The sequence below is a fragment of the Bos indicus genome, chromosome X (assembly GCF_029378745.1).
Source record: "Bos indicus isolate NIAB-ARS_2022 breed Sahiwal x Tharparkar chromosome X, NIAB-ARS_B.indTharparkar_mat_pri_1.0, whole genome shotgun sequence".
NCBI lineage: Eukaryota > Metazoa > Chordata > Mammalia > Artiodactyla > Bovidae > Bos > Bos indicus.
Genome location: NC_091789.1, coordinates 64,868,374 through 65,731,883, shown reverse-complemented (window position 1 = coordinate 65,731,883; position 863,510 = coordinate 64,868,374). Strand labels below are relative to the sequence as shown.

The window sequence follows — 863,510 nt, the reverse complement described above, 5'->3', positions numbered from 1 at the left end:
CTTAAAATGAGTTGATAGCTTAGCTAGGAAATATAAATAACCATTTGACATTCATATTGCCTTGTGCTGAGACTGAAGGGTTGTTTTAACTAACAGTTTAAGTGGCCCAGATCTTGGTTTGTTCAACCATTAGGAAAAAGTACTTGAAGTGAGTCAGGCATTCTTTCCTATTTAAAAAGTACCCAAGAAAAATTGATCATATTATTTTGGTAATCACATTTCAAAACAGTGTTAGTAAACAGATTGTTTGTATACACACAGCTAATATAAGCTGATGTAGTTATCTGAATCACTTAAATAACCTTCCCATATATACTTGTCAGCTCCCTTCAACCCCAAACCCTGTGGCTTTGCCTCAAATCTGTGTAGATTCTTTCTTTGACATGCTTTATCTAGATAACTGTTCCAAATACACAATTTGTTGGTGTAGAACTAGTCATTGGGAATCGAGTACCCCAATTCAGTGTGAGCATTACTTTAGTACAGAGAAATGCTATTTCTACTCTATTTCCAAAGACCCTTCCCATCGCTTTTTCCAACAGATGTGGGTCGTGGCTTGCACTTTTTGGGGATGTTTGTAAAAGTGAGAACCTTATCTGTGTGTGCATGTACACACACACACATGCAATGAAACTTAATAGCATTTGATTGCTCTGGCTTGGCCCTTCATCCCTTTTGGTAATTACTAAATCATTTTGAAGGGAGGGGGACAGGAATAGGCTCAATGGAAAGAAACTGCCTGAGATGTGATGAGGAATTGCTAAAATGAACCGCCAAGGCAGCATCCACTGTAGTACAGCTGTTCAAACAGCGCTCAGGACTTGGTGTTTCCAGTTTGAAGGAAAACCAAAGCTTGTCAGTCAGAAGAGAGAACTTACCTATAAAAAAACAAATATATATATTTTTTGTGAATTAAAGTCTGCATAATTCAGATTTACTGTATACTTGCGATATTACTATTCATATGTTGATATGTGGCCTAGGATTTTCATCTATATACTGCATGGTGGTCCAGAGAAGGGGCTGATAGGTGGTTTTGAGAGCTTTAAGAAATTGAATGTTTATTAAGAAATAAAGGAGTTAATTGCTGGAATGATACAGGCAGCTGGCCAGGGTGCTCTAGCATTTTTAAACTCTAGAGTGGATTTGTATCTTATACTTGTTAGTTTATTGGATCTGAGTTGTGGTCTTTTTCTAAAGATATACCATGAGTGTTTGTGGTACTTGAGAGACATGTACATATTAAGAATTATTAATGTTTAAATATAAAATCAAGTGGAATGCCCTTATGCCAAAAGCTCATCTGATGTGAAAACTGTGAAAGTTCTGTAGCAACTTCTCCTTATTATCCAAATGAAAGGCAATTTCCATAGTAACAAAAAGAGCCTGCAAATTTTTGTCATTGTAATCAACCTTCATCAGTCCATCACTATAGCACACATTTGCCCTAACCTCATCCCTCACCCTCAAAAAAAAAAAAAAAAAAAAAAAAGCCTCCTGACAACTCCAAATGACTTGATAGAACCAAAACAAACTAAAAGAAGAAGAAAGGCCTGCAGTGTGAATGCCATTTTCAGCAATGTGCAGGGCATTTTTCTCTTTGACTTTGTCTATGAGCAAGTTCCAGAGCCACCTAACACCCCAGGAGCTGCACTTCAACACAGGCATACACACGAGACATCACCCTTGGAGGCAGTGTGACTTTTATTTTAGCCTGTGATAACCAACCATTTGCAAGTACACTTAAGCTAGGTTTGGCCACTTTGTCTTGTCCCACAATGTTCAATATATCCCACAATACTCATTGGGACTCATCACCTTCTAACCTAGTAACCCTCTTGACAAATCTCTGGTCTTATACAACCCTTAAAACTGACCCTTGGGTGACAAGACATAAAGGAGGCTTTGGGCTTTTATGGGGAGTGCTTGAGGTACTTGGTGTGGTAAAGAGATAATCAGAAAAGCTTTCAAAGTAAGGACTAGATAGATAAGCACTTTAAAATGTAGTGCTGAATCATCACACCGTCAAACTTTTTCAATAACCAAACTGAGGTGGCACTCCTTGATTTTTAAAATATGTAGTTTCTGGATTAAAATATTAACATCATCATTTTCTCCCTTAACACAACCCGAAGTGCAATAGTATATGCAAACTATCTCTGAAAAAACTGCAAATCTTTTTTCAAAGGTTGAGTTATATATATATTGAGATTGAATTTCAGATCACAGCACATTCTCACCTTGTGATCACTGTATTCCTAAATTCAACATATCAGACTCATAGTAAGGTTACATTTTAAATTGTACAATATCACTGTCTTTTATAAATATGTACATATGACCAATTACTGAAAGGAATGATTTTCCCACATTTTATCTAAGAAATGAAATTAATTTACCAAAACTCTACAGAAAAGAGAAATAAAAGGTAAAAGTGGGAGAGGGTAGTATGGAAGAAAGCTAGATTCTATACCTGATGTCATAGTTTGAAAGTGAAAGTTGCTCAGTCGTGTCTGACTCTTTGAGACCCCATGGACTATACAGCCTATGGAATTCTCCAGGCCAGAATACTGGAGTGGGTAGCCTTTCCCTTCTCCAGGGGATCTTCCTAACCCAGGGATTGAACCCAGGTCTCCCACATTGCAGGTGGGTTCTTTACCAGCTGAGTCACAAGGGAAGCCCAACAATAATGGAGTGGGTAGCCCATCCCTTCTCCAGCGGATCTTCCCAACCCAGGAATTGAACCGGGTCTCCTGCACTGCAGGTGAATTCTTTACCAACTGAGCTATCAGGGAAGCCCCTATCATAGTTTGGCCTCATAATTTAGGATAAACATATAAAGTGAGATTATAAAATGAGACTGGTATTTTCATAAACATGGTAATTAATATGCCCAAATTAATGTTGTTCTTCAAAATTCTTCAAAGTAGCCACCTTAAGGTGTACCCATATTCGAATACTGACATTACTCAAACCATCATGGACTCCTGCTTTGGGGAGGATGTTCAAAACACACAATACAATCTCTGAATACCCTCAATGGTAGAAAATCATAATCTTGTAAAATTAAATTCCAAGAAACAGTCAAAACTAATTTTAGATTCATACTTGATAAAAATTTGGACAATTGGGGTTAGTTCTTTTTCTGGTAAAAAATAATTTTCAACTGCTGTCACACAATATGCACTTTAATAGGCACAATTATAAAACAAGTTTCTTGTGGGGTTTGTGAAGTAACCTGAAACTGTTCTTTGGAATCTCGTTTTTTCCTTATCAGCTCTGAGGAATAATTTGTGTACAACTACCTGCATCCATTTAAAGTGTACAATTCAGTGAGTTTCACAGTTGTGTATATCCCTAGAATCATCACCACCAAAATGAAGATGCAAAAATTTCCATCAGGCCCAAAAGAAGCCTTGTTCCTCTTTCAAGTCTGCAATCTAGTTTCAAACATGCTTGGAACAGTGCCAGCCTTACTGGAATAAGTTTATAGCTTCCCAAGGAGGAAACATTAAAGAACACCATGTTTAGATATAGAACCATCATTGATTTGAGAACAACCTTAATGACTTAGCTCTTGAAATATTTGTATTTAAACAGTAAAACACATTCCAATTTCCAATGGCTTATGTTGTAAATAAACTCAGAATTGGCTTCCCAAACTTTGTTTGATCCATAAGAAATCATACTTTATAATACACAGGCTCTGACAGCTAGGCTGTTAGCAGGAAGAAAGAGCAGTAAAGAAAAGCCCTAGCTGCCCCAGAAAATTGAGGGGAGGGTTTTGGATTCAGAGGTGCTCTAGTAACAGAAATAGGGGGCAGTGCTAAAGGGAAGATGGCAACAGCTAGCTGAAATTTCAGGTCATTTGAAAATCACATGTTAACACTTGGTATTTCCTATATAAAATACAGTCATATTATTTGAAGTACAGGTTCATCCATTTTTGGTCTCATCTTGCAGGACTTCCTTTTACAATATGTATTAAGCAATCGGTTTAAATAACCAAAGCAATGTAGCCTGTGGTCCAATAAGCAGAGTGGTAACTGTGCTTTGTATACACTTGGGCAGGAGAAGCAGTCAGAATCCTTGAGTGTCTAGTAGGATTCACTGAAACCAATCACACTAAAATGAAGGTTGTGTGAACTCAAGAGGAAACCTTGAAACCCAAGGGGTTAATACATTAGTCTGTAGTTTTCTTAATGTTAAAGACAATCCAATAAATTATTAACCTAAAAACTCTTAACTGTTCAAATTACTCTTCTAGCATAGCAAAAGTAAACCCATACGTTCTCTAGTGAAAACATTTTAATTTGTCTGTTTCTTATAACATAAATGCATACCAGTGGTGGGATTCAAGAAAATATCACTATTTAAACTCCTCACAGGATTCAAGATTTCTCAAAAACAGGTTGAAACTGAGGATGAAGAATTTCTTCCTATTCAAAACAACGAATGTAGTTTGGAGCCAACATTTGAGGAAGATAAAGAATACTTTTAGTAAACACAGGCAGTGTTTAATTAACTTTCTTAGCCTAGTTGGAGGCCCCAATTACACATCACACCACACAGAAAATGTATGCATCAAACTTCAGGTTAAAATTGTATCTCCTGAGCTTAATCATGAAAAGGGAAAATTCTAAATGTTTGTGTAAATGGCATTTTGGCTTTACAGACTATTTTAAAAGCTAAAAACTTGAGAAAACTATTACTTTTATTTAAATATTTTCTGTAGGAAGCGCAAAGCTGTCATCCTTAAATGTGTTAAAACGTATCTTGTACAATAAAAAGATTTTGTGTGTTTTTAGCTTCAGTATAAACAAAAATAAAGCATTTACTTTTTCCTCTGAAATGTATGGCTGCTGAGATTTAAGGTGTTCTTTTCCTCCCTTTTGCAACATAATCATTTCTAGCCACCTATTGTTAATAAACATTTGTGAACAACGATGGATTTTACACTATAATTTAACCAGAATACACACTGAAGGGAGACCTCCACCATCCAATATATTTTTAAAAAGTAGATGATTAAGAATAAACATAACTCTAACTTTTATACTTCCCATTAAATAAAGCTGTGTTAAATATTTAGAAAACTGCCAGCATTCATAAACAACTTTGAGATGATGAATGAAGGGACCAGTACAGCTACAACTTACAATACTGACAAAACTGAGTATCCAAAGAATGATACATGTTGTAGAGAGCTATTTCAACCTGTGGATCAGTGAGAAGAATCATAAACTGGGGTTAGGCTGGTCATTAATAAGCTAGTATAATCTGAGTACATTTGGGTAATATTTTCTGAAACTATCAGTTGACATTTCTTTTCAAGTTTTTTTTTTTTTTTCTGTAGTCATGTACTCTTTAGCAATTAGCTTTCCCCTAATTAATTCAGATTCCTAAAAATTTGTCTTTTATTTTACATAATTAACTTTTAGGCCATCAGAGCATTGGTTAGGATATCAGACCAGCTTAACGTTCAGTCAAATAATTCATTCCAAGTGCTGGCCTAATTATTCTAAGTGTAACTGGGTATAGAACATTTATACATTGGTTAGATAAGACAATTAAAAAAGCAGTAATATATCTAGAAAAGATGTGCAACCACTATATGCAAACTCTAACAACTCAATAACAAAAACACAATTTGAACAATTTCAAAAAGAAATATATATGCCAAGTGAAGAAGCAGATGGAAAAGTGTTAAATTACAGGGAAATGCAAATTAAAACCACGAGATAACACTTACTACCAAACCCATCAGAATGGCTAAAATCACAAAGACCAATACCACCAAATGTTGATGAGGATGAAAAACAACTGGAATTCTCATATGTTGCTGATGAGACAAAACGGTACAACCATTTCAGGAAAATTTCCTGCATTTCTGTACTAGTCATATACATAACTTATGATCCAGTAATTCCAGGAAAAATTAAAACAAATGCTCACAAGATGACTTGTACAAAAATGTTCATAGCAACTTCATTCATATCTAAAACCTGGAAATGGCCCAGGTATCCACCAACAGGAGAATGAATAAATAAACAATGGCTTTTGTGTACAATGAAATGCTGCTCAGCAATAAAAAGAATTATATACACACACCATGGATGAATTCCAAATACCTATGCTAAACAAGTCTTACACAAAGGAGTGAATGCTCTGATTCATTTACTTACACTTTGAAAAACAAACTATGATAGGAGAAAAATCAGAAGAAACAGTGGTTGCCTAGGGGACTGGGACGGGGGAAGCAGTGATTGACTGGGAAGGAGCATGAGAGAATTTTCTGGAGTGATGAAAATATTATCTTGATAAAGGCCTGGATTTCACGGATGTGTTATTTGTAAAAAGTTCATTGTATCAAACACTTTAAGATTTGTGCATTTCATCACATGTAAACTTTTTTTTTTTCTGAAAAGAACCTTAAAAAAAATGAACCTTTAACACATACTAAACTGTAGTTAACAATATGTATGCTTAAATGTTTAGTGGGGAAATGTATTTAAGTCTGCAATTTTCTTTATAATCATCAAAAAATAGGATTTATAGATGGGTATGTAAAAAAGTAAGTGTAGTAAGATGTTAATTATATAATCTAGGTGGTGAATATATAGATGTACACTGCACAATTACTTCAACTTTTCTGTCTAAAATTTTCAATAATAAAATGCTGGAAAAAATAAGCAGCAATTCAAGAAAAGAACTAGGTTAATAAAAGCCAAAACTACACCATGCTTCAAAAAATTCAAAACAATTAGGAGGAAGAAAACTTCTTGAATAATTGAAGCTATTTGAGCAAAGTTAAAAGAGAGAAAGAAAACTAGAAGTTCAACTGCTGATGCAACCAAAACAGCTGAATAGAAGTTTGTTTTTTTTGTAGGGTTATACATGTAGTAGAACTTTTATTGTGGTAAGAACACATACCATGATATTTCCCTCATAGTATTTTTAAGTGTACAATACAGTTTTGTCATCTATAGGCAAATGTTGTAGAGTGGATCTCTGGAACTTCTCTTGTGTTACTGAAATTTACCAAGAAAAAAAATTGTTACTTGGATCTGGTTAATACACTAGCAAGGACATAAAACAGTTTAAGTCAAGAAATTTAATACTTTAGTATTATGGTAGAATTTTTTTCTGTGATTCTGCATATTATTTAATAACCTATATTAAATTTCTTAGAAAGAGCCATAATATCTGCAAGAAAATGTTTACTAGTTGATTAGGAAAAGGGGCCGAACACCCATATAAAATCTATTAATAGATGGCATGAGAAAAAGAAATGCAAAAAGGCAAAATGGTTGTCTGAGGAAGCCTTACAAATAGCAGAGAAAAGAGAAGCTAAAGGCAAAGGAGAAAAGGAAACATATACCCATTTGAATGCAGAGTTCCAAAGAATAGCAAGGAGAAATAAGAAAGCCTTCCTCAGTGATCAATGCAAAAAAATAGAGGAAAACAACAGAATGGGAAAGACTAGAGACCTCTTCAAGAAAATTAGAGATACCAAGGGAACATTTCATGCAAAGATGGGATCAATAAAGGACAGAAATGGTATGGACCTAACAGAAGCAGAAGATATTAAGAGGAGGAGGCAAGAATACACAGAACTATACAAAAAAGACCTTCACAACTCAAATAACCACGATGGTGTGATCACTCACCTAGAGCCAGACATCCTGGAATGGGAAGTCAAGTGGGCCTTAGGAAGCCTCACTACAAAGTTAGTGGAGGTGATGGAATTCCAGTTGAGCTATTTCAAATCCTAAAAGATGATGCTGTGAAAGTGCTGCACTCAATATGCCAGCAACTTTGGAAAACTCAGCAGTGGCCACAGGACTGGAAAAGGTGTTTACATTCCAAGCCCAAAGAAAGGCAATGCCAAAGAATGCTCAAACTACTGCACAATTGCACTCATCTCACACGCTAGCAAAGTAATGCTCAAAATTCTCCAAACCAGGCTTCAACACTATGTGAACAGTGAACTTCCAGATGTTCAAGCTGGATTTAGAAAAGGCAGAGGAACCAGAAATCAAATTGCCAACATCCGTTGGATCACTGAAAAAGCAAGAGAGTTCCAGAGAAACATCTACTTCTACTTTATTGACTACACCAAAGCCTTTGACTGTGTGGATCACAACAAACTGTGGAAAATTCTTAAAGAGATGGGAATACCAGACTACCTTATCTGCTCCCGAGAAATCTGTATGCAGGTCAAGAAGTAACAGAACTAGACACAGAACAATAGACTGGTTCCAAATTGGGAAAGGAGTATGTCAGAGCTGTATACTGTCACCCTGCTTAACTTATATGCAGAATACATCACGCAAAATGTCGGGTTGGATGAAGCACAAGCTGGAATCAAGACTGCCAGGAGAAATATCAATAATCTCATATATGCAGATGACACCACCCTTACAGCAGAAAGCAAAGAAGAACTAAAGAGCCTCTTGATGAAAGTGAAAGAGAAGAATGAAAAAGTTCACTTAAAACTCAACATTCAAAAAACTAAGATCATGGCATCTGATCCCATCACTTCATGGCCAATAGACCAGGAAACAATGATAGACTTTATTTTGGGGGGCTCCAAAATCACTGCAGATGGTGACTACAGCCATGAAATTAAAAGATGCTGGCTCCTTGGAAGAAAAACAGTGACAAACCTAGACAGTATATTAAAAAGCAGAGACATTATTTTACCAATAAAGGTCCATCTAGTCAAAGCTATGGTTTTTCCAGTAGTCATATATGGATGTGAGAGTTGGGACTATAAAGAAACTGAGCACTGAAGAATTGATGCTTTTGAACTGTGGTGCTAGAGAAGACTCTTGAGAGTCCCTTGGACTTCTAGATCAAACCAGTCAATCCTAAATGAAATTAACTCTGAATATTCATTGGAAGGGCTGATTCTGAAGCTGAAATTCCAATACTTTGGCCATCTGATGCAAAGAACTGACTCATTGGAAAAGATCCTGATGCTGTGAAAGATTGAGGGCAGGAGAAGGGGACAACAGAGGGTGAGATGGTTGGATGGGATCACTGACTTGATGGACATAAGTTGAGCAAGTTCCGGGAGTTGGTGATGGACAGGGAAGCTTGGCATGCTGCAGTTCATGGAGTTGCAGAGAGTCGGACATGACTGAGTGACTCAACTACTATGACAGCATCTCTAAAATCTTATGTTTCTTTTCAGGATTCAAGGCAAAATATTTAAAAATTTGAACTTTGACTAACTGTATAATCATTCTGTCTCTAGATGGTCAGTTTCCAAGGCAGTTTTTCTTCAACTAGTATGAAAGTTTTCAAACACAAAAGTAGAGAGAATAGAACAATGAACTCAAGTTTCAATATTTATAAATGTGCAGCTTACCTTTCATCTTTAAACACCATTCCCCAGATTATTTTGATGTGATACCCAAAATACTCTAAAGCAGTTCTACTGCTTTATGCTTTTATAGGTCTTATAGCTTTTTCAGATACTCTAAAGCAGTTTTAGTCACATGTAGGTAGTTACCTAATCTCAGGTCCATCCTTTCCCAAAGCTTTATCTCCCCATATTCAGACATCCTACACATCCCTGAAAATCCCTTTGATAACTGAGGCAGAAGAGAAGACAAGTGTTCTAAATCAAGTTGCTCAAACTGAAATTTAACATTCTAGGTAAGATGGGTGAAACAAGAGGTTGCCTTTTGCTGTATGAGTTCTCCTGAATTCTCATTATAAATGGAAATATAAATGGCTTCAAAGAGGTTTCCTGTAAAATGGACTAAGTCTGCCCCAGATTTAGAAAAATCTAGGTTAAGTTCACCCTCCTCCAATGGACCATTTCATTATTCATGGAGATTTATGTCTGAATTAAGTTCTGAATATATGCTGTTTGCATAAAAATCATAATGTATGCTTATACCTTTATTTCCAAAGCTAATTAAAAGGTTATGCCTTGTTTTAGGCTCTAAGGAAACAAAAGATGTTTTAAATTCAGAAATCTTGAATTTCAACAGCAAAACAGAATCAATCTTTTCATCTGCTCTTAATCAAGGCAGAAACCCACAATTAGTTTTAAGAATAAATATACACTGCATAAAAATTAATTCTAATGGTTTTTCCTCACTATGGAAATGAAACAGCTTTCTACTTCTGGTGTAAATCAAATTTATCTCAGGAAAAGGGTCAAAGTAAAGGGTCCAGAACAAACCACAGTGCCTTTATATCCTCCTTACCCTAATAATTCTAAATGGATGAAATCTGGGTATAACAGCCGATAAAAGAAAGGATGCCTTTTGTAACATTAATCATAACTAAAGAGCCGATATATAAAAAGTCTACCACAGTAGTAGACTTATGTTGTATATACTTATGAGTATACAACTTATGTTGTATATACTTATGTATACTATATATATTATATATACACTATATATAATACATTATATATATATACTCTATATAATATATACACTTATATACAGTATATGCTTATAATATATGTTGATCAAACATACATCTTTTATTGTTGTTCAGTTGCTCAGTCATGTCCAAATCTTTACAACCCCATGGACTGCAGCACTCCAGGCTTCCCTGTCCTTCATTGTCTCTCAGAGCATTCTCAAACTCATGTCCATTGAGTCAATGATGCCATCCAACCATCTCATCCTTTGTTGCCCCCTTCTCCTGCCTTCAATCTTTCCCAGTATCAGGGTCTCTTCCAATGAGTCAGTTCTTCACATCAGGTGGCCAAAGTATTGGAGTTTCAGCTTCAGCATCAGTCCTTCCAATGAATATTCAGGGTTGATTTCCTGTAGGATTGACTGGTTTGATCTAGCAGTCCAAGGGATTCTCAAGAGTCTTCTCCAGCACCACAGTTTGTAAACATCAATTCTTCAGTGTTCAGTCTTCTTTATGGTCCAACTCACACATGGTCCAACTCATACATGACTACTAGAAAAACCATAGCTTTGACTATACACCTTTGTTGGCAAAATGATTTCTCTGCTTTTTAATACGTTGTCTTGGTTTATCACTGCTTTTCTTCCAAGGAGCCAGTATCTTTTAATTTCATGGCTGCAGTCACTGGACCCAGTGATTTTGGAGCCCAAGAAAATAAAGTCTGTCACTGTTTCCATTGTTTCCCCATCTATTTGCCATAAAGTGATGGGACCGGATGACATGATCTGAGTGTTTTGAATGTTGAGTTTTAAGCCAGCTTTTCACTCTCCTCTTTCACCTTCATTTAGAGCCTCTTCACTTTCTGCTACCAGGGTTGTGTCATCCACATATTAGAGGTTATAGGTATTTCTCCTACCAATCTTGATTCCAGCTTGTGCTTTATCCAGCCTGGTATTTCGCACGTAATCTGCATAAAAGTTAAATAAGCAGGGTGACAATATACTGTCTTGATGTACTCCTTTCCCGATTCTGAATCAGTCTATATAGCCTTGATATACTCCTTTCCCAATTTTGAGCCAGTATGTTGTTCCATATTCAGTTCTAACTTTTGCTTCTTGACCTGCATATAGGCTTCTCAGGAAGCAGGTAAGGTGGTCTGGTATTCCTGTCTCTTGGAGAATTTTTTTTACAATTTGTTGTAATCCACACAGTTAAAAGTTTTAGCATACTCAACGAAGCAGATGTTTTTCTAGAATTCTCGTTTTTTTCTATGATCTAACGAATGTTGGCAATTTGATCTCTGGTTCCTCTGCCTTTTCTAAATCCAGTTTGTACATCAGGAAGTTCTCAGTTTACACACTACTGAAGCCTAGCTTGAAGGATTTTTGAGCATAAGTTTACTAGTCTGTGAAATGAACACAATTGTACGGTAGTCTGGACATTCTTTGGCATTGCCCTTCCTTAGGACTGGAATGAAAACTTACCTTTTCCAGTCCTGTAGTCACTGCTGAGTTTTCCAATTTTGCTGGCATACTGAGTGCAGCCCTTTAATGGCATCATCTTTTAGGATTTGAAATAGCTCAGCAGGAATTCCATCACCTCCACTAACTTTGCTTGTAATAATGCTTCCTAAGGCCCACTTGACTTCACATTCCAGGATGTCTGGCTCTAGTGAATGGTCACACCATCGTGGTTTTCCAGGTTAAGATCTTTTCTGTACAGTTCTTCTGTGTATTCTTGCTACCTCTTCTTAATCTCTTCTGCTTCTGTTAGGTCTATATTAGCTTCTGTCCTTTGTTGTGCCCATCTTTGTATGAAACGCTCCCTTAGTATCTCTGATTTTCTTGAGGAGATCTCTAATCTTTCCCATTCTATTGTTTTCCTCTATTTCTTTGCATTGTTTACTTAAGCAGGCTTTCTTTTCTTTCCTTGCTATTCTTTGAAACTCTGCATTCAGATGTGTATACCTTTCCCTTTAGTTTCTTTTCTCAGCTATTTATAAGACCTCTTCAGACAACCATTTTGCCTTTTTGCATTTCTTTCTCTCAGGGATGGTTTGTTCTTTGCCTCCTGTAAAATGTTATGAACCTCTATCCATAGTTCTTCAGGTACTCTATCAGATCTAATCCCTTGAATCTATTTGTCACTTCCACTGTATAATTGTAAGGGATTTGATTGAGGTCATAACCTGAATGGCCTAGTGGTTTCACCTACTTTCTTCAATTTAAGTCTGAATTTTGCAATAAGGAGCTGATGATATGAGCCACAGTCAGCTCTAGATCTTGTTTTTGATGACTGTATGGAGCTTCTCCATCTCCAGCTGCAAAGAATATCAATCCGATTTCAGTATTGACCATTTGGTGATACCCAGGTGTAGAGTTGTCTCTTGTGTTGTTGGAAGGGGTTGTTTACTATGACCAAGTTCTCTTGGCAAAACCGTTAGCCTTTGCCCTGGCCTCATTCTGTGCTCCAAGTCCTAGGTTTGGAGTTTTTATTATTATTATTATTACTATTATCAGAAAGACCTCTTCCTTTTTACCTGAAAGCTGCCTTCAAAACCCACTGCTGATTTCTGCAGCAGTACAGGTTACCTTCATTTCCCTGGTGGCTCAGATGGTAAAGAATCTGCCTGCAACGCATTACACTCAGGTTCAATCCCTGGGTCAGGAAGATTCCCTGGAAGGAAATGGCTACCCACTCCAGTATTCTTGCCTGGAGAATCCCATGGACAGGGAAGCCACATGAGCTACAGTCCATGGGGTCGCAAAGAGTGAGTGACTTTCACTTCACAGGTTACCTTCACTGTTCAAACTCCCAAAACAGTATAGGAGGGTCAGGGCACACTCTTTGATTATGTCTTAGGGAAGTCTGAATGTAAAGCATAAACAAGTGGACTATACTTGCATGACTTATAAACAGAGCATACATACCACTGATTTCAATTGTGATAAAAACACGTTGATCTTGGGTTTCTAAGTTAATCACAAGTATTTCATTAAATTGCATTAAATTAGTAGTGGAAATGAAGGCAAGGCAACAATCTACAAGTTTAAAATATAAACAAATTAATTGGAAGCCTAAGCCAAACATATTTATCTCAAAGCTACATAATTTCCAGACCCACATTCTCAAGATACACTACAACCTTCTAAAACACTGCTTAGAATCTAATTAGTGAATCATTGACAGTTATAGATATAGGAAAATCACTTGCTATGAGTTATATACATTTCAGAAATGCTGCATATTTGAAAAACACTGGAGAGGGGTTGTTCTAGATTTGAAGCTTGACTATAATAAACATTTACTTAAAATAATCTGTAGGCTGCACAAATTGTGAACCCAGGAGGTTAGTAGAGAAAAGCTGACCAGGCACTACTGTCCATCTTTCTTTATTAAAGTTGTCAGATGCCAACTTGTAGAGCAAGAATTTCTAAAGATGAAGGATGGAAAACCAAAACACTACCAGTTCCATGTCTATTATGAAGCAGAAGCTTTAACTAGTACACTGATTGATTTGACACTATTATCAATTATCTCAAGAATAGTATATTGAAGATAGGATATCCTCTTTGAAATGGATTCCATTCTAGTTTTTTCAACTGTTCAAGCCCTGAGTCTCAAATGGTTATTTTTCCCTGGGGTTTGCCTTAAGGTGGAAAAGAACAGAATGATTCACAAGCATAAATAACTTTTAAAGGAGGAAATATTAATAAGTTTTGTGGCAACAAAATAGACGTTTGTAGGTGAGACAGAGCAGAGCATTGTGATGAATTACGTCTCAGAAAACTAATGAATACAGAAAATTTTGTGGTCTTTGGGTAGGTTAAAGGGAGAAGGCAGAAAAGAAAGGCTGATAAAATAAGTCTCAGAGAAAGCTAAAGATAAGGTAGGCCTGGGCAGATATGAGGTAAATCTAAACAACTTAAAGATTCAACAGGGGTGGTCCTAAGACGGTGGAGGAAAAGGATAGGGAGACCACTTTCTCCCCCACAAATTCATCAAAAGATCATTTGAATGCTGGGCAAATTCCACAAAACAACTTCTGAATGCTAGCAGAGGACACCAGTCACCCAGAAAGGCAGTGCATTCTCTTCCAAAGAAGGTAGGACAAAATATAAAAGACAAAAATAGAGACAAAAGAGTTAGGGATGGAGACCTGTCCCAGGGAGGGAGTCATGAAGGAGGAGAAGTTTCCAAACACCAGGAAACCCTCTCACCGGCAGGTATGTGGGGAGTTTTGGAATCTCAGAGGGTAACATAACCAGAATGGAAAAAAAAAAAAAATACAGAATATGTGCCTAACTGCAACTCCCAGTGGAGAAGTAGCCCAAATGCTCATGTCCACCAGCAGCAAGTAGGGGCTGAACAGGGAGGCACAGGTTGCATGCTTATGGTAAAGACTGGGCCTCAATGCCCTGAGGACAATCTGAGGGAGCTAACATGAGAGAGCAACCCAAACTCTGGGTTAATCAGAGAGAGGAAAAAAAAAGGAGAGAGAAAACATTCCTGCAAAAAGCTCTAACCTAAGGCACACCCTGGTCTGCTCACAGAACAAAGGATTGAGTGAATACCAGAGGACAGCTAGCCAGCTGCAGACAGGCCCATTCCCCTGTGAGAGGCGGAGAGGCAGGCAGGCAACAGCCAGAGGCAGAAGGCAAAGGGCAATCTTGGCCCCAGAGACAGATCCTCCACCAAACTGTGAGCAGATTCCCAGTTGCTAACCAAGTCTTCCTTGGATCCTGGACGGTTGACATCCACCAGGAGGGTCAAGGCTTGAGATCAGCTCCCCAGAGGAGACACATGGCACACCTGAGACAGTGCTCTCATTGCACACCCAGGAAACCGAGCAGCTGGGACCTGGGAGGTGATAAGACACACCACACACCTGGGACAGCACACTTGCCAAGCACCTGGTGCCTGAGCTGCTTGGACCTGGGAAGTGCACAAAACGCAGGCCCAACCAAGTCTGTGCCTTTGTGCAGTACCTGAGAACCTGAACCTGAGTTTTAAACCTGGGAAGTGGGACAACGTCAAATGCCACAACATTTGAATCACAGCAGAAGAAGAGAAAAAGAAAGGCCATGAGAAAATACTTGAGAGATAATAGTTGAAAACTTCCCTAAAATGGGGAAGGAAATAGTCACCCAAGTCCAAGAACCCCAGAGAGTCCCAAACAGGATAAACCCAAGGCAAAACACTCCAAGACACATACTAATCAAATTAACAAAGTTCAAAAACAAAGAGCAAATATTAAAAGCAGCAAGGGAAAGGCAACAAATAACACACAAGGGGATTCCCATAAGGATAACAGCTGATCTTTCAAAATAAACTCTTCAGGTCAGAAGGGAATGGCAGGACATACTTAAAGTGATGAAAGAGAAAAATCTACAACCCAGACTACTATATCTAGCAAGATCTCATTCAAATATGAAGGAGAAATCAAAAGCTTTATAGACAAGCAAAAGCTGAGAGAATTCACCATCACCAAACCAGCTCTTCAACAAATGCTAAAGGATCTTCTCTAGACAGGAAACACAAAAAAAGGTGTATAAACTCAAACCCAATACAACAAAGTAAATGGAAACGGGATCATACTTATCAATAATTACCTTAAACGTAAATGGGTTGAATGCCCCAACCAAAAGACAAAGACTGGCCGAATGGATACAAAGACAAAACCCCTATATATGCTGTCTACAAGAGACCCACCTCAAAACAAGGGACACATACAGACTGAAAGTGAAGGGCTGGAAAAAGATATTTTACACAAATGGAGACCAAAAGAAAGCAGGAGTAGCAATACTCATATCAGATAAAACAGACTTTGAAATAAAGGTCATGAAAAGAGACAAAGGACACTACATAATGATCAAAGGATCAATCCAAGAAGAAGACATAGTTATAAATATATATTCACCCAACATAGGAGCACCGCAATATGTAAGACAAATGCTAACAAGTATGAAAAGGGAAATAAACAGTAACACAGTAATAGTGGAAGACTATAATACCCTATTCACACCTATGGATAGATCAACTAAACAGAAAATTTGCAAGGAAACACAAACTTTAAATGATACAATGGAGCAGTTAGACCTAATTGATATCTATAGGACATTTCACCCCAAAACAATGAATTTCACCTTTTTCTCAAGTGCACACGGAACCTTCTCCAGGACAGTTCACATCCTGGGCCATAAATCTAGCCTTGGTAAATTCAAAATAATTGAAATCATTCCAATCATCTTTGCTGATAATGTGGTAAGATTAGATGTCAACTACAGGAAAAAACCTGTTAAAAATACAAACATATGGAGGCTAAACAACACACTTCTGAAAGCCAACAAACCACAGAAAAAATCAAAAAAGAAATCAAAATATGCATAGAAATGAATGAAATTGAAAACACAACCCAAAACCTATGGGATTCAGTAAAAGCAGTGCTAAGGGGAAGGTTCATATCAATACAAGATTACCTCAAGAAACAAGAGAAAAATCAAATAAAAAACATAACTCTACACCTAGAGGAAAAAAAAAAGTAGAACCCCAGGGTTAGTAGAAGGAAAGAAATAAAAAAAATTAGGGCAGAAACAAATGAAAAAGAAAAAACACAGCAAAAATCAACAAAGCTAAAAGCTGGTTCTTTGAGAAGATAGATAAAATAGACAAATCATTAGACAGACTCATCAAGAAAAAAAGGGAGAAGAATCAAATCAACAAAATTAGAAATGAAAATGGAGAAATCACAACAGACAACACGCAAATACAAAGGATCATAACAGACTACTATCAGCAACTATATACCAATAAAATGCACAACTTGAAAGAAATGGACAAATTCTTAGAAAAGTATAACTTTCCAAAACTGAACCAGGAAGAAATAGAAAATCTTAACAGACCCATCACAAGCACAGAAATCAAAACTGTAATCAGAAATTGTCCAGCAAACAAAAGCCCTGGACCAGACAGCTTCACAACTGAATTCTACCAAAAATTTTGAGAACAGCTAACACCTATCTTACTCAAACTCTTCCAGAAAACTGCAGAGGAAGGTAAACTTTCAAACTCATTCTAGGAGGCTACCATCACCCTAATACCAAAACCTGACAAAGATGCCACAAAAAAAGAAAACTGCAAGCCAATATCACTGATGAACTTAGATGCAAAAATCCTTAACAAAATTCTAGCAATAAGAATCCAACAACACATTAAAATGATCATACATCATGACGAAGTGGGCTTTATCCCAGGGATGCAAGGATTCTTCAATATCTGCAAATCAATCAATGTAATATACCACATTAACAAGTTGAAAAATAAGAGCCATATGATTACCTCAATAGATGCAGAGAAAGCCTTTGACAAAATTCAACATCCATTTATGATAAAAACTCTCCAGAAAGCAGGAATAGAAGGAACATACCTCAACATAATAAAAGCTATATATGACAAACCCACAGCAAACATTATCCTCAATGGTGAAAAATTGAAAGCATTTCTCCTAAAGTCAGGAACAGGACAAGGGTGTCCACTTTCACCACTAATATTCAACATAGTTTTGGAAGTTTTGGCCACAGCAATCAGAGCAGAAAAAGAAATAAAAGGAATCCAAACTGGAAAAGAAGTAAAACTCTCACTGTTTGCAGATGACATGATCCTCTACATAGAAAACCCTAAAGACTCCACCAGAAAATTACTAGAGCTAATCAATGAATATAGTAAAGTTGCAGGATATAAAATCAACACACAGAAATCCCTTGCATTCCTATACACTAATAATGAGAAAATAGAGAAATTAAGGAAACAATTCCATTCACCATTGCAACGAAAAGAATAAAATACTTAGGAATATATCTACCTAAAGAAACAAAAGACCTATATATAGAAAACTATAAAATACCAGTGAAAGAAATCAAAGAGGACACTAATACATGGAGAAAAATACCGTGTTCATGGATCGGAAGAATCAATATAGTGTAAATGAGTATACTACCCAAAGCAATCTGTAGATTCAATGCAATCCCTAACAAGCTACCAACGGTATTTTTCACAGAGCTAGAACAAATAATTTCACAATTTGTATGGAAATACAAAAACCCTCAAATAGCCAAAGCAATCTTGAGAAAGAAGAATGGAACTGGAAGAATCAACCTGCCTGACTTCAGACTATACTACAAAGCTACAGTCATCAGGACAGTATGGTACTGGCACAAAGACAGAAATATAGATCAATGGAACAAAATAGAAAGCCCAGAGACAAATCCATTCACCTATGGACACCTTATCTTTGACAAAGGAGGCAAGACTATACAAAGGAGAAAAGGCAATCTCTTTAACAAGTGGTTCTGGGAAAACTGGTCAACCACTTGTAAAAGAATGAAATTAGATCACTTTATAACACCATACACAAAAATAAACTCAAAATGGATTAAAGATCTAAACGTAAGACCAGAAACTATAAAACTCCTAGAGGAAAACATAGGAAAAACACTGTCTGACATAAATCACAGCAGGATCCTCTATGGCCCACCTCCCAGAGTAATGGAAATAAAAGCAAAAATAAACAAGTGGGACCTAATTAAACTTAAAATCTTTTGCACAACAAAGGAAACTATAAGCAAGGTGAAAAGACAGCCTTCAGAATGAGAGAAAATAATAGCAAATGAAGCAAATGACGAAGGGTTAATCTCAAAAATATACAAGCAGCTCATGCAGCTCAATTCCAGAAAAATAAACGACCCAATCAAAAAATGGGCCAAAGAACTAAACAGACATTTCTCCAAAGAAGACATACAGATGGCTAACAAACACATGAAAAGATGCTCAACATCACTCATTATCAGAGAAATGCAAATCAAAACCACAATGAGGTACCATCTCACACTGGTCAGAATGGCTGCTATCAAAAAGTCTACAAACAATAAATGGTGGAGAGGGTGCAGAGAAAAGGGAACCCTCTTACACTGTTGGTGGGAATGCAAACTAGTACACCCACTATGGAGAACAGTGTGGAGATTCCTTTAACAACTGGAAATAGAACTGCCATATGACCCAGCAATCCCACTGCTGGGCATACACACTGAGGAAACCAGAACTGAAAAAGACACATGTACCCCAATGTTCATCGCAGCACTGTTCACAATAGCCAGGACATGGAAGCAACCTAGATGTCCATTGGCAGATAAATGGATAATAAATCTGTGGTACATATACACAGTGGAATATTACTCAGCTATTAAAAAGAATGCATTTGAATCAGTTCTAATGAGGTTGATGAAACTGGAGCCTATTTTACAGAGTGAAGTATGCCAGAAAGAAAAACACTGATACAGTATACTAACACATATATATGGAATTTAGAAAGATGGTAACCATGACCCTATATGCAAGACAGCAAAAGAGACACAGATGTAAAGAACAGACTTTTGGACTCTGTGGGAGAAGGCTAGGGTGGGATGATTTGAGAGAATAGCATTGAAACATGTATATTGCCATATGTGAAACAGATCGCAAGTCCAGGTTCAATGCATGAGACAGAGTGCTCAGGGCCAGTGTACTGGGATGACTCTGAGGGATGGGATGGGAGGGAGTTGAGAGGGGGGTTCAGGATGGGGAACACATGTACACCCATGGCTGATTCATGTCAATGTATGGCAAAAACCACTACAGTATTGTAAAGTAATTAGCCTCCAATTAAAATAAAGTAATTAATTTAAGAAAAAGATTCAACAACTAGTTGAAGAACATGGCAATGAGAAAGTAAATCTAGATTAAAATTCCATGAGGGAATTAGTATATTTTAAAAAGGAAAAACAGAAACACAACTTAAAGGAACATTCTCAAGAGAAAAGAACTAGATATAGTAGTATGCATTGCAATATCTTGAGATTAAATAACATTTCAATTGACCCTGCCAGTTCATGCTATAAATTCATGCTTTTTGCCAACCAAAATAGCAGGGGAAAACATATGGATACAATGAAATATCTGGTACTCTTTGCTGCCATGAAAATGCAAAAGAGAAAAACATCTCAGTCATTTTAGCAATTTTAAATGCTAATTTTTATTTACTGCTAATGTGCAAAGGACATCAATACTGTGCAGTAAAACAATTACATAAATCCAATATTAAACAATAGTATATGGGATAAATCTAAAGCAGAGCACCATGTGCCTTCAAAACTGGTTAATATCATAGAATGCAACTCAGGTCAGACGATTCTTAAGAAACCTGAAAAGCTCTCTCTTTTAATATTATTTAGTTACCCAGAAGCAAATGCTCTTGGTTTTGCTTCATTTTCTAGAAAAAAGTAGAAGGCTTTCCAAATTTGTATTGTTTAATATGATGTGTGACATGTGAACCCAGGAAACAGTTCGTATGATTTATTCCTTTTATCAGTTGGTACAATCAGCTAATATAAAGCTGACAAGCTGGCTGACAAGAAAATAGCTGAATACAAGGAAATGTGCTCAAATATGGGGCTAGTTGTACATTCATCTCAATTTCGTTATTTACAACCCAAAGAAATACTCCTTTATTTTAAAGTACTATTTTAAATCAAAAGATAAAATAATCTTAAAGACATATAATAGTAACCACTCTAACCACCCTAAATCACTTAAACACTAACATAAAACACTTTTTAAAGCCAAAATAGCAAGAAAGATGGCAGTGCAATAATACTTCATACTGCTGAATCTTACATATTCTGAGGTACATAATGAGAAGCTGAGGGAGGGGCAGCAATATAACCAAGTGGCCCAGGATTCATAGCACCATGAATTTGTGGAGAACCACCATATGCTGCACCAACTGGATGCCAGGGAGCAACATAGGGATAATCTGGCACAACAGGAAGGCAGGAATCAAAACCTGGCAAAGGTGGCTGCCCATACGGATCTGACATCACTGGATAATAGACTGCTCCGTGAGGGACAGATGCAGGGTCAGCATTTGGAAAAGTACCTGAAACAAAGAAAGTACACTTCATATACAAAGATTCACTAAACATCAACATAAATAGATGTTCTTGAGGTAAAAATGAAATTAACTAATTAAATTAATTAATTAATTAGCATTAACTCTAAGAAAAGATCCTAGAATTGTAGGAGAAACACTTTGGATATGAACATTACTGACTAAAACAGACTACTAAAATATAAAAATTTTCTAATTAAAATTAAACATATATGTATATAAAATATATCAAATGTACTCTACCTAGAGACAGCTACCTTTCTGGGATGAGTTAGGTATCAACAGACAAAATACACAAAGAAACATTCTCTAGAGTCATTTTTGTCAATTAAGTTCTTAAAAGAGTTGGTCAGAATTATCAAATATTTTTCCCGTATGACACATATCACCCAAATAGCCATTTTGTATTATTTCAGCAATTAAAAATTCAAGTGTTTTTACAGTTTTGTCTATACTTGAAGGTAAAATTCTGAAAAGCATTCCAAAAATTTAAGAGTCATCCTTTGAATGTCATTAATATGCTGCTGCTGCTACTGCTAAGTTGCTTCAGTTGTGTCCAACTCTGTGCAACCCCGTAGATGGCAGCCCACCATACTTCCCTGTCCCTGGGATTCCCCAGGCAAGAACACTGGAGTGGGATGCCATTTCCTTCTCCAATGCATGAAAGTGAAAAGTGAAAGTGATGCCGCTCAGTCGTGCCGACTCTTAGCGACCCCATGGACTGCAGCCTACCAGGCTCCTCTGTCCATGGATTTTCCAGGCAAGAGTACTGGAGTGCGGTGCCATTGCCTTCTCCGCATTAACATGCTAGCATCATTTTAATTTTATAGCACTTCCACTGCATCAGTTTTAGTGGAAATAAACAGATGCTGTTCTGCCATTATAGTGACTATATAAATGTTTTTTTTTAATGGATTCCTTTATTACTTGGGATAACTTAACTTTGTTTTGTGAAATTAAGACAGGCACTGTCTCATGTTTACTACAATAAAAATAGCTCTATAAAAGGTAAGTGGAACAAAAAGGCAATAAAAATTGATATTTTAATTTGTATTAGCATGGAGCACATCATACCACCACATGAGGGATGAGATTTTATAGTCCTAATATTCTAAACTATAATATACCTTCAGAAAAGGGAGGAGAGAAAGAAAATTCACATTCCTCACACACAACAGGATCAGTATACTTATACATATAAGGTCTCATTTAGTTCTTATAACAAGTCTGGAAAGTCATAAAATATATTATTTCCCATTTTATATAAAATCAGACTTAGGGAGCTTAGGTAACTTAGCAGAAATCACATCCATCAAGTAGCAGTTGCTGGAATGGAAAGCAGATTTGGTTCGGTTAGTATACATTGTTCTACCTCCTGCTGATTCTAAGATGGGCAGTCCAAAGATCCTAGTCTAAACCCTTCAAAATGCCTCCTGATCCATATTATACTATAAACTGACAAAAAAAGCAGCATCCTTATGGTCTGGCACAGAGGTCTCAAACTCTTTGGTCTCAGGATCCCCTTACATTCTTAAAAATTGAGGATCTCAAATAGCTTTTGCTTATGTGGGTTATATTTATCAATATTTATCCCATTAGGAATTAAACTAAGTTAAATATGTTATTTCACATAAAAATAAACCCACTATGTTAAACTCATTTTTTCATAAAAATCTGTATTATTCGCCCCCCCTCCAAAAAAAAATTGTGAAACCAGTGGCAGTGTTTTACACTTGTGCAATCTCTAATGTATGGCTTAATAGAAGACAGATGGATTCTCATATCTGCTTCTGTATTTTATCTATTATGATATATCCACTTCAGTATTCTTGCCTGGAGAATCCCATGGACAGAGGAGCCTGGTGGGCTATAGTCCATAGGGCCGCAAAAAGCTGGACATGACTGAAGCGACTTAACACACATACACATTATGATATATTTAGTTGAAATACATGAAGAAAATCTGGCCTCATACAGATATGTAGCTGGAAAAGAGAGAAGTCTTAATTAGCCTTTTCAGATAACTGTAGATATTCTTTGATGCTACACCAAGACTAGGTAAGTGGTGATTTCTGAGATGTCAATCACAATGTGGACTTTTCATACTTTGTTAACATTAAAATCCATCGTTTTTTCTTGCAGACATCTTTTACAAAATCATGCACAGGTAAGATAATACATGGTAATTGTGAAAATACTATTTCACTAAGTTATACAGATCTCCCACATGTTCATACATTTCATTATACAATGTAAAAAACTATCATAAATAGTCCCCCATCACCTATTAAAAGAAATAATTATGTACTAGAAGCTGTCAAGCTCATGGTTATTAGATAAAAATTATAATTCTGGATAACTTATATTTGAAAGTTGGAATTTCTATCTTTGACAAAAAAACATACTATCCATTTCCCTTATTGAAGTGACAGGCTTAGCTGTTCATTTGAGAAAATTTCTGCCAGATCCCCAGTCTGAACAACCACAGTTTGTCTATCTTTCTGTCAAGTAAAAATAGCGTTCCATGAAAGTCAGCTAGTTTAGCTCGAAACTCAAGCTCACAAATCCTTTTCTTTTAAAGTCAATTATCATACTTAGATATGCAGAGAGCTTTCTGAATACTTCCTATTTTGTCATATACAATATTAAATACAATTTTTCAAAGATTAAAAATTTATTAAAATAAGAACATCTTTGATCAAACACAAAATAAATAAAGCTGGTATTTTTATATCAAGCATGTGTGAAGATGCTGATTACTAGCACAGTTTGGTGCCCCTGCTTTGATTTGTGCTTAGGTGCCAGCTATTCTACCCACACTGATTTTTGCACTCTTAATACAAACCTAACACAGCAAAAGAGACAAAATCCATGTATTACAATGAATACTTTTAGCCTCATGGATCCCTTGAAAGAGCCCCAAGGGACCCCAAGAGGTTCATGTACCATGCTTTAAAAAATGCTGGTGTAGGATGAATGGATAACAAAGTCGTGGTACATATTACTCAGCCCTAAAAAGGAATAAATTTGAGTCAGTTGTGAGGTGGATGAACCTAGAGCCTCTTATGCACAGTGAAGAAAGTCAGAAAGAGAAAAACAAATATAGTATATTAACGCATATATACGGAGTCTAAAAAATAGTACTGATGAACCTCTTTACACAGAAGAAATGCAGATGTAGACGTAGAGAACAGACAGGTGGACACAGTGGGAGGAAGGAGAGGGTAGGACAAATTGAGAAAGTAGCATTGACATATACACACTATCATGTGTAAAATAGATAGCTAGTGGGAAGCTGCTGTATAACAGAGGGAGCTCAGCCTGGTGTTCGGTTGATGACCCAGAGGGGTGAAATGGAGGGGGGAAGGCTCAAGAGGGAGAAGACATGTACATAAAATTATGACTGATCCACAGTGATGTATGGCAGAGACCACCACGACACTGTAAAGCAATTATCCTCCAATTAAAAATATATGAGGGTGGTTTAGTCACTAAGTCGTGTCCGACTCTTGCAACCCCATGGACTATAGCCCACCAGGCTCCTCTGTCCATGGGCTTCTCCAGGCAAGACTATTGGAGTGGGTTGCCATTTACTTCTCAAAAAAAAAAAAAAATATATATATATATATGCAAAATTTAAAAAATAAAGCTACTGATTAAATGAACCGAATTTAGGAAAAGGTTTAAACTGATCTTCCTATTTCTACACTTCTATTGCAATACACAGTTACATAGTTACATAAAATAAATTAAAGAAATGTTGGTCTAGTATAACATCTGAAGGCTGTTATTGTTATAAACAATAAAATTCAATTGTCTTTCTTGTAGAAAATTTCTCACTACATGCTTACCATTTGCTGATACTTCTGCCTGTGTGCCATCTTGTCTCTCCACCTCACTGTATAACTGAGGAATGGTTTGATCTACTAGAGGTTGTGGCTCAGTATAGACTGGATAATTCTCTGCATGAAGCTGCTGCTGTTGCATCTGTGGCACATAGACCATGGAGTGCCAGAAGCTGTGGTGGTAGCACTTGGGCAAGAAAGTAAAAAAAAAAAAAAAAAAAAAACACTTTACTATTTCTTTTCTTAAAGTAGCACCATTGTTCACTGAGAAAAAAAAAAAAAAAAAGCTAGGCCATGATTTTCAGGTGAGATAACAATGACTTTTGAAATAAATGACATGATATTTAGAAAATCTATTCTCCATAGCAACTTTAACATCTTTCGCAGCCTCTGTATTTCATATTTGGACCAGGAATTCTTTAAGGAAAGCACTCTAAGGAAATTAGAGATATACACAATGGTTTGTATACAAAGATATTTGTTATAGCATTATTTTTAAAGGCAAAAAAGTTAACAGCCTAAATATTAAACAATAAGAAACTAGAGGGCATTATGATACAGCCATGATGTAATACAATACAGGCAATAAAACAATCATGGCATCAAATAAAAAAAAAAGTGTTCATATTGTTTAACTTAAAAAGTTTACAAAATACATAGCCTAGTCCATATTTTATGAAATAAGCCATAAGGAAATATATCAAAGTGTACATTGATTACACAAGTGATTTGTTTTCTTTACACATTAGTATTTTCCATATGCTCCATAATGAATGCTATTACTTTTAATATGAGAAAATATTAAAATATCTATTCTACATAAGAATCTGCTTGCCATGCAGGAGATGTGGGTTCAATCTCTGTGTCAGGAAGATCCCCTGGAGAAGGAAATGGCACCCCACTCCAGAATTCTTGCCTGGGAAATCCCATGGGCAGAGGAGCCTGGCAGGCTACAGTCCATGGGGTCCCAAAAGAATAGCACATGGCTTAGTGACTAAAGAACAACAACAAAATGTAGGAGACTATACTGTACAACACAGGGAACTGCATTTAGGAAATACAGTTTCAAGGACAAAAATCCACTCCATTACCCTTAAATTATAAATGTGTGCCAATCGGGGAAGATAGTTCCCTGGAAATGATATGTTCAAGGTTTTAGGAAAATCAATGTCTTAGAAAATACAAACTAATCTGAGTGTTATCCAGGAGAGTATCTAATTTAGTATATCATCAGCCAAATTTTAAGATGCATCATTCTTTTTCAGAAAATATGCCATTTTATCTTATCAGAAATGTATTTCAAGGGGAAATGATCCCTGAAAGAATAAAGTAAAAGAGCTCTTACCTGATATCAGAAATACCTTTCAGTGATATTAAGATATTTGTCAATATTCCCTTTCTACAACTCAGGGAAGTGGTAAAAATCAGTGGCAAGTATCTATGAACATGAGTGCTTTAAAAATAATACAGCTCTTTAAATGTCTTTGACTTAGTCTAATTACTTTTCACATAAAATACAGAAATAGCCACAAAAATGTTTTAAGTAAATAGGATAATCCATTTGAGACAGAAAAACATAGTGAACCATTAGCATATGATGTTAAACATGGAAGCCAATATATGCTAAAGTTGTATTGCATAGAGACCCCATTCACAACAATTTAACAACTATTTTATAAGAGAAGCTGAGGCACTAGGAGGTTAAAGTACAAAATTGGCCTGGGTCACCTTCAGAGATATAAAGACAGAAATAAACCTTTTAGGTCACTCAAAGTATTCTCGGGTTTTAAGGTTCAAGAGTCTGCTTAGCAAAACAGCTTACATTTTTAAGATAGCTTTTTTTAAATCAAAGCAATTTTAATAGGACTCTTACCTGTAATCCCAGATTGAAATAGTACTGCAAAACTTTTGTATCTAAAATTAAATATTTAAATTTTAGTGACTAGATGACATAAAAAATTAAAACTTACCACTTAAAGAGCTCTTCTCTTCGACTATTTAATGTATATACAACAAATGTAGTCTTCCCACATCAACACTACCCTCAATCCTACCTTATAGTAAATGACCATTTACCTACCACTAAGATCATGTTCTAACTGAAAGTTTAATCAAGAAATACATATTTTAATTCTACTCTTAATATTAGGCAGATGTTACAGGAATACTACTATGCAAACACTTAGAAAGAATGTAATAAAGGCATTTTCTCGCTTGTCTCAAGACTAGAATTTTATTTTAATACAAATCTACTACAAAAGCAATCATACTCGTCTTTGGAGCTAAGACACAGTACAAATTAATGATCTATGAATGCCAGGATCAGTAATGTCCACTAAGATAACCAGCACTGTTTAAAACAATCTACCTTGTTTTTATTTAACATGACAAATATACCACCACTAGAACTCCAAAAAGAGGAGGCAATGAGCAGGGTAACTCAAATTATACCCTAAGGTGATAAAATTTCTCCAGACATAGAACTGTATACCTGTGATGGATTCATTTTGATATTTGGCAAAACTAATACAATTATGTAAAGTTTAAAAATAAAATAAATTAAAAAAAAACTAGATGTATGAGAGAAGAGGGAATAGCCTTAGCATTTCAATTATAGCTCTAAATGCATTTTTACTGATTGACCTGGAATTCACATATATTCTTATCAATATAACAAGTTTTACTAACAAACTCTCAGAAAGCCCCTCCTTCTTAAGTTGGAGACTCCCAATACATACAAATGTATTTACTGCCTCTTTAAAAGAATGAGCTTGTATTCTGACTATTATGTAGGAGTACAGTATAAAAGCCTAATGCTCAAGCTGAAGAATATGAAAAGATAATAGCAGGAAGTAAACCCACAAATGTCATGGGATTCCACCTCTTGGTATTCACATATATTCACACAAAATCTGCATACAAAATACACACCAGTATTATTCACAATAGCAAAAATGTAGTAACAACCCAAATGTCCATCAACTAATAGATAATGAAGTGTATCTATATATAATGGACTGTTACTCAGCTGAAAAAAGAAAGAAATAATGATATATGTTACAACATGGATGAACCTTGAAAACACTATGCCAAGTGAAAGAAGTCAGCCTACAAAAGACCACATATTATATGACTCCAGAATAGGCAGAACTGTATGTCCAGAATAGGCAAATCTAGAGATGGAAAGCAGAACAGTAGTTGCCAGGACCAGAGAGAATGAAGACTAACTGCTAATTGGTATAGGGTTTCTTTTGGGGTTATGAAAATGTTCTGGAATTAGACAGTGGTGATGGCTGAACAAATCTGTGAATATACTAATCATTGGAAAAGACTCTGATGCTGGGAGGGATTGGGGGCAAGAGGAGAAGGGGATGACAGAGGATGAGATGGCTGGATGGCATCACTGACTCGATGGACGTGAGTCTCAGTGAACTCCGGGAGTTGGTGATGGACAGGGAGGCCTGGCGTGCTGCAATTCATGGGGTCGCAAAGAGACGGACACGACTGAGCGACTGATCTGATCTGATCTGATATATACTTTACATGGATGACTCGTATGGTGTATGAATTATATCTCAAGCTGTCAAAAAATGGCAGGCAAGGGCTATAAGAACTGAAAAACATCACTTTGAAGTGTAATTGGGGTGGGATCATGAAAATGATAGGATTTAAATAGGAAGTTAGATGGAAGAGTGGGGGTCGGGAGAACATTCCTAGGTACCTGCCCAAGGGAAATGAAAACACATGTTCACAAAGACTTTTACAAGCATATTCATAGCAGCTTTATCCATAACAGACCCAAATTAGAAATAGTCCAGGTGTCCCTCAACAGGAGAATGGACAAACTATGGAATACCTATACAATGAAATACTTACTCAGCAATACAAACAGACTACTGATATATGAAGCAACATGGAACAATCTCAAAAACACTGCATTGAGTTTAAGAAGCCATTCATAAAGAGTACATATTGTATGATTATATTCATCTGAAATTTTAAAACAGGTAAAATTACAGAAGAAAAATATCAGAATAGTGATTATCTCTAAGGGGAAGTAGAAAGAGGGGTGGGGAACGACTGGGAAGGGGAATGAGTGAACTTTGTGGGATAATGATGTTCTATACCTTGATGGGTATTTGGGTTATACAAGTGCACATACTCATTTGTCAAAACTCAGCAAGTGTACACATAAGTTTTGCTCATTTCATTATAAGTAGACATCACACCAAAAGAAAAATAGATCCAAACTCTAGTAAATGATACGTATGCTGAAGTTTTTATGGGGAAGAATGATGTCTACAACTTACTTTGAAATCCATCTTTGAAAAGATGGATTAATTGATGGACAGAGAGATGGATGGAGGAAAAAACAGAAACACATAGTAATGCAAGTATAGTTAAATGTTTACAAAGGAATATAGGTGGTATATATATGAACATTTATTTTAAAATTCAAATTTATGTTTAAACATTTTCATAATAAAATGTTGGAAAATGCAATAATCAGCATTATGTACTGAGAAGATCTTGGGCAAGGGTAGGTAGGTGAAAGGAGAGGAGTAAAGGGATCAGAGTTTAGATCCTGGGTGAATTAGGTGGAAATGATACATTACTAACAAAATAGAAAACCAAGGAGAAGAGTCAATGTTTTACACACATAAAGAGAATAAAGAAGGGAGATGAAGATGAATTTTATTACAGACAGAGTGAATCTGAAATAAAGAAAGCCAAATGAAACTGTCTAGCAAGTAAGTAGAGGCCAAGGCCAGACAGATTTAGAAATCATCTACACAAAGTTGATATCAACTTTTAAGGAAGAGAAAAAGAACAGAATGAAGTTGAAGATCTTGAAGACTACCTTAGGGGCTGAAAAAACAAAATAAGACAGAGAAGCAGTTAAAAGAATCAATGGAAAGTTACAACAAAAAAGAAAAGAAAGTATAAATAAGCTACAAACAACTTTCAATTACAATTCTCTTTTGAGATACACTGAGGGGTAACAACAAACTTCCATTGGAAAGCTATCCTTAGTTTAATTAAGGAAATTCAAGGCAGACCAGACCTCCCCAGCAACTCCTCTCCCAAAAACCTTTTCCAATTCCTCAAAATTCAGTTGGAATCCTAAATATCAATAATGCAACAATTTCATGTACTTGTGGTGGGCATTAAATAAATGGAGAAAATTTTGTTATCAACTCCTACTTTTCAAGAAAAATAGTTGAGAACAGATACCCAGCTGCAAATCTTCTTCAGGGCAGACATGTAGCTACCTTAGAAAAGCAGCATGAGTCAGCTCAATCATCCTCTTCTTGATGATGCAAAAGATATTCTCAGCTTTCAGTTGCTCCTTTCCTTAGTCATTTCCCCAGCATTGCTCTCAGTTTCCTTTTGGTCCCCTCACCCTACCCTCATTGGTCAACCAAAGAGAGATATGCTCTAAAATTAAAAAGAGAAAAACAGACCTAAATAACCCCCACGTAAGTGTCAAAACCTACTTACCTTGAGGCAGATCACTGCCACTTGGATCACAGGAATAAGGTGGAGGTGGCAGTGCTAAGTTTGAAGCCTCTCCTACCTCAAGAGAAGGAGGAGTTGGTGGTGGTAATGGAGGAGGTGGAGGTGGTAGAGGACCAGCAGCAGCAGGAATAGGAGCAGAGAGGTATGGATACGATGGTGAAGCAATCACTACAAAAGAAACAAACGAAGTAGTGATACCACAACTGTAATACCTTATAAGCAGTAGCTCATCTATTTCTTTTGTGTTCTCAATTCCAACAAGCAACTCTCTTAAGTCTTATAGTTTGACTTAAAAACAAAAACTCAGAAGGTAAACTGTCCATATTCTTTTAGACATGCCAACTGAAAATGAGTTCAACATAAGTTATTTTGAGTTAAGGAAATTACTTGACATTAAAAGGAAAAATGAAAACTGGAAGCTACAAGGTTTGACTACTAGGATTTTGAACAAGTACATAAATATTATTAAGGCAAAAATTTCACTTAGCTTAATACAAAGTTAAGGATGTTCTCAGCCATCTGCAAAATCACAAGATGTAGACACTAATAGGCAAGACTAAATTGCACAGATTACAAATTTAAGCAATCCTTGAAGATTTCTACTTGGTAGTATTAGAGGAATATAGAGAACTCTAAATCATAACAGTTCCATTTGTGATGACCTACAGAATATAAAACAGGCTATATGAAACCACCTTATTTTCTTTAATTTTCTGTAACTGTTACTATAGTTTAAAAACAAGATTCATTTAGGAGTTTCACAGTTTTTGACATAAGACATTTAAATACAATTTTGTTTAAATATCAATACATTCCCCTATGATAAAGGAAACAATGAAGCTCCAACTAGTAAAAATAAATATCTCCATATATACATACTGTGTTAGATAAATCTGTGAAATTTATTGAAAGATTATTGATACAACCTTTCAAGTTTAATTGAACATCTTAGCTGACTTAGAAATTCAAGTACTAAATTTTATCACTGTGTTGCTGCCACTGCTAAGTCACTTCAGTTATGTCTGACTCTGTGCGACCCCAAAGATGGCAGCCCACCAGGCTCCGCTGTCCCTGGGATTCTCCAGGCAAGAACACTGGAGTGGGTTGCCATTTCCTTCTCCAATGCATGAAAGTGAAGTTGCTCAGTCGTGTCCAGCTCTTCGCGACCCCATGGACTGCAGCCTACCAGGCTCCTCTGTCCATGGGATATTCCAGGCAAGAGTACTGGAGTGGGGTGCCATCGCCTTCTCCGTAACACTATGTTACCTGTATTATAATTTTAACCCTCCGAACTATAGAAAGTTTAGGCTCAGTAGTCAATAAAGGTTTAAATTCAGAGTTTTAGAACACTTAATTTAGTATAAGTGTTGTCCACATAAGCTGAAATTGTTACTCTGGTAATTTAGCAGAAGGAATTTAAGGCCAAGTATCAGAAGTAATCCCTGTAGGACCTTCTAGAACTAACACCAAAAATAGATGTCCTTTTCATCACAGGAGATTGCAATACAAAAGTAGGAAGTCAAGAGATACCTGCTGTTAACAGGCAAGTTTGGCCTTGGAGTACAAAATGAAGCAGGGCAAAGGCTAACACAGTTTTGTCAAGAGAACACACTGGTCATAGGAAACAACCTTTTCTAACAACACAAGAGATGACTCTACACATGGACATCACCAAATGGTCAATACCAAAATCAGACTGATTATATTCTTTGCAGTTGAAAATGGAGAAGCTCTACATAGTCAGCAAAAATAAGACTTGGAACTGACTGTGGCTCAGATCATGAACTGCTTGTTGAAAAATTCAGGATTAAACTGAAGAAAGGAAAACCACTAGGCCATTCAAATAAGACCTAAATCAAGTCCCTTATATGATTATACAGTGGAGGTGATGAATAGATTCAAGGGATTAGATCTGGTAGACAAGAGTGCCCAAAGAATTATGAATGGAGGCTACATTGCACAGGAGGCAGTGACAAAAACCATCCCAAAGAAAAAAGAAATGGAAGAAAGGAAAATGGCTGTCTGAGGAGGCTTTACAAATAGCTGAGGAAAGAAGAGAAGCAAAAAGCAAGGGAGAAAGGGAAAGATATATCCAACTGAATGCAGAGTTCCATAGTATAGCAAGAAGAGATAAGAAGGCCTTCTTAAATGAACAATGCAAAATAGTAGATGAAAACAACAAAATAGGAAAGACTGAGATCTCTTCAAGAAAACTGGAGATATCATAGGAATATTTCATGCAAGGATGGGCACGATAAAAGACATAAACAGCTTCCTGACAGAAACAGGACCTAACAGAAGCATAAGAGATTAAGAAGAGGTGGCAAGAATACACAGAAGAGCTATACAAAAAAAGGTCTTAAGGATTTGGATGACCACGATGGTGTAATCACTCACCTAGAGCCAGATATCCTGCAGTGTGAAGTCAAGTGGGCCTTAGGAAGCATTACTTCAAACAAAGTTAGTGGAGGTGATGGAATTCCACCTGAGCTATTTCAAATCCTAAAAGATGATGCTGTGAAAGTGCTACACTCAATATGCCAGCAAATTTGAAAAACTCAGCAGTGGCCATAGGACTGGAAAAGGTCAGTTTTCATTTCAATCCCAAAGAAAGGCAATGCCAAAGAATGTTCAAACCATAGAACAACTGTGTTCATTTCACATGCTAGCAAGGTTATGCTCAAAATCCTTCAAGTTAGGCTTCAGCAGTATGTGAAGCGAGATGTGTAAATTGGGCTTCAGAGAGGCAGGAGAACCAGAGATCAAATTGCCAACATTCACTGGATAATGGAGAAAGCAACAGAATTCCAGAAAAACATCTACTTCTGCTTCACTGACTACACTAAATCCTTGAAGGTGTGAATCACAACTGTGGAAAATACTTAGAGATGGGAATACCAGACCACCTTATCTGTCTCCTGAGAAACCTGTATGTGGGTCAAGAAGCAATAGTCAGAACCTTCCATGAACAGTGGACTGGTTCAAACTTGGGAAAGGAGAAAGACAAGGCTGTATACTGTCACCTTGTTTATATAACTTATATGTGGAGTACACCAAGTGCAACGCCGGCTTGGATGAATTACAATCAGGGATCAAGATTACTGGGAGAAATATCAAGAACCTCAGATATGCAGATGAGTCAGTGAGTGAAGTCAGTCAGTCATGTCTGACTCTGCGACCGCATGGACTGTAGCCCACCAGGCTCCTCCGTCCATGGGATTTTCCAGGCAAGAGTAGTGGAGTGGGTTGCCATTGCCTTCTCCAGGGGATCTTCCCAACCCAGGAATCGAACCTAGGTCTCCCACATTACAGGCAGACACTTTACCGTCTGAGCCACCGGGGAAGCTTAAAGGGCCTCTAGGGAAGGGTTAAAGAGGAGAGTGAAAAAGCTGGCTTAAAACTCAACGTTCAAAACACTAAGACCAAGGCATTCATTCCCATCATTTCATGGCAAATAGATGGGGAAACAATGGAAACGGTGAGAGATCTTTCTTTGACTCCAAAATCACCATGAACAGTGAGTACAGCCATGAAATTAAAAGACGCTTGTTCTTTGGGAGAAAAGCTATTAACAAATATAGACAGCATATTAAAAAAGCAGAGACGTCACTTTGCCAACAAAGGTTCATTTGGTCAAACCTGTGGTTTTTCCAGTACTCATGTACAGACATTAACAGTTGAATGATAAAGAAGGCTGAGCACCAAAGAATTGATGCTTTTGAATTGTGGTGTTGGAGAAGACTCCCAGAGTCCCTTGGACAGCAAGGAGATCAAACCAGTCAATCCTAAAGGAAATCAACCCTGAATATTCATTGGAAGGACTGAGGCTGAAGCTGAAGCTCCAGTTCTTTTACCACCTGATGCGAAGAGCCAACTCACTGGAAAAGTCCCTGATGCAGGGAAAGACAGAAGGCAAAAGGAAAGGAGGGTGGCAGAGGATAAGATGGTTACATAGCATCACTGACTCAATGGACATGAATTAGAGCAAACTCTGGGAGATAGTGAAGGACAGGGAAGCCTGGCATGCTGCAGTCCATAGGGTCACAAAGATTTTGACAGGACCTAGCGACTTAACAACAACAATATAATCTTTATATAGCTACAGGCCAACAGTAAAAGGAAATGTAAGTCTTAGGGTGATTAAAACTTGATAACTAACTCTTCTGAGGGCAATGAAACTGTTCTCTCTTGGTTTTGGTGGTGGTTGTACAATGTATTGTTAAAACTCATAGAACAGGGCACCAAAAATGAATTTTACTGTATCTAAATTAAACAGTACATTAAAAAAATTTGTTCAAATAACTTTTGATTTTGGAGTTTTGTCATGCATGTAGAAATCTCCACTTTTACAGTTTTAGAAGAGGAATTTAATTCTTAGAACATCTCCAAATGCTCCAAGGACTTTATGGATTTGTTTTCTATAAAATAATGGCTTCAACAAAGCCTCACTCATTTCTTCTAGATTAGCACTCAAATAACACCATATTTTTTTTTTCAAGAAAAACAACTGAAATGAGTTCAATTAGCTAAAAAAAAGTAGAAGTGATTATGATTACAAGGTAAAAACCAACTACTAGACATAAAAAGTAGCTAAATAAGTTATCATGGGCCTGAGAGAATCAAGGACAGAAGAAATTCGGTGGTTACTTTGTCTGAACTCACCTTTATTTTAAAATGCATATTATAATATACTCCATAAGAAAGAACTTTTAAAACTTTCAGTTGCTCTAGAGATGCATGAGCATCTCATCCACAGGTTTAATGGGGCTCCAAAGAGGCTTAACAGGTATAGTTCAAAGAAGGGACCCAGAAAAATGGAAGCAAACTTCTCTAAAATGTGAATGAAAACCAATGAAATGCATTCAGAAAGTTTATTTACTTGTCCATGCAGATGCAGGCTGCTTCAGGACATTTCAGAAGAGAACATGAAGATTTGGATTCTCTAGAGATCAATGAATGGGCAGGGCCAGGACCAAAGTGCAGTGAGGTGTAAAATTTAAAGGGCCACCAAATTAAAATAAAAAAAAAATCCATGATGAATAAAATATCAAAATTCTAAAAGACAGGATCCAAGCTTGCACTTGCATGACCCCAAGAGTGACTGCCTCACTCACCTCATCCTAAGTCTGGCCGAGAGTTCTTGTCTTTTAAAAAATTTTTGATACTTTGTGTATCATGGATTCTTTTTTTACGCTAATCTTTTTTCATATAGTGCATTAAAGTGTTATTTATCTTGATCCCTATGTGTTTTTTTTTAATACTCCCTTAAATTTTGCACCCAACGCAAGTGAGTCACTAGTTCTGGCCCTGGCAAAAGACTTGGAAACAGTTACCAAAAAAATCAGTTAACAGGATTTAATGCCTATGAAGACACTCATAATAAAAGCAATCATAGCATCTAGTTACCTGGCAGGTAAGAAGTGACTTAAAGGAACATGGGATGGGGCTGCCAGACAGACACATGTGAAGAACAAGGGAAACATGAATTTTATCTGGAGGACTGACAGGAATGATAAAGAACAACTAAAAAGCACTCATTACCTATTAGAGTTATAGCTGAGGTTCACAAGAGACACAACAAAAAGTAAAACGAAGGCAGCATACATTTTTAGAAATGTAAAGTGAAGAGGAACTAAAAAGCCTCTTGATGAAAGTGAAAGAGAAGAGTGAAAAAGTTGGCTTAAAGCTCAACATTCAGAAAACGAAGATCATGGCATCTGGGCCCATCACTATAGGAAATAGATGGGGAAACAGTGGAAAACAGTGTCAGACTTTATTTTTTTGGGCTCCAAAATCACTGCAGATGGGGATTGCAGCCATGAAATTAAAAGACACTTACTCCTTGGAAGGAAAGTTATGACCTAGATAGCATATTGAAAAGTGGAGACATTACTTTGCCAACAAAGGTCCGTCTAGTCAAGGCTATGGTTTTTCCTGTGGTCATGTATGGATGTGAGAGTTGGACTGTGAAGAAAGCTGAGCGTCCAAGAATTGATGCTTTTGAACTGTGGTGTTGGAAAAGACTCTTGAGAGTCCCTTGGACTGCAAGGAGATCCAACCAGTCCATTCTAAAAGAGATCAGTCCTGGGTGTTCTTTGGAATGAATGATGCTAAAGCTGAAACTCCAGTACTTTGGCTACCTCATACAAAGAGTTGACTCATTGGAAAAGACTGATGCTGGGAGGGATTGGGGGCAGGAGGAGAAGGGGACGACAGAGGATGAGATGGCTGGATGGCATAACTGACTCGATGGACATGAGTTTGAGTGAACTCCCTGAGTTGGTGATGGACAGGGAGGCCTTGTGTGCTGTGATTCATGGGGTTGCAAAGAGTCGGACATGACTGAGCAACTGAACTGACTGACTGACAGACAGACAAAAAACACAAATCTGGAATTTACAGAATAGTTTTCAATCATTCTACACAAATGGGGTATTACAATGTTTGATTCACATATTGCTTGTTTTTTAAGCTCAGACATCTACTAGAAGCAGATAGCCAACACTTTCCCTTACTATTATTAGCATGCATGCCTGCTAAGTTGCTTCATTTGTGTTTGACTCTGTGTGATGCCACGGACTGTAGCTTGCCAGGCTCCTCCGTCTATGGGATTCTCCAAGCAAGAACACTGGAGTGGGTTGCCATGCCCTTCTCCAGGGGATCTTCCTGACCCAGGGATCGAACCTGCAAGCTCTTAAGCCTCCTGCATTGGCAGGCAGGTTCTTTACCACTAGAGCCACCTGAGAAGCCCAACAATTATTAGCACAAAGTAATAAAGCCACTGTCTACATTAACACTTCCAATGGAAAATTTCTGAGATCATTAATGAACATATATATATACACACACACACACACACATATATAGAATGTTTTGTTCCAGGCACTAGCTAAGCACACAATTTTTACATTATAAATAAAACAGATACAGAAAACAAATCCAACAAATTCGTTTCAAGCGGACACTATCCAGATTAAGAAAGAAAAGTTTGCCAGCCATTTCAGAAACATTCCATACACTCCATCACAATCACCAGTCTTGAGTGCTGTATGCTAAGTTGCTTCAGTCATGTCCAATCCTCTGCAACCCTATGGACTGTAGCCTGCCAGGCTCCTCTGACCATGGGATTCTCCAGGCAGGAATACTGGAGGGGGTTGCCATGTTCTCCTTCAGGTTATCTTCCCCACCCAGGGATCAAACTCTTGTTTCTGCCATCTCCTGCATTGGCAGGCAGGTTCTTTACCACTAGCGCCAGCTGGGAAGCCACTACCACTCTCCTACCCAACTATAATCAATCATTATCCTGGCTTTCATAGTAATCACTTTGTATTTTTAAGCATTTTGTCACCCAAATATGCATCCCTAAGGAAGTTTTTAAAAATTGAGATCCTGAATATCTTTCAATCTTTTGGTCCTTTTTCCATCCCTGTCATTTCAACTTTTCTTTCAAGGAACCCTTGACTTATTGAATTTCCCAGTCTAGATTGTGCTGATTACATACTCACTGTGCATTTCAACATGTTCTTGTCTTTCCCGTAAATAGGCAACTAGATCCAGAAGACTAGATCAGACTCAAGATTGATTCCTTTAATAGTCTATAGGTAACATCTCACTATCTTTGCAGTCTTAACAAAAATTGCTGTTTAATGTGCATCCATTCAGTCAGTAAGGACTGCAAGATGAGCATATTCTGCCACTTCTTTTTTTTTTTTACTGATCAGAATACTAATATATAGAAATACTTCCCCTCATCTACTACTTGGTAATCCCAGTAGGAAAGTTCATATAAGAAAGGTAGGATAAATACTTGATTCTTTCACTATACTGTCCAGTTTTCAGGAAAGCAAAATTATTTCATATCTTCTTGAGAACCAATTTTTTCAGTTATATATACATATTTCAGATTATTTTCTATTATATGTTATTACAAGATATTGAATAGAGTTCCCTGTGCTATACAGTAAATCCTTGGTTTTTTTCATCTATTTTATGTATAGTTATTTGTATCTGTTAATCACAAGGGAATCAATTTCAAAAATATCATCAGGAACTTTTAAATATATTTGATATGTCCCAACCTATTACAATGATCATTATTCAAGCTCAAACTGTTGCATCTGTGGCCAGTGAGAACCTCTCTAAGATGGCTCGAGTTCTTTTGACATGATCCCAGTACTCTTTGGTAGCCTCCTTGCCATCTAGCATGACAAGATGATCCAGGCTCATCTTGAACATTTCCTGCCCAAACCTGGAACCAGAAATTTCTCCACATAGCTATTTGCTTTGAAGTGAGAAATGGTATTTCAGTGTCACAAACTGAATGCTAAAGATACTCGTGGTTTCTAGGCCTTTTCAGTAGACAGAGCTAGGAAATAAATTTAAAGCTAAAATACTTCAAGTTCATATTGATATTTCCAATTCAAATGTGATATAATACCATAAAAGTTTTTCCTTAGCCTTTTTAGTATATATCTGTATTAACTTTCTTCCATACTGAGACCTGGTGTGCAAGGACACAGGGGATAAAATTGGAATATCCCATATTCATGTATTGTAGCTGACATTATAGTCTCTGAATAATAAGTATAGATTGCTATACAAAACCTGATGTGTTTATTGAAAGCATTAAAAAAAGCTTGGCATATTGTCTCTCAATTCTGCTGTTTTTAAAAATAGCTATACTATATCTACATTGTTCAAACATAAGGCTTTTACATAGTGTATCATCAACCTCTCAGCCTTTATTTTGTGTAAATACATATTTAATATTCACAATCAAGTCTTATGTTGATGTCTCTGTTTTGGTGGTCTAAAAGTCAAAATTCATTCTTCAATACTTTGTCCATCCAATACAACTTTCCTTGACAGAAATATTCTGTATCTGCACTGTCCAATACAGTGCACTAGCCACATGTGGCTTCGAGCACTTGGTATGTGGTTAGTGTGACTGAGCAACAGAAGATTTATTTTACTTAATAGTAATTATTAAAGTGTCCTATGTGGCTAGTGATTACCTTGCTTGAAAGCGTATCTTTAGTAGATTTTTCAAGAAGTACTCATGAGAACAATATTATCTGAATTCTTATATATTACCCTTTAAGCCTGAAAATGTTTGGTTGGATATAAAATCTTTGGTTCACGTATCCTTTCATTAAATGTCACTCCATTTTCTTCTAGCTGAAGCACTGCTGTCAAAGTTGGATGATTATCATTTTATTTCCTTTATACTCCATAGGCTCTTTTATCATTTTATTTCCTTTATACTCCATAGATAAACAAAGCACTTTCTTTAAGTCCAGTTGTTTTACTAGAATATGCTGGTGTTGGTTGTTCTGCCTCAGTATTCTCAGTTATGCTGAGTGCTGTTTCAGTATGTGTTTCTGAAGTTTTTTTTAAGTCAGGAAAATTTTCTGAATTGTAAATTTTAGTACTCTTTTCCCTTACGTTGGTTTTCTTCTTCAGAACTTCTATCAGTGCTGGATATCCTTTGCCTAACTTCAATATGTCACTTTTGAGTCTTTCTCTTCATTGTTTTTTCATTTTAGATTTACCCCCTTTTACATCTTTCTCTTAAAGCATTATCTATTGTATATACTCGGTCATGTTTTTTGTAGTTTAGTCTTCACTACCAAAATGACTTTCTTCCATTTCTAATACTTTTCTGAGTTCTTTCACCTCCTCTGAATTTTCTAATCCTGATTTATTATGTTTTAATATTTTGTATTATTTTATTAATGTCTTTATCTCATTTTGAAAAAGTTCTGTTAGTGTACACATTTATGACATGCTTTTTACTGTCTACAGGGATATCATCATTTTCCCTTAAAACACCTCTGTATATGTTTACGTAGGGCTTTCCTTTCATTAATTTTTATGTGAAATTATTTTTCACAGACTCTGGAAGGAGATGGAATACAAGAAAGCTCTTCTAACTTCATATGGCTCTCAACTGCTTTTTATATAGCGCTTAAAATATGACTACTTTCTAGTATTCCTTGGCTCTGTTCTTCACAACTTCAGTCTGGACCTGCTCTTTTCCCTATCTTCATCAGTTCTGATTCTACTCCCAGGAGTTTCTCCCCAGTGAGGAATACTATCCCAAAAGGTAGTCCTGCCAAGGTCAGTTTTGAGAGTTCTTAGCGGCCAAACTGTTCCAAAGCCCTTCAGTCCCTTTACTGTGTACCCAAAGCACTCACCGAGTATTGGAGAGGTCAAATCCCTTCCCAGTCTTAGCTGCTCCTTCCAAATTGGCTGCCCCACTTTTCAGTGAATTCTTATTAGCTCTTTCAGGGTTCTTCTGTTCTCAGGTTCATCAGACAACATCCCCAGTGCTTCCGTCTTCTTGCTCCCATATAGACCCTGACAGCATGCAGGTCTCATGCTTGGTGGTTTGTCCCCTACCTGCTTAAATTTTAAGGCTCATGGGCAGACCTTGTCACCTAGTTTTGTTGTTAAGCATTGTCCAATGGGTTCTGATTTTGCTATTTCCATTTTTATTTGGTGACACAGACTGAAAAGCTATGCTGTGGTTGCCAGCACTTTCCCAGAATTTTGAGAATTTTAAACTATATTAACTCAATGAAATTTTGACAACTTCATAAACTGGTACTATGAGTACCTCCAAGTTTACAGGTAAGAAAGATTCAATAACTTCTCTAAAGTTACATAGCTGGTAAGTTGTAAAACCAAGATTCTAACCTAGATCTCTTAAGTTCTAGAGCCAAACTTTTCATTCTGTAAGAGTGTGAAACACCTCTAGCTTAATTTTAGCATAATAAAACAACTCAAAATTTGAAAAACTAGTACAAGTCCTCTAAATTTTCAATGGGGTAGCAAAATGATAGCTATGAAATCATATCAAAGTCAAATTTACAAGAAAAAAAATTCAAACCCTCTCAAATCTCATGGATTCAACTATAGAACATACATTATTAGTAGGTTAAACAAACTTAATACTGGAGATTCAAGTAATTTTATCCAATCACTAGAATTGCTGTATGTGCATGTCCATGAATAGAAAAAGAGGTTTCCAAAGTAAGCAACCACTAATAACCTACCTGGCCTGCCTTGTGTAGGTGGAGATACAAATAGAGGCTGTATAGCATTCTGTGAGGAAACTGAAGTGGTACTACTAGCTTGATTAGCGGCTGCACAGTTAGGTAAGACTGGAGCTGGAACATTATTGGCACAGGAAGCTGCAACTGCTGCAGAATTTACCATCACCTGTAAGTGTGGAAGAAATTTTAGAACTCTAAGTTTGGTTTCTCAAATAATATTAGTCTCTTATCTGATCCTAAATTTCAGGAAATAGTATTCTGATAACACCAAGAAGTCAATCTTCATGTAAACCTAATATAGGAAGGTTATTTCTTTTAGAAGATCCCAGATTACTTTGAGAGCTTTACATTTTTAATATTTTTCTGGAAAGGTAATACATTATTATTATTCAAAAACCAAGTATAAACGTGTATATACAATGAAAAATTTCCCTCCAACCCTTGTCTTCTATCTGCTTAGCTCCTCTCTTAACAAACAAGTAACCTCTGGGTTTCTTGAATATTATCCAGAAATTTACACTGCATTTTTAACATGCATATATATTTCCCCATACAAAAACACTTAAAAAAAGTGTTCTTTCCTTTTTTAAAAAAAACTTCATAAGACTGCAATTTGCTTTTCTGATTAGGCCACAGCACCCAATACAGGGCTGTGCACAGAGAGATGTTCAATAAATGATAATAGCTTCTTCTTCATGAATACCATCCTTACTTGCAGTCTCCATTTTCTTATTACCCATTGCAATGTGTTTGCTACCCTCTCTGGTTCTCAGAAATTATATTCAAAGTCACAGTGATTTCCATGACAACAAGTGATAGTAGACTCTTTTTAGTCCTTATGTTGCTTGACCGCTTGGCAGCAACTGACACAACTATTCATTGAAATATTTTCTTCCTGGACTTCCATAATACATTCTCCTGCTTTCCTCCCTCCTTGGCTATTCCTTCTCTACCCATTTTTTAAATGGTGATACACAGGCTCTGTTCTAGAAGTTCTTCTCAATCTCTTCCTTTTCCCAGGATGATCATACTAACTCCTATGGTTTCAGCTACCTTTTTGATGCCAGCTCCCCATTCTATAGGAAAGCTTTACATTTTAATTTTCAGGAAATGACACGGACTTGACAGGTAACTGACATTAACTTATTCATTATATAAGAGGTTCAGAGTAGATAGACTATGAATAGCTTAGTGTCAGCACGTAGAAAAGTGTCTGGAACAGTAGATGATCAATAAATTTGTTAATAAATTTACTAAATACTGTGCCAGGTACCAGGAAGTACAAGAATACTTAAAATATGAATATAAGCAGCTTCTTTGAAGTATGATGAAGGGAAAAGAGAACAAAAAGAAAAAATTCATTTTCCCCTGCTCAGGCCACTTCAACTAACTGCAAAGTAAAAAAAGATTACCTTCTGGGGGTAGTTGTACGAGGTAACTGTGTCCTGAGGAGGCATAGAACATGGTCTTCTAGCCTGAAGAGACTTTAATGAATACACAAATACAAATACGGGGAAATCAAGAAATTAAACAATACACCAATAAAAGATCTGCTTTGTTTTAATATCTCCTAAAATTAAGTGAAACTGATCTGTCCTAAAAGTATTCAGATTTGGAAGTGACTACTATGATAACACTCCAAAAGGCATCACTGTAGTGCCTGACTAAGGTGACTGTTCTATTAGGTTGGTGCAGATGTAACTGCGGTTTCAGGCTGTGAATTTTAAATCATTGTAAGTACGCTCAAACACATCTTTATTAATAAAAATAGGAACCATTACAATCAACACATTTTTGCCAATGAGACATAAGCTTGCTTATTCTTTTAGTGTAAAAACCTGTGCTTTGGGATTTGACAAACTCTGGAAAACACTTTCTGCATCCTACTGGTTGTGCAAGTGTTTTCCCTGCAAAATGTCAATATGCTTGAAGAAGTGGTAGTCAGTCAGCAAGAGGTCAGGTGAGTATGGGAGATGAGGTAAAGCTTCATAGCCCAATTCATTCATCTTTTTAAGTGCTGGTTGTGCAACATGTGGTTGGGCACTGTCATGGAGAATGCAGCCCTTTCTGTTGACTGATGCCAGCTGCAGGCATTGCAGTTTGCAGTGTATCTCATTGATTTTCTGAGCATACTTCTCAGATGTAATGGTTTTGCAGGGATTCATAAAATTATAGTGTGTCAGACTGGCAGCAGACCACCAAACAGTGACCATGACCTTTTCTTGGTGCAAGTTTGGCTTTGGGGAGTGCTTTGGAGTTTCTTATTGTTCCAACCACTGAGCTGGTCATCGCCAGTTGTATAAAATCCACTTTTCATTACATATCACAATCCAATCAAGAAATGGTTTGCTGTTGTTGGACAGAGTAAGAGAAGATGACACTTCCAATGATTTTTTTTTAATTTCAGATCAGCTCACAAAGCACCCACTTATCAAGCTTTTTCACCTTTCCAATTTGCTTCAAATGCCAAATGACCACAGAATGGTTGACATGGAGTTCTTCAGCAGCTTCTTGGATTGTTTTAAGAGGATCAGCTTCAATGATTGCTCTCAATTGGTTCTTGTCAACTTCCGATGGCCGGCCACTATACTCCTCATCTTGAAGGCTCCCAACTACTTTGCAAAACTTGTTGAACCACCACTGCACTGTATGCTCCTTAGCAGTTCCTGGGTCAAATTCATTGTTGTTGCAAGTTGTCTCTGCTGCTTTACAATCCATTTTGAACTCGAATAAGAAAATCACTCAAATTTACTTTTTGTCTAACATCATTTCCACAGTCTAAAATGAAAAATAAACTGTACATAACAAGTCATTAGCAAAAAAAAAAAAAAAACTGAGAAATGCACATTAAAATAATGTATAACACAACCAGATTTATTTAAGAATGTATTCCAGTACAAAGGCAAATTTCAACAACACAAAAACCGCAATTACTTTTGCACTAACCTAATATTTCCTACTGTAGAAATCTTGATCATATCCAAGTCTAGTCGCAATGCAGATACTAAAATGTAATGGAGGACTGTAATTTAAACACTTTCTCAGTGTCTTCTCTTGCCATAAAAACCTCAAAATCACTAGCACCAGGAACAGTGTTGCTAAAAGAAAGATGTCCATCTAAAGATACAGCTAGGAACAAGGGTGGATAACTGGTCAGATGCATCCTACAAGCAGGATGTAGTATAACCCAAACATCATTCTCCTTTGGTTCAAGACCTTGTCTTTGTGAAAGCAAAAATGATTTTAAAGCACTCAGGATTATGCATGACAGATTGTCATGACAGGAAAATAAACTAGCAGCAGAAACTGGTACTCATAGTAAGAACACAGAAGAAATCAGGGGAAGTAATTAGAGAAACCAAGAGGAACCACAAAGTGACAAAGACAAGCACAACTTAATGTCAACCTAAAGAGTGAACATTTCAAAAGTTTGGTTTCAAGTACAGCACAAAGTGAAAGTGTTAGTAACTCAGTTATGTCCAATTCTTTGCCACCCCATAGACTGTAGCCGGCCAGGCTCCCCTAATCCTCAGAATTCTCCAGGCAAGAATACTGAATGGGCTGCCATTCCTTTCTCCAGGGGATCTTCCCGACCCAGGGATCAAACTCTGGTCTCGGGAAGCCCCAAGTGCAAACCAAATACCTGCCAAAAAGTGAACTCAGCCCTGGCTCAGAAGGCCCAGTGTGAATTCCAAACAATTCTAGAGAAGGATTTAGGTGAGACTTAGGCGTGAAAGTAAGAAAAATAAATGCTGTGGTTAGAAGAAGAGTCTGTGCCTGGAAATCTTTAAGTCCTGCAGAGGTCCTCTCCTCTCAGAATGCTGTGGAAAATTACTTAGAAACTTGGTGACTGGGGCTTGGGAGCAGAACACATCATGAAGAGATTGAAATCTACTGGGGATGTATGATAAAGTAAGTTCAGAACAAAAAGGAAGATGTAACAAATGAAATTAAAGAGACAAAAAGAAAATGTCTACTGTCATTCCTGAAGGTGAGATTTTTCACTTGCCTTTTCAACTTGGGTGGCTATTTCAAGAAATGGTATAAAAAGCATGTGATACTGAGAATAGTAATGACAGAGGGAAGGGAAAAACTATTTCTCTAGCAGGGACAAAGGAAGGGAAGGAGAAATAATGGGAAGAGAATTATATATTACAGTTTTCTTTACCTTCCTAAGATGTACTGCCTAAACAGTAAAAACAAAAATTAAGTACATGAAGCTATCAAAGTTTAAATTAATCACAGAGAACAGAAGGTAGTCATTCAACTTCTTCACAGATATTCCAATTCTCCTCCTAGGTACATGGGTATGTTGCTCTTCCTGGCCTCATCTAGTTAGGTATGGCCTTGTGGTTTGGACAATGACATATGAGCAGAAATATTGATACCCAGTGTTTAATTTCCTTATCTTCAGCTCTGCAAGATGACTATGAAAGTACATGGTCCATCAGCTTGGGTTCTTGAGTGACTCTGATGAACAAAAGCCTGCTACCAACATGCACTGGACCTATAAAATTAGCAAGAACAACTGTGTTAAGCTGCTGAGATTTGGGGGGAGTGCTGCCACAGCATAACTTAGCTTGACCAAAACAGTAACTGGTAACTAAAATTAGGGTGCTGCTGTAACAGAAACTTGACTTAGAGAAGATTATGAACTTGTAGCTCTTAAGGGAGGAGGTTTAGGAAACAGAACATTAATTTTGTGTTTTGATTACTGCTGGCAGATTTTAGCAAGGTATTTTAAAATGTGTAAGGAAAAGTAGTTTTTAGGCAGTAATGAAAGGGAATAGAATCCTTGAATACTGGGACTTTTAGGGTTTGAAGAGGTAACTGCTTCAAATCAAAACTGTACAAGATAAAATTGATAAATATTTTGAACAACAAAGAGAAGTTAAAAGCTGGCCTTGAAGCAAGACTCAAATCTAAAATATGACTGCACTAAGGTATCTCAAACCAGGAGTACAATTAAGGATATAACATCCAGTTAGTCCTTGCACTTGGACAAAATGGCTCATGGGAAAAGTATTCAAAGGTTATGACTCTTCTATCAGTGATTGATAAGCTCAAGGTATTTGCACTCAAGTAGAGAAACAGGGATAAGAATGTGAAGGAATGTGTGTCTTCATCACTCAGCTGTGTCTGACTCTTTGTGACCCATGTACTGTAGTCCATCAGGTTCCTCTGTCCATGGGATTTTCCAGGCAAGAATACTGGAGTGGGTTGCCATTTCCTCCTCTAGGGGAATCTTCCCAACCCAGCGTAGAACCTGTGTCTCCTGCATTGTAGGTGTATTCTTTACCCACTGAGTCATGAAAGGAATAAGAATTCAAAGAATTATAGCAAATCTAATGTCAGTATGGCTACTGGCACATGAAACTAACAGGAAGGAATCAGAGAAGCTGTACAATAAATCAATCACACAGCCAAAGAAACCATGAGCAGAACTAAAACTATCCAATTGAGATTAAAAACCAGCCTTGGGCTCTCAATTTCCTATGAGTAAGAAGCAGTGTGGGGAAGCTGCTCAGCTGTCAACAAGGATTATTCTCCAATGCCTACTTCAAACATGGCCAAGGAAGGGCTGTGGCATAATCAAGAGCCCCAGTAAAGAATTAACCAGGGAGCTTTTCCAGGCAACAGTCCCAATGCCCAGGATGGGGGCCCTCAAAATGTCTGTCCAGCATGATGTCAGAAATGCTACAGGCCAGTAACTGTTTCTCCCATTCTCCCTGGATCCGATGGGAATTTCAATTGCAAGTTTTTAGTCCCTGCTATACCATTGTAAATTGGGTATGTAGGGGGTAAATAACTTTGTATCTTTGGTTTTAGGCCTCCAGATCAAGAGGAACCACATCTGGACCCAATACAAAGAGTACTACACATTTTTCAGAAACCTTGGGCTCTGAGTTTAATCACACTGAAGGAGATTTTAAGGTTGCCTCCTTTGAGGTGGAAGGAAGTAATTGGTCTGTGTGAGGGAGTTTCGTTAAATGTTGTAATCCTTAGTGCTATTAAAATATTTCCAAGTTTTTGACTTCCAGGCACAGAGAAGTTAAGAGTCTCAAGGGAAATATGCTCAGTCCAATTTAAAGAAATGGAAAAGTAATACGTGTCACCTCCACATGGAAGCTGTAAGAGCCAGTGCACCATTCACTACCTTTTGTTTCCTGTCTTACCAATCATGAATGGAGCTTCCATCAGCCTAAGCCCCTAAGCAGAGCCCTCCTGAGCCCTCCACTACGCAAGTAGCAGAAATAAACTTTTGCTAAATTAAGTACCTGAGATTAATGACCCATGACAAAATCCTCTAAAAAAATCACTGCCAATGTTCAAATTTCCTCTTGTATCAACACATATTAGGAACATCTAGGATAATTTCTAGAAAAATGTGATCTTAGATGAGCTAATTTCTGGGTCTCAATTTCTTCATCTACAAAATCAGAATGATACCCTAATACCTCATAGGACTATTCTGACTTAAACACATTTAAGTGCATAGCTCCTAGAACAGTGCTCTAGTACACAGGAGCTATATGTGTTTGAGATTATAATTAAATACCTACCAAGTTTGCAGTAGATTCAGCTGTGCTATAAACACCTGAAGTGTCATAGTCTGGTTCTAGAAGATATAACCAAAGTACAATAATGAGCATTATTTTATAGTTTGAAATTTTATAAATAATGAATATCAGATCTCACTGACCTGAAGGATAAATATAATCTTCATGATATCCCCCTAGGAAAAAAAGACAGAAAAAGTGCATTTATGTAGAGCTTTTTGCTCAGCAGTATCCGATGGCCAGCACTTGCTTTTTCTCAAGTTTTGTGGGTACATGTTCAAAACTAAAATGTACACATTCTTGAAATAAGTGATTTAAAGCTTTCATACTAGTCAACAGATATTAGTCAGACTGGCTATAAACAGCACAAATTTCTCCTTTGAAAGTTCCCTTGGTTCTTAAAAGTTCAGGCAGACGTGAAAAACCCAGCTCTGTCCAATTCTGGCAGTAGATTATGGTGATTAACTTCACTGGCTCTGGAGTTAGGACTGTCTAGATTTGAATCTTGAATAACTGTATCACTTTAGGCAGGTTATTTAATTTCTGTGTCTTCATTTCTTCATTGTAAAACAGGGATAATAGTACCTAGCTCATAGTGGGGTGAAAAGAACATAGTATGATGCTCGACATATAGGAAATGGTGATTATAAAGTAATGTGACTAAAATAACCAATAGGTTGCTTAGGTGAACGTTAAAGGAATATGTCATACCTCATCTGTTTTTCAGCCTGATACAGGTATATAATACCTTGAAAATCAGTTTGTTGTCAGAAGATTGCTTAGAGGACTGAAGTACTTTTCTGTAAGACTGCTATATCATTGAAATTCAGAGAAAATCAACCTTCAGTTGGACTGCTTTCCACCAAATAAAACCACAAAGGTCAAAAGTGGATTTGATTCTTAAACATGTCACTTATCAAATACATATGCAGGCAGCTCCTCCAGAAAACAGGATTTAAGGTGAGAAAAAATACTTGGTTACTCTAAATATGCCACTATAGGTGAACAGTACATCTGAAGGTACCCACCACGCTAAAAGAAATAGACAAAGGGTCATCCTGAGTAAAAGAGCCAGAAATACGCATACATAAGCACAGGCATACATATGCATGTACAAATTCTTCAAAGATCATTCTTGGGCTAGATATGTTGTCATTAAATTCTTTAAAATATCTATTTTCTTCATCATAAATAGCAGCAAGAAGAATATAACAAGAAAAGACGCTGACCAGTAAGTCAAATCATTCAGAACACCTCATACCTCCTTAATCCACCCAATTCCTCCAGAAGTGTTTCAGTAGGCGTATATCATTTTACAGAAAAAGTTAATAAAAAAAAAAGCACATTTCACAATGCAAGGCACTCCTAACAACTATTAACAGTGTGAGTCAGATAAAACCAAGTTCAAAACTGATCTCTGCCAGTCACAAAGGACCACATATTGCATGAATCCTTTTATATGAAATATCCAGAACAGGCAAATCCATTAAGACAGAAAGCAGACTGATGGCTACCTATGACTGGTGGCAGGGAAGGGGATGCTGGGGGGATAATGGGGACTGACCACTAATAGGTAAAAGTGTTAGTCGCTCGGTCGTGTCTGACTCTTTATGACTCCCTAGGCTGTGGCCTCTCAGGCTCCTCTGTCCATGGAATTCTCCAGGCAAGAATACTGGAGTGGGTTTCCAGTCCCTTCTCCAGGGGATCTTCCCAACCCAAGAACTGAACCCAGGTCTCCTGCATCACAGGCAGATCCTCTACTGTTTGAGCCACTAGTGAAGTGAAAGTCATTCAGTCATGTCCGACACTTTGGACCCCATGGACTATACAGTCCATGGAATTCTCCAGGCCAAAATACTGGAGTGGGTAGCCTTTCCTTTCTCCAAGGGATCTTTCCAACCCAGGGATCGAACCCAGGTCTCCTGCACTGTAGGTGGATTCTTTAACAGTTGAGCCACTAGGGAAGGCCACTAATGGGTACAGGGTTTCTTTTTCTAAAATTGACTGTGATGATGTATGCAACTTCATGTCAGAGAAGGCAATGGCAACCCACTCCAGTACTCTTGCCTGGAAAATCCCATGGATGGAGGAGCCTGGTGGGCTGCAGTCCATGGGGTCACTAGGAGTCGGACACGACTGAGCGACTTCACTTTCACTTTTCACTTTCATGCATTGGAGAAGGAAACGGCAACCCACTCCAGTGTTCTTGGGAGCCTGGTAGGCTGCCATCTCTGGGGTTGCACAGAGTCGGACACGACTGAAGCGACTTAGCAGTAGCAGCATGCAACTTCATGACTATACTAAAAGCCACCATTTACACTTTAAACACTGAATTGTACATGTTAGGTAAAGTGTACAAATGTGTAAGTTACATCTAAGTAAAGCTGTTATAAGTAATTAAATCTCTGCCATTTACCAAGTATCTGATTTTGGCTATGTCATTTTCCCTCTGAATCTCAGTTTCCTCATATATAAAACAAAGATACACATTCCTCAGAGGGACAAAGTATTATATTAAATTTTAAATATAATTGCTTAGTACAGTATATGGCCATTAGAACTCAATGAATAGTAATGTTTATAGATCAAATATATTTCTTCAGGAAAAGAAATTATTTCATAGCAGTCTTGTAAAATAACAATCACAGGAAAATCTAAAATAATTATACAAATGGTATGGACAACATGAACAGTTGCTTACTAACAAAGAATAGATATTTCCAATACTGAAATCTCACCAAATCAAAACTCACTGAAGACCTATCAGAGAACTGAACATTTTAACAATGTAGTGGCTTTACAGAAATAGAAGTCTGTCTTTCTGAAAAATATCAAGACATCTTCAAAATCTAGCAAGCTCTGATAACAAGAACTGATAACTTTCAAAATGAGCTGCCAGAACGGAGGGGGACCCTTTCCAAACCAAAACTTTAGCCCTGTTGTGCTCATACCACAAGAATCATCTTTTTAAAAAAATACTGAACTGTAACTGACTCACCACTGTCACTCTGGCCATCACCCTCCTCTGAATTCAAAGGCTGTTTGCCTGAGCTATGTCCTCGCCTTGCAACACAGTATCTCGAAGAAGCAGGAACCATTGTAGAGGGCCCTCCATGATTCTGTACCAAAGAGATACACACAAACACAATGTCCCTATATAGTCAGAGAAAAAGCTACAAATATTTTAAATGTACTTGAGAATCAAAAATATGTGAGGAAGTAATGATCAAGAAAACAGAAAAATTTAGCCCATACTTATATAGGCAAGTCCACCTCTACGCCTCTTCTGTAAGGACAGCTTAAAAAATTCCCCTAATTTTTAAAAGTTCTAAGATGAAAACTCATGTTTTCCAGGAAGGGCTTTATTTGGTAATTTGCAAAGTAGCTAAAATTTATCCACATTACCTTTACTTAAAAAAAATAAAAGAGAAAAAAATAAGTAGCTTTGTGAGTAAAACTTTGAACTACTTACAGGTAAAGCTGGATAAGCAGTTTCATCCCCTTCTTCAACTTCATAAAAAGTAATGGTTTCTTCCAAGCCCCTGGGCATTTCTGGAGCAAAGCTAAACTGGCACTCCTTATTCATACAATGCATCTGGCGGTGACTACGTCTAAAGGAACTTAAGTTTGCAGAATGAGAAGGGGATAAAAAGATAAAATATGATACTAACTTGTTTCTAAATTTCTAAATACTAGTTCAAACGCCTCTATGTTGACACTTTAAAAATATTAGTCCATATATTTATTGCATAGCAATAAAGTCAGACTCACTCATTTTCTCTAACCTTCCACATTTAAAGTTCACTTACCGAGATCTATAGAAGTTGTCATAGCTCTGGCAGCACCTTTTACCCGGACCAGGGTAAAAACCGACTTTAGGGCCTGCCATGTTGTGCCTGTTTATAAAGCGAGAAGAATCCCTAAGAATAACGGGGGAAAAAACAGAACTCTTATTTACTAGTGCTTGAGCAGTCAGTCTTTGTAGTTAAATAGAATTAACATATCTGTCTAAAAACAATCAAATAGAAAGAGCTTTGCTTTCCTCACTACTGGCATTAGGCCTATCCATTGTTTTTAATTGAAGTATAGCTGATTTACAATGTTGTATTAATTCCTGCTGTAAAGTGATTCAGTTATATATATATATATACATATATATATATATACATATACACACACACACACACATACATTCTTTTTTCCTATTCTTTTCCATTACAGATCGGCCTATTCATTATTGATAGATTCAGTGCCATATACATGGCACTCTCAGCCTGATGGCATTCTATCTTCTAGCAACTGCTTCATATTCTCCTAGACTGTGAGAATACGAGTCTTCCATAAGTTTGCCAAGAATTTAAGTATACATCATTTCCATTCTCTATGTCCCTTCAGGTAGAGATTATAAGAGAAATTTAAACTATTAAGATATTTCTAAGTTCTACCGTAATTCTGCCCAGGAATTATTTCCAATGTCTAAACAGAGACGTACATTATCTTCAAAGTTAGTTAAGACCTACCTGGGCATCCCATATCCCCGACCTTGTCTCTGAGATGAATGTTGAGGATGAAAATGTTCATTAGACATAACATTGCCAGCTGTCTGTGAGTAGTGCATTGGAGGGCCATGCCCATAATGCATACTGTGCTGAAGCCTGGGTGGGAGAAGGGGTTCTGCCCTGCTGTAAGCCATAGTCATATAAACCTCTTTCCCTCTAACTTTCTTGAACATCTTCTTCCGTTGCTTCATGTCCATCTCTGACATAGCTTTCAAGAAAACAAAGCAGTAAGCAATAAGCTTCATAACCAAAGCAAAAGGTCCAAGGTATCCCACAAATGTCTAGAACACTCAGATGTTTTTCTAGGAAATCCATATGAATACAGGGGAAGAAATTTCTGTATTTTCAAAGGATGTACTAGAAAAAAAAAAAAAAAAAAGGATGTACTAGGTGTTCCTTTTGGAAGGGCAAAACGAACAAGTAACTTCTGTATCGATGGACATCTCAGCACCATCTTTAGTACAGGCAACTTTTGTCTTCGAAACAGTTAGTCATTCCATTTCCTATGTTACTATTATCCAAGAAATTATGCCTATTAATATCTCTGGTTGCTTCCATGAGATGCTTTCCTAGTTCTTTGAGAAATCTTTTCAGGTTTTAGAGCTTAAAGTCCACCCCAGCTTAAGCTAAACAAAGTCACCTACACAGTAGTTCTCACCCAGGGACGGTTTTGCCCCTTTCCTCCTTGTGGCACATTTGGCAATGTCTGGAGACATTTTTGGTTGTCATAACTTGGAGAAGAATGCTGCTGGCATATAGTGAGTTGAGGCCAGGGATGCTGCCAAGCATCCTACAATGCATAGGACAGCTCCCTGCAACAAAGTATTATCCATCCCAAAACTTCAGTAGTGTCAAAGGAGGAACTCTAAACCAGGATAAGACTTGAGTTACAGCTTTAAAAATAAGTGCAATTTAGATAAGTACAAGAAGAGGAAAATAATAAAACTTTCAGTATACAAACCTATTTCTGGGATATAGCCCCCAGAAATTTTCTGGTAACTTCTTCCTTTCCTACTGGGCATAGCATTCCAGGCAGGAACAGGTGTCACTTGGGTAACTGGTTTTAAGTCAACTAGTGGAACAACATGCCTTAAAGGTAGAGATAACAACATGAAGCCACTGCAAAACAGTCAATTCTCATTTTATACACATCCCTCCTGCTTCATTTTCAAGTGTTTTCTACTTAAACCTGTAACCCCTAGCCTCCTTATTGAAGTTTTCTTTGTACATTAGAAAACTAAGAGCAGTTTGTATAAATTCATAGCTGTTTATAGCACATATCACATTAAGTAGGAAAGATTGTGGTAGACTAGTTTACAAATAATTGTTGCCTCTCCTTGGAGAAGGATTATATTTTCTCACCCCACTGACTTTAGGCTTAATTATGTAACGTATTTTGGCCAGTAAAATGTGAGCATATGCTTTAAAAGTCAGCACATGGTTTGTCATGTTTTCATTTTCCACCTGCCTGTGATCATGGCAGTATATGTCTGGATAGAGCCCTTGTCAACCTGGGCCCCTTTGTTGACCTACTATAAACATGCTAAATGAGAAAGAAATGAACTCTAAGTTTGCTGAGAGTCTGGTTGTTAGGGCAGCACAGCCTAGTTTAATGGTTCTCAAAGTGTACCAACAGCATTAGTATCACCTGGAAACTTTTTACAAGTTCAAAGTCTTGGACCCCATCACAAACTTACTAAATCAAACTTTGGGGACAGAGCTCATCAATCTGAATTTTAACAAACTCTCCATGTAATTCTGGGGTATGTTAAAGTTTGAGAACGAATGGACTAGCCTAATTTGATATTGGCAGAGGCTCAGTTAGCAAACTAGCTTTCAAATTAGTATAAATTTATATCAGAATTTTGTTGTTCTTAATATTTCTAATAAGTTGGCTATTACCTAGGATTTCAAAACTTATGCATAGACTTACTGAAATTTCATACTTCATCACATGCTTTTACAATTCAAAATAAGTCATCTTAGGCCAGATATAACTTTGTTCTCTTACTAGCATCCTGGTAATTCTCAATTTAAGACTATAAAAAGGCATCAAGAGCCAAAGATTTTAGTTAATTCAACAAATTATTATATTCTTACTTTTCTGCCAGCTCTTCAATGAAGACTGTTACTGAACTGTTTTCATTTCCAACTTCCTGAATATGAGCATTATAATATCTTCCACCTGATTCCAAGCGAACCTGAAAGAGGGGAAGAGACAGTAAGAACACATCTAGTCTTGAGTCTATCAGCAGATCTGGCTTTTGCTAAGCAAAAATACTTCTTCTCCTGAAATGGAGTTCAGTATCTACTTATTAAAGCAGCTGATAATAAACACTGCCAGTCCAGTTCAATGGAGGCAGCACAAGCTGAAAAAGCTTTACACTTCACATATAATCACAAGTTTGTAATTAAAACCTAACATAAACATTAATTAGTTTTGTTAATCACATATTAATGACTAAAACCACAATCTCAGAAAAGCAAATTACTGATTCTTTAAAGAAGAAACTAACCTGACATTTGTCTCCCAAATAGTACTGTCTCCCAGCATACTCCATATAATCAGATTTTTGAAGTTCTATTAAAAGAAAATGAAGATTCAAGCTCAACTGAACTGGTTCCTTTCCTATTTTACAACAGTTCATTTTCTAATTTGTTTTTACCACAGTGTTTTTGACAATGCTACCAACCCCTATAATCTAAAATCTGTAGGGAAAATGTCCTGAAGCAGGGTTCCCCAACCTCCGGGATCTAATGCCTGATGATCTGAGGTGGAGCTGATGTAATAATAAAAATAAAGTGCACAATACATGTAACATGCTTGAACCATCCCAAAACCATTCCCCTCCCGGTCCATGGAAAAACTGTCTTCCATGAAATCAGTCCCTAGTGACAAAAAGGTGGGGGACCACTGTCCTGAAAGGTCTCTCCATCACTCTTAACAGGTTATTACTGTGGTTAATTTAAGGAGATTTGCCAGAATAGTTCTGTGCTATAAGACACAAATAAGTGGAAACTTAGAGGTTGTAATCTTAGAATTAGTCATACACCAATAAGGTTCAATTTGAAAGTAACACTTCAATTTTTTTTAAGAAAATAAAAAAAAAAAGAAAAAGAAAGACTATGCAGCTGCTTCAAAGCAATACAGTTTTCCCCTGAACAACATGGGTTTGAACTGCAGGGATCCACTCATATGTAGATTTTTTTCAATAGTACTACAAATACTGAGGTTGGTTGAATCTGAGGATGTGGAACTGTGGATACAGAGGAATTGGGAATACTGAGGGCAGATTACAAATTATATCTGGATTTTCAACCGCTTGGAGGATCAGTGACCCTAACCTTCATGTTGTTCAAGGGTCAACTGTATTTTTAGCCATTTATTGTGTTCTACAAGGTATTAATCTCATTCTAGATTATTAACCATACCTAGGCTCACCACCAAGGTCCAAGGAGTTGAATACGAAACATTAAAGGCTACACTGATGGCAGAACTTTAAGACGTAATTTGATCAACTTAGTTATAAGGAGAGAGAAACAATTACCTATTTCAAGGGTTGGCAAATTTTCTCTGTAAAAAGCTAGATGATAAATATTTTAAAGAATGTAGGCCATACAGACTCTGTTGCAACTATTTAAATCTGTCATAAAACCTTATGGTCACTGAGAATTGAATATAATTTTCATGTGTCACAACATATTGTTCTTTTAATTTTTCCCTGCCACTTAAAAATAGAAAACCATTCTTAGTTCATGGACCATAAAAAAACAGGTAGCAGATTGGATTTGACTCACATGTCACAGTTTGCTAACACTTGACCTAGTCATCTATCATCCATCTTAACATATTAAACTTAAGTGGAACTTATATCCACTTACAATTCTGGTACTCTTAAAGTTATCTAAAGACAGAGTCTTTGCAAAGTTGAAGTCCCTGATGAACATCACACTCTAAAAGATCCCTCACCAATTCTATCCCTATTTGCTTCCTCCTTTGGACTTAAATCATGTATTGAGTAGGCTAAAAGTACCATATAAACATATAAACGTGTTTTTTATAACCATGGTTTGAAAACATCTCTTATTTAAAAAGAATTTGCAAAATTGTTCTCCTAGATCTGCCAGGATTCAAAAATATCCTGTTATTTCATTACCTTTTCTGCTGTCCAACCAAACATCAAATTCTACATTACGATAGATTTCTGGATCCAGGGCTTTGAGCACCTTATAGGGGAAGAGCATCTTTGATGGATTTTCTGGAGACTAAAACAAAAATAATCATGCTACAACTCACCATCCTTAAGTCTTCCTTCTATGAAGAAGGAAGAAATAAGGTTCTTTTCCTTTTTATAAAACTATGTACATATAGGCCTTTCCTTCTTTATTAAAAGAAATTAAATCCACGATAACTTTTACTGTGTATTTTAAAAAGCAGGAGTCTAAATAAGTAATATGCAGAAATCTAAAAGGTTATAGATGACAGAAGGGAAATGTTTTCTAAAGCATCCAATAACTCAGGACATATATTAACCAATGCAACACAGACAAGAATTAAAGATTCAGTCAGGGCTATTCAACAAGTCTCATCTTGATATACACACAGAGGTGCAAGTGTTTCTGTACCCTAAAGTCAACTGGACAAATCTGAAAACTACTTCGTTTTGATCAAAATCTGTTACAATTTCCAAAGAATTAGCTTTTTCTTCTGCTTTCCTAGAATGTCATGGTATTCCATACTGTTTCCAAATTACCAGTACTTGAGGGCATACACAAAGATTGTTTTAGTAATATTTGCCCTATTTAACTAGTCTCAAACTGAAGGTCTGCTTGATTTTAGACCTATACAGATGGTAAAATTCCCCTTGCTTCTCTAACTAGGATTACTGTCTATTTTTTTTTTTTTGAGTAAAACAGGAATAAACATTATTCTCTTTAATGACAAAAAGAAACCTTAGCAACAGAAGATTGACTGCAAACCAAATATCCACTAGGTTTCTAATATTACTTTAACTTGAAAACAACAGCTTCTGAAATTTCTGAAGTGTTCAGAGTAAGCTTTGGAAAAAAATTACAACTCCATAAGAATAAAAATTAAGAGAACATTAAGCACACATTTTACATTTTCAGATCAAGACTTCCACAAAGGAAAACATCAGCTCCTCCCCCACCCTATATAACTAAAATGGACCATCTGACCTTTACTAGTTTAACTTATAATATTGCAAACCAAGATTATGAAAATTATTTGCCCTAGAAGATCTCAAACCTTTGTTTCGTCTGTTCCTTGATTGTACCCCTCTGGTATATTTTCAACATTGCAGCAGGCACCCCACTCTTCAGTCCTAATTGAAAAGATTTAGAACAAAGAATGCAGTAGCTAAGCAGTCTTAAGTTTAATGACTATACCACCACCTAGTGGTAAAGTAGTTCAATTCTAAAAATGAGGCAAATATTTTTTTCAGCCCAACATCCCAACATTGTGCTTCTTTTTCTTAAAGTACGTGCTACTTACACCTTCTGTATTTCACCCCTCCTGTGGGGAAAAAATCTTAAGATGGTCCCTATGGTCCCCACCTACTGGTGTTCACATGCTTGTACGATTCCCCTCTAAGCCTGCATCTAACCAATAGACAGGATGTATATCATTATATACATGATGTATAGTATTCTTGCCTTGAGAACCCCATGAAGAGTATGAAAAGGCAAAAAGATAGGTCACTGAAACATGAACTCCTCAGATCAGTTGGTGCCCAATATGCTACTAGAGATGAGCGGAGAAATAACTGCAGAAAGAATGAAGAGACAGAACCAAAGCAAAAACAACACCCAGCTGTGGATGTGACTGGTGATAGAAGCAAAGTCCAATGCTGTAAAGAGCAATATTGCATAGGAACCTGGAATGTTAGGTCCATGAATCAAGGCAAATTGGAAGCAGTCAAACACAGGAGATGGCAAGATGTGAACGTCGACATTTTAGGAATCAGCGAACTACAATGGACTGGAATGGGTGAATTTAACTCAGATGACCATTATATCTACTACTGCGGGCAGGAATCCCTCAGAAGAAATGGAGTAGCCATCATGGTCAACAAAAGAATCCGAAGTGTTTTTGGATGTAATCTCAAAAACAACAGAATGATCTCTGTTCATTTAAAAGGCAAACCATTCAATATCATGGTTATCCAAGCCTACGCCCCAACCACTAACACTAAAGAAGCTGAAGTTGAACAGTTCTATGAAGACCTACAAGACCTTTTAGAACTAACACCCAAAAAAGATGTCCTTTTCATTATAGGGGACTGAAATGCAAAAGTAGGAAGTCAAGAAACCTGGAGTAACAGGCAAATTTGGCCTTAGAGTACAGAATGAAGCAGGGCAAAGGCTAATAGAATTTTGCCAAGGGAACACACTGGTCATAGCAAACACCCTCTTCCAACAACACAAGAGAAGACTCTACACATGGACATCACCAGATGGCCAACATCGAAATCAGATTGGTTATATTCTTTGCAGCCAAAGATGGAGAAGCTCTACACGGTCAGCAAAAACAAGACCAGGAGCTGACTGTGGCTTAGATCATGAACTCCTTATTGTCAAATTCAGACTTAAATTGAAGAAAGTAGGGAAACCCACTAGACCACTCAGGTATAACCTAAATCAAATCCCTTATGATTATACAGTGAAAGTGAGAAATAGATTTAAGGGAATAGATCTGATAGAGTGCCTAATGAATTATGGACAGAGGTGTGTGACACTGTATTGTAGACAGGGATAAAGACCATCCCCATGGAAAAGAAATGCAAAAAAAAAAAAAACCAAAATGGATGTCTGAGGAGGCCTTACAAATAGTTATGAAGAGAAGAGAAGTGAAAAGCAAAGGAGAAAAGGAAAGATATAAGCATATGAATGCAGAGTTCCAAAGAATAGCAAGGAGAGATAAGAAAGCCTTCCTCAGCAATCAGTGTGAAGAAACAGAGAATAACAATAGAATGGGAAAGACTAGAGATCTCTTCAAGAAAATTAGAGATACCAAGGGAACATTTCATGCAAAGATAGGCTCAATAAAGGACAGAAATGGTATGGACCTAACAGAAGCAGAAGATATTAAGAAGAGGTGGCAGGAATACACAGAAGAACTGTACAAAAAAGATCTTCATGACCAAGATAATCACGATGGTGTGATCACTCAACTAGAGCCAGACATCCTGGAATGTGAAGTCAAGTGAGCCTTAGGAAACAACACTACAAAGCTAGTGGAGGTGATGGAATTCCAGTTGAGCTATTTCAAATCCTAAAAGATGATGCTGTGCAAGTGCTGCATTCAATACACCAGCAAATTTGGAAAACTCAGCAGTGGCCACAGGACACGAAAAGGTCAGTTTTCATTTCAATCCCGAAGAAGGGCAATGCCAAAGAATGTTCAAACTACCACACAATTGCATTCATCTCACATGCTAGCAAAGTAATGATCAAAATTCTCCAAGCCAGGCTTCAATAGTACATAAAATGTGAACTTCCAGAGGCTCAACTTGGACTTAGAAAAGGCAGAGGAACCAGAGTTCAAATTGCCAACATCTGTTGGATCATAGAAAAAGCAAGAGAATTCCAGGAAAACATCTATTTCTACTTTATTGATTACACCAAAGCCTTTGATTGTGTAGACCACAACAAACTGTGGAAAATTCTTAAAGAGATGAGAATACCAGACCACCTGACCTGCCTCCTGAGAAATCTGTATGCAGGTCAGGAAGCAACAGTTAGAACTGGACATCGAACAACAGACTGGTTCCAAATAGGAAAAGGAGTACGTCAAGGCTGTATATTGTCACCCTGCTTATTTAACTTATATGCAGAGTACATCATGAGAAACACTGGGTTGGATGAAGCACAAGCTGGAATCAAGACTGCCAGGAGAAATATCAATAACATCAGATATGCAGATGACACCACCCTTATGGCAGAAAGTGAAGAAGAACTAAAGACCCTCTTGATGAAAGTGAAAGAGGAGAGTGAAAAGGCTGGCTTAAAACGCAACATTCAGAAAACTAATATGGCATCTGGTCCCATCACTTCTTGGCAAATAGATGGGGAAAAAGTGGCTGACTTTATTTTGGGGGGCTCCAAAATCACTACAGATGGTGACTGCAGCCTTGAAATCAAAAGATGCTTACTCCTTGGAAGGAAAGTTATGACCAACCTAGAGAGCATATTAAAAAGCAGAGACATTACTTTGCCAACAAAGGTCCATCTAGTCAAAGCTATGGTTTTTGCAATAGTCACGTATGGATGTGAGAGTTGGACTATAAAGAAAGCTGAGTGCCGAAGAATTGATGCATTTGAACTGTGATGTTGTGGAAGACTCTTGAGAGTCCCTTGGACTGCAAGGAGATCCAACCACTCCATCATAAAGGAAATCATTCCTGAATGATTGGAAGGACTGATGCTGAAGCTGATACTCCAATACTTTGGCCACCTGATGCAAAGAGCTGACTCCTTTGAAGACCCTGATGCTGGGAAAGATTGAAGGTGGGAGGAGAAGGGGACGACAGAGGATGAGATGGTTGGATGGTATCACCAACTCCATGGACATGAGTTTGGGTAAATTCCATTAGTTGGTGATGGACAGCGAGGCCTGGCATGCTGCAGTCCATGGGGTTGCAAAGAGTTGGACACGACTGAGTGACTGAATTGAACTGAACTGATATCATTACACTGAATAACAATGTAGTGCCTGTCTTGCTGATCTCTCTCCCTTTTGCTGACTATAAGGAATCAGCCATGTTCACCAACCCCATGCCACAATGAGCTGAGGGTTATCTCTGGTTGTCAACAAAAAGCTGATGTTCTTAGTCCTAGAGCTGCATGGAATTGAATACCACCAAGAACCACCTGGATTTTTCCCCAAAGCTCCAGATGATAACTCAATCTTGATCAAAACCCTCAGTACATTCTTGTGACATCCTAAGCAGAAGACCCAGCTAAGCTGTGCCCAGATTCCTAACCCACATAAGAGCTTAAAACAACATTCTTATCTCATAGTTTAAGTTTGTGGAAATAGTGTTATGTAGCAGAAAATAACTAATACACCTTGCCTTCCTACTACTTTAAGTTTCTGTAGGCCTCGGGTGTTTTTTTTAAATTGGAGGATAATCGCTTTACAATGTTGTGGCGGTCTCTGCCATACACCAATGTGAATCAGTCATAATTTTATATATATATATATGTGTGTGTGTGTGTGTGTGTGTGTGTGTATATATATATATATATATATACACACCCTCCCTCTTGAACCTCCTTCCCTCCCCCCATTCCACCCCTCTACATCATCACAGAGCACCAGATTGGGCTCCCTGTGTTATACAGCAGCTTCCCGCTAGTTATCTATTTTACGCATTGGTAGCTTATGTATGTCAATGCTACTTTCTCGATTTGTCTGCCCTCTCCTTCCCCGCTGTGTCCACCAGTCTGTTCCCTAAAACTAAGCCTCAAGTTCTTAGGATGAATAATCAGTAAAGCATGAAGCAACTTCTACCCTGATATAAATGGTTGCCACCCCCCACACCCCTAATACAGTCATCTCTTGGTATCCATGGGAGATTGGGTCCAGGACCGCAGGCAGGTACCAAATTCAAGATTCTCAAGTCCCTCAAGCCTTTTATATCCACAGGCTCCACATCTGGATTGGGAGTGCTGACTGTAAGTTTGTTTGTTTAAAAAAAACCTCTTTATCCAAAAAAAGAAAAAACCAAGCATTATACATTCAAGAAATAGAACTGCAAGATAACAAAAAGGTTACATCTGACAAGCATGAAACCTATCTGAATTCCAGACAGAAGAATCAGGAAGAAATATAAGATGACAGCTACTTTATGATCTCAAAGTTTTTGACTTAATCTGTTCAACACAGCTGCTTCCTAAGAGGTCACACAATGTACACTTCTAGTGAGTACCAAAGGCAGACACTCAAAAGTGCCTAAAACTCCCCTTTAGCCTGAGAGATTCTTTTCTGGTAGCTGGATGTATGTGTCAAGTAACCACTATGAACCTCAGTTACCATCTACAAATCGATGTACTGATTTAGAACTAGTTGTTCCCCACCCTCAAGTGTGGTCATGGCCTACCTGTATAGAATATTTGGGTATACTTGCTTAAAAAGTAGATTCCTGGCCCTATTCTGACCTTCAATTTTAAAAAGAGGCCCCAAAATGTGCCTTTCTAAACAACCGCCCTAAGTAATTTGCATATAAGTTTGAGAATCATGGGATTAGACAGTTCTAAAGTTTCTTCTAGCAACTAAAAAATTGATTCTGGGGGTCAGACTCAAGATGTGTCAGGAGGGAAAAATTCTCCCCCACCCCACCCCTCTTGAGTTCTTTTGGCTGGACTAAAAATTGACACAAGACAGATTAACAGGAGAACAGGAATAAAGAATGATTCTGACTTGGATCAAACACCCAAAGCCTGAGTGTTTCACAATGCAATGTATCTTTTGGTAAAATGTCTCTTCTCCCATTAAAAAAATGTATATCCCTGTACATAAGAGCATACATATATACATACATGTGTGTGTACATGAAGTTGGCCCCTTCATTTCAGCAGGTTCCACATTCTCAGATTCAAACAACTGCAGATGGAACTGGTTGAACCTGTGGATGCAGAGCCAATGGATATGGAGAGGGCCGACTGCACATACTACACTTTATTTAAGGGACTTGAGCATTGAGCGTTTTGGTGTTTGCAGGGGTCCTGGCACCAATCCCCTGCAAATGTTGAGAGATGACTGTATAGAAATAGTCTAAATCACAAGCCTGCCAGGTCCCTTCCAATTTCAAATGATGCACAGAAACAAGATGATCCTATAGCTGACATCCCTTTTCCCTTTGTTACCTATCTTGAATTGAACTCTTGTAGTCAATATGGACATCCTCATTGCCAGTCACAGCATTGTTCCTGTTCTTCTTGGAACCACTTCGAAACAACTCAACTGCAGTCTTCAACTCTTCTTCATCCACAACAAACACATCTTTATAGAGAATTTCATACAATACAGCTAAAGGAAAAACAAATAATCAAGACTCCAGTTGTCAAATAAGAGTTTTTCATAACAAAGTGAAAATAGCTATAATCCAGTATACAAATTCAACAGGCACCAACAAAGTTTTAGAAGAGCTATTTATGGTAGACCCCCCAATTTGAAGATTGGCAACAAACCATCTGAAAGCACACCCAAACATTTATAAAGCCTTCACATACCTTGACAAACAGCTGCACTTGACTGAAATTGCTTTGAGTACACTGAATCATAATGACCATTACTTGAATAGCAGAGTAGAATCTGAAAAAAAACACACAGCAAGTAAAGTTAATGTTAGACATCTTACAACCCTGAAATATTTGAAGCTGCTAATCAGAAATCAAAAATTAAATATATTTGCTTTTTAAAAAAAGTAACTTTCAGATTCCACATGTGATATCATACAGTATTTGTCTTTCTCTATTTGACTCACTTCACTTAGCATATATGTCAATTAAATCTCAATAGAGCTGGGAAAAAAGCAACTTTTAAAATCTAAATACAGATAAATGAAACCTGTATGCCATTAAAACATTTTCTGGACAGTGACCTTTATTTTTTTACTTTTATTTTTTAATAAGTGAAAAGAATCTGAAAAATATACATATATATATATATATAATATATATATAACTGAATCACCCCACTGCACACCTGAAACTAGCACAATACAGTAAACCAACCATGTCCATAAAAAAAATATTTTCCAAAGTGGTTATGCAATTTATACTCATACTAGCAGTATACTAGAGTTTAAGTTACTCCAGCTACTTGACACAATTTTCCATCCTTTTATTCTTTTTTAACTGTTTTGAAGTTGTTTTTGTAATTTTTTGTTCCTTCTGTTCTCTTCCCTTATGAGCCAATGACTTCCTCTAATCTTAACATTTGGATTGTTTTCTCTATTATGTGAGTATATCTATTATAGATTTCTGGTTTACAGTTAGCATTAAATTTATATACGGCAATCTCTCTACATATACGTGATGATTTTAAACTGCTGATCTCTTAATTCCAGATGCATCTTATCAACTGCATTTTTACCCTTCTCCCCTCACTACTGTTTTGACATCATATTTTACATCTATTTTGTGTATCCCTTAACTGATTATGGATATAGATATTTCACTACTTTGTCTTTTAACCTTACCATCTTTGTATGTGGTTGATTTCCAAAAAGATGTGGTTTATACACACACACACATCCCCCAGCACATTACTCAGACAAAAAAAAAGAATGAAACAATAGCATTTGCAGCAGCATGAATGGATCTAGAGATAATTGTGCTAAGGGAGGTAAGACAGTTACTTTTAAATGTCAAGAGCACCTCAATACATAAGGCAAATACTAATAGTCGTAGAAGGGGAAATACAGCAACACAATAGTGGGGAATTGTAACACGCCACTTACACCAATGGACAAACCATGCAGTCAGAAAATAAATAAGGAAACACAAGCTTTAAATGGCACAACAAACCAGTCGGACTTAACTGACATTTACAGGACATTCTACCCAAAAGTGGCAAAACACACTTTCTTCTCAAGTGCATACAGAACACTCTCCAGGAGAGATCACATCTTCATCCACAAATCAAGTGTTGGTAAATTTAAGAAAACTGAAATCATATCAAGCATCTCTTTTAACCACAATGCTGAGATTAGAAATCAGTAAGAAAAATAAACTGCAAAAAAAAAAAAAAAAACCACTACTAAGGTAACACTCTCAGCCTCAATAACATTCCTGATAATATACCACACAAGTCCTGATTTATAAATTTGCAAAAGATGGGAACTTTTACAAATTGAGTGAACATAACAGAAATCCTAACAGAAGTCAAAAGATATAGCTTAACTTCTAAAAATGGAGAAAACAGGACAAATACACCAAAATCCCAAACTTAAGACTATAGGGGAAGAATTTCAATTTATTCAAAATGTTATTCACTGTATTTTATAGCAGTGTACCAATATGCTATATAGGAGCAATACTACTAAACCTTCTCTTAAACGCAAATACTGCCTGGGGTGGGTGAAACTTTGCAACTTAAATTTTTTGTGTTTTACTTTAGCTTGATATGCCCTCTCAGAACTTTGAAATGCATTATATTGATAGAGTTGTGATTTCAAAAAAAAAAAAAAAAGACTAGGGAAGAATAATAGACCTGGGGTCAGAGAACTGGTTTACTGGGAGAAATTAGCCAGGGTAGTGTAGGAAAGTAGAAAAAAAGAGTGTTTACGATAATTTTCTACTAAGGAAACTTGGTGACACTATCCTCTTATAGATCACAGAGAATTCTCTTTGTTACCTCAGGTTGGTGATGCCAGAAGTGGCTTCAAAATGAAATAGACTTGATCACTTGGGATTACATCCCTTACACAAGATTAGAGGTTTTTGAACAAAAATTCAAAAAGGTCTTAGACAGATTTATATAAACAGATTCCATCATATGGATCCAGGGAGCATTTTTACTGAAATAATTTGGTTAGTAAGCCTGGCCTTTAAATTGTTTGAAAAAATTAGAGATTGAAGGAATCAGCTAACAAATTAACTCTTGCTTCTATGCCTTTGCATATAGTGTTTCCTCTGAATAGACTGCCCTTCATACTTGTTAGATTCAGTTTTTGGATATTTCACTTAAATATCACAACTACCATGAAACTTTCTGTACTCCCTCAAGCACAGTGAAGGGCTTTTTCTTCTATGCTCCTTGCAAATATTTCTATTATAAAATATATCACTGCACTGTATCATTTACATGTCTGTCTTCATAAGAAAAGGGCAAGGATTCTGCTTTATTAATTTTGGTATCCCCAAAGCCCAGTCAATTGCCTGGTACACTATAGGGGCTTAATGTTTACTGAACAAATTGGCAGTACTACTGGTAAAATAGTATTTTAAATACTATTGATGAAAAAAAAAAAAAAAAGGGAAGTACTTGACTTTGCAGGTGGTGCTAGTGGTAAAGAATCTGCCTGCCAGTGCAGGAGACATAAAAAACACGAGTTCAATCCCGGGTCAGGAAGATCCCCTGGAGAAGGAAATGGCAACCCACTCTAGTATTCTTGCCTAGAGAATCCCATGGAGAGAGGACCCTGGTGGGCTACAGTCCATGGGGTCACAAAGAGTCGGACACAACTGAAGCGACTTAGCACACATTGGTAAAATAATTAACATGTTCCACTTTATACTTACAATTGAAGTTATCTCTTGCATCCTATTCAGTCTTTTTTATTCTTAATGCCACTTGCCTAGTTCAGATCTTCTATCTAGACTAATGTAATATTCTAACAGTTCTACCACTGTCTAGTCTTTTCTTACTATCAAAATGCTGCCTGAATTTTGCTCTATGGTATGAAACAGACAAGACTCAAGTACTGTGTAATCTGTATTCACTAATAAAATCATGTGGATAGAAGGGTGTTCTTAAAAACTCTTTGGAAGAAAAGCTGTATGCTGAAAAACAACTTGTTTACCTGCTGAGAGTTCTCAACCAACACAACAACCTCCTACTATTTTTCCAGGCACTTTACTAGACAGTAGTTTAGCACAATGTCCCTATACTTAAGAAACTTTCAGACTAATAAGAAAAACAGACATGAAAACATATATAAGGTGATAAACACTATAATTACCTGGGTGATGCTAGGGGAACAAAAAGGGAGGAAATAACTCCAGGGGAGTTGGTAAGGTTTCAAAGAAACTGACATTTTAGATACATAGGAAATCATGAAAGCTGGACACTCTGGCCTCACAATATACTAAGGCTGAAGGACAATGAAGCTGGAGAGAAGGTTTGGGACCCTGGCAAAAAGTGAAGAGGAACTAAAGAGCCTCTTGATGAAGGTGAAAGAGGAAAGTGAAAAAGCTGGCTTAAAATTCAACATTCAAAAAACTAAGATCATGGCATCTGTTCCCATCACTTCATGGCAAATAGATGGGAAAACAGTGGAAACAGTGACAGACTTTTTTCTTGGGCTCCAAAATCACTGAAGATGGTGACTGCAGCCTTGAAATTAAAAGATGCTTGCTCCTTGGAAGAAAAGCTATGACAAACCTAAACAGCATATTAAAAAGCAGAGACTTACTTTACTGACAAATGTCTGTAGTCAAAACTATGGGTTTTCCAGTAGTCATGTACGGATGTGAGAATTGGACCATAAAGAAAGCTGAGCACTGAAGAATTGATGCTTTTGAACTGTGGTGTTGGAGAAGACTCTTGAGAGTCCCTTGGACTGCAAGGAGATCTATCCAGTCCATCCTAAAGGAGATCAGTCCTGAATATTCAGTGGAGGGACTGATGCTAAAGCTGAAGCTCCAATACCTGATGAAAAGAGCTGACTCACTGGAAAAGACTGATGCTGGAAAAGATTGATGGTAGGACAAGGGGAAGACAGAGGAGGAGACAGTTGGGATGGCATCACTGACTCAATGGATATGAGTTTGAGCAAGCTCCAGGAGATGGTGAAAGACAGGGAAGCCTGGCGTGCTGCAGTCCATGGGGTCACAAAGAGTCTGACACAACTGAGCGACTGAACAACAATAAGGGCACTGAATGTCTTGCTTCAGAGTTTGATCCTATCTTCTAATCAGTGAATAGTCAATTAGGGTTTTGGGTGGGTTTTTTCCTACTACAGAGGGGTGACAGGATCAGGTTGTTCAGAAAGATAGCTAACAATACTAAGGCTAACAGGAGATGAAAAGGCTTGCTTGTAAAAAAGCTTGGCTTTTAGATTGTGCTTATTTTTCATTAATTGGTTTAAAAAAGGATGATTTGTTGATAGCAAACTGGTAGTATCATTCAATTTTTTATTTTAGTAAACACTCACTTATCTTCTTACCTTGTCTTCATAGCCATTATCTGTGACAGAAGTTGGAGGCTTGCCAGGATAGCGATAAAGAATGAAATCCCGACTACATGTGTAGAAAACAAAGATGGATGAGAAGAGACAATTTAGTATACACAAGAAATAGTTATAGGAACAAATAGTTGTGCTTTTAAACTGCCTACTTTGTTCATATAAAATAACTCAAATGCTTAAGAGGTTAAATTTTAATTCAGCATAGCTAGCTAACTGTCCCCGGAGAAGGCAATGGCACCCCACTCCAGTACTCTTGCCTGGAAAATCCCATGGGCGGAGGAGCCTGGTAGGCTGCCGTCCATGGGGTCGCAATGAGTCGGACATGACTGAGCGACTTCACTTTCACTTTTCACTTTCATGCATCTGAGAAGGAAATGGCAACCTACTCCAGTGTTCTTGCCTGGAGAATCCCAGGGACGGGGGAGCCTGGTGGCCTGCCGTCTACGGGGTTGCACAGAGTCGGACACAACTGAAGCGACTTAGCAGCAGCTAACTGTCCCTAAAGTCCTATGCATTTTAAAAATGCATTTTAATTTGAGGAAAGGAGGAGTAAAGAAGATAAACTTCCCACTGTATGAATATCTGTAAGTTTTGGAGGCTATTTATTTAAAGTAGGGGTTGGCAAAATTTTCTTGGTAAATGAAAAATTTTCTTGGTAAATGACCAGATAACAAATATATGGCTTTTGCAGGCTATATGATTTACTTAACTTTGACTTTCTAGCCTGAAAGCAGCCATAGACAATGTATAAACAAATGTACATGATTATGTTCCAATAATGCTTTATTTATGGACACTGAAATTTGACTTTTACATAATTTTCATATGCCATGAAATGTTATTCTTCTTTTGATTTTTTTAAACCATTTAAAAAATTTTATAAAGCATTCTTAGCTAGAGCCATACAAAAACAAAAAGAAGGCCAATTTAAAAACTGGTTCCCTATTTAAAAGCATCATCTGATTAGCTACCTGCTCAATACCTCTTCTGTATTACTTCTTGCTGGATTTAATGAAGGATAAGCAGACTGCAAAACACTACCTTTGAACAAGTTCCCATACAAGACAGTTCTGACTCTATCAAGGTATGTTCCATCTCACATCCTAAGAATGAAGAAGTCATCCACAGATCCAACTCCTTAAATGAACAAGATTCCCTACAACCCACATTTTATAGCTATTTTCAAAAGCCTATGCTTTCAGAAATGCTACTTTGCAGTTTTAAAGACCTAAACAGAACTTTCAAAGCAATAGAGCTGCTGCTGCTGCTAAGTCGCTTCAGTCGGATCCGACTCTGTGCAACCCCATAGATGGCAGTCCACCAGGCTCCCTGTCCCTGGGATTCTCCAGGCAAGAACACTGGAGTGGGTTGCCATTTCCTTCTCCAATGCATGAAAGTGAAAAGTGAAAGTTAAGTCGCTCAGTCGTATCCAACTCCTAGCGACCCCATGGACTGCAGCCTACCAGGCCCCTCCATCCATGGGATTTTCCAGGCAAGAGTACTGGAGTGGGGTGCCGCTGTCTTCTCCAAAAAGCAATAGAGCAGTGTCCTTCAAATTTTTACACCATTACTGCTTCTCTAAAGAACAAAGAAATACTTTTCTTAATTTCCTTATAAAAATTTATTACAACAAATATATATCTAGTTTGTGTGTGTGTATATATATACACACACACACACACACGCTATAATCATATGTTTATGAACCGTAATCCTTTGAAGGATCATAAACCAATGTAATATCTAGTATCTTTTTGTCCTCAGGAAACAATTTCTACCCTGTTGGAAGTGATATTGCCCCATAGAGCATGCATGCACAAGAGGCACAAAGTTAAATATACAAAAATTCTAGAGTATTCTGATTTTCTAAAGGAATAATACTGGCAATTCTTAAAACCCTTTATTATCCCATTCAAATGGACACAAATTATGTCATTGACTTTGCTTACACTGCTTCATTTTACATATCAATATATCAAACCTCAAATATTCTCAATCATTGAGGGACTCTATTAGAAATCTTAATACACACACACACACTCTCTCTCTCTCTCTCTCTCTCTCTCAACAAACAGATTCAACTTACTTATAAATTAGAGAAAGAGCTCTTATTTCCAGCTGGCCAGCACTTTCCTAAACATAAAGAGTACATAAAGTTTTTAAAAACATTCTGTACCTAGGAGGTAGAAGTTTTTGCAAGTTCAACAATTTTTTTTTAGGTGCTTAACACTGTTTTAGATGAAAAAGTTGTACAACACACTATAACTTTCTTTGAGCTTGGGATACTGTGATAGTTATTTATTAACATAAACTTATTCTGAAAAAAAAAAAGTCGACTTAAAGATCTTAGTTTGCTATAAGGACAGTAATATGGGAGATTTAAAAGGCACAATAAAAATGCAATTAGTGTAAGAATAGAAGCTAACAAGGTATTTAGTAAATGTGTTAAGTCTAGAACTATGCAATTTAATCACATAAAATTATTTTTAATTAAATATGTTTATGAATCTTAGTCACACATAAAAGAAAGATAACTACAAATCAGAGAAATTATTTAATAAAAACAATGACCTCCTAGTAATATTCATTACCACCCCCCTCCCACATTAAAGTGAAAAGGTTTAGGTCAGTCCTGTTTCCGAGCAGTGTATAATTTCGCTAGTCTATGGATGATAAAATTGTTAGCACACAATTTTCAATATTCAACACAAAACAACAGGTCAATTGCCAGCCTCTAAAGTTTTGCAAGAAGTATCTGACTCAACACAGCTGGCTACTTAAGAAAATAGATTGGCTCTAGCTCAAGTGACACAGCTGAATGATATTTAGGCTACTATTCCAAATACTCTGAAAAGATTAAACCCCATATTTGATCTTACCTTGGGATCTCCCAACCGTTCCAGGTATTTCTCAAAAGATCCCTCCACATACTTCAAAAATAAAACAAACTTGACTTAACCAAATACATAGCATTACTGAAATCTGAGTATATTCTGCAACATAATCCTCCAGTGAGTTTTTGTTCAGCTGAACAATTAGGATATTAAATGACTACTTTGCATAGCACCTCAAGAAGATTTGCACATACACAAAAGTTGAATGGAGAAAAGCTGGACTATTATTAAAAGTATCTTAGAAAATGTCCTGGCTTATCCACATATCAGTGCATTTCATCAAATGGTATGCCTTTGAGTTTCTTTTGAAATGCCAACTTAAGCAACAATTTGCATAAATCAAGCAAGCATAATAAGTATCTAAAATTTGACAGCAGACATTCATTTACAAAGTTGAACTGAGGAACTTTAAAGGGAATTTTATTAGTTTCAAAAAGAGCAAAAGGGAACTTTTAGATGATGGAAATATTTTTATATCTTGACTGCAGTGGCAGCTGTATGACTGTATATTATTGCCAAAACTTAAAACGCTAAAACATAAAATGGTGAATTTTATCAGACATAAAATATACCTCAATAAAAATTAATCTCAGGGAATATGAGATAATATACATCTAGTTCCATTCATGTGTATCACTAGACTTAAAAAAATCACTTCAATTTTTCTCAACCACCTTTTTAAACAGTTTTGAGGAATAACTGACATACAATAAACCATACATATTTAAATGACACAATTAAGTTCCAACATACGTATGCACCCATGAAACCATCATGACAATCGTGATAGTATGTCCATCACCCCGATAAGCTGCCTTGTGTGCCTCTATAACTTCACTGATCCCAAAGCAACCAATGATCTATCTGCTGTTTTTCTATAGACTGGTTTGTAGTTTGTATTTTCTACAGTTTTATATAAAGAAAATCATACAACATGTACTTTTTGGAAGGTCTGGCTTCTTTCACTCTGCCTAATTAATCTGAGATTCATCCAAATGGTTTTAAAATTTTACCCACATCTTTGTTACTCAAAACGTGGTCCATGAACAACAGAAGCATCACTCAGGAATTTGTTAACTGCAGAAATCTTGGGCCCCAGATCAGATCTACTGAATCAGAATTTGTTTTTTAACAAGATCCCCAGGTGATTGGTATGCACAAAAATATTTGAGATGCAGTGCTTTACACCATGGTCTTGCATTTGAAGTAATTTCACAAATAACCCTTTCCCCAGGTGTGGTGAAGACTAATTAACTTCAAGGTAAAATGCTTCAAAATCAAGAAGGCTTCATATAGTTTTACAACTCACTGAAACCTATTGAGAAAATTAAGAGTAAACCTCGAACAGCAGGCCAATATCCATAGTATAGTCAGGAGAACAAATAGCACTGGAACAGCTAGAAGTGTATTAAAAAAAAAAAAAAGAACAGCAAAAGTAACAGCCACAGGAAAAAGCACACTTCAAATCAGACCTTGATAAAACCTCATTTTGTTAACATGTTAACAAGACTTCAACTTATACCCCAACTTACACTTCAACATATACAAAGCTGTGTTCTAGAAGTTGTTTTAAAGTCAATCAATTAGCGGAAGAGCTCCAATTACCAGTTTGTCACATGAAAAGACATGTTTGGGACTAATTTGTTTCCTTATAGTTAAGTTTACATGATTCATCAAGTTGACTGATGATCATTGAGCACAAAATTAAGAAAGAAGTTCTCATTTGTACAAATTTTAAAATGCATGTTTAAAAATATTAACATAGCCAAACCTTTTGTGAACTATGATTACTTGTTTAAGAAAACCGTGAAATGGATAACATGGTCAAAATGTAACTGTTGGGGTATGAGGGGGATAAATGGTAGGAAGGATAAAGATTAGCTTTCATAATTTTTAGAGTACAAACCAATCTAGTTCTGGGAGGAGATCCAGAAGTATGCTACCCAGGGGAAAAGAAGCTAACTGAAAAATTAAATATTTGCTACTGAGAGGAGACTGCAGGACACAATATTCATACATAGGTGCTCAAAATCCATTTCCTATCTGCTGCATATTCTACAAACAACTCTTCCTTGGTTATATATTCTACTTACAGATTCAAAAGTTTGTTGATTTTCTCTCATATATGAGACACAAGCCTTCCTGATTTCCAAGTGATGGACCTGGCTGCAAAACAACTAAGAAGAAGAGAAAGACCAGCTCACTGTCAGCAGTCATTTGAAATAGAAGCTTCTAACTTAAGACTATGAACTAGATACTCAAGCCTCCCCCTCCATTCAGAACATATGTAGGAAATTCAGAAATTAAGTCCTGATCTTACTAAAATCTGTTTTTGTCATCTTTAATGATACTGAGGAGGTGATTCTGTCATGCTCCCCCCTTCTACTACTTATGGGCACCATCTATAAATTTTTCCTTAGGTATAAAGTTTAGAAGAACACAGAGTTGCTTATAAAGGATCAAGATACATTTCAAAGATTTTTTAACCCCATTATGTTATCTCTTACATTCCAAAGTGTCATTTAGAAAAGACAACAAAGGCACAGCAATATATTTGAACTAATCGGCAAAGGCACACACCAAGCTAGTTAAGTACCAGAGAGAACGTAATGTTTTAAATACGAAAAAGAGAAGGGAATTTTGTTTTGGTGGGTTACAGTTCTTTCAGCTACAGTACTGTGCCAAGTCTCAAACTCCAAAAACTTAGCATGGGAAAGGTATATTTGTTTTCCTTTTACCTGCTCTGAAATAGCACGAAAGAGGCAAGAGGCATCCTTGGCAGTCAGCTTTCGAAACAGCCCTAAGCTGCCTAAATATTCATCCATTGATGCCTCATTCAGAGGCTTCTGGCCGCAGTACTTTTTCCATCCTTTATGCATTGTGTACAAGGGATAGAGGTGGGCAGGGGGAGAAGGGAACACACGTGTGGCAAGAAGGAAAAAGCAGAGCGCAGGGAGGAATAGGTAGCAGTGACAAGGGCTTGCTTATGCAGGTATCCGGAAAGCAGCCCAAAGTCTAGGCATGAGAAGGCAGTTGGAGTCAGCGCTGCAGAATCTTGGCACTTCTCAGGAGCAGAAGCAACGGGCTGGCTTGCCCAGGCTAAGTCAGGACCCTGTGAAAAGAAGAGGAAGAGCCGATGCTCCTACAAAGAAAGAACTTGATTTGAGAAGGAGACATGAGAGGGAGAAGGAACTTGCAGAGCTACCCAGTTGGGGAACGGTGGGATTAACCCAACCAGCCCAAGGTTGAGAGAAGTATTCACAAGCAGCTGAGCTTTCTGACCAAAAAGAACCTGAGCTTGCAGCTTAATTCAAGGCAACTGCTGCACGAGGTTGCAAAGGAACTGCAATAAGGCTCAGGTGTGTATGATGCACCTCAGCCCACATGACACTGCTTTAAGACCTCTGCCGAATTTTCAGTCTCTGCCCAAGTTTCCTGCTCCCTTCATAGTTTCATGGAGATGAGAGGGGGAAAAAAAAATCTGAACACAATTAACTAAGTAAGCTTTTGTACTATCTTAAAAAACAAAGAAATTGGGGGTGGGGTGGCGGACTTCCTTAATCTAAAGTGGTAGAGGTCACATCTCAAGTAAAGTGCCAAAGCAGTTATTTCAGGTATGAGATTTAAGTAATCTTATTTAATTCTCCTAGATAATAACCCTCTGCTAGGATCATAGAATGGACTTCCCTGGAGGCTCAGCTGGTAAAGAATCCACCTGCAATGCAGGAGACCTGGGTTGGGAAGATCCCCTGGAAAAGGGAAAGGCTACCAACTACAGTATTCTGTCCTGGAGAATTCCATGGACTGTATAGTCCATGGAGTCGTAAAGAGCCGGACACGACCGAGCGACTGTCACTTTCAGGATGACAGAAATTAAATCCATTAGTTATGCTAGGAAACACTGACACAGTTCTTGACTAATGTCTCCAAACTTTTGTATTAACATTAACAGAAAGAGAAATTGCAAAAAAGGGTGTTTCTCTGAAAATGCAAACAATTAAAATGTAAAATGAAGTGTAATGAAAAATATCTTACCCACAAACTTTCTAATGGACTACATTTAAAATGCTGTGGCACAGCACTAGAGGCGTGATTCAATGTTTAGGGCACTTTTCTGGAAAAAAACTGCTCTGAATTCTGAGAAAACCAAAGTAAATATGACTGTTCTTTGTAAGCCTCAAAAACGACTGGTCACTCACATTACCTGATTCCACTGTCAAGTATTAATTAAATGCCAAAATCTAATTTCATCCTTACTTTTTCTAAGTGTTTTTTTAAAAAATAATAGATCTAAAGCTGGTTTTGGAGAAGCTGTAAAATTAAGCTGCTTTCAAAACTGTTTTTCTGTTATCTGTGGCTCCAGTAGTAATGACCACTGCCCCTTATAGGAAAAGCATCAATAATCAATTTTACAGTTTAGGAGAGAAATAAAAGCATGGAAGAAAAAAATAAAACCTTTACCTTCTTTAGCATGCTAATTTGAAATTACCTTGACTAACTTCTTTTTTAAAGAAATCAAAACACTGGTGCAAAGTCCTGAAACATGGTTTTGGAAGAGGGATCACCATCTTTCTTTAAGACCCCAAATTCACTGAGAAAAACTGAGTTACAGTGAAAAAGTTATTTCATTTTTGGAATTTCTTACTTGTAGAGAAAATAGACATTCTTCATATTTACTATCCTTTAAACTAAAAATATTAACCCATACATTTCATTTTGAGAAAGGGGACAGAAAAAGGGAAAATAGGAGAGAGAATCAGAAAAGAGGAGAAAGAGCAAGAACAGAAGAAATATTAGAGGCAGGAAGACAAAGATAGAGGAAAGTAAATGTAAACACACAGAGAAAACACACAGAAAGAGACCCATACAAATATGATTTTTGACGAAGTTGCAAGAGCAGCTCAATACAGAAAAAATTAATGGTTTTATCAAACAGTGCTGGAAGAAACACTTGACAGCCATATGCAAAAGAAAAAAAAATGATCCTCAACCTATACCTCATATCTTCTATGATATGCTGCTAAGTCGCTTCAGTCACGTCCAACTCTGTGCGACCCCATGATGGCAGCCCATCAGGCTCCGCCGCCGTCCCTGGGATTCTCCAGGCAAGAACACTGGAGTGGGTTACCATTTCCTTCTCCAATGCATGAAAGTGAAAGTGAAGTCACTCAGTCATGTCCGACTCTTAGCAACCCCATGGACTGTAGCCCACCAGGCTCCTCTGTCCATAGGATTTTCCAGGCAAAAGTACTGGAGTGGGGTGCCATTGCCTTCTCCGATCTTCTATGATATAATTAACTCAAAATGTATCAAAGATAGAAATATAGAATAAAACTTGAAAACTTTTAGAAGGAGAAAATCGTCAAGACCTTGAGTTAGTAAGAGAACTTAGGTATAATATAATAAAAGAAAAACTGATTAATTGGACTTTACCAAAATTAAGAACTTTTGCTCTGCAAATGACACTGTTAGGAAAGTGAAAACACAAGCCACAGACTGGAAGAATATATCTGTATATCATCTGACAAAAAAGCTTTGTACCAAAAATATATAAAAGAACTCAAAAGTCAACAATAAGAAAACAACTAAACAATTTAAAAATGGGCAAAGATTTGACTACATATATCACCAAAGATACAGGAATGGCTAATTGTAGCACATAAGATAATGTTTAACATCATTAGTCATTAGGAAAATGCGAATTAAAACCACAATAAGACATCACTACACACCTACTAGGGTGGCTATGATAAATAATACAGACAATAACAAGTGGCAGCATGGTTGTGGAGAAACTGGATCCTAAGTAAAAGAAGCCAGATGCAAAAGGGGCATGATTCCAAAAGATATGATTCCATCCATATGAAATATACCAAAAATACAAGTCTAAAGAGAAAGAAAGCAGGTTAGTGGTTGCCTACAGTTAGGATGGGAATAAGTATTAAATGCAAACAGGCACAAAGGATCTTTTTGATGGATAAAAATGTTATAAAACTTTTGTGTTGATGTCTGCACAACTCTGCGTATTCACTAAAAATTACTGAATTGTGTATTTAAAACTCTGGTGATTTTAAAATAACTTTATAATATAGTTCACATACTATACCATTCACTCACAAAGTACATTTCAATGATTTTTTGGTATATTTACAGTTATACATCCATTACCACAATCAATTTTAGAACATTTTTATTACCCCCAAAATGAAACCCCACATCTCACAACCATCAGCCTCCAATCCTCCTATCCCCACCAACTCCAGGGAACCACTGATTTACTGTCTCTATGTATTTGCCTATACTGGACACCTCGAACAAATGGTATATAATATACTATCCTGTGGAACTGACTTCTTTCACTTAGTACGATGTTTTCAAGGAGCACCTATGTATCAGTATTTCAATCCTTTGTATAGTTAAGGTAGATTTTAGTTATCCATTCATCAGTTGACAGCTATGTGGGTAGTTTCCACTTTTTGACAATCAAATGACTGATGCTGTTATAAACATTCATGTGCAAGTTTTTGTCTGGACACTTCTATTCTCTTGGGTAATACCAAGGAATGGAATTGCTTCAGCTGCACTACCGTCATTCTCATCTGTAGCATATGAGAGTTCCCAAATCACATTATTGTCCATCTCTTGGATTATAGCCATCCCACGTAGGTATGAAATGGTATCTTCTTTGTGTTTTTTGCTTTTTTTTGCATTCCCCTGATGGCTAATAATGTTGATCATCTCTTCATGTACTTATTGGCCATGTGTTTACCTTTAATGAGATACTACTACATACATCAAAGAATGACCAAAATATTTTTTTAAATGACAATACCAAGTATTGACAAAGATGAAGAACAACTGGAACTCTCATATGTTGCTGGTAGGAATATAAAATAGTACATCCACTCTGGAAAAATAGTTTAGCAGATTCTTATAAAATAGAGTTGTCCTATGACCTAACAACCCCACTTCTGGGTAAATATCCAAGAGAAATGAAAACTTAAGTTCACACAAAAACCTGCACATGAATATTTATAGCAGCTTTATTAATAATCATGATTCCTCCCAAGCTGGAAACAATCCAAACATCCTTCAAATGGTGAATGGAAAAACTGTGGTATATCCATAAAACAGAATATTCCTCAACAATAAAGAATAATTATGGATACATACAAGAATATGGGTGAATTCCAAATGCACTGTGCTAAGCCAATGAAGAGAGCTTCAAAGGGTTACATACTGTATGACTGCATTTATACGATATACTGGAAAAGACAAAACTATAGAAAGGGAAAATAGATCAGTTGCTGCCAGTTGTTAGGATTGCAGCAAAGGGTTGACTGTAAAGGGATGACAGGAGGGGATTTAAAGATGGAGTGGAAGAGTTCTGTATCTTACATTATACATTTTTAAAAATGTATAGAACTATACATGAAAATGCTAATTCTGCTATATTTAAATGTAAAAATGAATAAAACAAAAGCAGTACAAGGAACAGAATTTATACTTGAGGAGCTCACAAAACAGACAAGGTTGTAGAGATAAAAACAAGGAAATTTGAGGATCAATTTAGGAAAGCCAATATCCAACCAACAGGAGTCCCAAAATGAGATGAAGAAAGTGCAGGGGAAGAAATGATGATGATGATGTAAGGAAAATTCGACCACTGCAGGATATGACTGTCTATATTTAGACTGAAAGAGTCCATGAAGTAGTCAGAACAATGAAAGCAAAAAAGATGATCTGCAATGCATGTAACAATATTTCTAAAGTCAGGGAATAAAGATTCTAAAGCTTTCTGAGAGGAAAAACAGATCTTATACAAAAGATCACACATATGAATAACAATAAATTCTCAACAGAAGAATTATAAGCTAGAAAACAATGAAGTTCAATATTTGAGGGGAAATTATTTCCAACCTTGAATTTTATACCAAGCTGTCAATCAGATGGGGAGACTAGAAGAAGGCATTTTCAAACTTGAAAGATTAAAAAAATGTGTCAACCTTTATCAGAAAGCTAGTGGAGGACATCTGAAACCAAAATTAATAACCCCACAAAAAACGGGTGGGGCGCATGGAACCCTGGAAACAGAAGATTCCAAAAGAGAAGCAAAAGAAATTTTAAGGTAAGGTTGCAGGGGAAATTCCAGGACAGACTTTTAAGCAGGACTAGATAGAGAACCACCAGTTGAGGTAAAATAAAACTACAGCACAGACATATTAAAAAATAAATAAGTTACAGATAACCTAGCATGTTTAAACATACTAGGAAAGATGACCTCCTGGGATGGAGAGCTTGAGAATAGTTCTATAGAAAACTGAGCAAATGAAAAAAAAATAAAAATGAAGTAGTTTTATAGAAATGTAATCAATCAACACAACATGGCTCATATGTGAATATTTACTAAAGAAATCATAATGTCAATGCTGAAAACAGATCTCACCATATTTGATAAACTAAATTTGTTTTTGTTTTTTAAATTTAAATATCACCTATAGACCTCCTGAGGCTTCCCAGGTGGTTCAGCGGTAAAGAATCCACCTGCCAATGCAGGAAATGCAGGTTCAATCCATGGGTCAGAAGATCCCTTGAAGAAGAAGATGGCAACCCACTACAGTATTCTTGTCTGGAAAATCCCATGGACAGATGAGCCTAGTGGTCCACCGGGTTGCAAGAGTTGGACAGGACTTAGCAACTAAACAGACATCCTAATATGGAAGAAAATGAGGAAGGAGATAAGGCCTCTCTTCCACAGTAGAAAGTCTATAAGTTTAGTTCAGTTGAGTCGCTCAGTCATGTCTGACTCTTTGCGACCCCGTGCATCACAGCATGCCATGCCTCCCCGTCCATCACCAACTCCCGGAGTTCACTCAGACTCACGTCCATCGAGTCAATGATGCCATCCAGCCATCTCATCCTCTGTCGTCCCCTTCTCCTCCTGCCCCCAATCCCTCCCAGCATCAGAGTCTTTTCCAATGAGTCAACTCTTCGCATGAGGTGGCCAAAGTACTGGAGTTTCAGCCTCAGCATCATTCCCTCCAAAGAAATCCCAGGGCTGATCTCCTTCAGAATGGACTGGTTGGATCTCCTTGCAGTCCAAGGGACTCGCAAGAGTCTTCTCCAACACCACAGTTCAAAAGCATCAATTCTTTGGCGCTCAGCTTTCTTCACAGTCCAACTCTCACATCCATACATGACCACTGGAAAAACCATAGCCTTGACTAGACGGACCTTTGTTGGCAAAGTAATGTCTCTGCTTTTCAATATGCTATCTAGGTTTGTCATAACTTTTCTTCCAAGGAGCAAGCGTCTTTTAATTTCACGGCTGCAGTCACCATCTACAGTGATTTTGGAGCCCCCCAAAAATAAAGTCTGACACTGTTTCTACTATTTCCCATCTATTTCCCATGAAGTGATGGGAACAGATGCCATGATTTTCGTTTTCTAAATGTTGAGTTTTAAGCCAATTTTTTCACTCTCCACTTTCACTTTCATCAAGAGGCTTTTTAGTTCCTCTTCACTTTCTGCCATAAGGTGGTGTCATCTGCATACCCGAGGTTATTGTTAATTCTCCCGGCAATCTTGATTCCAGCTTGTGCTTCTTCCAGCCCAGCATTTCTCATGATGTACTCTGCATATAAGTTAAATAAGCAGGGTGACAATATACAGCTTGATGTACTCCTTTTCCTATTTGGAACCAGTCTATTGTTCCATGTCCAGTTCTAATTGTTGCTTCCTGACCTGCATACAGGTTTCTCAAGAGGCAGGTCAGGTGGTCTGGTAGTTCCATCTCTTTCAGAATTTTCCACCATTTATTGTGATCCACACAGTCAAAGGCTTTGGCATAGTCAATAAAGCAGAAATAGATGTTTTTCTGGAACTCTCTTCCTTTTTCCATGATCCAGCGGATGTTGGAAATTTGATCTCTGGTTCCTCTGCCTTTTCTAAAACCAGCTTGAACATCTGGAAGTTCATGGTTCACGTATTGCTGAAGCCTGGCTTGGAGAATTTTGAGCATTACTTTACTAGCGTGTGAGATGAGTACAACTGTGCAGTAGTTTGAGCATTCTTTGGCATTGCCTTTTTTTGGGATTGGAATGAAAACTGACCTTTTCCAGTCCTGTGGCCACTGCTGAGTTTTCCAAATTTGCTGGCATAGTGAGTGCAGCACTTTCACAGCATCATCTTTCAGGATTTGAAATAGCTCAACTGGAATTCCATCACCTCCACTAGCTTTGTTTGTAGTGATGCTTTCTAAGGCCCACTTGACTTCACATTCCAGGATGTCTGGCTCTAGGTGAGTGATCACACCATCGTGGTTATCTTGGTCATGAAGATCTTTTTTTTACAGTTCTTCTGTGTATTCTTGCCACCTCTTCTTAATATCTTCTGCTTCTGTTAGGTCCATACCATTTCTGTCCTTTATTGAGTCCATCTTTGCATGAAATGTTCCCTTGGTATCTCTAATTTTCTTGAAGAGATCTCTAGTCTTCCCCATTCTGTTGTTTTCCTCTATTTCTTTGCATTGGTCGCTGAGGAAGGCTTTCTTATCTCTTCTTGTTATTCTTTGGAACTCTGCTTTCAGATGCTTACATCTTTCCTTTTCTGCTTTGGTTTTTGCTTCTCTTCTTTTCACAGCTATTTTTAAGGCCTCCTCAGACAGCCATTTTGCTTTTTTGCATTTCTTTTTCAAGGGGATGATGGTCTTGATCCCTGTCTCTTGTACAATGTCACAAACCTCCGTCCATAGTTGATCAGGCACTCTATCAGATCTAGTAGCTTAAATCTATAGATGATATTTAAAGATAAGAAACAAGTTAGAAAGTATCATTTACAAAACATATAAAATGTTTACCTACAGGAAGCAGGATCAGAGATGAGGAGGAATGGGACACAGAACTGCTGTCTCTTGTTATAAGCCTTGTAGAACCAGTTAATATTTTACATATTTACATGTATTATCTTAGGAAATAAGTTAATTCAATAAAGTGAGCAAGAAACAGAACATAATAAACTGGAAAAATGATAAGCATAATGTTACAGCTAAAAGGGACCTCTTGTTTTAAAGAAGAGAAGTTCTTCATTCTTTACAGATGAAGAAATAAGTTTCAAATAATTATAAGACTTGTTCATGTTTTCACATCCAATTGGCAATAGTACTAGGACTGGAACTATGTATTGTCTCCTGATTTTTGCAATTACTATAGAGGGATTGCATTCTAAAGAAGATATGAACTAAGACTCAGAAATGAGTAACTACAAGTTATGTTCCCCAAATTAGTAAAATAGGACTTTTAAAAAAAGACCTGTAGGACAATACTAAAATTCCTCCCGTTTATAATAGAAAGCAATCTCATAGTAATAAATACTGTCCTTTGAAACATCTATTACACTTGAAATCCCAATTGGCTAACTATTCTTCCACAGCAAACTACTCCAATACTGCAAACCTCTAGAACAGTGGATCTCGAGGGAAGGGCTTGGAAAAAGATTGCCGCATGCCCAGAAATTCTGATTCAGCCAGGGCTGGGGTGGGTCCCAAGAATCTGCATTTCTAATGGCTTCGCTGGTGGCTCAGTGATAATCTTCCTGCCAATGCAGGAAATGCAGTTCGGTCCCTGGGTCCAGAAGATACCCTGGAGTAGGAAATGGCAACCCACTCGAGTGTTCTTGCCTAGTTTCCCAGAGGAGCCTAGTGAGCTACAGTCCACGGAGTTGTGAAAAATTGGGCATAACTTAGCAACTAAACAAGCAGTTCTGAGGTGGTATTGATGCTACTAGCCCAGGACCAGAGAAGGCAATGGCACCCCACTCCAGTACTCTTGCCTGGAAAATCCCATAGACGGAGGAACCTGGTAGGCTGCAGTCCATGGGGTCGCTAGGAGTTGGACACGACTAAACGATTTCACTTTGACTTTTCACTTTCATGCATTGGAGGAAGAAATGGCAACCCACTCCAGTGTTCTTGCCTGGAGAATCCCATGGACAGAGGAGCTTGGTGGGCTGCCATCTATGGGGTTGCAGAGTCGGACACGACTGAAGCAAATTAGCAGCAGCAGCAGCAGCAGCCCAGGACCACACTTTGGAAACCAGTGCTCTAGAACAAGGTATTCCACCAGTTATTAATAAGTGTTGCTAAGAAGAGAATTTCAAGGCCCTATACTATAATCCTGTCTTTAAAGTTCATATGCCCATTAGCAAAATTAAAGGCTCCAGTTCAGTTCAGTTCACTCAGTCATGTCCAACTCTTTGCAACCCCATGAATTGCAGCACGCCAGGCCTCCCTGTCCATCACCATCTCCCGGAGTTCACGCAAACTCACGTCCATCAAGTCGGTGATGCCATCCAGCCATCTCATCCTCTGTCGTCCCCTTCTCCTCCTGTCCCCAATCCCCCCCAGCATCAGACTCTTTTCCAATGAGTCAACTCTTTGCATGAGGTCATCAAGGTACTGGAATTTCAGCTTTAGCATCATTCCTTCCAAATGACACCCAGGGCTGATCTCCTTTAGAATGGACTGGTTGGATCTCCTTGCAGTCCAAGGGACTCTCAAGAGTCTTCTCCAACACCACAGTTCAAAAGCATCAATTCTTTGGTGCTCAGCTTTCTTCACAGTCCAACTCTCACATCCATACATGACCACAGGAAAAACCATAGCCTTGACTAGACGGACCTTTGTTGGCAAAATAATGTCTCTGCTTTTCAATATGCTATCTAGGTTGGTCATAACTTTTCTTCCAAAGTGTAAGCGTCTTTTAATTTCATGGCTGCAATCACCATCTGCAGTGATTTTGGAGCCCCCAAAAATAAAGTCTGACACTCTTTCCGCTGTTTCCCCATCTATTTCCCATGAAGTGATGGGACCAGATGCCATGATCTTTGTTTTCTGAATGTTGAGCTTTAAGCAAACTTTTTCACGCTCCTCTTTCACTTTCATCAAGAGGCTTTTTAGTTCCTCTTCACTTTCTGCCATAAGGGTGGTGTCATCTGCATATCTGAAGTTATTGATATTTCTCCTAGCAATCTTGATTCCAGCTTGTGCTTCTTCCAGCCCAGTGTTTCTCATCATGTACTCTGCATATAAGTTAAATAAGCAGGGTGACAATATACAATCTTGACGTACCCCTTTTCCTATTTGGAACCAGTCTGTTGTTCCATGTCCAGTTCTAAAGGCTCCAAGGAATGCCAAAGTTACCTGCTTAACTTTGACCTGGTCTTTCCCTTAAGTGGAAAAAAGGCCAAGTCAAAGTTAATCCACCTGCAATACAGGAGACCTGGGTTCGATCCCTAGGTCGGGAAGATCCCCTGGAGAAGGGAAAGGTTACCCACTCCAGTACTCTGGCCTGGAGAATCCCATAAACTGTATTGTCCGTGGGGTCACAAAGAGTTGGACACAACTGAGCGACTTTCACTTTCAGTTTCAAAGTTAAACAGGCAACTTTAGCATTCAAGTTACTAATGGTTTTTAGTGCACTATAGCTAAATGCTTTCAAATTTTCAAAGTCTGAGCAATGTTACTCCAGGAATTTTTCTGTGATCTAAATCTAAGGATGTTGGAATAATTACATTAGATACTACATGTCAAATGCTTACATAACTGCTTAGTAAGTATTTGTTGCTGTTGTTGTTTGGTTGCGAAGTCATCTCCAACTCTTTTGCAACCCCATGGACCACCAGGTTCCTCCGTCCATGGGATTTCCCAGGCAAGAATACTGGAGTGGTTTGCCACGTCCCCCTCCAGGGAATCTTCCTGACCCAGAGATCAAATCTGTGTCTCCTGCATTGGCAGGCAGATTCTTTACCACTGAGCCACCAAGGAAGCCCCCTGTTAACTGCTATCCGCCAAATAAAAAGGTTCACTAAGAAATTATTCTTTGGTCCAAAAAAAAAAAAAAAAAAAAAAAGGTAAGAAACAGAACAATTTCACCTAAATTCTACTGGAAATCAAGCCGTAATTCAAATACAGCTTCTCAGAGGTGCTTTCCCAAACTTTAATGCATCTCCTCCCTTTGACATTGAAAATAGGAAGAAAAACAATTGCCTAAAAGACCTTTTAAGCACTGTACTATGGGTACAGATTAAAATAAATTGAAGAAAATAAAAATAATTAACAAGTCATTTGACCTGTCATAAAATTGATGTGCTTTTACAACTACTTTTCATACCATAATTCAACTTGAAAAAGGGATTCGTTGTTTTAACTCGAATAGTCTATTTCTTCTTTCACTGATGAAATAGGGAAATTCTCTGTACTATGAAGAATATAAATACTAATAGTTTTAATTCTAAGATAACACTCCTTCATGTTTCTATAAGTAAATTAAATATGTCTGGATTTTTTTTTAAAAGCATACACTGACATATATGGTATAGTTGTAAATGTATAAAAATGCTTTTGAGTAATTAATTTCTAAGAGACAATAGAGTATCATGAAAAGATTATGAAATTTGTTATGCCATTTCAATCTGTCTGCATTGATTTCCTTAAATGAAAGTGAAGTCGCTCAGTCGTGTCCAACTCTTTGCGACCCCATGGACTATAGTCCACCAGGCTCCACCATCCATGGGATTCTCCAGGCAAGAATACTGGAGTGGGTTTGCCACTTAACTGTAAAATAAAGTTGACAGGCTATATGATGTCTAAGTTCTTTCAGGTCTAAGGAAGTGTGATTCTCTGTGAGTCAAAAGTGGGTAACAGATATGCCCTCCCTTTAGATGAACAAATTTCTGATCAACATTGACCATAGCTTGTAGGGGGATTAACATATTATCCTGGCAAATTGTGGGGCTGAATGGCCCACATAAAAATAAATAATAAATCTTATCTTGTCAAATGAAATAAACAGACTTGGATTTTTAAACATAACAAAATTTGTAACTATGTGTGGTGATAGATGTTAACTAAACTTATTGTGGTAATCATTTTTGCTATGAAAGTGAAAGTCGCTCAGTCATGTCCGACTCTTTTTGACCCCATGGACTTACACAGTCCATGGAATTCTCCAGGCCAGAATACTGTAGTGGGTAACCATTCCCTTCTCCAGGGGATCTTCCCAACCCAGGGATCGAACTCAGGTCTCCTACACTGCAGGCAGAGTCTTTACCAGCTGAGCCACCAGGGAAGCCCTTATTTTTCACTACATATACATACCAAATCATTAAGTTATACAATTTAATGTTACATGTCAATTATAAGTCAACAAAACTGAAAAAATTAATAATAGATATATGTATATAACAACATCATTGCCTGCTGTAAAGGCAATTAGCATTTTTTTTAATTGATAAATCATTTACTTCAGTCATTTTTCAGTATGAAATAACATGGGGCCAATGGGGGAAACTGCTCTGCAATTCTATAGAAACCTGTTACGGTCTTTCACTACTGAAAAATTTAATGGTAAACTTTTTAAAAAACATTTTTAACAGCACTCTGAAACTAGAACCTGTCACTTCTTTTCATGATGAACATTTAAGACAGAAGTAGCAAGGCAAGATTAGTGAAGAAAAGAAATACAATGGTTCTAAAACAAAATCCGGCCATAAGACCCTATACCAACTCCTCAAAGTTTTAGGAAGGAGTCTATAAAGAAAAATAACTGACTTCCCAGAACAGTTATTCTTGTTCAGATATGCAAAACAGAAGAAACATTATCAGGAGCCACTTGCTTTCATTTCCTCTCTTCCCTAGTTCCACCCAAAGCATTCTAATACAGATTAGAAAAAAAAAAGAAAAATAGTATGTTTAAAAATATATTGACACAGAAATACTGAAGGTTGTTTTTTGTTGTTTTTTAAGCTACTTGCAGTGTCCAGTCAGTCTACAGATAGACAGGGAATTAAAGGAAGGGAGAATAAAGACCAGAACATTCTTTTGTTTTGATGCACTGAAGAGACTCATTCCCTTACTCCTCTAAGTAAACTTTAATTCTCTAACCACAACCCCAGCTTGAGACTGAATATGAATTTAAATATGAAATTCAAGGAAGATTTTGCTTTATTACTTAGGACTGAATTCTAGCAAAGTATCTCTAAGCCTAATCCTACTTCTTAAAACAAAAACTGTAACCAAGAGGAATGTATTATTTCAACATTTTTTTTTAATTTTCAAACATGCCACACATGTCTTAGAAGTCACCTATGAGGGAAGCTAGTTTTACTAATTTACAAATGGAAAAACTGAAATTCAGAAAACTACTTAGGATGAAACATAGGAATGTTTTTCACTCCTAAATTTGGGTAGTAGGTGTATTATCTACTCTCTTCATACAGTAGTAGAGAAACAATCAGTATATTCTGGAAAAAAGAGGAAATGAACAGAAAACAATGCAATATATGGCCTCTCTCAGACATTCCAACAGTGACTGAACTAAGGTTCAGCAAATACCTTAGAAGCACACGTGACAGTAAATGAGTAAATTATAACACTATGTTGCTTTACCAGATAGCCTAATGTAATATATCCTAAAATAGCTACTATAAATGTATATAATTTTCATTTAGCTCTTTTTATCAATTAGAAACTACTACAAAAGTTTTTGGGTTATAGATACTGAGTTAAAGTATTCAGGTTAGTTTCAAAATGCTGTGTGGCATGTTTCAAATGAGAAAAATTTATAATTTGTTTTATATTATAAAAACTGGAAGTCACTAAATTTAAATGTATTTAATCAGAGGGTTTAATTATAAAGGAGTCTGTTATCATTAAATATTAATGAACAATGACCAAGGAATCAAATTACTGAAGTTGGCCTCCATCTAGGGATTCTTAACCTAGCACAGCCTCAAGGTACCTGTAAATTCCTTGTAACTCATGGCAAAATGTTAGTACAGAGAGAAACAGAGTTTTAAGTATTTTGAAGCGTTTCATGATCTCCCAAAAGCTTAAGAACGACTGTCTTTGAAAGCAGGACTGTAGCCATCAAAATCCCATGACATGGGAATTCTCTGAAGGTCTAGTGGTTAAGACTCTGTGCTTCCACTGCCAGGGGCATGGGTTTGATCCCTGCTCAGGGAACTAAGATCTAGTAGGCTGCAGAACACAGACACCCCACCCCCAAAAATCAATCATGACAGAGTATCAATCTGCCAGGATATAGTAAAAATTCATAAAGACAGTAAGGATCTAGAAATGAAATACCAAAACAGATAGGACATGATGGTATTAAAAACTGCTCAAAATATTTTTTAAGAATCAATATCAACATCAAGAAACACGTATTTTACCTTGCCGTCTAAAGCTAGATTTTTTTGCTTATCTTTTATCTAGCCACCCAAAAAATCATAAGGATTGAAAGAACTATACCAGATTGTACTAGAATATTCATTTAAGGAATGAACCATTTAACAAGGAATTAAGTGTGATTTCGTGGTTATCCTCTGTACTCTCTTACTGGAAAACACTATAGCTACTGCTTTTTATAAATCTCGGATTTTTAACACCATGTTTGTCCAAAAATCCCCAACAGGTATCATTATTTGACAGATCCTTAAATACCACTAGAACATTACATAGGATCAGCACTGCTATGTTTTAGATGCTATTTCTACAAACGCTTGATCCTACAAACTTCACCATATCATCACATCTTTCTTCTGAATGAGAGGCATACTAGATATTTTGAAGTCAAGTCAAAGACAGTGTGAAGTGAAAGTGTGCAAGATGACAATGTTTCCTAGCCCCAATATCTAATCAAGATAATCAGAAAAGACTACTAAATTACAGAAGTGCATTTATCATTTATGGACAGCCTACTGTTTTTCTGGCAGAAGACTCATAAATATAGTTCCTCCTCAAGCATACTGTAAGAGTTACTCCAGAGCAGGAACCAAGTCTAGAGTCCTGCTGATACAAAAAGTAGATTCTTATCATGCATTTATGTTTAAAAATAAAAACAAAAAAAAAGTAAGAGAACAAATAAATAAGTGGGCTTGAGACATTTAGGAAGTAAAGCTGAGAGTATCTGGTGACCAATCATATATAAAGGATTGGAGATGTAAAAGTTAAAGCCTGGAGGACTGACTCAATGGTGACACCATTAATAGAAATAAGGATCTCAGAAGCATGAAAAGAAGTAAGATTTGTTTGGGGGCACATCAAGTTTAGGATACTTCAGAAATTTATGAGACTGACATGACCTATAGGCAACTGGAAATACCATACAGGAGCTCAAATCACAGTTGGGGGATATATATGGGAGACAATATGAGAAACCCTGGGAGTGAAAATACCAAGAAAAAGTATATAAAGAAGACCAAAAATAGAGCCCAAAATACAAACATTTTAAGAGAAAACAAGAGCGTGGCAAATAAGTTGCAACCAGGCAACCAACTGGGAGTTTAGCAATCAGTATGCTTTCAAATTAGCAATGTAAAAACTGAAATAGATTACATAGCGACAATCACAATTCCCAGACCATCTTTTGGATATTTAAGTAGCATAAAACTACTTTTTCACATTATGCTCTGAGGTCAGTCTCCTCACTTGCAAAATGGAACAGTAACTATTTCATAAGGTTATATTATAAATGAGTATGTTTGTATAAAATGTTTTAAACAGTACACCATACATACTAAGCAGGCAATGGGTGTTAACTGTTACTATTTTCACTCCCCACTCCCCCAAAAAAGTATGGTACTGTTTAGCAGAAGATTGATTACCACACAGCTATCAGGACCACCCAGTCCAAATCGTTTCCAAAACACAATTTCAAATAATCCGCCCATACGTCTCATTTCTCAGACCATATGAAGATTTTTGGTCATCTCTGATAACTTCCTATTTTTAACAAATCACAGAGATTAAGTGCTTACATTATTAAGATAAAGGACCAAGAAAAATTACATCACTGTTAGTCATTCCTGACATCCTTAGTCTTGGAAAACTTCCTCAAATTGTCAAAGTGGTACACATTTTTATATTGCCCTGTGTCTACATGATTTGCCTTTAAAAACATACAAAGCAGCGCTCTAATTCTAGGTTCTAGGTGTCTAGAATCACTACAGTACTTTGAGATGATTACTTTTCGCAGAACCATACAACAAGTTCATCAGTTCTGTCTTACCTAACACCAAATCCTTTTTTCCTTCCAAATTATAAACAGTCTATTATAAATCCTTTACTTTCCAAGCATCCATAACTTCACATCACCTTTCACCTACTCCAACATCAATCAACTTTCTACCATTACCTGCCCACCTCTGAACCTACCAACAATGTGAATTTCTCGAAATGCTAAACTTTCTCTTTCACTGCCTTAACTTCTCAGTATCTCTCAACATAAAACTGCTAAATAAACTGCACTGCACTTAGGCATTGATTTAAAAAAATCTGAAGCCCTGTCAGGTAATGAAACTAAACAAATTTTATTTTAGTGGATACATATTTCAAATAGAATTTTGGTTACCATTGATTTCTTCATAAGGTTCAATCAGACAAACACTTGGCAATTAATTTATCCTAGCCTCTTTCCTAATCTGTAAAATGAGTGGTTTGCACTAGGTATTTTTAAAATTCTCTACCAATTCCAAAAATCTAAAATTCTTTGTCTTAAAGTCTATTTGTTCAATCTAGTATCAATCCTATCCATGGCATTTTGCTAGATTCCAAAAACTCAGGAGTCACCGGTTTTTAAGTCCAAGGTAAGGATGCAACACACGAAAGGAAAACCCAACTTAGTGAATTGTGAAATTCCCACTAAAATAAACTTCTGGAAATGAAGAAAATCTCCCTTGGATGTGATTAAAGTAACTAAAGTAAATACTGCTACTGCTAAGTCACTTCAGTCATGTCTGACTCTGTACGACCCCATAGACAACAGCCCACCAGGCTCTCCTGTCCCTGGGATTCTCCAGGCAAGAACACTGGAGTGGGTTGCCATTTCCTTCTCCAATGCATGAAAGTGAAAAGTGAAAGTGAAGTCGCTCAGTCATATCCGACCCTCAGCGACCCCATGGACTGCATCCTCCCAGGCTCCTCAATCCATGGGATTTTCCAGGCAAGAGTACTGGAGTGGGGTGTCATTGCCTTCTTCAAAAGTAAATACTACGCAAACATAAAAAGAAAACAAAAAGCTTACAACATGTATTATGGTATGGTACAAAGAGCACTTCCTTGGTGGCTCAGATGGTAAAGCGTCTGTCTACTATGTGGGAGACCCGGGGTCAATCCCTGGGTCAGGAAGATCCGCTGGAGACGGAAATGGCAAGCCACTCCAGTACTATTGCCTGGAAAATCCCATGGACAGTGGAGTCTGGTAGGCTACAGTCCATGGGGTCGCAAAGAGTCGGACAAGACTGAGCAACTTCACTTACAAAGAGCACAGGAATGGGAGTCAAGAAGTTGCTTCTCGTGGCAGCTCTGTCAAAGGCTATTATTTTAGACAAGTTGTAACCTCTGGCCTTCTTCCTCACCTGAGAAACGATGGGAATGAACTAGACGGTCTTGAAGATTCCTGCCAAATCAAAATGATTCTAAGATATTCACTGGTTTTTAAACCCCACAACTGATACAAAATTTCCTACAAAGCTGTAGTCAAGATGTCACTCACTACACACAACTGACACCACTGGCTGAAGCCTCTGCTAAATGAAATAATGGAATCTGGGTTATGTACTCATGTGGGAAAGAAGCAGAGGGTTTAGGGCTTTTTAGTTGTCTAATGTTTAAGTAGAGCCTTTCATTTATTTCTGATTCCCTATGGCTAATCCTTCATGACATAAAATAATTAAAGACTGAGTGATCAACACAAATTTTAAGCCACAGTTTTTCTCAAACTAGAGAAAAACATTTAAAAGAAAAGCCCAGAAAAGTGAAACTCTATGGATTTGAATAGGGACTTTCCTATAGCATTTGGTTAACACTAATATATAATACAATTATGATTATGGTGCTGTAAATTCCCAGCCATGTAGATATAGATTACTCACTTTTTAGATTATTTCAGCAAAATTTTAATCCAAGTTGGCATCCTCCTGCTACCCAGAGTACTTCTCAGCCACCACCTTCTACCATTAGTAACAATTTATTTTATTATTAGCCTAAGTAAAACACAATCAGGAAAATAAATCTACAAAAGCATTATTTAATGCATCCCAAGTAAAATGTTTAGAATATTTAACATCTTGGGATAATACTATTGAAAATAAATCTTTATAGTGAATGCTCTTTTACAGATCAGTTATATCTAAACTTTCTACCAAAAAACTGTCAATATTTATGGATAATCTAGTTTATTTTATAGGTCTTGAGACTACTTACCCTGTTCAGAATTTCATAAAGTATCTATTTTGAGCTTTGTGACTTTTAAAACCATACATTTAGGCCATTATACACCTCAGATCATTTATTCATTTGTAAAACTAATTTTATAAGGACATAAATAATTCCTCTATGATGCTACAATAAATGTTTCAATACCACTGTAAGAGGGTGGTCCTTAAAAAAAAACAGCAATTCCTATCGGCACAAATGCTTTTTGATTTACTCTTCTCAAACCAGTAAAGCTTTGGCATTGGGTAAGATTATTTTTGTCACTTTTATCATTGTGAACTGTGTTTATTAATAAGGGTGGGATTATACCGTTACAAAATTCCTTGCGATTTTTATATTTCCTCTTTTTATTTCTCTAACCTTTTTCTTCCCAGACTTTTAATTCACATGAGGCAGTCCCTAGAAATTATTTCTTGACATTTGATTGTCACTTTCTATTTATACTTTATAGGAACAAAATGAATACATCCACTCCACTCTATTCTTCAGGATAACAGTTTCTTGAAGTATAGTAGATCAACTGACTCGAAAGTTAATCTTTTTAAGGTAATTACTGAGCTTATATAAATAATTTATTTCACAGAACACAACCCATCATTTTTGTTTTGTTTTAATTTGGTTGGAGTATGAAGCTAAAGATTCTGACTCAAATGTTTTTTTACAAGTCTGTTACTGTTTCATTGTTTACTCTAAGGAACATAACGTAACTACATATGAGGTTTTTGTCAAAGCTTTCATATTTAATTATTTTTTTCATGATTCCAAGCCCATTTGGGATTCAAGGATAAACTGTGTGAATGTTCACTATATATTTCTTTTACTAAAATACGAAGATTAGGAAAAAGTCTAATAAACTTGTGAAACTGCAATTAGAATTTGGACCCAAATGCTAACATTCACAAATAAAATTTTCTATACATTCTATAGATGTAGGAGACTTATTAATTTATATTATTCTATAAACATATACTCTATATTAAACTTGATTTAACCACATTCCACGGGTTGAATTTGAGGGGTGTTTTTAAAGTGTTGAGAGTTTAGTGTTTATTTTTGTAATCCAACAACTTTATCCAAAAATGCAGAAAATTTTTCTGGCTGGCCAGGAGGAAAACAGTTCAGTGTTGATAAGTCCATTGACTGTAACAGCCCAGGAAGCATGCTAAAACAAAAGAAGAAAAATATTAGGTAACATGGGAGAAAATTTCATAATTCAATTCTGCCCACTTGATGACTGAATCTAACTTCCAAGAATAATGTGATGCTTCTCAAACTATGTGAATTTTAATGTATTTTAATATTACAGGTATGTACACTAATAATAAAACAACACAAAGAGCTTATGTCAATAGCAATGCAACAGTCACTTAATCTTTTATGTCAACTGAAATAGTTCAGAAATGTTATTTCATGAAAAATGTGGTCATATGGCTTTGGAACACTTCTCAGGACTATGCAGATATAACTTGAAGTAAATTAATTTATGAAAACAGAATAAATGAAACCAAAAGTGACAGTTACAAGACAAGCACAATAAGCTGGGGAGACTTACTAGACCATGCATGAAGATTGTAAAATAACTTTTTTTGCTAGTAATTTACTATTATAAATCCATATATAATTAAGCAACATACAATCGCCATGCATGTTGGAAATAAGGTTTCAATCACAACATAAAACTATTACTTCAAGAAATTTAATATTATAGCAGCCACTTAAGTTAGAACAGACATACAATCATCCAGCCTAGATTTGTGGCAAACAAATGATACACCTAAAATGAAAATACAACCAATTGTTGATTCTTCTCATGGCACTCATGAATGTGACTTTCTTGAAATTAATACAAGTAAAAAAGAATTCTAGAACTGAAAAAAGATTAATAAACTGGAGACTTGTACAACTGCCCTTTCAGCCTGAGAGTTTGAGTGTTTATGAAATCAGTGTTTCCCCCTTTTTAATGTACTAACATAAAAATCAAAGCTAATTTAATATTTAAAATGAAAATACTCACCAAAGGTATCTGGAAAAATTAACTTGCATAAACTAAGGAAGATGATTATTTATTCTACTTCAAAAATGGTATTAACCTGTAACAATCTCGACTACCTAAGGACAGATATGCCAATTATCTGCAGTCCAAGTAATGTTTATTATCTGGCTTCTCCCCACACTCACAATATTGTAAGAATGGCTTATATATTACAAAGCCACCCTGACATTCCCTCTCCTCCATCATTACAGGGATTAGAACACCAACCATTGCTCCTGCAACATTCAATGAATCTGTCTCCTCTCAATGAAAATAAAAATCTTTGTTTTTGTATTCACTGACATATGCCAAGTGTCTAGAATAATGCCTGGCACATAATATGTGCTCAATAAATAATGAATGAACAAGTACTTGTTGAGTGCCTAAGAGACAAAAAACATAAAATTAAAAGAAAAGCTTATGTTCTAGCCAGTTTCTTCTAAAGTTTATTTTAAATTTCAACTTTTAATAACATAAAAAATATTTATTCTGTAATACTTCCATGAGGTTTTTTTCCTTTTAAAACATCAAATTAGGACTGTATTTAAAATCAAGTAATTGGGAATTACTGACCTGACACTTTGGCAAGCTTCTAGTGTTGGAAGAAGAATTAATAGAAAACAAACCAGGAATTTTCTTCATCCTTCTATTGTGATGTTGATCAGTTCTTGCTGAATTCTAATATACTTCTAGAAAATAATACTCCTTACCAAAAAGCAATTCCTCTGCTTAAAATACTCTTTTAAAATATTTCTTATTAGACATAGAATAAAACCAGAATTTTTATGTGAGCTCTCCCCACCCAGCTTCATCTTCATATTACAGCCACCCTTGCTTACTATACTTCTGCCACACTAACCCTCTATTCCTCAAACACACCAAACTCCAAGCTCATTCCCAACTTAGGGCCTTTGCAGTTTCCACTGTTGCTTTTGACTCTAGAGCTTCACATGACTGGCTCTTTCTAGACATTTAGGTTTCAGCTCAAATGCACACCCAGTCATGCCTTCCCTAACCATTCTAATTAGTCTTCACCCCAGCTATCACATCACCCTGCCCTATTTTCTCCAAAACACATTTCACCATGTGAAATTCTCTGGATTGCTTATTTATGAACTGTTTAATGTCTATCTCCCACCACTGGAACACAGGTACCAAGAGAGCAGGGACATTATGTCATGTTCAGCACTATATCCACAGCACCAAGGGCTTCCCTGATAGCTCAGTTGGTAAGGAATCTGACTACAATGCAGGAGACCCCAGTTTGATTCCTGGGTCAGGAAGATCCACTGGACAAGGGATAGGCTAGGCTACCCACTCCAGTATTTTTGGGCTTCCCTTGTGGCTCAGCTGTAAAGAATCTGCCTGCAATGCGGAAGACCTGGGTTCGATCCCTGGGTTGGGAAGATCCCCTGGAGAAGTGAAAGTCTACCCACTCCAGTATTCTGGCCTGGAGAATTCTGTGGACTGTACAGTCCCTGGGGTTGCAAACAATGGGACATGACTCAGTGACTTTCAGTTTCCACAACATCAAAACAATGCCTGCTTTGCATTAGGTATAGTTGAATGACTGAATAAACGAGTAAATTTAATTCAGGGATTCCAGTGGATTTACTGAAGTCAAAACCTTAATTGAAAATATGCAAATGCCTTCCTTGCATAATGAAAAATAATGAACTCAAAAGTTTATATCCTCAGAGACCTGAACACCCAGACGAACACAGACACATGTGCACACACATTCAGATATTCACATGCAATGAAATAAGCATAGACACTGAAAGAAATACAACACAGAGATCACAGTCAAAGTAGAAGACAAAGGAGCAGGTTTTACTGGTGAGAAACTCAAAATGTTTGCTAAGTGGGAGAAAGTAAGAAGTCAAAGACACAGGTTGGTTAGGTAGGCAGGTAAGAATAGCTAGGAAGGAATTAAGACAAGAGGTCAAATAATCAGTTTCTAGTATACCTGCAGGTACAGTAGAAGAGATGCCCGTCTTTGTGTAGCTGCTTTGCCAATTCCAGTTGATGATTGTTCATCAACCTTTCATTTATAACCACTATAAGTGGCTTTCTTTTCTCCAAAGTCTCCAAACAGCTTCCTGCACCTACAAAAATATACCAAATTTGTCAATATAGTTTTAAAAAAAGTTAAGGTGCTTCACCAGGCTTTACAGCTTGAACTCAAGGCAACGCTACAAGCCTTTTAATCATAGATTCAAAATGACAAAAAATAGTTATGTCTTGCTCTCTAGTAAGTGTTACAAACCTGTGGCAGATTCATGTTGATGTATGGCAAAACCAATACAATATTGTAAAGTAATTAACTTCCAATTAAAATAAATAAATTTATATTTTTTAAAAAAGAAAAATACATTATTTATCACTGCCAACAAATTTAAGACCTATGATTCAGTGCTTTGCAACTTGCCCTCCAGTAATATGCCCTGGGCATGGGCCCTGAATACAAATAAGATTCAGGTTCAACATACTGTACACGAAGCTGTTGTTGTTGTTCAGTCGCTTTGACACTCCTTATGAGTCTGCCTGTTAAAATAAAACAAATCTCCACAAACATGCACATATATGATATTTGGGTCAATTCAACTTTTAAATCTAAACTCATTTAGATAGCTCAAATGGGAGCGAGGAGACTGTTAAGTGAACAAATTCTTTTGGAGTAGATGATGCCAGCACCAGCCTGTTATCTGCCTACCACTTACTGACTGGACAAGTTACTTAACCTTTTAATAGAAGTATAAAAAATCTTCCAAAGCCAGCAGCATCTCAATGACCAATTGCTGAACATTCCTGCAGATCTAAGCCCAGATATTAATTTCAACTGACAACTCTTAACACATGTCATTGGATATATATTTTGCCCCTCTGTGTTTAGGGTTCCTAACTGTAAAGCTGGGCTTCAAGTGACTGATTTCCCATTTTCTTATCACCCAGAAATTATAAATCCTCTCCAATAATGTTCTTGGTCTCGACTGTTATATTGAAATCAGTATTATATTCAAAAGGGCTGCTGGTGAGTTAATCTAGTGATTTTATTTTACATCAGAAAGGTTCGAGATTCTGTTCTTATTTATGGTCGATCAAAAACCAAACCGGGCGATTCTAAGGCACTTTACCTGCGTGACTAATAACAAGATCTGCTTTCTGAAGGTCTTCCTTCAGTGAATCCTTATACCTGTAAACATCCAGAGTGAATGACTCAGTACTGAATGGTTCAGGTACCACCTTTCCTCTACCTATTTGTAGGACAAGTCGGTTGTACCCGAGGCTCTGGATTATCTGAAATGGAAAAAAAAAGAAAAAGCAGGCCTTTTAAACAGGCCACTGGAAAACAGCAATGACGGCAACAAATCCCCCAATCAAAGCACGGGATGCCAACTAGTCGAACTAGTTTTTCAAAAGGCTCCTTTTTCCCGTCCTGGGCCCCAACGTGGAGCCTCACTAACCCTAAGCGATCTAAACGCCCCATCTCACCACGTCGGGCAAGAAACGGCCCTGCAAGATAGAGGAAGCAAGGCAAACACTCTTAAAGAGACGCTGCAAACTAGGGAGGAAGAGTGAGGCACACCGTTGTCGGGGCCCAGAACTGGGGCTGCGGGAACACGAGCCCTGAGGAGAGGACGCGCGGGGACGCCGGACAGGAGGGCGCCTGAGGCGGAGCGAAGGCGCAGTGGCCTCGGACCGAGGGCAGCGGGGCAAGGCTGGGGCAGGCGGGGGCGGCGCGCCAGCAGGGCCGTTCGGCTGGGGCCGAGTCGGGCCCACGGTGAGCGGGTCTGAGGAGCGGCCTGCGAGGCGGGCCCGGGACCAGGAGGCGGGCCGGAGCCTGGCTCGGGGAGGCGGAGCCGCTGGAAGGAGGGGCGAAGCCGGAGGATGGAGAGGCGGAGGCGGAGAATCGGAGGGGAAAAGCCGGGGGGAAAGGAGGAGCTGGAGGATGGGGAGGAGCGGCCCAGGAAGGCGGCGGGGAACAGGCAGAGGAGGCGGAGGATTCTGAGGAGCGGGGGAGCGGAAGGAGGGCCCAGTCAGGCGCGGGGAGGAGCCGGCCGAGGGGCGGCGGCACCTGAGGTCGAGCTGCTGGGGGTTCTTCGCGAGCGCCGCGGTCAGGCAAGGTTACCAAGGTTAGCGGTCAGGCTGGCGGCAGCGACTGGCGAGCGCAGAGCGGCGAGCCCAGCCGCCGCCCGCCCGCCTCCCCCACTCACTTGCAGACTGTCGTGCGCCGATACACACGCAATGAGGTCGTCAAAGCTGGTGGTCCCTACAGTAACAAAAACGCACTTCATCGCGCGGGTTCCGCAACCCCGAATCGCAAGGGCCGGATGTGACGTATCGGAGGCCACGCAGGCGGCCGCGTTGTGTGCAGGAGCCGGAAGTAGGCCATGGCCACCAGGGGGCAGTGGGCGCCTGGTCTGTGTCTCCGGGGATGGGAGGAGAGCAAGGACCGCTCCTGGTCTAAGTGCTGGCCACTTTTGTAAGCCTTTTGCGTGTAGGAGTTCACGGGACCTTCATAGTAAGGAGGTGGGCAATTGACAATTCTTTTTTTTTTTCAAAAGTGGGATTTAAAATAATAATCATGAAGTCTCACACCCTTATGTTTGCAGCCTGGTTCGGTACCACAGATCTTTGAATGATACAGAAGTTTTGGGATTCTTTATTGACTACCTTGTTTTGTCAAGAGACATTTGAGAGATGGTTTTACTTCAAAGTCTGTTCAGGGCATCTGGAATAAAAAAAAAAAAAGCCCCTTAGGGATGGTATGGGGAGGGAGGAGGGAGGAAGGTTCGGGATGGGGAACACATGTATACCTGTGGCGGATTCATTTTGATATTTGGCAAAACTAATACAATTATGTAAAGTTAAAAAAAAAAAAAAGCCCCTTTTAAAAATCGCTCTTTAGCGTGGGCACTTCCATCTGTGGTTCTCAAGTAGCCGGAGCCCTACAGAGTCTCTAGGCAGCTACAGAGACAGTAATCTCAATTAGCAAGCACTGTGTGTAAAATAGAGGCGTTAAGGCCTGGAGCCTATGTCTCTGTCTTGGAACCCATCCATTTAACAATTTAAAACGTAAAATTACCATAAATTTAAATTCTAAGCAAATATAAAATTATATGTTAGCATGAGTGAATACAGCAAATGTGTTACACTTAGGCAGTCAGGTAGAGAGGTGATTTTTCAAGACGCTTCTTTGTCCTATGATCATGACTAGGATCATTGCCTGCTTTATTTCATTGTAATGTTTTCTGTATGTCCTACCTAAAATTTCAGTTTAGCTGATATGTATGCTTTACATTGCCTGGTTATATACAGAAGAGATGCTATGAGAAGAAATTCTTTTAAATACCAGAGGGGATTGGAGGTAAATTAGACCTTAAACATGGGCTAAAATTACCTATGAAATGGCAACCCACTCCAGTACTCTTGCCTGGAAAATCCCATGGATGGAGGAGCGTGGTAGTCTGGAGTCCATGGGGTCACAAAGAGTAGGACACGACTGAAAGACTTCACTTTCACATTCACTTTTAAGTGTATTTCTAACAAGACTTTATATCTTGAGACTTGAATAAACATCTTTTTGAGGGGTGATATTGAGCGACTGAACTGAACTGATGCTGCTACCCCTTTCTTGATACCAAATTTCGTGAATTAATAATACTAGTTTCACCTGGAGGAGGAAATGGCAACCCACTCCAGTATTCTTGCCTCGAGAATCCCATGGACAGAGGAGCCTGGTGGACTACAGTCCAGCACGACTGAAGTGACTTAGCATAGGTACATACAGTTTCGTCATAACAGTAAATAAAGATAATGGTTAAATAATAAAATATAAGCATAAGCATATTTTCTGCCCAATAAAGGAATAAAGTATGAATATTTATTGGAATATAAAGACAAAATATTCCAAAATATTCTGTAATTCAGAAAGATCTCGCCTTGTGCCTGTGATATTTTTCCTATATCTGGAAGATATAAATTAAAGGGGCACTGTTCTGATGAGCTCATGGAGAGAAATAAGCACATGTAGAAGTTGAATATTCTTAAATTTCTAGAAAATAAGAAAATCGAATATCTAATGAAACAGAGCCTAGCCAAAACTGAGCTTCCATACTGAGTTAATGACTAATTTATCTGAAACTTTTTCCCCTTGCTGTCTCTTCTGGTCCCAATCCCTTTCTTGTCCCCTCTGACCTCAATCCTGTGCTAACTGAGCACTAATCAACCAGAGTCAGTCCACTAAAATTGCTGTTGTTGCAGATATTATCATTCTGGTAAAAATCTCAGGTTATTTCTCCAGGGCAAAATGAGCTCACAGACCCCAGAGCAACGGTCCAGAGAGTTCTAAACCAGAGACATTTTGACTCCTGAAATCATGATTAAGAAATATCAGAAATGTAACTTTGTTCTTCGGAGAAGGCAATGGCACCCCACTCCAGTACTTTTGCCTGGAAAATCCCATGGACAGAGGAGCCTGGTAGGCTGTAGTCCATGGGGTCGCTAGAGTCGGACACGACTGAGCGACTTCCCTTTCACTTTTGACTTTCATGCATTGGAGAAGGAAATGGCAATCCACTCCAGTGTTCTTGCCTGGAGAATCCCAGGGACGGGGAAGCCTGCTGGGCTGCCATCTATGGGGTCGCACAGAGTCGGACATGACTGACGCGACTTAGCAGCAGCAGCAGTAGCAACTTTGTTCTTCCCCTTTAAAACATCCCCAAAACTCAAAGACCAAGAAGGAGTGGACCTGAGATTTGTATCCCACTTCCTTACTGTGCAGTACTTAGTGGCTCAGTCGAGTCTGACTATTTGCGACCCTATGGATTGTGGCAGGCCAGGCTCCTCTGCCCATGGGGATTCTCCAGGCAAGAACACTGGAATGGGTTGCCATGTCCTCCTCTGGGGGATCTCCCCTACCCAGGGATCAAACCCAGGTCTCCCGAATTGCAGGCAGATTCTTTACTGCTTGAACCCCCAGGGAAGCCCCACCCTCCTGAATGCCCTGCAAATAAATCCTTTCATTGCTGAAAACTCCTGCTGTCAAGAATTTGGCTTACTGTGGCACAAGTATATGAGCCTTTGCTTGGTTACATTAATACTTTAAATGGGCTAGACTTTAATTAAAAATCTTCTTACAGAAATTGATCCAGAAACGTTTTAAGAACCCAAGATTACATAATGAATGTAAAATTTTGGCAATTATGTCTTTTCGCTGTCTTGTAAGTGTTAACTATGCATTTTATTTGCTTGGGTGTGTTTTTTTTATGCTGGCTTACTGATCAAATAAATTAATATTACTTCTAAAATTAATATTACTTCTAAAATTAATATTACTTCTAAAATTAATAAATTAATATGACTTCTAAAAGATTTATGATTATGAATAATGTAAATTTCTTTTCAACTGCATTAAGTTAATATTCTGGCAAACTTTATTTCAATAGTAACTGCACGTCCTGGTATGCCAGTTTGAAGACAATTTCCAAGATCTTTAAGCACTTTTTAAAAAATTGTGTACTGACATTAAATTGAGTTAATAATTAGTGGATGATTGTGGCACAACTAGATACTTTTTTAAGTTAAATAGAATACTGAAATACTGGTTTAAACTAAACATAATTCTAACTTTATATATTTTTGCTTCTTATTTGAAATGCTATAGAGAAGCTATGTCTTGGAGTTGTGTAATGAATTTGTTATTTTTTGCCACCCCACTCCAGTACTCTTGCTTGGAAAATCCCATGGACGGAGGAGCCTGGTAGTCTGCAGTCCATGGGGTCGCTTAGAGTCGGACACGACTGAGCGACTTCCCTTTCACTTTTCACTTTCATGCATTGGAGAAGGAAATGGCAACCCACTCCAGTGTTCTTGCCTGGAGAATCCCAGGGACGGGGGAGCCTGGTGGGCTGCCATCTATGGGGTCGCACCGAGTTGGACACAACTAAAGCGACTTAGCAGCAGCAGCAGCAGCAATAGGATTTGTGTGGCTTGTAGAAGATGTTGTCATGTGTATTCTTAAATTCTGCTAGCCTATTAGCATGCTTATATGTCAGACAGTTTTCGATTATATCCACCCTGCACTTTTATCTTTAAATTAGAAATTAGTCAATTTAGTTAAAAATTATAGTTAATATGGGTGGTTAAGGCTTTTCAAGGAGTAGCAGTGCAGAGAATTATGACAGTATCTGTGCTTTTGTTTTTCAAGGAAAAAGAATAGTTTTTTTTTCCCTAAAGCAAATTTTTTATTTCCATAATTCTTTATATGCTTAAAAATTATTGAGAACCTCAAAGAGCTTGGATTTATGTAGATTATAATGTTAGTTATAACTATTGATATTTACCATATTAGAGACTAAAAAATGAGAACATTTTAAAATATTTATTGACTCATTGAAAAGTAGCAATGATGAGCATCTTGGATGTTGACATAAATGACCTATTTTTATGAACAATAACTATTTTTCAAAACAAACATTTTAATGAGAAGAGCATGTTTCGCATTTTTGCAAATCTGTTTACTATCTGGGCTTACAAAAGAAAGGAATCTGGGTCCTTGTATCTGCTTTGACATTTAATCCATTGCATTATCACACATCACACAGCCTCTGTAAAACTCCACTATATATTCATGAAAGGACCGGTATGCTGCTACCCCTTTCTTGATACCAAATTTCACCACTTTGAGAGGATGAGAGTCAAAAAAAACACACATCTTAATATTATTATGAAAATTGTTTTGACCTCACAGATCCTGTAAAGGAATATGAGATGTAAAAAAGACAGAACTTAGAAAATGAATTTTATTTAGGTTTGTTTATAATACCTGAATCTGAAAAGAATCTACAAAATGTTAAAATGTTTAGAGTACTGCATTAGTTTCGATGGTGTTGCTTCCTTTATTTAGTAAATAATGCTTCCACCTACCATAGGAATGATTGTTCTTTACCTTGCCAGTCCAATCACTTCATGGAAAACAGGGAAAAAATGGAAACAGTGGCAGATATTTTCTTGGGCTCCAAAATCACTGCGGACAGTGACTGCAGCCATGAAATTAAAAGATGATTGCTCCTTGGAAGAAAACCTATGAGAAACCTAGGCAGTGTATTAAAAAGAAGAGACATTACTTTGCCAACAAACGTTCCTTTAGTTAAAGCTATGGTTTTTTCAGTGGTCATGTACGGATGTGAGAGTTGGACCATAAAGAAAGCTGAGTGCTGAAGAATTGAGGCTTTTAAATCATGGTGCTGGAGAAGACTCTTGAGAGTCCTTTGGACTGCAAGGAAATCAAACTGGTGATTCCTAAAGGAAATCGGTCCTGAATATTCATTAGAAGGACTGATGCTGGAGCCGAAGTCTTCAGCTTCAATACTTTGGCCACCTGATGTGATTTTTAAGAACTGACCCATTGAAAAAGACGCTGATGCTGGGAAAGATTGAGGGCAGAGGAGAAGGGGACGACAGAGGATGAGATGGTTGGATGGCATCACCGACTCAATGGACATGAGTTTGAGCAAACTCCTGGACATAGTGAAGGACAGGGAAGCCCTGTGTGCTGCAGTCCACGGGGTGGCAAAAAGCTGGACATGACTTCGCCAATAAACAACAACAACAATCTGCCTAAATAGCAGAAATTCTGTTTTACAAGAATAATTTTCTTTCACTTAAGTTGCCTTTCTTGAATCCTTGATTATTTAAGTGAAAGAAAGTGAAGTCGCTCAGTCGTGTCCGACTCTGTGACCCCACGGACGGTAGCCTACCAGGCTCCGCCGTCCATGGGATTTTCCAGGCAAGAATAATGGAGTGGGCTGCCATTTCCTTCTCTCGCGGACCTTCCTAACCCAGGGATTGAACCCGGGTCTCCTGCATTGCAGACAGATGCTTTACCGTCTGACCACCAGGGAAGGCCCCTTGATTATTTAAGGGGGAAATAACTACAGAACATAACTCTCCACTTCTAATAGCGTTCAGTTCAGTTTAGTCTCTCATTTGTGTCCAAATCTTTGCGACCCCATGGACTGCAGCACTCCAGGCCTCCCTGTTCACCAAATCACCAAATCCCAGAGTTTACTCAAACTTATGTCCATTGAGTCGCTGATGCCATCCAGCCATCTGATACTCTGTTGCCCCTTCTCTTCCTGCTTTCAGTCTTTCCCAGCATCAGGGTCTTTTCAAAGGAATCAGTTCTTCGCATCAGGTGGCCAAAGTATTGGAGTTTCAGCTTCAGCATCACTCCTTCCAATGAATGTTCAGGACTGATTTCCTTTAGGATGGACTGGTTGGATCTCCTTGCAGTCCAAGGGACTCTCAAGCGTCTTCTCCAACACCACACTTCAAAAGCCTCAATTCTTCAGCACTCAGCTTTTTTTATAGTCCAACTCACATATCCATACGTGACTACTGCAAAAACCATAGCTTTGACTATTTGGATCTTTGTTGGCAAAGTAATGTCTCTGGTTTTTAATATGCTGTCTAGGTTGGTCATAACTTTTCTTCCAAGGAGCAAGCGTCTTTTAATTTCATGGCTGCACTCACCATCTGCAGTGATTTTGGAGCCCCAAAAAATAAAGTCTGTCACTGTTTCCACTGTTTCCCCATCTATTTGCCATGAAGTGATGGGACCAGATGCCATGATCTTAGTTTTCTGAATGTTGAGTTTTAAGCCAACTTTTTAGTCTCCTCTTTCAGTTTCATCAAGAGGATTTTTAGTTCTTCTTTGCCTTCTCCCATAAGGGTTGTATCATCTGCATGTCTGAGGTTATTGATATTTCTCCCAGCAATCTTGATTCCAGCTTGTGCTTCCTCCAGCCCAGGGTTTCTGATGATGTACTCTGCATATAAGTTAAATAAGCAGGGTGACAATATACAGCCTTGAAGTACTCCTTTCCCTATTTGGAACCTGTTGTTCCATGTCCAGGGCTAACTATTGATATCTGACCTGCATACGGATTTCTCAAGAGGCAGGTCAAGTGGTCAGGTATTCCCATCTCTTTAAGAATTTTCCTCAGATGACACTCAGATGACCATTATATCTGGGGCAAGAATCCCTTAGAAGAAATGGAGTAGCCATCATAGGTCAACAAAAGAGTCTGAAATGCAGTACTTGGATGCAATCTCAAAAATGACAGAATGATCTCTGTTCGTTTCCAAGGAAAACCACTCAATATCACAGTAATCCAAGTCTGTGCCCCGACCAATAATGCTGAAGAAGTTGAAGTTGAATGGTTCCATGAAGATGTACAAGACCTTCTAGAACTAATACCCCAAAAAGATGCCCTTTTCTATATAGGGGACTGGAGTGCAAAAGTAGCAAATCAAGAAACACCTGGAGTAACAGGCAAATTTGGCCTTGGAGTACAGAATGAAGCAGGGCAAAGGCTAACAGGGTTTTCTAAGAGAATGCACTGGTCATAGCAAACACCCTCTTCCAACAACACAAGAGAAGACTCTACACGTGGACATCACCAGATTGTCAACAGCAAAGTCAGATTGATTATATCCTTTGCAGCCGAAGATGGAGAAACTATACAGTCAGCAAAAACAAAACCGGGAGCTGACTGTGGCTCAGATCATTAACTCCTTACAGCCAAATTCAGACTTAAATTGAAGAAAGTAGGGAAAACCACTAGACCATTCAGGTATGACCTAAGTCAAATGTCTTATGATTACACAATGGAAGTAAGAAATAGATTTAAGGGACTAGATCTGATAGAGTGCCTGAAGAACTATGTACAGAGCGGTTCATGACATTGTACAGGAGGGAGGGATCAAGACCATCCCCAAGGAAAGAAATGCAAAAAGGCAAAATGGCTGTCTGAGGAGGCCCTACAAATAGCTGTGAATAGAAGAGAAGCGAAAGGCAAAGGAGAAAAGGAAAGATATACCCATTTGAATGCAGAGTTCTAAGTGGGCCTTAGAAAACAACACTGTGCACAAAGCTAGTGGAGGTAACGGAATTCCAGTTGAGCTATTTCAAAACCTAAAAGATGATGCTGTGAAAGTGCTGCACTCAATATGCCAGCAAATTTGGAAAACTCAGCAGTGGCCACAGAATTGGAAAAAGTCAGTTTTCATTCCATTCCCAAAGAAAGGCAATGATAAAGAATGCTCTACTAGTGTTACACTGAGTTTTTAAATGCATTATTTGTATCAATATTTTGATTAAATAGGTGAGAAACAATTGTTTCTCAATCACTTATAATCCTGTCTAATCAAGTGCACAAATCTTCTCTGTCAACCCTTAATTTTGTCTTCTCAAAATCAATTCCCACATTTAGGACAAATAAAAATTTCAGGACATATTACTCAGCAGGATGGCCGAGAGGAGCTACTCCACATTCAAGGTCAGGAGGGGTGGCTGTGAGGAGATACCCCTTGTCCAAAGTAAGAAGCAGCGGCTGTGCTTTGCTGGAGCAGCTGTGAAGAGATACCCCATGTCCAGGGTAAGAGAAACCCAAGTAAGATGGTAGGTGTTGTGAGAGGCATCAGAGGGCAGACACATGAACCATAATCACAGAAAATTAGTCAATCTAATCATGTGGACCACAGCCTTGTCTAACTCAATGAAACTAAGCCATGCTGTGTGGGGCCACCCAAGATGGGTAGGTCATGGTGGAGAGGTCTGACAGAATGTGGTCCACTGGAGAAGGGAATGGCAAACCACTTCAGTATTCTTGCGATGAGAACCCCATGAACAGTATGAAAAGGCAAAATGATAGACTACTTAAAGAGGTACTCCCCAGGTCAGTAGGTTCCCAATATGCTACTGGAGATCAGTGGACAATACAATACCCAGTTGTGGATGCAACTGGTGATAGAAGCAAGGTCCAATGCTGTAAAGAACAATATTGCATAGGAACCTGGAATGTTAGTTCCATGAATCAAGGCAAATTGGAAGTTTTCAAACAGGAGATGGCAAGAGTGAACGTCAACATTCTAGGAATCAGCGAACTAAAATGGACTGGAATGGGTGGATTTAACTCAGATGACCATTATATCTACTACTGTGGGCAAGAATCCTTTAGAAGAAATAGAGTAGCCATCATGGTCAACAAAACAGTCTGAAATGCAGTACTTGGATGCAATCTCAAAAACGACAAAATGATCTCTGTTCGTTTCCAAGGCAAACCATTCAATATCACAGTAATATAAGTCTATGCCCTGACCAGTAATGCTGAAGAAGCTGAAGTTGAATGGTTCTATGAAGACCTACGAGACCTTTTAGAACACCCAAAAAAGATGTCATTTTCATTTCAGGGGACTGGAATGCAAAAGTAGGAAGTCAAGAAACACCTGGGGTAACAAGAAAATTTGACCTTGGAATACGGAATGAAGCAGGGCAAATGCTAATAGAGTTTTGCCAAGAGAATGCACTGGTCATAGCAAACACCCTCTTCCAACAACACAAGAGAAGACTCTACACATGGACATCACCAGATGGTCAACACCGAAATCAGATTGATTATATTCTTTAGCCAAAGATGGAGAATCTCTATATAGTTAGCAAAAACAAGACTGGGAGCTGACTGTGGCTCAGATCATGAACTCTTATTGCCAAATTCAGACTTAAATTGAAGAAAGTAGGGAAAACCACTAGACCATTCAGGTATGACCTAAATCAAATCCCTTATGATAATACAGTGGAAGTGAGAAATAGATTTAAGGGACTAGATCTGATAGACAGAGTGCCTGATGAACTATGGATGGAGGTTCATGACATTGTACAGGAGACAGGGATCAAGACCATCCCCATGGAAAAGAAATGCAAAAAAGCAAAATGGCTGTCTGAGGAGGCCTTACAAATAGGTGTGAAAAGAAGAGAAGCAAAAAGCAAAGGAGACAAGGAAATAGATAAGCATCGGAATGCAGAGTTCCAAAGAAGAGCAAAAAGAGATAAGAAAGCCTTCCTCAGCAATCAATGCAAAGAAAGAGAGGAAAACAACAGAATGGGAAAGACTAGAGATCTCTTCAAGAAACTTAGAGATACCAAGGGAACATTTCCTGCAAAGATAGGCTCAATAAAGGACAGAAATAGTATGGACCTAACAGAAGCAGAAGATATTAAGAGGTGGCAAGAATACACAGAAGAACTATACAAAAAAGATCTTCATGACCAAGATAACCACGATGGTGTGATCACTCACCTAGAGCCAGACATCCTGGAATGTGAAGTCAAGTGGGCCTTAGAAAGCATCACTACAAACAAAGCTAGTGGAGGTGATGGAATTCCAGTTGAGCTATTTAAAGTCCTGAAAGATGACGCTGTGAAAGTGCTGCACTCACTATGCCAGCAAATTTGGAAAACTCAGCAGTGGCCACAGGACTGGAAAAGGTCAGTTTTCATTCGAATCCCAAAGAAAGGCAATGCGAAAGAATGCTCAAACTACCACACAATTGCACTCAACTCACAGGCTAGTAAAGTAATGCTCAAAATTCTCCAAGCCAGGCTTCAGCAATACATGAACCGTGAACTTCCTGATGTTCAAGCTGGTTTTAGAAAAGGCAGAGGAACCAGAGATCAAATTGCCAACATCTGCTGGATCATGGAAAAAGCAAGAGAATCCCAGAAAAACATCTATTTCTGCTTTATTGACTATGACAAAGCCTTTGACTGTGTGGATCACAATAAACTGTGGAAAATTCTGAAAGAGATGGGAATACCAGACCACCTGACCTCCTCCTGAGAAACCTGTATGTAGGTCAGGAAGCAGCAGTTAGAACTGGACATGGAACAACAGACTGGTTCCAAATAGGAAAAGGAGTATGTCAAGCTGTATATTGTCACCCTTCTTATTTAACTTATATGCAGAGTACATCATGAGAAATGCTGGGCTGGATGAAGCACAAGCTGGAATCAAGATTGCCAGGAGAAATATCAATAACCTCAGATGTGCAGATGACACCACCCTTATGGCAGAAAGTGAAGAGGAACTAAAAAGCCTCTTGATGAAAGTGAAAGAGGAGAGTGAAAAAGTTGGCTTAAAGCTCAACATTCAGAAAACGAAGATCATGGCATCTGTTCCCATCACTTCATGGGAATTAGATGGGGAAATAGTGGAAATAGTGTCAGACTTTATTTTTGGGGCTCCAAAATAACTGCAGATGGTGATTGCAGCCATGAAATTAGAACACGCTTGCTCCTTGGAAGGAAAGTTCTGACCAACCTGCTGCTGCTGCTGCTGCTAAGTTGCTTCAGTTGTGTCCGACTCTGTGCGACCCCATAGATATCAGCCCACCAGGCTTCCCCGTCCCTGGGATTCTCCAGGCAAGAACACTGGAGTGGGTTGCCATTTCCTTCTCCAATGCATGAAAGTGAAAAGTGAAAGTGAAGTCGCTCAGTCGTGTCCAACTCTTAGCAACCCCATGGACTGTAGCCCACCAGGCTCCTCCATCAATGGGGTTTTCCAGGCAAGAGTACTAGAGTGGGATGCCATTGCCTTCTCTGGACCAGCCTAGATAGCATATTCAAAAGCAGAGACATAACTTTGCCAGCTAAGCTCTGTCTAGTCCAGGCTATGGTTTTTCCAGTGGTCATGTGTGGATGTGAAAGTTGGACTGTGAAGAAAGCTAAGCACCAAAGAATTGATGCTTTTGAACTGTGGTGTTGGAGAAGACTCTTAAGAGTCCCTTGGACTGCAAGGAGATCCAACCAGTCCACTCTAAAGGAGATCAGTCCTGGGTGTTCTTTGGAAGGAATGATGCTAAAGCTGAAACTCCAGTACTTTTGCCACCTCATGCAAAGAGTTGACTCATTGGAAAAGACTCTGATGCTCTGAGGGATTGGAGGCAGGAGGAGAAGGGGACGACAGAGAATGAGATGGCTGGATGGCATCACTGACTCGATGGACATGAGTTTGGGTGAACTCCGGGAGTTGGTGATGGACAGGGAGGTCTGGCGTGCTGCGATTCATGGGGTTGCAAAGAGTCGGACACAACTGAGTGACTGTGCTGAACTGAACTGAATACAGTCCATGGAATTCTCTAGGCCAGAATACTGGACTCAGTAGCCTTTTCCTTCTCCAGGGGATCTTCCCCACCTAGGCATTGAATCCAGGCCTCCCACATTGCAGGCGGATTCCTTACCAGCTAAGCCACAAGGGAAACCCTTATTTATTATTATAACTGTACATAATGGCCTGCCTCAGAGAGCCCTGCTTGCTCCTCTGTCTTCCTGACCCTTGGGCTAGGGTGCCTTTGTTTGGCTCGTAGGGAGATAGCTTGACCCTGCCTACCTCTGAAGGATTGTGACATTCTTAAATTCTTTGTATGGAAAATGGTGCCTCTCATCTGCTGCTTACTGGCATGGCTCAGAAAATCACATTTTTGAGGACAGAATCACAGATAGTTGTGGCATCTTTGTTTATTGTCATGACAGGAGATATTCCATTTCATACACCTGTGAAATGACTGTAAGTAAGTGAAACTGACATTTTGGAAGATATTTGTAAGAATTAAATGGTCATTTTACTTTGTTTGCTAACCTCCCCCCATCTCTGATCCATAAAGAACCTGGCATCCAAGCCCCAACAAGATAGTTATTTACAGACATTAGTCTGCCACCTTCTAGGCCAGTCGGCTCTCTGCTTAAAGTTATATTCCCTGGGTGACACTAGTTGTAAAGAACCCACTTGTCAATGCAGGAGACCTAAGAGACACGGGTTCGATCCTTGGGTCAGGAAGATTCACTGAAGGAGGAAATGGCAACCCATGCCAGTATTCTTGCCTGGGAAATCTGATTGGCAGAGGTGGGCTACAGTCCATAGGGTCACAAAGACACAACTGAAGTGACTTAGCATGTCTTGCCTCAACACCTCGTCTCTCAGACTTGTTGGCCTATCGTGGTGAGCAGAGTGAGCTTAGACTAGATAACAATACTAGAAATAATTAGGTTTGTTTAATATGTTACTGTAGTAAAGGTGCATGGGAAAAGTTGTTAGATCAGAAGGACATTTAGCGTTTACTAAGTTTGTTTTGGTAGAATATTGGTATAAACATTTCAGAAATTGCATGCTCTATGGGAAGTCCCTGGCAATTTGTCAGTGCCCTCTGTGATGAATGTGCCCTCCAAAATACTGTTTTACTTTCAGAAATAACCCTCATCAAAATTCCTATGAAGTAGTTATATACTATGAAGTGGTTATATGCAGAATTTTCAGTCAGTTCAGTTCAGTCGCTCAGTCATGTCTGACTCTTTGTAACCCCATGGACTGCAGCACGCCAGGCCTCCCTGTCATTCATCAACTCCAGGAGTTTACTCAAACTCATGTCCATTGAGTTGGTGATGCCACCCAACCATCTCATACTCTGTCGTCCCCTTCTCCTCTGCCTTCAATCTTTCCCAGCATCAGGGTCTTTTCAAATGAGTCAGTTCTTCGCATCAGGTGGCCAAAGTATAGGAGTTTCAGCTTCAGTCCTTCCAATGAATATTCAGGGCTGATTTCCTTTAAGATTGACTGGTTTGATCTCCTTGCTGTCCAAGGGTCACTCAAAAGTCTTCTGCAACACCACAGTTCAAAAGCATCAGTTCTTCAGCACTCAGCTTTCTTTATAATCCAACTCTCACATCCATACATGACTACTGGAAAAACCATAGCTTTTACTAGGTGGACCTCTATTATGGTAGAACGGACAATAGCAATCAATTAACCACAGCCATTAAATCTCTTAATGATCTTGTTGTATTCTAAAGCTTACGTGAAGGTTCTACTATAGGCTAGAGTTTGTATCATCAACAAAGAAGAATAATCTCAGAGCCTCATGGAAAAGGACCATACCAGGTACTTTACATGATTGCTACTTCAAAGAGTAGATTTATGAGCTAACATCACTTAGATAAGTTACAAACCAGAACAGTGGACTGAGGCAAAATTTCCAGAATTCTTTTTAATCCAGTTAAGGCTCAGAACACTATAGAGTCAGATAACCAGGAAGGATGTGCTAAACAATGCCAAGCCTTCCATAAAATACCCAATAATCCTTTTTCTCCCCTTTCAAAATCTGTGGTAGTTTTTCATGAGATATAAAGCCTAGGTTTTCTGATATGCGTTTTAGAAGGAATATCATATATACTTGCTCAGGTAAAATAAAAATGGAGCTATTTCTGAGAATCTAAAGAAAATATGGAAAATAAAGTAGCATTAGTTATCCTTATGATAAGGGTGGTTTCATGTTGGTTTTATATAACTGAAAGTGAAAGTCACTCAGTCATGTATGACTCTTTGCGACTCCATGGACTATACAGTGCATGGAGTTCTCCAGGCCAGAATACTGGAGTGGGTACCCTTTCCCTTCTCCAGGGGATCTTCCCAACTCAGGGATCGAACCCCATTGCAGGTAGATTCTTTACGAGCTGAGCCACAAGGGAAGCCCCTTATTCAACCAAGGCGCTATTTTATTTTTTAATAGTTCAGAAGAAAACTGTGATGAATGTATGCCATATTTATTCATATTCTTTTTACATTTTTTTGTTTCTCCTCTTGCTATTTTCTCTGCCTCTCCATCAATTTGGTTAGCTATCCTTCAAGATTCAGAAGACGTGCAATTTCCTCCAGGAAGCCCTTCTCTGACCCTTGTAAGGTATGTCCATTATATGCAAATACTGCTCTTTGCCTACCCTTGTCATAATTCTTGATGTTTAAATTACCTGTACACTGTTTTCTTCTTCTGGACTGTAAAGTCTAAAAAGAGTGGAGACCAGGTCTAAGTCATCTCTGAATATCTAGAATTTAGTACTGTCCTTGGAACCTAGAAGATAATCAATATATGTTTATTGAACAAAAAGAATTATATTATTAGATACCATACTAGGTCCTATGGGGAATACAAAGATAAATAAAACATAGTACCTTTTCTATCTCAACAATAGATGAATTTATTCATAGGCTGATCAAACTCTTATGCACTTTTAGAATTAAGAAACCATGGAATCCATTCTTTTTATTTTATGGACAGGAAACAAAGATTCAAATAGATTGTGATTCTTTCCCCAATAGCAGGGCTAATAATGCTAGAAGTGGGTTGAATCTAAGTCTACAGATGCTTGCCAAGGCATACTACAGTGACTTATCCTTTAGAGATGAGCCTACAGTAATGATATCTGTTTTATAATATAAAGCAATAACAGCAACATGATTTTAAAGTCTGATAAACCAGCAATGTTTCTTCTTAATCTAAGTACCGCATATTATAGAATCCTTAAACTACCTATTGTGTTTAGATTTATTTCCTTAATTTTTCATCATTCATCCAAAATTTCTATATATCCTTTATTATTAAATTAAGTATCTTTTATCAAAGCTGAGACATGCTTTGTGGATCCAATGAGTTCTTGAAAAGTTGCCAAAACTTGACTCTCCCTTTCTTTCTCCTCCTTCCAAATATTATTGGTGGTAATTTTCTTACTGTTAGGGACACAAAAATAATTATTTCTTGTTTACACTGGTCAAATCAAAGTGCTATAATAGAATCGATTTATGGAGAACTGTAGAGAAAATGGTTTAAAGAATAGCAACATATGCCACTGCAAATATGGTACTTTGACATGAAAATAATTTTGATCTGAAGGTAATTGAGAAGAGGAAAATACAGGTAAAACTCTGCCCTATCTTATTTGCCTAAAAGTAGTTGTAAAAGATAATTACTCCTTGGAAGGAAAGTTATGACCAACCTAGACAGCATATTAAGAAGCAGAGACATTACTTTGCCAACAAAGGTCCATCTAGTCAGTTCACTTCAGTTGCTCAGTCGTGTCCGACTCTTTGAGAACCAGTCAAGGCTATGGTTTTTGCAGTAGTCATGTATGGATGTGAGAGTTGGACTATAAAGAAAGCTGAGTGCTGATGAATTGATGCTTTTGAACTGTGGTGTTGGGGAAGACTCTTGAGAGTCCCTTGGACTGCAAGGATATCCAACCAGTCCATCCTAAATGAAATCAGTCCTGAATAATCAATCATTGGAAGGACTGATTTTGAAGCTGAAACTCCAATACTTTGACCACCTGATGCAAAGAGCTGACTCATCTGAAAAGACCCTGATGCTGGGAAAGATTGAAGGCAGGAAGAGAAGGGGACAACAGAGGATGAGATGGTTGGATGGCATCACCGACTCAATGGACATGAGTTTGAGTAAACTCCGGGAGTTGGTGATGGACAGGGAGGCCTGGTGTGCTGCAGTCCATGGGGTCACAAAGAGTTGGATACAACTGAGCGACTGAACTGAACTGAACTGTGTTGTAAAGGTGTCCACCTTCCCTCTGTAATAGGATGGACAGAAGTTAACCATCAGAGACAAGTATAGACCCCTACAGCCTGAAGTCAACATCAGAGGAACCTATATAACAAGCTTTACTGATTAGCTTTTATGGTCCCTTTAGTTCAGTTCAGTTTAGTTGCTCAGTCGTGTCTGACTCTTTGCGACCCCATGAATCACAGCACGCCAGGCCTCCCTGTCCATCACCAACTCCCGGAGATCACTCAGACTCACGTCCCTTAGTTTCCCGATATATTTACCTTCTCCTAATTCTTTACCCCAAAAGCTCAAAGTCCTTTTCCTTCATCTTGTCACTTCTATAAGAATTTGTTGTTATTCAAAACTGCTATATAATGTCAAACTCTAACCATCCCTTTCAGTTACTCATTATTGAGTATATGGAGCATATGCCTGATAAACAGGTTAATAAACTTTTTTTTGTTGTTCTCTTTTTAATCTGTCTTTTGTCAGTCTAATTTACACGGCCCCAGCTGGAAAAAGGTAGAGGGACAAAAAAGATTTTTTTCCTCCTTGACAGTTTATTAATAGATATTTTTATTTCAACCATGTTTTTAAAATTCCAACTAGACTTCCTAGTTTCTTCAAGATCCTACTGAATAAAATGAAGTACTTCATTTACCCAAGAATATGCAAGAGAGCTATAAAATAAGGATTCAAAAAGATACCCAAAAAAGGATATGAAAGAAAATATGAAGAAGCAGAAACAATGATTTCAAATAAATCAGATGAAAGTCTTTGGCTTAAATTAAAAAAAAAAAAAAACACTATACAAGTATAAAATTGAGGTTTTAATGAACTGTAATGAGTTGGCTGCACCACTACTTGAGTTATCACAGGCAGGGACAAAACTAATTTTTATTGAGCACACTTAATGTGACAAGCAATGTGTTAGACAAATTACACATCTGATCTCTTTTTTATCAGAATTAAATTGTAAGACTTTTCCAAATCCTATCTGTACATGAAATTGCTGCTTATAAAAAATTACACTACAAACCATATCAAAGCTACAATATTACTTAAATAATTAAAATGAACCTTTGTGATTTTTACTTCACATTCCTTCCTAGGCTACAAAGACAAAGATCAGAAACCATGAAATGCTTTCTTTAGGTAAAATCCAATTGAGTATGAAACAAGTCACCTAAATGAAGCATTTAATTCTATTATCGTGACTATGAGACTAATTTATATATCTTATTACCAACTACTTTTGGAAGAAGGAAAAATCATTTATGTGATCCTGATTATATGAGTATATGCTTCCTGTATGGATCAGTGAGGTTAATTAAGCCCTGTTGTATAAAATTATCATAATCAGCTTAACTATAAATGATAAAATGTTTGATTAAAGGAGACTCTACTGAATAAAACATAATTCCAGACATTGCTTAAGTCCATTATCTGATAGAAGGCTAGTGCTTAGATGAATCAAAAGCTGTTAAGACTTAGATGTTTTTCAAGAATGCAAGTTTTCTAAAAGATCTGAGTTGTTTTTAGTTAATTTGTTTTTACTTAATTCTTTTTATCTAATTTTTGCTAACATAGCAAAAACTATGGAATATAACATACCATTTTTTATAAATATCAGAGTCATGGATAGATTGCTTAATAAAAACAAATTAATTCAAAACTATTCATTGAGCACTTAATATATACGATCAATATATATATATCTGCTACACACAGATAGACTAGACAGCTTAGAGTCTAGTGAAAACACACAAAGATGTATGCAAATATGTGGTGATAAAGCACAATAAAGGACTGAGTAATGCAGGAGAGAATAACAGGGGTTGGGGTGGCATGGGAATTTATTTTAGATTCAATGGTCAGAGAAAACTTCTCTGCAGAACTGACATTTAAGCTGAGGCTCAAAAGATAAGGAGCCAACCAGGAGAAGACTGAGGGAACTCTCACATTCATACATGACTATTGGAAAAACCATAGCTTTGACTATACGGACCTTTGTCGGCAAAGTGATGTCTCTGCTTTTTAATATGTTGTCAAAGGTTCATCTAGTCAAGGCTATGGTTTTTCCTGTGGTCATGTATGGATGTGAGAGTTGGACTGTGAAGGCTGAGCACCGAAGAATTGATGCTTTTGAACTGTGGTGTTAGAGAAGACTCTTGAGAGTCCCTTGGACTGCAAGGAGATGCAAACAGTCCATTCTGAAGGAGATCAGCCCTGGGATTTCTTTGCAAGGAATGATGCTAAAGCTGAAACTCCAATACTTTGGCCACCTCATGCGAAGAGTTGACTCATTGGAAAAGACTCTGATGCTGGGAGGGATTGGGGGCAGGAGGAGAAGGGGACGACAGAGGATGAGATGGCTGGATGGCATCACTGACTCAATGAACGTGAGTCTGAGTGAACTCTGGGAGTTGGTGATGGACAGGGAGGCCTGGCGTGCTGCGATTCATGGAGTCGCAAAGAGTCGGACACGACTGAGCGACTGATCTGATCTGATCTAGGTCTGTCATAACTTTCGTTCCAAGGAGCAAGCTTCTTTTAATTTCATGGCTACAGAGATGTCTACAGTGTCTTTAGAGTCCAAGAAAATAAAATCTGTCACTGCTTCCACTTTTTCCCCATCTGTTTGCTGAGGAGTGATGGGATGGGATGCCATGATCTTAGTTTTTTGAATGTTGAGTTTCAAGTCACTTTTTCACTCTCTTCTTTCACCCTCATCAAGAGGTTCTTTAGTTCCCCTTCACTTCTATAAGATTTTGAATTCCTAAGAGCTCTTTCTTGTTCATTTAAAGTTCCCTTTTTATTGCATACTGTAATATGCAATAAATTGAATTTAGTATCATCTCATTTCTCTGGAGATATTATTGATAATGGTTTTTTTTTGTTTGTTTCTTTTCTCTTTGACTTTTGTTACTGCTGCTGCTGCTGCTCTGATCTCTGTCTTGCATTTTAGAAACTTTATTCAAATATCTAGGAACTTAGCCTTAAATATTTAAGAGTGATCCACAAAGAAGTTCTGTCTTCATTGTTGGGACTTCACTGTGTAGTAACTGGGAAGAAATTCAGTCTTTTTAATGGGAGACCCCAAATATCAGTGTCTGTAGGGCTTTACACTTGTGTTAGCTTCTCCAGAATCCTCCTATCTCCCCAACTGATAGTATCTTAGAAACCAACCAGCAGAAAGGTGACAGAGGGCAGTCTTAAAATTTATTGAATTGACACTTAATCCCCATTTTCATTAAACTTCAAAATCCAGCCGTCAGCTATGCTTATTGTTTTCAATACTAGAACTTCTTTTCTGGAAAGATGTTTCAAGCACTATAGAAAATAAAACGACTCTTTTTTTTCAACCTAAACCATTGTTTTACTTTCAACTAAATCAACAAACAAGCTTCCTTAACAACAAGAAACACCTGACCCTCCACACAGTGAAAAAGAATATTGCATTAACTCTTGAATCTGTAGTTGAAATTGATAAGGAACTTTGGGGATCTAATTTTTTTCTTATACATACTTTTGATCAATCTTCTTTTTAGCTCTCCCTTCAACCTGTACCTCAAAGATACCCAGTAACTTTAAATTAAAAACTGAATCTGTCACCATCAGCCTTAGGTTTCAGCTTTTCCAATTTAAGTAAGCTTAACACTCATCTCATCTGTTGCTCTCCAGCTTCCAAAATTTTGTTGACTTCACTTGTCTGCTGTTGTCTCCTCTCCTGTTCTCTTCATCCTTCTCTATTTATACCTTAAAAAAATTCCTTTATTGTCACTTCAGTGGAGCTTCATGTAGCAGCAGAGATAAATGATGTTTCTCATCTTCCTAGTTTAACTGGAAGTCTTATAGCACACTCTGTATGGAGAAATAATGCCATCCAAGCTAATAACATTAAAGATGGGAGACTGAGAAGCCCACCTGCAAATAGAAAATGTTTCAGAGAAATAAGCAGTTCTATAATATGTAAGTCACATATATGACTATTTACTGTACTGGAAAAGTCTGTTGCTACAGAAAACTGAGTTATATTAACTTTCTTTTTTTTTTCCACCTCTACTCCTTTATTTTATTTTATTTATTTTATTTTTATTATTATTTTTTTTTTACTTTACAATATTAACTTTCAAATACTTAAAATTATAGGTTATTTAACTGGATATACAAACATAAGTTATGTGGGCTTTTCTAGTGTTATTTGGATATAGAACGCATTTTTATGAAAAACTACCTTTAGACATAAATTGCCCTCATTGAAGAATCTTAAGAAGCATGCCATTTAGTTCCTTGTTGGAGAAGACTCCTGATTTGAGAGACTGAACAGGCATTTTAGTGTAGATTTCATGAAGTAGGTGAATTCAAGACACTATTTTTTAAAATTCATTCAGACAAACTTTAAGTATTAAAAATAAAAACATGTCTGATCCTCCTGTATTTCAACCCTGACCACACACCTGCCTATATGTTCATTTGGGAAAAGAGGTCAAGGTAAGAGCAAAGAAATGGGGTTGTACACAGTAATAATACTAGTCGCTAATATTTATTAACCTTTAGTGAGTGTTTACTGTATGTCAGTAACTATGCTAAAAACTTTTTGTGAATTATTTCATAATAAATGGTTAGTGATTATTTGACATGTGAATGTTTTTATTTAAACAGTAAAAAATGGAAGGATAAGTCTGTAAGGAGGAGGAGAGGGGAAAGAATGCCACCAAATGGTCAACATTCTCATTTCCTTTCCCAATCCCATCCCTCCTTTTCTCAAGTACTGCTGTAGACTTATTTGTATTCCTAGCATAATTTTGTCCTCTATCCTTGCTTTTTGCTATTCTTTCAGTATGTTGATATTAAGTGATTCATCTTAGGTACTTGAATTTGAAGGTTAATGATTTGGAACTTCAAGCAGGAGTTTTGATTGCAGTAGTTCACTGTTTTGCAAAATATACCATCAAGTATTTCATAAGAGAGGATATGGAATAAAAATGAGAAAAAAGAAAGAGAAACCTGTCAAGGCATTTCTATAATTTTTAAACATTTTAAAGCAATATGGCTGATATTTCCAAGTGATTAAACCTTTACAAAAGTCCTAGATAATAGCAACCTGTGATGATTAATACACATTCAGTCTAACAAGCTACTAAGAATGCATGGGTCTGGAACATGTATAAAATTGGTTTAGGATTAAAGGAAGTAATCTGAAGAAATGAGAATTTAAATAATTCTTCCAAAGATTAGTAAAATATATTCCAGCCTTCCAAATGTTTAAGATTGGAAAATTTGTCTTTTTTTAAAAAAAAAAAAGACAAGGTAAATTTGTCTTATTTGATTGGTATCTATTGAATATATACTCTGCAAGGCATTGTGATTAGCATTATGGGAGAAAGGGCATGAAAATGCCTAAAATGTTGTTTATTTTATCAAGCTGCTCATAACCTAGTGTTGAAGGTAAGGCATATACAAAATAGCTGCTATACTCTATATGATATTATATGACAAATACTACATGAATGATGCAAAATATTTTTATTTTTTCTGTTTTGCCAACCTGCAATGTAATGAATTTGTAAGTAACATTCCATATATATGTTTCTTTGTATACTATTTATATATGCTAACCTTTGACAATCACTGCAAAACATCATTAAAACCAGTTCAGGTAGAACAAGTCTAGAAAAAGAACTGCCAGCTAAGGCACACTTGGAGAAAAATAACTGGTTTCAGGGAGATATATGCATGTGTTTCTTATAATGGAATGTGTAACTTATTGTTTACTAGAGTGCAGTCCATGCTAAGGGTCGGACACGACTGAGCGACTTCACTTTCACTTTTCACTTTCATGCATTGGAGAAGGAAATGGCAACCCACTCCAGTGTTCTTGCCTGGAGAATCCCAGGGACGGGGGAGCCTGGTGGGCTGCAGTCTGTGGGGTCACACAGAGTCAGACACGACTGAAGTGACTTAGCAGCAGAGTCCATTCAGCCAAGTGCATTAGGTATATATTTCATTTAATTTTCACAATAATCCTGTAAGATCAGTACTATTTTTATCCCCATTTTACAAATGAAGAAACTGAAAATCAATGTGTCTAAAGTTACACAGCTGGTAAATGGTAGAATTAGGAGTTGGACCCAGTCTGTTTAACCCCTAGTGTACACTCTTAATAATTTGGTTTTCTGTCTCTTTTGTGGAACATGCTAGTAGAGCTGTCTAGGAGATATTTAGGTATCTGAGTCTGAACTTCAAGAGGAAAGGTTGGGTTAGAGATACAGATTATATAGTCATCAGCATGTGTTGCTGCTAAGTCACTTCAGTTGTGTCCGACTCTGCAACCCCACAGACGGCAGCCCACCAGGCTCCCATGTCCCTGGGATTATCCAGGCAAGAACACTGGAGTGGGTTGCTATTTCCTTCTCCAATGCATGAAAGTGAAAAGTGAAAGTGAAATCGCTCAGTCGAGTCCGACTCTTCACAACCCCATGGACTGCAGCCTACCAGGCTCCTCTGTCCGTGGGATTTTCCAGGCAAAACTACTGGAGTGGGGTGCCATCACCTTCTCTGCAGCATGTGTTATAGATCATCACATATAAGGAGACCTCAATAAGAAGATACCAAAAAGGTTTTCTTGTCAACTGTATTGTAAAAATGTTTAGAAATATAAATGAATAAATTGAATATCTATTTAGGTCATTTACATTTTAAATTTAGTAAAATAAGTTCTATTTAAGTTCTAAATTAAATACGTTAATTTAGGTGTATTGCTTTTATCCCCTATTTCATGGAATACCTGATTTTTCACCTGTGTTTTCAACATTAGTATCTGCATCACCAGAGCCTATTCTTGTCATCTGTTTTCCAGAGCTCATCATCCTCACTTCTGCGTACAAAACTACATGCATCATTTTACTGTAAAAGTAATTTTTGGGGGGGCTTTGCATATTATTTTATTTTATTTTTTTTTAAACTTTACATAATTGTATTAGTTTTGCCAAATATCAAAATGAATCCGCCACAGGTATACATGTGTTCCCCATCCTGAGCCCTCCTCCCTCCTCCCTGCCCATACCATCCCTCTGGGTCATCCCAGTGCTCTAGCCCCAAGCATCCAGTATCGTGCATCGAACCTGGACTGGCATCTCATTTCATACATGATATTTTACATGTTTCAATGCCATTCTCCCAAATTTTCCCACCCTCTCCCTCTCCCACAGATTATCCAAAGTCACAAATACCCTTTCATATAACATCCCATTTGCAGTGGCGATGTCATATCTCCAAGAGTAGTCACTACATTTGTATTAAATTTGTATTGATATATTTATGTATATACATATTATGTATTTGCTTGCTGATTTATTTTTTTAAACTAACTTTGATGTGGGGCATTTCATGCAGACATAGTCATGTTAATAGAAACATTCAGGATGGAAAAGTAAATAAGACTTCAGTAAAACACACACACAACAACTATAGTAACAACTGACAAAAAAATACCCATTTCTCATATTTACTGAGATGTATTAAAAATCTACTTGTTAGGTGGCTCTCGTATGTAAAACAACCTAGTACTATCCCTCTAGTGTCATTTCCCCCACTTAATTTTCTTATAGCTGAGAAATGAGTCTCAGCAAACAGAGGATTTTAATCCAGATCCAACTCCAGAGCCCATGCTCTTTTTCACCTGTTCTCCTTTATGATCAATAAATAATAAGTAGTTGTGAAATAGCTGACTAATGGCCATGAGAGAGAATTTAGTTAGCTAACTAGCCTTTGTGTATAAATGGAATAAGTAATTGTGGTTTCATAACACATTGTTTTAAGTAACTGTCACACCTTCTGAGGGATAGATTTTATATTTCAATACATGGAAAATGACTTTTGGGTAGTTTCATTAGGGAAAAGAAGAAATGCTTTTGCTACATTCCATTTATTTCTTGATGTATTTTTGTTTTCATTTATCTCAGGATGCCTTCTGATTTCCCCTTTGATTTCTTCTTTGATTCATTGGTTATTCAAGAGTATGTTATTTAATTTCCACATATTTGTGAATTTTACAGTTTTCCTCTTTTTATTGATTTCTAGTTTTATGCCTTAGTGATTGCAAAAGATGCTTGATAGGATTTCAGTCTTCTTAAACTTGTTAAGGCTTGCTTTGTGGCCCAACATGTGATGTATCCTGGAGAATGTTCCATGTGTGCCTGAGAAGAATGTATATTTTGTGTTATTGGATAGAATGTTTTGCATTTGCCTGTTAGATCCATTTAGTCCATAGTATTATTCAGATCTGCTCTTTCATTATTAATTTTCTATTTATATGATCTATACAGTGTTGCAAGTGGAGTATTAAACTCCCCTACTATTATTGGATTGCCATTTCTGAACTGATCCCTTTATCAATATATAGTGACCTTCTTGTATCTTGTGACAGACTTTGATTGAAAGTCTATTTTATCTGATATGACTGTAGCCACTCTTGCTCTCTTTTGGTTACTCTTTGCATGGAGTATCTTTTTCCATCCCACATTTTTTACCTTTAAAATCCGAAGTTTTAATATACTATAATATAATATAAATATGAGGTATTTCTTCCTCATATTTAAGTTATAAAAAACAGGCACCCATTCAGAGCAAATCACATAATGGGCATTTAATAAATGTCAAAACAAATCAGATGTTTTCTAAAAGCAGCAGCTTTTCCCACCTAGAAAAGGATTATTTTGCTTTATAAATGTCGTTAGCTTTTAGTTAGAGAAAATCCACCAGATGGCAACCTCATCTGCATGTGAAGCATGATGTGCAATCCTCTGCAACCCATTACAGGTCCCTTGAGCCAAATGCTCCCTGATTAATGGCTGATTTCTACAGTGATCCCAGTAAATGGATACTAGGCTGTCACTTGGCAGTGACTGTAGGAAGGTGGGGGATGTGCAAAGTTGAGATATATTTAGTATCAAGTGTGAAACATTTTTACTACATTCTTTTTAAATTAATATTGAAAACAGAAATAATAGTATCTATTTCCATGTTGCCCTCTAAACATATTTCTAATTTGAAACTAAAGGAAACTGTTCATTTATCCAGTGTATAAAGCTGCAGAGAACATTATTTCCCCATGAACCACACGTTATTCTAGTTGGATTCCTTGTATTTAATGGCAATCTGGTAGCTTAAAATACAAACTGTGTTCTCTATTTCTAAAGCTGATAGTATGCAGAGAATACTGCTAGGGATATTTAACCTGTCCCTTATTGTTTTCTGTTTATAAACAACCTGCCCTGAGGTACTAATTATATGGAAGATATTGCATATACTTAGCAAATACTGTTGTGTTTTTCCATACAAATAAATCTGTGGTCAAGGTGAAAGTCATTGCTGAGTTGGTTATATGAGTTGCAAATTTCTGAAAATATGCTCCATAGGAAAAGTTCCAGAAAAAGAAAAAAAATTTGTTGAAAAAATTTTATTCCTAAATAACTAGTTGTAATTGCAACTGACATTTCATTAATAAATTTAATTCTAGTGGCATGCTTCACCTACATTAAAATGCAGCTGTGTGAGACATCTGTTTGAATTAAATATCTATAATGCTTAACAGATTGCCTTTTCTAATGACTATAATTGACTTTATTTCATATCTGTATATTTTCCAAGCTCCATATATGAAATATATGATTTTTCTCAGTATCCTGGGTATTTTAATAACATTATTTAGGCATATTTTGCATATAATATAATTCACGCATTTCAAATATATATTCAGTGATTTTTAGCAAATTTAAGTCTCTTACACATTTTTTTTTTCTTTTTTTTAAATTTTATTTTATTTAACTTTACAATATTGTATTGGTTTTGCCATATATCAAAATGAATCTGCCACAGGTATACATGTGTTCCCCATCCTGAACCCGCCTCCCTCCTCCCTCCCTGTACCATTCCTCTGGGTCGTCCCAGTGCCCCAGCCCCAAGCATACAGTATCGTGCATCGAACCTGGACTGGCAACTCGTTTCATATATGATATTATACGTATTTCAATGCCATTCTCCCAAATCTTCCCACCCTCTCCCTCTCCCACAGAGTCCAAAAGACTGTTCTATACATCAGTGTCTCTTTTGCTGTCTCGTATACAGGGTTATTGTTACCATCTTTCTAAATTCCATATATATGCGTTAGTATACTGTATTGGTGTTTGTCCTTCTGGCTTACTTCACTCTGTATAATAGGCTCCAGTTTCATCCACCTCATTAGAACTGATTCAAATGTATTCTTTTTAATGGCTGAGTAATACTCCATTGTGTATATGTACCACAGCTTTCTTATCCATTCATCTGCTGATGGACATCTAGGTTGCTTCCGTGTCCTGGCTATTATAAACAATGCTGCGATGAACATTGGGGTACACGTGTCTCTTTCCCTTCTGGTTTCCTCAGTGTGTATGCCCAGCAGTGGGATTGCTAGATCATAAGGCAGTTCTATTTCCAGTTTTTTAAGGAATCTCCACACTGTTCTCCATAGTGGCTGTACTAGTTTGCATTCCCACCAACAATCTTACACATTTTAAATATGGTGTAGATGTACCTAGATGGTATTCCTCATTATAGACAAATGGTCAGCATTTTGGCAGCTCATCTATCTTTGGATCCTAACATGCCTGCTTTTAGATATTATTTACATATGTAGAGGTCAGAAAATCTGACTCTTGTTTGTCTAAAATTTTGTTAGTGTCAGTATCTCAGTGCCCCACCTTCTAGATTGAGGAGGACACATTCACATTACATTACAGAGTTGAAATTTGTCTTCATTATCATATAATACTAACAAATCTAGCCTTCTGTACAACCCAGACCATTGGAGCTAGTGAATATTATTTTAATTTGACATCTCTAGAACTGACTCATTTAAAAAGAGCCTGATGATGAGAACGTTTGAAGGCTGGAGGAGAAGGGGACAACAGAGGATGAGATGGCTGGGTGGCATCACCAACGCGATGGACATGAGTTTTAATATGCTCCAAGAGTTGGTGATGGACAGAGGAGCCTGGCGTACTGCAGTCCATGGGATCACAAAGAGTCGGACATGACTGAGCGACTGAACTGAACTGAACTTGATAGGAAGGAAACTATTTCATGTTCACATGAACAGGTCTTTGTGATTTACAGAAACACAGATACATGGAAAGCTTATGGCTTCAATTGTACAACTTCTGTCACAGATCAAGAATAAACAGAAAAACTCATAGGTCTAGATATGAAAGAACTGTTCTCCTTTACAATAGGCAAAAAGTTCTTAATTGATTTGAGTTCATAAATAAGAAAACAAAAAGCCTAAACAAGCTAGATTCTGTTTCTCATTCAAGAGAGAATAGCTCTCCACCATCTATCCAACAGAAATCACCAAATGGTCAGACAATAAAAACAAATTCTCAATCATTACTACCACCAAAGGGAAATAACTTTTTTCAAATACAAACAAGAAAGAAAAAACAGAAAAATCACTAGAGAGGAGAAAATAAAATCTATAGAAACAGAATAAGCAAAGTTTAAGTTCTACTTGAACTTTATTCTACTGCTGCTTGGGATTCCTTCTGACAGCCAAGAAAAATGTATTTGGTCTTAAACAGACTACAGTCTCCCATAATGTAGTCTTTTGTACCTACCAGGTGAGTCAATTTGGGCATCTCCATAGAATCTCCCTGATCGCTCAGTTGGTAAAGATTCTGCCTGCAATGCAGGAGACCCTGGCTTGATTCCTGGATTGGGAAGATCCCCTGGAGAAGGGATAGGCTGCCCACTGCCTTATTCTTGGGCTTCCCTTGTGGCTCAGCTGGTAAAGAATCTGCCTGCAATGCGGGAGACCTGGGTTCAATCCCTGGGTTGGGAAGATCCCCTGGAGAAGGGAAAGGCTACCCACTCCAGTATTCTGGCCTGGAGAATTCCATGGACTGTATAGTCATGAGGTCTCAAAGAGTCAGACATGAGGGAGCGACTTTCACTTCACATGGAACCTCCAAAACTGTCAAAGCATAACTTTCAAGCAACTAAAATGATACTAATCAAGCATATGTAAAATGAGTACATGTCAAAGATTTTATTTAACTCATTAACTGATGAAGGAACCACTAAGGTGTTATGACTGGGTCAAAGACCATTTTAAAACAGAGTATTGATAGGAATGGGCTTCCCTGATAGCTCAGCTGGTAAAGAATCCGCCTGCAATGCAGGAGACCCCAGTTCAATTCCTGGGTCAGGAAGTTCCCCTGGAGAAGGGATAGGCTACCAACTCCAGTATTCATGGGCTTCCCTGGTGACTCAGACGGTAAAGAATCTGCCTGCAGTACAGTAGACACTGGTTCGATCCCTGGGTCAGGAAGATCCCCTGAGGAGAGCATGACAATCCACTCCAGTATTCTTGGCTGAAGAATCCCTATGGGCAGAGGGGCCTGGCGGGCTATAGTCCATGGGGTCACAGAGAGTCAGACTCAGCTGAGTCAACTGAGTCAAGCAGAACAGAGCACGTTGATAGGAATATAAGCTTACTGAATTAGATACAAACTGAGTAATATGCAATTTTGGAGTTACCTGTCTACAGACAGAAATTATTTGCATTTATACAAGACAAAAATCTATAAGTTAACATATAACGTCACTAAGTCTGGAACCTTAAATCAATAGTGAATAGTGAGCTGAACAAGTTATTATCCTAGGTCCCCCAGATCAGGGGCTGGCAAATTACAGCCTAAGTCTCCCAGATCAGGGATTGTTCTGTGGGCCAAGTCTGGCCACTCATTTGTTTACAAGTGGTGTATGGCTGCTTTCATGTTATGACAGAGTTGAGTATTTGTGTGGCCCAGAAAAGTGAAAATATTTACTGTCTGGACCTTTATAGAAAGCATTTTCTGATCATTACCCTAGCAGTTCTTGGATGACCCTCACTTTCTTATGACATTGAAAATATGTGGCCCCAATCTTTTTGCATTATTTTTAAGTTTCGGATACTTTTTCTAATACTGCTCTGATTCTGCCATGATGAAAATGCTCTCTTCCTCTTTTATGTTCACATATTTATTTATATCTTTCTTATAATATTATCTGTGGTATTATGATCCCTTTACTAGATTTAAGCTTACTGAGAACATCTCATTCATCTTTGTATCTGCACTTAGCACAGTACTTTGCAAAGAGTAGGTATTCAATAAATTTTCACTGAAATGTGAATATGAAAGTTCAGGTAAGGCTGGAGGTTGGGATTACTTATGGAGGACTGCAGGGATGGATAGCAGAGAGGTGAATGAAGTCCTATGCAGAATTATACAAGTGCAAAATATTATAAATTCTCCTGCTGAATTTATTATTTCTAAGGACCCAATCAGTTATCTATGATGTTCCACAGTTTCTTCATCTCTATGATACGAATAGTATTTGCCAGTTACTGACCTAATTGGAATATTCCAGACCCAAAATAAGTAACTTGCATTTTATTAGCACTTGTTCTTACTAGGAACTAACATATTTGGTCAATAAAATCTTATTCAGATTGACAGTGGCAAAATCACTGAAAACCATACTGTTATGGAATAAGCATTCTATGGTAAAAGGGTGTTTTTTGTTACTTTCATGTATACATAGTCTAAGAGATGGTTTGAATGATGAAATTTTGGATTTTCCCAGACATTTGGATGATTTATATAGACAAGCAGACTGAATGTTACCTTGATTGCCCTAAAAATTCCAGGTCACCATGCAAATTGAACTCAATAAATATCATCTAAATTAATTTGAAATGTGGTTTTATTCTATCATGGAAGGTTAGGATATGGCTGAGCAGCACATGCTATCATTCTTATCTTATAAATGAGAAGTTCAAGTGTAATTTTTTTGCCCTTAACAGGCCTTAATCCTGGCTCATATGACATGAAGCTAAATCTTTCTGCTAAGAAACCCTCAAAATTTGAAACATATTACTTCATTTGACATATTTAAAATGTAAGATTTTCTAGCAGATAGTAACTTTAAGTATACTCAAAATAGTCTACTGCCTCTCCAAGTTTACCTGGAGCCTATATTTTCACCTAAAGAATTTTAAAATGTTTTTGTTCAGGATTGTTCAGTTAATGTCAGATGACTAGCTCTTCTTAAAAAGTAATTAAATGGACCAATTATTTCAGATATATAAGTGAGAATGTGATTTAGTTGATTTCATAGTTGGAAATTTAACCTCAATAAAAAGTGGTTTCTAGTCTTCTCCATGGGCTTGCCTAAAACAAATGAATACCAATTAAAGTATTGTAATCTTTCCACTGGGGTTCAGACCATCATTTTTCTAATTATGGTGTAAGTCCTTCATTGGGAAAAAAAAAAACCTTCATCTGAAAAGAAGTAATTCCCAACAGAGATCTTATATATTATAGAATACCAGTTATTATGCATTTCTCAATACCTTTGACAAAGGAGGCATGTACCAGTCAATGTATTAAAATGGTGGCAGTTAAGGGAAAGATTAACATTGGGAGCATGTAAAAGCATTGAGTATATAAAATAACTTATATGACTTTATATATTCTTGATTTTGCTTCACTAAACGTGGAGTGTTTTAAAATATGTTTTTTGCTGTTGGGTAAAATTAAATGAATTTGCTCTATTACATGGAGAATAATTGTACTATTATTCTCCTCTAATTTGCTATCTGTATGAAATGGATTTATTGCTCAGGATATAATTTGGGTAGCAGTATAATCTAAGCCCTGGACTATTGGTTGGAGAAGGCAATGGCACTGCAGAACTCTTGCCTGGCGAATCCCATGGACAGAGGAGCCTGGTAGGCTGCAGTCCATGGGGTCGCTGGGAGTTGGACCCAACTGAGCACCTTCACTTGCACTTTTCACTTTCATGCATTGGAGAAGGAAATGGCAACCCACTCCAGTATTCTTGCCTGGAGGATCCCAGGGACGGGGGAGCCTGGTGGGCTGTAGTCTATGGGGTCACACAGAGTCTGGCACAACTGAAGTGACTTAGCAGCAGCACCAGACTATTGGTTAGGCTTAACTGTTATGATTTAACCAGACACTAATAAAGCCATTTAGTTCAGACTGATAGTGATAGCTTATTTATGTGGTGATTTGTAAAAAATTAGTTAGATGGTTAAAATGAATTGATCTTCATGTTATAATCCATTCATATCATTTATTTAGACATGGAGTGTGACCTAAATCAAATCCCTTATGATTATACAGTGGAAGTGAGAGATAGATTTAAAGGCCTAGATCTGATAGATAGAGTGCCTGATGAACTATGGAATGAGGTTTGTGACATTGTACAGGAGACAGGGATCAAGACCATCCCCATGGAAAAGAAATGCAAAAAAGCAAAATGGCTGTCTGGGGAGGCCTTACAAATAGCTGTGAAAAGAAGGGAAGTGAAAAGCAAAGGAGAAAAGGAAAGATATAAGCATCTGAATGCAGAGTTCCAAAGAATAGCAAGAAGAGATGAGAAAGCATTCCTCAGTAATTAATGCAAAGAAAGAGAGGAAAACAACAGAATGGGAAAGACTAGAGATCTCTTCAAGAAAATCAGAGATACCAAAGGAACATTTCATGCAAAGATAGGCTCGATAAAAGACCAAAATGGTATGGACCTAACAGAAGCAGAAGATATTAAGAAGAAATGGCAAGAATACACAGAAGAACTGTACAAAAAAGATCTTCACGACCCAGATAATCATGATGGTGTGATCACTGACCTAGAGCCAGAGATCCTGGAATGTGCAGTCAAGTGGGCCTTAGAAAGCATCACTACGAACAAAGCTAGTGGAGGTGATGGAATTCCAATTGAGCTATTTCAAATCCTGAAAGATGATGCCGTGAAAGTGCTGCACTCAATATGCCAGCAAATTTGGAAAACTCAGCAGTGGCCACAGGACTGGAAAAGGTCAGTTTTCATTCCAATCCCAAAGAACGGCAATGCCAAAGAATGCTCAAACTACCACACAATTGCACTCAACTCACAGGCTAGTAAAGTAATGCTCAAAATTCTCCAAGCCAGGCTTCAGCAATACGTGAACCGTGAATTTCCTGATGTTCAAGCTGGTTTTAGAAAAGGCAGAGGAACCAGAGATCAAATTGCCAACATCTGCTGGATCATGGAAAAAGCAAGAGAGCTCCAGAAAAACATCTATTTCTGCTTTATTGACTATGCCAAAGCCTTTGATTGTGTGGATCACAATAAACTGTGGAAAATTCTGAAAGAGATGGGAATACCAGACCACCTGATCTGCCTCTTGAGAAATTTGTATGCACATCAGGAAGCAACAGTTAGAACTGGACATGGAACAACAGACTGATTCCAAATAAGAAAAGGAGTACGTCAAGGCTGTATATTGTCACCCTGTTTATTTAACTTATGTGCAGAGTACATCATGAGAAACACTGTACTGGAAGAAACACAAGCTGGAATCAAGATTGCAGGGAGAAATATCAATAACCTCAGATATGCGGATGACACCACCCTTATGGCAGAAAGTGAAGAGGAACTAAAAAGCCTCTTGATGAAAGTGAAAGTGGAGAGTGAAAAAGTTGGCTTAAAGCTCAACATTCAGAAAACAAAGATCATGCCATCTGGTCCCATCACTTCATGGGAAATAGATGGGGAAACAGTGGAAACCGTGTCAGACTTTATTTTTTTCTGGGTTCCAAAATCACTGCAGATGGTGACGGTAGCCATGAAATTAAAAGACGCTTACTCCTTGGAAGGAAAGTTAATACCAGCCTAGATAGCATATTCAAAAGCAGAGACATTACTTTGCCAACAAAGGTTCATCTAGTCAAGACTATGGTTTTTCCTGTGGTCATGTATGGATGTGAGAGTTAGACTGTGAAAAAGGCTGAGCACCGAAGAATTGATGCTTTTGAACTGTGGTGTTGGAAAAGACTCTTGAGAGTCCCTTGGACTGCAAGGAGATCCAACCAGTCCTTTCTGAAGGAGATCAGCCCTGGGATTTGTTTGGAAGGAATGATGCTAAAGCTGAAACTCCAGTACTTTGGCCACCTCATGCGAAGAGTTGACTCATTGGAAAAGACTCTGATGCTGGGAGGGATTGGGGGCAAGAGGAGAAGGGGACGACAGAGGATGAGATGGCTGGATGGCATCATTGACTTGATGGACGTGAGTCTGAGTGAACTCTGGGAGTTGGTGATGGACAGGGAGGCCTGGCATGCTGCGATTCACGGGGTCGCAAAGAGTCGGACACGACTGAGTGACTGATCTGATCTGATGACTCCCTCATTAGAATGAAAGCATGTCACATTTATTTTGTGAACTTTAATTTTAATAAGTACAAATTCAATGTGTACTATAAATACAAAGTCACATTCTAAGTACAATAAGTATAAACAAAATTTATTGACTATTACATAAATGATGACTAAAAACTACAGAAATAGTAATTCAGAAATAGTAATTCCATATCTTTTTTTTAAGTGAATGTTTGGCATGTCACCATGCCAGACAGTTATTAATTCCCCTTATACATGCCACTGTTTCCAGTTTCCCCATCTATTTCCCATGAATTGATGGGACCAGATGCCACGATCTTTGTTTTCTGAATGCTGAGCTTTAAGCCAACTTTTTCACTCTCCTCTTTCACTTTCATCAAGAGGCTTTTTAGTTCCTCTTCACTATCTGCCATAAGGGTAGTGTCATCTGCATATCTGAGGTTATTGATATTTCTCCCTGCAATCTTGATTCCAGCTTGTGCTTCATCCAGCCCAGCATTTCTCATGATGTACTCTGCATATAAGTTAAATAATCAGGGTGACAATATACAGCCTTGACGTACTCCTTTTCCTATTTGGAACCAGTCTGTTGTTCCATGTCCAGTTCTAACTGTTGCTTCCTGACGTGCATACAGATTTCTCAAGAGACAGATCAGGTGGTCTGGTATTCCCATCTCTTTCAGAACTTTCCACAGTTTATTATGATCCACACAATCAAAGGCTTTGGCATAGTCAATAAAGCAGAAATAGATGTTTTTATGGAACATCTTGCTTTTTCCATGATCCAGCAGATGTTGGCAATTTGATCTCTGGTTCCTCTGCCTTTTCTAAAACCAGCTTGAACATCTGGAAGTTCATGGTTCATGTATTGCTGAAGCCTGGCTTGGAGAATTTTGACCATTACTTTACTAGCATGTGAGATGAGTGCAATTGTGTGGTAGTTTGAGCATTCTTTGGCATTGCCTTTTTTTGGGATTGGAATGAAAACTGACCTTTTCCAGTCCTGTGGCCACTGCTGAGTTTTCCAGATATGCTGGCATAGTGAGTGCAGCACTTTCACAGCATTATCTTTCAGGATTTGGAATAGCTCAACTGGAATTCTATCACCTCCACTAGCTTTGTTCGTAGTCATGCTTTCTAAGGCTCACTTGACTTCATATTCCAGGATGTCTGGCTCTAGGTGAGTAATCACACCATCATGATTATCTTGGTCATGAAGATCTTTTTTGTACAGTTTTTCTGTGTATTCATGCCACCTCTTCTTAATATCTTCTGCTTCTTTTAGGTCCATACCATTTCGTCCTTTCTCAAGCCCATCTTTGCATGAAATGTTCCCTTGGTATCTCTGATTTTCTTGAAGAGATCTCTAGTCTTTCCCGTTCTGTTGTTTTCCTCTCTTTCTTTGCATTAATCGCTGAGGAATGCTTTCTCATCTCTTCTTGCTATTCTTTGGAACTCTGCATTCAGATGCTTATATCTTTCCTTTTGTCCTTTGCTTTTTGCTTCTCTTCTTTTTACAGTTATTTTTAAGGCCTCCCCAGACAGCCATTTTGCTTTTTTGCATTTCTTTTCCATGGGGATGATCTTGATCCCTGTTTCCTGTACAATGTCACGAACCTCATTCCGTAGTTCATCCGGCACTCTTATCTAACAGATCTAGGCCCTTAAATCTATTTTTCACTTCCACTGTATAATCATAAGGGATTTGATTTAGGTCATACCTGAATGGTCTAGTGGTTTTCCCTTCTTTCTTCAATTTAAATCTGAATTTGGTAATAAGGAGTTCATGATCTGAGCGACAGTCAGCTCCTGGTCTTGTTTTTGTTGACTGTATAGAGCTTGTCCATTTTTGGCTGCAAAGAATATAATCAATCTGATTTCAATGTTGACCATCTGGTGATGCCCATGTGTAGAGTCTTTTCTTGTGTTGTTCGAAGAGGGTGTTTGTTGTAAATATTTTGAATGAAACTTAAAACTTCTAATCCAATTCTGAGAATATAAAGAAATACTATCTTGTAAAAACACATGCACACACACACACACAGGAAATTAATGTATGATACAGTATTATATGGTGGCTCAGATTTCCCTGGTGGCTCAGACAGTAAAGCACCTGCCTACAATGCAGGAGACCCGGGTTCAGTCCCTGGGTCAGGAAGATCTCCTGGAGAAGGAAATGGCAACCCACTCCAGTATTCTTGCCTGGAAAATCCCATGGATGGAAGAGCCTGGTAGGCTACAGTTCACGGGGTCGCAAAGAGTCAGACACGACTGAGTGACTGAGCAACTTCACTTTTACAGTATTATTAACTACAGACTTTGTTCAAATTTCACAAAATTTTATGCTAGTGTCCATTATTTGTTTTCATACCTTATTCAATATTCTACATTGCATTTAGTTGCATTGAGCAGCTTCAGCTGCATGCAAGAAATTCTGATAAATTCTCTTCACTTTTATTCTGTTACAAATATTTCCTAATTTTCCTTGTTATGACTTCTTAGATACACCCTCATTTAAAAGTGGACATTTAATTTCCTGATACATGGGATTTTTAAATCATCTTTGATAGTAATTTCTCATTTAAACACTTTCTTCTCAGCAATCACCCTCTGTGTTTTTTAGTCTTCTGACTTTATTGAGGCTCTCAATGAGTAAGTCAAAGATCTCTCTTTGTAAATGTCACATTGTGCTTGAAAATATGTGGGTTATTTTCAAATATCTTTTGATACTGATTTCTAACATAATTCCACAGTGATAAGAGAACAGACTCTATGATTTCAATACCTTTAGACCATGAAATTTTTGCACCTTGTTTCATATCCCTTGAAATATTCCAGTGTCCTCTTTATAGTCTATGGGAAGTTGAATAGAATTTGTATCCTGCTGTTGTGTGAAAATTGTATAAATCTCAATTATGTTGAACTGGTTCATTGTGCTTTTCAGGTCTACTATATCCTTCTACTTTTCTGTCTGTTTATTCTATTAATTTTTGAAAGTTTAATACTGAAACTCCAACTGAAAATCTTAATTTATCTATTTAAAAACAATTGTAATATGTAATTGTAATTGTAATATTATAATTGTAGTAATTGTGATATGTAACTTTGTTCTGTATTTCCAAAGTCTCCTGTAAAATAAAAAAGAAAGAAAAAGTTAGAAATTGTAAACCAAAATACAAAAACTAAATAAATAAATACAGGAACTGGTATCCAGAATATATAAAGAACTCTTACAACTCAACAATAAAAACAAAATTAATTTTTTAATTTTTAATTTTAAAATAAAAATTTAAATTTTCCCAGTTTAAAAATGAACAAAGTGTATGAACATATGTCCTCCCAAAGAAGACAAACATATAGCCAATAAATGCATGGAAAGTTCTTCAACATCACTAGTTAGTAGGAAAATGGAAATCAAAATTATATGTGATACCACTGCACACAACTAGGTGGCTATAATCAAATAAATGGCTAGTGTTAGTGAGAATATGGAGAAAATGGAATCCTCTGTGTTGCTGATAGAGATGTAAAGTGATACTATGGAAAAGTCTGGCAGTTGTTCAAAATGTTAAAGTTACCATATGGTCCACAATTAGTTATATACCCAAGAGAATTGAAAAAGATATGTCCTCACAAGAACTTCTACATGAGTGTTCATAGCAGCACCATTCATACTAGCTAAAAAGTGGAAACAACCCAAATTTTCATCAGCCAATGGATAAATAAAATATGGTACATCTATACAATGAACTATTTTTTGGCTTTAGAAACAATGAAGTATGATAACATAATATGCTGTAGTTGAACCTTGAAATCTGTGCTAAGTGAAAGAATCTATGGTAAAAGACCACTTATACAATTTCATGTATATGAAGTGTCCAGTATAAGAAAACTTATAGAAATGAATATTAGATAAATGATTGTCTGGAGATGGGGTGAAGAGGGGATGAGGATGACTGCTAATGGGTATGAGATTTCTTTTTGGAGTATTGAAAATGTTCTAAAATAAGATTCTGAGGATGATTGCACAAATCTTAATATACTAAAAATCATGAACTTTTACATTTTAAATGGTGAATTTTATGGTATATAAATTATATGAGATATTGAGATAAAGCTCTGTAAAAAAGAAGTGAGACAAAATAAATTAAAAGTCTAAATAAAAATTCTTGTTTTCCTTCCTGTGCCCCATAGATCATCTTGTACACCCACTTTGGTAACCTCTGGTATCAAGGGCTCTCTCAGTAGTCCTGAATATAACATTCTTCAGTTCAGTTCAGTTCAGTTGCCCAGTCATGTCTGACTCCTTGCAACCCCATGAACCACAGCACACCAGGCCTCCCTGTCCATCACCAACTCCCGGAGTTCACCCAAACTCATGTCCATTGAATCGGTGATGCCATCTAACCATCTCATCCTGTCATCCCCTTCTCCTCCTGCCTTCAATTTTTCCCAACGTCAGGGTCTTTTCAAATGAATCAGCTCTTCACATCAGGTGGGCAAAATATTGGAGTTTCAGCTTCAACATCAGTCCTTCCAATGAATATTCAAGACTGATTCCCTTTACGATGGACTGGTTGGATCTCTTTGCAGTCCAAGGGACTCTCAAGAGTCTTCTCCAACACCACAGTTCAAAAGCATCAATTCTTTGGCTCTCAGCTTTCTTTATAGTCCAACTCTCACATCCATACATGACTACTGGAGAAACCATACTTTCTGCCATAACATTGTATTGGCTGCCAAAACTTCAAGTGCATAAAATGTAATCCCTCCCTTTAATGATTGAGAGCCCAAGAGTAAATGGTTGAAGGAGGAAAAACAACAAATTTCCAATCACCAGAAAATACTGATTTGAACCTCATTTGGCCTTTATTTCATTTCTGTTGTGCTTGTTTTCCCAATTTTGGGAATTTTCTTAATCAATGATATCATCTTAACTGATTCTTTTTTGACCAAGTATATTGAATGTGTCATGGGATAATAAACCCATGATCAAACTTCTTATGGTTTTTCTAGTGGTTACTTTAAATATTCAGAGACTTTCAGTTCAGTTCAGTTCAGTTCAGTCGCTCAGTCACTCTTTGCAACTCCATGGACTGCAGCACACCAGGCTTCCCTGTCCATCACCATCTCCCGGAATTCACTCAAACTCATGTCCATCGAGTCAGTTATGCCATCCAGCGATCTCATCCTCTGTCATCCCCTTCTCCTCCTGCCCCCAATCCCTCCCAGCATCAGAGTCTTTTCCAATGAGTCAACTCTTCGCATGAGGTGGCCAAAGTACTGGAGTTTCAGCTTCAGCATCATTCCTTCCCAGGGCTGATCTCCTTTAGAATGGACTGGTTGGATCTCCTTGCAGTCCAAGGGACTCTCGAGAGTCTTCTCCAACACCACAGTTCAAAAGCATCAATTCTTTGGTGCTCAGCTTTCTTCACAGTCCAACTCTCACATCCATACATTACCACTGGGAAAACCATAGCCTTGACTAGATGGATCTTTGTTGGCAAAGTAATGTCTCTGCTTTTCAATATGCTACTTTAGAGGATTCTTTAAATGATTCTTACACATATTGTTTTTAGTGATTGTCCTCAACAAAATTAAAATTGCATAGCTCAATGTCAACATAGTATTGTATCATTCTTTCCCAAGTATCTCTCTCTATTATTAATTTTCCTCTGGGTTCACCTCAGCCACAGTGCTTTCACACTGAACTTTTCTCATTGCCACAAATAGTACATTGCAAATTGCTGAATGAGTCTATTTATACAACATTGCTACATTTTGTAAACATCTACTTAGAGTTCCTAGAAACCCTGGAAAAATGGAAAAGGGCATAAAAATATGAAAATTCTATATACTAGTAGTATACTGTTTCATTAAAAACATAACTTCATTTGAGGAAAATATCATGAAATTAATGAATTTCTTTGAACAGAGAACTTTTTAAATTTTACTTACACAGAGAAATAATTGTAAGTGTATGATGGTCAGCCATCAAAGTTTTATGTAGAGGGAAAGCAACTGCTGTCCAGGAGGATTATACTCCACCACTTGTATCCTGACCTAGGTTAGATGCCTAGCCCTTTATTAATTTCTTTCCTTTTTGTTTATCAGTCTTCTTGAGGTTGTAAGACCCAACATTATCTCCTTGACTAAGGTCATACTCCAACTTCAATTTGGGTACATAAACTGAGATACTGGCATACGTATGCATATTACTGGCATTTTGACCCTGGAAAAGTTCCTTAGAGTTGACTTTGTAGTTCAGTCTCATAACAACCCCACCTTATTGCAAGGCCCAAATTCAACAACATACAATTTCATTTATTCTCATGACTATTTTGGAGAGCTTCCCAGGTGGCACTAGTGGTAAAGAACATACCTGCCAATGCAGGAGGTGTAAGAGACACAGGTTCGATCCCTGGGTTGGGAAGATCCTATGGAGAAGGGCATGGCAACCTACTCCAGTATTCTGGCCTGGAGAATCCCCTGGACAGAAGAGCTTGGCAGGCTACAGTCCATAGGCTACAAAGAATTGGACACAACTGAAGCAATTTAGCACTCATGCACACACATGACTGTTTTCACATGCAGGTAATATATTTTAATAATTTATTATTTACAGTTATGCATTGGGGTTTTAACTGTAAATGCATATAAGCAATCTTTCCAGGAGGTAATATGTTGAGGAAAAGCTAACCAATTGAAATATATCTTTAATCCTTATATACTTTCAATCTCAGAAAGGTCTCAGATTAACTTTTAGGGCCTTCTCAAAGTTACTAATTTCTCTCACTCACACACTTTTTTTAAGGGTGACTAAATAATGTATTAAGGATCTACTAATTGCTAGTCATTCTTACATATTCTATTTAATGCTCACAAAATTATGCAGAAGACTTTGTTATCACTAGTATATAAATAAAGAAAATTGTTCAAAGAGGTTAAATTAATTATTGAAGGTAAGAGGAAAAAAAAAGGATTAAGCATAGTTCTTCAGAATTCAAATGTAGTTGTCTTTCTTTTTGTATACCAGGCAATGAGGTAAAATGGCTGCCCAATAGTCAACTTCCCTATGGGGTGGTGGGTAAAAGAAGTGAAATACATAAGGGAATTTTCTTACCCAGACACAGAAAATAATCAGCTAACCAGTTGAGCATGAGTTAGGTAACAGGGGAGCAGGAAACTAGAAGGAACAAGGCAGGAATTTCAGATTGATAAGTAAATGGGATGAAAGTCACAGTAGTGTTTGTGGTAGAGCAAAGATTCAACTCAAAACCTTCCTCTTCACCTCAAGGCTCATATGTACCTTTGTTCATATTTTTTATTTCTGAAATGTTATTTCCCTCCAACTTTTCCTGCAAAATTTTTGCCAGTCTATTAAGTGCCAGTGTCATGGTCCACTTCCTCTTCCCAGCAAATGGGATCTTTCTTTCAGCTGGGTTATGGTATTCAAAGGCATTAGTACTGAGGTACAGGAGACTGTTGCATCACTGTAATGAGATTGGAGTCGCCTTTGGACATCTTCTTTGGCCGGCTCTCTTGATCAGCTATTCTGAGATACCAGCATCTTGGTCCAGGATCTTTGCATTGACCCCACTCTCACCTGGCAGAACCAAGAGAAGGTTGGGCAAATGTCATGTGTGCAGTCAACCATCAGAAACCAATGCAATAGTTCACATCTCTTATTATGTCTATTGCTAAATGTAAATGTTTCTCTGTTTCTTAGAGAAAAAGAATGAAAAGCTGTGTTTATCTGCATAAGTCAGCCTCATGCACATGGAAGAGTTAGTCCTGTATTCTCCACTTTGATAGCTGATAGCTAACTGTGGCTAATGAATTATGAAGTGTGGCTAGTATGAACTGAGATATGCTGTAAATGTAAAAATAAAGACTGCCTTTAAAAGCTTACTATGAAAAAAGAATGTAAAATATTAACCATCTTCATATTACATTTTTAATGTAGCCAGTAGAAAATTTTAAATTACATATGTAGCTCACATTTGTGGCTTTGGTAATATTTCTATTGTGTACTCCTGGTTTAGACCCTTGTTACTGAAAGTGTGGTCTGAGGACCAGCAATGTTAGCATCATCTGGAAGCTAGTTAGGGCTTAGACCTACTGAAACAGAGTCCTTGTTTTCTTGTCTGATTGCTGTGACTAGAACCTCCAATATTATTTAAATAAAAGTTGTGAGAGGGAGCATCTGTGTCTTATTCTTGACCTTAGAGGAAATGCTTTCAGCTTTTCACCATTGAGAATGTTAGCTGTGGGCTTATCATGTATAACCTTTATTGAAGTATATTCCCTCCATACTCACTTTCTGGAGAATTTATATCATAGATGGATATTGAATTTTTGTCAAAACTGTTTCTGCATCTATTGAAATGATCATAGGGTTTTTATTCTTCAATTTGTTAATGTGATGTATAACATTGATTGACTTGTGGATATTGAAAAATCCTTGCATCTCAGAGGAATCCCACTTCATCATGGTATATGACCCTTTTAATGTATTGCTGTATTTGGTTTGCCAATATTCTGTTGAGGATTTTTGCATCTATATTCATCAATTGTATTGGCCTGTAATTTTCTTTTTCTTGTAATATATTTGTCTGGTTTTGGTATCAGGGTGATGCTGGCCTGGTAGAATGAGTTTGGGAGTATACCTTCCTCTGCAATTTTTTAGAATAGTTTGAGAAAGATAGCTGTTAACTCTTCTCTAAAGATTTGGTAGAATTCACCTGTTAAGCCATCTGGTCCTAGACTTTCATTTGTTAGGAGTTATTTATTACTGATTCAATTTTGTTACTGTTAATTGGTCTGTTTCATATTTTCTGTTATTTCTTCTTTCTATTTTCTCCCTGGTTCAGTCTTGGGAGATTGTCCATTTCTTCTGGGTTGTCTATTTCATTGACATAGTAGTCTCTTATGATCCTTTGTATTTCTGTGGTGGCAGTTTTAACTTCTTTTTCATTTCTGATTTTCTTGACTTGGGCCACCTCTCTTTTTTTCTCTAGTCTGGCTAAAGGTTTAGCCATTTTGTTCACCTTTTCAAAAAATGAGCCCTTAGTTTCATTGATCTTTTCTACTTTTTTCATCTCTAATTTATTTCTGCTCTGATCCTTATGATTTCTTCTAATAAATTTAGATTTTGTTATTTTCTTTCTAGTTTTGTTGTTTGAGATTTTTCCAGTTTCCTGTGATAAGCTTGTATCCCTATAAACTTCACTCTTAGAACTGCTTTTGTTGCAGCCTATAAATTTGGGATCATAGTGTTTTCATTTTAGCTTGTCTTCATGTATTTTTTAAATTCCTTTTTTATTTTTTTCAGTGGTCAATTTGTTGTTTAGCAGTATATTGTTTAGTCTCCACGTGTTTGTCTTTTTTGTGTTTTTTCCCCTAGTAGTTGATGTTTAGTGGTCAGTTTTCTTAAATTTACTGAGTGAGGCTTCTTTTTTGGCCTACCATGTTATTTGTTCTGGAGGATGTTACACGTGCACTGCTGCTTTTGGATGCATTGTTTTATATATATGTATATATGTCCATCTGATCTTATGTGTCATTTAAGGCCAGAGTTTCCTTATTGATTTTCTGTCTGGATCATCTATCCATAAGTATGGTGTTGAAGTCCCCTACTAATATTGTGTTACTGTCAATTTCTCCATTTGTTTCTGTTAATATTTGCTTTATACATGCTTCTATGTATAAAGCGTCTATGTATGTATATGTGCTTCTATGTTGGGTACAAACATTTATAATTTGTATATTTTCTTATGGAATCGATCCATTGATTATTATGTAATGTCCTTCTTTGTCTTTTGCAACAGTCTTGTTTTAAAGTCTGTTTTGTCTGATATAAGTATTGCTACCCCAGCTTTGTTTTGATTTCCATTTGCATGGAATATCTTTTTCTGTCCACTTATTTTCAATCTGTATCTTTAAATCTGAAGTATATTTTAGGCAGCATATATACATGTCTTGCTTTTGTATCCATTTAGCCATTCTAAGTCTTTTGATTGGAGCATTTTTCTGTTACATTTATAGTAATGTATTGATATGTATGTTCTTATTGCCATTTTATTAATCATCAGTTCTTTTCTACTCCTTTCTTCTTTTGTTCTCTTGTGATTTGATGATTGTCTTTAGTGATATGCTTTGATTCATTTCTCTTGTGTGTGTGTGTATCTATTATAAATTTTTGGCTTGTGGTCACCATAAGATTAAAGTATACCAATCTATATCATTGCTGATTTCTTAATTTCAAACACACTTTAATAATGCTTCATTTGCACTCTCCTCCCTTCACAATTATTATTTTTGATATCATATTTTATATAAAATTGTTTTGTGTATTTCTTAACTGCTTATTGTGGATATGACCAATGCATTCTCTTGGCAAAACTCTGTTAGCCTTTGCCCTGCTTCATTTTGTACTCCAAAGCCAAACTTGCCTGTTACTCTATGTATCTCTTGACTTCCTACTTTTGCATTCCACTATGATGAAAAGGATATCTTTTTTTGATGTTACTTCTAGGTCTTGTAGGTAGTCATAGAACCGTTCAGCTTCTTTGGCATTAGTGGTTGGGGCATAGCCTTGGATTACTGTGATATTGAATGGCATAAAGCAAGGAGGAGCTAAAGAACCTCTTGAAAGTGAAAAAGGAGAGTGAAAAAGCTGGCTTAAATCTCAACATTCAAAAAACTAAGGTCATGGCATCCAGTCCCATCACTTCATGGCAAATAGATCGGGAAACAATGGAAACAGTAACAGACTTTCTTGGCCTCCAAAATCACTGCAGATGATGACTGCAGCCATGAAATTAAAAGATGCTTGCTCCTTGGAAGAAAAACTATGACAAACCTAGACAGCATATTAGAAAGCAGAGACATTACTTTACCAACAAAGGTCTGTCTAGACAAAGCTATGGTTTTTCCAGTAGTCATGTATGGATGTGAGAGTTGTGGCGGATTCATGTTGATGTATGGCAAAACCAATACAATATTGTAAAGTAAAAAATAATAATAAAGAAATGACAAATGGTTAAAAAAAGTAAATAAAATAAAGCTGAGCACCAAAGAATTGATACTTTTGAACTGTGGTGTTGGAGAAGACTCTTGGGAGTCCCACGGACTGCAAGGAGATCAAGCCAGTCAACCCTAAAGGAAATCAGTCCTGAATAATTTATTGGAAGGACTGATGCTGAAGCTGAAACTCCAATACTTTGGCCACCTTGTGCAAAGAACTGACTCATTGGAAAAGACCCTGATGCTGGGAAAGATTGAAGGCAGGAGGAGAAGGGGATGACAGAGAATGAGATGGTTGGATAGCATCACTGACTCAATGTACATGAGTTTGAGCAAACTCTGGGAGTAGGTGAAGGACAGGGAAGCCTGGCATGCTGTAGTCCATGGGGTCGCAAAGAGCCAGACATAACTGAGTGACTGAACTGAACTGACCTGAACTATTGTAGATATAGGTAATTTTTCTACCTTTCTCTCTTAACCTTCCTGCTAGCTTTCTGTATGGATGCTTTATTGTCTTTAGTTTATATTTCCCTTACTGATGAGCTTTTTCCTTTCATAATTCTCATCTTTCTAGTTGTGGCCTTTTCTTTTATGTTTTGAGAAGTCTCTTTAACGTTTCTGTAAAGCTGGTTGATAGTGATGGTCTATTGTGACTTTTGCTTGTCTATAAAACTTTCTGATCTCTCCATCAAATCTGAACAAGAGTCTTTCTGGGTATTCTTTGTTACAGAGTTTCTCTTTCATCATTTAAACTAAATTGTGCTACTCTCTTATGGCCTACAGAGTTTCTACTGAAGTCAGCTGATAGATTTATCAGGTGTTCCCTTGTATATAACCTGTTGCTTTTTTCTTGCTGCTTTTAAAATTATCTCTTTATTTTAATTTTTGCCATTTTAATTAACTTGTATCTTGATGTGTTCCTGTTTGGGTTAATCCTGTTTGGGACTTGCTGTACTTACTATACTTGGATATGTTTCCCTTTCTGGGTTAGGGAAGTTTTTGGCTATTGTGTCCTCAAATTCTTAGCCCCTTTCTCTCCCTTTTCTTTTTGGAACTCCTATTATACAAATATTAATGTGCTTCATGTTGTCCCAGAAGTCTCTTAAACTGTCTTCATTTCTTTTCATTCTTTTTTTTTTTTTTTCTATTTAGTGTTAGTGATTTCTACTACTCTGTCTTCCAGCTCACTGATCTCTTTCTCTGCATCATTTAGTCTACTATTGATTCCTTCTAGTGTATTTTTCATTTCAGTTATTGTATTCTTCATCTCTGTTTGATTGTTTTTTGTATTTTCTAATTCTTTGTTAAAAACTTCCAATTTCTCACTCTGTATCTATTATTCTTCTCTCAAGTTCTTTGATCATCTTTGTTATCATTGCCATAATTATAATTATCATTACCACTGTCTCAAGCAGATTGCCTATTTCCATTTTTCTTAGTTCTTCTTCTGGGGTTTATCTTGTTCCTTTATTTAGAACATGTTCCCCTGTTGCTTCATTTGGCCTAACTTGCTGATTTTTTTTCTTTTTTCTATTTATCTGGTAGGTTGCTTATATTTCCCAACCTTGGAGAAGCAGCATTTTAGAGGGTACATCCTGTGCATCCCAGTAATACACTCCCCTCTCATCACCAGATCTCTATACTCTAGGGATGTCCTCTATGTGGGTTGCATGGATCCTTTTGTTGTGGCAGGTTGACTAATGTGGGTGGTCTGGTAGGCTTAGTTAGCCCCCAGTTCTACTGGTTGCCAGGCCCTGTCTTCTGTGAAGGCTGCCAGTTGGTGGAGTTGGATCATGAAGCAGCTGGCTGCAATACCTTGGGGGAGGATTCCCAGGTCCCAGGGCTAGTGCTGGCTCACTGATGGGCAGAGTCAGGGTCTAGGTGACCCTGGGGCTAGTGCCCTCAAACTTGTGGGTGAAACCAGATTCTGTGGCTAGTATCAACTTCCAGTGGACAGAGCCAGGTCCTGGGGTCTGGCCGCAGCAATCAGGGGTCTCAGAGCTGGTGTCAGACTGCTGGTGGGTGGACCAGTTCTTGATATGGCTGGCTGCAGGGTCCAGGGTTTCCCAACACTTGTGTTAGTTTGCTGGGGATAAAATCAGGGCTTGACTCATCCCAGAATAGGATCTAACCTGCCAGTGGGTAGACTGGGTCCATAGTCTATAGGGCTATGTTTATCTTATGGGTAGTATTTAATGAGGCTGGTCCCAAAGTTAGAGCAAGCTTGCTGGTGGGCAGGGCCTGGAATTCTGGGACTGGTTTCTGCCCACTGGTGGGTGGAGCTGGTTCCTAGAATCTCTGGCTGCTGAGTTCTGTAGTTCCTGTGCACTGCTGTGTGAGGCCAGGCCCTCTGGGGGACAAGCCTGTGTCCAGAGAAGCTGTGGACTCAAAGGATCTTAAGGCAGCCTATCACTGATGGGTGTAGCTGTATCCCTGCTCAGTTAGTTGCTTGGCCTGAGGCTTCCCAGTACTGGTGCCTACAGGCTATTGAATGGGGGTGGGGCTGGGTCCTGATACTCATAAGCTAGAGGGAGGATTCCAAAATGGAACTAGCCAGCAGCATTGTTCACATGGTAGAAAGAGCTCCCCAAATGGCTGCCACCCATGTCTCAGTCCCCAGGGTGAGTTGCAGTTGCCTCCTGCCTTTCCAGGAGACTCTCCAGATCAGCGGGTAGGTCTGACCCAGGAACAGGTGATTTTAAGTTAATTTGCAAGGCAGGAATTTACTATAGTTTTGACAGACTTTATGGTAAAATATCTCGGGGTTACTGAGCACAGCAAGAATCAAGATCTTGAAGTGAATCTTGACAACTATTTTAGCTGGCTTACCTTCTAAGAGGGGCTTCCCTGGTAGCTCAGATGGTAAAGAATCTGCCTACAAAGCAGGAGACCTGGGTTTGATCCCTGGGTCAGGAAGATCACCTGGAGAAGGGAATGGCTACCCACTCCAGTATTCTTGCCTAGAGAATTTCATAGACAGATGAATCTGGAGGGCTACAGTCCATGGGGTCGCAAAGAGTTGGACACGATTGAGTGACTATTGCACAATACCTTTTAAGAACAAGTATTTCCTATAGTGAGGAGCTAAATTTTTATGTCTGGTCCCAGTTGAAGGACAAGAAAGCATTCCTGGTGTCAGTATTACTTAACAGAGGGACAGGAAAACAGATCTGCACTCAGACTTAAGAAATTTTTACTAGTATCTGATACCACAATGTGCTTTGCCCAATTATTTGTATATACCCTTGCTCTACTTGCCCATTTTAGAGCAAAAATACCTGCTCTGGCTTTTAATACTTGAGCACATTCTATTCTGAATGGGCATCTTGTTCTGAGTATGGACATGCTCAGAACCCCATGTGTGTGCTTAGTTGCTCAGTGGTGTCCGATTCTTGTGACCCCATAGACTGTAGCCTGCCAGGCTTCTCTGTCCATGGGATTCTCAAGGCAAGAATACTGGAGTAGGTTGCCATTTCCTTCTCCGTGGGATCTTCCCAACCCAGGAATTGAATGCTGGTCTCCTGCATTGCCAGCAGACTCTACCGAGTGAGCTAGGAGGGAAGCCCAAAGGGGATGCTGTGGCTGCATTGGCCAGGAACTGGACTCGGGCCTCCCGTGTGGCAGGCAAGAATTCTACCACTAGTTGTCATAAAGATTATTTTAAACTTAAGGATTCAGCAGATACAGAAAGAAGCCATCTCAGAATTTCCCATATCTGACTAGAGGCAGAAACTCCTGAGAAATGAAGATTGCCATAAATTCCCTCTTAGGGGAGGCTTTGGCTCCCAGGAGAGAGACTAAGAGTAAACCTACCATAAATGTCTCTGGGGGAGTTTCATGGCAACTCTTCAGAACACAGTTCTTCAGAACACAGAAAGACCACTCACAGATCAGCTGCATAAGCAGAATTATCACAAACTTTCTTGTCTTTTGTTCGTCTAGAAATTCATTTGTCTTCTCTAAAGGAACCTATTCGCTCTTCCTGTGGAAGCCCTTCCTCCCCCCTTTTTTCCCCCTCTACTAAGTTAGGTATACAGAGAAGGCAATGGCACCCCACTCCAGTAATCTTGCCTGGAAAATCCCATGGACAGAGGAGCCTGGTGGGCTGCAGTCCATGGGGTCCTGAAGAGTCAGACACGACTGAGCGACTTCACTTTCACTTTTCACTTTCATGCATTAGAGAAGGAAATGGCAACCCACTCCAGTGTTCTTGCCTGGAGAATCCCAGGGACAGCAGAGCCTGGTGGGCTGCAGTCTATGGGGTTGCACAGAATTGGACATGACTGAAGCAACTTAGCAGCAGCAGCAGCAAGTTAGGTATATAAGCCCTAGATTCTAAGTATGCCTTTGATTACATCACTAAGCACTCCCTTGCATATGCACATTTTGCATGTAAATAAACTCTGCTTTTTTCCCCTCTTGCTCATCTGTCATTTGTCAGTTTAATGCGCATGTCCTCAGATACTGAGCCCAAGAAGTTAGAGAAAAGTTTTTCCTTCCCCACACCTGCAAACTGCAACATAGTGTTATATAGTTATAGGAATCCACCTTTCTCTTAAAATTCTAGGAAACATTTTTGAGTAAATATGTGTTTTGTGAATTCTTATTCTTACTAAGAAAGAAATTAAAATTAAACAAGTTTGAGCTTTTTTGTTTATCCTCTCTCATACCTGTAGTTTTATCTATAGGTAAACCTGTCTACAAATTTTCTTAGACAATTAAATTTCCAATTGGGTCTCAGTTCTGTAGTGCTTTAGGAAACAAATCTTAGTTTCACTTTTAGGTTGAATTCTCTAAAAGCAGTAATATCTAAACATTACCTGAGGAATTTGCATGAAGTACAAATTCCTGTTTCTTACTTCGCATCTCAATGTACTCTGATTTCATTAAGAAGGAATCCAAGGGTTTATAATAAGCACCCCAGGTATGAAATTTAAGCACGATCCATTTTAGAAGTTCTGCCCTAAAACCAAAACTAACTAGACCACATCTATTTAGACGAGACATTTGGAAAGTAAAGTCATCTTTGTTTAATCTCACTTGATGACCTTTTGAAATACTGGGAAAATTTATAACATAGTTGTTATCTTGGGAATAATTTTTTAAAAACCCAATGCTTACTATATTAACATCATTTTTAAATACTAAAGTGACTGTGACTATGACTAGTTCTGGTTTGGAATATATACCTATTTAATCTTATATTCAATACATAAAAGCATCTTGCTTACATACGTTCTGAAGTGGGAAACCAAATTCATCATTTTATATCAAGGTGTCAAATAAAGTGTAATGCCAATAAAAGAAAATGTACATGTTTTGTAATGTAAAAGTTGGTGTACATTTTACTAAATTTCTTCTTTCTGATGATAATTCCCTTCTATCTTCTCTGCTTGGTAATTCTTTGATCCTCTCCAAAAGTCACCTCCTGTTTCCCTCTACTGCCACTTTCACTATCCCTTTCTTCGTTTCATCATAATCAATTCTTTCTTTGCACTTTTCCATAGCACTCTATATTTGTCTGCATTGTATATTTTATATTGTAATTAATTCATTATATTCTATCTTGCTTGCTAGGCTATAAACTTCTCCAGGACAGAAATCATGGTGTAATTATTTTTGTGACCTCAGTCCCTAACTTCTTACTCCTGCAGGAGACATGGCCATGATTTAATATCTATATACATAAGCATCTCTATCTAAAGGACACCAAACAGCTTTGTGAATGTAATCCACGACTTTATCAGGCACCTTCCTTTAACAATGATGAAGATATATGCATCCTAATAATTTCTGTTGGTGACTGGATAAATGAATGTTTTCAGAGCATTGCTAGACTTCTTCGAAAATTGATGAGATCTAAGAGATAATTATGTTCCTGTTTTCAGATTGTAAGGTACTAATGAAGAAAGAAAACAAAACCAAAAGCCCCATATAACAACTACCTAGGATAAAGGAATTATTGAGTGACTTTTTTTGTTTTCTTAGTTATAATAACATGGTGTTCAACAATATGATGTTTCTGTCAGCTTAAATTTTCTCACGGCTGCTTTGTCTGATTCTGCTGGCTAATGCCATTGTTCATAAATTAAGCAGTGCTATTGTTTCTAGGGAACAGTTACCTTCTATTACTCCAATCAATTTTTGAAAAATAATCCAACATTAAATTTTATTTGTGAGTGTGTGTTCTACACATTTCAAGTTGAATAGAACTGTAATAGACACTATGTGAAACATTATGATTGTGACTAGTATATGTCAGGATATGTGAGTCTGTATTACTCAGATGCCACTCCAGTTTACTGCTACCTTATACAATGGGAGAGGTCAGCCAGGAAATGGGCCAAGGCTTTTAAAAAATCCAATGTTCAGCCAATTTTATTAGTTCCAAGTGTTTTGCTCTCTTCCTCTGTGAGGATACATCAACTTAGCATAATAGGTCCGATTTTCAAAAAGCTGCATTTGATTTATTTCTTTAGGAAATTCAGCTTTCAGCCTGAAAAAAAAAAAAAATAATGTGCCTGTATTTAAATACCCAGATTCCCCACATTTTCTTAGAGACTGATTACTGAAGCACATTTAAAATAATGAACTGTGAGGGAGAATTAACATTTCTTGCCATTATCCTGATGTTAAAAGTAAGGGTACAGAATCTTAGTTAGGGGACCAAATAACGCTAATTTCTTGAAAGCCTGCTTTAGAGGTTTTAATGCTGTCATTACTGCACAAACGTGACTTCACTTCAAGCATATATGCCATGATTCAAAAAATTTAAAAAGGAGTAGGCAGTTTTTAAGTGTATCAAGCAAGGAAGTAGCAAAATACTTGTCGCTAAACAGATAATCAACATTGCAAAATTTGGGTGATGACATGCACAAAAATACTATGCTATGGTTAAATAATAGCATTGCACAAACTAGCATTTTAAAAAATTCTTTGGAATTTAAAAGATAGTGTTAAAGGATATTTTTTAAAAGGTAAAAATCATGACTGTCATTTAAATATAAAATGAATATATGTCAAAGATTTTATTAACTAATGAAAGAGCCAGAAAGATGTTATTTGTTCAAGGCAAATTCAAGGACAGAAATAGCTTATGAACTGAATTTACGAATAGATTCAAAGCTGGCTTTTTCCACAGGGAAAGGGAAATCAACTGTCTCTCTTCTGGACAGAATTCATTTCCACATAGAAACATCATTTGCAGTGATGTCAGTTTTCTATAACTTAAATTATAAGATAATTTGAAGAGAGTGAAAAGTAGAGATAACCTTGATGGGTAAAATCAACAGGTGAGCTACTAATATGTTTTTGTCCATTTTGATCTTTCATAATTTTTCCTGATAATACAATCTGTATATGTAAGAAATGGTTAACTTCATTAAGTTGATTTAAGATAGCCTGTCTTCAAACATAGTCTTTTTTTTTTTTTTAAACATGTATTGTATTGAAGTATAGTTGATTTGCAATGCTGTGTTAATTTTCTGCTATATAGCAAAGTAATTCAGTCTGACTGAATCTGTGTCTGACTCTGTGACCCCATGGGCTGTAGCCTGCCAGACTCCTCTGTCCATGGAATTCTCCAGGCAAGAATACTGCAGTGGGTAGCCATTCCCTTCTTCAGGGGAGCTTCCCAACCTAGGGATCAAATCCAGGTCTCCCTCATTACAAGCAGATTCTTTACCGTCTGAGCCACCAGAGAAGCTTCTCTCTCTCTCTTTCTATATATATATATATATTCATATACCATGATCATCCTTACCCACTATTGATCCCTGGTTCCTAGAATGGTGCCTGGTACATAATGGACAGTAAAATAATATTTATTGCATATAGAAAAGTTAAGATGATCAGATAATCAAGTTTTTGTTATTATTTAAGGATATATTATCAAAAATAATTATTTGTTTGTTTGGCTGCATCAGGTCTTAGTTGGGGCACACCGGGTCTTTTACTGTGGTGCATAGTCTCTCTGGTTGTGGTGTGCAGGCTCAGTAGTTGGCAACAAGTGGGCTACAGAGTACACAGCCTTCAGTAGTTGCAGCATGGGAGATCTCTACTTGTGCCATGCAGGCTTAGTTGCTGCACAGTATGTGGGGTCTTAGTTCCCTGACCAGGGATCAAACCCATGGCTTCCACATTGCAAGGCAGATTCTTAACCACTGGACCACCAGGGAAGTCCCTAAGGATATTAAATAGTCTTAACTCCTGTGACTCTCTCTACATCAGATATGGTTAATATAATTCCTAAAGAATATATTATGTGGAGTAGAATGCTGCTCCTAAGTCACTTCAGTTGTGTCTGACTCTGTGCGACCCCACAAATGGCAGCCCACAAGGCTCCGCCGTCCCTGGGATTCTCCAGGCAAGAACACTGGAGTGGGTTGCCATTTCCTTCTCCAAAGTACAAAAGTGAAAAGTGAAAGGGAAGTCGCTCAGTCGAGTCTGACTCTTCGCGACCCCATGGACTGCAGCCTACCAGGCTCCTCCTTCCATGGGATTTTCCAGGCAGGAGTAGAATACCAAAGAGCAATTCACAAAAGCTTATGGCTGTGGTTTCCAGCTCATTGCTATTTCTTTCCTTTCCCTCTCTGATGAATACACTTTCATCTGTTATATCTTACCAAAAACAGGTTTATTGAGATATAATCTGTGGGCAAGAATCCTTTAGAAGAAATGGAGTAGCCATCATAGTCAACAGAAGAGTCCAAAATGCAGTACTTGGATGCACTCTCAAAAATGAGAGAATGATCTCTGTTTGTTTCCAAGGCAAACCATTCAATATCATGGTAATCCAAGCCTATGCCCTAACCAGTAATGCTGAAGAAGCTGAAGTTGAATGGTTCTATGAAGACCTACAAGACCTTCTAGAACTAACACCCAAAAAAAGATGTCCTTTTCATTACAGGGGACTGGAATGCAAAAGTAGGAAGTCAAGAAACACCTGGAATAACAGGCAAACTTGGCCTTGGAGTACAGAATGAAGCAGGGCAAAGGCTAATAGAGCTTTGCCAAGAGAACGCACTGGTTATAGCAAACACCCTCTTCCAACAACACAAGAGAAGACTCTACACATGGACATCACCAGATGGTCAATACCGAAATTAGATTGATTATATTCCTTGCAAGTAAAGAGGGAGAATCTCTATACAGACAGCAAAAACAAGGCCGTGAGCTGATTGTGGCTCAGACCATGAACTCCTTATTGCCAAATTTAGACTTATATTTAAGAAAGTAAGGAAAACCACTAGACTATTCAGGTATGACCTAAATCAAATCCCTTATGATAATACAGTCGAAGTGAGAAATAGATTTAAGGGATTAGATCTGATAGACAGAGTGCCTGATGAACTATGGACGGAGGTGTGCGACATTGTACAAGAGACAGGGATCAAAAACATCCCCAAGAAAAAGAAATTCAAAATAGCAAAATGGCTGTCTGAGGAGACCTTACAAATAGCTGTGAAAAGAAGGGAAGTGAAAGGCAAAGGAGGAAAGGAAAGATATACCCATTTGAATGCAGAGTTCCAAAGAATAGCAAGGAGAGCTAAAGAAAGACTTCCTCAATGATTTCTTCCTCAATGCAAAGAAATAGAGGAAAACAATAGAATGGAAAAGACTAGAGATATCTTCAAGAAAATCAGAGATACCAAGGGAAAATTTCATGCAAAGATGGGTTCAATAAAAGACATAAATGGTATGGACCTAACAAAAGAAAAATATATTAAGAAGAGGTGGCAAGAATACACAGAACTATACAAAAAAGATCTTCACAACCCAGATAATCACAATGATGTGATCACTCACCTAGAGCCAGACATCCAGGAATGCGAAGTCAAGTGGGCCTTAGGAAGCATCACTACGAGCAAAGCTAGTGGAGGTGATGGATTTCCAATTGAGCTATTTCAAACCCTAAAGATGCTGTGAAAGTGCTGCACTCAATATGCCAGCAAACTTGGAAAACTCAGCAGTGGCCACAGAACTGGAAAAGGTCAGTTTTCATTCCAATCCGAAGGAAAGGCAATGCCAAAAAATGCTCAAGATACTGCACAACTGCACTCATCTCACAGGTTAGCAACTGCTACTGCTGCTAAGTTGCTTCAATCGTGTCCGACTCTGTGCAACCCCATAGACGGCAGCCTACCAGGCTCCTCTGTCCCTGGGATTCTCCAGGCAAGAACACTGGAGTGGGTTGCCATTTCCTTCTCCAATGCATGAAAGTGAAAAGTGAAAGTGAAGCCACTCAGTCGTGTCTGAATCTTAGCAACCCCATGGACTGCAGCCTACCAGGCTCCTCTGTCCATGGGATTTTCCAGGCAAAAGTACTGGAGTGGGGTGCCATTGCCTTCTCCCACAGGCTAGCAAAGTAATGCTCAAAATTCTCCAAGCCAGGCTTCAACAATATGTGAACCGGGAACTTCCAGATGTTCAAGTTGGGTTTAGAAAAGGCAGAGGAACCAGAGATCAAATTGCCAACATCTGTTGGATCATTGAAAAAGCAAGAGAGTTCCAGAAAAACATCTATTTCTGCTTTATTGACTATGCCAAAGCCTTTGACTGTGTGGATCACAATAAACTGTGGGAAATTCTGAAAAAGATGGGAATACCAGACTACCTGACCCGCCTCTTGAGAAACCTGTATGCAGGTCAGGAAGCAACAGTTAGAACTGGACATGGAACAACAGACTGCCAAATAGAAAAAGGAGTACGTCAAGGCTGTATATTGTCACCCTGCTTATTGAACTTATATGCAGAGTACATCACGAGAAACGTTGGGCTGGTTGAGGCACAAGCTGGAATCAAGATTGCTGGAAGAAATATCAATAACCCCAGATATGCAGATGATACCACCCTTATGGCAGAAAGAGAAGAAGAACTGAAGAGCCTCTTGATGAAAGTGAAAGAAGAGAGTGATAAAGTTGGCTTAAAGCTCAACATTCAGGAAACTGAGGTCATGGCATCTAATCACTAAGGTCCAATCACTTCATAGCAAGTAGATGGGGAAACAGTGGAAACAGTTAAAGACTTTTATTTTGGGGGGCTCCAAAATCACTGCAGATGGTGACTGCCACCATGAAATAAAAGACGCTTGCTCTTTGGAAGAAACGTTATGACCAACCTAGACAGCATATTGAAAGGCAGAGACATTACTTTGCCAACAAAGGCCCATCTAGTCAAGGCTATGGTTTTTCCAGTAGTCATGTATGGCTGTGAGAGTTGGACTATAAAGAAAGCTGAGCACCGAAGAATTGATGCTTTTGAACTGTGGTGTTGGAGAAGACTCTTGAGAGTCTCTTGGACTGCAGGTAGATCCAACCAGTCCATCCTAAAGAAAATCAGTCCTGAATATTCATTGGAAGAACTAATGTTGAAGCTTAAACTCCAATACTTTGGCCACCAGATGCAAAGAGTTGACTCATTTGAAAAGACCCTGATGCTGGGAAAGATTGAGGGCAGGAGGAGAAGGGGACAACAGAGGATAAGATGGTTGGATGGCATCACCGACTCAATGGAAATGAGTTTGAGTAAACTCCGGGCATTGGAGATGGACAGGGAGGGCTGGTGTGCTGTGGTTCATGGGGTCTCAAAGAGTCGGACACAACCGAGTGACCGAACTGAACTGAATCCATATATCATACAATTCTCCATTGTAAATTTGCAATTCAGTGGTGTTTGTTATATTCACAGAGATGTACAACCATTACTATAATTTCTGCTCTATTAATCATCAAAAATAGGTTTTATTCACCACTGTTAATTGATTAGACTCCTGGTATACTTATGAACCCATCTGTCTCTACTGTAAGCTGATGATTTCTTTCCACTGAAAAATTTAGCTCTTTTTATAGCATTGGTATATCTAGTATAAGTTGAAAGTGTTTTCCTTAAAATGCATATTGTCCTTTCAATAGAATATTATCAGGCAGTAAAAAAGAATGTATTGATGCATTTTACAACATGGATGAATGTTGAAAACAGCATAGCATGCTAAGTAAAAGAAGGCTGTCTGGTGGCTCAGTGATAAAGATCTTCCTGCCAATGCAGGAGATGCAGGTTCGATCTCTTGGTTGGGACAATCCCTGAAGGAGGATATGGCAACCCACTCCAATATTCTTGCCTGAAAAATCCTATGGATAGAGGAGCCTGGTGGGCTACAGTCCAAAGAGTCACAAAAGAGTGGACACAGCTGAGGGACTGAGCACAGCACTGGCAAGGATGTGCAGGAACTGGAAATCTAATAACCCTGAGAGTAGAAATGTAAAATGTCAGCAGCCACTTTGGAAATGAGTTTGGCCATGTCTAAAAAGTCATATTCACAGATGTCATATGATCCAGCTCTCCTATGTCTAGGTATATGCCCAAGAAAAAAAAAATCCTGTGTCCATACAAAGATTTGTATATGAATATTTATAGCAACTTTACATGTAGTAACCAAAGAAGTAGAAACAACCCATCAACAGGTGAATGGATGAACAAAGTGGTATATGTCCATACCATGGAATATGACTCATTAATAAAAAGAAATGAACTATTGATACAACATAGATGAATATAACAGTAATTTTGCTGAGTAAAAAAAAGGTAGCACCAAAAAGAGCACATACTTATGATTCCATTTATATAAATTTTAATAAAATACAAACTAATATATATTGACAGAAAGCAGATCAGTAGCTGCTTAAAGAAGGGGAGAGTAGAGAGAGGAAGGAGAGAGGGATTACTATGGGGCAGGAGAAAATTTGGGGGTATGATGGATATGTTCACCATCCTGATTGAGGGGATGGTTTCACGTGTGTATACATGTGTGAGTGCCTGTGCATATGTATTCAATAGTTTAGTCATGTCCAACTCTTTGTGACCCCAGGGACTGTAGTCCTCCAAGCTCCTCTGTCAATGGAAATTTCCAGGCAAGAATAATGGAGTGGGTTGCCATTTCCTCCTCCAGATTGAATTCATTAGTCAGACCATAAATAATACATATGTCAACATTTAACACATTTTATGCTTTAAAGATGTGCAGTTTGTTTTATGTCATTTTTCTTCAATAAAGCTGTTTCCGAAACCTCATTGAAAAAAAAAAAGTTTCATTACCTTCACCATTCTTATTGGCATCTTCAATAATAAAAATCTTATTTTAAAATCATCTATTGATCACAAGATAAACTAATATTTTTCTTCTTCCTTGGAGAAGTTGAACATATAGAAGAATCAGTAAATTAGGAAACTTTAAACAAAGAACCTTGAGAGTCCCTTGAACAGCAAGGAGATCAAACCCGTCAATCCTAAAGGAAATCAATCCTGAATATTCCTTAGAAGGACTGATGCTGAAGCTGAAGCTCGACAAAGGACAAGATGGTTGGATGGCATCACCGACTTGATAGACATGAGTTTGAGCAAGCTCCAGGAGATGGTGAAGGACAGGGAAGCCTGGCATGCTGCAGTCCATGGGGTCGCAAAGAGTCGAACATGACTGAGCAACTGAACAAAAAAATAGAGAACCACAGGCCTTAAGGAATTTTAAGCTGGAATAGTCCATGTGCTGCTGATGAGTTAATGCAGTTAGATCAAGCAAAACATTCCTAAAGCTTAAAATTAGAGTTCTAATCAGAATACACATACATGATGTCAATGCAAATCCCTCACTCATTTATGAAGTTATTTTGACATATACCAATCTCTTTTTCCATTCAGTCATTTTAAGTAGGTCCTCATGGGGTAGGAGGGTTATAGCCTTTTCTCAGAGGTGAAGGGAAGCTATTCCATGACAATGTTTCCTACTACCAAAGAAATGAGTTGTGACAACAAATGCATAATTCAAGAAAATATGCTGTATTCAATAAATGAACAGCAGATTTATAGAACTTAACATGCATATTTATCTTTGATCTTTTTACTTTTTGATTCTAATATTCTTAAACTGCCTCTTGAGAAACCTATATGCAGGTCAGGAAGCAACAGTTAGAACTGGACATGGAACAACAGACTGGTTCCAAATAGAAAAAGGAGTACGTCAAGGCTGTATATTGTCACCCTGCTTATTTAACTTATATGCAGAGTACATCATGAGAAACGCTGGGCTGGATGAAGCACAAGCTGGAATCAAGATTGCCGGAAGAAATATCAATAACCTCAGATATGCAGATGACACCACCCTTATGGCAGAAAGTGAAGAGGAACTAAAAAGCGTCTTGATGAAAGTGAAAGAGGAGAGTGAAAAAGTTGGCTTAAAGCTCAACATTCAGAAAACAAAGATCATGGCATCTGGTCCCATCACTTCATGGGAAATAGATGGGGAAACAGTGGAAACAGTGTCAGACTTTATTTTGGGGGGCTCCAGAATCACTGCAGATGGTGATTGCAGCCATGAAATTAAAAGATGCTTGCTCCTTGGAAGAAAAGTTATGACCAACCTAGATAGCATATTGAAAAGCAGAGACATTACTTTGCCAACAAAGGTCTGTCTAGTCAAGGCTATGGGTTTTCCAGTGGTCATGTATGGATGTGAGAGTTGGACTGTGAAGAAAGCTAAGTGGTGAAGAATTGATGCTTTTGAAATGTGGTGTTGGAGTAGACTCCTGAGAGTCCCTTGGAATGCAAGGAGATCCAACCAGTCCATTCTAAAGGAGATCAGCCCTGGGTGTTCTTTGGAAGGAATGATGCTGAAGCTGAAACTCCAATACTTTGGCCACCTCATGCGAAGAGTTGACTCACTGGAAAAGACTCTGATGCTGGGAGGGATTGGGGGCAGGAGGAAAAGGGGACAACAGAGGGTGAGATGGCTGGACGGCATCACCAACTTGCTGGACGTGAGTTTGAGTGAACTCCAGGAGATGGTGATGGACAGGGAGGCCTGGCGTGCTGCAATTCATGGGGTCACAAAGAGTCGGACACGACTGCGTGACTGAACTGAACTGAACTGAATATAAAATTTAGCATTTTAGTCATGGTTCTACTTCTGTCTAATTATTTTAGGCTACAGAGTTCATGACTGATCATCCTATTCAATTATTGTATTATGCTAGTAGTGGTCATATTGCAGAAGCAACCAATCACATAGCCCTTGTATTCAATAGCTTACAAATGGAGGGCTTCTTAATTTCTTAGGTAGGGAATATTTATGAGCAGTTTGTCTCTGGGAGCCCTGAAATATGGTACTTTGCAAAGGTGGGGATAAGTTGTCTTACATTTAGATTTGTGTTTTCCCATATATTTAAAAGTTATCTGAATGAATTACACAATGTTTAATAGCCAGAAAATATGAGGTTGGGAGATGGTTGATGTGAATACATATTTTGGAATTTATCAGTATTTTTCATCTTTTTTATTCTTATTTTTCCTTTCAGTGTTATTGAGATATGATTGCCATAGAGCACTGTAGAAGTTTAAGGTATACAGCACAATGATTTGACTTACATACATCATGAAATGATTACCACAATAATTTTAGTGAACATTCATCATCTCATATAGATATAAAATTAAAGGAACAAAAAAAATTCCTTGTAATGAGAACTCCTAGAATTTACTCTCAATAAATTTCATATATAACATACAATGGGCTTTACAGGTGGCACTAGTGGTAAAGAACCCAATGCAGGAGACATAAAAGACACTGGTTTAATCCCTGGGTTGGGAAGATTATCTGGAGGAGGACATGGCAACCCACTCCAGTATTCTTACCTGGAGAATCCCATAAACAGAACAGCCTGGTGGGCTGTAGTCCTTAGGGTCACACAGGTCTGACAGGACTGAAGTGACTTAGGATGCATGTATAACATACAACAGTATTATTAATAATTATATTTTATCATGGTGTACATTACATCCCTAGTACTTCTTTATCTTTTATCTGAAAGTTTGTATTTTTTGACCTTTGGGATGAAGATCCAATTCCCCCTACCTTCACCCCCCTGCTTCTAGTAACTACAAATCTCATTTATTTTTCTGTGAATTGTTTTGTCTGACTTTGAAGTGTAATTGACCTACAACAAGATATTAGTTCCTGTCATACAATATAGTGATTCAGTATTTCTATACATTTCAAAATGATCACCACAGTAAGTCTAGTTACCATTATGATGTACTTTTTGTATCCAAATATATTCACTGAAATGTTTGTTCTTAAAGACCAGAAAACTTGGGCCAAAACAGAAGGAAAGAATTTCTTGCATATTTCCCCAGTGACACTTCATATGCTTTAAGCTTAAAATTTGTGGGGGAATCTTACTTTGTTCTTAAACATAAATAAGTTTATATGCTAATAAATCAAGCAAATTCATGTTTTTATCTGCATTCTGGCTAATTCAGGCAAGATCAAACCTTTCTCTTCCTTCAGATTTTGAGAAATATTTGGCTGTGCAGAGCTGTTCAGATTGTTGTGGACTGAGGAGGCTATATAGATTATCTTTTCTATAAATTTGATGTTGTTGTAGTTAAGGAGAAAGAGAAAGCAAGAACCTTGATAGGAAAGTATAGGTAAGGAAAGATTTGGGATAGAAAGAAAGCAGACAGTGGAGAGGAGATTGAACATTTATTGAGCAACAGCTGATGGAGTTAGGTCCTGAAAAATTCAAGAAGATACTAACTTTGAAAAGAAGAAGAAGCATCCCTTTCTCTGAAACAGGAGGGAAAGATCAGCTCTGACAGATACTGTAGATTGACTCATTCAACACCCTCCCAACTAAAATCTTTATTTCTCATCCTTGGAGCTAGGATTCTGCATGTAATAAGAACTGGAAGAAGGAAGTGATCAATGAGTGGCAATCGCCACATGCAGGAATATTGGATTTCGGGCAAATACACTGGCAAATGCATTTCATTTTTCTGGGATTAGCCATGGAGGCAGCTGTCTAGAAATTATGGAAGAAGCAGCATAGTTCTGGGGCTTGGATTAATAGCAGCTCCCTTACTAATCCAGTTACCTGGTGGCTCAATGGTAAAGAAGCCGCCTGCCAATGCAGGAGAGATGGATTTGATCCCTGGGTTGGGAAGATCCCCTGGAGAAGGAAATGGCAACCCACTCCAGTATTCGTGCCTGGAGAATCCCATGGACAGAGGAGCGTGGCAGGCCACAGTCTATGGGGTTGCAAGAGTTGGACACAACTGAGCAACTAAACAGCAACAACAATAGTTAGGTGTAGGGAGTTGTTTCTAGAAATCTAGTCTACAGTTTGCTCCTTCAGGTCTCACAGTGATTCTGAGGATCATCTAATAGCCCTTAATAAATTCAGCTGAGTTTAGTTATTAAATTAACTAGAGTGAAGTCATTTATCTATTTATAAGAATCCTTACCTATACAGTAATTGGTATCAGAATGGTGCTGCAGTATCTAAAATGTGTTATTGGCTGAATTGAGTCAGTGGGGAAATAAATGCACTCATTTCAATATGGAAAGCTTGTGACTGTAGTCAAGCTTTTGCTTGCTCTACCTTTCAGTATAAACCAAATATCAACCAAAGCTCTAGGATTAAGAAAAATGGTAGGAAGTCTTGGAAGTTGCCATGTACTGGCTTCTTCTTATGGTTTTTAGAAAAGCTCCATAAGAAAGTGATGAATTCAAGGTGCAAAAATGGAAAGAAAAGTAAATGTACTAAGAGAGGTGCTTTTAGTCTCTGGCCTGCAATTGAAGTTTACTGCTGCTGCTCCTGCTGTTAAGTCATTTTGGTCGTGTCCGACTCTGTGTGACCCCATAGATGGCAATCCACCAGGCTCCCCCATCCCTGGGATTCTCCAGGCAAGAATACTGGAGTGGGTTGCCATTTCCTTCTGCAATGCATGAAAGTGAAAAGTCAAAGTGAAGTCACTCAATTGTGTCCGACTCCTAGTGACCCCATGGACTGCAGCCTACCAGGCTCCTCTGTCCATGGGATTTTCCAGGCAAGAGTACTGGAGTGGGGTGCCATTACCGAGCTTCCTGTAATTTGGCGCCCTGCAAGGTTGAAAAAACTGAAGGCTTCTGTACGCCAAAGGAAGCCATCGACAGTGGTGAGCACAAAGCTGCGGCGTTAGTGGTAAATAAGACTGATACTCTGCTGGACAAAATCTCTGATCAAATTAATAGTGTTTTATTCTCAACAAAATTTATTATTTCATATGTCTGGAAGGTAGAGGCCATTAAATTAAAGGAGAAGAGGAAAATGGATAGAGTGCAAAGATAAGCAGCTAAAAGCCCCAGATTCTCAGGTTTAAAAAGTTTATCTAGACCAGTGCTCCTCCCAAGTGTGGTCCACTGACTGGCTCTCGGTTAATGAATTTTTGGCACTGGTCTGAGAGGAAATAAGAACCTTGAACAGAATGTAAATCAGCTTTGACACTAAGATCACTGTATAGTTCAGCTGGCTTTTAAAAAATATTTTTTAATTGGAGGATACAATATTGTGTTGGTTTCTGTCATATATCAACATGAATCAGCTATAAGTATACATATGTCCTCTCTCTCTTTGAACCTCCCTCCCACCTTCCACCCCTCTAGGTTATCAGAGAGCACCAGGTTTGAGCTCTGTGTGTCAAGCAGCAAATTCCCACCAGCTATCTATTTTATATAGGGTAATGTATATGTTTCAATGCTACTCTCTCCATTCATCCCACCCTCTCCTGCCCCTGCTGTGTCCACAAGTTTGTTCTCTATGTCTGTGTCTCTATTGCTGCCCTGAAAATAGGTTCATTAGTATCATCTTTCTGGATTCTATATACATGCATTAATATATGGTATTTGTTTTTCTCTTTCTGACTTACTTCACTCTGTATAATAGGCTCAGCTGACTTTTTAATGACAAGATTTCCTCAGTGAATGGGGCAGGGTGTTAATTTACATTCTGGTGTAAACATCTTACCTTGTCACAGTCTGGAACTTTGAGTATAACTAGTCTAGGAAAGATCCTTGGCTGAGGTGATTCACATATAAATTGGTTAGAAATAAATATGGTAGAAATCTACTAAGTTTTGAAGAATATATTGCCCCCCAAAATCCCAAACCTGACTGGAATAGTTTGTGGTTGTTAAACCCCACAACAATCCCCAGGGTCTTGAACCTGTACCAATAAGAAACAAGTTCCCAAAGCCATGTGGCTTCCAGAAAGGACATCCTTGACAAAGCCCAGCTCAGATGTAACCAGAAGGATAATGGACAAGGAAGAGCTATGAGAAGCAGGGTCAAGGAAAATGGAGGGCAATGGACAAGAGAACTCCTCCAGGACAATTTCAAAGATTTCAAGGGCTGGCAGGTGACTAACCAAAAAATTTATTCCACTGCTGAATTTATTCTACTTCTCTGTTCCTGTTCAGAATGACAATAATTGTTAGGATTTAGAGTTTTGCACTTCTTTTTCTGATTGGAATTTTTGCTTTGATATCCTCTGCCATATGCAAATATGATGGAGAGGACTTCACATAACCCAATTAGATGAGATTACTACCTCTCTTGGGAGGTGAATGAGTGTGTTGCATAATGGGAAGAAGGATGTATACAGATGTTTGGAAGTTAGAGTTAACTAGAGAACAGAATATAAGTTCCTTATCCAATATCCATTTTTTTAAACTAACGGAGCCCAAACTTTTGAGCAGTATTTCCCAGCCTCCCTGGCATATACGCATGACTATATTTCATACTTTGGGTCAAAGGTATAAGGAGAAACTGTTCATTACAACTTCTGAGGATGATTCTTAAAGTGGTGGGTGAGCTGACATTACAGCCATACCCTAAGGATGGTGGTGAGTCATGCCAGTCCTGGACTGCCCACTTCTAGACTTCTTCATGAGGAAAAAAATAATAAACCTCCAATTTGTTTGAGCCACTATTTTCCACTTTCTGTAGAGGAAAACAATAGAGTGGGAAAGACTAGATATCTCTTCAAGAAAGTTAGAGATACCAAGGAATATTTCATGCAAAGATGGGGTCAGTACAGGACAGAAGTGGTATGGACCTAACAGAAGTAGAGGGATTACGAAGAGGTGCAAGAATACACAGAACTATACAAAAAAGGTCTTCATGACCCAGATAACTACAATGGTGTAATCACTCACCAAGAGCCAGATATCCTGGAGTGTGAAGTCAAGTGGGCCTTAGGAAGCATTACTATGAACAAAGCTAGTGGAGGTGATGGAATTCCAGCTGAGCTATTTCAAATCGTAAAAGATGATGCCGCAAAAGTGTTGCACTCAATATGCCAACAAATTTGAAAAACTCAGCAGTGGCCACAAGACTGGAAAAGGTCAGTTTTCATTCCAATCCCAAAGAAAGGCAATGCCATAGAATGTTCAAATTACTGCACAATTGTACTCATCTCACAGGCTAGCAAAGTAATGCTCAAAATTCTCCAAGTAAGGCTCCAACAGTACGTGAACCAAGAACTTCCAAGTGTTTAAGCTGGATTTAGAAAAAGCAGAGGAACCAGAGATCAAATTGGTGAACATCCATTGGATCATAGAAAAAGCAAGAGAATTCCAGTAAAACATCTGCTTCTGCTTCATTGACTATGCTAAAGCCTTTGACTGTGGATCACAACAAGCTGTGGAAAATTCTTAAAGAGATGGGAATACCAGACCACCTTACCTGCCTCCTGAGATATCTGTATGCAGGTCAAGAAGCAGCAGTTAGAAACAGACATGGGACAACAGACTGGTTTCAAATTGGGAAAGGAGTACGTCAAGGCTGTATATTGTCACTGTGCTTATTTAACTTATATGCAGAGTACATCATGTGAAATGCCAGGCTGCATGAAGCACAAGCTGGAATCAAGATTGCCGGGAGAAATATCAATAGCCTCAGATATGCAGATGACACCACCTTTTGGCAGAAAGCAAAGAAAAACTAAACAGCCTCCTGATGAAAGTGAAAGAGGAGAGTGAAAAAGCTGGATTAAAACTCAGCATTCAAAAACTAAGACCATGGCATCCAGTCCCATCACTTCATGGCAAATAGATGGGGAAATAATGAAAACAGTAACAGACTATATTTTCTTGGGCTCCAAAATCACTGCAGGTGATGAGTGCAGCCGTGAAATTAAAAGATGCTTGCTCCTTGGAAGAGAAGCTATGACAAACCTAGACAACATATTAACAAGCAGAGACATTACTTTACTGACAAATGTCCATAGTCAAAACTATGCTTTTTCCAGTAGTCATATATGGATGTGAGAGTTGGACCAGAAAGAAAGCTGAGCATTGCAGAATTGATGCTTTTGGCTATGGTGTTGAAGAAGACTCTTGAGGGTCCCCTGGACAGCAAGGAGATCAAACCAGTCAATCCTAAAGGAAATCACTCCTAAATATCCATTGGAAGGACTGATGCTGAAGCTGAAACTCCAATACTTTGGCCACCTGATGTGAAGAACTGACTCATTGGAAAAGACCCTGATGCTGGGAAAGATTGAAGGCAGGGGAGAAAGGGACAACAGAGGGTGAGATGGTTGGATGGCATCACCAACTCAATGGACATGAGTTTGGGTAAACTCCAAGAGCTGGTGATGGCCAGGGAGGCCTGGTGTGCTGCAATCCATGGTGTTGCAAAGAGTCGGACACAACTAAGCGACTGAACTGAACTGAACCGAATGATCTATGTTCACTAATTACTTAGCGAAATAGAAATCCAAGTCTATGTGTTGAAAATTGTATTGTTTGCATCAGTTCAGTAAGATTTTCATTGAATGCCTAGTGTGTGCTTGGTACTAATGTTCATTGAGAGTAACTTTTGCTGCCCCACTTCCATGCAGCTAACATATACATACACAAATTCCCACATATGCATACACTTTTATGTTTTCCATTGTGTTTGAGTGAATGTCTGTGAAATGATTTCTCTCTTTATTCAAATAAAAGGTTCTTGTTGTTGTTTAGTCACTAAATCCTGTCCAACTCTTTTGTGACCTCATGGGATGACCCAGACAAGAATACTGGAGTGGGTCCATTTCCTTCTCCAGGGGATTTTCCTGACCTAGAGATTGAATGAATCTGTGTCTCCTGCATTGATTGGTGGATTCTTTACCACTGAGCCACCTGGGAAGCTGGGTGATATTATACCACCCCCCAAATGATTATTATCTGGTATGGACTCCTCTGAGACCAGAGCCATACAAAAGGGCAGTTCCCAAGAGTGCTTGGCTGTACTTAACCAGGAATGACTGTGGCAGTCAGTTAATGAGAACATATCCTGAGGTCTAGCCAAAAAGGTTAGATCCTGGGTAATTATTCTGAGCAACGTGAGACAGGAGAGAGGAGGAAAGCAGGGATCCAGGAGACAAAGTGGGCAGTTGCTGAAGGAACAGTAACACCAAGGTACCTAAGAAATTATAGGAACTAGAGTTAGTAAGAGGCTACAAGTATCAAGGTGAGCATCAGACAACATAACTAGCTGGAGTGGAGTTTGGTGTGTGGTTGATAGGGTGGTTCAGGAACACAACTTGGAGAAATAGGAATGTAGATTCAAGCCCCTTTTATGAATGTTTTGCTTCTCCTACCAACAGGGGTGAGTCTTAAAGAAACAGACTACAACCACATACAGTAGTATTTTATTGAAAATGAGTATCATGGCAGAATGCATTGCCTATACTTTGTTTTTAACTCCATGACCTTATAGAGTTAGAGCTAGGGTTAGGTTATGGTAGAACAGCACTTGAAATTCTCTGCACAGTTCATGTTCTGATGCAAGATGCTCTGGGAAGCTCTGAAGAAGCTTTGAACTACCCCTCACAAAATTCACGTGGCTTTCATTTCTATGTTTTGTAAGCTTCTCTCTTCCCTGGTGACTCAGACGGTAAAGAATCTGCCTGCAATGCAGGAGACCCGGGTTTGATTCCTGGATTGGCAAGATCCCCTGGAGAAGGAAATGGCAACCCACTCAAGTAGTCTTGCCTGGAGAATCCCATGGACAGAGAAGACTGGCTGGCTACAGTCCATAGAGTTGCAATGAGTTGGACGCAACTGAGCGACTAACACACAAGGCTTTAAAATGTTAAAATAGCTATTGCAACACCAAGTGATGGTGGCTATTCCATAGACAATACCATTTTAGGTGCCTTATAGGTAAAGTCTTTCAAAATGAAGAATAAGGTAATTTCAATTACAGTTTAAGATAGCTTACAAAGAAGTTAGTAGTGAGTACTTGCACTTCAGCCACATGCCACTTGGCTAGCTGCAGTTGGGAGCAAGAAGGGAAACAAAATGTAATTAGAAAAAGACTCCTATTTTCTCCCTTACTGGATACCCTTAAAACTATAACCTGTCAACCTCTAATACACATTTTTTACCTAGATACCTTTGTCTCTCTCTTAATAGGGAATTGGCTCATGTTAATAATAATACTAAAAATAATAGCAACAAATACTTATACACAGCAAACACCATTTTGCTTAATCCTCAAAACTATTAATATCCCTATTTTACAGATGAAGAAACTGAGTGACAGAGAGGTTAGGACTCTTAACCAGAGTCATATGGCTAATAACTGGTAGAGCTGGGATTATGAATTCAAGCAGACAGACAGGTTCCAACGTATATTCTCTTAACCACACTTCTAAGAGGAAATGCAGTCAGAAGAAATACATGATGGAGAAAAGCAAAACAAACACTTGATAAAATAATGGTCTAAAGTCTGAAATAGATTCAGACTGCATTAAAATAGAGTTCAGATGAAATTTAGCAAAAGAGAGCAAGATTACAGATTCTTTGGAGGAAAAAAGAAAGCCTAGACAAAGAGCAGACCAGGATCAGTGCACTGACTGAAGGAACTCAGTATGCATTGTCTCTTAAAGTGAACAAGACTGAACTTTGTGTCTGTTCTATTGATCTGTAACTGTCTAAATGTTCTACAGCTATAGTTTACTCATTGGCACTTCATTAATGTATATATGTGGATTCTAGAAAAATGGTACACACGAGCTTATTTGCAAAGCAGAAATAGAGACACAGATGTAGAAGACAAACTTATGGATAGCAAGGGGAAAATGAGGGTGGGATGAATTGGGAAATGCTCAACATCTCTAATCATCAAGGAAATGCAAATCAAAACCAAAATGAGCTATCTCCTCACACCTGTCAGAAAGGCTATCATCAAAGAAACAAATAACAAATGCCAAGAAAAAGGAACCCTTATACACTGTTGGTGGGGATGGAAATTGGTGATTGGTGTAGCCATAACTAAGTTGTATATTTTTTACCACAATAAAAGACATGTTGATTGTGACATACTGATTTGATTTTGTGATTATTAATCAGAAGCTACTGCTGAAAATGAGAAAACAGTATTACGGCTTTAAACTTAATTGTTAAGATACAGAGTTACTTACTCATCGTGTGCCCTCATTCTTAATCACTAACCCAGACATCCATCTGTTATATAAGCAAAGAATCAGGAAGCTACAGCCAAGCTCAGGGAAGCTTTTGAATATCTTCTGTACAGATTAAATAGCCTGATATAGCTTAATAATATTTAGATTAAATGCAATAAATAATTTTTAAGTGTGGGCTGAGGGAAGAAGGGTAAGGCACTTATATTGAAAGACCAAAATGGAGGTGTTTTTTGGTTTATTTAGACCTTGGAGTTGATACTGCATAATCAGTTCTGACAATGCCCTCCACCCAAAGGTTACTGCGAACATACTTGAAATTGGTTTTATTGCTTCTTGCAGGGAGAGAGAATGAATGTCACGGGGGACCCATGGGGCACGTCATTAAAAGAGTCTAGAAAGGACTTAGTATATAGGAAATAGGTTCATGTTAGGTGATTTGGGCTTTCCTGGTGGCTCAGAGAGTAAAGAATCTGCCTGCAATGCAGGAGTCCTGGGTTCGATCCCTGGGTTGGGAAGATCCCCTGGAGAAGGGAATGTCAACCCACTCCAGTATTCTGTCCTGGAGAATCCCATGGACAGAGGAGCCTGACAGTCCATAGTGTCTCAGAGTCAGACATGACTGAGCGACTAACATTTTAGGTGATTTGGGGAAGGATTCAAGGAAGAGGTCTTTCCACTGCATATTAATGCTGTCAGGAAGCAGAGGTAATTTCATGATTGGATATCTCAATAAATCTTACATAGAAGAAGGGAAGACTAGCCTGAGGGTAAATCTATAAATGGTAGAGAAGCAGTAGTCACTAATATTAGCTCAAAGTGGGAAATAATTATTTTCATATCTCAGACCAAGTTTACATTTAGTGTATATTCAAACATGGTTACATAGTGGTCTTTTTATTTTTTGATATTGATACATTGTATTTGCGGAGTGGCCTTATTTTGATGTTCATGATCTGTAAGAGTGTTTACATTCAATAGGAGAAAGCAAGATCTAGTTGTGAAAGTCAGGCTAGCTCCTGAATGTCAGAGCCTGATTTTCTCTTTCTCAGAAATTTTATCTACTCCTACCCCACTTTCTCTGTTTGCTTGTTGAGATCTTGCAGTACAATCAGACAGCTTCTAACATTATTGTTATGAGAGGGAGTGGAAGAGAAACTATCATTTATTGAGTACATATCTTAGGCACTGTTGTATATATAGTGGTATAAAATATCATTTAAAAATGATATATAACCCTGAGGCAGACAGAGTCTACATTTTATAAAGAAAGAAACTAGGGCTCAAAGAGAATATATAACTTGTTCAAGCTGGTAAATAGAGACTGATTTTGAATCCAAATCTGTCTCCAAAACCTTGTGTACTTTCTGCCTATTCTTTATGTCTGTACATTTATTTAGGAAAATATTATATTCAGAATTGAAACTTGGAGAAGTAATAATTCCCTGAATTCACAGTTTTATTGACTATTTTTAAGTTAGATTATATGTGTCAGATGGCAGAACCTATATAGGAAGCACATGATATTATAGTTCCGTTCCACCAGTCACTGCAAATACCCAGAGGGAATACAGCAGGGAAAAAATTGAAGTATTTGAGGCCATCTTATGGATTCTCTTCCCTAAAAGAAATTTAGGAACTGGCCATTTAGAAGAAGTGTTTCCTCGAAGTGAGCATCTAGGAATAAGGATCAGTTCCATTTTAGTTCCTACAGCTTCTGCCACTTGGTGAAGACATGCAAGCTCAGCCTTGCTCATCTCTAGGAGCCATCTGACTATCAGGCAGGGGGAAACATTAAGAAACCTGGACTCACAGCTCAGTCACTCAGCAAGTCAGCCTTCCTACCAGTCCCTTTCTGACCTAATAGTCTAATCTAATAAATGAGCTCTTACCTAGTTTCTTAGGAATACATTTCTATTTTATAATCCAGTTCCAGTAACTAAATCCTCCTCATAAAAAGTCCTCACATTAGTTCTCGTTTCTGTAACACTGGATTGTGAACAAAGACTGTCTCCCGCCATTTCAGTAAGCCAAGGATGTTGCAGCTATACAGCCATCAACTACTAGAGCCACCAACCAGTGCACCCTGAGGGGATTTCAGGATGAAGAAAGACAGGATACTGGCCCTAGATAGTGAAGGTGCATATCAAAGGAATAATTTCAGTAAGCCCAGACTCTTGCATCTTCCCAGACATAGAAAGGGCTTTCCTGGTAGCCCAGCTGGTAAAGAATCTGCTTGCAGTGCAGGAGACCCTGTTTCAATTCCTGGGTCAGGAAGATCCCCTGGAGAAGGGATAGGATACCCACTCCAGTACTCTTGGGCTTTCCTGGTGGCTCAGATGGTAAAGAATCTACCTGCAACACAGGAGACCCAGGTTTGATCCCTGGGTTGGGAAGATCCCCTGGAGGAGGGATATTGTCAAGGCTGTATATTGTCACTCTGCTTATTTAACTTATATGTAGAGTACATCATGCAAAATGCCAGGCTGCATGAAGCACAAGCTGGAATCAAGATTGCAGGGAGAAATATCAATAACTTCAGATATACAGATGACACCACCCTTATGGCAGAAAGCAAAGAGGAACTAAGGGGCCTCTTGATGGGGGTGAAAGAAGAGAGTGAAAAAACTGGCTTAAAACTCAACATTCAAAAAGCTAAGGTCATGGCATCTGGTCCCATCCCTTCATGGCAAATAGATGGGGAAACAATGGAAACAGTGACAGACTTTATTTTCCTGGGATCCAAAATCACTGCAGATGGTGACTGGAGCCATGAAATTAAAAGATTCTTGATCCTTGGAAGTAAAGCTATGACCAACCTAGACAGCATATTAAAAAGCAGAGACATTACTTTACTGACAAAGGTCCATCTAGTCAAAGCTATGGTTTTTGCAGTAGTCATGTATTGATGTGAGAGTTGGACTGTAAAGAAAGCTGAGCACTGAAGAATTGATGCTTTTGAAATGTGGTATTGGAGAAGACAATGAGAGTTCCTTAGACAGCAAGGAGATCAAGCCAGTCAATCCTAAAGGAAATCAGTCCTGGGTGTTCATTGGAAGGATTGATGCTGAAGCTGAAGCTCCAATATTTTGGCCACCTGATGTGAAGAACTGACTAATTTGAAAAGACCCTTATGCTGGGAGAGATTGAAGGCAGGAAGAGAAGGGAACAAAGAGGATGAGATGGTTTGATGGCATCACCAACTCAATGGACATGAGTTTGAGCAAGCTCTGGGAGTTGGTGATGGACAGGGAAGCCTGGTATGCTGCAGTCCACTGGGTCACAAAGAGTCGGACACAACTGAATGACTGAACTGAACTGATACATAGAAAAGCACTATAATCATTAACTGAGATGTCTGTTTCTGTGATTAACAGTAATCTTTTAATGTTCAACTACATGTTATTTTTCGTTGTATGTTTGTTTTTGTTTTTCCCCAGCACAAACTCCTATATATACTGGCTCCTCTCTTACCTCTTTGGAACAGTCCCTCAGAGGCTTATCCCAGGCTTAAGTCCTCAGTAAGTCTACCAAATAAAAACATAATTCTCTACTTTTAGGCTATGTATTTTCTTTCCCAGCCAAGAGGATTACTTTGTTAAAAGACAAATGCAAATGTCTTAACTTTGTTTGATACTTCTAAATCTCCCTTCAACAGGATTGTACTACTTTTGTAGGTGAAGAAAGAATAAAGTTTTGACAGGCATATTCCTCTTTTCATATTTAGTTAAATTACTTCCAAGATTTACATATAACATGACTGATCACCCTGTTTATGGACTTCTCTAAATATTCAAACCTGAGAGTTCAAATCTTAGAATCAGATAGGCTTAGTTTGAACCCCAACTCTTCTGTTAAACTCCCTTAGCCAAAACACTTAACCTCACTGAACCTCAGATTCCTCATCCAAAAACTGGAGATAATAATATTTTATCTCAGAAGGTTGTTGGGAGAGCAAGATGCTGTATTTAAGGCCAAGCAAAGTACCAGAAGCAAGTGTTCATGAAGTGGTAATTTATTTTTAAATTTCAGGAAAAATTCACATAAGATGACCTATTTTGAAGTGTACAACTCAGGCTCCCTTGGTGGCTCAGTGGTAAAGAATCTACCTGCCAACACAGAAGACATGAGTTCAATTCCTGATCCAGGAAGATCCCACATGCCACAGAGCAACTAGGCCTGTGCCACAACTACTGAGCCTGTGCTCTAGAGTCTATGAGCCACAACTATTGAGCCCACGTGCCACAACTGCTGAAGCCCACACACCCTAGAGCCCATGCTTCACAACGAGAGAAGCCACTGCAATGAGAATCCCACACACCACAACTAGAGCGTAGGCCCTGCTCATCAAAACTAGAGAAAAGCCTGTGCATCAACAAAGACCCAGCACAGCCAAAATTAAAAAAAAAAAATAATAAACTGTACAATTCAATAATATTTAGTACATTCAGTGTTGTGCAGCCATCACCTCTATCTAATCCCAACTCATTTTCATTGTGTCCAAGAGAGATCCAGTGTAGCAGCGCCTTTATATCTCAAAAAATGTTTTGCCCACTATTGTTGGTAAGGCAAAAGGCATCACAGTGAGGACATTAAGATCACAATCTATGCTGATTAAGTACAACACCCCATTCATTTTGATCTCTTGTGTGATGGTATCTGTAAAAATTCAGCAAACCTAGCCTACTTGCTTTAAGGGTTACTTTCAGGATTTTTCATCTTACAAGGTCAGCATGCAGGGGTTTTGTATGGCTCAGTTGCCCTTTCCATCTGCCATCATACCATGAAGCTTTATTTAAGCACATTACTCAGCTAGGTTCTGTGCCAACTTCTTGTAACACAATTTATCATTGACTCAGACTAAGTATTTGCTAATTCACTTAGAATTAATTGTGCACTTTAATCTTTTCATTGAATTGGTTCCCATATCTGTAGCTTTTATAACCACAAGTACTAGCTGCATACTGATTAAAAATTTCCCATCAGTTGTATATGAGATATGACTATAAATTTCCTTTTTAATTTTTCTTATATGACTCATAAACTGGCTTAGAAGCAATTTTGAAAAGGACTAAAAGGTTTGCAAGCAATAGAGGTGTCCATGGAATAAATGTTACTTTTCTGTTAGGCTACTCAGATGTATATACATTCTGATTTGTTAAAATGGTTTTGTTATATTACAGTCCCAATTAATAGTCTCCATTTCAACATTGCTTTAGAATACTCATTTTTTATGAGAAATTTCAGCACCTTTTCTGATTTCAGACTATAAGATATAAGCTTTTTTACGTAAGCTTTTTTTTAAATGGTTTTTGATGATGCAGTCATGTATTGCAGTGAGTAAAACATTCTTTACAGGTAGATGGAAGAGCAGTTAGTACCATTCATAACCTGTGTCAATTGTTTGTTTTGGCATAGTGCAATGGCACCCCACTCCAGTACTCTTGCCTGGAAAATCCCATGGATGGAGGAGCCTGGTAGGCCTCAGTCCGTGGGGTCGCTAAGAGTCGGACATGACTGAGCGGCTTTACTTTCACTTTTCACTTTCATGCATTGGAGAAGGAAATGGTAACCCACTCCAGTGTTCTTGCCTGGAGAATCCCAGGGACGGGGGAGCCTAGTGGGCTGCCATCTCTGGGGTCGCATAGAGTCGGACACGACTGACGTGACTTAGCAGCAGCAGCGCTAGAATAAGAGAACACAAGACTAGAAATATGTTAGGAAAGCCAGGTTCTGGTCCTCAGCCTGAAACTAAACAGCTCTGTAATTTGGGGCATGTCACAACTTCATACAGGGACCAGTTTTCTTATCTGTCACATTGTTATATTTCTTCTATGTACCTCATTAAGATGAGGGCTTCCCTTGCTGCTGCTGCTGCTAAGTCACTTCAGTCGTGTCCGACTCTGTGTGACCCCATAGATGGAAGCCCACCAGGCTCCCCTGTCCCTGGGATTCTCCAGGCAAGAACACTGGAGTGGGTTGCCATTTCCTTCTCCAATGCATGAAAGTGAAAAGTGAAAGGGAAGTCGCCAGTCGTGTCTGACTCTTAGTGCCCCATGGACTACAGCCTACCAGGCTCCTCCATCCATGGGATTTTCCAGGCAAGAGTACTGGAATAGGGTGCCATTGCCTTCTCCATCCCGGATACGCTACCCATACCCAATCCTTTTTTCAAAGTCTACCTTCTAGGCAACCCCAATTAAGTATATGTGCTGCCAAAGCGAGCACTCAGTAAACCCCAATTAAGATACTTCCTTGTTTTTGTCTACTTGATCTTTCGACCATTAAGAGAAGTAAGCTAAAATCTTCTATCATGATAGTGATTTTTTAACTTTTTCCTTATATTTCTATTACATTTTGCTTATATATTTCAAAGCTCTCTTGTTAGATGCCTAAAGGTTCATGACTATTTCCTCTTATTGAGGATAAAACTACCATGTTTCTCTTTGTCCCATTAATTATTCACCTTGAATTCTATGTAATATTGATACACGTGCTTTATTTTCTTAGCATTTTCCTAGTATCTTCTACTTATTTTTATTTTATTTTGGCAGGTCTCTTGTAAACAAATAAAAGTCTATAGATGGATTAAAATTTCCATCTGATAGTAAAAATGGAAAGTATATCAATACATTCTATTAGCAAGGCTATAAGGACACAGTGACTCTCATATAGTATTGGTGGGAATGCAAAGTAGTACAATCCTTTTGGATGGAGATTTGGAACTATTCATATCTAACAAAATTAAGACATATGCATTGTCTAACAAAGTAATCCTATTCCTAGGAATTTACCCTGAAAATAGACCTAAAATAATATTAAAATATATATGCAAAGGTTATTTGTTACAGTGTAATTTCAAAATACTGGAAACAAACTAAATGCTCATGCAGGAGACTACCTGAATAAAGTACAATACATTGCACAGGGGGACACTAGGCAGATGCAAAAAAAGAACAAGGAAGAACTCTATGAACTGACATGGAGTGATTTCCACGATATAATGTTAAGTAAAAAAAAAAAAGTGTGCAAGTAAAAATAAAGTATGCAAAATAGTATGTTATCTTTCCTGTGTAAAGAACTTGAAAAGACATATACACTCTTCTTTTAAAATATTCTTTAAAAAGAATTATATATGTATGTATGTATAACTGAATCACTTTGCTGTACAGCAGTAATTGACACAATTGTAAATCAACTATACTTCAGTTTTTTAAAAAGACTATCATTTTATGATGTGTTCAAGCAAAGGAAGGTATTTGGGTCAAACATATTAGAATCTCAGGGCATCGCAAAGCCAGAGAAGTGGGGTATGGGGTAGCAAGAAGTATGCCTGCAGAAGGCCCTGAGGCAAACTCCACAGAGGAGCAAAAGGAAATGGAAGATAAAGTGACCAGTCCAGGGAGAGTTGAAGAGGCAAAATTAAAAGCAAAGTATCCTCATCTGGGGAAAAAGCCTGGAGGTTCAAATTTTTTTGAGGAAACAACTGTGGAAAGGGCAAAAATATTTTTATTCTTGGAATTACAACATGGCTAAACCAAAAATGAAGAACAGCAACTTCCTACTTCAGCCCCTGGTAAGACAGAGGTCACTGATGACCACATTCCCATTCCACAGGGCCTTCCTCAATGGAAACCATCTCTTGTTGCCTATAAGCTGGCTGGCTGTTTAAAAGAGCTGAACTGCATGAATCTTCTAATTCCCATTATTTCTCCTTAATATGTTATTCCTCCGCTTTTTATTTCCTTTTACTCACTCAGTCATTTGAATGATGGCTTTGCAGGTAGGGGTAAATTGTGCTGCTTTTTAAGGGAATAATATAATACATGTGTAGAGTTTCTGATTAGTTTAGCAATGCACTGATGAAAAGAACATGTTAGAGAAATGTAAAGTAATCTACTTAAAAATAATTGTATGTATTACCCAACTCCTGGTGTAGGGCTGGTTCCAACAAGCAACAGGCAAGTTTTACAATTTTAATGTTTTGGCTTTCTTTCAGTTCAGTTCAGTCACTCAGTTGTGTCCGATTCTTTGCAACCCCATGAACCGCAGCACACCAGGCCTCCCTGTCCATCACCAACTCCCGGAGTCTACCCAAACCCATGTCCATCGAGGCGGTGATGCCATCCAACCATCTCATCCTCTGTCATCCCCTTCTCCTCCTGCCCTCAATCTTTTGCAGCATCAGGGTCTTTTCAAATGAGTCAGCTCTTCGCATCAGGTGGCAAAAGTACTGAAGTTTCAGCTCAACATCAGTCCTTCCAATGAACACCCAGGGCTGATCTCCTTTAGGATGGACTGGTTGGATCTCCTTGCAGTCCAAGGAACTCTCAAGAGTCTTCTCCAACACCACAGTTCAAAAGCATCAATTCTTCAGCGCTCAGCTTTCTTTATAGTCTGCCGGGGACCAGCCCCGGCTGATCCAGGGTATTCGAAGGAGAGACGGCGTAGGCGAAGATCAGGAAACAATTGCTTAATTAAATGTTAATTAAGGATATAAAGAGTAATAGAATGAGGATAGGTCAGTGAGGAAATTCAGTGGAGAAAAGAGGCTGAATAATTCAGCCAGAAGGTAAGAGAAAGAACGACATGGTGAGACCAAGTTTCGGTGACAAGGCCCGCACTTTATTTTCCAAAGTAGTTTTTATACCTTAAGTTATGCGTAGAGGATAATGGGGGAAGGGGTAGAGTCTTGCAGCAAGCCAGGCTTTCTTCCTGCAAACTTATCATATGCAAAAGCTTAGGTGATTTGCATCATCTTCTGGCCCGGAGGCCTGTTAACATTTTAAGACCTTTTCTTCAGAAAACTCATTTTTCTCTAAAGGTGATTGGTCAGGAGCCACCCTCCAAAAGCATTAGGTAAAGTTGCATTCCTACAGCGCAAAGATGTGGTGGGCTATAACAAGAAAAAGAATTAACTCAAGGGTCCCAGGTTACAAACATTAAAGCTACTACTTACACCAATTATATTAATCAATACACTGCCAGGGACACAGCAGGTAAGGGATATGGAGACTTAGCAGCAAACATTGGCCCAACAAGTGAAAATCCCTTCACCAATACAATTTCTAATCAATCTTTTAACTACTCAAAAGAATCTGTGTTTAGACAGTTTAGAACATCTCCTGCCTCTCACAGTTGGGAGGCTCTGAACAATCACATGTGGCCGGAAAAACCTATTCAGGCAGGCTAGAGGATTTCCAAAGGAGTTTGTAGGTTGAAACACTGTCACACCCAGGAATTATTAACTGGAGCTGTAAGCTAACTCTTTTTTCAGAGAGGTAGTGGGGGACAGCCCCCCGCAAAGTCAGAGGTATAGGTGAAAGCACAAAGCAGAAAGTAGGCAGACTCTGGTTTTGGGGGTATATGCTCGAGAATTTCCAGGGGGACTCCTGAAGCTCGATCCCGCCTTTGCGTATGCCGAGCCTCCTTCCTCATGACCTTTGTCATGGGCGGAGTTCCTCACGCTGGCTACCTGCAGTGATAGAATTCCAGTTGAGCTATTCCAGATCCTGAAAGATGATGCTGTGGAAAGTGCTGCACTCAATATGCAATATGCACTCAATATGCAATATGCCGGCTCCCGGCAATAGTCCAACTCTCACATCCATGCATGACCACTGGAAAAACCATAGCCTTGACTAGATGGACCTTTGTTGGCAAAGTAATGTCTCTGCTTTTTAATATGCTGTCTAGGCTGGTCATAACGTTCCTTCCAAGGAGTAAGTATCTTTTAATTTCATGGCTGCAATCACCATCTGGAGCAATCTTGGAGCCCAGAAAAATAAAGTCAGCCACTGTTCCCACTGTTTCCCCATCTATTTGTCATGAACTGATGGGGCTGGATGCCATGATCTTAGTTTTCTGAATGCTGAGCTTTAAGCCAACTTTTTCACTCTCCTCTTTCACTTTCATCAAGGGGCTCTTTAGTTCTTCTCTTTCTGCGATAAGGGTGGTATCAGCTGCATATCTGAGGTTATTGATATTTCTCCTGGCAGTCTTGATTCCAGCTTGTGCTTCCTCCAGCCCAGCATTTCTCATGATGTACTCTGCATATAAGTTAAATAAGCAGGGTGACAATATACAGCCCTGACGTACTCCTTTTCCTATTTGAAACCAGTCTGTTGTTCCATGTCCAGTTCTAACTGTTGCTTCCTGACCTGCATACAGGTTTCTCAAGAGGCAGGTCAGGTGGTCTGGTATTCCCATCTCTTTCAGAATTTCCCACAGTTTATTGTGACCCACACAGTCAAAGGCTTTGGCATAGTCAATAAAGCAGAAATAGATGATTTTCTGGAACTCTCTTGCTTTTTTGATGATCCAGCGGATGTTGGCAATTTGATCTCTAGTTCCTCTGCCTTTTCTAAAACCAGCTTGAACATCTGGAAGTTCACAGTTCACGTATTGCTGAAGCCTGGCTTCGAGAATTTTAAGAATTACTTTAATAGCATGTGAGATGAGTTGAATTGTGAGGTAGTTTGAGAATTCTTTAGCATTGCTTTTCTTTTGGATCAGAATGAAAACTGACCTTTTCCAGTCCTGTGGCCACTGCTGAGTTTTCCAAATTTGCTGGCATATTGAGTGCAGCACTTTCACAGTGTCATCTTTTAGGATTTGAAATAGCTCAACTGGAATTCCATCACCTCCACTAGCTTTGTTCGTAGTGATGCTTTGTAAGGCCCACTTGACTTCACATTCCAGGATGTCTGGCTCTAGGTGAGTGATCACACCATGGTGATTATCTGGGTCATGAAGATCTTTTTTGTATCGTTCTTCTGTGGCTTTCTTTAATTCATCCTAATTATAGCTTTGAATGTTAAGCTGATTTAAAATAACATGTATTTTATTAGTTTCTTCTGTATTTTCCTTTTAAATTTTGTAAACAGAAGTTTAAGACCACAAGCTAGAAGAAAGGTCATGTATTTCAAATGCAAATAGATTGGGCTCCAAAAGATTTGTATCCCGTGCTTGAACTTGAATGACCTTAAATCTGTTTCAGCTTTAACAATAGAATTTTACTTGGGCCATGTTTGCCCATTCTGGTGTAACTTATGTGACTCTAGTGCTTAACAGTTGCTGTTGAAGCTAGTATTTTTATTCAGTTTTATAGTGTTAGAATACCTTTTATTTTTGAAGATGTGAATGAAGTGTGCATGTGCACTGACTGTTGAATTCACTTTTGTGCCATTTTTGTATGTTTTGCACAACCTCTCAGAAAATATTAATTCTCCAAATTCTCTTAATCCCTTTGCAAAGAATTTTTATCTATGAATCAGGAGTCTTAAGAAACTTGGATCTTGAGTCCTATGGACCTTCTTCATTTTTGATGAATTTGTTTTTGTGGATGATGCTGATTTCATAACTAACTTGCTTACACCTAGATCTATGGTAATGTCACTGGAATTGATTAAAAATGAATGTTAAAAGTTTGGATATTTCACTTCATTTTGGAATGCATACCTCTGTGGGGGAAGTGGTTTTGATGATAAAACTTATTTTGAGTAAAAGGCTTTTTGGCTAAGCTCCTAGACTGACACCATATTTTTTGTTTGTTTGTGGTCTAGATCAGTACTGAAACCAAAATCATTAGTGTGTGTGTATATATATATATAACAACTGTGTATGTATATGGACACATATACATATATACAGTGTGTGTGTGCTCATTATACATATATGGGTATACATGTATATATGTAAAAAAAGATATGAAAAAATAAGCTAGGATATTAATGAGATTGGTTACTTACAAGTATAGTTGGGAGCAAAGTAGAAAGGAAAGGATATGGAAAAGAGTGGAAAGAATATGGAAGAGTATCATACTTTTCTAAATATACATTTTTGTATAGTTCTGAATTTTTTTAATTTAAATTCATTTATTTTAATTAGAGGCTAATTAACCATGTTAATATTCACATGCTTAAAAATAAATAAAATCAACAAGGATGGGGCAAAGCAAAAAAAAAAAAAAAATGTAATTCAAACCAAAGCAAATGAACCTAATTTCATTTCAAACAAATAATATAACATAGTGAATAACAAAAGTGTGTGTGGAGAGAGATATGAAGACTTAACATAAGTAACTAAAATACAGTATTTTGACTGTATACCGTATGAAAACTCCAGGAAAGAAATTTGGACTCCCAATGATGTATGACTTAGAGCCAGTAACCTCTGAACTTTATTTCTGGCCTTTGTCTGTAAACTCCTGCAGCCTTCTGGTAAAGCTTGCCCCCATCACCCCTAGTCCTCCCATTTCACAAGATCCTCTTGCTACCTGGACGAGAACCTCTTTTAAATCTTGTGCCAGTGGGACTTTTCTCTTTATAAAATGCCTGCACACTGCTATTCAGTCTCTCTCATTTCTGGACTTTCTCCCTGAGAGCCATTCTCCCTGCCCCTTGCCTTGAGATTTCCTCACCTGTTTGAATAATACAGTTTTGTTTTTCTTATATAAAAAGATGATCATCATGAGTTTCAACATTTGAACCAAACATATGAGCTCCCCCATGACATGTTAGGTTGCTATAACGTAAATTAAGAATAAAGATGAAGTTGGAAACAAATATTGTACTCTTGTTGATAGGTTTGATTTTCACGGTGGTATGGATTAGCAATTCTGCAATTAACATATGTATTCTGAGATTGAACATATAAGTAAATATATTGTCCTTAATGAGAGTTGGGTCTCTGACTGTTGGAGAGGGGAATTACAAATAAGGAAAGAGGGGAGGTGGTCCTAAGATAGCAGAGGAATAAGACGGGGAGACCACTTTCTCCCCAACAAATTCATTGAAGGAACATTTGACTGCTGCTGCTAAGTCACTTCAGTCGTGGCCAACTCTGTGTGACCCCATAGACGGCAGCCCACCAGGCTCCCGTGTCCCTGGGATTCTCCAGGCAAGAACACTGGAGTGGGTTGCCATTTCCTTCTCCAATGCGTGAAAGTGAAAAGTGAAAGGGAAGTCACTCAGTCATGTCCTAGGTCTTAGCGACTCAATGGACTGCAGCCAACCAGGCTCGTTCATCCATGGGATTTTACAGGCAAGAACACTGGAGTGGGGTGCCATTGCCTTCTCTGAAGAAAATTTGAATGCTGAGCAAATCCCACAAAACAACTTCTGAACACTGGTAGAGGACACCAAGCACCCAGAAAGGCAGCCCATTGTCTTTGAAAGGAGGTAGGACAAAACATAGAAGATAAAAAGAGAGACAAAAGAATTAGGAATGGAGATCAGTTCCAGAGAGGGAATCATAAAAGAGAAGTTTCCAAATACCAGGAAACCCTCTCACTGGCAGGTCTATGGGGAGTTTTGGAATCTCAGAGGGCAACATAACTGGGTGGAAAAATAAATAAATAAATAAACAAAACCCTCAGATTACATGCCTAACAGCAGTTCCCAGCGGAGAGGTAGCCCAAATGCTCACATCCGCCACCAGCAAGCGGGGGCTGAACAGGGAGGCACTGGCCGCATTGCTTAGGGTAAGGACCAGGACAGAAGCAAGGTCCAATGCTGTAAAGAGTAATATTGCATAGGAACCTGGAATGTCAGGTCCATGAATCAAGGCAAATTGGAAGTGGTCAAACAGGAGATGGCAAGAGTGAACGTTGACATTCTAGGAATCAGCGAACTCAAATGGACTGGAATGGGTGGATTTAACTCAGATGACCATTATATCTACTACTGCAGGCAGGAATCCCTTAGAAGAAATGGAGTAGCCATCATGGTCAACAAAAGAGTCTGAAATGCAGTACTTGGATGCACTCTCAAAAACAACAGACTGATTGATCTCTGTTCGTTTCCATGGCAAACCATTCAATATCACGGTAATCCAAGTCTATGCCCCAACCAGTAACACTGAAGAAGCTGAAGTTGAACGGTTCTATGAAGACCTACAAGACCTTTTAGAACTAACACTCAAAAAAGATGTCCTTTTCATTATAGGGGACAGGAATGCAAAAGTAGGAAGTCAAGAAATACCTGGAGTAACAGGCAAATTTGACCTTGGAATACAGAATAAAGCAGTGCAAAGACTAATAGAGTTTTGCCAAGAACATGCACTGGTCACAGCAAAGACCCTCCACCAACAACACAAGAGAAGACTCTACACATGGACATCACCAGATGGTCAACACTGAAATCAGATTGATTATATTCTTTGCAGCCAAAGATGGAGAAGCTCTATACAGTCAACAAGAACAGGAGCTGACTGTGGCTCAGATCATGAACCCCTTATTGCCAAATACACACTTAAATTGAAGAAAGTAGGGAAAACCACTAGACCAGTCAGGTATGACCTAAATCAAATCCCTTATGATTATACAGTGGAAGTGAGAAATAGATTTAATGGACTAGATCTGATAGAGTGCCTGATGAACTATGGACGGAGGTTCGTGACATTGTACAGGAGACAGGGATCAAGACCATCCCCATGGAAAAGAAATGCAAAAAAGCAAAATGGCTGTCTGAGGAGCCCTTACAAATAGCTGTGAAAAAAAGAGAAGTGAAAAGCAAAGGAGAAAAGGAAAGATATAAGCATCTGAATGCAGAGTTCCAAAGAATAGCAAGAAGAGATCAGGAAGCCTTCCTCAGTGATCAATGCAAATAAATAGAGGAAAACAACAGAATGGGAAAGACTAGAGATCTCTTCAAGAAAATTAGAGATACCAAGGGAACATTTCATGCAAAGATGGGCTCAATAAAGGACAGAAATAGTATGGACCTAAAAGAAGCAGAAGATATTAAGAAGAGGTGGCAGGAATACACAGAAGAACTATACAAAAAAGATCTTCATGACCAAGATAACCACGATGGTATCATCACTCACCTAGAGCCAGACATCCTGGAATGTGAAGTTAAGTGGGCCTTAGAAAGTATCACTATGAACAAAGCTAGTGGAGGTGACAGAATTCCAGTTGAGCTATTTAAAGTCCTGAAAGATGATGCTGTGAAAGTGCTGCACTCAATATGCCAGCAAATTTGGAAAACTCAGCAGTGGCCACAGGACTGGAAAAGGTCAGTTTTCATTCGAATCCCAAAGAAAGGCAATGCCAAAGAATGCTCAAACTACTGCACAATTGCACTCATCTCACATGCTAGTAAAGTAATGGTCAAAATTCTCCAAGCCAGGCTTCAGCAATACGTGAACTGTGAACTTCCAGATGTTCAAGCTGGTTTTAGAAAAGGCAAAGGAACCAGAGATCAAATTGCCAACATCCGCTGGATCATCAAAAAAGCAAGAGAGTTCCAGAAAACCATCTATTTCTGCTTTATTGACTATGCCAAAGCCTTTGACTGTGTGGATCACAATAAACTGTGGGAAATTCTGAAAGAGATGGGAATACCAGACCACCTGACCTGCCTCTTGAGAAACCTGTATGCAGGTCAGGAAGCAACAGTTAGAACTGGACATGGAACAACAGACTGATTTCAAATAGGAAAAGAAGTACATCAAGGCTGTATATTGTCACCCTGCTTATTTAACTTATATGCAGAGTACACCATGAGAAACGTTGGGCTGGAAGAAGCACAAGCTGGAATCAAGATTGCCGGAAGAAATATCAATAACCTCAGATATGCAGATGACACCACCCTTATGGCAGAAAGTGAAGAGGAACTAAAAAGCCTCTTGAAGAAAGTGAAAGAGGAGAGTGAAAAAGGACAGAGGATGAGATGGCTGGATGGCATCACTGACTCGATGGACGTGAGTCTGAGTTACCTCCGGGAGTTGGTGATAGACAAGGAGGTCTGGCGTGCTGTGATTCATGGGGTCTCAAAGAGTGGTACACGACTTAGCGACTGAACTGAACTGAACTTAAAGACCAGGACTGAATGCCCTGAGGGAAATCTGAGGGAGCTAACATGAGATAGCAACCCAAATTGTGGGATAACCAGAGAGAGAGAAACAAAAAAAGAGAGAGAGAGAGAGAACTTTCCCACCAAAAGCCCTAACCTAAGGCACTGCCAGGCCATTCACAGAACCAAGGACTGAGTGAATACCAGAGGAGAGCTAGCCAGCAGCAGATGAGCCTATCCCCTGCCAGGAGGCAGGGAGGCAGGAGCGCGGCAGCCAGAGCCAGAAAGGGGCAAACTCAGCCCCAGAAATGGCATCCTCCAACAAACTGCGAACAGGCTCCCAGTTGCCAGCCAAGCCTTCCTGGGATCCTGAATGGATGACATCCACTGCGAGGGTTGCAGCCAGAGATCAGCTCCCCAGAAGAGACACACAGCACACCTGAGATGGCACACCTGGGAAACTGAGCGGCTGGGATGAGGGAGGTGATAAGATGCACCACACCTAAGGAGAGTGCGCTGGCCAAGCACCTGGTCGCCTGAGCTCCTCAGACCTGGGAAGGGCACAAACTCAGGCCCAACTGAGTCTGCGCCTTTGTGGAGTACCCAAGAACCTAAACCTGAGCGGCTTAGACCTGGGAAGTGCACGCAACCCAGAGCCCACTTTAGACAGATCCCCTGCAGAGCAACCTCAAGCCTGAGAAGTATAGACTGGGAAAGCACACATGCTGTGAGCGGAGGCAAACCCAGTGTGGCCTAGACACTGCGAGCACTCCTCACACACGCCAGTGATATTTGTTTGCAGTGTTCCTCCCTCCCTACAGCACGACTGAACAAGTGAGCCTAAATAAGTGACCACCTTTGCCCCCTTGTGTCAGGGCGTAAATTAGACACTGAAGAGTCTTGCAAACAGAAGAAGCCAAAATAAACAGAGGGAACCACTTTGGAAGTGACAGGTGCAACAGATTAAAACCTTGTAGTTAGCACCAACTGCATTGGAAGAGGCCTATGGATCCTGAGAAGTATAAGCTGGAACAAGGAACTATCTGAAACCGAACTGACCCCACACTGCCCGCAACAGCTCCAGAGAAATTCCTAGATATATTTTTACTATTATCATTTTTTAAAATTTATTTTATTTTTAATTTTTTTAAATTTTAAATCCTCTATTACTCGTTTAATTTTCACTTTTATAACCTATTACCTTGCAAAAAAAGACACTATTTTTAAAGCAAACTTCATATATGTTTTATAATCTTTGTGATTTTGTTTTGTTTGCTTTTTTTAATATTGTATTTTTGAGAGTCTAACCTCTAGATTTTTAATCTTTGCTTTTTGATATTTGTTATCAATTTTGTATCCTTAAGAATCAAATCTTCAGTAACCATTTTTACTTAGTAGTGTGATTACTGGCTTGTTGCCCTCTCCCCCTCCAAAAGAAAGGCCATGAGAAAATAATTGAGGAGATAATAGTTGAAAACTTCCCTAAAACGGGGAAGGAAATAACCAAAGTCTAAGAAACCCAGAGAGTCCCAAACATGATAAACCCAATGCAAAACACCCCAAGATACGTATTAATCAAATTAATGAAGGTGGAAAGCCCAGAGACAAATCCACTCATCTATGGACACCTTATCTTTGACAAAGGAGGCAAGAATATACAAAGGAGAAAAGACAATCTCTTAAACAAGTGGTGCTGGGAAAACTGGTCAACCACTTGTAAAAGAATGAAACCAGAACACTTTCTAACACCATATACAAAAATAAACTCAAAATGGATTAAAGATCTAAATGTAAGACCAGAAACTATAAAACTCCTAGAGGAAAACATAGGCAAAACACTGTCTGACATAAATCACAGCAAGATCCTCTATGGCCCACCTCCCAGAGTAATGGAAATAAAAGCAAAAATAAACAAGTGGGACCTAATTAAACGTAAAAGCTTTTGCACAATAAAGGAAACTATAAGCAAGGTGAAAAGACAGCCTTCAGAATGGGAGAAAATAATAGTAAATGAAGCAACTGACAAAGAATTAACCTCAAAAATATACAAGCAACTCTTGCAGCTCAATTCAAGAAAAATAAATGACCCAATCAAGAAACGTGCCAAAGAACTAAACAGACATTTCTCCAAAGAAGACATACAGATAGCTAACAGACACATGAAAAGATGCTGAATATCACTCATTATCAGAGAAATGCAAATCAAAACCACAATGAGGTACCATCTCACACTGGTCAGAATGGCTGCGATCCAAAAGTCTACAAACAATGCTGGAGAGGGTGTGGAGAAAAGGGAACCCTCTTACACTGTTGGTGGAAATGCAAACTAGTATAGTCACTATGGAGAACAGTGAGGAGATTCCTTAAAAAGCTGGAAATAGAACTGCCATATGGACCCAGCAATCCCACTGCTGGGCATACACACCGAGGAAACCAGAATTGAAAGAGACACATGTACCCCAATGTTCATTGCAGCACTGTTTATAATAGCCAGGACGTGAAAGCAACCTAGATGTCCGTCAGCAGACAAATGGATAAGAAAGCAGTGGTACATATACACAATGGAGTATTACTCAGCCATTAAAAAGAATGCATTTGAATCAGTTCTCATGAGGTGGATGAAACTGGAGCCTGTTATACAGATTGAAGTAAGTCAGAACGAAAAATACCAATACAGTATACTAACACATATATATGGAATTTAGAAAGATGGTAATGATGACCCTATATGTGAGACAGCAAAAGAGACACAGATGTATAGAACAATCTTTTGGACTCTGTGTGAGAAGGCAAGGGTGGGATGATTTGAGAGAATAACATTGAAACATGTATATTATATGTGGAACAGATCACTAGTCTGGGTTCGATGCATGAGACAAGGTGCTCAGGGCTGGTTGTGCTGGGGTGACCCTGAGGGATGGGATGGAGAGGGAGGTGGGAGGGGGTGTTTAGGATAGGCAAAACATGTACACTCATGGCTGATTCATGTCAATGTATGGCAAAACCCACTACAATATAATAATTAGCCTCCAATTAAAATAAATAAATTATTTAAAAAAAGGAAAGAGGGAAGCCTATGACAAACCTTATGGTATTGGGTTTGAATTAGAGGTATCATCAGTGTGATTTCATGGTTTTTGAAAGATAGATTGATAGATACAGAAATATGGATGTATGTATGTGTATATGAATACATACATATATATCTCAGTTTTGTCCAGTTAGAGTTAATAGAAATACATGTAACTCTAGTACTAATGAGCACACCCAATGCCCAAATCTTGATTGCTAAACATGATTCTACAATAAATAACAAGGACTCCTTAAAGAAGATGCTGATTCCAATTCTAGGGAACGTAAAAATATAAAATGATTCTGGAACATCTTGTGGTATTTGAAAGTAAAAAAGTTCTCCAAAAAATCATGGGGAAAAAGTTGCAGACAGGATGCTTTTATGTGACCACAGTACAATTATCAATCAATGATATATTATTATCTGAATGCAGACCTTATTCGATATTCACCATTTGTTCCAGTAAGATGGTCCTTTGTAAAATTGTGCAAGAGCATCCTGTCTGCAACTTACTATGAAACATTTCAGGGAAAAATCAGAGACAGAAAAATCAAAGTGTTTTAAATGTTAACATTTGGTAAATCTATAAGAGAATTATTTAACTAGTTTTGAAACATTTTGTAATATTAAAATTATTTCATAATTAAAAGTTTAAAATTTTTTCATTCAGAGGGTCTTCTACTATTAGAGTAAAATAAACTATTAATATTTATTATAATTACTAGTACATTTTTTCCTTAGTATTGCTATCATGTTTTATGTTTTCTATTTGTCATTTTTCTTTGCTTCCTTTTACCTGTGTTGATGATTTGATCTGTACTTTTATTTTTCTTCTTGTACTTTCAAAGGTGAATATGCTCTTTCTGTGGATTTGGTTGGTTCTCAACACAGACATTTATAATCCTTTTATAAAAATCAAAATCTAAATTTCACTAGAATCTGTATATTCCTTTATTTTAGACAATAACTTTGCAACTTTACAATTACTTTCCTGTTGTATCTCAATTTTATATCTCCAAAAATTTTAGTTCTAAATAATCATAAAAATTATTTTGACCTTATGTATCCACAGTTATTTATCTTTAAGTGTAAACTTTACTGGGTTTATACTTAAAGCTAAATATAGACTGCTTCCAAATATGGAAAGGAGTACATCAAGGCTACATATTGTCACCCTGCTTATTTAACTTATATGCGGAGTACATCATGAGAAACGCTGCACTGGATGAAGCATAAGCTGGAATCAAGATTGCTGGAAGAAATATCAATAACCTCAGATATGCAGATGACACCACCCTTATGGCAGAAAGCAAAGAGGAACTAAAGAGCCTCTTGATGAAAGTGAAAGAGGAGAGTGAAAAAGTTGGCTTAAAGCTCAACATTCAGAAAACTAAGATCATGGCATCCGGTCCCATCACTTCATGGCAAATAGATGGGGAAACAGTGACAGACTTTATTTTGGGGGGCTCCAAAATCACTGCAGGTGGTGATTGCAGCCGTGAAATTAAAAGACTCTTACTCCTTGGAAGAAGAACTATGACCAACCTAGACAGCACATTAAAAAGCAGAGACATTACTTTGCCAAGAAAGGTCCATCTAGTCAAAGCTATGGTTTTTGCAGTAGTCATGTATGGATGTGACAGTTGGACTATAAAGAAAGCTGAGCACTGAAGAATTGATGCTTTTGAAGTGTGGTGTTGAAGACTCTTGAAAGTCCCTTGGACTGCAAGGAGATCCAACCAGACCATCCTAAAGGAAATCAGTCCTGGGTGTTCTTTGGAAGGAATAATGCTAAAGCTGAAAACTCCAATACTGCGGCCACCTGTTGCGAAGAGCTGACTTATTTGAAAAGACCCTGATGCTGGGAAAGTTTGAAGGCTGGAGGAGAAGGGGACGACAGAGGATGAGAGGGTTGGATGACATCATTGACTCAATGGACATGTGTTTGAGTAAACTCCAGGAGTTGGTGATGGACAGGGAGGCCTGGCATGCTACAGTCCATGGGTTCGCAAAGAGTCAGACACGACTGAGTAACTATGAAGAGGAAAAGTTAAAATTTTACATAACCTCCTTCTTCTTCTGCCTCTAACTCAGCTTGCCCCCTTGCTAAGTCTAAATCACGTAGGTCACGTAGGTCATGTAGTCTCAGAAAGTGGGAGCTTGCAATACTAGGAACTGGAGTTTATCTCACTAACCCTTGTCCTGCTCTTTGCAATCGCCCAGCCCCTGCAAACCTGCTTAATCATGCCTGTCCAGGCCAGACATCCCCCTTCCCATCTTGACTGCTGTTCCCTCGCATGAGAAACCCCTTAGTTTAAACCAGCCTATTAACAGCTAGTGTTGCCCACTATAGACTGTCTTTAAAAACTCTGTAATCCCTTTGTTCAGGGCTCAGAGCTTGGAGGGCTAACTCCTCTGGGCCCTCCGGCATAATAAACCTGAATTCTCCAACTCTCCGAGTGTGGTGCTTGGTTTCTTGAGTACTGGTTTCTGCAACAACTGAACTGAACTGAATGTACTGGGTTTTTTGTTTGTTTGTTTTGCTATTTTCTTCTTTATGTAAACTTTTGGGATATTTTTTTAATCCTTTTTTAAATTCTTCATGTTCAGAAATGTCACTCCAATGCATTTTATACATGTCTTCTTTGTTTACCTGGTTTAGCACTTCTCTCTCCATTTGAAGACTAGTATCTTTTATCACTTGGGAGGAATTATCTTCTATTATTGATTTATTTACTTGCTCTTCTCTATACTTTCTGTTCTTATAGGATTCCTGCTACATGGATGTTGAACTTCTGGATCTAATCTCCATGTCTATTGTTGCTTTATCAAAATTTCTATTTCTTTTTCATTTTGCATTTTTGTGAGAATCTTTTGGTTTAATGTATTAACACACATTTTTTTTTTCTTTTCTGCTGTTGCATAATGCTACTACAGATAACCATTGCATTCCTTATTTTTATTCCTTTTTATTTATGTAGTTTCCAGGACTTATCATTTGTTTTGTTTTATGCCAGCATTTTCCTTGTTTATGGGTTTGATAACTTTCTTTATTCTTTTGAGAATATTAGTTATAGTTATTTTAAAATATTTTTCATTTGCTATTATTTATTCTATTACTTCCATGTTAACTTTTCTGTTTATTAATTTTGTTTTCTTACATGATAACTGTTGTTCAAATATTAATCAGTGTTTTTTGCTTGTGTCCTTATCTTTGTTTTTGAGATCCCTTAGCAGCTCATCTATAGATGTTGTTTTGTAAAGCAAACCTTCCTTTGATAATTATGGGGAAGAATCATAATATGCTCTAGATGGAGTGTGCCAGTAGTTTATCTTTTAGGTGTGGCAGCTGACTACAGGTGCTCTGAGCAAAAGACAGCAGTAAAATTTTTACCCACACTAGAGCATTATGTAAGCATTGACCCCCCGAGGCACATTTATCCAAAATGCTCTGAATACAGCTCTTCATTAACTATGTTGAAATTCCCAAAGCCTCCTTCTTGCTTTTTGTATCACTGATGCTGGTCTTGAAGGTCTCAAAACCACTCTTGTTTACACAGTGGTCTTCACAGATATTTTGGACTGTGACTTATTCTAGTTTTGTTTTTTTAACTATAGTGGGTATGATTCACAATCTAAAAACTCCTACTTGCTGGAACTACCACATTTTTAATTTCATATATATCAACTACCTACTTCTCTCAACCCTATACTCCCTTGGTAATTATAATGTGTGTGTGAGAGAAAGAGACAGAGACAGAGAGAAGAGAAGAGTATTATGATTATGATTCTGAGTCTCAGATATGGTCATAATATCTCATCAGTATCAACACTTAAGAGCTGCCTCCATATCCTAGAAATGTCACTATATATAATCAGGATCAATATCAGGGTTTCCTAATTTGCCTATTTGTAAAACCTATAGCCAGAAGTTTATTTAACTTATATGCAGAATACATCATGCGAAATGCCAGGCTGGATAAGTCACAAACTGGGATCAAGATTGCTGGGAGAAATATCAACAACCTCAGATATGCAGATAATACAACTTTCATGACAGAAATGAAGAGGAACTAAAGAGCCTCTTGATGAGGGTGAAAAGCTGGCTTAAAACTCACACATATTTTGGACTGTGGTTTATTCTAGTTTTGTTTTTTTAACTCAAAAAACTAAGATCATGGCATCTAGTCCCATCACTTCATGGCAAACAGAAGGGGAAAAAGTTGAGGCAGTAACAGACTTTATTTTCTTAGGCTCCAAAATCACTGCAGTGATTGCAGTCATGAAATTAAATTGCAGCCATAGTGGCTGAAGCCATGAAATTAAAAGACACTTGCTCCTTGGATGGAAAGCTATACAAACCTAGACAGTGTATTAAAAGCAGAGACATTACTTTGCCAACAAAGGTCTGTATAGTCAAAGCTATGGTTTTTCAAGTCGTCATGTCCAGATGTGAGAGTTGGACCATAAATAAAGCTGAGCGCTGAAGAATTGATGCTTTTGAACTGTGGTGTTGGAGAAGACTTTTGAGAGTCCCTTGGACTGCAAGGAGATCCAACCAGTCCATCCTAAAGGAGATCAGTCCTGGGTGTTCACTGGAAGGACTGATGTTGAAGCTGAAACTCCAATACTTTGGCCACCTGATGCAAAGAGCTTACTCATTTGAAAAGACCCTGATGATGACCCTGGTTGAAGGCAGGAAGAGAAGGGGATGACAGAGGATGAGATGCTTGGATGACATCACTGTCTTGATGGACTTGAGTTTGAGCAAGCTCTGGCAGTTGGTGATGGACAGGGAAGCCTGGCGTGATGCAGTCCATTGGGTTGCAAAGAGTTGGACACAACTGAGCAACTGAACTGAACTGAACTTCATAGCAGTGGTTCAAGGGTGGGGTTACTGATAAGATTAGGGCCTGTGCAGGACCTGCCCTCCTTTAATCTCAGTTCAGTTTAATCTCCTTTAATCTGGTCTTGGGTAATTGCTTGATGAGCTCTTCTGGTTCCTTTAATCTGGCCTCAAATGTTCTCTGGAATGAGAATACTGGCATCTTCCATTTGTTAGGTTTTAGTTCTGTACAGAACTCAAACATTTTATGTGTTCCCTGTGAGGTGGAACCAAGACCCTGCCCCAAGGCTGCAATATTATTTCTTGGCTGATCCTCCCTTTTGTCTCCATCTTCTCCCTTCCCTGATTAGCAGCTGTTTGAACCATGAATTTACAGATGTTCAAGCTGGTTTTAGAAAGGGCAGAGGAACCAGAGATCAAATTGCCAACATCCGCTGGATCATCAAAAAAGCAAGAGAGTTCCAGAAAAACATCTATTTCTGCTTAATTGACTATGCCAAAGCCTTTGACTGTGTGGATCACAATAAACTGTGGAAAATTCTGAAAGACATGGGAATACCAGACCACCTGACCTACCTCTGAAGAAACCTATATGCCAGTCAGGAAGCAACAGTTAGAACTGGACATGGAACAACAGACTGGTTCCAAATAGGAAAAGGAGTACGCAAGGCTGTATTTTGTCACCCTGCTTATTGAACTTCTATGCAGAGTACATCATGAGAAACACTGGGCTGGAAGAAGCACAAGCTGGAATCAAGATTGCCAGGAGAAATGTGAATAACCTCAGATATGCAGATGACACCACCCTTACGGCAGAAAGTGAAGAGGAACTAAAAAGCCTCTTGATGAAAGTGAAAGAGGAGAGTGAAAAAGTTGGCTTAAAGCTCAACATTCAGAAAACGAAGATCATGGCATCTGGTCCCATTACTTCATGGGAAATAGATGGGGAAACAGTGGAAACAATGTCAGACTTTATTTTTTTGGGCTCCAGAATCACTGCAGACGGTTATTGCAGCCATGAAATTAAAAGACACTTACTCCTTGGAAGGAAAGTTATGACCAGCCTAGATAGCATATTCAAAAGCAGAGACATTACTTTGCCAACAAAGGTCCGTCTAGTCAAGGCTATGGGTTTTCCAGTGGTCATGTATGGATGTGAGTTTTGGACTGTGAAGAAAGCTGAGCGCCAAAGAATTGATGCTTTTCAACTGTGGTGTTGGAAAAGACTCTTGAGAGTCCCTTGGCCTGCAAGGAGATCCAACCAGTCCATTCTGAAGGAGATCAGCCCTGGGTGTTCATTGGAAGGACTGATGCTGAGGCTAAAACTCCAATACTTTGGCCACCTCATGAGAAGAGTTGACTTATTGGAAAAGACCCTCATGCTGGGAGGGATTGGGGAAGGAGGAGAAGGGGACGACAGATGAGATGGCTGGATGACATCACTGATTCGATGGACATGAGTTTGAGCGAACTCTGGGAGTTGGTGATGGACAGGGAGGCCTGGTGTGCTGTGATGTATGGGGTTGCAAAGAGTCAGACATGACTTAGTGACTGAACTGAAGATGCTCACCATCATATATATATATGTGTTTGTATATATATATGAATTTTATTTAGCCATGAAAATGAATAAACTACTGATACATTCTTACACATGGATAGATCTTGAAAACATTGTGCCAAATGAAGGAAGCCACACACAAAATATCATATATATAATTTTATTGATGTGAAATGTCCTGAGTAGGCAAAGTAGATTAGTAGTTGCTTAGGGCTGGGAGGAGTTTTTAAAGAGAATGGGGAGTGACTGCTAATGAGAATGGAGTTTCTTTCAGGGTAGTTAAAATTATTTTGAAATTACCTAGTGATAGTGGCTATAAATTCATTGAATATACCAAAAAACACTGAAATATACACTTTAAAAGGTGAACTTTATGGTATGTGAATTCTATCTCAAAATTGGTTAAAAATTATGCTGTTTATTAAAGCTTGTACTCCTGTATAATAATTCATTTTTCACATTTTTTTAAACTTTATTTTATTTTTAAACTTTACATACTTGTATTAGTTTTGCCAAATATCAAAATGAATCCATCACAGGTATACATGTGCTCCCCATCCTGAATCCTCCTCCCTCCTCCCTCCCCATACCATCCCTCTGGGTCGTCCCAGTGCACTAGCCCCAAGCATCCAGTATCGTGCATTGAACCTGGACTGGCATCTTGTTTCATACATGATATTTTACATGTTTCAATGCCATTCTCCCAAATCTTCCCACCCTCTCCCTCTCCCACAGAGTCCATAAGACTGTTCCATACATCAGCGTCACTTTTGCTGTCTCGTACACAGGGTTATTGTTATCATCTTTCTAAATTCCATATATATGTGTTAGTATACTGTATTGGTGTTTTTCCTTCTGGCTTACTTCACTCTGTATAATAGGCTCCAGTTTCATCCACCTCATTAGAACTGATTCAAATGTATTCTTTTTAATGGCTGAGTAATACTCCATTGTGTATATGTACCACTGCTTTCTTATCCATTCATCTGCTGATGGACATCTAGGTTGCTTCCATGTCCTGGCTATTATAAACAGTGCTGCGATGAACATTGGGGTACACGTGTCTCTTTCCCTTCTGGTTTCCTCAGTGTGTATGCCCAGCAGTGGGATTGCTGGGTCATAACGCAGTTCTATTTCCAGTTTTTTAAGGAATCTCCACACTGTTCTCCATAGTGGCTGTACTAGTTTGCATTTCCACCAACAGTGTAAGAGGGTTCCCTTTCCTCCACACCCTCTCCAACATTTATTATTTGTAGACTTTTGGATCGCAGCCATTCTGAGTGGTGTGAAATGGTACCTCATAGTGGTCTTGATTTGCATTTCTCTGATAATGAGTGATGTTGAGCATCTTTTCATGTGTTTGTTAGCCATCTGTATGTCTTCTTTGGAGAAATGTCTATTTAGTTCTTTGGCCCATTTTTTGATTGGGTCATTTATTTTTCTGGAGTTGAGCTGTAGGAGTTGCTTGTATATTTTTGAGATTAGTTGTTTGTCAGTTGCTTCATTTGCTATTATTTTCTCCCATTCTGAAGGCTGTCTTTTCACCTTGCTGATAGTTTCCTTTGATGTGCAGAAGCTTTTAAGGTTAATTAGGTCCCATTTGTTTATTTTTGCTTTTATTTCCGATATTCTGGGAGGTGGGTCATAGAGGATCCTGCTGTGATGTATGTTGGAGAGTGTTTTGCCTATGTTCTCCTCTAGGAGTTTTATAGTTTCTGGTCTTATGTTTAGATCTTTAATCCATTTTGAGTTTACTTTTGTGTATGGTGTTAGAAAGTGTTCTAGTTTCATTCTTTTACAAGTGGTTGACCAGTTTTCCCAGCACCACTTGTTAAAGAGATTGTCTTTAATCCATTGTATATTCTTGCCTCCTTTGTCAAAGATAAGGTGTCCATATGTGCATGGATTTATCTCTGGGCTTTCTATTTTGTTCCACTGATCTATATTTCTGTCTTTGTGCCAGTACCATACTGTCTTGATAACTGTGGCTTTGTAGTAGAGCCTGAAGTCAGGTAGGTTGATTCCTCCAGTTCCATTCTTCTTTCTCAAGATCGCTTTGGCTATTCGAGGCTTTTTGTATTTCCATACAAATTGTGAAATTATTTTTTCTAGCTCTGTGAAGAATACTGTTGGTAGCTTGATAGGGATTGCGTTGAATCTATAGATTGCTTTGGGTAGTATACTCATTTTCACTATATTGATTCTTCCAATCCATAAACATGGTATATTTCTCCATCTATTAGTGTCCTCTTTGATTTCTTTCACCAGTGTTTTATAGTTTTCTATATATAGGTCTTTAGTTTCTTTAGGTAGATATATTCCTAAGTATTTTATTATTTCCGTTGCAATGGTGAATGAAATTGTTTCCTTAATTTCTCTTTCTGTTTTCTCATTATTAGTGTATAGGAATGCAAGGGATTTCTGTGTGTTGATTTTATATCCTGCAACTTTACTATAGTCATTGATTAGTTCTAGTAATTTTCGAACTAGTCTTTAGGGTTTTCTATGTAGAGGATCATGTCATCTGCAAATAGTGAGAGTTTTACTTCTTCTTTTCCAGTTTGGATTCCTTTTATTTCTTTTTCTGCTCTGATTGCTGTGGCCAAAACTTCCAAAACTATGTTGAATAGTAATGGTGAAAGTGGGCACCCTTGTCTTGTTCCTGACTTTAGAGGAAATGCTTTCAATTTTTCACCATTGAGGATAATGTTTGCTGTGGGTTTGTCATATATAGCTTTTATTATGTTGAGGTATGTTCCTTCTATTCCTGCTTTCTGGAGAGTTCTTATCATAAATGGGTGTTGAATTTTGTCAAAGGCTTTCTCTGCATCTATTGAGATAATCATATGGTTTTTATTTTTCAATTTGTTAATGTGGTGTATTACATTGATTTATTTGTGGATATTGAAGAATCCTTGCATCCCTGGGATAAAGCCCACTTGGTCATGGTGTATGATCTTTTTAATGTGTTGCTGGATTCTGGTTGCTAGAATTTTGTTAAGGATTTTTGCATCTATGTTCATCAGTGATATTGGCCTGTAGTTTTCTTTTTTTGTGGCATCTTTGTCAGGTTTTGGTATTAGGGTGATGGTGGCCTCATAGAATGAGTTTGGAAGTCTACCTTCCTCTGCAATTTTCTGGAAGAGTTTGAGCAGGATAGGTGTTAGCTCTTCTCTAAATTTTTGGTAGAATTCAGCTGTGAAGCCGTCTGGACCTGGGCTTTTGTTTGCTGGAAGATTTTTGATTACAGTTTCAATTTCCGTGCTTGTGATGGGTCTGTTAAGATTTTCTCTTTCTTCCTGGTCGAGTTTTGGTAAGTTGTACTTTTCTAAGAATTTGTCCATTTCTTCGACGTTGTCCATTTTATTGGCATATAATTGTTGATAGTAGTCTCTTATGATCCTTTGTATTTCTGTGTTGTCTGTTGTGATCTCTCCATTTTCATTTCTAATTTTATTGATTTGATTTTTCTGCCTTTGTTTCTTGATGAGTGTGGCTAATGGTTTGTCAATTTTATTTATCCTTTCAAAGAACCAGCTTTTGGTTTTGTTGATTTTTGCTATGGTCTCTTTTGTTTCTTTTGCATTTATTTCTGCTCTAATTTTTAAGATTTCTTTCCTTCTCCTAACCCTGGGGTTCTTCATTTCTTCCTTTTCTAGTTGCTTTAGGTGTAGAGTTAGGTTATTTATTTGACTTTTTTCTTGTTTCTTGAGGTATGCCTGTATTACTATGAACTTTCCCCTTAGGACTGCTTTTCCAGTGTCCCACAGGTTTTGGGTTGTTGTGTTTTCATTCGTTTCTATGCAAATTTTGATTTCTTTTTTGATTTCTTCTGTGATTTGTTGGTTATTCAGCAGCGTGTTGTTGAGCCTCCATATGTTGGAATTTTTAATAGTTTTTCTCCTGTAGTTGAGATCTAATCTTACTGCATTGTGGTCAGAAAAGATGCTAGGAATGATTTCTATTTTTTTGAATTTACCAAGGCTAGCTTTATGGCCCAGGATGTGATCTATCCTGGAGAAGGTTCCATGTGCGCTTGAGAAAAAGGTGAAATTCATTGTTTTGGAATGAAATGTCCTATAGATATCAATTAGGTCTAACTGGTCTATTGTATCATTTAAAGTTTGTGTTTCCTTGTTAATTTTCTGTTTAGTTGATCTATCCATAGGTGTGAGTGGGGTATTAAAGTCTCCCACTATTATTGTGTTATTGTTAATTTCTCCTTTCATACTTGTTAGCATTTGTCTTACGTACTGTGGTGCTCCCGTGTTGGGTGCATATATCTTTATAATTGTTATATCTTCTTCTTGGATTGATCCTTTGATCATTATGTAGTGACCTTCTTTGTCTCTTTTCACAGCCTTTGTTTTAAAGTCTATTTTATCTGATATGAGTATTGCTACTCCTGCTTTCTTTTGGTCCCTATTTGCATGGAAAATCTTTTTCCAGCCCTTCACTTTCAGTCTGTATGTGTCCCCTGTTTTGAGGTGGGTCTCTTGTAGACAACATATGTAGGGGTCTTGGTTTTGTATCCATTCAGCCAGTCTTTGTCTTTTGGTTGGGGCATTCAACCCATTTACGTTTAAGGTAATTACTGATAAGTATGATTCCGTTGCCATTTACTTTATTGTTTTGGGTTCGAACTTATACACCGTTTTTGTGTTTCCTGTCTAGAGAATATCCTTTAGTATTTGTTGGAGAGCTGGTTTGGTGGTGCAGAATTCTCTCAGCTTTTGCTTGTCTGAAAAGCTTTTGATTTCTCCTTCATACTTGAAAGAGATCCTTGCTGGGTACAATAATCTGGGCTGTAGGTTATTTTCTTTCATCATTTTAAGTATGTCTTGCCATTCCCTCCTGGCTTGAAGAGTTTCTATTGAAAGATCAGCTGTTATCCTTATGGGAATTCCCTTGTGTGTTATTTGTTGTTTTTCCCTTGCTGCTTTTAATATTTGTTCTTTGTGTTTGATCTTTGTTAATTTGATTAATATGTGTCTTGGGGTGTTTCGCCTTGGGTTTATCCTGTTTGGGACTCTCTGGGTTTCTTGGACTTGGGTGATTATTTCCTTCCCCATTTTAGGGAAGTTTTCAACTATTATCTCCTCAAGTATTTTCTCATGGTCTTTCTTTTTGTCTTCTTGTTCTGGGACCCCTATGATTCGAATGATGTTGCGTTTAATATTGTCCTGGAGGTCTCTGAGATTGTCCTCATTTCTTTTAATTCGTTTTTCTTTTATCCTCTCTGATTCATTTATTTCTACCATTCTATCTTCTAATTCACTAATCCTATCTTCTGCCTCTGTTATTCTACTATTTGTTGCCTCCAGAGTGTTTTTAATTTCATTTACTGCATTATTCATTTTATATTGACTCTCTTTTATTTCTTCTAGGTCCTTGTTAAACCTTTCTTGCATCTTCTCAATTCTTGTCTCCAGGCTGTTTATCTGTGATTCCATTTTGATTTCAAGATTTTGGATCAATTTCACTATCATTATTCAGAATTCTTTATCAGGTAGATTCCCTATCTCTTCCTCTTTTGTTTGGTTTGGTGGGCTTTTATCCTGTTCCTTTATCTGCTGGGTATTCCTCTGTCTCTTCATCTTGTTTAAATTGCTGAGTTTGGGGTGTCCTTTCTATATTCTGGCAGTTTGTGGAGTTCTCTTTATTGTGGCTTTTCCTCGCTGTGTGTGGGTTTGTACAGGTGGCTTGTCAAGGTTTCCTGGTTAGGGAAGCTTGTGTTGGTGTTCTGGTGGGTGTCCAGTAATGAGTTATGAGATGTCTATGGTTTTGGGGTGACTTTGGGCAGCTTGTATCTTGAAGCTCAGGGCTGTGCTCCTTTGTTGCTGGAGAATTTGCTTGGTATGTCTTGCCCTGGAACTTGTTAGCCCTTGTGTGGTGCTTAGTTTCAGTGTCGGTTTGGAGGCGTTTGATGAGCTCCTGTCAATTAATGTTCCTTGGAGTCAGGAGTTCCCTGGAGTCAGGGTTTGGACTTAAGCCTCCTGCTTCCAGTTATCAGTCTTATTTTTACAGTAGTTTCAAAACTTCTCCTTCTATACAGCACCATTGATAAAACATCTACGTTAAAGATGAAAAGTTTCTCTACTGTGAGGGTCACTCAGAGAGGTTCACAGCGTTACATGGAGAAGAGAAGTGGGAGGAGGGAGTTAGAGGTGACCCAATTGAGATGAGGTGGAATCAATAGTGGAGAGAGTGGGGTAGCCAGTAGTCACTTCCTTATGTGCATTCCACAACTGGACCACTCAGAGATGTTCACGGAGTTATACAGAGAAGAGAAGAAGGAGGAAGGAGACAGAGGTGGCCAGAGGGATAAAAGGGGGGAATGAAAAGGAGGGAGACAGATCCAGCCAGTAATCAGTTCCCTAAGTGTTCTCCACCGTCTGGAACACACAGAATTTCACAGAGTTGGGTAGAGTAGAGAGGGGTTAGGGAGGAGACACAGGCGACCTGGTGGAGAAAAAGGAGAGTCCAAAGGGAGAGAGAGCAGTCAAGCCAGTAATCTCGCTCCATAGTGAAAAATGGGTCCTGAACATTGGGTTCTTAAAGGTACAAAATTGGTAACAAATACATAAAAGCAAAAATTAAAAATCTAGAGTAGAGTTTGGAATTTCAAAAATACGATGTTAAAGAAAAGAAGAAGGAAAAGAAAGAGAGAAAAAACGAACAAAGTAAAACAAACAAGGTCACGAAAATTATAAAGAAAATACAGGTACAAAATACAGGTACAAAATACAGGTACAAAAAGCGAAAATTAAAAATCTAGAGTAGAGTTTGGAATTTCAAAAATACAATGTTAAAGAAAAGGAAGAAGAAACATAAAGAGAGAAAACAAACAAACAAAAACAATGTCGCAAAAAGTATAAAGAAGATACAGGTACAAATTTGATATCAAATACCAAAAAGCATAAATTAAAAATCTAGAGTAGAGTTTGGAATTTCAGATATACAATGTTATATAAAAGAAGAAAAGAATGAAACAGAAAAAAAAAATCACAGAAATTATAAAAAAAAACTGTAGGTACAAAATTGATAACATATACCAAAAAGCTAAAATTAAAAAACTAGAGTAGAGTTTGGAATTTCAAAAATACAATGTTAAAGAAAAGAAGAAGGAAAAAAAAAAAAAAAACAAGGTCAAAAAATTATAAAATATATATATATGAAGTTTGCTGAAGAAGAAAAAAATAGGGTCTTGTTTTTTTCCTGCAAAGTAATAGGTTATAAAAGTGAAAATTAAAGGAACAATAGAGGACTTAAAAAAATTTTTTTTAATTAAAAAAAAAAGAAAGAAAGAATGATCGTAAAAATATATCTAGGACTTTCTCTGGTTTTGTTGTATGGTGGGTTCAGTTCATTTTTGGCTAGTTCCTTGGTCCGACTTATATTTCTCAAGATCTATAGGCCCCTTCCTATGTAGTCCGTAGTAACCGCAGGGTTTAATCTATTGCCTGTAGCTTCCAAGGCGTTTCCCTCTGTTATAACTTCTGTTTGCTGGTCTCTTCAGTGTCTGGCTTCCGCCCTGACACAAAGGGGACGGTGGGGGAAACTTTTTTTTTTTTTTTTAGGCTCACTTGTTCAGTCGTGCTGTGGGGAGGGAGGGAGGGATGCTGCAAACAAATAACACTGGCGTGCGCTCGCAGTGCCTCAGCCACACTGGGTCTGCCCCCACTCACGGCGCGTGTAGCCTCCCTGCCCACACTGCTCGGGCTCTAGGTTGTTCCGCCGAGAACAATCCGAGGCCGGCCCTGGGCTGCATGTACCTCCCAGGTCCAAGCCGCTCACGTTCAGGCACTCGGGTAGTCCTCAGAGGTGCAGACTCTGTTGGGCCTGCATTTTGTGCTCTTCCCAGGTCCGAGCAGCTCAGGTGATGAGGTGTTTGGCGAATGCCAATGCTGCCACTTATCGCCTCCCCGCCACTCAGTTATCTGGGTGTAAAACCGGCGCACCTTCTCAGGCAGATGTTGACCATCCAGACCCCCAAGAAGTTTTAGTTAGCAAAGAAGCCTGCTTACAGTTTTATAGATAATGTCTCTCTGGGGCTGCGATTGTCCCCTTCCGGCTCTGGCTGCCTGTTACCAGAGGGGGAAGGTCTGCAGCCGGCTATCTCTGTTCAGTCCTTTGTTCCGTGCGCGGGCCTGGCGGTGTCTTAGGTTGGGGCTGGCTATTCGCGTGGTAGATATCCCACAGTCTGGTTTGCTAGCCCAAATTATTTCACTCAGATAGCGCTCAGGGTATTCAGGCCAGATTCTTGCTCTGAGTGATGCAGCCCGCGCCGCGCCTCCCTGCCCAGCCCCCGCTTGCTAATGGCGTGTGCAGGCGTCTGCGCTGCTTCTCCGCTGGGGGAGTTACCGTAGGGCTCGCAATCTGCGAGTTTTAATTGTTTATTTTTTCTCCCTGTTATGTTGCCCTCTGTGCTTCCAAAGCTCGGCACAGATTCGGCAGTGAGAAGGTTTCCTGGTGTTTAGAAACCTCTCTTTTTAAGACTCCCTTCCCGGGACGGAACTCCGTCCCTCCCTCTTTTGTCTCTTTTTTTTTGTCTTTTATATTTTTTCCTACCTCCTTTCGAAGAGTTGGGTTCCTTTTCTGGGTGCCTGATGTCCTCTGCCGGCATTCAGAAGTTGTTTTGTGGAATTTACTCGACGTTTAAATGCTCTTTTGATGAATTTGTGGGGGAGAAAGTGTTCTCCCCGTCCTACTCCTCCGCCATCTTGGCTCCTCCTCCCATTTTTCACATTTTTAATGTTTTGTTTTTAAAGACCATGTGCACCAACACACTAACAAAATAGTAATATAAAATTAGTTTCTTTTTTTAAGTGAAATACTATAGTTGGTTCATAGTTTTTCAAAACTCTTCTGATATAAAAATGATTCTATTATTGTTTAAAATGATTCTGTTATTAGTTAATGTTGTGTAGTCAATTACACTAGAAAGCTAATCAAGTTCCCCATTTCTCTATTGCTTTTTTGTAGTACTTTTCTATTACACTGCACTCTGTTGATTGATATCCTTATCTCTCTCTCTCTCCAACTAGGCTGTGAGCTCCTGTAGGAGATGGATCCACTCTTACTGTTTTCATATCCTTAAGTCCTAGCTCAGCGCCTAAAGCATTATCACCTCAGTCGTGTCTGACTCTTTGCGACCCCAGGGCTTCCCTGTCCATCACCAACTCCCAGAACTTGCTCAAACTCATGTCCATTGAGTCAGTGATGCCATCCAACCATCTCATCCTCTGTCATCCTCTTCTCCTCCTGCCTTCCTTCAATCTTTCCCAGCATCAGGGTCTTTTCCAGTGAGTCACTTTTTTGCATCAGGTGGCCAAAGTATTGGAGTTTCAGCTTCAGAATCAGTCCTTCCAATGAATATTCTGGACCGATTTCCTTTAGGATGGACTAGCTTAATCTCCTTGCAGTCTAAGGGACTCTCTGGAGTCTTCTCCAACACCACAGTTCAAAGGCATCAATTCTTTTGAAGCATTATAGCCACTCATTAAGTACCTGTTGAATGACTGAATGAATAGATGATTAATTACCAGCTCTATCTCAAACAGCCAGTGAAAATTTACAAATTTATCAGTTCTTTTTTTTGTTTTTCAGGAATAGCAATCATTAATACTTCCTGATTCATACGAGTTCTTCCAGTCATCCAAAAGTCACAGCAACATAAAGGTAGGCAAATTCTACAGAAAACAGTTAACTGTAATATACACATGACTGCCTAAATGTCTATTTGGCAAAACTAATACAATATTGTAAAGTTTAAAAATAAAATAAAATTTAAAAAAATTAAAAAATTAAAAAACAAAAACAACAACAACAAAAAATTGCAACTAGGAAATATTAGTCCTCTTAGTATCTGAAAGTAAAAGTTCCCTTTCTTCTTTTTCAAAATACATACTTCATCTCATGCAAAGTGTTAAGCTGTTAAAATTTCTGAATGAACAAGCTGAGAGAGAGAAAGAGTCGTACTATGAGAATGATAAGAAACACTGCATCCTACCGGTATTCTAATTTTAAACTATGGTGTTTTAGTTTCAGGCTAGACTTCCTGGTTCTTTTTAATATAATTAATGGCAAGCTCTGGTACATGCTTTAAATGGGCTTACAATCTAGTCAACTGAGGAGAATTCCTTTATTTGGTATTTAATGAGTACCTACTGTGTGCTAGGGCTTTCCAAGTGGCTAGTGGTAAAGAATCTGCCTGCAATGCAGGAGATGCAGGTTCAGTCCCTCAGTCTGGAAGATACCCTGAAGAAGAAAATGGCAACTCACTCCAGTATTCTTGCCTGGGAAATTTCATGGACAGAGGAGCCTGGCGGGCTACAGTCCAAGGGGTCACAAAGAGTCGGACACCAGTGAGCAACTAAACAACAACAATAACTGCATCCTAGACTCTGTTCTAGTACCTAGGGAAATAATAGTGAGCAGAAATAGCCAAAAAGTCTCTGCCTCACAGAGAAGCTCTCATACCCAGCTATATCTCATGGTTTGCCCTCTTCACCTAACTCACACTAAAATTGTTTTCTACCTTTCTAGCCAGCCTGCTTCCTAGTAGGGCCCTGAATATTAATTCCTTTAGTGATTAAGAATTAGTAATAGAATTTCCCTTTTGAGAAAAGACCCCATTTTCCCTTGATGATACAAACATAAAATTGGATAAGTTGTCAACTAAATACTAAGGACTATTTGTTTTAGGGAACTTTTATTTCTCCATTATCCCCTCTCTCCTAAGAAATATGGTTTATCCGTATTCCACACAGATTGTGAACTCTGCTATTGTTCTGGTGGGATGGACTGACAGCTATAACCTTGGAATCATTTCATAAAAATTCGTGACATGGAGCTTCTGATTGTTCTTGTGGCCGCTCTCCTAATTGCAATGGAGTGGGAATAAATGAAGATAATGAAGGAATACCATACCATCTTCACTGTCCCTTCTAGTCCAACATCTAAAATTAGAGATAAAATAATGGAATATGTGGGAAATGTAGTGCAGGTACTGCAAGTTGGTTAGCATGTCAGGTAAAACACACACACACATGCACACAACCATCTTTTATGGTCAAAGTGAGACTATGACCCTGTTGTCACTAATTATAAGGAACTGAGGAGTTTTCTTATTTGCAATAGTTTATTCCTAAAATTTTCATACATACAGAAAAGGTGAAAGAATTTTACAGTGAACATCCATATTCTCAGCATCTATATTCTATAATTAACATATTATTTAACTTGCTTTATCATACATCCCTCTATCCACCCATCAATCTAGAGCTTAGGGTTTAAAGTATTTTGCCCAGGTTTACTCAAGGAATTAGATGCACAAATAGGTCTTCTGATTGTTAGATCCTTACCCTGTACTTTGCCTTGAATTTAATCTCTTTAATTTGTCAAATTGAATTTAGTTTTCAAATACTGATAGCTCTGTAAAGACTAATCTTTTCTACTAAGCTTTTGCCTAATTAAAGGGGATTAACTTGAGTAGAGGACTTCAATGATTTATTTATTTAAACATTCTTGTAATTGCTCAGTATGTGTTCAGAAACTCAGATAAAATGTGAATTTCATTCATCTTAATAATAAGATATGCTTATAATAATAATTCTATTAAATGTCATTTCTAATCCCCCAATTCTCTTGATTTAAACCAGGGAGATTCTATTGCTGCCCACATCTTTTTGTGGACTGTACATGTTAAATTAATTATAAGATTTAAAACATGATTATCTCTATTCATATTTGAATTGATCTTTGTCCTTTTCACCCTTTCAATTTTCTTTTGTAGAGTCAGTTCTTATTCACCTCAGTGACATCATTGAGTGTGAGAGGGGTAACAGAAATGATTAAACATGGAAGAATTTCTAAAAAATTATCAGCTTCACATCCTAAAATATACTTATTTTTAACACATGAAATTTAAAATTTATGTATAAAAATAGTCAAGAAAATTAGATGGACTTAGAGCCTCTCTTCTTCTCTTAAATAATTAGCGTGACTTTAAATAAAGTAAAACAAATGAGCAAATGGACTGAGTCAAGACTTTTCCCAGGAGAATTTAGACCTTTAATTGTGGGGTACTTTTTTTGTTATTGTTCCCTGTTGTAATGAAACCATAATATTTCTATAGCAGAGCTAAGTGTTCGGTTGCATCAGAAAAATAATAAAAAGTCATCTCACTCAAAAGGTCTCAGAACTTTCCAAAGTGCTCCTTGAGAGCAAGAACTGCATTTTGTTCTCTACTGTATACTCAGCACTTAGCACATGCTGGATATAGTGGGCACTTGCGTACTTGTGAGTGCTAAGTCGCTTCAGTTGTGTCCCACTCTGTGTGACCTTATGGACTGTAACCCGCCAGGCTGCCCTGTCCTTGGGATTCTCCAGGCAAGAATACAGGAGTGGGTAGCCATTTCCTCCTCCAGGGGATCTTCCCAACAGAGAGACAGAACCCTTTTCTCTTACCTCTCCTGCATTGGCAGGCAGTTTCTTTACCGCTAGCACCACAGAGTACTGACTATATCCGGAAGCCACAGATATAGTGGGTACTTAGTAAATAGTCTTTGAATATATTTCAATAAAATTCATGTTTTTGCATGTGGAGCAAATTCAGCCACAGTGACTACAGCTCTAGATTAGGAGTCTGGAAACTATGGTGCATGGGTTACATCTAGCCCAGCACTTGTTTCTATAAATAAAGTTTGATTGTAATTACCTATGGCTGCTTTCATACTACAATAGCAGAGTTGAATTGTTGTAAAACAGACTATATAGCCTGTGAAGCCTAAGATACTTATTGTCTGTCCCTTCACAGAAAGTGTTTTCCAAATCTGTTAAAGGGAGTACGTTTAGGCAAAACTAAAGGGAGACATTCAGTTCAGTTCAGATCAGTCACTCAGTTGTGTCCGACTCTTTGTGACCCCATGAACTGCAGCACACCAGGCCTCCCGGTCCATCACCAGCTCCTGGAGTTCACCCAAACTCATGTCCATCGAGTCGGTGATGCCATCCAGCCATCTCATTCTCTGTCATCCCCTTCTCCTCCTGCCCCCAATCCCTCCCAGCATCAGAGTCTTTTCCAATGAGTCAACTCTTTGCATGAGTGGCCAAAGTATTGGAGTTTCAGCTTTAGCATCAGTCCTTCCAAAGAACACCCAGGACTGATCTTCAGAATGGACTGGTTGGATCTCCTTGCAGTCCAAGGGACTCTCAAGAGTCTTCTCCAACACCACAGTTCAAAAGCATCAATTCTTTGGTGCTCAGCTTTCTTCACAGTCCAACTTTCACATCCATACATGACCACTGGAAAAACCATAGCCTTGTGCCGGAGCCAGCCGGCAAAGTCGATCAGGTCCCGAGAACGTGCACGGCGGGGCTAAAAAAGAAACTAAAGCAAGAGACTACAAAGATGGGGTCGAGAGGTTCAGACACGTCACCACGAAGGGACGCAGTCTGACACCAACTTTATTCAACATCTCATATTTATACAGAAAAGCGTGAGAGAGACAAAACAGTTGACATTTTTCTTGGTTAGCCTATACATCTTACAAACAGTCACAAGAAATCTTGAGAGCATGGGAATGGCTCCCTGTTATTATTTCTTACACCAGATAACATTTCTCTGTGCGTGAGAAGTTTGCACAGAACTCCAGGTGCCTGCAGTAAATAAGCGCCTAATCTCTGGGGTGGCGGGACAGAGAGCTATGTTTGCAAGCAAACCCTCAAGGACTGAGGCAGCTCCCAGAGCTGTGTCCTTCGGACAAAGGACCCCGTTCTCACGGGCAGCTCCCCGCATCTCCCCCTTTCTTTTTATATAGGCACACGCTTATGTTCCTTTAACTGCAGACCATTTTCATAGATGGAAGCCTTTATGATCCATAGATCATCAATCAGTTTTTTAATTAAACAAGGTGCAAGAAATAAAACAGTTTTATTAGTGTATATGGGAATGGACTGACCCTCCCAGCCCACAGGTTGGAGAAGGGGAGGGTCAGGAAAATAAGCCCAGTAAGCATTTGAATATTCTTCAGAGTGTGCAGTGTTAATCTGATTTAAGATAATTAATAAGGTTATCAGGAAGCTTAAAGGCGATATCGGATCGCCCTGCACCACAACACGATTCTGTGCCTCTCGCATCAATGCCTGAAGTTGTTGCCGAGATGGTAATTCATCATGCTCTTGAATTGTCAATCTCCTCATCTGATTTGCTAGAGACTGTCTCCGCCGTGCGTACCAACCTTTCCGGCAGCCAGCGCGGCGCTTCGGCATCCTGTGGGAAAACACAAACATGCCCTCGTCCCCAGATTAGTACTGGATCTGGTCCATACCATTTTCCCACAAGTGGGTCTTTCCAAAAGACTTTAGGTCTTATTGTTTGTGCATCAAAGTTCCAAAATCGCTGTGCTGCTGAACGGCCACTTATATCCAATTGTAAAAAATTTAGAACAAATAAAGCGTGGTTTAGAGAGTTGGAGGGGGTATTGGGATACAATTCCCCCTTCTTTAGTTTTTGCAATTGATGTTTGAGAGTTTGATGTGCCCGTTCAATAATTTCTTGACCTTGAGGATTATAAGGGATACCTGTTTTATGTGAGATAGACAATTGTGTACAAAATAATTGAAAATTTTTTCCAGTGTATCCTGGACCATTGTCTGTTTTTATGGTTTTAGGGGTTCCCATAACAGCAAAACATTTAATGCAATGAGCTATACAATGTTTGCTAGCTTCTCCGGATTGTAGAGAGGCATGTAAAAAGCCGGAGAAGGTGTCAATAGTAACATGAACAAATTTTTGTTTACCAAATTCAGGAATATGGGTAATATCCATTTGCCATATATCGTTTGGCAACAATCCTCGAGGATTAACTCCATAGTGGGGGACGCTAAAAAATTGAGGACATGTTTGACATTGCTTAACAATCTGTCTGGCAGCTTCTCGAGTAATGCCAAATTGAAGTCTTAAGCTATTGCTGTTTTGATGGTGTAAGCTGTGGGAAGTTTTTGCCATTTGTTCCAGTGAAGGAAATATCATACGTGTAGCTTCATCAGCCAAAGCATTGCCTCGTGCTAAAGGTCCAGGAAGTCCAGAGTGAGCACGAATATGACCAAAATAGCATTTATTAACTCTGGAGCAAATTAAATGTTGTATATCACGAAAAAGAGTTTGGATAGTAGAATTCAGGGTACCAATAAATGGAACAGTCTCAATAGTGTTTAAGGCTCTTATGATATATTGACTGTCAGAATATAAATTAAATGGAGCAGAAATTTGTAATAAAGCCTGAAAAACGGCAAATAGTTCTACTTCTTGAGCAGACTTATAATTAGTATGCCAGGTGGTAGTATTGTCCTGTATAATCAAACTAGCTATTCCATTAGAAGAGCCATCAGTAAATACAGTTAGGGCGTCGGCAAGGGGCTGAGAAACAACGATTTTTGGGAAGAGAAATTGGTGATAATGAGCAAATTGCAAAATTTTATCTGAGGGATAATGATTATCAAGCCGTCCACTAAAACCAGCTAAGGCAATAACCCTTGTAATGCCGTGGCCAAAGTTATGCCTTGAACGTATGAAGGGCCGATATCAGCACAAATCCGTATATAGTCAGATAAGCCTCCCTTTTTTCTGTAAGGTCTCAGGGCAGCTTGACAAGCTGAATTGGCATTCTCATAAGCAAGCTGTTTAGTCAACACCATCCCCGCCTGCTCATCCCCTATCATTTTACCAATTGTCTCAAGCAGGCGGGCAACAAAATCCTGATATGGCTCATCTGGCCCCTGGCGAATTTTAGATAAATCTTCAGTCTTTTTATCAGAATTTGGAAGCTTTTTCCATGCTTGTAGAGCCGCAGCACTAATCTGAGGGTAGGCTCCAGGTAAATAATTAAGTTGACTATTAGTGTCTCGATATTCTCCCTCTCCCACCATCATTTCATAAGTGGTGTTCAGTCCCTGTCGCCGGTTGATATCGGCTGTGATCCCACATTGCTCAGCAAACTCAGATTTCCATAGTAAATAATCTCCTCCAGATAAACAAGCTCGAGCAACCTGTTTCCAATCATTAGGTGGCAGATTTTGATTTCCTAAAGCCTCTATAATAGCCTGAGTAAACGGCGCAGTCGGGCCATATTGTGCACAAGCCATTTTTAACTCTTTCAGTTGCTTAAAGGGCAGCGGCTCATAATACCTCTGCTGTTGATCATTTTCAAACACTGGATAGATTCCTGAAAACCCGGGAATATGTTCTCCTTCTTCATTAGCTCGCTTAATTGCTTGTTGAAGAGGAGATAATAATATCTCACTTTTAATTTTTATGTTTTCACCGGGCAAAGAAGCAGGGATAGATATAAGCTCTCGCGGTTCTACGAAAGGCGGAGGTGGATCGAGTCCAGCAAGAACCGAGGGAGGATATGCTGGAGGCGCAGGCTGGCTGGAGTGGGAGTCTCCCTGTGCATCCTTTTTTACTGCTATAACAATCTTCTGAATTAAATTCTCCAGCTGTTCTTTAGAAAGCCCTGAATGCTTTAATTCCCCTTTTCCTGAGGGGGATTCCATGTTAACCATCATCTCCCAAGGCATATCCTCTCTATGGTTCTGAGCCGCTTGTTCATTTAACTCTTTCTGTTCATCAGAGCTTAACACATCATCATTCCCTCCAGCCTTATAAGCTGTTCCCTCAGGCACAGCATAAAGCGGCTCAGGTGATGGGGCAGAAGGCTCTGTAACTTCGGGTCCTGTGGAATCCCTGAGAGCCGTTTGAATTTTATGTCCCTCATGTTCAGGATCCAGGCAGTCTCTTATGAGAGTCCACAAAGAAAAAGCATCCACAGGAACACGATTGGGACCATGTAAGGAATAATATGTCTGCAATTGTTTTCCTACTTTTTTCCAAGTTTCCAGACTAACTGTTCCTTCCTCTGGAAACCAGGGACAAACCTCTTCAATAAAAAGTAAAAACTTTTCTAGCTGTAACTTATTTACATGAATTCCCCTACCTTTTAACATAGTTTTCAACATATGTACAAATAACTGGCGGCTATTGCCTTGTCCCATGATTTATTACTCTCGACAATCACCCTCCCTGCCCTTTACTTTTAATTACTTAGGAATTCCTCTTTACTTACCTCAATCTTGGCGGGCAGCGGCCGTCGTCGCACTCCCATTCTCGGGTCCCTGTTCGGGCGCCACCTGCCGGAGCCAGCCAGCAAAGTCGATCAGGTCCCGAGAACGTGCACGGCGGGGCTAAGAAAGAAACTAAAGCAAGAGACTACAAAGATGGGGTCGAGAGGTTCAGACACGTCACCACGAAGGGACGCAGTCTGACACCAACTTTATTCAACATCTCATATTTATACAGAAAAGCGTGAGAGAGACAAAACAGTTGACATTTTTCTTGGTTAGCCTATACATCTTACAAACAGTCACAAGAAATCTTGAGAGCATGGGAATGGCTCCCTGTTATTATTTCTTACACCAGATAACATTTCTCTGTGCGTGAGAAGTTTGCACAGAACTCCAGGTGCCTGCAGTAAATAAGCGCCTAATCTCTGGGGTGGCGGGACAGAGAGCTATGTTTGCAAGCAAACCCTCAAGGACTGAGGCAGCTCCCAGAGCTGTGTCCTTCGGACAAAGGACCCCGTTTTCACGGGCAGCTCCCCGCAGCCTTGACTAGACAGACCTTTGTTGGCAAAGGAATGTCTCTGCTTTTTAATATGCTATCTAGGTTGGTCATATCTTTCCTTCCAAGGAGTAAGCATCTTTTAATTTCATGGCTGCAATCACCATCTGCAGTGATTTTGGAGCCCCCAAAAATAAAGTCTGACACTGTTTCCCCATCTAATTCCCATGAAGTGATGGGACCAGATGCCATGATCTTCGTTTTCTGAATGTTGAGCTTTAAGCCAACTTTTCACTCTCCTCTTTCACTTTCATCAAGAGGCTTTTTAGTTCCTCTTCACTTTCTGCCATAAGGGTGGTGTCATCTGCATATCTGTGGTTATTGATATTTCTCCCAGCAATCTTGATTCCAGCTTGTGCTTCTTCCAGCCCAGCGTTTCTCATGATGTACTCTGCATATAAGTTCAATAAGCAGGGTGACAATATACAGCCTTGATGTACTCCTTTTCCTATTTGGAACCCGTCTGTTGTTCATGTCCAGTTCTAACTGTTGCTTTCTGACCTACATACAGGTTTCTCAAGAGGCAGGTCAGGTGGTCTGGTATTCCCATCTCTTTCAGAATTTTCCACAGTTTATTGTGAACCACACAGTCAGAGAGAAATGCAAATCAAAACTGCAGTGAGTTGCAACTACACATCTTCTAGGATGCCCATAATTTTTTTAATGGAAATAAGTTTTGGCCAGAATGTTGAGAAATTGAAACCTTAGTACTTTACTAGTAGGAATGTGAAATGGCACAAGTGCTATGGAAAATTGTTTGGTGGTGGAGCCTCTAACAGTTTCACATAGAATTACCATGTATTCCAGTAATTTCACTCCTAGATACATACTCAAAGGAATTGAAAGGAGGGACTCAAACAGATAATTATATTCCAGTGTTCACTGCTGCATTATTTACAATAACCAAAAGTTTTAAACAATCCAAATGTCCATCAACAGATGGATGAGTAAACAAAAGATGGTATATATATACAATAGAGCATTATTTGATCATAAAAAGAAACGAAGTTCTGATACATGCTACAACATGGATGAACCTTAGAAACATGCTAAGTGAAAGTCAAACACAAAAGAACAAATGTGTGCTACCACTTACATGAAATATCTAGGTCAGGGGCATTCATAGAAACAAGGTAGATTAAAGGTTATAGTGACTGGGGAAAGGAGGAATGGGGAGTTATTGCTTAATGGTTATGAATTTTCTTTTTGGGCTTATTAAAAAGTTTTGAAAATAGTGATAGTTGGATAACATGTGAACATATCAATAATTAATGACATTACATTGTACAATTAGAATGGCAAATTTTATTATATATATATTTTTTTAAAAGCTTAGTATAATATACCAATAAACATTGAATTTTACATTTTAAATAGGTTTGAATTATATGATACTGAATTATATTTAAATAAGGCTATTACAAAATACTAAAGCATAAGAGGAATAATGAGTGAGCTCCTAGAAACTCAGATAAGTCTCAGATTACTCAAATCACATGATTTAGTAAATCAACTCAATATTTACTGTAAGAAACTAGAGAAGAGAGATACATTAATTATATTAATATAAATTATCTGTTAATACACTGCAGTATATTAATACACTCAGGATAGGATGCCAGCAGGCTGAACCACACCAGGGTTATGCAGTCTTCACATGTCCTGTTTCTCTCATTCACATTAGCCTTCCCCACTGATAGTGTGGTTAGGAGAACCAGAGATGAAGTTTGAGCAAAGGGGCTTTGTGGATGAAATAAGCCTGAAGCCAATTATACATATATACTTTATAGGAGAGTTGTACAGGCAACCTGAAGCATTCTATAACCCAATGAGCAATTGGGATTTTAATTTTTCATTTTCTGGCCAGAGGATACATGGGTCCAGAATACATGACACTTGTGGGTGGCTGATTTAGGTCCTCATGAATACTGCATGCCTCGTATATTTAGTGTACCATGAATATTTAGTGAACCCCTCAGGGGCCTGATGTATAGTTCTTGTATCATGGATATTAGGTGCCCCCTGTACCTCAAGAATATTTAGTGCCTACCTGGTTTTTTTGTCCCTTCTGATTTATGTTCTGCACACATATGTCGAAAATGTCTCATGGGTTACTAATCTGTCTCTGCTTAACAAATGTATGAATTGTATCTCTCCCACTTATTTTCTTGTTTCCTATGGCAAACTTGAATATTCTCAGTCAGTATAGCAAATGTATATTACAATTAATTTGCAACATTGCCATTTTACAAATGAGGAAATTGCAAAGAGTGCTAAGCAATTGTAGGTCTTGCCAAAGTCACAGGTAGGGTCAGGATTCAAATTCTGGCAGCTTGACTCCAGTTGAGTTCAGTCGCTCAGTCGTGTCTGACTCTTTGAAACCCCATGAACCATATCACACAAGGCCTCCCTGTCCATTACCAACTCCCAGAGACCACCCAAACCCATGTCCATTGAGTCAGTGATGCCATCCAACCATCTCATCCTCAGTCGTCCCCTTTTCCTCCTGCCCTCAATCTTTCCCAGCATCTGGGTCTTTTTAGATGAGTCAACTCTTAGCATCAGGTGGCCAAAGTATTGGAGTTTTCAGCTTCAACATCAATCCTTCCAATGAACACCCAGGACTGATCTTTAGGATGGACTGGTTGGATCTCCTTGCAGTCCAAGGGATTCTCAAGAGTCTTCTCCAACACCACAGTTCAAAAGCATCAATTCTTTGGTGCTCAGCTTTCTTTATAGTCCAACTCTCACATCCATACATGACTACTGGGAATACCATAGCCTTGACTAGATGGACCTTTGTTGACAAAGTAATGTCTCTGCTTTTTAATATGCTGTCTAGGTTGGTCATAAATTTCCTTCCAAGGAGTAAGCGTCTTTTAATTTCATGGCTGCAATCACTATCTGCAGTGATTTTGGAGCCCCCCAAAATAAAGTCTGACACTGTTTCCACTGTTTACCCATCTATTTCCCATGAAGTGATAGGACTAGATGCCGTGATCTTAGTTGTCTGAATGTTGAGCTTTAAGCCAACTTTTTCACTCTCCTCTTTCACTTTCATCAAGAGGCTTTTTAGTTCTTCTCTTTCTGCCATAAGGGTGGTATCATCTGCATATCTGGGGTTGTTGATATTTCTCCCGGCAATCTTGATTCCAGCTTGTGCTTCTTCCAGCCCAACGTTTCTCATGATGTACCCTACATATAAGTTTAATAAGCTGGGTGACAATATACAGCCTTGACGTACTCCTTTCCCGATTTAGAACCAGTCTGTTGTTCCATGTCCAGTTCTAACTTGCTTCCTGACCTGCATACAGGTTTCTCAAGAGGCAAGTCAAGTGGTCTGGAATTCCCATCTCTTCCAGAATTTTCCACAGTTTATTGTGATCCACACAGTCAAAGGCTTTGGCATAGTCAATAAAGCAGAAATAGATGTTTTTCTGGAACTCTCTTGCTTTTTCGGTGATCCAGCACATGTTGGCAATTTGATCTCTGGTTCCTCTGCCTTTTCTAAAACCAGCTTGAACATCTGGAAGCTTATGTTTTACGTATTGCTGAAGCCTGGCTTGGAGAATTTTGAGCATTTCTTTACTAGTGTGTGAGATGAGTGCAACTGTACAGTAGTGTGAGCATTTATTAGCATTGCCTTTCTTTGGGATTGGAATGAAAACTGACCTTTTCCCGTCCTGTGGCCACTGATGAGTTTTCCAAATTTGCTGACATATTGAGTGCAGCACTTTCACAGCATCATCTTTGAGGATTTGAAATAGCTCAACTGGAGTTCCATCACCTCCATAGTGATGCTTGACTCCAGAGCTCATGCTATACTTTATTGCCTCTGAGAATCAGTGTGAGGAAAAGTACTATAAGAGTATAAGGTGGATATCTAAGAGTAGTTCTAAGTTCTATGGAAGCTCATTGGGGCTTTATAGAAAGACTTTATGAAAATATTTTCTGACATGACCTGGGAAGACTAAAAGGATAATTGCATGAGTTCTCAGTCGTGTTCAACTCTTTGTGACCCCATGGACTGTAGCTCACCAGACTTCTCTGTCCATGGAATTTCCAGGCAGGAATACTGGAGTGGGTTTCCATTTCCTCCTCCATGGGATCTTCCTGACCCAGGGATGGAACTCGCATCTACTGAATCTCCTGCACTGGCAGACAGATTCTTTACCACTGAGCCAACTGGGTAATTACAGCCAGAAATAAGAGCAGAAGTGTTAGGTTATTTATCATTTAAAACACTTTAGCATGGAAAATATGATACTGTGCTTCTGCATTACTTGAAGTTACAACCCAGGTTTGAGTAGTATTCTACTTGTCACCCAAGTTTATGTGACCAATACACAATGAGGCCAAACAAACTGAAATGTCAAGAGTTTGGAGCAGAAAAAGGTTTATTGCAAGGGCTGTGCAAGGAGAATGGGCACCTGTGCTCAAAAGACCTCCAGCTCCCTGATGGTTTTTGGGGAAGAGTTTTTTTAAGCCTGAAGTTACCATCTTCCACTTGGCTGAGGGCCCTTAGTTCCTGTAGAAGGACTCAGAGATATGTACCAGATTGTTATGCATTAATCTATTCCTTGACAAGGAACAAGGACCCTGATCCATTGCTGCACTATTGTTTATTGGCTCTCTTTCCTTTATTCGGCATTTCCTCACTCCTGTTAGTAACTGAATCTGCCCTTTGGAACTCAGTGAAGGTCTAGAATGCTGAAAGCATTTTTCCAACAAACAAAAATGGAGGCTATGGAAAGGCTCTTGTACCCTAGAGGGCTCCACAGGATCCTGCTTGGTTTCATACTTAGGAGTTCACATTCCAGAGAGCCAACCATTATTTTAATTAGGAGGCATCTATCCATAAAGTGGCTACTACAGGGGTTTTCTTTATTTATAGCTACATTATCTATAGCAATATCATGTACTTTAATCACATTGTGAACATTGGAAACTGGTTTTTATTGGTGGAATTTGTGGACTGTTAATTAGCATAATGAACTTTAGAAATGAGTTTTCACTGTTGACATTAAAGGTGTTCAGAATATGTGGTTGGCTAAAATATTTTGGATACACACCTCAGTCTTATATGAGTAGGGCAAAAAAAAAAAAGTCCAGAGAAGGCTGTTTCCTTTACCATTAGGAGTTATTGTTGTTAATCACTAAGTCATGTCCAACTCTTTGCGACCCCATGAACTGTAGCCCACCAGGCTCCTCTGTTCCTGGGATTTCCCAGGCAAGAACTGGAATGGGTTGCCATTTCCTTCTCTAGGGGATCTTCTTGACCTAGATGAAACCGATGTCTCCTGCATTGCAGGCAGATTCTTTACCACTGAGCCACCCGGAAGCCCACCATTAGCAATCCCAACACTCAGAACTAAATCAGGTCCAGTGTCCAGCCTTTGGTTTTGAGAATTTCTAGTTACCTAATACAGATTATCAGTTCAGTTCGATTTAGTCGCTCAGTCGTGTTCGACTCTTTGCGACCCCATGAATCGCAGCACGCCAGGCCTCCCTGTCCATCACCAACTCCCGGAGTTCACTCAAACTCATGACCATAGAGTCAGTGATGCCATCCAGCCATATCATCCTCTGTCATCCCCTTCTCCTCCTGCCCCCAATCCCTCCCAGCATCAGAGTCTTTTCTAATGATTCAACTCTTTGCATGAGGTGGCCAAAGTCCTGATGTTTCAGCTTTAGCATCATTCCTTCCAAAGAAATCCCAGGGCTGATCTCCTTCAGAATGGACTGGTTGGATCTCCTTGCAGTCCAAGGCACTCTCAAGAGTCTTCTCCAACACCACAGTTCAAAAGCATCAATTCTTCAGTGCTCAGCTTTCTTCACAGTTCAACTCTCACAACCATACATGACCACGGGAAAAACCATATCCTTGACTAGACGGACCTTTGGTGGCAAAGGAATGTCTCTGCTTTTCAATATACTATCTAGGTTGGTCATAACTTTTCTTCCAAGGAGTAAGCATCTTTTAATTTCATGGCTGCAATCACCATCTGCAGTGATTTTGGAGCCCCCAACAATAAAGTCTGACACTGTTTCCTCATCTATTTCCCATGAAGTGATGGGACCAGATGCCATGATCTTCGTTTTCTGAATGTTGAGCTGAATGTAAGCCAACTTTTTCACTCTCCACTTTCACTTTCATCAAGAGGCTTTTTAGTTCCTCTTCACTTTCTGCCATAAGGGTGGTGTCATCTGCATATCTGAGGTTATTGATATTTCTCCCGGCAATCTTGATTCCAGCTGTGCTTTTTCCAGCCCAACGTTTCTCATGATGTACTCTGCATATAAGTTAAATAAGCAGGGTGACAATATACAGCTATTCAGCCTTAATGTACTCCTTTTCTTATTTGGAACCAGTCTGTTGTTCCATGTTCAGTTCTAACTGTTGCTTCCTGACCTGCATACAGGTTTCTCAAAAGGCAGGTCAGGTGGTCTGGTATTCCCATCTCTTTCAGAATTTTCCACAGTTTGTTGTGATCCATAGTCAAAGGCTTCAGCATAGTCAATGAAGCAGAAGCAGATGTTTTACTGGAATTCTCTTGCTTTTCTATGATCCAGTGGATGCTGCCAATTTGATCTCTGACTCCTTTGCCTTTTCTAAATCCAGCTTGAACATCTGGACGTTCTTGGTATACATATTTTTAAAGCCTGGCATGGAGAATTTTGAGCATTACTTTGCTAGCCTGTGAGATGAGTTCCATTTTGCAGTAGTTTGAACATTCTTTGGCATTGCCTTTTTTGGGGATTGAAATGAAGACTGACCTTTTCTCATCTTGTGGACACTGATGAGTTTTCCAAATTTGCTGGGATATTGAGTGCAGCACTTTCACAGCATCGTCTTTTAGGATTTGAAATAGCTCAGCTGGAATTCCATCACCTCCACTAGCTTTGTTCGTAGTAATGCTTCCTAAGGCCCACTTGACTTCGCACTCCTGTATGTCTGGCTCTAGGTGAGTGATCACACCATCATGGTTATCTGGGTCATTAAGATCTTTTTTGTATAGTTTTTCTGTGTTTTCTTGCCACTTCTTCTTAATCTCTTCTGCTTCTGTTAGTTCCATGCCAGTTCTGTTCTTTATTGTGCCCAACTTTGCATGAAATGTTCCCATGGTATCTCTAATTTTCTTGAAGAACTCTCTAGTCTTTCCCATTCTATTGTTTTCCTCTATTTCTTTGCACTGATCACTGAGGAATGCTTTTTTTACCTCTCCTTGCTATTCTTTGGAACTCTGCATTCAGATGGATATATCATTCATTTTATCCTTTACTTTTTGCTTCTCTTCTTTTCTCAGCTATTTGTAAAGCCTCCTCAGACAACCATTTTGCCTTTTTGCATTTCTTCTCCTTGGGGATGATTTTGATGACTGCCTCCTGTACGATATTATGAACCTCTGTCCATAGTTCCTTAGGTAGTCTGTCTATCAGATCTAATCCCTTGAATCTATTTGTCACTTCCACTGTATAATCGCAATGGATTTGATTTAGGTCATACCTGAATGGTCTAGTGGCTTTCCCTACTTTCTTCAATTTAAGTGTGAATTTTACAATAAGGAGTTCATGATCTGAGCCACAGTCAGCTCTTAGTCTTTTTTTTTGCTGACTGCATAGAGGTTCTCCATCTTTGGCTGCAAAGAATATAATCAATCTGATTTCAGTATTGACCATCTGATGATGTCCATGTGTAGTGTCATTTCTTGTGTTATTGGAAGAGGGTGTTTGCTATGACCAGTGAACCCTCTTGGCTAAACTCTGTTAGCCTTTGCCCTGGTTCATTTTGTACTCCAAGGCCAAACGTGCCTGTTACTCCAGGTATCTCTTGACTTCTTACTTTTGCATTCCAGTCCCCTATAATTAAAAGGACATTTTTTTCTGGTGCTAGTTCTAGAAGGTCTTGTATGTCTTCATAGAACCATTCAACTTCAGCTTCTTCGGAATTACTGGTTGGGGCATAGACTTCAGTTACTGTTATAGTGATTGATTTGCCTTGGAAATGAACAGAGATCATTCTATCATTTTTGAGATTGCACCCAAGTACTGCATTTCAGACTCTTTTGTTGACTATGATGGCTATTCCATTTCTTCTAAGGAATTCTTGCCCACAGTAGTAGATAAAATGGTCATCTGAGCTAAATTCGCCCATTCCAATTCATTTTAGTTCACTGATTGCTAAAATGTCGATGTTCACTTTTGCCATCTCCTGTTTGACCACTTCCAATTTACCTTGTTTAATGGACCTAACATTCCAGGTTCCTATGCAATATTGTTCTTTATAGCATCAGACTTTACTTCAATCACCAGACACATCCACAACTGGGGGTTGTTTTCACTTTAGCTCAGCCTCTTCGTTCTTTCTGCGGTTATTTCTCCACTCTTCTCCAGTAGCATATTGGGCACCTACCAACCTGGGGAGTTCATCTTTCAGTATCCTGTCTTTTTGCCTTTTCATACTGTTCGTGGGGTCCTCAAGGAAAGAATACTGAAGTGGTTTGCCATTCCATTTCCAGTGGACCGTGTCTCCAGGGGCTTGGATATGATTGGGTAAAGATTATGATACAATAGTTTAAGATGTGTGGACCCAGCAGTCCACCAATGGATCTTCAGGACTCTCTCCATTGTTCTTTCAGGAAGTTCCTGGAATTTAAAATAAGTTTATTTGCAACTTTTATCTTTCTGGGAAAGAATTTCCTAGAATAGTAAAATTGTGCTGATAAAGGTAGTGGAAAAGTAAACTCATGTTAACATGGGCAGAAAGCTATTTTGTAGATGGCCTCATAGAAAAAGGACAATAAAATGAAAATAAGAAAGGAATTAAAAGATGTTTGTACATTAAATTAATAGTGAATTTTGAACAATTTAATTCCATTTATTATCATATCTTTGGTGTAATCTGACTTAAACCAATTTGGGCCTTCATATGTGTTAGGTTTGAATATCTATAAGTTGAAGACTATAGGTCTTCAAATGCACAACTTTGCTACTGCATGGCATTTTACAATGAATAGAGATCTTAAACTGAATTACCCTGTACATACATTTATTAGTGAGTGAAAGTCACTCAGTTGTGTCTGAATCTTTGTGACCCCATGGACTGTAGCCTGCCAGGCTCCTCTGTCCATGGGACTCTCCAGACAAGAATACTGGAGTGGGTTGCCATTTCCTTCTCCAGGGGATCTTTCTAACCCAGGGATTGAACCTGGGTCTTCTGCATTGCAGGCAGATTCTTTACCACCTGAGCCACCAGGGAAGCTCCAAGGGCAAAAAAGTCTTATACTCTGTTATGATAAGCTTGGGAAAAATCAGTGTTCCAACTTTTTCAGGACTTTAATAGGCACCTTGCATGAAAGTTTCACTCAAAAGCAAATGTTCTGATGGAAGGCTTAGCTGACCTATTTGGCTTATAGAACAGAATTCTTTCTTATTAGAGTATGCATGTGTGTGGTGGGTGGGTAGGTAGGGTACAGATAAGAAAGGAGTTCCAGAGTTCCAGATGTAAGCAATGAAAGACAAAATACACCAGACAATTAAAGAAATTATTTTATTCAGACTATTCCAATAGGGCAAGTGCTCGTTAATGATGAATATCTCAAAGAAAAGGAAGGGAGTTTGAGATTTTATAGAGGCAGGTAAACAAGGGAGTTATGTGAGGCATATGGGAGTCATAAGGAAGGATGAAGATGGGTCTTATCTGGGAAAATATGAGAACAGAGTGGTCATTTGAGATTAGTCTGAATATAAAGTAGTGGGAGAAATTCTTAATGATTTCTAATGACTGGTTTCAGAACACATTACCACCAGAATATGGTGCCCTGACATATTGAAAATTTTGAGCTGAAGGAATTTAAGAAATGGTAGGTACAGGAAGGACTCTCTGAGCTTTCCCTGAAGCAGATCATAAGATCCTCACACCCACCTTATGCCTAAAGGAAAGGAGTATCCTTATCTCTGGAGATAGAACTTCACTGAACAAGCCTTCCTAGTGCTAAGTCACTTCAGTCGTGTCCGACTCTGTGTGACCCCATAGACGGCAGCCCACCAGGCGTCCCCGTCCCTGGGATTCTCCAGGCAAGAACACTGGAGTGGGTTGCCATTTCCTTCTCCAGTGCATGAAAGTGAAAAGTGAAAAGTGAAAGTGAAGTCGCTCAGTCGTGTCCGACCCTCAGCGACCCCATGGACTGCAGCCTTCCAGGCTCCTCCATCCACGGGATTTTCCAGGCAAGAGTACTGGAGTGGGGTGCCATTGCCTTCTCCGAAGTCTTCCTAAGTCTTCTGTTTACTATCTTTCGCTCATAGGGGCACCCCAGGTGGCTTAGTGGTAAAGACTCCATCTGCCAATGCAGGAAATGCAGGAGACATGGCTTCAATCCATGGGTTAGAACGATCCCCTGGAGGAGGAAATGGCAACCCACTCCAGTATCCTTGCCTGAAAAAAATCCCATGGACAGAGGAGTCTGGTGGGCAACAGTCCACGGGGTTGCAAAGAATTGGACATGACTGAGGAGCTAAACAGACACATATCTTTAGCTAATACCCTTTTGTTCTACCACATTTTCTGGGACTTTCCATTCTTCCTCAAACCTAGCATAAAAATACTCAGGTTTAACTGTTTCTTTGGGGTCTTCATTTCCTTAGGAAGGTGAGGAGGGACACTTTATCATGAAAAAAAAAAAGGATAGCTTCAGGTATGCCTTGACTGGAGGCTGTTGGCATGGAGAAACTGTGGGCAGGCTAACTAGAAGCAGGGAATCCTATGTGATTGATGCATATTTGGCTTTGTTTGGTTGCTCCTAAGTTGGAAGCTGGGACAAAAATTAGGGGAGCTGTCAATTATTAATCAAGTCCTGGATGTTTTGGGCTGATGATAACATGGAGAATTGTTTGGTTTGCTGGATTGGTTACTAGAGATAGTAGTCTGACTTCCTACAAGTAAGACTTATAGAAAGTAAGTTTGTTTCTTGAGTGCTTTCTACCAATTGTGGGTCAGAGTTCTGTTTTTATATTTTGTCTGGCCATGATCTGTTTGCATATTCAGTCTCTCAAGCATGGCGTTTGAAAAACTCCAGAAAGGGTAGTGTGGTTGGTGTGGAGGGAAGGAGCATAAAGTGTTAGGAGATGAAGTTAGACAGACTGGTGGGGAATAGGTCTGGTAGAGCCTTGAAATCCATGGTGATGAATTTGATTTGACTCCATTGTGATAGGAACCCTTTAGAATATTCTCAACAAGGGAGTGAGGTGAGCTGATTTATAGTTTTAAAAGGTTGCTTTGGCTGTAAAAAGGATTAGACAGACAAGAGTAGAAGCAGAGAGGCCACCAAGGAGGCTATTGCCATAGTTTAAGTGAGAGAAGTGAAGGAGTTCAGAGCATGCCTCAAAAAATATACCACTCTAGCATATCACCTACTTTGAGTTAAAGGCACTTGAAAAACAACAGATGTTAGAAGGACACTCTGACTGACCTTTTTCCTTTCTTTTAAAAAGAGATGAAATTTCCATGTAAGCAATGATGTGTGCTGTGCTTAGTCACTCAGTCATGTCCGACTCATTGTGACCCCATGGACTATAGCCTGACAGGCTCGTCTGTCCATGAGGATTCTACAGGCAAGAATACTGGAATGGGTTGCCAGGCCCTCCTCCAGGGGATCTTCCCAACCCAAGGATCAACCAGGTCTCCCACATTGCAGATGAATTCTTTACCATCTGAGCCACCAGAGAAGTCCAAGAATACTGGAGTGGCAGCCTATCCCTTCTCCAGGGGATCTTCCCGACCCAGGAATCAAACAGGGGTCTCCTGCATTGCAGGTGGATTCTTTATCAGGTGAGCTACCAGGGAAGCACTGGTGTAGGGGAACAAATTTTGCCACCCCAAAATATGTCTCTTTGGTATGAGGATTAACTTAGCTGATTATCTTTAAGAAATATAAGACTCAGAAAGTTTTTCTTGTTACCACCTCCCTAACTGCCTAAAAGAATTTAAAGGACCTGGAATAGAGTTGTCACCAGAGATATCTACAAAGAGTATGGGCTAGGTGTGGTGGGTAGAATTTATTAGGGCCTAGTGAACAGCATTCACACTGTGTCCAAAATCTAGGTCTTTCCCATGTATACATGTTATAAATTTTGTTGATTTTATCATGTTAATCTGTTTCATGTTTTTCTTTGTTTTATTGGGGAGAGAGTGTGCCATAGTTCATGTGGTGTGGTATCTGTGTTCTGAGACCAGGGCCCCCTGCAGTGGAAGTAGAGAGTCCTAACCACTGGAACCCCAGGGAAGTCCCAATCTGTTCATGTTAATTTAATTCTTAGAGCAGGCAGAAAAACCCTAGAAGGAGAGAGGAAATTTTCTTCCTCCCTGACAGTGTCCTCCCTATGCCAGAAAGGAAGAGACATTCTATCTCCAAGGATTGGAAGTTGAGGCTAAGAGAAATCTTTATAAACAAACCTTGTTAAACTAATATTTATCTTCCTAGTCACTTCTCCACCCAGTTAAATACCATGGCCCAAGCCCCTTTGCCTTGTCACATTTTCACAATTTACTACCCTTTGTCTAATTCAGTATGTGCGTGCTAAGTCGCTTCAGTCATGTCCGACTCTTTGCAACACTATGGACTGTAACCTACAAGGCTCCTCTCTCCATGGGATTCTCTAGGCAAGAATACTGGAGTGGGTTGCCATCCCCTCCTCCAAGGGATCTTCCCAATCCAGGGATCAAACCCATGTCACTTACATCTCCTACATTGGCAGGCAGGTTCTTTATAGCTAGCGCCACCTGAAAAGTTCCTCTAGTTCAGTAAATAAGTGTTCGACTCTAATTGCTTCTTTGGGTCTTCATTTTTCTCATGAAGACTCCCAAGTACATGTAAAAAAAAAGTTAAAACTTGTATACTTTTCTTCTGTTAATCTATTTTATGTCAGTTTAATTCTTAGGCCCAGCTGGACACTCTAAAAGGACAGAGGACAATTTTTTCCTCCCCTACAGATGACAGTGGTCTGAACCAGGATAGTAGCTATGGAGGTGGTAAGAAGTAGTGGATTCTGGACATGTTTGGAAGACAGAGTGAACAGGATTCATTGATGAGTTGGATGTAGAAGTGGACAAGCAATCAAGAATGTAGTATCATCAAAGTCTCTCCTGAGCAAATGGTGATGCCATTAATAAGATGAAGAAAGCCTTTATGGATGCCCTATGCTCCTTCATTAAATCATGTCTACTTATCCAGATAACATATATATGTTACTTGAGGATAAGGATGGAACATTATCAAGTTTTCCTTCCACTATGCTTATTAGAGGATTGTATACCCAGCACAGACTTAAGTGAATATTTCTTATTTATTCTGCTAACTAAATTGGGGGAAAAAGGGGTTCTGATGGTAGGCCAGCAGGCAGTTTCTAATTTAGAGGTCTCTGTTCTGTTCCTTCCCCTACCCTCTTGATACATAAGTAAAAGAAATGCAGAACACTTGGAAAATCTACATTTTTCTTCAAGAGATAAATTGACTTGTTTATAGATGTAGTCATTCTAGGCAAATGCTCAGGCATTAGTCATTCTAGGCAAAAGCTAGATGCTTTAAGTCTGAAAGAATTCAGCTGTTTACATTGATTTGAATCTAAAGTTGAAAAAAATGCTTTATACATTTTGCTCCTGAAGAAAAGGAGACCAATGCCCACAAGAGAATTTACAGCTGAATTGCAGATTAGGTACAAATCTGTTAGTTGCATTCTCATTCTAAACTATTTGTTAAGTGCCCAGGTAAGGAAGAGCTTCTGCTGTGATTTAAATCTAAATTTTTTTTTTTGCTTCTTATAAACTTGCAAATGCAACATAAAGACCTTTTCTCTCCTTATTCTATCATGATACTCCTATTAGCTACAGTGTTATATAGAAATACAAGGGAACAGTAATGCTCTGTTAATAATGGAATTCACATGTGAAAAGCAAGTGATGCATATTCAGTTGCCTGTTTCAGAATCTCATCATTATTATATTAGTCATTATTGGGTAACTACTTTGTTTTTGATTGATTATATACATAAATCCAATATGAATGAGCATAACTATCATGAGAAACAGTTTACTTCCATTAAGTTTTAAAGAAATAGTCATAAGCATATTTAAAATGTGCTTTTAAAACATTTCATATGTTTTTTTAATTATCATATGTATTTGAATGGAGACAAGACTTTTTCTTTATTATGTACATATTCATGTTTTCTACCTCAAAATTGTTTCACAATACTGAGTTTGTGACATCACTACTATTTCTATGGGCTTCCCAGGTGGCGCTAGTGGTAAAGAACCTGCCTACCAGTGCAGGAGACATAAGAGACTCAGGTTTGATCCCTGGATTGGGAAGATCCCCTGGATAAGGAAATGGCAACCCATTCCGGTATTCCTGCCAACCCACTCTGATAGTAGTAGCACATATACAGTTTAATAAATGATCAAACAAAATGAAAAATTCTGATTAAAAATAAGTGGAGACATTCAAACCTAAATGGAGTGGGTTGCCATGCCCTTCTCCAGGGGATCTTCCCAACTAAAGGATTGAACCTGTGTCTCTTACATCTCTTGCATTAGCAGGTGGGTTCTTTATCACTTAGCCATGTGGGAAGCCCAAATTCCTACTAGCAAATGAAAAAGATTATAAAATGCTACAAGGAGTTTATACTAGAAGGAAGCATTAGTTTTATCCTAAAATTATCCCTATTTTACTAAAGGATATTCTTCAGGCAGATACCAGATGGAAGTATTGATTTAAACAAAAAGCAAGAAGAACACTGGAATTGGTAACCATACAAGACTTTTTATTTCAGTTTCTTTAAAAAATTGTTTAAACAACAACAACAAAAAAACAATGTATTGTGTGATTTAGACCATATACAAAACTAAAAAAATATGACAACAATAGCATGAAGGTTGTGAGGGGATAAATGAAAATATGTAATTGTAAGTTTCTTTTACTGTATGTGAAGTGGAGTAATATCACTTAAAGCTATACTGTAACAAGTGAAATGTGCATACAAAAAAAACCTTAAAGCAATCACTAAAATAAAACAAAATGTTATAGCTAACAAGTCAACAAATGAGATAAAATGGGATCATAAAAAATAATTAATTAATCCAAAAGAAGGCAGAAAGAGAGAAGAGTGAACAAAAAAGATGCAACAAGTAGAAACAAATAATTTTATGATATACTCAAACCTAAAGCAAATGGTTAAAACATGCAAATTAAAAGGCAATGATTGTCATATGGGATAAAAATTAAGACACAACTATATTCTGCCTATAGGAAGCACACTTTTTCCCCCAAACTTTAATTTTATTATTATTATTATTATTTTTGTATTTGGGGCTTTCCTGGTGGCTCAGCTGGTAAAGAATCCACCTGCAATTTGAGAGACTTGGGTTCGATCCCTGGGTTGGGAAGATCCCCTGGAGAATGGAAAGGCTACCCAGTCCAGTATTCTGGCCTGGAGAATTCCATGGACTGTATAGTCCATGGGGTCTCAAAGAGCTGGACACGACTGAGCGACTTTCACTTTATAGCTGATTAACAATGTTGTGATAGTTTTAGGTGAACATCAGAAGGACTCAGTCATACATATACATGTATCCATTCTCCCCCAAAACCCCCTCCCATTCAGACTGGCACATAACATTGAGCAGAGTTCCATGTGCCATACAATAGAGGAATACCCTTTAAAGGCACAAATAGGTTTAAAATAATAGAATAGAAAAAGATATAGCATGCTAACACTAATCAAAAGAAAGCTGGAGTGGTTAAATGACTATCAGACAAAGTTGATTTCAGAGAAAAATATTACCAGAGATAAAGTAATTTATTTAATAATGATAATGAGATCAATTAAACAAGAAGACATAACAATCCTAAATTGTTTATGCATCAAATAACAGGACTTCAAAGTTTATGAGGCAAAAGTTGATAGAACTGCAAGGAAAAACAGACAAACCCACAGCTATAATCTAGGAACCTCTATATCCCTCTCTAAAAAATGAATAAAATAAATGGGTAGAAAATTAGCATATATTTAGTAGACTCAAATACTACCACCAACTTGACCTCATTGACATTTACAGAACACATCACCAAACAATGGGGCTTCCCAGGTGGCGCTAGTGGTTCAGAACCTGCCTGCCAGTGCAGGAGATGTAAGAGACATGAGTTTGATCCCTAGGTTCGGAAGATCCTCTGGAGAAGGAAATGGTAACCCACTCCAATATTCTCACCTGGAGAATCCCATGGACAGAGGAACCTGGTGGGTTACAGTCCAAGGGGTTGCAGAGTTGGACATGTCTGAAGTGACTTAGCATACATGCATGCACCCAACAACATCAGAGTGTAGTTTTTTCTCAAGTAATTTCTCAAATATGCTTAAGGCGTATTTACCAAGATAGACCATAGTCTGGGACATAAAACAAGTCTCAATAAATTTAAGATTCAATTCAAGAAAAGTTTGTCTTTTGACCACAATGAAATTTTAGGAATCAATAACAAAATGAACTTTTGAATTTTCCACAATATTTGCAAATGAAACAACACGTTTAGATATGTATGTATCAAGCAAGAGATCAAAAGGAAAATTAGAAGTAATTTTAACTAAATGAAAATTTAAGCACAACACATTAAAAATGGTAGGATGCTACTAAAGCTGTACTTATGGGTAAATTTGTAACACAAGATGGCTATATAGAAAAGAAAAGTGATCTCAGAGTAATAACACATTATTCCACCTTAAGAAACTTAAAAAAGAAAGATGAAGAAATTAAACCTAAAGTAAGCAGAAGAAAGGAAATAATAAAGGTCAAAGCAGAAATCCATGACATTAAAAAACAGAATAATAACAGAAAAATCAATGAAATAAACCTAAAAATATGGTTCTGTGAAAGGATCAAAAAAATTAGTAAATCACTAGCCAGATTAATGAATATAAAAGAGATAAGATCAAAATTAAAAATATCTAAGAGAAGTGACATTATGACAGATTATACAGATATAAATGAATAATGAAGGAATAACTTGAGCAACTATTCCCACAAATTTGATGAATTAGGTGAAATGGACAAATGCTTGAAAGACACAAATTACTGAAGTTCGCTCAAGGAGAAACAGATAAACTGAAGAGTGAGACATATATGAAATTGAAAGTATAATTTAAAACCTTCCTACAAAGAAACTCCCAGGCAAATATGGCTTCACTGTTGAATTCTACCACACCTTTAAACTCTGGAGGAAGAAATGACAACCCACTCCAGTATTCTTGCCTGGAGAATCCCATGGACAGAGGAGCCTGGCAGGCTACAGTCCATGGGGTAGCAAAGAGTTGGACACGACTGAGCACTCATGCACACATGTACCACACCTTTAAAAAAATAAATGATAACAACTTTATATAAAATCTTTCCAAAAATTTAAGAGAATGCTTCCCAATTCATGCTACCAGGCCATCATTGCCCTAATAGCAAAATCACACAAAAATATTACAAGAGAAGAAAACTATAGGCTAACACTCATGAAAATACATGCAAAAATTCATAACAAAACTTTAGTAAATTGAACCTAGCAATATAGAGAAATAAAACACATCATGACTAAGTGGGTTTTTATCCCAGGAATGTAAGGTTAGATTAACGTTCAAAACCAGTCCCTGTTTCATATTAACAAACTAAAAAGGTGAAAAAATACAGTCATTTCAATAGACACAGAAAAAGGATTTGACAAAACCCAATAGTTTTTTATGATAAAAGCATTCAACAAACTAGGAATAGAAAGGAACTTTCTTAAACTGATAAAGGTTATCTACAAAATATCTACTGCTAACCTAGTATTTAATGGTAAAAGACTGAATGATTCACTCCTAAGATCAGGAACAAGGCAGAAATGTCTACCCTGCCACTTCTAGGCAACATTCTAATCGGTGCAATCAGACAAGATAAAGTAAAAACATAAAAGGCATCCCAATTGGAAAGGAAGAAATAAAACTATATTTTCAGGCAACATGATTGTCTATGTAGAAAATCCAATGTGCATGTGTGTAAGTCATTTCAGTCATGTCCAATTCTTTGCAACCCTATGGAGTGTAGCACACTGGGCTCCTCTGTCCATGGGATTCTCCAGAAATAGTAGTGCAAGTCTGCTAGTGATGACTTCTTTAAATGTTTATATGTTTGAAAATGACTTGATTTTTTGGAAATATATATTGCCATATATAGAATTATGTTTGGTTTGAAAGGGTTTTTTCCCCCCCTCTCAGTACTTTAAAGGGGCTTCCTTAGTGGCTCAGATGGTAAAGGATCCACCTACAATTCAGGAGACCTGGGTTCGATCCTGGGTTGGGAAGATCCCCTGGAGAAGGGAATGGTAACCACTGCAGTACTCTTGCCTGGAGAATTCCATGGACGGAGGAGCCTAGCAGGCTACAGGCCTTATGGCTGCAAAGATCCAGACACGACTGAACGACTAACACACATGCACACACGCACTTTAAAGGTCTCAGCTCTTTTCCATAGCATTGTTTCTGGCAATGGTGTCGTTATTTTCATTCTGCTATGTATAACAGATCTGTTTCCTTTTAAGATTTTCTCCTTATCATTGGTTTTGAGCAATTTCATTATGATGTGTCTCACTAAAATTTTCTTCATATTTATATTTGGGGTTCATTGAGCTTTTTGGACCTGTGAATTTATATTTTTCACTAATGTTGGAAAAATTCTTCCAACTTCTTCTTTTTTTATTTATTTATTTATTTTTTTTCACATGTTTCAATGCCATTCTCCCAAATCTTCCCACCCTCTCCCTCTCCCACAGAGTCCATAAGCCTGTTCTAATGTTTTTCCTGTCCCCAACACTCCCCAGTATTCCAATTGCTCATATATGAAGTCATTCATAGTTGTTATATAGTTCAGTAGTGCTCTTTCATTTTTTATCATTCTTTTTTCTCCATATGCTTCATTTTGTATAGTTTTCCTATTGCTACACATTCAAGTTCACTTATCTTCTGTAGTGACTAGTCTGCCTTAATTCCACTCAGTGAATTTTTCTTCTCAGAAACTGTAGTTTTTATCTCTAGAAGTTCAATTTGGGTCTTCTTCATATGTCTACTTAGCTTATTGACATGTGGAATACAGTTAAAATAACTATTTTAATGTCCTTATCTGCTAATTCTAATATCTCTGTCAGTTTTGGGTCAATTTTGATTGATGTTTTTCCTCTTCATTACAAGTTTGTATACCTCTCTTTCTTTATATACCTTTGATCAGATGCCAGACATTATACATTTTAACTTGTCAGGTGCTGGATATACTTGTATTCCTACAAATCTCTGTTTGCTTTGTTCTTAGGTGCAGTTAAGTTACCTGGAAATAGTTTAATCCTTGCAGGTCTTATTTTTATGGTTTACATAAGTTCAACAAAGAGCTCAGTCTATGGCTAATTTTTCCCATAACTGAGGCCAGACCTTCCTGGGTACCCTCCAACATCCTGTGAATTGTGAGTTTTCCCAGTCTGACTGGTGGGAATAGGCACTATTTCTGGCCCTCTGTGTCGGGTGTCATTTATTCTAATCTAGTCCTTTCTTGTTCTTTCTCTGGCCTCAGGTATATTTTTCACATAGGTGCACAATAGTTATTCTGCTGAATACTTGAGGGAGATCTCTGCAGTTCTCTAGTATTCTGTTTCTTTCTCATAAACTCTAGCTGCATTGATCTCCCCAGACTCTTATCTCCATAACATTGAGAGAATTCACTAGTCTTTACCTCAGTAAATCCTCCTTATGTCATGACCTGGAAAATAGCTAGAGCAATCATAGGGGTCATCTTATTTATTTCTCACATCAACAAATTAGTGTCCTTCGTTGCCTGATGGCCAGTGCCTTTAAAACCATTGTTTCATGTATTTAACTTTTAAAATTATCTATATGGATGATTTCATTCATCATTTTATAATGGACATTTGCAAACATACAAAAAATGAAAGCATTATTTAGTGTACAATTGTATGTATATCCACCCCCTAGATTTTACAATTAACAGTTTACAATAGTTGCTTTATCATACAACTATGTATTTATTCAGCCCTTTATTCACCCATCAAACCATCTTAATTTTTGATACATTTCAAAATAAATAGAAAATATCAATATAGTTCACCCTAAATACTTCAGCATGCATATGAATAATTACAGTTTAATATTTTTAATTTTGACAAATTAGTAACCTGTGTAATGCTAACTTCCATCAAGTTATAAAATATAGTTATCACCACAGGAAATTTCTTCCTGACATTCTAGTCAATCTACACCCTAATCAGTATAAAAATTATGGGTGAGATATATTACATTTTTTCATGTTATGTCTTTGAAATCTAGTGTGCAATTTACACTTATAGTACATCACAATTTGGACTAATCTTATATTAAGTGCTCAACAGCCATTTGTAGCTATTAACTACCATGTTGGACAGTGAGTTCTAGAATTTAATATAAATGTCATCACAAAATAATTTTTCTTTGTCTAAGACTTTTTCAGTCAGCATGATGTTTTAAGAATTTTAAGATTAGTTCATGCATCATTTTAATAAAAAATTAAATTAAAAATAAAACAAAAGGAAAATAAAACGCTCAACAAGAGTAATATAGAGGATGAGAGAAAGAAATTGCATGTAAGGGATTCTACCATTCAGTCCTTGTATTATGAGAGAGGAGACTAGACCTGCTGATGAACTTTATTCTTTACATTAAGGATTATAAGATTTGTTAATATTTTAAGGTTAATCACTAAAAGAATAGAAGTAGAATACCTAATTTCCAAATCAGTAGAGGGAATAAAAATAAATTAAAATTTTAAGCAACTGAGTGAAATATAGGAAAGGAAAAAACAGCAAACAAAAACCAAGTGAAATAACAAAATAAAATTATAATAAGTCCAAATATATTGGTAATTCCAATAAATATAAATGGACTGAACATACCACTTAAAACATACAGATTTTAAATTCAATAAAAATGTGAAACCCAACTAATATTGTACTTATAAGACAAATATCTAAAATATAAGAACATATTACTTTAAGTAAAAAAATGGAAAAAACATATATCTGGTAAATACTAACTAAAAGAAAGTTAGTATAGCTCTGTTAATATCAGACAAAACATTCATCCAGAAAAGTGGATAAAACTATTTCTGTGTATTTATGCAATGGAATGCAACAGTGAAAATTAATGTTAAATATCACAAACCTGTAAGTACATACCGTCATCATAACAAGTTTTCAGCAGATATGTACATTTATGATATATTTATATTCATATTAAATTTAAAAGCATGCGCTAAAAAACGATGTTACATAGCAGTATTGATACATATATTATAATGATAACTTGAGTTTATTTGCTTACTTAGTCTGGAGAGGTAGAAAACCACCTCCCCAAAGCTTTGGTATTATTTCACAGGGAGAGGGCAAAGTCAGAATTTATTGTGAATTGGAACTTTGGTTAAAAATGGGTCTTCTAATGTGGGCACTTGTTTACAACTGGATAAGGATCATTATATAACTGTCCAGTACTGGTGAAAACAGTAATGGGAGAGTTTTGAGGAGAAATATTCAGAGTCTTAGGACAAAAACTGTTGATACTTTCCATTGAAAAGTTGATGAATGTTTCAGGAAATTATTATAATGAAGAATTAAGCCATTTGCATGGGTAAAAATCTCCTGGAATAGTACGCTTGTTAATGTAGAGAGTGATGTATATGTGGGGGAGGGTAGGTAATTTCTGTCCTTAGTGTCCCAGTAGAGGTTGATGGTTTTGGTTTTCAGTAGTTAACCCTGGCTACTTGGGCTTCCCAGGTGGCTCAGTGGTAAAGAATCTGCCTGCTAAGGCAGAAGCCACAGGAGATGCAGGTTTGATCCCTGGATTAGAAAGATCCCCTGGAGAAGGAAATGGCAACCCACTCCAGTATTCTTGCCTGGAAAATCCCATGGACAGAGGAGCCTGGCAGCCTACAATCCATAAGGTCACAAAGAGTTGGAAATGACTGAGCATGCACAGGGCTTCCCCAGTAGCATATTGGACACCTTCTAACCTGGGGTGCTCATCTCCTGGCATCATATCTGTCTATCTGGCAGTTAACCCTATGGTGCTGGAGAATACTCTATAGAGTCCCGTGTACAGCAAGGAGATCAAACTAGTCAATCCTAAAGGAAATCAGTCCTGAATATTCATTGGAAGGACTGAGGCTGATTTACTGGATGCTGAAGCTAAAGCTCCAATACTTTGGTCACCTGATGCAAAGAACTGACTCATTGGAAAAGACCCTGATGCTGGGAAAGATTGAAGGCAGGAGGAGAAGGGACAACAGAGGATAAGATGGTTGGATAGCATCACTGACTCAAGGCACATGAGTTTGAGCAAGCTCTGGGAGTTGGTGATGGACAGGGAAGCCTGATGTGTTGCAGTTCATGGGGTTGCAAAGGGTCAGACACGACTGAGTGACTGAACTGAACTGAACCTAATCACATCTGCAAAGTACCTGAGATAACATATTCATAGATTTCAGGGATTCGAACGTGCATATCTTTAAGGACCATATTCTATCTACCGCAGGTTGTTTAGTGGATTACATAACTGGGAGTATACAGAGCAAGTGTCAGAGTTGATTGATTCAGCAGTTTAAAAGTGTCATCAAGTACAAGTCAATAATATGATTAAGACAAAGGACTTGAATAGACATTTATCCAAAAAAAGAAAGAAAATATGTAAAAGAGCCCACTCATTAGAAAAGACCCTGATGCTGGGAAAGGTTGAAGGCAGGCAGAGAAGGGGACAACAGAGGATGAGAGGGTTGGATGTCATCACCGACTCAATGGACCTGAATTTGAGCAAGCTCCGGGAGTTAGTGATGGACAGGGAAGCCTGGCATGTTGCAATCCATAAGGTCACAGTCAGACATGACTGAACAACTGAACTGAACTGAACTGAAGCACTGCATGCTTCCCACCATTTCATGAAATGGGAAGCACACATTTAGACTATGAATGTATTTAAAACTTTTTGTTTCTTACTAATCCTCCCAACAGCTTCTTTTAAAGCCACACAACCTCACTCGTGGTGAATACTTTCATCCCAGATGCAATTAAAAAAAAACTAGAATCTCATCTTCCAGATTTGAGAATATCTCTATGACTCAGTGCCACTCTCAAAACCACATTGTTTTATGAATACATCACAGATTAGACTCTGACCTATCCCTTGAGTTTTCTGTATGTAGCACTCTCATCTTGGATTGAGGAATGTTAAAGAGAAAACCACAGGACTAAAATGGCACAACTTGTGCTAATGCCCATGATACCAAATGTAAATTAAACAACTAACCTAATTGCAGTGCCTGATGAACTATGGAATGAGGTTCGTGACATTGTACAGGAGATAGGGATCAAGACCATCCCCATGGAAAAGAAATGCAAAAAAGCAAAATGGCTGTCTGGGGAGGCCTTACAAATAGCTGTGAAAAGAAGAGAAGCAAAAAACAAAGGAGAAAAGGAAAGATATAAGCATCTGAATGTAGAGTTCCAAAGAATAGCAAGAAGAGATAAGAAAGCCTTCCTCAGTGATCAATGCAAAGAAATAGAGGAAAACAAAAGAATGGGAAAGACTAGAGATCTCTTCAAGAAAATTAGAGATGCCAAGGGAACATTTCATGCAAAGATGGGCTCAATAAAGGACAGAAATGGTATGGACTCAGACTCACTCAGACTCACGTCCATCGAGTCAGTGATGCCATCCAGCCATCTCATCCTCTGTCGTCCCCTTCTCCTCCTGCCCCCAATCCCTCCCAGCATCAGTCTTTTCCAATGAGTCAACTCTTCGCATGAGGTGGCCAAAGTACTGGAGTTTCAGCTTTAGCATCATTCCTTCCAAAGAAATCCCAGGGCTGATCTCCTTCAGAATGGACTGGTTGGATCTCCTTGCAGTCCAAGGGACTCTCAAGAGTCTTCTCCAACACCACAGTTCAAAAGCATCAATTCTTCGGCGCTCAGCTTTCTTCACAGTCCAACTCTCACATCCATACATGACCACTGGAAAAATCATAGCCTTGACTAGATGGACCTTTGTTGGCAAAGTAATGTCTCTGCTTTTTAATATGCTATCTAGGTTGGTCATATCTTTCCTTCCAAGGAGTAAGCGTCTTTTAATTTCATGGCTGAAGTCACCATCTGTAGTGATTTTGGAGCCCAGAAAAATAAAGTCTGACACTGTTTCCACTGTTTCCCCATCTATTTCCCATGAACTGATGGGACTGGATGCCATGATCTTCGTTTTCTGAATGTTGAGCGTTAAGCCAACTTTTTCACTCTCCACTTCCAGTTTCATCAAGAGGCTTTTTAGTTCCTCTTCACTTTCCGCCATAAGGGTGGTGTCATCTGCATATTTTGAGTATGTGGCTAAAAAAGTCACCATGTCTACTTTAAACACTGCATTGACTAATAACAAGATATAATTCAGGGCATGACTTTCTCCGTGTCAGTTCCACAGAGTCTCAGATTTCTTATATTAGTGACAAAAATGAAAAACAGAGAACAAGTATGTGTTCTTTCTGATTCCATGTGTCTTTAGTTAATTGAGTTCTTTCTCTCTCTGCCTGTTTTTTCTCCATAGTCCTTAGTGATTATATGATATATTTGACTTCTTTGCTTATTAAATATCTCTACCTAACTTGGGAATAAAATATAAATTCAATGAGGACAAGGATTTTTTTTTTTAACCATTGTATCTCCAGTGCCTAAAACACTCTGACACAGATGCTTAACAAAATCTGATATATGAAAGTGAATGATACCATTATATTAATAGAGAGATAACAAACACAGATTATATTATAATGGAACGACATAAAAGGAGATGAATGATGGATAGAAATACCATTATATGTTTGTATCTGTATCTGTATTTATATGCCTTCATATGAAAGAGCAGTGCTGAGTTAATTTCCTTCCATTTCAAACAGTGACTACTATTTATATTGATAAAGCTAGTGTACTGTGAAGCATAATAATATTTTGCCTCATTCTCAATGTTGTTTAGCTTATATTGCTATCTTTCTCTTCTGTGCAAGTGTATTTTCTTTTTTAATTTTTTTATTTTGTATTGGAGTATAATTGGTTAACAATGTGTTAGCTTCAGGTGTACAGCAAAGTGATTCAGTTACACGTATGTCTATTCTTTTTCAAATCTTTTCCCATTTAGGTTATTACAGAGTATTCAGCAGAGGTCCCTGTGCTATACAGTAGGTCCTTGTTGGTCTTCATTTTAAATATAGCAGTGTGTACATGTCAATTCAAACATTTAATTTAATATATCTTTTATCATAAGTCATTTTAAATCAGTGTTGGAAGTAAACAGAAAGTACATTTTACCAATGATAACATATTAATTAGAAAAATATTCATTAGGCACAGTACCAGACACTCAAAAACAAGTGTGTTGTTTAAGATTTCTGTTCTCTTGAAAATCAAAACCATAGGAAAAATATTGATTAAAATAGTCTTCCCCCCAAGAGCATTAGCACATGCTCTTTATTGACAGAAAAACAAGAATGTTGATAACTAAACTATAACAAGACTGTAAGTTAAAATAGTTAAAACTGAACATTAGATTTTCAATAAATCTATGTTCAATTAAGGTGCTTGCTAATTTATCTTCTCTGTAGACTATATGCAAGAACATTTGGACTTTCATAATTATAAAATACACTGAGAGAAAGTTAATTTTTCAAAAAAAATAGCAAATAGTTTAGTTACTGTTCTTTTTAAAATATCTTTTCCTCAATAACTGTATCAACATATTTTATGTTGTTCTCTGTTTCTAACATTATATAAATAGACTCATTTGAATCTCAATAGAGAAAAGGCACAGACTATTAAAGACTTGAATAATGAGCATATAGGCTTTTAAAACCATATGAAGACACATAATAAAGTCAAGATTCTGATAAAATACATATATGCTTGTAATAAAACTTCAGGGTGAATGTACAACTGCAACTGCGACTCATACTAATACAGATTTGGTTAACATCTAGTAAGTATATAAGAAAATCAAAGCAAACCAGAAAAAAATGGGAGAAGTTCATGCTTAACTTAAACTTTTGTGTGGAGGCACTAAACATTTATGGACAAAGCAATACTCAGGGAAAGAAAATGTGGTCAGTGTTGTTCAATTAAAAATAATTTTTTTCCAATATACATGATTTCAAGTTATCAGTCTTTCAAGAAAAAATTATTAGAGGACTAATTAACCGATGTAATAACTGATGATATAAACAGCAGCAGAAGTTTTCCTGAGCAGAAGATTTAAACCTCAGATTAAAGATAAAATGCCTGAAGAATTTATGGTAATAAAACACAATGGAAATATGGAAATAAGATAACTTTTTAGAGTAGACCTCTGAAATTAAAACAATGAGATACCACTACACACTCACAGGAATAGTCAAATACAAATATCTGACAAAACCAATTACTGGTAAAGATGAGGAGCAATAGAAATTCTCATTTGTTGTTAGTGGGAATGCAAAATGGTACTCACTTTGGAAGCAATCTCTTAGCATAGCTAAACATTGTCATACCATATGACCTAGCAATTATGCTCCTAGATAGTTAACCAAATTATTTGATAGCTAATGGCCACCTCAAAGAATAGCAAGAAGAGATAAGAAAGCCTTCCTCAGCGATCAATGAAAAGAAATAGAGGAAAACAAAAGAATGGGAAAGACTAGAGATCTCTTCAAGAAAATTAGAGATACCAAGGGAACATTTCATGCAAAGATGGGCTCGATAAAGGACAGAAATGGTATGGACCTAACAGAAGCAGAAGATATTAAGAAGAGGTGGCAAGAATACACAGAAGAACTGTACAAAAAAGAGCTTCAGGACCCAGATAATCACGATGGTGTGATCACTCACCTAGAGCCAGATACCCTGGAATGTGAAGTCAAGTGGGCCTTAGAAAGCATCACTACGAACAAAGTTAGTGGAGGTGATGGAATTCCAGTTGAGCTATTTAAAATCCTGAAAGATGATGCTGTGAAAGTGCTGCACTCAATATGCCAGCAAATTTGGAAAACTCTGCTTTATTGACTATGCCAAAGCCTTTGACTGTGTGGGTCACAATAAACTGGAAAATTCTGAAAGAGATGGGAATACCAGACCACCTGACCTGCCTCTTGAGAAACCTGTATGCAGGTCAGGAAGCAACAGTTAGAACTGGACATGGAACAACAGACTGGTTCCAAATAGGAAAAGGAGTACATCAAGGCTGTATATTGTCACCCTGCTTATTCAACTTCTATGCAGAGTACCTCATGAGAAACACTGGACTGAAAAAAGCACAAGCTGGAATCAAGATTGCCGGGGGAAGTATCAATAACCTCAGATATGCAGATGACACCACCCTTATGGCGGAAAGTGAAGAGGAACTAAAAAGCCTCTTGATGAAGGTGAAAGAGGAGAGTGAAAAAGTTGGCTTAAAACTCAACATTCAGAAAATGAAGATCATAGCCTCTGGTCCCATCACTTCATGCGAAATAGATGGGGAAACAGTGGAAACAGTGTCAGACTTTATTTTTGGGGGCTCCAAAATCACTGCAGATTATGACTGCAGCCACAGAATTAAAAGACGCTTACTCCTTGGAAGAAAAGTTATGACCAACCTAGATAGCATATTGAAAAGCAGAGACATTACTTTGCCAACAAGGGTCCCTCTAGTCAAGGCTATGGTTTTTCCAGTAGTCATGTATGGATGTGAGAGTTGGACTGTGAAGAAAGCTGAGCGCCAAAGAATTGATGCTTTTGAATTGTGGTGTTGGAGAAGTCTCTTGAGAGTCCCTTGGACTGCAAGGAGGTCCAACCAGTCCATTCTAAAGGAGATCAGCCCTGGGATTTCTTTGGAAGGAATGATGTTAAAGTTGAAACTCCAGTACTTTGGCCACCTCATGCGAAGAGTTGACTCATTGTAAAGACTCTGATGCTGGGAGGGATTGGGGGCAGGAGGAGAAGGGGACGACAGAGGATGAGATGGCTGGATGGCATCACTGACTCAATGGACGTGAGTCTGAGTGAACTCTGGGAGTTGGTGATGGACAGGGAGGCCTGGCGTGCTGCAATTCATGGGGTCGCAAAGAGTAGGACACGACTGAGCAACTGAACTGAACTGAACTGAATTTCCTCTTATTTATGGTACTACTCCTAACCTTTTTACTTTATGTTTGTATTTGGTCTTCTCAGGTTGGAGTCTTCCCTCTCCCGAGAGGACTTTGTCTCTGACTCACTCTTCTCCTGCTACCAAGTATTTCCAGGCAATCTGCCTCAGTTTGAGGACCATTAAACCTAATCTTTCCTAACCTGATTGACAAGTGACTGACCCTCCCCAAACAGGGAGAAATACTTGGGTGTATTCTATAATACATTATAGTCATTCTTTATTCAGTCTATTCTACAACCCCTCCCTGGGCAATCTCATCCATTAACACCTCTTAAATTTATGTCTCCAACCCTGACCTCTCTTGTGAGCCCCAGACCTGTATGTTCAATTGCCTATTCAACATCTGCACTTGGATGTCTCAAAGGCAAATTAATCTAAACATATCCGAAACAAAATCCATCTCCCCCTTGATCTGATTTTCCTCCAGTGTTCTTTGTCTCCGTGAATAGAGCCACTAGACCTTTGTTCAAACCAGAATCCAGTAAATCATATTAGATTCTCCCTTCTTACTTATTCCACTGATCCGAGTCATCCAGTAATGCTAACTTTATCTCCTTTGTTTACCTGCAAGCTAAGTTGCTTCAGTGGTGTCTGACTCTGTGACTCTATGGACCATAGCCAGCCAGGCTCCTCTGTCCGTGGGATTCTCCAGGCAAAAATACTGGAGTGCGTTGCCATTTCCTCCTCCCAGGGATTTTCCTGACCCAGGGATGGAACTCGTGTTTCTTATGTCTCCTACATTGGCAAGCAGGTTCTTTACCACTAGCATTACCTGGGAAGCCCTTTATCGCCTATATTAATCTAAAGTTATTTGCTTTCCTTTATTTCCTTTCCCACTACCATGGGATGGTGGTAAGTCTAAAATATTATCATCTTTCTCCTGAACCACTCTCATATCCTTTTAACTGGTCTCCCTGTGTCCACTCTTGCACCTCTTTAATCCATCCTCCACACTGCTATCAGAGTTTTCATCTTCTCTGTGCTTAAAATAAAGTTAAAAATCCACAACATTGCTTACAAGGCCTTGCATGTTCTTGTCCTTATCAACCTTTCCAGCCTTCTGGAGACTTCTCCTCACTTACTGTGCTTCTTCAAGCATGCCAAGTTTATTTGACCTCAGAATCTTTGCACACGCTGTTCTCTCTATGGAATGTTTGCTATTACTCACCCATTGGATTTTAGCTTAGATATCATCTCAGTAAAGTTTCCTTGACACTCTAGGCCAGGCTAGGCAGCATGCCCTTCACTTTGTATGTATCCAAGCACACTATACTTCTCCGTTATAACACAGCAGTGTCGTAATTATCTGATCTAAGATGTCCATCCCAGTAGGCTGCAACTTGCACCAGGGCCTACCTAGTTTTCACTGCTAGCACATACAGTAGGTACTGAATAAATGTTGAATGGATGAATGAATTTAAGTATTTATCATCTTTGTCAGATTGTAAACTTTATGATTACAAACTTCAGATCCCCTAGCTTAGAATGTTGTATAATCTGTCTCTCTCATTCTCCACCGGGTGTGCGTATGATTTAATCAATAGATATTTGATGTGAAAAATGAATTGAAATTCCTGGAACTACTCAAATTATTTTTCAAAACCTCCTTGCCTATATTTATTATGTGCATTTTCCTTTCCCACTCTACATATGTTCCACATTTTGGTCTCTTTTTTTTCTATAAGTACAATTTATTCTTTATGGATAGAGGAACTTCCACAGTAATTCTCTCCCTTTTAATGCCACCACATTTATTAAAGAGCACAAATGAAATAGCTGCATACACTTAAAACACTATACAATTTTATAAGAACATTATTTTTCCTAAGAGGAGATGTTCTCATTTCTAGGAAGGGAAAGATCATAGCCATGTATATGAAGAGCCTGCAATTGACTGTGAACATTAAGTCAAATGATCAGAGGAATAAGATTTGCATTGTGGGTAGATAATGCATCTATATTTCTACTTCTTCCCTGTAAAGTAGAACTGCAAGGTTTGACTTTGTATAAACTTCTCTACTGCCTGTTAAATACATGTTGCTGCAGCTATAAAATGATTTATGAGATAGCAAAATTCTGTTTCTTTGTTCTGAATTTGGGCACAGGGAGTAGATAATCACTTATAGAGCTCTGTAATTTTCTGTAGAACTTGGAGTGTAATAGAATGAATAGCTTTGAAATATCTATTCAGTGCCTAGAAAGTAAGACACTTTTTTGAGGTGAGTATTAAACTAAATAGGAGTCCAAAGATTAGCAGTGTACTTTTTTTTTTTTTTGGCAGTGTACTCTTGACTTGGCCTCTGTGTAACCAAGAAGGTCTCACCAATCTCTCTGTGCGCATGTCCTCTTTTGTAAAACAGACTTAATAATACCTCCACTCATTACTTACAGGATTGCTCTGAGAAACAAAGTAGGAAATGGAAGATATATCAATAAAAATATCCCACAATGTGGGGAATGTTGCATGATATTGCTGCTTGAGATACCTTATTTCACTCTCCCCTCAAGTCACTTTCACTGGTACCTGGTAGTCATTGCCTATTTTTCACATCTCACTACTAAAGAAATAAACACACCAATAAGGTTGCAAGTAGGGAGAAGATAAAAATTGGAAGGTTGGCGAATAAGAAAAAATAATGACACTTCAAAATTGTAAATACCACAAATTTGTAATTGTTACAGTTTATATTGGGAGACTAATACTCTTTATATTGTTCAGACAATAGATGTTTGTTATCAGTAAGCCAAACAGAACTTATTTTGCAGGGAATAAAAATGACATGCAAATATTATATTTCACATATACAATATAAGCCTATTTCAAATATTAATGGTTTTAAACTAAAAAAATCCAATTTTTCTTCCATACAACTCATTTTGTTTAAAAAAGTGCTTCTTTTATACAAATGGAGGTGAATAAGATGTATTACTAAATATAACTACATCATTGCATTAAATGAACCTGTTTTACCTACTTAGTAAGCATGATGGGGTCTGCAGCGGTCAAACTCATTTATGAGTTCAAAGCTTCAGATTTGGCATAGATGGAAATGTTAGGCTGAATGAACCTGTCTTTACTTGATTTACCTTAATATTTCCTGCCTAGTACATAATACATAATACACAAACCTTTTACAATAAACCTTGTTTTATACAACACATGATTCTGAAATGTATGCAAAGTACACTTTTAGAAATTGAGTTATGTTAAACCTATTAGGAGAGTTTACTATTTCAGTAATTCAAGTAGTGAGTCCTTTTGTTTTGTTGAATTATATGAAATTGCTGATATTTCAGCATTGTTTATTTACATAAATGCCAATTTCATGTGATTCAATGTAATAGAAAGTGAATACTCATTCTTTTACCTTAAAACAAAGTACATCTATATATAAATAACCTATCTGTTTATATACATTTAGGCTAACATGCAATTTTTTGGAGAGTGGGGGTGAGGGAGGGAATTGCCTAGTCGGCACTTTGCATAGATGGATAAATTCAAATTATGCCCATTGATTGCTCTAGCTGCCTCTTTGAGCAGTAATATATGTTAATTAATACATTGGGGGATATAATAAAAATGAATATAAATGGAAAAGTTGTTTTCTTTACAGATGGTTTGCTATGATGAAAACATTCAGTTTGTTTTTCCAAAGACTAAATACCAGGTATGTCACCATAATGACACATCTGCATACATACATCTCCATTTATATTATCACTGGAAATTGTGAGGGGTTATGCTGCTATTTTAGTGCAATCCATGCCATGTACTTTGGTTAATGCTCAGTGAAGATCTGGATCCCATGGGGTGGTTGTGATGAAAGAGGGTGATTGTTTTCCAGGTGAGTAACCTAATCATAAATTAGGAATCTTCATCCAAGTCAGTGATTAAGGAGCAGTTTTAAACTCCTAAAATCTGGGTTGGGGAGATCAGATGGGCAGGGACTAGATGTGCAGTTTGTCTCTTCACCAGATTCAGCAACAAGGCATTGGGTATCTTGCTATTCACTGCTGTTGAAAATGTAATCAGTTCCTTCATTTATCCCGTCACTGACTTCTTAACTGTAAAGTACATTCAAATACTGTGAGCACAAAAGGCAGAGCCTGGAATGAAGAGAGATGTGTGTCCTTAAAAAGTTCTGGGGTATACTGGCATCCTTTGATGAAGTCCACGTATGGCTGCCAAAAGCTATCCTTTTAAAGGGTACATAGGGTCTGGGTGTGACTAAAGACAATTTAAACTCCCAAATGAAATAATATGAATCACTTTGCAATTTGGAAATGACAATGCCAAAAGGGGAAGAGCATGCCCTATCTGATTCTTAGCCTACCTGCTCATCTCTTCCAAATGGTACAGAATGCAGCTGCCATCTCTTATGGTGCGCTATTGTAACAGGTGTGCCAGAGGCAGGCTTGCTGCTAAGTTTAGCTCTGCATGTGGGGATTTCACACTTTGTAGCCCCTTGGAGAGGGGAGTATTGGCAAATGACTGTGTATAAAAGTAGAAAGCACTTGGGAATTTCACCATCATGCTAGATTTAGATCAAAGTAAAGGAGCCAATCTAAATTGGTAACAAACTCAAGAGCATGTCTGGTAGAGGTGCCATTAACCTAACATCCATTCCACTTCTCTCTCACTGTCACAATTCCCAAGGGAGCACCTGGTGGAAATTTGATGACCATATTTTAGGTGTAAGCGAGAACTGATTTTTTTAAAAGCAGGTAGAAATTAACATGAGTATTTTAGTTCTTTGGCAGCAAGAGTATGACCAGCCTTCTAATTTCTAATTTGTAATAAGTAAATTATTAAAAAATCAAATTGTCTCCCACTACTGGCACACTAGGGCTGTTTATGAGAATGCAATTTTTCAAAATATATTTATTTTATAGGTAATAAGTGAAACACTTCATCTTTTGGCAGGGATCAGGAAAGGAGGAACATTTTCTGGGAAAGACAAATGTGACATTTGAGGACACTGATCTCAATAAAGATTTGTTGGAGGGTATTATTTAGTCCTTTCCTCTTTTGTCTCTGTTTTTCTTACACTCAGATCTAAGAGGAGTCTAGTGATGACTGAATAGCTCTCAGATCATTTTTCAGAAAGAAAAACCTGGTACCCCAGGCTTGAGTGTTTTGTCCAAAGCCACAATCATTCAACAACAGAATACCAAGACTATTTCATTTCTGCTTTAAAGTACAGTTGAGTCTTCTTTGCCAAGGCCATCTTTAAACAAAGCTTAAATTTGAGTGCAACTCAATCATGGAGTGTGATGGGGAAGGAGAAAAGGGCAAAGAAGGTGCACGTATCATAAAATGTTCATTATCATAAGCATATTTTGACTTAATTTTCCCTTGGTTTGAGGGAAGCTCATTGTTCCAGATTTTTGTAATATATCTACCACTATCTGAGTTTTTAAAAGTCCAGTAATAGTAATAACACAGATATAAAATGCACATTTTCCCTCTCTAGATGAGTTTGTTCACTAGAAACTTACTTTTGCAAAATTGCTTTTAAAATTGAAACAGTGTCTTTAAAGACTCTGCTTTCATTTGGGACAAACCTGATGGCCATAGTTGATAAAATCACTGCTCTTTTGGGAAAGGGTTTGTGGTCCCTTCCATTAACCTCCAACATGAGTCAAGTTCATGTAACCAGAGGTGATTCTTTTGGGCCTAACTGCGAAGTTAAAACTTGTTCCTTTCTTGGGGTAACCTTTTTGAACAATCAGTCCTTTCAAAGGCAAATTTTCCTTTTTCTTGGAGTTTCCAGGGTTGTGTTTGTTTGTTTTTTAAACAACAGCTGCATATGAATTTCTGTGATCTGAGGGTTGCTCAAGGCCCAGCCTCTCTCTGGTTACCATGGAAACCTACCTTCCCAAGCAGCTACCATTTCCTATATTCTTGGCAAGGAAGGAGTCAAACCTCTTAGATATCCCATAAGCAGAGTCAAGATAAAGAATAACACAAGGAAAGGAGGAACAACTTGTTAAGTGGACAACTTGTTGATTCCTTACACAGGAAGCTACATGTAATGAAGTCAGCTTTCCTGGACATCAACATACAAGGGTTCACTGAGATCCAGTAAAGCTCACTTTCATCCTGGCTTTAAGGAGTAGGAATCCGACTCTGCATCTCTACGTCTGTGAATTGAGGAACACTTTCTGTGCTCTCAGAGGTGATGGGTGAGATGACATGTTTGAGTCGAAGGAGCATCGTGAAGAGCAGGATGAGGAGAATAGCCAAGAGGCTCAGGAATAAGCCCACATACATATACAGGTTGGAATACTTATCTGAAGTAGTGTCAACCTCTGTTGCCAGGGTGGGAAAATGGGCCCGTCCAGTGAGATTTCCATGGTACTTGAAATGTACCTCCGTCATCACTCAAGACTTGAGTTAGTACCTATTTCTAGTTGATTTCTATTGCCCTTGAGGCATTCCACAGTCACTTAGACTGTCTCTGAATATGCTGGAGGTGTTCTAACAATCTCATACACAATCAAAGCAATCACAACCAGAGCCAAGTCAATATTGCATAAGCAAGAAAATTATATTCTAATTTGGCAGTTGCCACACCATCTCTATTTTCCAGCACAGCATCCCTCTCCCAAATAGTTTTTTTTTTTATCAGAACTTCTTAACCACTTTCTTAAAATATAAATAAAATATTTTATTTTCCACAGTCCTACTCCTATAATGATTAAAATAAATATGGCAAAACTGCTTTATAATACTGGAATGAGAACAAGCATGTCTGAGTATTAAATCAGACTTTTTCTATCTTTTGGTGGAGGGAGAAAGCATTCTATTTTATCTACGGCTTATCTAATGTGTGCATTAATTATGTGAATTTAATTGGATTCTTCTGTGGGGAGATTTTCTAAAAGCTTTTGTATATTTCCAGCTCAGCATATCTGAGTTTTTGCCCTTCTTGTCTTTCTGAATCCCCCATAAGTATGGAGCTTGTAAGGTGTCTTCCCGATTGCCACAGCTTGAGGGTTGGAAGTCTAGAGAATGTAACTTTTCTACAGTTTTGTTGACATCCCTCACTGTAGGCTGGAGGGAAAGTGTTGTCAGACCTGGTAATTCTCAGATGGAGGAGGTCTCAGAGATGCTGACAGCAGTAGGTCTAGGCTCAGAAGATTTGACTCTTCAAATTCCTCAACAGATTTATTTTCCTGAAAATCAAAAACAAAAATAAAAGATTTGGGTATCTAAGAAAGAGAGATGGTGATTTCTTTTGAAATAAAAATTAACTGATATATTGCAAAATGGTTTTAGATGGGAAATTTAGTTTTAAAATGGTATCCTGAGTTTTTATCATTTTGAATGCTTTTTTTTCTAAGTGGTATACCTGTTACAAGGTTAAAGAAAAATTCCAGTCAGAGGACAGCAGCTAATAACTTGGCTAGAGTAGGACAGTGTTTTCTAAACTAACTGGTCATAAAATTCTGAAGTACTTATTAAAATATAGACCCTGAGTCCCAATCTGGACTTTCTGAATCATAATCTCCACAGTTGGGCCTGCTCACCACTCTAGAGAATCAGATTTTATTGGTCTTAGGTGGGGTCCAAGCACTGGTATTGTTAAAAAGTTCCCCAAATGGCTCTAAAGTACAGCCAGGACTGAAAACCACTGCTCTAGTTTAACCGAGAAAGCCTAGCACTGAAATGAAGATCTAAATCTAAGGATTTGTTTTTCAAACCCCAGGTCCCAGTGCCATGGGTCACTTTAACAAATTATGGAATTTTCAGGAATGCAGGCTTCCCCCAATTTTGTTTTTGTGTTCTCTGTCTCTCATTTAGGGCTGTGGGGTAAGAATACACCCCCGCCCCCAGTATTTGTAGATCAGAAGTAATTGAAAGGGTGTGTTTGTTCTGAGCAAGTAACTTCATCTTTCATTAATGGTAAAGATGGACTGTTGTCTTTATTGGCAAAAACATTCCAGTGTGTAAATAGGGTCAACTATTTGCTGTTGAAGGCTTCCAAAATAATTTAGCTTGTTTTTCCCAACATGAATTTTGAATATAGGTGACTAAAAAGAACAATACAAAACATAAACTACCATCACCCGTTAAGCTTCCATGTGCAATAGCGGCAGAGAGCTGACAAGGTAGCCCAGTTCTGTCGCTTGTTAACATGCCCAAGGAGCATTAATAGAAATAGCTCCAACAATCACATTACTCTTCCTATAATCTTGATTTTTCCCCCAGCCTAGGAGCCCTTCAGCTTAAAGTTTATATTTACTAGCTCATGGTACTGTACTTTCTGTAATCTGCATGATTCTTAGCCTGCCTACCTATGGCCTCTATCACCTGTGCAGAACCACCTGGTTCACAGAAACAAGAGCAAAGGGACAGGGTATCTTTCTACTGTCTTTGGAGCTATAGGCTAGGAAACATTTTTTGCAATACTTAAAGGTACATCTATTTTGATTTCTGATTCACTAACAAGTGGAAAAGGTAATTACATAGATATCCTTTTGTTCCCTAAAAACACCAGCCCCAAAGGCAGTGGTTCATCTGAGTAGCTTGTTACAAATGCAGATTTCAAGGTCTGTTCTTGGGAGCTCTTTCTCCCCAGACCACTGGATTCTCGACCTTTCTTATTCTCCTAAATTCAGTTTTTCTCAAGAATGTCATGCATGAACCTCCTACGTTACTTAAAATGTAGACTCCTAGGCCCTTCACCAGGCCTATTGAGTTCTAATATTTTGGGTCAAGGCCCAGGAATACGTATTCTAAGCACAAGATTTTCAGGTGATCCTTTGCATATCAAGCTTTGAGAGTTAACTATCAGTTTTTCTATCTAGATATCCCAGCTAAAGAACAAAGCTAAACTGTTCTGTTGGTTGTTTGGGAACCCTACTTTTAAAAACTATTTAAAAGAGTGTCACAGAAGGAATTGTGTCCCCAAAAGAGTCATGTTGAAGTTCTAACACCCAGTACCTGCAAATGTGACCTTATTTGTAAAAAAAAAAAAAAAGGGGGGGGGTCTTTGTAGATGTAGTCAAGTTCAAATGAGGTCATTAGGTTGGCCCTAAATCCAATATGACTGGTGTCCTCATAAGAAGAGAAAGCAGAGGTATACAGGGGGAACACAGAGGTAGAGACTGGAGTGATGCACCTACAAACCAGGGAGGGCCAAGGATTGCCAGTAAACACCAGAAGCCAGAAGAGTCAGGGAAGAATTTTACTCTACAGAGTGCAGAGAGAGCATGGCCCTGTTGATGCCTTGATTTCAGACTTCTAGCCTTCAGACCTAAGAGAATAAATTTCTGTTTTAAGCCACCTAGTTTGTAGTACTTTGTTTATAGCAGCCCTAGGAAACGAACAAATACACAGAGTGATCCCCCTGAGGCCCTAGGATTTTGGAACCTTTGGGGCAGTGTTTCTGAAGGAGGTTCCTTCATCAGAATCACCTGGAAGATTTGTCTTACAAATGCAGATTTCTAGGCCTTTCCCCTTGCTCTCTAGATCAGAGTCTCTCTGGATAGGACCCTGAAATCTATATTTGTGACAAGCTACCCATTCAGGGTTTCTAAGTACACTCTGCAAGGAATGGTTTCCAGTCCCTGCTGCCCATAGGGTCACTTACTAAACTTTTTGAAAATATGTCTATCTGGGGCCTTCCCTCAGAGGTTCTGATGCTGAAGGTTTGTGTGGGGGGAGGCCCAAACAGCTGTAGTACTTAAAGGTCCACATGTGGTTTTGATATGCAGCCAGGGCTGAGAAGCACCACTCTTCAAATAGAATGGAGTGCCTGAGAGTCAGGACTGTGACAGTCCCCAGCAGCCCACATGGAGGCATACTTTTTTCACCTGGCCTCCAGAACACAAGTAGTAGGAAAATCAACACTCACTGTTAGTGCCGTCCAAGTGGGAAAAGTCTCAATAGTAGTATACTGTCTTTTTCGTCTCCCATGGACCTCCAAGTACACATATTTGGATAAGTCAGACTCCCTGGTTAGGCACACTGTCGTCATGGGTGCCTCCAGGTTCTCTTTTATTTGTTTACTTAGTAACACCCATGAACAAATACCTGTGAACAAGAACCTACTGACTGTAAGATTGAGAATAATAATTTACATGATGCCTACCTATGCTCCTCCCTATCAAATTCAATATTCTGAATTTTGTTAATCATTACCTTGCTTTTATTTACACACACACCCCATGCCTAAACACTATGTTTTTTATTTATGTTTTTAACTTTATAAAAAAAAAAAGTGTCAAGCTATATGTCTTCTTTGTGTTGTGCTTTTTACTCTACATTGTATCACTATATGATTTATTTATAACTATTCTTATAGGATGAAAAAGGAATAAATATTTGGTAGTCCACATATTACCTTTTAACTTTATTCCATTCTCCTTAGCTTGGCATTCAAGGCTGTCCATGCCCTGGTCCTAGCTGACTTTAATTCCTTCCACTACCCTACTTTCCAATCAAGCTGTAATGCTCACTGACACCTATTTCCCTGCCTTCATGTTTTTGTTTGATCTGTTCCTTCTATCTTTGTATATATCTGCTTGGGGAAATGGTACCATTCTTCATAGTTCAGCTCATGAAACTGACCTTGATTTCTTATCAAATCCTAATTTCCACAGGCTCTCTATCCCTCCTAGAGAAGTTACATTCACCTAATATTGTAAGTATCTATTTTCTGTGTTTTTTCCCAAGTTGTAATTTATAAACTCCTTGACGATCTTTTTCAACCTTCCATTCACTTCCCATGTGGCTCAGTGGCAAAAGAATCCGCCTGCCAATGCAGGAGACACAGGTTCAATCCCTGGGTCAGAAAGGTCCCCCAGAGGAGAAAATAGCAACCCACTTCAGTATTCTTGCCTGGAAAATTCCATGGACAGAGGAGCCTGGCAGGCTGCAGTCCATGGGGTCATAAAGAGTCAGACTTGACTGAGCATACATGCATGCACGTGGTCCCTTATGTAACCATGCTTACAATAGCTGCTCAATAATTACTGAATAAATGCATGGATATGACTGAAGAAATGCACTTAACACTGAAAATCTGGAGAGAAGCACAGTGTTATCTCTGTTTCAATACATAATAAAGGTTGGGGAAGTGCCTGAAACTCCCTTTTTATTTCCCTCCCCAACTCTTCTATCTCTTACTGTGCAAAGAAGACTTAAATTTCTGAGTATAACCTAGAATTAAGGAATAATCATTTTGGGGGAGTTCCCTGGCAGTCTAGTGGTTAGGACTTGGCACTTTCACTGCTGTGGAGCTGGGTTCAATCCCTGGACAGGGAACTAAGATCCTGCAAGCTGTGTGCCACAACCAAAAAAAAAAAGGCATAATCACTTTGTTAGAAACTTTGCTCTTGAATTATTTCAGTTCCATGATTTTAAAGGAAAACTACATGGAGTGGGTTTATGGCCTGAAGTTTTAGACAGTTCAGTTGTGTCTATAGATGCTTTTCATTAACAATTAATAATACTGCCTGTAAGACAATCAACCCTGAATTTTCCTTAAATCTAACTATTTATGAAATATTTATTAGAATTCTATGAAGCTTGAAGAATCTGTAGATAACAATACTCTCATATACAGTTTGTCAACTTCGTTAAACATTTCATTTGAGGGTTTTGAAAACTAACCATATATTTCTTAAAACCTCTGTGTCTGCAGAACACCAAACATCCTGTTCAATTCAGAGAGGTCTATCAGTTCAATTCCTAAAATCTGAAGGATTTTGAAATGAGTAGATGAAAAGTTAGATATGGGTGAAGGGGATCCTCTTTCTTAATCTGTTCCTATATCTGTGACAACTTCTCATAAAAGCTTTCCAAACAGGATCACCATAGCTCTCTTAGCTAACTATTGATGAGTTGCACAGACAATGTGATTGCTCTATTAAAAGGTCTGGACCATTTGGAAAGAAAAACAACCATGCAATTTCAAAAGAAGCCAAAATTATATTAATTCTAAAAAATCTGGTTATTTTGGAAAGACCTTTGTAAGATTATAGTATCCTACATTTTTTTCTGGAAAGATAAAAAAATGAAAATCAGTCTCTAGTCTTTGTAAAAGTAATGGAAAGCTGATGAGGGATAAGGAGAGTGAGGAATAGGAAAATGGGAAAGGCATTAGGAAAAGAAGGGAGATGGAGGAAAGGGGAGAAGAAGGAAGGAAAAATGTGAGAAGGTGTGGGAAGTGCTGATAAGAGGTGGGAGAAAATGAGTGGTTAAGAGGCACAGATGAAGATAGGGTAGAAGGAAAACATTGGAAAAGAGAGGAAGGAAGGAAAGTGGGAGGGGAGATTGGGGGAAGGGAAAATGGAAAGAGATTAACTTAATAACTGGCCAATGTCCAACATTAGCCTGGACATCTGGTTTACTTCTAATGTAAATCAAAACACCTACAAGCAATGTGAATGTACCTCTGATTTTCTGATTGTATGTTTTGTCATTAACTTGGTACATAAAATTCTTGGCAAAAAAAAAAAAAATCATGATTTTGGTATGAACGTTGAAATGCCAAGTCTCCGATTATGTTCAACGTCAGCACACAAAAGCAAACCTCACAAAAGCAAAATAACATACATACCCAGACCATGAATTTTGCTCCTTAAAATGAGAAGGGAATGTGAAGCTTTGCCCATCCATCAACATGGGAGAGGAATTCCTAGGGTGAAACTTATTTCTAATAAGAGAAACAAAGTTCTGTATATATTCAGACTGACACATTCAGCAAACCTTTGAGTGCAAACCAAGTACCAGGCCCCCTGTGAAGTGCTGGGGATATAGAGATGTGTAACCTCATCCCTGTTTTGGTCCTCAAGGAGCTCCCCATAGTTCCTTTTGCTTTTCTTTAATGTGATAAAGTTCTGAAATAATTGGCAATTCTATATTTTTCCAAATGACACCTGCTTATAGAATTTCAGAGCTGAAATCTCACCACATTGCTAAGGAAAATGATCAGTGAAACAACTCAGAAGAGAGTTTTGGCTCTTGCAATAGCTTTCAGGAATTAAAGCATTCTGTTCGCATTTACCTGCCCGGTGTGGGGGAGAAAAACTAAGGGGGTGGGAACTGTTAGAAAATCTAGTTCCACAGGAGCCTGTGAAAAAACAGTTCCAGCCACAAGCGCTTCTTCAGTCGCTGAAGCCATTAAGTAATAAGCGTTTCAAGTGAGAGCTGCTGTTATCTTCCGAGGCAGACAGAGCCGGTTTGTCACACCTGCAGATAAATAACCGCGTTTTCACCATAAATAACATCATCATATTTCCAAGTCTCTCTTACCTTTCTCGTGGCTCATGGGATGAATGGGGCTGGTCTTTTAAGGATCCCTTTTGAAGCTTACACCGACGGGCAAGTTGTTCAGGAATATCTCTGGAATATCTGGAAAATAGAAAGAAAGCCTTGTTTTGCCAGAGAAACAGGACTATGTTCATGCAAAATACGCTTTCTCTTTCATCCTCCTGAAGAGTCAGATCTTCCCAGCGCAAAAGAGAAAAGCAACCTCTATCGGTGACTTAAAACGCCGGTTGCCACTTACAGCTTCAGAGCGCAGTTTCAGATGCCTGCTCCTTGTAAACCCCGAACAGCCAAGAGAATTGTCCCTTTGGATGTGTATATACCATCCGGAACACTTGAATGGAAGCAGCCTGAATAGTTAAGTCCCCAGTTCCTCTTTTGCAGGCAACAGTTTGGAGAGTGCGGGAAAGGTAGTGAATCAGCTCTGCTTTGCCTTAGCGGCTGGGAGCCTCAGAGGGAGGAGATAAGAGAGAAGCTCAGGAGCAAAGTTTGTCTAAGCCTTCCACTTTAACCCCTTCGAGGTTTCTTCATGAATCTGTAAGGTTAGCGAAGACTCCCTGTTTTTGTAAAAGCCTCTTCATAGAACATTTAAGGAAATAAGATCTCCTGCTCAAGACTTTTTTCATCTTAGGTTTTATAGTAATTAATATATGTGTAGAATTAAAACCAAACATGCCAGGATGTAGTGATATTTAAATAATTCCATCTTTATAAACAGTATGTGTGCATATATATTTCCCCAGGTTTGGGAAACGTTTTTTTTTTTTTGTTTGTTTGTTTGTTTGTTTGTTTTAGGAACCAACTGAATTCTTTTATTTTGAAGTTTTTGTGGAGATTTAACATCAGTCTTAGAATCTAGGTCTGAGTTTCTAATGGGGGGGGTCTAAGCTTTAAGTAGAATATCTTTAAATAAGGCATATTTATCCCAGGTATATGTGCCATTATAAGTGATTCATCCAACTAGTTTAAGTGCCATTACTGTGTTTTATATGGGACTTCCCAGGTGGCACTAGTGATAAAGAAACAGCCTGCCAATGCAGGAGACATAAGAGATATGGGTTCGATCCCTGGGTTGGGAAGCTCCCTTGGAGGGGGGCATGGCAACCCACTCCAGTAATCTTGCCTCAAGAATCCCATGGACTGTGAAGCCTAGCAGGCTACAGTCGATAGGGTTGCACAGAGTCAGACACGACTGAAGCCACTTAGCACGCATGCACATGTTTTATGTATTGTGGCAAGAGAAAGGAGATTAACATTTCTTGAGTGCTTACTCCATGTCAAGCATTTAATGTAGAGAATTTCATTTAATCCTTGCAACAAGTCTGTAGTTTGGATATTATTATTCTCATTTTACAAATAAGAAAACCAAGGCTTAGAGATGAAGTATATCACATAGTTTAATAAGCTTGGAGCCAGTATTTGAAAACAAGGAGCGCTATCCCAAAGTCTCTGCTCTTTTCTCTGCAGCAGTAGTTCTGAACCTTTGGTGGGTGTTCGACTGCTTTGAGAACTTAATGAAAGCTATGGATTGTCCACTTTCTTAGAAATAGGCATATAATTTCTGTGCTCCATGGCCTCCTGGTTAAGAACAGCTGAATGTCCTCATGTCACTTTTCTAATATTATAGCGATATTAGTGCCTTGTTCATCCAAAAACTCATGGTCATCAACAATTTTTATTATGGAATTAATAATAATAGTATATAATAATAATGTGGACTTCCTTGGTGGCTCAGACAGTAAAGAATCTGCCTGCAATGCATGCAGGAGACCCAGGTTTGATCCCCAGGTCTGGAAGATACCCTGGTGAAGGGAATAGCTACCCTCTCCAGTATTCTTCCCTGAAAAATTCCATGGACATAAGAGTCTGGCAGGTTACAGTCCATGGGGTTGCAAAGAGATGGACAAGACTGAGCAACTAACACTTTCAATTTCATAATAATAATAGCATAATAATGTATAATACCAATTTTTAAGAAATTACTGCAGTGCTTTTTCCTTTTCCCCAAATTCTCTTTAACAAATCTTGCATCTTTTATCTTTTCATTTCCCTCATTCTAGCACTTACAATGGGTTAAGACTCTCCTTGAAATCACCAGCATAGTCTAATACCTTGTGGAGTAGGAAAACTGGAATATAGAAAACTGGAGTAGTATGCTCAAGATTCATGAAACTACAGGGTAAACATGATGCATTTTTCGAGAGGATCAATTTTACTTGAAATTTCAGATAGGAAGAACATAGGCAATTTGAGTGATAATTTTCAAGATAGTTTATATAACAATGAAACCATATTGTGGAATAAAATCCAAATGTTGTATACACTTTTTTTACCAAGCATGAGACTTCAGAGAAATATTGCACTTGCAGTGGTGCTTCATTGGGCTAGCCAGACTTCTCCAGGGATATACGTTCATTCTATTCTGCCATTTGGAATAATTTGGTGAACAAGTTTGAAGATCATGTTGTAATGAAATGATGATGGATTTTGAAATCAGATAGACCTAGGTTTCAGCCTCACCTTTAATCTATATTTTCTGGGTTACCTTGAGATAGTCAATTAATTTCTTAGTTTTATTATTTTAAAGGAAGGGAAAAACTCTCTTCATGAGTATTAGAAGAGAAAACATCTCTAAAACTACATGGTAGATGCTCAGTAAAGAATGAAGTTACTTGAATATAACTGGAGATCATTAGAGATAGTCTAATGTTTCCTACCTAATTAGGAAAAAAAAAAAGGCTTAGGTAAAAATAAAATAAAATTAAAAAAAAAAAAGAAAAAAAAAAAGGCTTAGGTAACATGATATTAAAATTTAAATTTCCAGAAAGACATAGATGGCCTACAATAGATGGGAAATTCCAAAGCCAGATCATGATATATAGAATTTACAAAGGAAATGTTCCAGAACAGAGTCCAAGAAATTAAAAGAAGTCTCATTGTGGAGGAGAGTGGGGGGAAAACTTGTGAAAACACGTCTCTGAAGAGATCTGTTGGCAGGCTAAGACTCCACTCCACCTTCTACAGGAATGCTGGAATGGTGGAGGTATTACCTCCTTCACCTCAACAGTAGGGAGAGGGATTTCTCCAGACCACTCAGAGAGCTTGACATATGTTCTCTGCAGTAGAGGCCGAGAATTGGAGCTGCATATTCCGAGAAAGCGAACATGGTCATTGGCAGGAGGATAGGGTTGACTGTGTTGGGACTGGCCAGCATTCCAAGAATTTATCAGGCAAGGGATGTTTGAGGATTTCCTGGGAATCAATCAAAAGGGTGCCATGCTAGAGATAGGGAGAACAAATGTGGGGTCACACTGGACACAGTCTATTAGAACCACCTAGATGTAGAGAACCTAGCAAAAGAAAAAAAAAAAAGGCTGGAGATAACTGTTGGATTCCTAGGGGTGGAGGGAAGAGCTGTAAACTACCAACCTGGATATAAATTATAAACCCAGGTCTCCCAAATAGTATTGCTGAGTGATCCTCAGTCATGAGGACATTTGAAGAACCCAAAGAAGATCCAGAGACCTAGAGAGTAGGAAGCCATTTCTTCTACCAAAGAAGAAATGACCAATCCCTTTACCTCTTGTCCTTCTTCCTGCTTCCACCTTGGTGAGGGTCCAAATCAGAGCTGGCAAGTGGGAAGAGAAAGAAGAAAAGCTATCATCCCCCTCTTCAAAGGCAGATGGCCAACACCTATAGGCCTCAGTGTGGGGTGGGAGGGCAGACCTTATTTCTTAGTAAAACTTGAAGAGTTTGATTAATATCTTAGCCTGAATATGTCCTGATTACTGAATCAAGACTGTGTTTTGTGATTTCGAGTGATTTTAAGACTGTTTATTCTTGAAGGAATGAACAGAAAAGTCATAGGCCTTGTCCAAGTTTCCATCCAAGGTCAGAGAAATTTTATACCAAAGGAGTATATTTTATTGGACATTGGGAGACAAAATAAAGTTGTGTTTTGATTCTATCATTAATTATACTTTAAAAAATGCTGGTTATAAACGTTAATTCATTCCTTCATTCAGTGAATATCTGAATGCCTATGTGTGAGCCATTGTGCTAAGAACAGGACATACTATGAAATGAAAAATAGTCCTTACCCTCAAATTGTTTATGATCTATGGCAGGGGTCAGCAAATGCTGAACTTTTTCCGTAAAGGGCCAGATAGTAAATATTTTAGGTTTTGAGGGACACTTAAGATCTCTGTTGCATATTCTTCTTTTTAAAAAAATCAATTCTATAAAAATGCAGAACCATTCTTGGGAGCTAAAAAGAGGTCACAGGTCAGATTTAGCCCACAGGCCCTTGTTTGCTGGCTCCTAATGTGTGGAAGAAACAAATTTTTTAAAACCACCAATTATCATACATTTCTTATGTTTGAAGTTGTATTTAGGATCCTTGGGGAGGAGATACAGGAGAGCATTACCTAACTCTAGAGAACTGCGACTTCCTGGAAGTGGCAATATGGATTAGAGATCTGAAGGATGAGTAAGAATTGGTCAGGGTTACAGGAGGTGAGTGTTATTCAAGGCAGAGGGTGTTGCCTATCCAGAGGCATCAAAGCTTGACAGAGCTTAGTTCACTTTAGAAACTACAGAAGGGAAAACTGAATTTTACAGAGGTTAAATACTTTGTTCAATATCACACAACTAGTAAGTGATGGAGCTTAAAATCTTAACCCAGGTGTGCCTGAGTCTAAACCTATGCTCCTAACCACTGTATCATACTTCTGCCCTGGTACTAAAGCTGTTTCTATCTAAGATCCACTTCTTACTTTCTGCAAATCAGCAGCTCTTTCTGGCTCACTTCTGATTCCCCTGGGGGTAAAAATGTCAAAGTTCTAGAAGGGCTTGCAAGACCTTAAAAATAAAAAAGTGAATCGATAATGTTGGATTGTCATGATTAGAATTCTAATTCTCCCTTTTAAAAATAACCCTTTAACCCAGTAAAACCTAGCTCAAGCTACTCAAATTCAGAGCTTGCTTATTTCTTTTTTTACAAGAAGGATCCCCCCACCCCCAGCCTCAGCAGCCTCGGTAGCTAAGCTCTAGCACTATGATAATGTAATTTCTTACCTTCTTGTTATAGATTTATAATGAGATAATAGTACTCTCTGACTTGGATTACATATGGTGATTGGTCCAAGTACTGCTCCTATTTTCACCACTCATATTGATGACCTTGGCCAAATGAGTTTACTAAGTACAGATTAAATCTGTCAATGTTTTAAATTGATTATTTGGTGGATTTTTATTTTCCCCATGGTTTGGAAAGCTAGGTTAGCCATGTAGCAGCTACCCCTTGGAAACGCTCACCTTAAAGTCTGCCATGCATGTATATTTCACATCATACTCTTATGGTACACCTTAAACATATATATATATATATATATATATATATGTATATGTATATGTATATTTATTTATAAACTTATATGGCTGTTGTTTTTCAGTTGCTAAGTCATGTCCAACTCTTTGTGACCCCATGAACTACAGCACGCCAGGCTTCCCTGTACTCACTATCTCCCTGACTTTGCTCAAACTCATGTCCTTGGAGTCAGTGATGCCATCCAACCATCTCATCCTTTGTTGACTCCTCCTCTTGCTCTCAATCTTTCCCAGCATCAGGGTCTTTTCCAATGAATTGGCTCCTTGCATCATGGCCAAAGTGTTGGAGCTTCAGCTTCAGCACCAGTCCTTCCAATGAATATTCAGGGTTGATTTCCTTTAGGATTGACTGGTTTGATCTCCTTGCAGTCCAAGGGACTCTCAAGAGTCCTCTCCAAAACCACAGTTTGAAAGAAACAATTCTTCAGTGCTCAACCTTCTTTAGGGTCCAGCTCCCACAGCCATATATGACTACTGGAAAAACCAAAGCTTTGACTATACAGACCTTTGTCAGCAAAGTAATATCTCTGCTCTTTAACACACTGTCTAGGTTTGTCATTGCTTTGCTTCCAAGGAGCAAGTGTCTTTTAATTTCATGGCAGCAGTCACCATCTGCATTGATTTTGGAGCCCAAGAAAATAAAATCTGAGACTGTTTCCAGGTTTTCCCCATCTATTTGCCATGAAGTGATAGGAGCAGATGTCATGGTCTTTGTTTTTTGAATGATATATTGGTGCTTATACATACACACACACACACACACACACACACACACACACACATTGGGGCTTCCCTGGTGGCTCAGATGGTAAAGAATCTGCCTACAATGCAAGAGACCTGAGTTCTATCCCTAGAAAATCCCCTGGAGAAGAAAATTGCTACCCGCTCCTGTATTCTTGCCTGGAGAATTCCATGGACAGAAGAGCCTGGCAGGCTACAGTCCATGGAGTCACAACGAGTCGGACACAACTTAGAGACTAACACACACACACATGTATTTCACATTGTACACCTTACACTTCACATGTTATGTATCAGTCTGTTGTTGTTCAGTCGCTAAATCATGTCTAACTCTTTGCAACCTCATGGACTGTAGCACACCGGGCTTCCCCACTGGGCTTCCCTATTATCTCCTGGAGTTTGTTCAAGTGGTGCTGCTATCTATCTCATCCTCTATTGCTCCCCTTCTCCTGCCCTCAATCTTTCCCAGCATCAGAATTTTTTCCAGTGAGTAGGCTCTTTGCATTGTGGCCAAAGTACTGGAGCATCAGCATCAATCCTTCCAATGAACATTAAGGGCTGATTTACTTTAGGATTGAGTGTTTTGATCTTCTTGTAGTCCAAGAAAAGCCCAAGAAAAGCAAATCTGTGCCTGCTTCCACTTTTTCCCCATCTATTTGCCATGAAGAGATGGGACTGAATGTTACGGTCTTAATTTTTTGAATGTTGAGTTTTACGCCAGCTTTTTTTTTTTTTTTTTTAAATATTTGAAATACAACTTTATTCTGATTCTAAACGAAAAAGAATGGGAATGACAGTAACAAACAAGATTCCACCTCTCAATATTGTCATGTGACTATAGCAGTCTTATATTTGAAATGCAAGGAGGAAACAGCTGTGTTCCAAAACACCTAAATATCCAGGTCCAAAAAAATGAAGGTTTTTTTTTAAACTGCCACATTCAGTCCAAAGCCCATCCATCTCCTTCAGCATCCAAAGATTAAGCGTATGTTCTGTTTAGCTATGTAATAAAGTAGCAAACATGCTGCACCACTGACATCACAGAACAGTTGCGAATAAAACTGGACTTCTGATGCTGGGCCCCAGCTTCACTTTCTCACAGGTCATCATCTTCATCCGGGAGAGCAGTTGTCTGAGCAACCTGTAAATTGTGCTTGTACTGTGCTGCCAAGGCTGGGTCCATGACCACTTTGGCAGGGCAAGAGCAGGCATGGTGACAAACTCCAGGTAATGGTCTCCGATCAGTTTTCTAGCAAGCCAGAGGAAGGGCTTTTCAAAGCTGTAGTTACTTTTGGCAGAAATGTCATAGTACTGAAGATTCTTCTTTCGGTGGAAGACAATTGACTTTGCCTTAACCTTTCTGTCCATAATACATACTTTGTTGCCACACAGCACAATCAGAATGTTCTCACACACTCGTACCAGATCTCTATACCAATTAGGCACATTCTTGTAAGCAACCCTTGATGTTACAGCAAACATTATAATGGCACACCGAGCTTGTATGTAATAGCCATCTCTCAGTCCACCAAATTTCTCCTCACCAGTTGTATCCCATACATTGAACTTAATCGGTCCTCTGTTGGTATGGAACACAAGAGGATGGACCTCAACACCCAAGGTAGCTACATGCTTCTCTAATTCACCAGATGACGTTTCACAAATGTAGTTTTTCCAATAACACCTTCACCAACCAAAACATGTTTGAACTGAACTTGGAGTTCTCCTTGGCCAGTCATTGCAATGTTACTTCCAGAAATGTCTCTGCACTTGTCTGACTGCTAAGCCAGCTTTTTCACTCTCCTTTTTCATTTTCATCAAGAGGCTCTTTAGTTCCTCTTCACTTCCTGCCATGAGAGTGGTATCATCTGCATATCTGAGCTTGTCAATATTTCTCCCAGGAATCTTGATTTCTGCTTGTGATTCATCCAGTCCGGCTTTTCCCATGATGTACTCTGCATATAAGTTAAATAAGCAGGGTAGCAATATATAGCCTTGTACTCCTTTCCCAATTTTGAACCAGTGGTTCCATGTCCAGTTCTAACTTATTTCTTGACCCACATACAATTTTCTCAGGAGACAGGTAAGGGATCTCCCATCTCTTTAAGAATTTTCCACAGTTTGTTGTGATTCACATAAAGGCTTTAGCATTGTCAATGAAGCAGAAGTAGATGTTTTCCTGGAATTCCCTTACTTTCTCCAAGATCCAACAAATGTTGGCAATTTGAACTCTGGTTCCTCTGCCTCTTCGAAATCCAAATTGTACATCTAGAAGTTCTTGGTTCACATAACTGTTGAAGACTAGCTTGAAGGATTTTGAGCATTACTTTGCTATCATGTGAAATGAGCACGATTGTACAGTAGTTTGAGCATTCTTTGGTATTGCCTTTCTTTGGGATTGGAATGAAGACTGACTTTTTCCAGTCCTGTGGCCACTGCTGAGTTTTCCAAATTTGCTGACATATTGAGTGCAGCACTTTAACAGCATCATCTTTTAGGGTTTGAAATAGCTCAATTGGAATTCCATCATCTCCACTAGCTTTGTCCTTAGTAATGCTTCCTAAGACCCATTTGACCTCACTTTCCAGGATATATGGCTCTATGTGGTGACCACACCATTGTGGTTATCCAAGTCATTAAGACCTTTTTTGTATAGTTCTTCTGTATATTCTTGAAACTTCTTAATCTCTTCTGCTTCTGTTTGGTCCTTACCATTTCTGTCCTTTATTGTACCCATCCTTACATGAAATATTCCCTTGATATCTCCAGTTTTCTTGAAGAGATCTGTAGTCTTTCCCATTTTATTAATTTCCTCTATGTCTTTGCATTGTTCACTTAAGAAGGCCTTCTTACATCTCATTGCTATTCTTTGGAACTCTGCATTCAGTTGGGTATATCTTTGCTTTTCTCCCTTGCCTTTCATTTCTCTTCTTTCATCAATTATTTGTAAAGCCTCCTCAGAAGTCTTCATTATGACCCATTGGACATCGTGGGTGGCCCTGCATGGCATAGGTTCTTTGAGTTACTCAAGCCCCTTCACCATGCTAAGCCTGTGATACATGAAAGGTATATGTTATTTACATCTTAACAAAGCTGAAAAATAAAATAATGCTTAAAAAGGGACTATATTGAAGTTCACTGTTCTAATGTTTCAGTATCCTATAAAATGGGCTATTATTACTAAATCAACTGAATGTCATCACAGCAATATATATGATACTTCCAGAAGAAATAAAGTAAATAGCAAAGTGAGAGCTCAAACTTAAATCAAAACAGGTTTATAGGGAGTTCCCTGGTGGTCCAGTGGTCAAAACCTGGCACTTTCACTGCCAAGGGTCCAGGTTCAATCCCTGGATGGGGGCCTAAGATCCTGCAAGCTGTGCAGCATGGCCAAAAAGAAACAAAACAAAAAACAGATTTATGCAATTCAATAAATTAAAGACAGCAGATTGATTACATACATATATTACCTCTTCATCTCAAGATAGCAAAAGAATGCAAAAGATATAAATTCATGATGTTGAAGAGAATGGAAAAGGAGCCATTAGTGGATGAAACTTGGATAAAAGCTGGAAAGCAGATGGAGGTGTAGGAACTGACAAAGTAGTATAGAAGAAGCTACAGTTTACAATACTTGCAGAGGGGTGATACAGTGAAAGAGAAAGTCACCCTTCTCTGCATAAATGCTACATTTGAAAAAAAAGAATGAGTGAGATGTAAGGCATAAGGGTTGGAGAAGGGATAAATTATTATAGATTTTTTTAATAAGTCATTTTTATAGATTCCTCCATTACCCACCCCCCACCCAGTCTGGTAGACAGAATACCTTGTAGTCAGAAATGTCCTCCATGAGCTCCAAAAATTGACGTTATTCTTTAAAGAGATTGAGAGGTCCAAGAGAAAAGGCCTCCACATTTTTTTGCATTTAGAAAATCCAACAACAAAATGACTAGCTCCCTATTCATGTATATGAAGTTCCCAAACACTTTTTTTTACTGTCTCATTCTTCCATGTGAACAAAAGAATCAATGATCACCAAATATTTAAGGAAAACTTTCAACATGAAAGAATGATGTACAGATAGAAAAAAAAAAATCAAGGGCTCTTGAGAGACAAAAGAGAGAAGAGAGGCAAAACACTCTAATTAGTAAACTCAGAGAGATTCAAGGAAACATTTCATTTATATAACAGAAATAGGATATCTGAAAATAAATAATAAGAGGTCAAACAAAAAAATTAAATTAAAAAATATGATTATTGAGATGTAATTCAAGGGAAGTTGGAAGAGTTGAGGAAATATAAAAGAAAGCACAGAAAGACTAAAAGAAGGAAAATGAGATAGAAAATAACATGGTATACAGAAGGAAAATTAGGGAGATTCAACATTTGACTAATAGTAATTCAAGAGAGAACAAAGTAGAGAGAATTATCAAAGAAATTTTCAGAGTATATTCTTATGAAATATCAGAGTAAAAAGTATAAAGATATCGTCAAAGCTTCCAGAGAGAAAATAGTAACCTACAAAGAAATGAGAATGATATTGACCTTGGTGTTCTTTATTTGAATTAAAGTCTAGTTGATTTACAATGTCATGTTATTTTCATGTGTATAGCACAGTGATTCAGTTATGTATATATATTCTTTTTCAGATTCTTTTCCCATATGGTTGTTGTTTAGTCACTAAGTCGTGTCCAAATCTTGCCAGGCCCCTCTCTCCATGGGATTCTCCAGGCAAGAATACTGGTTGCCATTTCCTTCTCCAGGGGATCTTCCTAACACAGAAATCGAACCAGGGTCTCCTGCATTGCAGGCAGATTCTTTACTGACAGAGCTATGAGGGAAGTCTCTTTTCCCATATAGATTATTACAAAATACTGAGTTTAGTTCCCTGTGCTATACAGTAGGTCCTTATCGGTTATCTACTTTATATATAGTAGTGTGTATATGTTAACCTCCTAATATTATCTTGCCCCCACCCCTTTCCCCTTTGTTAACCATAAGTCTGTTTTCATCTATTTCTGTTTTGTATATACATTCATTTGTATCTTTCTTTTTTTTTTTAGATTTCACATATAAGCAACATTATATGATACTTGTTTTTCTCTGTCTCGCTTACTTCACTTAGTATGATAATCTCTAGGTCCATCCATGTTCCCGAAAATGGCATTAATTCATTCTTTTTATGGCTGAGTAATATTCCATTGTAAATGTATACTACATCTTCTTTATTCATTAAAAAAAAAAAATCAATGGACATTTAGATTGCTTCCATGACTTGGCTGTGGACAGTGCTAAAGTGAACATTGGGGTGCATGTATCTTTTAGAATTATAGGAGGTAACTACAAGAAGAAACAGCCAAACAAATAGAGGGGGCTGTCCTGGGTGGGGGTGGGTACATAAATATGAGATGTGGTGTGGTGGAACAGATATCTGTTGCTTTGCACTGTAAGCCCTCCTTTATTCTATTATGTTTTAACCTTGGGTGTGTATTACTTTGGTAAATACTTTTGAATTATTTAAGAAATTGAGCTATTGTTTTTTTTTTTTTTTTCCAGTTTCTTGTCCAATGAAGATGGTCATCATAGATAATGAGATTTAGAGCAGAAAAAATTTCATTATCAAGCATTTGTTGAACACTTATTATTTGCCTAGCACCCTTCCAAGTGCTAAGGTGTCTTAAACATTCCACAAGGAGCTTGAAACCTAGTTGGGCAGAGCAAACCAGTACTTGAATAATTAGAGGATGAAAATACATAGTAAATTTAGTGTACTAAATTATGCCCATTAAAAGAATCTGATGGCAGGAAGATGAAATTAGTTTGGATTGAAATTAGGAAGGGCTTTGGGTAGATCTGGGGTTTATTTCTAGCCATAAATGATGGAAAAGATAGGAATAGGTCTAGAAGATAAGTGTGTTAGGGAAGGGAAAGACACTATGAACAATGACCTAGCTTTTTATTTACTCATTTTTTCTACTTTGCTATGTATTATTAGGTAGAAATTTTTATCCTCTGTAATATCAGTAAAATGCTTTCTCTTTAAATCTCTCTAATATAACAACAGACTGGTTCCAAATTGGGAAAGGAATATGTCAAGGCTGTATATTGTCACCCTGCTTATTTAACTTATATGCAGAGTACATCATGAGAAATGCTGGGCTGGAAGAAGCACAAGTTGGAATCAAGATTGCTGGGAGAAATATCAGTAACCTCAGATATGCAGATGATGCCACCCTTATGGCAGAAAGTGAAGAAGAACTAAAGAGCCTCTTGATGAAAGTGAAAAAGGAGATTGAAAAGTTGACTTAAAACTCAACATTTAGAAAACGAAGATCAAGACATCTGGTCCCATCACTTCATGGCAAATAGATAGGGAAACAATGAGAACAGTGAGAGACTTTATTTTCTCGGGCTCCAAAGTCCCTGCAGATGGTGACTGCAGCCATGAAGTTAAAAGACGCTTGCTCCTTGGAAGAAATGTTACAACCAACCTAGACAGCATATTCAAAAGCAGAGACATTACTTTGCCAACAAAGGTCTACCTAGTCAAATCTATGGTTTTTCTAGTAGTCATGTATGGATGTGAGAGTTGGACTATAAAGAAAGCTGAGGGCCAAAGAAATTGATGCTTTTGAACTGTGGTGTTGTAGAAGACTCTTGAGAGTCCCTTGGACTGCAAGGAGATCCAACCAGTCCATCCTAAAGGAAATCAGTCCTGAATATTCATCGGAAGGACTGATGCTGAGGCTGAAACTCCAATACTTTGGCCACTTGATGTGAAGAACTGTCTCATTGGAAAAGACCCTGATGCTGGGAAAGATTGAAGGTGGGAGGAGAAGGGGATGACAGAGGATGAGATGGGTGGATGGCATCACCGACTCAGTGGACATGAATTTGAGTAAACTCCAGGAGTTGGTGATGGACAGGGAAGCCTGGAGTGCTGCAGTCCATGGGGTCGCAAAGAGTCAGACACAACTGAGCGAATGAACTGAATATGACAACTTTCTCTGAGTGGATTATTTTTTTCCTGCTGACAGTGCAGTAAATTTTCTGTCGCTTTGCAGAATGGGAACTGCCATTTACTAAATGAGCTTTTCTCTATTGGTGCCAAGTCTTAATAAAGACAGATGGGTTTCCCCCGTTGTGCTGCTGCTTCTCATCTCAAGCTGATGAATTTGAGATTGAGAGTCTGACCCTGTCATTGTCAAGTAATATAAAAGGCTTCATCCTTATTTATTGCCATACTTTAATTACTATGGGGAAAGTATCGATTAAGAAACAAAGGATTTAAAATCATTTCAACAAAACCAGGATGTCTGAGCAAATTGCAGCCATCTTTTTTTCTTTTCTCTTTTCTCTTTTTTGGTAGCAGAGAGTGAAGGTGGTGTGCTGATAAGTGTTGTCTAGGTTAAATTTAATTAATAGGAACTCACAGCATAATGTTCCATGAAGAATGTACATATTGAAAACCATGTTGTTATAGGGCTATCTATTGAAATATTTAGGTTCAATTCAATGGAAAATTTAGCCATGTTATTAGACTTTACTGGTCATCCTGGAAGTCCTTTAGAGACCTGGCTGGAATCAGTACATAAGACTTTAGAGTGGTTTCCTGGAACTAGCCCTGAAAATAAATTATATAATATAGCCTATGATTCCCTAAACCCTTTGAGAGAATATGTTTGTTGTCTTTCACGTGTTGTGATATAATGTGGAAACACTAGGAACACTCTCTGCCCTCAGTTCACCCAAAACTGTTCACCTCTTTTTTCTACTGTGACAAATCTAAAATGCCATTCAGTCATTCATTCATTCCTTGGTGGTAGGATTTTGCATTTCTGGAGACCATCAGCTAAATTGCATCTGATTCCTCAGGTCAAATTTTATGGTTCCAATCAACTTCTAACACTTTAATGTGAAAGAGTTTTCTGATTGTGTGTGTGTGTGTGTGTGTGTGTGTGTGTGTGTGCACGCGCGCATGTGTAATGATTTCTTTTTCAGGATAAAACTCCTTTTTTAACAAGATTTTACATGTTTATGACTAAAAAAGAAAATCTTAAGCAATACATAAATATATAAAGTGAAAGCCTCTCTCCACCCTTCCCCTAACCTTTACAGAAGTAACCACTGTTTTAACAGAACAGTTTCATTTCTATATCTCTAGACTTTTTCTTCTGCTGCTGCTGCTGCTCCTGCTGCTGCTGCTAAGTCACTTCAGTCGTGTCCGACTCTGCAACCCCACTGACGGCAGCCTACCAGACTCCCCCGTCCCTGGGATTCTCCAGGCAAGAATTTTTCTATGCTCATGCAAATATGTTTGTGTACATGTACACATATAAGGAATAAGGTTACAAATACATTATTCTGCAATTCGTTTTCATTCAACCACATACCATGGACAGCCTTCCATGTCATTATTTACCTATTCTTTTAATTGTCTTCCCTTTATTCCTTAGTATATTGTTGTTGGTGTTGTTCAGTCGCTAAGTTGTGTCTGGCTCTTTGTGACCCCATGGACTGAAGCACACCAGGCTTCTCTGTCCTTCACTACCTCCCAGAGTTTGCTCAAACTCAAGTCCATTGAGTTGGTGATCAGTAGTGATGGACTCCAACTATCTCATTCTCTGTCGCCACCTTCTTTTGCCCTCAATCTTCCCAGCATCAGGGTCTTTTCTAATGAGTTGGCTCTCTGCATCAGGTGTCCAAAGTAGAGTTTCAGCTTCAGCATCTGTCCTTCCAATGATACACAGCTTACATTTAACCAGTAACCCATTGATGAATATGGTTTGTTCAAAGTTCTGCTATTATAACGCTACAGTAATTGTCCTTATATATACAGATATCCACACAGAAAAGTGAAATTGCTGGATTGAAGATTTTCAAGCTAAAACATTTTATTGATACAGCTAATTGCCTTCTAAAAAGGGGTCACCTATTTACTGTCAAGAAGGAAAAAAAAAAATTCCTCTACATTTCAAGGTTCTTCTGGCTGGTCTAGGAATGAAATTGACATGAGACAGATCAACAGGAGAAAATTGAACAAAAGTTTAATAACATGTATAGATGGAAGAGACCCAGGAGAACTGAGTAACTTGCCAAAAAGGCTGAAACCCTCACCTTTATACCATTTTCAGCTAAAAACAAAAGAGGATGTTGGGGGTAGTGGTTTAAGACTTCAAGGGGGAGTAAGGCAATTGACATGGAAATTAAAAAGCAAATGTTTGGTAAACAAATGTTTGCTGGGCCTTACAGAAACAATGACCATTGTGTTCTCTTAGCAAAACTCTATTAGCCTTCGCCCTGCTTCATTCTGTACTCCAAGGCCAAATTTGCCTGTTACTCCAGGTATTTCTTGACTTCCTACTTTTGCATTCCAGTCCCCTATAATGAAAAGGACATCTTTTTTGGGTGTTAGTTCTAGAAGGTCTTGCAGGTCTTCATAGAACCATTCAACTTCAACTTCTTCAGCATTTCTGGTCAGGGAATAGATTTGGATTATAGTGATATTGAATGTCTTGCCTTGAAAACGAGCAGAGATCATTCTGTCGTTTTTGAGATTGCATCCAAGTACTGCATTTCAGACTCTTTTGTTGACTATGATGGCTACTCCATCACAGAAACAATGGTCACAAAGAGTCGACTGAACAACAACAACAACAAAAGCAGTGAGACCCAGATAGGAATTTTAACAGACTTTTCTAGGTTCCTCCTTGTCTAACCCATGTAGTTTTACTGTAGTTATCTATGGTATTAATAATATCTCACTTCTTGGAATTGGCTTTCTCTACATTCTTTACACAGTTAGGAGGAATGTCTAAGGTTCTTCCTGAGTCTTTTGGGCCCTGCTCGTTTTCAGCTTGAAATAATCTACAGCCTGAAGAGCATTTTAGGGTGGCAAGTTTTGTTCCTCTGCATTACACTCTCACCAACATTGCATTGACACAATCCTTTTCCACACAGTGGAAATCCTTTTCCAGTGATGGATGGTGATTTAGTCACTAGGTCGTGTCTGACTCTTGTGACCCCATGGACTATAACCTGCCAGGCTCCTCTGTTAATGGGATTCTCCAGGCAAGAATACTGGAGTGGGTTGCCATTTCCTCTCCAGGGGATCTTCCCTACCCAGGAATGGAACCCCAGTCTCCTGCATTGCAGACAGATTCTTTACTGACTGAGCTAGGAGGAAAGCCCCCCAGTGATGCATAGAAGCTAATAACTAATTTTGTTGTTGTTGTTTCTGATTATAAAAGGACTACATTTCATTTGTAGGTACAGTTGGAAAACAGAAGAGTATTAAGAAAAAGTTAAAATATTTTTTATTCATATTAATCAATAAAAATCATCATTACCCATTTGGTGTACCATAGTTAATTTTTATTCTTATTGCCTTCTGTATATAGATGACCTTTGGCATATAAAAGAAAGAAGTCCTGAGACACTGACAACTCCCCAAAGTATTGCATACCTCTATAACATATTTCACTCACAAAACACAATTTTTGCAGTGACTATATCTACTTACTAAAAAGTTTTCAAATCAGTTTTATTTATTTTTATATATGTCATATAGTGAATCTGTTCATATCAAAGATCTGCACTATCATGAAACTCAAACAGCTCTAAACTTTATTTATTAAACATTTTTATTTCCTAGCTAAGCATTATCTTACAAGTTTTTACTCCTTCTCTCTGCTTCCATCACTAGCAATTGCATTTGGATTTTTTTTTTAGGCCACTTAACTTAAAAATTGAGAATCATGCCTATTTGCTTTCATTCTATTATTCTTTTGTTTTTCTATTCATTTTTTTGAACATTCATCTTTTCTGGTATGACACTGTAATTCTAAGTTATTATGGTGGTAGTTTAGTCACTCAATCGTGTCCAAGTCTTGTGACACCCATGGATTGTAGCCCGCCAGGTTCCTCTGTCCATGGAATTTCTCAGGCAAGAATACTGGAGTGGATTGCCATTTCCTTCTCCAGGTGATCTTCCTGACCCAGGAACTGAATGCAGGTTTCCTGCATTGTAGGCAGATTCTTTACCAACTGATCCACAAGGGAATCCCAAGTTATTCTAGATTACTCTATTTTTTTCCATGAATTTAGGATACATTTTTCAAAATTCATAGGCCTGAGGAATAATAACTATTAATAATTGCTCTAATGATCTTTCCAAATGTGTGGATTACCCCTGTGTTATCCAATACAAAACTGGATTTTTAAATGCCAAGTTATTTTCACATTTAGGATTAGATCTAATAGGCAAATCTGATCATGTCACTTTTCTACTTTCATTGCCTTTTTTAAAAAAGAAACTATAGCAAAAATGGTATTATACTGGACATTTTATTGTATACTTGATTTTGGATTTAATGATTCTTTGCAGGAATATTTTCTGTTCAATACATGAGATTTGCCTCATTCTTTTCAATAACTAAGTAATACTCTACAAAATGACATCCCTTAATTTACTCAACTATTACTCTACTGATGAACATTTGTTCTTTTTTTTTATTGTTTGCTTACTGTAAAAAATATGCCTTGGGTAAACCGGCTGCAACAGAACGTGCAGAAGCACGACTGAGAGGAGCTACCCCTCGATCAAGGTCAGGGGCGGCGACTGAGAGTGCCAGAGTGTCAGCACAGGAGTGGCTGAGAGGAGCTACCCCACGTCCAAGGTCAGGGGTGGCGGCCGAGAGGAGCTACCCACAGCCAAGGTTATGGGAGGCAGCCGAGAGGAGCAACCCCACGTCCAAGGAGCGGCGGCTGCTCAGGCACAGGAGGGCCAAGAGGAGCTACTCCACATTCAAGGTCAGGAGGGGTGGCCATGAGGAGATAACCCTTGTCCAAGGTAAGGAGCAGCGGCTGCTCTTTCCTGGAGCAGCCATGAAGAGATAACCCACGTCCAAGTTAAGAGAAACCCAAGTAAGACGGTAGGTGTTGTGAGAGGGCATCAGAAGACAGCCACACTGAAACCACAATCACAGAAAACTAGCCAATCTGATCACATGGACCACAGCCTTGTCTAATTCGATGAAACTAAGCCATGCTGTGTGGGGCCACCCAAGACGGATGGGTCATAGTGGAGAGGTCTGAAAGAATGTGGTCCACTGGAGAAGGGAATGGCAAATCACTTCAGTATTCTTGCCTTGAGAACCCCACGCATAGCATGAAAAGGCAAAATGATAAGATACTGAAAGGGGAACTCTCTGGGTTGGTAGGTGCCCAATATGCTACTGGAGATCAGTGGAGAAATAACTCCAAAAAGAATGAAGGGATGGAGCCAAAGCAAAAACAATACCCAGTTGTGGATGTGACTGGTGATAGAACCAAGGTCCAATGCTGTAAAGAGCAATATTGCATAGAAACCTGGAATGTCAGGTCCATGAATCAAGGCAAATTGGAAGTAGTCAAACAGGAGATGGCAAGAGTGAACATTGACATTCTAGGAATCAGCGAACTAAAATGGACTGGAATGGGTGAATTTAACTCAGATGACCATTATATCTACTACTGCAGGCAGGAATCCCTTAGAAGAAATGGAGTAGCCATCATGGTCAACAAGAGTCTGAAATACAGTACTTGGATGCAATCTCAAAAACAACAGAATGATCTCTGTTCATTTCCAAGGCAAACCATTCAGTATCACAGTAATCCAAGTCTATGCCCCAACCAGTAACACTGAAGAAACTGAATTTGAACGGCTCTATGAAGACCTACAAGACCTTTTAGAACTAACACCCCAAAAAGATGTCCTTTTCATTATAGGGGACTGGAATGCAAAAGTAGGAAGTCAAGAAACATCTGGAGTAACAGGCAAATTTGGTCTTGGAGTATGGAATGAAGCAGGGCAAAGGCTAATAGAGTTTTGCCAGGAGAATGCACTGGTCATGGCAAACACCCTCTTCCAACAACACAAGAGAAGTCTCTACACATGGACATCACCAGATGGTTGACACTGAAATCAGACTGATTATATTCTTTGCAGCCAAAGATGGAGAAGCTCTGTAGAGTCAGCAAAAACAAGACTGGGAGCTGACTGTGGCTCAAATCATGAACTCCTTATTGCCAAATTCAGACTTAAATTGAAGAAAGTGGAGAAAACCACTAGACCGTTCAGGTATGACCTAAATCAAATCCCTTATGATTATACAGTGAAAGTGAGAAATAGATTTAAGGGACTAGATCTGATAGAGTGCCTGATGAACTATGGACAGAGGTTCCTGCCATTGTACAGGAGACAGGAATCAAGACCATCCCCATGGAAAAGAAATGCAAAAAAGCAAAATGGCTGTCTGAGGAGGTCTTACAAATAGCTGTGAAAAGAAGAGAAGTGAAAAGCAAAGGAGAAAAGGAAAGATATAAGCATCTGAATGCAGTGTTCCAAAGAATAGCAAGGAGATATAAGAAAGCCTTTCTCAGTTATCAATGCAAAGAAATAGAAGAAAACAACAGAATGGGAAAGACTAGAAATCTCTTCAAGAAAATTAGAGATACCAAGGGAACATTTCATGCAAAGATGGGCTCGATAAAGGACAGAAATGGTATGGACCTAACAGAAGCAGAAGATATTAAGAAGAGGTGGCAAGAATACATAGAAGAACTGAACAAAAAAGATCTTCACGACCAAGATAATGGCAATGGTGTGATCACTCACCTAGAGCCAGACATCCTGGAATGTGAAGTCAAGTGAGCCTTAGAAAGCATCACTATGAACAAAGCTAGTGGAGGTGATGGAATTCCAGTTGAGCTATTACAAATCCTGAAAGATGATGCTGTGAAAGTGCTGCATTCAATATGCCAGCAAATTTGGAAAACTCAGCAGTGGCCACAGGACTGGCTAAAAGGTCAGTTTTCATTCCAATCCCAAAGAAAGGCAATGCCAAAGAATGCTCAAACTACCACACAATTGCACTCATCTCACATGCTAGTAAAGTAATGCTCAAAATTCTCCAAGCCAGGCTTCAGCGATACATGAACCATGAACTTCCAGATGTTCAAGCTGGTTTTAGAAAAGGCAGAGGAACCAGAGATCAAATTGCCAACATCTGCTGGATCATCAAAAAAGCAAGAGAGTTCCAGAAAAACATCTATTTCTGCCTTATTGACAATGCCAAAGCCTTTGACTGTGTGTATCACAATAAACTGTGGAAAATTATGAAAGACATGGAAATACCAGACCACGTGACCTGCTTCATTAGAAACCTATATGCCGGTCAGGAAGCAACAGTTAGAACTGGACATGGAACAACAGACTGGTTCCAAATAGGAAAAGAAGTACGTCAAGGCTGTATATTGTCACCCTGTTTATTTAACTTATATGCAGAGTACATCATGAGAAACACTGGGCTGGAAGAAACACAAGCTGGAATCAAGATTACCGGGAGAAATATCAATAACCTCAGATATGCAGATGACACCACCCTTATGGCAGACAGTGAAGAGGAACTAAAGAGCCTCTTGATGAAAGTGAAAGAGGAGAGTAAAAAAGTTGGCTTAAAGCTCAACATTCAGAAAACGAAGATCATGGCATCCGGTCCCACCACTTCATGGGAAATAGATGGGGAAACAGTAGAAACAGTGTCAGATGTTTTTTGGAGGGGCTCCAAAATCACTGCAGATGGGTGACTGCAGCCATGAAATTAAGACACTTACTCCTTGGAAGAAAAGTTATGACCAACGTACATAGCATATTGAAAAGCAGAGATATGACTTTGCCAACAAAGGTCTGTCTAGTCAAGGTTATGGTTTTTCCAGTCGTCATGTATGGATGTGAAGGTTGGACTGTGAAGAAGGCTGAGCACCGAAGAATTGATGCTTTTGAACTGTGGTGTTGGAGAAGACTCTTGAGAGTCCCTTGGACTGCAAGGAGATCCAACCAGTCCATCCTAAAGGAGATCAGTCCTGGGTGTTCATCGGAAGGATTGATGCTGAAGCTGAAACTCCAGTACTTTGGCCACCTCATGCGAAGAGTTGACTCATTGGAAAAGACCCTAATGCTGGGAGGGATTGGGGGAAGGAGGAGAAGGGAATGCCAGAGGATGAGATGGCTGGATGGCATCACTGACTCGATGAATGTAAGTTTGAGTGAGCTCCGGGTGTTGTTGATGAACAGGGAGGCCTGGCGTGCTGTGATTCATGGGGTCGCAGAGTCCAACTTGACTGAGCGACTGAACTGAACTCAACTGAAATGACTTGTTTCAGTTCACCTGGAAGTTTTCTGGGTTTAGCACTGAAGTCCCATGTCCCAGGAAATTTGCCTCAGCAATGGGCAAACTAGGACAGTTGTTTACCTCACTCTTTTATCTTCCTACATCTAGTCTTACCTACTAGCACTTTTGTTTGTGCCACATACTTTCCCAGAACTGGGATTTTGAAGTCATATGGTTGCTTTTATAAATTACACTTTGTAGAAAGTCCTATTGGAATGGGACTTGGGTAATTTTTCAAGTGGGAATGTGGAGAGCAAGTCATAGAGTATGGTTCTGGTCCACTTTAGAAACCATAATAAAAATCTTTTAGCATTAGGCCATTTGAGTGAGGAAGAGAGAAGCACAGAAAGGACATGAAGATTGCTGAGTGGATAAAGGAAAATACAGAAAGACCCAAAACCAAATATCATACTTATGTTTTTGCCTAGAATGAGTACTGCTATGTAGAGCCATTAGCTTAAGGATATAGCAGCAAATTAAGAATCTGGAAACCTGTCTTTTTTAATAGCTTTTCTTTTTTTTTTTTTTTATTTTTCCCTCACTGGAATATGTGGGAGCTACTAAATCTCCTCCTAAGTCACAAGCAGTTGGCTGCCAAAGAAATGGAAGACAGTCCCTCTGTCTGGTCATTCCATTTTTTTAAATTATTATTATTATTTTAATTTAAATTTATTTATTTTAATTGGAGGCTAATTACTTTACAATATTGTATTGGTTAGCTTTTCATCTCAATATTTTTATTCCAAATTGGAAGACCTAAACATTAACCTTTTTCTCATATCCTAGAGGCATTAAATGGTTGAATTTCCATGTTTATAAAAGTACTTTTAGCTACTTAAGCTATTAAAAGTTTATAAAAATATGAAATATGTGTCCTGATAATCTACAAATGACTTCTTGCCTTGTTCACAGATTCTGGGTTATATTAGCATCTCTTAATTAATATTGAGCAAACAAGGTTTCAGTAGGCCTGTTTAATAGGTACATGTACAGCTTCTTCTGCCATCAGAAGTAGTGCACTTTGGAGATAAGAGTCTCAATATTATTTGCCTTATGCTTTTTGATCAGGCAGCAATTAAGGAAGCAAGAACATGTGCCTTCCAGGACCTGGCACTCATCTGTCACTTCCAAAATAGTTTCAAAGCAATTTGTTAGGTAGTGCTGGCTGAATGATTGGTTTTCCTGTGATAATTGCCAATGTATTTCCTGTAAGGCCTGAAGATGGAGAGGCAGAGTGTTAGGAAAGAACATTCTAGGGTTATTCTTTATAATCTTCTTAGATCAACCCTTTAGGAATTCTCAGTTTTAGAACACCAAAAAAGAACAGCAACTAATCCACCAAGCTGTTGTGGAATAACCAAAGCCTGAGAAACTGCCTTTGAGCTGCCTATTTAACAGAGGCAAAACTGTGAAAGGCCTTGCAAACTGTAAATCCCAAGCTGTAGAAGATGTCCTGGTTAAAGCAAAGATTCTGAAACCCTGGCTTTAGGATCTGTTTCTGCTTAGGGGCTATGTGACCTCAGACACAGGACACCTGTTTCTCATCTGTTAGATGGGGTTAGTAATACCTGTTTTACCTGGAGAGGCAGTATAAGGTAGCCTGTTAAGCATGCCAGACACAAATCTAAATAATAAAAGAAATGAATGAGTGTAACAAAACAGAAACAGACTGACAGGTATAGAGAACAAACAAGTGGTTACCAGTGGGGACAGCGATGGGAGGAGGGGCAAGATATAGAAGGTTAAGAGGTACAAGCTACTAGGTATAAAATAAGATACAAGGATATAATGTACAGCTCAGGGAATACAGCCAATATTTTATATCTTTAAATGGATTATAATCTATAAAAATATTGAATCACTATGTTGTACATTTGAAGCTAATATTGTAAAGCAGCTATACTTGAATGAAAAAAAAAAAGAATGCAAGCCACAGAACCAAAGTGCTTGGTTGGAATCTTGGCTTATTTGTCATTTTTATGCTACATGACCTTGGGCAAGTAATTTAACTCTCTGAATCACAGACTCTTATTCTGTCAAATGGAGTTAACAATGACACTCCCAAGGGTTGTTGGAGGATTATTATGAGATAATTCATGTTAAGTGCTTAGAACTACATCTCATAGATTTTACCATCGACATTTACCAAATGTCAGCTGCTGTCATATATGATGCTTAAAATCACAGATAATAGATCAACTCAAGATCTAGCCAGACTGCATCCAAATCCTGGCTCTGCAAGTAACCTTGTAAAATTACTCAGCTTCTTGTGCGCTCAGTGCTCATTCACTCAGTCATGTCTGACTCTTTGTGACCCCATGGACTGTATGTAGCCCACCAGGCTCCTCTGTCCATGGGATTTTTCCAAGCAAGAATCCTGGAGTGGGTTGCTATCCCTTCTCCAGGGGATCTTCACAACCCAGGGATCATTCCCACTTCTTCTGCATTGGCAGGTGGATTCTTTACCACAGAACCACCTGGGAAACCCACTTAATTTCTTAGACCCTCAGTATTTTCATCTGAAAAATGGGAAGAATAAGGTAACAGCCTCAGAGGGTTATTGCAAGTATTACATAAAACATTCCATGTAAATGGCTTAGAACAGTGCCTGGTACATAGTATTCAATAGTTAAGTATTAGTATTTTTCTCCAAGAGTCTTGATGTATATACCAAGCTTATTATATTAAGAGTGTACCTTTTTCTGGCTTTACCCATCCCTACCCTTTGGTGTTAGCCATCCGCTAAGGCCTAGTATCTTCATCAATTTTTCTTTTCTTTATCAAAACCGGCTTTTGGGATCTTTTGCAATACTGCATAAACATCGAGCTGTCCTTGAGGCTTTGCAATTTAGATGAACTATAAGTGAAACTAAAGGGAATTTCAGATTTCAGAATGAGGATGAGCAAATACTGTGGGACTTTTTGGGAGGAAGTCAACCTGATATGTCCTATTTAGAATTCCATAGTTACTATGAAAAAAATGTGAGCTGTTAGTACATGCAAAAATCCAAAAATATTGTGCACATACCAAATGCCCGATGAAGGGACTGTCTGTTACCCTGCAGCTTTTTTTTTTTTTTTTTTTGACAACTCATAGGTTAAAGCTACTATTAATGTTTCCTGTGTGTTCAGCCCTACATCATCTCAGTTATACATTACCCAATCCTATGTGGGTAGGCATTAACTCCATTTTACATTTTTAAAAAGTGGTATATATTTCACAAAATTTAATTGATTTATCTCGAGTTCAGGAATTAGGCTCAAATTTAGCAAATTTCTTTTTTTTTAATTAATTTTATTTTATTTTTAAACTTTACATAATTGTATTAGTTTTGCCAAATATCAAACTGAATCTGCCACAGGTATACATGTGTGCCCCATCCTGAACCCTCCTCCCAAATTTCAAATCCTCTGTTCTTTCTACTCTGCCTTCATGCTAGCTCACTTCAGTTGTGTCTGACTCTTTGTGATCCCATGGACCTTAGCCCACCAGGCTCCTCTGTCCATGGGGATTCTCCAGGCAAGAATACTCGAGTGAGTTGCCATGCCCTCCTCCAAGGGATCTTCCCGACCCAGGGATTGAACCCACGTCTCTTATGTCTCCAGCATTGGCAGGCAAGTTCTTTACTGCTAGTGCCACCTGCGAAGTCCTTTCTACCCTACCACATTGAAGTTCTCAGAACACAGTGTCATTGAGTATTAATCACTCTGGAGATTCAGAAGTCTGTCTGGGAGCCTGACTGAAGAAGCAGAGAGACTACTGAGCATTTTTCTTATTATTGCACCTCCTTAGCCAATCTCTTGCCCCATCCAGCCAAAAGGACTGCAGGGGCAAATACTCTGATATTCATTTTGAAATGATGTTCCTAGAGTCCCATCTGGGTCCAGAAAGTAGACTAAACTGTGATCCAAAGTGCTGATTTTAGAGGTTTGCTATTTGCACAGGTGTATCTGCAATAATGAAAGAACGAAACCCAATTGATAACTGAGTAGATCATTCCTCCCTTGTATTCTACGAGACCAGAATAATAGCCAGATCAGCATAGTGCTCCTCCCAACTGTGTACTGGAAATATGTAGCTACTTATCTAAATATGTCTGACTCTCTGAGACCCACCAACTGTAGCCCACCAGGCTCTTTGGTCCATGGGATTTCCCAGGCAAGAATACTGAAGTATATTGCCATTTCCTTCTCCAGGGGATTTTTCCAAACCAGGGATAGAACCCGCATCTCCTGCATTGGCACAAGTTTCTTTACAACTGAGCCACTGATGAATACAAATTGATTGTAAAACTGACTATAAAGATGGGGAAAGTCATGCTTCATACATTAAAAAGAATTCCTTTTATGGAGACAGTAAGAACAGATGTCAAGGAGTAGATAATAAATATACACATAGACTTTATTGGTTGTTAGTTCATGTTTTCCAAAGAGTAACTGGAGACTTAACGATAATACTTTCTGCAGGTTGGATTTTAGGGGTGTATCTTTTTTTAATATAAATTTATTTATTTTAATTGGAGGTTAATTACTTTATAATATTGTATTGGTTTTGCCATACATCAACATGAATCCACCACAGGTATACACATGTTCCCCATCCTGAACCCCACTCCCTCCTCCCTCCCCGTACCATCCCTCTGGGTCATCTCAGTGCACCAGCCCCAAGCATCTAGTATCATGCATTGAACTTGGACTGGCGATTTGTCTCATATATGATATTAGACATGTTTCAATGCCATTCTCCCAAATCATCCCACCCTCTCCCTCTCCCACAGAGTCCAAAAGACTGTTCTATACATCTGTGTCTCTTTTGCTGTCTCGCTTTATTTTTCTGGGCTCCAAAGTCACTGCAGATGGTGAGTGCAGCCATGAAATTAAAAGACGCTTACTCCTTGGAAGGAAAGTTATGACCAACCTATATAGCATATTCAAAAGCAGAGACATTACTTTGCCAACAAAGGTTCGTCTAGTCAAGGCTATGGTTTTCCTGTGGTCATGTATGGATGTGAGAGTTGGATTGTGAAGAAGGCTGAGCACCGAAGAATTGATGCTTTTGAACTGTGGTGTTGGAGGAGACTCTTGAGAGTCCCTTGGACTGCAAGGAGATCCAACCAGTCCATTCTGAAGGAGATCAGCCCTGGGATTTCTTTGGAAGGAATGATGCTAAAGCTGAAACTCCAGTACTTTGGCCACCTCATGCGGAGAGTTGACTCATTGGAAAAGACTCTGATGCTGGGAGGGATTGGGGGCAGGAGGAGACGGGGACGACAGAGGATGAGATGGCTGGATGGCATTACTGACTCGATGGAGGTGAGTCTGAGTGAACTCCGGGAGTTGGTGATGGACAGGGAGGCCTGGTGTGCTGCGATTCATGGGGTTGCAAAGAGTCGGACATGACTGAACGACTGATCTGATCTGATACAGGGCTATTGTTACCATCTTTCTAAATTCAATATATATGCATTACTATACTGTATTGGTGTTTTTCTTTCTGTCTTACTTCACTCTGTATAATAGGCTCCAGTTTCATCCACCTCATTAGAACTGATTCAAACGTACTCTTTTTAATGGCTACGTAATACTGCATTGTGTATATGTACCACACCTTTCTTATCCATTCATCTGCTGATGGATATCTAGGTTGCTTCCATGTCCTGGCTATTATAAACAGTGCTGCGATTAACATTGGGGTACACATGTCTCTTTCAATTCTGGTGTCCTCAGTGTGTATGCCCAGCAGTGAGATTGCTGGGTCATAAGGCAGTTCTGTTTCCAGTTTTTAGGGGTGTATCTTAAGGAGGGCTTGCTGTTCTTGAAATATAAACATTTATTGGAATAGAGTTTAAGAAGGTCTTTTGTTAAAGATAATTCTGGACTTTCCTGGTAGCACAGCTGGTAAAGAATCTGCCTACAACGCAGGAGACCTTGGTTCGATTCTTGGGTTAGGAAGATCCCCTAGAGGAGGGCATGGCAAACCACTCCAGTATTCTTGCCTGGAGAATCCCCATGAACAGAGGAGCCTGGAGTGCTACAGTCCATGGGGTCACAAAGAGTGAGACAAGACTGAGCAACTAAACACAGCAAATGTAATACTGGCTTATAGTGAATTATGTCTTGGGAGGACTTCGTGACTTCATTACAATGCATACTTTATCAGTGGTGAATAAAAAAAGAATGACCATTTACCTTTCCCCCCAATAATATCATGGGATAAGGACCACTTTGAACCAAAGTCCATAGGGAGGGAGGGATTCCATGTCATGAACAAAGGTGAACTAACATCTGCTTCTAGACCAATCTAGCCAAAGAGAACAAACGTGTCAGTATGTTTAATACAAAGCAGAATGAAGTGCATACTAGGCAGACTTATCAGTGCTAAGTAAAGTGACTTGAAAGTATGGGGGAAAGTTGAGCTAGTTCTGCCTGAGGACACTAGGGAAGCCTTCACAGAAGAGTTAGCCACTGACCAGGCCTTGAAAAAATGAGTTGAGATTTGATAAAGAAAATGCAAGGTAGAATATTCGAGCCTGAAGGAATCCCATGATCAAAGATACAAATGTATGAAAGGAAATGCCATTTTATTTTTTTTCCCTTTGACAATAGTGACTTATATAGCTGTGTAGTCCAAGCACATAGTGTGTGCAGCCACCTATGATGGCTGGTAAGTCTGAGTACAGAAGTGGGAGCTGAGTACTGAACTTCAGTGAAACTTACCACTGTATTCCTGGACTTTGTTTTGGAGGCTGATGGGAGAGGTGATGGAGTAGTTGACAGCCCTTCTGTTATGGACTGAATGTTTGTGTCCCCCTAAAATTCATATGTTGTAATCATAACACTCCAGTGTGATGGTTTTTTGGAAGTGGGGCCTCTGGGAGATAATTAGATCATGTGCATGGAGCCCTTATGGGATTAGTGAGTGACCTTATTAGAAGAAACACAAGAGAGTATCCTTCTAGTCTCTGATGTCCACTATGTGAGGATACAATGAAAAGTCATATTTTGTTATAGCATGCAGCTGACTAAGACACCTTCTGTTCCCAGGACTGGCCCTTACACATGGAAAATTTAAGGATTAGGGAGCAGGCAAGTATCCTATGGAGCACTGTATGGTTTTGCCATAGAATAAACCATTGATTAGGCTTCCCAGGTGGTGCTAGTGATAAAGAACCTGCCTGCCAATGCAGAAGACATGAGAGTCACAGGTTTGATACCTATGTCAGGAAGATTCCCTGGAGGAGAGTATGGTAACCCACTCCAGTATTCTTGCCTGGAGAATCCCATGGACAGAGGAGCCTGGCGGGCTAGAGTCCATAAGGTTGCACAGACTTGGACATGACTGAAGCAACTTAGGATGCAGGCAAACTCTTGATTAGGTAGGAAATCACTAGTAAGTTGAATATTTAATTAGCCCTAAAATTAAATTCCAGTCCATTTTAGTTTGCTAATTCCTAGAATGCCGACATTCATTCTTACCATCTCCTGTTTGACAACTTCCAATTTGCCTTGATTCATGGACCTAACATTCCAGGTTCCTATGCAATGTTGCTCTTTACAGCATAGGACCTTGCTTCTATCACCAGTCACATCCACAACTGGGTATTGTTTTTGCTTTGGGTCCGTCCCTTCATTCTTTCTGGAGTTATTTCTCCACTGATCTCCAGTAGCATATTGGGCACCTACTGACCTGGGGAGTTCCTCTTTCAGTATCCTATAATTTTGCCTTTTCATACTTATCATGGGGTTCTCAAGGCAAGAATACTCAAGTGGTTTGCCATTTCCTTCTCCAGTGGACCACATTCTTTCAGTGGTCAAACAAGAGATGGCAAGAGTGAACGTCAACAATCTAGGAACAGCGAACTAAAATGAACTGGAATGGGAGAATTTAACTCAGATGACCATTATATCTACTACTGTGGGGAGGAATCCCTTAGAAGAAATGGAGGAGCCATCATGGTCAACAAAAGAGTCCGAAATGTACTACTTGGATGCGATCTCAAAAACAACAGAATGATCTCTGTTCGTTTCCAAGGCAAACCATTCAATATCACAGTAATCCAAGTCTATGCCCCAAACAGTAACGCTGAAGTAGCTTAAGTTGAACGATTCTATGAAGACCTCCAAGACATTTTAGAACTAACACCCAAAAAAGATGTCCTTTTCATTACAGGGGACTGGAATGCAAAAGTAGCAAGTCAAGAAACACCTGGAGTAACAGGCAAATTTGGCCTTGGAGTATGAAATGAAGCAGGGCAAAGGCTAATAGAGTTTTGCCAAGAGAACGCACTGGTCATAGCAAAGACCCTCTTCCAACAACACAAGAGAGGACTCTCAACATAGGACATCACCAGATGGTCAACACCGAAATCAGGTTGACTATATTCTTTGCAGCCAAAGATGGAGAAACTCTATACAGTCAGCAAAAACAAGACCAGGAGGGGACTGTGGCTCACATCATGAGCTCCTTATTGCCAAATTCAGACTTAAATTGAAGAAAGTAGGGAAAACCACTAGACCATTCAGGTATGACCTAAATCAAATCCCTTATGATTATACAGTGGAAGTGAGAAATGGATTTAAGGGACTAGATCTGATAGATAGAGTGCCTGATGAACTATGGACAGAGGTTCATGACGTTGTACAGGAGACAGGGATTAAGACCATCCCCAGGGAAAAGAAATGCAAAAAAGCAAAATGGCTGTCTGGGGAGGCCTTACAAATAGCTGTGAAAAGAAGAGAAGTGAAAAGCAAAGGAGACAAGGTAAGATATAAGCATCTGAATGCAGAGTTCCAAAGAATAGCAAGAAGAGATAAGAAAGCCTTCCTCAGTGATCAATGCAAAGAAAGAGAGGAAAACAACAGAATGGGAAAAACTAGAGATCTCTTCAAGAAAATTAGAGATACCAAGGGAACATTTCATGCAAAGATGGCTCGATAAAGGACAGAAATGGTATGGACCTAACAGAAGCAGAATATATTAAGAAGAGGTGGCAAGAATGCACAGAAGAACTGTACAAAAAAGAGCTTCACAACCAAGATAATCACGATGGTGTGATCACTCACCTAGAGCCCAACATCCTGGAATGTGAAGTCAAGTGGGCCTTAGAAAGCATCACTAGGAACAAAGTTAGTGGAGGTGATGGAATTCCAATTGAGCTATTTGAAATCCTGAAAGATGATGCTGTGAAAGTGCTGCACTCAATATGCCAGCAAATTTGGAAAACTCAGCAGCGGTCACAGGACTGGAAAAAGTCAGTTTTAATTTGAATCCCAAAGAAAGGCAATGCCAAAGAATGCTCAAACTACCACACAATTGCACTCATCTCACACGCTAGTTAAGTAATGCTCAAAATTCTCCAAGGCAAGCTTCAGCAATACGTGTACCATGAACTGCCAGATGTTCAAGCTGGTTATAGAAGAGGCAGAGGAACCAGAGATCAAATTGCCAACATCCCCTGGATCATCAAAAAAGCAAGAGTTCAAGAAAAACATCTATTTCTGCTTTATTGACTATGCCAAAGCCTTTGACTGTGGATCACAATAAACTGTGGAAAATTCTGAAAGACATGGAAATACCAGAACCCCTGACCTGCCTCTTAAGAAACCTATATGCAGGTCGGGAAGCAACAGTTAGAGCTGGACATGGAACAACAGACTGGTTCCAAATAGGAAAAGGAGTACATCAAGGCTGTATATTGTCACCCTGCTTATTTAACTTATATGCAGAATACATCATGAGAAATGCCAGACTGGAAGAAGCACAAGCTGGAATCAAGATTGCCGGGAGAAATATCAATAACCTCAGATATGCAGATGACACCGCCCTTATGTTAGAAAGTGAAGAGGAACTAAAAAGCCTCTTGATGAAAGTGAAAGTGGAGAGTGAAAAAATTGTCTTAAAGCCCAACATTCAGAAAACTAAGATCATGGCATCTTGTCCCATCACTTCTTGGGAAATAGATGGGGAAACAGTGGAAACAGTGTCAGACTTTATTTTTGGGGGCTCCAAAATCACTGCAGATGGTGACTGCAGCCATGAAATTAAAAGACACTTACTCCTTGGAAGGAAAGTTATGACCAACGTAGATAGCATATTCAAAAGCAGAGACATTACTTTGCCAACAAAGGTCCGTCTAGTCAAGGCTATGGTTTTTCCAGTAGTCATGTATGGATGTGAGAGTTGGACTGTCAAGAAAGCTGAGCGCTGAAGAATTGATGCTTTTGAACTGTGGTGTTGGAGAAGACTCTTGAGAGTCCCTTGCAAGGAGATCCAACCAGTCCATTCTAAAGGAGATCAGCTCTGGGTGTTCTTTGGAAGGAATGATGCTAAAGCTGAAACTCCAGTACTTTGGCCACCTCATGCGAAGAGTTGACTCATTGCAAAAGACTCTGATGCTGGGGGAATTGGGGGCAGGAGGAAAAGGGGACAACAGAGAATGAGATGGCTGGATGGCATCACCAACTCGATGGACACGTGTTTGAGTGAACTCCGGGAGTTGGTGATTTACAGGGAGGCCTGGCATGCTGCAATTCATGGGGTCGCAAAGAGTTGGACACGACTGAGCGACTGAACTGAACTGGACTGAAAATTAAATTTGATCTCATTATTTAAAATTCGTTAACAGTCTTATGGACTCTGTGGGAGAGGGAGAGGGTGGGAAGATTTGGGAGAATGACATTGAAACATGTAAAATATCATGTAAGAAACGAGTTGCCAGTCCGGGTTCGATGCACGATACTGGATGCTTGCGGCTAGTGCACTGGGACGACCCAGAGGGATGGTATGGGGAGGGAGGAGGGAGGAGGGTTCAGGATGGGGAACACATGTATACCTGTGGCGGATTCATTTTGATATTTGGCAAAACTAATACAATTATGTAAAGTTTAAAAATAAAATTTAAAAAAAGTCAAATAAAATAAAATAAAATAAAATTCGTTACTTGACTTTTTCTGTAACTTCTTTAAAAAAAATGTGTTTGTCTTTTGTTTATACTACATCCTCCTTTACCTTTCAAGAGAAGGTAAAAGGATCAAATGGTGGTCCAGAGGAGATACAAGGATTCTGGAAAACCACAAAATGTACATGGTAGGTTGCTGCTGCTTCAAAGGGAATAAATGTAGCATCCAACACACACCTGTGTCAGGCCAGAAGCATGGCCCAGTAGTGTATCTCTGATCACCTTCCAAAGAGTTTAGGGAACATTATGATGTTCCCTGCACTTGGGTTATTTGAAAGATCCTTTAAACATGGATTTTTAGTATAAAAATCAATGTTAGATTTGTCAATAAAACTAAAGTGTTCTTTAGGAAGACTGACTGTATTCATTATTGCCAACCATTAATACATAAGTATCATAGAGTATTACTTGTAAAGTATTTGAATGAAGAGGCTACTTATTTATAGCAGTGTAGTAGTATTTTGGATTAAAATGTATGTTAAATTTATAGACAGATTTATAAATTGTTTTTTGAACAAGGAAATATAATTTGACTGATTCTATATGATCAGAAAAAGTGATGGATGAGATTTTAGACAGTTTCCCATGAAAATAATCACAGTGGTTTATGTTTTATGTTTGTTAGTTGCCCAGTCGTGTCTGCCTCTTTGCAACCCCATGGATTGCACCAAGCTGGTCTGTCCATGCAATTCTCCAGGCAAGAATACTGGAGTGGGTAACTATTCTCTTCTTCAGGGAATCTTCCTCATCCAGGAATCGAACCCACATCTCCTGCATTGCAGGCAGCCTCCTGCATTGCAGGCAGATTCTTTACTGACTGAGCCACCAGAGAAGCCAGTCAGGAGTTGGATTCTTAATTCAGTACATAAGGGAATAAATCACTGACACTATTAATTGCCTATTCAGATCCACTTTCCCCTTTCTCCTTAGTGACAGATTTTTTTCTGGATAGTAATATGCTTATCAGAAATTACATTTCTCAGCTTCCATTTCAACTAGGAACTGTTAATGAGACCTAAAGTGGACCTTATTAGGAGGGACTTTCAGGAAAGATATTTAAGATCAGGCAGACTGCTGGTGAGTCCCATATTGTCCTCTACCTCTCATATTTCCTGCCTGGAATAGCTGGAACTCTAGTAGTCATTTTGGACCTTGAAGTAACCTTAAAGATGCAAGTCAGCACTAAGCGTGGTAGAGCAGATAGACAGGAGCCTGAGCTCCTGATGACACTTAAGGCCATTATGCCATCCTTGTATGTCCTATCTCTAGACTATATTCATATGAGTGGTAATTTATTGTTTTAAAATGCTAAAGTTAAGTCTCTGTTATTAGTAACTGAATGCACTTCTTGATACAAATTTCTATAATCAAAATTACCTTCAAAAATACCCTGGGAAGGTACCATATTAGAGACCAACATATCTTCCAACAAGCCAGTCTTGCCTCCAGCACTGGAACATTACTGTTCCTATAGCTGAACACTGGATTTACACATAATGCTGTGAAATTATCACACTATAGAAGTCAAATGATATTTGAAAAGAAATGAGTCACATTTTCCATATCCCATTCCCTCTGGATGCAGGCTCATTGAAAGATGTGGGACAAGTTGCTAGAATTAGCAAATAAAACAAATAGAAGCCACATTAAATTTGAATATTAGATAAACAACCAATAGTGTAAGTATTTTCTATGTAATAATTATATTATAGATTTAGGTTTTTGTCTGAAATTCAAATTTCATTTGGTGCCCTGTATTTTATTGGACAACTCTAGATGGAAAACAGAATAACTAATACTATTTAAATGATCATTCTTCTTTCTCTATTTCTGCTAGTTCTTTGTTTTTCCTTCTTTTCTTTTCCTATCATACAGTTGAATTTATTTAAGTTTAAGATGTATCTTCAAACTACCACATAATTGCACTCATCTCACACACTAGCAAAGTAGTGCTCAAAATTCTCTAAGCTAGGCTTCAACAGTATGTGAACCGTGAACTTATAGATGTTCAAACTGGATTTACAAAAGGCAGAGGAACCAGAGATTAAATTGCAAACATCTGTTGGATTATTGAAAAAGCAAGAGAGTTCCAAAAAAACACAAAACATCTACTTTTGTTTTATTGACTATGCCAAAGCCTTTGACTATGTGGATCACAACAGCCTGTTGAAAATTCTTAAAGAGATGGGAATACCAGACCACCTTACCTGCCTCCTGAGAAATTCTGTATGCAGGTCAAGAAGCAACAGTTAGAACTGGACATGGAACAACACACTGGTTCCAAATCGGGAAAGGAGTACATCAAGGATGTATATTGTCACCCTGCTTATTTAACTTATATGCAGAATACATCATGAGAAATGCCAGGCTGGATGAAGCATGAAGCACAAGCTGAAATCAAGATTGCTGGGAGAAATATCAATAACCTCAGATATGCAGATGAAACCATCCTTATGGCAGAAAGCAAAGAGGAACTAAAGAGCTTCTTGATGAAAGTGAAAGAGAAGAGTAAAAAAGTTGGCTTAAAGCTCAACATTCAGAAAACTAAGATCATGGCATCCAGTCCCATCACTTCATGGCAAATAGATGGAGAAACAATGGAAACAATGAGACACTTTATTTTTTTAGGCTACAAAAACACTGCAAGTGGTGACTGCAGCCTTGAAGTTAAAAGATGCTTGCTCCTTGGAAGAAAAGCTATGACCAACCTAGACAGCTTATTAAAAAGCAGAGACATTACTTTGCCAACAAAGTTCCATCTAGTCAAAGCTATGGTTTTTCTAGTAGTCATGTATGGATGTGAGAGTTGGACTATAAAGAAAGCTGAGCACAGAAGAATTGATGCTTTTGAAGTGTGGTGTTGGAGAAGACTTTTGAGAGACCCTTGGACTGCAAGGAGATCCAACCCGGTCCATCCTAAAGGAAATCAGTCCTGAATATTCATTGGAAGGACTGATGCCGAAGCTGAAACTCCAATACTTTGGCCACCTGATGTGAAGAACTGTCTCACTGGAAAAGACCCTGATCCTGGGAAAGATTGGAGGCGGGAGGAGAAGGGGACAACAGAGGATGAGATGGTTGGATGGCATCACCGACTTGATGGACATGAGTTTACGCAAGCTCTGGGAGTTGGTGATGGACAGAGAAGTCTGGCACGCTGCAGTTCATGGGGTCACAAGAGTCAGACACAACTGAGCGACTGAACTGAAGATGTATCTAAGGTTTAGTCAGTTGGGTTCTTGGGCTAGTGAAGAGGAAAATTACAATTATAATGTAAATTTCAAAACAAGGCAAAATTAAGAAATGCATTTGTAAGAGAAGCATACATAGGTGTCAAAATTATAAACAATAGCAAGGAAATAAGTAACATAAGATCCAGGATTATGGTCACCACTGGGGGTGAGGAAGTGCTATAGAAGATATACTAAGGGCTTCTAAGGTATTGGTGATGTACTATATTTTAACCTGCATGGTAGATACATGAGTGGTTGCTTTTTTTAAATTATTAATCCTTAAACTGTAGGTATGTTTCATCTCTTTTGTGTGAATAATACGTCTCACAATAAAAATGAAAAATAACGCATTATAACCTTACGTTATCATATCCTAAAAGTATTCCCTCTTTTTAGCCTATCTGCCCAGTTCAATCTTTGACTTACATTTTTTTTCTAATTCAATGAAAATGAAAGTTTTTAATTGTATTTATTGCCATTTAATGTTGAAATCAAACTTTTGTTTTCTTGTTCAGGTGTGGCTGCCAATTTGCAGATGAGCCAGTTTCTATAAATAGATGTTCTTGTTTTATAAAGCATAGATACAAATCACCTAACTGTGCCTTATATTTTAGCACATAATAGCTGTGTGACAGGTACCAACTGGATAGAGGCCACTTGTTAAGTGACTGTGATCTATATCAATCTCTGCTGCTAAATCAGAGGTGGCCTATGCAAAATTGCGCTTGCACCATTCAACCTTGAAATTGGCTGTAAGGCACAGGCTTCTACGGAAGTAATATGTCAAACTTCAGAGATTACATCACATTTTTGGGAAACATGAACGGGGTCCAACAGACACTCCTAGTAGATTAAGTGTTGGACTTGATTTTTTTTTAGTAGAATCAGATACAATGCTCTCTGCTTTGTGCTGAAGCATTAGAAAGCACAATCTAGGAGCATAATAATCACACTTTCCTTATGGGCAGATCATTTGTCTGTTCTTAATTCAAGTTACCACTTCAATAAATATAAAGGGTTTAACTAAGTGATGCTAGTATGTTTTGATTCTGCAATTTCCTTCCATCAAAGCATCTTTACTTGCATTATTCCACCTGATTTCTCAGCAACTTTCTGAGGGAGTTAAGGCAAAATATTGCTATACTCAGTTTAAAGGTAAGGCAACGAAGGCATGTAACTCCAAGGTATGCAATTCAATTTAAGCAAATTGACCAGTGGGGTAAACTAGAGATCTCAGACTCAAACCAACACTATTATTGAAAGTGTTTTAGAACACCTGGTATATAACAGAAGTAGCATTACAAAACAGTGGGGCAAGCTTGCACTATTTAATAAACAGTGCTGCAACAAACAATAACCTATATGAAAAAAATGAAATCATAACTCTACTTCAGACTATCTATATACAACAGTCAATTTCAGTAGGTTTAGGGGCTGATGCAAAAAAGACAAAAGTTTAGAAAAAATATAGGAGAATATTTTTGTGACCTTGTGGCAGAGAAAGATTTTTTCAACAGGACAAAAGGTGTACACCATGAAAAGGAAAATATTGTTTGATTGCACTAAAATATAATTATAAAATAAAAACCAAGTGGATGGATTAAGAAATCAAAGCTTAAGTGTATTATTTGAATATTAAAGTTCATTTACTAAAAAGCTGAAGTTAAAGACTATAACAACAATTTTAAAGGAAAGAGAAGGGGAGGTAGAATTAATGGACTCGGATCTTGGCTGCATCCAGAGAAAAGACCAAGGAGCCAAATTCATCATCTTTCCTTATGGGTAGCCTCAATAGATACAGATTACAGTTAATAAACCAAGAACTAGAGTATTTAATTAACCTCAAAAGTCCCAAACACATAAAAATCAAAGGTCTGAAGGAATGTGTCTGGGAGCAAGGAGGAGGGGACATTTTACTTTTTATTTTGTACTACTATGAACTGCTTGAATTTTTATTTCATGTTTATATGTTTATCATATAATAAAAGAAATACTTTAATTCAATGAACAGGACAAACAAATGTGACTAGGTTGGAGGTTTTGACCTCACTTTCTAACCAGAACTTCTATGTTATACAAGATGATCAAGTTGGCAGGTCAGATATTAAGCACTGCATCTGTTAAGTCTCTGGACAGTTGATTGCATTTTTGAAATAAGGCAGAACCAGGTTGGAAAGTGTTTAAATCCTTCTCTCAAGTCTTCTCTGTTTACATGATTCATAGGAAACAGATGGCCCAGCTGTCTGTATTTAAGAGAAGTGGGTGGTTCCTGGTTTGCAATCAATGAAGCAATAATTACAACAATTTTAAGTAAACTGGACCCCATAAAATGTTGTTTTAATTTGTGAATGAGATGGAGGCACAAAGAGAAGGTAGGCTGATTGGAATCTAATCTGCAACATATTCAGGAAAGGGTCTTAAGAACTGAAACAGCTAAAACCCTCACTAACCCTCCCTCTTCAGTATGCTGGGGAAATGAACTTTGTCCTTAAGTGCTCTCGGACGTGGACACACAACCTAACCAGTATAACACTGTGCCTGTCATTTTGTTGAAATCCCCATATTTCTTTCTCATCAAGGCCCAGGGAATATTACTGCTGCTGAGGGTTGGCTGACCTTGAGAGCTGGGGAGAGAAAGATCTTTATTTCTACCTCCCAATACCCTTAGCATGTTGAAATGCTATTATTTGAACACTCTTAACCCACTCCCTCCTGAGAATGCCTCTTCCTGCCTTCCCTCAAATGCATGCTGAATAAATATGGAAAAGGAAGGAGTTACAAGGATTGACAGCAATGATGAAAATAAATCTCACTCAATTTGTGGGGCTTTGAAACATAGAAATACATCCACATTATTCTTAAGGTGCCTTTTATTTATTGGGTTATTTAAAATGTTTTATCAGCATTCTAATAGCAATTTTAAAGGGCAGATTCCCCGCTGGTAATGTGTGCTTAATGGCCCAGTTTGTTCAATGTGGAGCTGCATACTTCAGCTGTCTGTATGGTTGTTGCAGATTTGTTCACTTCAATTAACTATGTCTTGGTGAGATGGTCAGCGTTCAGCTGGATGGGGAATGGCAAGGGATGGAATTATGAAAGCTATCTACTTTTTCTGGGCCTCCTGCCCTAGACTGACCTTGGCATATTGCAGAAAGGCCATCAACTATAGATGTGGGGGCGGCCTGACTGCTGGATAACATGTAAACCTAGCCTGCCATTTCCTACTGCTTCTTCCATGTACCCTGTACACAAGCCACATTCGGATGTTTGGGAATATGTTTGTGATTGTGGTTGTCATAGAGCCTGGAAGACTCTACTAGTGTTTATGGATGGGAACTGGAGGACAACTTGTAACATACAGCGTAGAATTGTCCTACTAAAAGGAGTGTTCCATTAGCACACATTGGACCAATTCCCAAGAAGGTAACATTAAAAAATAACTTTATTTACATGTATATATTCATATGGCATTCGGTCCCATCACTTCATGGGAAATAGATGGGGAAATAGTGGAAACAGTGTCAAACTTTATTTTTTGGGGCTCCAAAATCACTGCAGATGGTGACTGCAGCCATGAAATTAAAAGACACTTACTCCTTGGAAGGAAAGTTATGACCAACCTAGATGGCATATTCAAAAGCAGAGACATTACTTTGCCAACAAAGGTCCGTCTAGTCGAGGCTATGGTTTTTCCAGTGGTCATGTATGGATATGAGAGTTGGACTGTGAAGAAAGCTGAGCGCCAAAGAATTGATGCTTTTGAACTGTGGTGTTGGAGAAGACTCTTGAGAGTCCCTTGGACTGCAAGGAGATCCAACCAGTCCATTCTAAAGGAGATCAGTCCTGGGTGTTCTTTGGAAGGAATGATGCTAAAGCTGAAACTCCAGTACTTTGGCCACCTCATGTGAAGAGTTGACTCATTGGAAAAGACTCTGATGCTAGGAGGGATTGGGGGCAGGAGGAGAAGGGGATGACAGAGGATGAGATGGCTGGATGGCATCACTGACTCGATGGACGTGAGTCTGAGTGAACTCCGAGAGTTGGTGATGGACAGGGAGGTCTGGCGTGCTGCGATTCATGGGGTCGCAAAGAGTCGGACACGATTGAGCAACTGAACTGAACTGAACAGAACTGATTCATACACTATGTATATAATTCATACGTTATATAATTCATTGGGTTTTAGTAAGGGCCTTGCTTTTTTTGTACCTCAATGTCTCTGCTCAACTTCTGCCTATGGTCTTTCTGCCTATAATCTCCTTTCCTTTCTTGTCCATTTGTAAGACTAAATTCTAAAACTTCCAGCTTAAATGACATCTCTTTGATACTTTTTCAGGTTACCCAAAAATGATTTAGCTTCTCTAAGGCAGGAGTTGATAAACTTTTTCTGTTAAAGGCCAGGTAGGAAATATTTTTGGCTTTGCAGACCATGGTCTCTATTGCAACACATCTGCCAGTATAGCACAAAATTATTTATAAACAATGTGAATGAAAGGGTGTTTCTATATGCCAGTATAACTTCATTCACAAAACTGGTGGTGAGCAGTTTGCAAACCTCTGCACAAAATCACCTTGTTCATACTTTGATTACATCACTCAACACACTGTAATGCATTTAGTAGTATATATATTTGCCTCCTCCATGAGACATGAATATCTTTTTATTATAGTAGCTACAATGATTAATATAGTGCCTGGAACATAGTAGGTGATCAATTCAAACTGGTTGATTGGATTAAAGACTGTTGCAGAAAGCACTGGGAGCAGAATTTTCTAGCTGTCTACCAAAATAACCAAATTTTTTGGCTGTGTCAAATGCCATTCACCTTGTATAAAAACTTATTCACTGTAGCAAATCCTGGCTTCTGGCACCAAAGTTTGAGTTCCTTGATCTGGCCAGTTCTGGAGAAATTTCATACTACTAGCCCATTGAAACAAATCACTATCAAGATACTTACTGCTGACACATAGAAATCATTCAATAAATATGTGGCATTGTATTTCAGTAATGGAGATTATCCTTGTTGAAATAATAAAATGTATAACAAGCTAAGTTTAATTATCTTCCTATCCAGTACTTTGGCCACGTCATGCGAGGAGTTGACTCATTGGAAAAGACTCTGATGCTGGGAGGGATTGGGGGCAAGAGGAGAAGGGGATGACAGAGGATGAGATGGCTGGATGGCATCACTGACTCGATGGACATGAGTCTCAGTGAACTCCGGGAGTTGGTGATGGACAGGGAGGCCTGGCGTGCTGCGATTCATGGGATTGCAAAGAGTTGGACATGACTGAGTGACTGATCTGATCTGATCTGATCCTCCCCTTCCCACTGCTTCTAAAAAGAAAGAAAAAGAGAGAAGGAGGGAGAGAGGGAGGAAAGAAGGAAGAAAGGAAGGAAGGAAAGATGGAAAAGAACGCAAGACTGATACAGATGAAGAGAACAAATGTATGGCCACCAAGGGGGGAAAGGTAGGGTGGGATGAATTAGGAGATTGGGATTGACACATATATGTTATTGATACAACATACCAAATAGATACCTAGTGAGAACCTACTATAAGGGTCAAGGAACCCTACTCAGTGCTCTGGGGTAACTTAAATGGGAAAGAAATTTGTAAAAAAGGGGAGATATATGTATATGTACAGCTGATTCACTTTGCTATATAGTAAAAATTAACACAATATTGTAAAGGAACAATAAAAATTAATTTAATAAAAAGAATGAAAGGCTTTGGGCTAGGAGATGGCTAATTTTTTAAGCAGGATAAGGCAGGGGTACTTGTTCACAAGAAATAGAGTCCTAGTTATATCAAGGGAAGAAGTGAATTTCTCAGAATCAAAGAAGGGTATATTTAATCACAGACGTTTTGGGGGTTTGGTGAACAAGCCCACAGACTTGAGTAGAAAATCATCAGTGTACCTCATCTCTTTTGTGACTTATGCTCACCTCTGAGACACCCTGCCCTGTCCTCTGCAGGCCAGCAGGAACTTACAAAAGGAGAAAATATATTGACATTCAGTTGATCCCTGAAGATGCAAAATTTGCAAGTCAGAGAGAAAGCTGATAGGTCTTGAGGCTTGATTATTACTTTAGGGAGAGATGACTGAGAGAAGAGGTAAGTGAGGTGGAAGAAGCTGGGAGAGAGAAAGAGCTGAAGACTGTGGGAAGGGAAGAGGAGAAATGGGAGAATTGAAGAATGAGGTAAATTCATATAGAAAACCCTCCAAAGTCCCAGGGATCATCCAGTTGAGACCACCTAGATTAAAAGATTCATCCCTTGTGTAGTGTGAAAATTGGCTTCTCAGGTTGCCCTAGTGGTAAAGAACCTGCCTGCCAATGCAGGAGACCTAAGAGACTTGGGTTCAATCCCTGGGTTGGGAAGATCCCCTGGAGGAGGTCATGGCAACCGACTACAGTATTCTTGTCTGGAGAATCCCATGGACAGAGGAGCCTGGCCAGCTACAGTCCATAGGGTTGCACAGACTTGGACACGACTGAAGCGACTTGGCATGCATGTTGTATGAAACACTGAAGTTTCAAGGCCAGGATCACCATGTCTTATTTCAGATCTCAATATACCAACTTCAGATGATTTTGGACCGAGAATTGGAGAACTTCCCCTGGAGTTCTGTGAATAATTTCTCCAAGGGAAGGCAAGGAATGTAGTACCTCCTTCTTCTTGGTTAGCTATAGTAGTAGGAGCTGCATCTTTTTGGACAATTGGACAGAGAGGAGTTGCTATGCCCAGACAGTAATTAGCTGGAGAACATTGCTAGCTGAAAAACACTTGCTCTGTGGGACAAGAGTTTTACTGGCATTTTGATAGGTTTCTAAAAATACAACAATCACAACATTGTTACTTTTGAGGAGCTCTCAGCATGATAGGGGAGATTGACCTGTGCACAGAATGTTCCATTGCAATTTGGTAGGTATGGGAATAGAGGTGTACTTCAAAGGGTGATCGAGTAGGTGACAATCAAGCAGGATCTTGAAGGATGGAGAATTAACTAACTCTCTAGAAAGAGAGGTAGGAGAGCATTCTAGATAGAACAAAAATGCACAAGGCCGCAGAGTACAGAGAGTTCATTTGGGCCCTTCCAATGCTCTGTGGCGGGAGCGTGTGGAATAGGAGGGAAAGGGAGGTCAGAGGAAGAAGAGAAGTGGAAAAGGAACCAGGAGATAAGGTCAAGGAATGATATAGAGCCTTGCTAAGTGTAGGGTAAGGGAGTTAGAGAAGGTGAGATTAGGAAAAAGAATGAGACCGGCACTTGTACAGGAACAGATCACCTTTAATGAGCCCAGAAGGGGCAGCAGTCAGATTAGTGAGCTGCTGCACTAACCCAAGAAGAGAGTAAGTATATATAGGCGTATATGTGGAAATCTACTGTCTTAAGGGGGCCTGTTCTTCTCCAAAGTTGTTCGGAGTAGTTATCTCTTAAATGGCTGGGGCAAGGAATTCTGGAGATCAGCCAGAGGCTGGACAGGCTAGGAGCTGGACAATCAACTTTAATGTCCATTTTTTTCCTTCAAGTGAGAAAGTTCTTTGTTTTGTATAGAATGGTGGGGAGTTTTAACTCCAGGCTATTTTGAGCCCTGTAACTTTCCTTCACTAAGTGATTTGGCTTTTCTCCTGTAGACCATGCATGAAGAAAAGCAGTCTGATTATTTGTTAAATGAGTATACTTTTTTTTTTTTTATCTTTAAGTAGGGCTTGCACTCTTCTACCAACTACTGAATGACCACTCAAAATTGTCTTGCATTTCACAGTTTCACACTTTTGCATGATCTGTCTTGCCACTAGTAGACATTAAATTTGTGACTTCCTACTTAGAATGGGGAACCCTTGAGGTCATGATGGCAAATGGGCACTTTTAAAAAATATTTCATAGTGGCTGTATCAGTTTACATTCCCACCAGCAATGGAAGAGTGTTCCCTTTTCTCTGCACCCTCTTCAGCATTTATCCTTTGTAGACTTCTTGATGATGGCCATTCTGACTGGTGTGAGGTGGTATGTCATTGTAATTTTGATTTGCATTTATCTAATAATGAGTGATGTTGAGCATCTTTTCATGTGCTTGTTAGCCATCTGTATGTCTTCTTTGGAGAAGTGTCTCTTTGTGTCCCTTTCCTACTTTTTGATTGGGTTGTTTGCTTTTCTAGTATTGAGTTGTATGAGCTGCTTGTATATTTTTGAAATTAATTCTTTATCAGTTGTTTCCTTTGCTATTATTTTCTCCCATTCTGAGGGTTGTCTTTTCACCTTGTTTATAGTTTCCTTTGCTGTGCAAAAGCTTTTAAGTTTAATTAGGTCCCACACATATATATGGAATCTGAAGAGATGGCACTGATGAATTTATTTTCAGGGCATCAATGGATAAACAGGCATAGAGAAAGACCTATGGACACAATGGGAGGAGAGGAGGGAGAAAGGGAGATGTATGTAAAGAGTAACATAGAAATTTACAATACCATTTGTAAAATAGATAGCCAATGGGAATTTGCTGTGTGACTCAGGGAACTCAAACAGGGACTCTGTGACAGGCTGAAGGTGGGATGGGGAGGGAGATGGGAGGGAAGTCTGGGAGGGAGGGGACATGGGTGTACCTATGGCTGATTCTTGTTGATGTATGACAGAAAACCACAAAATTCTGTAAAGCAATTATCCTTCAATTAAAAAATTAAAAATATTTCAAATCGCACTGAGAAGAGTAGAGAGGAAAATGGAGGTCAGAACATCAGTCAGAATGCTATTTCAGTGGTTCAAACAAGAATAGAGTCCATCAATTGATGAATGGGTAAACAAAATGTGGTGTATCCACACACTGGAATACTATTCAGCAGTAATAGAGAAGAATGAAGCATTAATTTATGCTACAACATGGATTAGCCTTGAAAAAAATTATGCTAAGTGAAAGAAGTCAGTCATAAAAGACAACATATTATACGATTCCATTTATATGAAATGTCCAGAATAGGCAAATTCATAAAGACAGATAGTAGATTAGTGGTAGCCAGGTCTTCAGCAAGGGGCAAATCAGGGATGACTTTCCCCGATATGGGGTTTCTTTTAGGAGTGATGAAAACATTCTAAAATTAAATTGTGAGGCTGGCTGTAGAACTCTATGAATATACGAAAAACCATTGTATTGTGTACTATTTAAATGGGTGAATTTCATCTTAGTAAAACTTTTAGTTGTTTGAAAAGAGAGATAATGCGGGCCAGAATTAAGGTACTAGTAGTAGGAGTAGAGAGGAAAAGATGGTGAATGTGTTCAAAAGAAGCTCATCGACCTGTGAATGAAGCAAGTTTAATTCAGGTGAAAGTACTTGGAAACAGAGTATGCTGCTGCCGCTGCTAAGTCGCTTCAGTCGTGTCCGACTCTATGCAACCCCATAGATGGCAGCCCACCAGGCTCCTCTGTCCCTGGGATTCTCCAGGCAAGAACACTGGAGTGGGTTGCCATTTCCTTCTCCAATGCATGAAAGTGAAAAGTGAAAGTGAAGTCGCTCAGTTGTGTCTGACTCTTCACGACCCCATGGACTGCAGCCTACCAGGCTCCTCCGTCCATGGGATTTTCCAGGCAAGAGTACTGGAGTGGGGTGCCCGGGAGTATACCCATAAGTAAAAAATAAGAGTTCTTGCTGTATAGTAAGTGCTCAAGATATATTAATGGTTAATATTGTTACTTTTTCCTATAAATGGGATTTTCTCCAGAACTTTCTGGATTTGTTGCTGGTTTCCATCTTTATCTGGAGAAGGCGATGGCACCCCACTCCAGTACTCTTGCCTGGAAAATCCCGTGGACGGAGGAGCCCAGTAGGCTGCAGTCCATGGGGTCACTCAGAGTCGGACAGGAATGAGCTACTTCACTTTCACTTTTCACCGTCATGCATTGGAGAAGGAAATGGCAACCCACTCCAGTATTCTTGCCTGGAGAATCCCAGGGACAGGGGAGCCTGGTGGGCTGCCGTCTATGGGGTCACACAGCGTCGGACACAACTGATTCGATTTAGCAGCAGCGGCAGCAGTCCATCTTTATCATATCAAGTGTATTAGAAAGAGCATTAATCTTTAAAAATTAAAGATTAATCTTTAGTAAAATTAATTAAGAATTAATCTTTAGTAAACTTGAATTTTAGATCTTGATTTTCTATATGCTGTGTGACCTTGGGCAAGTTGATCTCCTTTTCTGGACCTTAATTTCCTCATCAGTAGAATCAGGGAGTTCACTACAACTGTGTTTTTCAAATTGGCTGCTTCAAAGTCCAAAAAGATGGAGGAAGTAGTTCTTTTTTATTGGTCTACTGGACCACCAGGGAATTCCCTGATATTTGTTTTACTTATTGGAATTCTGAACAAAAGTTTGCTTAGAGAAAGAGCTCTGTGGAAGAACTAGCTACTCTAAATAAGGTAAATATATCTAGTTTACATGAGCTCTCTATCAGGGTACTGAAAAAATTTATACATAGCTGCTCATTATGTGTAATTTCACTTCAATGTCATGAAGTGAAAGAGCATGCCATTTGGAGTAATGGGCTTGGCTTTGAATCTTAGCTCCACACATCTCTAGCTATGTGAGCCTGACCTGTCATCAAACTTTTATAAGCTTCAGTTTCCTAATCTATAAAATGGGGATAATAATACATACATCAACAAAGTTGTTGTAAAGACAAAATTAGTCCAAAGGAGACTAAGGCAGTGGTCTGCAACCTTGGCTATACCTCAAAAATCATATGGAAATTTTTTTTTTTATGTGAATACGTGTGCCTCATTTCTAGAGACTCTTATTCAGTAGCTCTGGGGGTGAAGCTGGGCCTTCTAGATTAAAAAAATACATTCCTTTAGTAATTCTGATTCACAACATGATTGAAAACCACTTAGGCAGGTATTTGGGGCAATTAAAGAGCAAGGTAGATGTCAATGAAGAGATAAAAACAGCAATTATTAATAAACATAGACATCACTGCTTCTGTTGAAGATATTAAACAGCTAAATCCATCAGCATTAAAGACCTTTTCAATGTTTTCAGGCGGCCTGCTTTAGAAGTTTTGCAATCTTTCAGCTCATTAACTTTCCCTTTCTCTTGGGTCATGTTTGGCTGTTCCGTCATTCAGAGTGATGATGATACTTACCAGTAGGGATAGTTACCACAGCTGCAACCTGTATAGTGTGTCTTTGTTGGGGGAAGATGGAGGAGAGTGGTGCTGCTGCTGATGGGAGGGAAACCCTAAAGGAAAAAGCTTAGAATAAGGAGTGTGTTTCTGAAAGCTCCAGCAGAGCCACGCACCTGCAAATCAGTTACAGGCCAGCCAGGTGGAATTTCACCGCAGAACCTGTCACTTGTCTGCAGTGGGTTTGCTTGTGGATCAATGCATGTCCATCTCACAATTGTGTGTGTTGACCCAAGACTGAATTTCACCCACTGTCAAATTTAAAGAGCAAGAAAGACACAGGTTCCATCTCTGGGTGGGGGAGATCCCCTGGAGAAGGAAATGGCAACCCACTCCAGTATTCTTGCCTGGGAAATCCCACGATAGAGGAGCTTGGCAGGCTACAATCCATGGGGTCACAAAGAGTTGGATATGACAGAGCACGGGCGTGTGTGCACACATACACTCAGTTGACTGAGGCTGACCTATATCAAGGGACTCTTTTTCTCCATTAATTAGCTTGCTGCTGCTAAGTCGCTTCAGTCGTGTCCAACTCTGTGTGACCCCATAGACGGCAGCCCACCAGGCTCCCCTGTCCCTGGGATTCTCCATGCAAGAACACTGGAGTGGGTTGCCATTCCTTCTCCAATGCATGAAAGTGAAAAGTGAAAGTGAAGTCGCTCAGTCATGTCTGACTCTTAGCGACCCCATGGACTGCAGCCTACCAGGCTTCTCCATCCATGGGATTTTCCAGGCAAGAGTACTAGAGTGGGTTGCCATTGCCTTCTCTGATTAATTAGCTTAGAGCATCCCGAATTTCAAACTCCATCTTGGTGCTTATTTTATTCATCTTTTATCTACTGTCCTCTCAGCAAAGAATCACCACGACAAGGCAATCATTAGTCTGAGAGAAGGCTTCCTTCCCCAAGGGAGATACCAACTGGGCAATTTTACAGAGATGCAATAGACAACCTCCAAAATCTGATTCTTACTTTCTTTTAGAATCTAATGCTTCAAGGCATTATGCTTCTGAGTAGGTGGACATTTTGAAGTTGTGATGATATTCTCTGTGATGAAGACTTTACACTTAGAATACAGCCAAAGCACTAAGAGCAAAGGAGTATGTGATCCAAAGGGCACCAAGAAGCCCCTTCTTTCCCAAAATCTTCCCTCCGCAAAAATTCGTCACGTCATTTAGTTTTAGATTTCTCCTGGATCAGAAGTTAATTTCTGTGAACCTGTTCTTCTTTTAAAATGCAATCCTGAGATCCTTCAGGAGCTCTCAATCATCCCTGCCTTCGCCTGAATTAGTTGACTCGGGTGGCTTCCCACCCGTGTCGGATCTTCACTATAGAGACCAGGAATAGGCAGGGAGAATGGCAGCCTAATTTGTAAACATAGGTGATGGAAGAGCTCTTTGGTGGAGAGAAATCAAACAGTGGCCAACTAGAGGAGAGAACTGGGGAGAGGAGAACAAGGGGGTTGAGTGCACAATCCTAGATTTTAAAATAAATGAATACACTTCTTTTCAGGTTCAGGCTGAACTCTTCACCAGTACTTACCAGCCTTTGGCTCCATAAATAGTTTTTAATTATTGTCAGTGGGAAACAGAGGAAATTTTTTTTTTTTTAATCAGAATGTCTAAAAGTCATAAGAGCAGCAGAGCCTTCCTCTAAGTTGGGACTACAAGACTCCTGCTACTTTTCATTGCTTTTGGCTGACTCACACTTCTGCTTTCTCATGGCTGTGCCCACATCCAATGCCCAGGTTACTCTGCTTAGCAACACTTCGCTGGCACAAGGGATCTGTTGCTGTTTGGCTTTTTCTCCCCTGCTGTTTTGTTTCTTAGGTTTTCCTTGCTGGGGAATGAGGGATTTGAGGAGGGAAGATTTCCCATTTAGGACTTTATCCCTTAAACTCCATTTAAATGCTTGAGTGTCCTAAAGTCCACCTCCCCTTTGTTAAGAAATGGACTAAATAGCAGCGTGTGCAGGGGTGGGGACTATACATCAGTGTTTCCTAAATGGTTTCATAAAGGTCTTCCTAGAGGCTAGGGAATGAACTAGGATGGCCTGTCGAGAGTCCCTACAAGTCTCCTTGATGCTTTGGTTCCAAAAGAAATTGCTCTGTTTCTTTTTCAGGTTGTCATTATGAGATTGGACGCCCTGATTCCCAATCTGCCCCTACCTGCAGCAGTTTCAGTAATGATTTCTCCGTGCTCTAGCTCCTAGAAGACTGGCAGCAGGAAGAGTGCTGTACTAGCAATCAACCCAAAGCAAACTCCCTAGAACCAGATGCCATCAGGGATCAGACTATATCTGGGGAGATCAGAGACAGGCACAGCATAGATGTGCATATATAGCTCTGACTCTGTCCCCTAGCTGTTTCTAATAAACTAAACCTAGGAGCAGAGAAAAATAGACTCCTAAGGAGAAAAAAAAAAAAATGATGCAATGTCATTGCACTGGTTTCCCACAAAACATCATCCCAAACAATCTACATGTTTTCTTTTTAACTAAGAAGGGTTTTAATTTTCCCAATGTAAAATGCATTTTAAAAGCAAATATTTATTCATATATCGACACAGGGAAATTGTAGACTTCAGATTATTATGTGAGAATTTCCATTTCACTCTGGTTTATAGAGGATACTCACTCCAGCTCCAAATAAATGCTTGACTTACTCAAATCATGCAAACCAAGGGTCTGAAGGCAATGTCATATGCATTTGATTATAAATGCCACTGGCTGTGGGGCCCTAATGTACTTCTATGAGATGCTGTAATGATGGCTTACGTTTATTGAATGCTCTGTGTCAGGCATGTTTCCAAGCACTTTGCATGAATTAATCACTCAATCTTTATAAGAACCCTATGAACTAGGTACTTTATTGTCCTCATTTTACAAATGAGAAGAGTGAATGACTGAGGCACGTAACTTTTCTAAGATCAAATGGGGTTGTAGAGCTGGGAATTGAAAACAGGCAGTCTGGCTCTAGAGCCTGCATTTTTGTAATACTACTCCATGGAGACTACTATGACACCAACCACACAATAGGCACTTTAGAAAAAGAAAAGGTGGCTGTAAAAAAATACAGCTGGTTTTAAGATGAACATGAACTGGTATTTTTAGTATTCCTGAGTTATGACCTCAAGAAGCTATACTGATTCCTGTAATGCTATCAAAAATAATCTCTTTAAGAAGATTTTTCTTAGGCAATCTTCACTATAACCTGGTGAGATAGATAGAGTGGCTGTTATTATTCCCAGTTGAGACATAAGGCTGATGATGCTCAAGGAGGTTAAATCACTTGCTTCAGCATCCCACATTCAAAGATTATAAGACTTAATATGGTTAAGATGGCAATGCTCCCCAAATTGATCTACAGATTTAATATAAGCCCTATCAAAATCCTAGCTGCTTTTTTTGTAGAAGTTAAAAAGCAGATCATAGAATCCATAATGGAATTCAAGGAAACCAAAATAGTCTTGAAAAAGAATAAAGTCAGAGGATTCATACTTCTTTATTTCAAAATTAACTACTATAAAGTAATAGTAATCAAGACAGTGTGGTCTAGCAAAGAATATAGATATAGACACATAGATCAATGGAACAGAATTGAGAATCTAGAAATAAAACCTTATGTTTATGGCTAATTGGTTTTTGTCAAGGGTGCCAAAATAATTCAGTGGGGAAAGAATAGTCTTTTCAATGAAGGTTCTAGGACAACTGGATGTCCGTGTGGTCAGTTACTTCAGTCCTATCCAACTCTTTGCAACCCTGTGGACTGCAGCCCGCCAGGCTACTCAGTCCATGGGATTCTCCAGGCAAGAATACTGGAGTGGGTTGCCATTTCCTTTTCCAGGGGATCTTCTGGATCAGGGATTGAAACTGCATCCCCTGCAACTGGGTATTGACATGAAAAAGAATGAATTTGGACCTTTAACTGTCATCATATAAAAATTAAATCAAAATGGTTCACAGACCTAAATGTAAGGGCTAAAACTATAAAACTCTTAGAAGACAACAGAGATGGTAATCTTTGTAAACTTGGATTAGAAACTTTTGAGATACGATACCAAAAGCACAAAAAAATCAAAAACAGCTAAATTGGACTTCACTAAAATTAAAAAAAAAATTTTGTTCTTCAAAGGGCATCATGAAGAAAGACAACCCACAGGATGGGAGAAAATATTTGCAAATCATATATCTGATATGGAATTTTTATCCAGAATATATACAGAACAATTACAATTCAATAATAAAAAAATAAATAATTTAATTTTTAAATGGGCAAAGAATCTGAACAGACATTTGACCAAAGAAGTTGTACAAATAGCCCATGAAAAGGTGCTCAACAATATTAGTCATTAGGGAAATGCAAATGAAGGCCACAAGACACCATTTCACACTCACTAGAGTAGTTATCCTGGAGAAGGGAATGGCTATGCACTCCAGTATTATTGCCTGTAGAATTCCATGAACAGAGGAGCCTGGTGGGTCACAAAGAGGCAACATGGCTGAGTAACTAACACTACTACTACTACTACTGCTATCACTTCAGTCGTGTCCGACTCTGTGCGACCCCATAGACGGCAGCCCACCAGGCCCCGCCGTCCCTGGGATTCTCCAGGCAAGAACACTGGAGTGGGTTGCCATTTCCTCCTCCAATGCATGAAAGTGAAAAGTGAAAGTGAAGTCGCTCAGTCGTGTCCAACTCTTAGCGACCCCATGGACTGCAGCCTACCAGGCTCCTCTGTCCATGGGATTTTCCAGGCAAGAGTACTGGAGTGGGGTGCCATTGCCTTCTCCCAAAAGTTAACATATGACCCAGCAATTACACTCCTTTCTTTTCAAGAGACTTGAAAACATATGATCACAAAAATAATTGTACATTCATGGTCATAGCAGCATTATTCATACTAGTCAAAAAATGGAAAAAATCCATAAGTCCATCCACCGATGAATGGATAAACAATATAAGTATTTCCACTTCATTCAGTGGAATGAATAAAACAAATGAAATATGGATTGATGCCACAACATGGACAAACCTTGAAAACACTGTGCTAAGTGAAAGAAGCCAGTCACAAAGGAATGAGTATTATATGATCTTTTATATGATATGTCCAAAACAGGCAAATTCACAGAGATGGAAAGTAGATATGTGGTTGCCAGGGGCTGGCAGGTTTATGGGAAAAGGGGGAGTCAGTGTTAATTAATATGGAGTTTATTTTCAGGATAATGAAAATACACTGCAATTAGATAGTAGGGATGGTTGCATGACACTGAATATATTTTAAAATGTTGAATTTTACACATTAACAGGGTGATTTTTGTGGTTTGTAAATTATACCTTAATAAAGCTGTTATTAAGGAAGTGACTTGCCCAGAGTCACAGAGCTAAGACTTTCATTCAGCACAGTTCTCCTATAACCTGTACTTGGAATCTTCATTAGTTCCTCAAAATACACAACTTTTGTGATGGCCTTTCTCTGATCAAAATCCTCTGGAGGCTTCCTGATTAAATAGAAACTCCTCGTTATAACATTCAACTTTGTTTTACCTTGCAATTTTCATTTCCACTAATAATTTTTCCTTAAACATTAAGTGAATCCTTACTATGGATACCTCCACTTACTAGGACTGAGTAAAGAAAATTTGGGTACCTGTCCTCAAAGATTTAAAGAAGTAGTTGGGATGATAACCCTCCACTCAAATAACTATAATACAGGCTATAATTAGTGTTGTGGTAACTCAGAAAAGGGAGAAAACTTCTGGCTAGTATTTGAGTATATTTACATCTGAAGCGGACAGTAAAAGGGAAAGCTTTGTTGAAGAAGTAGCAGTTGAATTGGGCCTTTACAAGGAAAAGACTCACCATCCAGTATAGACAAAGGTAGTAGAATCCAGGGGAAGTTTGGAAAGCAGCAAGTCGTCTGGTTAGCTGGGAACAAAGTGAATACAAAGAGGAGTGGTATGAGAGAGGATGAGAAATAAAATGGAGCCAGATCATGGAAGACATTGATTGCCAATAAAAGGTATTTGGACTACATTAGGATGTGGTGTGAAAATGAAAAGACCGTGGGCTTTGGATACAAACTTGAGTTCAAACCTTGGCTGCATCACTGATCAGGTCAGTGACTTTCAGTAAATTATTTTTGCTAATTTTAAAAATGGGAATAAAGAGATCTACCTCATCTTGGTTGTACAAAAATAAATATAGTAAGATGTTATATGTTAGCATAACCATTGGTAGATTTAGGGGTAAGGATAGAGGAGGTGATTAAAGCTATGCTTGAGAAAAGCTCATCTATTACAAAAGGGAAAAGGGAAGAGCTAGGTAATCAAAGCAGTCAGGAGGCTGCTTCTGTCATTCAAGCAAGAGATCACGTATGGTGGTTCCAAAACTGCAGCTGTCAAAGGATCCCTTACACAGATGAGGTCTCAAATAAGAATGGTGATAACCATTCTGAAAGACCTTCTGAAAATGGAGTCAACAAGATGCTTAACTGATGAGGGAAAAGGGTGAGAAAGAGGACTCTGGGCTTTTAAACTTAACTGAAGAGGAATTTTATAGCTATTGGCAGAGTCTGGATGGTCAGGAAGCAGCATAGGTTTGGCACAGGAGTGGATGAGCTAAATTTTGGTCTTCTGTAAGGAAATAGTAATTTTATGGAGAGTAAGGGAAACTAGAGATTTGGAAGTCATGGAGGGGACTGCAGATGCTAAGGCAGTTTGGGGAGCTATCAAGTTGAGAATTTAGCAAAACCTAGGACTTTGAGCAAGCTCTGGGAGCTGGTGATGGACAGGGAAGCCTGGAGTGCTGCAGTCCATGGGGTCGCACAGAGTTGGGCATGACTGAGTGACTGAACTGAACTGAATAAGGCACTAGAATCCTGCCTGGGAAAGGTGCCAAAAAGAAGGTGAGTGTTTTTCAGAAACAAGTTGGCACATTTCAAAATTTGCCTCAAGCAGGACAGGACTATTTCCAAGAGAGGAGCGAGGGTTGTAGAATTCTGTTCGTCTTTCTTGCCCTCTTTATGTCTATATTACATGGCCCCCAGCAACTAACATAGAATAAGACTATAGCGTTCCAACTACTACTATATTATAATTCAGGTACACTGGAGGATTAATAAGTTTTTTAATGGGATGGATAAGAACCTCAGAATTAATGTGCAACATTAATTCTGTAGGAAAAATGTGTTTTGGGTTCCAAGTCATTAAACCTTTGGAATACATCTCATTTGTATGCTGGGGACTGCCTGTATTAAAGTCATGGTTATATTCTTGTTCCACCGCATTCAGCCATTCTAAAAAGCTAGATGGTACTTAAAGCACCCAGGAAAAAACTGTTCTCCACGTGGAGGCTCCAGTATCAGTTTAATCAGCTGGTTGACAGTCTATCTGCTCTTGATTAAGGGCCCTGATCATCCACAGCTCTTGAAGGGATCATGGCAATTCACTTAAAACAGGTGTTAGCTGCTTCAGTCATAGCCCCTAGGTTCCCACCTAGAAGGAGGCCTGTGGGTCAGTAATTGCCTCTTACCTCAGGCCACTAGCTACCACCTTCTCCTCGGAAAAGTCAGTTGGTAGAGGGCTGCTTTGGCTTAGCTGCCACTCTGTAGGCCTGGGAACATACTGGGCATTTAGCACCCATTCAGAACTCCTCTGTACCCTGATGGAGGAAATGTCTTCGTAATGTCCTCTTACTGGCAACCCCCAGTTTGCTCTAGTCCTGTCTTGTCAGTTAGCTACCTGGCAAGTGCCTCTGCCATGGAGTGCCAACTCCATGCCCTTCCCCCTGAACATTAGCATTTTGTGCCACTAATTGACAGGAGCTAATTGACAATTAAGTGGTGATGGGAATCACACTAACGCTGAATAAGGAAGCAACACTGGTACCCATGTGACTGAACCAGGGCTTTACTTTTGTAGCCATTCTTCTTCTGACACGGGTGACTCAGAGGAGAAATATAGGATGTAGAGGATTTCTCAGAAACATTAAAGTGATTCATTCCATCTAGAGATACTTGTGTCTAGTTTGCATTTTCTTCTGCTAGTTCCACATTCCAGAAGACATTTCCAGGGAGGCAAAATAGTGCCATATTGGGTTTATTGTAGGTATGAAAATTTCAAGGGCAACAGTAGAAATCACACTAAAATTAAAAAGTTGTGGTATTTAAGAAAACAGATATCAACTAATCAAGAGTCACTGGGACTTTCTGAGATTCCTATGCTTAACAGGCAGTAAGCGAGAAACATATGAACCAGACCACAGCCCAACTCCAAGCATAATCAGTTGCTCCTTCCTCCATCAACCCAGAGTAATTAGAAGCATTGAATTACAGTTATTATGTAACTACATATTTCTGTAACCAATCCCCTCTACTAGATTATGATTTTGATACTTCATTCAATAATTTTTCCTAAATTACCAGCATCAGTTACAGGTATGAACACAAAAAGGTACTCAGTTTTGTTCAACAGTACACCTACCATAAGTTAGTGCCTCTACTACACATTGAGGGATGAGTTAGATATAATCTCTGTCCTCAGGGTGGTTAAGGTTTAGTGGCAGAAGTAGGAACAAAACCAGATTTTAATGTAATATATTAGAAACACACATTAGGTGCCACAGGTTCACGTTGGAGGTGCACTTAAGGCCAACCTGGGGATTCAAGAAAGATTGCCTGAAGGAGATGACACATGAACTGAACCTTGAAGACATGCATAGGATTAGGGAGGGAAAAAAGATGAGAGAAGCCTTATAGGCAGAGGGAACAATGTATTACACACCATGAAGTGTGCAAGTAACTAGAAGCAGTCTAAATTACTAAAGTATACAGTACCAGGCATGCTGTCAAAAAGATGGGGCTTAGAAGGTCTGCTAAAGAATTGAAGCTTTATTCTATAGTTTGCAGGGGAGCTATTTAAGAATTGAAAGTCATGGTTTATTCATTTATCTCTCAGAGCCTACATTATGAATTTGATAGAAAATTATCCAGAGAGCTCATCTGAAAGTATGAATGATAGATTATAGGTATCAGGAAATCAAGTATATTTTCACACACACATAATACTGCTCTTTGACAAGATCAGGAACGTGATCAGCAATTTATGTATAAGGACATTGATAAGGCATTGTTTGGGCTTCCCTGGTGGTTCAGATGGTAAAGAACCCACTTGCAATGCAGGAGACCCAGGTTCGATCCCTGGGTCAGGAAAATCCTGGAGGAGGGAATGGCTACCCATAATTCAATGGACAGAGGAGCCTGGTGGGCTATAGTCCATGGGGTTGCAAAGATTTGAACACGACTAACACTTTCACTCGGAGAAGGCAATGGCACCCCACTCCAGTACTCTTGCCTAGAAAATCCCATGGATGGAGGAGCCTGGTAGGCTGCAGTCCATGGGGTCGCGAAGAGTCAGACACGACTGAGCGACTTCATTTTCACTTTTCACTTTCATGCATTGGAGAAGGAAATGGCAACCCACTCCAGTGTTCTTGCCTGGAGAATCCCAGGGACGGGAGAGCCTGGTGGGCTGCCGTCTATGGGGTCGCACAGAGTCGGACGCGACTGAAGCGACTTACCAGCAGCAGCAGCAACACTTTCACTTTCATATCATTATTTATAAATGGTGACAAATTAAAAACTTTTTAAATACCCAGTGGTAGGGGAATCATTAAGTGAGCCAAGGTGCATCAATAAGGTAGAGAATTATGTTGCCATTAAAAAATTCATATTTTGAAGACTATATGTGACAATGAAAATATCCATGGATTTTTTAACCTTAAGAAAGCAAGACATAAAGCAACAAATATAGTATGATCCAAATTTGAGGAAACACACACACACACACACACACACATAAAGGAAATCTTAACTCTTAGAGCTAGGTGGTCAGCTTATAGGAGATCTTTTTTCCTTATTTTTATTCTTCGATGTTGCTTTTAAGTTTTCTACTGTGCACACATATTCTATAAAAATAGCACTAAAGAGTATTTGAAACATCAGTGATATAAATAGCAGAAACTGGGAAAAGCATCCTTTAGACACCCTTTCTCATCCTTTCTGAATTTTCTTTTTTGTTGTTGTTGTTGATCATATTCTCTCAATCCATGAAAAACAAAGATGATTTAGAGAGGCTTTTATGATGATTGACAGAGTCAATTAAAGGGCTGGCACATAGAGTTTGTTAGGGATTTTTAAAAATAATTGCATTTATTTATTTTTGACTCTTCTGGGTCTTCACTGATGCTCGGGCTTTTCTGTAGTTGTGGTTCACAGGCTTCTCATTCAGTGGCTTCTCTTGTTGTGGAGCATGGGCTCTAGGGTGCATGGGCTTCAGTAGATGTGGTTCTTGGGCTCTAGAGCACAGGCACAGTAGTTGGAGTGCAAGGGATAAGTTGCTCCGAGGCATGTGGGATCTTCTGAGATCAGGGATCAAACCCATATCTCCTGCATTGGCAGGTGGATTCCTTACCACTGAGCTACCAGGGAAGCCCAGCGATGTTTAAATGAACAAGCACTGTTGGAGAGAAAACCCACAGCAATGGAATATGACTAGTTAGCAACTGGAAGAGATTCAATGGGAAAACTGAAGACTAACGAACAGAAGATTAAATTGCAGCGGGAGAGATTTAGGATTGAGATATTGCAAACATTAATGATAGTACAAATTGTTAAACTCCAAAGAGAGTCACCAAGAAATGATTAGATACTCAGCTATGTCTAGAGTTCTTTAAAGTCTGCTGCTGCTGCTGCTAAGTCGCTTCAGTCGTGTCCGACTCTGTGCAACCCCATAGATGGCAGCCCACCAGGCTCCCCCATCCCTGAGATTCTCCAGGCAAGAACACTGGATGGGTTGCCATTTCCTTCTCCAATGCATGAAAGTGAAAAGTGAAAGTGAAGTCGCTCAGTCGTGTCCGACTCTTAGCGACCCCATGGACTGCAGCCCACCAGGCTCCTCCGCCCATGGGATTTTCCAGGCAAGAGTACTGGAGTGGGGTGCCATTGCCTTCTCCTCTTTAAAGTCTAGAGTTCTTAAAGTCAGGGGGATAGACAATATGGCCTCATGCAATCTTTTTCAGCCACAAATTCTGTTGTTTCATGTTTGAACAGGATATAAAGAATGATGGCTGCATCTTTTTAAAGGGAGAATGGACAGTTAGAAGTGAATGGGAGCTGGGAGACTTTTCTATTTTCATCCCTGTGTTCTGCCATGTCCACTGGTAGGAGATTTGGGTATAATCCGGGCACAGTCAAGTAGTATCTATTATCAGCATCAGCATGTAATGATGATAAATGGAGATTGTATTGCCATAGTGTGGTGAATAATCCCCCAAAGTTTCTTTTCAGAATAGTCCTTTATTAGCTTTTAAAATACACCATCCCTAAGGACTTCTAAGTGACAGGATCCTGCAAACAGTGAGTCTTGGAGCTGAAGCCCTGGGAGGTTGGCTCAGGCCCAAGGACCCATTTAACTGATGCTATGTTCTGAAATCACCCTGATTATGAAGCGAGCTTCTGAGTGCCAAGTGTTATGCCAACCCAATGACTTGACTCTGAAAAGTTAACAGGAACCCAGGATGCCTGTTACAGCACTGTGAATTATTGCTGTTGTTCAGCTGGGGAATTGTTACTGGGAGTTACAGGTCTCCATGCCCCGGGCAAAAACACTGAGCCCAAAGGGAGTGCCAAACTTTGAGCAGGGGAAAAGGGGAAGTGCCCCAAAAGCACTTGAGGATAAGGACCCTCCTAGGTGTAACATCAGGATCAGTGAGAAGTCCCTCTTACTTCCGATGGATTTCTGGTAAAGACTATTGGATACATGAGACCCCTTTAATATGAGTAAGGGCATTCTTTATTTCTATAGTCAGAGCTAAGATTGCTATGTAAACACCCTTGGGAGAAGGAATTGGGTGGTGGCCTCACTCAGCCACACTGTGGTGAATGTGCAGGCAGGGGGCTCTAATGTGTAAGTGCCCGATATAGAGGTTATACTCTCTCATCAGTGATGGGGGCTCAATACAGAAGCAGGGAGAGGCACTGGAGGGTCTTGTGGAAGTATCCCACTTCCAACCTTGGCCCCCGGGCAGCATATCAGAATCTGAGTAGGTGTGTTTATGTGCTTGGAGGCTCCTGTATGAGCACACATGGACACAGGCTCACTGTACTTAGAGACTGTGAAGAACTATTAACAAATCTGTGCTGAGCACTCAAGTATGCCAGACCCTGTACACACATTCTCTCACCCAGTCCTTACGAAGTGGCTAGGTTTCCCATAGTCAGAGAACTATGGGAGAGTTCTATCCGAGAGAGGAAACTGTTCATTCAAGGTTTTTAAAAGTATGAAATAAAATCAGGTTGTAGCCCCGGTCTCCAGCTTAGATTTACTCCTCCAAGTGAGATAATAGAATTGCAATCCAGTTTGTGTATGTGTTAAAAGTTTTAATTTGTCAAACATAATCACTTAGAATAGTACACACTTGTGGTGACTTCTGTCAATTTTGTTTCCTTTGTTATATCAATAGCTTCAGTCAGATGAAACTGAACTGAGCCTCCCTGGACTTCTGAGAAGCCCTTTCTCTGCTGCACAAGAGTGATACCACCTGACCAATTAACAATCTCTCTAGAACATGTTTCCAATCTTGTCATCCACTTTTTTAAACTCCTTCAGTGGTTTCCAGTTTTCTTCCATTTAAGGGCCAAATCCTTAACTTTGTCTTTTAATAATCTAACCTCACTGGACCTGCCTGATCACATTTCCTGCTGCTGCTACTGCTGCTTGAAACACCATCTGAGAGCCCTATTGAACTTCTCATTGGTCGTTCACCAAATGTGTCATGTTCTTTAGTAACTCCCTGATCTGACAACTTGGTCCCTCTGCCTGGAATCTCTCTTCCTACTTTTCCATCTGGGTAACTGCCACTCCTCTACTAGAATAGCTGTTTAAGGTGCCAGGATAGGGTAGGCATAGGGCTGTGGGATTCAGTTTAAGGGCAGAAATATAAGGTTTAACTAACACATAGTAAAAACTGCCTTTGAAAATGTACTGCTGCTGCTGCTGCTGCTAAGTTGCTTCAGTTGTGTCTGACTCTGTGTGACCCCATAGCTGGCAGCCCACCAGGCTCCCCCGTCCCTGGGATTCTCCAGGCAAGAACACTGGAGTGGGTTGCCATTTCCTTCTCCAATGCATGAAAGTGCAAAGTGAAAGTGAAGTCACTCAGTCGTGTCCGACTCTTAGCAACCTCAAGGACTGCAGCCTATCAGGCTCCTCCATCCATGAGATTTTCCAGGCAAGAGTACTGGAGTGGGGTACCATTGCTTTCTCCATGAAAATGTACTAAACCATCCCAAAGTATATCATACAAGGTTTTGTTTATACAACCTTGTACATAAATATGTATGTGAAAATATGTGTCATTAAACACTGGAATCACACTCAGAGCAGTATAGTAAAATGTGAAAGCTGTCATAAGTGGAGAACTCAGATCCCATGAGGGAGTCATAAATGCACATCTGTCTTCTCATGATCACCCACATCTGGGACTCACTGAGTCTTCCTGGTAGCCTGAATGATCAAAATTGTTTGTTCCACCTCCCTCTCTCTCCAATCTAGATGGAGCCCCGTAATACTATTTCACTAGAACCACATATTCTGTGAATCTTTTTCTTACTCCCTCAGACACTATCAGTCTAATAGAATTCTGATCATATCTCTACCAATGCACCTATTAGGTCTTGTCGTAATTATTTAAGTATCTATTCTCCCAAATAGACTGTGAACACCTGCAGAGTATGACCCAGAGCATCTTTGTTACTATATCCATAGAACCTAGGACAGTTCTTAGGACCAGTGCTTCTCAAAGCATATTCCATGGGTCAGCATCAGAATTACCTAGAACACCTCCCTTTTTTTTAATCTTTTGGCCATGACTCACGGGGCATGTGGGACTTTAGTTCCCTGAGCAGGGATCAAACTTGCACTCCCTGCATTGGCAGGGCAGAGTCTTAACCACTGGCCCATCAGAGAAGTCCCTGGAGCACCTCTTATAATGCAAATTCATGAAAGAGAAATAACAATTTTAATTTAATTTTTATTTAAGGTTCTGATTCAGTACTTCTTGGGTTGGATCCAGTAATCTCTAATTTTGAGGCACTTCCCATGGATTCCCATGTGATAGACAGAGTGCCTGAAGAACTATGGACAGAGATTCATGACATTGTACGGGAGGCAGTGATCAAGACTATCATCTCCCAAAAAAGAAATGCAAAAAGGCAAAATGGATGTCTGAGTTCAGTTCAGTTCAGTCACTCAGTCATATCCGACTCTTTGCAACCCCATTAACCTCAACACGCCAGGCTTCCCTGTCCATCACCAGCTCTCGGAGTTTACCCAAAATCATGTCCACTGAGTCAGTGACGCCATCCAACCATCTCATCCTCTGTCATCCACTTCTCCTCCTGCCCTCAATCTTTCCCAGCATCAAGGTCTTTTCAAATGAGTCAGCTCTTCGCATCAGGTGGCCAAAGTATTGGAGTTTCAGCTTCAACATCAATCCTTCCAATGAACACCCAGGACTGATCTCCTTTAGGATGGACTGGTTGGATCTACTTGCAGTCCAAGGGACTCTCAAGAGTCTTCTCCAACACCACAGTTCAAAAGCATCAATTCTTCGGCGCTCAGCTTTCTTCACAGTCCAACTCTCACTTCCATACATGACCACTGGAAAAACCATAGCCTTGACAAGACGGACCTTTATTGACAAGGTAATGTCTCTGCTTTTTAATATGCTGTCTAGGTTGGTCATAACTTTCCTTCCAAGGAGTAAGCGTCTTTTAATTTCATGGCTGCAATCACCATCTGCAGTGATTTTGGAGCCCAGAAAAATAAAGTCAGCCACTGTTTGCATTGTTTCCCCATCTATTTGCCATGAAGTGAAGGGATCAGATGCCATGATCTTAGTTTTCTGAATGTTGAGTTTTAAGCCAACTTTTTCACTCTCCTCTTTCACTTTCATCAAAAGGCTTTTAAGTTCTTCTTCACTTTCTGCCATAAGGGTGGTGTCATCTGCATATCTGAGGTTATTGATATTTTTCCTGGCACTCTTGATTCCAGCTTGTGCTTCCTCCAGCCAAGTGTTTCTCATGATGTACTCTGCATATAAGTTAAATAAGCAGGATGATGAAACTAAGCCATGCTGTGTGGGGCCACCCAAGACAGACAGGTCATGGTGGAGAGGTCTGACAGAATGTGGTCCACTGGAGAAGGGAATGGCAAACCACTTCAGTTATTCTTGCCTTGAGAACCCAGTGAACAGTATGGCTGTCTGAGAAGACCTTACAAATAGCTGAGAAAAGAAGAGAAGTTAAAGAAAAAGCAGAAAAGGAAAGATACACCCATTTGAATACAGAGTTCCAAAGAATAGAAAGAAGAGCTAAAAAAAAAAAGCCTTCCTCAGCGATCAATGCAAAGAAATAAAGAAAACAATAGAATGGTAAAGACTAGAGGTCTCTTCAAGAAAATTAGAGATACCAAGGGAGAATTTCATGCAAAGATGGGCTCAAAAAAGGACAGAAATGGTATGGACCTAACAGAAGCAGAAGATATTAAGAAGAATACACAGAATATACAGAAGAACTATACATATACTTCATGACACAGATAACCACTATGGTGTGATCACTCACCTAGAGCCAGACATCCTGGAGTGCAAAGTCCAGTGGGCCTTAGGAAGCATCACTATGAACAAACCTAGTGGAGGTGATAGAATTCCAGTTGAACTATTTCAAATCCTAAAAGATGATGCTGTGAAAGTGCTGCACTCAATATGCCAGCAAATTTGGAAAGCTCAGCAGTGGCCACAGGACTGGAAAAGGTCAGTTTTCATTCCAATCCCAAGGAAAGGCAATGCCAAAGAATGTTCAAATTACCACACAATGGCCCTCATCTCACATGCTAGCAAAGTAATGCTCAAAATTCTCCAAGCCAGGCTTCAACAGTATGTGAACTGTGAACTTCCAGATGTTCAGGCTGGATTTAGAAAAGGCAGAGGAACCAGAAATCAATTTGTCAACATCTTCTGTATCACTGAAAATGCAAGAGAGTTCCAGAAAAACATCTACTTTTGTTTTATTACCTACGCCAAAGCCTTTGACTGTGTGGATCACAACAAGCTGTGGAAAATTCTGAAAGAAATTGGAATACCATACCACCTGACCTGTCTCCTGAGAAATCTGTATGCAGGTCAAGAAACAACAGTTAGAACTGGACATGGAACAACAGACTGGTTCCAAATCACGAAAGGAGTACGTCAAGGCTATATATTGTCACCCTGCTTATTTAACTTATATGCAGAGTACATCATGTGAAATGCTGGGCTGGATGAAGCACAAGCTGGAATCAAGATTGCCAGGAGAAATATCGATGACCTCAGATATGCAGATGACACCACCCTTATGGCAGAAAGTGAAGAAGAACTAAAGAGCCTCTTGATGAAAGTGAAAGAGGATAGTGAAAACATTGGCTTAAAACTCAACATTCAGAAAATGAAGATCATGGCATCCTGTTCCATCACTTCATAGTAAACAGATGGGGAAACAATGGAAACAGCGAGAGAGTTTATTTTGGGGGGCTCCAAAATCACTGCAGATGGTGACTGCAGCCATGAAATTAAAAGATGCTTGCCCCTTGGAAGAAAAGCTATGACCAACTTAGACAGCAAAATAAAAAGCAGATATATTACTTTACCAACAAAGGTCCATCTAGTGAAAGCTATGGTTTTTCCAGTAGTCATATATGGATCTGAGAGTTGGACTATAAAGAAAGCTGAGCACTGAAGAATTGACGCTTTTGAACTGTGGTGTTGGAGAAGACTCTTGAGAGTCCCTTGGACTGCAGGGAGATCCAACCAGTCCATCCTAAAGAAGATCAGTCCTGAATATTCATTGGAAGGACTAATGCTGAAGCTGAAACTCCAATACTTTGGCCACCTGTGCAAAGAACTGTCTTACTGGAAAAGACCCTAATGCTGGGCAAGATTGAAGGCGGGAGGAGAAGTGGACGACAGAGGATGAGATGGTTGGATGGCATCACCAGTTCAATGGACATGAGTTTGAGTGAGCTCCGGGAGTTGGGTATGGACAGAGAAGCCTGGCGTGCTACAGTCCATGGGGTTGCAAAGAGTCGGACAGGACTGAGAGACTGAACTGAACTCCCAGGTAATAATGATACAGATGTAAATGTGGCCTCTTTTCTGATGCCTTCCCCACCTGCTCTCCCCTGTCTCCCATAGACATGACCTCACCTATTACCATAGGGTGAGATATTGGAAAGCGTTAGAACTGAGATGCAGGGGATTGTTGCTGGCACTGGGAGGGTTTAATTGGGAAGGAGTTGGAAAGATGGCTTGAATTTTACCCAGAGGTTTTGCATCCAAGTCTGTGCACTGGAGTTGAGGTTGCTACAAGAGTTGTAAAGTGGCAACAGTGATCATTTTAGTTGACTCCTCAGGACTCATTCCATCCCTTTTCCATTGAATTGAAGCAAGGCAATTTGGGAAATTGACCTCAGTTCACGGGGTAAGTCTGATTGGTCTGAGGATAAACCTTTTGCCAGTTATGGTTCAGACACCCAGACTGCCTCAAATTCAGGTAAAGGTTTATTGCAGCCTTTTGGAAAACTTTATCCTTGCTTTTAAGAGATGGACTCTTCCCTTGGTTGTGACCAAGAAAGCACGTGGCTCTGATTGCTGTTGACAAACTTCTCATGACTGTGAGAAGAATCTAGCCTTAGATAGAAGCTGATATTTGGGTAATAGAGTACAGTGATGGAAAGAATCTGGGTCCTCGGTGACATTTATTTTAAGTTGTGGTAAAATACTCACAACATGAAATTTACCATCAGTGGCATTAAGCACAATCATCACCACCATCCATCTCAACAACTTCTACATCTTCCTCAACTTAAAATTGGTGTTCATTAAACACTGACCACCCAGTTATCCCTCCCTCCTCCCTCTGGCAACCACCATTTTACTTTCTGTCTTGGAGAATTTGACTACTCTAGAAACATCATATAAGAAGAATCATAAAGATTTGTCCTTTGAGACTGTCTTATTCACTTAGCATAATGTCCTCAAAGTTCATTCTTGTTGTAGCATGTGTAAAATTTCCTCCCTTTTTAATGCTGAATAATATTCCATTGTATGTAGGTACCACATTTTGTTTATCCATTCATCTCTCTATGGATGGTTGGGTTGTTTCCGCTTTCTTGCTATTGCAAATAATATAATTATGAACACAAGTATACAAACGTCTGTTCAAGTCCCTGCTATCAATTCTTTTAGGTATATACCCAGAAGTGGAATTCCTGCATCATTCTCTGTTTAATTTTTTGAGGCACTGCCATACTGTTTTCCATAGCAGTTGCACCATTTTACATTTCCACCAGCAATGCACAATAGTTCCAGTTTCTCCACGTCCTTGCCAATGCTGGTCATTTTATGTTTTGTTATTGCTGTTTTTTCTTTTTAATAATAGCCATCCTAATGGATATAGAGTAGTATCTCATTATGGTTTTGATTTATATTTCCCTAATGACTAGTGATGTTGAATACTTTTTCACGTGCTTATTGGCCATTTGTATATCTTCTTTGAATAAATGTCTATACAAGTCCTTTGCCTTAATCAATTATTGGCTTGTACTTGATGACACTTTTAAACTGCTGAATCAACCAACTCTGATGCCTGCTCTGACTTTGTACTCCCAGTTATGTAATTTAGTAAACTGTCTGTGGTAGACCGAATAATGGCCCTTAAAAGATATCCATGTTCTAAATCCCTGAAGTCTATGAATATGTTCTCTCAGGTACTTGGCAGATGTGATTAAGTTCAGTTCAGTTCAGTCACTCAGTCGTGTCTGACTCTTTGTGATCCCATGGACTGTAGCATGCCAGGCTTCCCTGTCCATCACCAACTCCCAGAGCCTACTCAAACTCATGTCCATTGAGTCGGTGATGCCATCCAACCATCTCATCCTCTGTTGTCCCCTTCTCCTCCTGCCTTCAATCTTTCCCAGCATCAGGATCTTTTCCAATGAGACAGTTCTTCATATCTGGTGGCCAAAGTATTGGAGTTTCAGCTTCAGCATCAGTCCTTCCAATGAATATTCAGGACTCATCTCCTTTAGGATGGGCTGGTTGGGTCTCCCTGCAGTCCAAGGGACTCTCAAGAGTCTTCTCCAACACCACAGTTCAAAAGCATCAAATCTTCGGCACTCAGCTTTCTTTATGTTCCAACTCTCATGTCTATACATGACTACTTGAAAAATCATAGCTTTGACTAAACACCTTTGTCAGCAAAATAATGTCTCTGCTTTTTAATATGCTGTCTAAGTTTGCCACTGCTTTTCTTCCAAGGAGCAAGCATCTTTTAATTTTGTGGCTGTGTGGTCACCATCTGCAGTGACTTTGGAACCCAAGAAAATAAAGTCAGTCACTGTTTCCATAGTTTCCCCATCTATTTGCCATGAAGCAAAATAAGGATCTTGAAACGGGAAGATTATCAGGGTTATTAGGTGAGCCCAATGTTATCACAGGGGTCTTATGAGAGAGAGGCAGCAAGGTCAGAGTCAGAGAAGATGTAACAATGGGAGCAAAGGTCAGAGAGATATGAGATCATGAGCCAAGGGATGGGGGCTGCCTCCATAAACTAAAAAAGGGGAATGGATTTTGCCCCAGATTCTCCAGAAGAATTCAGCTCCACCAACATCTTGATGTTAGTTTTGCAAATGCACTTCAGATTCCAGTCTCCAGAGCTGTAATATAATAAATTTGTCTGTGTTAAGCCTCCATAAGTGTATTAGTCACTCAGTCATATCTGACTCTCTGCGACCACATAGACTGGGGTCCACCAGGCTCCTCTGTCCATGGGATTCTCAAGGCAAGAATACTGGAGTGGGTTGCCATTCCCTTTTCCAGGGGATCTTACTGACCCAGGGATTGAACCCAGGCCTGCCTGCATTGTAGGCAGATTCTTTATCATCTGAGCTACCAGTGAAGCCCTTTAACTTCTATTGTTGTTCATTCACTGTTCAGTTGCTCAGTCATGTCTGACTCTTTGTGACCCCATGGATTGCAGCAAGCCAGGCTTCCCTATCACCATCTCCTGCAGTTTGCTCAAACTCATGTCCAGTGAGTCAGTGATGCCATCCAACCATCTCATCCTCTGTCTTCCCCCTCTCCTCCTGCCTTCAATCTTTCCCAGCATCAGGGTCTTTTCCAATAAATTGCTTCTTCACATCAGGTGGCCAAACTATTGGAGCTTCAGCTTCAGCATCAGTCCTTCCAATGAATATTCAGGGTTGATTTCCTCTAGGATTGACTGGTTTGATCTCCTTGCAGTCCAAGGGACTCTCAAGAGTCTTCTCCAGCACCACAGTTCAAAAGCATCAATTCTTTGGCACTCAGCCTTTTTTATTGTCCAGCTCTCACATCCATACATGACTACCGGAAAGAAACATAGCTTTGACTATACGGACCTTTGTAGGCAAAGTAATGTCTCTGCTTTTTAATATACTGTCTAGGTTTGTCACTTCTTTTCTTCCAAGGAGCAAGTGTCTTTTAATTTCATGGCTGCAGTTACTGTCCAGAATGATTTTGGAGCCCCAGTTATTTTAAGCCTCTAAGTTTGTGGTAATTAGTTACAGCAGCAATGGGAAACATACGCTACCTTATCATTTAAGTCAGAGCAGGCTTCAGGGTTGGTTCATTCAACAGTTTAAGAGTGTCACTAAATACATCTCAACAATAAAAAAAAATAATCACCTGATCAGAAAAGAGGCCAAGTCATTTTGTTATTTACAGCCAAGGGCATCTTCACTGATACACCAAGTAAACCAACAGTAAAATAGCCAAGTTTAGACTCTTAGTGAATTCTAAACTACCTAGAAACCGTGTTTAGGGAGTTTGATAATGGGCAGTCATTGCATGACAGGGAACTGACAAGGAAAAGAAATTCTCATGTACATTATGAAGTCACCCTCAAATGTTTTATTAATGAATTAATACGGTTATTTTTGCTTGATTTGATTACTTGTGTTTATAATTTCCTCCCTGGTTTGGCGCTTCTGTGGTACTGACTTGCAGGGCTGTGTATTCCTCACCAGACTGGCTTAGCCTGTGGGTTTGATGGTGAATATGCACAGGAGTTGATTGTTGCCCTAGAGGCTTGTCTTATAAACTCAGACTCTTCTGCAAACTCTATCTTGCCTCCCTCAGGGACCTTTTCCTTCCCTGTTATTTGTTGTTAAATCACCAGGCTGAGCTAAGTACCCAAACAACAGATCTTTCTCATCAGGTCCCAGAGGAAAGAGACATGGTCCACTCACCTTGGACTCCAAGTCCTCAAATCACTAATGAAGCAGACAGTGTGTAAGTTCCCTAGGCCCAGGTCCTGATTCCAACTTGGGTGGGCAGAAGTTATTGCCTTAAAGCAAATAAACTAAAAACAAAACAAAACAGATAGGTTCATTTCCTTTCCTTTCTTGATGTCTAGAGTTTGTGTTAAAACTGGGTTTCCTGCCTTCATGCTCAGTTGAGAATGTGGAGAATTACAGAGCAGTGCCGAAAAGATTGTTACATATCCTTCAGATTACTTTTAAGGGACTGCAGGTTACTTTTAGGGGAGAAGACCACTTTATACAAAATATATAAACAATCCTTGTACCTAGAATTGAAGCTGTTTCCCGTAATAAAATTTTCCATTGATCAAGTATCTGTCTCCCTATCATGAGCTCCAAACAACTGGAGATATAATCATTTTTATTTCTAGGCTAGCTAATGATCTAACTCGTGGGTTCTTCAGATACTTGGCCTCTCCCCAGTCTCCCCATGCTGCTGGGTTTTAGGACTTTCCATAGCAGGTCAGCAGCCCCACTAGAGCTAAAATATCATCTTGGACAACTGTCATTCCAATTTCAAGAATCCTAAGAAATTGGGTATTTCTGTGAAAGCATGTCTCCAGTGAACTGCTTGACTCCAAGCTTCAGGACTCAAGAAGTCAACCAGCTTGTGGAAGTGAATGTGCCCCATCGCATGTCCTTCACAAATTGACTTCAGCTGCAGAACTTAACTTGCAGCTTGTGCTTTAAACGAAGACAAACTTGGGTCCAAGTCTTCACTCTCTCCCAGTACTAGCTGGAGGTGATTTTGAGGTTTTTTAACCATTCCAAACCTCAATTTCATTATCTGTGAGATGGGGATAATAGTATTTATCTCGGAGGTTTGTTGTGAACGTTAAAAGAGGTCTGCTGCTGCTGCTGCTGCCAAGTCGCTTCAGTCGTGTCCGACTCTGTGCGACCCCATAGATGGCAGCCCACCAGGCTCCCCCGTCCCTGGGATTCTCCAGGCAAGAACACTGGAGTGGGTTGCCATTTCCTTCTCCAATGCAGGAAAGTGAAAAGTGAAAGTGAAGTCGCTCAGTCATATCCAACTTGTAGTGACCCCATGGACTGCAGCCCACCAGGCTCCTCCGTCCATGGGATTTTCCAGGCAAGAGTACTGGAGTGGGGTGCCATTGCCTTCTCCGTAAAAGAGATCACATGTGTGCAAATGCTCAGTAAATGTTAAGAGAGTTGGAAACTGTTTGTTGAATCTATATGGAGGCTTAGTTCCTGCCCTATGATTCCCTAGACTTAGCTGATAAAATCATAATTCCTGACTGGAACCTTACAATAAACTCTTGATAAACATCTCTGGAATTACAGTTTAAATTCTACAGCCAGAGCACACAAAGCTTGCTCTATAGTATTTCACATCTCATGTTTTAAAGTTCTGCTAGTTGTGACTTGTGACTTTGGAGAAGGCAATGGCACCCCACTCCAGCACTCTTGCCTGGAAAATCGCATGGATGGAGGAGCCTGGTGGGCTGCAGTCCATGGGGTCGCTAAGAGTCGGACACGACTGAGCGACTTCACTTTCACTTTTCCACTTTCATGCATTGGAGAAGGAAATGGCAACCCACTCCAATGTTCTTGCCTGGAGAATCCCAGGGGCAGGAGAGCCTGGTGGGCTGCCATCTATGGGGTCACACAGAGTCGGACACGACTGAAGTGACTTAGCAGCAGCAGCAGTTGTGACTTAAAATAGATTATTTCAAGGAGCAAGCAGTTTCTCTGCAACAAAGTAAATATTATGTCTAACAGGTATCAGGTTACAATTTAATGTAGGAAATCACTAATCCCAATTTCCCAATTTGTTCAGATATTCCATTCCATTCCAATTGTGTTACCTCTTACCCAGTGATCCCCAAGGGTTAACTCAACCTGGCTGAACTGAACAGGGCTGGCTGAACAGGTGGCTCTTTCTTCTCCCACCACTCCATGTATTGTGCCATATCAACTTCTTCTCATGGGAGTATTAAGGCTCAAGGGGAAGATGAATTGGTCCCTGTTTACAGACTATAGAAAGTAAAGTCAAGGTCTGTTCCATTCCACTTGCAAAGTTGTTCATTAATATCAGTTTCCTAATGTTAAAGAGGTATGTGGGGGCATCTAAATGATCAACCTCTAAGGGTGCCTAATGTACACCTGAGAAATGCCATTGAGTGGAAAAAGAAATGGCCTTATCTTTGCTCAATAAGAGGGTACAGTGGACCTTTAATCAATATCAGATCTCAGCACCTGTGCCTTTCTAGCATTACTTCTCAATTTGGTAGTTAGAAAGAAATACATATACATATATGCATGTAGTTCAGGTGAATCAAAAGACTAGCAAAGAGAGAAACCCATAAAACCCAACTACTGGGATATTGTTTTGGCTATTGGTAACAGAAACCCAAATTGACAATGGCTTAAACAAAAGTGTATTCCTCTCTCATATTATAATCTGGAGGTAGTTAGTCCAGGCTGCATGTCTGCTTAGCAGTTCTTCTGCATGGAGTTTTCAGATATCCAGACTCCTTCCATTCTGTGGCTCACCAATCTGAGAGTATTTCCCTGTCCACCTGGCTCAAAATGGCTTTCCATGATGTCCAGGAACCAACTAGCAAAGGATGAAGAAAGTAGGAGAAGGAGGAGGTGCCCTGTTCCTTTAAAAGTTTGAACAGGAGTTTCTTCCTGTCTCTTCTAGCTGCATCCCATTGGCAATAGCTTAATCAATGACCACAGTAAGCCTGGTGAAAGTACTCTTGAGCTTGGCGGCCATATGCCCAACTAATAATCCTTTAACTTTGGAAGAAAGGGAGACTGGACAAAATGGAACAATGAACAGTCCAAAAATTGTTCATACCATTGAATTTTTAGGAGAAAAGCATTAACCTGTTTGTATTCTGATCATAAACACACCTAGACAACCTTTTAACCACTGAAGTTGGTCTTCATGACACTCTTCCAGTTGTGAAACCCTTGAAATTCTTTCATGTTGTTTGTTAAGTAGCTACAGCTCTAGGACCCCCACTCATGTGCCCAGTTGGCCCATCCCCTTCTGCCCTGCACTATACTCCTCATGGTCTAGCAACTAAAGGGTTAAAGCATAGCTCAGCAAGGGGCTTCAGAGCTAAGCCATGGTTCATCCTAACTGGTGACTGCAGACTAACACACGTAGTAACATATTTTGACTCTCAACCCTGTGCTAAAGATGAAGGGATGCTCCAGCAGGAAGTTAACTCAGGATTTTTCAGTTGCTTGATCAGGCACAACAGAGACCTGGTACCAGCAAACCTCCCACAAACCTGGTTTTGGCTGACACTATGTCTTGGTTTCTCTGTCTCTAAAATGTGAGAGGCTCCCTTTGTCATTAGTCAGGAAGTTGGTAAGGAAAGGAAACAGTGACGTCAGTAATCAGATATAAAGATATAATCATTAGAAATGATATCCTGACCCAGTCAAAGCAATATTTTAGAAAGATCATTCCAAAAAGGGGACTGGAGGAGCCATTCAATGAGGCTTTAAAAGACAAGGTCAAAAAAATAAAAGACAAGGTCTGGGCTAGTGCTGGCAGAAAGAAGAGACAGTCTCTTGCATGAAAATATAATGAAAAGGAGTAAGGCTTGATGGAATTTCTAAGAAGCAATACTAGTATCTTAAAAGACAGAATTATAAATGAGCATATTCCCCTCATCCAGGGAGAGACAGGCCTGCTGATTGGCCCCCTCTTGGTTATTTCCCATAGGAACACCAAACACACAGTATGTGTGGAGACTCAAAATAATGTCATAAAGCTAATCACGCCCCAGTGTGCACTTTGCCCCATCAATATTCCATCTGCTTTCGCATTCCCAAGGAAACACAACAAGAAAACCAGGCTCAGGCAAGTTCCTTCGCCTCCCTGAGCCTTCATTTTCATGTGTAAATCCAGGATAATTCTACCCACCTTTTATGGTGGTTGTGAGGTTTAAATGAGAAAATGCACATATGTATTCTGTGGCCCTGGTAAATGGTAAATGCTCAGAAATTTTGTCTCCTCTTCCTCAATTTCCAGATATTTGGACATTTCCAGGTCACTGTTTTTTCCTAAGAACAAGAATTGAAGCCCAGCACAGACCTCCTACCTGACTTTTCATTCCCAGTCTTTCTAAAAGGCAGCATTAACATTAGCAAAGTGTCTGCCCTCTGAATCTCAATACTGGGTCATGCCACCCTATCTAGGCCATCTCTGCTCCTTTCCCAGCACTGCAGCGCTCTGTACACCACCACACCAGCATGCCCATTTGTGCTGCATAATCTGCAAGTTCATCTAAATCCTCAACATGGAACCACTCTAGAATCTGTCCCTCCTTCTCAGCCATCTTTCATTCTCCATAAACTTTCAGCCTTTATTGGTGTTTGCCTCACTGCTAGCCTCTCTCCATCACAGACCATCTCTTTTCTGAGTCACTAAGAAAGCAGATACTGCCTACAGGTTCATCCATATCTGCACTCCTCCTTTATCTGTTTCCATTCGGATATGGCAGGAGTCCTGACTCCTGCCCAAACTTAATCATCCCATCTCTACTTGGATCCCATTGTTTTCACACTCTGAACACCATGTCCTATCTGTTATTCCTTCTTTCTCTTATAGTTTCAGCCACTCCCTCTATACTAGCTCCTCATCAGCATTTTAAACATGTTGAAATATCTACTATCTTTTAAAAATTGAGATGTGTGTATGTGTATTAGTTGCTCAGTTGTGTCTGATTCTTTGCAACCCAATGAACTGTAGCCCTCCAGGCTCCTCTGTCCTTGGAATTCTCCAGGCAAGAATACAAAGATGGCCAATAATTCCTTCCATTATTATACAAGCACATTATTCTACCAATGAAAAAAATGAAATTGATTTCTCCTCCTCCTTAAATCTAGGCCCACCTTGTAACTTGACCTGATCCATACAATGGGTGAAATTAGAATGTGGCAATTCTGGGCCTATAAGAGACCAAGTACCTTCTGCCAGCTCCCGTGTATGAAACTCACACTATTTGAGAAAATGATAAGGTGCCACACGGGGAGAGAAAGGCCACGTAGAGGAGAACTAAGGTGCCCCGGCTGACAGTGAGCACCAAGGCCCGAGACGTGGATGTACCAGGGACAGCAGAGCTCCCAGATAACTGTAGCCATGGAGTCATGAGAAACCCACAGGATCATGAGAAATAATAATTCATCATTGCTTTAAGCTAGTAAATTTTGGGGTGTCTTTAAAACATGGCAATAGATAACAAAACAAATGCCATCAACATGTTGATGACTCGTAAATTTATATCTCCAACTCTGACCTCTCTCCCCTGAACTTTATTTTTTTATTTATTTTTTTTCCCCCTGAACTTTAGATTCGTGTTTCTAACTGTTCTCTGGGTGGATAAGAGCCCTCTTACAGATCTAACACAGACTTTTTTTTTTAGTAATAGTTTTAATGACATATAATTCATATACAATCCACCCATTTAAAGTGTACAATTTGATAGTTTTTACAATATTCATGGTAATGTAGCACAGACCTTTGATTCACACCTTACCACCCCAAACACCCTACCTTCTTTCTTATTGATCTCATGGAGTATTTTTAAGCCCCAAGCCTAGGAATCATCATGGGCTCCTCCCTTTACCTCTTACTCCTCATCAGATCCATCAGCATGTTATGACAGTTTTATCTTTAAAATATATCACTAATCTAACTGCCTCCTTTCACTTCCACCACTTCCATTCTAGTTAAGCCATCTCTTTGTGTCAGCTGTATTGTCATAGCCTCCTAACTGGTCTCCCTAACTTCCCTCCCAACTGGTTATCCACTCATATGACCCTCAGTCAGTTCTCTACAAAGCAGAATGTTGATTATGTTACTCTCCTGCCTGAAAACCTGTAATGATTCCCCTTCTCAGAATAAAATCCAAACTGCTTATCAAAGCCTACAAGGCCCCTGTTAATATCTCCTACCACTTCCCCCTTCTTCACTCTGCTCTAGACACATGGGTTTTCTTTTTGTTCCCTCAAACCATTGAACTCATTCCTGCCTCAGGGCCTTTTTACTAACTATTCATTCCCCTTGGAATGCTCTTTTTTTTAATTTATTTTTTTTATCAAAGGATAATGGCTTTACAGAATTTTGTTGTTTTCTGTCAAACCTCAACATGAATCAGCCATAAGTATACATATATCCCCTCGCTTTTGAAACTGCCTCCCATCTCCTACCACATCCCACCCCTCAAGATTGATACAGAGCCCCTGTTTGAGTTTACTGAGCCATACAGGAAATTCCCATTGGCTATCTATTTTACAAATGGTAATGTAAGTTTTGAATGATGCTAAAGCTGAAACTCCAGTACTTTGGCCACCTCATGTGAAGAGTTGACTCATTGGAAAAGACTCTGATGCTGGGAGGGATTGGGGGCAGGAGGAGAAGGGGACGACAGAGGATGAGATGGCTGGATGGCATCACTGACTCGATGGACTTGAGTCTGAGTGAACTCTGGGAGTTGGTGATGGACAGGGAGGCCTGGCGTGCTGCGATTCATGGGGTCGCAAAGAGTTGGACACGACTGAGCGACTGATCTGATCTGATCTGAATGTAAGTTTCCATGTTGCTCTTCATACATCTCACCCTCTCCTCCCCTCTCCCCATGTCCATAAGTCTATGGAATGCTCTTTGCTGAGATTTTCACAGAGTTTTCTTCATTAGGCCTCTGCTCAAATGTCACCACCTCAGTGGTGGTGGTTTAGTTGCCAAGTCATATCTCTTTGTGACCCCATGGACTGCAGCCCACCAGGCTCCTCTATCCATGGAATTCTCAAGGCAAGAATACTGGAGTGGGTTGCCATTTCCTTTTCCAGTGGATCTTCCCGACTCAGGGATCAAACCCAAGTCTCCTGCATTGCAGGTGGATTCTTTACCAACTGAGCCACCAGGAAGCCCCACCACCTCAGAAAGGCCTTCTATGACTGTGTCATTTAACATAGGAGCTCCCCTGTCCCTTTCAAGCAAAAGTCACTTTTTATGGCCTTACTCTGATTTTTATTTTCTTTCTGGCACTAATCATTGCTAAGTGATATTGATATTGGTATTATATTCTACATTTAGTTGTCTATGCATTTGTTTTCTTTTTTCCCCTATAGTGGCATCTGTATAAATGCTCTTCTCAGATTTTCTTCAAGAGAATCTCTTGTAGGAAGTATAACTGACAGTCCCAGCTTACACCCCTCTGGATACACCATTGCATTGACACCAAATGCATGCTTTTCCCAGGCTGCTCCTAACTAATGATTGGGTATGATAGGTACCCTATAGTTGTCCCAGAACTGAACAATGCAGGACTCCTCTACTGAATAACTTTGGCTTTGAGATTATCCATTGACCTGGCTAAAGCTTTCTTAGAATGGTGCTACAGTCTGAGAGTCTTTTTACCCAAGCCTCCTTTCCCTCTTTCTTTCTACAAAGGTCAGACCTGCATTAGGTCTGAAGACTCTCCCTAATTACTCCTGCTCCCTTCCTTTTATCCCTCAGAGGCATTTTCCCCAGTAAATATCTTATACCTCTAAACCCACCTTGGTATCTGCTCTTTGAAAGACCCAAACTCACCCACCTACCATGTGCCCACTGAAGAATCAGGGAGATACTAATAGGACCACTGGACAAAGAGAGGCCTGGAAGTTGGACTGGGCTATTGAAGGTAGGGACCTCAATGTCTAGAGGCAATAGTGTAATAAGGCAGCAGCAGTGGATGCTATTTCATGTCAAAAAGTCAAATGGAACTACATGCATGCAATATGTGTATGTGTGTATGTGTTAGTCGTGCAGTTGTCTCTGACTCTTTGCAACCCCATGGACTGTAGCCTACCAAGGCTTCTCTGTCCATGGAATTCTCCAGGCCACAGTATTGGAATGGGTTGCCATTCCCTTCTCCAGGGGATCTTCTCAACCCAGGGATGGAACCCAAGTCTCCTACATTGCAGGCAGATTCTTTACCATCTGAGCCACCAAGTAAGCCCCATGCAATACATATCAGGTGAGATACCAGATCAAACCAGCCATCCTACAGCAAACACCAGCAGAGACAAGCAGAAAGCGATGGCACTGAGAACTGGCTAGCCATCCTCCATTTTCTAAGAGGATATGTGCATTTTCTTCTGTACCACCAATATTTCACTGGGGTAGGAGGATTCCTGAAAAAGATTAAACTAGTTACAGTAAATAAATAAGCCATATTTTTTTATACCTGTGTGTAGTATATAAATCATTTACCTCACAGAAGAGAGGACATTAACCTCTTTAGTTTTAACAAAGCCATTTTAACCCTCTTTCTTTTCTTTTGGTCAATTATCAAGCCAGTGAATCAAAACATATGGGTTTAAAGATCTGGATTTAGTCTTGTCCTTGCTTTTTACTAGATTTATGGGCCAGGAAAACTTACTAGTTTCTCAAAACTTGTTTCCTCAACCATAAAATAGGGTAATCTATTTCCAATGCAGAGCACATTATTATGGTGAGGACAAATCACATATTTAAAAACTCATAGTTGATTTATTTTATTTTTTAACTTTATAATATTGTATTGGTTTTGTCATATATCAACATGAATCCTAAAAGAAAAAAAAAGAAAAGAAAAAAAAACTCATAGTTGAATTTATTTTGTTAATTTTATAAAACAGTATGCAAATATAAGGTTATTTACAAAGATCTATTACAGCCTGAAAATGCTGATCTATTCTTAAAACTGTTTTTTTTATATTCTGTGTACCTTTTATATAATGATGCCCTCTGCTGTTCTCTTACATATCTTTACTTCAGATCATGCAAGAGACATGGTGTAAATCATCATTCTATCCAAGATTGTTATAGTGGGAATGATACATGAAGATCCATTAGTTTCATTTTAAAGATGAGAGCAAAGCACGAACATAATGGCAAAGTGCCCGGGTGTGCAAAGTTGCTTTAGCCATGTCCAACTCTTTTGTGACCTCATGAACTGTATCCTACCAGGCTCCTCTGGTCCATGGGATTTCCCAGGAAAGAATACTGGAGTTGGTTACCATTTCCTCCTCCAGGGGTCTTCTTGACCCAGGGGTCGAACCCAAGTCTCTTGCGTCTTCTGTACAACAGGTGGATTCTTTACCCATTGAGCCACTTGGGAAGTCCAGCAAAGTGCCTACAATCAGTCAAACCAGAACCAGAATCCAAGCTTCTAGACTCCAAATTCAGTGCTTTTTAATCAGAATGGCAATATAGAAGTATAATAACACTAGAGTTCAAGTTGAATGTCCAAGTAGACTATCGTTTTGCCCCCAACACTTTTTCTTCCTCTTAAATTCATTATCAACATTAAAAAATTATAAGTGGCATCTACCCAGTCACCCAAGAGAGAAACCTCAAAGGCAGTTTTAATTCTGTCCTCTTCTTTACCTACCACATTAAATATACTATATAGTCTCATTAATTCTTCCTTCTAAATGTATTTCACCCTCTTCTCTATTTAGACCACCTTGATTGAAGTCTTCATATTTTTACCCTCTGTTATTTCAATAGCCTAAGTGTTTTAACAGACTACAGATTTGCTTACCTCTTATTCATTCATTCATTCAATACAATTCTTGCTTAAATCCTTAATAATATTCTAGGCAGTATGCTAGATATGGAGCATTAAAAGAGAAGCAGACATAGTCTGTGCTCTCAAGGAACTCCAAATCTAATAGAGATAAATATGCACACAAATGTGGAATTCTATTTCCTTCAAAATATTAACAAAACTACCCATTGAGGACACAAGGCTAAGTTTATTTTCTCCATGTAAGGGGGAGTACTAGCTCAGTAGAGACTCAGTAGCATCTATAAAGGGTGAAGGTGAAGTCAGGATATTCATGAGATTGTGCAGTCTTGTTTATAGTGGGTCTTTCAATGGGGAGGGGCCTGGATCACAATGCAATAGTTTAAGACTGGTGGACCTAGTAGGTGAGGATTTAGAGGAGAGGGGTTCAAAGAGTTTGGGGGTGTAAACTATTGGTTGATGATTTCTGTTGAGGAGTTGATGGTTCTCTTGGTAAGGTCCTGGTGGTGGTGGTGGTGGGGGGGGGGTTTAGTTGCTCAGTCATGTCCGACTATTTGCAACCCCATGGACTGTAGCCCACCAGGCTTCTCTGTCCATGGAATTCTCCAGACAAGAATACTGGAGTGGGTAGTAGCCTTTCCCTTCTCCAGGGGATCTTCCTGACCCAGGGAATCAAACCCAAGCCTCCTGCATTGCAGACAGATTCTTCACTGACTGAGTTACAAGGGAAGCCCAAGGTCCTGGTAATAAAGTTTATTAGCAACTTTCACCTTTCTAGGCAAGAATTTCCTGAAATAGTAAAGTTATGTTGGTGAAGACAGTAGAATAGTAAAGGCAAAGGATGTAGACAATAAATTGTTGTGGTGGTAGATTGTTTCACTTCTCATAAAGAAGTACAACAAAGCATTGTAGATACATATGTGGGATACTCCAGGAACATGGAGGAGGGAGTGCCCAATGAACCCTGGGGTTAGAGTGGCAAAGAATTAGAAAAGGTTTTACAGATTTTATCTCTTAAAAGGTGAAGAATATTCTATTTTTGGATATACCTCGTTTTATAAATCCATCTAGCAGTTGATAGACATTTGGGTTGTTTCCACTTTTTTGGCTATTATGAATAATGCCACTAGGAACATTCATGTACACATTGTTTTGGTGAACATGTATGTTCATTTATCTTGGGTATATACACAGGTGTAGAATTGTTGGGCTATATGATCACTCTATGTTTAAATTTTTGAGGAACTACCAAATTGTTTTTCAAAGAGGCTGCACCGTTTTTAATTTCTACTAGAAATGCATGTGTTCAGATTCCTCCTCATTCTCACCAACACTAGATATTTTCCATGTTTTTTTTTTTTTTTAATTCTAGCCATCCTAGTGGTATAAACTGGTATCTCATTATAGTTGTATTTCCCTAGTAACTAATGATGTTAATAGAAAACATCTTTTCATGTGCTTCTTGGCCATTTTTATATCTTCTTTGGAGAAATATCTTTTCAAATCTTTGGCTGTTGTGTTTTTAATTTTTTCATTGTATTTTCTTTTAATTGTTATGTTGTAAAAGGTGATTACTGTGGATATTTGCCTGATTTGCAAATATTTTTCCCATATTGTGGGTTGTCTTTTCACTTTCTTGATGGTATCTTTTGAAACACAGAAGTTTACACTTTTTTACTGAGGTAAAGTGACATACCATAAAATTAACCACTTTCAAGTGTATATAATTCAGTGACATTTAGTGCATTTAAAATGTTCTACAACCACCACCTTTATCTAGTTCCCAAACATTTTCATCATCACCCCCTAAAAACTCCCTGTACCTATTAAGCAGTTGTTCCCCATTCCTCATTCCCCCTAGCCTCTGGCAACAACCAATCTATGTTGTGTCTCTATGGATTTACTGTGCTGACTATTTCATATAAATGGAATCATGCAGTATGTGACCTTTTGTGTCTGGCTTCTTTCACTTACTTAATGTGTTCCAGGATCTTGCACATTGTAGCTTGTGTCCTTCATTTCTTAAAATGGCAGAATAAATTGGGGAGAGTGAGTCCTCCAACTTTTTTCTTCTTTTTCAAGATTATTTTGGCTATTTGGGTCCCCTTGCAATTCCATATTAATTTGAAGATTTGCTTTTCCATTTCAACAACAAAAAAAAAAGATCATTGAAATTTTGATATAGATTGCATTGAATTTGTAGATTATTTTGGGTAGTATTGCCATGTTAACAATATTGTCTCCTAATCCACACAAATGAGATATCTTTCAATTTTGTCAGATCTTCTTCAATATCTTCCAGTGATGTTTTGTAGTTTTCAGAGTACAAGTCTTTTACCTCCCTGGTTAAATTTGTTCCTAAGTCTTTTATTCTTTGGATATTATTATAAATAGAACTGTTTTTCCTAACTTCTTTTTTAGATTTTTCATTGCTGGTGTGTAGAAACTCAACTAATTTTGTTTTTTTTTTGTTTTGTTTTTGTACCCTGTAACTTCGGTGAATATATTTATTGGTGTGTGTGTGTGTGTGTGTGTGTGTGTGTATTCTCTTGAATGTTATAGATATACAAAACAATATATATCAATGTTATCTGCAATAGAGATACTTTTACTTTTGTGTTTCCAATTTAGATGATTTTTATTGCCTAACTGATCTGGACTAAAGCTTCTAGTATAATTAACATTTTAAATAGTAATAGTAAAAGCAGTTATCCTTGCTTTATTTCTGATCTTAGGGAAATATTTTCAGTCTTTCATCATTGAGTATAGTACTAACTGTAGGTTTTTCATAAATGGTCATTATCATGTTAAAGAAGTTCCCTTCTATTCTTATTTTGTTGAAAGTTTTTATCAAGAGAAGGTGGTTGGAGTCCATCAATTAATTTTTCTACCCTAACTAAAATCATGTGGTTTATTTCTTTCTTCTGTTAATACACTATATTACATTGATTAATTTTCTTATGTAAACCACCCTTGCATTCCTGGGATAAATTTCACTTATTGTGGTCCTTTTAATATGCTGATAGATTTGTTTGCAAGTATTTTGTTGAAATTGCTTGAATCTGTATTCATATGGCATATTTGCCTTTAGTTCCCTTGTGGTGCCTTTGCCCGGCTTTGATATCAGGGGAAAACTGTCCTAATAGAATGAATTCAGAAGTGTTCCTACTTCTATTTTGGGGGGAGAGTTTGAGAAGGATTGGTGTTCATTCTACTTTAACTATTTGGTAGAATTCACCAGTGAAGCCATCTGGTCCTGGACTTTTCTTTGTTGAGACTTTTTTTTTTAATTACCGATTCATCGTTAATGTTATAGGTCTATACAGATTTTCCATTTATTCTTGAGTTCATTTGGTAATTTGATTCTAAGAATTTGTTGTCATATGAAAGTTTTAAATTTTGATTAAGTCCAATTTTTATTTTCCTTTGTTGCTTATGCTTTTATCATATCTACAAAACCGCAGCTTGACTCAAGGTAATAAAGATTTATTCCTATGTTTTCTTCTAAGACTTTTATAGTTTTAGCTCCTATATTTAGTTCGATGGTCCATTTTGAATTAATTTTGTTTACGGCATGAGACGAGGATTGAAGTTTATTTATTTCTGCATAAATGGACAGAGGAGCCTCGTGGGCTATAGTCCATTGTGTCACAAAGAGTCTGACACGACTGAACGACTTTCACTTCACTTCACTATGGATATCCAGTAGTTCCTGTACCAGATATGAAAGCAAAAGGATTTTGACATCCATTAGCTTTGTGTTCATCAGTCCTCCAAACTTTGTGTAGACTTTAGTATCAGGATGGGGGTATTGCATGGAGTGTTATTTTGGTGTCAGGTTGAAGAAGCAGGGCATACAGCATTCTGAGAAAGGTCTTGCTTGTTGGACAATTCAGAACAAGGCAAGACATACTGACATCTCCCTCAGACCTCGGCCCTAAATGAGAGCAAAGAACGCTGGCAATTGTCTTCATGGCAGGCATTTAGAATGCTTATAAAGCTCTCCACTTGCCTGACACTTATCTAACATGCAACTTATGGGTTGGATTGAAGCTTTGGTTGCTCATGGCTCCAAGCACAAATCTTTTCTTCTTTCCCTTCTCATTCTCTCAGGACTCTCCTCTTTCTGTTTCCCAAAGTGGCTGCAAGTAACCTGAGAGATCAACTAAGATGGTATTGGTGGTGGTGGTAGCAGTAGTAGTAGCAGCAGCAGATAAGAAGAAGAGATTGGGGAAAAATAAAGAAGATGGACTTGGCAGGGGGTGAAGTATAGAGAAACTAGAAAGTACCTAGGAATGAGCAAGAAGGGCATCCAGAAATCCAGCAGTGAGGTTTTAGCATTTGCAGAGAGGAGGGGCAGATGAACTTTAGTAGTGCAACAGATGACTACAAGACAACATTCAAGTTGGAGAAAAGTTAGAGGGGGTGGCAGTGGGCAAAGAAGAGAAAACACTCAGATGCTTTAATAGAGAGGAAACAAACAATGAAATTCCCATTTCCTTCCAGAGGAAATTTAAGAAGTATGAACATAGTTGAGAAACATGGCTCACACTCTCTTGGTACTTAATCTCCATCTCTTAGGCCGGCTAGAAGACTAGAACTACTCTGATACCTTGGTTCAGTGTAAAGGCTGAAATATGTGTAATTTTCCCCTGCCAGAGAACATTTGCAGGTTATTAAGTACTGTGACAGGCTTGTGGAAAAAAGAACTGGAAAAAGTGGATGCATTTCAATTGCATTATTAAAATTGCACTCTGGGGGGCAGTGTGGCAGAGTTTAAAGATCCCAAGCTTTGTAGGAGACAGACATGAATGAGTCCAAATCTTGCTTCTGCTGCTTTACTCATTGTGTGACTTTGGACAACTGGCCTTACCTCTCCGAGCCTTGATTTTTCTCCCTCCAAAATGCAGCTTTTAGGTACCTCCTAGAGTTCTTGGGAGAACTAAGTGAGAGAACGTCAGCAAAGCACCTAGCACAGTGTCTGAGTCATGTACTACTAGGTGTTCAGTGTGAGCCGGTTCCTTCCTCAGTCTCTTTTCACTGCATTCTAGGCACAAACTGGAATGGTCTCCTGTTGCGAAAGGCTTTGACTCAGTAACCCTACTTCTGATATTTCATTCCAAGGAAGCTCCCTCAAAGAACAGAAAACATTTTGTGGTCAAATATGTTCATTGTGTTTGTTAACAGTAAAAAACAAAACAAACAAAAAACAAAGTAAAATGAATATCCCAAATCTCTAACACTAAGATAATGTATTTATTAAAAATAATATCCATGAATATTTTAACTACACAGTACAGTGTTTACATTATAGTATTAATAAAATTTACACATATGATTCTGTGTGACTATTAAATATGTTGAAAATATGCATAGAAAAATACCAGAATGAAATACACCAAAATATTAATGATGGTTGCCTTTAGATGGAGAGTTAGGTCTTTTAAAATATTTTCTATCATACACATAATTACTTTTTTATTTAAAAAATAAAATTTAATTTAATTACAGAATAATTTTTAAAAGGCTCTTGAGGAATACTATACAGCAATGAGAACTATCTACAGCTACATGCAACAGTATGGATGAATTTCATGAGCATAATGTTGAGCAAAAGAAGCCAGGTGCAAAAGAGTACACAGTGTATAATTCAGTTTATATAAAGTACAAAATCAAGCAAAACTAAACTATCCTATTAATCAGGAGAGTGAGCAGGTAGTAACTTATGCATCTGGTTCCTTCTGCTTTGTACATTTCCTTCTGTTCTTTACATTTGTGAAATTCATTATATCTGTGTGTATGTGTGTGGGGTGGGGGTGAAAGTGATTGAAAAGGGACACAAGAGAGCTTCTGGGATCTCGTAATCTTCTCTTTCATGATCTGGGTGCTAGGTGTGCTCAGTTAGTAAAAATTTATCACCCTTGTGAATATTATAATTTAATAGAAAATAAAATATAAAATAGATGAATGGATGGATAGATAAGTAGGCAAGTGGATAGATAGACTGAAAATGTACTAAGTGAAGGCAAATCATCATTGGTCCCCTATCTGAAGGCCAAAAAGAAACCCTTCTTTGGCCACAAGATGGCGGCATTAGTTGCTTGGAAATCAAATTCCAAGGTGCTCTTTGAGAACCAAATATTTGGTGTAATATCTTCAAAGAAGAGGACTTAGAGATTTTATAGTCCAACTTACTCTAATTTTCCAGATGAAAGTAACAAGGCCATAGAAAGATGATGTGTCCAAAATCACACTGCTGATTAGAAGACCTAGGCTGAAAGCCCAGGTTTCAAGGCTATCAGCTTGCATTGCCACACTGAAAATGCACAGTTTCAGCTCTGGTTCCTTTCTACCATGTTCTGGAATAAGATGTTTACCAAGAAGTGCCTCTCCTTTTATAACTCCAAAATGCATAAGTCTCAAATGAAATGGAAAATTCATGACTAGAACTGGCAGTATTGACAGGTTGCAGTGTGAAATTTCCTTATATGAATAATTTAAAACATCATATGGCTAAGACTGTGTGAGCTGGCTTAGGTTTCTACTTCCTTAGATGTGAAAGATAGACCAGATACCCTCTCTGTTTTTTTTCCTCTCCTTCTCTTTGGTTCTTTGTTCTCCTCCCCTCCTTCCTTCCTTCATTACTGTCTCATATCTCTGTTTGAAACACAGGAGCCCCCAGTGCCTCTCAGAACCAAACATTCAAAATCAAGTGTAATGTCTTTCTTGAACAGACCAGACCTCAGCCCTGTGTCAAGATTTATTTGTCACTGTTGCAAAGGACTTGCAAGGGAGAGCCCATGTAGAAGATGAAAGTGTCAAACTAAGATGGAAGATTTCTGTCCATCTAACCTGGGCCTTTGGAGACGCTCCTTGATGGATAAGGACATCAACAGGCAGAGGAGGAAGACCCTCAGCAGATTCTACAGTGTGCACAAAAATCTTTGATAATCTCTGATTGAAAGGTGGGCTTCATATATATGGGCCAGGTGGATTGAAAGAAGGAGGGTGGATTTGTACCCCAGGGAACCTTGGGCCATGCCTGGAGACATTTTTGGTTGTCACACTGTGAGGAAGGTACTACTGGATTCTAGTGAATGGAGGCCAGGGATGCTGCTAAACATCCTGCAATGCACAGGAGATCCCCCACAGCAAATAATTACCCAGCCCCAAATGTCAACAGTGCCGAGGTTGAGAAACCCTGCACTCTATAAAATTGGATCCCAGAGAAATAATGTCACAGAAGCCAGTTTTAAAAAAACCAGGACCCCCCCCCCTCCAAAGAAAAAACCCAAAACCACCAGAGAAACACAAATGAATCACTCAGTGTCTAACTCCAGGATGAGGACCCATAGGGAAGTGAGCACCTATAGAGAAACGGTGCAGTTCCATTTGGGTTAGTTCCTATTTTAAAATATAATATGGCTTTTTTTTATTTCTGCTGAGACCAGAAGCATTCAAGTCAGTTCTTAAAACACTGAGTGCTCTAGGCAGTCACAGAACTCCTTCACCAAGGGCACTCCCCAGGGTCTACGTTTCAAGGTAAGGGAGTCAACCTTAGCCTGACATTTCCTTCTCTGCTCTCTTTCTAAACTCATGACAAAGGAATTTGAATCTGAATCTCCTTTTAAAGAACTGATAAACATTTCCTGGCATCACTCACATTTTATATATGACTAAGATCATTCCTGACACCTCTTAAGAAAACATGATTGTCAGCCCACCGAGTCCAGACTCCAGCTGCTCCCAGTCCCACCCCTAGTCCTGCTTGTTGTCACCTACAAGCATAAAGGACACAAGCAGAAAAGCTCAACAGAGTGAAGCCTCAGGTTACCAGAACTCCTTTTTTTTATGTCTGAGAGAAGTGTTCTGTTTTATTTATATTTCTGGGTAACCAAGGTATAAACAGAAAAGGCATTGTTTCAATTCTTGTGGCTAAAAATCTTTATAATGTGTATGTCTCTCTTTAGGAAGTTAGGAAGTAAGAGAACCTGGAAGACAAGGTTGAAGCAGATATTTTCATGGCCTTAACCATTGTCTTGCTCATCAGCGACCACTATCCAGGCCTGAAGACAGTTATTGGAATATTAGAACTTTAGAAGTAGTCCAATCCCTCATTTTACAAATGAGGGAACTGAATTGCAGAGAGGGAAGTGAACTGTGTTAGATCATGGGGTGACAGAGCTGAAAAGACTTCGAACCAGCTTCAGTGTGAGCATATATTTTCTAAAATTGGGAAGGGAAATAATCTTACTTAAGTTGAAGGTCATTGCTAGCATAAATAGAAGGCATAAGTTTCTGTTCTTCATCCACTTCTTCTGTAAGTACCAGCCAGAACTCTACTGACAGAGTAAAGGATTGAAGCAATTTTCTGAATCATTTGGACTGAAGCCCCATTGCATAGCTATAGCCTTTAAATATATGTGGTGCGGCTGTAAAGCAATGTGACCAGTTTCCACAAACCACACAAGAAAACTGGGCACACTATTATATATTCATACTGCATGCTCTGGATTTTCCATGAATACAGGGAACAGGAAATCCAGAAATAACCCCCAAACTTGTTTTGGAGCCAATTTCTACCTCTACCTTCAACAGACCTTTTGCAAAATCCACTAAGGAGAAGCAAAATGAACTTAAACATACCATTACATTTCTTCTTATCTTTTTTCTTATGCATGTTTGTTTCACCTTCCCCTGGTGCTAATACCAAGGCACTTGGCAAAACCCTCAAAAGGAAGGGGGAATATAAGGAGATGGCAAATGAAAAATAATCATGTAGTAAAAGATTCAAATGATAAAACAGTGATTGTGATGCTGACACTTCAAGAGAAAGATGATTTGTTAACTTCTCCCTCTAATTATGCCCAATACCTTTGCTAACTTAAGGTGTGGTTCAAGGATGAGCAGCATTGACATTAACTGAGAGTTTATTACAAATGCAGTCTCAGACCCTTATGGCATTTCTCAAGATAAACAAGATCCCCACGTGATTTGTATGCACGTGAAAGTTTGTGAGGCACTGATGTCAAATATCGGAGAAGGCAATGGCACCCCACTCCAGTACTCTTGCCTGGCAGATCCAATGAACGGAGGAGCCTGGTAGGCTGCAGTCCATGGGGTCGCTAAGAGTCGGACACGACTAAGCGACTTTACTTTCACTTTTCACTTTCATGCATTGGAGAAGGAAATGGCAATCCGCTCCCGTGTTCTTGCCTGGAGAATCCCAGGGACCGTAGAGCCTGATGGGCTGCCGTCTATGGGGTCGCACAGAGTCGGACACGACTGAAGCAACTTAGCAGCAGCAGCAGCAGATGTCAAGTATGATGAGGATAACTCTGGATTAGGACTGGGAAAACCAGGTTTCTCTTTCTGCTTCTGTCACTTAGTGGCTTAAAAAATGTATCCAAATCACTTCTGCTTTCCGTGCTTCAGTTTTCTCCTGGGTACAATGAGGGAATTGAACTAGAAAAACTCTGAGGGTCTTTATGACTCCAAATTCTAGAATTCTAATGAACAGTGCACACCTGATCTTGGATGCTTCTTCTAAAACACCTAGACTTTCTTCAGATCAGCAAAGTTTACAATTGAAAATCCAAGTGGTAAGGTACTGACTACATTGGTCATTTCCAACTCCTCCTTTTGGTCTGTACCAGCTTCACTGGCCCTTCCAAGGATTCTGAAATGGAATGGTCATGATTATCACCATTCCTAGTTTTTCAAAATGAGTGCATGTGAAGCAACAGGAGAGGGCAGCTCTGCTGACAGTGGGAGGAACCAACATTTTTGACTGTCCCCCTGGAGCTGGAGCAAACAGAGGTAAATTCTCCCAGGATGAAGAGAGCCAGGGACAAATTCAGAAGCTGATCACAGTCCACCTGGCATTTCCTTCTCACAGAATTACCTAGGGAGTACTAACTTTACCCCCAGTATTTATTTTTTCTTCTTCTACTTGCCCATCTCTTGAACCAGGTTGAGTTGGCTCTATCACCACTTAGTGTTTGGCTATGGCCTTATTTTTTTTTAAATGAGCTAAAATGAGGTGGCAGGGAAGCATCACCACAAAGCCAGGGTCATGTTCTATAGGAAAAGAGAGATTTGGGTGAGGTATCTTGGGTCCCTCAAACCTCAACTAACCATCTGCTGACTCTAAGTTCTTGTTTCAGTATAAGTTGCTGCATAATAAACCATTTTGAGCTTTGTGGCTCAACAACAGCTTTATTATGCTCATGGATTCTGTGGTTCAGGAATTTGGGCAGAGCTTTTCTGGGATGTTTGCTCCTTGTGATGTCAGATGAGGGCACTCAAGATACTTAGGTGATGGATGGAATGGCTTTACCTCCATGTCCAGTGCCTTGGTGGGAATGGCTAGAAGACTGCATTAACAGAGATTATTGCATAAAGTGCCTACTATATATGTGGCTTCTCCAGCATGGCGATCTCAGGGTTATGTAACTTAAGGGGCAACTGACTTCCCTCAGAGATACTATCTTAAAAGAACCAGGTAAAAGCTGCCTGGTTTTTTAGGACTTAACATCAGAAGTAGTGTAATATCACTTCTGTCATATTGTATTGGTTGAAGCCATTACAAGCCACCTTGACTCCAAGAGGGGAAGATAGACTCCACATTTTGATGGGAGGAGCTCCAGTGGATTTTTGGTCATTTTTCAAAACCTCTACAGTACTCAGGAGATAAATAGCACTGAGGGAACACTGTTTAGTCAATCCTGGATTGAACTGTGTATGCAGCCAAGGACTCCCTTTTCCCACTCCTGCATGGAGCTCATACAGGAGATCAAGCTGAGCAGGATTCTGAGGAGGCTCTTTGGTCCCCCTTTCTATGGCCCTCACCATATCTCCCATCACTGGATCTTAGAACCTGGCCTAACAGGGGGAAGGGAGGGATCCCACAAGGAAAACTGTTCTGCCATTCCCTCTGTCTCTCATCAACCCTCTCTTTTCTATAAGACCTAAATGGGCTAAGCCACCCACTCTCTTTCTCTGTACCCTTGTCCTGCCCAAATTTCCAAGATCCTGGGAATGGTGTCTTATTGCTCCAGCCCTCTGGGATCAGAAAGAATAAAAAGAACAAGCTATGCAGAAAAAGAAGGGCTCCAAGAGAGCCAAAAGAAAGCAAGGGTTTGTTTGCCTTAAGCCAGTTCTATTTATAATTCCTATATTCCACCCCTAGCAGGGTGGTCTAATTGTGTGGCTCTGTGGACTCCAGAACTTCATTTTACTCTTGATCTGCACCAGAGCTCTTACTCTGGCTGGAAGGAGGGAGTTTCAGTCCCTAATTTCTCTCTCTCCCAAGAGTTACAGTGTGTGCCACTTAGTTACTGTCCGTCACTTACTCTGTGCCAGTCACTCTGCCACTTTACACTCATCTAGTTTAGGTCTCATAACAGCCCTGTGAGTTGTATAATATCCTTAAGTCAAAGGTGACAAACACAAGGCTCAGTTGAGCTGAAATAACTTGTTGCAGCTCATACTGTTAGTATAAAGTAGAACTTAGATTGGAACCAAGGCAAGCTGACCCCAAAGCCTGCAAGTAGCAATCTCTCAGTGTTTCTCTCAACTGAGCAAGGACAGTAGCAGTTATCATAAAGCTATAAGAACAATATATTTATAGTCAATAAGACTATTGCTCAAGGTCTATGTGCAATTAATATATAAATAGCCAGTATCAATAAATAACCAAGTGTTTAAGAAGGATTAAGTAGCAACAATAATGGTATATTTTTAACAAAAGTATACAACGTGCCAAGAGCTAATGAACCATTTCACCTACATTAATTTGTGAATTATGCACAACATCTTGGGTGGTAGATACTGTTATTATCATATTTTATAATTCAGTAAAAGGAGGCATAGAAAAGGTAAATAACTTGACAAAAGTCAAACTGTAATTGACATGGCAAAGATTTAAACACAGGCCACCTGACTCAAGAGTCTGCTCTTAACCATTATGCAGTATTGTCTCTCTTAAATGTATCTGCCCAAGAAAGTTGAAATATAAGTGTTATTAATATTTCTAGGAAGATAAACATATGTAGCCTACCCAAGAGGTACACAGTACTAAAAATCTAACAGCAATTTTGGTTAAGGTCTTGCATCACCCCTGAACAAAGATTTGTTTTTGACTAGCTCAATAGCAGTACTTTGTACATAGGAGATGCTCAATAACCATTTCCATGATGGACTTATTTTATTCAGTCATTCTACTCTAGGATCCTTAAGACTGCACAAACCAGCAAGCTAAATAAAAACAAATGTTTCTATTTATGCTCAAATTTGTTGAACATTATCAGTGCATGAGACTGTGTGCTAAGCATTTGGGGGAACTCAAGATATGAAATCTGACATCAAGAGCTTCCCCAAAGTTCCTGGTTTTGGGTAGAAGGTTATATATAAAATAGACATCATCTTACTATTTCTTGTGTCTTTGCATCACTACCCTTTTCCTCTAGAAAGATTATTTTTCTAAATCTGATTGCTTAATCCTGGAGCTCTTAGGCTGTCATCAGCCTTGTTTCAGACTCCTATCCCCACTACTTCTCTAGGTATAGTCCCTCACATAGAGATATCTCTCTGCTTTACCATATTTCATCCACTATGCCTGGAGAGTTGAAACTGCCAACCAGATTATTAAAGGAGTGAAGCCAAAACCCCAATATGGCTGCATCTTGGCTGTTCTCTCATGTGGTACCTTCAACAAGTGCCAACCCATCAGCTTACTACATTAAGTACAAATACTTCTCTCTTATTTTTCTAGTCTACTCTGTATCTGCCCCTTACCCGCCACCAACCACCAGTCAACCAACTCTTCCTGCTCCTACGTAAAGATCTTCTGTCAGGCAGAGAGACCCCTGTCCACAGGAATAATGCTGCACATTCTCACCTCCTTGTATTGATTCACCAAATCCTCTTTTCCTGCTGCTACCAGTAGTGCTTGTATCAGCCAATCCAACACTTGACGGAATTCTCATAACAGACACCCATTATATCATGTATCAGTTTTTTATTTCTCAACTATATAGTGCTACTTTGGTTTATACTAAGAATATATATTTGGTCTTATTTATACCTATTTTTGGAACAGAGTGCCTAAGTCAAGAAAATTATAAAGATGTCTTTTATTATATTAATAGGGTGACTTTCATTCCTACCAGGCAGTAATGAGCCCATGATATCAGGGAGACCACCTGGAGGGCCTGGACTTCCATGCCCACAAGCAGTAGCAAAGAGTCCCTAACATTCTCTACTGGAGTGCTGTCAGAGGAAGCCTGCTGCTGCTGCTGCTGCTAAGTCACTTCAGTCGTGTCCGACTCTATGCAACCCCACAGATGGCAGCCCGTTAGGCTGCCCCGTCCCTGGGATTCTCCAGGCAAGAAAGAACACTGGAGTGGGTTGCCATTTCCTTCTCCAATGCATGAAAATGAAAATTGAAAGTGAAGTCGCTCAGTTGTGTCTGACTCTTTACTACCCCATGGACTGCAGCCTACCAGGCTCCTCCATCCACGGGATTTTCCAGGCAAGAGTACTGGAGTGGGGTGCCATCGCCTTCTCCACAGAGGAAGCCTAGTGGAGAGTAATGAAACTATGCCTAGCATTGTCAACTGAAAATGCAAGGAGAACCAGAAGTCCCACCCCCACACAGCAAAAATGAGGAGCACTTCCCTAACTTGGCTGTCAACAGAGGCCAAGTGGGAAACTTGGATTTCTATATCCACTAATGAGGTGGCACTCTCTCCTTCCCCCAGTGTAATGGTGTCAAATAAAGCCAACTTAAACAGAAGTTTTAAATAAGATCCAGACTCAGAACATAATATGAAAATGTCCAGGTGTCAATTGAAAATCGCTCATCATGACAAGAACCAGGAATATATCAAACTGAGTGAAAAAGACAATCAATAGATGCCAACACAGAGAAGATAGATATGTTAGCATTATTTGAAAAAGATTTTAAAGCAAGGACTTCCCTAGTGGCTCAGATGGTAAAACGTCTGCCTACAATGCGGGAGACCCAGGTTCAATCCCTGGGTCGGGAAGATCTCCTGGAGATGCAGATGGCAAACCACTCCAATAGTCTTGCCTGGAAAGTCCCATGGATGGAGGAGCCTGGTAGGCTACAGTCCATGGGGTCACAAGAATGAGACACGACTGAGCGACTTCATTTTCACTTTTTTTTAAGAGCTAATTTTTAATATAAATTTATTTATTTTAATTGGAGGCTAATTACTTTACAATATTGTATTGGTTTTGCCATACATCAACATGAATCCACCGTGGGTGTACATGTGTTCCCCATCCTGAACCCCCATCCCACCTCCCTCCCCATACCATCTCTCTGGGTCATCCCAGTGCACCAGACCCGAGCATCCTGTATCATGCATCGAACCTGGACTGGCGATTCATTTTACATGTGATATTAGACATGTTTCAATGCCATTCTCCCAAATCATCCCACCCTCACCCTCTCCCACAGAGTCCAAAAGACTATTCTATACATCTGTGTCTCTTTTGTTGTCTCGCATACAGGGTTATTGTTACCATCTTTCTAAATTCCATATATAAGCGTTAGTATACTGTATTGGTGTTTTTCTTTCTGGCTTACTTCACTCTGTATAATAGGCTCCAGTTTCATCCACCTCATTAGAACTGATTCAAATGTATTCTTTTTAATGGCTGAGTAATACTCCATTGTGTATATGTACCACTGCTTTCTTATCCATTCGTCTGCTGATGGACATCTAGATTGCTTCCATGTCCTGGCTATTATAAACAGTGCTGCAATGAACACTGGGGTACATGTGTCTCTTTCTATTCTGGTTTCCTCAGTGTGTATGCCCAGCAGTGGGATGGCTGGGTCGTATGGCAGTTCTATTTCCAGTTTTTTAAGGAATCTCCACACTGTTCTCCATAGTGGTTGTACTAGTTTGCATTCCCACCAACAGTGTAAGAGGGTTACCTTTTCTCCACACCCTCTCCAGCATTTATTGCTTGTAGACTTTTGGATAGCAGCCATTCTGACTGGCATGAAATGGTACCTCATAGTGGTTTTGATTTGCATTTCTCTGATAATGAGTGATGTTGAGCATCTTTTCATGTGTTTGTTAGCCATCTATATGTCTTCTTTGGAGAAATGTCTGTTTAGTTCTTTGGCCCATTTTTTGATTGGGTCGTTTATTTCTCTGGAATTGAGCTGCAGGAGTTGCTTGTATATTTTTGAGATTAATTTTTTGTCAGTTGCTTCATTTGCTATTATTTTCTCCCATTCTGAAGACTGTCTTTTCACCTTGCTTATAGTTTCCTTTGTTGTGCAAAAGCTTTTTAATTTTAATTAGGTCCCATTTGTTTATTTTTGCTTTTATTTCCAATATTCTGGGAGGTGGGTCATAGAGGATCCTGCTGTGATGTATGTCAGAGAGTGTTTTGCCTATGTTCTCCTCTAGGAGTTTTATACTTTCTAGTCTTATGTTAGATCTTTAATCCATTTTGAGTTTATTTTTGTGTATGGTGTTCGAAAGTGTTCTAGTTTCATTCTTTTACAAGTGGTTGACCAGTTTTCCCAGCACCACTTGTTCAAGAGATTGTCTTTTCTCCATTGTATATTCTTGCCTCCTTTGTCAAAGATAAGGTGTCCATAGGTGCATGGATTTATCTCTGGGCTTTCTATTTGTTCCACTGATCTGTACTTCTGTTTTTGTGCCAGTACCATGCTGTCTTGATGACTGTGGCTTTGCAGTAGAGCCTGAAGTCAGGCAGGTTGATTCCTCCAGTTCCATTCTTCTTTCCCAAGATTGCTTTGGCTATTCGAGGTTTTTTGTATTTCCATACAAATCGTGAAATTATTTGTTCTAGCTCTGTGAAGAATACCATTGGTAGCTTGATAGGTATTGCATTGAATCTATAGATTGCTTTGGGTAGTATATTCATTTTCACTATATTGATTCTTCCGATCCATGATCAAGGTATATTTCTCCATCTATTAGTGTCCTCTTTGATTTCTTTCACCAGTGTTTTATAGTTTTCTACATATAGGTCTTTAGTTTCTTTAGGTAGATATATTCCTAAGTATTTTATTCTTTTCGTTGCAATGGTGAATGGAACTGTTTCCTTAATTTCTCTTTCTATTTTCTCATTATTAGTGTATAGGAATGCAAGGGATTTCTGTATGTTGATTATATATCCTGCAACTTTACTATATTTATTGATTAGCTCTAGTAATTTTCTGGTGGAGTCTTTAGGGTTTTCTATGTAGAGGATCATGTCATCTGCAAACAGTGAGTTTTACTTCTTCTTTTCCAATTTCGATTCCTTTTATTTCTTTTTCTGCTGTGATTGCTGTGGCCAAAACTATGTTGAATATTAGTGGTGAGAGTGGGCACCCTTGTCTTGTTCCTGACTTTAGGGGAAATGCTTTCAATTTTTCACCATTGAGGATAATGTTTGCTGTGGGTTTGTCATATATAGCTTTTATTATGTTGAGGTATGTTCCTTCTATTCCTGCTTTCTGGAGAGTTTTTATCATAAGTGGATGTTGAATTTTGTCAAAGGCTTTCTCTGCATCTATTGAGATATTCATATGGCTTTTATTTGTCAATTTGTTAATATGGTATATTAGATTGATTGATTTGTGGATATTGAAGAATCCTTGCATCCCTGGGATAAAGCCCACTTGGTCATGATGTATGATCTTTTTAGTGTGTTGTTGGATTCTGATTGCTAGAATTTTGTTAAGGATTTTTGCATCTATGTTCATCAGTGATATTGGCCTGTAGTTATCTTTTTTTGTGGCATCTTTGTCAGGTTTTGGTATTAGGGTGATGGTGGCCTCATAGAATGAGTTTGGAAGTTTACTTTCCTCTGCAATTTTCTGGAAGAGTTTGAGTAGGATAGGTATTAGCTCTTCTCTAAATTTTTGGTAGAATTCAGCTGTAAAGCCATCTGGACCTGGGCTTTTGTTTGCTGGAAGTTTTCTGATTACAGTTTCAATTTCCGTGCTTGTGATGGGTCTGTTAAGATTTTCTATTTCTCCATGGTTCAGTTTTGGAAAGCTGTACTTTTCTAAGAATTTGTCCATTTCTTCCACGTTGTCCATTTTATTGGCATATAATTGCTGATAGTAGTCTCTTATGATCCTTTGTATTTCTGTGTTGTCTGCTGTGATCTCTCCATTTTCATTTCTAATTTTATTGATTTGGCATTTCTCCCTTTGTTTCTTGATGAGTCTGGCTAATGGTTTGTCAATTTTATTTATCCTTTCAAAGAACCAGCTTTTAGCTTTGTTGATTTTTGCTATGGTCTCTTTTGTTTCTTTTGCATGTATTTCTGCCCTAAGTTTTAAGATTTCTTTCCTTCTACTAACCCTGGGGTTCTTCATTTCTTCCTTTCTAATTACTTTAGGTGCAGAGTTAGGTCATTTATTTGACTTTTTTCTTGTTTCTTGAGGTATGCCTGTATTGCTATGAACCTTCCCCTCAGCACTGCTTTTACAGTGTCCCACAGGTTTTGGGTTGTTGTGTTTTCATTTTCATTCATTTCTATGCATATTTTGATTTATTTTTTGATTTCTTCTGTGATTTGTTGGTTATTCAGCAGCATGTCAGCCTCCATATGTTGGAATTTTTAATAGTTTTTCTCCTGTAACTGAGGTCTAATCTTACTGCATTATGGTCAGAAAAGATGCTTGGAATGATTTCCATTTTTTTGAATTTACCAAGGCTAGATTTATGGCCCAGGATGTGATCTATCCTGGAGAAGGTTCCGTGTGTGCTTGAGAGAAAGATGAAATTCATTGTTTTGGGGTGAAATGTCCTATAGATATCAATTAGGTCTAACGGGTCTATTGTATCATTTAAAGTTTGTGTTTCCTTGTTAATTTTCTGTTTAGTTGATCTATCCATAGGTGTGAGTGGGGTATTAAAGTCTCCCACTATTATTGTGTTATTGTTAATTTCCCCTTTAATACTTGTTAGCATTTGTCTTACATATTGCAGTGCTCCTATGTTGGGTGCATATATATTTATAATTGTTATGTCTTCTTCTTGGATTGATCCTTTGATCATGATGTGGTGTCCTTCTTTGTCTCTTTTCACAGCCTTTGTTTTAAAGTCTATTTTATCTGATATGAGTATTGCTACTCCTGCTTTCTTTTTGTCTCTATTTTGCTGATTTGCTGATGGAATATCTATTTGCATGGAATATCTTTTTCCAGCCCTTCACTTTCAGTCTGTATGTGTCCCTTGTTTTGAGGTGGGTCTCTTGTAGACAACATATATAGGGGTCTTGTCCCAGCCTAAGGACAAAGACTGGCTGAGTGGATAAAAAAACAAGACCCCTATATATGTTGTCTACAAGAGACCATTTCTTTCACTTTTAAAGCAACCATTATAGAACCACTCCAAAACATAATTTTGAACACTGTTATATCAAATCATTTTTTAAAAGGAAAGCTTAAGCCAAGAAACAATAAATCTCAGTAAATAAATAGAAGATACAAAGAATAACCAAATTTTTTAAATTTTGGAATTGAAAAATAGAGTAACTGAAATAAAAGGTCCATTGGATAGCTCAACAGCAGAGTGCAGTGTATAGAAGAAAGATTCAGTGAACAGGGAAACAGTATAGTAAAAATTACCATCTAAGCAACAAAGAGAAAAAAAGACTGAAAAAAGAGCCACAGGGTCATTTGGTACTACAGCAAAAGATCTTACATTTGTGTCTTCAGACTTCCAGAAGCAAAGGAAAAGGAGATCAAGCCTTGAAAGGTACTTTAAAAAATAATGGCTGAAACCTTCCTAAATTCAGCAAGAAACATAAAACTACTGATTCAAGAAGTGAACCTCAGGCCAAACCCAGAGTAGTCTATGCCAAGATACATCATAATTAAAATAATGAAAACTAGAGAAAGAAATATCCTTGAAAGCAGTCAGAGAAAAAGAGTAGAAATCATACAAAATGTATTCTTTGACTACAAAGGAATCAAGCTAGAAATTAATAACATAACGATAATAGGAAAAGCAACAAATACTTGCAAAGTAAACAACAGTATTCTAAATAATCCATGGGACCAAAAGAAATAAATATATATATAAAGAAATGAGTGAAAATGAAAAGGCAATATATCAAAATTTGTGGAACCTAGCTAAAGCAGTGTTGAGAAGGAAAGTTATAGCACTAAGGAAGGAAGGAAGGAAGGAAAGAACAAAGAAAAGAAAGGAAGGAAGGAAGAAAACTACAGATCAATATCGTTCATGAATATAGATGGAAAAACCCTTGAATGGTTAAGAACGAAGCAATATTTAAAAAAGAATTATACATCATGAACTATGGAATGTATTCAAAGATAAACATATTAACAGCTACATAGGTAAAATGAAAGCCGATAGTATTGCACTTTTTTTGTCTGAAACTACGTTTTTCCTTCTGTATGATTTAAAAAAATCAGTAAATAAAGCAATAATTATAAATCAATATTATTGGGCATACAGTGAGTAAAGGCATAAGGTATAACACTAACAACATAGAGTATGAAACTGTAAAGGAGTTTTTAATATAAAATAGTTTTTATACTATTGAAACTAAGTTGTTATTAATTCAAACCTGATTGTTATAAAGTTAAGATGGGGACTTCCCTGGTGGGCCAGTGGTTAAGAATCCACTTGCCAATGCAGGGAACATGGGTTCGATCCCTGCTCTGAGAAGATTTCACATGCTGTGGGCAATTAAGCCCATGCGCCGTAACTACTGAGCCTGAATTCTGGATTCCTTGAGCCACAGTTGCTGAACCTATGTGCACCAACTACTGAAGCCCTCGTGCCTAGATACTGTGCACTACGACAAGAGAAGCCACTGCAATGAGAAGCCTGTGCACTGTAAGTAGAGAAAGTCCACTTGCAGCAATGAAGACCCAGCACAGCCAAAAATAAGTAAATAAAAATTTTTTTAAATTAAAAAAAAAAAAAAGAAAGAAAGAAACTGGAGCGTAGACTTGCCCAAGGTCACGTAGCTATTGAGTCAGGGAGGCAGAATTATAAAAAAAAATGTTAAGATAGTGATTCTAATTCCCCAAGGTAACCAGTAAAAGAAACAACTTTAAAATATACATAAAATCAAACAAGAAAGGAATCAAAACAGTATGCTAGAAAAATAAATGAATCACAAAAAGGCAGTAAAGGAGGCAATGAGGAGGCACAAAAATTATGGTAATATAGAAAACAAAGCAAAATTGCAGAAGCCTTTCCTTATCAGCAGATACTTCAAACGAAGATTGTAAACTCTAGAATGGATTTAAGAAACATGATCCAACTACATATTTCTACAAGAGACTCTCTCTTGAAACACACAACCTGGATGAATCTCCAGAGGATTATGCTATGGAAAAAAAGCCAAACCCAAAGGTTACATACTATATCCTTCATATAGAAAACATTCTTGAAATAACAAAATTGTAGAAATGGAGAACAGATTAATGATTGCCAGAGGTTGTGTGGGTGGATATATAAAGGAAGTGGATGAAGCTATAAATGAGAGCCATGAGGGATTTTTTTCAGTGATGAAACTGTTCTGTTTCGTGACTGTATCAATGCCAATATCCTGGTGCTGATATTACACTATAGTTTTGCAAGATGTTAACTTTGGGGAAACTAGGTAATTGTTACATGAGACCTCTCAGCATTTTTTCTCACTACTGCAGATGAATCTATAATTATCTCAAAATAAAAAAATTAAATTTAAAAACTCAGAATGCATAGAGAGAAATGGATGGATATATCTCCCTTCTGGATGGAGATGTACTATATGTGAGTGATTATATTATTGCAGAATGTATTTTTCCTTTGGGCTTTAAACAACTTTTGAATTTGTCTAATATAAATTATATTATTTGTGTATTAATTTGGGTTATTCATGCAGATGTGTGGGGATCATCAAAGTGGTTTCTCCCTCCTCCATCTTCTTCTCCCCCTTCCCACAAGACTCCCAGATTGTTTAACCAACCTCCCCACCAGACTCTTATACCACCCTACCCCACCACATCCCTGTATCTGCCTTTAGATTTTGCAATTACCTTATACAGTCTTTCCTGCACCTAGCTGGGATCAAAGTCTTACCTTAAGGCTAGGATCTATAAATGGATTTCAAGTTTCAATCTAGGGAAAAGGTCAAAGATAGAATTTGGAAGATTCAGAGAGGGAGCAGGAGGACCTTTGCTACATCCTTGATAAAATACACAGTCCATAAACTAGGGACTGAGAGAAAGGCTCCTGGGATATGGTTGTGCATGGTTGTTTTTATTTTTTTTTTTTCTGTTTTTATTTTTTGCACTTGCCCACACAGCTTTACAAATGAATCCAGAAAATAAGCACTTAGCTCCTTTTTTCTCTTCTAGAAATGCTGATTCTTTTGAGGAATGAGTGCTTACCTCCCTCCTAAACAATAAATCAAAGCCCTGAAAATCATTTGCAAAGACACCAAGTTTTGCCCTTGATTAATTTCTTATTTCACCTTGTTCTTACTTAAGGCTGAAAGCATGTGATGTGTTTCAGTTTTAAATGAGCCCTGCTGACTTGGGTTCTTGAAGTATCTTGTTGTTGCTTTTGGGAAGGGGAGGGGAAGATTCCTGTTAAATTTTTTCCAGCATTTTATTAGGAAACTTTCAAAGACTCAGAAAAGTTGAGAGAATTTTTCAGTGAACACTTGTATACCCACCATATAGATTCTAGAATTTCCATTTTATTATACTTGCTTTATAACATACTTTCCATCTAGCCACCTTATTAACACACACATCAATCTGTTGTATTTATCATTTTGAGATCTCCTTTGAGATCAAAGGAGGTTGAAGACTTCAGCACACTTCCCCCTAAACATTTCAGAATGCAAGTTATTAGCTAGAGTTCAGTAATTTCCTAAGGTTCTTTTGTTCTTTTAATGTGAAACTTACATACAAAAGTATGAATTTTTAGTGATATGTTGGCTGAGTTTTGACATATATATACAAATGTGTAATCCAAACTTCCGTCCAGATACAGAATAGCATCATCAGAAATCTCACTCATACTCTATCCCAGATATTCTCTGCCCTCAGTGCCCTTCAGAGGTAACCAGAATTCTTATAGTTTTGTGCCACTGTTTAGATCTGCTTCTCCTAGAATTTCATATAATAGAATCACAAAGTATGTACTCTTTATAGAAGGCTTCTTTTACTCTACATAATGCATTTAAGTCATACTTGTTGATATGTATCAGTAGTTCTTTCCTTTTTATTGCTAAGTAGTATTTCGTTGTTTGAATACATCACATTTTATCCATTCTTCTGTTAATGGGCACCTGCCTTGTTTCTAGTCTTATACTATTATGCATAAACCTGCTATAATTGTATTTTTGTGTCTGTTAATAAATGTTTCTTATTTGAGGAAATACCCTAGGGTATTTCAGTTGCATGAATGGGGGTGGGGAAAGTGATGGTCTCTCACAGAGTGGTCTGGAAAAGGGATATCCATGTCCCTCTCACACGGTGAGCTGGAAAAGGGACATCCATCCCTCGATGTGCTTCCTCTGAATTCATAAATTACTCTGTTTGAGCAGGTCTGACTGTATTAAAAATTACTTTGTGTGATTTAACCCTCACAAACTCAAATCGGTTTTTCTCATTGTACTGCAGGAAAAAGCCAATTCTGACTCGATGTTGGATCTTTTACTGTTAACCTTTGCTTCCATTGCTTTTGCTCACTAAAAGGATACTATTTATACATAACAGCCTGCCTAGGGGAACCCTGCCCCTCTGTCTGAGTATTAAACCAAAGTGCTTTTGTTCAGGGCCCTGTCCACCTGTGAATGGCAGGAAGGAAGAAATTAACACATCCCCTCCCTGAGGCTTGCCATTCTAGGAGATATTTGCAAGATTAATGGCCTTTTTACTTTATTTTCTCACCTCTGTTCTATAAAAGAACCTGCCATCCAGACCTCCATAAGATGGTTATCTTGAGACTGGTCTGCCATTTTCTCAATCAATGACTTTCCAAATGAATTCATGCTCTTGCCTCAACACTTCATCTCCTGGATTTATTGGCCTATAGTGTGCAGAGCAGAAGGAGCTTGGACTCAGTAGTAATTGTCCACAGGCTCCACCCTAACACTGGCTTCCATTGTGTTTAATGTAGACAACTGTGACAGGTTCCTATTGGGTATTCCATTTCTGTTCTAGTCATCTGTTATCAAAAAGTCACTGTGTAATAATACTCATTTAAAAAACTTTAAATTAGCATAAAGTTGACTTGGGATGTATAAATTTCTATAAACTATAACACATTGTAGAAAAAACTTTGTCCTTTATTGGAAAATTATATATACTCAATAGCACACTCTTCCAGGCTTTCTGACTCAGTCTGGTTCATTATCTTTGAGAAGTTTTGCAAAGAGCAAAATTGCTTTCTAAATTGTAGGTAATTGATGGATATTCAAACTCTGTCTTATCCAAAAGTTTTGATTGACTTCCCTCCTTTTCGTGGAAAAAACAGTTTTGCCTTTATTTGCAAATCAATTCCTTCATTCTTTAAACGTGTTCATTTTTAGATTTGAGAGCCACGATTTTACCTTTTTCTGAAAATTATGTTTCTCCCATTTTTAATTGACAGTTTACATACCATAAAATTCATCCTTTTAAAGTATACAATGCATTGTTTTTGGTAAATTTTTAGTACATTTACAAAACGCTGCCATCATCACTAGCATATCTTTGAGATTCATCCAATTTGTTGCAAGGATCAAGAGTTCATTCCTTTCTGCTGCTGCTGCTAAGTCGCTTCAGTTGTGTCCAACTCTGTGTGACCCCATAGACGGCAGCCCACCAGGCTCCCCAGTCCCTGGGATTTCCCAGGCAAGAGTACTGGAGTGGGTTGCCATTTCCTTCTCCAATGCATGAAAGTGAAAGTGAAGTTGCTCAGTCTTGTCCGACTCTTAGCGACCCCATGGACTGTAGCCTACCAAGCTTCTCCATCCATGGGTTTTTCCAGACAAGAGTACTGGAGTGGGTTGCCATTGCCTTCTCCATCATTCCTTTCTATCACTAAGCAATACTCTGCTATATAGATATACAGTTCATTTATCTTATCACTTAGTGAAGAACATTTGCATTGTTTCCAGGTTTGGGAGATTATGAATAGAGCTGCTATAAACATTCATGCATGGTGTTTTTTTTTTTTTTTTCATGTATTGCTATTAAATATTGTATTTCCATTTTATTCTTACCATCCCAAATTATTTGTTATTGTTACTGTTGGATTTTGTAACCAAGGCTATTTAGACTTATACATAGATTAATTTATTTGTTCACTGTGGCAGATTATACTCTTCAAAGAGAGAGACACCATATCTCTTACCCTACATACTCTCTTGCAGTGTGACCTTACCACTCCCCCATCAATAGGTAGAGTCTAATATTTCTCCCCTTGAGTCTGGGATTAGCCTCAGTGACCTGTAGTAATCAACAAAATGTGGAGGAAGTAACACTGTATGACTTCCAAGGCTAGGTCAGAGAAAGCCACACAATTTCCACCTGGATCTCTTGGAACACTCACTGTCTGGATTCTCCCATGGAGAGGCCATTTGTAGGTGCTATAGCTAATTATAGTTTCCACTAAGCAGTATTTGGGTCATCCCAGTTCACGTGCTAGTCATGTGGGTGAAGAAGCCCCTAGATGCTTCCAGTCCTCAGGCCTCTGAATCATCCCTAGCCATTCAAGACTTTCCACTTGAGGCCCCAGACATCATAAAGTAGAGACAAACCACTCTCGCTGCATACACAGATTTTTGTGTGAACAGAAGTTCTCATTTCTCTAGGGTAAATACCTAAGAGTGGGATGACTCAGTCATATGGTAAGTGAATGTTTAACTTTATAAGAAACTACCAAACTATTTTCTAGAGTGGCTGTACAGTTTCACATTCCCACTAGAAATATACAAGAGTTCCAGTTGCTTGCAATCTCATTGTGACTTTAATTTGCATTTTTCTAATGGAAAATGATGCAGGACATTTTTTCATGTGCTTATTTGAATTTGTTGTTGTTTAGTCACTAAGTCACGTCCAACTCTTTGCAACTCCATGGACTGCAGCATGCCAGGCTTCCCTTCCTTAAGTGTCTCCTGGAGTTTGCTCAAATTCATGTCCATTGAATCAGTGATGTTATCCAACCATCTCATCCTCTGTCGCCCCCTTCTCCTTTTGCCTTCAATCTTTCCCAGAATCAGGGTCTTTTCCAATGAGTCATTTCTTTGCATCAGGTATCCACAGTACTGGAGCTTCAGCTTCAGCATCAGTCCTTCCAATGAATATTCAGAGTTGATTTCCTTTAGAATTGACTGGTTTGATCTTGCAGTCCAAGGGACTCTCAAGAGTCTTCTCCAGCACATCAATTCTTTGGTGCTCAGCTCTTCTTTATTGTCCAGCTCTCACATCTGTACATGACTACCGGAAAAACCATAGCTTTGACTATACGGACCTTTGTCGACAAAGTGATGTCTCTGCTTTATAATATGCTATCTATTTGTTATAGCTTTCCTTCCAAGGAGCAAGGGTCTTAATTTCATGGCTGCAGTTACCGTCTGCAGTGATTTTGGAGCCCAAGAAAATAAAATCTGCTACCACTTTCCCTTTTACCCCATCTATTTGCCATGAATTGATGGGACTGGATGCCGTGATCTTAGTTTTTTTTAATGTTCAGTTTCAAGTCAGCTTTTTCACTCTCCTCTTTCTCCTTCATCCAGAGGCTCTTTAGTTCCTCTTCACTTTCTGCCATTAGAATGGAAGCATCTGCTTTTCTGCATATCCTTCAGTAAAATGTTCAAAATTTTTGCCATTTTTAATTGAGTGACTTTTAAAAAAATAAAATATAATAATAGCCCATATCGCCCCTTCCTCTCAACATGACACTTATCTCTGTTTATTTTCCATTCAGTTTTTCTTTTTGATGTGTATTCACTGAGTTTTGAAAAATGCATGTGCCTCTGGAAACTAAATCTCTATGAAGTGATACAACATAGTCATCACCTTAGAGAGTTCCCTCATTTCCCTTCCAATTATTCCCTGTTCCTAATTCCCTTCATAATAATCAGTGTTCTAATTTTTTTCCACCATGGATTTTGCCTGACATAAATGAAATCTTACTCTTTCATGTAAGATGTCTTTTTTTAAGCTTTGACTTAAAAAATAATTTTATTTATTTATTTATTTTTGGCTGTGCTGGGTCTTCATTACTACATGGGCTTTTCTCTAGTTGCAGCAAGCAGGGACTACTCTCTAGTTGTGATGTGCAGGCTTCTCACTGCAGTGGCTTCTCTTGTGGAGCATGGGCTCTAGGGTGAGTCACTTCAGTAGTTGCAGCTCTCAGGCTCTACAGCACAGGTTCAGTAGATGTGGTGAACAGCCTTAGTTGCTTCATGGCATGTGGGATCTTCCCAGATCAGGGATCAAATCCATGTCTCCTGCATTGGCAGGCAGATTCTTTACCACTGAGCCATCAGTGAAGCCCAAGATTTTAATTTAATGTATTTTTGAAATTCATCTATGTTGCATGTATCAGTGGTTCCTTCCTTTTTATTGCTGAGTAGTATTTCATTTTGCAAATAGATCACAGTTAGCTAATCCACTCTTTTCTTGAGGCACATCTGGTCTGTTTCAGTTTGGGCTAATAAAGCTTTCCTAAACAATCATATATGAGTTTTTTTTTGATATATGTTTTTATTTATCTTGAATAAATACCAAATAGTTGAATGGCTGGATCATAAGATATGTATATAGAAGTTTATAAGTAGCTGTCATATCTTTTTCCAAATGTGAAGAAATACTTCTTTTGTTCACGATGCCTTAGGCATCTCTGACTCATGGGTTTCCCAGGAATAGAAGTGCCCTTTGTTGTGGAAATTGTGGAGGTGGAATGATTCCCACCCCCTTCCTGGATCAGAATTGATTCAAGGATATAAGTGCCTCTTCTAGCAGCTCTGCTCTCACAGCTGTCAGCCTTGGTCAGGGGGAGGCAGGGAGGTTTAATTATAATGCTTCTGACAGTTTCTGAGCACAGAGCCCAGTGCCTGCTGCACCAACAGCTGAGCTCAGCCAGAAGCTGCCATGCTGAAAACTCACCTCTCAGTATCGAGCTGTTCATCAGTAGGCCTGCCTAATGGTCCAAGAATTTCACATCTCCACATGCTCATTGCTCATCACGTGCAGGTTACAGGCACATTCCAGCTACAGAGTCTTGCATCAGTTTCCTCATATTATCACTGAGTTAGTTTCAGCTCATGATACAGTCCAGCAGAGCCCAATCCTCCAGAGAATGAAATCTTTAAACACACTCCATGTTCTCAGACTTCATAACATTTGCACATGCATCTACTGACAGGCTCTGCTCATGTCCCTCTGGGATCCATTTTATGACTTCTGACTTCTTTTTTCTGTGGCTGATAAGAAGAGTAAGGTCACCAAGATACTTTGGGAAGGAAGGCACTCTTGTTTTTCCCCTTTCGAAATGCTCTTTACTTCCTCCCATAGCACTTCAGCAGTGCCCCTTTTATGACACTGAACACATTCTTCCCTGTATTGTCACTGTTTGAGGTCATTTGTTTACTTAATACCCACCTAGTTCCAGAAAATATTTTAAATGATTTGTAAGAATAAATTGAATACAAATAGATACTGTAAATTAAAAGTGGAATGAAAGACAAACGAGGGTGGGGACATAAAATGGATTCAGGAATGCTATTTTTGTACACTTTTTAGCTTTACTTATGAATATGAGTGCCCTAAGGCAAGAACTGTTTTATTCATCTTTGTATTTCTAACAAGGTTTGATCCATTTAAAAAAAATAGTTTTATCGAGATATTTGCATACCATAAAATCCACCCATTTATTTGTAAACGTCAGTGTTTTTAGTATATTCACAGTTGTGCAATCATCATCACAATTCATTTTAGAAAATTTTCATCACCCCAAAAAGAAACCCCAAACCCATTACCAGTAAATCCCATTTTCCCCTATTCCTACCCCTGGCAACCATTAATCTGTCTTGCCTGGAAAATCCCATGGATGGAGGAGCCTGGCAGGTTGCAGTCCATGGAGTCGCTAAGAGTCGGACAGGACTGAGCGACTTCATTTTCACTTTTCACTTTCATGCATTGGAGAAGGAAATGGCAACCCACTCCAGTGTTCTTGCCTGGAGAATCCCAGGGATGGTGGAGCCTGGTGGGCTGCCGTCTATGGGGTCGCACAGAGTCGGACACGACTGAAGTGATGCAGCAGCAGCAGCAAAGATGTGCCTATTCTGGGTATTTTATATAAACGGACAAATACAATATATATCCTTTTGTGTCTTTCTTCACTTATCATAATATTTTCATAGTTCATCCATGTTGTTTCATGTATCAGTATTTGTCTTCTTCTTATGGCTGCATAATATTCCATCACATAGATGTAACATATTTTGTTTATCCATTCATCTGTTGATAGGTATTTATGATATTTCTACCATTTTTGGCTATTATGAATAATGCTGCTGTGAACATTTGTGTGCAAGTTTTTCTGTGCACATATGTTTTCATTTCTATTGAGTATATACCTAGGAGTTGAATTGCTAGATCATATGGTAACTCTGTGTTTAGTCATTTGAGGAATTGCTGGATTGTTTTCCATGTTGGCTACACCATTTACATTCCCATCAGCAGGGCATAATGGTTCCAATTTTTCTACATTCTCTTTTTAAAATTTTTATTGAAGTATAGTTGATTTGAAATGTGCTAGTTTCAGGTGTATGGCAAAGTGGTTTAGTTACATACATATATATTCTTCTTAAGATTCTTTTCCATTATAGGTTATTAATCTCTCTACATTCTTGCCAACATTTTTCATTATCTGCCTTTATGATTCTTCTCTCCTAGTGGGTGTGAAGTAGTATCTCATATTTTTTTTAATAATACTTGTTTATTTATTCATTATTTAGTCTTAGTTGCAGCATGCAGGATCTTCAATTTTTGTTGTGGTTCGTGGGATTCTTTGGTTGTGGCATGTGGGATCTAGTTCCCTGACCTGGGATTGAACTGAGGCTCCCTGCCTTGGGAGTATGGAGTCTTAGCCACTCGACCACGAGGGAAGTCCCATATCTCATTTGTTTTTGATTTGCATTTCCCTAAAAACTAATGATGTTAAGCATCTTTTCATGTGATTATTGGCCTTTTGTGTATCTTACTTGGAGATATGTCTCTCATAGCCTTTTCTATTTTTACTGGATTATTTGTTTCTTAATTTTTGAGTTGCTAGAGTTCTTTGTATATCCTATGTACAAATTCCTTGTCAGCTATATGATTTGCCAAATATTTTCTCCTGTTTTGTGGGTTGTCTTTTCACCTTCTTGATGGTATCATTTGAAGCACAAGTATTTTTAATTTTGATGAGATCCAATGTATTTATTTATTTTTTTTTGTCATTTCTGCTTTTGATGTTGTGTGTAAGAAGGTTTGACTTAACCCAAGATCAGGGAGATTTGCCAGATCTTTCTTATACAGATATGCACATGTTTATTTACAACAAGAGCTACCATTTGTTGAACACTTGCTTTGAGCTTGATATTATGCCAAGCACTGTCAAGAGGGTATTTATGTCAATAACAGCAACAATAGCTAACTTTATTGAGTTCGTATATGAATGATCTTATTTAATCCTCACAACAAATCTATGAGGTAAATATGATTATATCTGTTTTACAGATAGAGAAACTGAAGATCAAAAACATCTGCACGTGATGCTTAGAATTGCTATAGCCATCTTCTGAGGCATTGACGTCAAACTGTGAGCAACATAAGGGAAATATGGAAAGAACAAGCTATTGATAGATAATGAGTTAAAACCAAACAGCATCAACCACAACATTAATAGCTGACATTTATTGACCACTTGACAAGAGTTATCTCATTTAACAGTCACAATAGTTCTTTGAGGAAAAAATATATGATGATGACCCCATTATGAGGTTCAGAAATGTTAAATACTTTAGCAAATCTTATTGGTAACTTCCACTTTTTCCTCACTAATAGAACTCCAGTTTTTTTTTTTTTTTTTTTAACCTTCCTTTGTGTAGCCATGATGGTGGTGGAGGGCACTGAACTCTTTCTTATCCAGAGGAAGTGAATTATAATTAATTGAAGCCAATCAGTGGTCTCATTCCCCTTGTCAGTAGAAAGTTTCTGCATGGAAATGGGATTAATTCTGGAGATGGGACCTGAAGGGATATCTGCTGAGGGGCTTCTAAGAAAATTTTTTCACTGAGAATAAAAAGCAAAGGATCTTCCACTTCATCTTTGTCTTTTTGTCATGTCACCCCTCATCATATAGCACAGAGCCTGGTACACTGAAGAAACTCAGTAAAAATTCTGTGGAATTAAACTCTTGAGTATTCTATTGTAGATCCATGTTTTTTTCTTATTTCACTTTGATCCGTACAAGGATATTTTAGTCCATAAATTATCCCAGAAGGTTTCTAGTTGTTTCCTGGGACTTAAATTAGGCCAGTGACCACAGGCACCATCACTCTTCTAAACTTCTGGAAAAACTACATAAGGATTCACATTCCCTTTGTTGATGTATTGAGAACACAGTTTTGCTCGGTTCAAGCAAAATTTATAGGTAACACCTTTCACTGACCTTACATTTGTCAAACATTTTCCCAGATGGAGATAGGTTATACCTTATATTTTAAAATTAATTTTAGTCACTTATATAATTAAATACATATTATTTATGTAATACATAAATGATTAACCTTTATTTCTTTAACATCATTACTTTATATGAATTATTTTTCTGTTTGCTTAAGTATATTCTGTAATAATTCTTTCCAAGAGTTTCTGGGGGTGGTAAGTATTCTGGGTTCTTATATGTCCAAAACACCTTTATTCCTTCATCCCACTTGTATAATAGTTTGTCTGGGTATTAAATCCTAGGTTCAACATTATTTTCACTCAGTAGTTTGAAGACATGGCTCCATTACTGTCCTGCAATCTGATGTGGCTAATAGAAAGTCTGATGTCAAACCTATCTTTGTTCATTGTGGATGGTCTTTATTTTCTCTTTGAAAGATTTCAGTATTTTCATGTTATCCTCTATGCTCTAAAATTTCTCTGTGGTGTGTCCAGGTTTAGAGTACTTTTTTAAAATTACTGTTTTCTTTTTTAAAACAGGTTATCATCCTTGGCACTTACAGGGTCCTTTCAATCTGAGGATTTGTGACTTCAATTTTAGGGAGTTGTTTGTTTATTTGCTTTGCCATTTAGTCTGCAAATATTGATTCCCATGCATTCTCTCCATTTTTACTTAGTGGAACTCCCTTTAGGCAAATGCAGAAATTTCTCGATTTGTTTATATTTCATGCCTCTCACTTTTTCTTTACTACTTTTCATCCTCCTATCCTTTAATATTATGCTCTGGGTAAATGCCTCAGTCCAATTTTCTAGATCTATGATTTAATTTCTATTTGCATCCATGACAAATCTTAGTTCGGTCCATTTATTAGCTTCACCTATGTTATTTATTTTTAAAAAGCTCTTATTTTTCATATTTACCTATTACTATCCATAATTATTTGTTCTTTCATAGATGTTATATCTTTTCTTTATCTTTCTGAGGTTATTATTTTATACTGATGTTCTGAGGACTCTACTTATCTAATGAAAGTTCTTTCATTTGTTGAGCACATTATCTCTATTTAATGGCATTTGCTTTGTTTAAATGTTAGGTGATTCTCTTATTATATGCTTCTCTCACTAAGACATGTCCAATTCTTTGTTACCCCATGGACTGTAGCTAGTCAGGCTCCTCTGTCCATGAGATTCTCTAGGCAAGAATACTGGAGTGTGCTGACATTTCTTTCTCCAGGGAATCTTCCCAACCCAGGGATCGAACTCAGATTTCTTGCATTCTGTAGTTGAGATTTTTCTTAGACTGTCTGTTCCTTCCATTTATATAACCTGTTTTAGAGAATAGAGGGAAAATATCTATCTGCTGTTTTCAATCAAAGTGGGTGTTGTGGAGAACATGCCATAATAAGGGTGCCTTGATGAATCTGTGTACCTCTCCATTTCTCATTAATACTGTCATTTATTTTGCCATTGCCTATCACCCATGATACTAGACTATCCGACTATCCTAACTCCCATACTCATTGCTTTCACTTGAAGACAAATCTCTCTGTTACTGCTTGCTGGTCCATCTAGTTGGAAAAGGGATGGAGAGGAGTTTTCTGGCTTTTCTTCCTGTTATACTGAGTACTTGCCTCTAAGACCATTCTTTTGCTATAGGTTTTACCTTTTGACATGGAGATCTCCTGGGGTACTTTTACTACCTATAAGAATACTCTCCACTGCTATCCTATGTATGTCCTGAACTGTGGTTTCCTTCTTTAACCAAAACATCTTCTAAGGTGTTGCTCAGTTTTGGGCCCACCAAGAGTGATTTCAAGCCTGACTATGTATTGAATCATTTTTCTGTTGTGTCAGGTAGAATAGAGCAAGTAAAGAAACTGTAAATAGCAGTGGTTCAAGGAAGATATGAGGTTATTTCTTTATCCCTGTTTTATAAATAGACTCCACTAACTTGCTCAATGTCACATAACTAATAAACTATGGAACTGGGCTCTGAACCCAGATGTGACTCCAAAGTCTACCTTGTTAGGTTCTTTTCCTCTATACCAGTGGTGCTCAACTTTGGCTGTGTATTAGAATCACCAAGGTAGCCTTAAAACGTACTAATGCTTCAAAACTACACCAGATCAATTAAATCATAGTGAAGAGTATTTTGTAAAACTTTCTATCATACTTCTTTTTTTGCCTAAATATGCTATATATTCCTCTGCCAAATATTTTCCTGATTACCTGATTGCTAGCACTCTGCTTAAGTTTTATTTGTCTGTGTAATTTTGAAAATTATTTTGAAGAAATATGGAAAATTACCTCAGTTCATATTTGTTTCAAATTTTTTAAAAATCATTAAGAAATACAGCAAGGCATGCAAAATTATACAGACTCTGAAAAATCAATCTATGTAATCAATCATGTTAACAGACTACAGAAGAAAAATCACACAAATTGGTGGATGTAGAAAAACCATCTGACAAATTCAACACCCATTCATGACTTAATAAAAAAAACCACCACAGAAAACTCTAGGGATACACAAACTTACTCAGTTTGATACAGTACATCTACCAAAAAACAAACAAACAAAATCTCTTAGCTAATATCACATTTAACAATAAAGACTAAATGTTTTCCAGCTAAGATCAGGAACAAGTCAAGAATGCCCATTCTCACCACTGCTATTCAATATAGAACTAGAAGCTTTGCCTAAAGCAAAATGTGGAAATAAAAGGCATTCCGATTGGAAAGGAATAAAGCCATCTCTGTTTGTAGATGGGGCTTTCTGGGTGGCTTAGTGGTAAATAACCCACCTGCCAATTCAGGAAACATGGGTTCGATCCTTGGGTCGGGAAGATCCCCTGGAGAAAGAAATGGCAATCTGCTCCAGTATTCTCGCCTGGGAAATCCCCTGGAGAGAGGAGCCTGGCGGGCTACAGTCCATGGGGTCGCAAAAGGGTCAAGCATGAGTCAGCGACTAAAACAACAGCAACAATTTGTTGATGACATGATGATCGATGTAGACAATCCCAGGATAAGTATAAAAAACTTTTGAAACTAGTAAGTGAATTCAGCATGGTTGCCAAATACAAGATCAATTGCATTTCTATGTAGTAACAATGAATATGTGGAAAGCAAAACTTTAAATACAATATTATTTACAATCTTTAAAAAAAAGAAATATTTATGTGTAAATCCATCAAAACACATATAGGATGTGTATGCTGAAAATTACTAAACACTGAGGAAATAAATCAAAGATCTGAATAAGTAGAGAGACTTACCACATACATGGATTATAAGATTCAATATAGTAAACATGTCAATTCTCTTCAAATTGGTATATAGGTTTACTGCAATCCCTGTCAAAAATTCTCAGCAAGAATTTTCATAGATATAAGCAAGATTATTTTAAAATTTGTATGGAAATGTAAATGACTTAGGTGGCCAAAACAATTTTGAAAAAGAATAAAATAGGAAATCAGTCTACCTGATTTCAAGACTTTTTTTTATAGCTACAATAATCAAGACTGTTTGATATTGGAGGATGGATAGATACATAAATCCATGGGTTAGAATAGAGAACACAGAAATAAACTTACAAAATTATACTCAGTTCACTTTCAACAAAGGTGGAAAAGCAATTCAGTGGAGGATCTTCTCAACGAATGGTGCTGGAACAATTGCATATCGATAGACAAAAAAATATGAACTATAGTCTAAACCTCATACCTGACACAAAAAATTAACTCAGTGTGCATCACAGATTTAAATATAAAATGCACATCTTTAAACTTTTAGAATATGACATAGGAGAAAACTTCAGGACCTAGGCTTCATGAAGAGACATAATACCAAAAGCACAAACCATAAAAACCATGAACACATTTTAAAAAATTTTTTTAAATTTTGCTTAACAGATAATGAAAAGACAAGCTGACTAAGAGAAAGCATTTGCAAACCCACATGTGTGATGAAGGACTCAGATCTAGATTACATAATAAACTCTCAAAACTCAACGTTAAAAAAAGCAAGCAATTCAATTAGAAAATGGGCAAAAGGCACATAAGGTTATATCACTGAAGAAGCTATACAGTTATAGCAAGTGAGCATATGAAAAGATGTTCAACACCATTATATATTAGGGGAATGCAAATTTAAAACACATGATATCATTACACATCTGTTAGAATAGCTAAAATAAAAATACCAAACGCTGGTGAGAATGCAGAAAAACTGCATCTCTCATATATTGCTGGTGGGTATATAAAATATTAAACCACTCTGGAAAACAGACTGGCAATTTCTTATTTTAATAAGAAATTAATTGGGCTTCCCTTGTGGCTCAGCTAGTGAAGAATCTGCCTGCAATGTGGGAGACCTGGGTTCGATCCCTCCATTGGGAAGATCCCCTGGAGAAAGGAAAGGCTACTCATGCCACTGTTTTGGCCAGGAGAATTCTATGGATTGTATAGTCCACGGTGTCACTAAGAGTCAGACACGACTGAGCAACTTTCACTTTCACAATTCACATTAATAAAATGAAGCATATAATTTTCAAATGACACAGCAGTTATACTTCTGGGCATTTAGTTTGCAGATAAATAAAATCTTATGGCTGCAAGAAACCTGTACATCACTGCTTACACTTAGCATTCATTTAGTCTATTTCACCATATGTAGCATTCCATGTATGAATAACCACTAATCAAATTAGTAAGCTGATAGGCATCTGGGTGTTTTTCACTTTTCTGCATTTCAATAATGCTTTTTTGAATAACTTTGTACCTCTCTCCTTGAACACATGTGTGAGAATTTCCCTAGGATGGATATCTAGAAATGGAAACTCTGGATTATAACTTGATATATATTTTCTAACTATACTCAGTTCAGTTCAGGCGCTCAGTCATGTCTGACTCTTTAGGACCCCATGAATTGCAGCACACCAGGCCTCCCTGTCCATCACAAACTCCTGGAGTTCACTCAAACTCATGTCCATCGAGTCAGTGATGCCATCCAGCCATCTCATCCTCTGTCGTCACCTTCTCCTCCTGCCCTTAATCCCTCCCAGCATCAGGGTCTTTTCCAATGAGTCAACTCTTCGCATGAGGTGGCCAAATACTGGAGTTTCAGCTTTAGCATCATTCCTTCAAAAGAACAGGCAAGACCCATCTCCTTTAGAATGGACTGGTTGGATCTCCTTGCAGTCCAAGGGACTCCCAAGAGTCTTCTCCAACACCACAGTTCAAAAGCATCAATTCTTCGGTGCTAAGCTTTCTTCACAGTCCAAATTTTACATCCATACATGACCACTGGAAAAACCATAGCCTTGACTAGACGGACCTTTGTTGGCAAAGTAACGTCTCTGCTTTTGAATATGCTATCCAGGTTGGTCATAACTTTCCTTCCAAGGAGTAAGCGTCTTTTAATTTCATGGCTGCAATCACCATCTGCAGTGATTTTGGAGCCCCCAGAAATAAAGTCTGACACTGTTTCCCCTGTTTCCCCATCTATTTCCCATGAAGTGATGGGACCAGATGCCATGATCTTAGTTTTCTGAATGTTGAGCTTTAAGCCAACTTTTTCACTCTCCTCTTTCACTTTCATCAAGAGGCATTTTAGTTCCTCTTCACTGTCTGCCATAAGGGTGGTATCATCTGCATATCTGAGGTTATTGATATTTCTCCCGGCAATCTTGATTCCAGCTTGTGCTTTTTTCATCCCAGTGTTTCTCATGAGGTACTCTGCATATAAGTTAAATAAGCAGGGTGACAATATACAGCTTTGACTTAGTCCTTTTCCTATTTGGAACCAGTCTGTTGTTCATGTCCAGTTCTAACTGTTGCTTCCTGACCTGCATATAGGTTTCTCAAGAGACAGGTCAGGTGGTCTGGTATTCCCATCTCTTTCAGAATGTTCCACAGTTTATTGTGATCCACACAGTCAAAGGCTTTGGCATAGTCAATAAAGCAGAAATAGATGTTTTTCTGGAACTCTCTTGCTTTTTCGATGATCCAGGGGATGTTGGCAATTTGATCTCTGGTATCCTCTGCCTTTTCTAAAACCAGCTTGAACATCTGAAAGTTCACGGATCACGTATTGCTGAAGCCTGGCTTGGAGAATTTTGAGCATTACTTTACTAGGGTGTGAGATGAGTGCAATTGTGCAGTAGTTTGAGCATTCTTTGGCATTGCCTTTCTTTGGGATTCAAATTAAAACTGACCTTTTCCAGTCCTTTGGCCACTGCTGAGTTTTCCAAATTTGCTGGCATATTGAGTGCAGCAATTTCACAGCATCATCTTTCAGGATTTGAAGTAGCTCAACTGGAATTCCATCACCTCCACTAGCTTTGTTTGTAGTGATGCCCATTTGACTTCACATTCCAGGATGTCTGGCTCTAGGTCAGTGATCACACCATGGTGATTATCTGAGTCATGAAGATCTTTTTTGTACAGTTCTTCTGTGTATTCTTGCCACCTCTTCTTAATATCTTCTGCTTCTGTTAGGTCCATACCATGTCTGTCCTTTATCGAGTACATCTTTGCATGAAAAGTTCCCTTGGTATCTCTAATTTTCTTGAAGAGATCTCTAGTCTTTCCCATTCTGTTGTTTTCCTCTATTTCTTTGCATTGATCGCTAAGGAAGGCTTTCTAATCTCTCCTTGCTACTCTTTGGAACTCTGCATTCAGATGCTTATATCTTTCTTATTCTCCTTTGCTTTTCGCTTCTCTTCTTTTCACAGCTATTTGTAAGGCCTCCCCAGACAGCCATTTTGCTCTTTTTGCATTTCTTTTCCATGGGGATGGTCTTGGTCCCTGTCTCCTGTACAATGTCATGAACCTCTGCCCATAGTTCACCAGGCACTCTGTCTATCAGATCTAGGCCCTTAAATCTATTTCTCACTTCTACTGTATAATCATAAGGGATTTGATTTAGGTCATACCTGAATGGTCTAGTGGTCTTCCCTACTTTCTTCAATTTCAGTCTGAATTTGGCAATAAGGATTTCATGATCTGAGCCACAGTCAGCTCCTGGTCTTGTTTTTGCTGACTGTATAGAGGTTCTCCATCTTTGGCTGCAAAGAATATAATCAATCTGATTTTGGTGTTGACCATCTGGTGATGTCCATGTGTAGAGTCTTCTCTTGTGTTGTTGGAAGACGGTGTTTGCTATGACCAGTGCGTTCTCTTGGCAAAACTCTATTAGCCTTTGCCCTGCTTCATTCCATATTCCAAGGCCAAATTTGCCTGTTACTCCAGGTGTTTCTTAAGTTCCTACTTTTGCATTCCAGTCCGCTATAATGAAAAGGACATCTTTTTTGGGTGTTAGTTCTAAAAGGTCTTGGAGGTTTTCATAGAACTGTTCAACTTCATCTCCTTTAGTGTTACTGGTTGAGGCATAGACTTGGATTACTGTGATATTGAATGGTTTGCCTTGGAAGCGAACAGAGATCATTCTGTCATTTTTGAGATTGCATCCAGGTACTGCATTTCAGACTCTTTTGTTGACCATGATGGCTCCTCCATTTCTTCTAAGGGATTCCTGCCCACAGTAGTAGATATAATGGTCATCTGAGTTAAATTCACCCATTCCAGTCCATTTTAGTTAGCTGATTCCTAGAATGCCAATGTTCACTCTTGCCATCTCCTGTTTGACCACTTCCAATTTGCCTTGATTCATGGACCTAACATTCCAGGTTCCCATGCAATATTTATTCTTTACAGCATCAGACCTTGCTTCTATCACCAGTCACATCCACAACTGGGTATTGTTTTTGCTTTGGCTCCATCCCTTCATTCTTTCTGGAGTTATTTCTCCACTGATCTCCAGTAGCATATTGGGCACCTACCAACCTGGGGAGTTCCTCTTTCAGTATCCTATCATTTTGCCTTTTCATACTGTTCATGGGGTTCTCAAGGCAAGAATACTGAAGTGGTTTGCCATTCCCTTCTCCAGTGGACCACATTCTGTCAGACCTCTCCACCACAACCCACCCGTCTTGGGTGGCCCCACACGGCATGGCTTAGCTTCATTGTGTTAGACAAGGCTGTGGTCCGGGTGATTAGATTGACTAGTTTTCTGTGATTATGGTTTCAGTGTGTCTGCCCTCTGATGCCCTCTCGCAACACCTACAGTCTTACTTGGGTATCTCTTACCTTGGTCGTGGGATATCTCTTCACGGCTGCTCCAGCAAAGCGAAACCACTGCTCCTTACCTTGGACGAGGGGTATCTCCTCACCGCCGCCCATCCTGACCTTCAACGTGGAGTAGCTCCTCTTGGCCCTCCTGCACCCACGCGCCACTGCTCCTTGGACGTGGGGTAGCTCCTCCTAGCCGCTGCCCCTGACCTCGGACGTGGGGTAGCTCCTCCCGGCTGCCACCTCTGACCTTGGACGCAGGGTAGCTCCTCTCGGCCACCACCTCTGACCTCGTACGTGAGGTAGCTCCTCTCGGCCACACTTCTGCGAGGTCCGTCGCAGCTACTACCAAAAACTTTTCTCAAAAATTGTACCAATTTATGTTTATTCCAACATAAATGAGGGTTCCAGGGTGCTTTTTGTCTTTGCCTATACTTGGTTGTTGGAAGGAAAATTATGACCAACGTAGATAGCATATTCAAAAGCAGAGACATTACTTTGCCAACAAAGGTCCGTCTAGTTAAGGCTATGGTTTTTCCAGTGGTCATGTATGGATGTGAGAGTTGGACTGTGAAGAAAGCTGAGTGCCGAAGAATTGATGCCTTTGAACTGTGGTGTTGGAGAAGACTCTTGGTAGTCCCTTGGACTGCAAGGAGATCCAACCAGTCCATTCTAAAGGAGATAAGCCCTGGGTGTTCTTTGGAAGGAACGATGCTGAAGCTGAAACTCCAGTACTTGGGCCACCTCATGCGAAGAGCTGACTCATTGGAAAAGACTCTGATGCTGGGAGGGATAGGGGGCAGGAGGAAAAGGGGACAAGAGAGGATGAGATGGCTGGATGGCATCACCAACTCGATGGACGTGAGTTTTAGTGAACTTCGGGAGATGGTGATGGACAGGGAGGCCTGGCGGGCTGCGATTCATGGGGTCGCAAAGAGTCAGACACGACTGAGACTGAACTGAACTGAACTGATACTTGGTTAGTGGCTTCCCTGGTTCTCAGTTGGTAAAGAGTCCGCCTGCAATGTGGGAGACCTGGGTTCAGTCGCTGGGTTGGGAAAATCCCCTGCAGAAGGAAATGGCAACCCACTCCAGTGTTCTTACCTGGAGAATTCCATGGACAGAGGAGCCTGGTGGGCTACAGTCCATGGGGTCACAAAGAGTCGGACACAACTAAGTGACTAAATTTTACCTTCACTTTTTCACTTTATAAATTTCCATCAATCTAATGGTTGTAAAAGATGTAATTTCTGTTTTAACTTGGATTCCCCTAGTTATGTGTAAGGTTGAGCATAATTTAATTGTTCATTGGCCATTAGGGTTTCCTGTTTTATGAACGACCTGTGCATATCTTTATTTTTTTTACTGAAGTTTTACCTTTTCTAATTGATATGATAAATCAGGACATTAATCCTATGTCAGTTACATAAAGATTCAAGTATCTTTTCCTCAGTCTGCTACGTATGTTTTAAGGTTTTAATGCCATCTTTTGCTTTCAGAAGCTTTAATTTTCATATAATCAAATTTATCAATATTTTCCTATAAGATTTCTGCTTTTTACATATTGGTTAACAAAATCTTTGTGTCACAAGGAACTAAAAAGAATCTCTAACATTTTATTCTAATAATTTTCAAGCCCTGTTCTTTATATTCACATCTTTAAAACATCTGGAGTTCATTTTTATGTATGGCATGAAGTGAGGATCTAATTTAATTTTTTTCCATACAAAAGTTAATTGTCCCAATATCATCTATTGAATACTCTTTGCTTTCTTTACTCTGTCCAGTTAAACAAATACCCAAACTTACTATGTGCTAATCATTGTTCTAGGTACTTTGCATAAGTATTAAAAATAAACAAAATATTACTATTAACATTATAAATTATATTTCATTAAAGCTGGGCAATAAGCTTGCCCTGTGGAGCTTATCTATTCTACTTTGGGTAGATATATAATAAACATAATAAATAGGTATATTATATAGTATGTTGGAATATGATAAGTGTTACAGAAAAAAAAGAGCAGGGTAAAGGAAGTTGGAGTGCTGGGTTGGGAGGAAGGTTGTCACTTTAAACAGGATGATCTGGGTTGGTCTTGTTGAGAAGTTGATATTTGGGAGTTGATATTTCACTTGAAAGAAGATATTTCACTTCAAAGTTGATATTTCACTTTAAAGAAGTGAAAGAGGTGTCATGTGAATATTTGGGGCATAATAAAAGATATTTAACTGATATTTGTGAATTTCACAAAAGTTCCTGTTGAACTTTCTACTGGAGCTTTTCACACACATTTATATATATATTATTTTGAGGAGTACTGACACCCTTACATCATTGCATCTTGCCATTCATGAGCATGGTCTGGCTCTATATTTATTCACAGCTTCTGTTATGTTCTTTAATAGTATTATGATTTTCTCAATAAAGATCTTACACATATTTGTTGGCTTTGTGACTATGTACTTCATAATTTTTGGTCCCTATAAAATGTTTGTATATATTTCCAACCTCACTTTCTGTTTGCCCATCCCACTCCACCCTAGATGGGTGTTTCTGATAGGTAATTGTGTTTCTGATAGGTAATGTAAACTAGTGACTCTGTGTGTGTGTGTGTGTGTGTGTGTGTGTGATGGATGATGGTCTTATTTCCTGATCCTGATCGTAAAGCTGAGTTTGATTAACCTAGACCACAGCCCTTCTCCTTCATGATTTTTGCAAGATACATATTCTTGTCCTGTCTTCTCAGTGAATCTTCAAGTTCTTCAGGGGCAGTGGACTGATGTTTTCTACGCTGCAGCTTTCAGGTGGTACTGGGTAGGCACATTGAACTTACTTAAAAGGTCTTACTGGGATATTTCCCACAGTGGGGTTGCTGCACTTTTTTTTCATTCTCTTCACTCCAGTGAACCATCAATCATGACTCTCGCTTGATCTTCAAAGTTGTCTTTCATACAGAAAGATGCACTTTCCCCCTGGACTCGTACCTGAGACATTCTTTTCTGCCGTGTTCCTTCTCCAAGGAAGTGAGACAAAAAGTTTTGATTGGTAGCTGAGAATTCTTTGAGAAGAATTATATTGGTGAAATAATCTAGTCCTGTTTTTGTAAAAGGTTTTCCCATAGAACATAAGTCTATTGAATGCTCTGGGACAAAAAAAAAGATCCTGAGTTTTTTTTAAAAAAAAAAAAAGTAGGGGGGGGGAGGGGAGCAGGAAGCCCTTAATACTAAACTGACTTCTTGGAGCCTGTGTATGTGCTAAGTCACTCAGTCGTATCCAACTCTTTGAGACCCTGTGGACTGTAGCCCACTGGGCTCCTCTTTCCATGGGATTCTCCAGGCTGGAAGTGGGTTGCCATGCCCTCCTCCAGGGAATCTTCCCAACCCAGGGATCGAACTTGCGTTTCCTGCACTGGCAGAGTCTTTGCTGCTGAGCCACTGGGGAAACTCCCTTCTTGGAGACTTGTACCATATTTTAAGTATATTAAAGGCCCTGAGATGTTTATGAAAACAAATTTCATTTAGCCCACTACTTTTGAAACATATATGACCAAGGAACTTTTTTTCTGTTCTTAAAGAACACCTATTTACATCCACATACCTCACACTGGGAAACATTGATCTCATTCACCCTTTGCTCTCTGGTATATATAAAGCAAACAGTCATCTATCCTAGACTGTCTTCTAAAGACATTTTGCATCCACACTAGTGTTTAAAAGCTTAGACCATGAGGACATTTTCTCTAAGATCTATTCCAAATCCTTTGTGTTTGTTTTAGTGTCCCATCCATTTTTATATCTTCACCAGAAATAAAATGATTTTGAATTCTGATGCAAAATCAATTGTGTATTTACAGAATGCTTACTATGTGAAATAAAACAATTTTTAAGACATTGGCCTTGCTGGACAAGGAAGTTACAGCCATTGGTTAGAATTTCCATATTTTCCTGCTTCTATTACTTGATATTTTTCTGCCCTTGACCTGAATAACCCTGTGTTCCCAAGAGGTGGCCACAATGTAAGGCAGAAACAAATGGAAGAAAACAGGGATGCTGTCCCCTGAAGTACTTATTTAGAAACCAGGAGAACAGCAGCAAAGTGTTAGGAGGACTTGACTGGGCAGGTGGCACACTTGATGCTGACCACCCAACTAAGATAGATTGCTTAGGCTTTGCTGAGCTAGCATCTTCCAGAGAAGAAAAATCATATTTTTTTTATCCCACTCTAAGGCAGTTTACAGTAAAACACGTGCATAGCAAGAGCTTAATTATAAGTCATCTAACATTATATCTAGAAAGGAGGGTTAATTACATTAAGAATCAGACAGAAGATCAATCCTGAGCACATGATTATTTCTGAGCCTCCTGGAAGCCTAGCAGAAATGGAACAATGATAATTCAAGGCCGCTGCATATTAATGCATGTAGACTCAGTTGAAGATGGTAACCTACCCCCACTGGAGTTTCTCACTTTTCTCTTCTTGTCTTATAGTTCAGCCTGATTTCTTGAATTCAATATGGATGTTTCCTGGCTTTGTATAACATATTTTATATAAAGAAGCCAATTAGTAACAAATAAGCAGTTTGAAGAGAGACCTATTAATACTTATCTTGTAGCCATCAAACTGGGCTCACTTCACACAGAAAGGTCTCTGGGTTAGATTGGAACTCTGAAACTCTGTAGATCCCATGAACAAAACTATTCCACCAAGCTAAAAGGTCTTTGAGATCCATCTTCAACTCCATCCTCCATGAAATTCTGGAATGATTTTCCCTTGTCTTGTCCCTTTTATACTGCTTCTTAGTCTACTCCACTAACCTCATTTCAAAACAACTAGCTGTTGGATGCATGAACTAAAATGCCATAAAGAATTCACATATTTGATTGTTTTTCTGTCAAGAAGGTTAAATGAAGAGACTACAATTTCTAAGAAGGTTGGTTCGACTGCCTGAGTCTGGCCCCCAGGCAGATTAGGCCAAGGTTTTGGCCAAGTAAAATTGCCAATTGCCTAAAAGAAAAGACTAGCACGTTGCTCATTAGGGCATTCTGAACTTGCCTGTGCAATCTTTTTGCTACCCTGCAATTTCCTGTTGGTTATAAATGAAACCTTTCTAGCTGTTAATGCAGCCTGTGAATTGAAAAAAAAAAAGCATGTAATTAATCAAAGGAGGTTGGGGGGATTCACTAAGCCTGAGTAAAGGGGAGAAGCTGGACAAGGCACTAGGACCTAGAAGGCATCTATCCACCCTGGCAGGAATTTCTTGCTTGGAGCTCAGACAACAAAGGCATAGAGAGATTGGTTTTCTTTCTCTCAGCATCTCCACCCAACCAGCAGAAAACCGGTGAGTGGGGCTTTGGAGTGATTTTCAGGGAGAATGTAAGAGATGTCAAACAGAAAAAGCACAAGGCAAAGTGCGCGCTCTCTCCCTCTCTCTCAGTGTGTCCTCTCTCTCTTTCTTTCTCTTCTCCCCTCTTTTTTGCCTTATTCTATTGGATTTTTTCCCTAAGCCTCTACCTGGGATTTTCCATTGGAAAAGTGAGTTTGATGTTCTTTTGTTTTCACTGTGATATTGATTTTAGAATAATACCACCCCAGATTTAAAGCAAAGCCCAGGGTTGCTAGCATGCCTGGGGAAATGCTTGCTACTTGTTTTGAGGAGGTGGGGTCTCTTACACTGCAGGTTGTCTGACAGAGACAATGCTGAGCTCAGCACAGGTCATGGTGACACTGGAAGAAAAGAAGGACCGAGCCTGGCAAACCTGCTAGGCACCAGTCCTCCTTTATCGCCTGTCTTCCTGGTCCCCTTCAAATATCTCAATGTGGCAGTGTGTAGCAGCTGAGCCCTGCGTGCTTTGTGAGTCCTTTTATCCCCATCTGTGCAATGCATGTTAATAGTTTGTTTCCTAGGCTGTCACTACCTTTGCTAGCATTTGGGGCTTCTTTTGTATTTGGTTTCATATTGTGATTTCCTTTCTTTCTTTCATTCTTTCAGCAGAAAGGGGGAAAGTAAATCTGACAGATGACCATCTTTTGCCTCAGCTAACACACCTAGGCAATAGACAAATTTGGGGTGTGCTGCCTGCTGTGAGGGTGAAATGCCCCTTCATTCAGTGTAGAAACCCAGAACAATGGAAGGTGTGCTTGCTTCTAAAGGTCCCATATGCTGTTCAGGGACTCATTTGGGAATCTTTACACAATTAAAATATTCCGTTAAGAGGTGGGGCTGCATCGTTGATGGGGGGTAGAGCACCTAGAGAAAGCGAGGGGCTGGGGGGTGGGAGGAAGGATTTTGTGGCCAAATGGTACCAGGGATAAAGCAGAACAAATAACTTGTTAAATAACTGATTTTTGTAATCCTTTTTTTTTTCCAGCTTATTTCTTGTGAATGTCGGATAGCTGCACCAGCTTGGTGGGGAAGGGGGTTGATGAATAGCACAAAGACTGGCTGTTCCCTAGAGGCTGTGGCTTTAAAGGAGAATCCTACTTTATTCTAGGGGGGAGGGGATGCACACATTAAAGTAGGAAAGGGGGCTTGGAATAAAATTAAAACACTACCCTTATAATTATTTCACTGAAATGCAAAGATCACTTCCTGAGCTAGAGATGCTAACCTTGGCTAGGTCCTTCTGTTCCCTTCAAGGGGAATTTTGTCAGGCTATGGATTCATTTACAACCGTTAGTCATGTGGGCATGTGTGAGGAAACAGATGCCAGTTTTAATGTATTTACCCTGAAGTTACAATTTGATAGGAGCCACTGTCAGTAAGTCCCAGGATTTTAAGCAATTTCAAAATCCCTCCCTCTCCTTTCTTTGGAACAGTGCCCAAAGTGCCTCCCTCTGCATCTCTCACCCCCACCCCCACAACCACCAGCACCCCTCCAGCCCCTCCCTTTTCTCTATTAAGATCAATATTCTTGCAGGTCAGGGGCAAGCAGCAGATGGGTCACGGGCTTTTTTCAACCAGTTCTTTTCACAAGCAGCAGATTGCAGATCTGGATCTGGCTAATATTTGAATTCCTTTCTTTTTTCCCCCTCCTCGCCCCTTTTCTTTGCTTCCTTTCATCCCCCTCCGCCTCCCCGCTTTTCTCCAACACTCAGGTCTCTGAGGTTCCACCAAAATATGGAACTTGATTTTGGACATTTTGACGAAAGAGATAAGACATCCAGGAACATGAGAGGCTCGCGGATGAACGGGCTACCTAGCCCCACTCACAGCGCCCATTGTAGCTTCTACCGAACCCGAACCTTGCAGGCACTAAGCAACGAGAAGAAAGCCAAGAAGGTACGTTTCTACCGCAATGGGGACCGCTACTTCAAGGGGATTGTGTACGCTGTGTCCTCTGACCGTTTTCGCAGCTTCGACGCCTTGCTGGCTGACCTGACACGATCTCTGTCTGACAACATCAACCTGCCTCAGGGAGTGCGCTACATTTACACCATTGATGGATCCCGCAAAATTGGAAGCATGGATGAACTGGAGGAAGGTAATTCAAGGAGTGGGTGGTGGCCCTTAGTGGGAGGGGTTATTGTTAGTTATGGTTACATTTCTTGGCTTTGATTAAAAGAAATTGGGAACTATGTTTGTTAAAACATGAGGGTGCTGCTGAGACTTCTGATTCTGTAGGCATAGTCAGAATCATTAGCCGTTACCCTCCGTGGGCTTCAGTCTCGGCTGGGGTTGACGTGTGGCTGACTATGAGGATGCATTGTGTTGATCTCCCAGGGTATACAAAGAAAAATCTGAATTGTATCATTTACTCTAGAATTTGTTCATCGTCAACTCTAAAGAGCACTATTGAGGCAGACCATAAAATCCTTAGGGGTATAAAATGAGGAAGGCGGCTTGGTTGGGTTAAGAGAAAGAAAACATTGTATACTTATATCCTTTGAACGGCTGAGAGACTCTTTGTGAATGGCAACTCATGGAAACGTGCACCCTAAAAGCTGGACTTCCCGAATGTATTCACAAAGGATTATACTTTTAGGTAAGTGGTCACTGCTCAGCTGTTGCTTCTAAAAAGCCCATTTCAGGGTGTGTCCCTCAGGCTGAGGTCATTAAGAGAAATACCAAAGAAAGCTGTAGGTATGTCTGGTATTTTAATAAACATTATTCCTATTAGAATAGGAACTGACTCACTATACCTAAATCTGTATTTAAACAGATTTCTAGATTTTGGTTCTGCAATTGAATTTTATTACAAGATTGCTGAAAATCCTGACAATCTGTGCCCCCAACTCAAAAATAGGGAAAACTCCAGCTCTTGCCCAAACTTGCTCAGCCATGAAGTCTTTTTCATGATCATATAGATAAATAGATCTGGGGACATGTTCTTAATATTTTACTTTATCAGATCAAGTATATTGAGGATGCCTCCCCACCCCACTTTTTCATAGGTGTAATATGTGCGATTGGTTTAACCTGACAGTACTTTAAAGGACAGCTTCAGGAGTCCTTCAAGAGTCCTTGTGATAATGAAAACGTTTCCCCCCACCCCCAAACTTCTTCCCATTCTCCAACCCTCCCTCCTCATTCTTTCCATTCCCCTGAGCAGATGAGTTTAGAACAGGCAGATCTCTAGGGAAACCAAATTCTGAAACAGCTGGCAAGGAAGGAGAAACAACACATTAAAGGACTTGATGCCCCACCTCTGATTCACTGCTTCTAGGTTTCTTGTATTCCTAAACAAAGGAGCATGAGGGCTTCCCTTGTACAAGAGCACGTTCTCGCAAGGAGCTGCTGTTTCTCAAGTCAGGTCAAGTGATTTGGGGCTAGTTACTTATAAGAGCCAGTGTCCATATGGCTGCCAGATCTGGGTCTCAGGCAGGGTTCAAGTCTGAGGTTTTTCTCCAAGTGGACCTTGAGAAACAATGCTGATGGGGCTTGATTATTTGATCAGGTGCTGGAGGGCCAGGAAGAGGTTAATCCCAGGCTTCTGAACATTGAAGGATTGGCCATCTTAGCAAATACCGTAAAAGAAAGGAGAGTCAGGGCAAACTTGAAGGACTAGAAGCTGGATCCAGGGAGCTGTCCAACAGAGTAATCGATAGGGCTTGTGTCTTTTGTCACTGTAAAATCCACATCTCAGTCAAACTGGGGGGGGGGGTGGTGAGTGTTTTCTCCATAATAATTTTCATAAACAAAGCACCTGAATCACCAGTATGTCCACATTTCTACTAGCTGCTATCTTTTAAAGACCACCATAGATGCTCAGGCAGAATTCTGAATCAAGTGCCATTGTATTTGGAGCAAGGATTACAGTGTTCTTCTGTCTGATGTGAGAGATCTCATGCACAGATTTCTCTCTTCCCCAAATACATTTTTTAACATGTCTTGCTCAAAGAGTGGCCCTTGGTATTGATTTTCCTTCCTGGGTTTGTGTGTGTGTGTGTGTGTGTGTGTGTGTGTGTGTGTATGCACGTGTGCATATGTATATGTGTATTGTGGTGTGTGTTGTGATAATCTTAGCTGAATATATGTAATAAATACAATTTTGAAGACTGCAGCTTTCTTTTCTCTTAATCCTTTTGAATTCTGCTAGATTGGACTCCTCTTATTTACCACTCTTGGGTGCAGTAGTAGTACTTCCTGGTGAATTTCTGGTGAGTGTGCAGAGTGTGAATTTATGCAGAGTGTGACTAAGGCTCATTTGCATTTATTCACATGTCACTTACAGTCACAGTCTGCTGTGGCCCTCAATGGCCTCTCAGTCCTGACTGAGTACTGCGATTCAGTCAAGGAAATTCTAGGGTATTCCTGGGATAGCACTGAGAAGTGTGACCAATTTTCCATCACCGTTGTGCCAAATGGGAAAAGGCACAGATATGAAGAGGATAAAGAAAAGGGGTCTTTGGGATTTCCCCGGCGGTCCTGTGGTTGGTACTTTGTGCTTCCATTGCAGGGACCAGGGGTTCAATCCCTGGTGGGGGAACTAAGATCCCACATGCTGCATGGTACAACCAAAAAAAAAGGGGCAGTTGTTTTGCTCCAATTTTTTTTTTTTTTTTTTGTCCTTTTGCAACTACTCATGTAGGAATGGAGGATAAAAGTCTTTTACTTTGTTCACCTTTGGAAGAGGTTGAATGAATGATTAAAACAAATAATTTACACATTGCTTTACAAGAGACTTCAAATTGAAAAGTTTAGAAAGATCCCTGGGGGAAGAGTCAGATTCATTGGGTTCTTGTCTTAGTGGCAAAAGGTTATAACAGGAAAATAAATTTTTTGAATCAGATTTGGTTCAAATCCAAGCTCTGCCACCTGCTAGCTTGTGTGAACTTGGGGAAACCATTTGGGCCCCCCGAGCCTCAGTTGTTCATCTGTAAAGTGGGCATAATTGCTTTGAGGGTTAAATGAGACAATGAATATAAATTGTTTCGTATTCTGCCTAGCACATTAGCAGTACTCAATAAAGGGCTGTAGTTTAGTCACTCAGTCATGTCCGACTCTTTGTGACCACATGGACTGTAGCCTGCCAGGCTTCTCTGTCCATGGGATTCTCCAGGCAAGAATACTGGGGTGGTTTGCCATTTCCTTCTCCAGTGGATCTTCCTGACCCAGGGATCGAAACCGGCTCTCCTGCCTTGGCAGAGGTGGGTTCTTTACCACTAGCGCCACCTGAAAATTCCAATAATGGTAGATGTTACTATTGAGTTGGCATAAAAGTTTTAGTTTTTCATAAGATGGTACTGAAAAACTCGAATGATCTTTTTGGCCAACCCAATATTTGAGTCATCCTAGTTTATAGCTGGTTAAGCTACATGACTATAGATTTCTTCTTATCATCACTGTGACTAATGTTCTCTCTTTTTAAAACAACTTAAAAAAACCCCAATTTATTAGGGTTTAGTTTGCACACTGTAAAATTCACCAACTGAATTAAATGATTTTTAGAAAATTTACCAAGTGGTGAAACCATCATCATAATCTAATTTTATCCCATTTTCATCATCTCCAAAAGAGACACTGTACCAATTAGCAGTCACTGCCCACTTGCCGTTTTCTCTTCAGCCCTAGATGACTACTTATCTGCCTATGTCTCTACAGATCTGCTGAGTCTGGATATTTTATAGAAATTGAAATCATATACTGTGTGGTTTTTGTGACTGGCTTCTTTCACTTAGAAAATGTTTTTAAGGTTTGTATGGACAGAGAAGCCTGGTGGGCTATAGTCCATGGGGTTGCAAACAGCTGGACAGAACTGAGCGACTAACTCTTAACTAACTTATACCGTGTATCAATACTTCACTCCTTTTTAAAAATTTTTTACTTTTTTGAATGCACTGGGTGACATGTAGGATCTAATTCCTTGACCAGGGATTGAACCCAAGCCCTCTGCCTTGAAAGCACAAAATCTTAACCATTAGACTGTTAGGGAAGTCTCCATTCCTTTTTTTAAAGGAATAATATTGTATCATATGTATAGAGCACACTTTGTATATCTATTGTAATATTCTTATATTTAAAATGAGACTAGTAACACCTGCCTTCTGTATCTATTAGAGTGATTGTGAGGATAAAATTAGATAATAGATATAGAAACACATTGACAAGGTAAAGCTGCAGCTCCAAGGGACTATTATTGTTCATGATATAATAATAGTAATGCTAGTGAGAGGTCGGAATAGCTAGTTGCTCCCAAACCTGCCTACTTTTCCGAATCTTTTAGGGCTTTAGAAAAATATCAGTTCCCTGGGCCACACCCAGGAATTGACTCAGAATCTCCAGCATGTGTTTTTACAGATTTCCCCAAGTGAACCTTACAAGCAGTTAAACTTGGGAAAGTACTAGAGTAAATGATCTTGATGGTCCCCTTTAGCTACCTACAATAGTGGGTATTCCTGGGAATACAGAAATCTTTTTGTTTTTTGACTTGTTTATCTTAAAGAAATAATGGAGCATAAAACATACTATGTTTCCAAATGGCAACATTATGAAATATTTAGTCTAAATAAAATGAAATGGAAACCAATTGGTTAATAATCACTATGGCCTTGTGGCACTCCTTTGTCTAATGCCTCTCTAGTCTAACTGTCTGCTGCTAGATACTGAAAGTAGTAAGGGGACCATTTTGGACCAAAGTCAGGTTATTGATGTCAGTTTTCCCACAGTTCCTTGGTTACATGAAAAAGGTCTTCGGGAAGCCGTACAGAATGTGGCCATATATGTATGAGCTGTATTACCAGTAGATCAATGAATGAAATCCAAGAGTGGCTTTTTTTTGTTTAGTCTTTCATTAGAGAATTGTTCTTCCCTCATGTACTGTCTACTTCCTTCCCCACTTCCTTGTATGTAAGTACCCAGATCAATCTTCATGGTATCATCTTGAGCATTATTATGCAGATCTTGGGACAAAATATTTAAATTGGTACAGTCTTGTTGAAAGATCTGTATGGTGACACTGGCTATGATCCGCTTTCTTTGCCATAGCTCATTTGTTCCAATGAGATGAAACCACTTTCTCACTAATTTATCTTCTAATTACTAAAGAAAGCACATTGCCAAAGAGGAGGATTTTAAGATACCTGGGAGAGTGATACATCACTAAGAGATCTGATAATATGATAAAGTGCCATTTAATATTTTCCTTCTGGAGGGAGGAAGCCCGGAAAAAGAGGAGAAAGCCCAGACAGATGTGCTTTTTGCACTGAGAAACTATAAACATATTTAATATTTTTGGAAATGGAGCCCTCCTGAAAGTGAAGAGAGGTAGACATTAGATCATCTTGGGGCCACAGCTTGTTCCCTTCCTGCCCTTTCAGCTTTGCTTCCATGACTTCATTTCCTTACCCCCTCGCCCTGAAGCAGATTGTCGATTCCAGCAAATTGTCACCTTGCTTGGCTCTGAAGCCAGCTTTCCTTTTTGACTTCCAGTGGGTGGGAAATGGCTCCTGGAAGCTGTGACAGGAGTAGAACCCAGCTGTGTAAAGGTGCAACACCCCCCACCCCCTACCCCCACCCCGGCTCCAAGTGCCTGGCAGCTGGACCTGCAAGAATCTTCGAGCTCTGGCAGCACACGTTGCAGATGCTCACAAAATCAGAACAAGGAAACCTTGATCAAGAGAAGCAGTTCATTTGTTATCTTTCTGGAAGAGGAGAGTCCTTAGTGGGGGGCACCTATTTCATTAACAGGCCATTACCATAACAACTCTGTCTCCCAAAGCCTGTTTGGGATGGAGAAGAGAAGAAAATTCCTTCTTATAGACCTTTAGGGCTGGAAGGAACTGAAATGTCACCTAGCACAATACCTTCCATTATAGACAGAAAAGCTGCGACTCAGATATTAAATGATTTGCCCGAGGTCAACCCAACTTGTTGGGTTGGGTGGGATTTGAATCTAGAAAATTTACCACGTGGTGAAACCATCATCATAATCTAATTTTACCCCATTTTCATCATCTCCAAAAGAGACACTGTACCAATTAGCAGTCACTGCCCACTTGCCGTTTTCTCTTCAGCCCTAGATGACTACTTATCTGCCTATGTCTCTACAGATCTGCTGAGTCTGGATATTTTATAGAAATTGAAATCATATACTATGTGGTTTTTGTGACTGGCTTCTTTCACTTAGAAAATATGAAACATCACATTTTCATCCTGCCTATCACAAACATCCTGCCCTCTGTTGGGGGATGCAGATAATGGGTGAGGGTATGCATTATGGGGTCAGCGGTCCTATGGAAAATCTGTACCTTCCCCTGAATTTTACTGTGAACCTAAAACTGCTCTAGAAAAAGATAATCTTTAAAAATATTCTGCCCTCAGTATGCACCAGCAGTGGCAGCAAGTGGCTTTGCTTGGTGTTAGCCATTAAGTTACCACATTTGGCATTGAAGCAATCGGAGGCCTCCTCTCAAGCCTCAGGAAATACTATCTCTGAAGCATGAGTCCCATGCAGTGCTCATATTCTATATGGATTATGGCATAGTTCCAAGATGGCTGCCCTTGCTGCTGCTTCTTTTCTTTCCTTCAGCTTCTACTCCTCCTCTTTTCATCTCCTTTCTCTAAACTCTTTCTTCCTCCTTTCCCTCTTTGCTCTTCTAGTTCTCTCTTTATTCCTTCAGATTAGGGCCTTAATAATAGTGATGGCTGGCATTTATCAAGTGCGTACTATGTACCAGGCTGTGGGCTCAGCTTGAGCCCCGGAACAACCTTCAGAAGAAGACATTGTTATCATCATCCCCACTTTGCAGACAAATAACTGAAGCGAAGGGGAGTTAGGTAATTTGCCCAAGGGTGCACAACAAGAAAATATTGGGAAACCCCATTCTGACTGACATCACATCAGCTGCTCTTTTTCCATTACTTCATATTGGGGCCAAAAGGAAATAGAGTGGAGAGACTAAAATGTACTGTTGGAAAGTGTTCAACATAGATTTGGCTGAAAGCTGGGCCCTCGGCAAAGTTCTTGGGTGCCATATGATACTATAGCTGTCTGCCATCATGTTCATTTTCATCTGGGGTGGTTAATCATACTCATAGTTCAGAGGCTTAAGAGGTTTAAGAGATGGAAGCAAAAAAAAGTCTAGAGTCCTAATAGGGCTACACAGCTGACTCTCCAGAGGAGACTGTAGATGAGTGAAATCATAAATATATAGCCTCATACATTTGCACACCACCAGTTGTCTGACAGAGTTTTAAAGTACATGACAAATTATGGAAAACATCTGACTCAAAGGCAGTGACCTCTTGGAAGGTGCCTGTGCATCTGGTAGAGTGGTAAGGCAAGAGATCATTTCTAGCATGTGGGGAATATTGGCTGTAAATATATGGAGGAATTGAAAGGGTCCCTTCATCCTTTAAGTCAAAAACTAAAGGCCACACCCTCTAATCACTTCGGTTGGATTGAAGTGGCCAGTGGGAGCCGAGAAATTAGGGTTTCTTTTGGCTGAGGTCTTTGACTTCCCCATCCTGGCTGTGCATGCAGGCACAGAGTGTAGGAGGGGGCCTGTGCTCACCTACAAACCCGGGTCTTGGTCTCTTTGTCAAGACAGAACACTAGCAGCTCCTGGGACTCAGAACAGGGTTGGAAGTTTACCTTCCCCTTCGATACTCACATCTAAATGTCCTCAAAGGTGCCCTAGAGAATCTGACTGAATCTTCTCTCAGCACTAACTGAGAAATTTATTAATTAACATGACTTAAAGTCTTTGGTGCTACAGCACAACAATCAATATTTGCACAAGGAGTGAATTATCAGCCTAGCTGAATGTCTGCTCAGTTCTCCTGCTGAGACCAAAGGAAGAAGAGCCATCAGATTATAATTGTGTTTAATGCTTTCTTTGCACTGGCTTGGGTTGATTTATTTATTTATTAAACATTTTTACTGATGAGTTAATCCTGATTAAATCACACTGGTTTTCTGCAGCTTGACCTCTGGATGAACTTTCGTATACCTTGAGACTAATGTGTTTTACCTGACAAATTCAACCTTTTCCAATAGTCTCTCCCCCTCCAAGCTGAGCCTACCTCTTTTCTTCTTTTCTCCAGCTTCTAGGTCCAGGTGTCTAATCCCTTCCTCTTGCCTCTGGCCTCTGCCTTTCTTCCGCTGAATTAGTCATTTCCCCTGTGCATGCATGCTCAGTCGCTTCAGTCGTGTCTGAGTCTTTGCAACCCCATGGACTATAGCCTGCCAGGTTCCTCTGTCCATGGGATTCTCCAGGCAAGAATACTGGAGTAGGTTGTCATATCCTTCTCCAGGAGATCTTCCTGACCCATTGATCGAACCCACATCTCCTGCATTGCAGGCAATTTTTTACCACTGAGCCACTGGGGAAACCCAGTCATTTCCTCTAGCCCATGGTAAATGTGAAAACTGCACTAGATCCCTCCGATCCATAAATCAGGCTGTATAATGTATTTTCACATCTCCACCTCATTACTTGTGGCAGCCAAGGGTGAGCACTGGTGAAGATGACCCTGAACACATAGAGCTAGTGTGTAGCTTTCGTTAAGATGGAAAGATGGGGAGTGGGTAGTGAAAACGGGAAAGCATTTCTCAAGCAAGAACTAGACTTGGAAACACAAGAAATAGTGTGAAATGTGTGTGTGTGTGTGTGTGTGTGTGTGTGTGTGTGTGTCGAGGTTGTTATTTAGATAGTTTTTCTACCTACCTGTGGGGATGATCAGTAGAAGACACAGTTATACACATACATGCACCACACATACACACACACACACACACACACACACATTTCACATTTTAGTATTCTGCTGCTTAACCATATACTCTGTCCAAAGTACAGTCTGCCTTCTTGGCCAGTTTGCACTGTATGCCCAATATGAAAGGTTACTGTGGTCACTTTAACTTGGAATAAAAATGTATTAATTTTGAAAGTTCTCCCCAGTTCATAGTATAACAAAGGCATGGGGCTGTGAGTCCAGAAATAGGATGGGAACATTAAGAAATAGAGACATGTTAATGGAAACTTACAATACCATATGTAAAATAGATAGCCAGTGGGAATTTGCTATATGACTCAGGGAACTCAAACAGGGGCTCTGTAACAACCTATAGGGGTAGGATGGGGAGAGAGATGGGAGGGAGGTTTTGGAGGGAGGGGACACATGTATACCTATGGCTGATTCATGTTGATGTTTGGCAGAAGCAAACAAAATTCTGTAAAGCAATTATCCTATCATATGTGAAACGAATTGCCAGTCCAGGTTCGATACATGAGACAGGGTGCTCGGGGATGGTGCACTGGGATGACCCTGAGGGATGGGATAGGGAGGGAGGTGGGAGGGGGGTTCAGGATGGGGGACACATGTACACCTGTGGCGGATTCATGTCAATGTATGGCAAATCCAATACAATAAAGTAATTAGCCTTCAATTAAAATATATAAATTTATATTAAAAAATAAATTAATTAAAACAATAAATAGAGACATGTTAAAAAACACTTCAGTAATGCCCCTAGACATTAACACATATGCTAGAAGTTAATAGACATTTCAATTCCAGTAAAACAATGTCAAGATTGAGAACCCCACTTGGTAGATTATACTTAGAAATATTCATTGTCCTTGGAACCCTTAGCTTTATAGGATTTTTTACTAAGTATGCCATTATAATGAAGACTATTTTGCTGATTACTTGCCCTTGAATTTGAATGAACCAAACTGTTAGCCTAATTAGGAATGGCACATGAAGTTTGTTATTATCATCATTTCTCCAAAAGTCCTACTCCAAGGTCAGTGTGTATTAGTCTTGTTAGAATAGTCCATATACCTGCTATTAATCACCATGCATTTCTTCCCTTAGGGGAAAGCTATGTTTGCTCCTCAGACAACTTCTTTAAGAAGGTGGAGTACACCAAGAATGTCAATCCTAACTGGTCTGTCAATGTGAAGACATCTGCCAATATGAAAGCCCCTCAGTCCCTGGCCAGCAGCAACAGTGCCCAGGCCAGAGAGAACAAGGACTTTGTGCGCCCCAAGCTGGTGACCATCATCCGCAGTGGGGTGAAGCCTCGGAAGGCTGTGCGTGTGCTTCTGAACAAGAAGACAGCCCACTCTTTTGAGCAAGTCCTCACTGATATCACTGAAGCTATCAAACTGGAGACCGGGGTTGTCAAGAAACTCTACACTCTGGATGGAAAGCAGGTAGGTACTTTTTTTTTCCCCCCAAATTACTCTTCATTTGTTCTGAATCCTTAGTTGACCATCTTAAACCTCAAACATCATTTTTGGTTGGGAGATCCTTCCTCCACCTCTCATTATCCCTACCTGATATGTTATGTCTCATTTGGAAGAAATGTCCATTCAGCAGACAATGCAATGGAATAGGAATCTGAAGCTTCAGAATGCAATCTGCTTCTGACTTACCAAGTAGAATGGTCACTTATTAGCTTCCTTGTCTGCTAAGAAAAGATGTGTTGAAACCTAGGTCCTACATACTCTTTTGAATATGAATTTAGCTTGCATGGGGCAACCTTGATTGTTCAATGTATGTGACTGGAAATGAGATTTGTGCACTCATTTCCTGTCTGATATTCTTAAATTGGTACTCAACATCCATTCTGATGAAAAGAAGTTGAACTGACCACCGTATTCTGTGAAAGGAGTCATATACGGGGGAAGAACTGAAGTCCTTGTTTGTTGTCTTTGCCTCACACAAGACTACATTTTTTTCTCTCTTTTCCATGTGACATAGCTGTCTTAATTTGGCTCCACTGATGGTTTCTGTGAGAAAGGGACTATTTCAGGATCCTAAAATTAGCCCAAGAAAGATGCTGACATCTGTTCCTCTCCAAATCAGGTTCTGCATGTCACTGGTTATGTTACTAAAGTACCACCTATATTAATATCTGGGAAAGAATGCAACCAGGCGTCTCCATCTGACAGATGCACCATTCTCTTGAGCATGGGGAGCTGTAAATATATGACAAAAAATGTTCCAAGGAAAGTGGAACAGTGGCTGGTTCCTTTGCCTCTAAAGAGAATCCTGGTCCATCATCAGACAAGACAAGTGTGGATTATTATCAGTCCATACTTTCCACCCCTTAAAATACCTTTGGTGTTTGAACTATATAGATTCTTAAAAAAAAATTGATTCACTATATCAGAATTATGAGTGTTCAAATGCAGAGCTATGTCTCCTTCCATCATTTCTATTATATACTGTGCACTACAAGATTTTGAGTTGCTGGGAAAATGCAACTTAATGTACATGGTGATTTGGATAAATGTGTGCCTTCTATCTGTTCCCCACCATTTTGTGATCTGAGAGAAACCTGGAGGTATTGGTTGTATGTGATTTGTATTGGTTGAATGTGGTTGTGCCAAAGCAATGGGTTTGTCTGTGATGTGAAAAGTTCTAACTCCTAAGTATCTGTCTAAAGCATATCTGTTTTTTGAGGACCAAGTATATATTGAACAGGAGCTGTCCAGGAATAGGAATACTCATCAGAAACCTAACCTCAGAGAAGTAGGGCCTAGGAATTTTATGATCAGTGGATCTTAGAGTTTAGGGTGACCTTAGAAGCCATGATATTTAATCTCCCTTCCATGGCAAGGATATAATCTACAACCATTTCAATTTCATAAAAGCCTATTTCACTGTTGAACAGCTGGAGTTTTTAGAAAGATTTTTCTAACATTAGGCATAATTCCGTTTCTCTGTACCTTCAGCCTCTTGAAGAAGTACAGGACAAATACAAACCAGGAACATCAGACTGGGATTTAGAAGGCATAGTTTCTAATCTGGATATTGCTACTTACTCTGTGACCTTGGGCTAATCACGTAACTATTCTGAGGCTCACGCTTCTCTGCACAAAAGGGCTAATCACATCTGCCCTTTCCATGCCCACAGGATTCTCATGAAAGATCAAATGAAATCATGGATATGAAAGCAGTCTGGAAATCAAAACACACGATGTAAATATGTGTACATACAATTCATCGTGAAGTGAGATAAAATATGTAAATTTTCAGACAATTTAAATACATATTAATAAATGTTAGCTCTCTTTCCTCAACTTTACCTTTCTATGATTCTTACCACAAATTTCCAGCATTTTATGGGATGTGCATTCTGTCAGCTATGCATTCCTTGCCATTCTGGGATTGTTCCTAATAATAATAATAATAATAATAATAATAATAATAAAGGACACCTCCACCTCCTAGGTAAGCAAGCTCCAGTCCAGTGATGGTGGATTTTCATCCTATAGCAAGCTTTCCAACTCCTTTCAAGAATGGGTTCCCATTTCTTTGGGGAACACTTTACAAAATATCAAGGTATGATATGGTGTGTGTATAGACACGTCAGGGAGGAGTGTGCAAGGGAGCAGAACAATGCCTTGGCAGACATCAGTGACTCTGCACTTACTGTTCGTTCTCTTTAAATTGTCTCCCTCTCCCTACTCTGACCCCTGGGGTCATCTTTTAAAGTCTGGTCACAATCTAATGTTATTTCTGTAAATGTCTGTCTCCATCATGCGAAGTTAAAGTAATTTTAATCTTTTTTTTTAAATGCTCACCTCCTGATACACAGTGGATGCTCTATAAATATTTGTTGATTGAATGGGTTGTTTGTGCTCAGTCTTTCAGTTGTGTCTGACTCTGCAAGTCCGTAGACTGTAGCCCACCAAGCCCCTCTGTCCATGGAATTTCCCAGGCAAGAATAGAGTGGTTGCCATTTCCTTTCCCAGGGGATCTTCCCAGGCCAGGGATCAAACCCACATCTCTTGGGTCTCCTGCATTGGCAGGTGGGTTCTTTACCACTAGCGCCAGACTACACTTAGGTCCATCAGAAGACATAGCGGGCTTCCAAAGGGGTTCATATTCCATCTGGGAAGCTCCTATTACTTACTTAGAAGTCACTGAGGGCAGACTATTAAAGAAGTTTTTTTCCCAAAGTATATTCTGAGGACTGAACCCATTTCCCCACTCCCAGAAGCTCTTCATGAAAAGGTTTTGTGGTCAAATAAGATTGTGAAATGCTGCACATTATGTACCTTTCTTAGAGACTCACATTGCCCACTGGCACGTTAAATGTTCTGAGAAATCCTGCAGAAAGGAAATCCATTTAGACTCAGATTTCCCAATCTGAAGCTTCCCTCATAGCTCAGTCAATAAGGAATCTGCCTGCAATGCAGAAGACGTGGGTTGGGAAGATCCCCTTAAGAAGGAAATGGCAACCCACTCTGGTGTTCTTGCCTGGAGAATTCCATGAATAGAGGAGCCCCGCAGTCTACAGTCCATACAGCTGCAAGAGTTGGACATGACTTAGTGATCAAAACACCACATTTCTCAATCTTATTTAACCACAAACATATTTCATGGAATACACAGATACACACACACATGCACACACACACACACACACACACACACACACGAGAGAGAGAGAGAGCACTATGAAATACTGTTTATAGAATATACTGAATGATTAGGAACTAACTGATCTTACCTCACTGGTAAGATTGCCATACATAGGGTGACCCATAAATCAAACATTGTTATATGGTTACAGCAAGGACATTAAATAAGAGATTTAGAGGTATGAGGACAAAACCTACTAATTACAAAATAGGTACTGAGCATACTGAAAGTGGGAGCCAAATTCAAAATTTTGGAGCCCAGCCCATTTCCCAATTCTAGTAATGACAGCCCTCATGTTAACACCTGTCAGTCACTTTGATTACTACTAGGTATTCTTACTACTTGGGAATATGATCTTCCTCTGTGCATGCTGAAGGCACACGTGTTACAATGACTTGGACTTGCTTGGCTGAGATTCCATGCCTGTCTTTGGCTAAAAGTGGCACCAGGCAGAAATGATGAAGACAGTCCAGGCTATTTGTTATGGAACGTTTTTATCATGAAGTCAGGACCATCACTTGGTTTCAGTCTTGCTCTTACTGGATCCCAAATGGACCAAATCAAGTAGTTTTCAGCCCCTTTGTTTAAATAATGACCAGATAAAACAGCCCAGTTGATTATACCTGATTTATTGTTGCTTCCGGAGAAGGCAATGGCACCCTACTCCAGTACTCTTGCCTGGAAAATCCCATGGACGGAGGAGCCTGGTAGGCTGCAGTCCATGGGGTTGCTAAGAGTCGGACACGACTAGGCGACTTCACTTTCACTTTTCACTTTCCTGCATTGGAGAAGGAAATGGCAACCCACTCCAGTGTTCGTTCTTGCCTGGAGAATCCCAGGAATGGGGGAGCCTGGTAGGCTACCGTCTATGGGGTCACACAGAGTTGGACACGACTGAAGTGACTTAGCATAGCATTGTTGCTTCTGTTCTCATGTGTACCATTTGACTGACTGGCTCTGATGATTGACAAGCAATCTGAATATGGCTCTCACCTCTTTTTCTGTTTTTATTTTGTTTGGACTTGCTTTTGGAGCCTTTGGTCTTTTTAGGGCTTATGTTTTGCTGATGTAGAAGACCAGTTTCCTTTGAGATATTTGTGGTCTGTGTAGACAGTGAAGCTGAAGTGAAAAAAGTCCAGGTGTTAGTCACTTAGTTGTGTCTGATTCTTTGCGACCCCATGGACTGTAGCCTGCTAGGCTTCTCTGTCCATGGAGTTCTCCAGGCAAAAATACCGGAGTGGATAACCATTTCCTTCTCCAGGGGATCTTCCTGACCCAGGGATCGAACCCAGGCCTTCTGCATTGCAGGCGGATTCTTTACTGTCTGAGCCACCAGGGAAGCTCAGATGGGGAAGCTAACCATCACTAATAGGATGAGGTCCCTATTCCTCACTTCAATAAGAAATTGCTAATGGAATAAGGAGTAGTTGGTAGGGCCCTGGCTACTCCCAGGGGCTATAATGGATTTCTAGGCAGTCAAGGCTTCCCTGGTGGCTCAGACAGTAAAGAATCCACCTGAAATGCAGGAGACCTGGGTTTGGTCCCCCTGTTGGGAAGATCCCATGGAGAAGGGAATATCTACCCACTCCAGTATTCTGGCCTAGAGAATTCCATGGACAGAGGAGCCTGGGAGGTTAGAGTTCATGGGGTCACAAAGAGTTGGACACAACTGAGCAGCTTTCACTTAACTTCACTTCACCTAAGGTAAAACATGATGAAGGGATGGATGGTGATACATATTAGTTTACTCTCAGGTGAGGTTGTTCTTTTGATTCCTGGAGTGGTTGCAGTGTGTTGACAAAATTCAGTTCAGTTCAGTTTAGTCGCTCAGTCATGTCCAGCTCTTTGCGACCCAATGAACTGCAGCATGCCAGGCCTCCCTGTCCATCACCAACCCCCAGAGTTCACCCAAACCCATGTCCATCGAGTTGGTGATGACATCCAACCATCTCATCCTCTATTGTCCCCTTCTCCTCCTGCCCTCAATCTTTCCCAGCATCAGGGTCTTTTCAAATGAGTCAGCTCTTCGCATCAGATGGCCAAAGTATTGGAGTTTCAGCTTCAACATAAGTCCTTCCAATGAACACCCAGGACTGATCTCCTTTAGGATGGACTGGTTGGATCTCCTTGCAGTCCAAGGGACTCTCGAGAGTTTTCTCCAACACCACAGTTCAAAAACATCAATTCTTCGGTGCACAGCTTTCTTTATAGTTCAACTCTCACATCCATACGTGACCACTGGAAAAACCATAGCCTTGACTAGACAGACCTTTGTTGGCAAAGTAATGTCTCTGCTTTTTGATATGCTGTCTATGTTGGTCATAACTTTCCTTCCAAGGAGTAATCGTCTTTTAATTTCATGGCTGCAATCACCATCTGCAGTGATTTTGGAGCCAAAAAAAATAAAGTCTGACACTGTTTCCCCATCTAATTCCCATGAAGTGATGGGACTAGATGCCATGATCTTCGTTTTCTGAATGTTGAGCTTTAAGCCAGCTTTTTCACTCTCCTCTTTCACTTTCATCAAGAGGCTCTTTAGTTCTTCACTTTCTGCCATAAGGGTGGTGCCTTCTGTATATCTGAGGTTATTGATATTTCTCCCAGCAATCTTGATTCCAGCTTGTGCTTCCTCCAGCCCAGTGTTTTTCATGATGTACTCTGAATATAAGTTAAATAAGCAGGGTGACAATATACAGCCTTGATGTACTCCTTTTCCTACTTGGAACCAGTCTGTTGTTCTATGTCCAGTTCTAACTGTTGCTTCCTGACCTGCATGTAGGTTTCTCAAGAGGCAGGACAAGTGGTCTGGTATTCCCATCTCTTTCAGAATTTTCCACAGTTTATCGTGATCTATACAGTCAAAGGCTTTGGCATAGTCAGTAAAGCAGAAATAGATGTTTTTTCTGGAATTCCCTTGCTTTTTCAATGATCCAACAGATGTTGGCAATTTGATCTCTGGTTCCCCTGCCTTTTCTAAAACCAGCTTGAACATCTGGAAGTTCACGGTTCATGTATTAAATTATCCAACTATTAATTTCTATAATCAAGCCACATGTTGACCCTTTATGGTTAAATGTCATTGACACACAAAAACTAGAACCTAAATTTCTGGTTCATTTGGTAGTAGTGGCTTAGTAGATACATGGTCTAGCCTTGAAGTCATTTCCATTAAGCACAGGGCATGGTGATTCTGTTAGAGATTCAGAGCTTTAATAATAGACTTTTAGCTGCAGCTGTTTCTCATGCCATCCATTTTCATGTTATAGTTACTGGGATCTCTAGTCGCAGTTTTGTCCACGTCCAGGTTCTATACAGTCACAGATTCCCTATGGCTTCAACATGCCTGCCTAAGGGATAAGTATGGCCTTTAGTATTTGTGTTAGCTTTGTTAGGCCAATTTTTATTTTTTTATTTTTTTATTTTTTTTATTTTTTTTTAACATGTCTAAATTTTATTTTATTTTTAAACTTTACATAATTGTATTAGTTTTGCCAAATATCAAAATGAATCCATCACAGGTATACATGTGCTCCCCATCCTGAACCCTCCTCCCTCCTCCCTCCCCGTACCATCCCTCTGGGTCGTCCCAGTGCACTAGCCCCAAGCATCCAATATCGTGCATTGAACCTGGACTGGCATCTCGTTTCATACATGATATTTTACATGTTTCAATGCCATTCTCCCAAATCTTCCCACCCTCTCCCTCTCCCACAGAGTCCATAAGACTGTTCCATACATCAGCGTCACTTTTGCTGTCTCGTACACAGGGTTATTGTTATTGTTATCATCTTTCTAAATTTTTAAAATTAGATGAATTTATTTTCTGTTTCTGTCTATATCTTTCTAGTACCAACTACTTGAACCAGGAATTTTAGGTTTCAGAATAACAGAAAATAGGTTTAAATGATTCCCAGATTACCCAGAGCGTTGGAAGCTAGAACAGGAATTTTAAGAAATGTTTTGAATAATAAGATGGCAGAATAGGAAAATGAGAGCACAAAGGGTATTTGAACTGCTGTTAAGTATTCCAGGAAAGACTTTCTCCTTCCATCTTGCTATGCTAAATAACTGGGTGCTGGAAGCACAAAGGTAATTGCAGGCAACACAGGAAGACTAGTTGGATTTAACCTTGGAAATGTTGAGCGCATTTCCCAAGGTGGATATATCTTTATTTTGCTTGTGTAGGCATTTCTTCTCCATGCTCCCCCTTCTCCCCCGCATCTCAGCCCCCTCCAGCCACATCTGGTCTTAGTTATACTCCTTGGCCTTCAGGTCTCCCATAGCCAACCTCTCTCTCCTCCTAGTGCTATGTCCTGTCAATCAACATTGGGCTCAATAGAAAAGGCCACATGGACATAAATTATGCCCCCAAAGGGAGGTCATTTATCATTGACCTTCACTGAACAAAACCAAGGCTGGAAGAGTAATGTTTGTATTACCTAAAGTTCCCTCTCCTCAACCTTCCACAAATTGGATTCCTGGAGACAGGTTTTGAGAGGATTGGCTTGAGCATGAAATAGAAAAGAGCAGAGAAGTAGAGCCAGGCTGGGCCTTTTGAAAAGAGATGGTTTGCAAACTACTTTGCCATATGTAGTATAGACTTCAAGCTGTCTCATACAAAGGTAGATTTTGTACTTTTAAAGCAGGCTTAAGGGGATTCCTTGGCAGTCCAGTGGTTAGGACTTGGCACTTTCAATGCCGGGGCCCAGGTCCAATCCCTGGCCAAGGGACTAAGATCCCACAAACCACTTGGTATAGCCCCCTTTCCTCTCAAAAAAGAGATCTTATGATGGAAGTGGCCCAACATCAAATATATTGATTTTCTGGAAAGAAAGGACCAAGTATAGTCTGGTGATTGGTTATTTCCTCAGCAATTTATCATCTTCAGTTCAGTTCAGTCACTCAGTTGTGTCCAACTCTTTGCGACCCCATGGACTGCAGCATGCCAGGACTCCCTGTCCATCACCAACTCCTGGAGATTACTCAAACTCATGTCCATTGAGCAGTGATGCCATCCAACCATCTCATCCTTTGTCATCCCCTTCTCCTCTTGCCTTCAATCTTTCCCAGCATCAGGGTCTTTTCAAATGAGTCAACTCTTCACCTCAGGTGGCCAAAGTATTGGAGTTTCTGCTTCAGCATCAGTCTTACCAATGAACATTCAGGACTGATTTCCTTTAGGATGGACTGGTTGGATCACCTTGCAATCCAAGGGACTCTCAAGAGTCTTCTCCAACACCACACTTCAAAAGCATTAATTCTTCAGTGCTCAGCTTTCTTTATAGTCCAACTCTCACATCCATACATGACCACTGGAAAAACCATAGCCTTGACTAGATGGACCTTTGTTGACAGAGTAATGTCTCTGCTTTTTAACATGCTGTCTAGGTTGGTCATAATTTCCTTCCAAGGAGTAAGCATCTTTTAATTTCTTGGCTGCAGTCACCATCTGCAGTGATTTTTGAGCCCAGAAAAATAAAATCCGCCACTGTTTCCACTGTTTCTCCATCTATTTGCCATGAAATGATGAGACAGGATGCCATGATCTTTCTTTTCTGAATATTGAGCTTTAAGCCAACTTTTTCACTCTCCTCTTTCACTTTCATCAAGAGGCTTTTTAGTTCTTCTTCACTTTCTGCCATAAGGGTGGGGTCATCTGCATATATGAGGTTATTGATATTTCTCCCGGCAATCTTGATTCTAGCTTGTGCTTCCTCCAGCCCAGCATTTCTCATGATGTACTCTGCACATAAGTTAAATAAGCAGGGTGACAATATACAGCCTTGACGTACTCCTTTTCCTGTTTGGAAACTCCTTTTCTGTTGTTCCATGTCCAGTTCTAACTGTTGCTTCTTGACCTGCATACAGATTTCTCAAGAGGCCAGTCAGGTAGTCTGGTATTCCCATCTCTTTCAGAATTTTCCACAGTTTATTGTGATCCACACAGTCAAAGGCTTTGGCATAGTCAATAAAGCAGAAATAGATGTTTTTCTGGAATTCTCTTGCTTTTTTGATGATCCAGCAGATGTTGGCAATTTGATCTCTAGTTCCTCTGCCTCTTCTAAAACTAGCTTGAACATCAGGAAGTTCATGGTTCACATATTGCTGAAGCCTGGCTTGGAGAATTTTGAGCATTACTTTACTAGCGTGTGAGATGAGTGCAATTGTGTGGTAGTCTGAGCATTCTTTAGCATTGCCTTTCTTTGGGATTGGAATGAAAACTGACCTTCTCTAGTCTTGTGGCCACTACTGAGTTTCTTCAAATTTGCTGGCATAGTGAGTGCAGAGCTTTCACAGCTCAACTGGAATTCCATCACCTCTACTAGCTTTGTTCATAGTGATGCTTCCCAAGGCCCACTTGATTTCACATTCCAGGATGATTGGCTCTAGGTGAGTGATCACACCATTGTGATTATCTGGGTTGTGAAGATGTTTTTTGTACAGTTCTTCTGTGTATTTTTGCCACCTCTTCTTAATATCTTCTGCTTCTGTTAGGTCCATACCATTTCTGTCCTTTATTGAGCCCATCTTTGCATGAAATGTTCCCTTGGTATCTCTAATTTTCTTGAAGAGATCTCTAGTCTTTCCCATTCTGTTGTTTTCTTCTATTTCTTTGCACTGATCATTGAGGAAAGCTTTCTTATCTCTCCTTGCTATTCTTTGGAACTCTGCATTCAAATGGGTATATTTTTCCTTTTTTCTTTGCTTTTGGATTCTCTTTTTTTCACAGCTATTTGTAAGGCCTCCTCAGACAGCCATTTTGCCTTTTTGCATTTCTTTTTCTTGGGGATGATGTTGCTCCCTGTCTCCTGTACAATGTCATGCATCTCCATCCATAGTTCATCAGGTACTCTATTAGATCTAATTTATCATCTTAGAGTTTTATTGTTGATGAAATGCTGTAGGCTCTGAGCAGTGATGTAGCTGGGCCTTGGTCATTTTAATCAAAACTTTGACACAGTATTCCAGTCTCTCATACTGAGTAGTCTATCAATATCCAACATTCAGCAGATGGAAAGAGCTGAAACTGAGATTCAAAGACCTGAATTCTAGTCTTCCTTCTATTTTCCACTAGTTATATGTTTTGGGAGCCAACCAAATCTCTTTTCTGGACCTCAGTTTTTGAGATAAGTACATGACCTACCAGAGTATTTCTAGCTCCATGGTAACAGAGTAGTCATCTTACAGTGTTGCTTCTGTTTAGGTATTTTTCACCAAGCTGCTACTCTTCTCAAAGTCCTCCACCTCTCTACGCTCCTAGTCTCTCCAACCTGATGTAGTAATCACCTTGGTGGATATGTTATTTTCTACGATGGTTCCTAAAGGGATTTACACAGTTCTTATATTCAGATCTTTCAGTGTCTGTGATGACATTACCAGAGAATATTTTCAAACGTAATTTTGATTTGACTTCCTTTTCTTAACAATGTGGATGACATGAGCAGCAGAGGGTGGAGGAATCACTAAACAAAACGAGATAAAAGCCAGCTTGCTAATTGTTGCAAGCATTTGACATTGCCATTAATAAGGTGTCTTCAACATAGTAGTGCTATTTTCAGTGCAGAAAAGGAATATTGCCAGTGGGAGAGGTTAGCATCAGAGCTATTTCTTAAGTAATCAGAAGAGTCATTAAGTGGGAGTTCATCAGGGAGTTGATTCCATGAACAACCTTTGAAGTAACTGGCCTCTTGTTTTTAGTTCTTTATTTTCATCTTTCCCATTATTGCCATTCCCTCAAAGTGGAAGACAATTCATTATCTCCAAATTCAGTTTTTAAAATAGCTTTATTGAGATATAAACCTTTGTGTGTGCTTAGTTGCTCAGCTTTGTCCGACTGTTTGCAACCCCATGGCCTATAGCCTGCCAGGCTCCTCTGCCTATGGCATTCTCGAGGCAAGAATGCTGGAGTGGGTTGCCATGCCCTCCTCTAGGGGATCTTCTCAACCCAGAGATCGAACCCAGGTCTCCTGCATATAAACCTCATACCATACAATTCACCCAATTCAAGTGCACAATCCAATAGCTTTTAGTATATTCAGACAGTTGTGCATCCGTCACCAGGATCAATTTTAGACAGTTTTTATCATCATGAGAAGAAACTCTACACCCTTTAGATGTCATGTTCCAATCCCCCGACCACCCTTTATTCAGGCAACCACTTATCTACTTTCTGTCTCTACAGATTTGCTCATTCTGGACTTTTAATATGAATGAAATCATGCCACATATGATCTGTTGTGGCTGACTTCTTTACTTAGCATGTTTTCAAGGTTCAACATGTTGTAGCATCGCACTATTTCATTCCTCTTTATGGCTGAATAATATTATATTATTATAAGAGGATATACTACATTTTATTTATTTATTATTGAATGGAAATTTGAGTTGTTTCAACCTTTTGTTATTATGAATAAAGCTGCTATGAACATTCATGCTCAGATTTTTATGTGGGCTTATGTCTTTATTTATCTTGGATAAACACCTAGAAATTGTATTGATGGGTTGCATAGTATGTATGTTTAAAATTTTAAGAAACTGCCAGACTATTTTCTAAAATGGCTGTACCATTTTACATCCCTACTAGCAATGTATGAGGATTCTTCACATCTTGCCAACACTTGCTATTGTCTATCTTTTTATGAGTCATTCTAGTGGATATAAAATGGTATCTCATTGTGTTTTTTTTATTTGCTTATCCCTAATAACTAATGGTATCAAATATGTTTTCTCATGCTTATTGAACATTTGTGTATCTTCTTTGTTAAAATGTCTATTTAGATCTTTGCCATTTAACAATTAAATTATTTCCTTATTATTGAGTTATAAGAATTTTTATATATTCTGGATATGTCTTATATCACATGTATAATTTCCAAATATTTTCTCCCAGTCTGTAGTATGTGTTTCCATCTTTTTAATGGCTGTCTTGATTTTTCAAGAGTGAATTGTTTTATTTTCCTGAAATCCAGTTTATTAATTTTTGTGTATCATGTGAGTTAAGGGTCAAAGTTTTTTTCCTTCCTCCTTTTCTTCATTCCTCCCTCCCTCACCCTCTTTCTTTCTGTCTGATCTTTCTTTTTTTGTAAATGTATATTCAACATTTCCAGCACCATTTGTTGAAAAGATAAGACAGACTTTTTTTTTTAAAATGTGAGTTTAATCCAAGAGTTAGAAATAGCAATGACCCATATATCTGGCAAGTACCTTGACTTCAAAAGTTAGCAGCCAAATTCTGTGAAGTTTTCTCTTCCAAGAACTTTGGATATGAACTAACAGCACAGAAGTTTCTCTTGTATAGATGTTCTGAAACAGTAACTCAATCCAAAGCTATAACAGTGAGGTTGGCTAAGCCTCATTAAGTAGGAAAAACATAAGAGGGCTCGAGAGAACTTAAAAGGACCTATTGTTCCTTGGCAGTGCCCCCATGCTCTAGACTCTTGGTGTCTCATCCCACACCCAGCCAAACTTGCTTATCCCATGTCATATCCTTTCAGGGTGGTGGTACACAGGATTGGGCCTGGGGACTAGGGAGATGCCAAGAATTGCTTGGATTACTTTTTTGGGGAAAAGCTTAATTAAGATATAATTCACATACCATATATTTCACCCATTCAAAATATACAATTCAATGATTTTTTGGTGTATTCATAGACATGTTGCAGGCATTACCATAGTCAATTTTCATCACCTCAAAAAGAAATTGTGTTAACTTTTAACTACCTCTCCCTACCTCCTATTTCTCCTACCCCTAAGCAATCATCAATCTACTTTCTGTGTCTATAGATTTGCCTTCTCTGGACGTTTTATGCAGATGAATCATGTAGTCTTTTGTGCCTGGTTCTGTTCACTTAACATAGTGTTTTAGGCTCATCTATTCGGACACGACTGAAGCAACTTAGCAGCAGCAGCAGCATGTTCTAGTATATATTTGGATTTAATTTCTTTGTATGGATGGATCATATTCCATTATATGATTATACCACATTTTATGTACCCATTCATTGGTTGATGGACGTTTGAGCTGTTTCCATCTTTTGACTATTATTACTAATGTTGCTATGAGCATATGTGTGTAAGTTTCTGAGTGGCCATATATTTTTATTTCTCTTGAAGATATATTTAGTAATAGAATTCTTGGGTGCTGGGGTTTTTCCTCTTGCCTAACCACCAAATTCATGTTCCTAAAGCATGTACCCAAAAGACTACTCCAAGCAACACAATTGACAGTCTTTTTTTTTTTTCTGTATAGAGATTTGGCCAAGAGTTCTTGCCTAAGGGAACACTAGAAGGAAATACGAGTGTCCTTTTAACAAATTTTCTTAAAGCTAGAGCAAATACAAAGAAGTGATTTCCCTCTTCTTTTTATCTTAGTCCCACCCTGACCTTTCTAACTCTCGAGCATCAAGGAATCTTTCTAAAAAGAGGGAACTTCTACTACAAAGAATTACAGGCTCTTCCCTAACCACCAAAGCTTCTTTTAAAAAAGTATACCAAAAGGGATCTCCAGAACCCCAGTCCATCTATTTTTCCTAGATTTAGAATACTTTTATTTTTGATATCACAGATTTTACCCTCTCCAGGTCTTGTGATATTAGCTCTTAAGGGGGAAAAAAGAAGTTTGGGTGTAGAGAGCCACCACAATCCTGTATACATTATTAGCTCAGTGGTCTTTATCTGAAGCAGTTTTGCCCCTAAGGGGGCATTTGGCATTATCTAGGGCTTCCTTTTGAACTATGGTGTTGGAGAAGACTCTTGAGAGTTCCTTGGATTGCAAGGAGATCCAACTAGTCCATCTTAAAGGAGATCAGCCCTGGGTATTCTTTGGAAGGAATGATGCTAAAGCTGAAACTCCAGTACTTTGGCCACCTCATGTGAAGAGTTGACCCATTGGAAAAGACTCTGATGCTGGGAGGGATTGGGGGCAGGAGGAGAAGGGGACAACAGAGGATGAGATGGCTGGATGGCATCACTGACTCGATGGACGTGAGTTTGAGTGAACTCCGGGAGTTGGTGATGGACAGGGAGGCCTGGAGTGCTGCAATTCATGGGGTCGCAAAGAGTCAGGGACGACTGAGCGACTGAACTGAACTGAACTGAGGGCTTCCTTTGTGGCTCAAATGGTAAAGAATCTGACTGAAATGCAGGAGACACAGGAGATGTGGTTTTGATACCTGGGTTGGGAAGATCCCCTGGAGGAGGAAATGACAACCTACTCCAGTATTCTTGCTTGGAGAATCCCATGGACAGAGGAGCCTGGTGGGCTACAGTCCATGGGGTCACAAAGAGTCAGATATAACTGAGCAACTAACACTTTCATTTTCACTTTCAGAGACATTGTTGGTTGTCACAAATGAGGGTGAGATGCTACTGAAATCTAGTTGGAAGAGGCCAGGGATGCTGCTTTACATCCTACCATGCACAGAACAATTCCCCACAGCAGAGAATTATCTGACCCAAAATGGCAGGAGGGCTATGACTGATAAACTGTGTTACAGGAAATAGTGCAAGGCAAACATGGCAGAAGATGAATCTGAGAAGAAGTCAAGGGAAAGATTCAGGAATAACCTTATAAAAACTACATTACAGAGCTTGGATATTATCCTGTAGAGAAAGAAACCACTAAAGGATTTTAAGCAAAGGAACAGTATGATCAGATTTGCAGTTTGGGTTAGTCACTCTCTTGTTCTGGATTTGAGGAAGACAAAACCAGTAGGGAGACCAAGTAGAAGATTGTGTGGTAGTATAGGAAAGAAAATAGAAGGATCTAAGCCCAGGCAGTGGTATTGGACATTGTTGTTATTTAGTTGCTAAGTTGTGTCTGACTTTTGTGACCCTATGGACTGTAGCCCACAGGCTCCTCTGTCAGTAGGATTTCCCAAGCAGGAATACTGAAGTGGATTGCCATTTCCTCCTCCAGGGGATCTTCCCAACCCAGGAATCAAACCCACATCTCCTACATCTCCTGCACTGGCAGGCACATTCTCTACAGAGACACCTAAATTACTACAAATGTAGCAGTTTAGAGCATCAGCCACTTATTATTTCACAGTTCTATAGATCAGAGCTAAAGCAGCCTTGACTGGGTTCCCTGTTTAGGATCATGCAAAACTAAAGTCACAGTGTCATATGGGCAAGACTCTTACTGGGAGGCTCTGAGTATGAATCTGGGCTTCCTTGATGGTTCAGCAGTAAATAATCTGCCTGCACTGCAGGAACCACAGGAGACACAAGTTCGATCCCTGAGTCAGGAAGACCCCCTGGAGAAGGAAGTGGCAACCCGCTTCAGTATTCTTGCCTGGAGAATCCCATGGACAGAGGAGCCTAGTGGGCTACAGTCCATGGGGTCACAAAGAGTCGGACATGACTGAAGCGATACAGCACGCACGAGGATGAACCTAGGTCCAAGCTCATCCAGATTTTTGGCAGAATTCAGTTCCTTGGAACTGTAGGTCTGAGGTCCTCACTTCCTTGCTGATTGTCAGCTGGGAGCCATTTTCAGCTTCTGGAGGCTACCAACATCCTTCTCACATGTCTCTCTCCATCTTCAAGCCAACACAGTTACATCAAATCCTTTCAGGCTTAGCATCTCTCTAATTTCCCCTTCTGCCAGCAGTCAGAGTAAACTCTTGCTTTTGAAAGGCTCACGTGATTAGGTTGTTGCTACCTGTGTAATCTCCCCCTTGATGAAGCCCAAGTCAACTGATTATTAACCCTAATTATATCTGAAAAGTCCCTTGGTGCCATATAACATAACATAATCATAAAAATAACATAACATGTTCCCATGTTCCTTCCATATTCAAGGGGAGGAGATTATACAAGGGCAAGGATCATTCTTATAATTTTGCCTGTCATAGGTGAGGAAGGATGAGGATTCATGTGACTCTGAGGTTTATGGGTAGATTGTAGAGCCATTCACTAGACTAGGGAAATCCAGGGCAAGAAACAGAGCTTAGGTGTATTGAATTTGGGATGCCTTGCTATATCTGAGTGGAATCTCCAGAATATAGTGGTATATATGGGTCTGGCATCTGGAGAGAGGTCTGGGCTGGAAATAAGTAGATTTGGGAATAATCTGCAAACAACGGTGGTTAAAATCAGGCAAGTAGAGAAGTTGTTCCAGGAAAAGACCATGGGGAGATATTTGCATTAAGGGGATGAGTAGGAGGAGGAGCCAAGGAATTGATAAAGAGGTCTGTGGATAACTAGATGATGTGTCCAGAGAGGCTAAGAGAATAGTTTTGAGATAGGAGTGTGCAAGTGTGTCAAATATGACAGAAAATGTCTATTTCAAATGACAATTTAGGTTATTAAACCAGTCAAATTCAGGTCATTCGAACAGTCATTATGGCTGGAAATAGGAGGCAAAATTTTCCAATCGATCAGAGGGCAGAGTCTGGCTCAGGAAGGTCCTCAGAGGCATGTAGGCAGATGGAGTCATGAGTGGGTCAGGCTATGGAATCTTATGCTTTTTGGCAGTGCCCATGCTCCAGATCTATCGTAACTTGCTTGTCCAATGTTTCATTTTCCCAGCGCTTTCCTCTCTGTCAGCTCCTGTGTTATATGTCATTACCAAAATGCCCTTCTGGTATAACTTATGTCATGTGTGTATTTTAATATGCAGAGCTAGCCGTTTATCTATTGCGCCCTGCCCTGCCTTATAACTTTAAGCTGTATCCCCAGATAAGTTAGACCTTTTTCAGAGCCTCCATCTCAGCTCACAGATTCAGTTGGTAAGGAAATCATTCCTTACTATAATGTTATCTCCTATCAGTTTAGAGAATATTTCCCAAATTGTGTTATATGTAATACTAGGACAAGGAGGCCTGGCGTGCTGTGATTCATGAGGTCTCAAAGAGTCGGACACCACTGAGTGACTGAACTGAACTGAGTCTGATCAGAAGTTCTTTGATCAAATAAATTTAGTAACAATGCACAGTATATTCCCCTATCGATAAAAGACTCCAATAACCCCTCTATAGAGAAACCTGCTTGATTTTGTTTAGACCAGTGTTCCCCAAACTTGTTTGAACACCAAACTTATTATTAAAAAATAAAAATAAAAAAAACTATGACCATACGGTAGAATGCACTTTGGGAATCACAGGCCTCTGCCTTGGGTATTTATTTGCATTTTAATTAGAGAAGCTTAAAAAGGAAAAAAAAAAAAAAACCAGAACTTGAAGGCCCAAAGGAGTAATTAAATGGAGAGAAAACAGGCACCATTACATTCTGACAGGGGTGATAAACTGGAGCATGGGAGCCTTTGTAGACAGAGTATCAACAATCACCACGAAGGCAACACCTTTTTAGCCATGTTCAGTGTAGGGCTTGAGCACACTTGTCTCTGATATAGACTTGAGGGGGAAAAGAAGAAATTGACCAAAAGGGAGATTTGTCTAGATGTTTCAAGAGTCGCCCAGAGTTGTAAGAGATTAGGAGAATCTTTTGGTCATAGGAATTCAAGTTCAGCTTCGCTAACAAGAGTGATAAAGAGTCAGCAACGTCAATTCCATTGCCAGGTTTAGAACCTTCACAGTAGATTTAGTCCTGTATAAAGCAGTACCCCTTCCACTAGCCCATGGTGCAGAGTAAGGAATCAGAGACAGGTTCACTAATGAGACTTAACTGCCATAAGTGGTGCTTGCCATTTATGTAGGCTGCATACTTCCTATTGCACCAAGTCTGGGCTTCTCCAACTGGCAACAATTTGGCAGACCCTAGGGGTCTGAACAGCTTGCCCCACACGATAATATCCCTTCAAAGAGGTTTGGGGCCAGAGACCAGTACCTCCTGAAGTCTCTTATGTCTGCATATGCGTGCCTGTGCCCTGTTTCTTTTAAGTATGGGCTGTCTCATCTGATGAAGTCGTATATAAATATTTATATGTCAGGACATTTCTGGTCTTACTCACCAGAGACATTACAGCCTTGATAAAAAGCTTCCCTCTGGCAGTCTTTGCCTCCACAGTTTATTTAATATGGCAGTTGATAGGTGAACTTCCTCTTGCTGTTTGCAAAGAGGATGGGGCCTTGCCTTGCTTGAAGTTTCAAGTGTTTGGCTTGTCGCCTGCTGCGAATTGATGTTTGTGCTTTCCCAGGGACTCCTCTGATTAAGAGAAGTGTGGGTTCTCCAGTGGGCCATCCTACCCTTTAGGTTTCAGATCTCCAGTACTAGTTGATAAACTTACAGATGCATGATGACTGGTGGGCCCTAGGCAACTTTTGTCTCACTGGACCCCTTTCTCCACTTAAAAAATAATTGCCACTACATTGGTATGAATATATTAATATTATATGTTTAAGTATTTTGTATAATCTAATTTTTTTTCTGATTTTAAAAGACATTAAATAATGCTCGTGCATGTGTGCTAAGTCACTTCAGTTGTGTCTAACTCTTTGTGAGCCTATGGACTATAGCCTGCCAGGCTTCTCTGTCCATGGGATTCTCCAAGCAAGAATACTGGAGTGGGTAGCCATTTTCTCCTCCAGGGGATCTTCCTGACCCCAGGATCAAACCCACAACTCCTGTGGCTCCTGCATTGCAGGCAGATTCCTTTATCACAGAGCCACCAGGAAAACAGGGGTTCATAAACATATGGTGTGTCCTGGGCACTGTGCCTAGTGTACCTAATGAATTGTTGTTGTTATTTATTTGCTAGGGCTTCCCTGGTGGCTCAGAGGTTAAAGCGTCTGCCTGCAATGCAGGAGACCTGGGTTTGATCCCTTGATCAGGAAGATCCCCTGGAGAAGGAAATGGCAATCCACTCCAGTATTCTTGCCTGGAGAATCCCATGGATGGAGGAGCCTGGCGGGCTACAGTCCACGGGGTCGCAAAAAGTCAAACACAACTGAGCGACTTCACTTTATTTGCTAAATCATATCCGACTCTTTTGTGAGCCCTGGACTATAGCCCACCAGGCTTCTCTGTCCATAGGATTTCCCAGGCGAGATTACTGAAGCGGTTTGCCATTTCCTTCTAAAGGGGATCTTCCCGACCCAGGGATCAAACCCACATCTCCTGCATTGGCAGGTGATTCTTGATCACTGAGCCACCAGGGAAGCCCACCTAATGGATAATCAGCCCTAGATACAATGGGCTGTTTTCTAGGCTGGCACTGTGAGCTCACATGAGCTAAGCAGTGACTAAAGAGCAGTAGCTTCTTAGACCTCCCAGTGAATAACTAAGTACCAAGCAGAACTCTTCTCCAAGTTCAGTTCTAACATATTTTACCCACTGTTACAAAGCATGATAAAATGTTGTCCTTAGTCAGCATTTTCTTTGGCCTGGTTGATAAGTGTTGGGAATAGGAATCTGCTTCTTCAGCATCTTTACAGAGAGACTTCAGGGATTGATGAATGGCATCGTTCATTTTCAGGCTGGAACTGCTTCTGTCATTTAGCCTGCAGCACTGCAGAAGGCAGCTGAGTGAAAGGGGGTGTGGAAGTTGATTAACAATGAGATAGATTACTGCAGCTCATCTGGAGAAAACAGGCTTGGGGCTGGCTTTAATCCATGTCTGTTTTTAGTGGTAATCGATATAGATACTTCTTTTTCAACCCCAACCGTAATCTTCCATAGCAACAGCCGGGAATGGGGTTCACAATGCTACCACTGCTGTCACATGGGCTGCTGAAGTGTTTATTAATGAGCCCCACCTGAAAGCTGATGGTGGCTGGAACTGGGTAGAACTGATATAGAAGATGAGAACTTGGAGGGGTCCCCCACCCATGGGGTATACTTTACATAGCCACCCTTGCTTTTGGATTTTCCTCCAACTGGGACTAGGCTTGGACTCACACTGTAGAGGAAATAAATAGTTGTTACTGAGCAGGCTAAAAACTCCTAGCCCCACTTGGCTTAATAGTCCTGGCTCTGGTTCAGTTCACTGAGTGGTATGGAGTTTGGCTACTCCACAGGGACCTTGCTGAGACCTTGAGTTCAGATTGAGCAATCTCTCTCCCTCCCTTCTTGTAAAGCAAAAATTCTGTTTAAATCAATATGTTTCCATCCCCCGAGCTGAATGTGGCTTTCGAGGATGACAGCATCAACTCCATACTGCCCTTGCCCTTGTCAAGCCCTGACCTGAAATAGAACAGAATTGTGTGGGGTAGCTGGGTTTGTATATGTTAACACATACAGCATAAATGCAAAGATACAGACCCTGGGAATCTTCACACAAAAGGCAGAACTGGTGGGGATACAAAACAAAAGTAATCAGAGTGAAATAGAATTAGAAAGAAGTGAAGTTGATCAACGCTTGCTGTCTCTAAGAAACTTTCCTTTGGAAAACAAAGGAGAATGTGATTTTCCATTACTTACAATAGGTCAAGGGTCTGCAAACTATAGGTTTAAAAATTAAAAAGAAGAAAAATATATGGTGGAGACTGGTTGGGATCATAAAGCCCAATATATTTATTGTATGGTCTGTGTTAGCCAGGAGTCTTCAGAGAAACAGAACCAATAAGATACAATCTAGTTAGGAAGACATGCTCCATACCGAGAATAAAGCTTTAAATCCTGTAGAATAAAATACAAACACTTGTTGAGAGCACGGCCTTGTCTTGTTCACAGATATATCCTCAGGACCTAGAACAATATCTTGACCATGGTACACGCTTAATATATTTGTTGAATGAATGAGAGAGTAGAGAATGATTTAGTGAGTAGGTAGGTAGGTTTGGTCACTCAGTCATGTCTGACTCTTGCAACCCTGTGGCCTGTAGCACGCCAGGCTCCTCTGTCCATGGGATTTCCTTGGTAAGAATAATGGAGTGGGTTGCCATTTCCTTCTCCAGGGGCTCTTCCCAACCCATGGTTCGAACCTGGGTTTCCTGCATTGCAGGCAGACTCTTTATCAACTGAGCCAGTACTAAAGGAATGCATGCGCACTTAGATGAGGGACAGGTGGAAGAAATTTGGGCAGGCCTTCTAATAGAGAAGAGGGTATAGTGAACTCAGCTGACTTCCCTGGTAGTTCAACTGGTAAAGAATCTACCTGCACTGCAGGAGACTCCGGTTAGATTCCTGGGTCGGAAAGCTCCACTGGAGAAAGCATAGGCTATCCACTCTGGTATTCTTGGGCTTCCCTGGTGGCTCAGCTGGTAAAGAATCTGCCTGCAATGCAGGAGACCTGGGTTTGGTCCCTGGGTTGGGAAGATCCCCTGGAGAAGGGAAAGGCTACCCACTCCAGTATTCTGGCCTGGAGAATTCCATGGACTATTCCATGAGGCTGCAAAGAGTCAGACACAACTTTCACTTTCATAGTGAACTCAACAGAGGAAGCCAAATGGCCCAAGGGTGATATTTCTGAAATGCTGGATTTTTATACATAAAGGTAGAAGGGTTAATTTAAGGACCATATATGTTTGAACATTAGGGAAACTGAAGCCATCCTGAAATAAAGGTCTAAGCTTTGAAGTAGAAATATGTAAGTTCTATCTCCCATCTTAGAACTGACTTAATTTTTAACTATTGGCAGTCATTTAACCTTTCTGTGCCTCAGTATCCTCATCCAAAAAAAATGCAAATAACATTCAGACTCAGAATGTCAGAGATGGGAGAAGGCCTAAACCTCATCTGGTTCAGGGGGTTTCAGTCCTGGCTGCCCCTTAGAAACACTTGGAGAACTTTTGGAAGTCCCAGTGCTCAGGCCTGGCCGCACATCAGTCATCCTTGGAAATGGGCCCAAGTAACAGTATCAGTATTTTTTAAATCTCCCCAGGCAAGGCAATGTTCAGCCAAGATTGCAAACCATTGTTCTAGTCCAACCCTCTCATTTTATAGATAAACTGAGGCCCAGGGCAGGTTAGGGAACCTGTTCAACCTACCTCATATGGTCATTAGAAGGATAATATTAGATCATAAAACTTTAGAGGTAAAAGGGACCTTGGATATCAAAATAACTGTGAAAGTGCTCCTAATAACGTAACACATTATTCATGTGTTTATTGTATCAACAGAATCAGAAAATGTTCATTGGCAAGCAGGCCAAACATCCCCTCTGTCATTAAATTACACTAGAAGGACATTCTCTTTTATTTTCCAGGTCTCCCTAAATTAGCAAATGAATAAATGTTCCACTCCAGTTATTAGATTGAATCATTGGTAAATAAAGATGGCACACATGCTTGTGTCTGTGCTCAGTCGTGTTTGACTCTTTGCGACCCCAAGGACTGTTGCCCACCAGGATTCTCTGTCCATGGGATTCTCCAGGCAAGAATACTGGAGTGGGTTGCCATGCCCTTCTCCAGGGGATCTTCCTAACCCCAGGGATTGATGCCGAGCCACCATAAAAGCCCAAAGATGGCATCAGTCAGTTCAGTTGCTCAATCATGTCTGACTCTTTGAGACCCCATGGACCTCCCTGTCCATTACCAACCCCCGGAGCTTGCTCAAACTCATGTCCATTGAGTCGGTGATGCCATCCAACCATCTCATCCTCTGTCGTCCCCTTCTCATCCTGCCTTTAATCTTTCCCAGCATCAGGGTCTTTTCCAAGGAGTCAGTTCTTCACATCAGGTGGCCAAAGTATTAGAGTTTCAGCTTCAGCATCAGTCCTTCCAATGATGGCAAACATTGCCCTAAAAAGTCAGTTTTTCAAGAAGCATAAGCATAGTGTAAATGTAGGAGTTCATAGATCCATAGCAGGGAGAGCTGTTTAGCCTACTTATAGCTTATTTCCAGCTTATATCATCTGTTTGGGGCACGGTCATCCCTAGAGGCAGAGGAAGAGATTTGGAATGAGGTTTTAGCATGATATCAGGCCCTTTTTTCTTAGAAGGGCCTTCACTTGCTCCTGGTTTGGGAGACTTTGGGTTGCACTGAGCTTGAAGATGCTTCACTTTCCAGAGGATGGAAAGTCAGGGTAATTTTCTTTCAAGATACATTTTCCCATTCCTACCCTTTCTTTATTCCATCATATCCACTCTTTGTAATTCATCCTTCTATACCAGAGTGTGAGGTTGGGTGTGAAGTGCATTTTCTACTCCCCCTGTTTAGCTCCTGTTGTTGTGTTATATTGAGTTATATTCTGTTGTTGAGTTATATTATTTGTCTGAGACACTATTGGTTGAATGATTTCCTAGGGAAAAAAACAATTCAAATGTAAGATACATTTTTTTGTAGTCCCACTGCCCACCTCTTTTGTGAAACTTCTTGACTATTTCAATTCACATATCCTATTTCAATATAAATCATACTGAGAATGTCAGGGAGTTAATCATTCATTGTTTTGTAATTTTTTAAAGGTGTGATAAGTCTGTCTCCACCACAGATCCCAGCTTACACTTGCTTTACCCCTCAGCGTACCTCAGTGTTTAGAATATTGTTTTTACAAAAATCAGTGCTTAGGCCATTTATCTGGGCAACTACCAGTTGCTAAAGGCGTTCCAGTACCTCAGTAAAATGTTTCTCTTCTGGGCTCTTTTACCACCCAGGGAAGCTTCTTGAAGGATAAGATGTGGGGGTGGGGATGGGAAAAGTGAGGGAGTTGTGATAAAAATATATTAGGATATCACTAGTCCAGAGCAATGTTTCCCCAAGTGGCTGTGCATCAGAGTCACCCAGACACCTCCTCTCCAGGGAGGGGCTTGAGAATCTGTTTTCTCAAATGATTCTGTTCCTTCAAATGATTCTGATGTGCAGCCAGCACTGACCTCATTGTTCTCTAGTGCTTGTCCAACTTGAATTTATATACAAGATTTTGCACTTCTGACAAGTTCCCAGGTGGTGCTGATGCTGCTGGTCAGAGGAACAAACAAGGGTGTCAGGTAGTGGTTCTCAGCATGTGGTTCCTGGACCAGCAACGTCAGAATCACCTGGGAACTTGTTTGAAAACATATTCTCAGTTCCCACTCTGGATCTACTGAATCCAAAACTCTGGGGTGAGGCCCAGCAATCTGAGTTCCAACAATCTTTGTGGGTGATTCTGATCTTCACCAAAGTCTGAGAACTGCTACTATAAATAATACTAGTAGTAAGGTACGGGGGGGGGGGGGGGGGCTTCCCAGGTGGCGCTAGTGGTAAAGAACTCACCTGCCAATGCAGGAGACATAAGAGATGAGGGTTTGATCCCCGGGTCGGGAAGATCCCCTGGAGGAGGGCACAGCAACCCACTTCAGTATTCCTGCCTGGAGAATCCCATGGACAGAGGAGCCTGGCAGGCTACAGTCCATAGGGTCACACAGATTAGGACACAACTGAAGTGACTTAACCTGCATGCATCCAAGGTACAAGGGAGTGACACAATGGGTTTGGAAAACTTGAGTTCACATGTCAGCTCTGTCCCCAACTCTTCCTGGAACTATAAAATGGGGACAGAAATAATAACATGAATTCAACACTGATTTTTCCAGGCATTCCATTGGATGTTGGGAATATATTAAGATGAGTAAGATAAATCCTCTGCCCTTGAAGAGTTCCATTGCCTTGCCTAATGAATAAGGTTTTGTGTGTCTTAAATGAGATAGTGTATGTGAAAGTGCTCTGCGAACTATCATGTATGTTGCAAATTTATGGTTCTGAGCAAATCCTGGCCCTTTTTCTTACATCTTGCATTCTGAAGTAGTTCACCTAAGTCTTTAAGCTTTGGTAGATATTCCACTGATAAAAGATGAAAGATGTTCTTCAGTTTATTGATGTGGTGTATCACACTGATTGACTTGATGATAATGAAAAATCCAAAGATGAAAGATGTGAGTTGAATAGCAATAAAAACATTTTATATGTGTCCGGTGCTTCATACTTTAGAGATTCTTTCACTTCTGTTATCTGTTTTAATCATCACAACAACTCTGTGAGATAGTTTACAAGGATTATCATATGGATTATCTCTGATAGACACAGGCTCCAATATTCAGTGAGGTGAAGTGACTCACCCAAGGTCACAGAACTGATTAATGGCAGAGCCATAACTAGAATCCAGATGTCTTGACTCCTAGGTCAGTACTCTTTCCCCATATCATGTTGACTGATCAAGCAAAAGTCATCTCAGATATTCACTGCATGCTAATTAGGGTACTATAAGCACAGATGTGAAACAAGCTGAAGCCTTCTTTAAAAATCTTAAACCTGTCCAGGTTTTATTCATCTGCTTGAATTAAAGCATACAGTGACTGTCAGAGAGACATAGCTAAACTCCTCTGTTTTGAATTTATATATATCAGAAACCTTATCAACTGCTGGCAGGCAGTTGGATTACATGCACATTTCAAGAATCAAAGGCTACATGAGGAAAACAGAATAATATTCTTTCATCATCAAAAACCCTTTGGAATGGATTATAAATAAGAACTTTATATCTTTTTTCATATAAGCTGAAACTGGAGGCCTCTTCTTCTTTGTTGAATTTTGTTTTTGTTGACACAGAGCCTAATTTTCAGAGTAAGTGGATATTGAGGACTTTCAGCTTTGGACAAGCAGCTACTGGGACTTACATCTCAAGACAGACATTTTTTATTGCAAGTAAATGCTAGACAATGGAATATTTTGCTTAAACAGACAAAACTGAAGGATAAGATAAGCTTGTTTTCTAAAGAGGATGGTTTTGAAATGTTCTGGACAGAGTTGTTTTCTTCATGTAACAGAACAGATGGCCTCCTGCTTGAGTCTTGAGAACAATTCTACAGTCTTCCAGGACAGCTTCCCTACCCACCACCACAAAAACCTTTCACCATATCACTATACACAGATAATTCTCCACCACCCAAATTATGTTTAAAGTTCTCCTATGAGGTATGTTCCTTTGGGGTTTCCTGTGCCATGGACTATGCTTATACTTTGCACCAAATTTTGGAATCTCCAAATATCTTTTGATTTAGAAAACAAATGCTACACAAATATTTCAAACCTGATAAATTTGTCTATAATAAATATACAGATAAAACATAAGGACACAAAATTGGCATAGTAAAATCTTATTGTTAATAAAGAGTTTGGAGGAGGGGAAAGAGGGGAAGAGGACTTATGTTCCAAGCAGAAACTTAACAGAATTATTTCAATAACATCTTTTATGCCATTTAAATTTTTTTATAAATTAAGAAACTAAGGAAGAGAGTGTGGTCTGTTGAAAGCATCTTTGACTGGGAGTCAGAAAACCTGGGTTTCAGAAGCAGTTCTATCTTTAGGCTGTGGTTCCAGCTGTAAGTCAGATACTTAACCTATCAGGACATCAGTTCCCACATCTATGAAATGGAAGAAATATACTTACTCTAAACTACAGGTGTTAAAAGATATTTTTCAAAAAGGGGTAAAGTCAGGACTCTTGCACAGATAAAGAAATGAACACATGTTAACTATTTTATTTATTTAATGTATAATCAGTGAATGAGCCAGATATTATAAACCAGTTCAAAAGAGAAAGATGGCATAATTTTAAGATGACATTCTTAAACTGATCTACAGATTCAATAAAATCCCTATCAAAATCCTGTGCTGTGTTTAGTCACTCAGTTGTGTCTAACTCTTTGTGACCCCATGGATTCCTCTGTCCGTGGGATTTCCCAGGCAAGAATACTGGAGTGGATTGCCACTTCCTTCTCCAGGGGATCTTCCCAACCCAGGGATCAAACCCAGGTCTCCTGCATTGCAGACGGATTCTTTACCATCTGAGTCGCCAGGGAAGCCCTAGCTGGCTTCTTTGCAGAAATTAATAATCTAATACTAGAATTTATTTGGAAATTCAATGGATTCAGAGTAGCCAACAATCTTGAAAAAGAACAACAAAATGAAAGGACTTACATTTCCTAATTTCAAAGCTTACCACAAGGTTACATTAATCAAAACAGTGTGGTACTGGCATAAAGACTGACATGTAGATCAATGGAATAGAATGGAGAGTCTAGAAATTAACCCTCACACTTAACAGTCAGTTGCTTTCAAAAAGAGCACCAAGACAATTCAATGAGGAAAGAATACTCTTTCCAACAAATGATGCTTGGAGAACTAGATGGGTATGCATCCATACAAAACATAAACATATAAAAAGTTAGACCCCACCTAATACCATATACAAAAAAATCACCAAAATGAATCAAAGGCCTAAATATAAGAGTAAAAAATATAAAACTTTTTGTAAAAAACATATATAAATCTTGAATTTAGATTAGGCAATGGTTTCTTAGATATGACACCATGAATATAAGCAACCAAAGAAAAGTTTGACTTTATCACAATTAAGAACCTGTGCTATAAATGATACCATCAAGAAAATGGAAAGATAATTCATAAAATGGGAAAAATATTTGGAAATAATATATTTGATTAGGGACTTGCACCTAGAATATATAGAGAGAACTCTTACAAATCAATGGTAAAAACAACAACAAAAAAGACAAATACTCTGATTAAAATGTGCTAAGGGTTTGACTAGGTATTTCTCCTGAGAAGATATACAAATGACCAATAAGCCTATGAAAAGATGCTCAACCTCGTTAACCATCAGGGAAATGAAAACTAAAACTATAATTAGATACCACTTCATACCCATTAAGATGGCAATAATCAAAATGACAGATAATAAAAAGTGTTGGCAAGAATATGGAGAAATTAGAATCCTCAAAAGCTGCTTGTGGGAATGTAAATGACACATCCACTTTGGAAATGATCTGGAAACATAGAGTTATCATATGACCCAGCAATTCTACTCTTAGGGGAATACCCCCAGAGAAATGAAAATATATGTTTACAGAAAAACTTGGGCACAAATGTTCATAGCAGCATTATTCATAATAGCCAAAAGGTGGAAACAACTCAGATGCCCATCAATGAATGAAAAGATAAACAAAATATGATATATCTATGAACTGGAATACTATTCAGTCATAAAAAGAAATGAAGTACTTATACATACCACAACATGAATGAACTGTGAAAATATTATGGTAAGTTCAGGAAGCTAGGCACAAAACTACATGATTCTATTTTTGTAAAATGTCCATAATAGGCAAATCCATAGAAACAGAATGTAGGTAAGTGGTTGCCTAGTGTTGGAAGTTTGGGGAGAAATGAGAAGTGCCTGCTAATAGGTATGGGGTTTCTTTTGGGGGGTAATGAGAATATTCTAAAATTGATGTGATGGTATTTGCACAACTCTGTGAATATATTAAAAACCAGTGAATTGTACCCTTTAAATGGGTGAGTTATATGGTATGTAAATTTTCTCTCTTTAAAGCTGTCAGTTTTAAAAATAAGTTTCTATTTTTACAATATTCAAATTCAGTAATATAGGTCATGTATGGATTACAATGTACTCTTATAAAGTAAAATATTATATATTACAATATGCAATGCTTCACTCTTTTAAATTTGAAACAGCAGCTCCTAGTGGTCACACAGAATGACAGAGTTGAAGTAAAAATATTAGAGGGCCTGGAGGTCACAGATGGGAGAAGTCAGAAAGCTTTTCTTTTGCTTGTGAAGAAGAAGTAAAATACATGTCAACATTATCATGTGACAGTGCCCATTGAGCACATGGCTTTTAGGAGCTGAGAGTGCTCCCTGGCTGACAGTCAGCAAGAAAATCAGGATGTCAGTCTTATAATTGCAAGTAACTGTTCTAATGACAACCTGAGTGAACTTGGAAGAGAACCCAGAACCCAGCTGAGAGCTTCAATACAGAAGATACCTTGATTGCAGCCTTGTGCAACTCTTTAGCAGAGGTCCCAATTAAGCTGTGCAGGGACTCCAGATCCCTGGGAAAATGTGAGATAATGAGTAGGTATTGTTTAAAGCTGCTAAATTTATTATACAGCAATAGAAAGCTACTACATGAACATCTTTGGGAGTGGGATGGAACAGCTGAGATGGAGTTAGCATGTGGGGTCTATGTTTGCATCTGAATTTCTGCATTTGCTGTTGCTAAAGAACTGTGAGCTGAATAACCGAAGAACAATGTAACCAGCGGGAAGTCTTCGAATGGGCAGTGCAGTCAACAGAGACAAAATGGATGCTTAGAGACAAACAACTGGGCATGTATTAGGGGCAAACTAGTGAAGCCTCCTAAAGAGGCCCTCCATGCCTAGAGACAGAAACTAAGCCACTACCTCACTGAACGTATGAAGTTGGAAGATGGTTATCTCTTAGGGGAGATTGTTGGGTGGTGTGAAGAATTATGTTTGAATACATAAAAGTTTTTGAAAAACCTTTATGTCAAAGACACCACTAACCAATATTTTGTTGTTCATAGTCTCGATCCATGTGGGGAACTTGTTAAAAATGCAGATTTCCTGAACCCCACCCAAATCTACTAAATCAGATTTGCTAGAGGACGGGACTCAGAACTCTGCATTTTAAGATGCTGACCAGGTGACTCATATAAATGCTAATATTTGAAATCCATTGAACTAGTAATCCTTCACCTTCTGCAGTTAGAAAAATTAAAGATGGAGGTCCCCTGTATTTGAAATTTAAAAAGAAAGAGAAAGAAGGAGGGAGGGGAAGAGAGGGAGAGAGAGAGACAGAAGGAGGAGAAGGAAGGAGGATGAGGAAGGAGAATGAAATGCCTAATTATTAAAAATGTGCATTGAAGATGTGCTCCCTTGCCAAAGAGTAAGAGCCATGTGTGCCACACAGAATATTTGACATCTCTGGGAAGCATCTTCATCCCCATTCCTCCTTCAACCCTACCAGGGTTAACTGCTAGAGCAGGTGGAGGTGACAAGAAGCTGAGCTCAAGCAGCCTGGTTGGCAGCTGAAGCACAGCAGGAAGGGACTTAGTTTCCTGCTTGTCTTCTCTTACTGGAATATAGTATTAGACCCTAAGACAAAGCTCAGATTGAACCAGTCCCCACCCTACCCTTTTTCTCCTTGCTTCTTTTCTGTAAGTCATGCTTTCAGTGTTTGGAGTCTGGCAGCTGCAAGGCATGGTTGCTAGGTAACAATTTCCCAGCACAAAGAACCCTCAGCTGGGAAGGTCAGGTCTGTCAGTGTGAAACAGCTGTACAGAATTTTTATTTGTCTTCCTCTTGTTTTGGTTAATCACAGGGCATGAAACCAGAATCAAACTTTTCATAGAAATGAAAAATACTGGAGGATACCAGTTCAGCTGCTGCTGCTTTTTTCTTTTTTTTTTTTTTTTGCTGTTCATCAAATCACAGCCTTTCTACTGTGTCTCAATAGAGCCCCAACAAGCTTGGCAGGCAGCAGGTGGAGGCAGGAGGTGGAGGGGTCAGGTGTTTCTTAGCCTCTTAGCGTCTGGGTGGGGGAGGACATAGTTGAACCATGAGCTGAGAAGGTAACTCCCTTTTTCAAACTGCCTGGCAGTTTCATATTTCAGGATTCAGATTGCCAGATTAAATACAGAACACTCAGTTACAATCTGAGTTAAAGATAAACATTGAAAAACTCAAATGTAACTGTCTTTTTATTTGCTAAATCTGGAATCCTATCTAGTTTGCAATCAATTTGGTGTGAATTTTGCATGGGGTTGATACCAAAAGAGTAATCAAAGTAGAGAGAGCCATTCTGATGCTGTTATGGAGGGTCAAGCCTCACATCTGGCTTGGCACTGTTTTGACAAGTATGCTAGAAACTGAAGCAAAGAAAAGGCTGAATCCATTTCTCTTGTGATCACCTTCCTTTATAGTTTTCCCTTAGATGCTACCATAGTGACTAAATATGATTGTCACACTCTGAAATAAAAACACATGATTGATAATCAGGAGGCCCAGGATGTAGGACTCAGTAGATGGACTGTAACCAGCTGTGTGACTTTGGACAAGTCACTGCTCCTTTAGGGCTTCTGTTGCCTTTCCTATACTCTGAAAAAGGTTGGACTAGAACAAGGTTTTCATAGTGTGCTCCTCCTCCATCAATAGCATCAACACCACTTGGGAATTTGTAGAAGTGCAGATTACCAGATTACATGATACCTTCTGAATCAGAAATTCTAGGGATGGGGCCCTCAATCTGGTTTAACAAGCCCTGTGGGTGATTCTGATGCAAGCTCACATTTGAGAACCAATGAGCTAGAGAATGTATAAGGGTCCTTTCAGCTCTCATTTTCATTAGTTTAGTTTACTGTTTGGCAAGACCCAGTGGTCAGCTGGTTATTTGAAATGGCATGTTCTCCTCATTCCCACCCTTTATAGGAGTTTATTCCAAATTGGTTTGTCTGGGCTGTATTTCATAGGACAGAAATCTATATAGCCTCTCTTATTTTCTTACATTCCCTTTCCTTTTTAGGCAGGGGCTTCTAAGGACCATTTTGCCAAAAGACCAGTGTCAAGGTGAAGGTTTCTGGAAGGGTCAGCAAGGCTACCAACTGCCGTTTGCATGCTCCATCTCATCACTAGATTAAAGGCTATGTCTTTGGGAGTGTTGATAATGCAGGAATAACTAGCTAAGAACACATTTCAATCCACTTGGTTCTTTGAGCCACAGCTGCCTTCAATTCTGATTTTTTCCTTAAAACTCTGTTTTCTAAAGCCCTCCCCTGTTTCATTCCTGGTTCTTCCTATAGAACAGTATCAAACCCACTCCACTATCTTTATAAATACCTGATTGCTAAGGGAGGCAAGCAGAATAAAGAGGAGAAACTCAGGGAGGTAAAATGTGTCCCATACCCTGTTTCTCACAGTTAACATCTAGTGGTGTTGTCCATGGTGCTGAATATTATTGTCAATTCTAACTTTGGAAATCTTTGTGGCAAGTGTAGGCAAAGTAGGGGGAATTGGATTGTTGTAGTAGTCTGTCCTTTGTTTCATTTCTCACTAGAGACAACCTAATGAATTTGATAATCACATCATGCCACTTAGTCAAGATGACCAAGGCAACTATATTGTTTTATAGGCCAGTGCCTTTCCTTGGTGTTTTTCCAGTGAGTAGCAGAGAAAGGTGTTCCTAGCTCGGGTAACTATATTTTATTCTGATAGGACTCTTTGTGAAGTGTGTGTTTACTTAAGAGCAACAGATCATTTTCCAGGTGCTGCACTGTAAATATAAATGAGTGGAGGAACCCTAAGATATGAAGTTAGCAATCAAGAGTAGGACTCACAAATCATTTAAACCATCAATCAACTTGAAGGGTAAGGAAATTCAAGAATGCTGCCTTCGTGCTGCGTAGGCTATTCACAGAAAGCTGCTTAAATCTCCTCTGGTCTATGCTTGAGTGGGTGGATAGTAGGAATCACATAATGACTGTAGAGGGGATTAGCCTAACCCTAACACTCTTTCCAGGCCTGCCCAATGGGCCTTGGTTTCTTTGCCTCCTTTGAGGTTCTCATTATGGCATAGGCTCTACTGTAATAACTTTAAGAGACAACTCCTTTGTGTCCATAGTGGTGATATATCCCACATAGGCATCTACTCTCAAATTTCAGTGTAATTTTATGGACTCTAAAATTAGGGATCAAAGTAGGAAAAGGGCAGATGCAAGGAGCCCATGGCTGTTACTCTAATGAGCCTGGGTTTGTTTAGGAGAGAATAAGGCAGGATGTATCCAATTCCAAATCTCTTTAAAGTGTCACAGTCAATTATAGATTGTCACCCTAAGAAAGTTACTAAGCCTCTTTGAACCTTAGTTTTATCATCTTTAAAATGGGTACAATAATACTCTAGGTAGTATTTATTGAGTAATTACAATATCCCAGACACTATTCCTACTTCGGAAGTCTCTTGTGATAATTAAACATAGCTGTCACAGAGTCCATAGTGCATAGTAGGCACTCAAAACTGGCCTCTATTAATATTATTATTGATTTTTAAAATTTGTTTTACTTCTGAGGGTCCTGGATTCAACTGGGCTATGCATGGTAGTTTGGACTCTCTTTTCAGCCAGGAGTTGATGCTGCCTAATGTAAGCTCTTAGCAAGTCTGAGATATTTGTCCTAGAAACCATAATTTTTCCAAAAAAACAAGAGTAAATACAACTAGTTTTTCCTATTTCTTGGCTCAGCACACACCACTGTTGTGTACTAATAACCCTGAGAGAGGACTAGAGCACTCCCTAAGATATGTGACTCCTTGGATTGAAGGTCAGAGTATCCACACAGGCAAAATCTCCTAAAGGACTGATCAGTTTTGTTCGTCAAAATTCACACAAATATTTTTTTCCTCTTCTGTGGAATCAGGAGGGCTTTCCACATGGTTCAGTGGTAAAGAATCCACCTACCAATGCAGGAGACACAAGAGACATGGGTTCGATCCCTAGGTCAGGGAGATCCCCTCGAGAAGGAAATGGCAACCCACTCCAGTGTTCTTGCCTGGGAAATCTCATGGACAGAGGAGACTAGCAGGCTGCAGTCTTTGGGGTCACGAAGAGTCAGACATGACTGAGTGACTGAGCATGCAGCACATGGAATTAGGAACCAGGGAAGGTATTTCTGGTGTCTTGAACTTGGTCCTTGTGTTCCTACAGCACTATACTTAAACGGAATGCTCAGCCGCTTTGGGACTAGAAGGATAATAGGATACTGGCTAGAAAGGCCAGCCTTGGTGTGTTTTGGCCACAAGTTCAATAACTTGTATCAAATACACAGTAATGATTCTCTGGGGACATTAACTCCATGGGTGTTGCAATAATGGAACACTGACCTTCCTAACAGAGAACCTCACTTCATTGCATTGTTATCAGCTTTCCTCTATTGGAAAGAACCTCTTAATTGCTGACTTCATCATAACCCCAGGCACTTGTTTAACTAAATTGCCAGCTATTTCCCTTCCATGGTGGAAGGGTCCCTCATACCGGTCACATGATTAAAAGAAGCCTGGCAATCTGAGATTCCAAAGGAGCACCAAGCCTGAAGTTTTAGCACCCCTTCTTATCTTGTTCCCCCTCCCTTTGCTGCCTGCCTGCTGAACAGAGCTTCCAAAGCTTTGAAATAGATTTAATAGCCATTCATAGGATTTCTGATGGTGATAAAAGAAGTACTGTTCTGTTTTCAGCTGTCACTGTGCTTCCTCTTAAGGCTCGGCTACAGAGTTTACTACTAGATATCCATCTGCTCCTTGCCCAGAGCATGCCACTCTCTTCCCTTTGCCAACCAACCAGTATCATCCAGCCTGTTAGAAAGGAGTGGCCCAATAAGGAAGACTGAGGAGTAAGATGGCTCTGTGTGATGCTGCCTTACTTTGGAAGAAAATGGGCTCTGGTTGCACATAAAAAGCCACCTTGAATAGGGTGTAGATAATTGTCCAATTTAATGGGATTCTCATTAGGAGGAAGAGTAGCATAGTGTAGCTTGAGTGAGCTCTGCCTATTCTCTGGTACCGTGGAGATGTTAATCATGCAGCTCCTGGCAAGTCTGTCAGAGCTGAAGTGGATGATGTCACTGATATTCCAGCAAGCTCTTTGTCTGAGCGACTGCAGCACTCAGACAGCTGCAGAACAGAGTGCCAGGGAGCTGAATGTGTTAATAGGAAAAAAGCGCTTCCCCTAGTTCTTTCTTCCAGAGGGATGTTTTCACAAGGACCTTTGTGTGTTGTTCAGTACAGTGGCTGGTCTTATTGCTGATGATTCTCAGAGTCACCAAGGAAAGGACATTATTAGGAACACAATAGATATAGATGATCATGCCAAGGTGTGGACCAGCAACGCTGGGCTGCTGAGCGTGCTTGGGTCAAAGGTTTCATTCCTTCATTTGGACTCTGTAACTGAACACAATATAAATAACTGGTAAATCTATATGATACGATATGCAATACAATATACAGCACTTTTGAGCTCTTACTATGTGTGTCAGGAATAGAGGCAGAAGTGTACTAGTTAACAGTGTGGGAGTCTGATTCTTGAAATCAAAGCACTTTGGGATTATATTCTGGCTCTTCCAAGTAGTAGCTGTGTGATTCTGGGCAGGGTACTTCCCCATTATAAGCCTCTTTTCCTATCTGTCATGGGGATCCTAACAGTAGGGAGGATTAGATGAGATAATCCATGCAATTAGCTCAGTGCCTAGCCAATTGTAAGCATGTTAACTTAATTAACATTACCTTTATTGCTAATTTATTTATGTTATCTCACTTAGGTCTTCCAATCAACCTGGTGTGATAGCTACTATTATGATCCCTATTTTATAGGTGAGGAAACAGGGGTTCATACAGGTTAACTTGCCTAAAATCTCACAAATAGCAATTGGTTGAGCCGGACTTGCCCTCAAGCTAGCTGACTCCAGGGCTATTAGCTAATAAGCTCTACTGATGCAATTACAAAGGGCTGGGGAGCTGGAATTTGTGTCTTTCCTTAAGGGGGTCTCCACCTCAGCTACAAATTGAAATCATCTGGAAAAAATCAGAACAGAACACTGATGGCCCCTCAGGTGTGGGGGTGAGTGTTCACTGGGAAGATTCATTTTTTTTTTTAATCTTGATAAGAGTTTGTACTATACAGGTACATGCATTTGTCAAAACTCATCAAATGGTACATTTACAATCTGTACATTTCACTGAATGAAACAAATATTGAACTCTAATTATATGCTTACAGAAGTACTTAAGGGTGAAGTGTCTACAGCCTATTTTGAAACATATGCATGAATAAGATGGGTTGATAGAGGGACAGGTATATGTTAAAACAATATAGCAAATGCTGATTATACGATCTAGGAGACACAGACTTTTATGTGTTTGAATATGTTCATAATAAAATGTTGGGAAAATAAATTAGAATCACTTGGGGAGCTGTTTAAAATGCTGATGAATAGGATCCCCTCAGAATTTCAGAAGTAAGTTAGTCTGGAGTAGGGAGCGCAGGTGTAGGTTTTTAAAAAAACTCTCAAGGTGAATCTCTAGGGCCTTTAAAACAAACACAATGTGCTCTGGACTCTCAAAGCCAACTCACAATAAGTGTCCCAGCGTTCAAAACTGAAAGTGTCCTGATAACATCAGTCAGTGATAGCCCATCCCTCCTTCTCTCTTGTATATCTCCACTCTGTACCCTCTACCCCTAACTTCAAACATTTCCTCTAAGTGAAAGCAGCACTGGGAAGAACTGTAGTGAAGAGCATCAGGTAAATTATAGGTAGAAGCCACCTTCCTCTCCCATGCACTCCCATCCACTAGATCGTTGCCCCAGGTTCTGCCCTGATCCAAAGAGCTGACTCATTGTAAAAGATCTTGATGCTGGGAAAGACTGAGAGCAGGAGGAGAAGGGGACGACAGAGGATGGTTGGATGGCATCATCGACTCGATGGACATGAGTTTGAGAAGCTCCGAGAGTTGGGGATGGACAAAGGAGCCTGGCAAGCTACAGTCCATGGGGTCACAAAGAGTCAGACATAACTGAGCAAATGAACAGCAACAACAAGGCCTCTACTTTGCAGCTGCTGGAGAGGCAGACACTCAACTTCTGGCTAAGTGGTAGACCAGACACTTAGAGCTGAACACAGGTTGTGGGATCATAGAAAAGTGAGCCCAAAGTTGCTTGGATTTTAGCTCTTGTCTTGCCGCCTCTTGTTTTTAAGGAGCTGGTGGGGGATTGTGTTATCAACAAGCATCATTTAGGTCTCTTCTAGAGGAGCAGAAACCCCAGGATTCCAGAGTTTCAGCCTATGGGCTTTCCTAAGTGCACTGAGCATGTATTTGCTGCCAACCCTACATAGAATTTTTTTCTCTATCTCTCTCTCTCTCTGTGTCTCACCTCCCCTTTCTTTCCCTTTCTATCACCTCCCCCTCTCTGCCTTCCCCCTGTTCAAGTTTCATGGATCTATAATGGCTTTTATGTGGGAAGGAACTCATGTTGTAAATGACCCATACGTTAAAGTCACATAAAAATATTTCCTTCTGCAATCAATGTGCCAGGGGTCGCAGGCTGTTGATTCAGCTGAGAAGCAGTGAACCAGGTCATTTTATCATTGATGTAACTGAGAGATGGGATTATTATCTCCCCTGAATATGAAAGGCAGTTCTGCCAGGAGAAGCAAAGACTCTTTAATTAGACTGACATATGGCCAAAGAAGCATTGTGTGAAATTTGTGTCAGACTATAGTGGAATCATTTGGGGAACCAGTGTAGTCACCAGTAGTTTGGAGGGAAATGAAATTAGCCGTATGCTAGATCAAGTCAAAACGGCTACTCTTGGAGTCTCCAAAATATAGGTAGGTGTAATGTTCTAATAGCTAAACCTACTACTTTGGCCTGGCCAGAAACAAAGTTGAGTAGAGAAACAAATTTGCTTTTAATGGCTTCTCTCTACTTCTAAGCACTATACATCCTGTTAACATTCCTGGCAACCCAAATTTGTCCAATGCCTTGGACCTGCCCTACTCCACAACTGTACTCAGGGCCAGGGTTTTCTAAAAGTTGGTAGACATTCCACCCATGATGCATGATATATTTATGGGTTTCCTAGATAAGCATTTCAAATTCTAATCGTTATATTTGGCTTTAGTTGTACTAGAAAAAATGGCACATCTGTCCTATTATTTCATCACTATTACTATTTAGGTTAATTTCTATGAGCAAAAAATAGTTTTTTAAAAAGTGTATGTGGAGATGGAAAAAATTCTGAAGGTTATACTTGAATGACTGAAAATTAATAAAGCATGCTATAGACCAGTGGTTTTCAATCTGAGGTGATCTATTCCCCCCTCCCCACCCAACAATGGGATATTTGGCAATGCCTGGAGATAGTTTTGTTTGTCACAACATGGTGGGAGGGGTGCTACTGGCATCCAGTAGGTATAGGGATACTAATAAACACTCTAATGCATAGGACAGTTCCCCCACCCCCTGCAAGAAAGAATTACCTGGTCTCAAATGTTAGTAGTACTAAGGCTGAAAAACTCTGCTGTAGACCCGTGCTTCTCAGAAGTGCCTATGAGTCAAATAGGAATATTGTGAAAGTGCAGCTTCTGATTCAGGAAGTCTGAGGTGAGGTCTGAGATTCTGCACTTCTGAAAAACCTTTAGGTGATGCTATTATTGCTGTTCCATGGACCACATATTGAGTATCAAGGACCTGTAACTTCCCTCTTTCTCCCTCCACCAAATGCCATTGAGCTAGAGTTCCATACCCTCAAGGCTCTGCTCAGGGAGGGTTTGGTTATTCTGAGAAATGACTAAGGAGTAATGGCTGAAAATAGATTAACGTGATTTCTTGCCATTTAGCAGGGCCATCAAAGTCTTAAACCAAAGATTAATTTGGTTGATACGTTCAGGAACTAAGCATAGCCAAAAAGAGAGATACATTTTGCTCTGGGGTACCTTTTGGAGAATAGACAGAATTTTCCATAAAAGGCAGGCACACCTAGGCTGGATTTGTAAAAATGGTTTGTTTTGTTCATTTTCATTTGCCTGGCACCCAGCACAGTATCAAGCTCAAAGTAGATGCCCAAAATATGTTTGTTGAACCAATTGACAAGTTATACATAGCTCTATAGATAGCTATTAGAACAACAAAGGAAAGTATCTACTGGGGCAGAACACTGCCATGAACCTCTTCAAGGTCAGAAAGGAATGCCCTTTGGTATCTTTTTATGTGAATGAGTATCATTAAACTGGATGCATCTTCCCAAAATATACTTCTTCCCCCTTGGATGGCAGCAGGATCATTTAAAATGTTTCTTGTTAGAAATCTTTGGAGCAGGGTGAGTGTGTATGTGGTGGGCATTTGGGGGGTACTTTACCTGTTCCATTTTCAGAAAGGAAGCTTCGTGGTAAAGGATTGAAGACTCCAGGACCTACAAGAAGAAACCGGGCCAAAGAGGGGGATCCTCCAGCTGTGCTGGCTTGAGCTATCAGGGCTCCTCTTCCCACTACCTTTGACTCTTGGAAATGTGTGCGATTTGACATGTGCCAGCCATAGGGCCACCACTGTGCCACATGCTTCCTTTCGTGGACCTGCCACACACCAGAAAGTACCCCTTTGGGAGTCATTCCCTTGGATAATACAAGTTTTCTAAAAGTTCTTGTTAAAATATATGGAACTAGTATACAGAAAGAATAGATTGGTTGCCTAGGGCTGGGGAAGTTGGAGGGATTTTGAGAGTGACTGCTAATAGGTACAAGGTTTCTTTTGTTTGGTTTTAAATATTTTTATCTATTTATTTATTTGGCTGCACTGGGTCTTATTTGTGGCATGCAGGATCTTCAGTCTTCTTTGTGGCATGCAAACTCTTAGTTGCAGCATGTAGGATCGAGTTCCCTGACTAGGGATTGAACCTGGGCTCCCTGCATTAGGAGTGTAGAGTCTTACCCACTGAACCACCAGGGAAATCCCTAAGGTTTCTTTTTGGAGTAATGGAAGTGTCCTAAAGTTGATTATGGTCATGGTTGCACGGCTTTGTGACTATGTTAAACCCACTGAATTGTGTACTTTAGATGGGTAGTTGTATAGCATGTGAATTATCTCTCAATAAAGCTGTTATAAAAATACATAAATATATGAATTAAATTAGGAGATACAGATTAAGAAATAACCAGGGGAACCTTAGTGGACTTCCCTGGTGGCTCAGATGGTAAAAGGGTCTGCCTACAATGTGAGAGACCCAGGTTTGATCCCTAGGTTGGGAAGATCCCCCTGGAGAAGGAAATGGCAACCCACTCCAGTACTCTTGCCTGGAAAATCCCATGGACGGATAGAGGAGCATGGAGTTGCAAAGAGTTGGACACAACCGAGCAACTTCACTTTCACTTTTCACTTTCAGGGGAACCTTGGAGAACCTCATGTAAGGGAGAAAGATGGTTTCCATCCACACATGGAAACAAGAGATACAGGGTAGTAATCAGGATTCTTCAATTTTAAATTCTCCATAAATTCATATCTACTCTCTTGAATCCAGTTGCCAGTAACCCCAACTGTTATCAACATGTTCCAACATTAGATTGATAGGAGCTAGGAAATATTCAAATGTAGTGAACAAAAAGAGTCAGGTCCCCTAAGATAAAATAATCATGGCATAATTAATAAAGCATAGGGTTTGGCACTACCCTGTGGTTCTGGAAGGCCTTTAAATTCAATCAGGCCACTTGGACCATTGTTGTTTTCCACAGAGAGCTGCAGGACCTGAGGCCTGAGAAAAATGGATTTTTTTTTTCAATGAAATGGAGACTATGGTTTTGGAAGAGGCAATGTTAAAACCACACTTATTTCATATAGCCTGGTGGCTAAATGTTCCAAAACCACAGAGGGAGAACCCCTGTCTCTCCACATGTGGCTTTCCATGAACCCACTGTAATTTTAATAGTTTGCCACGTCACAGATGAAACATAAATGGCAGGGTCACTTCAGTAAATGACTTCAATAAATGTGTTTGAGAAAACAGAAATGACAGGGCGTGGGACCTAGATCCCCTATTCCTACGGCTGAGCTCATGCGAGTTGAACATGCAAGTATCAATAGTATGATTTTGAATGTAATAATGAGCTCTCTCATCCTCCAACTTATGTCTTGGAAATGCCTTGGAAGGAAAAATAATGCATTTAGCTATTTAGCAAGATTATGTTTACATCTTGCTATAAATAAAGGGTCTTAGTAGGACAGGATGGCTTGTTCAACTCAGGAAAAGAATGGCTGTCCTAGGAAAAGAATGACAACTAGGAGTTTGGGGGCTAACAAAACAAATTGGTCTTTTTCTCAGTTTTGCTCTAAGCTTCCCCTGATTACTGTGACCAGTAATTCTTGGACTTGGAAATATAAATTGAGAAGGGGCTATTACTGGGACCCAGTATTGTGAACCTGCTGCCAGCAGCCACTGAGTAATCTACTACACAGCACATTGTTATTTGTGACTCCCTTAGGCCCCATTAGTGCAAGAGAAACCTAGGACAAAGGAAAGACTACAAGAAGACAAAGGAAATAGGCATTCAGTAGAGTTATTAAATATGTATTTCACAGCAAGGAATTATCTCTATTGGACTCCAACTGGAGGCAGTCCAGCATTTGGCCTGCAACTGACCCTGGGTACAATAAAACCCCAAATTTCAAGAAAGCATTGTGGAAACTCCCCTGATTGAACTCATCTCGCTCTGTAGAAGACAGTGGGTTATTTACAAGGCATATCCTGCCACGTTCTCTTTCCTGCTACGAGGATATTTTATCATCTTTCCAGATTTCACACCAGGGTCAGTCTCATTTGGCTCTGTTTTCTTTGTGTCTGCAGATCTCAAATTGTCAGGCAACATCTTGTCAGGAAAAGGCCAGATGGGCAGACAGGGAAGTGATCCAGCCCCTGAGGAAATAAAGTGCTCAACCTGTCTGCACTCCCTTGGGGCACCGGAGTGAGGGGCCAGACAGACAGGGACACAAGAGGAGGTTCCTCCAACTTCACTCAGAGCTGCAGAAACCTGGGCCACACGAGCACTTTTGGAGTGTAGGGAGCAGGAAATTCCAATTTCCATGTTGTGAGCTAACAGGATGAAATCTGATACCACCCTCCCTATGCTCTGGAAATGAACTCAGTCCTCTCTTTGAATTGGGGTCTTGGAGCCACAGAACCTCATAATGCAATTTTCACTCCCCAGGCCCTTGTAAGAGGCAAAGTGAAATACTGGTGATACGTGATCTAATTAAGGGCTCAAACTGAAGGGAGCTCTCACTAGTTTTACATTTTGATTCCTGAGAGATGTTTTTCTCTGGCAATCACGTGGCAAACAGATTTTAGACAAAAGCAATTCAGAGTCATTTTGGCACCCTCAACACCTAGCAATGTTTGATACGTGGTGCTTAGTAAATGTGTCTTTATAGAGTAAGCCTGACTTCTGGCATTAACCTCTCCTTATCGATTTGGAATATAAGCACAGATGCCATCCCTTCCATGGTCTCTGAATTGATTATGCCCTGGGGGCCTGGAAAATATCTAAGTAAAACAGACAGGAAGAGTTAAGCATTGTTAGCCAGGGAACCATGCTTCTGATTGTTCTGAGAGCTGATTCTGGGGTAAAATCTAGTTGGCTTCCTCTTCTCAGCCTTGGCCCTTAGCCCAGTGGTTTTGACCCACAGCTGTGTCTCTGGACTGATTACTTTCTACAGTCTTATTGGGTTTCCTGATTGCTATCCCTGTTCCCTGTCCCATGAGCTGAACATTAGTCCACAGATGTCAGGGGAAGAGACTTGGCTTTTACTGTCTAATTGCTTTAGTGGTGATAAGTCAGAGTACAGTTCTGGGTTAAGGAGTCCCAAATCAACTTACCTAGAAAAGGAGCAGTCAGAGAGCAAGGTCAAGTTCTTTTAAAGGCCAGGGTTGGAATCCACAGGCCAGGGAGCTGAGAACAGAATAGAGACAACTCACTGGATTTAAGTTTGGAAACGTAGGATAGGTTATGAAGATTCATTTCATGACATTATGCTAATGATGTATTCAATCAATGGTTCTCAACCTAGGGCCGATTTTGCTAGGGGCCATTTAATAATGTCTAGACATATTTTTGATTGTCACAACTGTGGGAGTGCTGCTATCATTTAGTGGATAGTGGTTAAGGATGCTGTTAGACATCCTACAATGTACAAGACAGCCCCGCACAGCAGAAAATTATCCAACTCAGATGTCTGTATTAGAGGCACAAGATACAGGTTATAGATCACAACTATATGAAATATTAAAAAGATACTGGATCACTTCTCAGTCTTTTGAATAAGATCAAGTGTAGTATCTGCTCTTATGAGTTTAATACCTGATATGTCCTCTATCTGAGGACAGTATATTAAATGGATTTTTGGAGCAGGGACTTGGAATAGGAGCTTGCGCCATCCACTCCAAGCATCGGCCTGGTATTTCAGTACTTCCAAGAATGGTGCATCCTCTCCAGGGACAAAACTGCCAGTCCGAATGAAAGTGCCGTTCTAAACTCACAGGCAACTGGATTTTTGAAGCCCTGGCACTCAAGTCTGAACTATCAGGGTCAGTCTCATCAGGCTCTATTCTCATTTCTCATGCCTCACACCCATCTCTTCTCTGTTGTCCAAGCTCTTCCCATATCTCCTGAAAAAAAAAAAAAAAGATACTGGAAGAATACACATCATAGTTATCATAGGGGAATGTTTAGGTGGCAGGATAAGGCATATTTTTTTCTTTTCTCTGGTCTGTAAATTCTCTAACATAACTATATTGCTTTTAAATTTTAAATTGATTTTCAATTACATAAATAATATCTGGACACATCGTGCTTGTAAAATATTACGGTATTACAGATAAAACTGTGAAGATGTCTTTGACCAATCTGGTTTCTTCCACCTCAGACCCATTCCCAGAGATAACCAATTTTGTGGCTACAACTTTTCAGAGCTTTATCTATACTTTTATACATATATTGTGTGTAACTATGGAAATACATCTACTGTGTCATTGGTTTTTACAGATTCATAGTATTCTATAGTTTATCTATTTCCCTACTAAATAACATTTAGTTTGCTTCCAGTCTGGGGTTATTATGACAAATGCTGCATTGTACATGTCTCCTTGAACATGCTTGCCAGGGTTTCCAAAAGGGTATAAAAATTGCTGGGTTATGGAAAAAACACACATTTAAAATTTTATCAGTTACAACCAATTGCCTTCCAGAGAGCTGACAAATTTAATTTCCTGAAAACCTCACTAACACTTGATATTTTTTGGGTTTAAACCTGAATGAAACTTTTGGCCAACCCAACAGTTTGTTTTTCATGTTTGCCAATCAGATAGTTGAGAAATAGTGTAATTCTTTTGTTTTAGTTTTAATTTGCATTTCTCTTGTTACTGCTGAGATGGAGCATCTTCCTCAAGTATTTGCTGAATCTATCATATATTCTCCTCAGTGATGTTCACATCCCTTGCTCACTTTTATAAGACCTTTCCAATAGTTTTTTTTTTAAAAAACAGAAGAGAGCAGGATCAGGTTGCACAAAAACACAGAAATCAGTCTACCAAGTGTCTTGTCTGTCCTTCCTCCCTAACACAGATCCTGAATCCCACCCAGACCAAAATGACCCCTTTTTGCCATTACTGAGAATTCAAGAGCATAGCTATATTAGGAAACAAATTAGCAAAGCCCATTCTCACCACAGTTCTGTGTTTCCCTGGACTGTGAGCCTTTGCTATGCCAGCATCTTGATACTGAATAGCCAGCAGGTACTGCCAGTCAGATTCGCTCCAGTCAAATACAAATCTGATATGTGACGAAGCATAAAGGAGCATGAAAGGCAGCGTGTGAACTGAATGTTATCTGCTGCCCGTGCAAATGGCAATTAGGACCATTAAATTTCAGTTAATCTTCATTAAGAACATCTGTTGTCTAGCCCACATGAGAAAACCAAAGATGGGGTTGGGTGATTGTGCCCACTCCCAATAAGTAGTTGTATCAACGAGTTTCCTGCCTACTCTCAGGCATAAACTGAAAGAGATGTGGCAAGGAAAAGTAGGAAAAGTATAACATCCGATGCATACTAAGGAATAAAACTAGATGTACAGCATCTTCAAGACTCAAGTATTATTTGAAACCAGAGTGCTTGTAAGCTATGGCCCTTGTGGCGAAGAAGATGAATGATTAGTCCTAGTGAATTTCAAGATCACCAAATGGGGGTTCCAGAGTCTCAGGCAAAACTGGCTCTTGAGTGGTCCTCTCTGCTCTTTTGGTTGCTCTATCCCATACACCCTCCTACTCTGTCCACTGGGGTCCTGATCTTTGCCAGGGGACTGTGAATACAAACCAATTCAAATCACCACTACCAACATGTTGCTTGACTAACATCCTCCTGTCTCACATGTACATGGCATCTTCTGCCTTATCAGCCTCCCAGTTGGCTTGTATCTGTGATGGAGCAGATGTTCTCACCAGTTCCAAAGAGGTATTAGGGGAAGGGGAAGGACTTCTGCACCTTTGTCTGAGTTTAGGCCGGTTAAGTTCTTCCTTACCATCAACTACTATGGTGATGGTCTTCTTTTCTAAGTCAGTGGCAGGGGATGGGGGAGTCAGATAAGAAGATAGATAGGTAGACAAGTAGTGTAAATTATGTTCCTTTGTATAAGCGTCATGTAGCTCACCTTGGTAGCCTTACCACAGTTGTAATTTTCCATTTGTTTGGGTAGCCATTTGATCAATATGTTTGCCCTACCAGCATGTAAGTAACGTGAGTGCCCAAACCATGTCTGTTTTTGTTCATCAGTGTACCCCTGGCACTTGGCATGGCATCTACCATATAGGTGCTAAATATAATTTTTTGACCTAAAAAGCCAAAAAGTTGTGATTCTGATGTTTTTAAAATGAAGAAAAGCCAGGTATTCAGGCAGGAGTATATGAAGAGGCAGGGGCTTCCCTGGTGGCCCAGACAGTAAAGAATCCGCCTGCAATGTGGGAGACCCAGGTTTGATCCCTGAGTCAGGAAGACCCCCCCGGAGAAGGAAATAGCTACCCAGTCCAGTATTCTTGCCTGGGAAATCCCATGGACAAAGGAGCCTGGTGGGCTACAATCCATGGGGTTGCAAAAAGTCAGACATGACTGAGGGACTAAGCATGCACACACACGTGGGAAGAGGCATTTTTCAAAGGTACGGCATCTTACCATCTCTCTACTCTCATCCCAGGGAGACATCTCACCCTGTGAGTCTGCCTTTGTATAAGGCTGTCCCTTGCCACAGTCTGGAGAAGGAAATGGCAACCCACTCCAGTACTCTTGCCTGGAAAATCCCATGGATGGAGGAACCTAGTAGGCTACAGTCCATGGGGTTGCAAAGAGTTGGACACGACTGAGCAACTTCACTTCACTCACTTCATACTTTATCACTGGAAAAGGAAACGGCAACCCACTCCAATATTCTTGCCTGGAGAATCCTGTGGACAGAGGAGCCTGGCGGGCCGTGGTCCATGGGGTCTCAGAGAATCAGACACGACTGATGTGACTAAGCACGCACGCACTTGCCACAGTCATCCCCTAACTTGTCAATAGTGCTTTCATCTAGGAATGTTGTGAGTGATCGAGAATGAAGCCTACCTTTGATAGTTTTCTATTTTCCTGTGATCTCAACACCACTGTTTTCTCCACAACAAATGCTCATTAGCAGGCACAAGCCTATCTTGCTCCTTGGGGCCTAAGGGTAAAATTGTGCCTTCAAGTTGTATAGCTGAGATGGCCAGTGGAGGTAGGGACTGAATACCCCAGGGAACTATATTTACATTAAAATTGAAACAAGGACATACCAGTACATTTATTGTATCACAATTGCTCCTAAAGTCTGCCAAAATATCACTCAGTGTCTCTCAAAGAGAATTGACATAGAAAGAGAAAAGGATGAAAGGTAATGCAGATGCTAGAAATGGAACAAAGATGGCATTTTGAACAAACTTTGACTCAAACTTTGATTCTAGAGAATTCTTATAAGGTAATGATGCTTTCTCCACCTCTTCTCAACCATTCCATTTTACCTCTTCAAACCCTGTTCTTTTCCCACAATCCTTTTCTTGACCTCTTATCTATTACTGTGAATTCTTGCAAGGCCTTTCTTATGTTTCTGTCCCATTGACAGAAAAAAGAGGATTCTACCTGAATCCCTAGCCTTTCCCATATGACCCAGGTTCCTGATACAGAAATAAAGAGCAAGCTGAAATCATGAATGTTTTTACCACAGCAGCTCCATGGTTGCTACTAACTGGAATACCTCTTTTTCATAAAACCCAGAGATTTCCAGGGAGACCATTGCTAATCCCTTAAACTCAAGACATAGATAAAGCAGTTGGCTTGGTTATCACTAATTTCATTTTCATGCTTATGTTTGCCGTCATTCACTGAGGGACAAAAACAAGTCAGCTATGATAAGGGTAAACCCTGGATTAGCATTGTGTATTGTAGCTGTAAATTTTGCTGTAAATGAAAGGTACAAATGATTTGAAATCAGTTATAGAGGAAACAAGAAGCTACAAATGAACCTTTGATGGAAAATAACTTGTTTATTTCCTTAGCTGGGTATTTGGGATTGGTTTATGTTTCACATTTTATAAGGAGATAGTTCCCAATGGACCTGAAGATTGGGTTTATAATAACAGTTTAAGAGCTTAGCTGAAATTAACAAAACCAAACTTCAAAAGGTGTAGAAACGAAAGCAAGAGTTTGAAGTCTAGCTATTTTAAAGATACTGACAATTTCCCCTCTTAGAAGCATGAAATGTTTTCGGGTCAAAGACTTTACTCATCACCTAGTTTCATTTACCATGCAAAATAAAACCTCTTCTTATTGTAAGTTATCTTTTAAACTTTGAACATCTCCCAAGCAAGAAACTCATTGCTTTTTATTGTCTAAAAAAACCACACATAATATGTTAGTCCATTATCATTTTTTCAGCATCAATTCTTCAGCACTCAGCTTTCTTCACAGTCCAACTCTCACATCCATACATGACCACTGGAAAAACCATAGCCTTGACTAGACGGACCTTTGTTGGCAAAGTTATACCTCTGCTTTTGAATATGCTATCCAGGTTGGTCATAACTTTCCTTCCAAGGAGTAAGCGTCTTTTAATTTCATGGCTGCAATCACCATCTGCAGTGATTTTGGAGCCCCAAAAAATAAAGCCTGACACTGTTTCCACTGTTTCCCCATCTATTTCCCATGAAGTGATGGGACCACATGCCATGATCTTTGTTTTCTGAATGTTGAGCTTTAAGCCAACTTTTTCACTCTCCTCTTTCACTTTCATCAAGAGGCTTTTTAGTTCCTCTTCACTTTCTGCCATAAGGGTGGTGTCATCTGCATATCTGAGGTTATTGATATTTCTCCTGGCAATCTTGATTCCAGCTTGTGCTTCTTCCAGTCCAGCATTTCTCATGGTGTACTTAAGATTAACTAAAATCCTAGGGCCACTGTTAATATCCATTTTGTTTCATCTTATACTGTTGAATTTGCAGATTTAAACGTGGGATTTTATTAAATGTCTTAAATATACTCTCTCCTAGAACTCAACGGAGTGTTAGAAATCCTTTGTTTTGGCCCATCAGTCCTGCCTTTAAACTTTTTTCTAAATCTTGATTCTGTCATCCAACATCAATCTCTTTTGGCAAGGCCCTTGAAATAAGATTATAACTTGTACTGATATTCAACCCCCAGTTCTTCAATTTACCAACAAATACATAACCAAGCCCTAACTTCAAAAACTGCAAACTCACATTTTATTTTTGTGGCATTTCTCCTCCCTTACCTGGAGAATTCCTATTCACCTATTGAGACCCGTTTCAATTGCTACCTCCTCTGTGAAGTGCTGGGGCTTCCCTGGTGGCTCAGCACTAAAGAATCTGCCTGCAATGCAGGAGACACAGGAGATGTGGGTTCGATCCCTGGGTGGGGAAGATTCCCTGGAGGAGGAAATAGCAATCTACTTACAGTATTCTTGCTGGGAAAATCCCATGGACAGAGGAGCCTCACGGGCTACAGTCCATGGGGTCAGAAAGAGTTGACATGACTGAAGGACTGAGCACTGTGAAATGTTACTCTGTCTGAATTCATCCTTTAAGCAATGTTGACAGGCCCCATTTCTATACATACATGTATTGTATTGAATAACATACTGCCTCTGCTATTTTATGAATTCCTTCAGGTCTTATATATTCTTTGCATCTCCAGGACCTGAGCCCGGGTCAGCAGGTGGACTGTGGTGACTGTCTACTGAGGAAGACTGTGAGGTTGGGTAGGAACTCAGTACAAGAGTGTTGTGAGGCATGAGCCATGAGCTCAGGAGGCAATGTTTTGCCAACCCTGGCCCAGGACATAGTCAGTACTCAAGTATGTTTTTAAATGTATTTTTGCATCCACACCCTGAGATATCTACTTTATCAAAAGAAAAGTAACTCGGCATAGCTTGTGTCGACCCTTGTTTGTGTCTACTATCATAATTTCTCTTGAGTATTCACAAACAATATTCTAATAACCCTTTTAAGATATTTTTTTCTGGGTACCAACATCAAGTTAATTATTGGTTTGTATTTTCTGAGATATACTTCTTGCCCTTTTAAAAAGTAGGACAACATTTTCTCGTCTTTAGTCTTCTGGCGCCTCTTCCATTTTCCAAGAACTTTCCAGGTGGTGGTGACTCATTTGGAGAAAATGGCCCTTTTCATTCGGACCTTTCAACAGCATTGTTTGTAATGGTCAGGGGCCATGACTAGGAGAGCTGTTTCTTGGAAAATGTCTATTTGAATTGGGCAAATCAGAGGCTGAAGTCAGGATGGCCAATAAATGTGTTATTGACAGAGGCCTGGCCTAGAAAGACAGCCAAGTCTAGGGAGGCAGTTTTCTCTGAACCTTGGCCCAGCAAGCATTTCAGATGGCTCTTCCTGTCTCTTTTCCCTTCCCCTTCTCTTGGCTCCATATTCTCCTCTTGCTCTAGTTTGTCTCCTCTGAGCTGAATTTGGATGGCTAAAGTGTAACCTCAGCACAAAAATGACCAGAAAAATGCACATCTGCCCTTGAGTTCCAGATGAGGACCTAGGTCAGTGACTGTTAGTGACAGAGAAAATAAACAAAATGGTTTCAAGAAATTGCAGATATTAGGTTAATAATAGATACACTTCAGCTGTATATATGTGAAAAAGAGAATATCAGCTATGTAGATACACACAAAAAGTACAGTAAAATGATGATTCATTAGAATACTAAAAGCAACAGATTTTTTCTGAACCTACCATGTGTCCAGTCCTGTGCTAGACACTGAGAGGAGACAAAGAAATGATCTTAAAGATGTTGCAGTAATTTTGTAAAATCTTCTTCCTTAATAAGTCTTCCCTCATAGCTCAGTTGGTAAAGAATCTGTCTGCAATGCAAGAAACCTGGGTTTGATTCCTGGGTCAGAAAGACCCCATGGAGAAGGAAATGGCAACCCACTCCAGTATTCTTGCCTGGAGAATCTCACGGACAGAGGAGCCTAGTGGGAGCCTGGTCCATGGCATTGCAAGAGTCGGATACGACTTAGCGACTAAACCACCACCTTAATAAGAGAGTGGCAAATAGCCAAAATCTGGTGTTCAGGCTTTTTTTTTTTAAGAAGCCTTTTCTTGAACAAAATAGGAACCAAAATATAAGCGAATTTTTAAAAAGGCTAACCTTCAATGACCGGAAAATGAAATTCATCTAAACTCTCTGTTCCAACTATGGATTAGTTAAATGACCCTTGATCTGTGTACACACAAAGAAAATGACATTGCTGAGACTGCAGCTTGTCTCCCCACCCAGCACTGTGGTTGCTTTGCAGAAGCTGCAGCACGTCTGATTTTTATTTGGACTGGGAAATCTTATCATGCAGGTTCAGCCTAGCTCAGGTTCTTGTCCCTGTCAGTGTGAATCTTACCACTTATTTGGTCAGAGGTACAGTGAGAAGTGGGCCTTCAGCCCTCTAAGGGGCTGTGCCCTGTTGCCATAAACCATTGAAAGCCTGATTCCTGATCCCAGCAGCTCATGCAAGGGACAAATGTAAACAGGAGCTGCTTTGCTCTCAGTGGAAAGGTTTGAGTTGAGCTCCTTCCAGGCAATCACACGGGCTGCCATTTTATACAGTCTATTTCTGTCTTCCTGTACACATCCCTCAATTTGCATTCCTGCTTAAACTTGCCACTAGTCCTGCCTCTCTGTGTGGGAGGTGGAATGGATTTGAAGAAGGGAAAGAAAAGCCTTTTTGTGAGGAGGGGGAGAATACAGGACTTTCACCGGCTGTTCCTCCTGGGTATCTTGAGAGAAGCATTTTGTCTCCTGGCTTCCTTGAGGGTTGTCATAGAAGCACTCATTTAGCATGGGTATAAGCCTTACTTCTTTATGCATTTGACTTTTGGCTGAGTTTGAACCAATTTGGCTCATTAAAAAAAATGGTGATTTGTGTAATGAGAAGGTGAATGGCAAGAAGAAGGTGGAAACAACTTTAAAGATAGTTTACATGAAGAGAGTGTTTCAAGGGACCATCAAAAGCCCTCAAATATCTTTCAGCAGATTTTAAGGAGTATGAATTGTCTACTATTAGAGCTTTATTCCTTAGGGTTCAGTTATGGTCCTCTCTAGGCATTACCTCTGAGGCTGGGCGGGATGCACTATTAAGCTATGAACACTCTAGCATGATTTAGCTTATCAGAAATTTGCAGGCAACTGATCCTTTCCCAGCAACCAGTTGGCGTTCCTTGCCAGTACATTTGACTTGGATGATATCCCCCATTCTTAAGGGAAACTAATTTAATTGTGTAAATTCGCAATCTTAACAGACTCAAAAAGCAATTGGTATGAGTCAAAGCTTGGAATGGCTAAGCAGTTTAGATGCTTGTATAAACAAGGTCCAAAAGTCAATTTTTCAGGCCATTAAATGTAGGTCAGATGCAAGAAGAGAACTAAATTGTGACAGAAGGGACTCAACCCAAAAATGTCTACCAGCCTAGCAGCTCCTTGAGGATGGGAGCTGTGTCTGTTGCTTTCTGTATCCCTGACAGTTACCACGGTGGCTGCCTTCTCACAAGCACTCAGTGAGTGCTATTCAGGAAGTAAACACGGTCAGAACAAAGAACAATTTTTTGACGGAAGGGTTGATTCTGGAATGTATTGCCAAATAATTTTGGGGAGTCCTTTATTGCAGAGATTTTATGAAAGAAGGTAGGTACTGCTATGCACAGAATGTGAAAGTAAAGTGCTCTTATAAGGGCAGAGAAAGACAGTGGATTTTCCTTCTAGTTCTTGAGTGCTATGAAATAGGGTGAAGATAGTTCGTGTAGCGTGTCTCTTTTTGTCTATCTGTCTCTGTTTTTTGTTTCTTTCTTTGCCAAAACCTAATTTACTTTACCAGCTTTTCTTTTTTTAAACTTTCTTTTTATTAAACTACAGTTGATTTACCATGTTGTGTTAAATTTTGCCAACTTTTCTTGGCCCTGCCTTACTTCCCCTTAGGTCACACAGCTTTTGCAAAATAATTATAATAATTTGCATTCATATAGCATTAGTGCTTTTCAAGGCATTTTCTTACACACTTTCTCTTTTTGTTCTGAATTTGAAAAAAACCCACTATGAAGCAGTCAAAGTAGTATTAGTTACATTTTTCAGATGAGGAATCTGTGGTATAAAGTATATAAGTGACTTGCTCATGATCACATTGCAACGTGTGACTGAACCAGAACTAGAAGTCAATCCCTTGGTGCAGTATCACCCCAAGTCTCAAAATTCAGGAATGGAGGTTTGTTAAGAAAACAGCAAATAGTGCTACTGTCTTCATGGTTATAATCCTCATACTTTTTATATTGTTTCAAATTCCTTCTTTATACTCCTTTCTAGTCCTATGAGGATGACATTTGAGAAATTGTCAAATCAGACATTATAGCAACTGTAGGGTATCAATTTATCCTTAGCTTTTTTTCCTTCAGATGTGAAGTACACACTTAAATACATTTCAAACAACATTGGGTAGGACATCTTTCTGTCTCTGCTTAAGCCAGCTGACACAGAAGTCTTCTGAAATATATTGTCCCAGAGTACATCTTCTCTTTCTCTTACAGCTTTCTTTGACAGTTATGGCAAGAGGACCTCTTGCTGATATTTCATTGAGTCTTTTCCTTCCTGGAGTTGGCAACTTTCTCACACAGATTCAAGAGGCAGCAGGTCTAGTGTAATTACCAGTCCAAACCCTATTTGGTGTCCCAGAATGGAATGAGTAAAGGCAGTGTTGTACTGGAACCATGGATGAAGCTGGACCTCAGAGCCTGTGAAGGATGCCAGGACTAGAAGAGCCAAGAACTTTGCAAAAACCAGAGGTCTAGGCAGGCTGTGAGTCATTAACCAAAAAAACAGTTAGGAACTAGGAAATAAGCTTCTTACTGGGGTTAAAGCAAGGCCAAGTGTCAAAAACTCTAAACAGCAATGAACAATGGTAACAACAACAATACCACTCTAGGAAATGAGATAAATTCGGCTTTCGCCCAGAAGCCTGCTAAAACTGAACTGATTTTAGGGAGTGGCCAGCCTGAGATACATAGGTGGGAGTAAGGAAGCCATCTTTACAGGTGGGGAGTGGAGAGTGTGGTGGTCACAGCAAAGGTGCTTCCTTGACTGTCAAGAAATATTCTAGAGTATGGTTTCTCAACTCTGGTACTAGTGACATGTTTGGTGCAGGGATAGTTCTTCTGTTGTGTGGCGTTGTTCTGTGCATTGTACGATATTTAGCAGCATCTCTGACCTCTACCCACTAGATGTCAGTAGCATCCATCCAACCTGTCACAACCAAAAATGTCTCCAGATAATGTCCAATGTTCCTTGGGGAGTTAGGAGGAGATAAAATGGCCCTTGGTTGAGAACCACTGCTCTCGAAGCTATGGATTATGAAAGCTTTTTGGTCTGAAGCCTTCTAGGGTCCACAGACTTCTAAATTATCTTCAGAGCAGGAAATCTAAGGTAGCAGGTATAAGGATATGTTGGGAAGTTAATCCCAACAGATGTTCTTTCACATCCAGTGCCAGGCTCATCTCTCCCATTAGGCACTATTGCAGTTCCTAAGAATATTGAGCCCTCAGAATTTTCTTGAAATCCTACTTAATTGCAAACTGAAGGGTAGATTTCCTCATGGTTTTCATTCCTGGTTTACATGCAAATTGGGACAAATGTGAAAATATGTTTTGCAAATGAATTCTGAAAAACATGTTAAGTTCCTGTATTCATTTTACCTTGAACTTAATTTCTTCATTTCCATTTCTTTTTACTTTCATTCAACCATATCATTTACAGTGGAAGTATATAACTGATGAGGTGGAACACCCAGAGGCTAGGAATAAAGGAGAGAGGCTAGAGAACTTTGACTGGGGTCATTTGGTAAGAACTAGGTCTAAGAACCTCTGTTCTGGGAAATACTTGCAAAGAATATTGTACCTGCTTCTCTGTCTTCCAACTCAGCCTCTTTTCTTACCACCTTTTTTAAAAAAAAATAAAAGTGTAAGGAAGAAGTCTATGCACTCTTTTTCCTCATTTTTGCTCATGTGGTGGATTTTCATGTCTGTCAGAAGTAAGAGTCCTCTGAAGGCCTGTCAGAACAGTTTTGTGGACAGGGTATAGTGGAAATGGCCTTGGACTGGGAGTCCAAACCTAGGTTCTAGTCTCTTTCCCTCTTTATAGATATTTGATCTTACAAATCACCTTACCTTGGCTGAACGTCAGTTTCCTCACATGTAAAATAGAACTACCCGTTTGCCTACATGGTAACTATATGGTTCCAAAGAGACAACGGGATGGAAAGCAGCATGAAACATGGAAGAGCTTTTACAAATGCAAAATGATATTAGTATTATCGCTTAATTATAGTTCACACGTCTTCAGTTATCCTTCCCCAAGTGTCACAGTGCCCACCGGATAGATGTCATAGTCAAGGCTATAATAACAGTTCTTTTCTCTTACCTGCAGCAGCAGACCTACTCTCTAGGCCTTCCTCTCCAGATCTACTCTCACTTTCTACCCTATTCCACCATGCTCTGTGCCCTTGGAGGCTGCCCCATATCAACAGGCTCCCTTGTCTCCAAAATTCCAGTTGTGTTTGGTCAATGGGAAACATTGGCAAGGAGGAGAGCAGTGAAGTTTATTCCCTGGTACCCTGCCAGCAAGGGTGCTGGCCATCACTTCATTGAAGGTCACAGCTCCTATCAGGAAGCTCTCTTTGTATAATTGTCATGTTCTCTCCTGGGTTCTGGTATCTATTACCTCTCCTCTATCTTTCAGCTCTAAGGGTGGTAATGGATCCCATTATTACTAGTCCTGAGATACTTCAGCATGTTCTATGGTTTCTTTATACCCTGCCCATACTTTGTAATTCGTTGCCTTTATTAAACTCTACTCTACTCTGAGTATGTCATGTGTTTGTTTGTTTGCTTGCTTTTATTAATATCCTGACTGATATACCCACCAAATCTCTTTATTTACTTCTCCCCTGACTTTTTATTGTAGTAAAATATATACTTATAAAGGATGGAATGTTATAGAAGAAAATACAATAGGTTTCTGGTTGTTAGTATTCTGTGCAGCCATGTGGAGAGTTAGCTCCTAAGTCACCACCTCTGAGCATCAATAATCAAGCTATCTGTTCCCTACCAATTGCACCATGCATTCTCTTTGTCTTATCCACAACCAACTGCAGAGGAACATTTAGAAGCCACAACTCTCATGCCTACACTCTCCCACAAAGTTTGTATCCTTGCTAAATTCCAGCATCCTGGGAGGCAACTGTCTGATGCTTACTCCAGACTATGGTTTGCTGTAAATCAGCTTGCACCCCTTTGCTTCCCTTGGACTAAGTTTGCAGAGAATGAGCTTATATCCTTTTGCTTCCCTTGGACTGGAGTCTCAGGAAGCCTGGGAAGGGGGGTACAGTTAAGCCTCTGGGATTCCATGACAGCTGCCAGCATTCTGGCCCTGATGTCTCTGCTTATTAACCGTGTCCAACCTGGAATGTTTTGTAGACTGTCAGAGCTAGAAGATACCTCAGAAATCAACTAGTCCAGAGGTTCTAAACTTAAGGTCTATAGATTGGCCACAGGGAAATCCTTAAACTCCCTATATTATGTGCAAAATTAGCTATTTCTGTACACACATGCATTTTTCTGGGAGGAAAATTCATAGTTTTCATCAAATTCTCAAAAAGGCTTATAACAGAAAAGAAACATAGACCACAAATGGCTCTAGAACAGCATCCTCACCTTATATAGGAGAAGAAACTGAGGCCCAGAGAGATAACAACTTATTGAAGATTTCAAGTTAAGTCTAAGCTTTAACCTTAGAACCAAGGTGGAGATTATATATGGCTCAGGAAACTCAAACAGGGACTCTGTATCAACTTAGAGGGGTGGGATGGGAAGGAAGATGGGAGGGAGGTTCAAAAGGGAGGAGATATATGTATACCTATGGCTGTTTCATGTTGCAGTTTGACAAAAAACAGCAAAACTCTGTAAAACAATTATCCTTCAATAAAAAATAAATTAATTAAAAAAACCTAAACCCTTCCTTCCTCTATTTAATTCCAAAGCCATATTCCCACTCTACTTTGTGCCTGGTAGACACCAGATAACTGTTAACATGCAATTGATAATTGCAGTGGGCCCTAAAAGTACACTTGCTTCTCTTAATTGACCCTACTGAACAGAATCTGGTGCTGTGTGGGGCTCAGGGCCAACCTTAGAGCTTAGTGGTGCCAAGGGATCAGGCAGGGTTTTTCCATCCCAGTTCCCTCTGATGAATGGAGTTCTGTCTCGTCCCTGTTTCTCGGAGCCAACTTGTCCCCAGGGCCCTGTGGAGGGGCAGGTGTCGGTCTTGGGCATGGACTCAGAAGCCCAACTCCAGAGCCTCTGCAGCTGTTCTCATCCCTGTGAGGCCCCAAGCGGGAGCTGACACAGAGACTCTCGGAAAATGGCAAAGAAAAGCTAAGGGAAAAACACCCTTTAGCACTGAGGGGTTGCCAGGCTTCCAGGGGATCTGGCACAGCCTTTCTCAGGTTATTAAATCACACTAGTGCCTGGTAAAACAGAGGATAAAGCCTTATTCCTTCCCATGTCGTCTTCAATGGCTCTCCTTCCCAGGTCACATGTCTTTTTCATACTATCCAGGATCCCCTACTGTATTTCCTTACCTCTCTCTCCCCATGTAGGAAATGAGTACCTTTGCCATCTAGCTTAGATACCCAGTGTAGCAGAATAAAAGCAATCTGGAGTTCTAGTATCAGCTCTGTAACTCACTAGCAATGTGATCTTGTACAAGTTGCTTAATCCTGATGGACTTTCATGCTTCATTAATAAAACATGAGGCTGATGAACCAAATGAAGTAATGGAGGTGATATCACTTGACAAATGCAATACAACCAAAAGATATGTGGGGTCATTATGATCTCTCACCACTCAAAAATTACTTTGAAAGTTGAAAAGAATAACCTTGAGTGCCAGTAGCCCAGCTGAGATCTAGCTGCCTAGATTTCAGTCTAACTGGGTTTTCCGGGGGGAAATTCTAGAATGAAGTGGGATGAAAAGTCACCATTGACTTTGAGTCCAAGACCAGTGGAAGGAGTCAGTTGACAGAAGTGTGATCTATTCCTGGAGTTTCACATGGTACTTTACTTCCTAGACACCTGTGAGAAGAGTTTCTAAGGACTAGTCACTCTTCACCAGGAAAAGAAGAGAGATTCAGTCAGATCTGGTGCTGGAGGATAAGAGGGAGTCAGCCTTAATATGTTTTGCCATAGTAGTTAAACTAGCTTGCAGAGAATTCCCAGAGGGTGGCGAAAGATAGTGGGAAGAGACTATCAATCCCTCCCTGCACAGCCAGTCCACACTGTTTCCTAAGGTGTGCCGTGCTTTGCTCAGTCATGTCCCACTCTTTGCGACCCCATGGACTGTAGCCCATGAGGCTCCTCTGCCCATGGGATATCCCAGGCAAGAATACTGGAGTGGGTTGCCATGCCCTCCTCCAAGGGAGCTTCCTGATCCAGGGATCGAACTCGAGCCTCCTATGTCTCCTGCATTGGCAGGTGGATTCTTTACCACTGAGCCACCAAGGAAGCCCTAAGGTACCACAAGGCAAATCATGTTCAGTGCTTTCAAGAACTTTTCAAGTGTCTTTCAGGGAACTCGCCTCAATACTCTGTAATGACTTATATGGGAGAAGAATCTAAAAAAAAAAAAAAAAAAGAGTGGATACATGTATATGTGTAACTGACTCACTTTGCTATCCAGCTGAAACTAACCAACATTGTAAATCAACTATACTTTAATAATTTTTTAAAAAATGAAAAAAAATACATGAATAAAACTTCTTGAAAAACAAAAAAGAAATGCATGTTTTGATGGTTGAAAGGGAGAGAAAAGGTAAAACCCATAGGGTAACTAAGGTGCTTAAAGAAATGATCTTTAGTCAGAGAGGGCATTGACATTGTGTTTCTTAATGCATATAATTAGAACACAAATAGATCTAGAATTTAGTAAACAAGTCAATCTTTTATTTCTTATGATTTTCTCTAATAAGTGGTGCTAATGGTCATTAGTAGTCTAGAATCACCTTATTATACTCTAATATCCTTAATTATGCCACTAAGTTTTAATTATCATGGTTCTTAGACTCTTTCTACTCTTGTTATTACAAGATATTACAATAATATTTTTAAAAATATTTGACATTTTAAACTTAGTGGAGATACAACAGTGAACAAGACAGATGAGGCTCTACTCACTTGGATCTTATATTGTGATGCTGCTGGTGGTGGGTCTCTTAGACTGGTAGATAAGGAAGACTTCACAATTGAATAGGTGAAATTTGACTTCTGCTTCTGCAATATGGCAGACTAAGTATTCCAAAAATCTTCCTGCTGCAACTAAATCCTGGATAAATTATAGAAAAATTTTTCTTTATATTTCTCTCTTTTTTGACAGCTTTATTAATATATAATCTACATAACATACAACTCATCATTTAAAGTAAATTCAATAGGTTTTGTATACTATATGATTAATGTTTTTAATTCTGGTAAAATGTATATTATAAAAATGTATCATGTAACCACTTCATATGTACAGTTTAGTGGCATTAGTTATATTCACAGTGTTGTTCAATCATCACTACTATCTAGTTCAAGAATTTTTTTCATCACCCAAATAGAAACTCTGTTACCTTTAAGCAATAACTCCCCAATCCCCTTTCTCCTAGCCTGTAGTAACCTCCAATCTATTTTGTGTCTCAATGATGTTGTCTTTTCTAGATACATCACCTAAGTAGAATTAAATATAATATTTGTCCTTTTGCATCTAGTTTACTTCATTTAGCATAATGTTTTCAAAGTCTAATCTACATGCATCGAAACTGCATTTTTTGTGGCTGAATTGTACAAATACATCAATACAGTACAACTCTATTGTATGTATATGCCACATTTTGTTTATACATTCATCTGTTGGATACTTGTTTCTACCTTTTGGAAATTGTGAATAATTCAATAATGGACATTACATACAAGTTTCTATCTGAGTTACTACTTTCATTTTTTTGGTATATATACCTAAAAGTAGAATTGCTGGGCCTTATGGTGAACATTGACATTTTAGGAATCAATGAACTAAAATGGACTAGAATGGGCGGATTTAATTCAGATGACCATTGTATCTACTACTGTGGGCAAGAATCTCGTAGAAGAACTGGAGTAGCCCTCACAGTCAACAAAAGAGTCTGAAATGCAGTACTTCGGTGCAATCTCGAAAACAATAGGATGACTCTGTTTGTTTCCAGTATCACAGTAATCAAAATCTATGCCCCAACCACTAATGCTGAAGAAGCTGAAGTTGAATGGGTCTATGATGATCTACAAGACTTTCTAGAACTAACACAAAGAAAGGTGCCCTTTTCATCATAGGGGATTGGAAAGCAAAAGTAGGAAGTCAAGAGATACCTGGAGTAACAGGCACGTTTGGCCTTGGAGTCAGAATGAAGTGGGGCAAAGGCTAACAGAGTTTTGCCAAGAGGGCACACTGATCATACAAACACCCTTTTCCAAGAGACGACTCTACACATGCACATCACTCGATGGTCAATACCAAAATCAGATTGATTATATTATTTTCAGTCAAAGATGGAGAAGCTTTATACAGTCAACAAAAACAAGACCAGCAGCTGGAGCTGACTGTGGCTCAGATCATGAACTCCTTAATGCAAAATTAAGACTTAAATTGAAGAAAGTAGGGAAAACCTCTAGACCATTCAAGTATGACCTAAATTAAATCCATTATGATTATAGAGTGAAACTGACAAATAGATTCAAGGGATTAGATCTGATAGACAGCATGCCTGAAGAACAATGTGCCAAGGTTTGTAACATTGTACAGGAGGCAGTCAAGACCATCCCCAAGAAAAAAAAATGCAAAAAGCAAAATGGTTGTCTGAGGAGGCCTTACAAATATCTGAGAAAAGATGAGAAGCTAAAGGCAAAGGAAAAAAGGAAAGCTATACCTATCTGAGGGCAGAGTTCCAAAGAATAGCAAAAAGAAATAAGAAAGACTTCCTAAGTGATCAATGCAAAGAAATAGAGGAAAACAATAGAATGGGAAAGACTAGAGATCTCTTCAAGAAAATTAGAGATACCAAGGGAACATTTCATGCATAAATGGGCATAATAAAGGACAGAAACAGTATGGATCTAACAAAAGCAGAAGAACTAAGAAGAAGTGGCAATAATACACAGAACTGTACAGAAAAGATCTTAATGATCCAGATAACCATGATGGTGTGATCACTCACCTAGAGCCAGACATCCTGGAGTGCAAAGTCAAGTGGGCCTTAGGAAGCATCACTATGAACAAAGAAAGCTAGTGGAAGTGATGGAATTCCACCTGAGCTATTTCAAATCCTAAAAGATGATGCTGTTAAAGTCCTGCACTCAATATGCCAGCAAATTTGGAAAACTCAGCAGTGGCCACAGGACTAGAAAAGGTCAGTTTTCATTCCAATCCCAAAGCAAGGCAATGTCAAAGAATGCTCAAACTGCCGCACAATTGCACTCATCTCACACGCTAGTAAAGTAATGCTCAAAATTCTCCAAGCCAGCCTTCAGCAATACGTAAACCGTGAACTTCCAGGTGTTCAAGCTGGATTTAGAAAATGCAGAGGAGTCAGAGATCAAATTGCCAACATCTGTTGGATCATAGAAAAGGCAAGAGAATTCCAGAAAAACATCTATTTCTGCTTTATTGACTATGCCAAAGCCTTTGACTGTGTGGATCACAACAAACTATGAAAAATTCTTCAAAAGATGGGAATACCAGACCACCTCACCTGCCTCCTGATAAATCTATATGCAGGTCAAGAAGCAGCAATTAGAACTGGATATGGAACAATGGAGCCGTTCCAAATTGGGAAAGGAGTACATCAAGGCTGTATATTGTCACCCTGCTTATTTAACTTATATGCAGAGTACATCATGTGAAATGCCAGGCTGGATGAAGCACAAGCTAGAATCAAGATTTCCAGGAGAAATGTCAATAATCTCAGATATGCAGATGAAACCATCTTTATGGCAGAAAGCAAAGTGCTTCTTGATGAAGGTGAAAGAGGAGAATGAAAAAGCTGGCTTAAAACTCAACATTCAAAAAACTAAGATCATGGCATTTGGTCCCATCACTTCATGGCAAATAGACAGGGAAACAATGCAAACAATGAGAGAACTTTATTTTCTTGGGCCCCAAACTCACTGCAGATGGTGACCACAGCCATGAAATTAAAAGATGCCTGCTCCTTGGAAGAAAAGCTATGGCAAACCTAGAAGCATATTAAAAAGCAGAGACATCACTTTGCTGACAAAGGTCCATATAGTCAAAGCTATGGTTTTTCCAGGAGTCATGTATGGATGTGAGAGTTGGACTACAAAGAAGGCTGAGCACCGAAAAATTGATGCTTTTCAACTGTAGTGTTGGAGGAGATTCTTGAGAGTCCCTTGGACAGCAAGGAGATCAAACCAATTAATCCTAATGGAAATCAATCCTAATGTAAATAAATCCTGAATATTCATTGCAAAGATTGATGCTGGAGCTGAAGCTCCAATACTTTGGCCACCTGATGTGCAGAGCCGACTCATAGGAAAAGACCCTGATGCTGGGAAAGATTGAAGGCAGGAGGAAAAGGGGATGACAGAGGACGAGATGGTTGAATGGCATCACTGACTCGATGCAAATGAGTTTGAGCCAACTCCAGGTGGTAGTGAAGGACAGGAAAGCCTGGTGTGCTGCAATTCCTGGGGTCACAGACACGACTAAGTGACTGAACTGAACTGTGATTCATAATTCATTTTGTGATTCATAATAAGAAATGAATCTCTGGTTTTTGTCCCTGTTTTTTTGTCAAGGAGCTCTAAAAATTCTTGGAGTTTTCCAAATGATGAGAGCTATAAAGATGTTTCTATTATGTCAATGAGGTGACTTTTAGAAAGCAACTGAGGATGGGGGCAGGTTGCTAGGAGAATCAGTCATGTGATTAAGGGGTTGGGATTTTTGGTCCCACACCCAGACCTCTTGGGAGGGGAGAAGGATTGGGGATTGAAAGGATATACAATTACCAATGATTTAATTAATCATGCCTATGTAATCAAGCCTCCATGAAAACCCAAAAGAGAGGGTTTGGAGAGCTTCTGGGTTGGTGAACACATGGACAGCAAGGGAGACTGACACCTTCAGAGAAAGCATGGACACCCCCTGCCCTTTCCCCATACCTTGCCCTAAGCATCTCTTCCATCTGGCTGTTCCTGAGTTATATTCTTTTATTATAAACCTGTGATCTAGTAAGTAAATATTTTCTTGAGCTCTGTGAGCCACTCTAGCAAATTAAACACAAGGAAGGGGTCAAACAGTCAGACTGTTTATAGTCAAACAGTCAGAAGTACCCATGACCACCTGGACTTGTGATTGGCATAGGAAATGGAGGAGTTGGGGGCAGACTTGTGGGACTGAGCCCTTAACCTGTAGGATCTGTTACTATGTCTGGGTAGTAGGTAGTGTGAGAATTGAGCTGAACTGTAGAACACCCAGCTGGTGTCCAAGAGTTGTTTGGTAGTGTGGGAAACCACCACCCCCGCCACCCACCACCACCCGCCCCCCCCCCCCCCCCCCCCCCCCCCCCCCCCCCGCCGCCAGCGCACGCACACACACACACACTTTGGGATTGATGACTGGTGTCAGTGAAGTGGGATTTGCTAAAAGAGCCCTGGCTCACAGAAACTTGAGATTTGGAAAGAAAAAGGATAAAAGGATAGGAGAACAATGTGGAATCAAAGGTCATCTGGTCACCCACAGTACAGAGCAGCCCGCCATGCTGTAATCATTTCCTAAATGTAAAAGTTACCAATGGAATTTAGAGATGGATCCAACTCTTGGAATTTAGTCACTGGATGCATAAGGAAATGTAAACTAGTAAGACAGAGGCAAAATATTCACTCTCTTGGTTATTGTGATCTATAGTATGTAAACTAAAAGTAAACAAGAATAGTGTGTCAGATTTTGATGCTAGACAAAAAGCAGATATCAGTGACTCAGAGCTGCAACTGCACCATCACCACCACCAAGGTTAAAAATTGTGCAAGGACAACAGAAAGTACCTTCTAAGACTTCTGGTTACCAAGACCAGTAGTCAGCGTGGAAAGAGGGAAAAACCAAGAAACTACTGATACTAGGAAGTGTAGTGTGAAGGAGTTGTCTCATTTTGTGAATCAGTATCATCAGCCTCCTGAGAAACCTTTACCAAAATGGATTATGAGAGTGACTAATTTAGAAACTGTGTCTTTGTCTTTGATTTTGGTGGAAGAGCATGCTTGCGTTGACACAGGACCTACAGGTCACTATGAAACAATCACCAATGTCTATATGTGATTCAGACAGAAAGCAGGTTCTTCCCAAGGGAACAGCCAGTCTGGTGGACTGGGTAAAGTGCACTGTAAGGTCCATTTACCCTGAAAAGAAGGGCTGTCCATCTCCCCCTGTGAATGTCAAGTAGAGTACTCCAGATTAAGCAGCTGATGCTTGTATGCAAGCCATGGAGGACTGGCTTTGTGATGACTGGAACATCCATTAGCTGATTATGCCCATTATCCAGGGCTCTTTCACATGGATACCCTTTATAATCTTACTGTTGCAAAACTTACAAAAACAGTTCCGGAAGCCTTATGGAATTTTCTGCCTCAGTTTCCCCTCAGGGTCTTAGAGATGCTAATAAAAACATTAGGTTTGGGCTCCTTGGTGGCTCAGTGGTAAAAAGTCCACCTGCCAATGCAGGAGACATGGGTTTGATCCCTGGTCTGGGAAGATCCCATATACTGCAGAGCAGCTGGGCTCATGTGCCACAACTATTGTGCTCTAGAGCCCAGGAGCACAACTCCTGAGCCCATGTGCTGCAACTACTGAAGCCCTTGTGCCCTGCAGCCTGTGCTCTGCAACAAGAGAGACCACCTAAATGAGAAGCTTTCACACTGCAGCTAGAGAGTAGCCCCTGCTCACCCCAACTAGAGAAAAGCCCACGCAGCCACAAAGACCCATCATTAGGTTAATTAACAGGGGATTAGAGAGGGGCAGAGGGGACTCTTCCCAACAAGGTGAAATTTTGAAATGGTTATTGAGAAATGAGATGAATAAAGTAAATATTCATAGGAGTGAAACAAAGAGGAAACAGGACTCATCCCAGCAATGTGGTCATTAAGAAATGAGGCTAGACATTGATGGGGTCAAAGTGTCCTCCTGCTGGTTCCCCAGCACTAGAAGACCCCAAACAAGTCTGCTCTGTTTACTCCAATGGGAAGAAATTTAACCCCTGACCTATAGCCAGTTGGTCAGAAGTATAGGTAAAAACAACCTGGGCTTGTGGCTTATCTCTGAAGAGTTAGGGGCAGTCTTGTAAGACTGAACCCTTAACCTATGGAATCTGATGCTATCTGCAGATAGTGTCATAATTGAGTTGAACTGTAGGACACCATGCTGGTATCCAGGTTTTACTTATTGGAGGTATGGAGAAACAACACGCACACATACACACACACACACCCTCAGAAGTTGAAATTGGTTTCAGGAACCCAGTTGTATGTGATTCTATGTTTAGTGTTTTGAGGAACCTGCAACACACTTTTAAAAATGTTTTTCTAAGCTTTCAGGAAAACAAACCCCAAAAAAAGCCAGGAGAGGGAAGCGGCACCAGATGTTGAAACTAGAACAGCAGGCACTATGTAAAAGTTTAAGCTTCCCTGAGGGCAAAACCCCCATAATTGGAGCCGGTGCTTTAGATATTATCAGAAATGCAGGACATGCAGGTGCAAACTAAAGAATGTACTTATCATCTGGGTCTACAAGGGGAGTCATTAGCCACTTCAGTCACTGACCTTCAACCCACCCTAAACAGAGTTCATGACAGAGATCAAGATGAGGCATTCAGTGCTCCAGGAAAACTGGCAGAACAAGCCTTCAGGTAGATTATTTTCATGAGCAACTTTTTATGAACATGGTTTCTTGCATCTTTCTCTTTTTAGAAAAGCACTAAAACCATTAACTAAGATATCTGTTCCTTATGACTAGCAGAAACTTTCTACCAAGATGTGTGCGTAGTTGCACATACCTCCTTCCCTGAAATCACCTATCTGCTAACCTCCTCCCTTACCTATTTAAAACAATTTCTCAGAGCTGTTTGAGAGGCTGTCTCCTGGGCTATAGTCCTCAGTAAGATACTGAATAAACTTGACTCACACTCTGATGTTATGCAGGGACTGTTTTTTTTTTTTTTTTTTTCCAGTTGACACAAGGTCCTTGAAAAGTGAGGGACCTGATGCTGCAATCTCTGCATTAAGCCAGGACCCTTAAAAGGGAATATCCCCAAAACCTACACATAAACTGTTTGTCTCTGTCATGACTGTATGTAGGAAACAAAATAAACAAGAGCACTACTCTTAGTGCTGCTGTGCCTGGTGCTACTGGAAGTACGCACTTGAGAATTTGCAGCCCAAAGCTTGCTCTGGCTCAGGTCTGAAACAAATTCATACTATTCATGTCACTAGGGAAACCATAGGTGAATAAAAAGTGCCCCCACATTGTTAGTGTCCCTGGCACCCAGCAGAAATAAATTGCCATCTTTTTCAGAGGAAAGCATCCCCAATCTAGACCCCTCAGGGGTCCCAAAGATTTAACTTAGTCAAGTAGGAGCTCCACATTTTAAAACTATCAAACACACAAGGAAACAAATCAACATGAGGGAGAGTTAGCAGAAACAACAGATTTTGGTTCTCTAGGACAGAAGATACTAGAATGATCAGGTAAGGACCTAAAGGAACTTAATATAGATTATTTAGATAAACAAAATATGTAATCAAAATGGGATAAGAAAAAGGGACTCACCTATGACCTGGAAATCTGGGTAAAAAAATAAAATAGAATTTCTAAAAGTCAAAATTATTGTTGTTGAAATTTGAAGCTGTTTGAGTGGGTTAAAACAACAAGTTAAATATATCTGAAGACAGAGCAAACCTCAGATTTGGAGATGTTTTCCAGAATGTTGCCCCAAGAGTTAAGAAGATGGAAAATATGGTGAGAATGAGATATGGAAGATAAGAGTAGGAAGGTCAAACAGGTACATAATTTTAAAATGATCCCAGAAGAAAGTCCTGAGTCTTAACAAGAAATAGTGATCAAATAAACTGGCAAACATGTATGTAGATAAATTTAAACAATATTAATTATTTAAAATAGTGACTAATTTTGGGGGTTAAATAAAAATAAAAGATCTGAAATTTAAGCGAGGATGGCATGTGGGCTGAAAAGTGAAAGTGTTAGTTGCTCAGTTGTGTCCAACTCTGTGACCCCATGGACTGCCACTCCCCAGAGGAGCCTCTAGGCTCCTTTGTCCATGGAATTCTCCAGGCAAGAATACTGGAGTGAGTAGCCATTCCATTCTCCAGGGGGTCTTCCCAATCCAGGAATCAAACCTGGGTCTCCTGCATTGCAGGAAGATTCTTTACCTTCTGAGCCACCAGGGAAGCCCCAAATTGAGGGTTGCTCATGCTTAAATACAGTATATGGTGCTTTATTTTTTCCTATATATTTTTGTTGTTTTTGTTTTGCTCTGGCTGGGCCCCTCAGCTTGTGGGATCTTAGTTTCCTGATGAGAGACAGAACCCAGGCTTCCAGCAGTGGAGGCTCTGAGTTCTAACCACTGGGTCACCAGGGTAGATTTGCTGGTGAAGAGGCAGCTAGGTCTGTGACTATCTGGGATGAGTACTTTCTACGTAGAGGGACCTGCAAGAGGGAGGCTCTGAAGCATGAAAGTTCTTGATGTGTTTGAGGAGGAGAAAGAAGGCCAGTGTGACCAGAGCTAGCTAGCACATGTGATGTAAGAGACTGGATAATACAGAGCCAAGATACAAAGTGAATTTTATTCTACCTCTGGTTGACAGGCTTTGGAGGATTTTTCACAGAAAAGTGATATGCCTTATTAAAATTTTAAAGTATTACTCTGCCCACAGTAAGAAGAGTTGCAAGTGTATGTCTACGGGGTGGTGGGGGTGTGCTGCCAAGAATGGATGTACAGAGGCTGGTTACAAGGCTACTGCATTGTGTCTTGGACTAGGAGAGTGACAATGGACAAGGTAAAATGTGACTTCTAGTCAAAAGTGACTCCCAGGTTTCTGGTTTGGGAAGCTAGGGGAATTGTGGTACCAGTGCATGAGATGAGGAAAGCGGAAAGGGAAGTAGGGTTTGGAGAGGGAGCAATGAGAGTTCCATTTGGGCTTATTAAATCTGAGATGCCTCTCAGATAAACAAGTGGAGCTATCAAGCAGGCAGTTGAATATAGGAGTCTAGAGATAAGGAACAGCATCTTAGATCACCACGCCAACCCTGTGCCAGCCTGTGACTGGAGCCCATCCAAGGCAGGCAGGCAGGAAATGTTCCAGAATGAGAGTTAGCAGTAACTTTTAGAAAAAGCCTCACCCGTAATGTTTACTGAATCTTTCATTAACTCATTTTGGAAAGCTTGCCAACCACACTATGGGCAGGGCACACTGTTGGCAAGACCAGGAAATCAGTGTGGTTTGACTTCCTCGCCACAAGGTTCCCTGTTCTTCACCACTGGGGCCACTCCTCTCCCCATAGACACTCTCTCTTCACCCTGAATTCCACCAGTCAACAACTGGATGTTTTGTCTGTGCAGAAGGCTGGCAGATGGGTCTGGGCAATTGTGCCATAGAGAGTTAGAATCTCTGTGTCTCTAGAGGACAAGATTCAGTTCTTTTTCCAGGGCTAAAAGGAAAGAGAAAAAGGCAGGTTCCTGCTTCCTTGCATTTATTTCTGCAGTTATCTGGAATACCTTTTATTCCTCTCTCATCAATCTCTATGCCAACCATCCTTCAAGAGTCAGACTTCATGTCGTCTTCTCTGGCAGCCTTCCCCAGTTCTGATTAGAATTCTTCTCTTTGTCTCCCATACTCCACTTGCTCTGAGTGCCTCTATAATAGTGCTAACAACAGTCTGCCTTGTAGTCCAATTATTTGTGAAGTTCTGACTTCCGTATTATGCTGTCAACTCGGAACACAGGGGCCTCTTGTTATACGTTTCTGTATCTCTCACGTAGTCCCTTTGCCACAGTAAGTACTTTATGAATGAATATTAGTGAAATTTAACTTTCAATGAAAATATTTTGCATGTTGAAAGTGAGTCTCGTAGACAAGCAAGACCTTAATTCCTGAGATAACATTTCTTTCTGAACAGTTAGATAGTGAAATGTAGAATCTACCAGCAGCAGACATGTATGAGAACTAATAATAATTGCCAGCATCTGTAATATATGGATGGAAAATCTAATCAAGCTTATATCGAATCACAGAGTGAAATTGCCATTTGTAGCTAATGGACTCAAACTGCCCACACACAGTGATCTGTTGTCTCCATTTCTCCATTTGTACTTTGACATTGAAGCCACTGGATGGTCCATATAGTCTATTGTTCATGCTAATGCACAACCAAGCTAGCCTCCCTTCCCCCAACTCATGCTGGTTTTTTTTTTTTTTAAAGGAAGAACAGGGAATAAATGGTTTAATGTTAATAGGAGTTGATTGATTTTATTGATTTTGTGCTGGCAGTTGATTAATTACACAGACAGGTGTCATGCTTTTGTGTTCCCTTCTCTGACTTAAATACCCAAGTGTGTTTCAAACAAAAGCTGATGTCAGCAAGACCCTTGATCTCTGAGGATGCTGTAAGTGGTATCATAATAATTATTATTGTTACCACTTTCATTGCCCCTTCACGACAGAAATTTTATCACAAAAAACTGGCTTGCAAAATCAGATATTTGCAACATAACCTAAAGTGTATTTGCATTATGTTAACCAAACAGAAATTTATTTTTGGGGGGCTATTCTGGGTCTTCACTGCTGCTCAGGCTTTTCTTTAGCTGCAGCGAGCAGGGACTACTCTCTAGTTTCAGTGCTCAGGCTTCTCATTGCGGTGGCTTCTGTTGTTGCGGAGCACAGGCTCTAGAGCATGCAGACTTCAGTAGTTGCAGCTCACAGACTCTAGAGCACAGGCTTAGTAATTGTGATGCATGGGTTTAGTTGCTCTGAGGCATGTGGGATCTTCCCAGACCAGGGATCAAACCCATGTCCCTTGCATTTCAGGCAATTTACCACTGAGCCACCAGGGAAGCCCCTGAATGAAATTTTAAAAAGCAGATATGAGTGTGAGTTTCATTTGGAAATTATTTCTTACACTGCATTCCCCTCCTTTTTTCCTTCTTTGTTCTTTTCCTCCTCCTGTCCTTCTCTACTGCATACTCAGTTACCAGTGATGGTAATGAAAAGAAGTTTTCTTATCCGTAAATTAAAAATGTGATCCATGAAGATGTTTTCTTTCTTCAATCCACTAAAACATTCTAATGTATCTCGGGCATTGATGAGGACAAAAGGTGGCCCTGCTGCCTGTATACCTTTGAAATCAGGGCTTAGGAGGGCATGTCCTCTCAAGCAATTGAATTGTTTTGTCCTGAATTGAATCAGGATACCTGAGTGCTAGTCTCAGCTCTGCTATGATCCATCTGGGTATCCTTCAGCCACTTTGACATTCTATGTTTTGGGTTCCTCATATTTAACATGGAGGGCTTTCTATTTTCCCAACTCTGTAACAAAGCAGGGAAGGGTTGTTGTGTCTCAGTATCCAAGGCATTTGGGAAAGCTGGGTATCCACATGCACCATGTGAATTTGTCTACATTCAGGAGCCAGTAAAATGTGGGGTGGGATCACATGGGAAACCTGATGCTGAACAGCTGGATTGCAAAATGAACGTGTTTGAAGCCAGCCACACCATTGTGAGTTTGTTGGAAGCATAGGGGCTTTGCCTTTCTTAGAAGCTCCCCAGAGAAGAGGTTATCCAAAGGCTCTTCCCAAAGCCTGGGTGGGGGCAGAGAGGCTTGGAGTTGGAGAAGGGTGGGTCGTTTTAACAGCAACCCCCAGAGCAATCTATGAAGGCTTTGTTGTTCTACAATCGGATAGCATGGCACATCACCACAATGGCTGCTTTTGAGCTTTTGGTTTTTCTTCTGGGGAAGTGATTTTCACAAGTACCTCCAAAATGAATGGTCTGGTACCTTTGGGGGAAGTGTTGCCGTTTGAAGTCTTTACTAAATTCTTTTTATGACCAGTAGTTGGTTGAGGTTTTCCATTTTCTTTTTTGCTAATTTCTTTATTTGTGTTTTCCTTTAAAAATGATTCATTTCATCTGTCTTCAAAGTAATTGGCATAGTGATACAAAGAATAACTTCTTAATTCACAGTCATTGCTCCTTTCTTATTCCTAAATTTATGTATTTCTGTTGCCTGTCAAAACCTTTGAATGCTAGGTCGCATTGTCTTTCACTATTGATTTCTTCTTTTTACTTTTCTGCCTTTCTGTACCATTTCAAAGCCTCCTTCTTATTTTCTGTACATTCAATTGAGGCAAAAACAGCCTTGACTAAATTCTTACTATGTGATTAAGTGCTCTACCAGGAACCATGGGAAGATACAGAGGGAGGGATTAAATTTGGTCTTTACAGTCAGGGGACCTGTGATTTAATGGGAAGGAATAGGTGAGTACTCATGAAAATACACGGAGAAGGCAATGGCACCCCACTCCAGTACTCTTGCCTGGAAAATCCCACAGATGGAGAAGGTTGGTAGGCTGCAGTCCATGGGGTCGCTAAGAGTCCGACACGACTGAGCGACTTCACTTTCACTTTTTACTTTCACGCATTGGAGAAGGAAATGGCAACTCACTCCAGTGTTCTTGCCTGGAGAATCCCAGGGATGGGGGAGCCTGGTGGGCTGCTGTCTATGGGGTTGCACAGAGTCGGACACAACTGAAGCGACTTAGCAGCAGCAGCATGAAAATACAGACAGGTTTTGAAACACAGTGCTAAATGCTAGAGACCACGAATGGAGGGGTACCCAAGGGAGAGGCTTCCCTCACTCATGACCACAACTAAATGAAGCCAGTCAGGGGCAACCCCAGATACAGAGTGTGGCAGAGATCTTCAAGGTCAAGAGGCAGCAGGGGCATAAATAATTCAGAGACACACAATGTGTCAAAGTTAGGGGCTCCAAATTTGTTGGTCCAAGATGTCAGTGGCACTCTGCAAAAGAGTTCGAAGCCATGTGTGTAGCCTCTATCATTGTCTCTACTCCCAGGGCAGTATGTGTGTGTGTTCTCTCAGTCATATCTGACTCTGTGACCCTATGGACTGTAACTTGCCAGGCTCCTCTGTCCATGGGATTTTCCAGGCAAGAATACTCGAGTGGGTTGCCATTTCCTCCTCCAGGGGATCTTCCTGACCCAGGGATCAAACCCACGTCTCTTGCACCTTCTGCCTTGGCAGGCAGATTCTTTACCACTGAGCCACCTCAGAAACCCACCAGGGAAATATGCAGGCTGCTTACTGAACTAACATGCCAGCTAGTGACTGGGTCACTTGAATGTGGTACTAAATAGCTCTTATGGCACCTGCCAATACTCCTCGCACTCCTGACACAGTATTGAAATGCTCTATTTCAGTGTATCTCATCCATCAGATTATAAGCTCCATGAAGTCTGTAGCCTAAGTCTTACTCATTTTTGTCTCCCCAATGCCTGAACCACATGTAAGTGCTTTTATTACTGAGTGGCTAAAAGCACAGGTTAGGATCACATCAATCTGTACTTACGTGACTTCATCACATTCCACCTGACTCATTTACTTATTGTCTCTGGACCTCAGTTTTCTCATCTGTAACATAGTGATGACAATAACATTGACCTCTTGGATTTGTTGTGAGAGTAAATGGGATCACAGATTTGGAAGTACTTAGCAGAGTGCCTGTTCAGAGTAAGCATTCAATTAGTGGTAGCTCTGTTTGTCATTACATGATTGTGGAATGAATGGGTGAGGATGAGTGGGCTGAAGAAGGATGGTGGCCTATTTGATGAGGTCAGGACCCAGGGTGGGAAGAGGCTTAATAGGAGCAAACTTGGCCGTGCTCCAAGTCTCCCTCCCTTTTCTTGGCATCCTTTGGGTGATTGGGAGGCTGAGACAATGGGGATAATCTTTAAGCATCTCTTGCTTTGTGTAAGGCTTGCAATCATCTTGGTTGGGGGAACAGGGATTGAATAGACCCTGGGTGGGGAATGATGTTATTAATATAAACACTTTTCAAGTGTAACATATTGCTCTCTGCACCCAGCAAGCTGTTGTTAGTTTGTGAGCACTGTGCCTTTGGAAAACCACTGAAGGCAGCTTGAATGGGTAGCTTAAAACAATTAGAAGCTTTGAACACTTTCAAGCTAAGGATTGGGATAAGAATGTTTTGAGTCTATGGTTTCTCCTGGGGTTTCCCTGGTGTGCTGGACTAATTATCAAATGTAATTAGGAAAGCTGAGAAGTGGGGAGACTGCAGGGAGCAGCATACTTTCCCAGGGGCCCTCATTTGTTTGTGCAGAAAGGAGTTTGGGGGACTGTCTCTCTACTGTGGAGAAGCAGCAATGCATAGGACACAAGAGGGTGGGAAGGATCCTGGGAACATGAATTTACCAGCAGAGCCTCATGCCTACAGGGGCCCATTGCTCTTGATTAAATGTTAAGTGGTCAGGACAGGTTTCCCCTCCCTTTTCTTCAGGAAAGGATGGTATTTTGGGCCACTACTAGGTTTTTGATACACTTTTAGGAAAAGGTCCAATTTTGGTTGGGTCCAGAGTGGTTAAAACCTTGTCTCCTTCCATCAAAACTCATGAAGCTGGAGAGAGGGACTTCCACATCTCAGTCAGCCATGGAGTCAGTCCACCTCAAGCTGCGGAAGATCTTTCTCATCTTCCTTGGCCTACACCCTTAACCCCAGAGTTGAGTTAGCAACACTCCACCTATGAAGCTCTGAGGAAAGGTGACATTTACAGGGCTACATACTTGCTGACTTTTATTCAAAGGGGAACATTCCATTTGACATGGTCTTGAAGTTACTCTTGATAAGATGGAAACAAAATACCACACATGCAACATGAAAAGAAAATGATAAACTGGAAATAGAACTGCCTTATGATCCAGCAATCCCACTGCTGGGCATACACACTGAGGAAACCAGAAGGGAAAGAGACACGTGTACCCCAATGTTCATCGCAGCACTGTTTATAATAGCCAGGACATGGAAGCAACCTAGATGTCCATCAGCAGACGAATGGATAAGAAAGCTGTGGTACATATACACAATGGAGTATTACTCAGCCATTAAAAAGAATACATTTGAATCAGTTCTAATGAGGTGGATGAAACTGGAGCCTATTATACAGAGTGAAGTAAGCCAGAAGGAAAAACACCAATACAGTATACTAACGCATATATATGGAATTTAGAAAGATGGTAACGATAACCCTGTATACGAGACAGCAAAAGAGACACTGATGTATAGAACAGGCTTATGGACTCTGTGGGAGAGGGAGAGGGTGGGAAGATTTGGGAGAATGGCATTGAAACATGTGAAATGTCATGTATGAAACAAGATGCCAGTCCAGGTTCAATGCACGATGCTGGATGCTTGGGGCTGGTGCACTGGGACGACCCAGAGGGATGGTATGGGGAGGGAGGAGGGAGGAGGGTTCAGGATGGGGAACACATGAGAAATAAAGGAATAAATTAAAAAAAAAAAAAAGAAAATGACACTCTGTGTATCTTTTACTCGCCAGGGGCTGTGGTGCAGACTATGAGCCTGGTGTTTTGAGAAAAAGGAGATCCCTGGGGACTTAAGATGATGTATGAAGTTCATTGTCACAAGACCATCAAATATCAAATCACTGTCTCTGCTTTCTCTGTAGGTAACCTGTCTCCATGATTTCTTTGGTGATGATGATGTATTTATTGCCTGCGGTCCTGAAAAATTTCGCTATGCTCAGGATGACTTTTCTCTGGATGAAAATGGTAAGGACAACCACTGAATTTTATTGTTTCATTGTTCTCGCTCCTTCTATACCTTAGGATTTTCATGGGTTCATATGGCCTGGAGAACATCCATGAGTGGTCCCTCTGTCCCATATATTTGGATATAGGAGCCACTAAGTGAAAGTTGATTGCCTATCTCAGATGCATTGACCCTCCGAACTCAATAAAACTCACTACCTGCCACCATAGTGACCATATTTCTTGAACCATATATTGTGTCACCTGGGCTGACAGGCTCAATCAGACCATGAGAAGGAACATTTGGAGTCAGAAGTTAGTTATTGTATGCGTATATATTTTTTCTAGTCAATATCCTCCAGCTATTTGGCCTATGTTGGTAGTATCATTTTAGAACTCTTTTCCACTGTGTCCCTAGTGTCAAACATTTTCCCTCTTCCTACCTCCTGGCTTACTGCCCCATTCCCCATGCTTTGTGACTCAAGATTCCAGAAGATTGTGAATCTCAGGAAGGAGGTGAACATCTGCCCATCTCCCTTGACTTGAGTCCAAGCTCCGTGAGTAAGTTATTGGTGAATTAGCTCACATGGTCACAGAGTTAGGGGATGATCCTGATGGAAAGACACATTCCAAACATATTTCCCAATAATGAGGAGAAAAGTATGGGGAAAATATCAAGTTGCACTAATACAGACTTTACAAACAACTAAAGTGACAAGGACCCTGAAAGAGGTGGCGTTTCTGCTGTGTTCCTTTTGAGAAGAGGCAGATGACTGTAAAATAGGTAAACAAATCCCAGACTGTCCAGTTTCTTGTATCTTGTATATCTCCAGCTCTGGACAGTGATCACTAAAGTTTGTCAATCAAAACAAGAAGTAAAACAAACAAAAATGAGCTTTCTGCTTAATTCAGTTTCCCCCAAAGCTTAATATACCAGAAAAGATCTCCTAATCTTTCAGAGAACCAGTATTTTTGGTGTATCTTTAAGTAGAAGGTGATGAGGTGGTGTCCAATGAAGAGATAACCCAGTGCCTAGCTGTTTGGTTCCACTTTGAGCATGATCACATGAGGTTGGAGAAAGATAGTGGAAAGAGCTCTAGACTGGGACTCAAGAAGCTTGACTGTGCATTCTTATTTGCTGTTTTCTTCCTTTGTGGCCGTAAGCAAGAGGTTTAAGCTCTGCATTCTCATCAGCAAAATGATTTCAATAATCCTCCTAACATATTAGCACCATCAGTGTCCCAAATTACCATGGTAGGGATGCTGAGTGACCTGCATAGAAAGGGTACTCCAAACATATTAGACTGAGCTTGGGGGAGTAGCAGAAACATTTGGCAGACTCTCCTACACACTCAAGGCCTTTCTCTCTGTAAGTCACGAGTGGCATAGTCTCTACTGGTCCATTTATTCATTAAACCAGGAGAGCGGATTATGATGAGATACACTGACAATCAAAAAGAACTCTATAAATGCAAGGTGGTGGTGGTGGTGGTATTGCTTACTTATAAAATGACATGGCGTCCTTAATATGCCTATTTCAATAAATGGCATGTGATGAATAATAAATAGTGGCTCCTACCCCCTCCTTTGAATTATTCATGAATATTTCATCTGTGTGGCTGCAACCTCTGAGCTGTCAATCTCTTCTCCAAGGAAATCAATTTTGTCAACTGGTGCTGTTCTGAGCCATGACTAAGTTGTCCAAAAATGATTGACTATTGACTATTTAATTACCTGCTCGGACTGCTTTTCAACTCCTTCCCTTGTTTCCATGATCCAAGAGTTGAAGCATCTGGCTTAGCCCAGGTGACTTTCGAAAGTTTCTTCCTTGCCTCTCTCTCCAGAGCCATCATTCCTTCAAACATTGAGGACCACCTTGTAGTCCTGAGACATGAGGTGCTTTGGCATGAGGTGCTTATTCCAGTTTCCAGAAGTTGGTAACATGCTGAGTCTTGGTTCTCCCCAGCTCTACTAAGCCATCTGTGTCCTTTTCCACCAGAATGCCGAGTCATGAAGGGAAACCCATCAGCCACAGCTGGCCCCAAGGCGTCCCCAACACCTCAGAAGAGTTCAGCCAAGAGCCCTGGCCCCACGCGCCGGAGCAAGTCTCCAGCTGACTCAGGTAACGACCAAGACGGTGAGTGCTCTTCTCTTAACTGTGCACGCTGACTTCATTTATGGAGGCCAGTACCCTCTGCATGCAGAGGAATGAGTTCCTCATGAACACCACTGTGTCTCCGTGAGACCAATTCTATCCATTCAGAGACTAACAAGTTCAATTTGTTTGGCATCATGGAGATACAGCTACAACCCCAATTCTACTCAAATGGGTACAGACCAGAAGTCTGGCCCACTTGCCATGCTTGCTGTAATGCTGTTTGTTATGGTTCTCTTCATTGCCATTATTCTCAATGTCATCCAGCAAATGCATCATCAGTGATATAATCAAGTCAAACATAAATTTGGGATAGAAAATCAGAATCAAAAACAAGAAGGTTAAAAAAAAAGAGCTACTTACCTCAAAGTGTCAACATGGTAGATGCCCTTGAGCTTTAAATGTAACTTTGAATTTTTTAGAAGTCAAAACAAAAAGGGAAACAAAATAAACTGCATCATTCTCACAGGAGTAAAGGACATATAGGTCAGGTTCCCAAAGGAAATAAAGAGATTTGATATATAGGATTTTATTTAGTGGATAGTTCATGATGTAAAAAATGTGATCTAGGGGTCTAGGGATCACTGCTGACGCATGAACTATTTATCAGTCTGTGAAGAGACTGGAGCTGGTGCCAAATGTAAATCATGCCACTGAGCAAACCATTTACTTCAGCCAGCTCTTTTTTTCATAGTATGATTTTACTGATAAAAGCAGCAGTGTGTTGGTTTACATTCTGGTGCAAGGCCTTGCACCCACATTTTAAGTGGCACTGATCTAAAAAGCAAAAGGGCCACAGAAGTCCAAGTTTAGAAGCTCAATAGACTCAGGCACTGAGTTTGAATTCTTCATGGATAAGAAATTCTATGATCCAGAAAACTTACACATTTATCCTCCCAAAGCTCAGGGTTCACCATGAGAATTCTTCTAGCCAGAGAGCCTTGGGGCAGAGAGCAAAAAGCACTCCTTATCACATCTTCAATTTGAGGCAGCTTGAGCAACCTGTTGGCTTTGAAATGTCCATGGCCTAGAAAAACAGCTGGTCCTGCTGGCCTCATCCTACCAGGCCTATCACTGGGCATTTCTTTATTCTCGGGAAGAAGGAACCCAACTGTGAAGAAGCAACTCAGGCTTTTCATACCTTCAAGTCTTTGCATACCCTGTTCTCCTGCACCTGGAATGCCATCCCTGAAACCCACCACTCTTCTTTGCTTGAAAACTATTAATCCTTCAATACCTCAAGTAGAAATAGTTGTTCCATTTTCCACAATATCATAGCATGTTGTTCATATCTCTGGGGTAATAGTCACAGCTGTGTTGTAAAGTATGTATTTGCTTGTATGTATTTACTTCCTCAACCAAATCCTGGGTCCCTCAAGGGCAAGGTGTCATGTTCATTTTTGTATCCTTAGTGCTGAGCATAGTACCTTTGTCCTAGTAGATGTTAATAGTGTTTGTAAATGAATAGAAGCACAAGAGCACCTATTTTACCCTGCCCGGTACTAGAATCCCAGTAGACATGTAGGTAATACTTGCTGAAGGAATTTTTTAAAATGCAGCTGTTTTGTGATATTTTGGTTAAACATAAGAATAGCACATGAAACTATGTAAGCAAATTCATATTGCTCAAACTACAAAGACCTAGATTTTAACACTTGGATTGAGAATGAAATTGTTTGTACAGGTTCTAAGCAGGGCCTTGTAAAAAAATGGACTTGAAACACTTGATCAAGATTCATGAAGTCTGGGGACTTCCCTGGTGGCCAAGTGGTTAAGACTCTGCCCTTCCACTGCAGGGGGCACTGGTTCAATCCCTGGTCAGGAAACTAAGATCCCACATGTCATGCAGTATAGCCAAATAAATACATAAATAAATAGATTCATAAAATCTGGCAATAATCGCTTAGCTAATCAATTTTTCAGAGTATCACTGGCTATTTCTGGGATTTTTAACCTGTATTACTTATCTCTTGCTATAAAACAAATCACCCTAAAGCATACTACTTAAAAACAACAAGCATTTATTATCTCACATTTTCTGTGAGTCAGGAATTCTGGGGTGGTTAAGCTGGTTGGTTCAGGATCTCTCATGTAGTTGTCATGTGGTTGAGGTCAAGGTGTCAGTAGGGGGTGCAGTCATTTCAAGACACAATTGGGATGGTAGAATTAACTTCCAAGATGGCCATTGGCAGGATCTTCTTCCATACAGTGATTCAAGAGAATGAAGAAGAAAGAAAATGTGGTGCCTTTTATGATCTGTTCTCCAAAGCCATATACTGTCACTTCTGTTTTAGCCTTTTTATTGGAAACAGTCACTAAGACCAGCCTACATTCAAGGAAGGGGTTGCAGCCTCCATTTCTTGAAGAGAAAGATATCTGAGAATTTGTGGGCCTGTTCTTAAGCCATCACATAATCCATTAGTTAGAAAGTCTGGGGTGGCAAAAGTTTGAAGTAAGTAGATTCTCTTTGCAGACTGTATCCAATTGGGTTACCCAGCACACATGGATATGACCACCTGTAATTAAACACAGTTTACACATACGTCAAATAATTGATCTCCAGCATGCTACCTACAGAATTTCCCTTCTAAAATATATGCACCTCACTGAGTATAATGTGTTGGAGACAGAGAATGATTGCATTTAGGACTCAATGAACATGTATTATATTGAGTTTTAATAGATCCCAACCTAGGCTTAAGCAGGCAAGACCTATTCTTAGGTCTTGAACTCTGAGTTCTTTCAGAAGTCCCTTGCTAAAGAGAAGGAATGAGGATGCACTCACACATACAAGATAAACAAAGTAACCAATTTGAGGTAGGAAAATGGGACCTTACTTGGCATCAGAATTATTAACAGCCCCTGTTTCTTACCAGTAAAAAAAAAAAAAAAATCTAAAGTGGTATCCTCAGTAGAAACAATTTAAATCTTCATTTCAGATAGTTCATGAACATAAGTGAAGTCAAACTCTAGTCTAGCCAGTCTTCATGTTCTGGCAATTTTCAGAACATTTGCACTCATCTTAGATGATGTGTTTAGGGCCTCCACATGATTTCAGCCCGAAAAGGTAAAAGGGAGTTTAGGGTCAAGACTAAGACATCCACTCAGTGAACATTCCACAGGGATAAAGCCAATCTCAGGCAGACCAGTACTTTAGGTAAAGTTTGGAGTTGACATATCCATTTTCCCTTTTCCACCTCCTCCTCAACTCAGGACCATTCCAAGCTGGGAGGTGTAGGGGGATAGGATATGGAAGAGGAAAGAGAGACATCCTTCTAGGAAAACCCAACTCTACCACTTCCCAGCTTTATGAATTTGTTCAAGTTTCTTACCTTCTCTAAGACTTGGTTCCCATTTTGGATAAGACAGAACTTGCAAGTCTAGACAATAATTGTTCTCCGTGGTTATCAGTTATTTCCAAAATTGTAAAACAGATTCCACAGAATTAGATAATAAGAAGGATGAGCTATAGACAATACACAGTTTTTCATAAAGCATCAAGGTTTTCCGAGCTGTCAGCGAGAAACATATACAGATTAATTTAGGGGCTCAGATGTAAAGAAGCTGCCTGCAATGCAGGAGACCCTGGTTCGATCCCTGGGTCAGGAAGGTCCCCTGGAGAAGAGAATGGCTACCCACTCCAGTATTCTTGCTTAGAGAGTTCCATGGACAGAGGAGCCTGGCAGGCTACAGTTCATGGGGTTGCAAAGAGGTGGTCACAAATGAGCGACTAACACTTACTTACTTCATTAAATTATAATGGCATTGGGTTGGGCTGAAATACTTTGTTCTTTGTTAAGACTTGGTAATACTGCCCTGTTTCTGTTCTCTGTCAGTCTGTCTTGGATCTGAGACTTGTGGATGGATCCACATTTCTTCATTTAGCCTGAGTAACTAAAGGTTGTGGAAGATAGGCCATTTCCAGGGAATTTTAACTACCTTCCTTTGATGGCAAATGAAAGCCAAAAATGTTCCTCTTTAGTCGGGATTCAAACCAAATGAAACATTGGCTCGTTTCAGGTTCAGTTAAAGGAATGTTTTGATGTTCTAGTTCATTAGAAAATATAGAAAGTAGGTTTGGTTTTGGTCTGAACGAGTTTTCTAGCTTTACAAACATGTGTGTGTGTGTGTGTGTGTGTGTGTGTGTATAGTCCAATTCATGATTCAGTTAATATCTGGGTTCAGTTTGAATTGAGGTTTAGTAAATTGATGCTATTTGGTCTATAATTTGCATCATAATTTGATTCTTTGTTCCTTAGTGTTTAAGTTGTCTCTTTCCTCTTCTGCCCGTGAATAAATCAAAATCTTTCTACTTTATTCCCCTTGAGTTCAGACCCCACTCCTGCCTGCCAATATTGATGGCAGTATTGCCCCAAATGGGATGTCTGTGGCTAAGCCTAAACTTGAGTTAAGGAAAAATCTGATTGTCTATGTAATATAGCTATAAGGAGCTCTCATTCTCGCTGGGCAGAGCTGATGGACTCTGAGAATATAAGTCCCATTAGCCAAGTTTGTCTTTAAAGTAGGGCAAGGGACTGTGTGGAAAGCAGGTGAAACCTGAGCCCAGAGGACTCCTGTGGAATGTGTGAAGGCAGTTTATGCAGTGCTCCATTTTGATTAACCCAGGACTTGCCATTTGATGGGCAAAGGTAAGGCTGGCTTCAGAACTAAAGGAAGATGTTTCTGCGCATCTCTCTCTACTTTTATTTCAGCCTTTAATGTGTTAATTTCTCTCTTTATGCAACTACCTCCCAATTGGATTGGATTGAATTGAATTAAAAGGACAAATTCAGCCAGATGCTGGGAAGGAATCTTTTCTTTTTCTTACTTTTTTTGAGGAGCCTCAAAGGAAGCTAATTACCCACCCTGGTAGGCTGAGAGGATTGTAATGTGGTAATTAGTTTGGTATTCTTCAACAGTAAGTCATTGTTGTAGCAACCCAATGTTCCCCACCCTTCGTCCCCCAACCTATGAGTACCTATTCCTGAAAGTCAAATCTTCCCTGTTCCCAAATTCCTGAGAATGAATGTCTTCTCTACCAAAATACACATCTTTTAAAACGGGAGGTCAAGGACCACAAAACATCCAGGTTGGAGGGAGGATGTCCATGGGACTACTGTATCCAGGAGTCCTTCTCTTCTGAACTAAACAGGCTGCTTTGGGTTGCCTAAGATGGAGGAAACTGAATGCTCTGACTGTCCTGAATGTGACTGGATGTACCAACTCAGTCCAATAAAAATAAAATGCAAGCCACAGATGCAAGCTTTGTATGTAATTTAAAATTTTCTAATAGCCACAGTTAAGATCAAAGAAACAGGTGAAATTAGTTTTGATAATTTATTTTATTTAATACATCCAAAATCTTATCATTTTGTCATGTAACCAATGTAACAAATTATTGAGATATTTTACATTCGTTGAAATGGGATTGTATTTTATACTTACAGTACACCTCAATTGACTAGCCACACTTCAAATGCTCACCTGCCACATGTGACTGTGTGTGTGGGCTCAGTTGCCCAGTCATGTCCGACTCTTTGCAACCCCATGGACTGTAACCTGCCCTGCCAGGCTCCTCTGTCCATGGAATTTTCCAGGCAAGGATACTGGAGTAGGTTGCTATTTTCTTCTCCAGGAGGTCTTCAACACACAATATCCTTTTTCTGCATCTGAGAGAAGTTCAAGATAGTGATCTTTTATGTGACGTAAATGCTCTGCACTTTGCGAAATATTTCCAAATCCATCATCTCAGTTGTCACTCATAATAGCACCATAAATTAAGTTGGGAAAAGAAAATTATCCAGTTGTTTTTTTTTTTAGATTGGAGAACTAAGATATAAAGAGGTTCAGTAAATCTTGCAGTCTTCCCAATATCTATTTACGACTCAAGAATGAGAGCTCAGCTCTCCTGGCTCCCATGCAAACAATCCTTGCATTGTCCTTGAGACAGGGTGTAGAAGCTCCAGAGTGGTGAATAAACCGTCTCTCTTGGATGGCCCTTGCTTCTCTGCTCCTTCTACCTTCCTCGGCTTTCAGAAAAGGGCTGTAGTGAGGCAGGGGTGGGGGTGGTATGTGTGACATTCTCTTTGTGCAGCATAGAACACAGCCGTAAATTAAGCACCTTTGTTTCCAGTTCCCATCATAGACCCTCCATCAGCTCCCCTCCTGTCCATCCAAGGGGAAGTGGTGCTCTTTGTCTGTGCCCTTGGTGAAGCCATAGGAAGAGAAAAAACTTCCCTTACCTCCTCCCCCATTCTGATTCTTTCTAACACCACGGCTTATGCCTAGTTGAAGTGGAAGAACTGTCCTATATCTAAGGCAACTTTTCCATTGCTTAGGAAATGGTTGGAGAAGCAGTATAATGGGGGCCCAGAGCACACCATAGGCCATGGGATGTGGTGGTGTTGACCCATATCCCTGCAGTAGGAGTCCTAGCAACGTGTTGCACACTGGGATTTGTGTTTAAATACAAGTGATTCTCCAAATTTTTGGTGGAGTACAAACATTTTTATTTACAAATACTCACACAGTTATGTGCCAAGCAACCATTCTAATCATTTTACATATATTAACTGATTTAATTCCTACAACAACCTTATGAGGTAGGTGCTATTGTCCCCATTTTGCATATGAAGAAACTATGAAGGGCATATGGAAGTGGACTGACCTACCCAGGACCACACAGCTAGGAAGTAGTAGAGCTGGGGTTTGAACCCAGGCAGTCTGGCCCCACACTCTACAATTTAACCATTGAACTGTGGTGCTGAGAATGAGACTTAATGATAATGATTTGTTTAGATGCCGAGTGCATGAGAGACACAGGCAGTAAGTGCTGTTGGAAGTATTGGAGTTTGTGGGAAAGTGAGTTTACTGTGGGCTAGGGTGTTACAGCTTCCTGAAAGAACTGGGGCTTGACAGGAGATTTCAGCTGATAAAGAAGTGGATATTTCTGGAAGCAGAGAAAACATGAACAAAAGAGCAGAGGTGGTAATGAGTATAGCATATTGAGGTACAGACAGGCTGCCATTAAATCTACATCTCCAGCCCCCACCTTCCTTCTGGATATCAGCGCCATGAATGCTCACCAGACAATTCTGCCTCCATGTGTCAAATGCAATGTGTCTACAAAACAAAAATATTTCCCTTCCCCAACTCCCTGACAATAGAATCAATTCTGTTCCCTAGGCCCTGCACCTTGGCATTATCTTTGACTCTTCACACTCTCCAGTCCTTCATGTCTACCATATCCTGTGCCTGTTGTTGTTGTTGAACCTTTAAAACGTCTTCACCTTTCTCACAAAAAAATCCCTTCCTTTCCCTCATCACCTGATGCCTGAATTGCTCAACATACTCTTACATAGTATCTCTGCTTCAAATCTCTATCCACTTAGGCATTTGCTGTGGTGCCACCACATTTTTCATCCTAAAACACGGCCATTTTATAACTTCCCTGCTCCAATACCTTCATTGGTTCCACATGGAGTTCACTGACCACCCCACCTGCATGGTACTGCTGAGAGAGTCGAGAACCAAGGGCTCTGCTTTGGGGAACACGGCCGTAACATGCACAAATAAAAAGTTATGGGCTTCACTCGGAAAAACTTCAGTCTTCTAATGTCTGACCTGCTAGCCAAAGAATTAGTCCTCGGCCTCCTTAAGTTGATGAATCACACACCGTGGAAGGGGATTTCCTAACTCAGTGCTTCAATTCCTTCCATTTCTAGTAGTGGCAGTAGTAATAGCAATGGAAGATGTCATTATTGAGCCCTCTTTATCTGCTAAGGCACTTGGCTAAGTGTTTTATATGTAGTCTGTCATGTAATGCTCAAAACAAGAAGAATTGGCATCTGCATTAATTTTATTCAAATGTTACAGATGAGGAAACAGGCTCACAGAGGGTAGGTTCCACCTGAGGTCACACATCTAAGAAATGGCTAAGCCAGGGTTTAAAACTCTGACTGATACCAAAGCATATGTTCTTTCCACAGATTAAGGGCAGTGTAGTTTTTTTCTAATTCCTGCCCCATAAAACTGGGAGTGAATGTCAACAACAGGCTTGCTCCACCAGAAACATGTTCTCAGCAAAACCACCTTCAACTGGAAATAAATATTGTCAGCTTTATCAAGTCTGAGGAAACAATCCTGGGACATCTATCAGTCTTCTTACAGTTGTCCTCTTCTTGAAGGAAACTGATCTGTGTTAAAATAGTGCAGAAATGGGTACACTTTTTTTTTTTTTTGCTATAAGGAAGACTCTTACTTTTCTCCTTTATTTAAAAGGTTCACCACTGCATGCTGTCCAAGACTCTGTAGGGAATTGATTTAAAATTCAAATTCCAACTTCTGATGTTACAGTGTCTTACAACCTGTGATTGAATTTGGCCTGAGAACCAGGCTTGTGATCAAATCAGTGAAAAACTGTTCTTGGGCCCTTAGTTTTTGCTTCCCTATTAGACGAGTCTGGGGAGAGGGACAAAAGCTTTCCCACTGAGCAGAAATAATTAGCCAAACCAATCCACACACCCCGCCCAAGGGCTCTTTGGAATGAATGTATGAAAACCACAGGCTCAGTCTCTTGGCCTTGTTCTGAAGTAAGTTGAAACCACCTTGGTTCTACTTGGATGGCCTTCCAGAAAACCTCCCTGTATAAGTAGGAAGAAACCAGGGTGTCTTTGGACTGGAATGAAGGAACATTAGAGCATCTCAATATGAGAAAAGAATGAGGAAGTGACTGAATTGTATATTGAGATCTCCCTCTTCAAGACATTAGGAAATTAGAAAAGACAAGACAGAGAACCAATCACTAAAAAGTCATAGTGGTATATGATATGCTAACTTTGGGGGAATTTTGAAATAAATCTGTAGGCAAATCCTGAAGTCCACCATCCATTGAGAAGAAGCAGTTTACACCCTTTAAGCAAGTCCTAAACTCTCTGAGGCTCTTCTTATGATTAAAAGGAGACCATTAATTCCTGGCTACCATCTCTTGGGGTTATCAGGAGAATCATGTGAATTCATATAGTGCAAAATGCTTTGAAAACAATTGTAGAAATACATCTGCAATTTTAAAGGTGGCTCTGAAATTATTGTCATGGCTTTTTTTGTAGACTGAGTTATTTGTTTTCAGTTAGCAGTATTTCAAAATAGATCTCAAACCCAAACCAGCAGACTTGATTTTGAGTTGAGCTCAAGTGTGGAGATTCAAATGGGAGGGAAAAGCCAGAGCTAAGTGAGAATGAATACTAAACCAATTTGCTGTCCAGTCAAAGGCTGGGTGAAAAGCACATGTCAAACTGACCCTTTTCTTCCTGTACCATGAGAACTTGAACCCAGAAAGTAAATGACTTGTTTAACTCATTGCCCAGACAAATCTTTAATCGCTGTACCTGGGGCTACTTACACCCACCTTTCACATGATTGCATCTTGATTTCCAGGAATCAGTCCAGCCTCCAGACAAGGGAATTCAGAGTCTAAGAGCTCAGCATCAATTTGCCAGGCTGGTGACCATACTCTGCCCTTGGCCACCCATGCCAGTAACTGAAATTTCTCCTTGTTATTTGGGAACTGACTCCCTCTACCTTGTTCTTGACTCCTGGGAGCTCCTATTCCCCTACACATTTAAGTCCCTATGAATCTAGTTAATTCAATCTAGCTACCTTACCCACCATCTTTTGTTGGGGCTTGTCTTGTTCCATTCTGAGGGAGCCAAGGATTTAAAGACAAGCACTGGGAAATGGGCAAGCATTAGCCTTCAGAAAAGCTAGAAAGCCAAGATTGTGCCAAGCCAAGCTTGGCAATTATGCTGCATAGCTGAGGGAAGTGGCAGACAGGGCGCAGATACCATCTTCTCAGAGGATTCTGTGGCATGAGGGTAGTTACATGCCTGGCTGGCCACTCTCTCTGCTATTGTTTCATGACATTGTCTATGAATGTTGGCGGGGTGAATGAAAGATAGCTCTTGCTAATCACTTTCCAATCTAAACTAGATAGAGTAGGATAAAAAGCCTAGAAGATGGGTGTAAGCTCTGGTGTCTGCTTCTACGCTTTCCTATTTCTTTCTTTTTTTTCTCGGGCACAACTCTTCTCCCTCCTTCCTACCCCATGTCGGAAAGTTGTCATAGGAAGGAGCCCCAGGAGCAAACTGTGAAAAGGGAAGAGCAATGTAGCAAAAACTGAAAACAAACCGAAACATACATAGGCTTTGGAGTCAGAAAGACCTGTGTTCAAATTCTGAACATAGGATTTGCTGTCTGTAACTGGAACAAACCTCTGTTTCCCCATCAGAAATTAGAGTATGACTAGATGAGGTTGTGTGTGTGTAAGAGAGAGAGAGACAGAGAGAAAGAGAGCGAGACTAGAAAGAGAGAAAAGAGTTCCTGGTTTATCACAGACACACAATAAGCATTATTATCCTGGTTTTTATTGATAAGATTGTTAAAGCAGCCTAGGAGATTGAAAAGTTCCTGATGTGCCTTGTTGTAGAGGAGTAAAAATGAACTGTACAATGAGAAGAAAGGGATGAAAGGATTTGGAATATGAGTAAATAAAAGATGCCAACAGTGAGGCTGTGGTTATGAGAAGGGAAATGAGAGAGACCAGTAAAAGATGGCAAAGACTCCCCCAGTACATTCTCAAATTGCAGCTGAGAAATGGAACTTTAGAGACAGAAGCTAAAGATGTCTGAGCAGAATAAAGGAAAAATGAGGGTTATCAAACTGGTGTTATTTCCAGTCACTCTCAAAATGATGTGCGACAGCCTTCCATGTGGATTTGCCAATCCCAAACTACGCACAGTTCATCAGACCCTATTTTCATCTTTTCCTGCTACTTCTTTTACTTGACATTTATATGAATTGGCTTCATAATTCAAGTCAAATGGCACTCTTCCAGATTTTTTTTCCCACAGAAGCCATAGAAGAGATGCATATAAGAATATGTTTTATGTCCTCTGTAAACGTAGGAGCTCCTTCAGCTTGTAGGGAATTGACCTTTGCCTGAGTTGTGTGCTGTGTGTTCTCAGTCATGTCTGACTCTTTGTGACCCCATGGACTGTAGCCTGCCAGGCTCCTCTGTCCACGGAATTTTCCAGGCAAGAATACTGGAGCAGGTTGCCATTTCCTACTCCCAGGGGGACTTTAGCCTGTACGTGTTTACATTTTCTCGTTGCTCTGTGTCCATCTTTGGGTTTGACTCCATCATGAAAGTCTGGGAAAGTGTCTGCCGTTTTTTTCCCCAACAATTAAATTGTTAATTGTAGTTAAATGGTTAAAAACTGATTTTCAAAATGCTTATTGAATGTTGATGACAAAATTAAATCCTTTATTTGCAGGTAGCTTAAGACTGATCTGGGGATTGATTGATTGGGAGAGTGGAAGTGGAACATATGTAAACATACACAGACATACAGAGAATAGAGAGAGAGGTATAGATGGAACTTTAGTGCTCTAAAATTTTGGGGTGAGAGAGTTACAGAGAATGTTGAGAAAATAACTAGAAATTGAAAAAAAAAAAAAAAACCTGTGTGTGCAGCTTTATGGCCAATAAGTGGGAACTGATTCCCATGCAGACATGCTATGGTTAATAATTTCCCACATTTTGGCAAGACCAGTGGGCTCATTGCTAGATAAGAGGGTAGGTAAAAAAGACAGTTTTCATACTGGAAGTATAGTAGTCAACCTCTTGTAGCATGGCTGATGAACGCTGGGAAACTTGCTTGCCCAAGGACACAGCAACCATGTAGAACAAAATGGCAGAACTTACCTGGGGATACCTACATCTTTGAGACTTCCTGGCTGAGGTCAGGGCTCTTTTGGAAGACTTGCATTACGTCAGTTCACGTTCATGACCAAGAGTGCTCTGCATCTTGAATTCTAGGGGGCCAGGTCCTGCTTGGAGACCCTGGGGGCACTGCAGGTGGTGTAGTAACTCCTTCCTTTTCCTGCAGAGTAATTGGCCCCTTTGCCACATTGTGTCTCCATAGACTCTTGCTTTTTCCAAAGTGTCTCTTTTATTCACCAGAAAGCCTAGTGCCCTGGCAAAGCCTACCTCCCCCAGTCTCTGTGCTGTTTGGTACAGGTCATGTTCCTCTTTGGGTGGCTTGCATTGTATGTGTACTAACACCCTAAGTTTGCCTGACCTCTAGGTCTCTTTTCTTCTCCCAGTCCATGCTTTACCTCTCCAGTGCTTTAATTTAAGCCATCACCACCTCTCACCTGGATGAATGCATTGTCTTTCAACCAATCTCTTTGCTTCTACCTTTACCCCACTCTAATCCAGTCCACCCACCACAACTGGAGTCATAGTTTTTAAATGTAACTTTGATGGTCTCAAACTTGTGATGTATTATCAAATGTACATTTGATAATGTATGATTTCTTTCACACATCAAACCCAAACTTAACTAAAGTCCTCGCAAGAGGCCCCCAGGGTCTGGTTTTTATCATCAACTCCAGTCTCATCTCTCAGAACTAACTCACTGCTGGCATGTATGCTTGAGCCATTTGGAGCTATTTATACTTCTGTAAATGTACTGTATTCTTTCACACTGCCATTCCTTTTGCCCCTTCCAGAGAAATTCTGATCTTGACTACCCTTTCTACCCTCTCTGCCTAACTAGCTCCAATTCCTCTTCTGTTAATGGCTTTATTGAGATATAATTCACATAACAATTCACTCAGTTAAAATGTACAATTCACTGGATGTTGATAGTTTAGAGTTGTACAACAACCATCAGTATTTAATGTCAGACCATCTTTACCCACCCCTCGCCAAGAAACCCTGTACCTGTTCGCAGACCCTCTCCATTCCAGCCTCCTTGCTTCCTGCTGGCCTGCCTGTGGCAACCATTGATCTATTGGACCTTCTGTCTCTATAGATTTGTCTATTCTAGAGTCATCTCTCCAGACTTTTTTCAGGTGTTGCCTCCTCTTGTTTGCCTCCTAGTTCCCTGATTTCCAAACATCTCTGCTGGGCTCCAATAACACCACTTGTCTGGGTCTGTCATAGCACTTATTCTACAGTATTCTTACCTGCCTCCCCATTTGAATTGACTTACTCATCTCTGAAACTTCAGTGTCTAATTCTTAGCTCAGTTTAGAGAAAGTACTCTGGAACTACTGGCCAACTGAATGAATGACTCCCAGGAAGCCCTGACAGGGAGAAAGGCCTCTCAGTGAGTGGGTTAAAGACAAGTGAATACACAGGTAAAACCAGACGGTGGATGCCTAAGTACCCATTTTTCAGCTCACTTGCACTTGGATAAATTCAGCTACCCGAATGATGTCTCTTTCATCTCTATAGTTGATGTGAAGGTTCCAGAACCTAGGGAAACATTACCAAAGTGGTGCAGAGGAAGTATATCTTCAGGAAATATTCATGATACATCAGTTTAAGCTTTACCTGTGGGATCAACAGCAACACTCTCAGGCCATCTTCCTGCTCAATTTTTTCAATTTCCTATTCTCTCTCTGTGTCTCTCTTCCTCTCTACCCGCTCTCTCCTGTCTTCCCTTCCTCCTCTTTCTCTTCTCCTCCCCTCTCCCCCTAGTGCCCTTGGGATATTTGCCTTTTTTAAAAAGCACATTTCAGAATATCAGAGGAACAATGTAGGTCCTTAGATTTTAAAATAAATTAACTTAAGCATGAGATGTCTGAACATGTATTCCCTTTGAAAGCTGTTTAATTGTTCCACTTCAATGCACCACATTGCTTTTTACATGATTCGATCTTTAAAAAATCTGGTCAGCAAGGGAATATAAGACAATTTGCAACAACAATGGAATATAGAGATGTTAAATATTAAATCATCTCATTTTCAGCATTTTACTGACTAGAGACAAATGGAGATGCACCCTGACTCTGGCTATTAATACCTTTTTCTGTCTGTAAGCCTTTCTCCTGAATTCAAACTTCCTCCTTCTTCTCTTTCCTAGCAACCTCTTGTCTCTCGTCTCCTTCACTCCTGATCTCTCTCTCTCTCATTCTCAATTCTCTCCTCTGCCCATTTTGCTGTATGCACCTCTCTTTATGTTTCACACTGTTTCTCCTCCATTTTCTTTTCCATTCTGCTTCCTAATTAGCACTCTCTCTCTCTCTCTCTCTCTCTCTCCTTTTTTCCTTCTGTTCTTTGCACCCAGAATGAAGTAGGGAAGAGATTGGGGGGAAAGATGAGCAGGAAAATAGAGAGAGGAAGAAATAGATAATAGGGCTGTCCTGCACCACATCATCTGCCACCAAAGGGGACATGCCCAAATCACTCACATGCCTTCCCCTTTAAGGTGAGGCATATAACCTCTTCATGCCTCGCTTTTATGTCATTTATAAAATTGAAACAGAGTAACATGTTCCCGGACTACCTCCCAGAGATGCTGCTAGGGTCAGACTTGGGAATGAATATGAAAAAGGTTTGAAAAGAACCAGACCCCTGTAATTGGAAGCACTTGGGAGGAGGTGAGGTGGGGAGAAGGGGGCGGGGGGAGGTTAGATTACCGCCTTGCACCGCAAGGGGATCTAATTAACTGAGGATTGTAGTTCTTGCCTTTCTGAGGAATGTGTTTCTTTTCACCTTTGTTCTACTCATCAAATCACTTGGTCGTCTGTGTAGCGCGTTTGAATGTTCTTAGTGTCTTCAGAGGGGAAGGATAACGTGTTCCTTTGTATGCTGTTGATTTTTCTCCCTTCCTTTTCTCTTGCCTTGGGCTAGCAAACGGAACCTCCAGCAGCCAGCTCTCTACCCCCAAGTCTAAGCAGTCTCCCATCTCTACGCCCACCAGTCCTGGCAGCCTCCGGAAGCACAAGGTATTATGTCTCTTATACCTTACTAAACCCCCTTTCACTTGGACTTTTTGGTCCATTAGCTTGAAGCCCCAGGAATCCCAGCAGGGGTCAAGCTTCCAATCACTTGTATTTATTCTTCTGGCCCCCGGTTTAATTCTAATTATATTTAACCAAAAGGAAGCGGTATGAAGGACCCAAATACCCCCATTCTGAGCTAATTGTGTCACCAAATGATGGCCCAGGGGATAAACTTAGATTTTGTCCCTCTGATTCAGAGGCACAGCAAACAGGGTGTTGAGGGCAACTTAAGATCCTAGGTCCTGTAAAGGTCATAAAGAAAGTTAGTCCTGAGTTACTCCCTTTAGATTTGTGGGACATTCAAATATGAACAGACCCTAATTTCACTGTGTATTCTTCATGACCAGGCCGATTCTGGTACACTGTGGGAAGAGAGGGCATAGATACATTGCACTGACCCTAGGCACCCTTTACACCTCTAAGTTAGCCCCAATAAATATACCATTAAAATAATAGATGTTGTAGAAATTCTCTACCTCCACTTTCCAAACTGATTTCCACCTAGAAATCTCTTCTGTATCGAAAATCTGCAGTGGCCATTGCCTTCCACCTCACCTCAGGCCACATGGATGTGGTTTCTGCTCTGATTGTTGTTGTTTAGTCCCTAAGTCATGTCCAACTCTTTTGCAACCCCATGGACCGTAGCCCACCAGGCTCCTCTGTCCATGGAATTCTCCAGGTAAGAATACTGGAGCAGGTTCCCATTCCCTTCTCCAGGGGATCCTCCCAACCCAGGGATCAAACCCTCATCTTCTGCACTGGCAGGTGATTCTTTACTGCAGAGCCACCAGGGAAGCCCTCTGCTCTGATTACCACACCATAGAGTGGCTTCCTCTAGGATTCTCTTGTGTTCCCCTGGCTCACAAGAATTGGCATGAGATGGAGAAAGGCAAAAGGCCAACAATGTGGCCAGCTCCATCACGGAACCATAGAGGGTCAGGGGTAGAAGAGATCTGAGACAGAGGTAAATTTGTTTCATTTGATTCTCTCAATGATCTTGTGGGATTGATATTTTACACATGAGGAAATTGAGACCCAGAATGGTGAAGTTACTTACTGGGGTGACATGGCTAGGCAGCAGAAGACATAAGGTCCTAACCAAGGTTATGATCCTTGGTCTGCTGGAGCTGGTTTACACTAGCTCATGAGAGCTTACTGTGTACACTGCTTTCCAATTCTAGAAACTAGAGCTCAGCCATGATGGGAATATTTACACCATGGAATTCAACAAATGCTATAAATCAGAGTCATTGTTTTCTCACACAGAAAGCTGGTCATTACACATTCAACAGCACACCACTACCTGCCACCCATTTAAATTTCCCTTTCTCTACATCAGGATTTTAATTTCCTGGTTAACTTGACCATTACCTGAGCCATAATTCCTAATGCTCATTCCATTCCTTTAATGACTCTTTTAACTTCTGCTAGTGACCCTGGCTGGAACCTTTGAATTGTTCTCTTGAGCTACTTGGTTTTAACAAAGGAGGATCTGCTGAACTGTCTGTATAGCCAGTGTTACCCCGAGATTGTGAGATGGATGAGAACTGCTTTAGCCATCAACTTTCAGTGATTCTTCTGAGCAACAAGGCTTGTTCGTGTGGACATACCAGGATGAGGAATAGCCTACTTTGGTTGTTCTATTGTCTGCACAGAACCTCATAGGGATGCTCCACTGTTTCCTACTGTGTTTTTCTTCCACGCATTTCTGCCCTTACTTTCCTTCTGGGAAGTGTGACCTATCCCAGTACCTTCCACCAGTACCTTCCTCAAAGGGCTGGGAGGGTGCAGTCTAGGCATTCATTTCACCCATACACTTGAGACCTTCCACTTTTCAGTTGATATGTTCAGTTCATTTAGTCTGAGGCCCCACCACCCATAAGCCCACTGGATGAGTGCATTGCTAAACCATTTCTTCTGGTTGGGTTTTCAGGCTTTAGGGGGGCATTGTTTGCTGTATTTAATTTTCCATTTCTTTTGGATTCAATTCTAAAAAGAAATTTCACCATTGAAGGACTAAAATAAGCTACAGGTGACAGCCTTGTCAGAGCCTCACTATTTTATTTGTATCGTTGAGTTTTCAGTGTATCACTTTATTTTTCAAATTGCCCCTTTTAAGATCATACATCATGACCAAGTGGGCTTTATCCCAGGGATGCAAGGATTCTTCAATATCCACAAATCAATCAGTGTAATACACCAAATTAACAAATTGAAAAATAAAAGCCATATAATTATCTCAATAGATGCAGAGAAAGCCTTTGACAAAATTCAACATTCATTTATGATAAAAACTGTCCAGAAAGCAGGAATAGAAGGAACATACCTCAACATAATAAAAACTATATATGACAAACCCACAGCAAACATTATCCTCAATGGTGAAAAACTGAAAGCATTTCCCCTAAAGTCAGGAACAGGACAAGGGTGCCCACTTTCACCACTAATATTCAACATAGTAGTTTTGGAAGTTTTGGCCACAGCAATCAGAGCAGAAAAAGAAATAAAAGGAATCCAAATTGGAAAAGAAGAAGTAAAACTCTCACTGTTTGCAGATGACATGATCCTCTACATAGAAAACCCTAAAGACTCCACCAGAAAATTACTAGAGCTAATCAATGAATATAGTAAAGTTGCAGGACATAAAATCAACATACAGAACTCCCTTGCATTCCTATACACTAAAATGAGAAAATAGAAAGAGAAATTAAGGAAATAATTCCATTCACCATTGCAACAAAAAGAATAAAATACTTAGGAATATATTTAATGAAAGAAACAAAAGACCTATATATAGAAAACTATAAAACACTGGTGAAAGAAATCAAAGAGGACACTAATAGATGGAGAAATATACTGTGTTCATGGATTAGAAGAATCAATATAGTGAAAATGAGTATACTACCCAAAGCAATCTATAGATTCAATGCAATCCCTATCAAGCTACCAATGGTATTTTTCACAGAGCTAGAACAAATAATTTCACAATTTGTATGGAAATACAAAAAACCTCGAATAGCCAAAGCAATCTTGAGAAAGAAGAATGGAACTGGAGGAATCAACCTGCCTGACTTCAGGCTCTACTACAAAGCCACAGTCATCAAGACAGTATGGTACTGAAACAAAGATAGAAATGCAGATCAGTGGAACAAGATAGAAAGCCCAGAGATAAATCCACACACCTATGGACACCTTATCTTTGACAAAGCAGGCAAGAATATACAATGGAGAAAAGACAATGTCTTGAACAAGTGGTGCTGGGAAAACTGGTCAACCACTTGTAAAAGAATGAAACTAGATCACTTTCTAACACCATACACAAAAATAAACTCAAAATGTATTAAAGATCTAAACATAAGACCATAAAGTATAAAACTCCTAGAGGAGAACATAGGCAAAACACTCTCTGACATAAATCACAGCAGGTTCCTCTATGACCCACCTCCCAGAATGTTGGAAATAAAAGCAAAAATAAACAAATGGGGCCTAATTAAAATTAAAAGCTTCTTCACAACAAAGGAAACTATAAGCAAGGCCTTCAGGATGGGAGAAAATAATAGCAAATGAAGCAACTGACAAAGAATTAATCTAAAATATATACAAGCAACTCCTGCAGCTCAATTCCAGAAAAATAAAGGACCCAATCAAAAAGTGGGCCAAAGACTAAACAGACATTTCTCCAAAGAAGACATACAGATGGCTAACAAACACATGAAAAGATGCTCAACATCACTCATTATCAGAGAAATGCAAATCAAAACCACAATGAGGTACCATTTCACGCCAGTCAGAATGGCTGCTATCCAAAAGTCTACAAGCAATAAATGCTGGAGAGGGTGTAGAGAAAAGGGAACTCTCTTACACTGTTGGTGGGAATGCAAACCAGTTCAGCCACTATGGAGAACAGTGTGGAGATTCCTTAAAAAACTGGAAATAGAACTGCCATATGACCCAGCCGTCCACTGCTGGGCATACACACTGAGGAAACCAGAATTGAAAGAGACACGTGTACCCCAATGTTCATCACAGCACTGTTTATAATAGCCAGGACATGGAAGCAACCTAGATGTCCATCAGCAGATGAATGGATAAGAAAGCAGTGCTACATATACACAATGGAGTATTACTCAGCCATTAAAAAGAATTATCTTTGAATCAGTTCTAATGAGGTGGATGAAACTGGAGCCTATTATACAGAGTGAAGTAAGCCAGAAAGAAAAACACCAATGCAGTATACTAACACATATATATGGAATTTAGAAAGATGGTAACAATAACCCTGTATGCGAGACAGCAAAAGAGACACAGATGTATAGAACAGTCTTAGGGACTCTGTGGGAGAGGGCGAGGGTGGGATGATTTGGGAGAATGGCATTGAAACATGTATAATATCATATGTGAAACGAATTGCCAGTTCAGGTTTGATGCATGATACGGGATGCTCGGGGCTGGTACACTGGGATGACCCAGAGGGATGGTATGGGGAGGGAGATGGGAGGGGGGTTCAGGATGGGGAACACGTGTACACCTGTGGTGGATTCATGTTGATGTATGGCAAAACCAATACAATATTGTAATTAGCCTCCAATTAATATAAATAAATTTATATTTAAAAATTGCCCTTTTATGGCGGTTAAGGAAACCAACATTAAGTAATAAATTATATAATTTTCTGAAGCAAACTTTAAAAAACATTTAGATTTTGGTATAGTTTTCACAAATTTTTTAACTTTTTACTTTGATATTTCAAATTAAACAGTTGCAAGAATAATACAGAGAACTTCTATGTACTCTTTATAAAGACTCACCAGTTTTTTATATTTTCCCCATTTACTTTATTTTTGTGGGTCTTCTCCCTCCTCATTATGCATACACTTTACTAAATTTTTAACCATTTTAAATTAAGTTCATACATCATGCTCTTTTACCTCTAAATACGTCAATCTGTATTTCCTAAGAATAAGGACGTTTTCTTTCATAACCATAGTACAATGGTAAAATCAGGAAGTTTGTGTTGATTCAATACTGTTGTATGCTCTCTCATCCATATTCAAATTTTATCAGTTGTCCCAAGAGCATTCTTTTTTTGGTCCAGGATCCAACCTAGGATCGCACATTGCTCTCAGTGGTCATGTCTCTTTAGTTTTCTTTGATTCAGAAAAGTTCTTGAATCTTTTCAAAAATCTTTTAGGGAAGTATATTATAGAAGTGAAGAGCATAGGCTAATTATTTGGTGAAATGTCTTTCAATTTAGGTTTGTCTGATGTTTCCTTGTGGTTAAATTCAGACTGTGCATTTGGGACAGAAATGTCATAGAAGTGATGTTGTGTCTCACTCAGTGCATCCTATCAGAAACAGTAGCCTCATGCTTACACCACCAGTGATGGAGGACAAACTGGTTTTTCTAAATAAGCTAAAAAGTGCGTTGTGACCTTGACTCAGTCCTCTTGGGGCTCAGGCTCAGCTTTTTGCTCCTCCTTTCACAGTTACCTGAGCCTTAGCACCATCGAGGTCCTTGGGCAGTGGGCCTAAGCAGATCTCATCTGAAATTCCATCCAAGTGGACCTGAAAGGTGTGAGTCATGGTGGAGACAGGAAGCAGGTGGATGAGGCCATGACTTTCCTTCTGCACAATTGGAAACAAACTTGAAGTCCCAGCATCCCTTTGGTTACTTTTGATGGCTGTGGCAGGGCCCTAAGCTGTAATCAGCCGCTTGGCTTCTCCTCTTAAGCAACTCATGGAGAATCCTTTTTAATGCAGCTGTGATGAGGTTAGCCAAAGTCCGCATACTCGAATGCTGCAATATGAACATGAAGCAAATCCTTGTATAGTTAATGAGAACAACATTTTGCATTTTCATCCTGCTTTATCTTTTTTGCATAGCCATTTTTTCATTTACCCTTGTGATAACCCTGCAAAAGGGATAAGGCAGATTAGTGTTTCCATTTTACAGATGAGAAAAAGAAGGTGCCCAGTCATAAAGACAACCCCAGTATGATTCAACCCTTCAGAGAAGTTACCATATAAAAGGGGGTTTCCCAGGTGGTGCTAGTGGTAAAGAACCCACCTGCCAGTGCAGGAGACATAAGAGATATGGGTTTGATCCCTGGGTCAGGAAGATCTCCCAGAGGAAGGCCTGGCAACCCTCTCCAGTATTCTTGCCTGGAGAATCCCATGGAAAGAGGAGCCTGTGGGCTACAGTCCATAGGGTCGCAAAGAGTTAGACATGACTGAAGTAACTTAGCACGCACACACCATATTAAAGATGTTCAAAATGCCTAGAAGCGCAAGGAAACTTTTTCATTTATTTAAAAAAAAATTTCCAGATTAGTGATCACCCTCATAGCTTTAAATTTGGAGGCATTTTGCTTGCCAAGTTGCCTGGAGATTGAAGGAAAATGTATTTGACATAGTATTTGAAAACATAACAAACATTATTTAAATATACATTATCCTCTGTGTTTCCAAACTCTTTTCTTCTGTCATCCTGGAAGTGCTTAGAGAGATAGTTTGATGAATAAAGCAGGGTCCTGAACCTTAAATCACAGACACCACTCTAAGTGGATTTTGGTAGTGTAATCAAGAGTGAACAAAAAACTGCAAGAGCACAAAGGAGAGGAGGAAAGACATCCAACTGTGGGAGACAGAAAAGCTTTACAAACTAGGCGACATTGGAACCTTAAAGCCTGGGTAGGCTTTTGATGGCTGGTGAAGAGAACAGGCATTCCAGCTTTCAGAAAAAAAAAATCAGCAAGAACAAAGCCACACCATCAGAAAAGGACAGGGCACATTTGGGAAAAAGCAAACCCAAACTGGAAGCCAGGTTTCTCAAAACTTCTCTCTGACTTCCTTTGGACTATAAGCTTCTTGGACCAGAGACCAAGTTTTTGTTTTCTCTAAAGCAATAGTATCGCCAGCACAGCTGTATTTGTTACAAACATTTTGTTCTGTAGGCCTCCAGGGGACTAAGCAAATGAATTTCAGGTGCAAATTATTTGTATTGTTAAGCAATATGTGTGTTTCTGTATTTCTACATATCAATCAACAAAAACAGAATGTTGAGATAATTTCTTTCCCTGAACAGTGTCCTACTCATGCAAGAAAATATATTTTGAATACTAAAGAAATTGATGGAGGATAGAAGTACGGAAGTTCATACCTAGGCCTAGTCCTCTGGATTTTCTCCATAGCCTACGTCTCACCACACCCATTACAAGTCACAGCAGCTGCAAGTGGAGTAGCCTCCCATTTCTACCCCAGGCCTGTCTCCTCTTCCTCTGAGATAACAGTCTGGAATAATCCTCTCAGATAATTATTTCCACAATCCTCTCAGATAATTATTTTCACTAGCCAACCAACTACACTAAAGTGTCTATTACATGAATGATTCAGAGCTACACTGAAGTCCAATGGTTCAGTGTTCAGTGTGGTGGGACTCAAAGTGACTTCCATAATGAAAAAAGACCCTCGTGTGCTGGCCTGAAGACTGCCCAGGGAGTTCACTAACTTGGCAGTGCCTGCCTCCCTTCCCCTGGCTTTGGTATAACTAGAGAAAAGCAAAATGTAATGGTCCACATTATATTTTATAGAATTTTAGAGCCAGAACAAAACATAAAGATCTTATAGTCTTCATCTTCCTCAATTTTCAGATATAAAAGCAAAGATCCTGAAAGAGGAAGCTAGGCTTAGGACTGTTCTCCTGGCTCTTAATCCTGTGCTCTTTCTACTACAGTGGACTTGCATTTATGTGTAAATTTATGGAATTCATCAGTGGTCACAATATAGTCATAGAGCAAAACTACTACAAAACTGTATTTTACATTTGTACACATCATTACACACTGAATATTACTGTATACGCTATATACCGATATATGCATATTGCTATATAGGGTTACCTGCTCAGGAGTCACATAAACAAGATTCAGAACCTATCTATGAAACAGAACCAGAAACATAGAGAACAGGCTGGTGGTTGCAAAGGAGGAGAGGGGTGGGAGAGTTAGATTGGGAGTTTGGGATTAGCAGATGCAAACTGGTGTATACAGAATGGATAAACAACAAAGTCCTACTGTACAGCATAGGGAACTATATTCAATAACCTGTGACAAACCATAATGGAAAACTATGAAAGCAAGCGTATATGTATAACTGAGTCACTTTTCTATACAGCAGTAATGAACACAACATTATAATTCAACTACACTAAAAAGTAAAATTGAAATATATAGTATTCAATTGTCAATGTGAAGGATTTTTCAAAGGTACTACTTTTTAGTACAACATGTTATTGAGATAAAATTCACCTTTTTAAATAAAATGTCCAGTTTAGTGGCTTTTAGAATAATCACAAAGTTATGCAAGAATGTATTCATCACTTTCAAAAGAAACCCTATGCCTGTTAGTAGTCACAGCCTCTTTCTCCTCTACCCACACCCCTGGTACCACTAATCTACTCTCTGTTTCTATGAGTTAGCATATTCTGAACATTTCATGTAAATTTTCCTCTGAACACTGCTTTAGCTGCTTCCCAAAACTTTTGGTATACTGTGATTTCATTTCCCTTTATCTCACTGTATTTTCCAATCTCCTTTGTGATTTCTGACTATTCAGCAGTGTGTTGTTTAATTTCCACATATTTGTGAACTTCCCAAATATCTTTCTGTTATTGCTTCCTGATTTAATTCCATTGTAGTTGTAGAACATACTGCGTATGATTTTAAACCCTTTCAGATTTATTGAGACTCATTTCATGGCCTAACATATAATCTGTTATGTAGAACGTTACATGGGACCTTGAGAATAAAGTGTATTCTGCTGTTGTTGGACAGAATAGGTTAGATGTATAATTTCTTGTAGTGTCTGTCTTTCAAGTCTTCTCTTTCCTTATTGATCTTCTGCCTAGTTATTCTATCCATTACTGAAGATGGGGTATTGAAGTTTTTGACCGTTACAGTTGAATTCTTTATTCCTTGCTTTAATTCAGTAATTTTTGCTTCATGTATGTTGGTATTCTGTTGTTAAAGCACAGATATGTTTTAATTATATTTTATCATTATGAATGTCCTTCTTTGTCTCCAGTAACAGATTTTGCCTTAAAATCTATTTTTTTCCGACATTAGTATAAGCCACTCGAGCTCTTTTGCTTACTAACTGCATGATAAATCTTTCTCATAATTTTACTTTCAACCTATTTATGTCTTTGAATATAAATTATGTCTCTTTCAAACAGCATAGAGCTGAATGTTTTAAAAACCATTCTGTCAGTCTATGCCTTTTCATTTGAGTGCTTAATTTACTTACGTTTAATGTAATTGTTGGTAAATTAGTGATTACGTCTGCCATTTGCTATTTTGTGTATGTCTTTTTTGTTCCTTCACTCCTGGATGTTTGTCCTTTTTGTGTTAAATAGATATCTTTCCAGTATACCGTTTTAATTTCCTTGCTGTATTTTTACTAATTTTATTTCAAGTTATTTTCCTAGTGGTTGCCCTGCGGATTACAATTAACATCTTGACACAATCTACTTTGGATTACTATCAACTTCATTTCAATTTGATATAAAAATTTTGCTATTGTATATCTCTGTTCATCCCCCACCCCTTTGTGTTCTTATTCACATACAAATTACATCTTCATGCATAATAAGTCCACCAACACATCTTGATAATTACTATTCTATGCAGTTGTCTTTGGAATTGGATAATAGAAGAAAAGAGTTAGAAAAATAAATTTATAATAACTTCTTTTGTCTTGACCTATGTATTTATCTTTACCATTGTTCTTTATTTCTTATGTGGGTTACGTGTGTTACTTATATGGGTTATGTGGGTTACTGTCCTTTCATTTCTCTCAGGAGGATTCTCTTTAGTATTTCTTATATGACATGTCTGCTAGCTCTGTCTTTGTTTATCTGGGAATACCTTGATTTCTTCTTCATTCTTGAAGGATAATTTTGCTAGATTTCCTTAAATACTTTGATTCAGTAAGTCTCCCGGCCTCTGCTGAAGGGCTGTGTGTGTGTGTGTGTGTGTGTGTGTGTGTGTGTTGGAGCCTGATTTCAATGCTGTCAGGCGGCTTGCCTTAGCCTTCACTTGCTGTTTGTTCAAGGCCTCAAGGCCAACCAGAAGTGAGAGATTAAGAATTTCTCAGGTCTTTTTTGAGAATACACCCTGAACATGTGCCTGGCCCTAGAGATTCCTGGAAATATTGTCAGAGATTTTCAAAGTCCCCTATGGACATGAATTCTCCAGCTTTTCCTTTTAAGGTTTTGAGCAGCTTCATTTGCCCCAACTGTTTCCCCCACATCAGGCAGCTGTGATTTTAAACAATTGCAATTGATTAATGCTGCCTGTAAAGGCTGTTCACAGTGAGTGTGCTCTGAGTCAGGTCAAATAAAGAAGAGCCCCATAAGTGGGAATCAACTGACAGGTCAAATAGTGACAGTTGTCTGGAAATATGGCATTGGGGGGAACTCCAGTTCCATTCTGCATCCTCTAGTGGTGTCTAGGTCGCTATTTTTCAGATACTGTAGTTCTGAGGCTGTTGGTTTGCAAATATATCCTGGAGCTAGGGAGAGAGAGAATGGAAATAGGACCAGTTAAAGCACCACAAACTTTGTTATTCTTACTGAGAGTCAGCCATTTTTCTTGAAGAAATACTTTTGGGGTTGTTGCAAGCCTTTGGTTAATTTCTGGAGTTCTGAAAATGTTGATTTTGACAATTTTTTCCAGTGTTACTGCATTTATGCAGGATCAGATTTTTAGAGAGTCTCTCCACTATTCTTAAAGTCTAAGGCTCAAAGATACTTTGACTATGTCCAATTTTCACTCTACTCAATTTCTGGAGAACTAAACCCCTTCAGAGATGCAACTCCATAGTATGCCACTTTGCCCCAACTCCATTCTACATGTTTTTATTGCTCTCCTATTGTCAGCAAGCCCTCTACAGAAAAAGTTTTCCAACCCCTGATTTACAGTGTAGGGATGGCAGGTTGGTGAGAAGTGAATCCATTTGCTATAGTTGCCTTTGTTGTGTGTGTGTGTATGTGTATGTGTTTTAATGATTCAGTCTTTCTTTGAGTGTCCTCAGAGTTGGTAGAGACCTTACAGATTGTACATTCTGCATTTTCTTGATGAAGAAACCAAGACTTAAAGACTTATTCAGTGTCAGAGTACTACTTAACTACACCCTCAGATTCCTGAGTATACTTTACTTCTGTTTCCATTCTAAGTGGCCTAACAGACTTCCTATCCTTTCTCAGCAAAAACCATTCTCAATGTTAGATAAATAAGTCCCTGTCCTCCCTATTCTTGTCCCCCTTCATCATCTTTACTTTTTCTTTTACCTCAAGGAGAAGTTTCATTCTCTAATTCTCTTAGACAGTTCTCTACTGAAGTTCTGTGTTTATACCAAAGACAGCCTCTTAATCACCCAGAGACTTGACCCTCAAATTTCCAGTTTCCTTTAGTATCTTGCTGATAATGTAAATGAAAAGAGTGGTTTTTAAACGGTACTTCATTTGGGGATGGATGAGATTCTGCCTCCCCCATGTCTGATTTGACCAAAACAACTACGCTTCCATTTGTCTCATGTATTTGGCTTCCAAGAAAAATTTCATTTGAATAGAAAATTTAAACAAGAAGTGAGAAAGAGAGAGACTGAGAGAGAGAGAGATTTGAAAAGCACTGACTTAGACCGTATGGGAAGTAAGTCTACAAGTAATCACAAGGATCTCCAAATAGAGCTCTGGGAACAGTGGAAAAAACCTTTGCTATATCATCCCATCTCCTCAAGACATAAACAAGACTTGGGGCAGTATTGGAGTCATGAATCCTAGTTATTGGTGGGAAATGGAAGTATTAAGAAATAAATTGGAATTAGGTGATGGGGTACATTTTTGGGGTTATCCATTTGTTCAGGGTCTGGCAGCTCTCTGGAAGTCTGAAATGAATCCACTTATATATCTACAACTGATTTTTGACAAAGGTGCGAAAGTCAATGAGTAGAAGAAAGATAACTTTTTCAATAAGTAGTGCTGGAGGAATTGGATATCCTTAGGCAAAAAAAAAAAAAAAAATCCCAACCTAAACCTCACATCTTACATAAAAATTAACTAAAAGATGGATTATAATTGTAAATGTAAAACATTTAGAAATGAAATACAGGAGGAAATCTTCTGATGTTTGGCTAGAGTTCTTAGATATTACAACAAAAAGTGCAACCTGTAAAAGAAAAAATGATAAATTAGACAAATTGGACCTCATAAAAATTAAAAATTTTTGCTCTCAAAGACTATGCAAAAGTTATGAAAAGATAAGCTACAGACTGCAAGCCATGTATTTAACCAAAGCCATATATAGAATATAAAAATAACTGTTAAAACTCAACAATAAGAAAAATCCAGTTAAAAATGAATAAAAGACATGAAGAAACACTTCTGAGGAATGTTTTCTTCAACTGAACTCAGGAGAAATTATCGATGTCAATTATGCACATGAAAAGATGTTTAACATCATTAGTTAGTTTAACATCAGGGAAATGCAAATTAAAACCACAATGGGATATCATTACAATCCCACAAGACTGGCTAAAATAAAAAGTGGTGAAAACACCAAATACTGGTGGCAATGTGAATAAACTAGATCACTAATATTTTTCTGGTGAGACTGTAAATGGTACTGTTACTCTGGAAAACAATATGGCAGTCTTTACCAAACTAAACATGTAATTAATATACAACTTATAAATTGTACTCTTGAGCATTTCTCCCAGAGAAGTGAAAACTATGTCGACACAAAAACCTGTACATGATGTTTATAGCTGTATTATTTATAATAGCCTACAACTGGAATCATCCCACATGTCCTTCAACCAATGAATGGTTAAATAAACGGTGGTACATCCATGGAATGTTGCTCAGCAATATAAAGGAGTGAACTACTCTTATAGGCAGCAGCTTGATGAATCTCCAGGGAATTATGCTGATGGGAAAAGCCAATCTCAAAAGGTTATATACTGTATGCTTCCATTTATATAACATCTGAAATGACAAAATTGTAGCGATGGAAAACAGAACACTGTTTCCCAAGGCTTAGGGATGGGGGAGGAGTGGATGTGGCTATAAAGGGGTAACATGCAGGAGCCCTTTGGTGAGGCTACAGTTCTGTATCTTGACTGTCATGATGGTCATACAAATATATACATATGATAAAGTCACATATGACTACACTATACACACATACGCACACACACATCCACATACATGAATGCATGGAAAACTGCAAGATTGTTACCATTGTGGGAAATTGAATGAAGGATACATTGTGCAAAGCTACCTCCTTGTACTTCAAATTCCTGTGAATCTAATTTCAAAATAACAATTAGAGAAAATGTTAGTTTAAAAAAAAGCAGTCGGGTAATCTTGCCCATTGCAGAGCCCAAAGTGTTAAGAAAAGGAGAATTAACTTTATCTCTTATCTTACAGGACCTGTACCTGCCTCTGTCCTTGGATGACTCAGACTCACTTGGTGATTCCATGTGAAGGAGGAGAGAGTCCAGAGTACAAATGCAAGCTTACCGTTACAATAGGGTACTTCTGCTCAAGTGTCCAACAGGGCTATTGGTGCTTTCAAATTTTTATTTTGTTGTTGTTGTTACTTTTAAAAACACACTGTAATATTTTGGGTTTATTTTCCTGTGATTTCTCCTCTGGGCCACTGATCCACAGTTACCAGTTACAAGAGATAGATTGATAACCATCCTTTTGGGGGTAACTTTCCAGGGATGCAAAATGTACTAGTCCATGATCTTTCTATTGGATCCTTAGGCACCCGCATTATTTTCCCCCATCTCGCTTTCCTCATCTGTGACAGTCTTCCCTCTGCAGAGAGTTGTTTACACACATAGCACTTAAGATGTGTGTGGGGGTGCGGAGGGGAAAAGCATTGGCAACTCCAAGAGTGACAAACATAAGCGTCCCTTGTCTCCCCATCTCAAGAAAGCTGGAGGATCCTGGGAGGACGGCAAGGCAGCTCCCCAGCCTGGCACTTCACTCCTGATTGAAACTCTAGTTTGTCGTTTAGCACTAATTCTGGCTGCCAAGGGGGAGAAACACCAGCAACTTGTCATTCTGACACCAAAGGCTTAGGACCTTGGTGTAGGATAGGTTAAAGAGACTAGGCAAAATTGGAAAACACTGTAGACATTTCAATAGTGTTTATAAAGCACAGTGAATTCCTTGTCAACATCTCCACTGGGGCAATTTAGAGTCGATAAGCAATTAATAACAGTTGGGGGTGAGGGACTTTCATATACCTGGGCCCTCTAAGAGGCTGTCTAACCTAGCGAGTTAGGACACAAACTCTACGGTATCCATCTATCTCTGTTCTATTGAATGCCTTGTAAACAGCCAACACTGAAAACACTGTGAGAATTTGTTTTCAGGTCTGACACCTTTCAGTCGCTTTTTATAGCAAGAAACCAATATCCTTTTTATAAAAACTTGTGTCTGTATTTCAGGAGCAAACTCTTCAGGCTCCTTTTTTATAAACTGGTGATTTTTCTTTTGTCTAAAAAACACATGCAGAAAATTTACCAAAAAAAAAAAATGCAGAAGAATAATGTAGTTTAGAAATCATGCTGTCACTGCCAAACAGAAACTTCCAGGAAAAAACAAACAAACAAACAAACAAAAAAAACCAAAATGAATAGCAGAGGCCAATTCAATAGAATCAGTCTTTTGATAACTTTTTAACAGTTATGCTTACATTAATAATTTCAATGTGGGCCAGACATTCTAATTATATTTTAAATGAAATGTTACGGCATATTTTAAGCAGCTCTTTTTTATCTATATTCCTGATATTTCATACTGAAGACACAGAATCCTTTCTCTTTGCTATAAGGACTGATCATTTGAAATAGTTCTCAGTCTTTGAGGTACAGGTTCATAACACTGCTTTTTGTCTATAATCATAGCCCATAATGGCAAAGACAACTAAATTTAAGTAAAAGCCATGCATGCCAATTCTGTGTTTGCTTTTAGCAGATATGAAGTAATTGTTCAGATAGTTGGAAAGGTGCAACATTCAAAGTCAAGCTGCTGTTTGGCTATTGAATGACTTGCATTTGTTCCTCTGTTTTAACTGGAATGAGCTTGGGGTGTGTGTGTGTGTGTGTGTGTGTGTGTGTGTGTGTGTGTTTGTGTGCACGCACACGCGCACACATGCATGCATGCGCACACACATAACTGATTCATATTTAGGAGATATTACAGGACACCCTGACATTAATCAGTGGCAACTTTATGGCATTGCTGATGTGCACTGTGTAGCAGGAAATGCACTGATGGAAGGGTTAGATCAGATGCCCCAAGACAAGCTTCAGATGTCCTTAGCTACAAGGAAAATCCAGATGATGGTGGTACTGACTCCTGGTAAAACTGGTCATTGAAAAACCCCAAAGTATAAGAATCTCTTTTTGCCCGCTCTCCTTTATTTGTAAGCTGTTAGAAATCATTAAGAAGCCCATTTTACTTACCCGCTACTTCTTTCTGGAAGCTAAAGTTTTGCTTAGTGCCTCCCAGAAAAATTTGTAGTTAACTAGGAAAAAATGGTACTTGGGTTGGAGGCTGTAGAGAATGGTAGGAGGTCAGTATCTAAATTGCAGACCAGATTCCCCAAAGATTCCACCCAGTCTTTCTCTAGATATCATTTAGTCCAATTCCTTCAATTTAAGATGAAAGGCAGGCTGAGGCAGCCAAATGACCATCTGGTAAAGAGCAGGACCAGAGGAGAAACTCAGATTTCCTTATGTCCACACCCTAGGCTACCTCTCTGAGCGTTACCTTGCTTGTGCCACATGTACCATTAGAAAATATTCAGTGGCCATATTTTCCTCAGAATGATCTTTCAACCTTCTATAATAATCAATGCATTTCTATTATTATCGTCTATAATAATAATAGAATTTCTATCTTTCAAAAAATAAATAATAAGGAAATGTTTCTGTACTGCCACTTTAGGGGACTTTGGTCTAGTTCAAACTTCAAGCCTTTAACAACTGCATTTTAAATTGGCCCATTTTCAAGGCAAAAGAGAAAAAATCTGGTTGTTACTGAGCTCCTTCAGTCCTGTCATTCATTCTCAATTTTACCCAATCCAGTTTTACCACAAATGTCCTGTTGTATTACCTTCTGCACAGTCAGCAAATAGCAAGTCAGTCAGTGAGGATTTGCCACCACTCCCCGCATTCTCCCTCCCTCTTAGACACACATGCACACACACACACAATCCATCTATTGCTTGTTCCTACCTCCTGATTTTTCTCCCTTACAGAAATAGAAATAGGGACAAAGAAGGGGAAAATGTATATATGGGGCTGGGCTGAACAACTTCATAAGTAGTGTTAACTAGGGGTAAATTGAGAGAAAAGGTCCTTTTCTCTTCACTGTTTTGGAAAGGATAGCCATTAGCATGACTGCTTTGTGTCCTTACAGACTTTAGTATTAGCCTAGACTGAATCATACAGTTTTCAAGCTGGAAGGAATCTTCAGATCATATCATTACTACAAATTCCTCATTTTCAGGCCAGGAACGGAGATGCAGTAGTAAAGTAATTTCCCCAAGGTCACACAGCTGGCTAGGGGCAGGGCTGGGATTAGAACCCACATCTCCTGGCTCTCATTCCAAGGCCTTTCCCACTGAACTGTATTGCCTTCCACTAGGCTCCTGAGAATTCTTTCCCAGGGTCATGTTGCATCTTGGAGCCATATGCTGCTGCCCTGATCTCAGTGGGAAATCCACCCACCAACCTAATACAGCTCTTTCTCCCTATATTCACATGGTTGCCATCCACATGGACTGCAGATGTCCCCAGAGAGAAGCAGGCATTGAGGACCAATAGGAATAGTGGGGTTGCTGCCCTCGTCCATCAAGCACTTGGGATCCCTGCCCACCTTGAGGAGTCCTCAGAACAGTCCCCAGAGCTCCTGCTCTGTTCAAATGGGATGGGGGAAGACTGGTTTCTCCTGTCAGTTCACTTCGTCTCATCTCATACGGGTTGGTCTTTGTAGGCTGAGGTAAATGTTTCTTGTTCCTAGAGCAGGAGAAGGAAAGAAGGAAAGAAGGGAGGGAGAGAGGGAGAAATAATAGCTTTGTTTATCCTGACTTTCTGAGATGACTTTTCAGTATTTTTTAAATGAGTGTGGCTACCATTCCCTGGCCTGGAGGAGGGCATGGCAACCCACTCCAGCATTCTTGCCTGAAGAATCCGCATGGACAGAGGAGCCTGTCAGGCTACAGTCCATGGGGTCACAAAGAGTCGAACACGACTGAAGCAACCAAGCACAGCACAGCACCATTCCCTGACAATGATTTGTTTTTTTATTTAATTGAAGACTAATTACTCTACAGTATTTTGCCTTCCATGGCAGAAACCAGGGCAACGGGGTCTGAACATGTAGCTTTCCCCACAGTGAGGTTCTTCCTGGGAACTAGGTATTCATCAGTTTAGTTCTGAAAGACCTCCTTCCAGGCTTACCCCACTCCTCTGGAAATTCTCTCTCCTTGTTGCTTCTCCTCCTCCCTCAGTGGTAACCAAGGAACCTTAAAGGAAATGTGTTGTTATCGGAAGAAGGCAAGAAGAGCAGGTTTGAATCTCCAGATTCTTCTTTGAGCCACCCAACCCAAGTCTTAGGCCAGCAATCGAATGTTTGCCTTGGTCAAAATTACATCAGCTTCTTAGTCCCTTTAGTACTCTGGATGGACGTGTCCCTAATCCCCCTCAGATTTATTTCTGAATAGCTTATCTTAAACACACACACACACACACACACACACACACACACATCTCCCTTGGACAAGGGTACACGCATGCCATGTCTCCAAGATGAGCTCCAGCACACTGATGAGAATGTTCCCCCAGCTCAATGCTCCTCAAAAACATCTGTGCCAAGGGACTTTCCCAGACAGATACAGTGGGATAGTGGTGTTTGAATGACCTCCCCCTACTGTCCAGTTTACCATGGAAATAAAAAAACATGCATATTTCTTTCTTTTAAAGCCACTGGAACCTGTCCTTGGCCACATGAAGTCATTTGGATTTCTAAGACCAGGCCTCACTCTTGTATTGTCATTGCATTAAGGGATTTGACCTAGAGGCCTAGGCTGGCTTCCTAAGTAAACCATCAGTGTTTTGAAGCTCATCTGGGACTAGCAAGGGGTTAGAGTCCTAATGTTTTAGTACTGGGAACCTAGAGAGAATAAAGACCTAGCAATTGACATGCCAGAAATGACCTGAGACCTCCTATGTAGCCATGGAGCCTTACAATTGTTGGGCTTCCTGGGTCTCTCTCCTGATGTGAAACTTTGAGGCTGTTACACTCTGCCTCTGCCCAAGAAGGAGACCCCATATGTAGCTTCATCCACAGTTCTATGATCCCATGCAGGGTTGACTCTTCGTTACAGGTGTGACCACCTGGAACAAGGATACTGTCTTGATTCTGCTCACCTACCTTTTGGCTAGAGATACATCTCCAGCAAGTTCTCTGGCTTTGGGTGGCCCAGACCCAGTTTGATGATGTTAACACTCAATGGATTGCCCTTAGTCAGCTCTAAGTGGCATGATAATGGACTGAGACAACACAAATCATTTCTTAAAAACGAATTCCCAATTCTATTCTTCCTCTGTCTAGCAGAACTCACTTACCTAGTAGATATAAGGCTGGAGGTTCTTGCTACAGAGCAGGCAAGACACATCTTCAGGAAAGAAAATGCATTTCTAAACCCACAGAGCACTGGCTCCAGCAGGCAACCTACTATGGGCTGAAACTTAACAGCTTCACCTAGCCCCTTCTTCTTTTTCTTTTCAGAGACAAGAAGGCTTCTCCATCAGTCAACCTTTCAGTATATCTGGCTAAAGAATTCTGCTCCTCCTATCTCTTCAGGAAAGGGTGATTTCTTCCTCTGTCTCTCCTACTCTGGTCTCCAAACTTGTCTCTGTCCCCACAGTTCTAGTGTGATCTTTGCATTCAATCTTTTGAGTTGAGTGTAAATAAGCTTCTTGCTTATTTTCAGGCCTCCTAGTGTGACACTGGTTATCATATGACAAGACTCTTGAATCACCTACCCCTTCTAACTGGCTAACATTTTATTCCTTAGTTTATAGGCTTCAACATCTTCTGGAATCAGAAGCTATCTTGTCTTACCTTGGATACTGGGGGCTGGGGGGTATAGAATTCTCATCGGGAATTAAGGCATCTTCCTGCTCCCAAGAAAAGGACAGTCTAGTTGGGCAAGGAAAGGTGGCACAGAGAGTCAGAGCAAACATCTTGTAAACTAAGATGAAGACTTTAAAGTATTGGAACTTCTCATTTCTAGGTTAATAATCTGAGGAAATCAATGTTTTTTTGCCACTCTCTACCTTACCTCCCCTGTGTATCTCAGTCTTTTCTTTCTCTCTCTACTTCACCATATTTGCTCTCAGTTTTATACTTTCCACATTATAGACATCTATCCTTTGTCCTCTGCAATTCTCTCTCTCTCTTTTAATTTTTCCTTCCTCCTTATCTGACTATTGAATATATACCTCTTCTTAGCCCTGTGATTTTGCCTTGGTGATGAGTAGTTATTTCCAGACTTAATGAGCCCTGATCCTACGAGAGTCCCGTTAGAAGTCTGTTGGTGGGGAGCAATCCGAGCCTGGCCCTTTCTCCAACATTTTCAGTTGTAATTCACTGAAGCAGATCCTCACACACAGTTTCATTATAGCTCACATATCTTTGAGTCTTTGCCTTCCAAGCATTGTACAGAATACTTTGTGTTTCATTTTAGTCCACAATTTTGTAGTGCAGTGAAGTATGCTCAGAAAAATAATCAGCTGAACAGAAAAATCCACCTATGGATTCATACCAGCTAAATACTATGAATTGATTTTGTTTAATCTGCTCATAATTTTAAAAGCTGCAATATAATATAGTGAGAGACCACAGGTAATTTCTCCTGTCATATGGTTTGGCTGGACAGGGGTGTTGGGTGGGGTGGGGGGCAGTTTGTTTTAACTTTTACTGTTATACAATAAGCTCTCCACAATAATCTTATAAACACTAAGGCTTGCCAAATGTTGAATTTTTTAAAGCTAAACTTATAGGCACTTGGGATTGGTTTAAATGTTAAGGGTGTTTAGCAATTCCACAATATAAACAGAAGCATTCACATAATTAAATTTTATTTTTCCTTCTGTTACTAAATCCACCTAAACATTTACTATTGATGCCAATTCTTCATGATCCCATGCAGGCAATCCATATAAAAGTAATTAATGACACTAAAGAAGCCATCCTGCAGGTGCTTATTTATTCAACAGGGTGCATAGCCCTTGGGAATGTCACTGCTTAGCAAGACCTTACGGAATGCCCTTTCCAATGCCATTTCTTTTTAAGTTCTCTTAAAGGGATTTGAGCAAGTAAGAGGTTACACCAAAATGTCTCCAATGTATGGTCCTTGCAATATATTGCAGCTTGAAGCCAATGATCCCTTATGACTTGTACACAACTAATGCATGTTTTGATTGAATTTTGCATTTCTCACGTGTGGTAAGTTCTTTACAATGTTTTCAGTCACCTTTTTGTGCCATTAAACTTGTACAGAAAATGCTTTTATGGCCATTTTCAAAGGGATAAAGTTCAAAATGGAACAGCCCACCCTTTCTACCCTATAGCTGTAGTTAGAACTCAGTTACTGTAGCAAAACAGCTGTAATTGGTGGTTGTAGTGTTAGAGGCGTTAGCTTGCTAGTGACTAGCTTTGGAGAGTAAATGCATGGTATTATTGTACATCACATTTCTTAAATAACTCATTTTAACCTCTGAAAAGAATATATTCTTCCTTGTGGTCCCTCTTCCCTCCCTTGCCTTCTCCCTCCCCCTGCTCCCAGATGTCTTATGGTTGTAAATAACTGATTTAAGGCCCAATAATTTTTGCCAAGTAAAGTCAGCAAAGAACAAACAAACCAGAAGGGGGGAGGAAAGAAAGACATTTCTCAATGGTCTCTCAGCAGTTATTGACCATTTCTCAAGGAATGGCATTGTGATCAAAGACTCAGCTCACCTTTGAATAAAAATCAGTGGCAAATTGGGAGCCTCTTTGGCAATTTGATGACATTGCAAATTGAATAATTCACAGAATCACCCATAATCGAAACACAGTGGGCAACACTTATCCTTGCAGCAGTGTTGAGATATTCAGAGGCTCTCAGAAGGTTATGCTTGACCAACGACCAATAATTATTTTTTAGAAAAAGAGAAAGACAATAGATATTTAGGGATTTTTAGCTGCCCCTTTAGAATAGTTACAGTGAGAAAAGACAAGGACATGGGTTTATGTGCACTGCTGTCAGTTTCCCAGGCAATTCCCAGCCTGCTCTTAGGCTGAGATGCAAAAGCAGTGTTCCAAGAAGGCATACTCCTCTATGGTTTGCTGTTCCCACTTGGACTGGTAGGTTTGGTGAGGCCCATGTAAACCAGCTGGAGCAGACCCTTTTCATCTCCTGTGCCTGTTAATATCCCTCTTCCTCCCTCCACAATTTGATGAGGGCTTTCTTTGGTCAGAGGACTTCAAAGCTTAGAGAAGTTCTCCATGTGTGAAACGTGTTGTGAACTGTGAATGCTGCAGATTCACAGCGTTCGGTACTGGGCAGCCACAGAGCTGCTCTTGCAATCATTTTGGCTCTCAAGCTCTGTTCTTCATCTCATGCTCATTTCTGTGTACATTTGCAAGATGTGTGTAATGTCATTTTCCAAAAATAAAATTCGATTTCAATATTTCTGGCTGACATTCTCTGTTTTTTTTTTTTTTTTTTTGAAGCATTGAACCGATGATCATATAACCACAAAATGTCCAAGCTGACAAAAAAACTTAGACATTATTTTGTCCAACCCCTTAATTTTACAGATAGGGAAGTTGAGGGTCAATGTGGGATGGAAAGACCATAATTAACAGCACTGCACATTTACAACATGTAAGGTCTCAGATCTCCCTTCCGGAGTTGAGCAGGAATCAAATGACCTCTTTATGTTTAATGATGCATAAGCCAAGTTTAGTCCATGCCATCAGAATAGGTGGTCACTTCTAGTACTGCGATTATTTCAGAGGCCCAAGAAAAGATTCCATATGGGTTCCTTCAAAACACTTTTTCCTGCTGCCTGCAATTCCTTGACAGTGTGGCTTTTCTCTCTCCAAGGGTTGATCTGCAGCTACTCTCAAGGAGAGGGAACACCTACGTATCTTATTCACTTTCAGGCATAAATGACTAATTGAGTATTTTTCTCAGTTAGGATTTTATTAACAGAACACAAGGTGTTGGGCTTGTGAAGAGATTGATGGAGAGGGAGGGAGGGAGGAAAGGGCACAGAAAGAGGAAGCAGAGATCCTGGAAAATAGTTTGACTAACCTCACCATGAGGGTCAACCCTGCAGCTTGCATCTGACCTGTGTTTGGCGAAGCAAACTGCCAGTATCCTAGGTATTCCCAAGGACTGAGATGATTAGGAATGCTTTGTCCAATCAGTATTTTTTCAACTAGCCCTGTGACCATCACTTTGGTGGAGACAATGAAAGTATATGGGGAGGACTTCTTAGTGATTCTAATCCAAAGGAAAGATCTAACAATCAGACTGGCCAGGCCAGTCTTCATCCCCTTCTCATTGCTGATTTCTCACAATGTCACTATCTTCCAAGGTAAGTCTCTTCAGTCATGTCCAACTCTATGATCCTATGGACCATAGCCCACCAGGCTCCTCTGTCCATGGGATTCTCCAGGCAAGAATACTAGAATGGGTTGCCATGCCCTCTTCCAGGGGATCTTCCTGATCCAGGGATTGAACCCGCATCTCTTACATCTCTTGGATTGACAGGCGGGTTCTTTACCACAAGTGCCACCTGGGAAGCCCTCTTTCAACAGTGGCCCTATGCAAAGACCATGGGGATATAGAGATAAAACTGGGTTTTTATCTTCTGCTGCTGCTGCTGCTGCTAAGTTGCTTCAGTCGTGTCCGACTCTATGCGACCCCATAGACGGCCTCCCACTAGGCTCCCCCGTCCCTGGGATTCTCCAGGCAAGAACACTGGAGCGGGTTGCCATTTCCTTCTCCAATGCATGAAAGTGAAAAGTGAAAGTGAAGTCGCTCAGTCATGTCTGACTCTTAGCAATCCCATGGGCTGCAGCCCACCAGGCCCCTCCATCCATGGGATTTTCCAGGCAAGAGTACTGGAGTGGGGTTCCATTGCCTTCTCCTTTTTATCTTCAAGTGCTCACAAAGCATCAGCATCACCCAGGCACTTGCCAGAAATGCAAATCCTCAGGTCCCACACCACCTCCACTGGACCAAAAACTGGGGAGGTGGGGCCCAGAAATTCCTGTTTTTATAAGCCCTCTGGAGGATTCCCTGATAGCTCAGTCAGAAGAGAATCTGCCTGCCAGTGCAGGAGACCAGGTTTCGATCCCTGGGTCAGGAAGATACCCTGGAGAAGGAAATGGCAACCCACTCCAGTATTCTTGCCTGGAGAATTCCATGGACAGAGGAGCCTGATGGGCTACAGTCCATGGGGTCGAAAAGAGTGGGACACAACTGAGTGACTAAACCACCCACCACAACTGGCAGTTTCTGGGAACCTCTCTAGTTTGAGAACCCCTACCTTTGTGAATTCCACTTCCTTTTCACAAGGACTCGGTGAGCACCTAAGTAGCATCTATGAGCTCATGGATCATTTAAGTTAGAGGGGTTTGCATCTTTGTCCAGTAGAACAAAGACTCAGGAGGCAGTTAACTTTGATAAGATCTCTTATATATTCAGTTTTCTGGAGAAAGCCCTTTCGAGCTTGAGAGAGAAAAAAAAAAAAAAAACAACCCTGCATACATAAAGACATACTGAGAGTGGATCTTTGCAGCTGTTGCTAGAATCCAGATGGAGACATGAGGGAACCTAAATCAAGGCCAGAGCAGTGGAGGCAGGGCTTCTCAGGTGGCGCTACTGGTAAAGAACCCACCCGCCAAAGCAGGAGATATAAGACACGTGGGTTGAATCCCTAGTTTGGGAAGATCCCCTGGAAAAGGAAATGGCAACCCACTCCAGTATTCTTGCCTGGAGAATTCCATGGACAGAGGAGCCTGGTGGGCCACAGTCTATATGGTTGCAAAGAGTTAGACACGACTGAAGCAACTTAGCATGCAGCACGCAGTGGAGGCAGAGAGGAAAGAGCAGTTGATACAGAATCGGCAGGATCTGTGGGCCGACAGGATATATGGGAGAATACGACCCAGGGAAAGCCCTGACTTGAGCAATTCAGTCCTGGCTTCCCTTGTCACCAGACTTGGTCCTCAGCTCTGGACAGCTCAGCAGCCTCCTTCTTATCCGCCTCACCCCTGACTCGAGCCCTGGATATGCTGTGTTCATTCACACTTCACTATTGCTGACAGAGTCTACCCTTCTTTCTCTGCCCAGAAAAATACCCTCTGAATGCCCTTCCACATTCTCTCCACCTGTCTAAATCTCAGATGTAGCCAAAACCTACCAGCAACGGAACTTAAGGCATATTTATAAGAAAAACAAATTCTAACTTGGAGAAAAACTGGCGACTTTCTATCCTGGACTTTCCAGGGCAGTCCTGATCTTATGTAATTTTTTTCTTTTTCCAAATAAAGGTGATTTGTTAAACATATAACTAAATGTGATTTCATTTTTAGACCTTTCTTAAAGTTTTTATATAAATACACTCAACAAATGGGAAAACATCCCTTGTCAGGACACACATCCTCACTGAGGATTCGGAAATTGTGATTCCCTTCCGGGAGAGGCTTTCCCTAGGTTTCCTTGTTAACTTGTCTGCCCTGTCTCCTGGATCCCATTGCCAGTATGGGAGAGACGCTGCCTCTCTGTCTCTGATCCTCCCTTTCAGTGCTCCAAAAGGGTCTTTCAGATAGTCTGATTGTATCAAGCCTGATTGCTTCAAGCAAACAGTGTTGAGTAAGCAGTTAATTTCTCTTTGAACACTGGAGGCTGCTGCTTTTCCCCACTCAAAAAGACTTGCCTTCAGTTGCGTAATCCCTTTTCCTTCACCCCATCCCCCACCTGCATAGCCCTAGATGCTTCTGAAAATTCTTTACCGAATTTAAAGAAGGGTAAGTCCTAGGGGTTTGCATTCTGTACCACTATTGACTCCTCAGCTTCCCAGGTGGCGCTAGTGGTAAAGAATCCACCTGCCAGTGCAGGAGACGCAGGAGACACAGGTTTGACCCCTGGGTTGGGACGATCCCCTGGAGAAGAGATGGCAACCTGCTCCAGTATTCTTGCCTGGAAAATTCCATGGACAGAGGAGCCTGGCAGGCTGCAGTCCATGGGGTTGCAAAGAGTCGGACACAACTGAGCATGCACACACACACACACACACACACACACACACACACACTCTGACTATCCTCAGTAATGAACCAGCTGCATACAGAACTGCAGAATGTCCAAGGTGGAAGAACCCTTATAAACCACTCTCCCAGTGTTCCTCATACTTCCCCAGGGATATGAGTCACACGGGGTACTTGTCACAAATACAAGTTCTGGGAGTCCATCCCAGTCCCACTTGATTAGGACTCCAGAACAGTGGCCAAGGAAACTGAATGTTTAACAAAAGCCTCAGTGATTCTTTCATCTGGGAAGTTCCCAGCACTTCCTCAAACTTTATTGTGGATAGAAACACCTGATGAACTTGTTAAAATGTAGACTCTGATTTTCAAGGTTTGGGGGCAGATTCTGCATTTCTAACAAGCTACCTATGGATGTTCCATGCTCCTGGTGCGTGGTGCGGGTGTGCATGCTCAGTTGCTCAGTTGTGTCTGACTCTGCAACCCCATGGACTGTAGCCTGCCAGGCTCCTCTGTCCATGAGGATTCTCCAGGCAAGAATACTGCAATGGGTTGCCATTTCCTCCTCCAGGGGATCTTCCTGACCCAGGCATTAAACCCACGTCTCCTGCATTGCAGGCAAATTCTTTGCCACTGCGCCACTAGGGAAGCCCCACTGGTGCACAGATCTTACTTTAAGTAGCAAAACATTACATTCAAACCCCACCATCATTCAGAAGAGAAGGAAAGTGAGGCCCAGGGAAGGAAGGGAAGTTGCCCACATTCAGATACTGGGGTAGAGGCAGAGATGGGCTAGCACTGGGGACTCATGGGTCTGTGCTCTTTCCATATGACCAGGCTGCCTATCACCAGCAGGCACTAAAAGCAGCCCAGCTGCAATGGTACTGCTTCTAATCAAAGGCTAATTGGAAAAATGATGCTTCCTGAAAGGGAAGCAGCCCTGGTTTGTCTCAGCAATGAGTGGGTACACTGGCTGCAAGAAGACAAAGGGTGGGGAAGGGGACAGAATTTATGTCTCCTTTTAATTGAAGAAATGAGCCAAGGTCCCCTTACAAGGAGCCAGAAGGGTTAAGGTCACATAATGTCCTCCTACCTCCTCCAGGGAAAAAAACAAAAGTAAAGTAAATGAAACCAACCGACTTAAGCAAACAAACAAAACCCCATCACCCAAAGCCTTAAGAAAGTGCTATAATGGAGGTGCTGCAAGGAGATGGGAGAGCCCAGAGGAGGGGCAGTCTGGCCTCTGGGGTGGGGTGATGAAGGCTGCTAGATATTGGAGCTAGAATAATAAACCATTAATGATGAAGAATGAGCTAAGAATTACCCTGCCAAGAATAAATCTTTAATTTAATGATCCCCTTCAGGCATCGGCTTCACTGAGATGAAACTTGAGCCGAGGTTTCAACAACAAGTTAGAGTTTGTTTGGTGAAGGAGGACTGGGGGAGGGGGAGAGGAGAGCTGGGGCATTTCAGCCAGAAAGACTAGTATGCACAAAATCAAAGGGTCTGGTCCATGCGCAATGTGTCTGGGGGTCTGAAAGTCCTCCAGTGAGGTGGAGGGCAGGGGAGTGAGTAGATGAAGACCACGTTGCAGAGGTAAATAGGGATTCATTCTTCTGACAACATACAACATGCTGCATGCTGAGTACTGTTCTGGGGTAAATAGACATGGCTCCTGACCTCACAGAGCTCCAAGTCTAGCTAGGGGAGACGGTAATATGAGAAAATGCAAAATGGCAGGGTCGTCTGTAGGGCACCTAATTCAGCCTGAGGAGTAGTTTGAAGAGCCTTCGCAGAGCAAGTGACTTCTTAACTGACTTACAGATGAAGAAAAGTTAGCCAGAGGTTCCAGGTTAAGGGGAAAGAATATATGAAAGCCCTGAAAAAAGATAGTTGGAGCAACCGAAAGATCTCCAACATGGCTGCACTGTGGAGTGTGGAGATTAGACAGAGGCCAGAGCACAGAGGACTGTAGGCAAAGTTAAGGAGTTTGAACTTCCCCTTTGAAGAGCACCCAGGGAGGTATTTACAAGTTTTAAGCAGGAAAGTTAGATGAACAGATACAAGTTGAAGGTAGATCATTCCTGCTGCCTTCCTGTAGAGACTGGACTGGAGGGACCCTGGAGCAGGAGATAAGGAGAGCATTTGCCCTGGGCATTGACATCCTTGATCCAGGAGAGAACTGATAACAGCTTGGACAAGGGTCATGGCAGTGCAGACCAACAGGAAGTAGACCCTACAGGGCTTGTTGAGGATGAAATCTCACCAAGGGAGGGAAGGTGAGGGAGAAAAGGTTTTAGTTCTGGCTGGAGGGAAATGAGTCACAAGATGAAAGAACTCCAGGCCAGGGAGATCTGAGGGCCACAGAAAGGTGTCACCAAGAGAGGGACACATGGGGGCCTTCTCCGGGGCAGTGCCAACCTCTCACAGAGCCTGGGCTATTTGGGGCACAGGGCTACCAGAGGCCAAGGGCAGATGAGGTACTTCTGTTCCTGCCTCTCAGCGCTGTGCAGCCTCTGTGTGGACCCCATCCTGGCTGGGTGAGCTTCTTTCTGGCTGAAGGCCCAAAAGGAGAAACTTCCAATAGCCCAGCTCTCCTGAGATGCACTGGGCACTGAGCTCAGCACCCCACAAGATTTACCCCAAGCAAGGCTCACCAAATCCCAGCAGAGTAGGGGTGGGGAGGTGCTATCCTCATGTTTACAAATAGGAAAGAGGGGCTCAGAGAGTTGAAATGACCTGTCAACAGTCAGGAAGTGATAGAATGATGTTCTTTTTTTTTTTTTCTTTTTCAGTTATCACCTATGTATTTTTTACTGTGGTAAAATACACAAAACATAACATTTAGTACCTTAGCCATTTTAATTTTTTAAAATTTTCTTTATTAACTTTAATTAGAGGATAATTAATTTACAATATTGTAATGGTTTTTTGCCATACCTCAGTATGAATTGGCCACAGGTATACATGTGTCCCTCCCACCCTGAACGCCCTCCCACCTCCCTCCCCACCCCATCCCCCCAGGTTGTCACAGAGCACCGGCTTTGGGTGCCTTCCTGGGTCATATATCAAATTTTGGAGAACTTCTGATACATACAGCAAACCGCCTCTACACTCAGTCCCACCACGAAGGTTGCCATAAAAGCAGAGAGTTTAAACTCGTCTCTGCCTGGCATGACAGAGAGGTTGCAAGTGTATTTGAGGCTGCTGTGTTACAACACCCAAGGCTGAAGCTACTGCAGGATGACAAGGCAGATCTCACAGGCATGGAGGAAGCAACAAGAAAGTTGTGGGGTGTTAAAGGCAGATGGTACTTAGAATGGGGCATGTTCTCTCTAGAAGCAGGCTAGAGCTAATGGGATAAAGACCAAGCAGTGTACAAAAGGCTTGGTAGGAACATCACCAGGAAGACTGGAATCCAAGAACAGAGTTCAAATGACTTGGCAAAATCACCCAATGAGGCCCCGAGGCATCATTCTTGCTGGTTCTTTCTTCATTTTATCATATTTTTCTTGTCTTTAAAAATGTGGGCTGGAGTATCAAAGGGCACAATCAGCAAAGTGAAAAGGCAACCTATGGAATGGAAGAAAATATCTGCAGATTATATATCTGATAGGAGGTTAATGTGCGGGATACATAACTCTTACAGTTCAGCAACAACAAAATAACCCAATTAAAATATGGGAAAAGGACTCGAATAGACAGGATACACAAGTGGTCAACAGATGCATGAAAAAATACTCAACATCACTACTAGAGAAATGCAGATCAGAACCACAGTGAGATACCCCTTCACACCCATTGTTGTTTAGTTGCTAAGTTGTGTCTGACTCTTTTGTGGCCCCATGAACTGTAGCTCCTGCTCTGTCTGAGGGATTTCTCAAGCAAGAATACTGGAATGTGTTGCCATTTCCTTCTCCTGGGGACCTTCCTGACCCAGGGATTGAACTCACATCTCTTGCTTGGCAGGTGGATTCTTAATCATTAAGCCACCTGGGAAGCCCCTCACAGACATTAGGATGGCTATCATTTTATATATATATAAAACAAAGAGAAAATGACAAGTTTGGTCAATGATTTGGAGAATTTGGAACCCTTATTCATTGCTACTGGGAGTGCAAAGTAGTGCAGCCACTCTGGAAAAGAGTATGGCAATTCTTCAAAAAATTAAAAATAGGGCTACCATATGATTCATTAATCCCACTTATGGGTATATATCCAAAAGAATTGAAAGCAGGAGCTCAGTGAGATAGTTGCATGCTTATGTTCTTAGCAACATTATTCACAAGAGTCAAAAAATGTGTAAGCAACCCAAGTGTCCACTGACAGACAAATGGATAAACATAACGTGGCATAAATATAGAATGGAGTATTATTCAGCCCTAAAAAGGAAGGAAATTCTGACACATGCTAAAATATGGATGAACTTGGAGAGCATTACACTAAGAAGCCAGTACGATCCATCTCTATGACATATCTAAAGTAGTCAAATTAATAGAAACAGAAGGTAGAACGGTGATTACCAGGGGTTGAGAGCAGGAGAAAGTGGAAGTTTTTGTTTAATTAGCATAGAATTGTAGTCATGCAAGATAAAAATTTTTGGATATTTGCTTCAGAACGATGTAAATATACTTAATACTACTGAACCATGTACAGCTGACCCTTGAACAACATGGGTTTGTTGTTCTGAACTGTGCAGGTCTACTTAATACACAAATATTTTTCTCAACAGATACATGTTACAGGATTATAATTCTCAATTGGTTGAATCTGTGAAAGCAGAACTGTGGATATGGAGGCTGAATTTTCAACTGCATGGAGTGTAGCACCCCAAACCCCTGTGTTGTTAGAGGGTCAACTGTACTTAAAAATGATTATGATGGTAAATATTATGTGTATTTTATCACAATTACAGTCTTAAAAAAATTTCAAATGTGGGTTAGAATACATATTTTAGAGAGCTCCTTCTCTCTGCAGAAACCTCAGCACTACTTTCGCCTGCGTTTCTGAGCCTCCTCCAGGAAACTTTTTCAGACAATGGGAAGAGTGGGAATGATTCTTTGACAAGGCCACTTCCAAATCTCCTCCCACACCATCCCGCCAGCCTGCAGAGTCCCTCCTCTTTCGCCTATACCCGATGGATGTTCTTGTTTCCAGTGTGTTCATGGAATGTGTATTCTCAGAGGTAGTGGATGAAAACTGTTGATGAGGAGAAAGGTGTGGACAGCTTATTCCAGCCCCGTTAAGTTACAAGGAGCTCTGCGCTTGCCCAGCAATAGCATAGCTTTGTAGATTTCAGGCAAGCCTATGCTTCCTCTGAAATGTTCTTTCACTGCAGGTACGAAAACACAGTAAACCGTGATCCAAAAAAACCCCGTCCCCCTGTGAATGGTGCTTTGTGAGCCGGTTAATGTATAACACTTTAGAAAACTGGGCAGGGAGCATGTTTGCTTTTCCAACAGGAACCACATCAGGGGTGTCAGCTGCCAATAATCCCAGGATTCTGTGGTCATAGGCTTTGAATATGCAGCCAAACTTTGGCATCCAGACGTAGAGGCCAGTGATTTCCAACCTTTTCACCACTAAGGATCCCTCTTATTACTCTTTCCCCTGTGGGCCCCACATTTGGAAAATTTTTTTATCTAGCAAAACTACATTTATTATGGAATAATTCATTTTCCCAATTTTTACTTGCTCAGTGCTTCAGATCTGCATGAGATAACCATACCAAGCTAATATAATTCCAGTCAAAAGTGAAGAAACATGATATTGTACTTAGCTTTCTGTGGCTTTGTCTTGGCCAAATGTACAATTTCTATTAGACTTTTTACAAATGTTTTTTAAAAAAATAGCTTAAGAGCACCAGTTACTCCCTTTAGAGACCTCCAGATTGAGAACTGCCAGTACAAGATAGTGGGTGCCCTGACAGGATGACGACCAGCTGAAGAAGCTCCAAAGTCCATGAACCAGAAGTAGACAATAATCTGTTCATCAGGACGCCTCCCTGCTTTATTTCACTCATATTTCTCTAGCTTAAGTGTTTCATTTTTTTCTCATGCAAAGGGAGTGATGAAAGAGATCATTCCTCAAACAAAAATAACAAATGCTTACCAAGCCCCTTCTTAGAAGCCTGGTAATATGACAAGACAAATCTCAGACATGAGTCTGCCTCCCCCAGATCCCTTGCTCCCAACTTCTAAGGATCTTCTGTTGGATGGTGCCTTGGACACTCATCTAAGCCACATGGAATACAAATGGACATGTCTATGTTTCTCTCCGCACTATGTGCTGTGCTGTGCTTAGTCACTCAGTTGTGTCCTACTCTTTGAGATCCCGTGGGACTGTAGCCACCAGGCTCCTCTGTTCACAGGGATTCTTCAGGCAAGAATCCTTGGGTGGGTTGCCATGTCCTCCTCCAGAGGATCTTCCCAACCCAGGGGTCGGACCTAGGCCTCCTGCATTGCAGGCAGATTCTTTACCATCTGAGCCATCAGGGAAGCCCAAGAATACTGGAGCGGGTAGCCTATCCCTTCTCCAAGGGATCTTCCCAACCCAGGAATCAAACTGGGGTCTCATGCATTTCAGGTGGATTCTTTACCAGCTGAGCTACCGAGGAAGCCTGTCTCTCTGTGCTACCATACTGGAATCTTCTTAAGGTCAACAACTTGGTTCTCTTTTTTCTTTGTAACTCTGCATTTCCATCAACCAGTGTGGTGCAGTGCTAAGCACCAGCAAGTGCTTAGTGGAATGATTGACAGCGCATTCTAGGGTGGGTTAATAGTTGAACTCTCGGAGCTAGATTCCAAGCTCCTTCAAGGCAGACACTATGTCATTCACGTCTGTGTTCCCAGCACCTGGCACAGTGTATGGGCCCAGAGTGGTCACTCAGTAAATGCCTGGATGGATGGATGCGTGAGTGGATTCCATAAGGCAGGAGATGGTACCTTGCAGCTGGATACCAGGTGATGATACATAGACTGGTTATTACAGGCACACAGGTCACGGGCCATAGGTATAACTGCTCCTCACCATTTAGTTTTGTAAGTCATCACCCAGGGCTGCCATGTCTCTAGCTCATCCTTGGGTAAACACTCCCTCTGTGACACTCAGTATAACCCCATCCTCTCCCTCCTACCTCATCACCCTCCCACCTTGCCATGATCGAATATATACACCAACATAACACTGGGACCATAAAAGAGCACAGTTCAGTGCCCTGGCACCCCATTTGGGAAAGGGCACTGACCCCTGCTATAAAAGAAGCTCAGAAAGGATGGAGAATGAATGTGGCCGAGACATGTCTCTCCCTGTGGTGTCACCAAGTGTAATTTAAGCAGAGGCATTCCTGCAGTTGTTACACCCAGGCAAGTGTGGGGAATGAAACAGTTGTCTGTGACTGATTTAAACTGTGGTTTTTGACAACTGTGGCCTGGATTGAAGTGTCCCATCTGTTAAATTTAGTGTCCAAGGAAGCTGTGAACATGAGCTCTCAGAGTCCCAGCTTTAGTTCTGTGCGGTCCTGGACAACTCAGGAAGAGCTTCTATCTTCAAACCAAATTGGGCATTTTCTCTGCATCTGAAGGTTGTTTTAATTAATACAGTTATTCCTGGCAGGATAGTGGAATGCAGGAACCAGGTAGGCAGAATGTGGAGGGGGCAGGGAGGGGAATGGGGGAAGCCTCTTTCCAAGTATTTAAGAGATAACCAGGACTATCCTTATGCAAAGGTCACCCAAAGGCCCCCTTCTCGAATTCCCACCTCTACCCCCATCCTCAACCCATCCCAACCCCCCTTTTCTCTAAGCCCAAGTCCCCTTGATAATCCCTGCTTCTAGCAAAGGCATTGTAAGCTCCCATTCAAATGAAAATATTATTAAGACATTATCAACAAGTAACATCTACGGCACACTTGCCTATCAGGTTTATGCTCCTAAGATGATAGAGCCTGGAGGAAACAAATAATATGGTTTGGATGGAGGAAAAAAAGGACACCAGTAGTAAGAGAAAAAGATGCAGAGTAGAGAAGGTGGTCCTGGGTGAGACTTGGCCAGTGATAGAAGGTGAGAGTTCTGCAAGGAGCATGCAGGATGTTACTGGGGTGTCCAAAGAGAAGGCTAGGCGAAACACACAGGTGTGGAGATCCCTGGCACGCGATCCCACCCTGGGTGGGCCCTTGCTCACTGTCTCCATTCAAGTTTCAATTATACCCATTCTCAGTGGCAGCTTCCCAGCTGCCCCGGTCAACTAATCCATGACTGCCTACAGCTATATTTGGCTAGGCAGCCTCCTGTGTCTACACATACCAGCTTGGGGAACTCACATAAACTCCTCACTCCTCCAGATGTAGGTTATTCCCTGTCTGATCTCCCATTCCATTATTTGCCAACATGAACTCTGAAATCCAGCCCAGTCAATCCACCTCACTGTTTTTTTTTCTTGAAGCGCATCCCCAACACACACCACGTTTCCCTCTGACTGACTCAGGACCTGAAACTCTGAAGCCCAGAAACTCTGCAGCTCACTCTACCCCATTCCCCAAATGCCTGTTGTTGTTTAGTCACTCAGTCACGTCCGACTCTCTGCGACCCCATGGACTGTAGCCCACCAGGCTCCTCTGTCCATGAGATTTCCCAGACAAGAATACTGGAGTGGGTTGCCATTCCCTTCTCCACAGGATCTACCCAACCCAGGGATTGAACCCATGTCTCCTGCATTGGCAGGTGAATTCTTTACCACTGAGCCACCAGGGAAGCCCTCCTCAAATGCCTACTTTCTCTCAAAGCACTATGATCCTTCAGGATTGTCTCATCTACTGCATGAGGAAGCTCTGGACAATTCTAAATTCTGTGAAATGAAAACAATAATTAAATATGCACAATCTACTGGAGGATATAGACAATAAAATAGACAATTGTAGTAAAAGTGTGATGAATGAAGTTTGTAGGTTCAAATCCTATTTCTGCTATTTATTACCTGCTTAATTATGGATAAATCACTCAAGTTCTTTGAACCTCAGTCTCTTCATCTATCAAATGGGGAAATGAACAGTACTTATCTCACTGGGCTAATGGAGACATTCAATGAAACTATGCATGTAAATACCTGGTACAGGGCTACTCCCTTCTGTTCCAGGACCTTAAATATGATCCAAGAGTCAGTAAGTGCTGGTGGAGGGCTTGTCCCTATTTCTTTAGGCTGAAGATTCTCTAGGGAAAAGCTTTGAGAAAAAGCAGAAATGCACAACTCAAGCAAAGTCCCCCTGGAGTGGCAGAGAAGAGTGAATGTCTGGACGAGTGTTGGGAAAGGAAGAAGCTGACTTCCTGATGCAGGAGAGACTGCAGGCGCTTTTAGGAAATGAGCAGCGGCAGAAATATGTTGGTTGAAGGGCAAACTGGGCAAAGGACCACTTGGTAGACAGCAATCCCGCTCCTCAGCTTCCGGAAAGGGGAGAGGGAAAAATACACCCCAACCCCTCCACTCACCATGAGGCACTAAATCCAGAAGCCTCGGGGTCTTCCCTACTGAGGGATAGGCACTACCTCTCACCTCAAGGGAAACAAGAAGCTCATTGTTGGGGTCCTGCATGACAAGATTACCAGTAGGTCCCAAACTTGGGCCCAACCCACCATGGCAGTATGACACAGAGGAAGTGGCCACGTCTTCCATCCAGAAGCTTGGATCTGAATCTCAGCTCTGCCATGGAAAGACCATTATTACTGGTGTGAAAACTAAACTTGATGATGAACAGGAAGCACACTGTACATTACATGTGTTCTGTCAAAGTCAGCTGAAGTGGAGGTGCTAAGGAAGGATTTGCTTCCTGTGCTTGGAACATCAGCTCATGTTGGGGGCGTTGTGCTTGTGTTCATTCTCTAAAACATTATTCCCAGTATTTTCCACTAGTCTAGAGTTTCCATTACTCTTTTTTTAAGATTTATTTACTTGTTTTTGGCTGTGGTGGGTCTTTGTTGCTTTACCTGGGCTTTTCTCTAGTTGCGGTGAGCAGGGGCTACTCTTGATGTGTTGCGCAGGCTTCTCATTGTGGCGGCTTTCTCTTGTTGTGGAGCACGGGCGCTACAGCACATGGGCTCAGCAGTTGTGGCACACGGGCCTTAGTTGCCAACAGCATGTGAGATCTTCCCAAACCAGGGATTGAGCCAGTGTCCCTTGCATTGCAAGGTGGATTCTTAAACACTGGGCTGCCAGGGCAGCCCTCTCATCACACTTATAACCCTGTCCTTTGCTACCTGCTTAAAGGAGCCAAGATTTAGCCAGACTTCAGAGTGGGAGCTGATCTCCTATGAACCATGAGGCAGGTCTCGGCCTGTACTCTCTGGGCTTTAGTTTTCTTGCCGTCTGGTGAGTGTGCTGTGCTCCATTATCTTTTCCCACCCCCATCCTTTAGCTATTCCTCCCTCCCCTTGATCTTATCAAAGCCAGGCTTATACTTCAAGGCCCAATTCAAATTCCTCATCTCATGAATCTTCCTCCCATGCTCTATCATTGTTGAGATCAATACATCCTACATGTATTCACTTTTAACAAGCTGGGTTGTATGAAATGTGACTGCTTCATTTCTGTTAGCCTTGCCTCCCCCAGGCAGCATGGAGGCAATTTGAAAGCTGTGTGTGTTTGTGTGTGTATGTGTGCTTGTGCTCAGTCACTCAGTCATGTTCGACTCTTTTCTGACTCCATGGACTGTAGCCCACCAAGCTCCTCTGTCCATGGGATTTCCCAGGCAAGAATACTGGAGCTGGTTGCCATTTCCTTCTACAGGAGATCTTCCTGACCCAGGGATCAAACCCACATCTTCTGCATTGACAGGTGGACTCTTTACCACTGAGCCTCCTGGAAAGCCCAATTTGAGAGTTAGGGCCAGTCAAATCTCTCTTTTTCATATTCTTGCATTCCTTCAATGGGCAAGCATTATGCTAGGCTCTGGGGCTACAGAAATGAACTTGACACAGTCCCTGTCCTCAAAGTGGGGTCAACACCTCAAAGAAAGATTTGAGAGGAGTGCTACACCATTTGAGGTCACTGGCTAGGGGAAAGTATTTGAGGTAGAAAAAAGGGCACATGGGAGGGCCTGGGGAAAGGGAAAGTCAGGTTGTGTTCTGAGGATAATTAGGGCACTGTATGTGTACCTGTGTGCTCACTTCAGTCCTGTCTGACTCTTTGCAACCCTATGGACTATAGCCCTCAGGGATCCTCTGTCCATAGGATTGTCCAGGCAAGAATACTGGAGTGGGTTGCCATGGCCTCCTCCAGGGACTCTGGTTGGTTCACTGTTGTCTCCCCTGCAGTTAGGTGAATGACTGGCAAATACTAGGTGCCCATATATGTCTGTTGAATGAGTGAATTTGATGAGTAGATTTGATGATAGTAAGCTAGGGCTTGAAGTAGTTGAGATTTCTCCTTGCCTGGCAAGAGCCAGAAAGAGGAGACTGACAGCCCTGAAGATCTTCTGTATTGAACTTCCCCAAATCTACTCTCTCCTTCAGACCATGACTTCCAATTTTCAGAAGTTTAATTATGGTGTGTCTTGGATTTTTTAGGCTTGTTCTGTTTGGGGTTCACTCAGCTTCTTTGAGTTGTAGGTTTATATCTTTTGATAAATTTGAAAAATTCTTAGTCACTATTTCTCCAAATATTTTTTTCAGCCCCATACTCTTTACCCTCTCCTTCTGAGATCCAATGATACAAATATTAACTCTTCTGCTATTGTCCTACAGATCCCCCAGGCCCTGTTCACTTTTCTCAGTCTATTTTCTCTCTGCTATTCAGATTGGGTAAGTTCTATTGATCTGTCTTTATGTTCACTGGGTCTAGGCTATTTCTACTCTGCGACTGAGCCCATCCTATGAGTACTTTTGCTGTGGTTGTGTTTTTTAGTTCTATAATTGCTCTTTCGTTCTTCTTTACATTTTTTATTTCTTTGCTAGGATTTCCTATGTTTTTCATTTGTTTCAAAAGAATTCGTAATTGCTTGTGCGGCTCCCCTGTGCCTCAGACAGTATAGCAGATGCAGGAGACATAGGAGACACGGGTTCTATCTCTGGGTTGTGAATTCCCCTGGAGAAGAGAATGGCTACACACTCCAGTATTCTTGTCTGGAGAATTTCATGGACAGAGCAGTCTGGTGGGCGATAGTCCATAGGGTTGCAAAGAGTCAGACATGACTGAGCTACTAATACTTTCATGGAGGCCAAGTAGCCCTGCTTCACATTGCCTGTTCAATCTCCTCCCTGCAGGTGGGCGTGGAGACTCAGCACAGCAGGATTATGGCAGGGGAGTTGAAGTGCTGACTGTTTCTGCCACTCAGGGCTTAGAAGATCAGCTCCCCATTCAGGTCCACTGAACTCCCAGGGGAGTGGTGTGCTGTTGTTCCACTGATGTTTGGTTAGAGTAGGGTGTGGGAAGTGCTTCCCAAAAGGTGTTCTGTTATTAGGTTACCTTTTTCCTAGGCCTTTGGCTAGGAGGAACATGCTTTCCTTAGAACTTTTTTGATTGGCGCCTGTTGGAAGTTTTGGGTTGGGGGCTTCTGAAGAGTCCTATCTGGAATATATGGGAGGAAAAAAGAAAACTCAGAGAACTCAAGGTTATGTTGGTTCTCAAGTCAAGAGGTCTTTAGGTTGCCTGTCTTCTTCACATCTTTCAGTCTTCCTATGCTTGTTTGTTGTGGTAGTTTTCCAGTGTTTGTTAGTTTTAGGAGGGAGGACCTGGAGGAAAGGAGAGGGGAACAGTATCCCTCTGTCTTGGCCAAGACCAGAAGTCTGGATCATGAATTGTAACCTGACATCTCATTTTAGGCATTAGATCAAGTCAGTCACCACCTGCTAGGAGAGGCTTTGGGATGTATGTATAATAAGCATTTCTTACATTTCTGTACATCATGAGTTTCAGCAGAGCTTTTATATCCAGGATTTTACTTGCTCTTCATGATAATTCAATGAGATACATACTATTGTTAGTATCTCCATTTGATAGTTGAGGAAACACCCAGAGATGAGTTAATTTGCCCAGTAATGGCAGAGCTGACATTTAAGCCCAGGCCTCCAGACCCCAGTTTAGGGCTCCCTTCACCCTACACATCAAAAATGGCCACCAGGCAGATCTACTTCTCACTCACAAGCCTCCCTTTGAAAGTGGACTCCCAGGGGGTTCCAGGTTGCCTCCCCCTGCTACTCCAAGACTTTACCTTCTTCCCTCTCTTGCACTAGATCAGTTGGCAGGAATTTTCCAAGTACCCAGTACTGCGACTTCACAGTAAATATGTTCCAAAAGGTCACAGACTTCAGTCATCCCAGTCAATCCAGACCAGCAGGGAGGGGTTGGGAACGGGGTACTGTTCTGTATCCTCTAGACATCGCAGCTGTGGGGATTTAGCAGAAATGTTAACTGGGGCCAGGACTTGCGCAGTCACATGGGGCCCTGTGCTTCGAGAGGCCCCGGGCCTGGCTTAGTGCTCTGCCATCATCATCATGAAATTCGTTATAAATTTTGAACAAACAGTCCTGCATTTTCAGTTTGCACTGGGCCTCACAAATGATGTAGCTGTTTTGGGCTGAGGCCCATCTTACAGTTCTCTGAGAGCAGAGTTCACTCTCCCAGAAAAAAGCAGAGGAACCTGCAAAGTTATGGCCTTGAAGGAAGGCCCCCAAGCATGAAATCTGTTCCTGTGCCTTTCACACCATATTCCCATCCTTTTGTAATCAGTCAGGCTCACCGACCTGTGTGAACTTTATCCCTGAGCTGAGTGCCCTTGCACCTCCAAGTCTTGGCTATGTTGCTCAAATCTACCAGACCACTGGCACTTCATTTTTCAAAAGTGGTTTCTGTCTTATTAGACAGAATACATTTGATATATATATGTAAACCTCCCCACTACATACAATCTCCCTTTAAAAAAAATCAAGGTAACATTGGTTTACAACATTATAGAAGTTTCATGTGTACAACACTGTATTTCTACTTCTGTATACACTACTGTGTGCTCACTAGAACTTTAGTTTCCATCTGTTATCATGCAGTTGACCCCCTTTTTTTCAGCCTTCCCCTCTGCATACCACTACTCTGTTTTCTGTATCTATATGTTTATTTTTGTTTGGTTTGGTTTGTTAATTTATTTTTTAAAATTCTACATATGAGTGAAATAGTACAGTTTTGTCTTTCTCTGACTTATTTCACTTAGCTTAATATAGACAGATGGCAAACCAGCATAGGAAAAGATGTTCAATGTCATTAATTATTAGGAAAATGCAAACCAAAACCACAATGAGGTATCACCTTACACCTGTCAAAATGACCATTATCAAAAAGGAAAGAAATTTTAAAATATTGGTAAGGAAGTAGCAGAAGGGAACACTCATACAGTCTTGATGGGAATGAATTGGTGCAGTTAGTATGGAAAATAGTATGGACATCCCTGAAGAATAGAACTACCATATATGATCCACCTATTCTGCTTCTGGGTATATGTCCAAAGAATATGAAAACACAAATATGAGAAGATATCTGCACCCCCTTGTTTACTGCAGTATTATTTACACTAGCCAAGATAGGGAAACAACCAAAGTATTCATCAAGAGGTGAGTGAATAAAGAAGATGTTGTATATACACATACATATAAATGAGATACTACTCAACCATAAAAAGATGAATTTTTATCATTTGCAACAAAATGGATGGACTTTAAGGGTCTTATGATAAATGTGAACTAAATCAGATGGAGAAACACAAATACTTTATGCTTTCACTCCTTTTTTAAAAAAATTGCAATATATGAGATAATTGTAGATTCTCCTTCAGTTGTAACAAATAATACAGAGAGATCCTGTTTACCCTTTCCCTGGCTTTTTCTGATGGCAACATTTTGCAAAGCTCTATGGTATGGCAACTAGGATATTGGTGTTGATATAATTCACAGATTTTATTCCAACTTCCTGTTTCACTTACACTCATCTATGTATGCATTTAGTTCTCTGGGGTTTTATCACAGGTGGTTTCATGTAATCATCACCAGAGGCAAAATTCTGAGCAGTGCCATCACCTCAAGGATCCTTCGTGATATTACCCTTTCATGGCTGCGCCCACATCCCTCTGACAACCTTCTTTCCCACCCGTGGAAAATACTAATCTATTCACCATTTCTAAAATTAGGACATCTGGGCTGGTTGCAGGTTTTGGCTATCATGAATATCACCTCTATTTTTGACCATGTTTTCTTCTTATGAATTCATGACCACTTTAAAGGAGTTGGTAAAGCAAGATTTGTTGAGAAAAGTCTTTGAATCGCCTCTCAGTTAATGATTCTTTTCAATTTAGAGGCAACCTGGGCCAGGAGAAAGCTGTAGGACTTCGGAGTTGGAAGAATTGTTTTTTATAAAAACAAGGCTCCATTATTTCCTTTCTGTGTGGCCTGAGGCTGGTTACTTAACACTCTACCACCATCACTCCCACCGCCATCACCCCAGCCTCCACTGCACCTCCCTTATCTCTGTTTACCAGGAAAAACAATACCTCTGTGCAAAGTTGTTTTTGTAAAGACTAAATGAGATAGCACATAAAAGCTCCCAGTACTTTGGGGCGCTCCAGAGTTCCTGCTCCCTTGACCAGCCAAGAAAGGGAAATGAATTAAATATAGTGGGAAGTCAAAATTGTACACTTTGAAAATGCTGTTTCAATACTCCTAAGCATTTACAACAACGGGAAAATGGGACAAGAATGACTGTACAACTGGGACTTATAATTAGCTTAATGAGGCTTCTAAAGAGCTCTAGGAGGGAGCTGGGAAGACTTAACTAAGTCAAACAAGACCTTGTCCCATCTCCCACTCCCTCTCCCAACTTCAGGGAGGCTTAATTAGTTTAGTGACTCTTTTCTTTCAAGATCTGGCTATAAGAAGCTACAGCCTTCTTTAGTCCAATTTTTCAAGACTCCTAAATTAGCAGAGCCCAGATGAACAACATTTTATGGGGACTGAAAAAGAGTCCTTACCCCATTTGGAAAACTTTCATAATTGTGTTTGTTTCTAACCCCCTCCCAGTCTTTCCTTCACTCTTGAACTCAAGACTACCTCCACATTTTATGTTTCAATTCTATAAGCTTTCCTAGCACTCAAAGAGCTATTTACAGATATATTTATAGCTTGGGCAAAGAGATAGTATCATTTCCCTCAGACTTTCCCTGCTTTTGTTGTTGTTGTTGTTATTGTTGTTGTGAAATCCCAGAAGACAGTTCTGCATGATTTTCTGAGGACTTTCTGTGAGTGTGTGATGGGCCTATCTCAGGGAGTCTTGCTAAGTCACTACTGACTTCATTCCCAGTATCCCTGGAGTCCACTGCCAACTATTTGCTGCACATCTACTGGGAGGCCTCACCCTGTGCTTCACACCGTGGGGAGTGCAAAAGCCAGAGCTGCTGTCCTCCAGGGGTTTGCAGTTTGAGGAAATCCAAGTACCCACATGAAACAGTTGGAGAGTGATTAAGAAGAACTCTGAGAGATGGGACACTGACCCAAAGTGAGATCATCCATCTGAGAGGTTGAAGATCAGTGAGGGAGAAAGAAGGCTTCGTGGAGAAAGTAAGGTTGGGGAATCGATGGATAAGCCAGACTTGGATAGATGGAAGAGTGAGAAAGACAGTTTTAGGAGAGGAACATCTTGAGTAAAAACATGCGAGTGGAGGAGGATTGAATCATGCTTCCTGACCTGACTTCTGGATCACCTCAATTCCTGACTCCTCATCTTGCCTTCTATGGCCTTGCCCACTCACCCGGTACCCAGTACTCAGTTTGTTGGGGCTGACACTCAGCTACAATGTATATTTGAGTTTTGGATGACAGCTGTATCCAAAGTATCATCCCCATCCAACCCTCCCAGCCCTGAGTTCCCTACCCTGGCACCCAACAGTGGAGGGATGTTCTTGAAAATGTTGTCCAGCCCTGAGATTTGGAATACAAAGGAGAGCTAGAATAGCACCAAAGAGTAGTGGGAAATCCAGTCATGGGAAATGGCTAAAATGACATCCCATGGTGGAGGAAGGGCCTTGGTCACCAAGCAGAGTGGTATAGATTTGATATAGTCAGAGATTAGGAACCACTGTGACCATTTATTTCTATTACTAGGGACAGAGTTTTCCTTTGACTAATATTAAGAAACTGGAGCCCTTTAGTTGACAAGGCAAATGAGTTGCTTCCCCTAATTAAAGGAAGTTCAGCCGACAGCCCAGTGAAGCCTATTTTTGTGTTAACCAGGCCAGCAGGGAAGACATCCAATTTACCCCTTCCCAAAGTCTTGGTTGAACTCCACCCCACACTGGCCCAAAGCTATTTGGTTTGGAAGCTGACAGTCCAACCTCTTCTGTGGCTTCTATTCACACTCTTACTAGCCTTGGGAGATTGTAAAGTCAAAAGAAGCAGAGGCTGCAGTTAGCTGGCCAAAACCAAATGTTGCTGCCCCACAGTGCCCCATGACACTCCACTCTGGGTGTAGCTGGATTTTCCCCATAGGGGAACTCGATTTTACAACCTCAGGGTGGAAAATGCCCGAGATGGGAGAAGAGATCAGGAGAGGAATGCAGCTGGAGGGTGCAAAAGGGTAGAATCCAAGACCTGGGTGTGGATTGACATGGAGTTAACTGGAACCTTTTGGAGAGAGTAGCCACCAACTTATTCTAGCAATCCTGGGCTACTGAATGAAAAGGATTCTTACAACAATTCCCACAAACTTTTGAAGGAGGTCAAAATTTGTGAAAGAATAGGTCAGATGTACCCCTTTATCTGAATATGAAGGAAAAAAAAAATAGCACAGACTAAAAGTTTCCACAAAATAAGTGAATGGCTTGTCTTTAACTTATGGAGAGCTGAGATCATGTTTCTTATTACTGTTCATCAAATCCCCAGGAACTAACATAGTAGATGCTCAGTCAGTGCTTGTTGGATGAATAAATGAATCACAGTAATAATAGTAATGACACTAATCAATATTTGTTGAGCCCCAATTGTACCCCAGGCAGTGCCCTAAGGAGTTTACATGTGTTAACTAGCTAATTGGATCCTCACAACAACCCTCTAATATAGGCTCATTATTATTCCCATTTTATAGCACAGGAAAGCAAGGCTCAAGAGGATGGTTCCTTGCCCAAGGATATACCACGACCAGTAAGCCACTGGCACCCCATTCCAGTACTCTTGCCTGGAAAATCCCATGGACAGAGGAGCCTGGTGGGCTGCAGTTCCTGGGGTCGCGAAGAGTTGGACACAACTGAGCGACTTCACTTTTACTTTTCACTTTCATGCACTGGAGAAGGAAATGGCAACCCACTCCAGTGTTCTTGCCTGGAGGAATCCCAGCGACGGGGGAACTTGGTGGGCTGTCATCTATGGGGTCTCACAGAGTCGGACATGACTGAAGTGACTTAGCAGTAGCAGTAAGCCACAAAGCTTGAATGGTTACTTCCTAAGGGAAGGCAGGAACACCCTGGCTATCTCTTGACCACTTGTGGTCTCTCTGTGTTCATAATGATCAACCAAATGTACTGTGAGGCAGACCCACAGTGACGATTCTTGATTATTTCCCCTGCCTGGGATGCTATCCTCAGTATCCTCTATCATCCTTCCATAAATGCACACATAACTCCTTTCTTCCTATTAGAATCCCACTCTTGCTTAAAGATTCAGTGCAAATTTCACTTCTTTTACCAAGATTGCGTTGACTGCTCTTGCTAGAAGAGCTCTCTCCCACTTGGGAATTCATATGGCACCCATGGGCCATACCACTCTTTTGATACTTGAAATCTACCTAGCATGCCAGTTAAGAGCCAGACTTTAGAGTCAGACTGGGCTGGGTTTAAATTCCAGCTCTGCCAATTTACTAGGTGTGTGACTGTGGGCAAGTTACTTAACCTCTCCATCAAGGAACATGATCTTTGAACTGGAAAGAGAATTAAAGCCTAAGATAGATGAGGAGATAATAAAGGAGTACTTAGTTGCCTTCAATGAGTTCAAGTTTCCAGGCCCGGACAAATTACATCCGAGGCTACTGAGAGAACATGCAGATGCGATCATGGAGCCAGTCTTAGTAACCTTTGAGAAATTATGGCAAAGGGAAGAGGTAAGAGACAGAAAGAGGCTGGCAGATGTCGTTTCAAGTTTTACTGAAGCGAGAGAGGGAGGTTGGTGTTACAGAGTACAAATATATTCCGGAAACTGCAGACCAGTGAGCATGGCATTGGTCTTTGGCAAAGGCATAGAATGCACTATTAAGCAGATCATTTCTGAGGCCTTAGAAAGGGAGCGGAAATCACTAGGGGTAAGCATGAGCTCAGTAAAAGCAAGTCATGCTTAACTAAGCCCATTTCCTTTTTTGAATGGGTATCTTAAAGGGTAGATGAAGGGGATATACTGGAGTGTAATGTATCTGGATTTCAGCGAGACATTTGAAAAAGTGTTATATCCTCGTGGAAAAGATTGAAAAATTGAAGCTGAATGGTAGCAGAATTTACATGGATTGCTTCAAGTTTGAGCAATCATATTAAAAGTGATTTTTAATAAGGGGTGGGCCCTAAGGTCATGCTGCAGAATTCTGTCCTGGACCCTATCTTATTCAATATTTTTATTAGTCAAGTTGATCAAAGATGCATATAAAAGAAACTTGGTAATACAGAGCAGGCATTTTCAATGGAGGCGATATCGCCCCCAAGAGGGCAAAATCGGTTCTTGAGGAGTGAAAAGAAACATATAAATATAGAGTACAGATCTGTAGAGAGTACATAAATACACAGCTTACCAGTGTTATTAAAATTTCATGGGACAAGATTAGGCGAAAAAATGTCTTAAAAGTCTCCCTAGGGGGTTGATAATTCTAAAAAGGTTGAAAAACATTCGTATAAAGAATACAATATTTTAGGTGAGAGACTCAAAATCTAGAAAAATCATAAGGGGATAAATTGAAATAAAAAATGAACAAGGTGATGGTTATCAAGGATGTATGGAAAGCCCAGAATCTAGGTAAAAATAAAAGTCAACTGTATAAGTATAGTATCTGGCAAATAATAGTAGTTCGTGTAAGAAACAAAAGAGGGTTTTAATTGTGTTACAAGCTCCATATTGAGCAGACAAGAGACCTGCAAACCGTGTCCCATGAGGCATGATTTAAGTGAACTGAAGATATTTGGCCTGGGGGACAAAAGATTCGAGCTGACATGACAGATATCTCTCATATGAAAGAGGAATTAAAAATAATTTATGTAAAGCTAATTTTTGCACGGCCTAAGGAATACCCTTTTTTGGTTTTTTTTTTTTTTTTTTTTTTTAGCAATTAGAGGATGTCCAAATGTGGAGCAAGTTGCCTTCGAGAGGGATGAGCTTTCTAGATTATCAGGGTGGTATTTCTGCACTGAGCGGGACGGTAGATATGGCCTTTAAAATTTCTTCAAATTCTCAGATTCAGAGACTCCCTACTCATTTGAAAGTTACAGAGGTGGAAAAGATGGCTGACCAAGATGATCCCGGACAAAACACTCTCCCCTTGGTTTCAAAGCTGTAACCCCACATTATGGAGGATACTTGCTTGAGAAATCTGTCACTCAGGAACCAAATCAGGTATATCCATACTTCTCATTCAATTTCAATCTTGGCATACAGGGTGAGATGGCACAGAGGGAGTGTGGGGAAGTGCCAAGGAGGAGGTCTCAGAGACCAGAGTTAGAGAACTGCTCACATCTGTTTCATGAAAATACTGGTATGGGGCCAGCGCATAGGGTGAGTACACTTCCTTTCCTTCTTAATCTCTCCCCTCTAGGACTCAATGAGCCAGCAGCACATTTGATGCAGGGACGGGGCAGAGGGTGGTAATTTCAGATCAAAGGTTAGAGAGCTGGGGAATGAGATATGGAGCCCTCACCCTTTCTGAAAATTGAAACAAAGAAAACTTGAGAATCTAGTCCCTGGAACTGTGGCCCAGGAAATGCCTCAGGGGATAGGGCCCTAGCTGGGGTGCACCACAGTATCTACAGGGCTCTGAGTATCTCCCCGAAGCCTCTTGGTCAGCAGCATAAACCCAGTTGTTGGTTCTGCTTTTCACAGAACATGGCCAGGCAGACTCTCCACAGCCCCTTTGCTAGAAATTAGGCTTCTTCCAGCTGCCATGGAATCAAACTCCACTCGCTTTCCTCTTGCTGTTACCCTCTCTCTGCCCTTGGCCAGAGGTAACTTATTACTTTACAAAACAACCTTTTCTTCCCTGTGCCACACCAAGTCCTATTTCACTCCCACCCACTCACTGAAGGGCTCATCACCAACATAGATCGGTGTACCAGGGCTGGGACTGCAGCTGAGCCCACCAGAATGTTGCCGGCACTTCGAGATTTTTCTCTCCATGTCCTCCCTTGAGTCATGCTCAGGTCTGCACTCTTAACCTTGGGACAGAAAAGCCAGAAATCTCTCAGACCCCTCCCTGAAAAGTCCTCTTTCTCCTTGGAACAGAAAGCACTTTCAAACATGGCTTTCCTGTTTTTTTGTTTTTCAGTTTTCTGGTGGGTGGATCTGGAGTGGGCATCCCGTTTGCACATCTGGTAGGGGCACTTTCCAGATTTTCCTCATGACTCAGGATCAGTTTCTGACTGTTAGGCGGGGCCAAGTCTCCTGAATTTAATGCAGGGCACCTCCCCCTGTGAGCAGAGCTTGGTACAGCCCAAATAGTTTTCAGGTTAAGAAAGCCAGAATCTTTGTTCAGCCGCACTTACTGGACAGACTTGGTAGAGGTTACCTGGTGAAGAGCAGCAGCGGCAGCAGCAGCGGCAGCAGCAGCAGCAGCAGCAGCAGCGAGTCTCCTGGGATAACTCAGGTGAGGAGAGCGGACATTCACAAACTCGTCCTGCAATCTTATTTGCTGGATAACTGAGTTTATAGGTAAACTCCACAGCTATCATTTTACAGTTTGTCTGGATTGAATATGTGTGCATAATAACAGTTTGAAAACTTCAAAACTAATGGAATTTTGGATTGCTTCTTTTGGTATGTCTAAGGGGGTAATTGTGGATGTCTGACCATGATATTTTTCTGGTGATATCTGCTCAGGGTTTGTTTGTTTTTTTGTTTGTTTGTTTTTTCCATTCCTGGGAGGCTAGTGTAGGAGGGAGACCACATTGTCAGGGCTTTATTCTAGCTTCTGCTGATCCCCAACCATGGACACATTGTTGAAACGCAGGCAAAATCTTGGAGCCACACTCTGTGCACAAGGTCTTTAAGCCTTGGCAATGGGGTGCCTGGACGGTGCACTGCAGCGCAGGAGGGAATGGCTGCAAGGTCTTTCCTGTCTGCAGAGCTGGGACCCTCCTGTCCTGGTGACAGGTTGATCTCGGCAATTTTAGGATAGCCTTGGTTTTGTTTTCCTCCGATTTTTGCATTGGTTTAAACTTTGATTTTCAGTTGGGGCTCTCTCCACAACCCTCAACTGCCCTGTTCTTGGGGCTCAGCTGGCCCACTTGACCAGAGCAGGCTGGGGTGAGAAGGGACTGGGGCATTGCAATTGAAAGTTAGTTCTGAGGATTTGGAGCTTGAAATATAGTGAAAAGCACGGAGGAAAATTCAGCAGGTTCTGCCATTCTGACAGTCACTTCTGGCTTCAAGATAAAGTATCCCTTGTCTGTATTAATGTTTTTATCGAAAATCGCCTAATATCTCATTTGCTAATCATTGTTGTGACATTAAGGACGTTTTATAATCTGAAGGAATGTAGAAAAAGAACCTATGGGGGACGGCTAACTGGCATTCCTCTTGCAGTTTGTGTGTCTGTGCGTGTGTGCGCACACACGCGCGTGTGCCTGTATGAATACTTTGGATTTGAATAGCATTCTTTCTTTATCCTTGAGTCCTTAGCAGGCGAGGGAGAAGTCTAAACACTTGTGTCGTCAGGAATAGGTTAAAAAGCAGGCTTTCTGTATCCTTGGGAGTTTTCAGTCCCCAAATTAAAAGCAGAAAAAGCCCCTTTGTGACCCCCAAACAGTGTTTCTTTGATTAGCCTTGATTTGAAATCATCTCACCTTCTGACAGCAATTCAAAAACAAAACTCCTAAGTGCATTCTCGTAAGAAGAGGACAATACACATTTTCACAAGCAATGTCCTGAGGTTTTGTGTTTGCATGCTCCCCCAGCCTCTGCTTTTTTTTTTTTTTTTTTAAACTGTGGTTAAAAAAAAGAAAAAGACGAGTCAGGAGGTCCAGGTTTTAGTCACTAACTGTGTAACCTTGGACAAGTCCCTTTACTTCCCTGTAAAAGCAAGGAATTGGACTAAGCAATCTACCTCTAAGAGTCCATCTAGTGTAACATTCTAGAAAAATTGAAAGTAGGTTTCTGAAAGGCTGTAAAATTAGAATTATAGGATGGGCTTATTCAAGCCAAGAGGGGGAGAAAAGGGTTAGGGGGGCAAATCAGCCAGAATGGAGAGGTGGAACAGAGGGGAGGTACTAAAAGGCAGAGGGGCCATTTTACATTGGTCTTTTGAATGTTTGTGAGTGTCTTATATGTGATTAAATATCCTCACTTCCCAATAAGGACAAAAAAGAGATTTGATTTGCTCAAAACAAGTGTTTCCTAATACTACTGCTCTACATTGGTTTTCTCCGTAATAGTTAAAAAGCACGTTCATATTCCTAATTTTGTTAGCTGTCCCCAATAACACCCTGAGGTGAATGGGGCAGCTATTTTAGTCCCATTGCTCTTATGGGGAAACTAAAGGACAGAAATGTTATTTACACTAAATGATGGTATTTGGGACTTGACACTGGATCTCCTGACTACCTGTGCTCTTTTTAGGATTTTTAATTTTTTTTTTTTTTTTTGATAGAGGTCTGCAACAATGTAATGAAAGGAAATTGTGTTTTCTGTTTTTCTTGGAATTTCTTTGAACAGAGTCTTCTCTCTGGGCAGAGTAGATGTGTCCTATATAGGGTTGGGTCATACGACTTTTGTGGGGGCTTCCCTTGTAGCCCAGTCGGTAAAAGAATCTGCCTGCGGCACAGGAGACCTGGGTTCAATCCCTGGGTTGGGAAGATCCCCTGGAGAAGGAAATGGCAACCCACTCCAGTATCCTTGCCTGGAAAAATCTCATGGACAGAGGAGCCTGGTGGGCTGCAGTCCATGGGCTCGCAAAGAGTCAGGCACAACTGAGCGACTAACACTTACTAACACTTCAGACCTCAGGATATCTGGCCAACTGTTTGAATCAGAACAGCCATATGTTCCCCACAGCAGACGTGTGCCCACAGGTGTGGCTATGCCTCTGCCTGTGTAGACCCGGAACACACTCTTCTGTATAACATGCGGATGCTGGATTTTTATTAATTCTCCTTCTCCAAGCCCTGTTTCTCTCATCCCACACAGCTGCAGGAGTGAGGATAAGGGGTCACCCACTGTGCTGAAAGTGGCTGTGACTTCATGTCAGGGCAGAGTCAAGTCTTGAGTGTTCAGTTTGCTCTGAAAACACCTAATTGCTTTGACCTCCAAATTTTCCCCAAGTAGAGCACATGGGGAAAACTGGGGGAAAAGGAGAAACCAGCCAGGAACAACACCCTGGGGGCCCCCTTCCCTCCCTCTCTCTTTTCCTTAAATGCCTTACCCTCCCTTCTCACTCATCCCAATCAAAACCAGTTTATAAACTGCAGACTGGATTTCTCCTATCAGATCATCACTCTTGAATAAACTGAGAAGAATACACTTCTTAGAGCAAAATCTGGTTTCTATTCTAAGGCTGACCCACAGGTAAAGAACAAGTGATTTTCCTCTTAAGAGTTTGTCCAGCTGCCCAAGCTTTCCAGTCCAGGGAGCAGCAAAAGCTCCCTCTCCTAAGTGCGACCTCGTGTTCTACGTGGCAGGCTCCCTCAATTTCCCTTGGCAATTCTGAACTCACCACACCCTGGGGTGTGGAGGAGCCCTGCTCAAACAGAACTGCTGAAGACCATTATCTCAATACAAAACTCCACACTCTTTTTCACCCAGCCTCCCATAATACTAGCCCTCTGAGACGCAAGGTCCCTCTTCTTTAATGCTAACGTTCCCTTCATTCCCTTCGTTAGCTGGAGGCTCTCTTTCGTTGATATTCAAAGCAGCCCCAGCTTTGATTCTGTTTACGGACTTTCCTATATGTGGTCTTTAACCTAGAGGCTCCCTGGCTTCACAGCTCGATGCAGCAAGTTAGCAAAGAAGGAACATTCCCTTCTCCACTCTCTTATGCCCTGACAGGGCAAGTTGTTGATGATGAACCCAATTCAAGTTTCTGAGTCTCTGAAAGTTTTCTGAGATGCAATGGGATGAACCCTGGGATGTGAAGGGTTCAGATTTTCCCATGCTTATCAAACCATGGAAATAAAGGGCCTTTTCAATATTCACCACGGCAATAAATTCTAGGCAGAGTGCCTCAAAGTTAGGTATCATGTTTGCTTTGGAGGGTTTTCCTCATCTGAGCTAAAAACAAACAAACAAACAAACAAAACGCCTTCTTTAAGAAAGCAGTGAGCAAAGGAAGCAGTGTGGTGTGATAAAAGTCAGTACACTAAATCTGGTGTTACAGAGAGCCACCATTTTCTAGCTGCTCCTTGTTTGAGCAGCCATTTCTGAAGATACAAAATGAAGGACCCAGATAACATCTACTAAACTGAGCTACCATGAAGGGAATATGAGCTGAAATGCACCCATCAAGCAATAATTTGCCACACAAACATGAATTTTCTCCATAAGGCATTCATCCATTCTACAAATATTTCCTGATGGTTGTGTGCCTAGCTCTGTGCCCGGCAGTGAGAGGGCTTACAGTGTATATCTTGCATTTATGGAGCCCTCTCTATGTATTCAAAAACCTGTACACTAACCATCTCATTAGGGACAGCCACGGAGTAAGGAGGATAGGATAAATAACCCCACTCCCCTGATGAGAAAATTGAGGCACAAAGAAACCAAGGTCACAACAAATGGAATATAATTCTCCTGCTGCTTAATCAGAAATTGGGGTCAATTCTAGTCTGCAAGTCCAACAGGACGTGGGACTACAATTGTACTCTAACCAGAACCAGTCAGGTTGAGGCTGGTAGCTTGATTTTCCTTATTTCCTGTGCTCCTCCAGAATACTTGTGCCCTCACTCAAAGGCCTGAATGATCTGCACCAGCTGTACATCCTGCCTCTGATAAAGTCAACTGGGATCATACCAGTTTTGAAAAATTAAACTTGATTTTCTTTTCAGTTGATGCCATTCCTGTCTGTAGACAGGCCCTCTTGATATAATGGGGATTCCATTTGCAGGTTCCTGCCTGCCTCCCCAGTTGACCGACTAAAAAGGGAGACTGGCAGGGGCAGAGGGCCTTCCCAAGAACAGGAAATACTCATTTATCCAAAATGTTCAGGGACCAGGAGGCTCTAGCAAACTAAATATCTTAATTGCCCCAGACGACCCCCCATTTGTGGTCCCCAGCCTCTGGCAATCCACCCAACCTTCCAGGAAAACCAAGACGCATAGTAGTGTTTGTTATAAATTTGAACACACATGAAAATTGGGATCCATTTGTAAAAGGCTCCAGAAGGGAACCTGGGCACACATTCAGATTGGCTCTGATGCTGCTTAACAGAAAAGTATTACTGATACCATCCAGGATTTCACATACAATGAAATATACATTAATATTTCAAGCCTATAAACAGACTTAAACCTGAAGACTGAAAACATTTTGGTATTTGCAGTGTCCTATAGCCTTCCATTTGAAAAATAATTGCCAATAAATAAGTACCGGTGGAAAGACTGATTATTTTCAGCTTCTTAGTCCTTGGCTTCAGAGAAAGGGTAAGTTTGTTTACATATACTGGAGGTTGCAAATAACATCAAATTAAAGATTTTTTATAGTTTTCAAATAGGGAGACTTCTTCACCAGTAAGACATTTCAAAGTAATGCTGAAGGAACACAAAATGAGATAAAGAGGTCTGATTAATATTACACTTGTATAAAATAGCAACTGCCTCATTATTAACTAAGTTTTGAACTGTGCTACTACACAGATACTCTTGAAAGAGCTAATTAGCTTCCCGCCAAATTTGGCCCATTTTTTAGCAGATACTCTGACCTTAGCCTGATTCTTTTGTTTCAACTCTCATGTAATCACAGAATGTAGACACAGTTACCCTTAAAATAAATTTTTGAAATATTTGGTGCCATATAAATTTTACATCCCTGCACATTTAAACATTGACTGTCATGAGAGGATCATTAAAATCACTACAAATATATCTTTGTGAATCATGAAAAGGCATGGAAAACCCTGCTATTTAAAATCAAATTTGCCTTTCAAATTACCCTCATAATAAAAACCAGTTGTTAGGGACATCTGAGTGTGAGGCACTCTGATAGACATTGCCTAAAGAGCCACTGTATTAATTCTCTATTTAGCCATGATTATTTTTTTCAGAAAAGAAAGCAACAGTGTATTGCCAAGGGATAAGAATCTATAGTTTACCGAATTAGTATAATTGAATTTTAGAGTCTGCCTTTTATTGCAGGCAAATGATTGCACACTAGACTTTTAAGAAGAAAGACACATGCAAACCTTCTATCTTTCCTTGTCTTTGGAGGCCATCTGCTGAGCTCTGTTTCCTGTGTTAGTCTCCCTGGCCAGTAATAATGCGGAACTCTTTAATGATAAGAGGAAAGGAATTGTGTAAAAGGGCTTGTTAGAAGTGAAAGGGGCTCTTTCTCCCCCTCAAGCACAAAGTGTGTGGCCCTTCGAGGCACCAAATTATTCTAAACATACTAAAGTTATTTTTTACCCTTTTCTTCAAATTTGGAATTGTTCTGTGATTGAACTTGTCTCTGCCAGTGGAAAATGGGAGATTTCCCTTTAAATTATAATGACTCATGTTTAACTCTCAATCTTAACATTTATTATCTATTTTTCCAGTAAGATTGTTAAAGTGCATATTAACCCATTTGACAGATGAGGAAACAGAGACCTGGAAATGATTTGGATGCCTTACCCCAAGCCCCAAACTAATTTGTTGCAGAGTCTGAGATCTTCTTTCCTTGAAAATGGTGACTTCTCCTCTAAAGCTAAACTCAAGTTGCCTAGATCCAGGAATAAATCACTGGGATGGCATCTGTTGGTCTAATCTCAGATAATCTTTCAAAAACTTGAGAACTTCTTCCCTCAATAACAACAATTTTCTCATTCTAGACTTAGTTTGACATTATGGGTCCTCCTCTGAAGTTCTTCAAAAACCAGAAGTACCAGGAACTGAAGCAGGAATGCATCAGGGATGGTAGACTTTTCTGTGATCCAACCTTCTTGCCTGAGAACGATTCACTTTTCTACAACCGACTGCTTCCTGGAAAGGTGATATGGAAACGTCCCCAGGTAACTTTGTGGTTTCAATTCCTGTCTCCCTCTTGATCTCTTTCATCATAATTCTACTTGATTCACTATTTCACTCATACAGCCCACTGCGTATAGACCAATTTAGCAGACAACTTTAATTTTTATAACATAGTATCCTTTTTATGTTTTTAGAGCACAGAAAAATTGAGAAGAAGGTGCAGAGATGTCTCATTTAAACACTACCTCTCAGAGTGGTACTTTTGTTACAACTGGTGAATTTACACTGACACAGCATTATCCCACGTAGTTCATTCTTTACCTTAGAGTTCACTCCTAGTATACATTCTAGGGGTTTGGACAAATGTATAGTGACATACATCCATAATTCTATATATTAGAATATTTTCACTGCCCTAGAAATCCCCAGCAGACAACTTTATAATGAGAAGTTTTATGGATATGGGCTTCTGACTCTAACATGAGGAATTTTGAATTTTAATCACATTGTATCAGATTTAATAATTTAGAAAGAACCAAAAGAGAGAGATACTGTTCTTGTTTTCTTTTGGAAGTTCATTTGAGTAAATATGGTAACTCAAAAAGCTCTACTCTCATCTCTTTACTGAGTTACCACTCATGGCAACTTCAAGATAATCTCAGACCAGTAAGGAGAAAACTCCTTATATAGGCTTGTTAGTCACTCAGTCGTTTTCGACTCTTTGTGGCCCCATGGACTGTAGCCCACCAGGGTCCTCTGTCTATGGGATCCTCAGGCAAGAATACTGGAGTGGATTGCCATTTCTTTCTCCAGAGGATCTTCCCAACCCAGGGATTGAACCCTGGTCTCCTTCATAGCAGGCAGATTCTTTACCTTTTCTTTACTCTTTATATAGTGAGCATAAATGAAATGAACTCAACAGGAACAAGATGGAGTTTGAACTGGGGGAGGGAGGCTTCTTTGCTGCTCTTTAGATATCGTCATCTGCATCCTCCACTATTAGCACCGTGGGATCCAAGTAAGACTGTACCTCTCTCATCACTTATTAATAGTTACTATGGTTCTCTGTGGAGCATCTGTAGATGGTATCTCTAAAGCAAGTGTCAGAATCCCTTCAAAAGTCCTATGTGAGCAGGAGGTCAATCTATAAAATGATAGGATGATCGCATTTAGAGAATAAATAATAACCTGGTTAAATCTAAAGAGTCTACCAAGATAGAAGGATATTCAATCTGGGCTCCTTCCCAAAGTGGGTGACCAGGTATACAGGTTACTTAGGGTTGTTATGAAATGCAAATTCGTAGACCTTCACAATATCCTGAAGACCTTTTGATCTTATTTCATGATTACACCTTTCTGTGCATTATTGTGGAACCATCTCAGTCAGCAACTCAAGATTTGCGTTCTTCAATGAACAAGCTATCACTTTTTAGTGTCAATTTCCACAACTTGAACTCCTAAAAGGGATTCTTGCATGAGCTACTTCACTTTATGTAGGTTGCCACCAGGGGGTGCCAAGACACATGGATCACTTTAAGTTGCTTGTCTTCTAGATCATTCAAAGGCATGTCTCTGTTTTTGCCCATAAAGTATGATAGCCATTGAGAATATGACTTGGAGAAGTTTTCTCCATCAGAAGAAAGATTACAACCCCTGCTGGGTTTCTATGCCTCCAGTTATTGACACCCTTGTAGATCACTGACCTACCAACAAATCTGGAAAACATGAGCAGAATTCATTACCCACACATTCAGTATAGAGAGAGGTAAGTTTTTTCCCCCAAAACACATGAAGAAAATAGAAATATGCTGTTTGAGAGCCACTCTGGATGGTGATAATCAGGGCCATCACTCTTTTTTGATAACTGTCTATGAAATAAGGGAGGTCAATAGGGTAGAAGTAGCTGAAAAGAAAGCAGGAAATTGAGGGACGTTTTCTAGGGGAGGGTGTCTTTTACAAATAGGACAGACTTGAACATATTTATAAGCTAAGGAGGAAATAGTAAAGTAGAAGAGGTTAAAGACTCAGAAGAAAGAAGGGATAATGAATAGGGGTGAGGTTCCGGAGGAGTGGCAGGGGATCTGATGGGCCATAAAATCACAAGCCAACATGAAGCCATTCCCCAGTTGTGAACCAAACCAGCAGTGCTTCCTGTACTGGCCCATCTTTAGACACATCCTCCCCACTCTTTCCTGGCTCAGACTTTTGTCCTTTGCCTTCATCTTTCAAATTCTGTGGATTGAGTCCTAAAAACTTAAATAACCAAGGCAATAGTCCATCTTGCCTCTGAGGTAAGCAATACTCCTTCGAAGGTGAGGGAGTGTCAGAAAGAGAAGGGAAATGGGGATCATAGCACTTGGCTGCTATTTGCCCAAATACTGTGTTTGGAGTTTTCGATACATTTTTTAAAATGTCATACTAATTTGCTATGGCTTAGCAAGGTAAGTGGTGCTTCCCTGGTAGCTCAGTGGTTAAAGACTCCACCTGCAATGCAGGAGACACACTGTCCTGGAGAGGACATGGAAAACCACTTTAGTATTCTTGCCTGGGAAATCCCATGGACAGAGGAGCCTGGTGTGCTACAGTCCCTGGGGTCACAAAAAGTCTGGAAATGACTTAGCAACTAAACAACAACAGCAAGGCAAGGTAGGTATTTAAAAATTCACTTTGATATAATTCTTTTTTCCCAGTGTAAAAAAGAAAGGTAGATACTATGTTCATTTTATTGATGAAGAAACTGTGTCTCAGGAAGAAGGTAAGAATTTTCCCAGGTTCAGACTGCTAACAAGCTGGGACTTGAATCCAGGTTTGACTCCAAAGCCTATATTAGTTTTTACTCAACCACACTGCCATGTAGGGAACATAGATTTGCTTGTGTGTCTTTTGATAAAATACATAGCTTCCCTCCAGTGAGTTCTCACATTCCTCCTCACCATGTTGATACTGCACATCCATTAATTGACCAATACCCTCTCTTTTGAGAGCATACTCTGAGCTTAGTCTTTATTCAGCCCAAAGGGAGAGTCAGTTGAGAAATATTTATGTAGCACTTACTCTATGCCAGCCTCTATGCAAGATACAGACAAGATCTGAGATGAGGGACTCCCATTATAGCTGAAGAGATAGATACTGAGCTAGCAAAGAGTTAAATAATAAATGAATGCTGGATAGAGGAAATGCTATTTTAGGCATACAGACAGTAAATCAACATAGGGTTTTGAAGAAGGGGAGATCATGGTGGATTGAAGTGGTTGGGGAGGGGGCCTCTTGCGGGGAGGGGGGGGGGAGTAGGGGAAGAAACAAAGCTCTGGACCACCATCTGAATCTTCAAAAAGCTGGAGAGTAGTTTCCAGTCAGAGTGGAGGCCAAGCCTGTGGTCAAGAACCACGTCAAAGTTCTCTGGCCTCCCATTAGGAAAGCTGAGAGACAGCCCTAGGCCTCTCTAAATTGGCTCAGAAAGACCCAACGGGTCGTTGGACTCACTGCCTCGTTGGCAAGCAGGGTTGTTTTTTGAAGACTCTAAAAGGGAAGAAGCACGATTAACCTGATATTTTCTGTCTCTTTCCCCTCCCGGCTTGAACAGCCTCCGTGTCTGTAAACATCACTGCTAATTGAACCAACCAACTGCAGTCAAGCCCCACCATCCTAGGGCAGGATTGAGCTCCTCTTTATCCCGCTTGCCACTTCTCTGCTGTGTCCTGAGGAGCCATTTTAGATGGACAGGGATTGTGAGAAGGTTTTTGCAATTGTTCGATGCCAGTCTATTGGCCCATATCTTCCAGAGGAAAATCCTCCTCCTTAAGGCCTCCATTGGTCTAATGACCCCAGCTACTGGCCTTGTTTCCTGGGTACACAGGTATATTCCCTGAGACCTGTATTCCTGGGCTTTCCTGTCCTCCTGGACCTTAGAAAATTCAAAGAGCTGAGTTCTACTGAGTTACCATGTGATCCTAAAATGGCAGGTAGGATTTTTAGGCTCAAATCTAACCACCAAATTCCCACAGAAAGTCTCTTCTCCAGCTCCCTCCAGCCACTCTCCCCTCCAACCCGCCTCTGGCTTTTTTTCCTGACTGACTCATACCCTACTACAATCGTGTCCTCGAGTTAGACTCAACTAATCTCCGACTAAAATGGAGCAAGACCTTGTAGGAATTTGCACAGCCAGTGGTGGGAGAAGGCACAGCACCTGCACAAGATCTGTTAGCTCTCCTAGTCAAGTTTTGAGTTCACCCTCCACTACCATTGACCTTGCCCAGGTCTTCCACCAGGGAGTACCCTCCCTGGGGGCCATTTTACTACCTTGTATGGGAAGAGGCTGATGAAGTTCTGTATTAAAGCGAAGGTGGGAGGAACGGAAGGAAAAGGAGGAGAGGAGATTTTAGAAGTTGAATACACAAGCCTCAGTGGTAGATTACATATGGTGGTGATGGTGGTTTAGTCACTAAGTCATGTGCGACCCTTTTGCAACCCCATGGACCATATCCCACCAGGCTCCTGTGCCCATGGGATTTCCCAGGCAAGAATATTAGAGTAGGTTGCCATTTCCTTCTCCAGGGGGATCTTCTCAACCTAAGGATTGAACCCATGTTTCCGGCTTTGCAGACAGATTCTTTACCGACTGAGCCACCAGGGAAGCCCAGATTACATATGAGGGACCAGTAAAGGAGGAAACATATCTCTCTGTGCTAATAGAAATTTCCAACACCCAGTTGAATGTAACACTTTTGTAGTGTAGTTTGGGCCTAGACTGCTCATGAATTCCTTTTTCTTCCCGGAGATCACATCCCTTTACTTGAATAGTCCTAAGTGTTTTTAGCTGTTGGCACAATCAAAGGGAGTTGAATAGGCCCGTACTCTTACCATCTTTCCTATTTATATTAGATTCTGAATTAAAAAACAAAACACTAACAGCTTTAGTAAAGTATAATTTATATATCATAAAATTTAGAAACTTTATCAAAGCTATGATTTTTTAAAAATTTACAGCTATGTAAACATCACCACGATCCAGTCTTAGACCAATTGCATCATCCCAATACAATCCACTGTGTACATTTGCAGTGAGTAAAACCCTCCTATTCCCAGTCATAGGCAATCACTAATACACTTTTGGTTTCTGTTGGTAAAACATTCTCTTCCCATTCCTAGATTTGCCAATTCCAGACATTTCCCTTAAAATGGAATCATAAAAGTAAGTCGCTTCTTTGATTAGCATAATATTTTGAAGGAACATCTATGTTGTAGCATGTACCTGTTTTGTTTTATTCCCATTGCAGATACACAAATTTTTCCCAATAAAGCAATTTAGTATTTACCCCTGGAGTCTCCTTGAAGTAGTCTGAAGGTTTAAAGAAGATAATTCTGTACTGACTTGCTTGTCCAGTTTGAAAGTGGAAGTTCAACTTAAGGTATTATTCTACAGCTCCATATTGAATTTTCCTTGGAGGCAATAGGAAAGAAGAGAATGTTTTACTGATGATAAGATCTTCATGCAGAAGCAAAACTCCCCAGGAAAGTGAATTCCTTGAGCAGAGGAGCTGGCCCCTGAGAGGAGGTCCACCTACATGTTGTGTCTGGAGATGGTACAATTTTCTAAGCATAAGATAACTGCTTGAACTAGCTGGTAAAGCCCTTGCATCCTGAATGGCAACCCTAGGCCTTTCAGGATGACTTAGAATCCTAGACTTACTCGTAATGTACCTACTACAGGGCTAGCCTCATTTCTAAGTGTCCACACTGACCCCAGCCCCACAGGACTGCTAGACAGCCTGTAGCACTTTTGAAAGTACCCCTGTTCTTCTGGCCACTGGTTTTCTAGGCAGCCTTTCACTTTACTGTGGTTCTTGAGGTTTACCCTGGACCTCAGTGTTTATTGTCAGCAAATTTCACCTGTGTAAAAAAAAAAATCACTAAACATGTGGATGTGGTAAGTGCCATATAGAGTGTGAGGGGCTCCAAAGCTTATAATGGTAAGCCCCCTTCTCCCCCGACCCGGAGGAGTCTGGGAGGGGAGACGAGGTGAGGACAATGAGAGCGTCTTTCAGTGCTCAGATAAGACAACATATTTCCTAGAGATGCTGCTTTGCTTGTAGAAGGCTTTGGCTCTGGGATGCAGAGAACATTCCTAAACTTACTCTTGGTGCTTGACTTCCTAGTTGTGTGTTTTCCTGCTAAGAAGTGATTTGCCTTGACAAACAGCCCAGTTCCAGGATCATGTTGAGTACGCCAACACAGCTGGGAACCATTAGGGGTTCAGCAATCTTCCCTACTTCTCAAGCCACCCAAATATGTGACTGTGTGAGCTGTGACCTCTCCTCCAACTCCACTCCCTACCATTTCAGCAGAGCTTGGGCTAACATGTCCCATCTGCACTCTGCATCTCAGCTTTGACTTACAGGAAAATTTCTCCAGCCTTTCTTCCTTACCCCGACAGGAATTATACCCAGTTGTCCAAATCGAGGGGAAAATGCAATAAGAAGCCATTTCATTGTTTTCAAATTTGTCACCATAAAGTCCACTTGTATGTAGATTTACATTGGCTCATTACCCTTTACCCTTTCTACCTCCTTAGCTGTTTCTAGTCTTTCACTTCCTTAAAGAGGTAAAAAAAAAAAAAGTGGCTTGATAAAAATGTTCTCCCATGTTTCACATCATGGTGCTGACATAAATAAGAGTTTGAATCATATTTAGTGGATGAGGTTGAGGAGATTAAAGCTCATTGGTAATATTATATTTAGCCTGGAACCAAAAGCTAAAACGTCTTAAGCCAGTCTTCCAGAATGAGGGAGAGCTTTTCGGTGAGCATTAAGCAGAGACATAAAACCCTGGGATGGATGACAGAGAACTGGTTGTATTTCCACCCCTGAAGAACTGCACAGTATTATCTTTTACATGGTGGCCATTAATAAACTTAAAGGAAAAAGGATGGACTAGTTGATGTTTAGAGGTTCTTTATCTGTATGTGAGGAACCTAAAGCTTTAATCCCAGGTCTACTAACTAGCTGAATGCCAGGAGGGGTGAGTTACTGCTCTTCTCTGAGCCTGTTTCCTCATTTGTAAAATAAACAGGTTGACTAAATAGTCTCTAAATTCCTTTCAGGCTTGACAGTCTATGGACTGTTAACTTATTTTTTTAAACCCATTGTTAAATAACCACCCATCATGTATGAAGAGTGGTGAAGTAAAACTGGGGCATGGGCCAGTTTATGAGAGGAAATGGAAAATAAGGTGAGAGGTTTTTTTTGCCCAAATATATATTCTCCCATGATTACACATAGCTTTACAAATGCATGCATGTGCTCTCTCTCTCACACACACACACGCATACACACACACTGTATATAAAATAATTACCTTCAGATTAGTCAACAAGAGAATAATTATACAGTGCCTCTATTTGAGTTCTGCTTCCATATCTCTTTGCTTATTTATATGATCCTTTAGGTCTTAAATAGAAGTTGACATGCCAAAAGTGTTTGCTGAGCCTAGATCCCTGCTATGAATGAAAGCCTTGTGGAAATTCAAGACTAATGTGACCACAACCACTAATAACTCTACACAAAACCAGCAAGTAATTTGCCTTAATAACCTAAAAGCACACTTTTCCACATATCAGTGTTCACATTACTGATTTTTCATGCTAGGAAATTATTATATGCATTATCTAAGTCCAGGAAATCATGGTATAACTTTTCATCTTGCTCTGCATAAAATGGTAATGCATAGCTCAGAAAGGAAAAATTGGGTTTCGTTTCATCTTAGAAAGGGCAAAGGAACAAACAGAAGGGAAAGAATATCAAAACTGAATTCACCCAACACACCTGCTCTATGCTCCATAAGTGGAAAAAAACAGGCAGTTCCTAACTCATGAAAAAATTTTGTCTTCTTCTAAGACAAAAAAGTAATGATGAGACACCTAAAAAAAAAGGCCAGAAAATACAAAGTTGACAACCCACCTAACTCTCTCCTTTTGGCAAAAGAATGACCAATTAATCTTCAGTTTGGTCTTGTCCTTGCCCAGAATGTCTGTTCCTTTCCAGAGTTATTTTGGCTTTTAAAGAATATATGGAATGTTTCATTCTGTAGACCAGACCCTTCATCAAAGAGAATTATGTCCATTAAAAAGAGTTTTGAGAACCAGAAAAATATAGATGTTTATTTAATAATTGTTTAAAGGATATATGTCTAGATTTTCTTTCCATTTGAGACTAGGATTTATTTCTGCTGGGTAAGCAGAATGTCAAGGTACTGGCCAAAGGCCTCCTCCACGAAGCTGTCTCCATCTACCCAAGACTTCATTGGTATTTCCTGCCTTTGAAGTCTCCAAGGGCTGATACTCTGAGTCACACAAATGTGTCTTCAATTATATGGTGTCATGTATGTGGCTATGCTTCTGTCCATGCCTGTCTCTCTACTCATTATACATCCGTACCACTCCTGTGTCCAATTGCTAACTCTAGTCATTCTTAAGGCTTCAACCTGAGCATTGCCACTGATATTCAAATTATTCCACCTCCCACCAGGGAAACGTGGGGATCTTTCCTTCAGGCATTGGTTATACTCTGAAAATGACTCTATTACTTTGTGTTGTAATTGTATTATTTGGGCCTCATTTTCCTCCTTGCAGTGGGAATGGCACAGCTAATGATATATTAGGGAAAGACACATACACCCCTAACAAATACTGCAGCCAGTCTGTTCAGCGTCCCTTGGAACATCCACTGGAGAAAAAGAGTGTCTGTTGAAGTGCTCCTCAGAACAGTCTATTACCACCTGCTATTAGTGCTGCTGCCATCTGTATTCATCCAAGGATGTAGGGAAATCTAGTTGCCATGGAGACCACTGTTGCCTTTGCTTTTTATTAGGAATGGATTTCATATATAAGGTCTCCTAACTAATTTTCCTAGAGAGGGAGAAGCATTAATGTCCACCTCCATCAGACCTTGTCTTTTAAATGCAATCACCCTTCCAAGTACAGGCACTTCAGGAAATCTCATCCTGACAAATAGGATCAAAATGTAATGTGCTAATCCCTTGCTCTCCTCTTTACAAGCTGGCCGCTGCTGCAAAAACCATGTCTGAGGGCACCAGCACATTTCATCCTGTCTCATTCTCACTCTCTCCTTCCACCCCCTCACATAACCCTTTTCCTGTGGCTTGATGATCTACTGCTTTGTGTTTGTTCTCATAACCCCACAACCTTCCCTTTCTCCCACCCATGGAAGTCCTGGTCATCTTTTGATCTTACCTCATCTCTGAGGTCTGTCCTGGGCAGCTGAGCTCACACTGTCTGATGGGAAACACATCTCGGATTCTTAGAACCAATTGTTGTATCCACAGGACATCTGCGATGACCCTCGTCTGATTGTGGGCAACATCAGCAACCACCAGCTGACCCAAGGGAGACTGGGGCACAAGCCAATGGTCTCTGCATTTTCCTGTTTGGCTGTTCAGGAGTGTCACTGGACAAAGGTATTCTTCCTTCTGCAGGACCTCACTTGGCTTCTACCTTCTTGTCTTCTTTAGTAACTTTAGGAAAAGGCAGCTCGTAACTTTCTTTGTTTAATTCCTGAAGTCAGAAGTATTCACGATTGGAGGTGATTTTCCTTCATTTTATTATGACGAGTTTCACAAATACAGAAAGTTGAATGATTTTTACAGTCAGCATCCATTGACTCACCTGCGTTCCACCATTAACATTTTGCTCTATTTGCTTTGTCACACATACTAGTTGATCTTTTGTCCACTTGCAGTACTTTGACTCAGTAGCTCTGCATACTTACACTCTCTGTACCTAACTGGGGTAAAAAAAAGCCCACTGGGAGCCAGGAATTCACTGACAGATATGAATAAAAGAAAAGGTGAGAAAGATGGAAATATATCCTTGAAAAGTTTCTAATAAATTATTAAGAGTACAAAATTTCCTATGACATTTAGGCAGAGTTCAAGGCAATGAAGTGTTGATTTGGGACAAAGGTAGAACATTTGCTTCAGAAAAACAATTTTAGAAGCTGAAAGTGTAATTGAATTTTAAAAGGAGACTCTCCAAAATGTAATTTTATTCAAGGTGTGAATAAAATCTATCATCTATAGAATCTGCAAAGGGGCCTTGTGTTTTGAATAATTTTTGCCTTTTAAATGCCTTGTTTATAGGGCTGAATATGCAGCCATGAATATGTTTGTGTAGACAGTTTCTCATAATCTACTTTGTAGATTATCTGTGGGAAATAATTTAAGCCACAACTTGCTGCCCCCTGTGATCCTGAGTGTATTCAGGGCAAGCGTGGTAATACTGTTCTCAGCAAAACTGAACTGGGGAAGCAAAAATTGTGGGGAAAAAAAGCCCTACCAGGGACTTCCTAACTTAAACCCAAGCCAAATGTATTTGGTGTGCTTTCTGTTGCCCCATGAATTTTCCAGAAGTCAACTGTAATCTCAATATCTGGATATGGTCTGGTGAATAAAAGTTGACTGATTGAATGTTCTTATGTTTCCAGACAATCCCCAACTATAAGGAACAGGAATGGGACCCTCGAAAAATAGATAAATATGCTGGGATATTTCACTTCCGGTTCTGGCATTTTGGAGAATGGACTGAGGTGGTGATTGATGACTTGCTGCCCACCATCAATGGAGATCTTGTGTTCTCCTTCTCCACCTCCATGAATGAGTTTTGGAATGCCCTGTTGGAAAAAGCTTATGCCAAGTAAGGAGGCGGGGGGTTGACTAGTCAGTGGTCAGGCTACACAAGGGAAGGAAGGTCATATTCATCCTTGGGAACTCAGACTCATGCTCTCCCAGCTTAGCCTTGGGTGGGATGTCAGGCAGATCCAAGGCATTGCTTTGGACCTGGGACTGGCCCTCCATAATTCTAGATGAGAAAGAAATAAGCTGTTCCAATTTCCATTAAACCCCTACTGCTCCCTCAGAAAGATGCCCCCTTTCTGAGGCTTATCTAAGGATCACATGACATTATGGCTTCAGATTTCCTTCTTGTCTAATATTTACTGGTAGAAAGAAGTTTCACACGTGGACTTAGATCAACATAGCCTAAGCCTAGAAATATGACTATGGTCTCAAAATCTCTCTCCCTCTGTGCATAGAGAAAAGCTAGCTGGTAAGAACTGACTGTGCAAGGAGTGTTCTAATTTTGAGGGAACAAGATGTCCTAGACCTGGAAAAATAATTTTTCAAAGATAAGTTTGCATATTTTCCCCTAGGCTCCTTGGCTGTTATGAAGCCCTTGATGGTCTGACCACCAGTGATATCATTGTGGATTTCACTGGCACATTGGCTGAAACTGTTGACATGCAGAAGGGAAGATACACTGATCTTGTTGAGGAGAAGTACAAGCTGTTTAAAGAACTGTACAAGACATTTACCAAAGGAGGTCTGATCTGTTGCTCCATTGAGGTTTGTACTCATCAGAACTACTCTTTACTCACTTTTGGTGGAGGAGACCATGACAGTGTGGAACATGACCCTAACCCTGGAGATCCAAGACAAGCCACTGTGAAACTCAGAAAGCTAACAATAGACACTGAGCCCTGGTGCAGAGGCTAAGGATATTTAACATATCATCCTTTTGTACCAGTCATTCCAACCTGGCAATGCAGCATTCAAGCAGATATAAATAGCCTCTGCTAAATTATTCCTCCTACCTGTGCTCCTGAATGTGGAGGTTATAGCTGTTTGCTCAAAGAATTAACCAGTCCCACGAAATTTTGATGCTCTTCATATCAATGTACTACCATGGGTCATTTGTATTGTTTGAGTTGTTATATTAAATTACTTGCTTCTTTTCCTTGGCTTGCTTTGTGTCAAGTTAGGCAGCAGGAACACATTTCCATGTACATAAGAGAACTAGTTTCAACCATACTGATGTAAACCAATCAAGGAAGAGGAGGAGCCAAGCCTTGGCTCTCCCAATTCTTGTGTCCTTATGTATGTTTTTTTGTTCTCAGTTTCCTGACCAGGAGGAACAAGAAGTTGAAACTGATTGGGGTCTGCTGAAGGGCCATACCTACACCATGACTGATATTCGCAAGATCCGCCTTGGAGAAAGACTTGTGGAAGTCTTCAGTACTGAGAAGCTGTATATGATTCGTCTGAGGAACCCCTTGGGAAGACAGGAATGGAGTGGCCCCTGGAGTGAGATGTGAGTGGCTTTCTACTTTGATGGCTGCATCCCCCAAACCCTATACTTTCTCCCAATCCCATCCCTCAGGCTACTAGTGGGCTGTCAATGCTTAGTGACATCTGTGGGTCCTTCTCGGGCATGGAGTCTGACTTAGCTGGCAGTGAAACAAAGCTGTCCCAATCCTTATGCATTCCGTTCCTTTGGCATCCTGCTTCCTGTAGGAAGTCAATAGCAAACATCCTGGCTTATCCCTTTGTTCATTTGTCTTTAGTTCTGAAGAGTGGCAACAACTGACTGCAGCAGATCGCAAGAACCTGGGGATTGTCATGTCTGATGATGGAGAGTTTTGGTGAGAAGTTTTCTTTACTAAGAGAATTGAGGCTTTCACATGGAACTGCAGGGGTAGGTATTAAGTACCATCTTCATTTCTTTCTCCTGCACTCCTTCCATTCAGGATGAGCCTAGAGGACTTTTGCCGCAACTTCCATGAACTCAATGTCTGCCGCAATGTGAACAACCCACTTTTTGGCCACAAGGAGCTGGAGTCGGTGGTGGGATGCTGGACTGTGAATGATGATCCCCTAATGAATCGTTCAGGAGGCTGCTATAACAACCGTGATACCTTCCTGCAGAACCCCCAGGTTTGAACCAAAATCTTTTTGTCTTAAAGTTATCAAGGCAATATGGCTTTCCTGGTGGCTCAGACAGTAAAGAATCTGCCTGCAATGCAGGAGACCTGGGTTCAATCTCTGGGTCAGGAAGACCCGCTGGAGAAGGGAATGGCAGCCCACTCCAGTATTCTTGCCTGGAGAATTCCATGGACAGGGGTTGCAAACAATCAGACACAACTGAGCAACTAACACTTTCATTTTTCAGTATCAAGGCAATAGGAAGCCAGGTCTCACCTTGGAATGTTTCTGAGACATCAATTCTCCTACTGGCCACTATTGTATAATATTCATCAACCAAGATGAAGAGGGATGGGCTCAGATGCTTGTAAAGCACAGTAGACTGTGTCTTTTTGCAGAGATGTGATTTGGCAACATTATCAAATCCAAGCCACCTCCTCTGGCTGCCTCTCTCTTGGCTCTATTGCTGGGTATGCTTTGACACTCCCTGCTTCCTTGTGATGGTCCTACATTGGAGAGAGAGGATCTGCTCTTTGATGCTTTCTCAGTTCTTTTTTATATCTTTACTGCCTAATTGCTCCCTGGGGTGGACACTTACTATATGTGTCCTCTTTCTCAGGCAGGTGATTCTCCTGAACCCCATCATTATGACTCCGTTTTCTCATCTAGAATCCCAGGTCATTATTCCCAGGATTTGAATCACTACCATATTGATGAACCCATTCCATTCGTCTCCCATTACAATGCTATGCCAGGTGACACATTAGAGGTCAACCCCGGGCACACCTCAAAGCAAAATTTACAAACATCCAAAGCCTGAACCTATAATAACCTTGATGCTTTGATCCACAAATGTGCTGATGAGCTAGCCCACAGGAGACAAGAATTCTGACTGTACTGCAGCCTTAGCCATGAGTGTTTTCTTTCCATGAACCTCATTGGCAGCCATTTTGAAAGATACTAAATTTGGTGGGCTGCTTTACTTAACTTATACTTTTCTCCTTTCCTTCTACCTTAATTGTCCCTAAAGAGAAGAAAGCTCCTATTACCACCTGCCTTCATTTACAAACCTGGAAATGCTTTAATTGTCAGGCACATATACCAAACTGATGAAATGGGCTTTTTTGGCTTCAGTGTTCAAGTGTCTTCACAGGATAGATCTATGGGGGCCTTGTGAACCTATGATTTTGCATCTGTTTCCTGTTTCCTTCTAGGAGGGAAAGAAAGACACACACACACACACAGAAACAGAGACAGAAACAGAAAAAGAGAGAGATAAAGAGAGACAGAGGCAGAGAGAAAAATAGGAGGCCTTTTAGACCCAGTTCCCAATGGCATGATTCCCCAAATTATGTTTGGAAAGTCTCCAACACAGCCCTGTAGCTTCCCTATAATAGTGATAGCAGAGCATCAATTCACCAAGGAACTGCATCCAACCCCTCCCACAAGTCACACATCTGGGATGGCAAAAAGAGGCTACCTAGGGGAATGCTGCTGTGTCCGGTTAAGTCAAGCAAGAATGCTTTCTGTCTTTATAGATTCTTGATTTTTCCTATGTACAACTTAAAAAATAAGGGGATAATTGGGGAAAAAAAAAGACCAAGAGCCCAACCAATAATTTATTAAAAGAAAGCATACCTTGTTTGGAATCAGACGCCTGGGCATGAAGTTGTGTCTCTCAACACCTGCTGAATGCCATAGGGAGAAACAAACATTAGAATCCACAGTTAGCAAGTCAATGAATTATCCAAGGTTTCATTGTCTGGTCAGTGGCAAAGCCCAGAACATAACCCAAGTCTCTGCTTCGAGAGGTAGAGTTTTCTGCCCTGACATTTGAGCTGACCCAGCTGAAACAAGTGAGTTAACTAAGCTCCTTGGTGGCCTCTTTTCTCTAGTACATCTTCACTGTGCCAGAGGATGAGCACAAGGTCATCATGTCTCTACAGCAAAAGGACCTGCGCACTTACCGCCGCATGGGAAGACCTGACAATTACATCATCGGCTTTGAGCTCTTCAAGGTAAGAATGGGCCTTTGGAGCAGAGACAGTAATGGCAAACAGCGTCAAAATTAGAATGCCTTGGGGTTAAGGGAATTAATAAAGGTGGAGGGATGAAGCTAGCAAGAGGACCTAGAATCTTCCAAAACCAAAACAAACAAACAAACAAAAAAAACAACTATGATATGAGTGCAATGGAGCATTTCCTTCTCTTGCACTTCCAGGTGGAACTGAACCGCAAATTCCGCCTCCACCACCTCTACATTCAGGAGCGTGCTGGGACCTCCACTTACATCGACACACGCACCGTGTTTCTGAGCAAGTACCTGAAGAAGGGCAACTACGTGCTGGTCCCAACCATGTTCCAGCACGGCCGTACCAGCGAGTTCCTCCTGAGAATCTTCTGTGAAGTGCCTGTCCAGCTCAGGTGCCGTTTCCTTGGCCAGCCTTGCCAACTCCTATTCTGGGCTTTGCCTCCAAGTCCTAACCCCATTGGCCCTCTCCCCCTAGATGGATACTCAGAGGGCCAAGTTGTTCAAGTCAGATTTAACTGAAATGATGGCAGGAGAACTATGTCTCAAAAAGGGGTGGTTTGTGAGGAATTCCCCGTTGATGTCTGGGCTTCAGTGCTCTCAGCTGCCATTTAAGGAGAACGAGCCTATAGCCTAAGTTTTTCCGCTTATATTTTATCTTCTGTTCTCTGGCTGACTCTCTGTTCTCTTAAACAGCTGGCCCTCCTCATTACATCTCTCTTATGTTCTGAGTGCTGGGTCACCAAAGCTACCTTTTCACCCCAGCCCTGCCTACTCTGATCTTTATCTTCTGGACCTTAAAGCAAGGGGAAAGGAAAACATACCCATAAAACATAAGCCATGTCTGGGGAGAAATGGGCTAGGCCCCTTGGCATTTCATGTTTTTCAACAACAAGGTCTGCTTTGGCTAGCCTTTCTCCTCATCAAAGGGCATTTGTCATGGATGACGTGTCTTCCTTTTGATGTTCCAGGGAGCTGACTATGGACATGCCCAAGATGTCCTGCTGGAATCTGGCTCGTGGCTACCCCAAGGTTGTCACCCAGATCACAGTGCATAGCGCTGAGGGCCTGGAGAAGAAGTATGACAATGAAAGTAAGAAATGCAGGGGTGTTTGGGAAAGCAAAATGCAGCTTCACTTACTGCATATATGAATAGAAAAGATGGTCACAGATGAGTCTCTCCAGTGGTATTTTCAGTGTAGAAAAGTCAGAATGGCTGTCAACCAAGTTAGGAAAATGGGCTATAGATAAACAAGGTCCTACTGTAGAGCACAGGGAACTATATTCAATATCCTGTGATAAACTATAATTAAAAGAATAGTTAAAAATAATGTATATATATTGTATACATAAAATATATAAATATACATAATATTTAAAGGATTATATATTGTATATATTATATATGTGTATATATATATTTAGAATATATATATATGCATGTGTGTATATATATATATATATATATATATATATATATATGCATATGTATATATATATAAAGGATTGACAGAAAAGTTTGGGCTTTTCCATGACATCTTACAGAAAACCCGAACAAACATTTTGGCTATATATATATACATATATATATAAAAAACTGAATCATTTTGCTATATAGTAGAAATTAACACTATGTTGTAAATCAACTATACTTCAATTAAACAGGAGAAAATGGGATATAAGAGTCTTTGGGGGAGGCCTATCTAGTATTCATTTTTATATCCTTCTATAAAATATAGAAAAGAAAAGGAAAGTAGACACCAAAGTCCTAGGTCATTCTACTAACCAGGTGTTATGTTAAAAGTCCCTGAGTAGACTTAGTGAGATCATTTTGACTATCCATGAAGAGGACTTTTCATCACTGCATTCAAAATAACGGTTACTTTGTTCCAGCTGTAAACCCATATTTGATCATCAAGTGTGGAAAGGAAGAAGTCCGTTCTCCTGTCCAAAAGAACACCGTTCATGCCATTTTTGACACCCAGGCCATTTTCTACAGAAGGACCACTGACATTCCTATTATAGTTCAGGTAAGGATGTGAACAGGGACCAGCAGAGTGGCTCCTATTCACTACTAGATACTAGATGATTCCAAGTGCATCACAGATGACTAGGATACAGAGCAAGGGTTATTTTGGGTTATTTGTTTTGTACTCAGATACCTCCCACTAGGCACAATCACTGACTTCTTTATTAATGTCCATCCTAAACATCTTCTCCACATATTTCATTGTGTCTAGAAACCCACATGCTGTCAGATTCACATGCTAACATAGGCACAGCAAATTCCCATGTAGGGAAGCATATGCCGGTTGACATGGCCCTCAACCTGCTAGGTCAGGATGGATCACTATGGTTTGGCTGTGTTCCCCTGACTTACTGCTTCTGACCATCTGCCAAGTTTGATCCTGAACTCTGCTTTTCATCTCTGCTCTTTGAGGTACTTTTCCCCTACTCAGAGCAGTATTTGGGAAAAGTCCTTGGTTTTTAAATAGCCCTTTCTAAGTCCAGCATTAGGTTCCACATGCCACAGGGGCAGAGTCCAGTGTCACAGAGGGTTACTCACCTTCACTCTGTTGACTTGTCTCTCCAGGTATGGAACAAGAGAAAGTTCTGTGATCAGTTCTTGGGCCAGGTTATCCTGGATGCTGACCCCAGTGACTGCCGTGAACTAAAGTCCCTGTACCTGCGTAAGAAGGGTGGCCCAACCGCCAAAGTGAAACAAGGCCACATCAGCTTCAAGATTATTTCGAGCGATGACCTCACTGAGCTCTAAATGTTCAGCTCCAGGGAAGCCTGACAGAGCTCTTCCATCCTTTCATTTTCTGTCAGATGCTAGATTTTATCTAGGATTCCCAATCTTTTGAGAGAGAAATTCACAGTAATTAACTTTCCTTTTCTTCTGATAAATTCCCTATACCTCTCGATCTGAGTAGCATAAGTAGCTACATAACCTATTTACCTCCAGCAGCTGGACAGGGGGAGGTGACAGTCCCATCTGGAGATTAGACAGATGTTGGCCAAGAAAAAAGATCTCTGGGGCTTCTGGGGGTGAGAGTCGAGCAGGACAACATCAGCCTGGATACTCTACCGATGTCATTGCCGTTTTCAGGTCCCCAATATGTCTCCCCTGTAGGGCATGTTGAGGAAGGGGGAGGGGTGATTGAGGCCAAGCAGGTCTAGCCTGACATCCCAGCTCCTGACTGAACACTAGAGCGGTCCCAGCAGCATTTTACACAGCACCCAGAGTCTGTTCATACGTCCCCAGCCCTTACCACCATCACTACCACCACCATCAGTCAACACCACCATCAATCTCCACCTCTGGAAAGAGTAGTCCTGCCCTAATCCAAGTCACCCCCCACAGTAGGTTTTACCTTCATGTTGAGGAAGCTTCCTAGGTGCTTAATCAAGAGCTAGAGTTCCCTGAGGCTCAGACAGTGGAAAGGGCCCGAGCTCAAGCTCCATGGAAACCAGCTGTGTGCCACAAGAGGGAAAAGTGGAAGAAGCTGCAGTGGGAGACAAAGCCTCGGTCCCCCACCCATCCACACACACCTACACTCACACACGCGCACATGGGCGCGCACGAACTACCGTTCAGGCAGTCAGTGGGCAAGAGGAAAGATGAATAAGGACCACACAGGATCAAAGGATGAAAGAGTCCATCCAGGCATAGTTCAGCTAGTTTGGGGCCCCTGACTGCAATGTGAAACCTCCTGCTGCTGCTAGGTTTACAAACAAGCCCATTGCCCTGTGCCTTCTAATATCATTGGTACTGAAGACCCCATCTGGGGGCTTGAGCCCCCTCAGGCTTCCCAGGTGGGAAGTGTCACTCCCTGGGGGTGTTTATTTGCCCTCTTGTATTTTTTCAGTCCTTCTACAGAATTTTCTCTGAAATGTTCTTCCCTCCACCTCATCTATCAACATTTTACCCCTCCTTCAAGGCCCAGCATAAAAGCCACATCCTCCATGAAGCCTCTCCCCATCCTCCAACCTCCACCTCCTAGAATATCTCAACGCTTCTGCAAATAATGAATACAATGACATAGTTGTAGCCCTTAGTCTAGTTCAGCACGCAATCATTTAAAAAATTATTTTGTAGATTATTTTTAGCTCACTCTTTCCTACCACGTTTTTCAGTCTATCTTCTCTACTGCCTCCACCACACTGCCTTACATAATCCAAAGCACAATAAAATTGACATTTAATTAATTGACCAGTCTTGAATTGATTTGGCGGCACCGGAGAGATGGCAAAAGTGGCCATCCGCAGAGAATCATTTGGGAGCTGTTCAAGGGGTGGGGGTGGAGTGAGGGAAGGGATACTTGGTGTAACCTGAGTCCAGGCATGAGTCTGATGAATGTAGAAGCCTTGGCTCTATTTATCCAGGTGGGGATCGGGCTGGTAGATTGGAGAAGGGGGTTCCTTTTCTAGTTGGGATATTTGTGTGGTGTCTGGGGTTACATGGTTTTGAAACCCCTCTGAGATTGGACTCAAAAGGCCAGAGTTACAGTGGCCAGGTCATTCAAGACTTCACTTACTTCCTACCACACTCAACTTGTCCTTTGCCCATTTTAGGGTAGGCTGGGAAGAAAATTCCTTATTCCTTGAGCTCTGCCTCCCGACAGGAGAGGATGCCCACTCAAAGGAGGCATCTCCAAGCTCCACAGGACTGTCCTCAAGCACAGTCCTCATTCCCTGTCCTTGCAACACTAACCCAGACACACTAGAGATGAATTCCTAAGTCCAGGATATTTCCAGGCAGTTGAACTTTGTCAGAAATGAAGTATCCAATACAGATAATGTAATAGCTCTCCATGGTCACCAGATGGCACTATGATATCACGATTAAACTCAAATGCAGTACCCTTTTTTAAGAATGAGAAATTTTTTCCCAAATAAAAAGGTAGAAAAAGAAAAGAATTAACAGTTTTTTGATTGCCTGCTATGTGTCAGACTCCATGCACTATGCTTTAAAAATGAGAACTCATCTGAATTCACTTAAACATATGAAGTGTTGTCATTGTCTGTTTTTCAAAAATGACATGAAGGAACACAGAGGCTAAATAACATGTAAATAAATAACTCAAGGTTGCTGGTCAGTAATTATATAATGATTATTAATCGGATAATAATGTCCATTTGATGCCTAACACTTGAGCTTTTCCGTGAAAATATGCTGTCTCCAGAAAGTGGTAACATCTTCCCTACATCTGTATTACCACCTGTGTATCCATAATACCATACTAAGAAGTGTGCAAATAGCACACCAAATGTTTCTCTCAGAATCCTTAACTCTCTAACTTACACACTCATGTATATACTTAAGTATGCACATATATAATGTCAGTCGACTTGGTCTTCCCAGAATAAATCCAGTGCATGAACATGTATCAATATGTATTGGATAACGACATAAATGACTTTCAAAATAATAACGTTGGGTGAAAGAAGGGAAAAAAAGGGTGCATCCTGCCTGGTTCCATTCACATAAAATCTCAAAAATTCAGACTACTCTATCAGTTCATTTCAGTTCAGTCACTCAGTCATGTCCGACTCTTTGTGACCCCATGAATCACAACACGCCAGGCCTCCCTGTCCATCACCAACTCCAGGAGTTTACTCAGACTCATGTCCATTGAGTCGGTGATGCCATCCAGCCATCTCATCCTCTGTCATCCCCTTCTCCTCCTGCCCCGAATCCCTCCCAGCATCAGGGTCTTTTCCAATGAGTCAGCTCTTCGCATGAGGTGGCCACAGTATTGGAGTTTCAGCTTCAGCATCAGTCCTTCCAATGAGCACCCAGGACTGATCTCCTTTAGAATGGACTGGTTGGATCTCCTTGCAGTCCAAGGGACTCTCAAGAGTCTTCTCAAACACCACAGTTCAAAGGCATCAATTCTTCGGTGCTCAGCTTTCTTCACAGCCCAACTCTCATATCCATACATGACCACTGGAAAAACCATAGCCTTGACTAGACAGACCTTTGTTGGCAAAGTAATGTCTCTGCTTTTTAATATGCTATCTAGGTTGGTCCTAACTTTCCTTCTACTCTATAGTAATGTAAAATTTCTCATTGGTTGCCTGGGGAGGTGGGAACAGGAAAGAGGAAAGGAATACATAGTAACCTGAGGATAATTTGGGGAGTAATGATTAGGTTCATTATTCTGAAACTTTGTGTATCAATTGTCAAGTTGGTTACATAACTCTATGTGCATGCTAAGTCACTTCAGTCTTGTCTGACTCTTCACGACACTATGGGCCGTAATCCACCAGGCACTTCTGCCCATAGGATTCTCCAGGCAAGAATGCTGGAGTGTCTTGCCATGGCTTCCTCCAGGGGATCTTCCCCACTTAAGGATGGAACCCGTCTGTTAGGTCTCCTGCATTGTCAGCCAGGTTCTTTACTACTAGCACCACCTGGGAAGCCTACTCAATTATCTGCATTTCTCAAAATGCAACTGAATTTTAGTATAAATAAATTTTTAAGAAATAAAGAATTATAACACTTTAACCATCTCCCTCTAATCTTTCAAAGTTTCATACATATTATATCTGAGTACATTAAAAATTCCTCCAGATAATGTTACAATTTTTTGCTTTCAACAGGCCTACATATTTTAAAGAACTTAAAGGGGAGAAAATAGTTTTTATATTTACCATTTTGTTTCACTTCTTTACTCCCAAAGTTCCAAGATTCTCTTTAGTATCATTTATATTCACCCTGAAGAACTCTCTGTAGCGTTTCTTTTAGAGCTGTTGATGAATTCTCTGTTTTTCCTTCATCTGAGGATATCTCTATTTTGCCTTTATTTCTGAAGAATATTTTTGTTGGATATAGAGTTCAGAGTTGGCAGTTGTTCCCTTTAAATGATTTAAAGACATTATTCTTTTCTGCCTTCCATGGATTCTGATGAGAAATCCACAGTATTTCAAATTTTTGTTAATATTATGTGTATTATGTGTCATTTTGCTCTATATGCTTTCAAAATTTTTCTTTTTCTTTAGTGTTCAGCAGTATTGTTATCTATCCAGGCAGGATTTTCTTTATGTTTACACATTTGGATTTCACTGAGTTTTTGAATGTGTAAATATGTCTTTGATCAAATTTTGGGACATTTCCAGCAATTATTTATTCAAAAATTGCTGCACCAATTCCTTTTTCCATTCCCTCTGGATCTTGTGACATGAATATGAAATCTTTTTATATTGTCCCGGAGATCTTGGAGGTTTTGCTCATAATTAAATTTTAATTTAAAAATCTACATAGTGTGAATGATTTGATAGAAATATGCATAGAGAACTGTTAGATACCAAAGAGGTATGCACAATCCCAGGGATCAGGAAAGGCTTTCTGGAAGGTGCTGTCTAAGCTGAAATCTGATGGATGAATACAATTGGCCAAATGAAAAGGGAGGGACCAACAGTTGCAGGTAGTAAGAATGATGTGTGCAAGTGCAGAGATTTGCAAGGGAGCATGCAATGTTTGGAGAAAAACAATTCATTATGGTTGAAACATATGGTGCCAGTGCAGAAATGATGAAAGGTGATGTTCAAGGAGTAAACAGAATGAATCATGAGAGGTTGTATATTTCAGGAGAGGAAGTTTTGGCTTAACCAATCCTGGGAACAATTGGGAAACAGAAAAAAAAATACAATGTCAGTGGAATTTTTTATTCTAATTCTGTGAAATATGCCATTGGTAATTTGGTAGGGATTGCATTGAATCTGTAGATTGTTTTGGGTAGTACAGTCATTTTTGCAATATTGATTCTTCCAATCCAGGAACATGCTATATCTCTCCATCTCGTTGTGTCATCTTTGATTTCTTTCATCAGTGTCCTATAGTTTTGTGCTTACATGTCTTTCACCTCCTTAGGTAGTTTAATTCCTAGGTATTTATTCTTTTTGTTGCAGTGGTAAGTGGGATTGTTTCCTTAATTTCTCTTTAGCTTCTTTTTTCTTCTTTTTGCTTTTCTGAATTTTCTCAAGTTTCTGTAATGAACATATATCATTTTTTATTATAACAATTTTAATAAAAAACATGACAAATATCATACAACTCACCAATTTAAAGTGTACAGTTGAATGGTTTTTGGTTTATTTACAGAGTTGAGCAACTATCATCACAATCAATTTTAGAACAATTTCATTGCTTCCAAAAAGAAACCCTATACTCCCCACTGCTTCCTAATCCCCTTCTCCTCCACTTTAGGAAACCACTAATCTACTTTCCCTTGTGGCTCAGCCGGTAAAGAATCCTCTTGCAATGCAGGAGACCTGGGTTCGATCACTGGGTTGGGAAGATCCCCTGGAGAAGGGAAAGGCTACCCACTCCAGTATTCTGGCCTGGAGAATTCCATGGACTGTATAGTCCATGGGGTCTCAAAGAGTCAGACATGAGGGAGCAACTTTCACTTTCACAATCTACTTTTTGTGTCTATGGATTTGCCTGTTCTGCACATTTCTTGTCAATAGAATTATACAAAGTGTGACTTTTTGTGTATGGCTTCTTTTATTTAGTACAATATTTTCAAGGCTCATCTACACTGTAGCATGGATTAATACTTCATTTCTTTTTATCTCCAGATGATCTTCCCAACCCAGGAATTGAACCTGGGTCTCCTGGATTGCAGGCAGATTCTTTCCCAACGGAGCTATAGGGCAAGCCCCAGTATTCCACTGTATGGACATACCACATTTCATTTACTGACTCACCACTTGATGGAAACTTGGGTTTCTTCCCCTTCTTGGCTATTGTGAATAATGTTGCTGTGAACATTTGTGTACACATTTTTGTGGGGCCATGTATTTTCAATTCTTTTGGGTATGTAGCTAGGAGTGGAATAGCTGGATCATATGATAACTGTATGCTTAACTGTTTGAGTAAATGACAGATTATTTACCGAAGTATCTGCACCATTTTGCATACCCCATAGCAGTGCATAAAGATTCCAGTTTTTCCACATCCTTGCCAATAATTGTTATCTGTCTTCTAAATTACTTCCATCCTAGTGGGTGTGAAGTTGCCATTTCATGGTTCTGATTTGCATTTCTCTGGCTTTGGGTGGACTCAGGGAGTTGGTGACAGATAGGGAGGCCTGGTGTGCTGCAGTTCATGGGGTCACAAAGAGTCGGACACGACTGAGTGACTGAACAGAAAGGAACAGAACAGATGGCTAATAATGTTGAGCATCTTTTTCATGTGCTTATTGGCCATTTGTACATCTTTTTTGAAAAGTATCTACTCAAATCCTTTGTCCATTTTTAATTTGTTTGTCTTTTTATTACTGAGTTGTGTGTGTGTGTGTACTAAGTCGCTTCAGTCGTGTCCAGTTCTTTGTGATCCTATGGACCATGGCCTGTCAGGCTCCTCTGTCCGTGGGATTCCCCAGGCAAGAATACTGGAGTGGGTTGCCATGCCCTCTTCCAGGGGATCTTCCTGACCCAGGGATCTAACCCATGTCTCTTATGTCTCCTGCAGTGGCAGGTGAGCTCTTTGCCACTTGTGCCACCACAGGTGGCCTTTATATATTCTGGATCTAATTCATTTTACAGATATGTAATTTTGCAAATATACCCTCCCATTCTGTGAGTTGTCTTTTCCATTTGATCATGTTCTTTGTTTTTCTGTTTTTTTTAATATAAATTTATTTATTTTAATTGGAGGCTAATTACTTTACAGTATTGTATTGGTTTTGCCATACATCAACATGAATCCGCCATGGGTGTACACGTGTTCCCCATCCTGAACCCCCCTCCACCTCCCTCCCCATACCATCCCTCTGGGTCATCCCAGTGCACCAGCCCCAAGCATCCTGTATCATGCATCGAACCTGAACTAGCGATTCGTTTCACATGTGATATTAGATGTGTTTCAATGCCATTCTTCCAAATCATCCCACCCTCACCTTCTCCTACAGAGTCCAAAAGACTGTTCTATACATCTGTGTCTCTTTTGCTGTCTTGCATACAGTTATCATTACCATCTTTCTAAATTCCATATATATGCATTAGTATACTGCATTGGTGTTTTTCTTTCTGGCTTACTTTACTCTGTATAATAGGCTCTAGTTTCAACCACCTCATTAGAACTGATTCAAAAGTATTCTTTTTAATGGCTGAGCAATACTCCATTGTGTATATGTACCACAGCTTTCTTATCCATTCGTCTGCTGATGGACATCTAGGTTGCTTCCATGTCCTGGCTATTATAAACAGTGCTGCGATGAACATTGGGGTACACGTGTCTCTTTCACTTCTGGTTTCCTTGGTGTCTATGCCCAGCAGTGGGATGGCTGGGTCATATGGCAGTTATATTTCCAGTTTTTTTAAGGAATGTCCACACTGTTCTCCATAGTGGCTGTACTACTTTGCATTCCCACCAACAGTGTAAGAGGGTTCCCTTTTAACCACACCCTCTCCAGCATTTATTGCTTGTAGACTTTTGGATAGCAGCCATTCTGACTGGCGTGAAATGGTACCTCATTGTGGTTTTGATTTGCATTTCACTGATAATAAGTGATGTTGAGCCTCTTTTCATGTATTTGTTAGCCATCTGTATGTCTTCTCTGGAGAAATGTCTGTTTAGTTCTTTGGCCCATTTTTTGATTGGGTCATTTATTTTTCTGGACTTGAGCTGCAGGAGTTGCTTGTATATTTTTGAGATTAATTCTTTGTCAGTTGCTTCATTTGCAATTATTTTCTCCCATTCTGAAGGTCATCTTTTCAATTTGCTTATAGTTTCCTTTGTTGTGCAAAAGCTTTTGATTTTAATTAGGTCCCATTTGTTTATTTTTGCTTTTATTTCCAATATTCTGGGAGGTGGATCATAGAGGATCCTGCTGTGATTTGTGTCAGAGAGTGTTTTGCCTATGTTCTCCTCTAGGAGTTGTATAGTTTCTGGTCTTACATTTAGATCTTTAATCCATTTTGAGTTTACTTTTGAGTATGGTGTTAGAAAGTGTTCCAGTTTCATTCTTTTACAAGTGGTTGACCAGTTTTCACAGCACCACTTGTTAAAGAGATTGTCTTTTCTCCATTGTATATTCTTGCCTCCTTTGTCAAAGATAAGGTGTCCATAGGTGTGTGGATTTATCTCTGGGCTTTCTATTTTGTTCCATTGATCTGTATTTCTGTCTTTGTGCCAGTATCATACTGTCTTGATGATTGTGGCTTTGTAGTAGAGCTTGAAGTCAGGCAGGTTGATTTCTCCAGTTCCATTCTTCTTTCTCAAGATTGCTTTGGCTATTCGAGGTTTTTTGTATTTCCATACAAATTGTGAAATTATTTGTTCTAGCTCTGTGAAAAATACCATTGGTATCTTGATAGGGATTGCATTGAATCTATAGATTGCATTGGGTAGTATACTCATTTTCACTATATTGATTCTTCTGATAAATGAACACTGTATATTTCGCCATCTATTAGTGTCCTCTTTGATTTCTTTCACCAGTGTTTTTATAGTTTTCTATATATAGGTCTTTAGTTTCTTTCGGTAGATATATTCCTAAGTATTTTATTCTTTTCGTTGCAATGGTGAATGGAATTGCTTCCTTAATTTCTCTTTCTATTTTCTTATTATTAGTGTATAGGAATGCAAGGGATTTCTGTGTGTTGATTTTATATCCTGCAACTTTACTATAGTCATTGATTAGCTCTAGTAATTTTCTGGTGGAGTCTTTAGGGTTTTCTAAGTAGAGGTTCATGTCATCTGCAAACAGTGAGAGTTTTACTTCTGTTTTCTAATTTGGATTCCTTTTATTTCTTTTTCTGCTCTGATTGCTGTGGCCAAAACTCCCAAAACTATGTTGAATAGTAGTAGTGAAAGTGGGCACCCTTGTCTTGTCCCTGACTTTAGGGGAAATGCTTTCAGTTTTTCACCATTGAGGATAATGTTTGCTGTGGGTTTGTCATATGTAGCTTTTATTATGTTGAGGTATGTTCTTTCTATTCCTACTTTCTGGAGAGTTTTTATCATAAATGGATGTTGAATTTTGTGAAAGGCTTTCTCTGAATCTATTGAGATAATCATATGGCTTTTATTTTTCAATTTGTTAATGTGGTATATTACATTGATTGATTTGTGGATATTGAAGAATCCTTGCATCCCTGGGATAAAGCCCACTTGGTCATGATGTATGATCTTTTTAATGTGTTGTTGGATTCTGATTGCTAGAATTTTGTTAAGGTTTTTTTCATCTATGTTCATCAGTGATATTGGCCTGTAGTTTTCTTTTTTTGTGGCATCTTTGTCAGGTTTTGGTATTAGGGTGATGGTGGCCTCATTGATGATGTTCTTTGAAGCATGATGTTTTTTAGTTCTGGTAATGTCCGATTTATTTTTTTTTTCTTTTGTTTATGGTTTTGATGTGATATCTAAGAAACCATTGTCTAATTGAATGTCACAAGATTTATGCTTATGTCCGCTTCTAAAAGTTTTGTACTTTCAGCTCTCACAGGTAGATTTTTGACCATTTGAGTTAATTTTTATTGTTGATGTACATCAAGGGTCCAAATTCATCCTTTCAAGTGTGGATGTCTAGTTGTCCCAGCATCATTTGTTGAAAAGACTATTTTTTCCACTACTGTATAGTTTTGTCTCTCTTACTGAAAACCAACTGACCATAAATGTATGGGTTTATTTCTTAGCTTTCAATTCTATTTCATTGATCTATATGTCTGTCTTTATGTCAATACTACACTGTCTTGACTACTGTAATTTTGTGGTAAGTTTTTTTTTTTTTAACTTTTTGACTGTGATGGGTCCGTCGCTGTGCAGGCTACTCTCTAGCTGAGGTGTGTGGGTTTCTCATTGCAGTGGCTTCTCTTGTTGCTGAGAATGGGCTCTAGGACACATGGGCTTCAGAAGTTGTGGCTCCTGGGCTCTGGAGCACAGGCTCAATAGTTGTGGTGCATGGGCTTAGTTACTCTGAAGCTTGTGGGTCCTTCCCCAACCAGGGTTGAACCCCACGTCTCCTGTGCTGGCAGGCAGATTCTTCACCACTGAGCCACCAGGGAAGCCCTGTAGTAAGTTTTAAAATCAAGAATTGGAGATTTTAAATTTTGTTATTACTTTTCAAAATTATTTTAGCTATTCTGGGTCTCTTGAATGTCCACATACATTTTAGGGTAAGTCTGTAATTTCTGCAAAAAATCAGCTGGAATTTTGACAGGGGTTGCTTTGAATGTGTAGATCAAATTGGGTAATATAGACATCAAACAATGTTAAATAGCATTTAATTTAAAACATCAAAATGAACATGGGACATGCATTACTTTTTAGATAAAAGTAAAACTAATATCATTTACTGATAAAATTGTACACTGACTCCATTTATGGCCCCCTTCTCAGCAAGTGCCCTGTGTCCCTCTTGTATTATTTCTATCTGGTCCTCTAGAAATAGAAACAAAGACCTTGCTATTACAACTGTGCTGTGCATGCTAAGTTGCTCATTCATGTCCAACTTTTTGCAACCCTGTAAACTGTAGCCCTCCAGGCTCCTCTGTCCACAGGGTTCTCCAGACACAAAAACTGGAGTGGGTTGTCATGCTGTCCTCCAGGGGGTCTTCCCAACCCAGGAATTGAACCCACGTCTCTTACATTTCCTGCATTGGCAGGCAGGTTCTTAACAACTAGTGCCACGTGCGAACTGGAGCATATCAAAAGCAGGCAGTTCTGATCCTGAGAATTTTTGGTTTTGCAGACTCACTGTTCATAGTGTCCCAGGCTGGACCAGGGTAAATGAAAACTACCATACATCAAGAGAAATACTGTTGGCCAAGTCTGGTGCCCTGCATTTTCCCACAACATGAACTCATTCCATCTTTACAATGAACTTACATTGGTATAACAATTCCAGTTTTACAGATGATGAAGTGAAAGCCTGGGGAGTTTAAGAAATTGGATTCAACTTACAGGGCTATTCAGTGGCAGAGGTGGGAATAAAGTTGTTCTAACTTCAGAACCTCTGATGGGCCAACTGCTCCCATGCCCTGAAGCCAGTGAGTGTATGAAAACATCTGTCCAAGCCCCTTTAACCCCGCTTCCCAGACCTAGCAGAGGGAGTGTCACTTCCTTTCTCTGCACTTTCTTAGGCTGTTGAGTTGCTGCCATATTCTCCCTACAGATGTTGAGGGTCGCTAGGGAAGTCTGTGGTCTGTGTTAGGTTTCTTATCCCAGCTAACCTGGACTCTTACACAGTACATCTCTCCAGAGAAGCTCTGCCCAGAGATGGGCATTGCCTTTTATCCCAGGGCTGGACTTAGAGTCAAACCAATAACTCTTATATTTTTGGATTTTAGAGTAGACCTTCTCACCTGGCAAAACCTTTGAGATACAGGTCTCAGCAACAATTATGTAAAGAATCCATTTTACTCTGTAATGGAAAATGTATGTGTGTCTAGCTCTAGACCACTATAAGGCCATTTCCAAGGATTCTGAATATATTGAACCTATCCAGGTTATTGGTCAAGGACCGTAACTTCTTTTTTTAATTAATTAGTTTATTTTAATTGGAGGATAATTACAATATTGTGGTGGTTTTTGCCATTCATCGACACGAATCAGCCACGGGTCCACATGTGTCCCCCCATCCTGAACACCAACTCCCTCACCACCCAATCCTTCTGGGTTGTCCTAGAGCACCAGTTTTGAGTGCCCTGCTTCATGCATCGAACTTGCACTGGTCATCTATTTTATATATGGTAGTAAACATGTTTCCATGCCATTCTCTCATCATCCCACCCTCGTTTCCCCCAACAAAGTCCAAAAGTGTGTTCTTTACATCTGTGTCTCTTTTGCTGCCTTGCATATAGGATCATTGTTACTGTCTTTCTAAATTCCATATATATATGCATTAACATACTGTACCTTAAAATTTTTTTTTAAATTTTTAATTGAGGTGTGGTTGATTTACAATGTTGTATTAATTTCTGCTGTACAGTAAAGTGATTCAATTATACTTATGTATACATTCTATTTTTAAAGTTTTTTTTTCCACTATGGTTTATTACAGGATATTGAATATAGTTCCCAGTGCTATACAGTAGGATGTTGTTGTTTATCCATTTTATATTTAACAGCTTTTATCTGATAACCTTAACCTCCCACTCTATCCCTCCGCAACCCCCTACACCTTGGCAACCACAAGTCTGTTCTCTGTGAAGGACCATACCTTCTTGAGCATCAAAGTGAGAAGAGAATTAGCTTACCTTCCAGGATGGAGGCTAGGCTGCAGCAATTGGAAGGGCAAATCCAAACGCCATGAAATAGAGAACACCGTGTGATTCTGAATGTTGGTTATTACAAAGATGCCCCCTCCTCTTTTTAGTCTGTGAGTTCTCAGCTTCAGAACTAATTATAGCATTGGCTTTATATGTTTTTCCTATGGATTATCATACAGGAACAGTTTGCAATCACAACCTATAGTCAGGGTTCCTCAGCATCTTTTTTTCTACTCCCTACAGGTCTAGGGTTCATTAATTTTGATTTATTGATGTGAATTTCTTATGTGGTTTCTGTACCTCTCCATGGATTTATAAGCAAGTGTCATGGTTTCTTTTTAGGAAGTGTTTGACAAGCTATTGAGCTTGATATGAGAATCCACATGAAGGGCATGCACTGGAGAGCAAGGGGCCTGTCCTGGTGATGCTAGAGAGTCTATGGAAAGGATTTAAGAAAGGTCATGACTTTGTCAGATTTTCTTTTAAGAACAGACACTAGCAGCAAACCAGTCTTTTAGTTTCCATTCTTGGCACTCTTCAGGCCTTCATTATTTATTTTGCTGCAATATTCCCCAAATAAATAGTGGAGGTAAAGAGTAAGGGACAGTTGAAAAGATATTTAATAGGAAGACTCATAAGAACTTGGTAACTGAGGAGACAGTATGGGTAAATAAAATGAAGAGAATCTCAAGGATTATACCCAGGTTTCTGACTGGGGTGGTGATGGGAGACAGAACAGAACACAGGGAGAGGCTCTGATATAGTGAATATTAGTTGATGCATTCAGTTCAGGACAATTTGAGTGTTGCGTGACTTTGGGACACATTAGTGGAGATTTCAAGTGGGTAGATGGGTTTACAATCAGGATCTGAAGTATAGAGGAGACATATGGGTTGGAGATATTACTTAGAGAGCTATGCTATGTGGGGGGTATGGGAGACTTGGGTGTGAATAAAATTGACCATGAGAGAATCCTGGAAGAACATCCACATGTGAAGGATGATTAGAAGCAGGACTCTGAAAAGGGAACTGGATAAATGGAAAACAGAGAAGAGAATGATCAGGAAAAACTGGTCACAGAATCAAGAAGAGACAGAGTTTCAAGAAGAAAGGAACAAGGATTTTCCTGATGGTCCAGTGGTTAAGACTCTGCTCTTCCATTGCAAGAGGCTCAGGTTTGATTCCTGGTTGGGGAATTAAGATCCCACATGCTGCATGGCCAAAAAAGACAGGAAGAAAATTTCTTGAACTGAATAACAATGAAAATACAACATATCAACTTAAACATTTTTTAAAAAAAGAAAGAAGAAAGGAATAGCCAACATTCACTGAGTTAACTAAGGTTTGTAGATAGCTGCTGTGTGCCTGGGGATGCCTCAAGGAATTAAAAAAAAAAGATCTTTGCCCTGGTGGAACTTACATTCAACTGGGAAGAGTCAGAAAACAGATAGATGAGATAAATGAAATAGTAGAGTATGAAAGTAACTGATAGATATTGTTAGGAAAAGGACAAGGGAAAACATATCAGGAATTCTGGTGGTGGAATTGCAGTTGAAATGGGGTAACCAGGTTGGCCTCACTGAAAAAGAAATATTTGAGCAAAGACCTGAAGGAAGTGAGACATGAGATGTGTGGCTATCTAAGGGAAGTATTTTCCAATCAGAAGGAACAGTCATCACAAAGTCTCTGAGGCAAATACACGACTGAAATGTTTGGGAACTAGCAAGGAACCAGTGTTCCTGGAACAGAATGAGTGAAGGGGAGAATAGAAAGGGATGAGAAGGTAGGGGGTGGTACTTACCCACAGTGGAGGGCCATGTAAGTCATTATAAGGACCCTGTCTTTAGTCGGAGAGGAATATGGACCCAAAGAAGAGTTTTGATTTATGTTGAATGTTGCATTGAGACTAGAGTTACACAGGCTAGGATAGAAGCAAGGACACCAGGTATGAGGCTATTGCAACCAAGCAAGAGATGAAGATGCCTTGGATCAGATTGGTTGCAGTAAATGTGGTCAGATGATATATACATATATTCACAAACACACATACACCAGCACACTCACACTTAAAATCATAAACAGATGGTACCCAACTTACTTTGACTTAAAATTTTTCAACTTCACAATGCTGCAAGAGCAGTTCGCATTCAGTAGAATTCATACTTTGAATTTTGACTTCTTCCTAGGCTAGTGACAAGCAGTACGATAGTCTCTTGTGCTGCTGGGCAGTGGCAGTGAGCTGCAGCCCCCAGTCAGTCATACTATCACAAACGTAATTGATACACTGACAACCATTCTGTACCCAGACAACCATTCTGTTTTTCACTTTTAGTGCAGCATTCAATCAATTACATGAGATCTGCAGCATTTTATTATCAAATAGACTTTGTGTTAAATGGTTTTGTTCAACTGTCAGTTTAGTTCAGTTCAGTGACTCAGTCGTGTCTGACTCTTTGTGACACCGTGGACTGCAGCAGGCTCGTGTAAATGTTCTGAGCACATTTAAGGTAGGTTAGCCTAAGTTATGATGTTCAGTAGGTGAGTTGTGTTAAGTGCATTTTCAATTTAAAATATTTCCAATTATAGTAAATAAATAACTTTTTAAAGAAAAGACAGAAAATCCTGAGTTCTATCACAAAAAATTGTTTCTTTAATTTTGTATCTATATGGGATGACATATTGTTCACTGAAACTTATTGTGATATTCATTTCATGATGTGTGTAAATTCAATCATTATGTATACCTTAAACTTATACAGTGCTGTATATCAATTATATCTCAATAAAACTGGAAGAAAAATTAAAAAAAATATTTTCAACTTACAGTGGGTTTATTGGGACACAACCCCATCAGAAGTTGAGGAAGATCTGTTGTTTCTTTTTAGTCAGTTTCATTAAAGTATAACTTAAATACAATAAGATTGCCTGACTTTAGTTGGATGATTCAGTTGTGGGTTGACTATGTCTTATATGGGTCCTGTAATGCCTCCTGCTAAAAATAAATTGAAATAGCTGGATTTTCCCCAAGAGTATTGTCTTATGGCTTTAAGAGTGTTACAGAATGGATTTGGCAATATAAGAAGGGAAAAGATTTGGTAACTCTTAAAGAACCAGTTATTTCAGCCAAAGATGGATAAGGACTTGAAACACAAACGTGAGGCAAAAGTTTGCTTTGCACAGTACAAGATTTCACCAATACAGATAGTGTAACGGGATGCTACACCCAGATACAAGCCACCCGTGTTAGCAAAGATTTTCTTGTTTTTGGATGTAGATTAGAAAAAACAGGGTGCATACTTACACTGCACAGTTCAACAACCTTCCAGTCTGGCTCTACATGGGACCAGAAGATCTCTAACGATGGCTGCTGTGTCATGCAAGAAACACTTCTCTGCATTTGGATCACCAGCCAAAATTCACTCAGGACTGGCTACTCTTGAAGGTGTTCCAATCGGCCAGGATATTTTACAAGGCTAATGTGCTGTTCTGTGCTTAGTTGCTTAGTTGTGTCTGACTCTTTGCAACCCCATGGACTGTGGCCTGCCAGACTCCTCTGTCTACCAGGATTCTCCAGGCAAGAATACTGGAGTGGGTAGCCATTCCCTTCTGGATCTTCCTGACCCAGGGATCAAACCCAGGTCTCCTGCATTGCAGGCAGATTCTTTACCATCTGAGCCACCAGGATGCCCAAGAGCTACCATTTATTGATATGTTTTGATATGTATTGAGCATTTTGTATTGAGTATTGAGTTATGCTATGTATTGAGCATTTCGATGTGTTAACTTTCTTATTCTTCACAATCCCATCATGTATATTTATCCTCTTTTGATAAATAATCAAAATAATTGAAACTAACACTTAGTTAAGAAAAGCGAAATGAAGTTCTAGCTCTGAAATCTAAACTCTTAATCCCATGTCAGCCTATGGGGAATCCATCATTTACGAGACTCAAATGAATCGACAGTATGTGGTTGAGTGCAGTTGAGGCAAGAGCAAAAAGAGGTGGTGGGAGCCAGGATTTGGGTTCTGGGTTGCTGCCGTATTATGAATGATGATTTTACATTTTTTGGAGGGAAATCCAGAGACTTCTATGTGGGAGGAAGTGGAAGGTATGGAAATTTAGGAGGATGCTGATATAATATTACTATATAACTAAAGTAGAAACTGCCAGAAACATATAGATTGCCACCTCCCAAGGCATTTTGCAGTAACATTGAATGCAATGTTGCAGAAGCACCAGAACAATGTTGGAGTAGGAGGACAGCAGCTGAAAGATGGAGTGCTTATTGATGTTGAGGAATCGGGGCCTCCCTGGTGAGCCCCAAATCATTGCTCTATCCATGGACAGGGAGAAAAATGGGGTGAACCTATTACAGTGGGTCACAGCATGTACCCCAGCCAATAGGCAATTAATGGAAAGCCAAGGGGGCCACCATCCACATGTTTGCCAGCAAAGTAAATGCCCCTTCAGGCAGTGTTCATTCCTTTACTTCTTACATACTTAGAGTCCAAGGAGCCAAACTTGTACTTGAACTGGCTTCTGGAGCTGCTACACCTCAGTATAGCCAGGTTCCACGGCAATGACAAAGAAAATGTGGTTGGAGATGATGTGTTACTGTGTGTGGGGTGGGGGGAGGGGGAGGGAGCCTCCTTCAATTGTGATGCCATGATGGTAAAAGAAAAGTTGGTGGAAAACCCAAAGAATTGAGAAAGTGAGGCAAACTAAAGCTGGTACATGGCATCTTCTGGATCCTTAAGCCTGTGGCCAAGTGCCGAGCCTCACCTTTCCCATCAGAGGAACAGTGCTTCCTGGAAGGTCACAGAGCACCATGCACAGGCCCAGCACAAGCAACACTGCATCCGTTATCGTACAGATGTTAGTGCAGATGACATCAGGGCTTTGACTAATAGCCTATAAAATCCTATGATCCAGACCCAACTTGAAGGATGGCTTAAGGTAGGTGTTAACAATCCTCAAAATGATACAAATAATGAGTTAGAAAAGATCATGGGATACAGAGCCCCTGTTTGAGTTTCCTGAGCCATACAGCAAATTCCTATTGGCTATTTATTTTACAAGTGGTAGTGTAAGTTTCCATGTTACTCTTTCTATACATCTCACCCTCTCCTTCCCTCTTCCCATGTCCTTAAGTCTGTTCTCTATGTTTGTTTCTCCATTGCTGCCCTTTAAATAAATTCTTCAGTACCATTTTTATAGATTCCATACATATGCTTAAGAGTATGATATTTATCTTTCTCTTATTGAGCACACGCTCCATGATAATACAGCCTTGCTGATAGCAGCCTGGGGAGGAACCACCTATCAGGACACCTCCTTCCTCTGATGACAGAGCAACCCGTTTCACCCTCCACTGGTTGTGTACTAGTCTCTTTATCTTGTGTGCCATGCATGCTAAGTCACTTCAGTAGTGTCTGGCTCTTAGTGACCCTGTGGCCTGTGGCCTACCAGGCTCCTCTGCCCATGGGGTTCTCCAGGCAAGAATACTCAATGAGCACAAGATATATAATCTGCTCAAAGGGAACAGAGTACCATTGGGTATCCACTTACACAAAGACATCAAATTATATACACAGGCTCCAGAAGGAATACTACCCCACTGTAAAAGTATTACCAGGGTAACAAACCTCCACTATGCTAAATCTCTGGTGTTTTTATCTCATCCTAAGGACTCAGAGAGTTTCTGATAAACCTGACTCCAACATGTTCACTTAGCAGCTTTCAATGAACTTTACTGTCATTTAGTCATACTTGGAGTTGGTTTTTAATATGAACGTTATCTTTCTCAGAAAAGTCCACAGTGCCTGACATATATCAAGAGCTCAATAAACCGTTTATGAATGAAAGAATGAATAAAAGAAAGAATATTCTCAGTGACATGGCTTTGGAATCTCCTGTGACTTGTGGCCCTTGATTCTAGATAGAAGATAAAAACCAAACATTATGCAGATGTACTTGTTCCGAATTTTCCAAGCAGAAAGATGAGCAAAAAAACAAATTACTACATATGCTTTCTTTTGGCAGTTTTCCTTCATTTGCCTTTTGCTCTGCATCGAGTATACAGATTAGTCTATTCGAGCTCTTCTATGTAAAAACCTGATGGAGATTCTGGGCCTGAGTTATCCAGTGGCAGGGTCTGCAGGACATTTCCTATACTGCTTACAAGGCTGGACGTTTTCCCTGCCTTGATTCGTTTGAGAGAATGCTACCCTCTAACTTGTGAATGGGGTAAATGGCCAATGCCAAGGGGGTGGGTTGAAGGGTGACAGAAGAGAGAAGCACCAGCTCAGTGATGTTTGTCATTTTTATTTGCAATACTTTAGGTCCAAGTTTCAAACTGCATTATTTTTACACTCAAGACACAGTCATGCACAATCCATATTTCAATTTTCTATTGCTTCAACCACAATTTAAAGTAACAATATCATAAACAAAAGTCCTTAAAAAGAGCAGATGCTGAGGTCAGAAGGATGGAACCATACCATCAGCAGGTTTACAAAAGAAATAATTTACTTAAAAAATCAAACAGAAAGACCATAAATACCTTTAATTCAGTTACAGAAGAATTTCACTACACATGGGTTTACAGATAACACATTTTAACAAAAGTAAAGCACAGCCAAATGAGATACAACTCTGATAATGAAAACACAGATCCTCCTTAACTTGTTTTGTCTGGATATTATGAGTATAATCCCAGTACATATCACTAACTACCCTGTGATCTGTCTCTTCCTTGCTGATGTACTGAGATTTAAAACTCAACCCACTAGTGGTTACAGAATTCTGTGAAAGGTCTTATTATCACTAATGAATATAGTATATGCGGGTCCATAAAGCACACCACACACAAGCACACACACTGAACTTGAATTTCACACTTAGGGCTGGTTGGCACTGCTGTAGGCAGGACATTGGGACTGTCCACTAACTACAAGTTGATCCTCTTTATAGTATCATACTCATCCAATTGGCCAATCCCTGTGGGAGCTGTCATCAGAAATGCTGTCTTTGGTTCCCAAGTGGATTTGTCAACACTCCTTAATGTTAATAGCATGTAATCACTTTTTCCTTTTTCTCTCTGCAACCTGCAAATGTTTAGGCCCACTCAGTAGTCCCAGCCATGGCATGGGTTCTGCCATCTTGTGCCATTTTGGAAATAAACTCTATAAAGCCCAACACTGCTTCATAGGAAAGGAGAGGCCGAAGTATAGTTCTATTCTAGCAAGTGTGACAGTGTATTTCTGTTCTAGTAGCGAATACTGGCCACAGCTTAATGAAAACCAGACTTTACATACAGAGTGTATGGAAAAGAAAAGCTGGAACACTCAACAGAAAAGGAACACTAAATCAAAAACAAAACAACAGTGAAGGAATTGGAAGGCTGCCACGAGTTTTATCAACATTCCCTAGTATTTATTCACTTCATTTACTTGAGGTTTGATTTTTTTTTTTGGCATCATCTTACATAGTTCTATTGTTTAACTGCAACATAAGAGACCCAGGCTTAAGCATATGATATTTGCCATCACTTTAGCAGGATGAATTATCAAGGCAATCTATAGTACCACAGAATGTTAGAGCTTTGGAAAGCCTTGGAGAGCTAGTCCAACACCTTTATTTTATAAATGTGGAAACAGACACAACATGGTTAAGTGACTTGCCCAAGGGCACACAGTAAGTTAGGAGCAGAGCCTACATTAGAATCCAAGTATTCTTATTTCTGGGCTTCCCTGGTGGCTCAGTTGGTAAAGAATCTGCCTGCAATGTGGGAGATCTGGGTTCAATCCCTGCATTGGGAAGATCCGCTGGAGAAGGAAATGGCAACCCACTCCAGTATTCTTGCCTGGGAAATCCCACGGACAGATGAGCCTGGTGGGCTACACCCATGGGGTCGCAAGAGTCGGACATGACTTGGTGACTACACCACCACCACCATTCTTACTTCTAGGTTAGCACTACTTCCATTACATCTGATTGATTCTAATTGCTGTTGATTTCCTCATAGGTCCTAAATCAGATGCACATGGTACCTGCCTCACTACTGGTATTATGGGATAGCATTCATCTGACGGCAGCTTCCAAAGGAGACTCTGATGGCACTAAACAGCTTCTATAAGTTTATCTTACAAGTGTGACTGTATCATGTGGCAGTAAATGCTCCTCATTATTATTGTCTACTTGAACACAAAAGTGTGCACGTGGAAGTTATAGTCTCAGTTCCCGCATTTGCAGATTCAGTTAGATACTGCTTGATATTACACAGACATCCTCAATGCATGAGGAATCGGGTTTATATTCACTTGGTCACTAAAGGAGCATGGGATCAGAAAAGGAATGGAAAAAAAGCCTACCAACAGAAAGATCATATCAGAAACCAATTTCTGATGAAAAAGTCTTTCTTAGGAAAAACAGTTCCATTATTTCTAGGGTCCCCTTTAATCCTTTCCCAATTCACATGCAAATATATGTTCAGAATTGTGTGTTAAGTTCACTCAAAATCTCAGGTCTGGTAGACTGTCAGTTTACAAATGCTGAATTTCAGTCCTCTTGCTCAGAGACTAGGAGTAGGCCATCACTGGCCATGCCTTTGTTTAAACAAATATTAACTGCAAGTAGCTCAGAAAAGGACCATGAGTAACAACTGGGGATGTCAGGGTTAAGACTCTGATAAGTAGATTATATGTTGAGAATGGCCCCAAGTGGGTTCTCTAGATAAAAGGTCTGCTCTTGGTGAAACTAACACCTGAGGCCACTACCGTATCATAAAAGTCCTCACCTGCAAAGTCTTTGGTGAGTTACCAGGAAATTCCTCTCTCTGGGTAGATAGTCTCCCTGATTTCTGTTTAAAATGACAGTAGTTACTGCATACAACCTATAATTAGGCAGATCAGAAAGCACCTAGAGGTCACCATCTCAGGCCAAAGCTCAAAGGAGTTGAGATTGAATGCCAAGAGGCCAGGGCTGTTCTAAATGTTTGTCTCAATATTTTCACAGTCAGCTTTTAAGTGCAAGTCATAACTTCTACTGAAATCAACAGGACTTGCCTACTGTTTATTAAAAGAAAATCCTACCTGAATGATAGTATATCCTGTTGGAAAAGGAAATGGTGGGAGCTGGGGATTTTAACCTTCTGTTCTTCCAAAATTCAACCTAAAATCTGCTAAAATGATCCAGAAAGGCAGTACCTGAAACAGATGTTGTCAGAGGGGCTATGCAAAGTGACCCCTCCAATCTAAAGTAAGTAAAACAGAAAACTTAAGGCCATACCAAAGCAGAGGGGGCAGCCAGCCAGTTTGAAAGCAGAAGGATGTGTTTGAAGTTCTAATAGCGACATCTCCCTGGCTTTAACTTATAGATACTAGTCCCCAAAGAAAGCATGTGCCATACCGAGTGTGTGCCAACCGCAGCATCCAGGCAAATATAAAGCCTATGGAATAATTGTAATTAGCAAATATCTGTGCCCTGCATGCTCTGGGCTCTGGCCAGAAGGCATCTGCTTCTGGCATCTTTTCTATGTTTCTATAGTCCCCTTTCTGATGTTTATTTATTATAAAGCAATAGTATAACAATATCAAAGAAAATCTTAACAAGAAAAAAATGTGCATAATCCCACCACCCCAACACAACTGATTTCAATTGTCTGTGTTCCCAGTCTTTGTTCATATGCACACTTATTTTTACATAGTTGTCATCCCTATTTATGTTATTTAAAGGTGATTTTATAGGTTCTCTCTGAGAACTGGCAGCCTCATTAGAAATAAACAACCCATTGAGCAAAGGAATAGAATTATTTACACAATCTTTGAGCTGAGAAATATCGTTTATAGACAAACATCTCAAACTATCAAAACAGTTTTACAGACGACAGGAAGCAATTTCGTATTTCTTTTTCTTTTAGCAATGGAATGTGCTTCACAAGGGAGGGAAAGATGTGGGGATCAGGTGGTTAAAATCAAACACTGGGGTGCAATTCACAAGCTTGAAAGAAATCTGAATAACGCAATTAAAGAATAAATACTTGAGTTAAATCTTCTTACATGACTTGGCCATCCAGTAGCCAAAATGGAACATGGACACACAAATATTTACAATGACACATAGACGAGATCAGCAAGAACGAAGTCATTACCCAACACGGTGACTGATTTGAGGGGATGTGTCATCCAAAAATCTTCATAGGATGATGACAACGTGCTGGATCCTTGCTACAACATTAACGTTCTTTTCTTTCTTAAATAAATAATCTCTACTGTGCTTCTCACCCTTCCCTGACTTTCCCACTGCCCTATCCCTATCTCAGGACATTTTGGAATCAACATTCGATGATGCGCCCTCCTTATCTCAGGGCACGCATAGACTCACCAATGTCAAGATGAGCTACAAAAAAATAATCCAGGAAAAGGGAATAAACTATTAACCATCTGGAGTACAACTTGGTCAGGTATACCAAGTGTAAATCCCTCAGCATCATTTTGGCAGGAGAAACAGCTTCTCTCTAATACTTATTAGAAATATACATAACTCTCCAACACAGGGAATGGTCTTTAGAAGCTGTTCTCATTTTAAAATTTACATAGATATAAATCTGTAAGAGTAAAGCCTACTGGGATATATTATCATAAAATCTTGGTACAACAGGATGTGGTGAAGTAGTACAAGACTCCTCGTTGTTAACATGCTGAATTGAAAGCATAAAAGAGCAGCCATTTCTCTGCCTCCAGTAATCTGAAGGATCACTGCTCCAGGTGTCCTTCCACCAAAAAAATGCCTTCATGACATATAAGGGATGCTCACGGACAATTAGGGTTTCCCAACCAGGTTTGGGGCTCTCTCCAGTGGCAGGGCATAGGTACCAATGTACTGAATTCTATTTGCATCCCACCTATTGTTTCATTGAATTCCCTGGTACGATGAATGAAAAATTTAAAAAATACTTAATTTTAAATGAAATCAAAATTAAGGCCTCACTCTCTCTCACACATAAAACAGTGTGGCATTAACATTTTCAGGCCCAGCCACGTCTTTGTGAAGAATAACATAATATGGTTCAAATTAATATTACTCTTTGATCTTTTCACATTTGCTGTTTTATGCCCTTGTGCACATTTTCTAGGGGCAGGGCTCAAGCCCCTCCCAAATTTCATAGTCAAAGGAAACAACAGGAAATCCACCAGTGGTGTTATCTCCTAAATATAAACATGTGCACTATATGGTTGGTTAGCAAAAACTCTAAAGAAAGTGCTTTCATTTTAAGGAATGAACAGATGATTACATGGACGGGTGTGCCTCAGCAGAGAAAGAGAGAGGCCCATGGCAGTGATCTCTTTCCCTCTCTTGCTAAATGCAGATAGGTTCTATTCAGATTCTTGACATACTACAAATCAAGGAGCCCTCTACTGCACAAACTGCTAGCTTTTCAAAGGCTTAGAGAAAAAAGTCTGCAGAATTTACAAAACTGATAACACTCGAAAGAGAAGCATATCCTTTCTATGCAGACACCCTCCAGATATTTTTCTACTCTCAGAAGATTCAGGAAGTGGTGACTGTTGAGTGTCTAATAAATTGATACATGGTGAAATAATAGTCAAATTTTCATATCTTGCCCAAGCCACAAAAGGAACTCAGTTGAACTGGTAGGTCTTGGGATACATGATTGCAAAGCCAAAGGCTTTTCACTGGAGAACTTCAAGATCTTTAGATACATGTTTTTGAAATTCAAAAGCCCAAAGGGCTAAGTATGAACACACCATATGCAGAAACAGAAATTTGTGGTACATAGGGGAAATGACAATAAGTACTTAGAGCCAAACGTTGACTGGGATGTAGTTTTCACTAACCTCCCATTTCTTGCAGAGTTGAATGCTTACATATTTCTGTTCTCCATATCTTAAAACCTTTTTTTAATGTTTGTTATAAATTGTGAAGATAAATAATATTTTATCATCAGCAAATCTTGGGTAATGGGTCTGTTTCCTCCTGATGTGCCTGTTTTAGAGTTGCATACGTTCCACAAGCACAAAACAGGATTAAACTAGGTATCTATATCTTTGTTTACTTACTGTCCAATGAATATTTCAGTATTTCATGCTTATATTATCTTCCTTTTGGCTCTTAGAGAAAGCCCCATCTTTGTTTAAGTGTGGCCTCTCCAATCAGGATTTCCTAGGTTTAAGACCTAGACTCACCTAACTGGAGTGCCATAGTTTTGGTGTGTCTTTTTGCAGGTACCATGAAGATAAGCAAGCAGGTTTATACAAATGACAAATCAACTACCACTTAAGCATCATCATGAAAATGTGATAAGATTTCACCATCTGAACTTTATTTAGATAGTTTTTAAAAGCCCTTCCTGAACACACATATTCCTCTCTGCTTTTGGAAAATGTCATAAAAGAAACCTTTTCCAATACAAATGCAGAAAAACAGGTACACAAACCAAGCCACCACTATAGAAGAAGAATAAAAAATTGCAACTCTATGAGGGCATGGACTTCCACATGTTCACACAGTACTTGCTCTGAGGTTTTTTTTTTTTGTTTGTTTTGTTTCATTTTGTTTTTTTTTTTGTTTGTTTGCTTGTTTGTTTTGTTTTTTACTTTCTTTTTTTTTAAAAAAAGTTTTGACATCTTTTTTCTGGACATCTAATGACAATGCAAGTGAAAAACATTACATTGGGTAAGGAGTTTTGAAGGAGGTTTGAATGCAAGAGGGACTACTCTCTAACTTAAAAACAAACACAACACTATGAAGAGGGATTGTGCATCTTTGAGAAATCTTTTTTCTTCAAAGTGAATGCACAAAATGAGGGGATTCACTACTGGCTCTTTCGCTTCACGGTGGAAGTGACCTTTTTATGGTCACTTCAACATTGCTGCCCTGTATGGGCCGCGATTCAGGCTTACAAATAAATTACATAATCTGAGGGAGTAGGAAAAAGGCTTATAAGAAGTTTCTATTCATCTCAAAGTTAAAGAAACCCCACCCCATTTGACTGTCTTTTCTTCCATCTTTCCTGCAGCGGAGTTTTATTTCAGTCTTACTCATGAGGGAGATGGTGTGGGGTAAGGCTGGCAGTCCTAGCGGCTGCTGTTCTTAATCGCTTCTTTTGCAGCAATAATCAGAGGAGTCAGGCTGGAGAGAGGCTTGGCTAATTTTAAAAATGGATGCTGCAAAAGGAAAAACAGAGGAATTACTGGAATTCTTTCCTCCAACAAGTATATTACTTTACACTTGCAAGGAGCCTTTTTTTTTTCATTAAAATTTGTATTTTGTGGATCCAATTAAACATCATTTAAAAATATATAGTGCCAGCTTTTGTCCTTCAGATGTTTTTGTTCTTCAGTGTCATGAAATCTTTGGGAAGCTGACTGGCAGAGCTAGAAATTCAGAGTAGGTGTCTTGCAAAATCTCACTGTGTTAGGGAGTCTAACTTTCTGATTTTCTTAAATTGATGACTCTATCTGGAGCAGCCTTCAATGCTTGAAAAACTGTGTTCTGTTGACCACTAGAGCCCTTAACCCTGAAACCAATAGCCTCCTAACTGCTAAACCCAATAGTGTGCCTCCGCCATTTCTTTTTTGGTTGCTCCACAGTACTTCATACAAGTGAATGTCCCTTCCTTCTTTGAAATGTTGTTCTCTTTGGGGGCCTGTAACATTCTACTGTCTCAGTTCTCTTTTATATGCATGCTCACTGACTGCTCCCTCCCTTCTTCTTCCTGGTTTCACATCCTCTTTCCACCTCCCATAACTTGACTTTCATCATCTTCTTTTTCTAATTTAATTCCTTGGAGAGTTCATTCCTTTTCATGGTTCCAACCAAGCTCTTAACAGCCTTATGGAGATGACTCCCAAATATCCATTTTGTGACCTGATCTCTTTCCTGAATTTTGGTCCTATTTCTCTAATTGCCTGTTGTTTATTTCCTTTTGAATGTCCTCCTGCCACCTTGAACTCCACATTGAAAAATGTACATTTAGTCAGGTTGACGTATGGCAGAAGTATTGTAAAGCATATCTTTCAATTAAAAATAAATGATTTTTAAAAATGATGTGTGGCAGAACCAATACAATATTGTAAAGTAAAAAAATAAAAATTTTTTAAAAATAAATAAAAATAAAATAAAATTAATTCAAGAAAAAAAATATAGTGTTTTATACTTTGAAGTTTCTCAAAGAGGGTACTCTTATGTGATGTAAGCTATAGGGGCTTTGGAGTCAGAATACCTAGGTTCAATCCAATCCTCTGCTTATCACAGTGGTTAAATGAGGTAAGCGACAGTTTCCTGTAAACTATATCAAGGCCAATCAATGTTAGCCAGTGTATTATTATCCTCTATCACTTCTGTTTTTGCTTAATGTTACCACTGGTTTGATATTCTGAAGTCACTTTTGTGTTCTTATGTTTTACATGCAACCAGTTACCAAATGCTGCCTCTTCAATGCCTTTTACAATGATCTCTTGCTTTGCCTAGGCCTAATCAACTTAATCCTGATTTATAACAATAACCTCCCCCCCATATTCCTTCCTCCATTTGTTTCTGTTGCTAATTCTTATTGCAGACCATCAGTTTCATCTTCCTGAACAAAGCTTTCATCATGTGTGTCCCTCAGATGGCTTCACTATTTCCCCATTTCCTACAGCCCCTATGCTTTAGCCTGGTGTTTAAGGCTCTCTACAGTCCTGCCACCTGCAGCTGTCCTGACTTGAACTCTACTTCAGCCACACTGTCTATTTTCTGTTCCTTTGAACCTTGCCTACATGCCTTTGATCAGGTGATAATCCTCCTATCTGAAATTCCTTCCCCTTTTCCCCTTAAACTATCTAAGACTGATCTGTCTTTCAAGGCCCAGCCAAACTCCTTCCCTTTCACAGACATCTTACGAATGCCATAGGCCAGAGATGCATATCTCTAATCAGTTATGACATTCACTGTTTGAATGGCCACTTGGTTCCACTGAGTCTCTGAACAATCTTGTTTTTTCATATTCCCAAGGAGACTGAACTTCTAAAGAGTAGGAATCATGCCTTTAAGAGATTTGTATCACCCAGTGCACTTAAGCCTTGCAAACAGAAGTTGCTCCATAAAAATTCATTTATTTGTGCCTTTTCTCAAGTCTTCCAGTGGTGTGAATGTCATGTAAGTCTGTTTTCCAACCTCTAAAATGGACTAGAGGCAGAGAATGGAGTTATATGGACTTAAGGTAATATGCAGATCATAGCTTACATGTATAAAATCAAAAGATTCAACAAACACACTCTTCAATCTTCTCAAAACATCATTTTGCATCAGTAATCTGACTGGTTCAGATAAAAGTATTGTTGAGTAAGGAATTAACTAGATAATTGATTTAATTATATATATATAACTGTATAGCTACCTTAAGTGAAACTGTATTTTCACTCATCCTTGAAGAAGACATGATAGGAATGTGTACAGGATGTGTATGTGGGGTGGTGAGAGGCGTACACGCATGGAAATGATGTACTCAAAAGTTCCAGTTTTTCATCTATAATTTGAGGCTGGAATAATGGGAGGACTAATAAAGGGCTATTTCAGATAGGACATTTTCAGGCCTCATGACAGCCTGTGAAATGCTCACAGGTAGCAGAAAAGAGAAGGTATAGCTTTCCCAGTTCCTCCAAATTGGTTTATCCCAGGTATAACTTAGGTTGGGGTAGGGTATTTTCGCCTGAGTGTGGCTCTCTGTCTCTGGAAGAAGTTCAGAAGCAATATGAACTTTTTGTTGTTTGGCCGAGAACAGACTGAGTCTATCGTTAATCACACTCTGCATGACCAAATATTATGCCTTTTATTTAACTGGATTATGTGTTCAAAGTCAGGAGGGACAAGTAGTCACTTTTCTTGGCTTGGCTATTACAGATCTTTATTTTCTTCCCTGAAGGACCATCCCCAGCAGTGATCCTGGGCATGCATTGCTTTATCAATATAAATGCTTTTTTCCCTTCTAAATTGGTTTGTGTGGAAGAAAGACAATCCAGGGCTCAAATTCAAGTTCTGCCATTCAATACTTGTGTGAGCTTTAATTTCTACATCCATAACAAGGATTAATAACACCTATCTTAGAGTGTTGTAAGAATTAATGAGATAATATGTGTAAAAATTTTGCTATCAAGTAGGTACTAATTATCATCATATATACGAATCCCTGAGAGCCATGAAAAGGACAAATGGTTACAGAGGCACTCACCACTGGATGGTACTCACCCAGGCAAGCAGGTGCCTGCCATTTGGCATCACAAGCAAAGGGGCTTTGACCAGTAAAGCATTAGAGTAGCAAATGCCATGGAAATAATTGCATAGTTATGTAGAGAATTACCTCCGGCCAAGAGCACCTGTGTACAACATCCAGGGGCACAAGTAAAGTTTAGAACAAAACAGCAACACCAGAGGTTCACATTGTTTTTTCCCCTTGCAAAATAAGACTCCAGGAAGAACAAAAGAGAGTTCTAGTTTAAACTGCCAACTTCTCAGAAGAAAGGCCACACGCCAATCCATTACATATTAGATGCATGCCTATATTTCTGTGCCTGTGATCTCAAATCAAATGGTTAGCGCCTAACTCGAACTAGGCATCTCTCAACAGAGTTCTCTGATTGTCACACATCGAGGTGGAAAAGCTCAATATAATGACTCTCTGTTTGTAACTGTCTTATTTAATTTTCACCTGCAAAAGCTCCTTGGCGGATCCTCGCCTATCCACATCCATCTCAAGACAGCGATTTAAAAAGTCACGGAATACAGCAGACAGTCTCTCAGGATTCTGCAGCTCTGGGGTTCCATTAGTGGCTATCAGATATAATGCCTGCAGAAAAATATCAGAAAAATCTATTCAGCACATACATATTAGGATCGTGAGTTGACACAGAAGACACATATCCAGTTTCTGATTTTTACCTTGGGTCTTAAAATCTCCATTTTAGAGAATGACATTGGCATACACTGCAAAGTTTCTGTAACATTGAGAAATGATTACTCTTGGCAGTAACTGAGGGACAGTGAGGTGCCCCACCCTCAAAAGTTTGGAAATAAGGTTATAAGGCTGTCCTCTGAAAGCTAAGCCAGTAAAGTGAAAGTGTTAGTCTCTCAGTCGTGTCTGATTCTTTTGCTACCTCATGGACTGTAGCCCATCAGGCTCTTCTGTCCATGGGATTCTCCAGGCAAGAATACTGGAGTGGGTTGCTATTTCCTTCTCCAGGGGATCATCCTGACCCAGGGATCAAACCTGGGTCTCCTGCATTGCAGGCAGATTCTTTACCATCTGAGCCACCAGGGAAGCCAGTAAAAATCCATATAAAATGAATGTGTCATTAACCACCTAGGTAATGAAACCAAGGGACTGCCTGGGAATCTGTGACCACAGAGTTAGGGAAACACACACACATCTGAACACACTGATATAAGTATAACCTCTGGAAGGCACAGTTGCAAAGGTGATTGTAATTTACTAACTGTTTATCTTGATTGGAGAATATGTGTGAGTAGACCAGGGATGAACAGGGGCTTCCCAGATGGCTTGGTGGGTAAAGAATCTGCTTGGAATGCAGGAGACACAGGAGACTCGAGTTCTATCTCTGGATCAGGAAGATCCCCTGGAGGCAGAAATGGCAACCCACTCCAGTATTCTTGCCTGGGAAATCCCATGGACAGAGGAGCCTGGTGGGCTACTGTCCATGAGGTCACAAACAGTCGGACATGATTGAAGCGAATAGGTATGAACAGGCTACATTATGGAATCAGAGAAGTAAAAGCAATCAGAAGATGGCAGTGCCTGGATGAGATGAGAAGTAACCCATGGGTCCCAAAGATGGAAGTATTGTGTTGGCCAAAAAGCTTGTTCGGATTTTTTCCATAACATCTTAACAAACTTTTTGACCAATCCAATACTTTTGTCCTGTGGCAGATGTACCCCTATAGATTTTAATTAGGTTTCCCATGAAAGTCTAGCTATAATAGAAAATATAAGAAAAGCTGACATTAGTAATCCTGTATCCTACTGTAAGTTGTATGTGTGTGTGTGTTGGAGAGAGAGTCATTCAGTCATGTCTGACTCTTTGTGACACCATGGACTGTAGCCAGCCATTCTCCTCTGTCCATGTTGCCATTTCCTTCTCCAGGGGAATCTTTCTGACCTAGGGATCCAACCCACATCTCCAGCATTGGAGGCAGATTCTTTACTGCCTGAGCTACTAGGGAAGCCTACTGTAACATATTAAGTTGCTAATATATCTCTGAGATCTTAGTTGAGGTCACTGAGAGAGATCAACTCATGGTGTGCTGACAGAATCAAGGGCCATAACTTTCAAGGCACAGAGCTGGATTCAAGACCATGGTTAATTCACAAAAGTAAACTCATCTTTCAAAGGCTTCTGAGCTCCTGACAGCCATAAAAAGCTGGCCATTCCTCATGCCTCCTCTAAGCAAATTATTCTAGAGTATTAAGTATGTATCAAGAATCATATTAGACACTGGAGATTCAAAGATGAATAATGTCCTACTTTCAAAGGTCATACAGTTTAGTGAAGAAGAGAGACTTATATATACCCACCATACAGTGAGATAAGAGCCAATCAGATGAACGTTGCAAGTGCCAAGTCAATACAAGGATGAAGCCATTGACACCATAGCTCAGAGAACACTTCACAGAGGAGCTTGACATTTGATCAGGGTCTTGAAGGATACACAGGAGTTTTCCTGCAGGTATTACCACCAAGGTTATGCCTGCCTATGCAACCAGACTCCTAACTATTATGAAGACACGCTCCCTCTTGAACTGGCTTGGACTTTGTAGCAAATTATCATCCCCTTTTCCCACCATGGCTCTGAATATTATTGCCAAAAACATTTCTATTAAAGTCTTTTCCCAGTCCTGTTTTCATCAGCTGGTGAGAACATCTCTCCTCCATTCCAGAGACCTCCACAGATGTACTTTAGAAAGGGTTAGGAAGGACCATTTCATCCAGTGGCTATCAACCTATAGCATGTATTGGAATCACCTAGAGGGGCTTGTTAAAAACAGATCAATCTGGAGAGGGGTCTGAGAATTAGCATTCTAACAAGTATCCTGTTGATGCTGAAACTGCTGGTTTTAGGACCACACTTTGAGAACTGGTTTATTCCACCCCATTAAGCAATGGGTTTAATGATTAATGCTCAGAGCACCTGTCCTCACAAGCCATCTTTGTTCTGTTACTAAAAGAAAATTGTTACTGCAAATGACATTTGCTGCCTCCTCCTAAAACTCTCTTATTTCAGCTGGTCACAATTTCTGCCAACCTCTGCATCCTTTGCTTGCTTTTTTTCTGTTCTGTAGCCAAACCCAATACTAAACAAACACATCTCTTTTCTCCCTTTCCACTCTCCCTAAGTCTGTGTACATGCCATACTGTTTCATTTTCTCACTTTTCGTCTCACCTTTCTTAGCTCAATACATTCTACTCCAAATAAAACTGCTTTTCACAAGTATATATATACATCTCTATTAAAGTCTTTCTCACCTCTCTTCAATTCATGTACGAAGAAAAAGATTGATAGGAAACACTCCAACATGTGAACAATGGTTCCTCCTGGGTGGCAGGATTATTAATGATGTAATCTTTGAAAACATTTTTTCAATTTTCCAAATTTTCTACAATGAATGTGACTGCTTTATTTTAAAAAATCCTCCAAAACATTATTTAAAAAATAAAATCTAAAAAGCTGTGCCATTCTGTTTACACAAAAATCCTCAGCTATTTTTCTTTGTCCTCCTAGGATTAAACCTGCTTTTCATGCAGTACCACCCCTTGAGGGAAACAAAAACCCAGACAATTTCTTTTTCAGCTATTGTTTTCATTTTAATTGCAACAGTACATATTTCCAACTAATTTCCATTGCAGAAATCCACACTTTCAGTTATATTACGGCAGAACTAGCCTTTGTGGACTGGCCTGAGAACTTACTCACTAGGCATAATGCTGCTTCTATGGGAAAATGCACTCAGTTCCAAATAATTAACTTTAAAAAGAACTTGCGTGTAAGCTGGGACCTATCTTTGTAAAAAATAAAACTGCTACTCACTGCCCTGCTAATGAGAGACAAAAGCAGTTGTGGGCAATACAACAATTACAGCAAAAAGCATTTTCCTCGCAAAGTCAAATCTTAGCTGAAGAAAGATTGAAGAAAATCAAACTAGGCACAAGTGACCACATTCTGGTTTTTATCTAAGTTAGTTGAAAGCTCAAAAGAAAATGGGCTGGCTCAGAAATTGCTGTTGTTTAGTCACTAAGTCCTGTCTGTCTCTTTGCAACCCCATGGACTGTAGTCCACCAGGCTCCTCTATCCATGGGATTTCCCAGGCAAGAGGCAAGAATACTGGAGTGGGTTGCCATTTCCTTCTCCAGAGGATCTTCCCGACTCAGGGATCGAACCCACGTCTCCTGATTGGCAGTGGATTCTTTACCCCTGAGCCACCTGGGAAGCCTGGCTCAATAATTAGACTAGACTTATTTCACTCACAAGGGCTTCCCTTGTGGCTCAGCTGGTAAAGAATCTGCCTGCAATGCAGGAGACCTGGGTTTGATCCCTGGGTTGGGAAGATCCCCTGGAGAAGGGAAAGGCTACCCACTCCAGTATTCTGGCCTGGAGAGTTCCATGGACTGTATAGTCATGGAGTTGCAAAGAGTCGGATGCGACTGAGCGACTTTCACTTTCACTATGCTTCCAAGCAAGGTTTAATTTGAACCAAGGGATCACTATAGCTGTTTGAAAACACTGGACATAATAAAGATTTTTTTGCATGACATAGATGGTCCTCCATGATTTGGCCTCTGCCTCCCTTTCTAGTCCTCCTCTGTTCTCATCTGAGAGCCCTGCTTCCCCCACTTTCACATACATACACATATTAGCCAAAGTTCACATACTATTCATGCCAATTAGTTCTTCATTCCTATAATAAGAAATGCTCTTTCATATCTGCCTCAAATGCTATTCCCTTCAGTGCCTGGTGAACTTCTACTTGCCTTTTAATTTCTATTTCAAATGGCACTTCCTTTGTAAAGTCTTCTCAATCTCTCCCAGATGGATATGGTGAACAACCACCTCGGTTTTCCAGGGACTGTCCTGAGTTTTACTACTGAAGGTTCTATGTCTCTCAGTGCCAAGCAAACTGGGGTGGCAGTCACCATGGAGACAGGGTTAGCCCTCCCCTCCTTTGAGCTACTATACCCCTTTGTTTATACATCTGTTTTCATGTTGTAGGGTGAATACCTGTTACTTGTTCACAGGTCTGTCTCCCTAGACTGTGAAGGTAGGAATTGTGTTACAAGCATCTCTGGATTTTGTGGATAGTGGCTCAAAACAGGTGATCAATAAATGTTTTTGTTGCTAAATGAAATGAAAACCAAAAGGTATAAATAAATCTCACTGAGATGGGAATATGACAGACTTTGCTATACGAAGTATTAAAGCTCAGAAGCTAAAGTGAATGAGTAAACATATAAGAAGATACATAGAGAATGACACCCTTTCTGAGTTGAATAGGCCTGAAATGCGGGAACTTCTGACTACCCAACTCTTCGGTGTGGGAGAAGGAAGAGAGTGCCATGAGCAATGTAGGTAAGGAGATACCATGAAAGGGAGGGAAAACTGGAGATTACCACAACATGGTAATTTGTTGTGGGCAAACCCAGAGAGCAAGTGAAGACAATTAGTTCTCTCTGGAACTGGAAACACAGAAACTTAGTCTTCTCTGACTGATCTTGAAGAGAGAAAGAGCTCTTAATTTTTCTTCTGCTACATTATTTAACAAAGTCTGTTTTATTCCTAAGGTGAGACAATATAGCCCCCATGACCTACTGACCTTATTTATAATATTAGGCAGACAACCTTTGGCCAAAAAATACTGCCTTTCTTCATTGTGATATACATATTACCTAGAAGTTTCTGGTGTTCTGGAATTCTTAATAACTTTACATCCCTTGTCAATAACAAACAAATGTTGCAGTTTTCTACAGATCCTGATGTGCAACTAAATTTACCTAAGTACTTAGATAGCATGACTTTACCCAGTTAGAGGAATAATTCAATTTACCTTACTGGCAATTTCTTCAGTTAAAAAAAGATCAAAGCAGTCATCTTAGAAGTTACCACATTTCTCCAAAGAGGTCCCCAAACAATGCATAGGTACCCAATACATTTTCATTAAGGCAGTTTTGCAACTGGACTAACCATTTAATTAAAAGGCTTCAGTTTGTGACTTCAGTTCATTTTAACAGTTTGTAAAGTTTAGGTTAGAAACAAACCAGGAGACTCATATGGAAATGTGTTAGTAACCCTGAGAGGCCCCAGCACTGATATAAAGACTCACTTTACAAAGAGGAGAGTGGTGGAACATTTCTTTCTAAGTTGAATATTTGGAACTCAAAATACATTTTCCCATGGAAATGGTGTTATACATGGTGAACAGGTTCCCAGACTAGCCCATAAAAATCTGTTTAACAAACAATGTAACAATAAGACCAAGAGGGCTATTCATCTATATCTTAATATCTGTATAAAGATTGTTTCATGGGAAATATTATTAGTTAGCATTTACTGAATGATTACTATTAGCTCACATGATTCATACAACAATCCCCTGAGTTATACTCAATTATGACCAATTGACAGATGAAGAAACTGAGGGCGGTAGGGTTAACATAATAACTTGCCCAACATTACACAATTAGCAATGAGGGTCAGTATCTGAATCCAGGAAGTGGGAGCCCAGAGTCCATACGCCTGACCACTTCACGGCACCACCTCACAGTGTTCCCACCCTCTGTGATAGTGGTTTTCGTAAGCAGAGGCAGACGAGGACTCTTCAAGAGATGAGACACACTGACGTAAGACCAGGTACAGAAATTTCATGGTCTAAAGGCATTGAGATCATACAGAGTCTGTTCTCTTATTACTGTGGAATTATGTTAGCGACCAATATCAAAAGATTTGAAAATAACCCACATATTTTCAAATGCAGTGTGACATTTACCAAGAGAGCTCTGTGACTTAGCTATTGAAAACCTCAATAAAGTTAGAAGACTGAAAAATCATGGAGGGTGACTCCAGAGAAGAAAGCATTTAAATGAGAAAATAATATCAAAATGAGAAATTAATATCAAAGATACTTTAAAAACTCCCATGTATTTGTAAATTAAATTTCCATTTTTAAATGAGGGCTATATCTAAGAAGCCATGGTCTTATGTCCCTGGATATGTTTCACAATCTCCTAGTTTATAGTCTATGGGAACTCGAATAGAATTTGTATCCTACTGTTGGGTGAAAATTGTATAAATCTTAATTATGTCAAATTGGTTCATAGTGCTTTTCGGGTCTACTATATTCTTCTACTTCTCTGTACATTCATTCTATTAATTTCTGAGAGTCTGATATTGAAACTTCAACTAAAAAAAAAAAAGAGATGAGACACACTGAGCATGTGTAACTCCACCTTTACCTTTAACAAAGGAAACGGACCCTTTTGAGGTCAATCGTTTTACAATTAAACTTGGAAATGGGGAACAAAAGGTCCAGTTAGGTTTCCTATTTTATTCGCCAGTATCTGTATATAATGTTGACTGTTCATAAGCAGTGTGTCTTCTGGTTGTTGCCTATAACCTACTTATGTCCCAATTCCTTTCAACTATCTTTGAGTGTTTTATGGGAGAGATTTGGCAACAAGTGACTTGACACCTTATGACTTAGAGATTACTTTTGACCTGGGATTTCAGAAGTTAAAGGCCAGAGTGTATTACTGCCTCTGATGTGTATATGGATTTCATTAAAGGCTCTGACATTTCTAAGACAAGAGTAAATGGGGCCAAATCTACAAAAAAGTTGTTATATTATAACTAATGTTGTATTCCCTATTTTGACTTATTCAACCCAACAGTTCAGTGTGATAACTGAATAAGCACTGTGCTCTAAATTTAGTTCCTGACTTGTCTTGTATAGTAGGTCTCATCTGTCACTAAATTATACATGGTGGGGGGCTCTGCTGTTATTGTTTAATCCTTAAAAAGTCATTAAAAATTGACCTATTACAGATCTATTCCCTTATTGGTTGATTGTAAAAGGTAATTAGGTACCACCGACAGATTAGGTGTTGAACTACCTTTAGAGTGCTCCTTTCAAGCATAAAAAACTGGCCATTGCCATAAAATAAAGACCATGCTCATTTTAATCTCTCAGGATTAATAGTGTTCATCAAGAAATGTGGAGCAGGCTATGTGTGCTCAAGGAGCCACCCTGGACAGCCCAGGAAGCACCCAAGCTTGAGAACCACAAGGGGTTTGGAAGTAGAGGAGGGATAGGCACAGAGATAGAAAAGCAGGAAAGCAAAATAGGGCAGGAGGTGGAGGAGAAAAGCTGTAAGAAACAGAGGTAGCAGAACACAGGGCAGGGACTAGGGCCAAGGGACCTGGGGAGAGAAGGTGGCTGGTGGAGTGACGAGGAAGAGAGATGAAGATAAAGGCTCCACAACTCAGGGAGGTCAAGGGAACCTGATCCTAGGATCCATTCTGCTATCTCCCCATTTCTCTGGTCCTTCTCCCATAAAACTTCTCAAAACATCATCTAACATGTGGTCTGTTGACTTCCTCATCTCCCATTTTCTCTTCAACCCACACCTAGTTTCTAGTTTCAAAGTACTGTTTACCATTATATGTTTATTCCTGTCTCATTTCAGAACACTGGAGCAGGAAGGTACTAAGTCCCTGATTCTTTATGGCTTTTCCAAATTTCCATGTTAGCATCAAAAACCAGCTGGACTGTGATATGATCTGTGAAACATGCATTACTGCTTATGTAAACTGGCTTCAACTTCTGTTTTATATGCAGTTCATCAGGTGAATAGCTCTGTACACAATAACATGCACATTTTTTCAGTACAACCCAGGGTAGAAAACGGGTCCCTGAAACAGCTTTATCACTGTTGTGTTCTTCCCTGGCTTCTTACCCAGCCCCACATGCAGCATGTTTCATTTGCATCACGATCGAGTGTCTTTCTTGGTAGGGAAATGGGGTTCTTTTCACTCTATGGAATACAGACTTAGTCAGGAGATAATCAGAGAGATGTCTCCAAACAGCTTTCTTTGTTTTTTTTTTCTTTCTTTTTTGGCTGTGCCACTCATCAAGTGGGATCTTAGTTCCCCAACAAAGGATCAAACCCACACTCGTTGCATTGGAAGCGTGAAGTCTTAAACACTGGACCACCAGGGAAGTCCCTCCACTCAAGCTGTCTGAAGATCATAACTCTGGAAGCCCTTCTACAGACAGTGCATACTCAAACCCAGGCTGTCCTGGCACTCATGGGAGGCTGTAGCATATATCTACAGCCTAGGAAAACAGAATCAGAGACAGAGACCCATGAGTTTCCCACTTGATTTAACTAAATCTCATGTGGAAGCCTGATATAGAAAACAAGTTAATGAGGGAACTATTTTGGTGGACTTGAGAACCACATGACCTCCCCATTGGGCCCCAAGGACCTCCATGGAATTCTAGGAGCCCATGGAATTCACAGAGTTCACGGGTAACTAATAATCTTGTGAAATTCCACTTGTTTGAAGCAAAACAAAATGAGGCCCAGCAAGAAGTAATCTATGCAAGATCATGGGGCTCCTGATGGGTAGACCTGGGAACAGAATTTACTCTTCAATTCACATGATAAAGGAATATCAGTCTTGGCCAACAGTAGGTCCCTGGTTACCACGTTTATAATCTCTCTTTGCCTCATCTTCACCTAGTCAGATTCTCAGACTTTTGTTTGCTGTGGAATCAGTTTCTCCTTTGGCTGTCTTCTGGATCATAAATCACTGGTTTGAACTGTCTGCTTCTGAATTACAATCTAAATGAGACTTGCAGCTTTCCTATGGCTAGGTCCCATTTTCCTATGCTAAATTCCTGACAACCAATGAGTCTTAAGAGCTATCTATCTTTTGACAGGCAATATTTTTCTGATTAAAAAGAGACTCTGTTACTTTTTCATAATAATTATTTTAGTTGCTGTTATCCCAACTCGCCCCTCCTTTTAGGCATAGGTTTGCCCTCAAAGTAGGCGGAGTGTCAACAAACCATCAATAAACCTTGCTCCAGCTCTTCCTGAAATACATTCAAAACAATATTGACAGAGTGCTAGCAAAGTACGCTTGCTTCTCTGGCACTCAGAAAGTTTATATTTGACTTTAATTCCATCAAACCCAGACATTCCAGTCCACAACACAGGTTCCAGTGGTTGGAGGGAGCTCAAAGCACTTTGGCCCTAAATTGCTGCTTTTTAGTGCTAGAGATTCTATTCTGCTTAATTCTCTTCTCTAGGCATACAAGCTAACCACAATTTCCCTAGTTCTATAGTAAAAAAGAAGAAACTAACACTTGTGCAGTGTTTCAAGTGTGGGGATGGGGGAGTAGGGAGCCTCTTCCTGTAGACAACAGGTCTCAGTTGGTACTTCTTCCCACCCTTCTCTCTGACCATACAGGTTATACGCTGCTAATTATGAGCAGTCAGACTGATGGCTTTATTATCATCAATACGTGTGATGTACACAACAGCTAGCAGGTGGTAATGATGGACTGCATTTGCAGCAGAAGCAAAATTGAAAAAGAAAATGGCATAGCAAGGAGGTATGTGCTGAACTAATGTCATTTCTTTTTTGATAGCGTGGCTGGAAACAGTAAATCAAAGAATGCCAGAATGTGCAAGGATTTTGACAAAGTGATTCATGATGTCCTTTTTAGATGAAAAGGAGAAATGTGGCCAGAATGAGAGCATGCTCTTTTCTGGTTGAACAACCAGGCTCAAAGAGGGCTGATGAAGAATGGTTTTTTCAGTTTAGACAGGGTTCTACAAAGGGCTAGCCACAGAGCTTTGTATTGATATTTGTTCTAGTCCTTGGTGTAGAAACCTGACCTTATCAGTTCTTGAAGCTTCACAGGGATTCCAATGTACAACCAAGGAGGAGAACCACTGGTATAAGATAGGTGGGTCCCATACTCTCTTAAACACTGTTTTTAGCCTTCAGATATCTCTTCTTGATACTGATAATTGTCTTCCAAAGATCCAGTGTTTGATATGGCTTCACAGATGCTTAAAGCAAGGGTAGAAAGAGAACACTTAAAGTTCATCTCAACTAGGATAAAGGTCTGGAAAGTTACACAGAAAAGGGGCTCCACCCACAGGGTCCAGTAGGATCCTCCACTGGATATCACTGAGATGTTTCACAAACACCAAAATCCCTCAAAACCCATTGACAAGAACAGCCCCATTATGTGGAATGCCAAGTTAATAAAGAGGCACTCTCTTAGTGCTGAGGAAAACAACAACAACAAACCAAAGATTTGTTTTATGGAAATGATTGTGCCTCCTTATTTAGAATCAGGTCATTATAATCATAGGTTTATAAAAAGATATCTTCAAACGAACACACAAGTTGGGGAGAGGAGCAGTATACCAACGTTTGATTTGCACATCCACAGAGAAAGTTTGAATTTGACTTCAGTCACTTTGGTGAACAGAAAGAACAAGGCACTTTATTATTGGAGGCTGCACCAAAAATGGCTGTGGGTCACAGAACAACACATTCAAGGCCAATTACGTTGAGTGCACAAACTTCAGGCAGTGAGGAACTTGTCTCCTCTCTGTCTCTGAAAGAGTACCAACCTTATAACATTGGCACAGTTAACAACTCTTTAACCTTTAAAAGGCATTTTATGAGCAAATTAGGTCAATTAGTACAGAGCAATTTACTTAAAAAAAAATCCCAACTACTTTAAAACTAGGGGGGGAACGTAGCTAATTCCTTGCATCAGTGATATGTTAACAGGCAATATTCCAAGAAGGCTTGCTCAGTTCCAACTGACACAACAGACACACACACAAAAGCCACAGCAAAATGCCAACAGCCTTCGAATGTATAGTCCCAGATTCCAACTTTAACCTCTGCTGCTCAGTGTAACCTGTTCATGGTAATTTATACTGAACCATGTAGGACCTTCCACTCTTCAAGGGGATGCTACTGTGGAAGGGAAGTGCTTGGGGGGAGTGGGGAATCCAATCTCCCCTCATGAATGGGTAAAAAGCATTCTAAGCATCTGTTCTGTTTCCTTTCTCACTTTTCTATTGATATATAAATCTCTTTCTCCCTCTCCTTACAATGAGCTAGACACTGTGCTAGGTGTTTACATGCATGATTTCATTTAGATTTCATACTAACTCTGCAAGACAGATATTGTCCCCAATTACACACAGGAAACAGGGCTTATAGAGGTTCTGGGTCATCTGCTGAAGGTCACAGAGCTGGCAGGTGGTGGAACCAGGACTTACCCAAATCTGCCTGACTCCATAGGCCAAATGTTTTTCATATTAACATGTTAGACTTCACTCTACCACTCTGTCTCACTTCCACTTCCTTCCTTTTGTTCATCTTCAAAGCTAAAGTGGTAGACTGGTGGTAGTCTCAGAAGGATGTTAAAGAAAGAAGGGCTAAGCCAGTTCTGCCATTTTCTATTTCTCCACACGCCCTGGTCACCAGAATTCAAGAAAACACAGGCTTCCAACAAGGTCATGGTATGCGTTTTTCTGTCCAACCTCTCCAGTGTTTCAGTGATTATATTTTTCAAATCCCAAATAAGGGCATATAGCCAGGGATACTGGATTTTATTTAAGAGAACAGGAGGACAACATATTCAAAATCAAAACTTAAAAAGTCCTTGTGGCGCCTGGCAAACAGATAGAGGGCTGCCTCCATACGGACTTGATTGAGTCACTGGAGGTTGATCACACATGGAGAATAATGAGCATAGTTACAGTAAATCCTTATCAGTGGAATTCAACAGGGTGGTCTTCCTGACGAATCTTTTTGTTATAGCCATAATGTAGGCTTCCTGAACCTGTGGCTTGTTAATCTACGAGCACTTATTTAGATACAAGGCTTCGGATCCTAAGAGACAAGCTGTTAATTATTAGCTCTAATCCCAGGCTAGAAGATGCCCATAAAGATTACAACTTGTTTCCTTCTTTCTAACAATTAACAGCCTTGCTGAAGAGCGATCAATTGTACTTGGGGAACTGAAGAAGGTAATAAATGCATTACTGAGGCCAACTGCTTTACAGAGCATTTATTTAATCCTTAAATTTTGCAAGCTGTAAATTACTCATTAGAAGACAGAAAGCAAAATAGCCATAATCTGTTTAGTGCCTCCAAACTCTGAAGATTTAGAGGAGGAAATCCATGGAAACAAGAGGCCTGGTGTGTTCTTTCACTGCTACTTCTTAAAGGGCAAAGGTGGTTAGACAATAAGGACAAGCCCATGTAATTATCCATAGGTCAGGGGTGGGTTTGATTAAGTTCATGGAGGACTGACCCACAAACAGTGGGAAAATGCTCCTCTTTTTCCACTCAGCCCTGCAGGCAGCTAATCACGGTGCAGGTCTCACTTCCAGATTGTTTCATGAGCCCAGAGCAATAGCCCATAGCATTCATTAGGGCATTCACTCCTATCTGTTATTTTATATTCAGTGCTAGGTCTAAGACAAGAGGCCAACTAGCAGAGAAGAATTAGGGAGGGGCAAAGGGGAGGCTGTCCCCCTCTCCATTCACAGGGAATGCAGCTCCCAATTAGAAACTGCTCCATTTCAAAATAACTAGATAATTAGTCTGTAAGTTTCTTTACATGTACAGAAAGCCACATATATTTGGCTTTCATATGGATTTTATAAGTTGAACGTGTAAACACTTAACCATGTACAGGAAATGATTTTTATATACTAATGGTAAAATTCAATTTTAGACTCTTAGTGGTAAGGAAGCCAACAATATGCAAGATGCCTTTGGCACTGGCACTCTGCATAGAATTTGAGACTAGAATTCGAATTGGTACATGTTTCCTTTTCTTAATAGTGTGATGCCCTTTATATATATAACACAGCTTCTGACTTACCTTTAGATTTTATTCAACAAAACAGCTCCTGGCTCACTTCTGCACTGAGCAACCATTTCTTTCATGTTCCTTTGCCTTTCTCTGAATGGGCGTTAGGCTCCAAAATGGAGCTTTTCTCCTTATAGAAGTAACCAGACCACATAAGGATCTAACCTCTGATTCTGCAGTAGCAAACTGAGTTACCCAACACAATTTCCATTCATTTTTAACTTGACAGTCTAATTAAGTTTGTGATTTTGCCAGGCTGGTACTGTGTCTATCTTGTGTTCCATTCAATACCCACCAAGCTGCTGTGGCTCAATAAATCTTTACTGATAATGAAAATCTAATTTAAAAAATTTCAGCTGTTCTGGAAATGCATTTATTTACTTTGCTAAAAGTAAGTGGCATGTGATAAAAATACTGTTTTCTTCCCACATCTTGCTTTTAAAAAAGCTATATATATTTTTGACAGCAGAAAATTATGCTACAGAATTTTAAAGACCCCTGACATTAGAAATAGTGTTATCAAAGCATTTGAAAAAGCTGTTGAGACATCTTAAGAGAAACATAAAATAAATAACTCACAGTAATTTTGAAAATTACAATTTGGAGCTTCTATGTCACTTGTCCCATTAAAGAGCCCATTCTGGCCACTTTTAGTGGAGACAAGAAATGACATTTGGCTTTTTTCCATTCCCCGGGGATAAAGGACTTGAGTTTTCTTTTTACTTACCCTGAGTGGATTTTCGTTAAGGTAAGGGGGTTCGCCTTCTACCATTTCAATCGCCATAATTCCCAGAGACCAGATATCAACTTTCGGACCATAGGCTTTTCGAGTCACTACCTCAGGTGCCATCCAATAGGGAGTTCCCACCATCGTGCTTCGTTTACTTTGCTCAGGGGTGATCTGGGCACAGAACCCAAAATCAGCTGCAGAGAACAAAAGTCAGTTAAAATCAGCTCAGTTTTATTTTTCTTTTACGAGAGGTCACTTTCAGATACGACCGTACCTTCCTTTAGACACTGAGCTTCTGCAACTGCCTCACTCATATCCTTTTGTTATCCGATCTCTCAGCTGCTCCAGATTTTAAACTAGTCTGAAGTAACTGCGTGATACCATTTTTACTAGACCTCAATCCTGGTTCCCTCCTCATACTGTTCCCTCTAACTTATAGAATCTTTTTCTTTTCTTTCTTTTTCTTTTTTTTTGATTTTTAATCTTAAGATTTTATGTTTTAGTATTATTTTTTACTATTATAATATAATTATGTATTACAGCTTAGGTATTTGTCATCCAGCAGATAGAAACCACTTAGATATTCTTAACTATTAACCCTCCCCAAATCTGGTCACAATCTACAGGAATACAATGTGAAAAAAATGCTTCACCTCAATCTGGCCTCTAAATGCCTTCAAACCCTCACTCTCAAGAGCCTTTTTCTTCTCAAGATAGACAGTTGCTGCTGCTGCTGCTGCTGCTGCTGCTGCTAAGTCGCTTCAGTCGTGTCCGACCTTGTGTGACCCCTGAGATGGCAGCCCACCAGGCTCCCCCATCCCTGGGATTGTCCAGGCAAGAACACTGGAGTGGGTTGCCATTTCCTTCTCCAATGCACGAAAGTGAAAAGTTAAAGTGAAGTTGCTCAGTCGTGTCCGACCCTGAGCGACCCGATAGACTGCAGCCTACCAGGCTCTTCCGTCCATGGGATTTTCCAGGCAAGAGTACTGGAGTGGGGCGCCATTGCTTTCTCCAAGATAGACAGTAAAAGAGCATAAATCCCCTGACACTCTCTCACATGCCATCTGAACCATAATACCTACTCAGTTTGACAGAGCCATCCATCCCAAGGAGAATATTGTCACTCTTTATGTCTCTGTGGATCACTTGGTTTGAGTGCAAGAAATCCAAAGCTTGGAGGCACTATTGTATCAGGAAGAAAAAAGTTCTAGTTATATCACAAAATTTTTTAAAAATGTGTTTCATTTCTAGATAAATTTTGGGCAAAGGTACACGCTTAAGTTGTCAGGTGAAATAAATGTTTCAAAGCCATTTTGAAATCATGTTACCATTTACATCAGTGATGCAACTTAGCATTATACATATGAAAGCTCCTGAATCAGACTTGGCCACAAAGAGTGATGGTGTGGTAAGTAGCACTACATTGTTAATACAATTGATTGAACCAATTACTATAATCATATTTGGATCTGCTTGTCTGGAGGATATGGATTCGGCTTGATCTGTTACAGATATGGTAAGCATCTGCATCTGGGATATGATTAGATTCAGAAGGTCTGGTGTGGGACCTAGAAATCTGCATTTAAAACAAGTGCCCCAGCTAGTTCTGATAGACAGCTAGCTAGCTTCGGGAACCGCTTCTAGGCTCTGAAGTAACTATAGGTACTAGTTTGGAAATGGCTTTGTGTTGTAATACTAAAAGATGGAACCACAGGCTAAAGGCTGAAGAATCCCCTGAATATTTTAAGTTTGATTTATTGTATGAATAGAAAATATATGAATTTGGTGGATATGTGTACATATTTGGGGAGGAAGAAATGGGAATGAGAGGACAGCAGAAGGAGGAAATTTAAGTGAATAATTTAAAATATAAAACAATGAAAGGCTAGCTGACGTTATTTGGCTTTGTTTTACTATCATTGATTTTCAAGTTTCAGTGGGTCAGAGTTCCTACTTGTGTCTATAGAAAACTTCAATGAATAGAGGGTAGAGGGTAATGTTCAAGATAAGACTCCAATGAGGAGTGGTTTTTTTTTTTTTTTAATATTGAGAAAATTAATATAACAAAATATCCTTAGTTTAGTTTGAAACTGGGGATATGTCACTGTTATTAGAAAACAGGCAGACACTCAGACCCACTGGAGGGGTCTGAGAGAGTTTCAAGATTGTACTGTGAAAGCAACTAGTTTCTGGACTGAGGGAGGACCTCGTGTAAACTGCCTTCCAGAAAATGATGGGGTTATAATGTGATCTGTATATGTACACGGCTTATATTGCATAGACAAAGCAAAATAACTATCATATAAAAATTCCCCCCAACCAGGAAGAAGTTCCATGTCAACATTACTGCCTTCCATATTCACCAAGACTCCACTAGGCAGGCTTAGATATTGTACCCTGTGAATGGTATAATAGAATTCAGAAAGATCCATCACAAAGCAACTAACATAAACAAGGAGCTGGGGAGAGAGGGTTAGGATTTAAATTGTTAGGATCTTCAATTGTTTTTTTAGTATAAAAGATGTGCTATTGATATTCTGATGTTATAAACATTCTAAATAATCAAAGATAAAAAAAAAACTGCCAATGTGAGTGTTCTCATCAGCCAAAAATGTTCTATTTTCTTACCTCTCTGCAGACAGCTGCTATCTGTCCTTCATCCATACAGGTCTCTGTGACCACATCAGTCAAAGAGCCACCAGCCAAGTATTCCATGACTACCCACAGTTCATCACCCACTAAGTAGCTACAACAAGAGAGGAAAAAGACATTGACTCAGGCCTAAGGAAGTGGAGACCCTTCTATATTTCCATTAAGAAGGCAATGTGCAATCAGTCTTTGTCTGCATTTGGTCATGTATCTAACAAGAGGAAAATATCAGTTATGCTTATGAGACACTTCCTTTATCTTAGAAGAGAATATGCATGGAAACTAAAGGATCATGAGATGAAAGTGCACCATGGAAGGAAGGAAAAGAGCAAGGAAGCCTTTGGTGACTGACTACTGTCAGTCATTCCACTATAAAAAGCTAATTTCAATTAACAGGATTGGTGAATAGCCCTTTTGGATCATTCAAGCCGTAGGGCTGACATCTTGGACTGAACTGCCCATGACACAATTTTATAGGATAATGTAAAAAGATTCAAATTGGCAATGGATTTACTGCACTTAAGTCTCAGTTCTGATAGAAGTCGGTCATCACATGCCCATTATCTTTAAGTAGGTATTGAGGAGCACAGCCTACATGATCAAATACAGGAAGGCAGGTCACAAGAGCAAATTCAAACCCCTGGGATCATCTGAAGGCATTTTAACAGTATGATCAGGTCTGTCTTTCCCCCTGTGTAGCAAGAGAGAGGCATTACAATGAATGGAATAATCCCAACAATCCTATCCTGCTCCCAGCTTGACATAAGTATGAAGCAAGACTTTCGATCCAGTGGTGTTCAAACTGCAGTACCCATAAGATTCACTTCAGAAAGTTTGTTCAAAAGGAAAATTCTCATTAAAATTCTCATTTCACAAAAATGAAATACCTCATTAGTTACAGAGAACCACCGAGAAATCTGCATTTTTTTACAAATGCAGTTTTTACAAAATTACAAAAGCAGAATAAAGTCACTCTGCTGCAGTTGCCTCCTAAATGACACTTTTTTTGGGCCCCTCTTTTGCCTCCTTTCTGTACCACTGGTCTACCTGGTACAAAACACATAAAGTGAGATCTTAAGCTCGTTGAGGTTGTAGACTTGGTCTTATTTCCTTTGTATCAACCCAGAGTACACAGCACAGTGGTGCCAAATAGAAACATCGAAATTGAATAAGATAGATGTTAAATCACAAGTAAAGAGTTAGTGCTGTTTTTAAACACCTATTAATAACCCAATGCTACCACGACTGACGAAAGAGACATTAATTATCTGGTCTAGGAAAAAGGTTTGAGATTAAAGTCTCAATCCCCTAGACCTCACTGTCAGTTCATCACAAAGCACCCATTAAAGCAGGGCCATTGTAGTCTGTCTTCTTTACTTAGATAGCCAGACACTGCACTGGCTCCAAACAAACACTTGATTAAATGTTTAAAACACCACAGCTCTCTACTATATGGGATAGTCTGTTTCGTGGCAATACAGAACCACAGTCTTCAAAAGAAAATTACACAAACTGCTCATGTTTAGAAGCAACACCATAAAATGTGTCTTCAAATGTTTAATGGGTAGACAAAGATAAGTGGGTACAAGTTTAGCAATATATTTGATACTGTTTTGTAGCATTTGAAAGATATTTGCAGAACGGATGCTAAATGAATAGATCCTAAATAATTGGCCATGAAAATTATATCCCATAAAGAAAACAAGTATATGATGAAACAAAACTTACCTATCTAAATAATTAACAATATTGGGGTTCTTATTTTCCCTCATGACCAGAATTTCATTAATAATTAATTCCTTTTTGGGCTGCTGTTGAAGGTTCATCTGCTTTATGGCCACCTGAATCATGATTAAAAGATAAGAATGAATTACCATCATTAGACTAAACACAAGCATCCATATTTTTCAGCAACAGAGTCAGACATACAAATTCTTTACCTTACTAGGATTTTTCTTAATGCCACAAACCCATGCTCCTTTTCTTTTGCCAATCATGAATTCATCATTCACAGCAGATATTTCGGATATCAATGAAGGAAACTTATGTCAACCCAGTGGTACCCATTTTGTCAGGCACAAATGCCATCAAAGAAGAATTCTGATCAATACGAATAAAGGAAAGTAAAAGCTAGAAATGAATGTTAATGCTTACCTCTTGTCCTGTGGCAATGTCCAGCGCTGTATAAACAGTACCTGAGGCCCTGTGAAGGCAAAAATTATCAAATGAACAAGCAATTGAAGTGTTATTAGTATATTTTATTTGGAATAATATGTAACTATTTTCAGGAGAGGGAAATCAGAAAACTCAAGATTAAAGGATGAAGTACAAAAGGAACAATCATTTTGTATAGTAACTGCTTCCCAAACTATCATCAAGTATCTCTATTGGTGGGTCAGAAACTCTAATCAGATGTTATGTGTGCCATGGAACTAGGCAGTTATGAACTGAGCAAAATGGCCTTATTCCTTCTAGGAAACTCCTGGAATATTTTGAATACTCCTTGGATGCTGCAAGGAGATCCCACCAGTCCATTCTGAAGGAGATCAGCCCTGGGATTTCTTTGGAAGGAATGATGCTAAAGCTGAAACTCCAGTACTTTGGCTACCTCATGCGAAGAGTTGACTCATTGGAAAAGACTCTGATGCTGGGAGGGATTGGGGGCAGGAGGAGAAGGGGATGACAGAGGATGAGATGGCTGGATGGCATCACTGACTTGATGGACGTGAGTCTGAGTGAACTCCGGGAGTTGGTGATGGACAGGGAGGCCTGGCGTGCTGCGATTCATGGGGTCACAAAGAGTCGGACATGACTGAGTGACTGAACTGAACTGAACTGGACGTTGCATAACCAATACTGCAGTCTTCGATTGAATACTTTAGGAAAGATTATATCATCTTTTGCTTCAGTTCAGTTTAGTCGCTCAGTCGTGTCTGACTCTTTGCGACCCCATGAATCGCAGCACGCCAGGCCTCCCTGTCCATCACCAACTCCCGGAGTTCACCCAAACTCATGTGCATCGAGTCAGTGATGCCATCCAGCCATCTCATCCTCTGTCGTCCCCTTCTCCTCCTGCCCCCAATCCCTCCCAGCATCAGGGTTTTGTCTTTTGCTTAGACAACTGTAAATTAATCTTTGCTTTTAACATATGGACAGACTGGTTTTTTTTATATATTTCTAATTCTTAAGAATATCTTCATCTAACAAATCAATTATTCCCAGCACTGTAATTACCTATATTATCAATATACAGAGGAATAACAATGTGGCTTTACTCTTAAGCCTTTTTTTCTTTTTGTTAAACTTCTCAATAGCTTCTACTCTTAGGTTTCACTCCAGCCCACTATCTTTTAAAGTCTATCATTCCTTAAGTCTTGGTAGTACTTATGCTTCTATTCTAACTTCCGCTATAGGATGACCTTGCTTTGAAAATAGAAATTGTCTAGTAAAGCTGTATGCAAGGGAACTTTCTGTGAAACACACATGCATTCTGAACCACCTCCCTACTGCCATCCCCAGGAAAAAAGAAAAGCTTAGTTAATTTCATTGACATGTCTGTGGTGAATAAAGGAATGAGGATAGAGGTCCGTTTCTGTGATTCAGCAGGCACTATAATGCTGCAATTTTATGATTTAAACTCTCTGGTAACTGCTGTTTCTCCTCTGCTTTCTGGTTATCTCCCTGGCTGTTTTGGTTTCTGACTCTAGGAATTCTTTCCTTATGTTATCTATTTCCTTGTTTTCCTCTCCCTTCTTCTCCCTGGATAAGCCAAATTATTTCTAACAGGCATAGGAAGTTTACATTACCTATTCCTAGGGAATAAAATAGGTAGTGTAGTAGAAGGAATATTTGCTAACAGAGATCTGAGTTTTACTATCTGCCCTAACAACAAACTATACGATCTTAGGCTAGTCATTTCCCCTTTCTGAATTTGTCTCCTCACTCAGCAAATGGTGATCACAATAACAGTGAACGTATAATACATCGAACATGTTGTGTTCTACACTAAGAATTTGATATAAATTATCTTGTGCAATCCTTATCATGTTTCTGTAAGGCAAGTGCTTTTACCCCCATGTTACAGATGAAAAGCCTGAGGCTGGGAGAGGTTAAGTAACCTGCCCAAGGTTATACAGTTTACAGTCCAAGGCCATCTGACTCCCTGACCTATAAAATACAGGAAAGGGGCTATCTCATTAAAGGTTCTTTTATTCCATGATCTGCAGCAGCAGCAGAATCCAAGGACTCCACTGCCCTCCTTACTCGGTGAGGGTATTTAAATAGCCATTGGAATGAGACTGAAAAAGCACACTTGACTAATAGATTCTACCTAAATTTGGTTATTTCAGACATTCCTTAGGATCGAGGGTTTTATTAAATCTGTCTCAATTTCATGTTTGAGTCACTGGGTGCAGAGCAGATAGTTGGTGCTCAAGAAGTATTTGTTTAATGAACAAATTAATAAAAGTCTTTTCAAGCAAAGATTTAATTGCAATAAAACTGTTCCTTTCTGTGAAGGAAATATTTCTTCTGTTTAAATCTTTGGAAAACACTTGTTTGTTGGAATCAGCTATCAGACATTCCCAATTTCAGGGGCCAGTTTGTGATTTGTCCTTCTGAACTCAGAAATTCCTGGGTTCAAAGGAATAGATCATTTCAACCTGGCGTGTATTTCAGCTGCATAAGGCCCGAGCAATTACTTAAATCTATTTGCAGACTGATTGAAACATTCCTTTACTTGGTTTATTCCTATATCCTTAGGCAACTTGCACAGCTCCTTCAGAGGCAAAAAAAAGTGATGATGTCTGCAAAATGAGCATCTATCTCATAGCGCTACCGAGAATAGAATGGCACAATCTATAAAAGCATTTAGCTCTGTGCCCAGATCAGAGGTGACACTGAATTGGTAACTGCTATGCTTTTGTTTCTACTTTATATTGGAGTATAGTTGATTTACAATGTTGTGTTAGTTTCAGGTGTACAGCAAAGTGCATCAGTTATACATATACAAATATCTACTCTTTTTCAGATTCTTTCCCCATATAGGTTATTACAGAATACTAAGTAGAGTTCCCTGAGTTGGGTCCTTGTTGATTATCTGTTTTTATATACAGTACTATGTATATGTTAATTCCAAACTTCTAAAGGTGGGGGATGGTAGCTGTTATTATTATCATTTATTGCTGCTATTGCTGTTATTGGCTTTATTCATTGAGTCATTACTTAGACCTTCCCGATCTCTCAGCCAAAGCACCCTTGCTAGTGTCTGCCCCTAAATTCAGAAAGGACAAAGGTGACCTATTTGAACACTTTTTGGAGCTTTCTCACCTGTGTTTTTCTCCCTTAGCAAAGTGGTTTTGCCTTTTTCCTTAAGTTTGGAACATCTGTAAAACGAAGCCTCATGGATAAACCCTCAATATAAAATGGGAAGGTTAATCTATAAATGGGAGGGTTAAACTGCTCAAGTTAAACTAAAGGAGGCTATGTGACATAGGGGGCTGAACCCAGTGCTCTGTGACAACCTAGAGGGGTGGGATCGGGAGGGGGGTGGGAGGGGGGCTCAGGAGGGAAGGGCCGTATGTATGGCTGGTTCATGTTGATGTATGGCAGGAACCAACACAATATTGTAAAGCAATTATTCTCCAATAAAAAGCTAGGGAGAGAGGCCACAAATTCTTGTCCAAGTAGCCTTCCCCTATTCACCGCTCTGCCCTCACCCCCAAGTCCATTTCCACTATCCTAGGAGCTAAAATTGCGATTGATTTAGAATACAAGGGAGATTAGTCATTAGCATCTCCCAGAGCTTTATCATTCAAATCCTTGACCTTTGTATTTCCTACCTCCCACAGGATTTCATTGTCTTAAAATTGTTAAGACCTACAAGACTTTTTAGAACTAACACCCAAAGAAGATGTCCTTTTCATTATAGGTGACTGGAGTGCAAAAGTAGGAAGTCAAGAAACACCTGGAGTAACAGGCAAATTTGGCCTTGGAATATGGAATGAAGTAGGGCAAAGACTAATAGAGTTTTGCCAAGAAAATGCACTGGTCACAGCAAACACCCTCTTCTAACAACACAAGAGAAGACTCTACACATGTACATCACAAGATGGTCAAAACCGAAATCAGATTGATTATATTCTTTGCAGCCAAAGATGGAGAAGCTCTATACAGTCAACAAAAACAAGACCAGGAGCTGACTGTGGCTCAGATCATGAACTCCTTATTACAAATTCAGACTGAAATTGAAGAAAGTAGGGAAAACCACTAGATCATTCAGGTATGACCTAAATCAAATCCCTTATGATTATACAGTGGAAGTGAGAAATAGATTTAAGGGCCTAGATCTGATAGATAGAGTGCCTGACGAACTATGAAATGAGGTTCATGACATTGTACAGGAGACAGAGATCAAGACCATCTCCATGGAAAAGAACTGCAAAAAAGCAAAATGGCTGTCTGGGGAGGACTTACAAATAGCTGTGAAAAGAAGAGAAGTGACAAGCAAAGGAGAAAAGGAAAGATATAAGCATCTGAATGCAGAGTTCCAAAGAATAGCAAGAAGAGATAAGAAAGCCTTCTTCAGCGATCAATGCAAAGAAATAGAGGAAAACAACAGAATGGGAAAGACTAGAGATCTCTTCAAGAAAATTAGAGATATCAAGGGAACATTTCATGCAAAGATGGGCTCCTTAAAGGACAGAAATGGTATGGACCTAACAGAAGCAGAAGATATTAAGAAGAGATGGCAAGAATACACAGAAGAACTGTACAAAAAAGATCTTCACGACCAAGATAATCACGATGATGTGATCACTGACCTAGAGCCAGACATCCTGGAATGTGAAGTCAAGTGGGCCTTAGAAAGCATCACTATGAACAAAGCTAGTAGAGGTGATGGAATTCCAGTTGAGCTATTTCAAATCCTGAAAGATGATGCTGTGAAAGTGCTGCACTCAATATGCCAGCAAATTTGGAAAACTCAGCAGTGGCCACAGGACTGGAAAAGATCAGTTTTCATTCCAATCCAAAGAAAGGCAATGCCAAAGAAGGCTCAAACTACCGCACAATTGCACTCATCTCACATACTAGTAAAGTAATGCTCAAAATTCTCCAAGCCAGGCTTCAGCAATACATGAACCGTGAACTTCCTGATGTTCAAGCTGGTTTTAGAAAAGGCAGAGGAACCAGAGATCAAATTGCCAACATCCGCTGGATCGTGGAAAAAGCAAGAGAGTTCCAGAAAAACATTTATTTCTGCTTTTTTGACTATGCCAAAGCCTTTGACTGTGTGGATCACAATAAACTGTGGAAAATTCTTCAAGAGATGGGAATACCAGACCCCCTGAACTGCCTCTTGAGAAATTTGTATGCAGGTCAGGAAGCAACAGTTAGAACTAGACATGGAACAACAGACTGGTTCCAAATAGGAAAAGGAGTACGTCAAGGCTGTATATTATCACCCTGCTTATTTAACTAATATGCAGAGTACATCATGAAGAACGCTGGACTGGAAGAAACACAAGCTGGAATCAAGATTGCCGGGAGAAATATCAATAACCTCAGATATGCAGATGACACGATCCTTATGTCAGAAAGTGAAGAGTAGGAACTAAAAAGCCTCTTGATGAAAGTGAAAGTGGAGAGTGAAAAAGTTGGCGTAAAGCTCAACATTCAGAAAACGAAGATCATGGCATCCCGTCCCATCACTTCATGGGAAATAGATGGGGAAACAGTGTCAGACTTTATTTTTTTGGGCTCCAAAATAACTGCAGATGATGACTGCAGCCATGAAATTAAGACACTTACTCCTTGGAAGGAAAGTTATGACCAACCTAGATAGCATATTCAAAAGCAGAGACATTACTTTGCCAACAAAGGTCCGTCTGGTCAAGGCTATGGTTTTTCCTGTGGTCATGTATGGATGTGAGAGTTGGACTGTGAAGAAGGCTGAGCGCCGAAGAATTGATGCTTTTGAACTGTGATGCCTGAGAAGACTCTTGAGAGTCCCTTGGACTGCAAGGAGATCCAACCAGTCCATTCTGAAGGAGATCAGCCCTGGGATTTCTTTGGAGGGAATGATGCTAAGGCTGAAACTCCAGTACTTTGGCCACCTCATGCAAAGAGTTGACTCATTGGAAAAGACTCTGATGCTGGGAGGGATTGGGGGCAGGAAGAGAAGGGGACGACAGAGGATGAGATGGCTGGATGGCATCACTGACTCGATGGACGTGAGTCTGAGTGAACTCAGGGAGTTGGTGATGGACACGGAGGCCTGGCATGCTGTGAATAATGGGGTCGCAAAGAGTCGGACACGACTGAGCAACTGAACTGAACTGAACTGAAAATTGTAAAGAGTACTAACCCTGCAAGCCCAATAGCCAGGGTTTTATGGTATTCTGTCGTATAGCATTGCCACAAATCCCTACTCCACAGAAGTTTAAAGACCCTGAAACTCTAGAATGTAATTTATTAACTCAAAGATGAACTTTTCCCTCTTTTCCCCTCCTCCCACCTTATTGCATATATGCCACTGTCTGGGGGCAGCCATTTTCTCCTTCCCTCCAACTGTGTTCCCAGTCTTAAAATGGGGTTAGCCTCCTCTACCCAACTTCTCACCTCTCTAGGCCCACACCAAACATGTTGCTAGGTATTCAGAATTCATTGCTCTTACCAATAAGTTATTGATTGGCCCAACATTCAACCTTTGTAGAATTCTCAACACAAATGCACAAACTCAGGTAATAATCTAAAGAATAAAGATTGGGGCCCTGTCTCCAGCTACATTTCAGCACTCCTAGTACTTCTCCACCCTTCAGTTCTGATGCCTTTCCATATTTCAGCAACTTAAGATTCAACTGTTAAATGTGAATCTCTCTCTTTCTCTTATTCACCTACTAGAGCACTGTCTCTGTTCACTGATGGGTTAAGGACAGTAGGCCTCATCTCCATCAACTCAAACCTTCTGGGGTTCAAATCCTCCACACAATTCCTAGTTGTGTGATACTGGGTAAATCATGTAATCTCTTTGTGGCTCAGGATTAAAGGAAGATTAAAATGCACAGTGTTTAAAACCAGTTCTGGCATATAGTATTAATAATTGCCCAATAAATAACAACATCAGTAATAATGATAATCATTATTTGGTTGATCACTGTGTTGGAGAAGACTCTTGAGAGTCCCTTGGACTGCAAGGAGATCCAACCAGTCCATTCTGAAGGAGATCAGCCCTGGGATTTCTTTGGAAGGAATGATGCTAAAGCTGAAACTCCAGTACTTTGGCCACCTCATGTGAAGAGTTGACTCATTGGAAAAGACTCTGATGCTGGGAGGGATTGGGGGCAGGAGGAGAAGGGGATGACAGAGGATGAGATGGCTGGATGGCATCACTGACTCGATGGACATGAGTCTGAGTGAACTCCGGGAGTTGGTGATGGACAAGGAGGCCTGGCGTGCTGCGATTCATGGGGTCGCAAAGAGTCGGACACGACTGAGCGACTGATCTGATCTGATCTAATGTATTTGTTAAGTTTCCAAATTATAATCCATGGATCACTAGAAATCTTTTTAAGCATCTGGGAGTTTCCAAGATATCTTGGTGTTTCAAATTCACAAGAGAAATTTGATACTTACCTAAGATGAAGCTAATTAAAATATCATATACATTTCCTTTTAGTGAGAATTACATCAACTTGTGATTGCATGTCTCACGCTGATCAAATGCTCTAAGTAGCAGTTACATGTTTTTGGTTTTTGTTTTTGGTTCACCAAGTATGGGAAATAAGCTATAATAAATATAGTTTAATAGTTATTATTATTCACAATCTGGAGTTCATAAGGACAAATAATTGAAGGAATCTTTGCTGGTAAGGTTGGGAAGTACTCTCCTTGTAATAGTTGATGCACAGTTGTGTGTAGTCACAAAGAAACAGTCTTTGTGTCAACAAGATGCCTCAGTGATTCCCAAAAGACAAACTTTGCAACAGCTGGGGTATGTTGAAGTATCTCATTAGGTATCTTTATAAAATCTGTCAATCACTTTCACAGAAAAAAAAAGTCAGTATCATGTAGCACTTTAGGAGATAATAATGGCAGAAATCAAAGTGACAAAGGTAGCAGTTAAAACTCCTAATCCTCTGGTATATTGGGGCTGAGGTGTTAAAATGGTCAACATTGATTTTTATGGCATTTAATTACATTGATCCCTTTTATTCTCCTATTGCAGTTATACTGAAGCCAGATTGCTGTAGGGAGAACATTTGTTTATGATAGGGATTTTGTGTACTCCAAACCTTAGTCCTTCAAATGGTATAAAGAAATCATGCCTTATCAGGACCCAAGGGACTATAGAGATCATCCAGGTTAACTTCCTCACTACAGATGAGAAATCTGAAGCACAGAGAGTTTGGTGAACTATGATTCAAGAATATTAAACCAATAGATTGCTCAACCATTGGGCCTCATCAGCAATTACAGTGTAGTGTGTACTGCTGGGTTCTTGGCATCACATTAGATGCTTTATCAACAGTTTCTTCCTGACCTGGTCAAGCACTTAATACTCAAATGGAAACACTGGCATCTAGCCTAAAGGGTCCAAAAGGAAACAAACAATTCACTATTTCTCCCTTTCCTCTAAAGACAAGTCAGTTTATGTACCAGTAATCTTCACCACGTTTCGATGTTTCTTGCTCAGAGCCAAGGTCAACCAATGGTAGGACTTATAATTTAAATAAATTACTCTGATTTCAGCATCTAAATAGATTAGAGGCAGTAAAGAAGGGCAGGGCTAAGAAGAAGCTCTTGCTCTGGGAGAAAATGGGAAGAGAAAGAGGACTAGAGGGTTCAAGGAGAGCCTCATGGGAATAAGAGTGAGACAGAAAGAAGAATAGGGCATTATTCACATTTAAGGTTTCATAAGTATAAATCTGATGCTAATGAGATCACAGTCAAGAGTTAAATCCACATTTAGGTTGGCTATTTTTTACATTTACTTTGACTTCTACTGCTGCTGCTAGAAAAGACTATCATTTATTGAGCCTTACTTTCTGCCTGCTCTCTGTAAATGGATGAGCTCCCTTAATGTTCACCCTATACAACCCTATGAGATAAGTTCTATTATCTTCCTTTCACAAATGAGGAAATGGGAAATGTTAAGTAGCTTGCCAAAAGTTACAGAGGGTCAGCAGCTGAGCTAAAAAATCCATTTGTTTGATCCACAGCCCATTGTCTTAACCACCATTTCATGCTCTGCTATAGATCTTTACGATTTTTACAATGCAAGTGTGGTACTTCCCAAAGCCCACATTTGTATCTACTATGCTAAGCTGCCTCCCTAAAATATTTCTCTTGTCTCTAATTTTCTATTCACTTAGTCCATGTGCCCCATTGTGAACCATTTAACTTGTCCCTGGACACAACCAGAGATCAAATTGCCAACATCCGCTGGATCATCGAAAAAGCAGGAGAGTTCCAGAAAAACATCTATTTCTGCTTTATTGACTATGCCAAAGCCTTTGACTGTGTGGATCACAATAAACTGTGGAACATTCTGAAAGAGATGGGAATACCAGACCACCTGACCTGCCTCTTGAGAAATCTGTATGCAGGTCAGGAAGCAACAGTTAGAACTGGATATGGAACAACAGACTGGTTTCAAATAGGAAAAGGAGTACATCAAGGCTGTATATTGTAACCCTGCTTATTTAACTTATATGCAGAGTACATCATGAGACACACGGGGCAGGATGAAGCACAAGCTGGAATCAAGATTGCCGGGAGAAATATCAATAACCTCAGATATGCAGATGACACCACCCTTACGGCAGAAAGTGAAGAAGAACTAAAGAGCCACTTGATGAACATGAAAGAGGAGAGTGAAAAAGTTGGCTTAAAGCTCAACATTCAGAAAACTAAGATCACAGCATCCAGTCCCATCACTTCATGGCAAATAGATGGGGAAACAGTGGAAATAGTGGCTGACTTCATTTTTTGGGGCTCCAAAATCACTGTAGATGGTGATTGGAGCCATGAAATTAAAAGACGCTCACTCCTTGGAAGGAAAGTTATGACCAACCTAGACAACATATTAAAAACCAGAGACATTTACTTTGTCAACTAAGGTCTGTCTAGTCAAGGCTATGGTTTTTCTAGTAGTCATGTATGTATGTGAGAGTTGGACTATAAAGAAAGCTGAGCGCTGAAGAATTGATGCTTTTGAACTGTGGTGTTGGAGAAGACTCTTGAGAGTCCCTTGGTCTGCAAGGAGATCCAACTAGTCCATTCTAAAGGAGATCAGTCCTGGGTGTTCATTGGAAGGAAGGACTGATGTTGAAGCCGAAACTCCAGTGCTTCGGGCACCTGATGCGAAGAGCTGATTCATTTGAAAAGACCCTGATGCTGGAAAAGATTGAAGGCAGGAGGGAAAGGGGAAGACAGAGGGTGAGATGGTTGGATGGCATCACCAACTCAATGGACATGAGTTTGGGTAAACTCTGGGAGTGGGTGATGGACAGGTAGGCCTGGCATGCTGTGGTTCATGGGGTCGCAGAGAGTTGGACACAACTGAGCGAATGAACTGAACTGAACTGGACACAATAAGTTTGATTCCTTTGGAAGAACCATAGAAGATGGTTCTTCCTGTTTCTGAATCAGTTAAGATTGGTCATGCAGCCAAGAGTTAATTGGACCTAGAATTAGTTCTTAGGACTGGACTTTATCTTCCGCTGAGTATATAAGATACACGTACTCCTTGTAGGCCTTTATGTAGAAACTGTCTCTCTATATTAATATAGTGAGATATAATATAGTGAGTTTGATATAAAAAAATATATTTTATATATATTTATATATATATTTTATATAGATATCATTTTATATGTTAAAATATGATATCTATATATAAAAATATATAGATATCATATTTTCAATACTCCCACATATTTACTTGTTTTGGTAAGACATATTCTTTAAGGGGCTTCCCTGGCTCAGTGGTAAATAATCCACCTGCCTATGCAGAAAAGGTGGGTTCAATCCCTGGGTCGGGAAAACTCCCTGGAGAAGGGAATGGCTACCCACTCCTGTATTCTTGCCTGGAGAATCCCATGGACAGAGGAGCCTGGTGGGTTACAGTCCATAGGTTCGCAAGAGTCAGCCATGATTTAGCAACTAAACAATGGCTAAACAAGAGTCCCTTAGGGCTCAGGAACAGTAACAATGTTACCATTACTGGCAATAATGCTGCCAGGAAAGAAGAGATTCAGAGTTTCTTATAATTTGCCACTCAAAAATTCATCACTAAGTTAATAAAAAATTGTGCAAAAATCATGTTATCTCAGTACCCTTTTAAGTATACAGAATGTGGTGAAGGGCCAGATGATATAGTCTTTAATTACTAGGATTATAAACAGGAACAGGCAATTTTTTGTTCTTTAGCTAGGGCATGACTTTCCCCAGTGTATTCATGGTCATCTAATTTTAAATAGAGTTGTAACGCATTATTGGTGTGGGACCAGGGAGCTCAGTGGATTATAGTCCAGTGATAATGAGGCCACATTTACAAGGCTTAATCCATGGAAAGGCCTGCTAACTCTCAACTATTCACTCCAACATTAAGTCTAAACAACTGTTTGCCAGTGTGCACTATTGGTTTCAAGAGGGCCTAGACAGGAAAAAGGTAGGGGAGGCAGGTGGCTTAATCCAAGCTCATTACTGTGGCTGGAAAAAAACAACTTGAAGTGCAACCTCTGCTAATGGTGGCTGATTGAGTGGCATCCTCATTCTTTACAAGTGACAGCACACAACACAGTGCATTTAAGAGTATTAACTAGAACTGTGTTTGAGTGTCTCCTGTGGATGTACAGGTCAGCAGTGGACTGCCGCAGGGGCAGGGGCTCTGGGTGCAGCAGACTTGGGTATGGCATAAGCCCGCTTGGAGGAGGTTGCCATTAACCCCAACATACAGCTGCCAGAACTTACACAGGACTGGGGAAATAGACATTTGGAGGGCACAAACAGAACCTTATGGGCACCAGGACCCAGAAGAAAGGAGCAGTGACTGCACAAGAGACTGACCTAGACTTGCCTGTGAGTGTCCAAGAGTCTCCGGTGGAGGCGTGGGTCGGTAGTGGCCTGCTGCAGGGTTGGGGGCACTGAGTGAGCAGTGTGTGCATGGGACCTTTTGAAGGAGGTCGCCATTATCTTTATTACTTCCACAAAAGTTTGGCCTCAGGTCAAATAATAGGGAGGGAATACAGCCCCAACCATCAACAGAAAATTGGATTAAAGATTTACTGATCATGGTCCCGCCCATCAGAACAAGACCCAGTTTCCCCCTCAGTCAGTCTCTCCCATCAGGAAGCTTCCATAAGCCTCTTATCCTTCTCTATCAGAGGGCAGACAGAGTGAAAACCACAATCACAGGAAACTAACCAATCTGATCAAATGGACCACAGCCTTGTCTAACTCAATGAAACTATGAGCCATGCTGTGTAGGGCCACCCAAGACGGACAGGTCATGGTGGAGAGTTCTGACAAAATGTGGTCCACTGAAGAAGGGAATGGCAAACCACGTCAGTACTCTTACCTTGAGAACCCCATGAACAGTATGAAAAGGAAAAAAGATAGGACACTGAAAAAGGAACTCCCCAGGTGGGTAGGTGCCCAATATGCTACTGGAGATCAGTGGAGAAATAACTCCAGAAAGAATGAAGAGATGGAGCCAAAGCAAAAACAACACCCAGTTGTGGATGTGACTGGTGATGGAAGTAAAGTCCAATGCTGTAAAGAGCAATATTGGATAGGAACCTGGAATGTTCAGTTCATGAATCAAGGCAAATTAGAAGTGCTCCAACAGGAGACGGCAAGAGTGAAGGTCAACATTTTAGGAATCAGCGAACTAAAATGGACTGGAATGGGTGAATTTAACTCAAATGACCATTATATCTACTACCGTGGGCAAGAATCCCTTAGAACAAATGGAGTAGCCATCATAGTCAACAAAGGAGTCCAAAATGCAGTACTTGGATGCAATCTAAAAAACGAGAGAATTATCTGTTTGTTTCCAAGACAAACCATTCAATATCACAGTAATCCAAGTCTATGCCACGAACAGTAATGCTGAAGAAGCTGAAGTTGAATGGTTCTATAAAGACCTACAAGACATTCTAGAACTAACACCCAAAAAAGATGTCCTTTTCATTATAGGGGACTGGGATCCAAAAGTAGGAAGTCAAGAAACACCTGGAGTAACAGGCAAATTTGGCCTTGGAATACGGAATGAAGCAGGGCAAAGACTAATAGAGTTTTACCAAGAAAATGCACTGGTCATAGCAAACACCCTCTTCCAACAACACAAGAGAAGACTCTACACATGGACATCACCAGATAGTCAATACCGAAATCAGATTGATTATATTCTTTGCAGCCAAAGATGGAGAAGCTCTATACTATACAGTCAGCAAAAACAAGACCAGGAGCTGGAGCTGAGTGTGACTCAGATCATGAACTCCTTATTGCCAAATTCAGACTGAAATTGAAGAAGGTAGGGAAAACCACTAGACCATTCAAGTATGATCTAAATCAAATCCCTTATGATTATACAGTGGAAGTGAAAAAGATTCAAGGAATTAGATCTGATAGAGAGAGTGCCTGATTATGGACAGAAGTTCCTGACATTGTACATGAAGCAGGGATCAAGACCATCCCCAAGAAAAACAAATGCAAAAAGGCAAAATGGTTGTCTGAGGAGGCCTTACAAATAGCTGTGAAAAGAAAAGAAGTAAAAGGCAAAGGATAAAAAGAAAGATATACCCATTTGAATGCAGAGTGCCAAAGAATAGCAGAGAGAGAAAATAAAGCCTTCCTCAGTGACCCATGCAAAGAAATGGAGAAAAACAATACAATGGGAAAAACTAGAGATCTCGTCAAGAAAATTAGAGATATCATGGGAACATTTCATGCAAGGATGGGCACAAAAAAGGACACAAATGGTATGGACCTAATACAAGCAGAAGATATTAAGAAGAGGTGGCAAGGATACACAGAAGAACTATACAAAAAAGATCTTCATGACCCAGATAATCATGATGGTGTGATCACTCAACTAGAGCCAGATATCCTGGAATGCGAAGTTAACTGGGCCTTAGGAAGTATCACTATGAACAAAGCTAGTGGAGGTGATGGAATTCCAATTGAGCTATTTCAAATCCTAAAAGATGATGCTGTGAAAGTGCAGCACTCAATATGCTAGCAAATTTGGAAAACTCAACAGTGGCCACAGGACTGGAAAAGGACAGTTTTCATTCCAATCCCAAAGAAAGGCGATGCCAAAAAATGCTGAAACTACCACACAATTGCACTCATCTCACAGGCTAGCAAAGTAATGTTCAAAATTCTCCAAGCCAGGCTTCAACAATATGTAAACTGTGAACTTCCAGATGTTCAAGCTGGTTTTAGAAAAGGCAGGGAACCAGAGATCAAATTGCCAAAATCTGTTGGGTCATCGAAAAAGTGAGAGAGTTCCAGAAAAACATCTATTTCTGCTTTATTGACTATGTGAAAGCCTTTGACTGTGTGGATCACAACAAACTGTGGAACATTCTTCAAGAGATGGGAATATCAGACCACCTGACCTGCCTCCTGAGAAATCTGTATGCAGGTCAAGAAGCAACGGTTAGAACCAGACATGGAACAACAGACTGGTTCCAAATAGGAAAAAGAATATGTCAAGGCTGTATACTGTCACCCTGCTTATTTAATTTATATGCAGAGTATATCATGAGAATTGCTGGACTGCATGAAGCACAAGCTGGAATCAAGACTGGTGGGAGAAATACCAATAACCTCAGATATGCAGATGACACCACCCTTATGGCAGAAAGCAAAGAAGAACTAAAGAGCCACTTGATGAAAGTGAAAGAGGAGAGTGAAAACATTGGCTTAAAGCTCAACATTCAGAAAACTAAGATCATGGCATCTAAGATCCCATCACTTCATGGGAAATAGATGGGGAAACAATGGAAATAGTGACAGACTTTATTTTGGGGGGCTCCAAAATCACTGCAGATGGTGACTGCAGCCATGAAATTAAGACACTTGCTCCTTGGAAGAAAAGCTATGACCAACCAAGACAGCATATTAAAAAGCAGAAACATTACTTTGCCAACAAAGGTCTGTCTAGTCAAAGCTTTGGTTTTTCCAGTAGTCATGTATGGATGTGAGAGTTGGACTATAAAGAAAGCTGAGCACCAAAGAATTGATGCTTTCGAACTGTGATGTTGGAGAAGACTCTTGAGAGTCCCTTGGACTGCAAGGAGGTCCAACTAGTTCATCCTAAAGGAAATCAGTCCTGAATATTCATTGGAAGGACTGATGTTGAAGCTGAAACTCCAATCCTTTGCCACTTGATGCAAAGAACTGACTCCTTTGAAAACACCCTGATGCTGGGAATGATTGAAGGTGGGAAAAGAAGGGGATGACAGAGGATGAGATGGTTGGATGGCATCACCGACTCAATGGACATGAGTTTGAGTAGGCTCTGGCAGTTGGTGATGGACAGTGAAGCCTGGCATGCTGTAGTCCATGGGGTTGCAAAGAGTCAGACATGACTGAGGGACTGAACTGATTTGAACTGAAGTAGAGCAAAAAGCATCTTCCATTTCTCCATAAACACTGTTCTTCACATATGCTAATGTGTTTCCAGTCCCCTTCATCACAAAATCTACTATGAAGCTCAGACTGCATCTATTTAGTTCCTCATACCAGTGTTCTATCTTGTACAGCCCTGAATAGATCCCATGAGGAGGCAAACACTTTGGGGGCGGGTGGTCTTACCCAAAGAATCACTTCTGTAAGCCCTCGAGTTACCACTTCTGCTCTTGCAAATATTTTCTTGAACAAAGAAAAACAAGTCAGAGGTTTTATTCTCAGCACTTATCTCTGAGTTCTATGCTGAATACTGCTTTGTCAGATTTGCAAAGCAAGCTGTTATTCATCCAGTCCTTGAAGAAACAAGTTTCAAAAATAATGGTTTTCCATATGGGAACATTATGTTACAATAATAAGAAGAGATAAGTCTGCAAAATACTTAATGTGATATATTTTCTTGCTTAAGCACTAAAACTAAAGTTAATTTAGAGGGATGGGGACTGGGGGCTTCCAAATAATGTTTGTTTGCAATTACTGATGAAGTGGTCATATGCTATGATTGGCAAAGATCCAGAGGTAGACAAAAATTTCTTTGCATCAGATATGCATCTTTATGTATAGGAGGAAAATGATTTCAAGAAATCCTCCCATTGTCACTTGCTGACAAATTGAGCTGCATGGCTGATCTAATATATGAAGAGACACGACATGCAACAAAGATACTCTGGTATAATATAAACATGGATTATATTGGCCAATGGATTGTTCAGGATAGCCTTCTCTTTTGACAGATAATTTCTTGTTAGAATATCTTTCTTAAACATTTTTTCCTTTGAAAATAAGTGTGGGGACAGTTTTTATTATTGTACTAAAACCCCACATATTTGAACATGGTGTGTTGGCGAGAGTGTGGACAAACAGGCACCCTCATACATTGTTGGTGGGAGTGTTAAATGGAACAACCTCTATGGAGGGCAACTTGGAAATGAAAAATACACTTATCTTTTAATGTAACAATTCCACTTTTAGGATTTTATCCTAATGATAAACTTGCGTATGTATGAAATGGCTTATTTGTTTATAGTAGCAAAATATTGGAAACAAGCTAAATGTCTATCCATTTGGGCCTGGTACATCTAAACAGCAAAACACTGTGGATCTGTTAAAAAGAATGGAGCACCAAGATGGAGCCATCTCTAAGACATAGGCACATGGTAACAAAGGAGATATACAGTGTTAACATTGTTAAAAATATATGCACAGCCTGCACGTGCACACACACAAAGAGAAATGCACCATATTTCCCAAATACAAGGGAAGGGGTTCTCTCCCAATTCTTTCTTCAGAAAAAAAGGGAATGGCCTTATATTCATATCCTTATAAAATCGTTTATGTAATGTAGTAATTCTCCATTCCCATTTATTTTTATCCACAAACTACAGTTTAGGAGAGACACAGTAAGTGGGAATATTCTCAATCAATGCTAGTTTTGGATGCTCATAAAGAGTATCTGTCAGAATTGGAAAAAAAGGATGTAAGTACATTATTTCTTAAGGAATGACCTCATAAATGCAGGTGTTAGATATAAAAACAAACTTTTTTAAAGCTCATTTCCAAACTTAATGCAACTTAAATGGGAAGGAAATCTATGAAAGAGGGGATATATGAATATGTATAACTAAATCACTTTGCTGTATAGTAGAAACCAAAACATTATAAAATGATTTTACTCCAATAAATTATTTTAATTTAAAAAATAAACCAAAAAACAAAATGAATGCAATGAAAAGGGCTCCCAGTAGGTAAAGATGGGACAGTTTGACCATCAAAAACAGTAATAGGTGAATTGAAACAGACTGAAAACATAAAAAAACCCACGAATTTATAAAGATTTTTTTTAAATAAAAGATCTTTATAAATACAGTATACTAACGCATATATATGGAATTTAGAAAGATGGTAACAATAACCTGGTGTACGAGACAGCAAAAGAGACACTGATGTATAGAACAGTCTTATGGACTCGGTGGGAGAGGGAGAGGGTGGGAAGATTTGGGAGAATGACATTGAAACATGTAAAATATCATGTAAGAAACGAGTTGCCAGTCCAGGTTCGATACACGATACTGGATGCTTGGGGCTGGTGCACTGGGACGACCCAGAGGGATGGTATGGGGAGGGAGGAGGGAGGAGGGTTCAGGATGGGGAATACATGTATACCTGTGGCGGATTCATTTTGATATTTGGCAAAACTAATACAATTATGTAAAGTTTAAAAAAAAAAAAAAAGAGAATACTTCCCTCTCCCACTTAAATCAAAATACCTCTCATTGGACACCTTTGGAAGTAGCTTGAGTACCAACATGTTATACTGAAAAATGGCAATTTAAAAATTAAGTATTTATCTTGACTTCCCTGCATGAGCTATATTTCAGGGCAACCAAAGACTCCCCAGCTAAAGAGACAAAGTTCTTATATAAGTATTTTAACCAATAAGTGTAGACAGAATGATAAAATTTAAAAAATGGCCATTCTGTAACCTCTAATGAAATCATTGATTGGGGCAATAATCATCAATAGATGAAACCATTAGATGAAAGGCTGATGACAAAATTTGCATTGGAGGGGACAACTACCCAGTGAGTCTTTTGATGTACTCATCACTGAAACATGGGACAATCAGACACTGTACCTCTTGATATAATATACTATAAAACACAGAGCACCACAGACAAAGAAATCTTACCCCAAACTGAACCTGAGCTTAATTAAGCATCTAGATCTAACTTCCATTTATAGGAAATACAAGAAACATGGAAGCAAGGTAAATGGAATCAAATAAAACCAATAGACAAGTCCATGAAGTGCATACTCTACAAGATGCTGATGCGTTTGTTCAGTAAGTAAATGGCAGCAGTAAAAGAAAGATGCTTTAGAGCAGGGTACCTAGGCCAAGGACTGGTACCAGTTGTGGGCCCATTACATTTAGTGGCAGGTGAGCAAGTGAAGCTTCATCTGTATTTACAGCTGCTCCCCATCGCTTGCATTACCACCCGAGCTCTGCCTCTTGTCAGATCAGTGGGTACCATTAGATTCTCACAGGGGTGCAAACTTCCTGTGAGCTGTGCATGCAAGGGATCTAGGTTGTGCACTCCTTATGAGAATCATCCTGAAACCATCCCCTCACCATCGGTCTGTAGAAAAATTATCTTCCATGAAACCAGTCCCTGGTGCCAAAAAGGTTGGGTACCACTGCTTAGAGTACAGAGATTTAAGAGACACAACCAAATGCGATATGTGAATCTTTTTGGATACTGATGTGAACAAATAAACCAACTTAAATTTCTGTTACATTTATCAGATTTACACAAGAGTAGAAAAAATTGTATGGGACCTCCCATATTCTTATCACCCAAATTCAACATTTATTATTATTTTTAATATAATCACCATGCCATTAAAACATGTATAAAAATTTAATATCAAACACCCAGTTGATAATCAAGAGTTGACCATTTGTCTCAAAAATGCAGTTTTTATGGAATGTGAAAGTGGAATTTCCATAAATGAAAGTGGACTTCTATAAGTGAAGATGGACTTTCCACAAAAACTGCATTTTTGGGACAAATGGCCAACTCTTGATTATCAGCTGGGTGTTGGATGTTAAATTTTTATACATGTTATAATGTCATGGTGATTATATTAAAAATAATAATAAATATTGAATTTGGATGATAAAAATATGGGAGGTCCTATTCCTATACAATTTTCTCTACTCTTGTGTAAGTCTGAAAAATGTAACAGAGATTTTTAAAAGTGATATAGTATAGAGTTACATTGTTAAGATCTAAATCTACACCTACAAGATAGATTCAGAAGACAATCATCTTAATGTCATATAAATGGGTAATTGTAACTAGGAATAAAATATCCAGGATCAGAATCATATGTAGATTCAAAAATATTTCCTCTCAAAGATCTTAGATGGAAGTCAGATGATGTACTTGGCTAACTGCTGGGGACTCAAAAAGGGGGCTCCGGGATTAGAAAAAACAATAAAGATGCATGGGCAGATTTTGAATTATACTGTTTGTGAAATGTTGAGAGTAGAAAAATGTCTTCTAATTTATAAATGATTTTATATAATGTGTGGTTTTAAATATGTAAATAAGGGTGAATTTACAAGTTAAACATCATAAGTAGATACTCACCATTTATTCATATATCTAATAGTCTGTGTATTCAAGTGAGTCAAAAAACAGTGTCACCTAATATTTGAGCATATATGATATGTATAAGCACACATGTACACATGTGTATGTGTTTGTGTAAGTGTGCAGAGATTTTGTGAAAATAAAGAAATCATAAAAAACCTCTTTCTGGAAGTTTTCTTCATGCAAGGTGACTGAGAGGCTGAGAGGAAAGGGTTGGAGGGACACTTACTTTTCACTGTCTACTCCTCTGTATCTTCTATCATGTCCAAGTATTACCTACTTAAAAGAATTAAACTCAAACAAAGAAAAAACATGGTATTGCTTATATCTCTCAATTTGTTTCATAACATAGCCCCAACTAACCTTTCTAGCATTATTTCCTGTTAACTTCCCTGCCAAAATATACTTCTGACTGTCTATAGAATTGGAATTCTTGATTTAATTCTCCTAGTCTTTTCAGTATGCATTCATCCAATACTTGCTGAATACTTACTCTATGCCAGACATTATTGCAGATCCTAGGGATATCAAAATGAATGAAACCTACAGTCTGAAGCAGGTGTTCACTTGGTTTTCTTCAGCTGAAACTTGCTATAATCTCTACTTGTTAAATCCCAATATTCAAGCACATCCTCCTTGAAGAGTTTTTCATCATACCTGTCCCCTGGCTATAAATGATTTGTCCCCTTCTCCCTGTCCCCATAGCTCTTAGTAATTATTTACAATATTTACTGTATTTTGCTAACCGTGGGTGTGACTTTTACCCCTAAAAATAACTATCATTTCCGGAGCCCTTCACTATGTGCTCCGTACTGTGCAAAGCACTTTAAATATCTTCTCTCATTCATTTCTCACAACCTTATAAGGTATGTGAATTCTGCCTACTATGACTGAGAGAACTGGTGCTTAAACTAAATGCCCTCCCCACAGCCTTCTGACTTCAGAATCTGGGCTTTCTTTCTCTTCAAACTTTCCAAATAGTCTCCCTTTATTTCACCATGGATTTCAGAATTTCAACCAATTTTATATGTCTAGACAAGCTAAGATATATGTGGTGTAGACGTGCCTGTGCAGATCTAAGCTGTAGGATTCAGGAGGACATAGAAAAGATGTTAGGGCCGCAACAGCCAGAGAGCGATTTGTGAGGGAGATGACAGTGAAGAAGATAAGAGTATGTGGATAAAGATGGGGGAAAGGTAGATGCATCTGGGAGTGAGGTGGTCCAGCTTATTTCTTAATACAACTCTCCATTTCTCTGTGTTAAATGTTCTGAGAGCTAGTAAGGTCTCTGTTGACTTCTAGAACCTAGTTCTTAACTACTACTCTGCATTCCACATAGTAGACCCTTGACAAAAGTTTGCTGAATGAAACACATTATTTGTTAAACTGGATCCAAACTATTTCCTCTGAGCTGCTTCCTGAAAAATATTTTTATATTAAAATGTTGAAGAGAAAACAAACAGAAACTTGAAAGAGAAAAAAAGTTTATTTTCAGTGCACTCTTATTTAAGGAAAGACCTTAAAATGAATTCAAATATATTAATGAGAAATCTGTTCAGACAGCTGCCATGTTCACAAATTCAGCCCTCTGTTACACAGCTACTGCTTATTCAGGAGTTGCACAGGTGAGCCAATGACAGCTGTTGACTGAAAATCAATATTTAATTTCGGTGTCTCACCCTACCTCATTTATTAAACAAGTTCTTTTCTATAACTATCCTAGAGAGTGAAGATGCTTAAATCTCCACCAGATATATTTCTGAGAAACTCATATTGTCAAGATAATGATAATTTGTGGGGTACCAGTCCTGTTTTCTTTCTGTTTCCTTTTAAACTATACATACATCTGCTCTAAATACTTAGATTTGGTGGCCACTTACAGCATACTTTTCACAGCAAATCTGATAAAATAATGTCATTTTTAGCCTTCAAGTCACAGCTATGGCCTCAGATGATTAAACATGCAATTCTGAATTTGATTTATGAGAGATGAAGTCCAATACTCTGGCCCCAGGCCTGAATGCTGGGAGAGCAGGAACCCATACTGGAAAAATTTTCATTTTCCAAGTAGATGAGGGTGATTAATGGAGAGGTTCCTCTCAAATCTGGCTCCCAATAGTAAGTTGTTGTGCTCCAGGGAGCTAAAAATGGAATACTGGGGCTGATTATTCCTAGCACTGAATGGTTACTAACACAGGTTTGAATGTCACCATCATAGTAGGTAAAGCAACACAATCTTTTTTAAAAAACCAAAACTCCATAAGTTTGAAAAGAAAATAAAAACTCTATACATTTATAGCTGTTGTTGTTTAGTCTCTCAGTCATGTTTGACTCTTTGCGACACCATGGACTGTATAGCCTGCCAGGTTCCTCTGCCCATGGGATTTCCCAGGCATGAATAGTGCAGTGCGTTGCCATTCCCTTCTCCAGGGGATCTTCCCAACCAGGGATCAAACCTGCATCTCCTTAGTTGTAGGCAGATTCTTTACCACTAAGCCACCAAGGAAGCCCACATATTGAGAGTAGACTCTAGTTTATCTAACTTGGGTCAATATTTCATGGGAAAATTCATTGAGAGCAATTTAAGTAAAAGGAAAATTAAGTGTTTTTTTTCCTGATCTAGAGAGAAATAAATCAATATTTTGCTCATTCCCTTAAAAATTAAGAGAGCAAAAATCTACTCAAAAATGAATAAGAAATGGGTTTATTATATAAATGATAGAGTTAGAGTAAATAAATAGATTTAAGTTACTAGCTTACATCTTTAATACTATGCAAATACATCTTGATTTTATATGATGACCATTTTAGTTGGATGTGTATGTGAATATGGGCAGAAGGTGAAGCTAACATAGGTAAAAAAGACAGACATGTGACACACACAAATAGCCAAACAGCCCAAGGAGAATGTGAGACTGATCTAGTCATTATGAGAAACAGTTGAAGACACATTGGGAAAAAAGAGAGACAGAAGGAGCTAGAAAGACATGCATATACTCAGGAAAAGACAGAGCACAGAAGAAAGGGAGAGCTAGAAAGTCAAACATTTTTATTAGTTCAACAAATATTTATTGGGGCAAAAACAGATCAAGAGAAATGGGGAAAGCAGACAGAGGAAGCTATATAAATCTCTGAGCTTGGCCAAATGAACTCTGGCTGTTGATTAAAACTGTTTTAGGGGGATTTGCTAAGTACAAAAGGACTGTGCTAGACAATAAAAGGCTATAAAAAGGATAAATCAAAAAGAGTCCTGGGGGGAGGCTGGGAGGGAGGCTCATGAGAAAAGGGAGATACATACATATATATGTGTGTACTTATGCCTGATTTACATTGTTGTATGGCAGAAACCAACACATCTTTCTTAAGCAATTATCCTCCAATTAAAAATTAAAATTAAAAAAAAAAGAATGCAGAGAAAGTGATAGGTTTGGGGGAACCATCAATATTTAGGCAATAGAAAATGTAAAACCAAATAGCTTGGGGCCAATTCAACTCCTCCCTGTAAAATAATGCTGGTTAGAGCAAATTAATATTTTGAGTATGAACCCTCATCAAATATAACTGTAATAAAATTAGGTAAATTGAGAACTCCCCCCCCCAAAAAAAAATGACTCCTTACCCCCTAAGGGCTTATTTAAAAGCTGATGTGGTCTGTGAGTGAACTATCTGCCAGTTTCATCATTCTTGAAAATGATGAACTTGTTGGGATGTTAAAACAAATCTTTCTGCAGTGGCAAGCAAGATTTCTGCTTTGATTTTTCATTTTAGATTGCAAAAGCTTTACAAAGGTATGCAGAAATAGAGAACTCTCCTTTTGCACCTTCAGAGGTTAGAGGCACAAATATCATCCAGGAGGGGAAATCTCTTTGGTATGCAAAATAGCTTGGCAGTCTAATCTTTGTTCTTGGAGAAATCAGTCTTGCTTCATTATCTGGTATCTGGGAGATATTTGAAACCATCTCTTACTTTTTTCTTTTCTAAATTCAGTGATTTTTTGGCTCGGTTGGGTCTTAGTGAGAATAAACCATCAAAACAAAATTATAACATCTTTCATGCCCTAAAAGACAACTCTGAAAAAAAACACTTTATGAACAAATAAAAAGCTCCTATTTAAACCTACAACTAGGGCAGTGTTGTCCATTAAACATATTAACGTGTGCCATATTTTAAATTTGGGGGGAAGCTATATTTAAAAAAGCTTAAAGGTGACATTAATATTAATAACATATTTTACTTAACATGTATTAAAATATCAATTCAACATATAATCAATATAAACCTTATTACTATGGTATTTTGCATCATTTATTTCATAGTAACTTTTTGAAATCACGTGTCTATTTTATAATTACAGTATATCTCAATTTGGACTAGTACATTTCCAGGGCTCAATAGCCACATGGCTACCATACTGGACAGCAAAGATCTGCAATGCTATTTCTCTATGGATTGTGTATCATTTTGCAATGTTAGCTCCATCAAAGACCCAATTCAATTAAAATAAAAATCTAAAAGGTAACTTTTCCTTTCCAAGTTCCCTTAGTACATAATATTGTGTTTTTTAACCTGCCTTATGGTGTTAACCTTTTGGACAAAAAGAAAGTGAGTTAAGGTTTGTATTGATACATGGACTTGAGAAGGCAGAGCTTCCTAACTTAAATAAAACAACCAGTTCACTGGAAGCTAAGAAGGAAAACTCCAGGTGGGAAATAATGGCTACAGAAGCCAATCCTGCCCTACACTTTGGTGAATTGAGTAGGCATGTCACCCAAGGTATCCTATTTAGCCTGTTCAAGCATTCATCACTTGAGAGCCCACACTATCATTAGCAAGCTCTGTTTCTCCTGCACTTAGCATAGTGCCTGGCACATAGTTGGTATTCAATAAATGTGTGAACAAATAAATTTATGCAAATAAATAGCTCTCATTTAGTCTAGACACATTTGAAGTGCTCCATAGCTTCCCTAATAACTCAGTTGGTAAAGAATCCACCTGCAACGCAGGAGACCCCAGTTCGATTCCTGGGTTGGGAAGATCTGCTGGAGAAGGGATAGGCTACCCATTCCAATATTCTTGGGCTTCCCTTGTGGCTCAGCTGATAAAGAATCCACCTGCAATGTGGGAGACCTGGGTTCAATCTCTGGGTTGGGAAGATCTCCTGAAGAAGGGAAAGACTACCCACTCCAGCATTCTGGCCTGGAGAATTCCATGGACTGTATAGTCCATGGGGTTGCAAAGAGTTGGGCATGATTGAGTGACTTTCACTTTTATACAGCCTAATGTTAGTGGTTATGACATAGGACAGTGCAGATGTAGACCATCTCTACCATCCTGGAAAGTTCTACGGGACAGCACTGTCCTAGAGCAATGGGCAGAAATACTATTTGACTTGTTAAGTTTCAGGGGACCTCTAGACACCACAAAACTTTTTTTTTTTTTTAAATGAGCGAGTGAGAATACCAGTGACATGAAATGATGAGGAATGAAGCAAGAACACAAACAGGTATACATTTTACTCTCCTAGAAAGTTCAAATGCATCACCATTATGGTTTTCATTGGAAGAAGACACTGCCATATATTTCTCCCTCAGTTTCTGCCTTCCTCTTAGGGTCTTCTCACCTTGATTCCCACCAGGCACAATCCCTGAGTATCCCTCTTACCCTCTAGTCAAAATGTCTAATGAATCCTTTCCCTCATTTCCCAACATAAGTTTGCAATTTCAAAAGACACGTTAGTACAAAAGTTGGGCGGGGCAGAGGGAGAAAGAAATAAAATATAAAAATCACAAAAAATAGTCCAACTTATATACAATATATAATTTTCTGAACCTAAGAATCCCAGGAAAAGCAGTGAGGTGGCTGAAGAAATCCTACATTCTCTTACCTGAAAACAGACTCCATTAGCTGAGGGGATAGCACAATTTTGCAGGTACATCAGCTGTATCCCTTTCTTCCCAGCCCTGGTCTCAGTCAGGAGACCTCTGGGGTGCCATCTTGGTTCCTGGCATACAGGAGTTGGTACACCTAAATATTGTATTGGCCAAAAAATTTGTTCGGGATTTTGTGTAACATCTTACCAAAAACCCAAATGAATCTGTTGGCCAACCCAATATCTTGTCTCATTTCCCCTTTAAGGATACCCCTTTAGAATGCTTCATTTCTCTTAATTTTTTTTATTTATTTTTTTAAATTTTATTTTATTTTTAAACTTTACATAATTGTATTAGTTTTGCCAAATATCAAAATGAATCCACCACAGGTATACATGATACTCTGGTTTCATTTCTCTTTAAACAAAACATTTTCCTATTTCAAACCCTGTTGCCTACTCAGGCACTCCTGCTTAGTTTCACATCGATGCTTGAGAAACATGTCTATTTATAGCTGACTTGTAGAACTGGTGACTCCCACCTTTAGCTCCCCCGAATGATCTAACCCCCTGATCTAACCCCCTGGCTTCCAGGTCTAGCTGATGGGTCAGGATTATTTGAGGAAACAGCTCCAAAGTTCAGGTTACTAGGCCCCACTCCAGACTTCTGAACCAAACCTCTGGCAGCAGGACCTGGGAATCTCCATTCTTATAAACATACTAGGTGAAAATGATGAACTCCATCCCATTCAGGAATTACTAATCTATTTCTTCATTACTCAATCTGTCAACTCTGCCCACCTCTGGATCATTCAATAAGGACCCTCCCCACCACCTGTCACTTTACACTTTGACAATGAAACATGATCTTAAGCATTAACATCCATACAGATGTAGAGGGGGAAGGAGTTTTCATATAAGCTAACGTGCATGCATGCATGCACACATGGTCTTCATATATATAATCACTTACCCTTGACCTATTTTTTCAAATCTTGTGTATTTTTTCTTTGGGTCACCAACACTCACAATGCTTCCTGAGGGGAGGGAGGGAAGAAAGAGAGAGAGAGAGACATTTAAATTGATTGATTTGCCTCTATTTAATACTAAAATTTATGATGCTAGAGCCAATGACAAATAAATGTTAGAGAAACATTCTCCCGTGGTTTCTAAAATTTATATGGATAATGATACATTTTATTAAAGTAATAAACAGTAATATATTAATTAAACTAGTAGTAATAACCCAGATGCTTATACTCAAAATTGATGATGTTTAGACAACAAAAAGAACTAATTATAACCCAACATTTATAAAAAAGTTCTCATAAAAGGATACTGTAGATTAGGAGATAAAAACATCTAAGGACTTGAACACAGTATTTAATAAAATCACTATCTTCTCTGAATTAGAGTGAAGTTGAGTACATTAAATTCTGCAGCACATTCAGTTCTGCTGGATAAATATCTCTTGAGCAATTAATATGTACCCAGTACTACAATAAGGGCAGTGGGGGATGGGGATGGGTCTAATAAAGAACACAGTTTAGTAATGAGACTTGTTGTTTTTTTAAAAAAAAAAAAAACATACATCCCCAGACACCTGAAAGTAATATAATATTGTAAGACAATTATACTTCAGTTAAAAAATTGTATAATTATAAAATAAAATCCTAAAAATCTCCACACATCCTTGAACCTAGGACCCTGCTAGCATTCAAAACATTGTTAACAGTTTAACTGAGATATGATTTCCATACCATCAAGTTCACTCATTTAAAGTGCTGGAGAGGGTGTGGAGAAAAGGGAACCCTCTTACACTGTTGGTGGGAATGCAAACTAGTACAGCCACTATGGAGAACAGTGTGGAGATTCCTTAAAAAACTGGAAATAGAACTGCCTTATGATCCAGCAACCCCACTGCTGGGCATACACACTGAGGAAACCAGAAGGGAAAGAGACACGTGTACCCCAATGTTCATCGCAGCACTGTTTATAATAGCCCGGTCAGCAGATGAATGGATAAGAAAGCTGTGGTACATATACACAATGGAGTATTACTCAGCCATTAAAAAGAATACATTTGAATCAGTTCTAATGAGGTGGATGAAACTGGAACCTATTATACAGAGTGAAGTAAGCCAGAAAGAAAAACACCAATACAGTATACTAACGCATATATATGGAATTTAGAAAGATGATAACAATAACCCTGTGTACAAGACAGCAAAAGAGACACTGATGTATAGAACAGTCTTATGGACTCTGTGGGAGAGGGAGAGGGTGGGAAGATTTGGGAGAATGCATTGAAGCATGTATAATATCATGTATGAAACGAGTTGCCAGTCCAGGTTCGATGCACGATACTGGATGCTTGGGGCTGGTGCACTGGGACGACCCAGAGGGATGGTATGGGAAGGGAGGAGGGAGGAGGGTTCAGGATGGGGAACACATGTATACCTGTGGCAGATTCATTTCGATATTTGGCAAAATTAACACAATATTGTAAAGTTTAAAATGAAAATAAAATAAAAAAAAAATAAAGTGCACAATTAAATGGCTTTGAGTAAATATTTAGGCTTATGCAAATTTACTAAATTTTACCATAATCTGATTTTAGATTATCATTCTAAAAATAAATCTTGTATGGGTTAGCAGTCACTCTGGATTCCCTCTTTGCTTACCAATTCATCCCCAGGCAAGCACTTATCTATTTACTGTTCTTGTTTCAAACACTGTGGAATAAGTTAACAAACCATACAAGAAAATCATTCATTTATCCTATTGGGCTCTGGGAAAAAATACTGGTTTTACAAGTTCAAAATATTGAATCCACTACTCAGAGGATCAATACTTGCCATTACTCAGAATCAATCTAAAGGAAGTGACATTGACTCTTGAATGCAATGCTCAAATAGGTATAGGAAAATTCTGTGCCATAGCAGCATCATGAAAATAAGTTCACAAGAGGACAACTTTGAAGGGAATCATTCATTTATCTGGATACTTTCAGCTCTCCTTTTTCTATCTGAACCTCAGTATCAGTATCAGTACTTTTAAATTATCTCAAACATCAGTATCATTACCTTTAAGTTATATCTTACTAACATGGCCCCTATTTAAAGAAGTGTGGAATCAGTAAAAAAAAGATTTATATACATGATCTAATTATGGAGTCTATCTGCTAATTGTCACTCTTATCCATTTTCTCCTCTTCATGCCCATGGCCACTGCCATTGTTTAGGCTCTCAATATCTATTGTTCAAACATTTGTGCTAGTCATTACCTAACTCTAAACTCTGCCTTCTCTAATTCCTTTTCCACAATGCCTCTGGAATAGGGTAACCATATAATTCATAAACCAAGACTGTTGGGTAAACTGAGATGTAAGGTTAGCCTACTTCAGAGTGATTTCACTCCATTATCCATAAATCCTCAAAAGTTCCTCCTTACTACAGGATCAAGTTCACATTTTTCGTCTGGCATAGAAGGCCCTTTACCACCGAGCAGCATCTAGCTCCTATCCAATCAAGTCTAACCTTATATTATTACTCTCCTCTCCAACCTTCCTACTTTATATCCTAGCAACACCATCACTATCCAAGGCTCTGGTCTTTGGACATGCTCCCTCTTTCCCTTTCTTATCAATCCCATGAATTCCTATTTATTATGTAAGTATAATATCAAGTCATCCCTTGTGAATTCTTCTCTGATCCTTCTAATGAGACTTGTGTGTGTGCTAAGTTATTTCAGTCGTGTACGACTCTGTGTGACCCCATGGACTGTAGCCTGCCAGGCCCTTCCTCTGTCCCCGGGATTCTCCAGGCAAGAATACTGGAGTGGGTTGCCATGCCCTCCTCCAGGGGATCTTCCCTATCGAGGGATTGAATCCGCTTCTCTTACATCTCCTGCATTGGCAGGCGGGTTCTTTACCACTAGCACCACCTGGGAAGCCCCAAACATGCTGCTTTCTGAGGGCCGGAATGTCTTTTCATTCTGGTAACTTCAGTGCCCAGAACAATGGTTTTCACTGAATCCATTAACCAAATGAATGTGAACAAGAAAATACATATTCCAGAGCTAAACTGTGTGCTACAGATAATACTTTGTACTAATTTAGACATGATCTACTTTCTGGGCTAGTGAACAATTTAATTCAGAATTACCAGTACATAGTATGCTTGAAAAAATAATAAATTAAATGTTTCACTCATGGGTTGTTCATCCATGGTGGTTAGGTTTTTGTTGTTGTTCGTTTTTTTGTAAGACAAGCAAGTCCATGTTCCAGTTAGGTTAAAGAAGACTTACCATATGTTAGTTACTGTAAGTTTTTTCCTCTTGTATTCCCAATCTCAGTCAATGGTACTACCATCCCATGAATTAGGAGCCCAAGTCAGAAATCTGGTAATCACCTTGACTCATCCCTTACCTTCACCCCCACATAGTATTTTCTACTGAGTCCTGGGCCTATCTCTGTTTACCTCCTAGATACCTTTCGAATCTATCATTTCCTCATTACTACTGTTCTAGTTGGGTCCTCATCATTTTTTGTTTGAACTATCCAACAGCCTCCTAACTGGACTCAAAATTTTCAGCCTCCACCCACTTCAGTCTAGGCTCCACACCTCTATCTGGATGCTCTAAGTACAGACCTGATCAAGTGATTCTCCAGTTCAGGGTTCCTGGAGGCTTCCCTAACACCTACAGGGTAAAGCTCAAACTCCTTGGCATGGAATCCAAGGTCCTTCTTATCTGGCTCCTGCATCATTCTCCATTTCATCTCCCCCACTAGAACCTTATGCTCTCACCAAAATGAACAACTTGCAGCTCATGATCGGATCCTGCTACATGATTTGGCTTCTTCTCTTAAAACTCTAGTATCAACATCTACCATCAATTCTATATTCAAGTGGTATTGAATGAGTTAACATTCCCAAACATATGCCTTTGTACCTCCTTTGTGTGCTAGTCTCTGCCTAGAATGTCCTTCTAAGTTTTCTTCCTGGCAAGTTCTTATGCATCCTTCAACTCAGCTTCAGTTAAGCCTCTTCTAGGAAGTCTTCCTTGATTTTTTGGAATAAAGTCAATAACTTCTCTGTACTACTATTGCACCTTCTCTCTCTCTCTCTCTCTGACACTTCTGCTTTTTTCTTGCTTTTGTTCTTGCTCTCCTTCTTTGTACTTAATCCATCATCCTTCTATCTATATCTATGTATTTTACATCCCCTTATAGATCATGTCGTAAGGACAGGAGCCATGTCTTATGCATCTTGTATCCCCAGTGCTTTTCATATAAAGCTGTGTGTGGAATACATTGGTTACTCAATAAATATCTGTTGAATTAAAAGCAAATGAAATTAGGAATTCCATTTTGTAAATGCCCCATATTTTAAAACAGAGATGTATTTTATTTGAGTTATATCTAATGTGTTATATATATATATATATATATACATATATTTTACTTGAGTTATATCTAATTTAATGATTCCTGAGTTGCTATTTCATTTTTTTCAAATTGCCTCCCAGATTTCTATAACACTGTGAACTACTCTTATTCAAGATAGCTATTAATGGTTAGTACGGACCTGGAACTTAATTTTTTTAATGAAATGATGATTTTAAAGTCACTTCAAACCAAAGTTTTATTAATAGTTTAAAGTCTTCTAAGAAAGTTATACTATAAGTTGCTGAGCAAACTGTTTTCCGTAGACGGAACAAATGTAAGCAAGCTTCAGCCCAAGCCACTTTCTGAATTATGACCAAATCCAACTGGCAGGCATTAGTTAACAAGGTTTTATGGTAGTAAATGATTCAACTTTTATTTCTGTGGTATGCAGGATAAAAACAACAATAAAAAAACTGGGAATTAATCCTTTCATAAGGACTGTGTGTACATGTGTGCACATGCTCAATCGTGTCTGACTCTTTTGCAACCCCATGGACTGCAGCCCACCAGGCTCCCCTGTCCATGGAATTTCCCAGCCAAAAATACTGGAGTGGATTGGCATTTCCTTCTCCAGGGGATCCCAGGGATTGAACCCACATCTCTTAGGTCTCCTGCATTGTCAGGCAGGTTCTTTACCAGCTGAGCCATCAGGGAAGTCCCATAAGAATTACCAAAAGACGACCATTTTGATGTGCTCCTGCTTCTGAATTTAACTGCTATTCAAATAAAATGGCACCCCAGGTCCATTATCAGTCACAGGAGAGTGTGTGCTGCCATCTACTGATGCAAAACAAGTGGACAGGAAACCTTGCTTACAATTCTGAATTACAAAACAAGCTTTTACAGTGACCTCTTTCATCAGAGCCATTATAATTTATATTCATAAATTATACTAAAGATAGGATTAAAAAACATTGTGACACAATAGGCACAAAGTGACGAAAATCAGCCACTCAAAATCAAAAGGAAAAAATGATAACAATACCAGAAAAACTTCCAACCGGAGCAATTTCCTAAATGAGAAACAAATCATTCACTTTTAAGGAAGGATTTAAGAAATCACTAAATACTAGTATTTAAAAATGGGGCTCATGATGTGGTTTCAGTGACAGAAAAGTCAATCAATGTATTGTCCTACATATAAAGTAAACTAAGTTGTCCAACCATGAAAAGATTTTCTCTTTAGCATAATGAACATTCTGATTTCTGCAAACAACCAAACCAAAAAACAAAAGAACTCTCTAAACCCATATTGGCTCTATTTGTGGGTAAATTAAGAGAAAGAATTTTCAGTGGGGAATTTCAGCTGGGGGGCGGCACGAGAAGGAAGTGTTTGTGGGGCCCAAAGGAGGGAAGTCCGAAAACAATTTCTAGGATTGCACAATTTTGCTGACAGTCAGCACCTTTTGAAAAAATTCAGTAAAATGTAGGGGTTTCTTTATTTTCCATCAGATTCAGACCAGACCACAATGAACATGCCAGACCCAGGCTATCCATCTGTGTAAAACTGAAAGATGATCTGTTCATTTCAGCCATTAATGAATGATCCCAAGGGCTGGCCCTCACAATTGCTATCTGCATGGAAGAACAGCCTGACAGCTCTGTGGTCTGGGCTACTCACCTCACAGTAATCAGATTCCCGAGACTGAAGGTGAGGCCACCCTTCCCACTTCCCCTGCTTATAGTGGAGTCCACTTTGGCATGGGCTGTGCCTACATTATAATAAATCTAGTGAGATTTGTAATAGGTATCAAATAATCATTTTTTACTAAAGCAAGGCTGTTACATTTTTAAAATCTGATATAATAGGTTGTGTAAAATAAAGAAAACTAAGGCATTAAGTATTCCAAGAATACTTTAACTGAAATTATCCAGGCAATTCTTTCCTTTATTCATCCCTTTTACACAAACAGACAGCCGGCATATGCAGAAGTAAACTGAATAAGGGAAATAATACAAGCTTCAAAGGCAAAGAGATTTGCGTTTCAACTCTGGGTACGTCATGCATTAGTTTGGTGATCTGGTAACTTTAGCTTTTTGAGGCTTATTTTCACTGATCTGTAAAATGAGGCTAGGAAAATCTACCACAAGGAATTACAGTGAATATTAAACTCGATAATGCATGTAAAGTGGCCAGCAGAGAAGGCACTTAGTAAATGGGAATTATTTCTGCTTTTATTCAGGAAATAGTTGGTATCAGCACCAAAGAGGCATATTTAATCATGTACAGTAAAGTCAGTTGGCTAAACCCTCAATTCCAGTTCTGAGCACTTACTGACTACTGTAACCCGAAACTTAGCCTTCCCAAATACCTCTGTCTCAGATTGTTTCAACATCAGCACTGTTGACATTTGGGGCTGAATAATTCTTTGATGCAGAAGAGAAAAGAAGGAAGCCTATCCTTTGCATTACAGTGTTTAGAAGCATCCTTGCCTCTATCCACTAGATGCAAGTGGCATTTCCTGTGCTCTGAGAATAAACATGTCTCCAGATACTGCCAAATGTCCCCTGGAGGGCAAAATGGCCCTATGACCGCCTCTGCAGAGTCTTCCTGTGACCTATAGCCTGCACCGCTCTCTTCCTTTTCTGAGTTCTTTTAGATGGACTGTTGCATGAACAAGATGGCATCCTATTCTTTAATTGTGTCACACTAATAAACTTTATCTTACAAATAAAATTGTAAGCTTCTTAATATCAGAAAATTATATTTTGATTGTTTCCTCCAAAAGACTCTGGCATAGAACAGACAAGTAGGAACCTGGTGAAGAGGCACTTGTTTGCTCATTTTTCACCCATTCAATCAAAGAGCATCCATTAAGTCCTTTTATGTACCAGGCACTTTATTAGAGCTGGACATGTGGGAAAAGAAGACACAATCTCATCTTTAAAGAGCTCCTGGTCTAGTGAAGAAGACAAAGTACAGTGGGATTATTTGCTACAGTAGTTCAAAGTTCAGTCACTAAATTGTGTCTGACTCTTTGAGACCCCATGGACTGCAGCATGCCAGGCTTCTCTGTCATTCACCAACTCCTGGAGTTCGTGCAAACTCATGTCCATTGAGTCGGTGATGCTATCAAACCATCGCATGATAAAGGCAGCAAAAAGATCCCTCAACTCATACTGAGAGAGACAAGGACAGCTTTCCTGAGGAGGCATCTTTTGAGCTGAGGTTTGAAGGATGAGTTAGACGGAGGGCACAAAGTGCAGAAAACTTGCAATCTGTTAGATGCTTTTGGAGTATGAGTTTAATGAGTATGCTTCACAGAACTTTGGCTCTTTTCAACAGAGAATTTGTTTTTTTTTTTTTTTTTTAATCTCTCTGACCTAGAAAGGTAACCGGAAAAGGAGTGTTTTGTAAAATGGAGCAACTGTGTATGCACAAGCATGGATACACTAATAACACTGCAAGAAGGAGGTTGAAAGCATCAGTTTGCCCTGACTTCCTGTCCATATAGCAATGTTCCTAAATTAAGAGAAAGGGCTATTTTATTGTGGCTGCCCATTTTGATTGACTGTGTTGGATTCTGAGGTTGAATTACCTATCATGATTGATCAGGTGGGTGCCCCTAGGGTATGATCATAGGATATTTTTCATCAGACTGTTTCATCTCTTTGGGGGGAGGTATAATCTTAAAATAAAACTTACTACTTAATTCATTTAGTGAAGTTTTTCCCTAAATTGATTTTTTTTCAAGTGAAAATATTTGGTTTCTGTGTAATTAGGAGTAAGGGGGGGGTGGAGATTTAAAATACACAGTGCATCTCAAACTGTTTATCTCATGACGTCAGGGAGCCTGCAAGCAGGTTCAAATTTTTAAAGGTTTAATTCCCACTCAAAGTGGTTTATGAGAAACACTCTCATGAAGAAACGGATGATGGCGGAAAAAAACTCACTTAGCTTCTCTAGGATCTCCTCATCTGTCATTTTGGATTTTTTCCTTTGCCGATCTGTGTTTCTATACAAAGTACTGGAATTGGCGTTCTCAGCAGAAGGTGGTGTGACCTCTTTATTTGGTGCTGCTGGTGAAGCAATTGATTCAACCACGGAACGAGTGTAGATCTTAAAAACAAAAAGTTTTGTTCCAAGTTAAAGACAATTGATGAACCAATATTGACACATCAGAATCACTGAACATCTGCAGTTTACATGTGGTTCACTCTTTTTTAAAAAATACACACAGTGATTTTTCATCATGTACTTTTATAATTATTAAATGTATCCTTTACAATTACAACTCTAGAAGTATCAATTTTTTAGGTCATTAATATATTCAATTACTGACTCAATGGACATGAATTTGAGCAAACTCTGGGAGAAAGTGAAGTACAGGGAAGCCTGGCGTGCTGCAGTCCATGCAGTTGCAAAGAGTCAGACATGACTTAGCCACTGAACAACAATAAATTCAATGTCCCTTGAATCCAAAATCACGAACTGAGTGTGGGTGATACAAATACTAGTGAAAATTCTGTAACTAAATAGTTGTATAACCCTAGATAATTACATCATTTTCCTAAAGTTTTAGGGTCTGAGTATACTTGCTATCCAGGGAAGGCAATGGCACACCACTCCAGTACTCTTGCCTGGAAAATCCCATGGACAGAGGAGCCTGGTAGGCTGCAGTCCATGAGGTTGCTAAGAGTCGGACACGACTGAGCGACTTCACTTTCACTTTTCACTTTCATGCATCGGAGAAGGAAATGGAACCCACTCCAGTGTTCTTTCCTGGAGAATCCCAGGGACAGAGGAGCCTGGTAGGAGGCCGTCTATGGGGTCGCACAGAATCGGACACGACTGAAGCGACTTAACAGTAGCAGCAGCATACTTGCTATCCCTCTTCTAATTCTCAAAATTTATGTTTGACCTTCCCCCTTGATTCTTTCCAGAAATGCCTTCTCTGTATCCCATCATCTTGTATATGAGATGGCAGCCTCCAGGACTATCAATTTCTGTAGAGGTATTTACCGAACTGTTTTTACCTACAAAAGTCAAGCAGGAGGAACTAGAAGAGGAAACTATAATAAAGGTAGCATTGGGCTATTACATTTTTGGCCACACACAGACTGGATCAACAGAATTATGATATTCAAGTACCCTATTTTTCATCACTTTCAATCCAACAACCATATGGTTCACTCTTAGTGTTGTACATTCTATGGGTTTAGATGAGTGTATAATGACACGGGGGCTTCCCTGGTGGCTCAGTGGAAAGAATTCACCTGCCAGTGCAAGAGACACAGGTTCAGTCCCTGGGTCAGAAGGATCCCCTGGAGAAGGAAATGGCAACCCACTCTAGTATTCTTGCCTGGAAAATCCCACAGAGGGGCCTGGCAGCCTACAGTCCATGGGATTGCAAAAGAGTCGGACATGACTGAGTGACTAAACAACAATGTAATGACATGTATCCATCATTATGGTAGCATACAGAATATTTTCTCTGCCCTAAAAATCTCCTGTGCACCACCTATTCATCCCTCCCTCCACCCTGCCCCTCAGCCTTTAATAAGATTTTAAAGACAACTGATTTCTATCAAAAAAAAGAACTTTACATTGCTTCAAGTATACTGCCCTTGAAAGCTCTCAGGAGCTAGTCTTTTGAGGTCCCCAAACACACTGTGCTAATTGTGGTCTTGGTTCCTCTGCTGATGCAATACTTCCTTCGTGATTCCCATGGATTTCATTCTCTAGCTTAACTTCTGCAATGGTTTTAAAATTTAGCACGTATTTATATATTGTTTGGCATTATTCTCTCACTGTCATGTGCTAATCTGTATCTCCAAACAGTAGCCCCAACCAAATTTGTATCTTATATTCTAGTTCTTTACCAGCTGAGCCACAAGAGAAGCCCAAGAATAACAGAATTGGTAGCCTATCCCTTCTCCAGGGGATCTTCTGGACCCTGGAATTGAACCAGGGTCTCCTGCATCACAGCAGATTCTTTACCAACTGAGCTATCATTTCAGGAAACCTGGATTTGATTCCTGGGTTGAGAAGATCCCCTGGAGAAGGTAAAGGCTACCCACTCCAGTATTCTGGCCTGGAGAATTCCATGGACTGTATAGTCCATGGGGTCTCAAACAGCTGGACACAACTGAGCGCCTTTCACTCACTTATTCTAGTTCTGGGAACACAGATGCTCAATAGATACTGGGCCATCAACTAATTTCGAACTCTAGGATTGTTTCAAAGGACATCTGTTGAATCATTTGGAAACAGTCACTTGGGACTTACTGATTTTGTATGCTCTGGTCTTGGTGCAATGACTGGTGGGGGCTCATTGTCATCTTCTTCTTCTTCCTCTTCTTCATCTTCTTCTTCAGACACAGGAGGAGCCAAAGGAGGCTCTGATGCTGTTTTTGTACTCTTAGGATAAAAACAAAGACCAGATATTAACTCTTCATTGTTTTTCTTCAGAAATGAGAAAAGGGAAATAAGATATTTAAGCATGTAGGGATAGGAGGGAATTTCATCTTTTACACATCAGCAGAACTGTCTGCAGTTTGGTGGCCAGGACCTGCCCACACTCAGAGATAAATTCAGGTCAGGATTTAAGCACCATAGATTTTTTAAATTCCTTTCATTTTCCACTGAGCTCAAAAACAGTGAACTATTCATGTAACATTTTCGAGTTTTAATGTTTTTTAAATCAATGAATATATTGTAAAAATCAAATTAATTGCCAATAAAGCCTTGAATTTGTACCAGGCAGGTTATCACTGTGTTGACTGCTGACAGTTTATCAACAAGAAAAGGGCTATTTTGTGCCTAAAGATAAGAGCATGCATCTGGATATGGCATAAACGTGTGTGTGTGTGTGCTGTCACTTCAGTCGTGTCTGACTCTCTGGGACTCTATGGACTGTAGCCCTCCAGGCTCCTCTGTCCATGGGATTCTCCAGGCAAGAGTACTGGAGTGGGTTGCCATGCCCTCCTCCAGGTAATCTTCCTGACCCAGGGATCAAGCCCACATCTCTTGTGTCTCCTGCATTGGCAGGCAGGTTCTTTACCACTAGCGCCACCTGGGAAGCCCTGATAGTACAATAAATATACACAAAAGTCAAAATAGCCTCAGATTGAAGAGTAGGTCCCTGAAAGGTATTTAGTGTTTAATAACACTAATACCAAAGAAGCTGTGATGGGTGAGAAGCAAATCAGATTCCTACAACTATGGGAGGCCTCATTAACTCCATATTAATTATATAGCCATTAGTTTAACAGATTTAGTGACTACAACATTGTTTCTATTTTGATTCCCATCCAGGCTACTAGAAGATGCTGAAACTTATAAACAATTGAGACTATGTCTAGAAGGCGTAGTCAATCCCATGAAGTCACATCCTATAGGATAGCTAGGTCTACTGGAAGTGTTTCTAATGCAACAAAAGCACAAGCAGTGTGAAGTACAATCTCCCCCTAAAATCATAAAAAGTACGTAAAGTACAATTCCCCAGTCCTAAGTTACTGAGTCTGAAAGAAGTGATCCAACGTGACCTTAAGGTTCCAAATTTAGTTCATCTGATCAATAGAAACCCACCCTTAGTCAAGTAGTTTAATCAATTATCTCCATCTGGAAATCTGGCCAGCCCTTTGAACTCAAGTTGCCTGATGGGAAACTCAGCATCTTCTTACAGAAATATGTACCTCCTGAAAGATAATGTCCTCATCTTTTTGGACACCCACATATCATTCAAAACCTGCAATTATCAACCTTTCCTCCAACATCTAATTAGTAACCTAGATATCTCTGGAATTTAAATCTAATCTCTATTCCCACTGCCACTGTCTCACGTAGGCCCACATCACCTCTGGGCTTGGATGCTTGCAATATCTCTCCAGTCGGTCTCCCTTCATCCAGTCTTACCTTCTGTCCTTAATTCCTTCTGAACATGTGTGATCAAATCACTCTTTATAAGCTTTAATAACTTAACTCTCTTGCTCCACAAAACTTCAAGGGCTTCCCCCTATACACTTACTTAGACCAGATTCCTTAGAATACTATTTAAGGGCTTCTATGATTTGGCTCCAACCTAACTTTCAAAGATGAACTCCTATGATTCCTTTTCTTGCATCTTAGTCTTCATTCAAACTCATACCCCTTTGTCCCCTTGCTCTCTTCACTACCCTGCCCTTTATCATGCTTTCCGTTTGCCAGGAATACCCTTCTGTATCTTCACAGATCCAATCGCATCTGAACTTTAGGATCGAGTTCAAATTCCACCTTTTCTATGAAGCATTTTTCTAATTCAACGTTCAAAATATGTACCAAGTGCATACTTTGTACTAGGCACTGAGCTTAAGCCCTTGAAAAGGGCCTGCTTCCTTTATCCCTCCCCAGATAAAAGGAAGCTCCTTTCTTTGAATTCTCATAGAAAATGGACATATTTTATGGTGTGTAACATGATCCATATGGTACTACGCTTCTTTATGTTCATACTTCTCTTCCCTTACTCGACTGGGCTCTAAATTTCCTACTTTTGACAAGGAGGCACTTGATAGATACGTGTTTTTTAAAGTAAATATCCAGTTGTTCTTAACTCCAAACAGTGAGTTCATCAGTTTCTTTCCTGATCTGATGGAATATTTTGAACATTATGTAGAGTTAATTTTAGTTCTACAAGTAAAACCAATAGAAGCAAGCTAAAAATAAGGCCAATGGACCATCCTAGGAAGTTGGTGTTCAAAATAACTGACCTCCCTAAAGAGATAACAACTATTTGTCAACATACCTATCTTGTATTGCACAATAATGACAGTAATTAAGTCAAGGGAGGTAAAGTATGTGTTGATGATGGAAGGTTGGCATTTCTGTCTTTCCCACTTTGTTATCATCTTCCTTCATGTGCTATTTTCAATGGAGTCCAGGAAGCTGTCATAGCAAAGAAGCAGCAGGAGGGCAATGAGCAGTAAGAACAGGAGGGCTACCTTCTGCTCTGTTCTGAGAATTCTGAGCAAGGCACCAGTACCAGGGCCTCATGCAAGTCTCATGTGTGGAGAGAATGAGTTTTCGTCCTTGTTGCCATATAAAAGCAGCAGCAGTAGTAGCTTACATTTAATGAAGACGTAGTAGGTGCTAGGAAATGTACTAAGTATATTATATGCATTATCATATTCAATAGTCACACATGTTTTAGGAAGCAAGTATTAGTATTCCCAGTTAAGGCTGAGGAAAGAGAGGGTCACAGAAATCAAGCCACTTTCCCAAAGTGGCCTCTGCTTGTAAGTGGAGGAAAAGACTAAACACTTATGTCCAGAGCCTTTATTCTTTTAAGTTTTCTCTTTAGTTGTGGTAAAATAGACATAACATAAAAGTTACCATTTTTAAGTGTACAGTGCAGGAGAGTTAGGTATATTCACATTGCTGTGCATCCATCACTGCTATCCATCCCCCGAATTCTTTTCATCACTGAAACTCTGTACCCATTAAACCACACCCCATTTCTACCTCACCCAGCAACCACTTTCTGTATCTATGATACTGACTACTTTAGGTACCTTATATATAGGCAGAATCATGGTATTTTTCTTTCTGTGACTGGATAGTTTCACTTAGCATAATGTCCTAGAGGTTCATCCATCTTGTAGCATATGTAAGGATTTCCTTCCTTTTTAAGCTTGACTAATAATCAATTGTAAGGATATACCACAATGTTTATTCATTCATCTGTTGATGGACACTTGGATTGCTTCCACATTCTGGTTACTGTGAACATTGCTGCTACAAATATGGGTGTATAAATACCTACTCAAGACTCTGCTTTCAGTTCTTCTGGGTATATATCCTAAAGTGGAACTGCTGGATCCTGTGGTAATTTTCTTCTAAATTTTTGAGGAACTGCCATATTATTTGAAAGTCTTTAATTTTCACCAATAATGATTTACTGTACTGCTGTCACACTGACTGCCCAGGGTGATATCAAGCAGGCCAGCATTTGTCCTTTATAAAAGGAAGAATTAGCTTGATTATCCATGACTCTGAATAAGCAGTTAGGAAACTTTCACTAATGCTAATTAGAATATTTCACTCTTAAGGAAGCAGGCAGGGCAGGAAATTATTTCTATCAGGTCATCAAAATGAAACTCATACAAAGAGAATCCTTGTCTAAGACGATTTTCTCTGTATGAGTATTCTTTCAGATACTATAGCACTTTCAAGGCCCTTGAGCTAAGTTCCTTATTTTCCAGTCACTTCTCTGGAAACTATCTATGGGACCTTTAGTTATCCCCTCCCCACTTCATCTCAGTTTGTTGGAACAGGTGACACCAAAAGATGTTAGTGGTATGGCCTTAGACAAGTTATTTCACCTCTCTGAATCTCATCTGTAAAATGGAGACAGTGATAAGACTTACTTAATTGGGTCATATGCTGAGTGAGAAAAGTCAATCCCCAAAGGTCATATACTATATTATTTCATTTATGTGTAATGTCCAAAATGAGAAATCCACAAAATCAGATTAGTGATGCCCTAGGGCTAGGGTGGGGTAGATGGGGTTAACTTTAGGCAGACTTGGGAGACTTTATTGGGGTGATGAAAATGTTCTAAAATTGGATTATGGTGACGGTGGCACAGGTATATACATTTACTAAAACGCATCAAACTGTACACTTTAAAAGGGTGAATTTTATCATTCTAAATTATACCTCTTAAACTATTTTTAAAAGACTCTATGTGTATTTAAAAACTAGTCCTGCACAATTATATTCTGTTGGACCACCAGAAATACCAATCATACAAGACCATTTTCAATTTTTCACTTACCGAAGGATGGGCTGCTATGTATCCGTGTGCGCTTTTATCTGAAAAGTGAAGATAAAGACATTACCTTTGTTTTATAAAGACTGTCTCATTGAGAGACTATGCTCTAAAAAACCGCATGTGTTTGACCAGAAGGAAAATTGTCAATTCAGTATTAAATAGATATCATGACAAATGACATTTTTGTTAAAATAGTTCACACCCTTGCATCATCACATTCTCGCCACCCCATTTTATAGGTTTTAATGAAGGCCTCCAGTGAACTGCACCTATACTGAGCAATGCTGAGATTACCTACTCCTGACTGGTATGACTCTACTCGTCTATATTCAGAATTTTTCCTCAGCTTCCTCCTTCCCTCTTCCCCTCCTTCCTTCTTTTCCCTTCCTTCCTTCCTTCCACCCTGCCTTCTTTTCCCCTTCTGCTCCTTCCCTCCCCTTCCTATGCTATTAGTCACAACATGAGAGCATCAAGAAAACACATGGTGAGTTTCAGAATACAGCAGTAACTCAGATACTATTGAGTTCTAACCTAGTTTTCAGGATCTCATCTTTGTAAGCTGAGAAAATGTGACACATAAAAATGGTTAAAAAGAAGTGGCAACATGGAATAAAGAATAAATTCTGAAATCTGCCCTATGTATTAAAACCAATGCCAAGAGGGAGGGGCTCTTTTTAGCTGGAGCTGTAATGATAGTATTCTCTTCTTCCTTTAGATGTAAAATAATAAATTGTTTTAGAGATGCAATCCAGATTATCCTTTTCAAAATGTAAAATTATTCTTTGGTATATTTCTCCAGTTGTTTATAGTGCAAATTTGGACATCAACGTGTCAGAGGCCAGGTCACATGCTAGCAAATGAAGCTGAAATAAGGTAGGAGGAACACAGCCATTTTGATTTCTTATAAATACCAAGACATATGTCTTTTTTGTAAGTCTGATTTTGAGGTCTGATCAAAATAATCCAGCAACCATAAAATTTGTGCTGTGTCATCATGGTGCAATTCAATGATCAAAAGGATAAAAAAATTAATTTCAAGAGACCAGGGTTTGATCCAGACTTCTCTTATTTCATGAACACTTCGCAAGGCCTGATCTTAAGTGACTTGAGTGTCTTCACGCCAGTGAAGAGACAAAACAACAATTGTGATTGCTGATTCAAACTGACAACTACTACTTCACTGGAAAATTTCCTTGTTTGAGCTCTAAAATCACTCAAGTACCATAAATCTCCTAACATCAACTTCAACTTCCAACTTATCCTCTGGCTGACTTATGTTGAAGTCATTTGGAAAAAGAGCTTGAACTGTCTTCAAATGCCCTCCAAGCATTCTGTTCTAATCCTAAAGTTCTGAGACTGAAATGACTTCAGGTTTTTGTTTGTTTTGGATGTGTTGCACAGTTTGCAGGATCTTAGTTCTCCAACCAGGGACCAAACCCAGGCCCGTGTCAATAAAAGCATGGAGTCCTAACCTCTGGACCACCAGGGAATTCCTTCTCCTTTACTTTTTGATATCTTAGATTTATTCTTACCTCCTGATGTAAAGCTCATGTATTTCTGGTTGTTGACTGTTTCTTTGGAATCATAGAATTTGAGAACATCTAGAACAGCTTGGGGGTTCTTCTTCTGTTCCAGCTTTGTTATGTTGGAGGTTTGGAGTAATCGTGCCCATTGCTCAGGAATTCCCTGTGGACAACCAAAGGGAAAGAATGGCAGCTCAGAACATTCGGCAGCTGCATTTTCATGTTCCAGTAAAGTTCTTCACCAAGAAGCCCATGCTACCTGTAGGATTACACTTGGGAAACTGAAGTTACACTCTAGATTTAAAGTTAGTAACTTAATAATGCAATCATTCTCTTCTCTAATTAAAACACATAGGTAAAACTAGGATCCAACTTAAAAGGGTGGGTGGGAGTATGACTGTGATAGAAAAAAAAAAAAGCGCATGAAAATCACCTCCATATTAACTCTGCTCATCCATGAAATGATGTTTACGGCTTAGCTTATTTTTTTCTGGCGACTCAGGGCAGACATAGCAAGACTTCTCTAAATTTGTGCACAGCATAGTATAGTTCAGATCAATAGGTTTTATATGTCTAGAATAACATAAGCTGTTTCTGAGCATGTTGTAATCAGAATATCTCTTAGAATAAAAGGAAAGCCTCACCCTTGGTCAGTTCATATTTTGTGATTATGAAATGCAATTTTGGGGGGTCTAGAACTTTAATATAAAGAGGGATTGAGAGGAGACAAAAACAGAATCATGGCAGAGCAATAACCACAGGAGTGCTAAATAGTAAAGGCTGCTTTGGGCATCTTCCCTGCAGCTTTCTCCTCTCCTCCCTCTATCCCCTCCTCCCTGCTTCATTCATCGGCCACATAGAACCTGGGGACTGTGGCAACCAAGCCTTGTGAAAATTTGCAATCATCCAAAGCATTTAGAGCAGAGAGGAGGGAGTACTTGGCACTCTAACCAAGGAGAATTGCAAAGATTACACTGGGAGGTGAGCTTTGCATCCTTTCCTACATGTTCGGCCTACGGATGCCCCCATTTCATAATTATCCAACCTCCAAGAGCAACTTGGAGCGAAAAACAGACACACTATTCCTGAAGTGCATCTAGACACAATTTACGTGGCTTTGTCCTATGAAGTCTCGGCAAAACAATGTGTGACGTGGGCCTCCAGAGTTTGGGAATGACAACAAAAAAGTGAGATAAGCCAAGCAACAACTCTACTGCACACACATGAACCTGCTGCTGCAGTGCTATGACATCTCAAAGAAGCACTTTGATGCAAGCTTCTTTTGGGCCTGTGACGCACCTCTGGGAGCTTCCCTGGGCACATCTGTGAGCCATAGAGATCTGGCTGTAATGGACGTAAATAAAGAAAGAAAAGAAAGTTAAAACAGAATGTGGGACAACTTAGAAGGTGGGAGGAGATGAAACCAATGGGTCTGAATGGGGAGGGGAAATCCCTTCTAAAGCGGGGCGGTTGTGAGAATAGGGAGGCATTAACTACATCAGGGCCAGGGCAGCCTACAGGACAACAGATTCCAGAAAACAGAGAAAACGACAATGTTCCAAAGTTTGGATGCAATAATTCCAGTTTTGGCCAGATGCTTCCTCCATAAATAAGCAATTGTAAGAGTTACCATTACATGGCTAGAGAAATTACTAAAAGGCAGAAACATGAATTTGGAGGAAAGAAGGATGGCATCATGAAAAGCTTCAACAATAATTTGTAAGTTGTCTTTTACAACTGGGTGATCACAGGTAGCCAGTGGCCATGTGATGAACTTACAAATTTCAGTTCCCAATTCTGGTGAACCATTTTCAGTTTCACATGGGAAGTGTCTGTATGGCTAAAATTCAAAGAAGAGTTATATTGTGATGCTGAATTTAACCTTGACCTCATTAAAGTGATTTTTCTGTATTTTGGAGCTAAAGTCATGGCTGGCTTAGAAAAAACTAGATTAAGGATTTCCCACACAGCCAGACTCTGTGTTTGAATTTCTGAGTCATTTAAACCAGGGAAGGGAAACCATTTCATTTCAAACCATATTATGAACAATCTCCATTTTAATGTTGCTGTTCCAAAGTCCCATTTCCCACATAATAAGATCAGATATAAGGTAACACCTTTGTCTAAATAAAGATATTATTTACAACACTACAGAAACATGCTTTGACCCAACTGGTTTGATTTGGGATAGAGGTCTTTGATTCCTGGCATTTGGGGTTACTCCAAGCACAGTGAAAAGGACACTTTTACATGCATTCATCACGCAATTTGATGCTAAAGCTTTAAGCCAAAAGTTTGAACTCAGGAGCCCATGCATGATCCCAGTTCTGATTCTAAGTGCAATTAATAGCATTTGGTTAATACTGTAATGGCCAAAGGAGTTATGAAGTGTTACAAAACCAGGTATGCATTGCACATAACCACTAGAGCAGACATCACTGGCATGATCATTACCATAATCATTAGAATATTTGCAGTTACTATACATTCTCATGGCACTTCTAAACTTTTGTGATAATAGTCATATGATCACTAGACAGCAGGAATAACTGCTGTCAACTGCAAAAGATCCTCCAGACAACTATACTTACCATGTGACTATGCTGGTGACATAAGGTCTTTTTTCCCTTTTTAAGTTGAGATAAACCAGTTCATCAATGAGACCTAACACTTAAATCTGAATGTATGCCACAAAGGGATGTAAACGGAAAGCCATCTCATTACTCCAAATTGAGGTACAAACCCCAGAAGTTAGATAGCTCATGAAGACCTAGACGTGTGAGCATCAGAAGCAGGAGCACATGTCAAGGCCTGACCATGTAGGTAATAACAACTAGATATACATCAAGCTGGGGATTATCCAGTGTAGTCCAGGAGAATGGCAGCATGATACAACAGGCCAAGCATTTATCTTATCAGAAGAAATGATTATTTATATCACTCATACCATTTTTCCCTCTGATTGACTTGAAGCGACCGTCACAGGTCTAGAGGTCTGGAAGGGGGAGTTCTGAAGTATTTGGGACAAAAATGGCAAGATAAAGGGTAAGGACTTGTAATAGTTTCATACCCCAAATCTCACCTCCCAACCTAATTTTAACCTCAAGGTCCAAGCATATGATCAAGTGTACAAGGTTTTATGGGCCGATTAGTCAAAGGATAAGCACCAAGCAATACACCAAATCAGTGTCCAAATATTCTAAGTAACAGGCCCTTGGGACACAACTGGACTAGATAGTTCAACCAATTGCTCAAAATTCAACCTCAACAACTGCAGTGGGAAAATTTAGTACTATGTCCCTCCCCCTCCACATGCACACGCACATATACATAATCAATTAGTGGTATGGGGGCAATTAAGACTGAATTCTAAATCCTACCAATAAAATGACTTTTAAAAGCTTATTATCGTTTGGTATTGTTAAAGTCAGTAAATATAAATCACAGGTTAAGATAGTAAAAAAAAAAGAATTTGGTATTTAAAAAAAAAAACGTGGGGTCAGATAGTTATAAAAGATTATCATGATGACAATAAAGTACATCAGATTTCCAAATTTAGCCTGTGTCTTATCCATATTCAGTGGATTTCTAACAACTGCATCAAACACTTTATTTCAATATTAGATTTTTGAGAAGAGGGGAAAAGTTATTGTTTGGTTTGGTTCAGTTGCATTGAGCTGTTTTTCATGATTGGAAAGACTGTGCATCACATATTGCTACCCCACACCGCTCTGATTGTTTTTTTGGGTTCTAATTGATAGCAAAGTGAAAACGACTTATCTACAGTCAGCAAAATGCTGGTGATTCACTTTCTTTCATTTCCATTCAAAACCCATAAAGAACAAAGGAAAGAAAAGATAGAAAAATTGTGTCATGTTGATGTATGGCAAAACCAAAACAATATTGTAAAGTAAAAAATAATAATAATAATAAATTTAAAAAATTGTATCATAAGATGTCAGACAAGTAGGAAAAAGTGGAAAAATATTTAAAAACTGGAAAGGAACCAGACTATATCACATGAGAACAGTGGAGGGGAAATTTTTCACATCCAAAAACAAAAAGGAAGAATAAAAGATAAGAGAAATATGAAATAAGACAATAAAACAGAAGAAAAGCACATAGAAAACAAAAAGTCAAAACTGGGGAAGAGAGCTCTTAAATAAGTGAAGTGTTTTAAGAGAAAACTTTTAATGATTAAGTGCTTTTACTGTTTCAAACGTCAGAAAAAAAGCATCATCTCTATGATTTTTTTAAAATCTAAACTTGTTCTGATTATTCAAAATAACAATATATAAAGATTTGTTGGTTTTGGTGGTGGTGATAATGGTGGTAGCAGTGACAGTGAGGTTATATTTTCTAAGTGTAGCTAACAGAATATTCTCAAATATGGCAAACAACAGATACTGGGCTCAAATTCAAAGCCATTTAAATAATGTCTCTGATTTCAATGATGAAATTGGTTACACCATTATCTCAACTTTATTAATGTCAGTACTTCTTAACATTCTCTTCTACTTGCTACTGAGAACATATAATAAGTTTATATCATTTTACAATACTAAGATGTTTAATCAATTTCCATTTCATTCTCACACAGCTTACTTTCGGAATTAAGAAAAAAGATAACTTGTCTGTTAATTTAGAAACATGGTTTGATTCTCGAAATCAAATTAATTTGTTCCTTCTTTTCAAAAATTTAATCTTATGACAAAGTCTACTCACTAACCATCATGTTATGAAATAGGAAATTTACTTATTTAATATCTAAATTTCTAAGAAGCCAAGAATCAATGGAGATGGTTCTACTAAAGGTTTTTTTTCCAGAATGCATTCAAAATTACTCATTATCTCAAAATGCACATTTTGACTGAGGTCCTTACTAGTATGAAAAAGTACTTGATCTTCCTGAGGACATATTTCTACCCATATCTTTTCCTTCATCCATCTAAAAGAAAAATGCTAGATCTTTAAAAAAAAAAAAAACAGGCATAAAATATCATAGATCTGAGATTATGTGCCATTTGGGCACTACCAATATCCAAAGAAAGACTGGATCTATAGCTATAGCCTTCTGGGAAATTCTTATTGGTATTTAGTATATATACAAATATTATATATATACAAATATAAAGTAAGTATATAACCACTAAAGCACACAATACACCCATTAATATTTCTTCCTGAAACATGAGGTTTGTTGTTTTGAATGTCTATAAAATATACCTGTATATAGGCCTAAAAGTAAGCTATGTTCTTGAAATCAAAGGGAAAAAAAGGTCAATTTTACAGAGACTTTTGGTTAGTGTGGTTAATTTATCTAGGTAATCCAGGATCCAATGTAAAGCCTGAATTATTCAGATAGACTGTCTTCATTGGCCAAGTTGAGTCAATGGTTCTCTGATTCACTACAAGTGATAAAGAACAATGTCAAGTTGAGTCTATCTAGACTACGCTTCCTGTGCCATAGCAAATTAGCATTTTAAATCAAGTTGAAGGCTAACCACAATTAGACATTTTTGTCATGATGAACAAAATAATTTTTCCAGTTCTAAAGCCACTCTCTAGTTCCACCTGTGATAGACTAGGCAAAGTCCATCTTCCTTGAAATCACCAAAAACATCAAGTCTGATATTTTGGGACGTGGCAATTCTTCTTTGAAACCGATTTTCACAAAGGAATTTTTTCATGCCTTACAAAACAAAATAAGAAGCTTACTTACAGTGAATTCCCCGGTGACTGCATCAAACCCCACATGAATCGTATGTTCAAAGTCTGAAGGAAGAGAGATCTCTGGGCGCTCTTTCTCTTTCTTCTTATTGGCTAAAGGCAAAATGTTAACATGTATTTACTTGGGATAAAGTTTTGGCATCCATAAGTTGTACAGTTAGGTTCATCAAAATAATTACAAAGCTGAATGACAACTGAGACCAATGCAATTATAACAATACTTAACTCCAGAATTTATAATTTTATATAAGTAAGTGGCCGAGAGTTGGACAAAATGTCAGGTCCAAATAATTTACAAATTTCCAAATCCAATTCAAACAAAACTTGTAGTCAAACTGATTTATATCTTTTACCAGTCTAATGATATAATCAACAGGTATCTAGGTAGATTGTATTTAACTGGCTTTGCTGAATCAAATATCACCTACTAAAGAAGAAATTCATTAGACTCAAGTAAAGCTAACCTTTACTATTAGAAAGAATGAATAGAAAAGTGCTTAAACTATCTATATGTGTTTATCTATAAGTGTTTCTATGTTAAACCATAGCTAAATATCAAGTAACTAGAACTTTTAAAATTTACATGTTTACATTACAAAACATATCTTAACAGATGCTTAGTCTTCTGTCAGTGAGAACATTATTGCAAATCAATAATGTTGCAAGTCTCTCTTTATCATTAAAAATGTTTTAAATCATATCTTACCCAGAACATTGCTAGTAAAAAAAAAAAACAAAAAATAAGAACAAATTGCTGCTTTTTACTGAATTAATTCCAGGTCATTCCTAGACACAAAATTTCATGCAAAGATGGACACAATAAAGGATAGAAATGGTATGGACCTAACAGAAGCATAAGATATTAAGAAGAGGTGGCAAGAATACACAGAAGAACTATACAAAAAAGATCTTCATGACCCAGATAAACACAATGGTGTGATCAGTAACCTAGAGCCAGACATCCTGGAATGCGAAGTCAAGTGGGCCTTAGGAAGCATCACTATGAACAAAGCTAGTGGAAGTGATGGAATTCCAGCTGAGCTGTTTCAAATCCCAAAAGATGATGCTGTGAAAGTGCTGCACTCAATATACTAGCAAATTTGGAAAACTCAACAGTGGCCACAGGACTGGAAAGGATCAGTTTTCATTTCAATCCCAAAGAAAGGCAATGCCAAAGAATGTTCAAACTACCACACAATTGTACTCATCTCACACACTAGCAAAGTAATGCTCAAATTCTCCAAGCCAGGCTTCAGTAATACGTGAACTTCCAGATGTTCAAGCTGGTTTTAGAAAAGGCAGAGGAACCAGAGATCAAATTGCCAACATCCGTTGAATCACTGAAAAAGTGAGAGAGTTCCAGAAAAACATCTACTTCTGCTTTATTGACTATGCAGATCATAACAAACTGTGGAACATTCTTCAAGAGATGAGAATTTCAGACCACCTCACCTGCCTCCTGAGAAATCTGTATTCAGGTCAAGAAGCAATGGTTAGAACCAGATATGGAACAACAGACTGGTTCCAAATCAGGAAAGGAGTACGTCAAGGCTGTATATTGTCACCCTGCTTATTTAACTTATATGCAGAGTACATCATGAGAAATGCTGGGCTGGATGAAGCACAAGCTGGAATCAAGATTGGAGGGAGAAATGTCAAAAACCTCAGATATGCAAATGACACCGCCCTTATGGCAGAAAGTGAAGAACTAAAGAGCCTCTTGATGAAAGTGAAAGAGGAGAGTGAAAAAGTTGGCCTAAAACTCAACATTCAGAAAACTAAGATCATGGCATCTGGTCCCATCACTTCATGGCAAATAGATGGGGAAACAGTGACAGACTTTATTTTGGGGGGCTCCAAAATCACTGCAGATGGTGACTTCTGCCATAAAATTAAAAGACACTTGCTCCTTGGAAGAAATATTATAACCAACCTAGACAGCATATTAAAAAGCAGAGACATCACTTTGTCAACAAAAGTCTGTCTAGTCAAGGCTATGGTTTTTCCAGCAGTCACGTATGGATGTGAGAGTTGGACTATAAAGAAAGCTGAGCACCAAAGAATGGTGCTTTTGAACTGTGGTGCTTGACAAGACTCTTACGAGTCCTCTGGACAGCAAAGAGATCCAACCTGTCTATCTTAAAGGAAATCAGTCCTGAATATTCATTGGAAGGACTGATGCTGAAGCTGAAACTCCAATACTTTGGCCATCTGATGCAAAGAACTGACTCATTTATAAAGATCCTGATGCTGGGAAAGACTGAAGGTGGGAAGAGAAGGGGACAACAGAGGGTGAGATGGTTGGATGGCATCACCTACTCAATGGACATCAGTTTGAGTAAACTCTGGGAGTTGGTGATGGACAGAGAGGCCTGATATGCTGCAGTCCATGGGGTAGCAAAGAGTCAGACACGACTGAGCAACTGAACTGAACTAGAAACCTCAAACCAATTCCAATATTTTGTAGCTATTTTTCCATGTCCTTACAAATTTTGTCATCAGATCAGATCAGATTAGTCCCTCAGTCATGTCTGACTCTTTGAGACCCCATGAATCGCAGCACGCCAGGCCTCCCTGTCCATCACCAACTCTCGGAGTTCACCCAGACTCACGTCCATCGAGTCAGTGATGCCATCCAGCCATCTCATCCTCTGTTGTCCCCTTCTCCTCCTGCCCCTAATCCCTCCCAGCATCAGAGTCTTTTCCAATGAGTCAGTTCTTCACATGAGGGGGCCAAAGTACTGGAGTTTCAGCTTTAGCATCATTCCTTCCAAGGAAATCCCAGGGCTGATCTCCTTCAGAATGGACTGGTTGGATCTCCTTGCAGTCCAAGGGACTCTCAAGAGTCTTCTCCAACACCACAGTTCAAAAGCATCAATTCTTCGGCGCTCAGCCTTCTTCACAGTCCAACTCTCACATCCATACATGACCACTGGAAAAACCATAGCCTTGACTAGCCAGACCCTTGTTGGCAAAGTAATGTCTCTGCTTTTGAATATGCTATCTAGGTACGTCATAACTTTCCTTCCAAGGAGTAAGCGTCTTTTAATTTCATGGCTGCAGTCACCATCTGCAGTGATTTTGGAGCCCAGAAAAATAAAGTCGGACACTGTTTCCACTGTTTCCCCATCTATTTCCCATGAAGTGATGGGACGGGATGCCATGATCTTCATTTTCTGAATGTTGAGCTTTAAGCCCACTTTTTCACTCTCCACTTTCACCTTCATCCAGAGGCTTTTTAGTTCCTCTTCACTTTCTGCCATCAGGGTGGTGTCATCTGCATATCTGAGGTTATTGATATTTCTCCCGGCAATCCTGATTCCAGCTTGTGTTTCTTCCAGTCCAGCATTTCTCATGATGTACTCTGCATATAAATTAAATAAACAGGGTGACAATATACAGCCTTGACGAACTCCTTTTCCTATTTGGATCCAGTCTGTTGTTCCATGTCCAGTTCTAACTGTTCAAAATTATTGTCCTCAAGTAACAGATTTTTAATAGTGACACAATTATGAATAAATAGTTTAATAGTTAATAAGTCAAAAAACTTTAAAGGAATAATCACTGAAGAAATAAATTTGGGAACTGTAATGAAATTAGTCTATATCAAAACGATCCCAGGAGGAAGTTATGGTGGAAACACTGTAAGATGGCATTTATATATCAGCAAATTTGAGTATGTATCTCTGCTATGGCTGCATTTCACAGTCAAAAAAAGTAATAACCTCCTAATACTGGGTAAGTCAGCATGAACCAGTTTTGCCCAATTGAAACCAATCAACTTTAGAGCTGCCAGGGTGGCAAATTTAGAACATTCTGGTTCAAATAGATGTTTCCTTGCCCTGAGTTTTAGACAACATTCAATTAACCATAATGGCTTACTGGTTCTGTGGGTTGCCAGGATAAATTTTAAATTCAAAACATTTCATATCCAATGGTCACTCTTACGGCTTCTGTTCTCTTTTGACTCTCTCACTGCTCCCTTTCGCCAGCCAGAGGACAGAGATATGGGACACAAATATGGAAATTCAAGAAGTAAGAGGATTAAGATACAAGATTAGGAAAGAAAGGTTGAGGCGGTCGGGGGGAGTGGGTGAGGGGGATAAGGGTCACTCAAAGTTTTTGCCTGGCCATAGAACACATTTAGGACTCATTTTGAAAAGTATATATGTGCCATCTAAATTCAACTCGGTATAGATTCCACATTTACAGTGAATCTATTTTATTGACTATCATTTTAACTGAACAATGAAGATTAGCATTTTCTGTAGGTACTTCTACTTCCCTTGCATGTTTATAGACCATAACTACCACTTATAATTGTTCAACTACCACTTTTACTTGTCCAGAAAGGCAAACAAAACACTCAGCTTTCTTTTCTAGCCAGTCCGCTGATCACCACTGATCACCCCGCTACTCCTGTAATCATTTTCTTATTTTCCTCTTTCCTGATCTCCCATTCATGTTGAACATAGCTAACCACCTCTCTTTCTGTTTCCTCGACAATGTGGTCTAATCCTCCTCCTCCCTAAGTAATCATTCTTTGTTTGATGGGCATTTCTTATTCTGCCTTTCCTTTCCTAGCACAGTCTTTGGCATTCATTTCTCTTGGATGGCATTCACTCCCAGATACTAACTCATGTTGGGTAGTTTCCTAATCTGTGGTTGGCAGGGGTAGATATAGATTTTGTGGGTACAAAGACTTTATGTGATTTGAGAGGAATATTCCCTTTAAGTAAAAACAATACAAAAATGGTAGGACTCCTTCAAGAGCCTTGGAAGAATCCCAAGTGAGAAACTCTGAAGAAGCAGCTGTATTTACTTCACAGTAAATCTACTGGTAGTTGGTGACCATTCTGGTATCAAAGACCACTATGAAATATCTAAAGAAAGCTGTGGTACTTCTGTCTACAAAATTGGATTATACACACATATACACACTTCTGAATATAACTTCAGAGGCTCAATATTTCCCTAGGATCCAGGTTAAGAACCCCTAGCTTAGGCTATATCTTTAATCATGATATCAACTTGCATTCATGATCTCTCTTGCCAGCAAATAGGCTCTCCCTATTTCTCCATTAGCAATGACAGCACAACTGAAGCATGTTGACTGAGATGTAAATAAATGTTAGTTGCTCAGTCGTGCCCGACTCTTTGCGACCCCATGGACTGCAGCCCACATGGCTCCTCTGTCCATGAGATTTTCCAGGCAAGGATACTTGAGTGGGTTGCCATTTCCTTCTCCAGGGGATCTTCCCAACCCCGATATCGAACTCATGTCTCCTGCACTGCTGGCAGATTCTTTACCAATTGAGCTACAAGGAAAGTTCCACTACTTAAGTTGAATGACGAGAATCAGCTTAATGGTGTCTCCCTAAGGCCACCTGATTGCCAGTCCCTTACCAGCCTAATTATGTCATTCTCATCATGTAGCACTAATTATAACAGAGGCAGGACATCCAAACTGCTCCTCCTTCAGTGTCCATATTCTCAGTGAAATGATATCCACTCACTGCCCAGATCAGAGAAGGATTAAGGCTTTGGACTCCTCCTCTTTGGGAGACTCTAAGCAATGAAAAGATTATGACTCTCTCTCTCAAATAAAAACAATCCTACTTCATTAAAAAGGTAAGGAAGCCACAAAAGTTCTGATGTTCCTATGATGATTAACTTGTCTAACTACTGTATATCCCAAACCAAACTGTTTTCACATTTTGGGTGCCCTAATTTGCTGGGTCTTAGACACATGCTTACTTTGGCTATTGGGTATTCCAATACTGGCCCAACTGCCCAATTCTAAATTTGGGAGCTTCTTTGACTCCTTCGTTAATTCAATCTTAATCAGTCATCACGTTCTAACTCATTTTGGATCCATCTTTGTTCTTTCATCTCCACAAATCATCATCATCTTAGTCCAAGGCACCAGCATTTTTCACCAGGTCTTATTATCTCCAATTTTGCCCTCTGTGATTCATTACTCTGTGGCCAGAATAACCTTTTGGAATATACGTATCTGACCACATTCCTGCCTTTAAGACCCTGCATTATCCAGATATTCAAAGATCATGCACCCTAGCATGTGAGCCAAGGGCCTGCATGATCTGCCCCCAGCTTACCTCTCCACTGTCTATTCTTGCTGTGGCCCCCACTGTTCCTTATCCATTTCATACTCCCTCAACTGCCAGCTTCTCTCTTACTGCCAAGCTTTTATACGTGCTAGGCTGAGGCCTGGAAAGCCTGACTTCTTACCACACGCCTCTGCTTTGTGTGGTCAACTCCCATTAATCCTTACTCTTGAAGACTCACTCTAGCATTCTCTCTCCTTTGGCAAGACTTTTCCTGTCTTCCTTCTGCAGACAAAGTTAAATTCCCTTCTCTTCCTGCTCCCATAGAGTGACCCAGTGTATACTCAGAGCTTGGCCCTGATTAACACTGCATTTTCATTTTTTCTTTACATACCTATCTCTGTAGCTAAAATTTGAGACACTTGACAGCAGAGACTATCTTACGCATTCTCACATTTCCTAGCACACAGCTTACGTCTGCACACGTAGTCACTAGCATTTAGAGAATATTTACCACATGCAGAGTGTTTCTAGGGTTATCTCATTTAATTTCAACCACAATTTTATAAGGCAGAGCTGCTCAGCTGGTGAAGAATCCACCTGCCAATGCAGGAGACACAAGAGAGGCAGGTTCAATCCCTGGGTTGGGAAGATCCCCTGGAGAAGTAAATGGCAACCCACTCCAGTATTCTTGCCTGGAAAATTCCATAGACAGAGGAGCCTGGCAGGCTACAGTCCATGGGGTCACAAAGAGTTGGATATGACTTAGTGAGCATGCACTCACACACACACACACACACACACACACACACACACACACACACATTGTTGTACAGATGAAGAAAGTGAGACTCAATGAAGTTAAACCACATATGCAGGATTCAAAAGCTGACAGAGCCAGGATTTGAATCCAGGTCCCAGCTGTGTCCACAGAACCTAAGTTCTTAATAGTTGCACTGTTTATTATCCAGGCTTTCCTGGTGCCTCAGAAGGTAAAATAATCTTCCTGCAATGCAGGAGACCAGGTTCAATTCCTGGGTTGGGAACATCCTCTGGAGAGGGAAATGGCAACCCACTTCAGTATTCTTGCCTGGAGAATTCCCATGGACAGAGAAGCCTGGTGGGCTACAGTCCATGGGGTCGCAAAAAGTCGGACATGACTGAGGAACTTCCACATTTATTATCCAGTAGCATTAAAAAAATCAATAGATTTGAGCCTAATCTTCAGCAAATGTTCAATGACTGGATCCTAAGTAAGAAATTTTTTCTTTCTTTTTATTTTAAGGAATACTAAAAATGTCTGTATCTCCTCTAGAGAATTCTCAGAGAATTGGTTGTTTACATTAAGACTCAGCCTAACCTGAATCCTGGGCTCATGAGATGCAGTCTGTTCAGCTCTGGATTGATATTTGCAGAGAGCAGAAGCACAAAGAAGAAGTACCACTTTGTAAGACTATCAACCATATTCTATCAGAACCTAGAACAAAGGTCACAAATTGGTGACTAGACCACAAATTACAAATGGTGTTTAGTACTGGGACCTTCTGCATGTGTATGGGTTCTGGCTGTAACTCCAGGGGTCAGCTAGTCTCTTCAGAGTCTTTCATCTTGACATCTTTCTCCATCCCCCTACATTTTAAAGGAGAAGTCATCTGTCATCTCCTATATTCTTCACTCCAATGTTTTGCATTTCCTCTAGTGACTAGGGCTTACTCCATTAAAATCCCTCTACACCTTCACTCCAACCTCTTCGTTAAAGGCACTGTTTACTTCCTGCCTTAGGTTCTCAAACCTCACTATGCATCACTTTTGTGTGGGAAACTTCAAAAAAGTCAGAGAGTGAGTGAGTGAGAGAGAGAGAAAGAGTTGGAGGGGTGGTAGAGAGAGATTTCAGAGCCCTACTGCTAGAGATTCAGATTTACTCTGGGGTTGTCCCCAGAATCGTTGATTTTTAAAGGCCCTCCAGTATTTCCTTAAGCAGCTGGGGTTGAGAAAAATCATTTTAAACCCTGCTATCCAACGAAGGTATCACTTTCTCAGATTATCCTTGATGGACGCTGATCATTCTTCCCCATTCCATGTCTTTAGGCCTAGGGCAATGGAGAAGGGCAGAGTTGCCTCATTTTTATTCCAAATTGTTTGAGATAAGTAATTCTGCACTTGTCTACAAAGACCCCTCCTTTGAGGTCACTGCCATTTAGTTCTCCTGGCCAAGTCCCCTTTATCATTGACTTGGGCTCCCAATATTCTTTCCAACACTCAGTGCTGCCATCTTGCTGTTAAACATAATATACAAGTGGGCACCTCTGTCACACACACCCTCACCTTTTAAGTCCTTGATGCCCCTCAGCTTTAATGAACTTCATCTCCTTTCCACTCCTTCAATCCATTCCCATGGCCACCATTACACGAGTGGTTCTTAACCAGGGCTGCTCATCAGAATAACCTGTAGAGTTTCACAAAAATCCAAATATCTTGGGCCCACTCAGAACCTACCCTATCAGAATTTCTGAAAGGGAGGCCTGGGCAAATGATGTTTTGAAGCGCCACAGATGATGTGCAGAGTGGAGAATCACAGCTATGTCAGGCCTTTTCATTATCCAGAATGACCCTTTCTCTGTAATATTCTCTCAGATAACTCTGTTATCTTATTCTCTGGGCCCAGCTTTCTCACTCTTTCATGTCATTACTCCTATTTTACTTATTCTTTGATTTCAACAAAACCTCCAATCCCTGGACCCTTCCACTTTTAGCCAACTTCTCAGCTTCTTCCTGGCCTGGACTCTACAGTACATCATTTAAACTGCCCTTAACCCACTGCCCTGGAAACTATGCTACTTTGACCTCCTCTTTCAACTCTCCAACAAAACCTTACCCTGATCGAATCTAGCCATGAAACCTCCATTTCCATACCGAGGCTGGTAAAGTTGTTGGGGGAAAAAATCACAACCATGTAGACTGTGCTGGACCAGAGCTGGGTCATCAGTGGTGCTTGCAACACCCTTCTTGGCCCTGGCCAACTTCCTTTCCCACTCCTCTTAGGGAATACTCTAGAATTTCACCACTTCACTCAAACTTCTGCTTCATTCTCTCCTCTACTTTCAGCATAAGAAATTCCTTCTACTTCACTGAAAAAAACAGAGGCCATGAGTTTAGAACTCCTTTGACTTCACTTCCTGTCCCACTCCTAGGAATGTATCTCCATTAGTAACATCTCCCTTCACATCTTACTGGAACACTGTCCTATCCTTCTACCTGAGGTTTATACCCTCACTGGTGCTCCACTGTTCCTGTCCCTCTCATTTCTCCATGGCGGGGGGCGGGGGGGGTGTCTCACTCCATTTATTCAGTCTCTCCCTCTCTACTGACACTTCCTATCTGGCTTTAAAAGTACATGCTGAGATTTCTTTTGTCCTTAAAAATTAAAGCTCCCTGCTACCACATAGCTTTCTTCAGTTGCTATAATCTCTCAACCATTCCTTCTCTAGCTTCAACTTCTTGAAAAGGCAATCTAGACTTCCTTAACCCTCACTCTTCAAACCACTGAAATGAATCTGAGGTCCCAAACTGATCTCCTCCCTGAGATAGCCATTTTTCAGTCCTCACAGCCACTGACTTCACAGTCAAAACTGACATGCGGACTATGATCTTCATGAAACTAACATCTCCTCACCATCTTTCACACAATTCTTTCCTAGAGTCTATTCGTACATTTCTGGGTCTTCTGTAGACTTTAACTAGTAGTCCCCAGGAGCTGTCCTAGGTCCTCATCTCTTATCATCAACACACTTTTCCCTTAGGTCACTTCATCTACTTGTGTGGTTTCAATTACTATCTACTTTTGAGACTCCCCACGTGGATCTCCTCTGACCCCATGGAGTTAACCGCCTATTGAACACCTTTATTTGGCTGCCTCACAACCCCCTCACTTGAAATATTTTCAAAAGAAAACAAATTCTCAACTGCCTTTCCCCATCTACAAGAAGAAACTACAGTTCGTCTTGTGTTCCCTACCTCACTCTCTTTAGCTTCTCCTGTCACCATCTGATTAGTTGCCTGCATGCTATGCATGCTCAGCCAGTCATGTCCGACTCTCTGTAACCTCATGGATTGTAGCCCACCAGGCTCCTCTCTGTCCATGGCATTCTCCAGGCAAGAATACTGGAAAGGGTTGCCATGCCCTCCTCCAGGGGATCTTCTTGACCCAAGGATCAAATCTGCATCTCTTGCACCTCCTGCATTGGCAGGCAGATTCTTTACCACTGAACCACCTGGAAAGCCTGATTAGTTACCTAGGTCTTATTAACTCTTCCTCCTAAATGTTCTCTCTGCATTGCTCTCTTTTATTCTTACAATACTGGCCCTTAGGTTAGACCTCTGTGATTTCACACCTGTGTGATTCCCACAGCCTGACTTGTCTTCTTTCATGATGCCCCCATCCTCTGCACCATCCACATTCATTCTTCTCCTGTGGCTACAGTGATATTTTGAAACACAAATCTGATATTATTTCCCTGCTTCAGTGTTGGCCCACTGCCTTCAGAATCATATCCAAAGCCCTTTTGTATGCCTTAGTATGACATATATAAACCCTCTGGAACCCAATCCCCAATTACCTTCACAGCTCCATCTCCCACCCTTCCCCTTAGCACTCTATGCACTAGTTATGCTGAACTACCTGTAGTTATAGTCATAGAACCTCAACTAATATTATGTCATGCTTACTGCCTTCATAATTCTGTTCCTTGTATCTTAAATCCCACCCAACTCATACATAGCTGGCTCTATTCCTTCTTTAAGACTCACCTCAGTTGAGTGGTCCCCTCCTCCAGGAAGCCTCCCCTAACTGCTCCTTCCCTCAGTCTTCAATAGACACCCCTCCTCAGTGCTTACTTCTCTATTGCACTTACCATGCTAAACTCTACTCACTCACTGACTTGTCTGTGTCCCTCACTAGGCCATCAGTTCCTTCAAGGCAGGAACTGGCACCTACTCACCTCTGTACCCCAACATACCCCAACGCCTGGTGCCTGATTCACTAAATATTTAATGAATAAGCAAATGAAAAAATGAATGGATGAATGAATGACTTTCATGATATGAAATGAGACCCAATATATGGAGACAGGTCATGCCTATTTGCCATTATGTGTTCATGGATGAGGAGACACTTATCCAGTTTCCCCAAGAAGGCTGGAGGGGTGGGAGGGTATGTTTTAGAGCTGCACTGGGTGGTGATGGCAGTGTTGCTGTTTTCCCCAACACTGGGGATGACCCTGTACTCATTCAGGCACACCTCTTGCCAGGTGCCACTTTAGGGTCAAAAGCATATATTGGTAACTCAGTTGTGCTGGGTTCAAGGTACAGCAAAGCAACAAATACTCCCCTGGACAAAATCCCAGGGCAGTGCTATGCTTGCCTTCAGAAAGCATTTTATAAAACTGTCACCTGAGTCGTCTTTGTTGTAGGAGTTCCATTTGTCATCTTCCCCTAAAATTCCTGGAAGTTGTTTTGGACCTTCTCATTGGATGTCATGGTCACATGCAGAATTATTTTTTAGAACACTATCTAGCTCCTTCAAAGCAGAGCATGAAGGAAAAGAAAAGGAATAACAGAGGACAGACATAGAGAAACACTTTCCTATATAAATTTGGCCTAAAAGCATAGGACAATCATTATTTTTAGAAAAGCAATGGAAAGCATGCAAAATTGCAATGTATGGCATAAGAAAAAAGTGACATTGAAAGCCATAATAATACAGAAAGATTAAAAAAACAACAAAATATTATATAAAACATTTTTTAAATGCAGAAACAATTTTTCCAAAGGGGGGGAAAAGACCACAGAGGCTGACTAGTTCTAAACAGCAACATTTCACAACCTTGCCTCTGAGGAACAATGCTTGCTATGGTCCCAGCCCCCTTTCCTCGGAACCAGTCAGTGGGTCAATTAACCAGTAGACTTGGAATTGTGGATCAGTGCAGTGACAGATTGTACTGGGTGACTCACTGGGAACCTAAGGAATGTTCTAAATGTGTGATCTCATTGGGGAAATAAGCTTAACAAACATGAAACAGTTCGACAGAAGACAACAAAATTCTGTAAAGCAATCATCCTTCAATTAAAAAAATAAATTAATTAAAAAAAAAAAAAGAAACAGAGACTGATAGTACCAGACTAAAGAAAATTTGGTGCTAAGTTGGGAAGAACAGAGTATAAAGCCTGTTGTATGTCCAAAGAAAAGAAGATCAGAGAACTCTGTGGTGGAGAGTGAGGGCTTGCTGGAGAGGAAGGAGAGTTTGAGAGATGGGTCTTAAAGAAGGGGTAGGCAGGAAAGGTAAGGTATCTCAAGTAGGAAAAATAGGAGAAGCAGAGCTTAGACATTGGAATATCTATAGCACACTGACGAGGAACTGAGAAGAAAGAAGAGTAAATGGATCAGATATAGTCTTAGAAATCAGGAAGAAAGAAGAAATTGGACAGTCATAAAGAGTGTGCTTGGAACGGCTTTTGAGCAGATGGATGTGATGATGAAAAAGGTGTCTACTGTAAGACAAACCAGGTAGCTTTGTGCTACTCGGTACACATGGGATGATGGGGGCAGGCTTCAAAATGGCTGTTCTTTCACACAGGCTGAGGAAGAAAATAAATGGTGGGGATGGAATCAGAAGATCCATCTGCCACTGCATCTATTGCCTTGGAGATCACCTGCTGGGCATTTTCTACATAAACTGCGTGTGTGTGTGTGTGTGTGTGTGTGTGTCTGATTTGTGCACCTAAATCGAAAATGACCTGAGGACAGAGAACCTTGTCTTACAGGTAGGATCCCCCCACGACCCTCAGCACAGAGAGACACATAAAAAACAGACACCAATCTTTCCTGAGTAAAATATGTAAGTAAACTGCAAAAGATGCTCCAGGTAAGCCTATATTGACATCCAATTCTGTTCTATCTCATTTTTAAACTGAGGTAGCTAATAAACTAGCTCCGGGCTCAAATTCAGCATGCAGCTCAGATTTAATTGGCTGGTTGCACACAGGTCTCTATCACGTGATTTTCCATTAAGCTCATTTGAGACAAAGGAGGTCTAATAACATATTTCACTAGGAGGCTTGCACTGGATTTGCAGCCCTCCTAGAAGGGTCGCTTGTCCTACAACCCCTAGCTTGACACTAGAAGCCCTCTTCTGCTCCCCCCACCTAGGAGCAATCTGTACTCAGTGTTGTGTGTTCCTGAAGCCAAATAACTTGTGTGGACAGAGAGGTCATTTCTGGCAGGGGTAGTACAGGTGGCTGGGTTAGAGATGCATCATATTAAAATGCTTGTTTTTCACTTCAACATTTCTGAGCTTTGCTCTAGGAATGCCATGTTAGAAGGATAGAGAAATATTTTCAAAGGGCCACCCATCTCCTATGGGTGACAACCTTTACTTTTCCTAAGAGACAATCTTTAGTGACTTGGTCACTCCTTAGCTGGATGAGAGACACTTTTAGTGGTTCAATCATTTTCTCTATTTCACTAAGAGGCTGCTAGTCAATGGCTCACAAAAATCATGTATAAAATGTTACCCTTGTGGTCTTTCAAGAATTAGAATGCCTTAGTGTCTGCTTAACTACCAGGAAAGTAAGTTAAGTACTGCAGTTGGTGCTTTAATTTAAAAAAAATGCCATTTTGCTCCATCCCCTGTTTTGTGGGTCACTGAGCACCCTGAGCCATAAACCTCCCTCTCTCCCAAGGGAAACCTTTTGCAGCCTTATTCTTGGATAAGACTAAGTATCCCAGAACAATTCTTTCTAAAGCAACAGAGCAGCCTTGCAGGTGGTTTCGAAGAGGCGAGTGCTCAAATAACAATATTGTGATAGTTTCAACATTGTTAATCAGCTACACTCCAATATAAAATAAAAAGTTAAAAAAAAGGAAGTAAGTGCTCGTTGTGAGGACAATAGTTCCAGAGGGACTGATTTATGCAAAGACGGTGCTAGTTTTTGGCCGTTCTGCTCTATAAACAAACATCCTGTTGGAGAACATATTATGAGAGGGGACCCACAGGAATGTCTCACCTCCTGGATTCATGAAATGCACATTTTCCCTTACACAGGAGAGAGACCAGTTATCTAGTTTTCCTTTATTTATTTATTTATTTATTTTTGGTAGAAAGAATGACATTTTGTGGGCCTTCAAATTTATTTTTCCCATTGGAAATACCTGAAAGTACTATGTGGTAACTACAATGGAAAATTAGGCCTAAAAATAGATTGAATTCTTTGCTCTAAGTATTTAAAGCAAGGTGGGTAAACGATTTAAAAAGAGGTTCTACATAACAGATATATTTCTGGCTTAAACCTAGCATCCTGGGCAAAATACACACTGATTGAGCAGAAAAGGAAACTAATGTTTAGTAAGTGAGGGAAAGGGCCCAAACCCTTAAACATTGGATTATGAATGAATCTAAAGGGAGGAAGGACAGGCGACTCTATATAGTTCTTTAATATTTTAATTATAAAGTATAAGATATTTTTGTAATAGAGAGTTAAAGGATGGAAAAATATAACACAGGAATCAAGGAAAAATAATTAACAATGTTCTTTTTTTAAACAAAGGCTGTTTCCTTCTGCTAGCAAGTTATGCCCTCAGGAGGAGTAACTTGTAAAAAGGCATGACTACTGTTGTAACTGTTGAATGAAAAAATAGATTAGATGCTCTTAGGTTTTACTTGCTTCCATAAAAATTCCATTTTTGATATTTCACTGGCCCCAAACCTATTTTTAAAACACATTAGGTGACTCTCTTTTTATGACAAGCAGTATCATAATCAATCACTGAACCAGGAGTCGGGATCTTAAATTCTAGGCCAGCCTCACTTTGTAACCAGTAGTGGGGAAGCTTTGTGAAAGTCAGTTAACCTCTCTAAACTTCTGCCTTCCTTCGTAAAATGGATAAACCTTGCCTTCATCACAGGAGGTTTGAAGGAGGTGATTGATATGAAAGTTCACCAAATACTATAACTCTACAACTGCCATCCAAAAGACATCATCTCACTAGGAATATACATACATATTAACAGGGTGACTGTTTTTGCTGGAAAATTAAGGAATCATGTCACCATCTAAACCCAGCACTTCCCATCTACTGAATGATGACCTTTCAAACATAACTACCAAGAAAGGAGATTAAATTGGGCTATCATAAACAGTCACTGCTTTTATGTCTTTTGTTATATTAGCAAACCCCAGATGTATATAGCTGGGAAGGCCCATAGGGGAAGGTTCATTCTCCTGTCTTCAAGTAGAATGTGCTAAAGCCATTAGACTCCATCCTCCAATAAAGAACCTAGAAAATTTCAACCTTAGTAATTGATAATACTTAATCGGCATATCTGGAATTTCTTTACGGCTAGTTGCATTCCCTCTGGTGGAATAGTAAGTCCACTTCCCCCTGTCAGCTCTTCAGTGTCTATGAAAAACAATATATGTTCTCTATAAAATCGGCAGCCTTTAATGCATAGATAAAAACTCAAAGTGGTACCTGATTCTGCAAGAGTAGCTATAAGCCCAATTCAAAAGTGGCATGTTCCATGAGGATGATAGGGAAAAGGAAATGATGGTCCCATGTGAGCCCTTCTAGTGACCCCCCACTCACATACAGACAGCCGTCAACTTCAGTGGTATCATCTTCAAAAGCTTGCAGCAAAAGTGATCATTCTGGCAAATTATCAGGAACCTGACTCTTACCCATCTTCTTCCAAGGCAACACACACTAGTTTCATTCGCATTTATACCCAATTCACACATGCAACAATTTCAATGGACAATATTGGAAAACTAAAAGGAAATATGAGGCAATGCCCTTAACCATACACTTCCATTCACATGGATAATTAGATAGGGCACAAATAAGTTTGAAGGAGTCGGGGAGGCCTCATTTGTTTTAAGGAGGAAAACAACTTCATATCCCTTAGCTGGTGTCAATTTTAGTCTCCTTGCAACCCTTCATGTTAATGTTTGATGTATCTCTCTTCTGCCTTCCTCTCTTCTCCTCCATTTCCTATATCTTCTGCATCTCTTAATCTCCCCCTCGTACACTCTCTTAATTCCTCATAATTCTCATAACTCTCATAATTCTCCCCCTCATTCCTCTCTTAATTTCTCCCCATTGCTTCTTTCCTTTTTTCTACTTATCTTCTAATCCCGCATTCCATACTTTTTTTTTTTGCATTTGTCTGCTGTCTCTAGTGGGATACCATATTTGTGCTCAACTTCCCTGTTTACTGGCCTTGAAATAGAATCAAAGGCCCTAGTACAGAGTGCATCCTTACCCCACCATTTTCCCATTTCAAACACAGTGGACTTCTATGAGTAAAGGGGGTAATATAGGAGGCTCTTGCCCTGGGGCAGAGCACTGGCCCTGGAGGACAAGCAAGATGCTATGTCCTTCAGACTCCCCAAAGGGCAGAGCAATCACCTCCAAAGAGTACTCTTTGCTGAGCTGTATGGTCTACATTTGAAGAACCAAGAGGTATTGTAAACACTATCCAGGATGTAGTCGTCTCTGACATCTGGCTTTCTGCTACGAAAATCTTCAATTAAGTTAATTGAGACTCCCACTCATTGTTAATGCAAAGAAAATAACCTTGAGCTACTGCAAAATCCCAAAGGGTCTTCAGCATCACTGAAGAAAGATGGCATACTGTTCAGCCTAGTTAGCAAACTAAGAATTTTTTATTGTGAGCAATTAAAGTTAATAATGTCTATTGACCAAAACATGTAAATAACAAGACCATAAAGGATAACTGAATCTTCTTTAATGTTAAACAGTAACAAAAAACATGAAAAAAAGTTTTCTTTCCCTCTGAGTGGCAATAAAAAGGACCGTGTGATAGAGTAGCACAAGCAGAAGGTTTGGAGTTGGAAAGACTCAGGAGATTTCTGGCTTCTGGCATCTGCTGTGTGAGCCTAGGCTGTCTACTTAAATGCTTTGAGCTTAAATGGCCTCACCTGTAAAAGGTGGGTAATACAGAGTAGTTATTAGAATTGAAAGAGTCAATACATGTAATGTGCCTGGCACAGGCTTGACACTAGGAACTAACAAGTCAATCGTAGATCACTTTCTATTCGTCCTGATTTGCTTTATCCAACTATCTCCTTGTCTGCTTCCAGGAAGTAGGGGCCTTTACTTCCATCTGCAGGGCTCACCAGCTCCCAAATCTCTGGATTTCTCACAAACAAAATACACGTGAACTGTGCTCCCTAAAGACACAGCTCTTCACACAGCATTGCATACCCCCTGAAAGACACCTAAAGCTCTAGTGCAGCACAAGACATGAGACGCACAAGCACGCTTCAGATGACACAGACATCACACAGGACGTGTCCCTTCCGAAGGTAGCCTCACCTGCCTCTTTCCCACATGTTCTTCCTTTAAGAGGAACTATGCCATTTTCAGAATCCTGGGTGATTCACTTGTCTCATTGCCTTTGCCTTACTGTTTTATTTATTCATGTATTTTTTATGGATTTATTCATCCATGTATTTATTCCCCACCATGTTCCATAATGGATATAAGGTGGTTTACAAGAAAGGGATGGGATGGGGAGGGACATGGGAGGGTGGGGTCAGGATGGAGAACACATGTACACCCATGGCTGATTCATGTGAATGTATGGCAAAAACCACCGCAATATTGTAAAGTAATTAGCCTCCAATTAAAATTTTTTTTAATTTTTTTAAAAAAGAAAGGTAACAAGGAAAAGTGCCCCTGGCTACTTTCACTTAGAAACTGGAGTGGCCCTTGTTGTTACCTGGATGCTAAGCCCCTGGAAAGAAAAGGCACAATTGTTACAGATTTTAAGGCTCCTCCCAACAAAATTCTTAGTTTTCTCTTTCCTTTTTCAGTCAAATCTGAATAGTTTTTTTAATCCATTTGAGAAACCAGCCAAAGATATTTTAGGTAGAGGGAAATGAAAGCAAAGAGGTCTTCCTTTGTTTCCTGATTTCAAGGAATTCACGCCTGAAGTAGTGGGTCTCCAAGTGTGGCCCCTGGACTGGCAATATCTACATCACCTGGAAGCTTGTTAGAAATCCAAATTCTTGGGCCTCAAGCCAGATCAAATAAACATGAAACTCTGAGAGGTGGCAGCAGGCTGTGTCTGAACAAGCTCTCCAGGGTGACTCTGATGTACAATAAATTTTGAAACCCAAAAAAAAGAATACACAAAATACAGTATGATAGCAGCAGAAATTCAAAGTCAATCAAGTGAAAGGAAAACAAAACAAAGATAAGCTCATAAAATGGAGCCTGGATGAAAGCTATACCAAGTGCAAACACACCATAGAGGCCCATTACAGGTGCCAGGCATGGGTCACACATTTGGCACCAAGTTTTCAAGCAGCCAACAAAAGAGAAACCTAATCAGTCTCACACTTCACAGGGTCCATAAAAGAAAAACGAACCTCGTGTTCAGGATATCCTTTTCCTGCTCTAAATTCTGAACACTTTTCTATGGTGAAGCATCATAATACGGTGGCCAACTGTCCCTCTTACTTTGCTCTAAAACCAAGATTCAGCTCTTGGAAGGCCTCCAACAAAGACAGGTCCTCAACCTGGAAATTATATTTACTGCTTGTTTTTCTTCTACCTGTCTTTTGAAGTTCCATTCAGTCAATGAAATGTAGCAACAAAAGAGATTCCTTAAAACAAACAAACAAACAGAAACCTCTGCTGTCACCAAAGCAAGTATTTTCATTTAACTCAAGAAATAGACAATATGACATTATTTGTGACAAAAATTTGGATAGGATCCCAAATAACCAACAAAATAAATGGTTAAATAAACCATGATGCTACTATATGATGAGATATTCTACACCATAAAAAACTGTATTTATGAAAATTTTTTTAAACATAGGGGAAAATGTTCGTGATAAAATGTTGAGTGAAAAAGCTGGTGTAAAACTATATATTATGATTTTAACTATATAAAAAACTATATATATATATATATATAGCCATTAAAAAGTATGGAAAGCAAGCCACTAAATGTTAATATTGTTTCTGAGATTTGTGGATATGAGTGGTTTTTATCTTTTCTATATGTTTGTCTTTATTTTCCAAGTTTTTATTAATAATGACCATTTCCATATGATGAGAAGAACTGGGAGGAAAAATACCAACCCAGTTAATTATCTTTGGCTTGTGAAATTTTGGGTTGATTTTAACTTAAAAAAAAATTCCTATTAACTGACATATAAATTCTAGTTATGGACAAAGTTACTTAAAAAAAGAAACAAGAATTCTAAAACCTAGTTTTTTAGTTGTTTGTAAAGTTCCAGAATGATACAGATATAATAACACCTTACAATTACTTAGCACTTTAAAATTTGACTTTTAATAGCACTCTGATATTGAGAATTACATTTGATTATCAAAAATATTTTGCTAGGTAGGCCATGTCTTGTTATCTTCATTTAACAGGTGATGAAACTGAGGATCAAAAAAACTAAGTGATTAGCCCAAAGTCACAATAATCAGTGGCAGAGCTGGCCTTGACCCTAAGTCTCCAGAACCCAAGTACAGTGCTCTTTCCATTCATTGGAGACTGACTGTGGTATAACCCAAGTCATCACTCACAGGCAGAAACATATAAACAGCAACCCCTCCTTACCTATGAGGGTCAAGTTCCTCAATGACCCTCACCTAGACAGGAGAGTTCCACTGAGGAAATTATAATTTTCTGTGATTAAAAAAAAAATGGCAGGGGAACTGAGGTCACATGTGAACTTTTGAAAGTCCTCATAAATATTTTTTACGCAGTAAAACAAAATAATAACAGTACATTACATAAACAGAATAATGAGAATTGACATAGCTTGAATTAGTTAAAAGTGATAGGCTTGTATAGTTTCCATTTAGAGCCTGAAATGGTTTCCAGAGGTGATAAGGATGTACCCACTCATGGCAGTGGAAATTTGGGGTGATGGTGAAGCAACAAACAGAGGTGGACTGTTAGTTCAAATCATGGATCTTCATGCTCCAGAGTCTTCATCTAAGTCTGATCCTGAGATTAAAACAACTTGACTGGGGCTTTAGCCCTAACAAGCAAGTGAATTTCAGTGAAATGACTTAACAACTTTGGCTCTTCAAGATGCTTTCTGTCTTCTCAAGTCTTTTTCTGAAGACACCATAGCACATTTGCATAGAGTGCAAATCTTTAGCTCAAAAGAATGAAAATTCATTCTTTTTTATGGCCAAGTAATATTCCACTGTGTAAACGTACCACATATTCTTTATCCATTCATCGATGGACATCTAGGTTGCTTCCACATTCTGGCTGTTGTAAATAATGCTGCAATGAAGTTTGTCTGAAGGCAGCTTATTTGCTGTCTGGCACAGATATTTAAATGACACTACTTAATGATTTAGGCTCTTCTGAGGTTGCTTTCTTCTGAACATGGTGTTGTAAAAAAAAGACTCCACCTCTTCATAAATTCAATTAAATCACTCAAGACTTGTACAAAGGCAGTTTATCAGCTGTCCAGCAATCATATTAAATGGTACCACCTGATGATTTAAGCTCTGCTGAAGATGGTTTCTGTCCAAAGTGATTTTCTTTTGAAGGCATCATAGCACCTCTTAAAGAATTCAGCTAAATCACTCAAGCTCTGAACAGGTAAGCTTTGATATGTAAAGGTACACATTTTTTTTCATTACTTTCTTGGAGGAGGTTTTAATCTTGTTCTAAAAATTTTTCTCCTGTTGCTTAAAATTGTATTTGTCTCCAGTACTATAGCCTCCTCATTATCTTCATTGTCACTTATGATAATCACCTCTGGGGTCCTGTGAGCTTCCTGAGTCATCCTCTAGTCATCACTTAAATCAGCATCAATAGATTCAGACTCAACTTCAGCCAACGACTGCTCCTGTGCCAAATGTTCATCCTGACCCACAGCTTCTTCTTGTTCCAATATTCTTAAGGTCTTTAGGAGAAATCACTGAAAGACACTTCTCTATCTCTAGTCCAATTTTCTCCCATGTAATATTTTTTAATTTATTTTTTAATTAGAAAATTGCTTTACAATGTTGTGCTAGTTTCTACTGTACAACAATGCAAATCAGCCATATATCACCTCCCTCCTGAGCATCTCTCCCCTTTCCCCAACATTAATGGGGGAAATTAGTTTAACATTAATGTTAAACTTATCTAATGCCTCTTTTATGAAGAATACATACTTATTCTTACTTCACTCCTCCAGGTGATCACAGAGCAGGGCTGGGCTGCTGCTTGGAGCCTAGGCTGGGCTCCCTGTGTTATACAGCAACTTCTCACCAGCTATCTATTTTACACATGATGATGTATATATGTTGATGCTACTTTCTCCATTTGCCCCACTCTTTCCTTTCCCTACTGTGTCCACAAGTCCATTCTCTATGTCTGCATCTCCATTCGTTGTCAATAGGTTCATCAATACCATTTTTCTAGATTTCATATGTATGCATTAACATATGATATTTGTTTTTCTGACTTACTTCACTCTGTATAACAGGTTCTAGGTTCATCCATCTCACTAGAACTAAAATCTGTTCTTTTTTATGGCCGAGCAATCTTCCATTGTGTATATGTACCACATCTTCTTGATCCATTCATTTGTTGATGGACACCTAGGTTGCTTCCATGTTCTAGCTGTTGTAAATAGTGCTGCTATGAACACTGGGGTACATGTGTCTTTTTCAATTATTGTTTTCTCTGGGTACATGCCCCATAGTCTCCCATAGCACATTAATGTTAAACTATCTAATGCCTCTTTTATGAAGAATACAGCATGAGTGATGGTGTAGGAATTCCATGCACTAGGATCTTAGACAGAGGTGCCTTTGTAAGATCCTGAACAACAAAGTTATACATTAGCTTGGCATAAGTCTTCTTAAAGGTCAGACAAAACACTGTCTAAGGGCTCCAGGACCTGAATCATGCCACTGGTTATAAAGACAACGTTAAAATGAGGATGCACATTTGCCAATGCATCTGAGGAACCAAAAGGACAAGCAGGAATCAATACGACATTGAATTCAAGATTTCTTTTTAGTAGTCTTGGGCTTCTGCAAGAAAGCACTGTTAAACCCATCTCTTAAGGAGAGAGGGAGTCATCAGGCTTTTCTATTTGCATGCTGGTATATTGGAAACTTAGCTTAGTTGTTTCCTCTAAGAGGATATGGGCCTAGTTTTCTGCAGACCAGTAATGGTTTCACTGTGAGGTCACCTGAAGTATTGGCACAAAACAGAAACACCAGCCTCTCTGTTTTGGCTGGCCTCATGTCAGCATCAGTTGGCACATGCTCTTCAGAAGGGCAAACAGGATTGTTTAAGGGCTTCCAAAGCATGGCGGTCTCAACAGCACCAAAGATTTGTGCACACACATGACTCTCCTCTTCAGTTGCTTTCTACAGTTGTGGAAGACATAACGCGGGAGCTGCAGGATCTAGTGGTTCTTTCTTTGGCACCACTGTCACCTAAGATTCAGTTTCCATGTCGTGCATGCATTTCCAGGTGCACCATGCATTTCTCAAACCATCCATTGCTCTAGGCAGTTCTTTCTTTTCGGGATCCACTTTGGTGTCTGAAAATATGTCTTCAAAAATTCCTCTCACGTGATGGGAGATCCCTTGCATGGAAAAGTGAAAGTGTTAGTCACTCAGTCATGTCTGACTGTAGTCTTCCAGGCTCCTCTGTCCATGGAATTCTCCAGGCAAGAATACTGGAGTGGTTAGCCATTCCCTTCTCCAGAGGATCTTCCTGACTCAGGGATCAAACCTGGGTCTCCTGCATTGGCAGGGAGAGTCTTTACCACCAGGGAAGTGTTTTCTTATTCCTTTGTTTTCAATCCAGAGGTTTAACAACATTTCTGTCTTTTCCATCCTTGGGTCACCAGGGATAAAGCATTTATTACATGCCATAGGTATACAGGAGGCGATATTGGCCTGAATAAGAGTTTCAGCTTTCCTTATGGAAATTCATTAATACAATATAAGCTACCTATAAAGCTATGTTTTACCTTTAAGAAGCTTAAGAGTGTCCCTTTTCTCTTCAAGAGATATTACTCTTCTTGCCCTTTAGCGACTTTCTCTGATGCTGGAGCCCTTGTACCTGGTTTCACTCTCTTCTGCCACAATAGTCACATTTATAGAAGCTATGTTTAGGCTTTATGCTAATTAACACAACCTGACAACTACTTATGAGGGATTTTATATTCCCCAATGTCACAAAGTGTCAGCATATGATATTTGAGGACCAAGGATAAATGATAATATACTGTTGTGATACTTAGTGTAAAATAGGCTGATTGTGTAGGGGATGACTGGCAGAAGAATGGTAGAGGAAACAAATGACTCAGAAATTTATGCACACTTTGTGATATAGTCAGACAGACAATAATATGGCACTTGGACTGACTTCCATATGCTCAATTCAACATTTTCCTGGTTGTCAAAATGGTATACAGAAGTAAATCCACCAATACTCAAATTCCTAATAAGGACAACTTGTGGTTAGGAAAGGATTACTATAAATTCTCCTTTAAGTTTTATCAGAAAGAAAGGCACTATTCATATTTGTAAAACAGTCTTCTAGCTATGATTTCCCGTGGCTTACTGCTGAATTCAATGTTATGTGAAAGACAAACAAAGCATTTAAGTGTATTTTCTGTAAACCTACAGTAACAATCAAACATCATCCTCTGACAAAATGTAGCCTCTGAAGACGGATATGCAAAAGTCAGGCAGGCCCTGAACAGCCCATGCTCAAGAAATGACTTGAGAAAGAAAGCGACAATGAAAGAATAAACTAGCCCCTTTTCAACACCCGGCCACTGATACTTTACTTTTATCCCCTCCTCCTGGGAAGATAGAGCGAAGCCTGGCTTTCTTATTCTTCTCTTCAGGGGCCATAGGAAGTGGTTTGGAGCTGTGGTTGAGTGCCGAAGAATCCCGGTTGTTACTGTTCATCCTCAGCGGGGGAGCTGGGGGTTTCTCTTCATTATCCAGACCGTCAGACATTTTCAGTTATAACTGATTGCACAGCTCCTAAAGAAGAGGAGGTGAAAACAGGAGTTCAGAGAGGTCTGAAAGACAATCTGGTATATACAGGAGGTCTAACGTCTTAGAAACAGAAGCACTGGTCTCATGCAATCTCAGGTTTGACAACCATTCTGAGGGGTTCCTTTTCTAGAGGGAAGGGAGCTGTCTCCCTAAGGCCTAATGATACAATTTCCTAAAGAGGAAAGCAAAGGTGAGTTTTTTCAACATGTAGATACAAATACCTAAGATGCTTTCTCCCAAAGACACTCTATTTTCTGCTGTCCACACACAGTCTTTTAATGCACAATTTACAATCTTTCCTCTTTGTGAGCAAGATTGGGCACAGGAGCAGAAAGGGTGACAGAGGATGAGATGGTTGGATGGTATCACTGACTCAATGAACATGAGTTTGAGCAAACTCTGGGAGCTGGTGATGAACAGGGAAGCCTGGAGTGCCGCAGTCCATGGGGTTGCAAAGTGTCAGGCAGGAATGAGGACTGAGTGATTGAACAACAACAATGATCATTTTGGTCACGTAGCACCACCTCCTCGGAGTCTAGAATTGACATAGGCCTGGTTGTTGATTTTTGATGCCCACAACAATCATGTTAGTAACTTTGATACCGGGATGCCTTTGGCATCTGATTCTTACCTGTGTGTACCTGATGAACAAAACACATTCTATTGCTTTATGAGAAAGAACTGAGAAACAATCTAGTAAACCTGGTAGTTTCAGCAGAGTTGGGGTAGACTGCTAGGAGAAGCACTGCTCCATCTTCAAGTAACAGAGTAGATGATAGAACAGAGATAAGTGTCACCAGGAGCAAAGAGGAACTCCAAGGAGAGGACTGTTTCCTGAGGAGACACCATAAGCCTATTCCTTGTCATATTTTATCTCCTAGAAGAGGGAACAAGGGAGTTGACAGGGGTGACAGGCTTGTAAGAACCAGTTTGGGTCTTAGCAACTAATCTGCTCTTAATTTCATTATTCTCTAGTATTTTGTGCCGAGAGCTGAACACATTTGGGTTTCATCCCACTGAAGGGTTACGTGAACTGGAAAAGCACAAACTCAAGGAAATGTTTCAGTTCCTAGCTGTCTTCCCACTCTAGTTCAAGTCTTTCCACTAGGGCCCTGACACTTGCCATTTCTAGGCAGGTGTTACAAGGACCTTCCAAGGGAAACAGTGGGGGAGAGATGGAGTGGGAGTTTGAGGTTAGCAGATGAAAGCTAATGTATGCAGAATGGATAAATAACAAGTGAACTATATTCAATATCCTGTGGTAAACCATAATGAAAAGGAATGCATAATATATATATTAATCATATATATATATATATATATAGCTAAATCACTTTGTTGTACAGCAGCAATACATGCAACATTGTAAATCAACAATACCTCAGTTTTTAAAGAGTACCTACCAAGTGAATCTCCACTTCCAATACAAGGAAAATCAAATCCTACTGCAACAAAATCTTTGTAATTTCATCAAGTACTAACTGGCACTAATTAGCAGTATAAGAGCTCTCCAAACACAACTCAGCATATCACTTTATTCCAATAACATACCTAATGGGAGGGGGGTTCAGGATGGGGAACACATGTACACCCGTGGCAGATTCATGTCAGTGTATGGCAAAACCAATACAATGTTGTAAAATAAAAAAAAAAAAAAGAAAATCAACAACAACAAAAACATTACCTGTTCTAATGAGAAATAATCTGCTATCATTCTTTTCAGCCCTTCAGAAGTTACATGTTTATTATTTTCAGTAATGAATTCTAAATTATATTACATTGTGGAAATTTAAAAAAATTTTACTGTTTAAAATTTTCTCAAATATATTGAGCCTGTAAGTATTCAAAAATAACTGAGTACCAATTCATAGCTTCTCCATCTGCACAGGTGACCACCAACAATGATTGGTTAGACTGATTTGCACAAGAGATCTATTTTCCTTTGCCTAAATGTCATGCCTTGCATTATCTTAATGAATTAAGACCAATTCTAGTTTTTGGGGGGAATCATGACAGTGAAAATATTCAGTAGTAAATTTTTTGTCACTACCACCACCAGCTTTGTAAGTCTCACATTTTCCTATATGGGTGAAACTGTGTTCTCTTTATTGTTTACTCACTCGGTCATATCTGACTCTGCAACCCTATGAACTGTAGTCCGTCAGGCTCCTCTGTCCATGGGATTTCCCAGGCAAGAATAATGGAGTGGGTTGCCATTTCCTTCTCCAGGGGATCTCCCCAACCCAGGGATCAAACTCGCATCTCCTGCTTGGCGGGCAGATTCTTTACCACTGAGCCACCAGGAAAGCTGGTGAAACTATAGCACAAGGTAAAATGAAAAAGAAACTGTGATGTCAAGGATCAAGTATATCCACAGACTACTGGTAATTTTTTTTAATTTTTTTTTTTTAGTTTTTATTTTATTTATTATTATTTTTATTTATTTATTTACTTTACAATATTGTATTGGTTTTGCCATACATCAGCATGAATCCACCACGGGTGTACACTGTATGCGAGACAGCAAAAGAGACACAGATGTATAGAACAGTCTTTTGGACTCTGTGGTAAATATTTTAACTAGAATATGAAATCAGTGCTAATGGGTCTACGTTCCCTTTCACATTTTGATCCTTCTCAATTCATTCTTTCTCCAGAAGATAAGTGAGTTTAAGACTGATTTCACCAATGGTATTCTGTGTCAGACAGGTTCATGGTTTTTACTTAGTGTTGAAGAAGAATTTGCCAGACAAAGATTAAAAGCACTAGTTGTTTCACCTTGTGTGTGTTTTGTTTGTTTTCCTTTCCGGGTTTAAAAATAATGCCTGAATATGAGATGATTATTAAATAAAGCTCAAATGTACAGAATCTTGGTAAAAATAATGAAATTTGAAAGTTACTGCAAAAGAACTGAGGATTGTAAGTAAAACCTAGAAAACAGATTTCTGAAAAATGTGTCTCATGGGGAGAGAGAGCCACCATATTCTGGATGATATCTGTTTTCTGAGGACATATTTAACTTGAGATGACAGAAGCCAGAGAAACATACATGGCCTCTTTAAAATTATATACAAAACTGATCTTACACAATAAGGCAAGTAGGAGTCTGAGCTATTCAGGGTTCTAGTGCACCTACGTAATCCCAAATACTAGGCGCCTTTGTTGTGAATAATTAGGTGTGGCTAACAGTGGCTTTTTTCATCCTTAAATACTCTCTCTGGCTAGAGACTCAAAAAGTAGATGCCCTGTTTCTTTTCAGGTCGAGATTAAAAAGGGCTACTTGGAATATAGAGCTCACACTATACTCTCCTATACTAGACTAGAAATTGCTGCCGAAAATATGAATACCACATACTTGCCATGGTCCACATCACAGGCATTCTGTAAGGGACCCAGCTTAAATGGCACACCTTTCTACTGCCCAGCAAACTGGAATCAGTTTAATCCTGTTCAGCTCATCAAGGGATTATAAGAAGGGCTGAAATAAATCTCTTACAGAGATGGAAATGAAACTGAAGAATCTTGGTCCATTTTCACAATAGGAACACAAAGCAAATAAACACTCAGTTTACCTAGACATTTCAGATTCAGTTTTGCTCAAATTATCCTAATATTACGTCAGTTCTTTGTGACCCTTTACAAGGCACAACCAATCTTCATCTTTTTCTAATGGTCCCAGATAATTCTGAGTTTGTGACAAAGGAATAATGTGGGCGACTCCTTATCTCTAACTCACCTTAAAAGCAAGGGCTTCAGAGTATACTTTTAGGTGACCAATGGAGAAAGGGTAGGGCCCTGTAAGGCACTCTTTTTTTTTTAAATATAAAATTATTTATTTTAATTGGAGGTTAATTTACAATGTAAGGCACTCTTGCTGTTAATCTATTTGCTTCCCAAGCGGGAGGTATCTCCAGCTATTCCACAAACATAGAAAAAAAGGGGGAGTCTATTCTGTTATGTTTATAAACAATGCTGATTTACTAAGCCAGGTCCCTCCCCTGAGACACCTCTCTACAAAGGAAACTATTAATGGATTGCTGGTTCAATCTGCCTATGAGGTCATTATTTCCAAGATCTTGAAAGAGACTATTTTGTTTGGGGTAGCTGTAGGCTCTACTTCAAGAGTTGTACAAAAGCACCATTATTCTCCAGGAACCCAATCGAAAAACTGTTGATCTTTAAAGTTTAACTGTTGTTGTTCACTTCTGCAACACAGAAGAAACTTGCAAGTGTGGGTCATGCTGGACCCAGCCACCAGCCATGTCATTTCACTTTTAGAACATGGCCCTTTGCATTGTTGGAGGAACCGCTAATTTGAATGGACACCCAGCAACAGCTTGTATCTGTTCACAAATTGCTTTCAGACTTGGCTACTAGGTTTTTTCCAAGAGAATTGAAATGACTTTTGCAGATGGTATATTTTTGGTCCAGCCCTTGGGAGTTAATGTGGCTTACCAAGGTTCTGTAATTACAATTGAAATTCATCAGCAGTAAGAAATGAGCCTCTCGTGTCATGATAACCAAGAAGCTGGAACAACCCTCTTTCAGAGTACAAAAAAGATTAATTTTTTATTTTCTTCCCTCCTTATCTCCCTTTTCCCCTCACTCTGCTATATACTTCCATAGTCCCACCCCCAAATGCAAGGGCAGGCATGTGCACATAGGTGCACACACATGTGCGTACATGCGCGCGCACACACACACACCCCTTCACTGAGTCGCCTTTTGACACAGAGATTTACTACAAGGTATTTCAGAGGAAAACTTTTATCAAGATGCATGGCAACTTTAGATGAAATGATTAGGCACTGTATATACTGCTCATTCTCTCATTCTTCCAAATGTATTCTGTTAATGTGGTACCAAATGAAACCCTCAGAGAACATTCAGTAGGTTAAAAAAAAAAAAAGCCACCAACCTGCATGTTCCAGGAGTCAAAGGGAAAGATAGGTGCTCAAATATATTCTAGATAATGTGGCCAAAATTCATACCATGACATAAGTGTGGAATTGGATACAATCAAAAATACCAATTGTGCCCATTTGTCACAGGTGCTCTACTCGCATGTGTGAAAGGTGAGAATCCAGAAATACTGGTCCTATGACTTGCAAGACCATCTATGAAGCCACTGGCAACTGAAATCAATATTTTCATCAGATCTGATACCATCAGAGACAATGGTATCTGATACCATACAGAGACAATGCATGTCTGTATTATTCTGTCTGCTTTCAAAAATCTAAATCACTGTTTATTTGCATACTTTCCCGATGAGAAACAAACTAATACTGGCCTCCTTTCAAAAACAAAAGCCTAGGCCAGCAGACACACAGCCATTATCTAATAAACCCAGAGGTAAAGTTCTCAAACCACCAACCACACAAGGCCATTACTATAAATCGGTGAGCCCATCAATACTGCTTATGTCCCTCTCATATCAAACTAGAGGATATAACGCAGGAATGAGATGCAGCCCAGGGGAAATTTCCAAGGTTTCTGACATTTCTGAGATACCTACAAAAATAATAGGGTTGGCTGCAAGACACCTGAAGCTGATGAGATGACAATCAAACTGACAAGTACACATAAGAAAGAAGATTGATTTTGGTATCACAAAAATGTAGTCAACAAGTCAAAGAACTCTCACTATGTTAAGACATTAATAGAACATTAGGGCATTTCAAATTTCTAGAATTGGGTAAATCTTTATAGCAAGAATTAGCTCTACAGATCAGTAAGAAGTGAACTTTTAATAAGTTTCCAGATTTGGAGGTATTAGGCTGACACAGATTTAAAGTCAGCCAACATCTCCTTAGACAAAGATACCAACACTGGACTGTTCTTTGTATTTGGGGATGAGGTTACTGCTTTTACTGTGAGAATGGTGTTTACACTGAATTATATTTGGTTGTGGGGAAAAGGATCCAAGAGTTACTTGCTGGCTCTTTCTTGGGCTCCCTTGTAAACAGAAGTACACATTTTTCAAGATGGCTAGCTGAGCTTCCAGGTATAAACTGTGATGGGGACACAAATGATGCTTCGCTAACTAGCCTATGCTGATACTAAACCCACTTTACCTTAGACACATTCTTAGCAACTGAAGTAGCCAGACACTTAGGATTGACAGTGTAAATAGACGTAGTGAACTGTTTTCAATTGCCAAAAAAGGAACAAAACACCTGGCCTTCCACAAAGGGTACAATGTATTATCCTTTCAAAGAATATACAGTGCTTTGCATTTTATAGCAACTTGCATCTGAAGATTTCTAGCAAATTTTCAGCCATTGTTTCCCATAATAGGCTAAGATGCCAAAGAAGTGAGAAAGGGCATTCCTCCCATTCTATAGGGAGGAGAAGCTGCCACATCTGTGTCCCTCAGTAGCCCTAAACCCCCACTCCCAGGCTAGGTAGACGAGAACCTGATGGGCCCAGCTTAGCATTTTTACCATCTGGTCTCCAACTGCATGTAGTCATTAAAAATGTCATCCCCCTCACTAGATCATAAACTCCTAGAGGGTAAGAACTCCTCAGTCATAACTGTCATGCTTTCATACTGCCTAGTACAGTGCCTTGTTCCCAGTAGGCATTAAATTCACATGTGAGGGAATGAATGGAACTCTATATGTTCTATGCATTTGTTGAAGCTCTGAGTACATTTTTCTTAACGTTGAATAAGCCTATATTCTTACTCCAAGCAAGTCTGAGCCAAGAAGGAGTTTGGACATTTTGGCACTAGTCTATTGGCCAAGAAATTGGGCATCATGGAAAAGCCAGCCACCTTTGGATTATCAATACCTCATTGTTCACTATATGACCTTGTAAGGACCACGAGTTTATTCAAGCTCTGCTCTTATTTGAGCCAGACAACAACATGTGAAGAAGGGAGCACCATCCACATTTTCCACATGGGGAATTAACAAGGCATAGAGGTTAAATGACTTACCCAAGGGTCGTAAAATAACTGCCAAGAACCAAGACTAGAATCTCGAACTCTCCTCAATTCCCTTCCCTTGATACCATTACAATGTGGATCCAGGTAAACCCACCCACACATGCACACACTCTTTCTCTTTATACATACACTTTCATCCTCCCCAAATATTCATATGACAGTTCTACCTTTTTTCATTTCAACCCACTTGAGGCTGGTACTTACTGATTTCAACTGCATTTCTCATCCAAAGATCCAAGGCTAGAAGATTTACTGACACAACTCCAGGAGGATTTGTTGGCCGGTAGGACCAATTCTTAGATGGCCTTGTTTTGGGGCTTGTCTGTTCTGGGGCACTCACCAAGGGAACTCTGCTATCAGAGACAGGGGTGTGCTATTTCAGAGAGCCTCGCCTGGGAGATACCATTACAGCGTGTAATGGAGGGAAGCCATTTCGAAGATCATTTGATCAAGAGGAGCTGAGCTACTTATTAGGCAGATTTGCAAAAGCAGCCAGACAAGTAAGGGAGGCACTAGCTCTTTTTACAGCTGCCTCGTTTCAGTCTTAGATCCTGCAAAAGATAGCTCACGACTGACACACATACAAAACATGGTCACACAGAACACATTCATGCTCTGTCTCACACACAAGAGCAAATGAGGTCAGTTCTGCTGTAGTCCTATTCTCTGCTAGCATCTTTCTGAGTGACTTCCATTGTTTGCATCAGGAACTTCACATTAATGAAATCCAATAAGCCAGCATATTATAGTTGCAAATTTCAATGATAGGTTGCAAATAAAGAAATTAATAGGTATACCACGGCATACTGCACATATTATGTGGGACAAGTAGCTCCCTATTTGAGCGACTTCCTAAGCTTCTAAATGGATGCAGCACCGTACTTTATTATTCATTGTGTATGCTGCATGAGCTAATGCCAAGAAAATGCTAATGACCATCTGACGTGTGTTTATATTTGCAAACTGATGCCTTATTACAGGTTTGGGCTTTTCATTTCCAACACTGATGTTCTAAAAAGAGAAAGTAAGATGCAGGAAGAACAGAGGTAGAAATTGTTAAAGCATAAAAAAGTAAAAGATGCTTCAAATAAATGTGGAGGGGGGGAAGAGAAGTAAAATTCAAGTAATAAAACACTTCCTAATTCTCAAAACAGAACACAGTATCCTTGGAGGCTGTTGGACAGAAAAAAATTAGATGCAGATGAGCAGCCCAAGTGAACAGGATATGGTAAACCAACATCTTGAGTCTCTGGGGTTCTAACTGCTCTCTGTGACTATGCATGGGTGATAATTATACCCTTCCCTGATCGACTCTAGTGAAAGTCACAAATTCCCTTAAACTCAAGCCTAAAAATTCAATTGCCAATATTGCTAGGGCTCTTTGTATATATAGAGATGTCTGGACATTGTTTTCAAACCTGTGCCTTATGGCTCATTGACCTAGGAACTTGCTCTAGTCTCAATTTTTCTATACCCAAATTGGCTTTCTATAGGGAAGGTACCCACTGAACATTTGAAGAGAAGAGCTACATGGGGTCAATTGAGACATTCACATAACATTTTTGTAAACTAGGAATTTAGATCATTTTAGCAAAGCTCATATTCTACCCACCTGCTGCTACGTCGCTTCTGTCATGTCTGACTCTGTGCGACCCCATAGACGGCAGCCCACGAGGCTCCCCCGTCCCTGGGATTCTCCAGGCAAGAACACTGGAGTGGGTTGCCATTTCCTTCTCCAATGAATGAAAGTGAAAAGTGAAAGTGAAGTCACTCAGTCGTGTCCGACTCTTAGTGACCCCATGGACTACAGCCCACCAGGCCCTCCGTCCATGGGATTTTCCAGGCAAGAGTACTGGAGTGGGGTGCCATTGACTTCTCCAAATTCTACCCACCACCCCTCCAAAAAAGACATTTTGCTAGAACTGGAGGTCAAAGAATTTGAACTGGTATAAAATGCAGCAACTCTTCTTCCAGCTTTTGCCCCTCAACCAAAGTTTACAAAAGAACTGAGCATGTGTCTATATAGCATGTGGGGGGCTATAGTTAATGAAGAGGAAATATTATCTTTAAAAAAAGGAAGAATGGGAAATGATCAGACCCAATTTCCATCTATCACATTTCACAAATGGTAGGGGATAAACTGCTGGCCACAGCCTTAGTTGTAGGAATTCCCCATCTCCTACCCCCACCAAAAGGGATTATTATTGTCTTAAAGAAAACTGGCCCTGGGTCTAAGAAAAGATTACAGTCCACCCAAAGAAATTCCTCTAGAAACCAAAAGCCTAAAGGATGACCTCACAATCAAGCCTGCTGGCTTTCCTGTACCAGCTAAGTTCACTTACGAGCTTCCGATCCACCAAGTGATTCATTCTCCTTGCGGCTGGATACTCAGCCACATGGTTGCGGCTGCCACTGCCCAGTTCTCTAAGATATGGCTCATGACTGGTTCATGCTGGAGCAGACCCCTCCTGCAGCACACGATCAGTTTTGATGCCCCAGTACTCATCCGCACACACAAAGAGAAGGCTGTCAGATACCTAAGTGTTTCTGTGGCCTGGGGAAGTCCCCAGACTGAGATCATAGGGCCCAGCCCTTACCTCTCAAATGAAGGAAATGATATCCTGGTAGGAAAAGTGCAGATAAAACAGAAGCAGGATTTAGTGCAAGGAGTGGGAATCAGCAGAGGGACTCAGTCAGTAGTTCCCAATGACTTCTGTGGAGCCAGAACTATGGCCTAGAACACATCCTGACCAAACCTGGCGGAAGGAAGGGACTTCCCTGGCAGTCCAGTGGTTAGAATTCCACACTTCCACGGCAGAGATAGGTTCAATCCCTGGTTGGGGAACTATGAGCTCACGTGCCATACAGCATGACAAAAAAAAAAAAAAAAAGTGGCAGGAAAATGGGAGGAAAGCTGAGTGTTCATAATAAATAAAGATATATAACTCTGTATTACAATTCTGTATAAAGCAATGGTCATCTCAGAGTGTTCTTTCTCCTTTAAGATTGAGCCTAATACATTCCCTGCACTTACAATTATGTCAGCTAATCACCAGCGGGTTATACAGCTGTATAAAGAGAGGAAAAGGGAAGATCTTATGTCAGCCTGACATTGCTTTTTATAGGAAAAGAAACCAAGTACATGACTTCTTATTATGGATTGCTGATTGACTTTCATTTCAAAGAATCTGAAGACCAAAACAGAGACCTGCTACCCTGTAAGAAGGTCAGATAGTAACTCATGCCTCTTAAGCAACCCATCTGTGCTTGTATTCATTTATTTCAATAACAAATATTTATTGAGGCTTATGTACTAAGTACCATGCGAGGTGCAGGGAGTAAAGAGATAAACATCAGTCAATGTCCAGCCCCGAAAGAGATTATATAGGCTTGAATAGTGGGTTTCCTCTCTGGCTGCATATTGTATATAAAATGTATATTAAATATACAGATAACAATACAACTACAGAATAGGTAAGGGCATGTGTTTTGCAAATTGAAGAGTGTTAAAAAAAAAAAAGAGGGACTGGAGGAGTTCAGAAGGAAGAAAAGACACTTTTTGACTACTATCCTACTAGATGAGAAATTAGTACCGATTTTAGTACCAATACCTGCACATTCAAGGCAAGTGTTTGATATGGATGTTCATGCCTTTCGTCTTCATGCCACCAGCATTCATACCTACCAGGTATTGTGTCAGGTACATGGAGATATATACAAACAGAGATGAATGAAGACCAGTCCCAGTCTTCAAAGAGCTCACAGTTAAATAAGGATGGTGGACATACATACGTGCAATAGGAAATACAAAGGGATGCAACCCAGGTAGGCAAAGGATGCATTAGAGGGACAGAGCAGAAAGGGTAACTAATGTTCTCAGAGAAGATCAGACATATATCACTTCAGCAGAGTATTGAAGGATGAGTAGGAGTTTGCTGGGGTTTGAGAAATGGGAAGTACTAGGGTGGTGTAATACATTATTCAAGAGTATATTCCAGCAAACAAATACTCCAACTATGCTAGATCATGTTTCTAAGGACCTGTTTCTCCTGAACTAAGAGATTCTGGTCCTATGTAAAAACAGATCTTAAAACTCTGGAAGAAAGTAACACGTATAAGACTTTCAAAAGCCAGAACACAGGATCCTGGTAACATATAGAAGGGACCAGTACGGGTGGCACAAAGCATTTTCCAGACCTAAAGTCATATATGAGCAGAACAGACTTCTTTGAGGGAAAATATATTAAGACTATAATAAAAAAAAAAAAAAAGACTATAATATGTGGGAAAAGAAACCACTTCCTTTCATGTTCCATTTAAGAACTAAGTTGCATCTTGTTCCCTAATTTTAATTTCTGGAGTTGATTTTTAGTTAGGTCTTTTTATAAACCCCCCAAAATTGTCTCCAACCAAAGAAGAAGGGCTAGTTCTGGCTCCATTCCTGGATTGTTCTGCAATCTTGAGGCAATCAATAAATCTTCATAAATAAATTCAATCCTTCATTCAGCATTTATATAGTGTTTAATATGTGCCCAGAAGGAGGGGGATGCTTTGAAAAGTTAGTGCAGGAAGGGTAGCTAGTATTCCCCACAGGTGTCTGAGGATACTACACTTGAGCAAGGTATTGAAGGATAAGTAGGAGCTCACCATGGTCTAGGGCAAGAGATGAACTAGTTAGTCTCTGCCCTTGAGGAAAACAGTTTTATGGGTGTTGGCCATGGCAGCTCAGGGTGAAGATGACAACAAGTAGCTACTGATGGACAAGAGAGGGGTTCCCAACAGCCTGAAGAATGAAGCTTCACAGAGGAAGTATACTTGAGTTGAATTTAAAAGGACAAATAACCAAAGGTAACATTTCAGGCACAAGGAACATGTACTAAGACCAAGAGAAGATTACAGACAATGCAGTATGAGAGAAGCTACACGTAACTTGATGCAAAAAAAAAAAAAAAAAGAAAAAAAAGACCAGTAAAGACCAAATTAAGAAGGATCTCATATGCCTTTCTTAGGGGTTTGGACTCTGCCTGTCTAGATAAAAAGCCATGTGTGAGGAAGCATGGGCAGTATAGAAACAGGAAAAGAGAGCTTTCAAAAAGTAGCTCTATTCTGGACATTGGCCAAAGATGGCAGAGATGCTAGTAGTGGGATTAACTGGTCTCAGGACCCTAAATAGAAATCTGGGTACCAATAGAGTTCTATCCCAAGAAGCCTGGAGGAGTGTGGGAGGACTAATATGGGGTTTTTTAGCCTTTAGGGGGTCTTCCAGCTTTATTTAAGGATAACTGACAAATTTACAATGTATATATTTGGGATGTACAATGTGATTAATGCTTTAGTATATGTATACAATGGGAAATGGTTATCACAATCACATTAATTCATACATCCATCATCTCACATTGTTTTATTTTTTGCTTTGTTTTGCTTTTTGGTATGTTGAAAACACTAAGATCCGCTCTCTTAGCCAATTTCAAACATACAGCACAGTATCATTAACTACAGTCATCATGCTGTTCATTACATCCCCAGTGTAGCCTTTACCTTTTGTTCAGGATTCCAGACAGAACTGTGCTTCAGTTTGTTTTTAGGAAATGAGAGTAAACAACTAGCTTAGAATGGTGGTTATTTAAAAAGCTAATGAAGTTGGTATGCTGATAACAAATATGATGATATGGAAGGCCCCTTAAATGAGCAGCCACTGGACTGCCACCAGTAATCATATTCCCAAGAGAATTCTAAGAACACATTATTCTGGTTTTGGCCAATAGGACAGCCCTTATCAGTTTCATAAAAAAATTGTCTAAATTTTTATAAAGACTCTACCAACAAACATAAACATTCTACAAAGACTAAATATCTACAAATGGTCCTCAAATATATAACTTTTCTACAAGTCTATGTACAAAGAAGAGAGAACAAACACCGTGACACATTGGATACCTCAATAAAAATTATACTAGAAATATCTAGTGGGAAGCAAAACAAAGACCTAAGAACCTTGTCTTTATTACATAGCAAAAATAAAAAGCTGAAAGGAACATCAATTCACATGTGATTGGGAAAAAATTCTCTCTAGCTATATCTATTCCTCTCAATGTGTGTGCTCAGTTGCCCGATCGTGTCTGACTCTTTGCAACCCCATGGACTTTAGCTCGCCAGACTCCTCTGTCCATGAAATTTCCCAGGCAAGAATACTGGAGTGGGTTACCACTTCCTTCTCCAGGGGATCTTCCCAACCCAGAGATTGAACCTGCACCTCTTGCATCTCCTGCATTGGCAGGTGAATTCTTTACCACTAGTGCCACCTGAGAAACATTCCTCTCAATAGAGACAGCAAAATTAAGACAATAAATATAGACAGAGTAGCAGTCATAACATGTTTATATGGCATTATGGAATGGTTCAATGGAGAGCAGGATATGTGGGCTGAAAATATTAATTTGGAGACCATCAGCATGGAAGTAGGTGCAATCTCCTAATAAGACACAGGATGACAGAAGGCAAGATCTCAGGGGAACACCAATATTTAGGGGCAGGAGGAGGAACCAGGGATCCTTGAGAAATACGGTTAAAGAAGTGGAGGAACTGAATCTATGACATCATGGAAACCAAGAGAAAAGTATTCCAAGATGAGTATGGCTATGAGGCAAATGTCACAGAGAGGTCAAAAGTGCGCTTATCTTTTTGTCCTTCCATCCTTTTCCTAGGGTTCCCTAAAGTTGATGCCTCATCATTTTCAGGTCAGAAGAGAAACAGCCAAGGAGCCCCAGAGGTCTAGTGATGTGTTTCAGTATATTTCAAGAATTTCTATTTCCAGGCTCTGGACATTTGGTACTCCTCGAGCAGCATGAACAACACCACATGACATGCCTTGAGAAAGATTTTCCTTTTGGTGGGAACTGGTACTGCCATAGCCATATATCACCACGACCCTCAGCTTTGCTGCAAAGGGCACTCTTATGATGTCACATTTGTTGCACTTCTGTAACATGCTGGACAACACACAAGACACAGAGAGAAACACCACAACACAGAGACACAGAGAGAAACACCACATGGTTCAGAGAACAGAAAAACTGTAGCTACCATTTAGACATTTTTTTTTTGCACAAGGTTTATGCTCAATTCAAAGAGGTCGTACTTGCTAACCACCACCTCAAAGACGCTGTGAAGCAAAGATGCAAATATTCAGCCTGGACTGGAACCTTCTCAGCCCAGCACTGCTGCTAATGAGCTTTATCCCTTGATTGCTCTGAATCTTTTTCTTCACAGAAGAAAGGTGACTACCTCACCAAGAGGTTGTAAGGATCAAATGATCCACATGTGAGAAATGAGTAAAGCAATTTAAGGTATGTTGCCCACAGAAGATGTTTACAATTACTGCCACAGATTTCATGGGCCATAAAATTACCACCATTCATTAAGATTTATGTCCTAGGCACTCTGCTAAAAGTTACTCATGAACCAGTTCACATAACTTGCATAACCCCTTGAGGTATCATTATTTTCATTTTACAGATGAAACTGACATTCAGAGACAGCAGCTTACTTGCCAAGGTCACAGAGTGAAACTATACAAAGACAAATACCATACGATTATCACTTATATGTGGAATCTAAAATATGACAAAAATGAACTTATCTACGAAGCAGAAACAGACTCAGAGACACAGAGAACAGACTTTGGAGACTTGTGGTTGCCAAGGCGGGTGGGGTGGGGTGGGGGAGGGTTGGATTGGGAGTTTGGGATTAGCAGATGCAAACTATTATATATAGAATGGAAAAATAACCAGGTCCTATTGTATGGCACAGGGAACTACATTCAATATTCTGTAATAAACCATAATAGAAAAAAGTCTATACAATCTCATGTCTGTGTGACTCCAAAGTCTATGCTCTTATTTATGCTTCCTCAATCACACTACAGTTTTATGTGAAATGATGAGTTCTCAGTTACCACAGCTTTTGCATAGACAACAAAGCTCTTAGGGCTTTGAGATGGGTGAACTGTGCTTCCATTGTGATGTTTTGGAACAAAGCTTGGAAATGAGCAGACCCAGTGCCCACAATGCAGGCATTTCAGCGTTAGAATCAAGGTCAGAGGTGTGCCTGTGGTTAGAGACCAGATCTTGGGCTCCACTAGCATAAGGAGTCTTTTTCATTCCTCCTCCCCTAAGTTTCGGTATACCAGCAAATGAAGGTGACATTACTGAAGGCTTCCTGATTTCAAGGGAAATGTTGTAGGATGAGGGGGGACATCGAAATGAACAAGAAACATCACTACAGTGGCCAGATAAGGATGTCCTAAAATGACACAGGAATTGAGGAAGTGCTCATGGGTTTTCTTTTTCACTCTTCTTAAGTGGGAATGAGCATTGACCCAGCTTGTGGTTAAGAGAAATAAAAACTTAAAGAAAAGCAGGCAACAAGTTCTGTGAAAATCGGGTCTTTGGCAGCAAAGAACCATACTGTTTCTCTGTTACTTCAGGGTTCTGCCCCTTTGAAAGCACCACAGTCCAAGGGTTGTGGTAAGGACAGTAAGAGCTACCATTTGTTGAGCACTGACTTTGTGCTCAACATTTGTTGAGCAAGACATTGCATTTCATCCTAACAACTCAATGAGGTAGATGGTATTAGTGTCATGCCCATTTTACAGATGAGGAAACTGAGACTTGAGGAGCATAGGTAGTTGACTCAAACAAGGTTACATGGTAGGAAGTAGCCAAATTGGGATTCAGAAGCTGGGGTAGCTAATTCCAGAGTCGGTGCTCCTAATGCTTCTTGCAAAAACTGGACTCACTAGAAAAGACCCTGATGCTGGGAAAGACTGAGGGCAAGAGGAAACGGGGATGACAGAGGATGAGATGGTTGGATGGCATCACTGACTCAAAGGACATGAGTTTGAGCAAACTCCAGGAAACAGTGAAGTACAGGGAAGCCTGGTGTGCTACAGTTCATGGGGTCACAGAGTCAGACACGCCTTAGTGACTGAACAACAATGAACAACACCACCTCTATCATAATGAATGAACAGGTTATTAGATATTTTGAGAAGTATAAAATACCATATAAATACAAGGGGTGGGTCTCTTTACTTAGCACTCCTCACTGTATTGAAGTGAATTCAGGTAGGTGCATTTTTCCCCTCCTAAATTTCAGTCAGTACTGTCAGTTTTATAATTTGCTTTCAGTTAAGTCTCAGCACATTGGCAGAATAGATCAAATATATATTTGCCAGGAAATTTCCCTAAAGCTGTCTCCTGGAGGAGGTGGTGGCTAAATCTTAATTAAGTACAAGATTTCCATTAAGGTCTAAAGGCTCACTTTTCTTCCTCTGCCTTATGCCCAGTGATAAAGTGCTTTGTTACACAATTTTCTATAAAGATGAACCATCTTCCCTGTGCTTAAGAAAGATATCTATGAGGCAGTCTGCTTTGGGAAGTGGCTTCCCTAATCCTGACTGCTGTTTCCAACCACTTATGGGCCTTCAAGGCCTTTGGATGTTGAAAAACCACTGGATGACATGATAAAAATTCCTCTAACCCCAAACTTCAAGACTGCTGCCTGGACTACAGTTTCAAGTTGGTGACTTCATCTTTCTCATTCAAAGGAAATTACATCAAAGGCAGAGTCTGGGGCTTTCACCCTTTGCATTTCCCCCACTATGTAAGGTCCACAGAGGACTCTCAGTCTGAGCTGGTAATGCCATTGGAATTCTGGGGTGGAGGGACAGAGGCACTGGATCTGTCCTGACAATATGCTGCTGCCCACCCATCCCTTTTAGTTTCTTAGCTGAGTTTCACAAGCAGCTGCTCTGAGTCTGGCATTATGCCAGGCATTGAGAATCCAAAATAGGTAAAGTGATGTGGTCTCTACTATTGAAGACGTTCTCAATCTAATGATGGGTGTTCATGGCAGGGTTGGGGGGAGCTGTTATTCCAGAGTACAGGCTCTTCCCTATGGTGTGCCAGAAAATACATCACATGGTAGCACAGTCGTATTTTGCACTATTTTTCCTCCAGGGAGACTCCAGCAGGGGCAGCCACAGACTAGGGAGACTCCTACAGGGTGCTGGTGTGGACTAGGGTGGCTCACAGCTCTGGCACCAGGCTCCTGATCTACTGGTTCACTCCTGGGTTTTTTTCTCACCCTCTGCAAGGAAATCTACAGTCTGTCTGGAGTGCAAGGAAGTTTCTTCAGCTTGTCTTTACCCCCGCCTACTGAGAAATTTCCTCTGTTGACTTGACTTTTAACAGCTGTTGAAATTCCAGTGGAGTCTATATATGCACATGCACACTCACAATAGAAATGCATTTTATTATCCAGCTAGCTCATTAACCTTCTCTTTCTCCTCCTTGAATACCATGATTCAGAGTAAACAGGGGAAAAGCAGACCTGGCTGGATGAGAGGTACCTGCTTGGAAGCATGACTGCCCTTTCCACGTGTCTAATCAGCAGGCAATTCCAGATCATAAACATAAAAGCAGACACCTGCATTTGCATAGGAAACCACTAACAGTGCTTAAAGAAATGCACGCCTCACCTTCATCTCCCCTTGGGAGGGAAATGAAGTGGCAAGTTAAGCCATAAACTTGGAAAAGACAAACAAACCATCTAAATTCTAACCTCTCTGGAAAGGACTGGCTAAGGTTCTGCCCATTAGAGATGATTTCTGCAAAAGGAATCTATGGCAAAAGGATGTAAAACTTGATCTAGGATTTGAGTTGCTTCTTTTTAATCCTAGACATAAATCTCCTTACTTTCTGCTAGAAAGATCCAGTCCCATTGGCACCTGCCTAAGAGCAACTCTCTTCCTTTTAGCTGAGGCTGAGAAGAGAACAATGGCAAATGGGGGGGGGGGTGACAGTTGTGATCATGAACACAACTGAGTGTGCCACAATGTGTATGTATGTGTGCATGTGAAGTAAGAAAGTGTGTCAATGTGGTAAAAATCAGTCTATGTGTATACATAAGAGTTTGGGAAAGTTTTACATGGGTGTGTACATTAGAGTGTGGGTCACTATTTAGCACTATTGTGAATCTGTCAAAATGAGTGTTGCCATGTGTAAGTGTGATTACATGCAAATGTGACTGAGTTACAGTGATTGTGTCAGCACTGAGTACATGAGTGGAAGAGAATGCAATCCAGAGTGTACAAAAACAAGAGTTTAAATAGGTGAGATTGTGTTTATGGTGTGAGCATGTATAAATGTGAACATATGAGCATGTATACACATGTGTGTGTCCTGGTGAGTTATGAGACGTGTAAACGTGTAACTGTAAGGAGGAAAAGTGATGACAGTGCAAATGTGTCACAGTATATGAAATTGAGTGTGTGTATGGACTACATGAGAAACAGGCAGAGGAATGTCAACCTGTATCCGTACACAAAGTGTGTGTGATTGTGTAGTTATTTGGGAGTTAAGGGTGACTATATCATCTGTGTGGATGTGAGTCTGTAGGTATGACTGGGAGTGTAAGAAAGTAAGAAGGAACATCAATGGGTGAGTGTATGAGAACGTGAGCATGGGTGTGTGTCAGTATGGAAAGGTGAATATGACTATGGGGACTTCCCTGGCGGCCCAGTGGTTAGGACTCTATGCTTCCACTGCAGGGGGCACTGGTTTGGTCCCTGCTCGGAGACTTAAGATGTCATGTGGTGGGCCAAAAATTAAAAAAACAAAGTTAAAATACAGTGCATCAAATATATTAAATTAAAAATAAAATAAATAAATGTATGTATCAGTGCATGGCAGTAGGAATGTACCAGTACACAGTGTGTCTGGAAATATGACCATGTATGAGGGTGAGGGCTTAAGGGTGATCATTGCTATAAATGTGTCCGGTGTGAACAGTGAGTGTGAGCCAGGGAGGTAAATATGATCACGTCAATGTACAAGAGTGTGTGAGTGTGCATGTTTTGTGTGTGCATGCACATGTGTCTATGTGAACAGTGGAGGGCTCCAAAATAAGATGCTGAGAGACACTTCAGGAAGTGTCTCCCCTGCCCCAAATCACAATATATGTTGAGTTACATGCACGTGCCTTAGCTGCTCTCAACCTCTATCTTCTCATGGGTAAGAGAGATGATAAAAATACCTACCTCGTGCTCGTATCACTTTTATAATCAGAAACAAAAACAGCAACTATCAGAAAAAAAAAAAAACCTACCTTGCAGAGTTACTGTAGGATCAAACGGTCTCATGCAAATAAAAACGCCTAGCATAATGCTGGCAACAGTAGGTACTCAATAAATGTAAGTTATTATTGTGGCTGTCATTGAACACCCAGGAGAGACCCAGGGGCTTGCCTCTTGTTTTAGCCAGTTCTAGTTACCTTCTGTTGCTCCAGCTCTATAGAGGATCCCCTGCCAGGGCATCTCTGGAAAGCTGAATGCATCGGTATCGACAAGGCTGTAATTTCACACCTTCAATTTCATGGCCAAAAGTCTGGAGCTTCCCTCTCCATGAGAAGGCATCACAGAAACACCTGCCACTGAGTTGCAGTTCTCCTTTGTCCTGGAGGCCCAGGACAGGCTCAGTGTGAAAGAGAACTGCACTGCATATTCCTTGTTTCTTATTTGAGTTTGTTTGTTTTTCCCATGGGGTATTTTTTTTCTCTTTTGCTTGTCTGGTTTTGCCTTGGGCAATATGAGAGACATCTCTGCAACTGACAAAGAGACAGAAGACCAGACAGAGAGAGGGACAGTAAGATACAAACAGACAGCTAGACTGTAGCATATAGCAACAGAAGGCCAGATGGAGGAGACGAAAGAGGAAGAAGCTGTCATGGCCACCTGAGAGGAAAAGACACAGGTAGATGATCAGAGAGGCAAGCCAAGAAATCTGAAAGAAGTGGACAGGAAGAGAGAGAGGCTCAAATGGAAAAGCTGGTAGGGAACTGTCAGACACTTGAGCGAGACTAGGGAACTGTGAAATTTGGTCACTACTCCTGAAGAGCTTCAGTCTAGTTTACCTGCCAAGAGGAATATGCTAGAAACCATGCAAGACTTAGTTAAGGCAGCAGAGCAACAAGGGCTACACTACATGCTATGGACTCAGCGTTGTTGCAGAGTTGGGGAAGGACACACCCCCTGGCTGGGTGGGAAGACAGAGGGAAGGTTCTGGAAAGTTTAAGTTAAGCCTTCCAGACCCCGAAACTGGGATGGCCAGGATAAGGGTACGCTTTGAATAGGAAGGTAACATGAAGGTTATGGGGCGGTAGAAATAACAGGAAAGAATTGGTGAATTTGTCGCACGTGGCCGAAATGCCACTTCAGTATCAGGAAAGCAAGAGGAAAGGAAATGACAGCTTGATGGGATGCGTGCCTGTTCTATACTAAAGCTCCTAGATGGCGCTTGACATTTGCAAAGGACTTGACAATGACTGTTAGCTTATTTTTCTACTCCAGGATGTAGGTCAAAGCTGTCATTTTCATATCAGAGATGGGAAACCAAGGGCAGTGGTATAAGTCCCCAGAAAGTAGGGTCTTTGATGGCAGGAGCTCTGGTGGAAAGGTGGCATTTACCTGAATTCAGAGATCCCTAACTTCCTGCCCTGGAATCCATGACTCACCTCACACCACCACTGCTGCAGGACCTCCGATGGGCTCAGGGCTGGGAACAGCAGCTGTCACAGGGTGCAAGGACTCAGCTGCTCTCTCTTGGGGGCAACCTGCCAAGAAAAGCATTGTGGGGGAGTGGGAACCTCTTTCCCCACCTGCTCCTGCTCCATCTCCCCCAAACATCACACACACACACACACACACACACACACACACACTACAGAAAATCCTTTAAGAAGGCAGAGAGTCAGAGTCAAGAAGTATAAAAAAGCCCCTGTACATCAGAGTCCAGACAGGGCACTGAACTGGGAGTTTCAAGTTGAGAATGGCTATCATTTCACCACTCTGAATCTACTTGCTAGTGAGTGGACCACCCTCAGCAGCTTGCGTAAGTGCTGAGAGCGCTCAGTCAAATATGACAGATGTGAAATATTTGCATATTGACAGGAGATGGTATCATCCAGTGGACAGGAGGAAGCCATGAGATGATGGCAAATGCAGGTTTGGCTCTGGTGATACCTGAGCTGCCTCAAGACCCAGCTGTTCAGCTTATTTCATCCTTAACCTCCAAGTCTCCACCATCATTTCCATTTCCTTCTCAAAAATGTCCCTCACTGAGTTGGTGAGCAGAGCACTTTGAGGTTCCCTAACTTTCTATCATCTCAGAGCTGCTGAGGGCCTCAGCCTCTAATCCTATTTGGAACTTTCCTCTAATCTCTGCCACAGGGATGTCTTCCCTAGTCTTCTCCAGATTTCTTTGGGTGAATACATCCAGAGCTTTTTAGGAGGTCACAATTTATCCTAGCTTCCCCCAAGAAGTTTCCATGCCCAACCACAAAGAAGACAGGGTCCGTTTAACCCCTCCCTTTCCTCACAGTCACTTGAGCCTCTCAAGGAGGAGACTGATATTTCCTTGACAGGACCCCAAGCTCTGCAATCCTTCTCCTTCCTTCCCTGCCCGCCTCTTCTCCACAGTCTTTGTCCTCAAAGAAGAGCAGCACCTATGGGCTAACTTCCAACGGGGTCAGATCCAAGCTAGCACACGCAGAGGGTCCTAATCTGAACACATGGATGGATGGATGGATGGATGGGTATTTTAAAGGTAGAGACAGTAAAATTGAAGCCCCGGGGAGCCAGGAAAAGCCCCATCATTCCCAATTCCCCCCTTCTAGAATAAAAAGACCAAGCCATCCCCCAGGAATGCCAGTTGCTGCTGGCAAGCCTCCCAAGCATGTCTGTCCCCTGGGGGCCCTAGCATTCCCTGGGCCCGTCCCACATGCACACTCCAGGCAGTCTTTCCAAATCCAACCCACTGCGCTGCTGAGCCATATGCTGCCCCTCCCCCCCTGCATGAGACCATCCTACAAGGGCATGGGGTGGGGGCGAAGGAGAGAGGGCTGCCAAAGCTCCTGAGAGGGCTCAAAAAGAAGGGCCGCAGTAAGTCCCCTGCCCATCCCCTAGTGGGGAGGCACACTAGAGGACCTGGAGGAGGGCAGGGGGCAAGTGCACCAGCCAGTACTAACCAAGCAGCTCCAGGTTTGTGTGCCGGATCAAGAGCTTTCCTTAGGCAGACCTCCACTTCCCTTCAGCCGCTTGTTAACTCCAGGGCAGCCTGCTTTGAGCTGACTGCACAGCTGGAGCCAATGCAGGAGCAACAGCAACAGTAGGACACAGAGCTCCACCTAGTGGTCACACTCCTCCCACCCGTCTGGAGGTTAGTGTTGGAAGTCGGGAGTGGAGGTGTCCTGTGTGTGAGCACAAATGGGGTCAGGTATGTCTGAACTGCATCCAGTACCACTTCATATTTGTGTGCCTCTACCATGTCCTCTGTGTGTGTGTGTGTGTGTGTGTGTGTGTAGTTGTGTTTATATCGTATTGCATATGCATATCAGGTCAGTACCATATTATATATGTGCCCTGGGCCTGTACTGTGTTGCATGTGTATTCCATCTATTCTGTGCTGTGGGGTGCCTGGGTCTAATCTATATTGTGTATCATATGTCTATGCCACATTGTGTGTATCTTCTTGTGTGTTTATACTGCTTGTGTGTGCACCTGTGGCTCAGCCTCCTACTGGAGGCAGAGGTAGAGATCAGTGGAGCCCCCGTGTGCCTACCAACACCCCAGCCTTGCTGCCATCTTCCTGCCACCATCTGTCGGGGGATTAGGGTTGACACCTCTTTGGTGGGGGAGGGAATCTGTGAACAACCACTCTCTCTACTACAGAGCGCCCCCTCCCCATGGTAGGTGCCTGGTCCAGCACTGAAAATATCTGGGAATGTTCCAGAACCTTTTTCAGGCCCAAAGAAGGAAATTGGGCACTGGGGGTGGGATGGCTTCCTCTCTTAACTCCCAACCCCAGATGGGCCTGCAGGAAGCTGCAGCCGCCTAAGTTTCTTCTCTGGGCTGTTGGAAGTATTGGACCCCTTCTCCACAGGGAGTAGTTGCAGAGCAGGTTAAACACTGACACCCCAGGTATAAGGGGAGCTCTGTCAAAGGCATTCCCATTGAGGTCACTAGAGGGCGCAATTGTGCTGATTGTTAGGGGCAATGTCTTAAAAGTATAGAAATTCAAAAAGTCCACCTGGCTCAAAGAGAGAGCAGGATGGAGGAAGACAGAAGGAAAAAGATACAGACCCTAAGCCAGGCCCTTCCTTCACCTTCACCCCAAGAGTCAGAGCGACTATTGGGTATCTGTCTCCACCCCAGGGTATAAGATCTGGGTGAAATTCCCCATAGCGCGTTTTAGGGGCTTGGTTGAAGTGAAAAGTAAAAAGTGTTAGTCGCTCAGTTGTGTCCAGCTCTTTGCAACCCCATAGACTGTAGCCCACCAGGCTCCTCTGTCCATGGAATTCTTCAGGCAAAAATATTGGAGTAAGTAGCCATTTCCTTCTCCAGGGGATCTTACTGACCCAGGATCAGACACAGTCTCCTGCATTGCAGGCATGTTCTTTACCATCTGAGCCATCAGGGTCTTGGTTATAGGGGGAGATTCTACACGTGGGCATCTCCCCCCATCCGACCCCCTTCCCATTCATTTTAAATAAAAGTAAGGCCACACTGCTGAGAGAGATGAAATGTGTGTAGTGGTTGTGGACTTGTTTTGTACTGTCTTCCTCTAAATTAGAGGAATGCCCAAAAGTATGATTTAAAAGGGGTAAATTGAGGGGAAGGGCCTCTCCTTGAGTGAAATTTTTTTCATTACCAGGAACAAATGGACCCACTTCCTAAAATGTTACTACCATCTTAGGAACCACCTAGTTCACCCCGGTCATTTGAAAGACAAGGAAACTTGAGGCCCAGAGAAGGGGAAGAAACTCTCAGACCAGAACACTGACTTTTGGACTCCCATGGTTGGTTCCACTCCAGCTGTTTTTCCCTTTAAAACTTCCTTCTTCGGACTTTCCTGGTGGTCTAGTGGTTATGACTTCACCTTCCAGTGCAGGGGCACAAGTTCAATCCCTGGTCGGGAAATTAAGATCCCCCATGCCACATGCCACGGACAGAAGACAAAACAACTACCAAAAAAACCCTTCCTTCTCCAAATCCAGGACCCTCCCCACCTCAGGGCAAAACCCTGGCCTCCATCTCCACTGTGTGGTCTCCAAGATTGTCCTATATCACTTCAGTGATCAGGCACCCAGGCCTTATCTTGGTTTCTATTCCCCACCAGAAACCTGTTCCTCTCTTTCCAGCCTTCGAGCTCTACTTCCTTCATTAAGCTTCCTGCCAGCACAGCCAGCTGTGGCTCTGCCATCTTGCCCTTCCTCACATCCCCCTGGGTGCCGTGCAGATTGCCCAAACCTGCAGATAACTGACCAACTGTGCAAACCAGACACGGATCCATTGCACTGATTAACATTTCCAATTAAACTCCGGGTTAGGCTATATTAGTGACTCCAGTAATCACCGTGGAAAGTGAAAAGTCCCTCAGTCGTGTGTGACTCTGCAATCCCATGGACTATACAGTCCATGGAATTCTCCAGCCCAGAATACAGGGGTGGTTAGCCATTACCTTCTTCAGGGGATCTTCCCAACCCAGGGATCAAACCCAAGTCTCCCGCATTGCAGGCGGATTCTTTACCAGCTGAGCCACAAGGGAAGTCCATGGAGGTAAATGCAAATACCTTCACAAGCAGGCGGGGCATGAGAGGAAGCAACACATTCTGAGAGGAAGTGGAAACAGACTGCTAGACCCGAAGGTTCATCTGGTACCCCTAAAGCAGATTTGAAATATATGCCAGCCTGTCAGTTGTTCGGAGGCTCAGGCTTCACACCTGAAATGGAGGACTCGGGTCCTGGTGCCTGAAGTCTTGCCCTTGCCCGCCCCCTGCTGGAGAAGCCGAGTAGTGCCTAGTGCCGCGCTGGCAGCCGAGTTCCGCGCCCCTCTCCCCTCCAACCCCGGTCCCCGTAGAGGCAACCGCCTGGCCTCCAGCAGGTGGTGAGGTTGGGGGGAACAACAGGGGAGCTTAAGCTGAACTCTAGATGCCTCAGCAGCTTCACTTACCTTCTAGGGCAGTGGTTTTCGCCATCCCTGGCCTGCACATGGGCCCTTGGGAAGGAGGACTTTCTTTTTGAGCATGGACGGATACATACCCCCATCCCCCAAGCAGGGCCCCAGGCCCAGCCCTGGCCCACCCCGTGTACAATCAGTCAACCTACCGTCTAGGCCAGGTTAGAAGCTCCCTCAGTCCCTTCTGAGGCCCTGGCCCTCCACTCCCTTCTCCTTACCCAGGAGGAAGAGCCAGTTGTAGAGAGTACCCTGCTCATCATCAAACTTCTTCCCTCGACCGACCAAAGCTACCGGCTCCTGAAGGCAGCTTACCTGAGTAGGAATGCTACTGATTCCCCAGCTATGCAGAAATTGTCCCCCTAAGTCTGGGCTAAGCCACAGGTGCCTCAGCAGCAAAATTTCCTCTAGTTCACCAAGGAAATCAGGGCCTTTGGGCTCCTGGGAAAACGCTGCCTTTTTCTTCTTTCTCTCTGTGGTTTTATTCCTACCTACTCCACTGACCTTACCCACCTACTCTATCTGATTTCTAGACCTGATTTGGTTTTTTTTTTTTTGCCTTGGCTACCCACTTTGACTTCACAGTAGCTCAGCCTCTGACCTTGTAATAACAGTCTCTGATGGGAGTAGCACCTCCCAAGCCCTGCAGTTATTCCTCAATTCCCTCTCTCCTCACATCTGTCTGCTCCCCTCCCCTCAAAGACCTCAGCAAGCTGGCTTGCTCTATACTCCATTTCCGCCTCCAACTCTCAAAATCTGCTACCTGTGGGAATGGTCAGCTAGTCAGCTACTTGGAACGTCCTTAGGATGTTGTGGCCCCATGCCTGTACCCCTATCACAGGCGAACCCCCTTTTTCTGTTAGGTCTCTCCTACAAGGCCCACTCTCCTGCCTGGAGGCTTGGAGGGCCTGCTCCTTGACATCCCAAGGTCCTCCTGCCCTCGAGATCTCGCAGCTGTCAGCTTTTACCCGCGTTGTCCCAGTCTCTGGCTATTTTGCCTCTTTCATGGGGGAGGAGGGTATGATATCTGTATCAAGAAACAGAGGCTGACATGACTCTATACAAACCTGGGCCTGTTAATCGTCTATTACCATATTAAGCCCCTTTGCCCAAAGGTGTCTTGAGAGGCCTCAAGAACCAAATTGCAGACCTGCCCAATTATAACTTTGCAGATGGCCCAGTGAAAACCGCACTGACCTTTATACCTCGGTCATCCCAGAACAGGGCCACAGTGTTGTCACCAACAGGAATGGACCTCCTTCTGTTCCAACACCTCAGACAGCCATACAGTTGGCCTGGATTTGAGTCTGCAAAACCATGGGGGGAGCAAGACTAACATGGCTAAAGGCTTCCCTGCTGAAAACCAGTTCTTAAAAATAGCACTGCAGCCGCCCCCTTCATACTTCCCAAAGCCAAGCCACTCACCCTTCTCTCCTTGGCTTCTACAGACCACAGCCCAGAACCCTCAAGTCCAGAGTCTGGCACTAGATTCTGGAAGGTGGGACCAAAAAACAAAACAAAACAAAACAAGTGGGGCCTCTGGCTCCCTCCCTTCAGGCACCGCCCTCCCTCAGCTCCCCCACCCCACCCCTCCACCACCACCTGGGGACGGAGAGCCTGCCAGAACAAGAATCAGAAAGGCCCAAGTTCCCCCCTCCCAAAGTATGGCAGGTATCTTGGCAAAGCCAGTTCGCAAACTGAGGGCAAGGGCCCGGCAAGCTGAGGGGGACTGGGAACGGGGGCAGTGGACCTGGTGACCCTGCTCCCCAGACAAAGACAGAAGCCAACTGAGGGACCCTGGGCTTTCTAGGGACATTATTGCATCATTCTAGTCACCACAGGAGAAGAAAGGAGGTCTGCTCTGATTGTCCTCCTCCACCCCACCAAAAAAGGGGAGGGGGATGAAGAAAAAGAAAGGGGGAGAGGCATCCATTTAAGAAAATCGTCACTTTTTCTCTGTGCTTCTGTCTGGCTGTTCCTCCTCCCCCGGACTTGACGGGCCGCGGCCACACCCCCTCCCCTTTTGGGGGCGGGGGCGGGGGGGAGCGCTGCTCCAGTGTCTGGGGAGGGAGGCGGGAAGATGGTATAAGACCTACACCCTGACGGAGCTCTGGGGGCTGATTTTGCCTCAAGCGGCCCAGGCCCCAGCAAGCGAGTCTAGGACTTGACCCAGCGAAGGGGCCCTGGTCATCCGGGAATGGCCCCGACACACCCACTTGTCCGCGATCTCGAGCCGGGATCGTGCACGGTGCGCGCCGGGTGTCAGGGCTCCGGGGGAGGCAACGTAGGGGACTCGAGGCCAGGGCTCCGCGACAGTGGGAGGAGGGTCCGAGCGGGTAGAAAATCGGCCCGGCCGCCTAAAAGCAGAGCCCAGCTGCCACCCCCTTCCCCAGAGCGAGCCGGGTACCATCCATCGTGGGATTTACCTGCCACTGGTCCAGCCACCCCGTCCAGACCTTGCCTCTCCCTCTGAGCGCTGGGGTTGGCTGGCGGGGCTGGGGCGCTGCAGCCCCGCGGCCGCAGCCGCAGCTCGGGCTCGGCCCGCTCCCCACCCCCCTCCCCCGGCTCTCCTCCCACTCCTGCACACTCGTTCCGGGCAGGGGAAAGCTGGAGCCCCCCGCACGAGACCCCAGACTGTCCGCTGCCCACAGCTGCCTGTCCGCGGTCGAGCCCTGCTCGGCAACCGCTCCCTCGCCCTGCTCCGCTATGACGTCACCCGGGCTCTGCACCGCGCGGAGGCCAATCAGAGAGGGAGCAGAAAACTAAAATCACCCTGAGTGGGCTACTGGGGACCAATCTTTTGTTTCCAGGCAGGAAGCGCCTGGGAGGGAAAAAAAAAAAAAAATGAAGGGGAGGGAACAGGGAGAGGGAAAGGAAAAGGAGATGGAAACTTCTACACTGTCAGGGTTGTCTAGACAGAGGTGGGGCCGTAGAGAAAGAGGTGCACCTGACGGTGGGAGAGGAGGGGCGTTATTGAGTATAGCTTCTTCAACTGCCCCCCGCAGGAAGACTGGGATTTCAGGTACATTTTCAGGGAGGAAGTCTGTGCAGCTACACAATCACTCTTTACTGGGGGGAAATGCTTTGGATTTGGGACACCACCTGTCAGGCAAGCAGGTCACACTGATGGGAGTCTCCTGAATCCACAGTAACCTGAGAGGCAGATATGGTAGTGGGTGCAAAGAGATGACAATCTAGATAGGAAAAACACCCTTCTACACATGAAACACACATTAAAAAAAATCATTATACAAAAAGAGAACTATTAATCCACTTCAAATATATAGGTGTACATGTGCTGTGCTGTGCTAAGTCGCTTCAGTTGTGTTGCACTCTTTGAGACCCCAAGAACTGGAATCCCGTGTGTGTGTGTGTGTGTGTGTGTGTGTGTGTGTGTGTGTGTGTGATTATACTAACAATCGTTAAGATGTGGCTGTCTCTGTCCATCCTTTCACTGAAACACTTCATGGCATTGCTTGTCTTTAAGAAAAAGTTCAAAATTTTACCAATGTCAGAAGCCTTCTAAAATCTAACTTCAAATACCATGTTTTGTTACTCCAAAATCTATCTTCTCTAGATTATGTACATTAGATTATGTCAATTAGAGTAATTTAGCTAGGTTTTGTAAATTAGAGTAAATCCCAGCAATAAGCTAGTAAGCTGTTATCAAAAATGACCAAAAGTGCAAAATAATAAGTACATTCAAATTATAATGATGCAAAATATACCAGCAAAAAACAAAATCAGAGATGAACATAAAATGATTATAGTTGGGTTAAAGAAGTAGAATTATGGGTGATTTTTCCTCTTCACTTTCAAACTTCTTTTTATAAAGATGTGTGTCTTCACATACTTAAATGGTCAAGATGGGTCTGACCCTCCCCAGTGCACTTTTATCCAATTTTCTCAACATTTACGTAACATCCAGCAATTATTTCAGCATGAAGTCAACAAAAGAAGCTTCAAAGTCAAGAATGAACTAATATATCTGCAAGGGTCCTTTTAGGAAGAGTCACACACCAGGCCCCTAGACTCACCAGAGACAACATCTGAGGAACCTGGAGACTGGGATGACTCTTTGGACTAATTCATTTTATTTTATTTTATTGGTGGGTATCAACTTCCTTTTACTTTTAATTGGAGGATAATTGCTTTACAATGTTAGGTTGGTTTCTGCCAAACATCAACATGAATCAGCCATAGGTATACACATGTCCCCCCCCTCTTAAACCTCCCTCCCACCTCCCACCCCATGGACTAATTCCTTTTAAATTGTGATGATACTGGGAATTGAAAAGAGAATAACATTGACCCTTCAAGTCTATGACAGAGCAGGAAAGAAGGAGGCAAAGACTAATTAAACCACATACTCCTCAACTTTAAGGATCACTTTGCATTTTACTTTTTATTTTTCTTAATTAAAAAATATATTTATGCATACATGAGTATTACATGAATTTTGCAGAGCTGGCATTTATATATAGATCTGAATACAAAGCCCATGCTTTTTCTAATATGATGTGTGGTATTACTGATTTTGTTAAAATATATATTGGCTTCAAAAAAAAAATCTGAGTATATCAGCTTGATTTTCTTTAATCGGGCATTTTTAAATAGCTTTTGTTTTCAGCGTGGTTATTGTCTTCTAATGCAAAAACTCCCATTACCCTCCTCCTGAAATCCTTGATTAATAGGTTTAAATCAGGATGGTTCTGCTTCCAATGATCTCACAGATATCTTTTTAATTAACTTTGGGGTTAAAAAAGAGGAGCCCATCACATTGATTTTGGTTTTTACATCATGGTAAAAGTAATCTAAATATCACTGATATAAATGAATGTCATTTACTAAATGCTACATCTCTGATTTGTAAAATGCACTTCTTTGGGTTATTTTAAATAATAAGAACACATTTAAATAATAAAAAGATATAACTGGATTTTCCTGGCTAATGATTTAACTTGGGTCTTCTAGGCTATTGATTTAAACTGTAATTAAAAGGTACTTGATTTCACCCTAATCCTCCCATATTCCTCAGCTATAACTCAGAGCTATTTATGCCATCACCACACATGGTTATTTAAATGTTTCATGCATGTGTTTCTTCTCTCTCTGGTGATGACAGAAACTAGCACAGGGCCAAAATCCTATTAGGTGCTTGACAAATTAAAACATAGTGGTGTCATAGAAAAAGGACTGGACTTAGGAGCCAGAATCAACATGAAAGATTTCAGTCTTGTGGTGAAAGGGTGATAACCAATATCATTCTTTTTTTTTTTTTTTTTCTGTATCATTCTTGATACCACAAAGCAGTCTTCACTGCTGTTGGGGTTTGTTCTCCAGGAATATAGGATAACTGCATGGAACCTTGCAGGGAAACTGAAATGTCTTAGAAGATTTCATGTGTTCATCAACTGTCACTCCCCCCTGCTCCCTTCCCCCAAGCTCATTGATTTAAGGATACAACAACATTACCATAATAACCTATTGGCATGTGCATCCTGCCTCCTAGGTTACATACCATTTCATATCTCCTCATGTGCATCCTTACAACAATGACAACAGTGTACTGTGGCAATTATTATGACGTGCATTTCACAGATGAGTGAATGGTGATCCAAGGGTTGAAAGTAAGATCAGTCTCTCTGTTCAATGCCTCAGAGAGATGGTCCTAGAAACCAGGTTTCCCACTGTCAGTTCTGTTCTTTCTACCACCCTACATGGCAACTTCAATTGTATTTTTCCTTTGGTTCCCACCAACCCGACCAGCCCTTTGACTCGCATGAGAAGTGAGAGGCTCTGGGATAGGGCTTGTAGCAACAGACATAAACTGAGTATCTTCAAACTGTCTCAGCCAAATCCCAACTAAAGGGAACATTATTGTTGTTGTTGTTTAGTCACTAAGTCATGTCTGACTCTTTCACAACCCCATAAACTGTATGTAGTCCACCAGGCTCCTCTGTCCATGGGATTTCCCAGGCAAGAATCCTGGAGTGAGTTGCCATTTCCTTCTCCAGGGGATCTTCCCAACTCAGGGATTGAACCTGGGTCTCCTGCATTGTCAGGGGGCTTCTTTACCACGGAACCACCAGGGAAGCCCAAAGGGAACATTGCTCACTCTCATATACCACTGATGCAGTGTCATATGGCACAGCCTTTTGGAGGGGAAGTTGGCAATACTTAGGAAAATTTTACTGCATAAGCTACTTGATCAAGCAATTTCAACTCAAGGAATTTGCCCATAGATATACTCATAAAAACATGCCAAAATGTGTTGAAGTATGTTCAGTGCTGAGTCTTACGAGAGAATGAAAAAATTTTACATAAAGGGAGGGATTGGGGGCAGGAGGAGAAGGGGACGACAGAGGATGAGATGGCTGGATGGCATCACCGACTCGATTTACAAGAGTTTGGGTGAACTCCAGGAGTTGGTGATGGACAAGGAGGCCTGGCGTGCTGCAATTCATGGGGTTGCAGAGTCGGACACGACTGAGCGACTGAACTGAACTGAATTGAACTGATTCTTTAAGGGAACTGTTAAAGAAATCACAGTATATACATGTTGTGGAATATTATATATCAGCAAAACATAATCAAGTTGATACCTCTGTATGGAAGTAAAAATACACCTTGACACATTATTGAGTAAAAAAACAAGTTGTAGAACTTGTACTATTATTTTATTTTTGTTTAAAAAAGAGTGTTCATGTGTTTAAGTTGGAATTATACACACCAAACCAAGCTTCTCCAGTGGCTCAGCAGTAAAGAATCCACTCCCGGGTCAGGAGATGCCTGCCTGCCAATGCAGAAGATGCAAGAGATGCGGGTTCGATCCCTGGGTTGGGAAGATCCCCTAGAGGAGGGCATGGTAAACCCACTCCAGTATTCTTGCCTGGAGAATTCCATGACAGAAGAGCCTGGTGGGCTGCAGTCCATAGAGTCACAAAGAGTTGGACTCAACTGAAGCAACTGAGCACATACATAACAAACTGCTAATAGAGTTAACTCTGGGAAATAAAAGGGTGGGAAGGAAGACACATGGGGGTGTGTGTGTGTGTGTGTGTGTGTGTGTGTGTGTTGTGGGGGAATGGTGTTTTCTTTATATGCTTCTGCATTTTTTACAATACACAGTATTTTGTATGTAAGAAACATTAAAAGGGGGAAATATAGCTTACTTCAGATTAAGAAAAATCAAAAGAAACAAAAGCACCCCTACTATCCTAAAAGGTTTCTGAATGCCAGGTCAATGGTTCAGGCCTGGCAATAAAGGCTCTGATGTTCCAGGCTGAGCTGAGCCATACCTGGGCAGGCACTGGAGGCTGGGCAGAAATGTACAACCCACTGAACAAAAGCAGCCTGGATTTTCTGGCTTCCTCTCCACCCCTGCCTCAAGTCCCAAAGCCAGAAATTATTCCTGGTGGTCAACTCTGGGTCTCTGTGGCTCTTGGTCTTCACAGTTTTTGCTATAGCAACTATACTTGGCGGGGGCGGGGGGGTGCGGAACACAAAAAACCTACTGCTCTGAATACAAAAGAACCTAGCTTGGCAGCTAGTGCACAAGGCATTGTCTGGGAGCTTTCTGCCCACTCCTCTTTCATCTGGGCCTGTTCATTCTAGCCTATTGCCATCACTGTAGTCAGGCCCTACTGGGCTCCTTCCCAACTTTCCCGCCTTCCACTCCAATCATTAGGGGCTCCAGCTGTCCTGTAGGAGGAAACATGCTGGGTAGCCTGTTGAGCAGAGGTCTCATCCGACACTGCTTAAAACCAGAGGCTGGGGAAAACGGGAAGCTCATGGCTAGGAAAACACCGTTTGTGTGGGTCTTAAGAGTTCTCAACAGGGCATCAAGAGGTCCAGATTCTAGTCTAACCTGTGGCCAGGATACCTTGGTAAAGACAAATTTCTCTCAGCTTGAGATTTCTCCATTGTGAAACTTGTCCTGCCTATTTCCCTGGACTCTTGTATGGAGTTGTCATTGCTTTTTAATAAGTTGTGTCTGACTCTTTTGCGAACCCATGGACTGTAGCCTGATAGGCTGTTCTGTCCATGGAATTCTCCAAACAAGAATACTGGAGTGGGTTGCCATACCTTCCTCCAGGGGATCTTCCCAACCCAGGGATCGAACCCGTGTCTCCTGCATTGGCAGGCGAGTTCTTTATCACTGAGCCACCAGGGAAATCCAATGGCTAATAGAACAGGAGTGGTTTTAACAGGTTGTAGAGCTACATGCCTCCTTAATAGACTTGATGAGTCCCCATTTACATATACTCCCTGTATGGCAGGACCTTGGGACTTGGGGGTATTTCTCCTCACCTTACCTCACTATAATTAGCATCAGTTAAAGACCTGCCCTGTACAATCTACAAGCTTTCAGAAGCCCACAGCCTCTGCCCTCCTCCCCTCCACCAGGGAGTTAGTGAAGGAAAAGCAGAAGACAATTAAATGCAGGTGGATGTGGATGAATTAATATGAGAATTAGGAAGTTCCTCTCCTCTGACTTGGTTTTAATTAGCCCCACTTCCATGGTCCTACATATCAAACCACATGATTTAATTGAGCTGTTGCTCTGTTTGATTTTGTTCCTAAGTGGATCACATTATACGTTCCTTCCCCACACTGCCATCCAAACCTAAGTCAAACCGCAGAGTAAACTGAATCTGAAAAGTTGGTTTCATTGCTCTTTCCATTGTACTCGGGGAAAAGAGAGAATGAGAAAGTGGAGGACAAAATCTAGGGGACAAAGAACCAAGGGGAGAAACAGAAAACCAAATCTTGTTGTGTGTGTGTGTGTGTGTGTGTGTGGACTGGCTCGACTATGTGGACTATGATGTCATGCTTTCTCAGCTCACCTGTGATTGGCTGCTCAGTTCAGCCTCTGCTGAGAGCTAAAGGATGATTATTTGCCAGAGATACAGACCTTTCAGGGAAGCTTTGAATCATTGCTGGTTGTCGTGACAACCTGGGCAGTGTCTGCTCTTGATAACCACATAATGAGGTTGTCAGGAACAGAAGTGGCCCTGTCCCCACATTCAACCTTCCCTTGTGAGCAGTAGCAAAGTGGTGAGCAGTAGAATATTTCTCTTGGGAGGTTAAGGGAAAAAAAAAATCATCAATAGGCATAGTGGAGATCCCCTCAGACAATGTACATCTGCCCAATCCTGGGAAAAAATCTCCTTGAGGAGCTCCTCACCTACCATTGGCAAGTTCCCACCTAAACCATTCTATCTACTATAAATTCAGTGACCTGACGAACAGGTGGTGGAAGGGTGAAGCCTATCTCTGCAAGCATGCAGAGCAGCTGAACAGAGGGCAGTGTGAGTGGAATATTAAACTGATATGGGCAAGGTGTATTACCTCTCTTCAAAAGATACCATCAGGGCTTCATCAAAGGTCAATGGAGGGCATGTGTCAAAGATGGCAGGGTGTGGCCATATCTGCTCACCAAAGCCAGACACAAAGGGAGCTTGAGGACGATGAGTTATGTGCTTCTCTTCCTGATGCTTTCATTTACCTGGAGGTCAACACCTCTCTCTACATTATCTTAGGGCTCCAGATGTTCATGAGGGGGACTATCAACTGCATCTCTGTGACACATTCTACATGCAAATCTAATTTTATTAGCACCTACTAAGGACAGGGCACACAGGTACTACAGATACTACACAGTTGAACTAAACTTGGACTGTCTCCTCAAGGAACTTGGGATCTAGTTGGGGAGAAAAAATACAAATCCAAGTAACTAGGATACAAGAGAGGTGTAGTAAGTATACCAAGGAAAATCCAAAGTCTTAGATTTCAGAAAGAGGAGAATTACACCCAGACAGTTACACTCCAGTTCCAACCCATCTTTTCCAGGTTCTTCTCCCACCTGTCCTCCCTTATATTCCAAGCGTCAGCTTCACCAAACCAATATCTGTTTCCCTGATATGCCTTGACTTTCATACTTCTGTGCCTTTCCTCCTGCTCTTCCCTTTGCCTATCATAGCTTTCTCTCTCTTTTCCCTGCGTGCGTGTGTGTGTTAGTCGCTCAGTCGTGTCTGACTCTTTGCAGCCCCGTGGACTATAGCTCGCCAGGCTCCTCTGTCCACGGAATTTTCCAGACAAGAATTGCCCACTCCAGTGGGTTCCCCACTCAGGGATCAAACCCGAGTCTCCCGCATTGCAGGTGGATTCTTTACCAGCTGAGCCACCAGGGAGTCCCTTCTTTCCCTACATGGTGATATTTAATGTGTATTTCCAAATCCTACTCAAATAACATCTCTGTTGAAGCACAAACTGTTCTGATGTTTATAACCCACTGTTATCTGTACCTGGTAGACATGAATGTTGACTGACATCACTGCTGGGTACCCTATTCCAATTCAGTGACATACAACAGGACGTTGATACAACCAATTTTGGATTATTTGGGGGGAAGAGAATAAAGTCTTAAAATGTCTTACTAAGATGATCAACAGAAACCTGTTCTTCTGCTACACACCTTCTATAACTGTTTTAAACTTTGAGAAATTGTGGAAATAGTACAGAGGGTTCCCAGGTATCCTTCAATGAGTTTCCCCCAATGTTTTGATACATTGTATTATGTTACTTTACACAGCCACAGTACCTTGTCAAAACCTGTGAAATTGGCATTGATACAGTAGTACTAACTGAAATACAAGCCTTTTTCAGAATTTGCCAGTTTTACATGCGCTCTCTCATTAGATAATATACCAACTCAGGTGAAAAGCAGCAAAACTATTTGTGGTAGATATGAATGTCAACTTTTTCCCCCCTCAGGCCCATCCCCTCTGAAAAAAAGGCCAAAATCTCAAGAGTCAAAACTTGCTTGGGACTGAAAGAGAGAAAAATCAGCTTGGACTAAGGAAAAACAGCCCTGCCATTCACTAGGCTGGGAGAACAGACAAAGGAACACAGTTTCTCCCAAGGTTACATAGCGCCTGTAAAATGCCATAATGACCTCCATCTTCTTTGAGTGACTACTACTATTGATACTGTCTTGCCAGTGATGGCTCAGACCCACTTTGTTATTCTCTTGTATTACTAAGAATACCAATTACTAAGCCACCCTTGCCTCATGACAGTACCCAATTCTTACTCAACCCCTCTTCTTCTGATCCCATCTCAGAAACTGCAGTCAATCCAGAAATCATCCCTGCTTCCTTAGATCCTCCTCAGCATCCTTCAAAAGATGTTCCCTCCTCCTCCTCTTTTCAAGAGTGGTACCCTACGGTTCCTCTGGAAGGCATTTCCTCAATGCATATCGACTTTGTCCAATTGTATTTGACAGTCCAATACATTTAACTTTGTACAACTATAGTCTTGTCTCTGGTAGCCTTTTGCTTATTAAGCTTTAACATAAATAATGCAACAACCAACCTATGGCTATCCAGAAGGCCCCGCAAATTATCAAGAGTTAACCATATTTCCTTGAATCTACCTAGAGTCACACACTATACCTAAAACTGAGGTTTACATAGTAGGTACCTAGTAGATTTTCAGTGAGTGGATGTGGGGTTGTCATATCAGATTTGTTGGAATGTCACCGGATCCAGGGAAAATAGCCCAGAGAAACAGTATTGTATAGAAGTTCAGTGTGCAGACTCTGAAATTAATCTGCTGATATTCAAACTCTAGATTCACTAGTTAACAGCTCTGAGACTCTGGCAACTTATTGAGCCTTTCTGAACCTCAATTTCCTCATCTGTGAAATGGGGATCCTTCATAGGGTAACTGAGAAGATTAAATATAAATTAAATGCCTATAAAGTGGGAAAGCTTTAGGGTAGTAAGTAGGTCCCAATTTGCTGCACTTGGAATCACTTGGTGATCAGTATAAAACGCCAGTGCCTGACCCATGCCCAGAGATTCTGATTTAATTGTATGGTATGAAACTGGGTATTGGAGTTTTAAAAAAAACTCATACGCTACTCTCCTCTGATTCAAATGTGTCCTAAAATTTGGGAAGCACTATAGTTGGGGTTTCATTACTTAAGGATTAACTTTCCTCCTTAATTAGTGGGTAACATCTCGCCATCTCTCTCTCAGGGCCAGGAAGTAGAATTGGAGAACTTTCCCAAAGGGCAGGCATTTAAGTTTGATTCTCCCTCAGGCTTTGCACTGCTTTTTCCAGCAATCCCCATGTCAACTGCCAGATGGTTTGTTCGACTTGGAAAAAAAACACAGCCCTTTCCTTCCATGTGCAGAGCAAAATGATGAAGACTCTGAATATCTGAGTAAAATTTCAGCTGTATTCATCTTTCCTTTTTTCCCCTTCCCAAATACAGCTCAGTGACACTTCAAATTAAGTGGTCTCAAGAGTGGATTTAAAAACCAAGTTAATATGTGCACGCAGGATTGGCTGGCCATCTTGGAGGTGGTTAATAGATCCAAATATCACTGTGCTGCTGTTCCAGATAGTTATCCACCTGTTGAGCCTCATAATCAATCCTTATTTTGTTATAATCCAGGAACTGATTACATTCAATGTTCTCTGTGTTCACTTGATTGGTCACTTGTAGGGGGAAGGGATATCTGCAAGGCCTTGCCCCTCTCCCCTTTTAATCAACCAAGACAACACATTCCTTACCCAGTAAATAATAAATATGAATTAACTGATGAGTTTCAAAGGTCAGTTAAAAATCGAAGTTGAAAATAAGTTCGTGCTGATTTTTTACGAGTGGTTCACTTCCTCCCCTCTTTATTCATTCCCGCAGCTAATATGGAAAATTGAACGAATTCTGACCTGCCAGGCTCAAGTTTACTGCCAAAAAGGAAAGGGGGTAGGTTGCTAGGCAAATTAATACTATAAACCCAGGAAAGTGACATCCTGCTAGTGGAGTGTGCTAACAAGCAGGTTTTAAGCGCCACTCCGATTGCACTTTGCATTCAAATGACCAGTATGCTAATTACAGTCCTTATCTGTTTGTTCAAGGCCTTTAAGAGGCTCCACAGTTCAGAGCACAGACCCCAGCCAGCAGTTTGACCGCAGGCAGGTTTGTGGAAATAATCACATGGCATTTCTTTCAACATATTTTCAAATTCAAGTTTCTTACAAATCGAGATTGGCCTTTTCCCCATTCAGGGAATTAGTGAGGCTTAACTGTGTTCACTGTGGTGCCGGCCCCCACAAACCCCTGCTAACAAAGGTTCTGACTCCTACTTGAGCACCATCGGTTGGGGCAGATTTCCATGGTAATTTGCTGGTTCTCTTTTGAAAGACATGCAGTGTCTTTGTAAACGGGAGGTGGGTGTTCTTTCTCACTAATCTTGGGATCGTCTTTGACCCTTTTTAATTTTCAGCATCCATGTAAGGCCAGAAAGAACTCTTAACCAGGCTTTTTGTAATTTCAAAAGCCCACGCCCCCTCATTTCTTTCTTAAGGGAGGGAGGCAGACAGAGCATCATTCTCCCCCCAACTCTAGTTGAAATCATGAGACATTTATCAGAGCTACATTGGGGGGGGGGGCTGAGGATTTATCACCTTCCCCCACCCAGGCTCTATTTGGATTTTCCTTGGTGGAGGGGGGGTGATGGGGAAAGTATCCTGTTCTAGTTATACCACACAGTCTTCAAATTCCTGAGATTTTTAGTAAATGCTAAAAGATCTAGAATTTCCATAACAAAAGCCTCAAATACTAAATCTATTTTTTAAAACTGTATTTCACTTTTTTTTTTTTTTTATAAAAAAATCCATCCCACACACGCGACACACACATGTTGACATCCGAGTCATCTCTCTACAGTTTAAGACAATAATCCATGGACATGACAGGCCTGTCCTAAACAAAACTATAAATTATTCTTAATATGCTGTAATCAAGATTGCCAGGAAAAATATCAGCAGTCTCAGATATGCAGATGATACCACTCTAATGGTAAAAAGTGAAGAGGAACTAAAGAGACTCTTGATGAGAGTGAAAGAGGGGAGTGAAAAAGCTGGCTTAACACTCAACATTCAAAAAACTAAGATCATGCCATCCAGTCTCATCACTTCATGGCAAATAGATGGGGAAACAAAGGAAACAGTGACAGACTTTATTTTGGGGGTCTCCAAAATCACTGCAGATAGTGACCACAGTCATGAAATTAAAAGACGCTTGCTCCTTGGAAGAAAAGCTATGACAAACCTGTGTTGCGTTGTGTCTATGCTTAATCATGTCCGACTCTTTGAAACCTACACAGCTTATTAAAAAGCAGAGACATAACTTTGCTGACAAATGTCCATCTAGTCAAAGCTATGGTTTTTCCAGTAGTCATGTACAGATGTGAAAGTTGGACCATAAAGAAGGCGGGACACCGAAAAATTGATGCTTTCAAATTGTGGTGCTGGAGAAGACTTTCCAGAGTCCCTTGGACTGCAAGAAGATCAAACCAGTCAATGCTAAAGGAAATCAACCCTGAATATTCATCGGAAAGACTGACGCTGAGGCTGAAGCTCCAATACTTTGGCCACCTGATGTGAAGAGCTGACTCATTGAAAAGATTGAAGGCAAAAGGAGAAGAGAGTGGCAGAGGATGAGATGATTGGATGGCATCACTGACTCAATGTACATGAGTTTGAGTAAACTCCAGGAGACAGCGAAGGACAGGAAAGCTTGGTGTACTGCAGTCCATGGGGTTGCAAAGAGTTGCATGTGACAGTCACTGAATTCAGGAGACCCCAGTTTGATTCTTGGGTCGGGAAGATTAGCTGGAGAAGGGATAAGCTACCCACTCCAGTATTCTTGGGCTTCCCTTGTGGCTCAGCTGGTAAAGAATCTGCCTGCAATGCAAGAGACCTGAGTTCAATCCCTGGGTTGGAAAGATCCCCTGCAGAATGGAAAGGCAACCCACTCCAGTATTCTGGCCTGGAGAATTCCGTGGACTGTATAGTCCATGGGGTCGCAAAGAGTCAGAGACGACTGAGCAACTTTCACTTCACTTCACATCACTAGTGACAGAACAACAACAAATAAGTTCTTTCCCTTTCTGTGTTCCATTCTTCCTTTCAATGTCCTCTCCTAGGCACCTAGAGACCCAAAGAGCTAAGGTAGCTGCTTGTTTCCTTCCTTGGTTTGGGTAAAAGAAATCTGATTGAGTTCTTCTCAGTACAGTCCTAATCATTTCATGGATTGTGTCCTTTAGATATCTGCACTTAGAAATGAATTGCACAGGTGAAAATATAGAAACTGCTGCAGGTTTAGGGGGAGAGGATGAAAAAGGGAATTTTTTTGATAGAGAAAAAGAACCTGCTAAAGTGACCATCCCACAGCCAAGTTTGGTTCTGATGGGGTTCAGGGTTGTCAGTCATCAGAACTCCATGATCTCAAAAAGAGATTTCTGCATTTATACAGGCAAGGAAGACTTGTCATCAACTCTAAGAAATTTCCAAACAAAAACAGGGCTTTTGGTCAGAAAGAAATTCAAAATGCATCTTAGTGCTGATGACCCTCAGCTTTCTGGTTAATTGCAATTTGACCATACTAGGAGTCAAGGCTAGTTCCCATCTCAAGAACATCCATCTTTACTGCTGTTCATCTTTCTGCATTCTGATTTAGAAGGGCGGGAGGTGATGGTGGGGTTGGGACACATTCTCACTGGTATTTTAACAGACCCTTGAGATAACCTGGATTAAAACAGACTGGTGAAATTGAAAAGCCATTTTCTGGTCTGAGGGTTTTGATTGGCTACAATACACTGCTTTAAAATAACATCTTCATTTGTTATTTTTAAATAACACCTTCATTTTTAAACACAAATTCTCTTGTTTAAAAAATGACATTTACAAATAATTCAGCACTTTGAAGATAAGCTGGATGTTTTATGCAACTTTTGGAAAACCTGCTTGTACTGAAAAATAAAAATAATAAGCAAATACATTTTCCTCTAAGTAGATACTCTCCCATTTTCAATGATTTTTGAGCCCAAAGCTCTTTCTACACTAGCCAAGACAAATGGACTAGGCCATTTACCCAATAGGTCATTTGCAAAGCACCTAGGGAAAAGGGTAGTTGTTTTCAAATAATTTACTGTGCCAAAACATACCAAAAAAGGAAGGCACAAAAACAAAGCAAAATAAAACCTCACACATTTCATTGGGTTAGTGACAGCATAGTTTCAAAGTTTCTGAATCAAAAAGGTAAATATTGTCACTCTGCTTATTTAACTTATATGCAGAGTACATCATGCGAAATTAGGAACTGTATGAATCACGACCTGGGATCAAGATTGCCAGGAGAAATATCGACAACCTTAGATATGCAGATGATACCACTCTAAGACAGAAAGCAAAGAGGAACTATAGAGCCTCTTGATGAGAGTGAAAGAGGAGAGTGAAAAAGCTGGCTCAAAACTCAACATTCAAGAAATGAAGATCATGGCATCTGGTCCCATCACTTCATGGCAAACAGATGGGGAAAAAGTGGAAGCAGTGACAGATTCTATTTTCTTGGGCTCCAAAATCACTGCAGTGACTGTAGCCATGAAATTAAGACACTTGCTCCTTGGAAGAAAAACTCTGACAAACCTAGACAGCATATTAAAAAGCAGAGATATCACTTTGCTGACAAATGTCTGTATAGTCAAAGCTATAGTTTTTCTAGCAGTCATGTATGGATGTGAGAGTGGGTCCATAAAGAAAGGCTGATGGACAAAAAATTGATGCTTTAGAACTGTGGTGCTGGAGAAGATTCTTGAGAGTCCCTTGGACTGCAAGGAGATCAAACTAGTCCATCTTAAGGGAAATCAATCCTGAATATTCATTGAAAGGACTGATGTTGAAGCTGAAGCTCCAATACTTTGGCCACCAGATGCGAAGAGCCGACTCATTGGAAAAGACCCTGATGCTAGGAAAGATTGAGGGCAGGAGGAGAAGGGGGTGACAAAGGGTGAGATGGTTGGATGGCATCACTGACTCAATGGACATAAGTCTGAGCAAGCTCTGGGACATGGTGAAGGACAGGGAAGCCTGGTGTGCTATAGTCCATGGGCTCACAAAAAGTTGGATACAACTGAGTGATTGAACAATAAATAAATTACAGAAAGGCTTACAGGCTCAAGGACTCAGCTACTGGGCTAGGTGTTTTGAAACCACCCTGGATGCGAACCATCCACAAGCTAGACACCAGAGCTTATCATTTACTCTGCTCAATTAGAAAATAACTGGGTGCCATCCATCCACATCACAGAAAGGGAGGCTGATCCCAAGGAAGCTTCCTAGAGGAGATGCTGATATCTTCTGCAGAGACTGAGCTCAGGATGGAGTATGAAAATCCCTAAGGAAGACACAGAGGGTAAGCAGTCCATGTTTAAAAGCTGCTTCACAATTGGAGCTAAACTATTTACAATCTGTGATTAGTTTTATGTCAATTCATTTCATTTCATTTAACAGTCACTACTTCTCTTCAATAGCACAGAGAAGGGAAAATTAATTGAATGCAGTGAATCAGTAACCTCTTGTACACATTATTTTATATGCAGTGGAGTGAGGCGGCTCTCAGCTAGCTTTCCCCACAATCAAGGCCAACAGGCCAGTCCCTGCCCTCTGGATGCTCACAAAGACAGATAATCCAGGAAGAAATAGAAATGTGTGTGCACTTGTGAATATTTCATGAACACATCTGAATGGACCAGCCAGTCAGCTCTCCAGCATACTTTGAGGTTTGTGAATGTTATATTTCAAGACACCCAAATTAATTATTGACACAAGATTAATCAGGATGGGTATATCTGCAATGAAAAAGATAAAAATTATTTTGAAGTTGCCTTTATTCATGTCATGGGTAAAAGAGGTGACTGTTTAGATATTAAATAAATAAGATCGATGCTTAATGGCAAGGCCATTTTCACTGCTATCTATACAGTGCTTAGCACTCTGCCAAGTATCTAAAAGTGTGCAGTATTGGAGAACCAAGTGAAAGGCATGCTGTATAAGGAAAACAGTTGGTGCAGGCAGTGGGTAAAGCATGGGGCAATGATAGATACCGCCTGGGTGGAGAAGTCCTCCTTTGCTCACTGTCAAGAGCATGGCAATGCACCTTCCAGAATGAAAAATCAGAGGTGAAGTTTTACGTGCAACAGTTTATCAAAGAGGCCAAGAATTGGCTGTGATAAAAACAGAGGCAAGAAGGAAGGATGTAAACAAGGATAAAATTCATCACTTAAGATGTTAGAGAGTATGGAGTGTGGCAAAGGAAGGAGGGAAGGTGCCACTTAAAACAGAGGTTAAAGAGAACAGAAAGGGTTCATGCTAATAAATCAGATGAAAGAGAAAGAGACCAAAAACTAGTCCTGGAACAAGCGAGAGAGGCTATGGAATAATAATGACTCAAGCTTACAAGAGTGGAGCCTTCTTAAAAGTCAGCTTGCAGACAAATGAATAAACTAATTTAGGCAAGCATCAAGTCATGGAGACCTCATAAAAATAGCCATCAACCAGAATGAGGTAAGGCTCACTCAAGCAATGTGAGCCAACCCACTCTGAGCCAGCATCTATGATACACAAAATCGTATGAAGGAAAAGACTGGTTACACTTTCTATTCCGTATTTGGATTTATGGGAAAGGAATGTCAAAAGCCACAAGAAAAGCAAATAGGAAGACTTCCGTCATTTGAGCCCACCAAATTTAGTTTTGTGATAATCCCAGACCTAGGGTGGAATAAAGTTACCTTTTGCATTTCCTACCAAAAGACTGTTTGCTAAGTAAATTACTAGTGTTCATGTCAGATTGTTTGGGCGAAGATCACTTCTTTTCATTATTTCTGTGGCATTAATTTGTATATCTATGTCTTAATTATCAATGTGTCTCATTCATGCAATGAGCAGTCTTTTTTTTTTATTAACACCTTTTATATATCAGGAAGCATGATAGGCATTAAGGAAACAAAGATACAACTACATGCATATTCCTGCCCTCAACAACCTCATACTCAGAGATCAGAAATGGAGGAAGGAAATCAGAGGCTGAAAGTCTCCATTTAAATATCATTATACAAAAAAAATTATTATGCAAATTCTTTTCTGATTTAGGTTGTTACATAATATTGAGCAATGTTTTCCATGCTATACAGTAGGTCTCTGTTTGCTTTCCATTTTAAATACAGCTGTGTGTATAAGAATTTGAAAAAGAATAGATACATGTATATGTATAACTGAATCACTTTACTGTATACCTGAAACTACCAGAACATTGTTAATGTAGATACTTAATGTATATTAAAAAGGCTGAGCACCAAAGAAGTGATGCTTTCAAACTATGGTATTGGAGAAGACTCTTGAGACTGCAAAGAGATCAAACCAATCAATCCTAAAGGAAATCAACCCTGAATATTCATTGGAAAGACTAATGCTGAAGCTTCAATATTTTGGCCACCTGATGCAGAGCCGACTCATTGGAAAAGACCCTGATGCTAGGAAAGATTGAAGGCAGGGGGAGAAGGGGATGACAGAGGATGAGATGGCTGGATGGCATCACCAACTCAAGGGACATGAGTTTGAGCAAGCTCTGGAGAGATGGTGAAGGACAGGGAAGCCTGGCATGCTACAGTCCATGGGGTCTGCAAAGATTTGGACACGACTGAGTGACTGAATAACAAAATGTATGTTAATGTGCAGATACTTCAATATAAAATAAAATTTAAAAATAAAAGAAAAATAAAAATCATTAAAGGATATCTACTGTATGTCACAAAAAGTGCTGTATACTTGATATATGTAACCTGCATTTCCACATGTACACGGGTGACAAATGAATTTGCTGTAATAGTAATAACTCAAGTAAAACTTGCTTCTTCTTGGCACAGTGGAGAACAACAAAGAATCTTTGCTTTTTGTCCTTTTTTTCCCCAAACTATTACTGTTGGCTTTCCCTTCCTTCAAACTCACCTCCCGCGGGCAAATGGAGCACCTAAACCTTAGGAAGAACCTGCCAGAATCAGCCCTTCCATCCTCATCTCACCTGAAGGTCTTCTTAAGAGTCAAAAACTTCCCAAGATCCACTTGGTGTCTACATAAAGCTTAGCTATCTAATACCCAGGACACCCCAGAAGACATTTTGAACCTTTATAAACCATTGGGTCTCAAGTTTCTCCAAACCATACCTGACCTTAATTACACATGAGATCACATACATTTTAGTAAGTCACATGGCACTGACGCATGTCCTCCACCTGCTCAGTTCTCCTTACTGTTTCCCCAGTTATTTCTGAGAATCTTCAAGACAAGTTCTTTCCTGTTATTCTTCTACTCCTTCTCTCCTCACAAAAGGTCAACTGCAAATAAATGAATTGAACAAATGTTCTTTAGGTACCTACTACGTGCCAGGCACTGGCCCAATTGCTTGGACCATGACAGACAGACATTCCTTTTCTAATGAGAGACTGTCAGGCCCCAGTGCTAGAGGGCACCTCAGGCTGTGGGAACACGGAGGCCCCGGTTGGGGGTGGGTATGGATTCCTGGGCGCTCACAGCTGCAAGTCCGCAAAGGCCCATGAACAATGCCACCCTCCCTTCAGGAAGCTTTGGCTGAAGCCACTGATGGGTCTCCCCAGAATGGTAGAAATGCCCCCTCACTTTTCTGTGACACACTTTGTCACCTGGACCCTGAAGCTACATTGCATCTACCCTGTGAGGCCCGGTGGAGAAGAGGACCTTCAGCTTCTTCCTGAAACAACACCCCCTCTTCAGAGCCCTCATCACCCTACCTCACACTTTCCAACTCTGTTCCCCTGCCTACAGAACCAGAACCATCATATCCTACTGGATGGCTCCTCCACCCCACAGTCCGAGGTGTCCCATGGTCCTCCTCACAGAGCTCTTTCCTTTTCTGCAGATTATCTCAAGCAAATAGACATCTTTACACACAGATGTGTCTGAATCTCAATCTAGGGTCAGCAGCAGGACTTCTGCTACTCACAATGTACTTCACATGTAACTCTTCGAATAATCCTATGAGGTCAGGTACAATTCTTCAGTCCATGACCAATAACTCCCAATTCCAGAAAGCTCCGAAAATCAGCTTTTTTTTTTTTTTTTAATAAGTTTTCCGACTAAGCTTATATGGTGACAAAACCATTGAGGATCTCTCTATAAATATGCATGTTCCCTTGCAGAAATATTGACGTGATTGATTGCTGGGTTCTGCAGTAGTAGTTTTAAAATAAAAAGAAAATAGTGAATTATGAAACTTATCTGGCTCCTAGGCTTTTAGTTAAGGGGTTGCAAAACTATTTCTATACCACTTTTATAGATAAGGAAACTGACATTCAGGGACTTGGCCAAGGTTGTAGAGCTAGCAAATGGTGGAACCTGGTGGAGAATCAATGTCTTTCTGACTCTAACCCTTTGCAATGTCCACTACGTAAGTTTGGCTGGGAATTTATTTAAGAGGTACGGTGTATGGGTGGATGTTGCAAATAAAGGAAGGTTGAGACCAAGTAATCAGAGCGCATCTCAAAAATCTGCCTTGCAAAATTGTGTCTCTGTTAGTTAGCCACCTTGGTAGTATCATTTGTCACAATTCTATCCTCAAAAGAAACTATTTTCTGACAGTACATTTTAGTACTGCTTTTAGAAAACTGACAGACGGTTAATGGGGAAACTCAGAAAGATGATCCATTTCTAAAGGATTCCAGGTGTTTATCACTCTACTCTCTAGCGGGACATGTGGATTTGCAGTAGAAAATTTGAACAGTACTATTTGCTCAAGATAAACCATCTATGTGACCAAATAAGCCATGTTCCAGCAATGTGACAGATTCATGGTATAGTCGCAGCACTCTAATAACCATATTCATAAGCGGTGCTATTTTTGAGAAACTACTAGAGATAAGAAACACTGCCATATAGTTTATATCATTGTTAATCTTACAACAATCTTGAAATGTAGTTAGAGACTGTGGTGATGATGATGATGATGATAACAATGTACTAAATCTTTACAATGTGGTAGGCACCATGTGGGCTAAATTATTTTATTTTTTATTGGAGGATAATTGCTTTATGTGTTTCCCAGGTGGTGCTAGTTGTAAATAACCCACCTCCCAATGCAGGAGACACAAGAGACATGGGTTTGATGCATGGATCGGGAAGATCTCCTGGAGGAAGGCATGGCAACCCACTCCTATATTCTTGCTTGGAGAATCCTATGGACAGAGAAGCCTGGCAGGCAATGGTCCATAGGGGTCACAAAGAGTTTGACATGACTGAAGCAACTTGGCACACACACAATTGCTTTACAATGTTGTAGTGATCTCTGCCATTTATCAGCGCAAATCAGTCATAATTATACATATAGGAGAAGGAAATGGCAATCCACTCCAGCACTCTTGCCTGGAAAATCCCATGGATGGAGGAGCCTGATAGGCTACAGTGCATGGGGTCGCAAAGAGTCGGACATGACTGAGTGACTTTACTTTCACTTTCCCCTGCCTCTAGAGCCTCCCCCGCACTATTCCATCCCTCTAGGTCATCACAGAGTGCCAGGCTGGGCTCCCTGTGTTAAACAGAAGCTTCTGGCAAGCTATCTATTTTACACATGATAGTGAATATACTTTCTCATTCCATCCTATCCTTTGGGGAGACCCTTTGCCTGCTGTGTCCACAAATCCATTCTCTACATCTGTGTCTCTATTTCTGCCCTGCAAATAGGTTCCTCAGTCAGTTCAGTTCAGTCGCTCAGTCGTGTCTGACTCTTTGAGACCCCATGTACTGCAGCACACCAGGCTTCCCTGTCTATTACCAACTCCCGGAACTTGCTCAAACTCATGTCCATTGAGTTGGTGATGCTGACTCAAAATAGGTTCCTCAAGTACCATTTTTCTAGATTCCATATATATGTGTTCATATATAATATTTGTTTTTCTCTTTCTGATTTACTTCACTCTGTATAACAGGGTCTAGATTCTTTATGTGAATTAATCCTTACAACAAACCCATGAGACATGTACTATTATTATCTTATCAGATAAGGAAATTAAAGCACAGAAAGCTTAATGTGTCCAATGGCACACATCTGGTTAAGTAGTCACTATTCCATAGTGGAGCAAAGCTTAGAATCCAGTTTTATCAGTTAATGCTGGGCTGGAGGAAGCACAAGCTGGAATCAAGATTGCCAGGAGAAATATCAATAACTTTAGATATGCAGATGACACCACCCTCATGGCAGAAAGTGAAGAATTAAAGAGACTCTTGATGAAAGTGAAAGAGGAGAGTGAAAAAGTTGGCTTAAAGCTCAACATTCAGAAAACTAAGATCATGGCATCTGGTCCCATCACTTCATGGGAAATAGATGGGGAAACAGTGGAAACAGTGGTTGACTTTATTTTTTGGGGCTCCAAAATCACTGCAGATGGTGATTGCAGCCATGAAATTAAAAGATGCTTACTCCTTGGAAGGGAAGTTATGACCAACTTAGACAGCATATTAAAAAGCACTTTGCCAACAAAGGTCTGTCTAGTCAAGGCTATGGTTTTTTCCAGTGGTCAGGTATGGATGTGAGAGTTGGACTATAAAGAAAGCTGAGCGCTGAAGAATTGATGCCTTGTGAACTGTGGTGTTGGAGAAGACTCTTGAGAGTCCCTTGGACTTCAAGGAGATCCAATCAGTCCATCCTAAAGGAGATCAGTCCTGGGTGTTCATTGGAGGGCAGATGTTGAAACTGAAACTCCAATACTTTGGCCACCTGATGCAAAGAGCTGACTCATTTGAAAAGACCCTGATGCTGGGAAAGATTGAGGGCAGGAGGAGAAGGGGACGACAGAGGATTAGATGGTTGGATGGCATCACCGACTCAATGGACATGGGTTTGGATGGACTCCGGGAGTTGGTGATGGACTGGGAAGCCTGGTGTGCTGTGGTTCCTGGGCTCGCAAACAGTCAGACACGACTGAGCGACTGAACTGAACTGAAAGACCAATATAGCCTCAGTAAACTGGTTTCCTCAGTGGCATATGTAAGAATTCCCCCAAACACTTTTAAACATCCAGCTACATATTATTAGTATAAGCTTACTGTCCCATTAAGCATCTTCCCAGGTCGTGCAGTCGTTAAGAATCTGCCTACCAACACAGGAAATGCAAAGAGACACAGGTTCGATTCCTGGGTCAGGAAGATCCCCTGGAGGAGGAAATGGCAACCCACTCCAGTATTCTTACTAGGAAAATTCCATGGACAGAGGGCCTGGTAAGCTACAGTCTATGGGGCCACAGAGTTGGACACGACTGAGTGACTGAGGGACACACACATTGTCCCATTAGGTTGGGTTACTTACATGGATTCTAGAGTCTGATGTGCAATCATTCATTAACCATGAGAGCCACCTGATGACTACATGCACCCTATGAAGTATCCTCAGAAAGAATATTTTAATAGAAACATCAAAGGGTTGGGAAAATGGCAGGTTGCACGTGAAAGAACTGCATGTGGCTCTGGAGGCTCAGGGAAAGTATCGTTGCATTAAAGGATACAACAATTCTCTACAGGCAAACAGGAGTCAGTCAGATCACCCTCAATCATGGGAACTACGAATGAAGATTCTCCTCCTTAGATGCCCAGCATGCAGCAACATGGTCAGACTCTCTGGAGAGCAACAGCAGATCAAAGTAGTGATGAAGACAGAATATCACAAAGTAGAGGAAATACGAACAGGTGCAGTATCACAATGTAGAGGCAGTACGAACAGTGGCAGCATCAAGTATGATGTCTTCTGATGATCCTGGGACTACAGAATGCTGTTTTCTGTGGCCTTCAGCTGCCTCATCTGTAAAAATGGTGGTCATAGTACCATCCCTAGCAGAAGGATGGGAACTGCCTCAGATAGTCTCAAGGTCCTTACCAGCGCTAAGATCTATGATTCATTTGAAAGAGTCATCCAAGAGGTATAGTAATGATTTGTTGTTGAGTCACTAAGTCGTGTCTGACTCTTTGTGACCCCTTGGACTGTAGCCCACCAGGCTCCTCTGTCCATGGGATTTCCCAGGCAAGACTACTAGAGTGGGTAACCATTTCCTCTTCCAGGGGATCTTCCTGACCCAGGGATTGAACCCATGTCTCCTGCACTGGCAGGTAGGTTCTTTTATCACTGAGCCACCGGGGAAGCCCATAGTAATGCCTTACACAAAGGCTTTACCATGAGATTAAAACATTCTTGTGCTCAAAAACCAAAACAAAACAAAAAAACCTTCCCTCCTCACCCCTGCCCCCAATTCAATCTAAACTGCAAAGATTTCCCTGCAGTGAAAGAATTGCAAAGATTTTTCTGCAGCAAAAGCAGCCCAGTCTCAGAAAGGCAAGATGTCTCCATTTGAGGCACATCCCAACCTGGAACATGACCACCACCATTTTGAAGTCCTAGAGTACTTAATGGGAGTCTCATTGGAAGAACATGCAGTCCATACAGATGATCAATTTCAAGACAGCTCTGGGTTGGTGCAACTCCCCTGGAATCCCAGCCAGCCTGTTCTTTTGTTTCAGGATTACCTTGTGCCCATATAATGTAAAATCACTTTGTAATGGCTTGAATGGGTAGAAAATTGACCGTAAAAAAAGAAAGCGTTAATAGATAATCTAGTCCACCGCATATCTGGCAAAGAGATTAGCAGAATGCCATGTCAGAGCCTGCTTTGTCCTGCACTGTCATTAATGACACAGAAGAGAGAAAGAAAAAGGCAGTCCGATTTCATCTACAAAAGAGCCCAATTAAGGGTCATCTGGAAGCAAGGACATTAAAAACAATGGATGAGGGTGTGAAAATGAAACACTGCTGGAGGGTGCAGTTGGAAAGAAATGGCCCTATTCATGTGGAAAGCAAATTAAAACTCACCATTCTCAGGATGTATACATCAGGCAGCAGTGGGGGATTGGCAGTAGGAGTGCATAGAGGAAGAGACCACAAAAGCATTCTGAAGGAGGCCTCTGTCCGGACAGATGATATACAGACTGTGTCACAAGGCAATGAGACTGTGGTCTTACACATAAGGTACAAAGGGAGATGAAACACCAATACAGATTGTTAAGCAGGAAGACGATGGATTTTGTTTTGGTTTTGTTTTATTTTGCTAAGAATATTGTTACCCATTCATCTAATTTATTCTTTCAGCATGAATTTACTGAGGCATTTGTTTTGCTTAGGTCTTTACAAACCACTTGAGGAACTACCGTGGAGCTAGGTAAGAGGCAGCCTCTGCCCTTAAGAAGCTGAAAATATTAATGGGGAGACAAGACAGCTATGCAAAGTTACAAATATAAGCAAAGAAATATCATAGGTTACAAGGTAATATACAAATTACTCCCTTTGCTATGGATAGAGTGGGTATGAAAAGCAAGAAGATAGTGGTGTTGAGCAGAAAAAAATTAACCAGAAGCCCTAGCCTCCATGGACAGATAGCTTTTTTTCTCCAGGAGTGGACTTAGAAGTTTCTACCCCTCATATGATCTATGAGATGTGCCCATAACCAACTAAGCAGGACTCTTCAGGGTAGCTACAGACCTCTAGAATTAGATAAGCCAACATGCTAATTGTGTACTGCCTGGCAAAGAGGGCTCGTAAGGTTAAATACCTCTCTCCACCCTGTGGAGGAAGCTCTTTAGGAAAAAAGCTGCCCCTCTCTTAGTGGATCAACTAACTTTTTGAAATTGACAGTCTCATTTCTCATATCCTCAAAGGCTCACTCCTAGGTTGTACTGAATAAATAAGTCAACACCACACTGCTTCCAGATTGGGAGATAAGCAGAGACACACACTGGGATGGACAATTACTCTTTGTATTGACTGAGAATACAGGTTCAAAGTCAGGCCATGCAGGACTCAAAAACAATTAGAAATTGGCAATAAAAAGATAACCAAATACCCTACTCCCATCATACAGACCCAACCAACATACATTTATAAATTAAAGCCACAAACACACTTCTAAACAACTCTTAAATAAAAGAGGAATTTAAAATATTACAAATGCTTTAGAACTGAATGATGATGAGTACAGTACACATCAAAGTCTGTTGGACGCAGTCAAGGCAATATTCAGAGGAAAACATATGGCCTTAAATTCACTTATTAGAAAACAAAAATGGAAAATAAATTAATTAAGCTATCAAATCTAAGAGTTACAAAAAACACACTTAAATAAATTTGTGGCAAATAGAAGGGATTGATAAAGATAAAAATCAGAAAATGGTGAAATATAAAACAAATAAAATAGAATTGATTCATAAAACCAAAACATTTTAAAGTTAAACCTTCAGTAAGTACTAATTAAGAAAAAAAATGAGAAGGCACAGATGAATACCACCAGGAAGCCAAATAGGGTCACAAGTAACCAAGGTAATATTAAAAATAAAAGAATATTGCATAAAATCTTATTAAAAATTATTTTTAATTGAGGTAGTATTGGTTTATAATATTATATGTTTCATGTATACAACACTATATTTTGACTTTGTATACCCTACTTAGTTTCTGTTTGTCACCATACAGTTGATCTTCTATACCGATTTCACCCTCGACCTAAACTTCCCCCTCTAGTAACAGCTACTCAGCTCTTTGTATCTATGTGTTTGTTCTAAACCAATATATTTCAATAGGAAAATTTCTAGGAAAAGACAAATTACTAAAATTTATTTAAGAAATAGAAAAAAATAGACAAAAACCATATAACAAGTTGAAAACATAAGCAGCTTTACCTTTTCAAACCTTTAAATCACAGACAATTTCCATTTTATATAAATGGTTCCAAAGTGTAGAAAAAGATGAGCCACTCTCACAAATTGGACAGATAGGAAAAGAAAGAAAAAGAAAATTATAAATTTATCTCACTTATGAATAAAAATATAAAAATCCTAAAGGAAATGAAATCTAGCACCTTATTAAAATGATACATCATGTCCAAGTAGGGTTTATCCCAGGAAAGTAAGGAGAGTTCAATACTAGCAAATTTATGAACATATTTCACTATAATGGCAGATTAAGAAGACAAATCATACAGTCATCTCAACAAAGGCAGAAAAAAATTCTTGACAAAATGTAATACCCAATGCATGATAAAAACCCACAGCAAGCAAGGAATAGAAGAGAACTTCCTCAGCAAATTTTTAGGAAACTGCCAGGAGGTAATATTGGCTATGAGCACAAGCTTTGGAGTCAGATTGGTTAGGTTTGGGTCTTAGTTCCATCATATACAAGCTATGTGATCTTGTGCAAATTATTTAATCTCTGTGAACTTCATTTTACTCATATTACAAAAGTGAGAAAATAATAGTATCTTCTCCTAATAGTATTGGTATGAGGTTTAAATGATATAAAATATATAAAGGCACTTACAAGAGTGTCAGACGGTATTAATTACTCAATAAACCATTGTTAATTAGAACTACATATTGACAGAACATTAAGATGAGAAAAAGACAAGGATGGTCACTATCACCACTTACTATTCAACATTCTGATGCCTAACCAACGCAGTAAGATAAGAAAAATAAATAAGAGAAAAAGGATTAGAAAACAAACAAAAAAAAGAATTGCTATTGTTTACAAGTAATATGGCTATATAGAAATCTGAGACAGTCAACTGACAAAATATTAGAACCAATATGAAACTCTAGTAGGGTGTATAAAATATCATCCTATGAAAATCAACAGCTTTCCTATTACAATAACTTATTAGGATATATGATAGAAAAAGCAGTCATTTATCATAGCAACAGAAACTACAAAATACTAGTTATATACTACTGAGCAAGTTATTTAACCTCCCTGGGCCTCAGTTTTCTCATATGTCAAATAGAGGAGTTAACAGTAACTATCTCATAGGGTTCTTATGAGGAGAATGAGACAAAGCATGCACAGTACTTCGCAGTGTTCTCCTTCACAAATCCTATATACTCATTAAATGGTACTACTATTTTTGCTGGACATTACTACTACTATTGTTATTATTGCCATTCTTGTTTTTAAATTGGGTAACTTTCTATCTCACCAAGCCCTGGTGAAAGAGGGATGAGTCACAGCATCATTCTCTTTCAGCAAATAAGAAACTGTTTAACAGAGTAGGGAAATGGTTTCGCCAAAGTAGGAGTATGTCAGAGCCCAAATTAGGCACACCATCTGGTTTCCCCTTTAAACAACCAAAGCACTCTGATGTACAGAGCAGTAAACAGATTAACATAGTTCAGGGTATGTGGGAGGGGTCTGTAGTCTACAGCAATCCTGGAACTGTGGTCTTCCCTTTGCCAATAAAGTCCCTGAAGCACAAGGAACACCCTGGAGATTTTCAGGGGTTAGATCAAATCAGTCTCCGAGTCCAGCTAATCTTGAACAATGTTGAGGAGTCTAGAGCTTCTTTTCATGTGTACGGAGTCACTGCTTTTGCAATGAATGCCCAATTACACGTGCCCACTCTTTCCTAGAAGAAGATATGGCTGCTTTAGCAGCAGGGTGCTACTGAAGGTCTCTCTGGGGAATCCTGTTTCTCTTTCAGTTCAGTTCAGTTCAGTCGCTCAGTCGTGTCCGACTCTTTGCAACCCCATGAATCGCAGCACGCCAGGCATCCCTGTCTATCACCAACTCCCGGTGTTCACTCAAACTCATGTCCGTTGAGTCGGTGATGCCACCCAGCCATCTCATCCTCTGTTGTCCCCTTCTCCTCCTGCCCCCAATCCCTCCCAGCATCAGAGACTTTTCCAATGAATCAGATCTTCGCATGAGGTAGCCAAAGTATTGGAGTTTCAGCTTCAGCATCATTCCTTCCAAAGAAATCCCAGGACTGATCTCCTTCAGAATGGACTGGTTGGATCTCCTTGCAGTCCAAGGGACTCTCAAGAGTCTTCTCCAACACCACAGTTCAAAAGCATCAATTCTTCGGCGCTCAGTCTTCTTCACAGTCCAAATTTCGCAACCATACATGACCACTGGAAAAACCATAGCCTTGACTATACGGACCTTTGTTGGCAAAGTAATATCTCTGCTTTTCAATATGCTATCTGGGTTGGTCATAACTTTTCTTCCAAGGAGTAAGCGTCTTTTAATTTCATGGCTGCAGTCACTATCTGCAGTGATTTTGGAGCCCCCAAAAATAAAGTCTGACACTGTTTCCACTGTTTCCCCATCTATTTCCCATGAAGTGATGGGACCAGATGCCATGATCTTAGTTTTCTGAATGTTGAGCTTTAAGCCAACTTTTCCACTCTCCTTTTTCACTTTCATCAGGTTCAAATCATTTAGTGTCTGCTTGCAAGTCACTGGAGAGAAATGGATACAGAGTAAGACAGTGTATTACTGTAAGACAGCCTTTCACTCTGAGGCTTTTCACAATACTTCCATTCAGTAATTCATTCTAACAGATAATTTTTGTGAACCTCGAATAGTGTTAGATTCTTTGCTAAGCATTTTATACATACCATCTTTTAATCATCATAATGAAATAATTTTCGAGGTAGATATTATTTTCATCCTCACTTGGCAGATACGAAACTGAGGCACAGAGAAATCAACTGATTTGTCTTAGTTCACATAAAAAATGAGGAAAAGACCTAATGTTAAAATCCAGGTCTGTGGTCACCTAGCTCCTTTCACAGGACCATGGCCTGACTGAAGAATACTCATTCCATTGTGCTTTCCAGGTATTTCCCCAAAGTATGAGGCAGAGAGGTTCTTTTGATGAAAGCACATGTTAAACATTTGGTGTCAGCCACCAGGTTTTCCAAGCTAGTGTAAAAAGCAAGATTTTTTTTTTTTCTCTTCATGTAACAGGAGCAGAAGCTGTCATATGACACTACAAACAGTATGTCATGGAAAGGGCAAAGCCAGTCAGCCCTAAGCAATGATTGCCACAATGACCAGATGACAGTCTTCAAGGGACTGGCCTTTGTCTCCTGTTCAGTTCAGTCGATCAGTCCTGTCTGACACTTTGCAATCCCATGGACTGCAGCATGTCAGGCTTCCCTGGAAGTCTATCACCAACTCCCAGAGCTTGCTCAAACTCATGTCCATTGAGTTGGTGATGCCATCCAACCATCTCATCCTCTGTTGTTCCTTTCTCTTTCCACCTTCAATCTTTCCCAGCATCAGGTTGTTCTCCAGTGAGTCAATTCCTCACATCAGGTGGCCAAATTATTGGAGTTTCACCTTCAGCATCAGTCCTTCCAATGAATATTCAAGACTGATTTCCTTTAGGATTGACTGGTTGGAACTCCTTGCAGTCCAAGGGACTCTCGAACATCTTCTTCGAGACCACAGTTCAAAAGCATCAATTCTTCAGTGCTCAGCATTCTTCACAGTCCAGCACTCACATCCATACATGACTACTGGAAAAACCATAGCTTTCACTAGATGGACCTTTGTTGGCAAAGTAATGTCTCTGCTTTTTAATATGCTGTCTAGGTTGGTCATAGCTTTTCTTCCAAGGAGTAAGTGTCTTTTAATTTCATGGCTGCAGTCACCATCTGCAGTGATTTTGGAGCCCCCCAAAATAAAGTCTGTCACTGTTTCCATTGTTTCCCCATCTATTTACCATGAAGTGATGGGACCAGATGCCATGATCTTCGTTTTTTGAACGTTGAGTTTTAAGCCAGCTTTTTCACTCTCCTCTTTCACTTTCATCAAGAGGCTCTTTAGTTCATCTTCACTTTCTGCCATAAGGGTGGTGTCATCTGCTATCTGAGGTTATTGATATTTCTCCTGGCAATCTTAATTCTAGCTTGTGCTTATTCCAGCCCGGCATTTTGCATGATGTACCCTGCATAATGAGGTAAATAAGCAGTGTGACAATATACAGCCTTGACATATTCCTTTTCCAATTTGGAACCAGTTCATTGTTCCGTGTCCAGTTCTATCTGTTGCTTCTTGACCTGCATACAGATTTCTCAGGAGGCAGGTAAGGCAGTCTGGTATTCCCATCTCTTGAAGAATGTTCCACAGTTTGTCGTGATCTGCACAGTAAATGGTTTTGGCGTAGTCAATAAAGCAGAAGTAGATGTTTTTCTGGAATTCTTTTGTTTTCTCTGTGATCCAAAGATGTTGGCAATTTGATCTCTGGTTCCTCTGCCTTTTCTAAATCCTGCTTGAACATCTGGAAGTTTTTGGTTCATGCACTGTTGAAGCCTCGTTTGGAGAATTTTGAGCATTACTTTGCTAGAGTGTGAGATGAGTGCAATTGTGTAGTAGTTTGAACATTCTTTGGCTTGTTTTAAGATGAAATTAAAACATACACAAATTGTAGAAGCCAATGCAATAAGACATATGAAGAAGGTTTAAAAATGAAATGACAAACTATTTAGAGCCCATAGCACTTAAAAAATACTTTTATCCATTTATTTATTCATGGCTGTGCTGGGTCTTCATTGCTGTGAGGGCTTTTTCTCTAATTGCAGAGAGCAGGGGCTACTCTCTAGTTGCAGTGCGTGGGCTTCGCATTGTGGTGGCTTCTCTTGTTGCAGACCATGGGCCCTAGGGCACATGGGCTTCAGAAATTGTGGCTTGTGGACTCAGCAGTTTTGGTTCGCAGGTTCTTGAGCATAGGCTCAATGGTTGCAGCGCATGAACTTAGTTGCTCTGTGGCATGTGGGATCTCTAGATTAGCGATCAAACCTGTGTCTCCTGCACTGGTAGGCAGATTCTTTACCACTAAGCCACCAGGGAAGCCCCTCATAGCACTTTTAAAAGTGATTGGGTATATGGTTTATAGGCCAAAAATAATAGCTTTCTATATACCAGCAATAAACAATTGAGAAGTGTAATAGAAAAAAACCAACCTTCTGAAATACATAGGAATAAATCTGACCTCAAAATGGTCAAAACTTTTATGAAGAAAACTCTAAAAATGTATTGAACAACATAGAAAAACCTTCTTATAAATGAAAGACAGGATGTTAAAAACATAAATTCTCACAAAAATAATCTTGTAAGATCAAGGTAATCACAATCTAAATCATAAAAGATACTTCATAAAATTTGACAAACTGATTCTAAAATTTAAAAATAAAGTGAATATTCAAGAATAGCCAAGATAGTTTTAAATAGACAAGGTACTTGTAGATATCAAAGCATGTAATACCTCTGGGTAATTAAAATGTATTTACGTAGGACTAGACAAAAATAAATCAATAGAGCATAATGAAAAGTCCTGAAACTGATTCATGTACCTATGGGAATTCAGTATACAATAAAAGTGGCATCTCAAATCAATGAAAAGCCTGACTATTCAAAACTTCACATCTAGACAGTAGTTTATCAGCTTAAGTAAATAATATTCTTACCTAATATACATCATTTGGAAAACTAATTTTCATGTGAGTGAAAGATCTAAATGAAAAATATGGATGCAGTCTTCATTTATGCAGAATATATAATAAATGCCTACAAACCAACAAGACAAAGATGTTCAACACAGTAGCAAAATGCGCGAAGAATAAAAACCAAAAGTTCACAGAACAGTAAACTCAAATGGCCAATAAATCTAAGAATATATCCAATCTTCCTAGCAATTAACAGTGAGATACCATTTTCATCCATTAGATTGCCCAAATGAAAATTTTCTAAAACATCAAATGTTGACAAGAAAAATGTTTCTCCTAACACTACTAAAGCCACCAGATGTAACTTCCAGGTTATAGGAAATACAAGGGAACCAGTAACAGGTAAAATAATACCATTTGCTACTATACCATTTGAAATAATCAGACAGATACAGAACAGGAGACAATCTACAAGACAATCAACTTGATATACTTCAAAATCAATGTTTGGGGAAAAAAGGTGGGAGTACTGTTCTAGAATAAAAGAGTCTAAAGAGACATAACAAAGCCAGAGTTTCACAAAGGACCAAACTGACTCAAAAAGAACTGCAAAATCTGAATAGAGCTATATAAAAACATTGAATTAATAATCAATTAATTTCTACCAGGAAAAGCCCAGGACAAAAAGCTTCACCAGTGAATTCTATAAGATGTTTAAATAAAAATTAATACTTGATACTTCACAAACTCTTGCAAAATTAGAAAAGGAGGGAACACTTCCTAACTCTTTCTATGAGGCCAGTATCACCCTGATACCAAAACCAGACAAAGACACTGCAAAAAAGAAAACTATAGACCACTATCCTTTACAAATAACATATATAAAATCCTCAACAAAATAGAAGCAAATGAAAGCCATCAGCATATAAAAAGGATGGTATATCATGACCAAGTGAGATTTATCCCCCAAATTCAAGATTGGTCCAATATATGTAAATCAACTGACTTAACACCACGTTAGCAGAATAAAGGGGAAAATTCCACCAATCTCAATAAATACAAAAAAAAAAAAATTTGACAAAACCAAACATTCTTTCATGATGAAAACACTCAACAAACCAGAGATAAAAGGAAATCTCAACCTGACAAAGGGTGTCTATGAAAAATCTTAATAAAGATTTCCCTATAAGATCATAAAACATGAATGTCAACTCTCACCATTCCTATTCAACATTGCTTGGAGGTTTTAGCCAGGGCAATTAGGACAGGGGAAAAATGGTATGAGAGACTGGAAAGAAGAAGTAAAACTATCTCTATTCATAGATATGATCATATGTGTAGAAAATTCTAAGGAAATCAGTAAAAACTTTTAGAACAAATCAATAAGTTCAAAATAACATTAAAAAAACCTGATTTTTAAAATGGGCAGAAAATATAAATGAACATTTTTCCAAAGATGATATACAGATGGCCAACAGGCACATAAAAAAATGCTCAAAATCACTAATTATCAGAGAAATGCAAATCAAAACCACAATGAGACATCACCTCACACCTGTCAAAATGGCTATCATCAAAAAGTTTATGAATAACAATTGTTGGTGAGGATGCAGAGAAAAGGGAACCTTAGTAAACTGTAAATTGGTGCAGCCACTATGGAAAACAGTAGGGAGGTTCCTCAAAAAAGTAAAAATAAGAACTATCATAAAATCCAGTAATTCCACTGCTGAGTATATATCTGAAGAAAACAAAAACACTGATTCAAAAAGATGCATGCACCCCCAATGTTCATAGCAGCATTAGTTACAGTAGTCGAAGATACAAAAGCAACCTAAGTGTCCATCAACAGATGAATGAGTAAAGAAGATGTGGTGTACACACACACACAACAGACACTGTGGAATATTGCTCAGTTACTTAAAAAGAATGAGATCCTATAATCTGCAACAACATAGATGGACTTAGAAGATATACTTAGTGAAATAAGTCAGAGAAAGACAAATATTTTGTTATCACTTATATGTGGAATATAAAAAATATTCACAGATAAAAAGAACAAAGGCTTTAGTAAAGAATCCACCTGCCAATGCAGGAGATGGTAAGAGACACAGGTTCAATCCCTGGGTTGGGAAGATTCCCCTGGAGGAGGGCATGGCAATCCACTCCAGCATTCTTGCCTAGAGAATCCCATGGACAGAGGAGACTGGCAGGCTATGGTCCAAGGGGTCGCAAAGAGTCGAACATGACTGAGCGATTAACACTTTCACTTTTTACTACTTTCAATAAAATATGCAATTAGTTAGCCTTGACTGGATCCTGGTTGCCAAAATAAAGCATTATAAAAGACATTTTGAGACTCTTAGGGAAATTTGAATGTGAACTGGATATTAAATGATATAAAGCTTAGGAAATTATTGTTAATTTTCATAAGAGTAATAAGATATCATTTGAATGTAATTGGCATTTATGTAGGAGAGTGTCCTTATTTTAAGAGGTCCTTGCTGAAGGATTTTGAGGGTTGAGACATGATACTTACAACTTACAATGAAGTGGTTCAGCAAAAAATGATAGCTCAATAATGGATAGATAGATAAAACAAGGATGGTAAATGTTAACAATTATTTAATTTAGGTGCAGTTATATAGACAGTCATTATACTATAACATTTTTTCTGTTTGAAATTTTTCAGAAGAAAAGTTTGAAAAAATATTTGCAAAGGATTGGGGAAGCACATATGTTTATACACTCTAAATTTTGAAAAGCTACTTAAGAGCACGATTATAAAAAGTCCACCCACAAAATAATCCTCTGTATTTGTATTGGTCTCTATATACATACATAAACTTAGAGGAAAAGGTCCTAAAATACACACACCAAATGGAGGACACTGACAACTTAAGGAGGGAGTGGGGAGTGAGATTGAATGTGATAATATCACATGTGAGACCAAAACTGAATAGAATGTAGTGAAAGGAGAATAATGGGCAGAAAGAAGGACAATGAATTATGGTTTGTTTCAGTCTCTAAAGATTGACAACAAACTTTCATATGAAGGGTTTCTTTTAACAATTATATCCCCTCATGTGGTATAGCAAGGAGTGGGGTATGAAGAGGCTCAGAAGAAGGGCTCCTCTTGGTCAGTTCAGTTGCTCAATCGTGTCTGACTCTTTGCAACCCCATGGACTGCAACACACTAGGCTTCCCTGTAAGTCTATCACCAACTCCTGGAGCTTGCTCAAATTCATGTTCATCAAGTTGGTGATGCCATCCAACCATCTCATCCTCTGTCGTCCCCTTCTTCTCCTGCCTTCAATCTTTCCCAGCATCAGGCTCTTTTCCAACGAGTCAGTTCTTCGCATGAGGTGGCCAAATTATTGGAGTTTCATCTTCAGCATCAGTCCTTCCAATGAACATTCCATCCTTTAGAATAGAATGGTTTGATCTCCTTGCAGTCCAAGGGACTCTCGAGAGTCTTCTCCAAGACCACAGTTTAAAAGCATCAATTCTTTGGTGTTCAGCTTTCTTTATGGTCCAATTCTCACATCCATAGATGAAAACTGGAAAAACTATAGCTTTGAGGTCTTCTCTGCTGCTGCTGCTGCTAAGTCGCTTAAGTTGTGTCCGACTTAGCAACCCCATGGACTGTATCCCACCAGGCTCCTCCATCCATGGGATTTTCCAGGCAAGAGTATTGGAGTGGGGTGCCATTGCCTTCTCCACCATAGCTTTGAGGTCTCCTCTAGTCCCTCTCAACTTGGCTGACATCACCCTCCATCTGGGTTCTGGTCTTATCTCACCAGCAGCTGTCTTGGGGACCCTGCTTACTAGAGGAAGGGGATTTTGTTCCCCAGTCATGCTGTTCCAGGAGCACAGATTCTCATTCAGGAGGCCCAGTCTCCTGCAACAGTCCTGCCTGGCGGGGGTGGTGGGGAGGGGTTGCTGGTATCGCCTTTGAGCCTTCCTGAGTTTTCCTCTGGCATAAATAGAACTGGGGACACATCCATACTTTTTTTGACAAATAATACAGCAGTGACTTGACTGAGAGAGAAAGAGAACAAGGGGAACAGAGAATGGAAGTAAAGGAGTGAGAGGAAGGGGAGAAGAGGGGAGGAAGAGGGAAGGGGAGGGAAGGAAGAGATGAATGTGAAGAATGGGGCTATATGCCAGATTTGTTCATAGATCAAATCATCTCATTACGTGGAGAATGCTTCTGTGGGCTCTGGTCAACTTAGCAGATTCTGTTGGAGTCCTTAGTCTCTCTCAGAACATTTCAGTTTTATGGACTGAGTTTCGTTTTCTAGCCTGGTGAGGACTTGCTTCAGAATGTGAGGCATGGATGTGTGTGTGATTGCCTGGTCAGTGTTAATGTGGATCTCACACTGGTCAGGACCTAGGGCCACGTGGAGAGCAGTTGCTGCCCTGTTATAGTCAGTGTCCTGAAAGGTTTCACAGGACTGCTTGGGGTAGTGATTCATTGTTGAGGCGAGAGGGACTTGAGACTTGACTCTGTTTAGTATGTCCCTTGAATTGTTGGGGGTTTCCCTGTGGCTCAGATGGTAAAGAACCCACCTGCCGATGCAGGAGACATAAGAGATGTAAGTTTGAACCCTGGGTCAGGAAGATCCCCTAGAGAAGGAAATGGCAACCCACTCCAGTATTCTTGCCTGGAGAATTCCATGGACTGAAGCACCTGGTGAGCTACAGTCCATGGGGTTACAGGCAGTCAGACACAACTGAGCTACTAGCATTTTCACTTTCACTTGAATTGATGGAGACAGTGTTTTGGATCTTGGTTTCATAAGTTCAGCCTAATGCTCTATGGATAGGTGGTGTGGGAGCCACGTTACAGGCTGACACCATATTCTTGGTGGACTCTGGTCTGGTCCTTGGGCTTTGAGGACTGGTACCAGCTATGTGGGCCTGCTCTTGTCAGTCATTTCCTCAAGCTACAGTTGTGTGCACTGGTCAGATCATGGGTTGTCCAGATAACAGGAGCAGTTGTGAGTGGCTGGTCAAGCCAATAAGTGAAGTGGAGGCATGGTTATAACCTGTCACATGGTGTGGGGAGATGAACAACTGTCTGGAGGGTTGCTCCATGAAGAGCTTGATTGGGATGTGGTCTGCTCAAGAATAGCCCCCAAACAAAGGGTCCATATAAGGATGGGAGTGATGGTGCGGGCCAGTGGTTAGCACGCACTGCATACCTATACTGGAGTCTTGCTGGTTTGGCAGAGATTTGCCTCATGGCATGTGCACCAAGGTAGTGAGCCTTAGAGAGCTATATAATATTTGGCGGCAGTGGTTGCAGGAGAGGATAATGTTTAAAATATTTAACAACAGATTCTGCATGGGCACTGGCCACTTGGAATATGATGCTAAAGCAGGCCTTATATCTTGGTTGTGAGATTCTGAGGAGGTCCAAGAAGTCTTAGGAAGGGTCTAGGGAAGCTGGGATGACGATAAGATGCACAAGGGGAAGGGATGATGATATAGAGAAGTAGGTATTTATCAGTAAGTAAGGAAGAATTTCAGTATTTGAACAACTGTTATGGCCATACTCATGTATTCTGGATGAATATTTGTCCTAGTTTTAAGGTTACTATTCTAAGCAAAGGCTGTCTGATGGCATGAGGCATTTTGAGTAGTGACAGGTGACTGCCTCATAGTTCGTGGGGAAACAGAAAAGGCAGGCCAAATCAAGGCCTTTGGAAGCCCTAATTAACTGAAAAGATTTTGGAAGTCTGCCCTCATCTTTGTTATTCAAATGAAAATCATTCTAAACTATATAACAGGTGTAAAAAAAATTCAACAAAGTTCTGATTTTTCTTATCATGACTACTTCATTTTTTAAAGTCACATTTCTAACTCCTTAAAAAGTTATTTGAGGGCTTCCCTGGCGGTCTGTTGATTGAGACTGTGGGCTCCCAATGCAGTGAGAATGGGTTTGATCCCCCGTCAGGGAACTAAGATACCACATGCCTCACAGTGTGGCAAAAAAAAAAAAAAAAAGTTATTTGGTGGTGCTCCTGCAGTGCTGTGCCCTAAGTATATACGAGCTGGCCTTCTGGATAATACAGCACTAATCAGGAGCACTAGACAGTTGTTTCACCAGGTATATGTGAACCCTGGTCTAGGAGATGGGTTGCATTACTAAGAGCAAAATGGCAGCATAAAGCCTGGTGAAGGTGAGAGCTGGTAAGGTCAGCTACACTCTAGATCCAACAAGGGAAGTCTCTGACCTGGCCATCCTGCATGAAGTGGTGGCTGGGTGGTCAAGATTGACCTCATGATATTCAGAGTGGTGGCATGGTGACAGATCGTGTGAGACTGGTTTCACTACACTGTAAAGTTCAACAAGAGCTCCAATGAGCAGCAGTTGCCTCACAAGAGTTCAGACTGGTGAAGTAGGCCATGAATGTCACTGTCAAGACTCCATAATGGTAGGGTGCACTCTGGTGGAGAGCAGGCTTGTCTCAGTGTATATCACAGCTAAGATGCAACCTCAAAAAGAAAGCTCTTATTCTGTACAGTTAGGGTATGGCTTCTCATGTAAGCAAGAGTTGCCTGACAGTATTAGGAAAGTGGGTGAGTGCCAGGATGGCTGCTGCGTGGGGTTCACCATTGTGGTGTGGACCTTGGTCTGAGAAGGTACTGTGTGGGGTTATCCTGATCAGTGGATGAGATCCCTGAAGGCATGTGCCAAGGTAAAAATAAAGGGCTCTAAGGTGGATAGGGCCTGCCTTGTGTTGTAGTATGGCACAGATGTGAGGGTCTTAGGTGGGGCACGAGTGCCCCACTGTGTGTACCTTCGTCTGAGAGTTTCTTTATTAAGATCCTGCCTAATAGTATGTAGTATGTCAAAAGTGCCTGGTCCTGGAATGGACCTTTAAGGATACTATATCCAGACACTTAAAACACATAAGGAACCAGTACTGTCAAAGGTTTGCTGACTGGTGACTACTCAGTGGCTTATATTCCATCATTTAATATCTATGCATGCTAAGTCGCTTCAGTTATGTCTGACTCTTTGCAACCCTATGGACTGTAGCTCGTCCATGGGATTCTCCAGGCAGAATACTGGAGTGGGTTGTCATGCCCTTCTCCAGGGGATCTTCCTGACCCAGGGATTAAACCTGGGTCTCTTATGTCTCCTGCATTGGCAGGTGGGTTCTTTGCCACTAGCACCACCTGGGAAGCCCATTTAATATCTATATAGATAAATAAATAGGGACAACCTGGGCATTCTTCTGGACCTGTTCCTAAAATCTTGTAATCTAGAAGACATCGGGCCTCCAATTCCCCATTTGCACTCAGAGACACTGGTAGCTACTGGCCAAAGAGCACTGAGAACCTCAAGATTCAGAATCTGTTGTGGTTCCAACTGTCTCATCCATTCCTGAGCCAGTGGTAGAGATTCATTCCTCAACCAGGCACACCTCTTTCCAACACGTCTTCTAGAAGCCTATACTTCTCTATATTTTAATCTCAAATTCCTCCTGGAAATAAACATATAAGAAGGCCCTGCTTCAGATATCCTGCACCTCACACATGGGGCATATTCCTGAATATGTCCTATATCTCAGAAGAATAGTGAAAGTTAAAGTTGTTCAGTTGTGTCCAACTCTTTGCAACCCCTTGGACTATACAGTCCCATGGAATTCTCCAGGCCAGAACACTGAAGTGGGTAGCCATTCCCTTCTCCAAGGGATCTTCCCAACCCAGGGTTGAACCCAGGTCTCTCGCATTGCAAGCAGATTCTTTGTCAGCTGAGCCACGAGGGAAGTCCCAGAAGAACAGATAAGAACCTAATTTTACTGTGCTTATGAGATATCTGTGCTGTACATCTATGAAAAGTTTGCAAAGTAGAAGCCACCACTGTCAATTCACAGCTTTACAACATACGTAACATGGCCTATTATTTAATAAAAGTATAAAGTATATCACCATATCCTTTTTAGCTTTTCTGACATAAAGGGGTGTGGCCAAGATATTAAGTCCCTTATTCTGAGAAAGAAGCTAAACTATTTATAAAATCACCCACTTCCATTTCTACTGTGTCGGCTTAAAACTTTATAAAACTGGTACTTATGTCAGAGAGTCAAAGGAAGCAAACACACTTATTGTAGGTGCACCAATTTTGCTCGCAGAAGTTAGAGAGCCTGGCTTCAAACCTTGTCTCAATCACTCAGTAGCTGTGTGACCCAAGAACATTTATTCACCACTCTAGGTCTCAGCTTCATAATCTAAAAGATAGTGATAATATTAATTGCACTTACCCCTTGGGAATCATTGTGAGGATTAAATGAAGTTGTGGGATAATTTGCTTAAGAGGATTAGGACAGTATCTGGCATATAGTTTACAATACATGTTGAAGTGAAGTGAAGTCACTCAGTCGTGTCCAACTCTTTGTGACCCCATGGACTGTAGCCAACTATGCTCCTCTGTCTGTGGGATTTTCCAGGCAAGAGTACTGGAGTGGGGTGCCATTTCCTTCTCCAGAGGACTTCCTGACCCAGGTCTCCCACACTGTAGGCAGATGCTTTACCGTCTGAGCCACCAGGGAAGTCCACAATACATGTTAGCTGCCATTATTAATAACGCCACAAGACAGAGTTAAAAAAAAAAAAAAAAGAAATTATTGACTATTACTCTGTATTCTCTATAACACATGACGAACAAAATATTTAAGCTATAAAGCTATATAAAACACTTTCTGGAGGCCCTCTGGCTCACATTCCAGTGTTCTGTTGTCTTAACTTCTGTGTTGATGACTTATAGATTGTTCATGACCTCTGACACTTGCCTGCTCCTACAGTTCTTCCTGGTTCACCAATAAAGTATCTAACTTAAGGCTAATTTCTCTTCCTCAGCAATTTCCAGAGATGGTGGGAGAATCTGGGAGGAGGGAAGGCAGGAGGACTGAGGGATGTGACTCAGGTTTCTGAACTAGGCAGCTCAAAGAGCTAGGCTCAACCTGGGCCAGAGGGGTGGGCTAGATGGTGCCCCCATTACTCTCCTCCCAAGGAGGAAGTACTGTTTACAGCCACATGCTTGTTTGTCTTCCAAGCTTCCCAGTATCTTATTTTACAATGACCTTGGAGCTGCTGAGGATGGATTCACATTCTGTGTGTTTGGGGAAGGTCCACCTTTGCCTTGAACTGAGAGCTCCACCTTAGGGCCAATTTGAGACTTGGTCTTGAAATCTTGAAATGTTCAATATGGAAGACTAGGTCTAGAGAAAAACAAAAAGGGAGGAAATGGGCCCAAGACCGTCTTTTAAAAGCAATCTCTGTGAGTTTTTGGCTCATTGCCTGGAATGTTACAGAAATTAACCTCTTCCAGTGACAGCTAGGAAAAGGTTTCCAGTAGACAAGCTGAGTTTATCAATACAATTCTAAGATTTGGGGTGGATATTCAAACCTATTTTCATTCATCCATATATTCAACATATATTTTTTCATTTTTGTCAACACATATTTATTGTGCACCTGCTATGTGCCAGGCACCCTTTGATGCCCTGGGGAGAGACATGTGAACAAGCCACACAGAGTCACTGCTCAATTGGAACATGCCTCATTAAAAAAAAAAAAAAATCAGAATCCAAATCCAGACAGTTTCGTCTTATTCAGAAGGCAACAACCCACTCTGACCACCCAAACCCATCCCTCTCTTTCTGCTCAAACCCAAGGCCCAAAGCTGAACACATAGTTGTAAGTTTCATTTCACAAAACGGCTGAGAGACTTGGGTCACATGCCATTTTGTCCTGAGTCCCTACTTTATAGCATTCTCCACCCACCCCTGGCCTCCAGGTTTGCCTTGTGGGGTCTAGACACTGACATAGGACAAATAAGCCCTTCAATTGAAACAAAATCATCATTGTCATGTCCTCATTAGGGACCCTATTATATACTCTCTGCACAAGTCCTGACACTGGCCAGTGCCAATCTGCCAAGGGAAGTAAAACAATCAGTCTCTGATAGGCTCTTGGCTCCCAGCAGGGATTCAGGATGAAGCCCAGGGTGAAGGATGAGACCTTGCTTACTGGCAGAGGGAGAGGGTTGGATAACACTCTGAGATTGTTGCCAGCAGCTCCTTCTAAGCAGAGGGGCTGGCCCTAGGGGTCTGAGAACCTCATCCCAGCCCTGCTACTAAATTCCATGAAGGAGTTCCTTCACTGTGACAAGCCACATGTTGGCCATGAATACAAATTATAACAGTGTTTTGACTGACAACATTAGCCAGCCTTACAAGAGGCTCTGCGTGTCTAGAAGAGCTTGTTGATGCTTCATTGTCTCCGGTGGATAAGGGATCAGAAAGTGCACTTGTAGTGGGAAAGCAAAATAGTGGTGATGACTTTATAGTTCAATTCAGTCACTCGGTCGTGTCCACTCTTTGTGACCCTGTGGACTGGAGCATGCCAGCTTCCCTGTCCATCACCAACTCCCAGAACTGGAGCACGCCAGCTTCCCTGTCCATCACCAACTCCCAGAGCTTGCTCAAACTCATGTCCACCAAGTCGAAGATGCCATCCAACCATCTCATCCTCTGTCACCCCCTTCTCCTCTTGCCCTCAATCTTTCCCAACATCAGGGTCTTTTTCAATGAGTTGGCTCTTCACATCAGGTGGCCAAAGTACTGGAACTTCAGCTTCAGCATCAGTCTTTCCAATTAATATTCAGGGTTGATTTCCTTTAGGATTGACTGGTTTGATCTCCTTGCAGTCCAAGGGACTCTCAAGAGTCTTCTCCAGCATTACAGTTCAAAAGCATAAATTCTTTGGTACTTTATAGGCAGATTTTTCCCCCTCAAGTTTTTCTTCAATCATTCTGAGGCACTCTGCACTGCTTATCTTGATATCCGCCCCTGTGAGCAGTGAGGAACGTATGTTACGAAGCTGATACCAGGGAGAATGACAATGACTTCTCATAGCCCACGCTTAGGGCCCCCTGCCTGGGAAAGAATCCACAAGATTGTTCAAGGGAGGGAGTGAACTGTGGGGAAGAGGCTGGGGGAGTCGGAGATTATTATAATCCACACATTCTAGTTGTACATCCTGGGAGGTATGAGATATAATAAACAGATCCCTTGAAATAAGAATTTTCTATACCCTTCAGTTGCTTTGTACTCCTCAAGGATCCTGCTGCCATTACTTTCAACTCTCATCTCTATGCTGATGAAATCCTCCACCTCTATCTCCTCCTCCCTGTAGGATTCTAGGCCCACATTGAAAGGCTCTGCCAGAAACCTCAGGGGATGAGTGAAACTCAGCATGTTCTAAACCAAGCCTGTCATCCTTCCTTCCCACCCACCAGCAATTCTTCTCCCAAGCTTTCTGCTTTGATTTCAAGGCAAGAAACTATGAAATTATCATTTATCCCTTCCTTCCACTCCTATAACTTCCAGATAGCAAGTTCTACTGATCTATTCCTCCACAGCTTTTTTTTTGATTAATGAATGGATAATTACTTATTTCTTAATTGATCTGTGGTCCCAGTTTTGATACTCTGTAATAGAAATAGTGACCTAAGAAGCCTTCCAGTGTTTCCAGCATTGCATGTGTGCATGTTCAATTATATCTCCTTTGTGACCCTATGGATCACAGGCCGCCAGGTTCCTCTGTCCATGGAATTTCCCAGGCAAGAATACTGGAGTGGGTTGTTATTTCCTCCTCCAGGAGATCTTCCTAACCCAGGGATTGAACCCACATCTCTGCGTCTCCTGCACTGTAGGCAGTGCTTTACTGCTGAGTCACTGGGGGAGACCATTTCCAGTATTAAATGCCCTGAAATGAAATCTGGGTGGGTTTGATCTGATATTGATTTTTTTTCCAATTTAGCTTCCTATTATCACCAATTTAATTAAAGGGACTTTATTGCCTGTTGCATCACTGTAGTAACTGCTCTGCTGCCAATTAATTTATTCAACATTCATCCAATCTACTACATGTCAGGTACTGTTCCAGGCAGGGAGAATACAAGGGCAGATGAAACAGAAAAGGCTGCTACTCTCACGGAGCTTACATTCTAGTTGTGTGTCTGGGTGGTGGGGAATAAATACTTAAAGAACAAGATAATTTGATAGAGATAAATACTATGAATAAAATAAAACAGGGACTTTCCTGGTGATTCAGTGGTTAAGAATCCACCTTCCAATGCAGGGATGGGTTCAGTCCCTGGGTAGGAAACTAAGATCCCACATATTGTGGGGCAACTAAGCCCATGCACTGCAACTAGAGAACCCACATGCCAAAACTACTAAGCCTGTGTGCTCTAGAGCCTATGGTCTACAACAAGAGAAACCCATGCATCACAACTAGGGAAAGCCCTCTAGCCTCAACAAAGAGCCCATGCACTGTGACAAAGACTCACCACAGTCCTCCTCCCCAAAAGAAAAGAAAACAGGCTGATGTACTAGAAAGTGATAACAAGGAAGGAAGTGGCCATTACAGGCCTTTCTGAAAAGGTGACATTTATGCTGAGTCCTTAATGACAAGAAGACATCTATCACATGTAGAGAATTAGGAGATCAGCATTCCAAATAGAGAGATGAATTGGCACAGAAGCCCTAATGGACTTGTTTATCAAACAAACAAGACAGTGAGACTGAAATATAGGGAGCAAGAGGGAACGTGGCACAAGCTGAGGCTGAAGAATCATGCAGGGGCCAAATCCTGTAGGGCTCTTGTATGTCACAGGCAAGAGCTTGGATTTTATTCTAAGTGCAATGAGAAGTGATGATTTCAAGCAAATGAGTGATGATCTGACATATTTTATTAGATTTTTTAAAATATTTATTTATTTATCCATTGAGCCTTTGCCCTCAGTTATGCATATTGAAAATCCCAGGTTTCAGTACCTTCCCTGATGCCCCAACAAGAAAAGATCCCTCCTTTTCCTGGTGTAGTTCTTAAGGCCTACAGAAAAAAACTACAACCACGAGCATTTATATAGTTTCAGCTTATAAGGTTATATGCATGTTCTTATTTAGACTCATAGTTAACACTGCCCTGTCCTATAACCCGTTGAGTTTATGTGTCTCTCCCCCTTAACGTTCAACTAACTCTGACATCAGGGACCAGGCCTTATGCAACAAATATTCATTAGTATCTATTACTATGTGTAGAGTGTGAAATGACATCATATCTTCATCTATACACAGATATATCTCAATGCAGTCAACTTGTTTTGAAAGTTAAAAAGCATCTGGAATTTCTATAACGGAATCCCTTATGGCATTTACCTCACAGGCTATCAGTTTAAAGAGGCCTGAATTTTATTATGGTGATCAGCTTGAAATGTATAGACATATCGAATCACTACGTTGTGTAAAAGGTACTGACAATGGTGTTGTAGGGCCATTATAATTAAAAAGCAAACAAATACAAAAACTCATAAAAAGACAAGATATTTATGGTTACCACAGGTGGGGTGGGGGAGGGGGAATTAGATGAAGGCAGTCAAAAGGTAAAAACTTCCTGTTATAAGATAAATACGTACTAGGGATGTAATGTCAGAGAAGGCAGTGGCACCCCACTCCAGTACTCTTGCCTGGAAAATCCCATGGACGGAGGAGCCTGGTGGGCTACAGTCCATGGGGCCACTAAGAATTGGACACGACTGAAGCAACACAGCAGCAGCAGCAGGGATGTAATATACAGCATGATAAAGATAATTAACACTGCTCTATGTTATCTATTAAAGTGGTTAAAAGAGCAAATCCTAAGAGTTCCCATCACAGAGTTCCCATCACAAGGAGAAACACTGCTTTCTTTTTGTTTAATTTTGTGTCCATATGAGATGAGATGGGCTTCCCAGGTGACTCAGTGGTAAAGAACCCTTCTGCCAATGCAGGAGATGCAGGAGACATCGGTTCTATCCCTGGGTCGGGAAGATACCCTGGAGAAGGGCATGACAATCCACTCCAGGATTCTTGCCTGGAGAATTCCATGGACAGAGGAGCCTGGTGGGCTACCGGGGGTCACAAAGAGTCAGACACGACTTAGTGACTGAGTACACATGAGCATGAGATGATGGATGCTCATGAGACTTATTGTGGTCATCATTTCATGATGTGTAGAGTCAGGTCATGATGTTGTACCCCTTAAACTTATACAGTGCTGTAAGGCAATCATATCTCAATAAAACTGGTAGATAATAAATACAAATAGGCCTGTCTCTCATTCACTGGGGACTGAGTACTGAGCTTCCATCCCTTCGTGTGGCCGGGTGCTGTGTCATATGTGCGTTCTAGGGCACGATTATGGTTATGACCCAGCATGCTGAGAGCTGTACATAATAATACGGAATTGCAGAATTAGTCAAGTTCTGCTGCATTAAAGCTTACAAACACTGACAATTCATATAGGAAAGATAGGGGAACAAGATACACATTAATATCTATTATTTGTAATAATAGCAATTTTTTTTTTTTTTTTTTTTTTTTACGTTTCAATACTATTCTGAATGTTTTTCATGTAAACAGGTGTTAGCCATATCTTTAGTTACAGATGTAGAAACTAAGGCATATCCAGGTTTAGTGACTTGGATGAGTCACACAAGTTACAAGTTGCTGAGTTGAGATTTGGGACACCCCACCCCATTTGTAGGGCTTCCCGGGTGGCACAGTAGTAAAGAATCCACCTGCCAATGCAGGAGATGCATAAGGCATGGGTTTGATTCCTAGATCTGGCAGATCCCCTGGAGAAGGGAATGGCAACCCACTCCAGTATTCTTGCCTGGAAAACTCCATGGACAGAGGAGCCTGGCAGGTTACGGTCCATGGGGTCACACAGAGTCAGACGTGACTGAGCACACACGTGCCAAACTGAAGCCCAGTGAAAGGAAGTGGCTTGTTTAAAGTCATACGCTTGTTGGACCACAGGCTCCTCACGCCTCATGGAGTAATTCCTCCCAACACAGGACCACCTCGCTGATGGCAGGGAAAACAAGTGGATGGCCCATCCTTTAGGGCTTGAGCCATTCTGACCTTTTCTTTTGGTGACAGCAAATGAGAATAGTCAATGCATGTAAAGCACATGGAACAGTGCCCAACAAATAGTAAACATGCAGTAAATAATAATGGCCTTCTTGCCCTCTCAGTCTCAGCTCCCATAGAGCTCACTCTGCCCACCACCAGTCAAGGATCTCTTCTGGCCCGCAGTTGAGCAGGTTAGCCAGGATGACCCTTGTTAACAATAAGAGATGAGATTACAGACTGAAACTTAGATCAGTAAATGAGAAGGCCAGACTACCTCAGCTTAGTGGCTTGGCAGTGGCAGAAACAAAAGCTCAGAAGCAGGGTCAAACAGAGGTGACTAGTGTTGAAAAGTTCCTGTCCACTGGAGCACCAGACAGGCATTTGGTAGCCAATGCAACTCATGAGCTGCCACAACCCCCACAGCCTAGCCCAGCTCTGGACCGTCGAAACTGCAAGTGGGATGCAGCAAAATCAGCCATGGAGGCAGTTGCCTAGAATCTTGAGACCATAATCTTGAGACTTCCTAGAGGAAAATTAATTTTGCTCATTACACCAGTACCTCTATAGCTGGAGGTGTGTAACTAGGCGTGACTGCTGGTGAGACAGGTGGCCCTTATTTAATAGAATAGACCCAACTTTTGTTTGCCAAATCCAACCAATTATCTTCCTTTCTCAACTTCCCAATTATCTTCCTTCTCATTATCCTGGGAAACATCAGATTGAGTGCAATCACATCACACTTAGAGGGATAGCAAATTTAGTGAAATCTCTTATTTACATGAAAAAGAAACCCATAACCATATGCTAAATTTGCCACAATTTTTCTCAAATATCAATAGAAATATTGTGCTCAAAACATCAAAAAATAGAACTGTTGAAAATAAAAGTATAACATAATCCCGGCAACTGGGCAATATCTGCCAATAACATACTGGGAAGTGTTAGCAGTGTAGTTCTGCTTTTAACTAGTGTCAAACCACCTTACTGCTTTCAAATTGACGTTCAAGGTAATTTCCTATACATTTTGGGCACTTTGCCCATTGCTTCCCCTTGTTGGCCTCTTTCCAGACCTCTGTGCCTGATTAAAACTGTAGCATCTGATGAGGATCCTCGGGAAGAAAAGCTAACAGTGCCTAAGATCTAAAGTGGCAGTCAATTTCATTGTGGAAGGCAAAAGAGGAGACAAGAGCTAAAGGAGTCTGTGGCTGGGGTGTCTGTCCCCTAGGCTTCCCTCGCAGAGGTTGTGTAGACAGACTGCAAGCTTTCATGTCATATGTCATAGCTGGAATCATTCGTCTTCTAGACATTTCTGAGTCTCCAATGCCAGCCCCCACTCTCCTCCCACAAGGCTTATTTTCACAATCTCCATGATCTAGCTTAGGTGGGCAATGCCAAAACGGCAGGTTTCTTGGAGTTTCTGTTCCACTAACCTGCAAAATGCATTCTAAGATCACATTCTCATAGTCACAGATGACAGCACAGATGGAAAAAATTAACACTTATGAGTTAAAGCACTCCAGAATTCTGGTATGCACATTCTTCAAAGCTGCACCTGAGGGACTGCTACTACAGTGTGGGAGATGATGATAGATGGGAGTAACCAACAAAGCATCCATTATTTGCCAGCGACCACTTATCTCCCTATTTCTACGGTAACATCCAGGGAGTGACCAGAGTACTTGGACAGAAAAGAAAAGAAAGGACCAGAAACCTTGATACCACTGCTTTTGAAAAGTTGCCAACTCTCTTTCTAGTGGTTCCTACACAAAACAGAGTGGTTAAAGACAAAATTAATAAAGCAGGTCTTGGGAATTCCCTGGCAGTCTAATGGTTAGGACTTGGCACTGTCAATGCCAGGGCCAAGGTTCAGTTCCTGGTCGGGGAACTAAGATTCCATAAGCCATGCAGCATGACCCTCCCCTCCCAAAAAAAAAGAAAGGAAAAAAAAAAAAAAAAAGCAGGTCTTGTTCTTTGTTGATGTGCTATTAGCAGCCATTGAGTGAACATAGAAGGAAAATGAGGAGCAACTGAAAGCCACATTCTCAGGATTTGTCAAGAGAAGGGGGTAGCAAAAAAAAGAAATAGAAATTATCTATTATGTTAGATTATGTGTCCATTCTCAAATGTTCTAATAGGAGAAAATATTATAATATAATAAATTAATCTTTAAATGCTAAAAAGAAGAGTAGGGGGTAGCACATTGGGGAACAACACCCCTCCATTGATTGGTAATGTGGTGATGACATGGTGGTAGAGTACAAGAGATACATGGTGGAAGCCTGAATTCTCCTTCAAACTCAGTCATTATTTCACTGTGTGGCTCCAGGCAAGTAAGTTCCTCATCCACAAAAAATGATATAATTTAGCCTCCCAGACTACCTGTCTACTTCAAAGCATGATGACAAAATTGCATTCAGTATACTTTGGTTTCTTATACTGGTTGAAGCCACCAAAAATCTCTGGATAAATATATGGTTTTTAAAAATGTCTTAAAATCAATAAAGAACCACACTAATTATGAACTATCAGAAAGAGAAATTAAGAAAACAATCCCACTTAAAATTTCATCCAAAAACAACAAAATGCCTAAAGAATAAATTTAACCAAGGAGATAAAAGACATGTACACTGAAAATGACAAATCACTGAGTAAGGAAATGGAAGAAGAAACAAATAAATGGAAATAAATTCAGTGCTCATGTGATGGAGCATGGGTTGCTTCTTAAAATGTCTATACTGCCCAAAGTGATCTACAGATTCAATGCAATTGCTATCAAAATTCCAATGGCATTTTCCACAGAAATCAAACAAATATTCCTAACGTTTGGATAGAACCACAAAAGACTCAAATGGCCCAAGCAATCTTGAGAAAGAAGAACAAAGTTGGAGATGTGCTCCTTGATTTCAAACTATATTACAAAGCTATAGGAATGAAAACTGTATGGTATTATCATAAAAAGGACACATAGCATCAAACCTGGACTGGCGATTCATTTCACATATGATATTATACATGTTTCAATGCCATTCTCCCAAATCATCCCACCCTCGCCCTCTCCACAGAGTCCAAAAGACTGTTCTATACACCTGTGTCTCTTTTGCTGTCTCACAAAACCAATACAATATTGTAAAGTAATTAGCCTCCAATTAAAATAAATAAATCTATATTAAAAAAAGACACATAGATCAATGGAACACAAGAAACAGCCCCCAAATAAATTCATGAATATATATTCAATTATTTTATGACAAAAGAGCCAATTATGTACAATGTAGAAAGGACAGTCAATAAGTGGTGAGAAAATTGGATAGTCACATGAAAAAGAATGAAATGGGACCACTATCTTATATAATACACAAAATTTAGATCTAAATGGATTCAAGACTTGAACGTAACATTTGAAATCATAAAGCTCCTAGAAGACTACAGAGGCCATAAGCTCATTAACACACATCTCAGCAATGATTTTCTTGGCTCTGACACCAAAAGCAAAGGCAATAAAAGCAAAAACAAATAAAGGGAACTACACTAGACAAAAAATTTCTGCACATCAAAGAGAACTATCAACAAAATGAAAAGGCAACCCACCAAATGGAACAAAATATTTGTAAATCATATATCTGATAAAGGATTAATGTAGCCATGAAATTAAAAGATGCTTGCTCCTGGGAAGGAAAGCTATGACAAACCTAGACAGCATATTCAAAAGCAAAGACATCACTTTGCCAAAAAAAAGGTCAATCTAGTTAAAGCTATGGTTTTTCCAGTAGTCATGTATGGATGTAAGGGTTGGACCATAAAGAAAGCTGAGTACCAAAGAATTGATGCTTTTGAATTGTGGTGCTGGAGAAGACTCTTGTGAGTCCCTTTGACTGCAAGAAGATCAAACCAGTCAATCCTAAAGGAAAGCAACTCTGAATATTCACTGGAAGGGCTGATGCTGAGGTTAAAACTCCAATCTTTTGGCCACCTGATGTGAAGTGCCAACTCACTGGAAAACACTCTGATGTGCGAAAGATTGAAGGCAAAATGAGAAGCGAGTGGCAGAGAATGAGATGGTTAGTATCACCAAGTCAATGGATTAGTTTGAGCAAACTCTGGGAGATAGTGGAGGACAGAAGAGCCTGGTGTGCTATAGTCCATGGGGTCACAAATAGCTGGACATGACTTAGTAACAGGACAACAACAAACCAAAATATATAAAGAACTCATACAACTCAATAGCAAAAAACAAAGCAAAAACAATCCAATTAAAAGTGGGCAGAGGATCTGAACAGACATTTTTCCAAAGAAGGCATACAGATGCCCAATAGTTATATCAAAAGATGCTCAACATCACTCATCATCAGGGAAATAAAAATCAAAATCACAATGAGATATCACCTTTCACCTGTTAGAATGACTATTATGAAAAAGACAAGAAATAACAAGTGTTGGCCGGGATGTGAAGTAAAAGGAATTACATTGTTGGTGGGAATATAAACTGACACAACCACTATGGAAAACAGTATGCTGCTGCTGCTAAGTCACTTCAGTCGTGTCTGACTCTGTGTGACCCCATAGACAGCAGCCCACCAGGCTCCTCTGTTCCTGGGATTCTCCAGGCAAGAACACTGGAGTGGGTTGCCATTTCCTTCTCAAATGGAAAACAGTATGGGGATTCCTAAAAAGCTAAAAACAGAATTACCATATGATTCAGCAATTCCACCTCTGGGTATTTATCTGAAGAAAATGAAAACACTAAATCAAAAAGGTATATGTACTCCCATGTTCACTGCAGCATTATTTACAACAGCCAAGATATGGAAAAAGATGTGCAAGATTCACACATTTGCACACACACACACACACACACACACACACATGATGGAATACTATTCAGCCATTAAAAAGAGCAAAATTTCTCCATTTGAACTAACATGGATAGAACTTGAGCACATTATGTTGAATGGAATAAGTCAGACAAAGAAAGATAAATACTGGATGATTTCATTTCTATATGGAATCTAAAACAGAAAACAATCCAAGTTCATAGAGACAGAGAACAGATTGCTGCTTGCCAGAGACAGAGGGTTGGAGTGGGGGTAAAATGGTGAAGGTAGTCCAAAGGTACAAACTTCCATTATAAAATAAATGTCATGCATGGAAATGGAATCTATAGCATGGTGACTATAGCTAATACTGTATTGCATATTTGCTCTCTTAGCAAAGTTGCAAAGTTCTCACAGAATAAAAAAATCTGTGATTATGTATGAAGACAAGTGTTAACTAGACTTATTGCGGTGATTGTTTTTCAGTACATACAAGTACTGAATCATTATTCTGTATACCTGAAACTAATATAATGTCATGTGTCAATTACACTTCAAAAAAAATAATAAAGAAAGCTAATGATACTGGTTAAAAAAGAAATTAGGCTAATGGGATGAAAGGAAAGAAATGTACAGTAATGGTTAATAAAATATTGCACACGTAAAAAACAACAAAAAAAGAACAAGGTAGCAAGTACTATAGGACAAAACTAAAGTGATAATAGGAACCTAAAAAGTTAAGTGAGCATGGAGGTAGTTTCTTTTGCCCTAAGGGAATTTTCTAATGCTAGAAAATTTGAGATTTCATGTTGAAGCCTTGTGGGTCAAAGGGGACAGAAATCAAAGCCCAGAACAGCAGAATCTGAGAAATACCAGAGGAAACTGTCCCCACAGAAATTCAGGGCTCCAAATAATTATACTTACAGGATATGGGTGAATCATACACGAACCTTGTAGACAGGGAGGGAGGGAAGGATGAGGATAGGGTAAGGAAAAGCAGCCAGAGCTTCAGGAAAGAGGAGGATGTGGAAGGACTCAAAAGCCATAATTTAGACTTGCTCTAGAACTAGTAGGGACCAGCACCAAAGGTTTGGGGCAGCAGAGGAGTGGCATATGAAGGGGTGTTTGGGGAAGCTGAACCTAGTGGCAAAGGTGGGGTACTGGGTGAGGTGAGTAGTTTCAGAGCTTCCGGGAGAAGAGTTAAAGACTCTCTAAGGGCATCTGGGCAGACTGCATCCTAAACATTCCCCTTGCATTGTCCCTGAGGGCAACCACCCAAGAGGGCAAAGTGAGAGCAATTCAGCCATCTCTTCTCCTCATCCCTGCCCAGCAAAGGTCTGTCTGGACTCCAGCTTTTGCCTTAGTGCCTATGCAAACACTAATAAGTGCCAAGGCATTGCCATGGAAACCACTGCTTCAGCTTTCTCATGGAATGCTCTGCAGCAGTGAGGCTTCCTGCTCTGGGAAGCTTTTTGCAAATATTTGAAGAAAATGGCAAATGCATCAGCCAGGAGTGTACACGTTCAACTGGCTGGTGGTGTGTGGGTGTGGAAGGAAGGGGCTACATCATAGTGCAGGGTCCATTGGGAAACTGACTCAGCTGTAGGGCCACTGGAAAACAATGACCTTTGAAAGCCACAGTGCTTTTAGTTAATAGGCTGGGCTCCTAACAACATTTTACCTCTTTCAACTAGCACAAGGTTATACCCTAGGACCTGAGAGTCTCAATTGCATGCCCTGACTCCAGGAACCCATCAGTGACACTCTGGAATTCCCTATGGCACAGCTCAACATGATGGGGTAAAGTCTGGTGGAATAACATGAAACACAGCAGGGCTGAGAACTGCAGAGGGGAAAACATCCATAATGATAATAACCAAGAATAAATCTTAGTTAATTCTGTGCAGAGCACTGCTCTAAGCACTTTCTAGGGGTTTTCGCATTTAATTCTCACAATATCCTGTGAGGTTGGTCCTATGAGCCTGAAGTAGCTTCATGATTTACTCAGGCACTCACAGGTCACAGAGCTGAAGGTGTGAACCATGATTCGTCATACATTTGTAACCATTCTGCCTTCCTTTTTTCTTTCTGATGATGGCTTTATTGTGAAATATAGTATGCCTTAAAAGTATGTGAAGGGCTTCCCAGGTGGTGTTAGTGGTAAAGAATCCACCTATCAAGCAGGCGATGCATTTTCAATCCCTGGGTTGGGAAGATTCCCTGGAGGAATGCATGGCAACCCAATTCAGTACTCTTGCCTGGAGAATCCCATGGACAGAGGAGCCTGGAAGGCTATACAGTCCATGGTGTTGCAAAGAGTTGGACACGACTGAGCAACCGAGCACACACACACACACACACACACAAAAGTATGTAAAAATATATATGTATTTTCTTAGTTATATTTGTCTGCTTTCAGTAATTGATCCATAATGTTGATGATGATGATTATAATAGTTAACATTTACTAGGCAGTTAGTTATAATCCCTTATGATTATACAGTGGAAGTGAGAAATAGATTTAAGGGACTAGATCTGATAGATAGAGTGCCTGACGAACTATGGATGGAGGTTCGTGACATTGTACAGGAGACAGGGATCAAGACCATCCCCGTGGAAAAGAAATGCAAAAAAGCAAAATGGCTGTCTGAGGAGGCCTTACAAATAGCTGTGAAATACCTGTAATGGATTCATTTTGATATTTGGCAAAACTAATACAATTATGTAAAGTTTAAAAATAAAATAAAATTTAAAAAAAAGAAAAAAAAAAAAAGAAGAGAAGCCAAAAGCAAAGGAGAAGAGGAAAGATAAAAGCATCTGAATGCAGAGTTCCAAAGAATAGCAAGAAGAGACAAGAAAGCCTTCCTCAGCGATCAATGCAAAGAAATAGAGGAAAACAACAGAATGGGAAAGACTAGAGATCTCTTCAAGAAAATTAGAGATACCAAGGGAACATTTCATGCAAAGATGGAGTCGATAAAAGAAATGGTATGGACCTAACAGAAGCAGAAAATATTAAGAAGAGATGGCAGGAATACACAGAAGAACTGTACAAAAAAAGATCTTCACGACCCAGATAATCACGATGGTGTGATCACTCACCTAGAGCCAGACATCCTGGAAGGTGAAGTCAAGTGGGCCTTAGAAAGCATCACTATGAACAAAGCTAGTGGAGGTGATGGAATTCCAGTTGAGCTATTTCAAATCCTGAAAGATAAGGCTGTGAAAGTGGTGCACTGAATATGCCAGCAAATTTGGAAAACTTAGCAGTGGCCACAGGACTGGAAAAGGTCAGTTTTCATTCCAGTCCCAAGGAAAGGCAATGCCAAAGAATGCTGAAACTACCGCACAATTGCGCTCATCTCACATGCTAGTAAAGTAATGTTCAAAATTCTCCAAGCCAGGCTTCAGCAAAACATGAACCATGAACATTCAGATGTTCAAGCTGGTTTTAGAAAAGGCAGAGGAACCAGAGATCAAATTGCCAACATCTGCTGGATCATCGAAAAAGCAAGAGAGTTCCAGGAAAACATCTATTTCTGCTTTATTGACTATGCCAAAGCCTTTGACTGTGTGGATCACAATAAACTGTGGAAAATTCTGAAAGAGATGGGAATACCAGACCATCTGACCTGCCTCTTGAGAATCCTATATGCAGGTCAGGAAGCAACAGTTAGAACTGGACACGGAACAACAGACTGGTTCCAAATAGGAAAAGGTGTATGTCAAGGCTGTATATTGTCACCCTGCTTATTTAACTTATATGCAGAGTACATCATGAGAAACGCTGGGCTGGAGGAAGCATAAGCTGGAATCAAGATTGCCCGCAGAAAATCTCAATAGTGTCAGATATGCAGATGACACCAACCTTATGGCAGAAAGTGAAGAGGAACTAAAAAGCCTCTTGATGAAAGTGAAAGTGGAGAGTGAAAAAGTTGGCTTAAAGCTCAACATTCAGAAAACTAAGATCATGACATCTGGTCCCATCATTTCATGGGAAATAGATGGGGAAACAGTGGAAACAGTGGCAGACTTTATTTTGGGGGGCTCCAAAATCACTGGAGATGGTGACTGCAGCCATGAAATTAAAAGACACTTACTGCTTGAAAGGAAAGTTATGACCAACCTAGATAGCATATTGAAAAGCAGAGACATTACTTTGCCAACAAAGGTCCGTCTAGTCAAGGCTATGGTTTTTCCAGTGGTCATGTATGGATGCGAGAGTTGGACTGTGAAGAAAGCTGAGCGCCAAAGAATTGATGCTTTTGAACTGTGGTGCTGGAGAAGACTCTTGAGAGTCCCTTGGACTGCAAGGAGGTCCAACCAGTCCCTTCTGAAGATCAGCCCTGGGATTTCTTTGGAAGGAATGACGCTAAAGCTGAAACTCCAGTACTTTGGCCACCTCATGCGAAGAGTTGACTCATTGGAAAAGACTGTGATGCTGGGAGGGATTGGGGGCAGGAGGAGAAGGGGACGACAGAGGATGAGATGGCTGGATGGCATCATTGACTCGATGGACGTGAGTCTGAGTGAACTCCGGGAGTTGGTGATGGACAGGGAGGCCTGGCGTGCTGCGATTCATGGGGTCGCAAGAGTTGGACACGACTGAGCGACTGAACTGAACTGAACTGAACTGAGGCAGTTAGTTGTTGCCAAGGAGGGTCCTAAATGCTTCACCTATCTTCTATCTTACATAATTCTCACAACAACCCAATGAATCAAGGATTTCTATTATCACCTCTGTTTTAGAGAAGAGTAAAATTGAGGCTTGGAGAAGTTAAGTAACTCAACCAGTGGAATTTGGCAAAGCAGGGACATGAACCCAGGTCTCTCTGATTCCAAGGCCCTAATGTCATTTGCAGTCATCAAGTGACACTCTCTCTGGACTTAGCTTGAGTCTTCTACAGCAGGCAAACCTCCCACCTCCACTACTCTGATAGCATCTTGGAGACAGTTTTTTGCTATATCTGCATTTCCTGGAACAGTTAAGTACTCTGAGGGGCCCAGCCCCTCTCTAATATGCAGGATGTCCCCCTTGGATTCTCAGGGTGGGCAAGTGTTTCTCAGCCAGGACCCTAGAATTGGAGGCCTCATAGGACCCTTTCTTTCATTAATTAATTTATTTATTCATTTATTTTTGGCTCTGCTGGCTCTTCGTTGTTGCATGGGCTTTTTCTCTAGTTGGGGTGAGTGGGGGCTACTCTCTAGTTGCGGTGCACTGGCTTCTTATTTTGTTGGCTTCTCTTGTTGTTAAGCATGGGCTCTATTGTGGCATGTGTGCTCAGTATTTGCGGTTTCCGGGCTCTAGATCATAGGTTCAATAACCATGGCTCAAGGGCTTAGTTGCCCCGTGGCATGTGGGATCTTCCTGGATGAGGGATCAAACCTGTGTCTCCTGCACTGCAAGGTAGATTATTTACAACTGAGCCACCAGGGAAGCCCCACAGGACCCTTTTTTTAGCCACAGGGCGCCCCACAGGCCCAGCCACTTTAGGGAAATTCATTTACCTATTTGCTTATACCTAGCTTACCTTCCTTGGAGAAGGCAATGGCACCCCACTCCAGTGTTCTTGCCTGGAGAATCCCAGGGATGGGGGAACCTGGTGGGCTGCCATCTATGGGGTCGCATGGAGTTGGACATGACTGAAGCAACTTAGCAGCAGCAGCAGCAGCAGCTTGCCTTCCTGGTTTGGGTTTCAGACAAGTTTAGGGCAGGCTATATTGACCCTCCATCTCTGATCATTCATGAGGCTCCATCTGTGTGGGCTACAGTCTAGCCTGATTCTCCAAGAAAGAAATCGTCTCTGCCCCAGTTCTCTCACTGCCCTTTGTCTTCATGGTCTATTAAAGCATCAGCCTGGTCTGCTGAGCTTAGAGTAACTCCAGCACTCTCTCTCTCACTGAGCAAACTCACCTGGAGGCATACTCCTTCTGGTCTTTAGTGAGTGGCGGGTAGTGGAGGGTAGATGAATTGATGCTATTTTCTGCTTACAGTCTAAAGTCAAATGGCAGATGCAGGTACAGCTAGGTCAGATATATAAAACTGAAAGTCTGATGGCATTAGCTTTATGACATGATAATTCCTCTCATTTAAGAGCAACAGGAATCTTACAAATGGGAAGTCTGTAAATCAGCAAGTGACATTCAGCACATTAATGAAACAATTTCACCCAAAGCCTCTTGTCAATCAAAGCTGTCCAGGACCTGACAAGGAGGCAGCAAGTAAAACTGGATTTCTGAGTAATATAGCTGCTTTGTGAGCATGAGAAGGGTGACTGGTTGAACTCGCCCTTTATGCCACTGAATTTCATGGATCGATCTTCAAATGTCATCCAGGGAAACACAAGCTTAAATGACAGTGAGTGGCATAGAGAAAGAAAACTACTAAGTTCTAAGTAAACCTGGTTTATCTGAGGTATTACTTGCTACTGACTAGCTGGGTGACCTTGTGAAGCAAGTCACAGAACTTCTGATCAGGAAGTGATGACAAAGTTTATCTTGTCTAATTCTCTCCTGATGCTTGAATATATTTCATAATACCAGTGACTACCGGCATCCTGGGAGTGACAGGGAACTTGCTACCCATCAAAGCACTTCCTCCAATTCTTAATGAGCTCTCAATTTCATCTATTTTGCTATTTAACTAGCACTTACATGTGCTTCATATATGTCAGATACTGATTTAAGCAAATCACAAATTTTGAACTATTTAATCTTTAAAATAACTTTATGATATAGGTGGGCTTCCCAGGTGGCACTCGTGGTAAATAACTAACCTGCCAACGCAGAAGATGCAGAGACATGGGTCCAATCCCTGGGTCAGGAAAATCCCCTGGAGGAGGGCATGGCAACCCACTCCAGTATTCTTGTCTGAATCCTATGGACAGAGGAGCCTGGCAGGCTGTAAAGAGTCAGACATGACTGAAGCAACTCAGCATTGCATTGCATTCCATGATGTAGGTAATATTATTATCCCAGTGTTACAGGTGAGGAAGCTGAGTGTCAGAGAGGCTAAAATACTCAAAGTCACACAGCTGGTAAGTGTCAGAGTCAGGATTCTGACCGAAGCAATGTAGCTTATCACTGTATGCTCACCGACTGCACTGTGATAAACTCTTTTATTGAGCTGAAACATGTTTATCTCTGTAACTTTGTTACCTAATTTGTACTAGTACTTACTCTTCCTGCAGTCCCAAAGGCTACATTAGATTTAACCTCAGAAAGGCCTTTTCTACTCTTGAGTGCAAGGCAGATTAGGATGCTGCAGCCATTGCTGTAAGAATGATGGGTGGGGTGGGGTGGGGGAAGGAGGAATGTGGGAAGAATTGGGAGACTGGGATTGACACACACACACACACACACACATTGTTGATACTATGTATAGAATAGATAACTAATGAGAATCTACTGTATAGCACAGAGAACCCTACTTAAGGCACTGTGGTGACCTGAATGGGAAGGGTGTCCAAAAGGGAGGGGATATATGCATATGTATGGCTGATTCATTTTGCTGTACAGTAGAAACTAACACAACATGGTAAAGCAACTATACTCCAATAAAAATTGATTTAAAAAAAAAGAATGATGCGGTTAGTGCCCCAGATCAGTTGGGCAGAAGATGGCAGAGCACTTTACTGTCAATGTACCAGACCCAGAGATGGAAAGAAACTACTCTAAAGTCACAGAATGAGTTGATGATAGAGTTTGAACTTGAATCTATTTGTTTGGACTTCATGTTAATGTCCTTTATGCTCCAGTCCCTGAGGCTATGTCCATCCTTGCCCACTGCTCCCAACACACACATTATTATCATTGGTAATAACTGTAGCTACCATTCAATGAATGCTTACCTAATCTGTACCTGATTCTCTGCATACATTGTCTCACTTAACCCTGGGAAATACCTCTACACTATGAGATAGGTACTACTATCATCTTCATTTTACAGAGATAGATATCAAAACACAAGCAGGTCAAGTAATCGGCCAACAGTCAAAGAGCTAGTAAGGTGCAGAACTTGTATTTTTTTTTAATATGGACCATTTGAAAGTCTTTATTGAATTTGTTACAATATTGCTTGTTTTATGTTTAAGTTTTTTGGCCACAAGGCAGGTGAGATCTTAGCTCCCTGACCAGGGATCAAACTCAGACCCCCCTGCATTGGAAGGCCAAGTCTTAACCACTGGACCACCAGGAACGTCCTCAGACCTTGGATTTGAAATGAGATCTTTCTGTCACTAGAGTTTGGGCTTTTCATCATTATGTCGCAGTCCTCTCCATGATATTCACAGAACTGGGGCACCTTGTTGAATCCCTTGTTGAAAGGGAGATTATGAGTGTTAAAAGCCCATGAATAACTATAGGTATCCTGTTCCTGATATAATCAAATTTTTATTATATTGAAAGAGTTTGAGAGAAAAAGAGAAAGAATGGATTTTGCCTTTAACTGAGATAAGACATGAGAATATAACTAGTAAAACGTGGTGGGGGAGACTCATGCTTGCTTTAATTTTACAAGAAAGTTTTCCTCAGCACCTACTATGTACCCGATACTTGTACTAGAAAGACAGCAGACCTGTGCTGTGTGCTACTTAACAGGCTCAAGTTTTTTTTCTTACCAGGGTAATGCCAAGTCTCTATGACTAAGGGGAAGACAATATTCACTCTACTTCCTCTAAGAACTGAAATATTTGGTTACCCTTGAGTGATTAAAAACAATATCAAGGAAAGATCAGTTTGTGAACAAACAAGGGATGTGGGACAATTAAAAAAGCCATCTACACCCGTACAAACCTCAAATGGAAATCCTCTCAATTTTAAAACACTGGCAGGGAATCAGGAAGCCTAAAAAAATTGGCACAAAAGGTTGATAGCCTTCATATATAAAGAGTTTCCAATTTGTCAAGAAAAATAGACACTAATGGTTAAGTGGGCAAAAGATACAACTATTTTCTAAAGGAGGAACTATAAATGGCTAATAAATATGTGAAAAGCTTCCAACCTCACCTAGAAATAAAATACATAAAATGAGGTAACAGTCAGAAGCAACTTTTGCCTATTAAATAAACCCCCCAAAAGATTTTTTAATGAAAGGACTCAACATTGGCAAAAGAAAGTCCTGTGGGCTCTCTTATGCATGGCTAGTTTCAATTGGGCAAATTTTCTGTAAAGTTTTCCCTGATGCTGGGAAAGATTGAAGGCAGAAGGAGAAGAGTGTGTCAGAGGATGAGATGTTTGGATGGCAACACTGACTCAATGGACATGAATCTGGGCAAACTCCCAGACATGGTGGGGGTCAGGCAAACCAGGTTTGCTGCAGTCCATGGAGTCTCCAAGAGTCAGACACAACTTGGCGACTTAACAACAACAAAAACAAGTATAAAAAGCTTGTGCTTCCCTGGTGGCTCAGATGGTAAAGAATCTGCCTATAGTGAGGGAGACCAGGGTTGGATCCCTGGGTCAGGAAGATACCCTGGAGAAGGGGATGGCTATACACTCCAATATTCTTGCCTGGAGAATTCCATGGATAGAGGAGCCTGGTGGGTTACAGTCCATGGGGTCACAAAGAGTCAGACACAACTGAGCAACTAAGATTTTCACTTTCTTTTCCCAAAAACCTACATTTAGGCCCATGGCATCTAATGACTTGCCTGAGGTCTGTGTGAGGGCCAGCATGGTCCACAGGTCTATCTACTTACTCAACAGACACTCAGCACACACAACTTTGATTAGTCAAGCTTAGCCTCATGTAATTCTTGGTGTGTCAACTAGACTTTGGTCTGAGTCCAGGGCCACCTTCTTTAGCAAGTCCCTTGCACTGAGTACTAGTTCAAGGAATCGCTGCCTAGAGATGTATGAACTGATGGACATGGTGTTACACAGGGAGCCCTAGCCCCCACATTTCACAACATACAGATAATAAGCCTGAGTTTTGGCATTAGCTCTTCCACTGACTGGCCATTTGGCTTTGGGGAGTTTACTTACCTCTCTGTTTCAGTCTCCTGACCTGTCCACTGGGGCTGGTTTTATTCACCTGTCAAGATGACTGTGGAGTGAGGCTCTGCCACTTGATCTTGAGAGAGCTACTTCACCTCTCTCAGAACTTCAATTTTCTCATCTATTTAGTACTTTTCTCACAAGGGGCTGAAGTGGAGAAGGAATGAGATACTGCATAGAAAGAACTTAGCACTCTGCCCAGAGTAAGAATTAAAAATACATATATATGAGGGGACTGAAGCGTAATCTCTTCTAGTCACACAGCATTTAAAATTCTATTTTTTTTTTGGGGGGGGGCTTTTTATTTTTATTTATTTATTTATTTTTTTATTCTTCCAATTTTATTTTATTTTTAAACTTTACATAATTGTATTAGTTTTGCCAAATATCAAAATGAATCCGCCACAGGTATACATGTGTTCCCCATCCCGAACCCTCCTCCCTCCTCCCTCCTCCCTCCCCATACCATCCCTCTGGGCCATCCCAGTGCACCAGCCCCAAGCATCCAGCATCATGCATCGAACCTGGACTGGCAACTCGTTTCCTACATGATATTTTACATGTTTCATTGCCATTCTCCCAAATCTTCCCACCCTCTCCCTCTCCCACAGAGTCCATAAGACTGTTCTATACATCAGTGTCTCTTTTGCTGTCTCGTACACTGGGTTATTGTTACCATCTTTCTAAATTCCATATATATGCGTTAGTATACTATATTTATGTTTTTCCTTCTGGCTTACTTCACTCTGTATAATAGGCTCCAGTTTCATCCACCTCATTAGAACTGATTCAAATGTATTCTTTTTAATGGCTGAGTAATACTCCATTGTGTATATGTACCACAGCTTTCTTATCCATTCATCTGCTGATGGACATCTAGGTTTTTTATCTCTCTATAGGAAAGCCTGAAAACATCTAATAATGTTTCATAGTCATGACCACAACCTCCGCCTGCTGGCATGCCACATCACTTCCCCATCCCACCCCCTGCCCGCTCTCATGCCAGGCACCATTCAGTCCCCAGCATGGCATCGGCTACCCACAGCAAAGAACAACAGGTGCTTTGTGAAAATTCAGCCAACTGCTTACAACTCCCTCTGGGCGTGGCATCGCAGTGGCTATTTAATGGGGACCAAACAGAGGCTTAGAGATTTGGGTGAGTCCCTGCAGATGGCAGCAGTTGAAACAAGAGGCAGAATCCTTGACCCTCAATAACCACAACTATGTCCATTAGCATAGCCCTGCATGTGTTCAGGACGCTTTCTTGACATCTCCATTGAACTGCCCAACAAGGCTATGAGGCCAATGGGGCAGATATTACCATTGCCATTGAAAAGATGAGGAAGTGAGGCTCAGAGAAGGACAGCCTTGCCTAAGGTTATACAGTCAGCTAGCAGAAGAGGTGACATTAGATCCCAGGTCTAGTCTAGAGCTCTTTCCACTACATCTACCACAGGCTTGGCACAGCTGTCAAGGTCAATTTCAAGGGAGTGCAGCCCAAGTAGGATACAGAGGTTGTCTTGGGAAAAAAGAGCAGACGACTATTGACAGCAAACCCACCCTTTGGCCCCATAGTAATCTACTTGCCCTGACCTGGGAAATAACCAAAAGACTGAAACAGCAGCATCCATGAAGTACTACAAAGGTTGTCTAAAATATCAGACAAAGAAGCTTATATAAAAATTGTATTTTACACATTGTTGGAAAGGGAGGAGTGGAGAAGCAATGACAACGTGATCACTGGAGCATTCAGGCAGTCTCTTGCTTATGGAAGATGAACTCCATTTGTTCTCTGGATCATTTTTTAAAAATTTCTGGGCATTAATCTGTCTCTCTTTCTCTGTCTCTCTCTGGAGATATAGATATAAATACATAGACAGATAGACATATAGATATCTTTGCCATCTTTGGCAAAGGAAACGGCACCCCACTCCAGTACTCTTGCCTGGAAAATCCCATGGATGGAGGAGCCTGGTGGGCTGCAGTCCATGGGGTTGCTAAGAGTTGGACACGACTGAGTGACTTCGCTTTCACTTTTCACTTTCATGCATTGGAGAAGGAAATGGCAACCCACTGCAGTGTTCTTGCCTGGAGAATGCCAGGGACAGGGTCGCATAGAGTCGGACACTACTGAAGTGACTTAGCAGCAGCAACAGCAGCAGCTCCATCTTTGGCCATATTTTAGCATTCTGAGTAGTTTACTGTAACCATCTCCCAGAAATAATCTATCCTTCAGTTTTACTCTGTGGCTGCCATCCTTATGGAGAGAATAAAGTACAGAGAAAAAAAAAACAAAAAAAACAAAACAAAAAAAACAAAACAAACAAAAAAAAATAAAGTACAGAGAGAATTAAGAATAGCAGGGGAAATTTAAAGTAGGATTGTGTGTATGCATTTGTATGTCTGTGTGTGTGCACACACGCAGGGGCAGGAGAAATGAGAACTTGAAATTAAGAGAAAATGTTCCCAGCCCCACTAGGGTGCTGAGACCGAAACAATGTAAGGCATAAGATTGTGGAATTCTTTTTTAAGAATATATGAGGTTATGCCTCCTTACGTGATTGCCGTATAATAACAATAATAATCACAAAATTAAGGTCAAATGTATTGAGATATTGTTGCTATTGTTCAGTCGCTCAGGCATGTCCGAATCCTTGTGATCCCATGGACTGCAGCATGCCAGGCTTCCCTGTCCTTCACCATCTCCTGGAGTTTGCTCAAACTCATGTTTGTTGAGTCAGTGATGCTATCTAACCATCTCATCCTCTGCCACCCTCTTCTCCTTTTGCCTTCAATCTTCCCCAGCCTTTCTTTGGGATTAGAATGAAAACTGACTGTTTCTAGTTTTTGAGATCTTATTGTGTGCCAATTACCCTGCAAAATGTTTTATAAACATCATTTTATTTATTCCTCACAACTCTGTGAGGTAGGTATCATCATCACATTTTGCAGACAAACAATGTTTAGGGGAATTAAGTAACTAGACCAAGGTCACACTGTTAATGTCACAGCTCAGGCTGAACCCACGCATCCATCTCCAGAACATATGACTTAAACATTACACTCTATTCTTCTGCAGGGGGATGGACTCCCCCCTATTCCCACCCTGCTCCAAAATAAGACATAATACTTATGAAAAGTTCCTCAGAGTACCGTTATGCTTTTCACTTTGTTTCATCCTTATAATCCAGTACTATTAGTCCCCACCTTATAGTAAAGAAAGTTAGGAAAGTGAAAGCAAGAGAAATTGCTCAAGGTTCCATGGCTAGCTAACGGCAGAGTCAGAATTAGAAGACAGGAGTCCTGACTCCCAGTCCAACGTTCTTTCCATAATGTTACATCTGCTTCAGAGCTTCTGACATGGACCTCAATGCTCCCTCTGGGATCGACAGACATGTAGTGAGAGCTGGACCTAGTGACTTGCTCCTAAGGGACACAATATAGCAAATGTGATGGGAAGTAACTTCACTGATTAACAGCCAAATGTTAATCCATCTTGCTGACACTCTTTCTCCACTGCCTTTGTGGGCTAGCCACACTAACGCTGTAAACAGCCACACAGGAGAGGCCACGTGCCAAGGAACTCAGGGTGGTCTCCAGACAGCAGCAAGACCTCAGTCCGACAACCCACAAGGAGCTGCATCCTCCCAACAACAATATGAGTGAACTTCAGAGTGGATTGTTTCTCAGCTGAGCCTTGAGATGACTACAGTCCTGACAAGCACCATGAGGAAGCCTTGTGAGAAAACCTGCTTAGCTGTGCCTGGACTCCGGACCCACAGAGCCTGGGAGATTATAAACATGTTTTGTGGGAAGTCATTAAGCTTTGGGATGATTTGTTACATAGCAATAGATAATTAACACAGTGTGATTCCAGCCAACAGCTTCATTGATCTTCTGCTTATTCACAGCAAAACAAAACCATGGCATAGCCCTGGAGAGGGTTGAGGAAAAAGATCTAGATGAGCTTTTTAACTCTAGGGGAAAGTTGTGAATTTAAGGATCGCCTCCTGGCCTCCTTTGCTATTTCCTTTGCCCTGAGGTTCTTATAGCCATGTCCCAAGTGGTGCAAGTAGACCTAGGGCCTCTCATGCCCTACTAGTCATAGTCCAGTTTCTCGGTACTTGACTTGTGTTAAAACCAAGTGGCTGATATGACCCAGCAATCCCACTACTGGGCATACACACCGAGAAAAGCAGAATTGAAAGACACACGTGTACCCCAATGTTCATCAGAGCACTGTTTACAATAGCTAAGACATGGAAGCAACTTAGATGTCCATCAGCAGACGAATGGACAAGAAAGCTGTGGTACATATACACAATTGAATATTACTCAGCTATTAAAAAGAACACATTTGAATCAGTTCTAATGAGGTGGATGAAACTGGAGCCTATTATGCAGAGTGAAGTAAGTCAGAAAGAAAAATATCAAAACAGTATATTAACACATATATATGAAATTTAGAAACATGGTAATGATGACCCTATATGAGAGACAACAAAAGCAACACAGATATAAAGAACAGACTTTTGGACTCTGTGGGAGAAGGCGAGGGTAGGATAATTTGAGAGAATAGCATTGAAACACGTATATTACCATATGTGTAATAGATGACCAGTCCAAGTTCGATGCATGAAACAGGGCACTCAAAGCCAGAGCACTGGGACAACCCAGAGGGATAGGATGGGGAGGGAGGTTGGAGGGGGGTTCAGGATGGGGGACACATGTACACCCATGGCTGATTCATGTCAATGTATGGCAAAACCCACTACAATATTTTAAAGTAATTAGCCTCCAATTAAAATTAATTAATTAATTAATTAAAAAAAAAGTGACTGAAATATCAGGTCAGCTTGGGAAGCCCCTTAAGAGCCTCCGCTTAGCAGTCCCCATAGGGCCCAAGGTCCCATACTAGGCTCTCTTCATTCCAGCAACTGTAGCTGCTCCCCAGCCACTGGCCCAACCACAGAGCTATTTCAGAATTTCTGAGTGTGGGCTGCAGTAAGTGAGGGGTTTTGACAGACTCCCTAAAAGCAATTAGCCAAATGAGAATCACTTACGCTCAATTTTCAAATGGCTAATTTGGTGTTGCGGAATCTTCTTTAAAAGGCGTGGGTGGCAAACATCCCAGTGTATCCTGTAACTATTTTCACTAGCTAGCTTAGCCAAGGGAGTTGCATTCCCACACACTAAGAAAAGTCTCATCAAAGGGGTCCACCCGAGTGCTTTCTTTGCTTGCTCAGGCATCTCTACTAAATGAGAGTCAAGCCAGAGAGAGTTACTTTTCACCCTGTCAGCAGAAACTGGAAGGTGAGTGCAGGCCAGTGTGGGGCTTTAGCAGAGCACTGCCCTGCCTGTGAGGCAAGGTTCCTCCTCTGGTTCCACATCCTTAGTCCCAGCGTGTCTTATGAATGCCTGTGTGTGTGCCTGGACTGGTAGTTATGGGGGAAGGAGGAGGGAGGGGAGGGGCATGGCAGATTAGAAAATGTGCACTCCCCTACAGACAGGAAAGCCTGCACTAGCATCACCTCTCACAGTTGTAGGTGATGAGTGTGAAGATTTGACTCTTGACAGCTACATGTGACACACATCTGTTGTGCATGGAGACAGGCTGTGAATGAACTCTCACTAATATAGAGTGTTTCTGGGTCAGTGTACCTAAATCTAGTGATGAAACATCAAGTCACAATGGGACTATGTATGTATGTGTTTCAGTTCAGTTCAGTTCAGTTCAGTTCAGTGCCTCAGTCGTGTCTGACTCTGTGCGACCCCATGAATCGCAGCACACCAGGCCTCCCTGTCCATCACCATCTCCCGGAGTTCACTCAGACTCACGTCCATCGAGTCAATGATGCCATCCAGCCATCTCATCCTCTGTAGTTCCCTTTTCCTCCTGCCCCCAATCCCTCCCAGCATCAGGGTCTTTTTCAATGAGTCAACTCTTCACATGAGGTGGCCAAAGTACTGCAGTTTCAGCTTTAGCATCATTCCTTCCAAAGAACACCCAGGGCTGATCTCCTTTAGAATGGACTGGTTGGATCTCCTTACAGTCCAAGGGACTCTCAAGAGTCTTCTCCAACACCACAGTTCAAAAGCATCAATTCTTCGGCGCTCAGCCTTCTTCACAGTCCAACTCTCGCATCCATACATGACCACTGGAAAAACCATAGCCTTGACTAGACGGACCTTTGTTGGCAAAGTAATGTCTCTGCTTTTCAACATGCTATCTATGTGTGCTGCTGCTGCTGCTAAGTCACTTCAGTCGTGTCCGACTCTGTGCGACCCCATAGACGGCAGCCCACCAGGCTCCCCAGTCCTTGGGATTCTCCAGGCAAGAACACTGGAGTGGGTTGCCATTTCCTTCTCCAATGCATGAAAGTGAAAAGTGAAAGTGAAGTCACTCAGACATGTCCAACTCTTAGGGACCCCATGGACTGCAGTCTATCAGACTCTTCCATCCATGGGATTTTCCAGGCAAGAGTACTGGAGTGGGTTGCCATTGCCTTCTCTGGCTATCAATGTGTAGCACATCTCAAATTTTCAGTGTGAGTCATTCACTGATGTGCATGTGTGAGTATACCTTCCTGTGTGTTAGTAACAAGGGGAAAAAAGCAGGTGAACATGAAACTGACAAAGAGCCCCGTGAAGAGTCCTTTAAGAAAAGGGCAAGGAAGAAGATCTGGCTCTTTAAGTCCCTACCCGGAGGGAGCAGAACCAAACTACTGCATTTCCTCAACAACTGAGCCAATCCCTGCCCCCTTCTCCCTCCACTGCAGTCATCAAGAGAAAGGGAAATGGTGCAAAATTACCCCTCCCTCAGCTGAAATGTACATGACCTCCCTGCCTCCTTCTTTCCTAACATGTGTCTGTCAGTACCTGCCCAGCTTGGCTCAGCAGTGAGCTTTCTTCCCTTTGTTTTTCATTATCTTCATTTGATCTACAGAGTCTACTGTTCACAGGTGCACCCAGGGAAGAAGAACGGTTAAATGCAGTGCTGTGAGCCTCCCCATCTCAATTTCTGACTGTTCCCGAAAATTACAAGAGAACTGGCTACCAGTAGAGCAATAATGGATTATCTTGCACCCAGAGGTCTTGCACCCTGAAGAATAAGCTTGGCTGGAAACCAGAGTTGCTCACGTAATGTTCTTTTTCCGCCTGTAGTTACACAAAACACAACCTGGGTTTAATGGTCCTCGAGAATATTGATCTACATGTTTACAAGCTTGGGCAAGTTTCTGGATGAAAGACGCTAACATGGTGGTGAAAAAGAAATATTACTCCTTACTCTAGACCAAGCAATTGTGGCAAAAGCAGTAGTGAGCCTTTCGACCATTTTTGTGCTATGGACCCCATGGCAGTCCAATGAAACCTATGGATCTCTTTCTGAACAACGTTTTTAAATGTATAAAATGTGTAGGATTACCAAGGAAATATTGAAATAAGCCCATTATTTAAAAATTTGTGGGGACTTCCCTGGTGGTCCAGGGGCTAAGACTCCATGCTTCCAATGCAGGGGGTCCGGGTTCAATCCCTGGTCAGGGTACTAGATCCTGCATGCCACAACTAAGACCTGGTACAGCCAAATAAATTAAATAAATAAAAAGAATTAAAAAAATAAAAATTTGTGATATAGTCACATATATTCCTTTTATTAACATGTTAAATAGGTTTTAGCAGAAGGTCTCATAACTAATGTAATTTGTAAATAGTGATCAGCACAAATGATATTTCAAGAAATTGGCAATGGCTGTAATGTTATAGGATAAAAACATCTGTGATTTCTCCTGGTGATAAAATTACAACTACTGCTAATACTACTGTGGCTTATTGCCAAATTTGTAACAGAAGCAAAAGCTAAATTCCAGTTAGAGATTTGTAAAAATATAAACATACTTTTTTTCTTATTCAAATTCAATAGACCCTCCCTGCATTCTATCCATGAATCCCTAAGTCATTAAATTTTCTTGAGACATAGAGAGAGACAGAGAGCACCAAAGCTGAAAAATAAGGTTGCAGTAGCAACTCCTAAATAAGAGAATGTTCTGACCACCTGATCACCTCTGAAAAGTCAAAAGAGGCTGAGAACAATAAAGTCAGTGATTGTATTAAATGCATAAAGAAACAAAGACAAGTGCATGAACAAACAACAACAGTGGAAATGTTTGGAAATCAGAACTGATTCAGTCATAGAGATTTACAGTCACTACAGTAACTGAGTATGGTGGTAAACCAGCCCCCAACCAGAAAAGGTTAAAATATATTTTGCTACTTTGTTCTCAGCTCAAAGAAGCACTTCATTGGTTTCCTTCTCTTTATAGGAATAAGCCTAATTTTCTTGGGTTGGCCTTCAGGGATTCCCAGTACCTCCTTCCTATAGGAAGCCTTCCTTAACCCTCTCAAATAGTGGCTCACTTCTTGCTCTAGACTACCCCAGTCATATAGTACTCACTTGCTGTACCCTGGTTCCCTGTTTCAAATATCTCTTTCTTTCATTAGACTGTGAGCTCCCCAAGATATGAGCTGTGCTTTTTTTCTCTCACTGTAGGTATTCAATTTGTATGCACTGCATGTATATGCTAATGAGTCTTATCTGCAATGGATGAGCCATTGCAAACAATTGGCTTTGACCACATCACTCGTCCAATTTGTAATTTGCTTGGGATAAAGATGAGGGTGGGTTTCATTACTTGTTTACCAGTTGTCAAAAGTATAGGACACTGGAGAGTTGAGCTAATGATGAAATCACTTGCAATGTGTAGCTTAAACTTTCACAGTGAGAATTAATGTGGGACTTCCCTCATGGTCCAGAGGCTGAGACTCCCCACTCCCAATGCAAGGGGCTTCCTGGGTTCAATCCCTGGACAGGGGAAAAGATCTTGCATTCCACAACTAAAAGAAACTGCATGCCACAATGAAGATCAAAGATCTCACGAGCTACTACTAAGACCTTGCACAGCCAAATAAATATTTTAAAAGGAAAGAATTAATGTCATTCAAATGTATGCAGATGGAGCTAAGATGCAGCATTTATAACACTGTTAACTCAAAACCTAATGAAAAAAAGTGGGAAATGACCAGGAAGTATTTCATGATGTCTTGAGGCAGGCCTACCTGAACTTCAAAAACAGTCAAGAAACAAGCAGATCAACTTGAGGTTTTCTTCTTTTGTCTCAGTCCAGTTCTCCATCCGTCCATCTGTTCATCCATCCATCTGTCTACCCATCCATCCATCCTTCCATCAAAAATCATCCAACATCTAGCCATCCAGTCATCCTTGATCTATCCATACATCCAACATCTCTTCATCCATCCACCCACATACATAGGTAACTAACATAACTAGGGAAGTTTAATGTTCTTGGAATCTTAAAGGGAAATGAACTCTACAGTTAATCTAGCTCTCAAACTGAATGTCACATGAAAATTCTGGTGGGGAATATGGAAATCTGATATTTAACAATTGTTAGGTTGAACTAAGCATTATCTCTCTTAAAAACCTTCCTAGATCTTTTCAGTTCTGCCTTCCCTCTCACTGCAGATTCTAAATAGTTCTCAAACATCAGTCCTGCCACCCTCCTACACAAGTTTCTTCTCAGTGAACACTGGTAAGGATTCCCACCTCCTCAACATGAAGGTGGGAATCCTGCTGCAGTCTTTTGATAGATGTGGAGAAATGACAAGAAGATTTTAGGCAGGATGTGAAAAAGGGAACCACACCTTAAAACTTACCTCCTCCCCTGAAAACTTCCTGAGGCTTCACTGGCTCCCAATTCCTTGAGGAAGGTACCAAGGGACAACCAACAGATCAAGAATAACAAATATCTGAAACATGTATGGGAGATTGTTGCCCCATTAAGCCAAGCTTCCCATGAAATTTTGCTGAAATTCCAAGCAAGGAAAACAGGCAGCATGAAATGACACTGTAACTTAGTCCCTCACTGGCATGGGTCTGTGATTCCTGGGAGAAGTGAATCAATACAGTAGAGTGTCCAAGTGGGATACATTGCCCAGAGAGGGCTAGCAACCTTCCTCACATCCCCAGGGAAGACCCTTCACTGTCCACTCCGTACACTCTTTGATTCACTTCTTAGTTCCTTTTGTGTACATTCTATAGTTTATTTGTAGTTACCATGGGGATTACATGCAACATCCTTATGCCAATCTTTCTTTAATTGATACCAACTTAAATTCAATCACATAAAAATTCTACTCTTTTACAGCTCTACCCACTCACTTTATGTTATTGATGTCACAAATGTTATGTTATTGATGTGTACCCATTAACATAGGTTATATTTTCACGCACTTGTCTTTTAAATCCTTTAGAAAATACCAAGTGGAGTTACAAACAAAATTAAAATTAAAGTGTTTTTTATATTTGTCCATGTATTATTTACCTTTACTGGAGAATTTATATTTTCATATGCTTCAAATTGCCGTCTAGTATTCCTTCACTTCAACTTAGACTTCCTTTAGCATTCCTTTCAGGGTACATCTAGTGGGAATGAACTCCTGAACTCCGTCACCTTTTGTTTGTCTTGAGCTTGTCTTAGCTCCCTCACTTTTTCAAGGACAATTTTGCTGGATACAGAATTCTCAATTGACAGTTTGCTTTTCATTCAGTGTGGCCTGCAAGGTTTCTGCTGAGAAATTTGGTAACAGTCTTATGGGGGACTCCTTTATACATTCAAGTCATTTTTCTCTTGCGTCATTCAACATTCTTGTCTGTCGTTCTCTTTTGATTATTTGACTATTGGATTATAATGTCTTTGTTGTTGTTTAGTTGCTCAGTTGTGTCCTACTCTTTGTGACCCCATGGACTGTAGCCCACCAAGTTCCTCTGTCCATGGGATTTCCCAGGCAAGAATACTAGAGCAGGTTGCCATTTCCTGCTCCAGAAGATCTTCCCGCTCCAGAGGATCTTCCCAGTCCAGAGATCGAACCCACATCTCCTGCATTGCAGGTGGATTCTTTACTGCCGAACCAATATTTGTGTCTTTGGGGGTTTATCCTACTTGGAATTTATTGAGCTTCTTGGATTTGTATATCTATGTCTTCCCTCAAATTTGAGAAGATTTTAGCCATTATTTCTTCAGCTAATCTCTCTGCCTCTTTCTCTCTTCTTCTAGGACTTCTGTAATGTGTATAATGGTCTGTTTAATAATATCACATAAGTCCCATAGGCACTAGTCACTTTTACTGATTCTTTTTTGCTTCTCAAACTGGATAACTTCAAATAAACTGTCTTCAACTTTGCTGATTCTTTCTTATGCCTGTTTGAATCTGCCTTTGAAATCCTCTAGTGAATTTTGAAATTCATTTATTCTCATTTTCATCATCAAAATTTTTCATCTTTTTCATAATTTCTATATTTTATTGATATTCTCATTTTGTTTATATATTATTTTCCTGATATTTTAGCTCAGGCCACTATAATAAAATACCATAGATGCACTGGCTTTGTTGTTGTTGTTCAGTTGCTCAGTCATGTGTGACTCTTTGTGACCTGATGAACTGCAGCACACCAGGCTTCCCTGTCCTTCACCATCCTGGCGCTTGCCCAAACTCATGTCCATTGAGTCCGTGATACCATCCAACCCTCTCATCCTCTGTCATCCCTTTCTCCTCCTGCCTTCAGTCTTTCCCAGCATTAGGGTCTTTTCCAATGAGTCAGTTCTTTGCATCAGGTGACCAAAGGATTGGAGCTTCAGCATCAGTCTTTCCAGTGAATATTCAGGGTTGATTTCCTTTAAGATTGACTGGTTTGATTTCCTTGCTGTCAAAGGGACTCTCAGACGTCTTCTCCAGCACCAAAGTTTGAAGGCATCAATTCTACAGCACTCAGCCTTTTTAATTGTCCATCTCTCACATCCACACACGGCTACTCGAAAATCCATAGTTTTGAGTATATGGATCTTTGTAGGCAAAGTAATGTCTCTGCTTTTTAATATACCATCTAGGTTTGTCATGCTTTTCTTCCAAGGAGCAATCATCTTTCGGCTGCAGTCACCTTCCATTGTTTCCCCATTTATTTGCCATGAAGTGATGAGATTGGATGCCATGATCCTCGTTTTTTGAATGTTGAGTTATTTATCTATTTTATAGATAGTAATATGTATCTGTTAATCCCACACTCTTAATTTACTCCTCACTCCCCTTTGGTAACCATAAGTTTGGTTTCTATGTCTGTGAGGCTATTTCTACTTTGTAAATAAATTAATTTCTATTATTTTTTTAGATTCCACATATAAGTGATATATAATATTTGTCTTTCTCTGCCTGACTTACCTCACTTAGTATGATATTCTCTAGGTCAATCCATGTTGTGACAAATGACATTATTTCATTCTTTCCTATGGCTAAGTAATACTCCATTGTATATATGTACCACATCTTCTTTATCCATTCATCTGATGATGCACGCTTAGGTTGCTTCCATGTCTTGGCTATTGTAAACAGTTTGCCCAGCTGCTTTTAAATGTTTTAATTTCCCAAAGATTCTCACTTCTGCTGCTTCTTAGTTACTAGATATGTTATTATATTCATTTGCCCATAATTTCTTGGTCCCAAGCATCCACAGGTCTGCAGTTCTCCTGCAATTTTCCTCCATAGCTTCCAGCCCAAAATCCAAACTATGTCACTATTCCTCATCTGTGCTCTGAGTCAGGTGATACAGAAATAAGTTCCTCAGGTAGCCCACAGACAGGCCAGAATATTGCATACACGTTCCATCCTGCTCCTTCTGTCCCAAGTGGGGGAACCAGGAATTCAGCTGATTACCCCTGACCATACCGCACCACATTGTGGAGGGGGTGAACCAAGGGTGAGTAAAGTATAATGAAATGTCTGGCCATTTTTAAGGTAGCTTTTATTTGAATGGGCATCTGTTTGGTTGCTACTGATTTTTAACTGGTTTCTGAAACTCTTATAAAATTATTGTGCTGCTGCTGCTGCTGCATCACTTTAGTTGTGTCCGACTCTGTGCGACCCTATACACTGCAGCCCACCAGGCTCCTCCATCCCTGGGATTCTCCAGGCAAGAACACTGGAGTGGGTTGCCATTGCCTTCTCCAATACATGAAAGTGGAAAGTGGTCGCTCAGTCTCGACCCCATGGACTGCAGCCCCCCAGGCTCCTCCATCCACTGTATTTTCCAGGCAAGAGTACTGGAGTGGGTTGCCATATTGTAGTCAGTCCTTAATTGTTAATTTGATGTTTCTGTGAGGACTTGGAGCTTCCTAGTCCACCATCTTGCTGATATAACCCATTTGCACTTATTATTAACCATTGAATAAACAACGCATGGTACATAGGAAATGCTTAAATGTTTTCTGAATTGAATTTTAACCTGACTTGCATTATTCATTATTGCTTCAAGTTTAGACCTGAGTGCTCACCTAGACTGTAAGCTCCCTAGGGTAGGGAGTCATTCATAATTTCTGCTGTGTTTACGTAGAATAGGTATAGCTGCTTAACATCTGCTTATTTTGCTCAAAGTAGGTGTTTAACAAATATTTATTGATTTTATATGACTGAATTGGCTTTTACCTCTCATCCTCGCCTTGCCTTTGCCCAGAGTGAACACAGACTTGGATTTCATTAGATGGTACATAAAAATAAATGTATCGGAGCGATGTAGTGACCTCGTCTCACTCCCAGAAAGTAAAAATAAATCTAGGTCTAGCCTCTATGCTGCCCCTTGCACAACTCACATTCATTTCCAGCCAAAAGCAGGGATTACTATCCTTGTTGTTACTATTGTTACAGTAGTTACAATAGTACTATTGTTACTATTTAGCATTCTAAGTCCCAAAGGAAGCACCAAGTTTAGAATAAAAGTTATAGGTCACAAACTCCTATTTATCTCCAAGAGTCCCTGAAGCAAATGGTTTAATCATCATCTCATAATTATTCCCTCCTTTCTTCCTTCCTTCTTTTCCCCCTTCCTCCCTTCTATAAATATATATTTAACAAGCACTACTGAACAAGAACTGATGATCTACACATGAGACAAGTAAGGCATGGACCTTACACCCAAGAGTTCACTGAACAGTAATCATATATGTGATCCTTCACTCTATCTGGAATAATGGTTACTTTTGAAAGAACTGAAACAGCCAATTATCTCCCTGGTAACAAAACCAATTCAGGGGTGGGGGGAAGATAACTGTGTCCACAAGGAGGAGCAGGAAGACCCTGAGCTGGCCTTTTCCCATGGGCACATCAAAATTACAACTATTTACCTATGAGAACAATCTGAAGATTAGCAAAAATTATCTTCCACAACTAAAGATATAAAGGAACCATAATGAGATGGGTAAGAAGAACTGGGACACAGTATAGTCAAGACCCACATCCCTGGGTAGCTGACTCACAAACAGGAGAATAATCACAATTGCAGAGGTTCTCTCCAAGGAGTGATGGGTCCAAGCCCCACAGTGGGCACCCCAGCCTGGGGGTTCTGCCCCAGCAGGACAAGTGCCCAGAACATCCAGCTTTGAAGGTCAGCAGAACTTGCATACAGGAGAGACTGAGGGCTGTAGAAAACAGAGACTCTGCTCTTTAACAGTTTGCACAATATCTCACATGTTTCAAGTCCCAGTGCAGAGGCAGTAATTTGAAAGGAACCTGGGTCAGATTCGCTTGCTGATCTCAGAGAATGACCTGGAGAGGCAGAAAGCAACTGGGACTCTCCCCAGGGACACAGATACTGATAGCAGCCACTTTTTGGAGCTTGTTTACCATAAGGACACTGGCAAGTGCCATTTTCGAGTCGTCCTTCTAGACTATTAGTGCCAGGGTCTTAACTGCCCACCAGTGGGCTGGCATCAGTCCTAGACCACCATCCTGCCACATAGCCAGGGATCCTAGGACCTAGCCCTGCCCAACATCAGGCTGGGACAAGACCCAGGCCCCCTGGCTCCCCAAATCAGCCAACTTGGGACCCGACCCCACCTACTAGTAGGTCAGCACCAGCTTCTGGATCCCCCAGACACAATGGCCAGCCAACCCAGGACCCAACCTGCCCACCAGCCAGCTGGGACCAGCCCTGGGACATTTTGAACCATGCAACCAGTCAAGCTGTGACCCAGGCCACCAGCAGGCAGCAGCCAACCAGACAGGGGGCCAATCCTACCTATAAGTGTGCCCACAGTAGTCAGCTCTGCCACAAGAGAAGGGCCCATGTAGCCCACAGAGGGGACAGTCCTAGAGAATATAGCTCTGGTGACCAGAGAGGAGTTTGCCACTGGGCCCGATTGAATGTCTCCTGCATAAGCCCACTTCTCCAAGAACAGGAAGGGTAACCAACGTACCTCATCCTTAGAAATAAATACAGAAAATTAGGCAAAATGAGGAGACAGATAAATGTGTTCCAAAGGGAGGAACAAGACAAAACCTCAGGAGAAAAATGAAATGAAGTGGAGCTAGGCAATCTGCCTGACAAAGACTCATGGTAATGATCATAAAAATGCTCAACAAACTCAGGAGAAGAATTGAAGAACACAGTGAAGTTTAACAGCTAGAAAATGTAAAGAAGAACCAAACGGGGCCTGAAAAATACAATAACTGAAATTGAAAGTACATTGGAAGGAATCAACAGTAGACTAGATGATACAGTGGAATGAATCAGCAAACTGTAAGACAAAGTAGAGGAAATCACCCAAGTTGAACAGAAAAAAAATGAATTAGGCAAATGAGGATAGTTTAAGAGCTCTCTAGAATTACGTCAGGCATACCAGCATTGGCATTATAGGGGTACCAGAAGGAAAAGACAAAGGGGCAGAGAACATATTTGAAGAAATAGTGGCTGAAAACTTCCCTAACCTAGGGAAGGAAACAGATATAGAGGTATAGGAAGCACAGAGTCCCAAACAAGATGAACCCAAAGAGGTCCCCACCTAGACCCATTGTAATTAAATTGGCGAAAATGAATGATAATGAGAGTCTTAAAAGCTACAAGAGAAAAGCAAGTGCAAGGGAATTCCCATAAGGCTATCAGCTGACTTTTAAGGAAAATTTTGCAGGCCACAAAGAGTGGCATGATATATTCCAAGTAATGAAAGGAAAAAACCTAAAACCAAGAATACTCTACATGGCAAGGCTATCATTCAGATCTGTGAAAGAAAGTCGTGTCCGACTCTTTGAGACCCCATGGACTGTAGCCTGCCAGGCTTCTCTGTCCATGGGATTTCTCAGGCAAGAATACTGGAGAGGACTGCTATTTCCTTCTCCAGGGGCTCTTCCTGATCCAGGGATACATGGGTCTCCCACATTGCAGACAGGCTCTTTATGGTCTGAGCCACCCGGGAATCCATTCAGATCTGAAGGAGAGATAAAAAGTTTTACAGACAAACAAAAGCTAAAAGAGTTCAGTACCACTAAACCAGCTTTACAAGAAATGTTAAAGAGACTTCTCTAAGCAGAAAAGACCACAACTATAAATATAAAAATTATAAAAGGAAAAATTTAATTGGTAAAGGCACATGTACAGTAAAGATAGTGGACTAACCATTTATAAAGCTAGTAGAAAGGCTGAAAAAGAAAAGTAGTAAAATCACCTATATCCACAACAGTTAAAGGGACACACAAAACAATTATATGTAAAATGTGATGTCACAAACATTAAAGATGGGAGGGAGTGAAAATGCAGGGTTGTTAGAATTCATCCAAACTTAAGAGATCATCAACTTAAAACAATAATACGTATATACATATATATATATATATATATATATATATATATATATGAAACCACAAACCAAAAATCTGTAGTAGCTACACACACAAAAAGAGAAAAACATCCAAGCATAACACTAAAGATAGTCATCAAAGCTCAACTTAAGAGATCAAAGGAAGAAAACAATGAACAAAATGGCAATAAGTACATACCTATCAACAATTACTTTAAATGTAAGTGGACTATATGCTCTAATCAAAAGACACAGAGTGGCTGAGTGGATATAAAACACAAGACCCATATGTATGCTGTATATATGAATATATGGCACTTAATGCAGATCTAAAGATGCACACGGATCTGAATAAACATTTTTCCAAAGAAGACACACAGAAGGCCAGCAGGCACATGAAGAAAAGATCAATATCGCTGATTATTATGAAGATGAAAATGAAAACCACAATGGGCTATCACCTCACATCTGTCACATGGCTATTAGCAAAAAGACAACAAATAATAAAAGTTAGAGAGAACGTGGAGAAAAAGGAATCCTTGTGTGCTGTTGGTGGGAATATAAACTGGTGTGGCCACTATGGAAAACACTGTGGAGATTCCTCAAATAATTAAAACTAGAACTAACATACAATCTGGCAATTCCACCTCTGGGTGTTTTTCCAAAGAAAACAAAAACACTAATTTGAAAAGATAAATGCACCCTTATGTTCATTGCATCATCACTCACAACAGCCAAGATATGGCAGAAATTTGTGGCCAATGATAAATAAATGGATAAATATGTACACATATACAATGGAATTTTACTCAGCCATAAAAAGAATGAAATCTTCCCATTTGCAACAATATAGATGGACCTATAGGGTATTATGCTAAGTGAAATAAGTCAGACAGAGAACGAAAAATACTGTTTGGTTTCAGTTACCTGTGGGATCTAATAAAACAAATGAATGAAAATAACAAAAACAGAAAATCCCCTGGTGGTCCACTGGTTAGGACTCTGCACTTTCACTGCCGAGGGCTGGGGTTCAGTCCCTGGTTGGGAAACTAAGATCCCACAAGCTGAGAGGCGTGGCCAAAATAAATAAATAAGCAAATTAAAACAACTTGTTTTTTAAAAATTTAAAAAATAGCGGAAACAGAAATGGTGTCAGAGATACAAAGAACACAGTGGTGGTTGCCAGAGGAGAAGGGATTGTGGGTGGGGAGTGGGATGAGTCAAATTGGTGAGCATGATTAAGAGGCACAAATTTCCACTTCTAAAATAAGTCATAGGGATGTACAGCATAAGGAATATAGTCAATAATGCTGTAATAACTTTGTAGGGTGACAGATGGTAACTAGACTTACTGTGGTGATCATTTTGCAATGTATGAAAGTATCCAATCACTATGATGTACACTTGAAACTAACATAGTATTGTTAACCCAATTATACTTGAACAAAACAATTTGGACCCTGTGATCTCTCCCTGTACACTCTAGGACACACGCACGTTTTGAAGTAGCTAAGTCGCTTCAGTCGTGTCCGACTCTGTGTGACCCCATAGACAGCAGCCCACTAGGCTCCTCTGTCCCTGGGATTCTCCAGGCAAGCATACTGGAGTGGGTTGCCATTTCCTTCTCCATTTGAAGTAGGCAAGCTATCAAAATTTCTCTTTGGGATTTTCCATGTCTCCATTCAGTTATTCTGGGACTGTCTCTTCCTGCCCCAGGCAGCTAGTGCACTTTTAATCCTACCAGCTAACATTTTAGAGAGTTTATGCTATCTGGCACAATGCTCCCACCTGCTCCCATGTAGGCGCCTCTTCCTGACAGTGCCCTGTGCTCTCTTTTCACCTCTCCAACACCTTCTGTCTTAGGGCCCAATTCCAAATGGCTATTCTCTTAGCTTCCAGTTAACTGAAAAATAGAATTTTGCTAAGGTACTTATGGTTGATCAATTTCATTATTTTTTAAATTAATTTATTTTTTAATTGAAGAATAATTGCTTTACAGAATTTTGTTGTTTTCTGTCAAACCTCAACATGAATCAGCCATAGGTATACATATATCCCCTCCCTTTTGAACCTCCCTGCCAACTCTCTCCCCATCCCACCCCTCTAGGTCGGTCCAGAGCCCCTGTTTGAGTTTCCTGAGTCATACAGCAAATTCCTGTTGGCTATCTATTTTACAGATGGTAATGTAAGTTTCCATGTTACTCTTTCCATACCTCTCACCCTCTCCTCCCCTCTCCCCATGTCCATAAGTCTATTTTCTATGTCTGTTTCTCCATTGCTGCCCTGTAAATGAATTCTTCAGTACCATTTTTCTAGATTCCATATATATGCATTGGAATATGATAGTTATCGTTCTCTTATTGAGCACATGCTCCATGAGAATACAGCCTTGCTGATAGCAGCCTGGGCAAGAACCACCTATCAGGGCACTTCCTTCCTCTGATGACAGAGCAACCCGTTTCACCCTTCACTGATTGTGTACTAGTCTTTTTATCTTGAATGCCATGCATGAGAAGTCGCCTCAGTAGCGTCTGACTCTTAGTGACCCCGAGGACTGTGGCCTACCAGGCTCCTCTGTCCCTGGAATTTTTCAGGCCAGAATACTGGAATGGGTTGCCATACCTTCCTCCAGGGGATCTTCCCAACCCAGGGATCAAACCTGCATCTCCTTCAACTCCTGCACTGCAGGTGAATTCTTTACCACTGAGCCACTGGGGAAGCCCTCTCTTTATCTTACTCTCTCCACAATTCCCTACCTTTAGACCTCCCAACAATTCTGCCCTTGATAGACACCCCACGGCCTCTGCCTTAGCTCAGACTTTCATGACCTCATGTCTGAGCTATCCTAATAATAGGTAACTTTTATCAACTGCATGTGGTGGTGGTTTAGTGGCTAAGCCGTATCCGACTCTGCGACCCCATGGACTGTAGCCCACCAGGCTCCTCTGTCCATGGGATTTCCCAAGCAAGAACATTGGAGTGGGTTCCATTTCCTTCTCCAATCAGCTGCTTACTAAGTGCCAAACAGTGTTCTAAGAGCTTGACACAATTTAATCTTCACATAAATCTTTGAGATGAGTACTATTATTGTCCTCATTTTACAGATAAGAGACCTGAAGCACAGTAATTAGAGTCACATGGCTAACAAGTAGCAGGGCTGGGACACAAACTCATGGAACCTTGGCCTCACAGTTCACACCATGAGACTTCTTTAGCTAGAAGGAGAACATAAAAACAGTCTCTGTGGCAATCTCTTCGCTGAACAGCTTCTGTCTCCATTTTTTTGGTTGTTATTTGGAAGATAAAGTCATCATAGCCCTGAGAATCGAGTAGTCTGTGAAGCAAGGTAGTCAGAGAAGCTTTCTTGAAGTAGCTTGTCCTTGAAGGGTGAGTGCAATGAAGGAAGAGAGAACAGCAATGCATATGTCAGGAAAAGGTAAAAAGTGGGGAATGCTGGGCTTCCCTGGTGGTCTAGTAGTAAAGAATCCACTTTTCAATGCAAGGGACCCCAGTTTGATCCCTGGTCTGGAGAGATTCTACATGCCTCCTGGCAACTAAGCCCACAAGCTGCAACTCCTGAGCCCATGGGCCACAACTACTGAAGCCTGGGTGCCCAGAGTCCCTGTTCTGCGACACAAGAAGCTACCACAATGCGAAGTCCGAGCATCGCCACTGGAGAGTCGCCCCTACTCACTGCAACTAGAGAAAGCCCACACACAGCAACGGAGATCCAGCACAGCCAAAACTAAATAAATACTTTTTAAAGGGTGGCTTTTAAAAAAAGAGAAAGTTTTGGTTAAAAATAAATGTGGAGAAAGCTCCAGCTGTGTGGAGACCAAACTGCTGAAGCAAATTCTTTTGGGAGAAAGTTGGAAGCCCAATAGGAGATGCATGTTAGGGCCAGAGTAGTGAATTCTTGAATACCAAGTTAAGCCCTTTGAATCTCAGAAGTAAGTCAGTGGTCTCCACACTGTGTTCCCTGAGGTCAAGGGAAAAAAGGAGACTCTGTGTCCTCCCTCCTCGCTTCAACTAAAGCACAGCTCCTTTTTATGGAGCATGTCAATTTTTTTATCTGCTTTTCACTTGGGGGTTTCAACTACCTAGTATTTTGCATGAAAAAAGCATCCCCTGGTAACTGGAAACCAAAGAATGAACGAATGAACAAATAGACTTTGAAAACTACAACTCCAGGCAATGGAAAGCCAGCTATGGTTTTTGACCAAGGGTATGACATAACCAGAATGGTGTTTTAGAAATAGAATCCTGCTGGTAGAATGCTGGGTGAACCATAGGATATCAACAATAAGTAGGGGGACCTATTGGGACCTTGTGGTAACTGTTGAAGTTGATCAGGCCAGGGGCAGTGGGAATGATTAGAAAAGGGATAGATGTCCACAACATTGCAGAAGATATTCACAGAGCATGGTTAATATAGTATGCTAACTAACAGGATGTGAGAGTCAGAAAGGAGGGGGAGGAGTAGTGTTAGTCATTCAGTCGTGTCCCACTCTTTGTGACCCCATGGGCTGTAGCCCACCAGGCTCCTCTCTCTATAGGATTTTCCAGGCAAGAATACTGGAGTGGATTGCCGTTTCCTTCTCCAGAGGGTCTTCCTGACCCAGGGATCAAACCTGGGTCTCCTGCATTGCAGGCAGATTCTTTACTGTCTGAGATATAGGGAAGTCCCTAAAGGAAAGAAATAGTATCTATGAAAGTGTAAGTCACACAGTCGTGTCTGACTCTTTGCGACCCCATGAACTATAACCTGCCTGGTTCCTCTGTCCATGGAATTCTCCAGGCAAGAATACTGGAGTGGGTTGCCATTTCCTTCTCCAGGGGATCTTCCCTACCTGGGGATGGAACCCAGGTCTCTTGCATTGCAGGCAGATTCTTTACCAACTGAGCCACGAGGGAAGCCCAGTCAGAAAGGAGTAATATCTCTAAAAGGGATATTTTCGCTGATAAAGAAAATATTTGGGATCAAAGAGACCATTCCATTGTGCTTCAGACTATAACATATTGGGTGAGATGTACTTCTGACCCCTCAGAAGAGAAAACTAGCCTCTATTTGTTTTTCTGGAAAACAAACGGACATATTCATCTATCTTTAAGACTGAATTGGGCAAAATGAGGGTGATTTTTCAGCAGTACTCAAACACCAGTTACCAGATATTCCTGTCTGACAAGAGATTCCCTTAAGAGTCCATACTGGTGAGAAACAAGCTTAGAGAGGAGACATGTTCCTATAAACGTGTACTGTCTATTCAGAGCAAGAACTATTTTAGATTGGCTTCAACAAACTGAGATTGGGAGCTATAGGGCAGCAGCCAGATCTAATTCTACAGTCTCTGGAACACCTAGTACATTACTGCTGCTCCATCAGTGTTCAGTCAGTCATGGAAAGAAGCATAGATCTGTATGCCTAGACTAAGAGAAATTGGGTTAAGCCAAATGAGACTCAAACAGAGGCCTAATGAAAAATGGAATGAAGATATCATTTTATACCCCTTTCCTACAAGTGAAATGAACACTGGATTCAGGATCCCATAGTCAAAGCTTCACACTGTTGCCAATCATGTATACGGTGTTGTTGTTTAGTCAGTAAGTTGTGTCCAGGTCTTTGGTGACCCAGTGTGCTACAATCTGCCCGGTTCCTCTCTCCATGGGATTTCCCAGGCAAGAATCCTGGAGTGGGTTGCCATTTCCTTTTCTAGGGGATCTTCCTGACCCAGGGATCAAACCTGCATCTTGTGCATCACAGGAAAATTCTTTACCACTGAGCCACCAGGGAAGCCAATTATATATGAGACTTTGGACAAATCATTTACTTCTCCAGGCCTCATTCTCTCTGTTGTCCAGTGAGAGTGATTTCTGACACACAAGGCTGCTGTAAGAGTGGAATTTGAGTTTTAAAGTGCTTTACAAAGCATCAAGTATATACACAGTGAAGTATTTTGATATGGATCTTATATGCCCAGATAATGGTATGTGACCAGAATTTTTATAACTCAAACCACATATCAATATTTTGACACTTTGTTATACAAGTTTGGAAGAACTTTACAGTGGACACCCATGTCCCCACCATGTCCTTGATTTTTAAAGGCGCTGTTCAATGATAGTTTTGCAAAAGAAACCAGCTAAGCAGATTGATATTCATCATTTTCTGTAATTTGTGCTCATCTTCCTACTGTGGCCACTCTGGCCCTTTTGCATTGTCTTGCAAAGGAATCTTTACCTGGGGGAGAAGCCAGAATGTGTTTGCTCCCAACAAAATGTAGTTTCTCTTTGCTTATCAAGGTTGCGCCTAGAATGCTCATGGCTAGAAAAGGCAGGAGAATACCTGGACTAGATCAGTGAAGGAAGGCATCAGGAAGATGTGGTCCAGTTGGATAAATTGTAATCCACCTCTTCCTGGGATCACACAGGAAAGAAGATGCTATCTTTGGATGTCCATTCCTTACAAAAGTCCTTTTCAGTTCACACCCTCTACTATGGGGCAATACATGGATTACTGAGAAGGCAAGTGAGATCCGCTTAACAGATGAACAATAAAATTTTTGATAATAAAAGGAGAGAATCAGAATTCTGTTTATGAAAACCAGCCAAGCAATCTCGCCATAGGTAAATTAAAGCCCTCTGAAACCCAGCAATCTTCTTAACCAGCCTTGGTAAATATGCTGAGATGAGTGGGGATTGTGACCTTTTTCACGGGAATGACCACAAAGTTTTAGACAACTTGAGCCCTCCTCAGTAGACGAATGGCTGAATAAATCCTAGTAGAATCATGTTATGGAGTATTATGTAGCTATTTGAAGAGATGAGCCAGATCTATGACTACTGGTGTGCTGGGAGGTCTGTGATGTACTCGTTTTTTTTTTTTTTTTTGGTCATTGTTGATTGTTTTTATTGGGGTCTAGTTGCTTTACAATGTTGTATTTGTTTCTGCTGTACAACAAAGTGAATCAGCTATATGCATACATATAGCCCCTCCCTCTTGGACCTCCCTCCAGCCCCCATCCTACCCATCAAAGTCATCACAGAGCACTGCGCTGAGCCCCCTGAACTATATAGGAGGTTCCCACTAGCTGCCTATTTCACAAATGGCAGTGTCTATGTGTGTGCATATGTGTCAATCCTACTCTCCCAATTTGTTCCACCCTCCCCTCCTCCCCCATGTACACACATCCGTCCTCTATATCCACATCTCTCTTCCTGCCCTGCAAATAGGTTCATCTGTACCATTTTCCGGGATTCCACTAAAAACAGAACTACCATATGGCCCGGCAATCCCACTACTAGGCATATATACCCTGAGACAACCCTAATTCCAAAAGACACATACACCCCGATATTCACTGCAGCACTACTTACAATAGCCAGGACATAGAAGCAACCTAAATGTCCATCAACACAGGAATGGATAAAAATGTGGTGTAATGGAATATTACTCAACCATAAAGAGGAATGAAATTGGGTCATTTGTAGAGACATGGGTGGAACCAGAGCCCATCATACAGAGTATAAGTCAGAAAGAGAAAAATATCACATACTAACACATATATGTGATGTACTTAAGTGCATAAACCAGGCTGCAGAGCAATGTGTATCTCATGATCCCATTCTAGTACAAACACCAAAATCTCCAACCACAGGCTCTGTGCCTGCAATGCCTTCGCATGTGCACAGGAAGGCAGAGGGAGGATTCAGACACAGGCTGTTACTATTGCTTATTCTGTAGAGAGGAAAAGGAGAGGGGAGCACATTGCTTATTTTGCTTCATATGCCTGTGTATTGTTTCACTGGTTGCACTGAAGGTGTGGAACGTTTATAGTTTCTGAAAACGTTGAATTCAATTCCTATTAAGAAAAAAGAAAACTTTCCATGGGTCTTAGAGGACTCCTCTCCCCTCCACTGCATCCCCGGTTTCTCTTCTCCCCTGTCTTTCATGTCTACAGTTAGGGACAAGAGAAGTTAATTCTTGCTCAGAGAGTCTTGCCTCCTTTGCTGCTGAAGCATTTGTGTATCAGGAGAGGTGAAAGGTGAAGGGTGAGGGAGTGGGGAGATCTTTAACTAGGCTTCATCCCCTTGCCCCTTGCCAACATTCCTGGGAAACAGAAATAAGCTACACGGAAAGTCAGACACAGCCTGGTGCATAAACTGTTCCGGAGTGAATAAGAAGCAACTGTGTTTGGGGCGACTACCCTGGTGCTCCAGCGGCTAAGACTCCCACACTCCCAATGCAGAGGGCCAGGGGGTCAGGGAACTAGATCCCACATGCCACAACTAAGCGTTCAAATGCTGCATCTAAAGAGCTCAAATGCCACAATGAAGATAGAAGATCCTATGTGCAGAAACTAAGACCTGAAGCACTGAAATAAATAAATTTTAAAAGGAAGCAACTGATCTAATGAGGTGGATGAAACTGGAGCCTATCATACAGAGTGAATTAAGTTAGAAAGAAAAAGACAAATACTGTATGCTGCTGCTGCTGCTGCTAGTCGCTTCAGTCATGTCCGACTCTGTGTGACCCCATAGACGGCAGCCCACCAGGCTCCCCTGTCCCTGGGATTCTCCAGGCAAGAACACTGGAGTGGGTTGCCATTTCCTTCTCCAATGCATGAAAGTGAAAGGTGAAAGTGAAGTTGCTCAGTCGTGTCCGACTCTTAGCGACCCCATGGAGTGCAGCCCACCAGGCTCCTCCGTCCATGGGATTTTCCAGGCAAGAACACTGGAGTGGGGTGCCATTTCCTTCTCCCAAAGAGTGTATATTAACCCATATATATGGAATTTAGAAATAAGGTAACAACGATCCTACAGGCAGGACAGCAAAGGAGACACAGATGTAAAGAACAGACTTTGGGGCTATGTGGGAAAAGGCAAGGGTGGGATGATTTGAGAGTATAGCAGTGAAACATGTATATTACCACATGTAAAACAGATGACCAGTGCAAGTTTGATGCATGAAGTAGGGCACTCAAAGCTGGTGCTCCAGGACAACCCACAGGGATAGGATGGGGAGGGATGTGGGAGGGGGGTTCAGGGTGGGGAGACACATGTGCACCCATGGGTGATTCATATCTATGTATGGCAAAACCTTCACAATACTGTAAAGTAATTATCCTCCAATTACAATAAATTAATTCTTTAAAAAGGAAGCAACTGAGTTTCAAAGTCACACCTTCATTTCAAGGAAAGGGGGGAATTGGCAAACCTTGTGGTCCAGGAGGCCCAACAGCCCAAACTGCCTGCCCCTGGCTGCTACCTCCCTCTTCCTTTTGCATTCTGCCTTCCCTCCAAGAAAAACAAGTCACAAAAGGAGTCATCCCCCTTTGAGCGTGTGCTGTGAGGCCAGCACTGACACCATGCAAGGCATTGTCAGCCATATCATGTCAAGTTAATGTGCTTGACAACCCCTGTGATAGATAGGCTGTGATTTTGGGAAAATGGACTAGGCCAGAGCCATCTTTAAAAGACTTCAACTGCCTTTATTTAATCCTTTGCTGTACCAAACCCTGAGGATTCCCCTAGTGCTCTCCCAACTATACTTGATGAAAGACACAGAAGGGAGTTCAGAGAAGTTCAGTTCAGTTCAGTCACTCAGTCGTGTCTGACTCTTTGTGATGCCATGGACTACAGCAGCCCAGGCTTCCCTGTCCATCACCAACTCCTGAAGCCTACTCAAACTCATGTCCATTATGTCGGTGATGCCCTCCAACCATCTCATCCTCTGTCATCCCCTTGTCCTCCCGCCTTCAATCTTTCCCAGCATCAGGGTCTTTTCCAATGAGTCGGTTCTTCGAATCAGATGGCCAATGTATTGGAGTTTCAGCTTCAGCATCAGTCCTTCCAATGAATTTTCAGGACTGATTTCCTTTAGGATTGACTGGCTGGATCTCCTGGCAATCCAAGGGATTCTCAAGAGTCTTCTCCAACACCACAGTTCAAAAGCATCAAGTCTTTGGTGCTCAGGTTTCTTTATAGTCCAACTCTCATATCCATACATGACTACTGGAAAAACCATAGCTTTGACTAGATGGGCCTTTGTTGGTAAAGTAACGTCTCTGCTTATTAATATGCTGTCTAGGTTGGTCATAGCTTTTCTTCCAAGGAGCAAGCATCTTTTAATTTCATGGCTGCCGTCACTTGATCTGCAGCATTTTGGAGCCCCCAAAATAAAGTCTGTCACTGTTTCCATTGTTTCCCCATCTATTTGCCATGAAGTGATGGGACCAGATGCCATAATCTTAGTTTTCTGAATGTTGAGTTTTAAGCCAACTTTTTCACTCTCCTCTTTCACTTTCATCAAGAGGCACTTTAGTTCTTCTTAACTTTCTGCCATAAGGGTGGTGTCACCTGCATGTCTGAGGTTATTGATATTTCTCCCGGCAATCTTGATTCCAGCTTGTGCTTCATCCAGCCGGGGATTTCTCATGATGTACTCTCCATATAAGTTAAATAAGCAGGGTGACAATATACATCCTTGATGTACTCCTTTCCCGATTTGGAACCAGCCTGTTGTTCCATGTCCAGTTCTAATTGTTGCTTCTTGACCTGCATACAGAGAAGCTGGCTAGTGCTTAAAAGATCACACAGCCTTGAAGAGCAGAAATGGGATTGGCTTGTCTGGGATTCGATTAAGCCCAAGAAACTTGCTACTCCCAAGGGTTATTACAGAGCACCTCAGGAGCTCTAGTTCCCAACTTGCAACTGTGCAGCTCTTACACAATCCCAGGAAGCCATTTATTCATGATAGTAATTCCTGACATTGACAGAGCACTTTACATAATGTTCCCTGTATCATTGTATATCTTATACTCACAAATCTGTTGGAGATCAGACAAGAAAATTACCCCAATTATATAGATGAAGAAACATTTTCATAGGGGTTACATGACTCAGCCAAAGTTATAAAGCTGGGAAATTCATGATCCAGAACTAAAAGGTAGGAGGCAGTGAATGAAGGAAGCTACTGTATGTGGTTGATACACATTTTTTTTTTTTCTGTTCAGCCAACTAAGTAACATCTATGCTGGGATTATGAGGGCACAGTATTACTTCATGGCGTAAAACATGGATTTTGATACTTATTCACCAGGTGGCCCTGGATGAGTCACTGACCAGCTCTGTGCCTGAATTTCTTCATCTATAAAATGTAGATACATGACAAAACTGCCTACTTCCTTGAGTCACTGTAAGAACTCTCCTATGAGATACTTCATATAGAGCAGTTATGAGTTCAGGGCATTTAGCACAGTGCTTTGCATCCTGGAAGAATTCCGTACCTATCAACTATTCTTTTTCTGTTTTAAAATACTCAAGATGTGGCTCTTGTTCACAAGTACAAATACAAAGTAGATCTTTGTGAGGCTGTGGAGCCTGCCAAGGTTATTTTGTAATAGATGCTTTGATACAGAGCAAATTTATTCATAAGGAAGAGGAGCCCAAAGATGGAAGACACGATCACAAAAAGTGATCTGAGAGGCCATTCAGTTCAGGTCAGTCACTCGGTTGTGTCCGAATCTTTGCGACGCCATGGACTGCAACACCCCAGGCCTCCCTGTCCATCACCAACACCCGGAGCTTGCTCAAACTCATGTCCATTGAGTCGGTGATGCCATCCAACCATCTCATCCTCTGTCGTCCCCTTCTCCTCCTGCCTTCAAACTTTCCCAGCATCAGGGTCTTTTCCAAGGAGTCAGTTCTTCACATCAGGTGGCCAAAGTATTGGAATTTCAGCTTCAGCATCAGTCCTGCCAATGAATATTCAGGTCTGAATAGTTTGTAGTGATCCCTTTTGCATTGTCTGCTGTCCCTGGGGCCACTGGAGGGTGAAGCGACAATGGGTTGTGCCTGTTTTCATCCGTATCAAAAAGTGGCTTTACCAGCTCCAACCTGAACTCTGTTGGTGCCACCCTTCAGAGCTGGCACCTTTCCAGTGGGTCAACATACTCCCTCTCTCTCCCTAAATGTAGATGTCAGCTAGAGACACCTACTCCTGTCTCCCTAAAAGGTAGAAGGGTGCAGAGAGACAGGCCCATTGGAAAAATGGAGGGGGAGGAACCAGGTGGGAATGGAGACAGGTATGGTACAGTGACAGGAAGACTGACAAAAACAAATGAGGGCTGCCTCCTCTGGATACAGCCAGTTGAAAGGGGAAACCAACTCTAAAGAACTCAGGGGGCAGGGGGCAGCCAACACGGTGACTGTACTAAATGCCACTGAACTGTTCACTTTCGAATGGTCACTTGCAGGAACTTTGCTGGTGGTTAAGACTCTGCACTCCCAATGCAGAGGGCACGGGTTTGATCCCTGGTCAGGGAACTAAGATCCCACAGGTTGCACAACATGGCCAAAAAAAAAAAAATGGTTACTTACATGTTATATGGATTTTACTTCCATATAAAAAAAATCCAGGGGCTCATGGCACCACAGTTCCAGAGAGAATTTTTTGCAGAAATGGGCCCTGGCCTGAGGTTCAAAGAGGCTCGAACAGGCAATGAATGCCTATTTGTGTCTCTCCTGTAACCTGTCCTCTCTGGGCTGCCCACTCGTGTGGTGATAGTGTATGCATGTGTATGAGTGTGTGTGTGGTTTCTCAAAGCAGCTCCTATGACTCTCGACTGCAGGAACTTTTGCAAATAACACTTAATCCTTGTTAAACTCCCATTCTAAGCCCATCTTTAATCCTCACAGCAATCCTCAGAGGTAGGGACTATTATCATACCCATTTTACAGATGAGAGAGTGGAGCCCCAGAAAGGTTCAGGAGTTGCTACAAAGTCACCTAGTAAGTGAAGTGTACAGGTTCAAACCCAAAGCCAGGCACTGAAGCTCTCCACTTCCTGCACCAAACACCTACACTCTTTCAGGTTCAGAACAGTATAAAGTATATTTATACATATGGGTCTTCCCTGGTGGCTCAGACAGTAAAGAATCTGCCTGCAATGCAGGAGACCTGGGTTTGATCCCTGGGTCAGGAAGATCTTCTGGAGAAAGAAATGTCAACCCACTCCAGTATTCTTGCCTGGAGAATCCCATGGACAGAGGAGCCTGGTGGGCTACAGTCCATGGAGTCACAAAGAGTCGGACATGACTGAGTGACTAACACACACATATGTCTATACATAGAAGAAACTCAATAAATCCCCATCAAATGAATGCCTCTCTTCCATCTAGTAAGCTCCTGCTCAGCTCTCTAACTCATTTGATGTTCAGTGCCCTATGAATTTAATGCTATCATCAGCCCTTTACAGATGAGAAACCTAAAGCTCAGAGATGTTAAATAACTTGCTCAAGTTTATACAGCTCTTGGATGGCAACACTCTGATCCAAACTCAGACCTGTTAGCCGGGTCTTTCTCAATTGTCTTCCAGAAACTTCTCTGGGGCTGCCTGCTCAGTAAAGCCCAGCTGGGTCCTTCTGCGCACCCATTAGTTGGCCTTGATTTGGATGTAAACAGGGGAGATACAAATAACTGACTGGCCTCTAATTCAGTGCATGGAAAACATGATCACAGCAGGCAGGCAGAGGGGAAGGGCACTGCCATGAGGGAAAGGAGGGAGGCAAGGCCTGGAAAATTCTGATGGAGGCAGGGGCTATGCTCCATCTGCTCCCACCAGGGGAGAGACATTTTGGCTCCTCTTACAGCAAAAGCAACAAACTCGAAGCATGCCACAGTCAGCATGAAACGAGAATCTTCCTTGGACATCTAACTCTAAGAAATGACTCTCCACGCTGGAGGAGGCAGCCAGATTCAGGCAGCCTGTACCCAGACACCTCATCAGAATTATGCTGCTCTCTGCTGGAGCCTCAGCTTGGCCCCAACTGCCACCCACCAGGAGGGGCTGAACTTCCCCTGTGACCTGTATCATGGGCTGTTTTGCTTCTTACCCCCCTTCCACGTGCTGCCAGCCTTTGTTTCAGCTTCTTCCGCTGGGCTCCATTCTGTTCTGGGGATCAGAGTGACTCTGACAGGGCCAAGCCGCATGACTCACAGGGTGATGCCATAGTCCAGGGGTCAAGATGGATGGACTACCTATCCACAGAGCTCTGCAGGCCCACCCTACTTCACTTGGAGCAGCAGTCCCCAACCTTTTTGGCACCAGGGACCTGTTTCGTGGAAGATAATTTTTTTCCATGGACTGGTGGGTGGGGGGAACAGTTTCTGGATGATTCAAGTACATTACATATTACATTAGTGGTGCAGTTTCTTTCTATTATTATTATTACACCAGTTCCACTTCAGAATATCAGGGGTTAGATCCCAGAGCTTGGGATTCTCCTACACTGCTGAGCCCAGAGGAGATGGTTCCAAAAAACATGTTGATTGATTGACAGGTGGATGGCAGGGTGATTCAGTCGTAGAGCTTTGCTATTCTAGGTGTGGCCCATGGACCAGAGGCACTGGCATCACCAGAGAGTCTATTAAAAATGCAGAATCTCAGGCCTCAGCTCAGACTTCCTGAATCAGAAACAGTTTTTAACCAGACTCCCAGGAGATTTACATGACCATTAAAGAAGAGAGATGAACTGGTGTAGGACAGTGACTCAGAAAGGCTTGCACTGTAACCGCTGTTTAATAGGTACTCATTCTCTGTTTTTCTGAATCCAGTAGTTTCTAAATGTTGTTGTACATTATTTCATCTGGGGTACTTTTTAGAATTGGTTTTTTTTTTTTTTATTTGGAAATCATTTTAAACTAACAGAAGAGTTCTAAGAATAGTACAAGGAACCCTTGCCAGCAGGGTAAGCCCTCACCCAGATTTGCCAAATGTTAGCATTTTGCCACTTGCTGTATCCATCCCTTGTTATGCTTCTACATGGTATTTCCCCCTTTAATCCATTCACCTAAATTGCAGGCATCATGTTCTTCACTCCTAAATATTGTAGCATGTATTTCCTAAGAACAACAACATCCTCTTAGGTAACCACAATCTTGTTATCAAGTTCAGGAGTTTTAACACTGACACAGCAATATGATCTAATAAACAGTCCATACTCAATTGTGGTCAATCAGCTCAATGATGTCCTTTACGGCAATTCTGGTTTTCATCTGGAGAGCTTTTAAAGTGCCGATGCCACGGTCCTATCCCCACACCGATTAAGAACGATTCTCTGAGGGAGGGGCTTGTGCCTATAATAAATTTTCATTGGAGTATAATTGCTTTACAATGTTGTGTTAGTTTCTGCTGTACGACAATGTGAAGCAGCTATATATATACACACATACCCCCTCCCTCTAGAACCTCCTTCCCACCTCCCCACATCCCACCCACCTAGGTCATCACAGCACTGAGCTGAGCTCCCTGTGCTATACAGTTTTAGGCTTTCCAGGAGATTCTAATGTGCAGCCAGGTTTAAGAACCTGTGTGCCATAGGCTTTTTCTGTGGTCCCTAGAGATCACAGGGGTAGGAACCATTGCTGAAAGAGTGAGCCCTGAGTATAATTTGTCTAAGCCCCATGTCTCCTTTAATCCGAGTTCTGCCATCAGTCATTGCTTATAAGGTTCTTGGACCTTTCTTCACTTCTTCTGAAGCCACTACCCTAATGGGAACAAAACAGTTATTTTTCCATGCTGCTATTTCCCCTACAGCCACTTGGCCCCATCCTTCTTTCTTTATAAGAAATGAAGCCTTGAATGGTACCTGCTCTGGGCTGTGTTCTCCACGAAGCTGCGTCTAACAAGTTGGCTACAACACCTGGAATTGCAGAAGAGCAAGGGCAGGTGGTGGAAAAGAATGCCAGAGATGCAGCAAATCAATTCAGAAGAAGGCCAAATTTCTCTTTGGGCTGGCCACAAAGTTTCTCCAGAGTTCAAAGAAGCTTGATTAGAACTAGGCGGTTCTCAAATTACCTTGGTTTGGAAAACAAGCCACTGAGGTGAGCAGATGTAGCCATCCACAGCTAGAGTGGACCCAAAGGTGATGTACAGATGGGGAGCAATTGGGAAACTCCAGCTAATCCCAGGAGCCAGCAGGCTTTTGCATTTCCTGAAAGAATTTGGGTCAATCTAACTTGTTGCTTTAATTGATTCAATGGAGCTCTTCTGTTTCCAGCCATGAGCAGATGAAGGGGAAGCCTGGCATGTCTGTGAGGGAGTTCATGTCATTTAGTTAGCTGGGTCACCCATTTCCCCAGCCTTGAAATAGCATGGCCACCATCACCTCCACCCCTCCTCCCACCCAAACATCTGTGTCACTGCAGCCAAAGAAACTCAGTTTACTTTGAAAAGGCTCCATCACAGGAGGCCGAGTCCAGATTTGCATGTGTTGGTGAATATATTTTGGAAGAAAGGTGAATGCACAAAGCAGATCATTTGGCTTCAAAGCAGCTCTGTCAATGCCTGACATATCGACTCACTTTTAGGATGTATTGACATTCTTTACTATTTGAGAGAACTAGTCTACTCAGATGGATGGCTTTAACAGATACATCTTTGCAGTTTAGTCAATGACAAAATATTTGTGAGTGGTTAATGTCTTTCCTCTTCACAGGAACTTAATAATGTCCCAAATGAGATCATTCCCCCTGGCCCAGGACTTAAGAACATTTTGAACTGTGCTCATCCTGACTGGGATTCCTGGTGGCTCAGCTGGTAAAGAATCCGCCTGCAATGAGGGAGACCTGAGTTTGATCCCTGGGTTGGGAAGATTCCCTGGAGAATGGCTACCCACTCTAGTATTCTGGCCTGGAGAATTCCATGGACTGTATAGTCCATGGAGTCTCAAAGAGTCAAACACAACTGGATGATTTTTCACTTCACTGATTGGGAACCAAAGAATACTCAACTTACTGCCAGAGTCCAAATGGAGGGCACCCCGTATTACTAGATAACCGTTAGAAAATTCCTCAATTAGGACTCCGTGTGCACTGTCACTGCCATTTCTATCATCTCCCCCATCAGAGGACTCCTTGTCTGATTACAGATTTTGGTCCCTGCCAGTAAGACAGAATGTGCTTAAATTGATCAAAGATGTGTGAATTGCACATATCTCAAATTTTTGTAACAAAAGGCCAGCTTTGGGAAATGTTTTCATAGAGTATATTTCACATCGCTTAATGCAAGCTAGCAAAGGCATTGTCTTTCACATTAGAACTATTAAAACTTGGTTAATATTCTCTCCAACCATGAATTTTCATTTTCTGGTTACTTAATATGTATATTAAATATATACATTGTATGTATCCCCTGGAGAAGTAAATGGTAAACCCAACCAGTATCCTTGCCTGGAGAATTCCATTGACAGAGGAGCCTGGTGGGCTATAGTCCATGGGGTCACAAAGAGTTGGCCATGACTGAGTGACTAATACTTTTACTTTCACTGCATAGCCAGAAACGAGCCAACACTAAACAAACTTTAAAAGTGCACAAGGCTTGTCCTTCCAAAACTGGTATCTCCCACATATTTTTGAAATACAATGGAACATCCTGAATCCTAGGCCTATACCTATACTCAAAACTATCTCCAATCCCACCTTTTTCTTGGTGTCTCATTCCCGTAGGATCTTATTTGCTACTAGAAAATTACTAAATTCATAGGCTCAGTTCAGTTAAAAATTGCAAGGATATATTTGAGAGAAATGACTAATGATATGAGCATTTTGGCATGCAAAATTAACAGTGGGAAAATAAGCTTCTTTCATGAAGTTCCAGAGTTATTCCTGAATAAGATATGTTGTCATTTTCAAAAAATTAATGTGCTATTTTTTTTTATAACTTAAAACATCCAATAAGAAATGTGTAAAAGAACTAAGACCACATGCATTGCAGGAAAGTCTTTGTTTCTAATCTCAAACTTATTAAGATTCTACAAAGAGATAGCCATCAGGGCAAAAGAAATCCGTCATCAATAACAGGGTTAAGATTGCATATAAACAGTTAAAAAAACAACATTGTAAATCAACTATGTGCTGTGCTTAGTCCCTCAGTCATGTCCAACTCTTTCCGACCCCATGGACTGTATTTCAACTTTAAAAAAGAAGATTGCCTGTAAAATACATGAAGAATGTATATTTTGAAGATGTGGCTAAAAACTCACCATGTCCACTTTAAACACTGCATTGACTAATAAGATATAATTCTGGGCATGATTTTCTCAATGTCAGTTCCACAGAGTCTTAGATTTCTTATATTAGTGACAAAAATGAAAAATATAGAACAAGTTAGTGTTCTTTCTAATTCCATGTATGTTTAGCTAACTGAGTTCTTTTTCCCTCTGCCTGTTTTATCTCCATAGTCCTTAGTGATTACATGATATATTTGGCTTCTTTGCTTATCTCTACCTAAATTAAGAATAAAATATAAATTCCATGAGGACAAGGAATTTTTTTACCACTGTATCTCCAGTGCCTGAAACACTCTGACACATAGTAGGTGCTTAACAAACATCTGATATATGAAAGAGGATACCACTATATTAAGAGAGACAACAAACAGATTCTATTATAATGGACAACATACAAGGAGATGAATGGTTGATAAAAATGCCATTATTGTTTGTATCTATATCTGAATATGCATTTATATGCCTTTATGTGGAAGAGCAATGCTGAGTTAATTTCCTTCCATTTCAAATAATGACTATATTTATATTGATAAAGCTAGTATACCGTGAAGTACAATAATATTTTGCCTCATTCTCAATGTTTTTTTAGTTTATATTGCTATCTTTGTCTTCTATGAAAGTTTATTTTCTTTTTTAAAATTTTTAATTTTATCAGATCAGGTCAGTCACTCAGTCGTGTCCGACTCTTTGCAACCCCATGAATCGCAGCACGCCAGGCCTCCCTGTTCAACACCAACTCCCAGAGTTCACTGAGACTCAGGTCCATCGAGTCAGTGATGCCATCCAGCCATCTCATCCTCTGTCATCCCCTTCTCCTCCTGTCCCCAATCCCTCCCAGCATCAGAGTCTTTTCCAATGAGTCAACACTTTGCATGAGGTGGCCAAAGTACTGGAGTTTCAGCTTTAGCATCAGTCCTTCCAAAGAAATCCCAGGGCTGATCTTCAGAATGGACTGGTTGGATCTCCTTGCAGTCCAAGGGACTCTCAAGAGTCTTCTCCAACACCACAGTTCAAAAGCATCAATTCTTCGGCACTCAGCCTTCTTCACAGTCCAACTCTCACATCCATACATGACCACAGGAAAAACCATAGCCTTGACTAGATGGACCTTTGTTGGCGAAGTAGTATATTGGAGTATAATTAGTTAACAATGTTGCATTAGCTTCAGGTGTACAGCAAAGTGATTCAGTTACACATATATCTATCCTTTTTCAAATTCTTTTCCCATTTAAGTTATTACAGTGTATTCAGCAGAGTTCTCTGAGCTATACAGTAGGTCTTTGATGGTTATCCATTTTAAATATAGCAGTCTGTACATGTCAATCCCAAACATTTAATACATCTTTTATCATAGGTCACTTTAAATCAGTGTTGGAAGTAAACAGAATGTATGTTTTACTAATGATAACATATTAATTAGAGAAATATTCATTAGGCACAGTACCAGACCCTTGAAAACAAGTGTCTTAAGATTTCTGTTTCCTTGAAAATCAAAAGCATAGGAAAATATTGATTAAAATGGTCTTCCCCCCAAGAAAACTAGCACATTCTCTTTACTGACAGAAAAACAAGAATGTTGATAACTGAACCATAATAAGACTCTGAGTTAGACTAGTTAAAACCGAACATTAGATTTTCTATAAATCTATGCTCGATTGAGGTCCTTGCTAATATATCTTCTCTGATTATATAGACTATATGCAAGAATAATTGGACTTTCATAATTACAAAATACACTGAGAGAAAATTATTTTTGCTAGCAAATAGCAAATAGTTTAGTTACTGTTCTTTTAAAAATATATCTCCCTTAGTAACTATATCAACATATTTTATGATTATTCCCTCTATCTAACATTATATAAATGGATTCATTTGAATCTCAGTGGAGAAAAGGCACAGACTATAAAAATACTTGAATAATGAGCATATAGCTTCTCAAAACCATACAAAGAAGACATAAGATAAAGTCAATATTCTGATAAAATACATATATGCTTGTAAGTAAAAGTTCCAGGGTAAACGTACTACTGCAACTGCAACTGGTACTAATATAACTTTGGTTACCATCTAGCAAGTATATAAGACAATCAAAACAAACCAAAAAAAAAAAAAAGGAAGAAGTTAATGCTGAACTTAAACTTTTGTGTGGAGCCACTAAACTTTAGTGGACAAAGCAATACTCAAGAAAAGAAAATGTGGTCAGTATTGTGAATTAAAAATAAGTATTTTCCAATATACATGATTTAAAGTTATGAGTCATTCATGAAAAAATTATTAGAGGACTAATTTAGCAAAGTAATAACTGATGGTATAAACAGCAGCAGAAGTTTCCCTGAGCAGATGATCTATTTAAACCTCAGATTAAAGATAAAACGCCTGAAGAATTTATGGTAATAAAACACAATGGAAATGCTACAATGGAAATATGGAATTAAGATAACTTTTCAGAGTAGACTGGTGAAAACAAAACAATGAGATACCATTACACACTAATTCAGTTCAGTTCAGTTCAGTTCATTCGCTCAGTCGTGTCCGATTCTTTGCAACCCCATGAATTGCAGCACGCCAAGCCTCCCTGTCCATCACCAACTCCCGGAGTTCACTCAAACTCACGTCCATCGAGTCAGCGATGCCATCCAGCCATCTCATCCTCTGTCATCCCCTTCTCCTCCTGTCCCCAATCCCTCCCAGCATCAGAGTCTTTTCCAATGAGTCAACTCTTCGCATGAGGTGGCCAAAGTACTGGAGTTTCAGCTTTAGCATCAGTCCTTCCAAAGAACACCCAGGACTGATCTCCTTTAGAATGGACTGGTTGGATCTCCTTGCAGTCCAAGGGACTCTCAAGAGTCTTCTCCAACACCACAGTTCAAAAGCATCAATTCTTCGGCACTCAGCTTTCTTCACAGTCCAACTCTCACATCCATACATGACCACTGGAAAAAAACATAGCCTTGACTACACGGACCTTTGTTGGCAAAGTAATGTCTCTGCTTTTGAATATGCTATCTAGATTGGTCATAACTTTTCTTCCAAGCAGTAAGCATCTTTTAATTTCATGGCTGCAATCACCATCTGCAGAGATTTTGGGCCCCCAAAAATAAAGTTTGACACTGTTCCACTGTTTCCCCATCTATTTCCCATGAAGTGATGGGACCAGATGCCATGATCTTAGTTTTCTGAATGTTGAGCTTTTTTTTTTTTTTTTTTTTTGAAAAATTTTTTGAATTTTATTTTATTTTTAAACTTTACAAAATTGTATTAGTTTTGCCAAATATCGAAATGAATCCACCACAGGTATACATGTGTTCCCCATCCTGAACCCTCCTCCCTCCTCCCTCCTCCCTCCCCATACCATCCCTCTGGGTCGTCCCAGTGCACCAGCCCCAAGCATCCAGTATAGTGCATCGAACCTGGACTGGCAACTCGTTTCATACATGATATTATACAGGTTTCACTGCCATTCTCCCAAATCTTCCCACCCTCTCCCTCTCCAACAGAGTCCATAAGACTGTTCTATACATCAGTGTCTCTTTTGCTGTCTCGTACACAGGGTTATTGTTACCATCTTTCTAAATTCCATATATATGCGTTAGTATACTGTATTGGTATTTTTCTTTCTGGCTTACTTCACTCTGTATAATAGGCTCCAGTTTCATCCACCTCATTAAGCCAACTTTTTCACTCTCCTCTTTCACTTTCATCAAGAGGCTTTTTAGTTCCTCTTCACATTCTGCCATAAGGTTGGTGTCATCTGCATACCTGAGGTTATTGATATTTCTCCCGGTAATTTTGATTCCAGCTTGTGCTTCTTCCAGTCCAGCGTTTCTCATGATGTACTCTGCATATAAGTTAAATAAGCAGGGTGACAATATACAGCCTTGATGTACTCCTTTTCTTATTTGGATCCTGTCTGTTGTTCCATGTCCAGTTCTAACTGTTGCTTCCTGATCTGCATACAGGTTTCTCAAGAGGGAGGTCAGGTGGTCTGGTATTCCCATCTCTTGAAGAATTTTCCACAGTTTATTGTGATCCACACAGTCAAAGGCATTGGCATAGTTAATAAAGCAGAAATAGATGTTTTCCTGGAACTCTCTTCCTTTTTCTATGATCCAGCAGATGTTGGCAATTTGATCTCTGGTTCCTCTGCCTTTTCTAAAACGAGCTTGAACATCTGGAAATTCATGGCTCATGTACTGCTGAAGCCTGACTTGGAGAATTTTCAGCATTACTTTACTAGCGTGTGAGATGAGTGCACTTGTGTGGTAGTCTGAGCATTCTTTGGCATTGCCTTTCTTTGGGATTGGAATGAAAACTGACCTTTTGCAGTCCTGTGGCCACTGCTGAGTTTTCCAAATTTGCTGGCATATTGAGTGCAACACTTACACAGCATCATCTTTCAGGATTTGAAATAGCTCAACTGGAATTCCATCACCTCCACTAGCTTTGTTCATAGTGATGCTTTCTAAGGCCCACTTGACTTCACATTCCAGGATGTCTGGCTCTAGGTGAGTGATCACACCATCGAGATTATCTGTGTCGTGAAGATCTTTTTTGCACAGTTCTTCTGTGTATTCTTGCCACCTCTTCTTAATATCTTCTGCTTCTGTTAGGTCCCTACCATTTCTGTCCTTTATCAAAGCCCATCTTCGCATGAAATGTTCCCTTGGTATCTCTGATTTTCTTGAAGAGATCTCTAGTCTTTCCCATTCTGTTATTTTCCTCTATTTCTTTGCATTGATCTCTGAGGAAGGCTTTCTTATTTCTCCTTGCTATTCTTTGGAACTCTGCATTCAGATGTTTATATCTTTCCTTTTCTCCTTTGCTTGTCGCTTCTCTTCTTTTCACAGCTATTTGTGAGGCCTCCCCAGACAGCCATTTTGCTTTTTTGCATTTCTTTTCCATGGGGATGGTCTTGATCCCTGTCTCCTGTACAGTGTCGCGAACCTCAGTCCATAGTTCATCAGGCATTCTATCTATCAGATCTAGTCCCTTTGGAATGGCCAAATACAAAAATCTGACAAAACCAGTTACTGGCAAAGATGAGAAACAACAGGAACTCTCATTTGTTGTTAGTGGGAATGCAAAATGGTACAGTTACTTTGGAAGCAATGTCTAACATAGCTAAACATTGTCATACTCTATGATCTAGCTATTTTGCTCCTAGATAGTTCACCAAATGATTTGAAAGCTAATGCCCACACAGAAACATGGACATGAATTTTATAAAGCTTAACTCATTCCCTCTCTCTCTCTCTCTCACACACACACACAAATTGGAGGCAACCAAAATGTCCTTTACTAGCAGAATGTTTAAACTAACTACAGAACATCAATATAACATAATATTATTCAAGAATAAAAAGAAATGGGCTATCAAATCACAAAAATGAATGGATGATACCTTAATGAATGTTATAAAGTATAATAAGCTACTCTGGGAAAGGGTATACACTGTGAAAGTGAAAGTCACTCAGTCGTGTCCGACTCTTTGTGACTCCATAGACTGTACAGTCCATGGAATTCTCCAGGCCAGAATACTGGAGTGGGTAGCCTTTCCCTTCTCCAGGGGATCTTCCCAAGCCAGGGATCGAACGCAGGTCTCTCAGTCTGGAAAACACTGCATGATACCAATTATACCACATTCTGGAAAAGGTAAAATTGTAGCCTGAATAAAAAATATCAGAGGCATTTTTCCTTTTGCTGCAAAATACTTTTATTAGTTTGGATACACTTTGTCAACACTCAACTACTCCTTTTCTTCTTTGATGTGAAAATCCACTTCATCCGGGTCTCCGGTGTCCCATACCTCAAGTATTGTAACATTATTCCGTGCGTCACCAGGAACCTCGATATTGGGACATTGGCATTGATCACCGGTTGCCACAGTGAGTTTCATATTCTTTACCCTGGACATAAGGTTCATCAGTGACGTCTCGGACTGGGTTAAGGCACCGCACATAGAGTCTTTGTAGGGGGAAGGCCTTATCTTCTTTCTTCCTGGAGAGCCAGATGAACAGCCCTGACGGCCAGGAGGAGTGCCCACATTACTTTTGTCATCGCCTCCAGGAAACTTCAGGATCACCAAAAACATGAGGAAGATTAACAGCCAGTGCCACTTGCTCCCAAACCAGCCTGGGGCATACTCTGGTTGATTCTGCCGAACGCGGAAGTGCCTTCCACTGGGCACCATCCTCGGCAGTTCTTCGGCTTCATCTCTCAGAACATAAAACACATAGGCAAAGACAAACGAGATAAACGTAGGCCAAAAAAATAACCATATTACAGAGCGCATCGTGAGCTGAGACCAAGTGGCTCCTGGTGCGCTGGTCTGCGCTGGCACCTGGAGACTGAGCACCAGGCAGGGCTGGGCCCTTGGTGACGTCACAGAGGGCCCCACCCCCACCAGAACCCATGTGGCCAGGGTATGACTTCAGGGCAGAGGGTAAGGAGGCCTGCAGGGGTCAACCGGGAGTAGGGCTTAAAGGGACATGGGGCCATTTCCAGTGGGCAATTGAAAAAGAGGCGAGTGACAGAGTGCCATCCCCATGCCAGTGTATTCTTTCTGAACCTGGTGTTCTACTGGGAGGGTGGGTCCATTTTCTATTTTTATTTTTCCATTTGTTGAATCCAGACACTGTGGTGAGCAGAGCAGAACCAGGGGCATGTGCCCCTGTGGAGCAGACAGCCAAGTGGGAAAGAAAGATATTAAACCAGAGGCCACAAACTAGGAGCCACTGATGTTTTGTGTGGCCTACCACTGTCGTAAAAATGATTGTGCTCAGTGCTAAGTCCTGTCTGACTCTTTGCCTCCCCATGGACTGTAGCCTGCCAGGTTCCTCTGGAGAAGGAAAGTCAGGGGCATCACCAGTGATGCAGTAGGGGTGGGCAATGAGGTAGGTACTCTCTAAGATCCCTCCCAGATCAGAGGTTCTATGATCCTGCATGGCAGTTTCCCAGAGGGCAGGGATGCACCTCCTGGGCAACAAGCAGTGGAACTGGCACATCTCTGGGGAGTTGCTGAGTTGGCAAAACTACACTGTCTGATGCACCTGTGGATGAGCAAGTACTGGCTGCACTCCTCCTCCCCGTCTGTGCATGTCTAACCGCCACATGTGTTGGAAGGTGACCTTGCTCTGCAGGTGTGGCTTGAGAGCTGTGTTCCTTTTCACTGTCCTTCTCTAGGAAGACGACCCTTCTTTGTGCTGTGCGAGTTGAAGATCCGAATGCACGTCTATGGCTGCAGCACTCGGCACTGTGCCTTTCTGTCTGGGCCGGTGGTTTTCACACTTGAGTGTGTATCAGGGTCTCCTAGAGGGCTTGCAAAGTCCCATTTTGCTGGATCTCAGTCCCCAGTCAGTCCTGGGTGGGACTTGAAGACTGCCACTTCTGCAGGTCTCTGGGCAATACTGAGAACCACCATCCAGACAATAGCTTCACTCACAAAGACGTGGCTTCCCTCTGACTGCTGTGCACTGAACCTGAGGGGCCAGTGGGAGTGGAGTGGCAGCAAGAGCACCGAACTGGAGCCTGAAGACCAGGGTTCTACACTGCACCCGCCCTCTTGCGAGCTGTGTGACCTTAGGCAAGCCTCAGCACCTCTCTGTGCCTGTAGCTGCCTCACAGGCACAAGGATGCGATGAAGTTGGTGACTGCTACTCTGGGTGTTTCTGCAATTCAGAGTTGGTCTGTCACTCTTGTCCTGAGCCTAGTCTTCCCAATTGGGAAGCCAGATACCCCCACAGCACCCCACCCCCAAGCATCCAAGTGCCCACTTCTCTCCACAATCACTCCCAGCTGGAGTGGTCCACTTGCTTGGGGGTCTTCTTCTACAGCCAGCCATGTATGGAGCCCAAAGGGTGAAACTGGTGTCTTCCTCTTAGAGATCCACATCTACCACTTGGGGGTATGTGTGTCTTGCATGTGCTATTTCAAACGCCTTTTAGCACTGAGATAAGGATACAGAATCCTAGAGCTAGTCTCCTGCCGGTAAACTCTGATGCTAATGACTTATTGTGTTACCTTGGGCAAGTTAGTTAACATCTCTGAGCCTCACATACCCGACTTTAAAATGGAGAAGCAGTACCTACTTCATGGGATTGCTGTGAGGACTAAATGAGATCATGTATGCAAGCCTTTACTCCTGGCACATAGTAAGTGCTTAACATGGTAGCTGTTGTTTCTCAAAAAGAGGATAATGGCCTCCTCTATAACATTAGAGACGCAGGAATGCTGAAAACACTATGGTTGCAGGTGTCCTACTTTCTTAATTCCTCCCATGGTGCATAATAACAATAATGGTAATACATATGTAGTGACACTAGGGCTTCCCAGGCGGTTCTAGTGGTAGCGAACCTGCCTGCCGATGCAGGACATGTAAGAGGCTGGAATTCGACCCCACAGGATTCAATCCGTGGGTTGAGAAGATCCTCTGGAGAAGGGAATGGCAACCCACTCCAGTATTCTTGCCTGGAAAATCTCATGGACAGAGGAGCCTGGCGGGCTACCATCCATAGGACTGCAAAGAGTCAAACCCGACTGAAGTAACTTAGCATGCGTGCATAGCAATACCTTACAGAAATGGATATTTCACATTTTTGAGAACACTATCCACTAAATCCTCTCATTCCATCTTTATCACACTGTAAGAACAAGGCCACCACATTGGTGTGGATCTCAGGATGAGCTGAGATGTTCTGAAAACACTGCTGTCTACAAGCCTCCCATCAGTAGGCTGCTTTTCCCTATGTGGATTTCTGCTCCTGCATGGGCGAGAGAGCATCCTGGGCCATGGCTGCCAGCTGGGGAGGCTCCAGGGACCCTATCTGGTACTCAGCCCGTTTTTCTCAGGTACACATCAGGCCTAGAGGCTGCTTCCCATGTGGCATGATTGCTCGCGCTCTGTTTACTGCATGCCTTGCTGCTACTGCTGCTGCTGCTAAGTCACTTCAGTCATGTCTGACTGTGTGACTCCATAGACAGCAGCCCACCAGGCTCCCCGGTCCCTGGGATTCTCCAGGCAAGAACAGTGGAGTGGGTTGCCATTTCCTTCTCCAGTGCATGAAAGTGAAAGTGAAGTCGCTCAATTGTGTCCGACTCTTCTCAACCCCATGGACTGCAGCCTACCAGGCTCCTCCGTCCATGGGATTTTCCAGTCAAGAGTACTGGAGTGGGGTGCCATCGCCTTCTCCGTTCTGCATGCACTACTAGGCCCCAAATATCCAAATGATGCTAATTGGATGACTCGGGGACTTCTGATACTACATATAAATGAAACCAGAATAATGCTCTGGACTTTTTCAGTTCCACTTATTAGGACAAGAAAAATCAGACCACCCTTCTATGCTGCCAATGACACTTATTAAGGCAAAATCATGAAGATGGCTCTGGCTGTGGTGTTACCACCACACTCAGCATTAATTAGAGTTCACTGATTGGTGAGGAATCAAGCACAGGAGATTCAGAAACTCATTATGGTGCTTAATAATGATTTGTTTCCTCACCAGAAATTGGATAAGGATTCTAGATTTCAGTGATTTCACTTCCCTGCTCTTTTCCTTCCCTTCATGCTTCTGTCATCACTGACTCAGCTGGAAACAGAGGTCAATGGCAGGTCCTCTGTGTGCATGCTAAGTCGCTTTAGTCGTGTCTGACTCTTTGCAACCCCCTGGACTGTAGCCCTTCAGGCTCCTCGGTCCATGGGATTCTCTAGGCAAGAATACTGGAGTGGGTCGCCAAACCCTCCTCCAGGGGATCTTCCTGATCCAGGGGTCAAATCCACATCTCTTATGTCTCCTGCAGTGGCAGGCAGGTTCTTTGCCACTAGTGCCACCTGGGAAGCCTGGTGGGTCCCCTATTTGGTGCCTACTGTTTGACTTCCCTGAGCCTTCCCTGGTGGCCACACTCTGTCCATTGTCTAAGATCCCAGCAAGAGGCAACCTTACTTTGTGCAGCTCTATTCTAGTCACACTAGGCTTCCGGCTGTTCCTTAAACGGGTCTGGCCTCAGGACCTTTGCCCTTGCTATTCACTGTGGCTGACTTTGTGGGGCTCTTGTTCTCTCTCTTCTTTAAAGTCTTCATTCAAATGTCACCTTCTCAGGGAAGCCTGACATAACCAACATGTTTTAAAACTGACCCTCTCTTGCTCCCTATCTGCATTTCTTGCTTTATCCATAGTATTTGTTTCCTTCTAAAATGCTAATTTCCCTATCTGGTGAAGGGCTCTGGCTGTCCAGATGAGAGGTACTGTCTACTTCTGTGTTGGGATGCCAGAGGTCAGGATAGTACTCACAGCTTTACGAGGCCAATGGATTTGGAGAGAAGTGGTCCCTCCAAGAAAGAAAAGCAAAATAAACAACATGTTTACTTTACCTCACATCCCTTGCTTTTTTCTCCTTACCCTGTCAAAGCCTTCAGAGTCCAATTTCTACCTGATAATACAAATCAGCCAAGAAGGCATATGTAGGGAGAGAGGAAAAGACAAGACAATTCTAACTGGAGTCCTTTTAGGCCAAAGAGTTTGAACACAGGGGACCTTGCCTGGCCAGTGTTGTCCAGAGACTTCAGGCTAAGCATATTTCATTTCATTGTAAGGTCATAAATATTTTAAAACAATGATTAATTTTAGATGATTAATGAATAAAATAATATTTCTCAACTCCCCCCAAAAATACTAATTTCCCAATTGCTTTAGTTATCCCTTCCTCCACATTCACTCTACCAAAAGGCAAGACTCAGAAAGGCAAGGATATATTTAACTTTTTATTTTGAAATAATTTTGTTAAAAAACAGTGTTTCGAGGGGATGGAGTATTGATATTTTTATTTCTTTAGGAGCTTCTATCACAAAAGTGAATACTCATAGCTTGCATTTTTATAATACTTCAAAAGTAGGTTCCCATACAAATTCCTTGAGATACATTATTATTGGGTCTAGTTCACAGATGAGGACACTGACTCGGGAGGTACAGCAGGTACTGTCAATGTCCTTCCCATATCCTTTGTCATTTATCATTTCTGTGCCTGCCAGCCTGCTTTCAAACTGCCTAAAATAATGTTTGACTTTACAGGACAATAGGAAACATAGCACAGAGTTGCTGTACACCATTCACCCAGCTTCTGCTCACATTAAACTCCTTACATAATAATGGTAATAGTATCGAAACCAGGAAATTAATATTGATACAACACTGTTAACTAATCTATAGACCTTATTCAAATTTCCCCAGTTTTCCCACTAATGTCTTTTTTTTAATCCCAAGATCCAATTCAGGATCTCATATTGTATTTATTGTCATGTCTCAGGATCGTGGGCTTCCCCGGTAGCTCAGCTGGTAAAAAATCCACCTGTACTGCAGGAGACCCCAGTTCGATTCCTGGGTATAGACAGTCCCCAGGAAATGGGATAGGCTATCCACTCCAGTATTCATGGGCTTCCCTGGTGGCTCAGATGGTAAACAATCTGTCTGCAACACGGGAGACCTGGGTTCAATCCCTGGGTTGGGAAGATCCCCTGGAGGAGGGCATGGCAACCCACTCCAGTGTTCTTGCCTGGAGAACCCCCATGGACAGTGGAGGCTGGCAGGCTCCAGTCCATGGGGTTGCCAAAATTTTGTGACCCTATGGACCATAGGCCTCCAGGATCCTCTGTCCATGGGGGTTCTCCAGGCAAGAACACTGGAGTGGGTTGCCATGCCCTCCTCCAGGGGATCTTCCAATCCAGGGATCCAACCTGCATATCTTACACCCCCTGCACTAGAAGGTGGATTCTTTACCATGGAGTCACCTGGGAAGCCCTGTCTGATGTTATTTCATGGTTAAATTAAGGTTGGGTATTTGAAGCAAGAATACCACTGAAGTGAAGTTGTGCAGGGTGGAGTTTTTTGATTGTTCCTTGCCGTAGCCCCAGTTGACCAGATCAGGCCCTGACATATGGGAGGTGCTCAGTACTCGTGAAGACACAAAGGAATCAGACCCCAGGCACTTGCACTCCTTTCTGACCATGGGAAGATTATGTTCTTGGAACATCACATTCGTTGGGAACCTCTTATACCTTTGAGGAAGAAGGAAGTAAGCAAACTGGGTAGGGAGAGGGTTCCCTACCACAAAGTTAAACAACAACAGGTGAAGGAACCCAAGTAGCATAGGGCCCAGTGAGAGGAAAAATGCTATAACACTTAGAGAAAATGATAGAAAAAGTATTGCTACTTTAAAAAAATAATAATAACCTCCCACCTACTATAGACTGAAGGTTTGTATCCCCTCAAAATTGGTATGTTGAAATTTAATGCCCAATGTGGTGATATTTGAATGTGGGCCTTTGGGAGGTGATCAGGCAATGAGGATGGAAACCTGATAAATGCGACAGTGCCCTTATAAGAAAAGGCCCACAGAGCTCCTTCATCTCCCTCTGCCACGTGAGATTATAGCGAGAAGATGGTCATCCACAACCAAGGAGTGGCCTCACTAAATTTGCTGGTACCTTGAACTTTATACTACAAAAAATAAATTTCTGTTGTTTATAAGCCACTCAGTCTACAGTATTCCATTGGAGCCACCAGAACAGATAAAACATTCACCCAAACAAAACACTTTACCTTTCATGTGAAAGTAAATGGCTCAGGCCACAGGTTCTGAAGTCAGATTGGTGGATTCTCAATTTGGCTCCAACACTTACTAGCTAGGTAATGATGAACAAACCTCTTAACCTCTCTGTGCCTCATTTTCCTCATCTGCAAAGTGGACATATGATTACTAGTAATACAGTAGTGTTTTTCTGGGGAATGATGGAGGTAATACAGGTGAGCAGCTTAATGTGTTCAGCTGCTTCAGTCGTGTCCAATGTTTTGTGACCCCATGAACTGTAGCCCTCCAGGCTCTGGTCTATGGTGTTTTTCAGGCAACAATACTGGAGTGGGTTGCCTTTTCCTACTCCAGGGGATCTTCCCAACCCAGGGATCAAACCCGTGTCTCTTGCGTCTCTTGCATTGACAGGCAAGTTGTTTACCACTAGCACCACCTGACCCACTCCAGTATTCTTGCCTGGAAAATCCCCGTGGACAAAGGAGCCTGGTGGGTTACAGTCCATGGGGTCGCAAAGAGTCAGACACGACGGAGCGACTAAGCACAACACAGCACAGCGCCACCTGCGAAGCCCTGTCTGATGTTATCTCATGGTTAAATTAAGGTTGGGTATTTGGAGCAAGAAGCTTAGAGCCATATCTGAAACATAGTAAGCACTCAACTTTCCAGAACACTATCCAATAAGTCATCTCATTAGATATTCAGAGCAATCCCTCAAGAGCAGATATTATGACTTTCTTTGACCAATAAAGAAATTGAGCATTAGGGAGTTCCCTGGGGTCCAGTGGTTAGAATTCAGTGCTTTCACTGCTGTGACCCAGGGTTCAATCCCTGGTCAGGGAACTACAATCCCACGAGCTGCATGGCATGGCCAAAAAATAAAAAACAACAGAAAAAAAAGAAGAAGAAGAAGAAAGAAATTGAGGCTTAGAAAAGTGAAGATTCACCTTAGGCCTCCTAAGCTACTGAGCGAGAAAGCTGGAGTAAGATATAGGTCATATCTTTCCTAGTCCAGTGCTGTTTAGATTTATCTCTTAGCATCACACTCTTCTTGGTACTGGAGAGGATCTGGGATACTCTCAACATTCTAGAATCTTCCAGCACAAGTGAGAAAGAGAGAACAAGCGTTCTAAGATAGCCCAGCAACTCTCCACGGAACAGTGGTCATACTGATAACCACAGGCAGCTTCCACCTTATACCGACAGGGCTTCTGGGATGGTTGTTTGAACCATGGGAGGTATTTTCCAAGGGAGGTAACACTGTGAGCAAGGGTAGGCACCCAAGCCAGCCTACCAAACATACTCATAGCAGATCACGGCTGCTGGTACAGAGCCTGGCTACTGATGCGGTTCCTGGAGCACAGTTTTTTACAGGGGTGGGGAAAGGAGGCAGAGGCTGGGGAGGAAGGTACAGCCTGGGTTCTGCCAGGCCTTGATGGCCCAGGAAGAAAGTCGGCTTTGGTTCTACATGTGATGGGAAACCACTGGAGGCTGTCAAGCCAAGGAATTATTTTATCTGACTTACTTTTGAAAGAGCACTTTGATGCTATAGTAGAGAACCATGCAGAACTGATTCTGTCGTGAGACAGACCTGGACTTGAATTTCAACTCTTTCCCTTCATAGATTGAACTTTTTCTGTGTAACAGAGACAATAATAGTATTAGGAGGATGGGATTGACATGTACACACTGTTGTATATAAATTAAACAACCAATAAGGACCTCCTGTATAGCACAGGGAACTATACTCAATAATCTGTAATAACCTATATGAGGAAACAATCTAAAAAAGAGTGACTATATATTATATATCTCTATAACTGATTAACTTTACCTTATACTTGAAACTAATACAACATTGTAAATCAATTTACAGTTCAATTTTTAAAAATAGCATTTACCTCACAGGTGTGCCGTAAGGAGTACAACAGATAATATATATAAAGTGCTTAGTCCAGTGGCTGGCCCATAGTAGGTGTTCAATGTGTGTCAGCTGCAATTATTATTATTAGTTGTTGTTGTTGTTTTATTATTATAGTAACAACTTTGAGAAAATACACAGGATGTGATTCAGATTAAGTGTTAGGTCAATGCGGGTTGGAATAAACTCTTTGGACTCCTAAGACCTGACACGATAGTGGACTCTTCAGGTGCCAGGTGGGGAGATGGAAAAGGTCTGTCTGGGGGTACTGCCAACTAACTACATCCTTTTTTCCCAGCCCAGGACATGCTCTTGCCTGTGGCTGTATCGCTGCACAGGACTATGTCTGGGCACTGAGTGAGATGACAGGGAAGGCATGGATAAAGAAGCACTCTTTCCTCACCATTCGTATTAGTTCCCAGAGTCCCAAAGGGTCCATTCATTCAAAAGTGCCTCCTGTGTGCTAGTCCGATACGGGGCCATGCCATCTTTCCAGCAACGGCTGAGTCACAAGAACCCTGGGGGAAGCCCCAGTGCGCTGACAATCACCTTACTCTGTGAGGATTATGCAATGTGGCAACTGGGAGGAGCCAGGTCCAAGGCTTCTGGTGGCTGCTTGGCCATCGGCTTCTCCTTGGACTCTGGTTTAGCTATTCCTTGGCATGAGCAACAAGAGGTTATGAATCACCCTCCAGCCAGGAGGGGCAGACTGGGATAGCACTGCGACCCATGTCTCAAATGTGCCCTTTGCTACAGATTGACCACGCCCAGAGAATGGTGATGAAGCACAGGGGTTTCTCTTCTGGCACGCTCCTGAGCTTTGCTGTCTCATCTGGCTGCACCCAGTTCTTACAGTCCCAAAGCCTGTCTGCTTCGTGGAGCAGAGGATTGCAGAGATACAGCATGCCCTCTCAGCAAAGGGAGTTGTGTCATGCCAACCCATGTCTAGGCTGTCTGGCTCTTAGGTAAGCTTGGTGTGCCAGGAGTGTGGCAGGAATGACTGGGACTCAAGCCAAGGTTCTATGCAATTCACCTGCCACTTTATCCTGCTATTACTTCTTATTCAATGCTTTAACATTTACTTCCATTGATTTTTTCTGTTTACTATTTGTTTGGCTGCATTGGGTCTTAATTGCATCATGTGGGATCTTAGTTCAGGCATGCAGGATCTAGTTCCCTGACCAGGGATCAAACCTGGATCCCTGCATTTGGGAGCAAAGAGTCATAGTCACCAGATCACCAGAGAAGTCCCTAGTTCCATTAATTCTTTCAAACATTTGATCATTCACTTAATCAACAAGATTTAAAATTTTTCATTGTCATTGAAGTATGTAGTTGATTTACCATGTTGTGTTAGTTTCTGGTGTACAGCAAAGTGATTCAGTTATATATAGATATGTATGTTCTTTTTCATCTTCTTTTCCATTATGGCTTATTACAGGATATTGGATATAGTTCCCTGTGCTATACAGTAGGACCTTGTTGTTGACCCATCCTATATATTAGAGCTTACATCTGCTAATTCCAAACTCCTAATGTGTCCCTTTCTCATTCCCTCCCTTCAACAACCACAAGTCTCTCTCTATGTCTCAACAACAGTTATGGAATTCCAACTCCGTGCTAGGCAGTGTGGGAGGTGGCACAGACACATGAGACAAAATCCCTGCCCTCAAGGAACTTACATTCTGAGGTCTGAGACTAGATCATTCATATTATTTATTTCTCTTCAACTCTAACCCCACCTGCAGATACTACTACTGCCCCACTGCTGCCGTGCTCCTTATATTATAACCTTGAAGCAGCTGTTTATACTTATTGTCTCCAAGTCCTCTCCTCCCCCTCCTTCTTGTTGTTTAGTCGCTCAGTCATGTCCAACTCTTTCCAGCATGATAGAATGCAGCATGCCAGGCTTCCCTGTCCTTCATTATCTCCTGGAGTTTGCTCAAACTCATGTCTATTAAGTTGATGATGCCATTCAATCACCTCATCCTCTGTCGCCCCCTGCTTCTCCTGCCCTCAATCTTTCCCAGCATCAGGCTCTTTTCCCTCTTCCATGGAGTCTTCCCCCCTGTACACATGTACCTCCCAGACTAAGTTAGAAGCCACCTGCTTTGAACTTCCAGAACTTGTTAAGAGTGTGGGCTTGAGAGTCAAACCTGTGTTTGAATATCACAGCTGTACCCTCCCAGTTCTGTGATCTTAAATAAGTCACCGATCTTTTCAGGGCCTGATTATCCTTATCTGTAGAATGGAAATAAAACTATATAAGATATTTCAAAACACCTAACTGAAAGTGAGTCAGTTTTTTATATCAGGTGGCCAAAGTATTGGAGCTTCAGCTTCAGCATCAGTCTATCCAATGAATATGCAGGGTTGATTTCCTTTAGGATTGACTGGTTTGATCTCCTGGCTATCCAATGGACTCTCAAAAGTATCCTCCAGCACCACAGTTCGAAAGTATCAATGCTTCGATGCTCAGTCTTCTTTATGGTCCAACTCTCACATCCATACATGACTACTGGCAAAACCATAGTTTGAGTATACGGAACTTTGTCGGCAAAGTGATATCTTTGCTTTTGAATATGCTGTCTAGGTTCATCATAGCTTTTCTTCCAAGATGATCTGATTTACTATTGTCTAATATCAATAACCTCAGATATGCAGATGACACCACCCTTATGGCAGAAAGTGAAGAGGAACTAAAAAGCCTCTTGATGAAGGTGAAAGAGGAGAGTGAAAAAGTTGGCTTAAAGCTCAACATTCAGAAACCGAAGACCATGGCATCTGGTCCCATCACTTCATGGGAAATAGATGGGGAAACAGTGGAAACAGTGTCAGACTTTATTTTTGGGGCTCCAAAATCACTGCAGATGGTTACTGCAGCCATGAAATTAAAAGACGCTTACTCCTTGGAAGGAAAGTTATGACCTACCTAGATAGCATATTGAAAAGCAGAGCCATTACTTTGCCAACAAAGGTCCGTGTAGTCAAGGCTATGGTTTTTCCAGTGGTCATGTATGGATGTGAAATTTGGACTTTGAAGAAGGCTGAGCGCCGAAGAATTGATGCTTTTGAACTGTGGTGTTGGAGAAGACTCTTGAGAGTCCCTTGGACTGCAAGGAGATCCAACCAGTCCATTCTGAAGGAGATCAGCCCTGGGATTTCTTTGGAAGGAATGATGCTAAAGCTGAAACTCCAGTACTTTGGCCATCTCATACGAAGAGTTGACTCATTGGAAAAGACTCTGATGCTGGGAGGGATTGGGGGCAGGAGGAGAAGGGGATGACAGAGGATGAGATGGCTAGATGGCATCACTGACTCGATGGACGTGAGTCTGAGTGAACTCCAGGAGTTGGTGATGGACAGGGAGGCCTGGCGTGCTGCGATTCATGGGGTTGCAAAAATCGGACACGACTGAGCACCTGAACTGAACTGAACTGAATATAGCTCTTGCTGCTATGTGGAGGGCATGAGTGAAAGGAGAGAAACAACTTCAGGGTGACCTAAACTAAGCTGGTGCCTGATGTCCCTTTCCATTTAGACAGAAACCTGAGAGCAACATACAAATACATTCTGCTCAGATAAACACAGACTCAAGGCCACTGTTTTCTGGAAACCTTCCCAAAGCTATGATTCCATAGATTGCTAGCTCTGTGACCAGTGGCTCAGTGGTTGGAATATGTATGCCATGTCCAGCCCTACGGACAAGGCCCCCTTGATCAGTAAGGCCCCCTTGATCAGTTAATGGGAAAGATGGTTACTAACAAGAACACAATACAGTGATAAAGAGATTTTAAGATGTGATAGCAGCATTCATTCATCGAAATTTTAAAGAGCCCCACTAATCCCCAGCACTGGGTCTTTTATGCTTTCTAGTTGGTGGGGTGCTAGGTGCTAGGGAGGAGAAGAAAGAGAGAATGGGAGAGAGAGAACTCAGCTCACACGGGAGCTTATACATTAGAGGAGGAGATCAAGACATGAACGCAAACAGAAATCACACAAAATATATTGAGGTTAAGTATCCAAAGGGAGATAGAAATACAATAAATAATTGTCATTTATTTAACACTCAATGTATGTGAAGCACTGTGTTAAGTTTTACATACATTCTCCTGTAAGAGTCATAAGTCTATGGAATAAGTAATATGATCACCCATGATGCTATAATAGCAGCTAACATTTATTAAGTGCTTTATATCAGCCAGGCATTGGGTTAGGTGTTTTGAAATATCTTATACAGTTTTATTTCCATTCTACAGATGAGGATAATCAGGCCCTGAAAGGATAGGTGACTTATATAAGATCACAGAACTGGGAAGGTACAGCTGTGATATTCAAACACAGGTTTGACTCTCAAGCCCACACTCTTAACATGTTCTGGAAGTTCAGAGCAGGTGGCTTCTAACTTAGTCTGGGAGGTACATGTGTACAGGGAGGAAGACTCCATGGAAGAAAGAAAGTGTGAAGATGAGAAGGAAAGAAACTATACAGGGCCTGGCAACTGGCCTCACTTGGCAGAGCTGGCGGTATGTGGTGGGGAGAACCTGTCTATCACTCCAGACTTGGTCTTGGGGTACCTTGGTTCTTGGTTCTCCTAAGGCCCCAGAGAGTTCAAACATCTTTAACTACCCTTCAAAGAAGGATAAGGTTTAGATTTGCAAACTCAAAACATGATGAGCAAGGAGTTGGCAGACCCTTCTTTAGTTTATGTCTTCGGTAGAAGCAGCCTTTGACATTCGTAACATTGAAAACAAGATCCCAGACGGACAGGGAATCCAGGGGAGGCAAAACCCAGCAACCAACACCACATCTCAAGCCAGCAAAGAAAGTTCATCATGCATCACTGCTTACACAACAGCAAAAATTCGCCAATGATGTAAACCTCCATCAATATGGGATTGATGAGTTAAGTTAGGATGCATCTGCAGAAAAGAACACTGTGTTGTTCAAAAGGATGAAGTGAAACTGTATATTCTGACAAAGAAAGACATTTCCAAAAGCTTATAAGGTAAAAAAGTAGGTCACACAACATTCTCTGTAGCATGATTCGATTTATATCACAGATCTGTGTTTATGAATACACAAAACCACGAACCACAGTTATCCAGAAGTTGGTCATCACAAAGAATTACAGAAGGACTTTCTAATTCATATACTTTTGAATGCTGCTGACCTTTACATGCTTATATTACTTTTATCATTGGAAAAAGTACAATAGTTTCCATTTTACAAAACAAAAGAAACCTTCTTGGATCACCTTCCATCCATCCTGACTTTTGTAACTACAACATATCTTAGGTTCAGCAGTGCATCTGAAATTATATCCTACCACTTTCCCACAAATGACTTAAGACAAGACAGCGATATATTAACCAGGTTATAACACAGGTGAAATAGACTGGCAATTGATCAAAAATTTTACACAAAACATAGGTAGCAAGCAGGAGAAAAGTCACCAGAGAAAGGCCACAGGGCTTTTCCACTTTTACTAGTAACTTAGATCAGTGATCCCCAACCTTTTTGGCACCAGGGACTGATTTCCCAGAAGACCATTCTTCCATGGACTAGGGAGTTGGGGGGCGGAATAGTTTCAGGATGAAGCACGCACATAACATTTATTGTGCACTTTATTTCTAATGTAATGGTGCTGCTGATCTGACAGGAGGTACCAGTCTGTGGCCCGGAGGCTGGGGATCCCGGACTTAGATGACACAGAAAACGTACTTACCACGTCTGAAGATGACCCAAAACTGGCGGGGATATCAAATTTGTTGAAGAACAGAACTGAGATTCAAAATGAGCTCAGAATGGCTGGAGTACAGGGCTAAAATTAAAAGAAGTAATAAGGTGAAAATTATAAGATAAAGAAAAATATTCTCAAAAATTTAAAAGTCTATTTTGTGAGGCCAGAATAAGGGAAGCATGGCTTGGCAGCAGGTCACATAAAAACAGGCAATTCAGAAAAGATCTAGCAGTTCAAGTTGACCCATAGCATAATGTAACTAAATTATGTAGCTGCTAAAAATGGAGCACATTTTAGGTTGCATTAATTAAAGTATGGTTTCTAGACCCCAGAATATAATTGTCACACTTCAGTCTCTGCTGTTCTCTCCCAGAGTCTCCTGTTCCAATCTATGCCCCACATTGCAAGAGGATCATTAACAAAGGGAAACATCTCCAGAGGATGGTCACGAACTTGACAAAGGAGCTGGAAACCATCCCATAACAAGAGTGGCTCTTGAAGGGACCAGAGACACAGGGTCTAAAAAAGAGAAACATCCCATATAGGATACCCGCATGCTTTCCAATCTCGGAAGCATTCCCATATACGTACTTAACTGGGTTGCTCAGGTGACAGAACTAGGACTACTGCCACCTAGTGGTAGCAAGGAGGCAGATTTTTCAGTAAACCTGTCAAAAAAGGCTTTCTGACCTTGAGAGGGTCCTGCAGGACGTGGAGTAGCCTGGTAAGACTGTTATTTTAAGACAAGGATGGATGAACAGATACCCAGTGGCAGAATCACAGTAACCAGGGCCCTTTCAGCTTTAAAAGATTACATCTTTCTCCTATGAGATCGCCATGTCCTCCCTGGATCAATGAGCCTCTCTCTGTGGTCTACAGAGTGGTAAGGACAGCTGGACAGGAACTACTGAGGCTGTCCCCTCTTGCTTATTGTTATCCAAGACCTGGGTGGGCAAAACTCACTGCTTATCTTATATTTTTATTTGACTTATTTAGTTTTGTTTCCTATCCTCATCTAATGGGCTATAAGTATAAGCAGGGATCCTGTATGTCCTGTTTTTGGCTAACTCTCAACCTCTGGAATATCAGTAGCAGATGGTAGGTGCTCAGTAAATATTTAACGAAATGAGTGCTGCTGCTGCTGCTGCTGCTGCTAAGTCGCTTCAGTCGTGTCCGACTCTGTGTGACCCCATAGACGGCAGCCCACCAGGCTCCCCCGTCCCTGGGATTCTCCAGGTAAGAACACTGGAGTGGGTTGCCATTTCCTCCTCCAATGCATGAAAGTGAAAAGTGAAAGTGAAGTCGCTCAGTCGTGTCCAACTCTAACGACCCCATGGACTGCAGCCTACCAGGCTCCTCCGTCCATGGGATTGTCCAGGCAAGAGTACTGGAGTGGGGTGCCATTGCCTTCTCTGAACGAAATGACTAGTGCATCCCAAATTGACATCATTTTCAGAAGTTTTAATTTTCTCAATAAAAGACATTTCAGATTTAAGAACCAGATCTCACAATAATAACAAGCAGTTGTATCTTAGTAGTAGGATTCCAGGTGATTTTGTTTGTTTCTCCATTTCCCCAATTTTTTTTATGCAATCATATTGCATTACCTAGCCATCGTCATTGTAATAGCTAACATCTACTGAGTGCTTTCCTTGTGCCAGGCATGGGGATAAGCACTTTACTTGGATTAATTCATTTAAGCTCACAATAGCCTTTTCAGTTGGCACTAGTATTACTCCCATTTTAAAGACAGGAAACTGAGAAACAGGGAGGTGATATGACTTGCCCAAGGTGATGCAACTAATACCAGGCAGAATTCAAAGGCCATGTTATTACCCCCTGACACCAATGTAAGATGAAAAATGATTACGATGAGAATGACAACTAACATTTCTTTAGTCCTAATCATGTATAATATGTGTTAGTCACTCAGTCATGTCTGAGTCTTTGTGACCCCATGGACTATAGCTCTCCAGGCTCCTCTGTCCATGGGATTCTCCAGGCAAGAATAATGGAGTGGCTTGCCATTCCCTTCTCCAGGGGATCTTCTTACCCCAGGGATTGAACCCGGGTCTCTCACACTGCAGGCAGATTCTTTACCATTTATTTGTATAAGGTTCTGTGCTGTTTCCAAAACATGACCTCCTTCAATGCTCAGAACAGTCCCTTAAAGTGGGAACTATTATTATGACCATTGTACAGTATCAGCCCCTTCTGTAACGTAATCAACCATGTCCACTGCCCCACCTGGACTCTATTTTGATTTCATGAGAATCATACTTTTCTTGATTGTCTCTTCTGCATTCCAGCCAAGTGAAGAAGTGATTATCTGCCAGTCACTACTTGAACCCTCCACTCTATGGAGATTAGGTCTCCAACATAGATAACTGTGCTGTTGTCCCTTTCTAGAATGTCCTTCTTTCCTCTTTCACCACAATCCTACTAATTTTTTTTCCCAAACACAGCTCAAATGCAACTCCCTCCAGGAATCCTTCAGTGATCAGCCCTTTCCACCACAATCTCTCTTATTATACAGCCTGTACATTTCATTCAGCCTGGTCATCTCTGGCTTGGTAGTGCTGGCTCTCCTTCAACTCACATATGTCCCTTTTTCTCAGTTAGACTAGAGCTCACAGAGGCAGCTAGGTCTTGAGTTTCTTGGCATGCCCTGAATAAATGGTCTCTTAGCTTCCCCTTAGTAGGTGCTCAGTAATTATTTTGCTGATTTCATAATGATAATCTCACCTCACAGCTGTAAAACATTGTCTTTTCCAATAGGTCTCATACATATTGTCTCACTTTTGCTTCAAAGGAGACAGACAAGATTTTACTTTTCTCATTTTCACAGTAAAGTAAGTTGAAGGCCAGGGAGGCTAAGTAAGCTGTCTCAGGTCACACATCTCAGAATTCAGCCCAGCCCTCTGGACTCGAAGCCCCAGATTCTTTATCCTAGAACACACTGATTCTACTGGAAGGTACCGCTGGCTGGGAGTAATGCTAATAACATTCCTATAAAGACCTTGTCTTGATCCTATCACTGGAGCGAAAGCAATAAAGAGTGACAAGAGGCCATATCCACGGTTGAGATTGGGAAGGCAGGTAAATTCACACACTCTGTGCCGAGAAGTGCCTGGTGCTTATCAGATGGGTGGTGATGACTGTGTTATATCCCCTGTGAGGAGGACACTTGGGACTGAACAAAACGTTGTCCTCCACAAAGGCCAGCGTGGCTCAATCCTCAGCAGAAGTGGGGCAGTCCAGCAGGCACGGGGTGAATGAGAGAGAGCACTAAGAAGCAAGAAAGGTGGGTTCAAGATCCCGCTCTGATCCTATCTAGCTGTGTGACCACAGGGAAGGTGACCAGCCTCTCTGAGGCTGTACTTCCTTCCTCACTAGTCGATGTCCCATGACAAAGCCTCTCATAGACCCTGTGTTCCACGAACTGGTGATCCACAAACCAAATTTGGGCCAGGAACATATTTTCTTGGGCCCAAATACTGTTTAAAATTGTTTTGATCTGGTAAGCAACACTTAAAAATCAGAAGATTTTATAGAAATATTCAGTTTCCAAGCTTTCTAGAAAAAAATAGGAAGACCTGGCAACATTAGAAAAGTGGAAGACTTTACATAAAATTTGATTTCCAGTCTTTCTAGAAAACAATATCTGGATATACGTGATTATTTTTGTCAATTGTTTATTCTTTACAATATAACATGATAGGTTTTGATAAGTAGCACAGAGAAAATATAAAGCAGATAGGGAGTTCTGAAGTAGTAGGGCAGGGGAATCCAGCAAGGCCTGCAGTTAACAGAAGCTGCTCTGAGAAAGCCTCACTGCCAAAGGAAGCTATTCCCAGGACCACAGTGGGCTGGAGTCCAGGTGTTTCGGCTCCCTTTAGATGGCGCGTGTAGGGAAAGGTTTAGGAGTGCTAATGCCCTTTACATACCAAGTAGGGAGTAAGAAGACACTGACCTTGGCTGATGTGAATTGAAACACAGTTTTAAGCTTATTTTTTGATTTCACAAAGGCAACAAAAGAGTTTCAAGTGGTAAAATAAGTATCAAAGTCTGAGAGAAGGAGACGAGCAAATTGTATTTACAAAGCATTCCCTAATCAAGAGCAACTAAACACTGTCATTCACCCAGATGCATTTTCTGTCTAATGGGGGTCAAAGCAATTAGCCTGATACCTGTAGCAATATCCTGCCTTGCCCTTACATCTCAGGCCAGGGCCATTACAAGGTATCAGAACTCATTCTAATCAGAAAACAACCAACTCTGTCAACCCAAGCACAGCATGGCAGAGACGTGAAGAGGAGAAATGGATCCTACTCCATTCTCTTGTTGGCCATTTATTGTCTGGGCTGGGACCTGACAGGTGATTTCTCTGGATACCAGTGTTTCTAAATGGAACATAGCACCCATTAGTACACTCCAACATTTTGGATCATGATCTACAGTAAGAAATATGTTTGTCATTCATATAGCACACATTACTAAATATATATATATATATATATATATATATATATATATATATATATGTAGATAGACAATAAACATATCATGAAGCAATCCTTACCCTTATTGTGTGTATTGTGCATTATTATTTCCCGGTTCATCCCCCCCTCCTTTTTTTTAATCCTGATCACTACTCACTAAATTGATTTTCTTAGCCGTGGGTAATAATTGGCAGCTTGAAAAACACTGCTTCAGACTAATGGTTCCCAAATCTGGTGCCACATCAGAGTCCCTTGGAGTCCTTGTTAAATACATATACTTCTGCTCCCTTCCAAACCTACAGAATCAGAATTTCTTCAGCGTGAGACCTAAGAATCTATATTTTCTTTTACCAAGGACCAGCCATACACTGGCATTAAGACATCACAGTTCTCCTCAAGACGTAGAAGCAAATAACAGCAATCACAGTCATTACTATCAAACACCTACTTCATGCCAGTGCTGCTGGCATAAGCACTTTCTATTCATTGACTCACTTAAATCCTCAGAGCAACTCCACTTTATAGATGAGGAAACTGAGGCTCAGAGACATAGATAGAGAGGTTAAGGAAGTGGTGGGGCTATGATTCATGGGGGCTCTGTTCCCACCCTTACTGATCCCTCCACCCTCTCCCCTCTGTAGTTCCAGAGACCTTGGATCTATGCTAGATGTTCTATACCAATTCAAGTTCAAGACCATACCCCAAGGGGTCCAACCAACAAAGTTGTAAAGGTGTAAAACAAAACAATAAGAGTTGCACTTATATTGAATTTTGACTGTCCAAAGCATATGTGTGTCTATTTTCTCCACATTTATTCCTTTCAGGTATCCTGTGAGGCAGAAAGTGTTAGTCAAAGTGTTAGTTGCTCAGTTGTGTCTGACTCTTTGCAACCCCATGGACTGTAGCCCGCCAGGCTCCTCCATCCATGGAATTCTCCAGGTAAGAATACTGGAGTGGGTAGCCATTCCCTTCTCCAGAGGATCTTCACACCCCAGGTATCAAACCCAGGCCTCCTGCATTGCAGGCAGATTCTTTACCATCTGAGCTGCCAGGGAAGATGGCAGAAGAGGCAGGAAAAAAAAAAATACAGAGACACAAAGAGGGGAAGTGACTTACCCAAGGTCTGACAGCAAATCAAAGAAAAGCTATCCCAGGCAGGGTCTACTACCGACTTCCCCAGGCAGGGTCTACTACTGCTCTTGGGCTGGCTTTCTCCAGGGTTTCTAGATCCACCCCACTTCAAGTCTATCTCCCTTTAAAGTAGAAAAGGAAGAAGACCTGGTACTTTCTGCCTCCCTTTTTACAGGATTTACTATCAACTTCTGAAATGAGCACACTCTGTATACACACTGCCTGAGGGACAGGTTGCCCCAAACCGCCTACACAAGGCTGTACTGAAAACTGGCAGTATTTCTGTTTTTGCCATATAATTTGGAAACAGAAAACTCTGCACCATGCTTCAAAGAAAACTAATGGATTCAAGGATGAAAGGAAAAGGCATTATCCCTCCCACACAAGGTAAATGCCACCAGCCAAGAGTGAGGCAGTGGTTGGAAGTCACTGCCGAGCAAAATGTTGTGAGCCCACAGAAAGCCAAGGCGGTGGACTGGATCAATCTCTGTGATGGCAGAAAGGGGCTGGAGGGATGAATGACCCCCATTTAGCTTCCTTGGCTGAGACCCTTCCTCTGTTGAGAACATCCCTTCTGTTTCTGCCATAGAAAGGGGTGTTGTTCACAATGTGTATACATTTATGTGACACATGACTAGCTCTTTATCAAACACTCTTATTGATTCTAACATTTTTCTTCACCCCTTCCCCTTCACAATGCAGGTCGTTCCCTCTCTCCCCTTAACAAATCCCAAGGATCATCTAACACACACACTATTTGGTGAAAATAAAAGCAAGCCATCCTTCTCTTGGCCTCCGTCTCCCCATCTCTAAAGTCAATTATTGTTGCTTAGCAGCTAAGTCATGTTCGACTCTATAACCCGCCAGGCTGGACTATACCCCGCCAGGCTCCTCTGTCCATGGGATTCTCCAGACAAGAATACTGGAGTGGGTTGTCATTTCCTTCTCTAGGGGATCTTCCCGACCCAGGGATCGAACCCAAGTTTCCTGTGTCTCCTGCACTGGCAGGCAGGCTCTTTACCATGCACCACCTGGGAAGCCCACATAAAGTCAACGAGTTAAACCAAATGGTCTGTTAGGTCCCTTCTCTAGTTCTAGGATGCGGATAAAGTATGTAGGTAAAGCCCTACATATAGCCCACAAATGTGACTCAGGATCTGAGCAGGGAGGGGCAAACTGATTTCAAATTGTGTTTTAAACAGTTGTCTTTTGTTAAAGGGGGTCCAAAAGGTGGGATAAAGAAAAAAAGAAACATTTCTATCATGCCCATGATCGGGCTAACATCCTAACAACGAAGGTCACTCTCCTTTTTTCTGTCTCTTGCTTTACTTTTTGTTCTCTCTACACGTGGTTGCAAAGCCTGCCTAGTCAGTTGCCTCTTCCCTGTGTGTCAGTTTCACATCCCAGGTGAAGGTGCAGGGAGCAATCTGGCCCTGTAATAGCCGAGGTTACAGCCACGCAGAGCTTCAAGTTAATGCCAGTCTCACCTCCACGGAAGCACTCCACTTGATGTCAGAAAAATTGGAAGAGGTGTTAAATTTGCTTTGTGATTGCAACTCCCTTTTAGTTGGGGGAGGCTGGCTTAGGATTTGATGGTTTTATAGATTTCAATATCAAGAAAGTAGAAAAGATCTCAGCTTTTTAACTTACATTGTCAATCACCGAAGTGGCTCCTTCCCCAAGGGGATGCTAACTAGATCAGCACTTGCTGCGGTTTTGCCAACACAGCATGGGCACCTCTCCCACCTGCTTCCTGGGGCTGGGTTCAAGATGATGAGATTGCATAAGGGAAACAGTTCCAGGGCATTTAAAAAAAAAACAGAGGAAATAAAAATATTCTCACCCTTCCACAGTACAGCAGATGCACTTCAGTCAAACCGCCACCATTTGAATCAAGTTACAGACTCTCCTGGGTCTCAGGTTGCTCATCGTCAAATGGGAATAATATTAATAATACCTCCGAAGGTTATTGTGGAGAGTAAATGGGTAAAGTGCCTAAAGCAATGCCCCACCACATGCTAATGCCTCAATAACTGCAGTTATGCTGACTATTATAATTTCTCTTGGCCAAACCAGTCTCTAACCAGCATTTTCTGGTCATCTCATTTCACCTGAGTGAAAGTCACTCAGTTGTGTCTGACTATTTGCGACCCCATGGAATAGCCCATGGAATTCTCCAGGATAGAATACTGGAGTGGGTAGCTGTCCCTTTCTCCAAGGGATCTTCCAACCCAGGTCCCCCACATTGCATGCAGATTCTTTACCAACTGATCCACCAGGGAAGCCCTCTCATTTCACCAGAGGATCTAAAAGCACACTAGCGATGAGGTTGAGCTGAAGTGCATCTTGGAGCCATTTGGGTGGGTTGAAGCTGCCCATTTTCCAGTTGCTGCCCTGCTGTTTATTCACTCAGCAAATATTTATTGACCACCTATTACACGGCAGGCACTGTACTAGGTGATGAGATACTAGTGAACAAGATAAAGTCCTTGCTTCATAGTGTAAACACTCTAGAAGGGTCGGAGGGGGTGCACAGTATGCAGACAAGAAATACAATGAATGAGACAGGGATGAGCTCTCATGATCTGGAGATCTAAAGCCAGTAAGGCTGGGGTGGGGGTTGGGGCATGGGAAAAGGGTGGTGTGAGATGAGACTGCAGAGGAAGGCAGGGGCCAGATCAGTAGAGCCTTTCAGGCCAGGTGAGGAGTTTTATCTTCATCCTAAGAACACTGGGAAATAAATGGAAGATTTCAAGCAAAGGGTCAATACACTATGTGTGGCTGAGAGGAAGAGGAACATTGTAGGCGAAAAATTATAAGCCGTGCTTTGAACAGTGTGCATCGACTCTGGCTGCCCAGGTAAGCAGCTGATCTGTCAGTTTCTGTATCTTAAGTTCCTTCCCACTGAGGATCTCAAAGCATGAGGGGCCTCTGGAAAATTGGTAATCCCTGCTCCTTATCTTTGGCTCAGCAGGTTTCTTTTTGTGCCTCCTTTGGCCGAAGATGAAATAATGATTTCAGTTTGTTCCTACCAGTTTTCCAAGATTCTTCATTTATTTACAGGATCCTGATACCTCTCAATCTCTCTCACATACATGCACATGCTCACGTGCATGCTCACACACACACACACACACACACACATTTATCATTTCCCAATGTTGCTTTTTATCTGATCACTCTTTGTCATGACCTGAAAACCTTCCACTTTGGGGCATACACCTTCATTCAAGGACAAGGATTCTCCATCTGCTGCCACCAAGAAATCGCCCAGAGTTTCACAGCTTCACCCTAACCCTCTCCCCGTGATAGGAGAAAGGTACTTGGAGCAGAGCCAAGTGAGCTGAGAAAATGAGTCAAGCACTGAGAAATTAAAGAAAGTAATGTTGACTGGGGCAGGGGGATTAATCAGGAAATCTTAAGGTCACTGTGATCTCTTTGATTGCATTAACATCCAGTAGCAGAAGACTACAGATTGATCAGTGTTACAGCAGCAGGGAGGGGGAATGAACCTGGAAGTCTAATGCCCAGAGCTCCATCTTCCTAATGCCCACTAGCCTTCAAGCCAGTGGCTCAGCTGATAAAGAATCCACCTGCCAGTGCAGGAGACTCAGGAGATGCGAGTTTGATCCCTGGGTCGGGAAGATCCCCTGGAGAAGGAAATGGCAACCCACTCCAATATTCTTGCTGGGAAATCCCATGGACAGAGGAGCCTGGCGAGCTACAGTCCATGGGGTCACAAAGCCAGACATCTTCCATAGGGAGAATTAATGATAGTAGATGAAGCCAGATCTCTTCATTTCTGAGCCAGTCACACTCCCTTAGAACCCACTTCCTCCCTAGAAGTGTATCAGGTCATCTATGCTCGGTGCTAAATCATTTCAGTCATGTCTGACTCTTTGCGACCCCATGGACTCCTCTGGCTCCATGGAGCTCACCAGGCTCCTCTGTCCGTAGGGAAGAATGTTCTCCAGGCAAGAATACTGGAGTGGGTTGCCACGCCCTCCTCCAGGGGATCTTCCCAACCCAGGGATCGAACCCACGTCTTTTACACGTCCTGCACTGACAGGTGGGCTCTTTACCAGTAGGCACCAGATAGCTTTCATTAAATTGCCCCCTTGCACACTGCGCCCATTCTTCACATTCGATCAGACTATCCTTTCCTCCAAATAGCCCTTTCTCCAGATGGCTTAGGGAAGACTTTTGAAGAACTAATCACTCATGGTGAGCCAAGTACTGGGTTGGCCAAAAGGTTTGTTTGTGCTTTTCCATAACATCTTTATGGATAAGTCTTCAGGGCCTGCCCTTGCTCCATCAGCTCGGACACTTACTTCCTAGAGTCCCTTGCGCCTTTTTCTTAATTTGTCCATATTTCCAGAAGAGAAAAGCAGTCCGCCTTCTGCAGTGACAGGTTGTAGACCTGGCTCCCATAAGCAGAAGACACCAGGCTGGTTTACCTTTGCCTCTTTCTAGTCAGCAAACCACAGCAACCTGAACTGATCTGTACAGGCCTTTGAGGAGAAGGGTTACTTAATGAGGACAAGCACATGAAAGGAAATATCAATCAATAACAATTGTAGGTCTGGTTTCTCCAGCTCCAACCATGTGCCAAGCACAGGGCTAAGAGCTCTAAATAAATTAACTCTCATAGGAAGGCAGGTGTGGTGCAGATCACTGTTTCATAGTTGCAAAAAATGAGGCTCAGAGACATGAAGGAACTTGTTTGAGGGCCCACAGCTAGCAGTGAGCAAAGCTGGGGTTTTAAACCCATACCTGTCTGATATCAGAGCAAGTACTCATAATCAGTTGAGTGTGCCATGCTGGACGTGGGAACACCCCTCTGTTTTCAGCCTTTCTTCCCTTCACATGAGATGTATCCAGAATCATTGTGATGACTCCCACATCTCTGGCTCCAGCCTTGACCTATTTGGTGTCAGTCTTAACTAACTCCTTTCTACTGGATAGTTCCTTTCCACTCATGTCGCCTAGTTACTCAAACTTAACATGCCAAGAGGTTATTTTTTCACCAACCAGCTCTCCATCTCAATTTGCCTCTTTCTGTCAGTTAATCCCCATTCCCAAGCTCCTACCTTCAGGATCCTCTCCAACTACTCTCTCTGACCTCATGTGTTCAGGCACCAAATTGTGGTGATTTCCTATCTATACTGTCTCTTGAGTCTACCCCTTTTTCCATTTCAAATGCTTGTTACACATGTGTGCATGCTCAGTCATGTCCAGCTCTTTGCAACTCCCATGGACTGTAAGCTGCCAGGCTCCTCTGTCCATCGGATCCTCCAGCAAGAATACTGGAGTGGGTTGCCATTCGCTTCTCCAGGGGATCTTCCTGACCCAGGGATCAAACCCACTTCTCCTGTGTCTCTGGCACTGGCAGATGGATTCTCTACCACTGAGCCACCTGGGAAACCTCCTGTTGATTGAATTAAACACACACACAGACACATGTTCCCATGCGTGAGTCTGAAGTCCAGGCATGGTACACCTGGATCTTCTTCTGCTCAGGGTTTCTCTGGGCTGAAAAGGTGTCAGCCAGGGTTGTGATTCTCATCTCAAGTTCTACTAATACAAAGTGTAGAAGCGTAGTATAAAGAATTTTCATATACTTTTCACTCAGATTCCTCAAATGTTAACATTTTCTAACATTTGCTTCATTCTTTTCTCTTTTAATGGATATTTATACTCACATACACAATTATTTTTTTCCGAACCATTTGAGAGTAAGTTGCAGGCATCATGCCCCTTTATCCTTAAGTAATTCAGTGTTTATTTTCTAAACAAAAGAAGGGTAATTCTCTTATGTAGCCACTGTAAAATTATTAAAATCAGGAAATTAATATTGATATAACATTATCATGTAATCAAAAACCTTCTTTCAAATTTCATCAATTATGCCAATATCATCCTTTAAAACAAACAAAAAAATAAAACCAAAATTTTTCTGCTATAGGACTCAATTTATAATATAAATTTATACATCAGATCAGTTCAGTTCAGTTGCTCAGTTGTGTCCGATTCTTTGTGACCAAATGAACCGCAGCATGCCAGGCCTCCCTGTCCATCACCAACTCCCAGAGTCCACACAAAACCATATCCATTGAGTCGGTGATGCCATCCAGCCATCTCATCCTCTGTCGTCCCCTTCTCCTCCTGCCCTCAATCTTTCCCAGCCTCAGGGTCTTTTCAAATGAGTTAGCTCTTCCCATCAGGTGGGCAAAGGATTGAAGTTTCAGCTTCAACATCAGTCCTTCTAACGAACACCCAGGACTGATCTCCTTTAGGATGGACTGGTTGGATCACCTTGCAGTCCAAGGACTCTCAAGAGTCTTCTCCAACACCACAGTTCAAAAGCATCAATTCTTTGGTGCTCAGCTTTCTTTATAGTCCAACTCTCACATCCATACCCGACCATTGGAAAAACCGTAGCCTTGACTAGATGGACTTTTGTTGACAAGGTGATGTCTCTGCTTTGTAGTATGCTGTCTAGGTTGGTCATAACTTTCCTTCCAAGGAGCAAGTGCCATTTAATTTCATGGTTGCAATCACCATCTGCAGTGATTCTAGAGCCCAGAAAAGTAAAGTCTGACACTGTTTCCACTATTTCCCCATCTATTTGCCATGAAGTGATGGGACTGGATGCCATGATCTTAGTTTTCTGAATGTTGAGCTTTAAGCCAACTTTTTCACTCTCCTCTTTCACTTTCATCAAGAGGCTCTTTAGTTCTTCTTCAGTTTCTGCCATAAGGGTGGTGTCATCTGCATATCTGAGGTTATTGATATTTCTCCCAGCAATCTTGATTCCAGCTTGTGCTTCCTCCAGCCCAGCGTTTCTCATGATGTACTCTGCATATAAGTTAAATAAGCAGGGTGACTCCTTTTCCTATTTGGAACCAGTCTGTTGTTCCATGTCCAGTTCTAACTGTTGCTTCCTGACCTGCATACAGGTTTCTCAAGAGGGAGGTCAGGTGGTCTGGTATTCCCATCTCTTTCAGAATTTTCCACAGTTTATTGTGATCCACACAGTCAAAGGCTTTGGCATAGTCAAGAAAGCAGAAATAGATGTTTTTCTGGAACTCTCTTGCTTTTTTGATGATCCAGCGGATGTTGGTAATTTGATCTCTGGTTCCTTTACTTTTTCTAAAACCAGCTTGAACATCTGGAAGTTCACATTTCATGTATTGCTGAAGCCTGGCTTGGAGAATTTTGAGCATTACTTTACTAGCATGTGAGATGAGTGCAATTGTGCGGTAGTTTGAGCATTCTTTGGCATTGCCTTTCTTTGGGATTGGAATGAAAACTGACCTTTTCCAGTCCTGTGGCCACTGCTAAGTTTTCCAAATTTGCTGGCATATTGATGCACCACTTTCACAGCCTCATCTTTCAGGATTTGAAATAGCTCAACTGGAATTCCATCACTTCCACTAGCTTTGTTCATAGTGATGCTTTCTAAGGCCCACTTGTCTTCACCTTCCAGGATGTCTGGCTCTAGGTGACTGATCACACCATCGTGATTATCTTGTTTGTGAAGCTCTTTTTTATACAGTTCTCCTGTGTATTCCTGCCATCTCTTCTTAATATCTTCTGCTTCTGTTAGGTCCATACCATTTCTGTCCTTTATTGAGCCCATCTTTGCATGAAATGTTCCCTTGGTATCTCTAATTTTCTTGAAGAGATCTCTAGTCTTTCCCATTCTGTTGTTTTCCTCTATTTCTTTGCATTGTTCCCCGAGGAAGGCTTTCTTATCTCTCCTTGCTATTCTTTGGAACTCTGCATTCAGATGCTTATCTTTTTCCTTTTCTCCTTTGGTTTTCCCTTCTCTTCTTTTCACAGCTATTTGTAAGGCCTCCTCAGACAGCCATTTTGCTTTTTTGCATTTCTTTTCCATGGGGATGGTCTTGATCCCTGTCTCCTGTACAATGTCAGGAACCTCCGTCCATAGTTCATCAGGCACTCTGTCTATCAGATCTAGTCCCTTAAATCTATTTCTCACTTCTACTATATAGTCATAAGGAATTTGATTTAGGTCATACCTGAATGGTCTAGTGGTTTTCTCCACTTTCTTCAATTTCAGTCTGAATTTGGCAATAAGGTATTCCTCATCTGAGCCACAGTCTGTTCCTGGTCTGACTGTACAAAGCAGATCACATTTATTCAAATCAGATTGATTATATCCCTTGTAGTGAAAGATGGAGAAGCTGTATACAGTCAGATAAAACAAGATTTGGAGCTGACTATGGCTTAGGTCATGAATTCCTTATTGCCAAATTCAGACTTAATTAAAGAAAATGGGGAAAACCACTAGACCATTTAGGTATGACCTAAATCAAATCCCTTACAATTATACAGTGGAAGTGACAAATAGAGTCAAGGGATTAGATCTGATACACAGAGTGCCTGAAGAACTATGGATGGAGGTTCATGACATTGTACAGGAGGCCATGAACAAGATCATCCCCAAGAAAAAGAAATGCAAAAAGGCAAAATGGTTGTCTGATGAGGCGTTACAAACAGCTAAGAAAAGAAGAGAAGCTAAAGGCAAAGGAGAAAGGGAAAGATATACCCATTTAAATGCAGAGTTCCAAAGAATAGCAAGGAAAGATAAGAAAGACTTCCTCAGTGATCAATGCAAAGAAATGGAGGAAAACATAGAATGGGAAAGACTAGAGATCTCTTCAGGAAAATTAGAGATACCAAGGGAACATTCCATCCAAAGATGGGCTCAATAAAGGACAGAAATGGCAGGGACCTAACAGAAGCAGAAGGTATTAAGAAGAGGTGGCAAGAATACACAGAAGAACCATACAAAAAAGATCTTCATGACCCAGATAACCACGATGGTGTGACCACTCACCTAGAGCCTGACTTCATGGAATGTGAAGTCAAATGGGCCTTTGAAGGCATCACTATGAAAAAAGCTAGTGGCTGTGATGGAATTCCAGTTGAGCTAGTTCAAATCCTAAAATATGATGCTGTGAAAATGCTGCACTCAATATGCCAGCAAATTTGGATGTGAGAGTTGGACTACAAAGAAAGCTGAATGCTAAAAAATTGATGCTTTTGAACTGTTGAGAAGACTCTTGAGAGTCTCTTGGACTGCAAGGAGATCAAATCAGTCAATCCTAAAGGAAATCAGTCCTGAACATTCATTGGAAGGACTGATGCTGAAGCTCAAGTTCCAATCCTTTGGCCACCTGATGAGAAGAACTGACTCATTAGAAAAGACCCTGATGCTGGAAAAGATTGAAGGTGGGAGGAGAAGGGGACGACAGAGGATGAGATGGCTGGATGGCATCACCAATTCAATGGTGAACTTGGGCAAACTCTGGGAGTTGGTGATGGACAGGGAAGCCTCGTGTGCTGCAGTCCATGGAGTCGCAAAGAGTCGGACACAACTGGGCAACTGAACTGAACTGATCTGATAGGACTCAAACAGGGAGGAATACTTCAATTTAAGCATCATATCTCTTTAGTATCCTTTAACTGGAAATAGTTCCTCAGTCTTTCTTGTCATTCATGACCATGACATATATGAAGAACACACTGGACTCTGATATTCATACATTTTACCTCACAGTGGACAGAGGAGTAGAATATTCCAAAACTTCCTAACTAAAGAATCATAGAATATAGAAGAAATCTGAAAATGAACTACTTGTTTATCTAGGTCCCAGGCTATTTTCATACACACCTCGCAACTGTGCCCATATCATTTACCCAACATTTTTCTTTAAATGAATTCACTTTTAAACTGTATTTCTGTGGTAGACAAAATTCTAAATATGATCCCTAATGATCCTTCTCTTATATAATCCCCTATCCTGAGTGTGGGTGGAGCTATCAATTTGATGAGAAATTACTCCAGTGATTATACTCCATTATATGGGCTTCCCTGGTGACTCAGATGGTAAAGAATCCGCCTGCAGTTCGGAAGACCTGGATTCAATTCCTGGGTTGGGAAGATCCCCTGGAGGAGGGCATGGAAACCCACTCCAGTATTCTTCCCTGGAGAAGCCCCATGGACAGAGGAGCCTAGTGGCCGCAGTCCATGGGGTTGCAAAGAGTCAGACAAGGTTGAGCAACTAAGCATACATGTGGCAAAATGGAGATTATCTGGATGAGCCTAATCTAACCACATTAAGCTTTTAATAGCAGAGAGTTCTCTCTGGCAAGTAAGCAGAAGAGGAAGTCAGAGATATTTGAAGTATGAGAAAGATTTGACAGGCCAGGGTGCCAGGTCACTGGCTTTGAAGATGGAGGGGGCCATGTTAGAAGGAACTGCTGGTGGCATCTAGGAGCACAGGGTGACACCTGGCTGACAACCAGCCAAGAAATGGGGACTTCAAACATATACCCCCAAGGAACTGAATTCTGAAAAATATCTGGATGAGCTTGGAAGCAGATTAATCCACAGGACTTCTAGGTAACAGCCCAGCCCAGCTTACATCTTGAACAGAAAACCCTGTCAAGTCTACCAGAACTTCTGACCTACAGAATGGAATGAAGATGAAAATACAACAAGCTACACTGAAAATCCAAAGTATCGACAGGCTATGCAAGAAAAATGGTATGACCATGAAAATTGATGCAAGAGAGTATTTGACAAAATCCAACACCCATCCATGATTTAAAAAAACAAAAAAAAAACTCTCAGAAAGCCAAGAATAGAGGGGAACTTCCTTGACTTGATAAAGAACATCTACAAGAAAAATTAAAAAAAAAATAAATAATAAACAGGTGAGACTGCCACAACTAGCAAACTGAATCAAGAAATATCTAAAAAGGATTATATACCATGACCAATTGAGATTTATTCCAGGAGTGCAGAGGTGGCTTAACATCCAAAAACTAATTAATGTAATTTAATAGAATTATACTTCAATAAAGGACAAAAAACCACGTTTATCTCAATAGATACAGAAAATGCACTTGGCAAAATGCAGCATCTCTTCATCATAAAACGCTCAACGAACTACAAATAGAAAGGAATGTCCTCAATCTAGTAAGCAGCATCTATGAAAAACCCACAGCTAATACCATACTTAATGGTGAAACAGTAAAAGCTTTCCCCCTGAGATTAGGAAAAATTCAAGGATGTCAACCACTGCCATCTCCATTCAACATTTTATTGGAGGTTCTATTTGGAACAATTAGGCAAGAAAATAAAAGGCCTCCTGAATGGAAAGGAAATAATCACAGATGACATGATCCATATCGAGAAAATCCTAAGGAATCCATGGAAACCAAATTAAAACTAGTAAGTTTATTTGTTCAATATTATATAACAATCTAAATGGGAAAAGAATTTGAAAAAAATAGATACATGTATATGTATAACTGAATCACTTTGCTGTACACCTGAAGCTATCACAACATTGTTAATCAACTGTATTCCAATATGAAATAAAACGTTAAAAAAAGCAAGGTTGCAAGATACAAAATACAAAAATTTTCATTTCCACATAGGAGCAATAGGCAAGCTAAAATTAAAATTAATAATTTATCTTCATTTACAATAGCATCAAAGATAATAAAATACTTAGGACTGAATTTAGAGAAATAAATATAAAACTTATCATCTGTACCATACTAAACATGGTTGAAGGAAATTAAAGAAGACCTAAAAGAATGGGACCTAACACTAAATTTATGGAAACACATCCCATGTTCATGGATTGGAAGATACACACACACACACACACACACACACATGTACATATATACTTATAGAACAATAGAATAGAGTTTAGAGTCCAAAAATAAATTCTCACATTTATGACCAATTGATTTTTGACACGCATACCATGAAATTTCAATGGGCAAAAATTTCCTCAATAAATGGTGCTGGGACAACTGTATATCCATGTGCAAAAGAATGAAGTTGGCCTCTTCATTTCATATGAAAAAATTAACTCAAAGGGATCAAAGGTGACCCAGGGAATGAACTTAGATCTCCCGCATTGCAGGCAGACTCTTTACTGACTGAGCCACCAGGGAAGGCCTAATGTAAGAGCTAAAACTATAAAACTCTAGCCTTGAATCAGGCAATGGTTTCTTAGATATAACACTAAAAGCACAAGCAACTGGACATCATTAAAATTAAAAGAATACAATAAAGATAGTGAAAAGGCAATTCACAGAATGGGAGAAAATATTTGCAAATCATATACCTCATAAGAGACTTCTCTAAAATATTTAAAGAACTGTTACACCATAATAAAAAACAACCATGACAGTCAAGAAGTTGAAACAACACAAATGTCCATCAACTAATGAATGAATAAACAAAATGTGATATGTGTAAACAGCAACATATTATTCAGCAATACTGGAGAGGGAAATGTCAGCCCACTTCAGTATTCTTGCCTGGAGAATCCCATGGATAGAGGAGCCTGGTGGGCTATAGTCCATAGGGTAGCAAAGAGTCGGACATGACTGAAGTGACTTAGCACTCTCGCACACCGCATTCATAGTTTGGGAAACTCCAAATAGTGACAGTGTCAATTCTCTCAAAATTGATGCACACATGTAGTGTAATTCTTACCAAAATCCCATCAAGATTTTAGTGGATTTAGGCAATATTCAATAATACATTTGGAAATACAAAAGACAAAATAGGTAAATAATTTTGAAAAAGAATAATCAAGCGAGGGTAGTTGCTTCACCCAATATTAAGGCTTAATATATAATTTCAGTAATTAAGAGAGCACCATTATTGGCAGAGAATAGACACAGATATCAATGGAACAGAATAGAAAACCCAGAAATAGACCCACACAAATATGCCCAACTGATTTTTGACAAAGATGCAAAAACAATTCAGTGGAAAAAAGATAGCCTTGTCAACAAATGATAATGGAGTAATTTGACATCCATAAGCCAAATAAAAAAAAAGAAAACTTGGCCTACACTTCACATCTTATACAAAAATTGACTCAAAATAGATCATAGATTCTGTACAGTTTTTACAAACTATGTAGAGTTTACAGAAGATATTTTTTCATTTCTGTGAAGAAGTTTATTTTTTAATGCAGAATATTTTTTATAGAAGACTTCTGATAGAAAAATAGGAGAAAATCTCAGGGACCCAAGGCCTGGTGAGGAGTTCTTATGCATGACACCAGAAGTATAATCCATAAAAGAAAATCAATAAATTGGACCCCATACAAATTAAAACTTTGCTCTGTGAAAGACTTAGTTAAAAGAGTGAAAAGATAAATCAAATACTGAGAGAAAATATTGTCAAACCATGTATCTGACAAAAGACCAGTATCTAAAATATATAAAGAATTCTCAATACTTCAACAGCAAAAAACACAGAACTATATTAGAAAGCGGGCACAAGACAGTAAAAGGCATTTCACTGAGGAGGATGTTTAGATAGCAAATAAGCACATGAAAAAGTTGTTCAACATTTTTAGCCACGATGAAAAATGCAAATTTAAAAGATACCACTACACACCTGAGACTGGTGGACTAAACATTAGTGGAAACATCAAATGTCGGCAAGGATGCAGAGAAACTGGATTACTCATTATTACTCATGAGAATGTAAAATGGTACAGTCACTCTGGAAAACAGTTGGGCAGATTCTTAAATTGTAAAACTAAACATGCATCTACCTCTGTTGTTTGATCACTAAGTCGCATCTGACTCTTTGTGACCCCGTGGACTGTAGACCACCAGGCAGGCTCCTCTGTCCATGGGATTTCCCAGGTATGAATACTGGAGTGGATTGCCATTCCCTTCCCCAAGGGATCTTCCAGACCCAGGGACCAAACCCACATCTCTTGCGTCTACTGCATGTGTCTACTGCATTGGCAGGTAGATTCTTTACCACTAGCACCACCTGACCCAGCAATTACCCTCCTGGACCTTAATCCAAGAGATGAAAACTCCTGTCTACATAAAAACATGTACACAATTGTTCATAGCAGTTTTATTTATAATAGCCAGAAACTGAAAACAGCAACAATGTCCTTCAACAGAATGATTAAACAAACTCTGATCTATCCATATCGTGAAATACTAGTCTGCATTAAAAAGGAATGAATTATTAATATATGCAACAACTTGGATGGGTCTCTGGGGCATCAAGCCGAGTAAAAAAGTCAATCTCAAATGGTTACATATTATTGCAGTTATATAACATATTTGAAATGACAAAACTACAGAGATGGAGAATAGATTAGTAGTTGCCAAGGGTTAGTGATGGTGGGGAAAGAAAAGTGGGTATAACTAATTAGAGGTAGCAGGAGGACGATCTTTGCTGTAATGAACTTTTTGTACCTTAACTGTGGTGCTGGATCCATAAAACCATACAGGAGATAAATTGACCTAGAACTATATATACACACACATTGTGTCAAAGTTCATTTCCTGGCTTAATAGTGTACAATGGTTATGTAAGATATAACCCTGCGGCCACAAGGAAACTAAGTGGAAACTAAGTGGAGGGCACACAGGACCCCTCTGTACCATCTTTACAACTTCCTGTAAATCTATAATTATTTAAAAAGTAAAAGTCTAGGGACTTCCTTGGTGGTCCAGTGTTTGAGACTTTTGAGACGCTGCACTTCAACTGCAAGGGGCATGGGTTTGATCCCTGGCTGGGGAATGAGGATCCAGCATGCTTCACAGTGCGGCCAAAAATAATAAAAATAATTTTTCAAAAAAGTCTAAAAAATTGTGGGCTGTATATGCATTTTGTTTCAACTTTTAAAAAAAGGTTGAGAGATTTTGTATAAACTTCTGGATTTCTATTTTCTCTTGAAAAGTCCTAAGACATGGAAACCCTGGCCCACATTGCCAGGCTTTTTTTTATGTGGGAATTGCTCTCTCTAGCCATCAGAGTCCTCACCGAGGTCCTGGTAGTCGTTTACGCTATGGCCTGGCCCTCCCAAAGGCATTTGAGCTTGTGGCCTCTGGTCATGCCTTCGTCCCCAACCCTCTGCCTGCCTGAACTTTCACCCATTTCTAACAAGGCTATGCCCCAAATAGGAACTCTGCATGAGAAGCCTCCAGTTCAAGAAAGATACCTCTAGTCCTCACCTTTCTGTTATCAGTTCTGAGCACTCTCACTCATAATTCTTAATTTATTTGCTTTGGCCCCACTTGCTCAGCCCTGTTCAGGTTCTTGCCAAATACGGCAAACCTTTAGGATGTTAACTGTACTGCTGCTTTCCTGAACCACAGTCAGGGACACAGGGTGTTTTAAGGTCAGGGCTCTCCTTCCTACCTACCTGACTGGGCAGGAAGATTATACACTCTTGAAGTGAGAGTTGAGCATATGTCTGAAAGCTCTCTGAGGCCCTGTTGAGTGGTTTAGCACTCCCTTGCACACTCTTTGGCAGGACATAAAGGGCTTCCCCAGTGGCTTCACAAAAAAGAATCCACGTGCAATGCAGGAGACGTGGGAAACATGGGTTCAATTGCTGGGTCGGGAAGATCCCCTGAAGTAGGAAAAGGAAACCCACTCCAGTATTCTTGCCTGGAGAATCCCATGGACAGAGGAGTCTGATAGGTTCACAAATAATCAGATATGATTCAGTGACTGAGCATGTATGCAAAGGACATTTGAAAGCATTGCTCTCGAAGACGGGAAGCAGAATCCATCCCTGACACAGACTATGAGACATATCCTGCCCCTAGTTTTTTCTCTTCCTTAAAAGTTGTTTAAATTAAAATAATCACACATACTCATGTGGAATTCTGGTGACATTATAGGGAAAAATTAAAGAAGCAAAATAATCTGCAACCTGACTACGTACAGATAATTACTATTAACATATTGATGAATTTCCTTCGGTCTTTTTTCTGTGTTTACTGAGACACTCCAAAAGAGCGTCACACTCAATATATTTTGTAGCTTGCCTTTCTCAATCAGACACTATGAGCATATTTCTTTGTCAATAAAAATTCTTACAAAACATTTACATTTGAATGGGACTGTTGGTACTATTTTCCCTTCTCATTTTTCTAAGACAGGGGTCTCACTCCCTCTCTCTCACCCACTCCTTCTCTACCTCCTTTTTCCCTTCCCTCTCTCTTTCCTACTCTCACTTTCTTTGGCATAGTAAGTGAATCAAATTTATAAGGATAAAGGTTTGGTTGGGGGAGCAGTGGGCCTATGGAAGGTGTAGATTGAAGAGGAGGCGGTTTGGTGAGTAGAGGTGAAAAGCTGCTCTGGACATCAAAACTGGTCTACTAAGTCAAGTAGAAGATGAATTGACCCCCCTCTTCGTGTGTGAGTGAACAGAGCTGGAGCCCTGGGGCCAACAAAGACCACCGTTCTTTCCATTATGGAGACTCCAGTTGTGGAAATCCATTTTTCATATAAGAAAAATATATTCCTTTTCTAGGTGACACATATTTAGTCATTCATTGGCTACATCAGCTGAATGAATCATAACCGCCCCTTCTACCAGACATTTACATGTGCCGGGCACTGTGCTCATCACTCTCCATGAGTCTGTGCAGTGGAGGAAAGCGTAGTACTTAAGAGGCAGCCTCTGGAACAGGCTGCCCCAGTTTGATTCTCAGCTCTGCCGCTTACTACCTGTGTGACCTTGGTCAAGTTAACCCTTTTTGATCCTTGGGTTTTGCATCTATAAAACAGCGATAATCAGAGTACCTATTTCACAGGGTTATGGTGGTCATGTGAAGTGCTTAGAAGAGGGCCAGGTCCATAGCAGGTGCTTCCCAGTGTTAGCTGTCATTGTTAGTGATAATAAATCTTCACAGTAGCTCCACGAGAGAGGTACTGTTGTTATCTTTCTAGGAGAAACTTGGGTTTGGAGAAATCAAATGATGGCCTAAGATCATGAGGCTACTAAGGAGTCAAGATCCGGCTCCAAGCTGCCTTACTTTGGAACTGGGCTTGTAAACCGCAGGGCTAATAGGTCTCCCCTCTTTCTCTGAATGGCAGCTGATTGTCTTGTTCCCAAAGCCTGGCACTGAGGCTGAGGTGGAGGAAGGGGACAATGAGACAAGGAGGGCCTTCCCACAACCTTGGCCACTTCAGCAGAGCTCAGGCCATGGGGGTCAAAGCAGCAACCCCCAGTCAGAGAAGGGGTGCTTGGGCCTAGTTCCCTTGGTTTTGATCTCCTGCTGGGAGACTGTGGGCTTAAGCTCCCAGCCCTCTGACTCTCTGACATTTTGACCTGTCCCAGAAAAAATGCTACCTGGATTTTTTATTTTCCTCTGTCCTGTTTCCACTTCAATCTCACCTCCTTGAGGCCCACATGGCCTTCGGGGCAGTCAGCCTCATGCTGGCTAGAAGAGACAGCTGTCTGGAGGCCGGCCCCTTTGTTCGACAGAAGCTGGTAAATCAGCAGTAATCCCTGATTCACAGTGATAATCAGCTCCCTGTCTGGACAGTCAGGGCTGCACAAAATAACAAGTGGGGCCCGCACCTGTTCTGGGGGTCTGGCACTCAGAAAGAAAGCTGCTATGAATGGCCCAAGCCCCCACCGAGCAGCAGCTGCAGCCTGGAATCATGGCTTTGTTAGCATAAGAATGGATCCAGCCACACCAGCCAGCCTGCTAACCAGCCAGCCTGCCAGCTTCCTTTTTTCCCTCTTTCCCAGCTCGCCTTGAACACCAAATGGGCCACCCTCATTGTGAGCAGACCCGCTTTACGTTTCTTTTCTCAACTGGGATGATCAAATTTTCATTTGTTGGGGAACGGAAAGCCCTTTCCTTTCTTCAGACTGGGTCCCAGTGGATGAAGAGTCTGTGGATCTGCTCACTGTTCCTTGGGGTCTCACTCCAGACTGGGGGTTACCCCAGTATGGGACCCCAGGAGGCACACTGCACAGAGCAGAATGCAAATGGTGTCCCCTGGAGTTTTTCAGGGCACAGCCTGTGTGGCCCAACCCCTAGAGCACATGGAGCCCGGGGCTTCCTCTAGAAAGGCCTCTAGCCTCTTGCTACTCAACGGGGTTCAAGGATCCGCTCTATCAACAGCATCTGGGATCCTGTCAGAAATGTGGAAGCTCAGACCCTAACCTGAATCAGCAATCTGGTTTTAGCAAGATGTGGTGATTCAGCTGCTCATCAACATTTGAGAAGCCTAGGGTAGGAAATCAGAGAAGGCAATGGCAACCCACTCCAGTACTCTTGCCTGGAAAATCCCATGGACAGAGGAGCCTGGTAGACTGCAGTCCATGGGGTCGTGAAGAGTCAGACACGACTGAGCGACTTCACTTTCACGCATTGGAGAAGGAAATGGCAACCCACTCCAGTATTCTTGCCTGGAGAATCCCAGGGACAGCAGAGCCTGGTGGGCTGCCATCTATGGAGTCGCACAGAGTCGGACACGACATAAGTGACTTAGCAGCAGCAGCAGCAGCAGCAGGGTAGGAAATAAGTTTCCACTTTTCACATATTTGAAAGTGGTTGAGCTTTTCAAATGAGAAAAATCATGGTTCCAATCTTAGCTCCATCACTTACTAGGTGTGTGACCTCAACTGAGTCACTTAACTTCCCAGAGCCTCAGTTTCCTCATCTGTAAAAGGGCAACAATGATAATAATGGCAGGGTTATTGTGAGAATAAATAACAAAAATGTTTACGAAGGTCACTAGCATACTGCTGGCATATGATCCTGTCTCAATAAATAATAGCTGTTCTTCTTCTTTTGCTCCTGATAAACAACACTCATCTGCCAACTGCAGATGAGTCAGATGCTGACTTGCCCAGTTGTCTATTCCTCAGGAAGGGCCCATTATTTCTTCTGCTGCTGTTATGGGAACTTAAAGCAGTAACTTTAATTAAGAACACCCCACAACTATATAGCATTTTGAACTTTTTAAAGCATCTTTCACACTCATTGCCTCCTAGCATTGAAGACTCAGGGTATTGGAACTGAAGGGGTGTCTAGAGATCACCTCACCCAACATCCTCCTTGTTCAGGGAATGATTGATTGTTCAGTGAGTGCCGAAGGTCATACAATACATGGGGTGGCACCATCACCATTAAAATCTGGTTGCTGCTTTTGTGCTTATACTATCAAGCAGTTTTAACTTGGCTTAGGGAAAATTGACACTAGAGGCTCAGGTCAAGCCAGGGTGTGGCTACCGCCGACTCACCAGTGAACATTCTCTGAACTAGACAGATTAAGACTATTTTACAACATGGAACTGGGAACCACCAGATTTGCCAATGCCAAGATTCCCTTTTTATAAATGACGATGTGCATGTTCCCTTTTCCTGAAGGCAGATGAAAAGCCTCCAGGCTGAACTCAATCCCAGTTTGGAAGAGTGTAATCAGGGCCATGGTCCATGAGCTGGCCTGAGAACTAAGCTCACGGAGAATCAGTTTTCACTAAGAGCACAGCATGGGGCTGGACAGGGTGTCTTAAGGTTCTCCTAGTCCTGAGAAAGTAAACATGGAACAATCTTTGATTCAATGGGCTCTTCTACAGGTTTTAAAAAGACTCTTTAATCATTTGGAAGGATATGAGAGATAATGTCAAGGAGAAAAAACGCAAGTTATGGAACAGGGTGTAGTTTAGTATCTGAGACTGACTAGGGATGGTGCCTGCATCAAGGCCCTGGGTGTTCTCCAGGCAGAGTTCAATGTTCATGTCCATGACAGGCACCAGGCACCCCAAAGGGAGGAGGAAGGGCCTTAGCACAATCACCAAAAGTCACATCAAGCTGTGAGAGCTCTCAGTCTGGTCTGGACCTTGGCAACCAACTACACACATCTGGAAGGGTCAAAGTTCCTGAATACAAGCTCTATGAAGCTTTCATACTCTTGATATAAGAGATACTCTTCTATTCCTGATAAACAGTGAACTTGTTACAGTCTGTTGTGAAGATCAAGGTCAATGGCATTCAAATTTTTTCTTCTGGCTACAGAATTTTCACTCTAATGGAAAATGTCCTCGGTTGCCCAGAATAATACACACAAAGCACAGTTGCCCTGATTAAAGAGTTTCACCCTGGTGAGTGGTCCACTCAGCCCACTGCCCCTCACCTTGACTCCAGAACACACACAGGGATCCCTGTAGCATAAACTTGAATCATTATTCAAGTGAGTCCCTGGGAGTTGCTGATGACATATGAGCAGAGCAGAAACACAATAAGTTTTCCGTGGGAGAAGGATTATTTGGGTTCCAAAGACAGCTCTAAGGAGGCTGCTATAGAGCCAGGTGCTCAGTTAGGAAGATACTACAATGGTACAGGTGACAAACGATGGGAGTTCAAAGAAGGGGCAGTCAAGATGCCAAGAACAAACATATGAGAGATGGTTGAGAGATAGACTTGGGAGGAACTGGTCATTGTTGAAACTGAGGAAGATGAAAGAAGAATCTTGGATGACTCAGATTTCTCATTTAGTGGAGCCAGAATATATAAAAGGTCACATTCAGTTTGGGACATGTTGAGTGGAATTTCTAGGCAGAAACAGCCCATAGCCACTTTTATAAACAGATCTAGGGCTCAGGAGAGAGATCTGTGGTGAAGGGACACATCTGCGAGTTATAAAATGTAGGTGATAGCTGAAGTTGCAGGCATGGATAATATTTCCAAGAAAAAATGTGAAGGAGTAGGAAAAGAAGGGCTTCCCAGTGGCACTAGTGGTAAACGATCCTCCTAAGATGAAGAAGACCTAAGAGACGTGGATTCGATCCCTGTGTTGGAAAGATCCCCTGGGGGAGAGCATGGTAACCCACTCCAGTATTCTTGCCTGGAGAATCCCATGGACAGAGGAACCTGGTGGGCTACAGTCCATAGAGTCACAAAGAGTCAGACACGACTGAAGTGACTTAGCATGCAAGCACACAGTAGGAAAACAGAAAGAGCTTCCTGGGAACACTGATGTTTTGGGTTTGGGAAAAGAGAGCGAAGCTCCAAGAGCAGCCACAGAAGTAGGAGGTGAATCAAGAAAGAACAGTGTCATGGAATCCACTGGAGAATAAATTTTCAGGAAGGCAGGCAGTAAAAATTAATGATTCAGAAACACCAAGTAAGTCAAAAGACTGAGAAATGTTCATTAGATTTGTCAGTTGGGAAATCACTGGTGTCCACAACAAAAGATGTTTCAGGGGAGTGATGAGGACAGAAACCAGATTCCACTGTGGAAATAAATGGAAGCAGAGGGGATGACACAGGCTGAGGAGATTCACTGTTCAAGAAATATAGATCAATGGAATAAAATAGAAAGCCCAGAGATAAATCCACGCACATATGGACACCTTATCTTTGACAAAGGAGGCAAGAATATACAATGGATTAAAGACAATCTCTTTAACAAGTGGTGCTGGGAAATCTGGTCAACCACTTGTAAAAGAATGAAACTAGACCACTTTCTAACACCATACACAAAAATAAACTCAAAATGGATTTAAGATCTAAACGTAAGACCAGAAACTATAAAACTCCTAGAGGAGAACATAGGCAAAACACTCTCTGACATACATCACAGCAGGATCCTCTATGACCCACCTCCCAGAATATTGGAAATAAAACCAAAAATAAAAAAATGGGACCTAATTAACCTTAAAAGCTTCTGCATATCAAAGGAAACCAGTAGCAAGGTGAAAAGACAGCCTTCAGAATGGGAGAAAATAATAGCAAATGAAGCAACTGACAAACAACTAATCTCAAAAATATACAAGCAACTCCTACAGCTCAACTTCAGAAAAATAAACGACCCAATCAAAAAATGGGCCAAAGAACTAAATAGACATTTCTCCAAAGAAGACATACAGATGGCTAACAAACACATGAAAAGATGCTCAACATCACTCATTATCAGAGAAATGCAAATCAAAACCACTATGAGGTACCATTTCACACCAGTCAGAATGGCTGGGATCCAAAAGTCTACAAATAATAAATGCTGGAGAGGGTGTGGAGAAAAGGGAACCCTCTTACACTGTTGGTGGGAATGCAAACTAGTACAGCCACTATGGAGAACAGTGTGGAGATTCCTTAAAAAACTGGAAATAGAACTGCCTTATGATCCAGCAATCCCACTGCTGGGCATACACACTGAGGAAACCAGAAGGGAAAGAGACACGTGTACCCCAATGTTCATCGCAGCACTGTGTATAATAGCCAGGACATGGAAGCAACCTAGATGTCCATCAGCAGATGAATGGATAAGAAAGCAGTGGTACATATACACAATGGAGTATTACTCAGCCATTAAAAAGAATACATTTGAATCAGTTCTAATGAGGTGGATGAAACTGGAGCCTATTATACAGAGTGAAGTAAGCCAGAAGGAAAAACATAAATACAGTATACTAAGGCATATATATGGAATTTAGAAAGATGGTAACAATAACCCGGTGTACGAGACAGCAAAAGAGACACTGATGTATAGAACAGTCTTATGGACTCTGTGGGAGAGGGAGAGGGTGGGAAGATTTGGGAGAATGACATTGAAACATGTAAAATATCATGTAAGAAACGAGTTGCCAGTCCAGGTTCGATGCACGATACTGGATGCTTGGGGCTAGTGCACTGGGACGACCCAGAGGGATGGTATGGGGAGGGAGGAGGGAGGAGGGTTCAGGATGGGGAACACATGTATACCTGTGGCGGATTCATTTTGATATTTGGCAAAACTAATACAATTATGTAAAGTTTAAAAATAAAATAAAATTTAAAAAAAAGAAAGATAATTCAATAATAAAAAAAAAAGAAGAAGAAGCTTGGCTATGAAGGGGAGAAGAGACATAGGGCAGGGCTAGAGAAGAAGGATATGGGATTGACAAAGTCTTGAAAGATAAAACATTGCAAATATTCTGAAGGGAGCCCATGGTAAGAAACATGTTGAAGAGCCTCAAAATAGAGGAAAGTTTTGGTAGAGGTGGATGAGACAACTGAATAAAAGTGGAGAAGAAGAAGAGGGAAACAGAGGATGAGATGGTTGGATGGCATCACTGACTCAGTGGAACTCCAGGAGATAGTGAAGGACAGCGAAGCCTGGCATGCTACAGTCCATGGGGTGGGAAAGAGTCGGACACAACTGAGTGACTGAACAACAAGAGATGCATCTAGGCAGCAAGACAGGAATTTGAGGCCATGGAAGCCTCTTATTTTCTCTATGGAATGGAAAATGAAGCTGCCTTCTAAGAGAGACATGGACAGGTGTGGGGTTGGAAGCTGGGTGAGGGTAATTTACCCATCAAGAGGAATGCGAGATGTAGCTTACTAGGGTCACACTTTGTCAGATTACCCAGTAGTTTTAGGGAACAACTGAGATTGGTTTCCTGCCCAGGTGCAGAAGTAAAGGATAAGAGCCTGTCACTTGATTAATCTGGTGGTTCATTAGAATCACTGACAGAGCTTAAAAAGACCAACTTAGGGGCCCCATTCTAGGCCAATGAAATCAGGCATCAGCACGTTTTAAAGCATCCCAAGTGATTCTCATGTGCAGCCAGGACCAAGATCCACTGGAATGATCTATGGTTTGGGCTTTGCTGAACTACCAACCAGACCAGAAAGTTAACACATGACAATTGCTAAAAAAGTTGCACTATGGGGTTTAGGAGGGAGAGGAAAAGAAGAGAAGCCAGAAGGACTAATAACCAGGAAGAACTCAGTAGAGTCAAGAGATGAGAGATTTAGCTAAGGTGCAAGAGAAAGCATAATTAGAACGAAGTGGTGGGTGTAGAATCTTTAACTTACCTGATAGGTCAGTTGGTGAAGAACCTGCCTGCAAAGCATGAGACCCCAGTTCGATTCCTGGGTCAGGAAGATCTGCTGGAGAAGGGATAGGCTACCCACTCCAGTATTCCTGGGCTTCCCATGTGGCTCAGCTGGTAAAGAATCCACCTGCAATGTGGGAAGCCTGGGTTTGATCCTTGGGTTGGAAAGATCCCCTGGAGAAGGAAAAGGCTACCCACTCCAGTATTCGGCCTGGAGAATTCCATGGACTGTATAGTCCTTGGCCTCACAAAGAGTCAGACAGGTCTGAGCAAAAACGCTTTGCTCTCATACTACTTGAGTTTAAGATTTCAGAGGCAATGAAAAAATACATGAGCTGGCAATAGGGACACATGATCAAAGTGGAGTAGAGATGAAGGTGAGTGGAGATGAGTGAAATCAAGTAAACTTCAAATGTAAGTCAGACTCTATTCCATTCTCCAGCCAGAACCCTCCCTTCCAAAGGCTCACTGTCTCAATTCAGAGTAAAAGCCAGAGTCTGTACAAGTTCACACAAGGCCTAAGAAGACCTTGTCTTCTACTCTCCCTCAGGAACTCAGCTTCAGACATATCGGCCCCTTCCCAGCCAGGTACGCTCCTGCCTTAAGACATCTGCACTCTCGGTTCTCTCTGCCTGTAATGCTCTCCCACAAGATATTTACATGGAAGCTCCCTCATTTCCTCCAGGTCTTTGCCCAAATATCATCTGCTCAATGAAGGCTACCCTTGTTGAAATTCCTTCTCTCACATATAAAAGTGATTCTTCTCTCTCATCATTTCCTACCTTGTTTCCCTGCTTCATTCTTTTCCATCTGTTTATCACCAACTGACATTCTGTGCATGATTATTTGTTTGCTGATGGGTTAACTCTCTCTCCTACTCCTGTCCTCCTGATGGTAAGGTTCTTGTGGGCAGGAGTTTTTGTCCATTTGTTCATTGCTATAGCCTTCACATCACACCTCTGACAGTGCCCAGTATATCACAACACTCCATAAATATTCATCAAAGGCACAAGCCATGAGTCCAAGGTGCTGGATGGATTGTACACTGGCGCACTAAATTCTTCCAGGATAAAAGCAGGGCTCATGTTTGAGAGGAAAGTAATAAACCAGGCATTAAAACTCCAGGAAAAGTGTGGGTGAAAGAGGAGGAAGAGTTGACAAAAAGAAGAGTGGGTAGTATAAGCAGCACATGCCTCAAAGGAGCATTTATTTAATTTTATTTCATTTTTAAAACAATCTATCTTTTAGACTGTGATGACTTACAGGGCTGGGATGGGGGGTGGGTGGGACAGACGCACAAATGGGGTGGGGTGGATAAATGTATATTTATAGCTGATTTGGGGCTTCCTGGGTGGCTCAGGGGAAAGCATCCACCTGCCAATGCAGGAGACACAAGAGACACGGGTTCGATCCCTGGGTTAGGAAGATCCTCTGGAGAAGGAAATGGGAACCCACGCCAGTATTCTTGCCCAGGAAATCCCATGGATAGAGGAGCCTGGTGGCTACAGTCCATGGGGTCCAAAAAAGTCGGACATGACTGAGCAACTGAGCACACATGCAGGCATAGCTGGCTCACACTGTTGTGCAGCAGAAACCAACACAACATTGTAAAGCAATTATCCTCCAATTAAAAATAAAAAATAATAAAAAATCTTTTTAAAACTATAAACAATACATTTAGTTGTTATTGAATTCTATTATCTGTTGGCTTGTTTTCTTTTCTTTTTTTTAAGATGGACAAAAAAGGCCTGAAAACAGTGTCAGAGAATAAGAGCATGTGGACATCACCCCTCAGCAATGTGGTATGTGCAGCCCCATAGAATAAGCAGCTGCAAGAGAATGGATATGTCCTCTAAGGCAAGCAGGTGTCAGGAGTTTGTAAATCTGGCTGCACATCAGCATCACCTGGGGTGTGGCTCTTTAAAAAGTAGAAGTGCCCAGGCCTCACTTCAGGCCGGTTGAATCAGAATCTCCCCAGGGAGGGAGTCCAGGCTTCAGTCCTTGTTAAAAAGCTTCCCAGGTGACGCTAATGTGTAGCCAGCACTGTGATGCTCGGAGGTGGATGACACAGCAAGAGGGAAGAGCCAGGGGACTTAGTCGATGTGCAACCTGAGTCTCAAAGGACACAGACAAAATCATGGGCGGCACGATAGGGGTGAGGAAAAGAAAGTACAAACATGCATGGGGATGAAAAGCCCCAGGAGAGTGGGAAGGGGCTTACATTTATGACGGTGGCAGAGGATCACATGAATGGAGAGTCTTTAAAAGGTCTCAAAATTCGGAGTTGACTCCTTTTAGAAGAAAATCACTGGGTGAAGCTGTCCCAGGCTTGAAACAAGCTGGGGAGGTGTTGATTACCACCTAGGCCAGTTCCAGATTTGGGGAATTCAGATGATACAGTCAGGTCCAAGGTGGATAGAAGGTGGGGATGTGATAATAGCTTGCAAGTTTCTCCTGGTGGCTTTGGAAAATAGGAAGTGAAGTGGACCCCTAGATGTTCATTGTTATAGGCTGTGTGTTCTGCAAATGATGACCAGGTCAGTCTTGGGTCTCCATCAGGAGAGGCTGAAGGCAGGGCAAGTGGGAGCAGTGATGTTGGACCTGCTTAGAGTTAACCCCATGGACAGTTGGAGGAAGGTGGTTTCCATTCTGTCTGGACTACAGGGGGTGGATGCAAAGCAGGTTTTGGTTAGGTAGGAAGCTGGGCTGACTAGACCAGAATCAGGTCTCGGGAGGCAGGGAGCTGCTGGGTACCCTTAATCCCACTGAGATGCTAAATTCATACCCATCCCCCTCCAATACCCTTGGTCGGGTATTACCAGAGTAGGTAGCCTCTCCATTCTCCAGGGGATCTTCCCAAACCAGGGATCAAACCCGGCTTGCATTTGTAGCTTTTGCATTGTAGGCAGATTTTTTGCCATCTGCGTCATGAGGGAAGCCCATTAGAGTACAGGGCAAGGCCCGGCTCAGTTCCTCATTGGAAAGCAACCTTAGCAGTCTGTGGGGACCAGCCAGGGTGCTGCCTCTGCAGACTAACCCACCACCTAGCAACCCCTTAAGGCCTTCGCTAAAATGGACCTGTGTGTACGCATGCATCTCAGTGGAGTCTGACTCTTTGCAAACCCAGGAACTGTAGCCTGCCAGGCTCTTCTGTCCATGGGATTTTCCAGGCAAGAATACTGGAGTGGGTCGTCATTCCCTTCTCCAGGGGATCTTCACAACCCAGGGATCAAACCCCTGTCTCGTGCATTGGCAGGCAGATTCTTTACTACTGAGCCACCAGGGAAGCCCAGTCAGTTCCCAGGTACAGCTACAAAGTTATGGATTCTGACTTCCTGACCCTTCCCATTCTGGTGGTCAGGACTGTTACATCTCTTTTTCTGTCAATCATCTGGGTGCCCATGCATGTCTACATCTGTGTGTGTAGCTCCTGGGGCTCCTGAGGATGACTCTGGACCTCCTACAAGAAGGGAGCAGGGATGGGCCAGGTTGTCCCCAAGGAGCTAGCTGTACACACTTTCAGTTCCAGGGCTGATCTCTGAAGCCAGGACATCTCAACATGTGATCCAGGGATTACCTGCACCACCATTCCCTGGGATGCTTGTAAAAATGCAGATTCCTGAACTCCTACCTCAGAACTATAGGATCAGACAACTCCCTGGAGAACTGCAAGAATCACATAAACACTGCATAGGGCACCTCCTTATTTTATCTTGTCTAGATGCTGCAACCCCGCTATATTTTGTCTATTCTGTGATGGACTCTAAGGTCCACAGCATGCTACCATAGTACGTGCTTACCCATGGCCATGAAAACCCACACCTGCCTGAGCAACTGAGGCCCTTAGGTCACTTCTCGTCTTCCGCTCTGCCCATCCTGAGCTAGCCTGCACATTCCCATGAAGCCACACTTCTGTGAATGCAGAGGCTTCACTGCATGGATGAAGGATGATCTGAGGACCAAGGTTAGATGTGCCCTGTGCATCATGCTGACACAGCAGCAATTGTTCAAAAGGGGATTAATGATTAAATGCAGTTCAAAGTCTATCCAGGCACATATCTTTTTCTTTTTTAAAGAAAAGTTTGATCCATTCATGTCTGATGCCTTAGTGAGAAGAGTAAAATAGAAAAATAAACAAGTTCCTTCCCTTAATTGATCAGCCTTCAACACATGATGTCTTGGGTGCTTTGGGGAATACAGACATGATGAAGACATAGTCAGTGTCCTCAAAGAGTTTAAAACCTACCTAGGGAGACAACGGGGCTTCCCAGTGGCTCAGTGGTAAGGAATCTGCCTGGAATGCAAGAGATTCAGGTTTGAACCCTGGATCAGGCAGATCCTCTGCAGGAGGGCATGGCAACCCACTGCATTATTCTTCAGAGAATCCCATGAGCAGAGAAGCCTGGTGGGCTACAGTCCACGGGGTCACAAAGAGTTGGAAACGACTGAAGCGACTGAGCATGCAGGGACAGAGAGACAACAAATACTCTCATGTTAGTTATCATCAAAACAAGGTAGTGCAGTATATATGCTACATAACCGTTAGAGACCGAATGTGGCACGGGACAGCTAAAGTCTGAATTGGCTTCAGGCTACATCCCCATGTCCGTTAGTGGTACTGCCATCTTCCTCACTCAAGTCAGACACATGGAAGTCCCCCTTGATTGCTCCCTCCCCTTGCCAGCATATCCAGTCCACCAGCAAGTCCTTTTGGCTCTAGCTGTAATATGTATCTTAAACCTGCTCACTTCTCTCCATGGCCACTGCCACCCCTTAGTCCAAGCCACCAGAATCTCTCTTCCTGAACTAGTATCCCAGCCACCTAATCTTGGCCTTCTTTCCCTTCAGACCTCTCTACAGGCCAAGTTTGTGTAGCAGCCAGAGGACTATTTTAAACGTATGAATTAATCATTTTGATCCCTGATTTAAACACATCCATGGCTTCCCAATGCACTCGACATAAAGAGGGAACTCATTACCATGGCCTGCAAGCCCCCACGTGGTCTCCAGTCTCACTGAGCACCCCTTTCTCCATGGTTCACTAACTCTTTGAGTCAGTTGAATATGGCCAGCACCCACCTCAAGTGTCTGCCCACGTTGGTCCCTCAGTCTGGAATATTCTTTGTTATTATTTATTCATCTTTCCAATCTCAGCTTAGATGTCACTTCCCCCAGAAAGACCTTTCTTCATTCCCTCCCATCTAAATTGTCTCCCTTGTAACCATCTCTCATAACCACCCTTTCTTCTCCCTTACAGCACTTATCACAACTTACACATTTGACTCTTGAACAACATGGGTCAGAGTGATGTGGGTTCACTTACATGTGGATATTTTCTGATGTGGGGGGACTTCCCAGGTGGCTCAGCAGTAATGCAAGAGACAAGGGTTCAATCCCTGAGTCAGGAAGATCCCCTGGAGAAGCAAATGACAACCCACCCCAGTATTCTTGCCTGGAAAATTCTGTGGCCAGAGGAGCCTGGCAGGCTACAGTCCATGCGGTCGCAAAGAGTCAGATATGACTGAGTGACTGAGCACAAATACCACAGTACAACATGATCAGTGGTTGAATCCATGGGTGGGAATTGCAGATAGGTTGGGATCACATATATGGAGGGCTGACTATAAGTTATACACATTTTTTCAGTGACACAGAGGTTGATGCTCCAAACCTCATATTGTTTGAGGTTCAACTCTAATTATATATGTCTCTGTTGGTTTGCTTAATGTCTGTTTCCTGCACTAAATTGTGAGCTTGATGAAGGCAGAGTATATGTCTGTTTAGTTTATAATCACATTCTAAGTGCCAAGCACAGCACCTAGTATATAACAGATGCTCAATGGGTCCTTGGGATGAAAGAAGGAGCAAAGAAGTGAGATGTTCTCAGAAGGATTTTTGGAGAAGAACCAGTAGGAGAGCACCATGAACGGAGGCATGGAAATGGATATTTATGTGCAAGATGTATTCTGGGGATGAGGGTAGCCTGGTGTAGCTGGAGTATGGGGTCTGTGTTAAGTAAATACTATTGGAAATGTGTGTCATAATCAATTATCTAATATAATGTGGGTGTGCTGTCATGTCTGACTCTTTATGACCCCATGAACTGTAGCCCAGAAGGATCCTCTGTTCATGGGAATCTCCAGGCAAGAATATGGGAGTGGGTTGCCATTTCCTCCTTCAGGGGATCTTCCCTACCCAGGGGTCAAACCCACGCCTCCTGTGTCTCCTGCATTACAGGCAGATTCTTAACCACTGAGCCACCTGGGAAGCCCATGTAATAGAAAGTCTGAAACTTCGGGCTAAGAAGTGTGATCTTTACTTGGTCATGTTCACCACGGGGCTACCCTAGCCTGATCCCAGCTAGTATCCAAGCAACCCCAGGGTGGGTCAGATGCAAAAATCCTCCTGTGCTGCAAGCGGTTAGAGATGGTATGGCTCCCATATCTCCAGCCATGGCCAGGGGCCCAGCAGGATTCAGAATGTGCAACATCTGCTGTGTCCAAGTCAATCAATTGAACATTGCTGTACCAATGTCTGCTGTACAAGTGGAAAAGTGGAAGGGGTGGCATAGAAGGGCTTCTTGGCCAAGTATTGGGTTGGCCAAAAAGTTTGCTGGATTTTTCCATAAGATGTTATGGAAAAGCCCAAAAGAACTTTTTGGCTAACCCTAACACATCAAAAAGTCCCCTTGGGTCATGTAACCCCTTCTGAATATTTTATAGGTGTCCAAGATCCCATCTGGACCCTTAACACTCCAGGCTGACAGACATCTCTAGTAGTACTAATACCGCCTCCTACCTGAAATGGTTATTAGGAGGATGGAATACGAAAGTACATATGAAGTACTTAGCATAGTGCCTCACACACAGGAAGGCACTCAATAATGTTAGTTATTCCTACTGTTACTAACAGCTTCAACAGCAGCAACAATAATATTGACCAGTTCAGGAAAGAAATAATAAGGGCTGAATAAGGCAAAGTCACTGAGGAATCCGATGAGGACAGCATATGCCTGAAATGGGCAGTCACTGTGGGGTCCCTGAGGTGCAGATAAATGTATAGAGAAAGTCTTCAAGGCTGGTGCCCAGCCAGTGGTGGGCAGGGCAGGTTGCTTGGTCACCAGGCTGAGGTAGGCCATGCCCTGGGAGGTAGCCCCCTTCAAGGCAGGCCCTGTCACCAGGGTTCAATTCCCAGCTCTGTTGATCTGGTAGGAACTGTCACTATGGCAGCATCTGCTTGCCTTCCTTGACGTGGGAGGAGACGCAGGACCCTCTGGCCTGTTGTCTTGGAGAAAGGCCAGAAGGGAATACGTGCCTGGTGGGGCTGCCAAAGGAGGAAAGGGAGGGGCAGCTAACAAAACTTGGTGCTGCCTTGGGCCAGGTTCCTATGGGAGCTGATAAGCAAGGTCTGCCTTGTCCTCATTTTTGTCACTTTGTGAACCATTTGGGGTCCTAGGAATCAATCAGATGCTGTCCAGAAGCATCCCAGGTGACACAGCCTGGGTGCAGGGTTTTTGCAGGAAGCTCTCAGGAGGTCTCCAGGCAGAAAGGCTGTCTCCTCTGCTCACCCTCAACAACAGGCATCAGAAACCTCTGCTGGGGTGGGAGTTAGGTTCAGAGGTGGCCCAGACATGGAGAAGCCAGGGGCCAAAGAGCCTACAGGGCCACTAAGTTGGCAACTGACAATACTTTCTTGAGCACTTCTACGGGCCAAGCAGTGTGCTGAGAACCTTGCAAGAATGAGCTTGTTTATTCCTCAAAAAACCCTATGAGGTGACTACTGTGAGTGTTCCCATTATACAGGTGAAGAAACTTAAGTTTAAGGAGGCTAAGCAAGTTACCCAAAGTTGCTGGACTAGGATTCAGGTGCTCATCATCATAAAAGAAATAGCTGCTCTTTACTGAGCACTAACTATGGGGCAGACCCTTGCTATGAATTATCTCTTTGGTTCCTTACTATTGCTCTATGACATAGGTGTAATTATTACTCTTTCCATTGTACAGAGCTAAGGCAATTAGGTGGTTAAGAAACTTTCCAAGATCGCATAGTTAGTAGAAGACAGAACAGGAATTTGAACTTAAGCAAATGATTCCAACTCTCAGCCCTTGAACCTTCTACTACTTCTCTCTCTCTCTTTTTTCCAAAACAGCTCTTTTACCAGGGAAAACCTGAAGACAACTACAATCATCTATCTTGGACCATTTGCTTTCAATGATCTGCTTGCTCTAATATCCCCATGGAAACTGGAGAGTCGGGATCATTACAGATGGGAGAACTGAGGCCTAGGGAGACCAAGTGACTTGTCAGGCATTAGACATGGAGCAAGTGACTGAGGCCTTAAGAGACCCTTAGGCCCACTGACTCCCATGACTGAACATGACAATAAAAAGGACAAACCCTGCAGAAAAGAGGTAGGAGTCTTCGTCTGGCATCTCCAACTCAAAAGAGATTTTAGAGAAATTATAGCCAGTGTAAGATCTTTCCAGGAAGGAGCTAAGAAAAAGAAAAAAAAAATGTTTTTCTGTAGTAATGTTAAGTCAATCCATGCACTCCAGTCAAAGTGAAAACTTGGTCTCCTTCAAATGGGGTCTTAGGTTATGGCTCCAAGACAGACTTGCTCCCATGGGAATATTCTGGAAATCTCTGGGCATGGATTTGTTGTACCCATGAGTTTGAGTCACATCAACACGAATTCAATGAGTCTGTATTGGTGGATGCCAAATATTCCTTGCCTCGTGTTGCAAGTTTGATAATGAGAATCAGACAAGAAGGACTTGGGTGAGCTGGAAACCCAAGAATCCAAGCCAACAAGAATGTTGTTTAGCCTACTCTGGGCCCCTTTCCTGGCTCTCTCCCCTTTTGCAGGCCCCTTTTAGCTGAGAGCATCCAGGAAGTCATTCCCTACCTCTGCTCTTGGCACTAGCTTCGGAAGGGAGTGGGAGGAAGAAAATACCAAGTATGTTTCACATCCCCAGGGTCTATGAAACTAACAATAGTCACAGGGGTCTCAGGAATGTACTTCTCAATGCCATAGTTGCAGTTTTACTCAGTTTTCAGTTCTCAAGAATCAAAACCAGGTTCCCAGGCCCACCCCTACAATGATACTTAATAACCCTGGCAACATTATTCTGCCATTAAAACCAACTCCCCCTTCTTTCTTGGTGTTTAAAGTTACTGAGGCTCTTCAGGGCTCAGACTCTTCACACCCAAGAAAATCTGTTGCTGCATAGATTGGCCTCCAGTACAACCCAGCCTGATACACACCACAAGGTAGGAGGTAGATACTGTACGCATGCGCGCATGTTAAGTTGTATTCAACTCTTTGTTACCCCATGGACTGTAGCCCGCCAGGATCCTCTGTCCATGAGATTTCCCAGGCAGGAATACTGGAGTGGGTTGCAATTTCCTCTTCCAGGGGATCTTCCAGACCCAGGGATTGAAGCCGCATCTCCTGCATCTCCTGCATTGCAGGCGGATTTCTTACTGTTTGAGCCATCATGGAAGCCCGATATACACCATGGGGAATCCTTAATAGCAGAATACTCTGTGTAATCATGCAGGCCCTAGGACCAGACAGATAGATCCACTTTGCTACTCACCAGCTGACTGAACTTGTACAAGTCCCTTAGTGGCTCTGTGCCTCAGTTTCCTCCTCTGGGATATGGGAATACTAAGAGTGCCTATCTGATGGAGCTGTGGAAGAGATTCAGTGAGATAATGCATGCCAGGACAGTGGCACAGCACCTGGCACTCGGCTTAGTAAATAATGGCTATAGGCAAAGAGGAAGACTTGCTGTCTCAGAAACTTTGCCTTGAAGAAGCATTTCTCTGGCTCCAATTTCCCCTGTTTTGAAGTGAAGGGCTGAAGGCTGAGACCCGAGGAAAGAAGTGGAGCAAAGGGGTGTGTACATTTGTATTTTTTGGTCCCTCTGTGCAGGTGGTGGAATCATAGGTCCCCAACCAGGGACTGAACCCAGTCTGGCAGTGAGAGTGCTGAGTCCTAACTACTGGACCGCCTGGGAAACCCCCAAAGGCGTGTATCTTGATGCTGACCCCTTTCCTTTCGGCACTTAGAGAACAGGACAATATTGAGAGAGGGCCTACGGTTGAAGGAAATGAAATCAGTAATGTGATGAAGTGAGGGGTGATGGGTGGGGAGAAGCTGTTTAAAGAAGGGTGGGGTGGTGGGAGATGAGGGCCTAAAAACTCAGAGGTTGAAATCCCATGAAACAAGAGAACCCACAGCAACACCATGAGCTGAATGAAGGAAAGAGAAAGAAAAGTTTACAAAGTCAAAGAAGGGATAGAAGAAGGAAGCTTCAAAAGGGATTCACAGGAGAGCTTGGGCAGAAAGGTCTGAATTCTGGGAACCGCTTTGGTCTTTCTCAGAAATGCCTTGACCAAAGATTTTGTGCCAAAGGGCCTGAAATATGCTCATTATTGAATAAATGGTCAGTTTGTTCACTCAGACTTGCTCTTATTAAAAAGAACAGTGTGCTCTCCACTCACCTCTGCAGAAACTAGCCCCAGGGAACAAGGTCGCAAACCAGCCTCCCCAAATGAGGTCTCATATCACAGGTTTCTAAGCCAGAGACACCCGGACTTTCCCACTTTGGAAAATGGGTTTCATTCCCTCAGGCTGGAAAACTCAGTTCTTGCCTCCAGAAAGTTACCACAGGAAGGAGTTACAGCCATCTCTGAATCGTCGAAGGAGCTGGTCAACAAATAGTTTAGCTGGGTCCACTCTTGGAGTTTCCGATTCAACTGGTTGAGGTGGGGACTCCAACATATTTTTTAATGTGCCCCCAAATGATTTTGGACTTCCCTGGTGGCTCAGATGGTAAAGTGTCTGCCTACAATGCGGGAAACCCAGGTTCAATCCCTGGGTCAGAAAGATCTCCTGAGAAGGAAATGGTAACCCACTCCGGATTTTTGCCTGGAAAATCCCATGGACCGAGAAGCCTGGTAGGCTACAGGCCATGGGGTCGCAAAGAGTCGGACACAACTGAGCGACTTCACTCTCACTTTCACTTTCAAATGATTTTGTCACTAAGCAGGTTTTGACTTTGGAGACAAGTATGCTTTGCTTAGATGAAGGGGACTACAATATAATCTATTCGTAACAAAGACTGAGGAATCTGAGGCTCAGAGACATTGAACACTTGTTCAAGGTCACACAGCTAATTAGAACAAAACCAGAACTGGGATTCAGGTCTCTGCCTCCCAATTTCCTGTAAGCTCCACTAACTGACTGACTTTGCTTCTTAATAAGATTGTCCTTTCAAGTTTAAGTATGGGAACAGTAGATATCCCCTCCAGGTTCTAATGAGTTAAACAGCAATGCTACCTTTGGGGAATAATCCTTAGAAAACAAAACATGACAATCCCCAGTTCTATGAAAAGCATCAAGCAGAGTTTTAAAAAGAAAAGAAAATATAGCCCTTTCCATTATGACCACCCATAAGGAGAAATTCATCACATGATTTATGTGTAGAGACCATATTTGTGGCTATAATGTTTCAGTTATAAATTATTCAGCATTGGAGAGTTCCCTGGTGGTCCAGTGGTTAGGACTAGGTGCTTTCACTGCTGTGGCCCTCAGTTCAATCCCTAGTCAGGGACCTAAGATTGTGTATGCCATGTAGCACAGCCAAAATAAGTAAGTAAACAGACAAATAATTCAGCATCAAAGAAGGGACACCCTAGCTTTAAGATGAGTATGTGTGTGTGTGTGTGTGTGTGTGTGTGTGTTCAGTCATGTCCAACTCTTTTGTGACCCCATGAACTGTAGTCTGCCAGGCTCCTCTGTCCATGGGATTTTGCAGGCAATAATAATGGAGTGGGTTACCATTTCCTACTCCAGGGGATCTTCCTGACCCAGGGATCGAACCTGCATCTCTTGTGTCTCCTATGTTGGCCGGCGGGTTCTTTACCAATTGAGCCACCAGGGAAGTTCCAGGACATTCATTAATTTAACAGCCAAAGCCATTTTTTTTTTCAAAGCAGCAAAGAGCAATAATTACTGGCCATCAGTTCGAAGCCTTTAAAAGAAAAAACCCATTTATATTAGATAGGATCTAAAGTCATTTTCCAAATACCAAGATTTTGAGGTAAATGGGAAACCACAAATAATAACTGGCTATAGTTCAAATGCAGACTTCCCTGGTGGCTCAGAAGGTAAAAGTGTCTGCCTACAATGTGGGAGACCCAGGTTCGATCCCTGGGTCAGGAATATCCCTTGGAGGAGGGCATGGCAACCCACTCAAGTATTCTTGTCTGGAGAATCCCAGGGACAGGAGAGCCTGGTGGGCTGCCGTCTACGGGGTCACACAGAGTCAGACATGACTGAAGTGACTTAGCAGCAGCATCCATCCCTAGAGGAGAAAAGTGGCCAGATTTTTAACTAGCACATGTTGGAGGTATGTCAGGAGACTTTTCCAGCACATCCAACTCTCAGAGCATTTCTCCTTTCCAGATGTGTCTTCTCCATCTGTAAAATGGGTACCAACTATCACTGCTCTTTCATAGCCCACAGCATGCTCAACCACCCCCAAAGGATTTAAAGGTTGCTACTGCTGCTCTCACTCTTCAGACTAAAGACAGTTCTTAAGCCACACAAATGACTGCTCTGATATCCACCTTCTCCTAATCCTACGTGTGGCCTAAAGCAAACACCGAAATTCCCTTGACCATACCTGGATGTTGGCAGCAAAGAGATGCAAGATGATGAAGCAAGCCCAGGCAGAGTAACAAGAAAAGCTACACCTGTACCTGTTTGTCACTATTCCCTTTGCAGAGGGTGACATCACTGTTTATTTCTATTAGAATAACTCCTCATGGGAGGGCCTCAAACTTGTTCTCTTTGCAGGAAGGCAAGTCGGAGAGAAGCTGACTCCTACTCAGTGCTCAGCCTCTGGAAAATTCTGGAACCAACCTAGCTGACCTCTGAGTTCAGGGACGATGCAGCAGTAGCTTTGTTCCAAATGTCTTACAACATACACCTCTAAAGTTCCTTTGCCATTGTCTGTTGCTGCAGTGGCCACCAGCAGAAATGACCCTAAATAGCCATTCACTTCACAGTGAATTTAGAGGGACTTGATGCTGGAAAATGCTTTTGACACAGTTCTAGTTGGAGATGAACTAAAAACATGTTTGCTTAAATAATTGAAGGTGAAATGTGTATTGCGTGTGTTTCACATGCAGTTAGGGATTTCTGCCCCAGCCTTTGGTGATGCCAATTATGAGTTCCTGCCTAGCACTTGATTTAAGATGCAAAACCTGAATTATCAGAAGATCCCAAGAGGAGGAATAAAGTATACTTTGATATACTGCAGTTGGAGTACAAATTGGTTTTAAAAAAAACACTTTAGAAAGCACTTTAGCAATGTATATATATATATATATATATATATAAAACTGAACAAACCCAATCCCAGGAATTCATCTTAAGGAAATAGTGAGCCAAACGCATATAATAGAGTCCACAGACGTTCATGATGGCATTGTTGAAGTGCTCATAAAGGAACAGAGTGGCAATGATTATTTTTTAAAATCATAAACATCTCTGTGTGATGAAAGACACTAAAATCAAAGTCAAAAGATAAATAGTAGACTAGTTACTGTATTTGCAATATAGATCACAGTTAAATTATTACTACTCAAAATATAGAGAGATTCTGGTTATCACAATGAGAAAGAACAACCCAGTAGAAAAATAGGCAAAGGATATGAAATGCCAATGCAGAAGAAGAAATGCAGATGTGCCATACACATACTTCAGCCTCACTAGCACTCAAAAAAAATACACAAAGGAAAAGGAGACTTTTTTCCAGCAATCACTTTGTCAAAGATTGAAAGGATCAACCAACCTAACTGAAATGGGTGAGGAAGAGCATGGAGAAATGGCCATTTTGGGGGGAGAAGGTAAGTCACCATCAAGTTCCTGGAGGCAAATGAGCAGGCTCTCTAAAAAATAAAAGAGATGTGCAAACTAAACTCTTTGAACCAATAAGGTCACTACTGTGAATCTGTGTGTGTGTTCAGCCACTCAGTCAAGTCCCACTTTTTTGTGATCCAACGGACTGTATCCCGCTGGGCTCCTCTGTCCATGGAACTTTCCAGGCAAGAATACTGGAATGGGTTGCCATTTCCTCTGGTGGAATCTTCCCAACCCAGGGACTGAACCTGTGTCTCCTAAGTCTCCTGCATTGGTGGGCAGATTCTTTATCACTGAGCCACCTGGAAAGTCCACTGTGAATTTACACTACAAAAATTCTGGCCACAATATGGAGAGACATATGTAGAAGGAAGTAGGCTGCACCACTATTTAATAATTTGTAAAACTTTGAAACAATGTAAAAATTCACCAATAAAGCTTGGATTAAAAAAAAAAATTAGGTCACAACTGGATGACAGAATACTATGCAACTGCTAAAAAGAATGAACTAGCTAGATGTATACTGGCAGGCAAAGACCTCCAGACACAGTGTCCAGTGAAGTGCACACTATAGAGCAGTATATGGTGTCTTGGTCACATCTTTTATGACTATTTTAGGCACATGAATACATATATGAATATTCATAGAAACACACACTTAACTATACATACCAAACTGTGAACATAGTGGGTAATCAGTGGTGGAGAGGCCAGGAACATTCTACTTCATATTCCTATTTTTACAAGCCATAAGCATGTATTATTTTGATCATAAAAATGCTTTCTTTAAAGAAGGAGTGAGGCAAGCTGTACTACTCCCCCACAATGTCCAGCTCCCACTCCAAACCTCTAAAAATGTCCCCTTCAAGGACATGGTGTTCCAGAATCTAAGACAATTTCTAATTCCCAAAGACATGAGCTTTTGCTGTTTAGAAGTTGAACTAGGACGAGAAAGTCTGGAAAGAGGTAGAAGCGTTGTTGCCTTTTTTCAGAAGAGCTTGTTTCATGTAGTGGTGACATTATGGACATCCTTTCTAGAACGATCTCCCTCTCCCATTCTTCCAAGTCTCCCACCTTTCTTTATGCCATGCCTCCTTTTCTCCTTATCTCTTTCATAATGTTGGGAGAAAGGGAAATGGCTAGCTCATTTCAGTTCCTTTTTTGTTTTTCCTTCAACTCCAGGATTCAATCCCATTCTTTCATCCTAAAGAAATTTCACTCTATACCACTCCAGTCTATTTGGCACAAGGCTCATCCCAGTACTTCCAATTTCCCCTTAAATAAGACTGACAATTCCAGCTCTGGGAGTCTTCAGAATTTAGGGAGCATCTACATGTGATCCTAGGCTGTGTACCAACACCAACAGCCAGCAGACCAGGAGCTACAAACCTAGATGACGCTGGCATTACATGCCTGTGGTAGCGGATGTGGGCCCTTCCCTGGGGAGTGCATCAGTAGATTTCATCAGGCTTTCAAGGAAGTCCTTGGTCCATGCAATGTTAATAATGACCAAGGTAGAGGGACTGGGATGATTTAATCACCCACTGGGTATCTTGGCAGAACACCCAGGCCTTAGGTTTCCAGCTGGCTGCATGGCTTGGTGAATCAGACAACCATACGCTCAAAAGGAATGGAGATCCGGAGATACAAGGAAGCAGGCCTTTGAGGCCTCCCAGAGAAACCTGTTCCTCTGCTACAGCCCACACAACTCAGCCTTGGACATGACCTCCAAGTCCCACTGAATGAGCCAATCCACACTCAAATATACAAGACTATAGCTGGGCAGGCTCCTTTGTACATGGAATTCTCCAGGCAAGAACACTGGAGTGGGTAGCCAGTCTCTTCTCCAGGGTATCTTCCCAACCCAGGTATCGAACCCAGGTTTGCTGCATTGCAAGCAGATTTTTTACTGTCTGGTCACCAAGGAGGCCCCATACAAGAACACAGCTGGGTATGAAGCTGTGTAAAGAGCATAAGGAGGCAGCAGATCTGATTTTTAGCTTTTAGGAGGACTTCTGTTCTGACATATGGTAGCTGTGTGACCTTGGGTAGCTTACTGCACTTCTCTGGGCCTCATTTGCCTCATCCAAAGAGAACGTTTGAATCAGGTGAACTTCACGAGGCACTTGCAGCTCTACCGTGCTATGACTCGCCCCTCTCGGATAGGCATTTCCACTAAGCTCTCCAGGACAGAGAATGACTTCACTCTCACTTTCCAGCATCACATCTTAAAGTCACACAGTTTCCTCTTGTGGTTGAACCTAAATGCTTCCTACTGCGATGGAAGCTTGCCGCTTGCATGTGGGAAATTGCTGGTCCATGTACAGAGCACGGTAGACTGCTAACTCTAATGCCCTCACCTCAGTCTCTACCTCAAACCCAGTCTGCAATGATTATTCAGTGGTTAATCCTCAAGAACTCTATCCTTTCAAGGCAGCTTGTAAGGAAAAGAAGGAATTAACAGAGAGTCACGGGAATCAGGAAGGGTCAATGGTCATGAGAGTGGTTTTGCTTTTGCTTTAAATTTCCTTAAAGATGGCCATGACTTCCTACTGGCAAAAGGGACCCTGGAAACTGGTCAAGAAACCTCTCCTGTGAACAGGACTCTGGTCCAGATGGGGCACTGGGGCCACTGGAGAGGACCCCATAGCATTCAGCTTCCAAGATGGTCCTTTAGAACTGCTTCTGCAGGAGGATGAGTCTGAAGGATAAAAGCAATTTTCCAACTACATTTAATTCCCACCTCCAGGGCTCTCTGGTCAGCAGGGTGCATTCAGATTGACGGGATTTCCTTGAGGCTGCACTGATGATACCTCTGGACCAGGAAATTAAAGGCCATGCTGAAAGTGTCAGGATGTGAAAGGAGTAACCCCAGAGAACTGAGTCACCCAAGGTTGGATGAGGATATAGGTTTTTTGCAGTCAAAGCAGAGCAGAGAACTGAGGCAGACTGCCCAATAAGGCAGCAGAAAAACAGGACTAGGGCCCGAACTATTGAGATAATTGCCTTAATTCTTCACTTCCCTTTCATAATAACCTTGAGTTTAATAGAGCCTTTCTTCTAAGGAGCTCAAAATACTTGCAGGGATATTATCTTAGTTGTCATCACACCATCACAGTCAGTGAGAGCAATGATCATTATCAGCTTCATTTTACACATGGGGGAAGGAAAGCCTACAGGGCTGAAGGGAGTCATCCAAGTTTACTCAGCAAGACAGTGACAGCTGCCAAACTCAGTGCAAAAATGCTCTTGCCTGGCATTGCCCAAAGAATGTTCTTCCCCACACCAGCTCCGCCAAATGCTTGCTGGAACAGCAGGTTCTGTGGGCAAAGATATACACTGGCTTAGTGATGGCTTTTAGAAGCCCTGCAATAAACAAAACTGTTTCTGTTTAAGCAAGAATTTCTCAAAGTTAACTTAACCACAAAACTCAGTGGGTGTGTGTGGGGGGGGTGGGTGGGTGTGAGTGGGGGGATAGGTGGGTGTGAGTGTGTGTGTAACACCTACTACCATCCTATGGAACTAGTCTTTTCAGAACCCGCCTTAGGAAGCACTGTCCTAGCCATTAGGCTAATCTGAGTATCACCATAGTAACAGATCACTTCCGTTCTAGCCCAAGCTGTAGAGGATGTTTCTTAGAGAAACGCCCCATACCTTCTGATACTGACAGCCAGTGACCAAAGGACCTTGATGCACCCAAAGGACCTCAGGGCATCATTTCCTCTGCAGCAGGGCACTGGCCAGATGAGAGGAAGCCGATTCAAGCTTGCCTACTTCTGCTGGCACACCACATCTTTCAAATAGAAGCCAGAGCTATTTTGGGTCTTCATTGAAGGGAGTAAATGCCTGGGATGCTGGTCCAAACGTTCAAGGTCCACACTCTTAACTAGCAGAATATTGTGCTCACCAGGCACTTCCAGTAGAAATCATCCATCTCTTAGGTTCATTCCTAGTGCCATTCATCAGCCCATGCAATCAGTGCCCACACAACAAAACAGAAGACTCAGAATCTGCCCCTCTTCTGGCTTCATTGCATGAGTATTAGAGTGGTCATCATATATCCATTTTAGAACTAACACACGGCACAGAAATATTGTGCTATTATTAATTACCAGTGACACTACTAAAAGTACCTAAAATGTAAAACTCCCTGAAGACTCTGTCCTGATTAATTTGTATTTTATATACAATTCGGGGCTTCCCAGGTGGCGCTAGTGGTAAAGAATCCACTTGCCAATACAGGAGACATAAGAGACATGGGTTTGACTCGGGTCAGAAAGATCCCCTGGAGGAGGGCATGGCAACTCACTCTAACATTGTTGGCTGGAGAATCCCATGGACAGAGGAGCCTGGTGGGCTATGGTCCGTAGGATCTCAAAGAATCAGACACAAGTGAAGTGACTTAGCACGCACGCATATAAAATTCAAATGATAGAAGATCACAGAGGATTTCATATTTACTACTGCCATTTTCACGTTTTCTTTTAGTGTTTATTAAACATCCACACCATGAGGGAAAACACTTCCACTGAAATTGGTAAATTTGTATGCAAAAAGTAAATGTAATACAAATATACCTTTCTGTATCCATCCATTGTTATGGGAACAATTTTGTATAAATTGCTTTTTGGTATAATATTCACTGTAAAGGTCACAGGGGCACTGTTATTTAAGATGATCTGATTATGAATCCTTTTGTAAAACAACAAATTCTGCAATGTGAATACTGTCCCCATCTAGTTCATTTGCCTTGTTAATCCATAATTATATATATCAGATTTGCTTAAAGCAAAACACACTAATATTAATAAACGAGCTAGACATTTCTTAAGATGGGGATGTATTCTGATCTGTATCAGTCTGCAATACTGGCTCCTTTTGAATTCACTATTAATCACCATCCCAGTCCAAGGAGATTCATCCTAACTTTGTTGAGAATGTAACAGTGACCCGTCCAAGGATTCCTCTATCTTTATATATGCTGTCACTTCAATTTAACCACCTGGTGAATTAATTCTTCAAGACCCATTCAAATGTCACTTCCGCCATGAAACCTTTCTTGATCTTCTCCCCACTCCTCTAGGCAGGCTTCCCTCTTCCATGGTCTTACAGTACCCTGCCCAGGCCTTGTCAAACTCTACTGTAATTATCTGTTTACACCTTCTCGCTCGCCTACCAGACTGTACACTCCCTGAGAGCTGAGATGATGTTTCATTCATTTATTCATTTCTATACTTCCAATACCTAACACCTCTGGTGCATAGCAGGTGTTTAATAAATGTCAGTTGTTTGACTAAATGATCACTGTTCTTAATTGTACATTTTTCGACCCTGAAAAACAACACTTTATTAAAATCATAAATTAAAATGTCAAAGAGGAGGCTTACTAGTTTTGTTCATTTTTATTGAACTCTCTCTCTTTGGTAAAAAAAAAAAATTGCCATGCCAATTCACACCTTATGGATCAACCAACAAAAAACCCTCTAAACCAAATTCACAACTAATGCATAATGCTTTTAGTATGTCCGTTTTCTCCAAACAAAATAGAGCTACCTCCTAACCCACTGCTAACATCACTGCAGTAAAGACATGAGGATTCACTAATTAAAGGGGTGGGGTGAGGAAGTGGGGTGGGGGGAGTTACTGCAGGGATCACTGTAAGAGCTTTGTATCCTCATTGGCTGAGAAGAGAAGCCTGTTAAGAAAGTTGGGCATCTTTGAGGGAACAATAATGATGTCCAGTAGGACTTGGCCAACCTGGCTAGAGATTCCACATCCAGAATGTCCTAAGCGACAGCCCCAGCTGGGGGGATTTCCATGACTTTGAAACCATCATTACCCTTCTGATGTGGACAGAACAGGTTGGACCTGATCTGCCTGTGTGTTACTGCAATCTGGCTTGGCATGGGATGATACCCAAGGACATGTAATGCCAAGAGTAGCCCAGCCCCGTGGTGCAGACACACACACACACACACACACACACACACACACACACACCCCCCACTCCAAATCACGCTCAAAAACCCCACACAAAACCTGCACCATCTCCCTCCCAAATTTGCATTCCTGTGTGCCAGTCACACACAGGGAGTGCCCCTCACATTCCCTCACTTCCCCAGACTGCCCCATCCACACCCCACTCTACCGGCAGACTGTAGCCTAGCCTGGAACTGGAAGCTGGTGGGGACTGGTTTTGTTGTAGGCAACAAAGCCTCATGCACCCAGGCGTCCCGCTGACTCTATCCATCTCTCCCCGCCCCCACCCATGAGCGCCCCCAACAAGAGAAAGCTCAGCTCTGGGAAGTGGATGTGGGCACTGGGGGCCCAAAGAAAGAGAGCTTTAGAGGTGGGCAGGGTCACGAGTCCGGGCAGCTACCGAGCTCTCTCCATGAAGCCACAGGGACGGCGAACTGGCAAAGGGACCGGACTGCCCTCCCACTGCATCGCATCCCATCTATTCATAGAAAAAGACCAAAACCTGAGAAATAATCTTACCCTCCCGTCTGCCCCGTGCCCTACCCCCTCCCCACCCCCGCCCCAACGGCTCTTGGAGCCACTGGCGTTCCAGCAGCCTGCAACAAAGCGCCCCCGACACAGACCTGTTCCAGCCTCTTCGTGGCCCGAGCGGAGGGGAGCCGTTGCCCAGGGTTCTGCCCTTCGGCGCCGGGCAGCAGGCGCCGGGGATGGAAGGAGGAGCAAGTACTGGGAGAGGAATGAGGACAAGAGGGGATGGGAGTCACAGCAGCCGCGGCGGTGGCCGTAGAAGGAGGAAGAGGAGGAGGTGGACAAGGAGGAGAAGGAGGAGGCGGCGGCTTCTGTGGCAGCTGCGGAGGATGCTCCGGCGAGGGGCAGGGCTGGGCGCGCGGGGCGTGGGCTCACGTGCGCCCCATGGCCTGGGGATGCGCGCGCGCCTGGGTGTATAAGAGCATCTGGGTGTATTTTGACTGCGATTATTCCAATTCCGACCTAGTCTGGAATTTATGGTTCCTGCAGCCAGGCGGAACTGAAGCCCTTTCAGTCTCCCAAACCTGATTATGCTGGTCTGGGGATCGGGGTTGGAGGTGCAATGAGCGAGATGGGGGAGAAGGGGCTCAGCACTAGGGTGCCAGGCCTGCCATTAATGAACACGTCCTTACCTTCAGTCTTCTTTCTGGGCACTGATAAATTGCATCCTTTAACACGTATCTTTGGAAAACCTATAGCTAAGGAGACTAAGACACGAAGAGACCAAGGACAGTCACCATCACATGG

The 863,510-nt window shown here is 40.3% G+C and overlaps 8 protein-coding genes, 1 non-coding gene and 2 pseudogenes across 35 annotated transcripts; 4 read left to right on the top strand and 7 right to left on the bottom strand.

Moving 5' to 3' along the window:
- Window positions 1-20,433: 20,433 nt before the first annotated feature.
- On the bottom strand, window positions 20,434-93,460 carry LOC109555228 (UDP-N-acetylglucosamine transferase subunit ALG13-like). 9 transcript variants are annotated; one of them, XM_070783713.1, is made up of 25 exons: window positions 92,678-93,460; window positions 80,630-82,535; window positions 73,840-73,923; window positions 71,732-71,782; window positions 70,939-70,985; window positions 68,832-68,904; window positions 64,171-64,252; window positions 63,805-63,967; window positions 58,184-58,259; window positions 57,072-57,180; window positions 55,431-55,495; window positions 55,015-55,115; window positions 53,876-54,003; window positions 52,876-53,122; window positions 52,165-52,275; window positions 51,828-51,975; window positions 51,354-51,474; window positions 48,499-48,531; window positions 48,359-48,414; window positions 43,208-43,279; window positions 41,796-41,961; window positions 30,721-30,906; window positions 27,092-27,132; window positions 25,225-25,405; window positions 20,434-21,361 (listed from the first exon to the last, which is right to left on the bottom strand). In XM_070783713.1, exons 2-25 carry the CDS (start codon window positions 81,032-81,034, stop codon window positions 21,096-21,098), a joined length of 3,012 nt encoding a protein of 1,003 aa, XP_070639814.1. In that variant the 5' UTR covers window positions 81,035-82,535; window positions 92,678-93,460; the 3' UTR covers window positions 20,434-21,095. The 9 variants fall into 9 exon arrangements, with proteins under 9 accessions (XP_070639814.1, XP_070639813.1, XP_070639815.1 ...); XM_070783712.1 differs by having other exon boundaries at window positions 80,630-93,460; XM_070783714.1 differs by having other exon boundaries at window positions 43,208-43,270; window positions 80,630-93,460.
- Window positions 93,461-93,734: 274 nt separating this feature from the next.
- On the bottom strand, window positions 93,735-99,406 carry LOC109555229 (UDP-N-acetylglucosamine transferase subunit ALG13). 7 transcript variants are annotated; one of them, XR_011565175.1, is made up of 5 exons: window positions 99,270-99,390; window positions 98,190-98,352; window positions 97,545-97,599; window positions 97,022-97,160; window positions 93,735-94,182 (listed from the first exon to the last, which is right to left on the bottom strand). XR_011565175.1 is itself a non-coding variant. In XM_070783729.1 (5 exons), exons 1-5 carry the CDS (start codon window positions 99,348-99,350, stop codon window positions 94,068-94,070), a joined length of 411 nt encoding a protein of 136 aa, XP_070639830.1. In that variant the 5' UTR covers window positions 99,351-99,406; the 3' UTR covers window positions 93,735-94,067. The 7 variants fall into 7 exon arrangements, 4 of the variants coding, with proteins under 4 accessions (XP_070639830.1, XP_070639832.1, XP_019811476.1 ...); XR_011565174.1 differs by lacking the exon at window positions 97,545-97,599 and adding an exon at window positions 95,626-95,741; XM_070783729.1 differs by lacking the exon at window positions 97,545-97,599 and having other exon boundaries at window positions 98,190-98,248; window positions 98,336-98,352; window positions 99,270-99,406.
- DCX (doublecortin) lies at window positions 99,396-499,320 on the top strand. 5 transcript variants are annotated; one of them, XM_070783724.1, is made up of 9 exons: window positions 99,396-99,585; window positions 113,568-113,631; window positions 202,744-202,815; window positions 376,006-376,391; window positions 386,171-386,511; window positions 460,412-460,514; window positions 462,493-462,615; window positions 477,350-477,444; window positions 490,988-499,320. In XM_070783724.1, exons 4-9 carry the CDS (start codon window positions 376,028-376,030, stop codon window positions 491,042-491,044), a joined length of 1,083 nt encoding a protein of 360 aa, XP_070639825.1. In that variant the 5' UTR covers window positions 99,396-99,585; window positions 113,568-113,631; window positions 202,744-202,815; window positions 376,006-376,027; the 3' UTR covers window positions 491,045-499,320. The 5 variants fall into 5 exon arrangements, with proteins under 5 accessions (XP_070639825.1, XP_070639823.1, XP_070639826.1 ...); XM_070783722.1 differs by having other exon boundaries at window positions 462,493-462,630; XM_070783725.1 differs by lacking the exon at window positions 477,350-477,444 and having other exon boundaries at window positions 462,493-462,630.
- LOC139181257 (cAMP-regulated phosphoprotein 19 pseudogene) lies at window positions 175,033-180,554 on the top strand (annotated as a pseudogene).
- LOC109554833 (endogenous retrovirus group K member 7 Gag polyprotein-like) lies at window positions 208,652-210,798 on the bottom strand. Its single transcript, XM_019955453.2, has one exon. It carries the CDS (start codon window positions 210,190-210,192, stop codon window positions 208,660-208,662), a length of 1,533 nt encoding a protein of 510 aa, XP_019811012.2. The 5' UTR covers window positions 210,193-210,798; the 3' UTR covers window positions 208,652-208,659.
- Window positions 241,363-252,826, bottom strand: SERTM2 (serine rich and transmembrane domain containing 2). The gene is made up of 3 exons (XM_070783510.1): window positions 252,628-252,826; window positions 252,372-252,470; window positions 241,363-246,283 (listed from the first exon to the last, which is right to left on the bottom strand). The coding sequence occupies exon 3, from the start codon at window positions 245,484-245,486 to the stop codon at window positions 245,214-245,216; it is 273 nt and encodes a 90-aa protein (XP_070639611.1). The 5' UTR covers window positions 245,487-246,283; window positions 252,372-252,470; window positions 252,628-252,826; the 3' UTR covers window positions 241,363-245,213.
- On the bottom strand, window positions 259,546-260,254 carry LOC109555047 (GTP-binding nuclear protein Ran-like; annotated as a pseudogene).
- On the top strand, window positions 429,217-429,407 carry LOC139181819 (U2 spliceosomal RNA). The gene has a single exon (XR_011565557.1). It is a non-coding gene; the product is annotated as a U2 spliceosomal RNA (small nuclear RNA).
- Window positions 499,321-524,595: 25,275 nt separating the features above from the next.
- On the top strand, window positions 524,596-550,271 carry CAPN6 (calpain 6). The gene is made up of 13 exons (XM_019956009.2): window positions 524,596-524,757; window positions 531,124-531,303; window positions 540,602-540,733; window positions 541,759-541,967; window positions 542,482-542,674; window positions 543,226-543,419; window positions 543,673-543,750; window positions 543,856-544,042; window positions 545,926-546,048; window positions 546,252-546,454; window positions 547,031-547,152; window positions 547,953-548,089; window positions 548,653-550,271. Exons 2-13 carry the CDS (start codon window positions 531,139-531,141, stop codon window positions 548,833-548,835), a joined length of 1,926 nt encoding a protein of 641 aa, XP_019811568.1. The 5' UTR covers window positions 524,596-524,757; window positions 531,124-531,138; the 3' UTR covers window positions 548,836-550,271.
- Window positions 550,272-567,594: 17,323 nt separating this feature from the next.
- Window positions 567,595-863,104, bottom strand: PAK3 (p21 (RAC1) activated kinase 3). 9 transcript variants are annotated; one of them, XM_070783960.1, is made up of 19 exons: window positions 697,439-697,758; window positions 696,438-696,503; window positions 696,210-696,319; window positions 690,514-690,612; window positions 669,770-669,971; window positions 645,823-645,923; window positions 641,400-641,444; window positions 640,110-640,263; window positions 638,581-638,618; window positions 634,056-634,187; window positions 631,721-631,886; window positions 623,351-623,414; window positions 596,806-596,854; window positions 596,380-596,492; window positions 594,631-594,748; window positions 593,085-593,184; window positions 592,000-592,196; window positions 577,995-578,132; window positions 567,595-574,473 (listed from the first exon to the last, which is right to left on the bottom strand). In XM_070783960.1, the coding sequence occupies exons 5-19, from the start codon at window positions 669,942-669,944 to the stop codon at window positions 574,384-574,386; spliced, it is 1,680 nt and encodes a 559-aa protein (XP_070640061.1). In that variant the 5' UTR covers window positions 669,945-669,971; window positions 690,514-690,612; window positions 696,210-696,319; window positions 696,438-696,503; window positions 697,439-697,758; the 3' UTR covers window positions 567,595-574,383. The 9 variants fall into 9 exon arrangements, with proteins under 9 accessions (XP_070640061.1, XP_070640063.1, XP_070640064.1 ...); XM_070783962.1 differs by lacking the exons at window positions 696,210-696,319; window positions 696,438-696,503; window positions 697,439-697,758 and adding exons at window positions 812,992-813,087; window positions 862,859-863,103; XM_070783963.1 differs by lacking the exon at window positions 690,514-690,612 and having other exon boundaries at window positions 697,439-697,765.
- Window positions 798,510-798,953, bottom strand: LOC139181529 (protein FAM209-like). Its single transcript, XM_070785051.1, has one exon. The coding sequence runs from the start codon at window positions 798,951-798,953 to the stop codon at window positions 798,510-798,512; it is 444 nt and encodes a 147-aa protein (XP_070641152.1).
- Window positions 863,105-863,510: the final 406 nt, after the last annotated feature.

Bases quoted from the DNA above. Each gene is read 5' to 3' on its own strand.
- LOC109555228 (XM_070783712.1), bottom strand. From the start codon at position 81,034: ATGACAAACCTAGATAGCATATTGAAAAGCAGAGACATTACTTTGCCA. The intron at 68,905-70,938 runs GTAAGTTGAATC...CTACACATGTAG, and splicing joins GCTCTTTCTCTAATTTATAA to TCGGGATTTCATTCTTTATC. The intron at 53,123-53,875 runs GTTTGTATACTG...TTTTCTTGAAAG, and splicing joins GGGCTATATCCCAGAAATAG to CTATGTCAGAGATGGACATG.
- LOC109555229 (XM_019955917.2), bottom strand. From the start codon at position 99,350: ATGAAGTGCGTTTTTGTTACTGTAGGGACCACCAGCTTTGACGACCTC. The intron at 97,161-98,189 runs GTAAAGTGCCTT...ATATTTTTGTAG, and splicing joins TCTTGTTATTAGTCACGCAG to GTGCAGGAAGCTGTTTGGAG. The intron at 94,183-97,021 runs GTATACTAGAAA...CTTTTGTTTTAG, and splicing joins CTCTTCTACTGTACCTGCAG to CATGCTTCCTGGGCTGTTAC.
- LOC109554833 (XM_019955453.2), bottom strand. From the start codon at position 210,192: ATGGGACAAGGCAATAGCCGCCAGTTATTTGTACATATGTTGAAAACT.
- SERTM2 (XM_070783510.1), bottom strand. From the start codon at position 245,486: ATGACGGAGGTACATTTCAAGTACCATGGAAATCTCACTGGACGGGCC.
- DCX (XM_070783722.1), top strand. From the start codon at position 376,028: ATGGAACTTGATTTTGGACATTTTGACGAAAGAGATAAGACATCCAGG. The intron at 376,392-386,170 runs GTAATTCAAGGA...TTCTTCCCTTAG, and splicing joins CATGGATGAACTGGAGGAAG to GGGAAAGCTATGTTTGCTCC. The intron at 460,515-462,492 runs GTAAGGACAACC...CTTTTCCACCAG, and splicing joins CTTTTCTCTGGATGAAAATG to AATGCCGAGTCATGAAGGGA.
- CAPN6 (XM_019956009.2), top strand. From the start codon at position 531,139: ATGGGTCCTCCTCTGAAGTTCTTCAAAAACCAGAAGTACCAGGAACTG. The intron at 531,304-540,601 runs GTAACTTTGTGG...TTGTATCCACAG, and splicing joins TGATATGGAAACGTCCCCAG to GACATCTGCGATGACCCTCG. The intron at 544,043-545,925 runs GTTTGAACCAAA...TCTTTTCTCTAG, and splicing joins CCTTCCTGCAGAACCCCCAG to TACATCTTCACTGTGCCAGA.
- PAK3 (XM_070783965.1), bottom strand. From the start codon at position 669,944: ATGTCTGACGGTCTGGATAATGAAGAGAAACCCCCAGCTCCCCCGCTG. The intron at 641,445-645,822 runs GTAAGTAAGCTT...CGTCCATTACAG, and splicing joins CAGTCACCGGGGAATTCACT to CCAGATCTCTATGGCTCACA. The intron at 578,133-591,999 runs GTAAGTAAAAAG...ATTTTTCTGCAG, and splicing joins TTAACGAAAATCCACTCAGG to GCATTATATCTGATAGCCAC.
- LOC139181529 (XM_070785051.1), bottom strand. From the start codon at position 798,953: ATGGTGCCCAGTGGAAGGCACTTCCGCGTTCGGCAGAATCAACCAGAG.